At 45.0% G+C, this 1,153,433-nt stretch overlaps 3 protein-coding genes and 1 pseudogene across 3 annotated transcripts; 1 reads left to right on the top strand and 3 right to left on the bottom strand.

The window, feature by feature from the left end:
- Window positions 1-398,982: 398,982 nt before the first annotated feature.
- NUDCD1 (NudC domain containing 1) lies at window positions 398,983-868,541 on the bottom strand. The gene is made up of 10 exons (XM_086966120.1): window positions 868,267-868,541; window positions 800,433-800,587; window positions 705,781-705,966; window positions 688,331-688,514; window positions 673,280-673,468; window positions 609,123-609,330; window positions 576,333-576,474; window positions 512,646-512,771; window positions 446,846-447,002; window positions 398,983-399,457 (listed from the first exon to the last, which is right to left on the bottom strand). The coding sequence occupies exons 1-10, from the start codon at window positions 868,379-868,381 to the stop codon at window positions 399,165-399,167; spliced, it is 1,755 nt and encodes a 584-aa protein (XP_086822246.1). The 5' UTR covers window positions 868,382-868,541; the 3' UTR covers window positions 398,983-399,164.
- Window positions 651,477-651,792, bottom strand: LOC147724575 (microtubule-associated protein 1 light chain 3 gamma pseudogene; annotated as a pseudogene).
- On the bottom strand, window positions 707,867-712,316 carry LOC147724576 (uncharacterized). The gene is made up of 3 exons (XM_086966618.1): window positions 711,672-712,316; window positions 709,611-710,715; window positions 707,867-707,899 (listed from the first exon to the last, which is right to left on the bottom strand). The coding sequence occupies exons 2-3, from the start codon at window positions 710,544-710,546 to the stop codon at window positions 707,867-707,869; spliced, it is 969 nt and encodes a 322-aa protein (XP_086822744.1). The 5' UTR covers window positions 710,547-710,715; window positions 711,672-712,316.
- A 493-nt stretch (window positions 868,542-869,034) lies between the features above and the next one.
- ENY2 (ENY2 transcription and export complex 2 subunit) lies at window positions 869,035-894,642 on the top strand. The gene is made up of 5 exons (XM_086966121.1): window positions 869,035-869,271; window positions 886,874-886,974; window positions 887,143-887,213; window positions 888,664-888,738; window positions 894,264-894,642. Exons 2-5 carry the CDS (start codon window positions 886,907-886,909, stop codon window positions 894,338-894,340), a joined length of 291 nt encoding a protein of 96 aa, XP_086822247.1. The 5' UTR covers window positions 869,035-869,271; window positions 886,874-886,906; the 3' UTR covers window positions 894,341-894,642.
- Window positions 894,643-1,153,433: the final 258,791 nt, after the last annotated feature.

The following is a 1,153,433-nucleotide window of genomic DNA, read 5'->3' on the forward strand; positions in this document are numbered from 1 at the left end:
ACCAAACTACCAAGCCAATTCTTATACTGGGAAGGAGACAAGCTTCCGGGGACCGGTTTCTGGCATTTCAGCCGTCGTCGGACCGGTTTGCTTGAATCCTGATGGTGCAATGAGCTAGGGACTCACGTCTGAGTATACCCTCCCACACTTAGTGTGGATAAAATCAATTTTGGAAAAGGTGATGGACAGAGTTTCTGAATGATGCAGAATACTCCTACCCAGTCAAGAGATCAGGGCTTGATCCATCACCGTTTTTTAGCTCACTGCACCATCCCAGCTCAGAACATGGCTATATGCAAATTAGTCCGTTCCTGTCCCAGTGCATGATGGGAACAGGGCAAACCAAACTACCAAGCCAATTCTTATACTGGGAAGGAGACAAGCTTCCGGGGACCGGTTTCTGGCATTTCAGCCGTCGTCGGCCCGGTTTGCTTGAATCCTGATGGTGCAATGAGCTAGGGACTCACGTCTGAGTATACCCTCCCACACTTAGTGTGGATAAAATCAATTTTGGAAAAGGTGATGGACAGATTTTCTGAATGATGCAGAATACTCCTACCCAGTCAAGAGATCAGGGCTTGATCCATCACCGTTTTTTAGCTCACTGCACCATCCCAGCTCAGAACCTGGCTATATGCAAATTAGTCTGTTCCTGTCCCAGTGCATGATGGGAACAGGGCAAACCAAACTACCAAGCCAATTCTTATACTGGGAAGGAGACAAGCTTCCGGGGACCGGTTTCTGGCATTTCAGCCGTCGTCGGCCCGGTTTGCTTGAATCCTGATGGTGCAATGAGCAAGGGACTCACGTCTGAGTATACCCTCCCACACTTAGTGTGGATAAAATCAATTTTGGAAAAGGTGATGGATAGAGTTTCTGAATGATGCAGAATACTCCTACCCAGTCGAGAGATCAGGGCTTGATCCATCACCGTTTTTTAGCTCACTGCACCATCCCAGCTCAGAACCTGACTATATGCAAATTAGTCTGTTCCTGTCCCAGTGCATGATGGGAACAGGGCAAACCAAACTACCAAGCCAATTCTTATACTGGGAAGGAGACAAGCTTCCGGGGACCGGTTTCTGGCATTTCAGCTGTTGTCGGCCCGGTTTGCTTGAATCCAGATGGTGCAATGAGCTATGGACTCACGTCTGAGTATACCCTCCCACACTTAGTGTGGATAAAATCAATTTTGGAAAAGGTGATGGACAGAGTTTCTGAATGATGCAGAATACTCCTACCCAGTCAAGAGATCAGGGCTTGATCCATCACCGTTTTTTAGCTCACTGCACCATCCCAGCTCAGAACCTGGCTATATGCAAACTAGTCTGTTCCTGTCCCAGTGCATGATGGGAACAGGGCAAACCAAACTACCGAGCCAATTCTTATACTGGGCAGGAGACAAGCTTCCGGGGACCGGTTTCTTGCATTTCAGCCGTCGTCGGCCCGGTTTCCTTGAATCCTGATGGTGCAATGAGCTAGGGACTCACGTCTGAGTATACCCTCCCACACTTAGTGTGGATAAAATCAATTTTGGAAAAGGTGATGGACAGATTTTCTGAATGATGCAGAATACTCCTACCCAATCAAGAGATCAGGGCTTGATCCATCAACGTTTTTTAGCTCACTGCACCATCCCAGCTCAGAACGTGGCTATATGCAAATTAGTCTGTTCCTGTCCCAGTGCATGATGGGAACAGGGCAAACCAAACTACCAAGCCAATTCTTATACTGGGAAGGAGACAAGCTTCCGGGGACCGGTTTCTGGCATTTCAGCCATCGTCGGACCGGTTTGCTTGAATCCTGATGGTGCAATGAGCTAGGGACTCACATCTGAGTATACCCTCCCACACTTAGTGTGGATAAAATCAATTTTGGAAAAGGTGATGGACAGAGTTTCTGAATGATGCAGAATACTCCTACCCAGTCAAGAGATCAGGGCTTGATCCATCACCGTTTTTTAGCTCACTGCACCATCCCAGCTCAGAACCTGGCTATATGCAAATTAGTCTGTTCCTGTCCCAGTGCATGAGGGGAACAGGGCAAACCAAACTACCAAGCCAATTCTTATACTGGGAAGGAGACAAGCTTCCGGGGACCGGTTTCTGGCATTTCAGCCATCGTCGGACCGGTTTGCTAGAATCCTGACGGTGCAATGAGCTAGGGACTCACGTCTGAGTATACCCTCCCACACTTAGTGTGGATAAAATCAATTTTGGAAAAGGTGATGGACAGAGTTTCTGAATGATGCAGAATACTCCTACCCAGTCAAGAGATCAGGGCTTGATCCATCACCGTTTTTTAGCTCACTGCACCATCCCAGCTCAGAACATGGCTATATGCAAATTAGTCTGTTCCTGTCCCAGTGCATGATGGGAACAGGGCAAACCAAACTACCAAGCCAATTCTTATACTGGGAAGGAGACAAGCTTCCGGGGACCGGTTTCTGGCATTTCAGCCGTCGTCGGCTCGGTTTGCTTGAATCCTGATGGTGCAATGAGCTAGGGACTCACGTCTGAGTATATCCTCCCACACTTAGTGTGGATAAAATCAATTTGGGAAAAGGTGATGGACAGAGTTTCTGAATGATGTAGAATACTCCTACCCAGTCAAGAGATCAGGGCTTGATCCATCACCGTTTTTTAGCTCACTGCACCATCCCAGCTCAGAACCTGGCTATATGCAAATTAGTCTGTTCCTGTCCCAGTGCATGATGGGAACAGGGCAAACCAAACTACCAAGCCAATTCTTATACTGGGAAGGAGACAAGCTTCCAGGGACCGGTTTCTGGCATTTCAGCCGTCGTCGGCCCGGTTTGCTTGAATCCTGATGGTGCAATGAGCTAGGGACTCACGTCTGAGTATACCCTCCCACACTTAGTGTGGATAAAATCAATTTTGGAAAAGGTGATGGACAGAGTTTCTGAATGATGCAGAATACTCCTACCCAGTCAAGAGATCAGGGCTTGATCCATCACCGTTTTTTAGCTCACTGCACCATCCCAGCTTAGAACCTGGCTATATGCAAATTAGTCTGTTCCTGTCCCAGTGCATGATGGGAACAGGGCAAACTAAAACTACCAAGCCAATTCTTATACTGGGAAGGAGACAAGCTTCCCGGGACCGGTTGCTGGCATTTCAGCCGTCGTCGGCCCGGTTTGCTTGAACCCTGATGGTGCAATGAGCTAGGGACTCACGTCTGAGTATACCCTCCCACACTTAGTGTGGTAAAATCAATTTTGGAAAAGGTGATGGACAGAGTTTATGAATCATGCAGAATACTCCTACCCAGTCAAGAGATCAGGGCTTGATCCATCACCGGTTTTTAGCTCACTGCACAATCCCAGCTCAGAACCTGGCTATATGCAAATTAGTCTGTTCCTGTCCCAGTGCATGATGGGAACAGGGCAAACCAAACTACCAAGCCAATTCTTATACTGGGAAGGAGACAAGCTTCCGGGGACTGGTTTCTGGCATTTCAGCCGTCGTCGGCCCGGTTTGCTTGAATCCTGATGGTGCAATGAGCTAGGGACTCACGTCTGAGTATACCCTCCCACACTTAGTGTGGATAAAATCAATTTTGGAAAAGGTGATGGACAGAGTTTCTGAATGATGCAGAATACTCCTACCCAGTCAAGAGATCAGGGCTTGATCCATCACCGTTTTTTAGCTCACTGCACCATCCCAGTTCAGAACCTGGCTATATGCAAATTAGTCTGTTCCTGTCCCAGTGCATGATGGGAACAGGGCAAACCAAACTACCAAGCCAATTCTTATACTGGGAAGGAGACAAGCTTCCGGGGACCGGTTTCTGGCCTTTCAGCCGTCGTCGGCCCGGTTTGCTTGAATCCTGATGGTGCAATGAGCTAGGGACTCACGTCTGAGTATACCCTCCCACACTTAGTGGGGATAAAATCAATTTTGGAAAAGGTGATGGACAGAGTTTCTGAATGATGCAGAATACTCCTACCCAGTCAAGAGATCAGGGCTTGATCCATCACCGTGTTTTTAGCTCACTGCACCATCCCAGCTCAGAACCTGGCTATATGCAAATTAGTCTGTTCCTGTCCCAGTGCATGATGGGAACAGGGCAAACCAAACTACCAAGCCAATTCTTATACTGGGAAGGAGACAAGCTTCCGGGGACTGGTTTCTGGCATTTCAGCCGTCGTCGGCCCGGTTTGCTTGAATCCTGATGGTGCAATGAGCTAGGGACTCACGTCTGAGTATACCCTCCCACACTTAGTGTGGATAAAATCAATTTTGGAAAAGGTGATGGACAGAGTTTCTGAATGATGCAGAATACTCCTACCCAGTCAAGAGATCAGGGCTTGATCCATCACTGTTTTTTCGCTCACTGCACCATCCCAGCTCAGAACCTGGCTATATGCAAATTAGTCTGTTCCAGTCCCAGTGCATGATGGGAACAGGGCAAACTAAACTACCAAGCCAATTCTTATACTGGGAAGGAGACAAGCTTCCGGGGACCGGTTTCTGCCATTTCAGCCGTCGTCGGCTCGGTTTGCTTGAATCCTGATGGTGCAATGAGCTAGGGACTCACGTCTGAGTATATCCTCCCACACTTAGTGTGGATAAAATCAATTTTGGAAAAGGTGATGGACAGAGTTTCTGAATGATGCAGAATACTCCTACCCAGTCAAGAGATCAGGGCTTGATCCATCACCGTTTTTTAGCTCACTGCACCATCCCAGCTCAGAACCTGGCTATATGCAAATTAGTCTGTTCCTGTCCCAGTGCATGATGGGAACAGGGCAAACCAAACTACCAAGCCAATTCTTATACTGGGAAGGAGACAAGCTTCCAGGGACCGGTTTCTGGCATTTCAGCCATCGTCGGCCCGGTTTGCTTGAATCCTGATGGTGCAATGAGCTAGGGACTCACGTCTGAGTATACCCTCCCACACTTAGTGTGGATAAAATCAATTTTGGAAAAGGTGATGGACAGAGTTTCTGAATGATGCAGAATACTCCTACCCAGTCAAGAGATCAGGGCTTGATCCATCACCGTTTTTTAGCTCACTGCACCATCCCAGCTTAGAACCTGGCTATATGCAAATTAGTCTGTTCCTGTCCCAGTGCATGATGGGAACAGGGCAAACTAAAACTACCAAGCCAATTCTTATACTGGGAAGGAGACAAGCTTCCGGGGACCGGTTGCTGGCATTTCAGCCGTCGTCGGCCCGGTTTGCTTGAACCCTGATGGTGCAATGAGCTAGGGACTCACGTCTGAGTATACCCTCCCACACTTAGTGTGGTAAAATCAATTTTGGAAAAGGTGATGGACAGAGTTTCTGAATGATGCAGAATACTCCTACCCAGTCAAGAGATCAGGGCTTGATCCATCACCGGTTTTTAGCTCACTGCACAATCCCAGCTCAGAACCTGGCTATATGCAAATTAGTCTGTTCCTGTCCCAGTGCATGATGGGAACAGGGCAAACCAAACTACCAAGCCAATTCTTATACTGGGAAGGAGACAAGCTTCCGGGGACTGGTTTCTGGCATTTCAGCCGTCGTCGGCCCGGTTTGCTTGAATCCTGATGGTGCAATGAGCTAGGGACTCACGTCTGAGTATACCTTCCCACACTTAGTGTGGATAAAATCAATTTTGGAAAAGGTGATGGACAGAGTTTCTGAATGATGCAGAATACTCCTACCCAGTCAAGAGATCAGGGCTTGATCCATCACCGTTTTTTAGCTCACTGCACCATCCCAGTTCAGAACCTGGCTATATGCAAATTAGTCTGTTCCTGTCCCAGTGCATGATGGGAACAGGGCAAACCAAACTACCAAGCCAATTCTTATACTGGGAAGGAGACAAGCTTCCGGGGACCGGTTCCTGGAATTTCAGCCGTCGTCGGCCCGGTTTGCTTGAATCCTGATGGTGCAATGAGCTAGGGACTCACGTCTGAGTATACCCTCCCACACTTAGTGGGGATAAAATCAATTTTGGAAAAGGTGATGGACAGAGTTTCTGAATGATGCAGAATACTCCTACCCAGTCAAGAGATCAGGGCTTGATCCATCACCGTGTTTTTAGCTCACTGCACCATCCCAGCTCAGAACCTGGCTATATGCAAATTAGTCTGTTCCTGTCCCAGTGCATGATGGGAACAGGGCAAACCAAACTACCAAGCCAATTCTTATACTGGGAAGGAGACAAGCTTCCGGGGACCGGTTTCTGGCATTTCAGCCGTCGTCGGCCCGGTTTGCTTGAATCCTGATGGTGCAATGAGCTAGGGACTCACGTCTGAGTATACCCTCCCACACTTAGTGTGGATAAAATCAATTTTGGAAAAGGTGATGGACAGAGTTTCTGAATGATGCAGAATACTCCTACCCAGTCAAGAGATCAGGGCTTGATCCATCACCGTTTTTTCGCTCACTGCACCATCCCAGCTCAGAACCTGGCTATATGCAAATTAGTCTGTTCCTGTCCCAGTGCATGATGGGAACAGGGCAAACTAAACTACCAAGCCAATTCTTATACTGGGAAGGAGACAAGCTTCCGGGGACCGGTTTCTGGCATTTCAGCCGTCGTCGGCCCGGTTTGCTTGAATCCTGATGGTGCAATGAGCTAGGGACTCACGTCTGAGTTTCCCCTTCAACACTTAGTGTGGATAAACTCAATTTTGGAAAAGGTGATGGACAGAGTTTCTGAATGATGCAGAATACTCCTACCCAGTCAAGAGATCAGGGCTTGATCCATCACCGTTTTTTAGCTCACTGCACCATCCCAGCTCAGAACCTGGCTATATGCAAATAAGTCTGTTCCTGTCCCAGTGCATGATGGGAACAGGGCAAACCAAACTACCAAGCCAATTCTTATACTGGGAAGGAGACAAGCTTCCGGGGACCGGTTTCTGGCATTTCAGCCGTCGTCGGCCCGGTTTGCTTGAATCCTGATGGTGCAATGAGCTAGGGACTCACGTCTGAGTATACCCTCCCACACTTAGTGTGGATAAAATCAATTTTGGAAAAGGTGATGGACAGAGTTTCTGAATGATGCAGAATACTCCTACCCAGTCAAGAGATCAGGGCTTGATCCATCACCGTTTTTTAGCTCACTGCACCATCCCAGCTCAGAACCTGCCTATATGCAAATTAGTCTGTTCCTGTCCCAGTGCATGATGGGAACAGGGCAAACCAAACTACCAAGCCAATTCTTATACTGGGAAGGAGACAAGCTTCCGGGGACCGGTTTCTGGCATTTCAGCCGTCGTCGGCCCGGTTTGCTTGAATCCTGATGGTGCAATGAGCTAGGGATTCACGTCTGAGTATACCCTCCCACACTTAGTTTGGATAAAATCAATTTTGGAAAAGGTGATGGACAGATTTTCTGAATGATGCAGAATACTCCTACCCAGTCAAGAGATCAGGGCTTGATCCATCACCGTTTTTTAGCTCACTGCACCATCCCAGCTCAGAACATGGCTATATGCAAATTAGTCTGTTCCTGTCCCAGTGCATGATGGGAACAGGGCAAACCAAACTACCAAGCCAATTCTTATACTGGGAAGGAGACAAGCTTCCGGGGACCGGTTTCTGGCATTTCAGCCGTCGTCGGCTCGGTTTGCTTGAATCCTGATGGTGCAATGAGCTAGGGACTCACGTCTGAGTATATCCTCCCACACTTAGTGTGGATAAAATCAATTTTGGAAAAGGTGATGGACAGAGTTTCTGAATGATGCAGAATACTCCTACCCAGTCAAGAGATCAGGGCTTGATCCATCACCGTTTTTTAGCTCACTGCACCATCCCAGCTCAGAACCTGGCTATATGCAAATTAGTCTGTTCCTGTCCCAGTGCATGATGGGAACAGGGCAAACCAAACTACCAAGCCAATTCTTATACTGGGAAGGAGACAAGCTTCCAGGGACCGGTTTCTGGCATTTCAGCCGTCGTCGGCCCGGTTTGCTTGAATCCTGATGGTGCAATGAGCTAGGGACTCACGTCTGAGTATACCCTCCCACACTTAGTGTGGATAAAATCAATTTTGGAAAAGGTGATGGACAGAGTTTCTGAATGATGCAGAATACTCCTACCCAGTCAAGAGATCAGGGCTTGATCCATCACCGTTTTTTAGCTCACTGCACCAGCCCAGCTTAGAACCTGGCTATATGCAAATTAGTCTGTTCCTGTCCCAGTGCATGATGGGAACAGGGCAAACTAAAACTACCAAGCCAATTCTTATACTGGGAAGGAGACAAGCTTCCGGGGACTGGTTTCTGGCATTTCAGCCGTCGTCGGCCCGGTTTGCTTGAATCCTGATGGTGCAATGAGCTAGGGACTCACGTCTGAGTATACCCTCCCACACTTAGTGTGGATAAAATCAATTTTGGAAAAGGTGATGGACAGAGTTTCTGAATGATGCAGAATACTCCTACCCAGTCAAGAGATCAGGGCTTGATCCATCACCGTTTTTTAGCTCACTGCACCATCCCAGTTCAGAACCTGGCTATATGCAAATTAGTCTGTTCCTGTCCCAGTGCATGATGGGAACAGGGCAAACCAAACTACCAAGCCAATTCTTATACTGGGAAGGAGACAAGCTTCCGGGGACCGGTTTCTGGCCTTTCAGCCGTCGTCGGCCCGGTTTGCTTGAATCCTGATGGTGCAATGAGCTAGGGACTCACGTCTGAGTATACCCTCCCACACTTAGTGGGGATAAAATCAATTTTGGAAAAGGTGATGGACAGAGTTTCTGAATGATGCAGAATACTCCTACCCAGTCAAGAGATCAGGGCTTGATCCATCACCGTGTTTTTAGCTCACTGCACCATCCCAGCTCAGAACCTGGCTATATGCAAATTAGTCTGTTCCTGTCCCAGTGCATGATGGGAACAGGGCAAACCAAACTACCAAGCCAATTCTTATACTGGGAAGGAGACAAGCTTCCGGGGACCGGTTTCTGGCATTTCAGCCGTCGTCGGCCCGGTTTGCTTGAATCCTGATGGTGCAATGAGCTAGGGACTCACGTCTGAGTATACCCTCCCACACTTAGTGTGGATAAAATCAATTTTGTTAAAGGTGATGGACAGAGTTTCTGAATGATGCAGAATACTCCTACCCAGTCAAGAGATCAGGGCTTGATCCATCACTGTTTTTTCGCTCACTGCACCATCCCAGCTCAGAACCTGGCTATATGCAAATTAGTCTGTTCCTGTCCCAGTGCATGATGGGAACAGGGCAAACTAAACTACCAAGCCAATTCTTATACTGGGAAGGAGACAAGCTTCCGGGGACCGGTTTCTGCCATTTCAGCCGTCGTCGGCTCGGTTTGCTTGAATCCTGATGGTGCAATGAGCTAGGGACTCACGTCTGAGTATATCCTCCCACACTTAGTGTGGATAAAATCAATTTTGGAAAAGGTGATGGACAGAGTTTCTGAATGATGCAGAATACTCCTACCCAGTCAAGAGATCAGGGCTTGATCCATCACCGTTTTTTAGCTCACTGCACCATCCCAGCTCAGAACCTGGCTATATGCAAATTAGTCTGTTCCTGTCCCAGTGCATGATGGGAACAGGGCAAACCAAACTACCAAGCCAATTCTTATACTGGGAAGGAGACAAGCTTCCAGGGACCGGTTTCTGGCATTTCAGCCATCGTCGGCCCGGTTTGCTTGAATCCTGATGGTGCAATGAGCTAGGGACTCACGTCTGAGTATACCCTCCCACACTTAGTGTGGATAAAATCAATTTTGGAAAAGGTGATGGACAGAGTTTCTGAATGATGCAGAATACTCCTACCCAGTCAAGAGATCAGGGCTTGATCCATCACCGTTTTTTAGCTCACTGCACCATCCCAGCTTAGAACCTGGCTATATGCATATTAGTCTGTTCCTGTCCCAGTGCATGATGGGAACAGGGCAAACTAAAACTACCAAGCCAATTCTTATACTGGGAAGGAGACAAGCTTCCGGGGACCGGTTGCTGGCATTTCAGCCGTCGTCGGCCCGGTTTGCTTGAACCCTGATGGTGCAATGAGCTAGGGACTCACGTCTGAGTATACCCTCCCACACTTAGTGTGGTAAAATCAATTTTGGAAAAGGTGATCGACAGAGTTTCTGAATGATGCAGAATACTCCTACCCAGTCAAGAGATCAGGGCTTGATCCATCACCGGTTTTTAGCTCACTGCACAATCCCAGCTCAGAACCTGGCTATATGCAAATTAGTCTGTTCCTGTCCCAGTGCATGATGGGAACAGGGCAAACCAAACTACCAAGCCAATTCTTATACTGGGAAGGAGACAAGCTTCCGGGGACTGGTTTCTGGCATTTCAGCCGTCGTCGGCCCGGTTTGCTTGAATCCTGATGGTGCAATGAGCTAGGGACTCACGTCTGAGTATACCCTCCCACACTTAGTGGGGATAAAATCAATTTTGGAAAAGGTGATGGACAGAGTTTCTGAATGATGCAGAATACTCTTACCCAGTCAAGAGATCAGGGCTTGATCCATCACCGTGTTTTTAGCTCACTGCACCATCCCAGCTCAGAACCTGGCTATATGCAAATTAGTCTGTTCCTGTCCCAGTGCATGATGGGAACAGGGCAAACCAAACTACCAAGCCAATTCTTATACTGGGAAGGAGACAAGCTTCCGGGGACCGGTTTCTGGCATTTCAGCCGTCGTCGGCCCGGTTTGCTTGAATCCTGATGGTGCAATGAGCTAGGGACTCACGTCTGAGTATACCCTCCCACACTTAGTGTGGATAAAATCAATTTTGGAAAAGGTGATGGACAGAGTTTCTGAATGATGCAGAATACTCCTACCCAGTCAAGAGATCAGGGCTTGATCCATCACCGTTTTTTCGCTCACTGCACCATCCCAGCTCAGAACCTGGCTATATGCAAATTAGTCTGTTCCTATCCCAGTGCATGATGGGAACAGGGCAAACTAAACAACCAAGCCAATTCTTATACTGGGAAGGAGACAAGCTTCCGGGGACCGGTTTCTGGCATTTCAGCCGTCGTCGGCCCGGTTTGCTTGAATCCTGATGGTGCAATGAGCTAGGGACTCACGTCTGAGTTTCCCCTTCCACACTTAGTGTGGATAAACTCAATTTTGGAAAAGGTGATGGACAGAGTTTCTGAATGATGCAGAATACTCCTACCCAGTCAAGAGATCAGGGCTTGATCCATCACCGTTTTTTAGCTCACTGCACCATCCCAGCTCAGAACCTGGCTATATGCAAATAAGTCTGTTCCTGTCCCAGTGCATGATGGGAACAGGGCAAACCAAACTACCAAGCCAATTCTTATACTGGGAAGGAGACAAGCTTCCGGGGACCGGTTTCTGGCATTTCAGCCGTCGTCGGCCCGGTTTGCTTGAATCCTGATGGTGCAATGAGCTAGGGACTCACGTCTGAGTATACCCTCCCACACTTAGTGTGGATAAAATCAATTTTAGAAAAGGTGATGGACAGAGTTTCTGAATGATGCAGAATACTCCTACCCAGTCAAGAGATCAGGGCTTGATCCATCACCGGTTTTTAGCTCACTGCACAATCCCAGCTCAAAACCTGGCTATATGCAAATTAGTCTGTTCCTGTCCCAGTGCATGATGGGAACAGGGCAAACCAAACTACCAAGCCAATTCTTATACTGGGAAGGAGACAAGCTTCCGGGGACCGGTTTCTGGCATTTCAGCCGTCGTCGGCCCGGTTTGCTTGAATCCTGATGGTGCAATGAGCTAGGGATTCACGTCTGAGTATACCCTCCCACACTTAGTGTGGATAAAATCAATTTTGGAAAAGGTGATGGACAGATTTTCTGAATGATGCAGAATACTCCTACCCAGTCAAGAGATCAGGGCTTGATCCATCAACGTTTTTTAGCTCACTGCACCATCCCAGCTCAGAACGTGGCTATATGCAAATTACTCTGTTCCTGTCCCAGTGCATGATGGGAACAGGGCAAACCAAACTACCAAGCCAATTCTTATACTGGGAAGGAGACAAGCTTCCGGGGACCGGTTTCTGGCATTTCAGCCATCGCCGGACCGGTTTGCTTGAATCCTGACGGTGCAATGAGCTAGGGACTCACGTCTGAGTATACCCTCCCACACTTAGTGTGGATAAAATCAATTTTGGAAAAGGTGATGGACAGAGTTTCTGAATGATGCAGAATACTCCTACCCAGTCAAGAGATCAGGGCTTGATCCATCACCGTTTTTTAGCTCACTGCACCATCCCAGCTCAGAACATGGCTATATGCAAATTAGTCTGTTCCTGTCCCAGTGCATGATGGGAACAGGGCAAACCAAACTACCAAGCCAATTCTTATACTGGGAAGGAGACAAGCTTCCGGGGACCGGTTTCTGGCATTTCAGCCGTCGTCGGCTCGGTTTGCTTGAATCCTGATGGTGCAATGAGCTAGGGACTCACGTCTGAGTATATCCTCCCACACTTAGTGTGGATAAAATCAATTTTGGAAAAGGTGATGGACAGAGTTTCTGAATGATGCAGAATACTCCTACCCAGTCAAGAGATCAGGGCTTGATCCATCACCGTTTTTTAGCTCACTGCACCATCCCAGCTCAGAACCTGGCTATATGCAAATTAGTCTGTTCCTGTCCCAGTGCATGATGGGAACAGGGCAAACCAAACTACCAAGCCAATTCTTATACTGGGAAGGAGACAAGCTTCCGGGGACCGGTTTCTGGCATTTCAGCCGTCGTCGGCCCGGTTTGCTTGAATCCTGATGGTGCAATGAGCTAGGGACTCACGTCTGAGTATACCCTCCCACACTTAGTGTGGATAAAATCAATTTTAGAAAAGGTGATGGACAGAGTTTCTGAATGATGCAGAATACTCCTACCCAGTCAAGAGATCAGGGCTTGATCCATCACCGTTTTTTAGCTCACTGCACCATCCCAGCTCAGAACCTGCCTATATGCAAATTAGTCTGTTCCTGTCCCAGTGCATGATGGGAACAGGGCAAACCAAACTACCAAGCCAATTCTTATACTGGGAAGGAGACAAGCTTCCGGGGACCGGTTTCTGGCATTTCAGCCGTCGTCGGCCCGGTTTGCTTGAATCCTGATGGTGCAATGAGCTAGGGATTCACGTCTGAGTATACCCTCCCACACTTAGTGTGGATAAAATCAATTTTGGAAAAGGTGATGGACAGATTTTCTGAATGATGCAGAATACTCCTACCCAGTCAAGAGATCAGGGCTTGATCCATCAACGTTTTTTAGCTCACTGCACCATCCCAGCTCAGAACGTGGCTATATGCAAATTACTCTGTTCCTGTCCCAGTGCATGATGGGAACAGGGCAAACCAAACTACCAAGCCAATTCTTATACTGGGAAGGAGACAAGCTTCCGGGGACCGGTTTCTGGCATTTCAGCCATCGCCGGACCGGTTTGCTTGAATCCTGACGGTGCAATGAGCTAGGGACTCACGTCTGAGTATACCCTCCCACACTTAGTGTGGATAAAATCAATTTTGGAAAAGGTGATGGACAGAGTTTCTGAATGATGCAGAATACTCCTACCCAGTCAAGAGATCAGGGCTTGATCCATCACCGTTTTTTAGCTCACTGCACCATCCCAGCTCAGAACATGGCTATATGCAAATTAGTCTGTTCCTGTCCCAGTGCATGATGGGAACAGGGCAAACCAAACTACCAAGCCAATTCTTATACTGGGAAGGAGACAAGCTTCCGGGGACCGGTTTCTGGCATTTCAGCCGTCGTCGGCTCGGTTTGCTTGAATCCTGATGGTGCAATGAGCTAGGGACTCACGTCTGAGTATATCCTCCCACACTTAGTGTGGATAAAATCAATTTTGGAAAAGGTGATGGACAGAGTTTCTGAATGATGCAGAATACTCCTACCCAGTCAAGAGATCAGGGCTTGATCCATCACCGTTTTTTAGCTCACTGCACCATCCCAGCTCAGAACCTGGCTATATGCAAATTAGTCTGTTCCTGTCCCAGTGCATGATGGGAACAGGGCAAACCAAACTACCAAGCCAATTCTTATACTGGGAAGGAGACAAGCTTCCAGGGACCGGTTTCTGGCATTTCAGCCGTCGTCGGCCCGGTTTGCTTGAATCCTGATGGTGCAATGAGCTAGGGACTCACGTCTGAGTATACCCTCCCACACTTAGTGTGGATAAAATCAATTTTGGAAAAGGTGATGGACAGAGTTTCTGAATGATGCAGAATACTCCTACCCAGTCAAGAGATCAGGGCTTGATCCATCACCGTTTTTTAGCTCACTGCACCTTCCCAGCTTAGAACCTGGCTATATGCAAATTAGTCTGTTCCTGTCCCAGTGCATGATGGGAACAGGGCAAACTAAAACTACCAAGCCAATTCTTATACTGGGAAGGAGACAAGCTTCCGGGGACCGGTTGCTGGCATTTCAGCCGTCGTCGGCCCGGTTTGCTTGAACCCTGATGGTGCAATGAGCTAGGGACTCACGTCTGAGTATACCCTCCCACACTTAGTGTGGTAAAATCAATTTTGGAAAAGGTGATGGACAGAGTTTCTGAATGATGCAGAATACTCCTACCCAGTCAAGAGATCAGGGCTTGATCCATCACCGGTTTTTAGCTCACTGCACAATCCCAGCTCAGAACCTGGCTATATGCAAATTAGTCTGTTCCTGTCCCAGTGCATGATGGGAACAGGGCAAACCAAACTACCAAGCCAATTCTTATACTGGGAAGGAGACAAGCTTCCGGGGACTGGTTTCTGGCATTTCAGCCGTCGTCGGCCCGGTTTGCTTGAATCCTGATGGTGCAATGAGCTAGGGACTCACGTCTGAGTATACCCTCCCACACTTAGTGTGGATAAAATCAATTTTGGAAAAGGTGATGGACAGAGTTTCTGAATGATGCAGAATACTCCTACCCAGTCAAGAGATCAGGGCTTGATCCATCACCGTTTTTTAGCTCACTGCACCATCCCAGTTCAGAACCTGGCTATATGCAAATTAGTCTGTTCCTGTCCCAGTGCATGATGGGAACAGGGCAAACCAAACTACCAAGCCAATTCTTATACTGGGAAGGAGACAAGCTTCCGGGGACCGGTTTCTGGCATTTCAGCCGTCGTCGGCCCGGTTTGCTTGAATCCTGATGGTGCAATGAGCTAGGGACTCACGTCTGAGTATACCCTCCCACACTTAGTGTGGATAAAATCAATTTTGGAAAAGGTGATGGACAGAGTTTCTGAATGATGCAGAATACTCCTACCCAGTCAAGAGATCAGGGCTTGATCCATCACCGTTTTTTCGCTCACTGCACCATCCCAGCTCAGAACCTGGCTATATGCAAATTAGTCTGTTCCTGTCCCAGTGCATGATGGGAACAGGGCAAACTAAACTACCAAGCCAATTCTTATACTGGGAAGGAGACAAGCTTCCGGGGACCGGTTTCTGGCTTTTCAGCCGTCGTCGGCTCGGTTTGCTTGAATCCTGATGGTGCAATGAGCTAGGGACTCACGTCTGAGTATATCCTCCCACACTTAGTGTGGATAAAATCAATTTTGGAAAAGGTGATGGACAGAGTTTCTGAATGATGCAGAATACTCCTACCCAGTCAAGAGATCAGGGCTTGATCCATCACCGTTTTTTAGCTCACTGCACCATCCCAGCTCAGAACCTGGCTATATGCAAATTAGTCTGTTCCTGTCCCAGTGCATGATGGGAACAGGGCAAACCAAACTACCAAGCCAATTCTTATACTGGGAAGGAGACAAGCTTCCAGGGACCGGTTTCTGGCATTTCAGCCGTCGTCGGCCCGGTTTGCTTGAATCCTGATGGTGCAATGAGCTAGGGACTCACGTCTGAGTATACCCTCCCACACTTAGTGTGGTAAAATCAATTTTGGAAAAGGTGATGGACAGAGTTTCTGAATGATGCAGAATACTCCTACCCAGTCAAGAGATCAGGGCTTGATCCATCACCGGTTTTTAGCTCACTGCACAATCCCAGCTCAGAACCTGGCTATATGCAAATTAGTCTGTTCCTGTCCCAGTGCATGATGGGAACAGGGCAAACCAAACTACCAAGCCAATTCTTATACTGGGAAGGAGACAAGCTTCCGGGAACTGGTTTCTGGCATTTCAGCCGTCGTCGGCCCGGTTTGCTTGAATCCTGATGGTGCAATAAGCTAGGGACTCACGTCTGAGTATACCCTCCCACACTTAGTGTGGATAAAATCAATTTTGGAAAAGGTGATGGACAGAGTTTCTGAATGATGCAGAATACTCCTACCCAGTCAAGAGATCAGGGCTTGATCCATCACCGTTTTTTAGCTCACTGCACCATCCCAGCTTAGAACCTGGCTATATGCAAATTAGTCTGTTCCTGTCCCAGTGCATGATGGGAACAGGGCAAACTAAAACTACCAAGCCAATTCTTATACTGGGAAGGAGACAAGCTTCCGGGGACCGGTTGCTGGCATTTCAGCCGTCGTCGGCCCGGTTTGCTTGAACCCTGATGGTGCAATGAGCTAGGGACTCACGTCTGAGTATACCCTCCCACACTTAGTGTGGTAAAATCAATTTTGGAAAAGGTGATGGACAGAGTTTCTGAATGATGCAGAATACTCCTACCCAGTCAAGAGATCAGGGCTTGATCCATCACCGGTTTTTAGCTCACTGCACAATCCCAGCTCAGAACCTGGCTATATGCAAATTAGTCTGTTCCTGTCCCAGTGCATGATGGGAACAGGGCAAACCAAACTACCAAGCCAATTCTTATACTGGGAAGGAGACAAGCTTCCGGGGACTGGTTTCTGGCATTTCAGCCGTCGTCGGCCCGGTTTGCTTGAATCCTGATGGTGCAATGAGCTAGGGACTCACGTCTGAGTATACCCTCCCACACTTAGCGTGGATAAAATCAATTTTGGAAAAGGTGATGGACAGAGTTTCTGAATGATGCAGAATACTCCTACCCAGTCAAGAGATCAGGGCTTGATCCATCACCGTTTTTTAGCTCACTGCACCATCCCAGTTCAGAACCTGGCTATATGCAAATTAGTCTGTTCCTGTCCCAGTGCATGATGGGAACAGGGCAAACCAAACTACCAAGCCAATTCTTATACTGGGAAGGAGACAAGCTTCCGGGGACCGGTTCCTGGCATTTCAGCCGTCGTCGGCCCGGTTTGCTTGAATCCTGATGGTGCAATGAGCTAGGGACTCACGTCTGAGTATACCCTCCCACACTTAGTGGGGATAAAATCAATTTTGGAAAAGGTGATGGACAGAGTTTCTGAATGATGCAGAATACTCCTACCCAGTCAAGAGATCAGGGCTTGATCCATCACCGTGTTTTTAGCTCACTGCACCATCCCAGCTCAGAACCTGGCTATATGCAAATTAGTCTGTTCCTGTCCCAGTGCATGATGGGAACAGGGCAAACCAAACTACCAAGCCAATTCTTATACTGGGAAGGAGACAAGCTTCCGGGGACCGGTTTCTGGCATTTCAGCCGTCGTCGGCCCGGTTTGCTTGAATCGTGATGGTGCAATGAGCTAGGGACTCACGTCTGAGTATACCCTCCCACACTTAGTGTGGATAAAATCAATTTTGGAAAAGGTGATGGACAGAGTTTCTGAATGATGCAGAATACTCCTACCCAGTCAAGAGATCAGGGCTTGATCCATCACTGTTTTTTCGCTCACTGCACCATCCCAGCTCAGAACCTGGCTATATGCAAATTAGTCTGTTCCTGTCCCAGTGCATGATGGGAACAGGGCAAACTAAACTACCAAGCCAATTCTTATACTGGGAAGGAGACAAGCTTCCGGGGACCGGTTTCTGGCATTTCAGCCGTCGTCGGCTCGGTTTGCTTGAATCCTGATGGTGCAATGAGCTAGGGACTCACGTCTGAGTTTCCCCTTCCACACTTAGTGTGGATAAACTCAATTTTGGAAAAGGTGATGGACAGAGTTTCTGAATGATGCAGAATACTCCTACCCAGTCAAGAGATCAGGGCTTGATCCATCACCGTTTTTTAGCTCACTGCACCATCCCAGCTCAGAACCTGGCTATATGCAAATAAGTCTGTTCCTGTCCCAGTGCATGATGGGAACAGGGCAAACCAAACTACCAAGCCAATTCTTAAACTGGGAAGGAGACAAGCTTCCGGGGACCGGTTTCTGGCATTTCAGCCGTCGTCGGCCCGGTTTGCTTGAATCCTGATGTTGCAATGAGCTAGGGACTCACGTCTGAGTATACCCTCCCACACTTAGTGTGGATAAAATCAATTTTGGAAAAGGTGATGGACAGAGTTTCTGAATGATGCAGAATACTCCTACCCAGTCAAGAGATCAGGGCTTGATCCATCACCGTTTTTTAGCTCACTGCACCATCCCAGCTCAGAACCTGCCTATATGCAAATTAGTCTGTTCCTGTCCCAGTGCATGATGGGAACAGGGCAAACCAAACTACCAAGCCAATTCTTATACTGGGAAGGAGACAAGCTTCCGGGGACCGGTTTCTGGCATTTCAGCCGTCGTCGGCCCGGTTTGCTTGAATCCTGATGGTGCAATGAGCTAGGGATTCACGTCTGAGTATACCCTCCCACACTTAGTGTGGATAAAATCAATTTTGGAAAAGGTGATGGACAGATTTTCTGAATGATGCATAATACTCCTACCCAGTCAAGAGATCAGGGCTTGATCCATCAACGTTTTTTAGCTCACTGCACCATCCCAGCTCAGAACGTGGCTATATGCAAATTACTCTGTTCCTGTCCCAGTGCATGATGGGAACAGGGCAAACCAAACTACCAAGCCAATTCTTATACTGGGAAGGAGACAAGCTTCCGGGGACCGGTTTCTGCCATTTCAGCCATCGCCGGACCGGTTTGCTTGAATCCTGATGGTGCAATGAGCTAGGGACTCACGTCTGAGTATACCCTCCCACACTTAGTGTGGATAAAATCAATTTTGGAAAAGGTGACGGACAGAGTTTCTGAATGATGCAGAATACTCCTACCCAGTCAAGAGATCAGGGCTTGATCCATCACCGTTTTTTAGCTCACTGCACCATCCCAGCTCAGAACCTGGCTATATGCAAATTAGTCTGTTCCTGTCCCAGTGCATGATGGGAACAGGGCAAACCAAACTACCAAGCCAATTCTTATACTGGGAAGGAGACAAGCTTCCGGGGACCGGTTTCTGGCATTTCAGCCATCGTCGGACCGGTTTGCTTGAATCCTGACGGTGCAATGAGCTAGGGACTCACGTCTGAGTATACCCTCCCACACTTAGTGTGGATAAAATCAATTTTGGAAAAGGTGATGGACAGAGTTTCTGAATGATGCAGAATACTCCTACCCAGTCAAGAGATCAGGGCTTGATCCATCACCGTTTTTTAGCTCACTGCACCATCCCAGCTCAGAACATGGCTATATGCAAATTAGTCTGTTCCTGTCCCAGTGCATGATGGGAACAGGGCAAACCAAACTACCAAGCCAATTCTTATACTGGGAAGGAGACAAGCTTCCGGGGACCGGTTTCTGGCATTTCAGCCGTCGTCGGCTCGGTTTGCTTGAATCCTGATGGTGCAATGAGCTAGGGACTCACGTCTGAGTATATCCTCCCACACTTAGTGTGGATAAAATCAATTTTGGAAAAGGTGATGGACAGAGTTTCTGAATGATGCAGAATACTCCTACCCAGTCAAGAGATCAGGGCTTGATCCATCACCGTTTTTTAGCTCACTGCACCATCCCAGCTCAGAACCTGGCTATATGCAAATTAGTCTGTTCCTGTCCCAGTGCATGATGGGAACAGGGCAAACCAAACTACCAAGCCAATTCTTATACTGGGAAGGAGACAAGCTTCCAGGGACCGGTTTCTGGCATTTCAGCCGTCGTCGGCCCGGTTTGCTTGAATCCTGATGGTGCAATGAGCTAGGGACTCACGTCTGAGTATACCCTCCCACACTTAGTGTGGATAAAATCAATTTTGGAAAAGGTGATGGACAGAGTTTCTGAATGATGCAGAATACTCCTACCCAGTCAAGAGATCAGGGCTTGATCCATCACCGTTTTTTAGCTCACTGCACCATCCCAGCTTAGAACCTGGCTATATGCAAATTAGTCTGTTCCTGTCCCAGTGCATGATGGGAACAGGGCAAACTAAAACTACCAAGCCAATTCTTATACTGGGAAGGAGACAAGCTTCCGGGGACCGGTTGCTGGCATTTCAGCCGTCGTCGGCCCGGTTTGCTTGAACCCTGATGGTGCAATGAGCTAGGGACTCACGTCTGAGTATACCCTCCCACACTTAGTGTGGTAAAATCAATTTTGGAAAAGGTGATGGACAGAGTTTCTGAATGATGCAGAATACTCCTACCCAGTCAAGAGATCAGGGCTTGATCCATCACCGGTTTTTAGCTCACTGCACAATCCCAGCTCAGAACCTGGCTATATGCAAATTAGTCTGTTCCTGTCCCAGTGCATGATGGGAACAGGGCAAACCAAACTACCAAGCCAATTCTTATACTGGGAAGGAGACAAGCTTCCGGGGACTGGTTTCTGGCATTTCAGCCGTCGTCGGCCCGGTTTGCTTGAATCCTGATGGTGCAATGAGCTAGGGACTCACGTCTGAGTATACCCTCCCACACTTAGTGTGGATAAAATCAATTTTGGAAAAGGTGATGGACAGAGTTTCTGAATGATGCAGAATACTCCTACCCAGTCAAGAGATCAGGGCTTGATCCATCACCGTTTTTTAGCTCACTGCACCATCCCAGTTCAGAACCTGGCTATATGCAAATTAGTCTGTTCCTGTCCCAGTGCATGATGGGAACAGGGCAAACCAAACTACCAAGCCAATTCTTATACTGGGAAGGAGACAAGCTTCCGGGGACCGGTTTCTGGCATTTCAGCCGTTGTCGGCCCGGTTTGCTTGAATCCTGATGGTGCAATGAGCTAGGGACTCACGTCTGAGTATACCCTCCCACACTTAGTGGGGATAAAATCAATTTTGGAAAAGGTGATGGACAGAGTTTCTGAATGATGCAGAATACTCCTACCCAGTCAAGAGATCAGGGCTTGATCCATCACCGTGTTTTTAGCTCACTGCACCATCCCAGCTCAGAACCTGGCTATATGCAAATTAGTCCGTTCCTGTCCCAGTGCATGATGGGAACAGGGCAAACCAAACTACCAAGCCAATTCTTATACTGGGAAGGAGACAAGCTTCCGGGGACCGGTTTCTGGCATTTCAGCCGTCGTCGGCCCGGTTTGCTTGAATCCTGATGGTGCAATGAGCTAGGGACTCACGTCTGAGTATACCCTCCCACACTTAGTGTGGATAAAATCAATTTTGGAAAAGGTGATGGACAGAGTTTCTGAATGATGCAGAATACTCCTACCCAGTCAAGAGATCAGGGCTTGATCCATCACCGTTTTTTCGCTCACTGCACCATCCCAGCTCAGAACCTGGCTATATGCAAATTAGTCTGTTCCTGTCCCAGTGCATGATGGGAACAGGGCAAACTAAACTACCAAGCCAATTCTTATACTGGGAAGGAGACAAGCTTCCGGGGACCGGTTTCTGGCTTTTCAGCCGTCGTCGGCTCGGTTTGCTTGAATCCTGATGGTGCAATGAGCTAGGGACTCACGTCTGAGTATATCCTCCCACACTTAGTGTGGATAAAATCAATTTTGGAAAAGGTGATGGACAGAGTTTCTGAATGATGCAGAATACTCCTACCCAGTCAAGAGATCAGGGCTTGATCCATCACCGTTTTTTAGCTCACTGCACCATCCCAGCTCAGAACCTGGCTATATGCAAATTAGTCTGTTCCTGTCCCAGTGCATGATGGGAACAGGGCAAACCAAACTACCAAGCCAATTCTTATACTGGGAAGGAGACAAGCTTCCAGGGACCGGTTTCTGGCATTTCAGCCGTCGTCGGCCCGGTTTGCTTGAATCCTGATGGTGCAATGAGCTAGGGACTCACGTCTGAGTATACCCTCCCACACTTAGTGTGGATAAAATCAATTTTGGAAAAGGTGATGGACAGAGTTTCTGAATGATGCAGAATACTCCTACCCAGTCAAGAGATCAGGGCTTGATCCATCACCGTTTTTTAGCTCACTGCACCATCCCAGCTTAGAACCTGGCTATATGCAAATTAGTCTGTTCCTGTCCCAGTGCGTGATGGGAACAGGGCAAACTAAAACTACCAAGCCAATTCTTATACTGGGAAGGAGACAAGCTTCCGGGGACCGGTTGCTGGCATTTCAGCCGTCGTCGGCCCGGTTTGCTTGAACCCTGATGGTGCAATGAGCTAGGGACTCACGTCTGAGTATACCCTCCCACACTTAGTGTGGTAAAATCAATTTTGGAAAAGGTGATGGACAGAGTTTCTGAATGATGCAGAATACTCCTACCCAGTCAAGAGATCAGGGCTTGATCCATCACCGGTTTTTAGCTCACTGCACAATCCCAGCTCAGAACCTGGCTATATGCAAATTAGTCTGTTCCTGTCCCAGTGCATGATGGGAACAGGGCAAACCAAACTACCAAGCCAATTCTTATACTGGGAAGGAGACAAGCTTCCGGGGACTGGTTTCTGGCATTTCAGCCGTCGTCGGCCCGGTTGCTTGAATCCTGATGGTGCAATGAGCTAGGGACTCACGTCTGAGTATACCCTCCCACACTTAGTGTGGATAAAATCAATTTTGGAAAAGGTGATGGACAGAGTTTCTGAATGATGCAGAATACTCCTACCCAGTCAAGAGATCAGGGCTTGATCCATCACCGTTTTTTAGCTCACTGCACCATCCCAGCTCAGAACATGGCTATATGCAAATTAGTCTGTTCCTGTCCCAGTGCATGATGGGAACAGGGCAAACCAAACTACCAAGCCAATTCTTATACTGGGAAGGAGACAAGCTTCCGGGGACCGGTTTCTGGCATTTCAGCCGTCGTCGGCTCGGTTTGCTTGAATCCTGATGGTGCAATGAGCTAGGGACTCACGTCTGAGTATATCCTCCCACACTTAGTGTGGATAAAATCAATTTTGGAAAAGGTGATGGACAGAGTTTCTGAATGATGCAGAATACTCCTACCCAGTCAAGAGATCAGGGCTTGATCCATCACCGTTTTTTAGCTCACTGCACCATCCCAGCTCAGAACCTGGCTATATGCAAATTAGTCTGTTCCTGTCCCAGTGCATGATGGGAACAGGGCAAACCAAACTACCAAGCCAATTCTTATACTGGGAAGGAGACAAGCTTCCAGGGACCGGTTTCTGGCATTTCAGCCGTCGTCGGCCCGGTTTGCTTGAATCCTGATGGTGCAATGAGCTAGGGACTCACGTCTGAGTATACCCTCCCACACTTAGTGTGGATAAAATCAATTTTGGAAAAGGTGATGGACAGAGTTTCTGAATGATGCAGAATACTCCTACCCAGTCAAGAGATCAGGGCTTGATCCATCACCGTTTTTTTAGCTCACTGCACCATCCCAGCTTAGAACCTGGCTATATGCAAATTAGTCTGTTCCTGTCCCAGTGCATGATGGGAACAGGGCAAACTAAAACTACCAAGCCAATTCTTATACTGGGAAGGAGACAAGCTTCCGGGGACCGGTTGCTGGCATTTCAGCCGTCGTCGGCCCGGTTTGCTTGAACCCTGATGGTGCAATGAGCTAGGGACTCACGTCTGAGTATACCCTCCCACACTTAGTGTGGTAAAATCAATTTTGGAAAAGGTGATGGACAGAGTTTCTGAATGATGCAGAATACTCCTACCCAGTCAAGAGATCAGGGCTTGATCCATCACCGGTTTTTAGCTCACTGCACAATCCCAGCTCAGAACCTGGCTATATGCAAATTAGTCTGTTCCTGTCCCAGTGCATGATGGGAACAGGGCAAACCAAACTACCAAGCCAATTCTTATACTGGGAAGGAGACAAGCTTCCGGGGACTGGTTTCTGGCATTTCAGCCGTCGTTGGCCCGGTTTGCTTGAATCCTGATGGTGCAATGAGCTAGGGACTCACGTCTGAGTATACCCTCCCACACTTAGTGTGGATAAAATCAATTTTGGAAAAGGTGATGGACAGAGTTTCTGAATGATGCAGAATACTCCTACCCAGTCAAGAGATCAGGGCTTGATCCATCACCGTTTTTTAGCTCACTGCACCATCCCAGTTCAGAACCTGGCTATATGCAAATTAGTCTGTTCCTGTCCCAGTGCATGATGGGAACAGGGCAAACCAAACTACCAAGCCAATTCTTATACTGGGAAGGAGACAAGCTTCCGGGGACCGGTTTCTGGCATTTCAGCCGTTGTCGGCCCGGTTTGCTTGAATCCTGATGGTGCAATGAGCTAGGGACTCACGTCTGAGTATACCCTCCCACACTTAGTGGGGATAAAATCAATTTTGGAAAAGGTGATGGACAGAGTTTCTGAATGATGCAGAATACTCCTACCCAGTCAAGAGATCAGGGCTTGATCCATCACCGTGTTTTTAGCTCACTGCACCATCCCAGCTCAGAACCTGGCTATATGCAAATTAGTCCGTTCCTGTCCCAGTGCATGATGGGAACAGGGCAAACCAAACTACCAAGCCAATTCTTATACTGGGAAGGAGACAAGCTTCCGGGGACCGGTTTCTGGCATTTCAGCCGTCGTCGGCCCGGTTTGCTTGAATCCTGATGGTGCAATGAGCTAGGGACTCACGTCTGAGTATACCCTCCCACACTTAGTGTGGATAAAATCAATTTTGGAAAAGGTGATGGACAGAGTTTCTGAATGATGCAGAATACTCCTACCCAGTCAAGAGATCAGGGCTTGATCCATCACCGTTTTTTCGCTCACTGCACCATCCCAGCTCAGAACCTGGCTATATGCAAATTAGTCTGTTCCTGTCCCAGTGCATGATGGGAACAGGGCAAACTAAACTACCAAGCCAATTCTTATACTGGGAAGGAGACAAGCTTCCGGGGACCGGTTTCTGGCTTTTCAGCCGTCGTCGGCTCGGTTTGCTTGAATCCTGATGGTGCAATGAGCTAGGGACTCACGTCTGAGTATATCCTCCCACACTTAGTGTGGATAAAATCAATTTTGGAAAAGGTGATGGACAGAGTTTCTGAATGATGCAGAATACTCCTACCCAGTCAAGAGATCAGGGCTTGATCCATCACCGTTTTTTAGCTCACTGCACCATCCCAGCTCAGAACCTGGCTATATGCAAATTAGTCTGTTCCTGTCCCAGTGCATGATGGGAACAGGGCAAACCAAACTACCAAGCCAATTCTTATACTGGGAAGGAGACAAGCTTCCAGGGACCGGTTTCTGGCATTTCAGCCGTCGTCGGCCCGGTTTGCTTGAATCCTGATGGTGCAATGAGCTAGGGACTCACGTCTGAGTATACCCTCCCACACTTAGTGTGGATAAAATCAATTTTGGAAAAGGTGATGGACAGAGTTTCTGAATGATGCAGAATACTCCTACCCAGTCAAGAGATCAGGGCTTGATCCATCACCGTTTTTTAGCTCACTGCACCATCCCAGCTTAGAACCTGGCTATATGCAAATTAGTCTGTTCCTGTCCCAGTGCGTGATGGGAACAGGGCAAACTAAAACTACCAAGCCAATTCTTATACTGGGAAGGAGACAAGCTTCCGGGGACCGGTTGCTGGCATTTCAGCCGTCGTCGGCCCGGTTTGCTTGAACCCTGATGGTGCAATGAGCTAGGGACTCACGTCTGAGTATACCCTCCCACACTTAGTGTGGTAAAATCAATTTTGGAAAAGGTGATGGACAGAGTTTCTGAATGATGCAGAATACTCCTACCCAGTCAAGAGATCAGGGCTTGATCCATCACCGGTTTTTAGCTCACTGCACAATCCCAGCTCAGAACCTGGCTATATGCAAATTAGTCTGTTCCTGTCCCAGTGCATGATGGGAACAGGGCAAACCAAACTACCAAGCCAATTCTTATACTGGGAAGGAGACAAGCTTCCGGGGACTGGTTTCTGGCATTTCAGCCGTCGTCGGCCCGGTTGCTTGAATCCTGATGGTGCAATGAGCTAGGGACTCACGTCTGAGTATACCCTCCCACACTTAGTGTGGATAAAATCAATTTTGGAAAAGGTGATGGACAGAGTTTCTGAATGATGCAGAATACTCCTACCCAGTCAAGAGATCAGGGCTTGATCCATCACCGTTTTTTAGCTCACTGCACCATCCCAGTTCAGAACCTGGCTATATGCAAATTAGTCTGTTCCTGTCCCAGTGCATGATGGGAACAGGGCAAACCAAACTACCAAGCCAATTCTTATACTGGGAAGGAGACAAGCTTCCGGGGACCGGTTTCTGGCATTTCAGCCATCGTCGGACCGGTTTGCTTGAATCCTGACGGTGCAATGAGCTAGGGACTCACGTCTGAGTATACCCTCCCACACTTAGTGTGGATAAAATCAATTTTGGAAAAGGTGATGGACAGAGTTTCTGAATGATGCAGAATACTCCTACCCAGTCAAGAGATCAGGGCTTGATCCATCACCGTTTTTTAGCTCACTGCACCATCCCAGCTCAGAACATGGCTATATGCAAATTAGTCTGTTCCTGTCCCAGTGCATGATGGGAACAGGGCAAACCAAACTACCAAGCCAATTCTTATACTGGGAAGGAGACAAGCTTCCGGGGACCGGTTTCTGGCATTTCAGCCGTCGTCGGCTCGGTTTGCTTGAATCCTGATGGTGCAATGAGCTAGGGACTCACGTCTGAGTATATCCTCCCACACTTAGTGTGGATAAAATCAATTTTGGAAAAGGTGATGGACAGAGTTTCTGAATGATGCAGAATACTCCTACCCAGTCAAGAGATCAGGGCTTGATCCATCACCGTTTTTTAGCTCACTGCACCATCCCAGCTCAGAACCTGGCTATATGCAAATTAGTCTGTTCCTGTCCCAGTGCATGATGGGAACAGGGCAAACCAAACTACCAAGCCAATTCTTATACTGGGAAGGAGACAAGCTTCCAGGGACCGGTTTCTGGCATTTCAGCCGTCGTCGGCCCGGTTTGCTTGAATCCTGATGGTGCAATGAGCTAGGGACTCACGTCTGAGTATACCCTCCCACACTTAGTGTGGATAAAATCAATTTTGGAAAAGGTGATGGACAGAGTTTCTGAATGATGCAGAATACTCCTACCCAGTCAAGAGATCAGGGCTTGATCCATCACCGTTTTTTTAGCTCACTGCACCATCCCAGCTTAGAACCTGGCTATATGCAAATTAGTCTGTTCCTGTCCCAGTGCATGATGGGAACAGGGCAAACTAAAACTACCAAGCCAATTCTTATACTGGGAAGGAGACAAGCTTCCGGGGACCGGTTGCTGGCATTTCAGCCGTCGTCGGCCCGGTTTGCTTGAACCCTGATGGTGCAATGAGCTAGGGACTCACGTCTGAGTATACCCTCCCACACTTAGTGTGGTAAAATCAATTTTGGAAAAGGTGATGGACAGAGTTTCTGAATGATGCAGAATACTCCTACCCAGTCAAGAGATCAGGGCTTGATCCATCACCGGTTTTTAGCTCACTGCACAATCCCAGCTCAGAACCTGGCTATATGCAAATTAGTCTGTTCCTGTCCCAGTGCATGATGGGAACAGGGCAAACCAAACTACCAAGCCAATTCTTATACTGGGAAGGAGACAAGCTTCCGGGGACTGGTTTCTGGCATTTCAGCCGTCGTCGGCCCGGTTTGCTTGAATCCTGATGGTGCAATGAGCTAGGGACTCACGTCTGAGTATACCCTCCCACACTTAGTGTGGATAAAATCAATTTTGGAAAAGGTGATGGACAGAGTTTCTGAATGATGCAGAATACTCCTACCCAGTCAAGAGATCAGGGCTTGATCCATCACCGTTTTTTAGCTCACTGCACCATCCCAGTTCAGAACCTGGCTATATGCAAATTAGTCTGTTCCTGTCCCAGTGCATGATGGGAACAGGGCAAACCAAACTACCAAGCCAATTCTTATACTGGGAAGGAGACAAGCTTCCGGGGACCGGTTTCTGGCATTTCAGCCGTTGTCGGCCCGGTTTGCTTGAATCCTGATGGTGCAATGAGCTAGGGACTCACGTCTGAGTATACCCTCCCACACTTAGTGGGGATAAAATCAATTTTGGAAAAGGTGATGGACAGAGTTTCTGAATGATGCAGAATACTCCTACCCAGTCAAGAGATCAGGGCTTGATCCATCACCGTGTTTTTAGCTCACTGCACCATCCCAGCTCAGAACCTGGCTATATGCAAATTAGTCCGTTCCTGTCCCAGTGCATGATGGGAACAGGGCAAACCAAACTACCAAGCCAATTCTTATACTGGGAAGGAGACAAGCTTCCGGGGACCAGTTTCTGGCATTTCAGCCGTCGTCGGCCCGGTTTGCTTGAATCCTGATGGTGCAATGAGCTAGGGACTCACGTCTGAGTATACCCTCCCACACTTAGTGTGGATAAAATCAATTTTGGAAAAGGTGATGGACAGAGTTTCTGAATGATGCAGAATACTCCTACCCAGTCAAGAGATCAGGGCTTGATCCATCACCGTTTTTTCGCTCACTGCACCATCCCAGCTCAGAACCTGGCTATATGCAAATTAGTCTGTTCCTGTCCCAGTGCATGATGGGAACAGGGCAAACTAAACTACCAAGCCAATTCTTATACTGGGAAGGAGACAAGCTTCCGGGGACCGGTTTCTGGCTTTTCAGCCGTCGTCGGCTCGGTTTGCTTGAATCCTGATGGTGCAATGAGCTAGGGACTCACGTCTGAGTATATCCTCCCACACTTAGTGTGGATAAAATCAATTTTGGAAAAGGTGATGGACAGAGTTTCTGAATGATGCAGAATACTCCTACCCAGTCAAGAGATCAGGGCTTGATCCATCACCGTTTTTTAGCTCACTGCACCATCCCAGCTCAGAACCTGGCTATATGCAAATTAGTCTGTTCCTGTCCCAGTGCATGATGGGAACAGGGCAAACCAAACTACCAAGCCAATTCTTATACTGGGAAGGAGACAAGCTTCCAGGGACCGGTTTCTGGCATTTCAGCCGTCGTCGGCCCGGTTTGCTTGAATCCTGATGGTGCAATGAGCTAGGGACTCACGTCTGAGTATACCCTCCCACACTTAGTGTGGATAAAATCAATTTTGGAAAAGGTGATGGACAGAGTTTCTGAATGATGCAGAATACTCCTACCCAGTCAAGAGATCAGGGCTTGATCCATCACCGTTTTTTAGCTCACTGCACCATCCCAGCTTAGAACCTGGCTATATGCAAATTAGTCTGTTCCTGTCCCAGTGCGTGATGGGAACAGGGCAAACTAAAACTACCAAGCCAATTCTTATACTGGGAAGGAGACAAGCTTCTGGGGACCGGTTGCTGGCATTTCAGCCGTCGTCGGCCCGGTTTGCTTGAACCCTGATGGTGCAATGAGCTAGGGACTCACGTCTGAGTATACCCTCCCACACTTAGTGTGGTAAAATCAATTTTGGAAAAGGTGATGGACAGAGTTTCTGAATGATGCAGAATACTCCTACCCAGTCAAGAGATCAGGGCTTGATCCATCACCGGTTTTTAGCTCACTGCACAATCCCAGCTCAGAACCTGGCTATATGCAAATTAGTCTGTTCCTGTCCCAGTGCATGATGGGAACAGGGCAAACCAAACTACCAAGCCAATTCTTATACTGGGAAGGAGACAAGCTTCCGGGGACTGGTTTCTGGCATTTCAGCCGTCGTCGGCCCGGTTGCTTGAATCCTGATGGTGCAATGAGCTAGGGACTCACGTCTGAGTATACCCTCCCACACTTAGTGTGGATAAAATCAATTTTGGAAAAGGTGATGGACAGAGTTTCTGAATGATGCAGAATACTCCTACCCAGTCAAGAGATCAGGGCTTGATCCATCACCGTTTTTTAGCTCACTGCACCATCCCAGTTCAGAACCTGGCTATATGCAAATTAGTCTGTTCCTGTCCCAGTGCATGATGGGAACAGGGCAAACCAAACTACCAAGCCAATTCTTATACTGGGAAGGAGACAAGCTTCCGGGGACCGGTTTCTGGCATTTCAGCCGTCGTCGGCCCGGTTTGCTTGAATCCTGATGGTGCAATGAGCTAGGGACTCACGTCTGAGTATACCCTCCCACACTTAGTGGGGATAAAATCAATTTTGGAAAAGGTGATGGACAGAGTTTCTGAATGATGCAGAATACTCCTACCCAGTCAAGAGATCAGGGCTTGATCCATCACCGTGTTTTTAGCTCACTGCACCATCCCAGCTCAGAACCTGGCTATATGCAAATTAGTCTGTTCCTGTCCCAGTGCATGATGGGAACAGGGCAAACCAAACTACCAAGCCAATTCTTATACTGGGAAGGAGACAAGCTTCCGGGGACCGGTTTCTGGCATTTCAGCCGTCGTTGGCCCGGTTTGCTTGAATCCTGATGGTGCAATGAGCTAGGGACTCACGTCTGAGTATACCCTCCCACACTTAGTGTGGATAAAATCAATTTTGGAAAAGGTGATGGACAGAGTTTCTGAATGATGCAGAATACTCCTACCCAGTCAAGAGATCAGGGCTTGATCCATCACCGTTTTTTCGCTCACTGCACCATCGAAGCTCAGAACCTGGCTATATGCAAATTAGTCTGTTCCTGTCCCAGTGCATGATGGGAACAGGGCAAACTAAACTACCAAGCCAATTCTTATACTGGGAAGGAGACAAGCTTCCGGGGACCGGTTTCTGGCATTTCAGCCGTCGTCGGCCCGGTTTGCTTGAATCCTGATGGTGCAATGAGCTAGGGACTCACGTCTGAGTATACCCTCCCACACTTAGTGTAGATAAACTCAATTTTGGAAAAGGTGATGGACAGAGTTTCTGAATGATGCAGAATACTCCTACCCAGTCAAGAGATCAGGGCTTGATCCATCACCGTTTTTTAGCTCACTGCACCATCCCAGCTCAGAACCTGGCTATATGCAAATAAGTCTGTTCCTGTCCCAGTGCATGATGGGAACAGGGCAAACCAAACTACCAAGCCAATTCTTATACTGGGAAGGAGACAAGCTTCCGGGGACCGGTTTCTGGCATTTCAGCCGTCGTCGGCCCGGTTTGCTTGAATCCTGATGGTGCAATGAGCTAGGGACTCACGTCTGAGTATACCCTCCCACACTTAGTGTGGATAAAATCAATTTTGGAAAAGGTGATGGACAGAGTTTCTGAATGATGCAGAATACTCCTACCCAGTCAAGAGATCAGGGCTTGATCCATCACCGTTTTTTAGCTCACTGCACCATCCCAGCTCAGAACCTGCCTATATGCAAATTAGTCTGTTCCTGTCCCAGTGCATGATGGGAACAGGGCAAACCAAACTACCAAGCCAATTCTTATACTGGGAAGGAGACAAGCTTCCGGGGACCGGTTTCTGGCATTTCAGCCGTCGTCGGCCCGGTTTGCTTGAATCCTGATGGTGCAATGAGCTAGGGACTCACGTCTGAGTATACCCTCCCACACTTAGTGTGGATAAAATCAATTTTGGAAAAGGTGATGGACAGAGTTTCTGAATGATGCAGAATACTCCTACCCAGTCAAGAGATCAGGGCTTGATCCATCACCGTTTTTTAGCTCACTGCACCATCCCAGCTCAGAACCTGGCTATATGCAAATTAGTCTGTTCCTGTCCCAGTGCATGATGGGAACAGGGCAAACCAAACTACCAAGCCAATTCTTATACTGGGAAGGAGACAAGCTTCCGGGGACCGGTTTCTGGCATTTCAGCCGTCGTCGGCCCGGTTTGCTTGAATCCTGATGGTGCAATGAGCTAGGGACTCACGTCTGAGTATACCCTCCCACACTTAGTGTGGATAAAATCAATTTTGGAAAAGGTGATGGACAGAGTTTCTGAATGATGCAGAATACTCCTACCCAGTCAAGAGATCAGGGCTTGATCCATCACCGTTTTTTAGCTCACTGCACCATCCCAGCTCAGAACCTGGCTATATGCAAATTAGTCTGTTCCTGTCCCAATGCATGATGGGAACAGGGCAAACCAAACTACCAAGCCAATTCTTATACTGAGAAGGAGACAAGCTTCCGGGGACCGGTTTCTGGCATTTCAGCCGTCGTCGGCCCGGTTTGCTTGAATCCTGATGGTGCAATGAGCTAGGGACTCACGTCTGAGTATACCCTCCCACACTTAGTGTGGATAAAATCAATTTTGGAAAAGGTGATGGACAGAGTTTCTGAATGATGCAGAATACTCCTACCCAGTCAAGAGATCAGGGCTTGATCCATCACCGTTTTTTGAGCTCACTGCACCATCCCAGCTCAGAACCTGGCTATATGCAAATTAGTCTGTTCCTGTCCCAGTGTATGATGGGAACAGGGCAAACCAAACTACCAAGCCAATTCTTATACTGGGAAGGAGACAAGCTTCCGGGGACCGGTTTCTGGCATTTCAGCCATCGTCGGCCCGGTTTGCTTGAATCCTGATGGTGCAATGAGCTAGGGACTCACGTCTGAGTATACCCTCCCACACTTAGTGTGGATAAAATCAACTTTGCTCCATAGCACCTCCTGAATGCTGCATGTATTCAGGTGTAACCAAGGGTGATGTCAGATCACGGTCCGGTTGTGATAACCATGTCAGGTGTTGAGGTTGTTAATAAACCTAGGGCGTTCTCCTTTGACCGGAAGCTTCTCCTGGATCAAAAGTTTCTTGCACATATGAATGTATGGATTGTTGAGCTTTTTTCGTATCAATCGAGGAAGCACTGATCCAGTCTATGTTTGGGATGCTTTTAAGGCTGCCTTTCGGGGAGAAATTCTTAGTTATGGGCTACATATTCAAAAGCAGTTGGGGCTCAAGCTGCAGGAGCTATATCAGGGTCTTGTATTGGCTGAAGAGATTTTAGTGCAGGGCATACATGCTGGCATAGATATCGGGGAATCAGCAACGGAAGTGGCACGCGCTAATGCAAAAATAAACCTCCAATGGAGTCAAGAGGCTGCCAAAAAATATGTTGTTAAACGGCAGTTTAATTATGAATATGGGGAGGCAAGTGGCAGGTGCCTGGCCCAAAAACTAAGGATGAAAGAAGCGGCGGAAATAATTAATACTATTCTGGACTCCAGTGGGCGTCACATTGAGAATAAGACAGGCATATTGGAGGTATTTAAGAATTTTTATGCAAAATTATATGCGGGTGAACCAGTGGTAGAAGTGGGCGGGAACGGAAGGGCATCGCGTGCCCCTACTTCTAAAAATTATTTCAGTCCGTTCCCCTACTTCTTACTTTCAAAAAAGCATCCTGGGACGACAAGAATAGTCCTACTTAAAAAAACGATAACTTTTTTCATTCAGATTCCAGGTGAACTCCAGAGGCTGCAGCAGCCCCTCCCTGAACTCCACAGACTGAGGACAGGCCCATTGTCATTCTGATTGAGGTAGATTATCCCCTTTGGAATGACAATGCGCCCGCCCTCTGCCTTTAGCATATCAAGTCCTAGTGAGATCGGAGTTGGTGATTACCAGGGCCGGACTGGGTGCAGAAAGCGGCCCTGGCAAACTGCTCTGCCGGCCTCCCCTGGGGTGAGGGGGAGTGCAGCCCAGCAGCTTGAGCATACGTGCTTTCTGTTTTGGGCAAGGAATCTGCCTTCTACCAAGTGAACTCACAAATAAGAATTAGTGGTCATATTTCAGAGACCAGTTTCACACAGACCTATAAAAAAAAAGCTTCATTGCACTAATGTCGTAATGCTTTGTACCTTCCTGTACTTTACTACAGACTTCTTGCTACCACCCATTGCCACTTGTGTTCAGCGGTCCTTATTGTCGGGAGTTGAGAGACATTTCTTGATTTTCTCATCATCAGTCATTTGCAAATCAATAGGATTACCTCTCTTTTGATATTAGTCCTTATCACCGTCAACCCCATCCCTGTGTTATATTTGTTTATTTATTTACTATGCATTTATTTTTATAGTTTATATAGTGCAAACTTAACATAATAGGTATAAGAGCACTTTACATTAAAACAGTTTCATACATACATTTTTCATTTCATTTCGGCGAAATTCACAAAGTACCAGTATCAGGTCACAGATAATATTTCCAGTTCCATTTCGATTTTGGCCGATTTTGTTACAGGGGGCCAATATTGCCGACCCCCAGTAACAAAATCAGCCTCCTAGGGGCCCAAAACCGGCCCTCACCCTAGCAGCCTACCGGGGAAACACCTGGTGCCCACTATGGCCATTCCGGGCCTGGTGATTACAGAGGAGCTTTCCCCAGACAGAGTACTGTGGGGAACTTGACACCTTGTGTAATTTGTCAATGTTGTACACAAATTGAACTGGGCAGGAGCAGTGGGAGCAGTGACCGGACAGAAGAGGCGACAGGAAAGGAGAGGTACTAGGGCAGGAGAGGTGACCAGGCAGGAGAAGTGACAGGTAGGAGAAGTGACGGGCAGGAGAAGTAACGAATAGGAGAAGCGACGGGGCAGGAGAGTTGACGTGTCAGGAGCAGTGACGGGACAGGAGAGGTGATAGGGCAGGAGAAGTGATGGAGCAGGAGAAGTGAAGGGGCAGGAGCGGTGATTAGGCATGGGCAGGAGTGGTAACCGACAGGAGCAGTGTACGGATAGGGGCAGTGAATGGATAAGAGCAGTGAACGGGGCAGGAGAAGTGATGGGGCTGGAGCGGTGATCGGGCAGGAGCATTGAACGGGCAGGAGCGGTGACGGGGCAGGAAAAGTGACGGGGTAGGAAATGTGACGAGGCAGGAAAATTGACAGGCCAGGAGCAGTGACAGGGCAGGAGAGGCAACAGGAAAGGAGAGGTGACTGGGCAGGAGAGGTAACTGGGCAGGAGAAGTGATGGGCAGGAGAAGTGACGGGGCAGGAGAAGTGACTGGGCAGGAGAGGTGACGGGGCAGGAGAGCTAATGGGGCAGGGGAGGTGACGGGTAGGAGAGATGACAGGGCAGGAGAGGTGACGGGGCATGAGCTAGAGCGGTAACCGGGCGGGAGCGGTGAAAGGACAGGAGCAGTGAAAGGACAGGAGCGGTGAACGGGACAGGAGCAGTGAACAGGACAAGAGCAGTGAACAGGGCAGGAGCAGTGAACAGGGCAGGAGCAGTGAATGGGGCAGGAGCAGTGAACGGGGCAGGAGCAGTGAACGTGGCAGGAGCAGTGAACGGGGCAGGAGCAGTGACGGGGCAGGAGCAGTGCCGGGGCAGGAGAAGTGATGGGTAGGAGAGGCAACAAGGCAGGAGAGGTGACGTGGAATGAGAGGCAACAGGGCAGGAGAGGTGACCGGGCACAAGAAGTGAAGGGCAGGTGACATGACAGGCAGGTGATGTGACAGGCAGGAGATGTGATTGGCAGGAGAGGTGACGGGGCAGGAGAGGTGACGGGGCAGGAGAAGTGCCGAAGCAGTAGAAGTAATGGGGCAGGAGCGGTGATTAGGCATGAGCAGGAGCAGTGAATGGGGCAGGAGCAGTGAACGGGGCAGGAGCAGTGAACGGGGCAGGAGCAGTGAACGGGGCAGGAGCAGTGAACGGGGCCAGAGCAGTGAACGTGGCAGGAGCTGTGAACGGGGCAGGAGCAGTGAATGGGGCAGGAGCAGTGAATGGGGCAGGAGTAGTGAATAGGGCTGGAGCAATGAATGGGGCAGAAGTGACAATGCAGGAAAAGTGACAGGACAGGAGAAGTGACGGGCCAGGAGAATTGATGGGACAGGAGAAGTGACGGGACAGGAGAAGTGACGGGACAGGAGAAGTGACGGGACAGGAGAAGTGACAGGGAAGGAGAAGTGACGGGAAAGGAGAGGCAACAGGGCAGGAGAGGTGACCAGGCAGGAGAAGTGACTGGGCAGGAGAAGTGACTGGGCAGGAGAAGTGACCGGGCAGGAGAAGTGACGGGCAGGAGAAGTGACCGGGCAGAAGAAGTGAGGGGCAGGTGACATCACGGGCAGGTGACGTGACATGGCAGGAGAGGAGAAGTGACCGGGCAGGAGAAGTGACCGGGCAGAGGAAGTGACGGGCAGGTGACTTGACGGGGCAGGAGAGGTGACGGGGAGGAGAGGTGACGGGGCAGGAGAGGTGATGGGGCAGGAGAGGTGACGGGGCAGGAGAGGTGGTGAGCAAAAAACGATGGATTTAAGCCCAGATCTCTGAACTGGGGTGAATGTATGACATTGTTCCACATTCTGTCCATCAATTGTTCTTTTTGCATTTGTCACCCCGAGTGGGACAGGTATGCTCAGACATGAGTACCGTGCTCTCCATGCCACTGGAATCAAGCTGTCCTGGCTGATGAGAGCTGAAAGCCCGAAACTGATCCTAGGATGCTTGTTTCCCGTCCAGGGAGGACCTGACCTGGCAGTTCGGGCTGGACTGTTCCCATTGGGTGCAGGATCAAGACTGATTTGCATATGGCTGGGTCCAAACTGGAATGGCATGGTGAGCAAAGAAACAATGAATTTAGGCCCAGATCTCTGTACTGGGGTGAATGTATGATATTGTTCTGCATTCTGTCCACCAGTTGTTCTTTTTGCTATATTATGATTGAGCAGCTAGCTGAATATGAAGGAGCCTTTGTGGGTTTCCGTGAGTCTAGATTCTCCTGAAGAGTTCCTTTCTCTTCTGAGCCCTGCTAAACACATGTGTACAGGAGGAGCCCTGTATTCATGACCTCAATGTTTGAGACAAAAAATAATCATTGATTTATGAACAATGCGAGTAAAAGCATTAAGGTAACATGTTGTTACTGCTTATATTTCACACACTTTACATAAACCTGTATTCCCTATGAGCGTTTGCTTTTTCCTGAATTAAACCTCAAATAAACATGTTTATCCATTGTTTTAATTAAATAACGTTATAAGCTGTAACTGGTCAGTGAAATGCTAAACGTACAAAAAATTGGTATGTTTTGCTATTTATAGCCACACCCCCACTCCGCCCACTGATTCAATCTTCGGTTATTCCCGCCCCCTTATTCTCCACCCACAGTTCCCCTACTTTTTTTTCCCCACTTCGACCATTGGGGTGAACAATACGATATCCAAAAAGTTAAAACATTTGTACGTCGATACTGTGAACAGGATCTTGGGGAGGAGGATGTAATGAGATTAGATGCCCCTATTACAATGTCTGAGCTCGAACAAGCTATAAATGGGTTGGCAGCTGGTAAGGCTGCTGGCCCCGATAAATTGCTGCTGGAGATATATAAACAATTTTTTGGGTCTCTAAAGGAGGATATGTTAGTTACATTTAGAAGGACACAAAGTGGGGCGTCCCCTAAATCATGGGACGAAGCCAGCATAGTTATATTCAGGAAAAAAGATAAACCTCCCGACTTGCCGGCATCATATCGTCCCATATCTTTACTGAATACGGATGGCAAAATCTATTCAAAGATTTTGGCCACTAGGTTAGCGACTATGATCACTCCACTTGTGTCTATACGACAGCATGGTTTTATTCCTAATCGGGGTATGACAAACCACGTGAACAGAGTCATAACTTTATTGGACCACACTAATAGTACCGGAGACACTTTTAGCCTTATTCTACTAGATGCTGAGAAGGCTTTTGATCGAGTCTCTTGGTGCTTTTTATGGGAGGTGATGCGACATCGCGGTTTTGGGCAACAATACATCACAGCTATACAAACGCTATATCATCAACCTGTTGCCAGGATATGCATCATGGGGCTCGAATCAAAGGAAGTGTCTTTTCGGAGGGGTACTAGACAGGGCTGCCCCTGCTCCCCAATATTATTTTCGTTATATATTGACTCATTCCTAAAAAATGCTTGAGTATAGCCTGCAGATACAATCAGTATTTATACAGCAGCAACAATACCGTGCTTTTGCTTACGCAGATGATGTTGCTGTTGTATCTCCTAAGCCTGCAGCAGCAATGCAGGAGATAGAACAATTAGCAGCAGAGTATGGAGCAGTATCGGGCTGTAAGCTAAATACAGCTAAAACACAAATTTTGTGTCACAATGTAGGCGGCTTTAATGATCCAAGGATGTTACAGGAGGTAACGCATCTCGGAGTCCTAATCAGGACTTCTGCATCTGCGTTGGTTGAGTCCAATTGGGGGAAGTTGATGCACGGGGCCCGCAGGCAATTAGATCATTGTGAATGTTTGCATCTTTCACTAGTTGGCAGATGCAATGTACTTAAGATGATGATCCTGCTAAAAATACGATATTTTTTTAGATGCGTTCCATTGGAGATATTGTGCACTCATTTGGCACAATTACAGTCCCTGTGTATGAATTTTATATGGGCGTGTGGGAAATCTCGCAGAGCAATGCGATATATGGTGTTACCTAGAGCCGTAGGTGCGCGGGCTGTCCCGGATTTTACTCTTTATTACTATGCATGTATGCTACAGCATATGAATATATTGCTTACTGGGATCGGGCCAATGGATATTGCTGAGTCATATATCAGATGTTGCTAGGCTCTGATGTAAAAAACTGTCTGTTTATAAACCTAGATTGGAGTTACTACAAACGTACAAGATTTAAGATAGTGACAGCTGCTTATAAAGTATGGAAAGCTATTAAGAACATGTTTGTGATAGAAAAAGTCTCATGGTATACCCAATTAACAGCTACGGCCTTCTTTCCGAGCGTATTTTGGGACAGGATCGTATATAATTGGCGTAGTAAAGGTATAATAATGGTCGGGGATCTGTAGGATCTGTATAAGGAAGGTGGATTGAAATCGTTTGACCAGATTAGGGAGCAATATCATTTGCCCCTGGCGGATTTTTTTAAATATTTACAAATTAGAGACTATCTGCTTAAAGTCCAGTGGAACATCCAGCCTAACCCCCTTATAGAAGCTAACAGAAAGGCATCAAGAATTGGGATACTGTATACTCTTATGTTAGGGACAAAACCTAATGATTTGGAAGAGCACAGTCATAAATGGGAGAATAGGCTAGGCTGCCAGGGTATACATTCGGAGACTTCCATCGAATTAGCTAGCCGATTATTTACATCCGCCAACTTATCTGCCCAACATTATAAGACCATGTTTTATTTGTATCTTACACCCAATAAAATTGCTAAATGGGGTGGAGAACAGGAGGGGAAATGCTTTCCCAGATGGGAGCAGGTAGATAAATTTCTAACTGAAATTCTGGGATCTCCTATACATTTATCACCTATGCAGATTTTGTTGGGTGTAGAGATGTGTGCAGAAGCAGATATAGTACCCAGTAAGGCCACATATTTAATTTTTGTAGCCTCAGCGGTGTTAAGGTTGTGTATAGCTTCGTGTTGGCTACAAAAGGATGCCCCATCTTTCGACGCTTGGAGGGCTAGGTTTCTGGCCATGTTTAATATTGAGTACAGTTTATACGCTCTCAAAGGTAGCCGCAAACGAAAATTGGGTTTGCAAATCTGGGGTGCAGTTTTGTCTTACTTGGATATGGATATATAAATGCTGCTTTCTGCTCTTGCTTTACTTTTTTTTCCTGTGTCTCTTGTTAATTGCCTCCTGTATATGTTTAATTTTATTATATTACCTGTAGATGTTTAATTTTATTATATTACATGTAGAGTTTTGTGCAATGCGATTCTTCAAATTTGTTATGTGATCCTGACGTATGTTCTGTGGTCCTTTTTGTCTCTGTTTTGTGTTACTCATGTATTGTCAATAAAAAAAAGTTTAAAAAAACATCAAGTAAGGTATTGTTATTGTCAGTCCTAACCATAGCATGAGTACTATCAATATACTACATATGCAGATCCTACAACATGTCTTTATACAATTTCTTTTTGGTTTTCCAACAACATTATAATCAGCCATTTTTGACTAAGGAGACTTAACCCCTCTTTGTAACTTTTACACAGACTATAACCTGTGAATTTCCTTCAGGTTGGTCTAACTTCTTCATCAATCTGATCAACGATTAATTCGTCATCACTTTCATCACTTATCTCTAAGTTTTCGAAGTCTTCAAGGATGACATAGGTCCATTCAGGGCCTTTGAATTTATTATACAGCCTTTTCAATCGTGGACTTCTTCTTCTTGGTTTTTCTGTGGAGGGTCTGGCTTGGCTGGGTATTTCATTTACTTGTTCTGTTTCTTCATTTATTGTTTTAAGGCGAAATTTGAGTCTTTTGATAAAACCAGGCCACTTATCTCTTTTTCTGAGTCTTTTAGCTGGCACTGTGCTTTGATTTTCTTCAGATGCTCTTTTATTTTCATTTAGTTGTGGCACAATTTGTTCTCTGCTGTCTTCTGATTTTCTTTCTGCCTGACCTTGTCCAGGGCTAGTGCTCGGTTGTTCCTCATCAGCTACTTCAGGATCGACTTCTTGGGTCCATTCAGCTGTACAACCTTCAGCTTCTACTTCATCAGGTTCTGTCACTCTTTCAGTGTGACTGGCGTGGATCCAGTTTGGAATTCCCTTGCACTTTACAGCTGTGGTGGTAACCAATATTACTTGGTGTGGCTCTCCCCACCTTGATGCTAGGCAAAATTCTCGGGTGTGTTCTTTTATCACAACCCAGTCACCTGGATTCAGATCATGTGCTGGAGTTGATTGTCTGGCCACAGCGTCTTCCCCAACCTGGTGAGAGATAGAACGCACTTGATAAGACAGTTCTTTGCAGTACTCTAGCACTAAATCATCAGTTATATTTATCAGCTTGTGTCCTGGTATCCATGCTTGTTTCATTGCTCTTCCCATGAGTATCTCATGGGGACTCAAGCCTGTGTTTTTGTCTGGAATGCTTCTGCGTCCCATCAGAACAAGAGGTAAAGCATCAGGCCACTCCAATCGGGTAGATTCATACATCTTTCCCAATCTTGATGTGATTGTGCCATTCAGTTGTTCTACCACTCCAGAAGCCTCTGGTCAGTATGAACAGTGCAGCTTTTGCTCAATTTGGAATGCTTCACAGATTAGACAAATTATTTTATTATTAAAATGAGACCCTCGGTCTGATTCAATCGTTACTGGTAAACCGAACCTAGGAATGAGCTTTCTTAATGACAGTTTGGCTACAGTTAGGCTATAGTTTCTTCTGGTGGGGTAGGCTTCCACCCATTTTTAAAACAGGTAGACAATGACAAGGACATATTTCAATCCTCGACAAGGAGGTAGGTGAATTAAATCAATTTGCAGTCTTATAAATGGGCCTTCTGCCTTTCCAATCTTCCCGGGGCAAATTACAGTTTTCCTACCCGGATTCATTCGTTGACAAATTAAGCACCTCTGGTCTCACATCTAAGTAAACAATAACACCATCTTCAGCCCTTCTCTGACAACCTATTTTCTCCCATTCTTCCTTTTCCTTTTGCTCTGCTTCATTCTGTAAATCTCTCACTTCCTCCCAAAATTCTTACACCTTCAAGCAACACAAGTTGGCAGCTGATTCCACTTGCATCGATTTTCTTGTTCACTGCCATTTGGTATTTGGCACAATGTTGGGCTACCTGGTCAGCATAGCGGTTACCTGCTGTCACCTTGTCATTTCCAGATTGGTGAGCAGCACATTTGACCACAGCCACTGCTTTTGGAAATTGAATCACTTCAAGCAACTCTTTTACAAAATGTACATTTTTAATAGGAGTACCTGAAGAAGTCATGAACTCCATTTGCATCCAAAGTTGGCCAAAGTCATGCACAACCCCATAACCATACTGGCTATCAGTGTATATGGTTACTTTCCAGTTTTTCCCAATTGTGCAAGCTTTTATTAAAGCGATCAATTCAGCTCCTTGTGCAGACTTGACTCCTGGCAAATAGGATGCTTCGACTATACCACCCAATGTTCACACAGCATAAGCAGCACTCAATCCTCATGTCGCATGCATGAGCCATCTACAAATAGTCTAAATGTGGCAGACCTATTACATCATAGGTCTCTTACCCTTGGCACTGCTGTAGTGGCTGACTGCCATTCAGCAAAAAATTCATAAGAGAAATTTCCTTAGTCTACTTTACTTTTTTATTTTTTGTTGTAATTTCATGATTTTAATCCATATACATTTTCATTGCTTTTTGTATTTCTTGTTTAAACAATTCCAATTTCAAATAATCCAATGCATTTTGGTGCATCCAGCACCTTCATCAGGGCAAAATCTAAAACAAACAAACAAACTCAGTATAAACTGAAAAACGATCGTAGCCACTCTCAATGTTACAATGTTTCAATCATATTACGTTTATACCCATGCTCTGTGATTTCCTGATTGAACTCTTCGGTGTATTATGACCTTGTACTCTACAGTTAAACCCTTCGTGTTGGTTTGAACTATTCTCCTGTTATACCTCAATGCTGGGAAACGGGTTACGTGTGAGCATTGCGTGAGCGGATATTTTACTTAAATGGCTAAACCACTTAAACGCGCTGCTGTGTATGCTTGCTTGTTGGTACTATGAACGCGCTTATTTCGATCGTGATCGCTCTTACCTCACGAATGAAGTTCGTGTTCTATCATTTCCTCTCTGTGATACGGTTTACAGCTGTCCGCTCAAGCCGGGCTTTTACGTTACGCGCGTTACGCGCCTAGGTTCTGGGAGTGGCTAATTTTTTTCTCTAATCTAACTTTATTAGTCAACTATGGTGTGCATTACAAACATCGGGACCTTTCATGTTTATGCTACCGTCAGTACCTGTGTGAAATATATCAATGGTGTTGTCACCACTATTAAAAATAACAATTAGTGTGTATCGGTACATTTCATTTAAACATTATAGGTAACATGAAAATTCGACACGGTCATTGAGCCCATTGGGCTTGTAGCTGTTTAGGTGGTATATCCAATAATTTTCTTGTTTGAGCAGGTTCTTTCGGTTTGATAAACCCTCCGTTTTTGGAACCACTTCTAAAATGCAGGCTTGTAGTTGGCTGATATGGTGCCGTTTTTCCAAAAAGTGTGTCGCCACTGTGGATTTAAGGGAACCAGTCCTTATGTTGCTCTTGTGCTCGTTTAGTCTGATTTTGAGCTTTCTTTCTGTTTGGCCCACGTACACTGACCCGCAAGGGCACTTCAATATATAGATAATGTTCATTGTGTCACATGTAGCATTAACTTTTAATGGAATTTTATGTCCTTTCATGGGGTGAGGGATACTGTTTCCCTTTATTATATTGTGGCAATTGCTGCAGTTCATACATGGGATGGTTCCTCTGAAAGAGTTCAATGCCTCTACTTTCTTTGTGTGTTTTAACATTTCTCCCAAATTGCGGCCTCTTGTATGGGCAAACAATGGTTCCTTGTCAAATATTCCTTTAAGATCTGTATCCAGTTTTAGCATCTGACAATGTCTTTTTATGACTTTTTTAAATAGGAAGCTTACATTAGAAAATTTGCTTATGCACGTGATTCTGTTTTCTGTTTGTTTGGGTTTGCCTGTTCGTAGTTCTTCTTGTGGTTTCTGTAAAGCTCTCGTTAGCGCTGTCTTGACCGTGGAACTAGGGTATCCCCTATCCAAGAATCTACGTTCCATGTATTCCAATTGTTTGTGGCACTCTTGTTTGTCCGAGACCACTCTCCTGACCCTGAGAAACTGAGAGTAGGGTAGATGGGTTTTGAGTGATTGAGGGTGATGACTGTCAAATTGCAACAAGTTATTTCTGTCAGTTGGCTTTCGGTACAGGTTTGTATGAAATGTGTTGCCAATCCTAGTTATTTCCACATCCAGAAATTGGATGTTCTTCTGACTGATCTGCCATGTGAAGCTTATGCGGTCATTTCTCTGGTTTAATACTTCCAGTTGGGTGATCAAAGATTCCGTCTCTCCTTTCCATACGATGAAAATGTCATCAATGAATCTTACATACATAAGTAGTTGTGATGCCCATTCTTGGTTATTGTAAATGTATTGCTCTTCAAATGATGCCATGTACAGGTTAGCGTACGCCGGAGCGGCGCAATTGCCCATGGAAGTTCCACTCAGTTGTATGAACCATCTGTTGTTATATATGAAGTAAATATTCATGAGGGTAAATTCCATTAACTCCATCAGAAAAACTTGTAAGTCTTGTGGATATGTGCTGTTCAATAGAGCGTGCTCTATCACTTCTAATCCCTCTTGGTGAGGTATCGACGTATACAACGCCTTGACATCGATGGTTGTCATTACGATGCTTTCTTCAGTGTGTAAATGACGCCGTTTGTTTAAAAAGTCTGTGGTATCTTTGATATAAGATAATGATTTTTGTGCCATGGGTTGTAAGTACTTATCGAGGAATTTTCCGACTGGTTCGTGGAGACTTCGTTTGGTGGACACAATTGGGCGACATGGAGGTTTATGCAAATCCTTATGTACCTTGGGTACCATATATAACGTTGGACTCATGGGACTTTCCTGTGTGAGGTATTTCTGGGTCTTTTCAGTGATAATGCCTCTTTCCTGGGCTCTTTGGAGGATCACTTGTAGGGATTTCCGAATGTCTTCGGTTGGGTTGTGTTCTATTTCCATTTATAGTTGTTGGTCCTCTATATGTTCTCTGACCGTTGTTTGATAGTAAGATGAATTCAATATCACCAGAGCCCCTCCTTTATCCGCTTTTTGGCATGTGATTTTATCATTGTGGGCTATGGCTTCGATGATGCCATATTCTTTGTTTGTCAAGTTTTTCCTTTTGCTTTTCTTATTGAAATTTATTTTGGCAATATCACGTTTACATAGTTTCTCAAATAGATCAATGGTTTTATGACTGATCGGTGGCATGTAAGTGCTGCTTGTTTTTAAAACTCTGAGTTCATCTTCGGGTTTAGGTTTGATGTCGGTAGCCACATTATCAAAAAAGTGTTGCAATCTCATTTTTCGGGTAAGTTTAAACAGACTGACGTCTAGTTCCAATTTGTTAGTATGTGCCGTGGGTACGTAAGACATTCCTTTTTGTAGTGTGTCAATCTGAGTTTTATTGAACCTTTCATCCGAGATGTTAATGACTAGGTTCTCTATGTCTGTTGTTGTTTTTTCGGCTTGTCTCTCTTGGTGGTGGTTCTCGTTTGTGGTGGTGCTTTTTCTTTGTTTTTTTCGACCTCCCCTCCGGGGTCTTCCCCCTCTATGATGCCTTCCGCTAAAAAAGGCACCGCTGGTGGTGAAGTAGTCTTAGTTGCTGAAGGTTCGGTACTGCGGGTTTGCCCTTGGGGGGCTGTTTGTTTTTCACTGTCCGTAGACGATGTATCAGTGTGTGACGTGTAAGTTCTCATTTGGCGTCTTTTGGCGTACACTTCCGCCCACGTATATACTTCCTGTGGCTTATAATCAAGCGTATCTCTTTGATATTTTCTCAGTTTTCTTTCGTTAACTTCATGAGTGTGCTTAGATAATTGGTTGTTTATATCTTCTAGTATTTTCTTCAGTTCTTCTTCTGAAATTGTTTTTTTAAGCTCTTCTGTGGTGGTTTTGATATCTGTAGCTAGCTCTTCCAGTATCTTAGACAATTCTTCGATTATCAATAAGATTAAATCCAAACTGCACTTATTAAGAATAGCGTACCATCGTTCAGTAAATGGTTTTGAGTTCTTGCATAAGGATGGTTTCAGGGAGATTCGGAGGCCTCGGGTATTCGTTGAGCCTTGTGATATTTCACCATGGTACTGGCATGTAGCCGCTGATTGATTTCTTTTCTAGTTAGATAGAGGAGGTGTTTAATTTGTTGTTCTTTGTTCTTGATGTAGGTGTGCTCAGATGTTTCCGTTTGTATTAAAGAGTAAATTCTCTCGCTGGCTTCTGCAGTAAATGCAAATGTTTCTGCTCTGATGTCCGTAGATAAAGTTATATCATCGTATTGCATGTTGATTTCTAGGCGTGCCCCGTCCCAGTGGGGGGTGATAGCAAAACCGGATTTTGGTTGAGGGATGTGCACCGCCCTAGTTTAAATGTTTTTCGCGTGCTCAAAGGTATCACTCCCCTCCGGGAGTGTTACTGAATATGCCTAAACGTGGCAGACCTATTACATCATAGGTCTCTCACCCTTTGCACTGCTGTAGTGGCTGACTGACATTCAGCAAAAAATTCATAAGAGAAATTTCCTTAGTCCGCTTTACTTTTTTATTTTTACATCATCAAAGCCATAGCCCACAATGATAAAATCACATGCCAAAAAGCGGATAAAGGAGGGACTCTGGTGATATTGAATTCATCTTACTATCAAACAACGGTCAGAGAACATATAGAGGACCAACAACTATACATGGAAATAGAACACAACCCAACCGAAGACATTCGGAAATCCCTACAAGTGATCCTCCAAAGAGCCCAGGAAAGAGGCATTATCACTGAAAAGACCCAAAAATACCTCACACAGGAAAGTCCCATGAGTCCAACGTTATATATGGTACCCAAGGTACATAAGGATTTGCATAAACCTCCACTTCACCCAATTGTGTCCACCAAACGAAGTCTCCACGAACCAGTCGGAAAATTCCTCGATAAGTACTTACAACCCTTGGCACTAAAATCATTATCTTATATCAAAGATACCACAGACTTTTTAAACAAACTGCGTCATTTACACACTGAAGAAAGCATCGTAATGGCAACCATCGATGTCAAGGCGTTGTATACGTCGATACCTCACCAAGAGGGATTAGAAGCGATAGAGCACGCTCTATTGAACAGCACATATCCACAAGACTTACAAGTTTTTCTGATGGAGTTAATGGAATTTACCCTCATGAATAGTTACTTCACATATAACAACAGATGGTTCATACAACTGAGTGGAACTTCCATGGGCAATTGCGCCGCTCTGGCGTACGCTAACCTGTACATGGCATCATTTGAAGAGCAATACATTTACAATAACCAAGAATGGGCATCACAACTACTTATGTATGTAAGATTCATTGATGACATTTTCATCGTATGGAAAGGAGAGACGGAATCTTTGATCACCCAACTGGAAGTATTAAACCAGAGAAATGACCGCATAAGCTTCACATGGCAGATCAGTCAGAAGAACATCCAATTTCTGGATGTGGAAATAACTAGGATTGGCAACACATTTCATACGAACCTGTACCGAAAGCCAACTGAGAGAAATAACTTGTTGAAATTTGACAGTCATCACCCTCAATCACTCAAAACCCATCTACCCTACTCTCAGTTTCTCAGGGTCAGGAGAGTGGTCTCGGACAAACAAGAGTGCCACAAACAATTGGATTACATGGAATGTAGATTCTTGGATAGGGGATACCCTAGTTCCACGGTCAAGACAGCGCTAACGAGAGCTTTAAAGAAACCACAAGAAGAACTACGAACAGGCAAACCCAAACAAACAGAAAACAGAATCACGTGCGTAAGCACATTTTTTAATGTTAGCTTCCTATTTAAAAAAGTCATAAAAAGACATTGGCAGATGCTAAAACTGGATACAGATCTCAAAGGAATATTTGACAAGGAACCATTGTTTGCCCATACAAGAGGCCGCAATTTGGGAGAAATGTTAAAACACACGAAGAAAGTAGAGGCATTGAACTCTTTCAGAGGAACCATCCCATGCATGAACTGCGGCAATTGCCACAATATAATAAAGGGAAACAGTATCCCTCACCCCATGAAAGGGCATAAAATTCCATTAAAAGTTAATGCTACATGTGACACAATGAACATTATCTATATATTGAAGTGCCCTTGCGGGTCAGTGTACGTGGGCCAAACAGAAAGAAAGCTCAAAATCAGACTAAACGAGCACAAGAGCAACATATGGGCTTGTTCCCTTAAATCCACAGTGGCGACACACTTTTTGGAAAAACGGCACCATATCAGCCAACTACAAGCCTGCATTTTAGAAGTGGTTCCAAAAACGGAGGGTTTATCAAACCGAAAGAACCTGCTCAAACGAGAAAATTATTGGATATATCACCTAAACAGCTACAAGCCCAATGGGCTCAATGACCATGTCGAATTTACATGTTACCTATAATGTTTAAATGAAATGTACCGATACACACTAATTGTTATTTTTAATAGTGGTGACAACACCACTGATATATTTCACACAGGTACTGACGGTAGCATAAACATGAAAGGTCCCGATGTTTGTAATGCACACCGTAGTCGACTAATAAAGTTAGATTAGAGAAAAAAATTAGCCACTCCCAGTACCTAGGCGTGTAACCCGCGTAACGTAAAAGCCCGGCTTGAGCGGACAGCTGTAAACCGTATCACGGAGAGGAAATGATAGAACACGAACTTCATTCGTGAGGTAAGAGCGATCACGATCGAAATAAAAGCGTTCATAGTACCAACAAGCAAGCATACACGGCAGCGCGTTTAAGTGGCTTAGCCATTTAAGTAAAATATCCGCTCATGCAATGCTCACACGTAACCCGTTTCCCAGCATTGAGGTATAACAGGAGAATAGTTCAAACCAACACGAAGGGTTTAACTGTAGAGTACAAGGTCATAATACACCGAAGAGTTCAATCAGGAAATCACAGAGCATGGGTATAAACGTAATATGATTGAAACATTGTAACATTGAGAGTGGCTACGATCGTTTTTCAGGTATAAATGAGTTTGTTTATTTGTTTGTTTTAGATTTTGCCCTGATGAAGGTGCTGGATGCACTGAAATGCATTGGATTTTTTGAAATTGGAATTGTTTAAACAAGAAATACAAAGAGCAATGAAAATGTATATGGATTAAAATCATGAAATTACAAAAAAAAATAAAAAAGTAAAGTGGACTAAGGAAATTTCTCTTATGAATTTTTTGCTGAATGTCAGTCAGCCACTACAGCAGTGCCAAGGGTGAGAGACCTATGATGTAATAGGTCTGCCACATTTAGACATATTCAGTAACACTCCCGGAGGGGAGTGATACCTTTGAGCACGCGAAAAACATTTAAACTAAGGCGGTGCACATCCCTCAACCAAAAGCCGGTTTTGCTATCACCCCCCAGTGGGACGGGGCACGCCTAGAAATCAACATGCAATACGATGATATAACTTTATCTACGGACATCAGAGCAGAAACATTTGCATTTACTGCAGAAGCCAGCGAGAGAATTTACTCTTTAATACAAACGAAAACATCTGAGCACACCTACATCAAGAACAAAGAACAACAAATTAAACACCTCCTCTATCTAACTAGAAAAGAAATCAATCAGCGGCTACATGCCAGTACCATGGTGAAATATCACAAGGCTCAACGAATACCCCGAGGCCTCCGAATCTCCCTGAAACCATCCTTATGCAAGATCTCAAAACCATTTACCGAACGATGGTACGCTATTCTTAATAAGTGCAGTTTGGATTTGATCTTATTGATAATCGAAGAATTGTCTAAGATACTGGAAGAGCTAGCTACAGATATCAAAACCACCACAGAAGAGCTTAAAAAACACAATTTCAGAAGAAGAACTGAAGAAAATACTAGAAGATATAAACAACCAATTATCTAAGCACACTCATGAAATTAACGAAAGAAAACTGAGAAAATATTGAAGAGATACGCTTGATTATAAGCTACAGGAAGTATATACGTGGGCGGAATTGTACGCCAAAAGACGCTAAACGAGAACTTACACGTCACCCACTGATACATCGTCTACGGACAGTGAAAAACAAACAGCCCCCCAAGGGAGAACCCGCAGTACCGAACCTTCAGCAACTAAGACTACTTCACCAGCAGCGGTGCCTTTTTTAGCGGAAGGCATCATAGAGGTGGAAGACCCCGGAGGGGAGGTCGAAAAAAACAAAGAAAAAGCACCACCACAAACGAGACCCACCACCAAGAGAGACAAGCCGAAAAAACAACAACAGACATAGAGAACCTAGTCATTAACATCTCGGATGAAAGGTTCAATAAAACTCAGATTGACACACTACAAAAAGGAATGTCTTACGTACCCACGGCACATACTAACAAATTGGAACTAGACGTCAGTCTGTTTAAACTTACAATAAAAATGAGATTGCGACACTTTTTTGATAATGTGGCTACCAACATCAAACCTAAACCCGAAGATGAACTCATAGGTTTAAAAACAAGCAGCACTTACATGCCACCGATCAGTCATAAAACCATTGATCTATTTGAGGAACTATGTAAACGTGATATTGCCAAAATAAACTTCAATAAGAAAAGCAAAAGGAAAAATTTGACAAACAAAGAATATGGCATCATCGAAGCCATAGCCCATAATGATAAAATCACATGCCAAAAAGCGGATAAAGGAGGGGCTCTGGTGACATTGAATTCATCTTACTATCAAACAACGGTCAGAGAACATATAGAGGACCAACAACTATACATGGAAATAGAACACAACCCAACCGAAGACATTCGGAAATCCCTACAAGTGATCCTCCAAAGAGCCCAGGAAAGAGGCATTATCACTGAAAAGACCCAAAAATACCTCACACAGGAAAGTCCCATGAGTCCACTGTTATATATGGTACCCAAGGTACATAAGGATTTGCATAAACCTCCATGTCGCCCAATTGTGTCCACCAAACGAAGTCTCCACGAACCAGTCGGAAACTTCCTCGATAAGTACTTACAACCCATGGCACTAAAATCATTATCTTATATCAAAGATACCACAGACTTTTTAAACAAACTGCGTCATTTACACACTGAAGAAAGCATCGTAATGGCAACCATCGATGTGAAGGCGTTGTATACGTCGATACCTCACCAAGAGGGATTAGAAGCGATAGAGCACGCTCTATTGAACAGCACATATCCACAAGACTTACAAGTTTTTCTGATGGAGTTAATGGAATTTACCCTCATGAATAGTTACTTCACATATAACAACAGATGGTTCATACAACTGAGTGGAACTTCCATGGGCAATTGCTCCGCTCCGGCGTACGCTAACCTGTACATGGCATCATTTGAAGAGCAATACATTTACAATAACCAAGAATGGGCATCACAACTACTTATGTATGTAAGATTCATTGATGACATTTTCATCGTATGGAAAGGAGAGACGGAATCTTTGATCACCCAACTGGAAGTATTAAACCAGAGAAATGACCGCATAAGCTTCACATGGCAGATCAGTCAGAAGAACATCCAATTTCTGGATGTGGAAATAACTAGGATTGGCAACACATTTCATACGAACCTGTACCGAAAGCCAACTGACAGAAATAAGTTGTTGCAATTTGACAGTCATCACCCTCAATCACTCAAAACCCATCTACCCTACTCTCAGTTTCTCAGGGTCAGGAGAGTGGTCTCGGACAAACAAGAGTGCCACAAACAATTGGAATACATGGAACGTAGATTCTTTGATAGGGGATATCCTAGTTCCACGGTCAAGACAGCGCTAACGAGAGCTTTACAGAAACCACAAGAAGAACTACGAATAGGCAAACCCAAACAAACAGAAAACAGAATCACGAGTGTAAGCAAATTTTCTAATGTAAGCTTCCTATTTAAAAAAGTCATAAAAAGACATTGGCAGATGCTAAAACTGGATACAGATCTCAAAGGAATATTTGACAAGGAACCATTGTTTGCCCATACAAGAGGCCGCAATTTGGGAGAAATGTTAAAACACAAGAAGAAAGTAGAGGCATTGAACTCTTTCAGAGGAACCATCCCATGTATGAACTGCAGCAATTGCCACAATATAATAAAGGGAAACAGTATCCCTCACCCCATGAAAGGACATAAAATTCCATTAAAAGTTAATGCTACATGTGACACAATGAACATTATCTATATATTGAAGTGCCCTTGCGGGTCAGTGTACGTGGGCCAAACCGAAAGAAAGCTCAAAATCAGACTAAACGAGCACAAGAGCAACATAAGGACTGGTTCCCTTAAATCCACAGTGGCGACACACTTTTTGGAAAAACTGCACCATATCAGCCAACTACAAGCCTGCATTTTAGAAGTGGTTCCAAAAACGGAGGGTTTATCAAACCGAAAGAACCTGCTCAAACGAGAAAATTATTGGATATACCACCTAAACAGCTTAAAGCCCAATGGGCTCAATGACTGTGTCGAATTTACATGTTACCTATAATGTTTAAATGAAATGTACCGATACACACTAATTGTTATTTTTAATAGTGGTGACAACACCACTGATATATTTCACACAGGTACTGACGGTAGCATAAACATGAAAGGTCCCGATGTTTGTAATGCACACCGTAGTCGACTAATAAAGTTAGATTAGAGAAAAAAATTAGCCACTCCCAGAACCTAGGCGCGTAACGCGCGTAATGTAAAAGCCCGGCTTGAGCGGACAGCTGTAAACCGTATCACGGAGAGGAAATGATAGAACACGAACTTCATTCGTGAGGTAAGAGCGATCACGATCGAAATAAGCGCGTTCATAGTACCAACAAACAAGCATACACGGCAGCGCATTTAAGTGGTTTAGCCATTTAAGTAAAATATCCGCTCACGCAATGCTCACACGTAACCCGTTTCCCAGCATTGAGGTATAACAGGAGAATAGTTCAAACCAACATGAAGGGTTCAACTGTAGAGTACAAGGTCATAATACACCGAAGAGTTCAATCAGGAAATCACAGAGCATGGGTATAAACGTAATATGATTGAAACATTGTAACATTGAGAGTGGCTACGATCGTTTTTCAGTTTATACTGAGTTTGTTTATTTGTTTGTTTTAGATTTTGCCCTGATGAAGGTGATGGATGCACCGAAATGCATTGGTTTATTTGAAATTGGAATTGTTTAAACAAGAAATACAAAGAGCAATGAAAATGTATATGGATTAAAATCATGAAATTACAACAAAAAATAAAGTAAAGTGGACTAAGGAAATTTCTCTTATGAATTTTTTGCTGAATGTCAGTCAGCCACTACAGCAGTGCCAAGGGTGAGAGACCTATGATGTAATAGGTCTGCCACATTTAGACATGTTCAGTAACACTCCCGGAGTGGAGTGATATCTTTGAGCACGCGAAAAACATTTAAACTAAGGTGGTGCACATTCCTCAACCAAAAGCCATCTACAAATAGCTCATACTCTGAATCTTTTAGTGGCTCTTCCTGTATGTCTGGGCATGATTTGGTACAGTATTCGGTGAGGTCGACACAATCATGCTCGACATCTTCCCTCATCTCTTCAAAATGCGAGTTAGGTAACAGTGTTGCTGGATTCAGGACAGGACATATGGCAATTGTCACATTTTCTGCACCTAGAATGACTCGCTCATACTTAGTCAGCCGACTAGGAGTCAGGTACTGAGTGCGCGTTCTTGTCAATAAAATCACGACTGAATGTGGAACATACACGGTTACAGGATGTCCCATCATGATGGACTCACTTTGTTCTAAACTCATGCAGGTTGCGGCTACCGCTTTCAGGCATCCCAGCAAAGCAGATGTCACGGGATCCAGTGTAGCAGAAAAATATGCTGAAGGACGTTGCATTAAGCCATAAGTTTGGGATAGAACTGAAAGTGCACAATTGTCTTGTGCATCACAGAACAGTGCAAATTCTTTCGAATAATCAGGCATCCCTAATGCTGGAGCTGAACACAAACAGTTTTGTAATTTTAGAAAAGCAAAAGCAGTCATGCTCTCTTCATCCCATTCCACTGGGTCTTTTGCTTGTGTCTTTGTCTGTATCAGTGGTTTAGCTAAGACTGCAAATCTGACAATCCACTGCCTGCAGTAACCCGCAACTTAGAGAAACATTCTGATTCAGGTCTCTAATTATTTTAATCCTTTCTGATGTTACTCTTCTTACACCTCTCTCTATCTGGTGCCCCAGATATTTCACCGATGTGGTGCAAAATTGTAGTTTTTCCGGTGACACTTTATTTCCTCCTTCAGCCAAATGATTCAGTAATGCAATTGTGTCAACAACGCAGTCATCTCGTGTTTTGGACACGACCAATAGGTCGTCGATATACTGCACCAGAGCAGACTGTCCGGGCAGCACCAAAGATTCAAGACATTTTTTCAGAATCTGATTAAAAATCGATGGACTTTCAGTTTACCCTTGAGGAACACGATTCCAGACATAGACATGCTCGTCAAACTTAAACGAGAATACAAATGTACTGTCTGGATGCAATGGAATGGAGAAAAAAGCATGGCATAAATCAATTGCAGTAAACGATCCTGCTCCCCACAGTATCTGATACAAAATCACTGCAGGATTTGGCAGAACTGGACAACATTGGACGACAATTTTATCTATTTTGCGTAGGTCTTGTACGACCCTATATTATGCAGTGGCAGAGAGAGACCCGTCGTTACTCTGCAGCCAGCGGGGTATTACGTCTTCTAGGCGCTGCATGCAGTCCCGGGTGCATTCCGGCGCTGTATTTTTTGTTTTTCATTGGTCTATCTTGTTACTGGAGCAGGAGATTTCCAGATAATTGTTCCCAGGCTGCCAGAGCCTCACACGGGTGCGGCCATCTTGGTTGTGTGCCCTCAAGCTTGCTACTGCATTTAGATTTTGACTCTAATCTGTGTCCACATCCAGGTCCACGGGTGAGTAAAGAAAGAGGTCAGTTTATTCAGGTGCAGGATAGGCTAGTTAGCTCATTATTTTCTTAAGCTTCTAGTTTGGTTGGTGCAATTATGTGGTTGGACAGTTAGTTTATCAATGATACATGGTGGACTACTATCACACATTTCATATATACCACCCTGAAATAACTCTTTTTAATTAACATACTGTCATAAAGAAACATGTTAAGCTTTAATTCAGTGGTTCTTAACATTATTGACTTCTATACACCGCAAGTGAATCACTACTGGTAGCCAGGAATGCAGGCCTAAGCTATTTCTTTGATCTGAACCTTAAAACAATACACAAATTAAAGGAACACGTATACATCAAACAAATTCACAAATTCTGGAACATTTGATCTATTTCACCAAAAAATATACACGAATCAAACTTTTTAATTTAAATTGGAAGTTTGGAGCTCTTGAAAATTCGGTATCACTTTTAGAGAAAGGAAAGGCTGGGAAGCTAGAATCATGCATATCACTTTGTCGTTTTTGATCTTAAAGTATGGTCTCTTTTTGTTTGCACATAATACAGCTTCAATTGAGGCCTTCGATCGGCTATATTGGAATTTGTTAGCTGTACTTGTGCTTCACCGCAGAATCAACCAAAGGATAACAACTACATTTTTAGCCCCTAGTTTCAAGTTCTTTCCCATTTGCAGAGCGTTTTAACATTTTCAGTTTCCAATTTTTTCTATTCCTTCATATACACTTTATTAAGCTGCTAATATTGTTTAATGTTCTAAACATTCATAGGCCCCAAGAGTAGGTGCAACAGATCCTCAGGGGGTCAGTGCACTACAGATTAAGAACTGACGCTTGAGGTAAAAAAAAATGTGCATCTTCGTTTTCTATATCATTCAGTCACTTTTCATTTTCAACACTTAAGTAGAAACTATCACACAGTGCAATCATGTATTTGGACAAACATACTAAAAACCTTACATTCCACATATTAGGTGCACCAACAATCACTGTTATTAGTTTTTGTGATCCTATCAATTAATTGGGTTTTCTCTACATGCAGGGATCTCCCTTCTGCATTCAAAGGTATTTCCTCTTCATACAGAGGGTTCCTTCCCGCAGATGGAATCTCTGCCAACGCGAAGGGTGAGAAATCTTCAATCAGGGTGGAAACGTCCGCCTACCAAAACAAGCAGGAAATTACACACAGGAGGAGGTTGGCAGCCATTTTGTGGTTATTCTGAGCTATCCCCTCAACACCACAAAACCATCCTCTTCATTCTTGCTGCTCCTTCCTATATTCAAACCTCCAACATGGCTCAAGGACAAATGAGAGGACCTCCCATACTATGATGAAAAATTGCAGGTTACTTTTGAGGAGTACTTCAAAGATTACCTCATCTTTGTGAGGTCTTGAATCCCAGCTGAGCAATGGAACCAGGGAACACAGTTTGGGAGACTTCATCACATGTTGAAATGCAAAGGGTGTCCACACCTGGCGTGAGAAGCCCTGCAGCAAGCACTGGAAAGGTCTTCATCGCTGGGCCTGTATAAAGGCACAGGATATTCTGGTATTGTCCTCCAAGCCACATCCTTGGTTCCCCTCCATGACACCACTATACAGGTGGGCCGTCAGAGCAGGCTGTGGATCCTTCATGGTCAGCTGGAAGAGTTTTTGTGGCAGAAATATGGTAAGTGTATTTTGGAATATTTACTTAAAAGCAATGTGTTTTGAGAGTGGAGTCCAGTCATTTGTTCAGTCGGAGCTTTGTTCTAACATTCCTTATTATGCTTAACCCATATTATTTGTGTGTTATACAAGTGTTGAAAGTCTGCAAATATTTACATGTATGTATTTTGGTAGTTTTGATTGGATTGACTCATCATCTGACCTTCACATAAGGGAAATTCTTTTAAAGTTCTATATTTTGTGACTACATAACAAAATCTCTAAAACAAGGTAAAATTAGCTAGTATAATTGCCATGTTTAACATCCCAGTAAGGTCAAAGTATATGCTGCAGGAAATTTCAATTGTAAGGGAAAGATAAATATCACCTGTAGACTGCAGCACATGTTGTGCCATGAACTAGACTGACAAAGGAAACATGGATTCAGGCCTACCTGTGTAGCTTGACTCCTGCAACTTTAAAATGTGCAGGCAAACCTGGGGAAAAATACTTTCTGACAGGGAAGAACCATACTTTAAAATATTAAATCAGTTACCCCCAAATAGGCCTTGTAGCCCACATAGTAGGGTGCCTAGCATTTGAAAGTAGAACATGCAAGAATTTAATGTTGGCATGCTCCCCCTTAACCTAAAGGACTGTGGCTTTCCTATGAGAAAAATTGGAGTTCAGAATTATATCATAGCCCTACTATGTAAAGTTGAGGCAAGCTACCAGAATAATTCAAACATGATTCTTAATGATTATTAAAATTCCAGTTCAATGGTGAAATCGGATATTTCCGGGAGTTTAAGAAAAGTGACTTCAAAAAGGCATATTTTACCTGTCTTAGCCTCCAGTAGGTTATTTAGAATGAACCTGCTGGCATATGAGCCTGCCAGTGCTTCTCCTTAATGAGAGTTAAATACTACTCCCAGAGCCAAAATAATGGAATAAGCCTTTTTACAAGAAGACCTGAGGTTGAGGTATGTGACAGATATCAGCTCAGGAAGGACAGCTGGAGAGGATTTAGAAACTTCATTAACTTGAAATACCTACACATTCATAGTTAAGGGTAAAAGAAGACCTGGAGATGAGAAGTTTTTTGTTCTGTAGGCCCTTTGTACTCGGCTTGGTATGAGCCCAGTTGGAAGGGGAGCTGGTGCAAAAATCAGTGTGATGTAGCTGAAGAGTAACGGAATGCTAATTTCCCTAATCACATCTCTGGTTGGCACACAGGCTCCCTTCAGGAGCAGATATATTCTACCATGTTCGATTTCCCTCAGAATAGCACACTGTGTAATAGTTTGCTTTAAGGCATACATGATGTGTTGCCAAAGTGAGAAGGGCTTCCCCCTAGGATTTTTTTCAAAAGTTCAGGAGTCACCCATATCCACTGGATGGCGAAACGTACAAAACCAGCATCTCACCCTCAGCTCATCAGAATACTCATGGGACCTGTGGAAGAATAGAAAGAAACCGGACATGCTGTTTAAGACCTGTGTGGCGTCCTAAAGGGCTGGACATTCACCCACTTGTAACCAGGTCTAACAAGTGGACTCCAAGAGTCAGTTGGCTGACTCCCTCTGTGGCTACAAAGACACAAAAAGCTGCAAGTGGCCTTTTTCCTGAACTGCATAGTTACCCAATAGCAACTGGAACTGGAGGGATGTATGAGGTTTGCCTCTGCTGGAGTGTGTCCTGGCCACTAAGGGCTGTCCCTGAGGTCCAGGTAGCATTAGAAGTGATCAAGAGTAGCTGCTCCAGAAATAAGGCATGCCCATCAATGTCCTGGATTTGATCTGTTCTTATAGTGGGCACTTGGCTATCCACACAAGTGGAGTAATGTATTCATCGTGATACATGTGGGAGCGCTGGGTTTTATGACTTCCTGCAGATTCCGGAAGTTCCCATTACTGAAATGTGACAAGAATCTGTGAATTTGGCCAAGTTTGATGTTTGTTGGGCATAGTCAGCAAAAGAAAACGTTCTGAGATCCAGTCAAAAGCACACCACTCTGGACTCTCCAAGTTTCTAGTTTTCCTGGGCAGTGGTGAAGTCCTGCTCTAAATATTTTTAATATTTATTTTCTAGTTACCTCTGCTGAGAAAAAACTACAGCTGACCCAGAAGAATTCAAGAACTACCGGCTCATCTCCCTACTTCTGCTCCCTGCTAAAGTCCTGGTGAAAGAATTAAACAGACAACTCTCCAACCACCTAGAGATCAACAACCTCCTGGATCCATACTAAATTGGTATTCCACGCTAATCACAGCACAGAAACTGTCCTAATCACGGACACAGATGACATCCGATCTTTCCTAGACCAAGGAGAGACCACAGCCCTGATCCTCGTCAACCTCTCCTCAGCCTTCGACACTGTGTCACACTACACCCTCCTACACTGACTCTATCAACTGGGGATCCAAGGAAAGGCCCTTTAATGGATAACTTCCTTCCTCACCGGAAGAACCCAGAACGTCCGCCACCGGCCTTACACCTCAGGCCCAAAGAACAATATCTGCGGCGTTCCCCAAGGGTCCTCATTGAGTCCAAGCTTGTTCAATATGTGCATTGCCCCCCTGGCCACGCTGGTCAAATCCTATGGCATGAACATCATTTCATACGTTGATGACTCTCAACATATCCTCTCCCTATCCTCAAACCCCACTAACACCAAACCTAATTTCCACAGGTTCATGACCAGTGTAGCCAGATGGATACAAAATAAATGCCTCAAACTCAAAACCGAGAAAACAGAGGTACTCATTTTTGGGAGCAACAATTCCCCATGGGACAACTCCTGGTGGCCAGCAGGACTGGACCCCTCACCCACTCCCACAGATGAGGCCAGAAACCTTAGCATCATACTCAACAACAAGCTCCCCATGAAGAAGCAAATAAATGCTGTCTCCTCAGCCTGCTTCCTCACCCTCTGCATGCTCTGGAAAATATTCAAACGGCTCTCTATCAACACCAGATGGACCGCCACCCAGGCAGTCATCACCAGCCGCTAGGACCACAGAAATTCCCTCTACGTGGGCATCACCTCACAACTACTGAGCAGAATGCAAACCATCTGAAATGCTGCAGCCAGGCTCATCCTCGACCTCCCAAGAAGAGCCCACATCCCACCCCACCTCAGAGCACTCCACTTGCTACCCATCCAAAAAAGGTGCCAGTTCAAACTACTTACCCATGCGTACAAGGCCCTGCACAATAAAGGACCAGTCTAGCTCAACCACAGACTAAACTTCCATCAACCCGACAGACAACGATGATTCACCTCCCTCTCACTTGCCCATATGCCCTGCATCCACAAAAGCAGAAGAGGCAGTCACACTTTCTCCTACCTGGCGGCCAGGATCTCAAATGGTCTCCCACTCCACCTCCGCACTGCAACCACCCTGCAGAAGTTCAGAGTTGGCCTAAAAACCTGGATGTTCAACTGACAACTCCCCACAGCAGCCCCCCCAGCGCCCGGATACCCTCACAGGTGATGAGAAGTGCTCTACAAATCATTAATGGATTGATTGATTGAGTTAAATATTTTTTCAATTTTCCCTACACTTTACCATAGGAAAACTTAGTGGTCGGGTGTAGAGCTCTGTCTGGTAAAGTATAAGGAAACATCCAAAAAGTTTATTTAATTCAAAATTAAATAATCAAACTCATTTTAAGTTAAACATTAATAAACAGAAATAAATATGCAGTACTATTAAATTAGTCCTGAATTAAAGCTTCAATCAATAGAAATATACTAAAATTAACTATAATTATTATAATGAAGTTTAAATTGAAAAAAAAATCCCACCTAAAGGCAAAACATATTTTGAATGTGCATTTATAAATATTAAATGTGATGTACAGAATTAATTAACATTAATTTAATTATTTTTAATTAAAGTATTGTTACATGAGTTTTAAAATTCATAATAGGTTACTAAATTATTTTGAAATTAAATAATAAATATGCACTATTTTTATATCTTTTTAACATTAAGTTACATTTATTTATATTCTTAAATATTTGAAATCATTTTACTTAATTTAACATTATTTCCTATGAGGTTTTATTTAAGTCCGTAACTCCATTATTTTCTCTGGAAGGGTGTTACAGTCCCATTTTTTGGACATGTGTAGTGCTGGACCTACTACTATTGTTTATTATTTGTTATAATTTACATTCAGAGATTGTGAATACTGAAAAGTAGTAAACATACTCAAAAGTGTAAACTTACTCAAAAGTGTAAGTTACCTTTGTAAATCAGGCCCATAGTGTTTTCTTTTCTGAAAATGATAATTGATTATGTCACATGGAACCTGGTACCAGTTTACAATGGGATAATGCAGCTCTATTTTAAAGGTATAATGAACAGGTGAGTGACAAGTGCTTATAAAATGCATATATTTCTTGATGGGACTTTACTCTATCCATGGTGAGTATGAAACTGTCATCCAGCAGGCCGTGGGATGGACCGGGACAGAGATCAAACACAATGTTATGTTATGTTATGTTATGTTATTATAGGTCTTCTATAGCGCACGGCTACTCCAAGGAGTGTCCCGGCGCTTTGTGCTACCAGACCTAGGAAAAGATAGACAAAACATAACAACGAAAAGGGATAAAAGCAGTCACAAAACCTAAACAGGACAGAAAGTCTCTAACAGGTAAAGAGCCAGGTCTTTAAACCCTTCCTGAAGGTAAGTAAGTTAGGCGTGGAACGCAAGGTCAGAGGTAAAGAGTTCCACAGCTGAGGGGCCAACAGCCTAAATGACCGTCCTCCGATACGGGCTTTTTTTATTCGGGGGACTACCGCAAGCGCAAGGGACTCCGATCTCAAGGATCGTGCAGGAAGGTAAAAAGCCAGCCTCCTTTGCAAGTATTGAGCTCCCGTGGCATGCAGAGCTTTGTGGGCCAGCGTCATAGCCTTGAATATTATCCGCTTCCGGATGGGGAGCCAATGTAGAGCTTGCAGTAGACTCGAGGCACTAGCTCGCCGATGCAGGCCAAAGATGGCTTGAGCGGCAGCATTCTGGGCCACCTGCAGGCGTTGTAGGAGGTACTCCGGGAGGCCAAGGTATAAGATGTTAGCATAATCCAATCTGGATCCAATGAGGGCCTGAACAATTGTTCTCCTGTGTTCCTCCGAAAGTAGCGGAAAGAACTTCCGGAGCATCCTGAGGATGCCAAAACATGTTCCTGTAAGAGCCAGAAGACTATGGGAGAAATGGCACTAAGACTCTGAGGCAAACAACGCTGGATGTAGAGATACTAGGCATAATTAGTAGTGCAGGGGGCAAAGATGGAGCAAGACAACATTTGTAATAGTTGTTATATTATAAAGCACTACCGATGATCAAGAGCTTTTAGGAGCTACGGATATACATGTAAAAGGGACGGTTTGGAAAACCCTAGGGCTAAAATGTCAACTCCTAGTTAAAGAGCCACGTATTAATATCTTTTAAAAATCGGGTATGAGCTGGACCTGTATGACTTAAATAGCTAATATTCCCTGTTTTATGCTACAGCGTACCTATAAGCAGGTGTGCTGGATGCAAATAAAGAAAATACTCCCACTTTGTGATGACTACGCTGCCCTCAAGGAAGCACAAACTCGCACTGCCCTGGGGGCAGCACATTTAAGTAACATATGATGTAGAGGTTTAAAAGCTGCTCCATGTTTCACACTGCAAGCAACAACCCACCTGCACTTTTAAGAGGGATTAGAGATCCACTTGCAAGTGGGTGCAGTGAGTGACTGCACCCATCAAATGTTTTTTTTTTCTGGATGGGGTCCGTGGGGCCCCGTTTCACCCCTCGAGAGGGCTGCCCTAACACTGACAGTTCAACACCTTTTTGTAGCACACATTCAGTGCACGTCCTAGGGGCATGTCTGCCTCTGCACTCGCGTCCGTAATAGAGCACGGAGTAGGGTAAAAGTGATTTCCTCATTTGCATGGACCCACACCTCTATGCAAACGTGGGAATGGCCTCCTATGATATCACTGGCACCAGATATGAACTAGTGCTATAAGTATTACAGTGAGGGATGCACAAGCCTGTAACAAGCCTGTTGTGTCCCGAGGTCCTTTCTGCAATAAGGCCCCAGATGTGTCATAGAGTTGGAGGGGCTGCCTATACCATTGTGTGGGTTCTTGCACTGCTGCCAAACCTCCTTGCCTTGAGAAACTTGGGCATAGTATGGTTAAGGTACTCTTTTATCTCAAGTGTCTCCGGGCATGTCGCGCTTAAAGATTCTGCAAGCTATATCGCCCTGCCTGATAAAAGGATCTTTGAACCTGCATGAGGATTTTAAATTGTATCTTCTCAGAAATGAGAAACCAGAGAAGATCGCAGATTCTTAATCAGAAATTAGACTATACCTAGGGAGCTCAAGAAATAATCTAGTGACTGAGTTGGGGAACAGCTGGAGATCTACCTATAAGACAATCGCATAATCCAACCTAGAAGTAGTTAGTGCATGAATCACAATGCTCTTCGCAGCAAAAGGTAGAACGAATATTATTTTTGATAGCATTTTCAAAATGCCAAAGCAATAGGACTGTAGTGTTTCAACATGATTTTTAAATTGAAGAAGGGAGTCAAATTTTCCACCCACAGGTTTTACCACTTCCAAAGGTGGTCTTAGTTCATGTGTCCATAAATGGTCTGTCCAGGCCTGGTGGTAATTCCCCAGAAGCAGTTCCTCGGTTCTATCCAAGTTTAATTTCAAATGATTTTGAGTTTTTCTTCCACGGTGGAACAGCAGTAAACAGTTTTTTGGTTTTCCAGGTAGGATTCCCCCAAAGCCAAGAATACAATCAACTGTGTGTCATTTGCATATGACACACCTTACATATTAAAAAGTGTGGGACTCAGGGCCGAGTCCTGCAGGATGGTGCATGTAAGAGCGGTTATTGTAGAGATGAAGGGAGAGAGACTGGCTGCAACATTGGAGAGGGGGGAATGAGCATCTGAAATATGAGTGCCAAAGAGCAATGGATCTTATCCATTCAAATTTGGGATTGAACAGTAAGTCTTGGAAGTCTTGAGAAATCTAGCTATGACCTAATGATAAAAGAAAATTTTAAATTTTTCATAAAATCATAAAATTAGTCATTCTTTCCAGTAGGGGTACAAAGTGATGAACTATAACCAGTGCTTAATTTGTAAAAAAAAAAAAAAACATAAGTGCCAGGGCCCTCAACAGAAGGCAACTGCAGCTTGTGACACCTATTGCTCTTGCCAGCGCTGTCAATGGCAGCACCAACATAGCAGCTAACGATCAAACTGCTACAAGTGTGGCAGTTCAGACTATTCCATGCTCCCACTGCTATACGAATGGCTTGGACAGCAGGTATCAGTAATTTTTATGTTATATTGAACGAATAAACAACTGTTCTTGTCCGGATCTCTAAATGAGATGCACATTGCCACCCTGTGATTGTCTGTCAAAAGTCCAGGTGCTGACAATTAAGTGCTGGTGCCAAGCACCAGAAACCAGCGGCTCAAATTAAGCATTGCATGTGACACAAAAAAGTCCCACTCATAGAAAGAAGCTAAGAAGAGAGAGCTTTGGAGTTAGGAGGAGCATAACATTTGATGCCAAGATGCCTTCAGGGTTGGAGAGCTTGTAGAATGTTCAGGACAGACAAGTACAGTGATCTGAGTGTCACAAGTCTCAATCTAGACAAGGTAGACTCAGCCTTTCATACCTCCGTATTCAGTATGGGCTATAGAATCATCCGTTATCGGAGGTACTTAGAAACATCAGAAGTGAGATATAATGTGCTATATATACAATGTATAATCATTGCACGTCCCTGTTCCCACAGTGGAATGTGCACGGTGGGCTTTAAGTCATGTGGACATAGTCTGTTGCAGCATTTGCAGAATAGGGGGTTCATATACAGGTAGTAAAAGGCACCAATATTTTTTAAGTAAATCAAAGCGTTTGTAGTTCCTAACAGGAGAAGTCAGGGGAAACCTGAAGTGCCAGATCGGGGGATCTGATTCCTCAGGAGTGTTTGCCAGCCTGGCAGTTTGGGCTGGACTACTCCCATGAGGAGTAGGGTCAAGACTGATTTGTATAAGACTGGGTCCAAACAGGGTGAGCAAGAAAATGAGAAACTTAACCCAGATCTCTTGACTCGGGGTGAATGTTTGCTTTATTCAGCATTCCATCCATCATTTGTTGCTGCAGTATGCTTCATCATTTTGTCCATCATTTGGTGCTGCAGCCTTTTTTGCCGCAAGTGGCATGGGTATGCCGAGACGTGGGTACCTTGCTCGCTGTGCCACTGGATTCAAGCTATTGTTGCTGAGGAGGGGTGATACCCTGATACCAGTCCCAGTATTCTTGTTTCCGGTCCAGGGAGTATCCAGTTTGGCAGTTCAGGCTGGACTGTTCCAATGAAGAGAAGGGCCAAGACTGATTTGCATAAGGCTGGGTCCAAACTCGGGTGGCTTAGTGAGAAAACAAATGATGGATTTAACCCAGATCTCTTGACTGGGGAGAATGTTTGTTTTATTCAGCATTCCATCCATCATTTGTTGCTGCAGTATGCTTCATCATTGAGCAGCTCATCATCGGGCCAGCACTGCAATGCCCAACAGGTCCCGCATGGGAGCTGTTTCACGGAGTTCTTTTGTTTTTGCCAATGTGAAGAGTTAGATTAAAAATAACTAAAGGACACCCAATCTCATGTTAATATGAGGGTGTTCTTGTTATTGTTGAAAACAATGGATGGATAGGAATAAATAGAATAGTCCACACTAGCTCTATAATTGATAATTAAAAAAAGGCTCGGAATACGTTTTACTGTTTGATCCTGCTCTTCTTCCTCCCATCTAGTATCCTGTTTCACTCTCCTGTATCAGCGATTCAATGCTTGCTCTCCCCTGTCCACTACCAACTCCTCAGTAGATTCTCCTATTCCATTGCCGCTCTTTAGCGCTGTTTGGCGTTTCTTCTTTCTTGTTCTAAGTTTCTTTTTCCTATATAAAATATAAAAACAACCTGCACTGTACTGTCACGAATGTTATTGCACTATTGCTCTCCTGATTCACCATGCTGCCTTGCCTCCGGGATGTTAGGCTGAATAGCTGTGTGCATTTTCAAATAAAGGTTTTAAAAATTTAAAAAAAAAAAAAAAAGGCTCGGATAGTTCTTGCCTATTTAATGTCTGATCACTGCAATTCATCAGGACCAAGATGAAGGTGCATAATATTTAAACTGTACCCAAGAGAAATCACAAGAGTCTGTAGTATCCCTTCAGTGTTAAAAATCGACAATTATGAGGGGAGGACCGCCGTGGTGGCAGACTACTGGGTAGGTCCTCTTCAAATCGTGCTCTCGACTAACTGGTCAACGCCAGGGAGTGTTTTTCTCTGCTTCTCATTGTTGGGATAGTATTTCCCCTCATTTAGTCGGTTTCTAACCCTCATGTTGCACCATTCTACTCACTTGATCACACTTAACACTGTTCCTCACTCCTCACATCGGCTGAAACAAAAGAACTCCAGCAAAGAGCGGGCCCGTTTAGCACTGCAGCACTGGCCCAATGAGGAGCTGCCCGATAATGGAACACGACACCCTTTTGAGAGTGTGAGGACACTGTTGTGTCGGGGGCCCTAGGCCCTCATTGTAGTAATGACTGCGACACGGACACCAGATATGTAGTTGGTTACTGAGCCTCGAGCATGTGCGCTCGGCTCTCTTTATTAGCTGTGTCAAGTGGTCTCGTGACATCAGTGGTGGGTGGGTGTTAGGTGTATCATTACATGCAGAACAACTAGACTGTGTCTGCTAGGACACTACATTCCTCCCAAACTTTAATGAAAATTAAGGAAAAACAAAAGTCCGAATCTGTGGGGGAAAGTACATAAATGTAAGTAATTACAAATTTACAATGAGTCTCTTCAGCTGCTTGCTTGAGGACGGTGATGGCAATTGCCGCTGAAACTTTAGTTCTTCTTGGCTTGACTTCCTGGTTCTCGGTGGGCGTGCGCTTCTAGACTTACACCGCGGAATTGTGTTGGTCAGTCCACTGAGATCTTGCTTTTGAGGGTGACGCCAAACAGGTTAACCAGATGTTAGACTAGGATGATGTTGTCTTCTGCTGGTCCGTCGGTTTCTTCACTGTCAGCAGCTTGGCTTCACATTGCAAGGATAGAGTGTTTGAAGGACATTCTTCTCACTAGGATGCCCCTCTCGCGGGTATTCTCCTGCCACGAGATGTACCGGAGGCCCTTTGCATCAGGTTTCCACTAGGCCGGGTATTATTCCACAGCGTTGCTCCAACTCCACAGTCTGTGTGGGAATGGAGGAGACGATGAGGGTACTACCTCACAAAGTCCGTAGCTCCACCTGAAGGGTAGTTGTTGACTCCTGCCTTTGCGCACACGATCCTCTTCTTCCCGGGATGTGCAGGTGAGACGGCGATGGATCCATCTCTCGTGTCGGGACCCTCTGCCACCGGTGTCCCTGAGGCCTTTGCCCTTTGGATCTCCACGGGCTGGTGTGGATTGGTCAGTTCTCGATGTTCAGGCCATCTGAGCTCCCTCCGCTTCCAGACTTCCATTCAATCCCAAAGGTGGGTGTTGCCAATGGTCCTGCCTGTACTCTCCTACCGTCCACCAGTCGTCAGGGTCTTGTGAATGGGTAGCTGTTCTGTTCTTGGTGCTCTCAGTGTTCTCCTGGACGTGTGGGTCACTGTACACGATGTTGTGGTGTGTCACCTCTTCTTCTTTTAAGTGTGTAGGCTTATCACATCTCTCCTCACCTTTTCCAGATGTTGTTCTTGGCGTCGTGCCACACGACTTCTTCCTTCATTCTTTTCTCCATGGCGTTGTGCCACTCATTCTCCCTTCTCCTTTTTGCGACATGGTGCGGTCACCTTTCTTCCTTTGTCTTGCTGACCAGGCTTCTTCAAGCAGCGTGTACTACCGCCTGTTTCCGTCTGGTCTTGTCCTGTCTTTAGGACACTGTCTTCTCTCCACTCTTCAGTGACTGGACCGGTTATTACAATCTTCTCTCATGCCTCCTATTACTTCTTTTCTTGTAAGTGTTGCGTCCGTCTCTCCGGGTCTTCTTTCGGACATTCTCCTGATCGCTCAGTTCACAGACGTCTTACGGCAGGACATCTTCATCCTGACTTCTTGGCAGAATGCCTCCGCTGCGCCTTTCTGGCGGGTCAGCATTCCGGAGACCTGTTGGCAGGTCGGTTAACTTCTTTTTCCTTCACGGGCGATCATCTTGGTGATCGGCTTTTGTTTGGGCGCCCCTCTGGCTTGTCGGATCATCCTTTTCTTCTTGGGCGATCTTTTTTTGCTACCAGATGGGGTGGACAACTTTCTCTTCGTGAGTCTTCTCGCTATCCGCGATCGTTGGGATCGCTATTTGTTCTGCTGCAGTGCTTTTGCGTTGGCGCAGTTTCGCCTGCGCTCTTCATGTGCTCTGCTGTTTCAGGAGGGTTACTTCACAGCTCCATGGACCTTCTCCGGTGGGTGCACTTTTCGTGCACGCTTCCGGTGAGGCTCTTTAGCTTCTTGGGGCGTTGACCGTGCTTGGTTGCTTCGCCTCCTTTTGGCTGCGGGGTAACTTTGCGTTACTCTTCCGTTGCATGTCAGTGTGCATTGCAGTGGCAGGTTCTGGCTTCACTTGGTACCGTCGTGATACATCTTCAGTGTAGCTTTGTTCCTTGCGGTTCATTAGATTCTTTCGCGTCGTCGCTCTTCCTCTTGTGTGTCGCACTTTTCTTCTTCACACTTGGGTACTTGCCTCGCACATCTTCTGGTGCTTTGGGTGTGGCTTCCTATCTGTTAGGCGCTGTCCTGTACTGTCTGCGTCTGGGGTACACTTGTGCTCTTCCATCGGTTGCCTTTGTATCTTGCTGCTTGCGGTAGACGTCTTGACTCTTCCTCTCCGTCCAGCGTGAGGTTGTCTTCTGCGTTGCAGTGAGCACCTGTGGCCACAGGCGTCACTTCAGCAGGGATGATGGGTCTCAGTCTTCGTCCGCGTCACTGCAGGCTTACTTCACCTCTGTAGGCATTCCCTTGGCTTGTCCTGTGCTTGTTTGCTGATGCTGTGCTTCTTGTGGTGCAGTACCATCCAGTGTCCACTAGATGGCAGTGTAGGCTGTTGGCCCTTTCAGCAGCAGCTTACTTCTCACTTGACTTTCCCTCTTGTTGTTGATGCTTGGAGTCCGGGCTTGCAGGGCCTGCTGTTGTCCAGGAGTGTGCAGAACAGGAGGGGGCTGGAGTCACTGCTACTGACAGGTGAGTCCCATTTTGTCCTTTGCTTTTGGGGCTGTGGGGCACACAAGTGTTTATGGTGCAGGCATCATTATTGTCCTTTTTATCTTACACCGTGCAGAAGGGCAGATTGCACTTTCTTTTGGAGGGAGGGGGCTGGCTCTATTGCACTTTAGCTGTTCGGAACGGCCGCCGGCCGTCTCACGCTTGTCTTCCCCCTCTGTCCCTGCTTGCAGCAGCCTTTTAGTGTTCACGCTGCGCCCGGGGGGGGGGGGGGGGGACACCGGGGCTTCTGTTCCTTCTAAGGCTCTCTCGGCGACAGCCATACTTTATTGCTACTTCGCCCTCCCTGCCCTCCTCCGCCGCAGCTTCACCTGCCACACGCTGCGCGGCCGGAAGGGGTGTTTGCGCTGCTTTGCGGGCTCCTCTCTGCCTCTGGCCACACACGGAGCAATCGCCTCCATCACCCTGAGGTGCTGAGCACGGTAGGCACTCACCGCAGGACCCTGCTCTCCATTGCCGCAGTGAGGGTCTCTTCACTTCCTGGGCTGCGCCGGGGGTGCTGACGCTGCTTATACCGGCTGCGGGCCGGGCGCTAGCTCCTCATTTCTCCATCCTTCAGACCGCAGCGGGTGGGCTCCACTGCAGTTGCTTCCACTTGGGGAGTCGCAGTTCAGTCCGCTCGGCGGGGGACGCTGCAGGCAGGCCACGGGTGGGCTCAGCTGGCGCTGCATTAATTAAAGTTTATTTTCGGCCGCATCTCTCGCTGCAGGGCACCATGGCAATGCGGGTGGGCTCCGCTTGGTGCGTTTATATGAGGGGGGTTCGCTTCTGGCATCCGCGACCCCCCGGGGCCATTCGCAGCACCCGGGCTCACCTCCGGCCTACGGGCCTATTCTTTTCCTGTTGCCGTGGCGAGTGGGCTCCGCCTGGTCAGCACTCTGCTCCGGTGGGGGTCGGTCACGGCCGTTGCGGGTGGGCTCCGCGCCGTCCGCTTGCTTTACACGCCTCCCTCAGCACGGCAGCAGTCGGTGGGGCCAGAGAGGTGCGGGGTCAGCACCCGATCACCTCCTCCTCGACAGCTAGGCCCGGGGCAAGGCACACACCCCTCGGGCCTCTCGGTGGCCAGCGCCACCTCGTCAGGGGGTGCCCTTCACACTGGCAGCATTCTCCCCCCTTTCAGCAGTGGCTGCGTCGTGTGGAGTTAGATCCCACCTTTTTCACCATTGTCGTGTCGTGAGCCCTAGGCCCTCATTGTAGTGATGACTGCGACACGGACACCAGATATGTAGTTGGTTACTGAGCCTCGAGCACGTGCGCTCGGCTCTCTTTATTATTATACATTATTGTCTCCTTGTACTCCTTTAATATCTTTATTTTGCTTGTGTGAGTGCTTCATTTCTCAGAACCAGTTGGACAGGTAGAAATGTGCATTAAAACTCCGTTATGCACTCGTCTTTTATTTACGCACATCCCTGACTAAGCCTAGATATAGACTACCCACTGTTAATAAACAGTATTCTGCATTTCTGCCCACTTCAGCTCTTGATTCTCTCAATGTGCAGTTGGCTGTGAAAGTGATGACGCATTCTATGAAATACCTTCCTGCTTTCACTTTCGTACACTAATGAAGGGACTGGAGATGCGGACATGAAAAATGTGGGTCTGCAAAGGACAGGCAGCCTTTCATGTTAAAAAAAAATACTTGACACCTTTATAAGACACCTCTGCAGTACTATATATTGAAAAAGTACATGAAACCAAGTTGTCCCTTGATCTGAGAAGAAGCGTGACCACGACACGGCTGGACATAATGTACGAAGCCAGAGTCGGGATTACACGCGAGAGTGGCTTGTTTGGTACAGCGAGTGTGGAATGCCAGATCTTTATAGAACACGTTTGCTAGTTCCCTGTCTACAGAAGAGCAGTGGCACTTTAATTAAAGTATCAGAACTGTTGAAACACTCAGCAAAGCCACGATAAGACTACCGTAGCGCAGAATAATTTATATTTTATGTTCTTAACCCTAGCACAAATCCTGTTCGTAACTTCACATTGGTGTCATGTTAATGTGGCATGTTCCCCAAAAATACCCATCACCTAAGTTTCCTCAAGCACGTAACTCAACCTCGACCTCCCAAGAAGAGCCCACATCCCACCCCACCTCAGAGCCCTCCACTGGCTACCCGTCCAAAAAAGTTGCCAGTTCAAACTGCTTACCCATGCATACAAGGCCCTGCACAATAAAGGTCCAGTCTAGCTCAACCACAGACTGAACTTCCATCAACCCGACTGACAACTATGATTCACCTCCCTCTCCCTTGACCACATGCCCTGCTTCCACAAAAGCAGAAAAGGCAGTCACACTTTCTCCTACCTGGCCGCCAGGACCTCAAATGGTCTCCCACTCCACCTCCGGACTGCAATCACCCTGCAGAAGTTCAGAGATGGCCTAAAAACCTGGATTTTCAACTGACAACTCCCCACAGCAGCCCCCCCAGCGCCCGGATACCCTCACAGGTGATTAGCAGTGCTCTACTAATCATTAATGGATTGATTGATTGAGTTAAATATTTTTTCAATTTTCCCTCAACTTTACCATAGGAAAACTTAGTGGTCGGGTGGAGAGCTCTGTCTGATGAAGTATAAGGAAAAATGCATAAAGTTTATTTAACTCAAAATTAAATGATCAAACGAATTTTAAGTTAAACATTATTAAACAGAAATAAATATGCAGTACAATTAAATTAGTCTTGAATTAAAGCTTCGATCAATAGAAATATACTAAAATAAACTATCATTATTATAATGAAGTTTAAATTGAAAACAGTCCCACCTAAAGGCAAAACATATTTTTAATGTGCATTTATAAATATTAAATGTGATGTATAGAATAATTAACATTAATGTAATTATTTTTAATTAAATTATTGTTACATGAGTTTACAAATTCATAATAGGTTACTAAACTATTTTGAAATTAAATAATAAATATGCACTATTTTTATATCTTTTTAACATTAAGTTACATTTATTTATATTCTTAAATATTTGAAATCATTTCATTTAATTTAACATTATTTCCTTTGAGGTTTTATTTAAGTCCGTAACTCCATTATTTTTTCTGGAAGGGTGTTACAGTCCCAGTTTTTGGACATGTGTAGTGCTGCACATACTACTATTGTTTATTATTTGTTATAATTTACACTCAGAGATTGTGAATACTGAAAAGGAGTAAACATACTCAAAAGTGTAAACTTACTCAAAAGTGTAAGTTACCTTTGTAAATCAGGCCCATGGTGTTTTCTTTTCTAAAAATGATAATTGATTATGTCACATGGAACCTGGTACCAGTTTGCAATGGGATAATGCAGCTCTATTTTAAATGTATAATGAACAGATGAGGGACAAGTGCTTATAAAATGCATCTTTTTTGAGGGGCCTTTACTCTATCCATGGTGAGTATGAAACTGTCATCCAGCAGGCCGTGGGATGGACCGGGACAGAGATTAAACACAATCTGAAGACTATGGGAGAAATGGCACTAAGACTCTGAGGAAAACAATGCTGGATGTAGAGATACTAGGCATAATTAGTAGTGCAGGGGGCAAAGATGGAGCAAGACAACATTTATAATAGTTGTTATATTATAAAGCACTACCGATGATCAAGAGTTTTTAGGAGCTAAGGCTATACATGTAAAGGGGACGGTTTGGAAAACCCTAGGGCTAAAATATCAACTCTTAGTTAAAGAGCCACGTATTAATATCTTTTAAAAATCTTGTATGAGCTGGACCTGTATGACTTAAATAGCTGATATTCCCTGTTTTATGCTACAGCGTACCTATAAGCAGGTGAGCTGGATGCAAATAGAGAAAATACTCCCAATTTGTGATGACTGCGCTGCTCTCAAGGCAGCACAAACTCTCACTGCCCTGGGGGCAGCACATTTAAGTAAAATATGATGTAGAGGTTTAAAAGCTGCTCCATGTTTCACACTGCAAGCAACAACCCGCCTGCACTTTTAAGAGGGATTGCAAGTGGGTGCAGTGAGTGACTGTACCCATCAAATGATTTTTTTTCTGGATGGGGTCCATGAGGCCCCGTTTCACCCCTCGAGAGGGCTGCCCTAACACTGACAGTTCAACACCTTTTTGTAGCACACATTCAGTGCACGTCCCAGGGGCATGTCTGCCTCTGCACTCGCGTCTGTAATACAGCACTGGCCTCTTATGATATCACTGGCACCAGATATGAACTAGCGCTATCAGTATTACAGTAAGGGATGCACAAGCCTGTAACAAGCCTGTTGTGTCCCGAGGCCCTTTCTGCAATAAGGCCCCAGATGTGTCATAGAGTTGGAGGGGCTGCCTATTCCATTGTGTGGCTTCTTGCACTGCTGCCAAACCTCCTTGAATCCTTGCCTTGAGAAACTTGGGCATAGTATGGTTAAGGTACTCTTTTATCTCAAGTGTCTCCGGGCATGTAGTGCTTAAAGATTTTGCAAGCTATATGGCCCTGCCTGATAAAAGGATCTTTAAACCTGCATTAGGATTTTAAATTGTATCTTCTCAGAAATGAGAAACCAGAGAAGATCGCAGATTCTTAATCAGAAATTGGACTATACCTAGAGAGCTCAAAAAAAATCTAGTGACTGAGTTGTGGAACAGCTGGAGATCTACCTATAATAAAATAGCATAGTCCAACCTAGAAGTAATTAGTGCATGAATCACAATGCGCTTCGCAGCAAAAGGTAGAACGATTATTATTTTTGATAGCATTTTCAAAATGCCAAAGCAATAGGACTGTAGTGTTTCAACATGATTTTTAAAGGGAAGAAGGGAGTCAAATTTTCCACCCAGAGGTTTTACCACTTCCAAAGGTGGTCCTAGTTCATGTGTCCATAAATGGTTTGTCCAAGCGTGGTGGTAATTCCCCAGAAGCAGTACCTCGGTTTTATCCAAGTTAATTTCAAATGATTTTGAGTTTTTCATCCACGTTGGGACAGCAGTCAACAGTTTTTTGGTTTTCCAGGTAGGATTCCCCCTCCGCCAAGAATACAATCAACTGTGTGTCATTTGCATATGACACACCTTACATATTAAAAAGTGTGGGACTCAGGGCTGAGTCCTGCAGGCCGTTGCATGTAAGAGCGGTTATTGTAGAGATGAAGGGAGAGAGACTGACTGCAATATTGCAGATGGGGGAATGAGCATCTGAAATATGAGTGCCAAAGAGCAGTGGATCTTATCTATTCAAATTAGGGATTGAACAGTACTAGTGTCTTGGAAGTCTTGATAAATCTAGCTATGACCTAATGATAAAAGAACATTTTCAATTTTTCATAAAATCATAAAATTAGTAGTTCTTTCCAGTAGGGGTACAAAGTGATGACCTATAACCAGTGCTTAATTTGTAAAAAAAAAAAACATAAGTGACAGGGCCCTCAACAGAAGGCAACTGCAGCTTGTGACACCTATTGCTCTTGCCAGCGCTGTCAATGGCACCAACATAGCTGCTAACGATAAAACTGTTACAAGTGTGACAGTTCAGACTATTTCATGCTCCCACTGCTATAAGAATGGCTTGAACAGCAGGTATCAGTAATTTTTATGTTATATTGAACAAATAAACAACTGTTCTTGTCTGGATCTCTAAATAAGATGCACAGTGCCACCCTGTGATTGTCTGTCAAAAGTCCAGTTGCTGACAATTAAGCGCTGGTGCCCAGCACCAGAAACCAGTGGCTCAAATTAGGCATTACCTGTGACACAAAAAAGTCCCACTCCTAGAAAGAAGCAAAGAAGAGAGAGCTTTGGATTTAGGAGGAGCATAACATTTGGTCCCAAGATGCCTTCAGGGTTGGAGAGCTTGTAGAATGTTCTGGACAGACAAATGCAGTGATCTGAGGGTCACAAGTCTCAATCTTGACAAGGTAGACTCAGCCTTTCATACCTCCGAATTCAGTATGGGTAATAGAATCATCCGTTATCAGAGGCACTTAGAAACAGCAGAAGTGAGATATAGTGTGCTATATATACAATGTATAATTATTGCACGTCCCCGTTCCCACAGTGGAATGTGCACGGTGGACTCTAAGTCATGTGGACATAGTCTGTTGCAGCATTTGCAGAATAGGAGGTTCAGATACAGGTAGTAAAAGGCACCAATATTTTTATGTAAATCAAGGGGTATGCAGTTCCTAACAGGAGAAGTCTGTGGAAACCTGAAGTGCCAGATCGGGGGATCTGATTCCTCAGGAGTGTTTGCCAGCCTGGCAGTTGGGGCTAGACTACTCCCATGAGGAGTAGGGTCAAGACTGATTTGTATATGACTTGGTGCAAACAGGGGTGGCGTAGTGAGCAAAAAAATGAGAAATTTAACCCAGATCTATTGACTGGGGGTGAATGTTTGCTTTATTCAGCATTCCATCCATCATTTGTTGCTGCAGTATGCTTCATCATTTTGTCCATCATTTGGTGCTGCAGCCTTTTTCGCCGCAAGTGGCATGGGTATGCCGAGACATGGGTACCTTGCTCGCTGTGCCACTGGATTCAAGATATTGTGGCTGATGAGGGGTGATACCCTGAAACCAGTCCCAGGATTCTTGTTTCCGGTCCAGGGAGGACCCAGTTTGGCAGTTCAGGCTGGACTGTTCCAATGAAGAGAAGGGTCAAGACTGATTTGCATAAGGCTGGGTCCAAACGTGGGTGGCTTAGTGAGAAAACAAATGATAGATTTAACCCAGATCTCTTGACTGGGGTTGAATGTTTGTTTTATTCAGCATTCCATCCATCATTTGTTGCTACAGTATGCTTCATCATTGAGCAGCTCATCGTCGGGCCAGCGCTGCAATGCCCAACAGGTCCCGCATGGGAGCTCTTTCATGGAATTATTTTGTTTTTCTCAATGTGGAGAGTGAGGTGCAGTGTTGAGTGTGATCAGCGAGTAGACTGGTGAAATGTGAGATTAAAAATACCTAAAAGACACCCAATCTCATTTTAATATGTGGGTGTTCTTGTTATTGTTAAAACAATGGATGGATAGGAATAAATAGAATAGTCCACACTAGCTCTATAATTGATATTTAAAAAAAAGGTTGGCATAGTTCTTGCCTATTTAATGTCTGATCACTGCAATTCATCAGGACCAAGATGAAGGTGCATAATATTTAAACTGTCAAAAAATGTGAATATGGAGCTACCCTTTCTGACAGGAAAAGGATTGGGTCAACAATCTTATAAAAAACAGAGCTCCTTCTCCTGAGTTCGGTAAATCGTTGGTGGTGTTAAAATCCCAAAGGGGACATTTACATCAATGGGAGGGATTACAATATTGCACGGGTTACCAAATTTGCAACTAAGTATATGTCGGGCCCAAGAGTACCATGAAGAACATTGTATACAAATTTTTTTTTTTTTTTACAAATTTCATTCATTTATTTGAAAAGATTAAAAATAATAATAACACATTCTTGCAATTAAAACTGTATACACATTCGTTTTTGCTGAAAGTCAGCAATTGTTAAAACACTTTCAATATTTAAAAAATGCTGTTTTAGCAATATTTTACGCAACATACAAAACATCATATTTATTAATCAATAGATTGTTAGAGGAACAAACTGTCCTTATAGGAGGAAGTAGATCCTGGATTGCAAAGTGTTGGGGTTACCAAATATTAGGAGATAGGTTAAAATGGTTAGAAATCAAAGTGCAATTGTTGTAATAAAATGATGGGACCTAATGAAATGTATTGTGATATGTTTTTGTAGATATGATTAAACAGTGAACAAGTCCTAAAGGAGATGCAAGATAAAAAGAGGCACCGAAACGCTGCGTCGACAGTTTGTTCCTATAACAATCTATTGATTAATAAATATGATGTTTTGTATGTTTGCGTAAATAATGCTAAAATAGCATTTTTTCAATATTGAAAGTTTTATAACAATTGCTGACTTTCAGCAAAAATGAATGTGTATACGGTTTTAATTGCAAAAATGTGTTATTATTATTTTTAATCTTTTCAAATAAATAAATGAAATTAAAAAAAAAAATATTTTGTATACGATGTTTTTTATGGTACTCTTGGGCCCGACTTAGTTGTAAATTTGGTAACCTGTGCAATATTGTAATCCCTCCCATATAAATGTCCCCCTTGGGATTTTAACACCACCAACGATTTACCGAACTCAGGAGAAGGAGCTCTGTTTTTTATATTTAAACTGTACCCAAGAGAAATCACAAGAGCCTGTAGTATACCTTCAGTGTTAAAAACCGACAATTATGAGGGGAGGACCGCTGTGGTGGCAGACTACTGGGTAGGTCCTCTTCAAATCGTGCTCTCGACTAACCGGTTCAACGCCAGGGAGTGTTTGTCTCTGCTACTCATTGTTGGGGATAGTATTTCCCCTCATTTGGTCGGTTTCTAACCCTCACGTTACACCAGTCTATTCACTTGATCACACTCCACACTGCTCCTCACTCCTCACAAGGGCTGAAACAAAAGAACTCCAGCAAAGAGCGGGCCCGTTGAGCACTGCAGCACTGGCCCAATGAGGAGCTGCCCGATAATGAAACACGACACCCTTTTGAGAGTGTGAGGACTCTCACTCCTGATGAATCATATACCCCGATCTGACACTGCAGGTTCCCACGACCTCTTCTTCTCCTGTTAGGAACTGCATGCCTTTGATTTATATGACCTGATTGGGGCGTGTATGCTGGACCTTCATTCGCCCCTTGTCCCCCCTTGTAGATTCTGACAAATATTTTTCAGCCCTTGAAAGCTAAATCCTGCCAATGATGCAGTGAGGGTGTCAAATCCAGACGTAAACTAGGTGGAACAGTGCGGGCATGCAGTGCCAGTCTGTTGCACAGTATACATTATTGTCTCCTTGTACTCACTCCTTTAATATCTTTATTTTGCTTGAGTGAGTGCTTCATTTTTCAGAATCAGTTGGACAGGTAGAAAGGTGCATTAAAACTCCGTTATGCACACGTCTTTTATTTACGCAAATCCGTGACTAAGCCTACATATAGACTACCCACTGTTAATAAACAGTATTCTGCATTTCTGCCCACTTCAGCTCTTGATTATCTCGATGTGCAGTTGGCTGTGAAAGTGATGACGCATTTTATGAAATGCCTTCCTGCGTTCACTTTCCCACACTAATGAAGGGACTGGAGATGGGGACATGAAAAATGTGGGTCTGCAAAGGACAGGCAGCCTTTCAGGTTACAAAAAACACTTGACACCTTTATAAGACACCTCTGCAGTTCTATATATTGAAAAAGTACATGAAACCAAGGTTTCCCTTGATCTGAGAAGAAGCGTGACCACGACACGGCTGGACATAATGTACGAAGCCAGAGTCGGGATTACACGCGAGAGTGGCTTGTTTGGTACAGTGGGTGTGGAATGCCAGATCTTTATAGAACATGTTATCCAGTTCCCTGTCTACAGAAGAGCAGTGACACTTTAATTAAAGTATCAGAACTGTTGAAACACTCAGCAAAGCCACGATAAGACTACCGTAGCGCAGAATAATTTATATTTTATGTTCTTAACCATAGCACAAATCCTGTTCGTCACTTCACATTTCTGTCATGTTAATGTGGCATGTTCCCCAAAAATAGCCATCACCTAAGTTTCCTCAAGCATGTCACTCAGCCAAAATCTCAGCAGCTCTCCCAGTCATCGCTACTGCACGATTCTGCTACCTCGCCCACCTCCATCAACCCAGTCACCCCAAATATTCTTTATACCCTAGTGATCTCAGAAACTATCATCTCTCACACGAGTCCGAATAATTCCGCAGCTAAGAAGTGGTTGTGGCTTGGATGCATTCAGTTGGGGTGCAGTATCTCTTCCACATTCCCACCTCTCGAGGCACTCGGCGCTTTTCTCTGTAACCCTTCTCAACCATAGATCCTATCCTACCTCCCTTCTGACAGTTCCTGCTGAGTGATAATCACAAATCTCTCTCTCTCTCTCTTTCTCCATCGCCTCTGCGTCGTTCATGGTCACACCCTACTGCCCTTCTCTTACCTAGAACATCTCCAAATGTGAGATCTTTTAATTGGCAAATAACAGGAAATAAAAATGTAAAGTATCATTCAGACTAAAGGAAAAAAAAACAAAGACAAACTTAAAAAAAACACAGACTTAAGCATGAAAACGAAACTTTAGCAGAAAAACGATTTGTGTTAACTATCTAAAATCTCAATTAATTATAATGCAACTTTACCTGCTCGCTGACTCATGCATTCTCGCTTTTTCTAGTTGTCTGTCTGTCTGTCCCTCTTTCTGTCTCTATCTGTCACTATCTCGAACTCTCTTTCTCTTCCAGCTCTCTATCACTCACTCTATGTATCACTCTTTCTCTCTACCTATTTCTCTTTCCGGTGTAACTTCTTAGCCTGCGGCTAGCTTCCCTTGTGACATGTCAAGGGGGGAAACTATGTGCTTTACCACATCTGGTGTGATATGAACTTGTTCTGGATGCTTCACTTGCACGCAGAGAAAGTTTAAGAAGCCGGAAGAAAAAATGATCTGCCTGGTAGTATTGCACGTTTTGGGGGTTTTCTAACCTGCTATAACGTTTGCAGCCATCCTACTTGTGCTATGTACTTTGCTTATTCTTGTCCTTCCTTGAGCTCCCTTTGATGGTTGGCTTGTTGTAGCTTTGTTGCTCTCTCCTCCATACTTCCCCATTTATTGTTTCAGAGCTGTGGTTCATCTCTGAAATCTTCCGAGCTCCTTCACAGACTGCATTACAAAAAGGGGGTTTTACCCAAATAGTCACGGGGACCTGGGCGGTATCTGGTACATGTAAAAGGGGGTCCCCGTAAGGAGAGAGGGTGTTATGTCAATAGACCAACACTAAGTAATACAAACACTTTCAAAAACTAAAACAAAACACCAAGAAAAACATCAGAGTAGTCTTTCTCGGAGGGTACTGTAGTTTATTTACAATACCTCACACTGTTATTTTGCAAACATTTTTGTTAACAATAGCGATAATGAGTGCCCCAGAGAGAAGAGGGGGTGAGGAAGGGAAGGGAAGTGCTCAAGGGAGTGTAAGGAATAAATGAACACAGTTAGAGATATAAGTGGACAATACACGAATTAGCAAAACAATCAACAAAATTACAAGTTTGGTAAGCCAAAAATTCTAGGCATCAAATAATTCAATATTACAAATAATAACTTTCAACGGACACACAGTTAGTACAAAACTGTCGTGGATAAGTGCCGGAAGTTATATGAAGAAACAGCGTCGAGGTTTCGACCCCTATGTATAGGCTGAATTCAGTCCTTAAGTGGGGTCTTCATCAGGACAGAAGTGGGGGAAGTGAAGGGGCAGTCCATGGGTTCGTGGCTCAACAGAGCTCACGACGTGGAACAGCGGATGACTGTGCGTCAGTCACCAGTCGATCGCACTAGGAGTGGAACTCAGAAAACTTGGCTCAAAGCAAAGAGGCAGTTTAAATTTCAAAATAAACTACAACCGATCTCATCAGATGCTGCAAACGTCTGGCTAGGTGTCAGAACCGGCATGAATCTTCACACGAAGGAAAAGAAACCAATTACTTTTGGAATCGAGTAAAGCCGTGGAATCCGAAAATGCGGTGTATTCCAGTAGCATTTCGCATGGAGTTCCCAGACGAAGGACTGACGAGCAGATAAGCGATTAATACCCCGCTGCTTGAACTGGAGCCACTGGAATACACCGCATTTTCGGATTCCACGGCTTTACTCGATTCCAAAAGTAATTGGTTTCTTTTCCTTCGTGTGAAGATTCATGCCGGTTCTGACACCTAGCCAGACGTTTGCAGCATCTGATGAGATCGGTTGTAGTTTATTTTGAAATTTAAACTGCCTCTTTGCTTTGAGCCAAGTTTTCTGAGTTCCACTCCTAGTGCGATCGACTGGTGACTGACGCACAGTCGTCCGCTGTTCCACGTCGTGAGCTCTGTTGAGCCACGAACCCATGGACTGCCCCTTCACTTCCCCCACTTCTGTCCTGATGAAGACCCCACTTAAGGACTGAATTCAGCCTATACATAGGGGTCGAAACGTCAACGCAGTTTCTTCATATAACTTCCGGCACTTATCCACGACAGTTTTGTACTAACTGTGTGTCCGTTGAAAGTTATTATTTGTAATATTGACTTATTTGATGCCTAGAATTTTTGGCTTATCAAACTTGTAATTTTGTTGATTGTTTTGCTAATTCGTGTATTGTCCACTTATATCTCTAACTGTGTTCATTTATTCCTTACACTCCCTTGAGCACTTCCCTTCCCTTCCTCACCCCCTCTTCTCTCTGGGGCACTCATTATCGCTATTGTTAACAAAAAGTTTTGCAAAATAACAGTGTGAGGTATTGTAAATAAACTACAGTACCCTCCGAGAAAGACTACTCTGATGTTTTTCTTGGTGTTTTGTTTTAGTTTTTGAAAGTGTTTGTATTACTTAGTGTTGGTCTATTGACATAACACCCTCTCTCCTTACGGGGACCCCCTTTTACATGTACCTTCACAGACTGCAGCACTCATCTGGCCTTTTGAGAGTGAGTTTAACATTCATTTACTTTGTGCTGCGTTCCTAAGCAATGCATTATCTATTAGTTAAAGGTTCCCTGTGTTATTCTTCTGAGCATTTGAAGTCATTTGTGAGACTTCCTAATGACCCAGCCAATGTCCCTTCTTCCCTAAGTGTTCCCCTGTTTCCCCTCTGTACCAGCACAGTGTCTAATGCTTTGTTGCCCTTTCTGGTCTTGTGTAGACTGATGTCGTATACACTCCTTGCTGCCTCTTTACAGTCCATCCTGGCCATTCTCTTCCTCCTAGTGACAAAATAGACCATAATTCTATCCATTATTTCCACACCCATTGAAAAGGGCAAACAATATCTGGGTATACTATTTCAGCTGCACATCCCTACACGAGTGTCCCAAAACAAAAATTGCATCTTTTAAAAAAAGTTTGATAAAAAAAATAAGTTTCCGTCAACAGTCCTGACCACCTAGTCATGGGCAGAGTTTGCCAACTACGGTTGTAATCCAGAATGCATTCAGATCCGAAGTTTTTTGTCTACTCATTTACTTACATACACGGAAATTAATTTAGCATCCTTGCTGTCCAAACCTTCATAAAAACCAACTAACATTAGGTATTGCACGATTTCCTCTAGGATTCAAGTCAGTCAGAAAAGCTTTATTCGGCACAAATTGAGTCATAAAAGCACAACATAGTACAATACATTATTACAGTGTTGTTAAAAAATATTCCCCTCTTAAAATCTGAATTCACACAGTGCCAAAGCAGCTCAAATAAAACATAAAACCTGAATAAAATGGAATTCTACACAGATGTCACGTATAAATACACCAAACTAATATATATATATATATATATATATATATATATATATATATATATATATATATATATATATATATATATATATATATATTTATATATAGTTAAAAATTGAATTTAACTGACACTGTTTACATTTAACCACAAAGCCCTAAAGGTCTCACAAATAAAGATGCAGTATGGTATTAAAATCAGTATATTAACCCTTATAAAGTTTTTAGGTTTCCTCAATCATCTAAAAAAGTCCTAATGCTGATTATTATGGAGAGAAACAGAGCAACCCTGTTTCTCTCCATAATACTTAACGTTATGCAGGTGTTTTTGCTAGTAGCCCAGTGGCAGTGGGCTGGCTTGCGGACGCTGAGAGAGCTTCTCTAACGTATTTCCTGCACTTCGCCCCGCTGATTGCGAGCGGCGGCGCTTTTATGCTACGCATTGCTTTTAATTCGCATTATTACTGTACCTTTTGTTATGCAGGTAACTAACTTCAATCTTCACTTTCAGAGGTGACCTGCTGGCTGGGGGCTGATTGTCATCGCGGGTTCCCAGCGGTAGCGGGCGCCATCTTTGCTTGGGCTTACCTTCACCATAGTGTATCCCTGACACTCCACCCTCGTTCCGCCCCTATTTTAACGGCCATCATGTGTCGGCGCAGCGGACGAGCACAGCGGGCGCGTCGTAGACGCACCGGAGTTGCGCCTGGGTTAAGCCCGTCTGCGCCCGTCCGCGGCCGACCGGGGCATGGGGCATGTCACTCTGCCTCTTTCCTCACTTATCCCCGTTCTTCCCTTATCTCATTTCATGATCCCGCACTTCCCCCTCCTGAGTCCTTCCCCAGGCTTGCACTATTCGGCCTGCTTACGGCCAGAAAAACCTTCCCTGAGATTATTTCCTTATCGCCAACCGCCAGGCCACCTGCCCTAGGTCCCAAGACCTGTACTTCTCCATTGGTAAGAGGTTCCAATCCTCCTCTGTCTGTGATGTACCTTAACACCCGGTCTTTGGTCAGCCACCAGTCAGACATTTTTTATCTCCTGGGTTCGGAACAGCCTGACGTCTTGTTTCTGACCGAGACCTGGCTCACAGACGACTCTTCCCCTGATATCCTGGCAGCCATCCCTTCGGGATATTACATATTGCAAGTTAACCGCCCCTCTGGCAAAGCTGGCGGAGGGGTCGCAGCCATCATTAGGCACTACATTCATTTCTCCCCAGTGCCCACTTCCAGCATCCCTTTGACCGACTGCCTCGTACTCAGATTGGAGCAGCCTGGGTCATCACTCATATGCGTCTTGATTTACCGCCCCCCCCAATCTATGCCCAGTTTCTCAGTCCAGTTTGGCGACCTTATCTCCCAGCTCACCATCAACAACGCTAACGTTTTGGTCCTGGGCAACTTCAATTACTGGCTGTCGGACACCCATGAAACCCCTGATTCACTGGCCTTTTCAGACCTCATGCTGGGCTTAAACTGTACCCAACATATACACTCACCCACGCATGTTAAGGGCCATATTTTGGACCAGGTTTGGACCTCTTCCCTAGACATCTCTGCACCTCTCATCCTCCCCTGTCTCTGGTCAGACCATTTTTTAATCACTTTCACTTTAGCTATGCCTTCCCCTGTCACTACGGTTCGAGAAACCAACTTCCTGGCACGCAATTGGAACAAGGCTGATCTCAATAAATTCACTTCCCTCCTTAGTTTATCTGCCCCATCCACTACTGGACCTACCATCTCCATTGAATCTCAGTCACAGGGCCTCACCCACTGGCTTACTTCCGCTGCTGACTCGGTGGCACCTTTAAAACCAGTTAAGACAAGGCGCAGTCATGACGCCCAAAGGTGGTTCACCGAGGATCTCAGAGCATTAAAACTTAGTCTTCGTCAGGCAGAAAGGCGCTGGCGCCGGGGGTACTCCCCCGAGACAAAAGAGATTTTCTCCTCTCGGCTAAGAGAGTAAAAGTCAGCAATAACTGTGGATAAATCTCGCTATTTCTCCAATAAAATCCTGGACTCCTCAAACAAGTCCAAAGACATATTTTCAATTGTCGAGGAACTGTCCAATCCGGCGATAGTCACCATTGCTCCCCTCCCCTCCCAGTCCCTGTGTGACTCCCTGAACCAATTTTTTGTGGACAAGATTATCAAGATTAAAACCAGCATCTCTACCCAAGCCTCACTTGTCCCCCCTCCGCCCAGTGCTCCCTGTCACTCCAAAACTCACACCTTAACCCAGATCCCCCTTATCTCAAAGGTCAATTTTCTTTCACTTCTGCATAAAGTCTCCTCTGGCTCCCCTAGCGATTGCTGCCCCCCCTCGGCCCTTCGGGAAGCTATCACTTCCTGTCCTAAACCCCCCCAAGCCATCTTAAACAACTAATTGACTACTGGGGAGGTTCCTGGATCCTTCAAACAGGCCGAGGTGGTTGCCATTTTGAAAAAACCTTCGGCAGACCCTTCCATCATGAGCAACTATCGCCCAATTTCCCTCCTCCCTTTCCTCAGTAAAGTTTTGGAGTCGCATGTCACTCAAATTCTCAGCACCTTTGTGGAAGACTCGTGTGCCTTGGACCCCCAGCAGGCTGGGTTTAGACCTGCGCACTCCACAGAAGCAGTTATCCTTTCTGTGATGGAGGAATTGCGCAGGGAGGCCGACGCTAACACCTGTCAGGCCCTGGTCCTCCTGGACCTGTCGGCCGCCTTTGACACGGTCGACCATGATATCTTGGTCGACCGTGTCAGAGAGGCTGGCATCCAGGGCACCACCCTGGACTGGGTTCGGTCTTTCTTGACTCAACGCCTTCAAGCAGTCAGGCTGTCCCAGTTCTCCGCTACTCAGGTCGAGCTGACCTGCGGTGTCCCACAGGGCTCTTCCTTATCCCCCCTCCTTTTTAATTTGTATCTGGCCCCGTTAATACGTTCCCTCTGTAGGTTTAATGTCCCCGCGTTCAATTACGCGGATGACATCCAACTGGTTTTTACTATCGACTCCTCTGACGAATCTATCACCACTTTCCAAAACACGCTCTGCTTCATCAGTAATTGGATGAGCTCAAACCACCTGAAGCTCAACCCCGACAAGACCGAGCTGGTTCTTGTCGGGGCACCCTCCAATCCCTGGCACCCCTCTTTCTGGCCTGCAAGCCTAGGCAGTCCTCCCTGCCCTGTCAATTCAGCCAAAAGTCTGGGAGTCGTCATTAGCAGTGACCTCTCTATGACGCCCCAGATAAGCGCTGTAGTATCCTCAAGCCACTTCCAACTCAGGAAAATACGTAAAATCTCTCGCCTACTCACTACCGAGGCCCTCATTTTGGCCCTGCTTGCGTTAGTCATGTCTAGGCTTGACTACGCAAATGCACTATATGTAGGCATCCCTGCTTATCAACTCAGGAGACTTCAGCTGATCCAAAATCAGGCCGCCCGCCTGATTTATCGCCAACCCAGAGATCAACATGTTCGCCCCCTTTTAAAAAGTCTCCATTGGCTTCCGGTATCTGCCCGCTGCAAATTCAAGCTTGGCTGCATTATCTCCAAATCTCTTGCAGGTCACAGCCCCCTTTTAATTTCTTCCCTTCTTCACCCGTATGTTCCTCCTCGTACCCTTCGGTCATCTCAGATGGCCTTGTTATCAGTTCCCAGATTCAAGAGGAAGAAACATGGCGGCCTTAGGTTTCCATTTTTAGCCCCGTCCTTTTGGAATTCCCTACCCCTCCCTCTTAGGTTGTCTTCTCCTTACTCCAGGTTCAGATCCTCCCTTAAAACCTTCCTCTTCACTGAGTCTTACAATTAGCTGCTATCTCACGTTTCTCTTCCCTGCTCCCTCAGTAAAGCGCCAAGAAACCTAATGGTGTTAGTTGCGCTCAATAAGTTTATTTAACATAACATAACATAACATGCACAAACAGTACTCAATTCGGGCTTTTGCCCAGTTCAGGGGAGGCCCTTAGTCTCTCTTAACCCTATGGTTCGGGCCCTTATCAGGCTAACTGGGGCAAACTGGGCCCAACTACAGTTCCCCCGAGGGGAGGGGCGGTCACGGGGCTTCCTTTCTGCTCCCTGGAGACCCGTTTCCACTCCGGCCTTCCGCCAGCCTCCCCAGGGGGGTTACCTTGATCTTCCGCCCTCCAGGGCCCTTGCGATGTGTGGCAGGTTCAGGGCAGAAGGGGGGGCTCGTGCTCTCTGGGTCCCCTGGTGGTGTTCTGGCCCGTCCGGGGCTGGTACAAGCTGGTGGGGGGCTCTCCATCTCCGTGGAGCCCCCGTGCTTCTTCCGGACCCGTTCCCGGGCCTCCAGGTGCTTCCTGGGCCCAGAACCAATCCGGTGATGGATCAGGCGGGGCGCGCCCACAGCCACCAATAGTAGCCCAGCTTGCAGAGGCACAGCTTTAACCGCCAATGAGGGCGCGTCTGGCAGGGGGCACAGCCGATGACGTGGCCATCGCCCTAGCCACGTTTTGACGCCCTCTCCAGCCTCAGAGGCCTAGCGCGGCCTTGCTTGATGCAGCGGCGGCCCTCCCCTGGTTTAGGGGGCCGCGGTGGGGACTCCTCGCGCTTGGCACTGGTCGACGGTGGTGATTCTGGTCCTCGGGCGCACTCCGAGGCAGCGCCTCCTCGGTGACCGGGTTGGGCCCGCAGCAGGGCCGTGGCAGTGAGTTCCTCAGATAGCACCGCCACGGCATTGCGCTTAGAAGGCACTAGGGCCGCGGCGTTGAAGTGAACAAGCAGCGCTTCAAAGGGGCACAGTGTTCACAGAGGCAACAGCTTTGGGGTCCATAGCACGTGGTGGGGTACAAAAGCAGCCTCTTTCAGATGTGAGGCTGGCAATAGCGTTCGGAGCAGCACAGCGCTTTGGGGAGAAGGCAGTCTCTGACAATACAGTGCCCAAAAGGCTCAGCTCAGGGGCACAGTTCTTGGCAGGACAGGGCACAGTGCAGCTTGGGGACAGTCACAGCTCAGGCAGGGCAGCGCAGGGGCACAGTGCAGGTGGTAAGCACTGGTTACCTGGTTGATCCCCCAGCAACCCTCACTGTAGGTAGGTGTTTCCTGGCGGCGCTGGATGGTTTTTGCGCCCTTCTTAGGTAGTTTCTTGGGGTAGGAAAAAGGGGGGGTTGAGTTGGTGGTTCAGAGGCAGGATGGTTCCCTTGGCTCACTGGAGGTGGTTCCCTGGGTTCCCCAACGCTGGGCCAAATCAGTGGGTTTGGTAGAGTCCCTCACCTAACTTAGAAAGCAGTGCCTCGGCCCAGTCAATTCCAGTGGTGTAGGTTCCTCCCCTAGGCCCTACCGCCTAAACTCCTGCAGAGGTTCCCCCAGGTCCAATGATGCCCCAACTGACAGGCAGGTTTCCCTCCTTTCCCCTTATACCCCTAGGTCAGGTAACCACTCTCTTTAAGGCGGCAAAGTGTAACCCCTCCCCTAGGCTATGGGCAGAAAAGGCGGGATTTGAGTGCTACTGTATCCTAATGTCCCAGCCTGCTCCTGACTACTAGTGCGTGGCTAAAAAGGCCACTCCGCAGTAGCAGGGGACTGTGGCAGCCATGTTGCTAGGAGAGAGCACCTGCACCTCAGCACTGATTAGCAGTGGTAAGGTGCTCAGAGACCTAGGTCCAACAAAAAAGATGGTGGAAAAAACAAGGCAAAGGGCGAAAAAACGGGGTAAGACCACCCTAGGGCTGACAGGTCTAACATGATAGTTTAAGAAGAGATTTTCCTTGAGATCAGATGAAATTCACAAAAGTGCCTTGTGCTGAGTGGACTGTTCTGATCAGTTATCACAGGAACGTTTGCTGGTAATTGTGCCCCAGATCTCATTTTTAGGTCGTGCGTAAGCAGCGCGCATGCGCTGTCGCAAGACCTGAAGTGAACACTGTAAGGAGTGTAATCCTGCCTGCAGCTTGCCATTGGTACAGTTCTCCATTACTCAGCTTTCCTGGCTCCTTAATGGTAAGTGCTCCCGATACCTCATTCCCGTTTTTTGCTGAGCAGCAACGACCAACTACAGTTTACTAGGGCTGTAGCTGGTTATTTCTTCCTTTAGGGACTACTTGCATTTTTTCCTGCTAGTGATTCCCCATGGTGCCCGCTTCATCTGCTTTGGCGATCGGACGCGTCTATCGCGTGCCACTAATAGCTGGAAAGAGTCGAAGTGCAAAGCAGCATTATCATTCAAAAGCACTTTTTCCTGCGCTCCAGTGTACGACTGACTAATGGTGCTTTCTTTATGTGGTCCTGGTATATTTCAAAAAAATCAATTGTGGAGGGAGAAGGAAGACGTGATCCATTTAGCTTCCTTAGTATTCAGTATCTCTCAATCAATGGGGAAGGATCACTTGTCCTGCATAACCGGGGTATGCAGGTCGCGTACCAATTTTGTCCCAAATTAAAAACCCTCATTCACGTGTTAGAATTAACGTTAGTTTTATCAAACACAAAATGCCTGCCCCCACCTTTTCTTTGAACACTTATTCAAACCAATAGGACAAACACAAATTTTTACGTTTGGCCTGGTATTTATTTTATACCCATCAACTTCAATTTTTTTGAAATGTTTTTTGTAAAAAAGTTAATACAGAAAAGAAACAAAAACATTCAATATATTTCACTTAAACCTGTACACTATTATTTACAAGACTAACATTATATACATTTCAAAAATACAATTCTCATGCATTCTACATACAATACACATTACAAACACGAAAAATTCAACAAGGTATTATTCAATAGACCTAATCTATATTCATAAGAGAAGAAAAAAGAGACAAAGTCAAAAAGAAAGAGTAAGACTTTAGTTAGACAATGACTTGACACTGGCCACAGCCAGTTGGAATGCTTGGTGTAACAAAATCGCTCCTTCAGATGTGCCGACGCGTTTCTAGTCCAAGGAAACCAGTTCCTGGACTTTCATCAGGGCTTTGTCAATTGTCCGTATCAAAAATGCAGAAAAAAAATTACGTTTTTATTATTTGACGGCATTCCTCTTAGCTGTTGAAGTTGCACTACCACTTATTTACACAAGAAAGTACCTGGGATCTTTTGTAAAAACCTTTGGCCTCTTTCGGTATCTTCAGGCTCAGGTAAAAAGGATCTGTATACTGTTCTGTTACTTATAGGGAAATGAGGACAATCCGACCGACAAACGAAATGAAGGCTACATTGTAACTTTTGAGAAATAAATCCCATAAGGGCTTATTGGAAGTAGAACACAATGATTGATGACATACCTCTCATGAAGAGGGTCCAAAACCAAACACGGCTATGTATCCATTCTTGCTCCTATTTTGTGATGGGATCTAGTAAAGGGATGGATTGACTCGTTAGCCCCTTATATTTTAAGGTATTGCGCTAAAGTACTTTGTATAAAAGTCTTACAAACCCATACCTTATTTTCCAAAATGCGCAAAGGAAAATATCATTCACACTCTCCCATTGGAGGGCTCCTTTGCGGAGCGCTAAGAGCGCGAATAGTTGTGCGCTTTTCGTTTCCTTTCGTAGCTTATTTCAGAAAGACTAAGCTTGTCCTTCACTGCAACACCTACGGATAAAACATTCTTTTGTAAGTACGCATGGACTTACAGATGCATAACGCAGCTGCTTTTTGTACACAACGCTATGACATACGGTTGTCTGACTCGTACCTCTTGTCACCAACTCGCCGGGAACTGAATCACTCGATGCTGGTAATCCCGGGGGCCGGCTAAAAAGGCCTATATATCAAACTAAACGGTCAACTCAAGATTTCTGGGACTCGTAGTTTCTATAAATGAAGTGGACGTTAGGGGTGCTACAAAGACCGGTGACAATGAAATTTCAGTGTATTTGAATGGACTAAAATCAGACGTGTTGTACTCGGACATTCAATTGAAATAAAGCCCGACCAGTATTAATTACGGAAACCAGGTTTGATAACTTATCTACATCTTGGAGGGGCTAACTAGAATTCAAGAAACAGCCATAATAGCAGCAATCATGGCACAGAGGGGATTGTTACTAAAGGCCATCAATGTTGTCCTGTTTGGCAGCATATGAAAAATATGGAGGCAGAACCAAAAAAAAAATAAAAGAATTAACGTTAGAGCAGTATATCTTGGTTCTCCGCTGCTTGATCACGTGTTTCCATAATCACAGGTTAGTAGTTATGCATCCTCCAGCCGGAGGTTTTACCCTTGGTTAAAACAGTAGTGATCAGTGATATGTGGGTTATGTCCTATTAAAAAACTCGTACAGCCAGATGAATATCTTTAATGGGTCTGGATTCGAGTATATTTTTAAAAAAGTTTGTTGGTGTGTGTAGGAGAGGGATAATGACTCTCACACACTCTGAATATTGTTAAAAAAGGTTGACATGTTTCAGCCCTTGGTTGCCTGGTGGGGTCAAGTGGGCTTTCTTCAGGACCAAGTGAAGGGTGAGAAGAGACCGAGGGCGTCTCAGTGGCTGTGGTAACCTATGAACAGTATTGGTATATTTGTCTGCAGGTACAGCCTTCCTCAATCACACATTGATGTCATTCTCATTATAGTCAGTGACGGTGTATGCAGCAGTTTTTTTTTTTGTCTGCTTCTGCAGCCTTGGTCTTGGCGGAGAATGCATGCTTCCTGACCGCGGCTGGCGGCTCGGCTACTGTGTACCCCATAGGTGAGAGAGGCCTAAACCGCTCAGTCCCCACGGTGCTGAGAGTACCCCTTCCCAGAGGAGAATACTCCCCTTGCCATTGAATATTCTTAGTGCTCTTTGTTTCAGTGGGATAGTGATGACGCTGGGATTCCCACATAGATTTTCACCTTACAACTCCAAGGAATCCCCAGGTCGACGGGTCTCTTTAGTCTGCATGGAAGTGTGAAGGAAGTTCTTTAAATTTAATACCCTTTTTACAACTTCTCAAATCAATACATTTTAATCTGAAGGACCACTGACTCAGAAGAAAAGATTAAACATGTATTACAAAGCCAAAAATAACTGGACATACAAGCACCTCAGCAAGAGATTCAAGAAATAAATGGCACTAATACAAACATAATCCTACGCAAGAGTCTCAGACGACTCAAAATAAATAGCAAAGATATTTCAAGAAGCATTAGTCATGCAATCACTGTGCCCACTGGAAAACTCGACTGTATCTTTTCCAATGGGGAAAATGTATCTGTCCCTACACTAATTCTAAAGTGACATCCATACATCACATACCACCCAGGCAAGGGAAACAAGCATTGGCATAGCCAATACGTCTCGCCTTTGGGACCATATAAGTGTTTAGTTATCCAGCACAATATCCTTAGTGCAACATCATCAACTGTTGCATGGCAAAAACACTTATAAGGTCCCAAAGGCGAGACCTATTGCCTATGCCAATGCTTGTTTGTTGCGGTGCTAACAAATTGGGAGACATTTTAAAGATAGTTTTTTGTTAAAGTGCTCGGCAAATGAACAGCCTGTTTGGGTATATTTCTTTTGTAGGTGTATGTTATAGTAAACAGAGCGTTCTTTCTTTTTTATGTCTTTGAATCATTTACAGTGCAGTAAATCCCTGTTCTTGACCCAATTCTGTCCGTGCTAAAAAAAACAGCTTTTGCATTCTTAAGCTTCCATGCAATTGGTCCACCTGAAAAAATGTCTTGAACACTTTAGATAGCATGTTAGCTATGGGTAATATGAATTTTTATATAAACCGCATTATCAATCTATAAGAAGTGATGCAAACATAAGAAAGCCAATTGCAATACAGCAGAGAGATTTATGTGCATGCATAAGTAAGTAACACCATTTTAAATCACAATGTATGGTATGCCATCTTTCGTCGCTGGTCTAATTGTTACCTGTCGCTCATTCATGATGTGGTTTAGAAAATATTTTTTATTTTTTAATGGTTATGGTGCAACTTTACCAAAGGACAGTTAGAGGTGTGATTCATATTGCATAACGTCACTGATACATTACCAAATGCAGATATTGTTACACATTGCAATGTGACATCACGGACTGCATCACCAAAATAAAACAATTATATGTATTCCCGATGACATCACTGAGAAAAATCCCTGATAAACTGTTCACTCATTAATGATATTACATTACAAATGTTGTTACTTTGATCAACTGTAATGGAACTGATGACGTGATTCAAAAATTAGCGCAGGGAAAACACAGATATATGTTTTACTTATAACCTCACTAAAATTAACATTAACATATTTCACTGTGGCACCACTGATGACGTCCCTGAAATTATAACCATCCTATCTGCTCCACAATGACATCACGTATCACAACACTACAGAGTTAATGTCCTGTCTATGTGACATCACTGATGACTCACCGACTTGGAAGTAGATGTCACGTGACTCACTGATGGTGTCAGTGAAAGTATCAAAACCTATATTATCGTTAAAAAAATGCATTTACATAATTAATACCGTAACCGATTCCGTGATGACATCTTATAAGTGAAAATATCGCTGCACATTTCACTGAGGCATAACTAATTACGTCATCGTAGCGAAAGCCTGGATACATGTTATATGTATGTCCCTTTCTGAAACACTGGAGTGAGCCAATGAGATCACAAATGACATCGCTGCAAAAGTACCAACAGCTGGGGATACAAAGCGCGCTGATTGTTGACCGGTGCCGGATCCATGTGTAAATCATAGTAAAGAAGGCAGGGGGGCAGCGCTTTAATGAAACTGCGGTGACAGATGCTTCCGGGGTGTTTGCTTATTGTCACATGCGTATCAAGGGAGGCTCTGATCCAGTGACCAGCGGTTTATACATGCATGTGCTAACCGGCCCAAAGCTACCGCACTCCCGCCCCCAAAGCCAGGCCAAACCACAACACTGTCAAGCACAACACGCAGATAATAGAGCGTTATCTTAACACACCCTCACTACAAGGTACGACATTGGGAGACACAAGACCACCATGGCGGGAGGAGTTAACAGTGAACAGAATTGTTGATAATTCAGAATCAATGGACTTCTGTGATGTGGGCGCTCCACCTTTGCCACGCTGTTTGATTTTGGGCAGACTGCAAGCATCAGACTTGAACAAGAGTAGTTCCGAGCAGGCCCGGCTCCAGGAATTTTTATTTGGGTGGGCCAATGGTACATTCGGGTGAGCCACTGCGGCAGTCGTGGCCGGCATGACTCGCAGGGGGAGGACGAGGGTGAGGGGGTTCACACGGTGCAGGGGGTTCACGCGGGGAGGGTGGGGGGGGGGGGGTTTAATTTAATAATTATTATTATTAAAAAATGTAGCTTACCTTTCCCCCTGCCGGGTCCCACGTCTTCTCGGCTCCTGCTCTCCTGCCTCTAGCAGGAACAGGATGCAGGCAGCCAGGCTCCCTCCCCAAAGCTAATCACAACACTGCAAGCAGTGTTGTGATTGGTCAGGACGCTGCCCAGCCAGGGGTTTATGTGGAGGCATGTTCTCATTGCCGGCTGCATTGCAGCCAATGCAGCATATATGGAGAAGGACAGAGTGGGCATAACTAGTTTGGGTAACCCCTAGAAGGCCAACCAAACAGTCTTTGTGCACTCATGACCTTACTGCTAATTAAATAAACAAAAAAATGAAAGGGCATGACAGGGCCGCCTTTAGCACTAGTGCGAAAGTCTTGTTTGGCACCCCATCAATGACCTCTTTCGCTGTAGATACCATTAGTACCACCCTAACAGTGCCCTTCATCCCTCTGTAGCCCCTCTCTCATATGCATTTCATTTGTTGCATAGTGCTACTCATATCAGTGTAGGGTGTCACAGTACTTCACATCACACACACATTATACAGAGATAATTTTATTATGCAAGTAGGTATATCAGTTATAGGGAATGTCACATAAGCCAATGAGGATTAGAAGGAGTAGGACTCACGTCATCCATACTGGTGGGCAGTATATTTTAAGAGGGTATGGTCTGGAGAAGCAAAAACTCAGGATTTAAAGTACCCCAAAGGTTGGTGGGTTGGCTTTACTAATAAAATTGTATATCTGCCCAAGCTAACTCTTTTTAGCAACATTAGAATAATGAAAGACTGAGGAAGTTCTAACTATATCGCAACACAAAAAAAAGTGAAGTTCTAACTAAACCACTTGTTTTTTCTTATACAAGGCTGCTGGAATTATGAGATTCTGCAGCCGTGACATTTTTCACATAATTATGTATTTGCCACAAAATCCACCACCTGCAGTTTAACATGCTGATTTAAAAAACAATTGCTTGAAGCTCAAATGGATCAAAAGTCACTAAAAAACATGGTGACGTGTTTGCGCACATTGGAAGCCCTTTTCAAAGGGTAACTGGCCAACTTTCAGTGGCTTATTTCTGTATTTGGCTGTTAAATTGGTACTAACGAGGTGAAATCTTTGCCCAGACAGTACTACCAAGTAAAAAAAAATTCCAAATAATGTTTGGTAGCGCCGGGACACTCTTGTTGAGTAGCCGTGCGCTATATAAAAGCACTATAACATAACATAACATAACATTAACTTATACTAGTTAAAATGTGCCGCATTATACTGCATAATTTGTCTTAGGTGCTCCCCTGACACATAATTCCATTGGTCCTGATCACATACTCAATCATTGTGTGGCCACCTATGTTATACAGTGTTTATTACAATTTTAGAATACCCTACATATTCACATTGCTTTCTGTTACATGCTGGGACCGTAAAACTACATAAATACATATGTCACAATTATGCACTGCACCATCCCGGATTCAATTTTATGCTCTGTTCTCATACAGACATCTTCGGGGATCACATTAACCAAGTTTCATAATTTGAAGATGTGTGTGTCCCATCAATTAGTTTAATGTGCATTTATTTAACACCTCTTCACTTGTAGGCGTGAGCAATATTTTAAGTTCAGTTGCCGAACGTGAACATACAACAAAATACTTATAAAATATTGTGCTGTTTTTAGCAAAGCTGTTGACTTTGCCACCCCAAGGTTCAGGATCACAACTGCCATACTTTTCATGACACGTCAACTGTCATGTAAATGAAGACAGCCTGGAAACGCAAAAAAAAACAAAAGTTGCTCTTCCAGGCCAACTTCATTCTTAAGTACTTAAAGCGGCATTTGAACCCTCCTAGGACTGCAGCCACGGAGCCACAGTTTGAATATCTCCGCCCTAAGGCCAGGGCGGGAGCTCCCACCACATGCTGTGAATGCTGGGTTTGGCCCATTGTCATTCTATATGTGACAATGGGCCGCGATAATCTGTGCTTGGCTGCGCAGAGCCTGCAGCAGCCTCTTAAATTCCGATCAGGAGAGCCAGTCCGAACACTGGTGGGGGTAAAAAACGGCTCACATCAAGCCTCGGGCCAAGGCTCATGTTTGGGTGGGCCAGGCTCATGTTTGGGTGGGCCTGGCCCACCCTCTAGAACCGGGCCTGGTTCCGAGTGAAAAGTAATGCGGAGGAGTGAAAGAAGACTGCATGTAAAACGAGCGTCCCGATGCTGAGATGAGACTTCCGTGATCTTAGTGATCCACCTTTGCCACGCTGTTTGATCTTGGGAAGACTGCAAGCATCAGTACAAGAGCAGTTTTGAGTGAAAAGAAGACTGCATGTAAACCAAGCGTGCCAATGCTGAGATGAGACTTCCGTGATCTCGGCGCTCCACCTTTGCCACGCTGTTTGATCTTGGGAAGACTGCAAGCATCAGTACAAGAGCAGTTTTGAGTGAAAAGAAGACTGCATGTAAACCAAGCGTGCCAATGCTGAGATGAGACTTCCGTGATCTCGGCGCTCCACCTTTGCCACGCTGTTTGATCTTGGGCAGACTGCAAGCATCAGTGCAAGAGCAGTTTCAAGTGAAAAGTAATGGGGGGTGGAGGGGGGAGAGAAAGAAGACTGCATGTAAATCAAGCTTGCCAATGATGAGATGAGACTTCCGTGATCTCGGCGCTCCGCCTTAAGCGTGTGCCTGTGAAACAGCTGATCACGAATTACGTAACTGCCAGGAATCCCCGCTACATCACAGTGTCTCAAGCGATCAGCTGTCTTAGGGGCACATTTTCAGTGAAACTGCCATAATGCACATTCTTATAAAGTATAGCAAATAGCAACAATAAATATCTAGTTAATAAAATGAATGACAAAACAAACGGTACGTTTTATAATAAAGGTGTGCGTGATAAAATACACGCCACTAATATCCCTATATACATGCAAGTAACACCATACGTACATCTACACAAAAAGAAAACACCCGCAAACAGAAACGGAGTCAGCACATGTATATCTGGACACAATTAAACCAAGCAACATCTAGGCCAGTGGTTCCCAAACTTTTTTGACCCGTGGCTCCCTTGACCTAATTGGCAGTTGGACGTGGCTCCCCACCATGTTTTTTACCTGCGCACCAGGGTGCCACGGCGCACCCTTTGGGAACCACTGGTCTACATGAAGATCAAAGCCTAGACGTGATGAAGGATTCAGAGAGTAAAAGAACAAGAAGAGTTGGAGGGTCTGCGAGCCAAAAAGCCAGGCCTATAAGGTCCTCATTGTAAAACCACAGTGTTGGATTGCACTGAACCAGACCAAGTGGTCACACGACACTAAATGTATGATAGATATCCTATCAGCCCACCCACTTGGCGGAGCCTCGTCATGTAGGACGTCTAGAACCAGGGTGGTGTGTCCAAGCCCAGATGAATTGGCCAGACAACACACAATTCTGGTTCATACAATGGAAGTGTCCATGCCACTGGGCGGTGCTGGTAAAGTGCAGTGCAAACAAAAAGAGGTGAATAAGTGATGTTAAAATGACGGTCGAGGCAAAAAAAACTCTTTATTGATATTCACCAGGACGCCAGATTAAAAGAAGTGTAGAACAGTGTGAAAAAATCACTGTTTGCTTTGCTGTGTTGTTAAATAGGCCAACATGTTTCTGCCAACGGGTGAAACTGCACCGGCATTCTTCAGGGCCACATAAATAAGATGTTGCTACTGCAAAGGTACACTCTAGTGGTATTATATAAAGTGAAAGAGACAGACCAAAAATCCTAGAGGACTGTCAAACTAATGGTGTGGTCACATGGACCATCCTACCGTATCCCCTTGTACCAATTCGTTGATAGAGGATACATTCCTGTGGAAAAAAACAAAAAGACAAAAACTATTTTGTGTTCATCAAACATAACAAACTGATTATGTCATGAGGACCATTATAAGACTCAGCGAGGCTAGTCCCTATTAGAACGGCCATTCCATATAATGTAGGTTGCAATTAGAGTAAACCAAAGACATTGCTGAATATAATTTTTCAAAAAGTAAACAAGACTTACCCAGCAATATGTGGGAGTCAAGCCTCACCTCACCCGGCAACGGCTCGGAGAATGAGGCCCCGCTCTAAGCACAAACAAACAAATGTGAACATGTAAGCCCAGGTGGCTCAAAGGGTCTGAAAAGTATCCTAAGTCCATACTATGTTTAAAGAGTTTGTGCGTATAAAAACTGGTTGTATGATTGCCCACAATGATCACAGTCCCATGGAGAGCAAGAGAAGGCTGATTAGAACTAATGTAAAATACTGACTGACTGGGAAAACCATTTGTGAAAACCCTTCTTAACTAGTGACACTGAGTTAAATTTGTTTAGAAACACTCAAAAAACGCATACAGTTGTCAGGTGGAAATGTCCTGTAGCGATCACAAGCAGAGTTATAATGGTGGTGTGTCTGAGTAAGAATACAGTCCAAGGTTAGGCTGCATAAAAACAAACAGAGCCATGACCTACAACTAAAGCCTCACTAGAACAGTGGGCTCAGGTCAAGTGCTCACTCTTAAAGTCTATTTGTAAATTATTTTGAATTACTATTATGACAAGAGAAGGCTTTACTAGTCAAACCGGGTGCTTAAAGAGAGCTCCAGAAACAGTTTGGGCAAAACGCGGCGTTACCACTCACCTCTCCGTCGGTACCTCTCGGCTGAATACGAAGCCGAAGGGGAGGCGACGAGGAGAGGTGAGGCGTGTGATTTTATACCCACCCTGATTGGAGAGTTTTGCTTAGATGACGGACAGCTGCTGTCCTATTGCCGGTGATGGTGTACGCGTGTACACTTAAAGGCGCATGCGCGCCGGTGAGCCGCTAGTCACTGTGATGCGGTCGAGACCAGGGGCATGCGCACGAGAATAGAGGCGTGCCCCCGGTTTGAAGAAATATACCGCTTATTCGCGCATGCTCCGCTATGTGTTAACTCAATTATTGGCACGGAAAATGGCTCACAAATTGAATGGTGCCGCGCATCAGGTTAGTGACAGATATTGAGAATGTACAAAGCGTGGGACAGTGGAAAAGAACCAACACAGTGCCACATGCAGGTTTCCAGAATACTGAGTTTACACTGAGCGCCCTATGATTCCCATAGCGCCTCTTTTCCAGGCTAATAAAAATGGGTTGATATATAACGCAAAAAGAAGTGGAGAACAGGGACACCCCTGACGAGTACCTTTTGTAATAATTATCTTTTCCGATTTTCTGCCAATAGCTACAACTCTCGCATTAGGTGAGCGGTACAGTATTTTAATAGCTCTCAAGAAGTGTTTGCCAAATCCCATTCTATTCATTACTGCCCACAAATATGCCCACTCTAGACGATCAAACGCTTTCTCAGCGTCGAGTAATATCAACGCCAAGTCTCTTTTCTCGATTTCTGCTATATCTATCAAGGTGATCACTTTATTAATATGTGATATAGTCCCTCTGTTTGGGATAAACCCATGCTGACTCAGTGATACTAGTGGTGTTATAGCCTTGGACATACGGTTTGCAAGCATCTTTGAATAAATCTTGCTGTCACAATTTAGCAAAGATATGGGACGATATGAGGCAGGCTGTTCCTGTAGTTTCCCTTTTTTAGGAAATATTACAATTGAAGCATCATCCCAAGACTGTGGGGCCCTCCCCAATTGTGCCATTCTAAAAGTCTCTAACATAAAGTTTTTTAAGGGTTCAAAAAAACATTTATACACCTCCCCTGGGATAAAATCAGGGCCGGCTGTTTTTCCATTCGGAGTATTATTTAGTGCTCTTTCCAGTTCTTCTATTGAAAAGGGCTGATCTAATAATTCTTTCTCAAGATCAGTTAATTTACTGTGTATAGCCTCCTGCAGAAAAGCTTCAGGAGAGGGATTAGGTTGACATGTATATAATTCAGTATAAAATTGATATAGTATTTCCAATATTTTCTCTGGATCTTCAGTCATTGCCCCATTTTTATCTTGCATTTTCATAATTTGACTGGTAGAGACTTTCATTTTTAATTTTAAGGCTAATGCCCTACCTATAGACTCTCCATACTCATGAATATACCTTCTGTATGTTAAGTATTTCTTAGCTTTTTCCTCACACCAAACTCCTGTGATATTGGCACGACATTTGGCGATTATCCCTTCACATTCCTGAATTTTTGTCATATTATCCCTCTTCTCTATTTCCTTTATCAAAATTTCTTCCGCTTTACACAGCTGATCATACAATTCCTGAATCTTCCCCTGTTGCAGATTTTGATTATAAAGTCCAAAACTCACTGCTTCCCCTCTAAAACAAGCTTTCCATGTATCCCATATTGTTTCGAGTGGGAGGAGGCAAGATGGCGCCCGCATGGCTGGACGTGCAGGACGCGTGAACTGACCTTCTCTCCCTGACCCACAGGCGATTCGCGAAAAACTGCGAGAGAGATGCTGGCTTAAAGAGCTGAATAGAGCTGAATTGAGCGTAGGAAAGAAACGAAAAAAGAAATGCGTCTGAGCTCCTCCTTTTCCTGCCTTGTGGAGAGCATAGTAAGAGTACTGCAACAGCGACGGAGAAGACGGAGAAGAGAACGCTGACACTGACACCGATGTTGGAGGTGTTCACAGCGCTAACAAGAATCCGCCGAGCCTGGTGGGCGGCAACTCTTAGAGGTGCTCCTGCTTGGCTCCGCTGCGAGCATACTGAATGCCACTTCAGGGGAGGCTGTGAGAGAAGAGGTGCTGCGAGAACTTTTTTCGAAATGGCTCTGAAAGGCACACGGAAAAAACGGGATCCGGAGATTAATAACACTGCGGCCGTGAATGGAGGTGAGAAGAATATAAGCGGGGCTGCGGCTGTGGCAAAGAAAAATGGGGCAGGGGTAAATTCAGAAATCTCCAGTCCTGCACACCAAAGGCAAGCCCGTCTGCGCCCGTCCGCGACCGGGCAGGTACAGGGGCCATAACCCCTGGACAAAATGGGGTAAGAGTGAGGTGAACCGCGGCACAACTTCCTGGACTCTGCCCTAAAAGCCCGATGGTTTTTACCATAGTGTGAAGGTGGAGGAGGATTTGGGCTGCAAGGAGTGTCAGTTTGCTTTCGGTATGGTAGATAAGCGGAGGCATGGGGATACTATGCTTGCATGTGGTCTACTGAATGTGAGGTCAATGTGCAAGCATAAGTTAGATATCTTTTATCTCCTCACTGACAAAAGCCTCAACCTCCTTTTCCTCACGGAAACGTGGCAGGATCCGATTCAGAGCCAGACATATTTGAGGCGCTCCCCAAGGGCTATATGATGATGAGGCTGGATAGAATATCCGGTAGAGGGGGAGGGATTGCTATTGTTTTTAAACACCCGTTAGGCTGTCAACCAGAACCATTAAAGGTAGCTGAGAGTGAGTCGGGCGCTTTCACGATCAAGATTAGCCCGTGCATCACAATTAAAGGCCTTTTGGTCTACAGACCGCCTGGTCCCTACACGCGGTTTGCCACAGGTTTGCTGGAAGGCATTATCGAAACTGCCCTACGCAGGGATAAATTCCCACTTTGAGGACTCCCATGACAGGGGGGCTGAAGATTTATATCAGGGACTGCAGGCACTCCAATTTAACCTTAATTCGAAGGCCCCTACCCATCAGCTGGGTCATTTACTGGACCCAGTTTTTGCTAATTGGGGGGGAGTTGAAGTAAAAACACCCATTCCCATTCCCTGGTCAGATCACTTTTTTGTGCCCGTAATGATAATAATTCCTGAACTTAAAGCCCAGGAACAGCAGACCTCGAAGCTTCCGAGCCGCAAATGGGTTGGTTTCTCCCAGGCAAAGTTTAAGGCAGCTCTGGCTAAAGGAGGGCGGCAGAGGGGCACGGATGTAGAATTAGCATGCCGTAACCTGGATAAGCGCATTAGTAAAGTCCTGGATAGCACGGCTCCACTACGCGCAAACAATCTACATGGTAGGCATCAAAAGTCGGCTCCCTGGTATAATGCCGAATTGCATTTAGCTAAGACGGAGTGTAAACGCCTTGAAAGGCAAGGGAGGATATCGTACCTTAGCCAGGCTAAACTGGATTAAATAGCGGAACGTAGGGTCTACCAAGGGCTCATTAGAAGAGCTAAGACTTCCTATTATTCAGGGAGAATTGGAGAAGCAGGCAATTCCACGAAGAAATTATTGAAGGTCTATAAGGAAATGTCCTCGCTTAAATTATCTGTCATGCCCACAGAAAGCTCTGAGGAATCCTGTGATCGTATTGCGGGCTTCTTTGCAAATAAGGTGGCCACAATATACTCCTCCTTTCCCGGAGCAACAAAAGGGGGGTCTGAGTTTGTGGAAGCCAAGTGGGAGGATGGGGGGTGTCACAATCTGGATAACTTTACCACCACTCCTCCCGAGCTGCTAAGAAAGATCTGCAGCTCTATAAAATAAGGGTCTCCAAGGGATCCCACCCCGCCTAAATTGCTCATAGATAGCTTAGATATCCTTGAGCCCTACATTAGTCATCTTTTGGATCTATCATTCAGGACCCATACGGTGCCGGATGGTTGGAAGCAGGCGGTGGTACTCCCCCTGCAGAAAAAAAACCCAATGTGAGTCCAGAGAAAATGGATAACCTACGCCCCATCTCGTTACTGCCCTATATGGCCAAGGTGGCAGAAAAGGTGGCTAACTGTCAACTTATGACCTATGTGGAGGAAGCTAATCTGCTCCACCCTACTCAGTTTGGGTTTAGGTCACTCCACTCAACTGAGTCTGCTCTGCTGATGGCTGTTGAGACAATCAGACAGGGAGTGGATGAGGGACAGACTATGGCTCTCATCCTCCTGGACCTGAGCGCCACCTAGGACACTGTAGCACACTTCACTCTGCTGCAGTATCTGAATAGGGGCGGTGTCTCAGGGGCGGCATTGAAGTGGATTCAGGCCACGGAATGCGTATTAGGTCATATGCCGATGACACGCAGCTGGTCATCTCGCTATCACGGGCACCGAATCTGGCGGCACCCAACTTCAGAGCCGGCATGCAGGAGCTTGCCTCCTGGATGACTAACAACTGCCTGAAGTTGAATGGTGGCAAGACAGAGGTGCTCGTGGTGGGGGGTGGGCCGTCTGTGTGGTCATCGGCATGGTGGCCTCCCTGTCTAGAACCGATCCCCACACCATGTCAACAGGTGAAGAACCTGGGCGTTTGGGTTGATTCGGACCTTACCTTTGCGCCACAGATCAGTCGGGTGGTCGGGGCGTGCTTTGGGGTTTTGAAAGGTCTACGCAAAATCATGGACCTTCTCCCCACTGAGGCCAGACGGACGCTGGTACACGCCCTGGTTACTTCACGACTGGACTATGGCAATCTGTTGTACCTAGGTGCCACGGCTAGGAGCCTAGACCGGTTGCAGGTGCTTCAAAATGCTGCAGCACGGCTGATTTTGAGGCTCCCCAGGAAGCTGCCTCGAAGACCGCCCTGGAGGCTCTTCACTGGCTCCCGGTGAGGAAAATAATTATGTTTAAGGCCTTATTCACTTGTCATCGTATTATTGGAGGTAAAGGACCCAGGCCCATGCAAAGCCTGATCACACTCTACGTGCCGGGATGCTCTCTTAGATCTACCGGGACGGGCCAGTTAGTAATCCCTAAAGTTAAAAAGGCCCGCATGGGTGGCAGATCTGTTCGGCTCCTGGCAGCGAGGAGCTGGAATAAACTCCCGCTTGAGCTTCGTCTAGAACCTTTGGAGGTCAGGTTTGTCGCGTTCTAATCTAGGACCCCGATCAATAATGTGACCTTATGCCCCTATACGGCTATATTCCATTTATTCCCCTATAATGGCATAAACGATCAAGAGTAATATTTCAGAAACTCGTCTCTGGCCTCACACGATCAGAGCCACATTGCAGAATCTCTTCCTATGCAGCTTCCTCTGCAGCTCATTAGTGCAAATGACAAAACAGAAGCCACTATCTAAGATTCCTAGATTACACTCCGAGTTCTTCAACAAGATAAAACTCAGCAACCTGGGAAGTCCCCGCTTGCTATGTTTTGATTAGTAATAGAACTCTAATGAGCACTGAGAGACGATCACTTCCTAGAGACATCTTTATTGACGTCTTATGTCCAAAAACTTACGTCAAAAAAGGCACCTTTCAGGTATAAATATTACCAACGTTGCCTTAAGCAAACGCTGCTGATGTTACTATTGCTGCTGCTGTCTTAAAAGACATTGATGATAGCAATGGTGTGGTGAACCTAGGAGCAGAACAGCTGTCCCCTGCAGAGCCCAGCAGATGCAAGCTGCCCACGGACGCTGCCCCTCCTCCTCCTCGACGCGCTGAGAGAGACGCTGTCTTTTCTCCTGCCGAGAAATCCAGCTCCGGTGTTTCCAGCCTACTCTTGCGAGTGACTGGGATATTGAGTCCTGGAAGGAGATACAAGACCTCCAACATTCTATTTCAGAGGTATGGTGTTGACTAAACCCTTAGAAGAGAATTCTTGAAGCAAACCTTGGCAAAACCAACTTAACTAAAACTGCTACTTACTCCCTCCCAAGTATTAGGCTTAGTTCAGGTACACTGGGGTAGGCGTAGTTAGAAGCACCAGTTGAGTACGTTAGCCTAATGTATATATGAATGTATATATGTTTTATTCATTTTAAACCATTGTATGGCTAAGAAACCATATCAATGCTTTTACAGTATTATTTCGCAATCCTCATTTTACTGTACGCACTCTTTATAATAACAAGTCTTGCAATTGTGGCAATTCATTTCTCTTGTACGAGAAGAAAGACTGTTCAATAAACAATACCTTTTTATTGAAAACGCCCATCTCTCTATTCTCTGCATATCAGTGAAAGTAATCTGCACAAAACTGACTGAGCAAAATAACTGTCTATTGTTTCACACGACTCTAGAGATTGACTCTTATTCTAAGGAGCAAAGTTGTCATGTTTATGCGGTTGTTGGAAAACTGAATCCCTTCTTGTCTGTGCCAGGGAAGCTGATCACTTCCTATTCAGTCAAGAAAGTTTCCAGTGGCCTCCGAGCTAGTTGGTAACAAACCCAATTAAGTTTAGCATAGTCAGTGGATACCTGGAAGATCCGCACTTCTACGTCTATACTACTGTTTATGTTATTCCAATGCGCAGGGCCTATTGGGAAAATAGGAACTACACTACATGGCGCCCAACGTTTGGTAAGGTGATAAAACTAACGCAAGACGTTAGAGTAACTCAGTCGTGCATTTTTCACACAGACCCCTTTCTCCCGTAAATACTCCAATAGACGTCTGGAGTGGGTGAAAGGTTAAAATCCGCCCGAACTTAGTAGGAAGAGATTCCTATGTAAAACTCTGGTTTATTCAACGTTGAAGGATACAGTGTTCCAAAATATTGTGCACCTAATCTTTGTCTCCTTGGAGACCTGCTCTGCAAACCTTGCATTTATACAATGCCAGGAGAAAACAGAACCGCTGCACCCGCAGTAAATGCGACTGAGCAGGGTCCCGATGGTACTACTGAACCGGGTGCAATAATCATCCCGGCACATTTAAGAAAATCTATAACGTTAAAACTTATAGAAAATGGACTGACCTCCCAAGGTGGCACAGTCGTCTTCGTGATAGAGGCACACAAATATCGGCAGACAGAGGAATTCTATTTATGGATAAAATTTCCAGCGGCAAACGCCGCAACACACGAGTTCCACTATTACAAAATAGGGGATCCACCGGAAGAGTACGCTCCTTTCGAGGAGATTGAAATCCCATTAAAATTCCAAGAGCACCTGCTCTGGTTTAAAGGCGCCCTAAAACACAATGATCATATTACCAGGCTCGGTCCACTAGGTAGACCAGGAGCAACGTGGCCGGTTCTACCCAGCTACACACCACATCCAGACATTGATAAAATGTCAAGTGAAGAACTCTTAGTTAAAATAAGAGAATTAACAAAGGCATATAGAGAGTTAGTAAAATTATTTATTAAAAATAATTCAAACACTCCTAAAAAGAGCTGGGATGGAAATAAACTATCCACTCCCAAGGAAAAAGTTTTCCAGTCCAGAGGAAGGTCTCCTCGATGGAGGGAAAGAACTCCAACTCGAGAACACCAGTCTCCCCAGAGGGAGCCCTCTGAGAAAAGATACAACCTTAGAAATAGGGATAATTTGAAGAAGCCTGATAGATATCAAAGTATTGATACACGTCCCTCTCGATCTTTTTCGCAGAAATCAGAAAGAAGAGGACGGTCAGACCCAGGAGAGCACAACAAGTCCAAAGACAAGGAACCTGCTCAAAGTAAAAAATCTCAATTTCCAATAAAGAAGGTTGCCAGTATTAGAGTAATCGAACATGCCGAGAATACTGAGGACACAGTTGAAAAATGGGGAGTGGGCACAGACAATGCTAGACAGTGCAGCAGAAATCACCATAGCTCGCAAGATCCTGATGAGTCATCTGGAGACAGTGGACACGAATGAATACATTCAGGTTGAAACTGCCGACACCAGACTTAGCGAGCCCCATAAGATATACGAAATAACACTGCGTATAGAGGGTGATAAGACTAGGAAAATAAAGGGTCTATTTTGGGATAAACTCTCAAAAGGCTATGATATTCTGTTAGCTGAAAAAGATTGCCCCCCAGAGTTTGTCAGGGAGTGACCTCGTGACGAAGAAATGATTATGCCTGCCTTCTCGAATCACATTCCGTTTCACAAAAAATATACTTATGCGAGGAAATGGGCAGTAGCCCAGGCAACAGCATTATATAAAAATCATGTAGGATGGGATGAGGACTCTCCTCCTCACAAAATCCAGTTAAAAAGTCAACCGACTGCACAAAGGCAGTATCCCATTAAGCAAGAAGCTAAAAAACAAGTCAGGGAGATTTTAGATCAACTTGAATACCAGGGGGTAATTGAAACATGCACCTCTCAAATGAACAATCCTTTGTTTCCTGTCTCCAAGCCAGACAATTCATATCGTCTAGTTTTGGACTACAGACACCTTAACGCATGTTGCAAAACTTTTGCAGTACAAAATTCGCATAGTGCTGCACTAATGAATAACATAGTTAGGAAAAAATATAAAACGACATTAGACATATCTAATGGTTTCTTTTGTCAAAACATTGCACCAGAAAGCAGATACTTGACCACTTTCTCAGTAATGGGGTCTCAGAAAAATTTCTGTAGGCTCTGAAAGGGATTCAAGAACAGCCCAGGACTATTCTCAGCCAGAGTAACGGAGTTACTACAAATGTATGATGATGAGGCATTATCTTACGTAGATGATATCTATCTCACAGACGATGACTTGGAGACTCACTTGAAAAGAGTGAACACCATTATACTTGGGTTCGCAGCAGAGGGTTACAAATTCAACTTTAAAAAGTCTCGAATTGCCCATCTGACAGTATTATTTTTAGGATACGAATTATCAAGTGAAGGAAAAAGCCTAGCGGACAACTTCTTAGAGAAGTGCGCTGTACTCCAAGCACCAAAAACGTTGAAGAATTTACAATCGATTCTAGGTTTCCTGAATTTCGGAAAAACTTACATTCTAAATTATGCGGAGAGGGTTAAACCTCTCTATGAACTAATTAAACCTGATTTTAAACCAATCACTTGGACTCAAAAACACACAGAAATTTTGAGATCACTGCAAACAGACATGTTAGCAAAAGCAAAAATTAGATACACGTGACAACACACGCGATCTTGTAATCCGAATCATCCCAGGAAGATGCGGATTCACATACCTGACCTCTAATGAGGGAGAAAAGGTACCAATTTCAATTAAATCTCACTTGTACACACAAGCAGAAAAAACATTCAGTCTCACAGAAAATACTGTGAAAGCAGTAGAAACTGCATTAGCAAATGAACGAGAACTAGCACACGGCAAAAGGATTAATATCCTCACAGCAGAATACGCCTTCGAGGCGCTATTCAGCCCAGTAAACCTGCCTACAGTGTCACTGGATCCGAAATGGATACAGTGTATAGAGTCTCTAGGAGTGGAAGATGTGAAATACTATTTCGCCCCGCAACTCGAAAAACTGAATGATTTGACTTATGAAGAAGAATATCCTCTGCCAATCGAACGTCTGCCTCTCCCACAGTGTGCCTGTATAATCTATACAGATAGATTTGTACAGCATTTCAACGTAGAGAACAAATCCTACGATGCAGCCGGTGCGATTGTTAAAGGTCGTTGGCTGTGCGGTAAATTCAGACCGAAAATAACAAAAACTGAATCAGTTAGAAACTGTTCGGCTCAGAGAGCTGAAATCAGATCTTTAAAGATGGCGCTTGAAAATGTAGAACGTGAATTCCCGACACTAATTGTGTGCGATTCGCATTTTTGCGTCAACTCTTACAATAATAAGTTGCAGAGCTGGATTCAAAATGATTACAAAGATGACACAGGTGCCACAATAAAGCATAAAATGCTTTGGAAACAAGTAGCTCTTTCACAGAAAGAACTACAAAAGACTCACGTGATACACACTCTGAGTCATCAACGTGATGGCGTTCACGTTGCAGGGAATTCATTGGCTTAACAGCCACAGCGGAAGCAACTAAACCGGCTTCCGTAGCCACAAAAAAGCGTTCTGAAAAATACATAGACGGGGAAACCATGCTGGCAGTCAAAACGTCAGTAAAAGACGACTGTGCAGCACTACCTGTGAACTATCCACTCAATTATGCATACATAATTGATGCAAACTCCGTTCCTTTTGCTCGAATCCCTGGAGTGGGGGATAGAGTAATTCCAAACATGAACAGGAGAATATTTTTAATAGCAGACGCACACATAGGATTGGGTCCTAGGCACAAAAAGATCAAGGAATCTCTGACTGAATTACAATCAGTATACTGGTGGCCGGGAATGAGCGTGCAACATCAAATATATGTAAAGAACTGTCCAGACTGTGACAGGGATTGCAGTAGTGAACTGGTCCAGTCTGTTGCCCGGCTACCAATTAGAAACAGCGTAATGCTGTCTACATGCCATCCAGCGTCCTATTAATCATTAAGGCTAAACACACTTAAAAAAATGTGGCCCCAGCGCTCGGCTGACGCCAGAACGGTTATAAAAGATCTGCGAGTCTTTATCGGCACATACGCAATTGCCATGTTCCATTCTGACCAGGGTCCTGCTTTCAGCTCTCGAGCTTATAAGGAGGCCATGGCCAGCATGGGTGTTGGCTTGCGGTATTCTTGTCCGTCACACCCCGAAGGGAACAGTGTGGTAGAAAGAAAAAACCGGGACATAAAGCAATCTATAACAGCGAAGGTATTAGGTTCAGGTGCTGGGTGGGTCAAGCATTTAATAAGTGTCCAGTTAAGCCTAAACAATTTGCCAAGAAATTCTCTAAAAGGTTTCAGCCCATATGAACTATTGTTCGGAACTAGAATGCAAATTCAGGACTTAGATAGTCAGGTATCAGTGGTAAAAGATAAGAAAACAGATTTTGACATCAAAGACCGTTTGGCTGTTTTACAGGACTTGAATGAAACAAGAAAATCCTTGAGCAACATAAAGTTAAAGCAACAGCCAGCTACCACTGACGAGGCACCACCAGCCCCAGCAAGGCCTGTCAGGAGTCCAAAGATTGGGGATCTAGTCAGAGAAAACATAGCGGTGAAGAAGGAATTTGGGCCTTCTTACAGAAAAGCAGTACCTGTCTTAGCAATCAACGGAACAAGATCAGTAGTACTACCGCCCCTTGCTGGTAAAAAGGAGAACAGAGTTATATCAATCGACCTGGTAAAACCACAAGCATGTGGCCTATAATCAACAGTAGGCCCAGTGGATTCCCGAGAAACAACAGAATACCCAAACTTGCAACAATTCAATAGGTTCAAACTGAAAGACTAATCACATTTGATAAGCCTGCAGTGCACAGAGAGGGACTATGCAATAATGCCATGGAACTCGTGCCTCTTGAGACACAGATTGAAACAGTTTGTCAAGAAACACCAGTCTACAATGATGTGGCATCAGAATGTGCTACCGAAAGACAAATTGAAAGAACAATCCCAACAATTGACAGAACTGCCTCTGGCTACTTCATCAACTTTGATAATTTTTCTGAAGATCAAACCGACCCCGAAGTGATGCCAGAAACAAAAAAGACTTTTAAAGAAAAAGCAACAGAACTCTTTCAACAAATCAAAGAAGTATATCTGGATGTACCATTGATTGAGCATTGGATTATTTCAGGGGTGTTCATACTCCTACTATGCCTAATGTTAGTTTTAATTTTAGGAAGGTTTATTACAATACAATGGACACAGCAAGTCAGAACATCAACTTAGTCCTCAAACCACACAGATCATCCCACGTGAAGAAAAGAGAACTGTCAACAGTAAATGTCACAGCCATTCCAATACCCGGGGGGGTAGTATGGGACAAAACTGACTATGAAATATATGGTCCGGTCGAAATCCTGAAGTATCCTCATCAATTCAAGGTTTCCTTAAGTGACTTTGTAAAACCGAGTACATTTTCTGATGATTGGGATTTTGAAAGTATTAATAATATGATGTCTGATTTAGGGATGTCAGCTAAATTCACAGAACATGATTATTTACAAGGTTCGTCTAATTATGAAAATATGTATTGCTTCTCACATTATGGAGACCATTACTTACATAAATCTGCACAGCCTAGAAATGTTTTAAAGTATAACCAATGGGAACATTGTGTTACACCACCTAAAAGCAGTTCTAAAACATTCTTTGAGAAATTCAAGTACTTCTCAGGGTTTAACACCAGTGATGCAGAAACGTTTTATTATAAACTGTTAGATAAAACAGGATTGAAAACAATGCTGACAAATACTAAATTGATATATTCAGAAGCATTTTATGAAAAAATGATGACATTTTGTTTTGATTATTGGAAAAATAACATTGAAACAAAAATCATCTGGGGTACAAGAGATTGGCAGGTACAAGGCCTAGAAGCATTATTTCGAGCCTGCATGATCCCAGAGCAAATATTGTTCTTAACCTACACAATTCATCAAACATCCTGTCTTGGCCTAGCTAAGATCAAAGACCTTAACAAACCGTCTATTCCAAAGCCAATACCTGATAATGCAACAACAGATATTGAAATAGACGTATCAAAAATTTTACATCTAAACAGAACACATCCTGATTGGAAAAAGTGGTTAATCTGGCCTACTGACACGAATAACTGTCAAGATAGATTCCTGAATAAAACACTTGGGTTAACAATGACCAGACCAGACCCTAGATACTCCCAGAGACAACATCCAGGGATAGTAACAACATACAGTGTAGGGAAGCTGTGCCTTGAATGGCGAGAATCATCCACACTGGCTGAAATTAAGCAACACTTGTCTTTACTTAAAGATGGTGCTGATTTGCGTGATTTTATTCTGGGACCACGCAAACAGCGTCAGAAGCGTTTCATAGCGACCAGTATATATGCGGCTTACAACGAGGCTTGGAAAATAAAACAAATTGAAACAGCTGAAAAAATACGAAAAATTGATCGTATTAATTTGGAAAAATCACTTTCTGTAGTGGACAATGGGTTAATGACTCTGTCCTCCAGAATATATTCACTGGACAGTATTGTATCATCTGCCATAGATATAATAGACAACGACTTGCTAATGTTACAGCATGGCCAGTCGCAATTGCGTTCTATTGTACAGTTAGGCTGGATGCTGCAAAATCTTCGTTCAGGCTATGTGCCTTGGCGTGTAATCAACACAACGTCATTGTTTTCCATCTTTAACCTTACTGATAAACAAATCAGCTTGGCACAAAAAGGGGCAGACTATACAATCCTGAGCATCGAAAAACTTGAGAGATTACCTTTGACAATGTCAGAAAGTCCTGTCATTGAATGGATAATACACGGGATTATCACAATTCCGATAACAACTTTCCGATTTAAAAATTGCCTTGAATACATACCTACTGGCCAGTATGAACGATTGGGTAAAGGATACATTAAGTCAGCATGGAAATTACCATACACACACACATGCTATAGTGACAGCGACAAAAATGTATTTCTTAGTGGAAAAAAACTGTAAACATTCACTAAGCGGTATACTTTTGTGCCAGGGTATTAATTTACACGGAGCCTGTGAAGGAAATTCTAACAATCTTTCATGCCACCAACATGTCACACCTGCAACGCAGATAGAGCCTTTCTTTATGCAACTTTCGAATGGGAGTTACATTCTGATTACGGATCACAGCTGTTGTGGCCTTTTGCCAGGGAAAGCATATCTCGTACACGTGACTTCCATGGTCACTTGTTGTATGCAAGCATTGTTTCCAAACGGCCCTGGAGACACAGAGACTCCCATATGGCCTTGTCTGAATTTCTCTTCTATACGAATTGATACTTTAAGCAAAATGAAGTCTGTGCTTTTACAGACACCAGTGCCCATCACGTCATCAAAAGAGACGTATGAACTCCAAGTTGCAAGGACAACATCAGAGATTCATGACCTTTTATCAACAAATTGCCCCATGTATTTCACAGAAATGCTTAGCCAACTCCTTAACATGTCTAGTGCCACAGGCATCCCAGGCATATTTAAGACGATTTTTACGGGACTGCTAACACCATTCAAAGCAATCCTGGGAATCATTCCCAATTTTGTATATTCAGACTTTGGCGGCATACCCCTATTTTTGGGACTTGTAGCAGGTATTTTATTTTTGACCCTCGTGCTCCGATATGGCAAGCCAAAACTCAGACATGACTCCGGCAGGAATGGAAGAAACAATCCTAGCAGTGCGCTACCGGGACAGAATAACTAGAGTCCTTGGATTGGCCAGGCTGAGAGATCTAAACATGACCTGGTTCCTTTCATTCAGACCTATATGGCAATCCTGCATCTTACCTGTGCTTCGATGTATGCTATGCGGAGATGAGTGCGTGTTGGACACGTGTCTTGCACTTCCATCAGCAGTACCAATGGATATCGATACTTTGCTAAGTCTGGTAACGGCTCACGCATTGTGTTGTCCCCAGCGGCTACCAATCCTGATGACGGCATTCATTGAGACTCCTGTGCTACGACTAGGTGGTGACAGTGGAGCGAGAAATAAAAGCAACATCACCCAGGTACGACCATCTGTGAGCATTGCTGATCCAGACTTTGATGATAGCAATCATTCTCACACCTGCCAAGTTACAGCACTATCGAACTTGGTCGAACTGTCACCTGATTTTGTAGACCAATTCTTTGAGAGCCTGTCTGATATGATGTTCTCCCCCGAACAGAAACAATAACTTTAGAAAAGCATTCCGACACACAGCGTTCCCATGAACTCTGAATTCGGCCTTCAGTTTTGATCAACAAAAACTGCTGAAAAGCGTTGGAACTCTATTCCCCCGTTCAACAAGAATTTTTTTTAATTGAATGCTTTAAAAAAAATATTTACCTTTTTCTGGCACAAAAATTCTTTGCTTAAAGTAGACCTATTCATAAAGAAGAGAAGCTTCTATTTTTAGGTAAATCTAGAGACATAATAACTTTACACCAGCCTCAAGCACATGTTACAGCAATTGCATTTATATGTGATGAAATTATCTTGCTCTTCTTTTCTGTATTAAGAGATATTTCATGTGTAATTTTTTAACAAAATCGTTTCTATGCTTAAAAACGTACAGTACCAAAATTACCACGTATTTCAGATACGCCATTTCAAATGCATATATGTATTTTGGGGTGGGTAATGTTACACATGCATCTTTTGCTATAGTTTTTAGTAAATTGATGGACATAAATTCGTGGAGTGGATGTCGCGTTCTAATCTAGGACCCCGATCAATACTGTGACCTTATGCCCCTATACGGCTATAATCCATTTATTCCCCTATAATGGCATAAACGATCAAGAGTGATATTTCAGAAACTCATCTCTGGCCTCACACGATCAGAGCCACATTTCAGAATCTCTTCCTCTGCAGCTTCCTCTGCAGCTCATTAGTGCAAATGACACAGCAGAAGCCACTATCTAAGATTCCTAGATTACACTCCGAGTTCTTCAACAAGATAAAACTCAGCAACCTGGGAAGTCTCCGCTTACTATGTTTTGATTAGTAATAGAACTCTAATGAGCACTGAGAGACGATCACTTCCTAGTGACATCTTTATTGACGTCTTATGTCCAAAAACTTACGTCAAACAAGGCACCTTTCAGGTATAAATATTACCAACGTTGCCTTAAGCAAAGGCTGCTGATGTTACTATTGCTGTTGCTGTCTAAAACGACATCGATGATAGCAATGGTGTGGTGAACCTAGGAGCAGAACAGCTATCCCCTGCAGAGCCCAGCAGATGCAAGCTGCCCACGGACGCTGCCCCTCCTCGACGCGCTGAGAGAGACGCTGTCTTTTCTCCTGCCGAGAAATCCAGCTCCGGCGTTTCCAGCCTACTCTTGCGAGTGATTGGGATATCGAGTCCTGGAAGGAGATACAAGACCTCCAACATTCTATGTCAGAGGTATGGTGTTGACTAAACCCTTAGAAGAGAATTCTTGAAGCAAACCTTGGCAAAACCAACTTAACTAAAACTGCTACTTACTCCCTACCAAGTATTAGGCTTAGGTCAGGTACACTGGGGTAGGCATAGTTAGAAGCACCAGTTGAGTACGTTAGCCTAATGTATATATGAATGTATATATGTTTTATTCATTTTAAATAATTGTATGGCTAAGAAACCATATCAATGCTTTTACAGTATTATTTTGCAATCCTCATTTTACTGTACGCACTTTTTATAATAACAAGTCTTGCAATTGTGGCAATTCATTTCTCTTGTACGAGAAGAAAGACTGTTCAATAAATAATACATTTTTATTGAAAACGCCCATCTCTCTATTCTCTGCATATTGGTGAAAGTAATCTGCACAAAACTGACTGAGTTAAATTACTGCCTATTGTTTCACACGACTCTAGAGATTGACTCATATTCTAAGGAGCAAAGTTGTCATGTTTATGCGGTTGTTGGAAAGCTGAATCCCTTCTTGTCTGTGCCAGGGAAGCTGATCACTTCCTATTCAGTCAAGAAAGTTTCCAGTGACCTCTGAGCTAGTTGGTAACAAACCCAATTAAGTTTAGCATAGTCAGTGGAGACCTGGAAGATCTGCACTTCTACGTCTATACTACTGTTTATGTTATTCCAATGCGCAGGGCCTATTGGGAAAATAGGAACTACACTACAGGTTCAGAGGAAAGCTCAAAACATATCTGTTTCTTCAATAACTGGGGCGCTGAAGTTCAACGGGGCGCACGCGGCTTCTACTCACTACAGCGCGGGGGCACGCCGGTGTGCGTAACCAGGCGCTTTATAAGCTTCTATATTATTTTATTATGTCGCCATCCCACTTGGGTTATTTAATAATTGGTGATTTTTTAGAAAACGCGTGCCACTTGCGATCTGCTTCGGTTAGTGAGCCGCCCTAACCTTGCTCTGACACACCATACGTGGCCTTGTGATATTTATTTCATGATTTCTTTCTTGGGCTGCGCTTGAAATCCCTTTCAGTTAGTGGACTAGGCCTTTCTGTGCCCTTTGACCCGTCACCAGACCTCCCTTGTGAGAGTAGGCCTTTCCTGCGGTGTGCCATCTAAACTACCTGCCCCGCCATTGTAAGCCATGGCACTGTGTGCTCTCACCCCAGCTCTCCAGGAGGACGCAGAACGGCCCTACAGTCTCCCCCTCACACATAGTGTGTCAGCCAGTGCCCCTTCTATTGTGAGTACCCCTGACACCCCCTTACCACCCACTCCCCCTTTCTCACTTTCCCTGCCTTCTGGAACGGTGCTGTGGCATAGATGGAGAATTTAGGAGCAGTCTGGAAGTACAAGATGGAAAGGGGGGTCACAGAGACACCAAAATCTACTTTCTAACAAGGTATAGTCACAGATATACCTTTAAGGTTCTCTCAGATCTTGCAGACATGCCGGGTGCCTCATTTTTAAGAGCCCCAAGCAAAATTAAATTTTGCCAGTTTAGTGCTCCCTCTTTCCTGACAACTGGGGAATTTGCGTCCTGCATTTGCAACGTGGTAGACCACTGTTGGTTGGCCGATAGTGCTTGCCTAGTTTCAGTAGGCAGTATAACACCAGCTGTGCCATAGCCTGCTCTGTTATTTACATTCCAATATGTACTCTTTAAGGAATGCCAGTATTACTTTGCAGCTGTGCATTCAAATCAGTCTGGCTGTTGTTTTAGTTCATAATATGTATTCAGCTCATAACACTTTCTCATGTGTTAAAGGTGTGGATGTTGATGTTAAAAATACCAATGGGTATACTGCTTTGCAAATTACTCCACTGCAAAAAAAAAAGCATTGTCATTTTAAACGCCAACAGCTCTAACTTTTACAAATGCGCGACCTATTGCATTGCAAATGCTTGTTTAGGAATGAAGTCAAATAATGGAAAAGGAGAAGGTGAAGGTGAGTTAAAAGATACCTGTGCTGTGCATTGTTGACTATTCTAAGGTACAGTTTATATCCTGACTGCTCATTCTATACTCTGTAACCTTAGGAAGGTCTACTTGTTCCCTCTTCCCACGGCAGGCTTCCAGCACATGCTCTCTAATTTCTTTTTTTAAATAGCTTAAGATATTCTCTGGATGAGACCACAAAACCCTCCCCATCTGGTCCAAGTCCAACAAGCCCTGTTTTATATTCCGTAACCATGGGATTCTTATCATCATATCTAGGCCCATATAGTCCTTAAGAATTAACTTAGTGAGCAGAGTTTCTTGTTTGGACCAAGCAAATTGCCACAATAATAGGGGTTTAGTTTCAAGGATATGGTATAGGAAATCAACATTCAACTCTGTAGGCCACTCTTCTACCCTATAACTCAGATCACTGTGCGAAACTGTGCAGTTGAAATTGTTTTAGCGTCATAAAAGGTAAGAATCTGGGCAATATGTTATTGCACTCCTTAGAGGCAAACCTCAACAGCCCTTCCTTAATCCAGATCAAATTGGAAATGCAGATCTCCCTTTGGCGCTTCCAGTTCAGTTGAGATGAAAAATGGATCCCCAGTTGCTGAAAATTGTGCCATTTTGTAGCTTACTCCCATTAATAAAAAAAAGGTATGCTGCTTCCCTCATGCACGACCACAACTCATTGTATAGGTTTTTGCAAAGTTAATTTAACTACTCCTCTTTCCCATAAAATCTGTAAAATAATTTTTTAAAAGTTCCAGGCCTTTTGGGGTATGAGCTAAAACAGCCTCATCATTGGCATACAGAAATATCAAGACCTGCCCCCTACCAATCCTAGCGGTATCTGCACCCACCGCTTGCAGCATTTCTTCCACATTGATAGTGTATAAAGAGAAAAGGAGGGGCCCCACTACACACCCCTGCCAAACCCCTCTCCTTATACCAAAAGGTTCATTTAGTTCACCCTGTGTTGCAAATCTAAGTTTTGCTTCAAATGGGCTAAGAATGAAATAACCTCCTTGGGGGCCCCTTTTTGTCTAAACATTCCCAGAGCTTCATTTGATTAACGAAATGAAAGGCAGTACTAAGATCAATGAAACAGATATACAGTGATCCGTCCATGGCTTGGGTATATTTCCCCACTAATAGGGTCAAGTTGATTGATTGTTCAACTTTCCCCAAGCCTTTCCAAAACTCATACTCGGCACTAGAGAAAATTTTGTTCTCCTCAGCCCATAGTTCCAGTCTCTCTAGCAAGACTCTTTTCAACAATTTGGCAGAGGAGACCAGCAGTAAGATGGGATGGTAACATTTGGGGTAATTTCTAGAACTTTGCTTAAAAATGGGTATATAGGAAGGATGGCTAAGGAGAGGGTACATAACCAGCTCCTGCTGCATTAAGGACCTCAGAAAAGGGGCCCATAAATTGGCTCAGCTTTATACACCTCTATTGGGACCACATCCAGTATTGCAGCCTTACCCTTAGAGCTGTTGTTAATGGCCCTCATTACCTCATCTAAATTAAATGTTATACGGGTTGGTTGCACGGCTGCCAAATGCAGAGGTCACCCTCATCCGGGTCAGACCTAGATGATCCGCCCATTGGACAGGAGTAGCCGCAGATTTTGGTTTGGGGTTTCTTCACTCTGGGATTCATATTTGACTGTTTAGGCATCTTACCAAACCTTTGAGCAGTTCAGTTACCAAAACAGAAAAATGTTCAGTTCTCTCTTTGTTTTGTGCATGCATGCAAAACAAAGTCGGGAAGCATAATTGCTGGCTCTGACAGTGTTCACTAATTACAGCAGGGACAGCGTGAAAGCGAACGCGTAATTTTGATATTGAATTTTAAACATAATAAGCCACTTACAACAGCCGTTTGCTTGGTGGTGATGACTTGTTGCTGACATGCTACTCATACAATTTCACACTTTCTCGTTCATAATGATTAAAGATTATCAAAGTAAAAAACATCATGGGAAAAATATGTGTAAAAATATAGATGCGAGGTCAAAATGATAAAACTAAAAAAAGAATCATTATTAGGAAATGTATTCATGTAATGCATTTGACAAACAGATCTCTCACTTACTCACTCTATGTATCTTTCTCTCTCTACCTATTTCTCTTTCCAGTGTAATTTGTTGGCCTGCAGCTATCTTCCCTTGTGATATCTCAAGGAGGAACTCTGTGCTTTACCACATCTGAGGCCAGATGTACGACCCTATTTTGCATGCGCAAACGGGTTTGCGACCCGTCTGCACATGCAAAATCTAATAGGGCAATATACAATCCCTATTTAGCTAGTCGTAATTTCTTTGCGACTTGCTAAATAGGAATTACGATTTGCTATTAGGAATGGGCGTTCCAAGGGCGTCTCTTCCTAATAGCGAGTCAGAGGCCTATGTAGGAATGTTTTGCAATTGCGGTCGCAAAACACTTGCAATTTACTGACCTCTTCAAGAGCGTGGTAAAGCACTCGCAAATGGAAAGGGATCCCCAGAGGACCCCTTCCCCTTTATAAATGCAGGGGGAAATATTTTTTAGGGGCAGGCAGTGGTCCCAGGGACCACTACCTGCCCATAGAAAATGAAACGAAAACGTTTCATTTTTCTTTTTTTAAATGCATCCTGTTTTCCTTGAAGGAAAAGGCGCTGCATTAAAAAAAAATTCTGCTTTATTTAAAAGCAGTTATTAGACATGGAGGTCTGCTGAGCCCAGCAGGCCACCATTCCCTTGGAGGGCCAGCAACTCCTAATAGGGTCGCAAATTGCGAGTGCCTCATTAATATGCATGAGGCATGCAATTTGCACCCCATTAGGAATCGCAAACAGTGTCTCAGACACTGTTGTACATGGCATTTAGCAACTCGCAAATTGTGACTCGCAATTGAGCAGAATTTGCAAGTCACTACATGACATGGTTGTACATCCGGCCCAGGTGTGATATTAACTTGCTCTGGATGCTTCATTTATAGGTTATGTCAGGCACAGAAATTTTGAAAAGCAGAAAGAAAAATGATCTGCCTGGCAGTATTGCAAGTTTTGGGTTTTTTTTAACTTGCTATAACGTTTGCACCCATCCTACTTGTGCTATGCACTTTGCTTATTCGTGTCCTTCCTTGAGCTCCCTTTGGTGGTTGGCTTGTTGTTGCTTTGTTGCTCTCTCCTCCATACTTCCCCATTTATTGTTTCAGAGCTGTGGTTCATCTCTGAAATCATCCGAGCTCCTTCACAGACTGTAGCACTCATCTGGCCTTTTGAGGGTGAGTTTAACATTCTTTTACTTTGTACTGCATTCCTAAGCAATGCATTCTATATTAGTTAAAGGTTCCTTGTGTTATTCTTCTGAGCATTTGAAGTCATTTGTGAGACTTCCTAATGACCCAGCCAATTTCCCTTCTTTCCTAAGTGTTCCCCTGTTTCCCTCTGTACCAGCACAGTGTCTAATGCTTTGTTGCGCTTTCTGGTCTTGTGTAGACTCATGTCGTATACACTCCTTGCTGCCTCTTTACAGTCCATCTTGGCCATTCTCTTCCTCCTAGTGACAAAATAGACCATAATTCTATTCATTATTTCCAAACCCATTGCAAAGGTCAAACAATATCTGGGTATACTATTCCAGCTGCACATCCCTATATGAGAGTATCAAAAGAAAAATGGTATCTTTTAAAAAGAGTTCGAATTAAAAAAAAAAAAAAATCATCAACAGACCTGACTACGTAGTCATGGGCAGAGTTTACCATCTATGGTTGTAATCCAGAATGCATTCAGACCCGAAGTTTTGTTTCTACTCATTTACTGACATACACAGAAATTAATTTAGCATCCTTGCTGTCCAAACCTTCATAAAAACCAACTAATAATAGGTATTGCAAGATTCCAGATTCAGGACAACATTTTCTCTAGGATTTAAGTCAGTCAAAAAAGCTTTATTCGGCACAAATTGAGTCATAAAAGCACAACATATTACAATACATTATTACAGTGTTGAGAAAAATATTGACCTCCTAAAATCTGAATTCACACAGTGCCAACAATCAGAATTCACACAGTGCCAAAGCAGTTAAAATAAAACATAGAACGTGATTAAAATAGAATTATAAACCGGAGTCATGCATAAATACACCAAGTTAAATAATAAGCGAATAGATCAAATTGAATTCTACTGACACTGTTTACATTAAACCATGAAGCCATAAAAGGTCTCACAAATAAAGTGAAGCATGCTAATAAAATTAGCCTATTAACCTTACAAAGTTTTCTGGTTTCCTGAATTATCTAAAAAAGCTCTAATGCTGATTACTCTGGAAAGAAACAGGGCAACCCTATAGCATACTCTTGCGTCCACTAGTTCATGCAAAACTTTACGCCTGATGGTAAATAATTCTCTCTTTAAAAATAATGGTTTAAGAAGAGATTTTCCTTGAGATCAGATAACATTTACAGAAAAGTGCTATATGCTGAGTTCACTGTTCCCATGGTTATCACAGGAACATTCCCTGGTAAATGTCCCCCAGCTCTCCTTTCTTGGTTATGCAGTCAAATAATGGAAACTGAGAAGATGGAAGTGAGTTAAAAGATACCTGTGCTGTGCATTGTTAGGTTTCGCCTGGCCGAAGGCTGCGCTCTGCGCAGCTTTTCGGCGCAGGTGAAATCTTATGTTACAACAGAGTGGGCTTGGGATTACACCCTCTGTTCCATTTGCTAGCTCCATAAATGGAGGCTAGCCATTGGAACAGAGATCTGTCCGTCATGGCCGGACCAGATTTGTGGGCGTTCCAGAGATTTTTTCCCTCTCCGCCTCTGCGATGTCGTCATCGCGGCCGTGGGCGGGGTTTATTTTTTTTGTGCGTCCATGGTTGTGTTCGTCATTCCGCGGCCGCCCGCCGCCCGAGGAAGTCCAGGTGAGTGCCTTCCTTCCCCCCCGCTGTCCATTCCTTTCCCGCCGCCCTCCCGCTGTCTGTTCCTTTCCCGGCCCCCCTCCCACTGTCCGTTCCTTTCCCGCCCCCCCTCCCGCTGTCCGTGTGCCTGCCCGCCCCCCTCCGGTTGGCTGCTCACATAAATGGGTGCTGTAAGATGCCATGCCTCGTGGCAATGTCCATGGATCAGGGGGACCAACTCAGTACATACTTCAGTCTGTGACGGGATCCTGCCCTGATTTTGTGGTCCACTAGAGTGTGTCGGCAGATGCGGCCCTCCGACCTCATTACCGGAGAACCCGGACCTGCCCACTGGTAATGGTGCTGTGTGCTCTCGCCGCGAGGCCCCTTTCATAGACGTTGATCCCGTCCCACTAGGGGTGAGGGTTCATGAGCCCCCTGTAATCCGGTGTCAGCAGCTGGAAAGAAGGTTACAGGAGAGGTGTAGGCCATCAGGCCCTTAGATGGACTCTTCAGGGGGTGGGAGGGGATGACTCACTCCCTTTCTCCACTGCCTCCTCTTAACAACAGCAGGGCACAGGCTCTTGGCGAGATCTCGCAGCCCTAGCCAGTTTGCGGGCGAGTCCAGCTCTCCATTGTCTGTGTCGGAGGGTCGACAGCAGGCCTGCAAGGATTAATTTGGTATTTCTTGCCCAGTGCTCCCGGATGCAGGGCATGGGCCTCCCCTCAATGGTCAACTCGTACAACGGCATGAACCACCACCACCCCCACCACGGGCAGCAGCTCAGCCCGGCCAGCCCCACCCCCAGCAGCGCGCCCCCCCAGCAGCGGGGGGCTGCAGTTCGCCTGCGCCCCCCAGCCTGCCGACCTGTCCATGATGCACTGCTCCTACTGGGACCACGAGAGCAAGCACAGCTCCCTGCATTCCCTGATAGACATCTGAGGTGCTGTCCACGGACTCTGACCCCCCCCCAGGGGGCTCCTCCCGCAGTTAGGGTGAGGGGGGACCCCTGCCCGTGGGGCTCTGGCTCAGGGAAGAAGGGCCCGGGACCCAGACTTCCACTTCCAGCAGGCGAATGAACAATCCACGGATGTGAGACTCCATTGAAGTCAGTGGGGCATTCGATTTAGTCGGGTAGTTTAAGGCGGACTGGACCAATGGGAGTTAATGAGGCTGGCGGAAAGGTAGACTTTGCTCATTATGAGACGCATTGAACAACAAGGGACAGTGAAAAACAGCCTGGAGTGAGACTGGACTCCAAAGTGTGAGACTCTGTGAAATCACTATGGAGTAGAGGCTGACTGACCTGTAGAGACCGTGGCCGGTGTGTGTGACTGCTCGAGACTGCGAGGGGCTCCTTGAATCACCCGCGGGTGAGGCTGGCCACAGAACTGCAAGACTCAGACCCTCCGAGCAAGAAATTACCCCCCCCCCAACCAAAACAGTTGCACCTTCCAGGAGCCCATGAGCACAAACAAGGCCGCGGTCCTGGAACCTGGTGCTGACGCCTGCCACAAGCGCCCTGTCACCGGCCTGAGGGGCGGCCTGTCCTGTCTGCGGACACTGGCTCAAGAGAGGTGGCCAGCTGAGGCTGCAAGGACTCAGAATAGCTAAAAACGCGCACGGTTTAAAGGCCAGTCTCCCGTTTACATCAATGCCACGGAAAGATCGGAGACTCGGGTAGCTATCAACGAATTGGTCACACCCCAAGGTCTTGATGAAAAAAACTAGCTGTAAAGTGTTGTCCCCTTTTTGATGATTGATTTATGAATAATGACAATGTTTAATTTTTAGGCAATTCAGAACTTTGAGAAGTTGAGAACGTTGGCGAGTTTTTAAATATTTAAGTTGTCACGATTCGGTTTTACTGTTAAGTGACGAAATGTCCAAGCAGTAAAAAGAACAATTGATTACTACCTTTTATTGCCTTTCCACATCAAGGCCTTTTGTTTGTGTTTTTTTATATATATTATTTATTTTGGATAAGTTATCTGGCCATTGTGACCTTATTGAAATGTTCACTGAAACGTGTTTTGTCAAAGTATTGTGGTTTCTATTGTGATATTTTGTCTGTTTTGCGTTATTCAATTTGTGTCGCAATGTATGGTGGTGCAGTGTATGACTGGGCGTTCGAGACCAAGTGAGTTGGGAAGGGAGCATGTATTGTATTGCACAGTCTTGAATACACTACCTCCTACAGGGACGCCTGCTGACTCTCCTCTTGATACTCTTCTGCAGGAGTAAATGCACAAGCCAGTTTTTATCGTAGTGCAAAATGATAACTGAAATAGTTGCAATCCAAATCGCATTTGCGAGAGATTAAGCTATTGACATTGTAAATGACAGTGCCATTTATTTATCTGTTTTCAAAACCAACACATAAATAAAAAGTTTGTCATTCACAATGCCAATAGCTCAAACTTTTCCAAAGGCGAAACTGTTGCATTGTAAATGCTTGTTGACTATTGTAAGGTACAGTTTATATCCTGACTGCTCATTCTATACTCTGCACGGCCCCACTGTAATCTTAGGAAGGTATACTTGTTCCCCCTTCCCACAGCAGGATCCAGCACAAGCTGTCTAATTTGTTTTTTTGAATAGCTTAAGATATTCTCTGGATGAGACCTCAAAACCCTCTCTGCCTGGTCCAAGTCCAACAGGGCCTGTTTTATATTCCGTAACCATGGAATTCTATTCATCATATCTAGGCCCATACAGTCCTTAAGAATTAACTTAGTGAGCAGAGTTTCTTGTTTGGACCAAAGCAAATTGCCAAAATATATGGGCTTTCGTTTCAAGGATATCCAAGAGGAAATCCACACCCAACTCCTTAGGCCACTCTTCCCCCTAAAGCCCAGAATCCTGCGCCATACAGTGCTATTGAAATTGTTTAGCGTTATAAAAGGTAACCATCTGGGCAATAGGTTTATTGCCCTCCTTAGAGGCAAACCTCATCAGCCCTTCGTTTATCCTGATCATGTTGGAAATGCAGATCTGCCTTTGGCGCTGCCAGTCCAGTTTAGATGAGAACTGGATCCCAAAGTAATTAAAAGTGTTGCCATTTTGTAGCTCAGTCCCATTAATAAAAAAGGTATGTTGCTTTCCTCCTGAACGACCACAACTCATTGTATGGGTTTTGGCAATGTTCATTATATTACTCCTCTTTCCCATAAAATCGGTAAAAGAATAAATGAAAAGTTGCAGGCTTTTTGGGGTGTGCGCAACAACAGCTGCATCATTAGCATGAAGAAGTAGCAAAACCTGCAGCCTACCAATCCTATGGGTGTTTGCACCCACCGCTTGGAGCATTTCTTCCACATTGGTAATTTAGAAAAGGAAGTACCCCAATGCACACCCCTGTCAAACCCCTCTCCTTATACCAAAACGTTCAGTTAGTTCACCCTGTGTTCCAAAACTAAGTTTTGCTTCAAATGGGCTAAGAACGAAATAACCTCCTTGGGGTCCCCTTTTTATCTAAGCAGTCCCAAACCTTCCTGGGATTAATGGCTTGGGTTTACTTCCCCACTAATAGGGTCAAGTTAAGCGATTGCTCAACTGTCTCCAAGCCTTTCCAAAACCCATACTCGGCACTAGAGAGAATTGTGTTCTCTTCAGCCCAAAGTTCCAGTTTCTCCAGCAAGACTCTGCCAAACAATTTGGCAGAGGAGACCAGCAGTGGGATGAAATGCTAACCCTTTGGGTCATTTCTAGAACCCTTATTAAAAATGGGTATAATTAGGGAGGATGACCAAGGAGGGGGTGCATAACCAGCTCCTGATGGATTATGGACCTTGATTAGAAAATGGGCAAATAAATTGGCTCAGCTCTAAACACATCCATTAGTACCCCATCCGGTACTGCGGCCTTACCATTTGGGCTGCTGCTAATGGCCCTCATTACCTCATCTAGAGTAAATGTTATGCAGGTGGGTTGCACTGCTGACCAAATGCAGAGGTCACCCTTATCTGGGTCAGATCTTGAGAATATGAAACTGAAATGATCTGCCCATTGGGCAGGAGTACCCGCAGATTCCAGATTGGGGTTTGTTCCCTCTGGGATTCATATTTGACCGTTTATGCATCACAAAAAACTTTTAACAATTCAGCTACCAAAACAGAAACATGTTCAGTTCTCTCTTTGTTTTTTGCATGCATGTAAAACAAAGTCAGAAAGTATAATTGCTGGCCCTGACAGTGTTAACTTATTATAGCAGGGACAGCGTGAAAGCGACAGCGTGATTTTGATATTGAACTTTAAATATATTAAGCCACTTATAACAGCCGTTCGCCTTGGTGGTGATGATTTGTTGCTGACATGTTACTTATACAATTTCCTCTTAGAAACAGCGGCAAGTATTAGACCTGTTCCAAAATAACTTATTTAATTCACACATGCAAGCTGTATGCCCCCTTCTTTCACTCACGTCCTTGGGGTAGGTGCCTTCATCACATCCCACCCTGATGAAAGCCCAGGACCATTGTTAGGCTATTAGGAAGGGCTGAAACATGTTGGTGTTTTATTTATTTATTCATGAGATTTCTATAGTGGCTGAATCTCCCCCATTGGGGTATCTCCGCACTGTGACTGCTAGTGACTGACCCATTGAGATAGTTTAGAACAGTGCAGTTTTCAACAACTTTCTGAAAAACAGTAAGATGTACATTGTAGTAGCTGGATTGGGAGTTGGTTCCAGTATCGGAGGGCAAGGTGGGAGAATGCTTTCCCACCCATGCTGGCTAATTTGAAGCGCGGAGTATGGAGTAGTCCCTGTTGACCCGACCACAGGGGTCTGGATGGTGTATATCTGACCAGCTTTTTAGTCAAATAGCTGGATCCCATGTTGTATAGGGATTTGAATGCCATGCAACAGACTTTAAATGTTATTCTCTTATTCACTGGAAGCCAGTGTAGTTTATGAAGTAGCAGGGTAAATGCCGTTCTGCGGGGGGCATTGTTCACCAATCGCGCAGCGGTGTTCTGGACGACTTGCAGTTTGCTAAGGGAGGATTTCTTTGCAGAAATCAGCAGGGCATTGCAATAGTCCAGGAGGCTGTGGAGAAGGGCCTGAACTTGAGTTTTTCGTACAGATGTTGGCAGGAGAGGGAAGACCCTATGGAGGAGGCCAAGTGTATGGTAGCATGCCCCGGCTGTGCTGTTCACATGCTCCTCTAATGTAAGTTTTTGGTTTAGTTTCACTCCTAAATTCTTCACTACCTGTTTAGGGGGGGGAGGGTGGGGGGGGGGCTGATTCCTGTACCTCAGGCCTCCAGCTGGGGGACCATCTCACAGTTGCTTCTCCAAACAGCATGATATCAGATTGTTCAGTATTGAGCTGAAGGAGGTTTTCTCGCATCCAATGCACAATGCCTTTCATACCTTCCGAGAAGGTGAATTGGATGTTGATATCAGTTTTATCAAAGGAGAGGAGCAGTTGCGTGTCATCGGCGTAAGAGATAGGAATGAAGCCTAATTGCCTCAGTAAGCAAGCCAAGGGGGTAATGTAGATGTTAAATAATGTGGGGCTCAAACAAGAGCCCTGCGTACCCCCTTGGCGACTTTGGTGGTCTGTGAGCTAAAAGAGCCCAGATTGATGGTTTGGGTTCTGTCCGTGAGGAAATTGGTCAACCATTTTAAGGCCTTCCCTTGGATGCCTACATCCTCAAGCCGCTTGACCAGGATCTGGTGAGAGATGGTATCGAATGCTGCGTACAGGTCTAGCAGCACCAGGAGTACAGCCCTACCCCTGTCCGCTAGCATTCAGATGTTATCAGTTACTTCCACCAGTGCTGACTCAGTGCTGTGCTTAGGTCAAAATCCTGACTGTGAGTTGTCAAGGCGATTTGAGGACTCCACAAACTCAGACAAATGTTTATTAATGTGCTTCTCTGAGAGTTTGCTGTGTAAGGGGAGCAAGGAGATGGGGCGATAGTTAGAGACATCTTTCTTCCAGGGCGGCTTTAGGATTCTTCATAATAGGGATGACCTGAGCTGACTTTCACTCCAGGAGGAGGCTGCCTTACTCCAAGGATCTATTGAGTATTGAGCTGATGGGTGCTGCAAGTGACCTGGATAGGAAAGCGGAGGTCTTGGCAAGTATTGGGTCAAGTGGGCACCCTGATTTGACTACTCTTAATAATGATTCTACTTTAATTGTGGTTAGAGCTGGGGGCATCTGGTGTGATTGGGGGAGGGTCTATGCTTGAGCCTGACTGAGGATAGGAGTTTGAAGTAATCTTTTGATAGATGATTTCTATTTTTTGTGAGAGATGGTTTGCTACGTTGTCACACAATAGCCATAGCACCATTACATCCTCTAGACATACAATTTGTTTTTAACCTTCCATCCCACTCCATTAATAAAGAATACTTTAGGAGTGGGTGAGGAATTTTATCTTTAAGTTCTGCCCTCATACACCAAGAGGCCGATTCACAGAACTAATCTGAGACAAAATCCTAAACGTACTACTTTTGGAATTCACAGAAGGCATTTAGAGGTAGTAAAGTTAGTATTTTGTCTTAAGTTAGGATTTTGTCCTTTTTTTTTTTTTTTTTAAATATTTTTATTTTTGCAGGATGTGACAAAAACCAAACGTGATACATAAGTACAATTTCCAATAACCTTAAAAAGCATATATTTACATTAATTGTAATTAAAGAGGTAAGATAATGAGGTTTTAAAGATGAAAAGTAAAAAAAAAATTAGAAATAATAGACAACAGAAATAGTAAAAGGCATAGAGAAGAGAGATGTATTAATAAGGGAAAAAGGAAGTAATTCTGGAAAGCAAATAATAAAGATATTGCTTATCACACAAATAAGTCTTCAACAGTCCCCATTTCTTATACTTCAAAAAATTGTTTCCAAATCTTTTCCTTTCTAGCAAGAGCTTTTGGTCCTCTATATTTGGCAAGTGTGAGTTCCATAGTTCTAATTTCTATAACCAATGCTAACCACTCAGCTACGGTTGGGGTGTTCTTAGAGATCCAGGCTCTTGCTATGATTAATCTTGCACAAGCTAACAGAATTGTTATAAGATCCTGGTTGGGGCAATTAGTCTCGTAAATGTCTAATAAGACCAACTGAGGGGAAAGTTCCGGTATCTTTATCTGGCTATCCTGGAGATGATCTGTTATTCCAATCCAATAGCTAGAAAATGCTGGACAGGAAAAAAGCATATGTTCTATGCCAGCAGCATAAGTGTTACACTTCGCACATTTCGTTTTATCAGATAGTTGGTTCCCTTGCGTCCATGAAGAAATTCTCTGCGGTGTGTAGTATAGTTCGGTAATAGTCCTATACAATTGCAATCTTAAGTTAGAGGAGTGCACAACATCACTTAAATGCGTTAGAGCCTTTCTGATCTGCCCTGAGTTTATGTCCAGGTTTAAACGGCGAGACCACTTAGTTGCAATTTTAGTAGTATTTTCACATTTGTCTTTAGTTAAAAGTTGGTATCCCAACTTTATGAGTGATTTAGTTTTATCAGAATATATGCACTCTATAATATCGGACTGAATAACTGCTGTTATTTTCATTTTGTTAATAAAAAAGTCTCTCAGCTGGCGATATTTAAAGTGCATATCATTCGTTAAACCATTTAATGTTTTCAAGGTTTCAAAATCTAGCATTCCATTATTTCCAAATATATCGCCTAATGTGTTAATGCCACAGTTAATCCAACGATTCCCTGTCCCATCCGAAAAGATACCCGGAAGACCCGGATTGTCCCATAGCCTAAGTTCAGTGTTGTAGAATGAAGTCTGGCTGATGTGCATGATTTTCTTCCAGATGTTTATGGCATGTTTAGCAGTCTTAAATTTAACCCGCTTGAAATAGTTTGGATCATGTGTGCGAAGCAGAAATTGGTTTGAGTCAGTACCCAACAAATACTGATAAAAAAATAGGGAAGACTCATTTTTTAGTAAGCTCCTTATTCGAAAAAAAAAGGTAGCCAAAAAGTATAAATTAAAGTCCGGGAAAGCAAGTCCCCCTTTCGATATTGGCAATGTCAAAAATTTAATAGCCCTGCGTGCTTTTTTGTATCCCCAAATAAAGCTGCTACATATAGCGTCTAGTTTTTTAAAGAAGAATTGATTCGGTTGTAGTGGTATAGCTCTAAACAAATAGAGTAACTTGGGAAGTATTTTCATCTTAATCAAATTAAGTCGGCCTAATAAACTAAGAGGGATTTTATGCCATTTTTTGAGAGTTGTGGTGGTTTCTTTTAAAAATGTATCATAATTTGTTTCCAAAATTTTCCCTACTTTAGCCATTAATTTAATACCTAAATAGGTAGCTTCTCTGCAAGTGTCATAAATGTGAATATCCGGAATATAATTAACTATAATTTGAGTTTTACTCACATTCAATTTATAACCCGAGATTAAACCATATTTTTGTGCTTCATTAATAATTTCTGGCATAGCTTTATTAATATCAGTCGTATATATTGCTATGTCGTCAGCAAAAGCCGTTAATTTAAGAGCAATGCCCCCATGGTTCACTGGAATAATATTGACTTGATCATTTAGTGCATTTAAAAAAGGTTCTAAAGAAAGAGCAAAAAGTAAGGGGGAAAGGGGACAGCCTTGTCTTGTGCCTCTTGATATTTTAAAATTCGCTGAGTTTTTATCTCCATAGCTTATCAAAGCCAAAGGTTCGTCATAGAGAGACATAACCCAATCCAAATAAGACCCGGAAAGCCCCAATTTCTTTAATACTTCCCACAGATAATCCCACCCCACTCGGTCGAAAGCCTTTTCTGCATCTAACATAATCATACCGAGCGGGGTGTGTGTAACTTCAGCTACATCAAAAGCTGTTATTGAAGTATTAACGTGCTTGGTAGTATCCCTTCCCATTACAAAACCGTGCTGTTGGAGATTAACAATAGATGGCATGTTAGGGGCAAGCCGATTTGCAAGAATCTTAGAAAAATTTTTAACATCAGAGTTAAGTAAAGAAATCGGTCGGTAAGACCCACATTCTTTTTCCGGTTTCCCTTTTTTCAAAAAAAATATAATTTTCGCTATTTTCCATGAAGGAGGTGCTTGTTTGGAGACACTAATTGAATTTATCACTTTCTCTAACAGGGGCAATAGTTCTTGAGCGCAGAGTTTGTAGAGCTCAACTGGTAAACAGTCTTCTCCAACCGCTTTCCCTAAGGGTAGGTTATCTATGGCGCGTTTTATTTCATCTAGTGTTATTACTGAGTTGAGTTGTTGAAGTGTTTCTGTATTTAGTGTTTGAGATGTGGTTAGGTATTTTTCTAAATATTGTATTATATCTACTTTAGCTGGTGCTGTCTCTGGTGTATAAAGTTGTTGGTAAAATTTAACAAACTGGCTTAGTATTTGATCCGTTCTGTCATACGTATTTGAATCAATTCCTACTATTTCCTTGATTTTTGTTTTAGCTTTCCTATCCGCGGTTTTAAAGGCCAGCTTCATATTGTTCAAATTTATACTTCTGTAATTTGGAAGTGTATCTTTCTCTCAAAGTTTTAATTAATCCAGCTTGTAGTTTCGCCAACTTTAGCCTAATTCCTTCAATATTGTTCTTTGCATGGCGTGTTGCCTCTGCCAGGCATACTTCCATATTTCGTATATTGGCAATTATTTGTTTGTTATTATAGCGACTCTCAGCATTTTGCCTAAGTATATATTGCTGGGCAAAGCCTCTGATACTGCACTTACATGCATCCCATACCATGTTTATATTGGCCGTGTTAATATTGATTGAGATAAACTCCTGTATGTGCTGTTTAAGTAGGGTAGAGAATCTTGTATCTGTTAGTAAATGTCTCGGGAAAGTAAATTTTCGTGGTTCTTTTATTTGATCTTTGAGCGTAACTTCTAGTAGCAAGGGATTGTGATCAGAGGTAACTTTAGGGCAAATGTCAATCACACAATTATCTAAAATTAGTTCAGAAGCCCAAATCATATCGATTCTTGAGCAGGATCTGTGCGGTACTGAATAATAAGTGAAGCCTGCCTGAAAAGGGTATTTTGATCGCCATATGTCTCTGACATTATTTAATCTTGCTAATTCTAAGATTGCTGTTCTAACTTTATACATTCTTTTATGTTTGCTTTGCCCGGTAGAGTCTATTTTATAATTGATAGTGCAATTAAAATCCCCTGCTATTACAATTTCTCCTTCCCATTCCAATAGCTCTAAACTTAGTTCTTCAAAAACTCTTTGGTCATCGATGTTTGGTCCATATACTACACATAATACTATTTTGACATTATCACATTGCATTTGCGCAATTGCCCACCTACCCCGGGCATCTGAAGAGGTTTCAATTGTTTCTAGTCGAGCCCCTCGTTGTTTTAGAATAGCTACCCCTCTAATAGTCTCATCTAAAGTAGAGCATACCACCAAATCGTAGTTCAATTGTAAAAGCAACTTGCGGTCTTGATATTTAACATGTGTCTCTGATAGCAAAACTATATTCGGGTTATACATTTTAATCTCTTCTTTTACTAAATTCCTTTTGTTTTTACTATTTAAACCGTCAACATTCCAACTTAGTATTCTTAGTTTAGACATATTGATATCATGATAGTGAACCAGTACAAATTTCTCCCCATTATCTTTGCCCTTTTCATAAAGATTAAGTTTTCCTTACTAGACTTAAAAAAACAGTCGAATCCTGCAATCCATTTTTCCCCCACGTTTTTTCCCCACCCCTGACCAGAAGGGTCAAACCCTCCCCCGCAAGGGCCCCAACCTAGCCCTCGCACCCACCCGTCCCTTAGGGGGGAGCACCCCTCTATCTTGAGCTGCCGCTGTAGTGGCAGCAGAGTGAAGGGGCTAACATGATAATCTGCTCATGCCACGACTTAAGTTACTCCTTGTTGACTCATACTTCCAGTCTATAACCATTTGAGCCCATATATATCTACTTATTCTATTTAATTTTCATTCTGTTTATCCCTTTCATTTTCCCTAGAAAACTTTTCCAGAGCTTGTTCCGCAGCTTCCAGATCTGTAAAGAAAACCACATGGCCATTTCGTATAACCTTAAGACAAGCAGGTTCTTGGAGATAGGCCATGCAACCCAGATTTTTGAAAGGATCTATCAGCTTCCTAAGCTCCCAACGTTTGTCCATGGTACCCTTACTTAGATCCGATTTCACAAAAAAAGTTAAATTGTCCACAGTCACAGGATTATTAGGCCTTGCTTTCAATGATACAGCCTGCCGCAAAAAAAAGTTACCAAAATAGATCAAGAACGGTCGAGGAAATTTGCTGTTAGTATTTCTTTGTATCAAAGGCAATCTGTGGACTCTCTGTAGCTGCGAATCCCAGTCCCAATCAGCAAGATCTGTGAAGGCTCTCTAAAGAAGTTTCACCACAAATGCCCTCGGATCGGACCCCTCCATTCCTTGTGGTATACCAAATAATCTGGAAAGGGGCGACCACTCGGTCCCCCCGAACGTATGGCGGAGTGCCTCGATCCCCCCGGGAAGCCATTTTTGGGCGGGAGGCGCGTCTTGGCTGGTATGCCCGAAGCGGCGTAGCCGGGGCGCGCTTTTTCCCGCCCTACAGTGGGCTGGCCTAGACACTGACGCAGCCAGCCACGCCCCCGGGGCAGGCAGGGGCGGGTTTACGCCCGCCCTGAAGACGGATAAAAAGGGACGCAAGACCAGAAGACATCCTCTTGTTCTTGTGCTCTGAAGCTGCACCTCCTCGCTGCACGTGAGCTCGGGACAGAACGAAGAGCCAATTTTGAGCGTTTTGATCTTTCTTTTTGTCTTCTAGATACTTGGTCGGAAAGATGCCCAGAAAAGGCGCGAAGAGAATGACGACGGAACAGATGGTTCGGATCCTCATGAAGGATATGTCCGAGATGAAGAAACGGGTGGCGGAGCGAGATGGGGAGGGGGGATCGGGGCGTCCATCGGCTGGAGCAGCTCCTGGAGGAAAAGCCAAGAGGCCTAGAAGGGGACCAGCCGGGGGAGACGTCCCGGTTCCCTGTACCCCGCGCGAGGCGCCAACCCCGGTACCGGTGGAGGGGAATCCGATTCCCGTCGTGGTCACCCCGACATCCACGGAAGATATGCCTCCCGAGTTGGCGGCACAGCTAGCAGCGTGGTTGGGCGACAGTAGCGAGGGCGCCACGGCTGCCGAGGCACAAGTACTGATGAAGCAGTTGCGCGAGAAGCGAGATGCAGCCAAGGTGCCCGCGCCGGCTGCAGTGATAGACAAGCCACAGGCCCCGGTTGCGACTACAGAAGCTACGTCCGGTGCAGGTAAACGGCCATTGCCAATCGCGAGGGATGAGTCAGCACCCTCTCGTAGAGAAAAGTTGGGGCAACATGTTCCTTTGGCAGTAAAGGAAAAGATTTGGGCAGGGGAGTATGTGAACATTTTCTCCTTGCTTGTCGATCATTATGAGGTGGAGCATGTTAAAGGTCAGAAGGATCTGATGCACCCGAGTGTTTGGCGCGCAAAAATGGCCGCCTTTAAAGTGAATTAAAATATTGGTAATTGGGGCAATGCATGGGGAATTTTTACGTCGATCCTAGGGGAACGTAGGCCTGAATTGCTTGCTGAGTTACCGATCTATCAGTCACGAATCATGGGGTACTCGACGTCTCACCAGGGTAACCATTGGTTCTGTTATGATAATCTCTTCAGGAAAGCGAAGGAGCATAACAAAAGTTTGACCTGGGACTGTTATGATTCTTTGACATGGGATAAAATGAAAGAGTCAGGAATGTTGAAAATGCCGTTGGTGGGGAGCAATGTTGGCGAGTCCTCCCGCCAATATGCGGGGATGCCCTTTCGGTCAGGTACGAGTACCGACGATTACTCGAGACCTGCCAGTAATACAGGGAAAAGGGGTTTCTGTTTCAATTTCAACAAAGGTAAATGTACTAGGCCCCAGGGATCGTGTAAGTTCAAGCACGAATGTAGTGGGTGCGGTTCGTCCCATCCTGAGTCCTCGTGCAGAGCCAGAACGGGTGAGAATGGGGGTAGAGGAGGCGCCAAACAGGTCTAATATAGTCCGAGGGGCGCCTTTACCAACCCCGATTGATACCTTGGCGATGATTCCCTGGCTCAGTGAATACCCAGATCGTACTTCTGCTGGGGTGCTGCGGAACGGTTTTTCATATGGTTTCCGCATCCCGGTAGGGGACTTTCGGGGTGTCGGGACGTGCAAAAATCAACTTTCCGTCTTGCAGCATACGACCGTAGTGCAGGATAAGATCCGGAAAGAGGTTATCCGAGGTCGGGTCGCCGGCCCGTTTAGTGTGCCCCCGGTACAACATTTTGTCTGTTCTCCATTAGGGGTGGTTCCCAAGAAGGACCCAGGTGAGTTTCGATTGATTCATAATTTGTCAGCTCCACATGGTCTTTCTGTAAACGATGCAATTGATCCAGAGGTATGTTCGGTGCGGTACGCATCATTTGATGAGGCCGTAGCCATTTTGAATCGCCTGGGGCCCGGGACGCTGATGGCGAAATCAGATATCGAGTCGGCGTTCCGGTTGCTCCCGGTACACCCAGACGACCAGCGTCTTCTGGGATTCATGTTTCAAGGTTCATATTACATGGATAGGTGTATGCCGATGGGGTGCTCTATATCTTGTGCATATTTCGAGAAATTCAGTAGTTTTCTACAATGGGTCTTCACGAAGAAAACGGGTTTCAAAAATGTAATGCATTACCTTGATGACTTTCTGTTCCTTGGGGCCGCCGGGAATCACGAATGCGGCCGGGCCTTGGCCGAATTTTGTGTGTTAATGAGTCAATTTGGTGTGCCATTGGCACCAGGTAAAACTGTGGGTCCCACGACTTGCCTCGAGTTTCTGGGGATTGAGTTGGACTCTAGTGAGGGTTGTTTTCGTTTACCAGCTGCCAAAGTGTCGAAATTCAGGGCAGCCCTGCAAGTGTGTATAGATGCATCTAAAGTCACGCTGCATCAATTGCAGCAATTGGTGGGGAAGTTGAATTTTGCCCTGAGGGTGATACCAATGGCCCGCCCCTTTTCCCGTTCAATTGCCCAAGCGATGGTTGGCCTAAAAGAGGGTCATCATCGCACGAGACTGTCGGCTGAGGTCCGCCAGGACATGCGTATTTGGTTAGCATTTTTGGCGGACTTCAATGGTCGAGTCGTCTGGAACAAACCAGCCGTGTCCTCTGACGAGCTTGGTCTATGGACGGATTCAGCAGGAAGCATGGGCTTTGGCGCCATCTTCGGCACAAAATGGTCGGCACAAAGGTGGCCAACATGGTGGCATGAAGATGGTCTGACGAGTAATATTGCTTTCCTTGAACTGTTTCCCATTTTGGTGGCCCTCAGAACCTGGCCCGAAGGGTTCAAAGATCATTCTGTTATATTTTGGTCTGACAATATGACCGTTGTAGAATGCATCAATAGTCAGGCAGCACGTTGTAAACTGATTTTAAGGCTGCTCAAAGAAATTGTCTTACTGTGTATGCAATTGAACGTGATATTCAGAGCAAAACATGTCCCAGGGGTGATGAATCAGGCGGCTGACGCACTGTCTCGTTTTCAAATGCAGGCCTTCTCGGGTTTCCTTCCCTCAGCGGACCCAGAGCCAGCACCCTTTCCCGAAGCTCTCTGGTCTCTCGGTGCCCCGAACTTCGTCACCTCGTGGGAGAGAGTCTAGCACCGAGGACGAGGAAGGCATATGAAGGGGCGTTTCGGGCCTATTTAGCCTTTTTGGGGACTGAGAGAGAGGGGCTTTGGGGCCATGAGGAATGGGTGGTACATTTTTTGATGTCCTTGCGTAGGGCTGGGAAGTCGGTGGCTACGGCCCAGAGGCATCGTGCTGCCATTTCCTTTGTTGCCAGGGCGCATAATATCCACGACCCGACAGCGTCTTTCGTGGTACAGAAAGCGCTGCGCGGGTGGCAACGCCTTGAGGGTCGCAGAGTAGATGAGAGGCGCCCGATAGGTCTGGATAGGTTGTCCCAGTTGCTGGCCACACTCCCTGCCACATGCTCGTCTCAGTTCGAGACGGTTTTGTTCCGAGCTGCTTTTACGCTTGCATTTCACGGGGCGATGAGGATAAGTGAGCTGGTGGCAAGGAACAAACGGGATGCGGTGGGGGGTTTGTGCCAGGAACACGTTCAGATCAGGGGTGAGACGATGACTGTCTCCATTGTCAGGTCCAAGACCGATCAAGATGGGATGGGTGACTGCATAATCATTCGCAGGATTCCCGGGTCCTCCATGTGTCCGGTAAAGTGTTTAGAAGACTACCTAGCACGAAGGGTGGCATCATGGGGGGGGACATTGTTGAGACACGCGGACGCCACCCCACTGACGAAATTTCAGTTTCAGCGGGTGCTTGCGATGTCGATTGCCGCAGCGGGCTTGAACCCGGGCGAGTTTGGGACCCATTCCTTTCGGATAGGGGCTGCCACTGAAGCTACAGCCAGGGGTCTTAATGTTGAACAAGTAAAACGAGTGGGGCGTTGGTCCTCCAATTGTTATAAGAGATATGTGCGGTTGCACATGTTGTGAAGCTGTAATAATGTACTCACGCTTCTTGTCTTTTGTTTGGTTTTCAGTTGCGCAAGCCTACGAGGCGGGGCGGACTATGCAGTCGACCCAACACCGGGCCAGCGGTCAGACATCACCGGCTGTGAGAAAAGAGGTGTGGGTCGTGGGCCACTCATACGTGAGGCGTGCCGCAGACGTATTCAAAGCAGGTGACATGATTCACGTAGCTGGGGAATACGGGTACAGGGTGTCCTTCTACGGAAGTGGCGGTCTCTGTATTGACCAGTTTCAAGCATTCTTTGAGGGTTTGTTAGGGCGGACGAGGTCACCGCCGTCTATAGTCATAGTACATTTAGGGGGCAATGATTTGGTCACCACCGGTAGACGACTTCTCCTAGAGGCAATGCTTTCCACTGTAAGTTGGTTGACGAGGAGAGTTCCGGGGTGCACAATTGCATGGTCCCATATGATCCCACGTAAGGTGTGGCGGGGGGCTATTTCGATTCCTGCTTTGAACCATTCTGTTAGAAAACTTAATAACAAAGTGAGTAGGTTGTTCCGTTCCAAGACATTGCATTCTATCTCGCATGGTTGTATTAATGATGACAGTATGTATTTGGGGGATGGTGTGCATTTGTCTCGGGTGGGGAATGAGTTACTCATAGGAGACTTCTTAGCATGGTTAAAAACGTTAAAACATGACCTTTAGGTAGGAGTTTTGTGGGGGTCCGGATAGCCGGTCAACTATCCGGCCTGTGGCGGTAAGGTCATGATCGGTGAGCACTAATTAGAAGATCCCTATGAGTGGGCGTCACCCAACACGGATGGGAGCGCTCGGGAGAGGTGGCCATTGGCCCCTCAATGGGGAGGCGGTCCCTTCTAAGGATGGGTCGCCGGAAGTAAAGGAAAGGCGGTCAAGGCCCCTTCCTTTGTAGGAGGGGTTACAGCCCCCTCCTGGGGAATTTCCCGGGGCCAGTGACATCTGCGACGGCAGATGCGGTAAGTTGTGTGGGGTTGGGGGGAGGACTACGATACCTTCTAGATACCTCACACGAGTCTTCGAACGACCTTTAACTGGCGTCGAAGTTTTAGGTGCCCCCGTCAAGTCAAGGGAAATTGGTAGTAGTTGCACTTGAGGTACGCCTCCGTGCTGTCGCCCCTCCCCAAGTGGGAGGGGTAAGTCTGGTTAGGGATCTTGACACCGGTTACGACCTTGCCGTTGGCCCTTAAACGTTAGGATGTACAATTTCAATATTTCAAGAAAATGTTTTGTAGGATGTTAGATCGGCTAGGAGAACCTCTGTATTAGAGAATCTGTTAAGGTTAGCCAAACATCGCAATATGGTAATGAAATTGTACATAACATGAAACGTTTAATGTTTTTAATTTTGTTTTAATAAATACGGCCGGGAGGGTCACTCCCTCCCACTTCCAAAAACTTCAAGAACTGTTTCCGGTTTCCCTCCTTTTGGGGATTGTGTTGAGAGGGGGTGGCGGGTATCTCAGCCATATGGAAAGGGGCGACCACTCGGTCCCCCCGAACGTATGGCGGAGTGCCTCGATCCCCCCGGGAAGCCATTTTTGGGCGGGAGGCGCGTCTCGGCTGGTATGCCCGAAGCGGCGTAGCCGGGGCGCGCTTTTTCCCGCCCTACAGTGGGCTGGCCTAGACACTGACGCAGCCAGCCACGCCCCCGGGGCAGGCAGGGGCGGGTTTACGCCCGCCCTGAAGACGGATAAAAAGGGACGCAAGACCAGAAGACATCCTCTTGTTCTTGTGCTCTGAAGCTGCACCTCCTCGCTGCACGTGAGCTCGGGACAGAACGAAGAGCCAATTTTGACCCACCCACCAGCCCCTGAAGACAGCCAGTTGTTCGTAATAAAGTTGAGCAATGGTTCTGTTTCTGTTTATTTACAGGTTGTGATAGTATCATGTTGATGTTGAGTGTAATAAAGAATGGTATATTTTGTGTAAGTTTTGTGATTAAAGAGATTCGGATATAGTGTCGATTTGTAAGCATGCTCTTTCGGTCATAGTGGCCAATGTATTTTTAGGTTAATTAGCATTGTCGTATTTATTTTGGTAGGCGGTAAGGTCATGATCGGTGAGCACTAATTAGAAGATCCCTATGAGTGGGCGTCACCCAACACGGATGGGAGCGCTCGGGAGAGGTGGCCATTGGCCCCTCAATGGGGAGGCGGTCCCTTCTAAGGATGGGTCGCCGGAAGTAAAGGAAAGGCGGTCAAGGCCCCTTCCTTTGTAGGAGGGGTTACAGCCCCCTCCTGGGGAATTTCCCGGGGCCAGTGACATCTGCGACGGCAGATGCGGTAAGTTGTGTGGGGTTGGGGGGAGGACTACGATACCTTCTAGATACCTCACACGAGTCTTCGAACGACCTTTAACTGGCGTCGAAGTTTTAGGTGCCCCCGTCAAGTCAAGGGAAATTGGTAGTAGTTGCACTTGAGGTACGCCTCCGTGCTGTCGCCCCTCCCCAAGTGGGAGGGGTAAGTCTGGTTAGGGATCTTGACACCGGTTACGACCTTGCCGTTGGCCCTTAAACGTTAGGATGTACAATTTCAATATTTCAAGAAAATGTTTTGTAGGATGTTAGATCGGCTAGGAGAACCTCTGTATTAGAGAATCTGTTAAGGTTAGCCAAACATCGCAATATGGTAATGAAATTGTACATAACATGAAACGTTTAATGTTTTTAATTTTGTTTTAATAAATACGGCCGGGAGGGTCACTCCCTCCCACTTCCAAAAACTTCAAGAACTGTTTCCGGTTTCCCTCCTTTTGGGGATTGTGTTGAGAGGGGGTGGCGGGTATCTCAGCCATATGGAAAGGGGCGACCACTCGGTCCCCCCGAACGTATGGCGGAGTGCCTCGATCCCCCCGGGAAGCCATTTTTGGGCGGGAGGCGCGTCTCGGCTGGTATGCCCGAAGCGGCGTAGCCGGGGCGCGCTTTTTCCCGCCCTACAGTGGGCTGGCCTAGACACTGACGCAGCCAGCCACGCCCCCGGGGCAGGCAGGGGCGGGTTTACGCCCGCCCTGAAGACGGATAAAAAGGGACGCAAGACCAGAAGACATCCTCTTGTTCTTGTGCTCTGAAGCTGCACCTCCTCGCTGCACGTGAGCTCGGGACAGAACGAAGAGCCAATTTTGACCCACCCACCAGCCCCTGAAGACAGCCAGTTGTTCGTAATAAAGTTGAGCAATGGTTCTGTTTCTGTTTATTTACAGGTTGTGATAGTATCATGTTGATGTTGAGTGTAATAAAGAATGGTATATTTTGTGTAAGTTTTGTGATTAAAGAGATTCGGATATAGTGTCGATTTGTAAGCATGCTCTTTCGGTCATAGTGGCCAATGTATTTTTAGGTTAATTAGCATTGTCGTATTTATTTTGGTAGGCGGTAAGGTCATGATCGGTGAGCACTAATTAGAAGATCCCTATGAGTGGGCGTCACCCAACACGGATGGGAGCGCTCGGGAGAGGTGGCCATTGGCCCCTCAATGGGGAGGCGGTCCCTTCTAAGGATGGGTCGCCGGAAGTAAAGGAAAGGCGGTCAAGGCCCCTTCCTTTGTAGGAGGGGTTACAGCCCCCTCCTGGGGAATTTCCCGGGGCCAGTGACATCTGCGACGGCAGATGCGGTAAGTTGTGTGGGGTTGGGGGGAGGACTACGATACCTTCTAGATACCTCACACGAGTCTTCGAACGACCTTTAACTGGCGTCGAAGTTTTAGGTGCCCCCGTCAAGTCAAGGGAAATTGGTAGTAGTTGCACTTGAGGTACGCCTCCGTGCTGTCGCCCCTCCCCAAGTGGGAGGGGTAAGTCTGGTTAGGGATCTTGACACCGGTTACGACCTTGCCGTTGGCCCTTAAACGTTAGGATGTACAATTTCAATATTTCAAGAAAATGTTTTGTAGGATGTTAGATCGGCTAGGAGAACCTCTGTATTAGAGAATCTGTTAAGGTTAGCCAAACATCGCAATATGGTAATGAAATTGTACATAACATGAAACGTTTAATGTTTTTAATTTTGTTTTAATAAATACGGCCGGGAGGGTCACTCCCTCCCACTTCCAAAAACTTCAAGAACTGTTTCCGGTTTCCCTCCTTTTGGGGATTGTGTTGAGAGGGGGTGGCGGGTATCTCAGCCATATGGAAAGGGGCGACCACTCGGTCCCCCCGAACGTATGGCGGAGTGCCTCGATCCCCCCGGGAAGCCATTTTTGGGCGGGAGGCGCGTCTCGGCTGGTATGCCCGAAGCGGCGTAGCCGGGGCGCGCTTTTTCCCGCCCTACAGTGGGCTGGCCTAGACACTGACGCAGCCAGCCACGCCCCCGGGGCAGGCAGGGGCGGGTTTACGCCCGCCCTGAAGACGGATAAAAAGGGACGCAAGACCAGAAGACATCCTCTTGTTCTTGTGCTCTGAAGCTGCACCTCCTCGCTGCACGTGAGCTCGGGACAGAACGAAGAGCCAATTTTGACCCACCCACCAGCCCCTGAAGACAGCCAGTTGTTCGTAATAAAGTTGAGCAATGGTTCTGTTTCTGTTTATTTACAGGTTGTGATAGTATCATGTTGATGTTGAGTGTAATAAAGAATGGTATATTTTGTGTAAGTTTTGTGATTAAAGAGATTCGGATATAGTGTCGATTTGTAAGCATGCTCTTTCGGTCATAGTGGCCAATGTATTTTTAGGTTAATTAGCATTGTCGTATTTATTTTGGTAGGCGGTAAGGTCATGATCGGTGAGCACTAATTAGAAGATCCCTATGAGTGGGCGTCACCCAACACGGATGGGAGCGCTCGGGAGAGGTGGCCATTGGCCCCTCAATGGGGAGGCGGTCCCTTCTAAGGATGGGTCGCCGGAAGTAAAGGAAAGGCGGTCAAGGCCCCTTCCTTTGTAGGAGGGGTTACAGCCCCCTCCTGGGGAATTTCCCGGGGCCAGTGACATCTGCGACGGCAGATGCGGTAAGTTGTGTGGGGTTGGGGGGAGGACTACGATACCTTCTAGATACCTCACACGAGTCTTCGAACGACCTTTAACTGGCGTCGAAGTTTTAGGTGCCCCCGTCAAGTCAAGGGAAATTGGTAGTAGTTGCACTTGAGGTACGCCTCCGTGCTGTCGCCCCTCCCCAAGTGGGAGGGGTAAGTCTGGTTAGGGATCTTGACACCGGTTACGACCTTGCCGTTGGCCCTTAAACGTTAGGATGTACAATTTCAATATTTCAAGAAAATGTTTTGTAGGATGTTAGATCGGCTAGGAGAACCTCTGTATTAGAGAATCTGTTAAGGTTAGCCAAACATCGCAATATGGTAATGAAATTGTACATAACATGAAACGTTTAATGTTTTTAATTTTGTTTTAATAAATACGGCCGGGAGGGTCACTCCCTCCCACTTCCAAAAACTTCAAGAACTGTTTCCGGTTTCCCTCCTTTTGGGGATTGTGTTGAGAGGGGGTGGCGGGTATCTCAGCCATATGAGGTTTTGCCTTCGAGCGCGATTTTCCAAATCCTCCACTTTAGCTTCTAGCTTAGAGACTCTTGATGCATTCTGTTTTACTGTTGCTGAGGTCTTATTTACGTCTCCTTCCACTTCTACAATACGTTGTTTGATGTCTTCGATCTCTTTTGTCGCTCCTCCCAGGCCTTGGCAAATAATACTCATCGTTTCTTGCATCTTAGTATTGTCTTCTCTAAGTTGCAAATATTGTTGTTGGATCTCCGCTCTTTGCTCTAGGAGAGTCTGCATAATTGATTCCATGAATGTCTTCGTTGTATCTGGAACCTTAGAGGGGTTAAGGAGATTGGAAGGGTTAAGGGAGTAAGAGGGTTCCTGTGGGGCCATTTGTTGAGATCTAGCTCCAGATAGCAGTCCGGGACCTGTTGGCGTATCTTGGGTTTTGTTAGTAGAGTCGTCTGACCTCAGCTCTATATCATTTTCTCCAAGACTATTGCCTATATTTTCAGTAGAGGAGTCAAGATGGCGGGCTGACTCCGCTGAGGGAAGGACGCTACATGGTGCTGCTCTGCCAGAGAATCGTTTGAGCAGAGAAACGGATAAAATGTTTTTGCATACCTAATCGGCAGTTTGAAACCAGCGAGGTCGTGTTATGAATCCCTGTGAAACAACTCCAGAACGCCATAATTGCACTTACGAGTTACGCTCAACTCTTTGGCCATTTTTCTAGATAGCCGGTATCTCCCTCGGCCCCGATCCATTCCTGCTACACTGCTCAATCTGCCTGTCAGTTTCTCCACACGGCCTCAATGCTACGGGCTCTGCTTCAATTTTGCAGCGGGAATCTGTCTCGCGTTTGGTTCTACGCGGCTGCTCGCCCTGTTAGCACTCCAGGAGGGGAAGCAAGCTGGGCGTGCTCACCACAGCTGATTGTTCACCTGAATCGGCACTCAACCTTCACAGGAATACAGAGGACGCTACAGCGAGCAGAGACGGAGGCAACAGGAAAGTCGATGTCCGCTCGGCAGACAAGGACCACATGGAGCAGGAAGACCGCCCCAGCTGGGAGACATCCAAACGCAAGTACAATGGCTGCAGTTACTGGGGTCGCTGGGGTGGCGGTTGTGGGGGTGTCCGGCAGCAGCAAGGAACCCCAGCTTGCTCAAGACACTAGCAGTACTGATAACAGCGGGGGATTGAAAGAGAAAAGCAATAAACCGGCTGGTGCAACAGAGGAAAAAACACGCTGGGAGGGGAAAAATGCTCCTATTAATAGTGATGCTGATTGTACAGAACCCGATCCGGATTTAGAACGATTGACTGTACTTAAACTTAAAAAGAAACCGAACAATAAGGACAAAAAGGAAGAAGCAGAAAACACTAAATCTGTAAAGAACTTAACAGTGGCGGAAATCTCAGATAAAGAGCCCTGCGTAAACACTGTCTCTTGCTCTGATCTGCCAAATATAGCTCTGGAAACTCAGCTAGGGAGCAGAGCTATTACACTCAGTGATGGAAGTTTGACTACGCGAATTACAGAAGAAACAGAGGGGACACAAACCATGGCTCAAAATCAAAAAAATCCAAAAAAAAGTGTGGAGGAGTCTACTACTGCTACTGGTATTGTTAATACTGATCAAAATGAAAAAAGGGAGAAGGAAATTGGTGAGGGTTCAACGCTGGAAACTATGGCTGCAGCCGATGAAGACTCTAATTTAGAGTACGAAGAGTTGACAGACGATGAGGAAGCTGACGAAGCACTTAAAACTTTAGCTAATAAGAAAACTACTTCTAAGAAAATTAAGATGAAAGCTAAAACCAAGCAAAAAAATGTATTACTTAAGACAGTCAACAAGGAAGCTCTTGGAAATAAAAAAAGCCGCCTAATTGACGATAGTCCTCTGAGAAGATGGATGGAGGCAAAGGGAGGGGTTAAGAACATGGCTCTAAGATTGTCAGGCACCAGCCCAGACGAGGGGCGCAGCACTCAGGGGGCTTGCAAAAACAACCCTATAGATATCACTGGCGATCCTATCCGGGATGGTGTATCTATAAACCAAGAGACTCCGCAGCATTCGGCCTCGGCCTTGACTGATACAGAGTTTGCAACTGGGGTGTCCCCAATAAGCACAACCACCTCACCTACTCATATTTACAATACTTTATCTATTCCGGCTGCACATAATAAAGAGGCGAATAAATCCGGAGACCAAGATCTTGATTCCATCACCCTCGACTCTGATCAACTGAAAGAGAATAATGAATCAATAATATCAAGTTTGAAAAAAACACAGATACTGAAGTTAGGATTTTGTCATAAGTTAGTATTTTATCTTAAGTTAGTATTTTGTCTTAAATTAGGATTTTGTCTTAAAACCAAAACCTACGACAAAATCCTAACTTAAGATAAAATACTAAGTTAAGACAAAATCCTAACTTAAGACAAAATACTAACTTAAGACAAAATACTAAGTTTACTACTACTAAATGCCTTCTGTGAATACCAAAAGTAGTAAGTTTAGGATTTTGTCGCAGATTAGTTCCTTAAATCGGCCCCTTAGTCTTCATGACTGCTCCCTGAAATATGGTTGAGACCACCCCTACATTTATGAGTTGGGGTGAGCCCGATGATGAAGCATATCACTATTAGAGTGAGTGAGGGCTATATTAGGAAAGGGGTCTCTTATCCCTTCCCATCCAGCAAAGTGGGTCAGCAAAAATATGGCGGAAACATCCTTGGTGTAACGTGCATTTTGCTTTCTTGAAGAAACCAGCCTGGTTTCAGAAGGGATACTCATTTATGCATCACACCTAACCTTTGAGCAATTCAGCTACCAAAACAGAAACATTTTCTGTTCTCTCTTTGTTTTGTTAATGCATGCAAAACAAAGTCGGGAAGCATAATTGCTAGCTCTGACAATGTTATCTTATTATAGCAGGGAAAGTGTGAAAGCGAACATGTGATTTTGATATTGAACTTTAAACATATTAAGCCACTTATAATAGCCGTTAAATTGGTGGTGATGACTTGTTCCTGACATGCTACTTATACAATTTCACATATTCTCGTTAATAATGCTTATACATTATCAACGTAAAAAACATCAGGGGAAAATCGTGTGTTTAAATATAGATGCAAGGTAAAAAAAATATTAAACTAAAAAAAAGAGTCATTATTAGGAAATGTATTCATATAATGCATTTGGGAAGTAAAACAAAAAAAACTACCACTTAATTAGAATTCAGAGTAAAGATATACAATTTATTGTTATCATTAACAGAAAAATGCAATTGTATACATTAAAACTAATAATTAGAGTAACAATTGCTGAATATACATAAAATAGGTTACCTTGATTTGTATATGGAATGAAAGGCAAATATTTAAAATTACTTTAGAGAACTATTAAAAGCTACTTTGAAACTAGGAAAATCCAGTTACCTTACATGTCTTAGAAATGTGAAATAGTAGAGCTGCTACACTTGACTGCATCAAGGCGTCAGCCAACAGCTGACAGGTCTACAACCATCCCTCCACTGGTAAAGCTCATGGAGGTACTACACATGCTGGCATCAGAGTTCTTTCAGATAACAGCCACCAGAATCATCACCAAGCCATCTTTCTCTTCATTCCTTCTTTCCGTCTTGGATGCCATCATCTGTTTGGCATCCCCCATCTCCTCTTCCCCAACACCCAGGAACTACAGCTGGAGACAAAACAAGGGTTTTATGCCATCACTGGGTTCCCGCATGTGTTGGGTGCCATGAACTGCACACATGTTACCTATGTTACCTATTGTTACCTATGCTGCAGAATTTCATCTCTACAGAAACCGGAAACACATCCACCCCATCAATGTACAGGCCATCGTCTATTTAGAGGTCTTTTCACTAACATGCTGGCCAGCATACATTCACAATCATAAATGACCACTTTCATAAGCAAAAATCAAATACCTAATATACCTACTAACAGAAATGGATAACATAATAACCATCACTGAGTCTGTTGAGGCAGATAGGCACATAAGTAAGAGGGGTGTGGCTCATAAATGCACCATGCATAATGGCACATGTGTCATGCAGAACCCAATATTACCAATGTCAAGACACACAAATCCACTATGGCTGCTGTTTAATGGGGGAAGAGTAAAGAGCAAATCAATGCTGGCCCGAATTATGTGTAGCATCCCTGTGTGCAAAGTAGTGGTTCCATGGGAGTTGTGTGAGTGTCTACATGCCACAACCATGGTATAACCAGGCAGGTCATGTATACCACCAATGTATGTGTCAGTGTAAGGCATGTCTTCTATGTCATTACCTACCGAGGGAGGACCAACTACCCAAATATCTGATCCACAATTGGCCACATCACACATGTAGTGGGAGCACCTAACATCGAGTGGTCAGGAGCATCTCATAATAGATATCACATAAAACTACAGGAATAAACATGACAGTCAAGATGTAGAAGCGTACAATGTATCAGCCCGTGCTCAGCATTTGCTAAAACAAAGAGTAAAGGAAGAGGAATGTGTACCCCATTACTAACTGTATGAGCAGGAGCCTGGCATGTATCAGTAACAGTTAGCAAAAGTATTGACAGTAGTCCTTTCTTTTCACTTTCAGCTGACCAGGGATATGAGCTTCAGCCGTGGTCCATGACCCCATTTGCACACCCCCACACTGTTAGAATTGGGTGTCTCTGGTTGGCACAGGTATACAATTGTGACAAGCAGGGACCCTCTCACCTAGTCAGGGCAAAGGACTACTCCTAGAAATAACCCCTGATCACCCTCTGGCGGCGTGGCGCGAGCAGACAAGGATAAACCCCACAGCATGTAACGTTAAGCATTTGTAATAATTCTCACAGAAATCACTTGATACACCACAGAGAGACACAAGGCTGATTTTCTGTAAAAATATACTATTTTATATTCAGGCTTTAGGCAGACTTAATGTACAGTTTCCAATAACTCTGAAATGTTTCCAATACTCTTTAAGACGATTCCCCAGTACTATTCACCAATAATTAGGTCATTAGCAATGCTTATTTACTGTCCGTGCACGTAGTAGCGCTCTGTTGCTCTCTGTGCGGTTCAAAACGGAAGGCCCTGCTGAGTCTCACGCACCTCGTGGTACAATGCATACGGCGCGGCCGTTTTACCCTGGGGTACAAGTCGTAGCACCGCTGTGCGACTCGTGCCTCGTTGACAGAACGCAGGCTTTCAGAAGGGTGCGCGGGGCGCAGCGCACAGTTCGAGGCGTTCACTGGAGGTTGATTACCAAAAGGCGGTGCGAGTCGTAGGCTTCAGTGCGACTCGTACCGTGTTGAAGGACACAGCGTTGCCAATTTGTACGCGCCTCAAGGACACTTCAGTCCGGGGCCCGGCGAACTGTGAAAACAACAATGAAGGTTATTTTCCCAATGTATATTGTGTAAGTAGTGTAAGTACTCTGTAAAATAGAAACCTGTAACTACTATTTAGGTTGTACAGATTGAAATTTAGCTGTTTCATTGGCTGAAATGAAATGTTTGAATAGTTACTGGGCGTACCAGGGTGCGTTTGTTCTCCCAGGTGGTACTAGTCGTTGGCTTCAGTGCGACTCGTACGAGGTACAGTTCACAGCGAACAGTACCTGGTTCGTTGAGGAGTTCGGGCGGATGAAGTGAAGGCCGGTCAGACGTCCCACGTCGCGGTGCCTTCCTTGTGTTGCGAGCTACGGCTCGGGGGCCACAGTCACTTTAATTTGGGCAGCGATGCGTTGTAGGGCGCAGGCTCTTCGGTGCAGAGTCCGCTCCGGTCTTAAAGGGGGGTAAGCGGGGGACGGTGATGAGAGGTGCGGTGCGATCCAAAGGTACGGGACGGACACTAACCGCACTACGCGCCGCTGCTGCTCAGTCACAGCAGCTTGGCAGTTGGGGCTGGACTGTTCCCATCAGGCACTGGGTCAGACTGATTTGCATATAGCCATGTCTGAACTGGGGTTGCAGAGTGGGCTAAAGAACGGTGATGGATTAAACCCAGATCTTTTGACTGGGTGTGAGTGTTTGATTGGTTCAGATGCTCCGTCCATTACCACCCCCTTTTGTACCAGTCACAGCCGTGGGGCGCGTTCAGCAGGACGCCACATGGGGGGAAGCGAACCTTGGCAAATGTTAGTCTTTACGTTGCGAGCTACGGCTCAGGGCCACAGGGTCGCAGTCCTTGGACTCGACAGGTCCTTTCTCACGTTGCGAGCTACGGCTCGGAGGAGCAACAGTAATGGTGCTCGGGCCAGGCGGTGCTGGCCTTTCTTTGCAAACTGCAGGGCGATCAGGCAGAAGTCACGTTGCTTGGCGGGACAGGGGTGCTCAGGCTCTTCAGAAAGCGCATCGAAGGGTCACAGTGCACTCAACTTTCCTCGGGCTGCGCTGCAGGGTCAGGCAGCACGATCCACAGCTTTTCCTTCAAGGGGGGTAGCGCCCAATGTTCCTGGGGCACAGTTCAGGGGGCAGGCTCACACGCAAGCTCTTGGAGATCTGTGTCAGAGATTTGCACAAGTTGAAATAAAAGTCTTTCTCAGTCTTTGTCTTCTCTCCTTCTTGCAGCAAGGCACCCACCACAGGCCAGTCTCTCAGGCTAGAGACAGTAGTCCACCATGTAGCTTTTCCCCGTCCTCCTCTTCGGGCAGAGTTTCTTCTTAGTGCAGACAGGATCTAATTTCTTGGGAGCAGTCCTCCTACTTTTATACACCATTTCTTTTGTCCTTGCAGGCCAGGGAGGCCTGTGCCTAGTTCCACCCGGTTTTGGAGCACTTTGTTTTGGAGACTCTGCTTCTTTTTTCAGTGTGCAGGGTAGAGACATCAGACGCTCCGCAGGAGGTGGAGCCAGCATTGTGGTGGCAGAGCACAGCCCTATTGTTAGAAATGGGATCCCTGGCTGGCCAGGGCTTTCGCCAAAGTCAGTCAGAGACCACCACTCCTAAGTCAGGGCAAGGGAGTTGCACGCCAAGATTACGCCTACTCACCCTCTAGGCAACGTGGCACGAGCAGCAAGGCTAAACTTGGAGGCGATGTAAGTTAAGTATTTGCGCACGCACCCCAGCAACAACACCCAAGGCCCACCACAAAGGAAACTCCACACAAGGTTATATATAAAAATAGCCTTTGTATTACACCAAAACACATTAGATAAAACACACACTTTACAATGTGCCAACAGACAAGGGCAGAATTTACAGGGGATATGTACAAGACAGGGCCACATGGACCACTGTCAGGAATAGGCACTTTTAGAACTTAGCACTTGGTAGAATTAGCCACCACTGGACTCAACCCTCCAAGGGGGATCCAGAAAATTATGACTGCGGTCAGGGGATAAACTACACTCTAGGGCTATCTTCTCCCTGGCCAAGGCCCTCTCAGCCTCTGCAATCCGCTCATGCACACCCAGCTGCGCCATCTCTCTGGTATGCTCTAACCTGAGCTTCTCCATAGCCAGCTGGTGCTCCCTCTCTTCTCTCCTATCCAACCACTCCTCTGGGGACAGGGAAAGGGATGGGGTGCTACATCTGACACTGGACCCAGCAAGGGACTCCCTATCTAGGGGGTGATCGCTCTCTGCTGGCGCCCAGCCACTGTCAAACTCACTCTCCACTTCAGACTCTTCAGGGCTCCCCTCAGACCCACCACCCTCATGGCGTGCGGCCCGGGCCCTCTCTTTCTCACTGTGCTCACGCTCCCAGTCATTCTTCTGCCATAGGATCAGGGTATCCCTAAGCTTGGACTGGGTGTCTGACTCATTCACTGCGATGTCTCTCTCCTCACAAAACTGCACCAACTCATGCAGGCCACAGAGGTTAAAAGAAGATTCCATCTTGGCAGGCTGCTCACAGACACGTGCAACACAGGGGACCTAACAGTCAGAAGTAAGAGTACACAATTCAAAGTCTTCAGCAGCTCCCTATCAAAGAGATCTCACATTCATTTGTCCAAGGCAACACACCATTCATCCACACACAACCCTCCCCTCGGACCGGTAAGGCAGTTTCTACCACCCCTGATTTTCTCAACCTGACCACAAGTGACACAGGTACCAAACTCTGGGCGCAGGGCGGGGGACAAATGTACTGGACACAATTATAAAATGACACTCTTCAGGAGAAGCAATAATGGAACTTCACCAAAAACACAATAATCCCCAAAATGTGGTTATCTAAAAATGTAGAGCTTTGAAGTGCGGCCAGCTGCTACTGTGGTACAACGCAAACACAAATCCTTATCCTCACCGCTTGCCGCCAATGTTAGAAACGGGATCCCTGGCTGGCCAGGGCTTTCGCCAAAGTCAGTCAGAGACCACCACTCCTAAGTCAGGGCAAGGGAGTTACACGCCATGATAACCCCTACTCACCCTCTAGGTAACGTGGCGCGAGCAGCAAGGCTAAACTTGGAGGCGATGTAAGTTAAGTATTTGCGCATGCACCCCAGCAACAACACCCAAGGCCCACCACAAAGGAAACTCCACACAAGGTTATATATAAAACCTCCAACGCTATTTCCCTACGCAGGCGCAGACCCTACCGGCACCGCACCCTGTCGTTCGCGCAGCACCAGATCCGGTGGGGTGACTAACCCCGTATTTGGGCATACTTCCGAGATTCATTAATCAATCTTCCCCCACTAATTAGCGAGCCAGGAGTATAAATAAGAAATCGCTAGAACCAACCGCTCACTTCACCGGAGCAGCGTTGAGGGGAAGGCAGGCGATTAGACCATGCAGTAACCGTGAGTAGGGTCAGACGAACTAGGACTAACTTTGTGCATATGTTACCTTGTACTTTAAAGAACCTAAAACCTACCATTGAATATTCTTTAGGTTACTTTACTGAGCAGTAAGGAAGGATCCCCCCAATACTATGCATAGGCTCATGAGGTTATCAGACTTTGAACAATAAGTAAGCCTTCATTTAATCACTTTCTCCCTCTCTTCATCCATACCAGTGAGACAATTTACACTGTAGATGTATGTCTGTGTGTTTTTTCTGTATGTCCTTTTAAATGTCTTTTTTACAGGGTCTCAGAACCTCGTTTGGGTTCTACCATTTACCCTCATGTACTAGGAAAATATTTTTCTTCCTTAGTTCCTGGACATCAGACTATTATGTTTGCTATGTCTTTTCTCCACAGATTCTCTTCAACGCCAATTGGGCGCAACTGAACTTACCTATACATAAACACTGTTAGGTACATTACACATTTATTTTTTGTATATAACACTTTAATATTTCATGTGAGTATGGTGAGGATAACGTGCATATCCTTGTCCTGAAGAAGGAGTCCTTGCGCTCCGAAACATGTTGACACTTTAAAGCGGTTGAGATACCCTAGTACGTATACTTTCAACCTCACTCTGCACATTTTTAATAATACCAGCCGAGGACATAATAAATATTTTTCCTACGCGCCAGGTATTTTTTAACTCACTTTTTTCACCTCACCTCACTCACACTCTCTCCCTCACATAGTTCACTACTAAGTGCTCCTACGCAGTTGTTAGTCGTAGCACGCCGCATCCCGTAGAGGGATGCGAAGGCCCCGATGATGAAGCATGACACCAAGGGGCCTGTTGGTGTGTGAGGGGCTTTTAAACAACACTGTGTGCTCCCCATCACTTTAAGGACCACTACCACTTTCTGAGTGGATTCCACTTTGTTTAATCGTATTGCCAAGGGAGACTGAATCCACTTGCTCTCTCTCTCTCCCCCTCCTGGTTATATCCAAAATATATATAAAAATAGCCTTTGTATTACACCAAAACACATTAGATAAAACACACACTTTACAATATGCCAACAGGCACGGGCAGAATTTGCAGGGGATATGTACAAGACAGGGCCACATGGACCACTGTCAGGAATAGGCACTTTTAGAACTTAGCACTTGGTAGAATTAGCACTTAGAACATGGAATATCAATCACTGTAGCACAAAGTAGAACATAAAGCACACAACCAGTAACTACTGGTAAAGGTAAGTACCACCTACGGGATCCTAACCACCTTAGGAAAAGGTCACGCAGGGAACCAGGACCTCACTAGCACCACCTGTACTAGGAGAAAACAACCAATTAAATATCACCATACATTTAGGGGTATAGACCTGGGAACAAAACACATGATGCATATACATTCAGCGGTGTAAGGGAAAACACATGACGCCTAAACACATTCAGAGGTGCAGATAACACATGATGCACAAAATACATTCAGCGGTGTAAGAGCAAGGCACATGATGCGTAAAAACATTCAGCGGTGTAGAACAAGGCACATGATGCATAACAACACATTCAGAGGTGCAGGAAAAGTACAGTTGCGCCAAACTCACATAAGTGATCACCTGTGACAGTCCCTAGACCAACTGGCCTTGTGGGGGCTTAGGACGCCCTGTGTCCAAAGTCAGGGGGGGCCTAAACGTGGCAGCTGCCCACGAAGTGCTGGGCAGCTGTGCAGACAATACTGGGGCCAACGTGGGAGCCTCGCTGGGCTCTGTGCCCCAGAACAAAGATGTGCCCCTAGAGCCTCTCTGGGCTCTTAACACAAATGTGGCACTGTGGAGCCTCTCTGGGCTCTTAAACCACAATGGGGACCTGGAGCCTCGGGGCTGCTAAATACACATGCCCCTGGGGAGCCCTCGCGGCTCTAAACAAGGAAATGCCCCCTCGAGCCTAACAAGTGTGCCGCCTTGGTTGGAGTCCCCCCCTCTGGGGGACTCGAGATGCAGAAAATGCCCCTTGAGCCTCTCAGGGCTCAATCAGGAATGCGGCCGTCTCTGGAGTCCCTCTTGGACTCTGCAAGAATGCCCCTGGAGCCTTTCGCCAGGCTCCACAACAATGAGCACAAGATTGCGCTCGGGGGGGGCGGACACCGACAACGTGTCCCGGCGCCCCTCCCTTCTCTACTTTGGCCGCACTCACCGGTACTTGTCGCAGTGCTCTGCATCGGCTCCCTCCTGGGCGGCGGGGTCTCGCGGCCAGGCTCTGCTCCCTCCTTCAAGCTGGTCACCACAGGGCTCTCCCTCACTCCTGGGAGCCCCGTGGAAGGTGCGGGTTGCGGGCTGCTTCTCCAGTTAGGTCCCGGGCCGGCAGCCAATCAGAGCGCGGCCCGAGGAATGACGAGTGTCCCGCAGTACCACCCCCGGCCTGCCTGACTTCCTGGTCGCGGGCCGGCGGCGGTTTCCTCGAACGGGCGGCAATCTCTGGGGCAATGCCGGGTGGGCTCCGGCTTCCAAAAGTAAAGCGCTCCTCAGCACTAAAAGGCAATCATAAAGCGCTTCCAGGTGCTCTAGGCAAACAAAGCGCTCAAGGGCAATAATAAATCGCTCCTCAGTGCTAGAAGCAAAAGGAAAGCGCTCCCAAGCGCTAGTGAGCAAAAAGTCCAGCAAAAGTCCTTGTAGGCAGGCAGGGGGCAAGGCTGGGCCCAGAGCCAGCACACTGGGTCTCCAGGCAGGGAGACACTCCAAGTGGCGGTCCTCTGGCCCAGCGACAGCAGCAGCAGCCCCCTCAGGATCCTGGAAGAGAACAACATCTGTGGGGACACAGCCTCATTTTTATACACCACATTCCTTTGTCTAAGGGTGCAGGGTGGGGGAGAAACCAGTCGCAGCTGGTTTTGGAGCACTCATGATAGCTCAACCACCCATTTCATTCACTGGCAGGGCTAGGGTCATCAGTCGCACCACAGGGGGCAGAGCCGCATTGTGTGGGGAAAGTCCAGGCCCATCAGGGACAGGTGCAGCCTTCCCCAGCCATCAACATGCTAATCTCACACTCACCACCGGGCAGACCCATCCAGCCTTCCTGGAGCCAGGCTCACCAGCCAGCTCCAGCCAATCACACGCCAGGCATATTTTACATTAATATGCCAAGTCCTAGAAGTGGCATTTCCGCACAAGACACACTCATGCCACATACACCATTGCGAAGCATTCACTCTCACGAGTTCGCACATATCAGATTCGAACCTGTACACCCCACGCATCAGGAACTACCAGGGACACATACATTCCCCATGCATTTCTATGGGAGGGCAGGCCAACCTTACTCCATGCACTCAGAGTGCGCAGGCACTTTCCACTGGGACACAGTGAAAGTGCGCAGAACCCAAAAATCACCATCACCAGTTTCAGTTTATAGTTTATTGCGCAGTTAATTAAAACCAATGCAATACAGTACACAATAAGAAAGTTAAAATGCTCATAAAAAAAAACATGCGTTTAAGATCAATTCTATACTATAGTGCGATATGCATAAGCTATTCAACATAAAAAATATATATTTTGCCTGCCGCCCACAATAGGCCGTTCTGTACTTCTCATCCACTTTGTAGGCCTGTTAGTCTATTCGTATTTCCCGTAAAATTCATTAAAGTTTACAACATAGATGATTCATCAATGTAAATTAAATCATATGTCCTGTTTGTAGATTGTTCATGGGTCAGTTTTTGGTAGTTTTTTTTCCACTGCTTTTAAAAATGTCACGAAGCTGCAGCTCAGCTGATGGTCCTGTGCTGAGAAGCAGGTTAGCACTGCACTCCTTCGTGTGCGTACACCCTGTAGAATAAAATGGCGTTTCAGCAGGAGCTTCCTTTCTTCTTGCAGTTCTTTACACGAGCATAGCAGATGCATCATGTCTTCAGCCCCAATGCCACATAGCCTGCATAGTATTCCTGCTTTCGATCTCAGCCAGTGAGGGAGGTGTAGGATGCATGGTAGCAGGCCCAGTCTGTATCTTAAAAAGGACAGTTTGGTTTTTTTCGTATAGCCTAGACCGAGATAAGGCTGGGGGGCTTGTGTCAGGTATGTGTTTAATACCATCCATGCATGAGATCTTTTTGATAAGGTGGCTTTATCCTCGACCCATGACTGAAGCTTGATCGATTTCTTCACCAATTTATTTAGTGATTTGTGATCTGCAGGGGACGCCCAGAGTTCTGCCAACCCGGTGTTCACTATGCTCTTTTCCAGATATTTTGCTGCTGGTGAGTTTTGGGTCTGCTCTAGCTCTTTCCATAAATATTCGTTCAACGTTCCTTCAGTCGTTTTCCTTACTTTGTCCCATGAGCAGATATATGCCCCCTGTCGTGCCAAAAACTGTGACCGAATACCAAACTCCAATCTGATCTGTGCTGGGGAGGTTCGCTTTGGTAGGCTGAAGATGATTCTATATGCCGACACGATTGTACTGTCAAGTGTTACGGCATCTCTGCCTCGGTGGGCCTCACTCCCATAAGTCAGCGTTGGTAGCAGTTTGGCACGTATCACATTCAGTAAAGGGGTCAAAGAAGGGCCGGAGAGGTTGTTGTTTAGTGTTTTTAAAGAGATTGCCAGAGCGAGGCCTTTGCCTCTTATGCTGGCCCTTTGTTCGCTGAATTGGCCACCACTGTCAATTTTCACACCTAGATATTTGTACGACGACGTGTCTTTAATGCGGGTGTTATTCCAGAACCACGAGAAGACTTTCTTGTTTTTGTTCTTGCTGATTGTCATTGTTTGTGTTTTCTCGAGGTTCACTGTTAAATCATTTAACTCGGAATATCTCTGGGTCGTATTTAAGAGATTTTGGAGCCCTACTCTTGTATGGCTTATTAGCACCAGGTCGTCTGCATATAAAAGGCATGGTAGATTTAGGCCTCCTAATTTTGGCGAGTGTGAGTTGCAGTTGTTTAATAGGGGCACCAAGTCCGCCAGGAACAGGTTGAACAGTGTGGGGGCCAACACGCAGCCCTGTTTAAGGCCGTTGTTTGTTTGTATCCGCCTTGACAGCATTGAGCCGTCCCCCACCTTAATCTGAATCCAAGTGTCTGTATGTAAATTAATTAACAGCTCCAACAACCCTTTTGGGATACCCCAATCATCACCATTAAAAGCAAAAATTCAGGGGTGAACCTGCCAGAAGGGCCAAGTCCAACACCTATTCAGAGTCAAGGGGCACTCCTCCCACCCATCCTAGTGTAATCCCTCTATTCACCACCTGGCAGCCCAGACTGTCTCCTGGAATTCCCCAGCCCAGTCACTCACAGAAACCTGACAGCGGATACACATCAGAGCAGAGTCGGGCTGAAATGATCAGGCAAGCAAATGCTAACTTTCAAAAAGTAGCATTTGCAAACAGGATATTAAAATAAACTTTACTAAAAGAAGTATATTATTATTCTGAGTTCAGGCATACTAAACTTGGCTTTCTACAATGTTCCCCGAGCCTGCTGGGATTATAATGTGTAATAATTCCAGCAGCCCATTCTGGCCTATGAGAACAGGTAGCCTTACAATAGTAAAAAACGAAAATGGCTGTAATTTACTATTAGGACATGCCACACACATCAGGGCTTGTCCTACCTTATGCTTACATTGCACCCTGCCCTTGGGCCTACCATAGGGGTGACTAATATGAAGTTAAGGGAAGGTTTAGGGACTGGCAAGTAGGTGCACCTGCGCAGTCAGCATGACAGTACCAGACTGCACGCAGGTTCTGCAATGACATACCTTAGACACATTTTGAAAGGCTGCTTCTGTGGGTGGCACAACCAGTGCTGCAGGCCCACTAGCAGTATTTTGTATGCACAAGCCCTGGCACTCCTGGTCCACTTTACTGGGGACTGACAGTAAACCAAATACGCCAATCATGGAAACTAATCAATGTTTACATTTTATACAGGGAGCAGTGGTAAAGCGGCCAGAGTCATTAAACCAACAAAAACAGGTCAGAGAGAATGTAGGAGGAAGGCAAAAAGTTCAGGGATGACCCTGCAGAGAGGGCCAAGTCCAACACACACTAGCCAGAGTGGCCTACAGCCAAGCACTCAGCAAGGCACGGAATATTGTTGAGCAAACCTCTGGCCTGCTCAAGGCATATTTCGCTTTCTGGACATTTCAAGCGTAGATAGTTCTAATTACCCTCAATTACCCTCAATTGTGTGCAAAATAATACTTGTGTGTGCCATACTAAACAAAATATGTGTGCAGACTAATGTCCCCTGGGACGGGGACCAAACACAACAACAGGACCTGATAGAATGGAGACTTAATTTTAATATTTCACATGTGTTTTGCTTTCTAATATGTTAAGATTCATATGGCTAATACATTGTATTTTCGTAGCAGCCACACACCTACAGGCTCATGGTATATAACAATATGCGGGACTGCGCATGTGCAGTTTTGATGAAGAAGTCGCAATGAAGGAGGAAGAGGGAGCCCCAGGTCGCAGCAGCTAAGATAAGCTGTTTTCCTTACGTTTAAATTGTTTTTAAAGCTTGTAATTTAATTGTTAATAGGGCGGGAGGGAGGCGGGTGGTGAGTAGTGGGACAACGTGGAGTGTGCGGAGTTTGTTTTCCACTCTGTGTCTCTCCACGTAGCCCCACTACACACACTACGCCCACCCTCAATAATAAGCAAGTCTCTTACAGTGATGCTGGAGTAGGAAAGGTTATTTTAGAGAACAATGGTCCTTAGTTTAGAAATATATTTGGACAAAAAAATGAGATATAGACCTTATTGGGTGCTATATATATTCAATGCTCAGCCAGACAGAGAAATGTATTGTGTTAATGTTTTAGGAATAAGAACTAGTAGGAAAGGTGATACTCTAGTAGGAAAGGTGACACTGTTCTAGGAAAGGTGACTTTTTAGTAGTAAACATGACGATTTTGTAAGAAAAGTGACAGTTTACCACAAAATGTGTTGCTTCAGTGGAAAAAGCATTGGGCGGAAGACACTCATTAACTCTAAACTGTCAAAAACAATGCATTGAGCATTGTATAACTCACGACATGGCTATTTATCCAGCGAAGTGGCTAAAAAAATTAGGCTTCTGTGTGAAATATGCATAAGTCAGAAACATGACTCATCTGTTGCTCGAATATGATTTCCCTTGGAAAACCAAAGACAGAAGGTGGTTGGCAAAACAGGGACAGTTGGTTTAATTAAATTCCTCGGCCGGGAGTACAACCTGCAGAAAAGGGGTTGAGGACTGTCTCAAAGTACAATCAGTTTGTGTAGACTTATATTCAGTTTTGGGTCCAATAAAAGTACATCCAGCGATCCTTGATTGGTGAAGGAATGTGGGCCTTTGCCTGTCAAAATTAAATGGTCTTTGATACCAAATACAGGTGGCTCAACCTTTGCTTTGACAGAACGTGGTCAATAGGTAGTTTGCCCAGATGTCCAGGATGAGGGGCATTTGATTAATGCATGTACAGTACGTGCTGTGTCCTCATTGGCTGTGTGTTCCTAACCTCGTGTGGCATCTAACTTTATGGTGTTTGAGAATGCACACACCCCTCTGGCTATGTGTGCTTTATTGGTGCCAGTTTCCCTGGGCCAATGTGGTTTAGTTGTGCTTATCTGGCCTTAGTTTCCTCTTTGCCTGTTTGTCTGCCAGATAAGTGCCAACCCCACCTGTGAACTGTCAATCAATTACCACGGGCCTTGGTTGAAGAGCCTGCTTGATCACATATTTTCAAGTCAGCGTTGATGGGGAGTTCATAGCAGGCAAATTTGACAATAGCGATATGATTTCGTTCATATATGCGAGTGTACCATCGTAAACATTAGCATAGTTTTATTCAATGGCTCAGCCATGCTGCAAACCTTTCCCTTTCACTTACTGTCTTTTTGTCTGTGCTGGCTGGTGGAGGTGTTTGTTGTTTGCTGGAGTGTTTGTTGCTGTTTCTTGGTCTTGTTGGTGTCTGTGCTGTCCCTGTCATGCCCCAAACTGTCTAATTTGTCTTGTAATTGCAGTTTGTATTGTTTGTGTATTGTATTGTGGGGTGTTTGTCTAAATGGGGATTAATAATTATAAGGGTAGGGGGAAGGATAGTGTTTTTCTTGTTGGGTTTAGGGTGGCTAGTAGGGGTAGGGAGATGTCGGGCAGGGACTGGTCTAAGAACCTGATGGAGGTGGAGTTTGGGGGCCTGCTGTGGCTGTTGGTCAATTACTTGCCCAACATGATCAGAAGTGGAGGCAGGGTTTGCCAAGGCTACTCAACCAGTGAGAAGCAGCACTGATGGGAGAAGGTAAGGTTCCAGATGAGCCGAGCATTTGGTGTCAAGCAGATTGTCCACCTATACAAGCTCCGTGGGGCAGTTATCACCAGTCCGGAGCAGGATCTCTGGATTACCTGGTGATCGAAGTTAGTGGGGCTATTGTTAAGTTTGTATATACCATGAGCCTGTAGCTGTGTGGCTGTAGCAAAAAAACCCCAATGGATTTCTGTCTGGAAGTGCCAGATATGTATATAGTTTACACACTAAACATGCCACAGGGGTCTGTTTACAGGGGCATTACAATAACCAAAACAGACCACGCATTACAGGGGAGGCCCATAGGTGATGTGGAACCCATCACATAATGTGCAGGGAGCATTGTCACCCGGCCTGCTAGGTCATAACTTATTCAGAACTGCGTGGGTCACTGGCCATGTATGTTGCAGGGGAGCACATGCACATTTCATCAGGCCATGGGTTGGCCATGGATTGGCCAGGCTGTTTATTTCCCCGCCAAATGGTCACACATAATACTCTGCTACATAAAAAGGTAACCATACCTTAATGAGCCCGTATGGGCTTTCATTGGTCATTGTTCATTTACACTGTACTTTTCAATTGTAAGGAGCTAGGTGAAGGGTACTTTCTGACTTCTGTAACATGGCCAAGTGCATGTATTAACTTGAGAAGGCATTCACATTGTCATAGTATGCAGAGTGTGGTCAATTAAACTGGACTGTTCACATAGGCATCAAAGCCTTGCAACCTTACACCATGTTGCAGGCTAGGCTGGTCCTGTACATTGTTGGCACTCTGTGCACCTCACATGTGATGTGCCTGCTATCATCTGAATACACTGCAGCATGGGATACATATGTTCATAATGGGGCATTCCAACTGTGCCTTATGCTACAAATCCAGCGTACAGACAATGGCAGGCACGTGCGACATCAATGTCCTGTGCTTCATATTTACACAGTGTACATGTTCAGCATTCACAGAGCTGTGTTTCTTGCGTTTTGGCTTGTAGGCAGGCCGAAGTCATACACCATTGGGGAGGTGGCGACATTCTGAGATCCCAATGCTACTGGTAAGTATCACCTTATTGTTTCTGTGATCTGTAAGGAATGTGTGTGCTGGCTGAAATGGATTGAAGAGAGATGTACAAGGGGTATCATCACTCAGTGGAAACAAGGTGCACCTTACATGTGAGTTTACAACAGAAGCAGGACACATTTGCATGTGCAAATGACCGGACCAAATTGCTCTGTGGAATCATTAGCAATGTAGGCAGGCCTACATGATGGGTGCCTCTTAATATGCTGTGCTACTGTTGTGGCAGCTATGATGTGGATACTTATGGTAGATGTACCATCACCTACCTCAAATCCAACTGATGGTATTTAGTTCTAATGTCTCTCACTGATACTATGGAACAACACTTACAATGTTTCCCAAAATGTGTAGCACAAATGTTGCATGGTATATGCTGTGATTTCCCTGACACAGTATATTTGCCAAAGTCCAAAACGTCCAATAGACAACAGCACATTGAATGTTGAAATGTGCACAATGGACATTTTACCAAAATATGTGTCCTCCTATTGTGTGTTCACATCATACCAAGCATGTGGTTGCAGGTTACTGTCCTTTACCCTACCAACATTGGTACAGTATAAATGATTTAAGGCATGTCAGACATTCATGCCACTCAAACAGCAAATTGTTTGGTGTTTGTTAGAAATGAGGTATCTGATTGGCTAGGGTATGCACCTAAGCCAGGTAGAACCCACCACTCTAGTCAGGTCAAGGGAGTTACATGCTGATGATACCTGCTGCTCACCCCCTTGGTAGATTGGCAGAGCAGTGAGGCTTAACTCAGAGGCAATGTTTGCACAACACACTCACACAGCAGCGACACAATAGGCACACCACAAAACAAACTCCACACAAGGTTATATAAAAACATCCTTTGTATTATCCATGAAAACATGCACATTAGAACACAATCACATGTATATCACTGTGCCACTTTGCACTTGTCATGACTTCACAGTGATTTACATAAATCACCAGGCCAATCGGGCCCCTGCCAAAGAACATCGCACTTAGGGTAACCAGTAACTACTGTCAGGCTTATACTGAGCTGAAAACACTATGCAAACACATCATCCACAGTACACTATAGTAACCGCCCGTAGGGGACTCATATTAGAAATAACCAGCCGCATCAGCTGTGCACTATAGTACACTATTGTAAGCTGCACACCTTTTAGTGATAATCTTATGGGCAGATTTACACCAGGGCACAGCCCACCCATATGCCCAGTGATGCAGTAATTCTCCACACAGCATGGAACACGAAGGCCTCGAGGCCCCCCTTAAGAGAAATGCAGAAATGTAATGAAGGTTTCTTCCTCCTCCAGGACTCAGGGGCCTCCGTCAGAGGTCTTGCCCGACCTAACATTAAGGTCCAGTGCAGCTCCTTACCGGCGGCAACTTCCAAATCCGGGCCACCTACTGAGCTCGCCATGGAATGCCAAACAAGGCCCTCAACATAAGGTAAGGTGCAGCTGCCCGCGACAATGCAGTGCAGTTGCAACAATGTCAGAAATGCTGAGCATTTCACCACTGCAGCCACGGCCGGGTTAAGGAAATACCTGTAAAGGCAGGCCAGCACAGGCCGGGAAAGGGTGTGTGCTGCGACCCCTCAACTCTCCTCTCCCTCTCCTTCTCCGACTGAAGAAGGGCTACTGTGGTAGGATATGGAGCGAAGTCTCCGTTGAGTCTGCTGCGTTCGGCCTCCCCCACTGCCAGGCTCAGCCTCTGCCTGGCTTCCTACTGCTTCTTTTATCCTTGTTGACTGGTTGCCAGGCAACGCTTGGGCATTTTGACTGTACTGGGGTGGCTTCCTTTTTGGCAGCCTCTGTCACAGCTCCGTCTCGCTGTCGGGTCCCGCCCACAACCAGGATTAGCCTCTGCCTGCCTTCCGGCGGCAGCGAGAGCTCAAAGTGGAAACTGCCCACCAAGTACGGCAACGCAACACGAGCCCTCGCCTGGGGCTCAAATGCACAGAGCACAAAAGGTAATTATGAAGCACTCCACGTGGTCCACTGCAGCTGGGGCCCACTCCTTTGGGCAACAGGTTTTTCAGTACTCTCAAAGCATGCTATGATACGGAGGGAAAACCAGGTGCTCCATCCCTAGGGCCAAGACCCCCCCAGAAAGCATAGCACCTCAGTCTGTCCATGCCAGGGGCACAGCAGCCCTCCTGAGAGAGTGCTGGGGACATGTCAGCAGGGTGCAGCCAGGCAGGCCAAAACAAGGGGCCTTGGATCGGAGGGGCAATCCTTCTCTCAGCCCCCCAGAATAGTCCAGTCCCTAAGCAGTTCCTCCTGGCAGTCCAGCAGCATGCCAGCCACAAGTCCTCCGTAGTGTTTTCTATTTTCAGTTCCACAAGTTCCCCAGACATGGGGTCAGAACCCCAATACTTATAGCCCATATGTCTTTTGTTCTTCCCCCTGGCACAGGGCTCTGAGCCCAGTCAAAAACAGTACTGGCAGCACTTTAACATACCTTTACAAATGCACCACCACCTCCATTGTTAGTGTAAGCCTCGGCTCCAGACACACCACAGGGGGCAGAGCCATCATCGTGGAAGCCAGGCAAAGCCCTATTGAGGTGCAGGTGCTACTGCTCCCACCACTCCAAATGCAGACCAGGCCTATTCAGCCTAGCGCTGAGTCACCCAGGCAGGGCAGGACACACCTCAACCCCCCAGGGACTGGCTGGAGTGCATGCACATCCCCTTTCCCCTGTCATTAAGAACCAGACCGTAAATACACATCGGCTGGCACAAAGACACATAGCACACAGAGATGCCCACTTCTAAAAGTGGCATTTCTAAAATAGTAATAATAATAATAATAATGCTTCAAATCGATTAACCCACTAGTTTTCACAAGAAAGGATGTGGAACATGCCCTTAATCTAATACCTAAAGGCAGAGCCCCGGGCCTAGACAAAATTCCAGCAGATCTTTTCTTACACAATAAAGAAGTCTCGGTCCCGTACATAGAATTGTTGGCTAATGCCATAGCTAGAGGCACTGCTCTACCGGACACATGGCGAGGAGCTGAAATTATACCTATTTATAAAAAGGGGGACCGTACAGATCCAGCAAATTATAGGCCGATTAGCCTAATTTCTTGTATCCAAAAGGTTACGGCTAGGATGATACTCCTCAAGATCCAGAACTGGATAGAGGAATCGGGGGTCATGTCTACATTACAGGCTGGCTTCCGACCCTCTACTAGCACAGTAGATCAAGTTTTCGGGTTTTCCACATTATACTGGAAATGGATGATCCTAGGGGGCGGAACACTCTATGCAGCCTTTGTTGACCTGAAGGCAGCGTTTGACCTTGTCCCTCGAGACAGGCTGTGGCAAGCGCTTTATGAACAAGGTATGCCCCCCGAACTGCTCGCAGTCTTGATCAAACTCCATGATAATAACTACGCGCAGGTGAGATGGGGTAACCAGAGTCAGGTGACCGACAGATTCCCAACTGAAAGAGGTGTCCGTCAAGGATGTGTGTTGGCACCTACACTATTTACTCTATACATCAATCGGGTCACAGACTACTACAGGGACTCCTATACAGATGCACCCAAACAGAATGGTATCTCGGTCCCCTTGTTAATGTTTGCTGGCGATACCCTTTTAATATCTAAAACCCAGGAAGGGCTTCAAAAGGCAATTGGCTGCTTCGAAAAATTCTGTAGTGACTATGGATTATCCGTTAACGTTTCAAAGACTAAATTTATGGTAATGCATAAGCATAGGAACATCAGGGGCAGAGTCTACATGAATGGGGAACCCCTAGAGCAGACGGACAGCTTCAGTTACCTGGGCCTTACATTAGATTCCAGGCTTCAGTGGAAGCCTCACATGTCTCATCTAATTTCCAAGCATGCACAGTTGGCTGGTGTTCTCCTAAGAGAGCTTAAGTCCTCAGCTACAAAACCAATGGCCCCAGTACTTAAAATTTATGACACCAAGGTGAAATCATCCATGCTGTATGGAGCAGAATTGTGGGGGGGGTCCGATACTACGGGCTTAAAAAATGCACACAACAAATTTCTCCGCAGCATAACAGGGCTCCCACTTTCAACACCGTTAGTACCTTTACGCATTGATTTGGGGAGTCACAGTATACATGACATTTGCAGGTTTAGACCAATCGCATACTGGAGGGGACTGTGGGTAACTCCTGAGCTCAAACACTACGCGCTAGCACTTCTGGAGGTGCGAAACATGAATTCTGGAGGGAAAATCCCATGGTTCAGGAAGGTCAGATCCCTACTTAAGGCCTTATGATCATTGGGAAAACCCCCAGCAGAGCATCTTCCCCTCAAAACAAAAGTTAAAAGAAGCATACTGGGCACTGGTATCCCAAGAGGAGTTTCAGTCACACACCGCTCCATCATTTACTAAGGCTTTCTTGGAGCTAAAACAAACTCCCTCGTATGAGAGGTATTGGGACCTCATTACATTGCCACAAGATAGAAAATTGTTCCACCAATTTAGGGTAGGAACCCTCCCACTTAACTCGGTTACTTGTAAATGGTCAACAGGCAATAATGATCACACGTGCCCCTTCTGTATAATACATCAGGAAAACATAGCTCATGTCCTCTTTGCATGCCCTGAGTATAATGCTCCTTGCCGTAAATGGATCAGGTCGATCTCCATCCAAAAGGGGATCCAGACTGGGACCGTAGCATTAAGGATATTCCAAACTGACTGTTCAGACACTATGGTGATTGCGATTGCTAAATTCTTAAAGTGGATGTGGACAATCCGTAGTGGTAAACTGAAAGCTTTGCAGCCCCTATAAAATTTACAGTGACATTTTTGCGGCATTCCAATTTGAATAATTTTAATGTTTTTATTAAAATATAGTACTTATTTATTTTTTTAACTGGTCGAGTTGGTATAACATGAATGTAAGTGCCAATATTAATTTGAACTGCTTTTCCCTGTCAATTTCAAATATCAGGTACTGTTAATGAATTGTGCTTTTTAATATACTAATGTCTGTCTTTTATGACTAAAAAAGTCGAAATAAAGACTAATTTGAAAGTAATAATAAATTCACTTTCACCAATAAGCAGTATTTATTCTTACTATTCCAAACATACCAAATATAATCATGCTACCCCTCTCAGATCAGGGATTACCACTGAAGCACATATCAGGGAATCCCCAATGCAATCCTATGAGAGGGCAGCCTCATTGCAGTGAGAAACCAAATAGTCTCTTTGTCACTACCAGGACATGCCTCACAGTTAAGGCACATGTCCTACCTTCTACCTGCACCGCACCCTGCCCACAGGGCTAGCTAGGGCCGACCTTAGGGGTGAATTATATGTAGTAAAGGGGGAGTTACAGACATGGCAACCACTTTATGTGCCTCGTAACGGTGGCAGTAAACTGTGCACTCAGGCCCTGCAGTGGCAGAGGCCTGAGACAGGTTTGAAGGGTTACTTTGGTGGGTGGCGCAAGCAGCGCTGCAAGCCTACCATTAGCATTTAATTTACAGGTCCTGGATATGCAGGAGGCCACTGTACAAGGGGCAGGTAAATCAAATATGCCACACAGGTGTAGACCAATCTTACCAAGTTTACCATAGAGAGCACATGCGCTTTAGCACTGAACAGCAGTTATAAAGTGTCCAGAGTCATAAAACCACCAACAACAGGCCTGATAAAATCCAGAAGGAAGGCAAAACGTTCTAGGATGACCCTGCAAAAACAGTGTTCCTTACATGTACTTGTAGTACAGAGTCTAGCCAAAGTTTGGACTCCTTGGGTGACCATGTGAGCAGGCTCCCAATACCAAAACATGATTGCATCCTATTGCAGATGATGCATATGTATTTGGGAGGTGGCATAGCTAAATGTATTATTCAAGCTAGCATAACCAGTGAGCAAGTCACATATCCCCATGTGCAGTAGTGAGTGCATAAGTCCATTGTCTATGCCAATGACTTACTTGGGTTCAACCCTTAGCCCACTTTGATCATGAAATATGGCAACTGTCATCCCACATCATGGGTACCAGCACATCCCTCAGAGTACTGCATATCTGTGACATTTGAGATTAGGTGCCAGAGGAGATGTTGGCAAAATGGCATGGTGGTACAAAGAAGTAGTGATTAAACTCAATGTGAACATGGGGCCTCATTTATGAGGCTGTGAGTCAGTTTCACGCCGCCGGTGCGTCACTTTTTGTAACGCACCAGTGGGGTAAAAAATGTGCCTTGTTGCGCCATATTTACAAAGTGAGGCATCTAGGTAGATGCTTCACTTTGTAAACCCCTGCGCCACATTATACCTGCGCCAGTTATAATGTATGGAAGGGGGGCGTATTGACGCAAGGAAGGGTCGTAGAAGTGACACAGTGAAATCCATGGGATTTCACTGCGTCACTTTTAGGATGCTGTTGCATCAAAATCTTGCACATGCCTCACAGCAGGCGTAAGACTGACGCAGGCCCTTTCACATGGGGCTTGCCCCATGTGAATGGACGCATTGCTGGAGTTGTGTCACTTTTGTGACACACTCCAGCTATGCGTCACTTTTTCGCTTACAGATACGTCAGAAATACTGACGTATCTGTAACTCCTTGCGACATGATGCATCATACATTAAATATGACGCATCAGGAATGTCACAAGGAGTGCGCACTGAGAAGTGACGCATCACACAGCGATGCGTCATTTCTCAAATGAGGCCCATGGAAACAGAGGGATTAACTTCTATCTGCTTGCCTGCTGCACATTGCTACTGTATGCCTACACATGCTAATTTATGGAACTGTTTTGTGTAGTAGGTCCACACAGGCTGTAGTGAATCATGTCACCAGTCCACACATGGCAATGCAGTTAAACATACACTGGAGGGTAGGGAGTAGCTATCGGACAATGGCACACCCTCGACAAAAGTGTGACAAAAGGGTGACATTCCCTCCTCTACCACCTTTTGGCAGAAACTAAGATGAAACGTAGGTTGTTCCTGAGGAGAGTCGCACTACTGGCAAATATGGTGACAATCTAATTTTATACTCGTGCTCATACCTAAGGATAAAAGGCACTGGATGTAGGGGGAGTACAAATGGTGCATGGACTAGTGGGATCCCAGTCTTGGTGAAGGCCCTTTGCCCTCTTGGACAACATGGGAGCTGAGGCATGTTGACAAAGAACAGAATAGGCAGGGGGACTGGATACCAATAATCTAAGTACACTCTGAATGGACAGTTTTTAATCCAGCCCATAAAGGTCCATAATAAAAATTGGGTGGACACTGCCAGAGGTAGTTTTAGAGTTGTGAGGATCCTAAATTACGATGGGGCATAAGATTTGTTCCAGACCCCCCAACATACTAACACCCCTAAAAATTTGAATTTGGCTCCACTCTGTTCGTTGGTGTGCGTCAGAGTGTTGATGAAGCAAGACACGACTAAGCGCCCGATTCCGATGCGGTTTGGAAATCATTCTGACTGAATTGGTTTGAGAATGGTTTCTGACCGACTCAGATCAGGAGAGTCCGACGACCAATTGCGTTGCATCCGGATGCTTCCAGATATGCTTTGGTCAGACTACCATTTACTTCAATGGGAGCCTATGTTCCGATCAAATGCATAGGCTCCCATTGAAGAAAGGGGAGGCTGGGGAAAATCGGGCCCCCTATGGTGGGCATCCCCTGGTGCCTGCCACACTGCACATGGCTGGAAAGGGGGGACCCATTGGAACCCCCACAGGCCCGATTGGGTAGGTTCTGGGTATAGGGGGGCCCTCTACAGGCCCCCAAAGTCTGATTCTGACTGCCGATTCGAGTCAGATGGCACACTTTGGAAAGGCTGTCTGAATCCAGCATCATAATCGGTTGTTTGGAAAGGCGACCCGTCGAGACTTACGAGTCTGCTCCATATGGCTTGGTCATTTCGAATACCGCCTGGTTCGGATTGGGATATTCCTAACGCCTAACTGGCATCATAATTGGTCGGTCGGAAACCTTTCCAATTCAGTTGGAAAGACACGTTCCAGATCCAATTCGGACGGAGCAAATGCGGTTAAGAGGCCTTCCAAACAGCATCGGAATCGCCCCCTAAGTGTGTGCGGGCAGTCTTATAATACCAAAGGATTTTCCACTGTGAAAACTGAGCAGCTCCAAACAGAATCAAATAGATACATTTCCCCTTCATTTCTATTTTGTGTGGTAAGTGATTTTTAAGGGAGGACGTAGGGAAGGGTATTATCTCTCTCCCCCATGTTCTCCGTGTGTGTGTAATACTGTTAAATGCATGGCTCCTACCCCATATATCCAAAGGCCTCTAATAGACACATTTCCATACCTTTGCTGTGTTTTGTGAGACATAAGGCCAATGTGTAAAGTACCACAGGCATGTATCCATTGTGTTGTCAGCATACAGGCCATTCCACATTCCACAAAATTCTGTTGTCATCCATACTTTATCCCTTTGATTTTGTGGAGAAGTGTGGCTCAATGATTAGAGCGGCAGACCCTGATGCAGATGTCTGGCCCGGGACCAGGGTTCAATTCCCCGCCTCGGCGGGTCTTGGGCTCAAAATTCCACGGACCTGATAATTCTCGCCTCGGTGCCTATTCCAATCATGGAGTCCCACTCTGCAACTCTGGGCAATAGCTTGCCTAATCTCCACAATGGCCCCCACAACGCTAAGGATGCCTGGCCTCCACCTTGGGGGTGCCCAGGAGTGGACGCCTCACAGGGGAAGTCAGGATGGGTTCCACAGCGGTATTCATACAAGCGCCTTGAGACCCTTGCGGGTAAGTAGTCCGCTATACAAGTATCAATTTACAATTTACAATTTCTCCATTAAACAATTTATGGCCAATTACCTGAAAGATACAGCTCACTTCAGTCAAAAGTCTGCACTCTAAAGCATGCATGTACACACTAATCACATGGAGTAAGTCTGAGTTGATTTGCTTCTAGGAAACTATCCATACAGAAAGGTTGGGACAGACTATTGGGTATGTCAAGGAGCACATGCTCTTGTCTGATTCTCATTAAATGCACCATGTTATAGTGTCCCCATCATGTCCTGCGAGGTAGCTAGCCACATATTATGTCTATATTTTAACTACCTGGCACTGATCCAATCTATACTGCTATGTGTGTGTCCTTTTATATATGCCATAACAGTGAAGCATTGCTGAGGCACAATATGCGTACTTGCTACACATCACTAATTTCACTTAGGTGATTGGACATAGATTTTACCCTCTTGCATGTTGCATGAAATTCCCCAGGGAGTACCTAGATGGGCCATGTGTACTATTCCATTTGTACTCAACATCATCAATCCAAATCTGTCCTTATATGTTACACATGTTGGGGATGAAGAAATATTTTAAAGATGGTGATTTCAATAAAACGCAACCCAGTGTGGTACATTCAGAAGTTAATTACTCACATTGAAAGATACCACCACATGTCCATAGACTGGTGCCGTACTTAACAAATGGAAGGGAGAAACATGACGGAGTTGGAGTGAACTATGCAACATGTAACTTGGCAGTGTGACTTACATGTATCTGATGCTTATTGGAACATGACCCAAATACCTGCCCTTTGCCCTGCACATGGTGCAGTGGAGCATTGGTACTTAACTAGCTGAACTTTGCCCCTTGTTGCAATTTACCCCGTAGGTCTTTTTTCTCGTGGGCTGCACTTTCTTGTCCTGGAACTCCTGCCACCAACTCCTCTAGGATGACAAATAGCTGTTGTGGGTGGTCTGTCACTGGATTGGATCGTGTTACGTGACCCAAATGTGCCTTAAGACACTTTTCTGGCCATACGCCAGTTTTTGCTGTGCCATAACACCTGTGACAGCGTCATCTTTTTTTCATGTAGCACAAAGCTTATGTCATGGTGTGCCATACCACAAATATGGCCCATCCATGGGATTTTTTAAATGACATTGCGAATCATAATTCATTTGACGCAGCGCAGCAATGCATCACTTCTTGTAAATGTGGCGCTAAATCTGACGTTCAACAAAATACTAACCCAAGCACAACAAACGATGTAGGAAAACCTACCTCACTAATGTGAAGTCAACAGTGGAAAGATACTAAAATAAACTTTAAAAGGGATTAAATGGAACTTCAAACAAAGTCTGAGGGGTGCAATGCAAACTTTGAATGTTCATAGCATTTTATGAAAATATCTGAATGTAACAAAGGTGTTTATGTTCTAGGAGATAATCTAAACCTCATGTGCAGTCATACTTCAAGCAGAGTTACCAGAAAAAGTCCAAAAACACATGTATTACTCCTGGTGCCATGTACGTGACAGCTGATTCATAGGTACTACCCTGGGAGCTCAGATAGGGGGCAACCAGGCATTTCATAACTAAAAAAAACGTACTAACTCAGGGAGAAAATCACCAACTATCAACACCTGCTCATTTTCTTCACTCTATCCTTTCAAGGTAGACAGCTCACACTAACAGCACCCATGTTCTGTGCCGAGCCTCAGTCAGGCTGATATTGTTTATCCTCTTGTGATCGATGTGTCATTTTATGTACGATCAATAAATAACAATAATTGAACAACGTACGGGCAAGACTTGTACAAATTGTTCAAGGTATCGAGATACAGTGCCTATGAAGTTGAAATAAAAGCAATGTGGTTTCAGAGAAACTAATCCTGTACTGTCATGCGAGCAAATGTGTGTCAAATTTCGTAGTGCAAGAAGGTAACTTAAGAAACATGTCCATGGCTAAGATATGGTTCTTCATATCTTAGCCACATGATAGGCTCAGATCAAGAGCCCAGCAGAGCCATTCTGGGGTTCTGGGTTCAAGATGCAGTTGCAGGTTCAGGTCTTCTTCCCCCAGCAAGGGGGCAGCAGGCACCAGATCAGCGCAACAGGGCAGCAGTTCCCTTAGAGCAGCAGTCCAGCAGAGTTGCATCCCTTGTAGCAACACAGCATCCCTTCCTCCTGGCAGAGAATCCACAGGTCCATAAGTGTACTGAAGAGTTGGTGTCTGAGGTCCCTCTTTTATATACAGTTGTGCTTTGAAGTGGAGAGAAGCTTTTAGAGGCACTCCTTTCAAGTGCACTTCCTACCTTCCTACCCTGGCTTGAGACTAACTACAGGAGGTATGCAGTCCTTTGTGTGGAGACAGGACACAGCCTATTCAAGTGTAAGTGGGGCTGGGTCCAGCTTCTCCCTCCCATCCTGCCAGTGATGGCGCATCCAGTCACAACTCAGCCGCCTATTGTGTGTGGCTGTCTAGGAGGAATACACAAAGCGCAACTGCCAACTACACCCAGGCATGTGATCAGAGACAGGTATCAGGCACCAAATTGCTATGGCAAGAAAATTACAGGTTTCTAAAAGTGACATTTTCAGAATTGAAATTTAAAATTGGACTTCACCATACATTAGGATTTTAAACTGTGATTCCGGAAACACCAAACAAGAACTGGTCACCTCTTCCCATTTGGAAATCACACTTATAAAATGTAATAAGGTAACTCTAATATTATCAAATGAGAGCGATACGCCTTGCAATAGAGAAAAATGAACTTAAGAGGTATTTACTAACCTAAGAGGGGCTTATACGTACTAAAAATAACAATTTGATTTGGACCTGGCAAAAGGTTAATTTTGCCAAGTCGCAATCACATTTTAAACTGCAGACACAGGCTCTGCAATGGCAGGCCTGAGACATGTTTAAAGTGCTACTTAAGTGGGTGGCACAACCAGTTCTTCAGGTCGACTAGTAGCATTTAATTTAAAGCCCCTGAACACATGTAGCGCAATGTTTCTAGGGAAGTATAAGTAAATTAAATATGCCAGTTGGGTATTAGCCAATTTTACCATGTTTTAGGCATAGAGCACGAACACTTTAGCACTAACTAGCAGTGGTGATGTGCACATAATCCTAAAACCAACAAAAGCGAATTCAGCAAAAATGGAGGCGTAAAACTCTGATTTGTATAGCACAACTAATCACCCTACTGGGTCGCTAGGTACTGTTCCTAGGCACAGGGAGATTAAGTGATTTTGCCTAGAATCACAGGATGCTGAGCCGACACCGAGACTCGAGCCTGGATCCCCAGTCCAAAGTGGCAACTCTCGCTATTAAGCCACATCTTTTCTAGGGATGAAGGCTTCAAGTCTGGAGATGGCTCTGCAGAAATGGCCAGGTCCAAAACTGCCCAGCAAAGTCCATTCCCAGTGGCAACATTTTAAAAAGAAGAAGAGACACTTTATATATTGCATTTGACACTGAGGTGTCCAAAAACTCGCAGTTTCCTTCTAAAAACCTCCTCCTCTTCAACGTGTGACATATTACACCTGCAGGCTTTTTCCATGCTGGAGAAAAGTCAATTATATAAGCTCCCAGGGCGCTGAACCCGTACCAATATATAATATACATGTTGTCAAGGAAAATCACACATATAACCAAGACACAAACAATCAACTGAATTTCTCTGCTCAAAAAACGTTAAACAATTGCGTACATCAAGGAAATTAGTTTCATGCCAAGGGGAAGATTACAAACAATTATGTTAGAAAAAAGTCCCTCACTGCTCCCTCTTCACTTAGGAGAGGTGTGCTACAAATTAACAGGTGAACCAACTAGAAACAAATTAACAGTTTAAGTAGCACTACCTCTGGAACAAAGATAGGCACACAAGATCAGGCTCAAGCAACCTTTTAACCCACACGCCACCAGCATTCATAACAAGTGACCTAAAGAAATAAGGCACACCATAGACAAGCAGAAACACTAAGGGAGTGGCTAAAACAATACAAAGCAAGTAAACCAAATGAAAGTCAAAGATACACATACAATCGAAACACAGAGTAGTAATATTATAAATGCAAAGCACACAGATTCAACAGTAACGTAACTTACAAGCAGAAAGACAAGATGAAATGTGTTTGAGGCTACACCTATTCATAGTGTTGGTTGTATTTTTTTTCCGCACTGGGAAGACCGGCCCTGGGTAGCTACGCGCTTTATAAGGCTAGGTAACATGCCATGATAACGTTTCCTGCTTGGGAAAGCAGGAATGTGGAAAACATCGTTTTTTCTTTAAATGTGGAACTAAGTATGGAAGGAGATTGCGTTAAAGAGCCTCATGCCTAAAATCAGTAATTAAAATACCACTGATAAATTAAAAAACGTCAGTTTACAATGTTTGTTCAAACTCCATTGAAGTACAAACACTGCTGAGAGAAACCAGTTCACTAATAGGACCCACTGCTTTCCAGCCTGGTCTACAGGACACTGCTGTTGTCACTAGTCAGTTTCCCTCCTTAGACTTGCCCTCCACTGTAACAAACTTACTTGAACTCAACACGTTCATCGAGGTGCCCTTAATGGAATAGGACCACTCGTCATCAGGAATAAAATCACCAAACACATTCAACAAAGGAACCTCCGCTCTAAAGGAGCATCGCGCCTCAAAATCCCACCATACAAGAACAAAACCATGGGTGGCACATCCTTCTCTGTTAAAGCAGCCAAACTATGGAACTCTTTACCCCCCAACATCAGATCCACTGACAGCCACCTTATCTTCAGAAAACTACTCAAGATTTGGCTCTTCCCCACATAAGCACCATACGAAAACTGAAATGTACAGCATATCCCTCTATATATAAGCATTTGTTTTCCCTGTGGATATGTACCTATCTTTGTGTATTACTTTATCAAACATGTAAAATAATTATGTTGTTAAGAGAAAAAAAATATTATAATAATAAGATTAATCAATAAATAAAAATCATCTTTGGTCTACATGAACATACTTCCATTGTGCATCTATGTACCTTCCATGTACTTGGATCTGTGTGTCCGTTACTTTTCTCCTGAAAAAGCATATCCAATGCACTACCCTATTTCTCATCCTGTGCCTCTATCAATATATTTAATCTAAATATACTTACTTCCTTTATGTATCTATATACTTTCAATGTACTTATGGATCTATATATTTACCACTTACTTCTAATTTAGCATTTCCAATGCACTTGTTTTCCCTGTGGATATGTACCTATCTTTGTGTATTACGTTATCAAACATGTAAAATAATTATGTTGTTAAGAGAAAAAAATATTATAATAATAATAATATTAATCAATAAATAAAAATCATCTTTGGTCTACATGTACATACTTCCATTGTGCATCTATGTACCTTCCATGTACTTGGATCTGTGTGTCCGTTTCTTTTCTCCTGAAAAAGCATATCCAATGCACTACCCTATTTCTCATCATCCTGTGCCTCTATCAATATATTTAATCTAAATGTACTTACTTCCTTTATATATCTATATACTTTCAACGTACTTATGGATCTATATATTTACCACTTTCTTCTAATTTAGCATTTTCAATGCACTAGCCTATTTCTCAGCCTATACTTCGCTCAATATATCTTCTAGCCCAACCTTCTGACTCATTTCAAACTTCTTTCTACTACTCCTTCCAATGCACTACCCTATCTCTCATCCTATACATCTATCAATATATTCTCTACATCCACTCTCTCATTTATCCCAAACCCCATACCACTACTATGATCGCCAAAATAACCCTTTCTAGACTCTCTCCTACTCTACCCCTCCTTGCATCATCTGACACCCTTTTACTACACCGATCCCCTAAAACAAACCTTTCTAAACTCTCCCCTTGACTCCTCCCCTCCAAATCTCCTTTTTACTCATCCAAAAGCCTCTTCCTACTGCTAAGACCTAAAAAAAAAAGAAATCCTTCACTCTTTTATCCCTCCACTATCCTTTTCAATCAAAATTAACAGACTAACATGTTCACTTTTTAAATTCCATATTCAACTATACTAATATACTGCCCAAATAACTGAATAACATATCCACTACTCAAATTACTTCATATTTATACTATACTAATTTTCAACACTAATCCTTTATGGGTTCCGGAGTGGCGTGCTACTCGCCAGAAAAGCGCTTCAACACCCATCAGGGTTAACAAGTGCTATATGAATGCAAATCTTTCTTCCCCTTTTATCCCTCGGCTATCCTTCTCACTCCAAGTAGCAGACTAATATCCACCACTGAAATGACCTCATATTTCACCTTATTAATTCACCACTAATCCTTTATAGGCTTCCTGAATGCGTCATCAAGTGATAAATAAATACAAACCTTTGTCCTCCTCTATCCTTCTGCTATCATTCCAAATCCAAATAACTGACTAACCTATCCACCATTTAAAATGTACTTGCATGTTTCACTATACTAATTCAACACTAATCCTCTATGGGTTGCGGAGTAACGTGTTACCCGCCGAAAAAGCGCTTTGACTCTTCGTCAGGGGTAGTAAGCGCTATATACATGCAATTACAATACAATACAATACAATACAATACAATGGGTCGATAGCTTTGTCCATGTTAAAAAGGCCTGCACTGATGCTCTTAGTATATTAACGTTTTGTGTCTAATTGGTACTATTAAACGTTGCACCACAGCGTACACCATACCTGCGCCAAGAAAGTGTTGAGGTTTAAGACTCTGTCTCAATAGAACTACTACTTTTTGCAACTATTTTAATTTAAATGGATGTGAATGCAATATGTTCATCTTTAATGCTGCATGGCTAACAGGAAAGATCAGTAAGTATATATTGACATGAGTAGCACAATCTCTGTGAATAATTTATTGAGCAACAGGCATTCCGCAGCTAATCAGAGTAAACAGCATCAAACATCACAGAGTTTTGAGATGTAAAATAGAGCTTTGAAGTTCAGCCTTAAGCAATGAAGAGGGAATAGAAAATAATTTCCTTTGACTGAAGATTTGCACAGAGGAGCAGTCTCGTTTTCGAGCTGGTGACTACAGTCTCCTATGCTGATAGAGACATCCATTTGTTTTTTGTTTTTATCTTAGGAAAAGTTGACCAAGAACTTTCAATATTCTAATTATCTGCATTTTCCATCATTAACTCGGTTCTCAAGTAATACAAATGCAAATATTTTACTGATCGCAGTTGTTTATTGCTGACTTTTCTTTACATGACAATTCTTTATCAAAATTGTTACATCAAAAATTAAGTGTTCTTTATTTTAGCATCTTCTAAAAATATTGCCAGCCCGGTTTTAAGTAAATACATGTATGCATATAATGCTTGAAATGTGATCCTTGGCGTGTAATCACATTTACGGGTTTTAAATGTGGTGCCTAAGTATTCAGGCTGTCCTTGAATGTCGTATGGCCACTAATCCCATTTTGGATGCAAATGTAAGTTTCCTACCAAGAAAGAATTTCAAATTGGGTCAAAGTGCATCCCTTTTGATGGGTGTCATGTAAAGTCTGCCGCATATCTGGGTGTTGGGGGAAGGGGGGACGGGGCCAGATGCATGAAATGCCAAGTTGCACCCTCAGAAATAGCTGAATTCATGATCAATTTGATCAGTTTCAATTTGTACGTTATTCATCATTCTGAGATATGAAACTCGGAATCAGGTGCAAACTGCACACGTGGTGATTACGGCGCCCGAAGCAAACAATAATAAGGTGGTGCATAATGTCCAAGCACAAATGTGGGTTAATCATGTCTGCAAAAAGCATTATCATATAATGCATGGAGAGGCACATATTCACCAAGGAGGTAGGAAAGCACTTTTAGCTGTCTGTTGTCAAACACCTAATTTGGTCCATACCAACAGTACTAGTGGGTTTTGAGTCAGTTCACTACTTACCATTGGTTGGCTTTTTTTGTCAGTCATATTCACTTCCTTTTTGTTTGACCGCTTTCCTTTCTCTTCTTGTGTTTGACCCTCACCTGTCGCATAGCCATAGTCCAGTGGGGGATGGATGTGTTGTCCAGCTCACTCTATCATGTGCTGCATAACCTCTCAAATACCCACCCCATGGGTTCTCATCTCCCTCCCCAGCTCATCTGCTACACAATGGCTACCCACATTGCTCCAGTTCAAGCTTTTTTGCTTTTTCTTTATTTTGACAACCCCCACCCCCCTCCTCCATTGCTTCCTGCAACACTACTCCTACCGCAGCATTGGCACATACACTCCACAAACTACCTTTTTGCATCCCTGCTCCTCCCAGTAGTGTTGTTTTGTTTTTTATTTTAAATCTTTTTGGGAGCTATAACTCCTATCTAATAAGTGTGCTTTTGAAATTCGTTTTGGGAAATATATCACTACAAAATGGTTGTTTGCTATCTTGGAACTTAATTTTTTTTAAATGGATGCTAAATCATGGCACATATATGTAAATATGTTTTCAGAAAAAAATTGCATGTGTGTCATCTGTGTCATCACGATGTATCAGGAAACAGGCATTTTCTGAGAAAAAAGCATCGACAAAGTCTAAAGCGCAACACAACTGACCAGTGACACCTACACCATTCACTCCTCCAAATATGTCCATCAGAGACAGACAAATGCCCTCCCCCTGCTGTATCAGATGATTAGACAAATAATGTTTTTATTCCATAGTGAGATCAGAAACTATGTTGGTATTAATTTGCGATTCACCCAGATCATTTTAGATGCTTTAGAAGATTGGTGGCTTGAACTAGAGTTTGACTGATGGTTTATTCCACCACAAACAAACATGATGAGTATCCTATGAATTTATTGTCAGTGCATCATCTTTTATGGCACTTGTAATAAGTCAGAGGGGTGATCCGACACATTTGTCACAGACCAACCTGTCCTCCTAAATCTAAATTAGGGGTGGGTGGAATTTTCAACTGCATCGAAGTAATTTTAGAAATTCAGGAATTCTACCTTACTCTTGTAACATGGAGTTACTAATACATTCACTATGCTCTGCCGGTTGAATTAATCAAAGATGCTTGTTTTTTAAACAGGGTTCGAAGAGGGAGCAGTCGCTCTATGTTTAAAAACCACTGGAGATTAAACTTTAATCTGCAGTGGTTTTTAAACATAGAGGGACATCTCCATCTTCTGGCCCTGTTTAAAAACCACTAATTGCACACTAGTGATAGCAGTGACAAATACTCAATGTACTTACCGTGCATGTCCCTCAGCGCCCTTACATACTCTACAGTAATAACTGTAGAGTATGTAAGGACCCGAAGGGTATGTAAGTGCATTTGGTATTTGGCAGTGCACAATGCACCCTCACATCCATATTTGGAGGCAAGGATGCATTTTGCTCTAAGAAAATATCGCCAAAAGCACACTTCAAAGCGCCACTGTAATTCCCCTGAATTTTACTGTAATTCCGCATAATTCTGTGAAATCAAATTCAGCCAATTCTGCCCACCTCTAATCTAAACCAGGCCTTTAGTTGTGTTCTAGCAGACTAGGGTACATTATTCTTTTATTCCATTTATTTCCCCTTCACCATCTGGGTGAACCTAGGTTATTTGTGTATTGGTTTTGCCTCATGGCATGGTGATATCAATTATTCACAGAGAGGGTTAATCTGCAGTATTAGTGAAGAACCTGTGTCACATCTGAGGCAAGCTTCTCTATGATTGCAGAGCACCAAACCTCATCTTAAATCCCACTCTGGCTCTGTCACGGAACAGCCCAATAAGACTACACTCGCAAGGTAATTGGATGTCTCTATGACAAAATGTAACTGCTGGTATAGTTTGGGTCATGTGGTAATGAAATGGAAACATTTTACTGCACTTATTCGCCATGGTGTGGACAGGAAGTATAGGTGGCTAGAAAACATCTTTTGTTGCTTTCCTAAACAGGGATGGGGCTTCTAACACCGCTCCACATTATCTACCTCGCAGTTGTAAGATCATATTCCAATGCTATGATTACTTACCAGTAATCCCCATTACTCTTAGTCCTACTCGTCCTCAACCCAGTAATCACTAATGAGGTATTCCACTTGACAGGAATCAAAACAGGAAACACTTTTAGGCTCCACCCACCCTCCTGTCAGGGGCTATAAGTACATAGCCAACTGAAAGCACATCCTGACATACCAAACAAAAAATGCCTGAACAGGGAGGGTGGGTTGGAAGTATGACTGGGTTGAGGACGAGTAGGATTAAGAGTAATGGGGATTACGGTAAGTAATCATAGCATTACCTCTACGTCCCTCGTCCTCGACCTAGTCATCACTAATGAGGCATACCAAAGCAACCCCACAAGCAGGCCTTTGGCAAACCACACAGAGAACAGAGACAGAACACAAATGTGGAGTGCAGCAAGTGAAAAAACGTTATTAAACACACAGAATGAGGAGGGGAGAACAACCCTCACAGCACGCAACACACCACAACCAAAATTGGTCCGGTCAGACAGAGCACAATTCAGACGATAGTGCCTCACAAAAGTAGAATCAGAAGCCCAAGTCCCAGCCCGACAGATCTCATCAAGGGGACCCCATCAAAAGCAACCCAGGAAGCAGAAACACCCCTGGTGGAATGGGCCTGAACCCCACAAGGGCAAGGCAAACCAGAGCCCTGTTATGCCAGAGAAATAACAACCTTGATCAGCTGACCCTGAGTAAGACGGGAGGCAGCCTTACCCCAACCAGCCCGACCAAATGTCACAAAGAGAGAGTCGGAAGAACGAAACCCCGCAGAGCGGGCAACATAAATAGACAATGCATGCTTCACATCCAGAGAGTGAAGCAACAACTCAGCAGGCTAGGAAGGAGAAGGACAGAAAGAAGGAAGAATCAACTCCTGAGAGGAATGAAAACGAGAACGAATCTTCGGAACAAACCCAGGATCCAAAGAAAGGACCACCGCGTCATCCAAGAAACGTAAAAAGGGTGGGGAACAACGCAAGGCAGTGAGCTCACCCAACCGCCAAGCAGAAGTAACAGCAACCAGAAAAGCAACTTTAAAGAGAGGAACTTAACCCCTTGTATGCCCATGACGAGCTGAGCTTATCATGGCATACAGTCGCAATGTCCTCATGACGAGCTCAGCTCGTCATGAGACCCACCCACGGAGGAAACGCTGGCGCTCCCCTGTGGGTGTGCGATCTTAAAATGTTTTACGGGGAAGGCAGGGGAAGACCTTCTCCTGCCTCCCCCGCCCCCGCATCATCAATGACGTCAGCGCACGAGGCACCCTGACGTCTTTGCAGGATTCCATTTTGTTTACCAACGCGCAGGAAGCCATTTGCTTCCTAAGCGCGTTGGAGAAAAGAGGTGAGTTTTGGGGCTTGGGAGGGGGATCACACGAAAGAGGCATCAGGGGAAAGGAAAGGGTTTTCCATTCCCTCAATGCCTCTTTTGTGCATTCCTGCTGCACGATCATGCGATTGTGCAGCAGGAATGCCCACTAGCACCAGGGATTTATTTTTTTAATATGGCCATTGTTCTCTTGGTTGGGGGAGCGGCCCCTTGGGCAAGGGTCGCTCCACTTTGTGGGGGCATTACTTTAGGTTTTGTCTGCCTCCTGCGGGGGGCAGAGTTTAATTATTTATTCAAAAATCAGCACTGATTTCCAATGCGATGGGGAATGGCCCCTTGGCGAAGGGTCACTCCCCTTGGGGGGCCATTTTACTCAGCCCTCGATGATTTTTTATGTTTTGGGGAGCGACTCCTTAGGCAAGGGTCGCTCCCCTCCTGGGGGCACTTAGAAAGGATTTGTCTGCCCTTCGGGGGGGGGGCAAATTTTGAATAAATATTAGGATGTGCTTGGGAGTGGCCCCTTGGGCAAGGGTCACTCCCCTTGGGGGCCATTTTAGGAAGACCACAATGTTTTTTATGTTTGTTTTGGGAAGCGACCCCTTAGGTAAGGTTCGCTCCCCTTTTGGGGGCCATCACGTTTGCTTGGTTTAAAATTTAAATCTGCCTCCCGGAGGGGCGGATTTAAATGAAAAAAAAATGTATTTGGCATATTGGCCAATTGAATGAATGTAGTGGGGAGTGACCCCTTGGGCAAGGGTCACTCCCCTTTTTGGGGCATATATTTTGCCTTTGTCTGCCCCCTGGAGGGGGGGCATTTTTAATTTTATTTTAAAAAATCTGCCCACTGGGCAAATGCTATAAATGTACTGGGGAGTGGCCCCTTAGGCAAGGGTACTCCTCTTTGGGGGCCAGTTTGGTATGCCCATGATGTTAGGTTTTGGTTGGTTTAATCCATCATCATGCTGTAGCTCAATCCAGCACCCCAGTTTAGACATGGCCATATGCAAATTACTCTGACCCTGAGCCTCATAGGAACAGTCCAGCCCGAAATGCCAAGCCATATCTTCCCTGGCCCGGAAACAACCATCCTGGGACCAGTTTCTGGCTAATCAGCCATCATCAGCCAGGTTAGCTTGAGTCCAGTGGAAAAGTGAGCAAGGGACCCATGTCTGGGCATACCCTGCCAACTTAGGGCAATCAAAGTGCAAAGGGTCAGTCTGATTTGCATATGGCCATGTCTGAACTGGGGTGGTGGAGTGAGCTAAACAATGATGATGGATTAAACCAAGATCAGTTGACGGGGGTGAGTGTTAGATTTGCTCGAGCGCTCCGTCCATCATCCCCTTTGGTATCACATTGAGGGGCAGTTCGGCAGATTTTTTTTTTGTAGGGCCACTAGGGCACCAGGGTTTATTTTTATGTTGGGGAGCCGTCCCTTGGACATGGGTCATTCCCCTTCATTGGAGGATGATTGTGGCCATTTCTGCCCTCTTTGAGTGGCAGAGTAGCAGTATGTGTTTAAGCCCATCTGCCTCCAAGGGGGGCAGAAGCCACTAGACACCAGAGTTTTTAAAATTTTTGTTTTGGGGGGTGGCCTCAAGGGCAAGGGTTGCGCCCCTTTTATGGGGTAAAAATTGAATTTATACTGTTAGGCCCACCTACCCCTTAGCTTGGCAGGTAGACTGGTGCATTATTTGCATATGTGATTGTAATGTTTTTTTCTCCTTTTAAATCTCGTGTAAAGCTTTTGATTCCTGTTTGCGGTTTCAACAGTGGTTGTTCTGCAGTTTTGTGTAGTTGCATTTTTAGGTAATAAAAACATTTTTGTTGTATGTACTCCAAATGAGTAATATTGTAATGTATACATTATTTTTTTTGTACGTGGTGTCATAGTGGCATTTAGGTAGTGTTTTGAGCATGAAAATCTTTGTGATGTGTTTTGCATTGTCTTATGTGTAATTTTCTTTTCTCTTTCTTTTTTAGTGGGATATTGTTGATCCATACTGTGTCTGTGCAGAGTACATGGTGGTGAGTTTAGCTGCTTCTGGCAAGCGAGTGGTATCGTTTTGGAGTGTATAGATATTTTTGATAAAGGTGCATTTTGTTTATTACTTATTTTACAAAGTGTTTGTTGTTGTTGACTTGTTTGACAAGTTACCTTTATTAGTAATGATTATGGCTAGCCGTAGAATGACTGCTCAGCCGGTGGTAGGTATGCTTCTTGAATCTTCCTCTGAGCCGGAATATGAGACTGACAGTGTGTCTGAGGGAGAGGAGGGAGGGGAAGATTCTGGCAGTGAGTTTTCTCTCCACATGGAATCATTGAATGATGAAGGTTCTCTCAGTGCAGATGAAGTGCCTATTTTAGAGGAGGATACTGCTGTGCCGATGGTGCAAGAGGCATCTGGATTGCAGCCTGAGGCTGCTAGACTTCCTACTGGAAGTGCTGGACTCTGGGTTGATCCAAACATGGTGCAGCCGGTGTTGCCTGCCATTATCGGTGATGCAGGGTGTAGAGTGGATGGTGAATTCTTTTTGCCTATACAGTATTTTCAGTTATTTATGGATGATGTATTTTTGGGTGAGATTGTTAAGCAGACTAATTTGTATGCTGAACAGTTTTTGAGGGACAACAGTGACAATACTTAGGCCCCACCCTAGAGCTACCAGGTGGACTCCCACAAATCTGGAAAAGATTAAGAAGTTTTTGAGTTTGACTTTATTGATGGGTTTGCTAAGGAAGCCAAACCTGGCCTTATATGAGTCCTCCAGCCTCTTGATGGCAACAACTATATTTCCTGCAGTTTTGACTCGTGGTCGCTATTTACTTTTGCTACGCATGCTGCATTTTGTTGATTATTTCTGGCGTTGCCACGTAGTCACTTTGACAGTGACCGTCTTTTTAAGATTCGGGCTGTTCTTGATCACTTTGTAGATCAATTTTCAGATATATACATTCCAGGGAAAGAAATATCTACTGATGTGTCTTTGGTTTTGTTCAAGGGTCGTTTGGTTTTTAGCCAGTACATCCCTAGCAAGAGGGCACGCTATGGAATTAAACTGTATATGTTGTCGGAGAGTAGGACAGGATATGTTTGTAATTTTCGTGTGTACACTGGTAGAGATTCCACTATTGACCCCCCTGGTTGTCCGTCCACTTTTGGAGTTTCAGAGAAAATTGTGTGGGATCTGCTATAAAACTCTTTAACAGAGGCCACCATTTGTACCTTAATAACTTCTACACTGCTGTGCTAATATTTAAGGAATTGTTTAAAGTGCACACTTTTGCATGTGTCACAATCCGCTCTAACAGCAAAGGTTATCTGAAAGAGCTTGTTGCAAAAAACTTCAGAGGGGTCAGTGCAGTTCTAATAGCTGTGAAATTTGTAGACAGGAGGGATGTGTACATGCTGAGTACCACAAAAAAAGGTAATTTTTTACTGCAAAATTGGGTGTGACCACGTTGCGTTTTGCGCCGTTTCCTGTCGCAGGGACTAGGCTGACCCACACAAGTGAGGTACCATTTTTCTCAGAAGACTTTGGGGAACGCGAGGTGGATGGAAATTTGTGGATCCATGAAGATTCCAGACCTTTCCACCACAGAAATATCGGAAAAATGTTTTTTCTTTAAACAATTGTTTAGGTTCGTAAGGGATTCTGGGTACCAGAACCTGGTGAGAGGCAGTCAAGTCACCCATCCTGGATTCCCCTGGGTTTCTAGCTTTCAAAAATGTATAGGTTTGAAAGGTTTCCCTAGGTGCCGGCAGAGCTAGGGTTAAAAAACTACAGCTAGGCACTTCGCAAAAAAAGGGTCATTTTTCACTGCGAAATTGAGGTGTGACCACGTTGTGTTTTGCACCGTTCCCTGCTGCAGGCACTAGGCCGACCCACACAAGTGAGGTACCATCTTTCGCTGAAGACTTTGGGGAACACACGGTGGGTAGGAATATCTGGATGCACGCAGATTCCAGAACTTTCCACCACAGAAATGTGGGGAAAATGTGGTTTTATTGGTCAATTTTTTAGGTTTATAAGGGATTCTGGGTACCAGAACCTGATGGGAGGCAGTCAAGTCACCACATCCTGGATTCCCCCGGGTGTCTAGTTTTCAAAAATGAATAGGTTTGCTTGGTTTCTCTAGGTCCCGGCAGAGCTAGGGTTCAAAAACTACAGCTAGGCACTTCGCAAAAAAAGGGTCATTTTTCACTGCAAAATTGAGGTGTGACCACGTTGCGTTTTGCGCCGTTCCCTGTTGCAGGCAATAGGCTAACCCACACAAGTGAGGTACCATTTTTCTCTGAAGAATTTGGGTAACGCAGGGTGGGTGGAAATTGTGGATTCACGCGGATTCCAGTACTTTTCACCACAGAAATGTAGGGAAAATGTGTTTTGTTTGACAATTTTTTAGGTTTGCAAGGGATTCTTGGTAACAGAACCTGGTGGGAGGCAGTCAAGTCACCCCATCCTGGGTCCCCCTGGGTGTCTAGTTTTAAAAAATGTATAGGTTTGCTAGGTTTACCTAGGTGCCGGCAGAGCTAGGGTACAAAAACTACAGCTAGGCACTTTGCTAAAAAAGGGTACTTTTTCACTGCGAGATTGAGGTGTGACCACATTGCGTTTTGCACCGTTTCCTGTCGCAGGCACTAGGCCGACCCACACAAGTGAGATACCGTTTATCTTGTAAGACTTTGGGGAATGCAGGGTGGGTAGAAATGTGTGGATCCACACAGATTCCACCACAGAAATGTGGGGAAAATGTGGCTTTTTTGACAATGTTTTAGGTTTGCAAGGGATTCTGGGTAACAGAACCTGATGGGAGGCAGTCAAGTCACCCCATCCTGGATTTCCCTAGGTGTCTAGCTTTAAAAAATGTATCGGTTTGCTAGGTTTCCCTAGGTGCCCTCAGAGCTAGGGTTAAAAAACGACAGCTACACACTTTGCAAAAAAAGGGTCAATTTTCTCTTGTGAAAATGTGGTGTGTTCACGTTGGGTTTTGAGCCCTTTCCTGTCGTGGACACTATGCCTACCCACACAGGTGAGGTACCATTTTCATCTGGAGACTTATGGTAATTCAGATTTGTTTAGCAACTGTTATTACCTATTGATTTTTGATGCATTTCTGTCTTCCAAAGGAAAGACATTGTGTAAAAAAGAACTCATTTTGAAAAATGACGAATAATCCTCAAGGCTGTTTTTTTCAACTAATTTTCAATTTTCCAATATTTAACTGTTAGTTTCTATAAAGAAACCTTGATGGATATACAAAAATTACCCCTTTCTGAATTAAGAATATTGCCTACTTTTCTAAAATGTATAGCTTTCCAGGATCCATTATTGCTTTCATGCTCATTTTTACCATTAACTGGAAGGAGGTTGAAAGCACTAAAAATAGCAAAATTAGGCTATGTCCCAGAAAAATGCCAAAACTGTGTAAAACATGTTGGTTTTCTGACAAAAGACTGTCATTCCCTAAAAGCTGGAAAAATTGTGATTTCAGCCCCACAATCCCTTTTTTGATAACATTTGCAGGGAAAAACCCAGACGCTTTCATTTGTAGCCCGTTTTCCCATGTTTTTGAAAAAAACAACAACATTTTGCTGTATTGTGGCTAATTTCTGGGACCCCTCCAAGGGAATCCACAAACCCTTGGTGCTTTAGAATCCCCATGATGTTGGAAGAAAAGGACGCTAAATTGGCGTTGATACCTTATGTGGGCAAAAAGTTACAGAGGCCTAAGTGCACACTACCCTAAATAGCCAAAAAAAGGCTTAGCACAGGAGGGGAAAAGGCCTAGGCCTAGGTCAACAGACTCCAAGGGCTCAAAGGGAGAAGACTGCAGAGCACCCAGGAGCAGAAGGAAAGGACAGAGAGAAACTCCAATCCCAGAAAGCCCGAACAGCAGCCCACTGCCCCTTCAGGGTAGACAAGGCATAGTTCGTCTGAAACCCATCCAGAAAAAACTGAAGATTAAAAGTGATAGGGCAAGAGGCAGGAGACAGGCCAAGCCCTGAACACCAGGAGGAGAAAGAAGCCCAATGTTTAGAGTAGGAGGACAAAATGGAACTCCTACGGGAGCCCTGCATCACAGTGATGAGGTGGTCGGGCAAATCCCGGACCCCAAGAGACATCCGTTCAACCTCCTGACCGCCAGGGTGAGAGGAACCAGGAGGGAGGAAGAGGGCGGCCTCAGGGGAGAAGGGTAGTGGTGAATCCAAGGAGGATCTGAAAAATGTGTGATATGCAAATCACTAAGGACGCGCTCATTCAACGTGAAACCTGAGGTTTCTTAACTCATTTCAACGTAGTTTGGTGATCTTGCTTCAATGAAACCATTCATCAATATCTTGAATTCATCAAATCTTTTTTATTTCATTTTCACATATTTTTTCTTTTTCCATGTTGTTATTTTGGAACTTCATTTCAAAAATATATTAATTTCAAAGCATTACGTCATGCCCAATGCATTTCGGGTTAATAACATAACCCTTCTTCAGGGGCCTGTGAACAATGAAAACATACAGGACATTAGCAGTCAGCAAACAAACCATGGGTAGTTCATAAACACATTCAACTAGATTGGGTACCATATTACTTTCATATATTCATGTGTTTCATATATTTCATGTAGTATACCAACACGAGTTGTGATTCATCAAAATTCGAAAATATATAAGCAAAAAAGGGCAATTCATTACGCAGTACATACTACACATGAGGCATAATATATTAACACTGGTCTTAGAAGATGAAAATAGATTACTTGCGGTGCAATGATATGAACGTGTCTAATGAAATGAAAGCCACAAGTAGAATAACGTTTCAACAACTAGAAAATGAAAAGTTGGGGGAATTAACTTACTGAGAGAGTAACGCTTGGAGTTCTCGGCCTCTCGTACACGGAACCGGGTCTGTGTCGAGCAGGACCTATCTGCGGAGGTAATGTTACCAGGTGAACAAGTCACGTGGTTTACGGTTTCCGATAAATGTAGAGAATCGAAACCGCATGGATCTATATCAAAAAGTCTGTTTAATGTATGTATAAAACAGAAGTGGGTAGTAGTGAACATACGTGTAATGTGAAAATAAATGCATGGGCATAAGCGGTGTTAGTGACCTGCCGAATCAAATAACGCTTTCTAATAGGTCAATAAACGGAATCACGTGATGTGAATCAGGAAGTAAACAAACGGCAAAATATGATGCAAACGGCTAAGGTGAATGAAGTAATCAGAATAAAGAAAAGCATAGTATGGTGCAAACGGCTGAGGTGAATAAAGTAGTCAAAAATAAAAAAGAGGTCTATAGCTATGAATCACGAGTGGTGAAGGGACTGGAAGTTAAAAGAATGGATCGGGAATATGTGATCAACAGAATGAACGACCCCCGGAGGGGGAAGTCAAAACAACTGCAATGTAATGTACAATAATCATACGTGAGACATCTTTCATTACATTAAACATCAAGATTAATTGCACAGTTATGTTTGAATCATAAGGTGAACAGTAGTGTCAGTCTTACACCAGTGATGTGGGGAATGGAAAGGACCTCAAAATTCCAAGTCGGGATACATTTCACAGAAAACATGAGAATTCGATTCTGTCATTTATCCCTGTCGATTGCAAGGAGTTAAGTTTTTTTATCCAGAAAAATTCAGCTTGTAAGCGCTGTTTAACGGGGTCCATGTCACAACGCTGTGGTAATATCTCCAGTATGGTAAATCTGAGTTGAGCGATTTGGTGGTTATTTTCAAGCCAGTGGGTGGCCACGGCTGATTTAGTGTTTTTCATGCGAATGTTACTTTTGTGCTCTGATATTCTTACTTTTATCTTTCTTTCTGTTTGGCCTAAGTATATTTTGCCGCAAGGGCATTTGATTGCATAGATCACATTTTTAGAGTCACAGGTACCATTATATTGTAAGTTTATTTGATGGCCTTTTGTACGCAATTCAAGCATTTAGACATGCCTTTATATTGAATTTTTTCAGTTCTTCTAGTAGTTAGGATCTCCTTTAGATTTATGGATCTTTTGAAAGCAAATGTTGGTCGATCACTATACAAATTTGGTAGGTCTGGTTCATCTTTTATAAGCCTCCAATGATGGTTGATAATTTTCTTAATTTTTTTCGCAGCTGTCGAATATTTTAGTACACATACTGTTTTTTGATCTTTAATTTGTGTAGTTGATGTTAGTAAACTCTCTCTTGAATGTTTCTCCACTTTTTTAAGCAAGTTATCAAGAATTTCCTTAGGATATCCTCGAGCACTGTATTGAATTTCTTGCTCTTTGAAAGTCATTTCGAGTATGTGTGGATCAGATATGATTCTTTTCAACCGCATGAACTGGGATGTTGGCAGATGTTTTTTAAAGTTTCAGGGTGAAAACTTTGCCACAATAAACTTGAATTGCGATCTGTTGTCTTTTTGTGTACTTGAGTTTTCAGTTGTTGGTTACAGATGTTGATTTGTACGTCTAGAAACGAGATAGTCTCCTTTTCGATGGTATGAGTGAACTTTATTCTGGGGTTCAATTGATTCAGTTCACTAATGTTAGTAAGTAGCAGTTCTTTGTCTCCTCTCCAAATGAGAAATAGATCATCGATATATCTTTTAAAAATGACTAGATGGTCTGTCCAGTTAGAGTTTGTTAGAATGTTATCATGTTCAAATTTCGACATGAATAGATTGGCATATGAGGGGGCCCCCCCAAAGCCCATAGAAGTGCCGTTGCATTGATTGTAATATCTTGTGTCCCATTCAAAATAACTGTGATACAACGCAAAATGCATCAATTCAATGAGGAAAACTTTATTGGCTTCACATTGTTCGTCTTGAAGTAGGTTCCATTCAAATGCCTCTAAGCCTTCGTTGTGAGGAATTGCTGTATATAATGACACAACGTCTATTGTGCATAGCCAGTATTCGATGTTTGTTTCAAGTTGTATCATTCTGAGCATATTGAGAAAGGCTGTCGTATCCTTTATGTAAGTTTGGCCTTTTTGCACGATTGGCTGTAGAAAACAATCAATATATTTACAGATACTGTCAGATATAGACCCAAAGGCTGATACAATGGGTCTGAAGGGTGGTTTCTTTATGTCCTTGTGGATTTTTGGTAGCATATATAGTTTAGGTCTGCGAGGATATTTGGTTTCCAGAAATTTAAATGTTCTTTCATCAATCCATTTCATTTCCATGGCATGTTCAAGGAAGTGTGTAAGTATTTTTTGATACTCTTCAGTTGGGTCATTGTCCAAAGGAATATATGTGTTGACATCACTCACATGTTGATTGACACTATTATAGTAAAAGGTTGTATCAATAATGATCAAGGCTCCTCCTTTATCAGCTCTCTGGAATGTGAGTTCTGGGTCTTTAGATAATGTTAAGATCGTGCTTTGTTCAGTTTTTGGCAAGTTGCTTTTGAAATTTCTGTTGTAATTGATTTTCTGTATATCAGATACTATTGATCTTTCAAACACTTCTATAGTCTTGTGTGTATACGGTGCACAAAATGTGCTTTTTGGTTTGAATATTCTTGTAGTAGATGTGGACATAGTCGGCGCATCCTTAAAAAAATATTTGAGTTTCAAGGTTCTAAAAAATTTGAATAGAGCAATTTCTGTTTCAGCCAGGTTCGTTTTGCATGTTGGGACAAAAGATGTGCCTTTGTTTAGTACAGCCAGTTGAGCTGGAGTTATGTGTTTAGATGAGATTTTAATCACTAAGTCGTTTTTGGTGTCATCACAGTGATGAGGTGGTCGGGCGAATCCCGGACCCCAAGAGACATCCATTCAACCTCCTGACTGCCAGGGTGAGAGGAACCAGGAGGGAGGGAGAGGGCTACCTCATGGGAGAAGGGTAGTGGGGAATCCAAGGAGGACCCACCGCCAGGCTCAACAACAACGGGAACCAGGACCTCCAAAGCCAGTGAGGCAAGACAGCCACCACCCAGGCACCCACCCGCTGGACCTTCAGAAAGAAGGCCTGAATAAGGGGGAAGGGGAAAGGCATACAGCAAACAAGGGGGCCACCAGAGAGACAATGCCTCACCCCCAAGCACCCAACTCCGGAGTCCTGAAACAAAAGAGGTGGAGCTGCGTATTGGTCCTTGAGGCAAACAAGTCCAGCTTGGGAGTCCCGACCCTTCGACAGAGCATCCAGAAAATCCTGGGAGAGAGACACAGGGTCAGAGAAAACGGAAACCTGCGACTCAAGGTATCCGCCAACACATTGTCCACACCCCTGATATGCTGAGCAGAGATGGCCAGAAGATAACACTCCATCCAACCCGTAATTGCACAGGTCACCAAATTCAACGAAAGACTGCAAGTACTGCCCTGGTGGTTGATGTAAGCCACAATAACCTAGTTCATCGGACCGAACAAGGACATTGCACCCCAGCAGATGACCCTGGAAGAAACAAAGAGCACGGTCCACCACAGACAGCTCCCTCCAATTGGAGGACCGGTGGGACTTCGACCGAAGCCAACAAGCCTGAACAGCCCACTGACCAAGGATCGCCCCCCAACCGGATGCACTGGCATCCACCGTCAACACCAATGGAGGCAGCAGGTGAATCCATATGTGTAATTGTCTTTTCTCTTTCTTTTTTAGTGGGATATTGTTGATTTATACTGTGTCTGTGCAGAGTACATGGTGGTGAGTTTAGCTGCTTCTGGCAAGCGAGTGGTATCGTTTTGGAGTGAATAGGTATTTTTGATAAAGGTGCATTTTGTTTATTACTTATTTTACAAAGTGTTTGTTGTTGTTGACTTGTTTGACAAGTTACCTTTATTAGGAATCATTATGGCTAGCTGTAGAATGACTGCTCAGCAGGTGGTAGGTATGCTTCTTGAATCTTCCTCTGAGCCGGAATATGAGACTGACAGTGTGTCTGAGGGAGAGGAGGAGGAGAAGATTCTGGCAGTGAGTTTTCTCTCCACATGGAATAATTGGATGATGAAGGTTCTCTCAGTGCAGATGAAGTGCCTATTTTAGAGGAGGATACTGCTGTGCCGATGGTGCAAGAGGCATCTGGATTGCAGACTGAGGCTGCTAGACTTCCTACTGGAAGTGCTGGACTCTGGGTTGATCCAAACATGGTGCAGCCGGTGTTGCCTGTCATTAGCGGTGATGCAGGGTGTAGAGTGGATGGTGAATTTTTTTTGCCTATACAGTATTTTCAGTTATTTATGGATGATGTATTTTTGGGTGAGATTGTTAAGCAGACTAATTTGTATGCTGAACAGTTTTTGAGGGACAACAGTGACAATACTTAGACCCTAATCTAGAGCTGCCAGGTGGACTCCCACAAGTCTGGAAAAGATTAAGAAGTTTTTGAGTTTGACTTTATTGATGGGTTTGCTAAGGAAGCCGAACCTGGCCTTATATGAGTCTTCCAGCCCCTTGATGGCAACAGCTATATTTCCTGCAGTTATGACTCGTGATTGGCATTTACTTTGCTACGCATGCTGCATTTTGTTGATAATTCTTTGGCGTTGCCACGTAGTCACTTTGACAGTGACCGTCTTTTTAAGATTCGGCCTGTTCTTGATCACTTTGTAGATTAATTTTCAGAGATATACATTCCAGGGAAAGAAATATCTATTGATATGTCTTTGGTTTTGTTCAAGGGGAGTTTGGTTTTTAGCCACTACATCCCTAGCAAGAGGGCACGCTATGGAATTAAACTGTATATGTTGTCTGAGAGTAGGACAGGATATGTTTGTAATTTTCATGTGTACACTGGTAGAGATTCCACTATTGACCCCCCTGGTTGTCCGTCCACTTTTGGAGTTTCAGAGAAAATTGTGTGGGATCTGCTATAAAACTCTTTAACAGAGGCCACCATTTGTACCTTAATAACTTCTACACTGCTGTGCAAATATGTAAGGAATTTTTTAAAGTGCACACTTTTGCATGTGTCACAATCCGCTCCAACCGCAAAGGTTATCTGAAAGAGCTTGTTGCAAAAAACTTCAGAGGGGTCAGTGCAGTTCTAATAGCTGTGAAATTTGTGTACAGGAGGGATGTGTACATGCTGACTACCACAAAAAAGGGTAATTTTTACTGCAAAATTGAGGTGTGACCACATTGCGTTTTGCGCCGTTTCCTGTCGCAGGGACTAGGCAGACCCACACAAGTGAGGTACCATTTTTCTCAGAAGACTTTGAGGAACACGAGGTGGATGGAAATTTGTGGATCCATGCAGATTCCAGAACTATCCACCACAGAAATATCGGAAAAATATATTTTTTTTAAACAATGTTTTAGGTTTGTAAAGGATTCTGGGTACCAGAACCTGGTGGGAGGCACTCAAGTCACCCCATCCTGGATTCCCCTTGGTTTCTAGCTTTAAGAAATGTATAGATTTGCTAGGGTTAAAAAACTACAACTAGGCACTTCACAAAAAAAGGGTAATTTTTCACTGCGAAATTGAGGTGTGACCACGTTGCGTTTTGCACCGTTCCCTGCTGCAGGCACTAGGCCGACCCACACAAGTGAGGTAACATTTTTCGCTGAAGACATTGGGGAACACAGGGTGGGTAGGAATATCTGGATGCACGCAGATTCCAGAACTTTCCACCACAGAAATGTGGGGAAAATTTGTTTATAAGGGATTCTGGGTACCAGAACCTGATGGGAGGCAGTCAAGTCACCACATCCTGGATTCCCCCGGGTGTCTAGTTTTAAAAAATGAATAGGTTTGCTTGGTTTCTCTAGGTGCCAGCAGAGCTAGGGTTCATAAACTACAGCTAGGCACTTCGCAAAAAAAGGGTCATTTTTCACTGCGAAATTGAGGTGTGACCACGTTTCATTTTGCGCCGTTCCCTGTTGCAGGCACTAGGCCAACCCACACAAGTGAGGTACCATTTTTCTCGGAAGATTTTGGGTAACGCGGGTGGGTGGAAATTGTGGATTCTCGCAGATTCCGGTACTTTCCACCACAGAAATGTAGGGAAAATGTGTTTTGTTTGACAATTTTTTAGGTTTGCAAGGGATTCTTGGTAACAGAACCTGGTGGGAGGCAGTCAAGTCACCCCACCCTGGATCCCCCTGGGTGTCTAGTTTTACAAAATGTAAAGGTTTGCTAGGTTTCCCCAGGTGGAGAAAGAGCTAGGGTACAAAAACTACAGCTAGGCACTTTGCTAAAAAAGGGTAATTTTTCACTGCGAGATTGAGGTGTGACCACATTGCGTTTTGCGCCGTTTCCTGTCGCAGGCACTAGGCCGACCCACACACGTGAGATACCGTTTTTCTTGTAAGACTTTGGGAAATGCAGGGTGGGTAGAAATGTGTGGATCCACGCAGATTCCAAAACTTTCCACCACAGAAATTAGGGGAAAATGTGGCTTTTTTGGCAATGTTTTAGGTTTGCAAGGGATCCTGGGTAACAGAACCTGATGGGAGGCAGTCAAGTCACCCCATCCTGGATTTCCCTAGGTGTCTAGCTTTAAAAAATGTATAGGTTTGCTAGGTTTCCCTAGGTGCCCTCAGAGCTAGGGTTAAAAAAACGACAGCTACACACTTTGCAAAAAAAGGGTCAATTTTCATTGTGATAATGTGGTGTGTTCACGTTGGGTTTTGAGCCCTTTCCTGTCGTGGACACTATGCCTACCCACACAAGTGAGGTACCATTTCCATCCGGAGACTTATGGTAATTCAGATTTGTTTAGCAACTGTTATTACCTATTGATTTTTGATGCATTTCTGCCTTCCAAAGGAAAGACATTGTGTAAAAAAGAACTCATTTTGAAAAATGACGAATAATCCTCAAGGCTGTTTTTTTCAACTAATTTTCAATTTTCCAATATTTAACTGTTCGTTTCTATAAAGAAACCTTGATGGATATACGCAAATGACCCCTTTCTGAATTAAGAATGTTGTCTACTTTTCTAAAATGTATAGCTTTCCAGGATCCGTTATTGCTTTCATACTCATTTTTACCATTAACTGGAAGGAGGTTGAAAGCACTAAAAATAGCAAAATTAGGCTAAGTCCCAGAAAAATGCCCAAACTGTGTAAAACATGTTAGTTTTCTGACAAAAGACTGTCACTCCCTAAAAGCTGGACAATTTGTGATTTCAGCCCCACAATCCCTTTTTTGATAACATTTGCAGGGAAAAACCCAGACGCTTTCATTTGTAGCCCGTTTTTCCCATTTAAAAAAAAAACACTTTGCTGTATTTTGGCTTATTTCTGGGACCCCTCCAAGGGAATCCAAGGGAATCCACAAACCCTTGGTACCTTTAGAATCCCCATGGTGTTGGAAGAAAAGGACGCTAAATTGGCGTTGATACCTTATGTGGGCAAAAAGTTACAGAGGCCTAAGTGCACACTACCCACAAATAGCCAAAAAAAGGCTTAGCACAGGAGGGGAAAAGGCCTAGGCCTAGGTCAACAGACTCCAAGGGCTCAAAGGGAGAAGACTGCAGAGCACCCAGGAGCAGAAGGAAAGGACAGAGAGAAACTCCGATCCCAGAAAGCCCGAACAGCAGCCCACTGCCCCTTCAGAGTAGACAAGGCATAGTTCGTCTGAAACCCATCCAGAAAAAACTGAAGGTTAGAAGTGATAGGGCAAGAGGCAGGAGACAAGCCAAGCCCTGAACACCTGGAGGAGAAAGAAGCCCAATGTTTAGAGTTGGAGGACAAAATGGAACTCCTACGGGAGCCCTGCATCACAGTGATGAGGTGGTCGGGCGAATCCCGGACCCCAAGAGACATCCGTTCAACCTCCTGACCGCCAGGGTGAGAGGAACCAGGAGGGAGGGAGAGGGCGACCTCAGGGGAGAAGGGTAGTGGGGAATCCAAGGAGGACCCACCGCCAGGCTCAACAACAACGGGAACCATGACCTCCGATGCCAGTGAGGCAAGACAACCACCACCCGGGCACCCACCCGCTGGACCTTCAGAAAGAAGGCCGGAATAAGGGGGAAGGTGAAAGGCATACAGCAACCAAGGGGGCCACCAGAGAGACAATGCCTCACCCCCTAGCACCCAACTCCGGAGTCCTGAAACAAAAGAGGTGGAGCTGCGTATTGGTCCTTGAGGCAAACAAGTCCAGCTTGGGAGTCCCGAACCGTCGACCGAGCATCCAGAAAATCCTGGGGGAGAGGCAAAGGGTCAGAGAAGATGGAAACCTGCGACTCAAGGTGTCCGACACCACATTGTTCACACCCCTGATATGCTGAGCAGAGATGGCCAGAAGATGTTACTCCGTCCAACCCGCAATTACACAGGTCACCAAATTCAACGAAAGACTGCAAGTACTGCCCTTGTGGTTGATGTAAGCCACAGTAGCCGAGTTTGTCGGACCGAACCAGGACATTGCACCCCAGCAGATGACCCTGGAAGAAACAAAGAGCACGGTCCACCACAGATAGCTCCCTCCAACTGGAGGACCGGTGGGACTTTGACCGAAGCCAACGAGCCTGAACAGCCCACTGATCCAGAGTCACCCCCCAATCGGATGCACTGGCATCCATCGTCAACACCAATGGAGGCAGCAGGTGAATCCATATTCCCTTGGAGAGATTGGAGGAATCCAGCCACCACTTGAGAGCGGACACAACCTCCAGAGACACTGGCACAGAGACAGCATAGTCCCGAACTGGAAAAGGCACCCAATGTTGAAGATGCCATAGCAGAGGCCAAAGATGAACCCTGGTCCAGGGCACCGTGAGGACAGTCACAGCCATATGACCCTGAACCTCGAGTCACTGAAGGAGGGGACCCGCCGCCTGGGACAACAACCTCCGCAACAGGAACTGAAGTCGCAGAATCCGGGAATCCGGAAGGAACACCTTGCCCAGGATCGAATCGAAGACGGCCCCATGAAAGAACTCCCAGTTGCAGGAAGTAGCTGGCATTTCGGAAAGTTCACGAGAAACCCATGCTGCTCTAGCATACGGATGGTCAAGGACAGATGCCAAGACAGAACTGCAGGGGAAGGCGCCTGAAGCAGCCAATAGTCCAAGTAAGGAAACACCGACACACCCAGGAGGTGAAGGTGTGCCACCAAGGGAGCCACTACCTTGGTGAACATGCGAGGAGCGGACCGGATACCAAACGGAAAGACACAGAACTGCCAATGATGACCCTCCTGGCAGAAGCACAGGAACTTCTGATCCTCCAGAGCCACAGGCACATGAAGATAAGTGTCCTGGAGATCCAACGTAGCAAACGCCCAGCCGGCCTGAATCAAAGGCATCACCCGTTGCAAGGTCTCCATCTTGAATGGGATCTTCCAAACAAAAATGTTCAGACCAGGACATCCAGTACCCACTGATCGGAGGTCGTAGGACGCCAAGCAGGAAGGAACAACCGCAACCTCCCACCAACCTCTGGCGCAACACCAGCGTGACCAACATCAGGACGGCATAGTCAGGAACACTGAGGCCCCTGTCCAGCATCCCAGGGGGGCTTCTTCTGGAACTTCCAGGGAAACCTCTACCAGCACCTTGTGAGTCCACCAGCCTAAACCAGGAAGACTGACGAAAAGTCTTGGCATAAGAGAAAGAAGAAATCCTTACGAGAAGGCTGTCAACGGAAGGAAAAGGAATGCTTCTGCTCCTTGAACACTTTGTGAAGTTTATCCTCAAGAGCATCCCTAAAAAGACGAGGGCCAGTGAAGGGCAAGCGCAAAGCCATGGATTTCTGCGCGGCATCCGTATTCCAACCCTTCAGCAACAAGTTGCGACGAGCAGCAATAGAGGAACCACAGGACAAGGCAGAAGCGCGCACAGAATCAAAGGCAATGTCCGAGAAGAACTCTGTCTGACGTTCCATGGACTCCAGCAAATCCGGACAAATGTCTCCCTTCTGCATGATTGAAAACAAAGTCTAAAAGTAAGTCAAAGGAGATTGAGCGACATAAGCCCCATAGACACCAGAACGGATAGCATGGTGAGAGCCAGCATAAGGCTTCCTCAATGCAAAGTCAATCTTCTTATCCACCCCATCACACAGAATAGTATCATCCGCCATAGAAGGATGACCCACCAAACTGGCAACAATGGAATCCACATGCACCGAATCAGGAAACGACTCCTCGATGTCCTGCAAAAGATACAGTTTGGACATAAAGCACAGCAACATGATGTGATCTGGATCCTTCCATTCCTTCGAGAGGACATCCATCACAAAGGGATGGATAGGAAGAGAAGTGGCAACATGCTTCCGAAACTGCGGCAGAACAGCATCCGTGGATGTACTGGCCACAGCATCATCATGAAACCCCATGTTCTCAAGTACATGATGAAGAAGGTCAGGCAATAACTCCTTGGAAACATATTTGCCTTTCAAATCCACCGCCCCCAAGGAAGAGGCATCAGAAGAATCAGAGGAAGAAAAGTCCGAATAGACACCAACACCCCCAGCAGAACGACATCCAACAGACTTCTTGGAGGACTTCAGAACTGACGAAGTCTCCAAAATCAGGCGCTTCAACCTGCCGTCATCCAACCTGGCCTGCTTCACCTCAGGGGCAGAATCCCCACTGTCAGCTGGGGAAGAGGAGGAGAAAACAGGAGACACATGCTTTTGTTTCTTTTGATGTTTCCCCATCACGAACACAAAAACACAGTACCCAGCACACACAAGCAACAGAGGCAGGAACAGACCGTAATGTGACCCCCCCCATATTTTATTAAAAAAGAAGCCAGAAACCGACCCTGAGTCAACCGGCATGTAAAACAGCTGAGCACAACCCAAAAGCAAGGCGGGAGGGGGCGTGGTCAGCCCAAAATCACAAAACCCCACCTATCAGTGCCGGCAAAGGCTAGCCCGAAGTCCACGGTGCACCACGGAGCCCACCCGTCTGTGGCATCATGGAGGAGAGGAAGCAATATGGAGCATAACAGTGCACTCGGACCCCAACCCGAGTGCTCCCAAAGACCCGCTGCGCACGGAGCGTCCCGACCCCACCCCGGACGCTCCACAGCGCCTGAGCCAGAGCGGTCCTGAAACGGGGCAGACCGGAGCACTCAGAGCCCAACCCGAGTGCTCCGCAAGAAATACTCAGCATATGCAGTGCCCGGACCCCACTCCGTGCGCTCCACAAAGTCCGTGAGCGGCACATAACGAAAGCATACCAGAGCACACGGAACCCAAGCACAGTGCTCTAAAAAGACGCGCTGCACATGGAGCATCCGGATCCCAACCCGGACGCCCCACAGAAACAGGACACCAGCACAGGCAGCCCAAGGCACGTAGAGCCTTAGAGTGGAATCAAAGTCCCAAACAAGCTGCAGCGGTCGACAGGCGGGATCAAAGCCACCGCAAATGACAAACAGCATGGGAAGACTCACCCGACAACAGGACTCCAGGAAACCAGCGCAGCCCAGACCAGCAGAACCGGTAACCAAGAACCTGAAGGAGTCCAGGAAGCCAAGCAGCCCGACTCAAGCAGCTCCCACGAAGGTCCATGAGCACCCCCAGAGCCCAACAAAGGAGGAAACTACAGGATAATACGAAGCAGGTAAGTGCCCAGCACCTACCCAAGCGTCCCCGGTCAGGTCCACCGACAGGAAACAAAACAGGTTGTGCTTTCGGTTGGCTATGTACTTATAGCCCCTGGCAGGAGGGTGGGTGGAGCCTATAGGCGTTTCCTGTTTTGTTTCCTGTCAAGTGGAATACCTCATTAGTGATGACTGGGTCGAGGACGAGGGACGTAGAGGTAATGTCATGGCCATTTCCTTTATGAAATCAATAAAGCATCCTTTTAAATCTCATTGAATGGGGTATTGTCCATCAATAAATGTTGAATTCACCCCATCCTAGACTCGTTTCCCAAACACATGACTATGCCATCAAACCTTGACTTTATCTGTCACTGAGAATCCAGCTAAGATTCTTTGTCCAACAATTGGAATTTTTAGATTTGGACCAAAGGGTTGTTCAAATTTACACACTCCCCAGATAATGGCTGTATTCCAACTCTAGTTTGAAAATGTCTACTCAAAATCAGTGATTTTCAAGTAGAGATCCCTGCAAGACTGAATATACCAATTTGTTTCCAGTAGCATAGGAGAAGTAGGAGTGAGGAGTATACTATGTCATCTATTGCATACGCCATTAGGAGACTTTTGCTTTGGTAATGAACATGGCAAAAGTCAACGTTCTTGTGGGATACCAGCCACTGAAGATAAAATTCCTGTATTTCAGTAAATATCATTGGTTAGATTTTTTTATAACCCTGTTTCTAAATGATACAAAAAATCAGAACGTGCAAACAGGTAACCTTGCACATGTAACAGTATTCATTCAATTTTGGGGGCTTAACCATCGATGGGTCATGTTGCTGAAATGACCAAATAATTTGAAGGCAAGTGTTTCTATTGATATATATCAGCCCAATTAAATAATTTTATCTAACTATTTATTCATTTTCATGAGAATAAAAGAGATAATTAGTACCAACTATTTGGTGGAAGATATGGTAAAATGGAATTGGTGCCCATTCCCCCACAAAGGCTTTCATGTTTGAGATAACTGTAATATGTACCAACATGGGGTCAATAAAACTATTAGTGTCAAGTACAACACCACTAGGATTCATCACATTACACAATTCATAAATTGCAGGGTTAATTTTGTAATATACTTCATTATTTGTAACTGTGAACTAATACATGTGGGGAGTACTATTATAGCCCTAAAATTGAAGATACAGTAAAATTTTAGAGCTATCACATGGTCAGATGCCTAACACCTACTAGCAGAACACATGGGGAACTCACATCCAGAGAATACAGGTTTCACCTTCTATTGAATTCAGACTACAATACAAAACCTGAGGAGAGAAGAATGGTTGCCTGTGATTTCATAGAAAAACGATTTCATGGAGTACCATTACTGAGAAACCATTTCAGCTAAGCATTTTAGTGGAAACTTTCATGATGAATGTAATTCACCTTTTCATAGAAACCAATTCATTGAGTGTCTTTTTTGCAAATTGGCTTCCACAAACTAATTTATTAATGAGGAAATAAAATGGTTGCAGATCTTACTTTAAGAAACATGTTTGTTGTAGGTTCTATTTCAATCTTTTATATCAGGGGACTTTTTTAGGATTTATATATTTTACATTATCAAACAATTACTTTGGATGCTTTTAATTCGCTGCAAAATTACCACCCCTAAACACCATCCATCTCTGTCCCCAAAAACACCTCCCTACACATAATCTACACCCATCCCTGACACCTATACTCTACAGATTCTAAAAACCCATTGTAACCCTAAACTTCACCAATCCTTGAACCCTAAGAATCCCTGACCACACCTAAACTCCACCCACCCTAACTGTTAACTCCACCCTTCCCTTGACCCATGACAACCTCTACTCCTAAACTCAACACAGCTCCTAAACTAAAGTCCTCTCCCTACCCCTAAACCATATCCATTCCTGAACCCTAAAAAAACATTTGTTCCCCCAAATTGCACCCACCTCAAAAAACCCTAAAAACCCTCACTATCCCTAAACCCCCATCCCTGAACCCTAAAACCCTTTCTACATATAAACTCTACCTATCCCTGAACCCTTAAAACCCCATGTCACCCTAAACTCCATCCAGTCCATAACATTTAAAGCCCTCCACATCTCACAGCTCTAAACATCACTAAACCTTAAAATCACTCTCCAGCCCTAAAATCCATCACCTGTAAAACATAAATAACCTCAACACCCCGACACGCAAACCACCTCTGAACCCTAAAATCTCTTACCACCCTAAAACTCCACTCATCCCTGAGCCCTAACAAACTATTACACCACCCCAAACTCCATCCATTTGTGATACCTAAAAAACTCTCATCACCCTGAAACTTCACCCATTCGAAAACCTTAAAAACCCTTAAAAAACCCTCACCGTCCCGAAACATCACCCATCCCGAGCCCAAAAAACACAAATTTTCACCCAAGGGATTTTGGATGTTTCCTTAAAATTATCATTCCTTTTAAATGTTTTCTTTATTTTTCAATTTATTTGTATTTCGTTAAAATTGTCTTTCCTTAAAATTGTTTTTTCTATGATTTGGTTTCCTCCAATGTGGTTTCTCAGTTGTTGTTTTTCCCTTAATTCATGTACATCAGCAGAAAACATGAGGAATTCACACCCACAGAATGTAGGCTTCATCTTCCATGGAATTCAGACTATAATCCAAAACCTGAGGAGGGAAGACAGGGATTTGGTACGACGATAGGCTGAAGCCTAATGTATTTGTACATTTAGATCAGTGGAATGTGGTCTATATGTGGAAAAAGCGCAGCATTTAATTCAGGTTTGTATAGAATCTTAACTTTTTGATAAGGAAGTGGTGCACTTTTAGCATTATGAATTAAAACAAATTTGAATAGTGGAAACACAATTTAGCCATCAATTCTCTGATGTCACTTGATTTAAATCAGGATTAAGTCGTATTATTGTGAGAGCATAAACATGCAATTAACTGTGCTAATAGGATAGTTGAAGCATGGGAAACAATATAATTTTATTGTTGTAGAACCCATTAGATTACATTCTTAAGTTATTTTGTTTTTCAAAGGCTATCATTAGAAGTTTGATATCTACATGTGATAGACATTCCAAGATGGTGGTTCCTCATTTAACTCGTCATCTCCATTCTTAATCAGCCAGAGACCACAGCAGCCAGATTCCACACCTGCCTCACCGAGATTATTAACTGGATGAGTCAGATGAGTCAGAACCATCTGAAAATAAACACAGACAAGACAGAGGTGATGGAGTTTGGGTTGGGTCGGGCCAGCCCCTACGGAATCGGTCTTGGTGGCCTACAGAAGCTGGAGACTGTCCCTCCTCAGTAGAGAAGGTCAGAAACCTGGGGATCATTTTCGATTGTAAACTGAACTTTTGCCCCCAGATAAACAGCCTTATTTCATCATGTTTTTTCTCTTAAAAACTCTGAGAAAAATCTTTCCCTATATTCCGCAAGAACTAAAAAAAGGCAGTGATGGTTGCTCTTTTCTTATCCAAACTGAACTATTGTAATGCCCTATTTCTGGGAATTGATAAATATCAGCAGCAAAAACTACAGTCTCTGCAAAATGCTGCAGCAAGACTCCTACTGAGCATTCCCAGAGGTCAGTCAACCTCAGCTGGCATCAAACGGTTGCATTGGCTGCCAGTTAAGCAGCGCATCGAATTTAAAACCCTAACCCTGGTGCATAAGGCAATCCATGAACTGGTGCCAAAGACCTCCAAAATCTTTTCACACCATACGTCCCTACTCGCAATCTCAGATCGGCCAGTTCAGGCCTCATTAAAACCACAAAAGCAAGGTGGTCGAGATGGGGGAGTAGAGCAATCATGCGCTGTGCAGCAAAACTTTTGAACAAACTGCTGCTTCCCCTGAAGCTTCAAACTAACCTTCAGCTCTTACGGAGGAGTCTTAAAACCTGGCTGTTTACAGCCACATAGGCCTGATTCACGACAGCCCTCTCCACCCACACTTCGCAGCGCCAAGACGCCTCGGCAATTGAGCGCTTTATAAGCATCTAAACATAAACATTTAGGATGATCACTTAATGTGTAGTGCTTAAAAAATTCTTAGCAAACCAAAACATCAAGTTGGATCTTTGTACACTTGGGTTGGGTCTGAATATTAGAATTGGGGTAGGTATTTAAAATGCCAACAAAAGGTGCAGTGCATAATGAGATTGTAATAAGATTCACATAATAAGCTGAACCCAAGAGTGTCTTGGACATCAATGGTGCATTCAGGGTATCTTTAACTGATTGCTAAACACCTCAAGATGGCTGTTTTTTTTCATATCTGGCATGATAATACAAGGAGCAGCTCCAATTTCAGTGTATGACAGCTCTGATTTCGATCCTCTTGGTCTCCAATATGAGAAAAAAATTAGTCAATCAAATGAAAAATGAATGGAGCGTCGGACTACACACACTATGTACCCCGTGATTGTCAAGTAGAAATGCTTCTGCTGGTGTGTCTGGATCTACGGATAAACATTTCAAGATGGCAGTGTCTTTACAACGAGAAAGCAAGGGAGGTTGGTGCTGCATTTAACTGACATGTTCCTGATTAGGGATATATTCAGTGTGATTTTTAAATGAAGCAATATTTGGTTTTTTTTGGACATGCGGGTGAAATTAGGTTATGCATACTACGGGGTAATTGCCCATGGAGACTTGATTAGAATATGGGACGTATGGGGAGGATATGGAGTGTTGCATTTTGTCCCTGGTTCTTCTTCTTTAAAACAGGCATGAGGGGGAGGAGCTACGACAGCAAGCAAGATGGCCGCATAGTCTCCCGGCTCCACTGACCTCCGTCTTACGCTCCAAGATCCTGTCACTTATCCTGATTTCCTGCCCCGGATCCGTGTGTGTGAACTAATCTGCACTCCGATGGTGTGATCCCGGGGTTTTTCTGACATTGTGGAGCTGAGTAACGTCCAATTTGTGGCCTAACCCAGTCTGGAAGCCGGGGGCTCGAGTGCTGGCTTAGCCGGGTCTGAGTTGAACAACAGCAGACTGTTGAGGGCGGCAGGGTCCGGTCTCTGGAACTTTCGGAATTTTTTTGGATTGCTTTGCTACCATCTGCAGCCTGGTGTTGTGTTGGAGGTGAGGAGACGAGTGACGCACGGTGCTTTGTTGCAGGGGTCCCTGACCTGGAGGCCCGGCACTTGCATCACCGGCGCACCTTGGGTTGGAGTCTCGTCGCGCACTAATGCATGCTGACGGTTGGTCCCTCACGGCTCAGTCCTGCTCCGGCTGATCTTACCCCGGAGAAGGCGCCTCTCCGTGGGGATCATTATGCCTGAAGAATCATGGAACCGGGCGGAGCAGGCCCAAAGTGGCCCGTCATTGCCGGAGGTACTGGCGGCCCTAGAGGCACTTCAGGCGACTGTGGCAGCTCAGACCTGAGGCCTGTTGTCGGCGGCAGATGGACTTAAAGGACTGAGACCGGATCCTGACTCGATGCCCGAGACCCGGCAGCCAGCTTGCCTTTTGATCGACGCCCTAGTGGCGCAATTAGACCCGGTGCTGGAAGCTGTGCCTGCCCCTACAGAAGTGAATCTACTTGAATGGGCTGTGATCGGTGACTTAACTAATTTTTTGGAATCCCCGGTTTTGCAGCTGTCGGAACATTCAATTGCTGTCCCTATCCTGGAACCTTTTAATTGGTTATGTGAATGGTTTTGGGTTGTGTCGAACCCCCTCCGCAGTCGCTATATCAAGATGGCGGATGTGATAATGCTTGGCTTCGGAGACGGGGAGGGACATCGCCGGTACCAGCTGACTACTTTGGGATCTACTGTTCTTTTTTCATCTACTGAACTATGTTCCGACCACTTCTGTGTATCTTTTGACATTTTGATGATGGGGCTTTATTCGTCTGAGGGACTCGGCGAATTCGATCGACGATCGACGGGGCCAAGGCTGAGACTGTTGTTTGGGTTGTTCATTGTGGTTTTATCGGTAACGGAACTGCTTCATTAGCTTAACGGAGTCCGGGGCAGGGTTGGTGGTTCCCCCCGGGATGTTTTCTCAGTTTGGACTATTCAGATGTGACAGTTTTGGGGGGACCCCTTTGTTAGGGCGGGGGGGAGAGACCGGGAGCACGTAGAAGATAGCCCTCCTCCATTTCCCCTCTTTGGGTGGGGTTTAATTTCTTTCTGTCTTTCTCTGGGTCTTTCTATATTTCGGGTCTCAGTTCTTGGGCGACAGGCACGCTGCTAGGGGGGTAGGCTCTAGGCATCTGCAGGGGTGCAGGGTGGGGGGTGGGGGGTTGGGGGATGGGTGTTTTGTTTTTCGTTTATTTCTATGGCCTTTTTTCTTCTCATCTTTCTTTGCCCTTTTCTTTTCTTCCTTTCCGGGTCAGTGTAATGGGTTCATTTTTATGGCCATGTCTGCTGTTTCATATGTGCCTCAATTCTCGCGATGTTTCAGTGCTACTGGGCGGACATTTAGCTGGCGCGAACTGTATTTGTACGCTTGCTTAAATCCTGAATAGTATGTTTTAACACCGCTGACTTACACGAAGATGATTTAACTGTGGACATATTGCTATTTCGCCCCCCCCCTTTTATTGCAACTTGAGATATTGTATGGCACCTGATCCTTCTATCTTATATTATAAAATGGAACCTTTTTATCCTGTTACCAACTTGATATGTTTTACAACCAGTACGTATGGTGGACGTCGCGAATCCGCTCCCCGGGATGCTCAGTCTGGGTTTTGATTGTTTTATTGTGTTGCAACTGCTTAGCGGCCGGCCCTGGGGGTTGTAGGCCCGTGTTTGTACTTGGTTGAAATGTCAAATAAAGGTTTTCCAACAAAAAAAAACAGGCATGAGTTCCACATCACCAAAATCATATTTATTGGTGGGCATTGCATATGTTTGCAATAGTATGGAAATATTACAAATGGGCCAGGGCTCGGGCAGGATGTGTATATATTTTTTATCTGTTACTCGTGGTAGCTGTAACATACATTTTTGGATTTTGTAATTTTATAAGGCACATACATTTATGTGCTCAAGATATCTCTATTTCCTGGGCCATTAGAGCATTGATTCTAGTTATTTGTTAACTGGATTTGGACGGCCCCAGTGGATTCCTTTATCCCACCACATCCACATAACCCAATTTTAGCCCACGAAACTCTGTCTTGTTTGTGCTTAGTGGTCTGGAGGGTAAGAGTTTAGGGCAGCAGACTGGGTGGGGTGTACTTTACGAAAGTGGTCATCCTCAATAAGCAGTCCAGCCCCTCTGTACCGTTGGAAGTCTGTGTATGACATGATAAGCATTTTGGCCCTAGTTGTGTACCAAGGGCTCCCACCTTTCTATGCTAATATTGGATTTTTTTTCAATCAGGTTAGGGAAGCGACTGTCTGCTTGGAGTTTACAGGAATACTGGTGAGAGGACACTGAGGTGAAATCATTTGCATCAAGAGTGCCACATACTTCCTTCTTGGGATATCGTTTTAGAGCTTCAAGAACTGCAGAAACATCAAGTTGTCGTCAGGGACTGTGGTGCAGCATCCATGACCAACTCTCCAGTACAACATTACCTGTCCTTTACATAATGCTATTTATGTTGTTTATTAAGCATGAGAATGCTCGAGGGTGTCTTGGCGTTAGCGTATGGAAGTTTTGCGACAAAGGAAGACTGATAGAGGAGTGCAAACAGCTGGGACTTAAGTTGTTTCCTGAGACTAATAGGGAAGTGTAAAAAGCCAGGTGTTAGGTTGTTTTCTGAAACATGCCAGATTGGACTGATTTTTTAGCTGAAGAGGCAGTTTGTTACATAGTTTACAAATTGAGAAAATAAACCTAGTGCCACTCCAAGAGACTTTATTGCATTTGGGGATTATTGCAGTTTTAGATGCAATCAGATGGAAGAGCTCTCCTTAGCGTGTACCATAAGAATTTTTTCCTCGGGTACTCTGTGTGAGAAGTTGGCCCGATATGCAACGTTCGCTATTCTAGCGACCGCTATGTATCGTTCCAACGACCCTTATGGTGTTTGGTTGTAAGTCAACCTATAGACCAGCTATCCTAGTAGCGTGGATACGAGCAGTCTAAGGCTAAAGACTCGAGAGGGCGTGTTAAGCCAGCTGTTTACCACACATGTACCCCTTGAACACCCAGTGAAAGGACACCACACAAGTGTTATGAAAATAAACAGTATATTTATTAAGAATCACAACAGCCCTGTACTCTTTATGAGGACAGGGTACTAAGCACAAACCAAATCTCTTTAGCAAATACTTCAAGTGCACAATTAAAACAAGTGTCCGAGGACACGGAAAGGTTAAGGTCTCGGGCGGACCCGATAAGGCAAGTCGGAAGCGAGGGACTCGGGACCCTAGAGTAAGAAGGCTATGCAGGCACCGAAATGCCGAGTTACCTAGCCACGGGGGCTGCGGCTGCACAAGTCTTACAGGCGTCGGGGTCTTCGCTGACGAGCCAGGAGCCGGAAGAAAGGAGTTGCTGGCCGGCGACCAGTGCTGAATAGTTCGTAGAGATCCAAGCCTGGATCAGAGATTGATGAAACCTGAAAGCAGAGGGGACCAAGTTCGTACTACTAGCCAGTAGTCAGAGGGTACCAGGAAGGCACCGGTTGGCCGTCACCTCGACTAGGTGAGTGGGCGACGCTAGGCTCTGCAGTCTCACGGACCAGGAGGCGTTGTCGGCGACCACGGTGGAGGTGCGAGCTGTCCCACGAAGGATGATGCTGTCGGCGTCGCTGGGCCCAGGATGGGGCAACAAGCCTTGGCAGATCTCAGGGCCACGTGGTGGGCCTAAGATGGCGTCTTGAGTGGACCAGGAGGGTCCGGGGTGCTTCTCGCAAAGATGGAAGCAAGGGCCAGTCTGGAGCAACCAGACCAGCAGTGATGATTCTCGGATGTCGTCACAGAAGGGCACAAGCCAGCGGCGAGTGACCAGACAACGTGCTGAGCAGCGAGCAGAAGGGCCCCACGCAGATCGTGGAGATGCTGGGAGACTGCACTTCGGTGCTAGAGCGGCTCAGGGTCGGGGCTTCTCGGACGCCAGAGCACTCACCAGAGAGTTACCTCGATGGTCGTGCTGGTTTTTAAGAGCGTGCAGGTTCTGATAATGGCCGGTCCCTCGAGGTCTCGTCGCACCCACAGATCACAGCTGAGCTGATGACGTGGGTAGAGGTCAGAGGTGCCAGGGAAGCCGGTTCTCGTCGAGCTGGGCCGTCGGATCCTTGAGCAAGGACTTGCAGCAAACCGCAGAGTTCTTAGATGGTGCCCGCTGATGCAGGGTGACTACTCCTTAGTCACAAGGGAGAAATCTTGAGAAGAGTCTTGAGTGTCCTTTCGTAGAAAGTAGTTCTTGATTCAAAGATGATCTAATTTGGAAGGGTCCCCGCTCCGGCCTTTATCCTAAAGAAAGGGGTGGGTACATGACTAGGTCCTGCCCTAAGGGTGGGACCAGGAAGGGGGGTAGTTACACCCCTCTCCCCTGCCGGACTTTCCCCAGGCCAGGGCTGTCGCCTCTGGAACTGGTTCTAACCGGCAGATGCGTAGTGAGCACCGGGGTGCCACTCCGCAGTCACCTTCTCGCAAAAGCCCTACCTACCCAGAATACACAAACCCTGTCTGGGACGGTGCGAACACCGCCCTCGACAGGAAACCCTTTGTCCAAGCGCTCCTCGCTGGAAGGACTCCCAGCAGCAGGAGGTCAGACTCGTGTCTGTGGTGGCAGCATCCATTTTGTGGAGCTGAGGCTTTCGTTAACTCTAACCGGGGTTCACAGTTACGTACATGTCGTGTCCCTCTAGAAGGGTGGAATGCTAACCTCGTCGCCAGAGTTGGTGAGAGGGCAGCATCCCGATTCGTATGACACCCTACTCGACATGCCTTGATAACGCGACACCGGAGTTACCGATATGGTACGCGTTATCATGGAACAGCTATTGGGTCTTGATTCCGCAAGCTGCAACCGGGCTCGGCTCGGGCCTGAACCTAGCTCACACGAGCCCACGCACTCTGCCTTCAGGATTGTTAAGGCCTGCCATAGGAGTGACTGATAGGAACTCGGGTGTCCATTGTATGGTTAGATATAGAGTTACTATACCTAAAGCGAAGGGTGGTTACACGTCTTCGCCCCAGCTGTCGTGCAGCCAGTTGTGTCAAATTTAGGAGGCCAGCCAGGGGTGGCATAATACATGCTTCAGCCCCTGGCGGCCCTGGGTACACCTATGCCCTGCGTTACGGGGTCTGATAAGGTGGCCCAGTACCAATTGGTAAATGCACCTAGGGTACATATCGTAATTTAGAAAGAGAACAGCCAGGCTGTGGGTCTGATTAGCAGGCCCACAGCCAGAGAAAGTCGTAAACCAGTGAAACAAAAGCAAAAAATCTGGGTGATCATAGGATTGCAGACCCTACTCTCCTACATGACCCCCACCCAAACGTCGGAACAATAAGCTAACCTTGACCAGGTGAGTCTTCTTGTTCTAAGTGGAAATATCTGGAGAGCCCATCGGCATTGTCATGATCAGTACCAGGTCTATGTTCCACTGTAAAGTCCATCCCCTGTAGGGAAATGGACCACCTAAGCAGTTTGGGGTTTTCACCCTTCATCTGATTTAGCCACAAGAGGGGCTTATGGTCGGTCTGAATCTTGAAGTGAGTGCCAAACAAGTATGGCCTCAGCTTCTTCAGGGCCCAAACCACAGCAAAGGCCTCCCTCTCAATAGCTGACCAATTCTTCTCTCTAGGGGTCAGCCTTCTGCTTATAAAAGCAATGGGCTGGTCTTGACCATCAAAATTCAGTTGAGAAAGAACAGCTCCCACACCCAACTCAGAAGCATCTGTTTGGACAATGAATGGTTTGGAGTAGTCCGGACTCTTGAGGATAGGCGCCGTGCACATGGCCTGCTTTAGGTCATCGAATGCTTTTTGACAGCTCGCTGTCCACTGAACCTTTTTTGGCATTTTCTTGCTTGTCAGTTCGTTTAATGGTGTCACGATGGAACCATAGTTCCTGACAAACTTCCGGTAGTATCCAGTCAGGCCCAAGAAAGCTCGAACCTGAGTCTGGGTGGTTGGAGGAGCCCAGTCCCTGATTGACTGTATCTTGCTCTCCAGTGGCTGAACCTGGCCTCCACCTACAAGGTGGCCCAGGTATACAACCTGTGTCTGCCCTATCTGGCACTTGGTGGCCTTGATAGTGAGGCCTGCTGCTTGCAGGGCCTCTAACGCTTTCCGCAGGTGGACCAGGTGATCCTCCCAGGTGGAGCTAAAGACAGCAATATCGTCGAGATACGCCGCACAGAAGTCATCCAGCCCAGTAAGGACTTGATTCACCAACCTTTGGAAGGTGGCAGGTGCATTCTTCAGACCAAAGGGCATCACCACGAACTGATAATGCCCACCAGGGGTTGAAAATGCGGTTTTAGGCTTGGCGTCCTCAGCTAACCTGATTTGCCAATACCCAGCTGTTAGGTCAAACGTACTTAAGTAGTTGGCCGAGGCCAATCTATCGATAAGCTCGTCTGCCCTCGGTATTGGGTGGGCGTCAGTCTTAGTGACTGCATTGAGACCCCTGTAGTCTACGCAAAACCTCATCTCTCTCTTACCACCCTGGGTGTGAGGTTTCGGCACTAGAACTACGGGACTAGCCCAAGGGCTATCCGAGGGTTCAATGACTCCCAGCTCCAACATTTTCTGCACTTCACTCTTGATGCAGTCTCTAACGTGATCAGGCTGCCGGTAGATTTTACTCTTAACGGGCAAGCTGTCACCAGTGTCAACCTCATGGGTGCACCAATCGGTCTGGCTGGGTGTTAGAGAAAACATATGTCTGAACGACTGAAGAACCTGTTTACAGTCGCTCTGTTGATGTTCGGAGAGGCTGCCACAAAAGACAACACCATCTACCGATCCATCGTCAGGATTCTGAGTGAGCAGGTCGGGGAGAGGGTCACTCTCTTCTTCCTGTCCCTCATCTAGGGCCATGAGCAAACTCATGTCCTTCCTGTCGACATATGCTTTTAGCCTGTTGACATGAAGCACCCTGTGGGGGCTCCGGGGAGTTCCCAGGTCGACCAGGTAGGTGACCTCTCCCTTTTTCTCCAGGATGGTGTAGGGCCCGGACCACTTGTCCTTGAGTGCTGCTGGGGCCACTGGCTCCAACACCCACACCTTCTGTCCGGGCTGGTAAACAGTCAAGACAGCCTTTTGGTCATGCCAAGCTTTTTGGAGTTCTTGGCTGGCCTTAAGGTTTTCAGATGCCTTTTCCATGTATTCAGCCATCCGCGAGCGGAGGCCAAGCACATAGTCCACTATGTTGGTTGCAGGCTTTTTGAGAGGTCTCTCCCATCCTTCCTTCACCAAACACAGGGGTCCCCTTACAGGATGCCCGTACAAAAGTTCAAAAGGGCTGTAGCCAACCCCCTTCTGTGGGACTTCTCTGTAGGCGAACAAGAGGCAGGGGATCAGGACGTCCCATCTACGCCGAAGCTTTTCCGGTAGTCCATGAATCATCCCTTTTAGGGTCCTGTTGAATCTCTCAACAAGCCCATTGCATTGTGGGTGATAGGGTGTAGTGAACTTGTAGTTAACACCACATTCCTTCCACATAGCAGTTAAGTAGCTCGACATAAAGTTTGCACCTCTGTCGGAGACGACCTCCTTAGGGAAGCCCACTCTGGAGAACACTCCAACTAGGGCTCTTGCCACAACAGGTGCTGTAGTGGTCCTAAGGGGAATAGCTTCAGGATACCTGGTGGCATGATCCACTACCACCAGTATAAACTTGTGCCCTGATGCTGTAGGTGGTTCCATGGGACCGACGATGTCGATCCCCACCCGTTCAAAGGGTACCCCCACCACAGGCATTGGTATAAGGGGGGCCTTTGTCGTGCCACCTGACTTACCACTGGCTTGGCAAGTGACACAGGAGCGGCAAAACTCCTTGGTATCTTCGTTCATGTGAGGCCAGTGAAAGTGTGAGACAAGCCTGTCCCACGTTTTCGTCTGGCCCAAGTGACCTGCTAAGGGAATCTCGTGGGCCAAGGTAAGTAGGAAACCACGCTGAGACAAGGGTACAACCAGCCTCCTGGTCATGCCAGGCTTGGGGTCTCTTGACTCAGTGTACAGGAGTCCATCTTCCCAGTATACCTTGTGGGTACCTGTGGCGTTCCCAGCAGCCTCAGCAGCAGCCTGCTGTCTGAGGGGTTCAAGAGAAGGGCAGTCTAACTGGTCCTTCCCCAGGTCTTCCCTTGAGGGTCCCCCTGAACCCAAGAATTCAACTTGATCAAGTTCGAATTCCCTAGGGTCAGTTTCCCGCAATTCCTGTAGGTCAGCCTCCTCTGAGACTTGATCCTCGACCTGGGGCAAGGGGGAAGGCGCAGCCTTAACCCTACTGCTCTTTTTCTTGGGAGGTGTCTGGTCCGTTGTTCCAGGATCCAGCACCTGTTCAGTGGGGCATTTCCTGACCTGTGACCTGGTCACAGCGAACACATGTGCTGGCAAACCTAACATTTCCATGTGAGTCCGGTGCTCCACTTCTGACCATTGTGACGACTCCAAATCATTGCCCAACAAACAATCCACTGGGAGGTCTGGACTAACTACAACCTTCTTTTGGCCAGTTACCCCTCCCCAGGAGAAAGCTACAATTGCCATACTGTGATTGGTAGTGACATTGCTTGCATTGGTCACCAGGAATTCTGTACCTGGCATGATCTGTCCAGGGTCCACAAAGTTAGGCGTCACCATGGTGACGCTGGCACAAGTGTCCCTATAGGCCTGAGCCATCTTTCCATTTATGAAAGGCGTCTGTCGGTATTTGCCCAAAGGATTGGGGCTTACGTCAGGGGACACGTCCACGTCCCCTGTACTGACAAGGACAGCCTGGGTGAGTGTGCCAACTAAGTTGTCACGCCCCTCAGAACCCAGGGTTAACCCTACTAAACCCTTGGGAGGCGCACTACCACTGCTGACTGTACTAGGGGGCACAGGTGCCTTAGGGGCTGCAGTGGCAGGAGTCTGCCCTCCTCCTTTCTTGGTGCACTCACTAAACCAGTGAGATTTACTTTTACAGTACTGGCACCATCTTTTGGATTGGCCTTCTTTCTTCTTTTGGGGAGCCTGACCCCCACCCTCTTTGGGTTGTTGGGGACCTGTCGAAGACTTCTGGTCACTTTGTTCCCCTTTAGAATCTTTACCCTTCTGGTCTGCTTTCTTCTGACCACCTTGATTCTGGCCCTGGTTCTGTTTAACTCTTGTACGAACCCATCTGTCTGCCTTCTTTCCCAATTCTTGGGGAGAGGTCAGATCCGAGTCGACAAGATGCTGATGCAACAACTGGTTCTGACAATTGTTTAAAATTTGTTCTCTCATCATCAAATTATACAATCCTTGATAATCAGTAACCTTACTGCCCAGCAACCAGCCCTCAAAAGCCTTAGTGGCACAATCGACAAAATCAGACCAATCTTGAGACTGCGTTTTCTGGGTATCCCTGAACAGCACCCTGTACTGCTCAGTGGTTAGGCCGAACCCTTCAACGAGTGTATTTTTCAAGATTTGGTAATTGTTAGCATCCTCCACCCTTGTGGTGAGGAGCTTGTCTCTTCCTTTTCCTTCAAAGGAGAGCCACAAGATAGCTGCCCACTGACTCTGGGGAACGCCTTGCACAGTGCAGGCCCTCTCCAAAGCAGTAATCCATTTGTGGATGTCGTCCCCTTGTTTAAAGGGGGGCACTATCTTACCAAGGTGTTTCGTATCGAAACTCTTTTCCCTATTACTAGGTACATTGCTGCCACCAGTGGGGACTACCCCACTTAACTGTTGCTCTCTTGCAAAGGCAAGCCTCTCTTTGGCCAGGGCAAGTTCTTCCCTTTCGATCCTTAGATTAGCTGCCCTTTCCTTAGCTTCGTACACTCTCCTCTGGGGGGACGTCATCCCTCTCTGAGACGAGTTGTGAGAGCCATTGGTTTGAGGGGATCTGCCAGAGCCTCTTGACAGAGATCTGGCTCGTCCATTCCCAATGTTAAGCTGACCTGATAGTGGCCCCAGGGGTCCCCCAGTACCGCTATCATGTTTGCTTAAGTTGGACCTGCTTAGTCTGACGACTTCTACCTGTCCCTTATCTGCCTCATCCCCAGAGAGATCCTCATCCTCATCCTCCTCCACATCTTCGTTCTCGGTTGCGAGGTGGATGAGGTCAGGATCGTCCCGGGTTCCCTCGAGGGGAGGCATGTCTCCTTCTGGATTAGAAGAGCTACGAAGTTTCTCCGCTCTTCTGGCATCATAAGTCTCCAAGAGACCAATCAGAAAGGACGTTGTGGGGTTAGACCCCTGCTGAATCTTCCTGGAGGGACACAGCCGTCTCAACTCCTTGAAGCTCAGCACAGTATATCCTGACGGGATGACCTGTGGAGGGTCAACTGACACAAGGGGAGACCCAGAGTTTCCTCCTTTGTCCGACATACTGTTTCTAGTGTGGTGTAAGTGATGCACCTACCTACACTATGTGTTTACCTACTGTTCCCTTGCTAAGAGTTGTAGCCAAGGTGTGCTAAGCCTTGAGGAGCTACAACAGCTGGTTCAGTAGAACTCAGAGTATTCTAAGCTTTTAGTTATATGTACTAACAGTACTTGTGCGATCTTTCAACAAGATATTCTTAGGATACGTGTGGTAAAACAACAGCAAGCTCAAATCCCAACCGCTGCTCACCAATGTGAGAAGTTGGCCCGATATGCAACGTTCGCTATTCTAGCGACCGCTATGTATCGTTCAACCGACCCTTATGGTGTTTGATTGTAAGTCAACCTATAGACCAGCTATCCTAGTAGCGTGGATACGAGCAGTCTAAGGCTAAAGACTCGAGAGGGCGTGTTAAGCCAGCTGTTTACCACACATGTACCCCTTGAACACCCAGTGAAAGGACACCACACAAGTGTTATGAAAATAAACAGTATATTTATTAAGAATCACAACAGCCCTGTACTCTTTATGAGGACAGGGTACTAAGCACAAACCAAATCTCTTTAGCAAATACTTCAAGTGCACAATTAAAACAAGTGTCCGAGGACACGGAAAGGTTAAGGTCTCGGGCGGACCCGATAAGGCAAGTCGGAAGCGAGGGACTCGGGACCCTAGAGTAAGGAGGCTATGCAGGCACCGAAATGCCGAGTTACCTAGCCACGGGGGCTGCGGCTGCACAAGTCTTACAGGCGTCGGGGTCTTCGCTGACGAGCCAGGAGCCGGAAGAAAGGAGTTGCTGGCCGGCGACCAGTGCTGAATAGTTCGTAGAGATCCAAGCCTGGATCAGAGATTGATGAAACCTGAAAGCAGAGGGGACCAAGTTCGTACTACTAGCCAGTAGTCAGAGGGTACCAGGAAGGCACCGGTTTGCCGTCACCTCGACTAGGTGAGTGGGCGACGCTAGGCTCTGCAGTCTCACGGACCAGGAGGCGTTGTCGGCGACCACGGTGGAGGTGCGAGCTGTCCCACGAAGGATGATGCTGTAGGCGTCGCTGGGCCCAGGATGGGGCAACAAGCCTTGGCAGATCTCAGGGCCACGTGGTGGGCCTAAGATGGCGTCTTGAGTGGACCAGGAGGGTCCGGGGTGCTTCTCGCAAAGATGGAAGCAAGGGCCAGTCTGGAGCAACCAGACCAGCAGTGATGATTCTCGGATGTCGTCACAGAAGGGCACAAGCCAGCGGCGAGTGACCAGACAACGTGCTGAGCAGCGAGCAGAAGGGCCCCACGCAGATCGTGGAGATGCTGGGAGACTGCACTTCGGTGCTAGAGCGGCCCAGGGTCGGGGCTTCTCGGACCCCAGAGCACTCACCAGAGAGTTACCTCGATGGTCGTGCTGGTTTTTAAGAGCGTGCAGGTTCTGATGATGGCCGGTCCCTCGAGGTCTCGTCGCACCCACAGATCACAGCTGAGCTGATGACGTGGGTAGAGGTCAGAGGTGCCAGGGAAGCCGGTTCTCGTCGAGCTGGGCCGTCGGATCCTTGAGGAAGGACTTGCAGCAAACCGCAGAGTTCTTAGATGGTGCCCGCTGATGCAGGGTGACTACTCCTTAGTCACAAGGGAGAAATCTTGAGAAGAGTCTTGAGTGTCCTTTCGTAGAAAGTAGTTCTTGATTCAAAGATGATCTAATTTGGAAGGGTCCCCGCTCCGGCCTTTATCCTAAAGAAAGGGGTGGGTACATGACTAGGTCCTGCCCTAAGGGTGGGACCAGGAAGGGGGGTAGTTACACCCCTCTCCCCTGCCGGACTTTCCCCAGGCCAGGGCTGTCGCCCCTGGAACTGGTTCTAACCGGCAGATGCGTAGTGAGCACCGGGGTGCCACTCCGCAGTCACCTTCTCGCAAAAGCCCTACCTACCCAGAATACACAAACCCTGTCTGGGACGGTGCGAACACCGCCCTCGACAGGAAACCCTTTGTCCAAGCGCTCCTCGCTGGAAGGACTCCCAGCAGCAGGAGGTCAGACTCGTGTCTGTGGTGGCAGCATCCATTTTGTGGAGCTGAGGCTTTCGTTAACTCTAACCGGGGTTCACAGTTACGTACATGTCGTGTCCCTCTAGAAGGGTGGAATGCTAACCTCGTCGCCAGAGTTGGTGAGAGGGCAGCATCCCGATTCGTATGACACCCTACTCGACATGCCTTGATAACGCGACACCGGAGTTACCGATATGGTACGCGTTATCATGGAACAGCTATTGGGTCTTGATTCCGCAAGCTGCAACCGGGCTCGGCTCGGGCCTGAACCTAGCTCACACGAGCCCACGCACTCTGCCTTCAGGATTGTTAAGGCCTGCCATAGGAGTGACTGATAGGAACTCGGGTGTCCATTGTATGGTTAGATATAGAGTTACTATACCTAAAGCGAAGGGTGGTTACACGTCTTCGCCCCAGCTGTCGTGCAGCCAGTTGTGTCAAATTTAGGAGGCCAGCCAGGGGTGGCATAATACATGCTTCAGCCCCTGGCGGCCCTGGGTACACCTATGCCCTGCGTTACGGGGTCTGATAAGGTGGCCCAGTACCAATTGGTAAATGCACCTAGGGTACATATCGTAATTTAGAAAGAGAACAGCCAGGCTGTGGGTCTGATTAGCAGGCCCACAGCCAGAGAAAGTCGTAAACCAGTGAAACAAAAGCAAAAAATCTGGGTGATCATAGGATTGCAGACCCTACTCTCCTACACTCTGGACCTATATTGTGCAAAGATTTGTGAGCCACATAGAGTGCCATAAAAACGACTACATTTTTGATTGGAAGCCAGTGGGGCTCCACTAATGTGTGAGAAACTGATTTAAATGTGGGTATTCTTTTAAGTATAAGGGCAGATGCTTTCTATATTTATGTATTTTCATATGGGATAAAGTAACCTATTATTACAGCATTTAAGCTTAGACCCTTATTACAAGTGGTCCCGTGTTTGGTGCGATATTTATTGTGTTAGATGAAGTCTAGCCCTGTGAGATTTGAATTTATCAGGTGTGATAACACCTATTAAAAGTTTTTCTAAGAATTGGGAATCAAAAGTGGATTTTCTTGCTTACAGCACCAACAACTGCATAACCTGGTAATTACCGGGCATATTTCTCATGGTAAATTTTGCCACATTTTGCCTACTGTGTTTGGCTGCTAAGTTTTCCACAAAGCTAAGAATTCTAAGAAGTGAGGTAAAAGGTTTACTGCACATACATACATTTACTGGGCTACTCATAATGATGAGTTTAGATGACAAAGTGTTATACAATAAATAAAATATTATTGTAAGATATTTAACCTATGGTATTTTCTTTTGTCAAGTACTACATAAGTTAGTGTTTCATGAATCAAACATCATATGCCTTTAAACTATCCTTATTCATCCATCCCATTCTCTAGCTAACTTCTAATGTACATATTGAATCTATGGTCTCGTGTCAGAATGGCTACCTAACCTCAATGCATAAAACATAGGTAAAAAAAAGTGCCTCCGTGACAAATGCAAATAATTCATAAATGCCAAGCGAGTCCAAGAATGATAATAGTTTGGTGGTCATGCGCAGACCTGGTTGGGGGAAGGTAAGATTAGGAATCTCTTAAAACGAGTACCCTGCACTGGGAGAGACAGTGTAGGCACACTAGCCAAATGCCTTTTAACAGGAGATGCAAATGCACAAGGTGCTTTCTGCATGCTGAGTGAACGCAATCCTTTTCATCTTTCTCTAAACTGTACTATTCATCAGGGTTGGATATACTTGGCTGAATCTAGTACATGATCAGCAAGCAAAACATGTACCAAAGCTCGGCGTTGCATGCGAAACCATTATCCATGAAGGTTCAACAACTTCATGATTTCCAAGTTAGGCAATCTTCACTTTTTGAAGGTCTTGCCTCACAACATTGACAGCAATTTTGCAATAAATCACATAAGATTTAAGGTGGAGTTCCAGCTGAGCCACTTCTGAAGCTAAAGCTGGCTGACTTTACCCGGGATGAGGTAAGGCGTTAAATAAAAAATGGATTTGCGTCAAGGGAAAATACATGATCACGGCCAAAGTACAATTGTGATTTCGGGGTTATTCTTTCTTTCAAGACTGATTACAGACTGATTGCTAGGTGAAACAATTCATGCTGTGAGAGACTGAAGATGCACAGAGAATAATGAAACAGCGGTACAACTGCTGAGCGATATTCGTGAAATGCATGTCCACAAAACAAAAAACCTGCACACAAACCATGAACTAGTTTGGATTCCCTCATAAAGGAGAACAAACATCCACATATTGTATTCATTTATTCAAAGGATTCTCAGTCCTTTGTGTAGTTTATACCTGATATCAAATACGTTTTCCGGCATGTCATTATCTTCTCCCTGTTAGAATTTGCATGTTTACACTCACTCCTCCATTCTCGATCCATGATGGAAATGCAATAGTAAGTAGTAGGTTCATTTTTGCTGATACTAAATGCTGAAATTAGATAATAATTATTTTCCATATGAAGAGATCAGAATAAAAAAAAAGCACAATGCCATATTCTTCATATTATCCATTGTAGCGTGAGTGCATGACTAGGTATTTTCTGTCTTCCCATTTCTGTGAAGCTGTGTTGTCATGGTGTTCTGCAGTAAGTGTTTTCCTCTACGTCAATGTAGGGCCGGATCCATGCCAGATTGTTTGGATATCCCCATTGAGATACATGTAGTAATTTTAAAAATCTGGCATGGATCCGGCCCTCCAGGACTGGTTTGAGACCCCTGATCTAGGCTAATATGATAATGCCAACAAAACCTGCTAGTTGTTTATGTATGAACCTCTTTAACTCTTCAAGTTCAAGTTCAAGTTCGGGTATTTTTATAGCGCACTACTCACCCAGAGGGTCTCAAGGCGCTAGAGGGAGGGGTTCATTATTTGTCGAATAGCCAGGTTTTCAGTTCTTTTCTGAAGGAGATGTGGTTCTGAGTAAGGCGGAGGTGGGTGGGGAGTGAGTTCCAGGTCTTGGCAGCCAGGAAGGAGAAGGATCTGCCACCCATGGTGGATTTTCGGATGCACGGGACTGCGGCGAGGGCTTGATTGGATGATCTTAGTTGGCGGGTGGGTTTGTAGAAGGACAGTCGAGTGTTGAGGCATTCGGGTCCTAGATTATGAAGGGCCTTGTGTGCGTGGGTGAGAAGGCGGAAAGTAATTCTTTTGTTGACGGGAAGCCAGTGGAGGTCTTTTAGGTGTCCGGTGATGTGATCTTGGCGCGGGATATCTAATATGAGTCTCGCTGACGCGTTTTGGATGCGTTGGAGTTTTTTCTGTAATTTTGTTGTAATTCCGGCGTAAAGTGTGTTGCCATAATCCAGACAACTCGTGACCAGTGCATGGGTGACAGTCTTTCTTGTCTCGAGGGGGATCCAGCGGAAGATCTTTTTGAGAATGTGAAGGACGTTGAAGCAGGAGGACGAGACAGCGTTGGCTTGTCTGGACATTGAGAGAGAGGAGTCTAGAATGAAGCCAAGGTTAGGTGCATGGTCTGTGGGTGTGGGTGCTGTTCCCAGAGCGGAAGGCCACCAAGAGTCGTCCCAAGCTGAGGGGGAGGATCCAAGGATGAGCACCTCCGTTTTGTCTGAGTTGAGTTTTAGGCGGCTCTGTTTCATCCATTCGGCTACTTCTTTCATGCCTTCATGAAGATTGGTTTTGGCGGTGTTGGGGTCTTTGGTGAGGGAAAGGATTAGCTGGGTGTCGTCGGCGTAAGAGATGATGTTGAGGTTGTGTTGACGCGCGATAGAGGTGAAAGGACTCATGTAGACGTTGAAGAGGGTGGGACTGAGTGAGGATCCCTGAGGTACGCCGCAGATGACTTTGGTGGCCTTTGAGTAGAATGGGGGAAGTCGGACTCTCTGAGTTCTCCCAGCTAGGAACGAGATGATCCAGTTCAGGGCTTTTCCTTGTATGCCGATGTTGCTGAGGCGTTGTATAAGGGTGCTGTGGCAGACTGTGTCGAAAGCGGCGGAGAGGTCGAGTAGGATGAGGGCCACTGTTTCTCCGTTGTCCAGGAGTGCTCGGATGTCATCGGTCGCTGCAATGAGGGCGGTTTCGGTGCTGTGTTTGGCTCGAAATCCGGATTGAGATGGATCAAGGGAGTTGTTGGATTCAAGGAAGGCGGAGAGCTGGCTGTTGACGGCTTTCTCAATGACTTTGGCCGGGAAAGGGAGGAGGGATATGGGTCAGTAGTTTTTCAGTTCTGAGGGGTCTGCTGTGGGTTTTTTCAGAAGGGCGCTGAGTTTGGCGTGTTTCCAGATTTCTGGGAAGGTGGCAGAGTTGAAAAAGCAGTTGATGACATCGCGGAGTTGGGGTGCGATGATGGAGTCAGCTTTGTTGAAGATGTGGTGGGGACAGGGGTCAGAAGGCGAGCCAGAGTGGATTGAGTTCATGAGGCGAATAGTGTCTTCAGTGGTGATTGGGTTCCAGGCACTGAGGTTGTTAGTTGGAGGAGTGGGATCTGAAGGGGGTGGGGCGGGTTGATCACTGGGAGTATTCTTGAAGCTGTATTCTTCATTTACCTGTGTAAACCCAAGAAGCCAAACACAAAAACAAAAACCTATTGTGGGCCATAAAGATATTTCTATGTCTTCCATTTCCACCCATCATCATTGGAGTATTAGTGTGACCCTTCATTATGCTTTCTAAAGCAAATATCTTTGCTTGTGGTAAATAAGTGATGCTGGGGTAATTTCAGCAGTTGGTTCTCCAATAAACATGCTCTGAAGAAGATGAACAAGAATCACTTATAGACCTGCTTACCTACGTGACCTTGCATAGATACTAGGCAGCTTTGAGGGACCTTTGCAACAATCCTGTGCACACATAAAATGAAAACATGATATGTTTGTTTTCTACACATAGACGCATTTGTTGTAGTTTTTCTTGCTTCTTTAATGCTTGTTGGTACAAACAAAAGCCAGCCGACACGTGTTTCGTCAGAGAAACAGTGATCTCCAACTCTTCAGGGCCAAGTCGAAATCGGCTGTATGTCACACCCCTGTACCAGTGATAATTCCAACCCGGCCGGGGTCTAGGAAAATGAGGATTGGTAGAGGATAAAAGCACTGGCCAAGACTTCCGGACTAATTGTGGATGCGTATCATAGAATCCAGTAAGGGGCGAGATGAGTGGTCAGTATCCTGGTCAAAGGAGTATCAAGAAAATGGTAATGTTTACTTTTATAATTGTGGGGTATCTCATATGCCAATATGGGATGGTCAGGGAATGGATAATTCCTCCGAGGACAATGTTCGATGTCAAGTAATTCCACACGCCGGTCTTCAATGACACGGAATAAGTGCCAAATGAATTATCTCTCCGACGTGGACCCCATGTCTTGGTGTTTGCTGTAAAGACCGGTCTTTACAGCAACCGCCAAGACATGGAGGTGCTTGAGGAGGAGAGCAGTGGTTCCGGCTTAGAGGGCATTCCTGTAATCAAGACGACTGGTGATGATGGCTTGTGTGACAGTTCTTCTGATGTATGTTGGAGAGCTTTCTGTTGAGAATGGTACAGAGCTTGCAGGTGTGGGTGGTGGGGATTGGTGCTGGTCCAAGGGCGGGGGCCACCAGGAGTTTTCCCAGTATGAGGGGAGTCTTCTGAAGAGGAGAACTTCAGTTTTGTCTGAGTTTAGTTTGAGGCAGTTGGTTCTCATCCAGTCGGCGACATTAGTCATGGCATTCTGGAAGTCCACTCTAGTGATGTCCATGTCTTTGGTGAGGGAGAGTATGAGATGGGGGTCGCCGACATAGGAGAAGACGTTGAGATGCTGGCTGCAAGTGAGGGATGCCAGCGGTGTCATGCAGATGTTAAAGAGTGTGGGGCTGAGTGAGAAGCCCTGGGCTGCGGCGCAGATGATGCTCTAGGGGGAGTAGCTCTATGGTGAGAGGCTGATTCTCTGAATGCACCCTGCGAGGTTAGTAGCATGAGGGCATTGTCATAGATGCCTTTGTGATGAAGTCTTTGAATGAGGAGGTGGTGGGAGACTGTGTTGAAGGTCTCTGACAGGTCGAGGAGGATCAGGGCTGCTGACTCGCTGCATGCAAGGATAGCTCTGATGTCGTCCATGGCAGCAATGAGGTAGGATTTTGTGCTGTGATTTAAGCAGAAGCCAATTTGGGAGGGGTCAAGCCGGTTGTTGAATTCCAGGTAGACTGTGAGTTGGCGGTTGATAGCTTTTTCCAGAACCATGGGCGGGAAGGGGAGAAGCGAGATGGGGTGGTAGTTCTTGAGGTCAGATGGGTGAGCTGTGGGTTTCTTCAAATTCGGTTTGACTTTAGCGTGCTTCCAGGATTCTGAGAAGGTGGTGGATCTGAATGCTAGGTTCATAATTCTAGTGAGCAGGGTTACAATTTCCTTGTGTACAAGCTTGAAGAAGTGGTGGGGGTAGGGGTAAGTTGGGGCACTGGAATGGATGGAGGACATGATGGAGGATGTGGTTTTGGTGGAGAGGTGCCCAGTCGGTCAGGAGGTAGGAGCGGGGCAGTCCGGCTGTAGCAGTTGGGGGTCTGAAGTTCTCAGAGATGTAGGCAATCTTGGTGTGGGAGAGGTTGGGAGGTGCTTTGCAGAGTGACAGGGAGTGCTGGATGTTTATTTCAATGGCTTCTGGGGACGTGAATTCTCTGACGATGTAGAATAGTTCTTTATTGCGGTTGGTAGACTGAAAGCGGGTTGCGAGTCGAGTTTTCTTTGCTTCTCTGATGGTGTGGTGGTAGGATATAAAGGCCATCTTTAATGGTGTGCGGTCGCCTTGGTCTTTGCTGGTTTGCCAGTCTCTCTTTAGACGTTTGCATTTGCATTTCTCTGCTTTGTATTTGGGGTGAACCAGTTGGCGTCCTTGTTTGTTCTATTTTTGTTGAGTGTTTTGATGTAAGCAATTGAGTTGGCACTAATGGTGATCCATTCCGATAGGTGAGCCGAGGCTTGATTGATGTCAAGTGTGTGGAGGGTGCTGGTGTTGAGGGTGGTCGACCATTGGGATTTAGTAATGGTGTTCCCGCTGCGGCAGGTGTTGGGGGCCGAGGTGATGGTGGCTTGTCGGTTGACAGCTGTAGTGAAATGGACGATGCTGTGGTCCGACCAGGTGAGCTTGGCTGTCAGGCTGAACCTGATTTTGTCACTGGATGTGAAGATGGAATCGAGAGTGTGGCCGACAGTGTGCATTGTGATGGTGATGATTTATTTGAGGCTGAAGTGGTCCATAGAGTCTAGCAGGGAGGTCGGGTTGATGTCTGAGAGGTCCTCGAGGTGGAAGTTGCAGTCACAAGGGAAGAGGTAATGTCTGGATTTCAATGAGATGGGGGTGATGATTTGTGTGATGGAGTTGCAGAAGGGGGGTCAGGGTTCCCCTGATGGTTGAGTAGGCATTGGCTTGGAGTCGGAAGTTGAGGTGTTCCATGTCGGGCATTGGGGGTGAACTTGATGGTGTTCTTGAGAAGGGTGGGCAGTGGGTGGGACTGGGGGCCAATGCCTGCTTAGCTAACATTGTGGGCAGGAAAAATGACATCCCGCTGGTTGCCTAGCAACTAGTCGCGTAGGCGGGGAGGATCTGAGAGGCGATGCAGTCAGGTTGCAGCCACTGACGATGCCAGGAGAACAGTAGAAGTCCAATCAGCAGTTCAGTGGCTCTTGATGTCAAGTGGGAAAGTGGGTATTGGCAGGCACAGGCTATGTTATGTTATGTGATGGTGATTTGTGATCGCGCAAGAGAGAATCCAAGTGCTTGGGTAGGTATGTGGTCCCTAAGGTGCTTAAATGAAGAGCCAAGTCTTCAGCTTCTTGCAGAGTTTAAGAAGTAAGTAGAAGACTCTGATCTGTTGAGGGAGGTTGTTCCATGTTTTGGGTGTGATGTGGAAGAATGGGAAAGCTCCAGTTTTACTTGTGAAGATGCGGGGTGTGTGTACAAGTGATAATGAGTCAGAGCATAGCGTTCTGGTGGGTTGGTGAAAGTGTATCTGTTCAGGTACTTTGGTCCAATGTTGTGTAGGGCTCTGGATGTGTGCGTGTTAACCTTGAGCCTCACAACCCATCGTCAATGAAGTTTCCAGTTATTCCAATTGGACTCAGGAAGCAGCAAATACATTGGCACCACTTAAGAAGGTTATTAACCATCAAACGTGCCCTTCAGCCCCTTGGTATTTTCTCAGGCTTAGGGATTTAAAAAAGAGATGCTGTCACCAAGAAAGGATTTGCAGGACTATTTATGCCCTAGACAAAAAAGAAATACAAGCTAATTATTCAAGACTACAAAAACTTAATAATCACTGAGAAAATCACTATTTTTCTGAAAGGATTAAGTTTGCTGCTAACTCTTCCCGTGTACTTTTTCAGACGGTATAGAGACTAGCTACTCTCCCTGCTGCTTCCAAAATATTGGTACTCAACTATTCACTCAACAGCTTTGTGACAACTTAGCACCTTTCTTCAGAAACAAAGTAGAGGAAGTTTACAGCAACTTTAATCTTAACAAGGATACCTTTGGCTACTATCTCAACAGATCCCAGTACTCCAGCTTTTCGTGAGTTCCCGAGTATCACGACTGAAAGCATAATCAAACTGATAAATCTCACTAAGTCTGGAGCTCCAGCTGGTCCTTGTCTCAACAAATTGCTTCAAGAGCTAGCCGAATATATTACATCCCTACTTGCATTGCTGTTCAATAACATTTTGAAGACTGGTTGTTTTCCCCTGAGAATGGAAAAGAGCCACCATTCTGCCTTTAAAACCATCCCTAAATACATCAGAAGAAAATAATTACTGGGCAATTTCCCATCTCCCTGTGTTTGCCAAACTCCTAAACAGACATTTAAATATGTCTGTTTCCGAATTTCAATACCAAAATGGCATCTTTGAGAGAGCCCAGTTTGGATTTAGGAAAGCTCATACCACAAAATATGCGCTGGTAGCAGTTACTGGAAAGATCAGGGACATCATGGACAAGGGTAATAAGGCTGCAGTGGTCCTTTTGGACCTATCCACAGCCTTTGACACAGTGAGCCATGGGTTCTTGAAGCAATGGCTGATTGAGACAGGCATTCAAAGCTCAGCCTTCAAGCTATTGTGCTCCTTTCTTGATGAGAGGAGGAACATAGTTACATTTGGAGATTTCAACACTGAGCCTTTCCCCCTGCATTGTGGTGTCCCACAAAGGTTGTCTTTAAGTCCAACACTATTTATATATATGTGGCTCCTCTTATGAATTTGATCATATTATAAGGCTTCTCCACAGTTTCCTATGCCGACTATGCCCAAATTGTGGTATTATTGAATAACAGCATTAACGAGGTAGCCTCTTGATTTAATAGGTGTATGAGTGCTATACTCAACTGGATGAGCTCCCACTGTCTTAAATTAAATTTTGAAAAGACAGCGGTACTCCTCTTCGGATGAGACACATTGTTTTGGAATGATACTTGGTGGTGCACAATCCCTCAGCACTCCCTCTATTCCTGTATCAAAAACAAGGAACTTGGGAATTATTTTTAATTCCAACATTTCTTCTAAGGATAAAGCCAGTCAACTTACCTTCTTACGCTTCTTTGTCCAAAAAACTTTAAGGAACATTCTTCCTTTTCTGCAGTTCAATTATCTAGACTGGATTATTACAATGCCTTTTATACTGTTTTAGTTTGATGCAAGAATCTCCCTCCAGCTAAGAAGTGGGTATTGCAAGATTCAACAGGACCCGCACACAATTCTTAATTTTTAACTAAACATTTAAACTTGACATCTTTTTCTAACTGTGACTTTTACATGATTATACAAGAAAATGTTCTGTATGGTGCACATTTCTTGGCAGGCATATTGTCATGTTGCTTGTTCACTCTGCCCTAGGCAAGGTAAATTTAATATGATGTATTTGCATTTGGTTGTCCGGTTGGAGACCGTTCTGAGTCTCAAGACAAATGAACACATCAGTGCTGCACCTCTGACACAGTGCAATTGGAACAGTCCTTTTATTATATAAACCCCTTTTCTGCTGATTATCCTGGAACATTGTGCCTGTGACTGAGATTCAGCTCTGTTGACTCTAATCTCCATCCTGCAAAGGACGGTAGCCTGCTCTACACCAGATCAGCTCCTAATACATCATACACAGGTATGGGGATTTGGATTGTTCCAAGAAATCCGGCAGAGGGTACTCCTACTACACTCTCGATATTGTAGATTGCATTAGACAAGATTAATAATATAATGATATAATCTCACTGTAAATTTATAATAATTGAACTGTTTTTCTTTTCCCCCATTCTTGTAATTATTGATACAATGCTTTTGTTTCACCCTATTAATAACTGCAGCCAACACTTCTTACATAAAAATACAATGGTTTCAATAAATGTTTGAAAAAATGAATTGGTATATTTCCTGTGTCTCCTTTGGGCATGCTGGAGTAAAAGCAAAAGAGCAGATCTGTTTCGATAATTTCCTTGGGGAATTAGAGTTGTCATGTTCTGAGATTGCTGATACCATCAGGTACCCTTTAAGGTGAGGGGTTCAGATGTGGCAATGTGAGCTAGCTAGAAATCTGACCAAAATACTCTGATGATGTGTGTGGACTCAGTCCCCATATTCTGATGATTATGTTGTCTGGATACACAGTCCTGCTTAATTCATATTAACCATATGACAAGGGGTTCACATTAAGAGCTACCATGTCCACTTTGTGTTCCAGGGCTGTTCTTTGAGTACTGCGCTTGGTGAAAGTTCAGAGTCATTGAGATTCAAATTCATCTGTGAGTTCAGGGACAGCAAATTTCTTCACTTGCATGTGCTCCCTGTAAAAAGGCACTTCTATCCAACCTATTTTCTCGTTGTACATGAGCACGCCTTTTTACCTTTCACCTCCCATGATTCCCATTAGTAACTCTAAACCAAACTTAATCTGAAAAGCTATAAGTACTTTCATTGAGCATTTTGAAGCTGCTACTCCCAGCTGAAGGTTGGGGAGGAGGGGTTAATTATACTATATAGAGAGCCCAATCATGATCTGCAATTGGAAATGATTAGGAGTATTTAGCTAAGGTGCTGCCATGGTATTTGGGCCCCTATGTCTTCCATTCACAGTCCACTATTAAAGTCTTTTCTCTATGGGCATCAGACAGCAAGAGTATGAGGGGGCAGGTATTAATGCCAGTCATCCACACACTTAAGGATTCACTGTCATCTGCTAGGATATACACCCACATACATGTGCTATCAGCTCATGGCCTGCCAGCCTCACCCAGCATACAGATTAGCCACAACCTGTCAGCCCCATACCCAACTCTATACCAGGTCAGTTAATCAGCCACTGGAGTCAATCTTTGTCGAGACTTAGCACACTAACCTGGGTCTGCATGTGTCTGTGCGAGCAAGACTGATTTAAAGAGGCTGGCTCCCAGTTCCCCCATCAGACTATCACCACCACAACACCAACTGTTCACTTGAGGTAGTATCAGCTCAACAAGGAAAAGAGGAATGTGAAAAGAAGAGAGGCAGAGAAATAGCTTCAGTTGTCGGCATCTGAGAAACTGCCAGTCCAGCTTGTGCTTTTGGTGCCTCTCCAGTCACTGAACACCATGTTGTTTGTGCCAGGTTAACTCATGGTTGAAAGCCCTGATGTACATGTACAGGACATAAACAGCGGTGTATCATGTAGCAACATAACTCTCTAGATACATCCATGTCTCATTACCTCAACATTCCCTCACCCAACGACAACTGATTGCATTCTTGGGCATCTGATGTATTTTGCATCCACAACCCTAAAAGGTTTTTAGATCAATGTGCACTCTTCTGTGTCCACACTTACTTGCATTCAAAACATGGTATGCCAATTATTCTATTCAGAGGTTATCAACAACCTTTCCAAGAGTTTTCTAATCATGAAATAACAAATTGTCCATTGAGAGTTCTTTACTTTAAAACATAATTTTTCCAGGAATGTTTAAAGAAAAAGGTGTTTGAACTACACCATCATATTTCCATCACGTTTTTTGTCTCTCAGAGTAGCACCTGGGCGCTCTGCCATAAAGTGGACGCAAAACATAGTCAAGCTATTGTAGTTTCTGTGGTAGGACAAGGTGAGCAGTAAAGACCCTCTAACCGCTCCGCAGTATATCAGAGCAAGCCAACATACAAGAACATATATTTACATAAATGCCTTATGCACACACAAGTGACATCTCTTACAGTAGTGTCTATGTAGAAACACAAATATAATCAGCCAAAGTCAACATAACAAAACAAGATTTTTTAGCACAGTATCTTTGCAGTTCAAATGGTTTAATAGTTCCAGAACCAGCCAGCCGACACGTATTTCGTCGCGTTTGGAACAGTGTTTCCGCGACTCCTCAGGGCTGGGAAGGATACAAAAATATATATGCAATAGAACATATAACCTGATGTGTACAACTTAAGTTCTTTTAATATTTTTTCACGTTTATATACATGGCATCCATTTACGTGAGAAGCCCACGACCTAAAAGAAATCACCCGGTGAAACGTAGGTCGCTGTGTAACACCTAAAATTATATTCTCTAGGCGAAAGACGTTATGCCCATTCCGTTCCTAAGTGCAAAGATGCTGGTAACCATCGAAATCTACCTCTGGAAGGGCACAGTCCGGTGTTCATGCTGTGTTAGACGAGTGCTAACGAAATAAAGGTCTCCGTGACCGAAGACGTGACAAACGGATCACACATACAGACGTGGTTGGAATTTACAAGTGCTATGTCAATAGTCGATGTGTGAAAGGTGCGACCAGGTGAATCATAGCTGCAGTTCAAATACGAAAGAAAGAAGGTCTGAAAAATTGGAAAAAACACCAAGAGTTTACACGAGCCTCCCGCATGATGAGACACTACTGATCATTGAGGAGGTACTACATTCTGACCGATGGAAATATCAAACCCCCCGTGGAGTGGTCATGGAGTGTATCTCGATAGCACTAACTAAAAACTTTTTTGAATATGAGGGCACTCTATATTGGCAAAGTCATGGAACTAGTATGGGGAGGACATTTGCGCCGAGCCTGGTGGGATTGTACGTTCACCATCTTGAATCCACCAAGATTCTCCACCCTAGCAACCCCTTCAGGGGAAGAATCCGCGCTTGGAGATGCTATATAGATGACATTCTGGTGATTTGGGAAGGGGATGGCCAATCAATCACTGAGTTCATGAATTGGCTGAATACACAAAATCTTTTTCTCAAATTCACCCACCAAATGTCCAGTGATTCGATGGTCTTTCTAGATTTGAATATCTATCACGAGGCAGGTCTGTTAATAACTGAGACTCATTTCAAACCAAGGGCGAAGAACTGTCTCCTCAGGTTTGACAGTTTCCACCCACATCACCTGAGGGAGAATTTACCATACGGACAGTTCCTACGCCTACGCCGCAATTGCAGCAACATAGCCAAATACAAGACCCAAGCCCGAGATCTGAGTGAAAACTGAAACAAAGACGGTACCCAGACAAGGTCATTCAAAAAGCAATGAAAAGGGCAAGAAATAACAACCGAGAGGCTCTCCTCGAAGAACAACCTGCCAGAGAAAACACACCCAGTAGAACAGTCTGTGTCACAACGTACAGTTCAGTTTCGAACCAAGTCTCAAAACTGGTAAATAAACGCTGGCGCATTTTGACGAGCGGTTCGCTCGATTTGGAGAAACCTTTGTTTGCCCACAGGTGGGGCAAGAATTTAAAAGACATTCTTGTTCACACAAGACCGCCAATCACAGAAAAACAATGTTGCAGGGGCTACATGGACACCATCCCTGTGGGAACTGCAACAGCTTTCATCTAACTAAAAAAAGTCAGACCCTTACTTTCATGAATGGCACTAGATGGGAACAACAAACGTTCACTAACTGTAATAGTAAGAACGTTGTTTATCTAATCACATGCCCTTGTAACAAGGAATACGTGGGCATGACCACAAGGACTGTCAAAATCAGGATTAATGAACATAAGAGCAACATAAGATGTAAGAAATCAACGACAAAAATGGCAGCTGATTTCCTGGAGTATCAACACTGTGTGAACGAATTACAGTGGACAGTGATTGAACAATTACCAACGGATGTTGGTCTATTCGAAAAAGAGCAGAGGTGGGTGTTCCGTCTGGGTACGGACACCGCTGGACTGAACGACTCTATTCCTTGGAGCCAATTGCGCTGATACACCTTAACCTATTGGGCTCTTCTTTAAAATGCACACCACCCTTTTTCTGGCTCTTTGTGTAAAAGCTGAACTAAAACCTAGGCACAACCTCCAACCACATGAACACCTCTATATTGGTTGTTTGTTGTCATCAGACAAATATTGAGTGTTTGATATGAGCAGATCTGTGTGTGCAGATTATGTTTAGTTAACCCTTTTTGGACGGTTATTAAGGTTCCAACAGCTCTAACCATATGAGCACCACCATGTCCATCTGAGTACATCAACAAACTATCGAGCCCTGCATGTGCAGATTCTGCATAGTTCCAACTGTCCGGGTAGCTGATAAGATCGCAACAGCTCCCATTTTCTTAATGCGCATGTGCGAACGACTAGCGTCTCAACATAGGCTCGCAGACTTCTAAACTGGCTTCATACGCATGCGCCTGGGAAAACGTGTGCGGAACCTCCTAGTCAGCTCCACGAGCTTCACCGCATACGTACGGGTGACATTGATTTTAGGCATCTGTGCAGTTCGGAACACTTACTTTAAGAGCATGCGCCTTATCACCGCCAATACGCCCCTGTCCAGTGCACAATACCGGACCTTGTGGAGGGACTCTGTCCTTCTTTGGGCATCATTCCGCTTCTAATTACTACCTAATCGAAGCAGCTTTGGCGGTATATAAGGAGACAGGCCAGCACGACTCGACACATCGTCGGAGCCGCGTTGAGGGGAAGGCAGCCTACTAGGTCGTGCAGTAACCGTGAGTTCTGTTGGTCAAACAAGGGGTACCCACTAGGATATCCAGGGTTACTGTATATTCATGACCCTAAAACCAACCTTTAACATCCTATAGGTTGCTAATTTGAGCAGTGAGGAAGGAACCCCCAATGCTACGCTAAGGCTCATGAGGTCAGCTAACCTTGGTCCATAAGCAAGCCACATCTATGAATATCTTTTGCTTCCTCCTTAGTCCATGTCTGGGAAGATAGTTGGCGTTTCTTCCATTAGTGTATGTCTGTGTCTATTGTGTGTCCTTCTTTTTCTTCTTTTTTCCACATGCTCTTTGAACCTTATTTTTTGGTTCACCTTTACTCTCCCTTGTATGGAATTATTTTTTCCTGATCCTGGACGTCCGACTGTGATGTTTATTATGCTTTTGTTTATCCTACAGGTTCTGTATCTTCAACGCCAATTGGGCACAACAGAGCTTATTCAAATAATAACACCTATAGGTACATTTCACCTTGTGTTTTTTGTAGAATACACTTTTACATTCAAACCCCATGTGAGTAAGGTGAGGATAGTTGTGCATATCCTCATCCTGAAGAAGGAGTTCCTATACTCTGAAACATGTCGACGCACTTCCGAGGTTGATATACCCTAATACGTATAACTGACAACCTCATCTTGCACCCCTTTTAATAATACCAGCCGAGGACGTAATAAATATTTTTTCCTACGAGCCAGGTATTTTTTAACCTTCAATTTTCACCTCACCACTCACTCTCCCTCTCACACACACAAACACATAGTTCACTATCAGTGCTCCTACATATTTGTGAGTCGCAGCACGCCGCATCCCGTACAGGGGTGCGAAGGCCCCGATGATGAAGCATGACACCAAGGGGCCTGTTGGTGTGTGAGGGGTATTCAAACAACACTGTATGCTCCCCACCACTGTAGGGATCACTACCACCTTCAGAGTGGATTCTATTTTGTTTAATCAATACATTAGTATGCCCATGCAACAACCCATGGGTTTTGATATAAATACCTTTTTACTAGATGTTATAGATAGAGATATGTGCCAGACAATCCCATCCTGAGGAAGGCGTAACAAGTTTTAAAAATCTTCACAATTTTCCATCTTTGCGAATATGATGCACAATACAACAAACATACAAAGCAGGAAAAGTAATAAACTATGTCAAAGTGCAATTTTTGTACTCAAAGTCTACTTTCAAGTGCAAAACCTATGGTTGGCACAAAGCACACACTTTTGCCCTATGGTACAAGGGTGTGTGCATTGGCACATGGCAGCTTAGTGTGTACCAGCACTGGGGGAGAGAAAAACAAAGCCATATCTTACTAGACATTGCTGCTTTTCATCTATCTCCTTGACACAACGAATTTCAGCAACTTTGGTTGAATCATATTTTAGTACATTTCCCCCTGGGGTACAGAAACCGTTATGGTATATCCTATGATGGTTCAATATATCTCTGAGTCAGAGAACTAGCCAGGAACAAAGAAGTAGCTCGGATTAACTGTATCAGCTGTAAATTAGGTTCATAGTATATGTTTTTTTGCTTACTATAGACAATAGCACCCTAGTGAAATAATAAGACGGAGACAGTGATTAACAACTTTAGGAATCAAGGGACTGATGTACAGATTATTTATTTTGAGACTACTTTATACCGGTTAGTACCGAATCGGTATCAAGAGATCGCAAAATGGAATGTAGTTTGCTCTTTGCCTTAAATAGTGATTCCTTATGGTTTGCTATTTAAGAACTGTGATTTGCAAATAAGGATTCTTTATCAATCTCTAAATGCAAATGGCGCCCTGCCTCTCACTGATGACATCACAGAATCTATATTGCAGACTGGAGGAGTGCATCAGGCCACATGGTTGACTGTTGGAGTTTGGAGAAAGAATTAATTGCCATCCACCCTCATCCTGCATCATGACTAACCAAAATTCACAGGAAAAAAGCAGTAGGAAGCAAAAAAGGAAATTCAGCGCCCAGGAATTGGAGATATTAACAGAAGAATGCATTCAAGAAAATGAAAAATTATTTGGGAAATCATCTGCTACTATTTCAGAATCACTAAAGACACATCAGCAGTTGATACATGTGTTTGGTTGATAAACAGGATTGTGGAAGAATTAATAAAACAATGGTACAATGAACTAGGTATGAGTTGTTGCAAGAACATAAGATGCTCACATTCTGGAATTGGACAAAGTACAGAACACCCAGCAACACCACTGGAACAGCTAATTGAAACAACTCTGCAGTCCTAGGCTGTGATAGGAGTCAGTAACATTGACCCATCTGACCACACTACAAGTGCGGAAAGTACGTTTTAATGTCTATGTGGTGTTTGCGGGATTTTAGAGAATGGTCCATGTTTATTAGCAACACTTTAAATGCATGTAAATCGTACAATTTTTTCAATTGTATTTAGTGATCCTTTTTTACAGTTTTATTCCATGTTAATTTTTATTTTGGCACTTGCAATGCATTCTGGTCCACGTAGTTTCAATTTTTTAAAATCAAATTGCATATTAAGGCCACCTTTTTCAAACTATATATTTCAAACATTTTGGGTCAATTTAGATAGATGTGACACTTGATACATCCAAAATATGTTCGAGTTTTGTGTCAATAGCAGTAATAGACTATAGTTGTTTCACATTATTCAGTAACGTCGAATTTTCAACAGACATGATACTCATTATTAATGTGTACTTTAAGTGTATGACCTTACACATTTCAATGACATGTCTTCTCTGTCAGTCATTACAGATCATTCTATTCCTGATGTACCACTGGAAAGCAAACAACCACTAATGGAGGATGGAAATAGTCCTGCTCCCTAGACAAGGTGTGAAAGTGGAGTTGTATTACAAGATGAGCCAGCCGATACACAACTGCTAAATGTTCAATTTGCAATTTCTTCCTCTAGTTCACTTACTATTTTGACACCAGTCACTTTGACATCAGTTGCAATATCTATTTCAATACCTGTCACAACAGTAGAAAGTACTAAATTCATAAGAACTTTGGGTTGCACAAGAGCCACCCAAATGGTAGTTAGCACACCTTCTCCAGCTGATTTCCAAAGAGTGGAAATCAAGATGCTTCAGGTTTAAGAAAAACAATATAAGGCCCTAAGTCAAATAATTAGCAACCTTGGTGGATTAAAAAAAACTATGGGGTCGATTCTGATCTCGGTTGGAAGGGCTCCGAATCAGATCCGGTGTTGCCGAAACCGAGCCAGAGACCTTGTTTTCGACCAACTGGTTCACAGATCCGAACGACCGAGTATGATGCCTGGAAACCGTTAGGGCTGACCGAATCGGTTCCGGATGGCATTCGGACAAGACAAGCCTTTCCAGAACCGATTTGTACAGCTCTATGGACTTGGTTTCTGAATGAGCAAGTACGATGACTGATTTGGACAGCCTTTCTGATTTGGATAGCCCGGAAGAAAAAGGCTGCCTGAATTGGAATTTGGGGGCTGTTCTGACCGACTTTTTCAGCCTTCGTGTGAGAGAAGATGATTGGAGGTGACTCCAGTCTATTATCATTCTAGTGCAAGGATTAGAACCATAGACAGGGCCTATTCACAGGGCACAGTAATGCATTTTTGTACCCTTTTCCTTAGATCAGGGCTTATAAACTTATGTTAGGGGATAGATTCTTTAGTACTAGTGATAATCCATCCTTTTGCAAGAGTGTTAGTATACCTTCTATGGAGTTATGCTTATTTCGGGCCTTGTAGGCCTCAAACGGGAGAGACTCCATCTTGCTTTCTGCCCCGGCAGCTTGAGATGCTTTTAGGTCAAATGTAATGTTTTAGTTACGAAGTGTTGTTCGCTTGGAGAGAACCGGCTCAGGCTGGCCCTTATCGAAAGACTGTATTTTTCTCCATTCCGAAGACACAACATCAGGCCGGCCGGCTGGGAACGTGTCCTTGGTACGGGGAGGTACAAGAATTTGGTGGGCGGCAGGTTACTGGCCGTAACTTTCCATGAAGGAACAAGCTTCCATATTAGTGAAAGCATGAGGCAGTGAATCAGTCAGTCTGTAGGCGGCGGCTAGCCGGTAGCATCAATGCCATTAATTATTTCCAGGCAGACAGTCGCCATTTTGAAGTCCGAGAAAGACCCAAGAGGCTGATACTCTCTTAGAAAGATTGAAGTTATTTTAGTTGGAGCAGCTGGCGAGCTTTGACCTATAAGATCAGAGCATTCCGAATGAAGCAGTTAGTCAAGAGAACGAATACCAGAGTGGCTGAAACTGAGTTATAAGATCGAAGCCGAGAAGTGAAGATGGGCCGTGATTGAGAGGAGAGAGGAGTAGCGCAGAACAGCCAGAGAGAAAGCAGCTAACAAAAGGAAGGTCCCAGTGACTTGGAGAGAAGCAGAGAAGACAGAGCATAGCGGTGCAGACGTGTACCCGTGACTGCTGAAGTGTGACTTTAAGACGAGCCAAGGCACAGACGAGAAGGGAACCTAGATGACTGCTGACTCCAGACTTCATATTAACAAGGTGACGTCAGTCTATGTTTTATAGTGTGCACATTCTAATCTTTCACTTTCCTTTGCAGGATACATGTTATATTATAGTATTGTCTTTTTATGATCATTGTAATAAAGTACCCCAGTTCTTAGTGATCCAGCATGTGCCTCGTATTCTTGTTCAATCAGGGTAACCTGTTCTTCTAGTCAGGCATTGTTTTCATGAACGGATGTAATTCCCGGTCAGGTAAGTAGTGACTGAGCAATGAGGGAGAGAGGGGCCCCTTGAAGTGGAGAATAGATTGTACATCATCTAATTCGGTAAACTGTTGTGTGATCTATTATATTGTAGTATCATATCCCTAGTAGCCAATGAAAGATTCCTTCCAAGGGTATTCATAGGAAAGTGATCGTCGTTGGTACGCGGCGTTAATGAGAACACCAGGCGGGAAACTGGTGCCGATACCCGCAGGATTGCGGCTTCGGATGTAAGTAATGAGAACACCAGGGAGGATACTGGTGCCTCGATCCGCAGGATTGCGGCTCGGAATGTAAGTAAGAGAAAAACAGGGAGGAGACTGGTGTCTAGACACGCAGGATTGCGGCTTGTCGGGTGGGCACTGACTGTGATCAGTGTGTAATGGTAGCTAATCAGAACTGCCCTAGGGTAGATTAGTCTGGGCCTAAGTTGCCGCGAGACTAATTGGTGTAAGTGTGATATTGTAGAAAACCTATGCATGTATATTGCTAATTCCCCATCCTTAGGTACAAGGCATATATACCTATTGTAAATACGTCCTGAGGAGGAAGGTGATTACGTTCCGGCTGGGTCGGTGGTGCTCCGAGGAGCTGATCCTATCTGGTCCGAGAATCCGGCCGTTACAGGGACCACAGCTGGCCCCCGTTCTCCCGGGGCCCTCCAAATCGAGCCTGTGGGTACCCATGGGTCCCCCCTTTCTAACCATACACAGTGTGGCAGGCACCATAGGGTGCCCACCACAGGGTGCAAAGTTTTCACCAGCCACCCATTTTTCAATTGGAGCCTGTGTTCACGTTCGGAACACAGGCCCCCATTCTAGTCAATGGGAGTCCGACCGAATCGGATTCGGATGCATACAGCTGCATCGTACTCGTTCAGTCGGACTCCCCCGAGTCGTACGGAAAGCATTCCAGAACAGATTTGTTTGGCATGCATTCCGAACGAGATCGAAATTGGTCTCTATGTATGACAAATTCACTGCAATGTCAGAAAGCATTAATAGCATGTCAAAGTCCATAAGCAGCATGTTGAATACAGCTAAACAGGGATTTGCACAAAAGACACAAGAGCTGCGCCATTCAAGACAGCAACAACAATCTATGTGTCGCTCTGTAGATAGGTTTGCTAATGCAACACATATTTTATGAAGACGTACAAAAAATTGCAGGATCATGTTGAAAACAAAAGCATTGTAGTTTAACACATATTCATAATCTTGTTATGGATTTTAAAAAAATGATGCCACCATTGAAAGTCCAATCACACCAGTCGAAAGGGAGGAGTTTTCTAATATCGACCCGTCACCAGTATAGATTTGTCTAATATGGATATCTCACCAGTATCCGGGCATACTGTTAAAAAGCCTCGAAGAGACAGACGTAGTGATGTTGTTTTAAAAAAAACACATAAAACTACTTTTAAAGGAAAGAAGAAGTTGTTTTAATTTGACATTATACCACTATCAATTGTTATTTAGTTGCAAAAATCCCCAAAATTATAATGGCAAAATAATGATAATAGATACTTCCCCCCCAAAAATTCTTCATGTTGGCCATCTGTAAAATAAAAATTTGTTCATACTTACTTAATACTTACTCAAAATTCTATTTGGAATAACTTTGGCGCCGGTTGACGAATCTGCCTCAAAATTTCCTCAAAATGGCCTCGCGGCATTCCGGTCCTTCCCTGAAAGTTTGGGGGGGATTCGTCAAGCGGGGTCCGAGATAAAGGGGGGTCCCAAAACGCGTTTTCCCCATGTTAATTTCCATAGGGCGGTCGATTTCACTTTTAGCCCGAACGGCTGAATGGATTTCCACCAAACTTGGCAAAATTGTGGGGACTGGTAGCCCGATGTGCCTTTGCTATGTCTCAAGATATGTGCTCCAGTGGATTTTGAGTAGTTAAGGTTCAAAAAAATATATATATATCTATAGCCGCGCTCCGGTACGCGCACCGGTACGCGCACCGGGCGCGCCACGCGACTTGCGCGCAGAAAGCTGATTGGCTCTGGGGTGTCTGTAAACATTCTAAACAGTCCGGAGCAGCCGCCATCTTGTGTCTCGGTAGGATCGAGACACGAGAGGTGGCCAAAACAAAGAGGGAAATGACCATAAGGGGGCAGCGTAGACCCCCCCTTGACCCCCTAGGTTTGATGTGGGGGCCATAAAAGGGCCCCGCGGGGCAAAAAAAAATAATTTTTTTTTTTATTTTAGCGGTGGGAGCGCCCGGTACGCACACCGGTGCGCGTACCGGGGAGCGTACCATGGGGAAAAAGAATGACAGTTTTAAAAGTAGCTGTTTAAAAAAAAATGTTTTGTTGTTTTTTTTATACCTACACATACATATATATAAATGCATATGCATATATATATATGCATATATGTGTATATGTATGCGTGTAGAGAGAGGTAGAGAGGTAGAGGTAGAGAGGTAGAGAGGTAGAGAGGTAGCGGTAGAGAGGTAGAGAGGTAGAGATTAGTAGAGAGAGAAGAAGAGAGAGGTAGAGAGTAGAGAGTGAGTAATAGAGAGTAGAGAGTGAGTAGTAGAGAGTAGTAGAGAGCAGTAGAGAGGGTAGCAGAGAGTGAGTAGTAGAGAGTAGTAGAGTGAATAGTAGAGTGAGTAGTAGAGAGTAGTAGAGAGTGAGTAGTAGAGAGTGAGTAGTAGAGAGTAGTAGAGAGTAAGTAGTAGAGTGAGTAGTAGAGAGCAGTAGAGAGTGAGTAGTAGAGAGTAGTAAAGAGAGTAGTAGAGAGTGAGTAGTAGAGAGTGAGTAGTAGAGAGTAGTAGAGAATGAGTAGCAGAGAGAATAGTAGTGAGTAGTAGAGAGTGAGTAGTAGAGTGAGTAGTAGAGACTAGTAGAGAGAGAGTAGTAGAGAGTAGTAGAGAGTGTGTAGTAGAGGGAGAGTAGTAGAGAGTGAGTAGTAGAGAATAGTAGAGAGTGAGAAGTAGAGAGTGAGTAGTAGAGAGTAGTAGTGAGTAGTAAAGAGTGAGTAGTAGAGAGAGAGTAGTAGAGAGTGAGTAGTAGAGAGTAGTAGATAGTGAGTAGTAGGGAGTAGTGAGTAGCGAGTAGTAGGGAGTGAGTAGTAGAGAGAGAGTAGTAGAGAGTAGTAGAGTAGTAGAGAATGAGTAGTAGACAGTGAGTATTTGAGAGTAGTGGAGTAGGAGAGAGTAAGTAGTAGAGAGTAGTGGAGAATATTCCAAAGTTTGGCACAGCACCACTTTCACAATGAGTCCAATTAAATCATATCACTTAGAGTCCTTATTGAAGCGCTGAATCTTGGTGTATATTCAAATGCTTTTATTTTCATTAAGTTTATGTACCACAGCCAGCCGAAACGTTTCGTTCTGTACAACAGAACTTCTTCAGGGCGTTCTTATTTCCTTCAAGTTATGTCGGTATCCAGTTGTCATATAACTAGATATTTCTTCCAAATGTTAGACGAGACATAAGTATATTCTTATTCAAAGTGACTAGGTATCAATTTTACCCACACAATTCGGGCAGACTTGAGTAATTTATAGCATCCTCAAAGTCAGTCTTTCAAAAATTCCAAAGTATAGGACATGATAATCCAAATCCAAATGTTTCTCAAGAAAAGTCATTTACAATCGTTCGGAATATCGGTGTTTGGGCAGATATGATCCAGGGATCCCCAGTATGCAAGGGGAATTAGTCCCCCCTCTGCAAACGCGCCAGTGGCCTGCATTGCAGAGAGGTGTAACAAGGGTGTGGCCTCATTACAATTCTCTGCAATGCAGCTCCCTCGCCCATACTGGAGGCTCCTGGTGGACTAGTTGACCCCAGGGACCCCCAGTATGCAAGGGGAATTAGTTCCCCCTCTGCAAACGCGGCAGTGGGCTGCGTTGCAGAGAGGTGTAACCAGGGGCATAGTCTCATTACACCTCTGCAATGCAGCCCCTGGCGCATACTGGAGGTTCCAGGTGGGCTAATTGGCCCCCAGGGGCCCCCAGTATGCAAGGGGAATTAGTTCCCCCCTCTTCAAACATGCATCGGGGCTGCGTTGCAGAGAGGTGTAAAAAGGGTTGTGGCTTCATTACACCTCTCTGCAATGCAGTCCCCTGGCGCATACTGGAGATTCCTGGTGGGCTTTCAGGTCTTATATAGTTAGGAATTAGCATTAAAAAAACCTTTGAAATTCACTGAAAAAACCATAGGTTTCACACCAGTTATAGTTAGGAATTAGCATTTAAAAAACCTTTGAAATTCACTGAAAAAACCATAGGTTTCACACCAGTTATAGTTAGGAATTAGCATTTAAAAAACCTATTAAATTCACTGGCAAAACCATAGGTTTCACACCAGTTATAGTTAGCTGGAAATGTTACTGACATAAAACCATTGAAATTCCCACGTTATAGTTAGTTGGACTCACTATAACTTGCGCGCCTGCAATGCACTGCTGATGACGTCACATATTACATCACTCATGACATGGTCAGTGACATCACTCATGACATCACTGATGACACCATCCAGTGAATGTGTGTCTTTCTGAAAAATAAATTTGTTTTATATATGTATTTGTAAAGGTCGATGGAAGAATAAATGTTTAAATAAGTGTGTAAATGGATGTTTTAAAAAAAAAATTGGTTGGTTAACTGGCTTATTAAGTGTATCTTAGTGAATACATATATTAGCGAGTATTGTTTAAATATTTAAATGTTTGTATCAGTGTTTCTCTTTGTGTATAAGTGGTTGCAGGGGTTGGTGACTGACTCACTGTTTGTATGTGTATTGAAGACAGCATATGTGCAGGACTGTATGGGTGGATGAGTGTGTATATGTGTGTCTTAGTGAGTGAATGACTGTCTCACTAGTGTCTTCATTAGTAACGACATATGTTTTAATCTAGTATATGTGAGTATTGATGTATATAAGTGAGTATAGTATATATAGTGAGAGATTGTAGGAGTTCCTGTTTAAATAAGTATGTGTTTCTATAAGTGATTGTTTAAGAGAGTAAGTATGTGTAAGTTTACTTAGTAGTAAGGTGGTAGTGTGTGTATAAATGTATATGCAAATAAATGGATGTTCAATAGTTTATTTGCATGTGTGAGTTTGTGTGTGAGTAACTTTTGGATGACTGCTGATGTGTAACAGGATGTATAGGTGTATCACTACATATGATGAGTGAGTATATATATGAGTGACTATATAGAACTGTTGGTGAATGAGTGGATGTGTATATAGATGGTGGAATTACTGAATTGGTTGTTGTTACTGGTTTGGGTATCTCCATTTTTTTGAAAATGTTTGTTTCTATTTTTGAATATGTGTTTCAAGCGTTACATTACACTGAAATTAGGTCTGTCACTCTGTCACAAGGATGGTGTCATCAGTGATGTCATGAGTGATGTCACTGACCATGTCATGAGTGATGTAATATGTGACGTCATCAGCAGTGCATTGCAGGCGCGCAAGTTAAAGTGAGTCCAACTAACTATAACGTGGGAATTTCAATGGTTTTATGTCAGTAACATTTCCAGCTAACTATAACTGGTGTGAAACCTATGGTTTAGTCAGTGAACTTAATAGGTTTTTTAAATGCTAATTCCTAACTATAACTGGTGTGAAACCTATGGTTTTTTCAGTGTATATATATATATATATATATATATATATATATATATATATATATATATATATATATATATATATATATATATATATATATATATATATATATATATATATATATATATATATATATACATATATATATATATATATATATTTATATATATATATATTTTGCCACGGGTCCTGACCTTCTGTATTTTCACCAATACAATCCAGGTACAGACCACAGTAGTGCGCTCTCAATTTGTATTTAAAGTGCTTTAATTCTTCTTCTCATTGCCAGCATGACGCGTTTCGGCTGCGTGGCAGCAGCCTTGATCACATAGTTTTTTAAATGCTAATTTCTAACTATGACGTGGCTGAAACCTATGGTTTTTTCAGTGAATATATATTTATATATTTTCAATGGCATCCCCTCGAAAAGCGTCAGTCCGCTGCGTGCTTTTTGAAACTGGTGCAATAAACATCTTTGCCTTACTTTGGGATGTGCTTTTCTTTGTTCGCCACTGGTTGGAGGTTCGAGATCGTTTGTTTGGATTTATATATATATATATTATATATATATATATATATATATATATATATATATATATATATATATATATATATATATATATATATATATATATATATATATATATATGTATATATATATATATATATTTATATATTACCAACTGGCGGTCGCCAGTAGGTAGTTATAGTTAGGACCTAGTTTCCAAGGGAAATTCACAACATTCGATTTGGAATAACTTTGGCGCTGGTCGACGAATCTTCGAGAAATTCTCCAAGAAGATGTCCTGCTCCACTTCGCCCCTTCCCTGAAAGTTTGGCGGTGATTCGTCAAGTGGGGCCTGAGAAAAAAGGGGGGTCCCTAAACGTGTTTTCCTCATTCAATTTTCAATAGGGATCTTTAAGTGCGGCTACAGCCCGACCTGCTGAACGGAATTACACCAAATTTGGCAAAAAGGTAGAGTTTGGTTCGCAATTCACACTTTTTGTTAAATGGCGTAAATCCTTTTGGTAGTTCCTGAGAAAATCAAAAGTAAAATCATGGATATATCTATGGACAAAGTAGAGTACGAGTATCCTCCCGAGCACAAGCTTTATGCTAATTGGCTGTCAACACTCCAAACCAGAAAGTGTTGGCAGCCATCTTATGCCTCGGTAGAACAGAGGCACAAGAAAACAGAAAAAGAAATGAGAAAAACAAGAAAAGGGGGCAGGGTAGAAACACCCTGACCCCCTAGGCCTGCTCAGGGGGTCCCACAAGGACCCCCAAGGCCAAAAAACACATTTTTTTTCTAAAAAAAATCACAGGATGCGCGTAGGATACGCGTATCCCGCGGAAAAAAACCCCCGAAGCCTGACTATTTGTAATTAGCCCCCGGGGGGCCAAGTCACGGGGCAATGTGTTTCATTATAATGGGGGGCCCAGAGGGGCCCCCCAGTCTCGAGGACTGCCACCCTCTGGGATTTTAACATTAGGTATGCAGAGGGCTCACGGCCCACCCGCAGCAATGGGGACCACCACCCCCCGGGGCTTTTAAATGTCCCTCCTGGTGCCTTGTGGTGGCCCTGGGGACCGCCACCCCCCAGGGCCTGAGAGAAGAAGAGAGGAAAACCTGCTCTCTCTTCCAAAAACCAAAGACGATTGCTTTTCTACATGGGGAGCAGCATGTTAGCTGTTCCCCATGTAGAAAAGCAATGCCGGCTCCCGCAGGATACAGGGAGCCGGCTGGGACCGTGGGGGGATTGAGGACCCCACCACGGTGCCTGAGGAGGGCCAGCCCCAGGGGATGGGGTCGATGGGGCTAGTAGTGGCCCGGGAGGGGTACAGCCACCCATTTAGCATTAGGTATGCGGTGTGGCTCATGGCCCCATGCAGCCCCGGAGACCGCCACCCCCGGGGCATCTTTTTCTTTATAATAATGGGGGGCCCCTTTGGTCCCCCCAGCCCCTGGGACTGCCACCCCTGGGGCTTCATTTTTTAAAACCTTTTTAGGGGCTCAAGCCCCCACACACGCCCCGGGGACCGCCACATCCCTGGGGCTTTAATATTCAAAATAGGGGGGTCCGTGACGGACCCCCCCAGCCCCGGGGACCACCACCCCCATGGCTTTTAAATGTTGGGAGGGGGGCCATGCGGCCCCCCTCCTGGTGCCTTGTGGTGGCCCTGGGGACCGCCACCCCCCAGGGCCGGCTCCTGCAGTGTCCCAGGGCACCTACCCCTGGGACACTGTAGTTTGCTATAATAGGGCGGGAGCCTCACGGCTCCCACCGTACCATAGCAAACTGCTTTGGTTTTTGGAAGAGAGAGCAGGAAACCTGCTCTCTCGTCCAAAAACCAAAGGCGATTGCTTTTCTACATGGGAAGCAGCATGTTAGCTGCTCTCCATGTACAAAAGCAATGCCGGCTCCCGAAGGATGCGGGGAGCCTGCTGGCACCACCACCCGTGGCTTTTAAATGTTGGGAGGGGGGCCAAGCGGCCCCCCTCCTGGTGCCTTGTGGTGGCCCTATGGACCGCCACCCCCCAGGGCCAGCTCCTGCAGTGTCCCGGGGCACCAACCCCCGGTACACTGTAGTTTGCTATAATAGGGGGGTCCGTAATGGACCCCCCAGCCCCGGGGACCACCACCCCCATGGCTTTTAAATGTTGGGAGGGGGGCCACGCGGCCCCCCTCCTGGTGCCTTGTGGTGGCCCTGGGGACCGCCACCCCCCAGGGCCGGCTCCTGCAGTGTCGCAGGGCACCTACCCCTGGGACATTGTAGTTTGCTATAATAGGGTGGGAGCCTCACGGCTCCCGCCCTACCATAGCAAACTGCTTTGGTTTTTGGAAGAACCAAAGACAATTGCTTTTCTACATGGGAAGCAGCATGTTAGCTGCTCTCCATGTAGAAAAGCAATGCCGGCTCCCGCAGGATGCGGGGAGTCGGCTGGGACCGTGGGGGGATTGGGGACTCCCCCACGGCCCCCAACGGGGAGGGCCATTTCAGGGAGATGGGGTCCCCGGGGCTAGTAGTGGCCGGGAGGGGGGCCACGTGGTTCCCTCTCCCATAAAAAATAAAATTAAAAACGGCCCGGGGGATGGGGTCCCCGGGGCCATAAGAGGCCACAGGAGGGGGCAAGGCAGAGGTCCCCTAGGGGCCAACTAGCCTACCAGGTACCTCCAGTAAGCGCCATAGAGATGCGTTGCAGAGTGTTGTAAAAAGGGGGTGTGACCTATGGAAAACACCTCTCTGCAATGCAGCTCCCTGGTGCATACTGGAGGTACCTGGTGGGCCAGTTGGCCCACAGGGGACCTCAGGATTGAAGAGGAATTAATACCCCAACTTAAAACACGCCACAGGGCGTGTTTGCACACATGTCACCTCAGGCCCCGCCCCCTTCCTTGACTATTGAGCAAATATTACTCTAAAATCAGCCGAACTACGAATTCCGATTTACTCACCTGGGATCACTGACAAAATATTGACCTAGAAAATATCGACCTACAGGAATATCGATGCAGAAATATCAAAGGCAAGAAAATCGACATCCTATCTACAACATGGTAAGTACAAAAATATCAAAAAAATATATAGATGTTAAAAATATCGATGTTAAAAATATCAGTTTTTTTCTGTAACAATATACATGTAAAATAAAGTAAATAACACTAATAAATAAAATAAACATAATTAAAAATATCCAATAATGATTAAAACTAATAAATAATACATATATAATAATAATACATTAATTAAACATATACAGAAAATACATAATATATACGTACTTAACAATAAGTTGTGATAATATTTTAATAATTTATAAATTAATTAAAAAAATTATACATTACAAATACATTTACAAACATAAAACAAAAACATAAATAAAAAGTAAAGAATTACGTTTAATAAATTAAAAAAATTAAATATACCTTTAATATTTTTAAAATTCATTATATACTACATTATCTAGATTTATACAAAACAATTAAATAGCTAAATAAATAAAAAATGCTATTCAAAATCCATAAGTAAAAAAAATACAGTAATAAAAATGTTGGATAGCATAGAACTTAAAATTACCGTTCCCACTCGAGAGAGTGCAACAGTAAAGAAACCGTTGTATAGCGTAGAGGTAAAAATTACTATTCCAACTCCAGAGAGTGCAACAGTAGGGAAAACATTGGATAGCGTAGGGGTAAAAATTACTATTCCAACTCCAAAAAGTGCAACAGTAGGGAAAGCGTTGGATAGCGTAAGGGTAAAAATTACTATTCCAACTCCAAAAAGTGCAACAGTAGGGAAAGCGTTGGATAGGGTAGGGGTAAAAATTACTATTCCAACTCCAGAGAGTGCAACAATAGGGAAAGTGTTGGATAGCGTAGGGGTAAAAACTCCTATTCCAACTGCAGAGAGTGCAACTGTAGGGAAAACATTGGATAGCGTAGGGGTAAAAGCTACTATTCCAACTCCAGAGAGGGCAACAGTAGGGAAAGCGTTGAATAGTGTAGGGGTAAAAATTACTATTTCACCTCCAGAGAGTGCAACAGTAGGGAAAGTGTTGGATAGTGTAGGGGTAAAAATTACTATTCCCACTCCAGAGAGTGCAACAGTAGGGAAAGCGTTGGATAGCGTAGGGTTAAAAATTACTATTCCAACTCCCGAGAGTGCAACAGTAGGGAAAACATTGGATAGCATAGGGGTAAAAATGACTATTCCAACTCCAGAGAGTGCAACAGTAGGGAAAACGTTGGATAGCGTAGGGGTAAAAATTACTATTCCAACTCCAGAGAGAGCAACAGTAAGGAAAGCGCTGGATAGCGAAGGGGTAAAAATTACTATTCCCACTTAAGAGAGTGCAACAGCAGGGAAAGCATTGGATAGCGTAGAAGGTAAATATAACATACTTATAAATAATTGTTGTAAATAAAATAATAAACATTTTTATTTTTAAATAACTCTGCATCATTTGCAAATTCCCATTAATAATTACAATTGAATAATTAATTAACAATAAATTAACAATAAATACCAATAAATATGAATTAATAAATATAAATTACCAAATAATAAATATTGAACACTAAAATATTTTTCAAAACAAAAAATATATTGATAATTAAAAAATGATTAGCAATTAAAAAATGGTAAACAATAAATGTATTTTTAAATAATAACAATTTTTAAGAAAAATTAATTACCAAATAATAACATAAATTTCCAAATATGAAAAAGTAATTACCAATTAAAAATATCAATTACCAATTGTAAAAAATTAATTACCAATTAAAAAAATGTAATTGCAAATTAAAAAATGTAATTACCAATTACAAATCTTAATTACCAATTAAGAAAATTAATTACCAATTACAAAATGTAATTACCAATTACAAACCTTAATTACCAATTAAAAAAATGAATTAGCAATTACAATAATTAACTAACAATTTATAATTAATCGGAAATCAAAAAGTTATCAATACCAATCAAAAATAAATAATTACTTAATTACACTTAAATTACTTCCCACCCAATTCCCCTATAAACCCACAACCCGCTACAGAATTTAAAGGCGAAAATTAATTACAATTCATTTACAATTACTAAAAATGTATAATTAATTTACTATAATTAAATTTCTTCCCACCCTATTCACCTATAAACCCACAACCCGCTCCAGTACTAAAACATAAAATTAAATTAAAAATAAAATTTTTAATACACAAAAAATAGTACACATATAATTTAAAACAAATAAAATACTTTAAAAAAACATAACACTTACATATAAAATACATAATAAAATACATAACAACAAACAAATATCGATATTAGTAACATCGAAATTAGTAATATCGATATATTTGATATCGATATTACTAACTTAGATATTACTTACATCGATATAAAAAAAATCGATATTACTTACTTTAGGGTCGATATTCTGTCCAACGATATTCTTGACCTCGATATTCTTCACCTTCGATATTTTCAAATCGATATTAATGTAGGTTGATAACATCTTGGCATGCCCACTTTGCATTTCATTAGTGATAAATATCACTGACATGCAAAGTGGGGCCCAAGATGGTCGATATCTCCTACTAGCTGTCGCTAACTGGTGTTAGCGACAGCTAGGTAATAGGGAGATCATTTTATCTCCGCTTTCTTGGCTTTTAAAGCCAAAAAAGCGGAGATAAATCCCCTTGATAATATGCCCCTTAGTTTCTACTTTTGAATGTGTGTATCAAAGGTTATATTACGGTTAGAGGAGGTCTGCCACTCTTTCACAAGTATGATGTAATCAGTGATGTAATTTGAGATGTCATCAGTTATGTCATGATTGATGTCACTGACCATGTCATGAGTGATGTAATATGTGATGTCATCAGCAGTGCATTGCGGGCGCGCAAGTTATAGTTAGCTGAACTAACTATAAAGGGGGAATTTCAATGGTTTTATATATAAGTGAAATGTCCAGCAAACTAAAACATGTGCGAAACCTTTGGTTTTGTCAGTGAATTTCTAAGGTTTTTTAAATGCTAATTCCTAACTATAACGTGGCTGAAACCTATGGTAGGAAAGGACCACCATCAGGTAAGGTTACGGCAAACATTTTATTGAAGGTAGCGGTGCGGAGAGACAGTCAAACCCGATATTCATCAACCAGCTGTCCCGACGCGTTTTATGATTTCTCACTTCTTCAGGGGTTGTGGCTTGAGCACAGAATGAGTGGCAATGTTCGCAGCACCACAGATATTTCAATAGACTTCGCCGCTGTGGGCGTGGCCACCCCGGTGGCCTGTGGTCTTCGTAGTGCTTTGGTACTTCTCAAGTGAGCTGCCGTTCAGTCCTGCTTGTGTAACTTGATTAAATCCATGTGGATTGCGGCGCTCAGCTGTCTTAACTCGCACCCACTGCTCACACCTGTTCGCAGCACATATATGTATACTGGAGGTTCCTGGTGGGCTAGTTGGCCCCCAGGGACCCCCAGTATTCAAGGGGAATTAATTCCCCCTCTGCAAACGCGCCAGGGGGCTGCGTTACAGAGAGGTTGCCTCATTACACCTTTCTGCAAGGCAGCCACATGGCGCATACTGGAGGTTCGTGGAGGTTGCTGGTGGGCTAGTTGGCTCACAGGGGACCTCAGGATTGAAGAGGAATGTATTCCCCAATCTAAAAAGTGCCACATGGCGTGGTTACACACATGTTACCTCAGGCCCCGCACCCTTCCTTCACTTTTGAGCAAAATATTCCCGTAAAATCAGCCGACTACGAATTCCGATATACTCACCTGTTATCACAAGAAACGTCAGTGCTGCATCTTTGAGCGCACTACTGATCCTAAAAAGTAATTCTAACCATACTTACAGCAACTTGAATTTCCTTCCATTGGCTAACATCGAAATTTTTCTAAGTGTGGAGTTTTGGAACTTTAAAAAATTCCTCTAAAATCAGCCGAATTACATATATATATATGCGAAGAGAATCCCTGCAATCCTAGCGGGAAAGACGAGCCACTCCGGTTTTGCAGTTAAGAAATTACGGGTTTATTTGCAGCAGAAAAAACACCACGTTTCGATCTCAACTGAGATCTTGTTCACATGACCTTGGGCAAGTTCCGCATTAATTTAAAGGTACAGTTAGATGCACTGCGCAGCGTGCATAACAACATAGAAAAGATACTCTTGTGACTTAGTTCGTATTGTTCAAATGAAATTAAATAACTTCAAAACAATGTTGGTTTAACAATTGTTTAAACATGTCCCTCTGTACACATTACAATAGAAATTAAATTAATGTTCAGTACATATTCCCTACAGCCGTGTTGATGGCATTGTCTTGTGTACCTGTAGATCAGTTTGTAGGTCTAGTGCCCGTGCCTTGTGACGTCTTAAGATTTAGTGATTTGGGTATAGTACCCTGTGGTTCGACCCCTAATGTCTCTTAATTAGGGGTCTGGTTCTCACACGGGGTGAAGTGATGTCCCTATTGGTATGGTGATTAATAAAAGACAATAACAATAGCGTGGCCAGTAGTTCTGTAGAGACGACAGTTCATGTGAACATGCTAGATCTCATGTGCTCTTAGCAATAACTCAGTGGCTATTCTTCTCTCTTGTCCTGTTACCAACTGTCAGAAATATGGAAAAACATAAGCTATTAGAGAAAAAAATTATCACCTCCCCTTTGCACATTGTAGGGAAGTCAAAGTTGAAGAAGACACGTAGGAAACGTGTTGGGAAGAGACGAGGTTTATTAACATCCACTCGTCACGAAGTACAGTCTCATAATAAAGCTAACTCCCCTAACAACATTACTCCCCAACATTCCACATATTTGAACCTCAACAAGGTCCCCAACATTCCCATAGACACGAGCTTGTCACGAGCTATGAAACAATAAGCACGCTCGTGACAGCTCGCATAACACTACATACATAGTACCCAACACACATAACAACATACTTAATCATCTATGACAAAGGCAATTGAACTCAAAGCATTTAGACATTCTACTATGTTTCTGTAATGTATATGAACTGTACAACAGTATAACATTGATAGGGAATATAAAGTGGCAGTGAAAAATGTTAAACTGAACAATACAAAGCTAAAACAAATATGATTAAAGGTGAGATTTAAAATGTACGGCTCTTATAGTTATACTAAATGGGAACTGGTGGATTAGTTGACAGGAAGCGTCTGGTTGTTATAAATGTACATATAATTCATCGTTATTGTTCAAACCTATGGGGAACATGCTACTGGCCAACAAAATCAATCTAGACTCAAGTCTGCGTAAAGCCTGAACTCTGTTTCCTCCTCTAGGGGGTTTGGGGATTGTCGCTAGACCAAAGTATTTGCCCTTGGTCCAGTCGCCCTCATGTGCCTCATTAAAGTGTCTAGATGTGCTGTAAATGTAGTTGTGGTTAGTGAACGCTCTCCAGTGTTCTCTTCTTGACAGGGAATGTTGTTGAGCCTACATACCATTTGCCACAGGGACAGGTGATGGCATAGACTACAAAGTCTGTCCCACATGTTATTGGTTTTGTGATTCTCCATTTTCTTCTTGACCTCTGCAGTGTCACTTCCTTTCACATTCTCACTATGGCTGCAGGCTTTGCATTTATTGCATTTATAAAAGCCTCCCCTTTGTTCTAGCCAAGTTTTCTTGTTTATCTGTAAGTGACTGTTGACCAGAATGTCCTTTAGGGACGAGTTTTTTCTGCATGTGACTTCAGGTTACCGCCTTAGCTTTTTTTCAAGTAACGGATCTTGTGTAAGGATATCCCATCTTTTATTGAGAATATTCGTAATTCATCTGTGTGTGTGCTATAAGTAGTAATGAACCTGACTGGTGTATCTGCATTGTCTGATTTGTTGTAAGACTTTGGGGGTGCGAATAGGGCGTCATTGCGGTAGACAGAGTCAGCTTTTATGATAGCTCTACGGAGGATCTTGGTCGGGTATCCCCTATTCTTGAATCCCATGACCATGTCTTATTTGTTTTTCTCTTACAAGATTTCTGTGCTACAATTTTGTATTGCTCTAAGGAATTCACTATATGGAACACTCCATCTAAAATTGGGCGGGTGGCAGCTTGCTAAGTGGAGAATGGAATTCCCTGCAGTCTTCTTTCTGATAGGTCTGTTGTTAATTTGCCATCTTTTACAGTTAACTTGATAACAAGGAAATCAATGCTTTGCTGGCTATGTTGCATTGTGAATTTCAAATTCATAATATTGCAATTAGGATGTTGAACAAATTCAAGGAGATCACATTTGTTTCCCTCCCACACAAAGAATGCATCGGCTATGAATCTTAGCCATAGTCCGATGTTGTTGGACCATGGTTCCATCTCCTCACTCCAGGTTACCTGTTTTTTCCACCAGCCCACCAAGAGATTTGCATAGCTGGGGGTGAAGCAGGTAGCCATCGAATTGCCCTGTAGTTGCTTATACCACTTCCCATCGAACATTAAAACACTTTCTATGATTAATAACAATAGTAGCACTAAAGGCGGACGCAGTAGAAAGTCTCTCGAAAAGGTCTGCTGAAAAATATTTGGCTAAGAAAGAAGAGTTATATGAATGTAGTGAGAAGGTGGGCCACATACTTGCGGTTAAAGTTAGACAGCAAAGGGCGGATGCAGAAATAAAAGAGATATTAGATCCAACGGGTGTCACTGTTACAGGCTCAGATGAGATAAGAGAGGTTTTTAGAGGATTTTATGAAAAATTGTATACACAGGGTAACACAGAGGACATTGAGGGAGTTAGGAATCATCTTGGAGGTGTGCGTTCATCCTCTGTCACAAAAGAAGAAGGTGAAATGCTAGATTCTACCCTAGGTCTGGAGGAATGTATAGATGCATTAAATAGCCTACCAGCAGGAAAGGCAACCGGACCTGATCAAATTCCGGTTGAATTTTATAAAGTATTTCGTAACTGTTTGCTGATCTATATGTTTGAAGTTATGGTATATGTACAACAAGGAGGGCTATCGCCAGATTCTTGGCGTGGGGCAGATTTAATTGTTATTGCTAAAAAAGGGAAGCCCGCAACCCTTCCTGGATCCTATAGACCCATCACATTGATGAATTCAGATAGCAAGGTTTATTCTAAGATGTTGGCAAAGAGATTAGCAGGCTGTATTGAACATTTGGTGAGCCCGTCACAGCATGGTTTTATACCCGGGAAGGGTACCACTCAGCATATCAGGACACTGATCACTATGATCGATGTGGCAGATGTCACAGGCGTCCCTATGTCAGCATTGTTTTTAGACGCCGAGAAGGCCTTCGATAGGGTCGCCTGGGACTATCTATGGGAAACTATGAAGTGGTGTGGTATTGGGGCAGGCTACATACGAGCTATGCAAGCTTTATACAGAGACCCGGTGGTTAAAATTAGAGTAAACGGAGGGCATTCGGATTTAGTACATGTACAACGGGGGACTCGTCAGGGTTGCCCGTCTTCTCCACTGCTGTTTGCTCTGTACATAGAGCCATTATTACGTAAACTAGAGGGAAACCGGGCTATTCAACCCATGTCATTCAATGGCTGCACTGTGAAAATCCTGGCCTATGCTGACGACGTGGCTATATTGACTCCAAATCCGGATATAGCCATGGTTGGAGTAGAGGCAGAAGCGCATGAGTTTGGGATGATTTCAGGCTACAGCCTAAATAAAACTAAAACCCAGATCATTCTGAACAGGTTTGCATCAAGTCTAGATAGTAGGGTGGTCAGTAATGCAACTTATCTAGGGATTGATGTAACTGTAAAATTGGAGGAATTAGTAGAGCGTAACATGGAACCGTTGCTCATTAAGGTTAAAAAAGACCTGGAAAGGATAAGTAATTTACATCTTTCATTGGTCGGATCGACAAATGTGTTGAAAATGATGGTCCTGCCTAAATTTTTGTATCTATTCAGGTCAATACCTCTGATTTTTGAGAACAAATGGTTCAATAGGTTGGAAAGTCTGGCCAACAGATTTATCTGGGCAAGAGGAAAAACTCGTAGGGCTTATAAATTTATTTCCCTGCCAAGGGATAGAGGGGGGTGGGGCGCACCAGATTTTAGATTATACTTTTTGGCTGCTGCACTCCAGTACATGCAGGGATTAATTGGAGGAGGTGGTGGGGCATCAAAGCCCATTAATATGTCAACTGAAACTTATACAATGATATTAGGACAAAATACTGTTAACGGATTCCTGTACTATACGGATTTGGGGTATCTTAGAAGGCAGACATATAAGACTCTAAAGGCAGCACTTAAAATCTGGAGCATTTTTTAAAAAAAGACTGGCATGGGTAGATTTAATAGGTACACCAGAGTCTATAAAAACAAATCATTCCCTGAAGAAATCTTTTCTGATGTATTAATGGCGGAATGGGAGGGCAAAGGGATACAGCAAATCGGGGACTTAGTCAACTCAGAGGGTATAATACAATTTGAGGAATTGATTAAAACATATAAAATAAACAGAAGGGACTTCTTTAAATATCTTCAGATTAGGAGTTTCCTTAGGAACAAACAAGGAGGGCCATTGGGCTTTCAGCCAACTGAGCTGATGGAAGGGCTAACTACAGGGGAGGAATATTCCATTAGGCTAATATATGCTGCACTGGCAAAAAACAGACCGGATGACCTAGATAAACATAGGGCCAAATGGGGGGAAAGGATAGAGGCCACACCCGAATCATTTAACGATTCACTGGAGCTAGGTCGGTCTATCCTATGTTCCGCCCCCTTGCAATCCCAACACTACAAAACGTTATTTTCGCTATACTACACCCCAGCCAGGATTGCGAAGTGGGGGGGTACAGAAGGTACTACGTGCCCCAGGTGCAATTCTACTGAGGCAGATATTGTCCATATGTTTGCTACCTGTCCTCAATTATACACACTAATTAAGGATGTCGAAAACTTTCTAACCAATTCATTAAAGATCAGGTTAACTTTTTCTGTAGGCTTAATCATGCTGGGTGTGGACGTAGAAAATGAGTATTCGGATCCAGGTGATGCAATGTTTTTGTTTATGGCAGCGGCTGTCTTTAGATTAATGCTAGCCAGGGTATGGCTAGATAAGAATCCCCCGACCCTGCAAATATGGTTATCAAATCTTATCGCCACACATAATTTAGAAAAATACATATATGCAAGGAAGGGTAGGAGTGGGAGAGCGCGAGGTATTAAGATATGGGGACCTTTGGAGAAATGGAGAACAGGAATAGGTTGATTTTTTTTTTTTTATTGATGTTATGTGATTGTGTTCATTATACAATTTGATATATGATATATGTTTTCTTGGCCTCCCCCTTTGGCGGTTAAATAGTTTCAATTTAAAATTTATCTGGTTATATTGCAAGACGAACAAATGTATGAGCAAAATGCTGTATTCTTTTTTTTTTCTGAAATGTATGCTTTCTTGAAAGGTAAAATAAAATATATTTAAAAAAAAAAAAAACACTTTCTATGAATCTTAGCCATAGTCTGATGTTGTTGGACCATGGTTTCATCTCCTTACTCCAGAGTACCTGCTTCTTCCACCAGACCACCAGGAGATTGGCGTAGCTGGGGGCTATGCAGGTACCCATCGAAGTGCCCTGTAGTTGCTTATACCACTTCCCATCGAACATGAAAACATTTTCTGTTAGGCATATTTCAATCATTTGTAAGAGCATGCATGTGTGTTCTAGAAATTCATTGTTCCTGGCTCCAAGAAAGTGTTGAAATGTTTCGAGGCCGTCTGCATCTCTAATGCTTGTATACAGACTTTCGACGTCTAGGCAGACCATCAAATGCTCAATCTCCCAGTGTAGATTTTAGATTTTCTGTAGAAAATCCTTTGTGTCACTCAGAAAATGAATTAAGATATTTTACATATCGAAAGAGGAAGTGGTCAACGTATTCAGATGTCTTTTTTAACAGGCTATTCTTAGAGGATACAATGGGGTGTCCTGGGGGACTGACCGGGTCTTTGCGCACCTTTGGTAAAAGGTAGAAGGTTGGTGTGATAGGTGTCTCGTTAAGTAAAAACTGTATCTCATCCCAGCTCAGGAGTTTGTTGTCAAACCATTCTTTCAGATTATCATGATATCTGGTCTGTAAGGTGTTAAAATATGTGTTGTCTACCCTCTCATATCAAATAGTATTGCTCAGCTGTCTAAGGGCCTTCTGTACGTAACTCTTCCTGTCCATCACCACAATGTTACCCCCCTGTCTGATGACTTAATTACGATCCGATTGTCTTTTTGTAGGTTAGAGACTGCTTCCCATTGCTCTTAACTCATATTTTTAAGCTTGGGGCTGGTGTTGATGAGTTTTAATAAATCATTGCCAACCATCTCCAGGAACAGATCAATGTTGTCCTTCGGTGTCTGAGGCACATATTTGGATGTTGCTCTAAATTTAGGTAGACCAGGAGCCCCTATGTCCATCCCCAATGTATGTAGAGTGGTGTCATTGTGTACTTTATTCAGGAGGTTTTGGGAATCTGCAGGCTTAGAATTTTGGTCCTGTAAATCCTGTATGATATTAAGTGTGGGGATGTCAGTAATCGCCAATGTTGATGGTGTGTGATTGTTTTGGTCAAGTGAGGATATGTTCCTGCTGCTCACATTCCCCCATTTGCTATGCATTTTAAACAATTTTACTTCGCGTATAAATTAATATAGGTCAATGCGTGTTTGAGGATAGTGTATTGGAGCATCAGTACAGCAGGACAGGCCTAGTTTCAAGACTTTTTCTTCTATTACAGTAATAGGTCTGCTAGAAAGGTTCATTCCCGTCGATTGCTGAGAGTTGTCCTCCATTATTTCCTCTTGTTGTTCTGGCTTCTTGTTCCCACACCAGTGTTGCTGTTCTTTTCTTCTCCTGCACCGTCTTTTTTTGCTCTCATGTTGGTGCCTCTTCCTCTTCCCCTGGGTTTTCCCTTGAACGACTGTTCCTGGTTTCTTTTCTTGAGCACAGTTCCTAGGAAAAAGAAGACAATTCCCCCTGATTAGATGCACCAGTATCCACAGATTCTTGGTCGGAGCTCAGATCCATGATTGAGCCATCTGTGCCTTTATCCGCTATACCAAGGGCTTTATCTTTCACCATATCCGCTCTTATTTTGTCGAACTTTCTTGCAAAGGTTAATATAAGCCCGGACCGGTAATCTCTTTCATTACGCTGGAATTTTCTCTCTTTCCTTTCAATGACTCCTTTTTCAAAAGATTTTATTCTGTCGTCCACGGCCTTTAGGACGTTCTTAACCTCATTTTGGTCCGGATTCTTATCCAGTTTATCCATCAGTGCTTGAATCTGTTGGGTTAGCTCCTTGTGCTCATCCCATGTATTTTTTATCAACGTATGTAGCATATTCTTGGAGCATGTGTTGGCATTCTCTGTCCAGTCTTTGAGTAACTGTGGCTTTGGGCAGCTCAATGTGGGTATAATGAAGATCCTCAGCCCTCGTGGGATTCTATTAACCTCCAGGTCATTTTGCAGGGAGGTGGCCTCCCACCATCTGCTTGTTTCCTTATTTCGTAGCCTTCCCAGCTGGTTAGCCATTTGTTTAATTGTGGACATGCTCGGCAATGCTGTTTGTTGAATGCCGGTGTTCCCCATTGTTTCAGCATTTTTCTTGAAGATCAGATTGGCGGACGCTTCCCGCCCTTTCAACCACTCTGCTGCCATACTTGAAACTCCATTAATTATGCAGTAATTTCAACTTGACAAAACTATGCTTATGTAAAAAAGTTTACTCGCGGACTCTTACGTAACCGTGATCCCGCTCGTGTGCAGTATTGTTGCACGGGCGGAAAGTGACAGCTGGGAAGCCTCTTGATATGTGAGTGTTAATCAGGTGCTTACGGTCTGTTTCGATTTCCTTTCACCTTCCTTCTTGCTCGGTCTCACTGACTCCCAGTGTTGACGTGATTATATACGGAGCTCCAGCTCCTTCCAGGTTACAGGTTATAGCCGGCTGGTGTGTTTTTGGGTTTCCAAAAGGCAAGCTGGTGGGAAAACACTGCCCCTCCTCACGAGTCGGGGCTCGTTTAGCGGACGCCACCGCAGAAATATGCTAAGAGAATCCCTGCAATCCTAACATGAAAGACGAGCCACTCTGGTTTAGCAGTTAAGATATAAAGGGTTTATTTGCAGCAGAAAAATTATGTGTTTTGATCTCAACTAAAATCTTGGTCACGTGACCTTGGGCAAGTTCTGCATATATTTAAAGGTACAGTTAGATGCACGGCACAGCGTGCATAACAACATAGAAAAGATACTCTTGTGAGTTTTTATAGTTCAAATGAAATTAAATGAAATCAAAACAATTGTGTAAACATGTCCCTCAGTACACATTACAATGGACATTTAAGATAAATTAAATTAATGTGTAGTACATATTATCAACAGCTGTATGATGGCATTGTCTTGTGTACCTGTAGATCGTTTTGTGGGTCTAGTGCCCATGCCTTGTGACGTCTTAAGATTAAATGATTTGGGTATAGTACCCTGTTGTTCAACCCCTAATGTCTCTTAATTAGTAATGTAATGTAAATTGATACTTGTATAGCGCACTACTCACCCGCAAGGGTCTCAAGTCGCTTGTACAAATACCACTGTGGAACCCGTCCTGGCTTTCCCTGTGAGGCGTCCACTCCTGGGCACCCCCAGGGTGAAGGTCAGGCATCCTTAGCGTTGTGGGGGCCGTTGTGGAGATTAAGCAAGCTATTGCCCAGAGTTGCAGAGTGTGACTCTATGATTGGAATAGGCACCGAGGGGAGAATTATCGGGTTTCTGGAATTTTTAGCCCAAGACCCACCGAGGCGGGGAATTGAACCCTGGTCCCGGGCTAGACCTCTGCATCAGGGTCTGCCGCTCTAACGATTGAGCCACACTTCTCCACAATTAGTGGGTCTGGTTCTCACGCGGGGGTGAAGTGATGTCCCTATTGGTGATGGTGATTAATAAAAGACAATAACGCTAGCGTGGCCAGTAGTTCTGTAGAGACGACAGTTCATTTGAACATACTGGATCTCATGTGCTCTTAGCAATAACTCAGTGGCTATTTTTCTCTCATGTCCCGTACCAATCTGTCAGAAATATAGAAAAACATAAGCTATTAGAGACTGAAATTTGCACCTTCCCTTTGCACATAACAACATACTTAATCATCTATCACAAAAGCATTTGAACTGAAGACATTTAGACATTCTACTATGTTTCTGTAATGTACATGAACTGAACAACAGTATAACATTGATAGGGAATATCAAGTGGCCGTGAAAAATTAAAAACTGAACAATACAAAGATAAAACAAATATGATAACTGATGAGATTTAAAATGTAAGGCCCTTATAGTTGTACTAACTGGGAACTAGTGGATTGGTTGACAGGAAGCGTCTGGTGTTATAAATGTACGTATAGTTCTTTGTCTTTGTTCAAACCTATAGGAAACATGCGACTTGCCAACACAATCAATCTAGACTCAAGTCTGCGTAAAGCCTGAACTCTGTTTCCTCCTCTGGGGTGGTTGGGGATTATCGCTAGACCAAAGTATTTGCCCTTGGTACAGTTACCCTCATGTGCCTCATTAAAGTGTCTAGATGTGCTGTAACTGAAGTCGCGGTTAGTGACCACTCTCCAGTGTTCCAGGATTCTCTTCTTGACCGGGAATGTTGTCGAGCCTACATACCATTTGCCACAGGGACAGGTGATGGCATAGACTACAAAGTCTGTCCCACATGTTATTGGTTTTGCGATTCTCCATTTTCTTTTTGACCTCTGCAGTGTCACTTCCTTCACATTCTCACTATGGCTACAGGCTTTACATTTACTGCATTTATAAAAGCCTTCCCTTTGTTCTAGCCAAGTTTTCTTGTTTGTCTGTAAGTGACTGTTGACCAGAATATCGCTAAGGGAAGAGTTTTTTCTATATGTGACTTCAGGTTACTGTCCTAGCTTTTTTTCAAGTAACAGATCTTGTGTAAGGATATGCCATCTTTTATTGAGAACATTTTTTAATTCATCTGCCTGTGTGATATAAGTAGTAATGAACCTGACTGGTGGATCTGCGTTGTCTGATTTGTTGTGAGTCTTTGGGGGTGCGAATAGGGCGTCATTGTGGCTGACAGAGTCAGCTTTTATGATAGCTCTAAGGAGCACCTTGGTCGGGTATCCCCTATTCTTGAATCTCATGACCATATCTTGTTTGTTTTTGTCATGCAAGATTTCTGTGCTGCAATTTCGTTTTTCTCTAAGGAACCCACTTTATGGAATACTCCATCTGAAATTGGGCTGGTGGCAGCTTGCTGAGTGGAAAATGGAATCCCCTGCAGTCTTTTTTTTGTATAGAACAGTTGTTAATTTGCCATCTTTTACAGTTAACCTGATATCAAGGAAATCAATGCTGGCTATGTTGCATTGTGAATCTTAAATTCACAGTATTGCATTTAAGACGTTCAACAAATTCAATGAGATCACATTTGCTTCCCTCCCACACAAAGAATGCATCGGCTATTAATCTTAGCCATAGTCCGATGTTGTTGGACCATAGTTCCATCTCCTCACTCCAGGTTACCTGTTTTTTCCACCAGCCCACCAAGAGATTTGCATAGCTGGGGGTGAAGCAGGTAGCCATCGAATTGCCCTGTAGTTGCTTATACCACTTCCCATCGAACATTAAAACTTTTTCTGTTAGGCATATTTCAATCATTTGTAAGAGCATGCGTGTGTGTTCTAGAAATTCAATGTTCCTGGCTCTAAGAAAGTGTTGACATGCTTTGAGGCCATCTGCGTGTCTAATGCTTGTATACAGACTTTCGGTGTCTAGGCAGACCATTCAATGCTCACTCTGCCAGTGTAGATTTTGGATTTTCTGTAGAAAATCCTTTGTGTCCCTCAGATAGGAATTAAGATCTTTTACATATGGAAATAGGAAGTGGTCAACGTATTCAGATGTCTTTTCTAACAGGCTGTTCCTAGAGGATACAATGGGGGTCCCAGGGAATCAACAGGGTCTTTGTGCACCTTTAGTAAAAGGAAAGAAGGTTGGTGTGGTAGGTGTCTCGTTAAGTAAAAACTGTCTCTAATCCCAGCTCAGGAGTTTGTTGTCAAACCATTCTTTTAGATTATCATGATATCGGGTCTGTAAGGTGTTCAAATATGTTTTGTCTACCCTCTCATAGCAAATAGTGTTGCTCAGCTGTCTAAGGGCCTCCTGTACGTAAATTTGCCTGTCCATCGGGAAACAACACTTACAACGCAACTTTTACAACGCACTACCTTTACAACGAAACTTTTACAACGCACATCCATTACAACGCATACCATTACAACGCAACCATTACAACGCATGTCACTACAACGCATACCACTACAACGCATGTCATTACAACGCAGTCATTACCACGCATACCATTACAACGCATACCTACACTATCCAACACTTACCCCACTGTTGCACCCCCTGGAGTTAGAATAGTAATTTTTACCCCTCCACTATCCAATACTTACCCTACTGTTGCACCCCCTGGTGTTAGAATAGGAATTTTTACCCCTACACTATCCAACACTTACCCTACTGCTGCACCCCCTGGAGTTAGAATAGTAATTTTTACCCCTACACTATCCAATACTTACCATACATGCAGTGTAATGGTATGGGTTGTAATGGTATGCATTGTAAATGTAGTATGTGTTGTAGTGGAATGCGTTGTAAAGGTAGTTTCAAAGAATTTGTTGTAATGGCATGCGTTGTAATGGAATGCGTTGTAATGGATGTTGCGGTGTAAAAAATGCTTTGTAAAGGTATACGTTGTAAAAGTATGCATTGTAACGACATACATCCCTGTCCATCACCACAATGTCCCCCCCTTGTCTGATGACTTAATGACAATCGTATCGTCTTTTCTGCTTCCCATTGCTCTTTGCTAATATTTTTAAGCTTGGGGTCGGTGTTGATGAGTTTTACCAAATCATTGCCAACTATCTCGTGGAACATTGGTCTCACCAAAGCATAAAGTGCAGCCATTTTGAAAGATTAAATGCGTGTTTCCACCCTATTTCAAATTTTGCACCAGGTTACCACCTGCTTCCAATCGAAGGCATTTTGCACGTTCAAAAGCACATTTTTGCACATATTTCCCATTTGCAAGTGCTTTGCATATAAGAATAGAGATTCTCAAATACAAATTCAATTTTTAAGAATCCTTAAAAAATACAGATTCTTTATTTTGTCTTCTCTTTGTACAAAATTAAGATATCAAGTCCTTAAACCACTTCTATATATCTCAAATTTTGCACTTCTAACAATCGTAAACCCAATTGCACCCATTTACCTACTCTTAATGTGTTCATAAATCAGGGTCCAAGATGATAAAATAATAAATTACAATATGTTGCAAGACGCAGGGAATCAGTTATGTAAATTTATCTAATCAAAGCCAATACTCTTTGTTTGTACCTGTTGGATTAACGAATGTCAGATGGGTTTCAATTGGCACAAATATTGGCTAGGCCTATAGCCATGGCCAGCCATCTTTGAAACTAAACCTACTGAAATGCCAATACATTCAACATGTCAGCCTAGTTGCATGTAGACACATTGAAAGTTTCTATAACTTTAAATACAAAGAACCACAATCCTAGTCAGGGTAGGTCACAAACACACTAACCGTGGGCAGAGAGCTCCGCTCCCCTGGCGCAGTGCGCAGAGTTTTGCCTACTCTGCGTTCCCTGGAGAACGCAGAGTAGGCAAAACTTTGCACACTCTGCGGCAGAGCACAGTTGGCCCACTGCCCACCTCCACTCTCCATATTAAAAATGAATTAATACTATAATAAAAAGTAAATAAAATTTACTTACCTTCGCTGCAGCATCCCCGGGCAGCCCGTCCTCCTCTTGCTCACGGCTCAGGGTGATCTGCCCATGCACGCGTTCCTGTGCATGCACATTTCTCGCAAGCAATGCGCATGCGTGGGCACGCACGCACAAGGGCAGATCAACCTTAGACGCAGGGAAGAGGACGGCAACCCTTGGATGCAGCAGTGAAGGTAAGACTTTTGTATTTACTTCTTAATGTAGTATTAATTCATTTTTAATATGGTGGGTGGTGGAGTGGAGTTTCATGGAGTTTGTCCTCAACTCCGTGGACCTCCGCGTAGTGCTGCTGCACCAGCTCCATTCAGACATAAAACACACCCTAAATTAACCAGTGCTTACCCTCTTGTAGCTTGGCACAGAGCAGTCAGGCTTACCTTAAGAGGTAATGTGTGAAGTATCTGTGCAACATTACAAACAATAACACAGTGAAAACACCACAAAAAGGCTCCACACAAGGATAGCAATATGGAGCTTAATTTTATAAATACAACAAAGCCAAAACATCAAAAATCCACTAAGTAGAAGTCAATATAGGATTCTTTATAGAATAAATTATAAAATAGCACTGAAAAGCAGTAAGGTCTTAAGTGGGTTATCTGGTTGTGCCACATCAGGACAAACTAAAAAGTTCAGGTCAACTGCGGTGTAGGGCAGGCAGGATACAGGTACCCAGTTAGGCCTTCTGACCAAAAGTACGATCATCTGGGTTGCATCGTCTTTGAAGAAAATGCAGGGCGCAGCCAAAGGGATGCGTCAGTGTTGAGTCACACAGTGGAGGAGATACTTAATTTGTTTACATGAAACAAGGCGATGCATCAGTTCTGTGTGCAATGCACTGGTTCTGAATATGAAGTGTGGCTACAGATTCTGCAGCAGAGGATGTGTTGATTCTAAGAACAATGCCCAGGTTCCTACTGCGATGTGCCAGTTCAAATCCATGCAACGGTGTTAGTGTGTGAGATCCGAGCCATGCAACATTGTTGATTGCCCAATTCTGGAGAGGCTGCTTGGGTTTGGGTGAAGCAAGCACCTTAGGCATTACTACCAAGGGTCCAGGACTTGCGTGGCACCAGTTGGCACAAAAGATTCACAAATGGCAGAGTTCAGGTGCAGCAGCAGAAGTCTTTTATATCCCTGAGACTTCAGAACAGGAGGCAAGCCAGCAAGCCCTCGGATTCACTCTGGGTTCACACAATACAGCACCAGTCCTTCTCACCTAGGAAGGGGAACAGCAGGCAGCAGGGCAGTACAGCAAGGCAGTAGTCCAGCAAAGCAGCAGTCCAGCAGAGTGGCAGTTCTCTCAGCAGCACAGCAATTCTTCTTCCTGGCAGAGTGGTCAAAGGTCCAGACGTGTACAAACGTCATGGAGTCGGAAGTCCAGTACTTATACCCAGTGGTGCCTTTGAAGTGGGAAGACTTCAAATGAGGGCTTTGAAGTGCGCAAAAGTCCACGCTTCCTGTCTTGGCTCTAAACTCACTACATGGGGGTATACAGCCCTTTGTTTGTGATCGGACACAGCCAATTCAGGTGCAAGTGTGAGGCTGTGCCCATTTCCTCCCTTCCATATCCCAGGATGGGCCTTCAAGTCACACCTAAGCTTCCTTTGTGTGTGGATATCTAGAGGGAATATACAAAGCCCAGCCATCACCCAGCCTAGACTGAACAGAGACAAACAGCAGGCACCAAATGCAGGCATGGCCGGTACAGGTAAGAGCGGTGAGGCAAGGCAGGGGTGGGTAGGGGCACAAGTTGACAGACAATGGGATAGGTCAAATTAAATTTAAAAAAAAACAAAAAAACACTTACCTTGCAGTCGTTGCATTGTTGAGTCGGCGATGTGGTGATCTCAAGGTAAGTGGTGTTATTCATTATTTTATCTAATTTTACCTATCCCGTCATCTGTCGACTTCCACCATCCCCGCTTCCGCCCCACAGCTCTTACCTGTGCCTGACCAAAAGTCTAAAGTAAGAAAACTGGGGTGGTGAAGTGAGCTAAGGAACGATGATGGATTCAACCCAGATCTGTGACTGGGGGTGAGTGTCTGAAAAGTTTCAGCACTCCGTCCATCATCTCCTTGTGTTTGTAAAGTTAGAAAATGCCAGCTTTCTAAAAGTAATACACAACAATGGACCAGGCTACTCAGTAATATAACTGCTGCACAGTTTAAGCAAAGATCACTAGAACCAATCCAACTTGATCTGGTTATTTATTTAACCTTTTAATATCTCATTTTGTAAATCTTTTTCTTTTTTCAAATAATCTGAGATGGGACAAACATGTGTTCATTCAAAAATAAATATGCAGTACAAATACAGACAACAACATGTATTTACATTTAGCATTCGCACATGTGAAACAAAACAGATTTTGATACATCAATCTTTATTCACAAAAGGGAGCAAACCCTTCAAATTGCAATTCCTTTCATCATAAAAAGAGGATGCCCAACATTGGGAACATTAATGAAAACAGTTGGGGTTAAATTGACTTTATGGTTCCCTCAAACTGTGAATCAAGATTTAAAGGTTGAATAAATAACCAGATCAAGTTGGATGTGTTCCTGTGATCTTTGCTTAAACTGTGCAGCTGTTCAATCAATGAGTAGCCTGGTCCATTTTTTTGTATTATTTATCTCAGCCCTACATGGCTGCTGTCTTTTGGGCCAAACTCCCCTTTTTGTTTTTAGCCTTCAAAAAGTGGCATTTTCAGATCTGCAATTTAAAATCTGACTTCACCATATATTGTGATTTTAAATTGTGATTCCAGAGACACCAGACTTGGGGGTCTTATCTCTTCTCAATTGCATTTATAAAATGTAATGAGGTAATTCCGATGTTAGGGAGGTAGGCATTTCAACAGTAAAAAAAAGACTTTAGGAGTTTTCCACTACCAACACATGTAAAACTTAAAAGTACATGTCCTGCCTTTTGTATACATTGTGCCCTGCCCTGTGGGTTATACAGAACCTACCTTGGGGGTGACTTCTATATATAAAAAGGGAAGGTTTGGGCCTGGCACAAGAGTGTTTTTGTTAGGTCGACATGGCAGAGCGAACTGCACACACAGACTCTGCAGTGGCAGGCCTGAGACATTGTTGGAGGAGCTTGGTAAGTGGTTGGCACAATCAGTGTCACAAGCCCACTAGTAGCATTTCATTTTTGGCCCTGGGCACATGTAGTGCACTTTATTAGGGACTTTTAAGTATATTAAACATGCCAATTGGGAATGAACCAGCATTGACATTTTTAGGGGAGAGAGCACAAGCACTTTAGCAGTGGTTAGCAGTGGTAAAGTGCAAAGAGTCCTAAAGCCTGAAAAAACTAGGTCAGAAAAGTGGAGGAGGTAGTCAAAAAGTTGGGGGGGAGACCACCCTAAGGCTGTCAGGTCTAACACCTGGATATCGATATTAGCTTTGTGACTGCTGGCGCAATTTGTGAAGCATCTGTGATTGATACCATGACTGGTTTGTGATTTGTTCTATCAACCTTCCACATGAAAGTGCTGCATTTGATGCTCCTGATGGGAAGTCATCTTTGAAGATAGTTTGAGTTCTTACTGGGCATCACTGCAATTTCCGTTTTGATACAGTATCAGTTGTTTTGAATCTAAATTTAAATCCAAGAAAAGAGAAGCAGTTGTTTGCAAAGGCAGAGGTGGAAGTTGCTTAAGAGGAGAGGTGTGCAGAAGAACTAAAGGGTGGCCCAGAGGATAATTTTACATGTCACAAAAAGAAAATAAATGTGAGTATTTTGTACAGGTTTTGTTTCTTAATAAATTTAAATATATGCTCAAAAAGTTGATTTCGCCTATTTTGTGCTTATTGTGAGTGAACCTGTTTCTGATTCGTGTAAATTCAGCCGCACCTTACTAAAGGAACAGGAAATAATGCGATGAAGCCTTGGACTAATATGTTGTGGGATGCTCATGGATTCTATCAATGAATTTGCTCCACTGCAGTCTATTCTTCCATTGCCATGGTTACATAGCTATCCTCTGCAATATGATGGCCCTTTTCTTGCCCATGACTCCATCAGGTAAAGGAAGTTAATCTAGTCTCTCTGGCAGCCTGAGTTGTCTCGTCTCTAAGAATAGATGCTGTGTGTTACATTATTTTGCGTTTATATTGCACCAGGAAATAGCATTAAAATTAGTGTTCTTGATTTATTGTGTTGCTGAATATTTGCTCAAGTATTTGAATTACGAAAACGGATGCACACTCCCAGTCCGCGCTTGTGTACACGTTCATTGGATGCACCCAGCACAGGAGGAGACCCTCAGTCCAGATGTAAAATATTTGCAGACTGCAGGGTAGGTGCAAGCTCTAAGTGCTTGAGAACACGTCCCCTGGGCGGCAAGAGTTTTAGGAGGTTTTCACACACTCTGTTCACAGGGACATCTGAAGGATTTTGGGGGCCCGGGGCTTGAATGCATTTTGGGGGTCCCTGTTTGGAACAGCTTTGAATTTCTGATACAATGTCAGCTCTTTAGTACCTTCTCTGGCCAGGTCACTTACCGTGCACAAGTACACTCGTCCAAATTCTAAAGTTGTTACATCTAATATTCAGGGATAGTAACGTTTGTTTTCAATATTTTAACACAGTACCACCTCACTAATATTTCTCATATTCTCATATGTGAGGTCCTGTTTTGATCTAAAAGAAACGTTTTATTTGGATGTTGCATGAAACATAAACACACCATTTCTCTGCAAAATGTCTGTAATAGACTCTCACACATCTCTCACCTTAAAAATAAATTAAAGGGAAATAGTATTTAAAACAATCTGTTTAAGAATTATCCAAGGTCATCAGGGCAAGACTCTCTGCAGAACAGAGCTGGCAGTATCAAGGGGCCCCTTGAAAGGCTGTGCCCTGGGCCAGAGCCCAATATGCCAATGCCTTTAAACATCTCTGTCTGTACACCTCAAAACAAATAACGCATTTAGGGGCGCACTACCTGTGCTTTACCTCTTAAGTAGCACATAGTGCGCTTCTCAAGGTGCCTCAATGCCTGGATCAGTAGATCGAGGATGGTGTATAGGAGAAGGAGTTAACCTATTTCATGAGGTTACCCCCCCCCCCCCCCCCCCCATTCAGATAAGTAATCCGCCCCTTGTCATTGTATGGGCATGAAGTGGGCTAGATCAATATTATACAAGTACCTAGACAAGTGATCAGGTCCCTTCTAAAAGAAGGAAGTACCCCAAATGCAAGAACACAGTGGAAACAACCTCGGTGGCCCAGGACACATCGATAATCCAGCCCCAGAATTGCTAAAACATTGATTGACACATACATATTTTGATGGTGAATCAGCTATCAAAATTGCAACTTAAATAAATATTGTGCATAATATTACCTGGGCAACCTCCAAGACCTCGTGTGCTGGATCCTACCAATGCCCTTTTCAGGCTCACAGCTCATTCAATTATTTATCACACTTGCTTTAAGTGCAGAGTGAGCATGTCGGAAATATATTATGATGGTCTTTACCTGAGTGATAACACCACATCTGATGGCCTTTCCCAGAATTACACCATAGAATCCGATGGGTTGAAGAAGCTCACCCTGCCTTGGGGGTGCTTCGCTCCATCTTCTGGCAGCTGAAATGGGAACTCACCCTCCTCATCTGGGTCTGTGCACTGCTGGTTTAGTGTCAGAGAGTCTACGGGGCATATTTACAATGGAATGGTGTAGCGTGGCATTAAGCAAAAATGCTAACACCATGCTCCGCCATTCCAAAAACGCAGGGATGAGCCGGATTTACAAAGATATGGCACATCCCTGCGTTTTCCCTAGTGCTAGTGTTAAATTCAGCTGCCTGCATTGAGGGAATGACTGTTTATGTGCAGGAAGGTGTCCGTTTCTCCACATAAACAATCACAAATGGCGATTTGAAACTTCTATGTGTGCTGCATTGTACAGCACAGATAGAAGTTGCAAATTGTAATTTTCTTTAATGATTATTTATGTGCAGGAAGGGACCCCTTCCTGCACATAAACAATCATTCATTGCATTTTGCCATTTCTATGTGTGCTGCACAATGCAGCACATATAGAAACAGCAAAAACGAGGAGAACTAAAGCATTTCTCCACGTTTCACCATGTTAAGACCAGTTTTTTCCTGTTCTTAATTTTGGAGCTGCCTCTTATTTACACCGCCCGTGTAAATAGGGGGCAGCTTCAAAATCAATGGGTGTAGTGGCGAAACCCATTGCGCGCCCCTTCCATGCTAAGTGTAGCATGAAAGGGTGCCATATTTACAAGGTGGTGTTGAGCCAAGTTAAGTGGCTTGTAAATAAGGTGAAGCCTCGATCGCCACAGGGACATCATTAAAAGTGACTTTTCTGTTGAGATAGGGTTTCTAAATATGCCCCTACATGTCTTCCCCCGCTACATCTTTTCTGTAAGCATATTTCTGCAGCATGGAGTAAAGGTAGAGCTGCCAGCATAGGGCTATTCACTATTGGGCGCTTCAGAAGCGATAGTTAAATATATCTCACATTCCCTTCCCATACGATCTCACTGCTGGTGTTACAGTGGAGTTTAACACAGTGGGCACGCTACAACCTGTAGGCAGAAAAGAGATGGCCCCTCTGCTTCAAACTGCCCGGCAACAAAGGATCAGCCTTTAGGTTGCAAACTAAAGGTCTCTAGGTGAAATCCTTTACAAGAATTGCAGGTCAGCCTTCATCAGCGACTCCATCTGAAAACAACAACATCATCCCTTACCATCAAAAATAGTGAATGATTTCACTGATGAAGCTTTCATGCACCTGCAATACAATGTCAATGTCTTCTTAAGTCAAGAATCTGCCCTGCCTCCAGTAACATACAGATGGTGCTACACCTAAAGAAATCCTACTGAAACGCTGATAACTTTGTAAGCTACCTTATCATCGCCTTCCACCATTCCTGTGGATCAGTAACATGAAGGTCAATACCAACCAGTTGTGTGGGTACCTGAATACCACAGCAGACTCTCGTCTGACATAAATATTGTGATCCAAATATTTACATATATATCGCCCCATTAACGTTAATAAGAAGTTATGTACACTGAGTGAGACTTTATTTTGGTAAACGATATTTAGGGGATTATAGGTATGTCAGACAATATTTTTGTATGAAGTATTCTGACATATCTCTCTGCAAAATCAAGAGCACCTTCGTCTTTCACGAGATCCAATCTGGCTGTAAGCCAAAACACAATATAGACAAAGTACTGGCAAAGGCAATAGGTCTGGCATTTGCCAACAGCCTTCTGGCAATTCTTGTTTTGTCACAGTTTTCCAAAACTTTATTGTTTGGGAATATGTGGGCCTCATCAATCTGAGAAAATAAAATTATTGCAGTTGAAAAGGTTTTTTGGGTCTTTAAAAAACCACACAATACCATAGTACTCCTTGTCACTGAATGGAACTACTTTGTGAGTAGATGTGGTTCTTGTGAAAGGGTGGCATCATAACTCGTAGTGAAGTCAGCCACTGGCTGAAGTGGTCTGGTGCACTGCATCTTAATATATGCTGGAGTGGTTGGCAGAGAAATGCGAATGGCAACAACTCCAGAATAATGGATGAAGTCTGGCTGAAAACCCCAATATGTAACTATGTTATACACAGAATTGTAATAAAATCAAAAAGCTTGGCTAACACAGACCTAAAAATATCAAAAAGACTGGCATTGGCTGCAAGACTCTTTAACAAAAAGAAAGAAAGAGAGACTGAGAGAAGGAAAGAAGGGAATGAGAGGAGAACAATAAAGAAGCAGATAAAGAAAATAAGTACAAAGAGGATAATTTAAACAAACTCTTGCAAATAGATAAACGCTGGTGTGCTGTGAAATAGCAGTAGTCAGAAAAGCAAACCTTGTCAAATTGAATTTACAGCAGCATTGGTAGGAGATGGAATTTTATAAAGATGGAATGTGCCCTGTGTTCACACTAGGAGTGTCCTGCTTTCACATCAGGCTCTAAGCACAAATGTAACACTGAAGTAATTATAAAACAAAAGCACTGGCTCTGAAGGGAACTAGCTTGCATGTGGATGTGCTCCTTGTAAAAGAGCAAAATGCAGTCACTCAAGTGAACTTAACCAGTGGTTTTAGTAGGCTGACCCACTGCGCATGCTATATGTTATATTTTGGTGGAAGCAAAATGTGAATGACAACAGACCAAATGATCAAGAGATGTGACTGAATGCTACATTATTTGAGTATTTCATAAATATTTTAGCAAAATGTCTTGGCTGATGCCTGACCTAAACAGCACCCACTGAAATGGTTCACAATTTACTCTAGGTAAACAGCATTGACAAAAACTGTCTCCTTGTTTTGATCAATGTCTCTGCAACATTCCATAGTGCTGAAAGCCAAACCCTATTTGGCAGAATCACCTACATAATGTTCAATGGATACATGCAGCAGTTGTTTATCAGAAACTATTGGCATGATATACCAAGATTCAATTTGCAAAAAGTAGTTGCAAATTGTGCAACCACCTTTTAAGAATGGAATCTGATTTTGCCAACCAACCAAGGGGCATATTATCAAGGACAGGCAAAACATTATCGCTGCTTTTATCGGCAGGAAACTGCCGATAAGGCGGCGATAATGGCCTTGATAATATGCTCTATGAATTCCAATCAAAGCCCATGTTAGATGTGTTCACATCTAACATGGGCTTCGATTGGAATTCATAGAGCATATTATCAAGGCCATTATCGCCGCTTTATCGGCAGTTTCCTGCCGATAAAAGCGGCGATAATGTATAGCCTGTCCTTGATAATATGCCCCCAAGTACTTTTAGGTTGGTTCTAAAAACCACCAATCACAGTGCATTGCAGAATGACCTGCCTAAATTATTTTCATTAGGCATATCACATTCTGCGACCCCTTATAATTTGCTGCAAATGGATGGTGGCCTGCAAGGAAAACGGACCAGCATCCCCTTGTTTGCTTTCCAAAACCTGAATATTTTTATTTTTACAGCAGCCCTAAAAAAAGGTCCCTGAGCGACTTTCTCCTCCCCCTGAGGATACCAACCTGATTTTCAAAAGTTATGGTGTCCCAAGGTTAACAACTTCCCCTTTACAAATGGGTGGCAAATACCATTTGATGAGCAGGGAAGGACCTTTTCAATTTGTAATCTTGGCTTTATACATAATAAGCAAAGATACAAATATATTGCTGTCGCAAATTCAGAGATTTTGTCAATCGTAAATCGTCTGAATCCTTTGTCTGGCCTTGTCTTTAACAGCAGCAGTTTACCTTCACAGCAATTATATACAAAAACTGAAGATGATGTATGAACGGCAGTAGGTAAATATGAAATTGAAGGGTCTTTTTGCTAAACACAGCGGATGATTTGTAAGCATGCTATGTTCAATATTTAAAAACATAGCTAAACTTCATTGGTGATCTAATAACTCCATTGATTTTATCATATTTATTATTGATATGTTACCTTTTAGAAACAAATAAGGAAGCAGTCCCTTCAGTCTTGCATTCCACCATTTAATTTTATGTAAATGCATAAAACGTGTGACTTACCAAAGTCTCTTCCCAACATGCCAAACCTGAAAAAAAAATATGTGTGTTTTTTTTGTACTTGGCAGAGCACATTTACAGTTACAAGCCTTAACAACTCTAGAGACCAGAGATTAGATATCCACAGCAAAATAATCTGCGACATATGGCAAAAATATGTATTTTCATCAGCCTCCCTGAAGAACTGAATCCAGTCAGTTCACCCAGATAAACTCCCCAAGTCCATTCTATTGCTTACAGTGTTTCCAAAGGCTCCATACTTTCATGACAGGGGTGTACATTAGTCTAGGGGCCTCATTATGAGTTTGGAGGTGTGAGAGCAGGACCGCCCGCTCCCTCACTGCCAAACCTGTGTACGAACTGCTTCCTGGTCTGGTAGGTGGTTCTTTGGCATTCCCAGGGCGATGCCTATGACATAGGCATTTCAATGGGAACGTCAGAGGCAGTACCTGCACAGCATGCACTGCTGCAGTCCTTGCCTTGCAGGTACTGGGGTGCATGTGAGCATCCACATGGTGTGAGGCACCTCGGGGCCCTGTAGGGCCCCCTTTATTTGCTCTCCACCACCGTTTTCATGGTGGGCTCACCGCCATAAAAACCATGGCAGAGAGATACATCGGAATATGCCTGGCGGGACACACACATGACACGGGAATGCTATTAAATTGCAGTGGTTAATTTACAAATACATAATTGCCGGGGCTTTCGTCAGGAGAAAGCTTTCACCAGCCCAATTATCCTGTTAGCGCCGCCTAAAACAGAACTAACTTCTAAGGATAGAGAGGATATGGCATACCGGCCAGAGCTGCTGACTTCGTAGCTGGGGACAGTCTCGGAGTCGGCTCAACATCCTGTGATTCTGGGCAAATCACTTAATCTTCCTGTAAATTAATGTGTTCTTAACTGGTGCTCATGAACAACGCCGGTGTTGACGATTAAGTGCTGGCACTGAGCACAGGAAACCACAGGCTCATATGGCCGCGATACCCGCCACCCCCTCTCAACACACTCCCCAAGGATGGGAAACCGGAAACAGTTCTGAACTTTTGGAAGACGGGAGGGAGTGACCCTCCCGGCCGTATTTATTAAAATATGAAACAAAATTAAACATTAAAATAACAGTTTCATATTATGTACAATTTCATTACCACATTGCGATGTTTGGCTAACCTTAACATATTCTCTAATACAAAGGTTCTCCTAGCCGAACTAACATCCTACAAAACATTAACTTGAAATTTTGAAATTGTACATCCTAACGTTTAAGGGCCAACGGCAAGGTCGTAACCGGTGTCAAGATCCCTAAACCCGAAATATCCCCCTCACTTGTGAGGGGCGACCGCACAGAGGTGTACCTCAAGTGCAACTACCAATTTCCCTTGACTTGACGGGGGCCCCAATAAACTCGACGCCACTTAAAGGTCGTTCGAGGACTCGTGTGAGGTATCTAGAAGGTAGCGTAGACCCCCTCCCAAACCCCACACAACTTACCACATCTGCCGTCGCAGATATCCTGGCCCCGGGAAATTCCCCAGGAGGGGGCTGTAGCCCCTCCTACCCAGGAAGGGGCCTTGACCGCCTTTCCTTTCCTTTCGGCGTCCCATCCTTAGAAGGGACCGCCTACCCGTTGAGGGGCCAATGGCCACCTCCCTCGAGCGCTCCCATCCGTAATGGGTGACGCCCACTCATAGGGATCTACCAATTAGTGCTCACCGATCATGACCTTACCGCCCGACCAAAAATAAATACGACAATTTAACTAAATTACTCAATTACAAAACAACCATAAACCATTTCACGTATGATTACTGATCAATACTTAGTGCAGAATTCCTTTATTTGAAAAACATATTGTAGCTGACCATTCTTTATTGCATACTAAGAAAAACACGACAATCACCACAACCTGCAAGAAATAGAATTACCACATCAAAACTTTATTCAAAACAACTGTCTGTCCTCAGGGGCTGGTGGGTGGGTTCAAAATTGGCTCTTCGTTCCGTCTCGAGCTCACGTGCAGCGAGGGGGTGCAGCTTCAGAGCACAGGAACAAGAGGATGCGTTCTTGGCTTGTTGCTCTTTTTATCCGTCTTCAGGGCGGGCGTAAACCCGCCCCTGCCTGCCCTTAGGGCGTGGCCAGCCGCGTGAGTGTCTAGGCCAGCCCACTCGAGGGCGGGAAACAGCGCGCCCCGGCTACGCCGCTTCGGGCATACCAGCCGAGGCTCGCCTCCCGCACAAAAATGGCTTCCCGGGGGGCTCGTGGTACTCGGCCATACGTTCGGGGGGACCGAATGGTCGCCCCTTTCCATATGGCCGCGATACCCGCCACCCCCTCTCAACACACTCCCCAAGGATGGGAAACCGGAAACAGTTCTGAACTTTTGGAAGACGGGAGGGAGTGACCCTCCCGGCCGTATTTATTAAAATATGAAACAAAATTAAACATTAAAATAACAGTTTCATATTATGTACAATTTCATTACCACATTGCGATGTTTGGCTAACCTTAACATATTCTCTAATACAAAGGTTCTCCTAGCCGAACTAACATCCTACAAAACATTAACTTGAAATTTTGAAATTGTACATCCTAACGTTTAAGGGCCAACGGCAAGGTCGTAACCGGTGTCAAGATCCCTAAACCCGAAATATCCCCCTCACTTGTGAGGGGCGACCGCACAGAGGTGTACCTCAAGTGCAACTACCAATTTCCCTTGACTTGACGGGGGCCCCAATAAACTTGACGCCACTTAAAGGTCGTTCGAGGACTCGTGTGAGGTATCTAGAAGGTAGCGTAGACCCCCTCCCAAACCCCACACAACTTACCACATCTGCCGTCGCAGATATCCTGGCCCCGGGAAATTCCCCAGGAGGGGGCTGTAGCCCCTCCTACCCAGGAAGGGGCCTTGACCGCCTTTCCTTTCCTTTCGGCGTCCCATCCTTAGAAGGGACCGCCTACCCGTTGAGGGGCCAATGGCCACCTCCCTCGAGCGCTCCCATCCGTAATGGGTGACGCCCACTCATAGGGATCTACCAATTAGTGCTCACCGATCATGACCTTACCGCCACAGGCCGGATAGTTGACCGGCTATCCGGATCCCCCACACACTCCTACCTAAAGGTCATGTCTTAAAGTCCCCAGCCAAGCTATCAGGTCTCCTATGAGTAACTCGTTCCCCACCCGGGACAAATGAACACCATCCCCCAAATACATACTGTCCCCTTTAATACAACCATGCGAAATAGAATGCAGTGTACTTGAACGGAACAATCTACTCACTTTATTATTAATTTTTCTCACTGAATGATTCAGAGCAGAAACAGAAATAGCCCCCCGCCACCTTTCCGTGGGATCATATGGGACCATGCAATTGTGCACCCTGGAACTCTTCTCGCCAACCAACTTACCGTGGAAAGCATCGCCTCAAGAAGAAGTCGTCTACCAGTGGTCACCAAATCATTGCCCCCAAGATGTACTATGACTACAGACGGCGGTGACCTCGTCCGCCCTAACAAACCCTCAAAAAATGATAGAAACTGGTCAATACAGAGCCCGCCCTTTCCGTAGAAGGACACACTGTACCCGTATTCCCCAGCCACGTGAATCATGTCACCTGCTTTGAATACGTCCGCGGCCCGCCTCACGTATGAGTGGCCCGCGACCCACACCTCCTTTTTCACAGCCGGTGATGTCTGACCGCTGACCCGGTGTTGGCTCGACTGCACAGTCCGCCCCGCCTCGTAGGCTTGCGCAACTGAAAACCAAAGAAAACAAGAAGCGTGAGTACATCATTACAGCTTCACAACATGTGCAACCGCACATACCTTTTATAACAGTTCGAGGACCAACGCCCCACACGTTTAACTTGTTCGACATTCAGACCCCTGGCTGTAGCCTCTGTAGCAGCCCCTATCCGAAAGGAATGGGTCCCAAACTCGCCGGGGTTCAAGCCCGCAGCGGAGATTGACATCGCAAGCACCCGCTGAAACTGAAACCTCGTCAGTGGGGTGGTGTCAGCGTGTCGCAACAATGTCCCCCCCCATGATGCCACCCTTTGCGCTAAATATTCCTCTACGCAACTTACCGGGCACATGGAGGACCCGGGAATCCTTTGTATGATTATGCAGTCCCCCATCGCACCCTGGTCGGTCTTGGACCTGACAAACGAGATGGACATTGTCTCCCCTCTGACCTGAACGTGCTCTCGGCACAGTCCCCCTGTCACATCCCGCTTGTTCCTCGCCACTAGTTCGCTTACCCGCATAGCCCCATGGAATGCCAGCGCAAAAGCGGCTTGGAATAACACTGTTTCATACTGGGATGAACACGTTGAAGGGAGTACAGATAATAACAGGGCCAGCCTATCCAGACCTATCGGGCGCCGTTCATCTACTCTGCGACCCTCAAGGCGTTGCCACCCACGTAGCGCTTTTTGTACAACGAAAGACGCTGTCGGGTCCTGGATCCCATAAGCCCTAGCCATAAAGGAAATGGCTGCCCGATGCCTCTGGGCAGTAGCCACAGATTTGCCTGCCTGATGTAAAGACAGCAGGAAATTTACTACCCACTCCTCCTGGCCCCAAAGCTCCCCTCCAGCAGTCCCCAAAAAGGCCAAATAGGAACGGAACGCCCCTTCATATGCCTTCCTTGTCCTGGGTGCTAAACTCTCTCCCACGAGGTTTCGTAGTTCGGGGCACCGAGAGACCAGAGAGCTTCGGGAAAGGGTGCCGCCACCGGGTCCGCTGTGGGCAGAAAACCCCAGAAGGCCTGCATACGGAAACGAGAAAGCGCATCAGCCGCTTGGTTCATCACCCCCGGCACATGTCTTGCCTTAAATAGGACATTCAATTGCATACACAACAAGACAATTTCTTTCAGCAGCCTCAGGATCCATTTGCATCGTGCCGCCTGGCTATTGATACACTCAACCACGGTCATGTTATCAGACCAGAATACCACAGAGTGATCTCTAAACCCCTCAGGCCAAGTTTTCAGGGCCACCAGAATGGGGAACAGTTCAAGAAAAGCAATGTTACTCGTCAACCCATCCTCATGCCACCATGACGGCCATTTTTGAGCCGACCATTGTGTGCCAAAGATGGCACCAAAACCAATGCTCCCTGCCGAATCTGTCCACAGCCCCAGCTCCTCGGAGGGCACCGCCGGTTTGTTCCAGACAACTCGACCATTGAAATCCGCCAGAAATGCCAACCAAATGCGCATGTCCTGGCGAACCTCGGCCGAGAGCCTCGTGCGATGGTGACCCTCCTTCAGGCCGACCATGGCCTGAGCGATCGAGCAGGAAAAGGGGCGGGCCATCGGTATTACTCTCAGGGCAAAATTCAGCTGTCCCACCAATTGTTGTAATTGCTGCAACTTAACCTTAGACTGACTAATACACGTCACCAGGGATGCCCTGAACCTAAGCACTTTTTCTCTTGGTAAACGAAAACAACCCTCCTCCGAGTCGAGCTCGATCCCCAGAAACTCGAGGCAAGTCGAAGGACCCACCGTCTTACTGGGTGCCAATGGCACACCAAAATGGTTCATTAAGACACAAAATTCATTCAAAGCCTGACCACATTCCGGATCCCCGGCTGCCCCTAGAAACAAAAAGTCATCGAGATAATGCATAACCTGATGAAACCCCGTCTTCCTTGTGAAGACCCATTGCAGGAAACAACTGAACTGCTCGAAATAGGAACAAGATATAGAGCACCCCATTGGCATACATCTATCCATGTAATAGTGTCCCTGAAACGTGAAACCAAGAAGACTCTGATCGTCTGGATGTACCGGGAGCAACCGGAACGCTGACTCGATATCAGATTTCGCCATCAGCGCACCGGGCCCTAGGCGATTCAAAATGGCTACGGCCTCATCGAAAGATGCATACCGTACTGAACATACTGCCGGGTCTATCGCATCGTTTACGGAAAGACCACGTGGGGCTGATAAATTATGTATCAGCCGAAACTCACCCGGGTCCTTCTTGGGGACCACCCCTAAGGGGGAACAAACAAAGTTAACAACCGGTGGCACATTAAACGGACCGGCGACTCGACCTCGAGCCACCTCTTTCCCAATCTTCTCCTGTACCACGGTCGTGTGCTGCAAGACTGATATTTGGTTTTTACATTTCGCTAAACCCTGAAACTCCCCCACTGGGATGCGGAAACCATATGAAAACCCGTTCCGCAACACCCCAGCAGAAGCGTGGTCCGGGTATTCGCTGAGCCAAGGAATCATTGCCATGGTATCAATCGGAGTAGGTAAAGGCGCCCCTCGGACTATTTCAGACCTGTTTGGCGCCTCCTCTACCCCGTTATCACCCGTTTTGGCTCTGCACATGGACTCAGGATGGGACGCTTGCCCACACCCGCTACATTCGTGCCTACATTTGAATGACCCCTGGGGCCTCGTACATTTACCCCTGTTAAAGTTCCAACAACTCCCCTTTTTACCTGTGGTGCCGTTCGGCCTGGACTGGTATTCGTTACTCGGGCCTGATCGAAAGGAGGTCCCAGAATATTGGCGGGAGGACTCCCCCACACTACTCCCTACTAATGGCAAATTCAACATACCAGTATCCGCCATTTTTGACCATGACACAGAATCGTAACAATCCCAAGTTAAGTTTTTATCATGTTCTTTCGCTTTTCTGAAAATATTATCGTAACAGAACCACTGATTGCCCCCATGTGACACGGAATACCCCATGATCCGTGACTGATAAATCGGCAATTCAGACAGTAATTCGGGCCTACGTTCGCCCAGGATGGATGTAAAAATCCCCTACGCCTTGCCCCAATTGCCAATGTTCTCATTTACCTTGAAGGCGGCCATCTTTGCGCGCCAAACACTCGGATGCATGAGCTCCTTTTGGCTCTTAACATATTCCATCTCATAATGATCGGTAAGTAACGAGAAAATGTTTACATACTCATCTGCCCATATCTTCTCCTTAATAGCTAGAGGGACATGTTGACCCAACTTTTCCCTTCTTGACGGGGCAGACTCATCCCTCGCAATCGGCAATGGCCGCTTACCTGAACCGGAAGCTGTATCTGCGGCTGAGCCTATCCCAGGTGGCTTTCCTCCTGCCGCGGCCGGCGTGATGACTGGCGATGCTGCCTTAGCCGCCTCCCTTGTTTCGCGCAGTTGCCTCATCAAAACCCGTGCGTCGTCAGCCGTGGCGCCCTCGTTATTTTTACCCAACCACGCTGCTAATTGTGCTGCCAGCTCGGGTGGCATATCCTCCCCGGACACGGGGGTGACCACCACGGGAATCGGATTCCCCTCCGCCGGCACCGGAGTTGGCTCTTCGAGTGGGGTACAGGGAACCGGGATGTCCCCTCCAGCTGCTCCCCTTCTGGGCCTCTTGCCTTTTCCTCCCGGAGCTGCTCCAGCCAACGGACGTTTCGGTCCCTCTTCCCCATCTTTCTCCGCCATTCGCTTCTTTAGGTCGGTCACCTCTTTCATAAGAACACGCAGCATCTGGTCGGTAGTCATTCGCTTTCCAACTTTCTTAGGCATTCCCCAACAGAGTATCTGTAAGACAAACAAGAAAGATTACCACATTCAAAATTGGCTCTTCGTTCCGTCTCGAGCTCACGTGCAGCGAGGGGGTGCAGCTTCAGAGCACAGGAACAAGAGGATGCGTTCTTGGCTTGTTGCTCTTTTTATCCGTCTTCAGGGCGGGTGTAAACCCGCCCCTGCCTGCCCTTAGGGCGTGGCCAGCCGCGTCAGTGTCTAGGCCAGCCCACTCGAGGGCGGGAAACAGCGCGCCCCGGCTACGCCGCTTCGGGCATACCAGCCGAGGCTCGCCTCCCGCACAAAAATGGCTTCCCGGGGGGCTCGTGGTACTCGGCCATACGTTCGGGGGGACCGAATGGTCGCCCCTTTCCAAACTAAGCACTCTTTAAGTGCCTGAGTTAACTAGATAATTTAAGGTATTTTTGTCTGCCAGCAGCAAAGATGGAAGGTGGACAGTCATAAAGCTACATGAACTTTTATTTCAACTGTCACCTGACCTTTTACCCTGCACAAATAATATTCTACAGTTTTTTTGTTCCACCCAAATACATATCCATGCATATGCTAGCTACATACAACATTTAATATTGGCATCCAACATTCCTTTAACAGCCAGATGTGTTGACATTGTCAAAAGCTTGTTGGAAATGTGGGAGTCAGTAGTATGGGATCTAGGAGACTCTGGCATACATCAATTTTACACGAAGGACTATACACTGCCTTAAATAGAATTTGCTAGCTGGAGTGCTTGGGGTCTTAAAATAACGATTAAAAGCAAATCAAAACTCAAGAGACTGTCTGACGTAGGTGCTTATTTTGCCATATTTTAAGAGATTCACCTCTGTAGGGAGACAAAGATCGAGCCAGCAGCAAGGGCGTTCCAATACAGATTTTAATCTCCTTCTCAAACAAAAACCAAGACCTATTTACCTCAATCAATGGTAAGTTGGGTTTTTATTACGTAAATATTGAAGAACGATTACAAAAGAACATGTATGTGTCTACGTAGCACGATTTTGCGGTACAAATGTACTGTGATATTTAATCTATGATGATTAGTGGTCAGATGATCAATACATTAAAAACTATCCACAATCCTAAACCCATTTATCATTTACTCCAACTTGTCATTCGCCCTGGGCAATCACTGAGCAATTCCAGGAATTCATGGCTTGATCATTTGCCTGCATCTAAATTCAACACAATCCATTGCATCTTCTAACCTATTGCAGTTCACATGGTGTTATCCATGTCTCAGCTTTCACTTCCCCCATCCCTATCCTGTAACAGCTGGCTCCCCGCTAAAGGGTGTGCAAGTCCTATCCACAGGTGTAGCTGACAGTATTCACTAGAGGTGGGTGAGCCAATAAATTAACAGGGAATTCTAAGGATCTGGCCCAGATCCTATAGCCCATGTACGACCAGGGCCCCTACCATTCCATCTCTAGGGCGCTCACTAAGGGGGTGCCACAGGGCTCATGCCTAAGCCCCACATTATTTAATATATATGTGGCCCCCCTTGCTGAGATTGTGAGGAAGTACGGGTTCACCCCAGTGTCGTATGCCGACGACACTCAACTCCTCTACCCTTTCCATGCCCCCGACCCTAATGTTAGGGGAAATTTTGCGGAAGGTATGAGGGCCATCTCCAACTGGATGGCTGCCAACTACCTCCAGTGCAACGTCGGAAAGACCGAAGTAATGTGTTTTGGGAAGGCCAGCATGCTTTGGTCTCCCGACTGGTGGCCCCAAGACTTGGGACCTGTACCCTCCCCTAAACCTATTATCAAAAATCTGGGTGTGAAACTAGACCAAAGCCTAACCCTCAAAGAACATGCAAATGTAATTGCTGGTGCTTGTTTTCGCACTATTGGATTACTCAGGCGAGTCTTTCCCCTGCTGCCTGACACCTACAGAAAGACTCTGGTGCAAGCCCTTGTAATAAGTCGCCTTGACTATTGCAACGGGCTTCTGATACAAGCCAATGAGGATGCCATCAATCGTCTGCAGGTGGTCCAGAACACGGCGGCAAGACTGATCCTGAATGCCCCCCCCAGAACATCTTCTGGACCCCTGTTAAATAAACTACATTGGCTTCCAATACGCTAACGGGTTAAATTTAAAATTTGCTGCACTGTACATAAGTGCTTATTTGGAAACGGCCCCAAATACCTAGCCAAACTATTCCAACCCTACAAACCTGAACGAGAATTACGGTCAAGCAATCTACTCCTGCTCAACACACCTTTCGTCAAAAAAACCAGACAAGGCGGCAGAGCCCTCTCATTTGTGGGGCCGGCCCTGTGGAACAATTTGCCCCTCAACTTAAGACAGGTCCCCGAACACCTTGCCTTTAGAAAAATGCTGAAGACGAAGCTGTTTGAGGAGATATAACTTTTGGATTGCTGTCTCTACAGTTTCTTGCGACTTGCTGCTGTCAAAGCGCGGAGATAACCCTTTTGGGCTGGATTCTTGCGCTATACAAGCATATAAATAAATAAATAAATAAATAAAATGCTTGGTATGTAAATCATACAACAAACATCACGTAAAATATGATAAAGTATCATCAAAATAAAAAACAATTGCACTTCACATTACAGCATACTAATAACTACTAATTAAAAGTGATAGTTTTAATAATGAACGGTTAGTGAACTAAGAGGCAAGACATATGTCATGCAAACCCTGCACATGGGCAGAATAATATAGAGCAGCTTTAAAACATTAAATAAAGAAAAATAGGTTTTTGCACAACTGGTATTCTGAACACAAATATTTGAAAGTGTTTTCCTATGCAATAATGAAGAAAAAAGAGTTTAGGTCAAATAAAATAAAAAATATTTGCCTAAGCTCGCATGGTGTAAACAGGGAAGCAGCAATGTATCTGCTTTTCTGGTTTCCAGACAGAAAATGGGAATCTATTCGTCTTTCCCTATTTTAAGGCTTTACATTTTCCTTTTTGTGCCTCTTTCTGCAAGTTTTAAATAGCTCTAAGCTGACCCTGAAGGTATTGGAGCCTTTACACGAGCACCAGTTGCATTCCACAGTCACCATTCATTGAGATGGACAATAAAGATATTCGACCGGAATCACAGGATGTTGCGCCAACTCGGAGACTTTAACGTGGTTCTTCAGATCCAAATTCGACAGCTCTGGTCGTAAGACCACCAGGGCCAGCTTTTGGCATGGGCGAGCTGGGCCCAGGCCCTGTGCGACAGTCTTGAGGGGCACATCTTCATAAGGATTATGCAAACAGCAGCAACCCTTCACATGGCTCACTTGATACAGTGAAATCACTATTGATTATTTTTACTATGCTGCATGCGCTGCTTTAACATACTGTCAGCCCCTTGGGCGGCAGGAGAGTGAAGGTGTTTCGGTCATGGGCCACTCACTACTGTAATTAGTCCACAAAAGGGCCCACCTACTGCCTCATTTTATTCACCAGCAGCGAGGACACCACGTCTGACTGCACAGGGCATGAGCTGAGCAAGGGCTGGCTCTAAACGCCACATCCAGCTTACAAGGAGGAAGAAAGGCAGAAGCCACATTGAAAGCTTGTCTCACTGTGGGTTTGAGGTTCCAACAGGACCTTGAGCTGAACCGGAGCCAGGTTTGGGGGGCAGAGCCTGGCCAAGCAGCAAGATGGCCACTTTTTACAGAGGCTCTGGAGTCTGTCATAAACATCTGGTATTTATCCTGACTACAAGTGTACATCTATTCCAGTTTCGCCCGCATTGGTCCACCCTGGATCACTGAGGATTGAATTAGTTAGGCTGCAACCCATAGGCGGACACCAGGAGGAATTACGGCACCTTTGACCGATCTGGCGTATTGGAAGGTGCACCCTCCTATAGAAACAGCGCTCAGTGAAGTGCCTGCCTGGAGCTCGCTGCTGACTCTTGGTGCTGAAGGACACTGATTCCCGTCCGGCCTGCTCTGGAGGGCTGCCCTGCCAGATTCTCACTCCGGTGTGGGGAAGACTGACGTGGCTGCGCTGACCAGCCAGAACTGCAAGGAAGGTCGTGACTGGCTCCTATGGCCCGAACATGCCCTGCTGATACATGATCGACTCTGGGCCGGAAATGGGCCTGTGGCGGTGAGCCACTAACCTACTAGGGCCTGATCCCTTGAGCAGAACACACACCCTGCAAGGTGGGGGAGCCCAATCTCCTTTGCTGAAGACTGAATTGCTGCCTGCTCCCAGTGAGCGGTTTCCATATCTCTGAGGACACCCCGAGGAGGGAGCATCCCTGTGACCTCGCCATGGATTGTTGTGTACAGCTGGGCCCCAATTGCTGTCCTGCTCCATCTGCCCCTGGCTCCCTGGGCTTCTACTGACACTCCTGGGCCTAGCTGATGTCTGGTACCGACGCACACTGTGTTTGGACCTACCTGCAGCCTACTGGGCAAATTAGTTATTTATAGATCCTAGTGGGCTCCAAGGTGCGCAGTTGATTTCAGAGGCAGATGGCTCAGATGTTTTGGCGCAGTCTTTGTTCCTGAGGGCTAGTGATAGCCTATGTCGCAGTTTTGATTCACAGCTGCCCAGCAAGTAGTGTGCAACTGCACCGTTTAGTTTTTTTCTTTCTAGGGACATGTGCTCTTGGACTCAGGAGTGAGTCGTACTTCTTCGCCCCCACTTTAGCCTTGTTTAGGTTTGCGCAGATGGCGCACCCCTGACTGGCGCTGCATTGGCAGCGCGCCCTGACATTCTGGACACAGGGCATTTAAGCCCCTTCTTGTTGGCCAGTTGGCCAGGGGACTGGTACAGGTATAGGGTGCAAGGCCCTAATGTGATGGATATGTGCTTTAAATGTGGTGCTAGGAAATGTACTGCATCTAGTATGTTTTGCGCACCTGGTGTTGTTACCTCTAGAGATGGTTTTACCTATGGAGGTTTGTGTTAGTGAGATTGTTCTTCACTGTGATTTACGCCCCTAAATGTGAGTTATACTTAGGAGGTAGGGTTTAATGTGTTTAGACTAGTGGGGAGATTGCCTACTGTATTTATACTGGTTAGGCCTAATGTGAGTTATGCATAATGTGCAATGCCTTTATGCCTTTGCTACTTCTCATTGCGTTTTCATGCTTAGGATGTTGTTTTGCCTAGTATAGTTTATACTAGTGAGGTTATGTGTTCCTGCATGATCTATGCCTATGGTGATTGGTATTGCGTAGTGTGTACCTACCTTTTACCAGTGGTTACTGGTTGTGTTCTACCATTGTTAGTTTGTGCTACAATTATTCTATGTTCTAGAAGTGTTATTTCCGCTAAGTGCTGTTCCTGACAGTGCCCACGTGTCCCTGTCCTGTGTAAATAATCCCTTGTGAATACTGCCCATGCCAGTTGGCACAATGTATATTGTGTGATTACTCTCTGATGTGTTTTAAGAATACAAAAGTTATTTTTATATAACCTTGTGTGGAGTTCCTTTTGTAGTGTGCCTGGGATGTTGTTGCTGTGTGCGTGCGCAAATGCTTTACACATTGCTTCCGGGATAAGCCTGTTTGCTCGTGCCAAGCTACTAAGGGGGTGAGCAGGGGTTATCTTTGGCGTGTAACTCCCTTGCCCTACCTAGAGTGGTGGTTTCTGCCTGGCTTTGGGGCAAGCCTTAGCCAACCAGAAATCCCAGTTCTAACAATGAGGAAAGAAGCATTGAGGCTGGCGAACGCGAGCGAGGACATTTCGGACCCCTGAACTAGGACAGCGAGGCGGGACGACCCAGGATTGCGGGAAACAGCTTCCATACACCGCGAGCGGGACCGGCCCACCGAGGAGAGACGAGATGGCGGGTTCTCACCTCACCACTGTCCAGGAGGGTCATGAACTCAGGCAAGTGGCTGCTGCACGTCCGTTCTCATTGAGGGGTTGGTGGGCAGGAAAAAGGGCCATACCGACCTCAGCACCTTAAAATCCCACCACACTGATAGGGCCACTGGTGGTGGTACATGAACCCCTTGTCTCAATACTTTTTAAAAGAGGCAGTAGCCTGAAGAGTTCTTTTCTTTTCTTTCCACCCCCTGTCTCATTGGCCCTACTGAGTGCTGTAACCTGGACGAAAGAGAAGACCGTGAATCCAGGGGATTTTAACCCGAACCCGGCGAGCTGCTGACCGACCAAGGAACTTTTGTTTGCTTGCGACGCCTGAAGGACTGTCTACAGTAATAAACACCCCTTGAGCCTAACCCACTGTTTCTGCCTCATTCAAATTCCGGAGGGTGTTAGAAAGATGGGTCCCTACTTTTCCGTAAAGAAGGGTCTTTTGTACAGAAGCACACCTGAAAACAACCCTTGGAAGGAACAACTCATAGTCCCCAAAGCCTTTCGTGAGCAGGTTTTGTCTCTAGCCCATAGCCAGACTGGGGGAGGTAATTATGGAAAGGAAATCACACCCACAAGTACATACTGGAAAAGTTCTATTGGCCTGGTGTGTATCAGGAGGTGGCGAGATTCTGTGCCTCATGTAACAGATGCCCATTAGTTAACACACCCTGATTACCACGTGCATCCCTCCAGCCCCTCCCAATCATTTATGTCCCCTTTCAAAGAGTGGGGATAGATTTGGTAGGCCCCTTTGTGCCTTGTGCCTTCTGCCCATGGTCACAAATACATACTCGGTATCCCGAGGCGTTTCCCACGACCACCGCTACCACAAAAGCTGTAGCACAAGCCATGATCACCTGGTTCTCACTTGTCGGATTCCCATATGAACTCCTGACCGACCAAGGGACCCCCTTTATTTCTCATTTGATGAAACAAGTTTGTGACCTGTTACATATCAAACAAATAAGGTCAGCGGTATATCATCCACAAACGGATGGTCTCGTGGAGAGATATAACAAGACCATCAAAACGATGTTGAGGAAGAGCATAGACCATGCTGGGAGGGACTACCGCTAGTTATTTATTCTATAAGGACACATGAACAGAAGTCTACGGTGTTTTCACCATTTGAGTTGTTGTTTGGTCCAAGGCCCTGTACGCTCCTGGACGTGGCGGTAGAACAGTGGACAGAGGACGAGGATGAGGGAAAACAATTATTACAATATAGCGAATCCCTTAAAGACACCCTGACATCTCTCTGGGATGAAGCACACGGAAATCTAGAGAAATCCCGAAGCCAGCAGAAACAATGATATGACAGAAATACTAAATTGAGGGAGTTCGCAGTCGGCTACCAAATTTTAATTCTATTGCCCACCACTGACAAAAAACTGTTGGCCACTTGGCAGGGTCCTTTCCCTGTTCTGAGTAAGGTTACTCCAGTCACCTATCACATAGCTCTCCCACACAAAAACAAGACAAGACAAATATACGGATGTATGACGTTACAACGCATACTATTACAACGCATGGCTTTACAACGCATTTTTTACAACGCAAACACTTTTACAACGCATGTTTTTATAACGAATACTATTACAACGCGAGATAGTGTTAATAATAGTAAAGTTCTATTACAACGAAATCATTTACAACGCATACCTTTAGAACGCAAAAATAACATTTTTTTTTTTGTAAAATAAAACCTGGAACGGGATGCAGGGAAACTAGGGGTTTTGGGGGGGAAGTGTCTTAAAATGTTGAGAAAAACAGAATGTTAATTTTAAGAAATGCAACGATTTTATTAAAATTAGTACTTGAGTATTAAAATTAATACCCAAGTATTAAAAATTAATGCTCTTGTAATCGTAACTGTTAGAAAATGTACACAGGGAACGAAAATAAAAATACAATAAACTTAACATATATAAGTATGAAAGAAAAAAATTATTCATAAACAAAAACATTATACATACATATAGTCGCCATTTTGAACTGTGTAGTTCCTAAATATGTCCTACAACTCTTTCCATGAATATAATACCACAACACTACTTTCAAAATGGATGCCAAAACGGAACGAAAAAGTGAAAACAACATCTATTTACACGAAGTTTTAATTTATAACTTTCCACAGTAATAATTTGTATTTAAAATAATAATACCAACGCTGTGTTTCTTACAAAAAACAATGACACTGACAAAAACTTATAAATAGGAGCCAGACACAGTTGATTCGCAACTCCCAGAGTGACCAGACGCCAAAAGCTGACCCTCTGACCTCTTCATCAAGATAAGACCCGATTGGATTTCAGGAGCATAGTTAGTTAGTAAAACTAATGTCAGAAATGTTTTCTAGAAACAAATAAAAAGCTGCCCCTAATACGTTTGTTTTTCCTATTTAAAGAAAATAATATAGCACCAAGATATTACTATAATTATGGATACATACATCCATAAATAAAAAGCCCTACATATTTAAAGCAGACTAAAGTCTAAATAAAATTTCATATAATTTAAAATTATTTTCAATGAAATAAACATATATTATTTTTCACAAATCACAAAATGTTACATTTTTGTTTATTAGTCGAACTACTATAAACTTCGACGAAAAAGCCCAGTTTAAATAAATTGGATTTTGCTACAGAAGCAACACTCCTCTTCAAGAATAATTTGATGGTAATTTTCGAATTTTTAAAAATGACAATTCTAAACAAATGAAACGATAATACATTTTTTAATCCACATTTATTTAATCTGATTTTCACAGAGAAATTCTATCTCGAGAAAATAAAAAAATACTTTCTACTTTGAAAATTGAAACGTCGACTTTTAAAGAAGGTAAATATTTTATTATTAACATAACTGCATTTTTAAAAATTAGTCATTAATGAAGAAAAGATTCATAAAGAATAAACAGTGTAGAGATAAAAATCATTTAGGGAAGTCCATGAAGATGCAGCAGTAAGGAAAGTGTGAAATGGCATAGGGGTAAGAATAAATATTCTAACTCCAGGAAAAGTGTGAAATAGTGTCGTGGTAACAAATACTATTCTTACTCCATGAAGGTGCAATATTCGAGAAACTGTGGGATGTTGTAGGGGTAAGAATTACTATTCTAATGCCTGGAAGGTGCAGCAGTAGGGAAAGTGTGGGATGGTGTAGTGGTTAGAATTACAATTCTAACACCAGGAAGATGCAGAAGTAGGGAAAGTGTGGGATGGTATATGGTTTAGAATTACTATTCTAACTCCAGGAAGGTACAGCAGTAGGGAAAGTGAGGGATGGTGTAGGGGTAAAAATTACTATTCTAACTCCAGGAAGGAGCAGCAGTAGGGAAAGTGTGGGATGGTATAGGGGTAAGAATTACTATTGTAAGTCAAATAAGATGTAGCAGTAGGGAAACTGTGGAATAGTGTAGGGTAATAATTATTTTTCAAACTCCAGGAAGGTGCAGCAGCATTAAAATTGTAGGATGGTGCAGGGGTAACAATTTCTATTGTAACTCCAGAAAGGTGAAGTAGAAGGGAAAGTGTGGGATGGTGTAGGGTTATCAATTACTATTCTAACTCCAGGTAGGTGCAGCAGTAGGGAAAGTGTAGGATGGTAAAGGGGTATTATTTTCTATTCTAACTCCAGGTAGGTGCAGCAGTAGAGAAAGTGTAGGATGGTAAAGGGGTATTATTTTCTATTCTAACTCCAGGTAGGTGCAGCAGTAGGGAAAGTCTTGGATGGTGTAGGGGTATCAAATACTATTCTAACTCCAGGTAAGTGCAGCAGTAGGGAAAGTATAGGATGGTGTAGGGGTATTATTTACTATTCTACCTACAGGTAGGAGCAGCAGTAAGGAAAGTGTGGGATGGTGTAGGGGTATCAATTACTATTCTAACTCCAGGTAGGTGCAGCAGAAGGGAAAGAGTGGGATGGTGTAGGGGTATCAAAAAACTAATCTAACTCCAGATAGGTGCAGCAGTAGGGAAAGTGTAGGATGGTGTAGGGGAATAAAATACTATTCTAACATCAGAAAAATTCAATAACAGGGAAAGGTTAGTATAGTATAAAAGGAACAGTAAAGAGAAATGGAAATTATACACAGTATTGTTGACATTTTTAACTGCATCTGCAACATTTTACATTAAAATAACATTTCCTTTTCCTCATTCATTTTTTCATAAATTCACATTAATCTTTTGATCACCAAAGAACAATCCGAATCCCAAAAGGGCAACAACCCAAAAGCCCACAAAGAAAAGAAAAAGCAGAGCAGAAACCAGACCACAAAGAAAGAAACCAAACCAAAAGGTAAATAAAATACATACTGCAAGGGAAAACGTTCTATGATGTAGGGGTATCAATTACTATTGTAACTCCAGGTAGGTGCAGCAGTAGGGAAACTGTAGGATGGTAAAGGAGTATTATTTTCTATTCTAACTCCAGGTAGGTGCAGCAGTAGGGAAAGTGTAGGATGGTAAAGGAGTATTATTTTCTATTCTAACTCCAGGTAGGTGCAGCAGTAGGGAAAGTCTTGGATGGTGTAGGGGTATCAAATACTATTCTAACTCCAGGTAAGTGCAGCAGTAGGGAAAGTATAGGATGGTGTAGGGGTATTATTTACTATTCTACCTCCAGTTAGGTGCAGCAGTAAGGAAAGTGTGGATTAGTGTAGGGGTATCATTTACTATTCTAACTCCAGGTAGGTGCAGCAGAAGGGAAAGTGTGGGATGGTGTAGGAGTATCAATTACTAATCTAACTCCAGATAGGTGCAGCAGTAGGTAAAGTATAGGATGGTGTAGGGGAATAAAAAACTATACCAACATCAGGAAAATGCAATAACAGGGAAAGATTAGTATAGTATAAAAGGAACAGTAAAGAGAATTGTAAATTGTACACAGTATTGTTGACATTTTTAACTGCATCTGCAACATTTTACATTGAAATAACATTTACTTTTCTTTATTCATTTTTTAAGAAATTCACATTAATCTACTGTTCACCAAAGAACAATCTGAATCCCAAAAGGGCAACAACCCAAAAGCCAACCAAGAAAAGAAAAAGCAGAGCAGAAACCAGACCACAAAGAAAGAAACTAAACCAAAAGGTATATAAAATACATACTGCAAGGGAAAGTGTTCTATGGTGTAGGGGTATCAATTACTATTCTAACTAGAGGAAGGTGCCGCAGTAGGGAAAGTGTAGGATGGTAAAGAGGTATTCTTTTCTATTCTAACCCCAGATAGGTGCAGCAGTAGGGAAAGTGTAGGATGGTAAAGGGGTATTATTTTCTATTCTAACTCCAGGTAGGTGCAGCAGTAGGGAAAGTCTTGGATGGAGTAGAGATATTATTTACTAATCTAACTCCAGGTAAGTGCACCAGTAGGGAAAGTATAGGATGGTGTAGGGGTATTATTTACTATTCTACCTCCAGGTAGGTACAGCAGTAGGGAAAGTGTGGGATGGTGTAGGTGTATCAAAAAACTAATCTAACTCCAGATAGGTGCAGCAGTAGGGAAAGTGTAGGATGGTGTAGGGGGATACAATACTATTCTAACATCAGAAAAATTCAATAACAGGGAAAGGTTAGTATAGTATAAAAGGAACAGTAAAGAGAAATGTAAATTATACACAGTATTGTTAAAATTTTTAACTGCATCTGCAACATTTTACATTAAAATAACATTTCCTTTTCCTTATTCCTTTTTTCAGAAATTCACATTAATCTACTGTTCACCAAAGAACAATCCGAATCCCAAAAGGGCAACAACCCAAAAGCCAACCAAGAAAAGAAAAAGCAGAGCAGAAACCAGACCACAAAGAAAGAAACTAAACCAAAAGGTATATAAAATACATACTGCAAGGGAAAGTGTTCTATGGTGTAGGGGTATCAATTACTATTCTAACTAGAGGAAGGTGCAGCAGTAGGGAAAGTGTAGGATGGTAAAGAGGTATTATTTTCTATTCTAACTCCAGATAGGTGCAGCAGTAGGGAAAGTGTAGGATGGTAAAGGGGTATTATTTTCTATTCTAACTCCAGGTAGGTGCAGCAGTAGGAAAAGTCTTGGATGGAGTAGAGATATTATTTACTAATCTAACTCCAGGTAAGTGCACCAGTAGGGAAAGTATAGGATGGTGTAGGGGTATTATTTACTATTCTACCTCCAGGTAGGTACAGCAGTAGGGAAAGTGTGGGATGGTGTAGGTGTATCAAAAAACTAATCTAACTCCAGATAGGTGCAGCAGTAGGGAAAGTGTAGGATGGTGTAGGGGAATAAAATACTATTCTAACATCAGAAAAATTCAATACCAGGGAAAGGATAGTATAGTATAAAAGGAACAGTAAAGAGAAATGTAAATTATACACAGTATTGTTGACATTTTTAACTGCATCTGCAACATTTTACATTCAAATAACATTTCCTTTTCCTTATTCCTTTTTTCAGAAATTCACATTAATCTTCTGATCACCAAAGAACAATCCGAATCCCAAAAGGGCAACAACCCAAAAGCCCACCAAAAAAAGAGAAAGCAGAGCAGAAACCAGACCACAAAGAAAGAAACCAAAACCAAAAGGTAAATAAAATACATACTGCAAGGGAAAGTGTTGTGTTCTATAGTGTAGGGGTATCAATTACTATTCAAACTCCAGGTAGGTGCAGCAGTAGGGAAAGTGTAGGATGGTAAAGGAGTATTATTTTCTATTCTAGCTCCAGGTAGGTGCAGCAGTAGGGAAAGTGTAGGATGGTAAAGGGGTATTATTTTCTAATCTAACTCCAGGTAGGTGCAGCAGTAGGGAAAGTATAGGATGGTGTAGGGGTATTATTTACTATTCTACCTCCTGGTAGGTGCAGCAGTAAGGAAAGTGTGGATTGGTGTAGGGGTATCAATTACTATTCTAACTCCAGGTAGGTGCAGCAGAAGGGAAAGTGTGGGATGGTGTAGGGGTATCAATTACTAATCTAACTCCAGATAGGTGCAGCAGTAGGGAAAGTGTAGGATGGTGTAGGGGAATAAAATACTATACCAACATCAGAAAAATGCAATAACAGGGAAAGATTAGTATAGTATAAAAGGAACAGTAAAGAGAAATGTAAATTATACACAGTATTGTTGACATTTTTAACTGCATCTGCAACATTTTACATTAAAATAACATTTCCTTTTCCTAATTCCTTTTATTTAGAAATTCACATTAATCTTCTAATCACCAAAGAACAATCCGAATCCCAAAAGGGCAACAACCCAAAATCCCACCAAGAAAAGAGAAAGCAGAGCAGAAACCAGACCACAAACAAAGAAACCAAACCAAAAGGTATATAAAATACATACTGCAAGGGAAAGTGTTCTATGGTGTAGGGGTATGAATTACTATTCTAACTAGAGGAAGGTGCAGCAGTAGGGAAAGTGTAGGATGGTAAAGAGGTATTATTTTCTATTCTAACTCCAGATAGGTGCAGCAGTAGGGAAAGTGTAGGATGGTAAGGGGTATTATTTTCTATTCTAACTCCAGGTAGGTGCAGCAGTAGGGAAAGTCTTGGATGGAGTAGAGATATTATTTACTAATCTAACTCCAGGTAAGTGCACCAGTAGGGAAAGTATATGATGGTGTAGGGGTATTATTTACTATTCTACCTCCAGGTAGGTGCAGCAGTAGGGAAAGTGTGGGATGGTGTAGGGGTATCAAAAAACTAATCTAACTCCAGATAGGTGCAGCAGTAGAGAAAGTGTAGGATGGTGAGGGGGAATAAAATACTATTCTAACATCAGAAAAATTCAATAACAGGGAAAGGTTAGTATAGTATAAAAGGAACAGTAAAGAGAAATGGAAATTATACACAGTATTGTTGACATTTTTAACTGCATCTGCAACATTTTACATTAAAATAACATTTCCTTTTCCTCATTCATTTTTTCATAAATTCACATTAATCTTTTGATCACCAAAGAACAATCCGAATCCCAAAAGGGCAACAACCCAAAAGCCCACCAAGAAAAGAAAAAGCAGAGCAGAAACCAGACCACAAAGAAAGAAACCAAACCAAAAGGTAAATAAAATACATACTGCAAGGGAAAACGTTCTATGGTGTAGGGGTATCAATTACTATTGTAACTCCAGGTAGGTGCAGCAGTAGGGAAACTGTAGGATGGTAAAGGAGTATTATTTTCTATTCTAACTCCAGGTAGGTGCAGCAGTAGGGAAAGTGTAGGATGGTAAAGGAGTATTATTTTCTATTCTAACTCCAGGTAGGTGCAGCAGTAGGGAAAGTCTTGGATGGTGTAGGGGTATCAAATACTATTCTAACTCCAGGTAAGTGCAGCAGTAGGGAAAGTATAGGATGGTGTAGGGGTATTATTTACTATTCTACCTCCAGGTAGGTGCAGCAGTAAGGAAAGTGTGGATTAGTGTAGGGGTATCATTTACTATTCTAACTCCAGGTAGGTGCAGCAGAAGGGAAAGTGTGGGATGGTGTAGGAGTATCAATTACTAATCTAACTCCAGATAGGTGCAGCAGTAGGTAAAGTATAGGATGGTGTAGGGGAATAAAAAACTATACCAACATCAGGAAAATGCAATAACAGGGAAAGATTAGTATAGTATAAAAGGAACAGTAAAGAGAATTGTAAATTGTACACAGTATTGTTGACATTTCTAACTACATCTGCAACATTTTACATTAAAATAACATTTACTTTTCTTTATTCATTTTTTAAGAAATTCACATTAATCTACTGTTCACCAAAGAACAATCTGAATCCCAAAAGGGCAACAACCCAAAAGCCAACCAAGAAAAGAAAAAGCAGAGCAGAAACCAGACCACAAAGAAAGAAACTAAACCAAAAGGTATATAAAATACATACTGCAAGGGAAAGTGTTCTATGGTGTAGGGGTATCAATTACTATTCTAAATAGAGGAAGGTGCAGCAGTAGGGAAAGTGTAGGATGGTAAAGAGGTATTATTTTCTATTCTAACCCCAGATAGGTGCAGCAGTGGGGAAAGTGTAGGATGGTAAAGGGGTATTATTTTCTATTCTAACTCCAGGTAGGTGCAGCAGTAGGGAAAGTCTTGGATGGAGTAGAGATATTATTTACTAATCTAACTCCAGGTAAGTGCACCAGTAGGGAAAGTATAGGATGGTGTAGGGGTATTATTTACTATTCTACCTCCAGGTAGGTACAGCAGTAGGGAAAGTGTGGGATGGTGTAGGTGTATCAAAAAACTAATCTAACTCCAGATAGGTGCAGCAGTAGGGAAAGTGTAGGATGGTGTAGGGGGATACAATACTATTCTAACATCAGAAAAATTCAATAACAGGGAAAGGTTAGTATAGTATAAAAGGAACAGTAAAGAGAAATGTAAATTATACACAGTATTGTTGACATTTTTAACTGCATCTGCAACATTTTACATTAAAATAACATTTCCTTTTCCTTATTCCTTTTTTCAGAAATTCACATTAATCTACTGTTCACCAAAGAACAATCCGAATCCCAAAAGGGCAACAACCCAAAAGCCAACCAAGAAAAGAAAAAGCAGAGCAGAAACCAGACCACAAAGAAAGAAACTAAACCAAAAGGTATATAAAATACATACTGCAAGGGAAAGTGTTCTATGGTGTAGGGGTATCAATTACTATTCTAACTAGAGGAAGGTGCAGCAGTAGGGAAAGTGTAGGATGGTAAAGAGGTATTATTTTCTATTCTAACTCCAGATAGGTGCAGCAGTAGGGAAAGTGTAGGATGGTAAAGGGGTATTATTTTCTATTCTAACTCCAGGTAGGTGCAGCAGTAGGAAAAGTCTTGGATGGAGTAGAGATATTATTTACTAATCTAACTCCAGGTAAGTGCACCAGTAGGGAAAGTATAGGATGGTGTAGGGGTATTATTTACTATTCTACCTCCAGGTAGGTACAGCAGTAGGGAAAGTGTGGGATGGTGTAGGTGTATCAAAAAACTAATCTAACTCCAGATAGGTGCAGCAGTAGGGAAAGTGTAGGATGGTGTAGGGGAATAAAATACTATTCTAACATCAGAAAAATTCAATACCAGGGAAAGGATAGTATAGTATAAAAGGAACAGTAAAGAGAAATGTAAATTATACACAGTATTGTTGACATTTTTAACTGCATCTGCAACATTTTACATTAAAATAACATTTCCTTTTCCTTATTCCTTTTTTCAGAAATTCACATTAATCTTCTGATCACCAAAGAACAATCCGAATCCCAAAAGGGCAACAACCCAAAAGCCCACCAAAAAAAGAGAAAGCAGAGCAGAAATCAGACCACAAAGAAAGAAACCAAAACCAAAAGGTAAATAAAATACATACTGCAAGGGAAAGTGTTGTGTTCTATAGTGTAGGGGTATCAATTACTATTCAAACTCCAGGTAGGTGCAGCAGTAGGGAAAGTGTAGGATGGTAAAGGAGTATTATTTTCTATTCTAGCTCCAGGTAGGTGCAGCAGTAGGGAAAGTGTAGGATGGTAAAGGGGTATTATTTTCTAATCTAACTCCAGGTAGGTGCAGCAGTAGGGAAAGTATAGGATGGTGTAGGGGTATTATTTACTATTCTACCTCCTGGTAGGTGCAGCAGTAAGGAAAGTGTGGATTGGTGTAAGGGTATCAATTACTATTCTAACTCCAGGTAGGTGCAGCAGAAGGGAAAGTGTGGGATGGTGTAGGGGTATCAATTACTAATCTAACTCCAGATAGGTGCAGCAGTAGGGAAAGTGTAGGATGGTGTAGGGGAATAAAATACTATACCAACATCAGAAAAATGCAATAACAGGGAAAGATTAGTATAGTATAAAAGGAACAGTAAAGAGAAATGTAAATTATACACAGTATTGTTGACATTTTTAACTGCATCTGCAACATTTTACATTAAAATAACATTTCCTTTTCCTAATTCCTTTTATTTAGAAATTCACATTAATCTTCTAATCACCAAAGAACAATCCGAATCCCAAAAGGGCAACAACCCAAAATCCCACCAAGAAAAGAGAAAGCAGAGCAGAAACCAGACCACAAACAAAGAAACCAAACCAAAAGGTATATAAAATACATACTGCAAGGGAAAGTGTTCTATGGTGTAGGGGTATGAATTACTATTCTAACTAGAGGAAGGTGCAGCAGTAGGGAAAGTGTAGGATGGTAAAGAGGTATTATTTTCTATTCTAACTCCAGATAGGTGCAGCAGTAGGGAAAGTGTAGGATGGTAAGGGGTATTATTTTCTATTCTAACTCCAGGTAGGTGCAGCAGTAGGGAAAGTCTTGGATGGAGTAGAGATATTATTTACTAATCTAACTCCAGGTAAGTGCACCAGTATGGAAAGTATATGATGGTGTAGGGGTATTATTTACTATTCTACCTCAGGTAGGTACAGCAGTAGGGAAAGTGTGGGATGGTCTAGGGGTATCAAAAAACTAATCTAACTCCAGATAGGTGCAGCAGTAGGGAAAGTGTGGGATGGTGTAGGTGTATCAAAAAACTAATCTAACTCCAGATAGGTGCAGCAGTAGGGAAAGTGTAGGATGGTGTAGGGGAATAAAATACTATTCTAACATCAGAAAAATTCAATACCAGGGAAAGGATAGTATAGTATAAAAGGAACAGTAAAGAGAAATGTAAATTATACACAGTATTGTTGACATTTTTAACTGCATCTGCAACATTTTACATTAAAATAACATTTCCTTTTCCTTATTCCTTTTTTCAGAAATTCACATTAATCTTCTGATCACCAAAGAACAATCCGAATCCCAAAAGGGCAACAACCCAAAAGCCCACCAAAAAAAGAGAAAGCAGAGCAGAAACCAGACCACAAAGAAAGAAACCAAATCCAAAAGGTAAATAAAATACATACTGCAAGGGAAAGTGTTGTGTTCTATAGTGTAGGGGTATCAATTACTATTCAAACTCCAGGTAGGTGCAGCAGTAGGGAAAGTGTAGGATGGTAAAGGAGTATTATTTTCTATTCTAGCTCCAGGTAGGTGCAGCAGTAGGGAAAGTGTAGGATGGTAAAGGGGTATTATTTTCTAATCTAACTCCAGGTAGGTGCAGCAGTAGGGAAAGTATAGGATGGTGTAGGGGTATTATTTACTATTCTACCTCCTGGTAGGTGCAGCAGTAAGGAAAGTGTGGATTGGTGTAGGGGTATCAATTACTATTCTAACTCCAGGTAGGTGCAGCAGAAGGGAAAGTGTGGGATGGTGTAGGGGTATCAATTACTAATCTAACTCCAGATAGGTGCAGCAGTAGGGAAAGTGTAGGATGGTGTAGGGGAATAAAATACTATACCAACATCAGAAAAATGCAATAACGGGGAAAGATTAGTATAGTATAAAAGGAACAGTAAAGAGAAATGTAAATTATACACAGTATTGTTGACATTTTTAACTGCATCTGCAACATTTTACATTAAAATAACATTTCCTTTTCCTAATTCCTTTTATTTAGAAATTCACATTAATCTTCTAATCACCAAAGAACAATCCGAATCCCAAAAGGGCAACAACCCAAAATCCCACCAAGAAAAGAGAAAGCAGAGCAGAAACCAGACCACAAACAAAGAAACCAAACCAAAAGGTATATAAAATACATACTGCAAGGGAAAGTGTTCTATGGTGTAGGGGTATGAATTACTATTCTAACTAGAGGAAGGTGCAGCAGTAGGGAAAGTGTAGGATGGTAAAGAGGTATTATTTTCTATTCTAACTCCAGATAGGTGCAGCAGTAGGGAAAGTGTAGGATGGTAAGGGGTATTATTTTCTATTCTAACTCCAGGTAGGTGCAGCAGTAGGGAAAGTCTTGGATGGAGTAGAGATATTATTTACTAATCTAACTCCAGGTAAGTGCACCAGTAGGGAAAGTATATGATGGTGTAGGGGTATTATTTACTATTCTACCTCCAGGTAGGTGCAGCAGTAGGGAAAGTGTGGGATGGTGTAGGGGTATCAAAAAACTAATCTAACTCCAGATAGGTGCAGCAGTAGGGAAAGTGTAGGATGGTGTAGGGGAATAAAATACTATTCTAACATCAGAAAAATTCAATAACAGGGAAAGGTTAGTATAGTATAAAAGGAACAGTAAAGAGAAATGGAAATTATACACAGTATTGTTGACATTTTTAACTGCATCTGCAACATTTTACATTAAAATAACATTTCCTTTTCCTCATTCATTTTTTCATAAATTCACATTAATCTTTTGATCACCAAAGAACAATCCGAATCCCAAAAGGGCAACAACCCAAAAGCCCACCAAGAAAAGAAAAAGCAGAGCAGAAACCAGACCACAAAGAAAGAAACCAAACCAAAAGGTAAATAAAATACATACTGCAAGGGAAAACGTTCTATGGTGTAGGGGTATCAATTACTATTGTAACTCCAGGTAGGTGCAGCAGTAGGGAAACTGTAGGATGGTAAAGGAGTATTATTTTCTATTCTAACTCCAGGTAGGTGCAGCAGTAGGGAAAGTGTAGGATGGTAAAGGAGTATTATTTTCTATTCTAACTCCAGGTAGGTGCAGCAGTAAGGAAAGTGTGGATTAGTGTAGGGGTATCATTTACTATTCTAACTCCAGGTAGGTGCAGCAGAAGGGAAAGTGTGGGATGGTGTAGGAGTATCAATTACTAATCTAACTCCAGATAGGTGCAGCAGTAGGGAAAGTATAGGATGGTGTAGGGGAATAAAAAACTATACCAACATCAGGAAAATGCAATAACAGGGAAAGATTAGTATAGTATAAAAGGAACAGTAAAGAGAATTGTAAATTGTACACAGTATTGTTGACATTTTTAACTGCATCTGCAACATTTTACATTAAAATAACATTTACTTTTCTTTATTCATTTTTTAAGAAATTCACATTAATCTACTGTTCACCAAAGAACAATCTGAATCCCAAAAGGGCAACAACCCAAAAGCCAACCAAGAAAAGAAAAAGCAGAGCAGAAACCAGACCACAAAGAAAGAAACTAAACCAAAAGGTATATAAAATACATACTGCAAGGGAAGGTGTTCTATGGTGTAGGGGTATCAATTACTATTCTAACTAGAGGAAGGTGCAGCAGTAGGGAAAGTGTAGGATGGTAAAGAGGTATTATTTTCTATTCTAACCCCAGATAGGTGCAGCAGTAGGGAAAGTGTAGGATGGTAAAGGGGTATTATTTTCTATTCTAACTCCAGGTAGGTGCAGCAGTAGGAAAAGTCTTGGATGGAGTAGAGATATTATTTACTAATCTAACTCCAGGTAAGTGCACCAGTAGGGAAAGTATAGGATGGTGTAGGGGTATTATTTACTATTCTACCTCCAGGTAGGTACAGCAGTAGGGAAAGTGTGGGATGGTGTAGGTGTATCAAAAAACTAATCTAACTCCAGATAGGTGCAGCAGTAGGGAAAGTGTAGGATGGTGTAGGGGGATACAATACTATTCTAACATCAGAAAAATTCAATAACAGGGAAAGGTTAGTATAGTATAAAAGGAACAGTAAAGAGAAATGTAAATTATACACAGTATTGTTGACATTTTTAACTGCATCTGCAACATTTTACATTAAAATAACATTTCCTTTTCCTTATTCCTTTTTTCAGAAATTCACATTAATCTACTGTTCACCAAAGAACAATCCGAATCCCAAAAGGGCAAGAACCCAAAAGCCAACCAAGAAAAGAAAAAGCAGAGCAGAAACCAGACCACAAAGAAAGAAACTAAACCAAAAGGTATATAAAATACATACTGCAAGGGAAAGTGTTCTAAGGTGTAGGGGTATCAATTACTATTCTAACTAGAGGAAGGTGCAGCAGTAGGGAAAGTGTAGGATGGTAAAGAGGTATTATTTTCTATTCTAACTCCAGATAGGTGCAGCAGTTGGGAAAGTGTAGGATGGTAAAGGGGTATTATTTTCTATTCTAACTCCAGGTAGGTGCAGCAGTAGGAAAAGTCTTGGATGGAGTAGAGATATTATTTACTAATCTAACTCCAGGTAAGTGCACCAGTAGGGAAAGTATAGGATGGTGTAGGGGTATTATTTACTATTCTACCTCCAGGTAGGTACAGCAGTAGGGAAAGTGTGGGATGGTGTAGGTGTATCAAAAAACTAATCTAACTCCAGATAGGTGCAGCAGTAGGGAAAGTGTAGGAGGGTGTAGGGGAATAAAATACTATTCTAACATCAGAAAAATTCAATACCAGGGAAAGGATAGTATAGTATAAAAGGAACAGTAAAGAGAAATGTAAATTATGCACAGTATTGTTGACATTTTTAACTGCATCTGCAACATTTTACATTAAAATAACATTTCCTTTTCCTTATTCCTTTTTTCAGAAATTCACATTAATCTTCTGATCACCAAAGAACAATCCGAATCCCAAAAGGGCAACAACCCAAAAGCCCACCAAAAAAAGAGAAAGCAGAGCAGAAACCAGACCACAAAGAAAGAAACCAAAACGAAAAGGTAAATAAAATACATACTGCAAGGGAAAGTGTTGTGTTCTATAGTGTAGGGGTATCAATTACTATTCAAACTCCAGGTAGGTGCAGCAGTAGGGAAAGTGTAGGATGGTAAAGGAGTATTATTTTCTATTCTAGCTCCAGGTAGGTGCAGCAGTAGGGAAAGTGTAGGATGGTAAAGGGGTATTATTTTCTAATCTAACTCCAGGTAGGTGCAGCAGTAGGGAAAGTATAGGATGGTGTAGGGGTATTATTTACTATTCTACCTCCTGGTAGGTGCAGCAGTAAGGAAAGTGTGGATTGGTGTAGGGGTATCAATTACTATTCTAACTCCAGGTAGGTGCAGCAGAAGGGAAAGTGTGGGATGGTGTAGGGGTATCAATTACTAATCTAACTCCAGATAGGTGCAGCAGTAGGGAAAGTGTAGGATGGTGTAGGGGAATAAAATACTATACCAACATCAGAAAAATGCAATAACAGGGAAAGATTAGTATAGTATAAAAGGAACAGTAAAGAGAAATGTAAATTATACACAGTATTGTTGACATTTTTAACTGCATCTGCAACATTTTACATTAAAATAACATTTCCTTTTCCTAATTCCTTTTATTTAGAAATTCACATTAATCTTCTAATCACCAAAGAACAATCCGAATCCCAAAAGGGCAACAACCCAAAATCCCACCAAGAAAAGAGAAAGCAGAGCAGAAACCAGACCACAAACAAAGAAACCAAACCAAAAGGTATATAAAATACATACTGCAAGGGAAAGTGTTCTATGGTGTAGGGGTATGAATTACTATTCTAACTAGAGGAAGGTGCAGCAGTAGGGAAAGTGTAGGATGGTAAAGAGGTATTATTTTCTATTCTAACTCCAGATAGGTGCAGCAGTAGGGAAAGTGTAGGATGGTAAGGGGTATTATTTTCTATTCTAACTCCAGGTAGGTGCAGCAGTAGGGAAAGTCTTGGATGGAGTAGAGATATTATTTACTAATCTAACTCCAGGTAAGTGCACCAGTAGGGAAAGTATATGATGGTGTAGGGGTATTATTTACTATTCTACCTCCAGGTAGGTACAGCAGTAGGGAAAGTGTGGGATGGTCTAGGGGTATCAAAAAACGAATCTAACTCCAGATAGGTGCAGCAGTAGGGAAAGTGTAGGATGGTGTAGGGGAATAAAATACTATTCTAACATCAGAAAAATTCAATAACAGGGAAAGGTTAGTATAGTATAAAAGGAACAGTAAAGAGAAATGGAAATTATACACAGTATTGTTGACATTTTTAACTGCATCTGCAACATTTTACATTAAAATAACATTTCCTTTTCCTTATTCATTTTTTCATAAATTCACATTAATCTTCTGATCACCAAAGAACAATCCGAATCCCAAAAGGGCAACAACCCAAAAGCCCACCAAGAAAAGAAAAAGCAGAGCAGAAACCAGACCACAAAGAAAGAAACCAAACCAAAAGGTAAATAAAATACATACTGCAAGGGAAAACGTTCTATGGTGTAGGGGTATCAATTACTATTGTAACTCCAGGTAGGTGCAGCAGTAGGGAAACTGTAGGATGGTAAAGGAGTATTATTTTCTATTCTAACTCCAGGTAGGTGCAGCAGTAGGGAAAGTGTAGGATGGTAAAGGAGTATTATTTTCTATTCTAACTCCAGGTAGGTGCAGCAGTAGGGAAAGTCTTGGATGGTGTAGGGGTATCAAATACTATTCTAACTCCAGGTAAGTGCAGCAGTAGGGAAAGTATAGGATGGTGTAGGGGTATTATTTACTATTCTACCTCCAGGTAGGTGCAGCAGTAAGGAAAGGGTGGATTAGTGTAGGGGTATCATTTACTATTCTAACTCCAGGTAGGTGCAGCAGAAGGGAAAGTGTGGGATGGTGTAGGGGTATCAATTACTAATCTAACTCCAGATAGGTGCAGCAGTAGGTAAAGTATAGGATGGTGTAGGGGAATAAAAAACTATACCAACATCAGGAAAATGCAATAACAGGGAAAGATTAGTATAGTATAAAAGGAACAGTAAAGAGAATTGTAAATTGTACACAGTATTGTTGACATTTTTAACTGCATCTGCAACATTTTACATTAAAATAACATTTACTTTTCTTTATTCATTTTTTAAGAAATTCACATTAATCTACTGTTCACCAAAGAACAATCCGAATCCCAAAAGGGCAACAACCCAAAAGCCAACCAAGAAAAGAAAAAGCAGAGCAGAAACCAGACCACAAAGAAAGAAACTAAACCAAAAGGTATATAAAATACACACTGCAAGGGAAAGTGTTCTATGGTGTAGGGGTATCAATTACTATTCTAACTAGAGGAAGGTGCAGCAGTAGGGAAAGTGTAGGATGGTAAAGAGGTATTATTTTCTATTCTAACCCCAGATAGGTGCAGCAGTAGGGAAAGTGTAGGATGGTAAAGGGGTATTATTTTCTATTCTAACTCCAGGTAGGTGCAGCAGTAGGGAAAGTCTTGGATGGAGTAGAGATATTATTTACTAATCTAACTCCAGGTAAGTGCACCAGTAGGGAAAGTATAGGATGGTGTAGGGGTATTATTTACTATTCTACCTCCAGGTAGGTACAGCAGTAGGGAAAGTGTGGGATGGTGTAGGTGTATCAAAAAACTAATCTAACTCCAGATAGGTGCAGCAGTAGGGAAAGTGTAGGATGGTGTAGGGGAATACAATACTATTCTAACATCAGAAAAATTCAATAACAGGGAAAGGTTAGTATAGTATAAAAGGAACAGTAAAGAGAAATGTAAATTATACACAGTATTGTTGACATTTTTAACTGCATCTGCAACATTTTACATTAAAATAACATTTCCTTTTCCTTATTCCTTTTTTCAGAAATTCACATTAATCTTCTGATCACCAAAGAACAATCCGAATCCCAAAAGGGCAACAACCCAAAAGCCCACCAAAAAAAGAGAAAGCAGAGCAGAAACCAGACCACAAAGAAAGAAACCAAAACCAAAAGGTAAATAAAATACATACTGCAAGGGAAAGTGTTCTATAGTGTAGGGGTATCAATTACTATTCAAACTCCAGGTAGGTGCAGCAGTAGGGAAAGTGTAGGATGGTAAAGGAGTATTATTTTCTATTCTAGCTCCAGGTAGGTGCAGCAGTAGGGAAAGTGTAGGATGGTAAAGGGGTATTATTTTCTAATCTAACTCCAGGTAGGTGCAGCAGTAGGGAAAGTATAGGATGGTGTAGGGGTATTATTAACGATTCTACCTCCTGGTAGGTGCAGCAGTAAGGAAAGTGTGGATTGGTGTAGAGGTATCAATTACTATTCTAACTCCAGGTAGGTGCAGCAGAAGGGAAAGTGTGGGATGGTGTAGGGGTATCAATTACTAATCTAACTCCAGATAGGTGCAGCAGTAGGGAAAGTGTAGGATGGTGTAGGGGAATAAAATACTATACCAACATCAGAAAAATGCAATAACAGGGAAAGATTAGTATAGTATAAAAGGAACAGTAAAGAGAAATGTAAATTATACACAGTATTGTTGACATTTTTAACTGCATCTGCAACATTTTACATTAAAATAACATTTCCTTTTCCTAATTCCTTTTATTTAGAAATTCACATTAATCTTCTAATCACCAAAGAACAATCTGAATCCCAAAAGGGCAACAACCCAAAATCCCACCAAGAAAAGAGAAAGCAGAGCAGAAACCAGACCACAAACAAAGAAACCAAACCAAAAGGTATATAAAATACATACTGCAAGGGAAAGTGTTCTATGGTGTAGGGGTATGAATTACTATTCTAACTAGAGGAAGGTGCAGCAGTAGGGAAAGTGTAGGATGGTAAAGAGGTATTATTTTCTATTCTAACTCCAGATAGGTGCAGCAGTAGGGAAAGTGTAGGATGGTAAGGGGTATTATTTTCTATTCTAACTCCAGGTAGGTGCAGCAGTAGGGAAAGTCTTGGATGGAGTAGAGATATTATTTACTAATCTAACTCCAGGTAAGTGCACCAGTAGGGAAAGTATATGATGGTGTAGGGGTATTATTTACTATTCTACCTCCAGGTAGGTACAGCAGTAGGGAAAGTGTGGGATGGTCTAGGGGTATCAAAAACTAATCTAACTCCAGATAGGTGCAGCAGTAGGGAAAGTGTAGGATGGTGTAGGGGAATAAAATACTATTCTAACATCAGAAAAATTCAATAACCGGGAAAGGTTAGTATAGTATAAAAGGAACAGTAAAGAGAAATGTAAATTATACACAGTATTGTTGACATTTTTAACTGCATCTGCAACATTTTACATTAAAATAACATTTCATTTTCCTTATTCCTTTTTTCAGAAATTCACATTAATCTTCTGATCACCAAAGAACAATCTGAATCCCAAAAGGGCAACAACCCAAAAGCCCACCAAGAAAAGAGAAAGCAGAGCAGAAACCAGACCACAAAGAAAGAAACCAAAACCAAAAGGTAAATAAAATACATACTGCAAGGGAAAGTGTTCTATAGTGTAGGGGTATCAATTACTATTCAAACTCCAGGTAGGTGCAGCAGTAGGGAAAGTGTAGGATGGGAAAGGAGTATTATTTTCTATTCTAACTCCAGGTAGGTGCAGCAGAAGGGAAAGTGTAGGATGGTAAAGGGGTATTATTTTCTATTCTAACTCCAGGTAGGTGCAGCAGTAGAGAAAGTCTTGGGTGGTGTAGGGGTATCAAATACTGTTCTAACTCCAGGTAAGTGCAGCAGTAGGGGAAGTATAGGATGGTGTAGAGTTATTATTTACTATTCTACCTCCAGGTAGGAGCACCAGTAAGGAAAGTGTGGGATGGTGTAGGGGTATCGATTACTATTCTCACTCCAGGTAGGTGCAGCAGAAGGGAAAGTGTGGGATGGTATAGGGGTATCAATTACTATTCTAACTCTAGATAGGTGCAGGAGTAGGAAAAGTGTAGGAGGGTTTAGGGGAATAAAATACTATACCAACATCAGAAAAATGCAAAAACAGAGAAAAGTTAGTATAGTATAAAAGGAACAGTAAAGAGAAATGTAAATTATACACAGTATTGTTGACATTTTTAACTGCATCTGCAACATTTTACATTAAAATAACATTTCCTTTTCCTTATTCATTTTTTAAGAAATTCACATTAATCTACTGTTCACCAAAGAACAATCCGAATCCCAAAAGGGCAACAACCCAAAAGCCAACCAAGAAAAGAAAAAGCAGAGCAGAAACCAGACCACAAAGAAAGAAACTAAACCAAAAGGTATATAAAATACATACTGCAAGGGAAAGTGTACTATGTTGTAGGGGTATCAATTACTATTCTAACTCCAGGTAGGTGCAGCAGTAGGGAATGTGTAGGATGGTAAAGGGGTATTATTTTCTACTCTAACTCCAGTTAGGTGCAGCAGTAGGGAAAGTGTAGGATGGTAAAGGGGTATTATTTTCTATTCTAACTACAGGTTGGGGCAGCAGTAGGGAAAGTCTTGGATAGAGTAGAGATATTATTTACTAATCTAACTCCAGGTAAGTGCAGCAGTAAGGAAAGTATAGGATGGTGTAGGAGTATCATTTTCTATTCTAACTCCAGGTAGGTGCAGCAGTAGTGAAAGTGTGGGATGGTGTAGGGGTTTCAATTTCTATTCAAACTCCAGGTAGGTGCAGCAGTATAGCAAGTGTTGGATGGTATAGGGGTATCAATTACTATTCTAACTCCAGGTAGGTGCAGCAGTAGGGAAAGTGTAGGATGGTGTAGGGGTATCAATTACTATTCTAAAACCAGATAGGTGCAGCAGTAGGGAAATTCTTGGATGGTGTAGGGGTATCAAATAATATTCTAACTCTAATTTGGTACAGCAGTTGTGGAAGTGTCGGAAGGTATTGTAGAAACAGATACTATTTCAACTCAATAAAAAATGCATCAGAAGGAAAAGTGTGCTAAACTATAAAACACAAATTGACTATTTCTACTACAAAGAGGAGAAACATTAGGAAAATACAAGAATAAAGTAACTGGAGGATTAACAATTCAAATTCCAGATAAATTGAGAAGCAGAGAAACGGTTAGATCCAGATCTATATTTTTTTGCATTTTTTTTTATTTACATTTTTTATTAGTTCAGTTCAAAGCCATATAAACAAAAATACATATAAGACCATTGTCTCAAAGCAAAATCGGCATACCATCACACAAAAAGTTAGTGGTGCATATATTTAACTTAGATGGTTACAAATAAATGAAAATACGAAACACACACTAGGAGCAATCTTAATATAGAAAAAAGAAGAATACAATCAACACAACAAATTATCAAATTTTAACCAAAAGAAATGGTAGTTCTTAGGGATCCAGATGGTCTATCATTACCTGCCATATTTTGTACCCTTTTGCATTTTACTAATTGATTTGATCCGATAAAGATTGAATTCTAAATAAAAGATATTATAAAACTTTGCTCGCCACATTTCAAATGTCACATAAAATGTTTAATAATTTTTTCAAATTTTAAATTATTTTTTTTAGATTTACTTATTCAAAGATTAACCAAATAATAATAATATATTTCCAATAATCTATTTATACCTCAAAATATTAAAATAACATTAATAATTTATATATATATATTTTTTAATTTTAAATAAATGTTTCAATACTTTGGGTTTCAGACCCGGTCATAGCACAGAAACAGCGATTCTGCATATAGTAGATGACGCCCTCCTCTCTCTTGCCCGCAATGAACCCTGTCTACAAGTATTACCTCTCTTCAGCCTTTGACAAGGTCAATCACAACAACATTTTAAGAAGACTAGAAAACAGGATGGGCTTCTCTGGCACAGTCATTCAATGGTTCAAATCTTTTCTAGAAAACAGAACACAATGGTTCTTCGTAAATAAAAGCTTCTCTGCAGCTTCACCCAACCTACTCGGAGTATCACAAGGCTCAACCCTTTCCCCTGCGCTATTCAACCTCTATGTCGAACCCCTAACCGAACTACTACAGCTGGTGAAAAATCTCCTATAACATGTACGTGGACGATACGCAACTTTACATGTTATGTTATGTTATGTTAAAATAGGATTTATATAGCCTCAGCTACTCCTAGGAGTGTCCCGGCGCTTCAAAACCCAAGGCAGAAAAAGAAAAGGCAGTGGATGACAGGACTACTGAACAAAAAGCCATGATTTAAGATCTTTCCTGAAGGCCAACAGATTTGCCTTCCTTCTCAAGGACAGAGCCAGAGTGTTCCACATCTGTGGCGCCAGGTGTCTAAAGGAGCGGCCTCCAATGCGCGCTCTCCTAATACCTGGGACAAAAGCCAAGGCCAGAGAGGCTGACCTAAGTGATCTAGAAGGCTAGTAGAAAGTCAGCCGCCTTCTGATATACTTAGCACCAATGCCATGCAGAGCCTTAAAGGCAAGTGTAAGCGCCTTAAATACAATTCGCTTCCGAATTGGGAGCCAATGGAGAGTTTTCAGAAGATCAGAGGCTCGGGCTCTACGATGAAGGCCAAAGATGGCTCGTGCAGCGGAATTTTTGACTATTTGCAAGCATGACAGAAGATATTCCGGAAGTCCAAGATAAAGCACGTTGGCATAGTCCAAACGAGAGCCAATTAATGCCTGAACACTAGTTTTTCTATGGTCCAGAGAGAGCAAAGGGAGAAATTTCCTCAGCATCTTAAGGAGGCCGAAGCATTTACCTGCTAGACTGAGGACCTGAGGCTTTAAGGAGAGGTCATTGTCGATCTTTACTCCAAGGTTCTTCGCCATAGATGAAGCAGCCAAAGGAGGAAACATGGCCGAAGGCCACCAGGACTGCCATCTAGGATCGGAAGGGCAGCCAAAGAAAAGTACCTCGGATTTATCAGAGTTGCACTTGAGGCTATTAAGCTGGAACCAATTAAATACAGCCCCAAGGCTACATCAAAATCACTTCCATTGAAGAGATAAAGACAATGAATCAAGCTCTTGAATAGACTGCCCACTGGTTAACGACCAACTTCCTCAAGCTAAACTCGCAAAAAACTGAATTTCTCTTAATCTCCCCTCCTAAAACTCTCTGGATATAAAGGAATAGAGCTAAATTGCACAGCAATTCTGGAAGACTCCACCAAATCGCTTGGATTTACACTGGATAAAAATCTTAGCGTGCAAGCCCACATCAACTTGTTGGCTAAAAACGCCAGCTTTCACTTCAGCTATCTCAGAAAAATGAAACCATTCATTGAGAACCCAGATCTCAAAACTGCAGTTCAGGCTTTAGTCATAACGAGGCTGGAGTACGGCTGTACTACCCTCGTGGGACTGCCCAAAATCTCTACAGCCCCTCTAAAGGCCTGTCTCAATGCAGCAGCAAGACTCCTAACAGGATCTAGGAAATTTGACCGCATATCACCACACCTAAAGGTGCTCAATTGTCTACACTACAAAGCTAGAATACACCTCAAAATGGCCTGCGTCACCCACAAAGCTCTTCACCACAACAACCCCCATCACCTATCCCAGAAGCTCACTTTATCTGGGGGAAACAGACACTCTAGGAACTCTGACAACCTACTCCTGAAACCCTCCTGCTTCAGTGAGAAAAAAAATTCAGACCGAAATTTCTCCGGAGCGAAACCAAGAATATGGAACTCACTGCCCCCATGCATCAGAAAAATCTCCTCTACACCACTATTTAAAAAGGAAGCAAAAACATTCCTAATGAGCAAATTCCTCCCTTAACTCCACCCCTGCCTCAAAGTTTGGGGCCCTACTAGAAAACCAGCTATCTCTCTGACATGCAAGGTTGCACTGTTCCAGTCCACTACTTCAATCTTCTCACTCCCCTTAAGGACACCTTCGCCTCAATGACTTATTCGTATTCTAAATTGTTTCCCACTACTCCGAACAAATCATCTCTAGTACTGTCTCTGTTACATGCCAAAATGTGTTTAAAAAATGCTTTTGATACTATCTCTGCATTGTTTTGCAAATGTTTTACACTTACTCTGCTTTTTGTAAAGCGCTCTGATACCCTAACCGGGGTCTTATTCTTGCTATAGAAAACTCTAAAAATAAAATAAATAAAAAACTGTGCAAGAGAAACCATAGATACTCGTAGGAAATGAACTCTCCTCAGACCATGCCTCACAGATGCTGCTTATATGTATGGCTTGTCTGACCCACCCAATAATGACACAAAATCCCTCTTTTGGCCATCTGTGATGATCTATTTGGGGCCCAAATCATCTCCTATTCTGCTTATCAGCACCTTCTTATGATCTTGAGCTTCACTTTGCTGATTACCTTATCCTTTTGACCCCTTTGCTAATCATTAAAGATTTTCCTGACTGCATCCATCTGGGCTTCTCAAACCTTTTCTGCCATCCTTCACAGACCACACTCATTTTCGTCCATCCACCTTTAAACTCCTCTACCAAGTTTCCGTCCCTCTTTGTGTTGGCTTTAGGACTCTGGCCACTTTGCCACTGCTGACCAGTGCAAATGTGAGGATGCTCTCTGTCTAAAAATGTAATGGTAATTGGTTTCTCCATGATTAGCATATTAGTAAGTCCCTAGTACCGTGTGCATTGTGTGCCCAGGGCTTGTAAATCCAATGCTTCTAGTGGGCATGTATAACCGATTGTGCCACCCACATGAGAAGCCCGGCAACATGTCTCAGACCAGCCAAATCAGTGTGTGTGCGAAATTTGAACTGCAACTTTGACCTGGAAAGTGCAGCCACTTGCCCGGCCCAAACCTTCCCTTTTACTACATGTAAGGCACCTCTAAGGTAGTCTCTAGGTAACCCCATGGCCTGGGTGCAGTGTATTTAAAAGGTAGTACATGTAATGTTGTGTTTTATGTTTCCTGGTAGTTAAATACTGCTAAATTCGTTTTTGAAAACAGCAATGTCTATCTCTCACAAAGGTTAGCAGTAGAGCTGCCTTGTAACATCTTATAGGTGTATATTCACGTTGGGAGCTGATAGAAATTTGGAGTTTTAAAACTACATCTTTGGGTGAAGTTGGATGATTTTAAATCGCAGGTCTGAAAATGCCACATTAGAAACTTGCCATTTTTCTACTTTAACCATTATGTGCCTCTGTCTGTCTCTGAATACATGTCTGGGTTAGGATGACAGTTGGGCTCTTTGTGCATTGACTCTAGACAGTCACACAAAGGGAGCTGAGGTGTGCCCTGCATATCCCTATCATCACCAGGTTGATGGGTCTTCCTGAGCTAGAGTGGTGGGAGGAGTTGACACTAACACCTAAATAGGGCTGTGCCTGTCCTCACACAATGACGTCTCCACTCCCTGTAGCGTGTCTGGAGCCAGGGCAGCGAAAGGCAGGGTCTTGTGCACTACAAAGACTTTTCTTTGAGGTTTGCCTACTTCCATGGCTGAAACGGCTATAAGTACTGGACATCTGACACAATATACTCGGAATACTTTCTGGGTTGAGGATATTCTGCCAGGAAGTAGAGCTGTGTTGCTAGATGCTTTGCTGTGCTGGACCACTGCTTGCGGCTTTTTTCCTGGGAGTGAAAGAACTGGACTTTGCTTTCTATATCCAGCTTTAAAGGCTCTCCAAAGGCGTGTGTGTGCTTGCCTCTTGTTAAGAAGCCACAGGGCCATATAATGCTTCACCTGCCAGTGCCTGGGCCATTTCTTCTGAGAGTCCTGACTTGCCAAGTTCCTGGGCCCTTGGAAGTGAAATCTGGTGATTTTAAGGAGGAAATCCATGCATCGACTCCCAGCACCTGTCTGAATCAATGTTGCGCTGTAAAGGTCACTGCTGCCTGGACCGAAGCGTGGTTTCTGCTTGCCGCATTGACCACAGCCTTCACCGCAGAGCATGAGAAGAATCACCACTGCATGAGTCTTGAGCACCACATCATTGACATCCGTGATGCCCGCCCCAACTATGACGCAGCACCTACTTGGCTGCTCTTGATTTGATGTAGCACCTCTTGATTTTCAACAAATTGTGCCTGGGCACTGATTCTTCATCGACACTGCACAGCAGTATGGAATCAAAGCTGTGTGTCTCGAAACCGACATATCCCCTCCCCTACCAGTAAGGAACCAACGCATCACCTCTACTCCAGTAAGGAACCACTGCATCACCTCCCCTGCCTAGCAGTGAGATACCTACTGCTCACCTCCCCTGGAGCAGTAAGGAACAAACGCATCACCTACCCTGTGTAGTATTGAACCAATGCATCATTTTGCTTTTCCTGTACCTCAGCTCCCTTGTGCCTTGCCTCATCTTTGATTTTTGACACACCTCAGATACTTTGTCCTAAACTAACGCATCCATTGATTTCAATGGAATAAATATGCTTAATTTATTACTTTGACTTGTGTATATTGGATTTATGTCTTTTTGGTCTTGTTTTATTCAGATAAATATTGGCAATTTTATCTAACCTGATGTGGACTCCATTTGTAGTGTGTGTGTGTGTATTTACTAATACTTTACAAATTGCCGCTAAGATAAGCCTGACTGCTCATGCCAAGCTACCAAGGGGGTGAGCAGGAGTTATCTTAGCTGTGTGAATCCCTTGCCCTGACTCAAGTGGGGGTTCTTACTTGGACAGGGTGCACACAACTGCCAACTAGAGACCATGTTTCTAACAGCATGCTTATTCAAAATTTGCTCGATCTAATATCTACTTGCCGACATGTGTATTTGTTTTGCATATTTAAATGAAGAACACATAAAGGCACATGTCAATGCTTCAACAAGACAGTGGTGGGAAACTGGGATATTCCCCACTAGATACTGATGATGTTTATAAGGGCTCATCCATGCACATGGTGATAAACTGTTTGAATAAAAATGACAAAGGAAGGTCATTTCATGATATTTTTTTCAATATCCAAAAGCAATGTTATGGTAATAATCAGACAGATTTAGCAGAAAACACATTTCATTAGCATGAAGTAGTGATTTCTTGTGGCAATTCATGAACATGAACTAGATAAATACCAGGATCAAGTGTTCAACAGATGAAATTGATGGATGAGAATGTTCGATTAGCCAAGAAGATAAAGACTTCAAAAAACGAATAGCTGATTAATAAAGGTATTAATGGGCTATTAAAATTAGTATTTAAAAATAATTAGGGGGGATTTGTAGTAGCTTTTTTAAAAATGCGCTATTGTGCTATTTGTTGTGTGAAAACGATTTTCAAAAATAAATGATTTTAATAGTGCATAAGGGTCATAACCAATGAATTAAAGACTTTGCACTTGAAAAAATGTGTTATGTCACTTGAAGGAGTAAATAATACTGTGAAGTAGTTATGCCACATCATTGTGTGTAACACCATTTATTTGAAAATGGATGCAGCTTTTGGTGTTCTGCTCTCCTTGCTCCTGCTCGTTTCCTCTCCCAATGAGTGTCCTGCTGCAAAAAAAAAATCTTCTTGTTTCAGCGGAGCACCAAATGAATGATGTCATAGATCTACAACTTTGTTGGAAGAGTGTATTGTGAATGATACCCAAAGTATCAGTTTAGAGGACTTCTGCCGGAAGTTCGGATGTAGGCATTCTAACTCTAGCAACTACCGTTTAAGAATTGTTTCATTTTGTGTTGTGCATCTCCGGAGTGCAGTTGCTGAGGAAGCAGGTGAAAGATTCTTCGTACATTAAGAAATTGTTTAGTACTAGCAATTTAGAATACTATATTTCTGTTTCTCATTTGATAAAGCGTATGTAACTATAATCATACCGTGCTGAATTTTCAGAATCTATTACGCACGAGTTCTGCATTAAAACCTCTGGGTCTTGGGATCTGGGGTACTTTCCCTTATTTCTTTGAGCTCATGCAGTGAGTGTGGCATTTTCATTTTCTCCTCCTGAGCCTTCTGTCCATTTATTCCTATGCTTTTTTGGGGGCTGCTGGCAGTACTCTTTATGAGTTTGATTATTTGGTTCTTACTTAGACTTGTGCAAATAGGGATTTATGATGTTTTATGCCTCTTTATTTTTCTATTTGGACTTTCATGGCCATTACCACATTTTTCTCTGTAATGCATTTATCAATAATTCTGTAATAAATTAAATGATTGCCCTATTTTTGATCTAGAACTCACTTCTTTATGCATTCATATTTTATTCAGTTTAACTCTGCAAATTTGTGTATTTTTCAATGTGGAGTGTATTTTCCAACCACTAGATCAACTGGAGATTTTGAGGTAAAACCTATTGGGAAAACATCATGGTATTCAAAATATTGGTGTTGAGATGATTATTGAAGTTCGGCTCCTACACCAGTTCATTCACCTGGACACCTCCGGGTCCCAGAAAATCACCATTGTGTTGCCCAAGGGTTCCCTTTGGTCCCCCACCAGCTTTATGTTCTAGATGGAGCCCCTAGAGCTCTATTGACTGATAACAGCATCACAATTCACCAATAAGCCTACAAATATATTACAAATTAACTAGAAAGTATTTCCTGCTCCTAACATCCCATGCCTCAATCAATACCTGCACCTCAAACAGACCTGGATGCGGACCACCCATATGCCAAGTCATTTGTATTCACCCTAGACACAAGCCTCATCCTCATGGAAACATTGCCAAGAAAACGAAGATGGTTTGGTATTAGCCCTCTCTCTCTCCTAAAGGAAGTGAAATTGTTCATCTCAGAAAGCAACTTCAGAACTGCAGTTTAAGCCCTTCTATTCTTGTGGGGGCAACGACCTGCTCCACGGCCTGCAAGTCTCCACACTGTCCCCTCTCAAAGGTACCATGTAGACCTATAGACTGCAGCTCGTCTCATCCAGGGTCTGAGGAAGTATGACCATATCACCCCCAAACTGATCCAGATGCTAGCTGCACCGTCTTCAAAACCAGCTGCAGCCTTTAAAAAGTCACAAGGGCGAGCACTCCCACACATCTGGCTGACAAACTCACCATCACCAGTGGCTCTCAGCACACACGCAACTAGGACATGATCGGACTGTAGGCAAGGAAATAAAAAAGAAATAAAAGTGCAACAGGCCTTATTCTTCTCTGCATCCAGTATATAGAACATCCCAGTATCTGTCAGGACGACCCCAACCATATCCAATTTAAGAACGAGCTGAAGAATCACCTCTTTAAGAACACTTATGCCCACATGCATCAAACTGAATTGCATTCGCAAACGGTGCGAATCGCAAAATTCGGCCGTTTGCGAATGCAATTCAATGTTTTGGGATGCATTAACCTTTTTGGCTTTTTCGCAATTTAAGAAATTGCAATTTATTTGCGATTTATTAAATTGCGATTGCATTTCAGAAATCGCAATTTTGCAATTTCTTAAATGCAATGTTTCATCTTAAAAAATTTGCAAATTCCCAGATTAGAAGTGTTAATTTAGCATGAAGTCAACCTTCATGGTAATTTTAGAAAAGTGTCAAAAATGCACAAAAGTGCTTTTGTGACACTTTCATTTTACACTCACACATGCCCTTTGGCATGTATGTGTGAAAAATGGACTGTATGTTACATTTCAGGGGTGCAGGGGGGGGTCCTTTGGACCCCCCCCCCCACACCCTAGGAATTGCATCTCATTTTGCGATTCCTTAATTGCGAATCGCAAAATGAGAATGCCTTCCCATTGATTCCTGAGGGGCCTTCAGGCCCATAGGAATCAATGTAAAGGGATTCCTTATTTGCGATTCGCAAAATTGGGAATCGCAAATAAGGAAAAATAATAAATCGCAAAAATAAATGTGAATTTTTAATGCATAGGTATTTGCGATTTCTAAATTGCGATTCCTTAATTTTCACAATTTAGGAATCGCAAATACCAACAATGATGCATGTGGGGGTAAATCACAATTCAGCAAAAGTCTACTTTTGCTTCTAGAACCCAGGTACCTCTACGATCACTTGTAGATTGCACCGTTACCTTAGACTCTGTAGAGTGCTCTGCTGCTTTCTGGCTAGGTATGTCCTATGTAGATGCACATACATACATGGTACCGTAAATTTAAATGCATGTTGCATTTAAATGTATACATGTTATTCTGACTGACCTGTTCAACCACTTAGCTTGTCATATGGAACGTTAGTGGATTTACTGTGGGAAAAGTAACGGAATGAGATTGGGAAGAGAATCAATTATACTCTGCTAACATTATGTAAGCAATTGAAAAGAAAATACCTTGCTATGCCTTCTGAATCCATTCCTATTTCTGTACACTTATATTTGTTTCAGGTTCTACGCGTTAACTATCACTAAGCTTTACTCTACTTACCTCTTCATATACAAAGCGTATACAAAGTGTAATGACCTCTTTTAGAGTTTGGAGGAAAGTGAAAATCCACTAAGTTCAGAGTGAACTCCAAATACTGAGTGCAAAGCTGTGATTTTCCTGCACCAACACGATATTATTATTGAGAAAATGCAGCCAACGGATTCTGCTCCATCTGTAGTTTCCTCCAGATGTTAAAGTATTTTTAGTTCGCTACAAACTTTAAATGAGTCTTGCCTTCGGCCTGCTAACACAAACTCCGCAGATCAACTGGGCATCTTGAAGGAGTCCCATTGAGCCTTTGTGTGAACTGCCTGACATTGCTCCAAATTGTGGACTGAAACGAGTCCCGGGCATTCCTTTTGAAATGAATATCTTCACAGCAAAGCTATTTTTACCTATTGTCAAATAAATGTCAGTATTATGTATGAAAGAAGATGCTTCTTTAGAAAATGTTTGACAATGGAAACGTGTCTGACAGTCACCACTGGGAGCCCAAAAGGTGAGCCTTGAATACAGAGAGGGACGAGTTTCAGTGTTAAACTTCATAAAAGGAAGCCTGTGACTTAGGTGATGTTCTGAGAGTCTTGTTTGTTGTCTTGGCAAATTAACTCTGCCACTGAGAGCCGTTGTAATATTGCCATGGTTACAAAATATTCTAAAAATATATGGCAGACGCTTCATGGTGTGTCTACTTATCCTTACATTGCCTATGACGGCTGCTTGAATAGAGAGATTGAATGACAATGTTTCATTGTGCATGCGACAAGTTAGATGCTATCAGTTTGGTATACTTTTTGTGCTATGTTTTTTATTTCAAAACATTAAACAAATGTTACAGATGTAAAGAATATGCACCAAAGACTCGTTATATTTAGCTGCTCACCCCAATCTGTAAGTGGATTTTGTTTTATAGCAATATTTTTTTTCTCTGAAATGGGGGCTCCACCATGTGTGGGACTGATGATACCCTGCAAGTCCCCCCACCCCTCTGCCCCCTATGCAAGCTGGCCTGGTGAAAAGTGGTAGAACGTATGCGGGAAAAATACAACATTACCGAGATCTGCATTATTTTCCCTTTTGGAAGTGTGGCACATGGAGCGGTGAAGTAATATTGAACCTCTTAAATACTGTACCACACAGCCTGGGTACTTCCTAGGGGCAGTTACTGGACCAAAACATGCTCCCAGGAAGAATGAAGGCATTCGTGTGGCAATGAACATCACAGGAGAGATACCGAGCTAACAAGGTATGTCAGTGAAAATTGAATTGCAATTAGATGATTTAATCAGAATGTTTCTCAATTTTCCATCCTAATTGTTTTTTATGTGGAATGTCTTCTGAATCATTGCTCCAGTAAATATTTCATTTGTCCTGAGAGTCTCCAGTACATGTTCACTAAATTCACAGCATTATCTTCAATTTGCAAGCCTGGAAACTGATTAACACATTTGACTCAAAAGAGAGATGCTCCTGCATCTGGATCCTGAGGAAGGTGGGAGGAGAGTGCCTAATCTACCTCCAAGCTGTATCTTCAAGCCAAAGCTGTAGGAGAGAGAGAGCTCTCTTGACTCTCCGGTACCTGTGTTGCTGCTGACACACATCAGAAAATAAGCTTGTATAAGCAGGTGCGAGAGACTTCTGTTGGACTTGGCCCTTCTTGCAGGATCATCCCTTAACTTTTTGCCTTCCTCCGGTATTTTGTCTGACCTGTTTCTGTTGGTTTTATGACTCTGGGCACTTTACCACTGCTGATCAGTGCTAATGTGCATATGCTCTCCCTATTGTAAATTGATGTATGGATTAGTGACTTCATGATTGGATGATTTGGTTTACTTGTCAGACCCTAGTACAGTGCACTGGGTGTGCTCAGGGCTTGTAAATCCAAATGCTGCTAGTGGGCTTACAGCACTGGTTGTGCCACCCACAGAAGCAGCCTGTTAAAGGGTGTTTCAGGTCTGCCATTGCAGAGCATGTGTGTAGTCTGGTACTGCCATGTTGACTGGGCACGTGCACCCATTTGCCAGCCCCCAAACCTTCCCTTTTCTTCCTTTCAGACACCCCTATGGTAGGCCCAAGGGCAAGGTGCATTTTAAGTATATGGTAGGACAAGCCATGATGTGTGTGGTATTTGCGAATAGTTAATTACAGCTATTTTCATTTTTCACTATTGCAAGGCTACATATTCCCCATAGGCCAGAATGGGCAGTAAGATTATTACATTTTATAATCCTAACTGACTCAATGAACTAGGTAGAAATTTGAGTTTAGTATGCCTGAACTCAGAATGATCAAATACATGTTTTAGTGAAGTTGGTTTTAACATTCTGTGTTTGAAAATACCTCTTTTAGAAAGTAGGCATTTTCTTGTCTAATTATCGAAGCCTGCCTCTGCTAGGTTGTGTATTCCTTGTCTTGAGTTTGAGTGACAGGGGCATTCCAAGAGACAGGGTGAGTCAGCACAGGCTGAATAGAGAGATCTGCATCTAGATGGGTGGGAGGAGTTGCACCTGCGACCTGAATAGGACTGTGCCTGCCTTCCACAATGCCTGCTCCACTCCCTGTGGTGTGCCTGATGTCCCTACCCTGCACTGTGAAAGGAAACAATGAGTTATATAAACAGAGTGCTCCAGAAATGGTTTGGACTAGGCAAAGGCCCCTCTGCCCTCAGAGGACAAAGGATTTTGAGGTATAAGTATTGGGACCCTGATCCCAAGAATTTAGATCACTTTTAGACAACAAGAAGAAACCTTTGCTGAGGAGTGGAACCAGAGAGACTGAGGAGAGACTATCCCTAAGCTGAAGTGCTGCATGGGGGATTGGCCTGCAGTGGTTGACTGACTGCCAAAGAAAGGAGAAAGGAACTTTGTGTGCTTTATTCAACGTGTGAAGGATCTCCAAGGGCTTGAGAGAAGATCTTGCCTACTGCTGAAGTCTCAGGGACAACAGACTTCAACCACCAGCTCCCCAGAAACTCTTTGGAAGTGCTTGCAGCTGTTTTGGGCCTTCTGAGAGACTGTGTGTCGCATGGAGCTGGAAGCGAGACTCATGAAGAAGAAGCATGTCGCCGTCGCAGCCGCTGCCCTGGCATCACTGAACAAGGGTGTCACCACTGTAGCTGTCGCATTGCACCACATCACAAGAAACGTCTCGCAACATCGAAGAAGCGTGTCACCATCGCAGCCACTCCCATTGCATCACTGAGCAAGGGTGTCGCCACTGTAGCTGTCGCATTGCACCGCAGAAGCACCTCGCATCCACGGAGTGCCGCCGTTGCAGCCGCTGTCATTGCATCACTGAACAAGGGTGTCACCGCTGCAGCTGTCACATTGAGCGGAAGCATCTTGCATTGTCAGAGAAGAGTGTCGCCGCCAAAGCCGCTTTCGTTGCATCACTGAACAAGGTTGTCGCCGCTGCAGCTGTAGCATCAAGCCGAGACATCTCGCAATATCGGAGGAGTGTGCCGCATCAAAAAGAAGATGCCATCTGTCTTTCTTTGCACAGGATCTTCAATGCATCACCATCTTTACGTATAAGGAACTACTGCATCACCATCCCTGCAACACTTTCGTTGTAGAAGCGGTATGCATCTTAAGGTACATTGACTCAAAGTGTTGCTTTTTAAGATCTAAAGAAAACTAAGCTAATTCTACCATTTCAATTACAGTATTGTGGATTTTTGTTGATTGTCGTTTTGTGTTAAATCTATGTAAAGAATACTTATTTTCAATATACAACTTGTGTGGTGTCCAGCTGTAGTGTTGTCACTTGCTTACTGTATGTGTTCACAAATGCTTTACACACTGCCTCTGAGATAAGCCTGTCTGCTTGTGTCAACCTACCAAGTGGGTGAGCAGGGGTTATTTTAGGAGTGTACCCCCTTACCCTGTCTAGAGGCAAGGGTCCCTATTTGTCACAATTACCTACCTGTGCCAACTACAGAACCCCAAATCTAACAACTTCTGTGCCTTTAACCAATATCAGAGATTCAGATTAAGATCAGTTCTGAATCATTAATATATACTCACTCTCCGACTTCCTAAACAGAGACATACAATGAGCAATAAGAAATAGAGAGACACAAGGTTCCAGAGACTCCTCTGCTAGCCTCTCCAACATTCGCTAGACAATTACACAGGAGACTGAGATATATGGAAAACACTGTTTTTAGCTAAAACTCTAACCATCAATGCTACTGTAGGAAAATGCCTGGACTAATGTTGCTATATTTTTTCAATCTTCAACCAGGCTCCAGGGTATGTGCTCTAACCGATGAATTTTTAAAAAGAAATTGGCTGCACATTAAATTGGCATATTTAACGTATCTATAAGTCTCTAGTATATGGTAGGAACTACCCAAAAACTGTTAGTTAAATGTCACTTATGGACTGCAGCACCCATTGTGCCACCCACCATGGTGACAGTGCAAACATGACTGCGGACCTATTTCTGTAGCCTCTGTGCAATTTTAGAACAGCAAATTCGACCTCTCAAAATAACCCCTTCATGACGCCCCCATTTAAATAATCCTCTTTTAAATACTAATACTAAATCGTACTACCAATAAGGCAGGGTGCATGGTAATTAAAAGTAGTACATGGAAAGGTTAATGTTAAACATCCTTACAGTGACACTGCTTCAAAGGCTATTTTCACTGTGGCATGGTTAGCTGTTCCATAGGAAAACACTGGGATAAAATATTAAACTTCATAATGTTATCTCCACATAAGAATCAAATAAAAAGTTATTTTTTTTATTTTAAAGGCAATACTAGCAGGTCGCCAGCCCTGTAATTTCCACCAGTTGGAGCGAGTCACTATTTGCGACCTACTTATTCACGTTCAAGAATTAAGTTGTATTGCAACCTTCTCCGATTCAAAATTATTTTGAACCGACCTATTACTACTTAGTTTGGCTCATACAATTCTTTACTGTTCTCAAAAATACTGGTCAGAAATAGTGACCTAAATCTTGAGACTCATATTTTTTAATTAAGCTCAAAATTCTTCAGCCGCAAGTTATTTTAAAAGTTGATAGAGCAAGGGGATGCTTTGTCTTTTATCCAATACAATAAATATGCAATAACCTAGCCATTAACAAAATCCTCAGTTTAGCCTATGACCTCAAACTGATATCTAAATCAAACACATTATTAGGTCAATCCAATATTTTCTAAGAAAGCTAGTATATGAATATGAGAAAATTTATCTTAGTTAGGTCTCTGTGCTTTATAATGTACCCCACAGGCTTTGACAACATTTGTTTATGTGATTGAAAATGCAAGTGTTTTACTTAACTACGGAAACATGAGTGGGGGGGGATAGACTTTCGGTCTAATGTTTCCGATGGTTGCAGGCACCAAATTACTTCGGCCCCAAAACTGCTTCCCAGAAGCAGTTTTGGGGGCCGAAGTAATTTGGTGCCGGGGGCCAGATATTGATTGAGCCACCAGAAGACGCGTGATCTATAGACACGCGGTCTAATGTTTCCGATGGTTGCAGGTATGCAGTGACTGGCAACCATCAGGTCCTGTGAACCAACAAAAGTAAAGATTGGAAAGACAGAACCCCAGTGTTGCCCTGATGAATTTGCTTAAGTCTGTAGCAATGAAACATGTTGGCATTCAGTAAAAAATTATGGTGTATAGGTAACCATTTTTAATTGGGAAGTCTTGCAGCATCAGAATAAAGTCGCAAAGCTAGCAAGCCGTACCACATTTTAGCAGTGATAACCGAGTTGTTTGGTTATCCCAGGTATTCTAGGTGTACATATTTTCACATTGTTTTGGATTAGTGGACATATAGGTTCAGTTCACTACTTTTGCACTACACCAGTATCAGTCGGGCAATTGTCACTTTGTTTTTTCCTTTTTCTATTTTCTATTTTTTACTCAAAACAAAGAGAGAGTGGCCGATGATGAGAAGTAGGTAAACTGGCAATTGCTTGCCAGGAACCCCCTCGGGTGTTGCTACCGTGAGGTACTCTCTCTTTGCTCACTTTATTTGACATCTTTAGAGTGGGACCAGACCTGGGAGCGACACATTTTTGCAAAATAAAAACACACCATGACCAAACAGAATAGTGTTAATGAACACATCTAGGGGCAGGAGTATAATTTTCTATTTAGCCCTGCCAGAGGGTCAGTGAGAGCAGGTGTGAGGTGGGTGAGGCCGGTATTGGTTGAGTGGGGGGTGGCCTCTCCCTATTCTTTCCCCGTTGGGCTCCTTTTGATTGATTGCCTATCATAGGGGTGACTGATATGAAGAAAAGGGAAGGTTTAGGGACTGGCAAGTGGGTGCACTTGCCCAGTCAGCATGACAGTACCAGACTGCACGCAGGCTGTGCAATGGCCAACCTTAGACACACTTTACAAGGCTGCTTCTGTGGGTGGAACAACCAGTGCTGCAGGTCCACCAGCAGCATTTGGATTTACACGCGTGCTCAAAGCATCTAATACCAGCAAACATACATGAGACAACAGCAAAAATGGAAGGGAGACCCACGCCAATGGTGCCAGGTCTAACACCCCCCAAGACCCAGACAGAGGTGAGGGACTTCTTAGGACTCACTGGGTACTACAGGAGGTTTGTTAAGGGATATGGCACCAGTGTTGCCCCCTTAATGGAGCTGACTTCCAAGAAGCCGCCAAAAAAAGTGATCTGGACTGAGTCCTGCCAGAAGGCATTTAATGCCCTGAAGGCCACCATGTGCACAGTTCCCGTGCTTAAAGCCCCGACTTCTCAAAGGAATTTGTCATGCAGACCGACGGGTCACAGCGTGGAGTGGGAGCAGTGCTCTCACAGCTGAATGAAGAGGGCCTAGATCAGCCTGTAGTCTTCCTTAGCCAGAGACTACTCCCCAGGGAACAAAGGTAGAGTGCCATAGAAAGGGAAGCTTTCGCTGTGGTCTGGGCACTGAAGAAGCTGAGGCCCTACCTGTGTGGGACTCACTTCCGGGTTTAGACCGACCACAGGCCCCTCAGATGGTTAAATACAGATGAGGGCGGAGAATCCAAAACTGCTGGGGTGGTCCATCTCCCTACAGGGAATGTGGTCCATCTCCCTACAGGGAATGGACTTTACGGTGGAACACCGCCCTAGAACAGAGCAGGCCAACACAGATGGCCTGTCCAGGTTCTTCCGCCTTGGTGAAGAGAAATCCCAAGCAAGTGGGTAGTTCTCCCTACTTTCAGCTGGAGGGGACATGTGTTAGACTTGGCATCTTTTGGCGTGTTTCCTATGAGTTTGTTTGCCTTCTGACCTCTCGGTTTTGACTCTGTTTTTGCTTGTGTAACTTTTCTGCACACTTTTCGCACTGCTGAACAGAGGCAAAGTGCAGGCGCACTCAGTGTCAATTGTGCTATGGATTTGTGCTTCCGTGATTGAATATTTGATTTACTTGGTATTCCCTAGTAAAGTGCACTGAGTGTGCCAGGGCCTGTAAATCAAGGGCTACTAGTAGGCTTGCAGCACTGATTGTGCCACCCATGTGAGTAGCCTTAAAAGGTAACTCAGACCTGCCATTGCAGAGTCTGCCTGCAGTTGGTAACTGCCATGTTGACTTGGCCAGTGCACACACTTGCCTGGTCCTGAACCTTCCCTTTTCTACATGTCAGTCACCCCTAAGGAAGGCCCAAGGTACCCCTGTGGGCAGGGTGCAGTGCATGTGAAAGGTAGGACATGCCAGTGTGTGTGTGGCATGTCGTGATAGTGAATAACAGCCAATTTCGTTTTTCACTATTGCAAGGCTATCTGTTCTCATAGGCCAGAAAGGGCAGTTTGATTATAACATCTTATAATCTTAAACTGACCAAGGGAACAAGGTAGACATTCGAGTTTAGTATGCCTAAACTCAGAATGTTAAAATACATCTTTTAGAGAAGGTGATTTTTACATTCTGTGTTTGAAAATACCACTTTTAGAAAGTAAGTATTTTCTTGCTCTGTCATCCCGTGTGCCTCTGCTGGAATGTGGATTGCCTGTCTGGGTTTCGGATGACAGAAGGTTGGGGAGCAGGAGGGCTCTAGATAGTCTAGGTAGGATCAGGAAAGGGCTGAATAGACCTGGGCTGCAATCGGGGAAGGGGGAGGAGATTTCCTTGCACCTCAAAGGGCCTGGTCTGCCTCTGGCAATGCCGTCTTCACCTCATGCTAGGAATTCATACCAGAGAAGGCAGAACTGGTTTTTGGCCGGGCATAGATACCCTCTGCCTAGAGGATCAAAGGATTTTTAGATACAAATACTGGGGCCCAGACCCCTGAACTTTAGAACTCATCTGGATCAATTTTATGTGGAGAAGTGTGGCTCACTGGTTAGAAGCGGCAGACCCTGAAGCAGAGGCCGGCCCGGGACCAGGATTCAATTCCCGACGCGACGGGGTCATGGGTCAATGTCCGCGGACTCGATAATTCTCACCTAGGTGCCTACGCTAACCATGGGTCCCACTCTGCAACTCTGGGCAATAGCTTGCTTAATCTCCACAATGGCCCTATCAGCGCCGTGGATGCCTGGCTTCACCTTGGGGGTGCCCAGGAGGGACCATCTCACAGGGAAAGCCAGGACGGGTTCCCCAGCGGTATACAGTGCCAGGATGCGCCGAGTGATGGGGTAACAGTGCGCTTTATAAGTATACATACATTTACATTTACATTTACATTTACATTTACATCAAGAAGACTGCCAAGAAGAAGAGCTTGAGAAGCTGTGAGGAGGAACTACCACTTTGCTGTGTGGTTTGCTGGGATGCCCTGCAGTAGCTACTTCTGTCTTGGGCAGTGAAAGGCCTGGACTGGAATTTCTGCAACCTATTTTGTGAGTCTTTGACTGGGCTTGAAGTAGAGCTTGGCCCCTGTTCACAAAGTCTCAGGAACAGCAAAGACCTCAAGCTCTTCTGCCCGCAGCCCTGGGCACTGTGTGTGTTGTGCTGTATCAGAGGAAAAGCAACTCAACAACGTCTACGCCGCCGCTACTAATGCCGAAGCCTTGGCACTACAGAGAGTACCGCGGCAATGCCGCACTGTGACCTTGGTCTCACCGACAACGCCTTTTGACACTGCCACCAAGCCGCTGCTCGCACCGCGACCTCTGGGCACCGCACTCCGCACCGCCTTGCTTCACGAGGACGCCTTGGCCTACCCGACACCACCACACCACGCCGAAATTGACGCCGCTGCTTACACCATGGTTCGAGGGCACAGCTCGTAAGTCACACAAAGCATCGCACTCAATTCGCACCGCTGCCTTGGCCCACCGACGCCGGCACCATATATTCCTGCTCATCAGCCGACGACAACACTTCAGCAATGATGACGACGCTGCTTGCACCATAACCTGCTAGCACCGTGACAAGCACCGTCTTCATCTCGCACCGCAACCCTGCTCTCACTGATGGCGCCATCCGCCGCCGCCACTGAGCAGCTGCTCGCACCACGACCTGGGGGCACTCACACCGCACAGCTGCACTGCGCACCACAGCACCCGACGCCTGCCGACGCCAGCGCTCTGGATTGCATCAAAGAGGAGCTTGACCTGCAACACAACTAACTTGGAGGGCCTCATCGCCCTGCATTTCTCACAGGTACTGTTTATGGGTCTTCCCAACACCGTAGCTGGCCTGCGACCCTGCGACCAGCCAGAACTGTTGGATTTGTTGTTCACAATGCCATGGTAGCCCTGGATGGAGCTATTGACATCACAGAACTTTGTCTACTTATAGTATTGTGGTTTTCTGTATTTTTTGGTCTTGTTTTAATTAAATACAAATATTGGATATTTTTCTAAACTGGTGTGGTATCCTTTTGTAGTGCGTACACTGTGTTACTGTGGGTTATGTGCAAATGCTTTACACACTGCCTCTAAGATAAGCCTGACTGCTCATGCAAAGCTATCAAGGAGGTGAGCAGGGGTTATTTTAGCAGTGTAACTCCCTTATCCGGACTAGAGTGGAGATTTTTGCCTGGCTTTGGCCCTTGCCCTAGCCTACCAGAAATCCCATTTCTGACATTGCTGTTTAACACTTGCCTGTGCAGGATCTCATGTACCTCATCTGCGCTTTGCCCTGGCCACTGGCCTTGTTTATCTTTGCTGTTTAACCTTTGCCTGTGCAGGTTGCAATTTGCCCTGGCCACTACCCTTGCTTTTGTCTAATTTGGGTGACTATCTGTGTCATGTGTGAATAAAAAGAAGTTACTTCATTTGTCTGCCTTGTCAGTGTCCTTGCTAATTAAAACATTATCTGTGTCGGTATGGTTTACTTTGACACATGCACTCTATGCCACTTCAACATTGCCTATGGCTTGTTTCCTCTGATCCTGTATTCTCCCCTTTGGGGTCCTAGACTTGGGCATCTGTGGATGTTGGGTTTTCTGTATGTGTGTTTGCTGTAGGACTGCTTAACGTCCACTGGGTGGTGTTGTCTGTGTGCTGTTTTGATTGTTGTTGTGGGTGTTCATGGTGTGTCACTCATATCTGTGTGGTGCAGGTATGTGTTTTGTGCACACACTGCTTGTTGTGCATGCAGTGCTGTGAGTGTGTGTAGCCTTACCCTTACCTGGTGTGCATCCCCTGATGTTCTTCTGTGTTTACTATGTGATTTCTTGGCATGTGCATCTGTTGTGTGTCTGATGTGGCTGTGTGCAGTTTTTGGGCTGTGCTGTCTCTTGCAGTTGACACGTGCTATGTGGTGCTGTATTTGCATGACAGTATATGTGTTTTGTTGGTGTTTTTCATTAGGATGTGTTTTGCCAGTGTGTTGTGCCTTACTTGTGTGTCTGTCACATGTACTTAGGTCCATTCTAGTTCCTGTGGTTGTGTTTGGTGCACCCTTGGTGTTTCCTCCTCTCATATTTGAGCTGTCTCTTGTCATTCTTGTGCATGTTTAGGCATGTGGTACACTATGACACCATGTTGACTTGATGGTTTATGTGGTATGTATATCTGTGTGTCATTTCTCCCAGTTTCTGTCCATGATTGTTTTGTGTTGATGCACTTCTTGTCTGTGTTGTAGTATGTTGTGTGTGCATTGTTCCTGACTGATGATGTATTGTACTCCTGTTGTGTCTGTGCTCCCATTGCCTTGCCACAGTTGTGCTGCAAAGGTCATATCTAGTCTTGTTGTGGTTCTGTGTGTGTTTTTATTGAGTTATGTGTTTATGTGCACACATTGGTTCAGGCTTTCCTGTGTATGTGTGATGTTTGTGGATCCCCCAGGAAGTGTGATTGTTTGTCAGTGTATTGACTAGACATTATTGGCACCCTTGTGTGTTTGACACTGGTGTTGTGTGGTGCAGGTGTGAGGAGGGGGTAAGTGTGATGGTTCACACTTGCGTCTGACAGTCATGGAGTGTTGCAATGGGCCCTGTGTGTTGTGCTGCTAACATACTCCTGTCAAGGGTTTGGATACAAATGTATGGATGTTCACAGTTTGACTTCATTCCCTTCCTTTCATCCCTGTGCCTCTACATGGGTTATCTTGCTGTCTCCCTGAGTTGTTGCACTGAGGTGAGTGTGGTTTAACTTCACTCACTGTGCCATCCATGTGTGATTTGATGGGCTGAGGGTGTTGTTATATGTTCCTTTTCTTGCATTTGATGTACACATGCTTGTTGGTTGGCTGCTTGGCCTTCCATTTGTTTGCACCTCACTTTGGCTTTCCTATTTGTTGTCCTCCATTGCTTCTGGCATATGGTCTGTGTATGTGACTGTGTGTCGGTGTGGGGTATGTCTGTGTAACTTGGAAGGCTGGGTTTCCAGTTGAGTGATTGTTCATAATCTGTGTGAATGTTCATTTTGTGCTTGGACTGTTTCCTTGCCATGAGTGTGGTGGTGTTGTGGTGCGTGGGTTGCCCTGGCCCTTTGCTTCAGGGCTTTGTGTTCCTCTGCAGCCACACCTGCTGTGGCTGTCTCCCTAGTTGTTTGGTGTGTGGTGCAGGGTGTGGGCTCACCTGGCTAGTAATTGTGCATGGGGAGCACATGAGGGGCACATGGCAGGTCCCTTCATGTTGAGGGGTCTAGAGTGTGGAAGGGTGAAGGTGTGGCCCTGTGGTCTTTGTGCACTGCCCATACCTGGTGCTGGCCCTGCCTTCTATATTGTGCGCATGATTTCAAGCATCTTAACCGCTGCGGTTACGTGACCGGGACATTAATTTAAGATCGCGGTGGATCGGTGACGAGGAGGTGTGCTTTTGTGTCAGGTAGGACATGTGTGGTAGCGATGGTGAATGTGTTCCTGTCCCCACTGTGATGTCCGGTGTGGCCAGGGACACCATATCATCCCAGGAGTTGTGTGTTGTGGTTGTGTTAGCGGATTGTGTGTATGCATACCTGTGTCATCGTCTGCGACAGTGCATGAGTTGCTGGTAATGTATCAGGTACAGCACCGGGAAGACGTGTAGAGCTCGGTCCATTGCGGTCAGGACCAGGTGGTAGGGACCAGGACTTTGGTTTCGAACTTCGCTGTGGTGCTTCCGCTGTCTCTGGTTGACCAGTGTTTCCGCTGCGGTGTTTGGGGATCCTAATTTGTACGGTGGACGGGACGTCATTCCGCAAGGCGGTGAGTCTCCATTGGCTCACACCGCCGCTGTGGCGGGTGCACTTTTATGGTGGTGCGCCTCGCACCACGGAGGACTGGAAATGGGCTATGTATGGCCATACTAATATGGAGGCCATGAGGACCGCTGCTGGTGTGCGGTAAAATGCATTTTCCACCACAGCCAGCACCATGGTGGTGCCTGCGCCTGCCATCATAATATACCCCTTAGCCGGCTCCTAGAGCATGCTGCTTGATAAGGAGGGGAGGCTCTGTGTGGGACACAGCACTAAGTAAACCCAATAATCTGTCAATAACATCTCTAAGACAAAGATAGCAACAATTTATGTAGATAAGAAGGAATAACTCAGCAACTACAGGCCCTCCGTGGCCAAGAACAAGCTACACCTTAATCCCCAAGACAATTAATTCACTAACACGAATCACACTCTGTTTCACACCCAGAGGTTTATCGTGTCATGCCCAACAGTCCAAACGAATAACACTTCTCACTACTAGTATTTAAGAGACCGGTAATACTGAGAAAACTCATTTAAACAAATAAATAGGATTGATATGCTGGCCCTATATCACACCCAGAACCTATGCGTACGATCTGTATTACGCCCAGCGATCCAAGCGACAAACAACCTTAACCCTTCCTAGCGTGCTGACTATAGAAAAAAGGTGAAGTCTGCAGGATCGCCTCTGAGGCCAACTTGCGACTACTCAGCTAGGACACATAATAAAGGCAATATGTCAGATTTCTGTTAGTGACACGGCACTCAAATTAAATTTCCTAGCTTGCCATATACCTAAGGCTGGGACTATGGCTCAGATGTAGTCTGTTACTCACTGATGATGGCTTCAGGCTGGACCTCCTCCCTACAGATTCAGCAGAACTTTAAATCAATTGCATCATCTACTCACCAACCTTGCTGCCCAGATGTGAATCCTTAGGGTGGGGTCCCTTTCCTTCGGCCTTAGCTGGCTCGAAGAACCAATCTCTTCTGTCTGGCTTGCCAAAATGTTGCTTGAATGTGAATTTACCTTTAAAACATAAAACATTAAACTCAGCAGCCGGGAGAACAGTGACAGAGTCAGGGTCTGAAGCCTGTGTCAAAGTGCATTGGTTTTGACCATCAGCCATCATCATATATATTTCACAGAGTGTCATAATCAGACAATCAGGAGGTTTATAAAGCGCACTACTCACCCGCAAGTGTCTCAAGGCGCTGCCTTTAGAGAGAGAAATCCGGGCCTAGTCACAAAGTCATAAATCTGACCACCTGGTATGGAGCGCAGGACGACATAGTGGTGGTGTTGACATAGAGCAGGCCAGTGGGTATGCGTCAAGATGTCCGGGATGGGGTGAGTGTTATCACTGTGTAATGTGCATGCTGTGTTCTGACTGGCTGCCTGTTCCTAACTTCATGTGGCATCTAACTTTATAGTGTTAAGGGAACACACAGCCCTCCGGCCAAATGTGTTTTATTGGGGCCAATCTCCTTGAACCATTGTTGTGTCGCTGGCCATCTGTGGAATTGAACTGGATTTTTCCTGTTTGCGCATTTGTCTGCAGGCTATGTGTCACCCCACCTGTGGTCTCTCAATCAGTTGCTTCAGGACTAGGTCATAGTGCCTGCCTGACCACATATTTCTGATACGGCTTGATGGAGAGTTCATATCAGGTGGTTTCAAAAAAAGTCATGTTATTGGATTGTAAGCATGCATATATCATGGCGCACATTAACATTGTATTTTCGGATATTTACATTACCCAAACCTGGAACATCAAAAAAATTGAAATATTGATCATCCAGTCTAATTTATATCATACATATTTATGGTAAGGCCTGGTTGCCTCGCTAGCGTCTAGATGTACGATCTACTACACAGGAACTCTGTGACAGCATAAACAGATGATTTTAGGTCATTGTGGCTTTTTGTTGTCTGGTTCATATGACAGAGCCATTGACCGGGGCTTAAAATGTCTGCAACTTTATGGCACCTTTGGGTTAAATGGCCTGTTGGGGGAAATGATGCAAACACTTTATTACAGTCCCCTGGGTCATCGGTTTTGAGTATGGAGTTTTACCTTCCAAGAGAATGTGTACGTCTCGGAACGAGACAAGGCTTGCACCTGTCTTCTTGCATTATCTTTATTTTACGTGTGTGTATTTCTTTTTTAAACTAAAAAAATATTTTGGCCAAAGAAACTAACTGTAGGGCCCATGCTTTTTTTCATGTGCCGTGGCACGAGGCCCCTCGCGCTCCGTGGTGGGACGCAGTTGTTTCATCTCACTCATTGTGGCCCGGCGCTGACACTGTCATTGTTGGGCTTCTTGTGTCCCTGTGAGGACACCGTCCCACCTGCACTGGCACCGAGCGGTAAGCTGATGACTCTCAGGTGGAGCCCTTCACTGCCCCCGGCTTATCGGAGCCCGCCTTGGTGAACTAAAGAAAGAAACCTTTGTAGGAACGACTTCTGACCTCAAAGTTCTCCTCCTTCAAAGACACTTTCAAATGTAATTCACACCCTCTCTATTCTCTATTATCTGAAGAAAGACCCTCCATGATAGAGAATCTTTTTCGCCATGACTGTGGAAGTGCCTTCTCAGTGTGTTCTGCCAGTCATTGCAGTGTTACCCTTCTACCTGCGTCTGGTACTCTTTTGTAACATGCACATATCACTTTTCTCTTGTAACACACTCGTTTGCTACACGTGCCACCCTTGCCCACGTAACGTTTGTTCTTGTGTTAGAGTGTCTGCCATATATTGCAGTATTACACCTTTACTTGTACTTAGTACACCTTTGTGACCTGCACACGTGTCACTTTTTCCTCCTGTAATGCACCGTTTGCTACCTCTTGTCACTTTTGCCTCATGTAACTCTCCACATGTATCATTAATGTTCCTATTGTGAAGAGCTCTGACACCTTCTGGTAAGGCAGGGCTCTTGTGAGTAGAGAGAGCCACCAAGCGCCGCCGCAGGTGAAGAGACCCGGGAAGGAGAAACTGCCCCCAGAGCCAGTGAGTGAGGGCTCACGGGGAGAGGGTGGTTACGATGAAGGGACAGATTCCGAGCGGGCCCGCCATGAGAGAGGGCCGCTCCACTGTTGGTTAGCCTCCGCTTACCCGGGCCCGAGGAGCCCATTCTTTCATTGTGCATGGAGGCGTTTTTGGTGAGAGAGCCCCCGGGGTACAATCACTTTTCGAGCCCAAGTGGCTCCAACGATGCACTATTATCTTATGGATGACCCAGAGGGGCCCATGATTTTCTCCCATAATTGCCCCAGCCTCGGTCATACTTCATTTTAAAAAGCACTAGTGCACTCCACGTTCTTGGGGGCATAATTTGTTCTACAGAGCCCAGGTGGTGTCAACGTTTGGCAACATTAGTGTCAGAGCCAGATGGCTCCACAGTTTTAATGATTATTTACTGAGCCCCGAGTGGCTTCAACAAAGGGAGACACATTTGTACTGAGGGCCAGTGAGAGCCCATGCAGCATTTTCACTTTCACAGCTGCTCAGCAATAAGTGGGCAGCTGCACCGTTTAGGTTCTTCTTTATTTCTGGGGACATGTCTTTTTACTCCAGGAGTGAGACACACTCTTTTGCCCATCCCTACCTTGGCCCGCACAGCTGCGCAGCACTTAGTGCTAGCTGCAATGTTTAGGCCCTTCTTTGAAAATTCCCAGCTGTCCAGCTAGTAGTGGGCAGCTGCCACGTTTGGGTTTGTGCCAAGTGTGCCCCCCGTGACCGTCTCTGCATTGGCAGCACGCCCTGACTTTTTGGACAGAGGGCATTTGAGCTGCTTATAGATGCCCAGTTCGGCCAGGGGACTATTAGGTTTGTAGGGCGCAAGGCCCTAGTGTACTTTTAATAGGCGCTAGGAAATGTAATGTTTGTAGTATGATTTATGCACCTTGATTTATGCTTATAGATGTGCTTTTATGCTTACTAGGTTTTACCTATTGTCTTATGTTTTCTACTGTGGTCTAGGTTTGATTTATTCCCTACTGCAGGTTATGTTATTAAGTTTAAGTTTATTTCCTAATGCAAGTAATGTTTAGGAGTTGTGGTCTACTAGATTTAGGCTTATGAGGTTGGTGCAGAATAGAGTTCTCGCCTTATGTGCTACTGTGCCTGTTCTTTGATGTAATTATGTACGCAAGGAGCTTGTATGCTCGATGGGGCTGCAGAACGGGAGGGCTCCCTGATTATTGCAGAATGACTCCGAAGACTCCACGCCAGACCTGCCACTCACCCCCTCTGAAGACATGCGGACACTGGCCTTGTCCTCTTGCCGCTTCATGGCATAGATTACACCCCCTATGCTTTGGGAATTTTGGGGGTCGACTGAACTTAACACCAAGGTCTCAACCCCCCTGCCTGACCCCAAGTTGGCAGCCTCAGTTGGTCTCTCCACAATGCTCTAATACTCCCGGACAATAGAACTGGTCAGCTCCTGAACTTAACCACATCCCTCACCTGACCTTGATCCTGCTCTCCCTCCTGGACATGTACTCTGAACCTTCCCTCGGCCGTAGAGACCCTGCTATTTGTCCAATGTACGGTGGAGCTACCTGTTAGCTGAAGATGAGATGGGTTGTGGATTCCCCCTCGGCCGTCACCTACCCAACCGGATTTTGGGCAGACTTTCCTTCGGCTCTCTGTCATTTCCCCCTCCTACCCTTTTCACCCCACCCCCTGCTCCTTTCTTCTCGCCCTCTTCCCTTTTAATGTTTTTCTGTTGAGACCTAGCCATTTGACTGATGTCCGGTGGACCTACCTGATAGCTGAAGAGGAAATGGACTGAGGATTCCCCCTCGGCTGTCACCTACCCAGCCGGACCTTGGACTACCCCCTTTGCCCTCACCCCCTTTCCATTCCTCACCCCATTTTCCTTTTCTTCTATGCTCCTAAAAAGTTTTTCTGGTATCTTTTGTAACTATTTTCCCCTCGTCTCTAGGTCCTGTCTTCCTCCTACCCATTTACCCTATCCCCTTACCCTTCCTGCTCCATTCACCTTGTTTCCCTATGTTCTTTAAATGCTTTTGTTGATACTTATGTAACTTTTAACTGATGTAATTTGAAACAATATTGTCCCTCATGTAAAGCGCTCTGATTTCATCGGGTCTAACCAGCGCTATATAATAACTCATTAATTACATTTGTTCCCATTTAGTACTCTTTCTCCCTTTGTCTTCCTGCCTAGCTCCTAGCTCCTATCCTCTCTCCCCTGAATCTCTCATTTTACCTGCTAGTCTGCCTAGCCCCCTGTCCTTTTTGGCCTTTGACTAAGCACTCCTTCACCCCTTGTTGGGGAAAGATCAAATATTTATACTCTGGAGTCTCAGCGTACCCGCTGAGAGAGTCCACTGCGCCAAGGGAGCCACTCATAGCTGAGGTATGGTATGGCACCCCTTGCCAAAGCACTCTCTCTCCCCTTTTTGGGGAAGGATCCAGTATGTAGGCCTGGAGTCTTAGAGACCCCTCTGAGAGAATCCACTGCGTAAAGGGAGCCTCCTGCAACAGAGACAGGGAAGTGATACCACTTCTCCTGGGATCACAGCTTACTGGACTTTGGACGTTGCTTTGTGTTCCCGTCGCCCTTCCCCTCCTCTTTCCTTGCGATGTCCTTCACCCTCCCCTCCTCTTTCCCGCCTTAATTACCAATCTTCTTCCCCAGCTCCTTCCCTCCTCCCCTGAATCTTTCACCTTGCTTGCTTTTCTCCTTTCGTATTTGTGTTTATTGTTTATCTTGACCTTACAAGTAACTATGTTGCCATGTTCTAATAACTGTGTAACCTTTGTAACGATGTAACCTGTAACTACGATCCGATGCTCATGTTAAGTGCTCTGATACCTCCGGGACTAGCCAGCGCTATATAAAACCTTTAAAATAAAATAAAATAGACATATGTTATCTTAAATACAGAGGTTACTGGGACTATTCTCACTGTGCAGCTAGTAACCACTAAGCAATGTGTGTGCGTTGTAAAATGTTTTTTAAACCATTTTCGAAACCCAGGTTCACCTCCAACTCATCTGAACACTTAACACTCAGTTCAACCCAGGCTTACACATTTTATGATAGAGCAAGCAAGGACAATAATATTTATCTTGAAAATAAGAAAGCTCTGAAAAGAACATGGTAAAAGCAAGGTGGGGCCTCAGAAATTGCCTTTTTTTTTTTTGCTAGAATGGAGCCCTGCATTATCATCAGTTTCCCGAATCAATGATTTATCCCCCGCTGAAGATAAAAGAGAAACCATCCACAAAGGAAAGGCGCCGGCACTTACTGCCAGCCAGCTACTGTAAATACATCTCCAGTCAAACGTACCTTCAAAGCATGATCGACGCTGCACTCTCTGTTCAAAACCTGCCAAAATATTGCGCATTCCACAGATGAAAAGTAAGCGATACGAATCGAAAAACACTACTAGTTATCAAAATCTCCTTGGTGATTGTTTTTTTTTTTCAGATCCGTTTTTACAGCATATGTTTACTCAACACAGCTTGTACAGCATTCATTTATCCCCGGCAACCTTTGAAGTACAATGTTCAAGCAAATCTGTTCAGGAAAGAACCTGTTCTTAAAAAAAGGGATGCATTTGTTTTGATGTAGCGCTTCATAGTGTAGTTGTGGCACTTTTAGAAAACGGGGTGCTACAGTAGCTCAGGTTTCCCCAGTTCTGCACTATAAATCCCCTCTCGTGAGGCACTTGCATATGGGTGCAGCTAATTGGTGCGATGGGATAAGCGGATGCACCAGCGGCGTCACTAGGGGAGTGGGGGGGGGGGGGGGGGGGGTGGCACGGGCGTCACTAGGGGGATGCAGGGGATGCAGACCGCACAGGGTGACACCATCACATGGGGTGAGATGCACTTGTTAGGACGACTGTTAAGTATACTATACGGTAAACATTTCCCCAGAGGCCGCAAAGGAGTGTCTGTAGCATGCCCGAGGGCCACACCAATGCCAGGGCCGGGTGATGAAAGGCGGGCGTAGGGGGATGTGAAGCAGATGCATGGTCTTGACAACATACTATGCCTTCACATGACTTCTGTTCACCACCAACACTCTAGTCTCATGCACCAAGAACTAAAGTCAAAGCATTAACTTCTAATGTAAAACGTGAGAGGAAAACAGATACTACTCATTTGCATTGCTTTAAATGGGCGGGTACTCACCGGTCCTGAGTACCGGCACTTCTACATTTTCTACCCATCAGTACCGGCACTTTTCTGTAGTCAGGGAAGAGTATCGGTACCCTGATTGATGGCACGGCACGCTCGAGTTCAGTATCTCCTCCAACGCAGGACAGATGCCGCTCTGCTTCCAGATCTCACAATTGCACTGAGCCTCCTCTGAAGTAGACTTTTGAAGGGACACTAGTAAAGTCCAGAGGAGCCCCTTTGAATTTCCGCACGCTGCAGGGGTTTGAGCGTGCTGGGATCACACTGTGATTAACAGTGCAGGGCCTAGGCAGACCCTGCACTGTTAATTAGGCGTTCAACGACCATTCAGGTGCCAGTGCTTTAACCCCTTCCACTCCTCCACCCGCCCACAGCCCACTCTGTAATGGGGCTGGTGAGGCCTACCACGTGTTGCTACAACGCTGAGAAGAAGGGCACACAGACACAAGGTGAGAGTTCGCCGGAAAGACCACGAGCGGTCTTCCGCCAATTTATTTATACCCCGGCGCGAGCCCGCCCCGGGGTTGTGCGTGCGTGCGTGGGGGAAAAGAAACATTGTAGTGGAGAGCCCGAGTGGCTCTCTACATCCCTCCTTTGTTTTAGTTCTTTCTGCCCCCGGGCATTCGAACGGCAGTTCACGGAGATGTCCATGCAAAGTCTCTCAGCCGTTGGCTGGGCACCGGATTGGGCCTCAGACTGTAGCGACGACTCCGGATCCCTGATGATTCGGCAGCCCCGGCCGGGGTTGCTCTCGGATCTTCGCTCGATTCAGAGACCCTTGGCTGACTCCGCTCGGCGCCGAGGCCGGGTGGCATTGGCCTCGGTTGATTCTCTCCGCGTGCCGGTCCTGGCAGAGGACTTGGGGACCTGGGGCAGCCTGCCTCTTCCAGCATCAGCTCTTCCTCTTCCGCGTCCCCCGCTCGCTGGTGTCCACCGGCTGCTTCTGTTGCCTTTCTGAAGCAGGATACGTTTCGTGTGAAGGTCTGTCCGTTTCTCTTGGCCGTGACCATTGTCCCTTGAACCTTTTCAACTCTCCACACCTCTGGCTCAAACGGTGTTCGAAACTTCCATCCTGGGTAGCGATCCTTGACGACCACTGTGTCACCTTCTCGGATGCCCGGCTCTTTGGCGTGGCGATGCAGGCTTGCTTTGGCATTGGTGGCCAGTCTCCTGGCTTGCGTGGCCTCTGCATCTCTCTCTGCCGGCATCCACGTGCTCACCGTGGGTATGCCGTCTCTGGGGGCCCGTTTGAACAGTACGTGAGCTGGGGCGCACTTCGTCGTCGAGTGCGGCGTTTGCCGATAGGCTCCTAGAAACTGATCCAGCGCTACCTCCAGATCTTCCCCATTGTCCACCGCTATCGAAGGGCTCTGTTTATTGTCCGCATCAGCCTCTCCACTTCTCCATTGGCTTGAGGCCACAACGGAGTGATCTTTCTATGATTGATTCGGAGAGATTCCAGGTATGATTGAAACTCTCGCCCTCGAAAGGGAGGTCCGTTATCTGACTTAATTTCCTCGGGAAGTCCCATGGTTGCGAATACTCGGTTTAGCACCTTTCTGACGTGTGGGAAAGCGGTGGATGCAATGACTTCCACTATGGGGAACTTCGAGAAGGAATCTACCAGCACCAACATCTGCCTTCCGTCCTGGAAGCTGCCAAAGTCAATACTGAGTTGGGTCCAGGGAGCCCTGGGCGCATCTTCCGTGATCACTGGTGCTGGAAGGGGTTCGCCTCCGGTGATCGTGCATGCATGGCAGGACCGTATCATTGCCTCCACTTGGCTGTCCATTGCTGGGAACCACACCTTGCTTCGTAGGCGCGCCTTCGTCTTTGCCATGCCTTGGTGTCCTACGTGTGCTAGGCTTAATGCGCGTTGTTGAAGGCTTTCCGGCATGACGAGGAGATGTCCTCGCAGGATCACTCCTTCTTCTCCCACACTGAGTTCACTGCGAACGTGCCAGAGCTGCTGTCTCGCATGGCTGACTTCTGGACGGAGGCTAGCGGCGCCATCGAGGAAGCGGGCCCATTGATTTTCCTCGAGGGCTCGGCGGACTTTCGTGAGGGTTTCATCTCCCGCCGTGGCTTCCCCAATCTCCTTGAGGGTCATGTTGTCGGGACACGCGGCTTGCGTGACCATGTGCACGATCTCCTCCACTTCCTCTCCGGCCTCGGTGGATGGCAGTTGTGAGGCGACGTCCAGGTGCTGTGACAGGTAGTCGGCGGGATTATGAGCGCCAGGCCGGAACACCACTTTGAAGCGATAGCCTTGTAGCTGGACGGCCCAACGCTCGATCCGTGGAGGAGCTAGTCTTGAGGTTCCAGCGAAGAGGGGTAGGAGAGGCTTGTGGTCCGTGACCACGGTGAATTCCTGTCCACAGAGGTAGAGATGAAAATGCTGGCAGGCCCATTTGATTGCCAGGGCCTCCCTCTCTATCTGTGCGTATCTGGTTTCCGTGTCTGTCAGCGCCTTGCTGGCATAGGCGACTGGTCTCCATTCTTCCGGCCCATACTCTTGCAAGAGAACGGCTCCTAGTCCCATGGGACTGGCATCCACAATCAGTTCGGTTTTCCTTCTGGGCTGAAAGTAGGCCATGGTGGTATTATCCAGAAGACCGGCTTTGACATTTTAGAACGCTTTGTTTGCGGCCGCGGTCCAGTCCCACTTCTGATCTGTGCGGGTGAGAGCTCGGAGGGGTTCTGCGATGGCAGCCAGGTTCGGGATGAACCGGCCGCAGTACGTGGCCATGCCCAAGAAACTGCGCACTTCCGTTGGGTTCCGAGGTGTGCTGGCCGCTTTGATCGCCTCCGCTTTCTTTGGGTCCACTTTGAGGCCTTCCCGGGTGAATGTGTATCCGAAGAAGTCCACTGCTTCCTGGTAGAAGGCACATTTGGCTCGATGCAAGGTGAGCCCGCTGTCGGCAAGCCTCTGTAGGGTCGCTCTCAGGTTGGTGTGATGCTCTTCTAGAGTTGATGAATAGACAAGGATGTCATCGCTCAGATTGATGACACCTGTCAGTCCTGACAGCACCTCCCGAATAGCGTTTTGAAAAACCTCGGCTGCCGATGACACGCCGAAGCTGAGCCGGGTGTAGCGACGCAACCCTACGTGCGTCGAAAAGGTGGTAATGTATCGGCTGGCTGGCTCCAACTCTAGCTGGTGGTATCCAGAGTTCAGGTCCAGCTTCGAAAACCACTTTGCCCCATTGAGGTCCGCTATGATGTCCTCCATGGTGGGGGTGATGTGCCTCTCACGCTTGACGGCGGTATTTGGGAGTCTCATATCCACACACAGGCGAATGGCTCCTGGCTGCTTCGGTTTGGGGGCAACGACCAGTGGGGAGACCCAAGGTGTCGGTCCCGACACTTTCTCAATTACCCCCAGCTCCTCGAGCTTCCGTAGCTCCTCTTCTACTTGAGGCCGGAGATTGAAGGGTACCCGCCTATGCCTGAGTGCGACGGGCCTCCCGGTAGGGTCTATGTGAAGTTTGAACTTCCGCCCCTTGAGTTTGCCGAGGCCTTTGAACAACTCGGGGAAGTCTTTGAGCATGAAGTCCGCATGTGCCTGGTGCACCTGGTTGGCAAAGAATACCAGGCCAAGATCTTCCGCGGTATGGCAGCTCAGGAGGGTGCCTTTCTTGCCTTCTGTGATGTGGAACTTGGTCTCTGTGGAGTAGTCTCCGTTGACAACTGTGGCTTGGATTACCCCTCGGAGAGGGAGCGGTTCCGTACTTCCATACGTGTATATTCTTGCCGTGGACGGCGACAGCATCGGCTTCGGGGACATGCTGTCGTACTGCTCCGAGTCCATGACATTGACAGATGCTCCAGTGTCTATCAGCGCGTTGACGTTCGTCCCGTCGACGGTGATGGAGCACATGGGCGGTGGCCGTCGTTTTGTAGATGCTCGGCTGACATAGGAGACGATGTATACCTCGTCATCTTCATCGTCCTCATACCTGGGCCGTCGGTCTTGTGCTTCAGTGTCCGGCGGGGGCCGGTCTTGATCGAGTGATAGCTGGTGGATCCGCTGCGTCACCGCGCGGGCACGTGGGCCTGCAGATTTGAATTTGCCTCCCCTGCAGACGGCGGCAAAATGGTTGAGGCGCCCACACTTGAGGCATGTCTTGCCTCTGGCGCTGCACGTGGCGGACGCCGGGTGATCTTCTCCGCAGTACCCACAGCGGTTGTTCCGTGGGGGGCCTAGTCGCTGCCTTGCCGGCGGGAATCGCCTGTGAATGGCGTCCACTCGCTCTTCCTTGATAGTCGGGGTTCGCGCCGTCGTTGGAGCAATGACTGGCGCGCGCAACGCCACCTCCATCTCTTCCGCCCTGGCATCCGACAGTTCATGCGATCTGGCCAGGACGAGTATCTCGTCGAGCGATATCCCAGGCTGCCTGAGGATTAGCTTTCTTAGCAGCTTTGACTTGCATCCGACAATTATTTGATCCCTGATTTCTTCCCTGGGGTCTGTGAACGGGCACGTGCTCGCAAGTCGACGGAGTCGGGCATAGTACATGTCGACTGACTCAGATTCAGTTTGCCAGGCGCGCTTGAACTTGAATTTCTCGAAGTCGTTGTTTAGCTGTGGGTCAAAGTGAGCGTTTAGGGCCGCGACCGCGGCGTCGTAGTCATCATCGGATCCGGTGTTTGGGAGCGATTCGAACAGGTCGTAGATTTCTTGTCCCCCATAGAGAATGAGCAGCGACCTCTTTACCGTTCCATCAGTCTCCCTGGTTCCCTTGAAGTATAGATTCAGGCGTCCGACCCACGCCCTCCATCGGAGCGCGGCTGTCGCTGGATCCGATGTTTCGCTGAATGGCGGGATGGGCGCTGCGCCGGCATGTAGGTGGGCAGGCTGTGCAGGAGTAGTGGGCCCAGCAGGGGCCTGGTTTCCTACCTGGGCGTTGGCCTGTGGGAGGACTGCAGGTGGCGGTGGCTGGACAACGCCGTCTTGAGCTGCACCGGCGTCGACACTCATGATGAGGAACTGGGTGAGGAGGACAGGTGCTTTCCGGTGACGTAGCTGTGCTCAAAGCAGGGCGCCAGGGGTCTGTAGCCTGCTGGTACCCCTTGCTGCAGCGACTGTCGTGTGTGTGTTCTCCTTGCCCCCAGTTTCACCGAGTCTACAGGGCTTGAGGTCTCTCAGGAGCCACTATATGGAGGTGGGAGTGGGGCTCGACTTGCAGTAGCCAATGCTTGATGTCCGTTGAACCACCAGAACCAACACGGGCAGGAGCGTGGCCCGACTTGTAGCTAGCAATGCTTGTTTGCGTGGCCCGACTTGCAGCTGACAATGCTTGATTGCGCTCAATGCGCGGCGTGGGCCAGAGGGACGAGAGGAGAAGAGCAGCGCGGGGCCTCGCACACGCACGCAGTAGATGCGTCCCTTGAAGGCTGCTCGGTGCGAAGGAGAGGCGGGCCTGCTCCGGGCCGCAGTCACGTGGTCCTACTGAAGCCTCGTCTTCTCGCCGGCCGGCGATACGAGGGGGGGCGCGGTGAGCGCGCGCAAGCGGGGCAGAGTGCACACTCACCCGAAGGAGGCGAAGGCCGAGCTCCGGTACCGCGAGTCCCGCCAGCTGAAGGCGCACCCTCACGGGTGACGCGTGGGCGGGTCTCGGACTCAGGCACAGCGTGCAGGAGCGGCTGGGCACCGCAGCCGAAGCACGCACAGCAGGACGTGCAGAAGGCGGTGAGCACGCGTGGCATACGACCGCCTCGTCGCCAATGTAATGGGGCTGGTGAGGCCTACCACGTGTTGCTACAACGCTGAGAAGAAGGGCACACAGACACAAGGTGAGAGTTCGCCGGAAAGACCACGAGCGGTCTTCCGCCAATTTATTTATACCCCGGCGCGAGCCCGCCCCGGGGTTGTGCGTGCGTGCGTGGGGGAAAAGAAACATTGTAGTGGAGAGCCCGAGTGGCTCTCTACACACTCCTGCAGGAAATGGCCTGGGCTAGAGCTGTGGTCAGTTATCCAGTCCTATTTAGGGTATTGTACTGGCCTTACTAAAGCGAGCGGCAGTGCAGCACAATCCTACACCTTCCCCAAAGCCGGTTTTCTTTTCATTTTTGTTTTCTTCAAAACAGGATCTGCTTCCCTTTGTGTGCCCCTCCCACACTAATGGCTGCATTTACATCACAGGGAGGGATCCATGGGTGTGAAGGTAGCCCTGCCCAAGGAGCAATGAATGGGAGTGAACGCTGCAGCACCCCAGGAACGAGCTCCTGTGACAAACGAGATGAGCAGTGGGTCAGGTTTGGGGGAAAACGAGGTGAGCATAGAAGGAAGGGGGAGGGGGAATGCACAAAAGTGAGGTGACAGGTAAAGTTAGGGTCGACACTTTTTCAGATTAAAAATACCAGATATTTGTTCAGTTCTGAAATCGGGGCTTAGAAATGGCATTTTTACACAAATGTGTGTAAAATTGAAACTCTGCTGTATTTCTTGTTAATGTACATATTTATATACAAGGAAATGTTAACATATCATCCTGTTCGGCTTTCATTTTGTGTAATGAGTTAACCTGTTTTGTTTACTTAAACACATTTCCCGTGTTTTAATATGCGCTGCAACTGGTATAGAAGTCATTATGTACATCATGTCTTGCCCTTAGACCCGCCCCTAGCCCCGCCCACTTGCCACACCTCTAGCTAATTTTAATGAGTACCTGCACTTATTTTTTTCCATTTAAAGCACTGCTCATTTGGTCCCTGAAATGGTAAATGTGAAACAAGAAAACCTGATATTACTCCTGGACTTGACCAAATTGTGTGATCCTAAGCAATCGAATAATTTCACTTTAACTCCAATTTCTTCATTACCACATCTGAGAACTTGTTAAAATATACAAGTTCAGGATGTGGTCTGTACAAAACCTTCTCTTGTGTTTTATTTAATAAAATATAATTTTGTTCCGATTATATAATAACCAAGGCTGCACACAACGTGGACCCGACAAATGACTTGCCTTGTGATTCACTAATGGCATTGTTTTCAGAATGGGAGTGGCATGAATGCATCCAAGATACTGTATGAAAACTATCACTACTAATAAATGCCTACCAATGCAGTGATATAAACAGATGTACTAAAGTAAAACGCTCATGTGTGTTATTTGTTTATTGTGTTTTTACATGCTTAGTTAAAATGGTCTTTAAAAGTAAAGGTGTTCCTAGAGAAAAGTTGTCTATGATACTTTACTTTCTTCCTTACCGTTACTTTAGTTAAAGTGTAAATAAAGTATGCATGTTTGTTTCACATCTTTCTGAATGTTCCTACTCTGTCAAGCGAACAGCTGCCCAGTGCTGCTGTTCACCAGGGGAACACATTTAAAGGTCAGGAGGGCTGCATGTGGCCCAGGGGCCTTACTTCGAGTATCCCTGCTGTAGGGAAATCATGTGTTTCATTCTGAGATCCAAATGTCTCAGTTCTGAGACTAATAAAAAACTATATTCAACACCTCTCAAAGAAGCACACTCATACCCTGACTGTGCCTCTGACAAGTGTAATAGTCAATGTTAGACCTGGAACCTTGGCGTGGGTCTCCCCTCCATTTTTGCTGGTGCCTCATGTGTTTTTGGTGGTGTTAGATGCTTTGGGCGCTGTGCCACTGCTGTCCAGTGCCACAGTGCAAGTGCTCTATATTGTAATTTATGTAGGAGTGCCCAGTGCTGGTAATCCAAATGCTGCTGATCAGTGTTAATGTGCATATGCTCTCCCTATTGTAAATTGATGTATGGATTAGTGACTCCATGATTGGCTGATTTGGTTTACTTGTCAGACCCTACTACAGTGCACTGGGTGTGCCCAGGGCTTGTAAATCCAAATGCTGCTAGTGAGCTTGCAGCACTGGTTGTGCCACCCACAGAGGCAGCCTGTAAAAGTGTGTCTGAGGCCTGCCATTGCAGAGCCTGTGTGTAGTCTGGTACTGCCATGCTGACTAGGCAAGTGCACCCACTTGCCAGTCCCTAAACGTTCCCTTTTCTTCATTTAAGACACCCCGTTGGTAGGCCCAAGGGCAGGGTGCATTGTAAGTATAAGGTAGGACCTGCATTGGTGTGTGTGGCATGTCCTAATAGTGAATTACAGCCATTTTCGTTTTTCACTATTGTAAGGCTACTTGTTCTTTATAGGCCAGAATGGGCAGTTAGATTATTACATTTTATAATCCTAACTGACTCAGGGAACATGCTAGAAAATTGAGTTTAGTATGCCTGAATTCAGAATGATAAAATACATCTTTTAGTGAAGTTGGTTTTAACATTCTGTGTCCCCCCTTACGCTGACTAGAGGCAAGGGTCCCTATTTGTCACAAGTACCTATCTGTGCCAACTAGAGGCCTACAAATATAACAGTCAAATATAAGGAAGGCAATGAAGGCTCTCCAGAAAGCTAGGTGGAAGGGTACACACAAGCATACATTTTATTACTTCCTCTCAGCCTGAGGGTCCTACACACATCTCTCTTTCAATTCATCCTGGGTAGGGACAACTGAACACTCCCTGAATGGTCGTATATCCCCCAGATGGGTCCTGTACCTATGAGACCATAGCAGCAAAATAAGCTGTGAGGCAAAACATAATCTTGAGAGAACCCGTGGTGGCATTTCTTCCTAAGAACTTATCAAATCCACATAGTTATTAAGTGTTGCCTATGATCCTCAGAAGTCTAAAGAGTCTGACAGTGTTGGCAGATATAATTAGGAAGGAACTCTCCTAGGAATCCAAGTTCATCCTGTGCCCAGTTACTGGCCTTCAAGTTGATAAATCCTAGGGTTGGCTCACTGACTTTCACCCATTTATCCTTCACCAAGAAAGTTAGGTGAGCAGCAAATCCTCTCTGTCAGATGTGCCTTCGTGTGCTACTTGAAGACAGACTGCTTTACTTGGAAAGCCTTAGAAATGTACTTGCTGATGGAACCAACAAGGAGTAATGACAGTGGTGGCTCCAACATTGGGGCGTGGGGGCATCGCCTCACTGCTTTCTCGCCGTGCGAGAAGCAGAAACATGAAATGGAAAAATGACCATTTCATGTCTCTGCTTCTCACCAGGCGAGAAAGCAGAAGTGCCTGGAGTGCCTGGTTGGAGGTGGATGGGTGGGCGTTCCTGCTCGAGTGCAGAGGAGGCGTGGCTAGCCCACTGTTTTGGGTTCTGACTGTGTGTACGGCCCCAGGGTCGACCAAACCAGTCATACGCAGTTGCGCACTCTCTCTTTTTCTCCATGTAAGCTGCATGCAGCCTACATAGAGAAAATGGATCCAGGGGCCTACAGGTGCCGGCTGGAGCCTTCCCTGCTGTGCCACACCAATCACAACTCTGCCATTGCAGCATTGTGATTGTTTTAGGGGAGCGGGAGGGAGGCCGCCTAGGTTAAACACCGGACGGGAGCAGCAGGAACTGAGGCAGCGGCGTGTGAGGAGCAAGGTACAAATTTAATTTAATTTTGATTACTGTCCTGCTGTCGTCCCGTCCACCCACGCACGAAACCTCCCCGCGCAAACCCCCCCCCAGCTCTCCATTGTCTGCACAGCTCCGTGAACCGTCATACATGGTGTTGATAGTCCAGTGCACCCCTTGCTTTCACCCCCCTTTTGCCTTCATGTACTACCTGCACAGCCTTGTGTACTTTGCACAGCACTGCCTGCAAAGCCCAGTGCACCGTCATACCCTGCTTGCATAAACATGAGCGCCGTCAGACTCTGCCTGCACAGCCCGTTGCACCTTCATACTCTGTCTGCACAGCTCCTTGCACCATCATTCCGTGCCTGCACAGCACAGCCTTGTGCACTTACCTACAGTCAGAGCCCCTCTCACCTTCATTCTCTGTCTGCACGGCCCAATCTAGCCTCATCCACTGCACAGCCCTGGCTGTAGACTTCCATACACTGTCTGCACTACACCGTGCACCCTCTGTTGCCTCGCCTGCACAGTCCAAGCACTTCCATAGTCTGCACAGCCCTTTCCACCTCCATGCCCTGTCTGCACAACCCTGCATGCTTTCCGTAGCCTCTCTGCTGGAGCAAAGCCATGCACAGCTGTGCCTGTTCATAGGCCGGTCTGCACACCCATAGCATCCTCCCAGGCCCTGGCTGCACAGACACAGCACCCTCCTGGCACAGAGCATCCCAGTCCTGTGCACAGACACAGCACCCTCCTGAGCCACGCCTTCCCTCTATACCCTGTCTTGCGCAGCCCCGGCTGTGAGCCTGTCCCTGCACCTCCTTTAAGCAGTCTTGTGCTCCTTCCATTCACCGTCAACACAGCCCTGTCTGTGACTATGTCCTGTCTGTAACTGCACACCTGACCAATCACCACCCCCCGGACCCCAGTGTCTGCGCTGGTAGTATGGTGCAGTTACTGCCCGTGTGCATCCTTCACATTCTGTGTGCCCATCCCTGAAAGTGTCTCTGCCAGTTCTGCACCTCTGGCACAGCCTGTGCTCTCTCCAAACAAATCACCCTTTGGCACCATCAGTACTGAAACTGCATGCATTTGTGCACATTCCTTTGGGTGGGGGGGGGCACACTGCCCATGCTAGACCTTGTCTACATTGTCCACAGCTCTGTCCTCACCCTCCTCCTTTTGTCGCTCTAGCCCCTCCGGGCACTCCTCCCTACCAAGCACAAATTCCGACAGGAAGTACATCACCCCTTCTTTCCCCTACACAGCCTCTCTCCCTCCGGGCACTGCTTCCCATGCATGGAAATATTAAAACACTATGCCACCCTTCTCCCTTCTCCCTTAACTCAGGAGAAGGAAATTGGATGTTGCATATCATTAGCTCACCATTCTTTTGAAAATGTGCATTCTCGTCTTCTAGATCCATAGATAAAACAAATCTCTAATTTAAGTGAAACAGCTGACCCGCTACCTTGATTTCAAACAAAACTAGAATTACAAGTTAGATCGATGGAGCCTTTAAAATATTGCTACTGGAAAAAAAAATGTCATCACTGCTAACCCTGAGTGGTGAACTCTGCTCCGCTCACGGAGTTTGCAGAGTTTTCAGCACTCCGCATTATGCAGAGTTCTGAAAATTTCTGTTTCACACAGCGGAGCAGAGTTTTTCCCTCCTTCGCATTCCCCAACATCAAGTTGGCGAGTGAGGAAAATCCACCGCCCGGCGACATTTTTCCTCGTTTGCGATCGTCAACATAAAGTTGGCAAGCGCGTGTGGAAATAAACCTCCCGGCGAGATTTCTCAACACGGGGGGGGGGGGGGGGGGGGTCAGGCTTATCATTGCGAGTGGTCGCATATGCACGCGTCCGCTCGTGTTGAGAAACTGCCCGTTTGCATTGAGAAAGCTGCAGCACAAGTAAAAATCTACTCGAGTGGCAGAAAGGAAAGCTGCTCTCGCCTGCGCTGTGCATGGTGCCGTTTGCGATGATTGCACATCCGGCACTGATAATCACTGCTCCTTAGTTCCTTTTTTATGACTTAATTCTATTATTAAAAATAGCACTTTTCTAGGCAGATAAAGTTTAGCTATTCAATGTTTATTGGTTATGAATGTATTTTCATGAAACAATTTTTATAAGCATCATAAAATGGGAGGACAACCCTGCAGGTTCATACCTTTAGTACCGTTTTCAGCGGCAAGTAAATAGTACACTGTGATACAGCCTTTGCATAAAAACATGGCTATTTCTTTAAAAAATGACCTCACGCTAAAAGATGTCAGCAGAACAAGCGATAAGTAGATAATGGGCAAGAAAGAGAAGGCCAGCAATGACTGTGAAGCTGCCGATTTATTGGTGAAATACAGCCTCATAACAGAGGGCCTAAAAATAACGTAATTTGCTTGTCCGCTTGTAATTGTTGCCTTGCACGGCCTGGAGTGATTGGCTTGAGCGCTTTGATCCTCCATTTTCTTGCCATATGCTCCACTGCTGTAGTGATTTATTATCAGAGGTTGTGTTGGGGGCCGTGTCCTTTACTTCTGTTTATGATAAATCTGTGCTGAAGGTTGCATGTGGCAGTGATCACAAACGTAATTTGGAAATGTGAAATTAACTGTTCAGAAGTGCTATGGAAATATTTGCCTTTGGCACGGTCTTTTCCAGTGGATGTCGGCTATAATATCTATTGTCAAGGGGCCTGTCCCTGGAGCCATTAAAAGTCACAGGGATATTGTTACACAGATGTGGATTAAGCTGGTGTTCTGAAACAGGGTCTTTTGAGAGGTCAAAGGTTTCACCCTTCCCACTCCCTGTTCCTTTATTTTTCTGTAACAGCAAAAAATATGCAGCAAAAGAAGCGGTGGGAGCGCTGCTACCAAATGCAACCTTTCAGACAAAAAGGTGGACCCTGCCCATAGGAATGTTTACACATTTAGCTTTATATACTGGTACGGAATGGGCCAAAATGTCTTGTCTCCATACATGACATGAACTTAAAGTGGGCTTATGTCAGCCCCTTGCACATGACTGGCTGGCTCTAGCGTCCATCTCAGTTGTCTCATCTTGATTCAGTGGTTTTCTTTCTGTGTTTGTCCCAGACAGGTGAATTTTAGTCTCGCACTGTTTTGATGGATGAGTTTAACTTTTCTTTGGAATACTAGGGACCTTTGTGGAATTCAAGGAATACCAGCCCAGTTTAGTACAAACCATCACTTGTGAAAGAATAGCACACAGTGGCACAGATGGACTGAGCAGGTGGTAGGCTGGCGTCTCATATGCATCTGATTGGACTGACAGTTTTGCCAGTTAATGTCCTTGCTGGAACAGATTCACAATTGCTTTATAAAGCTTCCTGCTTTCTCAAATTTGCTTGAAAATGCAACATTTGCCCACTCTTTTTTTTAAAAATTCTCGGGGGAGAACCTCCCCAAACCCACGGTAGGTGATTTGGGCTCAATGCTCGCTTGCTACAGTGTTGTATGACAATTGTTTTACGGCGCACCACTTTCAAATGTCACCATCCGCCACTGCGTAGTGGGCTGCCCAGCCCTTGGGTCCCCTTAGATCTGAGCTTTACTATCAGCCTACGGGTGGAGGACTATATGGGTGCCTAGCTTCAGAGATGATATCTTTATGTCCCTGCCACACATGCTTTCTCAGAAGTTTAAAGGCCCTGTAGGGCCACTTTACGTTCTACAGCCACAAGCACTGTGGTGCTCTATCTAGAGATCAGCTCTAGCAATCCAAACAGTTCCTACTGTTAACAAATCCCACTCATATACTCCCATCCACAGAATGCTAGCCACCCTTTTTAGGCAATGACACCTTACCCACAAGTATCAAAAAAAGCCAGTTCTTGTTTCATCCTTCCTTCAAGGAGTAGATTTAATGCTAGCTTCATCATAGGGCTAAAAACAAACGATTTGCCTGGTAGTCTAATAAAAGTGTAAATATACCTGTAGAGGAAGTGACTTAATACTCTTAACCCATACACAACTGCTCATTCTATCAGGACCAGTCCTAGAGCTTGTCTTTACACATGTGGACAACATTTACCCTATCAGATGCAAAGGCATATTTAAACGATTCTAGAGAAGTTTTCCTCACTCCTTAAGTCAGACTTCCATTTGACTATGTCTGTTCTTTACATACAACTCATTCACATTGTAGACTAGAACAGGCCCCTCAAACTTGTGGCTTCATTATTGAAATGTATGTATGACCCACGTTTACCCACAAGATAATCAAAACCAGTTCTTGTGCTTACAATAAACTGAATTAAACTGCTATTCCACATCAAAACGAACTCTGAATTAGAACACAAAAATAAATAACTGTGAGAAAGTATCTCTTTCTGTATGATCACCCCTATTTTTGGGGACAGATGCTTCTGGTGTTTTAAGTGTGCACCTGGGACTCTGCTACCCAGGCCCCAGTGCATGGTTTTCTAACCACTAAAACATGTTCAAATTGGTTATTCTGCCAATTAACATATTTAACTTACTTATACAACTATATTTCCCAGCAGCCCAGGAGGCATGGACAGCTAAATCCCTTTGAATGCACCTGCATCCCCCACATTGCGGGAAGACGCCTTCTGCATTCTTTATAGGAAGTGTCTCCTCTCCTGTCTCCTGCCATAACGCCACCCTCTGTTATGAGCCCCAATGTACCCCAATATAGGCCAGTGTGGGAGGGCCGGCCAGATAAACCGACGCGGATGCTTAATGTACTTTCCAAATGTGTTTTTTTTGTATTATCAGTGATTGGGATATTAGAGGATATGCTAATATTGGTCCGTCTTTGTGGGGCTTGGATGGGGATCGGATGTTGCTGGACCCGGCTCTTCCATCTTGTTGGTGTTACCCCAGAAGCTCATAAAGAGAGGAGAAAAAGAAGCAGTCAATTACTGTTTGACTGTGGGGTGAGAATTATGCACTAACCGTCACCACACCAGGAGTGTTATCATCTTTACGTTCGAGGGGATTGACTCCATGAGGTTTTCAAACCAAAACAACTCGAGGGGGAAAACGCAAGTGGGATAAAACATGGATGAGTGCTACTCTGATTCAAAGAAGGAGTATAGACGGTGCTCTGCATAAGGAATTGAAACAAAGACGTGTAACAAAAGGGGTTGTGCCACACACGAGTTCCAGTGTTGATCGTGACTCTACTATCCCTCTAACCCGTACTCGCTGTCTCAACATCCTCCCAACACCTTCGTACCCTCCCTCACTGTCCCCGGAGTCGCGGTCACTCACCGGCTCCGCTGCAACTGTCCTGAGTTGCGGCGTCCTCCTCCGGTGAACACCACCACTCCTTGCTTCACCGCTCATCTGACTCCTCATTTTCCAAACCAGTCGCTGTCTTCTCTCTTCGGTCTCTCCTCGTTCTGCTTCCAGCTTGTCTCCACTCCGCTGTTTGTTGATGACGCCCCTCCTTTGCACCGATTCTCTTTCATTGGAAACAAAGAAATGCTTCCAATGTCAACTCCTCCTACTTCTGGGCTCGGGTCTCAGTCCTGCTGTAGGGAGACATGACAGGTGGGTGTGTCTAGTATTCTAGACCCTACCTCCTGGAAACCAATCCTCGGGGACCGGACTCCGAGGGAAAAGCATTTCTACAGTGTGGGTCCAGGACGGCAGGTAAGAACGTGGTTCCTGCGCTTACTGTCTCACAGCCAGGTAGCTGCACAACTTATTTACGTAGATTTATCCTACCTTGTTAAATATAACTGTTCTGATGCTGACCTTTTACCTAGTTATGTGCCAAATAAATGTTGTGTGGTTTTCTTTGAAAACTAGCCTCATTTATTATGCATGAGGATTCTTAGTATCATATCTTAATCTCCTGCCTAGGAAATGCACAGCAAGATTACTATCTTCGGTATTATAACCCTGTACAAAAGTAACCGTTATCATCATCCTTGGACGACAAGCCCACAGTACCATTACACATCTAGGTAAAACCCCTGAGAGTACCTTTCGGGTATAAAAGAACCACATCTTCACTGGGAAATCAGAGAAGCTTCCATGCTGACATGCAAAGCTAAAGTCTCTACACACAGAAACTACAGCACACAGTGATATGACATCTCTTGTGGGATGTCCAACTCGAGACCATCAGGTAATGGGTTGGATCTTTCCTAGGGGATTCTTGGCTTTACACCCACATACATTTTGGGTACACTTAGATAGGGTCCGCATAGTAGGAATACGCATGATTACTATCATGTATCAATATGTCTGCATACATTTACTGTTTTAGCACTATGGAAGAATTCTACCTTTTGGTTACTCTGTTAGTGCTTGCAATCTTATATATCTGTTTCTGTCTAATGATTGTCGCAGCAAACATGTTTTATATTAGAATAACGCTGGTTCAATAAATGGTTATTGAAAACGTCCCCATTGTTTATTCTGTATATCTCTCTGAGACTAAAGTAAACACGAGTGATTGAGCAAAACGTTCTGCACGGTTTCCACAATCCTTCAAGGATCAAGGGCTGTCATGTTCGATAGTTTCCATAAACTATTCTCTCCTTGGTAAAGTTAGGGGGCTTATAGTGGCCCTGTGAGCTAGCAGTTCTAAAGGCTAACATATCCTTTGCGGTGTCTGGAATCAGTCTGGACACCAATCCCTTACTTTATGTTGTCTAAAGGTGCAGATACTATGTATTATTAGGAACTACATGACACCTCCTCCTGACTTCGCCATCCGGCCGTGACCAGACCAGGTTACTGGACTACATCTTCGAGCAGCCCTGGAGGCGGGCCAGTGGGGAATTCATTTTTCTATGCCTCCCTGTGCAGGAAATAGTGTGCCTGCGGTCCCGGCATCGACGGAAGCCACCATCTGCATTCTTTGTAAAAGGTGTCTTCCCTCCTGCCACAACCCCATAAGCCCGCTTTTCCCCTCCCAACTTCTCTGTCCAGCCATGCCACTCTTTTGCCTGACACCCAGTCTAAGGTACTGTACCCTTTGCCCTGCCTGCTGTCCCTGTGCTGCCTGCTGTCCCTGCACTGCCACTGCGCCGCCTACACTAGGACTGCAACCTTCACTAGGACCACCACCAGGACCACCAATGGAGGCTGCAGCATGACCATGCAGCTGACGCACACAGCGGGCGCACCACCAACACACTACCAGTTGTACAACGGCCAGCACCAGGAACCCTGGCCCTCCCAACAGTACACGACCAAGGAACTCCTGAACCTTGACCCCTAACATTGAAACAGCTGTGTCTTCTCATCCCCATAATCCACCAAAGGACCGTTCAGCTGCTGACACTACCACTTCTCTTGCGACACAACCTACAAAAGATCCCACACCACAGCTGCCCTAGAGCACCCCACAATACTCCATTATATCCTGCTCAACTCTCCCTCACTCTGCAAACATCCCACAGAAATCTGGGACACCATCACTACCCTCTCCAAGGATGTTCCCTTCATCACCAAAACTTGGCTCAAACCCACCTCGAACCCCGACATCACCACCGCCACTTTGAAGGCTACAAGATGATATACCAAGACCACACCAACAACCAAGGCGAAGGCATCGTCATCATCTTCAAGGCACCCATTAGTACACCATAACCGATGACCACACCTCTCATGGAACACCTCAACTTCCTACAACAAACTGACGTGACGGCCACAATAAGAGGCACCCTCGCCTACAGACTCCTGGGACCCCTAGCAACATTCTGCAACACCATCAACATCCTCATCCCCCACTAGCAATTGACTTACACCACTATGTCCTACTCAGCGACCTCAACTTCTACATCAAAGACCCCAACAACACAAAGCCAGACATACACTCAACCCCATCTTCACCACCAGCAACAGAATCAAATTCAGAAACACTACCAAACTCACCTGGACTGACCACACCATCTTACACTTCACCATCTCTGATACCCAGAACACAATCAACAGGCAACAGAACTCATCCCACCGTAGCTGGAGCAAGGAAACCAAAACTCAGTGGTCACAGACCCTCACCACCTCACCAAGACCACAACAGACCTCTACAGGGCTGTTCAGAACTTCACCACCTGGCTTTTTATGCTTCATCCTAGTTTTCCAAAGGCCCAATGCTTTAAAAGACAATGTTTCAGGTTCAGATATGGTCTCCTACCCTCTGTGATGGCTGCTTCAGTACTGGCTTCTGCCCCACAGATTCAGCAGAACTTCCATTCAATTGCGGTGTCTGCCCACATTTGTTGATGCACAATGTTAATCCTTAATTCCCTTCCTTAGGCTTTAGTCAGGTATGAAGTCCCCTTCCTCCTGCCTGACTCGCAAAAATGTTGCCCACGTTTGAATTCCTTAGTAAAAACAGAAGACAAAAGGTGCTCGGCAAAACGGGAAAAAGGTTTGTTTAATGAAACAATTCGGGAGGGAGCACAGTTACAAGCACGAGATCCAAGGACTGTCTCATTTTCCACTGGGTTCGCGTTAGTCTTTTATACACTTTTACATCAAGCCGGTGTACCATATATGGTGAGGAATGATAGTTGCTGCCTTAGAGTCCTAAATGAATGGTCAAACGGTTATTATAGATGGGTCTTGACCTTGCATGGACACAGTGTGGCCAGTGGTGAATGTGTCCAGATGTCGGCTGTGGGGAGCACATGATCACTATGTGTGCTAGGTCCTGATTAACTATGTGTTCCTAACTCTTATGGCATCTGATTTTATGGTGGTTTTTTAAGCGTGTGTACCCCCTTGGGACATGTATGCTTTATTTGGCGCAATCTTCCCTGATCATTGCGATGTAGCTGCTGCAATCTGTGGGATTGATCAAGAGTTTTCTGCCCCGTGTTTGCCTGTCAGCTATGAGTGCTGGCCTGACTACATACTTGCAAGTCGAGGTAGATGTGCACTACAGGTCGGGCGATTCTATTAATAAGGACGATAGTTCGTTTTTGTCAATAAACGCATCAATATTCATATTAACACTACTTTTAGTAGTATTGTGCTACATATAGTCCCACAATGAATGAAAGTCAATCATTGTTGGTGCTATAAACATGAAGATTATACATTTCTATTCCTAGTGGCGAATTATCATGTATTCCACATAATAGTTTATGTACCTTACTGCTAGGTCCCTTTTCCATTTTGTGGCACAGGAGTGCATAAGGAAGATGGCTTTTGTTTGGCTTGTTGGTCACAGTGTTTTTTTGTGAGCCAGAGAGCATGCAAAGAAAACTTATCTGGGTTAATATGTATTCTATTTCTTATGTATTAGTTTAATGGTTTCAATTAGCATGTGACAATAAATGGGAATTTTAGTTGTTCATGTAGTAAATCTAAAACTTTACATATGTAGTGTAGTTTATTTTTTGGGCTTACTTGCTACTTTTAGTAGATTAAGCTTCACTCATTTTTTGGCCCTAATAAATTCATAACTACTTCATACTATCACTTGCAATAGTAAAAAGGAAAATCTAGACAATATAATGTATATTCATGGCAAATATAATGAATATCCTTTCAGCATCGAATTTAAAAATATATAGAAAATACATTAAGGGGAAAATCTGTTTTGGGACTCTCCCTTTACTTTTGCACCCCCTTAACGATTCACCACAAAAGTTTCCATCAGCACAGAATATAGACAGTGCTCTAGGTCTGTAAAGTAATGTGGCAATTTGTCAATAGGTTGTAAAGATATTGTGGAGCAAAAATCAGACAAATTCTTATCTCTGGGAATGCTAACTATAACTACAGATCAGCAATCAGATTTAATGTAACTTTTCTTTTTATCTGTTGTATTTGTTTATTGCTTTACATAATCATGTGACCTTAAATGTGTCTTTTAGTTGTTCATGTAGCATTCTGAAACTTTAGAGTTTAGTCTAGTCTAGATTATTTGCTACCTTCCTTGCTACTTTTAGGAGTATTGTGCTGCATATGAAACCCAATGTGAATGAAAGCTAATCATTGTTGTTATTACAAAAATTGGGGTTATTAATGTTTTCTCCTAGTGGCCAATTAACATGTACTCAATGGAGTAGCTTATGTAGTTCACAGTAGGTCACTTTTCCTTTTAATTGCACAGGAGTGTGTAAGGAAGATGTTTTATGTTTGGCTTCTTTGGAATAGTTTTACTTTGTAGAAAACTTCTGTAGATTGTTATGTTATGTTATGTTATGTTATTTATTCTTTTATATAGCGCTCGGCTACTCAAAAAGAGTGTCCCGGCGCTTTATTGGAGAAAGGAAAAACTGCGCCAGAATAACATAACTATATATATATATATATACATTCTATATGTTAGGTATTTGTTTATTGGTTTCTGTTAGCATGCGACTTTAAATGGACCTTTCAGTAGTTTATGTAGTAAATCTGAAACTTTACATATGCAGTCTAGTTTATTTTGTGGGCTTCTTCGCTACTTTTAGTACTATTGTGCTACAGATTTCACTGAGTTTGTGGCCCTTATCACTTTATAACCACTTCATAACATTACTTGTAAATGCAAAAAAGATCATCTACATAGTCTAATGTACATTGCTGTGAAGTTTCATCATACTCCGTTCAGCCGTTTTGCCGCTATGTCCACTACAAAAAGTCTATGTAAAATTCATTGGGGTCACACCTGTTTTGGTAACCTCCCCATTTTTTCTTTGAACAACATTGATCAATCACTGATAAAGTTTTTATCAGCCAACAATGTAATAGGAAGAATATGTATGCAAAGTTCCATGGATTTTTATCAAACAGGTGCAAAGTTATTAAGGGTCAAAGTTCCAAGGGATTCCTATCTCTGCTAACTATAAAGTGGCTACCACCACTCTGTAATATATCATTACGTAAATATAATAACATTCTTAAGTTGCCATGAGTAGACCTAGTCAAGTTTCAAATACTCTTTCAAATTGTGTAAGATTTGCTAGTAAAAAGCTGTCATGTTTTCTCTTTGTCTACCTGAAAGCTGAGAGTTGCACAAGTGATCTTCAGTATTAAATTATACAAAATTGAGTTAGCTTTATATTCCTACTCGTACTGTATCAATGTTACAAATTAGGTCTGTAGGTGGCAGAGGTATGCACCCTGTCCAAGTAGGGACCACAAACGTAGTCAGGGTAAGCTAGAAACATACTAAAAGATAACTTGTGCTCACCCTCCTGTAGCTTGGCACAGAGCAGTCAAGCTGATCTACAGAGGCAAAGTGGAAAGTATTTGTACAGCATACACAGTAACACAATGAAAACACCACAAAAATACTCCATACAGGTTTACAAAATAAGAGGGTACGTTTATGAGAAAATCAAGACAAAAACAATAAAAATTAAAAGAGTAGAACTGGAGTTTTGAATTTTTAAAGAATAAATCAGAACGTAAAGCTTAGATGTCAATAGCACTAAGGGGTTATGGGAGGTCACGCTACATAAGGGTAAATCCAAAGTTCAGGCCGACTGCAATGAAAGACAGGCTGGCTACAGGAATCAGAAAGGTCCCACTGATAAAGTACCTTGAATGGAGCAGAAGTCATTGTTGAAGACTCGATGCGAGGATTCGACAAGGCACGTCGTCAATCCCATGGATGAACACAAAGCTTCTATCTGCGCAGTCGAGGAAGGCTTTGGTGTTGAACCTCTTTATGATGTAGGCACTGTGTTGTCATCAAGCTGCAGTGTCTGTCATCATCAAGATGCTCAGTCCGTTGAGGCAATTTCATCGAGAAGCTCATGCGTCAGCATCAAAGGGCATTGCATCAGTTCCGATATGCGCACAGTCATCACTGCATTGATTTTCATAATTCTGAACAGTGGAATCATCTATCAAGGGCCCAGGACTAGATTGGCACCACTTGATCTCACAGATGGTCGAGTCCCAGTGCTATTGAATAGGTAAAGTAAGTCTTTGAGCTGTCACCCACCACAGACATGTATTGGAGACAGGCAGCAAGACCTTTCGATCTTGCTATCTTCGCTGTCTTCGCCATCCCTGGACACGTGCTTCGGGTTTTCAACCCTCGTCAGCAGGGATAGGCAGTGTTCTGGGGTCGCCGATGGCTGCCAATATCTGCCAGGTATAGTACCACTCCGGCGCGTAGGTGCGGGATCCCATGCTCGTCAGCCCGCTGCTCAAGGGAGCTTTAAGTTACAAAGAGGGGTGGGGTCGCACACTACTCACACACCGGCGGAAGTTGCCCCTGAGGACTCTGGTCATTGTAGTAGAGTGTTCGCGATGCATCATCTTTCGATCTTGCTATCTTCGCTGTCTTCGCCATCCCTGGACACGTGTTTCGGGTTTTCAACCCTCGTCAGCAGGGATAGGCAGTGTTCTGGGGTCGCCGATGGCTGCCAATATCTGCCAGGTATAGTACCACTCCGGCGCGTAGGTGCGGGATCCCTAGCTCGTCAGCCCGCTGCTCAAGGGAGCTTTAAGTTACAAAGAGGGGTGGTGTCGCACACTGCTCACACACCGGCGGAAGTTGCCCCTGAGGACTCTGGTCATTGTAGTAGAGTGTTCGCGATGCATCATCTTTCGATCTTGCTATCTTCGCTGTCTTCGCCATCCCTGGACACGTGTTTCGGGTTTTCAACCCTCGTCAGCAGGGATAGGCAGTGTTCTGGGGTCGCCGATGGCTGCCAATATCTGCCAGGTATAGTACCACTCCGGCGCGTAGGTGCGGGATCCCAGGCTCGTCAGCCCGCTGCTCAAGGGAGCTTTAAGTTACAAAGAGGGGTGGGGTCGCACACTACTCACACACCGGCGGAAGTTGCCCCTGAGGACTCTGGTCATTGTAGTAGAGTGTTCGCGATGCATCATCTTTCGATCTTGCTATCTTCGCTGTCTTCGCCATCCCTGGTCACGTGTTTCGGGTTTTCAACCCTCGTCAGCAGGGATAGGCAGTGTTCTGGGGTCGCCGATGGCTGCCAATATCTGCCAGGTATAGTACCACTCCGGCCCGTAGGTGCGGGATCCCAGGCTCGTCAGCCCGCTGCTCAAGGGAGCTTTAAGTTACAAAGAGGGGTGGGGTCGCACACTACTCACATACCGGCGGAAGTTGCCCCTGAGGACTCTGGTCATTGTAGTAGAGTGTTCGCGATGCATCATCTTTCGATCTTGCTATCTTCGCTGTCTTCGCCATCCCTGGACACGTGTTTCGGGTTTTCAACCCTCGTCAGCAGGGATAGGCAGTGTTCTGGGGTCGCCGATGGCTGCCAATAACTGCCAGGTATAGTACCACTCCGGCGCGTAGGTGCGGGATCCCAGGCTCGTCAGCCCGCTGCTCAAGGGAGCTTTAAGTTACAAAGAGGGGTGGGGTCGAACACTACTCACACACCGGCGGAAGTTGCCCCTGAGGACTCTGGTCATTGTAGTAGAGTGTTCGCGATGCATCATCTTTCGATCTTGCTATCTTCGCTGTCTTCGCCATCCCTGGACACGTGTTTCGGGTTTTCAACCCTCGTCAGCAGGGATAGGCAGTGTTCTGGGGTCGCCGATGGCTGCCAATATCTGCCAGGTATAGTACCACTCTGGCGCGTAGGTGCGGGATCCCAGGCTCGTCAGCCCGCTGCTCAAGGGAGCTTTAAGTTACAAAGAGGGGTGGGGTCGTACACTACTCACACACCGGCGGAAGTTGCCCCTGAGGACTCTGGTCATTGTAGTAGAGTGTTCGCGATGCATCATCTTTCGATCTTGCTATCTTCGCTGTCTTCGCCATCCCTGGACACGTGTTTCGGGTTTTCAACCCTCGTCAGCAGGGATAGGCAGTGTTCTGGGGTCGCCGATGGCTGCCAATATCTGCCAGGTATAGTACCACTCCGGCGCGTAGGTGCGGGATCCCAGGCTCGTCAGCCCGCTGCTAAAGGGAGCTTAAAGTTACAAAGAGGGGTGGGGTCGTACACTACTCACACACCGGCGGAAGTTGCCCCTGAGGACTCTGGTCATTGTAGTATAGTGTTCGCGATGCATCATCTTTCGATCTTGCTATCTTCGCTGACTTCGCCATCCCTGGACACGTGTTTCGGGTTTTCAACCCTCGTCAGCAGGGATAGGCAGTGTTCTGGGGTCGCCGATGGCTGCCAATATCTGCCAGGTATAGTACCACTCCGGCGCGTGGGTGCGGGATCCCAGGCTCGTCAGCCCGCTGCTCAAGGGAGCTTAGCAGCGAAGATAGCAAGATCGAAAGATGATGCATCGCGAACACTCTTCTACAATGACCAGAGTCCTTAGGGGCAACATCCGCCGGTGTGTGAGTAGTGTGCGACCCCACCCCCTTTTTGTTACTAGTAAAGATGATTTTTCAGGCTAACTAGGGCCTACTGCAGGGGTGACAAGTAATTAAAGTGTAGTTTAAGGCCTCGCTATGATGTATATTGAAAAACTAGAATAATTACCATTCACTGTGGCATAGACAGAATCAGCAGTATGGTTAATACATGGAGTTATTTCATTACCAATCTCAACGTTTCATTTCTCTGCTTGCATGAAGCATTATCTAGTGGGAAGATATGAACCACTTGGGAGCAGTTTCATCCAAGTGCTATGGTGCTTGCCTTTAACATCTTGTTGCCAGCATGCTTGAAAAAGAGGTTTTTCTCACAGGGGAGGAATGTGATTTTACTGTCGGACATTCCCTTGTGTGCCAGCAAGTAAAACTTCACGATATTTGCAATGTTTCAGCCCCGAATTCGGCTTTTTTTCTAAAAGGAACCCCTGTCCCCACTATTATTCCAACTCTTGCTTTGCTATCCAATGGTAGTTATCTCATCCTTAATAATCTGAACTGCTGCAGTTTGCTGGCAGGCATCCTTTACATAGTAACGGTTTCACAAGTTACTTGTTGCAACAATGTCCTGTTCCACCCAACATGGCAGCGTAGATAGTTCGATTGCAACTTTGAAAACATATTTCAATAAGCTAAGCAGACTCAAAATACTATTTTTCAACAAGAAGTGGCTCTCACATCAGCTCGTGAGACCTTCAAATTGCAGGTGGTAAGAACGTCCACTGAAATACAATCATAGTTAAACACAAATATCCCCCCATATTTTGGAAATTAATACACCAGATATTTAATGCATCTGATACAAAAGGCCAGGCCCATTTTTTTAAACTTGTGGGACCGGCCCATGATCAAACTATTTTTGGAGTAATCCTGCCTTTTTCATTCATTTTTTTCCAGAGTATTTGCAGTGTTCCCTATGCTGCTCCTCCTGGTTTGTGGTGTTCTTGTTCTGCTACTACTGTTTCTACCAGGCCTGGAACAGCTGCAGTTATTCCGTGATCGGATGAGACAGCTCTTTGCTTTGATGCCATTCGAAGCTCTATAAGTCGATTTTTGGTTAACCTTCCGTTATGTGTACTTCAGCTGTATGCAACCTGTGTTTTACTACATCTGGTGCCCCTTTCAGTGGGCCATGGACGTCTGCCTGGCTACCACGCCACACGCTTCCCTGGATTTTGAACTGTTGAGGTACAATCGATCATTGGGGCCACTGGCCGAAGCGAGTCCTTGTGGCCGTGCGCAGTGCCTCCTGGAAGTGAGTTTCATCGATATCGACACAGGTTCAGCAGGGATGCTCCTAACAACAATTGGATATGAGGAGCATGTCTGTTCATTCGAATTGCCTAATTGGATGGCAACGCTTTTTTCTATGGGAGGTTCAGAGGCCTTGTTAGAGTTTATGGTGTTCTATTTGGCTATCAATATATTGAGCCCTGAAGATACGCTGTAATTGGATATATTCTTGCGTATAGTATTTTTTTACCCGCCTTTTCCACTCTCTCTTTTGGCTACGTTTTTGCATTGGAGTCCCGCCAGAGACACTTTGGTTCTGCTTACTTCTGACTTCTCTCACCAGTTGGTGCTACCATTCTGACCAAGGGGAGGGTGTCACGTGCCCCATATGGGCATTGTCATATGTCCTATGTTAGCAGCAGCACGTTGCTGATTGTCTGCTGCTTTGCTCACATTACTACACATATTTATTTTGCTAGTGCCACACTGAAACTTCCACTTAGAACATAGTTGCTGGTATTTAGTCTGAACATTGTGAACAAGGTCGAACAACACTGCCCCTTGTTATTCTGTTCTCGATAGGCCCTAGCACCTAGACAAAACATGCAGATGCCGCTGTTGTTTGGGAACACGTACTTTGGTCATTTGAGGGTACACAAATAGGTAACACGGACACTTGCAAAGGGAAATTTCCAGGGAGAAGAGCGTGACAGCACCTTTGACGTAGATCTACCATCTATAGACTGAGGTGCAGGGTCTGCTGATAACACCCAGTGATCTTCTAACATATAATCATCTTGCTTTTATATTTATTTATTTATTTATTTATTGAGCTTATAGAGCGCAACAGCTACCCAATAGGTTTCCCGGCGCTAAAAAGGACAGTGAGCAATTGGACCAAAAAGATTCCTACGTACTGGAGATTTATTGATTGAACAGCCAAGTCTTGATAGCTCTGCGAATTCGGACATAGCTGGTCTCTGTACCGATGTTAAGGGGAGAGAATTCCAAAGTTTTGGACCTAGAAAAGAAATGGACCTACCACCCATTCTAGCGAGTTGTGACGGGGGCGGCATGCTACTGGGCGCCTCGAAGGCCGCTACCACCCCGTGTGGGCATTCACCTTGTGACCCCCCCTCCTGTCTTTTCAGCTTTCCCAACCACAGGTCTGGTCGATGCCTGAAGAACGCTACAGCTGCGATGATGAGGATATAGAGGAATGGCCCTTTAGCTGGAAGCGTAGCAGTGAAGAGGAGGAGCCCCAACACGCCTTAAATCCAGCAGGTGAAGGCAGTCAGGGGTGCTTGTACACCGGAGCAGAGGACAGCGAGCGGAGCGAAGTGAGTTGGAGAGAGAGGATCGAAGACAGAATGGAGAGAAGAGAACCCGGTTTTACATCTACCGAGGGAGCGGAGGTGCAGAGAGACCCGTTGACAGCGCGGGAGCCTGGAGACCAACGGCAACACGAGCCGCCCAGCCGCACGTGACCTGGAGGCGTGTGGCTCACCGAGGTACGTAATCGTATCACGGGCTGGGTTAAGAGGAGAGGAGGGAACCTAGAGTAACTTGAATCCCGTTTCCCCTCATTCCCCCGGAGAACCCTTCCTGCACCCCCTCCCCACCCCGCTACTTGATGTAAATATTCACCGGTGGTGCCCTCTCACCCCCTTCCCCTCACGAGTGTGTCTGTAGAATACCACGAACTGACATGTCCTCTCTTGTGTCTTCTCCCGAGGCGGCGAGCACCGTAATCGCGGAGATGGACCAGGTGGAGACGAGTCGGAGTCCGATTCGGAGGAAGGAGGAGCCAACTCGGAGAAAACAGCGCCCGAAAGAAGCAGATCGCCGAGACGCACTCATAGTAGAAAAACATGTACTGATATCCTGTTTCAGCAATTAAAGCCTTCATGTACAAAGACTCGCCTGCTGCCCATTACTCAACACCCCGCTACACAAGTCTGTATTTAGGCACGCTAAAAAAGCCTTGAGATGAAGATCGGAGGCAGCGTGCAGGAGTGTAGGTATGGACTAGGGATTGAAGGTAACTGGGGGCAGTACCCCACTTTATTTTATGCATGTAACTCAAGGTTTTAAATTTAACCCGGCTCGCCACTCTTAGCCAGTGTAAGTCATGGAGGCGCTCCGTAATGTGATCAGTTCTGTGACTTTTGCATAGCAGTCTCGCAGCGGCATTTTGAACAAGCTGGAGACGTCTTGTTACTGCCTTAGTTGCCCCTAGATAAAGGACATTGCCGCAGTCCAACCGAGAGGTTATCAGGGCATGGACCACAGACTTCTGGGTATCAGGCGGCAGCATCCAGATAATTTAACCAACGCAGAATGGTAAAGCAGATGGCTGCCACCTTGTTTACTTGACACTGCATGGTTAGACCATTGTCCATGGTAGGGAGGTTAGGGGAGGGAGGTTAGGCTCCTCTGTCGTATATCATGACAGCTCCTTTGATGAGTTTGCTATGCTGACCGTATTTGTGTTAGGCATTTTTCTACTGATAGTGGCACATATACTGCACTGCATACTAGAGCACGTTAGTTAAAATAAACATTTTAAACTTTTATCGTGTCTCTGTCAGATCTTATTGGGAACAAGTACAAGAGCGTGAGCTAAATGGTGTGTCTTGCAACCCGAGTGAGTAGGTGGGCAAGAGAGACACTATGCCTAGTCGGTCCCGGGCTCATGGGTACTTAGGTGGTAGGATAGCTCAGTCCCTGCCTGCTAACGTCCATTAATCCCAAGAATTGATCTGTGAGTACGCAGAAGCCCTGCGACCGCCGGTTCTTCTCTGGGAGTTTGTCATGCATTCGCTTGGCCGGCACGTGTTTGTTGTTGTCCTTTTGATATTTGGCCACGGTCTTAGAGTGGTCTTGGTGATGTTGAACTCGTTCAGACATCTGACTCCTTTGTGATCTGTGTCTAGAAGTCCCTACTTCTATCCGGCAAGGACTCTTTTGGTAACGATGATGCCTTTTCTGCTTTTATTTCTCTTCACTTGCAACGGGTTCTTTTCATGCGCTCTTAAGAGCATTATTTTTCGGCCAATAACCTGCATCGTGAAAGAAAACAGTCACAAATTAACCCTCCCACTGAACTCCCAGTAGTAACTGGAGTAGCAGCTGTTTGCTGACACTTAGCAGGGACTAGAAACACGGTTTTACCGAGCATTAGCCCATCAGGGATTTTACTTTTCGGTGCATTTTGTCTCTGGTGTGGATAGAATAAAGAAGGAAAATTGCTTCCATCTTGCAAGGAGCCGCTTCACTAAAAGACACGTTGCAATCCATTTCAGGTTTAAATGTGCTTTCTATCTGTCAAACTTCTAGTCACACGGCTGCTAACTGGTAAAACAAATGAATCCGGTTTGCGCAGCTAACACATTTTTAATTCGAATTAATTAATACGTACAGAAGGTGACTTGTGTTTCAACTAATGTTTAACGACGCCGCGCTGTAAGGGGTGTGCTACACAACTATGCCGTACTCCTTTAAGACAGCACACTGTAATGGCTCATTTTGTGTGAAGAGACCACAATTTTGTTACACCGGCCTGCGTGCTACAGATGAATTCTTGTTTCAGATATCGGACTGAACCTAAATTTCAAATCGATGTTCTACTGCGAATGTGAAATGCTCTCTATGCTCTCAGAAGGTTTTTTCAGGTTCAATAATTAATTTCCCTATGGGATGAATCAGGCGCGCAACACCCATTGAACTCACCGGGCTTCAGCCCCCCCTCCCCCCAACCCCCCTTGTGTGGCAGCCCGTGATGGGACAAATCCCGGGCACACACAGAGCCGCACCTGAAAGTTTCACAGGTCTTTAAAAGACCATTTGAATGTTAATTCAAGGTCTTCCCATTACTACCTGACTCAGTAAGGAAAACCCTTGTTCAAGCACTGATCCTTAGTCGGATCGATTATTGTAACGGTTTGTTACTCTCTGCCAACGAAGGAGTGCTGGATAAGCTACAAGTCATTCAGAACACGGCAGCCCGCCTTGTTCTGAATGCCCCCCAGAGAAATGCTTCCAAACCCCTCCTTAAACAATTACATTGGCTTCCAATCCGACAAAGGGCAAAATTTCAAATATGTTGCCTGATCCATAAGTGCTTGAATGGACAGGGGCCGATCTATCTTGAGCGGAGATTTGTTCCTTATGTTCCAGCACGATCCCTCAGATCAAGTAACGATGAGAAGTGTGGCTCACTGGTTAGAGCAGGCAGACCCTGAAGCAGAGGTCAGACCCGGGACCAGGGTTCAATTCCCGACGGGCAGGGTCTTGAGCTCAAATGTCCACGGACTCGATAATTCTCGCTTCGGTGCCTGACCTAATCATGGGTTCACACTCTGCAACTCTGGGCATTAAGCTTGCTTAATCTCCACAACGGCCCCCCGCGGCGGGATGCCTGGCTTTCACCTTGGGGATGCCCTGTAGGGGCTATTTCACAGGGAAAAGCCAGGACAGGTTCCCAAGGCAAGCGCTTAGAGACCCCTGGGTGATAAGCGCTATATAAATCCAATATACAATACAATACAATACAATCTCCTCCTCGTGGTCTCCCATGTCAAAAAGGTCAGACACGGAGGTAGAGCCCTGTCTACCACTGGTCCCAAGCTGTGGAACAAACTACCCCTGGCTTTAAGACAATGTAAAGAGCACCTAACATTCCGTAAACTCCTAAAAACTGTTCTCTTCAAAAATGAAATCTAATTCCATCTTCATATCATGTTTGCTGATTTACCGGTCAAAAAGCGCAGAGATACTCCTGTCGGAGTGATTCAAGCGCTATATAAACCTACAAATAAATAAATGAATAAATTAGGCCTTGCAGTTGTTTCAACCCTTCTAAGAGCCCCTGCAGCTCCACTCTGCCTACTGATTAAAGGTTCAGCCCCCCCCCCCCCGAAATTTTTTCTTAGCCCATCCCCCGAAATTTGGCTCTAGTCGCGCCTCTGGGATGAATTGGATCCAATAGTGGCATAGCAAGGGCGCCATGAGCCCTAAGGCATGTGACGGATTGGCCACCACGGGGAGTAAAAGAAAGCCATAATGGTCATACCACGGGGCCCTTAGGATCCCAGTTCACATACTGATGTTTGACAGCTAGACCACCCGCGACCAATCCTCCTCTATGAGGATTAAGGGGTGCCATCTTCACTGAGGTGGAGCTCCCAGTTCCAGTGGTTGCCGCCGCCGCCGCCTATCTTAAGTGGTACAGTGGCCACAGAGTGAGGGCAGGGGTTTGGGGAAGGGAGCAGGGGTTGAAACAATATAATAAAAATTTATAAAACTTACCTGCAGCTTCTGCTGACGGCCGCCTCGCTACTGCTCTTGTTGCCATCGGGACGTAAGGGGATGGGCCCCCAAGGGCACAGGCTCCACACCCAATCCAGACTCTGCTCTCACATGAGAGCAAAGCAAGGATTAGTCTGAGTGGCCTCATTTGACGCTCAGATGGTGCATTGGAGCCTATGCCTTTCAAAGTTCAAAAAGGTTTATTGCATAATTAATTAAAATTATTACAATTTTCACATGATAAATTATAATACAAAATGCAAATATGTTTACTAAAATTAAGTCTCCTCCTTGTTAAAAATGTTGTGGAACAGTGTTTTAAATGTTTCTTCCGGAGATACTCCTGCTGTCTTGGAATATCAAAGTGTTTTTGCATGTTTGTGCAAACTTTTCCAGTCATTAGAATCAAGGCAGCCTGGGTGTCCCGCTTCTTAACCTTCTCCTTGTTCTACTTGACTCAAACATTTTTTCACTTCTGCCAAGAATTTTGTTCCCCGGCAGGCCATAATGATAGAACTCCCACCCAGCCAGCAAGTTACTGCTTGTCTGCAGGTGCGGATATTTAGCTCGTTGCAAATACGTTATTAATAGTCGTTGCCGTTGTACCATAAGAGCCGGACAGACACACAAAAAATGAGCTAGTGATTCTGTTTTATAACCGCATAGTCTGCATCGTTCGGTCTGGTAGTTACCTTTCCAGGATGGTAATAGATCCTTCGAGATATGCATGCGCATCCTATAGTCTGTAAAAGCTCTTTTTAAGTGCTCGATGAAGTGGGAGGTTAAGTAAGCGTGTGGTAATCATGCTTTGAAGGAATTGATAATGGTCCACCAGTGTTGCCGTTTTAATAGTGTCCCTTTGTCTTCTTGAAAAGATTTCTTCCTTGCTGCCGTGTTGGCCAATTTACTTATGCTTGCTTTATCCGTCGCGGATTCCCATGTGGCTTCCAACTCCAGCTCTTTTACGCAGATTTTCAGGTAGTTTCCCCAGAAGCACGGGGTTCCGGTCTCCCCTTGATTTTTTATATCTTCCCAGTAAGCATGGGCGAATTTTGCGAATCTCGCGTTCGCGAATTTTGCGGATTTGCAAACTCGCAATCCGCAAAATCCGCGAATTCTCGCGAATTTGCGGATTTTTTTTTTTTGTGTGTTCGCGCGGGTTTCTGCCAGGTCGCGAGGGTTTTTGTACAATTTCGCAAACGCGAACTTACCTGTCGGGTCGCAAGTTTTGCGAACTTGTTTCTACGTGTCCAGCCTGTTTGGGACACTCTTCTTCATCACTGCCACCCTCTGTCACCACATGCCACCCTCTGGCTCACCCATGCCACCCTCTGTTTCATCACAGCACCCTCTGGTTGTCCAGTGTACATTATTGTGGCAAAGCAAAGCACCCCTTCCCTGCCTCAAGTGACCTGAATTAATTTGGGGCTGATTAATGTGTCACAGAATATTTTTTTAGGTGGCACCTGCTTCCTTAGTGATCTTTTGCACTTGCTAAGTGCTTTCATTGTTGCAAAATTAGTTACAACACCTGCCCTGCCCCAACTGACAATAATGAATTAGGGGCTGATTAATGTGTCACTGGATTTGAACTTCCAGCCTGGCTCCTGCTTGTCTCCCTTAGCTGTAATTCAGGACCTTTGTGGCATATGTGTAACTATTCTGAGGGTCAGAGCAGGGTCGCATAATAGTTGCAAGTAGGCAACTGAACTCTGGAGGGGCCCCTCAGGAAGCACTACAGGAAATGGCTACTAATGATGAGCTTGAACTTTTGAACCTGGTAGGTAGTTTCAGTTTTGCTAAGATCGTATTTCTGCAATTTAGCGCTTATTCGCGGGGGGCGAAGTTGAACTGGGAAGCCGCAAACTCACGCGAACAGTGCGAGCAAGCCATAAAATCCGCTGCTCGCGGATTTGCGGATTTTGCGGGAAATTCGCGAATCTCGCGGATTGCGAATTTACCGAAAATCCGCAAAATCCGCGAGCGGAACGGATTTTCCGCCCATACTTACTTCCCAGTTTAGCCAGTCCATGGATTCCGGGTCTGCAGATCTAAGTTTGTAACACAGTTTTACGAAGCCGCTCATGCTCCCGTATTTCTGGTTTTGCAGACCAAATTCCAGCCTAACTTGCGAGGCTGAGGCACATCTTGGAGGATTAAAAACTGCTTTGTAGATTTTGGTTTGGAGATCATTTAGTAAATCTGTTTCCTTGCCACACCAGGTGACAAGACCGTAAGACAGAGAGGGTAAAATTTGTGCCGACATGACTTTCAAGAGGGGTTTATAATTTGGACAGTCCATTTTTGTTTTTAGTAGACGGTAAGCGAAAATAATCGTTTGGGCTTTTGCGCGTATTGCAGCTTTATGCTCTGTTTGTTTTACGCCCTGAGAGATTGTAATTCCGAGGTACTTGTACGACCCTTGTTCTTTCACCTTTGTCCCGTTCACCTTCCATGTGTATCTTAGTTTTTTTGAGTCTACTAGACGGACCACTTTTTTTTTTCTTTGTTTAGGTCCAGACCCTCTTGTTTTAAGTATGCTGCAAGTATGTTTAGAGCTCTTTGTAGACCTATTGGGGTTTTACTCAGCAATACTATATCGTCTGCATATTGCAGGCAGGGAATTCGATGATTTGCCAATGATGGTGGGTGAACTTAGTCTGTCTCCAGCACTGTTGCGAGATCGGAAAGGAAAAGATTAAAAAGGGTGGGTGCTAAAATGCAACCTTGTTTTAGGCCCTGGTACGTTGGTATATTCCTCGTGGTATAAGCTCCATTTCCCAATTTCACCTTTGCCCATGTGTCTTGGTATAGAACTTTTATTGCCTTTAACAGTTTGGTCGGCGTCCCCTACGCTGTAATTTACCCCATAAATGCTCTTGCTTAACTCTGTCGAAGGCCGATTTGATATCAATGAAACAGGCGTACTACCGTGCACCCTTTGCTGCCATTCTGTCCGTTAATAATGACAGGCAAGTTAAGTTGGTGATTGTTCCCATTTTCCGCCTAAAGCCTGTCTGGAACCAAGGGATTCTGTTTGATTCTTCAATCCAGTCTTGCAGCTTTAAGAGGATGCAGGAGGCGTAAAGCTTTGCTTCTACATCTATCAAAGATATAAGCCTATAGTTTGTTGGATTACGATGGTCGCCATGTTTAAATATTGGGTGAATGACGTTACCCTTCCAAGACGCGGGTACCTGGGCATCATTATAAATATGATTGAAAAGTGGAGTTCGGGTTTCTGCCCAGAATTCCGGGTCATGTTTCAAGATTGCTTTGGGCAGCCCGTTCGGGCCTGCTGCTCATTCAGCCTTTAGTCTTGTAATGGTTTTACAGAGTTCCCCTCTAGTGGTTAATTCCGGGAATACAGTCTCCTCTTTTGAACCCTCCTTCGTCCCTGGTCCTTCTGTACCTTTGTTGTTAATTCCCGTCTGATCCTCCTCAATTAAATTTATTGTCCGTATGTCGTTCGAGAGACCTGCTGTTGTTGTGCAATATAGGGATGCTGGGACCAAGAGTCGGCTCCTACTCCTGCTTCCTGGTGGAGTGTAGATCCTTTATTTAGATCATTAATAATGCCCCAAAAGTCTCGACTATTAGGATGTTTTCCTGCACTAAGGAGTTTAATCCATAGCCTTTCCTTATAGGAAGATTTTGCGATGCTTAGTGACTTTCTGTAGGCGCTTCTGGCTTCAATCAGGTCTCCCTTGTTTATTTGTAAACCCAGTCTTTTTTGTCGTGCTAGATCTCGGACCTCTTTAGCTACCCTCCTTTTTTTGTTCCTAGTTCCATATTAAACTAGGGCTCCTTTTTGAGGGTAGACCTACTCTGTTTCCTTGATGTTGCTGGAAATTTATGGAGAAGGTCCGGGACCAGTTGCTCCCAATTTATTACGAGGTCTTCCTTTTTTTGCAACCCTAACTCGAGTTTTCGAGCTGTGACGGTAGACTGAATTTTTTCCAGCCCTTCTCCTCGCCATTTTAATTTCTTTAGGTTGAATTTGGATGCTTGATTAAGTAGACAAGACCTGTTCGGTGCCAGATTGGGCGCAGTGTTTAGGGAAGTTATTTGGGGGAAATGGTCACTTTCTGGCCGTTGAGCAATTTGGAAAGTCTCAATGCCTGGAAGAAGGCCGTCGCTTACTATTGTATAGTCTATTGTTGAGTGGGCCCTTCCACACAGGTACGTAATACCTGCCGGCCTGACATCAGACCTAATTCTCTTAGGTCGGAAGCTAACCTCGGCCCTCCGTTGGGCGGTGGCATGTTTCCTTTTGCCCGATTTTTGCCGATTAGGTCGCAGTGAAGTCTCCAGAGATTAATAATGAACATCCTGAATAGGTTTTTTGCATCAGTTTTATCAGTGACCTTAGGCTAGTTTGTTTTTCTTGGTGTGACTTCCGTTCCGGGTGGATATAAACGTTCGGGCCCAACTGTCGGAGTTTCTGTGATTCTGGTCACTTGCACCCAATTAAGACCTACGTCCAGTGCTTCCGATGTCCAATTGTATTTTTGGGTTATGTGAGTTGATAAGCCTCCCCGGGGGTGCCCAAAGTTTGAGAGTCTTTCTGCCAAGATGTGGTGAGCCTTGAATCCTGGTATTACTGTGGGTGACAGTTTCCATGACTCCTGAATCAGGATTACATCTTGTTGGGAAAAGAAGGCTTGTGTGTCATGGTCCAGCTCCATTTCTTGGAAGCCATGTACGTTCCATGAACAAACTGAGAGATTTGTTGGTTTTTTATCGCTCAGCGTTTCCTCCCTCCTACGTGAAGTCATTGAAAAAAATTTCTCTGTGTTATGGACCCTTATTGCTTAAGACCATGGGAACCCAGGACCAATCCATTTTGTCCCGGCCGTGCTGACTGGTTGGTTGCCTAGTTACTTTCAAGGTTACCCCGTCCATTGAACTTGCTGCAGCTGGTGAGGTGGCGCGTGCACCTTGTAGACAGGAGAAAGGAGAACCTTTTTTTTCGTTCCCCTTTGTTTAATTGCGAGTACTTTTTTGTAACGGGAATGGATATCTTGGGCGTGTGTTTCGTACAATCGATATTCCCCATGTTTCAAAATGGTCTTTTGTGGAGAATATCTTATCTGCCTATCCCTTTCCTTCAACCCTGCGGTGTAAAAAAGCTGGGTTGGAGAACAATAGGTGGGCATGTGTGTTTGGCTGGCCTAGGATAGCCGACCAAGCACCAATATGAGTGCACTCTACTCCTTCTCCCTCCCTGAGATGCCCATCCCCACCCCATAGTTATTGAGGGGCTCAGACAGACTGAATAAGTAAATCACAAGAACTGTGTTATTGTCATTTTATTTATCTGCTGGCGTGGGCTTTGGGGCGGCTCTCCTTCGCCATCATGGAGGAGCCCCCCTGTATCATCATCAATGGCAGTCCTAAAAAATCCCAGTTAGATGGCTGCCTTTACAGTTTAGCTAAAATAGGAGAATAGCACAAAAAGCTGCAAATTTGACTTGGTAGTCCTCCTGCCTGTTCTATGACCACACCTACACCCAAATTATCTTACCTCCATAGCAATGTGAAGTGCGTGTCAAGGCTTGGCATGCATACACTCCATCCATATCATGCAAAGGCCACCATACTCTACTTGGCAGACTGTCTCCGGCCCTTTCCCCTCTTTAAAAACACTCACATAATTGCCTCAAATGTCCTGTGTATTCCATCTTATTCATAATTCATGAGTAAGAAAGTACCAATGAATCACAATGTGCTACCACATTTCTACCATAGTAGTCTTTAGTGTAGAATTGGTGACCAAAACCACCTGCTTTTTCAGTTTTTACCACAATGTCCCTCACGAGGGAAGCAGCCATTCATCTTAATGTAGCCGGTGGATATCCAGGAGACTCCTGGAAATACTTGTTTTGCAGGTTGTTTTTCAAAACTCTTCTCAATTTCAAAATATTGCAGAAATGGTTGCTAGTTATGTTGTTACTAGATGTGTCATTTCTCCATCGGCATAGGGTCGAAAAGTGGCTTTTAGATTCTGCTTAAAATACTAATTTCATGACAAAGAAGTGCCTCTTCTACAGCATTTTGCTCAAAATGTTCCTCATTCCAACACTTGCAGGGTACAGAGAATAACCGATGTTGTGAAAATGTTGAGGCAATCCAGAAAAATTGGATGAATTTCAGAATATGTACAAAAAAATCCCCTTCGAAAAATACTGCATCCAGAATATCAACTGCTGACACATTGCGACATTTGCGAACTATTGCTAAGTGACTACCAATCCCACAATGCATGGCACTTTATTTTACTCATATATAAAAACCTAATACTGTGTGAAGGGTCTGAGGGAAGTTTATAGACCAGCCTAGGTTACAATCCCGAATAATAATATTCACTACAAGAAAACATAGGGGTCTAATCTATGAGGAAAAAGGAGCCTCAGAAACAGAGTAACGATAGCATACTAGTCCATCAATTACTATGGCAATTTGATACTGATATAAGTATATAAATAATACACACAGAACCAAACAGTGATTTTGGGTGAAACCAATATACAAATGTAGGATTCCCATCAAAGTCTTGTTGTGATCAATACTATCATCTGGTCATCCTTCGGGATGGTGTGTCTCTAGATCATTGAGACATTTATACCAACCTCCGGTAGGAGTTGGGTTCAGACCCACAGTCACTCCTGGACAGTGTAGATAGTATTTTATGATGGGAACTTGTGCAGTGCAAAAACCAAAAAGGGGGTGTATGAAAGTGGTGAGTATAAAATCGCATAGAGGACAAAAGGAAGAACTTTATTATAGATTGGCCTCTTCCTAATTAAAACCAGGAACAGTGCATGAAAAAACAGTTTCAAACAAATAACTGTATTGGGGCCAACATGTTTCAGCCGTTTGGGGCAGTGCCCTCGGCTTTCTTCAGGGCCTCTGTTCTTTAAATTTCTTATGCTACTGCATGTGTTAATTACAAAGAGTGTAAAATATACAAAAAGGATATATATGACCGGATTATTCTTTTCTCCGTGTCAATCCGAAATGTCTCACACCTAAAAATAACAAAACACCATTTGATTGATACTGTGTGAAAAATTCTGATACTACTCACCATTATTAAGTACAGAATAAATTGTCACTCACCCAGGTAGACCGGAGACCAGACCTCGGCTCTCCTGGACAAGGCTCAGGAATTAGGAGACCCGCTCTAAAAATATGAGGAAGAAGGTGGCTTAACATGACCCCTGGAACTTAACCTATTCCTCCATGTAGTTTTACTGTGTAACCACCTAAAATTTCCCTCACATTCAAGAATCACCAATTTACTCACACCAGTACAAAAGGCTCAACAAGTGAGAAGAAACCAACAAAGTTGCTGAGTTACAACAAGAATTTGGCAATAATCCCAAAAACTGGGTTTTTCAAAGGTATTGATGTAGATAGCTTCTTCAAAAACTCTTAAATGAGTTCTGTGATTGGAAATTAAATCCTTGTGATGGACTTATAGACAGTAGACCATAGAAGAAGAGCAGATGAACGGCCTTGCTTACCTGTCCGTCGTTGCCTCTGGTGGATCCTGAATCAGGGGGAGGCAACGACTGGACAGTAGGCTTTGCTTTAAATACTGAACACTTGAACCTGTAATCCAATCTCATCGCTTGACTGCAAAGGCCAATAGCTGAAGCCAATACTTCCGAGGAACCAACCCTGGCTTCCAACAGTGATATTCTAATGAGCCTTCCTTGAAAAGGACCAATAAGCTTAGCTTGGACTTGTACTCCATGGTTGTATGCACGTAATCTCGCGATATTTCAAAAGTTGTCACCCATGTGAGAGCTGTAGTCCTATCTCTGTGATTAACCAGAGAGCTGGAAGCCATGCCCCCCATTTAAACTCCCATCCGAAAAATATAGAAAAAATATTTATGAAGGCACTAGATAGTGACTAATTAGTCCTTGCTTAAGGTGTGTATTTTATTTCTGTATTTTCGAAAAAACTACAGAATGACATCACCGATCGCCACCTCGTAGTTCCAAGCAGTCAGGAACAGAGAAAGCATAGACTGCAATAAGGAGTATCGCTTTTTAAATGCCGGAGATTATGTAACTAAATGCTGATGGTTGCTTGAATAACGCGCATAGTCTTGCGGGATTCAAAGAACTACGGTATGACGTGAACAATCGTCATTCAGTAGTTCCGAACTTTGAGGAAAAGTAGTAGTGAATGCGCTGTAGAATTTGAACAATTCACCAGGAGAGGGATTAATATCGGTACGGGGTACTTAAGGCAATGGACTATATGGATATGTTGGTAAGCCTATACAGCGTTACAAGCGAGAGTACTCTAGAACTACACAGTGACGTCGGTACTCTACAAATTGTAGTTGAAGTGGAATGGAACAGATAATGGCAAAACTCTGTTAAGTGGACTTTTATGAACATTAACCCAAGATCTTTAAGACTCAGGAGAACTATTTAATCATAAGAATAGTCTCAAAATAATGTGGAGACTGCAGTAGTAGTGCTGAATAGCCCAAACCTTGTCGTATTTGGTAATGAGAGTATTACTGCTGCCTTACAGAATCAGTACTTGCCCTCAGTATAGATAACCTTTCTCTCACTCGTGGTTCTGCTCCATACAATAGAGCATTATTTGTAACCAATCGTGACGCAGAGCTTTTGCCGTATGTTTCAAATAGGAAAGACAATGTATATTAGTCAATTGATAAAAAAAATATATATATATATATATACATTGAAAAGGAAAGGCAGGTGTATTCTGGTACGTTCTTTGCCCTTATCAGGAAAGTACTGCATATTTATTCAGAAGTGAACAGAGACCACAGTAGATCTATAAGAGGCTAGTCTAGGGTATTTCGTCGTTCAGACCCCGGCTATCACTGGACAACTTACATATCCATTTCTGCTCTTTGGTGAACAAGAACTTGGATACATCTCCTATGTAGGAGGGTATGAAAGGTTTCTCAAGAACAGTCCACGTGAAGTCTGACTCACAATGATTGTGTTCGATATAGTGTTTGGGAACGCACTCTTATGTTCAAGCATGCACATACGGACCTTCCGTGTGGTCATGCTAATGTATCTCTCATTACAAGGGGATGTCAGCTGGTAAATGACGTGTGTACTGTTGCAGTTAGAGAACTGTTTCAGTTCCCAAGGTATGTTGGTACCTATATCGATATGTAGTATGTTAGAGGTTTGAGGGCAAACCGAGCAGTTTCCGCAAGGGTGATGGCCAACCACTGCTGGTAAATCCCAAAGAGTGCCAACATTTCTGCGAGCAGTCTCTTTAGGCCGGGTGTGTATCAGATGGTCCCGTAAACTTTTGGAACGCTTAAAAGTGAACAGGGGAACTTCTATATTTTCATTGCTGCAATTTAACACACGCCAGTGTCGCTTGACAATGCGTTGAATGCAATTTGATTTGGTGTTAAAGGTGCTGACAAAAGTATGACGATTCAGAGGTTTTCAATCAGGGGCTCTGGCAGGGCTTCCCGATGGTTTTTGGTGGCTCGTTTAAGTGAGCGTTTTACCAAATTCTCGGGGTAATGTCTGGCCAAAAGTTGGTGAACAAGGTTGGTGGCATGCTTTGAAAAGGTCTCTGATGTAGAGCAGTTTCGCCGAATACGGAGAAACTGCCCATAGGGCAAATTGTCCCGAAGGGCCTTGGGATGTTGGCTTTCATATAGCAAGAGTGAATTTATAGCCATAGGTTTCCAAAATAATTCACTTTGTAGACCTGTGGGGGTTACATAGATGGAAAGATCAAGAAAGGCGATTCTGTCTTTGCTCAGCTCTACCGTGAAACGCAGGGAATCATTCTGTTGATTAAGCCACTGATGAAAGAGTAAGATGGATTCTTTATTACCTCTCCATATTACAAGAATGTCATCTATGTAACGCTTCCACCAAATTATTGATGGAAGTAAAGGGTTACTAGTTGTTAGTACGCATTCTTGTTCAAAGGTGTGAACATAGAGGTTTGCCAAGCTCGGCGCAAAAATGCTGCCCATACTAGTCCCTGATGTCTGCAGGTAGATGGTGTCCTCATATTTAAAGAAGTTCTCTTTCATGGCTAACCTGGCCAATGCCATTATAAATGGTATTGGAGTGATTGAATCAAGATCAGTCTCCCCAGGATGGATCTGATGGTGTCTAAAGTCTCATCCTAGGGGATCGAGGTATATAGTGACTCGACGTCGAAGGAGACCAAATGGTCTGTCTCGGAGTCAAATTCTATTTCTGGAATCACTCTTAAGACATCTTTCGTATCTTTAAGATACGTGGGCATTGTCTGTACAATTGGTCTTAAAAAATGGTATACAAAAGGCAGATAACGGCTCGAGAATTGAGCCCTGATCCGATATTATTGGTCTCCCAGGCAGTGGTCTTTGGGGTTTATGTACCTTTGGCAAGGTATAGAAATAGGGCATGATTGGATGTTGGGCCTGTAAGAATTTGGCTTCTGATTCGGTAATACAGCCCTCAGCCGAAGCTTCTTCCACCTGGACTTTGATTTCTTGCATTAGCCTATTAGTGGGGTCGGTAGTCAACGGTGCATAGGAGGTAACCACACTGAGCTGCCGTAGGCACTCCATCCTGTAGGTCACTGTATCTTGTATCACAATGGACCCGCCTTTATCAGCAGGCTTTATGATTATAGAGGGGTCCGTAGCCAGTGTCGATAACGCCTGTCTTTCTTGTCTGTCAGATTGCTGTAATTACTCTGCTTAGAGCACCAGATTCTGTCCACCTCACATCTTACTGCCTTTTCAAAAGTGGCCACCTGAGGAGGTACCATATGCAGTGGAGGTAAGAAGTTGGATTTGGTTCGCAGACCAGTATTCTTGTTCTCCTAGTCATTCTGAGGACTGTTCTTGTCCCTGAAGAAGTAGTGTAATCTGAGTTTACAAAAAAATTGTGCTAGTTCTATTTGTAACTGAAAAGGATCCCCATTATCATTTGTGACAAAACCTAAACCCTTGTTTAAGACAATCTCTTCTATTGTTGATAGAGTCTTCTTACTCAGGTTCACTACTAAACTTGGTTCGAGTCGCTCGTGGATGGTTGTGGAGTTTTTTTCGTCTGGCTGCGTGTCCCTGCGTGGGGCCCTGTTGTATCTTCCCAATGTACCTGAGTCTGGGCCTGTGGGCCTCTTCTTTTGCCCCGTGATCTCCGTGGGCCAAAACCTAAAAAAGGCTGGTTATATTAATTTTGGAAGCCAGAATAAGGTCCCATTGGTGGTTGAAAAGGATGTTGAAACATCCCGGGATGATTCCAAGGTGTAGGAGGCCACCATGATTGCGCCGGGGCATTGAACTTTCCCCTAGAGTTCTGGTACCTTTGAAAAACCCAGTTTTTGGGATTATTCCCAAATTCTTGGTGTAACTCAGCAACTTTGTTGGTTTCTTCTCACTGGGTGAGCCTTTTGTACTGATGTGAGTAAATTGGTGATTCTTGAATGTGAGGGAAATTTTAGGTGGTTACACCGTGAAACTACATGGAGGAATAGGTTAGGTTCCAGGGGTCATGTTAAGCCACCTTCTTCCTCATATTTTTAGAGCGGGCCTCCTAATTCCTGAGCCTGGTCCAGGAGAGGTGAGGTCTGGTCTCCGGTCTACCCGGGTGAGTGACAATTTATTCTGTACTTAATAATGGGGAGTATTATCAGAATTTTTCACACAGTACCAATCAAATGGTGTTTTGTTGTTTTGTTATTTTTAGGTGTGAGACATTTCGGATTGACACGGAGAAAAGAATAATCCGGTCATATATATCCTTTTTGTATATTTTACACTCTGTGATTAACGCATGCAGTAGCATAGGAAATTTAAAGAACAGAGGCCCTGAAGAAAGCCGAGGGCACTGCCCCAAACGGCTGAAACATGTTGGCCCCAATACAGTTATTTGTTTGAAACTGTTTTTTCATGTACTGTTCCTGGTTTTAATTAGGAAGAGGCCAATCTATAATAAAGTTCTTCCTTTTGTCCTCTATCCTATTTTATACTCACCACTTTCATACACCCCCTTTTTGGTTTTTGCACTGCACAAGTTCCCATCATAAAGTGCTATCTACACTGTCCAGGAGTTACTGTGGGTCTGAACCAAACTCCCACCGGAGGTTGGTATAAATGTCTCAATGATCTAGAGACACATCATCCCGAAGGATGACCAGATGATAGTATTGATCACAACAAGACTTTGATGGGAATCCTACATTTGTATATTGGTTTCACCCACAATCACTGTTTGGTTCTGTGTGTATTATTTATATACTTATATCAGTAGCAAATTGCCCTAATAATTGATGGACTAGTATGCTATTGTTACTCTGTTTCTGAGGCTCCTTTTTCCTCATAGATTAGACCCCTAGGTTTTCTTGTAGTGAATATTATTATTCGGGATAGTAACCTAGGCTGGTCTATAAATTTCGCTCAGACCCTTCACACAGTAAACTTTATTTTACTCACCTGAGGAGAATTACTTATTGTGTGGTTATTTATGGTGAGGCCCTTGATATGAACTTGCACTCAAATGCTGCTGGCACGTGAACAAGGATGTAAGATTTGAAACGCGTTGGGTATCATTATTAAAAGGAACTGACACGCTGAATTTTGGTGCGCTGCAAGTGATTTTTTCCAGTGCGAGTGAGTCTCGTCTTTGGGCACTTGTGGAAAGGGAATATACGCAGCAGTCCAAGCCGTGCAGACGCACCGCTGCTAATAATTGAAAAGCGGTTCTGGGGCCCTTTGAACATGGAGCCTGGCAGAGCACCAGAGTGCGATATTTAGCGCACCTGCATTTCCAAACTTATCATGGTTATTATTATTGTATGTGGAAAACTTGTGCTGCAAGTGATTTTTTCCGGTGCGAGTGAGTAGTCTTTCAGCACTTGTGGAAAAGTATATATACCGAAACAAAACTCCACACGCCACCTCCAATCAGTCAGATCGGCGAAGCAAAGAGACGGACCACCAGAACTGGCTTCAAGTATATTTAATAGTGCAGGTGAGGTGAGACAGCAGCAGCACAACGCGTTTCGGGCCTGGGGGCCCTTGATCACTTGTTTTATTTATTTTATTTATATATTTATTTAGTTTATTTTTTGCCTACTGGCAGTCACCAGTAAGTTGTTATAGCTAGGACCTAGTTTCCATACCAAAGTATTTTTTGACTTGCCTATATCTTTGGTGCCGTTTGACAAATCTTCATTGGTGTAAATCTGTTCAGTAGTTTGAGATATTAACTGAAATCAAAATTTTTATATTTTCCGATCCTTCTTGGATTTGCGAATCTGCGCACCAAAAGCACTGCTGTGATTGGCTGGCTGCAACCAGCCATTTTATTCATCGGGACACGGTTCCCAGAAGGGAAAATAAAGTTAAAAAGTGATAGAAGGGGTCAGGGTAGAGGTAACCTGACCCCATAGGACTAATAGAGGGGTCAGTGAAGGGCCCTCATGAACAAGAAATTACCCAAAAACCTTTTCTTTTTTACCATGTGAGGTGCCATGGATCTTCCTGTATCCTCCAGATTCGGGTGGATCTGCAGATCCAGACCCCAATTAAAAAAAATAATACACTCACTCACAGATCCACACATCTACTCACACATCCACTCTCACACCCACTCACAGAACCTCAAAACCACTCACAGACCCACCCATTTACACAAATGCACAACCAGTCACACACCCATACGGACATTCACACACCTACTCACACAGCCACTCCCACACTCAATCAATCACAGACCCACACAGCCAGTCACATATGCACTCATATACCCATCAAACACTCACACAACTGTTTACATACCCACACAACCACTTATATACCCACTCACACCCCCTCACACACCAGGGTTGCAGGGACATTTTAGTTAGGAAGTAGCATAAGAAAACATAAGTTCACAAAAAAATAAAGGCCACAGGAATGTTATAATTAGGAAATAAAATTTAAAAAACCTTAGAAATTCACTGGAAAAAATCAAAAATTACAGGGGCGTTATAGTTAGGAAATAGGATTAAAAAAAACTTAAAAATTCACTGGGAAAAAAAAGGTTACAGGGACATCATAGTTAGGTTAAGATTTTACACACACAAACCACAGAAATTCAGCAGTTATAGTTAAAGTTATCTCAATTAACTATAACTTGTGCCCTAAGGTAACTATGACTCACACCCTCACCATGCACTGCTAATTACCCCAAATATTATATCCCTAGAGACATTGTTAATGTCCCAATGCAAACGATGCAGCCAGAAAACTCCACACCTGGATCTCCAACTGCGCCTTGCTACGCAACCTTGACAGAGAACGCCCCAGGAAAGCCGCCTGTTTCACCACCACTTTCCAAGAAGTCAGACCTACCTGCAGATGCCTGGAGAAGAACTGGAGAGACACCAAGAACACTGAAAACCACACCACTTACAAGGGTGCTATGATGGACTACCGCAAACAGATCAGAACCACAAAGAGGAACTTCATCCACAATAAAATCCTGACAAACTCCACCAACTCGAAGGAACTTTTCAACACCTGAACTACCATGCACCATCAACACCACCTTCAAATCAGGCACCTTCACAAATGACTAGAAGCGTGCAGAAGTCAGACCTCTGCTCAAGAAGCCCACAGCTGACCCCACCGACCTCAAGAACTATCAGCCCATCTCGCTCCTCCCCTTCGCAGCCAAATTTGCAGAGAAAACAGTCAACAGGAAACTGACACGGTTCATTGAAGAGAACGCTGTCCTCGACCCGTTTCAATCTGGATTCCGAAGCAACCACAGTACAGACACCACTCTACTCGCTGCCACAGACGACATCCGCACCCACCTGGACCAAGACCACTCTGCAGCCCTCATCCTACTCGACCTATCAGCGGCCTTTGACACAGTCTCCCACAGCACAATAGTCACAAGACTACACGACACAGGCATACAAGGAACAGCCCTGAACTGGATCTGATCATTCCTTACCGGAAGAAGCCAAAGGATCAGACTCCCACCCTTCCTCTCCGACCCCACGAAAATCATCTGCGGAGTCCCACAGGGTTCATCTCCGAGCCCCACCCTCTTCAACATCTACATGGCTCCCCTCGCAGCAATCATCCGACAACACTGCCTCAACGTCGTATCCTACGCCGACGACACCCAGCTCATCCTCTCCCTCACAAAAGACGCCACCACTACCAAACTAAACTTGCAAGACGTCTCAGTCTGGATAACCAACAGCTGACTGAAGCTCAACACCGAGAAGACAGAAGTCCCCGTCCTTGGTACCACCCCTTCTGCATGGGACAGGTAACTGGTGGCGGACCGCCCTTGGAAGCCCACCTACCCCCTCAAACCATGCCAAGAACCTCATCATCGTACTCGACTCATCACTCACCATGAACCAACAGGTCAACGCCATGACCTCCAGCTGCTTAAACTCCCTCTGCATCCTCCGCAAGACCTTCAAGTGGATCACCCCTGAGACAAGGAAGACAGTGACTCACACTCATCGCCTGCAGACTGGAGTATAGAAACGCACACTACGTAGGTATCAACAAGTCCCTACTCCCCAAACTCCAGACAATACAGAACACCGCCACCAGACTCGTCATCGGCATTCCCCGACACAAACACATCAGCCAACACCTACGAAGTCTCCACTGACTCCCTGTGGAGAAAAGAGTCACTTTCAAAATCCTCACTTACCTACAAATGTCTACACAACACCGGACCCAAATACCTCAATGACAGAATCAACTTCCACGCACCCAAATGAAACCTCCGATCTTCCAACCTCGCACTGGCTGAAACCCCATGCATCAACAGAGCCAGAGCAGGAGGAATATCCTTCTCTCACATTGCTGCCAAGACTTGTAACAAGCTTATGGCAGACATCAGACGAGCCTCTTTCCTGAACACCTTCAGGAAAACGCCTAAAAGACCTGGCTCTTCGGCTAAACAAATCTGCGGGCCCCCCACCTAAGTGCCTTGAGACCCTCACGGGTGAGGAGCACGCTTACAATTCCCTGATTGTTTGATTAAATCACTGCAATATTTGCATCACAATTATAAATTATAAAACTGTGCAAGGTGAAGGGGCAAGTTATAGTTACCTTAGGGCACAAGTTATATTTATTCAAGATTGCTACAACTTCTGAATTTCTATGATTTGATGTGTAAAATCTGAACCCAACCATAACGTCGATGTAACATTTGTTTTTTTAGAGGCAAAAATTATATATTACCTACTGGCGGTCACCAGTAGGTTGTTATAGTTAGAACCTTGTCTTCATTAAAAAAAAGTTTTTTCTTTTGCCAATATCTTAGGCGCCTTTTATACTTACTGACGAAGAACAAGAAACATTGAAATTAAGACTTTCATTTTGCCCAGAGTCTAATCTGGATAATGAACAAAAAGTTTAAAGGAGGCTTCGTGATCCATGAAACTCATCGGCGTTTTCTGAATCCCTGCAAGATGTAAGGTAATTGGGCCAAAACACGGAAGTGCCCTCGCTTCGTACACACGAAGAAGCGAGGAGTTTTGTAGCGAGAGACCGCGGCTACGCTTTTCAGTAAGTCTCGATTGTGCAGAGTTTGTTTTTGACCCCTGAGCGTGTCATACAATTACTGATACCTGCCCAATTACCTTACATCTTGCAGGGATTCAGAAAACGCCGACGAGTTTTCACCGCGAAGGGCCTCCTATTTTTTTAACCAAATCTACGGTGACCGCCTGATTCATGTAAGTGCTCTGATCAGGGATCACAAAGCCACATTAGGGTAGATTTAATATAGTCATTGGGCTATAACTTCCCTCATCTCCTTCTTTTAGCGGCAGTCTAGGGTAATCAAGTTAGTTTTACCCCACCAGTCCCTCTACACGGATGGACTCACTCTAGCCCTAAGGAGAAAAGATACATGTAAGTGAGAGCTTTTTGAGCTAACTAAACTCACAACCCCCACCCTTTTGAATTGTCTTAGATACCTTTATTGTACTGATTGTACTCCACCCTTGCTCCTTTCTAGTCTGCTCGATTCCAAAACCCATTAATATCTGACTACACGGAAGGTGGTCCTTCAGATTCCTGATATTCGGTGCCGGCTGGCCCGAATACCCATGGTAAAATCCCCTCCTTTTAATACATAGCTTAAATTTTTGAATTAATTTTGGCTTAGAATTTATTGAATCCTCTTTATTTTATAGAATTGTCTTGCCCCACTACAACACCTCCTGTCCTGATGAAGACCCAGTCTTAAGGGCTCAAGTAAACCTCCCATGTAGGGGTCAAAACGTCGACGGCTCCACCTGTTCCATCATCCGGCGCTATCCATGATTAAATTACTTATGACTGTGACCATAGAATGATTTGCATATTTGTTTCATTATAACATTGGCTTGAATAAGTTATAGCCTACCATAATTTATAATTAATGTTTTGTATTGAATATGAAACTTAGTTTTTCCTCTTTGAATCACTTTACTTCTTTTCATCCCACACCTTACACCTCTTTCCCCTCTTTTTCTGTGCTTGGGGCTTTAATGTTTTGTATGCTGAAAAATTTGAATTAATTGAATAGCACATTATGATTCAATGACAGTGTTGGCTTTATTAAATATGATGAATTCTACATTTTGCAATGTTCTGATTAAGTAATTTGCGTGCTCTTATGTTACGCTCTCTCCCTGGACCCCTATATATGTATTACCTAGCACCCAGGTCCCAGCGACTTTTTGGGTAAAACCCCCCTTTTGTAATATGGTGACTTTAAGGAGCAAAGTTAATAAAGCTCACTTGAGCTGTATGGTAAAGCACATACAAATCGAGCATCGGAAAGATTGTCAATAAAGTTATTTTTTTAACATGATTTGGAAAAAAGCACGCAAGCAACTATGACAATGCAATGGGTATACCCAATTTTTTTTAATCTAAGCTAAGTGTATAGATACATTAAGAAAGGACAATGACATTGAATGTTTAAATTATATTTTGCAAATTTAAAGAAGTGTAACTTCCAAAGCATGGTTAAAAACTACGAGTCTGTTCTTTGTTTATACGTGTGTAGTTGCTAAGCAATGCACGTCATGCACTTTTAAAAATGGCCCAATTCAAATCCATTTGACCAGTGAGCAAGACTGGTTGGCAGTCGAAACGCGTTTGGTAGCAGCAAGAAATAAAGACTGAAAATCGCACACGCCGTTGTCATCTTTTGTGGTGATATTGTGAGATTCCGCTTGAGGAGCCTATCAGGCGACTCAACTCTCGATATGGTGTGGCTAAGAATGCTCGAGAAATACGAAGTTATATATATATATCTATATATATATATATTTATATGTCCCCACGGGAAAAAAAACAAAGGTTACAGGGGCTCAGATTTCCCTCATACATAACCAGTGAAATTTGTCAGTTATAGTTACCAGAGGTAACCATAATTTACGCCCCCGCAATGTACTGCTTATGATCTCACATATTACATCATTCATGACATGGTCAGTGATATCACATGACATCTCAAATTACATCACTGATGACACCATCCAGTAAGTGTAAGTATTTTTTAAGAGTTTATGATTGTTAAAAATGTATTCTAATGAGTGATGCTCACTGTGTAGACTTGGATAGGAACATATTTACCTTTATTCTTTGGGTTCTGTTGTTGAGAAATTAAGTGAACCAGTTAAGAACGGACCCTGATAACCCCCTCCTACGTTCAACTAGTTCTAAGAGGCTCTCATTTGTGACTATCGAAAACTGATGAAAGCTCGAGTAGGATGATAAGGCAGGATTCGTTCAGACCCAACATTTTTAGGGCATCATCAACTATATGAGTGAGCACAGATTCAGTACTGTGGCCCTGGAGGAAGGCAGATTGAAATTGAAGTAGGAGACTGAATTGTTCAATGTGGTTACACAGTTGTACATGGGCACATTTCTCTAGGAGCTAGTGTCATCATATTAGAAACTGACCAGAAATGTTTTGGATCAGTATGATTCGCTGTGGGGGTCTTCAAAATAGGGGTAACATGCCCAGCTTTAAGGCAGTCAGGGATCGATCCTTGGAGTAGCAAGGCATTAACTATCTTGGTGCAGAGTAGGTGCAGGGACAATTTGACCTCTTTGAAGAGGTTTGCTGGTAAGGGTATAGCTAAAGTGGTTTGAGGGTTTTAGTGCTGTTAGTATTTTAAGAATGTTGCTTTTATCATAGGTTTTGATTGTACTCCATGAGGCATTGCTTTCGGTGTGTGAGCTGAGACACATGGTGGTTACGCGATTCTGAGTGGGGGGTTACTGCTTGAAGTGTAAGAGGGAGGTGCTCATTAACTGTCCGCAGGTTGATTTCACTCCTCACAGTTTATCTGAAGTGCTGGGGTCGGGTTGCCCATTGGATTGTAGCTTGATAAGTTCAAACAATTTCCTTGGGCAATTTCTTGCATTTTCTAGTTTGTTTCTAAAGAAATTTGCTTTCAAATTTCTGATGCACTTGTTGTAAGGGCTCCTCAAGGATCTCAGGTGTTTAAAATATTTGAGGGAGTTTGAGTATCTCCACGATCGTTCAGCTAGTCAGAGCTTAAGTCTATCTGCATTTAGGCGTCATTGAACCAAAGTATGGATTCTTTGGTGGACCGTGTTGTTAGTTGTAAAGGTTTATTGAGTATAGAATGTTCAGCATTGAGTTGTTGTAATGAGTTGTGGGGTCATTAACATCTGTCATATCAAATGGAGGTGGCAAGATGTTGCTGAGAGAGGAGATATTGTTCAGGTTGGTACTTTGCATGCTCCTTTTCCAGTATGTGGGTTTCTTAAGTTGAGTCTTTTTTGTCCTCACTGATTCTGCGATGAGGAAAGTTATGCAGTGGTGATCTGTCAAGGGATGGTGGATTCCAGTTGTATGTTATTATGTGTGGCAATAATGAGGTCCAAGATCGCCCCCAAATTGGGGGTCGGAAGGGTCACAGAATTGAGTCAGGTTATGGTCAACTAGGAAGGATTTAAGGCTGTTGACTGCTGGGTCATTCCGGTGGAGGTTGAAACCTCTGGGGGAGATCTGGGTGCAGTGTTGTCCTGCATTGGTAGAGAGGTTTTCCATTATCTGTTCTAGGAGTGTGGTGTTATCTCCTGGTGGGTGGTAGATCGTGTGCAATTTACCCACTGGACTGTTGGTATTCAGAATATAAATGCATAAGTATTCACATGAGGCATTAGAAATGTTTTGAGACTGTTTCGCAGAGAGGCTGTTTCAGTCTACACAAGCAATATTTCCTGCCTGGTCTAATTTTATGATGTCGTGGTTGGGTGGAACTAGTAAGTCAAGGGTAGCTGAGGAGGAGAAATTTTGCTAGGTTTTGGTAAGGAGTGGTAGGTCCAGGTAGTGTTTAATGATTTGGTCCGAAATGTCTGTTGCATGTTTCATTGCAGATCTGCAATTGAGTAGCATGCATTTCAGGTGTGGTTTGGTGTCCTCTGCAGTTATCTGAGCAATGGGCACTTGCCTAAGGTTTGACTTGTTTGCGGTTCTGTGACTGGGCCTAGGTTCTATGTGGAGGTTTGCGAAATACTTTTTTTTTGGTCCCAATCTGCTCGGTTATTGGGATTTGTAGAATTATATGAGAGAAGTGTGTGAATGTCTCCATCGGAGAAAGGATCTTTGAGTCTTATAGGCAGTGTAGGCATTGAGATAGGGTATCGTTCTCCAAGTCAGATGGGTAGATGCTTAGAGGGCTGGGATCCCAATGAGTGTGGTGAGCTATGGTGGTCTAGAGAGGTATTTTTTATCTAGAGCCCGAGTGTGGCTATTCATCACAGGAGTTTTGTAGTTCCCTCTGTGTGCCAGCTCTGAGGTGATGCTGATTAGATTTTGTATGTCTACCATAAGTAGTTTAAGTCCTGTGACATTTCACCCAGTTTAGATTCTAGTAATATGAAAGACCCAGAGATTGAGGTGTGGGTCCAAAGACCAGGAGGAGGGGGTGTCGAAATGTTTATGTTAGTGGTGTTGGCCTGGTATAAACTGCAGGGTGGATGTCAAAATTCGATGGGTTGGGGTGTGAGGTGGGGAGATGGACCGCTGATGAGTAGGGCAGATAGAAGCACAGGTGTCTTACGCTGTGATATTGTTCAGATGAGGGTTATCAGGCATTGTTGGTAACATTGTTATTGGCCAAAGTGAGTGCCTAGAGCGTATTCAAAGTATCTATGAGGGTGCATTCAGCCGATAAGAGGATAGTCGAGGTCGTAAGGTTATTTCCTTGGATGTCAGTCAAAGTGTTTGCTACCTTAGCGGGTAATAAGTGGGTAGTCTGGCTTGGTGCTTTATGGATAGGCAATCCTGTTCCTCAGAAAGCGGTGGAGAGTTAATATGTGAGCAGCATCCTATGGGGGAGCGAGTGGGGCAGGGGTATGAAGGAAAATTCCTGTGGGTTCGTGAGGGAAGTCTGTCTTGATGCATTTCACTTTGTATGACTGTCATCAGTCAGTTACCTCGGCCTGGAAAAGGGTAAGCAATGTCACTGCACCATCAAAACCAGAAAAGGGGCACATCCACAATTTAGGAGGCAACTGAATCCCTTCACAATGGTTAGAATGAGTGCTCTCTCTGTGAGCCGATATGCCCTGATCCAATTATCCTGGAACATTATTGACAGGCACTGGCATAATTGCAGATCTCTCCACTCCTCTTATTACCCTCCCTATGTACAACACAGTAGAAGCACCTGCCATTGAAAGTGCTCCACTAACAACAATGGCAGAGTCGTTGTACGTTTTTTCTGTGTGCCTCACAAAACTCTGGGGTGGGGCAAAGACATTTTTTTCCACAGGTTTTACCTCAACAGCAGGACTGACTCGCATGTGCTCACAAAGCAAGACCCCCAATTTACAGCATGAGCTACTCTGGACAGATACAGCTGGTCCTCCAATTATGCAGACTAGGTTATGCAGCTTTTGATGAAAAGGTGCAACGGAGTCATCAAGAATATCATGCACAGGTAAGAGTTGTTCCAGTATAATGTACAGCAGATGTGGAACGTGGTCATGTACTGACAGGCGCGCAACACCCATTGAACTCACCGGGCTTCAGCCCCCCCCCCCCCCCGTCGTGTGTGGCAGCCCGGGATGAGATGGATCCCGGGCACACACAGAGCCGCACCAGAACGTTTAACAGGTCTTTAAAACACCATTTGAATGTTAATTAGGCCTTGCAGTTGTTTCACCCCTTCTAAGAGCCCCTGCAGCCCCACTCTGCCTACTAATTAAAGGTTCAGCCCCCCCCCCAAAAATTCTTAGCCCCCCCCGAAATTTTTCTCTAGTTGCGCCTCTGTGTACTGAATATTAAGGTAGGGCTATTTTTACATACAGGATCAAGTTGGATGATCTAAGCTTCAGTGCCACGTTGACTGTTCTACTGAAGAGTTAGCAGCAGAAAATTGCTATGGTAAAGCATATCCACTATCAATTCATGGAGACAGTTTAAGAGAAGCAATTAAGTAAGTGCTTGTATACCTGTTGTGTCAGAGAATTAATACCACACATCTTTTACTTGAATTTCGTATTTTTGTCTTTCGTCAGTGGTGTAAAATTATATAAAATATTTATTTGTCTGAGCAAGAAGGCACTTAATAATCTACTTGCTCTATAAAAATAATAAAACCCACTTACCCCATTTTTTGCCAATTAGGGTTCAGGGAGGTGCTGATTCTGCACCTTTCTACAAATCTACATACAGGAGCATAGAGTAAAAAACAGGACAGAAGCAAAGTTCCAAAGGCTGAAATATACTACACATGTTTAAGGACATTCTCTATTTACTCCCCAAACTCTTAACACGCTGGAAAAGTTGGAAATGTAGTTTTGACAAGGATAGGAGTAGATTTATAACAGGGTTGGGATAAGAGAACTGTTGGAAAAGAGAATTTGAAATAACTCAGCAGAGTTTGCATGGGTAATGCTGAGTAAATTTACTAATGTAAAAATGGCATAATTTTGTACACTTGTGCATTCCCGAGTCGTTAATCTGCACGACTTTCCTTATGTATTGCAATGTTTATTTACTGTCAAGTAGCCCATGATGGCTTTACATTAATTTGTCAATAAAGATCCTTTTTTTGTATTTATTGGTGGGAATCAAACACATTTTATTAAGTGATGCTCTAGAAAAATAGTATCAAAATTCAAGCAATTGTTTAGCATTTTTTTCGTTACTTTTTTGTGTACATTTTATTTTGAAAGCAAACATTCACTAATCTTGCTGTCAAGCTTTTTTCTGTATATACTTGCATATGATCAAAGAAAATTTTGGGTGCATTATAAACTGCCTCAGATTTTTCAACTCTGAAAAACACGTACTTCCATTTGTACACTGCAACTGCTTTGAGTAATGCAAGCAGAGATCACAGCTCAGTGTTTCTTTGGAGAGCTGATTCTAGTATTAAAGGATTTGTATTATTTAATCATATATTTGAACAACTTAAACATGTGGATATAAACATGTTCCATAATGAGGTGCTGTAAACTCGCCGGGAATGGGGTTGTGCTGTAGTTGTTTGGGCTTACTTGTCAAGTGCACCAAAAAAACTTGCACTCTTTGAACTCAAAACCATATGCCCTCGCCATCAGTCATGGAGGCTGGCGCTTATTGTCAAAATTGGCACTGCAGCTTGAAACCACCCTTCATAGCACAATGATGCCTGGATTGTGACGTGATTCCCAGTGAGCTGCAATCCAATTTGGTGTTCTGCAACAGTGTGCAGACGGTATCAGACTAAAAAAGCAAGGTGGATCCTGTTGGAGCGCATATTTTGTCACACGGACCTCTGTTGCAAAGTTGTTCTTTGCATTCCCATAGTAAAACGAGTCAAGTCTTTTGCCACTTGTTAACATTGTAGGACACAAAATCATTTTGCACTATATTTCTAAATTTAATTAAAAAAAAGAAAAAAATGAAAATCGCATGAGGATATAAAGTAACAAGCGACAACAACTATCCCATATTATCCTGACCACGGAACCCAGTCTCCTGAAAGATTGCTTCACATGGGCACGGCAAGCAAATGTAAAAAAAAAAAAGAAAAAAACTATTTAAAAAAAATGATATATATATATATACACACATACATACATATATATATATATATATTTTGCAACAAGTTTACCCGATCCCGGGGAAGGGTGGAGTCGCTGAAAAAACGGCTATGAATCGCTTATATCTGTGAAAGTTCGAAGTTTATTTCCATAAATCCATTAGGGAGTCAAATAACAAAAAGCAACCAACGCGTTTTGACAGCGTCCGCTGTCTTGATCACGGTTAGCTATGTGTGTGAAGCTCACAGTTTTAAGGAACAAACAAAATATTGAGGTTACACACCCTGGGTCTCTGGGTCCCGCCCTCCAGTACTTGGTATTCTGGGACTGGTAGTCTCTTGATTACCTTCATGGTAAGGATTTAATCACTTTAACCCATCTAGGACCCTTGGGGATTCAATACAAATAGCTTTCCTCATTCAGGTATAGTGCGATGTCCACTCATAAAACAATTTATCCATTTAAACATTTTTAAAGCAATTTCCGTTTCGAGTGTAATTTCAAAACAAAGAAGACCCAATTGTTCAAAATACCGCCCTCTAGTGGGCTTCGTCTGCAATTTATGCTTTACTAGGGTTGACAACCAGTGTTATGCTTTCTGGGACTGGTAGTCTCCTGATTACCTTCATTGTGGATCAGTCATCCTAAACAATGTGGAACACTCTCAGGGGTTTATACAATGTTTGTGGCCATTTGGGCGTCACATATTAATCACATTATAAACCAGTCTGTATATTTACGCATTTGTTTCTGATTTTTAAACAACCAAACAGAACGTAAACGTCACATAATACCGCCCTTAGGTGAGCTCATCATTGTTTGGGCAACAAATCGGGTTTTCATTACTTTACAAGAAGTGCTGCCCTCCGGTGGGCGTATCAATATTGGGTTGAGTGGCTGTCAATTTTAAGGGTGAGCTTTTAAACAAGGTGAAAAAATGGTTGAATCCCCAAGGGTCCTAGATGGGTTAAAGTGATTAAATCCTTACCATGAAGGTAATCAAGAGACTACCAGTCCCAGAATACCAAGTACTGGAGGGTGGGACCCAGAGACCCAGGGGTGTAACCTCAATATTTAGTTTGTTCCTTAAAACTGTGAGCTTCACACACATAGCTAACCGTGATCAAGACAGCGGACGCTGTCGAAACGCGTTGGTTGCTTTTGTTATTTGACCCCCTAATGGATTTATGGAAATAAACTTCGAACTTTCACAGATATAAGCGATTCATAGCCGTTTTTTCAGCGACTCCACCCTTCCCCGGGATCGGGGAAAACTTGTTGCAAATTGTTAGCGGTTGGCTCAACCGCAGGAGAAACGCGACCGAGGGAAAGAAGCAGCTAGCGAAGAGAAAGGGAGCCAAGCGGTGGATAGATATATATATATATATATATACATATATATATATACACATACATACATATATATATACACATACATACATATATATATATATCACAAACAAGCTCCTTCGAAGAAAGAGGAAAGGCCACACTTGAGGAGGTTTGACAGAAGCGCTTTAATGGACTGCCCACACAGAGGAAATTCTGACACCCATGGTGGCGGATGCATTTCAGCGACGTCTGCCTCTTCAGCGCCGGGTGGAAAAATGTTTTGAAGGAGGGGATTGAGTGAAGGTTTAAATGTCCAGCCTTCCCCTCATTCGCGGACTGCAACCACTCCCACCTCGAAAATGTCACGTGCATATACTTCCTGTGGTCAGCTAGAGCCCCAGCGCCTACAGGTACCAGAATGCAGCAGCAGGATTCTGGTAAGTACTGCACACGAAGAAGGAAAGTCAATGAAGCTGCAATGTCCGTGAATAGCCCCCACAAAGTACAAAACACACCTGGGTAGTGGCGCTTCCGTAAGTCCCCAATCCGCTTCAACCACTTGTCATCGGAATCCTTTCTGGCGGGGACCCGGTAGATACCAGGTCCGACGTGCTGCACAGTGGAATCATCACCGTCGTACTTCTTCCAATGGGTTTGTGGTGAACTCTGTAAATTCCGGATCCCGGAGTGGAGGTAACTGCAAGCAGTATCCAGCAAACACAGAGCCTCTTGGAGAAGCGGGAGCCTTTCATGCGCGTCGCTGGTGACCGCGCGGATATGTATCACAAACAAGCTCCTTCGAAGAAAGAGGAAAGGCCACACTTGAGGAGGTTTGACGGAAGCGCTTTAATGGACTGCCCACACAGAGGAAATTCGGACACCCATGGTGGCGGATGCATTTCGGCGATATCTGCCTCTTCAGCGCCGGGTGGAAAAATGTTTTGAAGGAGGGGATTGAGTGACATACATACATATATATATATATATATATATATATATGTATATATATATATATATTCACTGAAAAAACCATAGGTTTCACACCAGTTATAGTTAGGAATTAGCATTTAAAAAACCTATGAAATTCACTGAAAAAACCATAGGTTTCACACCGGTTATAGTTAGGAATTAGCATTTAAAAATCCTATTAAATTCACTGAAAAAACCATAGGTTTCACACCAGTTATAGTTAGCTGGAAATTTTACTGATATAAAACCATTGAAATTCCCACGTTATAGTTAGTCGGACTCACTATAACTTGCGCGTGCAATGCACTGCTGATGACATCACATATTACATCACTCATGACATGGTGAGTGACATCACTCATGACATCACTGATGACACCATCCAGTGAATATGTGTCTTTCTGAAAAATAAATATTAGTGAGTTATGTTTAAATATTTAAATACATATATTAGTGTTTCACTTTGTGTATAAGTGGCTACATGTGTTGATAAGTAGCTACATGCGTATGTATATGGGTTATTTGATATTTTTATTAGTATCAGTTTGAGTGTCTATATGGTTTGGTGGGGGTATTACTTAGCACATAGATGCATGAGTGACTGACTCTTTGTTTGTATGTGTTTTGAAGACAGCATATGTACAGGACTGTATGGGTGGATGAGTGTCTATATGTGTTTGTTAGTGAGTGAATGACTGTCTCACTAGTGTCTTTATCAGTAACTACATATGTTTTAATCTAGTATATATGAATATTGATGTATATAAGTGAGTATATGTGAGAGTAAGAGATTGTAAGAGTTCCTGTTTAAATAAGTATGTGTTTCTATAAGTGATTGTTTAAGAGAATAAATATGTGTAATTTTCAATAGAAGTAAGGTGGAAGTGTGTGTATAACTCTATATTAAAATAAATGGTTGTTCAATAGTTTATTTGCACGTGTGAATATGTGTGTGAGTAACTTTTGGATGAATGTCGGTGTGTTACAGGATGTATAGGTGTATCTCTTCATATGATGAGTGAGTATATGTATGAGTGACTATATAGAACTGTTGGTGAATGAGTGGATGTGTATATAGATAGTGGAAGTACAGAATTGCTTGTTGTAACTGATATAGGTATGTCCATTTTTTTAAAATTTCAGTTTCTATTTTTGAATATGTGTCTCAAGGGTTACTTTACACTGAGAGGAGGTCTGTCACTGTGTCACAAGGATGGTGTCATCAGTGATGTCATGAGTGATGTCACTCACCATGTCATGAGTGATGTAATATGTGATGTCATCAGCAGTGCATTGCACGCGCAAGTTATAGTGAGTCCGACTAACTATAACGTGGGAATTTCAATGGTTTTATATCAGTAAAATTTCCAGCTAACTATAACTGGTGTGAAACCTATGGTTTTTTCAGTGAATTTAATAGGTTTTTTAAATGCTAATTCCTAACTATAACCGGTGTGAAACCTATGGTTTTTTCAGTGAATTTCATAGGTTTTTTAAATGCTAATTCCTAACTATAACTGGTGTGAAACCTATGGTTTTTTCAGTGAATTTCATAGGTTTTGTTAATGCTAATTCCTAACTATAAGTTTCACTTTATAAATAAGACTGTTAGCACTCTAGTTGTTCTTTTTAACACTCTGGTACATTCTGTCATTGGGCTACAGTTGGGCTACATCTAGTTGAAATTTGGGCTACATTTACAATTTTTGGTCTCTGGTGGCCATCTTTGGGCTACATTGGGCTACTTTGGGCTACATTTGGGCTACATTTTGGCTCTAACATATATTAAGCCCAATGTAGCACAATACATATTTTTATAAAGTTAATTTTTTTACAAACCACTTCAGAATAGGGCTACCTGTCCCTACAATTATCCCATTTTTATTTTTTTATTTTTGGGGGGAGCGCTCCCAGAGCGCGCCCCGGAGAGCGCCCCGAAAAGCGTATTTCTGAAAAGCGCCCCGAGGCGCGCTCCGGGGAGCGTCCCGTGAGCGCCAATATCGCAAACGAAAACATGATCGTGACGTATCGCGTAGCCGCGACCGCGTGATACGCAGGGCGTAAGCGCACCCGGAAGTACTCGAGCGAATACGATCGCACAACGTAAACTTCCGACGCGCTTACGCTGCGCGCCCCCGGGAGCGCCCCGGGCGCGTAGCGTAAGCGCGTCGGGTCATGTGAGCAGAAAATAACACTTTTCATTGGTTCATAACAGTTTTAGTTTCATAATGATGAAGCCCCTGGTCTTGTGACCTGAAAATAACACTTCTCATTGGTTCAGGACAGTTTTTATTTCTAAATGATGAAAGACCCCACCTTTTTTCCTTATTCTGACTTTGTCCTTTGACTGAGGAAGACCTGTTTGTTGCTCTCTCTACTTTTTTGCTCCAAATAATGGCTTCAGTAGTAGCATCAGCTGGTGCATCTGCCCCACCACCACCACCACAACCACCAAGAGGACCAGCTCCAAATTATATTGGTGGTCAAGAACAGGAGGAGGAGGAAGAGGAAGAGGAGGAGGGGAGAAGAAGATGGCTGCCAGAAGAAAATACACCTTACAAACCCAAACCACACATTGTATGGCAGTTTTTTTCAATCCCAGAGGGGCAAAAAAAGGTGAATGCGCCCAAGGTGACTTGCCTCATCTGCAATGATGAACTTTCACGGGGCAACCCAAACAAAAAATATTCTTTTGGTAACTATACCATGATTCGGCACATGACCAGAAAGCACCCAAACAACTACTCTCGTGCAGAGTTCAGGGAACTGGCCAGTAACCTCCCCCAGTCATCAAGGACCCCCTCCCAAAGAAACCAACCCACCTCATCAGAACCAGAAACATCCGAGGTGATGCCTTGCATTCAGCCGAGATTTGCTGATTTTAAAATCACTTGTTCTGCATGTGGCAAGCTTATCGCCCATGGCGAAAAAAGCGTTAAGCTCATCGTCCTTGCAGGTGATAATCACAAGTGCCCCAAAAAGAAGTAATTTTTTGGGTTTTTTGTTTTTTGCTCCAGTTGAGCCAGTTTCAATTCCCTTTTTTTGTTTCTCCCCCTAAAAAAATACAAAAAAAATATAAAACTGTTTAGAAAAGCCAAAAAAAGTTCAAAAAGTTCAAAAAACACAAAAAAATATAAAACAACAAAAAGAAGAAAAAAAAGTTATTTTTAGAACTACCTCCAATTTCTAAATAAAAACTTCATTTTTTAAAAACTCTGTCATCTTTTTCCCTCATTTTACGCTCTCCGGTGCGCTACCTGGTGCGCGTACCGGGCGCTTCCCCCACACAAAACAAAAAAAAAAAATATTTTAAATGCCCCGCGGGGCCCTTTTATAGCCCCCACATCAAACCTAGGGGGTCAAAGGGGTCTATCCCTGACGCCTTATGGTCAGTTCCCCCTTTGTTTTAGCCACCTCTTATGTCTCGATTTTACCGAGACACAAGATGGCGGCCGCTCTGGACTGTTTCAAATGTTTACAGACACCCGAGAGCCAATCAGCTTTCCATGCGCACCTCGCGTCACGCGCCCGGAGCGCTCCCTGGTGCGCGCACCGGTGCGCAGCTATAGATATATATATTTTTTTGAACGTTAATTTCTCAAAATCCACTGAAGCACATATCTTGAGACATAGCAAAGGCACATCGGGCTACCAGTCCCTACAATTTTGCCAAGTTTGGTGGAAATCCATTCAGCCGTTCGGGCTAAAAGTGAAATCGACCGCCCTATGGAAATTAACATGGGGAAAACGCGTTTTGGGACCCCCCTTTTATCTCGCCCCCCGCTTGACGTATCCCCCCCAAACTTTCAGGGAAGGACCGGAACGCCGCGAGGCCATTTTCAGGAAATTTTCAGGCAGATTCGTCAACCGGCGCCAAAGTTATTCCAAATAGAATTTTGAGATTTAACATTGAAAAAAATCCTAACTATAACTACCTACTGGCGACCGCCAGTAGGTAATATATATATATATATATATATATATATATATATATATATATATATATATATATATATATATATATATATATATATATATATATATATATTACCTACTGGCGGTCGGCAGTAGGGAGTTATAGCTAGGATTATTTTCAATAGGGAAATCGCAACATTCTATTAGGAATAACTTTGGCGCCGGTTGAGGAATCTGCCTGAAAATTTCCTCAAATTTACCTCGCGGCGCTCCGGTCCTTGCCTGAAAGTTTTGTGGGGGGGGGGGATTCGTCAAGCGGGGGCCGAGAAAAAAAGGTGTTTTCCCCATGTTAATTTCCATAGGGTGGTCGACCTCACTTTTAGCCCGAACGGCTGAATGGATTTCCACGAAACTTGGCAAAATTGTAGGGACTGGTAGCCCGATGTGCCTTTGCTATGTCTCAAGATATGTGCTCCAGTGGATTTTGAGTAATTTACGTTGAAAAAAAATATATATCTATAAGCGCGCCCCGGTATGCGCACTGGGGCGCGAACCAGCGCTACGCGAGTTCGCGCGCGGAAAGCTGATTGGCTCTCGGGTGTCTGTAAACATTCCAAACAGTCCGGAGCGGCCGCCATCTTGTGTCTCGGTAGGATCGAGACACAAGAGGTGGCAAAAACAAAGAGGGAAATTACCAAAATAGGGCAGGATAGACCCCCTGACCCCCTAGGTTTGATGTGGGGGCCATAAAAGGGCCCAGCGGGGCAAATTTTTTTTTTTTTTTTCGATTTGCGCGGGGGGAGCGTACCATGGGGAAAAAAGAATGACAGACTTTTAAAAAAATGTAGCCTTTTTTTATAAATTGGAGGTAGTTCTAAAAAGAACTGTTTTTTTTCTTCTTTTTTTTAACATTTTTTTTTGTTTTTTGGAACATTTTATACTTATTTTGGCTTTTATGAACAGTTTTATATTTTTTGTGTATTTTTTATGGGGACAAACAAAAAACAGGGAATTGTAAACAGCTCAACTGGAGCAAAAAAAAACGAACAAATTTAGGGTTCTTTCGGAACCGGTGGTTGTCTCCAGCACGGTTTATAAGTTTGATGCTCTGCTCCCCATAAGAAATGGTAGTCCCACAAAATATACAAGAAATCTTGTAGTCTCCAAACTGGCGTTGGATGCATGGGACCATCTCTCTAGTTTCAGGACCCGATGGAGTGGGTTGTTTAGAGGTGCTCGGAGAAGATTGGGGAGGGTTTTTGGTCAGTTCTCTGACCTCTGCTGCAGAATAGTTATTGGGGTGCTTTCGTTGCATGTGGCGTAGCATTGTGTGATTCCCAAATGAATATTTTTTTGCAGGGTTTCCCCTGGAAAGTTCTGCGCCACAGATGACAGGTCACCTTTGCAGCATTAACTTTTTTGAAACCCCTTGAGATTTTAAAAAACTCCCATATAAAGTGCTCCTTAGGTTTATATGGGGGATTGTCTTCAGGCAGGAACTGCCTTCTCTCCTCCTCCTCCTCCTCCTCTTCTTCTTCTTCACCACCAATGTGATGTTGTGGTGGTCCTTGTGGTGGTGGTGGTGCAGATGCTCCAGCTGCTGCTGCTACTGTAGCCATTTCTCTATCAATAGAAGCAGGTCTTCCTCACTCAAAGAATAAAGTGAGAATGAGGAAAAAAGGTGGGGGCTTTCATCATTTGGAAAACAAAACTGTTCTGAACCAATGAAAAGTGTTGTTTTCAGGTCACATGACCCGACGCGCTTACGCTACGCGCCCCCGTGCGCGCCTAGGGGCGCGCCCCCGGTAGTGCCCGGCGGCGCTTACGTAGCGCGTTCGTATGCGCGTGGATGCTTCCGGGTGCGCTTACGCCGTGCGTATCACTCGGACGCGGCTACGCGAAACGTCACAATGATGTTTTCATTCGCGGCAATAGCGTTAACGGGACGCTCACTGGTACGCGCCCTGGGGCGCGCCGCAAGACTGCGATTACCGGTGCGCTCACCGGGAGCGCTCCAGGGCAAAAAAATAAAAAAATAAAAATGTAGAATACACATATAAAAAATAGTATTACATAAATATACAATATAGGATTCATTAAAAAAATATTATGTATTTCATAGCTATAGAAATTTGCTAATAAAAAACCTATGAAATTCACTGAAAAAACCATAAGTTTCATATCAGTTATAGTTAGGAATTAGCATTTAAAAAACCTATGAAATTCACTGAAAAAACCATAGGTTTCACACCAGTTATAGTTATGAATTAGCATTTAAAATTTTTTTGAATTTCACTGAAAAAACCACAGGTTTCTCACCAGTTATAGTTAGGAATTAGCATTTAAAAAACCTATTAAATTCCCTAAAAAAACCCATAGGTTTCACACCAGTTAAAGTTAGCTGGAAATTTTACTGACATAAAACCATTGAAATTCCCACGTTATAGTTAGTTGGACTCACCATAACTTGCGCGCCCGCAATGCACTGCTGATGACGTCACATATTACATCACTCATGACCTGGTCAGTGACATCACTCATGACATCACTGATGACACCATCCTTGTGACAGAGTGACAGACCTCCTTTCAGTGTAATGTAACCCTTGAAACACATATTCAAAAATAGAAAATAACATTTTCAAAAAAATGGAGATACCCATACCAGTTACAACAACCAATTCAGTAATACCACCATCTGTATACACATCCACTCATTCACCAACAGTTCTATATAGTCACTCATACATATATTCACTCATCATATGTAGTGAAACACCTATACATCCTGTTACACACCGACAGTCATCCAAAAGTTACTCACACACATACTCACACATGCAAAGAAACTTTTGAACATCCATTTATTTGCCTATACAGCTATACACACACTACCAGCTTACTTCTAAGGAAACTTCCACATACTTACTCTTTTAAACAATCACTTATAGAAACACATACTTATTTAAACAGGAACTCTTACAATCTCTTACTCTCACATATACTCACTTATAGACATCAATATTCACATATACTAGATTAAAACATATGTAGTTACTGATAAAGACACCAGTGAGACAGTCATTCACTTAATAACACACACATATACACACTCATCCACCCATACAGTCCTGCACATATGTTGTTTTCAAAACACATACAGAGAGTCAGTCATTGATGCATCTATGTGCTAAGTCATACCCCCACCAAACCATACAGACACTCATACTGATACTAAAAACAACATCTAATAACCCATATACACACACATGTAGGTACTCACAAACCCATGCATCCACTTATACACAAAGTGAAACACTAATACATATATTTAAATATTTAAACATTTCTCACTAATATATGTATTCACTAAGATACACTTAATAAGCCAGTTAACCAGTCAATTTTGTTTAAAAAAACATCCATTTAGACACTTATTTAAACATTTATTCTTCCATTGACTTTTACATATACATATATAAAACATATTTATTTTTCAGAAAGACACACATTCACTGGATGGTGTCATCAGTGATGTCATGAGTGATGTCACTGACCATGTCATGAGTGATGTAATATGTGACGTCATCAGCAGTGCATTGCAGGACGCAAGTTATAGTGAGTCCAACTAACTATAACGTGGGAATTTCAATGGTTTTATGTCAGTAAAATTTCCAGCTAACTATAACTGGTGTGAAACCTATGTTTTTTTCAGTGAATATATGTATATATATAAATATATCACATTGCAATTCAAGATCACCCGTGCAGGTAAAACTCTACTGTAAAACACCCTTCAGACAAATGATTTTTGAGGTAGTCTCAATAGAAAGACTAATGTTAGAAGATGAACATAACCATAATGAAACAGATTAGGAGAAGCTCAGATGTGTAAAGTCACAAAGAAAGAATCAAAATACTTCTAAATTGTGTTTTCAGGTTTTTTTTAATTAATTTTGTACAATGCAAATATTTAACAAAGCTTCACAATTTTTATTTTTATAAAATGCATTTATGGCCTTCAAATTCACAATTTGCTTTTCGATGCATACTTCTAACTGTAAACTCGCAATTTCTTAATCTCATACAATTGGCATGGTATTTGTTAATTAATCCACAGCGTTGACCTTTATTACAAAAAGATTTTTTGAAGTTAGGACGAATAATCTCTCATTTGAGGCTTGAAACCCCAGGATGGGATCATTCGTTTCTAGACTTGTTACTTGCTGCTTAGCAACTTGTCCTACGTGTCTTCCCTCCTTCCTGTTGTACAGCACGGTGGGTACAGGAGTGGGCTGACGGTAGATAAAAACCCTTCGTAGACACTCGCAAAGAGCAGCGTAGGAGTAGTTTGGTGCACAAGTAAAGAATTTCTTATCTTGTTTTGATGCTTGGACATAGCCTGAAAAAAAGAACATTGACAGAATGATATAACACACAACAAATGGTACAGAAAAGTTCCAAAGATAAAACGTTCAGCTGGTCTTTTACAGAACTGGGCTCATGGTATACAAGCACTGCAAAGCCAACAGGTCTGACAAACAGCAGGGGTAGAATGTATGTATGCACAACAAGGAAGGACATGTATATGTTCCCTGTGCATGCCTCTAGTCTGAGTTGGCTGTGCTGGCACTGTAGGAAAGCCAGACTTGATGGTTTTGGCAATCCTTTTATATGTTGTGCTTAAAGCATGGATTAGGAAACACTGTAAATAAAAGGAGTTACAATTAATAAATAAGGGCCAGATGTAGGTAGCCAAATTGCAATCGCAAACGCTGACATTCTGCAAATGTCAGCATTTGCAATCACAATTCAGCTTTGTCCAATGTACAAAGGCGAATACCTACTCGCAAAATAAGGAATCGCTAAAATTGCAATTCCCTATTTTGCGTCAGCATTTAGAGAATCGCAATGTGCGATTCCTTAAATGCTATGCTAGTAGACATTGCAATTTGAGATATTGCCTTAAGGAATCGCAAATTACCACCAACTTCAAGTTGGTGGTAATTCGCGATTTCCTTTAAAGAAACACTTTTTTGCTTTTTTAAAAGTGCCATGTGGCACACATTCATGCCCTTAGGGCATGTATGTGCGCCACATGTGCACACATGCACATTTTAGAAGTGCAACAGCGGGTCCCTCTGGAACCCTTGCTCCCTTGAAATAGCGCACACAATTTGCGAGTACCTACTGGGTACTCACAAATTGCATGCGCAATTCCCATTCATTCCTATGGGCCGCTAGGTATTCCTTGGTTGCGAATCGCAATTTCCAATTTGCAAATAAGGAATATTAAGGAATCGCAAAAAATATTAAGATTCCTACCAACATGGCATTATGCGAATCCTTAATAGCGATTCCCTAAAAATCGCTATTAAGGACTCGCAAAACTGATTTTCCTACATCTGTCCCTAAATGAGCTCTTGAAATATACTTCCTCATAGGGCTCTGCAACACAAGTTTAGGGCATCCCATAAGACGACACTATAAATGTACTTGAAATGGAACATGAAAGATGGGCTTAAAGTGGGGCCCTTTTAAAATAGCTGATTACCCTTCTCTGGTAACAAGATGTTGTTTGGTAAGTGGTAAATGAATTAGTGAATTGTGAACATCTCAAACCCGTAACACCTGCACTTGTGTCACTGAACATCCCTTTTTGCTTGACAACAATTCACACGGACAATGCTGAAATATATAGCCGCTGTTATATTAAACAATGTGCCCACTTGCAGCTTGAGACATGATTTTATAATCATCGCTTATCATAATTATCACTATAGTTTTGGTTTTATCCATCCTTTAGACCCTTCATTGTTGCTACTTTGGTTACCATCTTGTGACCAGCCCCCACCGTATTTAAACTGAAATAGCAATGCCTGCACCGCGGCCCCTGAACGTCGTTGCGGTCTCCCTCAGGCTGCCCTGCCGTACGGCATCCCAAGGCCTGCAGATAAGGGATGGCTGCGTTATCCGGCTGTCCTTGAAGGCCTTATCAATTGTCTTGTTGTGGGCAGAAAGTCACACTTTTGCTACGCCACTATGGTGCTCAAGCAACTTTGCAGCTCCTCCCTAAACTTCAAGCCCACACTTGTCTCCTGATAATTGCAGCCCAACAGCTCCAGGATCCCAGCGATGTTTTGAATCAAGATGTCTATGAAAAAAGCCCTTGAGATGTACCCAATCTCTTGAGTAATACTTCGGCATCCCATCGTTTCTAAGGTCTTTTCTTAATGTCTTAAAACACCTGCTCTAGCAAAACTTGCTTATTGCTGTGGCTTCATCTCCATCTCTCAACTGTCCTGTACCGGTCTGCTCTTCTCATTTGAAAACGGGCACTAACTGAGACCATATTACTGCAGCCTTCCCAGCATCCTATTCTGATGAGGTCCCTGGTTATGGCATCAAGGAGGCTCATTCTTCCCTTAGCTGCTAGACTGTTGCCCCAGAGGTGGTACCTTTGCTGGTGGAGGGAGGGGGATGTTTCCTTTTTTTTATTTTTTATTAATTTCTTGTTTATTGTAAGCAAGTCAGAATATATACATTTTTTCAACAGAGATTGACTGAGAGACATAATACATTACATATCATATATTCCCAAAAAATAAAAACCATTACAGGCATAAATTGACCTAAAAGAAAATAACCAGCAGAAAACGGAGAAAGGAAAGCAAGAGAAAACAATAATCAGCTACCCCAGTTCCCCCACAATCCACCTTTCGGCGCCCACATTTTCATACCAATTATCCTTTTTTTATTACCTTTCATTCTATATATGGCATGTTCAACATTATACATAGCCAGAAGGCGAGCCCTCCATGAGAAAAAGGATGGCGGATCTGGACTAATCCAATCTTGAGTAACACATGAGCGCAGAATTCCAAAGGATTTAAAAATCAGGTTTCTTTTCTCAGCTGGTAATACTGCAGAGGAGACTCCAATCAGTACAAGCTCCGGGGTTAGTTCTACTGAAATATCAAGTATCAGAGATAGAAAAGTTTGAATACCCGCTATAAATACAGATAGCTGTGGACAGAAAAAAAACATATGGGCTGCATCTGCCGCATGCAGCCCACATCTACTACATGATGTATAGACTGATACTCCCCATTTAGAGATTTTGGCTGGTGTATAATATAGATCTAACAACACCATGTAGTGCTGTGCCCGACTTCTACCGGATAAAAAGATGGAATTAGCCAGATAAATGGAATCCTCGATCTTAATTTCATTAGAGCCCAGCTTCTCGCCCCATCTTAATTGAACATATGCTAGAACATCTGGGAGAAATGAGAGCAAAAAATTATTTAAAAAAAGCCAATTTTTCTTTTATTGAAGAAAGAATCCATCAAAGGGATCCGCTGTAGGCCTGCAGATTCCTGAGGCGTTAGAGTATTAAGAAAACTGCGCACCTGAAGGTATTTAAAATAATCGGAATTAGTGAGATTGAACTTACTTTGGAGCTCTAAAAAAGATGCAATATGGATATTTAGCCATACATCACAGAGGTAACTAATTCCCTGGTGACACCATCTTTCCATAATAAAATCTCTAAAAACAGATGGAAAAATAGATTGCGACATCAGAAGGGTATATCTCGTAATTTTTGGGATACTAGCAATTCGCCTGATTGACTTCCAAGCCCGAAATGCTGATTTTAGGATCTTACATTATGTCTTTTTATAGTAACTCGGCTCAACATGTTTTAAGAAGCACCCCCGGGCCTCTATCCCTAAAGCAAATTCGAAGATAGACGGGTTATACGCATCCAGAATCGGCGCCCTATCACCAATTATTAGGGGGGTTATGAATTGCAAAACTGAGGCCAAATAATAGAAAAAAAAAGTGTGGGATACCCCATCCCCCCTAACTTTTGGAAGTATCATTTTTTGGTGAGCTCTCCGATGCCTTTTATATCCCCATAAAAATCTCCCTGACATCCTTTCCAATTGTTTAAAAAAAATTAAGGGAAACTCAAGAGGAATGGATCTGAAAAGGTAAAGAAATTTAGGTAGTATTAACATTTTCAGAACATTATTCCTCCCGTGTAAAGACAAATGAAAATGATTAATTCGCTCCAACGTGGAATTGGCCTTTTCCAGAATAGGATTGAAATTTAATTCTGGGATCTGTAACACTGGAGATGTAATCTTCACTCCTAGATAAGTCGCAACATGGACTATATTAGGAAGAGCAGGAGGGTTCTGACCAACTACTAGTATTTATGTTTTAGACATGTTCAGTTTGTAGCCCGAAAAGGCCCCAAACTGTTTGGCCAATTCCTCTATCTTTGGGATAGCTTTTACAATATCCGTGGTGATAACCACCACGTCATCCGCATATGCCAGTGCCCTATAAGGGGTGCCTGCCGCCACAACTGGTGCAATGTCCTCCGCGTGGTTCAATTAGTTGAGAAAGACATCGATATAAATAGCGAAGAGAAGCGGGGATACAGGAGACCCTTGTCTTGTGCCTCGGTGGATAGGAAACAAGGTGGATTTATCTACCCCTATTTTAATACAGGAAGTAGGTGTTTTGTACAGGGCTTTCAGTGCCGACCTCATACCTGGGCCGAACCCTTTAAAAGACAGTATATCCCAAAGATAGTGCCAGGCCACCCTGTCGAATGCCTTCTCGGCATCCAACAGGGTGACCCCGATAGTTGTATTCATGCACTTCGCCCAATCCAACAACGCGATGACTCTCCGAACATGGTCCGCAGTATCGCACTTTGGGATAAACCCATGTTGCCATCGAGAAACTATACTAGAAATTTCCAAAGAAATGCGTGAAGCTAAAATTTTTGAAAAAACTCTGCTATCAGCGTTGATAAGTGAAATCGGGCGATAGGATGCCGGATTATGGGGGGGTTTATCCTTTTTGATAAATGCCATTATTGTTGATTGTCCCGAGGAAGGTGGAGCCAACCCTTTCTGAGCTTCCAGAAAAGTAACCAATAGATCCGATTTTGACAGTTTTCTGAACATCCTAAATAACTCCAAGGGGATACCGTCAGGTCCCATTGCTTTACCAATTGGAAGAGAGAGTAGAGCATTCTCTATTTCTTCCCAAGTGATATCGGAATCTAAAATCATAGAATGCTCAAAAGATAATTTCGAGACGTTATCACAAGTGATGAAGTTTTCGAAAGATTCACTAGAATAGTCCGAGGCTTCCTGCTCATAAAGCTTAGAATAAAATTGCCGAAAAACGTCAAGAATCTCCTCAGATTTGGTATGTATTTGTCCTGCCTCATCCTGAATGGCATCAATAACATTTGACGCCACTCTTTGCCTAATCTTTTTTGCCAAGATCCTGCAGGAGTTCTCTCCCATTTCGTAAATCTGCGTTCTAAAAAATGGCCGCCTGTTCTGCAAGGTGTGTTTCAAAAATTTCAAGAAGCCTTGCTTTATGAATAGCAAGAGTCGTCTTAATAGGTTCCGTATCTTGGGCTAAAGAAATAGCCAAAGCCAACCTCTCCTCCCACTCCTGTACTGCTTTATAATGAGACTCCATTTTGTTCCGTAAGTTTTTCTGCTTTTTAATCGAATAAACTAGTGTCTCTCCGCGCACCCCTGCTTTGAATGCATCCCATACTATTTGAGAGGATGCGCTTCCTCTATTGAACTCGAAAAATTCTCTTATCCATTTCCCCATATATTCAATGTAGATTGGGTCGGCCAAGAGTTTCCGATCGAAAGACCAAGATATAGACTTAGCAGAGCCAGCCTCAATTTTCACCTCTATCGATATTGGATTGTGGTCCGAAATTATGCGAGGAAACATTTCATACAAGGTGTGATTTATGAGTGGAGTAATTATAAAAAAATAATCCAGCCGCTCCAGCTTCTGATGCGGAGTGGAAAAAAATGTGAATCCTGGTGTGGCAGGATTTATAGCATATCCCACATCGGAGAGCCCAAATTCTAAGACTAAACCTCTTAATGCCTTGTATGTCTTTTTCTTGAGACCAGGGTATGGTGTACTACTACGAATATCCAATCCACCTCCCAAATGGATATTTAAGTCACCACACAAAATTATAGAAGATGGCCATTCAGCTAATTCTAAACTCAAGAAATTCAGAATATCAGGGTCGTCAATATTAGAAGCATAAATTGAACAGATTGTCCAGGCTTTATTGTCAATATTAATCTCTAGGATCAACCACCCCTTTGGTTGTAGTACCTTGGCGAGTACATCCTAATAAATGCATGCCAAGATCTTTAAAAAAATGCCTATCAATGCAGGGCAAATGTGTTTCTTGCAAACACAGTAGATCTATGCGCATACTCTGTATCATTTGAGCACAGAGCTCCCTTTTCTTTCTGTTATTGAGGCCGCATATATTCCACAAACAAATTCTCAATTTTCTCAATATGATAATTTTGATCTATAAGCCCGCCTGGTCCCTCCATCATTACTGTTTCTGTAACACACCCCTTGTGTAAATCCAAACACACAAATTCAACCATTCCGAATTGTATTCGACTTCCATTTAGTATTCATCTTCATATTCAAATGAAAGACCAAATCATGAAACAAATTGTTCTCAGCTATTCCGCAATTCAAAAACTTTTCCTGACTTTGGTGCCTCCCCGCACCCCCCGCCCTTCACCCCTCCACCCACCCCGCCCCCACCCAACCTCCCCGCCCCTCCCCACAATAGGGCAATGATGTGAGAAGCACCTTGTGTCTCGCGACTCCATCTCCTATAGGTTGACCGATTACTGTATATGCCTTTAGACCATAAGTAATGTATTAGCAGGATAACTAAAAAAACATGTCTAATATAGCAGGTCACAAACAATACCATCTATGCCATCAATGTCTGATACAAGAAGAATCATACGCTAGTACACCCACTAATACTTCCCCGCAACATCATCTTAAAGGAGAAAAGGAGAAAAAGCAGTTAATCTGACATCAAAATGAACTTAACAATTATTTCGCAGCTCCCTCTGAAGTAAGAAAGTATGATGTTTCTTTAAATACTACTTTAAGCTCAGAGGGATTGAGAAGAAAAGCCTGGGCACCCTTCGCTGAAGGGATCAGTTGGCGAAAGTGCCATCTCTGTTGTACCGTAGCGTGACAGTAATCTGGACGGACAAAGAAATCCAGGCCTTTCCCACTGCGTTTCTTATCTGGTCTGGCTAGATCGTATAAAGCCTCCCTAGACAAAAAATATTCAGATAAATCAGAATTGCTCTCGGCTTAGTATTTGATGGATTTCTGATATTCTTTTGAAAGGGGAATCTATGGGCCCTTTGAAGTTCCATGTCCCATTTCCACTGGGTGAGTTCTGGGAAGGCCTCTGAAAAAAGATCAATAACAAATTGTCTGACATTCGCCCCCTCACTCCCTTCGGGAATGCCTAAAATTCGTAGGTTGTTCCTCCATGATCTATTTTCGAGGTCCACCAGCTTCCAATTGATCTCCTCTCCTAAGCCCTCTAGTGATGATAGCTGAGATTTTTGCTGGGTCATAGAGTCTTCAATTGCTGAGATCCGGACTTCTGCCTCCCCCACCCTAGCCGAAACCTTGTTACATGCTTTCCCCACTCGGTGTAGATTATTCTGCAGTCGACGTACCACACCCTGAGTACGTAAGTTCTCTGCTCTTGTTTATTCCCAATGTTGTAACATCACTTGATATAAGGTACTTAGCGTAATTTCAGGAATCGATGACCCCTCAGTACCATTTGCTGGAGGAGCCGAAGAGAATCCAGCACTAGCCCCCTGCATTGTAAGTACAGTGTTCTCATCTGTCCCCCATTCTGGTCTTTCAGGAGATTCATCTACATCACTCTCAGAGTCATGTATCGAGATATTCAAACTCTTACTGCTCTCATCATCCCTCCATTCGCCATCTCTGTCCGCCCCTTCGTCCAAGCTTCCAATTTCTAGAGCCGTGGATAAATCTGACATTGAGTAGAATTGTCCAGCAGAGTCAATGGAATCCACATCCTCCAAAAGATTCGAAGGCTCTAAAGCCTCATGCAAGCTCTTTTCTAGTATTACCCCATTTCACTGTGGTTGTGGTTGCTCAGTCAGAACGGGGGGGGTTATAAATTATTATGGATTGCTGTGTTACCAGGGGGCTACTCTCGAGCTCTCCTTGTGGCGTTGCATTTAACAAGCTTGCTTCTCCCATTGCAGTAAGCCTCGTACTGCCAGAATTCGAGAAATCACTGCTGGAGCCCCCCAGATGCCCATTAGCGTTAGTCAGATCGACATCCTTAAATTGTACTTGCTGTTGTGCGAAAGATTGTTCACTGTCACCACCTTTACCAGCTTTGTCGCCTTTAACATTAGATGCATTAGGGATCTTTTTCGAAAACATCATGGGTATTTTGGGTACAGCACCTGCACTACATGTCCCAGAGTGCACCTGAGGTACTGGCTCCTGACTGGATTCAATATCTAACAATGGAGGGTTTAACACAGTATCAGAATTGACTGTTTGTTTTTGCAGTGTTTTTTTAGATTTACTTGCAGTCGGAGTTGCGCTTACACCGTTTTGCCCTGAATCGTGTGCTGCCGCTGTTACTGCGCGCGTTTTCGGCTTCTGTGGTTTGGGTGCCATCCTCCTCGCTCGACCACTCCTCTGCTGCCTCTCCCGATGCCGCTGAAGGCCAGGGGCCAGCGCCCGTCAACAGAGGTAGAACTGTAGGTTTTCCCGGTTGGAAAAGGGTGATCCCTATCCCGCTCTCTCCGCTCCGAAGACCAGCTCCGCTATGCAACCTCTCCAGCAGCCGCCGGAGACCTACGCCACACAGACAGCAAGTTCCGCTGAAAGCAGCTCCACAGGTCGAGCCGCATTACCGCCAACGCCGCATCACAGGTACCTCGGGGCCAAGAATCAGTCACCCCTAAACTGCAGGTTTTTAAAAAGATAATAGAGAGCAATTGCGGGGTCTGTCAGGTCCGCATTAGTGCTTTAGGAGAAAAGAGTGGCGAGACTGCTACACTGCTGCTCACTCGGACGCCGATGTGTCCGCCATCTTGCCCCCACCGGGAGGGGGATGTTGCCTAATAAGATTTCTGATTTCAGGTGTGAGTTTGGCCTACCTTATTCCTGGGCACCCAAACCATTTCAACGTTTGTGCTTCCCAGCCGTATCCCCCCCGCCCCCCCAAAATATTTTTTCTCCTACTGGCTCACTGCTGGGTTTGTGAGTCATAGGAGTGTCCCAAGATCCATGGCACTTTGTTCTTGGTTCCCTGTGTGCTTCGGAAACAAAGACCATTTTTTAAAAATTTCTTTACCCTAATGTATAATCGAAGTGCCCCGGATTCGCATCTTCCTATCGTTTGGATCCCTCAATGTTAAAGCTGCACCCCCTTGCAATAGTAGCTGCCCGATCCTGAATGAACATGTGCCCTATTGACCTTGTAGAAGACTCATAACACCTTCTTCATTATCAGCCTAAATTGTAAAATGCTCAGGTACTCCTTTTTGGGTTTCTTAAATAATAGACATAGGGCCCGATTCACAAAGGTAAAGTGATACGGAAATCTAAATTTATGACTTTTGGTATTCAGAAAGGGCATTTACTACTCGGCTTTCGGTGTTCAAAAAGAGCATTTACTACTCGTAAATGCCCCTTGTGAATAATGAGTCGGAAAGTTCATCTTTTAGTATTCAAATAGGGTGTTTTGCACGTTTTAAGTTGGGGGATTAAGTCCCCTTGAATCCTGAGGGTCCCTGGGGTCCAACTAGCCCACAAGGTACCTCCAGTAAGAGCCACAGAGCTGCGTTGCAGAGAGGTGTAAAAGGGGGGGTGGCCTGGACCACCTCTCCAACGCAGCCCTGTGGCACATACATGGAGGTACCTGGTGTGCTAGTTGGCCCCCAGGGATCCCCAGTATTGAAGGGGAATTAATTTGCTGTGAGGGAACGTGGCCTCCGGCGCGATTCCAGGGTTTTGTTTTATTTTTTTTTGGAAGGGGGGCTGTGTGGACCCCTTTATTTTTACGGGCCATGGGGACCCCATTCCCCAGGGCATGGCCACATAAATATAATTTTGTTATGGAGGGGGGCTGCGTGGGCCCCCTCCTGAGGCCTCTATTGGCCCCCGGGCCGGCCTTTATTTATTTATTTTTTGGAGGGAAGGGGGCCGCGTTGCCCCGCTCCCAGGCCATTTCTAGCCCGGGGACCACATCCCCCGGGGCTAGCCCTCTTCGTGGGGACCATGGGGGGAGCCCCTATGCCTCCACGGTCCCCGTCTGCTCCCCGCGTCCGGCGGGAGCTGGCATTGCTTTTCCATATGGGGAGCTGCTGACATGCAGCTCCCCGTGTGGAAAAGCAATCTGGTTTGGATTTTGGAAGAGAGAGCAGGTTTCCTGCTCTCTCTTCCAAAATCCAAACCAAGTTTGCTATGACAGGGCGGGAGCCGCATGGCTCTCCCCCTGTCATAGCAAACTGCGGTGTCCAGGGGGTGGGCTCCCGGGACACTCCAGGAGCCGGCCCTGGGTGGCGGTCCCCAGGGCCATCACGCACTCCAGGAGGGAGGCCGTGCGGCCCTCCTCCCAACATCCCCAGGGGGTGGTGGTCCCTGGGGTCTGTAACAGACCCCTACATTTGGATAATTAGTGCCCCGGGTAGGTAGTGGTCCCTGGGGCGTGTGGGGGGACTCAAGCCACCCCACCCAGGTGTTTTATAAAAAAAATAGAAGCCCCGGGGATGGTGGGGGGGGGTGGTGCATGTGCCCTCAGCAAATATTTAAAAAAAATAGGCCCCCCCATTGATTAAAAAAGAAGCCCCCGGTGAGGCGGTCCCCGGGGCTGCAGGGGGCTGTGTGGTCCCGCAACTCAATTATCTTGTCCCGGGGATGTGGCGGTCCCCAGGGCAGTGTGGGGGGGATTGGGGCCCCCCACACTTTTTTTCCACTGCCCCCAGGACCTGGCCCACCCAGGGGCTAAATATTAACAAAGCGCCAGGGGCTAAATATTAACAAAGCGCTTCGTTTTTAAAATTTTGGCAGCAGGATCCTCGGATCCTCCGGGGATTTTGCAGATTAAAAAAATATATATATATACTTTTTTGGCCCTGGGGGTCATTGTGGGACTCCCTGAGCAGGCCTAGGGGGTCAGGGTGTTTATACCCTGCCCCCTTTTCTTGTTTTGCGCCTTTGTTTCCCTGTTTTCTTGTGCCTCGGTTACCGAGGCACAAGATGGCTGCCAACACTTCCTCGTTTAGAGTGTTGACAGCCAATTAGAATAAAGCTCGTGGTCAGGAGGGTCCACGGATCCTCCGTGCCTCTAAACATCGAAACTTTTATTTTTTTATTTCCTCAGCAACTACTTAACGGATTTACACCATTTAAGAAAAAGAGTTCTTTCTGAAACAAGGGCTACCTTTGTGCTAAATTTGGTGTAATTCCGTTCAGCAGTTCGAGCTGAAGCCGTGTCTAAAGTTTCCTATGGGAATTCGCATGGAGAAAACACGTTTTAGGACCCCCCTTTTTTCTCGGCCCCCGCATGCCGAATCACCCCGAAACTTTCAAGATAGTAGCTGACTGGAGCGCCCCACTAGTTTTGACAATCTGGTGAAGATTCGTCAAACGGCGCCAAAGTTATTGGGAAAAGAAAAAATGCTTTTTGAATAGAAACAAGGTCCTAACATAACTACCTACTGGAGACCGCCAGTAGGATATGGATATGGATATGGATATATATATATATATATATATATATATATATATATATATATATATATATATATATATATATATATATATATATATATACCTACTGGCGGTCGCCAGTAGGTATATATAGTTAGGATTTTTTCTCTATGGGATTTTTGAAGATTCTATGTCTAATAACTTTGGCGTTTGTGGACGGAATTGGCTGAAAGTTTCAGGAAAATGGAACATTTTGTTTCTGAGCAGCCCCTGACAATTTGGGGGGGTTTCATCAAGGGGGGGGGCCGAGAAAAAAGGGGGGTCCCAAAACACGTTTTTCCCATGTTAATTTCCATAGGGCGGTTGGCCTCACTTTTAGCTCGAACGGCTGAATGGATTTGCACGAAACGTGGCAAAATTGTAGGGACTGTTAGCCCGATGTGCCTTTGCTAGGTCTCAATATATGTGCTCCAGTGGATTTTGAGTAATTTAGGTTCAAAAAAAGATATATATCTGGGCGGAGCTTAACCACACATCTGATCTGATTGGCTGTCAGCACTTCATCCAAGAAGTGTTGGCAGCCATCTTGGGACCAATATACATGATAGCACCTCATTAAAAAGCATTGTAGTTAATAGAGGGTTTTAGGACTTTAGTTACATTATAAATCATTTGTTGATGGTACCATACTCGTTTTAGGAATTGTGGTGGGTTCTAAGGTGATTTTACCATGTGAAAAAACGTTCTGCTGTGATATCATGAATATTGTTTGAAAGAAAACTAATATCTCATGATTTTCCCACAGTGGTTTGGAAGGGGATCTATAAGCTAAACTGAAAGCATATTTTCTGTAAATTCACATTATCTTTCTCAGTCATGTGAAAATGAAGTCTGACATTCTCAGTAAAACATGTACATCCAACAAGGACAGAGACTGTCAGTTGATTCCTTTGTGTTCTACTGCAGCCTCCTAGAGTGTTCTAAAGAACAACTAGAGCGCTAACAGTCCTACTTATTACAAAGGTATGGCACACCTGAAGCCATCTTGATTGGAATAAAGTGGTAACTCTTAAAACATTTAATTTAAAAAGAAACATGAGGGGGTAAAATTTGCCATAGAAAGTATGATTAGTGCTGCAGAATGAAAAATTAGGGCACATTTTGAGTGACTTCTCAAATCCTTTTCTATTTCATTAAAACATTCTGACATGCAGTCTCTCAAAATGGCCACCAGAGACAAAAGAGCCCAAATGTAGCCCAAATATCACCTAGATGTAGCCCAAGTATAGCCCAATGACAGAATGTCCCAGAGTGTTCTAAAGAACAACTAGAGCGCTAACAGTCCTACTTATTACAAAGGTATAGCACACCTGGAGCCATCGTGATGGGAATAAAGTGGTAACTCTTAAAACATTTAATTTAAAAAGGAACAAAATGAGGGGGTATATTATGCAATAGAAGGTATTATTAGTGCTGCAGAAAGAAAAATTAGGGCACATTTTGAGTGACTTCTCAAACCCTCTTCAATTTCATTAAAAAATTCTGACATACAGTCTCCCAAGATGGCCACCAGAGACAAAAGAGCCTCAATGTAGCCCAAATATCACTCAGATGTACCCCAAGTATAGCCCAATGACAGAATGTCCCAGAGTGTTCTAAAGAACAACTAGAGCGCTAACAGTCTTACTTATGACAAAAGTATGGCACACCAGAAGCCATCTTGATTGGAATGAAGTGGTAAGTCTGAAAACACTCAATTTAAAAAGGAACAACATGAGGGGGTTAATTTTGCCATAGAAAGTATGATTAGTGCTATAGAAAGAAAAATTAGGGATCATTTTGAGTGACTTCTCAAATCCTCTTCTATTTCATTAAAAAAATTCTGACATGCAGACTGAAACAGGCACTTTGAATACCAGCAGCAGACGTCCCTGGTGAGCAGTAGCTTTACTACAGTGATCTAATGTGTAACTAGAGTGCTAACATTCAGAATTTATGGCAAATGTGTGACACATCTGAATGCCTTCTTGATGGAACCAAAGTAAACAAGCATTGAAAATGCAATAGATCTCGCCCTCGTTTAAGTTAAAGCCATTCTGTTTGTAATGAGGTGGCTTTTTAGCTTTGCTTTTATTAGTGTTTTTTCAACTTTCATGTAAATAACATGCATCTGTATGCATATAAGTATATGTATGCATGCCTTTATGTTTGTATTTATATAGATATACAGATGATATATGTTTATATATGTATGTATATATATATATTCACTGAAAAAACCATAGGCTATAGACCATATATAGTTAGGAATTAGCATTTACAAAACCTTGAAAATTCACTGAAAAAACCATAGGTTATAGACCATATATAGTTAGGAATTAGCATTTACAAAACCTTGAAAATTCACTGAAAAAACCATAGGTTATAGACCATATATAGTTAGGAATTCGCATTTACAAAACCTTATTTTACTCACACCAAACCATTGAAATTCCATATATAGTTAGTTGCACTAACTATATATCACGCACCCACAATCCACTGCTGATGATGTCACATATTACATCATTCATGACATGGTCAGTGACATCACTGATGACATCACTGATGACATCTCAAATGACATCACTGATGACAACATCCAGTGACTGTATGTTTCTGTAAAGTTAAAATATGTCTTACATATTGAAGAATGAGTGGATGTATAAGTGTCTGGATGAAGGATTTAGTAGGTGCATGACTGACTGTATGAGTGAGTGATTAAATGTGTCTCACTGAGTGCATGGGTTAGTGACTAAACTGTCTTAATTTGTGCATCATTATGTCTGTTGTTCTGTAAACTGTTGTATGTGTTGATAAGTAGCTATATGAGTAACTATATGGGTTATTGATTGGTTGCCCAAGTATTTGTATGGGAGACTGAGTGTGTGTGTGGGTGGCTGGGAGGTGTATGACTCTGTGCATAGATGTGTGAGCAGTTGATTCACTAGATGTATGGTTTCAAAAGTGCATGTGGAAACAGCTGTATGGGCGGTTGACTGTGTGCATGAGTGTATTGGTGAGTGAATGGATATCTCAGTGCTACATGTCAAAGTAAGTACATATGTAAAACACAGTACATGTGAGAGTTGACATATATAAATAACTGTGCATAAGAGCCAGTGAATGTGTGAGTGGCTGTATGGATGGATCATTGTGAACTTGTATCAGGGATTGTATAAGAGAGTAAATATGTGTTAGTATATGTTTGAATAAGTAAAGTTTGTATAACTGTATAGTTGAGGAAATGGAGGTGTGATTGATTCTTTGCATGACTGACTAGGTGTGTGAGTAACTCCATGGATGAGTGACAGTCTGTGAGTGTCTGTTTACACTGATTGTATCTAAGGTTATATTAGAGTCTGAAGAGGTTCATCGTATTATCACATGAATGATATCATCAGTGATGTGATCAGTAATGTCAAATGAGATGTCATCAGTGATGTCATCAGTGATGTCATTTGAGATGTCATCAGTGATGTCATTTGAGATGTCATCAGTGATGTCACTGACCATGTCATGAATGATGTAATATGTGACATCATCAGCAGTGGATTGCGGGTGCGCGATATATAGTTAGTGCAACTAACTATATATGGAATTTCAATGGTTTTGTGTGAGTAAAATAAGGTTTTGTAAATGCGAATTCCTAACTATATATGGTCTATAACCTATGGTTTTTTCAGTGAATATATATATATATATATATATATATATATATATATATATATATATATATATATATATATATATCCCCCTCCTCCTCCTTCTTTCTCCCCCCCTCCCTCCCTCCTCTCGGCCAAAGGAGTGCACGCTAACCTGAAAGTGCTTGTGGCCTACCGTGAACCGAAGGTAACACCGGTGGGCCGTAAGGACGGGGATGTGAAAGTAAGCGTCCTGCAAGTCCAAAGCTACCATCCACTCTCCAGGGTAGAGGGTAGACAGGATCTGAGCCAGCGTCAACATTTTGAAATTCTCCTTCCAGAGGAAGCCGTTGATGTCCCAGAGATCCAAGATAGGATGCAGGCCTTTGTCCTTCTTGGGCACTCTTTGCCAAGAGTGCAGAAACCTCCTGTTGGAGAAGGGCCAGATGATCCTCCGACATGCAATGGTACTGAGGCGGCATGGATGAAGGGGTAGTCTCGAAGGGGACGGAGTAGCCCCTTCGGACTATTTGAAAAACCCACCTGTCCGACGTGATGGTGCCCCAGCGGGGGAGGTGATGGCGAATCCTGTTGCCCACTGGCGATTGGTGGCAGTAAAAGTTCGGACTAGGAGGGTTTGGAGGCTGCTGCAAAGGGGGCTGTGGTGGACTGGCCTGCCCCCTGGCCCCCAGAACCACTGCGTTTGATTGCATGTTCCCGGTCAATCAGGGGCTGAACAGCTTGTGCTGGCCTGTGGCTCTGGGAAAGACGTGGCGAGGCACCTATTCCATAGGCACAAAAGGGGTGAAAAGCAGACTGCGCAGGGCAGGTGATGGAGAGGCCCAAGGACCTGGCGTAGCCCGAGAGTCCTTAATGCGCTCTAGCGCAGTGTTTGCTTTGTCACTGAATAGGCAATGGCCATCAAAGGGCAAGTCCATAAGGGTGGATTAGACACCCCAGGAAAAAACAGTCAAACTCAACCAGGCATAGCATTGAAGAGCTACGGACGTGGAAATCGTCCTGCCTAGTGAGTCGGCGGTATCCAGCAACCATATCCTACTTGAAGTGGGTATAACGGCCTAACAGAAATGCAGTATTTACCAACTGCAGTCCTAAGCTGGAGGAAGAAAACATCTTCTTCCAAAGATGGTCCAGCTTTTTGGATTCCCTATCAGGTGGAGCGTAGGGAATGCGTCTTTGGAGGTGGAGGTTTGGACCACCAAGCTCCCAGGGGTGGGGTGTTGGGATAGGAAAGTGGGGTCGCCTGGAGCCGGGAGGTGGCATTGATCAATCATCCTTTTCCGCAGGAGCCCTAGTGTTGGGCCCGAAAGGATGTCTGTCAGGGCTTCATTAAACGGTAGCAGGGGCACCGAAGAGCTAGCTGCCAGTTTAAGCACCTCTGTCAGGAGGTTAGTCCTGACTGCCACCGTAGGTAGCTCAAGGTGGAGAGCCTCGGCCGCCCTATGCAACATCACAGTCTAAGAACCCCCCCTCCTCCGTAGCCACGGTAGGAGGAGACAACATACTGAGGTCTGGTGAGGTATCTAGACCACTGGCTTCCCCCAGTTCATCTCTCCAGTTCAGTTCATAACCTAACTGGTCGGTCAAAGGGTCTCCAGACCCCTCCCAGTCTTCCGCACTTACCTCTGGCTGCCAATCTGGTCTCAAAGAGCTAGGGTAGAACAAGGGCACAAAAGTACCCGTCGGCAGCGGATCCGCCATCAGTCCACGCCAGTCCAGCTCCATGAATACCTCGAGGCGGAGGCCGGGGTTGATGTTGGCTGGGGACACAGATGATACTGGCTGCGGACTTGTGCTGGTGGAGTTGGTGGAGGTGTTAAAAGGTCCACCAGCACCGATCCGGTCTGGATCCAAGGGGACCCTGCGGTGCAGAGGCCGAAGCAGCATCGAAGGCCCAGGGCCCCCAGCCGATCCGAGGTGCTCGAATGCTTGCCAGCGGAGTTGGGCTGCCAAAAGATGGCGTGCATCGCTTCGTAAAATTGAAGAAGCTGGGCAGTGGTCGCTCCGGATCCTGGAAAGAGAGGGAAAGCTGAACCTTCAGGTTCCACACGCAGAGCCGTGGGAGGGGCACCATCTGCATCTCTCATTGCGTCGGCTGACGGACGGGGAGAAGTCGAATAGCGACAATACTTCTTCGACTTCGTGTGCTTCGACCACCCTGACCCAGAGTGCAAAGACGTGGAAGAAGAATGATGGTGGCTTTGTGACCGGTCCCTCGACCTCTTTCGCGACCAGGACCTTGAACGAGCGGAACGGAGCAGACTGCTGGGTCTCAAGAAGCTTTCGGGATCGCTCCGAAAAAGACTTTGGATTCAAGGTCCGTCAGTGGGGCCATGACTTGGGGTCGTGGTCGCGCCCCAGGCAGAAGAGGCACACATGATGCAGATCCATCACCGGCATTAGTCAGTTACAGGAACTGCAAGCCTTGAAGCCGTGCATCCCTCCTGCGCCAGGAGTCGATAGACTCAAAAACGATGTCGACAAAAGTCAGTAAAAAAGTGACTAGAAGTACCGCTATTTCCGGATCTGCGATAGCTGGAGCAGAAATAGATAGAACTGCTGTCAGCACGCGAGGGTGGCATCTATGTAGCTACCGCAACGTCATCAAGGCGACCACGATGCAGACGATGAACATGGAGTCGACCGACTCCACCTTCCGAAGTGCAGGGGTACTGCGGATGAAAAACTTTCCGGATCCAGTCTGACGCCTGGGGGTAAATCTAAGGTAAATAATCTATAACTAACTGTTTCTTTCAGATTATATATTTATGTAAAAATTGTTGCATAGGAACATGAGGTTTAACAAAATATAAGTTCAAGAAATTGAACCCATTAAAGAAAACAATCCAATTGGAGTAACAAATTGTCCTAAGGAGGTAGGAGACATCCAGTTTCCTGAAAGGATCAGTGTAACTACACCCACAATCCTAGCATGTCGCATTATATGGGGACGAAAATTCTAAAAGTTCTTAAAGATGATTAAGAACCATAGAGAAGGACATCCTCTTAGGAGAAGAAAATAATCCCACCAAAGAATACAATATATGTGTGTAGTAAGTAACCCCTAAGGGGTGAAATATAATGACACCACATCCCAGAAAACTTTGCAAGCAGTGCTCATGGAACAACCATGTTCAAAGAAAATGTAAGCTAAAATGCAACCCCCAAAAAATGGAGGAAATCATTATCTAAAACAAGTATCCGGAAGAACATTTAAAGGTTCTAAGAAATAGATGTACAGATCATCAAGGGACAATAGCCAATGCGCAGGCAAGGAGAGTCACCGTCAAGACCTAACAACGTGGCACAGCTGGCATAATCACCATCAAAAAGAGTAGCAGAACATTTGCAAAAATTACCTATAGAAAATCCAGCCTGCACACTATAGGAATTCAATGACAAGTGCACTCTTTCAAAAACAGTAAAAAGGGCAGATAAAAAAAGAATGCCCTAGTGGGAAAATTGGTCAGGTCAGAAAGAAAAACAGGCAAGAAGAACCCCCAACTCCACTAAACCCAGCGCAGCCAAACAGTTTAAACAAACTCTCTATATAGAAACTACACAAAGAGCATAAACAGATGTCCCTATAAGAGATACTGAAAGTCTAAAGCAATGGTAATGGTTGGTTGGTAATGCTTACAAACATACCTAAATACTTCTAAAGGAGCAGGTGACATAGGTAAACTCCCTAACTGGAAGAAATCTCACAAGCAAACAACCTCTTGAGCGTGAAGCCCATCATCAGAGAACAAAAGGGAAGGAAAACCTATGCAATAGGTATCCTTAAAACAACGTAACCTATCTTAGGCAGTATTGAAAGAATAATACCTGCTAACCGCAGGAACGCCCCATTGGGTGCCACCCCAGGCTTAATTTAGACAACTATGGCCCTGCCAAAACATGGCCAGCAATGTAAGAAACAAAAGATCAACATCCCCCAAATAAGCCTAGTATAAGGAAACAAATTAAAAAAGCATATAATTAGGAGAGTAATTAGGACTCTGTTTCACTTTGTCTTTCACGGAAACACTGTAAAGCCAAGTCAGCCCGGGCACAGAACAGATGGGTGCTGTCAAAGGGCATGTCGACAAAAGCGCCCTGTAGAGCCTCTGAAAAGCCTGAGGTACGTAACCAGGCTCAACAACGTAGTGCCACAGAGGAGGCCATGGTCCGATCCACTCAATCAGTAGAATCCATGCCACATCTAATGATCAGCTTAGCTGCCTGCTGACCATCTCGGACCAACTGATCAAGATTGGATTGGAGGTCACCTGGAAGTGAATGCAACATAGTTTGAAATGGATTCCGCAATGTGTGGAAAAAAAGCCCAAGAACACAAGTGTTAATAGACCCTAAAGCAGAACTAGCAGAGGAAAAAATGTTTGCCACACGCATCTTGTCTCCTAGAAAACAACTGAATATAGGTAGAGAATCTACATCTTGTGAGGCTGAAGTAGTATGTACCATCAAACTACGAGAAGAAGGATGCCTCAGAAGACAAGAAGGATCTCCAGGAGCAGGATGGTGTCTGCGAGATATATCATGATCCACATAAACTCCTGTATCAGGCTTAGCCCAAGTTCCCAACAAAATGTCATACAGCTCCTCACTAAATGGAAGAACAGGCTCCACCCCGGGCTGACCTTGACAGAGGATATCAATCAGGGGATATTTCCACAGTAGGAAGAGATAACTCTAAAACCATAGCCCCTCTCCTTAACATGTCGGCAAACGAGGAACTAACCTCAGTAGAAAACTTAGGTGGGGAAAGAAGTCCTGAAGCTGGGAAAGACTCCAACCGAGTAGCCTCCCCTAATACAGACAGCCAAATCTCCTCCATAAGAGGTGGAATAGCCTCAGATATAGGATGCGATAGCCATGACTCCTCTCTATAATCTCCCAAACGGCGACCTTCAGAAGTACCACCATCAGAGAGAAGCGGAAGGAAACCTTCCCCACAGAAGGCTTAATTGACTCCAGACCAGACGTCGACCGGTGCAGTGAAGGCACGTCTCGACATCGAGAGGAGGTGAATAGGCTTTGGATCGACGCAGGGACGCCATTGCTGGAGCCTGTTGATCGAAGATAGAAGTAGAAGGTGGAAACCCAAAAGGCTGTATACCGGCAACGAAGCAGAGTCAGCTGATGCCTACCAGGGCCCAACTGACGCCAAGAGTGAGCCCAACTGTTTGGCTCCTCTCACCTCCATGGGGTCCAACGGCACTCCAGAGGAAGGTGGAGACCAAAAGATTTGATGCAGAGAGTTATAATAATGTCTCATTTGGGCCATCGATGCCCCAGCTCCCAGAAAGACATGGAGGTACGGAAGAGTTGTGTATGGCCTCCTCAACCAGTGAAGTCGGAGTGTTCAGCGACTTTAACCGCCTGTGCTTACCATGGGACATTGATGGTTCATAGTGCCGATCAAGGGAGCAGCTCCGGCTCTTGGGAGGGCCCAGTGAACTGCCATGAGAACAAGACCAAGGCTGTCGGGAAGTCTCAGAGGACAGCGTCAACCACGCCACCAGAAGTTTCATTCCGGCTATCCTTGAGTGGCTTCGGCTTCGGCTTCTGATAGGAGCTGCAATCTTTGGAGTTGTGGTGTACTCCCAAACAACACATACAAATGGAATGCGTGTCCGTGGCCGACATCTGGCGTGCACAAAACCCACAAGGCTAAAAAGCCTGAAGACATGAAAGGTACACGGTTCCAACCAACAAAAAATGTTGCGGCAGGCCAGAAAACTACGAGAAGAAACACTTCTCCAGATCTACGTTGCAGCGTGGAAAAGAAGAAACTGACATCTGCATCCCAGAGGATACTTATGACTCCACTGACATCAGAACCGGAGTCAACCTCATCACAGAGTCATATGACTCCGCCCCCAGGTGCACAGAAGAGCTGCTGAAAAAATTACGGATCCAGACTGGTGGCTGGGGAGACTTCAAAAGTTAAGCAATCTTCAGCCAGTCAGCTCTATCAGATATTTCAGTTTGGTGGTTAGGTTCTGCATGAATGGAGGTAAACTCATAATTAAGGACAGTGAGAGAAAGACAGATGAGGAAGTAATGGAGAAATTGCTAAAATTCTGAAGCATAAAGTAAGAAAATGAACGTAAAGGTAAAAACTGCTTAATGGTTATGATGCTACGGTGTTACTGTACTTGGAAAACTATTCGCATATAGAGGGATCAGTCACTAATATATAAAACTGCTAATAAAGTAAATCATAAATGAAAAGGTTAGGTTATCCGAACTATAAATGAAAAGCCTGCAAGCAAATAAGGCTGTAAAGAAATAGCTGATTTCCGGCAATTTATATAATTAAGTGTTTTGTAGCATTTTATCATGTTGCTTTTTGATGGAATTCTGAGGCATACACGTAGCAAGTTATTTATTATGACACAGTATTAAAAGAATAATGTATTCTTTTAAAATACGAGCAACTTTTTTTGTATGGCGCTTCATTACATTGTACAGTCATTTCCAAAAGGGGTGGCTAGATGACCAATAGCTAAAAAGGTATACACAACGAACGATGAAGGGGTCAGAAACAACAACAAGAAAACGACTGCAAAGGCATCCGACACCAGCACTTTCTTACTACTGCTTCAAATTTCCTTTCTCCTCCATTTTTTCATATTGTACAGTTTTATTTAAACAAAAAAAAAAGCCTCGTGTGAAAATCCTTCTTTTTCTTTTATGGACACCAAAATTACACAAGTCTATACTACAGTGTAGACTACCCCGCAAGCAATAATTTTGACAAGTGAATCCAATTTGTCTTTGGCTTCAATAACACACGTTCGTTTACAAAATTTCTTTTTTTTACACAATTTCAGCGCATGGCCCAAGACCATTTGATAATGAGACAGGTACGGATGGTAGTGATATATCTATGAGGGAAGACTTGTGAAAATGGCAAAATGAGTATATAGCCATTTCAGCAGAAACCACAGGGCATAACACTTATTTTGTTCCTACTTTAGTTTGAACACTTCCTTATATTAGTTTTTTTTTTCAGTTGAGGCAATGTTTTTTTTTTCGTGGGTGCTTACTGCTGGTCGTAATAACTTTTGTGAGGCCTGCCACTTTAGATAAGGACATATAATAAAAAAGCAAAAATTGATGTGAGCTATAATATTTTAAAACGTTATTCTTTTGCAAAGAGATATATATATATATATATATTCCCCACAATGCCCTCCTTGTCTCCAAGGGCTGGAAGAAAGATCTGCCGAGTACAAAATTGTTGCCAACAGAGAGTTATTACAATTGAGGCATGACCATAGACAATGGATCTATGAAACGCACTGGGTGTTTGTTTTCGCCTTACTCACAATAAATCTCGGTCAGCAACAATGTTTGACTCAACAGAACTCCCACCAGCATCTGGAGACAGAGGGGGGAGGGGAGAGTAGTAGGGAGTATCTATGTTTGGTGTATTAGGGGCTCACTGCCACGCCAGACAGAGTCTGCCACATTTAGGCGGCCAGGAGAAGTTTGTGGCTCTATACATATATAATCTAATAGGACCTAGTTTTGATGGAAAAACGTTTTTTGAAATGCCTATATCTTTGGCAAGGTGGCAACCAATGATGGATGGAATGATGAATGAATCAAAAATTCTCCCCCAGGCAAGAGATCTGGGTTAAATCCATTGTTATTTTGCTGACTACCCCACCCTAGTTTGGACCCAGGCGTATGTAAATAAGTCTTGACCCTGCTCCTCATGGGAACAGTCCCGCCAGAACTCTAGATCAGAAACAAGCATCCTGGGACTGGTTTCACCATTTGGCAAGACCTTTTGTACTCACTCTAGACAGTCTGAAAACAAAAATCAAAGGGGTATGGAATCCGTGGTACCATTTTGCACAAAATAAATAACCTTGCAATCTAATGATGGGTAACTTTAGTGTTTATGCTATTTTTCGTGGAAAGCAACACAACTTGGGAATTTCTGAAAACTGCGTTGATGCTATATTGAGAAAGCAATAAATATACATATAGTGACCCACAAGACAAGAAACATACTGACTAACAAGTCAGCCAGACTTGAAAAATCTCTACTCCTCCAGCCTCACAGAGCAGAAAACTTACTGGCTGCGATCGAATAACTAAAACACTTCGAAGTGCTAAGGAAATGTCAAACTGCACAAAAAATAAAGATATTTTACAAAGATTCTTTCCTACTTATCCCTTTGCATAGTTTTTAATTTAAATAATCTTTGTACTAATTTTAAAACATGTATGATGCTTACATATCATTCTTGAATTCTGTACCGGACTGCACACTCCACAAATGTTTATAAGAGGCCTACCTACATAAGAAATGCTCTCTAATTGAACACGACTTCCCAATTTCTACTCTATAGCCTCGTAAACCTATGACATATTAAACCGTGTCATTGTAATCCATTAATCAAGCATATGTATTCATATTATTTATGTAGTTTGGTCCTTACCAAAGGGACAGCAGAGCACTTTACAAAGAACCAAACTCACATGCAGTAGAAGTAACAAAGCAACACACAATCGATCATTGTTATTTGGAGAGAGTAGAAAAATCAAAACAGGTTACACATAGAACACCGGTACAGTAAAACTGAGAAGAAAGGAGTTATCAGGATGACGAACAGAAAGGTGCAAGGGTTGCGTAGTCCGGTAGAAATAGTTTGAGCAGGTATGTCTTAAGGTTTCCCAGGCCACTTGGAAGTTACTTTTAGCTTCTATGGGTAACAAATTGAGCTATTTTACAACTGTAGTGAAATGGTAAGCTCTTTTTCAAATTGGATAACAGGCGTGCAGAGGAGTATGTTTGGGTAGTGCACTGCCACCGAGAGAGTGGGAAGGCACCAAGGCTTGGACTACTAAACTGAAGCTTGAAATGAGGAATTGAAGACAGTCTTCTTTAGTAGGCGGAATTGGTAATTGGCTTTTTTTCAACAGTTTTGTAATATGTTCATTCAAGCCAAATTGTGAATCAATGGTGAATGCGAGTGATTTAGTGAACAATAGTAGGAATGATGCAATGCCAAGGCTGGGGAGGACGAGTCATTTTTGACTGAAGGCAGATGGCTATTGGAATCTAGAAGTAGGAATCATATCTTGCTGGGCTTCAATGTAAGAGAGAAGGCGGACATCCAATCAATGAGCTGCTCTAATAAGTTGAATGAGATGCTATGAAACCACCACAGAGTGACTATACCCGACCATATAACGATACATGGGTGTCGGCATCACCTGAACTAGTCAGCAATACCGGTTAACCAGCTGCCACACTGTTATCGGATCCTCAGAACCCTGCTCTTGTGTACATTCTAGTTAGGGATCAGAAACTCTAGGGCAGATACTGTTATGGTAAAAAAACCTTAGTTACTAAATTTCAGTTGTCTCCGAATTAATGCTTATGGTGGTAAAATGGGGAACCTAAATAATATAGCGAGAGTGCTCCTCCACTAAAAACTGTTATGCAGCAAAATCAAATGGGGCAAGAGAAATCCACCAGCATGAGAGGAAAGAAAAGTGACCGGGCTGAGATTACTCGTTCACTATACATTGCTTGAGATCACGGCCCAGTCTGCCGCTGCTGTTTTCACTTCACTTGCCTCTGGCAAGTCAAAGTTTGAGAACCAAACCAATTACTCTTTCAATATTGAATTCTTGTCGCTTGGTCTGTTCTTTCAGGGCATTTCAATTCTAAAACAGTTTTCAACCCCCAGATTGTATACATGGCAGGAATGACTTGAATGATCCTGTAGATGGTGCCTCTCGACGTCCTGCAGAACTACCTGAAATACTAACCAGGAAGAAACTGCCTGCATGGTGGTGGGCGTGGCAGATTTTAAAGCATAGACTTCAAAGATGAGAGCACCCATGCATCTTTGTTTATCTGTGTCTAGTGATGATAGTGAAACGAAAGCCTCAACCCACTGGACAGGAGTGGTTGGCTAAGACAGTGCCAGAGGGGGAGAATGGCCACCTGGGAGTGGCTGGGACATTTTGGTCTTGGCTAGGAAAACAGATTCATACCTATGCACTGAAGTGTTTCTGCAAGGATGCCTTCTTCTTGAGGCACAGGAAGCTCAAGCAGGAGACTAGGCCAAAATTACTAGTGTTGAGAGACTAGAAGGCCTTCATCAGCTACAAGATAAGCAGGCATCTTAGTGCTATAGGGATGTGGAATTCATATTGCCTGATGCCCAGGACATTGTTTTGGATGACGGACAAGAAGTTTCATATTTATTTTGGCCACTGGACAAGTATGCCCAACCTCCTGTAGCACAAACCCCCCTGGCTACCAGTTTACAGTCCCACAGTATGGATCGTTGAAAGTGGATAGTTGGTCATGGTGGAAGGGTTTTTAAATCAGGGATGTGGAATCCCTATAGCCCGACGCCCAGAACATATCGTTTGGTCAAGGGTAACATGTTTTCATGTGCATTTTGTCCCTGGAACAAGTAGACCCAACCCCCTACAGCACAAACCCTTTGGCTGCCAGTTTACAGTATTACATTATGGATCAGGGAAGGACAATGTATACAGTTAAGGTACTATGTGTGTTAATGCTGTTCAAACTTGTATTTATGGTTCATTAATGCAAAGCCTTTATTATTAGCGGTACAAAAGGGGGTGGTGATGGACGGAGCATCTGAATCAATCAAACACTCACACCCAGTCTAAAGATCTGGGTTTAATCCATCACCGTTCTTTAGCCCACTCTGCCACCCCAGTTCAGACATGGCTATATGCAAATCAGTCTGACCCTGTGCCTCATGGGAACAGTCCAGCCGGAACTGCCAAGCCATGTCTTCCCTAGACCGGAAACAAGCTTCCGAGGACAGGTTTCTGGCATTCCAGCCGTCTTCAGCCCGGCTTGCTTGAATCCAGTGGCAAAGTGAGCAAGGCACTCACGTCTGAGCATACCCTGCCACACTTATGGCGGCCAAAAGCGGTACAAAAGGGGGTGGTGATGGACGGAGCATCTGAATCAATCAAACACACACACCCAGTCAAAAGATCTGGGTTTAATCCATCACCGTTCTTTAGCCCACTCTGCCACCCCAGTTCAGACATGGCTATATGCAAATCAGTCTGACACTGTGCCTCATTGGAACAGTCCAGCCCGAACTGCCAACCCATGTCTTCCCTAGACCGGAAACAAGCTTCCGAGGACCGGTTTCTGGCATTCCAGCCGTCTTCAGCCAGGCTTGCTTGAATCCAGTGGCAAAGTGAGCAAGGGACTCACGTCTGAGCATACCCTGCCACACTTATGGCGGCCAAAAGCGGTACAAAAGGGGGTGGTGATGGATGGAGCATCTGATTATTAGGGCATGCACTAAAAGTAAATGTTGTAACCTCTGCCTGCACTACTTACGGTGGTTCCAGTATAAATGTGAACACACATTTTCAATGCTTAGTAATATGAGGCTATGTGTAATGCTCACAGAATGCTCTCTGATTATATGCAAATATTTGCAGAAGCTTGAAAGCAAGAGTGTTAATTCATTGCTTTCAAAATAAAATGTCCTCAAAAATTGCAAGTAGGAAAAAAAAAACATTTTGCTTAACTACTTTAAGATTTTAGGTACCATATCTTTGCATCATCATTTAGTAACATGTTGACGTATGCTTGTATTTCCCAAAAATATTCATAATGGAAAAATCCGTGTAACGAGTTTAAAAACGATTATGGTCAACAAAAATAAACAAGCATTGGCTAAGCCAGTAGGTCTGAAATTGGTGGTCAGCCCTTTGGTTTTGTCAATGCGTGACTTGTTTAGGCATGGTTTTTGTAAAACCTTATAGATGTGGGAGCTGCTGGGCCCTCACCATAGTAACAAGCAAAAATAGTTTTTAGTCTTAAAAAGCACACATTGCCACAGCAGTTCCAGGCACTGAACAAAACTACTTTGTGTGCCTATATGCTCCTTGTAAAAGAGCAGAGTACTGTCCCTCACAGTGAAGCCAGCTGATAGACCGAAAAGAAAAAGACAGAAATGTATTAAACACAAAAGGACATGGTTAAAGCCAGGCCTAATTAGAGGCCCAATTATTCAAGAAAGCCTCAAAAGTGCATCCATGGTATACATCCTTTCATTAAGTGCATATATACAGTTTTCGTGAATTCACAAAGAATTTACATAAGTAGGCTAAGAAATAGTACTCCTTGAAAATATTTGTGAACTGCATTTTAGCATGAGCAAACGTGCAAGTGTGGATTTGCTCATGTGAAAGTTCACTTTTCCTCAAGCCATATTTTTCCAACCCTGGAAAAGGTTTTACATCTTCTACTGTCAGGTGTAAATTTCAAACCTTTTTCAGTATGGGAAAGGATTAGAAAAGAGTTGGTGAAAACCCTTAAAAATGCATTTTAGTAAGTTTGCATAGACTCAAAAGGGCTTTGCAACCCTTGAACTATTGCTTACCACTACCTTCAGCCCTAGTATGGAGTCCTGCAGAAATGTAGCAACATAAGGGAATTGCTAATATTCAAACCCTAAGGTACGAGGCCTGGCATAACTAGAGAGGCTATATCAGAACTCTTATATAATGAGATTGCTGCCGTAATTTGTCGCCGCATTACATGGCACAAAAGGGAAAAGTGGATTTTGTTACAGAACAAGTAGATGTATGAAACAACCTGCCCCATGGACAAGTAGATATTTTATTACACTTTACACTCCTGTAAATTATTAAAACTTGTACATATGATTCCATAATTCAAATCCTTTAACTTTGAAACTGAGTTTTCTAAGGAAATGTAGTGCGTTCAACTTGCATTACTGAAATGTTTCCAGTACAAAATTGTGTACACATGTCACAAACCCCTAAGAATTTGAATCTACTTGTAATGTTCCCAGATTCCTCCTTTATTGTAGGATGTTACATACAGAAGCATAAAAACAAGATTAGTAGCTGCTTACAAATAAAACGCACACCAAAAGTTGCAACTTAAAAACATTCGATAAATTGTGGTACGCTAATTTAACTACCATTTCTGAAGCATCTTTTAGTACCAAACTTTATGATGCATCCGAATAGTTTTTTTAAAAAGTCACAGAAGAAAACCTGTGCACTTGCGGGTATATGCCCTTACATTGGTGCGGATTTACTACTTTCTGGAATGCCAGAGAGTTTATGGAAGCCTTGAAACTGTACTCAGTGCAAACTTTCATGATTTACATGAGACATATTTTCTCGTGTACATTTGCTGAAAAATGGCAAATTCACACTTTACACCACTTTTTTCCTACCATAAAAACTGTTTTACACCTGTCTCTATCAGGAGTAACTTTCCAACCATTTTGATTGTGGAAAATGACTAAAAAGGTGGTGTTGTATACCCTTAAACATGCAAATTTGTGGGAGTACGTTGACTCAGAAGGCACTGAAGCACTGGAAATACCACTTCCCCCTTCCAACCCTTCTTAGGCCCAGATTAGAAATTGTACAGTACTTCCGGCGTGGTAAATCTGCACTCTTAAAAGCCGGTACTGTGCCACTATGAGTTTATCCTCATGGAATCAGTAATAACTGTGCCGACCCAGTATTACTGAGAGGAATTGTGCATGGTATTCCTTTTTATGTGGGGATACTTGCTCTCATTATCAGCTGCTCTGCTGTAGGGTGAGAGGAAGTAGGGATGATGGTGGGGTACCATGAGACTGTACACTGGCAGGGGAAGCATTACATGCTCCATGTGTGCCTTGGCTGAGGGTTGAGCTGTGGCAGGAAAGCAGATCAGGCTGTAATGTAGGCCCTTCAGTATGTGAATTTACTGGTGGATTTTCCCGATGGTAAAATGGAGTCCATTGTTCCGCACCGATAAATCATAGTGCAGGAACATCGGCCAACTCATGACTGACCATATGCTCGTACTGAAGTCCTATGTAAATTTGCAGAAAGGTAGCAAAATAAGAACATTGCTGAAAACCAAACCCTGATATAACATGAGTCCTGGCATAATCAGAGGAGCTATTATCAAAGTTTTTATACATTGAGAAAACTGCCATAATTTGTCAAACAGCACAAGAGGAAGCATCCAGTTTCTTGGACAAGTAGATATTTTATACAATTCCACACTCCTGGTGGTATAGGTAGAATGACATTCACTAACGAAACAATGAACATGTGTGCCTTATACTGTTAGAGAGAGGTATCAAACAAGATCTTTCCATCAGAAGTGAGACTGCTCACCTTTCCTCAGAACTGATAACTTGAGCTTTGACTGCCAAGGTACTGACTAACTTCAGTTCATGATCCAGGTTAATCATATCATTGATGTCCTGTAGTATAACTTACTTCCGTGCCCAGGTTAGGCATGAGCCTGTACTATTCTTGGGCTTAGTCAGAAATAAAAATGTGAATCTGCCGAACTCAAGCAAGAGATAATAGTGTCGCTGTGCATGATGTCCTGAGTATTGGTATGCCTAAGGGAGAGACAAATGGAATGGTGCATCTTCCTCAGTTAGGTTTACCGACACTTCGTCTCCTTGTTGTAGGATATCGCTTAGGCCTTGAAGGGAAATTCCATCACCAGCACGTATTGATTCTAGGGACTTCAGGACACAAACACTGGACAGTCCTTGAGAGTCAGTGTTTGTTGTCCAATGGCTTTGAGATGGTCTGCTCAATGAAATACTCCCTCCAAATCACTTGATCACGCTTGAGCACTTGTGGTTCTAAGGTCAGGGATGGCCTTGATGGTGGAGCAGTTGACGACACCAAGTAAAAAATGACATTTACTGTCTAGCAAGGGAGTCAGAGAACAGACTGATATTACCTTCAAAGCTTTAGCAATGATGGCATCAATCAATCAATCAATCAATGCCATTTGTACAGCATGCAACTACCTCTACTGAGGCGTCGCTGTGCTCAAGGCAAGGCTGAAAAATAGACTGGCCAGCACAATCTAAGCTTGACTTAAGAACCATGTTTTTGAATCTTTCCAGAATCTCTGTTCAGTCTTGGCCATGCGTCTGTGAGTGGACAGGGAATTCCAGAGCTTAGCTGTCAGTCCCGAGAATGACCTGCCACCTTGTAGTGCTTTCTGAAAAAAGAAACAAGGGAACCCCTATAGTCAGGGGGGACCAAGGGTAGTAGTGATTATTAAGAGACAGCAGTCCCTTACAAGGTGGGTGAATCAATACAAGTAGCCACAAAATTACTATCAAGTTTCTGTTTGTGTCAAAATAGACTGGTTAAGAATTTAATAAACATATACTAAAGCACAACAATCCATTACTAATAAGTGAGCAGGACGTGAAAGGGTATTGGCAAATCAGCCGATTTCCTTACCACAAGCAGGTGACTTAAAAGTGACTTGTACGGTGAGAATGCAAATAAGCTGAAGTCACAATTACAAAAACATCTTGTACTCCACAAAATTCCTAATTTACAGTTTGGAGTTTAAGATGCAAATGTCGACGACGTTTCGATCCCCAACTAGGTTATGGGATCATCATCAGGACTAAGCAGTAAAGCAAATGCCTGAGAAGTTGCCTGGATAAGTATGGGGGGGGTTAAAGGGGGAAAGGGGGTGAGGAAAACAAAAAGGGGAAGAATTACAATACTTTTGAGGTATAGTTACACAATTGAATAAACGTGCAAGGCACATGCTTAGATAAGTTTTCATGAATGATAACACACATGCTGGAGCCCCAGTGTGGTAACGCTGTGGTTAAAGTGGTAGGAGCAAACAAGGTCAAATGTGCAGACATATGTAACCAATTGAATAATGCATGTGTGTTAGACTTTAGCATGTTTTCAGAGTTTTTTCTTTCTGACCTCCCAGTTTTGACTCTTTGCTGGTGTAATGATTCTGTGCACTTCCCTCACTGTTGATCAGTGATAAAGTGCAAGTGCAAGTGCTCCTTATGTAAAATGTATTATGGATTGGTATTTCCATGATTGGCTTATTTGATTTATGTGCCAATCCCTAGTAAAGTGCACTGCGAGTGCCAGGGCCTATAAATCAAACGCTGTTGGTGGGCTGCAGCACTGGATTGTGCCACTCACACAAACAGCCCCTAAAGAGTAACTCTGGCCTGCAATTGCAGAGACTGTGTGCAGCCTGGGGCTGCCACGTCGACTTGGCAAGTGCACACACTTGCCAGCCCCTAAACCTTCCCTTTTCTATATGTGAGTCGCACCTAAGGTAGGCCCAAGGTACCCCCAAGGGCAGGGTGCATTGTATGTGAAAGGTGGGACATGTCCTGGTGTGTGTGTACCATGGGCAGGGTGTATTGTATGTGAAAGGTAGGACATGCCCTGGTGTGTGTGGCATGTCCTGATTGTGGATTACAGCCTACTTCGTTCTTCACTATTGCAAGGCTACTTGTTCCCCATAGGCCGGAGTGGGCAACTGACCCAGGAAACATGGTAGACATTCAAGTTTAGTATGCCTGTACTCAGAGTGATAAAATACATATTTTAGTGAAGTTGGTTTTAACATTCTGTGTTTTAGAAAGTAGGTATTTTCTTGCCTAACCATCCAGCCTACCTCTGCGAGGTTGTGTATTGTCTGTCTGTTTTGTTAGTGACAGGGGCTGGGGGAGACTCCAGGAGACAGGGTGAGTCAACGCAGGGCTGAGTAGACCTATCTGCACATAGATGCGTGGGAGGAGTAGCACCTGGTTCTGAATAGGGCTGTGCTTGCCTCCCACAATGCTGGCTCCACCTCCTGTGATGTCCCTGGCCTACACTGTCAAAGGAAAAACAGGAGTCTTGTAAATAAAGTGCTCCAAGACTGACCAGAACTGGATTGGGCTAGGTACAGGACCCTCTGCCTTCGGAGGACAAATGAATTGCTGGTATAAATATTGGGGTCTGTTTGGATTTGTTTGGTCACAATACCGTGATAGCCCCACACAGAGCTATCAACATCAAGGAACTGTATTTCAAAGTTATTTTGACAACTGAAGATATTTAAGTACTGTATTGTGTATTTTTATCATTTTGGTCTTGTTTTAAGTATATACAAATATTGGATATTTTTCTAAACTGGTGTGGTTTTCTTTTGTAGTGCTTACACTGTATTACTGTGGGTTAGGTGCAAATGCTTTACACACTGCCTCTAAGGTAAGACTGACTGCTCATGCCAAGCTACAAAGGGGGTGAGCAGGGGTTATTTTAGGAGTGTAACTCCCTTATCCTGACTAGGAAGAAGGGACTCTACTTGGACAAAGGGGCAAGCCCTTGCCAACAAGAGACCCCCATTTCTAATATTGGTTGTCAGCGGTGAGGATAGGACTTGTGTTTGCACTTGACTTACAGTGATTGGTGTGCACTACTGATGTGTGGTGTGCACTACTACCATATCACAGACCACTACGTACCACATACTTGTTCTTTTTTTTGTTTTGGCCTAAATGGAAATTGCCTTTGAGGAGGATAGGTTGGAATCCTACAGCGTAAAGGAATTGAAAACCATTAGCAAGAACCTGAAAGACCAGGTCAGAGGCCTCACCAGGAAGGAGGAGCTACAAAAGGCAATGAGGGCCTGGGTAGCAGCCAGACATGCTAGTGGGCAATCTGGTGATCTTGGTGGAGAAGCCTGTTCCTAGGGTGGATGTGTTTTTGGGAGAGGGGAACCCTCCAGGCAAGGCAGCAGTAGCTTGTGTCCAGAGGAGCTGGAGGACAGGTGTGAAGGTAGGAAGTTTGTGTTGGAGAAACTCAGAATAGAAAGTGAGAGGGAAGACAAAAGAATAGCCATGGAGGAAAGGGTAATGATATTAGATTATTAGCGAATTATCAAAGAGCTGGAGCTAAAGAGTAGAACCGGCTCAGATGGTGGCAGCAACTCTTCAGCAAACACAGACAGGATTGTACACATCCCCAAGAATGTAGGTAAAGAGATAAGCCTGACTGTTCGTGCCAAGCTACCCAGGGGGTGAGAGCAGGGGTTATTTTTGGAGTGTAACTCCCTTATCCTGACTAGGAAGAAGGGTCCCTACTTGGACAAAGGTGCAAGCCCTTGCCAACTAGATACCCCCATTTCTAACCATGCATCCGACACGATAATGTTAGAAATGAGATGTACACCAAGAAAATCAAAAATGTGTTGCCCAGTTGGTAGCGACAGAGGGACCTGACATAACTATGTTCTTGCGGATCTGCTATTGTTAAAATTGCACTTCCATTTGGACATCAGCCTGTAGTATTGGGTTCTACTACAGTGCCAAAGGAAATAGTAAAGAACCTGGGAGTCTGGCTCGACCAGGAGTTATCTCTAGAATATCAGATAGCCGTAGTGACTGGAAATTGTATTAACACTCTAAAAATGCTAAAAAAGATATTTGACATCCTTCCGCTCTCAGCCATCAAAATCATCCCACAGGCATCAGTTACCTCTCAACTAGACTACTGTAATGTATTATATCTAGGAGTTACTTAAGCGAGACTGCAGAAATTAGAGAGCACAAAATGCCGCCTAGTACTAAATCTCCCGAGGTGTGCTTCCGCCAGGCCTGCCTTAACTAGTTTGCACTGGTTGCCACTCGAAGAGGGAATTCTATGTAAAGCCATGGGCTTTTGCCACCGAATCTTTATTGACAGAGCTCCACGATACCTTACCTCTTTAGTGACTTGCCACAAACCTAGCTGTAATCTCAAATCCTTAGGAACCAGCTAGGGAGTCATCCTGGGGATAAGGAAAGCTAAATGGGGTGGCCGTTCTTTCGCCTTCCTACCTGCTAAGACCTGGAAATCTCAGCCTCTCGACCTGTGGATGGAACCTTCGGAGCTGTAGTTCCGAAGGAGGCTAAAATCATGGCTATTTTGACGTGTGCTAGCATAGATTTAAACTTAGCTTATATAATTAGGTGGCATTATCAGCTGATATTTCTCCTTCTGGCCCCTCTCTCGCAGCGCTGGGAAGCTCTGTTGGACACAGCCATGCGATTTATAAATATCCTTATTATTATTAAAAAAAATATACGAATATGAAAAGAAAATTCAACATTTAACATTGGATGCAAATTTAATTTAATCATAAACCCAGCACAACATGTGTTGCAAGTGCTTAACAGCCTATACGTTTTTACCAAGTTAGATGATCAAAAGGCTACATATTAAGGACACACTACTATATGCTGTTGGGAAGGAAGGCAATTAAATGGCAAGAGATGATTCTAAGACTAGTCCTAGTTTTAAGAGGTGTTTAACCAGGGTTTTTGCAATCTATTGAGTCTCTGACTATTACGGTCTAGTGGTAATGAGAAGTCATGCCAAATTCACATCAGTTCATTCAAAGTCATTGTCAGCAGCTTGCCAAGGCTAATGAGACTGGGGTCTGTGAAACTGAGATGCCCTAACCATTACAACTAAAACATGGTAGGAGAGGGTGGGCTAAGGAGTCGTAAGAGCATTTTGGGCGACAGTTGGAGGAATACCATATTTTGAAAAGTAAAGTGATTTTTTTTTTTTTTAAATTTTTGAAAACCTTCATTTAAAAACAATGCACACAGCTATTCAGCCTTACATCCCGGAGGCGAGGCAGCAAAATGGAGCAAAAGAACCAAAGTGCAAGAATCAGTACATCAGAACTAATGAAGGTTAATTTTCAAGTTTTTATAAGTAATGTAGAAAAGATGGAGAAAAGAGAAAGAGGCGCCGAAACTGGCGCAAAGAGAGAGGCAATGGATTGTAGAGTACAGTGAGGTGTAATGAGGGGGTCGGGAGGGCATGGTGAACACAGATATGTCCAGTGGTATAGAATACTAGGAATGGGGAGGGAGGGAAACACAGGATGGCAGCATAATTTTTTTTTTTTTTTTCAGTAGGAGTCACAGGCTACGGTGATAAGTGTTCCTCCTGCGGAGCGGGGTCCGGAGGTACGCAAATGTCCCCTCTGTATTCATTCCAAGCCCCCCACATTTTCTGCCACTTTTTAGGTTTACCCCTGGCAACATACACAGTCTTTTCCCGGAACATACACCAATCCATATTGGCCTTCCACTGTACAACCTTCGGAGCCGTTGTAGCTCCCCACATCTGTGCGATGTCCTGTTTAGCTACCATATTACCAAGGGTCACCCATTGGGTCTGGGCCACGGTATGATCTGTCGGACCCCAGATGTTCAGGGGGCATCTCCTGGCTTCCGCATGCACATCCACCCCAGTCACCTCGCTCATAATCGAGTGCACACGTCGCCAGTAGGAAGCTATTGCAGGACATTCCCATAGCATGTGCATGAAAGTGGCAAGGGCGCCACAGCCGCGCCTACAAAGACCATCGGCCGAGTAGCCCATGTGCATGTGCAAGATTTTGAGCTGCATCAGCCGTAGACGGGAGGAGATAGCAACCTCCTTAGGGGAGGACACCGCACTCTGCCAATCTTCGTCATCAATCTCTATCCCATCTCGCACCCACTGGTCCCTCACACCCAGGAGGAGGTCTGTCCGGACATTGATGAGTTTCTTGTATGTCAATGAAATGGCACTGTCCGGCATATGGCCGTCCAGCACCCTATCTTCCAAAGGAGAGCTGTCGGGAATCACCTCCCCCTCCGGCTTGGCGGACAGTAATGCATGTCTCAGCTGAGCATACCGGAAAAATTCCGTTCCACCCAGCTGAAACTTTGCTTGTAAATGGGCGAAAGTTTTAACCTCGCCACGCAGCAACATGTCCTCCACCCTGGAGATGCCAATTAGGTCCCACTTGTCGAAGCCCTTGGTATGCCATAATTTGCCCAGGATGTCCGAGTCGTACAGTGGGGTCGCCTTCGTTAGTCTATCCTTCCATCCCTGCGCCTTAGTAATCACCCTCCAAATATGGACCGCGGTTTTCGTTGGACCAGACATCCGCCTGTCGAGAGACCTCGAGTAGAGTGCCATGTGATACTTCCCTCCGCCCAGCAGCCATCGATCCATGGCATACCCCGGGTTCTCCGCTGGACCGTATAAACCATGGTTAATAGCTGCTAACTGGGAGGCCCAGTAATACCTCCGCACATCAGGCAATGCTATCCCCCCATCGTACCACGGTAGCGTGAGCTTCGTGATAGCGATGCGAGGGCGGCCATCCCAAAGTAGGGCGCGTTGTAGGCTCTCGATCTCACCGAAGTATCGAGCTGGGACCGGGTCTTGGGTATTTTGTAGGGCGTAGAGGAACCAGGGCAAGGACATCATTTTAAACAACGCCGCGCGCCCAAGCAGGGAGAGCGGGAGCTTACGCCACCCCTCTACGTCGCGCTGAAGGCGGAGAAGAGGGGGAAGCAAGTTGTGCTCATAGCGCGCTTTGGAGTTAGTGGAGATGTAGATCCCCAAATATTTGAAGCCCTGGCTCGCCACCTGTATGCCACACCCCCTCGGAAGGCGAGGCGTTCCCCCTTTCAGGACGTACAAGTATGACTTGGACCAGTTAATAACTAGGCCGGAGTACCGACCGAAGAGTCGCAATACGTCACAGGCCACGATAAGGGATTTGCAGGGGGAAGTGAGATACAAAAGAATATCATCTGCGTACAGTGACACTCGGTCCTCGAAGTCAGGGGCCCATCTGATGCCATGTAGGTCGGGGGGCTGCGTAACCAGGCCGCCAGCGGTTCAAGCGCAAGTGCAAACAGGAGGGGCGACAAAGGACAGCCCTGCCTGGTGCCCCTCTGAAGAACAAAGGGTGCTGAAACTCGACCGTTGACAGCTACGTTAGCCAACGGTCCGGCATATAGAAGTTTGACCCACCCCACAAATTCCGGGCCAAAACCGAGCTTCGCCAACACTGCCTACAGGTAACTCCACTCGAGGGAGTCGAAAGCCATTGTGGCATCCAACGACGCCAGGACAGCCGGCTCCTCAAGCGTATGGGCCCTGGCCAGGGCACCGTGAAGTCGACGCAAGTTAAGAGCAGTGTTGCGGTGTGGAATAAAGCCCGACTGGTCCGGGTGCACTAAGTCACCGATGACTCCAATCAGACGGTTGGCGAGCATTTTGGCTAAGATCTTAGGCTCCGCGTTCAAAAGTCTCTTGGCTTCCCTTCCTTATGGATAACCACGATGGTGGTCAACCTCTGGTCAGGGGGAAGTATGCCAGCCTCCCGCGCCTCCAGGAACATTCCGCAAATGCGGGGAAACCATATCAGGTTTGATCTTATATAGCTCTACCGGAATGCCGTTAGGGCCAGGCGCCTTGCCAGATCTCAAGGAACGAATTGCGAGTGCAACCTCGTCCACCGATATATCCCTGTCTAGGTCGTCTCGATCTGCTTCCGACAGGCACGGAAGTTCGATATCCGACAGGAAAACACCCGAGTCGGCCTCAGATCGATCCGAGACAGAGGAATAAACGCCCTGAAAGTAATCCGAAAAGGACTCAGCGATGGCGCTCGGGTCAGTGACCAAAACTCCGTCCTCTCCCAATATCTCCGGGACAACGCGGCTGGCCCTCTCTTTCTTATCAAGCCAGGCCAGCAGCTTGCCCGCCTTGTCACCGTCATAAATCCGACCCTGCTATTCCCTGCCCAGGACGAGAGCAGCGTCGGTGGCAAGGTCACGATACTCCGATTGCTTAAGGGAGAGATTATGTAGCAGGTCGGGCTCAGGGTCCGCCTCCAATCGGGAGTCTAACGCCATGATCTCCGTCTCGATACGCACCATGTCGGCGTCTCTGTTCCTACGGGCTTCCGCTATGAGAGAAAATGCCTCACCCCGCAAGACCATTTTAAAAGCCTCCCACAAAGTGGCAGCCGATGTAACCGACCCCACATTCTCGGTGAAGTAGAGTTCGATAGCCTTGGCCAGGAGACCACGAGTTCTGGGGTTTCGAAAGTACCACGGATTGACCACCACCGGTCGCTCCGATACAACAATGTTAAAGTCGAACGAGACCCACAGCGGGGAATGGTCCGAGATACCCCTCGCCAAAAAGCGGGCCTCAGAGATCGCCGGTGCATGAGCTGCCAAGGCAAGGACGTAATCAATCCTGGAGAGACTACCGTGAGCGCCCGAATGAAATGAATATTGGCTCTGGGTGGGATGTAAGAGTCTCCAGCAGTCGACCAACCCCATAGTGTCAAGGAAAGTGGGCAACCACATTTGCGAGCTCCGAAGGTCTCTAGGCGGATGTCTGTCCAAGGATCCAGAGCAAACAGAATTAAAGTCACCCCCCACAATGAGCAACCCCGCTGGCAGATTCAAAATGGCGCTACCAAGGTCCTGGAAGGTGTTAGTTTGCAAACCCGGAGGAACATAAACCGAAACCAGTATCAAGGCACGCCCCTCCCAACGCCCTGCAACGGCCGCGTACCGCCCCCTCTAGTCAACAGTAGTGGAATCAATCTCAAAAGGGAGGGACGTGCGCACCATAACACCCGCCCCCCGGGACCCCGAAGAGAACCCCGAATGAGCCACCATTTTGAAACCCTTCCTGTTGAGCGCAATACATGTATTCCCCACCAAGTGTGTCTCCTGCAAGAGAACAATATCAGGCATATGTCTTTTAAGCAGTTGCAATACCACCCCTCTTTTAATACGATCACCCAAGCCATTGACGTTCCAACAGAGCACTTGCAATTTCCTACCCCCCATCGTCGTGTCCCAAGTCCTCACCCGCCCCCAGAAGCCTCATCGACAAATGAAACAAAACAGAGCGTATGACCCATTGCCTAAGGGAAAGAAGAAAGAAACAAAGAAAACACACAAAACCATCCCCAACACCACCCCCCACCCTGCACCCCTGCAGCAGACTAAAAAGCCCCCCCAACCAGCAGTGTGCCTGTCGCCCCATAAACTAAGCTACAAAAGAGACCCCAGAGGAGTAAGGAACCCCCGCAATCCCCCCCTGCCACCCTCCATGTGAGAATAGGATATTCCAAATAAAGTGCAACAGCTTGGCATTATCAGTCACAGTCAACGGGCACACCAACCGCTAAAGGCACTGCAAGACGCACTATTCCTGAAGATCAGGGCCACCAGAGGCGCCTTCAGAATGTTCCACCTGTTCTTCTCGACGGTGCGGCAAAGTGTCCAGCCAGTCACTCGCAGACTCAGGCATATCAAAAAACAGGGCTCGGCCATCCCGTTCAACGCGCAGTTTAGCGGGGAACAGCATAGAGTACTTCAGCCCCAAGTCCCTGAGGCGCCGCTTTACCCCCGCAAAGCTCTTGCGCTGTCTCTGAACATCCCTGGTGAAGTCCGGGTAGAAGTTCACATCAGCGTTCTGGAACTTGAGAGGCCCATGTCGCCTCGAGGCCTGGAGAATCACATCCCGATCTCGAAAATTGAATAAACGGGCGATGATGGGTCTCGGTGCGACGCCCGTCTTCGGAGGGCCGCCAGGTATTCTGTGGGCTCGCTCCACCGAGAGAAAGTGACTGAGACCTGCTGGGGCAAGATGGGTCTTTACCAAGTCCTCAACAAAGAGGTCGACGGCCGCTTCCTCCGCACCCTCCGGCACCCCAATGATGCGCACAATTTGCCGCCTGGCACGTCCTTCGAAATCCTCCAGCCGCCTCGAGAACAGGTCATTAGCCGACCAAGTAAAGTGAATTTAACCTTGGCAGAAGGTGGCTGGTCCTTCAACCAAGCTATTGCCACCCAGTCACTATATATAAAGGGGAGTTACTGAAAATGCCAAACCACACCACTGGAGTCAAGCTATCCAGGCTGATGAAGGCTGATAGCCAGAAACCGGTCCTTGGATGCTTGATTCCGGTCTGGGAAAGACATGGCTTGGTAGTTCGGACTGGACTGTTCCCATGAGGCACAGGGTCAGAGCTGATTTGTATATAGCCAGTGTCTAACCCAGGGTGGTGTGGAGTGCAAAAAAACTATGGATTTAGGCCCAGATCCTTGTACTGGGGTGAATGTATGACATTGTTCTACATTCTGTCCATCAACTGTGTTTTTTGCAATTTTCACCCCGAGTGTGCTGGGTATACTCAGACGTGAGTCCCAGGCTCTCCACACCACCGGAGTCAAGCTATCCAGGCTGATGAAGGCTGATAGCCAGAAACCGGTCCTTGGATGCTTGATTCCGGTCTGGGAAAGACATGGCTTGGTAGTTCGGACTGGACTGTTCCCATGAGGCACAGGGTCAGAGCTGATTTGCATATAGCCAGTGTCTAACCCAGGGTGGTGTGGAGTGCAAAAAAACGATGGATTTAGGCCCAGATCCTTGTACTGGGGTGAATGTATGACATTGTTCTACATTCTGTCCATCAACTGTGTTTTTTGCAATTTTCACCCCGAGTGTGCTGGGTATACTCAGACGTGAATCCCAGGCTCTCCACACCACTGGAGTCAAGCTATCCAGGCTGATAGACAGAAACCGGTCCTTGGATGCTTGATTCCGGTCTGGGAAAGACATGGCTTGGTAGTTCGGACTGGACTGTTCCCATGAGGCACAGGGTCAGAGCCGATTTGCATATAGCCAGTGTCTAACCCAGGGTGGTGTGGAGTGCAAAAAAACGATGGATTTAGGCCCAGATCCTTGTACTGGGGTGAATGTATGACATTGTTCTACATTCTGTCCATCAACTGTGTTTTTTGCAATGTAAAAATTAGTGGCTTAATTTATCACTCAAAATCTACATGGCCAAGCAGTGCGGAAGAACTGCAATTCTGTTATGAACTCAGCTGGTGGTAGTCACCTGTCTCAGTCTACTTGGGGGCATAGGGAGTTCCCAAATATTACTAGGCCAGATGTACAAAGGTTTTTTAGTTTGCAAATGCCCCAATTCGCAGAACGGGCTGTTGGTGCTGAAAAAATGCATTTTCCAATATACAAAGGTCAAATTTGCGATTCGGTAACCTATTACTGAATCACAAATTGGGTTTGCGATTCGGTATTAGGAGTGGGCATGCTTAGGGCGTCCTTAATACTGAATCGCAGTGGTATATGTGAATATTTTGAGATCAAAATGAGGATGCAAAACATTTGAATTTTACCACCCACTTTAAGTAGGTTGTAACCCATTCTCAAATTGGAAGGGGTCCCCAAGGGTCTTAAAATAGTTTTTAAGGGCAGGCAGTGGTTACAAAACTGAAAGAAAACTTTCCATTTTTCTTTTGTGAAACGCATCCCATTTTCCTGTAAGAAAAATGGGCTGCACTTCAAAAAGAAAAAAGAGCCTTACTGAAAAGCAATCACAGACATGGTGGTCTGCCAAGTCGAGCAGGCCACCATCCCTGTGCTTTTTGTGATTTCCATTGCGCAGCAAACAGGGACCCACCATATGAATATTAATGAGGTAGATCTACTCGCTACCCACTGGGAATCGCAAAATGTGCTAAAAACACATTGGTACATGGGTGTTCCCGATTACCAAATAGCGAATCGCAAAAATGTGCTAATTGGCAATCGCAAAATATACACTACGTACATCTGGTCCTTTGTTCTATAGTCCTGGCATGTATTCTACCTTATAATTAAAACACTGCAACCTCACTGACATCCTTGCAAACATGACTGATGCCGTGTACATCCCTTCAGCGGTGAGTAACTTTATCAACAGTCTGTAACACTGTCCTACTACTTTAGATCTCCAGATAAACTGATGGAAGTGTATGTGACCCCAAATACGTAGTAGTATTTCTCTTTCTGTAAAGGAATATTTTTCTTGAGTAGGTGTCAATGATCTTGAAGAAAAGGCCATGACAACTACCTTACTCTGCTCATCTACTTGTGTCAGAATGGTTCCTCTACCACAGACTTCAGTGGAGACTATAGATTTGTTCGACAGATGAAATCCTTGAACAGGCAGAGACCTTCAAATGTTATTTTTCAAATTGAAAAAAATCATTCTGGGACTCCTGTCCACCCAAACTGGCCTTCTTTAACAATTGTCTAAAACTGTATATATTCTCTGTGAGGTTCCTAAAGGACTAGTTACTTACCTTCGATAACGCCTTATCTTGTAGAGAAATAATCTAGCTGCAGATTTCTCAGAATTTCCCAGGCGACAGAGTTGGTCCGGAAAACCTTTGCTGGTGGAATACCCTTGCGCGTCGGTAGCTGGCATTGGTCGGGTCTCATAATGACGTCGTCCATTCTGGAAGTGACGTCCGTGTCACCTATATAGGCACCACTCTGGGATTTTTTGTACCAGGAGCGAGGAGGAGGGTCTGCAAGGAATCTGCAGCTAGATTATGTCTCTACCAGATAAGGCATTACCAAAGGAAAATAACTTGTCCATCTGAGACATCAAGCTGCAGATCCCTTACCTTCAAATACACTAATAGATACACGAGCAATACCATCCCTGGAGGAGGGACTGCTGACAAGTTTAGATCAGGCAGTCCTGCAGAACGGAGCGGCAAAAAAGGCTGTACTTGCAGACTTGACTGTCCAGGCAGTAGTGCTTAGTGAAGAGTGCAGAGATGCCCACGTTGCTGTCTGACAAATGTCAAGGACTGTAACACAAAGCTGCAATGCTGTTGTCGCAGCCTTAGCTCTGGTGGAATGAGCTCTTAAGCTTAGAGGACAACCCATCGAGAGATAGTCCTCTCCTGAACTGCACAAACTTTCTTTGATCCAACGTACCCCACGAAGAGTCAAAGTAGAACAAAGCTGCTCTTTTTGGGTCCAGATGGTAGAGTCTCACATCCTCTTTATACAGGTGCTGAGGAGCAAAGAAAGTGAGCAAGGTGACAGATTGCCCCACGTAGAATGGTATTGCCACTTTCAGTAAGAAAGAGGCCATAGCACCAAAGAAGTATAAGTCCATTTCTGGGGCTCCCAGTCCACGCTGTTCAAAGGGAAGTGTCAGTATTTCCCATGCCACCCTGGATACTTTCCTGCACATGCCAATGTTATACGGTAGGGAACTAAGCCACTTGCGGAAACACATCAGCAAGGAAATTGATAAAATAATAAACGAATACAAGAATTTATGAAGTACCATTATCTTAGCAATGGCCAGTCTCCCCTTAAGAGACAGTGGAAGCTTGGCCCAACGCACCGCACAGTGCTCAAAGCCATGTCATCAGTCTGCCGTAGTTGACTCATCCGAGCTCGTTTGACTCTCCACTGAGCCAGATCTCCAGATAGGGCACTGGGTCTTGCACCTACGTCAAAGGGAATTCGGACTCAAAACACTGGGTCGCTGTTATTAGGGGGAATATGATGGATTTAGCCCAATTGAGGTTTATGCCCGCCATCCCATCAAAACGAGTGAAATTCCCTAACGAGTGAGACCAAATTGTACTGGGGGTCTTTAATATACAGAGTAACGTCATATGCATACATGGAAACCAGAACTTTAGGGTTGGGGGAGGGTAGTGCAATCGCCAGCCTCTGGTGACAGTGATGCTGCCGTAGTCTAGCTGCATGGGGTTCCATTGCAAACACAAATAGTATGGGCGAAAGGGGGCAGGTCTGCCGTGTAACGCTACATATCAGGAAGGAGCTGCGGGGTGATTGTTCTACTGACCCACAATCTACTAGTGGGCTGGGCATAAAGAAGGCTAAATCAGTCTTGTGAACTTGTCTCCCCACCCAAAGGCTTGCCAGTAACTTGAATAGGTAGGGCCATTCGAGCAAGTCAACCGCTTTAGTTGCGTTCAAGAACACTGCAGCTGCGAAAAGGCCAGAGGAATAGGACACGTTACAATGCATGAGTGTCATTGCAACGCAGTCATTACGACAACCACATTGGAATGACCCATACCATTACAACGCAAGTCATTACAACGACTTGCTGTAGGGGGCGCTGGAGTTTGGAATAGTATAGTTTACTATTCCAACTCCAGTCTGTGTAACAGTAGGGAAGGTGTTGGATGTTAAATCCAGCACCTTCTGCCCCCTGCACCAAGTCGTTGTAATGAATTGCGTTATAATGGTATGCGATGTAACAAGGCGGCCGTTGTTATGACTGCGTTGTAATGGCATGCGTTGTATCAACTTCATTGTAAACAATGTTTACCGACCAGGGTCTATCATATGCAGGAGAGCAAAGAAAGCATGCAGGTTGAGGGCCGTGGATCAGCTAGATGCAAATGCAGACTGGTAGGGCGCACCATGGTCAGAGGTAGTGGGAGGAGCTGTGAGGCGATCAATTTTGTTAGTATTTTATTGTCCAAGTTTATCATGGTCAAGGGTTGGAAGAAATCACATCTTTGGGGATCCTTATCCGGTTTCAAAATAGTCACAATTGGGGCCTCCCAGAGGGAAGGAGGGAGCACACCATTCCATAAGGATTTTTCATACATAAGTAGGAGAGGAGGGGCACAAATGTGGGCGTAGTCCTTATAAAAGGGGGCCGTGAGGCTATCTAGTACTAGAGCCTTATCACCAGGTAAAGCACTAAAAACCTGGACTACTTTGTCCACTATAAAAGATTCTTCGCGGAAGTACCAGTAGCTCTATTCCAGCAAAAGAAGCTGCACTGCATCCATGTACGACAAGGGGTCAGGTGTGGTGAGGAGAGGGGCTGATAGAACGTATATAAGTTGGAGAAGGAAGTCATTTTCTGCTGTATATATCAGGAATTCTTCATCTCAGGGAGAGTAAATGGATGACATTGCTAGACACTATCCTTAGCGGGCTCAATGAGCAGGATGCAAGTTATGCACAATTAGCTTGTTTATGTTGAACTTTGACACTGTTTTTTCATGTACTTATTACAATGTTTTGTTCGACTGTTTACCTTCTCACCCCCGGGTCAAGAACCAACATAGAAGAAGTGGTCAGCTCATTCTTATGTTTATGTTAAAATAGATATAACAGGCAGTGTTTATTATAACAACATCTATGACAATTGGGGGCTTACCAAATCGAACTTTGACACTGTTTTTTATGCATTTACTACAATGTACTGTTAATATGTTTACCAATTTACCACTGGCTAAAGAATCAACTTAGAAGAATTGCCTGTTCATTTTTTATGTGCATGTCCAAATTGATATAATAACCAGGGTTCACTGTATCAACTTCCACTATAATTGTGGGTCCACCAATTCGTTGATATTGAATTATTTTCCCATTTTCATGAGATACCTCATCCAAACTCTTTCAATGTGCCGCGTCAATCTAGTCTTTTTTCCCTGGCCGTGCAGCACTAGCATCCAGCTGCTGCATGTGCGCGCGCGGCCAACATAAACGCGACCTTGCCTGGGCCGCGGCTGTTCCCCCGACTGAGCCGCTGGATGATCTATCTTCCTTGCGGTAAGCGCGTGTGAGCTTCCTAACAGTTACTAAATCCTCCCTAAAGCTAATAAGGCCGTGAACATCTCCAATCTTTATTTTGATTTTTAGATTGATACTTGAATCGGCACCCTGCGGGGATCACTGAGTTTGACCCTTCATACACTGCCACTGACGGACAGTGACTAGGTATTTAACCTTTAACCTAAATAGTCGGTGCATCACAATGTTTTTTATAACTTTTGTAACCTTGCCATGCCAGACTCCGTTAGACATTTAAATGTTACAACACGGTTTCACAGGTCGATCCCAGGTTGTCTCTCCTAATCGCTAACTTACTTTGCTTAATGTGATCAATTCGAACTTGGTGTTTTTCGAAACTCTTTAACTATAACGTGTTCAGGGCGGATGTCTTAAGTGATTTCGCTGTAACAGGTTTACACCTAAGGGTGCTGTTTGTGTCCATGACTAAAGCGCTTTGCTTGGAATATGAATCGGTTGGTTCCTTACCAAGTCACCTATGCACAATCGTCTTTTAACCCGGCTGGGTATTATTACTTCTATCAAACTGCATGGAAATACTTGACATATTAGGACATGCAGGTGTCTCAATATGTAAATATTAATGTATTGGTTTTAATGTTATGCCTCAGTATGCATGCGTTTATTAGACTTTTTGTTTTCCCTTTTTGGAATCTAAGGTAGACATGGTTCAATTGTGTAACCAACCCTTAATTGGGACCCTTGATGATTTGTATGCTACCTTTACCATTCACAGGTATTACCCCACGCTCACCTCCAAGAGGAGCCTGCCGGCCCTTTCAAAACTCCCCCCTTTTGGTAAATAATTTACATTAGATGTATGTGTAATTTGGCCAATTCACAGTCCTTTCATCTAACTTCCCCGTTTTTAACTTTAGGTGCCCCTCCTCACTTCACGTCCTAATGAAGACCCACTGTAAGGTGCAAATAACCTACACACAACAGGGGTCGAAACGTCGACTGTTATACCTACCCAGCTTACAACGGTGTATTACTACTGTGTTACAAAACAAATGGGATAGGATGGAATGTGATTAAACCTATGTATCGGGTGACTAATTACAGCACCCGTGTGATTTAAACTTAGGGACTGTTGTTATATCACATGCAACTTCTACGACTGTCCACTCACTACCTTACCCTCACAAACCTTCTGTCCCACGACCCTTCCCCCATTTTTCCTTTCTTATGGGCACTAATTTAAATGTTGATTATGCATTGCACATGAAATGTATGACTAAGAGGATGTGAATAAACAACATTCCTCTTTAAACTCAGGGTACGAGTGATACGTATCTAAAGTTTGTAAACTCTTCTGTGCATACAAATTCTATTTAGTCTGGGACCCCTTTCTCTGTACTATCTTCTGCTGTATGGCATCCACCCCAGCATGTGTGTTCTGCTGATCAACTATATATTCACACGCCCAGGGTTTTCGCCGCAGACCACCCAGGGCTTTACCCCCTTGATCTCCCTCTCTGCAGCACCTTGCCCGGGCCACCCTCTCCAGACAAGGCATTTCTCTGTACACTGCATCCTCGAACTCTGAGAGTTTGCTCTAGATGTATGCCAGGGTGGATTCCCTAAATGTGTAGAAGTATTGAAGTTCTAAGTCTCTAATCTCCACCTCTAGTCTTGTCAGCTCACCTAGCAGCGCCCTAAGTACTCTAGCTTGCTTAGCTACACAGAACCCACGGATCATTAACTTGAAGGCCTCCCAAATGATGAGCGGGGAGGAGACCTATTGCTCATTGTGGTCAAAATCCTCAAGGATGGCCGTCCACACCTCTCTTTGGAATACCTGGTCCCAGGCCGGTAATCACCATGAAAAAGGATGTGATGTGCATTCAACTTGGGCATGATCTGACAGTGTCTGAAAGCTGCAAAATCTGAGTGGGGTTCCCCCTGCATCGGTCAGCTGTGACAAACCGTGAGCTTGTGTACTGTATGAAGGAGGGGAGGGTCAGAGGGGTTGATAATGCCATTATGAAGGTCACAATGGAAGTCTTGGGTCTTGCTCAGTAAATTTAATGTACCACTACTGACAAAAAAGTAGACTATAGCATGTGACATTGTTAAAACGTCCTTTACAGAACTACTGATACTTTTACAGCTTTTAGTTACTTAGCATCGTTCTAGAGTTGAGTTATACCAAGGATCTAATTTTACTTACATTTGTGAATTTTATCGACAGAAGGAAACCCTTATCACATTGAATTCGAATTTAACCAAATCTGCTCAATCAATAAATCATATTCAATTATTTCAACTGTATAACAATGACTTAGTAGGGACTATAAAAAGTAAATGAACTGCCAACATACTACAATACATACCTAAAGCATTAAATGTTGCAATGTGCTTCCACATCTCTTCTTGGGTGGAATGTGGTTGCCAAAGCAACGCATCAACATCGTGCCGCAAACAGAAGCATGGCATCTCTTCAGGATTTACAACGACTGAAAAAAGATACTGGTTGCTCCCAAGATTTACCTAAAGGGAGTAAAACATATACATTATCAAGTTTAATTTCAATCGATGAAAATAATGATACACGCATAACCAAACACAAAAAAATATTTCGGCATCAAACAACCTACAGGAAAGAAGATCTGTAAACAAATGTTATGGGACAACACGCACAACAGAACTGTGAGAAAAGATCTGGAAAGACGAAGAAATACCGTAGTAAGCCATAGAAATATTATGACACGCAGGACATGGATTTACATTTCCGATGAGATGAAGCGGCCCAGTCGAATTGTGCCTACACAAATGTAGTCAGTCCATCGTTTATTTACTCAGAATATCCTTTTCAATAGGGTACAATAAGGGTACCCACTGTTATCCGACGGGACCATTATGGTATGGTTTGCTAAAATTAATAATACAGAACATGTCTGGGTGCAAGTTGATCTTTAAGGAGTGGCTACATTTCAAAAGCCATCAGACTTGGTATCTGGAAAACATGTGATGACGTAAAACAGTTGCCAGTAATACAATCAATAAGGCCTGAGCTCCGAAAAGAAATGATTTGGGGAAGTACTCTATGGTCAAAAAGGGAAATAGGGAAGAAATATCAGAAATATTGAATAATTAGAGCATGTGCAAATATGATGTCATACTTAATTGATTTTCATGACAAACATGGAGAGAAAGACATTTGCAAAAGAATGATGCATGAAGCATCAGTCCCAATAACGCGTAGAAGGCTGAAGCAATTAACATCATAGAAGCTAGAATGACGTTATCCAATAGTATTGCTAAAGGAGAATCTTTGAGAAGTATACTAAGTCTTTAGGTCCTGAATCCCGTTGAGTGACAGCCTGGGAAGGTGGTTCATTAATGTTAGAAAGTACAAACTTGTGTAACTGACAGATATTCTCAGGGGTTGCCTGGATGTCCTAGTGCTGTGATGGCGTTGTACTGGGTCATTTATCATGGGACATAAATAAGGAAATTCCACATGCAGAGTCGATCTACCACTTCTGATGAGGAAGCACAAAGGCGATTCCTAATGTAATTTACTTAAGTCTCTCTTAACAAGTACATGGATTTGTACATATGCCATTACAAATGCTCATTTTCTTTGGCCCTATATAGCAAACTCGCTCGGGCCCCGTTTATCAGGACACAACATTAACTGACGTTCACATGTTCTAAGACAACATAGCAAAGCCTACCAGCAGAGGTATCAATGTCAGGAGCAATTGAATACCTAATTGAGTACACTTCATTTAATGTGTTTTTTTAAGCGTTGATGTACCATGTTCTATTTGTAAATCCATCTGTTTTCCTAATTATTTAAAGGCATAACAAAATACCCAAGCTAAATTGACAATTTGCAATTCAAACTAACTTCAAACACGATCCAGAAATTCAAGGTAAAAGCCTTGCACTGAGTGATAAACGTCAAATTCGGGTTGGATATATTCATCCAAGCCTGACATTCCATTTGTTTAAAATGAGTACCACACCAGGTCATAATCAGGTCATTGATGCATCTCTTCTAGACCACCAAGGAGTCTAAGAATATATAAGTACTGACATATGTTAATAATTAGCCTAAATGAGAGCCCTGCAAAACTGATCAGATTTGGTGCAAAGGATGCACTCATGCCCAATATTTTCTTTAGTTAAAAAAACTTTGTCTTTCAAAATGAGGCAGAAGATATTTTTTGTTAAACCTATAAAAGTAAGTTGCATACTAGGGGCTGGTAGGGCTCTACAATACATTCTTAATCTTATCAAGGGCAAAACACAGAGAAAATATTATAAAGGCAATTTATAATTAATCTACATAGCAGCTCTTCCTCAGGGCCACATGGGTGGTTTTTGATCACATAATGGTGTAAGCATGAGTAAGTGGTACATACATTTTATTTAAAAAAAAATCCACATATGTAAACTGGGACATCTATTAATAGTATCATGCAGCCAGTGAAGGATAGGACAATGGCTCACTGCCCCTGTGTTTTATTTTAATCACCACGGCCTATTAACAAAGATATTTTGGAGTATGTAAAGTATTAAAGGATTATGTTACTTACCCTGTAAGCATCTATTCGTCGCATGTAGTGCTGCAGATTCACATGCTATGCATACTCCTTCCATCTAGTGTTGGGACTGGACACTGCAAGTTGTTTTTCCCTCCAGGACGTTTTACGATTGCCGTTGTTTCTCCTCCCCCTCAATGCATTGCACATGTTGAACGCTGTTCCTTAGAAAGTCTATTTTCCCCTTGCCATGAATGGAGTGAGGATGTAGTCTGCTTAGTAGGACTTTGTTATTAGACATGCTGTGTAGGTATTTTGTTATCTGATACCTGCTGGGGAGGCAGGAGGGTGCATATGAATCTGCAGCGCAACATACTACGTATAGATGCTTACAAGTAAAGTAACATAATCCATTCGTAGCATGTGCTGGCTGCAGATACACAAGCTATGAATGAACTGTAAAGCATTCCCCCTACACGAGGTGGCTTTAAGCATAAGATGGTGCAGTTGTCCCGAATAACATTTGAAGGAATGTTTGTCCAACTAAAGCTGGTCTTGATTGAACATCCAAACAATAATGGTTTGTGAAAGTGTGTGCGTTTATCTCTGTTGCTTTGCAGATGTCATTTAGAGGGTTATTTCCTTAAAAGGCCATAGTTGCTCCTTTTTTCTTGTTGAATGAGCTTTTGGCACAGTTGTAAATGTTCTTTTTGCTTTTGCATAACATATTTGAATGCATTTAACAATCTATCTTGCTATACCTGTCTTGGATATAGAGTTTCCTTTTGTTGGATTTGAAAAAGAAATAGAGTTGTTTTGTTTTTCAGAAGGGTTTAGTATATTCCGCATATTACTTAAGTGCCCTTTTAACGTCTAGTGTATGAAAAAAATGTTTTGCGAATGTTTGTGGTTTTGGTAAGAGAACCAGACACTCCAAGGTTTGATTTAAAAGAAAAGGAGAAAGGACCTTGGGTAAAAATGTCGGGTCGGTACCTAAACGTACTTTGTCTGAGAACACTTGGAAGTAAGGTTCTTCAACTGAGTGCATGTATCTCGCTTACCCTACGTAAGGATGTTATTGCTACCAGGAAAGCTACTTTCCATGTTAAGCATTGCAATTGGCAAAGCTGCATTGGCTCAAATAATGGCCCCATAAGCCGGGTTAAGAGAATGTTTAAATTCTACGCTGAAATTGAAGGCGTGAGTGGTGGAATGATTCTTTTTAAACCTTCCATTAAGGCTTTCATTACAGGAATGCAGAAAAGTGACTGGTGTTTACAATTTTGTAAATAAGCTGCATTAGTCGCGAAATGTAGGCATACTGAGGTGTATGCTAACTGTGACTTTTGCATATGTTACAGGTAACATATTAGTTGTTCTGTTGGGGAAGAGGGATTATTGTGCCCTGTAGTACAACAATGCACAAAATACTTCCATTTGGCTGCAGAGAAAGCCCTTGTGTTAGGTCTTCTTGTTTCTATATGAATATTCATACATTTGTCTTAGGTTGATTGAGGTATCCAAATTCTCTCAGGAACCAACTTGCAAGATTGAGCTTTTGAGGATTGGGATGTCTCTCCAAGGCTTTGCTGTGTGTGAGAGGTTTTGGATGATTGGATAGCTTCTTGTGAGGCTGTAGAGAGATCTCCAATAGTGTTGTATACCATGGCTGACAAGCCCAGGTGAGTGCTATCAGAATTAAGATTATGGAAGTCTTCCCAGTTTCCTGACCCCAGAAGGTATGAGTGGGAGAGGAGGAAAAGCTTACGCAAATATCCCAGACCAGTTCATCCATAGAGCAATGCCCTTGGACTGTGGATGTCTGGATGCTAAGTATTGGCATTTAGCATTTTCATTTGCTGCGAACAGATCTATTGCGGTGGAGCAACCAACGTTTGAAGTATGTTTGTAACAATGTGCTGTGCATTTCCACTTGTGAATCTGCTAGTGTGGTCTTCTGAGGAGATCTGCAATTGTGTTGTCCTCCCCTGGTATGTATTGTGGTAGGAGGTGGATGTTGTGACTGTTCGTCCATTTCCATATCTTTTGTGCAAACTCGGATAATCGTATGGTATCGGTTCCCCTGTTTCTGAATGTAATACATTGCGGTCATGGAGTCTGTGCATAGAAAGGTCTTCCCCACTATGTTTATGAGGAACGCTTTTAAAGCCATTGCAATAGGCACTACTTCTAACATGTTTATGTGTAGAACCTGTTGTTGTGTTGTCCAGTGTACCTGAACCACAATGTCCTTCATATGAGCGCCCCATCCCAGAAGTGATGCATTGGTGATTATGTACAGAATTGGATCCTTGAAGGCTCTCCCTGTTAATATGTTTGTAGTGTTCCACCACAATAGAGCCTGATGAACCTTGGGTGAAACAAACACTAAATCTTCCATTTATTTATTTGGTGTTTTCTATAACACGAACATGACCCTGCGTAGGTTATCGGAGCGCTTTACAATTGCATTTCCAAAACCAAAACCATTTATGTTTCCAAGTCATCAGTTATTGTACAATGATTAGAACTAAACATTATGCTTAATATACATTTATACAATCCCACAAAGGATTAATTATCGACGAGAGGTAGCAAGAATACGATCAAGACAGGTCCGAAGACAATAGCTAAACTGTTGAACTTATGGGAGATATTTCCTTATATAGAAAGATTTTACTTCCTTTTTGAATGCCGCGATGGATGGGATCCTTTTAATGTTAGGCGGGAGAGCGTTCCAGATTCTAGGAACTGCACCGGAGAACGCTCTGTCATAAGTTCTTTTCTTACAAAAGCAAGCCGGTTTCAGTAACAAGTCTGCATGGCTCCTGGAAAACCAGCACCCTCCTTATAGAGTGAGTTTCTGGGCTAGGTAACCTGGGCTTTGTAATGTATCGCTTTGTGAGTGATACATGTCAACTTGAATTGAACTCTTGCTTCGAAGGGCAACCAGTTGATTGCTTTCAAATGAGGGGAGATATGGTTGAATTTTTTGGATCCAAATATTAGTCTTGTGACTGCATTAAGACAAGCTTTCAGTGAGGCTGTTGAGATCTTGGGGAGCCCGGCCGGAGTTGTGCAAGGATTTAGGAGAGTCAACAATCTTCGGAGTACACTTTAAAGCTGTGATTAGGTTGGTCCATCCTACTAAATTTGATGTGCTTTTCTGGGGCGTAATCAGCAATTCTGTTTTATGAGGGTTAAGTTTCAGGTGGTTGGTAGTTAGCCATTGGAGGGTTCTCATTAGTGCCTGGTTCATGGTACTTTTCTCTTCTGTCGATGTGACTTTGATGTACAGCTGAGTGTCATCTAAGTGCATGTGGAAAGAAATATTTGCTTTTTGTAATGTTTCCATGAGTGGTTCTACGTACAGATTAAATAACGCCGGAGATAGTGTTGACCCTTGCGGAACTCCAATTGCATTTCTGGTTGAACCTGACAATGCTTGGTTGACTATGAATTTTTGCGATCTCTTCTCAATAAAGGAACTAAACCATTTGAGGACTTTACCCTCTAGTCCCATTTTGTTTTTCATGCGATCCAGTATTTTAGCATGGCTTACAGTGTCAAAAGCCGACGAAAGGTCCAGCAGGTTTAGGAGACATGTTTCGTTATGGTAGAGGGCAAGTAAAGCGTCATCCACGATGTGCAGAATTGCTGTTTCTGTGCTATGGTTTGGTCTGAATCCTGATTGGAAGTCATTTAACATACTGAATTCCGAAATATGAAGGTTCAATTGTTGATGCACACATTTTTCCAGGACTTTGGCTAGCATGGGATGTTTGTTACTGGTCTAAAATAGTTGGGATCGGAGGGGTTCACTGTTTTTTTTTTTTTTAAGAGTGGAGAGACTTGCCCAGTTTTTAGGCAGACCAGTATTTGGCCTTGTGTCAACAAAGTATTGATGACCTTTGTCCAAGACGGGATGAGCTGATGGTTTATAGAAGACCAACACTTTGCAGGAAAAGGATTGTTATAATGATTGTTGGGTTTAGTGGTCGAAATGATCTTTGCAATGTCTAGTTCACTGACAGGCTTGAAAACTGACCAACGAGCATTGTTTTTTTGTTTTTCTAATTCTAGTTGAAACTGAAGTTCAGCTAAGGTGCTCTTACCACTTACAAGGTCTATGGCTGCTTTTTTGAGCTACCCCTCCAATGAATTTGCTTTGTCTTTAAAGAAGGAGGAGAAATCTTCACTGTCTAAGATTGTTTTTAAAGTGGCTGGGGCAGATTTGGTAGATTTATTGGATTGATCTTTTAGTAGATTGAATCATTTCCTTGGTCTGTTTATTGCATTATCAGTTAGTTTTGACTTTAGAATACTTTTGTTGTAGGCTTTCCTGGACTCTAATTGGGTTAAGTGGGGCGATGAAGGGTGTTGTCGCCATTTAACTCTAAGTCTCAGTAAACACCTTTCTTCATTAAGGGCACTATTAAACCAGGGGTCTTTGTCAGTGATACTTTTGAATTTTAAAGGGGCTACGTCCTCAATAATGCTCGACATTGTCTTGTTATAGTGCTTCGTGAGGTCACTGACGTCAACCATTTTCTTAGGTGGTTGCAATTCTATTTCACAGTGAGCTGCGACGTTATTCATATTGATTCCTCTAGTGTCGCAAGTACATTTTTGGGGATTAATTGGTTGTGAGGACATTTTGGTTTTTATGAAGGGTATTTCGAAGGTAATGATGTGATGATCAGATCAATCGCAGGGGGTGATTACAATTTTATCGATAGCTTTTTCTTTAGCTATGATCCAATCTAAGGTAGAACCTTTGGAGTGGGTAGGTAGATGACATTCTTGGACCAGCGAGTGGTCTTCAAGGAAGGCTTTGAAAAGGGTGATCTGACTGTCAGTATGATCCTCCCAGGGAAGATTGGAGTCTTCTAAGAAATATTATTAGACTGCAGATTTGAGTTGGCAGTGATGATTTCTATCATCTGGTGTATGAACTTGGTCTTTTTACCCGGGGGTGGTAGAGTGCGTGGAGTTTACAGTTTTGGTTATCAGACGATCTTAAGGACATGCCCAGATATTCACAAGACTCCAATAGGTCAGATTGTATTTTTGTGATGATAATGTCTGATCTATGTATACAAGTAATGCCTCCTCCCATTTTGTCACGTCTGCCCTGTCTCATAATACAGTAATTCGGGGGGGGGGGGACTAAAAGATCTAGGCATGGGGAAGAAGAGTCAGATAGCCATGTTTCTGTTAATATGGTAAGGTCAATTTCTTTGCTTAGTATGAGGTCGGCTATGGCTGCAGCATGTTTTTTTGCTGACCGACAGTTGAGTAGTATGCAACGAATGTGTTTCTGTGGTTTGATCACTAACAAGACAATCTTGTCGGGAATCGATAACACATTTTTTTGGTTGCCAAAATTTAGCCTTCTATTGTTAGGCTTAGCAGTTCTGTAAGAATTCATTGTGACTGTCTGAATATTGTTTTCACCCATCTTAGTGGGAGTACTAGGGGTTGGTTTGTATGAAGACCGAAGGGTTTGGATCTCATTGTCTGTCAGATAGCGGAGTTGCTTACGGGGGCTGAATATTCTGTTTGACGTAGCAATAGAGGTATATCGAAGTTTAAATTGTGTTTCATTAATGTATTTCTGTAGAACCTCCATTTTTGAAAGCCATTTTTCTGATAAGCACAGAAGGCTCTTCATATCTCTAATAGCGAAATGCATGGCTTGTAAATCTTGCTGGATTGCGAACTGAGATTATCAAATTCCCTATTATGTTGAGGGGGTCTAATCTTTTCAAACTCTATTCTAGGTTGAGTAATGGTAGGTAGTTATATGGTGCCCCTGTTGGAATGCTAGCATTGAATATCTCTGAGTGATAGGGACAACTGTTAGTTTGTTTTGTGCATGTTTCTTTGTGGCTAGAAGCTGTTTCGCATTTCCCTGTGTCGGTCATATGAGTGCCTCTCCAGTTAACCTGGTCAGATACTGTTGATTCCAACCCACTAACTGTTCCCGGTAGAGGGCTGTGATCAGTGTTAGGGCTTGTATAGGAGCTAGAGTCTCTGTGGTTAGAGGTGGATAATGTAGCTATAGTTAGATGTGGGCTGTTAATCCTATCTTTAGAATTACTGGTTTCCTGATTGAACTGGTGGTGCTCATTAGTGATTGTGTAATCCATCGCCATAGCTTGATTCGTCTGTTGGGGATCTGCCGTGATGACGTTTTCAATCACGGCCGGTTGATTCCCATGTGGGGCGATGGCTTGTGAATTCTTATTTGGTCGGATTCTTGGGGGGGTGCTGTTAAGGACATGAATTTTTAATGTTGAGAAATATTTGTCAAATCATTCCAGGTCTTTGTTGGCAGCTTGAATGAGAAACGTGCCGTTTTTATAACAAGTTATGCTTAATGTTGCTCTCAGTTTTCGAGAGGGTGTTATTAGCATCCTAGTGCCATAGGGAATATTTTTCGATTCCTGTATTTTCAGCGAGTTATTTAAGGTATTTTGCCATTTTAGAAGTAAAGAATATAAAGTCGTTAATAATTGCATCTTTTTTATGTTGAAAAATGGGTCTAAGATTAGAGTTTCTCCTGAGTAAGTTATGTTTAAAAGTTTTGGAGGCATTTGTGGAGAGATTAGGAGGGTATAATATTGAATATGAATTCTTTCCTTCAGGTTTTAGATGCTGCCCTGACATGGTTATGATTAAAGGATTTCGTACCTTATTTTTAAATCCTCTGTAATTAAGTTAATCTTATATCTGGAGGGTGAATAAGCAGGGGATCACGGCTGAAATGCGTCTGTAGGTATTGAGACTGTAGTACCTATCTTCCTTAGCTGAATTTGGAGTCTATGGAACAGACTAGAATAAGGTTTTAAATAAGTGCCTGAATGCTCATGCTCTCTATCTTAAAGTGGACTAATTGTTTAAGCAAAAATGCAAATGTTAGCAATACCTTGCCCCAACCAAGATGACTGCCATGAAAGCATCAGTCTGGAGCATAGTCCTATGACTCTTTCACTGTACCTAGCTTCTCTGAAATGTAGTCCTCTGTTACTTTCTATTCGCCAATCCCAGAAATGTAGTCCTCTGTTACTTTCTATTCACTAATCCCAAAGATTCTACCTATTTCTTTGTACCAACCGTGCCTAGTAGTCTTTGACTGTTTCCCTGCAACTCGATGAACGATTAGTCCTATCTCTGTTCCCTCCAGCTTGTGACCATTGAGATGCTAAACACTCAAAGAGGGGTCACATGTAGGTGAGCATGACGCACTATTGCTATGCAAGAAGACATAATTCCTAGAAGATGCATTACTGTTTTGACTTATAGGCGGAAAAACATACAATTGGTTCTGGAAATTAAGGACCCAACGAGGATTGGGGTAAACGGTCCCCCATATGGTGTTGAGTATTGACCCTAGTATATGGGATGGTTGGAGAGGTCATTTTTGCCACATTGATTGAGAAACCCTATTAATGTAATACATTTATTGTCTTTTCAGTGTCAGATAGACATTTGATCTTGTTTGACCTCTTGACCAGTCAATCATGTGAATGTTTTCTCGTTAGTTTTGCTGCTACTACTGCTAAGTATTTTGTAAAGACCCTTGGGGCTGTTGTTACTCCAAATGGTGGTACTTGAGTTGATAATGACGTCCACTTACCACAAACCTCTGAATTTTTTCTGTGTGCTGGATGGATTGGAATGTGAAAGTAAGCGCCCTTCAGGTCTAGTGCAGTCATGAAGTCACTTTTTTGAAGTAGAGTGATCACATCTTGTAATGTGACCATGTGAAAATGTTCTGATAGTATATAACAATTGAGTGGCATTAAATACAAAATGGGTCTTAGGTCTCCATCTTTATTTGGTATTAGAAAATAAACAGAGTACACTTCTCTGTTTTTATACTTGTGCAGGACAATTTCTATAGCCCCTTTTTGTGGTAATAGCTTTACTTCTATTTTGAGCAGGTGAAGATGCTGTGTACTTAGGACCTGCCTTTTTGGTGGTATATTAAGCGGTTGTTGAAGTTGGTCTAGGCAATAACCTTGTTTGACAATTTCTAAGACCCATTAGTCTGAAGTAACATTTTGCCACAACTGATGGAATTGTTGTAGCCTTCTCCCGAATTTTGTGGTTAGGGGGGGCCGGAGTGTGAGCAAGGCATTTTGGTAGTGGGGTGGAAATGCCCGTGTTGGGGTGCCTCTTCCCCCACATTTATTATTTTTGTAGCCTCCACGATAGTAACTACGCCCTTGCTAGTGGTATTTTTTTTGTTGAGGCCGATAGGTATTACTTTCTGTGGTAGAGGTTTCTGCAGCTCCTCTACCATGGCACCCCTGAAAGGACTGTTGCTTTTGTGTTGTGTTGTGATTTGTAAGGCACCCATTGAGAGGTGTTATCAGTCAGAAAGAACATTTAGACTATGTTGATGTACTTCTGGTTTGAACCCAAAAATGCAAAGCCATGCAGGTCTCCTGAGCATGATGGATGTATTCATGCCCCGAGCAGCGGTGTCCGCTCCATCTAAGGCACATTTGATGGTAGCATTAGAAAGAATTTTATCCTCTTTAATCAAATTTTCTCCCCACTTTTTATATTCTTCAGGACAATGTAGCATGGGCCTCTGTATTTCATCCCATGTTGCTCTGTTGTAACGTGAAAGGAGGCCCACAGATTTGTCAATTCTTCAATGAAAATCGTGCCCAGTGGCAACTTTTTGCAGCTGCGTCAATTGTTTACTTTCCTTATCTGGAGGAAGGGCTTTTTCCGGACGGCTTGTACAGATACCCTTTTTCTAGCAGTGGTGACTACAAGGGAGTCTGTTGGGGGATGCCCTTGAATGTAGACTGGGTCAGTTGGTAAGGGTCTATATTTTTTCTCAATTTGTGGTGTTAGGACCCTTGTTTTAACTGGATCCTTGAACACCTCTTCGGAAACAATAAGGATGGATCAAATTATAGGTGTGCATTGGAATGTACAATCTGTGCCTCAAAGTGTTCCAATGAGAAAATCACTTTCCTCCTCTGTAGAATGCATTGGGAGCTTATAATACTCTGTAGTTCTCTGAAAGCCACTGATAAGATGAATTGTCATCAGGAGGAGAATGTTTTGTATGGACAAGTGGTTCAAAGTCGGGATCTGGTAGCACCACATCATAGTGTTCCCATGGGTCAGATGTGTGATGAGTATCTTGTGTGCCCTGGGAATCTGTGTCCTGTATTTCTTCCTCTTATTTTCCTTGTGGAGAGGGTGAGTGATCTTGAGGTGAGGCAGGTGGACTAAAAATTATAGGGCTTGTGGCCCTGTGGTCTAATGGTACAATTTTTGATGGAGACTGAAGAAACAGACCCTCCTCTCTGCCTTTATTTTTTCTGCGATGCCGTATTTTATCTGAATCTTTGCGTTTCTCCGGCATAAAATGCTGCAGGGCCTCAAATTTTTACCTCCAATTCTTGATTGGACAGGGTAGTGTGTGTTTTTTGTTTCTTTGGTGCCGAAGGAGTGTCTTTACAAAATTATAGGGCACAATTTTTTTGTGGAGGCTGAGGAAACTGACCCTCCTCTCTTCCTTTATTTTTTCTGCAATGACGTGTCTTTAGAAGCAGTCTGTTTAGGAACTCTAGAGACATGGATTTTCTTCTGTGTAAAAGAGTGTCCCTGTTGTTTTTCCCATTCCGAAGTGTTTTTCGGTTCCGTTGTGCTTGATTCCGAGCATTTTTCCAGCTCCAATGTGTGTTTCATGGAAGTTTTCTGTGTCAATGTTTTTGTCAGTTCCAAGTGATGCTTTGGTGTCAAAGGCTCGGTCGGTGCCATTTGCCTTTCGGTGCCAGCAGTGTGCCTGAACCAACCCCTTGTTTTGGCCTAGTAGCCCAAATGGGATTGAGAATATTTTCGTCTTTTCTTAGCTCTGAGGTATCTGCTTGAACCTGCTGGCCTCGGAGCACCGTGGCATGGTAGTGGTGGTGGTGAGTGTATTCTTTTCTTTAGCATGAGGAGTAACAGTACTCATGATACACAGTGTTATCTTGGTCTTCGGTCTCGAGGCATTGGTCAGAGTAGGAGACTTGGGCTGTACTGGAGCATGTTAGTCTCCAGGCGATGTATGGGATGTGGTGAAGTGTGGGCTGGCTATGACCCTCCTACCTCCTGTTGGAGCACTGACCTCGCTGTCTGCTTCACTTTCGTGGTTGAATTCTGCCTCAGGTGCATGCTCTATTGTATATGTTAGGTGTCGATCCAGTCGTGTTCTAAGAGAGGCAGTGCACTGGAGACATGCACAAATTACATACGTACTTGGCTTCACACCAAGGACACCGTCTGAAAAGTTTTTTCTTGCTCTCCATCGCCCGGAGATAGTCATTCTTGACGGTCGATTGTTGTTTGGACGCCAGGAAGTCCTTCCCGGTGTAGTAGTTGATTTTTCAATCTTTGTTGTTTTCCGGTAGGCCATGTGGCATTGAAATCTGCAGAGCTTCGACGCAGTCGGTCCAAGCCCAATAGTGGAAAAAAGTTTCTAAGGAACAAATCGTTCGACATGCGCAGTGCCTCGAGGGGGAGGAGAAACTAAGAACGATACTCATTTTTATAGGCATTACCAGGTGACAAAACATATGTGGTCACTTTATTCGGTTCTTAAAGCCGCAGCCCACTCCAGGAGGTCAATGATTTTAGATCAATTTTAGGGCATCAATGAATCAGTACTTGACTTAATTTCGGTTTCATTCATTCCAGCCTGTTTTATCCTGAGTGTCGGTCATTAATATCCCAAACCTGATGATTTCACATATTTTACTTGCATGTTTTAATGACTTGTATGTATTTTATTGCTTTTTTTGCACATCTTGCATGCTTTTGTGGCTGTTGACAGCTGAATAAAGAGAAATTCTTCTACTCCTGTTATATTCTTATGTACTCTTAAATGCCTTTGTAAACTGATCCCAAAACATGTTAACTGGAAATAAAATTGGAATGTTCAGTGAATAGTCACATACAATAAATATGTAAGAAAGGAAGTGCCTTTTTGCACTTTTAATAGGGCGTTGGATATTTTATGCCAATTTGCACGTGAAATAAAAGCACATAAGAGTACTCCTATATTAGGATATCTTAAACTTGTATACTTATGTCTTACTGTTTTTACTAGGATTCTCTACGGTATTTTATATTATGTATCCTTGTAATGTTTTTATTTGATGTTTTGTATTGCTTTTATGATATGTACCGTATCGAAATAAAGCTATCAATCAATCCTATATTACTACGTCCAGGACTGATAAATACTTTTGCTAATCGGCCCATTCACAACCGACATTTTGCCCATTATTATAATTAATAAAAACTGAAGCATCAAAGAAACAAAACGTGCCATACAAAGTGAAGCATGAAATAGAAAACATCTTCTCTCGTTGGTTCAAATTAGCCCAGTATGATTTCAGACTTTTTTCAGCAATGGTCCATAGTGTGTTTGACAAGAAGAAATCGATCAAAGGGAATTTTTATAGGGTGCGTCCTAATACATGACGTTCGATCCGAACTATTTTCCTCTCCACCAAAATAGCTGATGACTGGTCTATTTACAGCCAGTAAGTTCAAAAGGATATTTAAGGCTACAGCATTTTTGCTGACGTTTAGATTTGACTTTGTAGTTGCTTGTCTGATCAGTTCAATTGTGCTGGTATTAAACATCAAGGATGGCGTGTTAACCGGCCAGTGAGTGCAATGAGTGAAAGTAAGACAGAACAACTTATGCATTGGCCACTTGTGTTCCTATATTCTCTTGATCCTCAAGCAGCGATACTTGTCATGATATACACACTGTCATTTCTGACAACTATAGAAGATATGGTAATACCATAGAGGAGAGAGTGAAAAGGTGGCAGACACTGCCTCTGTCAGGCAGAATATCACTCAAGAAAATGGTTATCTGCCTCAAATCATCTCTTTAATAGAATCCTTATCCCTCTTGTTAGATGTGCCACCCTTAGAGTGGCCTTCCCCAAAACATTTTGACTGCTTACCTCCACTTTCTGTTGTATATTTTTGTTGGTCTCAGGACTCTGAGCACTTTACCACTGTTAAGCAAACATGGGCCTTCTTCCAGCAGAGATTCGACGATTGGCCTCTGTGATGATTCTACAGAAAAAGATGGGCTGCATCTGTATGCGGCAGAAGTCATTTGTCGACGGCCAAATCCTGGCTGCATGACTTGATTTACTGAAACAAATAGAAGGACCTCTACCACTCGACCGTGTGCCTGGCAGGCCCAAAGACATGTGGTCCCTGTTACATACTTTCCTAAATACTATAATTATTTTTCGAGATGCCTCCTCAGAATCTGCACCATGACGAGGCTCAATACCCTGTAGCTTTCTGGCCTGTGATCGGCGGAGGGAGGAAGGTTTGGGCGGGCGATGGGCGGCAACAAAAGATTGGTTGATAGGTGTTTTGAGTTACCCACATTATCTTTATGCTGAAGATTCACTCTTCAGTTCAGTTTCTGGACCCTTGGAATGACTCAGAGGACTACCTACTTCTGTGGCCTGCTGTGTACTTCAGAAGACTGCTTTGATGCACCTCAAAGGGCGGCTTTGCTGCCTTAACCCTGCCTGAACCTTCAGAGGCCTGCCATGCTGTTTGAGCCCTGTTCCACTTCTTGAACCCAGGACCACCAGAGTGACTCTAAGGGCTAGTTGGCTGGTCAGAGCCTGAGGGACAGAAAAGGCTCCAACCATCTTGAACCCACACCTGGATCCAGCCTCTGTGAATCTGAATCCCCCATATGGTACCCCTCCAGACCTGGACTCTTTATGGTGGTGTCAAATGTACCGAAGATAGCATAAATCCAAAACCTGGGACTCAGAATGGTTTTGGCTAAAAACCGTTCTGAGAAAAGGGAGGAGCCCGGGACCAACATGTTTGTCTATCCGCTCAAGGTGCATCGCCTGTTGGCTTGACAGTGTAGCAGCTCCCCTTACATTCTTTTCCACAGCAGCAAATGCTGTTCAGCGGTCCTTACCAAAGGGGTGTCTGGCCTCAAGGAACCCTCGTCCGCTACAGACTTCATCTTCATTCAGCTGGAGATTTTCGACTTCTAAAATAGAAATAAAGTCTGAAGATAGAAATCTTCACTGCGCCATCGTTCAGCGGCTCTCCACTGACAATGCCTCCTCCCTTGACATCGCCTGCAGCCTTGTCCCGCTGAACTTCTACCATCTCTTTTTTTCAAATTTCATCTAAGTTCAAAGGTAAGCGCAGACTGGGCAAAATCCACTTTTTGTATCCGAGACGCACTCCATCACGGTCGGCAATATTTTTTTACCTTGACCCATTCTCGCGCAGCGTGGTTGGAACTTTGATCTTTAGGTGTTAGTTTTAACCATACGCTTTAAAAATTCATACCTCTGTTTTCACTTTATAGCTGTTTGTATGCTGCATAAGTACTTTGCATATTGCCTCTAAGTTCAATCTGCTTTTGCGGCAAGCTACCACAATGTTAAATACAGGTTAATTTACTGACCGTTGAGATTCACACAGGGACTGTAGCTCTTGCTTGAGCACCACAGTCAACCAACAACCCAATTTCTTACAGAGGGGCTTATAGGAACTGTTTGGCCCCATCTAGCCAGAATAGGGTGACCGTATCCAGAAGAACGTGCAGCGCCTCAGGGAGAGGGAATCCCGAGATGTATCCAGTTAGACATAATAAACTTGGAATTTGGCCAGGATGTGTTCCGCCTTGTACAGGGTATTCATGGTCTCAGTGCACAGCTGTGATATGCCGAGTGACACAGTCGTAGCAACTGTACCAGTGTCCTGCAAGGTTGTTTGCCCTCCACATAGGTGCAAGCTGTAGTATGTCTGGCAGTGTGCTTGATCTCCATATCGGCTAGTCCAGTGAATCCAGTGAGTTTAATTTTAATGTCACCCAGGATGCATTGATCCAGCTAAGTGATGGACCGTGTGAGGTGCCGACTGCATGCAGACAGAGATGCCAGAGTGTATAAAAGAAGTCAGGGTCATCCATTATTGGGTCATAGACATTGACAAGGGTGATGTGCTTGCCCTATGTAATACATTGGGTTAGTTCACCTCCCGAATTAGGCAAAAGGGGGTCTCTCACTTGGATGGCTGTTCCCCTGGCATAGAAGAAGTATGCAACAAGAGCACAGTAGCTACTCCACCGCACTGCAAAGGTGGCGTTTTGATAAATTAGTGAGATGGGTCTTGGAATAGGGCCACATCTATGCGATAGATGTTGAGGTAAGATGATTTGACACTACTTATGGATATTGTGGAGTCCCCAAACATTCCATTTAAGATAGTGTAGAGTGCTGATAGCATTGGGCTTAGACTATAGTAATAAACAGTGTTCTCCAATGGCAGAGGCTTTCAACCAGCTCCAGAATGCTGTTGGCACAGAACCTTGCTAGGGTGCAAGTAGCCATTCAGGGGAAGATTGGATGTGACAGGGTCCTGTTGGAAATGCAGTGTTGTGGTGTCATCCCACCTGGCACCAACATTGATCACATCTACATATCAGTGGAAGTGCATCTCCCCATCCAACCCACCTCCCCAAAAAAATCAAAAGAAAAGAAAACTCTCTGCATAAAGTACTTATGGGGTGAATAAAGACACTTCCTAGGGGAAACCGGGAGGGCAAGCTAGCCAACATATCTGACCAGGAGAGGTTTTCTGTGGGAGAGGAGGTAACAGAAAAGGAAGAGTAAACAAAGCATATTCAGCCTCCGAGGAATTTGCAGCACCAGTGTATGCCACCAGTATTTTCTACAACAATGGCATGGACAGGTTGGTTATTTAAATTCGTAGTGTGTGTCTGTGGGCAGCACAACACATAAGACACTTGTAGATGCAAAGAGCAATAAAGAGCTAGGCTAGGATGATGCAATAGTATAGCAGGTAGTCAATCTTCATCACTCCATTGCAGGATAAGTGCCAGAGGAGGTTGTCTTGCCGGTTGACAGTAGCTGTTTGATTAAAGGCAGGGCACTCTACGGTATGGAGAAGATGTGTGGGCTGTGCCGATGGGTTGTTTTTAGATGCGCTGGGTTTAACATGGCATGTGGAAAACCTGCTCGACCTACTTTACGCTTAAGCAGGAGATACTTGTGGTGGTGCTCCTGTGCCACTACTGTGAAGTCAGGTCAAATGGAAAAAAAGCACTCTTCATGTGCTATTGTTTGTTTCTCCTGTGCCATCTGCAGGGTTGCGTCGCCGTCTCTGAAATTGAGCAGCTGTGCAATGATGCGGCGTGAAGGTGTACTAGGGGTGGCCAGAGTTCCAGGGAGTGGTGTGCTCGCTCCACCACTAACAATGTGGAAAAGAGCATTTCTACATAGACTGTCATATCACCATTGTTGGCAGATTAAGGGATGAGGAGTAAGTGCAGATTATTGCAAAGGGACCAGGCCGGAAGGTCCTCATTCTTTTTCTTTTTTTAAAACATTTTTATTTGCCTTTTCTTAAATAACAGTACATTCATGTCATCAATAATCGACTCACCCAGACCCCCCTCCTCCCCCCTACTTGTCCCCGTCATTAAAGTCATTACAGTATGACCCATCACAGGCTTTACAGACGAACCCATCCCCACCTTGCGGCTCTTGTAGATTGGTAGTATGTGGTGGACTGGCCCTGTGTCGATGATTGCTATGGTTACCCAAGTCACTTCATAGCCCCCCCATCTAAACCATGGTATTTCCTCCATTTACCCCTCACTCTAACAAATTTCTTAGGGCATCCACGTGCCTTGTAGGTAACTCTTTCGGCTGCCATGTAGAGATCCATGCCCCTTCGTCATTCTTCTAATTGTGGAACCGTGGCCGCCACCCCATTTCCTCGCCACGGCTCTCTTCGCTACCACCAGCGCCAGGGTAAGAAATATAAGTTGCAGGCGGGCTAAGTCAACGTCATTAATCATACTGAGGAGGACCACCTTGGGGTCATGTGGTAGGGGTGTCTCCAGCACTTCACCCAACTCCCTCATGATCTCAGTCCAGTAAGTCTGTACCACCGAGCAGGACCAGATGATATGATAGAAGTCTCCCCCCTCTTGACCACACCTCAGGCAGTTCGCATCCCTGGCTCGGCCCATTACGTGTAGGCGTACCCTATCGAAATATGCTCTGTGTAATACTTTAAAGCCTTAGCCTGAACTTAACGGCCACCTCCCTAGGGTGCATGAGCACAGTGTCCCAATCCACCTGATCTATTTTCCCCACATCCCTCTCCCATTTGCTCATAAGAGTGCTTAGATTGTCCGGGATGTTGTTCATCAAAATCCTATATGTAAGTGATACTGCTCTGTTCTGTACTAGTTCTTGGAGCAAGCGTCCTTCTAGCGGTGCATACTCTGGGATTGTGTCTGTCAGGGTCTCCTCCGACCACCAGGCATGACGTAGTTAAGCGTACTTAAAATACTGTGTAGGAAGCAGTCCAAATTCTGTCCTCAGTGTCTGAAATGATTTTAAATCCCCCCTATGTAAAACATCTCCAATCATCGAGATTCCTATATCATCCCACGTCCTGAATCCCCGCAGCTTATGGAGTTCCCGTAGCCATGTGCATTGCCACAATGGCGTCTGTCTGGTGACCTTCTCCCACCCCATGTACTTCGTCGCCCTATCCCATACTGTCAGAGTGAGTCTGGTAGCCGGCAGCAGTCCCGCCCTACCTCTGCCCCCATATAGATAATTATTATACGTGTGGTTGCCCATCTTATACCCCACTAGCGCATACGTGGGGTGGAACGCCGGAGCATGGAGCCATTCATTTACGGGCAACAGGTGTTCCGCCCAGTAATACGCCTCCACATTCGGAAGTGATATCCCTCCACTATACTGATGTCTTTTCAGCGTCGTTAGTGCGATCCGTGCTTGCTTCCCAACCATAGGAAGGTCCTCAACTCAGCATTAATCTCTGTGAATACTCTACGAGGTAGGGGATAGTATTCATTCTGGAAGGCATATAGAAATTTAGGCAGTGTCATCATTTTGAACATGGCCGCTCGGCCTAGGATAGTAAGGGGAAGGAGTTTCCACCTGCTTACATCCGTCACAAAATGAGTCACTATCCTTCGTATGTTTACCTCGTATGAGCGGGCCCTATCCAACGTTATAAAGACTGCCAAGTAGGTAAAACCTTCCTTAGTCGTCTGCAACCTCTCAGGGAGTGGTGTCCCTCGGTCCCGTTCCTGTGGATCATATAGCACTGACTTGTGCCAATTAGTCTTGTAACCTGAGTGTGCTCCGTATCTTTCCAATTCCTCAAACAGCGCCGGTATCGTTGTGTCAGGCTGAGTGATATAAAGGAGAACATCGTCTGCATATAGAGAAATGTTTTCCTCCATGTTGTCACATGGTCCCCGCATGAAACCTTTAATGGCCCGATTCTGCCTGACAGCCGTCGCAAACACCTCTATAATTAACGTGAAAAGCAAAGGTGACAGGGGGCACCACTGTCTGGTCCCCCTTTTCACTGGGAAGTCAGCTGATAGGGTTCCATTAACCTTGACCCTGGCTCTAGGGTTTGTGTATAGTAGTAGCACCCATTTTCGGAACTATGGGCCAAAGCCTAGTCTCCCCAGCACTCCCTCAAGAAAAGGCCAATGGACCGCATCAAATGCCTATTCGGCATCTAATGACAAAAACCAATGCGGCTCCTTTCTACTCCCCACTTCCTGTAACCAATTATGTGTTGTATTAAGGTTCAACCTTGTTGCTCGTCCCGGAAGGAACCCGGTCTGGTCCAGATGTACCAAATCCGGGATGACCCTTCGCAATCTGAGGGCTAACACCGTCGCTAAGAGTTTTACTTCTATGTTCAATAGTGAGATAGGGCGGTACGATGAGCACTCCTCAGGAGGTTTGCCCTCTTTATGAATCGGTACTATCGTGGCCATGCGGAGGTCCATGGGGGGAGATCGCCTTCCTGCAACGCTCCTTCAAAGAGACCCAACATGTGGCGCGCCAGCAGGTCCGCCGGTCGTTTACAAAATTATGCCGGGAAGCCATTAGGCCCAGGGGATTTCCCGGTTCGCAGTTTAGCAAGAGCCAATTTCACCTCCTCGAAGGTCCTCATTTTTGACATTGATTATATTGAGGGCCTTCTCCATGTTGAGCAGTTTATCACGCTGCATGGCATATCACCCCCCCCCCCCCCCCCCCAAGCCATTATTCATTTCTCCACAGTAGATAAGCAACATTCCTGCTATTATAGGGTATTCTGCATCTAGTTCATTCTATTCATTGGGAAGTCCAATTTGCTGTAGATGGAGAACAGGCTTTTTTTGCATCATCAGAAGGAGTGACTGATTCGGTTATCTCCATGGTGGCAGCCTGGGCTGGGTTCACTCCCTCAGCGTTATTTTTAGAGGCGGAGGGGGGGGGGGGTCGTGTTTTACCTTAAAAGATAATTAACATTGGCATGAGTACTGTTTGCATATGGGAAGGAAGAAGCAGGGAGTGTTGCAGGTAAGGATGACAATAGTGCTAGTCTTGGCCCCCCAGGAAAGCCAGTTAGGATTCTGCCCAGTTTAAAGTTGAGCCCAGTTGAGGAGAGGAGACAGGTAGCGCTGTGATAAAGGGTTAGGGTGGCAGAGCTTGCTGTTTTCAGGTGTGGGTCTGGTTGGCCAAGGTAGGGTGCCACCCCGGATCCTCAGTGTTTAGAAATTTGTAGTGGCACTATGCTTTGCCCCAAGGGCACAGCAAGGGGGTCCATAAACATGCCTTCTAATCCATCAGCGTACGACAATGGTTCCTTAATTTTTTTTGCAGAGTTTTATATAGCACGAACTTGACCCGAACCGAATTGGGTATCAGAGCGCTTTACATAGCACCAGTTACAATACATGAGGAGACACATTCATTTTTGTTAGGAACGGGGAGATTAAATGATTTGCCCAGAATCACAGGATGTTTGGTGTCGTTACCGAGACTCGAACCGAGATCCCCAGGTCGAGCGCCCTAGATGTAAGGGCAAATACACTTTCTGTACTTCGGGCTCAGGCAGAGGGTCAAGCAAGCTTGGTGCCACAGGTCCTGCACCTTGGCATCAACCGCTCATCAACCATTTTCGTATTGGGGGACGTACAGGTTCCTTCCCTGATGCCTCCATGGATGCTTGAGCCGGCCCATCGGTCCCTAGGAACCAGGCGGGCCCCTGATGGCACACAGAAACTGCCACCCAGACACCAGGGCGCAGCCTTCCCCCAGCGATGCAATTCGCCACTGAAACGCTTGTGGCCACAAAGACCGCCATGGGCACACTGCACCCTTGACAGGGCACCACCACCAGCATGACAGTGCTGCTCGCTTACCACTTGCCCAGCAGTACAGGCAGGCCACCTCGAATGCCTGTGGTCTCCTCATGCGGCCACATGCATCTCGAGGTCTGCCAGGCTGCAACAGAGGCCTGCCACAATCTTGTCGCCCCTCACAGCACTGCTGGCCTCAAATTTAGCCAGAGGCACTTCAAGCAAGTGACACAGCAGGAGCACATAACTGGTGCAGCATATGGCACTCGTAGGTGGCCTAGTAGTGGCGAACGATGAAGGATCGAGGGCCCCAGCACACAAGGTCTTTCTGCAGTGAGGCTATCTTGAAGCCAGAGACTCTAGCGCACACACACCATCAAAATTGTAAATATTTATGTACATATTTTTGTATACATTAGCATATTTATAACTTGCAAAAAAGGACTTGTGCTCCGATGTACTAAACTACATACTAATTGTCCAATATGATGAATACATTTTGTAAGACCGCAGTGTGGTCCTCTAAAAAAGTTAATGAGGCAGTGGACAAAGGTTTTTTTAAGTCTCGCCTGGCTTTAGCAGCGCGCATGCGCTGCTCTCACCATGCAAGGACTTCTTGAAATCAATACGGTTCCAGAAGCTCGCGTTCTGCTCCGCCCGTGTTTTCCATTGGTGCTCGTCATTTTGCGTCACCAATTATGCTAAAAAGGGTATTATGATTGCCCAGGAGGCTTTTTAGTCCCTCCTGTTTACCACCCTGTCCACTTTTTTCCCCACCCACGTGGACTGGATCTTTTACTGGCAGCTTTACACGCTGTCCTTTAAAAGACAGTAAGCACTCTTTTCTTTACATTATCAGCACTGCCTGCTTTGTCTTCGCTTGTTTGTTTATGCGCCAACATGCACGACATGCTTCGGGCATGGGCTCTCCACGGCGCACGAGAGAAAGGGGTTATTATTCAGCAGCATTTCATTCTCTTTTCGTTTTTCAAGGTGCAGCTTGGCCAACTTCATTTTATTTATCGCAGCGCCCGTTTCATGTAAGCTATTCAGCGCAGCACCCATTTCATGAGCACCGTGCTTTCATCTTCAAAACTCGATCTCCTCATGCCAATGCTTGTTTTTTTTGGGGCTGCCTTTATTAAAATGGCTATTGCAACCAATGGTAGTATATGGCCGCCCCTGTCTAATTGTTTATCTGCATGTCAGCCAATTGCACTACAGCCAGGGAATGTCAGTCATTTTCTTGATCATTGTCATATGCGGTGGCTGGTGTTGAAGAACTGGCCGCGCCCCACTTGCTGGAAGAGGAGCCGGGAATATCGAAGCTATAGATTTATCTGATATTGTTGATTAGTAAATGGTTGTCAAGTAATACAACCATAATTACTCTTATTATTCTCAATCAACAGAGACAGAACAATTAAAAAACGCACAATTTCTGATAATTATTTTAATTTTGTATGGATTTTTAGTAGCCTTATTTGTAGTTTTATCCTGTACTCCCGCTAATGCCTGGCTCCTGTTGCCACACAGGGGCTGCAGCTACCTTTCCTCCTTCTGAGCTGGGGACCTGCAGCCTCCAGCTCCCCCATCCGAGCATCAAGCACCATTTTTTTCACAAAATCCGATGCTCATGCTGCTGCGTGGTTTGTCTACATGTACACTAATGCACACAGGCAGGCTCTCTGGGTACAAAATGGCTCCTATTCACTCAACAGTACGGTCTCGCGCCGCCCCACCTTCCCCCGCAAATACATTAATTCCAAGTACTGCTTATTTTCATATCAAAAGGCCTTATCACATCTGGGATAGCAGGGGCACCTTCCACAGTGACTATTGCTTCACAAAAAAGAATGCTCGGCTAGCGCTCAAAAGCCTTGAAGCTTTGATTTAATGACACCGCACTTTGATACCCCGCTCGTCTTTGATGCTATCCGGTCCAGACACTGATTTTATAAGACTCACTAGGAGCTCTAAACTCTCACTTGATCTTTATTTCGCTCATTTTGTCGGGCCGGAAGGACTAACATATCTGTGAAACCCTTTTCTTTTAGAGTTTGGCCATCGTCAGTTTAGCAGGATAATACTATATATTTGGTCCAAAACACAAATATCTGGGAGGAGCAGAGAGCAAATCTCTGCGATGTTGGGCATTCTCCTATCATAAAGGAAGTGTGTTGGTAGGGTCTGTGGGGTCTGATGCACTATGTAACACTATATCTGTGGGCAACTATCACTATAATGCATGGGATGAGTTTGTTCCGTTCCCATTTTTTTATTTGATATAGAACTCGAATAACTGCCATCAGCCTGTCTGCAACGGATACAAGTTTATAGGAGGATAAAAGAATTTGCCCAAGGTCACATAATTTGCTCAAAGAATGATGCTAAGATTGGATTTTAGGTCAGTTGTTACAAATTATTGCTAGGGTTTTTGTAGCGTGCCCATTTAAAACTTGGCCCCATGAAGCATGCCTTCTCGTGGGATATGACACCTGGATTAGCCTGAGAACTTTCATCTACTGACTCTACAATTGCAATTTAACCACCCTTCGAGCATCTTTGCCCCTCACTGCAACACAATAGCACCAACAAGGCAATTAGCATTTGGGGTTATTGACAGTTTTTTTCTTTCTGAAGACTGCTTAGATTTTAAGTTCACCCATGTCGGATGATGCACTTCTGTTATTTATAACCAACATCCTCTTTTGATTTTTCTTCTTATAAGATTGGCCCTCTTCGTCCCAGCATGCTATATGTTGTTGGGGTGTGTAGGCATATGAGTGGGGATAATGTGCTGCATAGCTAAACACTTATAAGGTCCCAAAGGTGAGACCTATTGGCTATGCCAATGCTTGTTTGGTCTTGCCCTCAGCTGACCATAAATGTACCACCATTGGAAATACCTGAGACTGAAAACCATTTGGCCTTTTGAGACAATGCAATGCCTGTTGACAAACAGAACTGCTACATTGTTTGACCTAATCTCTATCTTGTTCTGCAGCAGGTACCCAGCAGTCATTATTTGAAATACGTGGTGCACAAAAAAAGACCCAAATACATTTATACCGTACATCATGCTACTTATAAACAGTGTTTAGGAAGCTTTAGAAAGAATAATACAAAGAAAACAGTAACATTAATGTTAAACCTCAACTTCTCTGTAATGGTCTAATGAATTGGGCATATAGCGAAAGGTAGTGCGCACCGGCTGGCAACACTACCAGTGACTTTTGCGCTGTTCTTAATTTGTTATATTTCAGCCTGTTTTAAAATTAGTTTATTTGAGATCGTTTTACGCTCTGCTATTTGCACACGACCCTGCTGTTGGGGCCTTAAACAGGGGGCTAACTTGTTTTAGCTTACCTGCACTTTTTCTGTCACAAGTCCCCGGTCCGACACGTCTGAATGTGCCGTTTGCACAGAGGGACGTGACTCTGCCCTCTTTTCCCGCACTTCCGGGGCCGGCACCACTATTTCTCCACACATGGGTGCCCAGACGCGCAGCGGGTGCGCTAAAGGCAAGCCCATCCACTCCCGTCCCCGTCGGGTCGTGCCCAGCTCCAGCCATTCTGCCCGTTTGTCTAGCAGTATGACAGACAGTTGGTCCAGGGAGGCACTACTGTCCTACAGAGGGAAGACATGCCGGAAAATGCTCACCATTGATCTAACTTTCATGCCGCTTCCACATACATGCACTGATTGCTCCTGGGAATTGAGTAAGTACACAGAGTGCACGGGGAGCAATGATAGAGATTATGCTATCAGGGGGCAGGCGGCGCACACTGACCAGATCAAAGCCGGCCTAGTAAACTGTAGATCCCTGCCCAAGCATGCCAAGGAATTATGGCTGGATTTATCGGCGAATACGTGGGACGTCATGTTTTTGACAAAAACCTGGCTGAACACGGATTCCGTCTCTACAGTGGCCCTAGCCGTTCCTCCTGGTTTTAAAATGTGCTACGCTAATAGGGAAAGTGGCAAAAGAGGAGGCGGGGTAGCTATTATTTTTAAGGAGTCATGGGTATTAGCGTCATCTACTCCTCTCAATATTGATGGAATAGAGAGTCCCAATTTCTGTTTTGAACTGAACCCATCAACCTCCTTTTCGGGCATCCTTATTTACAGGTCACTGAATTGTGCCCCTAATTTAAATCAAGAGCTCTGCAGCTACATTGCCCAGAATTCTTTACTGTACTCCAATTTTACTGTACTTGGTGATTTTAACCATGTTCGCAGGCAACCCAGTTAGTGCTATCCCTCGCGGGGGCCAATTTAATGCAATATCTTACCACCCCCACCCACAAGGCAGGGCACACTGTTGATCTGGTGTTCCTCTAACATGGAGTCCCTTCACATAGAGGCCCCTATTGTATTGGTCTGGTCATTATATGATTCCTTTCTTCTTCAGCATGGAGAAATCCGGCTATAATAGAGGCGTCAAACTCTTGATTAAAAGAAACTAGAAAAACTTTTCAGAAGCATCCTTGGCCCCCATCTTACAAGCCAGTCAACCTACTCTCTCATTCGATACTAATGAGGAATCTCGGGCCCTTAATCCTTGGAGTTCTGCAGCTGTTGAATCCTTAGCCCCGGCGAGAGCCGCGAGGTCAGTGTGGTATTGGTTATGTACGTAGTGTTGTGCGCGTGTATGTCTCGTGTATGTGTTGGCGCGTGTATGTGTGTGCACGTGTGGAATGCGTGGAATGTATGCTTGGAAGAATGTAGTGGGTGGAGAGACAGTTGCTGAAGGAGAGAGTGGAGGATGCTGTTGTGTTCGTGCTGCTGTGTTACTTTTTATTTAATGAAATAAAGAAGAAACGAAGAACCATCAAGAGTCTATGAGTCTCTCTTACAATACATGGCGACGAGCGGGATTTCGTAGCGGCATTGAACACAGATTCATCGAAAAAAAAAATTTGAATTATTTTTTTTCCCTTCATTATTTAAAATTACCATCCTCGAATTGGATTTGATTCCTACAACTGCATCTTTAAATGGACTTCTGAGCGGTACATTTTTATTTTCAAAACTTATACCTTCGGCAACGTTCACCCGTTGTGAGGTGCATTTTTCAAGTAGATTCCTGCGCAAGTGGATGGTGCATGAGCGTTCCGCGCGAGTTGATTGTTGCAGCTTAAGCAGAAACATTCTTTTGGCTTTCCGTGGCGGATTGTTCATCATCACGCAGCATCGTCATCACGCAGCATCGTCATCACGCATCACAACACAACGTGGCGGCCATCTTGAATATATTTACAGTATCCTAGCAACAAGCACTTTGTATTCAACATTATTCCGAGTGCCGATTTCAACGCTGACAACATCAATTATGTGCCGATTTCAACGCTAGTGATGTCAATTGTGTGCGGATTTCAACGCTAGTGATATCAACTGAGTACCGATCTCAACATTGTGGTGTCAACGCTCAGAGTCCATGTAAATTCTTGGAATGTACATTAATTTATTTATTACAAAAATGTTTTTTTTCTTCTGACAAATAACTGTATTTATTTACAAACTTTGGTGAACAATTTGCCCAAAATGGATAATAACTGTTAATACTATTTGAACTTTGCTGAACTTTTTGTGCAAGGATCGTACTTATAAGGATAATATTTTCTTTCCCTGGTTGTGGTTTGTTGTTTTGACTGTATATATATTTTCTCCTGTTTAATTCAAATGTCTTCAATTCATCCACCACTGTTCTTTTTAGCAGAGTCCGGTAAACCTCCTATTGCATGGGATTTATGGCTTGACATGTTTGAAGCTTATGTTGAGGTTCTAGCTGAAGAAGAATCTTCTCAAGAAAGAAAAGTGTCTTTGCTTAAACATAGACTGGGTGCAGTAGGGTTAAGGGAGTTCAAAAATGTACCTAAAATTGAAAATGCTGGTGACATGGGTGTTTATCAATGTGCTGTTAAACAAATGCAGGAGAGGTTTGGAAGGAAGATTAATGTCGTTATGGAGAGGTTTAAGTTTTATTCGAGAGCTCAAAAAATAGATGAGTCAATTGATCAGTATGTTTCAGCTTTGAGGGGTTTAGCTGTTACGTGTGAGTTTGAAAGTATGACGTATGGCCAGGTTTTACGTGATCAAATTCTTATGAAGACTAAATCAAAAAAAAATCAGGAAAAATTATGGTCATCAGGGAGTACTTCATTAAAAAATGCTATTGAAGTAGCTAGAGGTGTGGAGATTTCGGACCAATGTATTCGCGAGGTCAGAAATGAGAAAAATGTTTCAGAGTCTGGTTCAGTTAACTTGATAAATAAGGGTGACAAAGCTAAATTCAAGAATGATAATAAGTCAACTAATTATCCTTCTTATCCTAATAAGAAAAGCAATGAAAAAAGTTATGAGAAAAGTAATGAGCTAAAGAAGTTTGCGTGTTATAGGTGTGGATCTTCTAGCCATCTAGCAAACTATAAGTGGTGTCCTGCTCTTGATAAAATATGTACTAACTGTAAAAAAAAAGGGACATTTTACTCGAGTGTGTCGTAACTTTAAAGCTAAGGGCAATTTTCTCCAAGATGATGAGCAAGATGACATTAATTGTGTCCAATTTGATAATCAAGACAATACTTTTCATGTAGTAGGTGAAATATGCAGCGTACACGATGAGTCAGCTAAAGGGATGAGTAAGATTAGAAAGTTACCATCGTGTTTTGTCAACATTGATGGTCTAGAAGTAAAAGTTATGGTGGACTCTTGTGCGTGGTATACCATTATGGGCATGGACTTGTTTAAATCTCTTTGGCCCAACAGGTCATTATTGGGACCTGATGTACACCCCGGAAGTTACACTGGTCACAAAATACCTTTGGAAGGTTTTATACTAGCCAAAATAAGTTTTGGTCACAATTCGTGTCAAGGCAAAATTTATGTGGCTAACAAAGGTGCAACCATTTTGGGGTGGCCACATATATTTGATTTAGGTATGAAAATTGATCCTAGTTTGGATTTTCCTGTTTATTCTATTCAGAATGATTGTGTTGAGAGGGATAGTTACTCAAATCTTCAGGAAAAATTTCCTGATGTATTTTCTAATGGGATTGGTAAGATGATTGGATTCAAGCACAGAAATAATTTAAGAGAAAGTGCATGTCTTGTTTGGCAAAAACTTAGGAACGTACCTATTAGCTATAGGGAAAAATTGGGTGAATACTTAAGAAATTGTGCAAGGATGGAATTGTGGAACCAGTTGAGAGTTCAGATTGGGTTTCGCCAGTCGTGATTTCTCTTAAATCTAATGGCGATTTGCGTTTGTGTGTCGACCTAAGATGTTTAAATGAAGCTATTTGGGTTGATACATTTCTTCTTCCAAATTTGCAAGAGCTCACATCTTCCGTTGGTGGATCTTCTTGGTTTTCCAAGATAGATTTGATAAGTGCATATCACCAAATTGTGTTAGAGGATGATTCTAAACATTGCACTGATTTCATTACCACAGAGGGAATGTTTAGATATAAAAGTATGCCATTTGGTTTTGCAAGTGCATCTGCGTTTTTTCAAAGAGAAATGTGCAGGGTCCTACAAGGCATTAAAAATGCTAAAGTATTTCAGGATGACATTTTAATATATGGGAAGAACAAGGAATGTCACGATAAAAGTTTATATGCTGTTCTGGATGCATTAAGAAATAGTGGATTGACAATCAAAAACGAAAAATGTGTGTTTGGGAAATCCGAAGTAGAGTATTTGGGACATGTCATATCCAAAGATGGTATTCGACCAAAAGTCAGTCATGTTGATGCTATTTTAGCTGTTCCTGAACCTACAAATAGGGAACAATTGATGTCATTTCTGGGATTAACAGAATTTTACTCACGTTTTATTGAAAACTATGCCTCAAAAGTTGAACCGTTGAGATCATTGTTAAAAAGAGGTGTAGTGTTTACATGGGGTGACCAACAAAAAATATGTTTTGAGAAGGTGAAGAAAGAGATAGTCACAACACCATGTTTGAAACCCTTCTTGCCAACTGCTGAATGTATTTTGTCTGTGGATGCGTCTGGGTATGGAATTGGTGCTGTGTTTTCTCAACATGTTAAATCTGAGAAGTGGGTAGTGGCGTATGCTTCACGCACATTAACAAAAGCGGAACGAAATTACTCTGTAATAGAAAAAGAGTTGTTGGCTGCTTCATGGGCTGCTGAGAGATTTAGGATGTATGTGTGGGGGAGGAAGTTAAAAATTTGCACTGATCATAAACCATTGGTGAATATTTTAAGACCTGAAGGTGGGAAGAATTTAACTCCAAGTTTGGCTCGTTTAGCTTCAAAGCTGCAAATGTTCAGTTTCGATATAGAGTATATTCCGGGTAAGGACAACGTAGTTGCGGATGGTCGGTCAAGGTTACCTAATGTGGATTTGACAGGTATTGGAACGAATACTGATTGTGAGATAGCGTTTACCACTAAGGATGTGTTTCTGATAGGTGATACGGATGTTGATAGTGGTGTATCTGAGGCGTCTTGGATGAGTGAGATGGATAAAGATGTTGTTTTGAAAGAGGTTAAACGTTTTATAGTTGATGGTTGGCCAAGAGAATCCAACTTACGTGGTGAATGTGCTGCGTTTTCAAAGATTAAAGAAGAACTGTGTGTTGTTAATGATATTGTCTTAAGAGGTGACAGAATTGTGCCTCCAGTTGGCTTAAGGAAGAACATTGCTGAGAAGAGTCATTCGGGACATGGTGGTATGTCCAGCACAAAAAGGAGGGTTAAGGAGTGGTTTTGGTGGCCAGGTTTTGATTCCATGGTGGATCGATTAGTAAGGGATTGCAAAGTTTGTGGTGCTAGTGATAAAGTAGCAAAGCCATTAAGTGTGCCTTTAACCATGGTGGAGTTACCTGACTATCCGTGGCAAAAGGTAGCTATTGATTTCATGGGGCCATTTTCAGCTTTATCGTCTATGGATTGTTATGCTATTGTATTAGTTAATTACTATTCGAAATGGCCCGAGGTAAGAATGGTAAGTGGGATGACTACGGATGTGGTCATTGAGTTTTTAGAGGATGTGTTTTCAAGGGAAGGAGTACCAGAAGTTCTAGTTTCGGATAATGGTCCCCAGTACGTGTTACAGAAGATGGAAGAGTTCTTAGTGGTTATGGGCATCAAGCACATCAAATCGTCACTATATCATCCAGAAGGTAACGGTCAAGTTGAGCGGTTCAACAGGGTGGTTAAGGAAGTGATTGAATTGGCATTGAGTGCTGGTTTACCTTGGAGGAAAGCTCTACAAGAGAGATTGACTGCATATCGTGTTACTCCGTATTCTGCCACAGGGAAAACACCCTTTGAAATTTTGAGAGGTAGGAAACCGTTTACTGGGTTGGTTCCTTGGTGGTTGAGGAAAAGAAATGATAAAATGCAGTGTAATGGAAAGGATATTGATAAAGAAATCAGATCTGAGGTCAAAAAGTATCAGGATCGCAATCAGCAGTATCATGGAAGCAAATGTGCTTGGCCTTTGGTTAAGATAGAGTGAAGAATCCTAGAAAAGTGTTGAAAGGTGAAAGTGTATGGTCCAAACCCTTGAGAGTAATGAAGGTGTTTGGTAGCTCTGTAGAATTGAAAGATGGTAAGAGGTGGAATTTTCGGCAATTGAGTTTTTGCAATGAGAGGAATGGTGTGGTAGGTTCACGATCTGGTGGTGTCGATGATTGGACGTGTAGTGGTTATATGTTAGGTGATGATTTTGGTCTAGTAAAGGAGTTGGCGTTAACTGGCAGTACGGGTGGTGGTAGTACTAGTTGTGATACGGGAAGTGGTGTTAGAGATATTGTTGATGTTGGATCATCTTGTACCAATATTGGTGTTGAAGGCGAGACTCTTCGCCGTGGTGATAAAATAAGGAAGATGCCTGTCCGGTTTTCTGATTTCAAATTAGGGTAATTCTTTTAGTGGTGACTTAAGCTATTGAGGAGGAGGGTGTGTGGTATTGGTTATGTATTTAGTGTTGTGCGCGTGTATGTCTCGTGTGTGTGTTGGCGCGTGTATGTGTGTGCACGTGTGGAATGCGTGGAATGTATGCTTGGAAGAATGTAGTGGGTGGAGAGACAGTTGCTGAAGGAGAGAGTGGAGGATGCTGTTGTGTTCGTGCCGCTGTGTTACTTTTTACTTAATGAAATAAAGAAGAAACGAAGAACCATCAAGAGTCTACGAGTCTCTCTTACAATAGTCAGCAAGGCTCTCCTCTTCCGCCCCTTGGTTTTCGGACACCCTTAGAGCAGTCAAGAGCAAGTGTAAAGGCCTGAAACGACAATGGAGGGTCAACTATTGTGAGGCAATCAAAACTATCTATAAAAATGCATTGAAAGTCCTGCACAAATTAATCAAAGCTGCCAGGAGGGTCTATATAGTAGTTGTATACTGAAAGCTGAAAACTCCACTAAAGAGGTGTTTAAGGTGGTCAATTCCTTTTTCAAGACAAAAGCACTTGAAACATGTGTACAACCTTCTATCTCTCTGTGCGATAAAATCTCTGACTTCTATGACAACAAAATCAAGAAGGTCTACCTGACTTTTACATGCACAAATGTTAGCCAGATTTCTATGCAGGAAGTAGTGGCGGAAATCCAGGGGTGTAAGCCAGGGGCCCCAGACGACCCATGCCAACCGAAACTATGGAAATCCATGACACACTGTCAAACAGGTGCTGTCGCACATCTGGAATTTATACCGGACGTCTGCCATTTTTCTCGACATATGGAAACATGCCACACTCCTTGCCCTGAGGAAAAAAAAAATCACATGGGGATCCCGGGGATCTAAAAACAATAGGCCTATTTGATTGCTACCTGCCCCAAAACTGGTACAGTGGCAACTGACTACATTCATTGAGAATAAAGGTAGCTTGCATGATACCCAATCGGGTTTTAGATGGGGTTTCAGTACTGAGATGGCACTCTTGGAGGTGGCTGAGTCAGTGAGACAGGCAGTGGATTCAGGGGCATCCGCTATGCTGATGCTCCTGGATCTATCAGCGGCATTCAACACGTTTGACCATACCCTGATGTCTCAGAGACTGCAGGAGCAGGGAAAAGGGGGTACGGTGCTGGCCAAGCTGAACTCCTACTTAAGCAATCGCTCAGAGAAGGTCTCACTACAGCCATTTGTGTCAAAGCCAAAACCACTATGGTGTGGAGTCCCTCAGGGGTCATCGTTAAGCCCTCTCCTGTTTAACCTTTACTTGGCTCCGCTGTTCTCTCTGGTAGCCAGCTGGGGGGTAAAAGCGATATCATACGCTGATGACACCCAGCTGGTCTTCTCTTACAAAGAGCAGTCTGAGTACTCCTTCAGGAGTTTCAAAGGTTGTCTAAGAGATATTGCATTGTGGATGAACCACACACTGAAGCTCAACGCAGGAAAAACGGAGGTGATGCTTTTTGGGAAAAAGTCACCCCCAGCACTGAATCTTTGGTGGCCTACAGAAATGGACGCGCCCCCGTCCCCTGCAGACAGTATAAAAAATCTTGGGGTGAAGTGGGAGTATGACTTGTCATTTTCGGCTCAGATTGGACAAGTGACAGGCACCTGCTTCAGTAAACTCAGAAGTCTGCGCAAATTTCTACATTTGCTGCCAGAAACATGCCGAAAAATTACTGTCCATGCAATGGTAACATCCAGGCTGGACTATGCAAACAGCCTCTATCTGGGCCTACCTAAGTATCAGACATCTTCAGGTGTTCCAGAACGTGGCTGCGAGCCTGATTATGTGAGTCCCTTTTCGACATTATGTCTCTTCACACTTAAAAGAACTTCACTGGTTACCAGTTGCTAAAATATTTGAATTTAAGGGGCTGACGTTGGCTTTGTGAGCTACCCGCGGTAACTGCCCCAATTACCTGAAATCAAGAATACGTGGCTATAAGCAAACGAGATCGCTAAGGTCTAATTCAAAAAGCTTGGTCTGCATACCCCGTTTTAACAAGGTCCGCCTAGGAGGCAGATACTTCACGGTTGGAGCAACAAAATTGTGGAACTCCCGGCTAGACGACTTACGTAATATTGAGGCAGAGCCTCTTTTAAGGAAAAAAGTTGACTTGGCTCTTTAGGGCAGAATAATTGGTCTGTGGCTTTGCATATTGGTTTCACAGCTGCATACTGTTGATCGCTTAGCGCCGGGACACCTCTGCTTTAGGTAGCCGTTGCGCTTTATAAGTGTCTGTATTATTATTATTATATACTTGGTGGTCATAACACTCGTGCTAATAATTTGGAATAGATAAAGCTGCATAGAGCTAGAATGGATTTACATCGCAAGTGCACTAAATGTATAAGTAATGGATCTGTCAAACGCAATCGCACATGCATATAAATTGTAAGTCATTAGCAAATCGAATCAAATCAAATCAGGTATGCGGAATGGGTAACATCTGAAATCGGGAAAATGTGAGCGGCAAAGAAACCGAGAGGGAGACGAAATGATGGATAGGTGTGGAGTTGATAGAAATAAATAAAACGTAGATTGACATGTTAATTCATGCTGAACCATGAGAACCTTCTTCTATAAAGCGCTTCTTATCTCTCTTCTGCAGTTTTTAAACGCTGATTCTCAGCAAACCTATGCATTCTCCAATTACAAAAATCCAACATGAAGATTAGCAAAATCCACTAAGGGGTACACATATTCAGTTTATGCAGGCTGTGCTAATTGAAGCAAATAAACTTACTTTAAATGAGGCTACATGCCTCAGTACGTTTGTACACTTTACGGATTCTGTGATCTGATATAATTAAAGTGATCACAAAGCTCAAAGGGCTTTTCAATTTAGCGTGCACAGGAGCAAATCCTCCTAATATAGAAATGCAGTTTATGATCCTTACTGCACATTAAATCAGCCGTCAAAATGTCACAAACTATTACTGCAGAAGTGAATGTGCAAACACCACCCTTGGAGTTCAGTTGTTTAAATATGCCACTTCTATTATGCAAATGCCAAGATACAGCTAAGAAACCATCCAAAGCACTTAGAATGTGTAATGCTTCCACACAAGAAACATCTGCATATGCACCTGGCGCCGACAATGCAACATTTTAGCTCTGATTCAGGGGCTTGTCTTGGTGTCAAAAGAGCACACATCATCCATTCAGATGCTACAATCCTACTTCCATCTTAACAGTGGAAAAATCTGCAGTAGCCCTGACAAGTAGCTTCCACTCTCAATGTGTCTTAAACAGACGTAAAGTGCAAACAACACCCTGCATCAATAGAACTGTGCTGTGTGCAGAACCACCCTGGCTGCTTAGGGGCGAGCAGCGAGTTTTTGCTCGACATGCGAATTGGAGGATAAACATGTGCAGTCGTTTTCCTGAAGTGCTGGATGCCAATAGCATCCTCAGCCCTTCCTCTTCCTAGTCCTTCAGTTAATAAGGCAGGTCCACACCCCCATGACACCAAGTGTCCAATTTAGAACTAGAAACGTACACCTGTTCCCACACTTCGACATCTCTCTGGACTCCTCCCATCAAGAGTAACCATAAGGGGGAAGTGCGTCAACATCCGACCTCTCTTTGGTCTGCTTTCTGCAGACGGTGACACTCAGCGTTCCTGACTTACCCAGCCCTCTCCGATGAGTGCTAGGGAATTGGTGTCCCTGTGTTGGTGGACTATGTTTACCGCTCCACTGCTCCTTCTCTGATAAGCTGCAAGCAAGGTTGGCCAGCCTTAGGAGCCTCACTGTGCGCTGATCATTCAGGACTGAGGGGAGGGTCTGAGGCTGCACAAGGTGCTTCTCTCTTGTTCCTCCACTCCTCGGCTGCTGTTATTAATTGGTATTTCCTTGATATGTATGCAGCCAGTGAACAACTCTTGGGGTGGTTTTGTTTGGCTTCTCTCCCAGCTGCAATGGATGGTGGGGGAGAAGGGGCGGTGCTTGAGGAGGTATGAGTGAGCCAGGCTGCACTTCACAGCCTCCCCTCCAGTGCATGGTTTGTGTTTGTCGAGGAGAAGAAAAGGAAGGAGTAAAGGGTGGGATTGAAGTTTCTTTGGTTGATTTGCCCCCTGCCTCTTTGATCTTCATCATCCAACTGTACTGGCGCCAGGTTTGACCCTGTGGGTCTTTGTGGGACTCACAACCACTAGCTAGCCTCCTTGTACGTTAGTGGCTACTGATGCAATGGGTCTGGGACTGGGCCTATACCTCGCGCTCAGTTGTGATGGAGTGGTGATCTAGTTGTGGTGATGCTGTGCATTTTTCTCCTGGGGCCCTTTTCTAAGTTCTCCATCATCCACCACTTAATCCCTTGTTGGAATCAACTGTGGCTGGTTGCATGGGGATGCATTAGCTGGTTGCTGAGCTCTGGTTTTCTACAGTCTGTGTTTTACCCTCTTCATTGGGTGCTGTCTCTTCCTTGCCGGGATTGGTGTTGCGGTTACTTCTCCGACTCTGGTTCATTAATATCACTATTATACACTCAGGCTTAGTTGCTTCGTTCGGCCCCTGGTGATACATGCTTGGCCTTCCCGCTGTTCTCCCTGTTTGGCTTGAAGATCTGAGCTTTGGGTTCAGGTGCGTGTACCTATCTGCCTGTTTAGGGAAACTCCTAAGCCAAGTCAAGTCAAGTCAGAGAATTTATATAGCGCACTACATACCCAGAGGGTCTCAAGGCGCTTAGGAAGGGGAGGAGGATTACTTGTCAAATAACCACATTTTAAGTTGCTTTCTGAATGCTAGGTGGTTCTGGGTGAGGCGAAGGTGAGCGGGGAGTGAGTTCCATGTTTTAGCAGCCAGGTATGAGAAGGATCTGCCTCCCATGGTGGTCTTGTTGATGCGAGGTACAGTGGCGAGGGCTTGGTTGGAAGAACGTAGTTGGCGGGAGGGGGTGTAGAAGGACAGTCGTGAGTTGAGGCATTCCGGTCCGATGTCGTAGAGTGATTTGTGTGCGTGGGTTAGCAGTCGGAAAGTGATTCTCTTATTGACGGGTAGCCAGTGGAGGTCTTTCAGGTGACCAGAGATGTGTTCGTTGCGCGGGATGTCTAATATGATCCTGGCTGTGGCGTTTTGGATTCGTTGGAGTTTCTTCTGGAGTTTAGCGGTAGTACCTGCGTAGAGGGTGTTTCCGTAGTCCAGTCGGCTCGTGACCAGAGCATGGGTGACTGTTTTCCTGGTTTCGGTGGGGATCCAGCGAAATGTTTTTTTGAGCATGCGAAGAATGTTGAAGCAGGATGAGGATACGGCGCCGACTTGTCTGTTCATTGAGAGTGAAGAATCCAGGATGACGCCTAGGTTCCGTGCGTGGTCAGTCGGGATGGGTGCTTTTCCAAGGGCTTCCGGCCACCAAGAGTCGTCCCATGCAGAGGGGGATGTACCTAAGATGAGGACTTCTGTTTTGTCTGAGTTCAGTTTCAGACGGCTTTGTTTCATCCATTCGGCAACTTTTTTCATTCCTTCGTGTAGGTTAGTTTTGGCGGTGCTGGGGTCATTGGTGAGAGAAAGGATTAGTTGAGTGTCATCCGCGTAAGAGATGATGTTGAGGTTGTGTTGGCGGGCGATGGCCGCGAGGGGGCTCATGTATACGTTGAAGAGGGTGGGGCTGAGTGAGGATCCTTGTGGTACGCCACAGATGACTTCAGTGGCCTCGGACTTGAATGGTGGAAGGCGGACTCTCTGGGTTCTTCCGGTGAGGAACGAGGTGATCCATTCAAGTGCTTTTCCTTGTATTCCGATGTTATTGAGGCGTTGTAAAAGGGTGCTGTGGCAGACTGTGTCGAATGCTGCAGAGAGGTCGAGGAGGATGAGGGCGACTGTGTCTCCATTGTCCAGTAGAGTTCGAATGTCGTCTGTTGCTGCGATGAGGGCGGTCTCAGTGCTGTGTTTTGCTCGGAAGCCAGATTGTGAGGAGTCGAGGGATTTGTTGGCTTCGAGGAAAGCGGCGAGCTGGTTGTTGACAGCTTTCTCGATGACTTTGGCTGGGAATGGAATGAGCGATGGACTTCTGGGCTATGGATTTCTGATTTCAGAGTTCATTTTCCCGCCTTTGCTCTTTATTGGATGAGGGTCTGCGGTTAGGCTTCTTCTCTGCGACCCCATTTTAATGTGCCGTTGCCCTGTGTGCATGGGTGCTAGCTGTATTCTAGAAGGAGGACCTCAAATGCCTGTGCCTTTTTCAGTAATAATACGGCGCCCCAGGAGGGTAGAAAATGGCCTCACTCGCCTACTGCATCCCCGGGGAATTCCCAGGTGCTATGAGAGCGCAAGCAGGCTAGTCTCTCTAGTACAGGAAATGGTCTTCTAAACATTGTGGGACAGAGTGGCAATCCCCCTATCACAGCTGGCTGTACTATGGCTAGAGTCTATTTGAGTCAAACTACATTTTAGACAAATCCTCTGTTGGTATGTCTTCATTACTTTTAAGGGGAGCTACTGTAAAGACCTCTTCAATTAGGTAAGGAAACAATTATGAGCTCCTATTCAATACAAGCAGTACTACTGCATCGTCAACGGTAAATCAAAATAATAATTTAGCCTTTTTAAGACCACTGTGATTTCAATTTAGCTTTACAACTGCCCTCTTTTCTTTGCTAAACTAAGCAATATGTGTAAAAGAAGGTTTTCAATAAATAATAAATATTCATTTTTTTTCTTTTATTTGTAAAATACTAGCTTTCTTCACAATACTAATGGGGACCATCCAGACAAGAATTCACAGACATGCATACCCTTCAACTAACTCTTTAGATGGCATTTCTAATTTCACATTAATTAGTGATCATGGATAAAATAGATCAAAAGAATATAATTTTGCGGATGAGGCTTGATCTTTGATGTAAAATTAAGTACGTTTGGCTTGAAATATTGAGCCACACGGATACCAGGAGCCTAGCATTTAAGGTCATGATAAATTAACAATCCGTGCATTTTTTTCCAGATTCCAGTTTATTGGTATGGTGTAATGAAACAAACGAAGAGAAACCTGCATATTTGGAGAATAAATTAGCTATAATCTCTTCAGCAATCTTTGCGGAATCTAGATTTTAGTGATTCTCTCCCTGGAAAGATTACTGCGGAAAGTAAACGAATGGAAACTAACAGCAGCAAGGCCAATGAGAAATGACAGGGTTTTGAACATCGATATCAGACCTCATCAAAAGGGTTAAAGTGCAGAATAAAACTACTGAATAGGAAACATCATGGTTAACCATATATTATGGTTTAATATTGCCATTGAAGGGTTCTGATGCGTCATAAGCCATGAGGCTTAAGGCTGAGTGATTCGTAGCTATCATCAGAACAAAGATAGCAAAACAGAACCATATGATACATGTAAACTGTTCGGCAACTCTTACCTACTTTTTCATATTACATGTTTATTTTGGTATGGTTAGCATGAATGGGGCCTTTTTCAAACATTTTTTTTCTTGCGAATAGCAGAGAAAAACTTGATTAGAAGGTTTGGTTGTTTGCAATAAAAAAGGAAATTATTACTGGATGTAGAGATTTAGGAAAACATTCCCTTTGTGACGAAAATCAAGCTCTGCTTTTAGAAAGGAAAGAATGTTTGAAGCTGCTCTCTTCAAGGTGCACTAATTATGGGCACCGATTGGAATGAACATTTTTAGGTTACGTTTACCTTTGATAAATAGATTGTTCACAAATTAATGGACAACAGTCAGAGTTAAAAGCATTGTGTGGGTCTATTACTGCGGCGTTTACTGCATAATTATGAATTTTACACCTGCCATCCATTTGAGCTACGAAACAACATTTTCTGATGAAATCTCCACGTTATGCTGCAAATTATTTTGTAAGTATGGTAAATCCATATTTATTGCAATCGGAGCCAATTTAGAGATGCAAGAAAGGCCGAAATACTGTCACATTATTTTGTATTTGTGAACAGCTTGGCTGCTGAACTGAACACTGCTTGGAGAGGTGCCAGGTGCACATTTTGTAGGCCAAATAGTAAGGCATTCCACTAGTCAATTCTTGAAAAAAGAACCAGAGTTTTGGCAGCTCTTTTAAAGTCTGATTTAAGAATAAATAGTTTAATAGCAAATAATCCTTATTTGAAACCTAGCGCCCTTGGTGATCTTAACCAAGCAAGAGGGATTCGACCAATGTGAAGTCAAGTGACGTGGCTGCTAAGTGCGGACACCATTTTAGAGAGTTTATAATACTCCTTTAGTGTACTTGCCCATTATCGAAGCATTATGCATTATTTACCAGGGGAGAGAGAAAGTAACTCACTCGAGTTTCATTTGCAAGACCAGAAAACAATCTAAGTAAGGCAGGGGGCTAACCAGTAAAGCTGCTAATGTCCTCAATCTTTAAATAAAGCTGTGTATCATATAATTGGTGGAAAAAACACCAGACAGTTTAAGTATTTCACGCAGGGGCGCTACATAGAAGACATACAGTAGGTGGTAAAGGAAGGTGCTTGAATGAGTCAATGGAGAACTTGCTAAATGAATTCTTTCAGTTCTACCTCTTTAAAAATTTGAAGACGTACCTTTGATGCCCATTCGGTCACTTAGTTCTTAAGGAGGATGCTTTGCATTATAGAATTAAATATTTTGGAACATCAAGGCATATCCGTATTAGAATGAAGGATTTATCATCAATTATCTGTAGTGAGCATGGCGAGCAGTCTGATTAATGAGAATCTAAATCCAGACTGGAACTCATCCCTGACATTGGTTACCAAGAGTAAATTTCTCCCAGTGGCAAGATGTCTCCCTGGGATCTTAACTAGAAATGGCTCAAATGGTACAATAATTTCTAGATAGACTAGACATTTTTTTTTAAACGTGGGTGAACATTGTGAATTTTGAGAGAATCAAGGAAGCAGCCTCGTTCAATTGATGCACTGATGAACTGTAGACTAATGAGTGTTCAGGCATGCTCTTACGAAAAAATGGCTTAATGAAACAGATGCATATCAGAAAAGTCTGGCATTTGTAACAAAACAGCTGATATCTGCTTCTATAATTGAGCTAAAGGCAAAAAAAAGGGAGTGAAAGATTTTTTTGAGTCAAGGCGAGAAGGTAAGCATTTAGCATCAATTTGTGATGCCTTAAATATTTTTGTGAACTTTTTGGCTAGTTCCTCACAGTTTGCCTTACAGATTAGCTGTGGGATTTTTTTATATCTTCCGGGTGTTTTTCTGATGAGCTGGAACATTTAGCCTAATGTAAGATATGCTCGCTTTGTGGTGTAATGTAATGTAATGTGTGTAATGTAATGTAATGTGTAATGTAATGTATGTATACTTGTAAAGCGCACTGTTACCTCGTTACGTGGCGTCCTGGCGCTGTATACCGCTGGGGAACCCGTCCTGGCTTTCCCTGTGAGAGGGCACCCCCAAGGTGAAGCCAGGTATCCCCGGCGCTGCTGGGGCCGTTGTGGAGATTAAGCAAGCTATTGCCCAGAGTTGCAGAGTGGGACTCATGGTTAGCATAGGCACCTAGGTGAGAATTATCGAGTCCGTGGACATTGACCCAAGACCCTGCCGCGTCGGGAATTGAACCCTGGTCCCGGGCCAACCTCTGCTTCAGGGTCTGCCGCTTCTAACCAGTGAGCCACACTTCTCCACATACGGGATATCTTTCACCTAATCTGAGGTTTGTATAGCTTTCCACTGGGCTTTAATGTCCCTGGTGAACCAATAAGCAGCTTTATATATTGTTCCAAGCTTGATTGTGACCAAAACTAACTTACACATTAATACTAGATGTTTTTCATAATATAGATGAAGAACAAGGGTTGGATCAGGGTTCAAGAATGTTTTAAGTTGGAGCGAGTGAATGGTGGAATGCAGTTGATGATCAATATTTTTTATGTCTCATAATGTAGATATCCTTTCGGGCTTGTTGCCAGTTGTGGTAGGTAGTGCTAAAATAATAAATAGGCTGTAGATGTGGTATAACCAATCTGTTTAATCATGAGACTGAAGAGTTGAATGCTTTTTCTTTGGTATCACAAGATCAAATAAGGAACTCTTACACCCTGATTACAAGAGGGCTGGATACCATGGACAAAGGTGTAAAGCTCTATTAGCATGCGTTAGGAACTTTAAGTTGGGTGAGATTTACTACATTTGATAATTTTGGGGTCACCAAGTACATATACTCACAATTTGTATGTAGCCAACACTAGCGGGTCTATCCTGATGATACATGCCGGTGGACAGCACCAAAATCTACCTTGTATGTCCCATTTTGATGGGATAAACTTGTACTACATGCAATTATAACAGACAATGAATTCAGATCTCTTAAGTATTAGATTTTATTGCTAGTGATAATTATCTTGAACTCCTCCGAGACTCTCATAATCCAGTCCTTTTGTTTTATGGGGTATAATGCAGTGTGATATTAAATCCCGAACCCGATGAAGCACTCTTTCAAGAAATGATGAAGTAGAGACACACATAAGCCCCACCTCTACCAGCTGACATCAGTTCCTTAATCTCTCTAGTTCCGTGCACTTAGACCGGAACACTTCAAACAAATTGAAGGTGACACTGTTCGGAAATCTAACTTGGAAAATGATCATGATGTTCAGGATTCCACAAACGGGAAGGTGGAAGAAGGATGAGGAATCTGTAAGTAGATAGAGTATCTTCCAGACAGTGTTACCAAAGGTAAGTAACTTGTTCCCCTGATGAAAACCTACCCGCAGATTCCTCACAATAGTCTACGGTGGTTGTCATTGTTAGCCTGCGTCTAGCAGATTGTGATACAGTGGAAAATTAATCTCAATAGAGTCCTCCTTTACAATGCCTTGCCTTTCTTGGGCCCAGTGGACCAAATATACTCTCAATGCATTCTCTCGAATTGTCAATGTAGAAACTAAAAGATCTCCTGGAGTCAAATCGATGGAGCGTCTACTCCTATTTTAAGGGCGGACACAGAGGGAAAAATGTGGGTCGGTTAATTGATTGACCGTGGAAGAGCTATATCATCATTGAATAGAAAACTATTGGCGTCCTCAGCATCAGCTTGTCTGGGAAAAAAGAAAGTGACCAGTCATTCGCTGAGGAAGCGCAGAGATGTGATCCTGATAGGAAAGACTGCCTTGAATGTCAAAAGCAATAGCGACCAATTGTGTGTAGGCTTGAATGCACAAAAGTAACTTCAGGGCTAGAGTCAGGTCTGATTGGTTTTGAAGCGAAAATATGCATCAGGACCTTCAGACAGAGCATTACAATAAGTAATTCAAAGAAACAGAGTTGCTCAGGCAAACACAAAAAGCCCAATAGGGTTGATAAGTAACCTTAATCAGTACCCACTTTAAGACTGTGCTGGGCCTGCGACAAAACAAAGAACAAAACATCAGGGATTTTAGACCACAGAGGGTCGAGATGACATACACCACCCCAGCCCAGAAACTTTTCTCTGGGACATCGTAGATGGACTTCGTGGAAGGGCATCTGACTGCATGAATGATAGCTACTATTTCAGATGGCAAGTCAAAAGAATTTAACTGCTGCAGATTAGTTCCACGCATAAAGGTGTATGTTGCAGAGATTCAGGTGTAGGAGTCTTCCCTAGTTGCTGAGCCAGGCACTGCTCCCAACGGGTAAATGCTCCGGAGCACTGGCCATCACACTCTCCAGGCACGGTTTAGGTCTATTAAAAGTGACTTGGGCCTGTTCTGTCCTGACTTATCTCTGAACTCCAGGCAGGCGAAGTAGTAATGATTGATTGATTGAATGAGAATTTATAATGCGCAACTTTGCCCGAAGGCGTCAAGGCGCAACTGATGGAAAAGTAGCCGGTAACATGTACAGGAGACCATGTTCCATCATAGTCTAAATGCATCTCCCAATTACCTTTTCGTAGAATAATCTATTGCCCAGAAGCTCTGACACTGCACATTGTCGACTGAGGCAAACAGATCTAGTAAAGCCATAATATATTGATCGCAGATGCCCTTTAACACTTCGGGATGGAGACACCACTCATGGTTCCCAAGCCAATTTCTGCTCAAGTCCTCCATTGTGGCATTCTAGTACCCCACTAGCAGTTAGGATATCAAAAAGACCTTCAGCTGGTCCAAACATGCAAGAGATGCATTATCGCCTAATACATGATCCAGGATCTCATACTGCCTTGGAGTAACACAGGGTGGTCATATCATCAGTTAGACATTGTAACGGCCTTCCTTTCAGGGGTGGTAGAAAGGCTTTGAGAACATGACAGATTACCTGTATGGTCAAAAGGATGAGCTGAAGCAGGCTCTCCGCTGGAGACCAAATAACACCCAAACCAAGCAGTGACATTTTTCACAACCCTAAAATCTGGGTGGGGAAGGGACAGTGACATGCCACAGGTTGGGTTATTGCTCACCACCACCAACGACCTGGTCCATTTTCTGCGAGATCTAGACGGCACTGGAGAAGCAACCCCATGGCTGGCCCCCTTGAAACCTTAGTTTTAATCACAGGGTCCGAATGTGCCTTTTGGTAAACAAGGTTAGTAAGATGCATGAGGCCAGGAGCACAAAAAGCCTCAGAAATATTCTCTCAGAGAACCAAGACCTAGTTCAATCCTATCCAAATCATATCCTGAATAACCCAGACGGGAAACACCAATGACATCGATGGAAATAAATGTTTACATCGCATTGTCGTTGGCTTCGCAGCATTTTTGTGCGAATGCTACAACGGCGCGATGGCATTAACATCGCATGCAAATACAACGCATGCGATGTTAAAATGCCATTAGATCGCAGGAACTGAACGGAAAAGGGGGGAACCGAGTACATGTATATAGACGCAACCAATGACAAAACGGGCTAAAAAAAAGAAAGGGAAACAGACTAAAAGGGGTTACAAAACAAAACGGGCTAACAAAAATAAAGGGAAACATGACTAAAAGGGGTTAACATTGCATGCAAATACAACGCATGGGATATTAAAATGCCATTAGATCGCAGGAACTGAACGGAAAAGGGGGGAACCGAGTACATGTATATAGACGCAACCAATTATAAAACGGGCTAAAAAAAAGAAAGGGAAACAGACTAAAAGGGGTTACAAAACGTAAATAAAGGGAAACAGACTAAAAGGGGTTACAAAACGGGCTAACAAAAATCAAGGGAAAGGGGTTGATAAACCCCCCCAAACAAACGCTCACGTATCATGTATATAGACAGAAACAATTACAAAACGGGCTAACATATAGCTTGACGGATAGCTCTGCCGACTTTGGTGTTGTCAACCAGGGTTCGAGCCTCCTATCAACAACTTCAAAGTGCAGCGCTACATAACATTTTTATTAATGTATTATGTTATGATGGATGGGTTCATGAATGGATGGAGGATGGATGAATGGATGGGTGTATGTATGGATACATAACATATTTATTAAGGTATTATGTTATGATGGATGGGTGCATGAATGGATGGAGGATGGATGAATGGATGGGTGTATGCATGGATGGGTGTATGCATGGGTGGATGGATGGGTGTATGCATGGATGGGTGGACGAATGGATGGTGGATGGATGAATGCATGGGTGGATGGATGAATGGATGGCGGATGGGTGTATGCATGGATGGGTGGATGAATGGATGGTGGATGGATTAATGCATGAATGGGTGGACGAATGGATGGAGATGGGTGTAAGGATGGGTGGATGAATGGATAGTGGATGGATTAATGCGTGGATGAATGGATGGGGATGGGTGTATGCATGGATGGGTGGATGAATGGATGGTGGATGGATGAATGCATGGGTGGATGAATGGATGGTGGATGGATGGGTGGATGGTGGATGGATGGGTGGATGAATGGATGGGGGATGGGTGTATGCATGGATGTTGGATGGATGAATGCATGGATGTTGGATGGATGAATGCATGGGTGGATGAATGGATGGAGGATGGATGGTGGATGGATGAATGGATGGGTGGATGAATGGATGGTGGATGAATGCATGGATGTGTGGATGAATGGATGGGGGATGGGTGTATGGATGGGTGGGTGGATGGATGGGTGGGTGGTGGATGGATGAATGCATGGATGGGTGGATGATTGGATGGATGGAGGATGGATGGTGGATGGATGAATGCATGGATGGGTGGATGAATGGATGGCAGATGGGTGTATGCATGGATGGGTGGATGAATGGATGGTGGATGCATGAATGCATGGATGAATGGATGGTGGATGGATGAATGCATGGGTGGGTAGATGAAAAGAAAGGGAAAATGCATGAAAAGGAACCAGGAGGAAAGTCCTTTAGTGAATGCAATTATTAGAAAAGATTATTAGAGCAGGCGGCCTTCCTGTTAGTGCCAGAACCTTCGGAAGACGCGTCATGCTGCGGCAATGCGAATTTTAGGTGCAACCAAATGAAAACTAAATCAGGGTTTTCATCTCACATTTACTTTATATAACAAGGGCATCGCGACAAAAATCTGTGCAATAGTTTGCACGAGTTGCAAACACGTCTTTGTGAGCTGGTGGTTCCCCGTAGGCTCTCTACATCGTGAGGGCAGGGACAGGTAAACGAGAAAACCCCAGGCAAGATGGAGGACAGCAGAGTGCCAGGGTTGGACAAGATAAGGGATCTTTGAGTTATTCAGCCCTGGAGGCAACCCCGACTGCCCTACACACAAGTTTACTATTTAGAGGAACATGATTTGCGGCTGTGGAGAATAAACTTCCTGGGTATTTAACCAGACCCAGGAGTATTGGAATATTTCCGAACCTGTCCTCTAAACTGCCTACTAGATGTGTTTTTAGCCGATGAATCTCTAAAACTATACTTTAAAATACCACAGCTTTTGAGGGAACCCTGAAAACCCATCTGGATAAGCTGTGCTCTCTCGCTGTGGACAAGTTAAAATACCGGTCTCAGATAAACTTGAATTGTGTGCCACCTCTGGGGAAACACCAAATATAACATTGCAACAGAGGGCACAAGAGCACGGAAAACTAGAAAAACAGACGGCAGAAGGGCACGCTACAACGAGGGAGAAGAGGGCAGAAGGACACGAAATACGAGGGCAACAGAGGGCACAACAGCACAAAAAACAAGAGAAACAGAGGGCAGAACGCCACGAAAAATAAAGGCAACAGTGGACACTTACCGATTGCAGTCACAACACAGGCACAAATGTTGCAGACACGGTGGGCAATACCATATATACCCCCCCGCCCCCACCAACCCATTGGCTGAGATGATTTTTAAAAGTGTGGTCTCAAACATCGCGTTGTCATGTCGCGCGATGTATGGACGCCGATGTGACACCAGATCCAATTACAGGCCCGCATTTGCGTCGCAACGACGTGCGGTGAAAAAACGGCTGGTGTGAATACCTGTGCGGTGTAATTGCCGCGATGTGAACGCCCGCGATGGCATTGTTCTCGATAGATCGTCATACAACCGTCCCAGACTTGCTACAGAGGTAGAAAGTCCCTGAACTCTGCCCTGTGATCAGCGTAGCACCTATGAAGTGAATCCTGCACGTAGGGATTAGGTGGTAATTCTGCTCATTGATGGATAACCAAGGAAATCAAGTGGCTGATCATTTTTTGGAAGGGGACTTATTACTGCAGGGCACCCACCTTCAGGCACCAGTCACCGAAGTACAGGAATGCACAATGTCTCTGAACTCTGAAGCCTCTTGGATCGCCACCAAGAAGTGAGCAAGGAGCTTGCATGTCTGGTAGGGTCCCCCAAGCCATACAGGTGAAGCGCGCTCCACTGGTCCTTAAGGTTGGGGGTTGGGCACAGGGCTAACAACCTTGTTCCATAAAAGGTTCTTTGTTACGGAAACAGCAGCAAGCACCACTAAAACCTCTGGGCATGAAGGACTTCCAGTGTCTAGGCATCAAACAAGCATTGTTGACAGTAGTCAAAGCTGAAGGAAACCACTGATAGGATGACAGAGTTTTCGAGTGTCTATTGCAAGACCAGAATCAGATACAGGAATGTTGGGACTATGTATGACACAGGAAAGCTGGCTTGAGTAACATTCTAGATGAGTTGCTACAATCTACACAACATTGGGGATCAGCGAAAGTAGGTGGACTGGATTTGCTAGAATGAAAAACCACCACAGGGGAGACCATACTGTACTCAGGAAGGGATGATGACCAACATCACAAAGGAGTAGCTATCATCATGAGCAAGGGGATAGAGAAATGCGTGAGTGGAAGCTATTCAATAGCAGATTCAAGACAATCTGGTTGAAGGGGAGACACATTTACAGCACCATTATCCAGCGCTATGCTTCAACAAATGATGCAGAGAGAAATCCAAAACATACTCTACCAATAGATGCAAGCTGAGCTTGAAGCCATGCTGAAACATGTCCTGAAGATTGTGATTAGGGATTTGACTGCTAAAGTGGGAAATGACTACACAAAGCATGACAGAGTCATGGGCAAGGTAGGTTGTGGAACAATGAACGACAATGGAGAAAGACTGTTGCAATTTTGCATCACAAATGACCTGGTCATAAGAGGGACTCTCTCCCACACTGTGATGTTCATAAACTAACTTTGTGCTCACCCAATGACAGAGACCAAAACCAGATTAACCACATGATGAGCAAAACCCGCAGACACTCCGTGCAAGATGTCAGAGTGAGGAGGGGAGTAGACGTTGGCAGTGATAACCATCTATTGACCACCCTTTCAAACCTGAACCTCAGAAAAACAGAATGCAGACAATTAGGAAGATAGCACTTTGATGTGCCAAATTATAGGTCCCCAAGGCCCAGAAGGCATTTGTCACAAATCAAAAACCGGTTTAAACTCGTGGTGTCACAGAAAATCAATCTGAGCCAGCTGCAGACGCAGTCAAAAATAAATGGAAAAAGTTTTGTCTCACGTTCTCTGATGGCTTTCGGATTCATCGGTGTGCATTTACCCTAGACCTTTGAGTCCTGCCTCGACCACAGGCATACCTGAATGGAATCTGACACAGACATTTGGTTACGACAGTTCCAACAGGGCTTGAAACCTGTTGTTTTAAAGGGTATATCAATTACACAATGTAGAATGTTGTGAAAATGTTGAGGTAAGTATATAACAGAGACGAAAAAGAGCTCCAGGTCTGTGTCTGAAGGCGCAGAAAGAAAGGAACTAATGGCAGCATGTGGGAGTGGTGCCTATATAGGCGCGGCCCATCCTTTCTGAAGCAGAACTGCGTCAGTGTGCAGCTGCAAGGAGCCACCTTCGGGTGTGACGAGGTCCTGCTGAAAAGTTTGTTTATCCAGTTTCATGACTGGGGAATATTCAAAAGGTGGGGAATCTGCAGATAGTAGTCTATCAGAGGTAAGGGGCTTCTATAGGCGCCACCCATGTGCTCTGTCAACTGCTTTCGAGGTGTCTGCTGTCTGCGCCCCCAGATGCGGAGCCCCAGATGAAAATTGGATTTGGCCAGTGTGTCGCTTCCTAGACTTGGGATCTTATTAATAGGTAGAGACCAATTCACAGAACAAGGAGGGTGTGAGAGTCGATGAGGAATCTGCGGTTAGATAGAGTTCTTCTTGTATCTGATAGAGATGACTAATTACAGATTCATCTCCTTCTGAAAAGATACCAGAGCACTACCTATTAGGGCGTGGGTAGAAAACGTGGCTGAAACCAAGATGTCCTGCAGGACAGATAGGGCAAAATGCCCTATTGTCAAAGCTGAATGTCCCAACAGTAGTGTTTTGTGAACGTATGGCGTGATGCCCACATTGCCGCCAGGCAGATGTCTAGGGCAGGAATTTGCGAGACAACACAACGGGACCAGGTTGGACCCTGGGAGAAATGCACTAGCAGGCCTTCTGATAGCAATTTTTTGGCCAGTTCTTGATGCAGAGTACGATTCAATTGGAGATGGTCCTCTTCTGCATGGATTTGCCTATTTTCGCCTCAGCCAAGCCCTACATAAAGAGCTGATCGTCCACCAGGTGTTCTTTGATACAATCGATGTAAAAGCATTGTGCTCTTAAAGGAGCCAAGAGATGGAGTCTCTCCACCTCTTCTTTAAAGGGATGATGCAGAGCATAGAACACCAATAGTGTGATGCCTTGACTGATGTGGAACAGCATCACAACTTTTGCCAAGAAGGACGGTCACGTCAGAAACAGTTTGTCTGGGAGGAAGGTGGTGTACAGCAGGTTAACAGAGCCTGAAGCTCACGCATGCGACAAGGTGATAGCAACGGGAACATGGTCTTGATGGTGAGGAGTTGTAGACAGACAGTTGTGAAGACAGTTGTGAAGCAGCATAAATGGAGTGCTCATCAAATATGCGAGGACCAAGCTAAGGTAGGAAATGAGTGTTGGAAACCTTTCAAGAAATGCATAACAAACGGTGGCTTAAATAGAGATGGCTGGTCCCGCAACCAGACTAAAGGCTAGAACAGACATAGGGAACGCTTTAACTGTGCCCAAAGCAAAGCCTTGGCAGGCAAGAGACAAAACAAACTGAACGTCAGACAACCTGGACTGGAGGAGGCCAATCTGACTTATACCGCACCAAACCACATATTTATCCCAACAACAGATATATACACTTTTTGTTGAGGGAAGCCTGCCTGCCAAGATGACATCCAATACTCTGGAGGAATGGTGGCGTGAATCCTGCTGCTCTTTTGAGGGGGCATCTCTTACACACTAAAAAAATTTGGGAAATACTGAGTAAGTGTCTCAGAGAGACTGACACTGTGGTAAGATAAACCCCATGGAGAAGCCACAAAATATCTGGTATTGGTGATCAACCTTTTGAGGAGACTGAAGGTTAAGAGAACGGGCTGTTTCAGAGTCTGATTTGTCATCCAACAACTTGGCTTTATCAAAGGGAAGATAATAAGAGCCCCCTGTAATTCATTCAAGAATCCTAATAACCTTAACAAAGTGTGCCGACAAGTGCCCATAGCTCTTGGGAGAGAATCAGATGTATTCCGACCTGCTTTCATAATAGGTCTAGATACAACTTTCCTGTCCCGCACAACCTCTGCAAAGTGCTCCATGAAGTGATCTGATAGGTGGGATAGAACCTATCACACAATGTGTGAGTATATCTACCTAGCAAGCAGGTAGCACTGAGCAACTTGAGTTTTAGACTATTCAATGAAAAGATCTTTTTAGCTACAGCCTCCGGCTTCTTCTATTCTCTATGCTCCAGGGCTTTAGGGAACGCTACATAAACAAGCTCCAGACAGCACAAGGTGTGCACCACCAAGCTCTCCATGGGTGGATGGACTGAACGGAGTTTTACTTCCCCTGGGGCAGATTTCCATCTTGTAGCCATCAGCCTATTGACTGCTGCAGCAGAGGTTTTCTTTCCCCAGGCCATCCCTGGATCCAGACTGGCCTCATCAAAAGGTGGCAGCAATTCAGAAGTCTAAACGGAATGCTGCAACGCCTCCATCACAAGGTTAATTTACCACTGTGGGCAGTAGGACTCTAGGACCTCTGTTGATTAGAATATTAAGGAGTAGAATGAGGCTATTTCATGGGGGTGAGGACCTGAATGGAACTTCATCTCCGAAGACATGTCCAGACCACTCACATTCCTTCGAGTCACTCAGCAGTGTCGGTCAACATGGAAAGCAGCAAGTTAGTTGCCTAACTGTTGTAACCACTTTTGAGATGAACCTTTTAAACCAAGTCAATGGGGCAGAATCTGACCCAAAGATGTAATGGACTGTTCTCGAACATTGTTCCTATGTCCCCTATTACTGCTCCTTCCCAAATTGCTGCTCCTACATCAGCGTTAAGCTTCCTTCCTGGACCTATGCACAATTTCTTGTGACTTTGGAAGAGGCTGTTCTATAGAGTCCGGTAGTACCGGTTTCTGAGGTGCCAGTACTGTAAACTTTGTCTGTGGCCTCTAGGAAGTGTTGGCTACCGCTCCAGAAGAAGTTCCAGCAGAGGGAATCTTTGCATTGGTACCATACCAACAGTGATGGCGGCTGAAAAACAGAGACAACGAGCAGTGCTGGGGAAGGATGTGCCAGCTGGAAGCCAAAGAGAGCCCCTATAAGGTCTCATGGTGACCAGTGGCACTACAGAGAAGACCACTGCCCACCTGAACATCTCAAACACGGTGTTGATAAAGAAGGCAGGATATATATATATCTTGAGTCAGTGGAATAGTTTATTGAGGTGGCTGCTGAAGATATCGGGTAGATTGAGGGTCACAGGAGGTCCTGGCAGCAGAGTCTGGGCCAGTGCTGCTGCTGACGCAGTTTCTTTTGGGAGAGGGATCTCTGCCAACTCCATTTGGAAAAACGCAGCAGAAGTTGTTGAAGACCTGGGAGGCTTATCCTGTACATGGGGACAATGTTTCTTCTTATTTTTCTTCTATTTGTGATGTTTCTCCCTGGAAGATTTGGAAGAGGGAGGAATGAGAGGGAACTTAGATCAAGGCCGGTAATGAGGTCACCCACACCTCCCTTTCCTTTATAACATTGGGATGGGTTCTGAGGCAAGAGTAGCACTACCACATATCATGCTATGATCCCAGGCACCATAAAGTAATGAAATATAGGTGCATGACAGACATTTTATCCTCACAATCTATTCAGGACTTGAAAGTCGAACACTTGTGAGAACGTAAAGGGGCTTAATTTTTTATACCCGTTTAAAGCACACTAAAGCCTTAGCATTATTGCACATTTCGGTGTATTTTAAATACTTGCATAAGTTGTTATTCCATATTGTACAATGGATATTAAGCCTAACTGTTCCAGTAAGCGTAGCCTCATTCTATAGTACGCACAACGAATTGAGAACGGCAGAAACTAGTAAAGCCACTGATTTTACCCTAGCTTACTGCACCATAAATGTCTTCTCACATTCTACCCATGAGAAGAGTCCAGCACTTGTTCATTGTGTCACTCTGTAGTTTCTGATTTACCAGATGTTCTTTCCTTCATTAGATTTGGATTGAGAAAAAAACGTATAAATGTAGTGCAGAAATGTATTGAATTTAGAATCACAGACTCTAAATGACAAGGGGGCTAAGCTCTGATCCATTGATAAAGTGATCAGCCCTTAGCTTATTTTTTATGCGTGCTCGCTATTTCCTGTTAAACAGGTAACGAGTCTATGAGTTTTCCTGAGTATATAGTTTCTTTTACATGTGTTATGGGAGATATCCTTACCAATGCACCAATTTTGCCTCTGTATGAATGATTTAGCCAACGAACCTACTCAGCAAAAGAAAATAAACTCCGGTTCTGCATTAAAAGTTGCAGAAAAAAAAAAACAGCTGACATTAAGGTGCTGGGATTGGCACTTTGTGGCTCCTGTGACAATCCTGTGGCATAGTTTCTAAAACCAACATGGATCCCACACGCTATCGCAATGGGGGAGCAACTGCGAGTTTCCGGATCCGGTCTAGTAACTGGGATATTCAAGAGGTGAATAATTCGCAAGCAGAAGTAACCATCAGAATTACAATCTTCTAGATCTTTTCCATTTGGGATCAAAAAATGGCTTTAGAGGATAGGGCAAACCAGGTCTCTGGGAGCAAAGTTGTCAAAGTTATAATCAGAAGTAACAGTAAAACTGCAACTGAATTTCAGATTAGTAGTTTTTAATTTGCCAGTGAGTATCGGTGGTGGCATTAAATGATGGATGAATGATATGTATCATATTACAAGATTAAACTGATCTAGAGTTTGGTTTGTCAGTCAGTCAAATCACTTTATTCGGTTAAATAAAACCATAAAAGTACAGAACATTCAAATATGGACTCCTACACAACAAACTTTTTTCCACAATAATTCATAAAATTCATCTTGTAGTACAAATACACTACTTTTGTTAAAAGCATGAATAAAAAAAGGTCTCAGAGCACAATCAGTTGTGTCGCTTTCTAATTCTCACAGCCGCCACCAAAAAACTAGCTATATAAAAGATTTCACAAGGCTCATTTAGGAGTTGGAGATACATTAGGGCTGGTTTAACCTGAGTAAATTCCTAAAATGATGGGGAGCACACAGTGTTGTTAAATGCCCCTCACACACCAACAGGCCCCTTGGTGTCATGCTTCATCATCGGGGCCTTCGCACCCCTCTACGGGATGCGGCGTGCTACGACTCACGAATACGTAGGAGCACTTGTTAGTGAGCTATGTGTGGGCGTGTGATTAGGGATGAAGTGTGAGTGGTGAGGTGAGGTGAAAAAAGTGGAGTTAAAATTAAAAAATACCTGGCTCATAGGAAAAAATTATTTATTATGTTCTTGGCTGGTATTATTAAAAAGTGCAAAGTGAGGTTGACATTATACGTATTAGGGTATATCAACCTTTGAAAGTGTCGACATGTTTCGGAGTACAGCGACTCCTTCATCAGGACGAGGATATGCATGTTATCCTCACCTTACTCACATGGAATGTAGAATGTAAAAGTGTATTCTACCAAAAACAAAAACTAGGTGAAATGTACCTATCAATGTTAATTATGGGTAAGCTCCGGTGCGCCCAATTGGCGTTAGAGAAACCTGTGAACAAAAGACATAGTAGACATCACAGTCGGACGTCCAGGGACAAGGAAAAACAATGTTTTCTAGTCATTAGAGGGTAAAAAGAACCCGCAATGAGGTTCAGGGACCCTGTGAAATAAAACATTAAAAAGGACACACAGTGGACACAAGACATACATCTATAGTATAGAACACGCCAGGCTATTTCTCCCAAAAAAAGCTGTGGATGAGAGGAGTTGTTAAATGGAGGCTTACTTATAGTTCAAGGTTAGATGACCCCATGAGCCTAAGCGTGGTATTGGGGGTTCCTTCCTCACTGCTCAGTAAAGCAACCTACAGGATATTAAGGGTGGGTTTTAGGTTGTCGTCATAAATAAGATAGACAAAATGCTAATCCTGAACATAGCCCCCAACTCACTGTTACTGCATGGTTTAATCGCCTGCCTTCCCCTCAACGCTGCTCCGACGAAGTGTGGGGTAAGGTTGGTGTATTGCCTCTTATATACTGCCAGTGCCTCTAATTAAGGGAGTGAATTGGTTAATTAGACACGGAAACATGCCCAAATTCGGGTGCTTGCTGCAGACAAAGTCCGGTACTGCGCGCTCGGCATGGGCGCGGTATGGAATTGCAATGCGGATGCGTGAGAGACTAGCGCTTTTGCATTCGCGCATGCGTAGCGCCCGGGATGGGTTTCAGGGTGGATGCGGTCAGCGCGCATGCGTGGCTGAAAGACGCCAAAGCATGTTAAATGATAAACCACTCAGTGTCATTAAATTCTCGGGGGGGGGCAAGGGCTATTAGCCTGTGTATTACGGCGCATAAGTATTTAAAAACAGGACGATGGCACCCTGCACAATGAGCCCATAGTAAAGGGGGCAAAAACAGTAATACACAGTAATATCCAAGAAAATTTAATTGAAATGACGTTTGCATCCTGCGCGTTATTGTTTGGTTTATTATAGCAGAAGGAGTGCATTAGTAGCATTTTCAGGGTAGCGTGGTTCTAATCTTGCCCTGTATACAGGCAATCTAATTACATATTGAGGTATGGGCTGTCCTAGTATTCATACATCTCATATAGTCAATAGAAAACAACTACATAGAGGTTACAAAGAGTCTGTACTGTCAACCTAATGGGCAAAGTGCGGGCAGGCCCTGTCACCATAAATATTCAGCGTAACTGACTCCAGGGGATAGAGTCATTGAGCCCAGAGGTGTCAGTCCCAAGGCGGAACACCCACCGCTGTTCTTTTTCAAACAACCCTGACTCTGTAGGCAGCTGCTCAATCACTGTCCAGTTTAACTCGTTCACACAGTGTTGGTATTCAAGGAAATGGGCTGCCATTTTCGTAGTTGATTTTTTGCATCTAATGTTACTTTTATGCTCATTGATCCTTATTTTGACTTGCCTTGTTGTCATTCCCACGTATTCCTTCTTACAGGGGCATGTGATTAGGTACACAACGTTTTTACTGTTACAGTTGGTAAACGTACGTTGTTCCCAACTGGTACCATTCGTGAAGGTGAGTGTCTGGCTTTTCTTGGTAAGGTGACAGCTGTTGCAGTTGCCACACGGGTGATGGCCCTGTATTCCTTGTAACCTTGTTTGTTCCACTTTTTGTGTGGGAGGTCTTGTATGGACGAGCATGTCCTTTAAATTTCTGCCACGTCTGTGAGCAAACAGCGGTTTTTCCAGATTCAGTGAGCCGCTTGTCAGTGTATGCCAATGCTTGTTGACCAGTTTGGATACTTGGTTTGCAACTGGGCTGTAAGTCGTGACACAGACTGTTCTGCTCGGTTGGTCGTCTTTTTGGAGCTTGTCTTCCAACAGAGCTTCACGGTTGTTATTCCTGGCTATTTTCATTGCCTTCTGGATGATTTGATTCGGATATTTTCTTTGTCTCAGTTTCCTGCTCAAGTCCCTCGCCTGAGTTTTGTACTTGGCTAAGTCGCTACAATTGCGACGTAGGCGTAGGAACTGCCCGTATGGCAAATTCTCCCTCAGGTGACAAGTATACCGTATATTGTCAACCTCACTTTGCACTTTTTAATAATACCAGCCAAGGACATAATAAATAATTTTTTCCTATGAGGCAGGTATTTTTTAATTATAACTTCACTTTTTTCACCTCACCTCACCACTCACACTTCATCCCAAATCACACACCCACACATAGCTCACTAACAAGTGCTCCTACGTATTTGTGAGTCGTAGCACGCCGCATCCCGTAGAGGGGTGCGAAGGCCCCAATGATGAAGCATGACACCAAGGGGCCTGTTGGTGTGTAAGGGGCATTTAACTCCTTGGACGCTCATGACGAGCTCAGCTCGTCATGGTGTACACCTCCATACACTCATGACGAGCTGAGCTCGTCATGAACAATGGGAATGAAGCAAAGTCAGCACAGGAGGAAAATAACACTAGCATCGATGTGGTTAAACAACACTGTGTGCTCCCCATCATTTTAGGGATCACAACCACGTTCTGAGTGGATTCTAATCTGTTTAAACATATTACTAAGGGAGACCGAATCCACTTGTCTCTCTCTCTCCCTCCTTTTGTTATATGTATGTAACCTGAGTAAATGCCTTTCTCTTTAAGATTGGAAATAAGTACTTCTTTCTAATTTTGTTGTAATGTTCACAAAACATGGTGAAATGCATTGTATCTTGAGCTGAAAAATTGTCACGGGTACAGGGCCCTAGCTCATTTAGTTTGCAGCACCCTTGTGAATTACCTAATAAGAAGTGTATGAGATTAAACCGAAACCTGGTTAAAAGCAGACGATGGAACAGCCTATTTACAATTTCCAAATATGGTTCCATTTTAGGCACAGTCTTTAAAAGATAATGTGTTCTAACAGTTGGTTTTCCTAACTCCAACTCTTCTCGTTCACTTGACCACACATTCAAGAGCTGTCTTCTAACCCGCAACATATCCGCACTCACAATCTTATCCGGGTGGTCAAAAAGATCCTGGCAACCCACAGTTGCTAATGAATTCTTGATATAGTACAGCCAAGTGATTTTGTTTGCACCATCCAAAGCCAAACAATCCCTCATGATTCTATGGTTGAGGTCAAGTTGAGGATTGAGCCACGTTTTTAACCAGCAAATTACTGGGGCCAACTTTAGTTTATCCGTTAAATAGCCCATCCCTAATTCTTGATGTACAGAAAAGGTTGGGGTGGATTAAGGGACCGCCAATAGATTGCGGAGAAACTTGTTCTCCACTCTCTGTAACCCCTCCAACGTTCTATAACCCCAAATGGATGAGCCATACATCGCTATTGCTAAACACTTGGATTTATATATTTTCAGAATAGCCTCTACCGGTATTGCCCCTAGCCGCTGTGCGAAACCATTTACTGCTGCGATTGCTCTAGACATCGCATTGATTTTGACCTTATGTTGTACGGCCCAGGTCCCTCCTTCATCAAACACGACCCCTAGATATGCAAACACAGGCACCCTGATTAATTCCGTACCTTCACAATAAAAAGTTCTAAAATTTCCCTTTTTTTCTACCTAAGGTCATTACGTGCGATTTAGCGGTGTTAACCCTAAGGTCCAGAGAATTCATAAAGAGCCCAAAGGCATCTAAAAGCTTCTGTAGGCCGACCGATGTGCGTGCTAATAAGACGGCATCGTCGGCATACAGAAGTACTGGGCAGCGAGCGTGACGTATTAGTGGAACATCCAGGCTAGCCAAGTCTAAGACTTTATCCAGATTATTGATGTAAAGAGTAAAAAGCAGTGGAGCTAAAATACAGCCTTGCCTTACACCTCGGCCTGACTTAAAGTGCCTGGTGCAATTACCCTCTTGGTCAATCCTTATCCTAGCAGTAAGATCCTGGTGCAAATCCGATAGGAAGGAGACAAGACTAGGTTCTATCTCCATCTCAATTAAAATTTGCCACAGTTTGGACCTGTTGACCAGGTCAAAAGCGGACGATAAATCCATAAATGCCAGCTGTAATGACCCTTCTTTAGCTAAGGTGTATTTCCCTGCCAATAGGAATAAATTAAGGCACTGACCTTGGGTCCCCTTACCACGTCTAAAGCCGTACTGAATGTTAGCCACAACGTTGTTATCGTCTAACCATTCTGTTAATTTACCCAGAATCACTCTCCCCAAAATTTTGACTGTTGAATCGATTAGGGAGATGGGTCTATAACATTTAGGGTCCCCTCTCTGCCCTTTTTTAAAGATGGGGACAATAATAGACTAGGACCACGAGGGAGGAAAACCTTGTCCAACACAAGCATTAAAAACATTCGTCAAAATGTTTGCCCAGAATGAGGGATACAACAAACAAATCTGCCGGGACTCCACCACGGCCTGGAGCCTTATTACTCGACATGTTTTTGATGGCCAATTGTACCCCCTCCTCACAAAATGTCAAGACCGTGTCAGTCCCTCCAGAAGCATGTACAGTCTCCTGTTCTCTTCCCCACATTCGGGTGTCTCGTAGATGGCCTCGAAATGAGCTAGCCATTGTCCCTCTGTGATATTACATTCCATTGGAGTGTTATCTACACCCGAGAAGAATGGCTTGTTCACAATTACCCAGAATCTCCCACTGTCTCTAACCCCTTCACTGCGGCGGCTATTCCGCCGCAGTGCATAGGGGGCGGGGCGGAAGAGCAGCGGGCGCATGCTGGTAACGGAACCGCTCCGTCACCAGCATCGGTTGCACTCTGCTTATGACGGAGCGTTCCGTCATGGCCCCGCTCAATAGAAGGCCCAGCGCAGGCGCGGAATTCGCGCTGCGCAGGCGCGTCGGGCGGGCCATGACGGAATCGCTCCGTCATCAGCAGAGCACCACCGCGGCTGATGACGGAGCGGTTCCGTCATCAGCAGGGGAGGGGTTAAGGACATCCACCCAGTTTAGAGCTTCCCAGGCTTCTTTTTTAATCTCGGTTTTCCTGGTATGAAGATCTGACTTATACAGCTTTCTCAATGCTCCTAATTGGTTTTTGTCATGCGGGTCCCTTTTTAGAGCAGTCATCAGGTTACGGTGAGCGCTGGAGCAGTTACTATCGAACCACTTCTCTCCCGAGAATTTGCCTGGTCTAACAGGGCAGGTCAGGTCCGTAGCTACCTGAGCGCAAATACCCTCAAAAGCCCCCACATCTGCCGAACCCTCATTTGCCAAAAGAGAGTATGGGGGGTGCACAACTAGGCTGAAGAGTATGTTGGCGAGGGGTTGTTAGGGTTCTGGGTGCTCTCCGAGGGTGGTGTTATCCGTCTACACACCGCTGAGTAATACTATAGAGTTGTGTTTGCGTGGACCGCAGGTACATCCCCAAAGAGGCACACCGCTAATGATCATCAAACGTGATTCAAAAGTTCATTTGAAAAGTAACATTTATTTTCTTCAATGTTTTTTTGTATTCCTTTTTGGATTATTTTGCTGATATTCAAAGCATATCAGAGGACAACATAGTTATACATATGAACAGTTGTTTCCAATGCATTTCGGGCAGTTCAGCCCTTGATCACGGAAGAGCTGAGGAGGAAGAATACGAAAAAAGGTGTCAGAGGTAACGTGACTATACAGCATGAGAGTTATATACAAGTGCTCGTGGTGTTAAAATCTAGTAGAAGAAACGGGTGCCAAATGAAAGGTGAGGGGTTGTTCCAGAATTTATCAATGGTGAGTAACGCGGTAACCTGCCCGAGAGCGCGATTCTGCGCTACCACGTTACTCACTATGAAGTAAGTGTTGCACATCGGTGTGCTTGCCGAACCCGCGTACCCACCCAACGTTTGTCTTGTTTTGACAGCACGCAATCGGTAATTGCCGAAGCACCCCCACACCCGCTTGCGCTAATATCGAGCACTTCGTTGATGGTAACCTTATATATTAATGTCACTACCTGTTTTTTCTGCACGTCGGTTACACATTTCTATCTCTTAGCGTAATCACCATTGATAAATTCTGGAACAACCCCTCACCTTTCATTTGGCACCCGTTTCTTCTACTAGATTTTAACACCACGAGCACTTGTATATAACTCTCATGCTGTATAGTCACGTTACCTCTGACACCTTTTTTCGTATTCTTCCTCCTCAGCTCTTCCGTGATCAAGGGCTGAACTGCCCGAAATGCATTGGAAACAACTGTTCATATGTATAACTATGTTGTCCTCTGATATGCTTTGAATATCAGCAAAATAATCCAAAAAGGAATACAAAAAAACATTGAAGAAAATAAATGTTACTTTTCAAATGAACTTTTGAATCACGTTTGATGATCATTAGCGGTGTGCCTCTTTGGGGATGTACCTGCGGTCCACGCAAACACAACTCTATAGAACCCTCATTTGCCCCATTCAAACATATTTCCATCTTATCTTCGACTTTTTTGGCTAGTTCCTGAAAGAAATAGTCAGGTAACACCTTTTCCCATTTTACCCGCCTGCCTTGGTCTGTAGGTTTCACACTTCGTGCCTCTCTCTGTGTGCCAATATTCCTTTTTAAACCACAGCTTATATCCAGTTCAAGGATGACTGGATTGTGATCGCTGTGGTAAGACCATCTGGTGTTTTAGGAAACCGCCTTCAATAAAAGGGATAGAGACAAACATAAAATCAATAACCGTATTACTCCCTCTCCTTTCTGATAAAACCATGTCACTAGGTTCATGGAGGTCCAATTTTGCCAGGAGCTCTTCCAGACACTCCCCAGAACGTGTACGCTCAAAGTGTAGCGAGGCATACCTTGCTAAACCAGTGGGATAATTTCCTTTCTGGCAGTTCTGGTAACAAAGATGAATATTGAAATCTCCCATAATGATAATCATAAAATTAGTGGTTTGACTCTCACAATAATGTTCTAAAAACACTCTCACATTAAGCAAATGTTCATTTTCCCTACAACAATCTGCTGAATTATAAAAATTAACCACAAGCAGTTTGAATGAATTATGGGCCAATATTCAATTGCTAAACAGTTCGGGGTCCCTATCATAACTTCTTTATGTGTTCCCCTGAGAATAAGCGAGACCAGCAGTAAAAGACCACCCTTGGCTCTGCCAGAAGAGGAATGCTGGGCAGGCCTACAATAAGATTTAAACCCGTCCACCCAGAAGTCACCCTCAGTGTCCCAGGTTTCTTGGAAACCCAGTATGTCATAGGTTTTAATCAGCTCTAGCCAACTGGGATCCTCCTTTTTAGCTCGTGAACCTGCTATATTCCAGCTTACGATGTTACAATTTAGAGTATTCAGCCCAGCAGCCCCAAACACGCCTAATTTGTCTACATTTCCTTCGTCTCTTACTGAGTCTAGGGGGGCAGTGCCCACGGTTGGTACTTGGTCACAAACTTCTCCAACCTGTGTGCACTGCAGCTCCTTCGCTGGTAGAGATCCAGCAATAGATCCCTGGATGGGAAGGAGGGTACTAGCCCACTCCTGACCAGACATAATAGCACTTCCTGGGCCATCTCCCTGGGAGGTTCTCCCCACCCTTCTACTTACACTTCACCGCCAAATGGGTGAGAAAACCCATGGAAGGTTCGGGATCCTAATGAACCTGATAAACTGCCCCTCTGATCGAGATAATGGCCATCAATAAGTCAATAAGTCAATCCAGCTCATCTAATGCGCTGAACCTATTACTAACTGGGACGGGCTGGAATTAAAGTATTAAAGGTGTTAAGCCCATAATTTGAACCTGCCTTCTGAGTTGGAAACCACCTTTCCCAGGCTCTAGCTCTACTCACTCTACAATGCAGTCGCCCTCAAAACATTTCTTGCCTCGACCCACCCAGCTTACTCTTCGGGCGAATAGTATTTCGCTGTACACCTGTGGAGGTAGAGGCTTATTCCTTTTTAACCAGTGTGTACATTTGTTTTTCAACTCAGCGTATGTCTCAGCTACTCCCTGTTCCAGCCTCGGTACTTTGACCTAGACAACCACATATGGGGCCAATGCCGGGGGTAAATTGATGCATGGTAAAGAAGGGGGCACTGCGCAGGGAATAACAGGCGAAAAACGATCATCAAGGCCTCTAACATTGTTTGCGGAATGAGGAGCACACGCACCTTCTTGGGCTCGGGCTCTGTATCCAGAGGCAAATTCAGTAAACCCTTCTATTTTGTGTGATCTCAGTATTTATGGTGGTACCACCCACAACGGACCCGCTAACAGCAGTAGAGAGCAAAGTCGGATCCAAACCCACACGTGGCTGCTGTATACAAGTCCTGGGCATACAAGAAATAATTTCACTTGAGTCAAGGGGCACCACGTGTGGCGCCAGCGGTTTATCCCTTATTCGATGTCCTTGCAAGAAGAGTCAATCGAGATGGGAGAGTTTGTCCTCGATGAGCTGTAATCTCTCTCTGATGGGAGTCAGTGAGGAAATAATTAAAGCACCCAGTTTATTCCAAAAATGCTCATCGCCTTCAGGTACTTTGGCCCCTTCTGAGTTTGTCGAGAGTAGACTAGCAAAAGTATGTAGAGACCTACTCTCAGGGGAGCCCACCATGTTCGAGGTCTAGGCGGAAACACTCTGATTTGGTTTGTGGGTTTTCGTGTTCCTCCTTGTTTGTGTCCCCCCGACCCGTTTTCTCTTTGTTGCAAGTTCAGAGGTACGAGTCGTGGACTTTTGAATGGCACCGCCTACTGACCTTGTTAATACTCCCATACGAGTTGGATTTTCGGGGGTTGTTTTTCCTTGGGCTCCTGGAATGTCATTTGCTGAGGTCACCTCAATGGGGGGAACCCCAGGTGAGCTTCTATTGACATGCAGGGACTGGTCGGTAATACTCCCCCGTACCAGACTAACAGGATTCCTCTCCACTAGACTCTCTGGAGACCTTACGCACATCAGCCCTCCCAAAGATGAACGTTTAGATTGTACTATCTCCAAAGAAAGCCTCCTCTTAGTCATTGAAATCTCATGAGCCAATAAAGAGGATGCCTTATTAGAAACTGGTCCAGAGTGCCTGTAACCGAGCCGCACGTTGGTTGGTTCTTCCCCTTTGCCCCTACACCGAGACCATCTTTATAACCTCGCTACCGCTGTGATAAGTCAATCAGATTTAATATAAACGAGCGCAAAACTGGAACAAAATCCTGAATTACAACCAAGGACGAAAGCGGACCTTTTTGCGTGTAGAAGTTAGAGGGGGGGCCCGGCACGTCCTTTTCCGGTCTCAAACGGGCCAGCCCTTGGCTTGGGGTTCACCCGGCGCGCGCCCGCACACGTACCGCATAACGGGAGCGGCGAGGTTCCTTTATTCCCCCAGGCACAGGTGAGGGCGGTTAGCTGATGCCGCCTCTGGCCTCGTGGGACTTTGAGTCCTTCCGTCAGAACTCCCGTCTGCCTCCAACATCAAACCGCGATGCGCTGCTGCTTGGTTTGTATTACTCGGATGGTGAAAGGAATCAGTAAAGGAGAAGAAACTAATACTTGTTGTGATGTTTTATTCCCCCTGACGATGCAAGAGCTCAAAGTTGTATAAAACAAGGTCTGTATTGTGAAGTTAAGGAGTGCCTAAGAGTGAAGGTTAGTTAAGAGGATGTTATATTTGATAGCAGTATGAAGAGTTAAAGGGTTTATGGAGACACCAGGGAAGGGTGTATCAGTCTGTGCATGGAAGTCAAAGAATAAGTTTCTTCAAGAGATTCTGTGTAAGTTCAGCACCACATCACCAATAAGATGAACTGCCTGGTGAAGGACAAATACATATGTTCCATAAAATTTGAGGATGAGCTTTTAAGAAAGTTGATATATTTTTCATTATTGAGATGACTAAAAGGCAAACTCTAATGTTGGGTGTCTGACTTTTAGACTTTATGGACGGAATCTGCTGAAGGTAACAAACCTTAATTGGGAAGGGGTGATGTGTATTTGGGGCAGCAGATACTAGCCAGTGAGAGCTTTTTATTGTCTTGAATTTTAGAATTCATTCTTTAGCTGGAAAAAATTGTAGAACGGGGACAGCCCAGGTTGTGTCATAAGTAAACAATCGGTCATCTTTGATTTTCTTAGACGCTGAGGTGAGGATTCTTTCTTACTTTTTCACTCCAACATCTAGGAACCATTTTGTTGGAAAAGGAGCTTTTGAATTGAAACTCTTTTCTAAAGAGAAGGCTGAAAATGAGCATTACTTTTTTTGTGTCAGTCGCACTTCCTTGCAGGCTTTGTAGATTTTGTTTCCATCACATGTTATTGTGTCTTCTTGGGTCTTTTGAGATTGCACCGTTCATGTCAGAATCAAGGTGATTTAATCGTGAATATAAACTTAAGGACATTATCAGCAGCTGATGTGTTCATTGTGATTTATAATCAAATTCACAACCATAATATACAATCACAATGAAACAGCAGCAGCTGACAATGCTGTTAAGATTATAATTATGACTACAACCATTAAGATGGGGTGGTGCGTATTTGAGCCTTTGCTGAATCACTTTCAGGGCACTGTATAGTCAATGTGGAGGGCATCGCCTGCCTGTGCCCCAGAGCAATGCTGGGAAGTGTCAAGATCCAGTCTGGTGCCTGAGCAATATTCATTTGCGAGGGGGGTAAGGGGTGGGGTAAGGGGGTGCTGTGATGAGACATATCCATTATAAATAGAGGTTTCAAATTCAGATTTTAAAAGAGAAGAGTCTGGTCTTCCTCTTCACTAGTTTTCCCAAATCATTAGGACAGTCTCCGATGATTACGTTTACTGTAGCAGAAGCGGGATTGGTGTCCCACAACAGGAACCTAGTCCTAGTTGAGCTGCTCAAAACTGGATACAAATAATAGTTTACAAAGTGAACATAGGTTCACCATCCTTCGGCCTACCTCTGCAGACTGTCTGGAAGCAATCCAGTACAAGCATCTTCCAAATTATTTGATCTAAAGTTGTACAGGCACATTTCTTCCTTGTCGTCCTATCTTCATGTCTTTAAAATTAAATGCCTATTATGCTGGATATTTTAAAGAAAAGTCTTTCTACATTTTTGGATTAATAAGATTAGTCAGAGCAAAAATAATCCCATACCAGGAACTCCTTCTATAGCACAATACCGTGATAGGAATTCTTGTGGCATTTATTTTACTGTCATGTAAATGCCATAGAAAAGTCTGGGTATGATCCAATACGACAGGAGTTTTCCTAAAAAAGAGTTGACTCCAAAACAAAATAAATCAAGAGAAATTCCAGGTTCATTCCAGAGAGAAGAGACAGTTCATGGCATTGTGATTAAAGCTACTTAGCCTTTAAATTGTCCTATGGAGATGAAAAATCCCAGGAAGACAACTTCAATAAAAAATGACCTGCTACCCCAAGTTGGTTACATCCTTCAGCTAGGAGAGTAATCCTTTAACAATTCATTCTCCTACATTGTTTCCCAGGACCTCTTAACTGCCAATAATGGCTTAATTCCTCTAGGAACATAAGCATCACTTAATTGGCTTTACCAGTATTCGGAAAAGAAACTATTCTGTTGAAATGCTACCTGGCTAAAGAACATGAGAATCAGAAAACCAGAAATATCTGAAAAGATAAATCGGGTGCCTTAGATTTTAAATGTGAGGCAGCAGATGCTTTAAGTTATGAATTTGAAATCGGTAGCTGTAACCATTAAAAGGTTAGTGGTGTAGAACTTGACTAGATTCTTTGACATCCAGACTACACAAGTACATTGATTATATGATCTATTAAAATACAGAAACGTAAGTCATAGATCATATTTTATTGGGACAGGTCTTATGCACCTTGACACTTAACTCACAATGTGCCAGTTATTAATTTTCGAACACTTTTTCAGTAAAGAAAATGTTTTTCTGACTGAGCAAAAAAGGTTTTTCAAACGGAGTATGTAGCTTCCAATATGTAATATTGCCTCTGCATAAGGTTAACTACAAACCTATGCCACACTGATGATCGCTCTTTTAGATGAGGAGAGACAGACATGAATACAGTGCAATTACACATTTAAAACACATTTCATTAGGAATACAACAGAAGCTTGATCTATACTTACGACATGAGTTGCTTTCATTGTGCTCCCTGAAAATCTACACAAACTTGTACTGTCTTCTAGCAAAATGTCGCACTCTTCCAGATCTTGAGCATTACAGGCAGGCTTCTCTATATCAGGGTCAGGATTCTGAAAACAAAGAAAAAGAAGGAAAATCGTAATTTAAGATCAGCATTAATTACGATGTTCAATGAAAGGAATAGCAACACACACTTTGATGTCAATGGAACAGCTTTCTATTCAATGATTTTAATGAATTCTACGGTACCAGTTTTCCTATTTAGAAAGCTACAATTGTATTGACAAATGCAAAAAGAACAATTTGAATTTAATTTGAATTTAAAATATTTATATAGCGCAACATACACCATGCGGTTTCTTGGCGCTGTGGAAACACATTTAGCAGTAGGAACGAAAAACTGGAAAAAGAGAAATCAGTTTACATTAAGAAAAGCCTGAGTGAACAGAAAGGTCTTCAGATCTTTTCGGAAGATGGAATAATGTGTGGCCAGACGTAAGTGATCGGGGAGGGAGTTCCAGAAGGATGGTGCTAGGAATGAGAAATTGGCTCCGCCCCATTTCTTACGTCTGTACCGGGGAACCTGAAGGAGTGATTGAGTAGATGAGCGGAGCTCACGAACAGGGGTATACTCTTTTAACAAAGAAGAGATAAAGGCAGGGGCAGTGCCCTGGCGCGCCTGAAAAACCATGCAGCCTGTTTTAAAGAGGGATCGCTCCCTAACAGGTAGCCAATGTAGTGCCTTCAAAAGGGGAGTAGAGTGATGGGAACGGGGAAGGCCATGCACTAATCTGGCCGCCTGGTTTTGAACCAGCTGGAGCTTCCGCAGACTATACGCTGGGATGCCATTGTAGAGGGCGTTGGCGTAGTCCAGCCGGGAGATGACAAGAGTGGACATGATGGATGGACAGAATGCTGAACAATGTCAAACATTCACCCCAGTGCAGAGATCTGGGCCTAAATAAATCGTCTTTTGCTCCCCATGCCACTCCAGTCTAAACACAGCCATATGCAAATCAATCTTGACCCTGCTCCCTATGGGAACATTCCAGCCCGAACTCCCAGACCATGTCCTCCCTGGACCAGAAACAAGCATTCTGGAACCGGTTTTGAGGTATCAACCCTCATCAGCCAGGCTAGCTTGACTTCCGTGGCGTGAAGAGCACAGGACCCACGTTTTGGAATACCCGTCCCACTCAGGTGAGAATTGCAAAAAAGAACAGTTGATGGAAAGAATGCTGAACAATGTCAAACATTCACCACAGTACAGAGATCTGGGCCTAAATCTATAGTTTTTGTGCAGGATCAAGACTGATTTGCATATGACTGGGTCTAAACTGGGGTGAAATAGTGAGCAGAAGAACAATGGATTTAACCCAGATCTCTGGACTAGGGGTGAATGTTTGATTTGTTCCGCATTCCCTCTTCATCTGTGTATCTGCTCCATCTCGCCCTAAGTGCACCAGGTATGCCCAAACATGGGCATACTGTGCCACTGGATTCAAGCTAGCCTGGCTGATCAGGGGGGAAACTCCGTAACTGGTCCCAGGATGCTAATTTCTGGTCCAGGAAAGACCTGGCTTGGCAGTTTAGGCTGGAGTGTTCCCATGAGAAGCAGGTTCAATACTATTTGCATATGGCTGGGTCTAAACTCGGGTGGCATGGTGAGCAAAAGAAGGATGGATTTAATTCAGATCTCTTGACAGAGGGCGAATGTTTGATTTGTTCTGCATTACATCAATCATCTGTGTGTCTTCTGCTTTCTCGCCCTAAATCCCTAAAGAAATGGAGTGGTATGACAACATTAGCTGGGACAAAGTACCAATGCTAAATTATATGGCTATTGTTTGTATGGGTTAATTTGTCTTTCTGTTGACTTCCAAGATTCCTTTATAAACCGTTGGGACTTAAAATATTTATTTGCATCTTACTAGTGAGTGTGCCAGCCTGCACCATGAGGAAAACTGTTGGGTATGTATTTTGAAAATAAAACTGGATGAGAGTAATTGGTACAAATATGTTGCCCTGGTCTGGAATATGGCGACTGAGAGCATGAAAGGCAAGCAGCAGGCTGCCTGAACTCCGGCAGATGGCATCAAATAACCCGACCTCCTGGATCCTAGTCTCAAGAATAGAGGTACCTTCCCTGAAAACTACTTGCCTAATGAACAAATGCCGCTGTTGAATCCATGTTAAGCATGTGAGGAGATCAAGCCCTATAGATTAAAGATTAGCTTCACTGGTCTGCTCTGTGAAGTTGCTGCCCACAGGCATTCAGACTCTCTCTCTTCTCTACCCACCTTCTCTTCATTCTCAATACAGAGAAAAAAGACTCCAGCACAATGTCTCTGAGCTCCGAACAGTTTTGTGGATACTCCCTTGTTCTAGACTGCTACTTCTGACCACACACATACATAAAATTGCCATAGCTGTAATTGGGCTTCCAAGTTTTCTTTTTTCACTGACATAACTGGCCCCCTGATGTGAGGGGCATTATTTCAGATTCAAACAATTTACTGTCTGTCACATGGGGAAAACAGTTCCATGGGAGGAGGGAGAGGGCAAGGATGTGTAATACTGAAGTGCGAAAGTTGACATAGACGGGATATATGTCCTTCTAAGGCTGGTCTGGAGCTACTCAAGCAGCTTGAGGCTACCTCAAGCCCAAAGACAATTAGCGCAATACTCTGCATTGTAAATTCATAAAACACATGTAAGAGTATATTTTTACAATGAGTGTCTCTATATCATTGTGACCGGCAATAGCTGTACAAACACTGGTTCTATAATTGACATTTTGTGGAAGAATATGACTGGCAGTGCCTTACAGCAAGAATAGAGGAGATGCGAACGCCCAGAAATTCCCTGTAATCTCACAACTGGCATAACACTTAGGAGTAAGATGCAGAAGTCAGACTGACAAAAACTCATATTATAGGAGAAGGCTTGTAAAGATTTAAGCAGCCACATCTACTTCAACTTCCCTAAACTATTAGTTATGGGTAAGCATAGACAAAGCAATTCCAGGAACAATGCAATTAATGCAATTTGTGGAAAATACCAATAATGCAATTTGTGGAACATACCAATCTTCTACATCCCACCCAGTTTGGGTTCCGGCCTCGCCACTCGACGGAGTCAGCGCTCCTCATGGCATCCGAAACCATCAGGCAGGGCGCAGACGAGGGCCATTCTATGGCCTTGATCCTTCTGGACCTTAGCGCTGCGTTCGACACTGTAGCTCATTCCATCTTGCTACTGTGTCTGAACAAAGGAGGGGTAGGAGGTGCAGCGCTAAAATGGATCCAGTCGTTTTTATCTGGCCGAGGTTTCCAAGTCAGGCAGGGCGACTGCTACTCTGAGCGAGTAGCCTTGGACCAGGGGGTGCCGCAGGGCTCGTCCCTGAGTCCAACTCTTTTTAATCTGTACGTTGCCCCGGTTGCCACCATAGTGGAGAGTCACGGTTTGCGCATGGTGTCATACGCCGACGACACGCAGCTGGTCATCTCCCTATCGCGAGCACCCGGTCTTGCGGCAGACATCTTCAGAGCATGCATGCAAGACCTAGCTGCCTGGATGTCTGCCAACTGCCTTAAGCTCAACGGAGGCAAGACTGAGGTGCTGGTGGTGGGCGGAGACCGAGCGGCTTGGACGTCGGCGTGGTGGCCACCTTGCCTAGGACCAACACCAATCCCCTGCCAGAAGGCGAGGAATCTAGGTGTCTGGTTCGACTCCAACCTAACTTTCGGACCCCAGGTCAATCGTGTGGTTGGTACCTGTTTCGGGATCCTCAAGACCCTCAGGAAGGTTCTGGAGCTCCTTCCTATTAAAGCCCGCCAAATACTCGTGCATGCACTAGTCACGTCCAGGATGGACTATGGCAACCTGCTCTACCTGGGGACCCTCGAGAAGAATTTGAGCCGCCTGCAGGTTTTACAAAATGTCGCAGCCCGGTTGGTTCTCAGACTGCCCAGAAGATCAGCTTCTAAAACCGCGCTCCAGGCCCTACACTGGCTTCCGGTGAGAAGCAGGGTGGAATTTAAAGCACTATGCACCTGTCATCGGATTATCAATGGCAGGGCACCTCTCCCCCTACAGGGTCTCCTGACACAATACGAGCCTTCTCGTTCCCTCAGATCCTCTGGCTCGGGACGCCTGCCCATTCCTAAGGTGTCCAAAGCAAGGATGGGCGGCAGATCCTTCAGGTATCTGGCTGCATCTAGCTGGAACAAACTCCCTGTGGCGTTGCGCCTGGAACTCTCAGAGCCCATCTTCAGAGCTAAGTTAAAAACATTTCTTTATGCCCGGTAGTGGGTTCCCACCTTAGCACTTTTTTTTCCTGCTAGCGCTCGCAACATATCGCGGGGACACGCCGTCTGGCGTCACCCTGCGCTTTACAAGACCCCCCTATTATTATTATTATTATTATATCACAGGCTGATCTGGGCTCATCTGAACCCAGGACCGCCTCTGTGGACATAATGCTCCAATCAGACCATGTACTTACCATGACTCTCCAGTTAGTATCTAAGGCTATAGACCATGATAATCAATCAACCAACTAGTATTTGTATAGCGTGGCTCAGCACCCAGGGGGAATCCAGATGATGTGCTGCAGTTCTCAGTCAAAGAGCCGGGTCTTTAGACCCTTCTTGAATTGGTCCAGCAATGGTCAAATGTGGAGGTGGAGAAGGAGGGTGTTCCAGCAGAAATGGCCAAAAGATAACCTTTTAGAGTGCAGAGCCTTGCTGGGCCAGAGAAAGAATAAAGAGGAGAACCTCCTAAAGGGGAGCAGCAAGAGGATCCACAGCCTTTGCTGCGCACCATGCCACAAACTTGTTCCATATACAGGTGTATACCGTTTTGGTGGAGTGACGCCTGGATGCCAAGATAACGTTACAGACTTCGGGAGGAAGGCTGAAAGCTGTCAACTGTCGCTGCTCAATCTACACGGAAGGAGGTGGAGGCTGGACAGGTTCGGGTGGAGGATTGTCCCCCCTGATGCTGCGACAGAAGATCCTCCCGAAGGGGCAGTCTGATTGGAGGAATGATGGCCATGTGCAAGAGCTCGGGATACCAGACTCTTCATGCCCAGTCCGAGGCCATAAGATTGACTAGGGCGCTTGATCTTCTCCAACACTCTGGGTAGAAGTGGAATAGGCGGAAAGGCGCACAGAAGACCGCAACTCCACTCGCGACAAAAAGCGACTGGATTCAGCGCCGGAGGAGGTGTCACGAGGTCGACTGATGCCGATCTGGATCCAGGCCTGGATCCCTGGATCCCTGGGGGCCCTGTGGCGCCGAAGCCACCGTCATCGAAGGCCCAAAGCCCCCAGCCTAGTCTGTGGGGCCCGAAGGCGCGCCGGAGTAGTAGGGCTCCCCAAACATCGAGTGGGAGGCTTCGTAAAAGCTACGAAGTTGAGCAGGGGTCGCCCGGCTTCTGGAAAAGAAGGGAAGCTTGGGGTCAACCCAGCAGGCTCCGTGGGCGGAGCCGGACGGCTACCTTCTTTAACCCGCGTCCCATCAGTCGCCGGACGGGCAGGATGCGAAGAGCGATGAAGCTTCTTCGACTTCTTTTTGTGCTTAGACTTATCCGAATACGAAGACTTCAACGATGATTGGTTATAATGGCTCCGCAACTTGGCCAACAACCGGGACCTCGAGCTGCGCGGAGCAGACTGCTGGGCCTCGAGAAGCTTTCGGGACCGCTCCTGCAAAGGACTTCAGATTAATGGCACGGCAGTCAGAGCACGACTTCGGGTTATGGTCGCGTCCAAACACCAAAGGCACACGAGGTGCGGGCCAGTAAACAACATCAATTTGTGACAGGAGGCGCAAGCTTTGACGCCGATTTGAGGACGGGACATCCATACATGCACCAGGAGTCGAACAACTCGAAAAGATGTCGACAAAAAGTCGCAAAGAGAGAGTCAAAAGCTGACTTGAGGTGCTGCTCTCTTTGGCTCTGCGCTGACTGGCGCGGAAAAAGAAAGAATTGACGTCAGCGCACAGGGGCGGCATCTAAGTAGATACCGCAATGTAATTCCGGCGACCACGACACACGCGGAGTCAACCAATGCCACCTACCATCACGTAGGGGTACTGCTGAAAAATTCTCTGGATCCAGTCTGGTGCCCGGGGGTAATTCTAAGGGGAGGAATCCATAACTAATGGTCTTTCAGATACAAGATTTTCACATCCATAGTTACTGTCACACACATGACAGCCCGAGTGCAAGCTTCATCCAGCACCTTGCACTTATGACTATTCCAATATGTCTCCCACCATATTCTCAGTTCACATGCCCATCTCAATAAAACATAGTTTAACACTACAAAATAGCTCCCGTGCATAAGCGTTAGGTTGAAGACTCTCCTACCGGAAGTCAGGCAACCGGACGTCAGGCAATTGGATATATTACGAGGACCGGCAAACACTCCGATCAATATGCAGGCACAGAATAGTGCAACCAGCAGATACCGTGAGCACATTACCTGTGCCTCTACACCAGCAAATAACGGGCGATTCTGTCATAATCGTCACAAAAGTAGCGACCCCCCTGCACAGCCTCTTCAATACCATTTGTTCTTCTTTCTGTTCTCTCTTTTCTATTGCCATCCATAGCCCTTTACAGTGCGGGCGGACATGCGATAGCCTATGGATCGATCTGAACTTTACAAATAGGTAAGAATGCATGGATTGTAGCGGTTTAGGTTATGTGCAATACCTTGGACCGACAACCTGTCATTATGATAATCCTCATCACTAACTTATCTAATGAGTGTGAACTCCCTTTGGAGACCCTGCGCTGACCCACAACATTGAATGTGTGCACAGAGTCAATGTATTTGGAGCTCTTACTCAACACCCTATTTGGGTGCCAACAGCACCTCTCTCCTGCCTAGCAAGAGAGTACATGATTGGGATGAGATGCCATCAACCATCTCACAATTGAGAACTATACAATAAATATATTTTTGGGTCTGTCTATGTATTGTTTGTGTGTTTTTTATCTTCTGATTTTTCCAGGTCGCAACAAGAGCGGTTATAACAAGCTTATGCCACTCTGTAGATTTCACAAGGGGGAACGCTCTTCTTCTTTTAATATAGGAGTTCTTTATTTGCTTATTTGATTTTCACATCTTAAATTCACCCTTTTTGGTCCTGATGAAGCGCCAATGATCGTTTTGACCACTGGAGGGCGCAACCTAATAGCTACTGGGATACATGATTAGCCAGTCAGTAACATATTACCTATGTTATGCCTGTCAGGGGAACCAAAATATTCAAAACCCTTTATGTATCCCTAAGCTAGTTTTAATTATTCACTCACCCTTTTTCACTCACCCTTTTTTCACTGAAAAATCTCACACCCTCACTCATCATACAGTGTAATTTAAAGATCGCCACCAAAGTAACCCTTTGGGGGACCCGTATAGAATTGAAGCGCCGGCCCAACGAGGAGCAACGCCCAATGATGAAGCATGACATCCCTTGGGATGTGTCAGGGCAACAAGAGACAAGATCTGTGATTGCCTTTATCTGTGAGTACAGAACCTAGACTGTTCTGTTCTATTCCCTTCCTTTTCTGTGTGGACATTAATTGTGTCCCTATAGGAACAGTAATTTACTTTTTGGATTTATACTACTACGTGGAGCACAAGTACTGGACCGCAACTAGCTCCCACCCCCCTCTCCTTTGATTAACAGACATAATGCCCCAATCAGACCATGTACTTACCATGACTCACCAGTTATTAGCGAAGGCTATAGGACCTGATAATCAATCAACTAGTATTTGTATAGTGTGGCTCATCACCCCGGGAGGTATCCAGGTGTGTGCTGCAGTTCTCAGTTGACGAGCCGGCTCTTCAGATCCTTCTTGAATTGCTTCAGTAATGGTAAAGTGTGGAGGTGGAGAAGGAGGGTGTCCCAAGCTTTGGTGGTGAGGTGTGAGAATGAGCGTTCTCAGAGGCGGATGCAGTGGATGCATGCCGTCTGAGTGAGGACAAGGTGTGAGGAGCAAAGGTTTCTGGAAGGTTGGGGGAAGGTCAAACGGTGGTTCATGTAGTGTGGTCCTTGGTTGTGGAGGGCTTTGTAGGCACGGGTCAGGAGGTTGAATTGGCATCTTGTCTGGACAGGGAGTCAGTGGAGGTCTTTTATGTGCTGTGTGATATGTGTTCTTTTTGGTAGGTTGAGGTTCAGCCTAGCTGCTGCGTTCTGGATTGTCTGGAACCTTTGAAGGAGTTTGGAGGTTGTGCCGGCATAGAGTGAGTTGCAGTGGTCGAGCTGGCTGTTGATGAGGGCCTGGGTTATGATTTTTATGGTGCTGATGGGGAGCGATCTGAGGATTTTTGATTTGCCGTTTCAAGGAACGTTTGCTGCCAAGTGTGATGCTGAGGTTGTGGGAGTGGTCTTTCGGTGTGGGCTTGGGTCCAAGGTCCGCTGGCCACCAGGAGTCAGTCCAGACGGCAGTGTGTCTGTCAACGATCAGGGATTCCATTTTATCTGTGTTGAGTTTGAGGCAGCCAGACCAGAGCAGTCATTAATAATTACTCCTGAGAAATAAGTCACAATCTCCCAGATCCATCCACTTGCCCAGACTGTCAGTAGACCAGTAGCAACCGAGCTGAACGGTCTTTCCACACTATACCCAAAATTAATGCCCAAATCATCATTAATACAATCTGTCAAGACAGCACAAGTTCAGACATTTACATCTGAGCAAAAGACACGGCAACCCCCTATCCAAAAAAAGATGCAAAATGAAGATCACTGCTCCTCAGAGATTCATATTATGAGAAATCTCCTAAAATCACTGAACGTATTTTTATGACAAAGCCAAGGTGATTAGACAGATACAACCAATACTTGCCAAATTTATCTGTCCACTGGATTCTCACCCGACAGAGCAGAATAGGCTATTAGAGAAGACCAGACCACAAGCAATACAACTGGTTGCTAATGACATATTAAATTAAATAACTCAATCCCCCCATTTAGCAGACCCACAGTTGCAATATTCAAACTTCAGTCTAAACTACAAATCAAAGCTGGGCAGATTAGATGTAATCAGGCATTAGCGATTTCTTCAAAATCCCTAGATATAAGCCATTTGAGACCTAAAATTAGATACTTTTGGACTGGAAGAATGCCACACATTTACCATCTCCTATTGTTTCAGGACATGAAGATTCAGAAGACACCACAAAATCCACATCCTCTTTAGTAGCACCAGTCTCTATTAAAACCATTTTTAAACCCATCTTAAGAGAGACCAAAGCAGTTAAGAAATTCTAAGCAGGTCAATCCCCGAAATTGTGATCTTATCCACCACATAAGCAACAGTAGATGACCGCTTCACCTCAGTGGTTTATTTTTGGAAAGATACGGAGCCCCACATGGAAACTTTGGACTCAATCACCAGTGAGAACCAGCTGAAAACTGATTTGATTTTGATTCCACTTGATGGGTGATTGATCTCGTTTCCTTTGATGATTGAATTGCAATTCCCGCAATTGTGGCATGGTAGAGTGCCTTTGTATGTTTTAGGGGATGAGGTTGATTTTTGTTTCAACAGTTCTTTGAGGTTTCTGGTTTCATCAAGTGGAATCAAAATCAAATTACAAGTTAATGGCACTTGTGACAGCACCAATTTGATATACATGTTGAAAGGCCCATGTGGACTTCCATATGTGGGTAAAACGTCAAGGAAAATGAAAACTCGACTAACAGAACATCGAAGCAATATCAGATTAAAATCAGCCAAATCTACAGTTGCAGTACATTTCAACGAACATCAACATAATCCAAGTCAATTAAAATATGGCATACTCGAATTGGTACCTGTATTGCCAGGAAGAGACAATGACCAACATCTTTTGAGAAGAGAACTTTATTGGATACACAGACTTTCATCGACCGTGCCAAGAGGATTAAATGAACGGCTTGAATTTAGCGGTCCTTTATAAACAGAGTATGAGATCCACCTTCTAGATCCAGAATGAACCAATTATGAACACTTTGTCTATTTTTTCTTAGAAAATTTATTTGTTTTCATCAGCAATGTAATATCTAAGCAGTTATGTACATGTTTATATTGACCATGCATATACTCGTTTACACTTTTCCTATTACGTCATAATACTAACGATCACCTGTCACATTGTTTACTTCCCCGAACACACAAAGTTTCAAATCCTTTCACACCATCGCGGCATCACGTGATTACCCCTTTAGCCTATCCTTGCTGAGATACTTTTCCCCAGCAGACAGGAAGTGCACTTAATTTTATTTTATTTTTGCTATCATCAGCCTACCATCACTTATATTAACATCCTTTGATAGCAATTTCTGTTATGCTATCATGTACATCAGTTATGACCACTCTATATTTTCGCGATCACACATGACCATTTTTTAGCCAATCACTGTACGGTAGACAATCTGCCATACCACATGACCTCGCACATCCATTTAGAGTACAGCACACAGTGTTCGAACATCGTCGGAACACCGAATTTTTGAAGTTACGAGTGCCAGAATACCATCGTCCTTTACCTCGCGGTAAGCTACTTTTTTCAAAACGGATACCTCTAGTCCTACTGTATGTAACAGCGTACACCCAACCCCGTTGAATCGCTAATATGACAACGTTCACTTTTTTTTCACAGGTTCTTGGGAACCTGCTAAAGAATCAGATCCACACTTTGTGATCAGGTTAGACTTGTAAAATTCAAGCCACTGCATGTTTCGCACTTTAGATTAACTGCAAGAACGTGAGCACTTTTTCCGAATAGTATGGTCACACACTGCGCGCACATTAGAACCGCTATTTTATACGGTACCATTTAAATGGTTGGCACCCTTTTGGACACATTTAGTTCACGTATTCTGTTACCTTTTGATTCACACAGCAAACTTTCACTTTTCCGTATGCATGAAGATAAATGTGTCATACCCGATGACTCACACTGAAATCTCCCCCTCTCTCCCTTATGCATGATGACAAATGCGTCATACTTGATTAACTGAACAATCTTGCTTGTGTACCACATGTATTTTGAACGAATATTTAATTTGAAATTGTACTTGGTCACTTTTAGAAAACTACACGGCCCCTGAGGAAGGGCAAAGCCCGAAATGCATTGGGCCACCAGGCCACTTGCTTGAACATTATGAATTTAATAATGTGATGAATCAACAAAAATAAAAAAGAATGAGATCAACTACAAAAGAGAACCTTGATTAACTTTTTTGAATAAACTAAAGAACCATCTCTTTGAGTGCCCTGGAGGGACACTGGTCTCGAGGGAAACAGTGCGATTTTCAGTATCGTTTCACCCCAAGTACTGGGGGTGTTACTCCACAGGCACCACCTATCCACATGGACATTTAGACTACACTTCACACTGGTGTGCGTTTCCTACAAGCCACTTTGGGATATATCATTTAAAAGGATCTCACAACTGATATAAATCACATAGATATTTTACTTTTAAGGATGCATTACTGCTGGTGATGTAGTTCACGGATTAGATATCCTCTAAAGAAGTTAGGTAAACCACTAAATATGACTATTTATGCTACAATAACAAAAAATATTAGAACATTCAACTAAGGGTCAACACCTCACAATTTCACACTAGTTGCCTGCCACTACTCCTTTAAAAATGAGATCCTGAAAACGATTTGTTAACACAAGTTTCATATAAAAGTAAAAAATTAGGGCAAGTTTTCAGTTAATTTCCTGGCAAATTGTTCACTAATTAAATGGAAATATACATACAGAAAATAATCAGCACAACCAGTCCTCAGCTGCAATTTTAATACCCCAGAATCACTGGAATTTGAGGGAAACCGAGGACTAGGCAAAAGATGGCAGAACCAAAACCAGGGAACAAGGGAGATAAGGACACAATGACAGAATTACAGGTGAGGACACGAGTTTAGAGCCCCATATATAACCTATCATAACACCTGGACAGGTAGAATTTCAATCTGTTAACAAAAGGCATGTCATTTGTTTCCTTTAACTCAACTCAGTTATGTACAAACCAGAATGGAAATAATTGACTTTTGTCAGGAAATGAGATATACAGTCTTCTTTGCCAAAATAGGCATTTCTCACTGAGAAAATTTTTCAGGTCTAAAGAAGTCTTGCATTCGTTATCCACCCTCACAATACATGCCCATAGAGGTGTTGACATTTGAAAAAACAATGAATGATAAACTGGAATTCAGAGACAAGTATGTAAAAAGTAATTTGACTAAGGAAGAAAAATTTGCTCTTGAAACTTAAAGAATGTTATGAGATTATAATTAAACCAGCGGGCAAAGTGGGAGCTATTGTCATTATAAATAGAAACAACTATAAGGCTGAAATAATAAGACAACTTCAAAACAATTACAAATAAAAAAGTATACCTGAAGACTCCACCATGCCTATACTACATGAATTGAGCACATTATACAACAAGGAGTAAATGGAGGATGGGTATCAAAGAAAGAGCAGGACCCAGTAAATAAGAGTGGCAGATAACATGTAATTTTTATACTGCCCATGATCCTTAAGAATCCAGTACACCCTCCTAGGCGAACAATACCCTCAGGTGTGAGCTCAATCTTAAAACCTTTAGCAAAATATGTTGATTTACTTTTGAAACCTTAAATGAGACATACAGGGTTACCTAAAGGACACCATGGGATACTATTAAACTGGAGGAGATCCAGTTCAATGAGCAAAAAGACGTTATGGTCACACTGGATACTGTTAGTTAGAAACTAACATTTCGTAAGAAGTGGTCATTGAGGCAGAGAAATGTTTTCTTGAAACCAGATAAATAACACATGGGGTACCTACTGAATATATTCTAGAACTGGCACAGTTGTGCATTAGGAGAAATTCTTTTTGTTTCAACAATTCTATTTACAAATCAAAGGGAGTGTCACTGGGTATCTATTACGTTTATGGACTTATATGAAGTCAAATGGATCTTTGACAATATCTTTTAAGAAAAATATAGTGATATGGAAATGTTATATTGACAACATCATAATGATCAGAAAGGGATCAGAGGAAGAACTCCAATCTTCTATGAGTGGTTGAGTCCTCTAAATATAGATATTTCAAATAACATCAATTTAGACCCAAATTAACTTCCTGTATTTAACTATGATGCACGAAGAAGAATAGATATTTACAAATCTATATACCAACGAGACAAATCAGACTACTTTCCTCCATGATCATAGTTCACACCAAAGAGACCAGAAAGATAATATGCCATACAGCAAATTCCTTCGGAGACTTTTAAATGAACTAGGAGAGAGAGTCAATGAAACTATTGAAAATAGCACTGAAACGTGTATGGTATAATTCCTGGGAACAATTAATTATTTCTAAAACTAAGAAAAGTATAAAAGTATGTGTCGCCTGGTCTGTGTTACTGTTAAAAGATAGGCCGCAAACGTCAACATTATCGGCGCCATCTTGCCCTTTTTGAGCCCATTCGTGCGCGTAAGCGGCAACCATTTTGAGCACCACGGCCTCCCTGCCCCCTCGCTGATAGCCAGCGCGTCTCTCTCTCTCTCTCTCCTGACCTCGCAAAGCATCCCCCGCACGCTGACAGCCCCCTCTCTCGCATGCCTTGGGTCATACACCCCTCTTGCACGCAGCTCTGCCTCGGAATCCCATCCTGTTCCCAGCGCAACACCTCCCTCCATTCCTTTCATGGTCCTGGATCCTTTTGATAAAACCCCCCTTTTCCTTTGTGCCCGTTTGTCCTACTCGTTCCCAGGCCGCCACCTGGCCCTGCGGATACTGTTATTACCCCCCCTCCTGTACAGTAGGAAGCTTCCCTCATCAAAGGATCCATGAGTTGATCAAAGCCCCCACCCCATGAGACCCGATCAACCTCACACATTCCGTGAATCGGCGGAATGTCCAGCTGCGCGAGAATCATCACCTGTTGTGACCGGGGTGGGGACTTCAACTGTAAATGTGTGCGGGAACGGGCCTGAAGCGGGGATTCCGAGGATGTCTTTCCGTACATCAAAGGGTTGACAGAGATGTGTTTTATGCAATAAAGTAATAAACTCGTGTATAAGAGGCCAGGCCTCAGAGATGCGGTTAGAGCACCTCGAGAAGATACCCTGTTGTCTGATTTGATGTGTTCTGCTCCGTCGGAATAAAACTTCTGTTTCCTGCCTTCCGGTCTCCAGCGCCTGCCTCTTTGTTTGGTAACTTGAATGGGTATAGAGGCGGTTAACGCCGGGCAACTGCGAAAAGGGTCTTCTGCCTGTACCTTTTTCTACAATTGGCGTCCCAAACGTGGGGCCCATCAGCGACTCGTGGATCCAGTGGGAGAGGTCCTGACGACAGAGTGAACGACTGCAACGATCGGGAGTGCACCTGTCCGATAGACCCTCGTCTGACAGCCGATCATCCGAACTTCACTGGTTCCGAATAGACCTCTCTCGAGTGATCTACGGTCCTGACTGGGAACCATCAGGAGTGCCGCGAGGACTACGAAGAATAGAGGACGATCGGGCGCTGGATTCGGAAGACAAGAAACTGTCCATGCGGTCCGGGTAAGGTCGTGTAAACACGACGAATTACGAAATGATTGTTTGATTGTTTGGAAAATACTAGTATTACTCTGTTGATTCGTTTGGAGATTCGCTGTCTGCAAACGGAGAAACAACAGGCTCTCTCTTTGCAAGCAGTAAAGGATAGGTAACGCAGACTTTTGTCCCCATTGTCATCCATCGTGCCTATCCTTCTCCCCCACTGATTAATTGTTTGAACCCGAACTACCGTTCGCGGATTGTTTTCTGGAGATTCTCTGTCTACAAACAGGAAAGAACAGGTTCCCTCTTTGCAGATGGTGAAAGGGTAGGTAACGCAGACTTTTGCGGGCTTACTTATTCTCCCCACTGATTGTTTGATTGACCGAACATTGACTGTTCGATATTGGTTCATGAGGTATTCACTGCCTGCAAACAACGTAGAATAGAAATATTCTGTCTAGTCTTTGCACACAGTGATAAGATAGGTAGTGCTGACTCTTGTCCCCATTTCCGTCATGCCTGTCTTCTCCCCACTGATTGGTAGCCTGTTTAGCCCGGACCGCTTATTAGAGATAAACCATCCGGCTCCACTGGAAGGCACCCCTAATAAGGACATGTTCATGAAACATGGATTGATCGCTATAGCTTATAGCAAGCTGTGGCATAAATATACGAAAAAGGATCGAGAAAGTCAGTGGCCACTGATAGGATCCTTCGATGATGATAAAATGAGCGCGCTAGAAACAGCCCTTGGTAAAAACAAGACAACGCCCACTATGCTTGATAGTTTCGGCATGTGGCGCAAAGAAACCGAACAGCGTAAGAAGAGAAATGAGAGTAGGTTGGGAAAAGAGCTGCGAAAGGCAGCCCACCTAGCTGCTAAGAAACTAGAAGAAGAGATCAAGGAAAGAGAGGAAGCCAATCAGAAACCAGAGATAGAAACATCAAACCAGTGTCCGGTTAGAACGCCCTCCACGCTCTACCCTGAATTACCCTCGAAACAGCGAGCCAACGATGATCTGCTGCTAGGTCCTCCGATCATCTACATGCCCCCTCCATATGCCCCTTCCCAACCCTTAGCACAGCACCCACCATCCCCAGGCACAAACGAGATTAGCGCCACAGCTTCGGCCCCCATGGCCTCTGTGCCGGCCGAATTCCTTGTATTAGATACTACACAAACGACAACGTTAGGCGACCCTGAGACCCGAAGGGCTGGTTCTACAAGAACAAACAGATTAAGCAAAGATGAGCGAGCAGGGATTGACAAGATAGCAAGGACATTGGTAGAAAGAAAGGAAGATGAAGAGTATATCACGGATATGTTTAACTCGTATACAGGAAGTCACAGACGACATTTTACCGTTCAACTGTGTTATCATGCCTTGAACGCATACGAGGACCGATATCGAGACAAAGGTCCCGAGAGCCTAACGACTCTATACCGGAAGGTCGATATCGGGGATGAGGGCGAGTGTGATGTGACGGACCTCCTTATGCGAACGCTTGAGGTTTTCCGCCACCTCACTGAACAAGAATCGGGAGCTAAACCCACGACATCCGTAGCAACCGAACCACAAACTGAGCGATCTAACGCCATGATGCCGATACGAGAAGCTGCCCCTTACTGGGTTCCTCCACGAGGTGAAGGGACTAACTATGATGCAAACCACAAAGATGCAAAAGGAAGGGTAGTGTACAACTGGGTCTACCAGCCGTGGGACCGGCAAGAGATTCTGACATTCCGGAAATCTCTGCCTGACCTACGTAAAAACCCCACTGCCTTCTATACTGAATTAGGTACCGCCCTAGGTTCAACGATTAGGACTCTGGCTGACATCGACTTGTACTTCGGGTTATGTCTACCAGCTGATGTGTGGAAGCAAATCCGGAAAGTCGACCACCTTGAGCTGTTTGGACATACCTGGTCACAACTCGATGGCATAGATAAACAACGAGAACCTGGACAAAAGCCCTTGAAATCTATTTTAGACCTCCCAGACAAAATCGTACAGAAATTAAAAACCCTGATTCCAGAAAAGAAAGTGGACTGGTCGATAGTAACGGCCTGTCGCCAGAAACCCCAGGAGGATGTATCGGATTACTTCTCCCGGTTTGAAACGGTGTTCTCCGATTACAGCGGCCAGGACATGACCACTGCAACCGGACACCATCTGTTTGTCCAGAATTACGTTAAGGGTTTGACACCGGAGGTCTCCCAGAAACTACAGGCCAGCGAGAGTAGTTGGGCAGCCTCCAAACCTGCGGCTATCCTCCAGATGGCCCAATATTATGAACATCAGAAAAATGAAAACGATAGAGCGACAGAGAAAAAGAAGAAAGACTTGAAAGAGAGGGTGATGATTGCACAACTGCAAGGGGTGACTATAGGACGAGACCAATACAGGGGAAACTATCAGACGAACGTCCCTAAGACAGCACCTCCCAAGGACCGCACTTTGACTCCCCGCATTGGACGTACAGACATTAGAGAGGACCAGTGTGCTTTCTGTAAAGGGACTGGCCATTGGAAATCCCAATGCCCGGTTCTTTTGGAAATAATCAGAAACAAAGACCCCAAGGACATAGCAAGTGGACCGAGAAATAGAGAACAGCAGCAAGGGCCCCCAAATGACACGACTAACGACAGATCAGGCAGACCAAATACATTTGATCGACCCAGACAGAACCAATGCCAGCAATTTGACTACGATGACGCCCACGACTTTGCATAGGACTGCCAAGGGCAAGGGAGGGATCCAGTCGAGCTCTATGTTGACCAGCAAGGCCCTTATGTCACTGCTAAGGTCTTGGGTACAAAGTCTCCATTTCTGGTAGACACTGGCGCAACACGTAGTGCGTTTTCTAAACGACTGATTCCAAGGGCACCCTTGTCTGGCTCACTTATAACATCGACAGGTTTCGATGGAACGCCCTCCACTAACCCTTTGTCCGCTCCGATCCTCTTCGACTTAGAGAACAACACCACTGACACCACGTTTTTACTTTCCTCCAATAGCCCTGACGCCATTATGGGACTTGACTTATTGAAACACTTCCGAGCGACAATTAGATGTTCTCAAGACGGAGTTTGAGTTTTCCTTTACGACAACCCCGTTCTGCTTAGACATTGCCCTCCCCGACGCATGTTTTCCATCACTGACGCTGACACATCCCTGCTTGACGCTCTGCCTCCGTATCTGTAGGCCAAGACAGATTTGGATGCAGGGCGCATGATGATTGACCCAGTACACATTACTGTCCGACCAGACGCAACACTCCCAAAACTTCCTCAATATCGGATATCGCCCGAGGGCGACAAGGCATTGGTAAAGATTATTCAGTCACTGATAGACGCAGGAGTGGTAGAAGAAGTGGTTAGCAACGTTTGCAACAGCCCTATCTTGCCCATCATCAAGAAACAAGGAGAGGGAGATGAGAAAGCATACCGCTTTATCATTGACCTTCGAGAGATCAACAAAGTGGTGGTACCCCAGTACCCCGTGGTCTCAGACATCACCACCATCCTGACATTGATTCCTTCTACTGCCACCACCTTCACTGTCATTGACCTCAAAAACGCATTCTTTTCCATCCCCATCCACCCAGACAGCCGATATCTCTTCGGCTTCACCCTAAAAGCCCGCTCATATAGGTTCTGTCGAGCACCCCAGGGCTATACAGAAAGCCCTAGCATCTACAGCCAGGCCCTCAAGAGACAACTGGATCAAGTCCAGTTACCCGATGGAGTGGTGTTGGTGCAATACGTCGATGATATCCTTTTGGTGGCCGACACCACTCCGCTAGCAGTCACAGCCACCATTCAACTCCTACACTTCCTTGCGGAAAACGGCCACAAGGTCTCCAAGAAGAAGTTGCAATTCTGCCAACCCCAGGTCACTTACTTAGGCCACCTTTTGTCCAAAGACGGAAGGAAACTCACTCCCGACCGGATCCAAACCATTCTCGAAACTCCTGTCCCTAAGACTCAGAAACAGGTTCGCTCCCTACTAGGCCTCACCTCCTTCTGCCGACAGTGGTTGCCAAACTTTAGCCTCATTGTGAAACCGCTGCTTTCTCTGCTAGCTAAAGATGTCCCCTTCCCACTCCCTTGGACCCCTGAGTGCCAAACCTCCTTCACGGAACTACGAGATGCCCTCTGTTCGGCCCCTGTCCTAGGTACCCCTGATTACGCAAAGCCCTTCTCCCTTTACACTCACGAAAGGGAGGGGTGCGCTTTATCTGTCCTGACCCAGTCCATTGGCCCAAAGCAACGACCGTGCGCTTACTTCTCTGCCACTCTTGACCCTGTAGCCAGAGCCTTGCCTGCCTGCCTTCGAGCTGTAGCTGCCGCTGCTATCTCTATCCGACAGAGTGAGGGGATCGTACTCTCTAATCCCCTCACAGTACTGGTACCCCATGCAGTTGACACCCTCCTGAACCAAACCAAGACACAACACCTGACGAGTGCACGACTGACTGGATACGAGCTGACTTTGCTTGCACCCCATATCACCCTAAAAAGATGCACCACACTGAACCCGGCAACTCTGTTACCCTTACCAGAGAACGATCCCAATGTGCTCCCTGTACATGACTGTGTGACTCTTACGGACGAACAGACTAGAAGTAGGATTGACCTCAGAGACACGGCTTTTCCTGACCCTGACGGAGAGCTGTGGGTGGACGGTTCTTGCATCAAACTCCCCGATGGCACCACTTCAGCTGCCTATGCAGTCACCACGGCTCGAACTGTAGTCGAGACAGCCCGCATCACGCAACGATCTGCTCAGGCAGCGGAACTGATTGCCCTGACACGAGCCTGCATTCTAGCAGCAGGAACCACAGCAAACATTTACACCGATAGCCAGTACGCCTTCGGGGTGGTTCACCATTTTGGGCTCCTTTGGAGGGAGAGGGGATTCTTGACCTCACACGGCACACCCATCTTGCATGGGGATCTAGTCTCCGCCTTGATCGAAGCTGTCCTTCTCCCCAAAAAGCTTGCAGTCATCAAATGCCAGGCACACAAAAAAGTGACAGACATTATTGGACAGGGAAATGCACTAGCCGACATCACTGCTCGAACGACAGCTGAAAACAGGACGACAACACGTATGTACGTGACCAGGTCACAAGCAGAAAAATGGACTGACGCTAGGGACACTATTAGAGACATTCAAATGGCTAGCACACAACATGAACTGACTGAATGGACACGGGTAGGACTAAAAGACGACGAAGGCTGCTGGCGGACAAAGGACACAAACAAATGGTTGCTACCTGACTCCTACCTGATTCCTATACTGACTATGGCACACTCCCCCGCCCACATAGGATCAGCCCCCATGATTGAACTTGTCTCCAGAGTTTGGCACAATGATAAAATCACAGACGCCGCCAAACGCCTGGTCCAACAATGCTTGATATGCCTACGACACAACCCCGGGAAAGGAACTGTAGTACCCCGGGGAGGGTTTGAGGTCCCAAATCACCCATTTGAAGTCCTGCAGATGGACTATATTCAACTAGACAGATGCCAAGGCCTGAAATACGTACTCGTTGTGGTGTGTGCATTTAGCAAGTGGGTAGAGGCATACCCAACCCGTGACAACACCGCCATGGCCACTGCAAAAGTACTATTAAAGGAATTCTTCCCTCGCTACGGCCTTTGTCGAATTTTATGGAGCGACAATGGCCCCCACTTCATAGCCGAAGTCATCCAGCTCATCATAAAGGGGCTGGGCATCAAACAGAAGTTCCACGCAGTTTTCCACCCCCAGTCTGCTGGACTTGTCGAGCGACACAATGCCACACTAAAGCTTAAACTAGCCAAGATAGTAGCTACCACAGGACTGAAATGGCCAGACGCTCTCCCCCTGGCATTGCTATCGATGCGTTCCACCCCCACCAAGCACCACTTGACACCTTACGAGGTTGTTTTCGGCCGACCCATGAGCGTCTGGTCTGCACCAAAACCGACTTCCATTTATGATGTCCCAGACGTCCTAATGTCTGATTATCTGCATAAATTAACTGAAACTCTGTCTGTCATTCATCAGCAGGTGCAGCAGGCCATCCCCGATGCTTCCAGGGGTCCGGGTCACACCATCCAACCTGGGGACTACGTGCTGATCAGAAATTTTCAGCGAGCAAAAAGTCTGGAACCCCGGTGGACGGGCCCCTGGCAAGTATTGCTCACCACCCGCACGGCTCTTCGTGTGGAGGGGCAACGGCACTGGCTGCACGCACACCACTGCAAGAAGGTCTCCTCGACTTTGGCCACAACAGAAAGCATCGATAACCAAGAAGAGCTCCTGAACAAGGACCGATCGTCGCTAACCTGCTATCCTGACACCGAAGCACTTGAACTTTCAAAATTCTCTGATCCCACTGTGCCATCCAGAGAAGGGTATTTCTTGCGTCAAAAGGATGGAGCTTCGGCTAAGTAGACCACGGACTAAGTTAAATCTCAGAACGGTGACCTAAACACCACCAAGGGTCACCTGGAGAGAAGCTAAACGAAGTCTGTGGTTCTGCCCGCTACCGAGCACCTTGAAGATGATGGAAGCGCCAAATAAGAAGATGATGAAAGCAACAGGGGATACCCACTACAGGAACCCAAAAACAGACTGACTCAACAGCTCAAAGACAATTGCACTTTTCATCACAACCCTTTTCTGCTTTCTCCTCATGACCACACTCTGGATTGTGGAAGAAAATGCACCTGCTCATGAAACACTCCTGACCACTGCCCAGCCTACCACCATGAAGGAACATTATCTGATTTCGCTCTCTCCTCAGCTCAGAGAGAGGCGAAAGGAGTTTTGGAATAACTCCTTTGTACAGTTGCTGCACCAGCACAATCTTGTCACCAACGCCACCAACTGTTGGATCTGTGGATTGCTACCCCACGCCGCTGGACACTCGATACCTTTCATCCCTTCACCCTTTTCAGTCCACGGCTCCTGCCTTGCTTGGCTGATCCTCCTGCAAGAAAGCTATAAAGACAATGTCACCTCCGGCAAAACCATGACACACTTCTATCATGGGGTCTGGCGAAACCAGACAAAGACACACTTCTGCCCGCAGACCTCCAACGACTCAATCCACATGGACATCCCTGCTAAAGAACGAATTGAAATGCAGGTGTTCAACAATCCAAGCAGACCCACCTTCTCTTACCTGCGGAAACGAACGGCTGCCACTCTGACTGTGGCCCTGTCAGTCATCAACGTCACAGGCCACATGTGCATGGAAGGGCTTGGGACACAGCTGGTAGGCGGCAGCGCCTGCCGTTTCACCAGAACTTTGGACTCCACCGATCCACCTTCCTTTGTATCCTCTCCAAATATGTATTTCGTTTGTGGCACAAAGGCTTACACCTGGCTCCCCAAAGGCTGGGGGGGCACTTGTTTCATCTCCTTCATCCTTCCTCCGACTTATGTGGCTCCAGCGAATCATCACAGACAAAAACGAGCCAAGGACATTGAACAAGCCGACTCAACAGGAGCACAGTTCCTCGATGCTCTGGGGCTCGATGGCAAACAGCCGTGCCATCCGACATCTGACTCAGGCAGTTGAGACAACAATGAACATCACAGCTGGTATCCTTGCTAACAACACTGCCGAGCTTCAAGCGGTCCGCTTGGTAGCACTCCAGAACCGCCTTGTGCTAGATGTGGTTCTTGCGGACCGTGGTGGAGCCTGCCGCATTATTGGGTCCAGCTGCTGTACATATATACCGGACAATTCACCCTCAGTGTACAAAGCCATCGAACACCTCCACAGACTCTCTTCAGAAGTCCACCAGGAGCAGGAAGAATGGTCGCTTGGTGGATGGTTCTGGAGTACGGTTAAGAACTGGGGCTGGAGACTATTTTCCATTATCCTGATTCCTGTAATTGTAATATGCAGTCTATGCTTAGGAATTCAATGCCTGCCACCTCTATGCTCATTATGTACAAATTGTATTTGCCCCAAGACTGTGGACTTTGGAAACGAACGCATGGGAGCATTATATGATGCCGAGGTTAGGAATTTGATGAAAATTGACATTGAGTAGGCAAGTTGGCTAGATATGTTGAAAAGGGAGGACTGTTAAAAGATAGGCCGCAAACGTCAACATTATCGGCGCCATCTTGCCCTTTTTGAGCCCATTCGTGCGCGTAAGCGGCAACCATTTTGAGCACCACGGCCTCCCTGCCCCCTCGCTGATAGCCAGCGCGTCTCTCTCTCTCTCTCTCTCCTGACCTCGCAAAGCATCCCCCGCACGCTGACAGCCCCCGCTCTCGCATGCCTTGGGTCATACACCCCTCTTGCACGCAGCTCTGCCTCGGAATCCCATCCTGTTCCCAGCGCAACACCTCCCTCCATTCCTTTCATGGTCCTGGATCCTTTTGATAAAACCCCCCTTTTCCTTTGTGCCCGTTTGTCCTACTCGTTCCCAGGCCGCCACCTGGCCCTGCGGATACTGTTATTACCCCCCCTCCTGTACAGTAGGAAGCTTCCCTCATCAAAGGATCCATGAGTTGATCAAAGCCCCCACCCCATGAGACCCGATCAACCTCACACATTCCGTGAATCGGCGGAATGTCCAGCTGCGCGAGAATCATCACCTGTTGTGACCGGGGTGGGGACTTCAACTGTAAATGTGTGTGGGAACGGGCCTGAAGCGGGGATTCCGAGGATGTCTTTCCGTACATCAAAGGGTTGACAGAGATGTGTTTTATGCAATAAAGTAATAAACTCGTGTATAAGAAGCCAGGCCTCAGAGATGCGGTTAGAGCACCTCGAGAAGATACCCTGTTGTCTGATTTGATGTGTTCTGCTCCGTCGGAATAAAACTTCTGTTTCCTGCCTTCCGGTCTCCAGCGCCTGCCTCTTTGTTTGGTAACTTGAATGGGTATAGAGGCGGTTAACGCCGGGCAACTGCGAAAAGGGTCTTCTGCCTGTACCTTTTTCTACAATTGGCGTCCCAAACGTGGGGCCCATCAGCGACTCGTGGATCCAGTGGGAGAGGTCCTGACGACAGAGTGAACGACTGCAACGATCGGGAGTGCACCTGTCCGATAGACCCTCGTCTCAAAGCCGATCATCCGAACTTCACTGGTTCCGAATAGACCTCTCTCGAGTGATCTACGGTCCTGACTGGGAACCATCAGGAGTGCCGCGAGGACTACGAAGAATAGAGGACGATCGGGCGCTGGATTCGGAAGACAAGAAACTGTCCATGCGGTCCGGGTAAGGTCGTGTAAACACGACGAATTACGAAATGATTGTTTGATTGTTTGGAAAATACTAGTATTACTCTGTTGATTCGTTTGGAGATTCGCTGTCTGCAAACGGAGAAACAACAGGCTCTCTCTTTGCAAGCAGTAAAGGATAGGTAACGCAGACTTTTGTCCCCATTGTCATCCATCGTGCCTATCCTTCTCCCCCACTGATTAATTGTTTGAACCCGAACTACCGTTCGCGGATTGTTTTCTGGAGATTCTCTTTCTACAAACAGGAAAGAACAGGTTCCCTCTTTGCAGATGGTGAAAGGGTAGGTAACGCAGACTTTTACGGGCCTACTTATTCTCCCCACTGATTGTTTGATTGACCGAACATTGACTGTTCGATATTGGTTCATGAGGTATTCACTGCCTGCAAACAACGTAGAATAGAAATATTCTGTCTAGTCTTTGCACACAGTGATAAGATAGGTAGTGCTGACTCTTGTCCCCATTTCCGTCATGCCTGTCTTCTCCCCACTGATTGGTAGCCTGTTTAGCCCGGACCGCTTATTAGAGATAAACCATCCGGCTCCACTGGAAGGCACCCCTAATAAGGACATGTTCATGAAACATGGATTGATCGCTATAGCTTATAGCAAGCTGTGGCATAAATATACGAAAAAGGATCGAGAAAGTCAGTGGCCACTGATAGGATCCTTCGATGATGATAAAATGAGCGCGCTAGAAACAGCCCTTGGTAAAAACAAGACAACGCCCACTATGCTTGATAGTTTCGGCATGTGGCGCAAAGAAACCGAACAGCGTAAGAAGAGAAATGAGAGTAGGTTGGGAAAAGAGCTGCGAAAGGCAGCCCACCTAGCTGCTAAGAAACTAGAAGAAGAGATCAAGGAAAGAGAGGAAGCCAATCAGAAACCAGAGATAGAAACATCAAACCAGTGTCCGGTTAGAACGCCCTCCACGCTCTACCCTGAATTACCCTCGAAACAGCGAGCCAACGATGATCTGCTGCTAGGTCCTCCGATCATCTACATGCCCCCTCCATATGCCCCTTCCCAACCCTTAGCACAGCACCCACCATCCCCAGGCACAAACGAGATTAGCGCCACAGCTTCGGCCCCCATGGCCTCTGTGCCGGCCGAACTCCTTGTATTAGATACTACACAAACGACAACGTTAGGCGACCCTGAGACCCGAAGGGCTGGTTCTACAAGAACAAACAGATTAAGCAAAGATGAGCGAGCAGGGATTGACAAGATAGCAAGGACATTGGTAGAAAGAAAGGAAGATGAAGAGTATATCACGGATATGTTTAACTCGTATACAGGAAGTCACAGACGACATTTTACCGTTCAACTGTGTTATCATGCCTTGAACGCATACGAGGACCGATATCGAGACAAAGTCCCGAGAGCCTAACGACTCTATACCGGAAGGTCGATATCGGGGATGAGGGCGAGTGTGATGTGACGGACCTCCTTATGCGAACGCTTGAGGTTTTCCGCCACCTCACTGAACAAGAATCGGGAGCTAAACCTACGACATCCGTAGCAACCGAACCACAAACTGAGCGATCTAACGCCATGATGCCGATACGAGAAGCTGCCCCTTACTGGGTTCCTCCACGAGGTGAAGGGACTAACTATGATGCAAACCACAAAGATGCAAAAGGAAGGGTAGTGTACAACTGGGTCTACCAGCCGTAGGACCGGCAAGAGATTCTGACATTCCGGAAATCTCTGCCTGACCTACGTAAAAACCCCACTGCCTTCTATACTGAATTAGGTACCGCCCTAGGTTCAACGATTATGACTCTGGCTGACATCGACTTGTTCTTCGGGTTATGTCTACCAGCTGATGTGTGGAAGCAAATCCGGAAAGTCGACCACCTTGAGCTGTTTGGACATACCTGGTCACAACTCGATGGCATAGATAAACAACGAGAACCTGGACAAAAGCCCTTGAAATCTATTTTAGACCTCCCAGACAAAATCGTACAGAAATTAAAAACCCTGATTCCAGAAAAGAAAGTGGACTGGTCGATAGTAACGGCCTGTCGCCAGAAACCCCAGGAGGATGTATCGGATTACTTCTCCCGGTTTGAAACGGTGTTCTCCGATTACAGCGGCCAGGACATGACCACTGCAACCGGACACCATCTGTTTGTCCAGAATTACGTTAAGGGTTTGACACCGGAGGTCTCCCAGAAACTACAGGCCAGCGAGAGTAGTTGGGCAGCCTCCAAACCTGCGGCTATCCTCCAGATGGCCCAATATTATGAACATCAGAAAAATGAAAACGATAGAGCGACAGAGAAAAAGAAGAAAGACTTGAAAGAGAGGGTGATGATTGCACAACTGCAAGGGGTGACTATAGGACGAGACCAATACAGGGGAAACTATCAGACCATTGGAAATCCCAATGCCCGGTTCTTTTGGAAATAATCAGAAACAAAGACCAGAAGGACATAGCAAGTGGACCGAGAAATAGAGAACAGCAGCGAGGGCCCCCAAATGACACGACTAACGACAGATCAGGCAGACCAAATACATTTGATCGACCCAGACAGAACCAATGCCAGCAATTTGACTACGATGACGCCCACGACTTTGCATAGGACTGCCAAGGGCAAGGGAGGGATCCAGTCGAGCTCTATGTTGACCAGCAAGGCCCTTATGTCACTGCTAAGGTCTTGGGTACAAAGTCTCCATTTCTGGTAGACACTGGCGCAACACGTAGTGCATTATCTAAATGACTGATTCCAAGGGCACCCTTGTCTGGCTCACTTATAACATCGACAGGTTTCGATGGAACGCCCTCCACTAACCCTTTGTCCGCTCCGATCCTCTTCGACTTAGAGAACAACACCACTGACACCACGTTTTTACTTTCCTCCAATAGCCCTGACGCCATTATGGGACTTGACTTATTGAAACACTTCCGAGCGACAATTAGATGTTCTCAAGACGGAGTTCGAGTTTTCCTTTACGACAACCCCGTTCTGCTTAGACATTGCCCTCCCCGACGCAGGTTTTCCATCACTGACGCTGACACATCCCTGCTTGACGCTCTGCCTCCGTATCTGTGGGCCAAGACAGATTCGGATGTAGGGCGCATGATGATTGACCCAGTACACATTACTGTCCGACCAGACGCAACACTCCCAAAACTTCCTCAATATCGGATATCGCCCGAGGGCGAGAAGGCATTGGTAAAGATTATTCAGTCACTGATAGACGCAGGAGTGGTAGAAGAAGTGGTTAGCAACGTTTGCAACAGCCCTATCTTGCCCATCATCAAGAAACAAGGAGAGGGAGATGAGAAAGCATACCGCTTTATCATTGACCTTCGAGAGATCAACAAAGTGGTGGTACCCCAGTACCCCGTGGTCTCAGACATCACCACCATCCTGACATTGATTCCTTCTACTGCCACCACCTTCACTGTCATTGACCTCAAAAACGCATTCTTTTCCATCCCCATCCACCCAGACAGCCGATATCTCTTCGGCTTCACCCTAAAAGCCCGCTCATATAGGTTCTGTCGAGCACCTCAGGGCTATACAGAAAGCCCTAGCATCTACAGCCAGGCCCTCAAGAGACAACTGGATCAAGTCCAGTTACCCGATGGAGTGGTGTTGGTGCAATATGTCGATGATATCCTTTTGGCGGCCGACACCACTCCGCTAGCAGTCACAGCCACCATTCAACTCCTACACTTCCTTGCGGAAAACGGCCACAAGGTCTCCAAGAAGAAGTTGCAATTCTGCCAACCCCAGGTCACTTACTTAGGCCACCTTTTGTCCAAAGACGGAAGGAAACTCACTCCCGACCGGATCCAAACCATTCTCGAAACTCCTGTCCCTAAGACTCAGAAACAGGTTCGCTCCCTACTAGGCCTCACCTCCTTCTGCCGACAGTGGTTGCCAAACTTTAGCCTCATTGTGAAACCGCTGCTTTCTCTGCTAGCTAAAGATGTCCCCTTCCCACTCCCTTGGACCCCTGAGTGCCAAACCTCCTTCACGGAACTACGAGATGCCCTCTGTTCGGCCCCTGTCCTAGGTACCCCTGATTACACAAAGCCCTTCTCCCTTTACACTCACGAAAGGGAGGGGTGCGCTTTATCTGTCCTGACCCAGTCCATTGGCCCAAAGCAACGACCGTGCGCTTACTTCTCTGCCACTCTTGACCCTGTAGCCAGAGCCTTGCCTGCCTGCCTTCGAGCTGTAGCTGCCGCTGCTATCTCTATCCGACAGAGTGAGGGGATCGTACTCTCGAATCCCCTCACAGTACTGGTACCCCATGCAGTTGACACCCTCCTGAACCAAACCAAGACACAACACCTGACGAGTGCACGACTGACTGGATACGAGCTGACTTTGCTTGCACCCCATATCACCCTAAAAAGATGCACCACACTGAACCCGGCAACTCTGTTACCCTTACCAGAGAACGATCCCAATGTGCTCCCTGTACATGACTGTGTGACTCTTACGGACGAACAGACTAGAAGTAGGATTGACCTCAGAGACACAGCTTTTCCTGACCCTGACGGAGAGCTGTGGGTGGACGGTTCTTGCATCAAACTCCCCGATGGCACCACTTCAGCTGCCTATGCAGTCACCACGGCTCGAACTGTAGTCGAGACAGCCCGCATCACGCAACGATCTGCTCAGGCAGCGGAACTGATTGCCCTGACACGAGCCTGCATTCTAGCAGCAGGAACCACAGCAAACATTTACACCGATAGCCAGTACGCCTTCGGGGTGGTTCACCATTTTGGGCTCCTTTGGAGGGAGAGGGGATTCTTGACCTCACACGGCACACCCATCTTGCATGGGGATCTAGTCTCCGCCTTGATCGAAGCTGTCCTTCTCCCCAAAAAGCTTGCAGTCATCAAATGCCAGGCACACAAAAAAGTGACAGACATTATTGGACAGGGAAATGCACTAGCCGACATCACTGCTCGAACGACAGCTGAAAACAGGACGACAACACGTATGTACGTGACCAGGTCACAAGCAGAAAAATGGACTGACGCTAGGGACACTATTAGAGACATTCAAATGGCTAGCACACAACATGAACTGACTGAATGGACACGGGTAGGACTAAAAGACGACGAAGGCTGCTGGCGGACAAAGGACACAAACAAATGGTTGCTACCTGACTCCTACCTGATTCCTATACTGACTATGGCACACTCCCCCGCCCACATAGGATCAGCCCCCATGATTGAACTTGTCTCCAGAGTTTGGCACAATGATAAAATCACAGACGCCGCCAAACGCCTGGTCCAACAATGCTTGATATGCCTACGACACAACCCCGGGAAAGGAACTGTAGTACCCCGGGGAGGGTTTGAGGTCCCAAATCACCCGTTTGAAGTCCTGCAGATGGACTATATTCAACTAGACAGATGCCAAGGCCGGAAATACGTACTCGTTGTGGTGTGTGCATTTAGCAAGTGGGTAGAGGCATACCCAACCCGTGACAACATCGCCATGGCCACTGCAAAAGTACTATTAAAGGAATTCTTCCCTCGCTACGGCCTTTGTCGAATTTTATGGAGCGACAATGGCCCCCACTTCATAGCCGAAGTCATCCAGCTCATCATAAAGGGGCTGGGCATCAAACAGAAGTTCCACGCAGTTTTCCACCCCCAGTCTGCTGGACTTGTCGAGCGACACAATGCCACACTAAAGCTTAAACTAGCCAAGATAGTAGCTACCACAGGACTGAAATGGCCAGACGCTCTCCCCCTGGCATTGCTATCGATGCGTTCCACCCCCACCAAGCACCACTTGACACCTTACGAGGTTGTTTTCGGCCGACCCATGAGCGTCTGGTCTGCACCAAAACCGACTTCCATTCATGATGTCCCAGACGTCCTAATGTCTGATTATCTGTATAAATTAACTGAAACTCTGTCTGTCATTCATCAGCAGGTGCAGCAGGCCATCCCCGATGCTTCCAAGGGTCCGGGTCACACCATCCGACCTGGGGACTACGTGCTGATCAGAAATTTTCAGCGAGCAAAAAGTCTGGAACCCCGGTGGACGGGCCCCTGGCAAGTATTGCTCACCACCCAGACGGCTCTTCGTGTGGAGGGGAAACGGCACTGGCTGCACGCACACCACTGCAAGAAGGTCTCCTCGACTTTGGCCACAACAGAAAGCATCGATAACCAAGAAGAGCTCCTGAACAAGGACCGACCGTCGCTAACCTGCTATCCTGACACCGAAGCACTTGAACTTTCAAAATTCTCTGATCCCACTGTGCCATCCAGAGAAGGGTATTTCCTGCGTCGAAAGGAGGGAGCTTCGGCTAAGTAGACCACGACTAAGTTAAATCTCAGAACGGTGACCTAAACACCACCAAGGGTCACCTGGAGAGAAGCTAAACGAAGTCTGTGGTTCTGCCCGCTACCGAGCACCTTGAAGATGATGGAAGCGCCAAATAAGAAGATGATGAAAGCAACAGGGAATACCCACTACAGGAACCCAAAAACAGACTGACTCAACAGCTCAAAGACAATTGCACTTTTCATCACAACCCTTTTCTGCTTTCTCCTCATGACCACACTCTGGATTGTGGAAGAAAATGCACCTGCTCATGAAACACTCCTGACCACTGCCCAGCCTACCACCATGAAGGAACATTATCTGATTTCGCTCTCTCCTCAGCTCAGAGAAAGGCGAAAGGAGTTTTGGAATAACTCCTTTGTACAGTTGCTGCACCAGCACAATCTTGTCACCAACGCCACCAACTGTTGGATCTGTGGATTGCTACCCCACGCCGCTGGACACTCGATACCTTTCATCCCTTCACCCTTTTCAGTCCACGGCTCCTGCCTTGCTTGGCTGATCCTCCTGCAAGAAAGCTATAAAGACAATGTCACCTCCGGCAAAACCATGACACACTTCTATCATGGGGTCTGGCGAAACCAGACAAAGACACACTTCTGCCCTTAGACCTCCAACGACTCAATCCACATGGACATCCCTGCTAAAGAACGAATTGAAATGCAGGTGTTCAACAATCCAAGCAGACCCACCTTCTCTTACCTGCGGAAACGAACGGCTGCCACTCTGACTGTGGCCCTGTCAGTCATCAACGTCACAGGCCACATGTGATTGGAAGGGCTTGGGACACAGCTGGTAGGCGGCAGCGCCTGCCGTTTCACCAGAACTTTGGACTCCACCGATCCACCTTCCTTTGTATCCTCTCCAAATATGTATTTCGTTTGTGGCACAAAGGCTTACACCTGGCTCCCCAAAGGCTGGGGGGGCACTTGTTTCATCTCCTTCATCCTTCCTCCGACTTATGTGGCTCCAGCGAATCATCACAGACAAAAACGAGCCAAGGACATTGAACAAGCCGACTCAACAGGAGCACAGTTCCTCGATGCTCTGGGGCCCGATGGCAAACAGCCGTGCCATCCGACATCTGACTCAGTTGAGACAACAATGAACATCACAGCTGGTATCCTTGCTAACAACACTGCCGAGCTTCAAGCGGTCCGCTTGGTAGCACTCCAGAACCGCCTTGTGCTAGATGTGGTTCTTGCGGACCGTGGTGGAGCATGCCGCATTATTGGGTCCAGCTGCTGTACATATATACCGGACAATTCACCCTCAGTGTACAAAGCCATCGAACACCTCCACAGACTCTCTTCAGAAGTCCACCAGGAGCAGGAAGAATGGTCGCTTGGTGGATGGTTCTGGAGTACGGTTAAGAACTGGGGCTGGAGACTATTTTCCATTATCCTGATTCCTGTAATTGTAATATGCAGTCTATGCTTAGGAATTCAATGCCTGCCACCTCTATGCTCATTATGTACAAATTGTATTTGCCCCAAGACTGTGGACTTTGGAAACGAACGCATGGGAGCATTATATGATGCCGAGGTTAGGAATTTGATGAAAATTGACATTGAGTAGGCAAGTTGGCTAGATATGTTGAAAAGGGAGGACTGTTAAAAGATAGGCCGCAAACGTCAACATTATCGGCGCCATCTTGCCCTTTTTGAGCCCATTCGTGCGCGTAAGCGGCAACCATTTTGAGCACCACGGCCTCCCTGCCCCCTCGCTGATAGCCAGCGCGTCTCTCTCTCTCTCTCTCTCCTGACCTCGCAAAGCATCCCCCGCACGCTGACAGCCCCCGCTCTCGCATGCCTTGGGTCATACACCCCTCTTGCACGCAGCTCTGCCTCGGAATCCCATCCTGTTCCCAGCGCAACACCTCCCTCCATTCCTTTCATGGTCCCGGATCCTTTTGATAAAAACCCCCTTTTCCTTTGTGCCCGTTTGTCTTACTCATTCCAAGGCCGCCACCTGGCCCTGCGGATACTGTTATTACCCCCCCTCCTGTACAGTAGGAAGCTTCCCTCATCAAAGGATCCATGAGTTGATCAAAGCCCCCACCCCATGAGACCCGATCAACCTCACACATTCCGTGAATCGGCGGAATGTCCAGCTGCGCGAGAATCATCACCTGTTGTGACCGGGGTGGGGACTTCAACTGTAAATGTGTGTGGGAACGGGCCTGAAGCGGGGATTCCGAGGATGTCTTTCCGTACATCAAAGGGTTGACAGAGATGTGTTTTATGCAATAAAGTAATAAACTCGTGTATAAGAGGCCAGGCCTCAGAGATGCGGTTAGAGCACCTCGAGAAGATACCCTGTTGTCTGATTTGATGTGTTCTGCTCCGTCGGAATAAAACTTCTGTTTCCTGCCTTCCGGTCTCCAGCGCCTGCCTCTTTGTTTGGTACCTTGAATGGGTATAGAGGCGGTTAACGCCGGGCAACTGCGAAAAGGGTCTTCTGCCTGTACCTTTTTCTACATTACAACCTTTAATGAAGTAACAAATACTGTAATGTCCATGGTAAAAAAAGAAAATGAAACATGGTTTTGGCCATATAACCCTTTGGGAATCATTGATTGTTTGTATTAAAAAGGATTTGTAACATTAGAGATGGTCTAAGAGGTTCCAGTAGGACCAACTCTTTGGGACTTCCTCCAGTTAGAGGTCATCAAAAGAGTGAAAATTGCACAAGCGTTTTCCAGCACCATAGCAGTTGAAGAAAATTATTTCAATACAAAAGAAAGACCATAACTCATTGTGACTTCACTACATACAAAACCAAGAATCTTGTATATTCTGTTATGCCCATGCGGGAAAGAATACATAGGTAACATGAATCAGTTCAGAAAGTGCATAGGGCTCCACAAGTCCCGAATTAGATGTAACACTTCCAGGAAGTAAATCATACAGCCTCCGAACTACAATGGACTGTCCTGAAACATGTGACAGAGTGATATTAAGAACAACCTGCTTAGGCTGGAAGCCGGATTCATTTTGAACTTCAGGACAACTGAAAATGAACTTAACGAGATGTCCAAAATAGGTCACATCTTTCTTTAAAGGCGGCTTCGTAACAGACAATGCCAGGCGCTTGTTTGTCCAGAATGCTCCACCGGGGTATCATTTAATTCAACCTAAGCTATGTTACTCAGTCTCCCACAATGCACTAGTTTGGCATTACATATTTTCAACAGCTAGTGACCTAAGCTATGTATGAGTTACTCAGTCTACCACAATGAACCATATTGGCACCATACGTTTAAAACAAGCATAACCTTCCTATTTGGGTAGATTTGTTTTTTAATGTAATCTGGAAGCTCCCCCAAAAGTTATTTTCTAAACATCGGCCGCAATACTATTTTATAGCCTGAGGTGAGAATATGTGACTTAACCGGAAAGAATCACACCGCCCAGGACAATGAAGATCATATAGCCCGGGAGTGCTGAGCGGATAGATCGTAGCCATAGAAGCAAGTGCCCAAGACGGCATCCGAGCTATGTCCATTCAATGGAGGAATGCCAAACCTATAGAATTAGGGATCAATAGACCTATACAAGGACCCGAAGAATGTTTGACAAGAACAATGAGAGTCCAGCAAATCGAAAGAAAATTATAGCTTGCAGTAGTGTAGCATACCCACTCCAATAAGAGACGCTTGCAAGTAACATAAGTTGAAATGAGCATGGTAACATGCTCTAAAACTGATGCAGGCTTATGCTTAAAACCCAACGTAGCATGCCTACAAGGAAATAGACTGACTTAGGAAGATTCCCTATTCTCACGCCTACAGGCTAAATCATTTTATGACACTTCTCAAATAGCATTAGTTAAGGGAACTGCTTTTTTATTTTTGATTCTTCACTTGACGTTTTCGAAGAAATAGCAGATTTAAGAAGGAGATGGGTAATAACAGCATCAAAGTAGGTAAATAACAAATTTATATATTTTCTTCTTGTATGGCGCAAAAGAAGATTCACCTTTGTTACATACTCAGATCAAAGACAAACGTCAAATCTTCTCGGGTAACTTTATTGTGGAAGGTGATTTCAACTGTATTTACCCTCTGAAAGCGTCCAACATAGAATTGGGTAATAATTTAGTCATGAAGACATCCCCAAGCAAGCAACTATACTTTTTACTCCCGTCTCATAAGTATTCAAGGATACATTTTTTCTTAGTAAGCTGTACTCTGTTAAAAATCTCCAACGTATCATCCAATTCAATCTGGGATACAGATAACACTCCAGTCACTTTAGAATTAGGAAACTACCTGAGAATTAGGACTAATAGGCAGTACCCAATATAGTTGCCTAGGACATTTCATTACACCCTACTATTGGATGAAGAATATACTACCAAAATTAAGACTTTTCAAAGAGAATTCTTAAGAACTAGCATTACTCGGCCACTGATAAAACAGTATGGGATGCAAACAAAGTCGCCATTTAGGGCTTTACCTTGGAACATGCATCTCTACAATATTGAATACCATTACAAGAGGAAACATTACTGAGAGACACGCTAGTGGATATGGAGGCTAAACAAGAGTTTGTTATTAATGGGGTCTCTAGTTGGCAAGGGTTTGCACATTTGTCCAAGTAGGGACCCTTACTTCTAGTCAGTATAAGGGAGTTACACTCCTAAACTAACCTCTGATCACCCCGTTGGCAGCTTGGCATGAGCAGTCAGGCTGATCTTCGAGGCAGTGTGTAAAGAATTTGCACATAACCAACAGTAATACAGTGAAGACACAAAAGGACACCAAACCAGTTTAGAAAAATATCCAATATTTTTATATATCCAAAACAAGACCAAAAATGATGATAATCCACCATACAGTTCTCAGAAATCTTCAGTAATCAAAGTAGACTTGAAATGCAGTTCCTTGAAGTCGATAGCTCTGTCTGGGTCTATTACGGCGTCGTGAACCACAAATCCAAACAGTTATGGCTGATTGCGGCGTTGAGGGCCAGCTACAGTGTTGGGAAGACCCGAAAAAGAGTACCTTTTAAAATGTAGGGCGTCTGCCACCTCTCGATGAGCCCCTCAAGGCCGGCGTCTGCAGGCGTCTGTTTCGGAGGTCGGTGCAGGAGTCGTTGGGCCCTTGAAGTCGCACGCGTTGCAGATCGAACTCCTTGGGGTTGAAGTTGAGAGCGCCGGTGCAAAGTGCAGCTGTGCGGTGCCCTCAGGTCACAGTGCATGCAGCGTCGATGGTGGGGGCGTTGGTGGGTAGAGGCTGAGGTGCGGGATGAGGACGGTGTGTCATGTAAATTAGGAGTGGTGCCCTAGAACCACTGTTCAAATAGAGGCGCCAATGTCAGCATGGAGTGGTGTCGTCGGTGAGACCAGGATTGCGGTGCGGCGTTGCCCTCTGTGGTGCCTTCAGGACACCGAGTCGGTAGCAGCGTTGTAGATGGCGTCAGGTTGTTTTTCCTTCTGTTGCAGCACAAAAAACACAGTCCCCAGTGCTGATGCCAAAATAACTTGAAGTCTTTGCTATTCCTGAGATTTCTTGAACAAGGGGCAAGCTCTAATTCAAACCCTTGGAGAAACTCAGTAAAGAAGTTGTGGAAAGTTCAGTCTAGTCCTTGCACTGCCCAAGAAAAAGCAGCCACTGTAGGCCAACACAGCAAAGCACTCAGCAAAGTGGTAGTTCCTCCTCAAAGCTTCTCCAGCTCTTCTTCTTATCAGTCTTCTTGGTCCAAAAGACTTCTAAAGTTCTGGGGTCTGGGCCCCAATATTTATACCCCAAATCCCTTTGTGCTCTTAGGCAGAGAGTGCATGTGCTTATTCCAAACCAGTTTGGTCCTCTCTGGTCCAGATTCCCAGCATGAGGCTGAGTCGGCATTGTCTGTATCAGACCAGCCCATTTATGTGCAAGGAAATCTCCTCCCACTACTTGAAATGCAGCCCAGGTCTATTAAGCCCAGTCCTGACTTATCCAGACTCTCTGGAGCCACTGCACACCACCAGCCCCTGTCACTCTAAAGCCAGACAGTCAATACACACCATAGCAGAGGCACACAGGATGGCTAAGCAAGAAGATACCTACTTTCTTAAAGTGGTATTTTCAAACACAGAATGTAAAAATCACCTTTACTAAAAGATGCATCTTTAGATTCTGAGCTCAGGCATACTAAACTTTATTTTCCTATTTGGTGCCAAAGGGAAGTTAGATCTATAAAATGTTATAAATTAACTCCCAGATAGCCTTTCAATAGTGAAAAACGAAATTGGCAGTATTTCACTATCCGGACATGCAACACACATCATGGTATGTCCTACCTTTCACATACACTGCACCCTGCCCACAGGGGTACATTGGACCTACCTAAGGGGTGACACACATGAAAGAAAAGGGAACGTTAGGGCCTGGCAAGTGGGTGCACTTGCCAAGTCGACATGGCAGTACCAGACTGCACACAGACACTCCAGTGGCAGGTTTGAGTTACCTTTGAGGGGCTGCTTGTGTGGGTGGCACAAACAGTGCTGCAAGCCCACTAGCAGCATTTGATTTACAGGCCCTGGGCACACATAGTGCACTGTACTAGGGACTGACTAGTAGATCAAATAACCAATTGTGGAATCACCTATCCATAACAATAATTTACAACAGGAGCACTTGCACTTTAACACTGAACAGCAGTGAGAAAGGGTGCAGAGACATAAAACCAGCAAAAATAGAGTCAAAACCAGGAGGTCAGAAAGCAAAAAGACTGTGGAAATATGCCAAAAGATGCCTAGTCTAACAGAGATCCAAACAAAGCACCCATATACAAAGCCATTAAACACTGTAGAAGGGAGCAGAACAAGACTTAGTGGAAGTATCATAACCGAGATTGAAAACATGGTAACATTATCTGGACATTGTTTGACTAACCGTTATCACAGAATGTGACTAAATGACTTGATGTTGGGCCTGGCCCTTTCTACAGCGTATCCCCAAAAGTTTTGTCTTCCGCAGCCTATTTTCCTGACCTTTTTGTTGGTCTTAGGACTCTGGGCACTTTACCACTGCTAATCAGTGCTAAAGTGAATGTGCTCTCGCCTCTAAACATGGTATGATTGGTTTACACCTGTTTGGCATACCCGATTTACTTGCAAGTCCCTTGAAAAGTGATATAACATATACCCAGGGCCTGCAAATTAAATGGTACTAGTGGGCCTGCAGCACTGCTTGTGCCACCCACAGACATAGCCTTTCAAACCTTTCTCAGGTCTGCCACTGCAGGGCCTACGTGCGCAGTTCACTGCCACCTGGCGTTTACATTCAAAACTACTTGCCAAGCCTTACACTCCCCTTTTGCTACACATAGGTCACCCCTAAGGTAGGCCCTAGTAGTAGACCTATGGGCACGGTGCTGTGCAATTAAAAGGTAGGACATGTGCCTTTATGTGTGGCATGTCCTGGTAGTGACTAACAGCCTATTCCATTTTTCACTGCTGTGAAGATTACTCCTCTCACAGCCCAACTTTGGGAATTCCCATTTATACTTTTAAGTGTTAATTTTTGAGCAAAAAGGAGGGATGTTGCCATATTCGGTAGGTTTAGAATAGTGGTGATATGAATGCTTACTGAATTAGTTGGATTTTACCGTACTATTTTAGAAATTACACTTTTAGACAGTTGGCATTTCTCTGTGCGCATGACTCTGTGCTTTGCAGCCCGACTCCGAATCAGAAATGCTTTATTCGATTTAAATGAAGTATAAAATCATAAAAGCTTCACAAGTACAAATACACATTTCATAAAACACCTAATCTCCATCCAATAAAAAAACAGTTAATTTAAAAAAGGATTAAATTAGTACATCAGCGATATAAAGCAATTCATAATACGTACATTAATTATCTCAGTTAGTTCATTAATCAGTTAACATCATTAATTTCCATTTCTTTAAAATACTTTTTAAAAAGCCAGTCATAACCATAATACATTTCTCACTCCCTAATTGCAAGAGACTTAAATACGCTGGTCTACATTGTCGGCATTGGTTCTGTCTCAAATATTGTCTGATCCACCTTCTGAGTTCAACATTAGAATATTTACAAAATAGGATCAGATGGAAAGTAGATTGTGTCGACATATTGCCACAGGTACAGGGTGCCAGGTTCCGTGACCAGTTGTTTCTTAGAGGAAAGGTTACCCTGCGGAAGAATAGCTCAAACCTAAACCGTGTCAATATAAAACGGTCGAAACCCACAGTGCAAATGGATAAATAGGGTTGAATCCACTGGCATATCAGGGTCCCTTGGTGTTGGATGACTTAACATTTCAATAGTTCACCTGGACTTCTCAATATTTCAAAGTGACTCGTACATAATTTTTTCAAGTCTTTCCTTGAAATTCCAAAATTATTAACTGGGTTACTATATAACTCTGGTCTTTGCAAATCAGAGAGAGTATTCTTAACATACATTAACCAAGGAATACATTTAACATTGTCAAGGGCCATCGCATCCTTTATGATGTCCCGATTGAGTCCCAAAGCTTCCGTCGTCCATACCCTATGCCAGAGTAATATTGGCTGGAGTTTAATAAGATCGGAAATATATTCCAGACCTAACTCTGCAGGGCAGTTAAATGTTGCCACACCCTGAGGCAATGCTAGTAAATATTTTAAGAAACTGTTTTCTACTATTTGAATGGTCTGTACATTCTGGATCCCCTAGATACCAGCCCCATATAGGGCGATACTCCTACACTTAGCCTTGTAGATTTTTAAAAGGATTTTCAGTCGTCTTTTGCCCAGCTGTTTAGCAAAATTCATGAGTGCCGCTATAGAGCGTTTAAATAACAGCGCCCTGGACTTTATAGCTGCCCTCCACAGGCCTGAACCATCAAGCAATACCCCCAGGTAGGGGAAGGATTTCGTACATCCAATTGTGAGGCCATCCACCTTAATTTCCATATGTTCGGCCCGCCCTTTCCCACACACCATGATGAATGATTTCTTTGCATTGATTTTCAGCCCTCTTGACCCCATGAAAAGATTATATTTTTCTAATGCCCTTGTAGGACCTATATTTGTTCGGGCCATGAGCACTGCGTCGTCAGCATAAAGGAGTGAGAGAGCCTGTCTCTTACCAAATCTAGGGGAGTCAATGGTGCTGGCCTCCAAATCCCCCTCCAAAGCGTTGGTATAGATGGAGAAACGGAATGGGGCCAGCACACAGCCCTGTCGCACCCCCTTCTCGATGCGGAAGGGCCCAGTGCACTCTCCCTTGGGTCCAAATCTCACCCTTGCTGTAGCCCCAGAATACAGTTGGCGAAGAAATGATACTATGGCTGGATCCCCTCCTATTTCTTCAAGGGTTTGCCATAACTTCGCATGATCCACACAGTCAAAAGCGGCTGTGAGATCTACGAAGATGGCATATAAGCGTTCTTTCTTCGCCCGTGTGTATTTCCCCTGGATGATTACAAAATGAAGGACCTGTTCCACCGTACCCATCCCTTCTCTAAAACCATATTGAACGGGGCTCAGGATGTTATTGTCTTCTGTCCACGTATGGAGTTTATTTAGGACCACCCTACCTGCTAGTTTCATAAAGGAGTCCAGTAGGGAAATTGGCCTACAATTAGAAGGGCTCTCTCTATCTCCTTGTGTATCGGTGTAATCATCGACTCAGTCCAGGTTTTAATAAATCCTACAGCACAACATGCCTGCAGGACTCGTGTGCATATTGGGGCCAACAAATCCGGGATCAGCTTAAAGATGTCGATCGGTATTCCGTCTGGGCCTGGTGCTTTATTTCCTTTACTACTATTTATTGCCACCAGGACTTCATCAAGGCGAATTTCTAGGTCTACTGGTGAGTGGGCCGAAATTGGTGCGTCGGTTTCAATGATAGTGCACAGACTTTCCCCCTCCCTTTTATACACATTGGAGAAGAATTTAATCCATGCCCCTTCATCAATGGCAACCTCTATTGTTGCCTTATCCTCTCTTTTAAGATAGGGTGCATTTACTGCTTGCCAAAACAGTTTAGGGTTTCTGTTTTCAGAGGCCTGAAGCAGATTTTGCTCTTTAAGCTCCCTTTTCCGCTGGGACCTTGCTAGGTTATACACCCTTCTACAATTCCTTATTAATTCTAGATCTCTGGATTTGGTGCGGAGCGTGGCTTTTAATTGGGTATATGCCTTTGTACATTTGCTATCAAACCACCCTGTAGACTTAACACGCTTTTTACTTGGTTTAGTGAGGGTGTCCTGTATTATCGCAGTAATACCTCCAAAGGCATGCAATATTTGTTTTTGAGGGGCCTTTTCATCTAGACAGACCTGAATGTGTGACCGAGCCTTTGCAATAATGCCCTTATTTGTTTCCACTGGATCTAACGCACTCCACTTTAAGCTAAAGCCATTTTGTCTGGCTAATGTTATATCCTTCACCCATGCCAGAGCCTCAATGGTAGTGGATTTTTTGGAAACTGGTAGGGATAGATTAAGACTAATGGGCAAGTGGTCACTGAGGCCATTAGAATGAATCTCAAACTTCTCCACCCAGATTTGATGTTTATTGGGAACTAATATAAAATCAATAACCGATTGTAAGCCCCTTGAGATAAAGGTCGGGCTAAATTCCACCACAGGGGAGCTCATCTTATTAGCGAATCCCAAATCGAGGGTGGCTAGTATATCATTTTATTTCTCCCCTTTCCCTGAGTGAATAAAGTGACTCACATCGTTGCTCCCTTCCCACTCAACTTCTCTAGCATTACAAGCATGGGAATTACAGATACTGATGTTAAAATCCCCTCCCCACACAACAATTATATCTCTTTCATTGGTGAGGTACAAGTGGTTCAAGTCTTCCATCAGGTTATTCAATACCTCCTCAAACATTCCTTTAGTATTGTTGTAAAAGTTCACCACCAACAAGCACAACCCAGATGTAAGATAGATGGACACCAATTGACAGTAGGGGGAACACTTCAGCATTTTTATGCTCCGCACTCTCAGCAAGTTAGATAAATAGACACAAATTCCCCCTTTGTGTCTACCATGTGCGAAGTATAACGCCGGGGTGTGGAATGTCTTATAGCCATCCAGGTGTTTTTCACCTATAAGCCATGTTTCTTGGATACCAAGAATATCGAAGTCTTTTATAAGGTCCCTCCATGCTGTATTAGAAACCTTATTCTCCAAACCACAGATGTTCCAAAAAACAACCCTTACCCTATCTCGTGATGCCACTAATTTATTTAGTGGGCGGTTAACATTTCTGTTAGACAATGGCACAGCTACCTTTGCCGTAGGGACAGCTTCACAGGCTGGTTTCCTAACGAGCTTAACTTCTCTCACTTTGGGGGTTACCTGTGTTCTAATCTGGTTAGTTGGGTTTGTTCTCATGTCATTAGGAGTCGTGAATGATATAAATCCTAATACACTATCTTGTGGATTATCGGGTTCTAAGGATGGTCCTCCTGTTTCATCTATTAAGGATAATACTGCCTTGTCCTCACTCTGCTTTGGGACACAGCCCTTGTGTTTAATGTTGCCTTTATTTCTTTCACACAGTCAGTCACAGTCATTCAAGCCTGACAACGCTGTAGATTTGTTGGGTCCTGAGTACCTATTTAATCCCTGTATACCCCATCTCTGTCCTCCAAGTGTCCCAGCCTGATAATCTACCTGGGGGGCCCTCGTCACTACTTGCCATTTATTTCCATTAACTGATCTGGCTTGGTTTATTGGCCCGTAAAAATAGCCTAATGGCAAGATCTCTATGCCTTGACCCATGATCCCTCCCCCACGCCCCACTTCACTCATTATCCTCTCAACTGGTGCCTGGCTATTAAAATTGACCACCACACAGTCACCCTTTTTTTATTTCTTAGATCTACCAAGTCAGAACACCCGTCTAGCCATTATGATATTTGGCCCTACCATCTTACCCTCAGATGTGTTACTTGATAGCCAATGCATGACCTTATATCTCAGCTGGTTGTAATTCTCACTGACTCCCTCTTTAAGGGAAGGCACATATGCAAGTACTAGGACCAGTGGAGCAGATTGTGGAGGAAAGTTGAGCCTCTGAAGCTTAACCGGGGTACTTGTTGTTTCTAATACATTTCTTACACCCTCATCCTTTAAAGGACAGAAGTTTGTCCCAGGATACTTCTGCTCTTTAGTGTTAGTATTCTTCTCCTCATTACCTGGTTTATTCCCTATATTATTCCCTATATCGCGCTCTCTGTCCTAATCGATCCTTTCCTCGCAACTTCACTGACTGGTTTCAAACATGGAGTGGCATGGGTGAAATTACCCTGTCTACCTTGCTCATTAGCAGGTCCTCTGCTTTGCTTAATAGTTACAGGATTCCCAGGCCCATTAGTATTGCTCATAACAATCTTATGAAGATTGTCCACCTTGGTAGTTAAGACCCTCAACCTCTCATTAAGTGGCAGTATGAATGATCCTAATAGGTGCTCCATGTGCGCTATAGTGCAAACCCCATTACTGTCGACTAACTAATGGCTGATGATCCATCACTGGGGAGGGTGTAGATAGTACTAAGGGCGGATTTTGATTTAGAGGGGTAGCTGGTGTCGCCAAGATTTTACCCAGATAGGATTTCACCAGTTTATTAGTAGTTTTCGATATCTTGGATTTCCCACCTACTTGACGCTTCCCTCCCCTTTTCCTTTTCCTTGCTTGCTTAGGGCAAACAGGTCTGTTACCTTTTGGCACGTGTTTACTATTTAGCACTATTGGATGGAATTCCTCTAAGGAGATAGTACTACAAGTTGACAAATTATCATCGATAGTAGAAATAGAGGAGATTGTCTCGTTTCGTTCGTTACATAACACATCCGATGAGGAAAGGGTCCGAGGGATGTTTTAAGACCAGCTGTGGTTAGTATCCCCACCAACAGAGTTATACAAACAAAGAGAACCAGGGGTCTATACAGAGGAGTCAGGTCTACCAGATCCTGCTCTAATTACAACTGCTGCTAGTTCAGTTATTGGTGTCTAATTACCATACAGCTACTGAGTATCAAAGGTACATACTAATGTAACTAAGCCGTGAGCACATGTGTTTGCAATGTGGTGCAAACGCAATGTGGTGCAAACGCAGATGCCTACTAAAAGAATGCTGCTAGTTCGGTTATTGGTGTCTAATTACCATACAGCTACTGAGTATTAAAGGTACATACTAATGTAACTAAGCCGTGAGCACATGTGTTTGCAATGTGGTGCAAACGCAGATGCCTACTAAAAGAATTGAGTTGAGAATTTAGGCAATCCTGCTCCTTATTGATTATTTTTGTGACCTAAACCTGTATAAATATAGGGTGCAAATTCCTTTTTAATGTTTTTTTGTTTCATTTATATTTTTAATGTATCTGTTTTAACTGGTTATACTGTTTTAAACGTTGATAATGACGCCCTGGTTATAGCTATTTGCTCATGCTTGCTGTCCCACTTGTGACAATTGATTTCAGGGGTGGGATCCTCCATATATTGATACTTTCATATTGTCTATGGGCCCTAATTACAATTTGAACTTTTTTACTTTTAAACTAATGTGTCATTTTATGATGTTTATTTGACAATGTTATATTGCTTGTGCTTTTATGGCTGTAATAGCCGAAATAAAGCTTTTTGACTGACTGACTATCTAAGTAACTGAATAATATGGACAGTATTTATCATTTATTTAGTTTTGGTCTGGTTTTATGTACAATACACTATATATTTGTTCTATAATCCTGTGTCGAGTCTCTATTATGATGTACGCATGGTGTTACTGTGTGTGGTACAAACGTTTTACAGATTTCCTCCGATGATAAGCCTGCCTTCTCTGCGCCAAGCAACCAGGGTGAGCACAGATTTTCTATGGTGTGTAACTTACTTGCTCTGACTAGAGTGATGGTGTTGCAAATTCATTCTTGTGCCATGGGCACCCACATATTATGCTGACTGGTGGTAACTGACTGACTGTCCCTAGGCTCTGCCTAACCAGGCCCAAGGCCAGGGCTATGCTGAAAACACACTAAGAATACAGTGAAAACACCTGCATACACAACTGTACTCTATGGGTTAGGGTACCCCTATGATTGGAATGACCTCCCCTATAAAGCCCTAGTATATAACGGGGCAGGGGATTAAAACTACCTTTAAATCCCTAGTATATAATAGGGCTTGTCAGTTTAGAGGATAGCTGCCCTTTCTGCACTTGCATGTGTGCCGTGCTGAGGTTTGAGGTCAATTTAAAAGCAGCCCTGTGTTGCAGGACTAGATAGAGTTTATTTCGATCAATAGCATGATCATACATAAACATGTTCTCATAATAAATACAAATTCATATTAGGACATAATAATTAATTAAAAAGTAAACAACATCTTCATACTCCTTTCCATGCATAATTCAAATTGTAGTCTATTGCTCAGCCTTATCAAGTCTCTTGGTCCCAAACCAATAAGCAATTGTGCTATTCACCAGAGACATTGTCTTCTCCGTTGTTCTGACCACTTTTCTCTTGATAACTTGTACATAATCTATCTCACCCTTGTATATATGACACTCACTGCACCACTGTCACTGATAACTCATCCTCACTATATTATATGGCACCACAATTTTGCTTTGAATATTGACAGCCTTATAACAAAAATGCATATTGAGATTGCTTTATTTAACAAAAAGTAAAACCTTTGTTTTCAAACACATACTTGCTGCTCCGACTCGCAACGTAGACCAGAAACCGGCCGCCGTGTCACATCGACGCCAGCGCACGTCATCGTAAGCCTGCCATAGCCTTGAGCGCTGCTCCGACTTGCAACGCCAGCCTGACGCCTGCTGCTGTGCCGCATCAACTTCGAAACCGACATGACCGCGGAGCCGATCGTCGACGTGGGTGGTCAAGAATCCATTGACATCGTACGGAAACGTGGTTTCGGCGCCATCGTTCAGGAACCGATGCCTCCCCTGCCTGCGCAAGCATCCAGATCCCGACGCATCATCTCCCTGAAGCAAAGAACAGACTCTGCATTACGCCATCAACGCTACATCTCCCCGACGCTGTGAGCGGTCTTTCTTTTCGCTTTTCCAAGGTACTGTTCTTTGGGGGTCTGTTTGACTCTGGCCCCGACGCCACGCACCTCGCGGTCGGCAACGTACTTTGGGGTTTCTTTGACCTTGAGATCACTCCTGTTGAGGTTAACTATTGCTAAAGACTGCTTTTAAGTGTCTAACTGATTTTTGAATCATTTCTACCATCTTGAAGAATTATTATGGAGTACAATATTGTGGATTTTTGTTGTTTATGGTCTTGTGATAAGTCTATATAAAGAATACTTATTTTATAAAACCTATGTGGTGTCCATCTGTAGTGTTTTCACTATTACTGTATGTGTTCACAAATGCTTAACACGCTGCCTCTGAGATAAGCCTGTCTGCTCTCACAAATGCTTAACACGCTGCCTCTGAGATAAGCCTGTCTGCTCGTGCCAAGCTACCAAGCGGGTGAGCAGGGGTTATCCAGTAGTGTAATCCCCTTTCCCTGACTTAGAAGTAAGGGTCCCTATTTGGTCAAAGGTGTATACCATTGCCAACTAGAGACCCCCAGTTCTAAAACCTACCATAAAAATTTTTTTTTTTGGGATAACCCCCACTTTTGCCTCAAGTTTGTCCAGTCTAGCCAAAATTGGCGTAAGATTTTTTGCAAGTAAATTATCAAAGAGCTTTATTAAAGTCTCTATGTCTTGTTCATATAAGGCTTTTGAGGCTGGTGGCATAGGATAGGATCCTGGCACTGTTGAAATTATATGCTCTTAATCCCTTCATGTGGCAGTACCTTGGTTTTGTTTTTTGATCTCTAGTGCATGTTCTCGACGGAAGTTCCTGATTTTTTTGTTTTCCTCTTTCTTTTAACTGGCACTTCAATTATCGAAGATGTAATAGTATTTGGTAAAGATGAGGGTTCAGCTGGGGTTTTTATTTCAACTATTGACAGTGTACTGGTCGGTATTTCCGTTACTGTGTCCCCAAGCACTCTATTCAAAGTTAGGTCCAAATCCAACACAGTGAGTGACCTGCCCTTCATGGACATGGCATTTCCGAAAAGTGTTTCTTTAAAAGAATAGTTAATAGGCCATTGGTTGACTTTTGAACAGTATGTAGAGAAGCTAAAAAACTCAGAGTTTCTTTGTAAATACAGTGTGGAAACAAATTGATGCAGTATAGCATTACTGTACATGTAAATATTCACATGTTTGAGTTTATAGTCTATTGTCAATTTGTATGTTGAATGTTTTCTTTGTTTTTTTAATGTACTAAGGAAAAGTGTTATCCTTATTTTGGGACTTTCTATGAATCAAAACAATTTTGAAAATTCTAAAAAAAAAAGTAAATAAATAAGGTGATCCATGCAAAATGTAGTGCAGGATTGTTTGCTGTACCTGTTAAATTAAAGAGCGGGCTCACAAACCAGTAGACTTTCACTTCTTCATTGACAATTGGAATTCGACTCCTAGGATTTTTGTCCAAGGCTCTGGCAGCACGAGTCAAAAAGCAGTCTGTTGTGAAGTTTTGAAGGGGCCTGGATATACCCTCCCTATCACCAATTTGTTTCGGTTTGGCCATTGGGTGCAAGGTCAGTCACACAGAGAGTAATTGGACTTAATCCTAAAACCCACCAAAAACATATTGGCCCGAATTCACCATCAAACTACGACATGCGTCCAAGTCTTTCAGTTGCTGAAATACACCCAAACATTAGAGCCACAAGAGTAGGCCCTGCCTAGCCTCCTCCAAGCTCTGACTGGCGCAGACGGGCCCGCCCACACTGTTGGAGCCGAATCCACCTTTATGCGCCCCTCGGTGCAGATGACGTGTTGTTGGCGCGGCGCCTCCTGGCACGTACAAATCTGGGGAATACAGTCCTCGGTAGTGCGGCAATGAAGGCAAGGTAAAGGGCAGGTAAAATAAACAAATACGGGCTACTTTTAAAATGTAAATTGTGCCCAAACTCGACTTTGGTGTTTGGGGTACTTAAGAATTAATATACCACAACATTTTTGCATATTAGGTACCCCCAGGATCTCCCCTAGGTGTCCCAGGGAAGGGGGGTCAGGTACTTATAAGATAGGTTTTATATACCCTGGGAATAGTGAAATTGAAAATTTAATTTACCTCATTGTAGCAAAGGCTTCCCAAAATCGACTTTTGTGCTAGGAGCACTATGGAGTGAGGATCTACAATATTGTTACATATTCAGAACTCCTAAGACCTCGCCAGCCTAGGTCCCTCCACAGCACAGCATTGGAGGCATCGAACAATGGTCAAGGGCTTAATATGTAGACTGCTCACCCTCCTCACCCAGAAGTCCCAACCATGGGGAGAGAAAGCCTTGGCCCGCAACCCAGGTACGGGGGACGGTGAGGAGCGCACGCTTATGTGCAGCGACAACCCTCGCAGCTGAACTCTGCACAGGTTTGCTGCGGTCCTCAGACTTCCTCAGACATTCAGGCAGTGGCTTAAGACCCCACAGGCGAGACACGAGTGACGACCTACCTCTACTACTGCAACGTTTCACACCCCACGCAGCCTCCTATGAGATGGCGGCGGCCAGTCCTAAAAAGAACCGGAAACATTAAGACATGCTCACAAAACCTCCAGGAGGCACAACAGGTGATTGTGCCACAGCGAATCCTACATACGAGCCAGGAAAAAGGTGCCAGTCAAATGTGCATTTTTGGAATACTTGTTCTCTGAACTCAGGGAAGACTTGCAGGAAGTCAAGAAGGATCTCACCAACTACATCAAACAACTCAGAAGAGACGTGGACACTCTGGGAGACAGAGTTGCCACACTGGAAGGTCAAGGTACCAGCTATGTGGAGGACATTGGTGGCATTGCAACAAGAAATTTTAAGGCTCAGAGACCAACAACTAAATCTCCAGGCTCATACCAAAGACCTCGAGGCGTGGCCAAGGACGTCAAGATGGCGGTCGCACTTTAAGTGTGCTCTGGACCGCCACCCGTCATCCGTCCTCCATCCACAGCCTACAGCCAACATCAGCGATTCCTGCTGGATCCCCGGTACTCCTTATCCTCCGAGGCATCTCCCGGTGCTGCTGCGGCTCCCCGCGGAGGTCTCCTGCCGCTGCTGCCGCCCTCGGCCCTGCCGGCCACGACCTAGTCATCATGGCGGCCCCCGGGGGATAGGCGCAGAGGCCCCGTGTCGTGCCTGGCGCTGCCCGTGCCCAGCCTTACGGACCGGCTGATTCCCAATGCCCGGAGCGGACGGCAGTGGCGGACCCTAACACACGGCAGCTGGCGGGCTGTGTGGCGTGTCCCTCTTGCCCGACTGGCCTGAGCTTCCCTGTCCCTCCACTGCCTGTCTGCTGCGTGCCTCGGCGGAGCTCTTCGTCCCGCTACTCACCCAGGGGAGAGGCTCTGTTGCTGGCGGCTGCTTGTATCCTGGGCTGCAGAAGACCTGCTGAGAGACGATTCTTCCTGCCCGGCCGACCCGAGCTCCCTCCGGTGTCTTGTGGAGGGGGACGGGGGTCTGCTGCCTGCTCCGGCCGGGCTCTTCAGCCCATTGCTCACCCCGAAGGAGCGGCCCTGTCATCTCCTGGAGGCCGGCTTTCATCCGGAGCTGCCGAAGACCTGTTGCGGGGGGAGAGCTGCTGCCCTGAATAGAGCCTTTACCCAGCCCCCCTTGGAGCCTGACGCCGCGGTGGGCAGTTGCGGCCTGTACAACTGAAGACGCGACTGGGGGCGGGGACCTGGCCTGTGGCCCTGTTGGAGGTGCAGCGCTGGTGAGGCGGCCCTGCCAACTGGAGTGGCGGTGCAGGTGGTGGATCCTGGCCTGAGCAGGTGAGGGGGTGAGTGGTGGGGGACCGGGCGGGTTCTCTCCTACGCTCCTGACTGCAGGCCGGTCGGAGGCCGCCATACTGACAGCCCCCCCTCACCATGCTGTACACTGGTCCCCCCGGTTGCCCTGCGCGGGGGGACCTGGCTTGCCCCGATGTGATGACTGCCGGCATTTTAGCCTGAAAGCTGCGCGGGCGTGCGCCCCCTGCGCCCCTTCTCTGCCCTGCAGCCCAGGAGGACTGATGCTTGAGGCTGTGTGAGCGGGTCGGCTGCCCTGGGGCTGTGGCGCTGTGGGGCCCTGCGGCGCCAGTGGGGCCTGCGAGACGTCCTGCCTGCTGCTCCCTCATTGCGGAGGTATTGCGCCATACGCCGGACAACCCAGCAACCCCCGACGGACCTGGTGGCCCTGCGCGTCGCCCTCTTTTTCCGGCTGCCTTCCTGTCCTGGGGCCCTGCGGCGGAGGGGGACCCAGCGGCGCGGTGTGGCGGACATGACCCGCCTCCCTGACCTCCACAGCCCCTGCTGCTGCCCCTGCTGGGGATCATCTGGACGCCCCTGGACCGAGACTGAGCTGCCGTGTACTCTCCGGCGCCCGGACTAGGCACACCAGCCGGGGGCACTGTGATTGGAACCCCCCCACCCCCCCGAGTGACTCTTCCCCCTGAATTGCCGCAACTCCATCTTGCTTTCTCCCTCTGCTCCTGGACCCTCTGTGTTCCCTTTCTCCCTCACTGAGAGAGGTCCTGGGGCTCTAAAGTGGGCGTCTGGCCCCGCCTGTGCTGTCCCGTGAACTGGCTAGCTGGCCCCATAGCTCCGCCGGGCGGAGACGCCTGCTGTTCTGAGCGCCTGCCAATACGACGTTTACCCCGCCCCGAGCCACCTGCAGGGGCCATGGTCAGGGGAAAGAGCACCCAGCCCGCAGTCCCCTCCTCCCAACTACGTATGGACCAATTCGCCAAGAAAGACCACGGCCCCCCTCCTCCCTCCAGGGCGGAGGGAGGGGACCTGCCGACTAACCTCCAGGCTATCAAAGCCTCTCAAACATCGGTGGAGACCAAGATTGAGGAGGTACGGGTGGACGTTGCCCTCATCCTTCGAAAAATTAAACACTATTTGTCCCTTCAGGCTCGTAAGCAGGTTGTGGTTTCACTGGTTGCTTCGCAACTTGATTACTGTAATGCTCTTTATGCTGGTGCTAACAAAGGTCCGATTCAGCGCCGACAGACTGTTCAGAATCTGGCAGCCAAATTTGTATTGGTTGCTCCTAGACTATCCTCCGCCACGGCTGCCAGGAAAAGTCTGCACTGGCTCCCTATGGAGTCCAGGATCGCCTTTAAAACTCTCTGTAAGACCTATGGGGCGCTTGCTGGCAATGGAGCTGAGGGTGTGAGGAAACTGTTGTGCCCATATGCACCGGAGAGAGTTCTCCGTTCCTCAACCAAGAGTCTGCTGGTGGTTCCTCGCGTTCGTAGAACCAAATGGGGCGGGAGGGCGTTTTCAACAGTAGCCCCCAAGTTGTGGAACAGCCTTCCCCTTGAAATCAAATCCCAGCCGTCGGTCCAGAACTTCCGGAAAGCTCTAAAAATGTGGTTATTTTCAAAGGCATACCCGTAGTGCTGGTAATCTGTTCATTCCGATTTCTTTTGATTAGGCGCCTTGATGCCTCCTGGCTTAGTAGCGCAATACAAGACGCATTTAATTAATTCATTCATTCATTCATTCCTACCCTAAGATCCATTGAGTCATTCCTGAGATTAATGCGTCGGATGGCACCCTCCAGGTGATCTCGGCGGCTGTTACGGGAGCCTTCGCCGAGTTATACACTTGCCTCTACGCTGCGCGCCCTCCGGCTGCGCTCCTAACCACCCTCCTGGATGGAGCTGGCATTCGTTTGGCCTCCCTCGCTCCAGAGGATGCTGAATCCTTGGAGCGGCCCTTCTCGTCAGAGGAAGTCTTGGAGGCTATCCCCCTGCTGAACAGGGGCAAAACGCCAGGCCCCGACGGATTCCCTTAGGAATTCTACGCGGCCTTCCGGGACACTTTGGCCCCCAAGCTGCTGCATCTCTTCCACCATGTGATAGAGAAGGGCGCTTCCCCCCCACCCTCCCCCCGAGTCGGACTTGGCCATGATCGTGGTCATTCCTAAGACCTACCTGCCCTGGGTGAACTGTGCGGACTTCCGACCTATCTCACTGATCAATACCGAAATCAAGCTCTTCGCCACAATACTGGCCCAGAGGCTTAAGCCCTTCCTACAGAACCTGGTCCATCCGGACCAATGTGGCTTTATGCCGGCCAGGGGTACCCGGCACTGTATCCGCCGCCTTCATCTGGCCCTGGCCCACCGATCCCGCTTGTCTCCCTATCTGCCCTCCTCTTTCTCGACTTTGAGAAGGCCTTCGATACGGTGGGCTGGGAATATCTGCAGGACGTGCTGCGGGAAATGGGCTTCGGACCGCGGTTTCGCAGCTATTTTGGGTATTGGGGTCCTCTACACGAACCCCTGGGCCCGGGTCCTGGTCAACGGGACGCTCTTGCAGGCATTCCCGATTCATAGAGGGACGCGACAGGGGTGTCCCCTATCTCCACTTCTATTCGCACTAGCGATGGAGCCCCTGGCCATGCTCATCCGGCATGATCACCTCATTCGGGGGTGGGCTTGGAATGAGAGTCACGTAGATAAGATCGCCCTCTACGCCGATGATGTGCTTCTTTATCTGGCAGATCCGGCCACCTCAGGTCCCAAATGCCTACAACTCCTCTTAGATTTTGAGCGAGTCTCCGGCTTAATGCGGCCAAGTCTACCCTGGTTCCTGCACCCCTCCCGAGAATGTTTTGACTGGCAATCGTCCATCCCCATCCGTCATCACTCGGTCAAGTATCTGGGGATATGGGTGACGCTTCTCACGGAGTTGGAATGGGCACTGAACATCGCGCCCCTGGTGGCTCGGATGAGATCGGATTTGAAGAGATGGAGCTCTCTTCCCCTCAACCCCTTGGGGCGGAGCGCGTTGTTTAAAATGATGATTCTTCCCTGTTTTCTCTACACCCTACAGAACACTTCCGCCCCACTACCCCATGCCTGGGTCCGGGAGCTTGATGCAGCTCTGTCTAGGTTCCTCTGGAGCAGCGGGCTGACGCGGATTTCCCTTGCCTCCTGGAAGAAGCTGACTGGAGGGACGCCTTGATGGCCCCGCGTACCCTGACCACGTCCTCCAAGTTACGGCTGGTACAGATATACTACCTGCACAAGTCCTATCTCACCCCTGAGAGGCTTTTCCGTGCCCATTTGAGAGCCTCCCCGGACTGCCCTAGATGCGGGCACTCCCCGGCTGATTTTTATCACATGGTTTGGAAATGCCCGGGGTAGGAGAGGTTTTGGAGAGGAGTGGAGATAGAGTTAACACGAGCCCTGGGTTGGGAGGTCCCCCATGATCCGCTTCGGCTGCTCCTGGGGATTTTTGACGGCCTGGATGGTACTAGAGTGTATAAACGCCTCCTGGGGATGGCGGTGGCCGTGGCTAAGCGTGATATAGCACGTCACTGGATGCGAGACGCGGCTCCCACGGTGAAGGGCTGGAGACGAGGGGTGGACTGGTGCAGAGCCCAAGAGGAGGCCCTCTGCGAATCCCGGGGGTCGCCTGAGGAGTTCTCCAGAATTTAGGGGAAATGGTTCAATTTGCTGCCACCGTGAACCCTGATAATCGCCTTGACCCAAATGTATGTGATGTTGGACCAAATTGTGTTAATCCCTTTTATGCAAGCTACTGGTTTTTCCTCAAATGTGCCTATTGATTGCTGAACTGTTGCCAATGATTTTTCCTTGTTGTTTTTTACAAATGCCAATAAAGTTGATTCTCAAAAAAATAAAAATAAAATAAAAGACCTTGAAAATAGATCCAGGTGCAATAACATTCGCATTAGAGGAGCGCAATCCAAAGCAAAAGGCGCCGACCAGCGGTGCTTCCTCACAGACCTGTTTCGCTTTGTCCTAGATGCCCCACCAACCCTGGAGATTAAAATGGTTCATCCACACAAAGCGGGCCTCCAAGATCAGGGAATAGCCCCCCCTATGAACATCTTAATCTGCCTGCATGACTTCCAGTTGAAAGAAGACAAACTATGCAAGGCCAGAGAGAAACACCCCTTCGTCTTCCGAGACCAATCTCTTTGACTTTATCAAGACCTGGTGGCATCCACATTACAAAAAAGATGCACATTCGGACCAGCGACCTCACTCTTGCGAAGCAAGGGGCGGCCTACTCGTGGGGTCACCCCTTCTGACTCATATTCCACTGGGAAGGTCGTCTCCTCCAACTGGGTTCCTTTGAAGACCCTTGGAAGGTACTGGGCATGGACCGGGCAGCAGACAGACCAAATGAGCAGTTGCCGCCACACCAATTGAATTCAGGATGCCCCTGTTGGCTGCTCCGGACCAGGACACCATCGCTTAGGGTCAGCAAGCAGCCATCAAGGCAATACCTGGCACACTGTCCAGACTGGGTGTATTGCCTACCAAACTACTTGGGGAGGGGGGAGGGGAGCAGAGAGTAAGGCCACGCTTATACCCCACTACGGTCTTTCACACTATAGGCTGTAAGTTTACTATCCACTTTTCAATCAAGTACTATTCACATGCATGTTTGTTAATGTTGTGGGTTTTGGTTTTAAAGGGAAACACACTAATCTTCTGCGCTCACGATTGCACACACTAATGGTGAAGGCCAGGATAGGGGGGGGGGGGCAGGTTTCATATAAACGGTGGCCCACAAGCACATCTAACAGGAAGCACATCCTCTTTACTAACTCAAATGGGTGACCCATTGAAAGTTCTAACCGTAAATGTCGAGGGCCCCAATAACCCCAACAAACGCAGAGCTGTACTGTTAAACCTAGAAAGCATGAGATCTGCCTCCTTCAGGAGACGCACCTCTTACCACTGGATTACCAGACTCAGGTAACAAGCATTTCCACTCCAAAAGTTCTCTTCCTCCAGCACCAAAACAGCAGGGGTAGTGCTTCTAATTTCACATACCTTTAAAGGTTCCATTGAAACTAAGGTGGCTGAAATGAAAGGGCGTCTTCTTGCCTATCTAGTCTCCGTGGGTCCATGGTCCGGCGTAGTGACATCCATCTATGCTCAAAAAAAGGGGCAGGAGGCATTCCTATGAACAGCTCTTGCTGATGTAGTACAACACAAGATAGGCGGGTCCTTACAGATCTACGTCTAGATTCAGCAGGCCGGGCTTTGTCACGGGAGGGTCACCAGGAGCTTAAGGAGATGGGTCTGAAAGATGTCTGGTGGAACTTGCACCATCAAGTTCGCGAGTACTCCTACCTCTCACACGCCCATGAAACATATGCCAGATTAGACCTTTTAGGGAACGAAAGACATCCTAAACCTTACAGCAAATATTGAAATCCTCCCAGCGGCCTTCTCAGACCACTCTGCAATCCTTCCGACACTCAAAGCCCTCCCCTCCCCACACAAGATCATGGTGCCTGCGTGCCACACTTTTGCACCGTCATGAGGTGGTAATCCAGATTGGTCGGTCCATCACCGAGTACCTAGCACTGAACGACACCCCTGAGATACCTACCATCACTCTATGGGGAAACACTGAAAGGGGTGATCAGGGGGGAACTTATTGCAGCATCAGCAGCAGGTGACAAGGCGTGTTAGGAGAAACGCGACCATCTGACAGGGAGAGTCAAGGAGCTAGATGGTATACACCAACGTACAGAGGCCCCAAGGATATGGAGGCAACTGACAGCAGCACAAGCGCATTTAGCTAGCGTTGACTTGGAAAGAGTTGAGTAGGCTGCGCTCCCCCTGAGGCAAACTTATACATGGGAGGAGACAAGGGAGGTTGCCTATTAGCAAACAAACTTTGGGCGCGGCAACAAAACACGTGGGTACAATCGATCCAGGACTTGACTGGAACACACACCACCGATGACACTGCTATAGCAGAATCATTCGGAGATTTTTATGAGTTGTTGTACTCCAACGAGCAGATAGACCTCAAGGCTAGCTCCGTGTATCTAAACAAGTCCCACACTACATCCCTCACAGCGGATCAAGCACCGGAGTTGGAAGGCGATATTAGAATAGAGGAGTTTATCACTGCAATCTCCAGACAAAAGACAGCCAAGTCCCCAGGCCCGGCGGTTTCACACCCCTCTTCTACAAGATGTTTTGTACAATACTGGTACCCATTCTGGCATGATTATTTAATAACTGTACAGCCTCCGGTGAAATCCCCCCTTCGATGCTCACTGCCGCACTATCTGTAATTCCTAAATCAGGAAAAGACAAACAGCTCTGCAGCTCATACCGCCCCATTTCTCTTCTAAGCACGGACCTTAAACTTTTCACATGTATACTAGCGGCTAGACTAAGCCCACTACTGCCCTACACCGTAGACCCTGACCAAACCGGATTAATCACCTATTGCCAAACTAGAGACAACATGAAGAGGGTCTAACATATTATAGAAAAGGCTATTCATATACCGAACGAATACATGCTAGTAATAGATGCCGAATAGGCCTTTGATAGGGTGCATTTGCCCTTCCTATAACAGGCACTGATTCACTTCGGTATACCAGAGAGGTTTTGCACATGGGTACTAAATTGCTACCACCTTTCCACTGCATCAGTGAGAGTTAACGGGCTTACATCGACTACATTTTCTATCCACAGAGGCACCCGCCGGGGATGCCCAATGTCCCCACTGTTGTTCGCCCAATTCATGGAGCCATTCACCCAAAGAGTGCAAGACAACGTTGAAATTGGGGGCATCTTTTTCGGGTGAGAACAGCACAAAGTCAGCATGTACGCAGATGATGTGCCTGCCACACTAGGCAAACCAACTACGTCCCTACCAGCTTTCCTCTCAAGAGATTGAGACATTCGGATCCATGCCGGGGTTCCGAATAAACATCACCAAATCACAGGTGCTGAGCCCCGCCTTACCCCGACATGGTAACTAACAAAAATGAATGTGTCCCCTCATGTAACTTAACTGGTGCTATGTAATGCGCTCTGATACCCGATTCGGTTCCGGTCATGTTCGCGCTATATAAAACTCTGCAAAAAAAAAAACAACTTGCAAAGCAATTCCCAATACACTGGTCCAAAGATTCAGTGTCATATCTGGGGACATTGTAGTAATCCATGTTAGTCCAGCATTCTCTGTTAGAATTGTTATCTTACATTTCCACTGTAACATTCCATGCACTGTTCAGCCATTCTCTACTGGGCTTCTGCTGGAGGTGGTTGTTCAAGCTGTCTGTCCCAATAAAGCTACAGACTTCTACTTGGCCTCTTGAGTCTATTTACTACATAAATTTGGCGACGACCGGGATCTTCAACTAACCATCAAAAATCTTCAAAAATCTACAAAAATCTACAACTATTTTTTTTTTAAGAAAAGAACCCGCATTCCCAAGAACCTTTTCTAGTGAAGTCAAGGGATACTGACAGCGTTCACCTGCACAGCTTAAAGAAAATTAAGGTATTCTTCTGTTTTATGTGTGTAAAGATTGCACCAGCGGCTGTTTTGTCTTTCTGTGCCTTGATTGCACCAGCGGCAGTTTGTGTTTATTGCCCTTATATTTACCTCGCTTAAACTAGCGATATGTTTACGTTTAAAAACTGCCCAGCGCTTAGTTGCCACCTTAACGCGACTTCCGTCTGACAGAGCGCTACATTTTTATAACTTTTCTTCTTTATTGACTGTTCGTTGTATTTGCATCATTTAAACTTACTTAACGAGCGCTTCTGCCTACACGAGCGTTCACACGAGCGCTTCCACCTACGCGAGTGTTTACACGAGTGCTTCCATCTACGCGAGCCTGCTTCCATTGCTCCAGCGCTCCTGTCTCTGACTCATCACCGCGTCATTTCCTCTTCGTCATCACGCACGCATCACGCTTTCGCGTATGCGTTCCAGCAGCCATTTTGTATCCTACGTTTCCATGGAAACCACCACGATCGTTTGCAAGCAGTAATCACGATCGTTTCTTCAGTCCTTTGCCTCATTACAACGCGCTTCAAAACCACGTTTCCACATAAGAATATACTGTTTCCCACAGCGATTTTTTTTCTTTTTCTCTATTTCAAGAAAAAGAGGGATATTTGAAGCAAAAAGATTTAAAATTCTTGTGGAACTGCTACCATTGGACAACGGTGACTACTTTTATTATTTTCTATAATTAGTCATTCTACTTCTGTGGACTTCTCTCATTTTTGTGAAATTATAATTGCAATTTACAATGTCTAACAATATTCCTTCCCCTGCACACTTCTTACCTACAGCAGGTGATCCCAAAGTTGAATGGGATCTTTGGTACCCTACATTTTTAGCTTATGTAGATGTTGTTGAAGAGGACGGTTGTTCTCCTAAAAGGAAGCTAGCATTGTTAAAGAATTGTCTGGGTGGTGCTGGACTCAAAGAGTTACAAAGTTTACCTCCCATAGATAGTACTGGTGCTGGGGATTTAAATTGAGCCAGTTGAGTCTTCTCCATGGGTTTCGCCAGTGGTTTTGTCACTCAAGAGCAATGGCGAACTCCGTCTATGTGTTGACCTACGGAGTTTAAATAAAGAAATTTGGATTGATAGACATCCCCTACCCCACATCCACGAACTTATCTCCACTTTGTCTGGGGCATCGGTATTCTCCACACTGGATTTGACCAGTGCATACCACCAGGTATTGTTACACGAAGAATCAAAATTCCTAACAACCTTCATCACGCCGGAAGGCATGTTCCAATATTGCCGCATGCCTTTCGGCTTAGCCAGTGCAGCCTCTGTGTTCCAAAGGCTGATGAAAACTGTGTTAGAGGGTTGTTTGGGTGCAATTGCATTTCAGGACGATATCCTCATTTATGGTAAGAATCATGAGGAGCACGATGCTAATCTAGAGAAAGTTCTTAAGTCTGTCCAAGAAAAAGGTTTAACGCTAAAATTGTCAAAATGCAAGTTCAGACAGAGCAAAGTAGAATATCTTGGTCATGAGATTTCTTCAGAGGGCATTAAACCTAAGTTCAACCATATACAGAGTATTTTAAAAGCTCCGGCACCGTCAAATAAGGAACAATTAGTCTCCTTCTTAGGTTTAACTGAATTCTATAGTAAGTTTGTTCAGAATTATGCCTCCAAAGTACACTCTTTAAGGTCTTTACTAAAGAAAGATGTAAAATTCAGCTGGTGCAAAGACCAGCAATTTGCTTTTGACACTATGAAACAAGAAGTAGCTAATGCTCCGTTTCTCAGACCTTTTAATCTGGGTAAAGAATGCATAGTATGTGTGGATGCAAGCAATACTGGTTTGGGCGCTGTTTTAATCCAGAAAAATGAAGGTGTAGAGCATGTGGTTTCTTACGCTTCCAGGACATTGCGTGGCGCTGAATACAATTATTCCACCATAGAAAAGGAACTCCTGGCATGTACTTGGACTTGTGAGCATTTCAGGCAGTTCATTTGGGGTACCAGTTTTCGTTTCAGAACTGACCACAAGCCTTTGATACACATGTTAGCAGCTGGTGGTGGAAGAACTTTAACTGCGCGTTTGGCCCGTTTGGCTGCCAAACTACAAGAGTTCCAGTGCATTGTAGAATATATTCCTGGTCGCTTAAACGTACATGCCGACTGCATGTCCAGGTTACCCCTAGTCAATTCTATTTGGTCCCATTTTTCTGACTCTGATGTGGTTTTTAACATTGATGACGTGAATGAATGCAACAGTACAGGTTTATCTACTGGCATTTCTGAGGTTGCTTGGAGAGAAGCAATGTGTAATGACACTTGTTTATCCGGTGTTGTAGATTATTTACAGCATGGTTGGCCTCAAGAAAGGTATTTATCTGGTGACGTTCTATCTTTCTTTAAAGTTAAGGATGAACTTATGTTTAACCAGGGTTTTGTGTCTCGTAGTGACAAGATTGTCCCTCCTTCCTCCTTAAGAGAAAAGATTGTTTCTATGGCACATGAGGGTCATATGGGTATGTCTAGTACCAAAAGACGTATCCGTGAATTTTACTGGTGGCCTGGCATTGACCGGATGGTTGATAGGTGGGTAAGTTCCTGCCCTCCGTGTGCCAATAGCGACAAAACTGTAAAACCCTTGTCTACAGATATTTCTCCCATCGAGTTTGTCAACTGTCCCTGGAAGAAACTAGGTATCGATATTGTTGGACCTCTTTCTTTGTCCCCGAACAAAGAAGTTTTTGCTTTGGTTTTAATCGACTACTTTTCCAAATGGCCTGAGCTCAAGATTGTAGATAAGATTGGCTCTACACAGGTTGTCCAGTTCCTGGATGAAGTCTTTTGTAGAGAAGGTATTCCAGCCGAAATTGTGTCTGATAATGGTCCGCAGTTTGTCAGTAAGGAGTTTGAGTCTTTTCTTGAGAGATGTGGCATAGTCCACAAAAGAGTGTCCAATTATAATCCCCAGGCCAATGGTCAGACAGAACGCTTTAACAGGGTTATCAAGGAGTCTATCCAGTTGGCAGTGAAGAGTAACCTTGATTGGAAGAAAACCTTATGTGCTACACTTTTATCCTATCGTACCTCCCCTAACTCTGTTACAGGTCTTTCTCCCTTTGAGGTGCTTAGAGGTAGGAAACCTGGTTCAAAACTCCTTCCTTGGTGGATGAAAGTTAAGTTCCCTGTTGGTTCTTCCTTTGACCGCGATGAAGTTAGGGATAGAGTGTTGAGATACCAAGAGAAAATAAAAGGCTGTGCCTTGTCTTCCAGCAATTGCAGTAAGAAAATCAGTGTGGGTGATTTTGTTCGTGTCAAGTTTGGTAGATCTGTTGGGAACAGGTGGAACAAATGGTCTGACCCTTGCAAAGTTATCGAAATTTTCTCCAAAGCTGTTCGTGTTGAAGGGGGGAAAGTGTGGAATTTCAGGAGAGTTTCTCTGTGTAGGAACCCGAATCTCTTGTTTTCTCCTCCACCTAAGAATCCCATTCTTGAGGATCTTGTACCTTATTCTCCCATGGTTGACACTTTCATGCCGGAGAGTCAGAATTCAAATGTGCCTGTTCCTGTGGGCAATATTCCCTCTCAGAGTGTTCCCTCTACATCTGTTTCTGTTACACCTGTCAATGAGAGTTATGTTCCTACTCCTCTCAATGTGAGCAATGTTGACAATTCCTGCGTTCAAGTGGATGTGTCCATGCCTCCTAGTCCTGCTTCTCATGAAAATGGTCTTCCTGAATTTGTTCCTAAGAAAAGTTCTCGAGTTAAGCAAATTCCTGTAAAGTTACTTGATTATTGTTGTTGAATTTTCTCTCCCCTTCTCTTTCTTATTTCTTGTTTTATTTATTTTTTCTTCTCCTCAGCGTATTAGTTTTTTTTTGTTTTTTTTTTCTTTCAAAGGGGGAAGGTGTGTAGTAATCCATGTTAGTCCAGCATTCTCTGTTAGAATTGTTATCTTACATTTCCACTGTAACATTCCATGCACTGTTCAGCCATTCTCTACTGGGCTTCTGCTGGAGGTGGTTGTTCAAGCTGTCTGTCCCAATAAAGCTACAGACTTCTACTTGGCCTCTTGAGTCTATTTACTACAGACATGCTTAGTACCATTGCTGCACAAAACATACAGGATCAATTATAAATCACTCCTCAGACAAATAAGATCGGAATTGGCATGATGGGGGCGCTCCCCTATCTCGTGGCCTGGAAAGGGTTGCTGCTATTAAAATGACAATCCTGCCTAGGATTCTTTATACATTCCAAACACTCCCCTTGACGCCCCTGGCAGGGATGATTAATAAATTGCAAACCGAGCTGCACCGCTTTATCTGGGCAGGGAAAACATCCTGCATGCGAAAAGAACAGAGCTACCTGCCCACAAGCATGGGGGCCCAAATCTCCAAATATTTTTCTACGCTTCCCAGATATGTTATTTGGCGGAATCGAATCAAGAGGAGTCTGAGCGATACTTGCTATTCCAGGATAGGGCGGTAGCCGGACCCTCACTGTGGAAGATCTCCAAGTGCACAACATACTGGGCGCAGATTTTATTCCTTAAGTGTGCAGCTCTGCATTGCCTGAGGTCACCCAATCACATTCACATGCTCAAGCCACGTATTGCTGGACAGCTTTAGCCGTGGAGTATTTTGAAAAGGCGTTTTTCTTCTGTCTGGGCCATCTATTAATGTAAGAAGAAAACATGGCAGGTATGCGCTGGATTTTTGATAGTGTGGGACCTCTCATTTACCTTTCAAAATGTTTATTAGGGGTAGGGTTTTCACCTGACTGTTTATTCAACAATATTAAATGAATTAGTCATTTTAATTGGAAAAAAATTAAATGAGGCACAGGTTTTGTCAGGATAAAATGTTTTCTTTGATATGTATATTCTAGTTTCAGTTGGATTTGTTTCTAACACATATTTATCTATCTGTTTTTTTACATTCATAAAACTCTTTTTCCGACCAAGGCCCATCAAACTATTCTGACCTGTCTGGAGATATCAGAACTAGTCTGAATATCTACACAGCAGCAAAGTGAACAAGCAATCGCAAAGCCAATATATTTTAGATTTCTACTGGGTGCTGATAGCTTTGCCAATGCTTACTTATGAAGTGGGGAGCATGTGCAGACAAAATACCTGAAAATGAATGCTACAGAAAATAAAGCAACACTTGCTTCCTATAGTATCAATTTTTCAAATGTTTTTTCCCATCACACAAACAAGCACTGGCAATAGCAATGACAGGGTCGATAAGGAATGGCCAAAGGAGCAGACCTAAAGCACTTCTCCGCATATGTAAGGTTAATGATCAGTGGCGGTTTTACCATGGGGGCGTTTGGGCGCCGCTGCCCCCCCTGCTTTCTCGCCGTGCGAGAAGAAGGCAGAAACAAATGGTAGTTATTTATTTATAACTACCATTTGTTTCTGCCTGCCCTTTTCGAACAGCGAGAAAGGAGTCAGCAAAACTTCCTGTTTACTCGAGCCTTAGGGCAGGGGGGAGTGGCTTGGGGGAGTGGCTTGCCCACTGTTATTAATACTGACTGTTTGGACAGCCTGAGAGGCTGTCCAAACAGACAGTATTAGCAACAGTGGGCAAGCCGCTCCCCCAAGCCTCCTCCCACTCTCCGTTCTGCTGGATGCAGACTAGGAGAAATGACGTGCTTAGGGCAGCCGGCTGAACCAATCAGCGCCGGCTGCCATGGAGGGGAGGGAGGCTGCCTGCAGCCTTCAGTGACGACTCTGACGAGGCATTCCAAATCCAGGATGGCGGGAGTCTGCAGTCTCGGGACAGGACTCTAGTCGGGAGTCAGAGCGGGAAGCCAAGGTACTTTTTTTACATTTATTTTATTATTCTGAGTCAGAGTCTGTTTATGTTATTAACGGGGCCGTTGTGATGGTTTTATTTTTGTGACATTCAACAGCAAGGGAAACTGTTTCCTCTGCCATTCACAAGCTAATTGGCCTGGAAGTCTGTTCTAGTTTGGGGGTAACGCTGGTGCAGTACCATCTGTTTTTTTCATGTAGGTCCTTCAAACGAGGTCTGTGTTTACTGTGCTGTCGGGCAAATTGATCTACATGTATAGCATCTGTGATATGACACCGAACTATTCCCTTGAACTAACGCTGCAGACCCGCCAGACTCTATACTACATACAGCCGTCCATTATGCGTGTCACGCGGCATTTACATCGTCATTACGGATCATTTCAGAAGGGAAATTGAGATCTTAGGCTTATCATAACTATTTCAAAACTGATTCATATCTACCGAGAGGGCATACGTCAACAGTAGAGCTGAAAAGGGCATGCGTGGCTCGTATTGGTAACTAGTCAAGTTTGTATAGGGCTATGCAGGACCAGCTAACAAGAGGAGTGAACATAGAAATCTTGGCCTTCTAAGTTCAGTGCCAGAGACATGAAACAGGCACTTGGAATGCATATTTGGCTGATTTGCGTGAGGTTACGGGGTGGGAATGAAGAACCTTAATTGTCCAATTAGAAGCAGAGTCCCTTATGCAACACTTGCACCAACACTTGAGCACCCTGACTCGAAATCACGTTTGCCCCTCTTTCATGTTTGCAGTTTGTTTTTATTGTCTTCGTTTTATCGTGTATAGGTTTTCACCTCAGTAATAGTGTGAAGGTGTTCAGGCAAGCTTGTGCAAGTGTCAGACAGATTTGAAAACATGGCATGCATTTAAAAGAGGTTTTAAATTAGAAATCTCCGGAGTGCCAGAACAGGCTGCAGCCATCCTCAAAGACCCGGCAGCCTGTGGAGGCTTAACAGACTGTTAAGCTTGTACCCCTGCTTTATGTGCTGTCTTTTTCATGTGTGAGTGTGTGGGAAGTCTGCAGGACTGTTATCTCGTGTGGCGCATATTATGAAATCACCGGCCAACTTCTCTAACATTCTAATAGCCTCTGGTCTTTGTTCCTGTATGGACTTTTGTCCACCGTCAATTTTATGCCCCGCCTATTTCAAATGTCACCAGCCGCCACTGTTAATGATTGCAAAAGCTCTGGTAGACAAAAAACCTGTCTCTGGTTAAAAATTAAACAGATATCTAGTTATCAAAAAAATCATAATTCAGATCAGTTTTCAGTATCCTCTGATAGCCGATTCAAGAAGCTCCATTGAGATCTTTACTAACAGGTACTTGATGAAGGACCTACCAGGTCTTCAGAGGTGAGATGCATCAGACTCTGCGCAATGGCAGCAGACTGGTCTGGATCCACGACGTATTCTCCTCGTTTGTCGCCAATAATTAATTCGGGCCACATCAAACTTTCTTTTTTCAGCAATGTAATCTCAAGACTAAATAAAAAACAGGAAAAAATAGAAATGTTTATTTGTCCAATTACCGTGCCGTCTCAAATGTTGAAGAACGTCCCATGAATATTATTGGAATACAAACAACCTTTCTAAAAAGAGGAACAAAATAAGCATTAATCCAACTAGAGGCTGGAGCCCACTGTTCGTTATGAATATGAAGCCAGAGCATTGCTCTTAATTCCTGTAAAAAATAATAAATAAACCACTGCTCATTCAGCATTGAAGGTGGTCAGAAAGGAAAGGTTCCAAAACCCAGATGTAATAAAAAAATTAAAAAATAATAGATCGATAGATATCGTAAAACGTGCAACTTACTGCGATTTGAAAGCTGTAGAATGTTTCTGTGAAGCCTTTAGGAAGTCCGTTAAAGAGGATCAACTCTTTCAGGAATTTCAAACTATATGTTATCCTAAAAATTGAATCGTTATTAGGTCTAGCTTAACAGCGCTGTTGTTAAGAGACCTTATATGACAACTTAAAAAATAATTTTGAGGAATACTACAGAAAGAGGGGTTTTGGCTCCGTCCACAAATTGGTGATAGGCGCACAACTTTTGGTTGGGTATAAGCTGTGTGCTTCTGCCTAAAGAAAGCTTGACTTGATCTTCAATTAGTTAAGGAAAGGTGCTGCCTCACTTAACATGGCTGCCCCCTTCAAACGTAATAATACAGCAGCACGCATGGGGAAAGCCTCCCTAATACGCTAATGATATTTGCTAGAATTGCTTTCACCCCTAAACAAGCCGTTAACAAAAGGGGGCTAGCACAAGCGTGTAGACATATTAACAGTGCTCATTATCTACAGAGTGCATCATATTTGCCTATCAGGCTAATCCTTGTGGATTAGAACAGGATTCTCTTTCTTGAAAATGGCTTATGTCAATGTCATGACCATCCAGTTATTTTGGGAGAGAAAAATTATTTTAGAATTTGAGGTTCTTAACAATAACACACTTGTAGCAAACTTGAAGAACAAGCTCAGTGTTGCGGGTGGTGAGGGGCTTGAAAGGGAAGGGCCTAGAAGTACCTAGGAGGCACTTTTGAACAACCCTCCCGCCCCAAGCCCCCTCCCTCAACAAAAGAAACAAAAAAAGCTTGCTGAGGCTTGTGCCAATGTCCTGGGGTGTTTTCACACCCCTTATTGGATGTCAGCAGTTCAAAGCCTCTCGAAAAGGAGCTGAAAAACCACGATTCACCGTAGTTTTCAGCTCTTTTTCCCTGTCACAGTGTGATATCTGCTCCTTACCGGCTGACCGTGTGATGGAAGCCAATATCGTATGCTACACTGTGTGAGCTGGCAGGTAGGTTGTAGCCATAGCTCGGTGGTATGGTCCTTCCTACACTGCCTGTTTTTTCGGTCCTCTCCATGGAAATCCACAAAACCTGGATACCTTTAGAATCCCCAGGATGTTGGAACATAAGGACGCAAACTTGGCTTCAATACCTTATGTGGAAAAAAAAGGTATGGAGGCTTAAGCGCAAACTACCCCAAATAACTACACAAAAAAGGAATCAACACTTGGGGAAAGCCTCAGCAGCGATCAGGTAATGTGTATGATATCTATTTCTAAGTATGCTGGTTTAGATCATTGTCAATAAGTTGTTTGTATGAAATATAGTGAAAATAATGTGTTTGATCAACTGATTAGGTGTTTTGGTAATTTCCTGACTTATGACTACAACTGACAATCAAGTGAGGTTTTCCTTTGTTTATACCTGCAAGCGATGTATTCCTGGACGCTGCCCAGCATGCAGGTCAAACAGGAGTGCAACTTGGAAGACCTCACACAGGGAAACGCGGGAAGCGGTCCATGTTTTGTTCAGGACACTAAGTAACATAACTGTTACACCTGCCGTACTAGGCGGACTTGGTGGAGGGATGACTAACAGATGAGATCATGTCGACCATCTCCTATGGCAGCTGGCAGGATCTCAGGTGTCCCCACTCAATCTCCAGGCACGTAGGTGTAGGTTCTGAAGAATGGGGTGCAGAACTGTGCCCTCCAATTAGGAGAGGTGGTCTGCCCTTTAAGAAAGACAGAGAAGGGCACTCAGGAAGAGGCACATGAGGTCGGCATAGGCCACCCTTCTCATTTTGTGCAGGGTGATGAACAGGACTTGGTCATCGTGAATCTTCCGCAGAATCTGTGGAGTCAAAGGTATGGGAAGAAGCATAGAGACACATCAGCACTAGAGTGAGGCATAGATACAAATATTTAGGGACACAGGTAGATGGAGGCATGGGAAAAGATAGCTAGAGCTTGTATGCATGGGGGCATAGATGGACAGACACTAGGTATAAGCTGACCGAAAAAGTGATATATAAAGGTACAGGTACATCATTCCTCTCACCCGACCTCTACCTATCAATCTTTTACCTATTTACCTTTCGGTCCCACCTAGCCCCTGCCTGGAATCTAGTCTTGTTCTCTCACTGTGCTGTTCTTCTTTGAATTCCTTCACTGAATCTTCAAGTTCAAATATAGCATATACGAGGAGGTGGGGGTGGGGGCTCTATGTTTATCTCAGTAGCTGAGCTGGGCTTTACTAGTAGTTAACTGGTAATTAACCAACTGTACAGTAGTTTGGAGGCTACATGTGTACACAGGGATCAGCAGAGTGACGTAAGCTAGTAGATATATAAGAAGAGAAACTGATGAAGATCTGTGTACACCGTGTAGTGCATGTTAGTGGTGACCAGTTCTCGCCACCAAGCTTACTCAATCAAAATACTCATTGCGTCAAGAGCGTAACAAAGGAAGAGTTGCGCGGACCATGACTATTTGTGTACTTTTACATTTGTTCTTTGTAGCGTTCTGCTGCTTTCTTAGATGGTCTTTTTGGTGTCCACGGAATGGCCACCAAAGGAACATGAAGTCAGTAAAGGAATTTGGTTGTCGCTTAGCAGGACCCACCTCTTCCATTCCTGTTGCAATTTAGTAGAAGCAATTCAGAAAGCACTGGGATTTAGTGGCTGCTGAAGATTTTATTTTACTTATTTTAAAGGCAAAAAAACAAGCAAAAAAGACGGTTGACTATATTTTCTGCACCCCATGCCAGTTTCTACATATATACAAGTCCCGCGCAGCAAGCCCTGGTATCAACCGTCAGTGATGCCTCTGTGCTCCATATCCTCGAAATGCCAATGATGGGCGTGCGCAGAATGACAAAGTCCAAGTAGCAAAGTAAGATTTTCAAAATGTCTTTATTGTTCAATTGACTTCAAAGCTTTAGATACCAGCCAACGCGTTTCATTCTCCTGGGAGAACTTCATCAGGGCTCTTAAGGGCATTCACCCTTAGTAGGGGGAAACCAAGTGGATTAAGGAAATTCCTTGTGTTGATGATATGTCCTGTGCTGTACCAAAGTATGGCCACGGCTGGATCAATCACGACCTCAAGTAAAGAATAGAAAGGGAGTCTGTACGCTCGCTCCCACTGGTTGATATCAAAAAAGGCGGCAGTATGCTCAGAGACAAATCCGTATAGATCCTAGGTTCTGGATCGGATACCTCCACAGATGACAGAGATTCCCATTCCATTCGAAAACAGTCCCAAATCAAGATGCTGGGGAGAGTTGTGTGTTCCCACACTAATAAATGTAGGTCCTGAATTCAAAAACTGTCAAGTGTCAGAGAGCGCATGCGCTATCGGACACGTGACAGTTTTTTAATTCAGGACCTACAACCAGAACTTAAGATCCACACGGATTTGTCTCTGAGCATGCAGCAGCCTTTTTTTATATTAACCAGTAGGAGCAAGCAACAGACTCCCTTTCTATTCTTTACTTGAGGCCGTGATTGATCCAGCCATGGCCATACTTTCGTACAGGACATATCCTCAACACAAGGAATTTCCAAAATCCACTTGGTTTCCCCCTCATAAGGGTGAATGCCGTTAAGAGCCCTGGTGAAGTTCTTGCAGGGAGAACGAAACGAATTGGCTAGAATCTAAAGCTTTGAATTCAATTGAACAATAAAGACATTTTGAAAATCTTACTTTGCTACTTGGACTTTGTCATTCTGCGCACGCCCATCATTTGCATTTTCTTTTATTTATAAAGTTTTATATAGCTCGTACAAGATCCCGAAGGATATCAGAGCGCTTTACAAAAATTATGGAAGGAAGGACATAAACCAATGACGACATCGAGTAAGAATACAACAACAAAAAACAAGGAATAATCACATAATTACAAGGCAAATATGACAGGGTGAGTAATACAATAAACAGGTATATAGCAGGCTACGCAGGAAGGCACACTATGCGGTAAGGAAGAACAACATCGAATGTTTGTACAATGAATGTAGGATCACTAGCTTCGAGCAGGAGAACCCTAGCCAAATTATGGTGAAAATGTATTCATTAGGCTTCCAGTTTCAAAGCAGCCGTTGAGGAGTTTCTGTGAATTTTCGGAGGAAGAGAGTTCCATATCTTTGGGGGCGCACGGGAGAAGGCTCGGTGACAAGTTCTTTTTGCTTAGGATCAACCCTGTCCCCCACTGTCTTTAATCTCTACTTAGATCTGCTTACCGATGTACTTTCCACCGCTAACATCTCCTACCATATGAAAGCGGACGGCACCCAAATATACATTAAAATGTTATCGCTCGAGAAGACCCTCTCCCTGAATGAGGCCCTGAAACTGACCATCCAATGGCTCGCCTCTAACCAACTGAAACTGAACGCAAAGAAAACTGAATTTCTCCTAATCTCCCCTAAAAAAGCCAACCCAGAGATTCAGATGTGGATCGAGGCCATTACAGCCTTACACTGCCCACCGACCATTGTGGACTTAGCCAAATCTTTGGGAATAATCTTCGACTGCAACCTGAACATGCGGAACCACATTAACTCGATGGCTAAATCAGCCAGGCTCCACCTGAGTTACCTAAGGAAGATGAACCCTTCATCGATGCTCCCGACCTAAAAATGGCAGTCCAAGCACTGGTCATCTCTAGGCTGGAATATGGCTGCTCCACCCTCTCAGATTTACCCAAGATCTCCCTGGCACCTTTAAAAGCCTGCCTCAACGCGGCCGTCAGACTACTTACTGGCACTGGTACTAGGAAATTTGACCACATTTCTCCACATCTGAGAGCTTTGATCTGGCTCCCCTTAGAGGCCAGAATACAGCTGAAACTGGCTTCAATTACACACAAAGCTCTACAAGCAAACTCCCCTGCTTATCCTGCACAGAAATAGTGTTCTCTTGAGGAAGCAGGAACTCCAGTTCCGCCAGAGACCTCTTGCTCCAACCTGCCCGTTTTCACAAAAAAAACCACACACAAAAAATAACTTACAATCGGGCTCGCGCCGTGGCTGCACCAAAAATTTGGAACTTTCTCCCACCCGCCATCAGAAGAATACCTTCTCTGGCATGCTTGAAACAAGGAGGCCAAAACTTTCCTCATGGAAGAATTCCTTGCGTAATCTCTGCCCTCAACCACCACAGAGAGCCTGACTAATCTAAGACTATCACCTGGTCCTCAGATCACCTACTCACTCCACCAAGAAACTGTGGGATTTTATACTGATTAACTGTAATTGTAGCCACTCACACGTGTCCCTCTTTCCCCTATGTGTCCAGCACCCCTGCCCCTCTCTAATCTTTTCGTATACTGCTGTATTGCTAAGCCTTTTTGTTCACTTCTGTAAATTTATTTTTTTAAACCTTGGAAAGCGCTCGGATACCCTCTCGGGTCAAGTTGGCAGTCTATAAAACTCTAAAAATAAATGAGTGGTTTCAGGAGGAAAGTGTTAGCGCTTCTTGAGGCTCTACCACCACATGATAATTCAAGCTTTTGCGCTAGGTGTCTGGGAGTATTGAGATGCAGAGCTTTGTGCACCAGAACAGCAATCTTTAACTGAATTCTAGCTTCGTAGGGCAACCACTTAAGAGAATTTAGGACTGGGGAGATGTGCTCATTTTGTTTGGTACCCGACACCAATCTAGCTGCAGTGTTCAGCAATGCCCTTAGTGAAGCCAGGGTGTAGTTTGGAAGGCCACAGAGAGCAGCGCTGCCGTAGTCAACCAAGGGAGGTCTAAAAACCAATGTATTTCTTTTTCCGACACCTCATCCTCTTCTGGAGGTGATACAGACAGTGGGGAAGGACGTCCCAATAGAACTAAGAAATGGAACGGTCCACAACAACAGGGGTCATCGCCTTTTTTAGGACGGGGCCAGACCAGACCAAGGGCACGTACCAGGTACAACAATCAACCGTGGGAGATGACAACCAGGACACAACACTACAAAAAGTAAGTGGTTCTCCAATTTTTAACCTTTCAAATAAACAACTAACGGAAGCTGAAAAAGCATTTTGATAAAAAGTTTAACATTCGTGGCCACTCAAAGGACGGATTTCATTAAAATGAAAACAGAATTTATTGCATTCTGCCGTAAACTACGGCTAAAAATGTTCTTCAGGGACAATAAAACAACAGCAAATATGGAAGTAACTGGCCTCAGGGAGAAATCCACGTTTTGTCCTCCAAGTAACAAAATACCAAAAAGAAGTCTGTTCTCAGAAATGGAGAAAAAATCTAAATATGTTCAACATAACATCTCAAAAGAACAACTTGACGCACTTGTTTCCTTGAAAAATTATCCTGCCATTACAATAAAACAGGCGGATAAGGGGGGTGCCATAGTGGTTTGGGGAACTGAGGATTATACGACCGAAGTTTTACCACAATTGAATGATCAGGAATGTTACAGAAAGGTGTCTAAAGATCCCACCTCTGATTTACAAGGAGAGCTGTTATCAATCTTAAAGGATGGTCTGGAACAGGGAATCCTGGGTCCAAAGGAGTTACATTTTTTACATAATCAACATCCGAGAACACCGTTTTTTTTATGTCTTACCCAAAATTCATAAAAATGAAAAATCACCCCCGGGAAGGCCAATCGTTTCCGGTTGCTGTTCTTTGATAGAACCAATATTCAAATATGTGGATTTCTTTTTGAAGGAATTCATGGAAGATGTCAAATCCTATCTTAACCCCTTCACTGCGGTGGCTATACCGCTGCAGTGCTAAGGGGGTGGGGGGGTAGCGCGGCGGTCCCGTGCTCGTGACGGAACTGCTCTGTCACAGCACGCGGGTGAGCTGTGCTTGTGACGGAACGGTTCCGTCACGGCCCCGCCCGCGCTACAGAACATTAGCGCAGGCGCGGAATTCGCGCCGCGCAGGCGCGGCGAGAAGGCTGTGATGGAACTGTTCCATCACCAGCACAGCCCACCCGAGGCTCGTGACAGAACGGTTCCGTCACGAGCATGGGAGGGGTTAAAGACACCACGGACTTCATCATCAAATTGGAGGCAATACCATTCAATAGTAGAACAGATTTGCTGGCAACTTTAGATGTGACTTCATTGTACACACAGATACCACAGGACGAAGCAATAGAGATTTTATTTTATTTCTTGGAGAAGCGTGAAAAACCTGTCAGAGTTCCATCAGAATTCATTACTAAACTAGCGACCTTTGCTCTAAAGAAAAACTACTTTTCATTAGGAGATGATTTCTTTTTTCAAATCAAAGGAGTTGCGATGGGGTGTCCATTCGCCCCCGAGCTGGCGGTTCTGTTTATGTCAATATTTGAGGAGTGTCATGTGTATAAAAACAACCCATTTCTCCCTCAAATACGCGCTTGGCTACGTTTCTGTAGCAGGGAGGCGGGAAAGGATACGGACGATACCACACTAAAAGACTGGTGGTATACTGACATACCTTCCACCTCCTCTCTGTTACCACCTCAGGACACCTGGGAATCGGAGTCCGAAGAGTGGTGGAATCAGCAGGCTATGAAAACCGAGGAATGTTCCTTTTACGGGGCCAGCTGTATCGAAGAAAGCACCTCCCCCTGTGACGCGCTCCTATGCCGAATTGACAGCCTCGAGGAAACAGGCACGCCCCTCGATGACGAGCGGACCAGGGGATTGGTCAAAAAGCAGGAAGAAGGAGCGGTGGGTCCCGGCACCTCGGAGGAGAAGAGAGGAGAGCGATTCGAGAGCGTGGAAAACAGAGGAGGACGAAGTACGGAGCTTGCGGAGGAGAAGAAGACGATAGGAGCTGTGCCAGGAGGCCAACAATACCGTGCAGCGCCCAGCCACACTCACGGAGGAGGAGGAGGAGGAGTGTGGTTCACTCAGGTGCGTGACCATGTGTCGGGCTGGTCGGGGAGGCGGGGAGCCGCAGCGGAAAAAATGTACATATCGTTTCCAGCCTACCCTCCCTTTTCTTCCCTACCTCCCCTTACCTCCTCTCCTCCACGAATACCCTTAACCTGTCTTGCACAGTATAGTACCACTCTGTAGAAAGTAGTACACGATCATCGGTGTCCTCACTCCCCCTGGTTTCCCCTTGGGAGAACGCAACTATCGAGCGTCACACTAAGAGTCTTCTCTCTCTCCCGCATGTGGCGCTGGAACCCAACCAGGGAAAAAGAACGGGTTTCTCCAGAGAGAGAAGATAAGACGGACGAGTCCCCGAAGACCCCGCAACCTAGCTGCCCCCTTGGACCCTGCCGCCCTAGCAAGACGAACACAAAGAAAGAAAAAGACCTTTATTAAAATAAAACCGCAGTTACCCCGCTCTGGTCTCCGTGCCCCTCCTTCTGAACCGCCACAGTTTCATAGACGACGTGTTTCTAGTATGGTCTGGGAATGAGCTAGAATTAATGGTATTTTTTGATTGGCTCAACCACAGGACATTGGACATTAAATTCAGCATTGCGCATTCTGCGCACAAAATTCAGTTTCTTGATGTTGAAGTACATCCAGCAGGAGGAGGTCTAATAACGACACTGTACAAAAAGAAAACAGATAGAAACAATGCCCTTCTATTCTCTAGCAACCACCCAAGACGTCTGCGGGAAACTTTGCCTTATGGACAATTTTTAAGAATTCGCAGAAACTGCTTCCACAGAGAGGACTAAACAACAAAGGGTAAAGGGGGTACCCGAATAAGCTTGTAAAAGGGGCCATGAAACAAGTCTGGTGCACCCCGCAAGAAACATTACTGGAAAGGCGGGTTAAAACCCCATTGGAACGCCAAGTGTGCGTTTCAACTTTTTGTCCGAATTCCAACAGCTTGAAGAAGGTTATTGTTCAGAACTGGCACCAAATCAAAAATCTGGGCAAAGATTTTGAATCAGTCCCTCTGTTTGCTTTTAAAAAAGAAAAGAGTATCTCAAATTTCATCGTGAGAGCAGCAGTAAAGAAACAACCCAAACCAACACTGAGAACTCTAATGGGTCTTCAACCAGTCACAGGACACCACAGATGTGGATCCTGTTTATGTTTCAATCAAACAATAGAGGACCTCTATTTTCGCATAAAAACGTCCATTGGAAACATAATGCATTTAACAACTGCAAAACACAGATCGTGGTTTATGGCATCATATGCCCGTGCAGACTACTATACATCGGCAAAACAAACCAGGAAATACGCCAACGTATTACACAGCACAAATCACGCATAAGAAATTCAGTGACCTCTGCACCTCTGGTCAACCATTGGATAAAAAATTCACATGTAGAAGCAGATATCCGTTGGACAGTAAACCACAAGGTGGAATGTGATCCCGGAGGAGGTGACATTAAATTGAAGTTATCTCAAAAAGAAGCCATGCTCATACTCAAATTCGACACGGCTGTGTCGGGTTTAAATGAATTGTCTGAACTATATAATTTGTAAGTCGCTCTGCAGCAGGTACGGCCTTCTCGGGTTCCTACTTGGTTTTAATCATGAGTTCCTCTGTATATGACCAGGTCTTGAATTAGCTTCCAACTGACCATTCCCATTTTCAGTGCCCTCATTGAAATTGGCTACATCCGAAAATGGGGCTTGCCATTGATAACATATTTCTGCCCGAAGGGCCTTGAATACTAAAGATCACCATCCACCGACATTTATACATTTTTTACAGCCTTCGCTATGAACCCACTGTATACATTAGACTGGACCGAGTGATTCTCCCCAAACGGGCAAAATGACCTTGCATGAAATTTTACTTCTTGCAAAAATAGCCCGTGATACAACAAGTAATTTCAGGGTAGCACTAAACTGGCAATGACTTTTTTGATAACAGCGAGGGTGCCCCGAGACACCATCACTTATGAATCATACGCGCAGCTCGATAACTACATTCCCCATATTACGCTGCTTCACGTGATACGCGGGATGCGTATCATCTAGGAGATCTACCGCGATTTAACCTCCGGGTCACATGCAAAATAGTTCCGGGTCTATCAACACGAAGGAGACTTGTAGTTCTGGCGGAAGGAGCAATTTTATAACGATCCTTGGTAAGCATTGCGGGACGCAGGGCACAAGCAACTGCCCGCGTTAATACTGGCATCTACATTTATGTTATTTTTTCGTGTCTTTCAACAGCGGGTCCAATTGATCTAGCGGCTTGCGACTGGGGGAGGCAGAAGCATTGGCTTTTTCGTGCTCAGACACCATAAACAAGAGGTAACCTGGACTATTAATGTGTCCTTTAATTCTCTGTGTAGAGAAATCACGTTATTGGCAGAAAGGTGGTGAACCTTCATCCATATCTCATTAATCTGTTTAGGTGCCCGTCCATTAGTACTCAGAGTGAGCGGGTGGGAATGCTATACGATCTTCATGAGTAACACTCTCTTGGAAGTAAGTGACCGTCATCAAATAAGAGAACTTGTTCATGACACGACTTTCTAAATGCTCTGGACTATAAGACATTTTTTTGTCTGTCTGTTTTTTTCTTTAGATTCACAGCATAAATCAAGATTCTAGGCAGTCCACTGCGGTGGCTCAGTATTATAGAATGATAAGCAGTGGCATAGGGCGGGCGCAGTAGAGTGCTTGTAAACTCATATCCTCAGTCAAGGTCTTGATTATTTCTTGTTTTCTCTTCGTCTCCACAGTTGTTTCTGGTCCTGATGAGAACCCCCAAAATGGGTGTGGTTTGAAAAGCGTAGACCTTCGTTGTTTTTCCACCATCATTCAATTGGTTATACATTTTGATTAAAAATGTGGGTGCACTGTTAATAAGCGTTTGAATTTAGAAAAAGTGGTGCACACCCCTTTTAACATTATAAGCAGTTCCCTGTTTGTGTAGTGGTTCGGCCTTTCTTCAAAACTTTAGATTGGCCGTTTAGGACTTTGTTTTGTTTGTGTGTGTGGTGACTGGAATACTTGCGAGTGGATGTTTGAATATCCAAATGGGTTATGATTAGAAGTAATAGTATGTAGCACATATTTATTTGTCTTGCATTTGTTGTATGCATATCCCCCGTTTGTGTTTCTAAAAAAGAAAAAATCCTGTTTGAATATTGAAAATAAAAGCAATTATTAAGCGCATTGGTGCTTGGTTTGGTTGTCCTTGCACTAACTATTTAGTAGGCAAAAAGTGTTTCATCAGTATTGGCATTTTCGTTGGTTGTTGGTAGTCAAGCCTCGGCAAGACCACCGCTTGGACCACCTGCTTGAAGTCGGATTATGGGACGAATGGTTTCATGTTTCCAAGTGTCCATATCAAGTGATTAACTCCCTTACACACATTGCTGATGTGATTTTTCATATTCAGGAGTTTGTCCAGGGTGATTCCAAGGGATTTGGCAGAGTCTATGATGAAAGGGGTGCAGATGAAAGCAGTGAGGTGATTTAACCAAAGGTCTAGTTTGGGGGAGTGGTTTGAAGGCGAGATAAGAAGGAATTCCGTTTGGGAGGGGTTGAGCAGGAAATGGTTCTCAGTTAACCAATTTTGCGTAAACATAAGGGTAGAGTTAAGTGAGATAATGTTATCCGGAGCGGAGATTTTCAGATAAAGTTGTGCATTGTTCGCATACATATCGAAAATAATGTTCATGGATTTTAGAGAATAATCTAATGGTTCCAAGAAAAGGTTGAAGAGGATAGGAGATCGGGCTAATCCTTGGGGGACACCCATGAGTACTGGAGAGGCCTGGGAGAGGGAGTGGTTTGCCTTGACTCTTTGTGATCTGTGGTGGAGGAAGGACGAGAACCATTGTAGCACCCGACCAGAGAAACCCATCCTATACTTCAGAATGGATAGGAGGTTGTCATGATTAGAAGTGTCGAATGCGGAGGAAAGGTCAAGGAGGATTAGGAGGCATGACTCATTTTGGTCAAGCATTTTTAAGATATTATCCATAACGTGAATAAGAGCAGACTCAGTACTGTGCCCCTTCCGAACGCCAGATTGATGCTGATCTAGGAGTTGTACGTTTTCTATGTGAGCACAAAGTTGGGATTGTACGCATTTTTCTAGGAGCTTAGCTAGGGTGGGGATGTTAAAGATAGGGTGGAAGTTATTGAGGTCAGCTTTATCTATGTTAGGTGTTTTTAGTATAGGCGACACTTGAGCTGCTTTTAGGATGTCAGGGATCGTACCTTGTGATAGAGAAGTGTTAACAATTCTTGTCCAGGTGGGGATGAGTACATTCTTGATTTCTTTGGACATGGCAGGGGGCAGCAGGTCATTGAACTGGTTAGATAGGCTGATACATAAACAAGGAGAATCCTACTATCAGTTGGAAAGAGAAGTGAAGAAAGGGGGAACACTCAGTGTTGTGTAAAATACCCCTCACACACCAACAGGCCCCTTGGTGTCATGCTTCATCATCGGGGTCTTCGCACCCCGCTAAGGGGATGCGGCACGCTACGACCTGCGACTACGCGGGAGCGTTGACAAATCAGACTATGTGTGGTGTGTGTTGAGTGCAAGTGAAAGGATTTAGATGTGAGTGGGAAGTGTAGTGAGAAAATTAAAAAGTACCTGGCTAGTGGGTGAAAAGAAAAACTTTATTCTGTACCCCTGGCTGGTGCTGTTAAAAAATGTGCTAAAGGGCGAGGTTTTGTGTCTTATTAAGGGACAGAACCTCTGGTGTGCGTCGACATGTTTCGGTACATGTGTACCTTCTTCAGGACGGGGCACAACTCCCAACCCTACTCACGTTTTTCTACAAAATAGGATTTTGTTCTAATTTTTCTAAAAAGTGATTACACTTATTAAAGACAGCTACAATGTGCTTCCACCACCCTGTGCTGCTCCGCCGTAACTTACGGCGGAGCAGCACAGGGTGGTGGAAGGAGGCCGATAAAGGCGGATTTCATTGTGGATCCACCTACCTACCCTGATGTTCAGGACTTGCTCATGATGCTTTAATCAGCTCATACCATAAGACATGTAACTACATGTTCCATAAATCCGCTGTAGGCACATTGTAGCTGTCTTTAATAAGTGTAATCACTTTTTAGAAAAATTAGAACAAAATCCTATTTTGTAGAAAAACGTGAGTAGGGTTGGGAGTTGTGCCCCGTCCTGAAGAAGGTACACATGTACCGAAACATGTCGACGCACACCAGAGGTTCTGTCCCTTAATAAGACACAAAACCTCGCCCTTTAGCACATTTTTTAACAGCACCAGCCAGGGGTACAGAATAAAGTTTTTCTTTTCACCCACTAGCCAGGTACTTTTTAATTTTCTCACTACACTTCCCACTCACATCTAAATCCTTTCACTTGCACTCAACACACACCACACAGTCTGATTTGTCAACGCTCCCGCGTAGTCGCAGGTCGTAGCGTGCCGCATCCCCTTAGCGGGGTGCGAAGACCCCGATGATGAAGCATGACACCAAGGGGCCTGTTGGTGTGTGAGGGGTATTTTACACAACACTGAGTGTTCCCCCTTTCTTCACTTCTCTTTCCAACTGATAGTAGGATTCTCCTTGTTTATGTATCAGTGCCCGTGGAGTAGGAATCCTACTTTATACTCTACCTCCCTTCCTTGTTAAGTATAGATAGGCTGATATTCTGAAGAATGTTGTTGATGTCTTTTCACTGAAAGGGTTAAAGGTGCCCCATGACGCGTTGTTCTTAGTGCTCAGGCTAGTAGGTGTGCATTTTTCTAATAGGTCAAGGTGTGATGCGGACCCTGAGGATGGCAGGAGAGCCTTCTTAGAGGCGAGATCAATGGATATGAATCTTGATTTTTAATGAAGAAAACAGCAAGGTCGTCGCAGGAGGGTGGGCTGCATCTAGATTCAGAGAGGTTTAGACCTACCACGGATTGTTGTTTGACCAATTCGAAAAGTTTCTTGGGGTGGTTAGCAGCTTGGTCAAGTTGGTGTCTGAAGTAGTCTGCGTTCGTGCATTTGATTGGTTTGTTGTAGTGACTCCTAAACTCTCGAAGGCGTTTTAGTTGTTCCAAGGAGGGTTTGCATCTCCGGGATCGTTCAACTGCCCTGAGGTTGTGGTGTTCCGTAAAGATGAACACAGCCTTGTCCATCACCTGGCACAGCAAAATGTCAACAATTATACGATGTCATGGCTGAGCAGTAGTGCGGTAAGGATGCCATGGATACTGGTGCAGGCAAGGAAAATTGGCCCTTGCACTGCTTGTGCTCGATGGGCCCGCAGATCTCTGGGCCCCTTGATGCACCGGCGAAAGCTATGCGCCTGTGTGTGTAAGATACGCGAAGAACACACAAAAAAAAAATCAATGGCCAAAGGAGGTGCTAGGACCACCCTGTTGATCAACGCCCCATACGGTAATTGGTTGTGCAAGACCCTAAAAAATCATTGTATCTACATTATTATTGTGGGGCGTTGAGAACAAGAGTCTCTATAATTAAAACGTGTGCCATTTATCTCCATGCGTTACAGCAATATGGGAACGCACCCGGGGGGTGGGGGGTTTCTAGGTGTGGAGCAATTGAAAAGCCCTCGGATTGTTGACGAAGTGGATTAATCAGAGAACATGGACTAGAGATGCTGCTAAAATCTACCGCCCAAAGCAGGCAGGGGCTGGTTTTAATTAAAGGTCACAGCTAAAGAGGCCTCCTGCCTTGTCACGTATTATAGCGTCGAACAATTCTAAAATAAGGACACTATAATTAGAATTCGAAAGAGATCCGGAACATTTCTTGTTTGGTTTTAGAATTTTCGACAATTAAGGCTTCAGGCAAAACTAGTACCTGAGAAATTGCCAATATAATATTCAGAATAGTGTATTGACACTACATAATGCAGAGTTTCCAAGCATCTAAAAGAGGCCCGTTTTTTCTGAGAATGTTCAATTTCCCTTTTCTTAAAAGTTATATTTTTCATGGAATACAAAACATGAGCTCAGGTGCAGGAAGAGTAAGCCGTGACTTCCATTCAACCCCGGTTCATTAGAGTTAATGTCCTTCACTCGAGTACAGTACGCCCGAAGCCAGCGGAAGTTTCAAGTGCTTTTCTCGCAGTGAACTCTTCATATTAAACCACAAAAACAACACGTAACAAACCTAGACGTCTCCTGTGCACCCACGCGACGCCCCACCAGATATCGACTATTTACCGAGCTGCTGTGCACAAAGCGCGTATGAATGTGATATTAGATACAAAAGGTAATACAAACACGCGGTGCTCCATTTAATATAAAGAAAAGAGAACTTACACAAAAACAAACTCTTTTATAAACCGGGACGGAATTCTAATCATAACCATGAAAAAGAACGACTAATTCGATGGACAAAGGATAGGTGCAGTCGAAATTGTACAGAAAATGAAACACTTCAACCTAATGGGCAGTCGCTAGAAACAAAACAACCAACAACATTAAGACAGCTTGTCAGAGGGGACGATGCAATGCGAGTTGCAATTAGTGGATGGCTGGGAGTTGTGCACAGTGCACTCCTGATATAAATGTAAAAGTCTCGACACACTTTCTATCGTCAGATACACGGCCTGCGGCCAGCAGGGATTTGAGGTACAAACACACTACACGGAGAGTGACGCAGTATTGCTGTGGCTTAGATGAGCCGCAGCAACCGGAAAAGGCCACCACAAGGTGGAGGCGGACTCCGCGACCCTTGGAGAGAGCCGAGAAAGGCCACAGTGCGTGCTCGATGTTAAATGTAAGTAAGTGCAGCCAGACCTCCAGAGAGAAGAACAACATCCAGACCAAGCAGCAAGATTTCCCTTCAAAGACTCGAGGGCAGGAGGCTCTCAAACGTGCTCATGCGATGGATACGTTTTCTGCTTCTTCTGTGATTTTCTTTCATCATCAACAGAATAACGCATAAGAGCGTAGAAGAAAACCTCTCCCGATTCTAAAGATGGCTTCCGGAAGCACTGAGCGATGGTGCACAAAGAGGTTGTGGAAAATCAATTGACTTCAAAAAATATTTTCCAGTACGGAGTTGTATATATACACCGGTGATGAGTTAGTAAGGTTTCAGACACAGCAGAATTAGTGGCATTTGTAAAAGATCATCCCGAGTCGAACCAGACCCAGATTATTTCCACTCGAGCAATAGGGGCTTATGTAAAATGTATTACATATGCACATATGTAATACATACATACATATGGCACGACGGCCATAAAAAATACAAGTGAATCAGATAGTGATCCATACGCAATAGTCACAGTTCGAATAATTGATCTAAACTGCCGAGATATTACCTCTACAATGCCAAGCTCTGTGTTACTTCAAGGACAGGGCGCACGTACTTACCCTTCTTAATCGTTTGCCCAAAGATGATATTCAGGATAAATTTACGTCCTCTTTAGCAGACGATGGGTCTTATAAAGATACCCAGGGCTTGTGATTTACTCTGAAAGTGGTTCATAAAAATGCGTAAAAATATAACCTTGTTTGAAACATTCAAAAAGAAACTAAAATAAACTATGTTTTTGTTTAACACAAATTACATCAAGGGTTAACCCACAAGGCTATATACATTTCGGCAAAATATACAATATTCTGAACTCAACAAGAGGCCGTTTGAGTAGACTGGTCCATTTTCCAAGCAAGTTTAGAATTGAATCTAAAAAAAGTGAAGTGAAAATTGAAAACATAAAATGGCAACAAAGCCCACATCTGTAGCTTTTTTGTATTTAAGGCTAATCTAAGAAAGATATTTTCCAGAACGTTTCCTAAACACATCCAGACACAGAGATATGTAGCCTTTGAAGAACCACAATACCCATAGGTAACCAATTGACCCAGGGCCTCAAATTATCTTTTACTGTTGGAACTTATCAATCATCACTTGAAAGGGAGTTGTGGCTTCAGTGCATCCTACCAATAGTTACCCAGAATGCCATGCAAACATCAAACAGAGATAAAATACATTTTATGCACTAGTAAAATGGTCGAGAAGCTAGCTTAATCATTTTTTTATTTCATTTGCAGTTAACCCCTGACGAAGAATTGTAAAAATTCGAAATGCATTGGAAAAGTGCGGTGTCACAAAACCACTGTTTAAAACATGTTTGACTTCACATGCCTTCGTCAAAGCTTGGATAGGCAACGCTTGGCACTTGAAAATGATGAATAAAATATTCAAAGCGCAAACATGCTCTCTCCGTTGTGATGAAATATGAAGAATGATGCACGATTTAAAAGATTGGATTAATATGGATAAGCAGATAATGATGATGTAACTTTGGAGAAAGCATTTCACGAAGGAATGTTTTCCTAAATCGCAGTGCGACAGTCGGGTACAGGAGAGTTGTGCCCAATTTGAGTATTAATAAAATACATTTCCACACATTTATGTGCAGTAGACACCAGAAAGTATGGTGAACAGCAGAAGTACTACCATCTTGTGTTTTCACACTTTGCACAACAAAAACATTACTTCTGACATAGTAAGGGTGTTATTACTCATGAATTAGAAAGGGGTAAGTTTGCAGAATCCCATAATTTATAAATTACATTTGGATGTCTTCATGAATGCTAAAATGTGGGAGAAAAAAATGTTGTTCCTATAAGGGAACCCAGAGTGGATCGTTTAATAGTCCAACCACTTTGCGCTTTCTTTGTTGGTTCAGTCGTGTGAGTCTTTGTGAGTTTTTGTTTATTCACTGAGCAACTGGACTTAATAGGAGTGTGTTTAGTTGGCACAAATGTGTGTGCACGTCTGTCTGTCCTAACTTCTGCATTGCTTGGGCTGAAGAGGAATTTTACACTTTTTACTGCTTGACCTTAACAGCAGCTGCACCTATGAGGTGAAACTTTCCAGCTTAATGACCTTGTTAGAGTTCCAGTTCTGAATATAAAATTCACTAATGTTCCAATGATATCATTGTGTTCAGCTAAATGATGTTTCTTGTCCAAATCAGGGCGCCGACTAACCAGTAGGTAGACAAATTGCCAGAATTCCTTCCATTGCCTTTTGTGTATTAGATGTGCCTCTGAAAGAGGCATCTAAATGAACAGAGGAGGGGAGTGAGATCAGATGCTGGGAGACATGGAGTCTATTGGGATGGTCTGCAGCAGGTTCGTAGGGGATACTTCATTACTAAACAATAAAGCTGTATAATAATATAATGTCACAGGGAACCAGGGAGTTTTAGATTAATTGACTACAGAAGTGTCATTTTACCAGAGTTATATTTGGGATAACTGGATGCGAGTACAAGAAGGCCAGACACTAGATCCTAGTTGGCAGCACATGTAAATTCCAACAAAAAATCTTGATACCAGTTAGTGGGTATAATCTCCCCTCAGGTGCAGGATTACAGTTCAATTTGCCTGACCTGTTCCTATGGATCTTAATTGAAGATGATAAGTAGAGGCCACAGAAAAATATGCCTTGTGAAAGGATGCTTTGCATTCCACCCGGTTTTTATATTTCAGTTTCATCCCAAAAAATTCTCCGGTGTCCGAAAGTAATTTCAAGTCTTACAGAAGGAGCTGAATGGTGGGTTACTGCAATTTGCTTCCTCCAGAGAAGTGGAAACACCACCCTCTAATCACATATAAAACCCCACTTTTGGCAATGACAGGTTGCTCTTGGAAGGATGTGCAGGAGAACTAAAACCATGTGCGGGTAGAGGGATAATGCCAGGGCTAGACTGGAAAGTCCATCCAACCCCACAAGCATTTCAATGTTAACTCTTAATTTTGTCAAATGAGTACCTTTACACACATACACTGCCTTTGCAGGCTTCATGGTTTGGTGCACAACAAAGTGAGGAGTCGACAAGGCACACAACCCTGTGTGCCATGCCTACAAACCAAAGCCCTGGCATAGGTCAGCAATCCCTCTAGCTGGGTGCACTATTCCAGTGGTGAGAGTGGTGAGAGTACAGATGCATGAGCTCTGTACCTCTAGAGTGTCTTAGCCAATTCTTAGAAATTGTAATTGCAGTAATGCCATTAAGAGTAGATGGTGCTGGGAGTTTGTCATTACGAACCCCACAATATCATAATGGCTTTACTGAAAACTCGGAAGTTTGGTATCAAACATCTCAGCACAATAAATCCACACTGATGCCAGTGTGGAATTTGATGGAAAATGCACACAAAGGGCATCCCACTGAAAAACGACCTAACACTAGTGTCCAGGCTGAGTGGCTGCTCGCCAGCTGCCACCACCAGACATGTTTGTGGACCCCTGGGTCAAGAGCCTGTTGCTCTCGGGGGTCTGAAACAATGCACATCCTGGGTCAATGCAAACAATGCAAACCTCCTCTCCCAGGATGGGCAGGGTCCATGAAGGGGAAACTTTGAAGGCTTGCCGCCTTGGTGAGCTTCCCCAGGCCTTTGCTGCTTCCAGTAACTGTATCCCAACGGTTTTGACCTGCACTTTGGGCCAGAGAATTGGCGGGTAAACTAAGTGAGGAAGGGAGGTGTGTCCACCTTTGCCAACCCCACCCCTCAGAAAGGGAAGGCGAGGTGAAGCACAACTTTCAGTCCCCGCCATCTTGCAGACGGGGTGGGGCCAGCTAACCAGAGTAAGCCATATGCTCCCCTCCCACTGGGGAGTGGCATAATAGGGGGTGTACCAACCCCAAACAAGGGCCCATTGGTCCCAACCTTTACCTACCTGTAACGCCCCTAAATCTAGTATTTAGGGACAACCCTGAACCTTGTCTTTCAGACAAGAACTGACCAAGAAGAAAAGAAGAAGAAGGACCGAAGAGCCGCGCTGAAACTAGAAGCGGAGGACGCCCACTAACTTTGCCCCAGCCCCACCGACCTGTCCCTACCTTGAACCTGCTCCAGCAAAATCCTGGTGTGTCCTGCAGCTTGCAACCTCAAGAACCCTGTGGACCTGCCCTGCATTCCACAGAAAATACGGTCTCCCATAAGCACCAGATTTGTGCACCGACAGACCTTGGCTCCGGCCAAATCCGCAAGTTTGCACAACTCTGCACCCAACGCCCACGGCCTGAGTTCGAGTGGCCCAACACTCCGAGGAGGTCTCCCTGGCCATCCTGACTGGATATCTGGTAATCTCTGGCCTGCCTCAAAACTTCAAGCGAAGCCTGCACCCTCTTTCTGGAGGAACCCCCCGACCGCGACCGGAGCTGGTAAGGAAAACCCGACGCCTAAAGACACCCCTGCACCCAAAGTCCCACAGCCTTGGTTGGCTGAACCGACGGTGTCCCAGCCTCTCCAGGCATCCCAACCTACCTCTCCAACTGGGTGTCACCTCCAAAAGATCCTTGTCCCGAGCCTGCAGTCTTTGTTGCAACTGGAGAATCCTCATTGAAATCAACAGGTCACCCGACTCCAAAACAGCACCCTGCACCCAGCTGCCCCTGCACCGCTGCACTTTGGGTACTAACTTGTATCCCCCTCTGCCCTGAGCCTAACACCAGGAGCTTTGCTCCCACAACCTTGTGACCTGCTCGTGAGCAGCCACCAACCGGAGGCCCCTTTCCCCCATTGGATAACATTGGGCCTCAGCACTCTGCACCTGGCCGCCCTAGTGGCGCTGAGGGTTCTTTGAGAGTGCATCCTTGACCCTGGGGGAACCCTTGTTCTAACCCCAAAATACCAACCCCCACAAACTTGTACTTACCTTTAAACTGATAACTTAATTTTCCTCCATAGGATTGCACTGCTTTTCCCCAAAATTGTTTTAAGTGTGGCATTGTTTTTGTATGAAATATTGAAAAACAGCAACTAACTCAAAACTGCTTTACTTAACTTTTCTCTGGGAAATGCCCTAGTGTGATATCTAGGTAAATCACACTGCGTAGAAAAAGTAATCTATAAAGTAATGTGAAAAGTATCCAAAAGAACTCTAACAGTAATTTCCACTGCATTGAAAGCATTTAGAAACCTGTAACAAAGCCATTATTATTCAGCTTGCTTGTATTGTTCAACCTGCCTTGAAAAGTACCATTTACACTTACCTGTACCAGGCTTGCATGGTTCTAGAAAATAAATATAACTAAATAATATTTTTATACAAAATCAAATCTGTCTAAGTTCATTCTGAGGGTGTGACATCATTTGCTGATTGAGTTCGAGTGCTTCACTAATATGAAGAATTACAATAGTTTGGGTTCGAAAAAGGAGATAAGTAGACAATCTATTTGGAGCAGGACAATAAACTGGGTCAAACCATTGTATATATTCGATGACGAATAGGCAACTCATAAGAATAGCTTTGTACAACATCAATGGGGCCAATTATCAATTCAACTTTAGATCCACTCTTCAATGGGTTGCGACAGCCAAGTACAGGCAATTCTGCTCCAAGAAACTCATCTCAAGATCCAAACTGCCTAAAATGCCAAATTTGATTGATCAGGTATTCTTTGCGTCAACCGGCGTTGCAGTTAGGGGGGGTGGCAATTCTGTTTACTAAGAGTTTTACAGGGGAAGTGCACCAGGTTATTAGGGACCACAAAGCAACATGTATTACAGCGAATTTTAACGTAGAGAGCCAATCCTTCCATATAGTAAGCTTTACAGCCTTAGAGAGGATGACATAAACCCCTCAAGGAACTCTATGACCTTCTTCTTGGTCTTTTGGTGATGGGGGAGGGGGGGTTAATATGCTACAAGATAGAAGGCTGGATTCATCTTGCAAGAATAAGTCGCAGAACAAACCTAGAGCCTCCATGTTTTTAGCCAATATGTGTAGGGCCTAGTTTACCAGGCAGCCCTAGTTCGCCCCATGTAAATTACAGTATCCCCAAGTTTGGAAATTCATTGACTTCTCCAAAAGCTTTATTTCAGGTTCGAGAATTGTTTATTTTTTAAATTTCACACCAATGGGATAGGGGGAATTATCATATACTTACAAATCCATTTTCAGACCACTCAGTCCCTGTGATAGAATTAAGCATGAATATTAAAAGGGCAGAACAAATGTGTTGGTCGTTAGATAAAGCGCTGTTAAATCGATACAGGGTGGGTAGCAATTATGTGATCAAACACTGCAGAATTCTTAGAGAGGAGCATAGGTTTGACATGCAAATTTTCAGTCGAGGAGACGTGCAAGGCCTGTATCAGGGGCAAAGCGATTTCATGCAAAGCACTAATATAAATTTTAAGGAGGGAAAAATCCCTAGCTCTGCAGGTAGATCTAGATCAGGCAAGATGGCCACAATTGGCATGTTATCGCCAGGCGTCCGGATCGAGACTGATCAAAGCCAAGCAGCATTTAAAAAAACATAATGTGTCTCAGGCAATAGTAAACCAGAATACATGCTTTCAACAATATTATGAAGAGAGAGAACAGTCTAGAAGGTTTTCAGACCAGGTCAGTAAAGAAAAGGTGCAATATTGCGTACATTAAATCGATCTATGATGAGGCCAGGGATCAGAGGGCATATCAGTCTGAGGATATAGTTGGGGTTTTCACAAAGCATTAGACCAAGTTATACTCCTTCTCATCCACTGTCTCCCCAGAACTAATCAGTGAATTTCTTGGGGCAATTGATCTGCCTACTCTTAGTAGATAACTTCAGACTCAGGCAGTGGCTCCTAACTGAATTTCAAGGAGCCATTAAGACCTCTCCCAATGGGAAAGCCTGTGGGTGTATTTAGCTGCCTTAAGAGGGTTATGTAACGCAAAAGGATGGTGAATGCTGAGGGACATCCGCACCACATTTAAGAAACTAGAAAAGGGCATCTTAAAGGTCGAAAAGCAGAGCGGAGGTGCAACAGAGGGATACTTGCAGAGTGAAATCAGGGTAAACTTACGGAGTACCAGGAAACAGCGGAGAAAAACATGCCTCTTCCTTGGGAAATATCACCAGGCACAAAGTTATGGGGAGGGGGAAAGGCCATGGAAGGCGTTTGCGGAACGAACACACAAACTGAATTTCTCCAACACGATATTGGAAACATTATACTCAGAGGGCAAAATGCGCAAGGATACGAAAAATATTCTGGCATCCTTCCATAGTTTTTATACCACCTTATATGCCACACAGAGGACCCACCCTATGGCATTTGAGCCATACTTTGAAGACACAGCGTTGGCTTGGTTAGGAGATGGACAAAGGGAATTTCTCTTAGCAGATTTAGAGGAAGAGGAGATCCGGGATGCAATTATGCTGTTCAGTATCGGTGGGGCCCAGGGCCCCGATGGCCTCACTGCAGAGTTTTAGAAGGCATATAGCGAAAGCTTGGTGCCTATACTAAAGAATTTCTATGAAGAGGCCTGTGAGCTCGGAATTCTTCCACAAACATTGCGAGAAGCGCTCATAATATCAATACCAAAGCCTGGTAAACAGGAGGAGAACTACGATTCATATAGACCATTGTTGTTGATAAATTGCGATACGAAAATATTAGCAAAATAGTTGTCAAACAGGCTGAGCCTGCTCATGAACGTGCTGGTGCTGCTTGATCAATCGGGATTCGTCCCAGGTCTGCTGGAGATACAGCATCATCCGGAGCTCCCGGTAACACATGAAACGGACTGAGAGACTGAAATGGAAGGACATGTACAAAAAAGGAAAGTTCTATACTAGGGAAAGTTTTTTCAGAGATTGCCAACCTACTCCAATGGAATTGTTTCTGTATGCACGGTTGTGACAAGACATTAAAAAGGCCACTCCAGAGTTCCCTGCTGAGCCCGTAAAATTGGTTTCCCTGCACAACCAGTTACAAACTTAAGCACCTACACACGTAGTCTCCATGCTCTATCGCGCTACTCAAGTAAATAGTTCTGACCCAAAGCAGGGCTCTCGAATTGGGGGTCCCTATTACTGATAACTAATAGATATATTGCTGCCAGCAAACCGAAAAGATTCCAACAAGTAGCAGGTTAACAATTATACATTTTAAATACCTGCACCACCTATATTATACCCCAGCTAAACTCCACCGCTTTAAACTTTGAGAAAATGATCACTGTGCCTGATGTAACAGGAAGGAGCAGATTTTTTACACTTCGCATGGGAGTGCGCACCTATTTGGAACTACTGGCAGCAGGTTATTACCTATTAGCCTCAGCAGATGCCAGAATGGGGTCACGTCAGATATATTTTTTCTGTGCACAATTATATCTGCCATAAATAGAGCATACTCTGTTTAAATACATTCTGTTTACTCTATGTGAACCTATAGGTCTAGAACTGCAGCTAGTGAGATCAGTAGAGTACTAAAGTATGACGATAAGGGCATGCTATCTTTGTACTTATTGTCCTTACATGATTTATAGGTTGATACGACAACCAACAGTAAGGCAAAGAACTGCCTTGTTCAGCTGGTACGATTGAGCATAGCTGATCCAGGGTAAAGTCCTTTCCATTTAAAAGTTTAATTTATATTCAAATTAAATGGTGGAGGAGATTGTTTTGATTTAACCATGTTTGGGTTCAGAATGGGTCCTAAATCTATTTTATATGTGTTTTTTCAACTCGGCAGCTTCCTGTTTTAAAGATGACTGAAGTGGGTGCAGCAACAGAGTGTTAACCCTAATGAATCTGCTATAATATCTAGCAGGCAGTGAAACATGTCGGTTGCAGGTAGTGGTATGCAACAATAAGCTACCAGCCTTTTTAACTCAGCAGTCCAGACCTCAGTTACTAATGAAGTGGTTCAGGAGGTTTGACTGTTGATTTTATCTTCACTCTGTTTTGTTTTTTTTAGGAGCCATGCTCTAAGCTCCTTGCTTCGCACCTTTTTTATAACCTTTTCTCTTCACTTTATTCACAAATTCTGGAAATTGGAATGGCCACCTATGATGAGAAAGGGGCACAACATTTGGTAAACAACTGACCAAATTGCCCCGAGAGTGTTCGCCCGTGAGGTGCCTTCCTCTCCACCACACATTTTGTTCCTGGTACGAAATGTGTATGTGTGGGTGTTGGTATAGTCCTATTTAGGGCTGACTATATTGGTTGCGCCGAGTTGAATATATAGTGAACCCCCTCTTTTCTTACTAGTATTTACAAATGAAGTTTTCGTTTAGGACAGTGGGGCATTAGAGACAATAAATACCTACTTAGAGAAGTCACGAAGAGGTATATCCAGAATTTTACTATAGAAAATTCCAGTGGAGACTGTTCTCATGCCCGCAAGATAATTGATAACTTGAGTCCTGGGTACAGGGAATTTTTGGATTGCATTTCATTGAGTGGAGGGCTTTCCCTAATAGTACCCTTCTTTTTCCCTCTAAGCTCCTTTTGTTATTATATGTTTTGTACGGCGGCTCAGCCGTGAGAGCGTTTATATACAAGTATCTTTGGGAGGTTCCTTTTAAATTCTGTTTTAGATATCCATTCTGGACTCAAACCCTTCACAGCTTTTCAGATATGATAATCTGACTACACTATAGAATCGGGGGGTTGGTTACCTTGAGCCCCTTTTGCCAACTAGGTTGGAACGCACTCTTGTTTAGACTTTAGGATAATAAATAGGGTTCCAGATGGATAAGAACTGCCTGGCTTTCACTAATGACCAGATAGCAGCAATCTTATCAGGGCCATCACTATTTCCTGGTGCCCCACTGAGAGGCACTACCTCTGCTCGAGAAGAATGGGAGAAATTATCTAACCTTAAAAAGAAACAAGTGAGGATTGCACTTCACGGTGCGTTGATGACAGAATATTATACGGCAGGTGCAGCACCCCCTAGTCTATTAGTCAGGATTGAGCAACGTATTTTCCTAGACGACAGTAAGTTCCGACAGGATTGTAGCTTTATTGCTAATAAATGTAGTAGAGATTGGATGATTTTAATAATTAGTACTGCCCAACGATTAAGCGAGGACCTTCTAAAATAAATCATTGAATTAGAAAAGACCATATCTAAAGATACCACTCTGTTGGACAGTAAAGAGCATTTACAGAGAATCCAGGACGATTTGACCGATTACAAGAATTATATGGTCAACCAGAAAATCAAGGGGCTAACAAAAAATCTAGAGAGGTACACACATGAATGGGCTTTCCCGTATGTGAAGGAAGAATATTATCAACAGGCACCAGATCAACAAAGTGCAGGTACACGGCAGAGAGGGAGAGGTGGCAGGCAACAGCCCAGACGGACCCCTAACAACTGGACGTTTGATAATACCTCGAGTGAAGAGGAAGAAGAACCCCAACAGGGCAATAGGGTGAGGTTCAACCAACAAGACCGCCAAAACGAAGATCTAGGCGCCTTACTACGCTCTTTTTTAGGGCAGGGTCAAGGAACCAATCACAACAGGGGAAGGGGGACCTCAGGACGAGGCAGAGGGAGAGGCAACACAGTACCCCAATGGCAAACTCATTCACCCAGGGTCACTCGCAGCCGAGGCCGCACACCAAACTAAATGAGAGCATTGTTGTAAACCTGTCCGACCATATTCTAACATCTGAGGAGGAGAGGGTTTTGAACAAAGGCCTGGGGTTCGTCCCGACTCCCAGACACGATGCCTTTAAATGCCGCATTGAATTTCATGAAACAATGCGGAAGATCAAGTTGAAGAAATTCTTTGCTAATAAAGAAAATAACACTGATTCGTTTCGAGGGACTAATCTAAAAAGACCTTCGAAATATTGTCCTCCCATGGCCACAATAGGCCCGGAGGTGGCTGTTTTTGAGGAAAGGGTCCTATGTGACATCGAAACATTTGAAAAATCCCAGGAACATTTCAGACAAACTAATATGACTACAGATGATTGGAAGGCAGTAAGGTCATTGGAACAGAACAGTCAGCTAACTATAAAATCAGCAGACAAAGGGGGTGCGGTTGTTGTATTAAACACCAGGGACTATGATGCAGAGGTACAACGACTGCTGAGTGTACATGCCAATTATCGCCCTCTAAACAAAGACCCTGTTGATGAACTATCAAAATTGATTCAGGAAATGGCAAGCAGAGACAAAACTAACAGATGGATCTCGGTGAAAGAAGCGGAGTTTCTGGTCAATGACACCCCAAGGACCCAGGCACTATATATCTTACCAAAGATACATAAGCCCACCGCCCACCACCTGTCAGGCCTATAGTGTCGGGGATACAATCTATTCTTGAGCCTCTCTCACAGTATGCAGATTATTTCCTACGTGAAGCAGTGGTTAATCAACCATCCTTTATAAAGGATACAACTGATGTTTTAAACATCTTGGAGAATGTACCTTATGATCCAGACGTACAATGGCTGGCAACCATTGACGTTGAGTCCCTGTACACGAGTATCCCCCAGGATGCCACGCTGGTGGCAACAGCGCGCGCCCTGGGGGAACTCGAGTGGTTCTATATTGTTCCACAGTCATTTGTCATGGAATGTGTCGAGGTGGCTTTGACCCGTAACTATTTCATGTACAAGAATCAGCTTTACCTGCAGACCTCTGGCACTTCCATGGGGCCACTATGGCTCCCAGCCTGGCCTGTATATACGTCGGCCAGTTTGAGGAGCACATCGTCTATCCTGATATCAACCCCTTCCAGAGCCAGATTTGTCTCTGGAAGAGATATATAGACGATGTGCTCTGCATTTGGTCTGGCTCAGAGGAGTCACTACTTGAGTTCTTTACCTGGTTAAACTCACAAGATCAGAGTTTGAAAGTTACTTGGTCCTACAGTTGTACCAAAGCCACCTATCTAGATTTGGACATAGAGGCTAATGGAGATGGAACCCTAAGTACACGAGTACATCAAAAACTCACAGACAGAAATTCTCTCTTACTGTATAACTCATACCATCCGAGGGCCCTTCGGGACAACCTCCCGGTGGGCCAATTTCTAAGATATCGAAGAAATTGCACTGACACTGATACATTTTTTGAACAGTCTGGTGACCTTACTGAGAGATTAGAACAGCGTAACTATCCCCACAAAGTTGTTAAGAACGCAAGAAAGAGGGCACTTAATACTCCCCGGAGTGCTTTGCTTGAGCACAGTACTAAAGAGAAAAAGGACTGCCTCCCAGTGGTTATGACTTATGAACCTATGGCCACCAAGATCAGGCAGTCTATTAGAAAACACTGGGATTTACTAAGTAATAGAGATTTTTCCATGCCCCCTCCCAGATTTGCCTTTAAACGGTCAGGTAACCTTAAGGACAGGCTTGTCCATACCAGAGACCAGGCACCTTTGAAAAATGATTCCACAATGATACCGAAGGGACATTATCCTTGTGGAACATGTTCAGTATGCCCACTGACCAAAAGATGTAGCAGTGTCGCCTTATCTACAGGGAAAGAATGGTTTTTGAACCAATCCAGTAACTGTAATACCACCAATGTGGTTTATCGTTTACTGTGCAGTTGTGGCCTACAATACATCGGACTTACTACAAGGAAAATAAAAGTCCGTATACAGGAACATCTCAGTACCATCAGGGCAGGAAAACTCACGACCAAACTTGTTCAACATTGTCATCAAGAAAAACACAGCTTTACATGGACAGTGTTGGAGACAGTGAGGGGAAATCCGACAAATGCCGAATCAATTTTGATCACCAAGGAAGCAAAATGGATCTTTAGAGAGGGCAGTGACAAGCAGGGTCTGAATGAAATTATTGAGTGGAACAAAATTAAATAGTTTACTTACCACCAAAATTAGCTTAACCCTCTGATATCTGTCTTCTCTCCTAGTTGCAATAGGACCGGTACGAACGACCATATTGTGCTCTACCATAGGGCTCTATTATGAGAAATATTGGAAATTAAACACTGTAAAAATTTAATAAATACCACTTTTGTGGTTTGAGGTCTCCCAATTGAATGTAAACCATTATTTGTGAAAGCACATCAAATGCCATAAGATTATGTGTATTCCATCATCTAAAACCGGACCGTGGCTTTATGTGAGGTAATCATTTACTGTGTATATCAAGAGAACATGGCAATGGGTTCCTCTTTGAATGTACACAGTTTTCTGTTATAGTACATTAAATATTAAATGCATTCTATCACATTAACATCAAATACCGGACAGTGGCATAAGCTGGGGCAATCAATCCCTCTTCCCTATTTCAACAATAAAGAGATTTTCCGAATACCATTTCAATTGGTTAAATCTTGATAATCCTTAAACTCCAGTTTATTAGCGATTAATAAAATAATATCGTAAATGATATATAATACTCCGTGTTGTAACGATTAGTACACAACACCTTATGCTGTAACTATTGGGGTAAAATATACGTAGCCTGTTTATGAAGTTACCATTCTAAAATGGCCCCCGCATTAGTTGGCTATTTGCGCATCCTGGACTAACTATATGCTGTACCATGGCACGTGACAGGGGCCTCCCGACCACGTGATCGGGTGGTGCGTGGTTTGGGCTCTGACGAGCAGTGTTTAAATCGCGCGTATTCCATCCCGGAAATGTTCCTGGGATGATTTACGGCGCGAAATCATAGACTGTATGGTAAGGAGAGGGCTCCGTGTGTGGGGTTGTGTGTTCTTTGAGTTACCGGCCCCGCATTTTGCTCGCACTTGATGCTTCGGTTTAACCTTGCGCACGCAATGTTGTAATGTGCTTTAAAACCGTTTGTGCTTTGTCAACAATTCGTTTTGAGTATAGAGTTATCTAGAAACGATATAAATAAAATAAAAAGGAGTTGATACTATACGTTTTCAGCTGGGTGACCAAATTTATCAACAACAGCATAAAATGATCTGGAAATGGTAGAACAGTTCACAGTATACGTTTCCAGCCGGTAGAACAGTTCACAGTATACGTTTCCAGTTGGGGGATTAAAACCTATAAGCCTCAGCAGATGCCAGAATGGGGTCACGTCAGATATATTTTTTCTGTGCACAATTATATCTGGCATGAATAGAGCATACTCTGTTTAAATACATTCTGTTTACTCTATGTGAACCTATAGGTCTAGAACTGCAGCTAGTGAGATCAGTAGAGTACTAAAGTATGACGATAAGGGCATGCTATCTTTGTACTTATTGTCCTTACATGATTTATAGGTTGATACGACAACCAACAGTAAGGCTGAGAATTGCCTTGTTCAGCTGGTACGATTGAGCATAGCTGATCCAGGGTAAAGTCCTTTCCATTTAAAAGTTTAATTTCTATTCAAATTAATTGGTGGAGGAGATTGTTTTGATTTAACAATGTTTGGGTTCAGAATGGGTCCTAAATCTATTTTATATGTGTTTTTTCAACTCGGCAGCTTCCTGTTTTAAAGATGACTGAAGTGGGTGCAGCAACAGAGTGTTAACCCTGATAAATCTGCCATAATATCTAGCAGGCAGTGAAACATGTCGGTTGCAGGTAGTGGTATGTGACAATAAGCTACCAGCCTTTTTAACTCAGCAGTCCAGACCTCAGTTAGTAATAAAGTGGTTCAGGAGGTTTGACTGTTGATTTTATCTTCACTCTGTTTTGTCTTTGTTAGGAGCCATGCTCTAAGCTCTTGCTTCACACCTTTTCTTTAACCTTTTCTCTTCACTTTATTCACAAATTCTGGAAATTGGAATGGCCACCTATGATGAGAAAGGGGCACAACATTTGGTAAACAACTGACCAAATTGCCCCGAGGGTGTTCGCCCGTGATGTGCCTTCCTCTCCACCACACATTTTTTTCCTGGTACAAAATGTGTATGTGTGGGTGTTGGTATAGTCCTATTTAGGGCTGACTATATTGGTTGCACCAAGTTGAATATATAGTGAACCCCCTCTTTTCTTACTAGTATTTACAAATGAAGTGTTCGTTTAGGACAGTGGGGCATTAGAGACAATAAATACCTACTTAGAGAAGTCACGAAGAGGTATATCCAGAATTTTACTATAGAAAATTCCAGTGGAGACTGTTCTCATGCCCGCAAGATAATTGTTAACTTGAGTCCTGGGTACAGGGAATTTTTGGATTGCATTTCATTGAGTGGAGGGCTTTCCCTAATAGTACCCTTCTTTTTCCCTCTAAGCTCCTTTTGTTATTATATAGCAGGTTATGGAGACCTTAGAACACATGATAGAACACATGTGCCTGTGGAGCCATTAGAGGGGCCAACTTTAAAAGAACAGATTTTTTCTCAAAACAGCTGCTTTATTATACACACCCTGTCTGCAGAAAATATTTCCTTTAATATCCGAGGTGTGATTCAGGTGGTCATGACTTGAGATTGGCTCCACGTATGCTTTACCTGCCCAGCTTTAACATACTTTTGAAGGAAAGTGTTCCAGTGGCTTAGTACTAAATTCCAGGTATCTGTAATTCCAGACTCTCCGCCGGGGCGGCCTTAGGCATGTGCAAGCTGTGCACCTGCACAGGGCCACCAAACCCCAGGGGCCACCACGCCAATATATATCCTTAATATAATAATCCTCTGAGGATGTATACATATTTGCGTGGCGGCCCCTGGCAGGGATTTGGCGGCCTCTGGCTCTGTTCCACTTTCAAACACCCTGACCCCCCCATCTTCATTGGCCTCCGCTCTCCGCCCAGACCCCCTCTTGCGGGGCCCCCTACCTACGCTTCCTGCCCAGGGCCACCATGAGCCTAGAGCCGCCCCTGCTCTCCGGGAGCTCGTTTTGGAATTAACTTCACTCGTAATCTCTCTGTTCGGCAGAAGCAGTTACTCTTTATTGCATCTCTTGTGGCCAAATCTTTAATTTTGCAACAATGTAGTTCAATATCCCATTCTACGACTCCTGGATACATAAGATGAGGCAAGTAAAATCAAGGGAGAAACTTTATCGCCAAAGAGTGGTGACTTTAGTGAAATTTCTAAAAATGTGCGAGGGGGAGCAGCAGTAATGCTATTTATTCTTTCTACCTGTTTAAATAAAATATATATTTTTATAAAGATGTTTATGCGATTCTAGGTAGGACAAATTTGCTTCTCGTTGACATGCAGAAGCGCAGACAAATTAAAGATAGCAGCAGGAACATACATCCTGATTGGTTACAGTGCTGCAGCTCTAACATTAAGCAGAGGCATCCCACAGTGCAGTGTATTGAGACAGAACTCAATTATCAAAGATTCAGGTAAATGTATGCGTACCTCAGCTAGAGTTCTGACAATGACTGGGACTGAAACATAAAAGGAGCCTGCCATCTCTTATAACATTTGTCATGAATTGGGAAAGCAGAAAACTTAACACAACAAAGATTCAAGTCCAAGATCCAATAGAAAACGATGTCATACAGTGCTACAAATGTTGTATCTAAGCATGTCGTCCACCCAGTGGATGTCCCTCAGTGAAGAATGCTGGATTTCTAAATAATTGCTTTGTATGTCTGTTAAAACACTGCTGTATGCATGGACTGTGGGTACCCACAGTCCATGATCAATTCATACAAATCATAAATTGAAAACTGAAGTACTGAAGCATATTGCATTATATATATATATATATATATATATATATATATATATATATATATATATATATATATATATATATATATATAATGTTCTCTTAATTGCGATCATGGATTACAATTTTAAAAGCCAATGTACCTGTATGTATCTTTCATGATCCACGTGCTGCTTTCATGGTCAATAGCTGCATGCAGCGGGCCATTCAAGAAAGAAGGCACACCCTTGAATTGAAGATCGATACGACTTGGAGAAAACGTGACTTTTATATCCTCCTTTGTACTTTCTTCTGGGAGAACTACCAAAATGGTTAATTCTTCTGCAGTTTGTTGCCAGGTATACACAGGAGCTGGAAATGATATTTTTCAATGATCAGTGAACATTGCTAAACAATAGAAACAGCTGATTAGTCTACAAACTTAAATTCAGGAATGTGGAGCCTGAATTAAAGAAGAACCCTTTTTAGGTTTTGCCTCGCCAAAAAGATGCGCTCTGCGCATCTTTTTTGCGCAGCAAAAACCTAATGAGAACTGTAGTGTGGCTTTGGGTCGGCCCTCGTCATTCATTGGCTGGCTCCATAAATGGAGCCTAGCCATTGGATGAGGGGCCTGTCCGTCAATGCCGGACCAGACACGGGGGCGTTCCCGACATTCTTTGGCTTTTGCCGACGTCACGCGACGCCGGGAACGCCCCCGATTCTGTTCCGGCATTGCCGGCACCTCCCTTGCTCCCCCTCCCGCTTGTTTCCTGGTGCCCGTCTTCTGCTCCGGCCGGCCGTCGTCAGCTCTCTCCTCCCCCTTTCCCGCCCCCTCCCGCTTCTCTCTGATGCCCGCCTTCCGGTGAGACACTGTGATGAATGCCACTGAAAGCCCTGGATGGACTGGGCTGGGTCCGGGTCAGTCTGCTCGGTAGTGGGCTGACTAGTGACTGTCAATGACCTCCTGCAGCGCGAAGTGCTGTTCGAAACTCGGAAGCCACCGCCTCTTAACACTAGTGAGTACGAGGAAAGCACGGGCGGCCATGCGTTGCTTTGTTAATATTGCATACAGATCTGAAATCACCGTTTGAGGAGTGGAGCCGGGGAGGGGGCGGAGCTTCGTGGCGAGAGCTCCGTAACAGACACTTGCCCTCAACCAAGCCCTCCGCCCCCTTACCACTCACACAAACAAAACGGAAGTTGTCGGAACCAAGAAGAAAAGCGAAAGGAGGTAGGGAGGGGAAAAGAAGCTGCCAGGGCTGCCATGAATATTAAAGTAAAGCTGGGTCATAAGCTTCCAGCCATGGGAGTCTGTGACTTGTAAACGGCTGATAACCCATGACCCCATGACCTCTCATGGGAACGTTCACAGAGCAGCAGAACAACAGACATCCTTAGTATCGGCACAAAGCCATCGCTGGCACAGTGATTCAAGCAAGTGTATTTTGAGGGAAGGGCTGTGATAATAGCAAATATGCATTAGGCGGAGTGACCCTTGGCTTGGCTGCGGTCTTACCGGGCGCACTTACCTCCATATCCGGCTCCACTCACGGACCCTCGACATGCCGAAACGGTGAACTAGCAGGAAGTGAAACTTATCGCACTAAGCAGCAATGCCCCTCCCCCGCAGCGCCCGCGAGCAAACAAGACAAGCATTTAGTGCAATAGGTCCTGCATTTGCGAGAGGTTAAGCTATTAGCATTGTAAATTACAATGTCTTTTATTTAGATTTAAAAAAACAAAACAAAGGCATTGTCATTTACAATGCCAAGAGCTCAGACCCAGCAAATGCGAGACCTACTGCATTGCAAATGCTTGTTTATTCTGAAAGCATGACCAGTGTACCGCACAGATGAGCCGCACAGGGTATAATGTGTCTATGATTGCTGAACGTGACTGACAGATGGGCGTGGGCTGCAAAATGTTGTTGAACCTACCTTACGATTATGCCTCCACGTTGAACCTTCTTGGCATCTGTGAACCTAAAATCTCAAATTCGTCCCTTTCTAAGTGTTGGAAAATAACTGCACACATTAGCAGCACATTACCAGCACTCAGTTTATCGACCTCAGAAGATTGAACAGCCGTGTCGGCCCAGTCCGGATATGAAATAACGACCTGTGCAAAAAAAAATGTTAGCAGCGACTATTTTGGTTACTTGAGTCTTCCAGACAGCTCAGTTATTTCGTGGAGAGCACAGACGGGGCTGCTCTGCCACATTCAATAAACAGAAGCGCCACTGGCAATTGATGATCACTGTGACACTCCCCCATATTGAGCGCTGAAAAGTCCAGGTCAAGAAAAGATGCCTTAGTACTTGATTAACTGTGTAGTCAGAAACCTTCGAATAGCACGGCTATTTGCAAATGAAGGGTTGGCCTCTAAATGATGGATTTATGACTAGCTGAGGACTGGCGGTCAATCAAAATCGAGTGACTCAAAAAACATAGTGCTTACCGACTTATCAAGGACACTGTGTAACGCCGCAAGTAAAAGTGAAACAAAAACAAGCATTGGAAATGCAATAGGTCTCGCATCAGGAAAGTTTGAGCTATTGGTCTTATAAATGGCATTTTTATTTATTTATGTGTTTGTTAAAAAAGCTAAATTAATAGCTTTGTCATTTACAATGCCAATAGTTATAACTTTCGCAAATGTGACACCTATAGCATTTGTAATGCAACATGTTTTTTATTTACGTGATTTAGATGTATTGATATTACAAATAACAATGGCTTTTATTTTTTTTGTTAAATTAATTGTTAAATAATGTATTTAATTTGTAATGGCAATAGCTTAAACTTTTGTAAATAACTTTTGTGAAGATTATATTCAGAGTTTTATATTTTGACGAAAATCCAAGAACAGAAGTGAAATATTAACATCTTTTTGTGATTTGTAATAAAGCGTGAACGCTTGAAAACAGCTTGAAACATTGAAAGAACATATTTGAACCAGCCTTTGACAATAAATTATGACGTAATGCAGCTAACACAAATGTAACGTGTGAAACTGCAGACGGTTATGTTCAGCCAGAGTGGAGCTTCAGAGTGGAGCTTCAGAGTGCAGAGTGGAGCTTCAGAGTGGAGCTTCAGAGTGGAGCTTCAGAGTGGAGCTTCAGAGTGGAGCTTCAGAGTGCAGAGTGGAGCTTCAGAGTGGAGCTTCAGAGTGCAGAGTGGAGCTTCAGAGTGGAGCTTCAGAGTGGAGCTTCAGAGTGGAGCTTCAGAGTGGAGCTTCAGAGTGGAGCTTCAGAGTGGAGCTTCAGAGTGGAGCTTCAGAGTGGAGCTTCAGAGTGGAGCTTCAGAGTGGAGCTTCAGAGTGCAGAGTGGAGCTTCAGAGTGCAGAGTGGAGCTTCAGGGTGCAGAGTGGAGCTTCAGGGTGCAGAGTGGAGCTTCAGAGTGCAGAGTGGAGCTTCAGAGTGCAGAGTGGAGCTTCAGAGTGCAGAGTGGAGCTTCAGAGTGGAGCTTCAGAGTGGAGCTTCAGAGTGCAGATTCAGAGTGGGGCTTCAGAGTGCAGATTCAGAGTGGAGCTTCAGAGTGCAGAGTGGAGCTTCAGAGTGCAGATTCAGAGTGGAGCTTCAGAGTGCAGATTCAGAGTGCAGATTCAGAGTGCAGATTCAGAGTGGAGCTTCAGAGTGCAGATTCAGAGTGGAGATTCAGAGTGCAGATTCAGAGTGGAGATTCAGAGTGGAGATTCAGAGTGCAGAGTGGAGCTGCAGATTCAGAGTGGAGCTGCAGAGTGCAGATTCAGAGTGCAGAGTGGAGCTTCAGAGTGCAGATTCAGAGTGGAGCATCAGAGTGCAGATTCAGAGTGGAGCTTCAGAGTGCAGATTCAGAGTGGAGCATCAGAGTGCAGATTCAGAGTGGAGCTTCAGAGTGCAGAGTGGAGCTTCAGAGTGCAGATTCAGAGTGGAGCTTCAGAGTGCAGAGTGGAGCTTCAGAGTGCAGATTCAGAGTGGAGCTTCAGAGTGCAGAGTGGAGCTTCAGAGTGCAGATTCAGAGTGGAGCTTCAGAGTGCAGAGTGGAGCTTCAGAGTGGAGCTTCAGAGTGCAGAGTGGAGCTTCAGAGTGGAGCTTCAGAGTGGAGCTTCAGAGTGGAGCTTCAGAGTGGAGCTTCAGAGTGGAGCTTCAGAGTGCAGAGTGGAGCTTCAGAGTGCAGATTCAGAGTGGAGCTTCAGAGTGGAGCTTCAGAGTGCAGCTTCAGAGTGGAGCTTCAGAGTGGAGCTTCAGAGTGCAGATTCAGAGTGGAGCTTCAGAGTGCAGATTCAGAGTGGAGCTTCAGAGTGCAGATTCAGAGTGGAGCTTCAGAGTGCAGATTCAGAGTGGAGCTTCAGAGTGGAGCTTCAGAGTGGAGCTTCAGAGTGGAGCTTCAGAGTGGAGCTTCAGAGTGGAGCTTCAGAGTGGAGCTTCAGAGTGGAGCTTCAGAGTGGAGCTTCAGAGTGGAGCTTCAGAGTGCAGAGTGGAGCTTCAGAGTGCAGCTTCAGAGTGCAGAGTGGAGCTTCAGAGTGGAGCTTCAGAGTGCAGCTTCAGAGTGCAGAGTGGAGCTTCAGAGTGCAGAGTGGAGCTTCAGAGTGGAGCTTCAGAGTGGAGCTTCAGAGTGGAGCTTCAGAGTGGAGCTTCAGAGTGGAGCTTCAGAGTGGAGCTTCAGAGTGGAGCTTCAGAGTGGAGCTTCAGAGTGGAGCTTCAGAGTGTCAAGAGCAATGCCAATAGCTCTAACTTTAACAAAGGCAAAACCATTGCATTGTAAATGCTTGTTATCTAGGCTGCCTTATGGGACAGACCAATTAGTTAATTCTCAGACAAAGCCTCCCAGCATGTTCTCTACAGCTGTCAATTTTGTAGAACTGGAACTTGCCACTTTGAAGAAGTCCATTGACTTTTCTTACAGTATTTGCAACTCTAGCACAAATGTGTGTTCAACCCCCTTCCCCGGATCGGGATTATAAATTATGTGCAAATATTGTACACACCTCGCAGGTGTTTTCCAGCAGCTATTTTAAAAGATTATATTTGGTGAAATCTGTGCAGGGAAAAACTGAACACTGAGAGACTGGCAGTTGGAAACAAAGGAAAACAAGTACTATCACTGCTTTATTGCCCAATCGGACCGGTGGGACCCAACATGGAAGAAACCCACCCCGCACCACTGCTATTTTCTCAGGCCGTATGACCACACAGTAAATACTCAAAATCAGAATGTTGCCAAAGATTTCAAAGTGGCAGCAAAAAGGCAGTCTAAGTATTTTTTGTTGTCTGAGAATTTGTCAAATATTATGATCTGCTTACCTTCTTATAAAAAACTAACCCAGAATTACAGTCCATTCAAGCACGGTTTAAAAATACCTACCTCATAACAGGAACGTAAACTATTGTGGTTAATAACACCACGTTCCTCTAATCCAGGTTTAAGAACGGAAATGGAACGCTCCGCTCGTAGTTTTCCCGACTGTGTATACCTTGTTCAATGTTTACCCCTTGTACCGATATGTTTCAATTGCCAGCGAGGGGGCACCGGGTGCCCGGGAGCGGGTCTGCTCCTCTCCTCCTCCACTCTTTATAATTTCCCTACTGTGGGGCAGTTCCGGGGCGACAGGCACGCTGTTAGTGGGTTAGGCCGTAGCCATTATAGGGGTGCAGGGTGGCGGGTGCGGGGGGGGGGTTTGTTGTTTTAGTTTGTTTTGTTCTATGGTCCCTATTGCTCTTTTCCGGCTTTGGGAGGGTCTTCCTCTTTAGTGGGGCTGACTGTCACTGGGTCTCGCACCTTTTTTCTTTTTCTATTTCCGGCATCTCAATATTCCTCTATTCCTCGCCTTTTTTAGGGGTGGGCTCTCGGGGATCGGACTTGGTAAAGTTGCTTTCTGTATCGTTGCTATGGTCTAGTTTTTTCGCTGCGGCTGCTTTGATTATATAGTTGCTGTACTTATAGCCTATCTCCGATTGTAACTGGGGTGTATCCCCCCTGCTTCTTCTTTGTCCTTTATGTAAGGTGTGTAGTCCTTGTTGTTGCAGCCCCCTCTCTTCTTCTAAACTTAAAAACGAAAACCTCATATCCTATATCGCGCACCCCACAGTCCTTATAGTGTACTTTGAAGTATCCTGTTTGCATATTGACCTATTGCCTACGACTCTCCTGTTTTTAATGACTGTCTTTGCGGCCGGCCATGATGGTTGTGGGCTTGCGCATGTATCTCCTGATTTTCCAATAAAGGTTTTAAAAAAAAAAAAAAGAACGGAAATGGAGAGTAGCTTGTGAAACTGGATTACACCATCGCCTAAGGCAGTAAGTAGTCCCCAATCTGTAGCCTGAGAGCAACAAGTTGCTCATAGCACCCTGAAGTATTGATCTGCTCTTTTGTAGCTCATGCTTTTTTAGTTTTTTAAAGCCAAAGTTTAAAGAGGGATGAAAGCCTTTACTCATTTCCTATGCCTTAAGAATACCTAACTTTTCATGTGAGATTCATCACATCCGGATGAACTGATCGCTTAGGTTGCGAGCGGCAGTGAATGGAGTTGACATGAGTGCATTATATTTGAGTGAGAGGTCTCTGCAAGATCCTGTATCTGGAGCTAAAGGTCTGTGGTTATATTTTGATAGGGAAGAATACTGATCCAGGAAAGAGAGAAAAACTAAATATAATTCAGCTGGAAATAGGTCACATAGACAACATCCAAAATGTTTTGAGTAAATGAAAATTGTCCTGTTCACGGCTGACTTTATGCTGGAAGGTGGAGTATTGGTAGGGGTAAGTATGCACCTACCACTAGCAATGAGGACACAAACTTAATATAAGGTTCAGTCAAGGTCTCAATACATTAACCCTTGGCTCAGCCTTTGGTAGCTGGCTGCAATTTCATCACACTCTCCTTAATGTTATCTATCTGATTACGTATGCTAATAGAACTGCTGGTAAGGTGATTCTAACATTCAATTCCTTCGATGGCACAGATCCCTCCTTTGGACACAGAGCTAATCTAAAGCTGTTCGATCTTTGATCAGCATCTTGGCATAGCATCCAATTGCTTTTTTCTAATCCTAAAGCTATTACGGTTGAATCTGCTATTTCCTATACAATTGGCAATGAAAACGTACACGCACATTCACCCAAAAGTATCATGGCGCATTTTTGTATTTCTTCTCATTTCATCTAAAGCAAATTAATTCCATACATGTTGGACCCTACCTCATCTACCCTCTTATGTTCCAAGGGGAGATCCTCAAAATGTCTAACACTCAGCAAAGCATAGGCAGTATTCAGAGCATGTAAGGTGGCCCAGGTTTGGCTCTTGAAACTCCAGAAAAAGGGACTGACTGCATTTAAGAAATGAAGCTTGACCACCATTTCGAAAATAGGTGATGTATGGGTCATTAGGGGTCCTAGAACTTAAGGAAGGGAATGAAGTGGTAGAATTGAAAAGACATTAATATGTGCAATTTAGACATTCCCTCGCCCGACTTGCCAAGATCCCAGAAAATATTCAGGCCGGCCTCCCACCGGGATATAGGCTAATGTATCTCCAGCTGCACAAGAAAACATTATCATTATTATATATAGGACACTTATGAAGAATATACCCAATAAGCTCAATGCGCTGAGAAATTAAAAGGGAGTGGGATTTGGGACTGAATGATAAGGCAGACTGGGATGAGGCCTGTAGCTATGCTAGATCAGTGGCTAAACAATCTGGATTCAGACTACTAAAATTGATAATGTCTCAGCGCACATTTTACAACAGAATATAAATCCATAAGCTCGGACTTACATTACCAGGATTGCACATGTACCTAGTCACTGTTCTTTACCTCATGTTTTTCTAACTCTTTTTTTGGGGTTGGGCTGGGGGGAATAAGCCTGAAAGAAGCACATTAAAGGACTTTCCATGGGTGCAGACAATCATTTCCACTATTCACAAAACCGTGGTGGGTTACTCCTGGAAGCCTGCATAAGTGGCAGCTTTCCAAGCTGAATCCTGGAATCGTTTCAAACAAGTTAACGCAGAGTTTATTAGTTGTATAAATTCATTAGGGTTCACGCGTTCACTATTAGCATCCCAGAGACATATAAGAGGATGTTCGGGTGAGTAGTCAAATACACCGAAAAAGCACTTGGACATAACGAGGAGGTCCAGATACTGAGGTGATCATACATCATGGAAGACGCCAATTAACCCTAGAGGCTTATCTTCATTATCAATGGACTCTGTTAGGTGGCGCAACTAGACCGCCTGGTTATTCAGTGGCAATCTACTGTCTGCTCAGTGCCTGCCAAGGGATGTCATCATTGAGTCCTACCAAATGACTCTTTAAACAAAAGACCCATCTTTGCTCCCGCCGGAGCAAAAGATCATGATCATCTGCTTGGTATCTGCCTAATTGGATTTTTTCGATGACAGTCCACTCCAAGTCATCTATAACATGTCCTTTTTCCTGAAAGTGAGCTGTGAGTCGAGTATTTGTCTTACCACATCTAATCGTACTTCGATGTTCTGTGATTCTCACACGCACTTTTCTACTTGTCATCCCCACATACCTTTGTTGGCAAGGGCATGTAATCAAGTATATCACTCCCTTTGCTATAGCGAATGTTCTCCCGCATTTGAGGGAACACTCTTCACATACAATACAGGAGAGGTACGGATCGATTTGACCTGCCCCCCTGTTGGGGTAATATTTCTCCGAAGTACGGGGGAACCGAGAGTGACACCGAATGCGACTGTCCTGAAGAAGACCGGAGTGACCTTACAGGCGCATACAGAGCGGTCGAAACATGTTGACTCTGGCAGTGGTAGGAGGGAAGCCTTGAAGTTCCTAATTATCTCTTAGAGGCTTTTTCCCATCCTTCATCTATTTTTTAATCCTGGTAGGGGTGTCAAGAAAAGATTAATAAAGGTTGTATTCTGGTTGACACCTTTGATCAGTTTTAATCACTCCTCATACTGCACTTTTTTGTCGCACTCCTCGGTTGAGATCACTTGGTGTTTGCACGATTCTCACCAATTTATGTGTTAAGTGTTGTCTATATCCATGTGTCCTGACTATATGTCGTGTTAAGAGAAATGTATTATTTTTTTCCCCTCCCTCATGGTCCGCCCTGTGTGGGGTACACCAGGGCATATTGTAGGCATGCCAGATGACGAAGCATGTCAAACTACCTTGGTATGTGAGTGAGGGCAGTTTTTTCAAATAGAGTGATTTGCCCTATTGGGGTCCTCTCTGTTTGTTGTGTATACATGTATTTTTATGTTACCTACTCTATTCACCCCTTATGTGTGTACAAGTATACATTTATCCCAGCACAGAGAAAACAATATATTGGCGTAGGCAACCCAAGCATTCATTCCCTGTATCAAGCATTCTAAAATTCCTGCAAGTTGAGATCCGAAATAGCGTCAAGACGCCACCTATAACCCAGCAATAAGTACAGGATTTCTTTCTTTCATTTTGGCAAATGTTGACATTTTATCCAAACAACAACATCCAAGCATCAGTTTCTTTATAATTTTGTACAATGTAAGCCACTCTTTGTGCGGGCTACTCCGCACACCTGGTGTGGAATCTACTGATATGTAATGTCCTTTACAGTCAGACAAAAAATAGATTTGAATCTACTCGTAATTTTATTTCCCACTGTCACATGAATGTCAGTCCTAAAACAATCTCTATATTGGTACACAATGTATTTGCAGGTTATAATTTTTTTCCTCACTTTTGACAGGTCTCACTTCCCCAGGGTTCTTTCAAAATGTCAACTTTACTGGATGCTTCAGGTTTTAAAACTTTAAATGTGCTTTAATTATATTGTTGGCATTATGCACCAACGTCCCTGCTCAGAGCCTCTGAGACCTTGCCCAATAATTCGGACTTCAAGTTGTCTTGTCAATTAATTTACACCTGTGATCTTCCCAGGAGCCATTCAGATAAAAAAAACCTGTCTAAGATGGACAAGCCGTAAGAAATATGTTAAGCAGGGACCCCGAATGTTATGCCTCATTAGGACTCGTGGAATACAGAATAGGTGATAATTACACTACCATTTAAAAACTTTTCTAGGTCCTGCACTCTGTCTTGTAGGCTCATTATGAATGTTCTCATGACGTTCTGACGAGTAAGTGATGTAAGGTGGAATGTGAAGATGTGCAGATTCAGCCTGAGACTGTTCAAGGCCTCAGAGGACAAAGGTCATAGCAAGGAATACGTGTATCTGGTTAGATGCAACATATGTAAATATATCTGAGACGGTCTCCGGCTTCTCAAATAAATCGGCTTGAAACAAACTTCTTTGTCTGGACATTATAGGGATTTAACAATTATTTTATTTATTTTGTTGAAATCAGACCAGTGGTAATCTTTGATTATATGGTTACCCATATATTTCTTAGTTGCAGGAAACGATGCCTGGGTTAACTTCCTTTTAAGCTTTAAGTAAGAATTTGCAAGAGTCTGTCATTTGGGTGAGATTTCCCTAAATCTAGCTTTATAAACTGCTTCAGGAATGGGCTAATCTAAAGAGGCATCTAGTGATGAGCTCTGCATCCTTTATTCAACTGCTTGAAAGATAGCGGATGGCTCAAGTGGGTGAACGAAGACTAGAGCCCATAGGATTCTGCCTGGGGCACCAGGTTCTGAAAGTACATTGAGCTGTTGCCCCAGTACGCTTCATAGAGATGCAGAAAGGCTTGAATTTGTTTCTAGCTTTGAATACGTGCTAGACGAGAGCTTTACAATAGATCTGATGTGAAAACAATGGAGGAGGTTAAGGGACATTCTTACTGCCTGGGGCCGAGGTCTTAGTAGACTTGAAAGGTGCTTCTTGGTAAATCCAATGTAGATGGTATTCCAGGAGTACCAGTGAGAGAGCGCAAACTGACCAAAATGTAGAAAGGCATCACACTTACACGTAGTAAGCACAAATCATGAAGAGAAATGCCATGAGTGCTGATAGAAGCCACAATTATATTCTGATGTGTAGTTAATATAGAAGTTTAAATAGAAGTGGAACTAATACAGAAATGTATGAAGTAATAAGGCTTATTAAACGTGATTATTCCTGAATCCATGTTGTGTAGCTGCTAAAATGTAAGATGGCATACGGAAACGTTGAACGTGGTAGGCCTCAGGGCCAGAGCTAAGAGGGAGGGGAAAGGAGAGTAAATTGCGCAATGTGGATTGCACTAATGTTTAGTAATAATGAGTAGGTTTGATTTATAGATGTGTTTACTTAATCAGTAGAATAAGAGTATTAACATGCTAACAATTAAAGAAGAAGTTGAATATTATAAAACTGTTGTAGAGCTGGAAAGCCTTAAACGTTGATTTACACGTATTAGTCTGGACCGGGGAATGTTGCAACGCAGTTGGAAAACCATGAGATTTGGGATTTGGCTCCAAATGTCTGTCTGGAAGAGAAAAGGGGGTATTCAATTATTAAATATGAATAGAAGCCTGTTCTTGAAATGGACCAGACATGGAGGAGGGTTCCGGAATGTTTAAGGGGTATCAGCGGGCCGGAGAAGCGTCTGAGAAGCAAGGTCGACTCTAACCACAAGGCCTCATCATGGAAAAAGCCAGAAGCTACACCACGTGAGGGGCGTCTCGCGAGGGGCGTCCTAAATGTTGTTGTGATTTTGTATTAGGGACAGCACCCCTGGGTGGGGTTAGAGCAGAAGCCTGAGGACCCTTTAGAGAGCGGATGGGTAGGCAGAGAGGGGCCATGATTGGAGGACTTTAGGTTTTCACCAAGAGACTGAGAGTGGGTGACTTCCTTTGGGGGTCATTCACTGCTGACACCTTTTGATAGGTTGGGACCTGGTTAAGTAGGGATACCATCTAGAGCAGGGTAGGGACAGCCTAACCTGTATTTTCCCTCCGCCTGTAATGACCGACAGATTTCAATATGTGTCTATGCTAATAGCACTATTGTTTTTAGAATTGGTATTGGTAATTTCCGTTGTTCGTCTGAGGGCTTTCAGAGAACACATGTACGTAGTTGGGCCTGTGTATCTGGTTAATCTCATTTTGAGATGCTTGTATCTACAACTTATCTTGACTTTATAATAAACCTTTGAAAGCTAGAAGTTGTTTGTGATCCTTTGAGCAGAGTCCTTTATTGTGAGAACTAACTTGGTAAGAGATGCACTTTCTTTCCTCAAAGACAGGCAATAAAGGTTCAGTCGACCAGACCGGGGTTTTAGATCGATAGAGATAAGATATTGATCAAAATCTCACCCTTCCAGTTGGTAGCTATAGAGGATGGTTGCCTTCTTGAGGAAGGTGATCTAGGCCAGGTTAGATTACCCCCAGGCCCCTAGAGATCGATGATCGGAAGAACCGCCCGCGGAAGAAGGACCGGATGATGTGAGACAGAAAAGCAGCAGTATCGGTCGAGAGTGAGTATAAAGGGTCATGCGTGTTAAGATTGCGGTGTTTTGTATTGTATCTATGTTGTAATGTCTGGCGGAGTTGAATGACTGTAGAGAGACTGTGGAACAGGTTGTGAGCGCGCGCAACCGGTGGAAATCTTACGCTCAAGGAGAGCTTAAGTGGTTCGGGTGTATCGGACACTCAGAGTAATTGTTAACTAGTGTGAAGGGGGTCATGAGGTACCAGTGATCACCCGAAGGACCAGATAGGGGGAACGTAAGAGTGAGTGCGTGAGTAACGGACGCTGGTCGGAAGTTACTGTGTGTGAAAAGAACCTATCAGAGAGACGATAGCGTCAGTTAAGTTGACAATTACAGATAGACTGTGGACGTACAGTCGAGGGAAGTGACCGCTTGGTCGGAAGTAGTCATTTTTCGGTGTATGAATGGGACGCATGCATGACCGCGAGGAGAGCTGAGAAAGGAGGGGTGCTGCTGCGAAGCGGAGACTAGTGACGTCAGAAAGTGCCGCGCTGGGATTGGCCGGCCGGTGAAAGACCGCGCTGCGATAGGCCAGCTAGCAAAGCCGCGCTAGGATTGGTGGATTGTCATCAGGAAGTAAACAAAGTATTCAAGCTGGAAATTTTGCGCATAATTATGAAGTGTTTTAAATGGTTAAGAGCGCTGTTTAAAAGAAAGCGCAGGGGATCGTATGAAGGGGAAGAAGCCCCGCCGGAGGGTACGCCAGCGCATTTCATGGGGATAAATGTTGGGCTGCACACGATTCTGTGGATCTCAGAGTGGAGTAGGATGACAGATGGAAATGAGGAACTCACGTTCCCGAAGTACGGGACGTTCAGATTAGAGGTGTTGCACAGATTAAAAGCAATTATGACCGCAACTAGACCCTTGCCTAGACCAACTCAGTTTGAAGCCCTTAATGCATGGATTAGGGCAGCGCATGAAAAGAACATGAACAGACGGCAAGAAAGAGTGAAACGTTCGGTAAGGGCAGTACAGGATGCCAAGTGGGATGAGGATGCTAAAAGATGGAGGGTGCATAACATGGAAGTAAATAAATTGTATCCAGTGTTAGAGATGCCCGGGAACAAAAGCCCCCTAGAAGAGGATGACGAGAGCGAGACAGAGGACAGCCTGATAAACAGATTATTGACAGACAGGCCACCTCCGTATAACAGAGCAGGGGGAGATGCCGAGAACGGCGAGAAAGGGGGGGGCAATGCAGGAGAGCATGGGCCGCTTCCCAGTTCCGATTGGGATCCCGCTGCAAAGAAAGAACTGTCCCAGCCTAGCCAAGTGCAACAGGTGGTCGGGAGGTTTGTGGTGCAAAGAGCGCCAGAAACGGCGTGTGCCACATCCTACGCATTACCTGATGCACTACAGGTACCTGTTACCATAGGTCCTATAGTGTCGGTATATGACCCAGACAGGGCTAGAGGGGAAGAACGGGTACGAAGGGACAGAGAAAGAGCAGAGATGGCAAGAAGGAAAGATACGATCAATTCCCCAAGTCAGTTGCCGATACCAAGAGATTGGAGCACCCCAGTACACACAACAGGCGATCTGGGGGATATTAGATGGCCAGAGGATATGAGGGGACCAGGACGGAAGTCTTTTCAAGAGTTCAGCGAGTACATGAAGAAATGGGATGAGGCAGTCGAGGCTCAAAAGAACATCATAGCGGCAGAAGCTGAAAGGGAAAGTCAGGACAGCAGGGCCCGGACTCACTGCGGGGCTGAAGAGAGCAGTCCGGAGTGGGACGGGAGGGAGAAGGACAGTAGGAGATACACCCATTGGGCCCGGAGTGGAGATAGATCGGACCTGGAAGATGGGGGCCCAGAGAACGGGGGGGTGTCTCGCCCGATACATAATGGAGAAGACAGGAGGGCTCGGGAGTACAGGGACAGCTTTAAGTGCATCCACTGTGTGCCCGGCAGGAGAGAACAGAGTGGGGGTTGCATGAGACCACACCATAGTCCTTGTGACGACGGACATGAGCGCAGCCCAGGGAATACGGGAAACCAGGAAGGATCGTATCAGATACTGAGTGATACGAGGCCAAGGGAGAATGGAGACCGAAGGGAGAGTAGCAGAGGGATTTACTGTGAGAAGAGAGGAGAGAATGATGGGCAAGGTGAGAAGGGGGGTAACAGGCCTGTGTTCCATCACCTTCCAAGATCGGATGGCCGAGCATGGGATCTGGAGAGATGGGAACAAGAGAGAGCACTCCCCAACTCTCCAGAACCCAAACGTAGAGCCCGGAGTTGGGATGGGAGAGACACCTGTCAACCTCCCTCGAAGGAATTATTGCGAGCAGAAATAAAAGCCAAAAGACTCGATGTCTCCAGCTTAAAGTCAGATCTGGATGATATGGTAGACGGTACCCTGCCCTTAGAAAGAATGGACATGTATGAGCAGGATGAAATTCTGTTCATGGCAAAGGACGTAACTCGAAAGGCGAGAGCAATCCATGAGAAATTAGTCGAACTAGCAGGCAAATATATGGTAGACTTGTCAAGAACCAAAGCGTTACAGGGCAACCACAGGCTACATTACACAGACCGAGATCTAGATGAGAGGAGGACCATCGGATTGAAAACACACATAAGGGAACTGATCACTGGAATAAGGACATGGAGGGCCCTAGATAAGTGGGAAGAGAGGTGGTCCAAGAGAGGGACCGTTAGGAGAAGTACACTTGGGATGACACCAGGAGGACAGCAGGGAGTAGAAACGTACCCTTTGAGGGAAGTCGCCAATGGGACCTATGTCCACGTCCCTTGGAGTAGGGGGGATTTAGCTGCTTTTACCACCTCTTTCCCCAAACTGCGGGAAAACCCTGTGGAGTGGTATAAGCAAGTTGAGAGATTCGTAAAAATCTCAAAGGTCCTATGGATAGATTTGAACACGCTGTTTGACATAGTGGTGCCAGGAGATTTGTGGACCGCATGCAAGGTTAGCGCTGAGTGGCCCATCATAGAGCCAGAGAGAGATGCTAGGACTAATGGGCCGTCCGAAAGTGTGATGGCAAAATTCGAAAGAGTAATGACGTGGCTGAAAGAGAAAGTGCCAATGCAAGACATAGATTGGGTAAAAATTGACCGAACAAGACAGGAACCCAAAGAGACAGTACACGAATACTATGAGAGATTGCTGAAGGCGTTTAAACAGTATAGCGGTCTGGATGTAATGGATCCGAGGGACATAGGGCAGTTCGTGTCCAAATTTGTCCTAGGCCTGAGACCGGATATCAGTTTAATGATCCAGCAACACCTGATTTGTTGGCAAAATAAACCCCTAGACGAAATACTGAGGTATGCCAGGTACTGCTGTGATGAGATAGACTCTAAGGCTAAGAAACTAAAGGAGAAACTGATGGTGGTACAGATGCAGGCAGCGGGGAAAGGGGGACCACAGCAACAGCAACCAGGAACAGGTACTGGAGGAAGGAAACAATACAGCCAGAACAAGGGCAATGAGGAGAACTCCACCTTTAGACCCAGGATAGATATAGCTACCTTAAAGAAAACGACTAGGTGCCACCAGTGTAACGAGGTGGGGCATTGGAAACGCGAGTGTCCCTATAATGTTGAGATAGGAGACCAAGAGGTGGAAGAGGAAGAGACCCAGAGTGCGCCTACGAGAGGGATAACGCAATACCAGGGAAAGGTGCTCAAAGGGGGGCCTCCTCCCCGAGCCCAGTTCCCGCAAGCACCCAGAGTAGGGACTATGGGTAAGACATATAGACAGATGCCCCTGTTTGTAGGAGGAGAGGAATGCTATTATGTGGACCCACTAACTGGACAGAGAGTGGAAAGAGATGACTGCGTCCTCGGGGCAGCTCTGGAGGTAGACCAAAGGGGACCCTATGTTGAGGCCGAAGTGGCAGGGTTCCCCACGACATTTCTAGTGGACACAGGAGCCACTCGATCCACGATCAGATCAGCCGCAGTTCCAGGCCTGCCCATATCGGGGGAGACCATACAAGTGGTGGGGGTCGCTAACAAGAGAATGACCAGTCCTTTGACTGAGCCCGTGCAGGTGAAAATAGGGAGGTACAGTGAGGAGCACCAGTTTGTGGTTTGCGATTCTAGTCCTGTATGTCTGCTAGGAAGAGACCTGTTGTGCAAATTGAACTGCACAATATACTGTACACCGCAAGGAGTGGAGGTACTGACAAATGATGATGATGCAGACTTTAAAGTCGCGAATTCCAGAATATGTGTGGAACTATATCCCACTCTGACGGTAGACGAGCTTCCCTGGGATTTGAGAGAGACAGTTGCTCCAGAAGTGTGGGATTTCACTGGGGAAGAGATTGGGTTGGTGAAAGGGGTGGACCCAGTGAAAATTGCAGTGAAACCACATGCTGAGTTCCCAAGAACCCCTCAGTATAAATTGACTCCAGAAACGATTGCAGGCATAAAACCCGTGATTGAGTCCATGATTAAGCAGGGAATACTGAAGGAAATCGTGGGTAGTCCATGTAACTCCCCGATTATGGGTTTGCAGAAACCAAATGGGAAATTTCGGATAGTGCAGGACCTCAGAAAGATTAATAACATAGTCGTTTCGTGTTGTCCAGTGGTACCGAATCCATCAGTGATACTGTTTCAGATACCGTTCCAAGCAGAATGGTTCACTGTGATTGATCTTTGCCAGGCTTTCTTTTCGATCCCTTTGGACGAAGAAAGCCATTTTCTTTTCGCATTTAAGCTGGAAGGTCGCGTCCTAACATGGTGTCGTATTCCTCAGGGGTATACAGAAAGCCCATCGATCTTCAACCAGCTCTTAAAGAAAAATCTTGAAAGTCTAGTGCTGCCCCAGAGGTCAGTTCTGGTCCAGTACATAGACGACCTCCTTGTGGCGTCAGAAACAGAAGAGGCTTGCAGACAGGACTCTATTGCTTTGTTAAATCACCTAGCGGAAAATGGGCATAAGGTGTCCCCGGGGAAATTGCAGTACTGCCTGACAGAGGTACAGTACTTGGGACACAGAATTGAGAAAGGTAAGAGAAAGGTGTCACCAGACAGGATAGAGGCCATCATGAAAATGAATGCGCCTAAAACTCAGAGAGAAGTCAGAATGTTCCTAGGAATGGTGGGATATTGCCGACAGTGGATTGCAAACTTTTCACTGAAAGCAAAGCCCTTGCAAAAACTGACGCACAAGGAGGTGAGTGATCCGGTACCATGGGACAAGGACTGTTTGATGGCGTTCCTGCAGCTGAGAGAGGACTTGTGTCGTGCTCCAGCTCTGGGAATGCCGGATTACGATAAACCATTCTTGCTCTACTGCTGCGAGAGAGAGGGATGCGCGCTGTCTGTGTTAGTCCAAATCCATGGGAATGCCCGTAGACCAGTCGCTTACTTCTCGGCTACCTTAGACCCAGTAGCCGCAGCGTTGCCCGGATGTCTCAAGTCCGTTGCTGCAACAGGTGTCAGCATTGAGAGGTGTGAAAATATTGTAATGGGGCACCCGTTAGAGGTGCATGTGCCCCACTCTGTTGAACTGTTGATGACCAGGACGAAAACACAGCATCTGACAAACAGCAGGCTCACGCGCTATGAGCAAGTCATTCTTGCCGCAGAGAACGTGACCCTCAGGAGATGCTCTGTTTTAAATCCTGCTACCTTGATGCCACTTCCAAACGATATTGAAGATGATGATGAATGTACAGACCATGACTGCCTCGATGTGACTGAACTATGCACCAAACCAAGACCCGACATCGTAGATGAGCCACTGACCGACCCAGATGAAATTTTCTTTGTCGATGGCTCATGTGTAAGAGACGAAGTTGGGCAGTTGAGAGCAGCTTATGCTGTTTGCACAATTACTGGAGTAGTGGAAGCTGGATGCCTGGAAGGAGTACACTCCGCTCAGGTAGCCGAGATTATTGCCCTGACACGCGCTTGCCTGGCAAGCAATCAAATTCGAGTCACCATATACACTGACAGTCAATATGGTTACGGGGTAGTTCATGATTACGGGCAGTTATGGTCTCAAAGAGGGTTCATGACCTCTTCAGGCTCTCCCATTCGCAATGGAGAGTTTGTGCGCCTGCTGTTAGAGGCATTGCAATGTCCAGCAGGTATTGCCGTTGTGAAGTGTACCGCGCATACCAGAAATATGGACTTCGTGTCACAAGGCAATAGATATGCCGACGAAGTCGCACGGTATTGCGCGGAGACAGGATACTCTTTCACAGAGGTGGAGGTGGGTGGAATAAATGTAAGGACTGAATTAGCTATGATATTGGAAACTGTTGATACTTGGGACGAACTGAAGGAGATGCAAGAGAACGCTCCTGACTGTGAAAAAGAGACATGGCAGAAGGCAGGATGTGTGGTGGGTGAGGCCCATTTCTGGGTCTCAGCAGATGGCAGAGCAGTGTTGCCCAACGAAATGGTGAGCCCAATGGCCCGACACATACATGGTCCTGTCCACTTAGGAAGAGATGCTATGCTGAGAGTGTTTAGACAGACCTGGTACAACCCCAAGTTCAGAGTAGCAGCCGAAGCAGTGTGCCAGCGTTGTGTGACGTGCCAGCAGTTGAATGTAGGGAAAAAGACACCAGTTACACTAAGCCACATAGGGAGGTCAGGAGGTCCATTCAATAGAATGCAGATAGATTTTATCGAAATGCCAAGGTGCAGCCGCCTCCGTTATATCCTGGTGGTTGTCTGCGTGTTCTCCAGATGGGTTGAGGCATATCCTACACGCAGGTGCGACACCCTCACAGTGGCTAAGTTACTGCTTAGGGAGCTTATACCGCGCTTCGGGTGCCGGCCTCTTTGGAATCAGATAGGGGAACGCATTTCAACAGCTCGCTTGTGAAAATGATTTGTGCCGCTTTAAATATAGACCAAAAACTACATTGCAGTTATCGACCAGAAGCTTCAGGAATTGTGGAGCAAATAAATGGCACCATCAAGGCTAGAATTGCAAAGGTGTGTTCATCAACATCCTTGAGTTGGCCTGATGCGTTGCCATTGGTTCTTATGAGCCTCCGCAGTACCCCAGACAGAAGAACGGGGTTGTCACCACATGAGGTGTTAATGGGAAGAGCAATGAGGTTACCATCTGTTCCAACTGCTGCACTGATTAGCATCACAGATGATATGATCCTGGACTATTGTAAGGGGCTGTCTGACGCCATTCATTCTGTGTCCCTTCAGGTGCAGGCTGCCGAGGTACCGTCGTGCCAGGAACCTTGTCACGACTTGCTTCCTGGGGATTGGGTCCTGGTGAAAAAGCACGTGAGAAACAGCTGCCTGGATGTTCGTTGGCGTGGGCCTTTCCAGATCATCCTGACCACAAATACGGCAGTGAAGGTGGGAAGCCTGCCCAACTGGATCCACGCGTCGCACACGCGGAGAGTTCCAGCACCTCTAGAAGAAACAGCTCCTCTCTCGGATAGACGTCCAGCTGAGGACCGAGAAGCCACAGAGGGGGCTAGCCAAGCTGTAGAGGTGCCAGCGGAAGCAGGGAACGAATCTGACCAAGCTGAGGACGGTCAGTACAACAGCGAGACAGACGACGCTACTGAAGGTGAAAGTAACTGGGAGTACGAGTCAGACGCTGACAGGTCTGACAGAGAGCGTGAAAGAACAAGAAGAAAACGGAGTAGAAGGGTACGTGGAGAAGCTGATTGGCCGCAAAGAGGGAGCTCTAGCCTAAGGTCAACTCCGGAGAGAACCCTTCCTCCGATATCAGAAGACTCAGACCCCGAAGAAGGTGCTCAGGGCGCTGAAGCACCGGAGTTGAGGAGGTCAAGAAGAGTGCGTGTGCCTAACAGAAGATACTCCACCCCTGAGTGGACATACCTGGCGACAGATGGCTTCGAAGCCAGTGACAGGGAGGATCCGAGCGGTGGTGGTGTCCAGTTCTGAGCCCATTGTAACAGTGGAGATACGACTGTTAGTACCCGGAGTTGAACAAGAAGGGTCACTGACATTTATGCTTCCCCGACCTCCCCGCCTCAGCAAGATAAAGGACATGTTTCTCACAGAATTGCAATTCCCCGATTTTGGTACAAAGATATCCGCCGCAGAAGAGCACAATCTTCGTCTGGAAATATTGAATTTTGCTGTTGAAGCTGCAGGCGAGCGCCTGATAGTGGATGCTTAAAAGACTTTGTAAATAAGCGTGAAGAAAAGAAGATTACCTAGCGCCTAGGAAGCAGAGGTTCTTAGGGACACTCCCTGAGATGACGGAGAAGGGCTAGGGTTGTCTGTATTTTGAACTAAAAAGAACTTTGGCGGAAAGGGTTGTCAGCTTCCAGTTGCGTGGTTCTCAGGACAAAGGAAGAAAAAAAAAAAAAAAAAGAGACAGTAAAGGAGCGAAAAAGAAAGGAACTTTGTGCTGAGTTGAGAGAGAGCCACACTATCTGACGAAATGGAGGCCGGTACCCAGAACCGCAGAGCGAAATGTATAATAGGTACACTAATAGTAGGAGTGATAATACTAATAGCTTTAGTGGTAACAGTCTCTTATGTAAAGGGACGTGAGGAGGAGGCAAAGGTAACTGATGTGGCATCTGCAGAAGCGCTTACACCCACCATTGCTGGTGAGAAAGGGGAAAACACACACGAGAAAGCGTTATTGGCTGCAGAAGCCCGCAGGTTACACGTGGATGAGTCCCAAGGTGACTTTAGGTCAAATGCTTATGCTAAATTATTGTACGAATACGTGGATGCCATGGAGGTCAAGGATTGTTACGTCTGCATGCAGTTGCCGGCATCTGTAGATGAAGGCATTCGATATCATCACCTCCCGTTGACATATGGCATTACATGTAGCTTGTTGCTTAGTATATTTTATGGGAGAGATAGTTTTGACTATTATTTCTCTAATTATGATGCAGTGTTACCAGAAGTCCCAAATTATAAACAGATGAATAAGTGGGACTACTGGAAGAGTGAAGACAGGTTGGCAAAGTTTTTCATTCCTTGGATTACTTTAGATACCTCACATGCCCGCAGAAATAACCTGACATGCAAGGTGTCAGAAGTCGAGAAAAAGTTCATAGGGCAGGTGGATGATCGGAATAGGAGACAAAAGATTTTGAAAAAATCAGGACAATGGAAAACAGATTGGACCGAAGAAGAAAAGGCACACAAGAGAAAGGGTAGTAGTGGTCCAATAGCTTTAGATAGAACGCAGAGGGGAAAGTTATGTCTTCATAGAGCCAAAACGTATTATGAAAATGTATACGTGGGGGAGGTTAGCTGTGAACATGCTTTCAATTTGGAGTACTACACCAAAGACTTCCTGAAGGGAATGCAGGTGATTCCTAACGTATATTTTGTATGTGGGAGAAATGCCTACGTGAGGCTACCTGATAATTGGTATGGCTCATGTTATTTGGCAATTATCTTCCCTAAAATATATCATGCCCAAGACTTAGAGATCATTGAGGGCAAGACATCATCGAGAGGAAGGAGAGATGTGAGTGCAGAAATGGTTGGAGATGTCTTTGGAGCTGTGTTCCCACTTCTGGGATTAGCTCTTAATGATGTTAAAATTAGACGGCTAGCAACAGTCGTAGACAGGTTGTCTGCTAGCACTGCTCAGTCCTTAATGCTAGTAGAAGGAGAGATGCAATCGATAAGGGCTATGGTTCTTCAAAACCGCCTTGCGTTAGATGTCCTATTAGCAAAAGAGGGCGGAGTCTGTAAGGCTTTGAAGGTCCAAGAATGTTGTACTTACATTCCAGACAATTCAAAGCCCCTTGAGAAAGTTATTAGAAATATAACTGATATTCACAAGGAGATTGAAGACCTAAGCAGAGAAAATGTCTGGGAAAAGGTGGGCCAAGGAATGAGTGAAGCTGGAAGCTGGCTCACCGCTTTAGGCAAAAGCTTTGTGTGGAAAATACTAAAACCTATCATCATAATATTGATCTGTGGAATCGTGTTATGGGGTTTGGTGAGGGTATTTAAATGGAACAAAGCCAGAAGGTCAGCGAGGGCTCAGAGAAAGCAGCTGCAGAGATTGGCTGCCATACAAGATAGTCAGTACCGGAGTCTGAGGGCTCTGGAAACTCAGAAGCGAGTTATGCTAGCAATCACCGCAGTTTAAATATTTAGTGATGACCCCGAGAGGTCATCAAAGGGGGGAACTGAGAGAGCGCAAACTGACCAAAATGTAGAAAGGCATCACACTTACACGTAGTAAGCACAAATCATGAAGAGAAATGCCATGAGTGCTGATAGAAGCCACAATTATATTCTGATGTGTAGTTAATATAGAAGTTTAAATAGAAGTGGAACTAATACAGAAATGTATGAAGTAATAAGGCTTATTAAACGTGATTATTCCTGAATCCATGTTGTGTAGCTGCTAAAATGTAAGATGGCATACGGAAACGTTGAACGTGGTAGGCCTCAGGGCCAGAGCTAAGAGGGAGGGGAAAGGAGAGTAAATTGCGCAATGTGGATTGCACTAATGTTTAGTAATAATGAGTAGGTTTGATTTATAGATGTGTTTACTTAATCAGTAGAATAAGAGTATTAACATGCTAACAATTAAAGAAGAAGTTGAATATTATAAAACTGTTGTAGAGCTGGAAAGCCTTAAACGTTGATTTACACGTATTAGTCTGGACCGGGGAATGTTGCAACGCAGTTGGAAAACCATGAGATTTGGGATTTGGCTCCAAATGTCTGTCTGGAAGAGAAAAGGGGGTATTCAATTATTAAATATGAATAGAAGCCTGTTCTTGAAATGGACCAGACATGGAGGAGGGTTCCGGAATGTTTAAGGGGTATCAGCGGGCCGGAGAAGCGTCTGAGAAGCAAGGTCGACTCTAACCACAAGGCCTCATCATGGAAAAAGCCAGAAGCTACACCACGTGAGGGGCGTCTCGCGAGGGGCGTCCTAAATGTTGTTGTGATTTTGTATTAGGGACAGCACCCCTGGGTGGGGTTAGAGCAGAAGCCTGAGGACCCTTTAGAGAGCGGATGGGTAGGCAGAGAGGGGCCATGATTGGAGGACTTTAGGTTTTCACCAAGAGACTGAGAGTGGGTGACTTCCTTTGGGGGTCATTCACTGCTGACACCTTTTGATAGGTTGGGACCTGGTTAAGTAGGGATACCATCTAGAGCAGGGTAGGGACAGCCTAACCTGTATTTTCCCTCCGCCTGTAATGACCGACAGATTTCAATATGTGTCTATGCTAATAGCACTATTGTTTTTAGAATTGGTATTGGTAATTTCCGTTGTTCGTCTGAGGGCTTTCAGAGAACACATGTACGTAGTTGGGCCTGTGTATCTGGTTAATCTCATTTTGAGATGCTTGTATCTACAACTTATCTTGACTTTATAATAAACCTTTGAAAGCTAGAAGTTGTTTGTGATCCTTTGAGCAGAGTCCTTTATTGTGAGAACTAACTTGGTAAGAGATGCACTTTCTTTCCTCAAAGACAGGCAATAAAGGTTCAGTCGACCAGACCGGGGTTTTAGATCGATAGAGATAAGATATTGATCAAAATCTCACCCTTCCACCAGCGATCCATGATATGGTTTAGAGCAGTGGAAGGATTTTCCAGAATAGACAGAATTGTAGTATAATCTCACTATCTTAGTGCATGTGATTTTAGTTCATAAGCTCAGCAGACGTTTCAGGAGTTCTGGAAGTTTTGACCGCGAGAAGATCGAAACCCAACACTGCAAAACCATTGTGACCCGATCAATAACTACAAAGCCCATTTCTCCCTTTGCTCCAGTTAACTATTTGATTGTTTTTTTCCCATCCATTCTGTTCTTGCTTTTATTACAGAGTTTATTTTGTGAATGACTTTTTCACCTTTCTCACCTCCCAGTTTCTGCATCACTGCACCTGAGACCGCATTCTCCTTTCCAGAGTTTTGGTATTCTTTGTACTCCACCTTGTTTTGGTGAACATACATTCCTGCTTTATACGTGTTCTTACTGTACCCTTGAGAGTGACCTAATTACTGCTAATAGGACCGATAGAAACCGGAATACGGTATAACTCAGTATGAACACAAATACTATTATGCAGCTGTGGCATTTCCCTTCAGCTATCAGACTTGTAGCCGGCCAGCAAAACACCTACAGCTTCTTAGAAAGTGGCACTGTCTTTAATAAGTAAACAGAAGAAAAATGCTTAGTGTGTAGCCAAAGTTCATCCAAGGAGAAACACGCAGCTATTAGCCAAATAACTCTATTTCCAGTCCATTAAATGTGCGATTTCTGCAGCAGAAATGATGCAAAGATTTAATTGACACCATAATTAATTCCACAGAAAGTCCACAAGCCTTTGCCAGTGTCACCATTAATCAAAGCTCCTCATCATCAAACTAAATTATCAAATTAAGTTTCATTTGCATGGAGGCTAGAAAAAAGCGGATATGAAAAGAACTTATTCCACCCAGAAGCTAATAATCAAATCTTTAGCTGCAAAAATGAACCAGACATAATGATGAGCCGCACTCTCCTGAGATTGCCTTCGAGATTTATCACCTTCGGTTACTTTGTTTTCATCAGTGTGAACCTTAAAAAAGCCCCAAAACATTAATTAATGAATCCATGTTCATTTTCTTTGAAACCCTACAATGTGCTTTGGCGCGCGCGTGAAGTTAGTTAAAGCATTCTGGTGACCCAGGCTCAATTAACTAATGAGACCTGTGCCGACACACAGGGTGGTTGTGGCTGTGCCTGTGCACATATGGTTTAGTTTGCTGCACCCTTACCCGCCAACTCGCGCAGCCTTGGGCGTTCTTCCGTCGCTCGGCTGTGTGCGTTACTCTTAAGAGTCACCTCATAAATCAGGAATGAACCGGGGATATACAACAGAGGGGAAAAGTGGATGCACAGGAGACGAAGCAAAGCTTATTCATTCTACAGTAAATAGCCGGTCTCTCTTTTAACGCCTTTATTCAACGAATACTGAGTGCATTGAATGTATTTTCTTTCCTACAAAAGGGAGATACGATTTTCAATATCCGGCTAAATCGCCCCAGTGGTTCTAGATAACACAGCACCATACCAGGCACTATTCCACGGAGCTCTGTACTATCTGTTGTTACTAGTAAGCACACACATTTATAATGCACCACCCTACTGCCCATTCACTCGAACTGCGAACGGTTCAATCCCAGAGACTGCATCTCTCTTGAGTGACCAAAGGCCACGAAACGTATTACAAGGGTGCAGCGGTCTCTCCAGGAGTTCTATGTGATATGTGGTGCATACAAAGGCAGGTACAATTGTCTACTGTTTGCAGTAAGTCATCTTCATTCGACTTTCAAAGTTAAAAACAAGGGAAAAATCTCTCGGCTAGAATTTACTCTTTTATTCCACAAGGAGGGCTGACTTCGCTTGTCAATACTTTCCAGTGCATCAATCATAGCCACATGGTCGTATGCATTCTTCAGTTCTAAGCAAGCCCTTTATACCCAAACCCCTGTTTGTGCAGGCACAGACCATCTATGGAAAATGCATCTTAATACAGACATATTATCAAACTAGGAAGTGATTGATGAACATGGTCTACTGCCTTATCTGCAGGACAAGCTCAACTCAAACAAACCTGCAACCGTAAGTCTAATTACCTACTATTCATGACTAAAAGCAGTAATAACACAAACAAATGACAAAGTAAGTAAATGTACCGCTCACATCAGTATGCCTCCAGGCATCACCTTGTAGTTCATCTAAATAAAATATCCTCATGATGGCTTGATCTATACACCATCTTTAAACATGTGAGGTCTTCAATAATACGTAAAACCAACGCTGGTGCGGACTGAACATTTAAAGGTATGTACCTGCTAACATAGGTTGACATCGAAACGCAGGGTACTCCTGGGGTTTCCATTGGTTCTCGAAAGAATATCCAATGGGAAGTTTAACAAGTAGCATATACATATAACTGGAGCATCTTTATGTCCAGGGTTCCAAGTGCTCCCTGAGAACCCTCTTGCAAAAACAAAACATTCAGGAACGTCGCCAAACCAGAGGGTATGGTAGTCAACCATTAGCATAACGTGCGCTATCTATCCTGCAAAATAAGAGTACCAGTCATCACCATGTCTATTACCTCCCATCCACCAAGGTGCGAAAGGAAGGCACTTGGAACGATGGGAAATGAAGCCCGCAAATCCTGTTCAATGGCGCAAAAGCATAGCAGGTAGGATAATGAGGTAGAAGAAGGAGCTACCACTCTTGGCGAGTGACAAGAACATTATTGATATGTCTGACAAGTTTAACATAAGACATCATCTATCTTACCCCAACAAAACTAATGAAAAATTATACTGTAATAAAATATGTTCACCACTCACAGGGGTAACACAATCTGCATTATGCTGGGACCCATATCTTTATCATTGGTTGACTAACAAAGAGCTGGAATACGTAGAAAATTTGCTTTGGCAAACAAATTACGAAAATCACTATTTTTGGATTTTCACAAGAACAAATCGTTGTATGATGATATCGATGATACTCTAAGTGCGCTGATACTGACATTTCATAATTTTGCTACCAGAGTCATCACTTAAATCGCATATGTTAATCTGATATCTAAAAATCTTTTTTTTTTTCAAATGTATGATTGATGAGCCATATGTGACAAGCTGACATCGCTTGAAAGCTACCTACAGAGAAACAAAATAATGTATCTTTCGGACAGAGCTTGGTGTGTGCGGGTGAAGCCCCAGTGGAGGATTGGGCTGGCCCCCTCACCACCAAAATTATCAAAAGAAGCAGGAAGCGAGAGGTCAAGGCACAGATAACTTTGCAGGTAAAGTATGGGGGCTGCATGTTTGTCTACTGTTAAATATCTTGGCTTTGGTAGGAAACATGAATGGGATTTCTTCGTTTACAGGCCAGACTCGCACAATGATGTGCTTTACATAGAACAAAACAAATTCTGTATTTTAAAGAGGGAGTGACAAACCAGTATTTTGAAGTGCATAATCTACCTGCATCGCTGCCAACTTTCACATTTGTTAACGCATGCTATTTCTAAGTATTCATTGTTATCATGTGTGAACTTTTTTTCTTTTGAGAGTTTTATATAGAGCAAACTGCACCCAAGGACATCAGGTATCAGAGCGCTTTACATGAGCAACAGTTTCGTTACAGACTGACACATTCATTAGGTCTCGCCTACGCAGCGCGTATGCGCTGCATAGGGAAATTACCTTTAGTAATCACTTCAGCTATGCAGGGAAAAACGTGCAATCGTTGCATTGCTTTGAATGGCAACACGTGCACGTTTGGCGATTTCCTTGCGGGAGCGAGCTTTGACAGATGGTTCCTGCCCCCTCCCGCAAGGGAATCCGGCACAGGCCCCCTCCTCTCTTCCCCTCCCCCTGCTGCCTCCTCCTCTTTCGGCGCACGCGCTTGTTTCTTCCAATAGTACCTTAATTGTAGGGTTCACAGATTCCCTTGGGTGTGCCCAAATGTACTTTAGGGTCCAATACCCAGATTAGCTGTATTCCCTGCTCACATGTCGAAAGTAAAGTTCAAGAACTCTATTTAACCGTGTAGTTGTAAAAGCGTGCATGTGAATACAACAGCCTTTGACCGAAAATAGCTTCATATTGCTGTTTATGCAATGCCAAACTCTCGAGACCACAGTCCAGAATTACCCAGGTAGAGCATTATTTTAGAGTGATTTTCTTTTCCCCTTACTCCTCATTAATAGATGTCTTTTGTCCCGCAATGTTGGCGAGCTGGTTGAAAGCGTGAGCCCTTCTTGTCCCTCACAACCAATTAGATAAGAGAAAACATTTTGTTAAGAGGGAGGAAAGTGAGATTACCTTATAATGGATGGAGATACTCTTCTCTTCTTACCAGATTGGCTGATTGACCTCTTGTCAATTATTAATTGGTTGCAACAACAGAAGGCTTGCATTTTGTGAATTGTGATTGGCTGAGAAAACATACCAGCTAGTCATTGGCTAAGAGGTTCAAGAGTATGCATGTTACCCAACAAAGCATTTAGTTGCTGCACACCCCACCTTCCATCAGGAGGGGGTGAGATAGCTGAGAAGAGAGTGCCGCCATGCCTACTTTTTACTGGATGAACTGCGTGTCCTTATTTGCCTTAGTGAATTTACACACAAGTCAGCTGGAATATTCTAATGATCCGTGTAAACCGGATCGCTGCTGGTAGGTACTTTCCCTTAAGGTTTCAATCACACTTCGTCCCTGTCCTATTTGGCAAGATCCATCGAGAGCCATCCGGTCAGTACCTTTGTCAAGCGCTCCCAACCCCAGGTGCCCTGCCCTTCCCCACTCCGACCTCAGTGGCTCCTGCCTGGAATGTCCCTCTCCTGCTACCCTGTCAAGGAACTGCACCACCGCCTGGGCCGCCACTAGTGCAGTGAGTGCGATTTGCAGCTCTTGGTTGTTGAGAGGAGGTGCCGACTGGTGCGCGGTGATGGCCTGGGATGCCCCCGGACTGACCCCCTACCACTCTGCGAGGCCGAACTGTCCGGTTCTGCACCGTAGATCCATGGGAGCGGTGCTGAGCCTCCTCTAGTTTTGCCAACAGCTCTGTGGGACTGCGGCTGGCCATCTCTCATCGCCACACAGTTTGTGATGGAGCTTCGCTGCAGCCTTCTAACTCGCTGCCCCCTGGCCTCACCTGATAGTTTGGGGTTGCTATTGGATGCTTGTTATTTTTAAGTCCGCTGAGAAGGTGGAGGAAAGCTCCTTGGTTTACTACCAGAGCTCCCCTTTAAGCTAATTAGAATGAATTGGACGTGAAGGTGAAAGTACAGCCTTCAATTTGGCGTTTTAAGCCTTTCTGTTTGTAAAAGTAATCGTATGCTTCGTCTCGCATACATAGGTTTTGAAAAATTTTACTTGGTAGTTGTAAATGCTTCTCTTTTGGATTTGTAGTGCGTCTCGAACAGGTTACTATTTCTATATAGTCAATTATTCATTATTAATAAAATGCCCATGTTTTGAACGTTCCATCGTAAATGTCCCCATTGCACCCTGACACGATGTGACTGGGCTGTGTACTAGGAATTTGAGCAAGTCTAACTTTACTCGCTCAAATTTGAAAGGGCATAAGTTGTTCCTGGAGAGCTTTACTTGAGCAGGTACTGAGTAACTGTATTTAACTTCATTTTGGTAGGAAACGTGCCTGCAGTTTTTACTATTAGTGGGAGACTACCGGCTCTTCCCAGAGGCAGACAGGTACTCTTGGATAGTTAGTACTTGTATTTGTTCCAAGCGCTGTAATCATGGTATTCGTTACTAAAATATTTACGGCAGCCTGTATGTGGGTTTCGGTCTTTCTGGTCTGGACGGTAACTATTTTGTGAGGGAGTGAGTGGTCTGTACCCAAGTTTAGCTGTTTACGTATGTGAACAACTTTTAATTTTGTGTATATTCTAATGAAGCATGAGGACCCTCTAAAGTGAACAGTGGCAGGTACTGTCTTGGAGATCAACAATTCGTACAACACTCCCCCTTTCAGCACTGACAGCAGATGGTTTTAGTGCATCATTTTTCAGTAAAGCAAACGTTTCTTCATTGCGTAAAGTAAAACGTCTTTAATCCAGCTTGTCCATACTGCAGCATACTTTTTAGGTCGAGCTATTTATAGCTCTGACATATTGTAGGGGAAACAACACTCTTGAACAAGCGGATTCCAAGCAGATTCCTCCGAATGCATGTGATCTATTGAAGCGTGACGCTTCGCCAGCGCGCGCTTGGCCTCACTCACACCCCATATGCTCGTTCCCTCCCACTCGCTCACTCCCCTGCTCCCTCGCCCCCCCCACCCCCATTCAACTTGATTCGCTCTCATGGTTACCTCTTGTTACGCTCTTATGATTACCTCTTGCCTGTATCACATCACCTCATTATATATTTTCCCTTCCTTTCTCCTGGCCCTGTAACTTCTGCCCTTCATTTCTCCATCTTTGCCTTTCCATGTTTTCCATATTGCCCTTACTACCAACACTTCCCCCTCTAACTTGGGACTCTCATCTGCCTTTCACCATTTGTTTCTCGCTGTGTCTCTCCCTTTTGCTTCTCTTACCTGTGTTTTTTGTTTGTTTCATTTTATTGCTAAATCACTCTTTTTTCCTTCTCATTCTTTTTCCGCTTTATCTCCCCAGTTCTCTTCTCTCTGTTCCACGCGGTCCCCCTCTCTCGTGCCTTCCTCTCCCTTCACCCTCACCCCAGTGCTCTCTCCATGTCTCTCCCACAAGCCGCAGCCTCACTGCCAGTCTCACAAGAAGAACAAGGCGGCCCTGGTGATCCAGAGCTGGTGACGCTGCGCACAGTTCCACCGGCGTGAATGGCGCTGCGTGTGGGTGCTCTCGCAGTACACCCGGTGCCCCGTACATTAACTCTACAACTGTTAGATGAATATTACTCACTCTACAGCTTGTTTTTCCTTTTGACTCAAATTGCGAGTTATATAATTTCACTGTTGGGGCTGGATAAAGAGTCTTGCGAACAGGGTATTTATTTAATGCGATTTTATATGGCGCAAACATTACCCGAAGGTGTCAGAGCGCTCCAGAGGTACTCCATTCCAATTGCGATGGCATACCCTCTGCCCGCCTCATTTAGAGTTGGGCCGGCAGGTAGTTTTCCACTGGCAGAGCCAGATGTTAGCGCTTGTTACACTCTCCCCCGAACCTCTTTCCACAATGTATCGCCTTCCTTCAGGCAGTCATCCCTCAAAGCACAGCGCTCTCCCAAGCGCCTCGCTGCCCCTCCCCACCTCCTCGTCAGCTTCCGTGCCCCCCAACCTTTTCTATCCCTCCTCTCTGCCCCATTCCGTCACAATTTATCACTCCACTTTTGTTCTGGCGCCACCCAAGATCCCCTCTCCGCACTGCTGCATCTGTAAATTCAACCCCCCCCTTCCCTGCCAAGTTCTTCTCCCCTTTCACATCTGCCCGCTTTTAATTACTTATTTAGTTGTGCACATTTCACATTTTGCATGGCGCCCGTTTTTAATTATTTATTTAGTAGCAAGCATTGCTTGTTTAGTGGAACCAGCTTTTACAAACATTTTTTGTGTTTGAGCGGCATCCAAGAGCACCTGGCTGCACTGCTAAATCTGTAAATTTAAACCACCGTTCCCTGCCAGGTTCTCCTCCCCTCGTGCTTCCCGTGACTGCCCATAGTCCCCACAGCTGTTAGCACTCCTACAATACGGCCTTCTTCAAACAAGCATTTGCAATGCAATAGGTCTCACATTTACGCAAGTTTAAGCTATTTCCATTGTAAATGCCAATGCCTTTTATTTATGTTTTACAAACAAAAACATAAATAAAAGGCATTGTCATTTACAATGCAATAGCACAAACACACATAATTGCGAGACCTACTGCATAGCACCACTCAACGCCACAGCAAACCTCAACGCCACAGCAACACTCAGTACCACAACGCCACAGCACCCCTCCACGCCACAGCACCCCTCCACGCCACAGCACCCCTCCACGCCACAGCCCCCCTCCACGCCACAGCCCCCCTCCACGCCACAGCACCCTCAACGCCACAGCACCCCTCAACGCCACAGCACCCCTCAACGCCACAGCACCCCTCAACGCCACAGCACCACACAACGCCACAGCACCACACAACGCCACAGCACCACTCAACGCCACAGCACCACTCAACGCCACAGCACCACTCAACGCCACAGCACCACTCAACGCCACAGCATCACTCAACGCCACTGAATGCCACAGCATCACTCAGCACCACTGAAGGCCACAGCATCCCTCAGCACCACTGAAGGCCACAGCATCACTCAGCACCACTGAAGGCCACTGCATCACTGAAGGCCACAGCATCACTCAGCACCACTGAAGGCCACAGCATCACTCCGCACCACTGAAGGCCACAGCATCACTCAGCACCACTGAAGGCCACAGCATCACCCAGCACCACTGAAGGTCTCAGCATCACTCAGCACCACTGAAGGCCTCAGCATCACTCTGTGCAACCATACAACAACTGGTTCTAATATGTTCTCTCAATGTTTCAAACTTTATTACAAATGTCACAAAAAGATGTTAATATTTCACTTCTGTTCTTAGATTTATCACAATAAAATACACAGAACATAATCTTCCCAAAAGTTATTTACAAAAGTTTAAGCTATTGCCATTATAAATTACAATACCTTTTATTAAGTACGAATTATTAAAAAAAATAAAAGCAATTGTTATGTGTAATATTAATACATCTAAGTCGTGTAAATACAACACATATTGCATTACAAATGCTATAGGTGTCACGTTTGCGAAAGTTAAAACTATTGGCATTGTAAATGACAAAGCTATTAATTTCGCTATTTTCAAAACCAACACATAAATAAAAAATGTGTCATTTACAATACCAATAGCTTAAACTTTCATAATGCGAGACCTATTGCATTTTAAATGCTTGTTTCAATTGTTCACTGGTGGACTCGGGATAATTTCAAGAACTCCAAAATGTTGTCTTGGCAACTATACATTCAGTGGCCACGAGCTGTTGTACTTGTTCGTTCGAGGTGCCAAAACAGGGTCACAGCAAAAGGCCGATTTGTATTAACATTACCTCTAAACACGTGCTGCAAAGGAATGCAGATGCCCCCGAAAGAAATGACTTCTATTCTGGGCAAATACATCCTTGATTATTATTCAAAGTATTTTGTAACTTTAAAAACGCGAATGAGCGAATCTGTAGTACAATTCTGTAACCTAGTGGCTTCCTCCGCGTTAATACTATAAGCGCGCTTCGTTCACGGTAAATAAATAATTACAGATCGGTGTGTGGCCTGTAAAACGTCATCAATGCACGACGTGGAGCAGATTAATGCGCGTGGACAGAGTTATATAGTTCACGGCGCTTTAAACGACCTGCCAATAAACCAGCAAAGAATCTACACAGAGACACCTACAGAGATTTAAACTACTTGCAAAAGGAAATATAAGTATAATAAAAATACAATAGCCTAATGGATATAACAGGCAGTGAGCAGGCTGCCATACACTGTATGTATTTAACAAGAGAAATGCACATCGTTAAATGCTTCCTTTGTAATGCATAGATCACAGATGCAGTAGAGGCGGCGCATGTAAGAGGTGGGGAGTACAGAGGAGAAGGCAACATCAGTTAGAGAAGTGACAGCATAAAAGGGGAGCGTGGAATTGCAGAGGGCAGTGAGACTATGGAGCATAGTCTGGGTTCAAGCGGGAGGTTCAAATACTAAATATACTTACGCACAATAATGAAGCTCTGCTGTGCAGTGTAAGCTAGTTGCACCCCAGGGCCCCAATACTGGTTTCGGCGTCAAGTCATTACATTTATATGAAGGCAGACTTACAGATTTTTTTTCTTTACACATCAGAGTCACAACCACTAACAGTAGCGCCTTGCAGATATGTTCAGGGGATGTATTCAGTGCACTATATAGGAAGGGACATGGCATCTTAGTCGTAATTACCATCGGACCCTTTGTATCCTATTGGTAGAGGATGCAGCCTTGCAGTTAGAGCTGTTAACCTCGAAGCTGGGGAACCGTGTTCGAATCTCGGCAACAACAATGCTCAACATCCTCTGATTCTGGGCAAATCACGTAATCTTCCAGTGCCTAACAAAAATGAATGTGTCTGTCTCTAATGAAACTGGTGCTCATGTAAAGCGCTCTGATACACAATGTCTCGGGTCTAGTTCGCGCTATATAAAACTCTTAAAAAATATTGTCACTGGGCGGGTGTTTTATACAATGTGCTTGCACCTGATTTAACCAGTATTGGTATCAATATCCCTACAAAATATCCAGATTTGCAACACAAAAACTGAAATGGTTTTAACAATATGCGGAAGAAAATATGGAGGGGCTGCAGGCATAAATGTTTTCCCTTTGGTCTCAAGTGAAGTACAATGATTCTAAACTATCAGTAGACTGGTTATAGCAAGCTGGAACATCACTGAAAGGAGCGCTATGGACGTGTTAACAAGTGGCACGCCGGTGGCGCAAGGGGCATGTAAATAAGCCCCTTTAGTTCTGTCACCAAAGCCGTCGGTTCTGGATGACGTTTCAACTTGGGCCTTTTCCTATTTTTTGCCTATAAAAGAGCTGCAGTTAAAAAAGAAACCAGCACTGGCATAGCCAATAGTTCTCGCCTTTGGGACCTTATAAGTGTTTCTCCATAGTAGAGCCATGACATGAGTTTTTTCAATACATTGAGAGACACATGAGCTGGACCGTTTGGATTTGGAACAGCAAGTTGCCATTTATTAACAACGCGGAAATTCAATTTTTGACTTGACTGAACTATCTATGACAAAAATTCCTCATCCGATTTACAGTTGAGATTTGAAGTTGTCAAGGCTAAAGAAATTGTACTGTTTGGTCCTGAGGAAAACCCTAGAACGAAGAGGGTTCGAAACGAGTCGACCTTGCGTTTTTTACCGAACAAACATTTGTAAAATGTCTAGTTGTGCATTTTTGGAAAGTTTGTTTCCCTAATATTAGAAATTTATTGGCACTTTGGGTTATTCACAAAAAACAGTAGTTGTAAAATTGTATGTTGTTTGGTTTAGGTAACTTGGTCCAAGAAAGTGATAACATTTGTAAGGGACCAGATGTTGGATGTGGGAGTCGAGTGAGTGTGGTTGTGACTAGGTTTGGAGGAAGTGTGCGGATGTTTGGAATTTTTTTGCGAGTGACATTTGTGAAGTGAGTGCAGAGTGTTGTGTCTTTTTGAAATTGTTTGTTTACTTTAGAAAAATTGGTTGTGTCTTTTTGTGATATTGTATATATTTCTTGAATTGTGATTTACATAAAAAATAATGACATAAATCAGAAAATTATTCTAAAATAAAAACTATTGAATAGATCCTGCTGTCATTGGCGAGTGTTCATGCGCCGTGGTTGCACTTGGGTGATAAAAATCATCAGTATTGGCATTTTGTATTGTTTTTGTTGTTTAAACACTTATAAGGTCCCAAAGGCGAGACCTATTGACTATGCCAATGCTTGTTATTGTTAGGCACAGGGGGATTAAGTGATTTGCCCAGAATAACAGGATGTTGAGCGTCCCTGCCAAAACTCGAACCTGGTTCACCAGCTTCGAGGTCGACCGTTCTAGCCGTAAGATTACATCCTCTCCCCTTTCAAGTGCTTTATATGGGTCACTACCATTTATAATGTTGTTGAAAAAACAGTTATGGTAATGCAATTATATAGATCCCCGTTTGTTCAAATGAATGGTCAAACTGCTTTAAAACAGTACAGAATGCACGAGGCTTACTGCAAAAGCCTCAATTGGCCAAAGATATGAGATTCAAAGATTAGTGGATGCATGCTAGGTATGTAATGGGCTCATTGTCTTCCCCCACAATGTAAGGCCTGTAAACGTCAATATTTTTACAATTCGCAACAAAATAATCTGGAAACTAATTAAAACCATTGATGTCCTCTTCCTCAGATGGATGGAAGAGATAGGCCCTGGCAATATTCTAACTGGAAAACTCTAGATTATGGACAGCACTTAGCTAGAGGAGTGATCATAGATGATAAGTCAAAGAATATTGAATACTATTGATCACAATGTTACTGAAGTTGGTAGGTTATAAGCGCTCTAGGCCTCACAAGATTAATGGACGGCGCCATTTAAATAGCCATAATATAAAACTAGAATAGAGGACAAGCTTCAATTCGAAGAAGGAATGAGTATACGGATGATCATGTGATGCAAGTTAGCGAACAACTCTGCTCTCCTTGGATGCTGGCTGAAAACGAATGGAGAATCAATCTGTTTTGATGTGCCTGGTGTAAAAAATTGCTCCAAGTATCCACATGCCTTTTGTGAAAGCAGGCAGTGTCGATTTTGCTTGCCAAAAGAACTTTGTATTCTGGGACACACAATTTTGATTTTAGCATTTAGCAAGGAGCTTCTCAGACACGACAATGCAAGTTCTGGTGAAAAATACATAACTGCTTGTGGTATAACATATCCAGTTTCTGGAAAAAAAAATGCTACAATTCCCTGAGAATATTTTACGTTATTTGTTCTTATTAAGGAGGTAGACATTTTTTTCTGATCGAGTGCCTGGACTTTGTTACATGCAGAAGAAACACTTGATGGACGGAATGCTGGACAAAGCAAACATTCACCTGAGTCTCAAGGATCTGGGTTTAATTCATCATTCTTTTCCTCACCACACCAACCCAGTTTGGACCCAGCCATATGCAGATCAGCCTTGACCCTGTTCCTTGGGGGAACAGTCCAGCCCGAACTGCCTAGCCAGGTTCTCCCTGGACCGGAAACAAGCATCTTGGGACTGGTTTCAGGGCATCACCCTTCATCAGCCAGGCTAGCTTAAAATCCAGTGGTGTAGTGAGCACAGGACCCACGTCTGGGCACACTCAGGGCGACATATGCTTGAGAAACACTTGATGGACGGAATGCTGGACAATGCAAACATTCACCCCCATTCACAAGGATCTGGGTTTAATCCATCATTCTTTTGCTCACCACACCATCCCAGTTTGGACCCAACCATATGCAAATCAGTCTTGACCCTGTTCCTTGTGGGAACAGTCCAGCCCGAACTGCCAAGCCAGGTCCTCCCTGGACCGGAAACAAGCATCCTGGGACCGGTTTCAGGGCATCACCCTTCATCAGCCAAGCTTTATGTTACAGAAACTTTTCTTTTATAAAGGTGACCTTATGCAAGAAGTTGGAACCATGGGAGTGAGAAACACCTGGTGTGCCTGGGCGCATGAACCACAGCATGGCTCAGAAGGTGACCGCTGAGGTTTGAGTAGCGTGGCCAGACTTGACACTGTCAAGGATAGAGTACTTGAAACTACATAGCATTATTGCAGTATTTTAGGTCATCACTTACCAACCCACATCAAAGTCAGAGCGACATTTTTTAAAGCAGTTCCTCTCACTTGGTCGTATGTGTTATTGCCGATTGCTTAAATGCGTTCAGGATCTGCTCAGAGTCTAACATTTGGGAAGGGATGAGGTGCACCCCCAGTGTCTTGTGTGTTTTTGTTGTTTTCCGTTTGTAATGAGCCCCAATGTACTCCAATATAGGCCTAGGTAGCTGCACAAACTTTTTCCTACATTTGTCCTACCTTACTCTACATAATGGCTCTGGCACCAACCTTTAACCTAGTTATGTGCAGAGTAAATGTGTGGTTTTCTTCCAAAACGAATCTAATTTATTATGCATGAGGATTCTTAGCATCATATCTTAACCCCCTACCTAGGATATACACATACATCCCTCAGCCATTCAATCGGAGCTGAGAGTGGCATGAGAGAAACAGGCATTGCAGTTTGAGGGGTCAACTATTTCCCTTTATCCGGACTTTACACTTCGGGTACAGGAGGCTTGGAGACAGTTTGCACCTCTCAAGCATCAGCTCCACGATCAGTACATTGACTATACTATGCTGTACCCGGCGAGGCTTCGTGTAAACAGACAGGGAAAATCCAAGATCTTTATAGACCCCAAAATGCTGCAGAAAGCTATTAAAGGTTGGGCTAGAGAGCGGCAGAGAAGCCCGGAGCAGAACTGTTCGGAGTGCATGCTTGATGACCAGGATTAACGCATCTGCCTACGGACTACCAGATAAGAAGAGGCTTTGAGGGTGGAATGTTGTGACTGTCTTATTTTTCTGCTGCACTGTTACGATACCCACAGCTATAATTGTGATAATGTATAAGTAGGCTCTGGGCACTGCTAATGGGTTACGAATATTGATAGCCTACCTCATTTTCATAGGGCAGAGCGGCTTCGACAAAGGGAACTCTGGAACAGGTGATAGGTAACAGAATTGTTTCCTAATGCACACATAGGCTTGATGGCAGACAGTAATGTGTATTTAGCCTAATAAGTTGTTATTGTATAGGTTGGCAACATCCGCCCACGAGTGTGCACCACCATTTGGGGTTTATTCAATTAGTGCGTAAGCATCACTGTTAAATGTTCATGTTGTTTTGGGTATTCAGGGAGAAATTTTGCCATTGTAAAGTTGGGGGAAGCTTGGCGTGGGAGGGGGTTGGTGAGGGGATGAGACTGACTAGCTATGCAGTTTTTCTAGATGTTATGCTTAGACAGGACAAGAATACCCTTAAAATAAATTACACCTTGCAGTTTGGCTCACAAATATTCGCACACTCAATGTTGCTGACCATTGATACACCGGACACTGAAGCTCACGGCAGGATTAGGGCCCTAACCTGGATTGTACAGGGCCTCATTGACCATCACAAACTGAGAAACGTGATGGCCTACCTGCTTAGACATAAGATAGACATTGCGCTCCTACAGGAAACACCTGCCCTTGGATAGCAACATGCTTCGTAGTAGAAGCTTACACAGACGCACTCACGTCCCAGGTTTCACCACACACGCTCGAGGAGTGATCACCTGGGTGAATCCTAAATCAGCCCTCAAACTCGAGCCGCTTGACTCTGACCGTGAGGGTAGAAACGCTATAGCTAGATGCTTCGGGAGGGGTTTGGACCTAATAATGGTCAATATCTGTTGCCCTAACTATGACAACCAGACATTCTACAATTCGCTAACTGAAAAGATGAGGAGACATGAGGGCCGTGTGTGTGGGTGGGGGGGGGGTGGGGGGGGGCGGTCGATCTTAATTGCGTTTTGAACCCACGATAAGATAGGTCTGGCAGGGCCATTATAGATGCATTGACACAGTTGGAACTTACTGATGTTTGGCGACAACGAAACCCAAACATAGGCGGGTATACACACTACTCTGCATTTCATAACTTGCATACCTGAATCGATTATTGGCTAGCCTCTCTGAATATATATCCCCAAGCATGGGACTGCAGTGTACCTACTGGGATCACTCCCCTATACTTCTTGTTGTTGATACTCCACAGAAACGTATACCACCCTAAACATGGTGTTTACCCCCATACTCGCTATTAGATACAATTTTTAAATCAGAATTGGCTGAGGCATTCAACACCTTCTTTACTTGTAATGTTGGATCGATAAGATTCTTTTGTGACTGTCTGGGAAACATTTAAAGTTTATATACGTGGGATAGCCATGTCTAAACACTCAGGGGTGCTCCGGGCAATCCGCAAGAGGTTAACTGATTTGGAAGGGTCGGTTAGAACATTCAAACGTCCAATAACTGATGGCTCAACAGTGGCTGACATGACAACGTTTAAAACATTATTAGAGGAGTAATATGACGCTGCGGATGCGGAGATCAAACATCTGGGCAAATATGAAACGGCGCACACTTATAGGGAGGGAGAGCGCCCGGGTGCGGTCCCGGCCTCGCTAATGAAGTAATGTAGGGAAATCACTCTAATCTCGGAGATCAGGGGTGCGGAGGTGGAGGCTATAACCGAAGAAACTGAGATAGCCTCTCGGTTCCGGCAATACTTTTTGACGTTATATGGCACGCGGCATGTGAGCGGAGAAGCTGAGATTTTAGACTATTTGTTGCAAATAAAGTTACCCTGGCTAACCAACGAACACCGTGAATACTTGATGTGATAGCTGGAGCTTGAGGAAATCTCCTCAGCACTAACTGGGATGAAATCTGGCAGCGCCCCAGGTGTAGATGGCCTAACGGTTAGTTTTTATAAAGAATTCAAAGATCTGCTGATCCCTCACCTAGAAACTCTGTTCGAAGAGATGTATGCGGATGGAATTATGCCGTCCTCTAAGAGGTAAGATCCTCAATTTAAAACATCACATCCGATTGAGTCTTGCTGTATTTTGAGTGAGTTTTCTGACATCATTATTCACCTTCCTCACATATCAGTACCCGGACGGGTTCTCATGTGAGTAACTTCTTTTCCTTTCTTTTTCCACATGTGGCACACAAATCAAGAGACTGCCCAGTTACATCCTCAGTACCTTCTTATTACATGACCTTTTCACATATTTCTTGCATTTGTGCCGGTATATGGGCCTAATGCCTTGTATTTTCTTCATTATATGTCCCTTCATCATTAGTCATGAAGAGACCCTACACCAGAGGTCTTCGAACTATTTTGGTCTGAGCCCCCCTTAAGCTAAATTTTGGGAAGTTGGGCCCCCCGCTAAACCTATAGGGCAAGGAATTGGGTAGTGGGAGAGATGATCACAGGGGTCAGGGATCATGAGGCCATTTCAGGGGCGATTTTCTGTAGCTTGCAATCCACACTAAATGTAGCATCAAACAAGAGCAGAATTGACCACAAACACTACTGCCCGTAATTGGGGTGCTGTGGGCCCCAATGCACTCCACCTGCTGCACTACTGATGGCTGTAGCCCTGAGAAAAAAGCTATTTCCTTCTTTCATTTCTTCTCCACCATATCTGACCATCACTTCAATCTCAAAACGGGTCCAGTCTGCCTGAAAGAAAACCAGCTACTGCATGTTTCCCCAGTTGTTTTGCGCAAATGGCACCATCTGCCCTAATGCTAGCAAGGCAATTGAGCCCTCCTGCCCAAATTCTATTGTAAAACATTCATAATTGTGATGCAGTGCGCCCCTTGGCAAAAGTGTCACTGTACTTGCTTCACTAATGTCAGCTGCTGCCTTGCTGTTGCCTCGGACCTTTATCAACATGGGATCCCATCTCACACCAACCCTCTCCCTCCAATCCATCCTCATCCTCTCTTCTCACTGATGCCCAAATCAAGGTGTCACCTCTGTATAATTTCCCCTCTCCCTTGGGTGATTACTCCAATGCTTAAAGAAACACTGGCACAGGAAGTGTGCCCCAGACCTCTTAAGCAGCTGCAACATCAAAGATGCCTACAGCTCTGCAAAGCAGGCTGTCTACTCTGCCCACTCACTGGGCAACTACTTATAGGTCAGATGCCCAAAGCAGGCTTTCTGGAAAAAATAACCACACGAATAGCAAATTTAGCCCCACTTCATTCCGCTGCTTGGGCCCTGTTCCATGCAGAACAATGGTGTCCTGGGCCCTAATGCTAGCAAGCAAAATGCACCCCATATTCTTTTTCACAGAAAGACTGCCATAACTGAGATCTAGACCCCACTCACAGAGTGTGTGTGGAGGTGTAGGGCTCATGTGCTGCAAAACAGATATAGAGCTAAAGGAACATGACTTCTCACCAAGGTGCCCGCTACCTGAAAGAAATGCAAATGTGTGGAATGGTTGGAGCCAGTGTAGGCTTCAATTAATAAAGACAAATACTTATTCTTTCGGAGGGGAAATCTATGTGTCCATTAAAATACCCTTTTAATGGGCATATATCAAATATTTACATTAGATATAGTCTGGATTCTTATCACTAAAATGTATATTTTTAAAGCACTTGTTTTTATCTTAAACAGTATTTTGCTGCAGTCTGTTTTATACAGTGTAATACAGTTTTAAAACAATAACAGTCACAGTGCTTTCTGTCACAGACTGGTACCTTGTAACACTGTAAACAAGCCACTATTTCTCATTGCACCAATCAGGATTTAATTCTGTGACTCAGTCGTCACACACGAAGACAGCTGCTGTGATCACATTAGCTAACTGAGGTTTGATAAGGTAAAACAGTATTTCCTTTTGGTTAGTTTAACTGGCATTAATTTTTCCACTGAGGTGTGTGCGTCTTTATTAGAAATATAATTACATCTTCGAAAATAGAACAAAAATTCGATATTGCATTTTACAAAAATGTAATGTAGTCTCGCAGATAGTAAGATGTAGTTTTTATGACAAACCAGATGTCTCTTAACTGCATAACCTCAAAGTCCTTTTACAATGCTCACTGTGGTGCAATAATTGTGTGCAGGGCAAGAGACCATCATGTCTGTCAATGCCCCAACGAGCATGCTAGGTGACAAATGCCATCCATTTACCACTCTCCTGCCTGCAATCTCCACACTTGAAAACAAAATTGGAAACATTGAACGCACTTTGTCCTCACCAGCTCCTGTCCTGTGAGGTTGTACTTGTGCAAAGTTTATTTTTCACAAAAAAGAAACATCCATGTTTGTTTCTGCCTCCCAACAAGTAGTTCTTAAAGACTTGATTCAAAGTCCTCTAGTAACAGCTTAAAAGGCATACATGCATTTTAGTTTGGTAGCAAGTGTTCACAATCCTCAAAGATGTAAAATGGCTATATAAAAAGCATTTTCTCTGGATAAAACCTGCCTTAATGTTAGGCAGTCATTATTAGTGAGTGGCAGTTTGTCTGTTTTCGCTAGTCACTGATCGGATTGCAGCCAACCATCTCCTGTGATGCATGTCATGTGTAGGAAGCCATCTTCATCCTTATGATTGATACACTTCTGAAATTGTGACAGACATGGACGGTAAGGTCTTGTTATTCACTATAAAGAAAAAAGCCTTTCAATGACCAAGGGCAGTTTGGATGGAAGCTCACTGTTTATATAACCCACCTCACCTTACCGAGTTGCTAAACATTTCCACAATTTAAACAGGATTGGGTTTTAGTTTCATTGCAGACTTTCCATTCCCGGTCAGATTTACGCTGTTGCCTGTGGACCTCTACGCCTAATGGACAGTTAATTGATGATATGTGCTCAATTGTGTGCGTGTTGTTACATGCAGTTATTCCAAGGTTAACAGAAAACAATGGAATGCCATCTTTTTTCTTCTCTTTAACCTACACTTTGACCCCAACTTCACACTCACTTGTCTCCCCAGTGCCACTTAGTAGTACAGTCCTTTCTCTTTTTTTGTGGCGTTTAACTGCTGCATGTAAATGAAGACCGCCTTGAAGGTCGCCTTTCGAGCTTCCAGGCTATCTTCATTTACATTTAATTGCAGACCTATTTGTACCCCCCTGGCAACACATCCCCGCCCCCCCGGGGGGCACGCCCCACAGTTTGAAGACCTCTGCCTTACACTGACTATAGGGTCGAACCGCCGTCGACAAACAGAAGAAGCGAACCACTACACAGCACATGTCATTGCATATTGCAGCTGTCTACATAGAGATTATTCTTGTTAATGGTGGACTTAAAACATTGTGGAAACCTTGTATATAGAAATTCAAACTGTCACTTAATTTTGGGTTCCCGTTCTCACTGGGGACAAAATGCACTAATGTTTTTTGATTTTCAAATTATGTTTATATTGCTTTTGGTCCCAAAATTTATAAAAATGTTACATGAATTCTCCTGTGTTAGTGTTTCTTTCGCCCTCTGTCATTGAGGTACCCTCTAAAATATTGCAATTTTGCCTCTTTTATTACAAAGGTATCTTATCAATCCAGAGGAACCATTGTTTTTCCGTATATAGCGATTACCCTGGTTCCATACTGAGTAGGGTTCCCCTGTTTTCCTTCCTTGCCTCTATGAGAGAGGCGATCATAGTTGCTATTCTGAAGCCAGACAATCCACCTTCGGACTGCTCCTCGTACCGGCCACTGTCGCTACTAAATGTGGATACCAAAATCTATGCTAAGATTCTGGCAACTCGGCTTGCACCCTTGGTCGCTCTACTCATAGCTCCGGAACAAGCTGGATTAGTTCCTGGTACAAACTGGTTACATAACTTGAGAATGGTGTTTGGGGCAATGCAGCAGAACCGACCGGATGTACAAGCCATAGCAGTGTTTTTAGATATGGAAAAGGCTTTTGACTCTGGCGAATGGCATTTTATGTGACAGGTGTTGACACCAATGGGGTTGGGGGGTATATTCCTACAAATGGTTGCAGTTTTATAGAACACTCCTACTGCAGGAGTCAAACTATATGCGTTGGTAGCGGAACCACTAGCTTGCACACTACGTGAATACCATCGCCACAGAGGTATATGATTACCAGGGTACGCCCTGATTCTCTCAGCATATGCAGATGATACACTGCTTTACGCCAGAGACCCGGATACTAATCTGTCTCCCATACTCAGGGAAGTTGTGCAGTTTGGTACGTGCATTGGGGCCTTAGGGTTAACTAGACAAAATCAATCATCTTTCCCCTCACTTTGGCAACTGCGCCGATTGGGCCGGATTGCCCACTGCAGTGGTCTTCGGAACAAGTTAGATACTTAGGAATAAAAATACACACGGACTCGGAGGTAGTGTTCCACAAGAACTATGGAGTTGTTGTTAATAAGCTGGAAAAAAAGATTGATAGGTATATGCGCCTCCTCCTCTCGCTGCTAGGCCAGATTTCGATCATGAAAATGGTGATATTCCCCCGTTTCTTGTTTCTATTTTCCAATATTCCTAGGGTCATCCCGGGGTCTTTTTTCCGCACTCTCACTTCCCTCCTAATCAAACTGGCTTGGGCTTGAAAACAGGCCACAGTTAAATGGGATGTCTAGACTCTCCCCCACCGTTTTGGAGGTCTGTGAGCCCCAGACTTAGATCAGTATTATAGAGTGGCACAGGCAGCCCATGCGCACTATTGGAAGCATAGTCCACCAGGCACACCCCATAATCAGATAGAAAGTGTGGCGATGGCACCACTCCCGTTACCCGCTATTTTTTTTACCTGTACGGATCTCTGGATGGGAATTTTTGACTCAATAAATGTGACTAGACGTACATGGCAGCACTTGCTCAAGCTAGAAGCTGGAGCAATACTTTAACCCTTTCCTTGCTGCCGTCGGGCATTGGCCGACAGCAGCACTACATCCCCGGTGCTGCCGTCGGCCAATGGCCGACGCGGCCCCACCCGCTCACGGAAACGCCCGCACCGAGGCGGAATTACCGCCGCGGTTACCGGGTTAATCCCCACTTGCTCCTCTGGAGTGGTGCCGTTGGCTACCCCCGTGCAGAGATAGAGGAGTGAAGAGAGCACTTGAAGCTCTAGAGATAGTGAAAGTTGGAGATATATTCATGGAAGGTAAAGTTAAGACATGGGAAGAACCTGAGGCGCCAGGCGCACATACTACATTCCTGCACAGGCTCCAATTCCATAGAACTAGACACGCCTTGGCAGATATTCTGGGTGGCGATATGGAGGAACCTCCGGACATTGCTGCACTCCCATACGTGATAAAAACTGCATCCCCCATACATATAGTGTCCAAAATATACAAATTAACTATGTGGTTTCGGAAAACCTTTTACACCAAGGCGAGACTAGCATGGCAAACTGACCTAGACAGAGAACTAGAAGACAAGACCTGGCGATATTGCTGCACTAATACCAAGCGGATATCACTCAATGGGAAAAACAGGCGAAACCATTTTAAATCCCAAAACAGGGTATATTGCACCCCTGAAAGTTTAAGCAGATATGGCCGGTGCGCGACGTTGGGGTGTTACCGCTGTGGAGCACATCTGGTGGACTTCTTGCACTTGGCTTGGAATTGCACTGAAATGACTGGCTTTTGGGCGCTTGTGTTTAAAGAGGTAGGCGACATTATCGATAGGCAACTTGCTCCAGATCCTCTTCTTGCCCTACTGGGCTATTCCAGGCAATTGCCAACGGCGGTTCGCAGACTAGTAGACATGAATATGCTGATAGCTAGGCGAAGGGTGGCTATGTGCTGGATGAGAGGACGGCACCTACCATTACGGAGTGGTCCAGGGACATGATCTACTGCAGCACGTAAACAGAGAACTATAGCGAACTACTCCCGCCGCACAGACACCCTAAAAACTTTTGTGCACTATACAAAACATATCAAATGGCTAAGGAAAGTGAGACGGCAAGACCTAATTCTGCTGTAGATGAGATAGGGGAGGAGTGAGGGGAGGAGCACTTACACAGTTACTTGACACAGAGGGGATACATAATGATCAAATTCTGGCTAGGATTCGGCCTGCCGCCACTGTGGGCACTGGTGACACATTGTATTGAGATGTTGATACTTCAGGTTGGGAAACCGCCATGAAAAACATTACTGTAACAAGAGGTATTTGTTGTTATTGTCCATTACTAAGAGCGTATGGATGGTGTGAACTGCGAGGGATACTGCTGGGAATGTTTCCTTTATTCTCTTATTTACATTCCTATATTACCTGTCATACTATAAGATGTCAAGTATCTTTGTTTTCTAAAAATCTCAATAAAGTTTATTTAAAAAAACGCACAAAAAACCTTACAATCGAGCCTTCTCGGGTATCGCCCCAAGGATATGAAATGCCTTACCCCCTGAAGTCAGGTTGAATCCCTCCTCTGTCCTTTTAAAAAATGAAGTTAAATTGATACTGATGAAGAAACTTACCACTGTAATGGAGCTTCCAAGTCACTAGAGGACATCCTTGCCAGTCCGAATATATGATGACTGTCTTGCGGTTCTGTCTTTATCCTTATACTTTCTTTCTCAATGAAGTAAACACGCTATGGATGAAGAAACGTTTGTCTGGACTCTCTGCTTCCAATGCTCCCTAGGGTTCAGTGCTATATGAGACTGTTAAGATTGTTTTTACTGTGTTGGGTTGCTCTGTTTTTTACCCCTTGTAGCCTTCCTGAACTTATATACTGTAAAGCGCTCCGATACCCTCGGTCCTGTTCACGATATAGAAAACATTTAAAATAAAAAATAAATAAATATCCAGACCAATTCTGAGAAATTTTACTATTGCAACTCCCCAACCCCCTGTTGACCCCACTCCACTCTTACTTTCCCACAATCCTCTTTCCCATAGGCCGTTCGTGAGGGTGACCCACTAACAAATGCACTTGACTCTCACAACCTACCATCAGCAATCAACAATCAGTTGTTTGAAACAAAACAAGAGTGCTCACATCATGTGTCCACAATACCCATCATGAACAATATAGTAACCAATGACACTGTGAGCAACAATCTCACTGACACTCTTTATCTCTGGACTGCCTCACAAAGGACAGCTTAAATTTAAACAACCTTACCCCCTCCTTACTGAAGATAAATCAGAGACATTCTCTGACGGAAAGCCAATTAGAGATAGTAATACAGGGTATAAACAAAATCTTAATGAACCTAAACACACATCCGGAGCCTGCCCAATGCTTACACCTACCACCCACTGGCACCAATAATCAACACCCAAATCTTTCCAAGACACAGCCACACAGCTGGAACTCTTCTAATTTCTTTAATGATCAAATTACCAAGATTTAGCACTCCCTTGACGAGCATATCCTGCCATCCAATGAAAGCCCGCCCTCCAGTAATAAAGGAAACAAATCCCCCACACACCCCTGAACTCCCAAGCATGGTTATCCTGCCTGGACTCGCAAACATCAGTCTCTCTACTGGACATAACCAAATGCAACCAACTCCTAGAGCCCCCCATGTTGCCCAGGAGCTGGAAGGCATTCAACCCCATCTCGGGAGCAGACATCACTGAAATGATTAATATGTCCAAGCGCTCCTCCCACTTAGCTGACCTTATTTCTGCTCACTTGGCAAAAAAGCTGAACCACGCCCTAGCCCCTCTTTGGACCAAGATTATAAATAGCTACTTGAGACGGTCTTAAAAAAGGGCCAAGTCGCGCCATTACTAAAAAAAAAAAATGGGCACAGACCCAAATAACCTCAATAACTTCAGGCCTGTCTCCACCCTCCTCTTAGCCAAAATACTTGAAAGATGCCTGTTCCTCCAACTCAACCAACACATTGACAGCAACAACCTACTGGACACTCATTGACAGCAACAACCTACTGGACACTCAATCAGGCTTCAGAAAGGGTCTGGCACTGAAACAGCGGCCCTGAATGTTATAGATGATGTATACAAATTCCTCGATGCAGACCGATGCTGCCTACTTCTGACATTTCCTATAACCCGGGGTGTCCCAGAAGGGTCAGTTCTCTCCCCCTCGCTGTTCAATCTACATGGAGCCCCTCAACGTCATACTAAAAAAAGCCAACATCCCATTCCATCTCTATGCCGACAATACTCAGATCTACCTGGAAACATCCTCAGTAGGAGACACACATAAACTAAATGACACTTAATGAGAAGTCCAGCACTGGCTATCACACAGCCACCTACAACTAAACTAAATCAAGATAAGACGTAAATCTTTCTTGTATCCAATAATGATCAGACACCCCAAATTAAAGAATGGCTAAAATCCATTGCTGCTCTTAACTGCAAACCTGCCCTGGCTGACTCTGCAAAATCCCTGGGATTCACTCTGGACCCACGTTTGAACATGAGCAAACATATAAAGAGCACTGCGAAGAGCGCATTCTACAACATAAAACTCCTCAACAAAAGGTGGTAAGGAGTGGGATACCTATAGGTTACCCCACACTCCTCCCACAGAGACTTCATGTACCTAGAGATGAAGTTGGTACCCCGGTCGGAGACCACCTCTCTGGGGAACCCCACATGGGAAAAGATCTACATCAATGAACGGCCCACCACGGGGGAGGTGATTGTCCTGAGAGGGACAGCTTCCGGGTACCGGGTTGCATGGACCACCAAGACCAGGATGAACGTGTTGCCTAAGGCTGTCTTGTGGTCCAGTGGCCCGACAATGTCGATGCCCACCTGCTCGAAAGGGGTGCTCACCACAGGAAAGGGTTGGAGGGGTACCTTGCACTTTCCTCCGCTCTTGACAATTGCCTGACATGTCTGGCAAGATCTACAGAATGTCCCGACGTGCTTCTTCATCTGGGGGCCAGAAGAAGTGGGTGACAAGCCTTTGGAAGGCCTTGCTTTGCCCCAGATGTCCTGCGAGAGGTAAGTTATGAGCCAGACCTCTTAGGAAGTTCCTGAAGCACTCGGGTACCGCCAGCACACTGGTTGCACCGGGCTCAGCAAACTTAGGCTCACTATAAAGCAACTCATCTTCCCAGTAAATGAGATGATCCTTGGACTCTCCACCTGCTGCCAGGTCTGCAGCCTGCTGCCGCACACCATCTCCCTCAGGTTCTGCTCCTTCCTAGGCCGTGGGAACGGCTGGGGTGGGTTTCCCGCGCCCCCTGCCTCTTCCTCTCCTGGCAGGTTCCTGGGCCACTGTTTCAGGCTCCAGTTCTGCTGAATCACCCGTATGGCTGCCATAGACCGAGTGGTTGCACAGACCCACTCAGGCAGACCCAACATCTCCATATGAGCCTGGTGTTCCACTTCCTTCCACAGGGAATTCTCCAGGTCATTACCTAGCAGACAGTCTACGGGAATGGATGGACTCACAACAACCTTCAAGAGACCCGAGACCCCCTCCACTCAAATGGAACCCGCGCCACTTTGCAGAGGTGCACCGATTTGTCAGCTGCAATTACTGGGTGGAGTACATTGGGAATGACCTGCTCTTCAGGCACCCACTGACACCTCATGAATATCACGCAGACTCCTGTGTCTCTCAGAGTCTCTATCTCCCTCTCATTGATGGTCACCTGCCCGAATTTCTTAGTATTAGGGGGCAGGTAGGTATCCTGGACCATCTTTTGGTCTCCTAAAGAGACAAGGGTCATGACTGCTAGTCCCTCCTCCCCCCTGGAAATTAACTCCCCTCCCAAAGCTACACTTGCTAACCCCGGGGCTGGAGCACCAGTGGGTGCTAGAGGTTTCTTAGGGCACCTATTGATAACATGTCCCACCTCATTGCAGTGATAGCAGGTAGGGAGACTCCTGTGGTTCCTTCTGCCCCTAGGGGGCCATGGTTGTTTAGGTTTGGGGGGTTGGGACTCCTTTCCCTGGGAACTATTTTGGGGTCCTTGAGAGAACTCCTTTTGGTTACCCTTGTCCCCACACTCTTCTGCTGGGGACCCTGTCCGCCTTTGGCTGTGGTACCCACAATTCCTCTGTGGACCCTGGTACTGGTCCAGCGGTCCACCTCCTTAGCAAGCTTAATGGGGTCTGTCAGCTTTCTGTCTATAAGATGCTAGTGCAGCTCTGGAACACAAAGACTAGTCAAGAGCTCCCAACTAATTAAATGCAACAACCCCTTATAATCAGTTACTTTGCTGCCCTTCATCCAACCTTCCAGAGCACGCGAGTACAGATTCACACACTCCATCCAAGTCTCAGACTCTTTCTTCTTGGAGTTCCTAAACTGCAGTTTGTACTGCTCTGGATTAAGTCCATACCTGAGACATAGGGCCTCCTTCATATTGGGGTAGGTCATGGCACCTGCTAAATCTAAGGGCTCTAGAGCACTCCTCCCAGAAGCCTCAAAATGTTTCCACAGGCCCGCCCTCCAATGCTGTTCAGGCAAACCATTCATTCTTAATGCAATGTTATAAGAAGTAAACCAGGCATAGATATCCTCACTCCTATTGTAATTCTGTACCAAATCCTTGGGAATATATACTTTACCCCCTTGCACTGGCTGTGCGCTGCCACCATTTGAACTGGAATCAACCTGCTTGGCCTTGATATCCAGTTCTCTCATGCTCGACTCATGAGCCAAAAGCAATTTCTTTTCCACCAGGGCACGAGCATTCTTGCTCTCCACTGCCGCCTTTTCTTTCTCTACTTCCAATTGTTTCATTTTCATTCTCATGATTTCCAAACTCATGGTCTCTCATCCTTTGGTTCTCTTCTAACTCTTCTGGGGTAAGACCCCTACTGGAATGGGTGCTGCCAGGCCTTGAGCCTGGATTGCCCATAGGCAAATCCTGGGGTTGAAACTCCTCCCTTCTACTTGCATCATTTCCCTCTTGGGCCTCCCACCAGGCCTTCAAGATTCTCTGCAGCTCATCCTTTCTATTGCTGCTTTTCACAGGGAAAATACGGTCGTTGCAGAATTGTTTGAGCTGCTCAACTTTGTAAGAATACAAATCCTCAATGCAAAACTCCAATTCTGCCTCCACACTTGGTGCCTTTCCATTCTGAGACATGATCCTTTGAATAGTTACTCAAAAATTGAACCGAAAATCCAAACACAGTATGTGACTGCGTAGTGGTGTGCACTAAATTAGTGATGTACACCAATCACTGTGAGTCAAGTACAAATACAAGTTCAAATCCTCACCGTGACCACCAATGTTAGAATTCAGGGTCTCTAGTTGGCACAGGTAGGTACTTGTGACAAATAGGGACCCTGGCCTCTAGTCAGGGTAAGGGGGATACACTCTTTAGATAACCGCTGCTCACCCTCTTGGTAGCTTAGCACGAGCAGACAGGCTTATCAAAGGCTAGGTGTAAAGTATTTGTACCAACACTCACAGTAACACAGTGAAAACACCACAAATGGAATCAACACCAGTTTAGAAAAATAGAAGTATTTAATCTAAACTAAACAAGACCAAAACGACAAAAATCAAACATACACAGTTCAAGGATATGATTTCAAAAGAGTTCTAAAGGTTGCCTTAAAATAATCCATAGTTGTGTCACGTTTTAGCCAAAAGTACATTCAGATGCGACAAAAGTTCCATGGTAAAGCTGCAGCGTTGAAAAACAAGCGATGAGTCACTCCTGAGACCCTGGGGAGGCGATGCGACAACCCCGCTGGACACAGCAGGTGTGTTGCGGTGACTCCGGTCTATATGGGGAGGGATGTGATACCTTGTATGGATTCCGGTGCGCATGTTTCGAAGGAAGCGTCTCGCAAAGGTACGATGCGAAGATCTTCAGGACAGCGACGATCTCGGGTGCGGCGGTGATGCACATCGTCTATCTTCTCCTCTCGCGGCACCTCGATGGGATGGCTCTGCGACGACTCTCGCAGCGACGTTATGTGGGCCTCAAGCAAGCGGTGCGACAACCTCACCCAGTGACAAAAGGCTCTGCGACGATACTCGCAGCGATGGTACTCTTCCCACACCGGAGCGATGTGTTCCGCAAGCGAAGGATGGGTCGGTTCTTGCAGCGGCAAAAAGTGCTGCGATGATCTCTATCTTCGCGGCGGCGGGAATTTCCTTGCACGGACAGGGATGCGCTCCGCAAGCGAGCGATGTGTGAAAATTTGCAGATTGTCTTAGTTTCTCCCAAACAACAGGTACAACTTCCAGATACACCACAACTGGACCCAGCACTCTAGGAAGGACCAAACTCATACAGCAGAGTTAATGGGGGAAGCATGGGGTGAAGTCCTTTTGTTCCTGGGACTTCTTAACAGGGAGCCAGCTCTACTCAGGCCCTGTTATGTTATGTTAAAAATACTTTTATAGCGCACTTATACCAAGCGGTTTCATGGCGCTGTGAGCATAGGGTAGACAGACATTGAGCAGTGTAGGTGATCGAGAGAGACTGTGATTATCCATGGGCTTGGAGGAACAGTAAGGTTTTGAGGAGGGATCTAAAACAGGTGTAGGAAGTAGTGAGTCTCAGCTCCAAGGGAAGAGCATTCCAGTGGGAGGGTGCAAGGAAAGAGAATCTAAGGCCACCATGTCTTTTGCGCTTTAAGGTGGGAATTATCAGTAGAGCCAGATGAGAAGAACGAAGGTTGAGCGAAGGAAGATAGTGGTGAAGAAGGGAGAAAATGAAAGCAGGGCCAAGGCCAGCCAGGGCTTTAAAAAGAATGCAGCCTAGCTTAAATTCGCGGTGTTTAGCCACTGGAAGCCAATGGAGGGTTTTAAGGAGGGGGCGAACATGAATTTGTCTAGGCTGATGGAAAATTAGTCTCGCGGCCTGATTCTGTACCAACTGTAGGCGATTTAGTTGGTACGCAGGGATGCCAACATAGAGCGAATTGGCATAATCAATCCTAGAGACTACCAGGGCCAGAAGAGCCAGGGTCAGGGCCTCCGTGGTTTGAAATCGGGAGATCTTACGGATTTTTCGGAGATGGAAAAAACAGGAGGATACCACGGAACTAATCCTGGGGCTTCATGGAGAGGTCATTACTAATAATGACTCCTAGGCTTTTTGCTGAGTTAACAGGACGAGGAGGAAAGCCAAGTCAGGAGGGCCAAAAATTGGAATTCCAGGGATTGGAGGCACCTCCGACCAAGACCAGCTCGGTCTTGTCGGGGTTAAGCTTCAAGTGATTGTCCTCCATCCAGTTACTGATGAGACACAGGGTGGACTGAAAATTATAGATAGATTGATCGGAGGAGTCAATGTCAAAGATTAGCTGAATGTCATCAGCGTAATTGAATGCGATGACATTGCTACCCCGTTGGGCCCGAATGAGGGGAGTCAAATATAGGTTAAAAAGAAGGGGAGACAGGGAAGATCCCTGGGGGACGCCACATGTCAACTCAACTTTGTCCGCTGAAAAATTAGAAAGGCGGACAGCCTGATGACGATTGCTCAAGAAGGAGCGGATCCACCCAAGAACGGGCCCCTGGATGCCAGTGTCCTCGACACGGCCGACCAAGATATCATGGTCGAACGTGTCGAAGGCAGCCGACAAATCCAGGAGCACCAAGGCCTGGCTGATCCAGAGGTCCGCTCCTCTCCTCAGATCCGCCATCACTGAGAGAATGACGGACTCTGTAGAGTGTGCTGGCGTAAAGCCAGCCTGTTGCGGGTCGAGGAACTGGGAGCGTTCGATAAACGAGCTCATAAAGTTAGTGACATGGGCCTCCAGCACTTTACTGAGGTAAGGGAGCAGGAAAATCGGGTGAAAATTACTCATTAAGGAGGGGTCCGCATTAGGCTTCTTCAGGATGGGTACCACCTCAGCTATCTTGAGGGAGTTAGGGACCAAACCAAGCCGGAGGGAATTATTGAGAAAAGCCAAAGGGGGTTTGGGGCAAGCAGTAAAGGCCTCCCGTAAAATATGTGGGGGTGGGCAACAGTCTGTAGGAGAGCCAGAGCCCACCTTCTTAAACAAAGCAAAGAATTGCTCCTCAGGGATTAGGGGTATCTGATGCACTGTGTGCGGATTTCTAGTGGCCAAAGTAGTAGCAGATAGGGGTGTCGGGTGTGGTGTACAGAGAGGAATACTATTTTTAATTTTGGCAACTTTTTCCAGAAAGAAGGAGTTAAGGGAATCACAAAGGGCTTGGGAGGGGAGAGGCTTAATGGTCACTCTATCCGGGTGTGAGAGCTCTTCCACTATAGAAAAAATATCTTTTGCCTTAGTGGCCGAATCAGTGATCTTTTTAGAGAAGTATAAAGTTTTAGCCTGGAGGATGGCTTGTTTATAATCTTTAAGCTGGGCCGTAAACAACAACTTTTTCTCGGGGGCGTAATTACGCCTCCAGCTACATTCGGCCTGCCTGAGTGTAAGTTTTTTAATTTTTAACTCCTCCGAAAACCATCTCTGGGCATCATGGGGGCGTTTTAGTTTGAGATGTCTAAATGGCGCAACAATGTTGCTGGCTGATTTAAGCCAGTGCCTCATGCTGATAGCCTGAGTGTTTAGGGAGTCATGTTCGGCGGGGGAGGAGGCGCTGAGTAGGGAACAAAATTCACTAAGATCAGCCCTGTTCCAGTTCCTGATTAAAAGGTTCCCCGCTGGTGTAAGGCTAGTGTGGGGAATAAAGGCCATGGAAAGCGTAATAATGAAATGGTCCGACCACGGACAAGGGGAAATAAGGGGTTGGGAAAGATCTAGATTGGACGTCCAGACCTGTTCTAGGACGTGACCTTTAACATGCGTTGCCGATTTAATATGCTGGATACAGTTCATGGCCGCTAAGAGATCAGTAAAGGCAATGGAACAAGTGCTCTCCCTAGCATCGGAGGGCCAGAAGTTATAATCGCCAATGATCAATACTTTGGAATTGTTGATCACTAGTTGGGAAAGCGTATCGCCAAACACTGATGGGAAACCAGGCATGTGTTGGGGGGGATGGTAAACAAGAACACAGATAAGAGGAGAGAGGGAGGATTCAAGTCTTAAAATGAGGCAGTCAACTGATGGTATGCTAGCTGCCTCTAGAGATGAGAACCTAATTGGGAGTTTGACAATGGCTGCGACCCTGGGCTTACCAGGAGGTCTATTAGTCTGGAGAATATAGTAGCCTGGGGGCACCGCCACCAAGATGTCGGGAGTTGACTCCTCATTGAGCCAGGTTTCCGTTACAAGGAGTATGTCGGGTTTCTCCGAGTCCAATAATTGGAAGATCTCTAGCTGGTGTTTCACCAGCGAGCGGGTGTTTAAATAGATGACTGTCAGCATAGAGTTGGTTGTTCTTCTGGTTGGGAAGGGTGTCAAGTCAAGTCAAAAAATGTATATAGCGCGCTACATACCCAGAGGGTCTCAAGGCGCTTGAGGAGGGGAGGGGAGTTACTTGTCGAATATCCAGGTTTTAAGTTGCTTTCTGAACGCTAGGTGGTTCTGTGTGAGACGTAGGTGAGTGGGGAGTGAGTTCCAGGTTTTAGCTGCGAGGTAGGAGAAGGATCTACCTCCCATGGTGGTTTTATTGATGCGCGGAATGGTAGCAAGGGCTTGGTTGGAAGATCGTAGCTGGCGAGGGGGGGTGTAGAAGGAAAGTCGTGTGTTGAGGCATTCGGGTCCAAGTTCGTAGAGTGCTTTGTGAGCGTGGGTTAGGAGGCGGAAAGTGATCCTCTTATTGACGGGGAGCCAGTGGAGGTTTTTCAGGTGGCTAGAGATATGGTCTTTGCGTGGGATGTCTAGTATGAGTCTGGCTGATGCGTTCTGGATGCGTTGAAGTTTTTCTGGAGTTTTGCGGTGATACCGGCGTATAGGGTGTTTCCGTAGTCCAGGCGACTGGTAACCAGTGCATGGGTGACTGTCTTTCTGGTTTCGGTGGGGACCCAGCGAAATGTTTTTTTGAGCATGCGGAGGATGTTGAAGCATGAAGATGAGACTGCGTTGACTTGTCTGTTCATCGAGAGAGAGGAGTTCAGGATGACGCCCAGGTTTCGTGCGTGGTCCGTCGGGATGGGTGCTTTTCCAAGGGCCTCTGGCCACCAAGAGTCGTCCCAAGCGGAGGGGGAGGTGCCTAAGATAAGGACTTCTGTTTTGTCTGAGTTCAGTTTCAGACGGCTGTGCTTCATCCACTCTGCTACTTCTTTCATACCTTCATGTAGGTTGGTTTTGGCGGTGTTGGGGTCTTTGGTGAGTGATAGGATCAGTTGGGTGTCATCTGCGTAGGAGATGAAGTTGAGGTGGAGAGTCATAGGGACCAAGCGGGGTGGGAGGGGACGGGGCGACTGCCAGGGGAAATGTGAGTTCCTGAAAATCGGTCCTGGGACTATAAATTCCCAGTGAACCGAGTCGGTTTGAGTGGAGGGGCTAAGAGGCCAGTGGTTATGGAGACGTATCAGAGCCGGGGCCGGATAAGAAATAAAATGGGCAGAGTTCCCTGCCCCTAGCCCCGAACGAGCGCGGACGGGCGCAGACGCGCTTGCCTTTGGTGCGCCTTTGGCACGTACCCGGCGTGCCCGCTGCGCCCGCACGTCGCGCGTTTGTGGGGACATGTGCAATATGTAGCCTAGCCCCGCCTCCAGCTTGACCGCAGCCTACGGTCCTGCCGGGCTCAGGGACTGACCTAAGATGGTGCCCTGCCCTCCACACAATCGGCAATGCAGCCGCGATAGACCGGGGCAGGGGGAGCACACCAGACAGCAAGTAAGTACAAGAATAAGAATAAGGAATTAATGAGAAGCAGGCCCTTAGAGATCTCTTCAAGCCCTTCCCTTCTCCTTGGCAGCAAAGCAACTGGAGGTCAGCCCACAAGTACAGAACAGGACAGTCCTTCCTTTTCAGTCTTCCAGCTTTCTCCTTGGCAGAGGTTCCTCCTAGATTCCAGGATGATCTAATTTTCTGTAGTCTGGGGTCTTATACTTATACCCCTAAAAGTCTTTGTTCCCTTTGCGCAGGAGGACTGACTCTGAGCTCGGTCTGAAGCAGTTCTGGGTGTTCCTTGAGCACTTTGCTTTCCTGGCTTCTCCTTTCCTCTCAGAGAGAGGGGGGTTGTCAGCCGCCCAGCAGGAGGTGGAGCCAGCATTGTGGAAGGCAGGCACAGCCCTATCCAGGCCCAGGTGCTACCCCCTCCCACCACTCTAGACGCAGATGGAGCTATTCAACCCAGGGATGGCCCACTCAGCCTCTGGGAGCCACCAGGCCCTTTCACTCACAAACCAGACAGTCAATTCACAAACAGGCCATGGTACACAGAAATGTCAGACTAGAGAACAGCCACTTTCTAAAAGTGCTGTTCTCAAACACAGGATTTAAAAAACACCTTTCCTAAAAGATGTTTTTATTAAATTCTGAGTTCAGGGATACCAAACTTTTATGTCCTATCTTGCTCCTATGGGAAGATGTGCAGGTAACCACTATACATAGCATTCCCCATTATAAACTATGGGCAAAATAGGCTTACAATAGTGAAAAACAAAAATGCTGTAATTCACTACCAGAGCATGTCTCCTGCACTAGTACATGCTCTACCTTTCACATACACTGCACCCTGCCCAGGGGGGTACCTTGGCCCTTCCATAGGGGTGTCCAATGTGTACAGAAAGGGAAGGGTTAGGCCTGGTCAGTGGGGACACTGGCCAGGTTGACATGGCAGTCCACAGACTGCACACAGGCACTGCGGTGGCAGGCCTGAGACATGTGGGTGGCACAATCAGTGCTGCAGGCCCACTAGTAGTATTTGAATACCAGCCCTGGCACACTCAGTGCACTTCACTAGGGACTTCCTGGTAACACAAATATGTCAAACATGGATAACCAATTACAATAACAATTTAATCAGGGAGCACATGCACTTTGACACTGATCAGCAGGGGCACAGTGCCCAAAGCATCTAAACCAGCAAAACCGAAATCCAGCACAGCGTCAAAAATACAGGAGGCAGAGGCAAAAAGTCAGGGGAAACCACACCATAGATGCCAGGTGTAACACCTTCGGTAAAGATGTATCTGGTAGAGACGATTCTAGCCACAGATTCCTTCACGTAGAATTATCCCCAGGCGTGAGACTGGACCCGAAAACTTTTTTTGCCACAGCATCCCTGCACGCCAGGGGGACGGCACCACGTGACTCTGCCCTGACGTCCTCCGCATTCATGACACCAGCAAGGACACAAGTCCCACCCTGGCACGCCCATGTCAGTTTTCAACTGAGAACTTTCCGCGCCACACAGCGGAGCCGTCACAAAGAAAACTGTGAGAATACTGGAACAGTGTGCGAAAACCCAGCAATACAGAAGGGAACAAACAAATGGTGAAGAACAGCACCATCCAGAATAGAGCCAGGTACTGGGCCACCAAGATCTGGAAGGAAAGAACAGGGCACAACTACTGGAAAGCAACCCTGCAAACAAATACAACAGCCTCCTCAGGGCAGAAGCATGTGAAAATACACAGCAGACCAAGAAGTCTGCAATCATCGCCCGGGACACAAGGGGACGCCAAGGGTAGAACGCAGAGGAATGACCAGTCAATCTCGGACAATGTCAGCAGGGAGAAACACTCCCAAAGCCATGGTCGAGACCAGCCAAGGCACTGCAACCCCAAAGACCGTCAAAGACAGGAGTGCAAACAACAAAGTGAGCATCCCCGGAAGGAGAGAGTAAGAGAAGTCACTCGCAAAAGACAATCATCCGGAGGCATGCGAGTGCAGAAGACCAAGAGGGCCCTCACAGAACAGGCAGGAAGGGTGGGTCATGAAGAAATCTGCGGCTAGAATCGTCTCTAACAGATACATCGTTACCGAAGGTAAGTAACTGGTACATCTGATTGAGACTACTAGCCGCAGATACCTTCACGTAGAATAGATACCTTAGCCATACCCAAGGGGAAGGAGGGTCTGCGAGAGGACCTCCCCATCCCCACGAAACCAGACCCCGACAGGGGATAAAAATCGCCAGGACAGGGAAATAACCCAGTCCCCACCAGCAGAGGATGAGCTACAGAGACAGGGGAAAATACCCCAGTCCCTCCCCCCCAGCAGACTAGAACCTCAGTATCGTGGAGAACACTGCCCCACAGGGGATGTATCGTAACGACAATAGGTAGCCCAGCCCGCACCAATCAGGAAAGGAAGGCCAATACGAAAAGAGGCCATCAGCCAATGTATCAGGGACCTCCATCGGAAGCCCCAGGTACAAGCAATACGAAAGGAGGTCAACCACCAACACACCAGGGACCTCCACCGGAAGTCCCAGGTACAGGTAATACTAAAGAGGCCAACAACCGACATAACTGGGACCTCCAACGGAAACCCCCGATACAGGCAAAAATGAAGGAGAGAAGGCCAGCAGGCCATGCACCAGGGACCTCCGCCGGAACCCCAGGCACAGGCATCACAAAAGAAGACTATTAGCCAATGTACCAGGGACCTCCAGAGGAAGCCCCGGGGACAGGCAACTGGAAAAGAGAACAGCAGTCAATGCACCAGGGGCCCCCACCGGAAGCCCCAGGTACAGAGAACAACAAAAAGAGAGGTCAAGAGAGAAGAGCAACCCTGAGACCCCAAGGAGAAGAGCCAAAAAGAAGACAAAAGCCCTCCACTAGGAAAACACCCAGTGCAGAGGGCGGCCGGACTCATCCAACTGGATGCCAACAGCCACACACCAAACAGCGCCTCAGTAGGAAGGCGGGTGAAAAGAGGAAACAGTCTCTCAAGCCCCCGAAAGCCAGAAGCAGGGGCACCAGGCCACATTCCAAGGCCCTTGGCTGGACCCGAAGAACCGGCGGACGCCGCCAGGTACTAAACCAGGAACTGCCCAGAAAACGAGTCGAGAACAAGTAAAATAAACAAAGTCTCCAACACTTGAATTAACCCTTCAGGACACCAAACAGGGAACAGGCCAACAGCAAACCAGGCGATACAAAAGGGGATGATGGACGGAGCGTTTGAGCAAATCAAACACATACCCCCAGTCAACTGATCTGGGTTTAATCCATCACCATTCTTAAGCTCACTCTCCCACCCCAGTTCAGACATGGCCACATGCAAATCAGTCTGACCCTGTGCCTCATGGGAACAGTCCAGCCCGAACCGCCAAGCCATGTCTTCCCTGGACCGGAAACTAGCATCCTGGGACCGGTTTCTGGCATTACGCCGCCGGACAAAGGACCAGGCCAAAAACAAACCAGAGGCAGAATGCCGCCAGACAGAGGACCAGACCAACAGCAAACCAGAGGCAGAAAACCGCCCCATGCCAAAGCCGTCCAAGAAATGCACCGGCGGAACCCAAAAGGGGAAGACCACCCTTCACAGCATAAGACCAATAGCCACAAAGACCCCACGCTATTAGGACACGGCCAAAGAAATATTGGAACCACTCTGAGGGAAGAAACCGGCAGCAGAGAATAAGTCGGAAACCCTGCGGCAAAAACCACAGAAGGTGTAGGAAGCCGCCAAAAAGAACACTCTTTCCAATGGTTGCTGGACCCCAACTAAAGAGGTAGGCCAACTCAGGGACTGGAGCGCACGGTATTCCTCACGGAAAGTGTAACTTGCACCCCACACCAGATTCCAGGAGCAGTGGAATAACCCCTCCCAACAATTCAACCACTGAGGAGGTGGAGGAGGAAGGAGCCCCACCAGAATACGCTGAATGGCTGAGTCTGCCAGAGTATTAAAACAGGGCCCGTCAAAGGGGAGGTCGACTAGACGCTCCCTAAGAGTTTCAGGAAAAACAGCATCACGTAGCCAAGCATGGTGACTGAGAGCCACAGAAGTAGCCATAGCACGGCCATTTGCATCGGTGACGTCCAAAGCCGCAAGAAGAATAAATGTAGTCAACTCTTTACCAGTCAACACAAGGGCCCGCAGATCAGCACGGCCACCTTCATGAGAGACACAAGAAAGAAGGGACTTCACCGAACTCCACAGGCTAGAAGTAGCCTTGGTTAACACACAAAGTATTAAGCACCCTCAAGGTAGCACTGGAAGAAGCGAAGACATTACACCCCCATGAGTCTAAACACCAGGCCTCCCGAGACTGAAAGGACACCAGGCCGGGCAAACACGGTAGAGTGCCTTGAGAAGAAGGGTGGAAAGAAAGACAGCGGTGCAGAAGTGCCTGAGGCACTGGATCGCCCTTGGCAGGGCGCCTCCAGACCCCTATAAGGGAATCATGGAGTGACGCCTCAAAAGGAAGGAACCACTCCCGGCCACCAGAGCCCTGGTGGAGAAGCCTCGAGAGATGGTCCGTAGAAAATGGAGTGACAGGTGCACCCATCCTCAGAATACCAGCAGCCGTGGAAATGGCCCAAACAAAGGACACTGGCCTCAGAAAGGCGCCACGGAGGGAAAAGCAATTCCTCCATGTGTAACGAGCGGAGACTAAGCCGACCCAGTGGAGAAGCCCTTTGGAATGAAGGACCTGAAGGGCCTCAGAAGGAGAAAACGCCGGTGGAGAAGCCAGACGCAAGCTCAGGAAAGAAGGGTTCGAGGAGATGGCCCGTGAGGACAGCCAAGAGCCCCCTCTAGAAGACGCCGGCAAAAAGGCAACCACATAGCACCCTTCCTCCAGGCAGCAGCACATCAACAAATGACAGACCTCGGGAGCTGAAGGAGCCACAAGAGACGAATCCAGAACTCAGCGCCGGCACAACTCCATAGAGGTCATCAGCGGCGCCTGATCAGCGTCATGTGGTGCCGGAGGGGCCACCTGCTGCGTCAGCTCAGCCTCAGACAGAGCAACCGCCAGCGCAGAGGAATGAGGGGGACTCGGGAAAGCACCACAAGACCCCGCCTCTACCCGTGACTCCAACAGAGGGAGGACACCGACCTGGAGAAGCGCACCAACCGCAACTTCATTCGGTGCTCCCGCTGCGACTCAGGCATGAGGTGTTGGCATGCGTCCCAGCTCTCCCAGTCCCGGGGCCCACCCAGGCACCACACGCAAAGTGGGTGAGAGCCCGTCGCCAACATGGGGCGCGCACAAGAGGGACACGTCCTGAAGCCTGAAAGCATTCGCACACTGTTCCAATGTGAAAAAGGGATAGTAGGCCAGAAAACAGGCCAGAGCTCAACCGGACCCGCGTTGCATGTGGAAAGAGAAAAAACTGACATGGGCGTGCCGGGGTGGGACTTATGTGTCCTTGCTGATGCCACGAACGTGGAGGACGTCAGGGCGGAGTCACGTGGTGCCATTCCCACGGCGCACAGGGATGCCCTGGCAAAAAAAGTTTGAAGCCTTTGTTCACAGCCAGAGCTGTGAACAAAAACATTGGAATGTTGGAGCTCCGGGCTTATACCAGCCATTACAAGCCTGGAGCTACTCCATTGTTTTCAATGGAGCTCCCAACATTCCAATGTTCTGGTGGGAGGACACCGACCTGGAGAAGCGCACCAACCGCAACTTCATTTGGTGCTACCCACCTTCCCCCATTGAAGCCTCCTCTCTCCCCACCACCCGTCCCCCTGCTCCACCCAAAAACTCAAGAGATGCCCGGCCCCTCGCGCCCTTCTTTCCCCCGCCCTCCTCCACTTTCTGCCAGCTGGTTGTGCCGCCCGGCCCCGCTGCCCGCTCTCCGCTGCTCTCCCACCCCTCTCACCTTCATCGCAAGCCCTCCGCGGGCAAAACCGCTGGAGCTCGCACGCCAGGACAACTGCTGCGGCGCCGCTCGCAGCGTGCCACGGTGGTTTCACCTGCACTTTTTGCCGCACGAGATCCAAGCGGCCAGCGTCTCCCAGCAACCTAAAGGCCTCCACTACCCGGGGATCGTCCAAACGCGCCATACCTCCACGCCTCGTAACTCGACCGCTGACAATCTCCAAAGCACCACGAACACGAGCCCACAGCAACCAGGTACGCCACCAACAAAATCACGCTCAAGCCTACGACAAACTGCGCTCCATAAAAACTCGCGACAAACCCCCCGCCGGCTGCTGTGTCACTGTCACCGAAATGGTGGTCAGTGACACAAAATGTCTGGTCTTAAACCCTCCCAGCCCAACCAGCCCAAGCCCCAGCCCCAGAGAAGCCCAAAGAACCTGACGCCAGCCCAAAGAACCCAAATCCCCCTGTGCTTAACAGCAGTCTTCCTCCCCCCCCCTCCCTCCAGGCCCCAAAAACCCCCGGGGGGACGGACCTCCCGGTAGTCGGCCGCCCCCTCCCCCCCCCCCCAAAAAACCCATTTGGTGTGGCTCATGTTTAAAGACAACATGTTTAATGTTTTGTTTTTACCAAATAAGAGGACTATTCTAATTAGCAACTTAATCTATACAAAGATACAATACTGGAGAGCCATTTCATTACAGAATAGGTTGTGACACTGAAGCCCTCGGTTTAATAAAAAAGGAACAATCGTGTACTCTATCTACTTCCTTTCACCTTTACAAAACAGTAATAATTAATTAGCTACAAGGTAGTTTTCACTTATACCTATACAGTAAGGTTAACCCAAAAGCCAGAAATGTGGTGTTGGACACGAATGTAATTATTTTGTTTACTACAAAATGTGCCATGAATTCCAGCCAAAGGAAAAAGGAAAGAACAGTCTATAACATGTTTCAGCGGCTACTAGTTAGACAAATCATACATACATACTCTTGTATAAGGGTTTTCCAGGGGTTAAAAATAGAACAGGCACACTGATCCACAAAATCTCTAGTGCTTCCCCTGGGCTGGTTGCAGGAGATAAAGCCCATTTTGGGCTACATAAACACAAAGTTGTTTTCTCAAAAGGCTCCTTCCATCAAAGATGAAAAAACACTTTAGTCGTGACAAGTATTAACATCTGTTTCCGTTCTCACCCAGACATTCCAGTCTTGGTCAGGAAGACAGATTCCAGCCGACCAGAACAACATCAAAGGTAAATGAGGCCGGGACACTCCAAACCATTACCTTCACTGCACCAAGAAGGGTTCGCTTTGCAAGTTATGCTTCTTCAGAAAAATGTATGTATTACAATTCTGAACTTGGAAGACTTCCCGGGGTTCAACTGGCAGCAGGTATAGGCAAAACCAGAATCTTTAATGCTACCATAAAGGCTTTATGTTTTATTGTGAAGACGAATTTGGATAATGATGAGGTCACAGGAGGAGCAGTTATATATTAAAAACACAATTGACTACTTACCTCTCTCAATGAGAATAAATCTAACACACAGCAGGCCCGTTAATTGTCAAATCAAAGAGCTCTTACTGATGCAAAGGTCATCATACACAGCTACATTTATGCAGTTCAGTCTTTTATCAGGTATCACAGAGTCACATAAGTAGTAAAGTGCATAAACATACTATAACAATACGCCACCTTCAAATAATAATATTCTACTCAGCAATATTGTCATAAAGCAGGTAACATGAGCAGTAGTCCTACCTTTATTCTCATCTGCTTCCATTTTCACTTCCTCACTCTCATTAATATGGCTCCCTTCATCGGGAATGAAACTGAAGGGCTTGTATGAAGCGATCATCAAGCCACTCCCAACAGATTCGATAGCTGCATAATGTGGTACTGATTTTCCATGTAGAACTCGCCTATGCAAGATTTCATATTTTCCATCACCTATGATAAAGAAGATTTTTTTTTAAATACCGCAAATTTTTAGGTGGATACTTTGAGTTAACTAAATCAGAGTAGCCTATAACAATATTCGTGAGATAGGTTAACATTATTGGTATTCGTCAGACTTTGCAGACGTTAATGTTAAGATGTAGAAAATATATGCAGTGTGTTGGAACATTGGAATACAATCATTCAAAAGAGGTTAAAACATCACACCTCAGCAGTACACTTTTAGGATAATTGTTTCTTAAAAATACTTTTGTCCCTTACAGAACGGATAAAATGATTCGAAGTTGTCTTTCCATAGTGAGGCGTTTATTCAAATTCAATTTAAATCCCTTATTTAATGATACGCGAATTTTATGGTGAAATATCGCCGACTACGACAACTGGTAGTTTCAAGTAGCTCATGATTTCAATATATCACGTCTTTCGCGATTCCAATGATAATAAAGCCAATAAGAACAGTAAAACCTTTAAAGAGAAACCCAGGATAAAGTTAAAATTTCCCGAAATGGTTATAAGAAGAAAAGCAAACTCAGCCTAGATCTATCTATCTATTGCATTTGGTTTACATATTCATGGAGGGCCCACTACTAAATGAATTTCTCCAAGGTGCTCACAACAGGGGACATATCAAGCAGTGGCAAAGCCAATAGTCCTCGCCTGAGCAAGAGATATTGAATTTGCCAATGTGTTTTTATCCATGTTGTACACCAGCTTGGCTGCTGTTCAGCATGGCTAAAAGTTAGTGGTGTAGAGTGGAGGGGTGTAGAGTGGAATCAGAGTGGAGTGCCATAAGAGTGCCGTAGAGTGGAGTGTCAATGTCAGAGTGGAGTGGAGTGGTCTCGCAGGAAGCATCATAAAGTGGAGTGAAGTGCAGAAGAGTGTAGTAGAGTGTAGTAGAGTAGAGAGGTGTTTAGTGTCAGAGTGGAATGGCACAGAGTGGAGTAGAGTTTCTTAGAGTAGAGTAATGTAGAGTGGAGTGGCATAGAGTGACCTAGTGTGACGTGGCATAGAGTAGATTGTGGTAGAGGGAAGTGTCGTAGAGGGGAGTGTCAGAGTGGAGGGTTATAGAGAGGCCTAGTGTGAAGTGGCATAGAGTGGAGGATCGTGGAGTGGGTTAGAGTGTCGGGACATACAGTAGAGTATAGTGCTCTGCCATTACACACAACACATTTTCAATTAAAATGACAATTACATGTGCACATACAGTTTTACTGATAAAATTATACAGCGCACTAACTATGTGTGGAAACGGCAACTCCTAGTGTACTCATTTGTTTTTCTTGCATTAAAATATTGGTTTCCACTATATTTCTGAATTACAAAAAATGTGCTTCATTTGTCCTTTTGTAATTCTTATACATTCTGAAATATTTCCACAGTTAATTTACAGACATTTAAATTGTGTTGTGTGCTAGAAAAATTGTTTTTCTTTCCCATTAATGGGCAAGATTGTCACATAAATCCGCTCACTTTGAAGTTAGAGAGAGACAAGTAAATACAAAGCTCCAGCGGAAGCCAGAGCCGGACACTCGACCCCTGTCTTTGAATGCACAGTACATTTGTCGAGATAATAACAGAATTTAAGGGCCTGTTTACAGAAAGAGAGGACTCGTGGAAGAATACAAGGAGTGATGGTGAACATGGTTTGCTCCACAGGAGCGGCAAAGACAGCCTGGACAGTCTTAAATAAATAAAGCCAGCAAACAGAAAGCCAGAAAATGTGAGGTCCCAACCGCAAAGCCAATGGAAAGCAATATGTGGAAGGCATTTCTAGGGAAGTTTTCAGAATTCCCACAAGGAGTCTTTTTGCAAAAAAACAGCTGCACTGTCTGGCAGGCTTCGACACTGTAAAGTATACGTCTTAAACAAATCCCATCATTGCTAGACTGAAAAGGCTGGTAACCAAACGTACCTGCTGAGGACTGAACACTAGATGCTGTTTTCATTGCCCACTCAGCCCCAACAACTCCAATTACAGCTATAGTCCAGACCAAGTGCCCAGTGACCAACCATGGTCTTCTTGTGCAACCCCGTCTTCTATTCTGTGCCAAAGGGATACAATTCTGCCTGTGAACGAGGCCGGCCCTGTAAACTAGCGCATCCACATAGCTACCCAAGATGGTAGGAGGGAAGGTACGACAACTATTTCATCACAGATTGATTGCTTTATTTCAAGTGCATTTCAACATGTGTGTCTCAATAGCAGCCTTCCCACTTTAAGTAATTGAGAAAATCAAAAATGCTACTTATATTTTTGGGTCTGGATTAACAGCGCAGCTGCCAGCAGACCTATGTGCCCATGTGATAAAAAAAAAATGTTTTACGGAGTACTACAGAGAAGAGCAGTGGCTCAGGCCAGATATTGGTGAAGCACGGCTCTTTATCAGTCGGTGGTGCTCTGTTTGACCTTTTGGTCATATGCATGCTATCGCGATGGATGGATCTTGCCCTTAAGGCCAAACAAATGCCACTGTGATGGTACTAAACAACGCCTTCTACATAATTACGGGTTTTTTAAATCTCTGGGTGCTCTATAGAACAGGGCTTTGTTGGTTTTGGTGGCAATCCAATGACTAAGGCTACAAGTTAGATCTGTTTTTTATAATAAGCTACAGAAAAGTCAATGATACTCCATTATTTATGAAAAGGATATGCTAAAGCCAACAAGCATGTAAAGGTGGATTGTTATTACTTCAATAAAATATGCAGAGAGGCACTTTGCTATATGGAATCTCACAGTTCAGTGACCAAGCGAGCAAAGTGATAGTCCAGATGGATCAAGAAATTAGTGTTTTGTAAACATGTTGAAAGATACCTTCATTGTCCAGGACAGGGACTCCATAAGCTAATGCAGTGGGCGTAACCTTGGCTCTGGTAGAATGATCACACAAGCCCTCAGGGGGTTGCTTGTTGGCCAAGGTGTAGCAGCTCTTTATACAGAGTACTTACTAACAATTTTGAGATGGTCCTTTTCTGCATTGCCTTCCTTTTCTTAGCATCAACATTCCCCACAAAGAGTTTATCATCCCTCCGGAATACTTTTGTGCGATCTACTTTTGTGCGATGAAAATGTTCTCTTTGGGTCAAGATAATGGAGAGTAGGTATGCAAGGTGATGCTTTGACCTACATGAAAGAGTGTTGCAACCTTTGGAATAAATAAAGCCCGGGTCTGCGGAACCAGCTGGTCTTGGGAAAAGGTGGCATAAGGAGGGTGCACAGAGAGTGCCTGCCATTCGTTGATACTTCTGGGCGACATTATGGACACTAAAAAAGAAGCAGTCTAAATGGTAAGCAGGCATAGTGGACAATTGTGCAGCGGCTCCAAAGGCGAGCACTTAAGAAAGGTCAAGATCAAAATAAAATCCCTTTGGAGCATGATAAATGGTATGGGAGGAAACGTGTTGTAGACCTTTGACGAATCTAGTCGCAAGAGATTACTTCAATAAGGTAGGTTGAGCTAGCAAACACAAGATCGCCGACATGACAAACAGGTAACTTTTAAGACTGCCAGAACAGAGACCTGCTGAGCTAGAGAAAGAAAAAACAATAGAAAATGGGATAAGGGCACAGAAAGAGTATAGATATACTTGGAAGCAGACTATGACACAAACTTGTTCCAACAGCAGGCATATATCGTCTTGGTAAAAGGATGCCTGGCTGCCAGAATAACAACCCAGACTTCAGGAGAAGGTTGAAAGCTGTCAACTGCCACCATTAAATCATAAGCATGAAGGCAGAGCATGTGCAGGTTTGGGTGAAGGACTCTGCCCTGCCACAGAATGTACTCCTTAAGTGGCAGCCTGAATGGAGGACCGATGATCATGCTCATGATCCTGATATTCTTGGGAACTCTGGGCAGGAGTGGTATTGATAGAAAGGGGTACTGAAAGCAGGAGCTCCACTCGAGACGAAAAGTGTCTCAGAGCGAGAACTGACTTGGATTACAGCATGCAAAACTGCTGACTTTGAGAAATTGGGTTGTTGGTTGACTGCTGTGTGACCTCTGGTCAAGCAACATCCACAATCCCTCGCAGGGTGAACCACAAAAAGTCACTAAAAAAACCTGTGATTAACCCTGGGTAGCTTGGCACAAAAAGCAGTCAGACTTAACTTAGAGGAAATGTGTAAATTATTTATGCAGCACACAAACAGAAATAAAGAGTCAGAACTGCGTTCAGAGGCCCACAGTGCAAGCAGGAGTTACTGGGCATAATTAATTGGGCGATGTGCGGCAATCAAAGGTTGTTACCAAAAATAGGTCACTTTTGCTTTGATTGATTACTTGAAGGACAGTGCTTTTTTCATTAAAAAAAAAGAGTCAATATAAAATTTCAAATTGATAACAGTCAGTCAGTTAACCACTGATAAACGAACACTGAAGAAAACTGAATAAAAATTCTGAATTAGTTTCTGTCCCACAGCTGTGAAATGTTCCTACCTTTACAAACAATTTGCATAACGTGTAAAGGTTATGAATTATTTATTCGCAGCTTAAAAATTATTTTAGATGGGAGGTTAAAAAATAAAATCTCCTAACACTGTATGGGGTGCACTGAGTGTGTGCAGGGGAGGGTTGGTGAAGCCAGTCTGATTTCACATTCACCAACATTAGAACAGGGTCAAGCCCAAAGGATACAGGAGGTAAAGACACGGTAAAGGGAGAGCTGAAGGCATCAGAAGAAAGAGTTAAAGCCAGGGCTGTGGGTATCACGCTAAGAAAGCCTCAGGAAAGAGTGTTCACAGGTTCATGAAGATTGCTTGGGTCTTGGTGCATGCCCGCCTCGTGCAAGAGTTAGTTGCCATACCTCAGAGACTCCCTTCGGAAATCTTACGTGCGCAGTGCTTACCTTTAAGGTACTGGTAGAAAGCCAACTGGAAGGCGGTTAATAATGTGTAAAGCTCTTTTTACTCAAAGGAATGCATGATAGCATTCTACAAGATTTCGGTGTGTTTATAGAGGAGCGCTTCATCTTTGCACAAACTGCAGATCTGAAGATGCTGCCTCCACTTACTGAGGTGAGTAACTGAGTGAGTAATAGAGATCATTCTCCCAGAAGAAGGGCCGTTATGGTGCCGAAATGCATGGGACTTGCTCTGTATTTCTGCACTTTGGTTCATTTTTGCTTTTATTCTTCTTTTCTATCTATCTATCTTCAGAGCTGCACTCTCTGCAGCGAGTACAGGCCAATACCAGCAGGAGCGCGTTCACCTGTGGGGCTGACCATGCAAAATGCTGATCTATCACAGTGATGAAAGTAGACGTGTAGCTATTAATACATTAACAATTTGCGCGGTTGCCCAAGGGTGCAAGGCATGTCTCCCGCCTGTGGAGAAGTCTGTAAATGGAGAAGTGGTCACTTCCCATTCATCAGCTCAGTCTTGCTGATCTTCCTACTGACACTTCTCATTAGTACACCCATGCTTAAGCACTTGTAGTTCTGCCCGGCTGGTAGTCATGCACACAAGGGCACGGTCCGAGGACCTCTTTAAAGTTGCCTGCCCACACCTGTACCCCCAGAGAACCACCTGTCTCCGGTCTTGGGATCACTTATAGTCCTGTTTCACCTCCCACATCAGCTCATCAATTCCCACTGCTTAGGTGGATAGGCCAAAATTTCATCTGTCAGATCAAGTCACAGAACCTTTACCAAATAACCCAAGTGGTGGTGGTTTTCTAAACCTTGACGCTATCTATGGGGAGGAACACCGCTCAACAGATAAATGTACCCATTCTATACTTCATTATTTTGTTCCCCGTTGCTATTACCAAGTATGCTGACCAACTACATTTAGGGACCGGTTTCTGTTATGATTTACTTCATACTTTCATAGATATGACTTATGAACCATCGGATACATGGCAGACAATTATTTGTACTGTTGATCGATTACACTGGTTTACAGGCATAATACCTAGCCTTATTGCTGTTACTGCATTCTAATCACCCAGCTTGGTACAGGGAAATAATTTTTCACAGAACCTGCTCAACTCTGTTGGGCTTTTCTGATTTTTTGTAAAAAGTAAGAAGCATGTTGTCTACTTATTCTAAAATATCATAGTCTATAACTCTTCCAGCTCAAATAGGTCTTTGTTGGTAAAAAAAAACAAGCTTTTTCAGCTTAGCTTGCCTCCTGTTTCAGTTCAATTATCTGTACATCAATCTAAAGTAATTGGATTGTGCTCCAACGAGTCTGTATCAGCTGCAACAACTACCTTTATACAGACTCTCCTGGTGGATTTTGACATTACTCTGTATATAATGCAGGTTCCTTATATAATGATCATTCTCACAGGTCTACTGCACTCATACTCTCTACACTAGCATCAAGATTTACACTCATTCAAAGATGGTCATTGGGGACTGTGAATATTTGTTCAGCATTGGTCTTTTAGATACGAGAAGGCAGGTTACAGCCAAGTGGACATTTGAGTCCTTGCAGAGCTGACCAAAAGAGCAGAGCTGGCCAACGTCTTTAACCAGATGATTTGGGGCAGATGTGGAAATCAAGACTTCTTTTAGATTCTAGTCACTGGAATGTTTAACCACCAGGCTACTGTCATCCGTCTTCCCTTGGGAGACTGAATGAGATCAAAAACATCCACATTCCATTTTGATAATGTCCTAGATTGTATGCATTTATATTTGTGTGCATCGTTAATAATGTGCAGAATGTATTTTCACTGGTTTACTAACATGAAAACACAGATTATAGTACTGTTCGTTTTGAAACTAATTCTCTACGATGTATAAAAGCGTGTTTTTCTGATGCTGGTTAACTAGGCCTCAGTTGAGTTATAAATCACCATCTTGTTCATAATGGTAGTAATCCCTGTCGGTCATCTCTTCCCCACAGACTTCAGTTCTCCTCGCAATTTATGCAGCACACACTCAACCTGAGATAGACTTTGTTTGCTGTTCATGCTGTGCCTGGTTTTCGTCTTCATCTGTCCCTGACATCGCTGGAATCCCTGTTCACCTGCTATGGGTCCCCGCTGCATGCCTCCTACCTCCCACTGCTACTCTTGAACAACAGCACCGAGTGGCCGCCGAGTGGAGAGGGGGCCTCTGCAGCGAGGGGACTCCATCTACCATCAGCCTTTGCGGCCGGAGCCGCACCTGGGGAGCATCGCGCCAAGCGGCGCATAAATTACCGCACTACCTCCTGCGTCGCGGGACTAGCCGGGCTAAGCCCGGGCAAAGGGCGGGCCGTCTGAGGCCGTCCGAGGACGACGGAGGACGGGACGGGCCACCCCACTAAGTCCCACGCTATCAGACATTCCTAAAGTATGTTCCTTATAGACACCCCTTCTATTTACGCCTTGCTCCTACTAGGCGACTAATTTTTATATATACTGCTATGTCCACAAGGGGCAGTCGCAGCAAGACTGCTGCAGGAGTAGGGAAGGTCACTGGCCCAATCGATAACTTTATCTCCAGGGCCAACGAAGCGATCGACCATGGAATATCACTATTGGAACGCAGAGTCTCCCTGGAACTGGCCCAAGCTAAACGCTCTTCCTTGGGTCTCCTCGCCTCAGCAAACACCCCTAATAGGAATAATCCTGCTGATGGTGTCTCTGTAGTTAGTGCTAGAGCAGAGATTCACACCATGCCTAACACCGTGGATTTATCAGTAACATAACTACTCTCAGACTCATTACGGAGTTTGGAGAAATCACCCAACCTAGATGTCACAGACAACTTCAACAAAAAAAGGGGGATTGGTTCCTTTCTGTGGTTCCTAAATCTAAACACGGGATACTTAATAAGGTTAGACACCAAAAACGACGCTGGAGACCGGGTTACCAGGGAGGCGGCGTGTGGCTCTGATCACGGAGATAAGAGGAACCTGCTTCCAATACAAAAAAGAAGCACCTCGCTTCCATCAGGTTAAAGCAAGGGTGAGGAACGGAAGGACGCCCCATCTTATGAATACCCTGAGCCTTCTAAATTGATACAAAGAAGGAAATCCAACGCCCCAACTATTAAATACAAAGTCACTTAAAGGAAAGAAATCAAATCATAACAGTGGATAAGATTTATCTATCACCAGGATTTATGCTGTCACCGCACATTGAATACTGCGTATTATATTGAAGAATTTACTGTAGTCCTGAGGAAGGTGTACCATCTACCTTAAACACCGAAACGCGTCGACATTTTGGCTACTTTTAATCATTGTTTATATGTAAATGTGTTGAACTTTAATGCAATGTGATTGTGCTTTTTATATGTTGCTTATATGTAAAATTTTTACCTATACCATGCTGCTGCTATCTCAAGCTTTTAATAAATATGATTTTTAAGAATAATATGTTTTTACAATAATTTTGGGACAAGTTAGGATAAATATCACTGAGGTCAGAAAAGTTTTTGGTGTCTAACCTTATTAAGTATCCCGTGTTTAGATTTAGGAACCACAGAAAGGAACCAATCCCCCCTTTTTTTGTTGCTATATTTCCCAGTCCTTTCTGGGTCTATTTGGGAAAACTCTCTCTCTTGTCTAACAGACAACTTCAATACACAACTAGATCTCGTTACCAACTCTATTCCAGCTATGAGTTTGCCTGAGAGCTTGTCCACAACGTCTATTGTGGAGTCCCAATTACCTTCTATCCCGATAACAGACACTACACATGCTCTTGCCACTGACCCAATCTTGATTATAGACTCTGACTTAACGGCTACCCATTCATCTCCTCCCCGAGAAACTGCCACTATACATACATTTGAGGACTCAACCCCAAATTCAAGAGCATCGCGAGGTTTAAGGGAGGGAGCCATACAGAAACAGCCCCAAGGTCTAAATACATCCATACCTAAGGGGAACTCTCTACCCCAGAGAAAGCAGGGGAAAAGCCTATTTAACAACTCTAAAAAGGCAAACAAGAAATCTAATACAGGGTTGGGTCATAGAGGAGACTCGCCCATCATGGAGTCATTATGTAAAGACTGCCCCTCAACAAACCAACTTATAACGAAGGTTGGGGAAATCATAAGTGTCCATCTTGCAACTATAGATAAGAGACTAGGGAACATAGAAAAACAACTAAATGAATTAAGCGCCCTAGTCAAAACCCCATCCACAAAAGGAGCACCAACTTTAGTGGAGGCCAAACCACACATCCAACAACCCCCGGGACAACCCGTGAAAAAACCAGTTGTAGTTTCTAGTAACAGACCCAAGCTAACCTCACCTCCAAAGGGAGTCACGAAAAAACCAAACCCACCCACTATAAACACAAACCCACAGGGGAAACAACCTAACCCGACACAACCAAAGGGGGGTAGTATTAACAACCACAAGGACAGGAACAAAGGCAATCAAGAAAGATTCCCCGCTAATCTGCCCCCAGGATCAAGTCCATACGTAGTGGTGATGACGGGAGTTCCCGAGATACCAGACAGTACTGACGAACCTACCTGGTCTCTATTAAATAAAGTCAGTTACTGGCTAAATAATAACAGACCCCTACCCCCATACTGTAGGAGTAAAATTCTAACAGTTAGGAGAGTACCGTGGGTGGGCCAAGAGACAAAGAAAACACATGGCGATTGTGTGATTATTAACTTTGAGGACCCACGCACGGTAGAACATATCTGTTCATGGAGGAGTGAGGGGTATAGTGAAGGCATAGAGACAAGGCACCTTTCTTTTTTCTACCCATCCAGGAATCATGACAGGTTCGACCAGCACGACCAAGCCTTTGATGGAGGCTGGTGTCGGGTGGGGCAAAAAGACGTGGGAAACAACTGGGGTGAGTGGGGGCGAGATAATTATAGATATCCTCAAAGAAATATAATAAGTAGAGGTGCCTATTGGGGAATTCCAGTTTTCAATAGATTCAGCAGCCTAGAGATGGTGGACTGACTTTCACCATCACCCCGGCCACTGAACATTGAACTGGAGGGAACAAAACAGGGTTGTCCCATCGAGATTACTAACAACATAGAGGCGCATGATAAGGAGAGCCCTAGTACACAGCTGGCTCAAACTTGTTTGAGGTTGTCACCAATAAGAGAAGAGCAAGTAGGTGGTAATATTAAAGGGCCTGTAACATCTGACCCCCGAGATCCCCACAGCCCCCAAAAAAACCTTTGATATACATATGACCCACGGGAAACCATACCCTCACAAAAACTCTAACAACGTATTAAAGATTATTAGCTGGAATGTAGCCGGACTTTAACAGCGGGTGCTGGACCAGCAATGGTTAAAATTCATATCCAACAAAGACATAATAATGCTACAAGCGACATGGGCTACTTCTGAAACAGCCATAGAGGGCTTTGAATGTCACAGCATTAGCGCACAGAAGACAGTTTTTGGACGCCCCATGGGAGGCTTGCTGATTGGATTCAGGATAACTTTAGGGGGGGCTATCAAACTAATACCAACTAAAAGCCCAAACATTCAAATAATCGAGTTTACACGCAGGTCGTCGTTATACCTGATCAACTTCTATAATAACGATTTTCACTCGACCCCTAACAGGAACTACATAGAGCTATTTGAGAACATTACAAAAATAACTGAACCCCTTAACAACTGTGCAAACAATAGGATCATCCTAGCTGGAGACTTTAATGCCAAACTGGTTAAAACCAAAGAAGGTGCAATCCAATCAGATAGGGCCACCAAACGTGGGATGGAATTGGAAAACTTCATAAACACGCACACCTTATTGGACATTATGGATACATGCAAAAATAATGAAACTGAATATATTCCAACCTTTAGAGGCAGAGACTTTTCCAGCACGGTGGACTATATTTTTACGTCCGCAGAACTATTAGATATAGTGACCCAGGCAAGAGTTTTAGAGACAGCCTTCGGAGACCACAATGCACTGGAAATCATCTTAAGACTGGGCCCGATTCAAGCACCGCCCCGCACTTTGGGAGCTAGTGATATTGTGCCATCAACTAACAACCTAAGGCTAAAGTGGAAAGGGGTGGACAGTGAACGTATCATGAACACAATCATAAGCAACCACCAATCAATAGTTAATTCGTGCTCACTTACTGATGGGAACCACCAAAGGATAGTCAAAGACTTTGCAAATCTTTGTAATGTTATCAAGACTCTTCTGACTGTCCCCAATAGAAAACATAATGATGAGCCTAGGTGATTCGACAGCCGCTGTTCAGCGGCAAACAAGGCTCTTCGCAGGGCCTTAAATTCCAAACCCAGGAACCAAGCAGATGTACGGTCCGCCAGGCAAACCTATAAAACAGCCATAGGGACAAGGAAGGCCACCATGGTAGAAGAACATTGGAATGAACTAACTGTTTCCGCTGCTGTGGGAAATAGCGCAACCTTCTGGCCTGCTGTAAGGAAGATGCGGGAGATGGGAAAACAGTTGTCACCAATCAGCTGTACCATTTCAAGCCAGCAATGGGAACAACACTTTCCCAAAATATATGCCAACCCTATCGCTTCTACAGAAGACTACAGCCCTGGCAAACTGAGCCCACTAGATATAACCCAGGGGGGGGGTCATCTTGGCCATTAATCAAAGCCTCGGGAACAAGGCACCAGGACCGGATGGCTTCCCAATTGACCTAATCAAGCACAAACCAGAATTTTGGGGACCCATTCTGGTTAATGTTTTCAACTGCTTGCCGCTGGGTGCCATTCCTGACACCTGGTCCACAAGTATAATAGTGCCTATTAACAAAAAAGGTGAAAGATCTGACCCCACAAATTATAGGCCCATCTCACTCTTAGACAACACCTTGAAAATTCTGGGCCGGGTGCTGTATAACAGAGTGAACGACTGGGCCGAAGAAGCAGGGGTGTTGGACAGATGCCAAATGGGCTTCAGAAGTAAGGTCGGGACAACAGAACAATGCCTGAATCTTAATCTCCTAATAGGCAAATACACCATAGCTAGGGCTTCACCTATTTACCTAGCTTTTATGGACTTGTCGTCCGCATTCCACCTAGTGAACAGGTCAAAATTGTGGGCGACCCTTCTCTCCCATGGCCTTGACGAATCCTTGGTACATTTTTTAGCCTACCTACACGCAGACACTAAAGCCCAGGTACAAATTGGCATGGAGGGCGAGATCTCAGGGGCAATCAAGGTAGAAAGAGGCGTCCGACAGGGGTGCGTTTTAGCACCCCTGCTGTTCATCATTTACATAAACGGATTGAGTGACTCCCTGAAAAAGACGACAACTGACGTCCCGAAAATCCAAGGGAGACTGTTACCCGCACTTCTGTATGCCGACGATGCGGTGATCATGGGCTTAACACCAAATGCCCTACGTGCCTTGGTCAAGAACTTTGCACATTTTATGGGGAACTTGGACTTGAAAGTGAATTTTAAAAAATCGTGTATTATGACCTGCGGGCCAGGGGCCAAACAACTTAATTCCATCTCCATTGGACAAGAGAAGTTGTACTCTACTAAATCGTTCCCCTACTTAGGGATGGTCTTTGCTGCGAACGGCCTGTGGAGTGGGCATCTCGCCCACGCCACAGGCAAGTTCTCAAAGGCCATAAATTCAATCCTTTCCCTGCCACGGCCAAAGAGGTCAGAAACAACTAAGGTAATTGTGAAAATATACAGACTGCAATGTGTCCCGGTAGCAACCTATGGCGCTGAGATTTGGGGGGATAGTGAAATCATCCAGCCTGCAGACAGAAGAAAACCGGCTATGCAGGAAACTTCTTGGAGCCCCAATCTCTTCATCCGGGTACATTTGCCACGCTGAACTCAACCTGCCTTTTATAACTGATTTTATTGCCACGCGGCCTGCATTATTCTGGCTGGCCATTTGGGCCAATGACTGCGCCACCCTAACACAGGAAATTGTGTCTGATTGTCTAGCCTGTGACAAAGGTATGAGCATCCCGTGGCTCCGGGCGACAAAGGAAAGCTTAAATAGCATTGGCAAAACCCATCTTTTTAACGATCCCTCCCAGATTAAGAGTACGGACAAAAAGGATATACAATTGAACTCTATGCCCTCTTCAGGGAAAAGAGGCTGGAGATAGAATTGCAAAAACAAACTGTCAAATCATATGTGAATAATATAAACATCGACTTATCTCCGCAACAAATCCCCTTATATCTAAGACTTCCATTGACCAACTGGGAAAGATCGCTATTATACCGCTTGAGAGCTGGGACCATAAAATACTCACTTTGCTTTCCAATGGGCCACAGCATGATGAACTCTGGAAACGCGTTATGCCCCTGCCCCTGCGATGGACACAGCAGGCAAAATGACTTACACTTCTTTTTTAATTGTAAATTTTATATGAGATATATCAAGTGGTTTTTAGTCCCATATTTTAAAAAACAAAGACCAGTTTCCTTGACTCAATCTTACTCCATGCTTTTAAAACTAGAAAGTGATGAATTGATTTTTCGTGTAAGTTCATTCCTGAAAGTTATCTTCTTTACACGCAAATCGATGGAATCTCCATGAAATGCTTATGTGCCTTAAAGTTCCCCCTGCCTTTGCACTTTAGTAAATCGGACTGCACTTTAGTAATTGAATCACATTGATTGTTTACATTAATGCTTGTAAAATATCTGCAGCCTTTAACTCTTTGTGGAAGTTTCGTAACTATTTTAAATGTATTTTTTGTAAATGTGTGGCTTTTATGGATTTTTTGCAATAAAGTTTTTGAATTGAATTGAATTGAGATAGACTGGTTTATTTCCATTGTTATTGTTATATTGCTCTCAATTAGCTTTTTCCGTCTCAGTCAAACTGCAACTATAACCTCAAATGTCTTGCGTTTGTTTACTGTGTCCTGGACATACATGAACCACAGTTTTACATGAATGTAGTTAGCTCTAGCATCTCTGGATGAATTTAGAATAGAGGGTGCAGAACAATTATTCAAGTAGTGGGATAGTGCTCATGTGGAAAGGCAATGATGCTTACTTTTTCAAGTGTTCTGATTTGGTCATTCAATGATGCATTTGCTCACACCACAGTGATTCTGTATTTCTGTCAATTTTATATGCAAAAGAAAGTATAAAAACTCTTGATTTTGTGTGTGAGCCCGAAGACTTTCCTGTTCTAATAGGGATGCTGTCTGTTTTCACAACTCTCACAATGTTGTTGCCCACTTTGGAATTATAATGATTTCTGATTTTGCATTATCTTTTTAATTCGAGCCTACAAGACATTTACTCTGTACAACTTTCGGTCTGAATTTGTAATAAAACCTTTAAACGTTCTATTGATCTAGAACTCAGTTATGCGGGAGGCCCATTTACTCAATTGATTTCACTCTGATATTTTGATGCATTGGACGGTGTCTTATCCTTGGGGCACATTGACTCGTGAAACTGGGGTTTAACACAGTCTTCTATCCAGTAAATATGGGCATTCTGATTAAGGTACCAGTTAGGGGTGTCTCAAATTTCTGGGCACCCCGCACCCACAATAATAGACTTCCTTTCAATTAATGAGAGCTAATGAGACCGGAGTGTGCTGGACAATCAATAAAATCTATTCACTTCCAATATTTGGGTAAATTACATACTTGTTTAGGCATGACAATATGAACACGTAAAACAGTGTTGGTATTTGTTATTGTTGGGGGTGGTAAATAGAGCATTCCAATTCCAGATCACAGTGTCCTCAGACATATAATTATTCAATTGTCAAGCACTGATGCAGACAAATAAAAACTAAAATCATTGTATAGTTCGATTAGACCGGACTGTTCAGATCACAAAAAGACAAGGTCCTTGGGGATCACCACAGAACCTATAAATACACACTACACGCAAATTGCGCAGGCGGCCGTATGGTTACATTTCCATTGCACTTTCATGCACAATCAAAATGTATAGCGTTCAGAAAAGACACTCTTACCGGAATTATTAGCATGCGCGATTGTCACCCATTCCAATGCAACATGAAATCCACTTCCTTCCAAATCCGATTCATCTTTTTCAATTCGAAGCAGAAGGACCTCTACTGTATGAGAGTCCGATTTCATAAAAGAGACACTGTGTACAACAATAAAAGGGTCGCCAAGTTCATGATTAAACATGATCTGCAGAGGGACAGAAACAAAAAGCAACAAAGTTAGACTGTACTCTTTCTTACCATACAGCATTTGTTTTTGGGGGATTTCCGAGTTACATAAGTAGAGGCGATTTTTTAAAAAAAACATACACCAAACAGACTAGCTATCACAGGAAATAAAGAAAACACCAGAAATGGCAATCTGAGTTATGTACAGTATGATTTAGGGATAGTGGTGGGAGGGAGCAACCTCAATATTACCTGTAGCGTAGGGTGACCAACTTTACATTATCACTTTGCAGGACACGGCACATGCAGGCACTGTTAGAAGAGAGTCCCTCGGGCTCAACTGGCCCAGTTCAGGGCTTGTTGTCGTGTATCAAGAGGGAGAGAGAGGACCAGATAGCTAGTCCGTATCCCCAATTTATATAGAGTTTAATCAAAAAGAGACTGGCTAAGTTTGGGAGGGGGTTTAACAAGATTTTTGTTTAAAATCTAAGTGACTCAGTTTTGTTTTGTCAAGGGGTTGTGGCACCTGGTAGGTGTGCTCATGAAGCCCTCACCCACCAACCTAGTTGGTGGCATGCTTCATCATCGGGCCCACCCAGTGACACCTAGCGTGTCCCGGGTGTGCTACGACGCCTGGAGACAGCGGAGCAGGTATGTCGCTGTGTGTGCGGTGAAGGGTGTTTTGAATGTGAATTAAAACGGCTTGGCGGGGGTCCCAGTCCCTGAACTTTAATACCTGGGCCTCCATCAGCGGTTAAAAATAAGGCTGAGGGACGTTAGAGGCGAGTTACGACCTCCCACGTCCTTTGGTGGGTCAACATGTTTCAGCCAGTGCCTTATGAATATGCTGGCTTTCTTCAGGACAGTTAAAAGGTGTGTGCAATTAAAACTAGTGGGTGTGTGATACAGACTATGTGTCTACACGCCCTAAAGTGTATCTATGTGTGAGAGGGGGATTCCCTTCTCAAGAACACCTGTACATATAACATGTAAGGACAGGGACAAAACATACAGGAAAAGAAAAAGTCACTGAAAGGTATTGCATAAATACTCATGACAGCCGGCTTAATAGCGTGGGGGGTGCAGGCTATAAGCGGCTAAGGTGTAATGGTACTGGTGGTACCATTATGGTGAGAATCGCACTAGAACATCGTGGGTGGGGTGGCTAAAACAGCGGTATTCACAGCAGTAGTGAAAGAAGTGGTAATAAGTAAAGAATGCGCAAGGAATTTCTTACGCTAGTTTTAAGGAGTTTTTCTTCAAGGTTATTGAAGTGGCAAGGGGTTGGTCCTATGAGGAAGAAAAAGGTATGTCCACTGAGGTTAGGAGACCTGTAGGGAGAAAAGAGTGGTAGCGCTTACCCAAAGTAGAGGTGGCTGTTCGTCATACTCACAGGATTTCTGGCCAGAGCCTGCTTTGGACCTGTAGTGCCTCCTTCGCAGAACCGGTGAGTAATGGCCAGTGCTGCTGGGTTTTATACTGTGGTTGATTGGCTAATAGTGCGCACGTGTGAGGCAGTAGGAGTGGTAGATAGACTCGAGCTGCCGAGTCATGATAATGCCCAGGTGCGCGAGAGGTGCTAGCGGAACTGCGCGCATGCTCGCAGAGTTGTGGCCAAGACCGGCGCATGCGCGGCGGGACTGGCACTCAGGCGCATGCGCGAGCAGTGATTGTGTCACCGCACATGCGCATTGAGCAGATATGCGCGCAAGGCACTGGCGCGCCTGTGTGGGTCAGAGTCGGGAGGGTGCGCATTGGGGATTAATACGCGCGAGAGATTAGCACGCTGTTGCAGGTCAGGGTCGACAGCATTATTGTGCACAAGGAGTGTGAATAAGTTTACAGATTGGACAAATTAACACAATGTGGGATTGCGATTGGCTCTGCCATTTGTAGGCTGTCCGTAAGATAAGGACGTCAGGGTAATGGTACAGGGGGGTTTTAATCATGGGGAGAGGAGTCCACATCCCATTGCTCAGAACTAACGGGCTCTATCTACAAGGTAGATATGAAACAAGAGGATTTCAGTGTCAAGTGGGCAGATGTGCCCCTTGGTTATAGGGTTGTCAGTGAATTCCATGGGATGGCATCGTTCAAGCCATCAGTGGCAGTGGAAAGGCGATATATCCATCGCTGTTCTTTGCTGAGGAGTTTCTTGTCATTGTTAATGGGGCTTTCTGGGATTTGTTCGATGACTGTCCAGTTGAGGTCATTGGGTGTGTGGCAGTGGGTGATAAAGTGATTGGTCAACCTACTGATGTTTTTCTTGCATTGTATGGTGCTGCGGTGTTCAGTTATTCTGGTTTTGACTTTGCGTGTTGTCATCCCCACATACCGGAGGCCAAACGTGCAGGTGAGCAGGTATATCACGTTTCGTGAGTTGCAATTAGTGTGGTTCCGTTGAGTCCAGATCTTGTTGGGTTCCAGGTTCAGGGTTTTGGTATGGGTTGTGAGGTGGCACACACTGCAATCGTTGCAAGGGTAATGTCCAGTGATTTTCGGCAGGCCCCATGCATTGAGAATTGTATTTTCGGGTGGTTTCGGTAGTGGTCTAGGTCGGGTGCTCACCAGTTGATCTCTCAGATTGTTACACCTGTTGTACGCAAATCTAGGTGCGTCCCAATTCCTCTGCCCGGAGTTGATTATTCTCCAGTGTTTTTTAATGATTTTGGCTACCTCGTTGGATGCTGTATTGTAGGTAGTGAAGCAGGTTATAGGTTGGTCCTGGTCCTCCTTTGTGATGGTTTCAAGGAGTGCATCACGGTTTTGATTTCTCGCCCTTTTCTGTGTTTTTCAAATGATGGCCTTGGGGTAACCACGGTTTTCCAGTTTAGTTGCTAGGTCTGCTGATTGTGATTTGTAATCACTGACATTGGTACAGTTTCTCCGTATACGGAGGAACTGACCAAATGGTCAAGCGAAGTCAAGAGATTTATAAAGCGCGCTACATACCCATAGGGTCTCAAGGCGCTATAGGAAGGGTGGGGAATTACTTGTCGAATATCCAAGTTTTAAGTTGCTTTCTGAATGCTAGGTGGTTCTGAGTAAGGCGAAGGTGAGTGGGAAGTGAGTTCGAGGTCCTAGCCGCCAGGTAGGAGAAGGATCTACCTCCCATGGTGGTTTTGTTCATGCGAGGTACAGTGGCAAGGGCTTGGTTGGAGGATCGCAGCTGACGGGAGGGGGTGTAGAAGGACAATTGTGTGTTGAGGCATTCGGGCCCAAGTTCGTAAAGTGCTTTGTGTGCGTGGGTTAGGAGGCGGAAAGTAATCCTCTTATTTACGGGGAGCCAGTGGAGGTTTTTCAGGTGACCAGAGATGTGTTCTTTACACGGGATGTCTAGTATGAGCCTGGCTGAAGCGTTCTGGATGCGTTGGAGTTTTTTCTGGAGTTTTGCGGTGGTACCGGCGTATAGTGTGTTTCCGTAGTCCAGGCGGCTCGTGACCAGAGCGTGGGTGACCGTTTTTCTAGTTTCGGTGGGGATCCAGCGAAATGTTTTTGTGAGCATGCGGAGAATGTTGAAGCAAGATGATGAAACGGCGTTGACTTGTCTGGTCATCGAGAGTGAGGAGTCCAGGATGACGCCCAGGTTCCGTGCGTGGTCCGTCGGGGTGGGGGCTTTTCCAAGGGCTTCTGGCCACCAAGAGTCATCCCATGCGGAGGGGGAGGTGCCTAAGATGAGGACTTCTGTTTTGTCTGAGTTCAGTTTCAGACGGCTGTGCTTCATCCACTCGGCTACTTCTTTCATTCCTTCGTGTAAGTTGGTTTTGGCGGTGTTAGGGTCTTTGGTGAGTGATAGGATCAGTTGAGTGTCATCCGCGTAGGAGATGAGGTTGAGATTGTGTTGGCGAGCGATGGCCGCAAGGGGGCTCATGTATACGTTGAAGAGGGTGGGGCTGAGTGAAGATCCTTGTGGCACGCCGCAGATGACTTCAGAGGCCTCTGACTTGAATGGTGGGAGGCGGACTCTCTGTGTTCTTCCGGTGAGGAACGAGGTGATCCATTCCAGTGCTTTTCCTTGGATTCCTACGTCTCTGAGGTGTTGTAGAAGGGTGCTGTGACAGACTGTGTCGAAGGCAGCGGAGAGGTCGAGGAGGATGAGGGCGACTGTGTCTCCATTGTCCAGTAGAGTTCGAATGACGTCTGTTGCTGCGATGAGGGCAGTTTCAGTGCTGTGTTTGGCTCGGAAGCCGGACTGTGAGGAGTTGAGGGATTTGTTGGCTTCGAGGAAGGCGGCGAGCTGGTTGTTGACAGCTTTCTCAATGACTTTGGCAGGGAATGGAAGAAGCGAGATGGGGCGGTAGTTTTTGAGTTCGGTGGGGTCAGCTGTGGGTTTTTTCAGAAGGGCGCTGAGTTCTGCGTGTTTCCAGCTTTCCGGGAAGGTGGCGGAGTTGAGGGAGCAGTTGATGACATCTCGGAGGTGTGGTGCTATGATGGAGTCTGCTTTGTTGAAGATGTGGTGAGGGCATGGGTCTGTTGGGGATCCAGAGTGGATGGAGTTCATCAGGCGGATGGTGTCTTCCGTGGAGATTGGGTTCCAGTCGTTAAGGATGTTCAGGGGGGTGAAGGACCTGCAGAAGATTGGGTGGGTTGATCTTCGGGTCGGTTGTCGAAGCGGTTGTGGATGTCTGCGATTTTGTTGTGGAAGAAGGAAGCTAGGGAGTCACAGAGGGCTTGAGAGGGGGTGATGTCGTTGGAGTTGGCTGATGGGTTGGTAAATTCTTTGACGATGTTGAATAGTTCCTTGCTGTTGTGGGCGTTGTTATTTAGACGGTCTTTGAATGCGGCTTTCTTGGCAGACCGGATAAGTTGGTGGTGTATGCGGGTGGCGTTTTTGAAGGCGTCCCTGGTGCTGGTGTTTGGATCTTTTTTCCAGGCCTTTTTCTTTAAGGGGGCGAGGGTGAAAGCTTGTGTAAAGGAGCAATGAGTTCCTTGCTGTCGGCTTGTAATAAGTGGTAGTGACGAGGGTCCCGTCTTTGGCTGTGATTGCCAGGTCTAAGAAGGGTGATTGATGGTTGCTAGCTGTGCTGGTAAAGTTCAGATATGGATCTCTGGTGTTGAGCCAGGTCATGAATTTGTCCAAGTCGCTCTGAGAGCCTTGCCAGATGACCAGGATGTCATCTATATATCTGTGCCATTTGAGGATGTGATGACTGAACGGGTTAGTTTCTGCAGAGATGTTGGTGCATTCAAAATGGTGTACATATAATCCTGCCACACTAGGGGCGAAAACACTGCCCATGGATGTCCCGTTTGTTTGTAGATAGAAGGTGCCCGCATACTCGAAATAATTTTCTTTGAGGGCCAGAGTGGCACATGCCAGTATGAAACTTCTCGGAGTGTGGTAAGGCCAGGGTGATTCTTCTAGAATATCATGGAGAACCTTCAAGGTGGCATCTTGTGGGAGACTGGTGTACATGCTCTCCACGTCTAACCCTACCAGTAATTGGGTGTCAGGGTCAAAGTCCATATTGTTTATGACCTGTAGTAGGTGTTTAGTATCCTTTATATATGTGGGTGTTTTTTGCACCAAAGGATTCAGAAAGAAATCGCAGTACCGAGATAGTGGTTCTAGCAGGGAATTTATGCCAGATACAATAGGTCTGCCAGGTGGTGGGATTTTGCCTTTGTGTACTTTAGGTACAGTGTAGAAGTACGGTGTCCTGGTATGCTCAGGGCATAAGTATTCAGCTTCCTGTTTGGAAATGTGCTCCGCATCTGCTGCCCTCTTGACAAGTGCAAGGATAGTAGTTCGTAATTGGTCTGTTGGGTCATGTTCCAACCTGCGGTAGTTCCTGTTGTCGCTAAGAAGTCTGCGGCATTCGGTGTCATAGTCTGTTTTGTCAAGTAGTACGATGCCTCCCCCCTTGTCAGCTGGCTTTATGATCAATGTGGGGTTATTTTGTAGGCCTTGTATGGTTTGTCTATCATCCCAAGACAAGTTGTTGAAGTGGTTGGTCGGGTTGAGGTTCTCAATATCATGGTATACTGCCTGTTCAAAAGTAGTGATTTCGGCAGGGATGGTTGAAGGAGGTGGGACGAAAGTTGACTTGATTCTAAGACCCGTGGTGTTCGGGTTATCTTGAGGTTGGTCACTCTCGGGGGTGGGTTTTTCAAAGAACGTTTTCAATTTAAGTTTTCTGAAAAATTGTGCCAGTTCGGCATGCAATTTGAATTTGTCAAGTCTTGTGGTAGGCACAAATGACAGTCCTTTTTCCAGGACTGACTGCTGTTTTTGAGATAGCGGGGTACTGGATAAGTTGAATACCAGTGATGGCTGGGCGGTGGCATTCACTATTTGCTCGGTCCTGGTGTTGCTTCTTTTGCCTTTTGGCGCGTGTTTGAGCTGACTGGGTTCTCTTCTTCGGCCCAGTGGACCTGTGTGTTGTATTGGGTTGGTCTTCGGCGGCCCCGCGCTCTCCGGCCCTGTCCTAAAAAAGGGATGTTAGGGCCCTGGTTGCCCGCAAATAGCGGCATCGGTCCCGGGGGGTACATGGTGGGGAAACCGTAATAGGGGTGCTGCATGTGACCGAAGTTAGGTGGGAATCCATAGAATTGGTTTTGTTGACCTCCTTGCCAGGTGTTAGGCCAACGTTGTCCTCTTCGTCCTCTTCCACCTCCTCCTCGCTGCCAGGTGCCACAACCCCTTGACAAAACAAGACTGAGTCACTTAGATTTTAAACAAAAATCTTGCTAAACCCCCTCCCAAACTTAGGCAGTCTCTTTTTGATTAAACCCCAGTTCAGGGCTTACCTGCTCTCACAGCACGGAAGAGTCCAGCAATGATGCAGGGGCCTTCAACGCACCTGCGAGTCCTGCTCGCTTCCCAGGCAACACTTGGCAACGCAGGCTCTTTCTCCTGGTTGGCGCTGCTGGAGGTCTCTCAGATGTTGGAGCAGCTGACCGATTGTGCAGACGCGGTAAGGTGACTTTGCTCAGTAGCGAAGGGACTCCTTTCTTCAGTTCCCAACTGGATCCAGAGGAGATGCAGCATCGTTCATGGTGACTCTGGCTTACCTCCACTGTGAGTCAGGGGGAGTTGACTCGCAGTGCAGGTCCAACCACCAAGTCTGAGCCTGTGTCTCTCCTTTGTGCGGCAGCCTAAATCCTTTGGCAATACTGGTACCGGCAGCACTCTCCTGGCATATGGGGTTGTTTCTGTATGTGAGGATATGGGAGCATGCTCTTTCAGCCCTAAAATCACAGCCCACACGGTCACAAGTCTTGGCCTTCCTGGGTGTGATACTTTGCCAGTGTCCCCCTTTGGCATACGAGCCATACGTGCGTCAGCGATGTGGTACAGTCGTAGCAAGATCCGCACGAACCTCAACACAGAGCTCGGTCTACGTTGACCCTCTCCTGACACACAGGAGTCGCCAAAAACGATACTGCACAAGGGCAGCAAGCCAGATGTGTGCACAGCTGAATCCTCACAGGTTGCACAAGGATTCCTCACAGTAAAGATCCCCACGGGACCTTGCTTTCTACAATGCTCTACTCTTCCTAACAGGGCACACTGGTCTTGGCATGTAAGCAGGCAGGTGCTGGCGCACCAGGGCAGGTTGTCTTGGTTTCCCTGGGTTATTTCTCTCACCCAGAAGACTAGCAGGACATGACACCCCCAGTCCTGGTCACAGGCAGAAATATTGCAGAGCTTGCCCTGCTAGCCAGAAGACATTTTTGGGGACTCAACCTTCCCGTGTTATGTTTCTTTTCCAGACACCAAATGGGATTTAGGGTTGGAGTCTTTGAAGTTATATGTTGGGGTTTTGCTTCTTTTGAAGTGGGCACTGCTCCTTTTCATCTTCATGACAGATGTCTGTCTCAGCAGGCATGGATCCCAAGCGCATTTGACCTACAACACAATTGATGGGAGTAACCAGAGTTCAAACCTGGATGCCAGCCACAGTGATATGCGTGTCAAAAGATTCATTGCAGGCCACCTGCCCTACGCTTTATGATTCCCTTATTAGCCCCATCCCCCTTCCTGTGATGTGTCCAGGCCACTCCCTTGTGACCGATCACTGAATCAAAGAGAAGTCTTGTGATATGTAAAGAAGTTTCTTCCTTTTGCCTCCAGTGTCCCCACCCAGCTCACAGGACTGCAGCGCTTCACAAATCTGCCTGGGGGATTCCTCTCCCCCTCAAGTTTTCACCAGGCAGGTCTGGGCTTTCCACAAAACAAAAACCAGGGTCTTCAGTGCAATGCATCCTTGCAGACATATTTACTCAGAGTGCACTCACAGCACACTTGGGGCCAAATGATGAGTCAGACTGCTAGATTTGTGCGGGCGTGGCAATACAATTAGGGCAGTCGGACCGCAATTGCCCCGCCACAGCCGCCAGTGAACCGCTGTTCTCTGGCAGTACTGCTGCTGTCAGGAGGCCACAATATGCTTAGCGGGACTGCCGCTGTCCAGCTGAGCAGGTTACAAGTTTCTTCTCCACCACAGTTTTTATGGTGGTTCCTCCACCATGAAAACTGTGGCGGAGAGGAACCAGCCTCTGCACCATGGTGTGCATGCATGGGGGCACATGTGGCCCCCTGTGTGCATGCACCCCAGTTCCTGCATGACATGGACTTTTTAGTCCATGTTGTGCATGAACTGTTTTTGGCGTTTTCATTACTGTGCCCATTTTTAGGGCACTGCTGTGAAAGAGTAAAAAAAAAAAGCCTGCCAGACGCAAGAATCACTCGTAATCTGGTGGGGGGGCCAACCATGAGCTTAGCCGTGTAGCGGCAGGGAGGACCCGGCGCCGCACCACCAAACTCTTAGTGAGGCCCTTACTGTCCAACACCTATACCTCTATGCATTGTACCCTTAAAAGTACACATGCCTTCAACACACAATCATTCTGTGCATACTGTCCAATACTGAAGCTTTTCTATCTTTATTCAGTGTGCTATTTTAAAACACACACTGCCAGCACACACTCACTAAGTGTGTGCTGCTGCACAACACTTCACCCCTTATGTAGTGTACCTCACGCAAGCACGCACTGCACAGCACCACATCTATCATGTAATGTATTCCTCTCAAGTATAAATACACTGAGTACATGTACTAGCCACACATGCACTGCACAGTACTGCTCCATCCTTGTATCGTACCCTTACAAGGCACATAAACAACCAATGCATAGTCATTACTCCTGTGAGGAGCAGCATCCCACTTCTACCTGATGTAAGCCAAAGGGGAGTTAAGCACACAGCAGCGGAACCTTTTAAATAGGTGAGTGAGCCTGTAAGCTTCACTCCATTGACATAGGGTAAAAAGGTCCTGTTCGCTAATACTTATTACCAGGTATGCCGCCACCACTGCACTCGTGATGAAGGAGTAGCCTTCTTTCACCATGAGGGTAGTGCTTTGGCAGCCCCATCCAATCCAACAAGACCACAATCCATGAGACAAGCCTATGGAACGGCACACATGAATGATCCGTGTTCACCTTTGACAGGAAATTCTGCATTATGGATCCAGACAACAGGCCATTTGGGCACTCGAGCAGGGGTACACATCTTACCCAACAATAGATATCAGTATCCATCACTGGTACTGCCCATCCGCCACCTACTTCCACAGGGCCCCAAAGAAAGAGTTTCACAATCTACTCATGCATTTTTCGCATTACATCAACATTTTGAAGGAACTTATAATGAGGCTCAATAGAGGTAGTGAGTGCCATTAAAAACAAGCATTTACAATGCAATGGTCTCAGCATTATTAAAGATGGAGCTATTGGCATTGCTCATGACTTTTTTTTGAAATCATAAATAAATGGCATTGTTATTTACATTGCTAATAGCTTAATCGTTAAATAAATGGCATTGTCATTTACAATGCCAATAGCTTAATCGCTCACAAATGCATAACCTATTGCATTTACACCCACACAGAGCCAGAGTTCTTTGCAATGGAACCTGCCAGGGGCATTGTTACATTCTTATGTACAGTGTTATTTCTTTAAGAAATGTAGTAATGGTCGCATGCTATTGCATGCAACATGTTTTTCTTTGATGGAGTTCTACAATCCACATGCTCGTGGAACGGTTAGGTTTTGCATCTGGAGAAGAGTTTATGCTGGACTCTAATGCAGGAAAATGTTTGCTGTGCTGTTAATAAAGGAACAACAGTGGTCCCATGCATGGAGGAATTTCAAACCAAGATTAAATATAGACACAATGGAAACTATATTATATATTGACTTGCCCAGCCGGGCAGCGGTCCAATATTTAATTTTCAACAACAATTTTCAGAAAGAATACCTTCAACAGTTTCTTAGAGACGGGCACAAGCCTGTACCCAAACATTTACAGATTGTCATAGTTAGCAGAGTGGACAGAAGATAGAGATTCTTAGGCAAGAGCTATTATATTCTGTAAATATAACAGTAACAGAATTTTCATTCACACCATTACTGAAATTACAGTAATTAATACACAAAACAGTATATGGTGTAGTAATTGTCGACTGTGTTTCGATCCCATTAAAAGGTTACAGGGATCATCATCAGGACTGAATAAAGCCTAATTATTCCTAGCCATGATAGCCGCGATAGTCAGCTTGCACGCTGTTGGTGCCGGCCGGTACAGGGTAAATCTAATACGGTTGCAGTCATGACCCGTGAAGGAACTCGTCGTTCCGATTAAATCCGGGCAAAGTTTCCAACAATGGGACGGAGAACTGCAACCGCTTCCCGGGTCATGCACCGACCCGGGAAGCGGTTGCAGTCCGTTGTGAAGGCTCCAAGTGACACGACCAAGCCTACCGCTGGCGCGTCCTATCAAAAAACGGGGACATTGTTCTCCGTCCCTGCTAACTATGAAAATCTGTAAATGTTTGGGTACAGGCTTGTGCCCGTCTCTAAGAAACTGTTGAAGGTATTCTTTCTGAAAATTGTTGTTGAAAATTAAATATTGGAGCGCTGCCCGGCTGGGCAAGTCAATATATAATATAGTTTCCATTGTGTCTATATTTAATCTTGGTTTGAAATTCCTCCATGCATGGGACCACTGTTGCTCACATTAATATGTTCCCCGAGGTCCTGTGCTGACTCGACTGGTTGCCCTTGTTGTGTTTGATAAGTTAATAAAGGAACATAATTTTTATTTCATTTGACTGATTATTCAACAGGCATGTCAATGGTCCAGCTTAATTAAAGCATTTCAATCACGTTTGCTCTCTAAGGCAGTCTCCCTACCTGGGAGTGCCATAGGAGCCCCCAGCTGGCTGCCAACCTAAGCAATAAGATCCAATCAGAGGTCTTGGGGTGGGGGTGTTGTGTGTGTGTGTGGGGGTGTATAAAGGGCCAATATTGACTTACATATGGTTGGCCCCTGACCCTAATAGTAACAGAGATGAAAAAAAATGGAGTACTCAAGTCAGTATTATTTAATCAGGTTCAGGGGCGTAGCTTCAGGGGGTTGTTTGGAGTGTTTCACCCCCACTAATAAATGTATTTGCAAGTAAATAGTTGGGTACAGGTGCTTTCGGTCAGGTGTGGTGATGTGTCTCTCGGATTTCACATGCACACAGACAAAAAACACACACACACTATCCCTCTGTTTCGAAAGTCTTAAACAATTTTGGCTAGTTTACAAAATAGTGTTTTCCCTTACTCAGTACCCCTATCAAGCTGTATTTTATCTTTTCACTACCCCTTAAGCCCCTCTCATGTGCCCCGCTTGTCCTAGAATATCATATGCCTGTGCCAAAACCTGAAGCTCGCACCTCCTCAATCTTACTTACCAAGCTAGTAGCCTGATCAGGTTAATAACTTAAGCATCTCAATCCGTCACGCTTTCCCTCTTTGTTGTATCTGCACCATGTTTAGCCCGGTGCAGTGCCAATGTCTTTTGTTCCCTTCTGTCCGCTGACCCTGTGGGTTGGAGGAGAAACCCCCCACCTTTGGTGATCCCGACTTCTCACCTACCATCCTTTGTCTTCTGTGACGTCAGTAGATTGGTTTTCACACTGTACTGTAGAAGCCCCGGCTTCAATGAGGCCGGATACAACTTTACAATGTGATAAAGAGGGGCAGCGTCAGCGTCACTCCACTGACCTTCATTAGCTCAGTGGGTTACTGGGGGCTGGGGGGGCGCTGTGAGGGGGTGCATGACAAGCTGCCGCCTGCTGTCTGCCATATGGTTAAAAGCAGCGCATGTGGTACATGCACTTAAGTGAAAGTAAACAAAGAAAGTGAAGGCAGGATCGCCATATTTGATGGATGATTTAGAAAGAAGATGGTGGCCAACATGGAAAATGGAAGGCCATATACACTAGAGCACTAACAGAATAAAGCCCCCGTATATAAAGAGAGCTAGGAATCACAATGATGGCGTTCGCCAGTTTTTATTTTTTTTAAGGAAAAATATTTTGCCCCGTCGTAAAAGTCCCTCCCGAGTACCCTAACAGCAATAACATTAACACTGGCTGTAAACGCATTACTGTGGGCAATTCCCATTACATGAACGTTTCTTTTTTAACATTCGTTTTATAGCGCGAGCCAGGCCCGAGGGCATTAGAGCGCTTTACAAAAAACCAGGCGTCACGCATGTTTTTTCGACAAATGAAAATTAGGAGATTTTTAAATTAGGCCTTTTACCAATATTGTGAAACCCACCGCCAGTGACTGTTCCCTTAAGTGTCGAGTTATTGGGAGTTACCTAACACTAAGGCAGCAAGACATTTTTGTTGCATTGTCTCCGTCACTGAACCGGCAATTTACACATTTACGGCTGGGGTGAACCCAATGGGTGTTGCGCTCCTGCGTATGCAACAGGTACGACAACCCACTGTGTTTTCTTAGGGATTTGAGCGGCCAGGACTGTCTCTCATGCCCTGAGACTGTACTCCGGCATTTTTCTTCTGTCGTTATAAGTGACTCGCTGTCGTTTAAACAGTGGTTGCGGGTTCTCTCAACACAATTGTCAGGCACTGTCGTCTCGAGTGCGAGCCAATAAGTCCTAGTATTTTCTCAAAAGCAGGTTGCAGTCTGGGACTTGTAGTTAAAATTCCCGCATCGCGAGTGAGAGCTCAGATCTCCCGGCATGCAAAGCTCTGTGGGCGAAGGAATAAAGGAAGTGTTTGAAGTTGCCCTTTGATCAGTCTGGTCACAGTGTTAACGGTGCTTCTTATTGACGTCAGTTTGATGGCTGCCTGGCCGCAGGCCAGTAGCAGCTGAGAGGGTGAGAGGAGAGGGGTGGGGGGGGGAGAGGTGGCGACGAGAGGAGTGTGAGTCGCTGAAGCGAAAGAGTGGGATACAACCTCGTTGGGGGCGGGTAGGCCTCCAGTTGGCCGTGAGAAGTCCAGGGTAGGGTGGAGGGCACTGCCGGTCCTTGCATCACGGAGAAAGCGGGACGGCGACTACTGCAAACGGAGCTCACGGGCACACCGGGAAAAGGGGGCCATACACGACGGGATGGTGACGCTGACAAATCGGACGGGACAAACAGGACACATCGGACGGGACAAACAGCTCAAAGGACACAGGGAAACACAGAAAGCAAACACAAAAAAAGAGAGAATGTAAGCAAAAAAAACAATATGGCTTACCTGCCGGTCCTTGCATCACGGAGAAAGCGAGATGATCCTCATGGTAAGACAAAACAAATAATGGCGGACACAAGGGTTCAAATTTTTCGGATTGGGGCGTGTTCGGTGTTCTCAGAATGGGCGTGGCCTAAAAGTGGAAAGAACAACACCGAACACACCTCCAAATCCGAAAAGGACGGAGCCTATTCGGAGGGACAGCTCTCTCCTCTAATGGCTGGCCAAAAACAGAGGCGGGACAAATAGTCCACACTAAAAAACATTAAATCTCGGTACTTCCCGTTCTGCTTTCGGCAGACCGGATATTAGCTCGACCTAAAAACTTAACAGGGCCCGTAAAAATATGGGAAAGTCTATATGTGAGCCAGTATGGTTGTTTTAGCCATGTAACTAGGATACATGGCATCTAATCTCAGCTTTACCATTTCACCTAAATATAATGGAAATAAACCTTGCCCCCTAAAGCTGTAGAAAGCCGATAACACAGTAACATTTCCCTGGAAGGGTAGTCCCTTGTCATTGCTATCAGAATAATTGCTACTCCAGTTATGGTCTAGTTGGAAACTGTGAAGCCAGGAAACATGTTTTTAATCTTAGTCTCTCCATTTGGCCAAATTAAGTGCTCAATTTTTAAACTTAGGGGGGCCTGATTAACAAAAGAATTGTTATTCATTAACCAGTTGCAAACTGGTTAGCGACTGCTAAATACGTTGATCACGATGTACAAAGTGTCACAAATGTAGTGCTTCTTAAAACAGCATACAGCACTGGAAGGTTTGCAAGTTCCTATTTTAGCAATAGGAACTAATGAACCTCTGAGTACAATTTCCAAATATTATTTCTATGTACAAAATATTCGCCAATAGGAAATTTGGTACAACACGGTGTTTGCAAAATACCAAAGATTTGAAAAAGGCGATAACCATCGGGAAAGGATGAAATGGGTTCCAAAATGCTGTGCAATCTTTTGCAATTGCTGCACTATATTCTGTAGTGAGGAGACTCAGGATTCTTAGAGCTCAACAGATGAGTAAAAGGAAGAGAGAAAGATATTCGGGAAGAGGATTACTTTGTTTGACCAAACTGATAAAGGAGGTTTATACCAGATGCAAACTTAGAAAACAAGTTATTCTTCATTTAATTAATGATTTAGAACTAGTTTTAAGCAGACCTACACAATGCAGTGTAACAATACCTACCCTGATTCAGGTATTTTGTAGCTTACACCCGTTAGCTTCTGGCAGCTCTCAACACCACTGTTACTTTTGCTGGAGGGATATTCCAAAGTACGCTATGCATGAATTGTAGGAAAATCTTCGGGCAATTTTGGCAAGAATATATTCTCACATTTCCTTTCCACATACCCCTGAAGAATTGGATGATACCTACATTCAATTCAATTCCATTGCACAATTATCCCAAGTGCTTGGATTTGAAGATGGTATACAAATTTTCATTTGTACACCCTCACACGCAGAGTATGCGCAGTGGCACATAAAGAGCCAAGATTTCTTAAAAATACAAGTTGTATGCACTGCTAAATGTCTGAACACAAGCCTAGTAAGCAAGCACAATCTCCTGTCAGCACACGACTCCCACATAATTAGACATTCTGGACTGCATGAGCGGCTATACAGAGGAGTGTAGACATGCTTTCAAAATGCTGTGAAGAACCAAAATAAAATACATTTTACAATTCTTTGCATTCCTCACAAACGGCAATTGTTTGTAAATGTCACAAGCTTGACCACATCTTTCAATATGTCTTTATCGGGCTGTGACCACAGCATTGATCTGTATATCGTTAACTGCACTAGAGCGGGAACAATTTTCAAAGTGGGGCGCTGGCATATGGCATCTATTCACTAAAATCACAAGGCTCTGAAAAATCTTGGTGCCGATATGAGCAATTTTAGCAAATTTGAAAAACCACTTCTGCAGTAGAGTATTGGGTACGGCGTTAATATTCAGCCCCCCTGTCACAGATCTGGGTTAAATCCATATGCTTTTGAACACCATGCCACCCCAGTTTTGACCCAGCCATATGCAAATCAGTCTTAAGCCTGATCCCCTTGGGACTAGTCCAGCCAATCAAGGTCCTTCCTGGACCGGAAACAAGCATCCTGGGACCGGTTTAGGGGTATCACCCCCTCATCCACCAGGCTAGCTTGAATACAGTGACACAGTGAGCACAGAATTCACTTCTGGGTATTCCCTTCCCACTTATGTCAGCATTCCACATATCATTTATTCTTTTTTCATTTGTCGAACGAAGTGGGTCCAAACATGGGTCCCATACTCACCATGCCACTGGAATCAAGCTATCCTGGCAGATATGGTGTGATAACCCCAAAATAGGCCCCAGGAAGCTTGTTTGCAGTCCAGGGAGAACTTGGACTGGCAGCTCGGGCTGGACTGTTCCAATGGAGAGCAGGGTCAAGACTAATTTGCATATGGCTGAGCCCAAACAGGAATGGTGTGGTGATAAAAAAAAATAAATCAAGGATTTAGGCCCAGATCTCTGTACTGATGGTGAGTGTTTGACATTGTTCAGCATTCCGTACATAATTTGTTCTTTTTACAAATTTAGCTTCAGCAGCTCTGACAGTTAGGCAACATCCCTATTTCTCAATTTATGTGTGAAAGTCATACACAAGTGGGATGAATGTGTATGATCATATATAGTGAGCGCCGTCTCTGTTGAAATGTCTTTGTTAAGTATAAAATAGCAGCAAACAACACTGGACGATTCATCCAGAGATTTGCTTGGGAAGGCTTGCAAGGGTCTTTTTTTTAAACTGGACTTCAGGAAATATTTCAGCACCCTCCCACAAGTGGTGTTAGAAGAACTTTCAGAGTCGGGGGCTGACATCAATATTACATCACTAAAGTCATGGGGATTGTGAAAAATCCTGGTTTCATACAAAGTGTAGCAAGTCTATTCAGAAGGAGAATGGTAACGGTGTAGTATGTAGCTGTTGGTGCATTCTGGAACACGCCGTGGCTAATATATTACTAAATCATCGTGCGGTACTGCACTGTCAGTTACAGACAGCACACTTTCCATTGAAATGACAACTCAATTATACAGACATACAGTTTTTTTAATCAAGTATATAGCACACAAATGAGAATTTGTAAAACTCGGGTTTCACTGAATATTTTTAATTTGTGTATTACCAAGTAAAGTGTCTTGATTTGAAATGTCCTTCATTTTAGCTCTACTTACTGCGGATATATTCTGAAAATTATACAGTTAATTTGGAGGTATTTAAATTTTGTTGTGTATTAAAAACAAAATGACATCCTACAGCCTTTCCTTTGACACTCTTGGTACACCACCAACATTATTAAAACCTTAACTTTACAAAATAGTCTCATTTTGCAGTCAGAGAAAGAAAAGTAAACACCAATCACCATATTATAAGAATAAGCAGCAATTTGTCAGAAGACCTAACCTGATATTTGACCTCGGTTTATGAAGCACAGCAAATACATTTCCACCACCATTAAAAGCACTCTTGCACAAGGGAGAGAAAGAGTTGGACATTGGAAATAGACAATGGGAACAAATGGTAAGGGAAAAATACTGGCACTTCTGCACAAAAACACAAGAGCATTAATGGTTTAGATGAATAACAAAGTATGAAACCGATATTCGATAACAAGTACTATTTTTTGCTATCACAGTTAGCAATTTGAACAAGTTGTTAAAGAACAAACATAAAAACTCACCTCCCACTTGTCAAGTGAACTGGTTTCACGACTGCCTGTTCTGATCAGGTAAAGCCTGCCCGCTCCATCAGAAAGAGTGGCCCAAGAAGAAGATGGGAAATGCATTGAAGCACAGAGGCGAGTATCACATGCAGTCACATCTGTGGGTAACCTGAAAACCTCGTTCGGTTTTCCCAAGGTGGTGTCCTGTGGGAAAAGTACATTTATTTAGATATTAGTTATTAAGAAGTTTTATATAGCGCGGGCCAGACCCGAGGGTATTGGAGTGCTTTACAACAGATTTAAGCAGAAATCACATAAAAAAGGCATAGGCAAACATAAATGTTCCGCGGACCCAGTGCGCTGAGCGTCATTGAGGTGGGAAATTCCAGAGATAGCCTCGATGAGTGTCTTTTGCTCAACTTCATCCCAGGAGGAGGAGGGAACGAGGAGGGGGTCGGGGACCAGGAAATGCCTGGACGCATTTACACACAAAGACACCAGTGTGGCTTCTGTGTACCAGGGCAAAGCAATCCAAGAGTACATATCCCAAAATGCACCACTAAGTAAAAATTATACATTTATGCTGCATTATCGGTCAGTGCATCTCAACCATCTTTAAGAAGACTTAGGGACCGATGTAGGTTATTTCATGTTTCCGGTTCTTAAATACCGATTCATACCGAATTGGTATTTATGAATCGGAAAACTAAATGTAGGTAAAAAAAAATAAAAAATGAAACGGTAAAAAATACCAAATCGGTAACAATCCACACTCGGTAAATACCGAATCAGTAAGCTCCGAATCGGTAATATCTGATTCGGTATCACCCATTCAACCCTATGGGCCTCCAGGCCCATAGGAATGAATGGGAGATACCGAATCGGAAATTACCGATTCGGAGATTACCGAATCGGTATTTACCGAATCGGTAAAATCCGATCTCGAAAATTCGAATAGAAGACATGTGAGCCAGTGAACCAATCAGGGACACCCACCACGCCCCACAACAAAGCAACTGAGAAATCAACCAATCAGATGCAAGTACCACACCCCAGTACCTGGAGGTGGCCACACCCATGCAGGTGCAGAGCTACAGAACTGTTTGGAGAGCAGGAGGGAAGACAGAGGAGCAGGCTGCACTGAGCCCAGCAGAGCAACACCATGGAGTCCCAGGAAGGCCAGAAGGAAGGAGGTGATAGAAAAAGGAAGCTAAAATTCAGCACAACTGAGCTCCAGGTGCTGATCGAGGAGATAGTGCAGCATTACAGCCAGCTTTTTGGGAGACAGTCCCTGCAAGTAGCAGAGTCTGTCAAAAGAAACACCTGGCTGGCGATCCAGAGCAAAGTAAATGCCCTAGGGGTCACACATCGGGAAATTGAAGATATAAAAAAAAGGTGGTATGATCTGAGGATCACCACCAAAAAGAAGATTGCAAACCAGAGAAAAGAATCCTCAGCCACAGGTGGAGGGAAGAGCTGTACATCAAGCCTCACTGAACTGGAGCAGCTGATGGAATCCACCATGGAGCCGGAATGCATACACAGGATTGGGGATGCTGACAGCTCAGCAAGAGCTGCAAGAAAGAAAGGTAAGATGCATGGACATGAATCCCCACCCATTCCCTGGCCCCTTCGCCAATGTGGGTGACTGAATCACAATCCAGAACACATGTCAGTACTCACCACCAATGCATCATGGTAGTCGTAGTCATAGGAACATACATCAAAGCAGACAACACAGAATTCAGCATGCCATGCCACACTCCCCATACACAAGCAGTTGAAGCGTAGGAAATTGTGAGATAGGAATGTGTTTAATGAAGACACAGGTGATCATTGTCCATGTCTGCCCACAGGAGAGTCATCGCGCAGTGCAGCTCAGGGAGGGGAGGAGAGTGCACCAGCAACGGCTGCGAGGGAGAAGCTGATCCAGCGCTCCTACCAAAATTCTGCATAAATGATGTCACCATCTACCACCATACTTACCAATCAATACCAGGCCCATAAAAATAACAGAGCAGCTGAATCATGAAGCGAATGAATCTAATATGTTGTTTAAACTATCTACAATAAACAAGACCAGCTTGTCATTTAGTAAGTTTATTCAAACATATCCATGAAAACTTAGGCTCTGGAACTTTATTAAACAAGTTTTAGAAAATGTCATTAAAGAAAGATTTATTCAGCATTTATAAAGAGAGCTTGTTTCAAGCAATATTAATCATTAACAGAAACAAGTGAGAAAGAGCATTTTCCAAACCCTAACTAATTCCCTGTCTCTACCCTCATCGCCTGAAAACAAAGTCTTTTAAAGGTCTCCTTTCCTTACGTGCATTCGTCGGTCAGCAGAACACGACCCTCTGGAATCAAGAAGCGTAGGCAAAAATCTGCTCCTTGAGCCAATTCTTAAACCCTAAAACTAAGGCTAAACTAACTATTTTCACATTCCAACAGCTGAATTCTGGCTCCCCATTGGCTGAACCACCTCATGCCACAGTAAATTGTGACATCTTCCACCTCAGGTCCGGGCTTTTTCACTAACCCCTTGTTCATGCAGAGTCCTGGCGGCACTTCCTTAGGCTGCTACATTTTGTAGCAAAGATGTTCATGTAGTGCACAAAAATGCCACGACTCACATCCTGGCCTTGAGCCCGTCCGTTCTGAGCTTCTCGTGGGCACAATAGCAAACCTCTCCACAGAGTCGTCTTTTGCAGTTCTTTTTCAAAACTTTTCACAATAAAAGTTTATAGGCTTCTCATCTTTTTCAAAATAAGTTTTCTCTTGTGGCTTTACATCAGCAGGCCTCTTTTCAGAAAGCGTCAATTTTCTGCGCCACTTTTTCTTGCGTCACTTTTTTAGAATGCATTATTTTTCTGCAGCCAACTCTATGCTTCTTTTGTAAAACTATTATTTAAACAAACACAAAACATCAATTAATTAGAGAAATTACATTTGTTCTGTTACCCACCCCCTTTGCTAAATGTTAACCCATTAATTATGTTACCTAGCAAAAGCAGATTTAAACAGCATATATTACCTTGGATGTACCAATCCGATCCGGAACTGCATTTGTCACAGAAAAGACAAGACAGAAGCACATTTAAAAGCACATGCTATTATTTTTAAACAGCAGCAGTTAGTATATGACAAAGACAGTAGACAATAATTATTGTATTATTTCTTTTGCATTTTGCACAAATAAGCATAATGTTAGTCCCATGTGTTGATGTTGCACAGTTTATTCTAGGTTGATTTAATAAAATGCAGCAAAACATATTAGTTTTATTGAAACATTATGGAAGTCTGACTTCACAAGCCTGAACAAAATATTGTTCATTAACCCGCTCCATCAACTCCCTCATCTGGTGATTTTAAAAATCACCAAACACCACCCACAAATTTCACAAATTTTACCTATTAAACATGTTTCAGGCTTACTCAGGATTAGTATTTAAACTCTAATTTCATCTATATTTCTGCAACTCTCATATTGAGTCCTACAAAATGCTAAGTTCGATCTTTTCAATCCCCAACAAATTTATAGGTATCTACATTTTGAATTGCACCAACAAAACAAACATCAATCTGAACAACAAAACAAACATCAATCTGAGTATTATAAAACAAAACCCCCCAAAAATTTGGAAAAATATATAGTATATACCCCCTCTTTTTTTTCCCCTCAAATTCTAAAACATTTTTTCTTCGACCTTGCGTCTTACATAAAAGTGTTTCCAGCTAACACAATTTCTTCAGCCTTATGCCAAAAATAAACCTCAACTCAAAGAAAATAAAACCTAATCATTGTCACTATTTTCTTCCAAACCTTCTTGGCTGCTTCTGCTAACCTCAATTACTGGTGGAATCAAGATATAGGCCCACTCTGGAGAGTTGTACTTGTGATTTGGCTTCAATGGTCTCTTACTTTTTCTGTTAATAACTTCAATTTTCTTTCCAACTTGTTCTTTTTTTGTCTGATTCACTCTTTTGACTAGAAATTTCGTTGACCTGTCTTTTGATCTTTTGACTAATTTGAATTTCAAATCTTCTTTTGGCCAGACATCACCTTTTCTCAAAAGTTTCTTCTTAGGCTCAATTTCATTACACTCAGCTTTCCAAGCTCTTTTCCTGAATCTTCTTATCTCAGATTCTTCATCACTGTCATCCGAATCAGTTTCAGAGATTTCAATACTATATCTAGGAATTTCTTTACTCGGCAGCTTCACTCCTTTAGGAACAACATCTCTGTAGCTAGTACCTGGCAATTCGTTCTCCTCTTCTGGAATTACTTCCAACTTCCCAGTTCCAGAATTTCCGTTCCTGCTTTCAGAGCTTCCAATGTGCTTTTCAATACTCTCCTGATCTTGAATCTCTTTTGACACAGTTTCTTTTTCAGTTTTCTTTTCTAGAGCATCTTCATCATTTTCTGAATCAACAACCACGATGTCTAGATCTTTCTTATTCGATGCCTGATCTGCTTCTGAGTTTTCCAGATGTCGACCTTCAGAATCTGGATTTTCAGGTTCTACTTCTTCTGAATCAGAATCTGCTGTAGTCTCGTCACTATCTTCATCAGGGTTATCAGGAGGAGATACGCAAATGGTGTAACTTGCATGCACCCACCTCTTCAGACCCTTACATTTGACAGCATTTGTCAATACTAGTATCACCTGTCTTGCTTTTTGCCACCTGGGTACTAAACAGTTTCTCCTCCGATGAACTTTTGTCCTGACCCAGTCTCCTGGCAATAGATCATGAGCCTGCTCCTTTTCTTTTGAAATCATATCTGTTCCCACAGTAATTGTGTCATTTTTTCTTGTTGGAAAAGCTTCTACCCATTTTGAAAATAAACAAATGATGACTAGGACATATCTCAGTTTTTCTTCTTTTATTTCTTTTTTTTGTTCAGATCCAATCCCAACCAACGCGTTTCGCCGAGGTTATTAAATACCTCTCGGCTTCGTCAGGGCTGGCAATAAAACAAAATAATATGCTTTTACCATTATGTACATTTCAATAGATTTGAAAAAGAGGATAGAGCCCCACATGGCCCATTAGAAAACCTGTGTCCATATTTACAACAGGAGTGAGTACATGCAACTTCAAACATTAACAACATAGGTTGTAAGAGTTGGTTATCTGATGATGGCTCTTTACTTTTAGGAAGAGTGGATTGCGGTAATTGTGATAGAAGGCGACATATACAAGTGAAATCAATTTGGAGACTTTAGATAGAAGTGCAGGTGAGACTTTAAATTATGTAAACTTTTAGTGATGTCAGGATTTAGAGGTAAATAAGCCAGTAGGGATGTTAAGAGTTGCTTTTACACATGGATACATATTTTCTTTTAGGACTTGCGAGTATAAGGATATTATTCCCTCCACCAAGCCAAATTGCAACAGATAATACATAAAAGCGCCCGCGTGAAAAACTGGAGGTATGCAATATGATATATCTACATGAACAATGCATTGAATAGGATTGTAATTGATCTAAGTCTGTCCTCTTGGCAAAAACTTGAGAGTAAGGATCTGTCTCCCCTTTTAGGCAGGTTCAATTTGAAGATAAGGTAAAACATTGGTACATAAATCTGGTAGTTAATTATAAGGAATTGTGGGAGCAAATTCACACGATGTCTTTGCCACTTGCAATGTGCATGAACAGTGTTCACCAAAAGGGTGAAGGCAGGTGTTTTTATACACTGGAATTTGTTTTTGTGTTGATCAATTGGTTGTTAATGTTTGAAGTTGCATGTACTCACTCCTGTTGTAAATATGGACACAGGTTTTCTAATGGGCCATGTGGGGCTCTATCCTCTTTTTCAAATCTATGGAAATGTACATAATGGTAAAAGCATATTATTTTGTTTTATTGCCAGCCCTGACGAAGCCGAGAGGTATTTAATAACCTCGGCGAAACGCGTTGGTTGGGATTGGATCTGAACAAAAAAAAGAAAAAAAAGAAGAAAATCTTCATGGAAACTTTTTGGATGTCTTTGTGTATGGACTAAGCTAAATTTGGGCTATTACAAGTTGGAGTGCTTCAATCTATGTTAAATTTGAATGTGCTTAATCGTCAGATTACACAGTGAGGAGTTGGGTGTTTTCCTCTCCTGAACTTTGAAGCACCCAGTGTTTGCATTTGCGGTCGAGTAATAAAATAGAAGGTGGAATACTTCTAGAGCGCTGGTAATCTCCAACTGCACCCAAAGTTTAAGACATATCTCAGTTTGTTATGTTGGGGCATTTCAATGAAATCTATTTGAATACTTTTAAATGGACCACCCTCCCGGCCTATGGTTCCCAAACTCTCAATTGTCTTTTGACCTGGATTGTATTTCTGGCATGTCAGACATCTTTGACAAAGTGACTCCGCAACTAATCTGAACTTCAGATTATACCAAATCTCCCTGAACAGACAAATCATTGTGTCTCTTCCTAAATGACCTTGACCATGGTACATCCATACCATGTCAGCAATCATGCAATTGCAGGGCTCAAAAAATCAAAAAAATGGTACTAGTCCAAAAAATGTCCTCGACCTAACTGCAACCTACTTGACCTCCGCCTGGGAAAGCGGAGCAAATGTGACAAGATAACAAGATTTAAGGGCATCTTTATTGCTCATTGACTTTGCGAGCAATAAAAATGCCTTTAAATCTTGTTATCTTGTCACATTTTCTCCGTTTTCACATACAGAGGACAAAAGTTGGTTTGAATTCCTACTCGCCAGAAAGGGCGAGTAGGACCAAAAAACAGCTCGACCTTGTTAAATTTAGCTCGACTATGCGAGCAGTCGAGTGGAATTTTCGAGCCCTGCAATTGGGCATAACAGGTCTGCCATCTTTGTAAACCCAAATTTCATCTTCCTCTCGCTGTCTGCAACCTTCTTTGCGCCATGTGTTTTTCTCCTCATCATCTTGTAATTGTTTTAATTTTTGCCAAGTCTGAATTACAAAGATTAATATGAGAATGCTTGAAACATGTTCATTAAATTTTTCCCAATTGATTGCAACCCTTACCTGAGCACAGAACTTAACAATGGTACCTGCGTACTCATTGCCTTTTGAGACAATTATTTTTCTCTCCATTTGCAACATATTTTATCACTGCTATTTGGTCAAGAAGCTCAATTTCATCCAACAATCTCTCTTGTCTGGGCTTTGTGCAAAAATCTAATACATCTTGACACTCATGGTCATTTTCAGGGATAATAATTTCTGTTTCAGAAATATCTGGCAATAATGTAGAAGGATTTAAATTTATACATCTGGAAATTGAGACGTTTTCTGACCCTAAAATAATCTTTTCATACTTGGTAAATTTATTGCTCGTCAAGTGCTGAGTCTTACTCTTGGTAAGAAGAATCTCAACTGAATGTGGTACAAAAACTTTCACAGGAAAACCCATGATAATTCCTTCACTTAGTTCCAACCTCATGCTTGTTGCTGCCACTGTTTTTAAGCAACCTTGCAATGTCTTTTCAAATGAATCAAGAACAGCTGAGAAATGGTCGATAGGTTTCCTTAATTCACCATATCTCTAAATGAGAACTGACAATGCACATCCTTCTTTCTCACTGCAGTAAAACTCAAACTCCTTGATGTAGTAGGAGCTTCACATAAACTCCCTTTTAACTGCTCAAAGACCTCAAGTTCAGTTTTTGTCAGGACAATTGGGTCTTTTATATCTGCCTTTGTCAATCTTTGCAATGGCTTTGCAATTACTGAGAAACCACTAATCCATTGGCGACAGTATCCAACCATGCCTAGGAACATTTTTACCTGTTTTTGTGACTTTGGGGGTTCTATTGCCTGAATCCTTTTAATTCTCTCAATAGTTACCTGTCTGGTTCCTTTTGCAATTCTATGTCCAAGGTATTTAACCTCTTTTTTTACAAAACTGCAATTTTGCAGGTGACATTTTGTGACCCTCTTCTGCCAAATGATTCAAAAGGGTTATGGCATCTGTTACACAGTTGTCTATTGTTTTTGCTGCTACAAGCAAATTATCTATACACTGGACCAATGTTGATTTACCAAGTAATTCTAAATCTTCTAAGGTCAATTCATTAAAAATAGAAGGACTCTCAGTGAACTCTTGAGGAAAGCAACACCATGCTAAAATTCTCTCTTGGAACCAGAAAGCAAAAATTTGTTGGCTCTCTGGGTGCATTGGGACCGAATACCACTCAGCATCATGTGGTATCTGACATTCTGGTTTCATTTTGTACTGTGGAACATTAGGAAATTCTATTCCCTGCTTGATTGCAATTTTAACTGGATCTGGTCTGTTTTTCAATAAACCCATTTCATTACCTGTAAAATCCCAAATTTTAACATTGACTGTTTCTTTCAACTCTTCAGGTAAATCTTTTTTCTCAAGTACAGGAAATAATCTGATTTCTTCTGCTTCAAACATTGACATTGTCAACCTGTAAAGGCCATCCTCTTCTTGAGTTTGAAATTCAATTTCATCTGGTGAAATACAGATTGTACAGTTCAATTTACACAAGAAATCTTTTTCTAACAGATTTACAGGACTGCTGTCGCTTGAGAGAGAGCGGCGGAGGTATCCGATTCTGTTGAATCACCACCTATCGCTGAATTTTTAGCTGATGATTCAGTAGCTTTTGCTGTTGATTTATCTCATTCTGCATCTGTGGATTTTTACACTCTCTTGCAAAAGCTAAATTTGCTTTTTCCTTCTCTTTTTTCTTCGTTCATTTTGTTTTCCATTTATCCAGATTACCCCATTTTCTCAAAGTCCAAATTAAATCTTTTGTATGGGCAAGGGCAATTCTACCTGTATCGTTCAAGCTTTCAGTTTCCCTTTCAGTGAAATCCGTTTTGTAATTTTTCTGAAACAGTTTTTGTTTTCTCACATCAATTTCTAAATTAAAAGCCATTTCTTCAACAGCATCATATTTATTTTTTGTTTTCCAAGTAATTCTTTCGCAAAGAAACAACATTTCATCAACCTGATATATTTTTAATTTGTCTGTACTGATCTGGACTGGGACTTTATTAATCTGAACTGAGACTCTTGGCGTTACATTAACCTGTTCTGGGAGTCTGCTTAAATTTCTGTCCTGATCTGTATTTACAACATTATTTCTACACTGATCAATAAACTCTACTTCGACAGGTTTATTATTTAGATTTGCCAATTTGGGAATCGCATTTTCTTTAAAAACTATTTTTTGGGGGAGGTGCCGTTCTTTCAAAATATATGTCTTTTAAAACTGCATCTTTATTTTCAGTATCTTCATTATGCTTATTAGTTACTTCATTATTCACCTGTTTATTCATTATTTTGCTCTCACATATAGCAACAACCTTTTCAACATGTTTAAATACATTTTTCATTTCCTGATACCAGAAAAACATTTCCTCTTTCTTTAGATAATAATTATCAATGTTTTTAAAATATTTACCTTATTAAAATTGACCACAACAAAAAACAAGCATTGGAAATGCAATAGGTCTCGCAGCATTAGAGTTAGTGCTTTTAGAATTGTTTATGGGTTTTTTTTGTAAATCTTTAGCATTTTTGTTTCCTGTAGCCAATGCTAAAGAATTACAAATAAAAAAAGCCATAAACAATTCTAAAAGCTCTAACTCAAATGCTCCGAGACCTATTGCACTGTGTGAGCGTGAGGGGTTGAGGGTGAGTGAGGGTGAGAGAGGGTGAGTGAGGGTGAGTGAGGGTGAGGGTGAGTGAGGGTGAGTGAGGGTGAGTGTGAGTTAGGGTGAGGGGTTGAGGGTGGGTGAGGGGTTGAGGGTGGGTGAGGGGTTGAGGGTGGGTGAGGGTGAGGGGTTGAGGGTGAGTGAGAGTGAGTGAGGGTGAGGGGTTGAGGGTGAGTGAGAGTGAGGGTGGGTGAGGGTGAGTGAGGGTGAGGGTGAGTGAGGGTGAGGGGTTGAGGGTGAGGGTAGGTGAGGGGTTGAGGGTGAGTGAGGGTGAGGGTGAGTGAGGGTGATGCTGAGGGGTTGAGGGTGAGTGAGGGGTTGAGGGTGAAGGGTTGAGGGTAAGTGAGGGTGAGGGTGAGTGAGGGTGAGTGAGGGTGAGGGGTTGAGGGTGAGTGAGGGTGAGGGGTTGAGGGTGAGTGAGGGTGAGGCATTGAGGGTGAGTGTGGGTGAGTGAGGGTGAGGGTGAGTGAGGGTGAGTGAGGGTGAGTGAGTGAGGGTGAGGGTGAGTGAGGGTGAGTGAGGGTGAGTGAGGGTGAGTGTGAGTTAGGGTGAGGGGTTGAGGGTGAGTGAGGGGTTGAGGGTGAGTGAGAGTGAGGGTGAGTGAGGGTGAGGGTGAGTGAGGGTGAGGGTGAGTGTGAGTTAGGGTGAGTGTGAGTTAGGGTGAGGGGTTGAGGGTGGGTGAGGGTGAGGGGTTGAGGATGAGTGAGGGTGAGTGAGGGGTTGAGGGTGAGTGAGGGTGAGTGAGAGTGAGTGAGGGAGGGTGAGGGGGTGAGGTTGAGGGTGAGGGTGAGGGGTTGAGGGTGAGGGGTTGAGGGTGAGTGAGGGTGAGGGTGAGTGAGGGTGAGGGTGAGTGTGAGTTAGGGTGAGTGTGAGTTAGGGTGAGGGGTTGAGGGTGGGTGAGGGTGAGGGGTTGAGGATGAGTGAGGGTGAGTGAGGGGTTGAGGGTGAGTGAGGGTGAGGGTGAGTGAGGGTGAGGGTGAGTGTGAGTTAGGGTGAGTGTGAGTTAGGGTGAGGGGTTGAGGGTGGGTGAGGGTGAGGGGTTGAGGATGAGTGAGGGTGAGTGAGGGAGGGTGAGGGTGAGTGAGGGGTTGAGGTTGAGGGTGAGGGGTTGAGGGTGAGGGGTTGAGGGTGAGGGGTTGAGGGTGAGGGGTTGAGGGTGAGGGGTTGAGGGTGAGGGGTTGAGGGTGAGGGGTTGAGGGTGAGGGGTCGAGGGTGAGCCTGATATGAGACAACTAGGTAAAACACAGAAAGCTACTAATAAGCTGGAACAACTTAGAATAGGAGGTAACCAGATAAGAGGAATTAAGGTCCAAACTACAGCAATAGAGTAGAGAAGAAAAGATAAAATATGTACCACCTAAGCTAAGAGAGACGAAATCTAAATTCATCTATGCCTTCTATCCATATATCAATATATTAGAAAACGGGCAAAAGTCAAAAGGTAAGATTTATTATATGGATAGACAGGTAAAACATAATAGAATAGAAAGAATAATGAGATAGACCGATATCTAAAACATGCCCCTAGCCTCAACTGCACAATTCAACATAGGCAGCTCGAGGGTAGAATGTAGAAATATAATATTACTGCCTGGACCTATAGAGATGTCCCCACTAAAAAAGAGAATCCCCGCAAATTAGTAAACCCTCATAGTGTAGGGGAAGTAAGAAACAAGGAAAAAAAACGACATCGAATAATGTAGGGACATATAGGGAATTTAAATAAAAAATGAAAAAGCCAGCGATGGCAATATACTGAAGCTACTCTTTTTATAAATATGTTCGGAGCCACTACTATAATATCCAGAATAAAGATAGAACCTGTATACTTCGTAGTGGCTCCGAAGCTCACCCCTTCCCAAGATGGCGCGGGGAAAAAAAAAGGATCGGCCAATACACACATCATGTCAGTATGCCGATACCATGCTAATATGCCGATAGGAATTACGAAATAAATAGGATTCTATCTTATAATATAAAAATAATCAATGAGCCCAATCCTTAACATATACATGACGAGAGAAATCTATAAATATGTTTGGCCAGTACTACAAAACGCATTTCGGTAGGAACTACTCCCCTCCAAGATGGCGCGTTCAAAACGCCGGGGAACACATACATAATACGAAGGCGCGGACTTGTGGCAAAGCTGATGCCAATTATCCAATTGAATCCCCTTTAAAAACAGCGCGTCCTGCCGAAGACCTCTGAGAGAGGAAAAAGACGAGGCAGACGCGTGCAACCGGAGCTAAAAGGTAAGCTGGGAACATCAACTAGCAGTCTATGGGAGTTACGAAGGACCTACTTACCGAGAGGGTAAAGCAGGATGGGAGAGAGAGATGGGAGAGAGGGTGAGTACAAGACGGAGGGGAGGGGGAGGAGAAATGCGACACGGCGGGAGGGGGCGGAGCGGGTAAACAAACACGGACGGTATCTTCTACGCGGGCAGTGAAGGCGGGAGGCTGTCAGAGGGAGCCTGGCTGACGAGCTGGGAGAGAGGGTGAGAGAGACGGCAGGATGAGAGAGAGGGTGAGAGAGACGGGAAGATGGTAGGGGGGTGAGGGAGACGGCAGGGTGGGAGGAGAAAGGGTGAGAGAGAGATACCAGGATGGGAGAGAGAGATGGGAGAGAGGGTGAGTACAAGACGGAGGGGAGGGGGAGGAGAAATGCGACACGGCGGGAGGGGGCGGAGCGGGTAAACAAACACGGACGTGCACGCGCCCGTGACTTTTAAGGTCAATGCGCATGCGCATAAGCTTAATGCGCATGCGCATTGACCTTAAAAGTCACGGGCACTGCAAGGAATCGCCACGATTCCTTGCAGTGTGGATAAAGAGTGGATAAGTCGCAATAGTCTCGCTTGCTCGATGCGCATGCGCATCGACAGGCGAGACCTAAAAATTGTTTGCTTTACTGACCCTGCGGCACTAGCTAACCAACACACACAAATCACTAATTAGTCCACAAAGCCAAGGGATGTCAGATTTTGCTTAATCAACAGATTTTCTCTTTTTCCTGTGTTCACACTTTAATTAGATTCAGAAAAGGGGGTGGTGATGAACAGAGTGTCTGAATTAAGCAGACCACTCTTACCCAGTCCAAAGATCAGGGCTTGATCCATCACCGTTTTTTAGCTCACTGCACCATCCCAGCTCAGAACCCGGCTACATGCAAATTAGTCTGTTCCTGTCCCAGTGCATGATGGGAACAGGGCAAACCAAACCACCAAGCCAATTCTTATACTGGGAAGGAAACAAGCTTCCGAGGACCGGTATCTGGCATTTCAGCCGTCGTCGGCCCGGCTTGCTTGAATCCTGATGGTGCAATGAGCAAGGGACTCACATCTGAGTATACCCTTCCACGCTTATGGTGGACAAAATGATTCAGAAAAAGGGGTGGTGATGAACAGAGTGTCTGAATTAAGCAGACCACTCTTACCCAGTCCAAAGATCAGGGCTTGATCCATCACCGTTTTTTAGCTCACTGCACCATCTCAGCTAGAACCCGGCTACATGCAAATTAGTCTGTTCCTGTCCCAGTGCATGATGGGAACAGGGCAAACCAAACTACCAAGCCAATTCTTATACTGGGAAGGAAACAAGCTTCCGGGGACCGGTTTCTGGCATTTCAGCCGTCGTCGGCCCGGCTTGCTTGAATCCTGATGGTGCAATGAGCAAGGGACTCACATCTGAGTATACCCTTCCACGCTTATGGTGGACAAAATGATTCAGAAAAGGGGGTGGTGATGAACAGAGTGTCTGAATTAAGCAGACCACTCTTACCCAGTCCAAAGATCAGGGCTTGATCCATCACCGTTTTTTTAGCTCACTGCACCATCCCAGCTCAGAACCCGGCTACATGCAAATTAGTCTGTTCCTGTCCCAGTGCATGATGGGAACAGAGCAAACCAAACTACCAAGCCAATTCTTATACTGGGAAGGAAACAAGCTTCCGGGGACCGGTTTCTGGCATTTCAGCCGTCGTCGGCCCGGCTTGCTTGAATCCTGATGGTGCAATGAGCAAGGGACTCACATCCGAGTATACACTTCCACGCTTATGGTGGGCAAAATGATTCAGAAAAGGGGGTGGTGATTAACAGAGTGTCTGAATTAAGCAGACCACTCTTACCCAGTCCAAAGATCAGGGCTTGATCCATCACCGTTTTTTAGCTCACTGCACCATCCCAGCTCAGAACCCGGCTACATGCAAATTAGTCTGTTCCTGTCCCAGTGCATGATGGGAACAGGGCAAACCAAACTACCAAGCCAATTCTTATACTGGGAAGGAAACAAGCTTCCGGGGACCAGTTTCTGGCATTTCAGCCGTCGTTGGCCCGGCTTGCTTGAATCCTGATGGTGCAATGAGCAAGGGACTCACATCTGAGTATGCCCTTTCACGCTTATGGTGGACAAAATGATTCAGAAAAGGGGGTAAGCTTGTCTCCTTTCTGGTGAAGAATTGGCTTGGTAGTTTAGTCTGCCCTGTTCCCATGATGCACTGGGCCAGGGACAGACTGATTTGCATATAGCCAGGTTCTGAGCTGGGATGGTGCAGTGAGCTAAATAACGGTGATGGATCAAGCCCTGATCTTTGGACTGGGTAAGAGTGGTCTGCTTAATTCAGACACTCTGTTCATCACCACCCCCTTTTCTGAATCGTTTTTGGCCACTATAGGTGTGGCAGGGTATACTCAGACGCCTGGTGCCAGTACCATGCCAGACAGTGTCTTGCGGCCCATCACTTTGTATCCAGTAACATTAACAGGTTATTCGTCGAACATTCCATCTGCTGTCCCCGGTGTGACCAAAGGCCCTCTGCTACTGTCTGTCTCTGAAACCTCCGTGTCCGATTTCCCTTTGTCTCCATCCGAGTCTGCTCCCCGTCTGGAAGATTGTCCTTGTGAACCCGTGATCTCCGCCGTAGCTGCCAATGCCCCTTTTCTGTCCATTGCCATCTGACCCAGCTGTTGTTTCTTCAGGTTTTTATTTCTTTTCCGTCGTTGAGACTTGCGCGCAAGGGATGATTTGGGCGGATCGGGGTGTTCCTGTGCATGACGGTCTGTGGCCTTTCTATATGTCTCAAGCCATGTCCACGCCTCATCAGGCGACATGAAGAACTGAGTCGTTCCATCGACCACAACTCTTAATTTCGCTGGGAAGATTAGGGAATACTGGATGCCCTCTTGTTGAGTTACTTTTTGACTGCTAGATTGCTCATTGCACCATCAGGATTCAAGCAAGCCGGGCCGACGACGGCTGAAATGCCAGAAACCGGTCCCCGGAAGCTTGTTTCCTTCCCAGTATAAGAATTGGCTTGGTAGTTTGGTTTGCTCTGTTCCCATCATGCACTGGGACAGGAACAGACTCATTTGCATGTAGCCAGGTACTGAGCTGGGATGGTGCAGTGAGCTAAAAAACGGTGATGGATCAAGCCCTGATCTTTGGACTGGGTAAGAGTGGTCTGCTTAATTCAGACACTCTGTTCATCCCCACCCCCTTTTCTGACTCACTTTAATTAGGGCAGTAAGTATTCCAACTAATAAATCAAAACAGGGACAGAACCACCTGAAAACAGAACAAGGACTGTGTATATTTTAATTAAATTATAATTCTGCACGCGACCACCTTGAACACAGCGCGACCTCCCTAATGCACTTAGTCTATTTTAGTACTGGATTGCTGCTACGCTGCTGTCAATAAATCATATGCAGCTTTGTGGGACACTATAACCACACCAGTGATTAATACAGCAGCCAGCAAACGGCTCAGTAATATTTATTTATTTAATTATACTGCACGATCCTCCATTCTCCCCCTCTGTCAACCAGCTTTAAGAACACAGCTGTGGCTTCTGCTATAATCCCTGCTCTTAATAGAAACTACTGTTGCCACTATTTGTTCCTATTTTGGTGGCAACTCTATTGTACAGTGCTCTTGATACAAGCAATGCTGTGGCTGTATTTGCAGCTCTAGTGGCAGCTGTTAATGCTGCGCTACTAACAGCTTATATTACCACTGTCCCTACTCTGGTCACCTCTGCTGCTGCTGTCCTTACCAGGGTGGCTGCTGTGGTATCCACTACTTAACAGCAAGTCCCACCACCTCCCCAAAGTACATTCAAATCGTCATTGAAGGCTGGAACCCTTCCAACTTGGTAAAACGTTGTGCAGTTACGTGATCGGTTTTAAAAATGAAGCTCTGGGCACTAGCGTTAAGAAAACTCAAGCCTAAACACTCTTGGCAGAAGTAAACAATGTGCATCAGCCAATTGCAGCGTCACAAATGCCTCGGCCAATCACAGCGCGGCTGCTGCGACGCTCAGCCAATCACAGCGCGGCTTTGCTGTGACGTATACTGCTGCTGCAGTCTCTCTCCCCTCGCGCTCAGCCCCTCCTTTGCAAAATGCGATCTCAACTCAGCACGCAACGCTCGCCACACGCATCAGCAGTGACACACTTCCTTTAAAACAACAGCGCGGTTGTAGCGAGGAAGGAAAAGTTCTATGTTCGAGTGTGTTCTAGTTATGTACTGGGGTTCAGTTCATACAGACAGCTGATCTACTAGGACGTGCTCTTTAATATGGAATAAACTTTTACTTAATTCAGCTGGATTACTTATTTATTTCCAAAACCAAGTTTACTACATGGGAACACTTGCAAAATATAAACAACTTGGCAGGCAGTGGTGACGCGCATCAGCCAATCACTCGCGACCACTCCAAAGCACTGAAACGCTTTCAGCGAATCACAGCGCGGCTTTTCTGTGATGCTTCGAACGCCTCAGCCAATCAGAGTGCGGCGGCTCTGACGTACACAGCCGCTGCGGCTTCAAGCTCTCCCCTTGCGCTCTCACTCATAAAAATGGCCCCTCCTTTACAAATTCAATCGGGACACTTTGAAATGCTTATAGAATAGCGCAGAACACTTTTAAACACATTTAAATAGCGCTGACTTTATCCGAAGGCTCCAAAGCGCTTTACAATTACTTTTGGGACATTTTAGTGACTTACAAAAACAAACCATTTGCCTGATTCCCTAAAAAGGACAGTAGCTTCTCAGACACACAGATTTTTACTCATTCACTTGAAATAGATGACGCTACTTCTCCATAATATTTGCAACTGCAACCAGCCTGCTATGCCGCTGGTTAGTGAACATGCAGACTGACATTGTGCACTGCTGCAGTGACTTGTCCAGGGGGATGGGGAGAGTGATCTCTGCTATGGAGGTACTGCTGACACCGCAGACAGCCACTGCTGGTAGCACGTGTGTTGGGGACACAGACGAGTCCACAAGCAGGAGGTCTAGCGATTCTAAATATAAGAACTGGCGTCCTTTGCACAATCTTTGTTTTAAAATTTTAGAAACTACCTTTCTGGAGGACAGGGAAAAAAATTTGATTTGGGACGGACTGAAGTCTGAGAGTTTTCATCTTCCATGCGGGGTTCCTCAGGGATCAGCTTTATCCCCTATACTGTTCAATATCAATGTCACCCCGTTGGCTAGGCTCATCAGAAGGTATGGCTTTGCGTTGGTATCTTAGGCTGATGACTCACAACTTGTTATTTCCATCTGCAAGCAGCCAGAGGCCACAGCTGTTAAATTTCATGCCTGCCTTTCCGAGATAATTACCCGGATGAACCATAATTTTCAGAAGATCAATACAGATAAAGCGGAGGTGTTAGAATTTGGAGGGGGACACCCCGTGTGGAATGACTCTTGGTGGCCAGTCGAGGCTGGGAAGTGTCCGGTTCCTGTCTCTAAGGTTAGGAACCTTGGGGGTCATCTTTGATGATAAGTTAAATTTCTCTGCCCAGGTTAACAGTCTGACGTCATCCTGCTTCTTTCTCTTAAAAACATTAAGAAAGATCTTCCCATTTATCTCACGTGAGCTACAAAAGACAGTAATGGTGAGTTTTTTCCTGTCTAAATTAGATTATTGTAATGCCCTTTTAATGGGCATAGACAAAACATAGATGGGAAAGCTCCAGTCTCTTCAGAATGCAGCAGCAAGGTTACTTCTGAACATCCCCAGGGGTTGCTCAACTTCAGCGGGGATTAAGTCGTTGCATTGGCCTCCGGTGCAACAGCGTGTGGATTTCAAGGCATTATGCCTGGCTCACAAATCGCTTTATGGAGGCGGCGCCGATGAGGTTTCCAAATTTTTCACGCTCTATACCCCCACACGCCCTTTAAGATCCACTAACTTGCGTCTACTTAAGACGGCTAAGATTAGGCGGGCAAGGTGGGGTGGTAGGACATTATCAAATCGGGCAGTGCACCTATGGAATAGACTACCTCAGGCCATGAGATTGCAAGCCGACAAAAGGTTGTTTAGGAAGGACTTGAAGATACTTCTTTATTCTGTCATCTAAGCTGTTGAAGCTGCAGTTTCTGGATCTTTTCACATACATCAGCGCCAAGACGCCACGGCAATCGAGCGCTTTATAAACTTTTTATCCTATCCTATCCTAATTGATTAGAGTCCCCGCATTACCTGGTGTCGAGGACTCGGTTCTGGCCAAAGGGTATGGGGAAGAGACTTGTTTTGCTGCGGCATGCCCCATTATAGGAGTCTAGGTTCGCGCAAAAGTGGGTTCAGGTGCTACAGTGGCAGCTGCCTCTACTTGGTGGATCTGCGCAGACTAGTCGAGTAGTTGGGAGTTTGAGGAGGAGTCAGTTTTCATCTTCCGTCGTTGAGGGCCTTGGTATGGTTTTGTTTTGGTAAAGATGGAGTATAGCCGTTTACGCTTTGCTAGCAGAGGCACTTTTTGGATTGTATTGCTTTGCTTCCTTAATCATTTACAGGAGTGTTTGCTTAGTCTGACTGGCTGTGCGGGATGCGCGCCTGGAGTGGTACTAAACCTGGTAATATTTGGCAGCCACCGGCAACCTCAGAAGATGGCCTAATCCCAGCTGATGAGGGGTAAATACCCCGAAACACGTGTACAGAGATGGCGAAGAGAGCGAAGAAAGCAGAGAATCGAAAGAAGATGCATCGCAGAACACGAACTACATTTACCACAGTCCTTAGGGGCGATCCCGCTGGTGTGTGAGCAGTGTGCGACGCCACCCCAATTGTAATGTTAAATGCTCCCTCGAGCAGCGGGCTGACGAGCCTGGGACCCCGCACCTGGAGTGGTACTAAACCTGGTAATATTTGGCAGCCACCGGCAACGCCAGAAGATGGCCTAATCCCTGCTGATGAGGGGTAAATACCCCGAAACACGTGTACAGGGATGGCAAAGAGAGTGAAGATAGCAGAGAATCGAAAGAAGATGCATAGCAGAACACGAACTACATTTACCACAGTCCTTAGGGGCGATCCCGCTGGTGTGTGAGCAGTGTGCGACCCCACCCCAATTGTAGTGCGAGATTTGGTGATGGAGTAATGTCCAGTGTGTGTTTGGTGATTATATCGCCGCCTCACGCCACCCGCCATCTTAGGTGTGGGCTAGACGCTGACACCACGCTTTGGGTGTTAGCGGGCTAGTCATTGCACGTACCTTTCAGCCACACTCTATAATTAACTACTAGTATGCTAGCGCGCAGCGATCGCGCGCAGCATCGCGCCGGAGGAGCGCCAGAGGAAAGCCCGTCTGTGCCCGTCTGTGCCCGTCCGGGCCAGGACGGGCCCAGGGGCCTCAAACTCTGGTCCATTTCGGACATATACGCCAGATGCTCTATGGGCATTAAAGACAGACTCCATACGCCTAGATGAAAGTACTTTTGCCTGCTTGCAAGCTGAGACCCTGCTGCAAACCACAGATACTAGCCCTAGGTCTCCCCCCACTTTAACTGATCGGCAGTCAGATGGCCTTATATTAGCGACACTTAATATGCGCTCGCTACAAAAGCACCATTTAGAAGTCTTTTCCTTACTGCTTGATGGGGACATTGATATCCTTGCACTCTCTGAGACATGGCTAGGCTCTGCCTCTATGCCTGACATTTTGGCTGCCCTTCCCTCAGACTATGACGCACTCTGGTATAATCGTCCAAACGATTGCAAAGGGGGGGGCGTAGCCTTTTTGTACAAAAAATGCCTCGCAGTGAAAGAGATCGTAGCACAAAATTGTGCTAGTGCAGAGTTGCTAGGGATAAAAGTCTCATTCAAATCTTCATGCATAGTAATACTGGTGGTCTATCGCCCGCCGCAAAGTTCCCCAGACTTCAATGACGTCCTTTTTGAACTTTTAACGGACTTGGCCACAAGATACAAGTCCCTTCTGGTGGTAGGTGACTTCAATTACCATTGGGACAAGGTACCTAGAGCCACAACAGAGACCGAGTTTGAAGCCAATCTCTCGTTGCTCAACCTGCAACAGCTAGTGGTAGGCCCAACTCATGTGAAAGGCCATACATTGGACCTTGTCTGGGCCTCCCTGCCTAATATAGAAATAACGGAGATCAGTCCGTGTATTTGGTCAGATCATTCTCTCATAAAATGCTGGATTCCAGGTGATCCGGTGAGGGCTGCCTTCAATAAAGCCCGGAGAAAATTCCGTTCCTGGAGTAAGGTGGAAGCCAACCTCCTAATTACGACCCTGCTCTCTTCTACCCCTCCTAACATGAACGGCACAGACCTAGACAATGATGTTAGGATGTTAGAAACCTGGCTGCTCACCGCACTGGACAAACTTGTCCCTGAGCAGATGGAGAGCACCAGAACTAAAGGGAAAGGAGCGCCATGGTTTGACGCCTCCTTGAAACAGAAGAAACAAGCCCTCCGTAAGGCAGAGAGAAGGTGGAGACTCCACTACAGTCAATCAGAGGCCGAAACTTACAAAACTCTGCTTTCAAAATATAAGGCAGACATCCTAGAAAAAAAGGCTGCCTTTTATGAGGGAAGAATAAGAGAGGCAACCAATATTCAGCGAGAAACCTTTACGATTCTTAGGGAACTCACACAACGAGAAGGGAAAATCTCGGCGAAAGATCAACCTGATTGTGACTCCTTTCAAACTTTCTTCCTTCAGAAGGTACAGGACATCATTTCAGACATCAAAGCACGGCCAACTACAACTTTGCCGCCCAGTCAAACTGCTCAGGTGCCATCCATGACTCTGAACAGCTTCCCTCCTATCGATGACAAGTGTCTATTGGAGCTGGTCGGTCAAATTAAATCAGGCTCCAACATAGACCCATGCCCCCCTAAAATTTTTAAAATGGCCCTGCCAGCCATTCAGCCTCAGGTCTTGAATTTATTGAACAACTCACTTAAATCAGGTTATTTGCCTACCCAGATGAAAGAAGCCAGGGTCTCCCCACTCTTAAAGAAAGCAGGAACGGACACGACGGCCCTAAAAAATTATAGGCCCATTTCGCAGTTGCCTTTTCTCAGTAAGATCTTAGAAAAGCACGTTCTCAGCACTCTAGCCGGCCATCTGGAAGAATATCATCTTCTTCACACCAGGCAGGCTGGGTTTCGGCCCCAACACAGCACAGAACTGGTCATGGCCTCGGTCGCCGATGAGCTGCGAGTCAGGGCAGATAACAAGCAGCCGTGCGCCCTGTTTCTATTAGACTTATCGGCGGCCTTCGACACGGTCTGCCATACTATTCTGCTGGACCGTGTCGCGAAGTTGGGGATCACAGGCCAGGTGCTAAAGTGGCTAGAATCCTTCCTGTCAGGCCGTACCCAGAGAGTGCAGCTAGGACACCAACTGTCTGAGACCTGCGAAGTGACCTGGGGGGTGCCTCAGGGGTCGGCCTTATCCCCCCTGCTTTTCAATATCTATCTACAACCTCTAGTGGAGGAGCTTATGAGTATGAACTGCGAGATTTTTAATTACGCAGATGATACACAGCTCTTAGTCCGGCTAGACAACACCATTGAGGCCCAGGAATCAGTGAGGAACTTGCTCTCATTCACATTCAACTGGATGACTAACAATCTGTTGAAAGTGAATGCTGATAAAACAGAGGTGCTGGTGATCAGCAACAAAGAGGATCCCTGGAGTGGCCTGTATTGGCCCCCTGAGCTGGGAACCACCCCGTCTCCTGGCACCGTAGTAAAAAGCTTGGGACTAAGGATTGATGCAGACCTCTCAATGGCCCCTCAAGTCTCTGCTGTCGTCGGTTCCTGCATTGGTGTGTTGAGGCAATTGGGCAAGCTAGTTCCCATCCTATCTGCCTCCACCCTGCAATCGATCGTATCCGCCACAGTCATCTCGAGACTCGATTATGGCAACGCCTTATACCTGGGCTTACCACACAAGCGGTTGAGGAAGCTGCAGGTAATACAGAATGATGCAGCTAGGCTCATCTATTCTGTGCCTAGAAACTCGCACGCATCCCCCCTTCTTCAGAAGCTGCACTGGCTTCCAGTGAAATTCCGAGTCCAGTTCAAATGTTTCTGGGTGGCCCATAAGGCACTTTTTGGGAAAGCCCTAGAGTACATTAAACAACGCCTGAAGAGGTATATTCCTGGGAGACCTTTGCGCTCAGAAACAACCTCCAACCTGATTCAACCTAGGTTCAAATTAAAGACCAAAGGGGGCAGGGCCCTGTCTGTGCTTCTCCCACAGTTGTGGAATGAGCTCCCGCCCACCTTGAAAGAGGAATCGCAGCTTCTACCCTTCAGAAAGAAATTAAAAACTTATCTTTTCAGAAGGGCTTTCATGACATTATAGGAGGTGGAACAACTGAGGTTCTAGGAGCATTAGTGTGTTATGTTTCTTGTTCTGGTAAGCGCTTAGAGGCCGGCGGTGATAGCCGCTATAGAAATACTCCCTAACATAACATAACATAACAGTAGAATGAGGGTGTAGCTGCGGACATGTCGCCTGGGCAGGAAAGTAAGTCGCTCTGCCAGAGTCATGAGCATGGCATGCTGTTGCGTTCTGTTTGAGATGTTGCGGACTGTTTTACGTCTCCATGCACTTTATCCAGTTCCTTGACACAGGACTGTGGGATGTGGACATTCTCTGGGCCACTGATGGCGGGGAGTTGAAAGTTAAAATCCTCCAGTAAACTTTTCATTGCTTCTGATCGAAAGGCCAGCTTGTTTAGAATTGGAAAAATAGGCAGCCCACCTCCCCCACATCGTAGTGGGAGGGGAAGAAGATTCTGCTGCATTTTGAGCTTGCTTTATCAATTTCTTCAGGGTGTTTAATTTGCCATCTATGCCCATGATGAGTGTGGCAGAGAGCCAGGAATGTCGGCTTGGGATCTAACTTGGCTGAGTGGCAGGATAGTGCTGCAGACATGATGTGAATCGTGCTCAACAAGGAGGTCCATACCTTGCTTACTTGCGGTGTGGTAGTTGATGTGTTGAATTATATGGATCGATGGTCTTTAGCAGTGGTGTCTGAACTTATTGAAGGTCCAGTGGTTCTCAGTATTTATTGGCCTTGGCTTCCAGAGCCTATTTCAAATGCAGCTTGTCCAAGTGGATTTGATGCGAATAAGGGGGAGTATAGTGAGTATGAACGATGAGTTGAGCTGAGGGCTTCCGAGTATGATTGTGGACCGCTCCCCTTTTGTATCTCATATGCGCTTGCTCCTGTTCACTCTGTTATGTTATGTTAAACAAATTTCTAAGGCGCAACTAACACCATTAGGTTTCTTGGCGCCATAATGAAGAGAGCAGATGAGGGAGCAAAGAGGCCGGTTATTTGTAGGATTCAGTAAAAAGAAAAGTTTTAAGGGAGGATCTGAATTTGGGGTACGAAGTGGACAGCCTGAGAGGCAGGGGGAGGGAATTCCAAAAAGTGGGGGCCAGAAAGGAAAACTTAAGCCCGCCGTGTTTCTTCCTCTTGTATCTGGGAATGGATAACAAGGCCAGTTGGGAAGACCGGAGAGTACGAGAGGGGACATAGGGTTGGAGGAGGGAAGAAATAAAGAGGGGACCCTCACCGGCAAGGGATTTGGAAATGATACAGCCCAGCTTGAACTTGCAGCGGGCAGCTACCGGGAACCAGTGGAGGCTTTTTAGGAGGGGGCGGACGTGTTGATCTCTTGGGAGAAAATGGATCAGGCGGGCAGCCTGATTCTGGATCAGCTGAAGCCGCCTAAGTTGGTAGGCTGGGATGCCTACATAGAGCGCGTTAGCGTAGTCGAGCCTCGATATAACTAGCGCAAGCAGGGCAAAGATGAGGGCCTTGGAAGTAAGTAGCCGGGAGATTTTCCGGATTTTCCTTAATTGAAAATGGCTAGATGAGACTACCGCGCTAATCTGGGGCGTCATAGAGAGGTCGCTGCTAATGACGACTCCCAGACTTTTGGCACAGTTAGCAGGGCGGGGTGGACTGCCGAGGCTGACAGGCCAAAAGGAAGAGTCCCAAGGGTTGGAAGAACCCCCGACAAGAACCAGCTCGGTCTTGTCGGGGTTGAGCTTCAGGTGGTTTGAGCTCATCCAATTGCTAATAAAGCATAGGGTGTTTTGGAAGGTGGCAATAGAATCAGCAGAGGAATCAATGTTGAAAATTAGTTGTAGGTCATCAGCGTAGTTGAACGCTGTGACATTGAACTGTCGGAGGGCACGGATAAGTGGGGAAAGATACAAATTAAAAAGGAGGGGGGATAGGGAAGAACCTTGTGGGACGCCACAGGTAAGTTTGACCTGGGAGGCAGAGAACTGGGATAGCTTGACAGCTTGATGGCGTTGGGTCAGGAAGGAGCGGACCCAGGCCAGGGCGGTACCCTGGATGCCGGCCTCCCCGACACGGTCGACCAAAATATCATGGTCGACCGTGTCAAAGGCGGCCGACAGATCCAGGAGGACCAGGGCCTGGCAGATGTTCGCGTCCGCTCCCCTGCGCAATTCCTCCATGACAGAAAGAATGACAGCTTCTGTGGAGTGCGCGGGTCTAAATCCAGCCTGCTGGGGGTCCAGTACACTAGAGTCTTCCACAAAAGAACTGAGAGTATGAGTGACGTGCGACTCTAAAACTTTGCTAAGAAAAGGAAGAAGGGAAATTGGGCGATAGTTGCTCATGATGGAAGGGTCTGCCGAGGGTTTTTTTAGAATGGCAACCACCTCGGCCTGTTTGAAGGATCCAGGAACCTCCCCCGTAGTCAAAGAGTTGTTCAAAAGAGCAAGGGGGGGTCTGGACAGGAAGATACTCTAATATCTGGTGAACGTTTGGGCATCCACCTGTAGAGCCTAGCTCCATGTTTCTACTCATTGGAGGCTCTGACTTTACGGCTGCCTAAAACAGCTAGGCTGACTTGGCTGGAATCAAGCTATCCTGGCTGGTGAGGGCTGAAAACCAGAAACCGGTCCTAGGATGGTTGTTCCAGTCCACTGGCTTGGCAGTTCAGGCCGGACTGTTCCCATGGGGCACAGGGTCAAGACTGATTTGCATATGGCTGGGTTCAAACTGGAACGGCATGGTGAGCAAAAAAAACAATGGATTTAGGCCCAGATCTCTGTACTGGGGTGAATGTATGACATTGTTCTGCATTCTGTCCATCAGCTTTTGTTTGGGCTGACTTGGCTCGGCACTGTGGTATTGTTGCATATATGCTACAGTCTGAGAGATCTAAGCCTGTGTTGAATTGAGACAAGTGGCCGGACTGAGCTGTGAGGCCTGCTCTGGGGCCTGTTGATCCAAGGATGCCCGGTGTGCAGATTCTGTATGAGTCAACTGTGGGAGCTATAGGTACTACGGATGGTGTTCCCATGTGTCCCGAGAGCCCGTTAGTAGCAGCCAGTCCTCTTCACTACACTGGTCCTCAATATATCTTCAAGCATCAATAAATGTATTGCTCATTATGTGTATATTAAGGAAATTAATCCACAACAGAAGACAGAAAATATCAATATTTTCAAAGCCAGTAATACATATCAGTATGTTGTACTCAACACAAATAAATTTAAAGAAACAACCAATCTCTTTTTGGTCAATAATTGTATTTCAAATTTATTTACAACATTCATAAAAAATAATTCGATAATAGGGAAGAAAGGGCTGCAAGAATGCAGTGAAAAGCGGTGCTCAAGTGAACTGGAGAGAAAAAGAGAGCTTGAGAAGAAAGGTTCAAATTTTATATACAATCCTAGTTGGGCAAATTACAGGGGCCTACACACACAATTTTATATACAATGATGGTTTAAACAGGGAAGGGAGGGAACATCAGAGATATGGTATAGGCCTCAAAACATGGGGGTAAAAAGCATCGACGTTTCAACCCTGGCGCAATAAGGGGAGTTTAATGCCTCTGCTGCGGGTCTTCTTCAGGACTGGATGGGGAGGGGGAGGATATAACAATTTCTAAAAACAGAATGGATGATAGCCCTGGCTTCTGATTTTGTGCTTCAGACAATTCTTGAGTATATTAGTAAGGGATGGCCAGAGGAGAGGAATTTGTCTTTGGACATTAGACCTTACCCTAAAGTTTGTGAAGAGATGTCCCTGGTCAATGGCTTGTTGATGCGCAATGATTTTTGTGTTCCCCCTTTCCATTTGTGGCACACTCATTGGGTTTGCTCGTGAGGGTCATTTAGGGGTGAGTGCCATGTGTAAGAATCCCACGAATTTGTTTGGGTGGCCCTCCATGGATGACCAGGTGGTAAGGTGGATTGATTCTTTCAGTGTTTGCCATCACTCATTCAAGCATTGGAAAACATTTGAGTCGCCCCTACATGTCACTGAATTACCCGAGCGTCCATGTGATAAAGTAGCCTTAGGTTTTGCTGCCCCCTTTAATGTGCTACCCTCAGAACCGATGTATACGCTAGTGCTAGTTGATTATTACTCTTAGTGGTTGTACTTTGACTTTACTGACTCTCCCACGTCTGCGGTTATCAAGTTTCTCAAAAAAATATTTCATACAGAAGATGTTCACTCTGTTATTGTTACAGATAATGGAACTCCATTTACATCCGGAGTCATTAAGCAATTCATTGATGCACATCATATCACACATTTGCGAATGGCTTTGTATTCCCCCAACAGATTTTTTGAAAGAGGGTATATAGACTGCCATTGCCAGTAGTTTGGAGGTGGAAATGTTTTTGAGCCAAATGTTATGAGTATACTCTGCCACACCTCATAGCACCGCTGGTGTGTCTCCGTTCATACTGAAATGCATTCCCAGGTCAAATTTATGTCTTGACTGATTAATACCCAAATCTTCACCTGTGTCTGAGCAGGAAATGCATAATCATATTTCTAGTGCTTGTTTATGCTTACCAGAGTCGTGCTAAACAAATATCTGACAGTAAAAGAAATGTGAAGGAGATAGTTCTCAAAGTCAATGACTGGGGGCTTATGAGGAAACCATATAAAGCACGCAAAGGAGAGTCAAGTTCATGTCTCCTGCCAGGGGGTTTCAGGTGTCTAAAGGTGTTGGTTTTAAGTGATGGAAAAGGATGGTGGAATAAAAGCCATCTGGTGAAAATCACACAATAACAAGCGGACATCTTACTTAAAAAGCAGTCTAGTACTCCATCTACCTCTCTGGATGGTTCTTGGTGGACAGGCAAGGATGCTTCTTCTGCCAGTTCCTCAGGTATAGATGTTGTTTTTCAGCCAAGAACAGTAGGTAGTGGCTCTGTTTCAACAGCAGCTGTGCACCCCCATGAGCCAACGGCTGTGGACCACCATGAGCCCACTTTCTCACAGAACAAAGGGGGAAGACCGGTTCAGAGCACACAACTGACATGCCAGCTCAGGGACTTCTATATGCGGTAATTGCTTCTGTAACTAGTATGTTTTGTGAGCGTGTTTTTGTTTTCCTTGTTAAGGGGTAGATGATGTAAGATGCTTATGGTATTGAAGTGGCTGAGTGCTTCGCCCCATGCTGTGTTTAGGTTTGTAAGTGCATCTTCGTGCACTTCTGTTCCTTACTGTTTCTGGGCATGCCTCTCCGTGCTCAGCCTTGTATTGGTTTGTGTGCTTTGAATCATTACACAGATCCACTCCAATGGGTAATGCTAATTTAGCTCAGCCTATTTACCAAGACTCCCTCTGTATGCTCTGTTGCCCTTTAACTTGATCCAAAATACTGTGGTGTTTCCTTTTTAACATCCCCAAGCAACTGGCTTCACCTCTGCTTCAGAATAGGAGGGGTTGCTGCCGGTCTTTTCTGCTTTAAATTAAAACTATGTACTCGGCCCTCCTGCACAGTGCTCCAGGTCCACCGCTGTTCAACATCTGATTCAGTCTCAAAGCTCTGAAACCGTGCACCACCCTCCCCAATGGTCATTCATAATCTTCCTTCTAATGCCTATGTCGTTGAACCCTTTATTTTCTTCCAAAATGAATGAGGACCTCATTCATTCTTCTGCCAGCGAGAGGTTATTTATTCTTATAGCTATTTTTAGGTTTGTCACTTTTATCATGATTGTGTGTAGAGGGCCAAATAAAATAAAAAATATATATATATATATATATATATATATATATATATATATATATATATATATATATATATATATATATATATATATATATATATATATATATATATATATATATATATATATATATATATATATATATATATATATATATACACATATACATATACATATATATATACATATACATATATTACCTACTGGCTATCGCCAGTAGGTATATATAGTTAGGATTAATTCCCTATGGGATTTCTGAAAATTCTATGTCTAATAACTTTGGCGTTTGTGGACGGAATCGGCTGAAATTTTCAGGAAAATGGCACATTTTGTTTCTGAGCAGCCCCTGAAAATTTGGTGGGGTTTCGTCAAGGGGGGGCTGAGAAAAAAGGGGGGTCCCAAAACGCGTTTTTTACATTGAGTTTTCCATAGGGCGGTTGGACTCACTTTTAGCTCGAACGGCTGAATGGATTTGCACGAAACTTGGCAAAATTGTAGGGACTGTTAGCCCGATGTGCCTTTGCTAGGTCTCAATATATGTGCTTCAGTGGATTTTGAGAAATTAACGTTTAAATCAAGATATATATCTGTAACAGCGCTCCGGGCAGCGATCCGGTCCGCTTACTTTTCGCGTTTCGGAACTTTGCGCGCAGAAAGCTGATTGGCTCTCCGGTGTCTGTCAACATTCTAAACAGTCCGGAGCGGCCGCCATCTTGTCTCTCGGTAGGATCGAGAGAGAAGAAGAGGTGAAAAACGAAAGGGGAATTTAATGAAAGGGGGCAAGGTATCCCCCTCTTGACCCCCTAGGAATGTTGTTGGGGTTATTAAAGGGTCCCGTGGGGAAAAGTAAAAAAAAATGATTTTTCACGGTAGAAGCGCTTCACGGGCCGCGAACTGGGCCGCAAACTGGTAGCGAAACGGGAATTCGCCATTTTGTGCTTCGTTAATTAAATGACTAGGTATAAGGGGGTGCGGGAGACGTATCCTAATCCCCTATGTTTCCTGAGGGTGGCTGAGGAGGCTGATATATGTTGATACATCTCTTCCAGCGGCTGTGCGTGAGCTTTTTTTTTTTTTGCTGCGTGACAGTCCGGAGCGGCCGCCATCTTGTCTCTCGGTAGGATCGAGAGAGAAGAAGAGGTGAAAAACGAAAGGGGAATTTAATGAAAGGGGGCAAGGTATCCCCCTCTTGACCCCCTAGGAATGTTGTTGGGGTTATTAAAGGGTCCCGTGGGGAAAAGAAAAAAAAAAATGATTTTTCACGGTAGAAGCGCTTCACGGGCCGCGAACTGGGCCGCAAACTGGTAGCGAAACGGGAATTCGCCATTTTGTGCTTCGTTTTAATTGTTTAGAGACAAAAATTATCGCCGCACATCGGCCACAATGCATGAATATCGTTGAAAAGTCAGCGATATTCATGCATTATCCAGCAAATGCTCTTAGCCGTGTTATCCACCTTCCATTGGATAACATGGTTAAAAACTGCTCTGTGCGTGAGCTTTTTTTTTTTTTTTTTTGCTGCGTGACGTTTGTTAACGTTCGATTCGATGGAAATCAGGAAGTGTTGACCACCATTTTGTCACTGCGAGTAAATATTTTGTTATAAATGAATCCTTATTGATAAACATTGTCTGCGCCATCTTGCGTTTTGTCCAATGCCACAATTTTGTCGTGCACGGCAGCCATTTTAGATGCCTTGACCAGGGCCACTCTCTGCACGCCGCCGATTCTCAGCATGGCTCCCCACCCTCGCACGCATCTCCCCCACGCAATGGTCACCCCCGCTCTCTCTCTCATGCATGGGCCATATACTTCCCCCATCTGCGCTGCTCTTCTCTGAGAATCACACCCTGTGCCCGCTCGACACCTCCCTTTCACCCTCTTCACTACCGCACCCTCTGACACTTCTCTTCCTCTGTGTCCGATTGTCCAGGCCGGACCTAGGCTATCACCTAGCCCTGCGGATGTAGTTTATGGCCCCAGCTGTAGAGAATTCAGACATGCCAACCCTCCCGATTCAGGCGTGTGACTACTGATTTCAGTGCTAGTCTCCCGCCTCCCGATTTCTGCAAGCAAAAACCCGGGGGTATATTACGAACAACTAGCGATAATTTTTGTCTCTAACTTGTTTAGAGACAAAAATTATCGCCGCACATCGGCGATTTTTATCGCAGATAAACCTTGCTATTATCGCAGAAAAGTCAGCGATATTCATGTATTATCGAGCAAATGCTCTTAGCCATGTTATCCACCTCCCATTGGATAACATGGCTAAGAACTGCTCAGGGCAGGTGTTAGATTTTGGAGATATTCGCGCTTAGCGCGAATATCTCCAAAAGTTGGTAATAGAAGATAGCGATGTTAGGGACTGTTTCCAGTCGCTAACATCTTGGCACGCCACTTTGCATGTCATTAGTGATAAGTATCACTGACATGCAAAGCGGGGCCCAAGATGGTCGCTATCTCCTTTTAGCTGTCACTAACTGGTGTTAGCGACAGCTTGGTAATAGGGAGATAATTTTATCTCCGCTTTCATGGCTTTTAAAGCCAAAAAAGCGGAGATAAACCCCCTTGATAATATGCCCCACGATTCCTTGGGGGTTTCAGCTGACAGGGCTTGGTATTGTGTTACATGGTAATTTTTCCAGGAAACGTCAGAGGGTCGATGCAGGGGTTCTAGAAGAGGTGATAAACCATTTAAGCCTCATGAACAAGCGCATGGTCTTTTAAAGATTTGTGAAGTACTCGGGGCGGCGGTGTGTGTGTGCCCTCTTTCAGGAGCGGGCGGGGGGGCACTGCCAGCAACTTGCCAGGTCAGGTAGTGTTCAACACGTGCATCACCCTTTCTCTGCCTGCTATTGCGCTCCATGCTTCGGAAAGGTAAGAAAAAGAACGTGCATTTGAGTTTGAAATGTCAGATCCTGCAGCAGCACACTTCCAAAGCCCACACATGACAATAACCCGATTCAAGGCCCCATTCACCCGTTTTTTTAAAAATAGATAACACTCCAACAAAGTAAGATTATAAAACTTTATTAACTATTAACTATAACGAACGGAACAAAAACTAAAAACATTTAAACATTTTTCAACACAAAAAGCAACAATGGTTAGAAGCTGTCTTTTGTGCGAATAGTCCCAAGGCAGCACAACGTGCAGAGTTCTGGACGGCACCCAGGTGATGTCGCCTGGGTGCCGCACTGGTTTTGGGATCCTACAATGCAGCACAGAAAAACAGCGTGGGGCGTCCCGGGTGGTGCGGGGGGAGGCCTCGTCAGTAGCGGTCTGTTGTGCGAATAGTCCCAAGGCAGCAGAACGCGTTGAGATGTTGATGGGACTGTGTCCAGTGTCACATGGCTGACACAACATGTACGACAGGCACCCAGGTGATGTCCAGTAAACTGCTGCACTGGTTTTGGTATCCTACAATGCTGCTCCGAAAATTGGCGTGCGGCGGCCCGGGGGTGGGGGAGGCGGCGTGAACGGGCCTCCCCAGGTGGCGGCCATCTAGCTGAGTTGCGCCCGCTCTTGCGGCTACAGCGTCTCGCTCACCATGTTGTTGAGTTGCTTCCACTCTTGCAGTGCAGCGATAGGCGGCTGCCACATGGCTCTTAAAATGGCGGACGGCTCCTCGGTTTTGGGCCTGGTCCACTGAAATGGCCCTGGGACACCTTGGAACTCGGACGCTTGCCTGCTAGGGCTTGGGCTCCATTCTCGAAAAGCGTCCCCTCAGCCGTGAAGATTCTACAAAAGTCTTGGGGGCCCCCGACTCCCGCAGGCTTCCGGTGGGGAGCGGCTGCCATGATTGCTCGCGGAATGACCACGACGGAGCCACGAGATGGTGGTGCTCTCATGCTGACGCCAGCTTCAGTCTGAATGATCCAGAAACAAGGTGGGGCTTTCATCGTTTGGGAAAAAAAAATGTTCTAAACCAATGAAAAGTGTTATTTTTAGGTCATATGACCAAGCCTTCCATCTTTAGGAAACCAAAAGTAAAATGAACCAATGAAAAGTTTTATAAACAAGTCACATGACCGGTTATGCGGCATAGGGCTACAAAAAGCGTAGAAAATCCGTTGGCACGTGAGGCGGCGTCAGTAGCGGACCGATGTGCGAATAGGCCGAAGGCAGCACAACGGGCCGAGATCCGGATGGTACCGAGGTGGTGTCCAGCAAATTGCCGCACTGGTGTGGCCATCCTACAATGCTGCGCCCAAAGACGGCGTGTCCAGCTGAGTTGCGGTCACTGTTGCGGTACAGTGACTCGAACGCGCCGAGATCCGGATGGCACCGAGGTGGTGTCCAGCAAATTGCCGCACTGGTGTGGCCATCCTACAATGCTGCGCCGAAAGACGGCGTGTCCAGCTGAATTGCGGTCACTGTTGCGGTACAGTGACTCGAACGCGCCGAGATCCCGATGGCACCGAGGTGGTGTCCAGCAAATTGCCGCACTGGTGTGGCCATCCTACAATGCTGCGCCGAAAGACGGCGTGTCCAGCTGAGTTGCGGTCACTGTTGCGGTACAGTGAGTCGAACGCGCCGAGATCTGGATGGCCCCGATGTTGTGTCCAGCAAGTTGCCGCACTGGTGTGGCCATCCTACAATGCTGCGCCGAAAGTCGGCGTGGGGTGCCCCGTTGGCTTATGAGGTGATGTCAGTAGTGGACCGATGTGTGAATAGGTCGGAACCAGCACAAGGCGCCAAGATCCGAATGGCAAGTCCTGGATGTTGATTGCCTCAGTTGAGAGTTCTGAGCAGTGCTTGTAAGACTATCTGAAGTTTATTATAAGAATCAGAGTAAGTTGAAGACTGTCTGAAGCTTATTTGCAGCTTTTGCAGCTTCACTATTGCCCAAGGTGGTGTCCAGCGGAACTTTTTTCCTTTTCCTTTCTGCTTCTTTTCCTACAATCCGTTTCATCTGAAGACACGACCAGGTCCCTGAATGTGTGTAGGGGGACGCTATTGATTGAATGAAAATGGCGGCTTGACACAAAGCTGACTCAAGCGTTACTGTTGATGCTATACAGACAAAAATTGGTTTTCAGTTTGTACATTCTTCAGGTTTTTTTTTTCCATCCAAGTCTGATTGAGAGTTTGTAGAAAAATGGCTTCAGATTTTCCACATACTACTCTTCAACATTCTTCCTAAATGTAACAATGTGAAACTCACTAGGAGAACGGCTGTTTCTGTTTCCTTTCAAAATGCTGCCAACAATATTTTCTGAATGGAAGACACCATCTTGTAGCATAAAGGGCCGAAAGGGGTTCTGGTCTGGCCGATGGTTGGTGGAGACATTTTGACTATATCTTGGACCTGCCCGGCCTCGCCCAAAATGGCGCCGGTATAAATGGGACTCGTAACTCCTTGCCCGCAAATGTATATCTAGAAAATGTTATTGTAAGTGGCCCTGTCCTATTTTAATTACAAAATGTATGTCCACCGATTCCGCAACTGTTAGACACCTTAGTTCTTGCAACCTAATGGCCCGCTCGTTACGTTCCTCTACAGTGTAAATGTCTCCTCATCATATACGATTTCAGTTTGCTCCGTGGCCGGCCCACGTGGTTATAGGCCCGTATTTGTATACTGACATTTTCACAATAAAGGTTTTTAAAACAAAACACGGCAGTAGTATTTACATTGGTAAAGTTTTTACTTTTAGTCACTGTTTTCGAATCAGTAAAAGGCAAGTGAAATAAAGCAGTCCAATTACATGACGGATAAAAGGTATAATATGTAGGAACGCAGTAAAGATAAATGGTCAAGGGCAGTTGTGTTTTTCATGTCTGCAACATAAAGTGATCGATAAGAATCTGATAATCAGGCGTATCGGCGACTAAGACAGCAGGCCGAATCTCTTTTACTCAACGGCTCCGTCATGGAAGGAAGAAACGCCCTTTTTCTCGAAAAAGGAATATATTTTACTTGCAAGACAGTTGTAAATTTTCCGGGAAAGTACATTAGCCTGGAATATTATAACATATGTTTGAAAAAAAAATATTGTTCGAAAACAATAAAAAGCGTAATTTTTAGGTCATATGACCAAGCTTTTCATCATTAAATTAACAAAAGTAAAATGAACCAATGAAAAGTTTTATTAACAAGTCACATGACCTGTTATGCTTACGTTACGCGCTGCGCGCCGCGCCTCGGATCACTTCCGGGTGCGCTAACGCGGCGCGTCATATAACGCATTACGCGACAACGTAGGTCAAGAATATAGTCAAAATGTCTCCACCAACCAGCGTTCAGAACACAACCCCTTTCAGCAGTCCAAAAAGTTCTGTTAAATGACAACAGAGGGGACAGGCAACAAGAACCATCAGTCAAAGAGGGGAGGGCAAGTTCTTCTCTTCCGGGTCATGTTGGGGCGCTACCGGAACTGATCGAATTGGTAGTCTACAGTGTTTCTGGATGTTTCAGACTAAAGCTGGCGTCAGCATGAGACCACTACCATCTCGTAGCTCCGTTGTGGCCATTCCACGAGCAATCATGGCAGCCGCTCCCCACCAGAAGCCTGCGGGAGTCGGAGGCCCCCAAGACTTTTGTAGAATCTTCACGGCTGAGGGGACGCTTTTCGAGAATGGGACCCAAGCCCTATCAGGGAAGCATCCGAGTTCCAAGGTGTCCCAGGGCCATTTTAGTGGACCAGGCCCAAAACCGAAGAGCCGGCCGCCATTTTGAGAGTCCTGTGGCAGCCGCCTATCGCTGCACCGCAAGAGCGGGAGCAACTCAACTACATGATGAGCGAGACGCTGTAGTCGCAAGAGCGGGCGGTAAACAGCTGAATGGCGGAAGAGGCACAGTGTAGCAAAAGCGGGCGGAATGGCAACTAAAACGGTAAAGGGGCGCCCCACTACAGCTTGTCTTCAGGTCAAACGGATTGTGGGACAAGGTCCAGAATTGAAGAGTCATCAAAAGGCAAAAAGTTCCGCCGGACCCCGGGAGCCGGCCGCCTATGTCGGGGGCGATCTCAGGCTACACCAGTGCTATAAGACTTGGGGAGGGTGTCGGAGCCAAGCGTCTTCTCCGAGTCCATGGCCATCACACCGCCCCTCAGGGGCCTCCGTCAAGCTGTTTAGGAAGCTAACATATCACATTGTTTTCTAATGCAGTCAGGTCCACAAACGACACTCACTTACTTTGAGAATAGTGAAGCTGCAGTAGGTGGAAATAAGCTTCAGACAATGTTACAAGCACTGCTCAGAACTCTTAACTATGGCACCCAACATCCAGAACTTATGCTATTTGAGAATGGCAGTGACATCGAAGCATCTCAGGGACCAAAACCATTAACGTACTTTCACGTATGAAAATCTTACTTGGGGAGGGGGCAGGAGCGAAGCGCCCCCTCCCAGTCAGCGCCACCACACCGTATGTTGAAAATTTGAAGCCATCGTTCTACAAAGTCAACCAAACTTGGATTGAAAAATCTAGAAAAATGTACAAACTGAAAACCAGTTTTGGTCTGCATAGCATCAGTAGCAACGCTTGAGTCAGCTTTGTGTCAAGCCGCCATTTTGATTCAACAAAGCACAGGCATTGAAAAAGGCTCAAATTCAGAACTCTAAACTATGGCACCCAACATCCAGGAGCTTGCCATCCGGATCTTGGAGCCTTGTGCTGCTTTTGATCTATTCACACATCGGTCCACTACTGACATCATCTTATAAACCAACGTTATGTAAATAGTTTTTTAATAAAATGTTTTACCCTGTTTCTTTGCTGGTGTGTTGTCTATATTTTTAATATTTGCATAGGGTTTGTCGTTATTTTGTGCGGGATGGGTGATGGAGCCGAGCTGTCTTGCAGCCCTCATGGTGTGGAGCTCAGTTCATCTCACTATTTTCGTATTTCTCATGAAGGGTTGTTCCTAATATTTCTATTTTAGCGAGGTCAAAAAGAGATCCAATTAGTGGCCTACTGATTTTGCTCGATTACTTTTATTTTTTTTACACGATTTTTCACTATCTGCAAAGACTAAACAGAGTATTGCGACTTTGTGCTTGTTTGTAAATAGAGAATGATCCAAAGAGAACCAATTCTAAAACAGTAAATGCTTGGACAACAATCAATGAAATGGAGAGACAAGCAGGCACGACGGATTACAACGGGGGCAAAGGCTTGCGTTAACTACCGTTCACTATCTGCAAAGAGAGAGTACTACTAAGACAAAAGAGGGGAGGGGGGGGGGGTGCAGCGTTCAAAGCACATCAGCGTGCATAAATACGAAAATGTTTTTATCTATCACGTACTTGACATTTTAAAGCTTTTCATATTTGCTATTAAAAAACCAATGAAATTCACAGAAAAAACCATAGGTTATAGAGGATATATAGTTAGGAATTTGCATTTACAAAACCTTGAAAATTCAATGAAAAAACCATTGGTTTTAGGCCATATATAGTTAGGGATTTGCATTTACAAAACCTTATTTTACTCGCATAAAACCATTGAAATTCCATATATAGTTATAAGCGCTAACTATATATCGCGCACCCGCAATCCACTGCTGATGATGTCACATATTACATCATTCATGACATGGTTAGTGACATCACTGATGACATCACTGAAAACATCTCATTTGACATGACTGATAACATCACTGATGATATCATTCATGTGATAATACGATGAACCTCTTCAGACTCTAATATAACCTTAGATACAATCAGTGTAAACAGACACTCACAGACTGTCACTCATCCATGGAGTTACTCACACACCTAGTCAGTCATGCAAAGAATCAATCACACCTCCATTTCCTCAACTATACAGTTATACAAAATTTACTTATTCAAACATATACTAACACATATTTACTCTATTATACAATCCCTGATACAAGTTCACAATGATCCATACAGCCACTCACACATTCACTGGCTCTTATGCACAGTTATTTATATATGTCAACTCTCACATGTACTGTGTTTTACATATGTACTTACTTTGACATGTAGCACTGAGATCTCCATTCACTCACCAATGCACTCATGCACACAGTCAACCGCCCATACAGCTGTTTCCACATGCACTTTTGAAACCATACATCTAGTGAATCAACTGCTCACACATCTATGCACAGAGTCATACACCTCCCAGCCACCTACACACACACTCAGTATCCCATACAAATACTTGGGCAACCAATCAATAACCCATATAGTTACTCATATAGCTACTTATCAACACATGCAACAGTTTACAGAACAACAGACATAATGATGCACAAATTAAGACAGTTTAGTCACTAACCCATGCACTCAGTGAGACACATTTAATCACTCACTCATACAGTCAGTCATGCACCTACTAAATCCTTCATCCAGACACTTACACATCCACTCATTCTTCAAAATGTAAGAGATATTTTAACTTTACAGAAACATACAGTCACTGCATGTTGTCATCAGTGATGTCATCAGTGATGTCATTTGAGATGTCATCAGTGATGTCATCAGTGATGTCACTAACCATGTCATGAATGATGTAATATGTGACATCATCAGCAGTGGATTGCGGGTGCGCGATATATAGTTAGCGCTTATAACTATATATGGAATTTCAATGGTTTTATGCGAGTAAAATAAGGTTTTGTAAATGCAAATCCCTAACTATATATGGCCTAAAACCAATGGTTTTTTCATTGAATTTTCAAGGTTTTGTAAATGCAAATTCCTAACTATATATCCACTATAACCTATGGTTTTTTCTGTGAATATATATATATATATATATACATATATATATACGGTGCACGCTGCATTCTCTAATAACCTAGACAAGGGGAGAAGAAAACTTTCACCATCAAGTCAATGGCCACCTATTTCAACAACAATTAGGATGAAATGGTTTCTCAGTATTGGAATCCCGAAATGTGAATACATTTTTGGGAAATCACAGTCAACTACTTACACTACCATTTATAGCAGTCAAAGCCCAGGCATTGTTAGCTAGTTCTAGATTTAGGATTGGTAATCCCCATTCCACGATCAGAACCTTCCACAGTTAAAACACCTGCCCCTCTCCCCCCACCCCGCGACTAGATATTGGGTTGGCCTACGCCGACATTGAAATAAGAGGAGCACATAAGAGCAACATTAAAACTTTTTAAATACCAGCTGACAACGTAATTCCAGCTATTTGTAGCAGGTTATACTTCTCTCACCAATGTATTCCACTACACCCCTAAAAGCGTTTAGTGGTCCTTAAGTTATACTTCTAGTCACCCTTCGTAAACTGCACGCTCCGTAAACTGCAGGTTAGTAGAAAATATAGGAGAGCTTTAGTTTCCTAGCATACTTAATGCATTGCATATCCTATACTTTCATCAATGATTTCAGATTATTATTTTTCTAAGTGGCAATAATTAAAAACATGTTTACTGCATCTTACTGTGTGCATCGAGACACTATGCATTTAGTATTGTGCTTTCTCCGCTTAAAACCACCAGCCCGCATAAAGCCGCTCTAAATGATTTTCGTGCACGCTGGTTTAATTGTGGTCGCCCTCTGTGACGACCTTTAAAGGAATGATTTTGAGCTATTTATCTTTCACAAGATTGCCGGTTAAAGAAAGATTCTGGTAAACTAGAGCAATAAACTGCAACCTTTCAAGGCATTTTATTTCCCTACACATTTAAAATGTGCTTAAAAAAAAAAAGAACACAATAGCACATTTCACAGCAACACCAGTAACCGGAAAATCATTTGTTTTGCATTTATTTATGGCTTTCTTTTGGCAATATAAAGTCACGGACTAAAAAAGGGTACCTTTAGGAGTCACTTAGGTGTAATTCCTTTCCAAAATTCAAATTACTTACTACAATTTTGGGAAACAGCTACAAATGTTTGCAGCCTTTTTAGAGTAAAAGCTATATCACCCATGTAAAAATCAACGTGCCTTCTTATCTTCCTGCCTTTTTTGAATGTTTTTCCTCTATGTCCCTGGAGTTATGGCCACCGACAGTTAGATTTGCTGTATTTGTCAAATAATCCACATTAACTGTATAAGGCCTTCCAAGTGAAACCGAGGAACCGTTTCCATCACGAAAGGGCCAGGCCTTCAAAAGACAGCAGCATGTTAAAAGCAGCAGCTAGTTGGACGCTGCAAAAGTAGGTAGGTCTGTAGCCCGCACTACAGGGGATGAGACTTACACCCAGACGGTCGTCGCACGTTCAATGGATGGATCAGGGAAGTGCTTTTGCCCATAGTGGGAACCCAAATCTCTACACACAACACATAGATTTTAAGCTGTGTACTATTGACTAAGCCTTTAAACCCACTGTTCTTTACACCGCCACTCATCTTACTACATTCAAGGAGGATCTTAAACTTCTTCTCAAAAGACAATTACAATCGGACTCCAATTAACTGCTTTCTTGTTCTCACCTTCTTTTCATGAAGCTCCCTACTCTTTTGTCTTCAACCTTGATGCTTTCCAGTTAAGCTCCTTTGGGCCTTATCTTCTATTGACCTAGTCCCGTCTGATTTTAATTAACTCTTTCGAATATAAATGCATCCTTCCCCTCAATCACTGGAGGTTGCCACTTCTTCATCAGTGTTGCATTCACTTCAGAGGCTATCCATTGCACACTGACATCTCGTGTGCCGGTTGGTTCCTTTAAGCTAAGTGTGCATTTTTCTTTCTTTAATTCTTTCCCTTTTGTCATTTGTAAAAAGCGAGTGTGTACTGCAATTACTCCAAGTATATTTGTTAAGCTAGGTTTTCAGAAGCAAATTCCCAAAGCGGGATTTTGCCTCTGAAGATCAAAACATCATTGATCCCCACATCTCGTGAGTTCTTAAAAAAACATGTACTGTATTTTAACTGCTTTGTGCTTTTTAAGATATTTTTTATATCGAAATAAAGCTTTGTTGTTAATTAAAAGGTCAATACACTGTCCACTCCAAATAGGGCAGGTGGTGGAATGATCTTCCTCCCACTTTCTCCACTCAGTCAGACCCTTGGAGGACGTTTTTGCACACAGACAATTTAGGAGGGTGGAATGAGAGTTTAGTAAACCAGGTACTTTGTCGCCATCGCAATATGTGCTAGGGTTTGCCAAGGCAATGCACTCTACACTATCAATTACAAAGTACTAGCAAAGATTACTAAGTTATAATTAAATTAATGCGTATGATGCACTGCTTAATTGAGGACATCTCAAACTCAGGACTATATAGAAAGTATATAACCTATATGGGGGCGTGGCCAAGCAGGTCAAGCTGGCAGACGGCCGTTTTTATCTAATGATTGTAATGAGGAAAATGTTATCTTAAGATACCTAAAAAAATAAAATCAGATATAGATAAACTATATTTACTTCTTATGTACACCCTAAGGAATTAATCTGTGCTAGCGAGAATCCCCTTCCTTGCGGTTATTTATTTACAGTACTTATTGAGGGAAACAGTCATCCCCAATGGGATATCACTGCATTAGAAGGCTCCCTAACCTTTCGACTGTGAAAATAGAGCTAGTATTAGATCATTTATAGGGGGAGCAATATCCAGAAAAAAAGCCATGTTTTTATATTTTTCCTAAACCAGAGATCACTGTCAGTGAAATGAAGGTCAGGGGATAGAGAATTCCAATGGGCCGCTGAAGATGAGATAATGAGCAGCTACCAGTTCGAACTTTTTACATTTGCTAAGCTTTGGCAAGAGCGAGATTACGAGACCTCATATCGCGCACTGTCTTATAAAATTCCACTTTAGCCTGTAAATCTTCAGCCCAATGTTGTAAATTGCCTAACGAGCATGGCAAAGAAGCTTGAAACTGGCTCTTTTTCACAATGGCAACCAATGTAGTGTTGTCAAGCAAGCAAATGCCAAGCTGAATCTGTCCATGTTGCAGATAAGCTTGGCAGCAGCATTTTAAATCACCTGTAGAGTCGTGAAAAGGTGGTCAGCCATGCCCACATACAGGACACTGCCATAGCCCAGTCTGCTTGTTATAAGGGTCTGGACTACTGTTCTTCATCAGGCAAATCTGTATCCGCTTGAACAACCTTTTCAGGAGTTTAAGGAAGCCAAAACATTTGCTGCAGGTGATGCTGACTTGCTCCTGCATGAAAAGAGCCGTTGATGATGATCTAGAGATTTTTTGCTAGTTTCTTGGTAGTGGGCATATCCCCTAGTTAGGCCGGCCACGAGGAGGAGTCCAAATCGGATGGGTCCCACCAAATAGCAAGATCTCTGTTTTGTCCGCGTTTAGTTTTAAACTGTGATCGCCATCCATCCTGCTGCTTCAGAGAGGCAGTTGGTTATATTACCTCGGGTTTCATCTTGCTTCTCCCCAATGGATATAATCAACTGGATGTCATCTGCATATGAACAGATTTTGAAAACCTATTCCCAAACAATAGTCGCTAATGAGGAAACAAACATTAAAAAGAATTGGACTCAAGGAGGAGCACTGAGGAACTCTATATTTGGATGTGCGAGAGAGCAATCTAAAAGTACTCAGCTGGACTCAAAACTTCGCATGAGAAGGGTCCAACAGTTTATTATTATCTAGTAAATTAGTTAGTCGAATATTCACTCTTTTTTCCAACATGTTTGACATATACGGTAGCAGCAATATTGCTGGTAGTTAGAAATAATGTAGACATCAATTCCTATTTTTTGGGCTAGGGGTAGTATTATAGCTAATGCTCCCTGTTTTTTTTTTATAGATGTTTTCAAATATATATGACAGAAAACCATTTATTTTGTTGTCGGTATTTATTTTTAAATGTGGATAAAAACAGAAATTGGGCGCTTCTTAGAGTGATTTTAAATACACTTTGCCATGACTAGCAGGCCAATAACTGTGTGGATTGATAGATAAAGGGGTTAAAAAATAAAAGGGGTTTCCGTAAAGAGGCTTAACCACATGGCTGCTGCGGGGATTTTTGCCCTGTGCTGGATATGGATATTTTACATTATCCATGACGAGCTCAGCTCGTCATCAGCACACGACACCCGTGGGTGATGACGAGCTGAGCTCGTCATCAGCAGCGAAAGGGTTAAACAGCAGAAGCTATGCACAAGGGTGATACAGAAACGTGCATCCTTTCATATAAGTGCATTGATTTATCTTCTGTGGGTGTTCTTATAACTGAAACCTGGCAGGCATTCAAGCATGACTGCATATTTTTTGTTTAAATAAATGTGGAACTATACCAGTTTCAGCTTTACTTTTTTCACAAAACTCATTATAAATATGGATAAATACAGACGGAAGTGACAAAAAAAGAAATTCCATAAAACCGGGAGCACGAATTATGGCTTAGTTCCATATTTTTGGGTAGATTGCCTCTGAAATGGATTGCTTAAAAATGTGCATAACATAAGGGCAGAGTATGGTAGCTAATTGAAAGTAAATTAAGTGAGGGCAAGAATGGAGAGGGGAAACAGACTTGAACTCCACCATCAGATTCGCTACTGTTCTTCTGTGATTCTTTCGAAAGCGTCCATATGGATGGCAGCATCTTGGTGGGGGCCCTTAGAATCCCACTAGAGTTCACCCAGAGAGGGTCTGGCCTCAAAGGATGAATAGATTTTCTCAATTTGGTCAATAAAATAATTGCCGGTTTCCTCACAGAGGGCCTCTGTGGAGTGTATTGACTGGGAAAGACATGTAGGCTGAGAAAGTTCTTTCTCGATTTTGAATAATTCTTTAGAAGAGCTGCTGTTCTATTCTATTGAATTGATAAAGTAAACCTTCTCGTCTTACTTAATGCCTTACGGCCTTTTTCCAGTTCATCTTCGTTTTTTAGATGATCTATGTTATTTCTAGAATGCCTCCAACATGTTCGAGATTCTTACATTTTCTTTTTGTTAATCTTAATTCGGTGGAAAACTATTTTTCTGAAAGCAAACTTCTAGCTAATTTATTTACTTTCAGAGGGGTGCAGCTATTTAAAGAGCTTTAAATTGCAGTATTAATGTTTTCAATATTATTAGTAAGGGGTTTGTCGAGGTCAATCGATGGAGGGATGAAATGTTTAATTGACAAACTGCGTGAAGGTATCGACATCAACCTTCCGCAAGCCCTGATCCTCCTGGACTTGTCCGCCGCTTTTGACACGGTGGACCACTCCATCCTCCTCAACCGTGTCAGGGCGGCGGGCATAGAGGGCTTGGCCTTCTCATGGCTAGAGTCCTTCCTAGCCGGGAGAGCTCAAGCGGTCCATCTGGCTGGCTTCGCCGCGGCCTCCCGCAAGGTAGAGTGCGGGGTCCCCCAGGGCTCATCACTTTCCCCTCTTTTGTTTAATTTATACATCTATCCCCTCATTTTTATGTTACAGCAGCTGGAGGTCACCGTGTTCAATTCCGCAGATGACCTCCAGCTAATTTTCAACCTTTCCCACTCATCATCATCCGCCCAGAATGTCCAGACAGTCATGACGTTCATTCAGGACTGGATGAACTGCAACCACCTCAAACTCAACCCGGACAAGACCGAGCTGGTCCTGACCGGAGGTGGTTGCAGTCCGTGGTCCCCCTCCTTCTGGACCCCGTCCCTTGGTGTCCCTCCACTCCCTGTACCCAAATTAAAAACTCTTGGGATCCTCTTAAACCCACAACTCACTGTTCATTCACAAGTCGGTTCAGTGGTATCTTCTTGTTTCTTTTCCCTCAGAATAATCAGGAAAGTCTCCCGTTTCTTTTCCCCCTCTGCTTTAGAAATTATTGTGCTGGCCATGGTACTATCTCGTATTGATTATGGCAACATAATCTATAATGGAGCTCCTGCCTATGCGATCCACCGCTTGCAGCTGGTACAGAATCAGGCTGCCCGCCGGATTCACGGCCTACCTAAATACCACCGGGCCACTCCACTGCTCAAAGCACTACATTGGCTCCCAGTGAGAGAGCGCGCCCTTTTCAAACTTGGCTGCCTCACCTACCAGGCTAGATCGGGCACTGCCCCAGAGTTCATATGCTCTGCTATCAAGCCCTACCTTCCAGGCAGAGAACTTTGTTCCACGCATCTGGCCCTTCTAGCTACCCCTTGTTTAAAAACACAGAAGGCTGGTGGAGCGAGGTTCGCTGCTCTGGCTCCAGCTTTCTGGAACTCCCTCCCTGTTGTCCTTCGCACATCACCTTCTTACCTCCAGTTTCGGAAGGATCTCAAAACCTTCCTATTTACGCAAGCTTACACTGCTTAACCTCTCCCAGCTGCTGCCGTCCACTGAATCACTCATAGCGCCATGAAACCGCTGGGTAAAAGTGCGCTGAATAAATGTTTTTAAATTCAAAATTAAAATTAAAATTAAAAAATGTTTCATCATTTGTGTGACTCCAGGGTAGCTTAGGCACCAAAGACGAGTCTGCTGGATTTATTGTATGCATGGTAGCGTGACTGAGAATGTGACCAAATAATGATCTATCTAGGTTAATGGGGTAATATCGAGAATTTTGGTGGGTTCTATTTTTATAAAAGAAGATCTAGTGTGTGGCCTGCTCCGTGGGTTGGACCAGTGTTCTGACTGGCCAGGTACAACACACTGATAATAATTTTTGCGAGACTTTAGATATTTTCTTTTTCCAAAACCTGGTAATTCTCTCCAGTATTTATCACGCAGAAACAAACCTCTACCTGGGATGTGACACCAATCTTTGTGCCTCAGGGTCTTCTGGTCCGGGGGTACGAGGTATGTATGTTTTATTTCATGTGTTAAGCGTGTCCGCAGGCAATTAAGTATGGGCAGTGCAATTTAAAAATTTGGAAAGCAGCTGCAAGAGAAATGTCAGTTTAGCCTACCAGTTTTTTGGCCGCTGGTATCATCCCTAGACTGGATGGTATCCTACCACAGCGTATTGTCAGGTATACCCAAATTTGTCTCAGTCCGAACAGAACTAACTCTGTTACACTGGCTCCTGGTGAATCAGAGGGTTCGTTTTAAGGCTCTCTGTATAGCTTTCAAGGCCCTTAATGGTATTGGCCCTGACCACTTGAGGCAGAGATTTAAATGGTATATCCCAAGTAGGGCGCTTCGATCCCTGCGTGCTAAACTTGTCTAATCACCCACTGTGACGGGGTGAACGGTGAGGAACATGATGCTTCACGAGACTGGTGGTCAGCTGTTCCCTTGTCGCCCACTTCTGTTCCCATTCAACAGACTACCTCCCCATATCCGGAGGAATGGCCCCTTGCAGACACTGAGCACCATTGGGGATACGAAAAAGGACAAGGCGCCTTTAATTCCGCCCTTGAGGACGACGAGACTCCGCCCATCTGCGGCGTCACAGAACCAAAAGGAGGAGGACCCCGGAAGACATCGGACGGCGTTTCCCCGGAGAGAGAAGACGTTACGGAGTGGAGAGCGAGAGCTGATTCGAAGACTTGTAGTGAAGACGAAGGAGAAGCCCAGACGAGCCCAGCAGTGGACATCAAGCCAGGAGGCCAACGTCTCTGCGATTCGCCCCGCCACATTCCCGCGGGAGGAGCGTGGCTCTCAAAGGTACGGGGCAGAGTGGCGGGTTGGGTAGGTCGGAGCAGCCAGCCTATCGGCTGACAACCAGTGTACATAGTGTATAGTCTCCTTGTTCCTTTCCCCTCACGAGCACGAAAGGCACAATACCGTCCTTTGTACAGACACTCTGCACTTGGTTTTCCTGACTCCCGGCCCCCCTCCTCGAACGTCCTACGCAGGACATCCCAGTGAATGCTTTTCTTTTTCCTTCCTTTACGGTTCTGGCCCATATTGAGGACACCGCCTGAGAAGGACATTGCTGAACCACCGGTCTGGTGGAAACTCACCCCCTGCAAGGCAGAACAACCCTGGAACTCCCTGTGTTCCCCAAGGGCGTAAGAACGGAGCCGGACGAGTTTGCATGGATAAGACTCTCTAACAGGAGAAGAAAAGCGTATATGAAAATAAAACCCTCCTTGAAATCTTTACTACAAGTGTCAGACTCAGTTCCTTCTGCACCTCCTGCTCCCGGTCCGGTACACCGACCTTCAAGAAAGCCGGCTGGGGAGGGAGGAGCTTTATCACCTGCACATCCAAGGCGCGGAACGAGTTGCCGTTCCACCTGAGGAATGCTGCCAATCTGCTCTCCTTCAGAAGAGGCCTGAAGACCTGGCTGTTCTCTCTCTGATCGCATCGACTTATGTTTAGGCCTAGCTCAGCGCCATGACACCCACGGGTAATCGTGCACTTCTTATAAATTCCAATAACATAACAGCCATACATTTTAACATATGCACACACTACGCTTTCTTCCTCTGGATGCCACCATTCTTTCATGCGGATTCCATTGCTGGGAGACTGCATGTATATTGACATTGGTCAGACAGCTAAAAGTATTTTCCCAAAATATGGAATGTCCTCCAGTGTACCTCGTGCAGAAAATATCCCTGTCAAGGTTTGACACCCAACTTTGTGCCCCTGGGTATTCTGAGTGCGGGGCAATACATAATGTGGGGGTAATAAATAGTGTGCGGGTAATACATATGTTTTTAATGTAAACTGGGTGCTGTGCATTCTGGAAATTTGAAAAGCAACTGAAAGCAAAATGCAGGTTTGTTTTAACTATATTTTGATTGCTGGCATCATCCCTAGGTCTGTATGAAAACCTACCACAACCATATAATTTAACATCTACATTCCATACGTTTCTATCACTAAGGAATCAGACTACCCTCGCTCTTAGGGGCTTCTTGTGATAACACACTGAACAGGACGTTTGTTAGATTTTCAGCAACTTTCCACAAATCATGGAAGTTTCCTTCAGTCTACCTCACACAGAAGCCTATCCATCCCAAGGTTTGATCCAAATCTGTTCCTCTTGTGTTCTGAGAGGGATATTATCAGATACATGTGTGTTTTTCAAGGTTTTCTGCAGGGATCAGTACTAGACAACCATGTGTATGTTTTTGATGGGGGAAATTCCATGGGGGATGTCTGCAGTATTTGGGCCTATAGCGACACTTGGGGAATCCACAGTGATGAGGTTTGCATGAATCCCTAAAAGGCTTTATTACCTTTAGCTGCTCCCTTCGAACCATCCACCAGCTCAGTCCTTGGATGGATCAGGAGGGGCTACATAATCCCTCCCAAGTCCACCCATATGTGTGAGACATCACTAGTAACATCACACACATATTAACATGTGTCCCAAAGTGAGAGCGGGTATGTCTCCTTTGGGAGTCTGCCGGTACCCTTTGGTACTCTCTACGTAGCCCTCCAGGGCAGTTGGAGACAAATACAAAAATAAAAGAGTGGGGTCAGTGAGTAATAAAACATTTAAAAAAATGACGTGTTACACATGATGAAGGTGTCCGAGTGACACCTTTATAAACATGCCACAGGTGCTGAAGGGACTAAAGCATCTGTGGGATAAAAAGAGGTGCAACGTTTAATTTTTAAAAAGCGTGTATGTAGGTGTTTATTATGTTTGCGTAACATTGCAACTTTTAAAATCTTTTACTCTGGAAGTCTGAGAAAAAAAGTGGTAATACAATAACTTCCCTAGCTCACTTGCTCCCACGCAAGGCAAATTCATTAACTGCTAATGAATAATATGTTGATACCATCTGTTGAATGTGTATCATTTTCATTACAATTTTCTGAGGCATTGAGACCCATTTGCGTTAAAACTGGTGTTCAAAAATCATAATAGACACATAATAGAGTACATGCATAATATTTGCCTTTAAATGCAGGATTTAGCTTTTTGAGAAACGGTGCAGTCATAATGCTACATAACCTTTCATTGCTCCCTATACCATGAGCACACCCTGCCCCTTACCTTGCCAGAGTCCTCATAATAAACTGGGTTCTGCTATCGAACATCAGCAGGATCCCATGTGACTATTTTCTCTTTGGATTTGTTATCTAATCATTTTCTGTTCTGTACTAATGGCAGTTAAAGAATCCCTCGACCCAGCAAATCTGACCAGATTAAAAAACACAAACATTTTTCTTCAGATGAACGCAAGTGCACTTCATTAAAGATCCACCAATGGGAGAAGCAGTTTGGTTAATGATGCCACAACAGAGGCATCTAGTGAAGCAGGCTGCTAAGAGACGGCTGATGTCGCCATTTATGTCAAGGTCATGCAGTACATGGAAATTGTGCCTTTCAGTGCATTTGTATATAAGTACCTATACGCATTGTGCTCATCTCACTTGAATAGGACAGGGCAGGATTTAGCCAACACTGCCTATTTCCTGAAAGAACAGGAGAACTTTAAATGTAAATTGTAAATGTAAATTGATACTTGTATAGCGCACTACTCACCCGCAAAAGTCTCAAGGCGCTTGTACGAATACTGCTGTGGAACCCATCCTGGCTTTGCCTGTGAGGCGTCCACTCCTGGGCACCCCCAAGATGGAGGCCAGGCATCCTTAGCGTTGTGGGGGCCGTTGTGGAGATAAAGCAAGCTATTGCCCAGAGTTGCAGAGTGGGACTCCATCATTGGAATAGGCACCGAGGCGAGAATTATCAGGTCCACTGAATTTTTGAGCTCAAGACCCGCCGAGGCTGGGAATTGAACCACGGTCCCGGGCTAGACCTCTGCATCAGGGTCTGCCGCTCTAATCATTGAGCCACACTTCTCAACTTTATGCAAGCTTTAGACAGGAAATACAGCAATATAGGAGTTACTCCTCACACCACTAAGGACACAGAGTCCCAACACCTACAGTATTAACTTAACATAACATAACGTGTATTTGTAGAGGTCACATTCAAATAGAAGGGTATCTAGGTGCTGGATAACACATGTTTATTGTTAGCCAACTCAACAGAAGGCTGTAAGGCTGAGTTGACCACTGGGATTCGAACTTATGACCATGAGGTCCAACAGAGGCCCCTATTATTGCTTTTTTGTAGAAGTTAAGAGGATTCGGAAATCGCTGCAGAGTCGCCGGCTGAGAAGCGGCCAACAACCGCTAGTCGAGAGCGGGAGTCGGGGCCAGCCCACCAAGTGAAGCAATGGACAGAGTAGCAAGGGGGTTCAGCGGACCCACATCGGGTGAGCTTAGGGCATAGGAACCATCCCGCTTTAACAGGCCCGATGAACGTAGCAGGGTGGGGCTGGGAGTTCCCAGTCCAGATTGATACTGTTCTGCCCGGTCTCCCTGGTCCTCCTCTGGCCTCCTCCCGACAGGACTGAGGCAAGAGGAGAGACTGCAGCGGCCACAGTGAGCCGCAGCAGAAAGAGGGCATGAGGACTGCACATAAGTGGCCCAGATAGGTTTGGGTGTGGCTTGTGGAGGCCCGGCGAGCCCCACTCAGCCTGGCCAACTTAAAAGCACTGCCTAGGGTGCCTTTGGCCCCTACTGGACTCCCCCCAGCAGTGTGACCCCACTGAAGGAAGGAGGCAGCTGCAACAGGGAGAGCCAATTCCCACAAACTGCTTGCAGGAGCAAGGAGTGGAATAAAATCAGCTGGAGAACCAGGTGGCCCAGAAATTATCTCACAAGTTTCCAGGGTTTCCCGCAGGGTGCTAACAGCTGGACCTCACAGAAGGGGCCTACTACGGGAACAGACAGCAATAGGAATATAGAAGAGTTTCCACATCTGATTAGTCAATGTGAGCCTACCCATCCCTAACAGCTCTAAATTCTCCTAACTGCCGTCCCAAAGTCTTGTTGCCCCAATAAAATGGCACCCAAAATGAAGATTACCTGCTCCTCAGACACGGGCTTAGACGAAAAAGAAACCTCTTTTGCAACCGCTTAAAAGGGTCACAAGGAGCACCGCCCAGCCACTTCGATTAAAGAAGCCACCACCAAATTCTTATCAACTTTGTTTAATCACACAGTTTTTCCAAAAATCCGGAAGTCCAAAAACAATCCTGGATTTTTTCTATGGATAGGGAAAATGAAGTTTCTGAAGTAATATCTCCAAGGGCCGGTTCTAGTTTCAGCATGGCCAACACTCCCCTCCCAAGCAAGTCCAACCAAAAAAGAACAATACACTCTTACCCTGGGGAGTGGGGGCATCAGAACTGGGCATATTCATAGGCAACCAAGGAATAAGTGATTTTAACATCATCCCAACCTTGCAAGATAGGATGTGTTCAACGCAAAGTTTTTGAGAAGTCGACAGAAGTAAGGTAATTACTGTTAGAGATTCAACCATCTTACGACAAGGAAGACCTGCACTTGACTACCATAAAAGAAGGACAAAACACCTTAGCCAGAGCCTTGTTATGGCAGTCTACGAAAACAGAGGTTTAAATAGACCTTTTGCAATCAATAGCGCAGCGCCTGGTGAATCTAAGCTGTAAGGTGGAGGCAATATAAAATTTTATTATTAGTAACCTAGACATAAAATCTTGCTTGTAGTCATGTGCAGCAATTATCGATAAGAGGGCCACTCTCCTGAAGATCCTAGGAGACATAGTAGCGATATCCAGGGGGTAAGGGGGCACACCCGTAAACACAAACTAACCACTAAGTTAACAGCACCGAGTGACCCCTCCCTGCACTCAAGTGGTCAAGGCAAACTTTCCCTATGTCCAAAAACAAATGCTGGCTCGAAACAGAAGTCTACTAAAGGTTCGCAGAGCCCAGCGTCACAGCTTGAAGTTGCAACTGCCCAACTGGGGGCCAGCACCAGTGAAGGGGAAGTGCTTATAAGGGACCACATTTCAGTATCACCAATTAGAACTGGTCTGACAGATGCCCCTCTATCTAGGAGAGCTAAGAAAAAGTTGAGAAAACAGAAAAAAATGCCAAAGTTAAAAAAGGCCAATACTGCCACTCACCTCAAACAGACCCACTCAGCTTTACCAGAGTTTTGACCCTCCACAGCAACAGGCAGGATCCCAAGGCCCACAACAGGCCAAAACAGGATCCTGGGCCTTAAAAAGTACCGGTGTTACAAGAATTTGGGTCAACCCAAAAAGTCACTGGGACCTGGGTATATAGTGGCATAGAAAAGGAAGAGTCCCAGAACATAAGGATTATTTAAAAAAAAAATGCAAATTACTCTTTTTACATTTTCAGTTACACAGTGTTATTTAATCACATAGTGTTCAAGAACATCTTAGTGTACATTATATTCAATGCTTTTCATGAAGATAGACACCAGCACTCGGGTATCAGCAACAACCACTTCTAGTGCCAAAGCGCCAATAAGCCTGGAAGGGTTTCCCACACTTCCAAAGCTAAGATTGATAATGGAGAGTCTGGTGAGTACATCATGAAAGGCAGCCAGCTACCAACATGGAAACATTTTAAGGGTCCCATCAAATCCAGGCTCTCTAATCTATTCAAGGTCAGGGCTGAGGAATAGGAGAAGCATTAACCTTTAAGGAAAGCCCTCGCATTTATGAGGTAGTGCTTACTCCTAGATATCACATTAAGGGCCCTCATGATATTCTGAACAGGATTTGCATCCTTCGTATTCAAACATGTTGCATTTCTCACACAAAAGGATTCAGACGACCTGGAATGGGTACGATTCCTGAAAGTCCATTGGGACACTGACTTCTCCACTTCTTCACTTACAGGGTTACTTACTGTAATAACCAACAAGCTGCATACTTATACCAATCTGTGCCTGCTCTCATAGAAACCCAAAGAACAACTAGGCAATATTCTGAACAATTGTCACAGTCAGTTCATTAGGGATGGGGAAAGGGGTTAAGCCGCAGATCATCAACAACTGTTAATAATATCCTGGAACATAGCAGGGATTAGGAAAATCACCAAGGATAACCCAGTACAGAATTATCTAGGCAATGATGATATAGTGTGTCCCCAGGAGACTAGGGCCATGAACAACACTCCATCAACAGGCTACTTCAAATTTGAAGCAGCAGCTTCGAAAACAGAACATTTTAGGCCGATCATTTGGAGGACTCTCAGTCTACCTAAAACATGCATGTAAACTTGCAGCCATGGAAACATCTATTAAAACACCAGAGATCCAAGCTTTACTAATTAAGGTCCCAAAGCTTAATTCTCAACCCCTCCTTCTACTGCTTATAAACTGCTATATCAACCCTGCACAGACTCAGAAGGAGGACTTCATAGAATCCCTAACAAGAATACTTGACGATATTCTGACTAAATATGAATCTTATAGGAAAATCATAGCTGGAGATTATCATGCGGGACCTGGATGAGACACCAGAATTGCCCAGGCGAATGGGTGGACGGCACCCTTTCTCACGTTCCTCCAAGATCACAAGATATGCTCGACCCACTCATTGAAGGGAACTCGCTCTCCCTCATGGTGCCTGAAACCAACCTTTAGGAATTTGTCTACGATAAATACATTTTAGTCAGCGAAACTATCGCAGCCAGGTTGGCAGATTTTGAAATTGATAACAGGAGTCAGAGATATCACAGGCCCCTGCGTGCCACCCTGCAACTAGCGGTACCTACAGCGGCCACACTCCAAGTGAAACTACAGGAGAAGAGCGGCACAGGGTCCTCCAAAGAATCAAATAGTCAGCCAAAATGTGAGACAATCTGTCAGTGTGGGTGGAGAGGAGAAAGCATGGCTCAAAGCTATCAACTCCAACCTCAGTAATAAGCGAATGGAAGGCTCTCAGGCAGCAAACACACTCTTTGCAAGGCCCTGGATGCCAAGAAAAGAGGTGTCAAATTAATCGATGGCTGTTCTATTACCACTCTGAGGTCAGCCTACAAAAAGAAAGTATGGGAGAGCAAAAGGGAGCACATCGAAAAGGAATGACTCAAAGTGTTTTCTCTGCTGAAGGAGAAGAACCACTCCAGGTTGGAGGCATATTAACCAGCTTGATATCCCAGGAGCGACAAAAAGAGAATGGGGTAGCTGAACGCACCTGAAGAAGGTATGTCAAACCTCTGTATTTGACAGACTCACCGGACAAGAGACCACCTCAATGAGTCACTCGGAAGTAGGCTATGCCACCCCCTAAGGCACACCGATCACAGACGGCAAAGTTATAGAGTTCATCAATAAAATGAGGAATGATGGAGCACCAGGGCAAAAATGGGATCCCTACTCCAGTATTTAAAACAAAAAGAATAATTGACAGACAGAATGCTGAACAATGTCAAACGTTTCCCCATTAAAGAGATCTGGGCCTAAATCCATTTTTTTTTGATCACCACGCCATTCCAGTTTGGGCCCAGCCATATGAAAATCAGTCTTGACCCTGCTCCCCATGGGAACAGTCTAGCCCTAACTGCAAGGCCAGTTCACCCTGAACCGGAAACAAGCTTCGTGGGACCGGTTTCGGGGTTACACCTATCATCACTGGAGTATTTTAAAACAGCATAGGTCTTCTGGGCATCAATTTTAACCCCTTTTTAGGTCGAGCCTAGCGTTGGCGTGCATGCGCTGCTCTGCGAGACATGTTGTAGTGGAGCAGGGAATAGAAGCTCCGCCCACTCTCCGCCCTGCCATTGGTGTGTGTCATGGTCCTTCCCAACTGCAGACTACTGTTTAGTAAATAGGCTAATTAGTCCCTCCTTAGTACCGACTCGTCTTCATTTGTCACCTCCATTGGCAAATGACCCTTTTACTTTGGTGGTTATTTAGTCTTTAAACACTATTTTCTTTCTCGATTTTTTTCTTACTGCAGGCATGACGTGCTTTGCTTACATTCTGTCTGTGGTGCCTTCTTTACAACCCAGCCCTCCCTCCCGTTGTCTGTGCCTGCTTAACCCCACCACCCTCCATCTCTTCTTTACCACTAGCCCTCCCTCTCCTTGTCCATGCCTTCTTGACCTTCCTGCTCTTCCTCTCATTGTCCGAGCCTTCTTCACCCCGCCGCCCTCCCTCCCGCTGTCTGTGCCTTCTTTACCCCCGCCCTCCCTCCCGTTGTCTGGGTCTTCTCTCCCCTCTCCATCCTGTTGTCCGTGATGCCTACCTCATCCTCGCACTCCCTCCCTCCCTCCCTCCCATTGTTCATGGTGCCTACCTATTGGCTATGTCAACGTTTTAAAAAAAAATTATTTATATACTAAATAAGGGCGGCAGCGAGGCTCACCCAACTTTTTTAATTTTATTTTATTTACATGCTAAATAATGGCCGCGCGCAACGAGATGCTCAGCTCACCAAACTCAAAACAAGCATTTGCAATGCAATAGTTCTAGAATATACGTGAGTTTCAGCTATTTGTATTGTAAATGGCAATGCCTTTGATTTTTGTTTTGGTTTTTAAAACTAATAAAAAGGCATGGTCATTTACTATGGCAACAGCTTACACTCGAGTACATGAGAGACCTAACACATTGCTAATGCTTGTTTTAATCATGCTTCTATCACTGCAATTATGCCATGTCTTTGGAGGGGCTCAATACCCTTTCCCATTCACATAAAAGTTGACTGTTTAAATCCAGCAAACTACAGGCTTGTTGACCTTCTCTACTGAGAAGCAAAGGCCTACGCCTGAATCGTCTAGAAGGAACTGTTTAATGTTATGGGTAAAAGAAAAAGGAATCCTCTTGTTTTTCCAGTCAGGATTTAGGTCACACTCCTCAACCATGGACAATATCATAGCTAGTAGCTCCAAGTCTGGGCAGGGTGAGACTACCCATCTTACAATACACGAATGACACAGCAATAATAGACCATACCAGGGTGGGCCTCCAGTAGCCCTTACTGCACTTCAACCATATAACCAGTTGAACCACCTACTGGTCAATCAGAGTAAAACCAAGGTAGTAGTATTCGTAAAATACCCACATAAAAGGCAAATTTACTAGCACTCTAGAGATCTGCAATTTGGGACAGCACCAGCCTATAACTACCTTGGGGTCTGGTTTTCAGAAAGGGCAAATTTGGCTACCTACCTAAAGCACTTTAGGATAAAGGCCAACTGAAGTGACTGACCCACCGCCTGTTAAGTCCAACCGCTGAGCCAATGCCGACAGTTTTAAAAGCAAAATTGATACCGGCCATCAGATACAGCCTTATGGCTTTTCCTGAGACCTGGATAAGACCATAATTGCCGTGCAGGCAAAGCATATAAGTCAGTGCTGTCAGCACCGCTGCATGCCAGAAAAGTAAGATTGAGGTTGGAGCTTTGCCTTGGTAGGTTGGACCAGGCAAAGCCAGGGGTACCCACTAATGTTCTTCATCAGGATTTCGAAAACCCCAGAAGAATCGCTCAAATACCAATTGAGGAATATTTTTTAGGAGGGGGGCTCCCGCTGGCATTATGGTCCATGTGAGGCAACTGGCAGCTTGAAGATTGAAGCAGAAAGCCTGCATTTACCCGAAATTTCCCTCTGTGCCTTGAAAAAAGCATTGAATAGGCAGGTATTGGTAACCTCGTTTGAAAAAGACTATGCAGCCTTTCGCCCCAGTTCCTTTAAATCGCCACTGTATATGACATACACCTTGGGGGAAGCGCAACCGTATCTTTGTGACACACTAACAGCCCAGGCCCTCAAGAAAATACTCTACATGAGACTCTCCGCACTATGAATCAAAGATTTTAATCCAGCCTGAGCGCGTAAAGGGAAAGCGGTTTAGTGCAGACTATGTTTATACCGTAAAGAATCTTGGCTGCATCGCTGTGCTGCTGCCCCAAACTGTCCGATGATAAACGCACCTGCTTTGCCCTATTTTTATGGGCAAAGGAGTAAGGACTAGCAGGCAGGCTTCAGATCTGTGCTTCACCAAAATCACAGTACACAATCTAGTCAAACCGGGGAAGTTAACAAACCTAACCAGAATAGCACTCAATGAGTTGCCACAGACTAACTAGTCCTTCGACAGGCTAGTACATTGCACCTTTTTACTTGCATGGCTCACTTTATTCATTTTAGGGGGTAGCATGGAAGGTCTCCACTATGTTTTAGGTGGATGTCTAACAAGGGCTACCAACCATTAGTTTAACAATACTGGACTTTAAGTCTGTAATACCTTATTGGTTTCCACTTACTGAGCTGCTACAGATTAACATCAGGCGTGGGTTTGTGACCGAACCCATGCACTCAGCAGGACACACCCTCAACGCCCTCTTCACAACAGGAAACTCCATCACTTTCAGCCACACCACCGAACTCCCATGGACCGACCATCAATGCATCCACTTCACCTTCAGAACACCCACCATCCACAGATGCCAGCACCTGCTCCCACAAAGAAATTGGACCAGAATCACTAACGACCAGCTAACCTCATAACTCAACAACTGCACCCCTACCGTCATGGAAAACGACCCCAACGCCGCAGCCCGAACCCTGCACAGATGGATCACCGACAGCGCCAACACCTTAGCCCCCTCAAGAAAAACAACAACACCCATGTCAAGAAAGCTAGATGGTTTACCACTGAACTCCGAGAGTCCAAACGCACCTGCAGTCGCCTTGAAAAGGACTGGAGGAACACCAAATCCACAGAAGCCCACAACAACTTCAGAGCCGCCACCAAAGTCGACCACCAACTCATCAGAAAAACTAGGAAAAAAGCTATTGAAGACAGAATCTCCACCCACGCACACAACAGCAAAGAACTCTTCAACATCATCAATTTGTTCGCCCAATCTTCCAGCGAGTCCACAGACATCCCACCCTCACAAGACCTCTACGACAAACTGAGCACCTTTTTCCACCACAAAATCAAGAGCATCTACGACAACTTTGATGAAGACAACCAACACACTGAACCCTCACCAACGACCCCCAACACCATGAAGCCAAGGATCGACAACTGGACAGCCCTCACCACCGAAGACACACTGAAGACGATGAACTCAATCCACTTCAGGGCCCTCACGGACCCCTGTCCCCACCACATTCTCAACAGAGCCTCTGACACCATCGCACCCATGCTCCACCACACCATCAATTGCTCCCTGGCAACCGCATTGTGCCCCGACAACTGGAAAAGTGCCGAGATCAATACCCTCCTCAAGAAACCCTCGGCGGACCCCACCAACCTCAAAAACTACAGACCCATATCCATGCTCCCCTTCCCAGCGAAAGTCATCCAGAAAGCCATCAACAGCCAACTCGCCACATTCATCGAAGAGCACAACATCCTCAACTCCTCCCAATCCGGCTTCAGAAAAAACCACAGCACAGAAACCGCCCTCCTTGCTGCCACAGACGACATCCGCACCCTACTGGACAAAGAAGAAACAGCAGCCCTGATCCTCCTTGATCTCTCAGCGGCGTTCGCCACAGTCTCTCACCGTACCCTAATACACAGACTCCACGACGTAGGGATTCAAGACAAGGCCCTCAAATGGATCCGCTCCTTCCTCTCCGGCAGAACGCAGCGTGTCAGACCCCCCCCTTTCCTCTTGGAACCTACACCTGTCGAAATTTAGTTTGTAACTGAACATTATCTGCGCCATCTTGCCTCTTCCCCAACCTTGCACGTAAAAGCGCACGGCAGCCATTTTAAGCACCATGGCCTCTCTCTGCCCATTGCCGATCAGCACGTCCCTCTGGCACCGCAAGCACCCCCCCCCCCCCCTGCGTGCTGACCGCCCCGCTCTCTCATGCTCGGGCCATAAAACCTCTCCTCCTGCGCGACTTTGCCTCTGAACCACATCCCGTGCCCAACAGACACCTCCCTCCATCCCTTTCATGATCACGCATCCTTTGATAAACCCCCTTCCTCTGTGCCCGATTGTCCGAGCCGATCCCAGGCCATCACCTAGTCCTGCGGATGCAGTTTATTGCTCCCTACTGTAAGAAATCGCCCCTCTTCAAAGGAACTACGATTGATCAAAGCCCCCACCCCATGAGATCCGATCAGTCGCACGCATTCCGGGAACCAGCGGAATGTCCAGCTGCGTGATAGCCATCACATACTGTGATTGGGGTGGGAACTCCTACTGTAGATATGTGTGGGAACGGGCCTGAAGCGGGGACTCCGGGGATGTCTTTCCGTACATCAAAGTATTAACAAGAATGTGTTTCGTGTAATAAAACCATAAAATTGTGTATAAGAGGCCAGGCCTCAGAGACGCTGTTAGAGCACCTCGAAACAATACCTTGTTGTCCGATCTGATGTGTTCTGCTCCGATGGAATAAAACCTTGTTTCCTGCCTTCCAGTCTCCAGCACCTGCCTCTTTGTTTGATAAATTATCGAGTGGTATGAGAGGCGACTAACGCCGGGCAATACTTAAAGGTTACCTATTGAATCAGCCCCTTTTACAATTGGCGTCCCAAGCGTGGGGCCCATCAGCGACACGTGGATCCAGCGGGAGAGGTCCTGACGACAGAGTGAACGACTGCAACAATCGGGAAGAGCTCCTGCCCGATAGATCCTCGTCTGGTAGCCGATCATCCGAACTTCACCGGTTCCGAGCAGACCTCTCTCGAGTGATCTACGGTCCTGACTGGGAACCATCAGGAGTGCCGCGGAAATAACGGAGAATAGAGGACGATCGGGCGCTGGAAGCGGAAGACGAGAAACTGTCCATGCGGTCCGGGTAAGGTCGTGTAACACGACGAATTGGGAAACGATTGTTTGATTGTCTGAAAATACTAGTATTGTCCCCATACATCCAGACAGCCGCTACCTCTTCGGCTTCACCTTAAAAGCCCGTTCATACAGATTTTGTAGAGCACCCCAAGGCTACGCTGAAAGTCCCAGCATCTATAGCCAGGCCCTCAAGAGACAGCTGGACGTAGTCCGGCTACCGGATGGAGTGGTGTTGATACAGTACGTCGATGATATCCTTTTGGCGGCCGACACCACTCCACTTGCAGTCACAGCCACCATCCAACTCCTCCACTTCCTCGCAGAGAATGGCCACAAGGTCTCTAAGAAGAAGTTACAGTTTTGCCAACCCCAGGTGACATGCCTAGGCCACGTCTTGTCCAAAGACGGGAGGAAACTTACGCCCAACCAAATTCAGACCATTCTAGAAACCCCTGTCCCTAAGACTCAGAAGCAAGTTCGCTCTCTGGTAGGCCTCACCTCCTTCTGTCGACAATGGTTGCCAAATTTCAGCCTTATTGTAAAACCACTACTTTCCCTGCTGGCTAAAGATGTCCCCTTCCCACTCCCTTGGACCCCCGAATGCCAATCCTCCTTCAAAGAGTTACGAGATGCCCTTTGCTCAGCACCAGTCCTAGGAACCCCAGATTACTCTAAGCCCTTCTCCCTCTTCACCCACGAAAGGGAGGGGTGCGATTTGTCGGTTTTGACTCAATCCATAGGCCCCAAGCAACGCCCTTGTGCCTACTTCTCTGCCACTCTTGACCCCATAGCCAGAGCTTTGCCTGCCTGCCTTCGAGCTGTAGCCGCCGCTGCCGTCTCTATCCGACAAAGTGAGCGAATCGTGCTTTCGAACTCCCTCAGTGTTAGTACCCCATGCGGTTGACACCCTCCTGTACCAAACTAAGACGCAACATCTGACTAGTGCACGACTGACTGGTTACGAACTGACTCTGCTTGCACCCCACATCACACTGAAAAGATGCACCACTCTGAATCCAGCCACTCTGTTACCCCTACCTGAAAATGACCCCAATGTGTCCCCTATACATGACTGTGTGACCCTCAAGTCAAGTCAAGTCAAGTCAAAGAATTTATATAGCGCACTACATACCCAGAGGGTCTCAAGGCGCTAAGAGAGGGGAGGAGGATTACTTGTCAAATATCCACGTTTTAAGTAGCTTTCTGAATGCTAGGTGGTTCTGGGTAAGGCGAAGGTAAGCGGGGAGTGAGTTCCATGTTTTAGCAGCCAGGTATGAGAAGGATCTGCCTCCCATGGTGGTCTTGTTGATGCGAGGTACAGTGGCGAGGGCTTGGCTGGAAGAACGTAGTTGGCGGGAGGGGGTGTAGAAGGACAGTCGTGAGTTGAGGCAGTCTGGTCCGATGTCGTAGAGTGACTTGTGTGCGTGGGTTAGCAGTCGGAAAGTGATTCTCTTATTGACGGGTAGCCAGTGGAGGTCTTTCAGGTGACCAGAGATGTGTTCGTTGCGCGGGAGGTCCAATATGATCCTGGCTGAGGCGTTTTGGATTCGTTGGAGTTTTTTCTGGAGTTTAGCGGTAGTACCTGCGTAGAGGGTGTTTCCGTAGTCCAGTCGGCTCGTGACCAGAGCATGGGTGACTGTTTTCCTTGTTTCGGTGGGGATCCAGCGAAAAGTTTTTTTGAGCATGCGAAGAAAGTTGAAGCAGGATGAGGATACGGCGCTGACTTGTCTGTTCATTGAGAGAGAAGAATCCAGGATGACGCCTAGGTTCCGTGCGTGGTCTGTCGGGATGGGTGCTTTTCCCTCACAGACGAACAGACTAGGAGTAGAGTTGACCTCCGCGACACTGCCTTCCCAGATCCTGACGGAGAGCTATGGGTGGACGGCTCTTGCATCTAACTCCCCGACTGCACCACCACAGCTGCTTATGCGGTTACCACAGCCCGAACTGTAGTTGAGACAGCCCGCATCACACAGCGATCCGCACAGGCAGAGGAACTGATTGCCCTCGCACGAGCGTGTATCCTAGCAGCAGGGGCGACAGCAAATCTATACACGGACAGCCAGTATGCCTTCGGGGTGGTTCACCATTTTGGGCTCTTATGGAAGGAGAGGGGATTCCTGACTTCACATGGCACACCCATCCTACATGGAGATCTAGTCTCTGCTCTGACTGAAGCAGTCCTCCTCCCCAATCAACTAGCTGTGATCAAAAGCCAGGCACACAAAAAGGTGACAGACATCATTGGACAGGGGAATGCACTGGCTGACATCACTGCCCGAACCACGGCCAAGAATAGGACGACAACACACATGTATGTGACTAGTTCACAAGCTGAAAAATGGAAGGACGCTAGGGAAACCATTAGGGACATCCAAATGGCCAGCTCACCACACGAATTGAGTGAATGGGCACGGGTGGGACTAAAAGACGATGAAGGCTGCTGGCGGACAAAAGACACAAACAAATGGTTATACCCCAACTCATACCTGATCCCCATCCTGACCATGGCACACTCCCCCGCACACATAGGATCTGCCCCCATGATCAAACTCATCTCCAAAGTTTGGCACAATGACAAAATCACAGACTCAGCTAAACGCATGGTTCAACAATGTCTGATCTGCCTGCAACACAACCCTGGGAAAGGAACTGTCGTACCCCGGGGAGGGTTTGGGGTCCCTGACCATCCCTTTGAAGTCCTCCAGATGGACTACATCCAGTTAGAAAGGTGCCATGGTGTAAAGTATGTGCTTGTTGTTGTGTGCGCATTTAGCAAGTGGGTGGAAGCCAATCCAACTCGCGACAATACTGCCATTGCTACTGCAAAAGTATTACTAAAGGAATTCTTCCCTCGCTACCGCCTTTGTCGAATTTTGTAGAGCGACAATGGCCCCCACTTCGTAGCCGAGGTTATCCAACTCATCTTGAAGGGGTTGGGTGTAAAACAAAAGTTTCATGCAGTCTTCCACCCCCAATCTGCTGGCTTGGTTGAACGACATAATGCCACGCTGAAGCTCAAACTAGCAAAGATAGTGGCTACCACAGGACTGAAATGGCCAGACGCTCTCCCACTGGCATTGCTATCAATGCGTTCCACCCCCACCAAACACCACTTAACCCCCAACGAGGTCGTCTTCGGACAGCCCATGAACCTCTGGACTGCACCAAAACCGACATCCATTCACGGCGTCCCGGACGTCCTAATGTCTGACTATTTGTATAATTTGACTAAAACGCTGTCTGTTATCCATCAACAGGTGCTGCAGGCCATCCCCGATCCTTCCAGGGGCCCCGGACACGACATTCAGCCAGGCGATTTCGTTTTGATCCGGAATTTCCAGCGTGCAAAGAGTCTGGAACCCCGGTGGACGGGCCCCTGGCAAGTCTTGATCACCACCCGAACAGCTCTTCGAGTGGAGGGGAAACGGAACTGGCTGCACGCACACCATTGTAAGAAGATATCCTCGACCCTGACAACGACCGAAGACGTGGCCACCCAAGAAGAGCTCCTGAACAAAGACCGACCATCCCTGAGCGGTTACCCTGATACAGAGACACTCGAATTGGCAAAATTTCCCGATCCCACTGTGCCGTCCAGAGAAGGGTATAACCTGCGTCGAATTGGCAAAATTTCCCGATCCCACTGTGCCGTCCAGAGAAGGGTATAACCTGCGTCGAAAGGAGGGAACTTCGGCTAAGCAGACCACTGACTAAGTTAAAAATCTCGGAACGGTAGCCTAACACTACTAAGGCTATCAGGAGAAAAGCTAAACGAAGTTTGAGGTTCTGCCCGCTACCGAGTCCCTTGAAGATGATGGAAGCGCCCGATATGAAGATGATGGAAGCAACCGGATGTCCGAAGATCCACTACAAAGACCCAAAGACTGACAAAATGCACAGCTCAAAGACTATTGCCCTTTTCATCACCCTCCTCTTTTGCCTCCTCCTCATGTCCGCCTTGTGGATTGTGGAAGAGAGCGCACCCGCTCATAAGACATTACTAACCACTGCACAGCCTACCACCATGAAAGAACACTACCTGATCTCCCTTTCACCTCAACTCCGAGAAAGGCGTAAGGAGTTCTGGAATAACTCCTTTGTGCAGTTGCTGCACCAACATAACCTTGCTGCCAATGACACAAATTGCGGGATCTGTGGGTTGCTACCACATGCCACTGAACATTCCATCCCCTTCATCCCTTCACCTTTCTCCGTTCATGGTTCCTGCCTTGCTTGGCTGATCCTCTTGCAAGAGAGTTACAGGGATAATGCCAATTCCAGCAAAACTGTGTGGCACTTTTATCATGGGTTCTGGCTGAACAAAACTGGAAGAACCTCTGCTCCCTTTTGCCCTGTGACATCCAACGCCTCTTTTCACATGGACATCCCTGCCAAAGAACGGGTTGAAATGCAGGTGTTCAACAATCCAGCCAGACCCACCTTCTCCTACCTCCGGAAACGATCAGCTGCCACCCTGACTGTGGCCCTGTCTGTCGTCAACGTCTCAGGCCTTGGATGCATCGAAGGCCTCGGGACACAGTTGGTGGGCCACAGCGCTTGCCACATCATCAGAACTTTGGACTTAGCTGATCCACCCTCTTTTGTCACCTCCCCGAACATGTACTTCGTCTGCTGTACCAAAGCCTACACCTGGCTCCCAAAAGGCTGGGGAGGTACCTGCTACATCGCCTTCATCCTCCCTCCGACCTATGTGGCTCCAGCAAACCACCACCGACAAAAGCGAGCAAGAGACATTGAACAAGCCGACTCCACCGGAGCACAGTACCTGGACGCAGTGAAGGGACTTGTTCCACTCTGGGATCCGATGGCGAACAGCCGTGCCATCCGACATTTGACCCAGGCAGTTGAAACGACAATGAACATTACAGCTGGCATCCTCACAAACAATACAGCCGAGCTTCAGGCAGTCCGCCTGGTGGCTCTCCAGAACCACCTTGTTCTAGATGTGGTTCTAGCTGACCGTGGAGGAGCATGCCGCATCATTGGATCCAGCTGCTGCACCTACGTACCGGATAACTCACCCTCAGTCTACAAAGCAATCTAACATCTCCACAGACTTTCCTCAGAGGTTCACCAGGAACAAGAAGGATGGTCGCTTGGGAGCTGGTTCTGGAGTACTGGGTGTGGAGGTTGTTTACATTCATACTAATACCAATCGTGATACTATGTGGATGCTGCCTGGGCATTCAATGCTTGCCACCTCTGTGTTCACTTTTCACAAACTGTATCTGCCCTAAGACTCTGGACTTTGAAGCCGAACGTATGAAAGCTTTGTATGAGGTAGAGGTACGTAATATAATGGGGATAGATCCGAACTGACAAGCTGGCGAGATATGTTGAAAGGGAGGACTGTCGAAATTTAGTTTGTAACTGAACATTATCTGCGCCATCTTGCCTCTTCCCCAACCTCGCACGTAAAAGCGCACTGCAGCCATTTTAAGGCCCGTGGCCTCTCTCTGCCCATTGCCGATCATCAGCACGTCCCTCTGGCACCGCAAGCACCCCCTCCCCCTGCGCGCTGACCGCCCCCGCTTTCTCATGCTCGGGCCATAAAACCTCTCCTCCTGCCCGACTTTGCCTCTGAACCACATCCCGTGCCCAACCGACACCTCCCTCCATCCCTTTCATGATCACGCATCCTTTGATAAACCCCCTTCCTCTGTGCCCGATTGTCCGAGCCGATCCCTGGCCATCACCTAGTCCTGCGGATGCAGTTTATTGCTCCCTACTGTAAGAAATCGCCCCTCGTCAAAGGAACTACGATTGATCAAAGCCCCCACCCCATGAGATCCGATCAGTCGCACGCATTCCGGGAACCAGCGGAATGTTCAGCTGCGTGATACCCATCACATACTGTGATTGGGGTGGGAACTCCTACTGTAGATATGTGTGGGAACGGGCCTGAAGCGGGGACTCCGGAGATGTCTTTCCGTACATCAAAGTATTAACAAGAATGTGTTTCGTGTAATAAAACCATAAAATTGTGTATAAGAGGCCAGGCCTCAGAGACGCTGTTAGAGCACCTCGAAACGATACCTTGTTGTCCGATCCGATGTGTTCTGCTCAGACGGAATAAAACCTTGTTTCCTGCCTTCCAGTCTCCAGCGCCTGCCTCTTTGTTTGATAAATTATCGAGTGGTATGAGAGGCGACTAACGCCGGGCAATACTTAAAGGTTACCTATTGAATCAGCCCCTTTTACACACCAACCACCTTTGGAGTCGCCCAGGGGTCATCCTTCAGCCCTAGGCTCTCCAACATCTACATGGCTCCGCTCGCCCCCATCGTCAGAACCTACGGACTCAACATTGTGTCATACGCAGACGAGACCCAACTCATCCTCTCCTTATTCAACGAACCTGGCACCGCCAGACACAATTTTCGAGAAAGCATGACAGCAGTCACCAAATGGATGAAAAACAGCTGCCTTCAACCTAACACCAACAAAACAGAAGCGTGTGGAGAAGCGTGGCTCAATGGTTAGAGCGGCAGACCCTGATACAGAAGTCTGGCCCGGGACTAGGGTTCAATTCCCGCCTCAGCGGCTCTTGGACTCAATCTCCCCGGACCTGATAATTCTCGCCTCGGTGGCTAGTCTAATCATGGATCCCACTCTGTGACTCTGGGCAATAGCGAGCTTAATCTCCACAACGGCCCCAGCAGTGCTTGGATGCCTGGCTTCACCTTGGGAGTGCCCAGGAGTAGACATCTCACAGGAAAGCCGGGAAGGGTTCCACAGCAGTATGAATACAGCGCTTCGAGACCTCTGGGTAGAAGGCGCTATATAAATACAAACACATTTACAGAAGAACTCATCATGGGCCCACACCCTGGACCGACTCCTGGTGGCCCCCCAACCTCGGAAGTCTGCCAACCCCCACGGACCACGCAGTCAATCCTGGGAATCATCCTGGACTCCGAACTCAAAATGGACCGCCAGATCAACGTCTTCTCGTCCTCCTGCTTCCACACCCTCCGCCTCCTACGCAAGACCTTCAAATGGATCCCCCTCAAACACAGAAAGACAGTCACTCACGCCCTGGTCACCAGCAGACTTGACTACGGCAACACACTCTACGCCGGAATAAACAAAAACCTCACGCGTATCCTACAGAACATCCAAAATGCCGCCGCAAGATTGGTCCTCAACCTGCCAAGACACTGACACATCTCCCAGCATCTGCGCACACTCCACTGGCTCCCCATCGAAGCTAGAGTCACCTTCAAGATGCTCACCCACGCTCCCAAGGCCCTCTACAACCCCGGAGCAGCATACCTGAACAGCCGACTCCAATTCTACGCAACCCAAAGGACCCGACAATCAGCCCAGCTCTCCTACGCCGTGGTCCCCCGCACCAGAAAGGCCAGATAAGGCGGCCGCTCCTTCTCCTTCCTCGCAGCCAGAGCCTGGAATGCCCCCCTCTCCACCTCAGACAGACATCTCTCCCCATCTTCACAAGAAACCTCAAAACCTGGCTCTTCGACAGACCCCGTCCTTGATGGATTGGAAGCTGCGAAACCCACCCATCTCCAGCGCCTTGAGACTCTCACGGGTGATTAGTAGCGCTTAACAAACACTTGATCGATTGGTTGATTGATAGGCTAGAACGTAAAATTAGCATTTTGCACTTTCTTTCTATAACATTGTTGCACAGTATGTTTCTACGAGGCTTAGAAGGTATGTATAGCAAGTAACTTTGGAATTTTAAAATCCTAGTCTATCTACAGGTTTTAGAACAAGCTATACTTCTCGTAGGATAGCATAGTATAGGCCTAACCTGAGGAGACATGCCTCATTTTATGAAACACAACCAATTGTATAGGAGCAGATGCCCTCACCAACAAAGGGTCTTGCATCTCCATCTGTTGCTCTTTTCCATCTCTAAGTGTAAACTACATTGATTTATGAGCATACGTATGCTGGGGGACCATTGCAGTTTTGAAGATCAATGAGAAGGGTGGGGAATGGGGAGGGGGGATTAAACAGCAATGCATATTTCACTGTAATTATTTTAATTGATCGAACGTTCAATAAAGAAATTGAAAACACAGGACTTAAGGGTTCTTGTGGAAAATAAGATGTGGAATTTATGCTGCAATTCAGAGGCACAAAGAATCAAGCAGAAACCAGCCTGAGGGGCCTAGCCTGCGGATTCGCAGTGTTGTTATGATAAGCTTCTAGGCAGGTTACCCTATGATGTCATGGCTTTCCAACGTGACGAAACCACTGACAAACACTACATCCGATTTAGTGGCACAATCTACACTATAGTGTGCACAGTGAAAAGAAGGAATGCCAAGTAATATGATGCACTTTATTAAACTGCTGCATGTGGGTAACACAGGAAGAGCCCTATTCAACAAGCTGGGGAGTAGGACTGATCTAAAGTTAACAGTAGGACTCAGATAAGGGAGTGTATTCACTCCTTCCTTGTTGAGCATTGTCTTTAATTATTTGGAGACTTATTTGCAAGGCTTATCATTGGATAAACATAGACTGAAGGACATCACATTGCCAAGGTTATTGTTTGCAGAGGACCATGTGCTGCTATTGCACCGTGGTGGCCTCTCTGATTACTCCACAACCACGGGTCTAATGATCACTGGTGCAGAACGTAGGTCAAAACCAGAGAGAACTATCAATCAATCAGAGTACTTGTAAAGCGCGCTACTTGCCCGTGAAGGTCCCAAGCCGCTGAGGGGAGGGGGGATGCTGCTACTGCTCGAAGAGCCAGGTCTTGAGGAGTCTTCTGAAGGCGAGTAGGTTGTGGGTCTGCCGTATGTTGGTAGGGAGGGTGTTCCAGGTCTTGGCGGCGAGGTAGGAGAAGGATCTGCCGCCGGAGGTCGTTCGTTGGATGCGGGAGACTGCGGCGAGGGCGAGGCTGGCGGAGCCGAGCTGGTGGGCGGGGGTGTGGAAGCTGAGTCTGCTGTTCAGGTAGGCTGGTCCGGCGTTGTGGAGAGCTTTGTGTGCGTGGGTGAGGAGCTTGAAGGTGATCCTTTTGCTGACGGGGAGGCAGGTGGCGTAGGTCTCTCAGGTGGGGGGTGATGTGGCTGCGGCGGGAGACGTGGACGATCAGTCGGGCAGAGGAGTTTTGAATGAGTTGTAATCGTTGTAGGTGTTTGGCTGAGATTCCTGCATAGAGTACATTGCCGTAGTCCAGTCTGCTGCTGACCAGGGCCTGTGTCACCGTTCTTCTTGTTTCGGTCGGGATCCACTTGTAGATCCAGTCGAGGATGAATTCTAGATTGCGTGCATGGTCGGTGGGTGTTGGTGCTGTTCCCAGCGTGGTCGGTCACCAGGAGTCAACCCAGGCTGAGGGGGTGGGTCCGAGGATGAGGACCTCCGTCTTGCCAGAGTTCAGCTTCAGACGGCTGCTCCTCATCCAATCGGCGACGGACTTCATTCCCACGTGGAGGTTGCTTTTGCGGTGTGTTGGTCCTTGGTGAGGGAGAGGATGAGCCTGGTGTCGTTAGCGTAGGAGATGATGTTGAGGTCATGATGGCGGGCCACTTGTGCAAGGTGGGCCATGTAGACGTTGAACAGTGTTGGGCTCAGGGATGAGCCCTGGGGGACGCCGCAGATGATGTTGGTGGCTTCGGATCAGAAGGGTGGGAGGCGGAAGATCTGGGTTCTGCCGGAGAGGAAGGACGTGGTCCAGTCAAGAGCCTTTCTTGGGTTCCGGCTTCTAGGAGGCGTCTCTTTAGAGTGCGATGGCAGACCGTGTCGACGGCGGCTGACAGGTCCAGGCGGATGAGGGCTGATGTTTCACCGTTGTCTAGTTGGCGCCTGATGTTGTCTGTGGCTGTGATGAGGGCTGTCTCGGTGCAGTGGTTTCAAGAAACCGGACTGGGACAGGTCCAAGATATTGTTGTCTTCGAGGTGGTGGGCCAGTTGCATGTTGACGATTTTCTCGATGACCTTTGCCGGGAAAGGGAGCAGGGAGATGGGCTGGAAGTTCTTGAGGTCCTTGGGGTCTGCTTTGGGCTTCTTGAGGAAGGCGTTGATTTCGAGTGCTTCCAGCTTTCCGGGAATGTTGCTGTTTCGAAGGAGATGTTGATGACCTTCTGTAGTTAGGGTGCAATGGCTGCGTCTGTTTTGTTGAATACGTGGGGTGGGCATGGGTCAGACTGAGATCCTGAGTGGAAGGAGTTCATGATCTTGCGTGTCTCGTCGTCGTTGATGTTGGACCAGGAGGTCAGGCGGTTGGCGCTGGTGGTGTTCACAGGGGAGGTGGAGTCTGGCGTAGTCGGGGCGGTCGTGGTGTTGAAGCTGTCGTGGATATCAGCGATCTTGCGGTGGATCTATCAGACTGAACAGGGGACACTGGATCAAGTACTGACCGCTGCCTTCATAATGCATAAGGTTTGAAAAGGCACAGCTTTGGATACCACAAATCGAGAAGTCTGCTCTAGCAAGTTGCCAATGGCACCAAATAATTCAAGCATCAGCATGATAGATAGGTGGAAATGGCAAAAAACATTTATCTCTAAGACTAAAGGCATTGCATCAACGACATACGAGAGCAAGCTTTTCAGTAACTGTACGGTCACAAAAATTCAAGTACTGGAAATTGTTTTCAGAAGGGTATTCAATAACTCAACCAAGTAACTTCTTGCAAACAACTGAGGCAAGTGCTAACCAATAGAGCCAAAGGCAATTTAAGCTTCAACCAGTCGTATTCCAACTACAGCTATGGCAAAGGGAATTCACCTCAGTGTACATATGGCCCTGAGAGAGCTAATACAGTAACGGAGATAAAGGTTAGAATTTAGACTAATTTAGACGAGGAAACCAAGCTGTACAACTTATACAACTTTGACTGTATAGAAGGTATAATAATAGTCTTATATTTTGTCCCTGTACCACCGCTTGAGAGAAACAACAATCTTTTTTTAATCAATTCAACCAACGACAGTTCAGGATGCATTGACTCGATGCTATCCAACTAGATGGGACAAGTACAGTATTTTGGACCATGTTTGTTATAATGGCAGCAAGGAATATTCTGAAACTGGTTGCAGTATGCTAACCTTCTTGCACTTCGCTCAGTATGCAAGTGGATATATTGGCTTTTCAATGTTTCATTTTTACAACATGTTTTTATTGTATTATCATATGTTGTATAAATATTTTTTTTACATAAAAACTGTAAACTGTGTTGACAAGAATCAACGATTCTAATAAAAGTAATTTAAAATGACAACTTAACTCACAGCCTTACATGCGTCCAGGTAATGTATAGACCTAAATATCTTACAATACACAAATAAGTAAAAACAAAAAAAAGTACAATTTCAGTTTATTGCTAACAATTTGTGAAGAGATATGCTAAGTGAGTCTTTATTTCATATATACATTGCTAAATATGAACACAAGGTGTGAACATTTAAAGTCCCTGTTTAACCTACAGGCTGCCAGCTAGGGCACCACACAGACACTCTTTTGCCACGCAGCAAGGATTGGAACTGACCTGGGGTAGGTCTTATAATGTGAGAGGGCATTCACAGTATAGGCCTCTAGTGCTTTTTGAATGTCTGTGGTGCTTAAACTGTATTTTACATTATAAACAAAATCTGCACTGAAGTACAGTTTCTCCCCACGTAGGCTTACAGGGTACAGCAAGTTATCAATCTAGGAGTAAACATGCATCCAAAGTGTAGATACACAGCCCCTAACGTCATATTTACACTAAGGATGAAACTTTCTCCTCGCCTACAAAAATAAAGTTTATAAAAAAAAAAAGGATGAAACTTTAAGAATTGTCATAGTCCTCTGGCTCAGCTCATAATCAGTTTCCAGGTTTTTGTCTCTCCTACTGGGCCAAGTTAACTACTCTGCTCCTCAGTTGAAGGCTCAATCGCTTCCCCACACAATGGGGCCATTAACAGTGCTGCCAGCAATACCATCCTGATTCACTTGCAGGCCTCTGCTAGAGTGCCTGTACCTCCAGTCCTTCTCAGGTCTTTATGGCTCTGTAACAAACCAGGAGATCACAGCACCACAGTACCATCTTCAACTCTGCATCCAATTACTCATGAACAAGATGCTGTTCTCCAATGCAGCCTCTCGCTGCCCTCTGGCCTGGATGTCATAATGGTACTCGTAGTTAACCGTCACCTGTATGGACGTCACGCATTAGTCTAACCTGTGGATTTCCACTTTCGTGGGATACGGTGCAAGAAAAGGTTCCTCATCTCATAGTGCTTCGCAGTGCTCATCGAGTCACGGCAGTTCTCCTCCCTCCATTCTAGACCGCAGACACGCGCTCTGGTGTAAAAACAGCCCACACCGAAAGCAATCGGAGCTTTCAGTCACCTCCACCAGAGCTTCACTTAAGCCGGTGCCTGGTGCCCAGCACTTAATCCTCAATATCGACGCTTATGGCACTCAACCATCTGCTGGCGCGGTTTGATCATTTTAGGATGAACACAAAAAACAGAGTATTTAATTATTCAATATACTTTAAGAACGAATAATACCAGCTGCCCCCTCCATTCTTATAGCTTCGGTTGCCTTGCAAAAGTCTGAATTGTCACGCTTGTAGGTGTGTGATGGTTCGCACTTGAGGTGACATACCCGACAACTCACACAGGGCCACAGTGTGACACGCAACATCGGCTCCCTTCACCCGGTCACACGGGGAGGGAAGATTACCTGGAAGTCCTCTGTAAGATGTGCATTTCCAGCTCCTTTTCTGAGGCTTTGAACTGCCGACGTCCATGAAGGGGTGTGAAAACACCCCCGGACACCGGCACCAGCCTCCTGGCTTTGGAGGAGGGTAACTGGAGGCGGGGCCCGGGCAAAAATGCCTCTCAGGTGCGAGGGCGGACGGAGGCCACGCCCCTAACTGCCCCGCCCCCTCTTCACACTGTGCATTGTCTTTCTTAGTTGGCTGGTATGGGTTGATACGGTCATAGTCAGCGCTGGCAGGGGCAAGCAGCAATGGCCTCCTGAGAAGGGCCCTGGCATTTACTATTTTGTATTATTTGTTTACTAATTAAGCACTGCCTGCATGCCCCTCCTCCCCCCTTCAAATGATTTCTGCGCTCTCTGTCCCACACTGTTCAGATCGCCTGGGATTCATTAAACAGCCTCCCGCCACCCCTTCCTCGCCTGTGAAGTATGTACTTCAGAGAAATCGTTCTGCGTCCATTGATAGGTACTGTCACTGTCAACTATTTCAACGCATGAACTGTTTTTAACGCATTTATTATCAAACTTAGCAGTTTTTTGCCAGCCAATCAGTTATGCGTTAACTATGGTATACCTTCGTCTCTCTTCAATTCACTTGCCTGCCATCGTTTTCTTTCATTTATGGCAAACGTATAAGTGGACCTACAAACTTTCTCGGTAAGACAGCACCACCTGCTGCCCAAATCAATCGCTTCAATCAATACAGCCATGGTCTATATTCCGAGGACACATGCTAAAGATACTTATTTCTCCCTCGGCCATCACCACCCTTTTCATTTACGTGACAATTTCCACTTTAGTCAATTTTCGAATTCTACTTAATTATTCCAAGAGGGAGTATAACTTTCAAGAAGCAAAGTTTATTTCAAAAACTAAAAGCTCCTGGCTACTTAAACAGGTTAGTCAAACTATTTAAGAAAGGGCATGTTACAACAAAACAACTATGATCACTGTTGCTAGTTATGGATCGATCTTCAGACCGTAGACTATTATGCGTTAGTACCTATGGCACCTTGTCAAATAACCCTAAGAATATATTAAAGAACTGGCATTGGTTTAAGATCTTTGTTTTCAACCATGTCAATCTGTTCCTTGAACTCAAACGGACTTGTAAACTTAGAGATCGGTAAGTTCAGGCCTATTTTGAAGCGTCGTGTTACGAGTCTGTTAATGTTTCTGCAACTAGATTTGTACTACCATATCCAATGAACATTGGGTTAGTAGTAGAAGTAGTATACTTTATTCGATAAAAGAAATTCATCATAAAAGTGTGCAATTTTATACAATACATCAAGAATAATAAAAGAGCAGGGACCCACCAATCCTATATAAACATACGTAGTCCCCTACTACTCAATTATGTTAAAATTACTAAGATACAGTACATTAAAAAGATAAAAGTGCAGGGACCCACCAATCCTATGTAATCATACAGCATCACATACTACTCAATTTATACAATTACTAAAAATATACAATAAAATCCATTATGATAAGAACCATAAAAAAGGCACTTCCTGCCTTGGGGCCAGCTGGTGGTTAGGTTAGATGGGGGGTAGAATTGGTCCTCCTTGAACGTGTCTGCCACGCACTACCCAAATATTTAGCTACCCCACACACCATATCAATAGAGGACGTATCAGTGCAAAGGACCCGTAAGGCCATTTTGTGACATCTAAGGCCCAACGCCTTGCATAGTGGTTTTAGCCATATCTTACTGGCAACCCTATATGCCGGGCAGGCAAAGAAAAAATGAGCCACAGACTCGTTGGGGGCTGCTCAACCGGGACAGGCTTTTGGTAGAACACCTGAATCTTTCCACCCAGAAGAGAAGTCATTCACCTGTAATGTCCCAAACCTCAGTTTTAGGTAGAGACATTGGGTTAGTATAAAGCCAATTAATATTCATTTGGTGTGTAGTGCAGGAATGGTGGGGATGGAGCGTAAAAGGGGAATAACGATTGCCTCTATCAATTCTCACCATTAAAAGAGATTTCCGATAATTAATCCTTAATTAAGACATGTAAAATGGCTGAGACGAAAAACATGAGATTTCATACTGCATCATAAAAGCATGCAGAAGTGTTTAATAACATGGAAATGGGAAAATATAAACAAAGAGAAACAGATATTTACATATGCATGTAATTACGTGGTTTGAGAAACTAAACTTAATTAACATGGAAAAATGCATTGACAATAACGTTTAAAATGTGTCAAAATGTAATACTGTCTACATATTAAAGCACCCGAAATTATTAAAATGCTTAATTTAGCAACAGATAGTATGAAAGCTGCAGTTTATTCTAGTATTGTGTGATGAAAAACGCGTACTTTAGAACGAAAACGTAAATATTTTGTTTTGAAAATGAAAAACATGCAAAAGATTTTTGAAGTAGTGCCTAATATTGACATGTAGCCTTTAAAAGAATAATAATGATTGAATTAAGAAAACTTGAAATACAATTATTAATGTGTGTTTTATATTAATCATAACGTGACAATGATTGAGCAATTTCATGTACGCCTCAGACGTTTTTCTTTCTTTGCTTAAAAAGGCAGAATCTAGTTGAAGTCTGTTTACGATGCTGTGAGAACTTTTCGTGAAGTTTATTTCCTGTGCTCTAGGACAATGGACTGACTATTGATTCAGCAACACTTTTGACAAAATGCATTGATAAAGTTACAAACCTAGAGAGAGCATCTGGGAATGGACAGACTGTGAGCAAAGTGAAGTTTCTTACTTGATGGAAAGGATAGAAATAATAATATAAATTAATTTGATGATTTCGCAAAAGGATTACTTAATGCTTCGGATTTCTTAGTGAGGTAATGATCACACCATGCGCAGCCCACTGTGGATAACCAATGGAAACCATATGATATGATGGAAAGGATACTTTGTGGGCGTAAACAGTGAACTTTTGGAAGTATAATTGCCCCTTTGAGGAGCAGTCAGGGCTGGCTGTCATTTTCCAATTTCCTTGCCTGCTGTCAGACTGAACTTGGATTTCACTCTAATACCAAAACCATTGAACTGAACTTTCCTGACCGACTCTAACCTGCACTTAGCCAGCTGATAAAGTGAGCAGGAAATAACCTTTCAGCTGAAGGTTTAAAAAACTCCTTTCTGTGGCACGCTGTGCTTCAGTTTTGCATACTTGGTTTGTATGATTTAAATGCTGAAACCATGTTTATCATGTTTCTCTCACATTCTTTTTGAAGGCAACAAGCAAATGGCCTTTCCTCTTACTGAATCTGTATGACATCGTGTGGCAAAATTATACTAATTGGTTGTTATTAAATGTAATTATGAAATACGATTTCATGTTTCTGACTATTCAAATTGAGGCTTTAGATAAATGATTACCATGAGCAAACTTTATCGTATTTGAGTCATTCTTGAAGGGAACTTACTTGTCCTCGGATTAATGATTTTTATGACAAATGTGCAATGGGATGAAATTGGCCTGAATTTGGCATTTCTTTATTCCAGGTCTTCGTAAGGAATTGCCTCTTGTTCTCGAAGTATCTGAGTCCCTGTTAGCTCACAAAAAGATCCATTGGAGGACCAATGTCTTATGATTACCAAAGGAGTATATTTAAAGAAACAAGTATAGTCATGTTATGGGTCCAGGGGTGGTAAGTATTTTGAAGAGTTTTTAGTGAGATACAAATTTTGTAAAACTTTCCGCTGCATCAGTGGTATTAGATGACATCATATAATGCTGTAATTGGATTAATTTAGTTTTACTCACAATATGTTGACTGTGTAATTTCCATTAACTTTTATTGTTAATTTCTCTAGAAAATTCTCTGTAATTGAGGATGACCCAGACTTTTGTCTCAAGCCTCTATCTAGGGATGCTGCCAGATTTCTTATCCTATTGATTTGCTGTATATTTTGAACTTAGACGGTTTTTCAGATTTTGGTCATACTGCATCTACCTTCTTAAATGCTGCTGGCCCTTATGGCAACTGATTTCTGTACTTATGCCGACTCCCTATGAATGATTATTATGCATTTTGACTGATTTCTTTTTTGCCTTCTGCATTGCACCTTGCATTATTTTAATACTCCTTCATGGTTTACATATTTCTATCTACCCTAGAGTATTAATTTTATTGAAATGCTAATTATTTCGTTTGCATTTGATTACCATTTAGGGACATATTACCTTATACATGCTCGAGGTTCAACACGGTCCATGAGCCGGCATAGGATCTTGATAATCTGATAAAAAAGCATCAACACCCTCTAAGCACTGTTCAAGTAATGGAAAAGAACGGTCACTGAAGTTTGTCAAACTGCAATCAATCAATCATAGATTTTATGGAGAGCAGGAGAGAGTGCGAGAGAGAGAGAGAGAGAAAGAGACACACACACACACACACAAGGAACATATCTGTATGTTCTGTGATTAGCTGAGTGGATTAGAAAAGCCAGCCTTTACTAGCGCTTTAAAACACATGAAATTCAGGTGAGAGAGGGGCTATGGAGAGAAGGAGGTCTCTTTAGCCAGGTGGTAGTGAAGGAATCCGAGGAGGAAATCATGGGTGGGTTGTGGGTGGTGAGGCGCCAAAAAATATTGTATTTCCAGGCGCCACCTGCTCTAAAGCCGGCCCTGACACAATCAATGTTGTTACGCAACAAATTAAGAACAGAATTTTTCAACACAAATAACAAATTAAATGTTACGTCATTAATGCACTAGCCGAACATTTCATTAAGACATATCAATTTTTCATATTTGAAGTGGATGGTGATTGATGAAGTCAGAATGAAAAAAAAAAGGAACGAATGTGTCGAAAACCCTGACTCAAACGGAAGTCGCTGGATTTGTTATGTAGATGGTGTTGATAATGAATTAAATGTAGTGAAACTGCAGTCAACTGAAGTACTGCACATGGTTGGGTTTCTATCCGTTACACTTTCCTACAACTATAGACTTCTGTTTAATGTATTTCAATCTGGATCAGCCTTACATCTTGGTAGGGTAAGGTATCTCCGCCCCTTGAGATGGTTCGCTATCTCTATGGATTACTTTATCACATGGGGAATGCCTAAAACCATTTAACGCCCACATGGTTTGGTTTGCTTTACTAAACGGCATCTGTCAAGGAAATTGGAGAATACGCTGGAACTGGTAATGCCTAGAGATGGCAGTCATGTCTGTAACTTCAACGGTACACTCCCATTGTGCCACTTATGCAAGTTTTGGCTCAGTTACATTTCTGGCATTAATCCTTGGCCCAAAAGTAAGCAACCAGTTTAGTGCTACAGATTTCTGGTTTGATTGCCACCTTGAATTGGCAAATAGGATTATTTGTATGATAGGATCCTGGCATTCATTTGATGCACTAGACATTGTCATTCTTGACATGGTGTTCATAAGTAGGCACTAGTATAGGTGGAGCGAATGGTAATTGACGGTGGTGAATCACCATCTCCTCTGGTGATATCGGATTTGTCTGCTCTCCGTAGAACCTTGTGTTTTCGGTGAAATTGTGTGTTTTTCAATACACAGTTGTTCAAGAGTGACGTGTATGCCACACTGGTCTTTCAACCTGAATGCATGTTTTTTTTAGGTTACTCCCTCTATACAATTGGCCGACTGCCTGGTTGCAACACTAATGTAATTACTATATGTTGAGAATGCCCTTATGTCCAGAGGATGGTCTTATATACAAATGGATGCAAGAGATTAAAACATGAGCAATAACCCCTGCTATCGTACAATGAATTACATGCTACAATCCGTACAACTACACTGGTTAGTTTGAATAGTCGTTATTTATCTACATGGTAGATTCTCAAACCACAGAGTTAGACCATATTTCATTCATAATCAAATCATCCTGCTCGTGTACCCAGCCACCTCCTTCTATTCTACGTCTATCAACTGTTTTTCTCTGGTTTCTCTATAAAATGTTATGTCCTTTGGAAGCTATTTTTTGTTAGATCACGGTCCATGTGTAGCTGGCAAGGTACAACCCCCAGCAGCTAGTTCTTAAGTAATCGTGTGTGTCCCCTCTACACAGGACATGAAGGAAAGGGGAGGCAGAGCGCGGAATGGGTATGAGGTTATTGTCCTCTGTGTGCAGCATCTATTCCCTGCCTCGCAAATCTGCCAGGTTTTCAAACATTCAGATGTTCCAGATCAACACTCCACTGCTTTAGCCTGGTTTGCACCACAGAAATATCACATGAATACTTCAGCTAAGGATAGCTCTAACGTGCACCATTAAACTCAAAGTACTTTTCCTTCAAACACAGAAAAATAATCAAGAACAGGCCCCATATACCATAAGCCACTCGACTTAATTTACACGGGAAGTACATAGTCAAATTTCCGGAGGGCTGTCATTGCCCTCTAAAAAACCTATAACGTCTGCCACCAGCTAGAATCTCTTCAAAGGGTGTCGAGGGGACACCCTTTCAAGGGCTATGGGAAGGATAATTCAGGATCTGTTGATCTAGGGTCACAGTAGAGCAATTTGGAATGTTTGGGGTCTCTCAGAATAAAGGGTGCCACAAACTGAAACAAAAATAATAATTCCAAAGACAAACAAGCACTGGCGTTGCCAATAGGTCTCGCATTAGGAAAGTTTGAGCTATTGGTATTGTAAATGACGAATTTTTTATTTATGTGTTGGGTTTTGAAAATAGCTAAATCAATAGCTTTGTCATTTACAATGCCAATAGTTTTAACTTTCGCAAATGTGACACCTATAGCATTTGTAATGCAATATGTGTTGTATTTACGGCATTATAATTTGGAACTACCACTTATAAGGTCCCAAAGGCGAGCTCTATTTGCTATGCCAATGCTGGTTTTCAATGATCCCATTAAACAGGAGCAAATGGGAAAAAAACCTATTTGGCTGTAGAGTAGGTTTATTATGGACCTGGAGGTTTTATTTAAACTACGAGACAAATTGATAATTTCAATGAATTCCTACCCAAGCATTACTATTGGACTGCTCGATTCATGTTTATTTGCCCCCCTCCCCCTTATACAGGGAGGCGTGCATTCCATGATTCTTTCATGCATTAAGCAATCTAACAAACCTAAAACGACTTCTCAATTATGCATTGTCTTAGCAGAGGTTCTTTCTCGTTATTTCTATATTTCAAAGTCGTTATTCGTAATTTAACTAATACATTACTCAAATAATATTCCAAAAATGCATCTTATAGGTGGGAAACGCAGTTCAATGTAGAAGGCAGAATAAGAAAGAAGCCTGCACATTCCTTGCTCCAATACAACAACATTCTATGCCGGACCGTCAGACTTAATCCTGGGTTACTGGCATTCTATAAAGAAGTTAAACACATCATAAACTATACTCAGGGCAACTGAACTGTGCGCCCTGGTGGCAGCAGCATTTTCCAGCATAATCTTTGCTCAGACTGTGCTAGAAGTGTAAAAAAGGACAGCGATTTGCTGCATAATCTGGTCTTCCCCTGTCATAATTATAGTGGCTGACTAAATTTCACTAACTAGGACCACCCACAATGTCTCAGTATTGCTTCCACATTGAATCTCAATGGTATCTTTTAAAATATGTGTATAGGGATAATAACTTTTTTGGGGGGGTGCTGTGTAATACTTTAAAGTGCTCCATTGCACGAAGGCTAGTTCTGCGCAATAGTAAAGTACGCGTTTTATTAAAAACATCTCTAACACGAAATTGCGCCGACAACTCATTTCGTCGAAGCTTCGTTTTTATCAACTTAAAGGGAGCTAAACACTGGATCGGTGAAGCAATTGAACGATGTGGCCAGCACACAGCAGGCTTAAAACATACGGTCTTAATATTATACTTTCAACGAGGAGACCCCCATGGTCTGTCGTGCCTTCCACACTTGAAGATGTTATTTTGGTTAGGGCTGCATCGGAGGTGTCCCTCGCTGAGGAATTTATCAGCGCATATACACATCAATCAAATTAAACACTTAATCAACACACCTGAATTTCTCACAGAACCGCTACCATCACACTAAAGACGACCTCCCCTTCCTTTACCTTAGGTGCCATTTATTCTACCTTACCAGCCGTTACACCTCAAGCATGGCCAGCATTTGGACGCCAACATTTTAGCCGCTAAAATGAGTCAACACCACTACAAGTTAAGCTTTTCTCCAGTACCCAACTCCCCTTCATCATAAACTCACTGTGCGGTTAGACCACGAGGTGGATTGCAAGATTTTTGCTATACTATGAATCAATTCAGCCAATAACCTAGGGAGACTTGAGCACTAAACTATCATACTCTGTGGCATAAAATAGATAGTTCGCACGTTAATATTGCTTACGACGCGGGTGTAAAACATTAATTAATCGCTATCAATCACACAAATGCAACCTGGGGTCAGGATTGAGTCAATGGACAACGGATTGTAAACAATTTAATTCGGGTACAAGCTCACCATTTTGGCAGCTGCTCGTCTCGAGAAACTGGTAAAGGAGGAAAGAACGTTCTGCAGCCAATCATATTGCAGCACGCCCAGCTCGATGGAAGGAGGAGGAGCACAAGTACAACCAAAATTCAATCTTCAGACAAATAGGGTGGCTCGAACAAAATAGCCAATAAAATAGGCGTATCGAAATGGTTTGCAGTAATTAGCAGCTCCTAGAAGAGTTCTAATAAAGACTAGAATGCCAACCCAGAAAATAAATGAACTACCACTCAAACCCTCTTTGCTTGAAAAATAAATGTATACCAGAGATTATATCCATTTTATTAAGGTTTATTTAATAAAGGTCTTTTTCGCCTTGCTACTGACAGATTATATAGTCTTTCTTTTAATCCCACGCACTCGCAGCGGACTGGACAGTTTCTTACTAGTCTCTATGATCTCTTTTGCGTTTACTAATGGTAGGATCAAGCCTAATCCTAATTGTCGTAAACAGTGACATAGTCACGCATGCGTATGCGGTCAGGTTCACTGTTCCTTGGGCGTAACACACATACTCGTGGACTCTAGTTTCATACATCTATGACTGTGGGTTCGAGTTCATCCTGCGGCCCCCACCGGCAGAATCATGGTAAAGGAACAGTTTCGGGAGACCGATGTGGCCAAAAAAATGTGAGTTTACCTACCTATGATAGAAGCGCAGTTAGAACAAGCGATGCGCGCTCTGTGCTGGGGGAGGGGGAGGGCCATTAGCCTGTAAGAACTCGCGGCAAGATCAAAGGAAGGGTGGGAGGGACATTGGGGAACAGATGGCCGTGAAAGTTTATGGCCCAAAAGCGCGTGCCTCTGGCCACGTGAACTCGAAGAAAACCGCACGAAAAAACCCTTGGTTTCACGAGTATTTTGAGCACTTGAATTCTCGCCATTTCCCATTCCTTCGGAATGGAAAAGGCGAGACCTAAAAACATGAGTGGCATTTAGGAAGCTTCCACTCCTAAAGTCTGTGTGGAAAAGAAATTGCATTCCTATTAGTTAAAGGAGACTTGTACCCTTTCATTTTACATTCAGATGACATTATGGGGTTATAAACAAGTGGATATGCAAAGATCTCAAGTGATTCTCCAAATATGCTATATTTATTCATTTCATAAGAAATAATCACAACAGCAATGTACTTTCCTGTACAGAGACTATCAAATAAATAAAATTCAAACCTAATGATTTTAAAATGACAAAATATTTATCTATATATTTGCAAGGATTACAAGTTTTTCAAAGCAGCAACGTCACACTGAAACAGGAAAATCCACAACAAATCGACTTTTTACTTCTTTATGAGCTGCTTGTACTCAAGGAAGTGAAAGATTGAAAACTGCATTGCTGTTCTAGTATAAAATATGAAAGTAGTTACAAATGAAATTGACCTGCCAATTGTTTGCTGGATCTCACCTCAATTGTATTGACTAAAAACATTGGTTGGATAATGAAATGGCTGCCGCTGGTAAACAGAGCAGAATTGATTATGGAAATTTCTGGAGAATTGGGCTTTTCCCTACCTAACATAGGAATGTAGACCTGTAGGTTCCATTCCTCGAAATGGCCACCACTGACATCATCATTCTGGTCAGCGTCACTTTATTTTGCTGTGCAGGAGTTTCATGCTCAAAAGGCCTGGCAGATGCTGTGCATGTTTTTAGATTTCGAGGCTATGTTCTCTTCTCATCATGCCTATGACTAATCCATGGGAATAATAACGCGTCAATAGCCATGGGATGGAGGCCTTTTTTCTGGTTTGATGATAGAAGCACTAACGGTTTAACCACATGTGCCTCTACCATGCAGCGCAACCACGAATGTGCCTTAACCATGCATTTCTCTACCACACATGCCTATACCACGAAATTTTGTGATACAGGCATGAATGGTAGAGGGGTATGCGTGGCTAAGGTTGCCAGTATGTCGCCTAACCCCCTGAACCCCCCCCCCCTGCCACCACAGCCCTGTCCCTTATACTACCCCAACCCCCTCCCTGACCTAAAAGCTACCCCAACTACCCATTCCACTTCCACTGTCCTAAGGTCTAAAAACCTGTACCTTAACTTACACTACCTCGACCCCTCTGCGCTGTCTCCTAAACTTCCTCAACCCCCTACCAGCCCTAAAACCTACCCTGACCACCTCCCAGCCTAAAAACTACCCATTCCCCTACCACTGCCCTAATGCCTAAACCCCTACACTACCCCACACCCTTCACTGTCCCTTATACTACCCCAACCCCTCCCATTGCCCTTAAACCTAGCCCAACCCACTCCCAGGTCTTTAAAAAAAAAACAGCCCCCACTTACCTCACCTCAGCGTCTTCCTACTTCTCTCTTCCAGCATCTAGACCGCGCACCCCCTAAACCACGCATATGCGTAGTAAAGACATGCGTGGTAGAGCTTTCGTAGTTGGAACACCCCTGGCTCCAACTGCGATGTTCCGACTGTTTCCCCTTTTTACTTGCACTCCGTTGAGAGACAGACTACAGGGACCCCTCCCGAAATCCAAGGGGAGTGAGAGGGACAGAGAGAGAGGGATAGAGGGAGAGAGACTGGCTTTGTTTACAAGAGGGTTGTGGTAGGCCCATGTGCTCTTCCTATGCTAGGTGTCTATCTCGTAAAGCTGCTTCACTACTTTAGAAGTAGTCCTTGCTGCTGAGACCTTGCATGTCCTCATTTCCTGCTCACTGTACCCTCCCTTCTGCAGCCATTATAAAGCTACGTTTGAGTGGCATGTTGGAATTCACACAACTTTCAATGGAAGTTTGTGAACAAAGCCACTGCGAGCAGATTAGGCTGTGCCCAAGGGAATTCTGCTCCTATATACCTACACAGAGTGAGACAGTCTGCAATTCCGATGCAGTCTCTATGTCTTAATCTGCTGAAAAAGCATTTCTGCCCGATTGCTTGCTGGGCTATCTGCCTCAAATTTACATGTATGGAGAAGTGTGGCTCAGGGGTTAGAGGCAGCAGACCCGGAAGCTGAGATCGGCCCTGGACCCGGGTTCAATTCCCCGCCTCGGCGGGTCTTGGGCTAAAAATTCCACGGACTCGATAATTCTCGCTCCGGTGCCTTCTCGACTCACGGGTTCACACTCTGCGACTCTGGGCAATAGCTTGCTTAATCTCCACAACGGCCCCTCGCGCAGGGATGCCTGGCTTTCACCTTGTGGATACCCTGCCGGGGTTATCTCACAGGGGAATACCAGGACGGGTTCCCTAAGCAAGCGTCGGGAAACCCACTGCGGGTAGCTGTGCGCTATATAAGCTCAAATACATTTACATTTACATATGGAGCGGACATTTTAGAAGGCCTGTTTCCCCCCTAAAAGAAGAAGGACTATGCGCCTCAAAATCCCATGCTGTTTCTAAGCATCTGAAGAAGTCTATTGTGGTTAATAATGTTTAAGATAGCGGAGAGGTCTAAAAGAACAATGAATCAGGAGTCATCTCTATCATCTATAAAGTGCATGGGAGGGAGAGGTGTGGCACAGCAGCCAAGCAGCTGACTCCGAAGCGCAGGTCTCGCTGTTTGATCGCTGGCTCCGGAGACAGCTCTGCTCAGCATTATGTGACTCTGGGCAATAGCTCACCTAATCTCCCGGACGCCCCCAGCACCTTGAAACCCTTAATGGGTGATATGTTAACGCTTTACAAGTAGGAATTATTTAATTTAATTATTATTATTATCATGTCATCTAGAATCTTCAAAGTTGTATTTCCTTTCTGCAATCATGTCTGAATCCAGATTGGTAGGTTGCAATAAGGCGTTTATTAGAAATTAATACATTTAGTTGGAAGATTGAAAATGGGTGGTAGTTCGCAATAAAGGTAGCGCCCAGGTTAAACTTTTTGATGAAGGTGGGATCTGGTAATTTTTCATTGAAGATGGGAAAATGCCATGCTAAAAAGAGTGCATTAACTCAGACCCAGTGTCTTCAAAAACTGATCAACAGCCTACATTATTTTAGCTGGGCTGGGGTAACCAAAGTAGTTAGTGGGGTCTAGATTCTTTATGGACTCAGATAGTCTTTAGGACTGATGAGAGTTAGGATTTCCAAGTGTGTGGGGCGTCTTTAGGAGGAGGTCCTGGAGGCAGCATTGTCGGTTTGAAATTGTCCCAGACTGTATTTTTCGTCATGAGATTGAGTTTTCCACATTACTCTCTCGTGGAAATGCGGGTTAGAGCTCTCCAAGGTGGCAGAAAAGAGAAGGTCTGTGTAGTGTAATGATTATGTCATACACCGCGTGATGTTTCACGCGGTGTATGCCCAGGTGTACAAACATGTTTATGTTTGAATGGTTGTCACTCTCGCATGGACGCCTGTCCTGCAGTTGGCCATTGTCACGGTTGGCTTGCTGCTGGTCAGACACTTCATGATCGGGTGGAGTTTAATTTATACAATACATCTGAAAAAGGAAAGAACATTGTGGAATGGAAAGATCTTGCTCGGATGGGTTTATACCTGGTTCCTGGGGATGATAATCCTATTAAAGTGGGTGAATTACCTAAGTTTAACAATGATTTACCCGTTTCTGTAGTGGATTATACGGATTCAAATGTGGTAGCTGTTAAAAATATTCTCTCTGAGTTCAAACCTGTTTTTAAGGAGATGTCGGAAGTGTAAAGGGGTTCGAGCACGAAATCAGGTTGATTCCTGGGTCTCAGCCTATTGCTCATAAGGTTCGTACAGTTCCCTTAAGTGTTAGGTCTGAACTAAAAAAAATGCTAAATGATTTATGTGATCAAGGTATCATAACCCCTATTAATTCATCACAATGGGTGGCTCCGATCGTGGTCGCTCGCAAAAAGACAGGAGGAATTAGGCTATGTGCAGATTTACGCTCCCTGAATAAAAATATTATCGTAGACTGTCACCCGCTACCTAGGATCCATGAGCTTCTGGCAAATATAGGGGAGGCTAGATGGTTCTCGTTGATTGATCTGAGATCAGCGTATCATCAGGTTTCGTTGTCTAAAGAGTCTCAAGAACTTACATCTTTTATCACCCCTTTCGGTGCTTTGAAATTTCTTCGTCTTCCCTTCGGGTTGGCTTCGGCTGGTAGTGTGTTTCAAAAGCTAATGGATTTGTTGTTTCAAGGGATTTCTGGAGTGCAAGCATATCTTGATGATATTTTAATTTATGCTAAGACCTTTGATGAGCATAATAAGATTTTAAAACAGGTGCTTTCAATTTTAATGTCCAGGAATATGACAGTTCGCAGCGATAAATGTAAATTTGCTGTCAACAAGATTGATTATCTGGGGCATACTGTTTCTGACCAAGGTATCACTCCCAAGTTCTCAGTTATCAGAGCTATTGAGGATGCAAAACCTCCAACTGATAAGGATGCTTTAAGGTCTTTTCTCGGTTTAGCTGAGTACTATGCTAGATTTGTCCAATCTTATTCTCAATTAGTTGAACCTTTAAGATATCTCTTGAGGAAGGTCCCTAGTTTCGTATGGACTGACGAATTGGACAGAATTATTTGTGAAGTAAAAAAGATATTTGTTTCAGCTAAAGCCATACATGCTTTTAGGGAGGATGCTGTTTCTATTATTACAGTGGATGCCAGCATTTCTGGTCTGGGTGCAGTTCTCACTCAGAGTTAATGGTCAGGAGCAAACTGTAGCGTTCGCCTCTAGAGCGCTCAAGGATTTTGAACAAAGGTACAGCACAATAGAGAGGGAGGCTCTAGCTTGTGCTTGGGCGGTTCACAAATTCAAAATGTACATTTGGGGAAGGAAATTTGAGTTAGTTACTGACCACAAGCCTTTGGTTTATATCTTTGATAAACCTAGTTCAGCTTCTATGTCAGCAAGACTTATGAGATTGGTGTCGAAGTTACAAGAATTTAATTTTACGGTCAAGCATATTCTTGGTGGCAAGAATTTTCGTGCCGATTGTTTATCTAGGTTGGCTATGTCTAAGGATGATGAAGAGGATTGTCTGGTGGAAGATGTGGAGTGTGTCACTGTGGTTGATGCGGTGTATGAGATGGGTGATATTATTTCTGAAAATGACTGGAAGGAGGCTGCTTTAGTGGACAATGTACTTTTGAAGGTCATTGATTATACTACTCATCAATTGCCGGAACCTAGGGGTCTTAGTGGAGATTTACGCAGGTTTGCACAAGTTGCGGCGGAGCTTTCGGTGGAAAATGGTATATTTCGGAGGGGCGAAAAGTTTGTTCCTCCTTTCCGGTTACGGGAGTCAATTATTAATAAAGGCACACCAAGGTCATTTGGGTGTGACGAAAACTGTTATGCGGATTAAACAACATTATTGGTGGCCTTCAATTGATATTCAGGTCAGAAATTTGATTGATTCTTGCCCTGAATGTTTGATGTCTGACAAACATTGGCGTACCTTGAAAGTTCCCTTGCAACCAACTGAGTTTCCTAAATCAGCTTGGGAAAAAGTCGGGATTGATTTTTCAGGTCTGAATTCAATTCTGGAGCAGGAGAATAAGTATGTGATTCTGTTGGTAGATTATTTTTCTAAGTAGATGTATTTTGATTTTGTGAAATCTCCGGATTCAGATTCAACCATATCTTTTCTTAAAAAGATTTTTGATTTGGAGGGAACACCTAAATTAATTGTCACTGACAACAGGACACATTTTGTCTCTGAAAAAATGTGCAAGTTTTTGAAGGATTTGGATATCAAGCAGTTGAAAGTGGCGTTCTACTCTCCAGCTTCCAATGGACTGGTTGAAAGGGGAAATAAGGTTATTAAAGAAGGTGTTCAGACCGCTGTGTCATGTAGTTACAAGGTGGAGGGTTTTGTCAAACAAAAAGTGTGGCATTATAATACGTCCCCTCATTGTGTTACGGAAGTATCTCCATTTTCTATTTTGAGAGGAAGGGAAAATCGTTCTCTTTTATTTCCTTCTTGGTTGAGTCAGAATACCGTCAAGAAAACCACAGATTTAGATGCAGTTAGAAAATCTGTTCTAGAAAAGCAAAATCGTATGAAGTTACATTTTGATAAAGGAGTGGATGGTAAAGTTGTAGATATTTTTGCGGGTGATTGGGTATTGATCAAGAATCCTGGTAGAGTTCTGAAAGGTCGTTCGAAATTTTTTGCACCACTTCAGGTTGTGAGAGTTAGCAAAGGAGCTGCTTTTCTGGGAAAAAAGGGTTGGTGGAATAAACGTCAGTTAGTAAAGGTGACAGATCAACAGGCTGAGATCATTGTGGGTAAACAGAGGAGAGATGATTCAAGTGGTCTGGATTGGAGTTGTTGGTTGAACACTCCTGATGTTTTGGAAAAACCTGTTTATTCCGAACCTTTGCCTCTGCAAACTAATAATCTGAAATGTTCTAGTAATGTTATTAATAACCAAACTTTTTCCTCCTTTGGCAGACCTATTAGAGCACCTGAGAGATATAATGAATTTGTTAGATTTGGAATTTTTATTTTATTCTATTTTCAGTTCATTTGTTGTGTTAAGGGGGAAGGTGATGTAGTGTAATGATTATGTCATACACCGCGTGATGTTTCACGCGGTGTATGCCCATGTGTACAAACATGTTTATGTTTGAATGGTTGTCACTCGCGCATGGATGCCTGTCCTGCAGTTGGCCATTGTCACAGTTGGCTTGCTGCTGGTCAGACTCTTCATGATCGGGTGGAGTTTAATTTATACAATACATCGGATTTCATACCTACAAAAGCCTCAGATCCTCATCTTTACAGTCTGGCATTAAGGATATTTTTTTCTTTGAGTTTGGATTTGGGAGGATATTGAAGAGTTGAATTGTTTTGAGATGTCTTAGTAAAAGATGATCTTGTGCCAAGTAGTAGAAAAAGTAGTATCTTTATTCAGGACCAAGCAGGTACATGTTCCATCAACAGCAGCCCCACACCAACTGATCTTTTCTCACTATTCTACAATCCTGCTCTGTAGTATGCTTCCAGTTACCATGACACTGGAAGCATCCATAGCTAGGATACCACAGTCTTGGCAGTTTGCTTTTCAGTTCTTTATTCTCAGCATTCCAATGGATGCTTTTTATCTCGATAATCAATTCTGAGACCAATGGCTGGCTAGGCTGATCAGAGAACTTTATGAGTTGTAGCCGAGCCAGTTGAGCAAATGCACAAGTTATAATAATGCGGACTTACTGAGAGAACTTCAGTTCCACATCCTCAGAGGCTGGACTCTTGCGATGTTCACGTGTGATGTGTAATAACATGGCATAGTGGGTGAGCGATTTTGAGGGGGCTAGAATTTGCTGAGGGAGGTTTGGGGCAGTGGAAAGTGGATGGAGTGAAAATGTGAAATTAACAACAAGATGATCAGATCATTCTGTGGTAATAGGGGTAGACAGATTTGTGAAATAATGTCAGGAGCTCTGATTTTTGAGTGAGTGGCAGAAAGAAGTTTGCTGAATATTATAAAGCTGATTTTTATATCTGTTTAATGCCCCCTAGTCGACATTAAAATTACGCAGGAAGATGTTTTTGGAGAGAATGTGACCATCAGTTAGGTTTTACAATACCTGCTTAACAAATGCAGGATTGTTCTTGGGTGCATGAGAGATTGTGTGTATATACAGCATGGATGTGGGTGAGAGAGTGAGGGCTGGTTAAAGCATTCAAAGAGGTCACGTTATGTTGCCTGTCCGCCCTTAACTTTGTGTAGTTGTGTGGGGCGAGTGAGTCAAGAATAGAGTTTGAATCTTCATTTAACCAGGATTCTGTGATGAAGATAGCATCCAGGCCATGCTCAGAGACAAGGCTGAATAACTCTCTGCAGTTAGCACTTGCAGATGTTGTACTCGCAAGAATACCTGATAGGCAGAAGTTAGCGTGACCAACTGTCTTGGGTGCAAATTCAGGACGGTGAGTGTAAAAATCAGGATGGGGTCAAAATTCAGGACAAAAATTCAGGAGAGCGGGTCAAAATTCAGGACAAAACTTCGGGACAAAAGGTAGGTTTTACAGACACATCAAAGGATCTCGCGCAATAGTATATAAGTAATCCCATTTATATCCAAAAATATTCATCCATTTGCAAACCTATCCATTGTGCATCCTTTCAGCCATCATTTCACTCATGCATCACTCCATCCACACTTTCACTCATCCATCCATCCGTACAGTAATCCATCCACTCTTCCATCCAGCCATTTACCCTTTCACCCATCCAGCTATCCTTTCACTTACTCATCCATCCAGTCACTCATCCTTCCTCCCATTCACCTTTTCAGTCATACATCCACCCTCCATGTCTCTCTCCATTGACCCTTTCACTTAACCATCCTTCCTTCCTTCCATCCACCCATCCATCCTTCTACTCATCCACAGCGATTCTGTGCAGAGGAATCTTTTATTTCTGTTGGTTTTGTTTTAATGGACTTGTATTGTGACATAGACACGACTGAATGATAACTTATTAGTGTGTGCATAGGGCATTTTGGTAAATACAGGTTATGTATGTTGGTTTCCCTGACATACTGTTGGGCGGTTAGAGGGTCTTTTCCTCCCGCCTAGTTGCACCACAAAAGGTATAGGAGCTTGAAGTACATATTGAGTCTACTTTTGGCAGAGTGCCCAGTTGCTACTCTGAGAGATAAAAACTCTTTCCCACAGGGTCAAGACTGATTTGCATATGGCTGGGTCCAAACTGGAATGGCATGGTGAGCAAAAAAACTATGGATTTAGGCCCAGAACTCTGTACTGGGGTGAATGTACGACATTGTTCGGCATTCTGTCCTGCAATTGTTCTTTTTGCCTTTAGCGAATCAGCAAAAGGGTTGGCAACAGCCACCCAGCGGAGGGATACGTGCTTTACCTGGACCTGCTGTTCTTCTATGCTCGCTTGCTTGTACTGGAGCACATGTAGGAGGAGGGGTGAGGGCAGGAAGGAAGGGACGGAAATTGGTAAAATGGCACACCCTAAACATCCATGAGCATCTAAATAAATATGCATCTCAAGTTTCGTGTGTATGTCGAGCGGAGTCGAGCTTTTGAATTTGTCTTCTTTTGTGGAGTTGAATCTGTTAGGAACAGGCATGCATCCATGTTTGTTGAGCATGAGGCTAGGATACAGAGTAAGCTAACCTTGTGCGGTTAACAGTTGTACAACCAAATAGTTTCTAAAATGTTTGTGAAGTTCACGTGTTGCAACGAATTGAGTCACTACTAGTGGCACTTTGAAGAAAGCCTTAAAATCTAGTAGCCTGTCTGGACTTTAATGGCGACTTGTTGAATCATGCGACACCGGGCAGTTTGAATTCTGAAAGCCGCTTCTTTTGTTATATTTCCATTTAAAACGAGAAATGAAAGGGAGTGTGCTGTGAGATAATTGTTTTAAGGCTACACAAATACACTCCTATATTTGTAGTACATCAGGGGTTGTTTTTTTAAATGTTTCCCAGGCAGCCTTAAAATAATGTGGTAGGAATCAGGAACAAACACTTTCTTCCTTTGATTTTCTCTGCACCAGTCTCCCATTGGCAAATTGTGCAGGTCTCGCCTGTGACGTTGCTTGCCATATTAATGTATATTGCTCGTTTTGGTGCTTGTATTTCCCAAAGTCGAGGGTAACATGCTGCATGGGCTAAACACTTATAAGGTCCCAAAGGCGAGACCTATTGGCTATGCCAATGCTTGTTTTGTTTGCATTTCTGAGTTTTCACAAATTTAATGGCTGCTGTCTCATAGTCAGGACTTGGAAATATAAGCTGGAGCGCCACACCGACTGTCTGAACAGCTCTTTGAGCACAGACCTGTGTGGACACGGCTTTTGTTCTGGAAACACATGGAGCAGCAGAGGAGAGCATAATTTGTCTCTTGGCTGAGATCAAGCTGTGAGTCCGTGCAAACGCTGCTGATCTGTGTACACTTCGCTGAACCCCCAGGCAGCTGATCCCTTCCTGGAGCCCCCAACACCAACCTTCTACTCAAACAGAGATTATTTGTTTTTAGGTTTCGCCTCTCCGAAGGCTGCGCTCTGCGCAGCTTTTCGGCGCAGGCAAAATCTATTGTTTACTATAAGGGCTACAGGAACTTCCCCCGGCTCCCATTGGCTAGCTCCATAAATGGAGGCTAGCCATTGGGAGCCGGATCTGTCCGTCAAGGCCGGACCAGATTCGGGGGAGTTCCCGAGAATTTTTCCCTTTTGGCCCACGTCATGCGGCGGTGGGCGGGGCTTTTTTTTATTGTTGCTGAAGGTTTGTTTTGCTCGTTCCGGGCCGACCGCCATGCTGTACGTGTCCTCGTAGGCCCCCCTCCCGCTGTCCGTGTGCCCATTCCCGTTCCCACCCCCCCTGCTGTCCGTATGGCCGTCCCAGCCCCCCTCCCGCTGTCCGTGTGCCTTTTGTTAACTAATGCCTCATAGGCTCTCAACCAGTCTCATCTCAGGGCGGCGCTTGTGTCTTCAGAGGGTCTGCGCTCCCGAGGCTCCTGCCCACAGCTCAGCCGGAGGGTCCTCTCCCTCTGCCCGCAGGAGGGTGCCACCGCCTCTACCCCCGCAGATCTGCCCGCAGGAGGGTCACCGGCGTCGCTGCGTCTCCCGCCCGCCGGAGGACTTGAACCCGCGCCTCGAATCCGGGCCGCTCTCTGGTCTCTGCTGCCGGCTCAGGGATCGCCATGGGGGACGTGATTTCCACTCACCTGGACGAGTGCAGGCGGCAGTACATCTCCGGTAAGAACCAGTGCCACGTGCCGCTGCCCCCAGGGGGGGTAAGGGGGGAGTTTGAGGACTGTGGGGATTGGGAATAGGGGTGAACGCACTACCGACCATGCACGCATGTTCATTTCACTGAGAGCAATAGAGTGGTCACTGAGCGCTGCACAGAGTGCTTACTTAAAGAGGCAGAGCGCTCACTGTGATTTGTATGTTCACGGAGTTAGGCTGGTAACTTTCATGGGTGCTGAGGCTAAACTAAAATGTAAAATGTGAGCTGCGCGTGCGCATAGCCCGGCGCCCCGGGCGTGGTGGTGAGGCCCGCTCTGCTGACACCGCCTCCTGGTTACAGCGCGGCGCCCTCCCCCCTGGCATCTCCGCTGTGACCGGTCCCAAGCCCAGAAGTGCAGTCAGCAGAGGGTAGCCTGGCATGAAGGCCTCCGCACGTCTAGTTTAATTCATCCTGCCTCGCCCTCCTTGTTCCCACAAGTCTTCCCTTCTGACCCTCTGATACTGCCCATCTCCTCCCGAGACCCGCCTCGTCTTCATTGCCTCACGCCTCCGGGGTGCCCCCAGCCCACCTCAGTTCCACCCACCCGTCCTCTGTTCCACCACCTCTGCCGTGATTACAATCACCCTCCATCTGCCCCTGCCTTGGTTCCACCCACATGGTTTCACCACCCTTCTTTGCTGTGGTCTCGATTCCACCTACACTGCCGGGGTTGCACCCACCTTTCCTTGCCTCCACCCTACCTCGGTTCACCACCAATGGCGCCCCTCCCCAGTTGCAGCTGCCTCAACTCTTGGGGTTCCCCTTAGTATACCTTGCTCCCGCAGTACCTTACCCTACAAGCCTGCCTACCCTCCTAGGGAGCCACTCGGCTCAGAGTGGAAAAGATTTTACAACGGTTGCAAGAACAGAGGGATATATAAGTAAGGCCGTCCTGTGGAGAATCCTTTGGTAGTCAATGGACTTATGAAAAAGTCCGCGAAAGGGACTAAAGAAAAATGAAGCCTTAAAACTTCTCCGATGAAAACAGAGAACGAAGCTGAAGGAAATAACAGTAAGTATGTCAGGGATGCTTAGGCAGTAGTTTAAGAGAAGGACCTATCTGGTGCTGTGATTACTTTGTGAAGGTAGTTGGGTTGTCAAACATTCGTGGTTAGATCAAGAGAATCGGAGCTGGCACAAGGAGCAGATGAGTACCTTTGAGGGAGGGTACAATAATGCCAATATATTTGTGCTGAACAAGGAGATCTTTCTCTGGTATGACCTCAATGATATTAACTCCCCCAAGAGTCTACAAAATATAGTGTCCACGTTTTGCTACTGCTATTTGTCAAATGAGATGTAGGTCTATCTAGCAAGTGAAAGTAAATTCCCTTGCCCTCCATTTAACCTTTGCCTTCGATAATCAGACAGGAGGGTTGAGATTTCAAAGGAGTTTAAGTAGATAATAAGGTGATTAAATGTATGGAGTAGATGCATGTTTAAGGGAGTTGTACATAAAAGGGATGCCAAGGAGATATGCAATGGTGCTCCTGAAACAATTTTATTTATAATTTGTGCCACATAGGTTCACCCATTTACTGATACTTTACTTGGAACCTTGCTTTCTGTTATCTAAATATTTTTTTACACTGGTCTAGTATTTCCTTCAGGTATTTAATGAGTTACATTTTATTACGTATGATAAATTTAGGGCAGATAATGTTTGCCATGTCAAATTATTTTACACTTTGCCCTACCGATTTTCAATACCACATGTCTGCCATGGGGTCAACATTTATCAGGTTTTTGCTTTACCCATGTTTCTATCCTTAGCTTTATTGCTTCTTTAAAAAAATGTTCTCTTCTTCAGACAGCTTCTCTGATTTCTTAGCCTTTCTTAGACTCTGTATACAGGGCGTTAGTATAACCGTAGGTCACCGGGGAGAAGTCTTGCATGCCTCCTTAGGTTTACATATGAAAGTAATTGTTTCTATCTCGTTGTTTAAAAAAAAAAAAATCTATCTATCCGTAGTTCCACTCTTAATTGTAAATGGCTAGGATGTTTGATCATTTTACAGTACTAAAAAAGGTACTGCAGCTATCTAAGCATGCATGCTTGGCTTCAGTGACATTGTTTTGCGGCTTTTTGCGGCGATGTCGGCATAATTGTTGGCAGGTATAAAGCCTCTAAATTAATGTTAGCCTTACGACTAATGCATGTGCCCAGTAGCTGCAACCAAAACGGTGCTGAATCTCAACATCGTACTTCTGTCGCTACCAGTTTTGTACAAAATGAATCATTTTAACTCTGCATTTTGTGAAAGGTGGTTTCTACTAGGATAAGTATTGGTACTGTCACATGACTGATAAAGCCAATGTTTTACATTTGCCAGTAATTACGTTTAGTAGATTGCAGTACCCTACTGTATACAAATCCCAGATGAATGGCTCTGGGGTGGTGTGTCTGGCTCTGGGGTGTGTGTGTGGCTCTGGGTGTGTGTGTGTGGCTCTGGGGTGGTGTGTGTGTGTGGCTCTGGGGTGGTGGGTGTGTGTGGCTCTGGGGTGGTGTGTGTGTGTGGCTCTGGGGGGAGGTGTGTGGCTCTGGGGGGAGGTGTGTGTGGCTCTGGGGGGAGGTGTGTGTGGCTCTGGGGGGAGGTGTGTGCGGCTCTGGGGGGAGGTGTGTGCGGCTCTGGGGGGAGGTGTGTGTGGCTCTAAGTGTGCATGTGTGACTAGGGAGTGCAGAGTGACTAGGGAGTGCAGAGTGACTAGGGAGTGCAGAGTGACTAGGGAGTGCAGAGTGACTAGGGAGTGCAGAGTGACTAGGGAGTGCAGAGTGACTAGGGAGTGCAGAGTGACTAGGGAGTGCAGAGTGACTAGGGAGTGCAGAGTGACTAGGGAGTGCAGAGTGACTAGGGAGTGCAGAGTGACTAGGGAGTGCAGAGTGACTAGGGAGTGCAGAGTGACTAGGGAGTGCAGAGTGACTGGGGAGTGCAGAGTGACTAGGGAGTGCAGAGTGACTAGGGAGTGACTAAGGAGTGCTAGGAAATGACTAGAGAGTGATAGGGAGTGCACAATGCTAAGAGGTGTGGAGGGACTAGGGAAGCTAGGGAGTACACAATGCTAAGAGGTGCGGAGGGACTAGGGAAGCTAAGGAGTGTACAATGCTAAGAGGTGAGGAGGGACTAGGGAAGCTAGGGAGTGCACAATGCTAAGAGGTGCGGAGGGACTAGGGAAGCTAGGGAGTGCACAGTGCTAGGGAGTGTAGAGTAACTAGGGAGTGCTATGGAGTTCTAGAGACTGCAGAGATTAAGCTAATAACAATGTAAGTGACAATGCCATTTATTTATCTGTTTTCAAAACCAACACATAAATAAAAATTTTGTCATTAACAATGCCAATAGCTCAAACTTTTCCAAAGGCGAAACCATTGCATTGAAAATGCTTGTTTTGCAGTACGATTACCGTTTAACCTTGAAGAGCAGAGGGAGGAGGGAATGCTCAGTTTCTTTCTTTCTTACCAGAGTGACATGCAAGTTCAGTACTTTCCCGAGCTGGTCAACGAAGTAGACGCTGTCTTGGTACCAGGAATCGTAGTGCAGGTAGTTGTACATGCCAAAAGCACGCATGTGGTCCAGGGTGTATTGGTCATCACGAAGCTTCACTTCTGCTACGGCTGTTGAGAACAAGTAGATGGACTTTATTCTGGACTTCGAGCACTTTTTAGTTTTCATACATTTTATATTTATTACTGATGAAGCAATGATCATGGTTTCAACCGGGGTGCTCAACTCATTACAACAGCAAGAAACGGAACTGTAGTCCATCTCACATGCCAATCACAAACAAATCATCACTTTCCCCCACTGCTGCACTACCTAATCACTTAAGAGGGACAAGTTGGTACCACCACAGCTTTTCCATATGTATGTTTGATGCAGCGTTTTATAGGATGTATATGCTTACTCCATGACCTAAATTTGGTTTAAAAATGAGCAGCAAACCCAAAAACATTTTGCGAATAAGAATATCTGCTATTGCTCAGTAAGTAATTAGATTCCCAATGTTAGACTCACGTTTTGATTTGTTTCCTTTGCCTCAAATTATAAAGCGCTCTGATATCCTTCGGGATCAAGTTTGCGCTATACAAAACTTTATAAATAAAAAAATAACAAATAAAAATTCCTGAAGATCACTTAGAGATGCTCTGAGGGAGCAACAAACGTATAAGTCAACAGAATAATGCGAGACATTTAGAGATAACAAGTGTGCTTACCGCTTATCTCTTCTGTCATGGGAAGAACATTACTGTTGCAGGAAATAAAATCTCTGCCTTTTGCAGAACACTTTTTAAATGGAAAATATCTAATCTGGCCTTGTAATCAAGTTAAACTGAATTTACAACTAACAGGTTGGAAATAGTACTCATGACACACAAGCATACAGGGTGGTGGGTAGAGAGAGGTTTGGGTCCCATGTTTATCTGTAGATTAGGTCAATGCATAAAAAACTATAACTATAACTATTTACTATAACTATGGGGACTCAAACATGGAGTTCAAATGAACCATTTATTCCATACTAGTGGTTGGCATGCTTTTTGTCAAACTCCACCCACCTGCAACAAGAGAATTTTAGCCCACCTTGGCAGATGACAGCAGTGATAATATTTTCAGAAAATCAATCATGAAAAATTGGTGAGGTCTTTAGCAGCAAGCCAACATTTAGTTCAAGGACTTGAAAATTATCTGAACAAGCATGAGATACACTTATCTGTGCACTCATGCATGCATTCATCAATCCATCGACTCATTCCTGCACTCATCCTTTGACACAACTGCAATAAAACACACACAAACTCAACAACATATATAAGATGAATTAAAAGAATACAAGCAGAAACAACATGCTGAATTCAGAATGAAAATTGCACTCAGATCGACCAATGGCAGAACAGAGCTCACCTAAAGGCCCTCTATGTATCTGTATGGATATCTATTTGCATAGATGGATCTATGGATCATTTAATGATTTTTTAGTATGAGGTCCTGGCAGACAGCTAAGAGTCGTATCTAGCAGTGCAATTCCACCAGGATTTGTCAGAGGCAGTAACCAGCATTAAAACGTTTCTCTACAAAGTTAATCTGTGACCTTTCATGTAACATGAAATAAAATACCTACCTGTAGCCATCAAAACAGCTAAAGAGCAATCCACCCTCAAGTACCTTTTGATTTAAATGTATTGGCTTTCCCAAACAGGTGAGGCTTAATGCATTTATCATAACTTTCTACAATAAACAGATCGGACCCTGTGGCAACACAAAATCTTTTCCTAGTGAACCTATCAGGTCTGTAGTGGTTTTCAATAGCTTATTACAATAACCAAATCAGGTCTCCTGAACAGAGTGTAAGCTTTCCCACAAAGCAACCATCAAGCACACATTCAAAACAATTACATAGTATACAAAAGTACAGTTGGCAAAGCAATCTCCCAAAGAGGGTCTAACAAGTATTCTGACCATACTAATCTTATATACTCATGGTTTGTTAAGGGCAACCAGCACCAAACTTGACTACTATTATAATCAGAGATTCCACAAAATATCTACAGGTAGGATTTTATACACAGTAATAACAATCTACGCTTAGGTGCCGAATTACATTAACATATGCTTTTCACAATCAATATATCAAGCTTACTGCCTTTATCCTAATTTTTCATTACAAAACAAAACCAATGACCTTCATTATTGGCTTGTCACCACAACCAACTCAGATCTATTGTGTTGGTTCATAAACCGTCTCACAACCCATCAGGCATACCGTAATAAAATTATAAATATGGACAAAATACAGTTGTCAAAACAATATAAGATCTCTTTTGATAGAGCTAAATAATTATCATAGTGCAAATCGTCTGTACCCACTGTTTGTTCAGATGGGTCACCCACACCAAAACGCCTGTCTCCTACAATAATTTGAGAGATTCCATGTTAAACAAGCATTTGCAATGCAATAGGTTTAGCATTTTTTTTGGAGTGAGAGCTATTGGTACTGTAATGGAAATGTTTGTTAGTTATGAAGACGTTTTGTTTTTAGCACCCTTTAAGTGCCCTTAAGTAATGTCTCAAAGCTGCATTCTATTTCTAGGGTGTCTGCATCATTTGAAATGAAGTAAATTGGAGATGAAAAGGCAACTAAGTAATTACAGTTTGACCTCCCCAGCTATCCAGATCAGTTCACACACGGCTTTTTATGCACTACAAACACTGGCTTCACTCCATCTTCTAGAAAATAAAATTGTGCCAAATGTGCATTTCAGTGTCAGTCACAAGGTTCAAAACACATTAACATGCACAGCCAGTTTTGAATCCAAATATAGCAATAATCAATAGAAATGTGGCACTTCAACCTTCGCAAAGGGCCTCTCAGTGCGCTGCAATGCTTTTTGTGTCTTTAGTAACTTTTGATCTGTATAAGCAAGAAACAAACTTTTTTTCAGTATAATCGACAGATTATGCTGTGGAATATGGATTATTTGGCAAATGCAGAAAATCTATAACTATGCCAAAATTGCTGTGGCCGCATAATCACATAATTCCAGTGGCCTTGATATAATCATGCCACTGGTATTATGCAGCAGGGAAAAACCAAATTATCTGACTGGTCTGAGTAAATCTTGCAGCAAGAAGAGGCAAATTATTCAGCAAACTTAATGTTGGTATTACTTCCCTATTTTTGCATTTATACACATAATACTTTGTGAGCAACGCATTTGTCTCAATAGTACCGATTTGACTCCCATTTACAGAAATAGAATTAAGCAACAGAAACTTGACCAGTCAACCTAAGTAAAGGACCTTCCACTACCCTGCAACATGTTTTGCAACGTTGTATGTGTAACTTTTGATTCACAAACACATTTTTTAATGAAATCTGCAGATTATGGAAGCAGATGGTCGATTATGTGGTAAATACGGCAAGTGCATTGTTATGCGGGAACCGCCACAGCCGTAAAATCGCCCAAGTCCAGTGGTCTTGAGCATAGATGGGACACAGTGATGGTTTATTGAGGTCTTCACGGGCGTTAAAGGCACAGGCTCATTTAAAGTGAAAGCACGCCCTCTTTCAATCTGAACAACCCATCTGCATTCTCAGTGCAAATCTATTTTGTCCACTACAGGGAGTGAGGTTTATTCTCAAGGGATACTCAGTACGTGTACTAAGAGCACGAACGTCTGTGCTGAAGACAGATCCTGCTGTCGACATGATAATGTTTAAGTATATATTTGTCCCAAAAAGCATGCGCTAATGTATATTTATGTACAAGTCGTTTTAGTGTTTTTATGAACAAATTGCTGAGGCGATAACGAGCAAGATCACGTAGATATAGCAGAGCGTGATGGAAAAATCAAATGGATTTATTAATGAATGAGCAACAGCCTCTGGCAAAGCAATTACCGTAGAAAAAGTTTTCTCTGTGAATCGAAACTAGTTGGGTCCGGGCTTCCACAACCTCTTCGCGATCATTTGGCCTGACCCGTCTGTAGGGAGGGCAGAGCGAGTGGGGAGGGGAGGGCTCAGGTTGCCAGATATATGCAGGAACAAGGGAGGAAACAAGCATTTGCAATGCAATAGGTCTTGTTTTTTCGCAAGTTTAAGCTTTTGGCATTGTAAATGACAATGCGTTTTGTTTAGGTTTCAAAAACGAAAACATAAATTAAAGGCATTGTCATTTACAATGTTGATAGCACAAATACGCGTAAATGCGAGACCAGTTGCAATGCAAATGCTAGTTTCTTTTTGGCATATATTACTGCAATGTAAACAAAATAGCACCAGTTTGCCGCGGTGAAACAAAATTCACCAATGCTTAAATTCACAGGCATCAGGCATGGCATAAACAAACTCTTTGATGCAAATTACTTGGACGAGTTTAGCTTTTGTTGTCACATGAAATGTAATTGAAAGTCATGCCGAAAGGATAGAGTTGCATCCGCGCTTGCTTTTAAGTTATTCGGGAAGCACGTAGATGCAAAAGCCAGAAAAATATTCTTTCTGGCAGGAATTTATGATTAGACCAAGATGTTCTGTAATTTTTCTACCGTAGAATGTTCGTATCTAGTTTATAATCGATGGAGGCTTGAAAGACGTCAGAGTAATACAAGCATTTTCAATGCAATAGGTCCCGCATTTATTTATGTTTTAAAAACCAAAAACATAAATAAAAACCACCGTCATTTATAATGCCAATAGCTCAAAATAGCGTACATGCGAGACCTATTGATTTGCACATGCTTGTTTCTGCTTCTCTCTCCTTGTGTTTGCTCGAGGTCATATCTGAAAACGCATTAATGACCGGTCCAAGCTGAATTCGAGGAGAAGGGTAACAGTGCTGCTGCTTGAAATACATTTCTGCGAGATGTGTTCCCATTTCCAGGCTGCTTTTGTACAGCTTCGAATAGAAACCAAGCATTTCCTTAACCAACATACATCTCTGAATGTTAGCCACCTTGTGACGGGGGCCTGGGGTGCTAATCCGCAGCGTTGAAATCTTATTCAGACAAGGCAAAATAGAGGTTTCCTTTAACCCTGGGCGAAACACTACGCTACGCTTGCGTAGTTTTCGCAACTTCACACTACGCGAGCTGCACATAGCACAGTGCGAACACGCGTAGTGCAGCGTAGCGTAGTGCAGCGGTCATTTTTTGCTTGTTCGCGGTCCTCAACGTCATGTTCGCGACCGCGAGCAAGCAAAATTACATCCCGGCGAGATTCTCAACGCAGGGAGGTCAGGTTTCTCATTGTGAGTGTTTGCGCATGCTCGAACTACCAGTTCGCGTTGAGAAAGCTGCCGCTCGAGTAATAATCTACTCGAGCAGCAGAAAACTACAGCTCGCACTGTGCAAGATGCAGTTTTCAATGATTGCACAGTGCCGGATGCTTGTCCGCACTGTGCAATCATTGAAAACGCATCTTGCACAGTGCGAACATGCTACAACGCAGCTCGCGTAATGCTACGTGAAGTTCGCGTAGTGCACTTCGCGTAGCGCTACTTCGCGAACTACGCCCACCCTTAGTTTCCTTCCCTACATGCTGGCTGTTCACGTGGCAGGCAGGCAGGCTGCGTAGAACAGCAACAAGCAGACACTCTTGCCAGTCGAGAGCCTGGGCAGAATGCTACAAGTGTGTGCCCAGAAGTTCCCTTTCAAACTTTGGGGAACCCCAGGTGCACATTTCCCTCAGTGAAATTGCGGTAGTTCCCTAACATATTCGCTCATAAGCAAGGGGATTCGCAGTTGTGAAGCGCCTGTACCCATTTTCTCTATATTCAACCTTGGTTGCAACACATCGGGACAAAACAGCCATTGCAAGTGATGTGCTCTGTCAAATGATGTTCGGCACAATCACGACGAAGCTAACGAAACAGAGTGGCTGACAGATAGTGTATGGCGAAGAGCAGTCGCAAAGTCAAGTCGGCACGCCAGGCTGAGTGTAAATCTGCCTAAGTATCAGTCACAAACTTGCACACAGCTCTTTTCTGCACTACAGCCCCTTTGTCGACACGAGCCGTCCCATACCATCACAACTCTCCTGCTAAGTAGCAATTCAGAAAGGTAAGGTTAATATCCATTGAGCAGCATCTTCAGAATTGCATAGCTCCGCATGCTGAAAAAAATGCTGCAGAGTAAGTCTATCTCTCTGCGTGTGTTCAAATCTACCGAGTCAAAAACTTTTGAGGCTGGGCAAAGTGGGCTCTGGCCCAAGCCCCCAGTATTTCAGGGGGTCCCTTTTAGAGCCAGCTCTGTTCTGCAGTGTCTTGCCGGGATGACCATTACTAATTCTTAAACAGAATTGCAGAAAAATCTGTTAAAATGTCATGCAACAGCCATAAAAAAAAAGTTTATTTTAGATTAAAACAGGACCCACATAAGAGAAATGGAAGAGTGCCACAGAGATTATTTGTAGTGATATTAGCGAGCTGCTGCTGTGTTACAATATAGAAAACATGTGTCACTATCCCTGAATATTTGATGTAAACACCTTCAGAATTTGGAGTGTGCCTATGCACGTCCAGTGACCTGGCCAAAGAGGGCATGAAAGAGCTGGAATTTGATCTTAAATTAAAAGCTGTTCTGAAACGGGGCACCCAAAATACGTTGGGCCCAGGGCAAAATCCTTAAAATGTCCCTGCTCTGAGTCCGCGCTAGGGCTGCACATTAAGCCTGTATTCAGCAACTTTGGCTTTTTGGTTTTCTCTTGGGCAAAGAACAGGTATTGTATCGGTGCCTTTATGTCAGTAGAATGAATGGATTTCGTACCCTTAAGTGCAACAACAACAGACAGAGTGGTAACCTAGTGTAAAACAAACGTCCGCCTCGTCCTTTTTGGGGAAGAGCTCATAAAATGGAGCTGACTAAGGAGAGGTGGCAGATAAAAACAGGCCAAAGCAAGAAAGAATCCAGCGGTCATTTATTACCATGCCATCTTCGCGGTGTGTGCTGAACCAAGGTGCGGAGCAATGATTCAGACAAATGATGCAGCCCGAGATCCTCCCAAACAGGCTTCCTGCTTCCGAAGGATGGAATGTACTCCTGCATCTCGGTTTTTCTGGCACCAGTTGTCCCCATTGGTTATAATATCTTTAAAGGAACAATGGCCGAACAATAGTGTTTTATATAGCGCAAAATCGACCTGAACATATCACTTGTATCTGAGCGCTTTACATTAGCACCAGTTTAGTTCCAGATGGAACCTCATTAGGTCTCGCGAAGGCAGCGTGCAAGCGCCGTCTCTCTGAGACCTCTAGTAATCTGTATAGGGAGGCTGTTTGTGATTGGCTTATTCATGCATTACTGCTATTTCCGGCCTCCCTATTGGATGCTGGCCCGTTGCATCACTTCCGTTTTTATCGGAAGCAGCACCGAACAACTACTGTTTTATATCACTGTAGGTGTAGGGCTTTGTCATTTTCGTTTAGGAACTACTTTGGCTTTTTTTTAAATCGCCACGTTGCCCGCTTCATGTGCCACTATGCGCATATGTTTAATATGCATGGGCGCCATGGTGCCCGCTTTCATTATTAAGCAGATCCCTCCCACCTCCAGCACAGCATGGGCCCGCACAGCGGCATTTTCACTTTGAATACCTTGCAATTGTTCTCGGGTCTGAACAGAGTGCTCGCAGAAGGAGCCTACTCCAAACTTATACTGACCACAACACGCACCAAGCGGCAGGTCACAGTGGGAAGAGAATATGCCCGCCTAACTGGGTGGATCTACTCCACTCCCACCTCAGGGCTTTCCGAAAGCCTGTCTCAAATACCTTTATTTCAAAATAATGCATGATTGGTAGAAACTAAAGAAACAGCACCGATCGGCCCTCCTGCGTCACAGCCTATGCTGGGAGGATGTGTGTGATCTGATACATATACTGGCTGGAGAGCTGCCCAATTTACACTGTTTTATTGGGATTTGTTGAGTGCTCGCTTACGATAGCTCCCTGAGCGCCGCCCCTAGTTTGTCCACTCCTCAGCGCACCTCGCCCTCTTCACGATGCCGATGATGCATCTGAAGTAGCCGCCCCCACTCTCCAGTCGATGGCCATGGCTTTGGCGAAGACATGCCTCCTCCTCCAGCACACGGGCCCCACCCTTACTGAATGGGTACTCGAGCGCCACAGAGCAGCCCAGCCTCACACGCACATATACACTTAATAGCGACCTGGACGCCTCCTACAGAGTATGGGGCGCCATCCTGGACTCGGTCTGACATTTTATGTTCAGGGCCGCCTTCACCCCGCTCCCTTCAGGCTCTAGGCCAGCCCTGATGCCTGATAATCACTGTATGTACTGAAGCCTGCCCGCCTCCCTTCTCTCCCCTCCCCTCCACCCCTGAATGGGGTACCGCCCTCCTTGCACTCTCCTCTCCCTAGCCGCTGCCATCTCCTCATACTGTTATACTGGCATGATGAGAGGAAGCCCCAGCACCCCACTCTCCTTCACACCATATCAGACATGCACCCTACCCCACCAACCTTACTACCCTCTCTCTTATGGGCTCTCCATTAGTCCTTTTTATCCCTTGTTATTGAGATGTCACAAATTGGCCTTTAAGCTCAGTAGATGCTCATGATGCGGTGGTTGTGTTTTAAAGACCGTTGATAATCCACCTATTGTATTACAAAACTAAAATGTGTTTGATGATTGCCATGAGGAGGTTTGTTTGGATAGTTCCTATTCGGTTAAACATGTTTAGTAGTGCATACCGGATATCAGGGTGCGCACTGCAGCTCACAGCAGCAGCCTTTTGATACACTGATAAAAATGAGCCACCGTTGCTGTAGTTACTGCTGGCAAAGTCGGTCCTGTCAAAGAGTGACTTCTTTTGCAAATGTATATCACCATATTTCAAATGCATTGCCAGGGAATCAAACAACAAAAACATGACTTAAAATTCGTCTCTGTTCTTGAATTGAGTATGAATAGGATAAATGCTAAAAATAGTGATGTATTGTACCCACGTTGTTCTGTGGCTGTGAAAGATATGGACGCAACCTGTACTCCGGCGAGGAGACTGGGGTTGAAGCCGTTAGAGACCGACCTTAAGACATAGTGTAGCTGGACTCGGTTTATTAGGATTACTGTGTGGAGTGTTCAGGCCACCAGTACAGGAAGGAGAAGAGAAAACACGAAAAACAAGCATTTGCAATGCAATATGTCTCATGTTTACTCGAGTTTGAGCTATTGGCATTGTCAATGAGAATGCCTTTTATTTGTTTTAAAACCAAAACATAAATTAAAGGCACTGTCATTGACAATGCCAATAGCTCAAACACGAATAAATGCGAGACCTATTGCATTGCAAATGCTGTTTTTTATTAGGCGTGGGGAGATTACCGATTTGCCCAGAATCACTGAATGTGAGAGTTGTTGCCGAGACTCAAACCCAGTTCCCCAGCTTCGAGGCAGACTGCTGTAGCCGTAAGGCCACATCCTCTCCCATGAGCCATCACCTTCGCTTGCAACGGCATGTAGAAAATATGTATAAGATCACATAAATACAACATAATACAACCTGAGAAAATATTATATGCAAGTCGTATGTCTTTCTACAAAAACGTTTGTCTTAGCAAAAACATTTGGTTTAAGCAGCACCCCTAACCCCTGCAAACCCAAGCCTACGCTGCACTCCCCGTCCTCTCTCTCTAACCCAAGCATTGCTTATTGCACTTACCTCCACTACGTAAGGTCATCAACCGGTTAGGGGGAACCACTGGCTGCACAGACTCACAAAGCGGTGGCTGGCTATCGAAAATACACTGACGTGTTGACTCCATGGGCCCCTGTTAAGCCTTCCGCCATCTTCTCCTGAGCACTGCCATTCTCCAGGTAGCCTGCCGTTACGGCGGCATCTTTCCCGCCAGGGGCTTGCCTCAATGCCGCTGCCCGCTCCAATTTAGAGCTCTCCCCACAGGCAGCGTCCTCAGCTCACGCCACTGCCCGCTCTAATTTCCAGCTCGCCCCACGGGCAGCGAGCTCAACCCGCGCCGCTGCCCGTTCAAATTTCCATCTCTCCCCACGGGCAGCACGCTCAGCACACGCCGCTGCCTGCTCCAATTTCCAGCTCTCCCCACGAGCAGCACGCTCAGCACACGCCGCTGCCCGCTCCAATTTCCAGCTCTCCCCACGGGCAGTGGACTCAGCACATGCCACTGTCCGCTCTACGTGCAGCTTTCCTCACGGGCAGCGCGATCAGCACATGCTGTTGCCTGCTCCTATGTCGAGCTCTCCTCACTGGCTCAGCATACAGAAGGCAACACTCGAAGTAAAGGGGCCAGTAGCCATGGAAGGACACAAATGACAACATGGCAGTCATAAGGAGGCGCTAACAAGCCTAAAACCAATTACAAGGCAGCATTTAAGACACATGCCAATAAAAAAGATGGGCGGAGAGTGGGTGGAGCTGCCACAGAGCTTCCAGTCCATACTAAATACAGCACGCTTCGCAAAGCGAGCAGCGCATGCACACTGCCGCTATAGGCTCAACCTAAAAAAATGAGGTTTTATGTGGAGTATTTTTTTTAAATAAAGGAACACTGCAAGTGCAAGTGCACTTTAACCCCTGTAGAGCCCTATGATGGGATTATACAAATTAAATTGAAATTCGCATAGATGCTGGCCTATAAATCCTGGGCACAAGTACGAGTTGTTCAATTGCACGAGTTCAAAGCCAAATAGAAGAAACCTAATACGTGGGACACACGCGCAATTACTGGACCCTTTTCCACAGCTCCATGGGTGTGGCCTGCAAGTTATGGCGCAGCAACTTAAAAACAGCAGTTGTTTGCCCCTTCCAGGAACTTACCACAGCCAGGCTCGCATCCCAACCTTGCTTACATCTGTCAGATACGTCACTTAGAACGACAGCCCTCCCCAGCACTGGGAAACGAACAATGAGTATTGTACATAGTGCTAAAAAAACAAGACAGGTGTGTGGAGGGTCTGGGGGAATATTTTACGACCTGTCTGCTCACTCCCCTGTACACTATGCAAAACAGGGGAGTGAGCAGGGTCTTTTTTGGTCAGGATGCAAACGCAGGTGTTTTGCACCCCTAAGCTCACTCAACTCAATTGTGTGTGTCACCCGTCTGCCATCCTTCACCTACACTTAAGCTCTACACCCTTCATGTTCATTGTGGTATACAAAATGTCTTTTAAGGGTTGTGTCACCCCCTCACCACAGAATGACTCACAATGGCGTATACACCCCTTAAAATCGAGGGTTTGTACTTTGCTCTAGACACCTCTCTTCAGTTAAGAGAAGTATGATAGTCCTACCATATAGCGTATTTATGAACCAATGATGACGATAATCTTTCATTCAGTCTAGAAGTTACCTAGTATATGGTGTTTTGATCCTTTTTACACTGTACGATATTGTTGGGATAACATCTTTTACTCTAGCTGACACTGCTAATCCTCACTATGAGATATTGGCGCTTGCTAATTTAAATATGGCATTGGCGCTTACAAATTTAAACATTGCCCTCCATCCTCCCCATGCTTCTACAGACTAATTCTGTTTGCATCTTGAAGCTCCAAACAAACTGCTGTGCCCGGTATGGTCAGTTCCACAGGGCGCATGTCAGAGGAGCAGTGTCTCCAACCGTGGTATGCAAAGCACTGTTTACAAGAGATGGAGCTGGGTTGAAGCTATATTGTACTTCGAGGCCTCATCTCCACAAGATTAAGCATGATTCTATTAGGATTCACTAATTCTATATATACACAAAAAAACTGCAGACTTTGTATGCGCGTTATTGAAGGTTTGCGCATGCGCGAGCGAACTCCGTTTCTCGCGCATGCGCCACAGAAGCAGCGTCGCCTTCCGCAATGTGGCCCATCTATACGCTGTGTAGGTCTCGTTACGCCATTACAGATGGCTATTTAAGGAGGAAGGGCGGCTTCGCGCTCACCTCCACTTCCGCTCGTTTTCGGATTTCGGGCACCGACGGACAGGTGAGTCGTCTGGTGCTTTCTCTTAAACTGAAGTCAGTTTATTCCTAGGACGCTAGACTAGCTATCATCTCTTGAGGGAGGAAGATCTTTTGGGCAACCAGGATCATTCTGGTTCTCCATCAAACTTTGTTGTTGGGAGTGTTGCTTGACTTCTTGATATCCCTTGACAGATGACTAGTGTAAGACTATGAGCGGCCTAGTCAGCTTCTCACAGGCGTTTTGAAGTACCTCTACCCACTGTCTAAGTTTAGTGGTTGACAACAAGATTTTCTATAAATCTATCTTTTATAGTAAGTTGAAGATAAATGTTCAAGAAGCCATTTTGAGTCTCACATCCAAGTCAGCAGGGAACCCTGTGACATGATTTACATTACAACAGGTATAATACCTATGCACCCCTGGGTGTTCTTGAGTGGTGGGTGTTTGGCATGTCAGTAGGGCACTATCACACGTGTGTTGGGTTTTATGTGTAGAGCCATTGGCTTGGATACTGTAAAGTTGTGTGCTTACAGTGTCATCATTTTTCTCTACACTGCAGAGCGGGGCCTCATTCTCCCGAGCGGTCGCCGGGTGAGGTGAGGTCATCACCCACACAAAGCTGGGTGAGTATCACTCTGAGGAAATGCCTCGGTATGATCAAGCTATTATGCTTTTCCAAACATGCAGGATGCAAATTGTCCTTGCAGGTGTGGCTATACGGTCTCTGTGTACATATTTAGATGCATGTGTGTATCTGAGTGTTGATTTACATATTGTCCAACTGTTTCTGTTTTTTGATAGGAAGAAGACGCATATCTTCCCTCTCAGTGGACACTTAAGTATCAAAGTTTATGATATCAATGTATCTCTCTAGCAGCACACTTCTGTTATTCGTTATGCAATATACTACATGGGGTTGCAGTAGCTACTTCAATTTAAAGGTCCTGAAGAAAGCCGGGCTACATGCCCATCAGGCTGAAACATGTCGACCGTACTGCACAGCGCCATAGAACAACTCTATTGCTTGGCGTGTTTTTAATCCTTGACACTCAGACTCCTGTCCAAATGCTTTTTGGATTCTGAGTAGCCATTTTTTAATTCACCATCACCATTCAAGCACTGCACCTTTTGAATTCATACCACTATTAGATGTACATTATCAGCATACTTTTGACATCTTCCCCGAACCGGCACTTTTCGTCCGGATTCGGTATGGTATGACCAACAATTTCCACATGATGAAATACTCCACCGTGATGGGAGTCTGATGGAAATTGTCTTAGTCTTCTGTCATTCACAGTTACTGTTTTCAACAACTTGTTACACGCATCCACCTACCTTGTCTCACAGTAGCTGTGTAGTTACACATCAGTTCTTGACCTGATCTGCTCTTTTTTGTGTTTTGCATATTGTACATAGTGGCCAACTGGCTCCGAATCACAAAACAGACATTCAGCCATTTGCTGGCTGTGAGCTCGGAGCACTCTGGGACTTGTAGTATTTTCACTTGCACTGTCTTATGTGTAGACCTACACATTTTAGAACTGTTAGTGCTGCTGCAAGCAATAAAATACAATGAAAAATACCCTGAAAAAACTGGATGACACCTCCGACATGCTTAGAGCTAGTGGCTGAAAAACAGACTTTCTGACAGACTCCCTTGTGTTTATTTAACCCAGGATACAAACTAAACGGTCACAGAAGCTTTGATATTATGTTCCATTATTATCAACTCAATGGCCTTCGTTTTATCGACATTGGAAAGATGAAAGACTGGGTCAGCCCCAATCCAAATGCAAAGCAGTCGCCCGGTGCAGACGCTTAGCCCACTGAGGGGGGAATCAGGCACATGCAAGTGCAGCAGTTGCTAGATAGATGGAAAGACAGCATGGGGGGCTTAGTGCACCTGATATCGAGGTATGAGGGTACCAGCAAGCCGGAGCACATTTCCCAAAACACCTTTCCTTATTCCATTGTTCATCCTTCTCAGGTCGAAAACATGAGCTTCATTAAAATGGGTTAAAATGATGCGACTGCGTCTCCATCTTAACCTGAATAAATCGACCCTGTGGGTACTGGGGGGCGGTGTGGTTGCCGACCCTTGGGCTGCTGAGCTGCGAGTGGCGACGAATGGCCTGAAGTATCTGGGCGTTTTTCTCTCAGAGTCGCGGGTTGTGGCCTGGGCGCGTGGAGTCTTGCCGGTGTGGGAACGGGTCCAGGCCGATGTCAAGACTTGGTCCAGAATGCCGCTCACGATCTTTGGGAGGTCGGCCATCTTCAAGATGGTGGCGCTTCCGCGGCTTCTATACCAAATCCAAAATTTCCCGCACCCCATTGGCCTGGAGTGGTTCCGTCAGGTTAATTCAGTGTTGGGCCGCTTCCTGTGGGATGGCGGCGCAGCCAGGGTGGCCTTGAAGACGTGCTTTCTGTCCACGTACTGTGGTGGCCTGGCCACCTCGGACCTCCTCTCCTACTACCAGGCTTCCAAACTGCTCGTCCTTAATGAATGGTGGTATGGCGATAGAGGGGATCCGGCATATGCCCTGGAACGATCGCTCATGGGTGATCGCACGCTCCACACCATCCTCTATTCGGCTCGCCTACGCCGTGGGTTGCCGTCGGTCACCAGGGTGGTCTTTGCTGTGTGGCGACAGTCGTTACGCCGCATGGGATGGTGGGGCAGACTGACGGCTGAGACACCGCTTTGGCATAATGGTCTGCTCCCGGAGCTGGCGGCCCTGACCGGGTTTGAGGGCTGGGAAGCCATTGGGATTACACAGCTGGGCCAGGTCGTGTCCGGCACCACCCTCAAATCCTTCGAGGAGCTCCGCACGGAGTTCCAAATGCCTCAGTCCCAGTTCTTCCGCTACCTCCAACTGCGGCACGCCCTCACCCCGAGCATCACCGGCCTCGACTCCTTGCCGGAGTTTTGCCCGGTCGAGGCTAAAGTGTTTATGGGAGACCTGGGGGACAGGAAGGTCTCTAGGATTTATCAGACACTTGTTATCCACTGCTCCTCCACCCTGCATCTCTTCGGGAGGCATGGGAAGTGGACGTGGGCCCCCTTGATGAGGACGATTGGAGGGAGGCGCTGGAATCCCCACGTGGAACCGCCATTGCAGTCCGGCTCCGGCTGATCCAATTTAAGTACTTGCACCGCGCTTATTATACGCGTGAACGACTGTGGAAGGCTGGTTTGATTGCGTCCTCGGAATGCTTGCGCTGTGGGGCGGTGCCTGGCTCCTTGATGCACACTGTGTGGTCGTGTGGCCGGCTAGCTGGGTTCTGGAGGGGTGTGTGGTGTTGCCTGGCTGAGGTCCTGGGCTGGGACCTTCCTCGTACCCACCGGCTGGGCCTACTGCACATTATGGAAGGGATTGGGGGCAATGTATATAAACGTCACCTGTTGCTCTTGGGGCTGGTCGTGGCTAAGCGGGACCTGGCCCGAGCGTGGAAGTCAGTGAGGGCTCCCCCCCTGTCTGCATGGAAGGCTGGGCTGGATTACTTCATGGGTCTGGAGAGGCCGATCTTTGAAGCGAGGGGCTGCCCGCGCAAACATTACAAAATCTGGAAGCGTTGGGCCGACTACCGTGGTCTATCTCTGGACCCCCCGGCGGAGCAAGAGGAGGATATTTGATCACAGTGACACTTTTGGCCCGAAGCGGCATCGCCCTGGTGGCGCTACACCTGCTTATCTTTTCTCTCTTATTTTCTATACACGTGTGGTAGGGGGGGTGGGGGGGGGTGTTCGGAGCAGGGGGGGTTAGAGTTGTGGGTTGGGGTGGGTTGCTGGGGAGTTTTATACTGAGCCTATTTTGCGTCAGCTCTATCGTTTGCTGCCTATGTCATTGCTATATTGATACTGTCGTGGTGATCTTCGAGTGTGGGGATGCCACGTTCTTGATGCTCATTTGCTCAATTAAATTGGTTGTGAAAAAAAAAATGATGCGACTGCATTCCTAGGTGTGATTTAAGCGCTATAAATATTACAAGATATCATCTTTAAGGTATGAAAGGAAAATGATGCAGCTGAAGTCAGTATTTTAGGCAAATAGGTGGAACTCAAAGAGTTCGGGGTTAGTCAGTGGTGGACCTGGGAAGGAAGGGAAAGAAGGAAGAGAGAGGAGAGAGGCAATAACACAGAGGAGGCAGTATTACGAGGGCTTATGTTTTTTCCGAAAAGGCAGAGGGTTGCTCAGCCATCCCCCAGACTGCCTCATCGCCCAAGATTAATTAGCATCAATTACCGATTTCTTTTGATTTTCGTAAAAGATGAATATGTGCTTTAAGTCCTAAAGTAATGAGAGACATTCAGCTTTTCTTTGGCAGCCGTGGCGTTTTACTAGGAGGCTGAAGAGCGGAAAGAAAGGACTATGGGCAGCGAAGGGCTTTCCTGCTGGGGTGGGGGTGCTTCCTGCCAGGAGAGTGGAGTGCAAGTGGGCGATGCCATAGGAGTGAGGGGAGGAAGATTAAGCAGCAACGGGGTGGGTGGGGGATTGAGAAAGCCGGGCGCCCATGTTAAAGTGATAGAGAATGCGGGTGCCCATGTGCTGCCTGCAGTAAGAACAAGCATTTGCAATGCAATAGGTCTCGCAACATTAAAGTTTGAGTAATTGGCATTGTATATGACAATGTGTTGCATGATTTTTTTTTCAAAGTTGGCAAGGATACCTGACTTGCACTACTGCACTATTATTTTTGCCCTAGAATGGATGATACTATAACATACTCTTCCTTAGATCGTTACTTCCGGTCTGCAGGGCTTATTTTGAGTAAGAGCTGAAGCCATCCATTGCAACCAGTATATGTACCTTGTGAGATTATTGCATTATATATCCATTGCGCACGCTGATGCTAAAAGCACTCCAATTTAATATTTCTATGTCGTGCATGATTTTCAGTAGTCTATAATGAATATTTTTACAGTTATGTTTTACTCTTATGGTTTATGCTGAAACAATGAAGTATTTACAGCTTTGACCCCATCCACTTTGAACTCAGCAACAACTATAGGGGAGTAAAGGGATAGGGTGAACGGGAAAGCCGCTTAGTGGCGCCAGAAACCTACACACTACCACCTAATATCAACTCGGCCAACCGACTTAGGTAGCTGCTTCCTCTTCCGGTTCAGGCAACCCTTTGCAGCTAGTGCATTGTGCATCCGGTTTGGCGTTGGCCTAGAGGAAATAGCTGAGCAGTATCATCATCAGGTGCCCACCACAACCAACAGCTTTCGTGTAAGAAGTACATGGTTTGCTAAATACAGACCACTCTAGGGGCTCCCCTGCTACACGACAGGACGAAACCCACCACTCACCTAAGTTCCTCAAGACTAACAGTTATGTAAACTTGAACGAGGTACTGGGCGCCTATAACCATATATTTAACCTGCGGCCCGCCTATCATATGATCTCCTACAGCATCCAAGGCCTTGAAAAAGCCCCAAGCTCACTGGCTGTCCAGGGGCACTGCCCGTGCTGGCTGAGCAACATCCCCTCTACAGGCTGAGTAATCCTACTGAACGGAGTGAACAATTCATGTGACAGGAATCAAGACATACACAAATGACGCAAAAGAAAATAAACGTAAATTGTCTACTTACGCCTTTACCTGTGGAACTTGATACAACCGTGGCACTGTTCTTGTTCATTCACAATAATTAACATCTGTTCTAAGAATGGTCGCTTTCTATACACAGCTTCATCGAGTTAACTACGCACCAGGAGCTTTGCCAACCTGGTACTTGAATGACACTCTTGTCACTGAGGATACATTTTCAAAAGACTCCTGTGTGCATACTCGGCATTTCATCATTTTAAGGATTACTTAGTTAATGCCACTAAGGGAGCTGGTGAAATATATAAAACTACCGGGATATTGGAATCCTATTTTCTATAAATATGTCTACCTATAGCCAAGCACAAAGAAAGGAAACTCGTCAATTAAAAATAACAACACGAACCAATGGACATCAAAACAACAAATGACAAACGAAACCAGTTTTAAAAACCACCAGGCATCAGCTGCAAATGCTAAAAGGGAGTCACTACATAACGACAATTATGGATGTTACAGAGAAGGAATGACGACAGAGTAATTGCAACAATTTGTGTTAGTACAACACTCAGACTAAGACGTCTGTGCAATGACGTTTGTTGCAAGGTCTTCTTATAGATTGCCTGCTGTTCCTTACATTTGTCCGCCTGTCACCTCAAAATATTACGTTCTTCCTGCACACCATCCAGCCACACTAAACTCTGAGCACACTAACCGTTCTAGCTGGCATCTTCCTTTTAACGAACATACATGCTGGGAGTTGTAGTTTTAGCTCCCCTCCATTGAAACAACAAGACTGATGCACCAGACGCCGGTGATTTGTTGGTGCACGGTGCTTGTTCCTGATCACATCTGATAACCACGCGTAGGCACCGAGCCAGCAAACAGGTAGGTGCCACGGTATCACAAGGGGATCGGAAAAAGGGTGCAAAAAGAAATAAAAACACAATCATTTGAGACGCGGTTGAGGGAGGAAAAAAGCAACAGCTCGGGGTGAAATTCTGGTAAGGGACATTTTGCAAGGAAGACATCGATAATCTCTCATGGAACGGAGCGGTGGGTTTTAGAAATAAGCTGCTAAACAGAATAAAACGTCATTGGCCCCTAAGACTGCCCTTTCCTGGCTTGACAAAGCGAGGATCAAGTAATGTCGAAAAGGTCAAGGGTGTCCGGCAGAAGCCCTTGTTTACCTGAGAGCTTCGAGGCAACCTCACGAAGTGGATCAGCAACTGCGCGGACGAACTCGCCCCACTGAAGACCCCGCCCAGCAGACCCGGCAGCAAGAAGGCCCCATGGTTCACCAACGAACTCAAGGGCTCCAAGAAGAACTGCCGAGCCCTCGAGAAAGCCTGGAGAAGGGAACCAACACCGGACAACATGACCACCCTCAAGCTTGCCACCCGGAAGCACCACCAGCTGATCCGCGACACCAAGAAAACTGCATTCAAGGACCGACTGGACAACAACGCACACAACTGCAAGGAACTCTTCAACATCGTGAAAGAGCGCTCCAACCCCAACGCCGGAAACAACGACATCACCCCATCGCAAGAACTCTGCAACTCCCTCGCCTCCTACTTCCACAACAAGATCGCGGACATACACAACAGCTTCAGCACCCAACCGACGAACGCCACGTCCGACTCAACCGAACCACCGCCCCCCACCACCACCATCTCCGCGCCTGGACTCCTATCAGCACCGAAGACACCGTCCGCATGATGAACTCCATCTACTCCGGATCTCCGACCGACCCCTGCCCTCACCACGTTTTCAACAAGGCCGACGCTGTCATCGCACCCCACCTGCGGGACATCATCAACACCTTCTTCGACACCGCCACCTTCCCTGAGAGCTGGAAGCACGCCGAACTCAGCGCTCTACTCCAGAAACTAACAGCGGACCCCACCGAACTCGAAAATTACCGCCCCATCTCGCTCCTCCCGTTTCCAGCCAAAGTCACCGAGAAGACCGTCAACAAGCAACTGGCCGCCTTCCTCGAGACGAACGGATCCCTTGACCCCTCACAGTCTGGCTTCCGAGCCAACCACAGCACCGAGACCGCCCTCATCGCTGCCACCGATGACATCCGAACCCTGATGGATAACGGAGAAACAGCGGCCCTCATCCTCCTAGACCTCTCCGCGGCCTTCGACACCGTCTGCCACCGCACCCTAGTGCAACGCCTCTACAACGTCGGAATCCAGGAGAAGGCACTGGAATGGATCATCTCCTTCCTCGACGGAAGAACCCAGAGAGTCCGCCTACCACCGTACAAATCAAAGGCCACCGAAGTCATCTGCGGCGTACCCCAAGGATCCTCGCTGAGCCCAACCCTCTTCAACGTCTACATGAGCCCCCTCGCGGCCATCGCACGCCAACACAACCTGAACATCATCTCCTACGCCGACGATACCCAGCTGATCCTCTCCCTTACCAACGACCCCGCCGCCGCCAGAGCCAACCTTCACGAAGGAATGAAAGAAGTAGCCGAGTGGATGTCGACCAGCCGCCTGAAGCTGAACTCGGACAAGACGGAAGTCCTCATCCTGGGATCCTCGCCCTCCGCCTGGGACGACTCCTGGTGGCCCCCCGCCCTGGGAACTGCACCCAAACCGGCAGACCACGCACGCAACCTGGGCTTCATCCTGGACTCCTCCCTCTCCATGACCAAGCAAGTCAACGCAGTCTCCTCGTCGTGCTTCAACATCCTGCGCATGCTACGGAAAATCTTCCGGTGGATCCCCACCGAGACCAGGAAGACTGTCACCCAGGCCCTCGTCACCAGCCGACTGGACTACGGCAACGCCCTCTACGCCGGAACCACCACCAAGCTCCAGAAGAGACTCCAACGGATCCAGAACGCCTCAGCCTGACTCATCCTCGACATCCCACGACACAGCCACATCTCCGGACACCTAAGAGACCTGCACTGGCTCCCGGTCAACAAGAGAATCACCTTCCGTCTCCTCACCCACACACACAAAGCCCTACACGATCAAGGCCCGAGCTACCTCAACAACCGCATCAACTTCTAAGCTCCCAAACGACACCTCCGATCAGCCAGTCACGCCCTCGCCGCCGTCCCCCGCATCCGAAGAACAACAACAGGAGGAAGGTCCTTCTCCTACCTGGCCGCCAAGACCTGGAACTCCCTCCCGACCAACCTGCGCCTGACCCAAGACCACCTCGTCTTCAGGAAGAAGCTCAAGACCTGGCTGTTCAGGCAGTAGCAGCAACCCCCCCCCCCTAGCGCCTTGAGACCCTCCGGGTAAGTAGAGCGCTCTATAAATGTCTATGATTGATTGATTGATTGAGGCTGTAGCTGGCGTTTCTCCAGCACAGGATCTGCAGCCAGGCATCCTAACAGAATCGAGCCCCCAGCTCCTCTGCGGGAGCTGCGCAGTCACGTGATGCCAGCTCGGCCTGCCGAGGATATTTAAAGGTGCAGCGCACAGCTCTGTCCACCACCACGTACACTCAGGCAATCTCTTGTGCAAGAAAAATACAACAATATGATAAGTCCCGAAGCCTGGCGTGGGTGGGGGCTGAGGGTTCTCTGCCAAATCACAGACGTAGGGAAAGATCAAAATTACCAGATGTGGTGCTCCTCTGAAGTATAACTATACACGGCCACTTCAGAGAGCTTATTGGAACAGGTTTCCGTGGGGCGGGATTTCCGTCTTCGGAAGCCCGCTCACGAGCCCACGGAGAGAAGCAGTGCTGGTGACGCGGGGCTCCCAAGCCCGAGGGAGAGCCCCGCGGTGGCGGCTGAAGTCCGGAGTGGCGGTAAGTGGGCCTTACTTGTGGTGGGGGGTAGGGGGGTGCGCTTGTGTGTGTGTGTGTACGCGCTCGTGTGTGCGGCGGGGGGGTCTCTGTATGTGTGTGTGTGTGCGTGTGTGTAGGTGCGCTAGTGTGTGTGTCTCTGTGTGTGTGCGGCGGGGGTCTCTGTATGTATGTGTGCGTGTGTGTGTGTGTGTGTGTGTGTGTGTGTGTGTGTGTGTGTGTGTGCGTGTGTGTAGGTGCGCTCGTGTGTGCGTCTCTGTGCGCATGCGTAAGCAAGGGGAGGTGTGGCTGTGTGGTACAGCTTTCCAGGAGAGGAGACAGGAGCTGGCCACAGCGAGCGCATTCGCGTGCGCGTGGCCCGCTCAATTCCGAGCGCGCGGCCAACTCCTGTCCCCTCTTCTGGAAAGCAGAATCCATAACAATAGGTCTCTGGCGAGACCGCGCTTTGCGCGGTTCAACGCCACGAGACCTAAAAACTAATGAAAATAGTGCTGACAGACTAAAGAGGGCTTACTGTGTAACAACCAAAGAAAAGGGGTCAATCGCCAGGGGAGGTAACACATGAAGACATGGTGGTACTAAGGAGAGACTAACAAGCCTGCTAAGGAATCAGAAGCCAGCATTTACGAAGGACAATGACAAACATGGGCAGAGAGCGGACTGGGCTTCTATTCCATACTCCACTACAACAAGCTTCGCTGAGCAGCGTATGCGCGCTGCCTCTACGTTTGACCTAAAATACCTGCCTACAGGCTTTAGCACAGTGTAATGATAATCCAGCCTTTCCTTATTGACTTTCACAAAAAATAAGGCCTACGTACAATGTCATACATTTTCATTATAAACAGATAACACCTAAGGAATCTGACGTAACTTTTCCCAGACAACCGATAAGGCCTCTAGCATTCACCAATGATGTGACACTATATAAATCACAGGCTTACTGAAGTACACAAAAATTGGCAAACATAAGGCTTATAGTTAGAGAATTACAAATAGGACAGAAATTACAGTTGGCAAAACAATATACAACTTCTCTCAATAGGGCCTAGCATGAATCATCACAGTAAAACTCCCAGGGTGACCAAAATTGCCTGTACTATGGTTCTCTGTGAGATTACATATTACGAAATACCTTTCTACGGCCTGTAGCATAATGTGGTAGCAATCCACTGTAAGAGGCCTACTGGCATACCACATGTTTTTCACAATAAATAGGTCAGATCTACTTCCTTTTGTGATAACTTTTCATAATAAACAGACCAGACCTATGGCATCAAGCACAACATTTTCCATGCACACCAATCAAGTCTATTCTCATTATCATTGCCTTGAAACCATAACCAACTCTTTCCTACTGTGCTGAGTGTAAATGTTCCCACAAAGCAACTATCAGGCATATAGTCAGTCAAGCTATTTTTGTGGCTACTATTAGCCATAAAAAGACATAAAACAATAACGACAAGCATAAAAATAATAAAAGAACATTTAAATCACACAGTTAGAACTGGGATTTCTGGTTGGCTAAGGCTTGCGCCAAAGCCAGGCAGAAACCACCACTCTAGTCAGGGCAAGGGAGTCGCATGCCAAGATAACCCCTGCTCACCCCCTTGGTAGCTTGGCACGAGCAGACAGGCTTATCCTGAAGGCAATGTGTAAAGCATTTGCACATGCACACAGCAACAACATCGCAGGCACACAAGGTTATATAAAAATAAACTTTTGTATTGTCAAAACACATCAGATAGTAATCACACAATATACATTGTGCGAACTGGCACGGGCAATATTCACACGGGATTATTTACACAGGACAGGGCCACATGGACCACTGTCAGGAATAAGCACTTGGTAGAAATAGCACTTAGGACATAGAACAATTGTAGCACCAAATAACAATTGTAGAACACAACCAGTAACCACTGGTAAAAGGTAAGTGCATCCTACGCCATCCTAAAACACCTTAGGCTTATATCACGCAGGGACACATAACCTCACTAGTATGAACCTACTAGGCAAAACAACCTTCTAAGCATGAGCACATTTAGAAGTATAAAACAAGAATAAAGGCAAAGCACATTATGCAGAAATCACAGTTAGGCCAAACATGTATAAATACAGTAGGTAATCACCTCGCGCCACATTTAGAGCACATAAATCACATTTGGGGCCTTGTGCCCTATCCACAAACCAGCCCCCCCCGGCCAACTGGCCATCTCAAGAAGGGGCCCAAATGCCCGGTGTCCAGAATGTCAAGGCGCGCTGCGAAAGCAGCGCCAGTCAGGGGTGCGCCATCTGCGCAAGCCTAAACGTTGCAGCTGCCCACTACTTGCTGGGCAGTTGGGAACAAAAACAGGGCCTAAACGGTGCAGCTGCCCACTACTTGCTGGGCAGCTGGAAACTCAAAACTGCAACATGGGCCCTCACGAGCAAAAAATAGTTGGAGCCCTCTGGCACTAGAAACAAATCACCAGGCAACACGTTGGAGCCACCTAGGCTCTGTAAACGAGAATGCCTGCTGTCGTTGGGGAGGCCCTCTCGCAGGTGGGTGGGCCATCCAGGTGCCTACCATGTACTGCGAAATGGCCCCAGGGGCAAGCACTGGCAATCAAACTTAAACTTGCCCCCATAGAGCCACACAGGGCTCTGCAAAAACATCAGACCCAACACTAGGGCCATGCAGGCTCTTAAGCAACAGGTGCCCCCAGTCCCTCATGGGGACTTTAGAACAGACTAGGGAGCCTCGTGGGAGCGGCCGGGTGCTAGCCGGGGACGCTCTGTGAATGCAGAGGGGGTCGCGGTGCCTCGTAGGCACCGGCACCACAGAGCCCCCGTCCCCGGGACTCCAAACAGCCCAATCGTTGGGGTAGCCCTCTGTCGAGCTGGGCTGCCCTAGCGAGACGCACCGGCCCTGCCTCCCGCCCTCACTCACCGGCACGGGCAGGCTCTGCGGCGGCCTCGGGCAGCGTGGCGCGCTGCTCTCCCCCGGGCTTTCTTCGGTGCGGGGCTCTCCCAGCCTCACGGGATCCCCGCGCTGACTTCCGGTGGCACTTCTCCTACTTCTGTCCATGAGCCCTGCCCACAGTCAGGCGGGCCGCGTTTCACGGTGGTAGTGATCCTCCGGGGGCAGAAATTGAGGTGTAGGCACCCACGTAACGCCAAATAAACCCTAGAAGCGGAGTGGGCACCCGTTAAGGCGCGTTTACCAAGGGGTGGCACCCTTAATAATTTTCTACACGCAAACGGAGATGCAGGGTGGGCTCCTGCACACTCAGGGGCATAGACAGGGCAGGAGCGCTTCCCTTGGAGGGAAAACGACAGCGCTCTGCCCAGAAATGAAGAGTAAAGCGCTCTCAAGGCGCTGGGGGCACATACAGCACCAAAAATGCCCCAGAGATGACCCCTATAGCTAGAAGGGTCCCAGAAACACAGGACAAGGCTTCCAGGGCAAGGGAAGTCTCCCAGCCATCTTCAGGCCAGGCAGCAGGGGCCCCAGAAAGAAGTCCTCCAGCAATCCAGGTGCTGGGCAGGGCCCAGGGAGGCAAGCCTTCCCCTGGGCCCCAGCAGCGGCATGCCCCTGGTAGATTCCAGTCAGAAACAATAACATTTTAAATGAGGTCATAGCCTCTTTTTATACACCATTTCCCTTTGTTTCCAAAGGTGCAGGCAAGGGGCGAACCAGATGCAACTGGTTCCTGAGCACTTAGTTTTGCTCAGCCCCTCTGCCTATTCACAGGATGGGTCAGGGACATCAGACACACCACAGGGGGCGGAGCCAGCATTGTGGAGGGAAAGCCCAGCCCTATTCAGGTCCCAGGTGCAGCCCCTCCCTGCCATCAACATGCAGATCTTCCCATTCACCACCGGGGCGGACCCATCCTGACTCCAGGAGCCAGGCACACCAGCCAGCTCCAGCCAATTACAAGCCAGCACCTTCACTGCACAGACACACCAACTTCTAGAAGTGGCACTTCCACACTAGACACATTAAAGCCGCACACATCATCGCGCAGCATTCAATCTCACGAGTTCGCACATACCAAACTCGACCCTGCACTCCCCACGCATCAGGAACTACCATGGTCATACATATTCCCCATGCATTCCAATGGGAGAGCAGGTCAATCTCACACACGCACTCAGAGAGCGCACGCACTTTACACTGGACCACAGTGAAAAAGTGTGCAGATGCCTAAAATCACCAACACCCGGTTACAGAAATAGGCTAGGCAAAAGCAAAAAGTTTCAGGGTGAACCTGCCAAAAGGGCCAAGTCCAACACACACGAGTAAAACAAGTACAAGCTGACAGAAATAGGTAACAAGAGCTCACAACTATAACAGGGAAAAAGCAGAAGCCCCCCCCCCCCCCCCCAACAAATTTGATCTTATTGGCAGGACAGATAAAACTAATTACAGCCTCACAAATAAACACACAGTCCAGTCACTGAAGGAGTTTCAAACTTGCACTTTCAGGTCTAAAATTTAAAAAAACGCACAATGGAATGCAAGAATTGAGCTCTCAGGACAGAAAAAAAATTACAAAAAATATAAAATGAATAAAAAGATTGCTTACTGGTAGTGTCACATGGGCAACAAGGAAGGGAATGAAACCAACTACATTTAATGTGTAGGCTACCATAAAATTAGACAAACAGCATATAGTCATAATTGCAAATGTATATGAAATAACAGTGGTCAAAGCAATATACCATCTTGCTTGATAGTGCTTCAAGAAGGATTCTGATAGTGCAAATCTTCTATCCTCATGGTATGTCAGAGAACTTTACCACCATCAAACACCAAACGGTCACGTAGTTTGTCACAGGAAACTCCTCAGGCCTACAGTTTTTAACGTATTTTTTTCCACAAGGAAACCATCAGACATTCATAAGATTAGAAAAGTAGGCCCAATACTATCCCTCCTATGACAGCCTTACAAGCATTCCCACAAAGAACACCTTCTATATACATGGTTTGTCACAATGGATGATCAAAAGCATTTCCCATTATGGTAATCTGTGAGGAGATTCCATGCAAGAAAAGGCATATCTGAAGACTTTAATACAGAGCAATAATAATAAACACCTAAATGCTGATCAACATTAACTTTTGTTTTTCACAATAAATAGGCCACAACTAGTGCATTTAAAGTAACATTTTATAATGAACAGATCAGCCCTACAGCCATCATGATTGGCTTACCACCTTAATCAACTCAGTCCTGCTGTATCCTGTATTGAGTGCAACGCATACAAATTCAACCCAATTAAATCATGTTCTCAGCAGAACCAACATGTGGTTAGAACCTAAGCCCCTCTCCAGGTAGGACACTGAAAGATCTTTTTTTTTGTTGATCACATCAGGTAGTTGCACTGTCATGTCATATCTAAAAATCCATTTACATTAATGTACTCCTGGGCTCTCAAACACAAGACTGCACTCTAAAGTCTACTGTTAATGACTGCCCTCCTCCCATCTGTGAAGCTGTCAAAGAAAAACAAACACTGTGAAAACGTAATGATATAAAAACACTTTATTAGCCTTGCAATGTCGTGTATGCCCCTGAAAGATCAAACTCGGGAAGCTAAACGAATAAAAAAAGGATCACAGATGTGTGGAGGGAAAGCATTTTTTTTTGCGGAAGCACAACTTCAGCATGATCAAAATATGTACTGCTAGCTTCCAAAATGTGGAAGGAGCCAAATACCCTCTCCAGGGAGTGCTTTTTAAAGACCTTTTTTTAGGTTGATCTTACTATGTGGAGAAATAGCTGCACTGTCAAGCCAGACTTAAAAACGTTGCCAAAACTGGGTTCAGTAGTACTTTAAACGTATCAAATTAGACTTAGTTTAAAACATTGAGTCGGCTAGAAAAGTATCTTGAGGAGAGGAACAAATGATTCCTCCCAAAATGTAGATACAAAATTAGTTCTGTAGCAATTACTTTTTCGCCACAATAATCAAGTTAAATATGTATGTCATTAAGTTCGATTTGCAACAATATGCTACAAAAATATACCTGATCAGCGTTTCCCTAATAAATTTTGTTCTCAGCATTGACAAAAGTAAAAGTTTTCAAAGACGCCTGCGACGTAGTTGAGAACGAGTTGATCTTTCTTGTGAGTACCCCAGGTCGTCCTGGAACAGTACAAGAACACCCCACAATAGGGAGGCAGAGCCTGCTAGTTTTAAGGTTACTGCTCTACACTAATGGGACACCATTCGCCAGTACGATATGGCATTAAACTGATTAGAGAGCATTTTTGCTCAAGCACTAAACTATGCATCCCGTTTTGCTTGACTGGCGGTAATTCCAAGAGCTGACACATGGTGGCAGTAGAATGTCATGCATCCCAAGTTATTAAGAGCATAAGAGTATTGGAAGCGAGGCAGACTAGGTGTTAACAGAGAGACTGTTTTTATACCATGTTAAAGAAAACTTTAATATTATTTTCATACAGGATTCGCATCAATGACACCTAAAATACCCCAAAACATATCTGTATCTTAAGAAGGTGTAAGTTAACTCTCCTCGCCAGTGTGTCTCTCTGCAATCTGCACGATAGCAGGATAGATATCCCCCATGCTTCGCACAAGAATGAAGTCGACTGTATAATACCCTACTGTATCTTAACCGAATTCCTAAATATTTCAGTCGAAAGATTGCACGTCAGGATAAATTGAATGGGATGTGCAGTCTTCACAGATCACCTTCTATCAAGAGGGAGAACTCTTTACCTTTAATAACCTATATAAAGAGCGTGCATTGGAAGGACAATGCAGGGAGCGGTATGTATGCAGTACCCTCTCTCCTTTCAGAACAGGTTCCCCAACACTGGTGCATTTCAGGAAAGAGATCATGCTCACCCTAGTACTCATCATTTTGTGGAATGCCATAATGGGGAGTAAAATCACGAGGCATTAAAAAAAAAAGTAACAATTTTTATTTTTGAATTTTTTATGCAAAATACAACAGTTGCAATATGGGTAAATACGAACCCCCTCAGTTCTACTTCAAACCAAACTCTGGTTGCTCCATAAAACATTCAGGACCCCAGACCGGCTACACATACTAGGCATCAGAGACAGCTCAGACTGCTGGAACTGCAACACAGAGAAATGGGACCTAGAACATCTCATATTCCAATGCCCAACACAAGGCATTTTTGTATCTATAGTTAAGTAGAGGGATCAGGGCAGCAACTGAGAGAAAAGGGATCGTCTCATTGTCCTAGAGCATGGGTACTCGCAAACATTTTCCTGGGGGCCGCAAAGTATATACTCTTTGATGTTACAGAGGGCCGCACTGATGCTAGCAGGGTGGCAGTAGGATGGGGTTGGGGGAGGGAGGTCTGGGTGGATATGTAAAGATGGGTTAAAAGATCTCAAGCGAGCAGGCATTCATTTGTATATTTACTCCCGAATCGGCTCGGTGACATATCAGAGTGTCCTCCACGGAGGACCAGACTACGAGTTTGATGTCAGTTAAACCACTGTAATTGCCGTATCCCCGGTAGTGCGCAAAGGTGCTCCTGTGGCTATGTGTGACACCAGCAAGCTATCTGTTATTCTGTTCTCCGGTAGCCAGGATTACTAGGAGTACCGTAACCCTGCTAATAGGAGCGCAGAGGTTCCGGCCTCAATGAGGTAGTCCTGGCGATGTGTATGGTGTTTACTAGTACTGACTCCTGTATATCTTACCTGCTACATTTTATACCCCGAGGTTATGGTGTATGTCAATTTGGAGCCTTACCCCATCACGATTTGCGCAATTGCCACAGTAATGGTCTTATGATGACATGTAATGTTTTAGGTGATCTGTGTGTTTCTCTCCCCAACCTAACAGCTGCATTTAATGCTCTGATATTGTGGTTTATGTCGTTTTACTTCTTGCAATGACAGCATAACAAGCATAATTTAAGGACCTGCAATATATGTACAGTGATGGGGTTGGTTTCATGACATGTGCAACCTATAAGTATATATTCTATTGCACAATCTCTGATGTTATGACAATTGCCTAGTTGGCAATGTGATTGTGGTCTATGGATTATGCACAATATTTGAGATTTTTTATTTAGACTACAGCCTTAACCCCTTCGCTATGGTGGCAATTCCGCTGCAGCGCTAGGGGGGAGAGGGGCTGCGCTGAGCTCCCATGCGGTTCCGTCACGAGTCTCGGGCGTGCTGTGCTTGTGACAAAGCGGTTCCGTCACGGCCCCGCCCGCTTAATAGAACGCGCCTCGCAGGCGCGAAATCAGCGCCGCGCAGGCACGCGGAGCGGGCCGTGACAGAACCGCTGCGTCACCAGCACAGCGCGACCGAGGCTGGTGATGGAGCGGTTCCGTCACCAGCATGGGAGGGGTTAAATATCCTGCCTATATCAAAACATATTTTTCATACTATTTGATGGATGCATGTGTTGGTAACAATGAAATAGGTGAACATGTTACACTGAAACAAAAGTCTACCACCAGGGCCGGGTTCAGCATCTGTGGAATTTGGTGTGACATTCTACTCCACTTCAGTCTTACTCTCTACTCTGCACAACTCTACTCTATGCTAGTGCCCTCTATCTCACTCTACTATGCGGCACTGCACTTTTTACCCCTGCAATATACACCAGTCTGGTTTAGGCCGCTCCACTCTATACCACTCTACTCTGCAACACTGCATTTTATGACACTGCACTATATGCTAATGCACTCAATCCTGCACCACTCCACTCTACGGCACTTCACTCTAAACCAATCTACTCTACACAACTGTACTCTATGCTGTGCCACTCTACACCACTGCTATCTATGCCACTCTACTCCTCACCACTACCCTTTAAACTACTCTAGACCACTGCACTCTACACCACTCCCTTCTACTCTGCAATGCTCTGCTCAACTCTGTGCCACTGTAATCCACTGCACTCTGCACAACTGCAAGCTAAGCCACTTTACACCATTGCACTCTATGTCACTGCACTCTACGCCACTCTGTTCTACTCTGCGCCACAGCTCTCTACACCACACTACTCGGCACAATTGCACTCTCCGCCACGGATATCAACACCTCTCCACACCACTGCACTCTATGCTAAGCTACATCAGTATGCTCTAAGTCACTGCACTTTATGCCACTATTCTACACAGTACTCTATGCCACAGTTCTCTGCACTACTCTATCTTGAATCACTGCACTCTGCATCACTCCACACTACTCTAAGTGTGGAGTGATGAACCAATCCACGTAACTTCACTCTACTCTGAACCAATCGACAATATGTAACTGCACTCTAAGCCACTGCACTCTCTACCACTTTACTCAAAACCAATGCAGTCTTTGCCACTGCACTCTGTGGCAATCTACTCTGCACCACTGTACTTTATGCTAATTTACTCCACTCTATGACCTTCTACTCCACTCTAAAACACTCCACTTCACTATATGCCACTCTACAATACTATTCCACTCTACGCAACTCCCTCTATACCACTTTACTCCATGTTACGACACCACTAGTCTCTATGCCACTCCAATCCGCAACTCTACTCCACTGTGCCATTCCACTCTTCTACACTATTATACTCTACAACACTCTACAACCCAGCTCCAACGACATCTCACCATCGCAAGACCTGTGCAACGCCAACAACATCCCACCATCGCAAGACTTGTGCAACGCCCTCGCCTCCTTCTTCCACCGCAAGATTGCAGACATCCACGACAGCTTCAACAACCAGACCGCCATAGCAGCCAACACCCCCCGGGCCCCACGGCCACCACCCACAGCGACCCACTTCTCACATGGACTAACATCAACGAAGATGACACCATCAAAATCATGAGCACCATCCACTCCAGCTCCCAGACTGACCCCTGCCCCCACCACATCTTCTACAAAGCTTCGAGTAGAACAACATCCTGGAGCCGTCCCAATCCGGCTTTCCACAGCAAATACAGCACCAAAACGGCACTCAATCGCCGCCACCGATGACATCAGGGTCCTGCTGGACAACGATGAGACAGCGGTCCTCATCGTCCTGGGCCTCTCTGCTGCTTTCAACACGGTCTGCCACCACACCCTGCGCACCCGCCTACACGATGCCCTAATCTGTGGCAAAGCACTGGAATGGACCTCCTCCTTCCTCTCCGACGGAACGCAGAGCGCCCGACTACCTCCCTTCGGATCCGGAGCCTTGAAGATCATCTGCGGCGTACCCAAAGGTTCATTCCTTAGATTGAACCTATTCAACATTGATATGGCCCCTCTCACACACGTCGCCAGACTGCATGACCTCAACATCATCTCCTATGCCGACGGCACACAGTTAATCCTCTCCCACACCAAAGACCCTCGCACCGCCAAAACCAACCTCCAAGAAGGAATGAAAGCCGCCGCTGAATGGATGAAGACCAGCGCCTGAAACTGAACTCAGACAAGACGGAGGTCCTCATTCTGGGCTCCACCCCCTCAGCATGGGACAACTCCTGGTGGCAGCCCCAACACCCACCGACCACGCACGCAACTTGGGAGTTATCCTCGACTCAACTCTCTCCATGACCAAGCAAGTCAACGCTGTCTCATCCTCCTGCTTCCACACCCTCCGCATGCTCCGAACGATCTTCAGGTGGATCCTCACCGACACAAGAAGAACAGTCACCCAGGCCCTCGTCAGCAGCAGGCTGGACTATGGAACCGCCCTCTACGTGGGAGCCCCGGCCAAACTGCTGAAAACACTGCAATGCATACAGAACGCCTCTGCAAGCCTTATCCCCGCCACAGCCACATCATACCCCACCTGAGAGATCTGCACTGGCTTCCCATCAACAAGAAGATCACCTTCAAACTCCTCACCCACACACACAAAGCACCCCACAACACCAGACCAACATACCTCAACAAACGACTCACCTTCAACACCCCGAACCGCCAGCTCCGCTCAGTCGACCTCGCCACCATCCCCCGCACCCGAAGAACGATCACCGGCAGCAGATCGTTCTCCCACCTCGCTGCCAAGTACTGGACGACCTCCCCATCCTCCTACGACAGACCGAAGACCTTCTGACCTTTAGGAGGCTACTCAAGACCTGGCTGTTCGAAAAGTAGCTGCTAGCCCCTTCCTCAGTGCCTCGAGACCCTCACCGGTGAGTAGCGCGCTCTATAAATGCCTTGATTGATTTATACAATACTCTAAAGCACTCTACGCAACACCATCTATGACACTCCACTCTGCTCTACACAACCCTACAATACTATGCCACTCCAAAAAAACTCTACACCACTCAACTGTACTCCACTGTATGCCTTTTCACTCTACAACACTCTACTCCCTCCACACCACTCTGTTCTACGCCACTTCATTTTACGACTCTCCAGGCAAGTCTCTTTTACCCTACTACTTTTGTATCATGGCTAAAACATATTGGTAAAGCCAATAACTCTTGCATAGGCAAGACCTATTTGCATTGCCAGTACTTATTCAACTAACTTTCTTTTTATTGCACAAGTTTCCTTGGCAGTAGAGGGAGGAGGTGTGGAGCGGGCTGTAAATCCAAACTCACTGGGAGTCACTGGGACACACAGCTTTTAACACAGAAACAAAAGACTGCAGTCAGAATGAAGGCCATAACGGGTATATTGCAGGAGGGAAACCCCTTTGGACACAGCATGTTTGAGAGTGTGGTATGGACAGTGCCCTTTTACATACTTCAAAGATCACACTGTTTCCGCACTCTAGTAACCATGTTTCTCGGTCCAGTGTATGTAGGGTTCTTTACATATGTTGCCGCAGTGCCACCTGAATCATATTGCAGGATGTACACAGTCCCCACCACTACAACCTATGAAAATGGTTTGAGTGGGGGGGAGGGCGGCGGCGGGGGGTCAAAAGAGCAAAGAAAGAAAAACAAGAGTGCAACATACAGGGGGCTGGGAAGCACACAAGGGAGACAGGTGGAAAATATGCACTCTTAGCTTAGTTTAGAGATTAAACAAAAAAATACTGCTTGAAAGAAGCCTGCAGTGCAGGGACACAGTAATGTATCAATGCTCAAGGTGAGGGGCAAACTCAAGTAGAGGAAGGAAAGCCCACAGGTCAATGAATAAGAAAGAAGAAACAAGCAAATTTGAGTGACAATGAAGCCAACCAATGGTACGCGACTTCAGGCCTTCTGTAAGCCAAAAATAGTCTTGCAACAGACAGTGCATAAGCCGTCTAGTAATTTTCAACCTAAAAAGCAAAGGTTAAATTGACAATATAGATCGGTTTTTAGGAAAGGAAAAAAAAAAGATATGGTTTACTGAGCTAACTTTGCCCCCTCACCACGCACTGCTTCCATGTTACATGTAACATCACATCTCAAATGACATCTTCCTTTATACAGCCATTACAAAATTTTACTATAAGGCTACTATAATTGGCGGCTGCGCTGTTGTGATCATGCTCTGGAGAATATTGTTCCATTTTCTCAAAAGTAGGATCCAGAGATAAAAAAATATTTTAGAAAGTATTTTTGTCGCCTGGGCATCACATTGTTTTTCTTTTACCTGCGTTGAATTGGGTTGGACTGAATAGAACATCAGAATCTCACTTTCCACAAGGGTCAGGCCTAAAGTTTTACTGAACCAGCAAAACAGAGCTTCATGGTGTAAATTAGGGAGGCTTGGTAGTCCTTTGCCCTTGTATAAATAAGATGTGCCTAAATCTACCATGAGAATCTATGGGTTCCAAGTTTAAATATCGAAGTAAAAAATATAGTTTACAAAAACATTGATTAAAAATATATCTACTTCTTATACTTAAACAGGTAAGTACAATAATATTGAATACAAAATATTGAAGTAAAAAAATATAGATGTAAAAAATATTGACTTAAAATTATATATAACAAAATATATTAAATATTCATATTTTTAATAAAAGAAATTACATTTTATATATATTTACTTAAATACATTTTATTAACTATCATCTTAATTTAATTTATAAACTTTAAATTATATAAAAACTATATAAATATATCAATAATTTAAAATAAAATAAATTATCCTATAATTAACACATTAAACGATTATAAAAAAAAAAAGAAATACATTTCACAACACAATAATTACAATAGTAGGGAAAATATTGGATGGCGGAGGGGTAAAAATTACTATTCTCACTCCAGTGAGTGCAACAGTGGGGAAAGTGTTGGATAGCGGAGGGGTAAAAATCACTATTCCCACTCCAGTGAGTGCAACTGTAGGGAAAGTGTTGGATACCACACCAATAAAAAAATCTTCATTTTTTATTTCCATTATTAACATAATATTGAAATTTAAATTTTTATTAAAAAAGATAACATTCATTATTTACACATCATTTAACACTATAACATCCACAACACACAATTAAAATTACACAATCACAATTACTAATTAATACAAATTAACAAATAATTAATAATTATCAATACAAAATAAACCATAAACAGCACAACACACACCTACAATTAATTAATAATTCATTAATTTAAATTAATGAACAACTAATTAGTATATAACTTAATTCATTAATGTACACATTTAACTCAATAACATCACAATTATACAATTATGAATAAATCAAAATTATTAAATACATTTTATATAACTAAATTACTTCCAACCCTATTCCCCTATAAACCCACAACCCGCTACGGAACTAAAAACGCAAAATTCAATTTAAAGGCGGACTATGCCTAGTTTCCACAGCCCTCTTAATCTTCTCTGGCTCACCCTTGTACATTTAGGACATCTGTTCCCAACCCATGGTCAACTCATCGTGTGGCGCTTATATCCCTGTATGATCAAATGTATAGCTGTGATTGTGAGATTGGATGTATGATTTGAATGTGTGGTTAGATAGTGAAAGATGTTTTGTGGGACCTATTGTATTGAAGACTAGGTTATGTGTTTTAACAAATCAATATAAAAAGAATTTGCATCTATTTTTATAATATGTATAAAAAACAGAAATTTGAATAAAAATTACTAAAATGTACCCGATGGACTGAGACTGTCGCTCTGTGGATGGTTGCTCCGAACTTGTGTTTATTGTCTCGGAATCTTGCATAGGACCTCACACTATATAAATTAGCAAGTTTACCCTTGTTCTTTTCTAGTTTCTCATGGAAGGGGTTAACACTTCGATATTTTTGTAATCGATATTACTTACCTGACAATCTATATTCTTGTCCACAATATTTTTTCCGTCAATATTTATGACCCACAATATTTTTACCTCAATATTTATGTATATCGATGTTCTAGCTCTGTACCCATCCATGCACTGTTTTAAGCCACACTCTTCATCCCTTCTACAATTTTCACTAAGTGGACAACACAATCCTTCACTCACAATAAACAATTTACAGAGGTAATATAGTTCTTGATTATGCAGGTTTTATGTCAAATGCATCCAAGAGGAGACATATCTAAACGGTCCAACGGAAGACACCCATTTCTGGATTGCTCCCTAGCTGGAACAGTCAGTGCTGGCCCAAAGTTCTAGTGAGAGCAAACCTATCAGATCTAGATCTGGACCCCACGTCACTAGCTAAATGAACCAATGCATGGACCAACAGCTGGCTTCATTAGCTAAAGACACAATAGTGTTTAACCAATGACAGAAATAATTATTTGCATTCTTAGAATCTTCACCACACAATGAATCTTAGTTTGCTTAACTTCGACATTTTCCTGCCAGTTTCCAATAGGATTAGCAGCTAAGAAGTGATCACACCATCCCAGCATTCAATTTATAGAGCAAACAGAATATAGTCTTCTTTTAAGGTTACAGGTGCACATTTACTGCACACCAACAAATGCCATGATTTGGAAAAGGTACATTTCTGACACGCTGGTTTGTACATTTTGCAACAAATAGAGGGTATAGATGTACTGCTTCATAAGAATAAACAACGCAAGCATAATTAACCAATAAGACCAATTGGGAAAACAGCTCGCTAAGATCTGTGTGCAGCCATCTTGTCACCAGATCAGTAAAATTCTAGCAAACAGGTCGATGAATTAGGAAAGTAAACTTAGTTAGCATCTTAGATATACCTATCAACATGCCATAAAATCATAATTTAAGGAAGATCAGGAGCAGCATGAGTAGAGAGAGCTTAAAATTAAGGATGACTGAGGTCTTGGCTGGCCCAGTTTTTAATGGTATTACCTGTAAACTCAACTCCAATATAAAGTAGATTGCAAGGAGGGAACCTCCACTGATAAAAAGTGTATTTAGTGCACGTGTAACTGTGAACAGTTGTAAAATTACAACATGATTATACCACATGGGTGTATTTATTCCCATGTTTGACACGCCTGTGCAGGGGGCTGATGAAAAGGGGTTCAGCATTACTCCACTCACCACACATGCATTACTATGGGGGCTCCCACATTTTCTGAATGAATCATGTGAAAAGGATTAAAGCAGTAACTGAAAATCTAGGAATGAAACATTTGAGAATGGACATTTTTAAGATGTGAAAATAATAAGACGGTGTGAAAAAGTAGGTTATTAGTAGTGAAGGATATAAGTGCTGCAGAAGTAAAAAAAAAATCACAACGTTCCCTCGGAATCAAGTACCACACTGCAGCGCTTGACTTTCAGGGTAGCAAAGCAAAGCAGTCCAAGGCTCACTCAGGGTAGGTAGTGTGGAATAATACCACAGTCCGCTGGTACACAACATACAAAACTCAATAAAATCATTAGTCCGTGTTTTTTTAGATTTTCTTTACATTAAAAAGGGCATCATTATGCACCCACTACTAAATACAAAGCATTAATTTACAAAACTGTGCAATAAGATAGATGGAAATACTTATGGCGACACGGGCAGAACTGCTCACACCACCTGGGAACCCTGAGCCGGAAATGAAAATAACCCCACATATACTAGATTCTATACATGGAGGTGTTGTTATAAAAAAGGAAGACTTCCGACTTTGTCAGGGTGTCACCCCATTGCTTACTGCAAACACTGATCACACAAAACGTATGCAACACCATTGAAATCACTAGGGATGGTACAATCTTTCAATAATCTTCATTAAAACATTATTTCACTGTCAATATCATCGTCAAAGCGCTATTAATTGAATTCAATATATGCAAATGTTTTCCAATATGTTGCTTGTGCAGCTTTAGAACCAACAAGGGTGTCTGCACTCCAGAGCCTCTGATCAAAAGCCCAAGCTCCAAGAATGCTTAACACTTAAACCACCTACTTCCGTGAGCCTGGATGCAAACCCCTGGAGGGAGCTGCACTCCTTGCAGCCCGGACACCCTGCTCAAACCACTGGTGATGCCCCTGCCCAACCCTCGGCTACCACAAGGGTTCAAGGGGTTACTTTTAAAGAACCTCAGAAGTTTATGGGGTGCTCTTTTCCTTGAAATTGTGCATTTTTATCTGAGCTGCAACTTTCCATTTTCATTCATTCATTCATTAATCTTTATTTCGGCTAATTGTAACCATAAAAGATACATTTAAAATACAATTTGTACAGTGTCAATTAATCCACGAGTTTAGGTACAAAGAGGAAAAGGACGATAATTGCTACACAATTATTAAGATCGGGTACAAATATGCAATAAAACCTACCTAATAATATCATAAATAAATTCTTAAAAATACCTTTTAAAAGATATAACATGTACAAAATTTAGATAAATAACTTTTAGGATATGATGAGTTTAATTACAATAAAATCAACCACTTTTTTAAAGTGCAAGTGCGATAGTTCCTATGCTTAGGATTCAATATGGTAGTATAAACTTGTGGCTCTAGAATTTTAATCCAGCCTTTTTCCTTATTAAATATACCTTGAATAGGAATCTGCTTACGCAAAAGACCACAATTTGTGAGGTATCAGTCTTCAATATACGTTCTGCTTCACTACAGACCCTAACATCCAAATTCCTGCACAGAGATCTGATCCAACGCTCCCTGGCTAGTTTATATGCAGGGCAAAAGAAAAGTATATGTGCATCGTATTCTTTAACCTCCTGTGTGCAAAGAAGACACACTTCGTTTACCTTAACTCCCCCATCTAGACATATTTGCATTTGTTTGTAAAACACCATATCTAAATTGTAAAAATAGTGATTTCGCTAGCGGGGGCCTATCTCATCCATAAAAGGTTCAAACGAGACAACATCTTTAAAAGATAAAAACTTCAGCGTTAATGACCCCACAGATAAGCTATGTATCATATTGTTATTCATATAGGACCAAAAGGTAGACTTTATAAGCTTCTTACAGATAGGTGTCAATTTCAAACTCTCTTCCCAATAGTGATAGAGACCTAGCTTGTTAGTTCAGGATATAACATGCTTTAGCCAGGGAATATTCTTGGATCCGTCCATTTTCATGATCTCTACCAGGCCTTCTCTATAATTAGTCAGCTCTGGGGTAGTCCATATCCTGACCCAGAATAATAAAGTTCTTAACGTAGCATGATAATCAGTGCGTTTGATGTTAAGGTCCAAGAGTACTGGGATTTGGGGCGTTCTGATTGGGATTTTTAACAATTTCCGAATAAAATTATTTTCTTCCCGTTCAAAGTTCTTCTTACAATGTGGCCCCCAAATCTCAGCCCCATAAAGCACCGCTGATTGGGCTTTGGACTTAAAAACCTCCAGGGCAGGAGAAATAGCCTTATAGTGGCTATTTCCATGTTTTTTCGTTATTGGCAGCAAGTTTTGCAGGAACGTTATCCTATTTTTTTCTAAATGTCCCTTCCAAGACAATTTGCTGTCCAAAGTGATTCCTAAGTAATTTAAACTTTCCACATATTCCAGTTTTTGGTTGTTTAAAATTAAGTTCTTCTTAAATGATTTATGCGGGCTTATAGACATGTATTTGGTTTTGGTTGAATTAATTTCCAACCCCTTCATCGTGCAATAATTATAAAAAGAGTTCAATAGGCATTGTAATCCATTAGGGGTCTGAGATATTAAAATAGTATCATCAGCAAATAATAATGCTGTGACGGCTTCACCCCCAAGTTTTGGGGAATCATGCTTACAATTTTTTAAATACTTGGGGATATCATTTACGTACAGCGAGAAGAGTGTGGGTGCCAACATGCATCCTTGTCGTACACCCCTTCTCACTGGTATTGCCTTAGATAATTCCCCCCTTGGCCCCCATCTCACTTTTGCGTAGTTCCCAACGTGAAGCCTAATCAGTTGCACAAGCAATTGTCCTGGTACCCCGATATCTTTTAATGAATCCCAAAGTAGGGTTCGGGGAACTAGATCGAAGGCAGCCTTCAAATCTATAAAAGCAATATACAGGCTGCCCTTCCATAGGGTGATATATTTCCAACAAATACATGTGAATCTAAACACTTGTTCAGTAGTGCTTGTTTTAATCCTAAACCCCGCTTGATATTTTGATAATATGTCACCCTCTTCCATCCATTCTAAAAGTCTGTTTAAAATATGTCTAGCAAAAACTTTCTGTAAAAGATCAATTAAACTAATTGGCCGATAATTTCCCAGATCATTAAGATTACCTTTTTTAAAAATTGTCACAATCTCTGCCCCTTTCCAGGTATCAGGGATTGGTGTACCTGCTATTATTGAATTACATAAAACATTTATGTATGGTCCCCAGACTTCGATGTCATGCCTCAGTAGATCTCTTGGGATTTTATCGGGTCCTGGAGCTTTGGCAATTTTAATGGCCTGTATCGCTGTAATTGTCTCTGCCAGACTAAAGTGCAAATCAGCTACCTTGGGTACAATTTCTATTTCCCTTGCCATTGGGGGCGATTCCCCAATGTTGCCTGAGTACAACTTGGAGAAATGATCCACCCAAGTATTTTCATCTAGGAAAAGGTCTTTGGCAGTCCTTACTGTCTTATTTCCCTTGGATATTAACCTCCAAAAGGTAGCCTGATCTTTGCTGCGACGACTAGGTCAGACCACATCTCATCGTCCCAGGCTCTTTTAGTTTCCACAAGCGTTCTATTATAAATACATCTTCTATCTCTCATTTCTTCTATATTCTTGTTTTTAATTGCCTGTATTAAGGAGGTTTTAGCTAATCTGCACTCTTTTTTATACCACGGGTTTCCTATCTCAAGTTGATTGTCCCTCCCTCCATTTTTCTCCTTGTAGATATTACTTAGAAGCGGGGTCAGTGCCTCCACCAGATTATTATGCATATCTAGTACAGAGCAATCCCCTAAAGGGAGATCCTGGAAGGATGTAACAATGTCAGCAAAGGTGTTATAAATGCTTGTCATTGTGGCATCTTTAGCTAAGATATAAGGCCATTTTAATGCTAGTCTACTATTATTTATTTGGAGATCGCAGGCACTTTGGTCATTCTCTACTTCCCCAAGAGTAATAGATTTAAAAAACTGAGACTCTAAAGTTAGATATAAGGGGAAGTGATTGCTCTCCGTCCTGGGGTCAACGTTAAAATCAACGGCAATATGCCACAAACTAATTGAGACCAATATAAAATCTATCTGGCTCAGGGAGCTTCCTCTACAGAACGTAGGTGCCGCAGGTCGATCTGACTGTAGACGCCCATTGCATGCCCTTAAGTCGTGTACAACAGTGAGTTGTAGAATTTGTGCTGCCGCAACAGTGCACCTTACCTGTTCATTGCTATCTAGTGCCAGGATGTGGTTTGCCATATCCTGCTCTGTAAATGTGTTATCAAAGCCGAGTATTGGTTCGAACTTACAATTAAAGTCTCCACCAACAATTATTTGTGTCTTGGGCCCTATTGTATCAAGGAAGGAATCAAGTTGTTCTATTATCTGCGATTCTTTGTTGAGTGCATTTGATCTGTTATAAACATTAATTAAATATAGGACCTTATTGTCTCGTGTATTTATTTTTGCACCCAACAAGTCCGGTGACTGAATATGGAGGGGAATAGTATCAATTTCTAGGGTAATCCTTATCCGCGTCACCAGACCCGAGGAACCAGAATTCGATTTAGGCCCAAGTAGAATATGTAGTTACTTTCAGTAATTAGCGTGATGTACCTAGCAGGCTAATGTAGAGACACAAACACCAATATGCACGCCATATGTAATAACATAGGGATTAGTATACACTGTGTTACACTTTTCCACACCCAATTATACTCTGTACTGTTAGGCTTGACCGGCGCCATTTTGTGGCCTGGTTCACTCGAGAGATTAACGAAAACCTGACATTGCATTTAGCTCAAGCCGTTCTCCTGAGAAACAGTACCACTGTAGCAACCGGGACGCTCTTTGGAGCAGCTGAGCGCTCTATAAAACAAACAGTAACATAACATAACATAACCTGCTGCTTCTGCTCGTTAGGCCTGTCAAGGTTGTAGGTGGGGGTAGGCTGGATAAGCACATTCCGAGGGGTGCTGCGCGGACTCTCTCGGAGTTAGCAGAAGGGAGTTACCCTCACGACCTTGCTATAATTAGATGAGCTAAACCAAGAGCACTTTGTCTCCCATATATGGTCTTTCCCCTGCACCAACGTGTATTTTTTCCTTCTTAGGTAACGGTTTCGAAATGTAACAGTATATATGTGATGGGTTGAAAATGTGCCAGCAGTCTTCTTGGCGGACCTCGTGGGGTTAGGTCGCAAGGAGCTCCTCTGGCAGAGTTTGTTTGTTATAATAAACGATTGTACCTTCTACACTGCCAACTGACTGATTATTGGTAATTGGTATTGGGCTATTTGTAAGTATGGCTCTAGGTGGGTTGTAATTTATTTTTCGGTACTTCAGAACCCCAGACGGTCTCCCTCTTACAGAGGGGACAGCATTCACACAAAATGTTTTATAACCCAATCAGTGGGGAGTTTCCAATGATCAAGTCTCCTGTAAAAGGATTATATCACTTTGGTCTATGTAGTCGCTCCAAATCATATCCTGGAGATTCTTATTGAGCCCTGCTATGTTCCAGGAAGTAAGCTTTACTTCCAAATTTTCACTTATTCCAATTGGTTGCGAATTTATATAAGTGTGCGAGCTTGCTATGGTGTTTATTGCTTCCCCAAGACCCACTGGAAATTCTTGGCTATATAATTGTGTGGACGATGTAGCCCCTAAACCGCCCCCCTTGTCTGATTCATTTATACCTTGTTCATTAGTTAGAGTCTATATATTTTCGCAGTGATGAGTTCCCTTACAATAATTAATAGTGAAATTTGCAGGGGTACTTGTACTGTTTAGTCAATCTAACTCATCCAGTAGCGATAGACCATCAAATCTGTTTGCTAATGGAACATGGGAAGCCAACTGACTTAAATTACCATCATGTTCAGGTTTGTAAAAATAGCCCAGCGGAAGGGTATTGGTACACGTACCTTGGGTTTCTTGCCTGAATTCTAATATCCTCCTAACTTGTTGCGGTCGCCTAAAATTAACCACCACACAGTCTCCTCTGATATTTTTTGATGATTCGTCCAACCACCCAACTCTACGGACCATCAGTATATCACCAGTATTTGCGGGATGGAATAGTTTAAATTTTGAAAGCCAATCCACTGTTTTGTTACGTAGATTTTGCCAAGTATCCTTTTGCTCTCTTTTTAGGGTTGGCACGCCCGCAAGTACTACCACGTATGGTGAAGAGGCCAGTGGTAGCTGCAGGACATCGGTATTGGGGATTAGATCGGTTCCTTTCGGACTATGAACTACTGGCCTATCTGAATTTATATTAAAACTTTCCGGGGTTGGATGTGGTGGTAAACTTCTAGCACTATTCACCTCAAAGTCATGCATGCCCTGTTTCCTTCCCTCTATCAATCCATCATTCTGCTGTGTAGGGTTCCTAGGTTTAGCCAGACTTTCATCACCCTGTCTAACATCCATCCTTTCCCTTATGTTTTTGGCTGGGAGGCTGCCAACATCCCCTTTTGGCTTAGTTTGGGGTGGAGCAGTACACACACACAAAATTGGGGATTTGGGGACAGTGTTCCTTCCACCATTCTCCATTTTTTTGCATAGGTGCTCCAGCTTGCAACCAAACTGGGAAAGGCTTACTGTCAAGTGCTCTTCTAATGTATCCATCCTTTCACTAATCGCAGTTTCCAGAGTGAGTTTTAACTTATTTTCTAGCTTTCCAAATATTTCTTCTAACCAGGGAGTGTGAGGTATAATATCCTGCTCAGTTTGTGTGCTTATTGATTTACTTAGCACCATATTTCCCCCCGTCTCGCAGTTTGTTATGCTCTTTGTGAAACCCCCTAGTTTTCCTAGCGTTATTGTTCCGCGCAGGTGGATTTGTTGGTTTTTTCTTTAAACAATTGTCTTGGTCCTTAATCCCCGTAACTGTTCTATGTTTACGTAGCCTTGAAGACAAGGCAGGACTAGTTACAGGCTTATCCTCCACAAGGGGGGGGGGATATCGAAGGAGGAATGGGCGTAGTGGATAGGCGCGAAGCATTCGGACTAGTTACTGATGGGATCAATGGGACTGTATGGGGCATGTCTGAGAAATTTGTTATCAGGGCTGGGATCTGGTCGCTATAAGCAACTGTGTTTGTGTCATCTACTATATCAATTATGTCGTTTGGGTCAACTATATCGGCACCAACCCCCCCTAACTCCTGTCCCTCTATACTAGTATGAACTAGGGGGTGTAACGCTAATACTGGGGATTTTGCTTTGCTGATAGCCTCTAGTGATGACCTTTTATGCCCTGGAAGCATGCCTAGGGACAATCTTTTCTCAGTTAGGGGTATTTCATGCTGTAAGACAAATTCAGCTCCGATTAAAAAGGCGTCCAAGGTTCCGACCACTCACCCTCCCACTCTCTGACCAATTTGCCGTTTCGCAGCCATGAGTACCACACAGGGTACAAAATAAATGTACAAGTCACTAACCAAAGTCTTGGTGTCCTTAATCAGTTATAGGTTAAAGAGGGGTGGCCCAGCCCAGCCTCCTTCGGCTTGGGACGGCCGCAGACGGCCCCGCCCTTGTCCCGAGCTTATCCCGGCACGCGTTCCACTAGGAGCTTTGTAGTGGCTGTGGGCAGGCCTCAGGACAGGCACAGGTGGTGTCGAAGCAATGGCGCCTGGGACAGCGAGTCCTTCGGGAGGGTTCTCCTCACGAGTATGGCAGAGGTAAGTGGCAGAAACAACCGGTCCTCAAGAAGCACTCTCCTCACTCCTCCAGCGCAGCTATCAAAAATGTCCTCACCAACAAAGCGGCGCCCGCGCAGCGGGTGCCACTAGGAGCTTTGTAGTGGCTGTGGACGGGCCTCAGGACAGGCACAGGTGGTGACGAAGCAAAGGATCCTGGGACAACGAATCCTTCGGGAGCGTTCTCCTCACGAATATGACAGAGGTAAGTGGCAGAAACAACCGGTCCTCAAGAAGCACTCTCCTCACTCCCCCAGCGCAGCTGTCAAGAATGTCCTCACCAACGAAGCGCGCCCCATTTTCAAAATGGGGCCTCATGCTTCAATTTTGACTTTGCGAGCTGGGTGTTCGTTCCCATATGGGTACCTGAATGCTGCATTTTGTTAGATGCTGCAGGAAGAGTCTGAATGCCCCTGCAGCCCGTTAGGGCTACTGCATGCAGCACTCTTTTAATGTGCCTTGAGGGAGCTGGATCCATGCATCTTTGTTCTCCCGCCTGCTGTCAGCGCGAATAGGGAGAGGTCAGTGGTGAATTCCCTGCTACCTCAGAAACGGAGAGCACGTGAGCCACACTTCCTTACCAGTGGTGTTCAGTTTATTTCGGTTTGCTGTCCCAGGGAGATGGGGGTCCCTTTGGACAGAACTTGTGCATTTGCCCCGTGAGGATGGGGTCCCTAGGGCAAAGATGGCTTCGGAGAAGATGCCCCAAGCACGACCTATCCCCCTAAAAATTTTCAATGAGGTTGCACCAACCCTCAGGGGCTTGTCCTTCCTAGGGGAATATCAGGAACCATAGCTGAACACAACTTCTACCGTTTTTTTGCCCAATCCTCTAGGGGAAATTGGGATTTGGGGTTGGGTAGGGGGGGGGTAAGATTCTGCAGAGGATTTATCTGATCCCAATTGTAACACTTTTTATATCATTTTACTCTAGGTGGTGAAGTCTAGATTTTTCAGGCTTCTAGGCCTCTAAACTGATTTCTTGTTGTGGAGCTGTTTTTTTTTTACTGTTGGTGTTGAGCATGCCCTTTTGTCTAGGCTCCTGTTACACCCCCCCTAACCCCCCCCCCCCCTCATCGTGGCTTCTTCAGCAGCCCCTCTGCAGCCCACCAGCAGAGTTCCCTACAGGCCATACTCCACATGGCATGGCAGTGTTGCAGGGAACATTTGTGCCAGCAGCAGAGCCAGAGGCTCCCTCTTGATGGAGGTCAACCATATGCATGGCAAGTCCACCAAAGATCCACAGAAACCCTCCAAGGTGCCTCCCAGACATGTTCCTCCCTTTATATAAACCTCAGAGGGGTAAAGGGAGCAGGTGCCAGTGGCCCTGGAGAAACATTCCTAGTCACCAAGTTCCAATTGGGTTCAAAGTTCTAAAATCCACCTCAGCAGGGAAGTCGGATGGCTTCTCCTTCCAGCTGGGCATTCCTCCAGCATCAGCCCTCCCAGGTCCAGTAAGTTCTCAACAGTCTCTTCCTTGTGTTGGGGATTTTAAGTGGGGGTAGAAAGTTCTAGAAGTTGGGCATCTCTGCCCAATCCGAGGGTGAGACCTCAACACTGTTGCATAGCATTTTGGAAAAAATTCAACATTGTGTCTTAAAGTAGTCTATTTATAACCTTCCCTGAAAGCCTCATTTCAATCACAAACGGTCACAGCTGCCTTATATTTTCTCTCCAAAACAGCAAAGTGAAGCCCCTTCTGGGTCTGGCTGCCCTCCTTTTTAGGTCTCGCCTACGCAGCACGCTTGCGCTGCATAGGAAAGAGACCTGTAGCCATCGATTGCCTTTTTCAGGCTAAAACGTGCACGCATTCCATTGCCTTCAATGGCAATGCGTGCACGTACGGCGATTCCCTTGCGGGAGCGAGCTTTGGCAACATATGTTTGGAATTAATTTACAAACACATGGTGCCCCTGGCTCGCTCCGGCAAGGGAATCGCGCAGGCCCCATCTCTCTCCCTCCCTCCCCCCTGCTGCCAGCGTGAGGCGCGCGCGCGCTCGTTTCACTTACTGGTGGCTGCAGTTTACTTGTGCAAGTATGATAATAACAATGTTAACATCAGGATATTTCGATGACCCTGTGGGCTGAATGTGATATACACACTGGCATGTAACGGATAGAGATCTCTGATTACGCCAACATTTGGCGATACTGAAGAGGGTGGTTTGTGGTGCTGCACAAAATGTGATAGTAGCCTGTTCGTTTCTGTAAGGGAAAGAAAGGAGAAGGGTATTTTAGGATGTGGAAAGAAAAAAAAAAATCAGAAGCACCTACCTCTAGAGAGTGTTGGTACTCATGGCCATGTCTTTGCGTCAATCTTCCATTGGAGCCGTAGCGTTCCGGGGTGCTCATCACTAAACATAACTAAAAGAATCTCTTTCATAGATATGCAAATGCCCAGAGTACATTAATAGGTGGCTTGGCACAGCTCTTGGCCCAAGAAGTTGGGCCAAATGCATGAGTTGTGTAATATTCTATACGGTCATATTACATTCATGGTCCTCATATCCCACACGCCAACCCCCACCCTTCTGTCAACTTCAGCCCCCAGTGAGCAGGCATTTGGGGGGGTCTCTCTTGTCAACCGAGGTTACTTTTTGGTTCTGAAAATAGAGGCTTGGAACAACAGAGCTCGGGCTGGCAAAGTTTCTCTCCGCTGTGCCGACAGGCCAGGTGCTTCTATCATTCTTCATTCCATTTCCCAAATCCCCGGCTTTCTATGTAAATTGGGGTCATAAGTAGCTCAGAGCTTTGAATCTTAGTTTTCGTTGGAATTATTTGTGGAGCAAGGGTAGTGTGTTGGGGGGCATGGTGGGAGGAGTGAAGAGCAGGAGGGTAGACATGCTTTGGAACAAACGTGCAAATGCAATCCTCAGCCTTGGAAACCTGCAATTGTTAATAAAAACTGTATGAAACCGCCTGCCAATCAAGGGCTGGTGCACATTATATAGCGGCTTATTAAGGATCTTTTTATGCCCGGGGTTTATAACGAACTGACAATCAGATTTTCCATGTATCTGTGGTACTGAGGGTTACGGTCGGAGGGCCTGAGGAGCGGCGAACTGATCTACCCCAATACTCGATAGACCACATAGCACCACGCAGATGGGTACTCGAGAGACGCCCTAAGCCCACCCGTCCCGCGCCCACCATACCAACCCAGAGCTGTGTCACTTGTGTATGTGGGTGCCAATGCTGCCGCCTCGCACCAGAAAGGAGCGGCCAGCTTCTGCAGAAACCGCTCTGTGGAGAATTAATTCACTCACTTACGGTCACCCTTATTCTGACTCTTGGGGCTTTCTGAGACTTGGGAGACCCGACTGTCATCAAGTATTAATGCGAAGGGAATTAACGCATGTTAATTCAAAGCACCCTAACCGTTTTAAGCCAAGTTTTTTAACTATAGGTAAAGTGAATGACCTCAAGTTCGAGCTGGAAACGTCACGGGATGAATTAAATCAACAAAGAATCTTGAAATGTAACATGATTCATGACTATAGATTCTGTATTTTTATTCCCCCCAGTTATCAGTAGAACGCAGATGGAATCGCAAATTGTCTAACTAGCATTTTCACATTAATAGAACAAGCATTGGCATAGCCAATAGGTCTCGCCTTTGGGACCTTATAAGAGTTTAGTTATCCAGCACAATATCCTTGGTGCAATAACATCAAGTGTTGCTTGGCTAAACACTTATAAGGTCCCAAAGGCGAGACCTATTGGCTAAGCCAATGCTTGTTTCTGTTAGAAAACATGATATAGGCTGCATTTAGTTATGTCTTAATGTCTTAAATCATGTGACTAATGCGAGACAACCCAGCTGCGCTTTAGTCTATGCGTCCTGCCTATTTAAAGGCTGCAGGGTCTGCCATTGATAAGAAAATGTTTGCCGCATCTGCAGATTTCTGTAAGACGTGTGAGCTAACTTGAGAAAACTGGTTCTAACCGGTCTGTTATCGCCTTCCTCTTTGTTCACTACTATAAATGTAGCCCTCAGATACTTTACATCAGCTCGCTCCTATACACACGCCCTGGAGGCTGTAGAGACCTGCGCCCACTTGAGTGTATAATAAATAATGCTTGTTTTACTTTCCCACCGGCTACCTGGTTATTTGTCTACGAGTGGACAGAGTGGTTTTGGAACCAGAAGAGATGGACAAGCTATGTTACTAATTATTTCTCATCTCCACACAGGATTAATCCTTTTCAGGTGAAAGGTAATTAACACATGCAGATTCCCTCCTAACCCCTTCCCAGGAAAAAACCCAAGCACTGTCAAATGGTTTGAATGAGTGGGGAGGCTTTAGATCCTTAACTTAGCCCACTAGGGGACAAAGGCCTGGATTTCATTATGAGGGAGCTAAGGAAATATGCACATTCTTCAAGTGTCATAAGGAGTAGAATTATCACAAAAGTGACTTTAGAGCTACACTCGGGTTAGTATTTACACTAGGGTAGATAACCGACCATTATCTCTAGGCCTGCGTAGGGAAATAAACTGTGCTGTGTCACAGATTTCCCACATAATGTGTAAATCAGTAAATACACAGACATCTTTTCAGCAATCATTACAAATGCATACTGTAAATGCTCACTCACATCATAAGGCCTACCTACACCAGGTCAGCACCAATCTCTGAAGGGTTCCTTCTGCGACTGTGCGCAGATTCTCAGCTAAACTAGACCATATAATCTCACATGGTCAGCCCACATGTACGGACAAGTGTTTGCTTAGGGTTTGCATGGATACAGCTCAAAGTCTCCTACCCAGCAGCGGACCTTATATAAAAAGGCAGACCCAAGCAGCTTGCACTCAATAGTTCTTTTCACAGAATTTAAAGTGAGTGAGACTCAGTTGGTGATTAAATGTGTGGAAACCATTTGCTGCAAAATGTATTGGCTATTGCAAATGATTAGTACTTCCTCCATCATAGACTGAGAAAAGAATCAAAGGACATATGGGACATGTTTTGGGATATTTAAACCAGAAACCAGCACCTTAAAGAGCATGATGGAAGGGACGCCAGCTGGCATATGCATAACTCCATTATATGTGAGAATAAGGGCAGGTAAGGCAATGACTCAAATGAGAATGGGAGTGCTGTGAGACATATTTCACAACACAAGGGTGGAGCAGGAGATTCAGGCATGTCCAGGTATATTCAAAGGCAAGGTACACATTGATAAAGCATAAGATACTTGATGGCACCTACCAAACCGTAGCACTGCGGAATTGGATTGACTGAAAAGGAAATACCAGATATTCTATATGCAAGCAGGAGAGAACAATCACTTTCCACATTATTTGAAAGTGTTCAGGATTAGCAACTTTCTCAGCGGGCATTGACAGAACATATGAGAGCACTTGGATTTAACAAGAGACACCAGATGACAGCTTGGTAGGATATTACTCTGGGGAAACTACTGGTTTTCAACAGGAAAACAATAAATGCCACAATTAAATCGGTCAGTACTGTTGAAATTGGATCCTTTGTTTATCTTTCTAGTTTAGAAACGTTTTTCTTCCTTGTGTCTCAAAGGAAAAGAAAGGAAAAACACGGTTTGCTGACTTAATTTTGTTTCTGCCCCATTATATATCTATACCACTTTGTAACTTGCAAGCATTGAGTGGGGACATTTATTTTAGCCATGCAGTTTGACCCACCAGCTAATTTCTTACAGACTAAGGGTGAACCCCCATTCCATGGTCAGGTAGAAAAAGGAGTTTTTCACCTATATGAAAGCCATAAATGGGGAAAGTGTGGGAGCAGAAAGGAAAACTAGCATTTTTTTCACATTGTCTTGAATCAGAAGGTCAAGCTGTTATCAAAACATTACATCAAGTTAGGCCACCTGAAGGACAAGATGAGATGGAGAGTATTAGCTAATGACCGAAGGGCTAACAGGTCGTCAGGAAGGAAAGACACAATCAAGTACCAGCTACTAACTATTACACTAAGCTGTCATCTCCCACTTCAGTTAAGTGTTTATCTCCGAACTCTGCATTCCCACACCCTGCACGAACACCACCTCTAGACCCTTTAGATTTAAGAATTACTTAACAGACAGTGACATTCACGCCCTCCTTCTTGCATACAATTCCACACACATAGGCAAGCTAGATAACCAGGAACATATTCAATCAACTCATCCAAACCCTTATGGAAGACCCAGACACAACTCTAATGCTATAAATATCTCTAACACTCTCTTATCACACAGTCTACTTGCACCTACTGCATTTGCATTACTCACTGAAATTGCATGCTTATCAATTGTAAAATCAGAAACGCGCCACGGACATCGCTGACCTCATCCTTATCGAGGATCTTAACCTCCTAATACTTACAGAAACCTGGCTAAAGTATTCTTCTGGCTGGGTCCTGGACATCTTAGTCCCTCCTAGCCATAACATCATCAGGCTTGATAGATCTAATAGACCTGGTGGATGCATTGCTCCAATCACAGACCACTGGTCTCCCCTCCTGCAAATACTTGTGCATAGACATCATAAGCAATCACAGGCCTCTATGCAAATGGCACACATTTTACCATCCGCCTGGAGATAATTTCTCTTTCGTGGAACAAATAATGGAAAACATCTCTTCCAATGTGAGACAATGCTGTCCCCAGATTTTCCTCAGAGACTTTAACCTACACTTGACTGACGGGAATGACCTTGCAGTAAAAAGCCTCAAAACCTTACCAGCTGACCTTAACCTGATTCAAATCTGAGAAAACCCCACTCACATCTTGGGCTCGATCCGGGACCCAATCATCGCGAGACCCAATTCCACTCACCTGGAATCGATTGTCCCTTGTGACTGGACTGATTATCACTACATCTCCTTCTGCATCTTTGAGTCCAGGACTTAAAATAGATCTAAACCCAGGCATTGAAAACGATCCATCCGAAATGCACACCTGAATAAAATGATATTCCTTAGCACTGAGACCTTGCCTCCACCTATTGGCATGTTTGAGGTACATGACCTCACAGAGTATACAACAATTCCATATTAAACATTCTAGATGCATTAGCCCTTTACAACTAAAAAGAAGGTCCACCAAAGACTCCAAATCAAGGTTCAACAATAGTGTAAATACAGTTTGATTCGATCTGAGAATAGCCGAAAGATCTTGTAGAGGCTCTCTATCCCTCGAACACTGTGTGCTCCTGAGAACTAGGAGGAGCATGTACAATAAACACATCAGAAGTGCAAAAGCAAACTTTCTTTCAAAGCCAACTAGATAAAAGCAATTTACATTGAGGGGACGCCCGGTATCTCTGCCGCCGACGAAACTGCTTGGTTTCAACGTATTATGGTTGGACCACTTCGGGCGGGATAGGTTGCTGGATTCAAAGCAACCGAGTACGCTATCTAGCAATTCGAGGACGGCGTGTAGTGTTAAGGGAGGATGATGTGTTACATTGTGAGAACTCAACTCGTATAGGAGCGGGGACAAGATTTTTAACCAGTAGAGGGACTGCCCAGGATTAATAAGGAAGTCGCTACGTTGTTGATACGGATACCTGCACACATCTTGCAGGAGATTATAGAAGTTCAGTGGCCATATTGACTGACCATGTCCGCTTTTCAACTCGCTGATACACTGATACTCCCTATAAGAAATACCAGGATCCTGCTGGGAATTCCTTTTGTGATATTGGGAACACACGGCAGCGTTTTGGCAATTCCGGCTCTATATAAACTAGCTCTTTTGATGATCTTGCTGGTCCAGTCAACACCGTGGCACCTAAAACAAGTGTTCATGCCTTGACAAAGTCTGAGAAAAAGACGAAACACGTGTCGGCAAACCGTGTGCTGGGAGTTTTTTAAATTTTTATATATATAAGTAAAGGACTGCTGAACAATAAGAAGATTGACCTATCTGGATCTTTGTTCTCTGATTAGTGTTATTGAGTTGTTTTCTAGTGTCCATTAGAGGGTTACATATACCCCAAGAAGGGATTATTATAAGGAAGACTGAATAGGAACCAAATGGTGTGCTGCCAAAAGCCCTAATTTTCTGTACATAGATAAAAGCAAGATGCATGCCAGAAAACATTTTGAATGAATCTAACTCCATTCCAACAATCTTCCTAATCTTTTGCCAACTGTTTCCAGTACAGAGCTAAATTGTGATGGTTTTGCCTCCTTCTTCCTTGGAAAGACAAATAGGATGGAAGCTGATCTACGGACTGCGATGAACAAACTGACAGTCCTAAGTCCTATCAACCCCACATCCCCCCAGCCTCAGCCTCCACCAGGGCTAGCCCCCAAAAATAGCGCTTACTGGAGCCAATTCACACCCTTAGACGAAATCTCCATACTAACATGCTTACAACACTGAAACCCTCAAACCACTTCAATTACCCTTTATCTTCAGTCTTCTTTAACAAGATGAAGAGTTCCTTACTCCCACTCCGGATCAAGATAGGAAATGCCTCCGTACTGCAAGGTGTGATTCCAGATTTTCTAAAGTCAGGGCAGGTTACGTCCATTCTTAAAAAACTCACTGCAGATCACAACTGCCTTAACTTCCATCCAAGCACTAACATTCTAACTCTGTCGAAGCTCCGAGAGAAATGTGTCCATGTCCACATATGTAACCACATTGATCAATTCCAGCTTCTAGATCAATTCCAATCTGGTTTTCGTCAGGGTCACAGCACTGAAACGGCCCTTACTCACATAGTGGATGACGCTCTAAAAATGCTGAATCTGAACGAATCCTGCCTTCTTATCCTCCTTGACCTCTCGTTAGCATTTGATAAGGTCAAACATGACAACCTCCTTGACTTACTGGAATGCAGGCTGGGACTTTCAGGCTCAGTGTTAAACTGTTTCGCCTTGTTTCTTCACAACAGAACACAAACAAAATAAAGTTGATCAATCCAACTCAACTCTGCACACACTTGTTGTCCCACAGGTGTCTGCGCTCTCACCCACGCTCAACCTATTCATGGAGCCTCTCACAGAAGTGCTCAAGTCATCTAACATTCACTATCACATGTATGCAAACGACAGCCAACTGTACCAGAAATCTCCTCCCCTGAAGATATCAGGTCACTAAACACAACCCTACTCAAAACCCGACACTGGCTGACTTCCAACCATCTCAAGCTAAACTCCATCAAAAGTGAATTCCTCCTTATCTCTCCAACTAAACAGTCTCCCATTTTTGTCAAATATATGAAATACCTAATGGCTCTCAAATGTGTACTACACATCATTGACCACACAATATTTCTGGTAATAATACTTGATAAGACCTTGGACATGCTTGATCACATCAGCTAAGCCACCAAAGAGCGAAATTCCAAATAAGCATCCTAAGAAAGATAAAACCCTTCCTTCCCTCAGATGACTGCAAGTCTGCTGTTAAAGCGTTAGTCATTTCCAGGTTGGAGTATGGTAGTACAACTCTTTGTGGCCTACCTAGCTACAAGTTGGCTCTGCTTAGGGCTTTTCTGAATTCGGCTGCAAGGCTCATCACAAGATCCAAAAGAAATAACCACATCACACAGGATCTGAAATCCCTAAACTGTCTTTCATTTGAGGCTAGGATACATCTTAAAATTGCTTGCATGACTTACAAAGCCCTTCACCTTAACAATCCTTTGGACCTCACCCGAAAACTGGAACTCTTGCAGATCTTCTAGAACTTCCAGCACCTTGCTGCTGAAACTACAGAAATTCCAAAGAAAGAAAGCTTATAACCGAGCCTTCTCTGGTACTGGAACTCCTGGACTCCGGAAACCAGACTGCATCCCTTTAACAGCGTCTTTCAAAAAAGAAGTGAAAGCATTACTGATTAATGCCTTCTGAACTAGAAATGTACCTACTCCGCCCTTGAGACTATGTTACGATGCTGCTACTTTACACTTGTTTTTCCTCCTTTTACGGACGTCCTCTCCCAGACAGGTGTCGCTACATCCAACTTCGTTCCTGAACTTATGGTTGTTTTCAATACCCTTATTTGTTATTGCTTTTATATGTTCTTGTATATTGTCTTTGTGGTGTCCTGTATCTTGCATACTCTTGTTGTTGTTCTGATGTACTTCTCCCTCTCTTTTGTCCCTGAATATTTTTAAAAAATGCTCCGATACCCTCTTGGGTCATGTTCGCAATATATTTGAATCTATAAATATAAATCCACAACACATGATCGAGGCATGCGCCAGGTTAGAGAAACATGGTTTAACGCTCAAGGGTAAAACATGCAAAGTGTTCAGAAGATCTATGGAATATGTGGGCCATACTTTATCTGGTGATGGGAAAGTACCAAAAAATCCCCCCTGCACCCACTGCCAAAGAACAGTTACTTTTTGTTTGCTGGCATATGCAAATATTGCAGCTAGTTCATAAAGAATTTCGCCACAAATACGGAACCTGTTTGGGAACTGCGGAGTCACAATGTTAGTTATGTCTGGTCAGACAGACAACAAGGGGAATTTGAGAGCATCAAACCAGAAATAGTACGGGCTCATACCCTACCCTATCTGCCCATCGAGCCATTGAGCAGGCATCCGGCTGAATCAGGATCCCTGCCTTGAGCACAGCACGCCATTTCAATCTGAAGAATTCTGCGTGGCATCTATCCAATACCCTCATAGCTACCGTGCATATATGCACGCCTCTTTAGAGGCTCCCCGATATCCAGTTCCACCGGCGTTCCACTACGGTCACCATGCCATACGACCGGGAAACCCAGCAGCACCTACCGCCGCCCTTCGATATTTATTTCCGCATCTTTACCTCTTGATTTTGAACAGAGGCCATTGCCCTCTCTGACGCTTCAGCTACCCCGCGGTAGGTTTGTGCAATCCCACCACGACACCTGTGGCAGTATGTCTTTCAGGGCATCTATTTTAATCTGTCCTGATGATGATCCCATTATTCTTGTAAAAGGGATCGAAACGTCATCGACTCGCTTGACACCGTGGACACAAACGTATTTTTATGTAACGTGTAACGTCTGTGTTCTTTATCGTGCTTGTTTAACCCTTCACATTTGCAAAACAAACCTGTTTTCTTGCCTGATTTTATTTTTTTTTCATTGTTACTATTGTTATTTTTTGTTGTTCACCTTTATTTTGTGTTCACTTTGATGCTCTAGATGCAGGACTGTGTCCCACTTTATCTTTTGCTGAGATTCATCGTGAAAATTAAGAATGATGAAATCCGGCTTGACAGTAGCAATATAGTACAGATTTGAGTCTATATTTATTGTTTTCTTATCATATCCTCTAACAAGGACCACTGTTTTCTCAACTACCATTAAATATGTAGCTACTAATAAATTTGAAGAGATTTCAGAAGAGTTTTGGAGAGAGTGTGAGTTATCGGATGAAATATGGCGGCCACCAAGAAGGGTGTTTTGGAAGGGTGGCCTGGGAGGAGCAAAATAAAACAAGAGTGCTTACCCATGTATAAGGTAGCGAAGGAACTGGTGTTTGAGGGCAATTTCTTTGTTCGGTTTGTGGAGGAGTGACAGGGAGTGTGACCTGCCTATGGGAGTGCATGAATTTAATCTTAAATTGAATTAAAAGGGACATCCAGGATGTCTGCCTTGAAGTGCCTTGTTCGCATTAATTTTTTGCTAGGCAGGAATGGATAGGAAGATTGATAGCACGTTGAGAGTGTTTGAAGTGTATGCTGGAAGTGAGAAGATGTTGAGGATTATTACATCACTTATGAAAAGATGTGTGTGGCCCGATTTGCCAGGGCAAACGGTGGCATTTGACATATCCGGACCCTTCAATTTTCTACCTATGGATGCTAGGTTTGCTTTAGTCTTAATTGAGTACCATTCAAAATGGCCAGAGGTTAAATTTGTGTCACAGGCTACCACAGTGGCAGTGGTCGAATTTTTCAAGGAAGTATTTGCCTGTGAAGGATGCCGATGGGTACTGCTCACTGACAATGGAGTTCAACTCACTAGTGCAGAAATGGAGTCTTTTCTCAAGCATTGCAATGTTAAACATATAACTACTGCCTTATATGAACCACATGAAAATAGTCAAGGGGAAAGGTTCAACTGCATGTTGAGGGATATGTAATAGTTGCACATTGTCAGGGCAGAGATTGGAAAAACATTTTGAGAGGAAGGTTGTGGTTGTAACGCATAACTCCCCATACCACCACTGAAAGTCAGTCCATTCAAATTGTTAAAAGGCAAATATCCTGCTTCTAGCCTGTGTCCTTGGTGGTTTAAAGAGAAGTGGAGAAGTAGAGAGGAAGAGTGTAATGTGACGGACATTGCTGAAATAGTGAGGAGGAAACGGGGTAAATCCAAGGAATGGTATAATGCCAAGTGGAAGGTTAAGCCTCAGGAAACTAAGGTTGGTCACTGGGTGATGATTCTCAAACCTAAATTAGTAAATAAAGGTTTTTCAAGGTCATGAAGGTATTTACTAATAGTTTAGTTACACAAGATGGTAAAGTGTGGAATGTGAAGAGGGTTGCAAAGTGCACTGGTGGAGGTTTGAGCAACAAGGACTGGAACAAAAGTGAGGAAACAGAGAAAAGGCACAATGATTTCCTGGAGAACTTTGACATGAGAACACCACATATTTACTGTGATGATAACACCAGTTAAAGTACAGTGCTTCACTACGCTATGGAAGGGTATGCTTACTTTTTTTCCCCTCATAAGTAAAGTTATTTTCTACTTAGTTTTCCTTTCAGTTTTGACACTTTTATTTTCTATTCCTTTTATTAAGCCTTTTGTAATGGGTAAGGCGTGTTACAATGTTATTTGTATTAGCATACATTAGCATATGTTCCTAGCAATTGCTGTGTTTTGTTTTGTAGTACATTTATTTGAAGGTTTTATATAGCGCTAGCTCCACCCAAGGATATCAGAGCGCTTTACATAACAGGACTAATACACAGGAAAGCAGCAAAACCAATTTCCATATTTGGTTAGATACAAGTTAGAGGAACCATTTAAAGTACATAGTGTGAGGAGTACAGGTCATATACGCAGAACGACAATTACAAGAAACAAAATGTCAAAATATATAGCTATTTTACAGTCTGCAAGGAGGACTCAAAAAGGCAGCAGAGCGGTGCAGGAAGCAAATATACAGAGAGGAGAGCAGGGGGCTACATTCCCCAATATTCAGTGAGGAAGTGTAATTTAAGGTTTCTTTTAAAGTTGGCATAGGAGGGGTTGCAGCGAATGTCTTTGGGGAGGTTGTTCCAGATGGTTGGGGCATTGCCAGAGAAGGAGCGGGATTGAGAGGAGCTTTTTTTTAGGAGAGGGGGTATGAGGAGGAGAGAATTGGTGCTTCTCAGGGTTCGGGAGATACCAGCTTTTCCAGTTTAGTTGATAGGTAGGGTGGAGTCTTCCGATAGAGGGCTGTGTGTGTGATACAGGCAATTTTGTAGGAGGATCTACCTTCAATGGGGAGCCATTTAAAGGCCTTGAGGGCGGATGAGATGTGTTCAAAACGCTTACAGTTGGTGGTGAGTCTGGCTGCGAGGTTAAGGACGGATTTGATGGGGGCAAGATGGATTTTGGGGGTACCAGAGAGAAGGGCATTTCCGTAGTCGATTTTGGGAAGGACCAGTGATTGGGTAATAACTTTGAGGTCTTCTGCCGGAATAAAGAGTTTGATTTTTTTGAGATGCCGGAGTGTGAAAAGTGCACTTTTTGCTGTGTTTTTAATGTGGGAGTTAAGAGTAAGATTATTGTTGATGGTGATGCCAAGAGATTTGACAGATTCTGCGAGGGAGAGAGGGTAGTTAAGGGCATTGAGGTCCGCTATCCATGATTGAATGGGGAGAGGGTTGTTCTTAGGCGAGAAGAGGATAATCTCAGTTTTGTTAGGGTTGAGTTTAAGATGGTTGCTGTGGAACCAGGTTTGGATCTTGGTAAATGCTGAGTTTAGGTGTAGGATGTCAGAATGGGTTTTTACTTTATAGTACAGTTGAGTGTCATCAGCGTACAAGTGGTAATTGATTTTGGCTTGTTTGAGTACCAGGGTGAGGGGTTCCATAAAGAGGTTGAACAGAGCAGGAGAGAGGATGGATCCTTGCGGTACACAAAGGGAGACAGGAGTTGGGCAAGATAGGGAGTTAAGAATTTTAATTTGTTGTGTTCTGTGTTGGAAGTAGGAGGTGAACCAGTTAAGGACAGTGCCGTTCAGGCCAAAGCGATCCCTGAGTGTATTGAGTAAGGTCGGGTGGCATACCGTGTCAAAAGCAGCGGTTAGGTCTAGAAGGATGAGTAGGTAAGACTCACCCTTGTCCAGGGCCAGGTGTATGTCATCGACTATGTTGAGCAGCGCAGTTTCCGTGCTACAACCTTTGCGGAAGCCTCATTGAAGGGGGTCAAGAAGGTTGAATGTGTTAATGTGTTCGTCCAGTTGAAGAAGGGCGCACTTTTCGAGAGCTTTGGAGAGGAGGGGAAGGTTGGAGATGGGTCGGAGGTTGTTGGAGTCATTAGGATCAGCTTTAGGATTTTTAGGAACAGGGGTGATTTGTCTGAGTTGAAGGGAGGGGGGACATTCCCTGTTGAAAGGGATGCATTAATGATGGTGGTCCAGTAGGGGACAATGATGTGTTTGAGATCTTGGACAAGTGAGGAGGGGAGAGGGTCTTTAGTGTGTGCGGATGGTTTGAGATGTGATAGGATGTTATAGACTTCACGTTCAGAAACAGAGCGGAAAGTAAGCCAAGAGGCGTTGTTTTTAAGCAGAGTGATAATAGGGGGGTTCCGGGGGGACAAGAGAGGGGAGGATGGGTGAGGGTGTTGTGGGAGATTTCAAGGGCGGGGGATTAGGAGTAGTATCCTGGGGAGGTTGAGGGATGGGCGGGGTTGGGTATTAAGGAAAGTGCGGTCGATTTTGGCAATTTTTTCGGCGAAGAAGCAGGCAATTTCTTCACACTTGTTAATAGAGGCCACTGGGTTGGGTGGAGCAGGGGAGGTTTGGTTTCTAATAATGTTGAACAGTTCTCTGGGTCTGTTTTTGGCATGTGAGAGTTGAAGGCGGAAGTCAGAGGCTTTTTCAGAGAAGATGTGTTTTTTTATAAGAGGATCTGGCATTTCTGAGAAGAGCAAGGTGGGTAGGTGTAGGGTGTTGTCCATGTTCTTTCCGCTAATCTGAGTGAGCGTCTCTCTCTATTAAGGTCGAGGGTAAACCATGATTTGGAGGGGTTGTTTTTGAGCGTTTTGCTTTTCAGCGGGGAAAGCTCGTCTAAGACCTCTGCGACCATTTTGTTAATGTGTTCCGTGAGTTCAATTGGATTTGAAGAGGGGGCGTGAGGATGAGATGGGATTGGATTTTCAGTTCAAGGGTGCTAGGAGGGATTTGCTTAAGATTTCTGCTCAAGATAATAGTTTTGTTATTTTTGATAGGAACAGGTGGGGTTGGAGGGGATATTTTGAATAGAATGAGATGTGGTCGGACCAGTCGATAGGGATGATATTGGATAAGGATGTCAGGTCAGGGTTGGAGATGATGGCATCAAGAATGGCTCTTTTGGCGGGCGTAGGGGAGTGGCAGAGTTGCTTGAGGTCACTAATCTCAAGAAGGTTGTTGAGGAGGTTGATTGAGGGGTCATCCGTTTCATTCCAGTGCAGCTTAAGATCTCCTAGGAAGATATCTTTGGAGTTGGAGAGTAGAGATTTAGTTAGAAGGTCCGAGAGTTCTTCGGCAAAAGGAAGGGGTTCACTAGGAGGGTGATAGATATTATGAAGCCGTAATGGGGGGGAGCTTTTCATTTTAAATTCGGCTCCTAAGTATTGAAAAGGTTGAATAGTCGTCATTGGTGATTGGGGAAAGTTGAAGTTCTTGTTTGAAAATTATTGCTAGTCCTCAACCTATTTTTACATGTCTGTCTTTTCTGAGAATAGAGTAGCCAGGGGAGTGCGAGAAGGTCAAGGATGGGCGTGGAGTGGTCTTTGAGCCAGGTTTCGGTGAGGAATGCGATGCCGGTATCTTCATTAAGAATGGTTTCAGCGATTTCAGTTGCATGTCGGACGGCCGAGCGGCAATTCACAAGCATGCAGTTGAGGGGTTTAAGGTTGTTGCTAGTGACAGGGAGTAGTTGAACGGAGGGGAGTTGCGGTGGGGTCTGGGGGAGTTTGGATAGTCGGGGGTTCTGTTCATCCCCAGGATATCAGGGATCTTGGAGTGAGGGGGAGGCAGATCTTTAGGCGAGGGTTTGTTAGTGTAAGTGTTGCAGAGTACGGAGAGATTGTGGGCGGAGTAGGTATTCAAGGTTTGAGGGGGTCTGTGGGAGCAGGATAGGAGTGCCGCTGTTGACCAATGTTTGAGGTATGGACGTTTTCGAGGGTTGGCGCAGGGAGCAGGTGGCCAGGTGGGGCTGGCTGTGAATTTGTCGGATTTGAACCGATAAAAGTCTTTCCTGAGTAGGGTAAGTTCATCCACTAATGTAGAGAGATTGAAGTCAATGTTACGAAGTGCTTGGTTGAGGATGGATAGGAGGGAGTTGGGCGTGATTGGAATGGAGGGGGAATAGGGGACAGATTGGTTAGGGTGGGATAGATTACCGCTAGAGGATAGTGGTACACCAGGGGGGTTTGACGACAGGGGTGCAATGTTAGTATGAGGAGTAGGGAAGGCCAGGGGAGGGGGTTATGTTAAGTGCCATTTGTAAAGCGCACTGACGCCGAAGCTTCCTGGCGCTGCTAGACAGGTGAGAGAGACAGAAATACACAAAACCTAACATAAGGATGGGAACAGATGGGTCTTTAAGAGTTTCCTGAAGGAGAGAAGAGAGAGGGAGGATTTGATGAACAGGGGGAGAGAATTCCAGAGAATGGGGGCTAGATAAGAAAAACGGCGGCCACCAAATTTCTTGGTTTTATTTTTTGGGGTGATTAGTAGGTCATTACGGGCAGAGCGTAGATTACGTGTAGGGCGGTAGGGGCGGATGAGGGAGTTGAGAAACCCAGGACTAGGGCAGTGAAGACATTTGAAAGTGAGGCAAGCCACCTTAAAGGCGACCCTTTGATTCACAGGGAGCCAATGAAGGCTATGGAGCAAAGGTTTAGCGGATTGCCAACGAGGTAGTCCATGGATCAGGCGAGCTGCCTGGTTTTGGACGACCTGGAGGCGATTCAGCAGATAAAGTGGAAGGCCGTGATAAATAGAGTTAGAAAAATCAAGACGTGAGAGTACCAGTGAAGTAACAGATTGGGTGAGTGCTGCAGGGGGGAGGAAGTGACGAACTTTGCGAATCCTTCGAAGCTGGAACATGCATGATGAAATTACCGCTCCAACTTGGGCTTTGAGGGTAAGTTCGGTGTCAATAATTACGCCCAGACTTTTTATTGTTTTAGCAGGGGTGGGGGGGGAACCAAGCTCCGGCGGCCAGAACTGAGGGCCCCAATGGATATGGCTGAGGCCAGGAAGAAGAAGCTCAGTTTTTCCTGGGTTGAGTTTTAGTTGGTTCTGGTCCATCCAGAGTTGTAAATGAACAAAAATCCAGAGCACACCAAGTGTATCAAATCCAATTTCAATTTTCAAATGGTTATGCCAAAGGGATAGATCAGACCAAAATAAGTTTTCAAAAGTTTTATTAATCAACAGTGTTCTCATTCCCAGAATCACTGTGCCTGTCACTTTAGCCTACACGTGTTTCATCACAGCATGTGGCTGTGAATCTTCAGGGCTGATCCTAATGATCGAGGCGCGTTATCGGGTGACCGGTGATAATTCCGACCCGGTCCTAATCGGGTGTTTTTTGTTAAAACGAGAGCGGTACCGATGATGGTCGGTTTCCGATTCGTCAGAAAAGAAGTAACGTGTATTGTTACACAGCATCAATCTTTAAGGGCTGTTAGTTGCCCGTGGGTTGAGCTTGGTGCAGCTCCGGTTTCCAAATCCAGAGTTGTATGTGAGTCATTACAGCATGGAACGTATTGATGGCCAGAGGGGAATTAAGTGAAAAAACAAGCTGCAAATCATCAGCATAATTAAAAATTGTGATGTCCCATTTGAGGAGGGATTGAATCAGTGGCCGGAGATACAAATTAAATAGAAGCGGGGAAAGAGAGGAGCCCTGGGGGACTCCGCAGACCGTGGGAGATTTTTTTGCCGTAAAAGGACCCAAGCGGACTGCCTGTGTTCTGCCAGTGAGGAAAGATCTGACCCAATCGAGGGCCACGCCTCGGATGCCGGCCTGTTCGACACGGTGGAGAAGGATGTTATGATCCACCGTGTCGAACGCAGCAGACAGATCCAGGAGGACAAGGGCTTGAGGGTTCCCGATATCAGCGTTGTACCTGAGTATATCGAGAACTGCTAAAATGACCGCCTCCGTCGAGTGGGCGGGTCGGAAACCCGCCTGGTTGGGCTCAAGGTACTGGGAAGATTCGACAAAGTTTGATAAGCTGCGGGTGACATGAGCCTCCAGGATTTTAGAGAGGTAGGGAAGGAGGGAAATAGGACGGTAGTTTGATGGCTCAATGGGGTCTGCATCAGGCTTCTTAAGAAGGGGCACCAAGATGGCCTCCTTAAAAGAGGTGGGGACACTGCCACTGGTGAGTGAGCTATTGAGCAAGTGTAGAATGTTGTCTGGTAGATTGAGGCAGATACTGCGCAGAACAGAGGGAGGGCAGCAGTCATTGGGGGAGCCTGATTTCACACGGGTGGCAAGTTCCACTAAGGAAGTCGTGTCTATAACAGGAAAGGTAGTGAAAGTCGACGTATTATCAAGGGAGGGATCAAGAGGGGGAAACTGGGTGTGGTGTGGACTGGAATAGGGAGGATGGGATGGGCAAGATGGCAGGTGGACTGGTGTGGAGTGGGGAGGAAAGGGGGAGATGAGCGGGAGAGTGTGAGGGGGGATGTGGTAGTGTCGTACTGATAGGGGGTAAAGTTTGGGGAGGAAGGGGCAGGGGAAAGAGGGGCTATGGACGTTATGGGGCAGTTAGGAGGGGGAGGAGGGGTGCTAGGGAGGAGGAAGGGAGTTCGAGGTGGGCTGTCATAAGGGATCAGGAGAATTTGGAGGAGTGTCGTAGGGGATAGGAGGGGGGCTAGGTTCAAGGAGGGGGGTAGGATAGGGGAAAAGGGGATTGAAGTGCCCTTACTGATGGGAAAGTCCAGGGGGATTAGGGTTTGTCCCAAAGAGGAGGGGGAGAGTATGGAGGGGTCATGAGTGGGAGAAGGTGTGGGGCTGGGGTAGTGGATTGAGACAGGGAAGGGTTCACGCGGGGGGAGGTCATTAGGGAGGAGGTTGTGAGTTGGGGCGACTATGTCCAGGGGTGAGGAGTCTGTCTAAGAGAGACGGTGGAGGGCTGGTAGGTGGCATGCAAGGGTGCGGGGAGGGGGGAGCGAATTATTACATGGGAGGGTTCAAGAGGGGGGATGTTGTTAGGGAGGGGGTTCGGCATTGTGGTGGTGGTGGGGAGCTGGGAGGTGTTGGGGATTGGGAGGGTGATGGGGAGGAGTGGGTAGTGATAGCTGGACAGAGAGAGTGCTGAAGAGAAGTTCAAAGTATGTGAGGTGCTGTGCGGAGGCTTGGATGAGGATGTTTCCAGTTTTGTAGATGGAAATGGATATCTCACCAGGGTGGGGAGAGGTGGGGGAGGTGGTGAGTTTGTAGCCATGAAGGATTTTAATTGCGCTAGAGATTGGGAGGTGCCGTAAGAAGGTGCTCTTCCATTTGGAGGGGCGTTTGGTGTAGAAGATATAGTTAGTTTTAATGGGGGACGTGGGGCTGTGGTAGTTGTCTTCGATTAGGTTTTCGGGATGACGGATTAGGAGTTTGTGTTTAAGATTCTTTTTGACATTTTTGGAGAGGTAGGGAAGGTAAGGGATGGACCAGGAGTTGGGTCCATTTTTGGTGAGGGCGGGAAGATTGTCTGTAGGGGCAGGAGGAGGGCAAGGAGCAAGGGCAGAATTAAGGTGTGACATGATGAAGGGGTTTAGCAGGGGAAGAATGAGCAGGTGGACTAAAAGAAGGGGGAGGTTTAGAGGAGGGAGGGTAGTTTTGGGGTCCCTGTAGCCACACCGCACGAGGCAAAGAGGTAGAGGATTATGCCCAGGGTGGTATAATGTGTTAATCAGGTAGGAGGAGGGATTTGAGGCAAATTAAGGTGGTCACAGTAGCCGCGCCTCACAGGGGAAAGAGGAAGAGGTTTATGCTCAGGGTGGTCTAATGTGTAATCAGGTAGGGGGAGGGATTTGTAGCAAGGGAAGAGAGGAGGAAAGCAGGAGGGATAAGGGTACGGAGAATCAGAGTTCAAGTATGCAGGAAGTGCAGTATAACAGCATAGGTAATAAACATTATCAATACAGACATTTGATGATGTACACAAAGTCGAAGAACCATAACAAGTGTGTTTCTTAGAATCTCTGGCTGCACTACAGTTGAACTGGAGCTGTTCTACCTGTAGGACGCTATGCTGTGCTACTGCTAATAAACTGTGTAACTTAATTAGATTACTTTCTTTCAACATCCTGCTGATGGCATAACCTTAATACACACACTTATGTGTGCCCATCATAAAATCAGCACCATGACCCTGGGTCCAGCTAAAGCCTGGTAGAGCAAAAAACAAAAGAAGTAGGTTGCCTATAACAATACAACAAACAAAGAAACTGTGGTTGGATATGGAAAACTAAATGCTGTAAATAGTGTATGGTCTAAGTAGGTCTAGAAGGCCATCCCTAGTGGATGCCTCTCACACAATATCGTGTCATGCGTCATCACAGGCATTCCTCTCCCCACCCTGGTAAGATGGTGCTACCAGGGAGGACGAATCCTCTGTGAAGGCTTGGCAAAAGGATGGAGTTCTTACAAAAAAACTTACAGGACAAACGAGGGATCCAGTTTAATTAAAAATACCTTCAGGTACCTCACTTATCACCTTTATTAGTGAGAACCTGTGGTACGTTAAAAACAATGATGGAACCTAAAGAGAGTAATGTCTCGAATCCATCTTGCAGAAAGCCAACATGTTTCTGCCCACGCCAAGAACCAAAAATGTCTGGGGCATTCGTCAGGGCTGCTGGATCCCTACAGAAACATTATCAGATGTCCTCAATATCCCTATGTGACAATGTGGGGGAGTACACCTAAGGTGTGCCCAAGTGAATCCTACCTGGAATACTCTTATGCACAAATCATCATGCACCCTAGACTTTAGGGGATACCAGAGACTCGGTCACAGGAGGGGTGGTGCCCATCGTAGTCACACATTCCTCAGAAGGCACACCACGTGGAAGCACCTCCGTCCGTCGGCTTCCTGGCGGCTGGTACCGGCTAACGCCTTGACCTGCTGCCCACCAACATTCCTTTAGGCTTATTAAAGTGCACTGAAACGGGCATTTGAAGTGGAGAAAAAGATCAAATAAATCGGTTTGTTTTTAAAAAAATAATCCATAATTTCCAACTTAAATCGTAAGCATTGGCATGCATACAATTTAGAAGTAGGACAAGTTCATTAGTGCCCACTATGACAATGAAGAGTTGCTGCTTACTTGTTTTCCTATGCAAACCAATATGTTTGACCTAAGGCTAGTAAATTAATAGTTTCCTCCCAAATCTGTTGTGTTTACAAACTGTGGCTCCCAGCAGTGAGCCCCTTAAGATGGCAGCCACCTTAGTGCAGCCTTCAGGGACATCTACGCGCACCAATCTCTGCGACCCCACAGGACTCCCCAATGTCCGGCGCCTCTGTAGCATCATTTCCTGTGCTCAGTGGGCTAGGGCCATGTACTTATACCTGCCGCCACCCACTGGCCATCCTCTTTGTTCCCCGATGGACAGGCAGTCACCGTCTCAACCGCATACCCTGCGTGCCAGCGGGATGAAGGGGAAATGGAATTGAACGATTTAATGTATTATTTGTGTTGCAGGCGGAGTTAAAGGGCGATCCGGAGGCCGATTGGTACATAGGGGTACTCTCTTCAGGAGCACAACAGGGGTGCCCTAAAACTCCAGGAGTCTTTATGGCAGATCCCTGGATGAAAACGTCAGCATTATGCTAGGCCATCGGGCAGTTGTAAGCCTGAGCAACTGGGGGCTTGCCTTGCAACGCTCCGCCCCTAAAAATGCCGGAGTAAAGTCATGGACTGGCGATCCACAGTAATTAAGGGGGGGGGGCCAGAAAAGGGTAGCATCAATTGGGCTGGCCAAGGTGCTGTTTGGCTCATCAGGCAGACGGTCGGCTCATGTTACTCACCATTGCCTGCCCTTGGATCATCCCCAGGTTAACCCACCACGTTGGCATACTTTATGTACGAAGCCTGCAGCAAACTTTTACCCAAAAAACTGGTGTAGACTGATTATTTATTGCAGCACAACCAATTACTGCTAAGCGGGGAGGGTTGCCGATATCGGCACGGAGTACTGCTCAAGTTATATTTTGAGGATTGCGCTCATCTCTAGTTTTGCTGTTGCTCTGCCAATCCATATTTCACGGCACTGCCCAACACATATTTAAAAACGCAAGCGGAGGCTCGTTCACCCCAAACTCATTCCTGCACATACTCCACTATCGTTTCAAGTTACTACCTTGCACTTGTCGCCACGCAGGCTACTGAGCACAAATTAATGTCCTGGCAGTGCCACAATCATGCGGTTGTTTTCCTGTGTTTTATACGCCCTCCTCTCCTAGCGTCAAGTAAGCTTAGTAAATATTTGGGGGGGGGTTGCCTGTTACCAGGCGAGCAAAGCCCATTGGGCATCAGTTTCCAGGGCACACAGACAGCCGCACCCGAGTACTTCACAGGTCTTTAAAAGACCATTTGTTTGTTATTGGGGCTTTGTTGCCCCCCCTTCTTAGAGCCCCTACATCTCCACTCTGCCTATTGCCTGTAAAAATTACACACCAACCCCCCCCCTCCGAGATTATTTCCTAGCACCCCCCAAATCCCTCCTCGAAACGGTTACCATATTACCATGCATCGCTGTATGCTGATGGCGAGCAGGTTTGGCTCTAGGCTCATGGCGGCCCTGGGAAGGGAGTGTAGGTAGGGGGCCCGGAAGAGGAGGCCCCAGAAGAGGCACAGAGGACAGTGAAGAGGGGGGGTCAGGGTGTTTGGAAGTGGAACAGAGCCGGAGGCCGCCAAATTCCTACCACTGTGGCCGCCTCGCAAATATGTATCCATCCTCAGAGCATTATTATATTAAGGATATATATTGGCGTGGCGGCACCTGGTGTTTGGCGGCCCTGTGCAGGTGAACATCTTGCACATGCCTAAGGCCAGCCCTGTGGCGAGGAAGTTGCATGGTGTAGGGAGTCGCAGGACCATATGCTAAGAAGGTGGAGAGTGTGGACACTGCTTGTGCAATGAAAGGAAAGAATGATGTTACTGGGGCGGTGCTCTGCCGGTGAGCGCAACGCTGCTGCCGATGGTTCAGTGTTATGTTTTTTTATAGCTGTGCAGACAGCACCCACCTGAGTCCAGCTGAAGAGTGTAGCAGGGCAAAGGATCCAGCGATAACTTGTAACTTTCAAACTTTGGGTCGAGAAGCATCCGGTTCACTTGCAATGAGCAATTAGCTGTCTCCATAGCCGCTCCAGTAAAGAGACCACCTGTCAAGAAACTACGTGGGCAGTCCTCTCTTTTAGACAGAACCCCGTTATCAGCCTTTACTCCTATCACGGGAGCTTTTGTCCTTTAATTACGGTAATACACAGCACGCGGGACCAGAGTTGTTTCATCCAAAGGCTCAAAACCTATCGGATAACCCGAAACATACTTCATTTGCGGTGAGATGAGTATGGACATCATGGATTGGCTAAATGATATATTCTCAAATTCACATTGGCTAAGGGATGACAAGTAACTTCAGGAAATCTGGGAGGGTTTTCTTTAAAGTCGTAAGTATTGAATTCGAGGCCGTGGCAAACGTATTTACTCCGGGATTGGCTGGAGGCACGTCTTGTCGTTTGTTCATTGGCTATGGGACTAAAACTGTAAAACGTTGTTTATCCACGCCATTCCTCAGTGAATGGAGCATACATAAAAGATAGAGATAGTCACCCGCTAATTTAAATTGTGTTTTATTGATAAGGTGTACTGAACCGTCAAATTGGTCTTGCTTTAAGTATTGTTTGAGTTATAATTGATTTGCTATTGAGTAACTGAGCAGGGGAAACTAACGACGCTAGTCAGCGTGTAAATCGAAGTGATACATTCTAGATTTAGAGTGTCTCTCTCCCGATGAAGGCTGGACTTCACTGGAACATGACTGTGTCGCGCAAGCAGCGTGTGTGGCGCTGCCTCACATCAGACAACCACTCGATCTCTACTTTAGTCATAGAACGTCACGTCCGCTTTATGCCCCTCCCTCCACCCTCTCGCTGTGTTTGTATCTAGCACAGTCGCTACCAGAAGTAGTTTCTATTGTGCGCGGATCCTCGCTTGGACGGTTTCTCTCGCATTTTGCTGAGATTGCGGTGAGTGTGGCATTCAACTCTCAAACGGCTACCAAGTACAACACCCCGTTAATTTAACAATCAGCAGTTTATTTTCTGAGATAGTTTTGAGCCAATCGTTTCGGTGTAAAAGCGAAACTACTGGCTGCAAAACGTAACTTCCATTTGGCTAAAACGCTTTTCTGCCTCAAAAAGTCAAGACACAGGAAAAACTTGGCAATTATGGTCTAAACTGCAGAGGTGGGTGTAAGTAATGGCCTCTGCCAGTAACTGCTTTGGAATAATAAATGTGCACATCCTAACCCAAAGATTCATCACATCTCTCGCCCCTAAACAATCAATCAGACTTGTATAGCGTGGCTAATCACGAGGCTCCTGTTCCTTGATTAACGTTAAGTTTATTACCTGTCCACGGGAGCAACCAACCATCAACACCAAACCACGAAAGTCTCCTCGTACAATAAAGTTTATCCCTAGAACATCTCCAAATTATACTAACAACATTCCAGCCTTGCATTCAATTCACGTGCAGCTGAACCCCTCTAAGAACAGTCTAGTCAGTCAATAACTTCTATTGCATGATTAATAAAAATCGTTACAGTGTCAGTGTGAATTCTCTAAACAGAAGCAATGAACGAGGCATGGATAACGATCAGTATCTGAGTAACACAAGCGCATATTAGGAGTTCAAATACTATTAGAAAAACGTTTAAAATAGTACTCACATTACATTTAACCCCTTCGCTGCGGCGGCAATTCCGCCACAGCGCTAGGGGGGAGGGGGGCCGCGCGGCGCTCCCATGCTTGTGACGGAACCGCTCCGTCACGAGCCTCGGGCGCGCTGTTCTTGTGACGGAGCGGTTCCGTCACGGCCCTACCCGCTTAATAGAACGCGCCGCACAGGCGCGAAATCAGCGCCGCGGCGGCTGGGCCGTGACAGAACCGCTCCGTCACCAGCACAGGGCGACCGAGGCTGGCGATGGAGCTGTTCCGTCACCAGCATGGGAGGGGTTAATACACTCAAAAGGACTTTTAGATTAGCAGCAGGCACTGGAGTGCTTGGCTGTTACTAAAGGTGGCTGTGAGTGCAGAGGTTACTAAGATCATAGCAGAAAAAATCACTATAAAACAGAGAGCCCCATTTTTAAAACAAGCATTGGCATAGCCAATAGTTCTCACCGTTGGGACCTTATAAGTGTTTAGCCATGCAGCACATTTTCCTGGGTGTAGCGCAGACAGGAATTGAAGAGCTATACAACTGCTACACACTAGTTCAAGTAGTCTGATTTAGTTATATATATAAGATAGTGTTGTGCAACTGGTACATGGTACAGGCTATGTGTGGTAAAAGCTGCTTTGTAATGGCCGTTTTCCCTCCAGTATGCTTTGTCATACCGTTTCAAATGTTTTTCCTCCCAAACAGCTTTTCACTTGCTCTAAACTCACCCCTTATTGATGTTAAAATAATGTAAACAGTTATTGTACCACTTCCAATAGAAGGTTCAGAAAGTTTCCTCCTGCATAATCAATTGTCTCCAGCCGCTTGCCAGGCTACAAAGTTTACTCCCTTCAGTCCCCAAATCACGTACATGATACCAATTTGCTATGACCTGATTCACAACAAGCAGTTGTAATGTTTTTTTTATGATTTCATCAGTAGTGCCCATGTTTGAACACGAATACTTTGCCCCTGTATCTCCAGCATACATCAAAGATAGGCTCTGTCACCATCTCCAAGCCCGACCACGGTGCTGCTTGGAATACCAAAAGTAGGTCTAGAAGGCAAATCTGTGCAAGTAATGGAGTTTTAAATTTTGAGGCCACGCAAAACCTAAAAACTGCAAAGAGAATTACTGGTACCTGGACCTGATAGCACTAACAGGCCGTACTATGTCAATGGGTGTGGTGTTGGTGAAAGGAGCAGTGGAAAGGGCACTTTAGGTCAGAGAGTACAAAAGTGATATTGCTGAAGCAAACAGTGCCTCAAACCACTGACTACACAGGTCTTTATAAAAGCACTCGGGACTGGCAGCTGCCCAATATCGGAAACCTCTACCACTCGCAGACCACTTGGTCAGCACAGTAGATTAAAGCGCTCTGTGAACTCATTCTTAAATGAAACGTCAGACACTAGTGACAATGACAGACTGTACACGAATAATCATCAAGCCACCCAGGAATACGTAAACCAGAGGAGACGCCATGAAGCTTCAACACTACAGAAGTGCCGTATGGTGAACAATCAAGAGAAAGGCGATAAACATTGTCATCTGGTAAAACATGAGGAAGATAAACGGGCACTGGGAGAGTAGTGACATCTCTCATGCATCTGATTATGGAAGCAGAGTATGTTACCAAATTGCTAGATGTCAGTAAAGCGCTGTACATAACTTATCAGGGTTTTCGGGGAAGTATGCAATGTTGTACCAGCCCGATCGATTTACACGGCAGGACCCTGCTATGGAGCGACAGCTGCAGTGGATTTCAGATGTGATTTATGGGTTGGAGGCAGAGGGGGTCAATAGAGCAAGGCGCAGCGATAAGATGAAAGGAGAGCTGGTGGACAGCCAGTGGGTATAGGACACTGTGGAAAAGAGAGCTGACGACTGAGAAAGGTGACTGCGGCTAGAGGGAGATCCGGACCACGACGGCGCTGCCGTCCAGTCGTCCGAGAATTGTCGATTTTTCCTAACCACTCAGTGATGTTCTGAATTAACACGTCACCACTTCAAGCTGGAATCACGGAGGGCCTGAGAATCAGATAGGGTGCAAAACACGGCTAGAACATGACTGGAATGGAAGCAAAGAAGGGAAGTAAAGACGATTAGCCAACAAGTGTTCACTGAAGGAAGCAAAGCAAACATCTGGAGAAGTGAGAAAACTGGATAAATAGAAGTAAAGATGAGGATGCAAGGGGAGGTACAGAGGGGCTAATGACAGTAATGGCACGCAAATTGTGAACGGAGGTGCTACAAGTAGTGCTGCAGAGAGCTAGGAGATGTGAAGGGTTACTGGGTGCCAATGAGTGAATGGTAGACTACGAGATTTGGTTCCAAAGAAAACATCTGTGGGAGTTGCCAGGGGAGCGGGTGAAAACACTGCACGAGAGAGAGAGGTGAGGTAGGGTTGGGGAGGGGAGGGTAAGCTCTTTTGAAGCACTCGTGCTTGTGGGAGCAAGGAGCAGCACATGCGGCCACGCTAATTGAAAACAGATGGGCCACGCGCCGCTGCTCTCTCCCGCAAGGTGGATGCCAGCACAAGCATGAGTGCTTGAAAAGAGCTGACCAATTTCTAAAGGTCATCTCCTAGAGCAACGCATGCACGATGCCTAAGCGAGACCTAAAGATGAAAAAGCATGGAAAGATAATAGCAGAATTGAAGTAAAAGAAAATACTTGGAGGTAGGAGTCAATATTAAAGTGCTTTGCGATAGAAGAAATAACCATAATGTGCAAAAGTTCTTGAAAGAGGTCAATGGCAGCAAGATTGGGCATGATCATAAGTCGTGGTATACGTAGTGGTTGTTGAAAGTCAAGGAAAACAATGGTTTTGCTAATGTTCAAATGCTGTGCGTAATATTGCAAAGTGCTAAAAAAAAGTTTAAATGTGCAAATTTTGCACATGGTAAACAGCAGAAGCTGCATGCTGCTCCAAGCTTTCTGCAGAGCGATTTTATATTTTCCAGATTTAAGTTTGGACAGTGTTGTTGAGGTCTTTAAGGAGGTCATGTACCACCCTAATGTATTTACCAAGTTTAGCCAGTTCAACTGGCTCCATCGTAGTGAAAACAACATTCCTAGCCTCATTATAGGTTCTTATGTTGTGACTTAAGAAGAGTGGTTTCGCCTGGCATGGATCAGCATCGGGCAACAGCAAAATAATAATAGAATGTTTAATAACATGTTTTATAGCCACACAGCCTCCTCTTCACAATCTTGTGAAGGGAGGGCAGCTTTGGTTGTTTTCTTTAATTTGAAGGCCCATCAACCTTAAAGCCAATAGTTGTTAAAGACAGGCTTTCCCAAATGAGCACAGAAGGCATAGTTGCGGTTTCAAGCAGGGTGGGTGATTATTAGCGCATGAAATTACCAGTGCTTCTAATATTGGTGTGTTCTTTAGTTTGTCCATGCTGCTTGCTTTTGACAGTGCTTTTGTCTACTTTTTCAGAAAAGTTTTAAATGCTGTGTATGAGAGCAATAATTTCTTCAATATGGACAGGTCTATTTGGATAGTATCAGCTGACTCATTTAGATAAATAGACCAAGGGCTACTCCTAATTTTAAATATTTTTTGGAGGATGGATTGTAAATTGTCGGGCGTGGTCATAATACATCTTTAGTAGTATTTTGAAAAGCCGCCCATGCCTGGCCCTCCAACCAAAATGTAAGTTTCATCAGGCAACCTTTTATATATTGAGGCAGCCTAAAGACTCTCATGTACGCTTTTAGGTGGAGCTGTTACGTGACTTTTGTAATTTGTCCCGGGAAAGCTTTATGGTCATAGGTGATCCCTAATAGTAGGGTGGCCCTGGGCACCCTTCATATTGGGACAAGATAGAGTCTAGAGTCAAGTCCCTGACCGGAGGTGGTCAGTCGCGTCCAGGCTCCTCAGAAGGGGGAATCCCAGCACGCCACAGCTCGTGCCCCGCATCTGCACCTGAGCCTAATGTTCACCCCCACTGGGCCCGTGGGGACTCAGTTTGCGCCACGACACCTCAGCCGCCGTCCCACAGCTCCTCCAGGGACCCAGATACCACTCCAGCAGGATCTACTGTTGCCCACCGGGCAGGGAGCACAATCAGTGCGGCAGCGTCGCCCCAAGACTGCAAGCGGGGCCGGTCAGGTCGTTATTCGGGCCGGCCCCGGGCCCCACCACTCGCGGCCGGAGAGCGCGAAAATCCAGGCCCCGGTCTCTAGGCCTCCGCTCAGGCCACCGCCGCCTCTCTGCGCCCCCACCTCTCGCACAGCCACTCAGGAGGCAGGAGGGTGTAATGAGGTCTCTGACCCCCACTCCGGCGCCGAGCCAGGTGGCCACAGATGCAGTCGCCGAAAGTCCGCTCCAAGGACGCCCGTCTCGGACACCACCAAAATCGAGGCCCCGGCTGCGCACGCCGGGACTAGGCCTCAAAGAGCTGCGGCGGTTTTCTCAGCTCCAGGCGGCACAGGAGCTCCGTCTGGCACACCGGATGGCACCTCACACCTTCTGCCACAAGTCTAGGCCAGTGTACCGTCTTGTGGGTCCGGGAGCCAGGATAATTGATTTGGATAAATGTCGGGCCGGTGGGAGCTCTAGCAAGCTGCGTCCACCATCTTCGCACGCCTGGCCACGCCCCATCCACTGTAACACTTTTTAACAAGCATTTGCAATGCAATAGGTCTCGCAGCATTAGTGTTTGAGTTACTGGCATTGTAAATGACAATGCTTTGCATTAATTTTTTTTCTTTAATTTGCAATTGTTATATAAAAATTGTTTGTGAATGGTTAGCTGTTGCTTATGCTAAGCAAAGTTGGCAGTAATATAGAGTGCTAGTCTTGCTTGTTAGAAGCATGCTGACTTAAAGCACTCAGATACCTGTGGGTAAAGTTTGTGCCATATTAAAGTGATAACTAATAAATACATTAAAAAAACCCTACCTGTACCACGTCCACCAGACCATAAATAACATGCAAAAAGAAAAGACCATTCACCATCTCCTTCTAGGAATGGGCCTGCCCACTATGATCCCATACTGAAACCCCCAGCAGACAATAGAAAATATAAAAACATCGGGGTGGAACACAAACAATATAAAATAATGGGTTAGGCATATAAATACCAAAACGTTTGGGGTAGATGGGGCGAGACATACAATTTAACAATAATAATCCAGAGTAACAATTTAGTCCTGATTAGCATGACGATTGTGTGTTTGATGGTAGCCAAGTAGACAAAATATTTAGAACATCGAACAGACCGGGAAGGCTTAAATTAAGGGGGTCTAGCTACAAGCAGGAGAGGAGAGAACGGGGATGGAGCCCCCAAATATACTGTGAGAGTGGTCCGTTGCCACCGCTACCCGCACCCCATCTTTCTGTACAGTACACACAACAGGCAGAGAACAGGGCGAGGAGGGCGGGGGTGCTCGAGCAAGCCATCATGCCCGTGTGCATGCCAGGCAAATCTACATGTCGGTGATATTCTGTGTATGTGGAGAGTGGTTACTGCCCTGCCAGCTCCTGTGGCAGAAGTAGGTATGCCCACAACTCCGTGAGGTACGTAGTGCAGAAGTGAAGACATGGGGGCGGCGAGGGGGGGCCTTCTTGGAAGCAATAACATGTGTGACCATTAACGCGGGAGGGGGAGAGTGGGCTTCCTGTGGGTCTGTAACCCGGCCTGAGTGATGGCCCTGTCGGATGGAGGAGAAATGCAGAGGGGTGGACAGACATCCGGCTTCGGGGCATAAATGAATGAGTGGGCAATTATTGGTGGGTTTTAAAGCGCCTACTTGGCGCCTTTGGTCAGGCACCCCCCCCCCCACGGCCGCACCCCGCCGGTCGGACCCCCAGCCCTCCCGGAGATCGCATTCACTGAGGACACAGTGCTGTTGTCCTGGGAGAAGGGTTTGTTGTCTGCAGGCCCGGGGCGGGCAGGGATGCCTGTGCTGGGAAGAGCATGAGTGGGCGGGCATTGGCACAGTTAAAAGAAGAAAAAAAAGGAAAAAAAGTGCAATGATGCGGTCAATGCTGGCAGTGTCATAGCGCTGCAGGAAGAGATTAAGAGAATGCAAGAAATATGTAAATTGTTTTTTTTCCTCCAGAAATTAATGTATGCATCAGTAATGCGTGGCAGTTTGATATACGAGGTGAAACGTTCCGTCTGCAGTGTGACGAAGGTGCGACACCCTCGACACAAAAAGCCGCCAGGGACAAAATGAGAGAAGAACTACTGCAGCTGCTAATTAACAGAGCAAAAAAAACAAGCACTTTATTATCCAACGTCGGAGCCTAATCCGGGTAATTATGCTAACACCACGGCTGCCAAATGCACTCGGCCACTATAGGAGGGGTCACACTTAATTCAAGCCTCGCGCCGCCTTGTCAGCCTCCCTCCCAGCCAGTGATTGTCCGACGAGCGCGAACAGCTGAGCTTTTTTTTAACCTGCATCATAGCAGAGAGTGAGTAAGTACGTTTTATTTGTTTCCGCAGTTAATTTAAACCAGTGCAACAATAAACCAGAATATATAAAAAGAAGAGCAATACGTTTAAGAAACAGTTCCACAGTGCGAGAAATCACACGCTGTCTTGTGTGCAAATTATGCAGCGAGGGCAAGACGTTCGTACAATATACCATTATTGGTGGGCGGCTCGAGCTCGTTTCCAATGCCCAAAAGCTGACTGAACGATTTTATTGAAATACCATTGTGGGCAACCCTGGGATCTGCAGGCCGGGTCAGAGGTGCATGTGCTGAGGCATCTGCGCACTGAGGATGGCAACAGTGTGCTGCAGGGCAGGATGGGGTTTGCTGCGGGCAGGATGGGGGAGAAACCGAAACCTACAAGGCGCGCAGCCTTCAGAAGCATGGCCGCGTCGGATTCCGACGCGCGCCTTGAGTCGCGCGTGTGAGCTGTCTACGTTACAAGCTCACGCGCGCGACCCAATCCGAATGCGCGGGTCGAAATCCGACGCTGCCATAGAGCATGCAGCGCGCATGGCCAGGTCTTGTAGCCACATTCCAATCGTTGTCGGCTGAGCTGGCCGCTATAGTTCTCTGGCGAGAACGCGCTTCACGCGTTTCTAGCCGAGACCTAAAAATCGAAGACTTTCCTTTACTTTAATCCATATCTCTCCTCATTTTTTTTAAAAGCTTTGACTTGTTCCTTTATATTCTTATAGTCAATGCTCAAATCAGATTCACCTCTGCAGTCCTTCAACCACCACAGATCCAACTTCGTTCCTGGTTTCCTGCCGGGAGCAATTCAAGAGGCAAATAACCAGTAGCAAAATTAGGCATTGTGCAATACAATAACAAAGTGCCTGCAAAGCTTTTCTCCAAGGCAAACCACTTTTACATGCCAATTGTATGGACTCTAACAGCGCAATTAGATTGTTCCGTTTGACCATTTAATTGAGGATAATAATTGGCAGGCAGTTCTCTTATGTTTTTATTTATTTATTTATTTATTTTAAAGGTTTTATATAGCGCTGGCTAGACCCGGAGGTATCAGAGCGCAGAGGTGCAGGTTCCATCGTTACAAAGGTTACACAGTTATTAGAGCATGGCAACATAGTTACTTGTAAGGTCGAGATAAAACAATAAGCACAAATAAGTAAGGGGAAAAGCAGGCAAGGGGAAAGATTCAGGGGAGGGGTAATGAAGCGGGAAAGAGAAGAGGAGGGTGATGGACACAGCATGGAAAGAGGAGGGGAGGGGTGACGGGGACACACACCGGTAGACGAGTCGAAGCAACGTCCAAAGTCCAGTAAACTGTGAACCCAGGGGAAGTGGTATCCCTTCTCTATCGCGGGAGGCTCCCTTTACGCAGTGGACTCTCTCAGAGGGGTCTCTGAGACTCCAAGGCCTACAAACTGGATCCTTCCCCAAAAAGGGGAGAGGGAGTGCTTTTGCCAGGGGTGCCAAACCATACCTCAGCTGTGAGTGGCTCCCTTGGCGCAGTGGACTCTCTCAGCGGGTTTGCTGAGACTCCAGCGTATAAATATTGGATCTTTCCCCAACAAGGGGAGAAGGAGTGCTTAGTCAAAGGGCACAAAGGACAGGGGGCTAGGCAGACTAGCAGGCGAGGTGAGAGATTCAGGGGAGAGGGGATAGGAGCGAGGGAAGTAGAGAAAGAGTGCTAAATGGGAACATATTTAAATTGATGAGTTATTATATAGCGCTGGCTAGACCCAAAGGAAACAGAGAGCTTTACATGAGGAACAATAATGTTGCTATTTATATCAGTTAAGAATTACATAAGTATCAGGAAAAGCATTTAAAGAACATAGGGGACAGGGTGAATGGCGCAAGGAAGGGTAAGGGGGTCTATTATCCGAGACCAATTCTTCAGAAAGCCCCTCTCTGCACAAAACATCTTCCAAAACTCGATTCCTACCTCAGAAGTTATCTTTTGGGTCATCCTTGCTTCAGGCTACTTAGAAAAATAGTAAACCAAAACAATGGCAAAGGCTTCTTTCTTACAGATTGGACCCAAAATGTGCTCTCCCAACTTTCCCAAGGACTTGCAGCCTACTCAATCGGAGGCGATTCAGTAATATTCAACTTTACTGATTTATCACACAATTCGCACCCTCTCACCATTTCGTCTAACATCCCATCAATACTTGTCCACCAGTAGAACTCACAAACACGCCGATTGGTAGCCGCCATTCCAATATGTCCTACATGACCCCTTAAACAAATCTCTTTCCTCAAACCCACAGGTGGCACATCTTTGGCACCAAGAAACAAACCAAATACATCATCCATCAACTTAATTCTCATAGAAAAATATAGCAGTTTCCCCACTCAACCTCCTCTCTGGCCAACCATTTTTCATATACTCACACACTAAAGTCATTTCAACATCTTCTCTTGAATGACTTCCAAATTTATTTAGAAATATCTTCTAACTTATCCCCTGAATAGCTTCAATAATTAATCCTCTCCATAGTATAAGCCACTTTACAATCCTCCTTTATCTCACCTTTAGGCTCTTCATAATGGTAAACCTGACCAAAAATCTACGAGTACTATCAGTCTTCCTGGCACTTTTTCAATTCTAAATTAATGCAATTTTGCAGCCAACCATGCCAGCCTAACTGTTAAACACCTCTTACCACCTGGAGAAAAAGAACATTCACCAGTGTACTGTGATCTGTTCCAAAAACAAACTGCTTTGCCCATAACAACTGCCTGAAAGGATCTGTCTCCTAGGTACATGCCAATAACTTTTTTTCTATCACAGAGTAAATCTTATATGGACCAATTTAAAATGGTCACTAGCGCAAGAAACATGAAAACCATGTGCGTCTAGTCCTGCTTCTGTGCGCGCTAAGACAGTTGTATGGGGGACAAGTTAGGAATGGAAGCGTGAGATAAAAAATGTGTGCGGCACCCAGAACAAGGAGCGGACGCAAGATCAAAGGGTACGCAGCACCAAAAAACAACCTCTGGGGATGCCGTCAACTCTCATAATGCTCTGCACCAAACAATTCCTCACCCGCACTGAATTGCACAGATACCTGGAAAAGCCTTTTATGATCCGTGCTGTCCATTGGTAAAATCGGCGACACCAAAGCTGGTCACCTCAAAGACCTAGCGGTTTCTCCAGCTCCCTGTTGTCGCTGATCTGTTTGATAACGAAGCATCAGGCTTGTTGAGTAAATGTAAGTTTATTACGTGTTCACAGCAGCAACCAACGATCACCTCCAACCACAAAAGTCTCTCCGTTCAGCAACTTTTTACTCTAGAACAAATGCAACCTTCTACCCACAACATTCAGCCCTGCATTCCATTGATGTGCTGCTCAACTCCCCAGGAACAGAATGCAAAACAAAACAGGGGGCTCAGTTGAGCAGCCCGGTCTTGAGTCATTTACTGAATTCCGGTAGAGAGGGTGTAGAGAAAGGTCATTCGAGGATGTGGCCGCAGGGTAGGAGAAGGAACAACTCCTGCTGTAGCTTCGACATATGCTAGGGGCGTGAGCAAGGTGAAGGGAGACTGAGCAGGTTTCTGGTGGGATGATGGAAGTTCAGAGGGTGCTTGATGTAAGCTCGTCCTTGATTGTGAAGGGCCTTGTATGTGTGGATCAGTATCTTGAAGTGACATCTCTTCTGAATAAGGAGCCAGTGGAGTTTCCTGAGGTGATGTGGGTCAGCTTGGGGAGGTCAAGGATGAATCTGGCCGCAGAATTCTGTATGATCGATAGTCATCAAGAGGTACAAGGTGTTTTCTGTGTAGAGTGCATTGCTGTATTCCAGCCTGCTGGTCACTAGGGCTTTGGTAACTGTTTGTCTGGTGTTGACCGGGAGACATTTGAAAATCTTGTAGAGCATGCGAGGAAGCAGGTGGAGACTGCGTTGATTTAGTTTTTCATGGCAAGTGTGCCGACCAATATGATGCTGATACTTTGGCATTGTCTGCGTGGGTGTGTCCTATTTCAGAAGTCCACCAGGAGTCGTTCCACGGGTAGGGGTTGTTCCTGAAGATTAGTTCTTCCATTTTGTCTGTTGAGTTTCAGGCAGTTGTCTTTCATCCAGTAGGCAAAGCTAGTCATAAACCTGTGGAAGTTGGCCCTCATGTTGGAGGGCTCTTCTGATAGCAAGAGGAGGAGCTCGGTGTTGTTGGCGTAGAAAATGATGTTCAGTCCATGAGTTCGGACGATGTTGAGTCGGGGGATCATGTAGGTGTTGAATAGGGTGGTGCTGAGGGATGACCCTTGAGGGAGTCTGGAGCTGCGGATTCTTATAGTTCTTCCTGTGAGGTTGGGAACTCGACAGCTCAAGTCCCCTAGCACTATGATGGCTTCAATAAACCGACACTAAAGCCAGAGTTGGTTTTATTGAAACATGTACTCATAGGTGCTCCCTGAAAATATACCAACCCTGGTACGGTCTCTGACTGGCTTTAGGCAACCTGCCACCACCAGACATGTTTCTGAACCCCTGGGTCGAGAGATCCTGCTCGCTGATACCAGGAACAAAAGCCCATACTGGGTGGAGTTTTCATACCTCCTCCCCCAGGATGAGCACAGTGCTCGAGAGGGAAGCTTCAAAAGCCTTTCCGCTGTTGTAATGCGACCCCAGCCTTTGCTACAAGCAGCAGATGGCAGCCCCTCGTGCAAACCCCCAGTTTTGGTGTGAGAACCAGCAGGAAAACCTAAGTTAGAACAGGTGTGCCTCCTTTGCCAAATCCACCCTAAGGTGTTGAAGGTGGACTGAAGCACGTATATCCTTGTCCACCATCATGAAGATGGTGGGATTTATCCAATCAAGGCTAGGGCTATGCCCCCTCCCACAGGATGGTGGTCTAATAGTGGGTGTAGACAACCCAGGTAAAAAGCCCATTGGTCCCTACCTCTCGCTCCCCTTTAATGCACGTAAATGTAGAATTTAGGTGGCTCCCCCTGACCGAAAAGGAGATTCCTGATGACCTAAGACTATGGGCTGACTGAAGCCCACAAAGTGTATATAGCATGTCTCTTCGAGACAGCGCATGTGCGGTCTAGAGCCGAGACCTAAAAAAAAGGTCTGGGCAATGAACAGAATGTACTATTTCCTTATTGTTTTGAAACTCGTAGTTATATAAAGATGACACATTTTTTCTTGTTGATACTTGAATTTTGCCGGAAGGCACTCCGTCCTTTTGTCGGTCTTGATGTGCAGCACTAGGCCTAGCCCACAACACGTTTTCCTTTCCCAAACTGTGACTGCAGGCCATGTGCCCTGTTCTCATCATGCATGTGGGGAGGAGGTTTGAAGTTAAATAAGATCCACAACTTTAATGTTCATATAGAGGTGTATACAGCTTCTGATTGTTTCTAAGACTAAGAGCTTGTGGGTAAGCATGTGTAATCTCAAATCTATTTACTCTCTAATAAGTGTAAGAAAGTAGCTTTCGAGGCAGGGTTTTATCCGTGTTATGATGTCCAACTCTGGATGCAGGTAGACATAACTGCTGTACATGAACTGAGAACAGGACACCTCTGTTGGGGAACATTCAATGGCAAGCAGGTTCAAGCAAAAATTGCGTCATGTCAAGCTTCTGAAGAAAGGCAAAGATCCACCCTCGCTTGTTATAGATTTGCGTTCGTGTTGTAGCATATACACTAGCATAGAAGAGCTGAAAAACATTCACCATTATCTTTCTTACATCGTGCCCTACTTTGCAGAATTTTCTAAAACAATGTGTTGTATGTGTGGGTGTAAGTGCAGCGAGGGCTTGCATGTAGAGCAAGTATTGTATTTTGAGGTAAATAAATATGAAATGATAGTTTGCGAGTGTGTATTATAAACTGGGTCAATCAATCAATCATTTGTAAAGCGCACTACATACCTGCAAGGGTCTCAAGGCGCTGGGGTGGGGGCGCTACTGATCAGCCAGGTCTTGAGTATCCTCCTGAAGGTCAGCAGGTCTTGGGTCTGTTGTAGGCTCAGTGGGAGGGTGTTCCATGTCTTGGCGGCGAGGTGGGAGAAGGATCTCCCACCGGTGGTTGTTTGGATGCGCGGGGCGGTGGAGAGTGAGAGGTCGGCGGAGCATAGCTGGCGTAAAGTATGCATCCATGCATCTGAAGTAAATGCCATTGTGCTCCTCGTATGTTTTTTCATGTAATACCTAGCCATACAAGATCCAGTGCTTGAGGAAAGGATATATATATATATACATGCCTGGTGATAGATGAAGCGGAGGGCTAGCAAGCTTCTGGAATGACTCCCAAGCATTGACTAAGACAGCAAGACTTGTGCTTGGTGGAACAGCGGCGATTGTGCTCTAGACGTTGCACCAATGAAATCACAAGGCTAGAGCTTTGCTGAGATTTTGCAGTCTGCCTCCCACACTGTCAAAACAGATTCAACTAGAATTTATTGACCAATTGTGCAATAGTGTCACAATAGTTCGAGTATTAGATGCCTGCTTCCTGCAAATCTAATAGCCCTACATGTAAGCCTGTCCATCTTGCAGAATGTGAGGCATGAATACCCAGCATTGTGGACGTTCAGCGCCTACCTCTGCTGCAGCTTCGATGCCTTCCCTTTTGATGTCCTGGTCTTGGCGGATGTGTCCAATACATCACAGGACAAGGGGGACAACACAGGCAACACGTACCTCAGCCCATCCAATTCACTAAACCAGTCCATGTGTGTCACAATTTTCGACCCCTAGTGTAATGTGCAAAATGCCATCTTTTTGATTACCAATTCAGAAAGATGATGTGGGTTCGGTTGAGGGTAGTGTAGGCAAAGCTCAGCCATGGTAACAGGAGGTTATGGGTCTATTGAGCTGCCTCTATGTTTAGTGTGTACTGTGTCTCAGACGTGTTTGTTTAGTTTCTCGGTTGCAGCTTGATCACTAACCAGATTTGTCCTCGCGTGACTAGTATGAGTTCTGTTAGGTGGTTTACAGTCTGTTTATTACATTCGAATGCTAAAAAGCATGGACAATGTTTTTTTTCTTTCTGTTTTTTAATTTATACGTGTATGCTTAATCTTACCATGTTCTGTGTATGGTTTTCTTTTTTTTTATTTAATACATTTTTATTGATAGAAAAAAAATATAAGTGGAATATACATTTGGCAGCTCTTATATACAGTCCATTTGTGAGTACACGCTTCTCTTTGGTTTCCCCCAAGTGAGGGAGAGAAAGAAGAAGAAGAGAGAAAAAAGATGGGGGGGGGGGGGTTGTCCCAAGCTTGTTGGTTTTAGTTACTGGGCTTTATTCAGCTGCTCGTCGAGTGGCTCCCATATGCTCCTTTGAGAATTTCCCAGTGATGTTATTTGCCCCTCTGAGGAAGGTGACCCAATTAATCCATGTTTTAAAATTTGCTTTGCCAGTGTTTTTCCAGTTCGTCAGGATTATTTTTAGGGCTGCAGTGAGGAGCAGGTCTAGTAGGTCTCTCTCTTCTCTGCTGTTTAGGCTTGCAGTCACGTGTTCTGTTGCTAGGCTTACAAAGCTTATTGTTAGGTCTGCTTTGAGCATGTCGTTTAGGAATGTGTTGATCTGCGTCCAGAACTTCTTGACTTTCACGTATTTGAAGATGAGGTGCTCCAGAGTGCCGCCTTCTTTCTGGCAGTTCCAGCAGTTGCCTGACTCTATGATGCCGATCTTGTGGAGCCTAGATGGTCCAGTAGGCCCTGTGGAGGAGCCAGAATTTTGTTTGTGCTAATTGTGGGGTTACTTTGTTTGTTGTTGCTGAGCCCCACATTTTGCCCCGTTCTTTTTCATTTAGCTGCCTGCCTAGGAGTTGTTCCCATGTGTTAGTTATTTTCTTGTTCAGTGTCAACGTGGAAGGGCTCAGGAGCTAGTATATCTTTGCAGTTTGGTGGCCTGCTGAGTTGAGAGTTTGCATGTATTTGATAATGCTGGGTTCTTCTCTGTGTAGGTTTGCTTTGGTTATGGCTGTCTTGATTTTAAGGAAGTTGTAGAGTTCTCGGTTTGGGAGTCCGTGTAGTTGCTGCAGGTTTTGAAAGGTTAGCGGTGTTTGCTTAGTTTCCAGATGTTTGGGGAGGTGATTCCTTTCTCTATCCATGCATCATTGTGCATTGTTGCTCCTTGGTAAGTTACTTTTGTATTGAACCAGATCGATTCCCAGGCCGTACCTTTCAATTTCCGCACCATGTGTCTGTCTATTTTCATCAGAGCTTCCCTGGTGTGTTTCAGTATTGGGTTGGATCTTTGGGGGTGTCTGTTTGCTGTTAGAAGAGCTACTGGGTTAAGGCCTACCAGAAGGTCTTTTTCCACCTCTAGCCAGACTGGTTTGTAGGTTTGGGTGTCATCTAGCCAGGAGATCCCTTGCCTTGCCAGGCAGGCTGTTTGGTAGGTTTTGAAATTCGCCAGGTTTGAGACCTCCAAGGTCTTTACTTAGTCTCAGTTTATGTAGGCTGATTCTGGGCTTTTTGTTTTTCCATATGAAGATGTTGATTAGTTTGTCTAGTTTCCTGTGGAAGGTTTCTGTCATCGGGAGTGGCAGCATGCTTAGCGTGTAGTTGATTGCTGGCGTTATCATCATCTTGATAGTTTCTATCCTGCCCCACCAGCTTATATATTTTGGAGACCATAGCTCTAGTCTTTCTTTTATTTTTTTCAGCATTGAGTCTTCGTTGTGTTGTAGCGTGGATGTTAGGTTTCTCCCAAACAGCAGACCTAGGTATTTGAGTGGCTTTGTCTGCCATGCCAGTCCAGAGCCCCCAAGGACCTCTCTTGTGGTGTGGACGTTCATCGGCTTGCACTCCGATTTGTCTTTGTTGAGTTTGTACCCTGAGACTTCCGCATATTCTCCTATTGTGTTCATGAGTGCTGCTATTGACGTAGATGGGTTTGTGGTTGTGATGAGGATATCATGCGCATATGCAGCGAGTTTTACCGTCTTCTCTTTGACTTTGACACCCGTTATTTCAGTATTGTCTCTGATTCTGGCTAGTAGGGGTTCTAGTGCCAGCAGAGGCCCAGTGAGAGGGGACATCCTTGCCTGGTGCCTCTGCCTAGTGTAAGCGTTTCGGATGTACTGCTGTTCACCACTATTGTAGCTTTCGGTCCGTTGTAGAGGGCCATCACCATGGATATGTATTTCGCCCCCAGGCCAAATCTGCTCATGCAGTTCCTTAGGAACGGCCACGAAACTCTATCGAAGGCCTTCTCAGCGTCTAGCGCTATCATGACTGCCTGTTCGCTGCTCTGTGTTGTGTGGTTGATTAGATGGCACAATAGCCTTGTGTTGTCTTGCGATAGCCTGTTCTTGATGTACCCCACCTGCGAGCTGTGGATGATGTTTGGCAGGACTTTGTTCAGTCTATTGGCCAGTATCTTCGCATAGATTTTACAGTCAACATTTATTAGCGAGATTGGTCTGTAGTTCTGCGGGTGTTGTGGGTCTTTCCCCTCCTTGGGGATTATTGTGATGTTAGCTTCGCTCATGGACTCCGTCATCTTGCTGTTCTGTATGCAGGCAGATTATAAAGGTTTTATTTTTCCAGTTGTATGTATTGTCGCACGTTTTCCTTATAAATATAAATGAATGCGTTGCACACCCATAAGTATTGCCTTGATTCTGCATACTGAAGAGGGTGATGTTTCCTGTGTGTTTTCTTTTTTTGATTTCTTTTGCAAACTTTTGAAGGTATTGGGCCCTGGTCCTGCTTACCTTGTTAACTAGTTCTTGATTGGTGTTCTTGGGTGTAACTTAGTCTGCAGGATCCCGGGAGAGGTTGCTTTCAGTCTATACAAGGTGCACAGTTGAAACATTTTAAAACATAAGTTGTGTATCACGTAATTGGCTGTTGTGCTGTTTTGGTTTTGACTGGGTGTTGCTGTCGGTGAGGAGCCATAGTGTGCTTAGCTTCATACTAATATATACATATACATGTTTGCAAACATTTATATAAGGAAATGTTTAGGTATGTATTTATACATGTCTGTATATGTATGACCCTCTCTTTTTGTAGTGTAGTGCGGGGACTTTCGAGTCGTGTGGTTGACAGCTTCGGGTGCTTTGTTTAGTGGCGCTAATTAGTGTTGTCTGTTGTTCTGGTCTTTGCGTGTTTTTTGTGATGTGGTGCATCTGCGTCCTTTCACGATTATTGCATGAGTCACTGTAGATGCTCGGTGTATCTGGGGGGCTGGGCGAGAGCACATCTAGGGCCTGGCGAGGAGTTTTGTGTACTTATTTTACCTTGCACAGGTAACTACAATAAACCTTTCTGGGCGTGAACTGCCTGGTTTCAGTCTTAGCCACATTCGTGCAGATCCTCGTCATTGCGGTGCTATACAAAGGTTTCTATTCCCACTTGGGTGGGCAGTTTGGTCCACACCCCCACTGATATCGCACAACTATATGTTGAATAGTCCTATTGTACACGAATGCTTTACATTTTCCATATATGTCCGTTCCAGTTGATCCGAACTCTTACGATTTCTTTATGCATTTTCATAGGTCTCCAAGTATTCCTAGATCCTGGTCTTCAAAATGAATAAAGATGCGCAAATGAGAGCAGCTATTAATCAGAAGCTTATAGAGACCGGGGAACGAGAAAGGTAATTATTCAAAATGAATGGGACTGAAGTGTCTCCATTCATTCTCGAGCGGTATTGTCTGGAGGGTAAAAGTGTTGCAGTTTGAGGAGCATGCTAACTTAGCATTCTTTTAAAACTGTATTTAAAGTGCTTAAAATTGAGGTCGTAAATATCTCTCTGATTTTACAGGCTTAAAGAGTTGCTGCGAGCCAAGTTAATAGAGTGCGGCTGGAAAGACCAATTAAAGGCACACTGCAAAGGTACATTTTCACCTTGTCACCCCACCCCTTTTTCTCAGACTACTTTATTAGTCCTCATCAGCATAAACCGGATTATAAATCTATAAGGGATAGAGGTTCCGTGTAAAATTATTTTAAGATGTTGCTTTAATTAATTGCTATTGCTATCAGCGTTGCCGCCTAAAGGATCCCAATAGACTGTCATGTTTACAAACTACCTAAGTGCTTAACTAAGTTTAGCATTTTACTATTGAAAAATCGAGGATTGTCTTTTTGGTGCTTTTGGGCATAAATTGAAAAGGAAAAAAATGAGAAATTGAAATTTAGGAGAGTTCAGTTTAAATAACCATTTGTTGCACACAAAGCTCAACAGCTTACTGGTAACACAGGAGCAGATCAAATCCCTCACAACATTACTAACCTAGTTAGTACTGAAATATGCCATGTAAAATAAACATTCAGGGGCTTACAGTCAGGCCTCTTCAATCAACCCTTGGTCTTTTTCTTATTTGTAGCAGTTATATGTAAGATCAGTATACTGACTCTCTGGAACAAAAAGGCATAGCTAAAAACTAGTCACAATGGATGTATTTATGATGTCGTTAAAGAGGTCTGTCTAGGTTTTAGTTGCCTGGCCTAAAAAGGATCTCCAAATCATACTCTGTTTTTCAAGTAAGGTGTGTGGATCACTAGATTCTTTCTGCTTCTAAGAGATCAGGACCAACCTGAAATATGTAATATTTGTATTGGGTATGTGGGTATGTTAAGTCATGTATGCTGTTATGAAGGAGCAGCTTCCCTCTATAGTCAGCCGTGGGTACTATGTGCAGATCCATTTGAGTTAAAGCAGACTAGTGCATGTAGACCAGGTTTTAGCCGGGCTAATCAGATCTTTGTCAGGTCATTATGTAGAGTACCTCCTTATTATGTTTTTATTTCACTCTTGTTTTTATGTCTTTTTTCAGATAAATACAAGTTTGAAGGTTTTCTTTTGTGTTTGATTTTGCCAAGTGGAGTTTTTTTAAAATAAATAAATGAATTGCAGTGTGGCCACTTTGTGCCTTCAGAGGAAGGCCAATGGCGTTGGCTCCTCTAAAGGCACAGAGATTTACATCAGGCAAACCGAGAGCTCTAAATTTGGCAGGTAGCTATATACCTGTAGTGGGAGCCATATCCTATGCTTTCCTGGTGGGATGCTGTTCGACACAAAATAAGGCCATTTGTATACTGAACAAATGACCCTGGAATGTAATAAACTAGTGAAGAAACAATGGGTATTCACGATTCAACGGCAAACAATTAATCAACTTGATAATATGGCTCCCTTACTATTTTTACAATACTCGAAAAAAATATACACTGTTAGCTTACTGAGCTTTGGTGATCTTTGTATAGTACATTAAAGCATCCTTTGGTGAGTTGTCCAGTTATGTGGTTCTTATGTTAATGATGTATGTATTTTTCGTTGTAGATGTGATCAAAGAAAAGGGATTAGAAAAAGTTACTGTTGATGATTTAGTTGCAGAAATCACTCCAAAAGGCAGAGGTGAGAAATGTTGTTCTCTGTGGTGTTTGATTGTTTTGATTAGAAAAATCAAAAAATCTGGCCTTATTATTTTCATGGTTTTTACATTTTATGCGCATAAGCAATACTATTGAAGTTTAACCTAACAAAACCAGGCCAAAGAAGGTATACTGCCAGGCTGTTGAGCTTTAAATATTGTCATGCTGAAATATTGTGCTCAGAAAATCAATATATGTTTTCAGTGTACTGAGATACGCTTTTTAGAAAAGTAAAACAATACTTACCTTTATTGTATTGTGGTAGTCGATTATAATAGTCAATATTTTTGCGGCCGATATTCAAACATACTACCCCATAGCGCCCATTTTTTAGAAATTAATAAAGATACTTCTGTTGAATGCACTCATCAGAAAGTTTTATAGTAGTAAGAGTAAATGGGTCCTTGATTCCAGACCACCCCTCAGAAACAACCATAGGCCAATTGTTGTACAAAGCTGAAACAAAAGGCATTGTGAGTTCCACAAGGCAGAACATGGATGCAATTGTGAATAATCTCTGCATGACTTTTTTTCTCGGACTTGAATTTTGCTAAGGTGCTCAAGGTAATATGCTGAGCCAAAGACTGTTTTGTTTGTTGTTTGAAAGGAAGAACTTACTATGATTGAAATATATGTTGAAGGTACTACTGAATGAAATATGCCTTTTACAGTAATGCAGTACATGTGCAAAACAATTTATATGAAAACAAAGTTAACAATACACCAAGAAAAGTAACCAGCTCACCTAGTTCTTGTCATTAGGTGCAGTCTTCTAGGGACTACCAGTAATGTGAAATAGGACCTCAACATTTACTCACCATGCTGTACTTGTCTCACTCTGGCACTTTGAAATGGACATTATTAGAAACAGAAGGAATAGTTTGCTATGTAACTTCATTGGTGTTTCTGTCATTGATCACTTGGTGCCATAGATGTGGAATGGACTAGATCTAGCAGGACAGGATACAGCCTTAATTCGGAAGTGCTCAGAGTACACAGACGTGGATTCCTGAACTTTACACGCTCCTCTATTATCCTAGACAAGACGAGTAGCTTGTTGGTGAGCGTGGCATATTGGTAGATTTTTATGTTATATAGAGTCCCAGTATTGGCTTCCTTGTGTTCTTCTGATTGTGGTTTCATACATGGCAAGCCGTGCCAGCTGCGGTTCAGCTGCATATGAGATTAACTCTTTAAACTGCCCCTCCGGTATCCCATAAGTCATCATCTAAATCGGCTGCTGCAATTGACAAACTGATTGTCATTTATGACTTGGTACATGTCTTAAAGTTCGAAACAGTAAGTAATCTGTGCTCTCTTTGCACGTACATTCATGACTCTTTCCTGACACCATGTCCCCAAAATAGAGGTTTATTTTGTTGTATGACACATCAATACCCCTTCTCATCCCAGTTTTGAGGTAGCTTTCATTCTACCTTATGGACTTCATCTAGATATACGGTCTGTTGGCCATTGTGGTTTTCATGTCTTCATGATGATGCAAAATTAATTTGATATTCAATGAAATGCCAGCGTCATCTATCTACCCATGGCAATAGGTGTCCAGCTTATCACTGTGGTATCTTAAAATATCTCTTGGGTGGCCAAGAGAAGTTAGGGAAGACATTAAAATGAGTAGTATTTAGTTTGGAAGAGACCAATGAGAGTAGCCCACACTGAAAGATTGTATTTCAAATGGACAGTTTTCATGTAAGAATTTATCTTCAGATTGTTTCTTACATTATGTCACCTGGGGTTGCTTATTATGGTAAACTGGGGAAAGTTCTGTCTTAGCTAATTGAAACAGATGGCCCACGTACTGACACTGATATTCCAATGTTAGAATACTGTTATTCCAGAAGCTTTGCAAAGTTCTTGTGGTTCTACGAGAAAAGCGAAGTGCGCATTGATAACGTGGAAACATACCTGAAAATAATTCGAATGAATTTGCCCGAAAGTTGAAAAAACTAAACTTGTAAGGCAAGAGAGGGAATGGAGACAGGGGAAGAGTTATCCTACGGTCGAGAGTATAGCATTTTATCAGTAGGTTACAGTTTTGCTGCAAGTACAATATACCAAAAGTACTCCATGAATTAGAAGAGGTGTTGAAGTGTAACATTCTAGCACTGTTAAAAATGGGGTTCTCTTGTTGGCATTGGTATACACCCTTTCCAAGTAGGGACCCTTCCTTCTAGTCAGGATGAGTAAAGTGCACCCCTAAGTTTGCCTGTGCTCACCCTCTAGTAGATTGGCACAAAGCAGTCAGGCTAACCTATAAAGGCAATGTGTAAAGCATCTGTATTTAACCAACAGTAGTGCTGGTAAAACGCCACAAATGGACACCCCACCAGTTTAGAAAGATAGAGTATCTTTATCTAAAGCAAACAAGACCTTAACAACAACAAAAATCCAACATGCATAATGCAAAATATCACTTGTAAAGGGTTTCCTGTCAAAATAAAGCTCTCAGAAGACAATAGCTCCAGCTGGGGCTATCTGGACATCGCGACAGGTACAAATCCAAAGTACTGCGCCAACGGAGAGGTGCGCAGGCTGGCCACGGAGTCACATGGGTCCCTAGAGAAACAGTACCTTTTGTGATGATCCCACTGCATCGGGGAGGTGAGGCAGTACCTGAGCTGGGCAGCGTTGGTTCCTTACTGCCACAAGGGAGGCAAGTATTCGGTAGTTTACTGCCTCAGGGGAGATGAGGCGTCAGTTCCTTATTGCTATGCCAGGAAGGTGAGGTGTTGGTTCCTTACTGCCACAGGGGAGGTTAGGTGTCAGTTTTTTACTGCTGCAGGGGAGGTAATGCGGTGCGTCGGTTACTTACGATGGTGCATCATCAGGCGGTCACCTGCATCAGTTATCGACTCTGCGATGGTGTTGTGCTGCGTATTTTGTCCTAGAGGCCAGCTAGCTCACTGTGCCAACACGTGCAACCCCTAAACCAAACAGGGAACATGTGGTTTCTGGCAACTACTGAACATGACAACCCTGACCCCTCCGGGATCGTGGTAACAGTCCAGAACCTTTCGCTCAGTCAATCATGCTCTTTGCTCTCTGAGAAATATACAGAGAATACACAGTGGGAAGTTTTCAATATATGTATTGAACCAACGTTATTCTTGTATAAAATACATGTGTTGCGATAATCAGTAGACAGAAGCAGGAGTAAGAGATTACAAGCACCAAACGAGTGAATAGTAGCTACAGTCCTACCATGGTGCTAAGACAGTTTATATACGCAGGCATATAACGTAATCATATGTACTCCTACTATGCAACTCTACTCTTTGTGTACCTTGATTGTGGTAGGTGTAGAGCCAAAAAGCCCAAAATTCCCCCTAGGGACGATCCAACCCCATTACCTGGCGGGAGATAGTGTAGGACCCCTTCCTGGTCACAAACTGGACACCCCTCACGGAAATGTCAGACCGCTGCATCTTGAAGTTTCAGCATGCAGGGACCATCGGTGTCAGCTGAAGTGTCTCCCCTGCCCATCACCTGGGTTGCTTAATATTTGATTTAAAAGCATCCTTGCCGTGTTCATATAGATTAGCAATGTTATGGATACGCAGATAACCCTGTCACCCTGTGGATGAAGATAGGATGACATTTGTACATCGTGCACAAAAGTCCTTGTACTCTGTGTTCGAGGCATTGTGGTAATGTTATGGGAAGCCAGATGTGAAATCTGAATTTTCAAACACATAGTTTAAAAAACACGTTTACTAAAAGGTATATTATTAAATTATGAGTTCAGAGAGCCTAAACTCCAAATCTCCCAATTGAAAGTTACACTTGTAAAATGTTACAAGGCAGCTCCAATGTTAGCTTATGGGAGAGCTAGTCCTTACAATAGTGAAAAATGTAATTAGCAGTATATCACTATCAGGAGATGTAAAACACACCAGCATACTCCTACTTTTCACATACAATGTTCCGTGCCCCTGGGGGTACCACGTTAGGGGTGCCTTGCATGTATAGAAAGGGAAGGTTGGGGCCTGACGAGGGGCACTTCGCAGGTCAACATGGCTGTTTAAAACTGCACTCACAAACACTGCAATGGCAGGGCTGGGACGAGTTTACAGAGCTACTCAGGGGGGTGGCACAATAAGTGCTGCAGGGCCACTATTAGCATTTGATTTACAGGCCTTGGGCACACATAGTGCAGTTTATTAGGGACTTGCAGTAAATCAAATATGCCAATAATGAAGAACAAATCAGAATTGCAATTAACACAGGGAAAACTTCACGTTGGCACTGATCAGCAGTGATAAAGTGCCCAGAGCACCTACACCAGGAAGACAAAGTACAGCACACAACAAAAAATATAGTAGGCAGAGGCAAAAAGTCTGGGGAATCCACGCCAAGGATGCCTGGTCTAAAAAGCACTTACCATGAGGGAAGCAAGAATATTAGCTTTCTCGAAGCGTAACAAAAACCTTTGCAAATATGGGTTTTAACATCATACTAATGCATCCTGGCCAAGTCCATTTTATGTGTTTAATGTCCGTGACTGATGAGTGGATGATGAAGCACTGTTTGCATCATTTTTTAAATTCTATAGCCAAGTCGATAGTGCACTAGAAAATCTCATTTAAAAGCCAGAACACTCTACCTGCGAAAACTAGGATGCATTCATGCAGGGGACAAACTGCAGCTTTGGAATTGAAAAATAATCCTTTCTCTCACATTTGTAAGATAGAAGGCTAGCAGTAAAATTAGACTTTATTGTTTAAAGTCAGATTCAATATCACCCCTATGTGGGTCAGGTGCGTGTTTAATTGATTCATTTCTCCTCTCTGGTGGTTACAATCCCGCTGATGTTACCACCTCTTCTAGTTGGGAATGTGCTCGCTTTACTCTTCAGTGATTTGGACTATTAATTAAGATCGCATGATGGAGGAGAGAAAACCATTCCTTATTTGTTATCCTAGTTTTCTTCAGGAGAATCTTCAAAGAATGTCCTAAATTACAGACCCTTCTCCTCCACAGTTGTATAAGGGTGTTAATTCAAATCAAAACTAGATCCCAAGTTACTTTCAGAACATTCTGAAGTAAGTGTCATTAAAGGACATGCTGGTATTCTGGAGTGGCTTGCTACCCCAAAGGCGCAGTAAGAAATATCCACTTTAGACGTTGCTTCCTTTCTAGCTCCATTTACCACATTTGTTTCATTTTCCTTTCAAAATGGTTCTCGAAAAATCATTTTTAATTGTGAATTATTTTCTTTTTACATGGAAAATAAATGATAGGCTGTCAATATAGCTGGCAGATAGTTTTTTTTTAAAAAAAGCGGGAATTCATTTTTAATTATCAAAATGTTTGAGATGTAGCAGGTTGGTGGGGACTATTAGATGTTTAAAGTTTTTATATATGCCCTCTGTGGGGATTAGTGGTAAGTAACCTTTATTTCTTGAAGCCATGATGCATGAGCTAAAGGGAATTTTTACTTAAAAGATCTCTGAACTTACTTTCTGTTCTTGTACTCTTCCTTTTCAGCTCTTGTTCCAGACAGCGTTAAAAAAGAACTTTTACAGAGGATAAGAACTTTCCTGGCTCAACACGCTAGTCTTTGATATTGGATTATCTTTTATACACCACATAATTTTATTTTTGTGCTCGTATTAATTGCCCTTCACCGAAGGATATAAATCTTGTTTGAATTTTTTTTGTATCAATTGCAATGTAAATTCCATTGCAGTGAACACTGTTAATTATCATATTTGTGCCATTTTAATAACATTTGTATTTTTGTGCCATTTTCTTCATACTGAATGAAGGGTGGAGCTCGTCTTTGTTTCAGATGTGTGTACTTTGAGAATACTTGATGCAATATCAACAGAAACCTCACAATAAATATGTACGTACAAACGTAAAATTGCTGTCTTATTTTAGCCTTTACTTAGTGGTAATTTGTTATTCATAGATGGATTTCATTTTGCAACTTGAACAAATAAGTGTAACCTATATTTGACCACTGCAATTAATTGGATAAGTGTGCCCCAGCGCAATATGAAACTTAGTTGGCCTCGTGCGTGCAAGCCAGCAGAGACTTAATTCTCGTTAGATGTGACCTAAAGAAGCTTTAGCTGTCTTGCCAGGCGCATGTGTCTACAAAATATAATGCAAAAAATGAATAGATAAACGGGGGTTCCCAATCAACATTTTCACCATTGGTCTGGTGGCATGCCAAATTATACCCCCTCCCTCCCCAGCAGAATGTAAAGAACAGCACTCCAACACTTGGATGCTTTCACTTTGAATGACTGCATTTTCCCTCTAAAACCTGAATTGTGAGACCCTTGCACTTCCCAAAGTATGATAAAAAGTATCAATTGAATTGATAGTCCCTGTGTATATTATGGTTACATCAACGATTTTGAGAACTCTCATGCCATTTACTGTAAATTACAATATCTGTTACTCACTGTAAAATTGCTTTGGTATATTTATCATACTGAACACGAGCACAAGTCATTATATTTGCTAGAGTGTAAATGCAGATTTTTAGGCTTAAGCTACACTATCTACAGGTTTGTGATGGACACTTCGGCCACAGAGACAGCACTCTAGTAACCTCTTGTGGAACTATATCTACCCTGTTGGAGTGATATACCAGCACTGTCAGTATGCACTAACCATTCCTCTGAACTGAAAGACCGAGCTTGCACCTACCAAAATATAAGTAGCGAAAATAAGCTATCTACATTTTCTTGTTCTTACCACTGAATAAAAGTTCCTTTAAGTAGCAGGGTGTGATCACAAAGTTTTTTGTTTTTTTTAACTCCGGAAATGTATTGAAATCTGTAATTTTGATTCATTATTATCAACCAGTTTTGGGAAATAATTAATCATGTGGCAAGCAAGCACAAATGATTAAAATAGAAAAAGTGGCTATGCACATTTATATACTACAGCCACATCCCCCTCAGCTTGGTGAAGGTGATTTGAAGTAGGTGCTTCTAACTGATGCTTGACCTCTATTAGCAAGTGAAACTGGATGAAAATATTTCAATGCTTTTGCAGTTGACTTGTGAGGAATTCCTAGTAGCCTCTGGTGGAACTACATCCACATGTAAGGATTTCAATACTTTTGCGTCTGACTTGTTAGGGACACCCAGTAATGATCAGCAGAACTGTGGCTTCATGTACAAATATTTAGGCTTTTGCATTTGGCTTCAATGGGGCACCTAGTAACAACCTGTGGAACTGCAGCTTCATAAAAGACTTTCAAAGCTTTTGCAGTCGACTTTTAAGGGTAACTGGGTGACGACTGGTGAAAAAACGACTGCTGGAACTGCACCTTCACAAAAGAATATCCACACATTTGACTTGAGGGACACCTAGTAACAACTAGTGTATCTGCGGCTTCTTGTAAGAATTTAATTACTATTGCATTTGACTTGATAAGGCCTTGTGGATCTGAAGCTCTGCAATTTGTTTTTGAAGATTTATCATTTGACTAGATGGGGGCAGCCAGCAAAGCCTTGAGGAATTGCAGGTTTGAATATATATATATATATATATATATATATATATATTTTATGTTTTGTCATCCAATGTTAGTATCTATTGGATAAACACTGCATTCTGGGACCTGTAGGCGCCAAGTACCGGGCGTCCAACGGGAGGCATAGGCAAATGGATTTCACCTGGAGAGGGCGGAGAGAGTATTGAGCACTTAGGATGGGGCGGGTATTTATACCTACCATTAGCGCCTGCATCCTCACAAACACCTCAGGCGCTGAAGAAGGCACATATACGCCGAAATGCATTCGCCAGGATTGGTGTTATCTCAATAAAGCTGGTCCCAAATGGCTCCCCTGCTGTGGCCTCAACTCTTTTTCGGAGGAGGGTGTTTGAATATTTTCAGTGCGGTGTCCAGTGCCGCTCCGACGAGGCCCCGCAGCACAAAGTTGGCTTTAGACTCACTGGTCTCTGCCTCGGCTGAATCTTTGCAGCATCCAGGGTACTGGAATTCTTAAGGCCCACCTTCGAGCCAGGGAGGATATGGAGCGGTAATGCAGTCATTGAAGGCGGGGCGGATTTCCAGCCTTGCCCCCGCTGTAAGGATCTCTACAACTTGAAGGTTGCTGCGGTAAGGGGGCCTGAGGAACTAGCGAACTTACGGGACACTTTGAGGGCGTTTAGTTACCACATCAGCCCGTACCCTCCTCCACCCCCGCAATGCCTACCAGCACAAAACACTGCATTCTGGGACCTGTAGGCGCCAATAACCGGGCGTCCAACGGGAGGCATAGGCAAATGGATTTCACCTGGAGAGGGCGGAGAGAGTATTGAGCACTTAGGATGGGGCGGGGTATTTATACCTACCATTAGCGCCTGCATCCTCACAAACACCTCAGGCGCTGAAGAAGGCACACATACGCCGAAATGCATTCGCCAGGATTGGTGTTATCTCAATAAAGCTGGTTCCACATGGCTCCCCTGCTGTGGCTTCGACTCTTTTTTGGAGGATGGTGTTTGAATATATATATATATATATATATTTTTTTTTTGTCATCACAATATTAGTATCTATTGGATTGCATTTAGCTTCTTCCTACCAAAGACCATGGCATAAGGTAAAGGGCATTTTACTGTTCTATTCTACAGGATTTGTAAAGCACATGGCTAACCACATAGGGCTTCCCAATGTTGTGCAGAGGAAGGGGGAAGAAAACAGGTTATTCTGATAGAATGGTATTTAACAGTTTCATAAAAGAGAGCTCAGATTCTGCTTTTCTAATTTGAAGAGGAAGGGCATTCCATAGCCTGGAAACTAAGCAGACCCCCCAGGATTTGGTGATTTGCAAAAAAAAAATCGTGAAATCAGCAAATTGCACGATTTTTATAAAAGAGCACGCAAAATGTTTTAAAAAACAACTGCAGTTCACCCTCTTTACTGGCTCTGTGCTGCCACAGAGCCAGTAAATAGAGGGTGAGCAGCAGGCAGCAGAGGTGCTAAAGGTCCTCTGCGACCTGCCTTTGAAATGAAGTTGTAATTAATTGTCTTTGGTGCTATAGATATTAGGGTAAAGGTGCTTGCATTTTCTTCTATTGTTCAGGCCATTTGACATGGTGCAGCAAAAGCAGTAGTAGGTGGTGAAAGCAAGCAAGTAAATGCATATTTTTTCATTCCGAAGGCAGAACACATGCCTACATTTTTTTGGTTTATATCTTAAAGGTACATATCAACAATTCCCAAGTCCCAAACCATTGGATGTGCAAGTGTGTTTGTCTGTATCTATATATTGGTTTTTCTACCGTCTCCCCCCAGTCAATTCAAGTCTGGGGTGCATAAGACGGTCAAACCAGCCCGTTCAACATCCTAGATAGAAGTTCCAAGATAGACCTTTCCACACTCAGAAGAATTCAAAACTATTTATTCAATAATTCATTTTTGTTACAGTTTCTTAAATCATAAACAGTTGTACAATAATGCTAACCGCATCTGTTTTATAGCTCCACCATAGATATCCTCATAACAGCTCAATTGTAGAAAAACTAGCAACACTAAAGCATACAAGTTCATTTGGCAACATTTGTAAATAGGTCGGTGCCGGCCTGACCTTTGTAAAACTCATGCCTGTCAACAAAGGTACAAGATATTTAACGCCTAAATCATCAAAGCCCACAAAACATAACGTGCAAGATATCCTGGTCAGAGAATGAGTCCACTTTACACTACACTGACCCAAGTTTTCTATCTTGTGCCAGCCTCTAAGAGTGTAACTTAAATATCGTGCTTCCAACCTAAATTACATGCATCCCCTGGGCACACCTTTGTTCCTCAAAGAAAATCGGACTTCAAATTGTTTTTATACTCTCAATATGCATTTTATTATTCCAACATTTGTTTCTTTTCTGTGAATTTTTTTTCATTTCTTTTTTAACCAAAATTTTCTTTGCACATCATATCCTTTATCATAGCCTTATTTGGCTCCTATGCATTTCAGGCTGGAAGCCCTTCTTCAGGGAGCATCACTACAAACGAAATCATAGCACAAGTGTTTCTGTAATATGTACATTATTCCACATGAGATGTTTTCAATGCATTTCTAAACCTTATAAACCATGAACTGCAATAATTGCAACAACATAATAAAGGGGAATAATATAACACACCCCATGAAGGGCTATAATATCAAACTGAAAGTTTCTGCAACATGTTATACATCCAATGTGGTGTTTTTACTGAAATGCCCATGTGGGATGGTCTATGTGGGAAAAACTGAACGCAAAATCAAGATACGGATTAACGAACACAGATCAAATATCAGAACAAAAAACATGAAATCCGTTATTGCAACACATTTTCTGAAAGAACACCACAATATCTCGCCATTGAAATTTCTGATTTTGGAAACGATTGATAGAATGGAAGGTAGGGACAACAACAAGCACCTACTGCATCATGAAAATTTTTGGATCAGCTAATTGAACTCTAGCAAACCGAATGGTTTAAATGATCTTATAGAATTTGCATGTTATCTTTAGGTTATGATTTGGGAAAAGCTATGCTGCATAGTTTTCTGTTACCTTGGTACAGTGAATGGTGGTTTATATTAACCATTGTTTAGTAATGTAAGACATTTGGTACATTACACACATACAGTTTTTCTACATTATGAACATTCAATAGGAATGCAATTAACACAATGGACATATAGTCACACATGATACACACACAGTTTGTGTCGTCGTCATAGAACATAACCATGTCACAACATTTATTAATATCGGTTTTCTATCATTTTACATATTTTTCTTGTCTTTGTGCCGTTATTTTAGGCGTACTATATTCCCCATACCGATCGCGTCTAAACGGATAGTTTGTTGTTTATTTTTTCTGCGCACGTGATCCTGTGTGATCACATGTCTAACATTTCTAACCAATCGCAAACAATCATCAGATGTATGCAGAAGTGCCGCCAGACATTGGCATTTGGTACGACCGATGAGCGAGTCGGTAGAAATTGGCAAAATAACACATCTAGTAAGTGGTTGGCCGCCTCGTGGCGAGATGTTGTTCTAAATGTTTGAGCATCGCGGGTGCTTAGTTAATGAGAATGCTTTTGTTTTTTCGCAAATATATCTTTTGTCTACCCTCTAGATTTAGACAGTTCCTTACTATCATCCGATGTATACTTGTCTCGTTACTGGGCTAAATCGAGATCCAACGCATTTAGTGGCGTACAAGATTGTCGACAATGTATCCCATGCCTAACTCTTTATGTGTGTTGAGACAAGAGACACTTTTGAGGTACAGATAACAAGCATCTGAAAAAGCTTATTTTCCACCACTTGTAATTGAGGAGCTTCAACATATTTCCATATATCGTAACCATAAGATGTAGCAGGAACACATTTAGCCTCTTAATTCCTAATGAGGGCTTTGATAGGCTTGCTCCCCAATCTTGAGGGAAACAATAGATGTAGTTCTTGCCATCAAATTCTTTGATACTAAGTAGGAACGGAGACCAAGTGTCCCTTATATAGAGAAAGCCTCAACTCTAGTGATCTTCCTCCCCTGTTGAATTAACTGTCTCGATATCATAGGCCTGCCACCCTACAATCATTATGTGTGATTGATTAAAATTAGTACAAAATCTAAGGAATCCATGAAGTCCTCAAAGGAGTCAAGTAATTTCTGAAGGCCGAGAGACAAATCACCGGTATATAAAAATCTACTAACCAGCCATGGTGCATCCTATCCAGCTTTTCATAAGGTAGCCTTTAATGGTTAATGAACAGGATGAATAAAAAGGGGCAAGGATACACCCCTGCGTCACCCTAAAGGGGCCGTTGTAGTTGCCATTTATTCTGTATCTAACAACTGCTGTTACATTCTTATACAGATCACAAATTACATCCTTATTGTGGGAGGAAATTCTATTATAAAGTAAAACAGAAGACGTTTACACAATAAAATAGTTTTTATCAATCAATTGGGAAAATCAGCCAGTTCAAAAAAAAGTCAAGTCTGAAGTATAAAGTTCTGGTTTACAAGCAGTGGTATTTATACTGTAAAAGCCACAAAAAAACAGGTTACATATTCCTATGGCGTAAATAGAAAAGTGAGCATGTAAGATATTGGCAACATATGGAAATATTTCCCAGAATTGTGTGCTTGTCCATGTTTAGCAGAATCCTCCTTTTATGGTTTTTTAGTTCTCAGAATAAGGGTGAGATAACATAGAGAAACATTTTTGTTTTTCTGCATAGCGAGTGATTATCTCTTGTTTGATGTCATTGGGCCAGCCCAGCCCGCCTATCTGACTTTAACATATTCTCAACAGGCTTGAGCTAAGGCTGAATTCACCCTTGTTTACACCCTGTGCGCAATGCTCAATGACAATGCAAAAAAAAATTCTACTGTTGGCCTCTCGAGTTTAACAGTTAGACATGTTCACCTTCTCCATGATTTCTGTACTAATTGTTGATGTCCTCTGAAGTTGGAATCTGCAAAGAAATATAACCAATTTATATGTTTCAGTTCAGCTAAATTAACCATACAACATGTATGTGTTTCCTAAAAGGAATGTACACTATAACCTATGTATTTCTGCAGAACCCACAGTTATATTTTTTAGCACATCCTAGGCTGGTTCACCACTTACATAGGTTTAAAACTATCCCTTACCTGAAATGTTTGGATTGGGGGTTTGGGGTTTTATACTTGTGTATTTGTGTCTATAAAATATATTTCTATTATTTCCCTACATCTCCCCCCCCCCCCCTCCAGTTCATTTTTCGACTATTTTTTCCACCGTTCCATCTACTAGAGGGATCACCACTATTCTATCCTTCAACATGCTTAGTGCTTTTCCTAACCTAAAAGGCTCCTCCCATTTTAGCTGCCACCCTTTTACAACATGCTATTATAACCTGAAAAATACTTCAAGAGCAATGCACAATAAAAGGCAACAAGCCATAAACAACCTTGACATCCAGGATGGCACCTATGGGAACCAGCCCTCGAACAACCCGTCGGGGGCACCCCCTTCATCGACCATTTTCTTGTGTAACTCATGCACTGTCTGAATGGTCTCAGTCAGTGACCCATTGCCCTTATTGTTGGCCAGCACATAAGCACACCACGCCGACCCAATCTTCTTCCACACCCCTCCTTTCTCGGATCATTAAGTCCAGTGTATATCTGTGCTGCATTACCATCAGACTAAGGGCTCTGAGTTTTTCCTTGCTAGCATTGAATCCATCTTCAGGTGCATTGATTGTCTTCATTAACTCCCAGCGTGTCATTTACAGCCAGTGGGCAATCGCTTTTACCTGAACAAACGGTAGAATGCTCTCAAAAACAGGCTAAACAAAAAACTGACCAGATAGATAATTTTGTCAATCTTACACATCACCTAGCAAACAAATCCTAAGTGAGCACAATTTTCATTTAATCATTTTTACTTTTTTGCATATGTTCATTTCATAACATTTCATCATTTCCAAATAACAACACAGCTGTAACACTTTTTCAACTCACAATACATAGACTTTAAAAAATCAGATAACATAATACACACAATAAATGATAAACATCTATATCAAACATGGACACCATATAAACAAAGTGGAATACCTCCAACTATTTAATTTAGAGGGCCCCAGTCCTTATGTGATGTATACATAAACAAGCGGACAACAAATAGTTCGAGGAAGGGCCTGCTTGTTTTCTGTGCGGAAGACTATTGATGTAAAGGGTAGAGTTCCCAGGGGGGGAGGGGGATACATCCTATTGGTCAATCCCTGTAACACCCATTATTATTCTTGCTTCAGCACAGGTTCAACGCGTTTTGAACCCAGGATTAATTGCGGGTTCTCATCAGGACGTGGACTGTAAGTGGCCTTCACTATAAATAATAAAAAACAACAATAACGGGGTTGGTGTCAGTGATTCTGAACCCTTGTATTTCAATATTGCTCCATCAGTATCACACTAAACATCTGCTTGTACCTGTACTTTTTGTTCCTTCCAACACTTGTATGTTCTACTCATGCAAAAGCATAGCAACTCTGTAAATAAATGAACACATGATGGAGACTCGTCAACTTACATGTTGTAACAAACTATATACATCGCTAATGGACCTTAAAAATCAGTTCCTACTTCACACTGTAAGTGGCACGATAGAATGTTCATAGTTCTCTCAATAGCATTCATTGCGCTCTAGTTAGTTCATTTCAAATGAAACTCTGGTGAAAAAGTAATGAAGTCTCTATCAATTCATTCGGAATCGATGTTGTGATGTTTACAAAAAGATTTACAACTGCCCGGGGACTGTTCCTACCTCTGAATCTGTTCACGTCAGGGCGAGGGCTGGCTCGTACAGCGGGGCTCCCTTCCGCTGCCAGAATCCTGCTTCACTCTAAACCGTTACTACGGAGAGAGAGAAAGCATGTGTTTGTTATTTCTCCCGTGCAACGCTTGAATACAGCCACCGGCCTGCCGCTGCACATGCCTCTAGTTTGAAATGCAGAATACGATACCAATGCGTCTCAAGCGTACCAATTTTCGGATTGATTTTCGGTTGTAACCATCTGTTTAACCCCGTCTGCCGTCGCGCATCTGAGTCCCGCATGCGCGTAACCGCTGATTTAAAGGGACGGATCGTTCCTCAACATGATATGGAGTAAAATGCTCCTTGGTGTTATGGAACTTGTAGTTAGGGTGTGTTACGGCGGAATTATTGATCTCTTATCAGATCACTATAGATCTAGATCCCACTCAGGTCGACTGAACCTTTATTACCTGTCATAAAGTAAAAGCAATCCACTACTAGGTTAATCAGTTCAAGACTTTACACAACTCTGAAGAACCACTTACCACAAATAAGTTTTAAAGTTTTATTATAAAGCCAAAGATAACTGGAGATACAAACATCTCAATATAAGGTTCAAAGATACACTGGCATCAATACAAACAGGAATTCTCTAAATGCTCTTAGGCGACAGAAGAATATCACCAAGACTAATTCAAAGATCAGCAAGTTTGCAAGAATAGACACAAGTTGTAACTTGAGCGTCATTTACAAAAGGAAGAAAAATCCAGATTAGACTGTCCCTACACTAGACTAAGTGACATCTCTACTTAGCAGGATCTTAACCTAAAAAGGTGTCCGCTGTGGTGACTTCCAAAGAAGATCACTCACTTTCCCTTAGTCTTTGTTGTAAATCTGTGCATCGTAGTTGTGCCCTCTCTGCCTACCCATCCGCTCTCTAAGGTTCCTCAGGCCATCTGCTCTAACTCCACCCCAGGGTGCTGTCCCTAATACAAAATCACAATTACAGTTGAAACGCCCCTCAGAGACGCCCCTCACGTACACCTCTCACGTGGTGTCGGTTCTGGCTTTTTCCATGCCGATACTCCTCTGGGCTCCTTGTTAGCGTTGACCTTGCTTGTCAGGCTCTTCTCGGCAAGACGGTACCCCCCAGGAAATTCCTGAAGCCTCCTCCAGGCCTGTGCCTGTCTCTCAGAACAGAGCTCTATTCATCACTCTCTTGATTGGAACCCCTCGCACCTGCAAACAGACACCCATGAAGTGGGCCCCAAATTCCGGCCTCCAGCTTATCTCCTAAGTCGTAAAACGTCGAGCATGGTCCACAATTTATGCTTAACACGACCTGATTTTAACTAGCACATGCAGATCAAAAGAAACGACCTTATCTCTCCAGGCCTACTAGAATTACATGAACCAGGCCTGTGCACTCCATAAACCTTTATTTCTCAGCCTAAACAGTATTCTAACTTATTACACACCGATTATAGGAAACACATCTATAAAACATATTTTTTCAGTCTATGATCAATAATACTTTGAATTATAACAACAGTAATCCATCTCAGATGAAATTGCAAAGGCACGTTTTCTTTCTTCAGTGAACTGCCATGAGGCCTACACATTTCTACGTTTGGCAGCATTACATTCTCCTTTGCAACAGTCACATAACATGGAAATTAATAACATTCTAACATCTCTAAACATTAGTACATTAGCTTTTCACACTGATATATGCACTCTATATTAATTAAACACCCTTATGTATAACTCTATAAATTCGACACGCTTATATGTTCCTTTAACTAGACTTGTGCAACATGCTTGTAAATATGGTGCACTTCTACATTTTACTCGATTTGCGCTCTCTCAGTTCCCCCCTTTGATGACCTTTAGAGGTCATCACCATCACAACACCACCCTTGAGGGAATGAATTGAATCAAACAGAACTCGTTGCAACGCTCCCTTGCTTTATCATCTCTAGAGCCCTCAGACTCCTGTACTGGTTATCCTGCATCGCAGCTAACCTCTGCTCCTGCTCTCTCATGGATCTTTGCAACCTATTTGATCTATACCATTGATACAGCCTCACCAACCCCCACAATGTGATTACGCAAATCACTATTATGATGATAGGTTTCAGTATGTACCAAATGAAACTCTTCCCTAGATTGGCAAACCAACCTCCAACTTTACCCATTCCATGACCCACCTTTTCCCACACATTCACCTTTGTCAAATCCTCAATCTCATGATGAATTTCAGTGATATTCTGTATATATTTCTCAAGAGGTTTTGAATTGTCTGGAATGTAAGTGCAACATTCCTGGACCTTCAAAGCCTTACAGACTCCGCCCTCTTTGGCTAACAGAACGTCTAAAGCAAGTCGGTTCTGGAGAACCATTGCCCTTATCGATTGCATCTCTCCCTCTACCAGCATTAATGATCTAGCAGTACTGGCAGATAATCTATCTACAACCGTTGCCAATCTCCTAATCTTGACATCATTCAGTATTAACCCTAAAAGAGGGAACATGGCACCAAATACATCTCCAACTACCTCATCATTGCTTACATCCCTTCTCCCTCTGGCTTGAGTTCTTCCCTCTATGATTTCTAGATCTTTGGCATGATATATTTTGGGGAAGACAATTGCTAAATAACATGATCCGTACCAATTATCCGGTAGTTTCACGTATGCATTTCTTCCACAGACAAAACATACATTCGGAATCACCTGCATTCCTTTCAAGAAATCCTTTGTATAGTATTCTATTTTGAAAGCATGTTCACAACTTACTTCTTCCACAAACACATTCTCATAGTAGGTTTTACCCCTGTATATACATAGTTTCCCTCTTTGCTCTCGATCTAAAGCTATTGGACCATTACTACCCTTCCTTTTGTGTGACTTTTCCTCCTCGGTCCAATCTGTTTTCCATTGGCCTGAAGCCTTTAGAATCTTCTGCCTCCTGTATCGATCAACCACCTGCCCTATAAACTTTTTCTCAATTTCTGACACTTTACAGGTCAAATTATTTCTTCGGGCATATGAAGTATCTAACGTTCTCCAAGGAATGAAACATTTCCTCAGTCTATCTTCACTCTTATAATAGTCCCATTTATTCATATGCTTGTAGGCTGGGACCTCTGGTAAAACAGCGTCAAAGTTTGAAAAATAATACTCAAAGCTATCGCGTTCATAAAATATACTAAGCAACAAACTACATGTAATTCCATAAGTCAATGGAAGATGATGGTACCTAATACCTTCGTCTACAGAGGCTGGCAATTGCATGCAGACATAACAGTCCTTTGCATCCATGGCATCAATGTATTCATACAGTAATTTAGCATATGCATTTGATTTGAAATTTCCTTGTGATTCATCTACGTGCAACCTACGAGCTTCTGCTGCTAGCAAAGCTTTATCTTTCTCTGTATTGTCCCCCCTTTGACCAGCAGTAGTAGGTTTCAGTGTCGCTACATCTTTTGCTGCCTTCGTTGCCTTCTCTTCATTTTCATGTCCCACTATATATGATACAGTAACTACTAGAACTATAAGAAAAATTACTCCCACTATAAGTGTGCCTACTATGTATTTTGCCTTGCGGTTCGGGTTGCCGGCCTCCATGATCTCAAGACAGTGTAGTTCTATTTTTCTGCCACAACACAAAGTCTCTTTACTTTGCTCCTTCAACAGTGTTTTCTTTGCTTATTTGGTCTTTTCGAACCACACCTGGAAGCTGACAATCCTTCTTGCAAAATCAGTCTTTTGAATTTTAGCAAAAGACAACCCTAGCCCTTCTCCATCCACTAAATGGAAGAGTCTCTAAATTTCTTTGTTCCAGCAGCTCTAATCACGAATTCTAAAATTTCTAAGCGAAGAATGATCTCCTCGAGTGCTGGTATCGTTGGACCAAAAGTCGGAAATTCTACTCTGTTTAAAACCAGTTCTCTTATTCTACTCAGATATGGAGGATTGGGGACAGTGAGTGTCAGCAACCCTTCGATCTCAAGTCCAGGTACCAACAACACCACTTCCAATGTTATGATTGGGGCAGTACTGGTCACTGTCACTTCCCTCACCCTCCCGGATCTCCGTGCACTAGACATCTGCTGCTAGGTAGGTCCACTCAGGAGTGGCGTATCTTCTGCAGGGCACGCGCACCCTCCTTGATCTTCTTGGACCCTCCTGTTCTTGATTCTGTGCACCTTCGTCCAGATCTGAGTCTTCGGATATAGGAGCAAGGATTCTTCCTGGAGTTGGCTTCAAGCTCAGCCTCTTCTTCCTTTCAGGCCAACTAGCTTCTCCACGCCTTGTTCTCCTATTTCTTGTTCTCACATTCGATTCTTGATCACTTGTGGCTTGATCAGTGTCTGAGCCGTATTCACAGCAACTTTCTCCTTCTGTGGCAACGTCAGTTTCACTGTCGTCCTGTCTTTCTTCCGCTTGATCTGACGCACTCCCAGCGTCCTCCGACACCCCCACAGCTTGACTTGATCCCCTCTAGTGGTTTGTCGTCCACAGCTGGATTTTCATCTGTGAGAGGAGCTGTTTTATTCCAGGGGTGCTGGAACTCTTCGAGTGTGGGAGGCGTGAATCCAATTTGGCAGCCCTCCACACTTGACAGCAGTATTCGTTGTCAGAATTATCTGGTAGGGTCCTTTCCAGCGCACATCTAGGCAGTTCTTCCGGACGTGCTTCTTCACCAGCACCCAGTCACCAGGGCACAGGTCGTGACATAGGTCTCTGAAAGAGGGAATTTCAGCAGCCTGCACCTGAAGAGACACAGAATGAATGACATCAGAAAGTCCCTTGCAATAATCCAGGATCAGATCATCTGTGATATTCAACAAAGCTGCAGTTGGAACAGATGGAAGTCTCATTGCCCTCCCCATTAGAACCTCGTGTGGAGAGAGACCTGTTCTCCTGTCTGGTGTGCTACGTATACTCATGAGTACCAATGGCAGAGCATCAGGCCAGCTTAAGGATATCGATGAACACACCTTGGCCATTCGGGATTTTATCGTCCCATTTATCTGCTCCACGATTCCTGAAGCCTCTGGTCGATAGCTACAGTGCAACTTCTGATCAATATTTAATGCAGAGCAAAGCATCTTCACAACTTCACTGTTGAAATGTGTCCCTCTATCTGATTCCAAAGAGGTCGGCACCCCGAAGCGTGGTATTAACTCTCTAAGCAACAACTTTGCTACTGTGAGTGTTTCGCACCTGCGTGTAGGGTATGCCTCGACCCATCTGGAAAATATACATACAATCACCAGAACATACCTGAGACGGTTGCATTTTGGCATCTCAATAAAGTCTACTTGCATCCGGTTGAAAGGCCCACCAGACCTCCCAATGTGACTCAATGTAACTGGTGTCCTTTTCCCTACGTTCAATTGCTGACATGTTACACACCTCTGACACTCTGCTTCTGCGGCTACTCTAAACTTGGGGTTATACCAGGTCTGCCTAAATACCCGCAGCATGGCATCTCTTCCTAAATGTACTGGACCATGTATCTGTCTTGCCATTGGACTCACTAATTCATTTGGTAATACTGCCCTTCCATCTGCTGAAATCCACAAATCCATTTCACTTTTTACACATCCTGCAGTTTCCCATGCCTTTTTCTCAAAATCTGATGCGTTCTCTTGCATGCGTTTTAAATCATCCCAAGTATCAACTGTTTCTAGCATCATGTTTAGCTCTGTCTTTTCCTGTGTCCCACCCACTTCCACTTCCGTGAAAGAGTATCCTTGCTCTGCGCAGTAGCGAGCAACCTCATCGGCGTACCTGTTTCTTTGGGACACAAAATCTGTACCTTTGGTGTGTGCTACACATTTAACAACGGCAATCGCTGCCGGACCTTGTAACGTTTCTAACAATAGTCGCACAAACTCCCCATTTCGAATAGGCGACCCTGAGGAGGTCATGTAACCTCTCTGAGACCACAATTGCCCAAAGTCATGAACTACACCGAAACCATATTGGCTATCTGTGTAAATGGTGACTCTAATTTTGCTACCTGCTAAACAGGCACGTGTCAATGCAATGATTTCAGCTACCTGAGCGGAGTGTACTCCTTCCAGGCAAGCGGCTTCCACAACTCCAGTAATGGTGCAAACAGCATAAGCTGCTCTCAACTGACCAGTATTGTCTCTTACACATGAGCCATCAACAAAGAAAATTTCATCAGGGTCGGTCAACGGCTCATCCACAATATCTGGTCTCGGCTTGGTGCATAGTTCAGTCACATCAAGGCAATCGTTATCTTCACATTCCTCATCTTCTATATCATTAGGGAGTGGCATCAAAGTAGCAGGATTCAAAACAGAGCACCTCTTAAGGGTCACGTTCTCCGCAGCAAGAATAACTTGCTCGTAGCGCGTGAGTCTATTATTGGTCAAGTGCTGTGTCTTGGTCCTGGTCATTAACAGTTCTACAGAATGAGGTACATACACCACTAATTGGTGTCCCATCACTATGCTTTCACACCTCTCAATGCTGACACCCGTTGCAGCAACGGATTTGAGACATCCGGGCAACGCTGCGGCTACTGGGTCTAAAGTAGCCGAGAAATATGCAACTGGTCTACGGGCATTTCCATGAATTTGTGCTAGAACTGACAAAGCACAATCTTCTCTCTCGCAACAGTAAAGTAAAAATGGTTTTTCGTAGTCTGGCATTCCCAAAGCTGGAGCACGACACAAGTCCTCTCTCAGCTGTAGGAACGACATCAAACAATCCTTGTCCCATGGTACCGGATCACTCACCTCCTTGTGCGTCAGTTTTTGTAAGGGTTTTGCTTTCAGGGAAAAGTTAGCTATCCACTGTCGGCAATAACCAACCACTCCTAGGAACATCCTGACCTCTCTTTGTGTCGGTGCCGAGTTCATCTTCATGATCGCCTCTATCCTGTCTGGTGACACCTTCCATTTTCCTTTTTCAATTCGGTGACCCAAGTACTGTACTTCTGTCAGACAGTACTGTAATTTGCTCGGAGACACCTTATGTCCATTTTCAGCTAAGTGGTTCAGCAAGGTGATGGTGTCTATCTTACAAGCTTCCTCTGTTTCTGACGCAACAAGTAGGTCGTCTACGTACTGATCTAGAACCGAGTTCTGTGGTAGTACTAGACTTTCAAGATTTTTCTTCAGTAGCTGGTTGAAAATCGATGGGCTTTCTGTATACCCCTGTGGGATACGACACCATGTTAAGACGCGATTTTCCAGCTTAAATGCGAAAAGAAACTGGCTCTCCTCATCTAATGGAATTGAAAAGAAAGCCTGGCAAATGTCTATCACTGTGAACCACTCAGCTTGGAATGGTATCTGAAACAATATCACTGATGGATTCGGTACCACTGGACAACATGAAACAACTATGTTATTAACCTTTCGAAGATCCTGTACTATTCTAAATTTCCCGTTAGGTTTCTGCAAACCCATAATCGGGGAGTTACATGGACTACCCATGATTTCCTTCAGTATTCCCTGCTTAATCATGGAGTCGATCACAGGTTTTATTCCTGCAATCGTCTCCGGGGTCAATTTGTATTGAGGCGTTCTTGGATATTCAACATTTGGTTTTATCATGATTTTCACTGGTTCTACTCCTTTAATCAATCCTATCTCTTCTCCAGTGAAATCCCATACTTCAGATGACACAGTATCCCTTAAGTCCCAAGGGAGCTCTTCCACCGTCAGGGTAGGATACAGTTCTACGCATACTTTGGAATTTGCAACTTTAAAGGTGGCATCATCGTCGTTAGTCTGTACCTCTACTCCCTGAGGCGTGCAGTATATTGTGAAATTTAGTTTGCACAATAAGTCTCTTCCTAACAGACACACAGGGCTAGAATCACATACCACAAACTGATGTTCATCGCTGTATGTTCCTATTCTCACTAGCACTGGTTCCGTCAAAGGGTTAGTCATTCTCCTATTAGCGACTCCTACCACTTGAATTGTTTCCCCCGACATTGGCAGGTCCGGAACCACTGCTGATCTCAAAGTTGATCGAGTAGCTCCGGTATCTACCAAAAATGTCGTAGGACACCCCGCTACCTCAGCCTCAACAACCGGTCCCCTTTGGTCCACCTCTAGAACTGCCGCGAGGGTACAGTCCTCTTCTCTACTCACACGCCGTCCAGTCAGTGGATCAGCGTAGTAACATTCTTCTCCTCCTACTAAAAGAGGCATTTGTCTATGGATCTTTCCTCCTGTCGCAATCTTTGGTGGTTGGGGGAACTGAGCTCGAGGAGCCGAAGTCCCCCCTTTGGCCACCTTACCCTTTGGTACTGTCATCCCTTGGACTGGAACGGTCTGAACTTCCTCCTCCTCTACTTCCAGTTTTCAGGGTTATAGGGACACTCGCGTTTCCAATGTCCCACCTGGTGACACTGGTGACACTTTGTCGTCTTTTTCAACGTAGCAAAGTCTATTCTAGGTCTCGGATTTTCCTTGTTGTCCCTATTCTGACCATTTGATCTCCTTCCCATCGTCCCTGTTCCCTGTTGCTGCTGTCCACCCTTTCCAGCCGACTGCATCTGAACCATCATCAACTTCTCCTTAAGTTTCTTTGCTTTGGAATCTATTTCATCACTGCAATACCTTGCGTATCTCAAAATTTCATCCAATGGTTTGTTTTGCCAACAAATTAGGTGTTGCTGGATCATCAAACAAATATCAGGTCTCAACCCCAAAACGAACTTCGATACAAACTGTCCTATGTCTTTGGGATCCATTACATCTAATCCACTGTATTGTTTGAACGTTTTCGGCAATCGCTCATAAAATTCATGGACTGTCTCCTTGGGTTCCTGTCTAGTTCGGTCTATTTTCACCCAATCTATATCTTGCGGTGGCACCTTCTCTTTCAGCCATGTCATCACCCTTTCATATTTTGTCATTACTATTTCTGACGGTCCATTAGTATGAGCATTTCTTTCTGGTTCTGCTGTGGGCCATTCAACACTAACTTTGCATGCTGTCCACAAGTCTCCTGGGACCACAATATCAAATAAGGTGTTCAAATCAATCCACAGTACCTTTTTGAGATCTTCACGAACCTCTCTACCTGTTTGTACCACTCTACGGGATTCTCTCTTAACTTAGGAAATGAATTGGTAAACGCAGCCAAATCTCCCCTACTCCAGGGCACATGTACATAACTCCCATTCGCTATTTCTCGCAAAGGGTATGCCTCCATCCGCAGTGGCCCTCCCTCCGGGGACATCACAATCGCGCTCCGCCTGACAGTCCCTTTCTTGGACCACCTTTCTTCCCATTTATCCAGATCTCTCCATGCCCTTATTCCTGTGATCAGTTCTTATGTGTGTTTTCAAACCAATTGTCCTCCTCTCGTCCAGATCCTGATCTGTATAATGCAACCTATGGTTACCCTGTAATGCCTTTGTTCTTGACAAGTCTACCATATACTTGTCTGCCAGTTCAGATAATTTCTCGTGAATTGCTCTTGCCTTCCGAGTAATATCCTTTGCTATAAACAGCACCTCATCTTGCTCGTACATGTCGATCCTTTCTAAAGGCAACGTACCATCTATTATCTCATCCAGGTCAGATTTTAAACTGGTCACATCGAGCCTTTTTGCCTTTATCACAGCTTTCAGTATGCTGTCTCTAGAGAGCCCATTTACGTCTCTCCCATCACAGCTCTGAGTCCTGCGTCTGGACTCAGGCGTGTTATGGGGAGTCCTCCCATGATCACATCTCTCCAGGTCCCATGCAGTTCCATCCTCTCTTGGTGTGTGGTGAAACACTGCTCTACTCCCCATAGTCCCACACTGCCCATTCTGCTTGGTTTCTCTAGGTGCATGGTAAGACACTCCGTTATTCCCCATGCTTTCGCAATTCCCCTGCTGTCCATGATCGCTCGACGCATGGCAAGGCCCTTCACGGCTCCCCATGTTCCCGCGATCCCGCTCCTGCCCATGATCGCTTGACGCATGGTGAGACACCTCGTGGCTCCCCATGTTCCCGGGATTCCAATGCTGTATGTTATCACCAGGTGCATGGTGAGTGCACTTAAAGCTATCCCTGTACTCTTGCGTCCTTCGGTCTCCCTCACTGTGAATGAGACGAGACACCCCTCCACAATCTGTACTTCTACCTTCTTGCTCCTGCCTACTTCCACCGTGGATATGACGTGTAGCTCCTCTGCTCTCCTGACTCTTACCGTCCCACTCCTGTCCGCTTTCGCTAGCCCCACAGTGAGATAATGTCCCATTGCCCTGACTTCCCCATTCAGCTTCCGCTCTTGACCTGTTACTCTGTGTTCCTGTGGCAGCATCCCATTCCCTCAAGTCAGCCCTCAACTCCTTAAAGGATTTCGGCCGTGGTCCTCTCGGATCCATCGGTCCTCTCTGACCCCCCTGTTCTGTTTTGGGATCCACTGCTGAATCCAATGGAGTGCTCCATTCTCTCGGTCCTGGCAATTGCCTCCGGGCATTTGTCATGTTGTTCCTCCTTTCCATCTCAGCCCTTTCTCTGTCTAGCCGTACCTGTTCCTCCTCTCGCACTTTCTCTGGGTTATAAATCGATACTATAGGACCTATGGTAACGGGTACTTGAAGAGCATCTGGCAATCCATAAGACTCAACACACTCCGTTGCTGGCACCTTCTGCACCACAAACCTTCCGACTACTCTCTGTACTGGACTAGGTTGAGGTGTTTCCTCACCTTTGGTAGGTTCCCAATCCGTTATAGGGAGTGGTCCATTCTCCCCTATGCCAACCCTATCTTCCCTTGGGAGCTCGATACCCTCCATCTCTCTATTGTACGGAGGCGGTCTATCTATCAACAACCTATTTATTAGGCTATCTTCTGACTCGCTCTCGTCATCCTCCTCTGGGGTTCTCTTGTCTCCTGTAACCTCTATCACTGGGTATAACTTATCCACTTCAATAGTCTGTACCCTCCATTTCTTGGTTTCCGCATCCCATTTGGCGTCTTGCACTGCTCTTCCCAATTGTCTCACCCTTTCTTGACGCCTGTTCTGATTCCTGTCGTGCGCCGCTCTAATCCACGCTATAGGGGCTTCAAACTCTGTTGGTCTAGGCAAAGGTCTCAATGAAGACATAACTGCTTTTAGCTGGTGCAACACTTCTAATCTAAACGTTCCGTATTTTGGAAAAGTCAGTTCTTCGTTCCCTTCTGTAATCTTACTCCAAGTAGCAAGCCACAGTATAGTATGCAACCCAACATTCGTAGCCATATAATGAGCTGGTGTACCCTCTGGCGGGGCCTCTTCCCCGTAATAAGATTCTCTCCTCTTTCTCTTAAAGATCGCTCTCAAGCATTTAAAACACTTCATGATCAAAATCTACAATTTTCCTTTATTTGCCTATGTTCGTTTACTTCCTGATGACAATCCACCAATCCCAGTGCGGTTCTCGCTAACCGGCCTATCCCAGCGCGGCTTCACACCAACCGGCCTATCATAGCGCGGTTCGCGTCAACCAGCCTATCACAGCGCGGCTTCACACCAACCGGCCTATCACAGCGCGGCTCTCTCTGACGTCACTCGTCTCCCCTTCGCAGCAGTTCCCCTCCTCTCTCAGCTCGTCTCCCGTTCATGCATGCATCCCATTCATACCCTGAAAAATGATTACTTCCGACCAAGCGATCACTTTCCTTGACTGTACGCCCACAGTCTAACTGTAATTGTCACCTTAACTGACGAAATGTCTTTCCGCGAACGTCCAGACAATCGCCTTAACTGATAGGTTACTTACACACCGTAACTTCCGACCAGCGTTCGTTACCCATACACTCACTCTTGCGTTCCCCCTATCACGGTCCTGTGGGCGATCAATGGTACCTCATGACCCCCTTTACAATGGTCGACAATTACTCTGGATGTCCGATACACCCGAACCACTTAAGCTCTTCTTTGAACTTAAGATTTTCACCAGGTTGCGCGCGCTCACAACCCTGCCTCAATCACACTACAGGCATTCAACTCCGCATAACATTACAATACAAGTACAACACAAAACACCGCAATCTGACAACGCATGACCCTTATTATACTCACTCTCGACCGACTGCTGCTTTTCTCTCGCACCGTCAGCACCTTCTTCGGCAGGCGATTCTTCTGCTGCTCATCTCTCGATCTCTAGGGGCCTCGGGGTGATCTTAACCTAGTCTAGATCACCTTACTCTAGAAGGTAACCATCCTACTCTGCTACCAACTGTTACGGCGGGATTATTGATCTCTTATCAGATCACTATAGATCTAGATCCCACTCAGGTCGACTGAACCTTTATTACCTGTCATAGAGTAAAAGCAATCCACTACTAGATTAATCAGTTCAAGACTTTACACAACTCTGAAGAACCACTTACCACAAATAAGTTTTAAAGTTTTATTATAAAGCCAAAGATAACTGGAGATACAAACATCTCAATATAAGGTTCAAAGATACACTGGCATCAATACAAACATGAATTCTCTAAATGCTCTTAGGCGACAGAAGAATATCACCAAGACTAATTCAAAGATAAGCAAGTTTGCAAGAATAGACACAAGTTGTAACTTGAGCGTCATTTACAAAAGGAAGAAAAATCCAGATTAGGCTGTCCCTACACTAGACTAAGTGACATCCCTACTTAGCAGGATCTTAACCTAAAAAGGTGTCAGCCGTGGTGACTTCCAAAGAAGATCACTCACTTTCCCTTAGTCTTTGTTGTAAATCTGTGCATCGTAGTTGTGCCCTCTCTGCCTACCCATCCGCTCTCTAAGGTTCCTCAGGCCATCTGCTCTAACTCCATCCCAGGGTGCTGTCCCTAATACAAAATCACAATTACAGTTGAAACGCCCCTCAGAGACGCCCCTCATGTACACCTCTCACGTGGTGTCGGTTCTGGCTTTTTCCATGCTGATACTCCTCTGGGCTCCTTGTTAGCGTTGACCTTGCTTCTCAGGCTCTTCTCGGCAAGATGGTACCCCCCAGGAAATTCCTGAAGCCTCCTCCAGGCCTGTGCCTGTCTCCCAGAACAGAGCTCTATTCATCACTCTCTTGATTGGAACCCCTCGCACCTGCAAACAGACACCCATGAAGTGGGCCCCAAATTCCGGCCTCCAGCTTATCTCCTAAGTCGTAAAACTTCGAGCATAGTCCACAATTTATGCTTAACACGACCTGATTTTAACTAGCACATGCAGATCAAAAGAAACGACCTTATCTCTCCAGGCCTACTAGAATTACATGAACCAGGCCTGTGCACTCCATAAACCTTTATTTCTCAGCCTAAACAGTATTCTATATTATTACACACTGATTATAGGAAACACATCTATAAAACATATTTTTTCAGTCTATGATCAATAATACTTTGAATTATAACAACAGTAATCCATCTCAGATGAGATTGCCATGAGGCCTACACATTTCTACGTTTGGCAGCATTACATTCTCCTTTGCAACAGTCACATAAAATGGAAATTAATAACATTCTAACATCTCTAAACATTAGTACATTAGCTTTTCACACTGATATATGCACTCTATATTAATTAAACACCCTTATGTATACACTCTATAAATTCAACACGCTTATATGTTCCTTTAACTAGACTTGTGCAACGTGCTTGTAAATATGGTGCACTTCTACATTTTACTCGATTTGCGCTCTCTCAGTTGCCGGGGCACTTTGCAGATCAGCATTTTCATCAAAGGAGCATAGATTATTCCTTTGAACCTGACCATCCTCAGTGCAGTTCTAAGCTACAGAACATCCATGGGATGCATATCACAAATTACTCCGTTCCGAAATTTCATTCAATCCCCTCATTGCCGTATCAAATTTCATAATCAAGAAGGCTTCTTTTTGTGATAGCTGCAAACAGAGCAGGGCATTCTTGAATAGTCTATATTCCTGCAGGACTTCTTTCCAAACTGCAGTACCACAGTATTTTGCATTTCTTTTTGTCGTCGATGAAGTAAGGTTGTTGGGACAACCCATGGGATGGTCATGTAACTGGGAGATGTTCACACCTGGACTTGCCAGGGGAGGGGTGTATAAAGCCACGAGGGAGCGAGCAGAGGCCATACCATTTCAGGGGTAGTTGCATGTGTAGCTGGGCCCTACACATCCAATAGTTGTTAATCAGGCTAGAGGTGCCGCCCTGCATATCCGCGTGGCAGGTGGTGATTTTGCATTAGAAGTTGCTCCCCACCCTTATTGTCCCATTTCCTCTGAAACAAAGAGAAAATTGCGTTCATTTCATTTCTATTCTAGGGTGTGTGGTAATTCCTTTCCGTGTATCTGTTTATATTTGCCTCCCATATTCCTTGACGCTGGCCTATTACCTTATCAAATCTTAGGTGAATGTTTTGTCTTGGTACCATCGCATAATGGTATTGTTCTCTGTGTGAACTTGGCTACATTTTGCGATTTGTCATGGGCACATACTGATCCTGTAATGCTGAGACCTGGTCTCGTCTCACAATCTAAATAGTTACTACGTTTGGACGATGGGTAAGACCTTCGAAAATGCCTCTGTGTAATACCCATTTTGCTCACTCTGTGTGAGTTCTCTTTTGCCCTGCCTTCATTATTGATAGCTCTTCCATTATCTCTTGTTTTTCCTCTCAGAACTTGTAGGGCTTTAGGGGTGGTGTCAAATCTAGTTATATTAACTTGTGCAGTTACAGGCATAAGATGAGTTGTTTGTGGCTGTGCTATTATTTTGCATTAAAAAAAGGCATGGGACCACGTGCAATATTTGGGGATACCTCTTTATCTATCTACTACAACAGGTGTGGTATTAGGATGCATACATAACTGCTAGTGTTGAAGATGGACAAGCCTATTCTATACATGTGCTGGTCCCACATATTCTCAAATAATGCAGTATGGAGTGGGTGAAGGTTAGTATTATTATCAACAGTTCTGTGCATGCGTGTAATCGTCGATGTAGAATCAAAGGAAAATAAATGTGCCAGCACTAAGAATAGCAGTATTAGTTCACTGAGAAGGAAAAGCAAGTAATACATATCTTTAAAGATGTATTGTCTACCGTTGGACGGATAGAGGGAGGTTTTACCCAAGTTGCTTTCTCTGTCCTCCCCCTCTTTTTCCTGCTTGGTGTCTGAAGGTATGGATGGCATAGCCGGAGCTAGGCGGATGTCTGTCAAATGGATCCATGGTTTGTGGCCTTGGACTTTAATTTCTGTAATTGTGCAATCAGTCACAGGGAAGAGTCTATTAAATCTGCTATCTATCCACTTGTGGCCAAAATTTCGGATATAAACTAAGGTTTCCAATGACCATGTTGGTCAGTTACGGGAGGTGCGTGGGCACGCTTGTCGGCTGTACGTGTGACCTGGTCTTGGAAGAACTTTGCAATCTTTAACTCGATTATATATATATATATATATATATATATACATTAATTCCAGTTTGTACAACTTCAGGTGAAATCTGCCTCCAACTTCTGCCTAGTTGATGGCACAAATGTGCTCATTTATCTGCCTGTCGCAATTTGATGAGTCATATGGTGATCTGACCCTGGGGTGTTTCTCAATGCAAACAGTGCTAGTGGGAGACAGTACAAGCATTTCTTTTTCAATGTCACACACAGTTAGCTTATTTTATTCTTGAGGAGGCCATTAAGGTGCTCCAAAAAACCATTGCTTTGGGGATGATAAGCTGAGGACAGTTTGTGCATTAATGCCAACACGGTGATGAGATGGTAGAAGAGATTATTGACAAAGTGGGTGCCATTGTCCGATCCGATTCCCCCCAGCATCGCCCCACCGGGTATTGCCTTGCATATCAGAAAATTAGCAGCAGATGTGGCATCACAGTGGACTCAAGGTGCTGCTTCGTTCCACCTTGAAAATTTGCAGACTAAAATTTTGAGATAGTTATAATTACTACATTGGTCAATCATATCAATCCACAGTTCCTTAATTGGTCCTTGTGTTCGGGGTATTGTGGAAGCTATCACCTTAACGATGGGACTTAGTAAATACTGCTGGCACACCGTACACGTGTGTATGTACATTGTAATCATCTCATGTAGGTTGGGGACAAACCAATCCTGGGGTATTTGGCAGGACATATTGTCTCTGGCAGTAATTGAAGGAAGACGTAACTAGTTTAGAGCTATCAGTTGCACTGCTTGGAGCATGCCACGCTTTCCTTTTGAGGTCTGTCTGTATATTGAATCTGTTACTGTCTGTATGCATCCTTTTGCACATGATCTGGGGCACTTTCATGTATCTCAATGTAATGTCTTGATGGATCCAAAGGGTGTGATGGTGTAGATGTTTCTCTAGCTACCAAAACAATGTTGTTGCCCAATCAGCCAGGGCGTTTCCACGGGATACATAATCCTGAGCACTAGTTTGGAATGCAAACATCACCACTGTGACTGCATGTGGCAGTGTTAAGGCTTATATCGAGCCCTCCAAGAGGGGATGGTGCATGACGAAACTTCCATCAGACTTGAGGAATTCACGTCTGCTCTACCACCTCCTGATGCTAGAGTTCTCTGTTGTGTTAACATAGGCTGAATCAGAGTATACTGTTATTGTTTCTTCTTCTCTTTATTTGAGGGTCGCCATTACAGCTACTAATTCAGCAGCCTTTGCTGAATACTGAGGTGGCAAAGTTATCTGTTCTGTTATCTGTAATGAATCGCTCTGACCACTGCAGCACCTGTATATGTTACTCCTGTAATCACAAACATCAAGAGAATATCTCTCACTATAATTCATACGAAGCTCTGTAGGACTAGTGGTCAGGCAAAGTAGCCCCCAATACCCTTTAGTGCTCCAAGCAAAAGTATTAGCTGTGTCCTAAATAGGGAGTGTGATTATCAGGAGGAAAAAAGGAACCCTCAGGCACCCACACATGGTAGGTAGCCGTTTGTCTTCATTGGGTTCCTGTGGTTAGTGCGTGTGAAAATACATGCAAACAAATAAGTGCAAGTTAAAATGAGTATAGATCACTCCCTCGACCAACACGTTTAATGGAGAGGTGATTCGGACTCAATTAAAACTAAAGTGTATAATCGAACAGAAAAGAGCTAAGTAAATTTGAACCCTTTGTCCTTAAAAAGCGGTCGACATGTTTCAGCTATCCGGTCTTGTTCGACCCAGCATTCCTCAGGACCAGATTTATTAAAAAAACTCACCCAGTGAGGCAGTACACCCCCTAAAAGTGTCTACTCACGGTGGATGGATGATCACATAGACGCGTATTTTTTTAGAAGGAACCAGCTTAAATTCTAAGTATTGGTCAGCCTCTTGTGCGTTACCTCTTGTATACAAGGTTTGTGGAATTTGGCTAGATATCCACGTATCTCTTAGGCATACCGAAGCTAAACCTTCTTTTTAGGATTTCATTGTTCCCAAGTTAATAGCTTCGTGAGACCGTGGTGGCGGAAATCTTCACGCCAGCATTATATCACTGGCGGCTCCCTGCGTTGTCACCTAAGGACGGCGCATCCACGGCTCGAGCCACTACTTAGAATTTAAGCTGGTTCCTTCTAAAAAAATATGCGTCTATGTGATCATCCATCCACCGTGAGTAGACACTTTTAGGGGGTGTACTGCCTCGCTGGGTGAGTTTTTTTATAAATCTGGTCCTGAGGAATGCTGGGTCGAACAAGACCGGATAGCTGAAACATGTCGACCGCTTTTTCAGGACAAAGGGTTCAAATTTACTTAGCTCTTTTCTGTCCGATTATACACTTTGGTTGGAATTGAGTTCGAATCACCTCTCCATTAAAAGTGTTGGTCGAGGGAGTGATCTATACTCATTTTAACTTGCACTTATTTGTTTGGATGTATTTTCACACGCACTAACCACAGGAACCCAATGAAGACAAACGGCTACCTACCATGTGTGGGTGCCTGAGGGTTCCTTTTTTCCTCCTGATAATCACACTACCTATTTAGGACACAGCTAATACTTTTGCATGGAGCACTGAAGGGTGTTGGGGCACTTTGCCTGACCACTAGTCCTACAGAGCTTCATATGAATTATAGTGCGAGATATTCTCTTGTTGTTTGTGATTGTTGATTCCCAGGGACGTGAGAGTATTTACGTTGGCCCGTTCTCTCTTGTTGTTTATATATGTTACTCCTGTATCCTGGTCTATTGTGGAAGACCCATCCCCAAATTATACAATGCTACCCGGAATGGGGTCTTCTGTTGCTTGGCTACATTTGTATGGAGTATATGTGGCACAATCATGGACATCATTGTCGGTGTCTGTAGTGGGATGTGCAAAGAAGGAAGCATTGTGGACTGTATGACATTTAACTACCTTCAGGGATGGCAATGAAAATATTTCATAACCTTATACTCTGTGTTGTTAGTGTCTTTTAACTTTCTGAATTATTGCAAACACTGTATGTTCAGCGTGCAGTGTCGGAGGTGCACCCATGACAATGGGGGTACCTTTCTCAACCGCATAGGCTGCTGTAGCTAGCGGTTGTTAACCAGGGTAATGGCCTTTCACGACAGAATACAGTAGGCCACTAAAGTACACAATTGGCTTGTGGCCTAAAGGATACTTTTGGGTATGCCCACCATGCCACTGGAGTCAAGCTAGCCTGGCTAATGAGGGGTGAAACCCTGAAACCGGTCCCAGAATACTTCTTTAAGGTCCAGGAAGAACCTGACCTGGCAGTTCGGACTGGAATGTTCCCATTGGGAGCAGGTTAAAGACTGATTTGCATATGGCTAAATCTAAACTGAAATGGTATGGTGTGCAAATAAAACGATGGACTTAGGCCCAGATCTCTGTACTGGGGGTGAATGTTTGACATTGTTTAGCAATCCACCCATCATTTGTTCTTTTTGCTTTTTTTGCCCTAAATGCGAAGGGTATGCACAGATATGAGTCCTTAGCACACTATGCCATTGGAGTCAAGCTAGCCTGGCTGATGTAGGGTGAAACCCTGAAACCGGTCCCAGAATGCTTGTTTATGGTCCACGGAGAACCTGGCTTAGCAGTTTGGGCTGGACTGTTCCCATAGTGAGCAGGGTCAAGACTTATTTGCATATGGCTGGGTCTAAACTGGAATGGTATAGTGGGCAAAAGAAACCTATAGATTTAGGCCCATATCTCTGTACTGGGGGTGAATGTTTGACATTCCTCATCGTTCCATCCATCATTTGTTCTTTTTCCATTTGTTGCCTTAAGTGGGAAAGGTATGCCCAGACTTGGGTCCGTGGCTCACCATGCCAGTAAAGTCAAGCTAGCCTGGCTGATGAAGGGTGAAACCCTGAAACCGGTCCCAGAATGCCTGTTTCTGGTCCATGAGGATCTGCTTGACAGTTCAGGCTGGACTGTTCCCATGGGGAGCAGGGTCAAGAATGAATTGCATCTGGGTGGGTCTAAACTGGAACGGCATGGTGTGCAAACAAAATGTGAATTTAGGCCCAGATCTCTGTACTGTGATGAATGTTTGAAATTGTTTAGCGTTCTGTCCATTATTATAATATTTTTTTGGGCAAGCAGTACTAGCCCGGCTCCAAGGGGATGATTAGATTTTCTGCGGAATATGGTTTTAATGTATGTCCAATGCTGAGTCAAAACATGCAAATTGCGAGCTGTAATGGCCACTTGAAGGGTTACATGCAGTGTAAATGTGGCCTATCAATTTTGTGTTACTTTTATTCTGAATAATTAATTTTACTGAGATGTATGATTGAACTTGCTAAATTAGCTGGTTCTCACTGCGGTTATAATTTAGTCCTAGGATGAGAAAGGATTTGATCAAAAGCACGTTGCAGTTTTCAGACTATTTTTGCACAAACAGTTTTTAACCATAAATATTGCTAATAGTATACTCTAGGTGTAATACCACTAAGTAAGAGCAACAAGTTTTACTAATGATAAAAATTTAAGACCGTTGCCTTCCGAATTAGCTCTTACTTTGAAGATTATGAAATGATTCTTGTGGGTTTTAACTGTTTGAAGATGGTTTTAAAATTCCATTCATTGATGATGTGTTATTCTGTGATTAAATTGTGCTACATTGTAAGTTTTCAATTAACTGAACAATAAAGTATCATTCATTGATTTACTAAACAAAGAAAACATGAGCTTCTGAAAGACCGATGCAACCAATGCCAATCCGAAGGGCATCCATATCTATATAAATGCCCCATCTGGTTCGATAAATGGTCAGTGTCTGCACCTATTTTCCAAATCAGTTTGACTATATGTGGATTTAATGTCTAGAGAGGTAAAAATATCTTACTTTTTCAATGAGCTAGATTTTGTCTTCACTAAAACTATTGGGGAAACCCAGTCTGAGGCATCAACTTCTTTTATCACACCTTCTTTGTATAAATATTTCAGTAACAAACTGAGATCTTTTCTGGCACTTAATGGTGCATCTTCAAGTTTGTGCCTAACAGATGATGATCCAGATTTAAGCACACTCTTACCGTAGAACCCCATACCCACACCTAAGTCCTTGCGAAATGCACCTTTGTACTGAGAAATAACTCCCTCAATACCTTGATGTATAGTCCTACAACAAACTGACAAATCAGCTTATGGATCCTGACCAGTCTTGGTGTTTCCAACCCTAGAACTTGCTGCCCATTTTTTGCTACATAAATCTTTCCTAACATTGTGCAAGAAGAAGATAAAATGTAAGCAACAAAATAACCTAGACTATTAATGATTGAATTTCCATAACCATAGGTGTAGGAAAGTAGGATCTGCTTCTTATGGTTACCCCCACTTTTTGCTTGATGTTACACTGTTTTTGTCTATTCTGACTGGGATCCTGCTAATCAAGACCCCAGTCTATCTGCTTTCTCCTGAAAATGTATTGACATGTACTTAGGCACACTCAAGATTGAATACTGGGGTACCTTTATACGCCCCTAGTATATGGTACCCATGGCATAGGTACCACAGAGGCCTCCCATGGGCTGAAGGATGTATTATGTCACCCATGAGAGTCCATGCAAAATTAAACTACAGGTCTGCCATTGCAGCCTGTGTAAGCTGGTGCCTGCACCACTTAAGATAGATATAGGTTCACTATATAGGTCACTACACTTAAAACCTATAAGTCACCCCTATAGTAGGTCTTAAGAATCCTGAAGGCAGGGTGCTGGGTTTTTCGTGAGAGGATGAGCAGAGCCCCTCTGCAGCCTTCGGAGACCATTCTCCCGGGTTGTCTGTGACTCGGGCAGACATATAGGTAGTGGTGCATTATAACCTCGCGGTAAATGCTATCTCGAAAATGGCTAAAATAAAACATGTCATGTTTGGTATCACACACCTTGGAATCATACCTCCACACCGGTAACCAGTGTGGGATGTATGATTCCACTCTCCAGAAGCTTCGTGGGTCCCTGGTCTTCCCGCTACCAGCCTTCTCGACACGGACAGCCCAAAACGGATGCAGCCGACCAGAGACCCATTTCTGCCCTCCTGCTGCTGAGCAAAGCTCGAGCACAGGAAGGCAGTACAATAGGCATCCTGTCACAGGGAAGTGTGACCACCTCCCAAACAGGATTTTGTGTATATGAGCCGGGTGGGTGCACTGCCAAAGTGCCTGGAAGTCTGCAAGAGGGGCACATTTGGTATCCCTGGGCATAGTCCAGCTCAAACCAGTTCTGGGAGCAGTTGGCTCCTGCTCTGGCGCAAAACTGAACAAAGGTCATTGGTGTAATCACCCCCTGTCCTGACCCTCCCCTCAGAGGGTCCCCATAATCTGTCAACCCTCTTCCGTGGGTACAAAAGGGCTTACCTGGCTGTAGGACCCTAGATTTGACGTGGACAAGAATCTGAACAAGAAACCACTGACCTTCGACCGTCTGGACACTCTGGACCTCAGCTGGGCCCGACTTCCTCTCCCTCTCCATCCAAAGCATTGACCATACAGGCTCTGTGCAGGACCTGTGGAGCTTCAAGGACAACTGAAGTATCTCCCTTGGGGCGAAGGAGTCACTCCCCTACATTCACAGTCACCATAACGTAATTGACCGGTCTGCTGATCCAGAGCTCCTGCGGACTCCGAAAGCTCCAGCAACACAGGAGGTGGGTTCCTACATTTCTTGAGGTCGAGCTGCCCTCTCACAGAGTTTGAGGCCAGTATCCCTCGTTGGAACCGCATAACCCGAACCCCTGTGCACCGTGTACATTTGCAAGTGCATATGCTTGTTGGTGGTCCCCAACTTCGTGCATTGGGCTGTCGATAACCCCAATCTCTGTGCACATTTCATACCAAGGACTTTGGCCTCCTCACACTCTGTGCCCTGCAAGCTGTTGTTTGGTGAAACTGCTAGAGGTCCCTTTCCGACTGCTGTGCCTTCAGCCTGTGGGTCCATTTGTGGGACAATCCTGATTTTATTGGGCTCCCCTTGTTGTGCCAGGCCTGCCCTGACTCCTCTTGCTGTGGTGAGTCCTCTGGTCCTTGCTGGACCAGACCATAACCTTTCTTGACCTTCGGGGTTGCCGTTGCTAAGGCTTGTTGGTGCTCCTGCCAGACACCGACCCCTCAGCACTCGACATCCTTCATGGGACAGCTCGTATCCGGCTCCTGGTCATCCTCGACTTTTCCTTGTCCTTGCAGCTGTAGAGTCACGGTCTCCTTTGTACCTAAAGCACCCGACATCGGGGGGCATTCATGTACCAAGCTCCTGGTCACTCCTGAGTGACCCTACTCTGTCCCCTCTGCTTTCAGGTTCCCTCCATCAAGTGCCCACCTGTGGATTCCACCCAGCACTTTTCTTCTTTCCAGCAGTGGCATTTCTTGGAAGACTCCCATTGAGAACAACTGTGGTTTCCGATTCCACTTCAGACCTATGGACCAGGCTTCCATGGGATAGGTAACTCTGGTACTTCGGTATCCACAGGTGGGGTGGCTCTCCAACCTCCTATGTTCCAAAGGGTTTCCTCATAATCCACTGGGAAGTGTCCTTCAACTTCAAAATTGCCACCGCGAATCTCCCTATAAATTGTACGTAGCATGCGGTTGTGTTCTCACTCTGCACCTGTCCTCTGTGGTGTCCCTACTTACTCACCTTGTGTCGTTCCTTGGGGTCCCAGTAATTCTAGACATTGTCTTGACTCGAGTTATGGTTCTTATACCACTATTTTAGTATATGGTTTGGTCTCCCCCGGGAGCCTATTGTGTATTAGGGCTACCTACGATTGTTTCAGTGCTTCTGTATTGTATGCTTTGTGTTTATTTGCGTGTAGCAGATACTGTGAGGTATTTAAGGTGTTATAATAATAAATATATATTCTTATAACTACTGTGTGGTTCTCCTTTCATTTAACCAATATAATAAGATTGCATTCTCGTAAAACAAGCTGCTTAACATTCCTTCAAGACTAAGCCTGCTTTCCACAGCTACCACTTGGATAGCTTTCTAAGGTTATCTTTTACCACTTAAATCACCATAAGGGTTATTTGGACTGGTGCAAGGTGCCCACTTTAATTAGTGGACATCATATACCAGGCCAACTTCTCACAAGAAGCCTTAATATTGTTAACTTCAAAATTTCTTTCCCTCCACTGTTTCTTGAAAGACGCATAAGAAATCAGTGAAAATGGTGAAGCAGAGTCCACCAACATCTCAGATTTGATTCTATCAATCATGACTTTGTATTTGGGCGGTTTACAAGGGTCCATATCTATAGTAGACAAAAGTATATCGTCATTTTTCACCACCAAGATTATATTCTCTTTTTTCAGAACTTTATTTTTAGAATCAATTTTGCTCTCCTGGATAGCATTAATGTTTCATTGACACTTGCACACTTAAAAGACTCCCTGAAAACAGAGGGACAAATCACTTTATTGAAATGTATACCTGAACCGCATCTTCAACATCTTGACTTGTTTACATTAAACGTTTTTATGTAGCCTTACTTGGCTCTTTTTGTTATAGTTGCAAACCATCACAACTTCAAATTGACTCTCCTTTTTCCTCATTTAGAACTTTAAAATATCTCACAGATCTCTAAATCCCTTTGGCCACTTTAACATCTTCCATAATAGATGGATTTTATGTCCGAAAAGCTGTCCTTTAATTCTTTTATTATGGCATGATAATCTGGTCACAAATATACTGTTCAGTTATGTTTACAAACTCACAAGTGGCTGCTAAAATGCATACATCTGCCTGAAACTTAATTTTTAGAGGCTCAGCTGACCATTACAACCTAGAATAACAACTAACAGGAGAAGTCTTCCTGAAATTAATTATACTCCTCAATCCCCCATAAGTCAAGTCAAGTCAAGTCATAACATTTATATAGCGCACTACATACCCAGAGGGTTTCAAGGCGCTTAGGAAGGGGAGGAGGATTATTTGTCAAAAATCCACGTTTTAAGCTGCTTTCTGAACGCTAGGTGATTCTGGGTGAGGCGAAGGTAAGCGGGGAGTGAGTTCCATGTTTTGGCAGCCAGGTATGAGAAGGATCTGCCTCCCATGGTGGTCTTGTTGATGCGAGGTACAGTGGCGAAGGCTTGGCTGGAAGAGCGAAGTTGGCGGGAGGGGGTATAAAAGGACAGTCGAGAGTTGAGGCACTCTGGTCCGATGTCGTAGAGTGATTTGTGTGTGTGGGTAAGCAGTCGGAAAGTAATCCTCTTATTGACGGGTAGCCAGTGGAGGTCTTTAAGGTGACCAGAGATGTGTTCGTTGCGTGGGATGTCTAATATGAGCCTGGCTGAGGCGTTTTGGATTCGTTGTAGTTTCTTCTGTAGTTTTGCGGTAGTACCTGCGTAGAGGGTGTTTCCGTAGTCCAGTCGGCTCGTGACCAGAGCGTAGGTGACTGTTTTCCTTGTTTCGGAGGGGATCCAGCGAAATGTTTTTCTGAGCATGCGAAGAATGTTAAAGCAGGAAGAGGATACGGCGCTGACTTGTCTGTTCATTGAGAGTGAAGAATCCAGGATGACGCCTAGGTTCCGTGCGTGGTCTGTCGGGATGGGTGCTTTTCCGAGGGCTTCCGGCCACCAAGAGTCGTCCCATGCAGAGGGGGATTTACCTAAGATGAGGACTTCTGTTTTGTCTGAGTTCAGTTTCAGTCGGCTTTGTTTCATCCATTCGGCGACTTCTTTCATTCCCTCGTGTAGGTTAGTTTTGGCGGTGCTGGGGTCCTTGGTGAGAGATAGGATCAGTTGAGTGTCATCCGCGTAAGAGATGATGTTGAGGTTGTGTTGGCGGGCGATGGCCGCGAGGGGGCTCATGTATACGTTGAAGAGGGTGGGACTGAGTGAGGATCCTTGTGGTACGCCGCAGATGATTTCAGAGGCCTCGGACTTGAATGGTGGGAGGCGGACTCTCTGGGTTCTTCCGGTGAGGAACGAGGTGATCCATTCCAGTGCCTTTCCTTGGATTCCGATGTTTCTGAGGCGTTGTAAAAGGGTGCTGTGGCAGACTGTGTCGAAGGCTGCAGAGAGGTCGAGGAGGATGAGGGCGACTGTGTCTCCATTGTCCAGTAGAGTTCGAATGTCGTCTGTAGCTGCGATGAGGGCGGTCTCAGTGCTGTGTTTGGCTCGGAAGCCAGATTGTGAGGGGTCGAGTGATTTGTTGGCTTCGAGGAAGGCGGCGAGCTGGTTGTTGACAGCTTTCTCGATGACTTTGGCCGGGAATGGAAGAAGCGAGATGAGGCGGTAGTTTTTGAGTTCGGTGGGGTCTGCTGTTGGTTTTTTCAGAAGGGCGGTGAGTTCAGCGCGTTTCCAGTCTTCTGGGAAGGTAGCGGAGTTGAATGAGCAGTTGATGACGTCTCGGAGGTGCGGAGCTATGACGGAGTCTGCTTTGTTGAAGATGTGGTGAGGGCATGGGTCTGTGGGGGATCCAGAGTGGATGGAATTCATCAGGCGGATGGTGTCCTCAGTGGAGATTGGGTTCCAGGCGTTAAGGGTGTTAACGGGGGGAAGATGGTCAGCTGATGGTAGGGTGGGTTGGTTTCCGGGTTGGTTGTCGAAGCTGTTGTGGATGTCAGCAATCTTGTTGTGGAAAAAAGAGGCTAGGGAATCGCAGAGGGTTTGAGAGGGGGTGATGTCGTTGGAGTTGGCCGAGGGGTTGGAAAATTCCTTGACGATGTTGAAAAGTTCCTTGCTGTTGTGGGCGTTGTTGTCAAGTCGATCTTTGAATGCTGTTTTCTTGGCTTTTCGGATCAGTTGGTGGTGAGTACGGATGGCGCTTTTGAAGGCGTCCTTCTTGCTGGTGGATGGGTCTTTTTTCCAGGCCTTTTCAAGGGAGCGGCACAGTTTCTTGGACTTCTTGAGGTCGTCGTTGAACCATGAGGCCTTCTTGATGCCAAGTTTGTGTTGACGTTTTTTCAGTGGTGCTAAGTTGTCGGCGGTGTTGGATAACCAAAGGGTGAGGTTGGAGGCGGCTTCGTTGGCGTTAGAAGAGAGGGCTGGGGAGGTTTGAAGGAGCGATGTGGAGATCTGCTCTGTGGTGATTTTGTTCCAGTTTCTTTGTAGAGTTGGTTGGAGGTGGATGATGGGTTTCGGCTTGTTGTAGGTGAAGTGAACGCAGCTGTGGTCAGTCCAGAGGAGATCCGTAGTGTGGCTGAAGGAGACATGGTTGCTGGAGGTGAAGATGGGGTCGAGAGTGTGACCTGCGATGTGGGTGGGGGAAGTGACCAGTTGTTTAAGTCCGAGGTTGGCGAGGTTGTCCAAGAGGGTGGCGGTGTTGCGGTCGTTGATCTTTTCAAGGTGGAAGTTGAGGTCTCCCAGAAGGATGTAGTCTTTGGAGGGGAGCGCGTGTGGGGTGATGAAGTCCGTGATGTCTTCACTGAATTTTGCGCGTGGTCCTGGTGGTCTGTAGAGGAGGGTGCCTCTGAGTGTGGTCTTGGGGTCGATGTGGATCTGGAAGTGAAGGTGTTCGGAGTTGGCGAGGTTGGCATCAGAGCTGGTTGAGATGCGGATTGTTTTCTTATGGACGATAGCGATTCCACCTCCTGTATGGTCGGTGCGGTCCTTGCGTGTGATCTTATAGTCATCAGGGATAGCGATGGCGATGTCAGGGGCGGAGGAAGCGTTCATCCATGTTTCCGTTAGGAAGGCGACGTCAGGAGAGATGGTGTCTAGTAGGTTCCAAAGGTCAATGGCGTGCCTGTGGACCGAGCGGGTGTTGAGAAGGATGCATTCTAGGTGGTTGGGGTCGGGAATCTGTGTTGTGGTCGTAGCGGAGATGTTGTCGGTGCCGCTAAATTTGCAGGAGAAGCAGGAGAACGGTCCATGGGTGCGTCCAGGAGCGGCTTGGACGCAGTTGGGGGCGCGACCGGGGTTAAGGGCTAGGAGGGTGGCGGCATTGTAGGTAATGCGGGGGGGCTGGGCAGCGCGAGGGGCAGGGGGTCTGGCGCTGGGCGCGGTCCAGGCGCGGACGGGCGTAGACGGGCTTACCTTTGGCGTACCTTCGGCGCGGATTGGGCGCGGTCGCTGCGCGTGGACGCTGCACGCGGGAAGAACTGTCATATATGGATAGTGGAGGGGGAGGGGCGAGGGCGTCTCAGCTGGGAGGCGGGGCGGGCTAGGTAGGAGCACAACAACAACAAAATGGAGGGCGCTTGGGGGGAATACGCTTTACAGGTCGGAAAGTCGCGCTGGCAAACAGAACAGTGAAATAATCAACGCGGAAAACAGAGCGCACAGCAGGCAATGCAAATGACACGAACAGTGAAATAATCAAAGCGGAAAACAGAGCGCACAGCAGGCAATGCAAATGACACGAACAGTGAAATAATCAAAGCGGAAAACAGAGCGCACAGCAGGCAATGCAAATGACACGAACAGTGAAATAATCAAAGCGGAAAACAGAGCGCACAGCAGGCAATGCAAATGACACGAACAGTGAAATAATCAAAGCGGAAAACAGAGCGCACAGCAGGCAATGCAAATGACACGAACAGTGAAATAATCAAAGCGGAAAACAGAGCGCACAGCAGGCAATGCAAATGACACAGTTTGAGAAAAGAAGCGCTAAGCAACGATACCGCTGCCCAAGGGAGCGACCACTCAGCTGGCAAGCGTCGAGTGAGTCACAGCGCTTCCAGGTAACGGAGCGCCTAAGTAGTCTGTGGGAGGGCGTCTCAGCTGGGAGGCGGGGCGGGCTAGGTAGGAGCACAACAACAACAAAATGGAGGGCGCTTGGGGGGAATACGCTTTACAGGTCGGAAAGTCGCGCTGGCAAACAGAACAGTGAAATAATCAACGCGGAAAACAGAGCGCACAGCAGGCAATGCAAATGACACGAACAGTGAAATAATCAAAGCGGAAAACAGAGCGCACAGCAGGCAATGCAAATGACACGAACAGTGAAATAATCAAATCGGAAAACAGAGCGCACAGCAGGCAATGCAAATGACACAGTTTGAGAAAAGAAGCGCTAAGCAACGATACCGCTGCCCAAGGGAGCGACCACTCAGCTGGCAAGCGTCAAGAATGTAAATCAGGTAAGTGATTGAATATTTCCTCCTCTTCAGCACTAAATGGTATTCAATAATAACCCTATTAGCATTTATCGCTATCAGGAAATTATTAAATTAACCTAGCCATTTGCTCCACTTAAAAGGTTAATCTCCAGAATTTTGCAATAAAGATGAAAGTGGGTTGCAACATTGCTGCATGATATTAGCAAAAGCAGAAAAGCACAATATGAGATAACTGCCAAACAAAATAAATAAACAACACTCGTCATCCAAGGAGGATACATATTCATCACAAATATGGTACTCAGAATGCATGTTGTTGAAATGGGATTTCTGGTTGGCTAAGGCTTGCGCCAAAGCCAGGCAGAAACCACCACTGTAGTCAGGGCAGGGGAGTTACACGCCAAGATAACCCCTGCTCAACCCCTTGGTAGCATGGCACGAGCAGTCCGGCTTATCCCGGAGGCAATGTGTAAAGCGTTTGCGCAACATACACACACACAGCAGCAACACACTAGGCATACCACTAAAAGGAACTCCACACAAGGTTATATGTAAAAATAGCCTTTGTATTACCATAAACACATTAGATCATAATCACACAGATACACTGTGCCAACTGGCACTGGGCAGTATTTACAGGGGATTATATACACATGACAGGGCCACGTGGGCCACTGTCAGAATCAGCACTTAGTATAAATAGCACTTTAGAACATAGAATAATTGTAGCACAAAATGACAATTGTAGGACACAACCAGTAACCACTGGTAAAAGGTAGGTACACACTACGCAATACTAATCACCTTAGGCATAGATCACACAGTGAAACATAAACTCGCTAGCATCAACCTTACTAGGCAAAACAACCTCCTAAGCATGAAACCACATTTAGAGGTATCACATGCATAAAGGCATTGCACATTACGCATAAATCACATTTGGCATTAGGTAATCACCATTACAAACACAGTTTACCATCACCTTGCGCAGAATCACTTTAGATACTGACCCCAGGCCAACTGGCCTTCCACAGGGGCTCAAATGCCCGATGTCCAGAATGTCCGGACTGGCTGCGCATGCAGCAACGCCAGAGTCTGGGCCTAAACGTGGCAGCTGACACTAAGTGATGCGCAGCTGTGTAGGCCAAAGTAGGGGCGAAGGAGTGCGTCTCACTCCTAGATTCAGAAGCAGGTCCCCTAAAATGAAATGCCTCAACGGTGCAGCTGCCCACTACTTGCTGGGCAGCTGTGAGATGGAAATGCGGCCTGGGCTCTCAGTAGCCCTTTAAATGAATGTGCCAAACGTTGGAGCCATCTGGCTCTGAAACTAAATGTCCCCAAGCACTGGGGAAAGGCCATGGGCCCCTCTAGGGCTCTTAAAACAACGAGGTCACCCGTTGGAGCCACACTGGGCTCTTAGAAAGAACCTGGCCCCCAAGTCCTCCTTGTGACTTCAATAAACAATGTGCCCCCAAGAATGGCGATACCACGGGCCCTTCTGGCCATTTATTATCGTCAGGACCCTTAAAGTAATATGTCCCCAAGCGTTGGGCCACTCACAGGCTCAGGGCACGCCGGGGGCCCTAAAACAAATGCCACCCACGTTGGAGCCACTCGGGCTCAGTGACTAAATAATGCCCCCACAGGTTGGAGCTGACTGGCACTCCAGAATAGGACCGGCCCACTGGTAGAGCCACTCCGGGCTCGTAAAGCAAAGGTGCCTCCTGTTGGAGAGGCCCGCTGACAAGACGGGGCCGCTCAACACACTGCAGGACACTGTGCCTCTCTCGTAGGCACTACATACAAACATGCTCGGAGCTCCCCCCAGTCAGTTCACACTCACCGGGCTATTTTCTGGTCTCAGTGCGGTCTCCTCTCTGCGGCGGTGCGGCGGGGCTGAAGGTGGGGTTGGGAGAGCCCTAAGGACTGTCTGCAGAGTCCCTGCTGGCCACGCAGCCTGGGGCACGGGGCTTCTCGGTGGAGCCTGCAAGGCTCCGGGAGACTCCTCAGCGTGGGGCAGCACTGGCAGGACTTCCATCTCCTCACGGGTGCCCCACGCTGCGCGCTCCTCACCGGCAGGCGGGACTTCCTTTTCCGGCCCCTCCCCTGTCCCAGGCAAGGCTTGCCTGACTTCTGTTGGGCCGCGGCGGTGATCTTTGGGCGAGACACGGGGTAGGCACCCGTTTTTCTACTCTCAGTCCCTGGCGGGGTGGGCACACGCGGGGGGTTTAAAAATCTCGGCAAAGTCCATGACGGGGTGGGCACCCGCTAGGAATATCATAATTGGCAAATATGCGGGGTGGGCACCAGCGCCGAAATCGGCAATTATGCGACAGGCAATGCGGGGTGGGCACCCGTGCAGCAAACAAACACAATCACCGGGGAAACTCCACGCCGGGGGTTCCCTTGTGCAGACTATCATAGATCGGTGCCGCAGCCCACGAGGACGTCGCTCCTCAGGACAACTAAAGGGCCTTCTTCAGCACTTAAAAACAAAGCACTCACAGGATGAAAAAGAAAGCGCTCCCAGGCGCTACAGTCCAAAAGTCCAGGGAAAGTCTTTTAGCAGGCAGGGGCGGCAAGGGCTGGGCCAAGTGGCCAGCTCATAGGGCCCTCCAGGAGGGAGGCAGTCCCCAGTGGCGGTACCTCCTGGAACCCAGCAGCAGCAGCAGGCCCCCTCAAGATAGGATCAGTGAGAACATTTTACCTGAGGTCACAGCCCCTTTTTATACACCAATTCCTTTGTCTCAAAAGTCAGGGTTAAGGGAAAACCAGATGCAACTGGTTTGGGAGCACTTTGTTGTGCTCAGCCCCTCTCACTATTGACAGGGCAGGCTAGGGACATCAGACGCACCACGGGGGAGGAGCCAGCATTGTGGAGGGAAGGCACAGCCCTATTCAGGTCCCAGGTACAGCTCCTCCATGCCATCAACATGCAGATCTCCCTATTCACCACCGGGCAGACCCATCCTGACTCCTGGAGCCAGGCACACCAGCCAGCTCCAGCCAATCACAAGCCATACAGTCAATTCACATTCACTGCACAGACATGCCAACTTCTAAAAGTGGCACTTTCACACTAGACACATTATATTTGCGAACACCATCACGCGGCATTTATTCTCACGAGTTCGCACATACCAAACTCGCCTCTGCACTCCTCTCACATCAGGAACTACCATGGACACTCATCTCCCCCATGCATTCCTATGGGAGGGTAGGCCAATCTCACCACATGCACTCAGATTGCACACGCACTCCACACTGGGACACAGTGGTAAAGTGCGCATAAGCCAAAAACAACTAACACCAGGTCACATTTAAAAGCAAAAAGGTTAGGGGTGAACCTTCCAAAAGAGCCAAGTCCAACACATGTCTTTTGTAGAAATACAGATGTCCAGTCTATGGCTTCTTGGCTTGCTATTCCAATGAGTATCACGATTCTTGCTGGCCCTGGGGCTTGTAGGGAAGTGATTTTACAAGGATCTTCCAAGACGTTTGAAATGTGCCTAGTGAGCCTTGTGAGCTATAGGCATATGCATGCCAAGAAGAGCCTCATGATAGATTTAATGTAGTGCAGATACTTTGAGGATTACATGAAAGTCTACTGCCCAACCTGCGCTGACGATACTTCCCTTTTAAAGGACAGGAAGACTGCCAAATGTATTGTGCCTTTAGTAAAATGACCTCTGGTTGAACATATCATAATAGGTAGGCTAACAGTTTTGTGGTTATGCAATGGGCATGATGTATGCATATGATATTTATATACCTCTATGCAGGGCCTGCAGTGCACAATGCGAGGAATGTGTGATGCACCTACTTAGTGCACTTTTGAAGAGGTGAGCTTTCAGCCCTATCTCAACCTCAATGAGAGATCAGGTTCCAGATGGAGAGAGATTGTTGTCCCAGATTCTGGGTATATTGAGAGACAACTGTCTCCTGTTTTTTTCTGTTTTGCATTCCTTGCATTGTAGTGGTGTTCTGACTGTGGTTGTATCTGGAACCGTACTAGCTTGACCCCCAGATAAGCTTAGGTGCAGCTTTTAATGGTCACTCTGTCATTTTTCGATTGAAAAAAAATAATTTTGTATACAGTGTATGACTATCCATTTCTTTACCAATAATATTTGCAGTTTTTTAGGTCGAGCCTAGAGCAGCGCATGCGCTGCTTGCTCGACTTAGTAAGGGGCTTTTCAAAGTGCTACCCGCCAGCCACCAGCTTGCGGTTACGTGCACAAGCGCACGTGCCTTGCTCTGCCTCTCCAATCATTGCTGCGCGCGCATCCCTTGCGTGTTTAGCACAGAGCGCGTTATTTTCAATCATGTCAGTCACAGTGATTCCTTTTCACTTCATTACAAGATTTGCTACTTTCTGCTACTGTTGCTCTTCACCAATGACCCAGCTTCAACATATTGGCTGAATACTCAGAACAAAGAAGGGCGGCTGAATAACACAAGTGCATTGTCAACTTTCACTTGTTCTAAAATCCGCGATAAAAGTATATTTGAAAAAAAATAATAAAACTATATTGCTGTTCGGGTGCCTGGCACTGATATTGCACCGAGCACAAGCAAGCCTCAATAAACCATAAAGATTAACAGAGGGAAACATTCGGGGGTATGACAGCTTCCTTTAATCGCTCCCCGACGTTCTCTTAAAACAGAGAGAGCAGAATGTGGGCTGCGAAGTCGGAGACACTTCAGTCGAAGCGGCTGTAAAAGCAATCATTGCGGAGGGGGAGGAGCCGCGCCAGCGACCAAGATGGCCGCTTGAGCATCGGCTCCGCCGGCCGCCACATCCTGACTTGCCATTCGGCACACTATCCTGAGCCCCGTCCCTACCATCCGGTGGGGGACCGGCGCCTGAGCCACTGGGCGAAATTCCGAATGATTTGGGCGCTCGGATGACTTGATTCCACCGTCTGGAACTTTTGGGGCCTTTAGGGAGTGCCACCGGGACCCATCGTGTGGCACTGCCCGCTTTGGAGTTCAACAACAACGGCGAGTGGGACCGGAAGTGTGCGGTGGCACTCGATCCACAGAAGTCACGTCCAATCTGAGGAGCTCTCGGGTCCCCATCTCAAGCCAATTGACTCAGCGCACCCTCGACAATACGGAGCAACTTGAGGCTGCACCGATTGCCTTTGCGAAATAGTGGTTTGCTTGGTTGGCGGAGTTGGTGACCGTACAGAAGTTGATAATGGCGGCAAGGAGGGATCCTGAGAAGCTACCCCCGAAAACATTGAGGAATACCAGACCGGTCCAGTCCAACAGACTGGAAAAGTATAGTTTCTCCAAGGGGTCCCCGGTGGACGAGAAACGCGCTCAAGTGAGTGGCCATGAGGATAGCCCGTCTGGGGAGGACCCGACACTAAAAAGACCTGATGGCAGCGATCACTGGGATCCAGTCGTCCCTCAGTAAGATGGACTCCAAGTTGGACACAGTGACCATCGAGGTGGGCTTAATCCGAGCTGACCTGACTAAAACATCGGAAAAGGTCAAATCACGCGAGATCAAAACATCGAGTCTCACGGATGATGTGTCGGACCTCCAGCGAGAGGTGAGAGATTTGAATGCGTCTCGGACCCAATTTGCCCGTAATCTGGACGAGTACGAAGGACGGGCGAGGCGCAATAACGTCCGCATCCTTGGCATACCGGAGAGATCAGAGGGACAGGCCCCGGACCTGTTCGTGGAGGATCTTATCCTGAACCATCTAAAACCCAAGGGGCTCAGTAACTTTTTCACCGTTGAGAGGGCCCACAGAGTCCCTGGTGGACGCCCGAAGACGGGGGCGCCTCCTCGCCCTATGATTGCCCGCACTTTGAACTTTCGGGACCGAGACACTATTCTGCAGACTGTAAGATCCTCTGGAGCTTTGGCATACGAAAACGCGCTCTTGCTTTTTTTCTCTGACTTTACCCGAGCAGTCCAGAAACAGGCAGGGTTTCATAAACATCAAAAGAAGGCTGCGCGCCTCGGAAATTAAATACTCTATGCTGTTCCCTGCCCGCCCCCAAATAGAACGCGATGGCAAAGCTTGGTTTTTTGATCATCCAGATGCTGCAGCGGACTGGTTAGACCGAATCCAGGGGCCGGAAACCGAAGGGGATACACCGATGGACAATGAGGAACATTGATCCCGTGTTGATCGTAGCAGTTGACCAAGTTGGCAAGGGAGCTGGTCTGATGGGGGCGATCTCTTAATCCCCACTGACATTGTTAATATCTTGGGCTTTTCTAGTATCGATGGGGGTTTGTATGCGGGTTGGGATGGTGGGGGCTGGTGGCCTGTTGTAAGGTCCTCCTTTCGTTTTCTACGTTTAGATATTGTAGTTAGTTCTCGGGTGACAGGCACACTGCTAGTTGGGGATATGCAAAAGATGCATGCAGGGGTGCAGGGTGGGGGATTGAGGGGCTGGGTTGTGGGGGCTTTTGTTCATTGATTTGTGTTTTGTTTATGACCAATGCTTGCAATGGTTGTCACGTAACGCTTTGGAATTTTCGGGGGACGAATATGGCTTCAGCTAGACGGGGTTTGGGTGTGTCAGTCCTCAGTTGGAATGTGAATGGCTTGGGAGACAAGATCAAACGTGCAATGGTGGGACAGCTGATCAGACGCCGGTCACCAGATGTGGTCTTACTCCAGGAGACTCATCGTATGGGAAAGAGATGTATGGCGTTACACAGGGGAGGGTATAAGCTGGTCGCCCATGCCGGTTTTACCTCAGGCTCCAGAGGGGTTGGGATACTAGTTAAAAATTCCTTCCCGCTCACCATACAGGCTACCTGGTCTGATAATCGTGGCCGATATGTCGGCATCTCTGGGCTTTGGGAGGGCAGAACAATCACATTCCTTTCAGTATATGTTCCCCCCACATTGCAGACAGATACCTTTCGTGATCTGAGCAGGATGTTTTTGTCGCTACCCTTTGGCATCATGGTAATAGGGGGCGATTTTAATGCGGTCATGGACGGTGAATTGCATAGGTACCTCTCCCGTGCGTTACTGCCCTCTAGTAGATGGTTGTCGGATTTTGTTACTGGAACAGGTATGGTGGATGTGTGGAGGCTCCGACACCCTGGTGACTTGGAGTACACACATGCGTCCGCAGTGCACCACTCTTTCTCCAGAATTGAGTATATGCTGTTACCTGCGTCGCAGACGGTGTTTGTTCAGGAAGTGCGTCATTTGGCCAGGGGAGTGTCCGATCACTCTCCGATTTGGTTGCAGTTGAAAGTTGGACCGGACAATGTGGCTAGGGTTGCTCCAATTAGCTTTTGGCGGTTGAGCTACCCAAAAAGAGCTGGTGCGTGTCACTGATAGCTACTTTAGCGAGAACACGGGGACAGTTGACTCTGACTGCTCTCTCTGGGAGTCTTACAAAACTGTTGTCAGTGGGGAGGCTCTCTCCCTAATCTCTGGGCAGAAGGAGAAGAGTAGGGTTGAAATCGACAGGGTTGAGGCGGAGCTATCGGCCACGGAGAGACAGGTCTCCACTACTGGGGACCTGACGGATGTACACCGCCTCGGTCTTCTTCGGGACGAGTTCAAACACTTAGCGCGAGAGGGGGCGAGGGAACAACACGCTAACACCCAAAGCAGAATCTATGAACACAGAGACAAGGCCGGGAAACTTATAGCGTGGTTGGAGAAGGGTGACTGGGGTCGCGTCTTGTCCCGGAGCTGCAGAACGCGGGCTCAGGGGTCACGACGGATCCACAGCTCATAGTAGACGAGTTTGCCCGTTATTACGACAAGGTCTACACCTCGGCGGGGCTAAACACGGTGGAGGAGAATTCGGAGGTCATCTGAGACATCCCAATGACTGTTTTATCGTCCGAGAATCGGGAGTTTATGGATTCTTTTATAACAAACGATGAGGTCTCGATGGCTATCCGGGGGGGTACGCTCCGGGAAAGTCTCGGGCCCGAACGTATTCCCGTTGAACTCTATAAACTTCATGCGGACCGTTTGGCTCCGTTCATGAAGGCCATGTACTTCGAGAGCAGGGAAAATGGCGTACTTCCCTATGACCAACGTATTGCCAACATCGTTGTTATTTATAAGGACGGTAAGCCTTGTTTATACAGTTCCTCCTACCGCCCAATTTCTCTCTTAAATGCGGAGCCCAAGATTCTGGCTAAGCTGCTCGCGAATCGGCTGGTGAAAATCGTAACTGAGCTGGTACACCCGGACCAGTCTGGCTTCATGCCGCGCCACAACACCGCCCTTAATCTTCGTAGACTCCACGGGGTGGTGGCGGGGTCAGGTCGCATCCATGATTCAGCGGTGCTCTTGTCGTTGGACGCCACTATGGCGTTCGACAGAGTGGAATGGCCCTATCTATTTGCGGTGCTGGAGAAATTCGGGTTCGGCACGGAATTTATACGATGGATCCGTCTCCTGTATTCTGCTCCGCTGGCCCGGGTAGTGGTGAACAACCATAAGTTCCGTGACTTTCAGCTTGGGAGGGGCACCCGACAAGGATGTCCCCTCTCGCCCCTTTTGTTTGCCCTGGCTTTGGAACCGCTTGTGGCTTGGGTACGATGGGATAGATTGATCAAAGGGTTACGCTGGACTCCGGAGTGGGAGGACAAAATTTCGCTATACGCGGATGATATCCTTATGTATTTGACCCCCCCCCGGCAGTCCCTCATTGTTTTCATGGATATATTGGCGATACATGATAGATATTTGGGGTTCGCCATTAATTGGAAGAAATCGGTCCTATTTGTGTTGAGCGGTGACCCTCCCAGATTGCCAGAGTCTTGTCCGGTAGAGGTAGAACAGGGGGGTTTTCGCTACCTTGGTATCTACATTTCTCGGGATCCGAAAACGCGGTTCATGGCTAATTTGGTTCCCTCCCTGGCCAGACTCCGCCGGGATATTGCAAAATGGAAGGAACTGCCGCTCTTCCTATTGGGTCGGGCGGTTCTGTTTAAAATGATGGCGCTACCACCGTTTTTATATGCATTACAGAACTTCTTTGATCCCGTGCCTCCCTCCTATTTCAACGAGATAGAATCGCTACAGCGTCAGCTTCTTTGGGTTGGGAGGCCGCGGATCGCGCTATCTTAGCTGATGTTACCCTGGTACGACGGCGGGATCGGACTGCCCAGCATTAGGAAATACTACTGGGCTTCCCAACTGGCCCCTATCAATCATGCGTTCTATGGCTCCCCGGCCGACCCTGGTTTCTCAATGGATCGTGGCCAGTTGCCGGGGGGTGAGTATACCCGGATATTGTACACCAAGCGAGGCAGGTCCCCCTTGTTGGGTCCCGGGTCGGCTTTGGCACGAGCGTGGCATGATGCCAATGCTGCTCTTAAATGGGAGGGTAAGATAACTATGGCCATGCCATTATGGAACTCCGAAGCCCTGGGCAGCCTGTGGAAGTCGAAGGGTTTCGATTGTTGGGACTTGATCGGTATCTCCCAGGTCCAAGACATATGGGGCAAGAATGGGATATTGACTTTTGAGGAATTGCAGTCTAGACACCATCTGAATGAAAGTGAGCGATACCGCTATTTGCAAATTAAACATGCTCTGGCGGCGACTATCCCTCGCGATGTGACGCCGCCGGAGGCCTCCCCGCTGGAAGACCGAATCCTGGATGGGTATCTTCCCACCAGAGCGATTTCTCTGGTTTACAAGAAATTGGTCAACCACACAGAAGATCCCCTGGTGAAAGTCCGGGAGCAATGGGTGGAGGATGGTTGGATCTTGGATGATGAGAATTGGGTGGAGGCTGTGTCCTCCCCTCGGGAAGTTGTGATCTCCATGAGACTTTGCTTGGTGCAGCTTAAGATCCTTCACCGGTCCTACACCACGGGCCCAGGGTTGTGCCGAAGGGGGCTCGCCTCAAACGTGGACTGTCATAGGGGTTGTGGTATGACTGGTACCTTTATGCACATTCTGTGGGAGTGCCCAGAAATCCATAACTATTGGTCCAAGATTCACGAGAAAATGAGTGAGGTGTGGGGTGTGCAGATTATGCTAGAAGCACGCCGCTGTTTGCTTAATGTATGGGAGCCTTCCGACCTTACGAGTCACGGCAGGCTCTGGGTAACACTTGCCTGTATGATTGCCAAGCGAAATATCGCACAACTATGGGGTGCCGGCCGAGCACCCCAGGTCGGGAAATGGATGGATGACCTTGATTGGTGTATGTTTCGGGAGAGAGCTGTGTATGTGGCCAGAGGGAGACCCCGCAAGTGGGGGAAGATATGGGATGTCTGGAATGCATACCGAGGAGATATCTGCACACCACCAGAAACTGATCCAATAAGTGAGGACATTGAGGCACCATGAGCCCAGCTTTGATACTCCTGCATGATTCTGTACTGCTGGAACACAAAGTCACCGAAACTGTATTGCAGATGTTCATGTCATGATGGTCTTGTTTGTTGTAACTGTCAATTATGTTTAATAAAAACAATTAAAAAAAAGCAATCATTGCAAGATCATGTTCTACATTAAAGAGGCAGGCTGGCAGGCAAAACAGGCAAAGAAAACTAGCTGAGAAGAGCTCGCAATTTGTTCAATGCGATGCGGGCACAGAGAACAAGTGGTGGCTGTCAAGGGAAAGACAGTACATCATGGTGGTAAGCAAAGAAAATGGCGGCACTACACCTGAAACTGCTATATCATTCCAAACTGGTGTGGCCATGCCTGTAAACACTGGCTCAAAGTTCCTGAGCAGACAAATACATATGTTGATCTCAGTTGCGGTTTATATTGTTTCTCCGTCCCACATATGCGTTATGGTATTATCATCGGGTTATCTAAATTTGTGCTGTATGCCAGCCTCAAGCCTGATATATTAACAGAGACAATGTCCCTAGACAACAAACCGCAATGAATTCCAATAAATATAGACTGAATAGTTCTATATCAAATGTCCAGCCGGACAGTTTAATTTCCAATGCATAAAGTGTATAAAATTTAGGTGTGATACAAGTGGGACACCAGCCGGTGCCCAACTAACACACTCAAGGGAAGACAAACAAGAGAATTTTTAGGCAAATTATGGCAGTCTGAATATCATAAATCATACACAGACAATCCAAAATATACACTTATGCAAATAATGAATCACAAGATAAATATGCATTTAGTGTATTAAGGTCAAACCTGAGGCAACCTCTGGTGTAGCGCAGTAGTGTCCAGAGATATAAATAGGCCCACAGAAATTATCTAAAAAGCAAACCTACATCATAGAAAGTATTTTATTAGCTGAAAGATGAGGTTTATTGTTAAAAAAAAGTCGGGTATACACACAGATCGAGTTACTTGTTCTGATTATACCACTTAAAAGTTAAAAAAATCGTCAACATGTTTCTGCCCCACCTCGCCCAGCCGGGTCTAGAGGGCATTCGTAAGGACAAACAAACTTAAAAAGGAACTATGCTCACACGATTTGTGTAGTAGTTATAGTGGATTGTGTGTTACCACTGTAGTTTCTGAGGAGGTATTGTGTACCTATAGTGAGAGAAACATATAAAAAGTGGGGGTGTATATACAGCACTGTATAGTTAAATGAATAAATTCTCGACTTGAGATAATTGCATATTTATGCTTATTAAATTCACAGGGATAGTCCTATATGGAGACCATCGTGTTCAAGTTTACGTGGAGGATAGTGTCTTGTTCTGTAAACTCGGAAGATAATATTAGGTTCTTATTATGTGTAGAAATGTCCGTTTTCTAAGGTAATATTACGTTTTTACTAATGTGGAGAAATGTCAGTCTCTCATAAAGGTCGATATTCAAGTTCTCCGATATCACTCCCCATACCCTCTTAGGCTCTCCCATTTAACACGGTTTAAACAGACATTACCTCTGTAATATTTTCGCCGCGTGTCTTCAGGGGAAAGTTAACACAATGGTCCCAGGCTGCAAGGGAAGCATAACGGGGTTGTATTCAGAGTTAATCTTACCCCGCGGTGTTCTCCCTCTCAGAACCAGCTCTAATTCTCACCCGCTCGTGGAGGTTCCTCCGCGTCTTGTGCTGGCTCTGCCCCTGGACGCGGAAGTCTCGATCGGAGCTGTCCTTTACTGTGTGTCCCGCAAGGCATTACAATAAAAGAGGGACTCGCGTGTTCTCATCTTTTTGGTATTTGTTGCCTAAAATTGTCTTAGAATATTACATAAAGCCTCTAGACGTGATTGTCATATATAATCCTCCTGAATCTATATATACAATAGTGTTCATGATTTTGTACCACGATGTTACGTGTTAGAACTTTTTAAATAAAATGCTTACCATCGTCAGGCTAGTACAGTGGGTATCCCTAAAGCTTCTTATATTTAAGGGGGTGTCGTTTTTTGGTACTTTTGACACGCAATTTGAACATGTCTCATATTGACATATCTCATAGACATAAAGAACGGACAACTTGATGTTCGCATACTACTTCATTTTATGGAAGTTTTAAAGGTGGGATTGTAATGGATTGTCTCCCTGTCCTTAAAGTAATGTAAAAGCAGTTCTTATTATAGCGGTATAAGCATTCCTCTGGACACTTTTCATCATCCTAAGGATCATAGACATAAACAAAGGACTGCTGGGTATTCATACACATCTCAATGTTCAAGAGAACTTGGAGAATAGGCTTATGAAGTTTTAGGGCTAGGGGGTGATATGAAGGTGTTCAGATTTTAGGTATAATTTTCACCTCTTGGCTGGGCAGAAATATCGTTATAATCGTATCCTTGCATTTAAGATCTATATTACGCAAATTGATGCCACAGTATATTATCATTGAGTCCTTCAAGATTGGTTTTCAATCGATCTACCCATCTTTGCTCTTTTTTGAACAATGTTCTCTCAGCATTGGTAGTTTTATCATGTAGCATTTCAATCACAGTCCACCTGAGTTCTTCTGCTTGGTGACCAAACTCAGTGAAATGGGCACATAATTTCGTGGTGATCTTTTTTGTCTTGATATTACTTTTGTGCTCCCCGATTTTTGTCTTTATTTTTCTGCAAATCATGCCAATATATTTCTTTTTGCAGGGGCATAGAATCATGTAAATTACATGAGTAGAGTTACAATTAGTGTGTTGTCTTTGAGTCCAGAGCAGTGAATCTGTAAGTTGTAGAGATTTAGTTGCTGTTGTTAACTTGCACACTAAGCAGGAGCCGCAAGGAGAGTGACCAGTAACTGGGGTCATCTCTGTGTTCCTTGTTACTGTTGTTTTCAGTTGTTTCTTGGGTCGGGTGTGCACGAGCATATCTCTTAAGTTTTGTGTTCTTTTGTTTGCGAATCCTGGTTTTGGCCAATTGAATTTGCCTGATGTTAGTATTCGCCAGTTTTTATTAACTATTTTTTGCACTTTGTATGTCGCTGGAAAGTATGTTGTGACACATTTTACAAGATCAGGGATTGGTTCTTTTACATTGGTTTGTAGGAGGCATTCTCTTGGCTGATGTTTAGCTCTTTTCCGGCATTTCGATATAGTTGTAGGTGTACAATCTCTGTTCTCCAATTTCTGACTCAGTTCTCTGGCCTGTACTTTATAGTCATTTTCTTTACTGCAATTTCTTTTAAGCCTTAGGAATTGACTATAAGGCAAATTGTCTCGTAAAGGCTTAGGATGGAAGCTTTTGTATGACAGGATACTGTTTTTAGCTGTTGGTTTTTAATATGGTATTGTCTCAATCTGTCCTCTTTCAATGAAAATAGTAAGGTCAAGAAAGTCTATGCTCGGGGGCGTGGCCTGGCAGCGACCAAGATGGCTGCATAGATCTGCGGCACTCCAGTGGCGAACCCGAGAACCCCTAAAATCCGTAAGTTCTCCGACAGGCAGACGACATCCCGTGCTGGAATCGGGGAGATCTGCCCTTCTGACGCCTGCAGCTGCCTTCCCGGTCTCAAGCCGACCCCGGGTGGCGGAGAAACGGGTATCGGCATGTGCGGCCTGTGCGGGAAAGGCCCACCTGTGCAGCACCGGCCTCGGGTGACCAGTGAGCCGAGGCGAGGCGACAGCCTCTGTGACATCTGACCCCGGGGGGCCCTTACTCGAGGCGAAGTGAGGCCTCCCCCTCCCTTCCTGGATCAGAGGCGGCAGACGCGGACTCCCCCCCCCCCCTTTCTCTACCGGGGGAGTGGGGACGTGGACTATGGCCCCGCACAGCCGGCGGGAAAACAATGGTGAGGCGGCAAGGCCTCGAGCACTGGGAGACGTGCCCATACCAGCCGGGGCCCCTGTGATATCCTGCCTGGAGGTGCCGTGAAGGGGGAATAAAATCCGACCCTAGGACCCCAGAGGCTGGTGACTGACAATTGAGGGCCGGACACGACCTGCACAGTGGGGGCCTTGTGAAGCAACGCTGGCCTCAGGTACCGGGTGAGCCGCGGCGAGAGCGCGGAGAGGAGGCGAGGAGTGCCGCTCGGCGCAGGGGTGTCCGGGAGTGGTGTGAACTTTGCTTTCTCCCCTACACAGAGAGATTGTGACCAGCTAGCCCCCCCGCTTGCAGTGGGTAAGGGGCGTGAAGACCGGCCACAAGGAACGACCATAGGGCGGCGAGGCCTACTACTCCAGCGTGTGACCCCCTGGACAGCGGGGCACTGTGGGAGACCCGCGGTGGCGACGACGGGGTGGCCGGGGGGGGGGGGGGGCGACTGATCCGAGCCCGGGCGCACGAGCAGTGTTGGGCCAAGGAGGATTGATCCTGCTCCTCTCCGGGACGACCGGGTACGAGTGACTGGCGGAGGACCCGAAGGTTGCCGCGTGCTATCTCCAGCGGCCATGAGAAACAAAAAATCTACAACGACCCAGTCCAACACCATGGACAATTATACGGCAGACCCGGGCGGTGGTGGTCTGCCCCACCCCAAGTCATCTGAAGTGCCCCGGGAGCCGTCTCTCTCCTCCATTATGCAGGCCATACAGTCACTGGGACCAACACTGGAGTCTATAGACAAAATGTCCATTGAGTTGACGCTTCAGCGGGCGGACCTGAACAAAACATCTGAAAAAGCTACGCAAAATGCTGCCGCCATTACGGACCTTCAGGAGACCACTAAAACGCTGCAGCAACAGGTCCAACAGCTCACGCACCAACAGAGGCAAATGGCGGCACGACTGGAGGACCAGGAAGGAAGAGCCAGAAGGCACAACCTCAGGGTGGTAGGGGTGCCATAAAAAATGGAAGGGGCGAGCGTGGAGCTGTTTCTGGAGGATCTCATTTTGAACACCTTGAAACCCAAGAGACTGTCTAAGCTCTTCGTCATAGAACGAGCGCATAGGGCGCCGATCCCGCCGCCGCGCCCTGGGGCTCTGCCGAGAACCATCATCGCGCGGATACTAAACTATCGGGACAGGGATGCAATTCTACAGGCGGCGAGACAACACGGAGATCTGCGCGTGGAGGATGCTACGATACGCTTCTTCCTTGATTTTACGCTCAAAGTAGATCGTTAGACGCTGTCAAGAGGCGACTTCAAGAGCGTGGCCTCCCTACATGATGTTCTTCCCGGCGTGGTTGAAGGTCTTAGTGGAGGGGAAATCTGTCTTCTTCAATACCCCGGAGGAGGCCCATAACTGTCTGGAAGAGCACCATCAACAGTGGGCGGGCCCGGACCGGAAGGGAAGCTGGAGGAGCGCGGCCCCCCAGTCTCCGGCCTCGTCGATGGGGTCGACAGGGAGGGCGCGACGGATACGGGAGAGCCAGCACCAACAGGCTACAAGGAGGACCCGCAGCCTCTCTGCATCACCGGACCTGGAGTGAGGAAGTGGACTATATGGACTCGCACTGGTAGGATCTTGCAGCCCTGCAATGTTGGGGGTAACTATGACTACCAGCACTGTAGGCTGGCTATGTATGGGGGGAGGCCTCGGCCTGCGTAGTGGGTTCTGCGAGAATTGATGGACGGCCCGCACAGGTATTTGAACATATTGCTAGCTGTCAGTCTGGCCGGGAGGCAGTGCTTGTGTTATGGGAGGATCTTACTTTAATATGTAACTCTGAACTAGCTTGGGATGCTCGTCGGACTGCTTATTAGACTGTGAATAGGGGTCGGGGGGGGGAGCCCTGGATGCTGAACTTGGTTGCACCGCTCACCCCTGAGTTTATCGTTTTGAGGGCTACAGGCGCTCTGCTTGTTGGGGATGTCTGGCATGGTTGGCCGGAGTAGCAGGGTAGCAGGGTGGGGGGTTGTTCAGGGGGGAGAAAGGGGGGAATGTTTTGGTTGTTATTTTCTGTTCTTGTATTGTATGAAGGCGTTGACTCCATCGACACACACAGGGGACGGGTGGGAAGGGGGTGGGGGGGGAGAGGTGGGCACTAAAAATTCGATTCAATACGGTACGGGATATCCTGACGGAACAGGCGAGATCGCACGTGTTAGCCATCCAGCGGAGGGTGTACGACCTTGGAGACAAGGCGAATAAAATGATCAAATAACAACAAAGCCCCTGCACTATACAAAATTAGAACATTCTTGGTAATGTTGGTGTCATTAGAGATGATTAGTTGTGTACATCAACACTTTCGGAGTGACTTTTTGAGAATTACAATCCTCCAATTAGAAATATAAAAGTTCAAGAAAGACGTTCTGTTCTTGGTGTGAGGTGTCAGTTTATTGTTCCTTTAATTAGGCCAACACGTGTTTCATCGCAGGGAACACACTGCGAATCTTCAGGGCCTCATGTGGACACGGGCAAATTCGTGTTGGTTATACCCGTTTAGGGCGGTGCTTCAATTTATTTGTTTTTGGGTAGTCAAAGATTTCGGAAAACGCTGTCCTCGTAATGGTTGAATCTTGCTCGTTAGTAGTAGGAGCTGTAACCGGGAGGAGTCGAAAAAATATATATATAGTAATGCTCTGGTTTCACATAGGCGGGTACACCTTGATTGTGTTATGCCTTCTCTTGAGGTTCCCGGCGCCGTTTGCCAAAAAGACCTCACACCAAGAACAGAACGTCTTTCTTGAACTTTTATATTTCTAATTGGAGGATTGTAATTCTCAAAAAGTCACTCCGAAAGTGTTGATGTACACAACTAATCATCTCTAATGACACCAACATTACCAAGAATGTTCTAATTTTGTATAGTGCAGGGGCTTTGTTGTTATTTACTATTTGTGTGGATCATCTTGGTCCAACCTTGAGCGGTTGTGAGGGATTACCGCTCGCCCTATTGCCTATACCATCTACTTCATATCACTATTTACTTTGCGGCCACTCAGGTTGTGCGCCTAATTACTCTGGTAACTTAAAAACCTCCTAGCTGCATACTGCGAATAAAATGATCGCCTGGTTGGAAAAGAGAGACCGAGACCGCAGTTGGGTGCCGAAGATAGAGCGATCGGATGGGTCAGTGAGTACCACAAGCACGGCAATTGCTGTGGACTTTGCGCGATACTACGAGGAGGTCTATGGGTCGCACACGGCGAGGGGCGAGCAGGAGTGTTGTGACTTCCTGGCCCCCCTGCAGCTCCCGGTACTGGAACCTGCAGACAGGGATCTGCTAGAAGCAGATATCACGGTCAAGGAAGTGGAGGAGGCCATGGGGGACCTGCAAACAGGGAAAGCCCCCGGACCCAACGGGTTCCCAGCGGAAGCATTTGGATGTGTGGCTAGCCACACGGCGCCTCACATGTGCAGCATGTTCCTCAAGGCGTGGGAGACTGGGCAGCTCCCGAGGGACCTACGGCTGGCCACGATCGTTGTGATCCATAAAGCAGGGAAACCACAAGGGGACTGCAGTTCGTACCGACCCATCTCCCTCCTTAACTACGAGACGAAGGTCTTGGGGAAGATCCTGGCCACACGCCTGGGTGCGGTGATCCAGTCGCTGGTTCACTCGGACCAGTCGGGCTTTATGCCCCACAGGAGCACGAGACTAAACCTGCGCCGTCTATTCGGGGTCCTGCAGACGGTGACTGCGCGTCAGGGGGTGCCAGCGTCTCTGCTCTCTCTCGACACCCACATGACCTTTTACACTATCGAGTGGCGATACATCTATGCAGTCTTGGAGAGGCTGGGCTTCGGAGACAACTTCTGCTCCTGGGTGAAGCTACTATACAGAGGGCCACTGGCGAGGGTTCGGGTCAACAGGACTATATCGCGGGAATTTCAACTGGGACGCGGCACCAGGCAGGGATGCCCCCTGACCCCGACCTTCTTTGCCCTGGCATTGGAGCCGCTGGCGCACTGGGTGAGGACGGACCCTGGGGTGCGGGGCTTAGATATGGGAGGCGGATGGGAGGAACGCATATCGCTATATGCAGACGACATATTGCTCTACACCCAGCGGCCGTCAGACTCCATACAGCGACTGATGGTCGTGTTACGCACGTTCGGGGAATACTCCGGGTATAGTATCAACTGGAGCAAATCCCTGAGCTATGTCTTGGCGGGGCCCCCGCCACAAGCAGCGTTTCGCTATCTAGGGATTTGGGTCACGCCTTCCGACACAGAGTTTTTTTCAGCTCAATGTGCAGACACAACTGAACTGCCTGCACAGTGATGTGCAACACTGGCGAACCCTCCCGGTCTCCCTCATGGGCAGAGCCGTTCTATTCAAAATGATGGCCTTGCCTCGTCTGCTATATGTACTGCAGAGCTCGCCCTTCCCGATCCTGGAGCATGTCTTCAAAACGGTAGAATCGGAGCAACGCTCCTTATTGTGGGGCGGAGGATTTCCGAGGATTGCTCTTCTGAAATTGCAACAGGGTCCCTACGAAGGGGGACTGGCGGTACCCGACATCCGCCTATACTATTGGGCGACACAGCTGATCAATATCAATGGATGGGTGTTCGCCCCACAGGAGGAACCGGCATACCGGGTGGATCGAATGGCCCTAGGAGCGGGCTCCTAATTAGCAGCTCTCTACTCCAAACCACAGCGCGACCAGTCCTTGCCTCCCAAGACGGCGGTAGTGGTGGACATATGGAAGCGAGCAACAAAACTGCTTGGATGGGGAAAGAGGCTTACGGCCCAAACGCCCTTATGGAGGGGAGACTTCCTTAGGGAAGTGGTGAAACTCTGTGACCTGCGACAGTGGAGGAGGGGGCAGGTGGTAGAATTCACAACTCTTCAGACGGAATTCCAAATGTGGGATGGCGAATTCCTGCACTATCAGCAATTCAAACCCGCCCTATATAGACATCTGACGCAGGGGGATCAGGTCCCTGACTATGCACCTCTCGAGGACAGGCTACTGTTAGACCCCATGATTGATAAGGCCATATCACTCACTTACAAGAAGCTCATTAATAATATTCCTGATATCCTGGGACCACTGAGGGAGAAGTGGGAATCCGACCTTGGCTTGCTAGAGGACGACGACTGGAATGAGGCCCTGCAGTGTCCTAGGGAGGTGGCGATTCGAGCTCGATTCAGGTTGATGCAGTTGCGCATCCTCCACAGGTCCTACACCCCACGAACGGTACAATTCAAGATGGGACACACAACATCACACTTCTGCTTGAGAGGTTGTGGGGAAGAGGGAACATTCTTTCACATCCTCTGGGACTGCCCTAAAATCCGTACATATTGGGTGAGGCTGAAGGACATAATGGAGGAGGTAGCGGGGGCGGAGGTACCGCTGGAGGCTAGATGGCACGTTTTGGGGTCACGGGGGACATTACTTGGCCCAAAGGAGACAAGATATGGTTGGCCTTTGCGAGTATGGTAGCCAAAAGAAACATCGCAAGACTCTGGGGAAGTGAGTTGATTCCAACAATTGAGGAGTGGGTACGGGATATAGACTGGTGCCAGAGGGCAAAGAAAGTCATCTATAATAGTAGGGGGTGCCCCAAAAAATGGGAAAAGATATGGCAGGCTTGGAGGAGATATAGAGGAGAATGGATGGATACCCCGGATGCATCAACGTAGGAGTTCCCCCCACGGGGCACCACGAACAACATACCGTTGACACAACCTCTCCCTGGGAGGCCATGGGCCTCGGCTGGTAGCAGCGTCTGATCACTTTGTCGGGGGTTGGGGGAGGAGGGAGGTAGGGTTGAGGGTCCTGGCCAAGGAGGGGGGGATTGGAGGAGAGGTAGTAGCGGATTAGCTGACCCGCTTATATTCTGTTGGGGCATGATCTGGGGGTAGACTGTATTATTGCCCATTAATGACTGGTGCACAATACTCATTTAATGTGTGAATACCACTGCTTTCTCACTACTACCTGATGTGTCTTTTGATGGAACTGTTTTGTTTCAATTAAAAGATTTAAAAAAAAAAAAGAAAAAGAAAGTCTATGATGTTTTTGTCAGATGTAAAAGTGAATTTCAGTCCTTTATCTCTTTGGGTCAGCCACTCAACAAAAATGTTGAGGTCATTGTAATTTTTCCAAACCCTTAGAATATCCTCTAGATAACGTTTCCAGCATAATATATTGTAAACAAATGGATTTGTGTCAGTAAGCACATGCCATGATTCAAATTCACTGACGTACAGACCTGCTACCGAAGGAGCGAAAGCACTCCCCATGGAAGTGCCATGGCTTTGCAAGAACAGCGAATTTTGACAAAGGTTCTAACACAGAACCTATTCCTGAGACTATCGGGCGACCGGGAGGTGGAGATCTATTTTTATGTGTTTTCAGGAGTGAATAAAAGAATGGTGTCTTCGGTTCTTTTGTCATTAGGTATTCAGCTTCCTTTTTCAAAATCCAGGAGTTATTTTCCGCTTCATAGATCATCATGTTAATTGTGTTTTGTAGTCTGGGTGTGGGATCAATCACAATTCTTTTGTAGAATTCGGTGTCGGAAAGGAGGGCAAGAAATTGTTGGTTGTATCCTTCTTTGTCTAGGATTACAATGCCCCCCCTTATCTGCCGACTTTATGACTATTTTGTCGTTCTTCTGTAGGCTCTCCAAAGCTGCACGTTACTTCTTTGTTAAATTTTGAAAGGGTTGTTTGGTATTATTCCTCATTTCATCCACCCCTTTGAGGAGTGCTTGCTCAAACGTTTGTATTTGATTGGTATCATGCTGTTAGGGGGGTTGAAGGTAGACTTTCTTCTCAAGTTAATATCCCCTTCATTTTCCTGTGGTTCTGTACCCGTAAAATATGCTTTTAATTTTAAGGTTCTACAAAACTCAGCCAGTTCACATTTTAGTTTGAATGTATCTAGGGAGGGAGTTTGGACGAATCCAAGGCCTTTATTAAGAACTTACAGAAAAAAAGAGAGAACAGATCCGCACAGCAATCCATGGAACAATCATGACGGAATATCTAAGATCCAAATCGGCCCCAAGAGGCCTTTGGGTTAATAACGCACCAAGAATTTTCTTACATGACTTAGTTACAATTAGTGTGTTGTCTTTGAGTCCAGAGCAGTGAATCTGTAAGTTGTAGAGATGTAGTTGCTGTTGTTAACTTGTACACCAAGCAGGAGCCGCAAGGATAGTGACCAGTAACTGGGGTCATCTCTGTGTTCCTTGTTACTGTTGTTTTCAGCTGTTTCTTGGGTCGGGTTTGCACGAGCATATCTCTTAAGTTTTGTGTTCTCTTGTTTGCGAATCTTGGTTTAGGCCAATTGAATTTGCCTGATGTTAGTATTCGCCAGTTTTTATTAACTATTTTTTGCACTGTGTATGTCGCTGGACAGTATGTTGTGACACATATTACAAGATCAGGGATTGGTTCTTTTACATTGGTTTGTAGGAGGCATTCTCTTGGCTGATGTTTAGCTCTTTTCTGGCATTTCGATATAGTTGTAAGTGTATAACTCTGTTCTCCAATTTCTAACTCAGTTCTCTGGCCTGTACTTTATAGTCATTTTCTTTACTGCAATTTCTTTTAAGCCTTAGGCATTGACTATTAGGCAAATTGTCTCGTAAAGGCTTAGGATGGAAGCTTTTGTATGACAGGAGACTGTTTTTAGCTGTTGGTTTGTAATATGTTCTTGTCTCAATCTGTCCTCTTTCAATGTAAATAGTAAGGTCAAGAAAGTCTATGCTGTTTTTGTCAGATGTAAAAGTGAATTTTTCTTTGGTTCAGCCACTCAACAAAAATGTTGAGATGATTGTCATTTTTCCAAACCATCAGGATATCGTCTATATAACATTTCCAGTATAATATATTGGAAACAAATGGATTCGTGTCAGTAATTGTAACTCTACTCATGTAATTTACATGATTCTATGCCCCTGCAAAAAGAAATATATTGGCATGACTTGCAAAAAAATAAAGACAAGAATTGGGGAGCTCAAAAGTAATATCAAGACAAAAAAGATCACCACGAAATTATGTGCCCATTTCACTGAGTTTGGTCATCAAGCAGAAGAACTCAGGTGGACTGTGATTGAAATGCTACATGATAAAACTACCAATGCTGAGAGAACATGGGTAGATCGATTGAAAACCAATCTTGAAGGACTCAATGATAATATACAGTGGCATCAATTTGCGTAATATAGATCTTAAATGCAAGGATAAGATTATAATGATATTTCTGCCCAGCCAAGAGGTGAAAATTATACCTAAAATCTGAACATCTTCATATCACCCCCTAGCCCTAAAACTTCATAAGCCTATTCTCCAAGTTCTCTTTAACATTGAGATGTGTATGAATACCCAGCAGTCCTTTGTTTATGTCTATGATCCTTAGGATGATGAAAAGTGTCCAGAGGAATGCTTAAACCGCTATAATAAGAACTGCTTTTACATTACTTTAAGGACAGGGAGACAATCCATTACAATCTCACCTTTAAAATTTCCATAAAATGAAGTAGTATGCGAACATCAAGTTGTCCGTTCTTTATGTCTATGAGATATGTCAATATGAGACATGTTCAAATTGCGTGTCAAAAGTACCAAAAAACTACACCCCCTTAAATATAACAAGCTTTAGGGATACCCACTGTACTAGCCTGACGATGGTAAGCATTTTATTTAAAAAGGTCTAACACGTAACATCGTGGTACAAAATCATGAACACTATTGTATATATAGATTCAGGAGGATTATATATGACAATCACGTCTAGAGGCTTTATGTAATATTCTAAGACAATTTTAGGCAACAAATACCAAAAAGATGAGAACACGCGAGTCCCTCTTTTATTGTGATGCCTCGCGGGACACACAGTAAAGGACGGCTCCGATCGCGACTTCCGCGTCCAGGGGCAGAGTCAGCACAAGACGCGGAGGAACCTCCACGAGCGGGTGAGAATTAGAGCTGGTTCTGAGAGGGAGAACACTCCGGGGTAAGATTAACTCTGAATACAAACCCCGGTATGCTTCCCTTACAGCCTGGGACCATTGTGTCCACTTTCCCCTGAAGACACGCGGCGAAAATATTACAGAGGTAATGTCTGTTTAAACCGTGTTAAATGGGAGAGCCTAAGAGGGTATGGGGAGTGATATCGGAGAACTTGAATATCGACCTTTATGAGAGACTGACATTTCTCCACATTAGTAAAAACGTAATATTACCTTAGAAAACGGACATTTCTACACATAATAAGAACCTAATATTATCTTCCGAGTTTACAGAACAAGACACTATCCTCCACGTAAACTTGAACACGATGGTCTCCATATAGGACTATCCCTGTGAATTTAATAAGCATAAATATGCAATTATCTCAAGTCGAGAATTTATTCATTTAACTATACAGTGCTGTATATACACCCCCACTTTTTATATGTTTCTCTCACTACAGGTACACAATACCTCCTCAGAAACTACAGTGGTAACACACAATCCACTATAACTACTACACAAATCGTGTGAGCATAGTTCCTTTTTAAGTTTGTTTGTCCTGACGAATGCCCCCTAGACCTGGCTGGGCGAGGTGGGGCAGAAACATGTTGACGATTTTTTTAACTTTTAAGTGGTATAATCAGAACAAGTAACTCGATCTGTGTGTATACCCGACTTTTTTAACAATAAACCTCATCTTTCAGCTAATAAAATACTTTCTATGATGTAGGTTTGCTTTTGAGATAATTTCTGTGGGCCTATTTATATCTCTGGACACTACTGCGCTACACCAGAGGTTGCCTCAGGTTTGCCTAAGAGGGTATGGGGAGTTTGTTCGGAGAACTTGAATATCGACCTTTATGAGAGACTGACATTTCTCCACATTAGTAAAAACGTAATATTACCTTAGAAAACGGACATTTCTACACATAATAAGAACCTAATATTATCCTCCGAGTTTACGGAACAAGACACTATCCTCCACGTGAACTTGAACACGATGGTCTCCATATAGGACTATCCCTGTGAATTTAATAAGCATAATTATGCAATGATCTCAAGTCGAGAATTTATTCATTTAACTATACAGTGCTGTATATACACCCCCACTTTTGATATGTTTCTCTCAATACAGGTACACAGTACCTCCTCAGAAACTACAGTGGTAACACAAAATCCACTATAACTACTACACAAATCGTGTGAGTATAGTTCCTTTTTAAGTTTGTTTGTCCTGACGAATGCCCCCTAGACCTGGCTGGGCGAGGTGGGGCAGAAACATGTTGACGATTTTTTGAACTTTTAAGTGGTATAATCAGTGTGTATACCCGACTTTTTTACCAATAAACCTCATCTTTCAGCTAATAAAATACTTTCTATGATGTAGGTTTGTTTGTTAGATAAATTCTGTGGGCCTATATATATCTCTGGACACTACTGCGCTACACCAGAGGTTGCCTCAGGCTTGAGGCTGGCATAGAGCACAAATTTAGATAACCCGATGATAATGCCATAACGCATATGTGGGGCGGAGAAACGATATAAACCGCAACCGAGATCAACATAGCGTTTATGAGGGTTGTCTAAGAGAACCACTGCAACGCAGTTACAAGTGTCCATTTTCTTATTGATTATTTGGATTATTTTAGGTAAGCAGAATGGACAGCTATTCCTCCTCCCTCCTTGGTGATCAATACAGACATATACATACCCTTCAGTGTATCTTTCTGTGCATTTGTCAGTCTGCCTACTACAGTCAATTATTCATTTATCCTCTTCTATCCCTGCTTTTATGTAGACGGCTTATCTACCTGCACTGCAGGTATTAACCTATCCGAGAAGCAATAACCCACGTGGCTACCCATTTGCTTAGTTAGACACCTACACATTTAAGCATCTACAACTATTTTGTCTACATGTCTGTCACCTGGCCACATAACGTCCCCTGTACATATGTTTCTCCCCATCTCACTGGTATTCCTCAAATGTACACACCCATCTCCCAACAAACCAACCATCTACCAATCTATCTACCCAGCTGTATGAATGAAAGCCACTTTCAGTGTGGCTTGTTCCCCCTGACACTTTTAGGTCTTGCCTATGCAGCGCACATGTGATGCGTAGGAGAGCCTTTAGCCATCACTCTGCTAATTCTCAAGCACGTCCTTGTGCTTGTGGAGGCATCTACCTTGCAGGAGCGAGCAGGGCGCGCCACAAGCACGAGTGCAGTGCTTGAAAATGAGCAGACTGCACGCGCACGCACGCACCACTCCCAGGCCTACTTCCTGCTCCCCCTCTCGCTCATGTACATTCCTTGTTATTTTTTAGTGGCGTTGCTAAAGCATTGCATAGTTGTGGTTTTTTTGTTGGTCTTAAATTGCTGTCGGTTGGTAAGATTTTAAAATCTAAACAAATATTAGATTTTTATGTTCATCATCCTTTGTTTTTCACAAGAAAGAGTATGTTATTTGTGTGCTCTCTTCTGATGGACTGCAAGATTTCCTTCAAGTTTCATCCATTTCTATATATCATGTCTGCCTCCTCAGAGCCAAGACTCTCCCCATTGTCAGTGTAGCACTATTTTTTCATTTCTTCTTTTCCGTCAAACTTTATGATCTCATACATTGTTATTCATCTGAATGTGCCAAGTGGTTTCCCTTGGCAGGGCACAGATAAGCACCTATAATGGCATAGATGTGCTATCTGAAACAGTTTTTTCTGACAAGAGAAGGATAGTACTACTGTCATGTAGTGTAGAGCTTGGTTTTTTCATTTCAAGTTACATAAATTGCAGCATTGCTAATAAGGAGTTAGTCATTTTGAGACTAATTCAGAGGCACTCCCTGTAGTGCTACTTCACTTCACTTCCTCCATAATGCAGTTTTGTCTCGCCCCCGATTGTGAATGGAATGATCAGTCAGGATGTAAAGGTTTCCCCCAACTGAGTACTTGGAGCACTTCAAAGTGTGATTTCTTATTAAAGCTACTAGCCTGATTCTGAGAGCATTCCATGATGTTGTTAATTAATCTTGCATTAGACCGCTACTTTGTGTTTCCATAACCCTAATAAGTGTTGTCCTGGAATGGCCCACACAGATTCCTATTCCGTAACAAGAGTGCACCAAAACACAGACCGAGCTTGTCAATACTAGACCAATGAGATAAACTTGGTCCAATCCATCGCTTGCCACTTAAAGCAGAACTAATCACAAAATGTAGGTGTCGCTTTAATCGGGGGGGGGAGGGGTTGGGCGGCGGGGGATTCATTCAGTTAATGAATGGCTAACATTCCCTAAAGTTGACCACCTTCAATGTTTAATTCTCCCAATATAACTTCTGTTATCTGCAGATAAAAATACACCCCACCTGTCCTCCCACCCCGAGTTTGTTGCTTTCCTGTCTACTTCTCAGCTCTTGCACCCCCCACCCACCCCACGGTCTGCGCCTCCCCATCTGTTTCTCTGCCTTGCCGTGCTACTGGGTATCAGTGTTCCTTCCTGGGCATCTCCGTGGTGCCCTGTCTGCTCGTGTGGCTGCTGTGTCCATGTTGCTCTTTCGCTGTACTTCTCTGACCCATACATGTTTCCGTCCAGTGTTGATCATGTGGCCCCCATATGTCCCTGCTTTCCTTTTGCACCCCTCCTATGCTTTTTTCCTTTTTCAGTTTCATACGTCTTTATTTTGATTTTTACACCATAAAAGACATCATATAAAATACATCCATAGTTCATAAAATTTCAGTTCATAAATAATTTAACAATATTAATATTAAAAGGTTTTACATAGTATCCTCTATTCCGTCACGGATCCAACAAAATTAGATAAATCCAGTTCATGAATAGTTTTACAATTAATAAAAGATTTTCCATATTATCATCTAAAAACATCATGGGACCAATAAAACTAAATTAAATATATTCAAAAAGACGTTCAGAAATTCTTTCGTGAATAAAAATTTTAAAACTTCATCTAATTACAAAACAAGTGGGTGTCTAGCTCTTAGAATCCATGGCCACCCTAAAAATTTGGCCACGCATATGGTCACACACTCTGAGGTATTAGATCTTAAAACCCAGAGGGCTTCCATACACACCCGTGAGTTAATCTTCCTGCAAATGGGTTTAAGCCATTTGCGACGCGGGGCAGAATAGGCTGGGCAGACAAAAAAAAGGTGACTAATAGATTCCTTTTGCCCACTACACCAAGGACAGGACTCATTTTGTTGACCACGCTAATTATGTGTAAATGCCCTTACCGGTAGAGTACCAACTCTAAACTGATGATAGAGTTTTCTATCTAAGATTTTAGTAATGCAGTCCCAATAAGGCTCTATGTGGCTCAACCTTATGAAGCAAGAAAAGACCTGTCAGATTTGTGGACTGAGACGACAAAACGTGTTGTTCTTTTACAGTCGCCCAATATAATAGTTTAAATTCTTTTTATGGCGGGTCTGCCGACTGTAAACTCAAGCCCATGTTTAACAGGATGGACTTCACGTCTCGAAACCACAGAAGATTTCCTGACCCTATGATTGATCTCAGATCCAAGATTTCGTTAGCAAAAAGGGCCAGTTCTGGGGTGGACCATATACGTCTCCACAGAGCAACCATCCTGTATCGTGCTAGATCTCTAATAGAATGACAAACCATATCTAATAAAAGGGGGAGGGTAGGGGTCGATTGTGGAAGACCAACCAAGCTGAGTAAGAACTTATTTTGAATTTTTACCAAAGGTGCAAGGTCCACGAAACTCCATAAATCAGCTCCATAAAGGATAGCGGAACTTATTTTTGCATTATAGATTTTTAATGCTGGCAATATCCTTTTGGTTTGCGAACATCGTTGCTCCTTTATTAGACACCCCGTTAAACGAGCAAATTTTAAACAGAGGGCCTCAATCTGTGCCTTCCATCCGAACCTATAATCTATAACCACCCCTAAATAGGTCATAACACCCACCTGGTCTAGTTTGGTGCCATTCATACTAACTTCACTCCGTTGTGGTTTGTTTTTCGTTAAGACCATATATTTCGTTTTAGACACATTGATCTCAAGGTCATTGATGTTACAAAAGTCCACACATTTATTAATTGCAGTCTGTAACGCCGTTTGAGTTTTTGCCAAGATCAGCGTGCCGTCGGCAAAAATGAGAAGGGGAAACTTTCTCCCACCTAGAACTGGCGCATCTGTTGGGGTATGTTCTAGAAACTGCACTACCTGATTTATAAATAATAGAAACAGGGTTGGTGCCAGGACACATCCCTGCCTTACACCACGAGTCACGGGGAAAGGCTCTGTCACCTGTCCCTGCCTACCCTATCTTACTCTGGCAACGTTATTCTCGTGCAGTCTTACGGTTAACTCCAAAAGATCTGGTGGCATTCCCATTTTACTCAGAGCATCCCACAGCTTCTCTCTAGGGACAAGGTCGAACGCGGATTTGAGGTCCACGAATGCTGCATAGATAGTACCCCCACCTAAAAACACAATCCTCCAGTATATCAGAACAAATCTGAATACTTGGTCGACTGTGCTGGTGCTTGTCCTGAAGCCTGCTTGCATCGGGGATAGGATATTTTCCTTGTTCATCCATGCCTGTATTTTACCCAGAAGCATTCTTGCTATAACTTTTTGCAGGGCGTCTATAAGGCTTATGGGGCGATAATTCCCTGGTAGAGACCGATCTCCTTTTTTGAAAACAGGTAGGATTTCGGCCCCTTTCCAAGAGTCTGGTATCCTAGCCCCGTTAGCAATGGCATTAGCTAATGTCGTTATATATGGTACCAGTTATGCTGATCATACTTAAAAAGATCGGCTGGAATGCAGTCCATCCCGGGCGCTTTACCCGCTTGGACCAAACTTAACGCATTCTCAGCCTCGATATTTTCGAACACTAAAGGCATACTTATAGTTTTAGGTATAGATGGCAAACCTCTCTCCGCTTCTTTCGATACCCTCACCAAACCACAGAACTGGGTTAAGTAGTGCTCCACCCAATCTTACATTACCGCTATAGCTGTAAACCTAGCTGCATAACATGCTATCTTGCTGCTCGCAAGCCACTCGTCCGCTAAGGTCCGCCCCTGATCCTCTCTATATAACACGCAGCCTCCCATGTTCAGGCGATGCGCATGCGCGAGTGATTAGCGCTAGCACCGACGCCGACCGAGTGCGGGTTTCCAGGACCATCCCTTTTGAACCTGGTAAGTACTTGCTGCCCCCCCAGCCCCCCAGCATCCAGTCCCCGTAGTTTTGAGCAGCCTCCACCCAGCGCTGTTATCTTTAATCTTGTCACCGTACGTTTCAGGTTCTGCTGGCACACCGGACATTTGCCTGCTTGTGCTGACGCTGTTTTTCCTCTCTCACGGAGGATGCCTGATTAACGACAGGCGCACCGCCCTGGATTCAAAGGTGATTTTTTATCCTTATGACGCCGCTTAGTGTGTCAGCGCTACTCTGTTTAGAGGCCTGATCTCTTTTAATTTTGTCTGTTTGGCATATAGGACGTCCCAATGCACACAGCATAAGATACGTCGCTTCACAGCCCTGCCAGTTCAGACCTTGCACCCCTCTCAACGCGCTAGGACTTTTCAGCTCAACTGAGCGGTAAGACCCTTTTCCCTGGGCTTGCGCCCGTGACTCTTCCATCTATATACCCCCGAGGAGGAACTAATATTCACTTTGCTAATTCTTTTGTTCAACAGAGGGTTGGGTCCACGCCCCCGACACCTCCCTGCTGCGGACCACCGCCTGCTACATTAGGTGGTAAGTCCGCCTCCATCTTTATCTCTGCTAGTAACTACTATTAGGGGGTGATTGGTCCTCTTGATAGTTCTTTTTACTACAGTCCAAACTGTTCATAATTTTGAGCACTTTTGCTTCTCCATGGTTGCATTTCCCATCAGGAACAGTTTTAAGACTGGGGCTAACTGAGTTTACGAGATTCTGAAGTGGGTGTCCTCTCCATGAGACGCATTAATGTTCTTACCTGCTATGTTTTGACTATGCTTGTCAGTCGCCATCCTTCATATTTTGTAAAAATGTTTTCTATTTCTTTTCTTTTTTGTCTAGTTGCTCAAGGCCCTGATGAGAATCTCCAAGGAACTATAGGAGATTCGAAACGCGTAGGCCCTTCTTCACACTGTTCTGCCACTGATCTAAGAGTTACAACTTTACATAGATCATTAGCTATTTGTTGGACACTTTCTAATTTCTATCGGATTTGCGAAAAACTGCTCGAAAGTGCAAAACCCTTGTCAATGTCCCATTTGCCACTACGGAGTACAAATAGTGTGCTTACATTAAGGCAGCTACAGTGTTTTTTGTTTCTCCTGTTGTAGATAATGTATATATGGTATGTGTGAGACTAGCTTGTGTGCTGTTGAATGCTTGGTGAAAGTGATATGATTGTAGGAACGAATGGTGGTTCGCTCTAACTTGATTGCCTTTTCATGTGTCCCCTTTGCATCCTTGTTTTCCCTTAATGTTTCATTCCCAAATGTACAAATGCATTTTATAAAAATTTATTGAATACACAATAAAGCTGCGATTAAAAAGCATTCCCTTTTCTGAATTTGACTTTCAGTTAGTGGAGGATTTACCTCATTTTCCATTCACTTTTATCAGCACTGGCATCTTTGTTTTGTTGTTTCCACCCAATCTTCAGCAGAAACATCATTTGCTGGCGTTTGCGAGTCCTTGAGCCCGCCCCATTTCACGACCTGCCAGAATTTAATCTGATTAGAGGACAAGCTGGCCTCATACAGATCCTGCCAGCGGCGGTCGGCCCATGATTGCTTTGCATTCTTTTGGACCCTCTTATAATTTGATCTCTCCGCTTTAATAGCTAATGTATCCCTAGTTTTAATAGCACTAATCAGAGAACTATGGGCTTTGCGACAGGTTTTATCGTACCATTTAGTAACAGAAGGATCTCCAACCATTTTCCCAGATTTCCCTGACTTCGTAAAGAAGGTTTTTATTTTAATAAACAATTGCTCATGTATGGAGCTAATCTGCTCGAGTGAACCTAAGTCTCCAATCACTGACTTGGCCTGTTTTACCGAATTTGACACTTCGTTGGAAATGTTATCAAGGGTGACTGGGTCATCCAGGACCCTACACCAACAAACCCTACGGCAATCGTTTGTTAGGGTGGCCTCTGCTGTAATACAATTTGTGGCATTAGATCTAACTGATCCCACTTTTCCTTTTTAGTTACTGATCCATCTCTGAGCGAAAACAAAGAAAACAAGCATTGGCATAGCCAATAGGTCTCACCTTTGGGACCTTATAAGTGTTTAGTTATCCAGCACAATATCCTTGGTGCAACAACATCAATAGACCATTATTCTCAGGTCATCTTGTTGGGCCACACATATTTTTCAATTAAATATTAAACATTCAAAACAATAACCAATAATGTAACACCACAAATTGCAAAACAAAATTCACAAGCACATTACACAGAACATTACATAAATAGTACAAGTGCAAGTAACCAGTCTGTGATTTTCAAATACACCTGGGGTATCCTCAAGCTTGTGCTCACGGGATAAACAGCTGGGTGTGCCATGAGGGAATACATACATTTTTGTGTCCCCCTATGGACAAAACCCTTTGAAATAAGAATTCCCTGAGTGTTACACACAGGCAGGACAAAAGGCAGGAGCGTTTACAATTATCTTTGAGGGTCTGCCTGGTCTATTTAAAAATCGTGGACTGGTTACTTGCACTTGTATTGTTTATGTACTGTTCTATGTAATGTGCTTGTGAATTTTGATTTGCATTTTGTGGTGTTCCATTACTGGTTATTGTTTTTAATGTTTAATATTTATTTGAAAGATATGTGTGGCCCAACAAGATGACATGAGAATAATGGTGTAATCTTGTTTGAAGAAAGTGCAAGAAGAAGTAAAATAAAAAACACACAGGCTTTCGAACAAAGCACTGAAGTCTTTATGATTAATTAAGAAACGGCTATCTGGACACTGTTTGTTAGTACAATTTAAGAGTAGTCTAGTCCAGATAGAGCACAGACCCAAGCCTTCCGTGTTCATAAGGTATCCAGCAAGTTCAGGCAGGTCACCAATGGAAGCAATTCCCTCCTCAGTGGACTTTGGTGCTGCCACACCAGGTGCCCCATCCAACTCACTGGAGGTACGTTCAAGGGTTGGTTTCTCACACCCTTTGTCTCTCCCCTTCCTAGCAGCTGGCTGGGATGTTGTTCCAGGCTCCAGCCCTTTTTGACTCTCATCCTGGGCAGCCATGGAAAGTGTGGTAGCACAGATCCAGTTAGGTAACTCTAGCATCGCCACATGAGACTTGAGCTCCCCTCCCTTCCAGGTAGTATGCTCATGGTCATTACCCAACAATCAGTCCACAGGCATGGCAGGGCTCACTGCAACTTTCAGAAGACCTGACCCGCCTCCCCACTCTAATAGAACAAGGGACACAGGACAAAGACTCTCTCTGTTGCCAGCTACCAAAACCTGGTGGAATGCATGGGGAATTACCTGCTTTGAGGAAACCAGCTGACTCCTTACTGTTGTCATACTAATTCCTATATTCCTCAGAGCCTCAACCCCTTGCTAATTGATGATGACCCATTGCCTATACTTTGTAGTATTTGAGGGCCCATGGATCTTTGGGACCATCTCACTATCACCCAGGGACACTAGGGTAAGCCCACTAAATACCCCTCCATTAATGGGACATACTCCTTCACCAGCACTACACAAGCCTCCCCTGGAATCCTTCCTCCTGTGGAAGTAGGTGCTCTTTCTGGACATTTGGAATCCCCTTTGTATTGTCTATACTCACAGCACTCGTAGCAATTAACAGGCATGTACTGCTGACCTTTGTCACAGTAGTTTTGCTTCTGGTGGCCAAATTGAGAATGTGAGCCAGCCCCTTTCCCCTGTGAGATGGTTTGGGGGTCTATAGAGAATTACGTTCTCTTCCTTATCTGCCCTTCCTCTGGTGGGAACACTGACCACACTTTTGGGAGTCCTCTCCCCCATATTCCTTTTTGGACACTCTAGTGCTGACCTTAAGGCCTATCTCCTCAGCAAGCTCCCTGGATTCAGTAAGCTTGCTATCAACCAGTGGTTTGTGCAGCTCTGGAAAACAAGTATCAAGAATGTGGTCCTTTAAGAACAAGTTGTGCAACCCTTCATAATCATTAACTTTGCTGCCCCTCACTCAGCCCTTCAGTGACTTACCAGCATAGTGCAATAAGTCAACCTGTGTTTTTGTAGATTGTTTGTGACTGGCCCTGAACTGTTGCCTGTACTTCTCAGGGTCAGCCCAAACTTGCTGACAAAAATGGCTTCATGGCAGTGTAGTTAGTCTGTTCATCAAGCAGTAATGTATGGAGTGTGTCCCTCCGCATTACGAGCATGTACTGTCATAAACCCCCATAACTCTTCAGGGAACCTGTGCACTTTAAAAGCCAGTTCATAGGCTGCCAACCATTTATCTAGGTCACCCCCCACTCCATAACGGGGCACCATACCTTTTGGGATATGAAAGTTTGCCTCGTGTGAAAACACTGCAGGTATGCTGCCACCAATAATGTTGTTGCTAGACCCCCCTTGGAGGTCTCTAAGAAACACCTCTCGGAGGCTAAACTCATGGGCCATCTGCCTTTCTTCAATGACCAGCCTCTTTTCTTATAAAGTTTCCTCTTTCTCTAGTGTGGCAAGGGCCTGCTACCAGTCCACCTTGGCAAGCTCTAGTTTTAGTTTTTTCTCCTCCATCCTATCAGCCAGCATCTCTGGGGACAGGTTCTTTGAGCACACACTGCTGCCTGGCCTAGAGTGGACTTCCAGTCCTGGGAGCAAATTGCCTCCCTACCTCTGCAAGCTGCATGACAAGACCCCCTTTCAGATCACACTCTAATCCTTCCTAAAACTCAGATCCTCCTCCTCATCCACTTCTCCTTCTGGGTGAGTTGATACCCATGCATTTTCTGAAGCTCTGTCTTATGGACACCCTTCTCTCCTGGCAAAACCTTTTGAGCTGGGCTCCTAGATTCAAGGTAGCCAGGCTAATGACGTGTGATACCCCAAACCAGGTCCCAGGATGCTTGTTTCCAGTCCAGGGGGGCACCTGGCCTGGCAGTTCAGGCTGGACTGTTCACATGAAGAGTAGGGTTAATACTGATTTGCATATGGCTGGGTTCAAACTGGGTGGCATAGTGAGCAAAAGAAAAATGGATCAAACCTGGATTTCTTGACTGGGGTGAGTGGTTGGAACGTTTCAGCACTCCGTCCATCATCTTGTTGTGTTTGCTATTTTTGCTCTAAGTGGCCTAGGATATGTCCAGATGTGGGTCACTTGCTCGCTGTGCCAAAGAATTCAAGCTAACCTGGCTGATGAGAGGTGATACCCCGAAACTGGTTCCCGGATGCTTTTTTCCAGCCCAGAAAGGACCTGGCCTACAGTTTGGGCTGGACCGTTCCCATGAGGAGAAAAGTCAAGACTGTTGTGTATATGGCTGAGTCTAAACTGGGTGGCATAGTGAGCAAAAAAACAATGGATTAAACCTAGATCTCTTGGCTGAAGGTGAGTTGTTGAAACGTTTCAGCACTCCAGGTTGGCCAGCTTGAATTCTATATTGCCAGGTAGGACCACAGACATTGCAGAAAAATGGGACTTGGGCAAAAGGACTTTGGAAGAAGTCAAATGATGTCAGAACAGGGAGAACTGAAAACAGCTCAAATTGGTCTAAGCATAGAATTGTAGTGAACTATGAGTTATTATAATATGGTATTGCTCAAACACACGTCCTATCTTCACCGCTTAACTGGAAGACAACATTATTCTGGTACATCCTCATCCAAGGACATGTCCAAACCATATGCAAGAAATCTATAGTCTCATCGGAGCACCTATGGCAACCACTTGATTGGTTCAGGATAATTAAGTTAAGTACCACTTTGGGTAAAATGGGCTGTACGAAAAAGTTTACAATGTGTACATCAAATTATTTCTTGAACTACTTTGGTGTAACCTAGTGTTAGAAATGGGATGGCTGATTGGCTAAAGTATGCACCCAGACGCGGCAGGAACCACTACTCTAGTCAGGGTATGCTTAATACACACTAACGGATAACCTGTGCTCATCCTCTGGGAGCTTGGCATAGAGCAGTAAGGCTTATCTAAAGAAGCAATGTGTAAAGTATTTGTGCAACACACACACAATGAATACAACACAAAAAGACTCCCCACAGGTTATAAAAAATTTGAATATTATATTCAGAACAAAACGAGACCCAAACAACAAACCTTCAATGTATAGAAGTTGAGAAACTGAATTTTAAAGGAATAAATGCAGGACAGCTCTAAATAGCAAGAAAAGCTAAAAAGGATACTGCGGGTTGCACTGGTCCTGAGCAAAGTCAAAGTTCGCGGAGACCGCAACGGAGTGCTGGCCGGCTACAGGACCCACATAGGCCCCTGTGAACAAAGTACCTTTCATGGTCGCAAACAGAAAGATGTGTCGATGTCGAGAATCGCAGGCCGCATTTTTCTATGCAGTAATGGCGATGCGCCAGTCATGAAGACAGGTGCCGGAGTTCAGAGGCACTGCGGCGGATTCTGCCATGCAGTGGAGAGGATGCGTAGGTATCGCCAAGCTGCAGCAATATGCTGTCCAATATGTCGATCTCTGGAGGTAAAGCGCAGGTTCTGATGGGAGGTGTTGATTTTACACCCGCACTCAGGTCGATGCGCCTGTTCTGTTACACGAAGACAGAAGATGCATCAAAATCCATGTTGCAAGTATCTGGGCCACTTTCAGTGAACCAGGCTCAGAAGCAGGGTTATAGATCTTGATATCCCTGAGTCTCAAGAAACAGGAGGCAAGCCAACAATCCCTTGGAGATCACTTGAAGTGAAGGCAGAGTCCAGCTCTCCTTCAGCAGAGTTAGAGAGCAAGCAGCCTGGCAACAAACTGGCAGAGCTTCAATTACAATTCCAGTAGTGTCTGATTTTAAGGGATCAAAGACCCTGTATTTATACCCAATAGGGCCTTCGATGTGGGGGGTGACTTCAAAGCAGCTCTCTGAAGTACACAGGCATCCCTTTTAACCCAGTCTTTTCTGCCAGGCTATCTGTGGAGGGTTATCAGTCCTTTGTGTGGGAAAGGAAGCTGCCTATTCAAGTGACGTGTTAGTCCTTCCCTTCCATCATGCCCAGGCAAGGCCATCAGAATGTAGATGGGTACCAAGGCACGCCTATTCTTCCTGTGTTTTGGCTGTCTAGAGGGAATACACAAAATGTAGCTGTCACCCACCCAAGACATGCATTTAACACAGAGGAGTAAGTGCAGAGAAATGTCCACTTTCTTTTGTACTGCTTTTGGCCGCCATAAGTGTGGCAGGGTATGCTCAGACGTGAGTCCCTTGCTCACTTTGCCACTGGATTCAAGCAAGCCGGGCTGAAGACGGCTGGAATGGCAGAAACCGGTCCTCGGAAGCTTGTGTCCAGTCCAGGGAAGACATGGCTTGGCAGTTCGGGCTGGACTGTTCCCATGAGGCTCAAGGTCAGACTAATTTGCATATAGCCATGTCGGAACTGGGGTGGCAGAGTGGGCTAAAGAACGGTGATGGATTAAACCCAGATCTTTTAGCTGGGTGTGAGTGTTTGATTGATTCAGATGCTCCATCCATCACCACCCCCCTTTTGTACCGCTTTTGGCCGCCATAAGTGTGGCAGGGTATGCTCAGACGTGAGTCCCTTGCTCACTTTGCTACTGGATTCAAGCAAGCCAGGCTGAAGACGCCTGGAATGCCAGAAACCGGTCCTCGGAAGCTTGTTTCCGGTCCAGGGAAGACATGGCTTGGCAGTTCGGGCTGGACTGTTCCCATGAGGCACAGGGTCAGACTGATTTGCATATAGCCATGTCTGAACTGGGGTGGCAGAGTGGGCTAAAGAACAGTGATGGATTAAACCCAGATCTTTTAGCTGGGTGTGAGTGTTTGATTGATTCAGATGCTCCGTCCATCACCACCCCCTTTTGTACCGCTTTTGGCCGCCATAAGTGTGGCAGGGTATGCTCAGACGTGAGTCCCTTGCTCACTTTGCCACTGGATTCAAGCAAGCCGGGCTGAAGAAGGCTGGAATGCCAGAAACCCAGAAACCGGTCCTCGGAAGCTTGTTTCCGGTCCAGGGAAGACATGGCTTGGCAGTTCGGGCTGGACTGTTCCCATGAGGCACAGGGTCAGACTGATTTGCATATAGCCATGTCTGAACTGGGGTGGCAGAGTGGGCTAAAGAACGGTGATGGATTAAACCCAGATCTTTTGACTAGGTGTGAGTGTTTGACTGATTCAGATGCTCCGTCCATCACCACCCCCTTTTGTACCGCTTTTGGCCACCATAAGTGTGGCAGGGTATGCTCAGACGTGAGTCCCTTGCTCACTTTGCCACTGGATTCAAGCAAGCCGGGCTGAAGACGGTTGGAATGCCAGAAACCGGTCCTCGGAAGCTTGTTTCCGGTCCAGGGAAGACATGGCTTGGCAGTTCAGGCTGGACTGTTCCCATGAGGCACAGGGTCAGACTGATTTACATATAGCCATGTCTGAACTGGGGTGGCAGAGTGGGCTAAAGAACGGTGATGGATTAAACCCAGATCTTTTGACTGGGAGTGAGTGTTTGATTGATTCAGATGCTCCATCCATCACCACCCCCTTTTGTACCTCTTTTGGCCTCCATAAGTTTGGCAGGGTATGCTCAGACGTGAGTCCCTTACTCACTTTGCCACTGGATTCAAGCAAGCCGGGCTGAAGACGGCTGGAATGCCAGAAACCGGTCCTCAGAAGCTTGTTTCCGGTCCAGGGAAGACATGGCTTGGCAGTTCGGGCTGGACTGTTCCCATGAGGCACAGGATCAGACTGATTTGCATATAGCCTTGTCTGAACTGGGGTGGCAGAGTGGGCTAAAGAACGGTGATGGATTAAACCCAGATCTTTTGACTGGGTGGGAGTGTTTGATTGATTCAGATGCTCCGTCCATCACCACCCACTTTTGTACCACTTTCTATAAGAGGCATTTCTAAAACAATTATGTTAAATCCCACTTCACCAGTAGAGAGGATTTATAATTACCATTCCTAACATGAAACATGAAAAGACTACTCCTCTCTCATTAGGAATTACATCTTAAAAGTGTATTAAGGAATTCCCAATGATAGCCTTTGAGAGGAGTAGACCTCACAGCAATGAAGAACGATAAAGGTTGCTTAGCACTACCAGGACATGTAAAGATTAAACACACTTGTCCTACCTTTTACTTAAACTGTACCCTGCCCTTGGGGTTACTCGGGCCCTACTTTAGGGGTGATTTATATGTAATAAAAGGGGAGTTTGAGGCTTGGTAAGTAGTTTTAAATGGCAAGTTGAAGTGTCAGTAAACTGCACACACAGGCCCTGCCATGAATGGCAGACCTGTGAAAGGTTTGAAAGGCTACTTATGTGGTTGGCACACATCAATGCTGCCGGCCCACTAGTAGCATTTGAAACACGGGCCCTGGGTATATGTTATACCAATTTACAAGGGACTTACTGGTAAATCAAATATGCCAATCAGTGTCATCATGTTTAGCGGAGAAGCACATGCACTTTAGCACTAGTTAGTAGTGGTGAAGTGCTCATAGTCCTAAGGCCAACAAAAAGAATCAGTAAAAACAGGAAGCAAAAGCCAAAAAGTCTGGCGAAAGACTGCCCTAAGGATGACCAGTCCCACACCCAGTACATAAGTTCACTCTGCCACTCTAAAACAATTGACTGACTTTCATGGTCACCCTCCAATTGAGTTTGATTGTGTACATTGTTCAGCGCTGTCTCTGCAGTGTTCTCTATAAAGTGTGGCTACTGACAACTAACAATTTGAAGAGACTATCTAGAATTTCGTGTCATGCCCCTACTGCTGCTCTTTTCAATGGTGTCAGATGTAAAAAGAAAAGCTGCTTTACAATTGGCTTTAATAAATAAATACAACACAGATATGTAAGAAATTATCTATATTCCTCCTCTAGCGGACATAGAAAGCTGGAGAGCTCGAGACAGAGGCAAACGCAGAAAGTCAGGTCACCAGATGAAGAGGCGACTGCTACCTGTCATTCAAGTGTGAATCTCTATGCCACATATGACCTCATCAGCTATAGGTTAATCTCTATGGACCTGCCTGTTAAATATTCCAGTATCTGACAAATTGAGCATCATTGCATAACCTCTGGTTGAAAATGAGGGAGAAGGAACACAAGGCACAAAATAACAGAAGGGCTGCTAGCCAAGGAAGGAGTCGTCTGGTATCAGTCTTTCAATGGTATAGGGACATTTAATGTGTCCTCACCGTCAGCAACAGGAAATCCATGAATAGATGGGACTTCCACTTAGGGTTCACAATAAATTGCCACTCAGCCTCGAATGAGATGGTTTCTCATTTATAGCATAAGGTGCCCTTTCCCTAGTTGGAAATGTTAGTGCGTGTGATCCAAGCAGTGGTGAAAGAGGAGGCTTATAACTAGGCCAACAATATCATGGTACCTCTAATACAATGGCTACACTTAAACATTATCAAAGGTAAATCAGAGAGCAGAAAACTCATGATGCCTGTGTCCTGGGCTTTGTTTGAGACTTAGCATTGACCTAACAACTGATGTAGAAAGGAGGACTTAAAGCCCAAATATTTCACACAGGCTACAGCTCACCTTCTCCAAGAAGGCAGCCTTCATAGTCCACATCTTGTACGGTCAAATACTTGGACTAGGTCAAAAAGACCATACTGGTGTCTGCTTTATCCCAAGATACATTTCTCCAACACTGTCATTATAATCAGACTATAGTAAATGAAAGCGAATTCAGGTTGAAAGGTTCTCTGTTTCTTTGGTAGTTCTCTTCTCTCTTCTGTGCAAGTTGTATATTTGATCAGATTCCACTAAGCGTTGACTTCAGCTAGACTCCATCCGTCGGGAAAACAGGTCGAACTCAATGGGTGGTGTTCTTATCCCTTTCCATGTCCTTCAGAATCATTAAACCTCGTACAGACTGTTTGAGCCAAAACCTACTAATAGAACATTGACATATTTATTATGCTAAGATGCTGTTGACAAGACAAAATATTTTACAGCAGAGCATGTCATTTGTAACTACTCTTGCTGTGAGAAGCTCTTCCAGCACATTGCTAGGGCCAGATTACAGCTATATATAAATCATTATATAAAAATTGCTTTTTGTTTCTAGTAATGGGGAACATTGTACTGCACTTGCACTTTGTGTAATCAGGTTGTCTCTCACACATGTCTATTTTTTGTCACAGATTTTTGTTCTGCTTTCCTAGCCCTCTATGGCTGAAAAGTATGCAAAAGGCACATTGGCAGATTAAAAGGGAGTATATTGAACTTTATGTTATGTCATGTCATTTTTTGCTATATAATGTAGTGTCATGCATTGTAATGGGTATCTTCTAAAGAGCTGAATTGATCCTGAAAGGCTCCTTAGCGCTATGATATCGAGTTACAAACAGAGACAATACAAGCCGAAGGTGACAGTTGGAAAGAGATGAGGTGTTAAGACATGTCTAAAAGTGAGATGGTCATTGGTCATCCTCAGTTTACGAGTGTGTAGAAGATATTTTTGCCTCCATGCATTAAGTGCTCTGTAGACAACACTGATTAAAACTGCTCTGTTAGCTATGGATGGCCAGTAAAATGTGTGCATGTTCACATGATCGTGCCAGCACAAACCTAATAGTACTTTAGCAGATGAGTTCTTAATTGTATGGCAGGACCGGAGGCTTCGGATTATGCCTTCTTCCTTCACTTTATTTTTACAGCAGCAAGAAAACACAATAAAAACAACTTTTCCCATGAACACTTGGGAAACAGGAAACTTGAACATAAGTCCTTTGTCAGTCTTTGCACTCCAGCAGCTCCCATCATGCTCCTCTGCTGCTTCCTCTTCCTCTTCCTTTGCTGCTCAGCAGCAAGTTAAGTGGCTTTTTACTCTCTCTCCTGGGTTTTGGGGGCTGTGGGGTTAGCGTTTTTTGTTACTAGGCTAGCGCTAACCTATTTCTTTATTTCAGAGTCCCCTGACAATCGCGGGACGCTTTTAGCGTTCCTCACGCAATTTGGTGCCCAGTTGTAGCGCGGTGGGGTCCTCCCATCGTTAGGGGGTGTGCTTTTCACTCTGTGGCCAGCGCCAGGGAAGGACGCTTTTCAAAGCGTTTTTTTCGCACGTTTGCCTCAGGTGCCAGGTTTTCGCTCTCTGCCACCCGGATTGACACCCCTTTGGGGTCGTAAATTAGGCTGTTCACCATTATTCAACGCCCTGTGTGGGTTGTATTGTGAGCTCTGACACCCTGTGGGGTCGAAATCAACACCAGCCAGTGGGTGCGGTGGGACGCTTTTCCAGGTGGTGCCCTATAAGTAGAAGGGTTGCAGCGTCCCCTGGGGCTGACACCCCTTAAATTGTGTGCCTTTTGTGCCCCCACATTATCTGGGCTCCCTCCCAGTTTAAAGTTGGGGCCCGGGAGGGCCCTTGGTTAATTGCTGTGCCTTATCCCTGATACCCTGCAGAGCCTAACTTACCTCATGATGCAGGGGGACCAAGGCCAGTACCCAGAGGAGGACTCTCTGAACTACGCCCCCTGGGATGAAGATTTTTACCAAGTGGTGGATGATTCCATTTACAGGGCAGTTGATCAGGCCATGATCCCCCTAGAGCAGCGACTCACAGCGCGGATGGATGAGGCGTACGCAAAACCCAGCGCCTTCACCCTCCTCCCTCCTAATAAAAAAACGTGTACTGAAGGGGTTGACTCTCAGGCTTTTGCTAGAGTTAAAAGCGCCTTTATGGCGCACGAGGGGTCCCAGCCCTTTCCTGTGCCCCCAGTTGAGTTGCCTCCCCCTACCCCATGCACAATGTCCTTGGAGCCACAGGAGGATGGGGATTCTCCAGACACGGACGAAGAGGCCTGTTCGTCTAGGCCTTGGCTTCCGTCCTAAGCGGCCTCCTCCGCATGTCCTTCGGACATGTTGGACCCGGACGATATTGTCCACCCCCGGTCTTCGGACTGGGTCCCCGGGTAGAAGGTGACCCTATATGTGGCGAACCGTTTGTGTAAGCCAGTGGATAAGGACGCCCGCAGTCGCCTTAGAGCGGAGTGTCCTCGCCCCACCTTAGATGGTAAGGTGGCAATGACCCCAGATATCGACCTGAAGATGGCGACATTTTTAGCTACATTTGTCAAGGACCCTAGGAAGGGTATAGACAGGTCCTTGCTTACCTGCCAGGACAAGCTGTTAGATGCGGTAGGTCCCATGACCAAGATTCTGGACATGGCCGAAGAGGCCAAGGTCTCAGGGGATCTTATTTCCCCGGAGGTCCTTTCCAATTGGGCGCAGTGGGCCATTGTTTTTCTTGGCAATGCCAATTGCGCTCTCTCTACTGAGAGAAGGAGGTCACTGTTGATTAAGATTGACCCTAAGCTGGGTGACCTCGCCTCTTCTGAGGCTGGCGCTGTGGCGCAAGAAGGACTATTCGGGGACTATTCGGGGACCCGTTCATTAAGGAGCTTGGTAAATTTGTGGCCACGTTTACTTCTCTGGAGAGAGCTCCGATCAGGGGCAAGGCTCCGGCCGCGGTCAGTTTCAAACCAACGACCGACTCAACAATTTCTACCTGACGAGGGGTCAGAGATTCCGTAGCCGAGGAGGCCAAAGAGGCCAGCAACAGGGTGCTGGAAGAGGTGAGTGTACTGCCCTCAGCGAGTTTGCGGGTAGGGGGGTGCTTGGCACAGTTTTCCCCGGCATGGGTTGCCCTTACAAGCGATGCTTGGGTGCTGCAGATGGTCCAAGGCTTCCAGATGGAGTTCCATGGTCGTCCCTGTCAGCTTCAGCGTCCCCGCCCCATTACTTTCTCACAGCGAGATGCACACTTAGTGCACAAAGAGGTTTCCGCCCTCCTCATCAAAGGGGAGATCTGTTTTGCGCGAGAGCATCCCGGGGGTTTTCTCAGCAACCTCTTTTTGGTCGACAAGGTCGACAGGGGCCGACGTCCGGTCATCAATTTGAGGGACTTCAATGAGTGGATGGTGTACCGCCATTTCAAAATGGAGGGAATTCACCTCTTGAGGGATGTTTTACGTCCGTCCGATTGGATGGTCAGGCTTGACTTAAAAGACGCCTATTTGGCGGTTCAGATTTTTCCTCCTCACCATCGTTTCCTCCAGTTCAAGTGGGATGGTCAGGTGTACGAGTTCACCACGCTGCCCTTCGGGCTCTCCTCAGCGCCGTGCTGCTTCACAAAGGTGCTGCGTCCGGCGGTAGAGGCCTTGCGGGCACGGGGTATCAGGATGATTGTGTACCTGGACGACATGCTGTTCATGGACCAGTGTCCAGAACGGCTGGTGTCCCAACTGCAGGTTGCAGTCGACCTCCTTCAAGGTCTGGGCTTCGTTATCAACGAGAAGAAGTCCCTTCTGGTTCCCGTCCAGTGTGCCACCTTTTTGGGGTTCAACATAGACTCAGTGTCTTCCACTTTGAGTCTTCCCGCCAGGAAAATGGCAAAGATCATACACGAGCTGCGACGGACGCTGGTGAGGCCGCTCATATCTCTGCACCACTTGGCCCGTTTGGTGGGTCTCCTGTCATCCTCGATTCAGGCCATATTCCCGGGCCCTCTCCATTATCGGGCGATGCAGCGTCTGAAGACGTATCACCTTTGGAAAGTATTGACGTACTCTCAGCTAATTCCTCTTTCGGAGGAAGTGAGAGGCGCGATGCTGTGGTGGCTATCGCACATGGAGGCCTGGAACGGCCGTGTGATTTTCGGATCAGCGCCGGATATAGTTAACGAGTCCGACGTCAGTCGGTCTGGTTGGGGGGCCAGGTGCGGAGAATTTTCCACGGGTGGCGCCTGGTGTGCCCACGAGCACTCTTTACATATCAACTGGAGTTGCTAGCGGGGTCCTTTGCAGTCCAGTGTTGGACGAAGGACAGAGTGCAATCGTGTGTCCTGCTTCGGATGGACAACGTGTCGGCGGTCCGATATATCAATCATCTAGGGAGGGACCAGATCCAAGATGCTGGCGGACCTTGCACGGGAGTTGTGGCACTTCTGCCTGGACCATTAGGTGTCGGTCACGGCGGAGTATCTGCCGGGTCAGCAGAACGAAGTGGCAGATTGGCACTCCCGAGAACTGTTGGATGCCAGAGTGTGGAAGTTGGACCCTCAGGTCTTCGCTCAGTTGGCGGCCAGGTGGGGTCCCTTCACGGTGGACCTGTTTGCATCACGCCTGGATCATCAGCTCCCGAGGTACTTCAGTTGGTGCCCGGATCCGTTGTTGGAGGCAACGGACGCTTTCCTCCAAGATTGGTTGGGCAAGAAGGGGTATGCTTTTCCCTCATTTTCAATGATAACGCGAGTGTCAGCGCTGCTGCGTCTTCAGTTGGCATAGGCGGTGTTGATCACGCCATGGTGGAGATCTCAAGTTTGGTTTCCGGTTCTTCTGGAACTTTCTTGGGATTTTTTCAGCAACCTCTTTTTGGTCGACAAGGTCGACAGGGGCAGACGTCCGGTCATCAATTTGAGGGACTTCAATGAGTGGATGGTGTACCGCCATTTCAAAATGGAGGGAATTCACCTCTTGAGGGATGTTTTACGTCCGTCCGATTGGATGGTCAGGCTTGACTTAAAAGACGCCTATTTGGCGGTTCAGATTTTTCCTCCTCACCATCGTTTCCTCCAGTTCAAGTGGGATGGTCAGGTGTACGAGTTCACCACGCTGCCCTTCGGGCTCTCCTCAGCGCCGTGCTGCTTCACAAAGGTGCTGTGTCCGGCGGTAGAGGCCTTGAGGGCACGGGGTATCAGGATGATTGTGTACCTGGACGACATGCTGTTCATGGACCAGTGTCCAGAACGGCTGGTGTCCCAACTGCAGGTTGCAGTCGACCTCCTTCAAGGTCTGGGCTTCGTTATCAACGAGAAGAAGTCCCTTCTGGTTCCCGTCCAGTGTGCCACCTTTTTGGGGTTCAACATAGACTCAGTGTCTTCCACTTTGAGTCTTCCCGCCAGGAAAATGGCAAAGATCATACACGAGCTGCGACGGACGCTGGTGAGGCCGCTCATATCTCTGCACCACTTGGCCCGTTTGGTGGGTCTCCTGTCATCCTCGATTCAGGCCATATTCCCGGGCCCTCTCCATTATCGGGCGATGCAGCGTCTGAAGACGTATCACCTTTGGAAAGTATTGACGTACTCTCAGCTAATTCCTCTTTCGGAGGAAGTGAGAGGCGCGATGCTGTGGTGGCTATCGCACATGGAGGCCTGGAACGGCCGTGTGATTTTCGGATCAGCGCCGGATATAGTTAACGAGTCCGACGTCAGTCGGTCTGGTTGGGGGGCCAGGTGCGGAGAATTTTCCACGGGTGGCGCCTGGTGTGCCCACGAGCACTCTTTACATATCAACTGGAGTTGCTAGCGGGGTCCTTTGCAGTCCAGTGTTGGACGAAGGACAGAGTGCAATCGTGTGTCCTGCTTCGGATGGACAACGTGTCGGCGGTCCGATATATCAATCATCTAGGGAGGGACCAGATCCAAGATGCTGGCGGACCTTGCACGGGAGTTGTGGCACTTCTGCCTGGACCATTAGGTGTCGGTCACGGCGGAGTATCTGCCGGGTCAGCAGAACGAAGTGGCAGATTGGCACTCCCGAGAACTGTTGGATGCCAGAGTGTGGAAGTTGGACCCTCAGGTCTTCGCTCAGTTGGCGGCCAGGTGGGGTCCCTTCACGGTGGACCTGTTTGCATCACGCCTGGATCATCAGCTCCCGAGGTACTTCAGTTGGTGCCCGGATCCGTTGTTGGAGGCAACGGACGCTTTCCTCCAGGATTGGTTGGGCAAGAAGGGGTATGCTTTTCCCTCATTTTCAATGATAACGCGAGTGTCAGCGCTGCTGCGCCTTCAGTTGGCAGAGGCGGTGTTGATCACGCCATGGTGGAGATCTCAAGTTTGGTTTCCGGTTCTTCTGGAACTTTCTTGGGATTTTCCAATCCTACTCCCCCACTCTCCTCACATTCTGCTCAGTCCGGACGGGACTCCCCACCGGTTGGTCCAGGAGGGATCGCTGAAGCTGATGGCGTGGAGGATCTCCGGCGTCGCTGGACGCTCCCAGGCCTTTCAGGAAAAGCAGAGGATCTGCTCTCCAAGGCATGGGCGTATAGCACGACCAAGAGATACCGGTCAGCATGGCATAGATGGCGTCGCTGGTGTGTGCGACGGAGTTTCGATCCCGTGGGGGCAGATGTAGTGCATGTCCTTAACTTTCTGGCCGGTTTGGCGGAAGATGGTCTGGCCTATCGGTCAATCAATACTTTCCGGTCTGCAATCTCGGCTGGACACTACCTGGTGCAGGGTTCCCCGATTGGGGAGCACCATTTGGTGTGCAGGCTTTTCAGAAGGATCCGCCTCCCGCTGCAACCTGAACCGCGCTACTCCGTCCAGTGGATCGTAAACAGGGTTCTGAATGTATTTCTTTCTTGGCAGCCAAATAGGTTCTTTCTTGTAAAGAGCTTACGGCTAAATTAGCGATGTTGTGCCTGATATCCTGCAGGCGGGTCTCAGACGTACGAGCTCTCGACATCACAGCCAGAGTTTTTTCCCCGGAAGGGGTGTCTTTTACAGTGAGCAGGCGAACTAAGACCCTCACTCAGGTTATTTCGTGCCCGGCTTTTCCAGATTCCCCTAAACTGTGTGTAGTGCAGTGCCTTCATACTTACGAAGATATGACTGATGACACTCGCCCTCCGGGCGAAAGACAACTTCTCATTGCCCTACGAAAACTGTACAAGGCTGTTTCTTCCCCAACAATCGCTAGGTGGGTGCGTTGGGTGATGCAGGAGGTGGGGATTGATAACAGACAATTTGGAGCTCATTCAGCAAGAGGAGCTATGGCCTCCAAAGCTTTTGCCCTTGGGGCTCGGCTAGAGGATCTGATGAGGGCGGCCGATTGGTCCTCAGATTCCACGTTCAAGAGGTTCTATTTTAAGCCAGTGTTGGAAGTGGCTCGGCTGGTTGTCGACAAGCTTTGAACTGGCATAATCCGAAGCCTCCAGTCCTGCCATAGAATAAGAATTTGCCTAGCCTTAGTGCTATTAAGTTCCAATTCTATTAAGGACTCGGAGGCAGGATTATCCCCCCCAATGACTTCCAAGAAGTGGACCCTCCCCATATGGAATGTAAGTAACTCATTCATGAAGTTTCTGCTGTTATGGGTGTTGCTGCTCTGCACTGTATTCTGCGTCTATGTACCTTCTGATATGCTGAAGAGACGGTCAGTATCTGACTGTGCGATGTTTTGCAGGGTATGATGGTCCCAAGCAGGATGCGTGAGAATGCCGGAACATGGGCTTCACGCGAAGAAAGAGGAAGAGGAAGCAGCCGAGGAGCATGATGGGAGCTGCTGGAGTGCAAAGACTGACAAAGGACTTATGTTCAAGTTTCCTGTTTCCCAAGTGTTCATGGGAAAAGTCGTTTTTACTGTGTTTTCTTGCTGCTGTAAAAATAAAGTGAAGGAAGAAGGCATAATCCTCGCCTCCGAGTCCTTAATAGAATTGGAACTTACCAGCACTAAGGCTAGGCAAATTCTCATTATTTTAAAATTTTCAAGTATAGATTTAATCAGTCTCGGGTACTGTCTGTTGGCTAATGCAACGGCTAATGTGGATGCACAGGAAATAGTTAAACTATTTTCAGATCCTCTCAATACCTTGTCAGTGGAAGAATGATGCAGCGCACGTTTTAAGACCTGCAGGGTTATAGTTAACAGTGAATCAAATGTCACAGCTAGGTTTTTTGGTTTCAACCCCGGATCACGCGATTCACCTGATGACATGTCCACAGGCCAACCCAAAGCAGGGGCATTTGATAAAGATATCCCTTATTTCAACAGGATAACGAGTCAGCAATTTGCTCTCATCCAGTATTTATGGTTAAAACAGGATGCAAACATTGGGTAAACTTGAGAGCTTGATCTGTAGCCGAGAAACAATCTGATAACTATGAAATGCACTTCCTGGTGCATAATATTGTTAACAAAGGGACGATTTAAAAGTTGAAAGAAGTAGGTAGAAAGGGTAAGTCTTGTGGGTCTACACATTTCATAACTGGCACTCAGAACAAAGGCCGAAGATGAGGAACCTGTCATCTACCTACTCAAATAGACTTCATCGTGGATGTGTGCTGTCATGCAGTTCGTATTCTCACAGCCTTTGTGGTGGGCAATGGCGTTGCAAAGCTGTGAAACAACTCAAAAAGGATCAGAGAGCTGATAATGTGGTCTCAGGTCATCCCTTTCCTGCACCTTTGGAGACAAAAGATTTGGTGTATAAAAGAGGGGCTGTGACCCCATGAAAATGTTCTTTTTCCTGACTTGAATCTACAAGGGGCGTGCTGCTGCTGGGGTCCAGGGTAAGGCTTGCCTCCCTGGGCCCTGCCCAGCCCCTGGCTGCCTTGGAGACCTTGTTCCTCTGGGAGCCCTCTGCCTTGCCTGGGGGACTGGAGGACTTCCCTTTGCTGAGGAGCTGGTTGCTCCCTTTCTTTGCCCCAGGACCTTGCTGCATCTTTTAGCGCCCTGGGAGCGCTGTGCTTGTCCTGCCTTTTGACCCTTTAAGAGGGAATCCCCTGGTGAGGGATTCCCCCGTGATACCTGCCTGGCGGGTGCCCACCCTACTTATTTTGATATTACCTCGCAGGTGTCCACCCTACATCATGGCCACTTGCCATTTATTCAATGGAGAAGGTGCCCACCCTGCGTTTGCATTTTTGTATTTAGTGCACAGTTGCCCACCCAGCGACTTTGGCCGTAATCACAGCGGCTGCCCACCCGCTGTTTATTTTTCGTCTCGAGGGAGCCTACCCCTTGTTTTTGCCCCCGAGAAGTCACCACCGTGGTAAGTATTGTGAAGGAAAGTTTAACTTCTATTACGACCGCTGAGTCAAGGATTATGCTTAACTCTTTCATTTATTATTCCACTCAGCAGCCTTAAACACCATATTTCTATAAAAAGACAAAAAATCCCATGAGTCTTTCAAATAAATCAACAGTACAACCATAGAGTAAGTGTCATATAAGAAATATTAAGGAACAGCAATACATTGTCAACATATAGTACATATTTAAAATTATCAGCAATACTGGTAAGAGTCAAGATATGCAACAATGGATTAGGTTCATCCACCCGTATATTGATAGGTACCACTGGAGTCAACAGCACTTTGCAAGCTTTAAATGAAACTTAGTAGTGCTCCCCAATATCAGCATATGCTTTTCCAACCCCTAAGACTTCAGAGGTTACCCGTAGGGTAATATTGGATAACCAAAATGGGAGTGATAACCCTCGCCTCCATGTCCTTAAGAGAACTGAAACTTTCCTAAATGATAACTAGGGAATTTTATATTCTATGTCAGGACTTGAGGCTCAGATTATGCATGTTTAAAGCTGGTTGACAGCCAGTGAAGCCATGCCAGTGATTGGTTTGAAATAAAATGTTTTAAATGAGGAGTCGGAAGGCCAGTCAGCTGCTCTGAAAATATCCTCTAGGCGGCTCCCCAGGGAGAAGGCCTTCGAGGCCACAGCTCCCATGGTGGAGTGTGCCCCGAAGGCAGAGGTATTGATACCTGCTTCTTGTAAGATCTATCTCACCCAACAGGTAATCGTCATCACCAAGACAAGCTTGAAGGGCATCCTGAGGGAAATAAACAGTTGAGCCATCCCAGGTGGTCTGTATTTCTCAGTCATAGACTTGTATGCCCTAAAACAGTGCTCCACACGCAATTTTGGATGACCTGGAAATCTGGGTAGTGAACCACCCTGATATTGGATTTGGTGTGTCGAGTGAATGACACCCCCTTTGTAGCGAACATATGTGCTGTGATAACTAAGACACAGACGTTCAAAATTAATTTACAGAAGATGAGACATATTAGGACTGCCAACTTCCTTACCGGACAGAAAGGGATTATCCTGCAATGATTGCAGCAGCCGAAGTACCACATTCACATCCCAAAGGGAAGAGTACTCTCGTTCTAGAGGGAAAGACAACCGCATGCCTCTCAAGAGCCTACAGTCTAATGGATGTTCCCCTACTGCAATGTTATGGATAGGCACATGGCTCGCAGAAATTACTGACCTGCACTCTTTAACAGTGCAGTAAGCAAAATCTTTGTCCACCAATTCTAACAGGAAATTGACAATATGCACTGTATCTGCCCCCGTCACAAACATCAGCTGACCATCATCTCCATGTCGAGCCATATCTCTGCCCAGGCTCTTCTGATTAGAGAGATAGCCATTGATGAAAGACCCAAGACCTCCCAACATCCCCAGTAATCCTTCAACCCATGAGTCGGGAAGAGACCCTCCTTGAACCAGTTGGTGCAAGTTGCCATGAGAGTTTGTCAGTAGAAGAGGAGTCAGGGAAAGTGGGATTTGAAAATCCATAGATAGTTCCTGAAGAACTGAATACCCTACTAGTGATTTCCAAAACAGTATCACCAAGATTACTTCCGTCTTCTGATGTCTGATCAATGCTGTGAGCCTGGCTATAATCGAGAACTAGGGAAACGCAAACCACCAAACCTGGCTCCAATCCTGAAGAAAAGCATCCATCACTTCTGCAAGAGGGTCTGGATGCAAGCTGAAAAAAATGTGCAAGCTGATGATTGAGATGTGACGCAAAAAAAAATCCACTTGGCATGGCACACACAATGTCATTAGACTCTGAAATAGGGAGGGATCCAGCTTCCAGGCACTGTAATCCTTTATGTGTCTAGGTTGTCAGTCCTCAGACTGATTGAGTTTCCCCAGCAGGTAATCTGCTGTCACTGACAACTTGTCATCTAGGCAATGGTTCTAAAATTCCCTTGCCAAATCAGTTAGTATCTTTGATCTGTGCCTCCTAGGCAATTGATATATGTCACCTCAAAAAATGTTTTTTATCTACAGTACAACAAGATGGCACAGGACACATTTGACCACCAGGCTCCGAACCTCAACAAATCTGGCAAGGAGGTTCAGATAATTGTTGTGGAGAGACTCATCCTGCTTTGACCACTTTCTGCCTGTGGTAGTATCCTCAGAGAGGGCACCCCAACCTTGATGACTGGCACCTGATTCACTCACCAAATCCAGGACTGTTCTGAAAATGGCTCTGCCTTCCAGGCTTGCATATGATCGAGCCACCTCCGAAATTCTATTCGCGCATCTGGGCAAAGAGAAAACTCTTGCGGGTACGTCAGGCCACTCCTATGATATTGCGCCTTCTGGTCTTGTAGGGCCCAGTATTGCAATGGGCTTAGAAAAATTGTTTGGATCACAGAGGACAGAAGGACCACAATCCGGGCAAGATGCCACAGAGAAAACTTTTCTCTTAACAAGGAGCATCTTCTTCGGGGGCTACCGGAGGCACTAGCATACTGTGTTGACTTTGATCTCCAGAAAAGTCATCTGCTGTGCCAGCACAAAGTGCAACTTCTGTATGCTCAGTATGAATCCTAGATCTTGTAACAGACTGAAACTCCCGAAGTTAAGAGAGTAAAGAGGGTTTTTCCCCCTGCATCAGAAGGTTGTCATTCAGCTACACTATTAGCACCACACCCTGCGCCCATGGCCATTCTCAACACAATGGTGAAGCCCTGAGCTCAGAGCTGAGCACAGAGCTGAGGACAGACCGAACAGCAGGTAAGTGAATTAAAAAATCTGGCCGGCCCACTTGAATTGCACGAACCTCCTGTAGGCAGGAAAAATCAGCATGGTGAGGTAGGCATCCCGCAGACTGAGCCGAAACAACGAATCGATGAGCAACAGGCCATCTCTTAGGAGGTGGATGCCCCCACTTTGAAATGATGGTATATCACCCATCGATTGAAATCTTGAAGATTTATGACTTGTCTGAACCCCATGAACGAATAAACCATAACTAAATAGCTTGAATGAATCCAAAAAATTATAACAACATTGTTTTTATTCACAACGTGTACCATAAAAATCATTCATAAAATAAGTTCATAATTGATCACATTTGATGCCCCTAAAGAAATGGACAGGGAAGGGTAGTGTTGGGATAGTGAAGGTACTGAATGGGTAATATAACAGTGGTCACTATGACCTCAATAAACCAGAAATAACGATTAATTAACACACTGGAAAGTACAATTCATTAATTAATTAAAACAAACTCATGCCTCAAAGAAACAGAATCACAAATGATAAATCGGGAAAGAGGCTGAACATAGGAAGACGTGTCTACGTTTCGAACCAAACAGATGCAGGCATGGAGTGAAACCTTGCTAGAGGGTCTTCATCAGGACAAGGGCACGGAGGGGGGCAGTGAATCTGTATAGAAAGTTAATAGATTAATATTAGTAAAAGTCATAAATGATCCCTATTAATCCTAAAATAATAATAAAAGGCCGAGAGGAGGAATTGCGAACACACAATCGTTGGACAAAATCACAGAGAGGAATACATTAAAAGAAAAACCGATGTTTTATTTATTTATTTATTTATAGAGTTTTGTATAGCGCGGACAAGACCCGTGGGTATCAGAGCGCTTCACATGTAAGGATAGGTTACAGACAATTAAGGAGGCAATAGTAACAACAGATATACATGGGTATAAGGTCTAAGGCGATCAGCTATAAGGGGGATTATAAGTAAGAGTTATTCGGCCTATCCAATTAGTATTAGGGGGGTGAGTGAGGTAGGGTTGTATAGTATAGCAGTGCAAATATCATGTGTAAATAGCATTAAGGAGTAAAAAGTATTGCCATGTATCCGGGATCCTAGGCAATAAAACAAAGTGAGGTAGAGGGTACATCGTATTGTCTGAGAGTTATGGATATCAGATCCCTGTTATTTAAGTTAGTAGTAACGTGTGTGTCCAATGTATAACATGGAATCAATCTGATAGCAGATAGTTGATCTTCAGGAAGTTCCAGTCGAGGCTGTCTCTCTTTGGTGAAGATATTCTCATCAGTAACCATTATTCTTCCCTAAGAGAGGTATTTGCTCATCATGTAGTTCTTCAGTTCGCGTTTGAAAGATACCAAGTTTTTAATCTTCCTGATGTTGGGAGGTAGTGAATTCCAGACTCTGGGGGCGGCTCCTGAGAACGCTCGGTTGTAGGTCTTTTTCTTACGGAAGAAGGCTGGCCTCAGTAGCAGTTCTTTAGCGCTTCTCGTTAGTCTGTTGCTTCCTGATAGCTTAATTTTCTTGGCGAGGTATCTCGGCATGTTGTAGTGAACTGCTCTGTGGGTAATACAAGCAATCTTCATTTGAATTCTGGCTTCATAGGGTAGCCAGTTTAGCGTCTTCAGGTGAGGGGATATGTGGTCGAATTTCCTCGATCCCGTGATCAGTCTTGCCGCTGCATTGAGACAGGCTTTTAGCGGTGCTATGGATGATTTCGGTAGACCCGCTAACGTAGTGCAACCGTATTCAATCCTTGAAATAACTAGGGATTGTACAGCTAGTTTTAGGTCCGTCTTTGAGATGTATGGTTTCAATTTTCTTAGATAGTTCAGATGGAAGCGGGCACCCTTGGCCATTGAGTTTATGTGGTCTTTCATGTCAAGGTTCTCATCCAAGGTAATTCCAAGTGATTTAGCCGACTTAACTAGGGTCGGGGTGCAGTTCAGTGCTGTCACCAGTTTCGTCAGTTCCTGTACCTCGGGACGGTTCTTTGTCGGTGAGATTAACAGGAATTCAGTTTTATGGGCATTTAGTTTCAAATGGTTCGTAGTTAACCACTGTAGAGCTCTCTTTAGTGTCTTGTTCATTAGGTCAATGTCATCTCGGGAGGCGATCTTTATGTATATTTGCGTGTCATCTGCATACATGTGATAGGGTATCTGTGATCCCCGAAGGATCTCCGTAAGAGGTTCAACATATAGGTTGAATAGATCTGGGGATAGTGTTGAACCTTGTGGGACCCCGACGGCAGTAGGACAAGGTCAGCTGTTATTAATGCTTGTGACATCAAGCATAATAAGACCTCACCAAAAACAAGGTCGCTTGGAGATTTGGAAAAGGGCTTACGGAAATCATTTAATCAGAACGACCCATTGATGTCGTGCACTGAGTCAAAGACATAACCAGAATAGTAAACAACCATAGGTGCAGAGTAACAACCATTGTGGATGCATTGCACTTGATTACCTGGTTTGGGAGACTTAATCAGAGATGGAAAGGGGATCCTTCACGTGGATCAGGGTCCTACAACAAGTAGATTATCAGAGATGCAATCACTGGCAGTTGGATAAGAGGAATGTGTTACAATACACAACAAATACCGATAAGCCTACCTTAGATTATTAAGGCTGTAGGGCACAAGGGGTTCCTATGTGATTACTCTCTCCAAAAGTGCAGTACGACTGGTTCTATAGAATACAAAACATTAGGTGCTTGATATAGGTTGCATGGGAATGGCCACAGAGGTGTTATTAGTAATAGAGTCTCGCATACCTGACGTGTTCAAAGCGCTGTATTCTAATGGAGTGATCTGGATAGAAGACATCAGACACACCATAAGATTACGGCAAACAATTGTGACGTTTGCTTTGCTGTCCAGCAGAGTCAGAGTCCACTCCCCATTCAAAAGCAGAGTCCTCAATATTCATGGCATATTTGGCTTTAATCCCAGTCACTTTCTACTTTCTAATTGAGGCTTTAACTGTTAAAGTTTTTCATCCTTTTGTATTATTAAGTTAGAATATTGTTGTGAGTTCTTCTTTGGTTCACATACTCCTCTGACCTGTGCTCTGATTGTCCTCCTCTCTCTGAGCAATTTTTGGATGACTCCTGAAATTAACAAGAAGGACGTATATCAGTATCTGTCAGGATCTTACGGGCTGCTCAACCCTCTCAAGGCTCTAATAGGGTTGGGTTACATTCTCTCGCCAACGTCCGGGTGTTTCCTCTACGGGTTACGTATCTCCTCCCTAGAAAGTACGTTTTGGCCCCCAGCAGGTTTTCCCTGCTTAAGCACAATTCGAAGACTTAGTAGGCACACTCAGCACATGACACACATTATTCTGTATTTGTCCCACCTGTGAGTGGTTTCCCCGCTTGTCATATGTGTGACCTGTCATGCTGTTGTGTTTTCCTTATCTATTTATCCCCAGAGGCCGCAGAATCCAGGGGAACAAAGCACTGAGTGAAGACAAGCACTGTGGCAGCTGGGGCTTTGCTCCCTTCTTCTGCCGCGAAGGTCCTGAAGGGGCTGGGGCTGTGCCCATTCGAACTGCTGCATGGATGGCCCTCGGTGGCTGGGCTCTCTCCCGGGAGCCATTGTACCCTTGGGGGCCATCTTGGGTTTCAGCGTGTATTTATTCCCAGGTTCTGCACGTCACCGTGCTTCGCATTGAGTCTCTCTGGCGGTGCACACTGGTGGCGCTTCTCGCTCCTCTGGCAGTCTCCAACATCAGGATTCCCGGACTTCTGAGATTTCTGTTTCACCCCAGATAAGTCCCTATGCCCAGTTGGTGCAGAAGAAGATCTTTCTTTAAGGTTTTCTTTCACTGGGCAGCAGTACTTGACTCTTGAACCATTTTTTGCTTACAAGACATATTGGTCTTTTTTACCATGTGTCTTGCATTTTTGTCATACCTTTGCTACGATTTCACTGCTAAGCTAATTTTAGGCGTGTAATTCATGGGTGATATTGTACTATTATTTGCGCTTACAGTGCGCTTCATGTTTTGTGATTTAACATATCCTCAACAGGAAGAAGTCTTGATTACGCTCCCAAGCCCTAGTTGAGCAGGTGTTACTTCATCAAGAGCCATATCCTGGAATGTGGTTATTCTGTGTGATCTTGCAAGTGTGAGTATATGTGGATCATTAGAATCACGCTATAAGTTTATGTGTTACTGTCATTTTAAAACATCCTCAGACATAATGCAGAGAAGAATGTGTTCCTATGTTCATTGTCCAAGCATCTTCTAAAAATATTCACTAACAGTATCCTGATACCTATCAGGCTGTTTAGTTGTATCACGTTTTAGCACTTTAGCTCCTATAATTGTTTTCAGTGGACTCCTGTTGAGGAGATACACTCCGTGTTTTAGTCTTTTCTTTCTTTTTCTTATTATCTGTTAGATTTGGGGGTCTCTAGTTGGCAGAGGTAGGTACATTTGACCAAATAGGGACAATTGCGTCAAGTCAGGGTAAGGGGGCTACACTCCTAAAATAACCCCTGCTCACCCCCTTGGTAGCTTGGCACAAGCAGAAAGGCTTATCTCAGAGGCAGTGTGTTAAGCATTTGTGAACACATACAGTAATGCTGTGACAACACTACAGATGGACACCACACATGTTGTATATCAAAAATAAGTATTTTTATATAGACTTAACACGAGACCGCAAACGACAAAAATCCACAATACTGTACTTTAGAATGGTAGAATTAGCTTAGTTCACTTTAGATGGTAAATGCAACACGTGCAATGTACTTAGGGTGCGTAACACTATACAACCAAAAGAGTTGCAGGGAAGGTGATGCATTGGTTCCTTACTCGTGGGGAGGTGATGCATCGGTTCCCTACTGATGCGCAGGGGACGTGATGCATCGGTTCCTTACCGGAAGGGGAGGTGATGCGTCGGTTCTTCTCTCCGTGGGGAGGTGATGCGACGGTGCCGTACTGCGCTTCTGTGGCAATGCGACTCGCAGCGCCGCAATGCGATGACGATCTGGTGCATTGCAACAAAAATTGCGTCTTCCTCTTGTTGCAACAACGAAGGGGTGATACCTGCACGCCCGAAGGCCATGCAGCGACTCTGTGAATCTTCTGAGCCGCGACAGGCCTGCAACACTCTTCTCCGATGATGTGAGGGCAGCAGCGGCAGCACCCTTACTCAGTGATGCAACAACAGCAGCTGCGGCGGCAACACTTCTCCGGTGATGCATGGCACCTTAGTGATGCGATGCGGCAGTGGCAGCACCCTTACTCAGTGATACGACAACAGCGACTGCAGCGGTGACACTCTTCTTCTCCGTGATTCGTGCTTCCAGCTCCCTGCAACACGCAGTCTCTAGGAAGGCCCAGCACAACAGCAGGTACTTCAAATTCCCTGAAAAGCAGTGGCACAGTGCCCAAAGCATCTATAACCAGCAAAAACATATGAGGCTGAGCAAAAAATGGAAGGGAGACCCACGCCAATGGTTCCAGGTCTAACATTATCCCAGTATTTTTTTAAAGTTTTAGTTGCCTGTTTTGCGCTATCATTTTCAGAACTACCCTTAAGTTGTGGTTTATTAAATCTGGCTCTCAAATTATCTCTACTATGGCTGTATAGGCTTCTGCAATAATTTTTGGTAGTTCACGTTCCCTGTTAACTGGAGCAACCTGCAGGAGCCGCTGGTGTACTGCCAGGGCTGCTTCCCCTTTAATAATACTTAATATGACTGCGGATACTGTAGCAACATTGGCCATTAGGTTCATCCCCAAATTCATAGTCATTTTGAATCTGTTTAAGCCTCTCTGTCAAAATTGCTAGTCATGATGTGCCATGCTTTAAGGGTATAGACTGTAGCAAAGACTTTCAGCTAGATTCATCAAACACCCGTTTTGTGAGTCTTTAATAGCGATTCATAAGGAATCGCTATTAAGGACTTGCAAAATGGGATTCATGTAGGAATTGCGAAAAATATTGTGATTCCTACATCTTCCTTATTTGCGATTAGCATTTTTTCCTTATTTTCCCCAAAAACTTAATCTGAAGCTATATTAAGCCTATTTCCTTGGTCCCCCCATGGGACTCCACAAACCCTAGGTACCTTTAGAATCCTCACGATGTTGGGAAAAAGGGCGCACATTTGGCATAGATACTTTATGTGGAAAAGAATTATGGAAACCAAAGCCCGAGGTATCCCAAATCACCAAAAAGGGCTGTGCACATCTTCTGGTGGCAGAGGCAAACGAAAAGTCGACGCATGTGCATTTCACTGTGTCATCACTTAAAGATGCTGCCCCCCACAAGAAGTGACATGGTGTAAAGGTTCTCACATAAGACACTCCACACCCCAAACACTTCATAATTTGGGGAAAGCAGAGCTACAGACATAGGTATACAAGCATCTGCAGAAGACAAAGAATACACACTTTTTGTTTCTCAGGGGAGACTTTCACAGTCAGATTTCTTTTGTATGCACTCACATCTTTAAGGTGCTGTGAAAGGTGTCACTTCACCAAGTACTGATTCCGGGGGGTGGTGGGGTATTGGGGGGGATGATAGGGGCATCTATGCAATGATAGGAGGGGAGGTGAGTGCAGACGGATCCGGTCACAACTGGTGAATTAACAATTGCCTGCTGAGATGTGACATGCAATTTTCGGGGGTAATAATGTTACCATAACTCTGGTGGTTAATGCACTACCCAGAGAGGTCTGTGTTTTGTCTAGTTAGTTACAATTTTGACTCATCATTAAGTAGCGCAGAGAGTTAATGTACCTGCTGCAAAGTGTAACATGCAGATCACATACTGGTAATTCATGTAGATAAGTTAATGGGTTAACGTATTTTCACATATTTTGTTACTTGTACATTATAAGTTACAACCCTTCTAATATAGCACTGTGAGCTATGAACTGACATCAAAGAGCTGCATGTAAACTGAAAGGCATAGTGTTGGGTTTTACCTTTCTGCCCTGCCTGCCATGGTATATTCTTAGAATGTTCCCTGCGTGGAACACTGTGTTCATTCTCTTCTCGGCAGTTGCTGCCGGGGAGTTGCTGTTGCTGGACCTATAATAAATCCCTTCTTCATACCTTCCGTGTGGACTCTTCTTCTCTTCAGTGGCGACGATTGTCGAAGGTGCCAGCTTCCAGCCTCCCCAACTCCATGAGAGATCTACGTGCGAGTCCTGTTTCATGGCGAAAATTCGAGGAAATCCAATTTTCTTCGCGTAAAGTTGAATTCAACGTTGTCTTCCTTCCTGCCACTCCCGACGTTGTCCTGTTGATGCTGATCCTTCATTCCTTCGGATAATTAAGGTACTGTCAAACCTTTTTCCCCTTCGCGATCGAGCTCTGCAGTGCTCTCGCGCTTCTACGTATTGCCTGACCTGCCTGACCAAGCGGACGTGACATTCAACGTTACGTGTGGCGGCCATTTTTTTTGCCGTATCCTAGCAACCTCACAGCTATTCTGTTTTCCGCTGATGCGCACAGCTCTGCATTGCCGTTTTCAAGCGCTCAGCTGTTTTGTGTAATTTACCGCTGATGCGCACAGCTTGTTTCTAGTTCGCCATCAACGCGCTCAGCATAATTCTTTCATGGTGAACTAAAGTCTATTTTATGCCTATACTGATACAACGCATTTTGTCTCACTGTTAAATAAGGAAAAAAAAACTTTGGTAAATTTTTTTTTTTTTTTCAAGTACAAATTATTCTGAACCTACCTTTTATTGCATTTATGTTTTGGAGTAACTTTTTCCTTTGTGTGTACTGAGGCAGCAACTCACCCACGCAATGGATCATATCTTGGCCCCTCCTTCTTTTTTACAAGCTGCTGGCACTCCACCAGTACCTTGGGAACAGTGGAAGGACACGTTTGAAGCGTATTTAGAGGCCATAGAAGGTGAAACTTTTACTAGTAAAAAGAAAAAAGCCCTGCTTGTTTACAATCTCGGCAATGAAGGAAGGAACATTCTAAAGACTTTAACATTGGAAGTGGTGAACACTACTGTGAATGGCGATAATGGCGATGCTCTTCTTATTGATGATTATGCTTCTTTAATCAAAACCCTTGATAAAAGATTCTCTCCGAAAAGGAACGTTGTGCTAGAACGCCATAAGTTTTTACAACGCGCTCAATCACCCGGTGAATCTATTGACGATTTTGTGGCTGCACTCCGCATTTTAGCCATCAACTGTAACTATAGGGAATTTAGGGATGAGATCATACGTGATCAACTTATTGAAAGAACTTCCAATAAGAAAATTCAAGAAAAGCTACTAGCTTCAGGTGATCCCGACTTGGAGACCGCACTCACTCTGGCTAAAAGTATTGAGCATTCCCAATTTTGTGTAAGAGAAATGAGTCTTTCTTCATCATCCTCACCATCCACGTCTTCAATAGAAGTAAAACTCTTAAATTCCAAACCTGTACCTAAGCCCAAAGCTAGTGCTTTGCCAAATGTCATTCGTCCTGCTCCGACCAATGTTTCTTTGCAAAACAAGTCTACACAAAATGATTTGTTATGTTTTCGATGTGGTAGCAGATCTCATTTAGGTTCTGCCAAGTTTTGTTTTGCCCTCAATCAAACCTGCTACAAATGTGGAAACAAAGGTCATTATTCACGCATGTGCAAAGCTGTGGCCACTAACAAAGCCAATCGCTCTGTAAAAAACATTTCTGGAGAGTCTGATGAGAAAGTTATGAACTATTAATGCTGTCTTCTGCTTCACAAGAGGCCGGAGTAGTTGAACTGTCTGCTTTGTCTGGGCTTCGGAAGAGGAAGTCTCCTTCGTGTCTTATAACTGTGAATGGTGTCGTCTGCAAGTTTCTTGCAGATTCTGGTTCTCCTTTCACCCTGTTGAATTTTACTGATTTTAGCAAACTATCTGGCTTATCAATAGAACCTTCTTGTATAAAAATCTTTGCTTATAACAGCAAAAGAGTTGAAGTTTTGGGAAAGTGTTCTGCCAAACTTGAATTTCACTCCAATCACACTACTGGTGTAGTATTCATAGTCAAGGAAGGCACCAACCTTTTGGGGTGGGATGAACAGGGTGACTTGAACATAGTTCTAGATCCTAACCATCCGGATATGGTGTTATCTCGAAAAGAACTATGTGAGTTTTATGCCTCAACTTCTACACCTATTAAAGCGATTACTGTGTCTCTAGTAAATAACTCCAAGTGGGCACTTATGTTTCCAGAGGTATTCAGTGGGAAGCTGGGGAAACTCAAGGGTTTTCAGCATCGTATAATTTTAAAGGAGAGTGCCGTGCCTGTAGCGCATAAAGTGCGTAAAGTGCCTTTAAGCTTGCGGGAAGAGTTGAAAAAGGAATTGGAGCGGCTGTGTGTTGCTGGTGTGATCGAGCCAATTGAGGGTTCCGAATGGCTCGCCCCCATAGTTTTGGCCAGGAAATCCGACAAATGTTTGAGGATGTGTGTCGACCTACGCGATCTCAATGGCAACATTTGGATCGACCGCCAGCCTCTACCCAACATAAATGAGATGTTAGCGACCCTCGAGGGTGCCAAATTTTTCACATCCCTCGATATTTCATCCGCTTATCACCAGATTGAACTGTGTCCCAATTCTAGACATCTTACCTCATTTGTAACCCCAGAGGGAGCTTATCGCTACATCCGCATGCCTTTTGGGTTGGCTTCGGCTTCAGCCGTTTTTCAGAGACTAATGAACAATTTATTCAAAGACATTCCTGGGGTTGTGTTTTTCCAGGATGATATATTGGTCCATGGCAAGTCTGAACTTGAACATGACGAGCGTGTTAAACTTGTTCTGAGCATCCTTAATTCCAGTGGTCTAACTTTGAGGGAAGATAAGTGCAAATTCCTTCAAGATGGTGTAGACTACCTTGGTCACCACATTTCCCAGAATGGGATTGAACCAAAAGTAAAAATAATTGATGCTATCCAAAATGCTCCTGTTCCCGAGAACAAGGATCAATTACGCTCATACCTTGGTCTGGTGGAGTATTACTCCAAATTTGTCAAAAACTTTTCTTCAAAAACTGCTGCCATGCGTAGTCTCTTGAAAAAGAATGCTAAGTTTGTTTGGGATGATGCTTGTAACCTGAATTTTAATGATATCAAGCAAGAGATTATTGGTGCCCGTCCTTTGAAATTGTTTAACATCAATGACTTATGTATCGTTTCCACTGATGCCAGCAATGTGGGTTTGGGGGCTGTTCTTATGCAGAAGAGGAGCGATGGTCGTGAAGAAACCATTGCTTTTGCCTCCAGGACTCTGAGGGGTGCCGAGGGAATGTATTCGACCATCGAAAAAGAGGCTTTGGCAATGTGGTGGGGTGTGATGCATTTCAAAAATTTTCTTTGGGGGAACAGATTCATCTTAAGGACTGATCACAAGCCCCTGGTCGATTTGTTCACAACTAAAGGGGGTGGAAGGGCAACTCCACGAATTTCTAAGTGGCAGTTCAGGTTGCAGGAATTTCAGTATCAGCTCGAGTATGTGGCTGGGGCAAAAAATTTGATTGCGGATTGCTTATCCAGGCTACCCCTTTCTGATTGTGACGACTGTTTTGCAAATGACGATTTGGAGGTGGTTTGTGCAATTGGTTCTTTGAGTGACTCAGTTGGTTGTGCTCTTTCTGAGTATGAGTGGTTGGAGGGCATTGCTTCTGATGGTGATATGCAAGTCGTTATTGACCTTCTCTCCAAATCTTGGCCGTGCGAAAAGAACTGTCCTTCTGAAATTGTTCCTTACTTAAGAGTTAGAGATGAACTATCTCTTGTGGATGGCATTTTGAGAAGAGGTGGTTTGCTCGTGGTTCCTTTTTCCATCCGAGGTAAGATTCTTCGTCTCGCTCATGAAGGCCATCCCGGCATCCGTTCAATGAAGCGTAGAGTGAGACAAGATTTTTGGTGGCCGGGTGTGGACAAGGATGTGGAGCATTTTGTTCGTGAGTGTTGTGAATGTGTCGTGAGCGACAAATCTCAAGTCACGCATCCTCTACCTGTTGAACCTGTCATTGTGAAGAGTTCTCCGTGGTCCAAGCTGGCTTTGGACATTGCTGGTCCCTATGGTCTTGTGGGCTCATCTCCTAAGTTCATTTTAGTGTTGATTGATTACATGACCAAATGGCCTGAGGTTAGGTTTGTTGATTCCGTCAGTTCTTCTGTGGTGATTGCTTTTTTGCGTGATGTCTTTTCCAGGGAAGGTTTTCCTGAGGAGATTGTTTCTGACAATGGCACGCAATTGGTATCTGCTGAGATGTCAACTTTCTTCAAGGAGGCTGGCATCAGGCCTATTTGCACCTCCCTCTATCATCCCCGCAGCAACGGCTTAGTTGAGCGTTTTAACCGGGTGGTCAAGGAGCATCTTCAACTGGCCTTAGTGAACGGTTTGCACTGGCGTCAGGTTGTTGGGGACATGTTATGGGCTGTGAGGACCACTCCGCATGTGTCTACCGGCGTTGCCCCTTTTACCTTGCTACGCGGTAGGGTTGCTGGAACCAAGTTGAACAAAGAGTGGATGGCTAGGAAAGCTGTCGATGCTGGTTGTTTAGCTGGTGTTGCTGATGTCAGGGCTTCTGTCCAGGAAAAGTATGGTACGCGATCTGGTGTCTTGTCTTCCAAAGTGAAGGTTGGTGACTGGGTTAGAGTAAAGAGGCCTGGTTTTATTCGCAAGGGTGAGTCGCGTTTTTCTTCTCCCAAAAGAGTGTCTGTGGTGAAGGATTATGTGGTAGTGCTGGAGGATGGAAGGATTTGGAACAAGTCTTTTGTGTCAGTTGTGCCTGATTCCATGGTTGAACGTGTCCGTATGCGTTTGGGTGATGGTGCTTTCCCGGTTTCCCCCAGGGTGGGTGGTGTTAGTTCACCCATTTCTCCTCCTGGTTCACCCATTCTTACCCCTGTTCCCGGGAGGGCAACTTCTTCCAGGGTCAGGTCTGTTCCGGTGAAGTTCCAAGATTATATGTTGGGTTGACTCTGATCTTGATCTGTCTTCTCCTCGTTTTGTTGACTCTGATCTTGATCTGTCTTCTCCTCGTTTTCTCCTTGGTCTGTTCCTCTTCTCATCTTCTTCTGTTCCTCGTCTTATTTTCTTCTGTTGAACGTGCTTTCTTCTTTCCTTTCTGTGCTTTTGGGGTTTATTTTGTTTTTGTCTTCTTTTCTCTTCTTCTTTCCTTTTCTTGTGAAGAAAGGGAGGTGTGTTGGGTTTTACCTTTCTGCCCTGCCTGCCATGGTATATTCTTAGAATGTTCCCTGCGTGGAACACTGTGTTCATTCTCTTCTCGGCAGTTGCTGCCGGGGAGTTGCTGTTGCTGGACCTATAATAAATCCCTTCTTCATACCTTCCGTGTGGACTCTTCTTCTCTTCACATAGCTTTAGTACCTTACTGTTATTTTCTGAATCATTCGTCTTCTAGATGGGCTCATTTGGGTTGTGATAAATTCTTATTAGTATGGACTACTGCAATCACTATGCCATGTTTTAAATCCAGGGCTTCATTGCGATGTCGGGGGACTTGCATTTACCCAACACCATAGTGGTTCTGGAACCGCCTGCCCAAAGGTCCGCGGTTCTGATCACACAATTTGAATGTGACCACCCATAGGCGGATTGGTAACATCAATTTTGTAATGGCAGCTTGTGCGGCTTGCCGAAAAGGCCTGCAGCACAAGCTGTCATTGCAAAATGCATGTTTGGAATCATCCTTGCAGTGTGTGGCAGGCACTGTGTGGTGCCTGCCACTAGGTGCAGAGATGTGTGTGGGGGCACCAAGGTGCCCCTGAAGCCTCAGAGTGGAGGCCACGAAGGGACAGAGGCCCTGCTGGGAGTCCCAAAGTCACTTTCCGACAGCTTTCCATGTCAGGAAGGCGGACATGGAAATGCTGTGTGAAAGTGACATCATAATCCCGACGGCAGAACCGAAGCCGGCTGCACCATCATTATGTGAGTATGAGGGTGTGACCCCTTCTGAAGCAGGAGCCACAATCTTTGTCAGTGTGAACCACAGCAGTCACTAAACGAATCTGTGCTTAACCCTCTGGTAAATAGCACAAAAGTAATCAAGCTTAATTTAGAGGCAATGTGTAAAGTATGTATGTACAACACAAATCACTCAAATAGTAATAAAGTCTACACACAAGACAAGATGAATCGCATATCAATTTAGAACAATAAAGTAAAATTAAATAAATAAAGTGGCACCAAAATGACAAAAAGGCAATCTGCGGAACTGGGGCTATGAGTTTTTATCATTTAAAGCAGAAAATTGCACCAAAAAGAACAAAGCACCAACCACAAGTATTTGTTCGTGAGAGTCTGGGAAAAGTCGAAAGTTAAGGCCGGCTGCCATGGAGCCCAATTCGACTACATGAAGTGGATTGGACCTAGTTTTGGATTACTTCCAGACTTAGAAGAATTTTTGGGGACAAAATCTGAGAAGATAACATTTTGTGGGGCATGGTAGTAGGAGCCCGAAGAGGATGTGTCATCATTGGGGTACCATGAACAGGTTACAGTGAAAATGTCTTTGTTCTTGCATACTCTTTATTTAGAAGTCAAGAGTTCCATGAGGATGAATGCCCTTTCTGGCTGAGCGATTGAACAAGATTTGCTGCCGCATAGAAAATAGAGGCGGAAGCTACTGAGAAGTCAGTCCAACGAGCGATGCACATTGCGTGGATTGGTGAACAGGTAGGTTGAGTACTCCTGTTAGTTCTCAGAGCAGTTTTGACCTAAAAATGTGCCCCAAGTTTTGCTTGTTGGCTATTTGAGCACCTTTACCACCACTTCCAAGGGTCCAGGACTGGGTGGGCACTACTTGGAGAGTTAGGACTTGCTCAGGCTGGGTCGAGGTGCAGGTTCAAGATGGTTGGAGCCTTTTCTATCCCTGTGGCTCTGAACATGAGGCCAGCCAACTAGCCCTTGGAGTCACTCTGATAGAACCAGGTTGAAGCAGAAAAGCAGGTCTCGAGCAGCAGAGCAGTCCTCTGAGGGTTCAGGACAGGCCTCAGGCAGCACACATTCCTCTTTGAGCAGCAGGGCAGTCCTCCAAAGTACATAGCAGGCTACGGATGGCAGGGCAGTCCTCTGAAAGCCCTTGCAGGTCCAGAAGTGCACTGAGGAGTGGAAATGAGGGCCCAATTGCTATACCTGGTATCAGCTTTGAAGTGGAAGAAACTTTGGGAGTTTTGCCTCAACAGGTGTTTTTGGAATTGCCTGCCTCCCTGCCCTGGTCTAGGAAGTCTAGAGTCACAAAAGGCTAGTGCCATTCTTTGTATGTGTGCTGAGGCAGCTCCTTTGAAGTATAAGTGGGGCTGTGCTAAGCTCTGCCCCTCCCATCCTCTTAGAATGGCCCATCCTTCCAACACTCATTTCCCCTTTGTGACACTGTCTGGGAGGAAGACACAAAGGCCAACTGCCAACTATGCCCTGCCATGTGACCCAGTATACAGGCCGTTGGCCTATGGTTAGGAGAAGAACATACAAACTTTCTAAAAGTGACATTATTCAAATTGTGACTAAAATATGACTTAACCTTTATAGAGGTTTTTAAATTACAATTCTTTAGAGAGAAAACATTTAGAAAGAAGGTAGATTTCCGTGATGTCGTGATTGCGGAACTAATTGGACCCCTCCAGGCGCTTCAAAATTCAACACAGGCAACTAAATGACCAAGTCCTGATGATGATCCCAGTTCATTAGGAGCCAGGGATCGAAACGTCGTCGACCTTTTAAACAATTCTGCAATATATCTATTGAGACTATTGTGATTGCAGATATTGTATGTCTAAACTTGCTTTACTAATTATCCAATTGCAAGGGACAGTTGGCTCCCACGTCTTTCTTGCCTGATATTGTTGTTTTCTCTATTTCTACCTTCTTTCTAAATTGTTTGTCAGCTTACTCTTGGATAGGTGCAGGCTTGTACCCTATCACATGTTTGAATCTGACCCTCTTTGTGGTCACCTAATTTTTGTTACATATATTGAATAAAGTTTCCAGACCCGGCTGGGTACTGGAATAACCAGATATAGTACTGATTCAAGTCTATACCTTACTGTGTACGTAATTAAATTATCCTTAGGACCTTTGTTTTCTAGAATAGTTAGTCTACTAGTAGCATTTAATTTACAGGCCCTGAGTACAAATAGCACGAATATACTTGGGACTTATAAGTACATTAAATCTACGAGTTGGTTGTAGGCCAATTTTAGCATGTTTAGAGGTGTGTGCACAATCACTTTAGCATTGGTTAGCAGTGGTAAAATACACTGAGTCCTAAGACCACTGAAAACGAATTCCGGCAAAACAGAAGGCGTGAAGGCAAAACGTTTAGGGGAAGGCCACAATAAGGCTGACAGGTCAAACATCTTCCTTACTGCAGACACCATCTTGACAGTGAGCACATGAAGGACTTTATTTGATCTCTTATGTTTATTGTATCTCTTATGTTGATGGCACACGGGATTATTAGCTCAATTTACCATACTCACCTGGGCCCATAACCATTCACACATTGAACCAGTAATCCAAATTTAACTTCCTGCCTATCAGAATTTTATTAACTTTTAGGGCTTATACCTGTACACCATGACTTACCAAATCCTTGTCACCTGTACTCTAAGTCCTAAGGATCAAGGGGGTTATAATAAAAGATATATTATAACATTTACCTTCATTAAATTACCACAGACTCAGGTAAGTTTTAAACACTTTATCTATGCAATATTTTGGGAGTCGATAGCCATAATAGTAAAATTAAAGACTTTTTGAGTAAGAAAATAATTATTAAAGCAATAATTCTGCAAGATTTCGAAGTTATAGTATTAGACATTGGTACCTGGGAAGGGTGAGAAAGGGAAACGGTACATGGACATACTACACAGATTAGAATTGTGACTAAAATCTGCCTTAACCATTATAGAGGTTTTTACATTACAATTCTTTAGAGAGAAAACATTAAATGAAACCTGTTTCCAAAATTAGTTCACACTTAGTAAATGTAATAAGATAACCCAATGGTATCCTATGGGAGAAGCAGACCTTGTAGTTGTGAAACCATGTAATACTCAAAAGTACATGTCCAACTTTTTTAATGGACTGCGTGATGTTTGGGCCTACCTTAGGTGTGAATTGTATTTATTAAAAAGGAAGGTGTAGGCCTGGCAAAGGGGTTATTTTGCCGAGTTGAATTTGTTTGCAACTGCACACAAGCAGCAATGGTATGCCTGAGTTATGTTTTATAAGGTCACTTAAGTCAAGACAAAACAAGAAGTTTTATTTAATTTGATTTAGTCCTCTGCTGAGGGCAACAAATTGTGAGAGATACATTCTATTAACTTAAGAAGGTAGCATTAGAAATTCTGTTAGCCTACCATTAGCATTTAATTTACAGGCCCTGGGTAGAAGTAGCACGAATATACTAGGGATTTATAAGAACATTAAATCTACCAGTTGGCTGTAGGCCAATTTTAGCATGTTTAGAGGAGTGTGCACATTCACTTTAGCATTGTTAGCAGTGGTAAAATACACTGAGTCCTAAGACCACCGAAAACGAATTCCAGCAAAACAGGAGGCGTGAATGCAAAAAGTTTAGGGGAAGGCCACAATAAGGATGACAGGTCAAACAGCTTCCTTAGCGCAGAAAACATCTTGACAGTGAGCACATGAAGGGCTTTATTTTATCTCTTATGTTGATGGCGCACGGGATTACTAGCTCAGTTTACCATACTCACCTGGGCCTATAAACATTCACACATTGAACCAGTAATCCAAACTTAACTTCCTGCCTATCAGAATTTTATTACCTTTTAGGGCTTATACCTGTACACCATGACTTACCAAATCCTTGTCACCTGTACTCTAAGTCCTAAGGATAAAGGGAGTTAGAATAAAAGATATATTATAACATTTTCCTTCATGAAATAACCACAGACTCGGGTAGGTTTTAAACACTTTATCTATGCAATATTTTGTGAGTCGACAGCCATAATAGTGAAACTAAAGACTTTTAGAGTAAGAAAATAATTATTTAAGCAATAATTCTGCAAGACTTTGAAGTTATAGTTTTAGACATTGGTAGCTGGGAAGGGTGAGAAAGGGAAACGGTACATGGACATACTACACAGATTATATTTACCGGGAATGGTGCAAGGACCAACCCTGGCCACCGACTGGGACAAGGAAAAGGCTCCCGACTAATCAGGTGCGGACAGGACTGGACAGGTGCAGGTCAGGACAGGTATCGTCAGCTAAGTGCAACGCCAGCATCACACCCCTCTCGGTGGCTAACACTCCGACCCTGACTGGGCCAATCGATTCTTCTCCTTCAATAAACTCCCGATTCTTCTGACAGAGTGCTCGATCAGCCCTCTGCTCTCGATTCTCCTTCAGCATACTTTGGGTCAGTGACAGGTCTGTGACAAGTCGGACAATCTAACTGACTAAGCCTCCCTTAGTTAAACTAATTTACAGGGCAATGTACCACCCCCAGTGTTGTAAATTTGTGTATTCCCTTCATTTGATTGGTCATAAAGGTGGGGAGAGGTCATCACACCATACTAGTATGACATCATTTTCATTCAATAAAGTTGATCAATGTTGCCGCCCATAATTTACTTTCCCATGATTTTATTCCACCCAGCAATAATTGTTTCAATATCATCTACAATGTATTTGAACAGTTCATATTTCTTCCTTTTGTGGGGTCAGACGGTCAGCTTCCCAGGAACATCATGGGTAAGACGGTCTTTGGCATGGATTCAATTCCACCTCTCAAGGTCTCTCAGTACTCTCAGCACATGCACAGAGTAATTTCCTTGATAGATTTGCCTATAAGAGAACCAATAAGTGATTTTTTCAGAAAAGTTACTCCTGGATGCTCAAGAGAGGTACAGATTGAAATGTCCACGGGAACGAAAAATGCCACTGTAGTAACCCCAGAAGAAATAGTAAGATGGTCCAGAGACATAGAAAAGCTAAAATCTCAGCCAAAATGCTGTACCTTTAATGGTAGAATATTGCATAATTTACAAATTCGCATGAATGATTTAGACCCCAGACCAAGATTAATGCAGAAGGAAGTTTTAGAAGAGTGGGAGACTGGGGCTTTTGAACAAGATAGACCTCAGTGTGATAGAAGTTTCAGTAGATTTTACCCTAGATTTCCCAAGGAGACAAGATATAAGCAGATGAAACAATGGAGACGGTCTATGTTAGTGGAAGGATTATATCCTGTATTGACCACAGAATAACCTGCTGCTCATTTAGGCTTACCCTTTCTAGGTGATATAAGACCAAAGCTTCACCAGCGAACTTCTTTGCTATCAATCACTTCGCACTTTTATACAAGAATAATCCCTAACTAGTGCTTCAAGTTCTACCTAACTTTATGCACTTACTTCATCAGGCCAGTAACCTCACTGCAGTGTGGCTTCCATTTACCACCCGCCATTCAATATCCCTGAGGAATTCCAGACAACACATAACAACACAAACGGGTTTTGGTTAATAAATAAAGTCAATACAAATCAATGTAAATCAATACACAACTAACTACCTATCTTAACTAAACCATAACCACCACTCTGTTACAAAAGTAATACTGATGGCGCACGGGATTACAAACTCAGTTTGCCTACTAACCTTGGCTCATAAACATTCAAACATTGAACCAGTAATCCAAACTTAACTTCCTGCCTATCCAAATTTTATTCACTTTTAGGGTTTATACCTGTACACCATGACTTACCAAATACTTGTCACCTGTACTCTAAGTCCTAAGGATCAAGGGAGTTAGAATAATAGATAGAGTATAATATTTACCTTCATGAAATAACCACAGACTCGGGTAAGTTTTAAACACTTCATCTATGCAATATTTTGTGAGTCTACAGCCACAATAGTGAAACTAAAGACTTTTCGAGTAAGAAAATAATTGTTAAAGCAATAATTCTCAAACTTTAAAGTTATAGTTTTAGACATTGGTACCTGGGAAGGGTGAGAAAGGGAAATGGTACAAGGACATACCACACAGATTATATTTACCTAGAATGGTGCAAGCACTAACCCTGGCCACGGGCTGGGACAAGGAAAAGGCTCCAGACTAATCAGGTGCCAACAGGACAGGACAGGTGCAGGTCAGTACAGGTATCCACAGCTAAGTTCAACACCAGCGTCACACCCCTCTCTGCGGCTAACACTTGGACCTTAACTGGGTCAATCGATTCTTCTCCTTCAGTAAACTCCTGATTCTTCTGACAGAGTGCTCGATCAGCCCTCTGCTCTTGATTCTCCTTCAGCATACAATGGGTCAGTGACAGATCTGTGATAAGTCGGACAATCTAACTGACTAAGCCTCCCTTAGTTATGCTAATTTTCAGGGCAATGTACCATCCCCAGTGTTGCAAATTTGTGTATTCCCTTCATTTTCATTCAATAAAGTTGATCAATGTTCCAGCCCATAATTTACTTTCCCATGATTTTATTCCACCCAGCAAAAATTGTTTCAATATCATCTACAATGTATTTGAACAGTTCATATTTCTTCCTTTTGTGATGTCAGACGATCAGTTTCCCAGGAACATCACGGGTAAGACGGTCTTTGGCAAGAATTTAATGCCACAGCTCGAAGTCTCTCATTACTCACAGCACATGCGCAGAGGGATTTCAATATGGCGGTTCAAGTCACCCTTCAGGTCCAAATACGAGCTATTTAAAGGAGTCAAAGAGAGACACATTAGAGTTAAAAAATAAATGAATGCACGGTATACCACTAATTTCTACTCTAACCCCATTACTTTATTTTTAACTATAGCATTAATAGTTAAGCAGAACACACAAGTTTTAGTCCGAGCAGGAGCCTGTGCATTAGTATTTAAAACATGAAGAGGCCATCTTGGCACTAGTGCGCAGCTGCAAGGAATTTCAACCAAGCGAAAGATACGTCACACCAGCTAGATGTGGCAGATGCATGCGCAGAAAGGTTCCTGTGTTTTCGGCAGTCATATTAATTAATTCAGGTTACTGTTAATAAAAGCACATTGTCAAGCTTCCCCTAGATACTAAAATGTTATAAAATGCAGGTTTTAGTATACACAAAACATGTTGATTAATAAGGGTCATGTTATTTCGAGAGGATTGAATCCTAGCAAGTTTCTTTACGTATGAAACCTTGCTCCATCAATGTTTTTAATATTGTCACAGAGAGACACAAATAAAATAAGACTGTTTTACTGTGGGGCAATTATATCTGGTCCCATGGGTCTCAAACAATTGTTAGGTGCTCAGATATTAATTGAAAAACCCATCTCATGTAAAAGCTGTGGGAGAATATAGGCACCCTAACATTGGAAGCACTCAACTAAAGCAACAAAGACTCCAAAGAGCTCTGACTGACGAGGAGGCTGCCACTGTCAATGTGATGTGTCTAGACCAGGGTGAAGTGCAAGCCCACGCTAAAGCATACAACCTAAGTGGGTGAAAGCTTGACATTCTTTCTACACAATTCGACTTAAACATTGATGCCAAAAAGTGATGTTAAGTATGTCTTCCTTCTTCTGGCCTTCAATACTGTCTGTTGTAACGTCATTATAAGTTCCTCAAAGGACAGCAGAACATTTGTAGTACTACATGTTGTTACTAGAGATCACTTTAAAGCGATCAGAAAAGGAGAAGGGCCTCAGGCCATTATTAAATGTCCCCTAAAATCCACAGACACATGGAGTCCCATAACTAGTTACCAAATGCCAACTTGTCAGTGTGGTCAGAACTCTCCTCTACTCCACATCAAGAAAATAACAATGCAATTTGCTATTTCTTTTGTTTTCTCTCATTTTGTAAAATTTTATATAAATCTGTGCCCCAAGAAGTCTTTCCTGTAAGGAAAGAATGAATGGAACAAGTTGTGTCAAGAGCGTCCTCAGCAGGTACCTGAGGAAGTTGGGCTCAATGGTCTGACAAATGCAGTGTTCATGGCCTTAGCATGTGTTTCAAGTAATTTAAGTATGCATTCTTGAACACTTTACAATATACTCATATGAATGAGAGATCAAATGCATGTCCCCATATGCACTGCAAGTATCATTGTGTGCAAGAATACGGATCAGTTTAGTTAATATTAATAATAATGTGATATTACAGAGGGATGTTGCAGATTTGAGCAGTGACAAGTGTACACAGGATCAGGTCTCTAAATACTGCCGACAATCCTTTTAATAAATCTACATATCACAATCGTTTTGCATAAGAAGTCTTCTAGTTCAATTTTTTTTACAATAGAAAAAAGCCTTTACCGATCTTTGTGCTGGATAGTATGAGTTAAGTGCTTTCCCAAGAGTGGTTGTACTGGGAAACAACCTTTGCAATGCAATCATTACATCACACTACCTTTACAACACAGTCATTACAAAGCAACATCCTTTACATCGCATTCCTTTACAATGCAGCCATTACATCGCATGTCACTACAACGCATGTCATTACAATGCATACCATTACAATGCATACCATTACAATGCATAGATTGTACCCTTACGCTACTGTCGCACTCACTGGAGTGGGAATAGTAATTTTTACCCCAACACTATCCAAAACGTACCCTACTGTTGCACTCACTGGAGTGGGAATAGTAATTATTACCCCTACACTATCCAACACTTACCTTAAATACAATGTAATGGTATGCGTTGTTATGGTATAATGCGATGTAATGGAATGCATTGTAAGTGTAGTTTCTAAAAATGCATTGTGATGGCATGAGATGCAAAATCATGTGTTGTAATGGATGTTGCGATGTAAAAACTGCGTTGTAAAGGCATGCGTTGTAAATGTTTCAGTTGTAACGTCATACATTCGGCTGTACTTTTTAAGATCAACTCACTCTGTCGTTGCAGTTAGGATCGCGGTTTATTGTGGCACCCAGGGCACAAGTCCGAATAGTGGGGGACCTACCTAATTTGGCAGTATGCAAGTGACTTCATGGTGCGCAATATCACTTTGCGTGACATCGTGGCGCACAACATAACGGTGCACTACATCACACATGGCATCACAGGAATTGACATCATAGAAAGTGGCATCACAAGCCAGGACTTTACAGGAAGTGGCATCACAAAAAGTGACATCAGATCTAAAGCACTCAGATTTATGTTTAGTAGGTCTATCATATGTACGTTTGAGAGCATTGCAAGGACAATAACACAGTAAGCTATGGAAGATGATATGTAATTTCTACACCTCCTACAATTCCGCAGTTCTATGTAACAAAATCCTGTACATTCATTTACAAACTTCTATAATTTATTGTACATGTAACATGCACATGTTGATGTAAAGCGCTCTGACAACCTTCAATGGAACGAGTAGGGCTACACAAGAAAAAATAGTGGTACTTAAATTATTTCAACGCCTCCTAAGGAGAAGTAAGCTCTATATAAAAGCAATTTCCTTTGTGTAAATACAGGGAAAGAGCAACATGTCTGATATTCTTACAGTGCATGTATACCTCCTAAACAGGGACTGAACAAAGCGAAACGTTGCTTCTCTTAAGCATGTTTGAAGTGCTAACAAGGTGGGAGCCTTTGTATCCACTCCCCTTCATTTGCTTCTAGATGTGAGGCACCTGACTGCTCCTAGCCAAGAGACTGAACAAAAGGAGGCATTATGATCCCTCAAATTCGGCCTTTGTTATGGGCCCAGCAGGAGTCTTAAATAAGAAAGCTCAGTCCCCGCCTGCACATTGTTGCTTGTTGCAGATGGAAAGCAGACATTGTGCAGGAGCTGCTAAAAGTGTCCCAGTGTTCAGAAATTACACCAGGATGCGTTCAGCACATTATTCAGTGGAGCACAACTAATTGGCAGGGTGGACGGCGTTCACCCTGTCAAAAAAGTGGGTGGACGCCGTCCACCTGTGTGTACCCCCGATTTATGCCCTGGTACCACCAATTATTAGGAAGAAAGAGTTGCGTACTGTGTTTTCCTGGATTCAATTGCACTTCGTTTGGAAGTGCAAAAAGGGTTAATATTTATTTAATGCCTTTTGATATAGACAGATCAAAAATCCTTGCACAAAGAAAAGTTTATTGTTTAACTTATTGGTGCTTATAGAGTTAGGTGTATTTATTTTTCAAATGTGTGTTTCTCTACAGTTGTATTGAAAGCAACACCTAAAAGTTGTGTATGGGGCTGAAATGTCTGCAACATGAAATTGCTGCTTGTTGTAACAAATCCGAAGCAATATATACAGCAACAACATATGAAAAATGTCACTAATACATTTTTGTCTTTCAGAAGTGACTTCAGTAGAGCTGCATTCAAGCTGCAACCAACCACTTGATAGAGTGCGATGGTTCTCTTTTATTTGTAGGTGTGCAATATAACCATGAGTATTTTGCACCTACATTTATTCTTTTGTCATATTAACATGGAACAGTAGAAATATGCTGCATTAATGTGAAAAGTGACATGTTAGGTGTATTTTTTTGACTTGCAGAATTTAAAGTTGCAGTACATGTGTATTTAACTGAAAATATTAACATGCATGAAATTTGCTAGATGCTTGTACTTATTCAAGCATTTGATGTGCCCATGTAACGTGTTGATTTAGAGTTCATTTATATGTAAATTCATGAGGCCTATGTGCTGTACTCTTATGTTTGACTATTTTCTGTAGACCTAAAATACATTCTCCCTGATTCTCCCACTTTGTGGAATTAATGTCTAAATTTCATGTGCATTTTGGACTTGTTCTTTTCTCATGTTTCTGTTGCAGGTGGAGAAACTAGTCTTTGTTTGTTAAAATAACACTTTTGTTTTAGGAGTTAGGCTCAGGGGAGAAAAGAATTCAATCAAACAAGTAATGCTGATATATACGGAGACAGTGTTCTTTCTCACTGGTGAAGGGCATGGAATCAAAGTCATCGAGACCGGAGCTGGGAGCATTGAAACTGAATGTAAAATCCCCTATGAGGAGTGCTCAGCTAGATGAGATGATCAGAAGATGAACAGTGGGCGTGATCTGAGATTTTGGTGTTTGAATTGGGGACAGTGCCCCGGGGGTTGAGTCAGGAGAGGGGAGGAGATCGATGGTGAGGAAGGAGCATCTTAGAACGAGCTCTATAGCCTTTGGCTACTTGACCCATACAACATGAGTGTACTTCTTAGGAAGTCTTCAAGCACTGACACCTTTTCCTGACTTGCCTGTGAAATGATAAGTAGGGATGTCACTTTAGCGGTAGTAGTGGGACAGACTAATGCTTCTTACTTATGAACCCCCAATGAAGTCTGATCTTGAAATGGGGGCACTTATTGACTGTGTTCTTGTGTTGGAATTTGTCATTATTTATATGTTCCAACACTTAAACTTTGCTCGTAGATTTGGCTTTGTATTAATCCCAATGTACTTCTACAACCTCATCTTGAGCTGTTTGTGTGTCCAGTTAATTTTTGCTTTGTAAAAAACCCACTGACTTAGAACCTGGAGTCTGTGATTCTTTGGAGTCCTAAAATCATTGTTTTCTGAATCCGATGAGAAAAGTATTTTCTCCCCTCTACACTTCCTAGCAGGTACCAACGGTCCATTGACCGAGAGTTCCCGAGCGGATTGGACACATGGAAATCAGCCCCTTCATTTGGTAACACTATCAAATCGTTGCCTCTTGGAGTGAGGGGAAAACTGAGAAAGTTAGGGAAAGTTTAGTCATAGAGCCCCAAAGAGCCCAAAGGATGAGAGCCCAAACGCCAGGGTTGCAACCTTATGTTGCAACCAAGATTGCACAGGAGAAGAGCAGTGCTAATTCCCAATGCCCTTCCTGGGACACCCCTGTTAGGTAGTCAAGTTTCCTATACAGGTATGTGCCAAGGGGGAAAGGGGATGGGGATAAAAAGAGACAGTCAATATGTAGTGTCCTACTATTGATGTTATAATATCTTATTATCTCCTTGTTCTGTGCTTCTATTCTCTAAGCTGAAACCATAATAATAATTCTCACAAAAATATATTCATTAAACATTCATTCATTGTGTATTCTTTTTCTATTACTAAAACATTTCCAGCACTACTTATGGCTTTTGCCTCTCTTCTGTTTACTGTTGTGTTGCTCTTGTAATTTGTTTTCTCTGCTTAATTTTATTGCAGAGTTAATAATAAATGCACTTAACTTAGCCTTTTATTTCTTTCACAGGATAGAAGGCGAAGTCCAACTAATGACTGTGCAGAGCATTCCTTGGGTACCCTTCTGGAAGGAACTCAGGTAAGTACTGCGTAAATCCTAATGTTCTAAATGGAGAACTGTTAAACTTACACTAGGGCTCAGATTAGGCTAACTCGTAATTCAATGATTCCTAGTTTTACTGCCTAACTTGGCTTTAAAACTGAGAAGAAAAAATAAGATTTCATTAAACACAGTACCTATGTCCTTAATGTCTTCTTTTTAGCATTCAAATTAGCTGCTTTAATAATGATGTGAGACAAGCGTTTTTATTTTATGACGTGTTATTAATTTCGGTAACACTGACTTTCCCTGCAACGGTTGTTAGAATAGAATTTACCTTAAAGACATGAGAAGCGAGACACTTCTCCAAACTGACTAAGCATGCGTTAGTTCGCTATCACTCTGAACACTCATACGACATGCGCAGATACACTGCCCTCGAAACTGGTAGACCTTCAAGGAGGCGGACCGACGGAAGCTAACCTAGACGCTTGTCGCATCTACCCTTCACTAAACTACCTCGACGGAGGACAAGACCAAGTCTCCTTCTTCATGAATTCACTCAGGTGAAATGCGTATTAAAATGTTCACATGCGCTCCACATTCCATTCATATTCGAATAGAAACACTAGAACGCTGTTAGAAGAGGCTAGTTTGCAGACATCTTGGAATTCCAGCGCTGCCAACTAGTCCTTCAGTTTCTTCACTTCAAGGTTTTTACATCTCTCTTGAGATGTTTGTGCGTTAAGATGTTGGCAATGGTTAACCTATGCAGAGGAAACTTCCTGGGGATCCTGACACCAAAAGATCGAGAACGGAAAGCGACGGGACCTAACGGAGACGGATGAAGAGTGACGGTGTGGCAGGAACAGCGGTTCATGGAGGAGTCAGTATGAATAGGGATGTGTGTGTTAGATTGCAGTGAGGATTTGATTGTGCAATGTCTGGCGGAGTTTGAATGAGAGACGAGTGAATGTGGTTTCGGGACGAACTCGTGCCGTCAAAGAGATATGATTTGATGATTTTGATGTCAGGCTCAATGAGTAGCCTAAGATCCCGGGACAGATTTGAGGAGTAGAAGAAACAGGGAGATGTATTTGTCTGACCAGTAATTGTGTGAGTCGTGAAGCCCTATAGGTGACCCGTTGGAGACAGAGAACATGTGTGCATGAGCTTCTAAGAATCTTGTGGGAAGCTAGTGCACAAGGACTGACCACAGCGATTCGAGTGGCCAGCGCAGATCGTGTGAATGGTCTTGAGAGAGTGAATCCTATTGATTTTATTTATATGACTGTCCGTTCGTTGTGCGGATAAACAGTCTGATATGTAGCTGCCCATTCGTTTCGTGGACAGGTAGTTACTAGAGGTGAGGCAGACAAATACTCGAGACTGTCCGGTTGTTTCATGGACAGACAGTGGGATGTGAAACTGCAATTGTTTGGTGGACAGAAAGTTACTAGATTCTATGAGTGAAGTTTGTGAATGTGTAAAGAGAAGTTGTAAAGTAGGGTGAACCATTGTCTGAGGAGAAAGAGTGATGTTGATGTGTGCCACGCTGTGATAAGTCTGTTGATGCAAAGCCGCGCAGGGATTAGTAGTTTGTCATCAGGAAGTGAAAACGAAAACATCTTGTGGGGAAAATAATTTTGATCTAATCATGAGATGCTTTAGAGTATTACAAGATCTTTGTAGGGGAGATAGAGGAGTAGTGACTCGAGTGGGTGAGGAACCCCAACACATTATATGGCCGCAAATGTAGGAATCCATACCATAGTTTGGCTTCGAAATTGGCAAAAAATTACTGAAAAAGACGGAGATTTGGATTTTCCACGTTATGGGTCACTCAGATTAGAGGTGCTGTATCAGTTGAGGGGATTAATGGCTTCATTGCGACCTTCACCTAGACCAACACAGTTCGAGGCATTGAATGCATGGATGAGAACAGCACAGGAAAAGAGTAGAGAGTGAAGCCAAGAAAGATTGAAAAAGGCAATAAAGGTGTATCAGGGAGCGTGATGGGATGTGGAGTTGAAGAAGTGGAGAATAGACACCATTGAGGGAGAGAGACTATTTCCACTATATGTGAAAACAGGAGATGCTTGCAAGAGGAAGGAAGAGGACAACAGTGGTGCTGATGATAGCTAGTTAGATAGGCTGCTAGCAGAATGTCCTCCTCCATACAACCCATACTCAGATTAGGGAAAAGGAGCACTCGCAGAGAAGACAGGAGAGCAACAGACGGGCCCTAGTGCAAGAGTAGTGAGAAAGTTATCAACAGGAATGGAAATAACAGGGATGTCAGCACGGAGAAGTACAGAGATACTTGGAGTTAATGCTGCTACGCGGTTGCCGGAAGCCCTAACAGTAGCGGTCACCATTGGACACATAGGGCCCCATTAGGATAGCGGGCGGAAAATCACCCCGACCACCATGGAGGCGGAAAACAACCACCCGCCGGAACCGCTGATAAACCTGCAGTCAAATTAGGATCAACCTCCAAAAAAGATCGACCGCTGTGGTAACGGGCCAACAAAGACTACCCGACGTGGGCGGTGGCATCCCAAAATCGACCGCGGCGGTCGGAAACGCAGCGGAAAAGCTACACCCCGCCGCAGCAAAGCGGAGACACCGCACTGGAAATTAGGATATCCCCGATGGCCCCGAGGTACGATCCGCTGTTTCCGACCACCGCGTTCGCACACAGGAGTGAATGGGAGAGACAGCGGAAGAGCTGCAGCATAGCCACCGCAGCTGACGGTACATGAAAAACATGGCGGACGATGGTAAAACACTGCAACGATGCCAAACTTACCATAAATCAAAGTAGCCATACCCTCCAAATACACAAAACACATACCAATGATAAAACAAATGCCCCGAAATGAAATACAATTCCCAGGACAACACCCACAACACACCTGACAGCAAAATCCCATTTGGACACACTCACACAGCTGAGTATAAAACCAGCCCCTTTACTGACCACAATCCTTTGCAACATTCCAGAAGAGAAGGGCATACACCATATCTGACAGGAGAGGCAAAACAACACAACACACACCCCACCAACACCACCACTACCACCATCACTACCACCATCACACCAGCTCCAACAATCCCCCAGCACACAGCACACCTCACAAAAAATGCCCAAATTCACAGAGAGTGAGTTGACAGTCATGGTCAATGAAATAGTGATAGTGGAACCACAACTGTTTGGTAACCTGGTCCAACAGACACCATTAGCCACAAGGACACAAATGTGGGAAAGGATAGTTCATAGGGTCAATGCAGTAGGAATCACCCCGCAGTCCAAGAAGGAGATCATGAAGCGGTGGCATGATCTCAAGAGGGTTGTCAAAGAGAGGAGGAGCAAGAACTGGGAGCTGGCTCACCGGACTGGCAGTGGCCCTCCCATCCCACAGAAAACATTCACACGATGGGAGGAGAAGGTGCTTGCCATACTGCATCCTGAGAGTTTGACAGGAGTATCCGGGGAATGGAGGCTGGCAAGTACAAGCAAATGGCAACCAACACACTGATAAGTACTTCCTTGCACAACCCAAAAACCATTGCATTGTTCTCCCTCACCTAACAGGTAGCTAGCCATCTTGCTTGGGAGGCTTGTTTGGGGGTGGGAGACCTGTACCATGACTGCCACCATGCCCCCTGTCCCACACCTGAGCAGGATAGAGGCCTCTCCCACCTAGGAGCATGTATCAGCCATTGCACTGTTCACCAAACAACTTTACAGGTAGGTAGCCATCTTCACAATGAGGGTGTTTGGGGGAGGGAGGCCTGCACTCCTACTCCCACCACTACCCCTGTCCCACACCCCAGCAGCATGGAGCCCTCCCCCACCTAGGAGCATGTGTCAGCCATTGCACTGTTCACCAAACAAACTTACAGGTAGGTAGCCATCTTCACTGTGAAGGTGCTTGGGGGAGGGAGGCCTGCACTCCTACTCCCACCATGCCCCCTGTCCTATACCCCAGCAGCATGGAGCCCTCCCCCACGCAGGAACATGTATCAGCCATTGCATTGTTCACCCTCACCTAACAGGTATTTAGCTGTCTTGCTTGGGAGTCTTGTTTGGGGGTAGGAGGCCAGTACCACAAATCCCACCATGCCCCCTGTTCCACACCCCAGCAGGATAGAGCACTCCCCCACCCAGGAGCATGTGTCAGCCATTGCACTGTTCACCAAACAAACTTACAGGTAGGTAGCCATCTTCACAGAGAGAGTGTTTGGGGGAGGGAGGCCTGCACTCCTACCCCCACCATGCCCCCTGTCCCACACTCCACCAGCATGGAGCCCTCCCCCATCCAGGAGCATGTGTCAGCCATTGCACTGTTCACCAAACAAACTTACAGGTAGGTAGCCATCTTCACAGTGAGGGTGTTTGGGGGAGGGAGGCCTGCACTCCTACTCCCACCATGCCCCCTGTCCCACACCCCAGCAGCATAGAGGGCTCGCCCACCCAGGAGCACATGGAAGCCATTGCATTGTTCACCAAACAAACTTACAGGTAGGTAGCCATCTTCACTGGGTGGCCTGTTTGGGGAGGGTGGCCTGCACTACGACCCCCACCATGACCCCTGTACCACTCCCCAGCAAGATGGAGGCCTCCCCACATACCACCCAGGAGCACATGGAAGCCATTGCATTGTTCACCAAACAAACTTACAGGTAGGTAGCCATCTTCACTGGGAGGCCTGTTTGGGGGAGGGTGGCCTGCACTACTACTCCCACCATGCCCCCTGTGCCACTCCCCAGCAAGATGGAGCCCTCCCCCCACACCACCCAGGAGCACATGGAAGCCATTGCATTGTTCACAAAACAAACTTACAGGTAGGTAGCCATCATCACTGGGAGGCCAGTTTTGGGGAGGGTGGCTTGCACTACTACTCCCACCATGCCCCCTGTCCCACTCCTCGGCAAGATGGAGCCCTCCCCCCACACCACCCAGGAGCACATGAAAGCTATTGCATTGTTCTCCAAACAAACGTACAGGTAGGTAGCCATCTTCACTGTGAGGCCTGTTTGGGGGAGGGAGGCCTGCACTCCTACTCCCACCATGCCCCCTGTCGCACACCCCAGCAGCATAGAGAGCACCCCCACCCAGGAGCACCTAGAAGCCATTGCACTGTTTGCCAAACACACTTACAGGTAGGTAGCCATCTTCACTGGTCTGGCTTTTTGTGGGTGTGAGACCTGCATCATTACACACTGCACCATTTGCATGCAATGCATCAATACCTGACATGTACGAGTAATTGATGTTCCTCTGCACCATGTAATAACACCCAGTATTGCACTTAACAATAATAGTGAAGTTGGCTCAATAGTGTAGTGTACAGACAGCGGATGACATACAGCTAACAGAATACTTGCACAGTGCCCAACACTGACCATTCCCCATCTAATCCACAGGTGATAAAGAACTCGCTGCTGAGGACAATAACGACCAGAAGAGCCAGTCTCCACCTCTGGTAAATGAACTCTCAGATGTTGACTCCCAGGATAGTGTGGATGATGAGCTCCAGGCCGGCCCATCTGGTGTGCCAAGGACCAACAGGTCCCAGGACCCAATCCTCCCCACCACCACGTCTACTGTACCAACAACAGCACAGCAGACCCCTGCAGTCATGGCCTATGCCTCCATCGCTGCTACCTCGGCCACCACCAACACCACCACCACCCTCCCTGTCCCATGGGATGACCAGGACACAACACCAACTGTGGAGGGCAGGGAGAGTGTGCGGGGACCCACCGTGGCGAGGTAACAGGTCTGTGGCAGCAGGACAGGTGGGAGGGCCAGGGTCACCCCCAGACCTCAAGAGGTTGGCTCACCATCCCTGGACCACTTCACCAAAGTCATCGGTGCATATGAACAGGTCCAGGGACAAAGTGGCCGGTCTGACGAACTATTATGTGAACTCATCCTGCTGATGAGGTCCATCGACACACGCATTGGTCAAATGGTGGACCTCATGGCCCAGCAAGTGGCGTTGCTGAGGGACAGTCCTGCGTCCCAAACAACACCTCCGCCCCCTCTGTTGTGCTGCAGGATGACAGTGCACCATCATCCCCTGCGGCCACAGAAAGGGGTGAGTCCTCAGACGGCGCTGGCCATGCAGCAGGTCCCCCGCCAAAGCAATCAAGGGGGCGCCCAAAGAAGAGCCTGGGAGTCTCTGGAGGCAAAACACCAGCCATACACCAGTCATGGAGCCAGCCCTGATGGCAACCCTCTTCCCCACTGCATTGACTGTTTGGACTGTCCTTCCCCACACTGCCTTGTGAATGGCACTTGTCTGTTGGACTGGGTCACCACATCCATGTGCTCTTGCATCTCATCTCCCATGACTGTCAACTCACTGCTCCATCACCACCTTCATGTAAATATGCCCGCACCCCTCACATGTCCACTTTGTAAATAAAATACCTGACGCACCAGATTTTGTGCTGTTTTGTTTTTAGTGCAATATTTACAGTGCTGAAAATGTCCATAATGTATCCAAAAGATGTACAGTATGTAGGCCTGGATAATTTTGAAGAACCTAGGGAGACACAGCAGAACAACAGTCACTGCCGTCAGTGTGGCATCACATACATAACACTACAAAAAGCATACACATCTCCCTACCCATGAGAAAGGGCATAGCCTTGACCAAATTTGGTCTCAAAACATCTCTCTGGTAGTTAACTCCATCTTGCCGTGCATTTGGTCGGATCACTTCGTGATCAATTTCAGCATGACCATCGCAAAAAACGGCAAACCTAAGTCGCAACAAGGTGGGAAGGCAAGAAAGTGGAAGAATGTTGCTATTCCGGCATTTCTTGATTCATTAACCTCCACCTGTCCATCACTTGATCAGGACATTGACAAATCAGAAGAAGCTTTTTCAGAGTGGCTGCTCCAGGCAGCTGATGTTCATGCACCCTGTATTGACTTCTCCCGCTCTCGCCCCAATGACGCTCACAGGTGGTTTACACCTCACCTGAAAAGTCTTAAACTTAAGGTTCGTCAAATGGAGCGTAAGTGGCGCGTAGCCTATTCAGAACACGATAGGGTCAATTTTCGCAGGGCTCGCAGGGACTACCAAAATCTCATTCATAAATGCAAAACTGATTATTTATCGGACAAAATTCTCAAAGCCCAAAACAAGTCAAAAGAGCTGTTTAATATTGTGGAGAATCTCAGCTCTAATGATAGAACTTCTCTCCAGATAGTCCCCACCCAAGAATTTTGTAACACGCTGAATTCTTTCTTCTTTGACAAAATCTGTACTATCAAGCAAAGTATTCCCATCACTCAGCGTCCTCTTTTGTTTGATGACACTCTGTACAACCCTGCCACCTTAGACTCTTATCCCTTCATAGATAAGATCAAACTACTCAAACTTCTTACCAAAGTCAAAACCGGTTCCCCCGATGACATTTGTCCCCCTTACATCTTGAAAGAAGTGGGCACCAATCTCCCCGGGTGTCTACTTTCTTTAATGAATGGGTCTCTCTCACAGGGCAAAGTTCCATGTAGGCTGAAAAAAGCTCTTCTTGTTCCCCTCTTAAAAAAGGCAGGAGCAAACCCACTAGATCCTATTAACTACAGACCTATATCGCTGCTGCCATACTGTGCCAAACTTCTGGAATCACATGTTTGTGAAAGTATCTCCAGCTTTCTGGAAAAAACTGAGTACTTGGCACCTAATCAAGCAGGGTTCCGACCTTGCCATTCTACCGAGGCGGTCATTCTCTCGGTGCTAAACACTCTTAGGCGGAATGCAGATGCAGGAATCCATCAGGCGCTTGTGCTACTGGACCTCTCTGCTGCATTCGACACGGTCGACCACACCATCTTGGTCGACCGTGTCGAACAGGCAGGTCTCAGGGGTCCTGCATTGAGCTGGATCCGCTCTTTTCTTACGGGCCGTACTCAATCGGTCAGATTGGGCTCTTTCTCTGCTCCCACCATATCTACCACCTGCGGGGTACCACAAGGTTCCTCGTTATCCCCCCTGCTTTTTAATGTATACCTACGCCCTCTCTTGCACTCCCTTCGGAATGCAAATGTAACCATCTTCAACTATGCGGATGACTTGCAGCTCATCTTCCCTCTTAACACCCAGGACTCAGTGGTTGAATTCCAAAGAACTATGTCCCACATACTGAGTTGGATGAGCTGCAATCATCTGAAGCTCAACCCGGGCAAGACCGAGCTGGTCTTGCCCGGACAGAGCTCGCTTAGTTGGAATTCCAGCTTTTGGCCCATCAGTATGGGAGTTCCCCCATCTAAGTCAACTGTGGTCAAGAGCCTAGGTATCCTTATTAGCGAGGATCTCTCGCTAAAAAGACAGGTTGGAGCGGTGGTATCTTCCAGTATTTTCCAATTGAAGAAAATAAAAAAAATTGCTCGCTTCTTTACCTCAGCAGCCCTCACACAGATTGTCATCTCCTTGGTTCTGTCCAGGCTTGACTTTTCTAATAGTATCTATCTTGGCCTCCAAATAGGAGAGCTCAAACGTCTCCAGCTTGTTCAGAACCAAGCCGCCAGGCTTCTTCTGAATATACCTAGGAGGCAATCTATTAGACCTGGCCTTAAACAGCTTCACTGGTTGCCAGTTGAACAGCGTGTGGCCTTCAAGTCCGGGTGCATATTGTTTAGATCTCTGAATGACTCTGGCCCTTTATTCATCAGAGATTTATTCAAAAAATACTGCCCCTCCCGCCATCTCCGATCGACTTACAAATCACTTTTGATCGTACCTCCATTTAAAAGGAAACGTCTTGGAGGCAGCTGTTTTGACCACCTTGCTGCTGGTCTTTGGAACTCTTTTCCCCTCCACATAAAGCTGAACGATAACATCCTCAGCTTCAGACAATACTTGAAAACTTGGCTTTTCACCCAAGCTCACTACTGACAGCACAGCTCCTCTTATTGACTGCCTTGCCTGGTTCCTTTTCTATAGCGCCATGAAGCCTTCTGGCGTACGAGCGCTCAATAAATTCCAATTAACATTAACATTAACATAAGTCTACAGGCATATAACACAATGTGCAGCAAGTGTCAACAAACAGAGTTCTGCATACGTTCACATGTGAAATGTCACTGCCACTTTTCCACACACAGGTGACTCAACATGTGCCTGTCTGTACCTTCTGCCCATAGCCCTTCAGAACAACAGCAATCACACCAGACAATGTATAAGTTGTACCTATACACCCACCTTCAAGTGAAGTAGCGGGTGATGAGCTGTTGATGCATGTCAACTCCTTCCTCTTCTCCACTGTCCTCATCACTGGACTCAGGTCCTTGGGCAGGTGGGGGCCTTGGGTCCTCACCATCACCCAGGAGCAGGGGAATCCCCTTGTGAATGGCATGTTGTGCAGCATACAGCATGCCACAATGATCTTGCAGACCTTCCCAGGCGAGTATGCCAGCGCACCTCCAGCCCTTTCAAGGCAACGGAATCTTGACATGAGCAGGCCAAAAGTCCGCTCAACGACACGTCAGGTCCTGCCATGGGCCTCATTGTACCTGGCGTCAGCCGGGGTCCTGGGATTCCGTAGTGGGCTCAGCAGCCATGGACGACTGGGATATGCAGAGTCACATGTGACTTACAAACACACATTTCAATGTTGCACAGGCAGAGGGCTGCAGGCCACACTCACAGCACACCATATCACTAGGCATACTCACCCACAATGCAAGCACGCTCAGGAAGCAGATTAGCCATCAACCAGGGCACCATGCTGTTCCTTAGGATGTACGAATCATGGGCTGAGCCAGGGAATCTTGCGCACACATGTGATATGGTCATGTACCCAAGGCACACCACCTGCACATTTATCGAATGATGATGTTTGCGATTTCTAAAAATGTGCTCAGTCGCCTGTGGTGGCACCAGACCTACATGGGTGCAATTGATGGCACCAACAACATGGGGGATGTGCCCAAGGGGATAGAAGCCACCCTTCACACCGGCCAATTCTGCTCCCCTGGGAAAATGTATGTAGCAATCCTTATATATAATCACGGCTGCAAGAACATCCCTCAGCACCATGCTGAACATGGGTTGCGACATCCCTGCAGGCCATGGTCTCCTGGAAGGAACCAGTTGCAAAAAAGTGGAGGGCTGCCATCACTTTGTATGTGGGTGTGAATGCTGTTGGGTAGTGGTGACGAGGCTGCAGGTGGGGCTCCAACAGATCACAAAGGGTCTTCATGGTCGGTCTGTCGAGGCAGAATTTGCGAATGATCGCTATATCCTCCATGTCCTCCAACACCGTCAGGTGACGTATGAGATTTGGTCTCCTCCTACTTGAGATGTAAATGTTCAAATGTCAATGACAACCATCATGAGGTAGCCACAGCACATACTGTTAAGGATGTCACGCTAAACCAAAGACTGCCATGAGAGATGCGTGGCACACCAGATTACATGGGTGGACATTTGAGACACACAGAGGGCACACCTCTCCATTTACAATACACAAGTGCCGCAAACTACACATAGGTCAATGGGAATGCACACATACAGAACCCCACATTCCACATGTGCAGGCCTCGTACTGTACCATCCACAAAAGTGTGTAAAATGACCATGACTTTCTCATACCCATCTGCTGTAACTATCACACCTCAATGCATCATGTGAACCTGGCACACATCAAGAGCCCAATGATCACAGTAGCTGGAAAACTTGTGTGCATGAGCTGATATGGTAGCATAAGTAAGTAACAACACCGTACAGTGAGACAAGCCTTGCCAAGGTCAGCACTGACCCACAAGACATTGATTTGTCACACATCATTGACATCAGCTTAACACTGTCAAGCATCATCAACCATCAAATGCATAAGTGACATTGCAGGGACCACAGACCAATGTATGTCACTCATAATGTTCGACCACCTGTGCATTATATGGAACAATGGCATTGTGTGCACAAGGATGTGCCCTTCACAATGATTCTGCTGTGTACTGATGCAGTGTTCACGATGGACATTGCCATTGCATGTGCCCAAAATCAAGTGCGGTAGGCATTGGCATGGAGATATGGGTAGATGACGGTGGGCATGCTCCGCCACCCACATCGCGCCGCTACCACCTGGCCACGGTAGTGTGACACCAGCAGCACCCCTTTCACAAGTGCGGTAGGCATTGGCATGGAGACATGGGTAGATGGCGGTGGGCATGCTCTGCCACCCAAATCGTGTTTGCTACCACCTGGCAATGGTGGTGTGACACCAGCAGCACCCCCTTCACAAGTGCGGTAGCCATTGGCATGGGTAGATGGTGGTGGGCATGCTCTGCCACCCAAATCGCAGTTGCTACCGCCTGGCCATGGCGGTGTGACACCAGTAGCACCCCCTTCACGAGTGCGATAGGCATTGGCATGGGTAGATGGCGGTGGGCATGCTCCGCCACCCAAATCGCGGTTGCTACCACCTGACAACGGCGGTGTGACACCCGCAGCACCCCCTTCACAAGTGCGGTAGGCATTGGCATGGAGACATGTGTGGATGGCGGTGGGCATGCTCCGCCACCCAAATTGCGGTTGCTACCGCCTGGCCACAGAGGTGTGACACCAGCAGCACCCCCTTCACAAGTGCGGTAGGCATTGGCATGGGAAGATGGCAGTGGGCATGCTCCGCCACCCAAATCGCGGTTGCTACCGCCTGGCAACGGCGGAGCATCACCGCCATTAGGCATTGCCTACAGCCAATGGGAGCGATGATTGCGGTGGCATGATGCACTTTTAAAAATCGCGGAAGGCGTGCTTTGCAAGTGCGGAGGCAGTCATTGGATGGGTTTGAAAGATGCACCACCGTGGTAGCGCACCCCGGACCCCTGTGGTGCATCATCGCCATGGTGCATTGCCTACAGCCAATGGGAGCAATGATTGTGGTGCGCGATGCACTGTTGAAAATCGCGGAAGGCGTGCTCCACCATCGCAGAGGCAGTCATTGGATGGGTTTGAAAGATGCACCATCATGGTAGCGCACCCCATGGTGCATTGCCTACAGCCAATGGGAGCTATGATTGTGGTGGTATGAGGCACTTTTGAAAATCGCGGAAGACGTGCTCCGCCACCACGGAGGCAGTCATTGGATGGGTTTGAATGAGGCAGACCTGGACAACCAATTATTGCAGCTTTGCACCTTACAAGCGACCACAGGGGGCTATAAATCTGTGGGAGTGAGCCTCACATTTCCACTGTTCACAGAGCCTGCTGCCTGGGACCCTCTCCTGCTGCTGCCTGAAGTGCCTGCTGCCTGGGTCCCTCTCCTGCTGCTGCCTGAAGTGCCTGCTGGCTGGTACCCTCTCCTGCTGCTGCCTGAAGTGCCTGCTGGCTGGGACCCTCTTCTGCTGCTGCCTCAAGTGCCTGCTTCCTGGGACCCACTCCTGCTGCTGCCTCAAGTGCCTGCTGCCTGGAACCCCTCACCGCTCATTTCAACCACAGGTGTTCCATGTCCACAGGGATGGCAAAGACAGAGAAGATCTGTGCAAGGCCATTCACAAGTGAGGTGCTGGAGGTCCTAGTGGACGAGGTGCTGGCACAGTACCCAAGGCTGTATGGTGTGGTGGCCCCAATGTAGTGGTAAGTTATCATTAAGGGAGCTGTTGGGCAGGGGGGTGTCAGACATGCATGGGACTGGTGATGTCTGCGAGCCACTGAGGGGTTTAATGCAGTCATCCTGCATGTGTGTGTGATTAGCAGGTACCCTCTATGCCCTCATGTATGCATGCAATCACATCTGTTTGGCCCATGCAGAGTGCACTTGTGAGATGTCCCCTAGTTTGGGATGGAGTGAGATTACGATGGTAAAATACCATCACTCCGCATTTTTTACTCCGCATACTTTCACTCCTCATACCATTAGTACGCAGGTACCTTTACTCCGCATTTTTTCATACCGCATGCCTTTATATATTATATGCTTTTATCTCGCATGCTTTTATGACGAAAATCATTGTAAAAGCATGATTGGTAAAAGTATATGTTTTAAGGTAAGTTGTAAGGTAAGAATATGGGTTTTTTTGGGTTCAGGGGTATTTTAAGGGTGGGTTTGGGTTATGGGGTGCAGGGGTATTTAAGGGTTAAGGGGTACAGGGGTATTTTTAGGGTTCAGGGGTAGGTTTGCGTTTTGGGGTACAGGGGTATTTTTAGGGTTCAGGGGTAGGTTTGCGTTTTGGGGTACAGGGGTATTTTTAGGGTTCAGGGGTAGGTTTGTGTTTTGGGGTACAGGGGTATTTTTAGGGTTCAGGGGTTGTTTTGGGTTTTGGGGTACAGGGGTATTTTTAGGGTTCAGGGGTTGTTTTGGGTTTTGGGGTACAGGTGTATTTTTAGGGTTCAGGGGTTGTTTTGGGTTTTGGGGTACAGGGGTATTTTTAGGGTTCAGGGGTTGTTTTGGGTTTAGGGGTACAGGGGTATTTTTAGGGTTCAGGGGTTGTTTTGGGTTTTGGGGCACAGGGTATTTTTAGGGTTCAGCGGGTGTTTTGGGGTACAGGGGTATTTTTAGAGTTCATGGGTTGTTTTGGGTTTTGGGGTACAGGGGTATTTTTAGGGTTCAGAGGTTGTTTTGGGTTTTGGGGTACAGGGGTATTTTTAGGGTTCAGGGGTTGTTTTGGGTTTTGGGGTACAGGGGTATTTTTAGGGTTCAGGGGTAGGTTTGGGTTTTGGGGTACAGGGGTATTTTTAGAGTTCAGGGGTTGTTTTGAGTTTTCGGGTACAGGGGTATTTTTAGGGTTCAGGGATTGTTTTGGGTTTTGGGGTACAGGGTTTTTTTGGGGGGTTCAGGGGTTGTTTTGGGTTTTGGGGTACAGGGGTATTTTAAGAGTTCAGGGGTTGTTTTGGGTTTTGGGGTACAGGGGTGTTTTTAGGGTTCAGGGGTTGTTTTGGGGTACAGGGGTATTTTTAGGGATCAGGGGTAGGTTTGGGTTTTGGGGTACAGGGGTATTTTTAGGGTTCAGGGATTGTTTTGGGTTTTGGGGTTAAGGGGTTGTTTTGGGTTTTGAGGTACAGGGGTATTTTTAGGGTTCAGGGGTTGTTTTGTGTTTTGGGGTACAGGGGTATTTTTAGGGTTCAGGGGTATGTTTGGGTTTTGGGGTGCTGGGGTATTTTTAGGGTCAGGATGGGTTAGTGTTTAAGGGTGCTGGGGTATTTAAAGGGACTAGGGTGGAATTAGTTTTTAGGGTTTATATATATATATATATATATATATATATGTATATATATATATATATATATATATATATATATATATATATATATATATATATATATATATATATATATATATATATATATATATTTGTGCAAATTCCGTATCGAAAGACACAAAACCACAATCCCCGTGGCAAGGAAGATACAGACACGGTCCTCAATTCTGTGCGTATTATTAATATAGTTAATAATATATAAATATGTGTGTATATATATATATATATATATATATATATATATATATATATATATATATATTCACTGAAAAAAACATAGGTTATAGACCATATATAGTTAGGAATTAGCATTTACAAAACCTTATTTTACTCACACAAAACCATTGAAATTCGCATGTATAGTTAGTTGCACTAACTATATATCGCGCACCCGCAATCCACTGCTGATCATGTAACATATTACATCATTCATGACATGGTCAGTGACATCACTGATGACATCTCAAATGGCATCACTGATGACATCACTGATGACATCTCATTTGACATTACTGATCACATCACTGATGACATCATTCATGTGATTATACGATGAACCTCTTCAGACTCTAATATAACCTTAGATACACTCAGTGTAAACAGACACTCACAGACTGTCACTCATCCATGGAGTTACTCACACACCTAGTCAGTCATGCAAAGAATCAATCACACCTCTGTTTCCTCAACTATACAGTTATACACACCTTACTTATTCAAACATATACTAACACATTTACTCTCTTATACAATCCCTGATACAAGTTCACAATGATCCATACAGCCACTCACACATTCACTGGCTCTTATGCACAGTTATTTATATATGTCAACTCTCACATGTACTGTGTTTACATAGGTACTTACTTTGACATGTAGCACTGAGATATCCATTCACTCACCAATACACTCATGCACACAGTCAACCGCCCATACAGCTGTTTCCACATGCACTTTTGAACTCATACATCTAGTGAATCAACTGCTCACACATCTATGCACAGAGTCATACACCTCCCAGCCACCCACACACACACTCAGTCTCCCATACAAATGCTTGGGCAACCAATCAATAACCCATATAGTTACTCATATAGCTACTGATCAACACATGCAGCAGTTTACTGAAAAACAGACATAATGATGCACAAATTAAGACAGTTTAGTCACTAACCCATGCACTCAGTGAGACACATTTAATCACTCACTCATACAGTCAGTCATGCACCTACTAAATCCTTCATCCAGACCCTTATACATCCACTCATTCTTCAATATGTAAGACATATTTTAACTTTACAGAAACATACAGTCACTGGATGTTGTCATCAGTGATGTCATCAGTGATGTCATTTGAGATGTCATCAGTGATGTCACTGACCATGTCATGAATGATGTAATATGTGACATGATCAGCAGTGGATTGCGGGTGCGCGATATATAGTTAGTGCAACTAACTATATATGCGAATTTCAATGGTTTTGTGTGAGTAAAATAAGGTTTTGTAAATGCTAATTCCTAACTATATATGGTCTATAACCTATGGTTTTTTCAGTGAATTTTCAAGGTTTTGTAAATGCTAATTCCTAACTATATATGGTCTATAACCTATGGTTTTTTCAGTGAATTTCAATGTTTTTTTAATAGCAAATATCAAAAGCTGTAAAATGTATTCTTCTTTTAAAGGAAAAATATATTTTATATGTATTTAATATAATTTTTTTATGTATATACATTTTTTGAGGGAACAAATTTATCAACTATCATGCTGAAGAAGAGTGTGGGGGAAAAAAATAAAGAGGAGGACTAAGAGGAAAGAACAATCAGTTCAAAAATACAATTGCTTTAAAGCATGAAGTGCTTTTCCACACATTTACATTTAAATAACCCATATTAGAACATACAAAATATCTACAGAGGAGACGGTGTACATTGAATTTTAGACTCTTCATTGGTACCTACATGTTGGTACTTACATCACACACACAACACAACAGCTCTATTCAGAGCTACCCTACCTCAAAGCACTCTAAAATATTATTTTACTATTTCCCTTGGTTTTCCCCTTGTTACGCTTTCAGGAACGCTACCGGGTGCGCGGACTGGGCGCTAACCGTGCGAAAATTTGAAAAAAAAAGTTTTTTTTTTACATATATGGGCCTCCTCAGCTACCCTCAGAAAACCTAGGGGGTCAGGATATGTCTCCCGTGCCCCCTTATACCCATTCCCAACATTGTTTATCCTCCATCTTGTGACTAAATTCGTCCGAAACACAAGATGGCGGACTCCCGTTACGCTACCGGTGAGCTACCCGGTTCGCGTACCGGGTAGCGCTTCCACCGCGAAAAATCGAAAAAAAAAACATTTATTTTTTTTGCCCCGCGGGGCCCTTTAATAGCCCCCACATCAAACCTAGGGGGTCAGGAGGGGTCTACCTTGCCCCCTTTCATTCATTTCCCCCTTCGTTTATTTCCACCTCTTGTCTCTCGATCCTACCGAGAGACAAGATGGCGGCCGCTCCGGACTGTTTAGAATGTTGACAGTCTCCGGAGAGCCAATCCGCTTCTCCTCGCGAAGTTCCGTTACGAACCGGGGCGCTAACCGGGACGCTGTCACAGATATATATATTTTTTTGAACGTTAATTTCTCAAAATCCACTGGAGCACATATCTTGAGACCTAGCAAAGGCACACAGGGCAAACAGTCTCTACAATTTTGCCAAGTTTCATAGAAATCCATTCAGCCGTTCCAGCTAAAAGTGAGTCCAACCGCCCTATGGAAAACTCAATGTTAAAAACACGTTTTGGGACCCCCCTTTTTTCTCGGCTCCTGCTTGACGAAACCCCCCCAAACTTTTAGGGGACGCTCAGAAACAAAATGTGCAATTTTCCTGAAAATTTCAGCCAATTCCGTCCATCAACGCCAAAGTTATTCAACATAGAATTTTCAGAAATCCCTATTCAAAAAAATCCTAACTATATATACCTAGTGGCGACCGCCAGTAGGTAATATATATATATATATATATATATATATATATATATATCCAAATCCAATGCTCACCTCTTTGACAAATGAGCGGGACACATGCTCCGGGTTAGACAAGGGGATTTAATCGACGTAGCAAGCACAATTGGTTTGTCCTACAAGTCTGTGAAACGCTGTAGAATGCAGGCAGACGCGTTTCTGGCCTCAGCAGGCCGTCTTCAGTGCCGGTCTCACAGACCGCCGTGCATCCCTGGATTTGGATCGGTCACCGCTTCCATGAAGTAGTTCCGTAGCTCCTCCTCCCGGCTGCAGGTGTGTGCTAATTGCTGATTCCTGTAGGTGAACTGTATGATGGTCGACGTAGTCCCGCGTGGTGCCTAGTACAGTGACTGGTTACCAAGCACCTCTAGGATGCCCCCTTTGTTGGCTTTGGACAACTCTACCGCCACACAGCACCTCGGTAAGTTGGTTCCGTCGTACCCTTTGTCGTCCCCTTAGTCAGGCAGCATAATGCCGCCTCCTCTCTCCCCTTGCGATATTCCTCGCCAGCTGGCAAATTACACGCATGGGGGGGCGCCGCATTTAGCACTTGCCGTGCTATGTCCAAAGTTTGTTTGCTGAAACAATGCGGAGCACCAGAACGAGAGGGCGTGCCCCCACCCGGTCTTCAGCAAAACCGGATAAATATCCAAATCCAATGCTCACCTCTTTGACAAATGAGCGGGACACATGCTCCGGGTTAGACAAGGGGATTTAATCGACGTAGCAAGCACAATTGGTTTGTCCTACAAGTCTGTGAAACGCTGTAGAATGCAGGCAGACGCGTTTCTGGCCTCAGCAGGCCGTCTTCAGTGCCGGTCTCACAGACCGCCGTGCATCCCTGGATTTGGATCGGTCACCGCTTCCATGAAGTAGTTCCGTAGCTCCTCCTCCCGGCTGCAGGTGTGTGCTAATTGCTGATTCCTGTAGGTGAACTGTATGATGGTCGACGTAGTCCCGCGTGGTGCCTAGTACAGTGACTGGTTACCAAGCACCTCTAGGATGCCCCCTTTGTTGGCGTTGGACAACTCTACCGCCACACAGCACCTCGGTAAGTTGGTTCCGTCATACCCTTTGTCGTCCCCTTAGTCAGGCAGCATAATGCCGCCTCCTCTCTCCCCTTGCGATATTCCTCGCCAGCTGGCAAATTACACGCATGGGGGGCGCCGCATTTAGCACTTGCCGTGCTATGTCCAAAGTTTGTTTGCTGAAACAATGCGGAGCACCAGAACGAGAGGGCGTGCCCCCACCCGGTCTTCAGCAAAACCGGATAAATATCCAAATCCAATGCTCACCTCTTTGACAAATGAGCGGGACACATGCTCCGGGTTAGACAAGGGGATTTAATCGACGTAGCAAGCACAATTGGTTTGTCCTACAAGTCTGTGAAACGCTGTAGAATGCAGGCAGACGCGTTTCTGGCCTCAGCAGGCCGTCTTCAGTGCCGGTCTCACAGACCGCCGTGCATCCCTGGATTTGGATCGGTCACCGCTTCCATGAAGTAGTTCCGTAGCTCCTCCTCCCGGCTGCAGGTGTGTGCTAATTGCTGATTCCTGTAGGTGAACTGTATGATGGTCGACGTAGTCCCGCGTGGTGCCTAGTACAGTGACTGGTTACCAAGCACCTCTAGGATGCCCCCTTTGTTGGCGTTGGACAACTCTACCGCCACACAGCACCTCGGTAAGTTGGTTCCGTCGTACCCTTTGTCGTCCCCTTAGTCAGGCAGCATAATGCCGCCTCCTCTCTCCCCTTGCGATATTCCTCGCCAGCTGGCAAATTACACGCATGGGGGGGCGCCGCATTTAGCACTTGCCGTGCTATGTCCAAAGTTTGTTTGCTGAAACAATGCGGAGCACCAGAACGAGAGGGCGTGCCCCCACCCGGTCTTCAGCAAAACCGGATAAATATCCAAATCCAATGCTCACCTCTTTGACAAATGAGCGGGACACATGCTCCGGGTTAGACAAGGGGATTTAATCGACGTAGCAAGCACAATTGGTTTGTCCTACAAGTCTGTGAAACGCTGTAGAATGCAGGCAGACGCGTTTCTGGCCTCAGCAGGCCGTCTTCAGTGCCGGTCTCACAGACCGCCGTGCATCCCTGGATTTGGATCGGTCACCGCTTCCATGAAGTAGTTCCGTAGCTCCTCCTCCCGGCTGCAGGTGTGTGCTAATTGCTGATTCCTGTAGGTGAACTGTATGATGGTCGACGTAGTCCCGCGTGGTGCCTAGTACAGTGACTGGTTACCAAGCACCTCTAGGATGCCCCCTTTGTTGGCGTTGGACAACTCTACCGCCACACAGCACCTCGGTAAGTTGGTTCCGTCGTACCCTTTGTCGTCCCCTTAGTCAGGCAGCATAATGCCGCCTCCTCTCTCCCCTTGCGATATTCCTCGCCAGCTGGCAAATTACACGCATGGGGGGGCGCCGCATTTAGCACTTGCCGTGCTATGTCCAAAGTTTGTTTGCTGAAACAATGCGGAGCACCAGAACGAGAGGGCGTGCCCCCACCCGGTCTTCAGCAAAACCGGATAAATATCCAAATCCAATGCTCACCTCTTTGACAAATGAGCGGGACACATGCTCCGGGTTAGACAAGGGGATTTAATCGACGTAGCAAGCACAATTGGTTTGTCCTACAAGTCTGTGAAACGCTGTAGAATGCAGGCAGACGCGTTTCTGGCCTCAGCAGGCCGTCTTCAGTGCCGGTCTCACAGACCGCCGTGCATCCCTGGATTTGGATCGGTCACCGCTTCCATGAAGTAGTTCCGTAGCTCCTCCTCCCGGCTGCAGGTGTGTGCTAATTGCTGATTCCTGTAGGTGAACTGTATGATGGTCGACGTAGTCCCGCGTGGTGCCTAGTACAGTGACTGGTTACCAAGCACCTCTAGGATGCCCCCTTTGTTGGCGTTGGACAACTCTACCGCCACAAAGCACCTCGGTAAGTTGGTTCCGTCGTACCCTTTGTCGTCCCCTTAGTCAGGCAGCATAATGCCGCCTCCTCTCTCCCCTTGCGATATTCCTCGCCAGCTGGCAAATTACACGCATGGGGGGGCGCCGCATTTAGCACTTGCCGTGCTATGTCCAAAGTTTGTTTGCTGAAACAATGCGGAGCACCAGAACGAGAGGGCGTGCCCCCACCCGGTCTTCAGCAAAACCGGATAAATATCCAAATCCAATGCTCACCTCTTTGACAAATGAGCGGGACACATGCTCCGGGTTAGACAAGGGGATTTAATCGACGTAGCAAGCACAATTGGTTTGTCCTACAAGTCTGTGAAACGCTGTAGAATGCAGGCAGACGCGTTTCTGGCCTCAGCAGGCCGTCTTCAGTGCCGGTCTCACAGACCGCCGTGCATCCCTGGATTTGGATCGGTCACCGCTTCCATGAAGTAGTTCCGTAGCTCCTCCTCCCGGCTGCAGGTGTGTGCTAATTGCTGATTCCTGTAGGTGAACTGTATGATGGTCGACGTAGTCCCGCGTGGTGCCTAGTACAGTGACTGGTTACCAAGCACCTCTAGGATGCCCCCTTTGTTGGCGTTGGACAACTCTACCGCCACACAGCACCTCGGTAAGTTGGTTCCGTCGTACCCTTTGTCGTCCCCTTAGTCAGGCAGCATAATGCCGCCTCCTCTCTCCCCATGCGATATTCCTCGCCAGCTGGCAAATTACACGCATGGGGGGGCGCCGCATTTAGCACTTGCCGTGCTATGTCCAAAGTTTGTTTGCTGAAACAATGCGGAGCACCAGAACGAGAGGGCGTGCCCCCACCCGGTCTTCAGCAAAACCGGATAAATATCCAAATCCAATGCTCACCTCTTTGACAAATGAGCGGGACACATGCTCCGGGTTAGACAAGGGGATTTAATCGACGTAGCAAGCACAATTGGTTTGTCCTACAAGTCTGTGAAACGCTGTAGAATGCAGGCAGACGCGTTTCTGGCCTCAGCAGGCCGTCTTCAGTGCCGGTCTCACAGACCGCCGTGCATCCCTGGATTTGGATCGGTCACCGCTTCCATGAAGTAGTTCCGTAGCTCCTCCTCCCGGCTGCAGGTGTGTGCTAATTGCTGATTCCTGTAGGTGAACTGTATGATGGTCGACGTAGTCCCGCGTGGTGCCTAGTACAGTGACTGGTTACCAAGCACCTCTAGGATGCCCCCTTTGTTGGCGTTGGACAACTCTACCGCCACACAGCACCTCGGTAAGTTGGTTCCGTCGTACCCTTTGTCGTCCCCTTAGTCAGGCAGCATAATGCCGCCTCCTCTCTCCCCTTGCGATATTCCTCGCCAGCTGGCAAATTACACGCATGGGGGGGCGCCGCATTTAGCACTTGCCGTGCTATGTCCAAAGTTTGTTTGCTGAAACAATGCGGAGCACCAGAACGAGAGGGCGTGCCCCCACCCGGTCTTCAGCAAAACCGGATAAATATCCAAATCCAATGCTCACCTCTTTGACAAATGAGCGGGACACATGCTCCGGGTTAGACAAGGGGATTTAATCGACGTAGCAAGCACAATTGGTTTGTCCTACAAGTCTGTGAAACGCTGTAGAATATATATATATATATATATATTTATTTATATATATATATATATATATACACATACACATATATATATATAAAAAAAATCAACAAAATAAACAATCAATTAACATACAATATTTGAAAAGTCTATCATTCTTTTTTCCTCATAGTACGCTCCCCGGGCCGCTTCCCGGTTCGCGAACCGGGAGCTTCCCAAGCAAAAAAAAAAAAATTATTTTTTTACCCCGCGGGGCCCTTTTAAAACCTCCACATCAAACCTAGGGGGTCAGGGAGGATCTACTATGCCCCCTTATGGTCATTTCCCCCTTTGTTTTGGCCTCCTCTTGTCTCTCGATCCTACCGAGAGACAAGATGGCGGCCGGTCCGGACTGTTTAGAATGTTGACAGACACTGGAGAGCCAATCAGCTTCGCTTCGCGAAGTTCCGTTACGCGTCAAGTACGCGAACCGGAGCGCTGCCCGGAGCGCTGTTACAGATATATATCTTTTTTTTAACGTTAATTTCTCAAAATCCACTGGAGCACATATATTGAGACCTAGCAAAGGCACATCGGGCTAACAGTCCCTACAATTTTGCCAAGTTTCGTGCAAATCCATTCAGCTGTTCGGGCTAAAAGTGAGGCCAACCGCCCTATGGAAATTAACATTGGAAATTCCATCCACAAACGCCAAAGTTATTAGACATAGAATTTTCAAAAATCCCATAGAGAAAAAATCCTAACTATATATACCTACTGGGACCGCCAGTAGGTAATACATATATATATATATATATATATATATATATATATATATATATATATATATATATATATATATATATATATATATATATATATATATATATATATATATATATATATATATATATATAAATATTTATATATATCTTTAAAGATAAAGTACTTTTACAAAGTATATGACTTCACCACACATGCATTTGCGTTATAATTGCATGCGGAGTGAAGTCATATGCGTTGTGAAAATTTGCGGAATTATGGCTTGAGAAGTAATGGTTTTTGCGGACTTAAAAATGCGGAGTGATGGTATGCAGGATTTTTTTTTGCGGAATGGAAAGATATATTTGATTACGATAGGCCCTGAATCTGTGTCTTGCCACTGTACTGATAGATGTTGGTACATGACACTGTGTAACTGCTCATTTACCCTTCTTTTCTCCCATACCTGCAGCTCAAGGTACACCTACAGCAAAGGTGTAAGCCCTGGGGATATCCAACCGACGACGCACCAACTCCCACAAGAAGTGGACGACATCAGCCGGCTGGCAAAGAACATGGCTGAGATGACTTTTGGGCTGCAACTGCGCACTGATGGTCTGCATATTGGCAGTGACTAATCCTGAGCTGGATGCACGTCTGAAGGAGTATCGCCAGCTACGCAGGTGGTGAGTATTTGGGGAGGGTGACTTTGGCTGGAAGCAGATGTATGTGTACAGGGCCTGTGGCAGCGGTGGCCCATGTGATGTTAGTGCGGTGGTGCTGTGCTGTGTCATGTGAGTGGCTATTGGGATGTGTGCTGCTGTCAGGCATTGGGACAAACTGGCTTTACAAAGCTGATCATCTCTGCTGTGGTGTCTCATTGCAAGATGTGTTAGGATCCACATGGTCATTCAGCATTGGGATAGTGTGGGGAATCTATTAGGGGGTGAACAGCATGGTCCACTATCTGAGTGCGACTTCATGTATGCCTTCTTTGCATGCACCATGATCGGTGAGGCCCACACATCTGACAACAAGGTGACCCAGAGTACCACATGGCGCTTGGTATGGCCTACTTGGCATTGTGGACTGTCATAGGTGTGTGTGTTGTCCCCTCCCGTTCCCTGAAGGTCTGTCAGTGGCAATGAGTGTTGTCCCCACATCACGTCCTTAGGTGTGGGCAGGGCAAGTTGTGTGTGTGGTACACTTCATCCACGGGTGGGGGGTTTTGCTGTGTGGCCTGAACATGGCTCAGTCATGGCAGATATTCAGGGTTACAGGCAATGCTGTGGTCTATGTAGTGTGTTACTGCAATGTGATTGCAGGGTGTGGTGGTCACCATGTTGATTTGGGCATCCCCTGTACTGCATTGATTGGATTGCTTTGTCCATATGATGACACTAACACAACCTAACTAACAACTAACTAACCTCATACGCCGATGACACGCAGTTGGTGTTGGCCATTAAGGGTGACGGTCAGGAGGTGGCCGAACGGTTCCAAAGAGGCATGACAACCATAGGTGAGTGGATGGCAGGAAACTGCCTGAAGCTCAATTCCGAGAAAACGGAGGTGGTCATCTTTGGCAATCTCTCGCCATCCTGGCCCACATCTTGGTGGCCATTAACATTTGGCACCCAACCTTGTCCTACCTCCAAGGTTAGAAATCTGAGGGTTATCTTTGACGACCAGCTCAACTTTATGGCCCATGCCAATAAGGTAGCTTCCACGGCCCATTTTAAACTCAGAATGATTAGGACAATCCTGCCTTTTCTGCCTGACACGGCCGCTAAGACCCTGGTCACATCATTGGTTCTAACCTCACTAGACTACTGCAATGGACTCTTTCTGAATGCACAAAATAGAGTCACAAAAAAGCTTCAGACGGTACAGAACGCGGCCGCACGCCTGCTGTCCAAAAAACCCAAATTCGCTCCCATCTCGGATACTCTGAGGACCTACCACTGGCTATCTATCCAAAACAGGATAAAGTTTAAAGCCATGTGCATAGTCTACAAAGTAATGCAGGATCAGGGGCCTCGTTTCTTAAAAGATCAATTAAAACCTTACAATCCAGTCAGAAGGCTCCGATCCTCATGACTTAACCAACTAGAGACTCCACGTAGCAGAACAGTCACATGGGGCGACCGTCGCTTCCTTGTTGCGGCTCCCAAGATCTGGAATACCCTACCTCACCACGTCAAATCCAGCCCCTCACTCCTACAGTTTAGGAAAAGACTGAAGACGTGGTTATTCAACCAGTAACACAGAAAACCAGCCCGCATGAACCCACCTCTAAGGAGAGACATTACTGCAGTCTAGCGCCGAGACACCCAAGGGTATTCGTTCGCGCTCTATAAATGCCAGTAAATAAACCCTGCATCTCTCTCTCATGCACAATCACCAGTGGACACATAGGAACAGGAGCCGGAAACCAGTGGTGGCGAGAGTAGCACCACAGCTGCACCAGAGGCCAGTGACACAGAGCCCACCAGTGCATCTGAAGGGGACAGTAGTATGCAGGAGGAATCCGTGGCTGAGACACAGAGTACTACATCTTCTGATGCCAGCGGTGATGCATCCATGTTGGCAGGAACAGGGGATGGGGAGTCTGAAACATCATCTACCACTCAGCGGCCAGTGCCCAGCCTCCCATCCACTTCATCTGGTGCTGCCTGAGTCCGTGTGAGTAAGAGGGTACGAGTTACATTCACACCTGGCACCACAGAGCCTGCACCTGTCCCCCCTGCTGCCCACAGTGCTGAGTCTGTTGAGCTCCTGCTCCAGCTTTGTGTGGGCCAGACCGCCCTGCTCAATGCCTTCAGTGACCATGACAAGAAATTAGGCCATGTGGTTGCCTACATGGAGGGCATACACTCTGACGTGGGTGGGCTTCACCGTACAGTCCAAGCTTTGTCATCCGCAGTGACATCTGCCCTTCAACAAGCACATGCACCCATTCCTGCTCAGGTTCCTTTGTCCACCCCTCAGTCAGTGGCCACATCAGATGACAGTGACCACAGTTCGCATGCGTCACAGAAGCGATATAGCACAAGGAGCACACAGCAAACACAACCCAAGCGGTCAAGCCCACTGACACCATCCCCACAGAAGAGCAGAGACCCCCCAGAATGCAAGGACAAGAGCCCGTCAGAGAAGAGCAAGGCCAAAAAAGCAATGAGGCTGACATCAGGCTCACATGCCTCAGAGGCATCACCATCAAGGGACTCTCCTGTCCCTAAAACGTCACGCAGAGCTAGGCGTGCAGTATCTGCGACCACTGAGGAGGTGTTGTATAGCAAGAGTACACCTAGGAAGGGCGCAGGGCGACATCCCCCCACCACATCAACTCCAATTCCAAGCCCAGTTAAGCAGGTGGAGGAGGGCACTGTAGGGGCCACACCTGGCAAAGGAGCAAAGGAGGACATTGTAGGGACCACCCCTGGCAAAGGAGCTAAGGAGGACACTGTAGGGACCACCCCTGGCAAAGGAGCAAAGGAAAGCACTGTAGGTGGGATACCTGGCAAACAGGGGAAGGTGGTCCAGGGGCGTGGCCAGACAAAGTCTTTCAAAGGATCCAGCACATCACCAGAGGTAGTGCCAGTGTCTGCACCTGATGCAGGACAGTTGGTGTGTGTGTCTGTTGTGTCATCCCCAGTTCCCATTGACCCCAAGACAGGGAAGCCATTTCGTATTCCCAAAAAGTGGAAGTGCACCCCACCAACCTCTCATAGCCAAACTGTGTCACAGGTCTGCATGACTCCACCTCCATGTGCCACTGTGCCACCTGGTCCAAACAGCCCTCCAGCTTCCCAAACAACAGATAGCCCTACATGACCTGCGCCTATGTCTCCCCAATCAAGTGTTCCTGCTGTCCCTCACACACAGACAGCTCCAAGTCCGCCTGACATCCAAATGTGAGTGGCAGTCCCCCTCATACACCTGGCTTGCATACAGGTGTGCTAGTCCTGCCCATTGTTTGCCACCTGGGTGTGTTGCTGGTAATGGAAGGGTGCAGTCAAACACACTCACTGTGCAGCTCCTCATGTCCTGAATCCGCAGTTCTCCCTGGCCACTGATATTGACATTCACTGCTGTGTTGTACTCTCACCTGTGCCATGGACACTGGCCCTGTTGCTCTGCTGTGTTGTACACTGCCCTGTGCAGCCCCTCATGTACTTGCTGTGCCACTTGCTGTGGACACGAGCCCTTTGCTCTGCTGTGTTCTACTCTCACCTGTGCCATTGGCACTGGCCCTGTTGCTCTGCTGTGTTGGAGTCTCTCCTGTGCCATGGACACTGGCCCTGTTGCTCTGCTGTGTTGTACACTCCCCTGTGCAGCCTCTCGTGTACTTGCTGTGCCACCTGGCATGGACACTGGCCCTGTTGCTCTGCTTTGTTGGAGTTTCCCCTGTGCCAGGGACACTGTCCCTGTTGCTTTGCTGTGTTGCACACTCCCCTGTGCAGCCTCTCATATACCTGCTGTGCCACCTGACATGGACACTGGCCCTGTTGCTCTGCTGGGTTGTACTCTCACCTGTGCCATGGACACTGGTCCTGTTGCTCTGCTGTCTGTGTTGGAGTCTCCCCTGTGCCATGGACACTGGCCCTCTTGCTCTGCTGTGTTGTACACTCCCCTGTGAAGCCTCTCATGTACTTGCTGTGCCACCTGCCATGGACACTTGCCCTGTTTCCCTGCTATGTTGTACTCTCACCTGTGCCATGGACACTGGCCCTGTTGCTCTGCTGTGTTGTACTCTCACATGTGCCATGGACACTGGTCCTGTTGCTCTGCTGTGTTGGACTCTCCCCTGTGCCATGCCCACTGGCCTTCCTGTTTGTAGTTTGCCTGTGCAGATTATCTTGCATATGATCAGCATTTTGTGCCTTGCTCTTGTCTACTGTTGTTCTACTGTCACATCTGTGCAATATGTGAATAATCAGTGTCCTTGCTGATTAAAGTTCTTTTGGTGTGTGCATTTGGTTGCCTGTGTCCCATGCTCTATGTGTCACTTCAAAATTGCCCAGCTCTTTGCCCACATCACATTTTTAAACAGGGGTGACAGGGTCTTCAGTCCATTCAGACACTGATACTTGTGTTATCTGTATTGGCTCTTTTACCTGTCATGCAGTTCTCTTTTTAGTGGTTTGCTATTGTTGGCTACGTTGTTGCCATGTCAGGTTGGGGTACACTACCAGCACAGGGTGTGATGCTGTGCACAGGATTGCATGCAGGCTGGGCAATGTCATGATGTATGTGTGTTATTCCTGTATATGTCCTCAGCTGTGTATGTGTATGGTCATTTTGTGTTAGCCCTTAGTCCTGATCCCCTGGCCTACATGAGATGTGTGCTCTTGGGTGGTGAGGAGGTGTGCAGTGTTAAGGGTGTGACTTTGTAGTGGGTGTGGATGTGTGTGTGCCCCTGGATTGTGATAGCCACACATGTGTCACCCAGGAGTTGTGTGTCTGTTGTTTGGATTGTCCTGCCCTATGTAAATGATTGTGTACACTTGTGTGAGTAGTCTGTTGTGCACTATGCAGTGTGTTGGTGTGTCCATGCAGTTCTGTGTGACTCCTCCTTGTTGTTTTGGTCACTTATAAGTGTGCAAAGTGTGTGACTTGCACATCAGTGTTGTGTTTGTTTGATCATCAATGTGTCTTGAGTGTGTTTGTGTAGACTGTGTGGTCCTGCTGCTCCTCACTGGCATTGTGTTTGTGTTTCTCATGCATTGCAGGCACATGGTGCCTTTTCTCCTCCTGTATGGCATGGTGCTTGTGGTGTAATGTCATCACCTATGTGTGCCACTTGTGCCTAGCCATTGTGGGTCTGCACTCCCTCTATTTGTGTATGGTACACCCCTTACATGTCTACTACTGACATGCAAGTCGGTTGACTTTGATGTCAGCTGTCCCCTTTGTTTACATGTGTATGTGCCTCCCCATCACTTCATTTGTGAGACTGTGCCTTGTGGTGCAGTTCTTGGGCCAAGAGTGATGTTCCACTCTGGACATTGCCCCAATGGTTTCTGTGTGATATTCTTGAGCTTTTTATCAGTGAGGATTGCCCATGTGAACTTGAGCTGTGCGTGCTGCCCAGTGCTCTGGTTTAGATGGTTCTGCTCTTGTATCCCAGAGTGGTGCATCCTGTTGTTGTTGTGTTGGATGTATGTGTGTTGGCTGTGGTATTGCTTCACTTCTTGGGCGTGCTCTTGTTTTTGTGCTGTGCTGATTTGTGGTGTGTGTGTTGAGGTTGTGTCAGTCATGTCTGTGTGTTGAAGTGTGGCTCACTGGTTAGAAGCGGCAGACCCTGAAGCAGAGGTCAGGCTTGGGACCAGGGTTCAATTCCCGACGCGGCAGGGTCTTGGGCTCAATGTCCGCGGACTCGATAATTCTCGCCTCGGTGCCTACTCTAATCATGGGTCCCAATCTGCAACTCTGGGCAATAGCTTGCTTAATGTCCACAACGGCCCCAACAGCGCTGGGATGCCTGGCTTCACCTTGCGGGTGCCCAGGAGGGGGCATCTCACAGGGAAAGCCAGGAAGGGTTCCACAGCGGTATACAGCGCCAGGATGCCCCGAGATGGGGCGGCAGTGCGCTTTACAAGTATACCCACATTTACATTTACATTTAGCTGTTGTGCTTGTTGTGCACACAGTGCTTGTTGTGCATACAGTGCTGTGTGTATGTGGGCTTGACATTGCCTGATGTGCATCCCCTGATGTCCTGTGGTGTTTGTTGATTTGTGCTTTCATGTGCGTCTGTGGTTGGTTTGATGTGGCAGTGTAGTTCTGTGCAGGTGCACTTCTTGCGTGATTTGTGGTATGTTGTGTGTGTGTTTTGTTCTGGAGTGATGATGTTGTGCACTCATGTTGTGTTTGTGCTCCCATTGCCTTTCCACAGTTTGGCTGACAGGGTAGGTCTGTTTCTGTTGGCGTTCTGTGCGTGCTCCTGTGGTGTTTGTGTGTAGTTTTTGGGGAAGGCACCTGTTCAGGCTTCCCTGTGTGTGTGTGTTCTGTTTGTGGATACACCCAGGGTGTGTGTTAGTTTGTGTGTGTATGTTCTGGGAAGTATTGGCAGCCTTCAGCGTGTGAGGCACTGGTGTTGTGTGTTCCTTGTCAGCCACTCCTGCAGTGGCCATCTCCCTGGTTATTTGTTGTGTGGTGCAGGGTGTGGAATATGCTTGCTTGTTGCTGTGCTTGTTGTTTATTGCTGTGCATGGGGGTGCACAGGATGGGCACTTGGTCTGTGACTTGATGGGGTGTGTTGATGTGTGGTTGGGGGTGGTGTGTCCCTCTGGTCTCTGTGCCCTGCCCATGTCTTGGAGTGGCCATGCCTACTGCATTGTGCGCATGTGTTGACCACGGCGGTGACGTGACCGGGACGTTGCTGCTAGTTCGCGGTCGATGTGTGTCCCGGATGCAGAGGGGTGACTTGGTGGCAGGTGGGTAATGTGTGGGTGCCCTTGTGGATGTGTTGTGACCCCTAGCAGGGTGTCTGTGGTGAAATTGGACCCTGTGTCAGCCCGTGTGTTGTATTTGTGTACTTGCGTACCTGCGGCGTCGGCCGCGGTGGCCCATTTGATGGTAGTGCTGTAGCAGATACTTGACTGGATGCATATGTAGAGCTGGGTCCGTGGCATTCATGATCGGGTGAAGAGGACCGGGTCTCTGCTATGGCGCTCCTCTGTTGAGCTGCAGTGCGTCTGCCTGTTTGGGCCATCCTAATTTGTGGAGCGGGGTGGACGTCATTCCGCACGGCGGTGAGCCTCCATTGGCTCCCACCGCCACGGTGGTGGGCACACTTTGATGGCGGTGCTGGACGCTCGGGGGCGGACAGGAAATGACCTACGTTTTCCTATATTAATATGGCGGACGTGAGTACCGCTGCTCGCAGGCGGAAAAAGGCGTTTTTCCGCCCCACCAACACTGCGGTGGCACCGCCCGACATCCTAATGGACCTCATAGTGTCTGTATACAATCCAAATCAGGGGGAAAACTGTAGCCAGTCACAGTCAGGAGTAGGAGAAAGGGTCAATTCCTTTAGGGAATGGTACTGTGAGTGGGATCAGCCCATTTTTGGCCTTATAGAAGCTAATACTTCATTGCCAGAAACTGCAGACTCTTCAAGAAAGCATGTTGGGCCGAGTGCATTAAGGTCAGTGTCATTGGCAGACTCGCGCTCGAACTTGAGGTGTGGGAGCCTCCAGTCATGGGCCCCACAGGGAGGTTAACAGAGGGGATAGATCAGGGAACTCCTCTGAGTAAGAATGTTCCACGGAACCTGACAGAAGGGAATCTTCGCAGGAACCAGAGTAGCGAAAGTGAAGAACTGAGCGGTGCATCAATTCAGGGAACAATCAAGGTGGCTATAAAGGCCAAGGTGCTAGATTTAGTAAGATTAAAAGTAGAAGTACATGAGATAATAAGCGAAAATTTGCCCCTGGAAGGGATGGATCTCTATGAACAAGATAAGCTCTTGTTTGTGGCAAAGGATGTCACCCGTAAGGTGAGGAAGGCACATGAGAAGTTGACAGAATTTGCACAAAGGTATAATGTGGATTTGTCTAGAACCAAAATGCTACAGGGAGGACACAGGTTGAATTACAGTGATCAAGAGTTGGAAGAGAAAAGAGCAACAGGATTGAAACCCCATATTTGAGAACTGATTGTAGGGGAACGTGCATTGAGCATGCTTGTTAAGTAGGTGGAAAAGTGGTCTAAGAAATAGAATGTAAAGAAGGGAATAGGAGATACACCACCTCCAGGACGGGAGATAGCAGGAGTAGAAAATTACCTATTGTGAGAGGTACTAAGTGGAGGGTATGTGCATGTGCCTTGGAGCAGGGGTGATTTGGCAGCTTCTACAAAATATTTTCCTCAGCTGAGGGAAAACCTGTTGAGTGATACAAGCAGGTTGACCGCTTTGCCAAGATTTCAAAAGTACTGTGGATCGATTTGAATACCATGTTTGCCATTGTCGTACCAAGTGATTTTTGATCTTCTTGTAAAATTGCGGTTAAATGGACAACTTCTGAACCTAATCGAGACCCCATAGCCCATGGTCCTTCACCCATAGTTCTGAAAAAATTTGAGCAAGTAATCACATGGTTGCAGTCCAGAATTTCACTGCAGGATATTGATTGGGTTAAAATAGATCAGACTACCCAAGAGCCCATGGAGTCAGTCCATGCTCATTATGAGCAAGCCTTTAAGCACAACAGTGGGCTAGACACATTAGATTCAAAGGCCATGGGACAGTTTGTAACCAAATTTGTTTGAGATCCAAGATTAGTTTAATTATCCAGCAGCATCTGATTTGTTGGCAAAATAAATCTTTGGATGAAATTCTACTGTATGCCAGATATTGTAGTGATGAATTAGATTTAAAGCATAGAAAATTGAAGGATAAGCTATTGCTGGCCCAGATGAGGAATGCAGACAGGGTAGACCAAGCGCATTTGAGTGGAGGAACATTGGGACAAAAGCAAGGAAACAGCCATGGAGGAGCCCAGAATGCGTCGGGTCACGGTGGTCAGGGAAGTGGGAAACCCATAGATCCCAAGACAGGGATAGGCGATGGTCTGAAGAAACTACTACCTGTCATTTTTGTCACAAAGTGGGGCATTGAAAGCGCAAGTGTTGATTAAATCCAGCAAATCAGATCGAGGATGAGGAGATAGTACATGTAGCTGAGGTCGTGAATACGATGACGAAACCCAGGTCCATGCAAGTAGGAGGTTGAGCTCACAAGTGCAGATGCCCTTAATCGAAACAAAACTCTAGATGAGTTCGATCTAGACCCATTACAATGACGGTGCCTGAGGGGGCAGGAAGGCTGTACCCTTGGAGCAGTCTTGGAGGTAGACCAGAGAGGATCATATGTGGAGGCAGATGTGGATGGTCATCCCATCACAGTCTTGATTGATACTGGTGCTACCCATTCTACTGTGAGATGCGCAGTAGCCCTGTTAGACCTGGAACCTTGGCGTGAGTCTCCCTTCCACTTTTTGCTGATGTGCCTCAGATGTTTTGCTAGTGTTAGCTGCTCAGGGCACTGCGCCATGGCCAATCCGTGCCACAGTGCAAGTGCTCCCAATGTAAAGTGTACCTGTAATTGATTTCCATGATTGGCTCCTTTGATTTACTGTCAGTCCCCAGTAAAGTGCACCCTGAGTGCCAGGGCTTGTAAATACAAATACTGCTAGTGGGCCTGCAGCGCTGGTTGTGCCACTCAGAGAAGCAGCCTTTTAAAATGTGTCTAAGGTCTATCATTGCAGAACCTGCGTGCAGTCTGGTACTGTCATGCTGGCTGGGCCAGTGCACACACTTGCCATCCTATAAACCTTCCCTTTACTTCATGTGGGGCACCCTTATGGTAGGCCCTAGGGCAGGGTGCATTGTAAGCATAAGGTAGGACAATCCCTGAGGAATGTGGCATGTCCTAATAGTGAATTATAGCCAATTTCGTTTTTCACTATTGTAAGGCTACCTGTTCTCATAGGCCAGAATGGGCTGCTGGAATTATTACACTCTATAATCCCAGTAGGGTCAGGGAACATGGTAGAAAGTCAAGTTTAGTATGCCTGAACTTAGAATAATGGAAATACTTCTTTTAGTAAAGTTTATTTTAATATCCTGTGTTTGCTAATGCTACATTTAGAAAGTTAGCATTTGCTTGCCTGACCATTTTAGCCCGCCTCTGCTAGGATGTGTATCTGCTGTCTGGTTTCTGTGAGTGATAGGGCTGGAGAATTCCAGGGGACAGTCTGGGCTGCCAGGTGGTGAGATTACCCCCAGGTTAGGTGGGAGGAGTGCCCCTTGACTCTGAATAGGGCTGTGCTCTGCCACCACAATGCTGGCGCGTCTGATGTCCCTGCCCTGCAACCTGAAAGCAGAGGGCAGCTTCATGTAAACAAAGTGCTCCAAAACTGGGTTGAACCAGGCTCAGGCCCCCTGGCCTGCAAAGACAAAAGAAACTGACTATAAATGTAGGAGCCCTGCTCCTAACAAATAAGATCCTGTTTCACCACAAAGAACCTCTGCCCAACTAGAAGGACCAAGAGAAGCTGAAGGAGAAAAGACTGTCTGTGTTCTGAAGGACTGGCCTGCAGTGGTGCCTTGCTGAGGAAGGAGAGGAAAAGACCAGAAAGGACTTTGCTTTATTTGTGCTTTAAACAAATCTCCAAGGGCTTGACTGAGCTTGCCCCCTGAACAGAGTCCCAGGACCAGTGGACTCTACCTGCCTTCCCCGCCGTATGGTTTGGATTTGCCTGATCTCTTCTTGCCGCTGGAGCCCCGCCTGAAGTGTGCCTCGCTCACCCCCCCGTTTCGCAGTCTGTGCCTGGCCGCCCTATTGCCTCGAGTCGCACCGCTCTCCACTGAGCCATGCCCCGCTCTGCTGGACCGCCCACACCCTGCCCTCCCTCGTTCCGTGGAGCGGCACACTTTGGCCGCTTCAGCCGCTGCCAAGCCCGGAGCCCTTTGGGAGGTGAGAGACGCCTGCACGCCTGCTGCGTAGCTGCCACCTCCCACCCGCTCCGACCTACTAGCGATCACCCGCTCTTATCCAGCGCAACCAGGTCATAAGGTAAGCCTCGTACTTGGTGGTGTCCGAGTCGCACCCGACCCAGCCGCCGGTACTCCCCGTACCCGCCGCTAGGTGCCAGTGTGGTACGCCTCCACTTGGCCCCCAAGCATCGGACTCATCTCCATCATTCCCGTACGTCGCGGGCAGAGAGGAGTGCGCCCCGCACCCTCCCGCGGACAGAGACGAACCCGCCAAGCATCTTCGTCACGTACTCCACCAAGTACGCCACGTATCCCCCAAGTGCGCTCAGAGGATACGTCCCGCAGGCCTGAACGGCACCTTGCCCCGTGAGTCGCCTCAAATCTCCGGACCGCCTGCAACCCTCCATGCCATCCCTGCTTCCCTGCCTCGCACCTTGAGGGGGTCCCGAGCCGGACCGCACTAAGGAGAACCGCCGGCCCAGTCCCGAGTTCGCCCTCACCCCGGGTCACGCCTGAAACGCCTCGGTTGCAGGCTAGTGATGATGACATTGCATTCAAATTGGTGAATCAGAATCTCTGCATGGAGATGCTCCCTCTGCTGACAACTGAAGATCTGCCATACGACTTGAGGGATTCGGTCTCTCCGGCAGTATGGATTTCACAGGAGAAGAGATAGGATTGATCAGAGGGGTTGAGCCAGTCATGACCCAGGTCAAGCCAAATGTTGAATTTCCAGGAACTCACCAGTACCACCTGACGGCGGAAACGGTTGCAGGAATCAAGCCAGTGATTGTGTCCATGATCGAACAGGACATTATGAAGGAGATAAAGGGGAGCCCATGTAATTCCCCTATCATCGGATTGCAGAAGCTGAGTGGGAAGTTCAGAATCGTGCAGGAACAGCGAAAGGTCAACACGATTGTAGTTCCATGATGTCCTATGGTACCGAATCCAACAGTGATATTGTTTAAATTTCCTTGTAATGCTGGATAGTTTACCTTAATTGATTCATATCAGGCATTCTTTTCGATACCCTTACATGAGGAAACCAGGTTTTATTCGCTTTTCATCTGGAAAATTGTGTATTAATGCAGTGTTGTATCCCATAAAGGTATACTGAGAGTCCATTGATTTTCAATCAGATCTTGAAAAAGAATCTGGAGTTTGGTACTGCTGCAGAGATCAGTTCTTGTGTAGTACATTGATGACCTCTTGATCGCATCAGAATTGGAGTAAGCTTGCAGCATTGATACTGTTGCACTGTTGAATCACCTGGCAGAGAATGGACACAAGGTGTCCCCGAGCAAACTATGGTAATGTTTGTCCGAAGTCGAGTATTTGGGTCATCGCATTGAGAAAGGCAAGAGGAAGGTGTCACCAGACTGCATTGAGGGGATCATGCAAAATAATACGGGTACCACGCAAAAGAAAATCAGTATGTTTCTGGGAAAGAACGAAAAGAAAGAAAAACCTCTGCAAAGGTTGACACACAAAGATGTGAGTGATCTGATATCATGGGATAACAACTGTTCATCTTTCCGGAGCTGAGAGAGAGCTTGTGTCATGCTCTGCCTCTAAGAATGCCTGATTACAATAAAGCATTCTCACTGTTTTGTTGCAAGAGCGAAGTTTGTGCACTGTCAGCGCTCACACAGTCTCATGGTAGATCAGTTGCCTACCTTTCAGCTACCTTAGATCCAGTGGTTTCATGTTGCCCAGATATCTCAAATCTGTTGCTGCAACAGGTGTCAGCATTGAAAGATGTGAGAGTATTGTTATGGGTCATCCTCTTACTGTATATGTTCCACATTCAGTTGAGCTTCTGATGAAGAGAACCAAAACACAGCATTTGAAGAATAACAGACTCACACACTATGAGCAGGTCATACTTTCCTCAGAGAATGCGACTCCTACGAGATGTTCTGTACTGAATCCTGCTACCTTGATGTCTTTCCAAATATATGATGAAGATTGTGAAGACCATGACTGTCTCGATGTGACTGAACTTTGCACGAAAACGAAACCCAACATTGTTGATGAACTTCTGCCTGAATTAGATTAAATCCTTTGTGTAGACGGTTTCTGCGTAAGAGACAATGAGGGTTATTTGAAAACAGCGTTTGCTGTCTGTACGATTTCTGGAGTTGTGGCGGTTGCTTGTTTACAGGGAGTACACTCTGCACAAGCGGCTGAAATCATTGCCTTGACATGTGCATGCCTGGTTTTCGGATCAGATCCGAGTCACTATCTACACCAATAGCCAATACAGGTTTGACGTGATTCTTGACTTCGGACAGTTATTGTCTCAGAGGTTGTTCTTAACATCTTGAGGATCTCCCATCAGAAACGGGGAATATGTAAGGCAATTGTTGGAAGCTATGCAACGCCTGAAAGAAATGGCTGTGGTAAAGTGCGGTGCTCATGGAAGTGGAAATGACTTTGTGACTCTTGCAAATAGGTGTGCCGATGAAGTTGCACATTTCTGTGCTGAAGAAGGATGCATTTTTGCTGGAGAGTATACTGCAGAGAGCACAGAGAGAACCGAGATCAGCATGATGCTAGCCATAGCAGACGCTTGGGATGAGGCCAAGTGTCTGCAGGGAGAAGTTTCAGAACAGGAAGAAGCTGGTTGGATTAAAGCAGGTTGTGAGAAAAGAGATGACAGCATTTGGGTTCAACTGATGGTTGTGCAGTGTTGCCAGATGATTTATTGAGCCCTGTGTCTGGGCAGATTCATGGAGCTGTTCATATTGAAATGCCATGGTGCCAGTGTTCAGACAGACGTGGTTCAATCCACGGTTTTGTGCATTTGCTGAAGCAGTGTGTCACAGATGTGTTAGGTGTCAGGAAATTAATGCTGGGAAGAAGACTATGGTTTCATTGAGTCACATTGGGAGGTCTGGACGTCCCTTCAATAGGATGCAGCTTGATTTCATAGAGATTTCTAGGTGCAATGGGTTGGGGTACATTCTGGTGGTGGTGTGTGTTTTCCCGCTGTGGGTGCAAGCATATCCAATGATAAGGTGTGATAGTCTCACTGTGGCAAAGCTGCTAATTAGAGAGCTTATTCGACACTTTGGATTTCCAACCTCATTGAAGTTGGATAGAGGGACTCACTTTCATAGTGAGATACTGAAGCTCCTTTGTAGTGCTTGATCAGAGATTGCATTGTAGCTACAGAGACAAGGCATCTGGCCTCGTGGAACAAATAAATGGAACTCTCAAGATGCAAATTGCAAAGGTCTGTTAATCCATGTCTCTGAAATGGCCTGATGCATTGCCTTTAGTGTTGATGAGTGTGTGTAGCATCCCTGATAGGAGGACAGGACTCTCGCCACACAAGATCCTGATGAGAGGGCAATGAGGTAACTAGGAGTGCCATCTACAGTGTTGATAAACATCACCCTTGATTTGATCCTTGAATATTGCAAAGGACTGGCTGACGTAGTCCGTCTGTGTCTAACCAGGTTAAAGCTATGACTACCCCAACCTTGAAATACCTCTGCAATGACCTGCCAAGCTGTGGGAGTTGCTGATGATGCTGGTCACGCACCAGAGAGAGCTGAGGGAGGTCACACTACACAAGTCCTAGGTATTGACTCTGAGGGAGACGATAACGTTGTGAGTGGTACAGAGTCGGACTCAGCTGGAAGACCTGGTGTGGAAGGTAATCAGTTGCAGAGAAGGAGGGCAGATTTTGCAACAGATTCGTGGCCTGTGAGACAGAAAAGGCAAAACTTGAGATTGGCTTCTGAGAGAGATCTTACCCCTGTGTCTGAAACATCTGAATCAGAGAAAAGTGACACAGAACCAGTAAGAGAGTACTTGATGAGATCTAGGAGAGCAAGACTGCTTTGGCAGTGGTACGCTGCCCCAGAGTGGACCTATCTTGTTACAGATGCCTGGAGCAGTGGGGACTGGAAGACTGAGGTCTTTAAGAGTGGTCAGCAGAGATCCGAAACTGATCATTGCAATTGAACTCTTGGTTCCTGGAATAGAGGCTGTTGGAATGTTGACGGTGGATGTACAAAGGCCTTTGGTACTGAGTGGTGTGAGAGCTTTGGTTTTGTGAGATATATCCTCTCCCACCTTTGGATATCAGCCACTGGTTCAAGAAGTTGCAGCAGTTCATCTTAAAATGCTACAATGTATAATTGCTGAAATTAGCCCTGAGCTGGTGAGAGACTGTTAGTACTACTGTGGACTGTAAATGTATTTTGCTTTAAAGAAGATAACCTAGGCCCGAGTGGAAGAAGAATAAAATTAGGGACTTTCAGTAGAAGAAGAAAGAGGGCTATGGAAGTCTTTTGAATTGTGTAAATAAACGTACAATGAACTGTAAACAGGTTTCCAGGACTCCTATGAACTGAACATGAACTTTGTGGAACAGCAATCAGAGGCAGAGAAAGAGACTTTTTGTTGAATCCTCTTACTGTGCGGAACCAAACTCAGTTAAAAATGGAATCTGGAAACCTGAATTGTAAAGCAAAGTGTGTAATAGGCACACTCATAATGGGAGTGATAGTAGTAATAACAGTAGTTATTCTAGTTTCTGTTATAATTTCACATGATGCGGAGTCGATGGGGTAGGAGTTCAAGGGATATCCACATCTACAACTTCTAGCACAAAAAAGGTTATATTAGGAGCAGATAAAGCTATGCTAGATAAAACTAGTCGCATGTTGTTGTGTTCTATCTAGGACCCCAATCAATATTGTGACCTCATGCCCCTACACGGCTATAATCAATAGATATCCCTATAATGGCATAAACGATCAGAGCCATATTTCAGTAACTCGTCTCTGCAGCTCATTACAGTACATGACACAGCAGAAGCCACTTCCTTAGATTTCTAGATAACACACCAAGTTCTTTCGACAGCTCAAACCCCCAGCAACCTGGGAAAGCCCCGCTTGCTTTGTTTTGATTAGTAATAGAACTCTTGCGAGCACTGTAAGAACGACCAGTTCTTAGTGACATCTTTATTGACGTCTTATGTCCAAAAACGTACGTCAAACTCGGCACCTTTCAGGTATAAATAAAACCGACGTTGCCTTAAGCAAACACGGTGGTGGTGAATACTGGAGCAGAACAGCTGTCCCTTGCAGAGAGCCCAGCAGATGCGAGAAGCCCACGGACGCTGCCCCTCCTCCTTGACGCGCTGAGAAAGACGCTGTCTTTTCTCCTGTCGAGAAAATCCAGCTCCGGCGTTTCCAGCCTACCCTTGCGTTAACTGGAATATCGAGTCCTGAGAGGAGATACCAGACCTCCAACATTCTATTCCAGAGAAACGGTGCTGACTAAACCCTAAGAGAGAATTCTTGAAGCAAACCCTTGGCAAAAACAACTTAACTTAAACTACTACTTACTTACTCCCTCCCACGTATTAGGCTTAGGTCAGGTACACTGGGGTAGGCGTAGTTAGAAGCACCAGTTGAAGATGTTAGCCAAATGTATATATGAATGTATATATTTTATTCATTTTAACCATCTTATGGCTAAGAAACCATATCAATGCTTTTACAGTATTATTTCGCAATACTCCTTTTACTGTACACACTTTTTATAATAACAAGTCTTGCAATTGTGGCAATTCATTTCTCTTGCATGGGAAGGAAGACTGTTCAATAAATAATACCTTTTATTGAAAACGCCCGTCTCTCTATTCTCTGCATAACCGGTGAAAGTAATTCTGCACAACTGACTGAGTGAAATACCTGTCTATTGCTTCACACGACTCTAGATATTGACTCTTCTTCTGAGGAGCAAAGTTGTCATGTTAATGCGGTTGTTGGAAAACTGAATCCCTTCTTGTCTGAGCCATTGAAGCTGATCACTTCCTATTCAGTCAAGAAAGTTTCCAGTGACCTCTGAGCTAGCTGGTAGAAACCCAATTAAGTCTAACATAGTCATTAGAGACCTAGAAGACCGCACTCCTACGTCTACACTGCTGTTTATGTTATTCCAATGCGCAGGGCCTATTGGGAAAATAGGAACTACACTACATGGCGCCCAACGTGGGCAAGGCGATAAAACTAACGCAAGACGTTAGAGTAACTCAATCGTGCTTTTTCACGCAGACCCTTTCTCCCGTAAATACTCCAATAGACGTCTGGAGTGGGTGAAAGGTTAAAATCCGCCTGAACTTAGTAGGAAGAGATTCCTATGTAGAGCTTCTGGTTTATTCAGCGTTGAAGGATACAGTGTTCCAAAATATTGTGCACCTAATATTTGTTTCCTTGGAAACCTGCTCTGCAAACTTTCATTAATACAATGTCAGTAAATGGCAATAACAACGGAACCAATGAAGTCGAGGTAGACGCGAATCAGCAGGGCCCCGATGATACAGGAATTAATGAACCGGATGCGATTATCATCCCGGCAAACATAAGAAAAACTATAACGTTAAAACTTATAGCAAACGGATTGACCTCACGAGGTGGTACCGTCATTTTCGTGATAGAGGCACACGAATATCGGCAGACAGAGGTATTCTATTCATGAATAAACTTTCCAGCGGCAAACGCTACAACAAACGAATTCCACTATTACAAAATAGAGGAACCACCGGAAGAGTACGCTCCTTTCGAGGAGATTGAAATCCCATTAAAATACCAAGAGCACCTGCTCTGGTTTAAAGGCGCCCTAAAACATAATGATCACATCACCAGGCTCGGTCCACTAGGTAGACCAGGAGCAACGTGGCCGGTTCTAGCCAGCTACACACCACATCCGGACATTGAAAAAATGTCTCACGAAGAGCTGTTAGCACAGCTAAAAACAATAATTAAAATACATGGACAGTTAGTCCAATATGAAATGCGGACTGCAACAGTCCAAACAGCTGTTAATGTTCCACAGCTGACCCCTCATCAGGGGAACACAAATAAAATTACACCACAGAACATACAATCATGTCTTGGTAAAACACCCATAAAACAGGAACAAATCCCTTTCTGGTTAGCACAGAAAATTACTCAAATAGAGGCAGTATTCCCGAATACTACCACTATTGAGAAACACAGGATTCTGACTATCTGCCTTCCAATGGGGGTCGCACCACACGTGGAGGACTGTGACACTTGGGGTACAGTCTTTGCTTCCATTTACACGAAAACACATGGTGCTCCGTCCATGGCGGTAATACAAGATGTGCTAAAACAAATTCAGAATGAATACGGTCCAGAACCTGCTTTAACTCTTGGTATGAAATTACTGAAAGACTTCAAGCAGGTCTCGGCTATATTACTAGCCAACATAAAAGGAGAAGCAGCATCTGTGGCGATCCACCAGAAATTGAAAGAAACAGATATAACAGATCAACCAATTGAGCTTGCCAAAATTATAGAAAAATGCTATGAAGAATTAGGTAGAGATAGTTTGGGTGGGAAACCTGTAAAACCCCAACTACTCGAAAATCCTGAAAAATTATTTATTAAAAATAATCTAAACACTCCTAAAAAGAGCTGGGATGGAAATAAACAGTCCACTCCCAAGGAAAAAGTTTTCCGGTCCAGAGGAAGGTGTCCTCGGCGGAGGGAAAGAACTCCGACTCGCGAGCACCAGTCTCCCCAGAGGGAGCACTCTGAGAAAAGATATAACCTTAGAAATAGGGATAACTTGAAAAAGCCTGATAGATATCAAAGTATTGATACACGTCCCTCTCGATCTTTTTCGCAGAAATCGGAAAGAAGAGGACGGTCAGACCCAGGAGAGCACACCAAGTCCAAAGACAAGGAACCTGCTCAAAGTAAAAAATTACAATTTCCAAGAAAGAAGGTAGCCAGTATTAGAGTAATCGAAACTTGCCGAGAATACTGAGGACACAGCTGAAAAACGGAGAGTGGGCACAGACAATGCTAGACAGTGCAGCTGAAATCAGCATAGCTCGCAAGATCCTGATGAGTCATCTAGAGACAGTGGACACGAATGAATACATTCAAGTAGAAACTGCAGACACCAGAGTTAGCGAACCTCATAAGATATACAAAATTACACTGCGTATAGAGCGAGATAAGACTAGACAAATAAAGGGTCTATTTTGGGATAACCTCTCAAAAGGCTATGACATCCTGTTAGCTGAGAAAGATTGGCCCACGGAGTTTGTCAGGGAGTGCCCTCATGGCGAAGAAATGATTATGCCTGCCTTCTCAAATCACATTCCAATTCACACTAAATATGTATATGCAAGGAAATGGGCAGTAGCCCAGGCACCAGCATTATGAAAAAATCATGTAGGATGGGATGAGGGCTCTCCTCTCCACAAAATCCAGTTAAAATGTCAACCTACTGCACAAAGGCAGTACCCTATTAAGCAAGAAGCTAAAAAACAGGTCAGGGAGATTTTAGATCAACTTGAATACCAAGGGGTGATTGAAACATGCACCTCTCAAATGAACAATCCTTTGTTTCCTGTCTCCAAACCAGACAATTTGTATTGTCTAGTCCTGGACTACAGACACCTTAACTCGTGTTGCAAAACATTCGCGGTACAGAACTTGCACAGTGCGGCACTGATGAATAACATAGTTCGGAAAAAATACAAAACAACATTAGACATATCTAATGGATTCTTCTGTTGAAATATTGCACCAGAAAGCAGGTACTTGACCGCTTTCTCAATAATGGGGTCACAGAAAAATTTCTGTAGGCTCCCACAGGGGTTCAAGAATAGCCCGGTATTATTTTCAGCCAGAGTAACAGAATTACTACAAATATATGATGATGAGGCATTATCTTATGTCGATGACATCTATCTCACAGACGACGACTTGGATACTCACTTGAAAAGGGTGAACACCATAATACTTGGGTTCGCAGCAGAGGGTTACAAATTCAACTTTAAAAAGTCAAGAATTGCCCATCTGACAGTCTTATTTTTAGGATACGAATTATCAAGTGAAGGAAAAAGCCTAATGGACAACTTCTTAGAGAGGTGCGCTGTACTCCAAGCACCAAAAACGCTGAAGAACTTACAATCGATTCTAGGCTTTCTGAATTTCGGAAGAACTTACATTCTAAACTACGCAGAGAGGATTAAACCTCTCTACGACTTCATTAAACCTGATTTTAAACCAATCAACTGGACTCAAAAACATACAGAAATTTTGAGATCACTGCAAACAGACATGTTAGCAAAAACAAAATTAGAAACACGTGACAATACACGCAACCTTGTAATCCGAGTAATCCCAGGAAGATGCGGATTAACGTACCTGACCTCTAATGAGGGAGAAACGGTACCAATAGCTTACAAATCACATTTGTATACAAAAGCTGAAATAAAATTCAGTTCAACGAAAAAAATTCTAACTGCGGTTCAGACTGCTGTAGCAAAAGAAAGGGCCCTTGCACAAGGTAAACAAATAATAATCGTTACACCCATACCTGCCATAGAAGTGGTAACAAAAGTGAGCATTCCAAATGCTAAAGCTCTGCATCCAAGATGGATCCAATGGGTTAATTCTCTTGCTGCAACAGACGTAGTATATGAATTCGATCCTAACCTAAAAACACAGGAATTTTCACAATATGAATATGAATGTCCTCTGCCAATTGAAATTCTCCCTCTAGAACAATATGAATGTATCATATATACAGATGGATCAGCACAACCCGCAGTTGGGGGTAAGGATGCTTATAGTGCTGCGTGCGCGATTGTTAAAGGTCGTTGGCACAAAGGAAAATTTAGACCACTGGTCACTAAAACGTAATCTCTAGGAGATTGTACAGCTCAGCGAGCTGAACTACTAGCATTTAAGATGGCGCTTGAGTATACCGATCGAGAATTCCCCACACTTATAGTGTGCGATTCATATTATTGCGTTCAATCTTATAATGAATACTGGCAGAATTGGGTTGAGAACGGGTTCAAAGATGCAAAGGGTGGCACAATCAAGCATAAAATGCTTTGGGAACAAGTAGTTCTTTTACAGAAAGAACTACGAAAGACTCACGTGATACACACTCTGAGTCATTAACGTGATTGCGTTCACGTTGCAGGGAATTCATTGGCTGATGAAGCCGCGAAGGCAGCTGTGCAAACGGCTTCCGTAGCTGCTATCACCCGGTCAAAAATAAAAATAGACAGCGATATACTAAAAGATGTCAGTGCGTCAGTAAAAGATGATAAAAAAACACTCCCAAAAGGCTTTCCAGAAAAGTACTCATATTTAAAAGATACGAATAATGTTCCTTTTGCTCGAATCCCTGGAGTGGGGGATAGAGTAATTCCAAACATGGAACACAGGTTAGGACTAATTACAGCAGCACACAAAGAGCTTGCTTCTGCACACGCTGGCGTTTCCGCCACAATATCATTATTATAACAAAGATATTGGTGGCCGCGCATGAGAATACAAACTAAGAAATATGTGCTTGAATGCGAAATATGCCAAAAAATGAAAGTATCAACAGTGAAACGACCAGCGCAGACACCTCTTCTCATCTCAGATAAACCATTAGCATGTGTTTACCTGGACCACTGTGGTCCCTTACAAAGGGATGGCAACTATAAATATATCAATGGTCGCAGTGGATTCCTGTACGAGATTCATATGGATGTGGCCCCAGCGCTCGGCTGACGCCAAAACTGTTATAAAAGATCTGCAAGTCTTTATCAGCACATACGCAATTGCCATGCTTCATTCTGACCAGGGTCCTGCTTTTAGCTCTCGAGCTTATAAGGAGGCCATGACCAGTATGGGCATTGGATTGCGATTCTCTTGTCCATTCCACCCTGAGGGAAACAGTGTAGTGGAAAGAAAAGACCGAGACATAAAGCAATCTATAACAGCGAAGGTATTAGGTTCGGGTGATGGGTGGGTCAAACATTTAACAAGTGTCCAACGTAGTCTTAATAATTTGCCAAGAAATTCTCTAAAAGGTTTCAGCCCGTACGAACTATTGTTCGGAACTAGAATGTATATTCAGGATCTTGATAGTCAGGCTTCAGTGGTAAAAGATAAAAATAAAGACTTTGACATCAAAGATTGTTTGGCTGTTTTACAGGACTTGAATGAAACATGAAAATCCTTAAGCAACATAAAGTTAAAACAACAGCCAGCTACCACTGAAGACACACCACCTGTCCCAGCAAGACCTGTCTGGATTCCAAAAATTGGGGATCTGGTCAGAGAAAAAATAGCGGTGAAGAAGGAATTTGGGCCTTCTTACAGAAAAGCAGTACCTGTCTTAGCAATCAACGGAACAAGATCAGTAGTACTACCGCCCCTTGCTGGTAAAATGGAGAACCAAGTTGTATCCATCGACCTGGTGAAACCACAAGCATGTGGCCTATAATCAACAGTAGGCCAAGTGGACTCCCAAGAAATAACAGAATACCCAAATTTGCAACGATCCAAGAGGTTCAAACTGAAAGACTAATCACATTTGATAAACCTGCAGTGTACAGAGAAGGACTATGCAATAATGCCATGGAACTCGTGCCTCTTGGAACTCAAATTGAAACAGTTCATCATGAAACACCAGTCTACAATGATGTGGCATCAGAATGTGCTAATGAAAAGCAAATGGAGAAAACAATTCCAACAATCGACAGAACTGCCTCTGGCTACTTCATCAATTTTGATAACTTTTCTGAAGATCAAAGCGACCCTGAAGTAACGCCAGAAACAAAGACTTTTAAAGAAAAAGCAACAGAACTCTTTCATCAACTCAAGGAAACTTATCTTATTTCTCCATGGTTAGAGTTTTGGTTTGGGCTAGGTGTATTTTTCCTCCTGCTTTGGCTCATCATGGTACTTTGTTTGGGAAAATTCATTGAGGGAAAATACAGTTCAATGGACACAGCAAATCGGAACATCAACTTAGTTCTGAAACCTCACAAATCATCTCACGTCAAGAAAAGAGAACTATCATCAGTAAATGTCACAGCCATTCCAATACCCGGCGGGGTAGTGTGGGACAAGACTGACTATGAAATATATGGCCCGTCGAGATCTTGAAATATCCTCACCAGTTCAAGGTTTCATTAAGTGACTTTGTAAAACCAAGTACATTCTCTGATGATTGGGACTTTGAAAGTATAAATAATATGATGTCGGATTTAGTGTTGTCAGCAAAATTTACAGAACATGATTATTTACAAGGTTCATCTAATTATGAACAGATGTACTGTTTTTCGCATTACGCAAACCACTATTTACATAAATCTGCTCAACCTAGAAATGTTTTTAAATATAACCAATGGAAACATTGTGCTACTCCACCAAAAAGAAGTTCAAAAACGTTTTATGAGAAATTCCAATACTTCTCAGGGTTTAACACAATTAATGCAGAAACATTTTATTATAAACTGTTGGGTAAAACAGGGACGAAAACCAGGCTGACAAATACTAAATTGATATATTCAGAAGCATTATATGAAAAAATGATTACATTTGGTTTTGATTTCTGGAAAAACAAAATTGAAACAAAAACAATCTGGGGTACAAAAGATTGGCAGGTACAAGGCCTAGAAGCATTATTTCGAGCCTGCATGATCCCAGAACAAATAATGTTCTTAAATGACACAATTCATCAAACAACCTGTCTTGGCCTAGCTAAGATTAAGGACCTAAACAAACCGTCTATTCCAAAGCCAATACCTGATAATGCTACCACAGAGATTGAAATAGACGTATACCAAATTTTACATCAAAACAGAACACATCCTGATTGGAAAAAGTGGTTAATCTGGCAAGAAGACACTAATAACTGACAAGATAGATTCCTGAACAAAACACAGGGGTTAAAAATGACCAGACCAGACCCTAGATACTCCCCGAGACAACATCCAGGGATAGTAACAACATACAGTGTTTGGGAAACTGTGCCTTGAATGGCTAGAAACATCCACACTGGCAGAAATTAAGCAACACTTATCTTTACTTAAAGATGGTGCTGACTTGCGTGATTTCATTATGGGACCACGGAAACAGCGTCAAAAACGTTTCATGGCGGCAAGTTTATATGCCGCATACAACGAGGCATGGAAAGTAATGCAAATTGAAACAGCAGAAAAAATACGAGAAATTGATCGTATTAATTTGGTAAAATCCCTTTCTGTTGTGGACAATGGGTTAATGACTCTGTCCTCCAGAATATATTCACTGGACAGTATTGTATCATCTGCCATCGATATAATAGATTAAGACTTGCTATTGTGACAACATGGCCAGTCCCGATTACGTTCTATTGTACAGCTAGGCTGGACATTGCAAAATCTTCTTTCAGGCTATGTGCCATGGCGTTTAATCAACACAACGTCATTGTTTTCTATCTTTAACCTCACTGATAAACAAATCAGTTTGGCACAGAAAGGAGCAGACTATACAATCCTGAGCATCGAAAAACTTGAGAGATTACCATTGACAATGTCAGAAAGACCTGTCATTGAATGGATAATACACGGGATTATCACAATTCTGATAACAACTTTCTGATTTAAAAATTGCCTTGAGTATATACCGACAGGCCAGTATGAAAGGTTGGGTAAAGGGTACATTAAGTCATCATGGAAATTACCATATACACACACATGCTACAGTGACAACGACAAAAATGTATTTCTTAGTGGTGAAAATTGCAAACATTCACTAAGCGGTATACTTTTGTGCCAGGGTATTAATTTACATGGGGCCTGTGAAGTGACTTCAAACAACCTTTCATGCCACCAGCATGTCACACCTGCAACACAGATAGAGCCCTTCTTTAGGCAACTTTCTAACGGGAGTTACATTCTAATACCGGATCACAGCTGTTGTGGCTTGGTGCCAGGGAAAGCATATCTCGTAAGCGTAACTTCCATGGTCACTTGCTGTATGCAAGCATTGTTTCCAAATGGCCCTGGAGATTCCGAGACGCCGATTTGGCCTCCTGTGAATATCTCTTCTATACGATTTGATACTTTAAGCAGAATGAAGTCTGTGCTTTTGCAGACAACAGTGCCCATCACTTCATCAAAAGAAAAATATGATCTCCAAGTTGCAAGGACAACATCGGAGATACATGAACTTTTATCAACAAATTGCCCCGTGCATTTCACAGAAATGCTCAGCTAAATCCTAAATATGTCGGATGCCATTGGTATCTCAAACGTATTTAAGACAATTTGTTCGGGACTGTTAACACCATTCAAAGCAGTTGAGGGCATTATTCCGAATTTTGTCCATTCAGTCTTTGGCGGCCTACCACTAATTTTGGGACTCGTAGCAGGCATTTTATTTTTGACCCTTCTGCTCCGATATGGCTAGCCAAAACACAGACATGACTCCGGCAAGGATGAAAGAAACAATCCTAGCAATACGCTACCGGGACCGCATAACTAAGGTCCTTGGATTTGCCCGGCTGAGAGATCTGAACATGACCTGGTTTCTTTCATTCAGACCTATATGGCAGACCAGCATCTTACCTGTGCTTCGATGTATGCTATGCGGAGAAGAATGCGTGTTAGACACCTGTCTTGCACTACCATCAGCAGTACCAATGGATATCGATACTTTGCTAAGTCCTTTAACGGCTCACGCATCGTGTTGTCCCCAGCGGCTACCAATCCTGATGACAGCATTCGTTGAGACTCCTGCGCTATGACTAGGTGGCGGCAGTGAAGCAATAAATGAAAGCAGCATCACCCAGGTACGACCTTCTGTGAGCATTGCTGATCCAGACATCGATGATAGCAATTATTCTCACAACTGCCAGGTTACTGTACTGTCGAACCTGGTCGAACTGTCACCTGAATATGTAGACCTATTCTTTGAGAACCTGTCTGATATGATGTTCTCCCCTGAACAGAAACAATGAATTTTAGAAAACAATCCGGCGCACAGCGTTCCCATGAACTCTGAATTCGGCCTTCAGTTTTGATCAACAAAAACTACTGAAAAGCGTTTGGACCTCTATTTTCCCGCTCCCCATGAAATTTATTTTTTGAATCAGACATTTTTCTAAATATTTACCTTTTTTTCTGGCACACGTACTTTGCTTAAAGTAGAACTATTCATAAAGAACAGAGCTTCTATTTTTAGTGGATCTAGAGAGAAAAAACTTTACCTCGGCCTCTAGCACATTTTACAGCAATTGTATTTATATGTGATGAAATAGTCTCGCCCTTCTTTTCTGTATTAAGAGACATTTCATGTGTAATTTTTTTGCAAAAATCGTTCATAACTGATTACATATGCAATAATTTTTTGAATGATTACTATGCTTGAAAACGTACAGGACCTATATTCTCATGTATTTCATATACACCATTTCAAATGCAATATGTATTTTGGGGTGGGTAGGAATACACGCGCATCGTATTGCTTTAGTTTTTAGTAATTTGATGGACATAAATTCGTGGAGCGGGTGTTGTGTTCTATCTAGGACCCCGATCAATATTGTGACCTCATGCCCCTATACGGCTATAATCAATAGATATCCCTATAATGGCATAAACGATCAGAGCCATATTTCAGTAACTCGTCTCTGCAGCTCATTACAGTACATGACACAGCAGAAGCCACTTCCTTAGATTCCTAGATAACACACCAAGTTCTTTTGACAGCTCAAACCCCCAGCAACCTGGGAAAGCCCCGCTTGCTTTGTTTTGATTAGTAATAGAACTCTTGCGAGCACTGTAAGAACGACCAGTTCTTAGTGACATCTTTATTGACGTCTTATGTCCAAAAACTTACGTCAAACTCGGCACCTTTCAGGTATAAATAAAACCGACGTTGCCTTAAGCAAACACGGTGGTGGTGAATACTGGAGCAGAACAGCTGTCCCTTGCAGAGAGCCCAGCAGATGCGAGAAGCCCACGGACGCTGCCCCTCCTCCTTGACGCGCTGAGAAAGACGCTGTCTTTTCTCCTGTCGAGAAAATTCAGCTCCGGCGTTTCCAGCCTACCCTTGCGGGTAACTGGAATATCGAGTCCTGAGAGGAGATACCAGACCTCCAACATTCTATTCCAGAGGTACGGTGCTGACTAAACCCTTAGAGAGAATTCTTGAAGCAAACCCTTGGCAAAACCAACTTAACTTAAACTACTACTTACTTACTCCCTCCCACGTATTAGGCTTAGGTCAGGTACACTGGGGTAGGCGTAGTTAGAAGCACCAGTTGAGGACGTTAGCCAAATGTATATATGAATGTATATATTTTATTCATTTTAACCATCTTATGGCTAAGAAACCATATCAATGCTTTCACAGTATTATTTCGCAATACTCCTTTTACTGTACGCACTTTTTATAATAACAAGTCTTGCAATTGTGGCAATTCCTTTCTCTTGCATGAGAAGGAAGACTGTTCAATAAATAATACCTTTTATTGAAAACGCCCGTCTCTCTATTCTCTGCATAACTGGTGAAAGTAATTCTGCACAACTGACTGAGTGAAATAGCTGTCTATTGTTTCACACGACTCTAGAGATTGACTCTTATTCTGAGGAGCAAAGTTGTCATGTTAATGCGGTTGTTGGAAAACTGAATCCCTTCTTGTCTGAGCCAGGGAAGCTGATCACTTCCTATTCAGTCAAGAAAGTTTCCAGTGACCTCTGAGCTAGCTGGTACAAACCCAATTAAGTCTAACATAGTCAGTAGAGACCTAGAAGACCGCGCTCCTACGTCTACACTGCTGTTTATGTTATTCCAATGCGCAAGGCCTATAGGGAAAATGGGAACTACACTACAATGTTACATGTAGATTTGTCAAAGGGTGATTACACACTTAGGGGCCGATTATGATCGCGGACGGACTTGCGTCCGTCCGCGATCATTGAGGAGGAGGGGACGGCCGCAGTGGCTGCGGAGTCCCCTCCTGTGCGATTAGGATGTGACCGCCAGGGTGGCGGTCACATCCTGTATTTTTAACATTAAGGCGGGTGCAGCTTCAAGCTGCACCCGCAGCAATGTTAAAAATGCACGCATTGCATTTGCATGCAGAAAGAGGCAGGCACCGCGCGGTGCCTGACGCTTTCTGCATACAAATGCAGGGGGGGTACCATAGGTACCCCCCATGTGCACCCCCCACCCCCCTTCACCTAGGGGGCCCGCAACGGGCCCCCGCAGTGAAGTTACACATGCTTTTCCACGGCGGAAAAGCCGCCGCGGAAAAGCATGTTTGCAGGCACATACTAATCTGGCGGACGGTGTCTGAGAGACACCGTCACCAGATTAGTGCTTTTCCTCCGCGGTTGTAAGCCAACCGCGGAGGAAAAGCTGCGGACCGAAACCAGGACCCACCAGCCATCCTAATGTGGCGGTGGGTCTTTGGTGGGTCCGCTGCGGATTTTCCGCATCCTCCGGGCCGGCGGTGGCTTCCGCCGGCCCGGAGGATGCGGAAAATCCGCACTCATAATGAGCCCCTTAATGCCTATGCAAAGCTGCTAAATGAATATGTTAAGACAATAGGCATGAGAGATTTTTATGTGTGTATGCGTCAGTGGAGGAGGGTCTCTATTACCACCCCCTGCCCCTGACTTATGGAATTTCATGTAGTTTATTGTTCAGTATTTTATTTATTTATTTATTTAGTTTTTTATAGAGCGCGAACCAGACTAGTGAGGGTTTCGAAGCACTTTACAATAGTATCGGGTGGGATACAGGAAAAAGGGGGAGGAGAGCGGAAGGGATAGGGAACAAATAGATAAGATACAGTGTATGGCAAGACAAATAATCATAATATCCGACTACCTTATGGGATAGGAACAAAACGATACAATAAGCTAGAAAAGCAGTCTCAGCACCCTGGAGGATTGTTTGGAAGTGCCGGGTGGGTAACATAAGGAGAGGGGGCAAAGGGATAATGCCGTAACGATAGGTAAAGTCAGGTTACGGAGGTGATTGTGACGTGTGCATTAGGAGAGGAATTTGCCCATTAGGAAAGTTTTGGTCTCCTTTTTGAAGTGAGCTAGAGACTGTATTCTTCTGATGGCGGGTGGGAGTGAGTTCCATATTCTTGATGCGGCCCCAGAGGAAGCCCAATAGTAAGTTCTTTTTTCCCGAAGCGAGAAGGTTGCAGCAAAAGGTCTCTGGCAGACCGGGAGTTTCATTCTCCTCCGGATAAAACAAGTTTCTGTGCGAGAAAAGCAGGGGACTTGCCCCCACATGCATCAAACTCCCGTTTTGCGTTTCCAAATTTGCGATTTTTACCGAATCGCAAATATGGATTCGCAAAACGGGATGCATCATAGAAAGTGCTAAATATTTGCGATTCGGTAAAAATCGCAATTTTTACCGAATCGCAAATATTATGCGAATTCAAAATTGCAAATTCGCTATTCCCATTGATTCCTATGGGCCAAAAGGCCCATAGGAATCAATGGAAATTGTGAATTCGCAATTTTGAATTCGCAAATGTTGATGCATTCCATGGGTGCAGGGGGGGCCCCCCTCTGCACCCCTGAAATTTATTTTTAAATGGATGTTTCACACACACATGTCCTAAGGACATGTGTGTCTGTAACATGACATTGTTTAAAATGTAAATTAGAACATTTTAAACATTTTTCGCAATTTACCACGAGGTTCAACCTCGTGGTAATTTGCACTTCCAAACTTTGTATTCGCAATTTGATTTCAGAATGATGCATTGCATTTAAGGAATCGCAAATTTGCGATTCCTTAAATGCAATCACATTCTGGAAAGTCGCAAAATTAGCGATTTTCATCACAAAAAAATGATGCATCTGAAAAAGCATTTTTGGAATCGCAAAAGGCCGATTTTAAGGAATCGCACCGTTTGCGACTTCAAAAATGCTTGATGCATGTGGGGGCTGGAGTAGAGAGCCTTGTGGGTGATGCAAGAAAGCCTAAAATGGATTCTGTCCTCAAGAGGAAGCCAGTTCAGAGCTTTAAGGTGGGGCGAGATATGGTCCAACTTCTTAAAACCAGTTAGAAGTCTGTTTTATGTATTTTTTACGGTAAGGGTCACTATGAATATTATTTTTCTAAATACGATGCAGCGCTTTCTGAAGTTACAGCTTACAAGCACCTGATTAACTATGATTATTACAAACAGTAAGAGAGAATCAGGAAGTATTTCTTACCTACCGTTACTTTAGATACAGCTTATGTTCATTGTTATAATTTGACATGTTTACTAACGGACATAGAAAAGAAAATTATAGATCAAGTAGAAGATAGACATAGACAGTTAGATATAAAACCTAATAGTAGACAGGGAAAACTGTAGAGGTCTAAGGAAGAGTTAGCGCTTAAGGCAAAGGGAAGCTATATTACAATAGCTTTTGATTTTAAGCAGCAAGGAAAGTTTTGCATTAGACAGGTGCATACCTATTATAATAAAATCTTTGTTAGACAATGTGTGTGTGATCACATTTTCACAACTGAAGCCACTGCAAATAAGTTTTTGCAGGAAGTGGTGCAAGTGGTACTGATGGAGCGAGATGTTGAATGAAATTTCGTTCAAACTCGCAAAGTTAAACTTCCATAATAAATGTAACAGTACTAATAGCATGTGTTGAAATAATTAACCAACTTAGTTTAACATTACAGACATTACATGTGGGACTAATGTGCTTCTATGTTGCATTCGCAAGTGTGTGAAAAAATAATAAACTAACCTTGTCTATTGTCTTTGTCAGTATTAAATGCGGCTGTTTACATTAATGGCATGTGCTATATTCGTGTGCTACATGTTTTGTTATGTCTTTTCTGTGGCAAAAGCTCGTGGAGGATCCTTGTGGCCTAAAAGAAGAAGGTTAATATAAATGCTGCTATTTGTGCTTTAGCTAGGTAACATAATTAACCCGGTTAATAATTAGAAGAGGGGGGGTAACAGAATGGGTCTCAATTCTGTAATTAATTGATGTCTTGTGTTTGTTGAAATACTAGTTTCCGTGAGAGGCCTTTTGGGCCTGCAAAAAGATGACTTGTTTGAAACCTGTTCAGAGAAGAGCCTTGCACACACGAGAAGTGGAAAGTTTTACCATGTTGACAATTTTGTCAGAAATTACTGTTGGATAAGTCGTGCATAATGTGCTCATGAAGTTTGTTCAAGGACAGGAAGCGGCAGGATTGCCAAAGCAAGGAAGTTATGAATTGTAACTCAAATGAACTTATTTTGAAAGATTTTCGAGGAAGCGAAATGACACGAACAATAGGGCTAAAGAAGAGCCCGTTCTTGGTTTGAAAACTGTGATGACATGTAATGGTCTGACATAAGTCAGCCAATGGGAACTGACTTTTGAGAACAAGAAAAATAACATTTTAGAGAAGATTAGCTAGTTAGAAAGGTATAAAATCTGGCCCTACAGGCAGAAGGGGACTCTTGCTTCCCGATTCCTGAATGACGTGCTGTTGGACTTTTGACGCACGTAAGAACAGCAGACTTTATTAAATATACTTTTAGGTGAAGAGTGTTTTAGACAGGGAAATAGAATTTAAGGAATGGAAACTTTTATTTGCTTTAATTCATGTTAATTGGTTTACCTTTTTAATGTCAGTCTAATAAGCCTTTCCTTTGCTAATAAAATAATGATTTCTGAATAAAAATGCTCTTTCTTTGAATAAAATAAAGCTAATAAAATTCGATTTTTGAAATGACAAGCTGGTCTTGTTTATTCATGGTCTAGTTATCATTAGTTGATCCATTCACCTTTGTAACTTAATTAAATGTCATATGATTTAAAACCATGGTAAGAAAAGATAACCTGCAGGTATATATATAATTTTGTAAATAGTTTATAAATAGAGTGTTTTAATTAGGTCACATGATTCAGTCGTTCAAAAATTGTCTCTTTAGTTTATGAGCCTTAGTAGTGATTCATGATTAATGGTGTTGTTAAGTTTGTTCAGTTGTTACATGTAGTCGAAAGGTTTTTTCCAGCAGTGTGAAAATTCCTGGTTTGCCAGCAAAAGTTAAGTGTGACTAGTGAGGTTACACAGTGCATTTGTTCTGTTTCAAAATAGTGGTATTGTCAAATATCACTAGTGTTGTGGTCGTACAGCACAAGTTTAGGGATCTTAGGTATGTTAGGTAGAATGTATAGTGAGGATTGTCTATGAAATTGTAGCTTTTGAGTATAGGGACAACTGTCTTGTTTTAAATCTCACTGTGAAAAGAGTAGTAGAATTTATCCAAGCTTGATTAAAGGGTAAGGAAACGTTGTCTATTCTTACTGGCAGGTGAGGATTTTTATTGGCAGGTTAAAGTCCTACCAAAATTTCATGTATGAATGGTTAGGGAATCTTTCCGTATGATTGTATGTGCTAGAAGGGTAGAACTTGTTTTACCAATGAATTTAAATATTCTGTGAAACTTGCGTCGTCTATTTCACGCGAAAGGATACTTGTATGATTGTAAAAGCTATCTCTTTATTTTAGCGAAACAGACAAATGGTTTGTTTATGTGAAATTACTAATCAAATTCCATTGAAAGTTTTGTAAAATATGGAGCTGTGAAAATATTTTGTAAGGGAGGGGTCAGTTCAAGGAGTGGAACGGAGACGGTGAAGCTGCAGCGGCAGCATACGTCACAGGATTCGCGCTGTGATTGGCTAGCATACGTCACAGTATTCGTGCACTGATTGGCTCATGTGACTGGGCAGGCTCGTATCTGATTGGCTCATTCTGAAATACAGTAATCTCATTAGTTGAACAGAATAGTGAGGTGACTTAACCTGATTGGCTTGTTGGTGAGTTTCGTGCATGGATTGGCTAGATTAGCGGAACAAGAAGAAAATATTTACGATCTTTTTGAAGTAAGGGGAATTGTTTAAAAACATGAGTTATTATTACATGTATGAGGAAAAGAAGCCTTCATGGTTTCAGAAATTAAAAAATATTTTCAAAAGTGACAAGAAAATTGAAACGCGAGGTGGAAAATTACTTCATAAGTACAAAACACCTGCAGCCTATATGGAAGGTGAATATGGTTATCATACTTGCCTTTGGATGGAGAATTGGATGGAATATACCAAAAATGATGGTGTACTAGCATGGCCAGAAGATGGGTCATTTAACATTTAAGTGTTGAAAAACTTGAGAGAAAAAATGATGACTCTTGTACCAAAACCTAGACCTACACAATTTGAGGCTTTAGCTGAATGGGAAGATGAGATGTTTGAATTAGAACGAGAAAACAGAGGTGTAACAAGAGGCACTAGATTAGACATTAATCGAGAAACACATGAAGATAGAATGTGTCGTTGGAGACAAGCAAATATGTGTGATGGTTTGTACCCAGCAAGATTTAGTGAAGAAACAGGTCAAAAGAATTCTGCAAAGAAAAATAATATTGGTGAAGATAGTGAATTAGAAGATCCAGTTTTAGAAGAGATTTACATTACAAAATTAAAACGACCGCCACCTTATCAACCAGTCTGTTCATGGTCAACCCAGAGAATTCCTCAAGGAACTTCTCCAAGTGCTCCTCCTAGAGAAATTAATGATGAGTCTCCACTTAGATTAAATCAGAATAATGCAAAATTTCCTGAAAGAGTAGAAACAAGAACTAATTCTAGTACATCTGGAGAAAGTAGAAATTATGCTGAAACTCCAGTTCAGAGAACTGAAATCCCAAGAAATGTAAAGAGAACAGAAAGACCTGAAGATATACCAGATATTTCAGAATATTTAGGATCAAAGGAAGAATTAATACAACAGTTAACTAAAGGCATGGAAGCAGTAACGGTACCAGTAACAATTGGACCTGTTGTTCCAGTTTTTGATCAAAAAGAAATCAGACATTCAGCTCTGACTGTCTCTTTAAATGCAGAAATTCAGAAAGTAGCTGAAAAAGTTTATTCAGATTTATCAGAAATTCACTGAGAGAAAAAGATGCAAGACTTAAGTTTTAATCAAAGTTTTTCAAATGATCAATCTCCATCTGTTGCAGGATCTGATTCTGGAACTCCAGAAAAGAGCATAAATAAAATAGATTTAACACAGACTCCACAGCCCCCAGAATTTAAATTACTTGATGTTGCAAAATTGAAACCGGATTTAGAGGAATTGATTATTGGCACAATTGGATCTGACAGTTTAAAGCTATATCAGAATGATGAATTGTTGTTCATTTGCAAAAGCATACAATGGGAAACAAAAACCAAATATGATCAGTTAGAAGAAATGGCTGCTGAATTAGAAATAGATTTGAGTAGACAGAAAAATTTGCAGAAACATTACAGAGTGGATTTCTCTGAAAAAAGATATTGAAAACATGAATACCACAGGAAGGATAATTCATATAAAAGAATTAATAGTGTTTCTAAAAAGATTAGGCGAATTAAGCAAATGGAGAGTGAAATGGACAAAGAAAAGAGAGGAAGGCAAAAGAGAAAGAGGGGAAATTGCAGCTGAGTTTCCCATGAGAGAAATAGTTGGCGGAGGGTATGTTCATATTCCATGGACAAGACAGGACATTTTGCTGTTTACAAATGATTGTGCCAGGCTTAGGGAGAAACCTGTGGAGTGGTATCGACAGGTAGAGAGCTTTGTTAAGGTCTCAAAAGTTCTGTGGATTGATCTTGATGGATTCTTTGATATGGTTGTTCCTTCAGATCTTTGGACAGAATGTAAGATTTCTATAGATTGGCCCAAAGAAGAACCTGCCCGAGATAAAGTAACAGGTGCACCTTCACCTGATGTTATAAATCTGTATGATAAAGTGATTGTGTGGTTGAAAAACAAGATTCCCCCAAAAGAAGTAGATTGGGTTAAAATTGACAGAACAAATCAGGAACCAAAAGAGTCAGTACATTTATTCTATGAAAGACTACTGCTGGTATTTAAACAATACAGTGGTTACCAGAAGTTGAGTGAGAAGGATATGAGCCATTTTATATACAGATTTGTATATGGCTTGAAACCTGAAATTGGTGAGATGATCAGATCAGGAATAGTTGGTTGGCAATCACTCACAGTTGATGACATCCTGAGAAAAGCAAAATACTGCAGTGATGAGATAGATGCTAAACAAAAGAAGCTGAAAGAAAGGCAATGTGGGCGCAGGTAAAAGTAGCTGAACAACAAATTGCAACTTTGGAAAACAAAAATGTTTACCAGAATCAAGGAAAATTTAAGGGTAATTTTAATAAGCCAGAATTAATGGGTAATATTGAAGAAATAAAGCAGAAACTCCCATGTTTTAATTGTGGCGAAATTGGACACTGGAAGCGTGAGTGTAAGAATCCGCCCAGAAATTTCAAAAATACATCATTAAATCCACAGATACAGAATGAGGTAAATCAGCAGCAACAGCTACAGCGACAGTTAAACGAAATAAATCAGCAGCAACAGCTACAGCGACAGTTAAACGAAATAAATCAGCAGCAACAGCTACAGCGACAGGTAGTGAATCAGCAGAGTCAGATTCCACAACCGCCACTTCCAAATTGTGTTAATGTGCAGAGATACAATTCAGAAACAGGCTTCTGCAGAGGTGAACAGGTAAACAGATCGCCAAGAGTGAATGCTTTGAATGTTTCTCAACAATATTGGTTAAAAGAAAATGATGGGAGTGAATCTGAGGATTACTTGTGACGGTGCCTGAGAGAGGAGGAAGAGTGTGTGCTTGGAGCCACTCTTGAGGTAGACCAGTCTGGTCCATTTGTAAATGGTAAAGTGAATGATGTAGAAATCACTTTTCTAGTGGACACAGGTGCTACCCGTTCTACTGTTAGATCAGTGGAAATAGAAAACCTACCTCTCTCTGGTGACACCATCCAAGTAGTTGGCGTAGCTAATCAACAAATTAAAACAGATTTAACATAACCAGTTAAAGTTGAAATTGGCCAATTTAAAGACAAACATAGATTTGTAGTCTGTGATAGCAGTCCTGTAAACTTGTTAGGAAAGGACATCCTTTGTAAAATGAACTGTAAAATATATTGCTCACCTGATGGTATTGAGCTTCAGACTCCTTAAGAAGAGGATGGCCTTTATAAATGAACAATGTTAATGGTTAAAGCAGAAAAAAGTAAATTATTTCCTGCTTTTGACAAAAATGATTTACCTGGAGAATTAAAAGAGACAGTCAATACTAAAATTTGGGATTTATCTGGAGATGAAATGGGTTTTATGAAAAATGTACACCCAGTTAAAATAACAGTGAGACAAGGAGCAAATTATCCAAATATTCCTCAGTATAAAATGAAAGCAGAAATTATTGAAGGTGTCATACCTGTAATTGAAAAATTCATAAAGCAAGGTGTTTTAAAAGAAATTGAAAGCAGTCCATGTAATTCACCAATTATGGGAATCAAAAAGCCAAACAGAACTTTCAGGATTGTTTAGGACCTGAGAAAGATTAATCAAATAGTTGTTCCATGTCGCCCAGTCGTACCATACCCAGCGGTAATTCTTTATCAGATTCCGCATGATGCAGAATGGTATACAGTTACAGATCTTTGCAATGCATTCTTTACTGTTCCATTGCATCCAGAAAGCCAACACATATTTGCGTTCAGATTTCAAGAGCGTATTCTAGCATGGTATCGTATCCCTCAAGGGTATACAGAAAGTCCATCTATTTTTAATCAGTTGCTAAAGAAATCCTTGGAAAATCTAGATTTGCCTGGTAAATCAACATTAGTGCAATACATTGATGATCTCCTTGTTGCTGCAAAAACACGAGACAACTGTGTGACAGATACCATTACTCTTTTGAATCATTTGGCAGATGAGGGACATAAAGTGTCACCTGCAAAATTACAGTTTTGTAAACAGGAAGTAAAATATCTTGGTCACAGGATTGTGAAAGGAATTAGACAAGTGACAATTGAAAGAATAAAAATGATCCAAGCAATGCAACCTCCAAAAACACAGAGACAGGTCAGAATGTTTCTAGGAATGGTAGGTTATTGTCGTCAATGGATTAGTAGATTTTCAGTAATTGGGAAACCAATTGCGAAACCATTACAGAGACTGACAAAAGCAGACATAAAAGACCCGATTACCTTAACAGAAACTGAGTTAGAAGCTTTTGAGCAGTTAAAAAGAAGTTTGTGTGAAGCTCCAGCATTGGGAATGCCGGATTATGAAAAGGAATTTGAGCTGTATTGCAGTGAAAGGGAAGGATGTGCATTATCAGTTTTGATTCAGAGACATGGAAAACTGAGAAAGCCTATAGCATATTTCTCAGCAGTTCTTGACCCTGTTGCAAAAGCATTACCAGGTTGCTTAAAAGTAGTGGCTGCAACAAGTGTGAGTCTGGAACAAAGTGAAGGGATAATAATGGGGTTTCCTGTAAAAGTATATGTTCCCCATTCAGTTGAGATTCTTCTTACTAGAAGTAAGACACAGCATTTAACGAGTAACAGATTGACAAAATATGAAAAAGTTATTCTGGGATCAGATAACGTGTCTATTGCGAGATGTGTAAATTTAAATCCTTCCACATTGTTTCCTGATGGTGTTGTGACAGAAATTAGAAATGAGAATGACATTGATCATGAACGCCTGGATGTTTTAGAATATTGCACCAAACCTAGGCAGGACATTAAAGATGTTCCGTTGCCTGAATCAGATTTTGTTTATTTCGTTGGTGGCTAATGCTTGAGAACGGATCAAGGCATTCTGAGTGCAGCATATTCTGTCTGTACAGTTGCAGATGTGGTTGAAGCTTCTTGTCTTAAAGGAATTCGTTCAGCTCAAATAGCAGAATTAATTGCTTTAATTTGTGCATGTGAAAAAGCAACCGGATTGAAAATTACCATAGTGACTGATAGTCAGTATGGATATGGCGTAGTTCATGACTATGGTCAGCTCTGGTCTCAAAGAGGTTATTTAACTTCTGCGGGAACTCCTATCAGAAATGATCAAAAGGCTGATTGATGGCATCCAGCTGCCAGAGAAAATTGCTGTGGTGAAATGTACAGCACACCAAAAAGGAAATGATTATATGACCAAGGGAAATGCATATGCTGATGAAATCGCCAAGTTTTGCGCGAAAAACAATATGTCCATTAATCGGGAAAAAAACAATGAACATGTTTTGAACTCACTTATGCTAACATCTGTAGTTGAAACATGGCAAGGAGTGAAAGATTTACAAGATGAGGCAGATGATGAGGAAAAAGACACATGGTTAAAAGCAGGTTGCAGACAGCGAGAAGAAGATGACATTTGGGTTTACAAAGATGACAGACAAGTAATGCCAAACTGCATGATTGCTGACATGGCCAGAATGTATCATGGTCTAGGACATTTAGGCAGAGATTTGATGATTAGGTTGTTTAGACAAACATGATATAATTCAAAATTCAGGATAATTGCAGAGTCCTTTTGCCAAAGATGCTTGATTTGCCAGCAGATCAATCCAAACAGAAAGACAGTCGTAAGCTTGGGAACCATAGGACGGGAGGGTGGTCCTTTTACCAGGTTACAGATGGATTTCATTTATATGCCTCCACATAACAGATTAAGATATGTCTTAGTGATAATCTGTCTGTTTTCAAGATGGGTGGAAGCGTTTCCAACTCGCCATAATGATTCAGTTACTGTGGCAAAATTGCTTTTGAGGGAGATCATACCTAGGTATGGATTTCCAGTGACGGTCGAAACTGATCGCGGCACACATTTTGAAAACAGATTGATACAGATGATTTGTGAAGCACTCGGTATAAAACAAAAGCTACACTGTGCTTACAGACGGGAAGCATCAGGTGTTGTTGAGCAAGTCAATGGTACAATCAAGAATAGGCTTGCGAAAATGTGCTTGGCTACAGGAATGAAGTGGACTGATGCACTTCCACTTGTCTTGATGTCTTTGAGAAGTACTCCAGATAGAAAAACAGGTCTAAGCCCACATGAGATTCTCATGGGCAGAGTAATGAGACAAGCATTTGATCCAGTAGATAAGGTACTTAGTATAAATGATAGTTCAATTATAGATTACTGTAAAAATCTGTCTGACTTAGTGACTTCTGTGTTCCATCAGGTAGGAACTGAAGTGCTTACAAGAGAAAAAGAACAGGCTCATGATCTTTTGCCAGGAGATTGGGTTAGGACAAAGCTTCATCGAAGAAGAAATTGTCTAGTAAACGGGGGGCAGAGAGCAAGACAGGAGATTCTTGTCACAACAAATGCAGTAAAGTGTAGAGGTCTGAAAAGGTGGATACATGCTAGTCATACCATTCGAGTTCCACCACCTGAGAATCCTGATGAAGAAGGTGATACAACAACTGATTCTGATTCTGAAGAAGAACCTGAAAGAAATCCAGATAATGAAGATCGACAAGAAAGTCGACATCTGGAAGATTCAAATGCGAATGAGGCGTTGAATGAAAAAGATCTAGAAATTGTGGTAGTAGACTCTGAAAATGATGAAGATCTGCTAGAAAAAGAAGCAGAAAAAGAGTCTGATCAAGAAGTGAATCAAGATCAGGAGAGTATTGAAAAGCGGATTGGAAGCTCTGAAAGAAGGAACGAAAATTCTGAAACTGGTGGATTGGAAGTAATTCAAGAAGAAGAAGAAAACGAATTACCAAGTATCAGCTATAAGGATGCTGTTCCTAACAGAGTGAAGCTGCAGAGTAAAGAAGTGCCTGAATCTAAAGCTGATATCACAGAGAGTGAATCAGATGAAAGTGATGATGAATCCAATGTGAGAAAATTAAGAAAAAGAGCCTGGAGAGTTGAGTGCAATCAAACTGAGCCAAAGAAGAAAAGGAGATAACTGGTCGAATGAAAATGAGGGCCTGAAATTCAAATTAGTAAATAAATCAAAAGAACAGGTTGATGAAATTTCAGGTCAGAGAAGTGATTTAGAAAAGAAAAATCAAACAGGAAAGAAAATAGAAGTGATTAGCAGTAGAGCAAAAAGAGTGTTAAAACCCAATCAGAAGTATAAGTCTCCTGAGTGGACGTACATTATTATTCCACCAGTGGTGGAAGTGAGCAGTAGTAGCCAAGAAGATATAGATGACACAAGTGACATTGATTGAATTTGTTTTTATATAAGGTTAAAAATTGTAGGTGACATAAGGTCGAAGAAAATGTGTTAGGTGACGCAAGGTCGAAGAAATTGTGTTAGCTGGAAAAACACATTGATGTAAGACGTAAGGTCGAAGAAAAGCTGTTAGAGGATTCTTAGTTTAAAAAAAATAGTAAATAAGGGGGGTATATTTAGTGATTTTTAAATTTTTGTTTTTGTTTTTTCTGAAAGGCCCTTGTCTCAAGTAAAAGATGCCTAATCCTAACAATAATTCGAGAGGCTCTATTCGAAGAAGATGTTGCAAATTTTTTTCTATTTGTGTGATTTTAATAATTTTGGTTTGGTTAATTTTAGCTGTCATTTTCCCTTTTAGAATCGACAAAGAAATGTACAAAGCTAATATGACTAGTAAAGTTGAGGCTAAACAAGTTATTCATGATGTAGTGGGTAAGACTAATAGAGTCATTGAGCACAAACCAGAGATCCACCAAGATAGATCTGATGGTGATTTTTCTAGTCGCTCAAAAATTGTCTCTTTAGTTTATGGGTCTTAGTAGTGATTCATGATTAATGGTGAGTATTGTGGAGATGAGTAGTGTTTCTGAGACAGTTTTTCATTAGGAGTTCTGGATCAGTACCGACTGTGTATTTTGTGGGTGGGAAGAATGCATATGTGCTGTTGCGGTTGAATTGGTATGGCACATTTTATGTAGCTGCTGTCTTTCCTAAGATTTACCACATTGAGAATTTAGGACCGTTGGAAGGAAGATTACACAATAGGGAGAAACAAGGTGCGAGTGCAGGAGAGATTGTTGGAGATGTATTTGGAGCAATGATGCCAAGTTTGGGAGTGGTGTTGAATGATATAAAGATTAGAAAGTTGTCAACCATTGTGGATATGTTGCATGCGAATACAGATCAGTCTTTGTTGCCTGTGGATGGAGACAGGGTGTCGATAATAGCTATGGTGATGCAGAACCACCTTGCTATAGGGGTATTATTGGCAAAAGAGGGCAGAGTCTGTGAAATGCTCAGTGCCCAACAGTGCTGTACTTATATCCCAGACCATAGTAAGGATCTGAGGCAGTACATTAGTAACATCACTAAGATGGATCATGAGGTCCATGACTTGACTATCTGAATACAAAGTCCGGAGGCGACATGCCAATGGCTCCATTGTGAGGGCAAAGAGCAAGTGGGACAGCCGACATTTATGTCATGTGCTCCTTTGTAGCAGCATAGCATTCCAATACAAACCGTCCTGTTCTGACCCTCGCCATGGGTCGCACCTAAAAAATCATGATCCCAGTCCCATTTTTAGGAGGACCTGTCAAAGATATTCCCATCGGACCGAGTTGAACGTTTGTTCAATATCCAAGAGCACCAGTGCGCTTTCTTCTGCTTTTTCCCCAAGAGTCTGCATTACATGTGCCAAACGGTAAATATTCTTCAGCATATTCCTACCAGGTATAAACCCTGACTGATTCACATGGACCAACTTGGGGAGATAAGGGAGCAGGCTTCTTGTCTGCTCCTGACTGATACGTTTAAGGACTACAAGGAATCGATGGGTCCTACCCTGGTCTAGGAATCATCACTATTAATGCTTCCCACATTGAACCTGGCAGTCCACCCCTCTCTTTTCCTTCTTCAATGACCTCTAACAATCTGGAAATCACCAGCCCAGCATAATCTTTATAAAATTCAGCTGTCAGGCCATCCATACCTGGAAATTTAGCCGTTCTCAAATGGGTTATTTCTGTTTTTATTTCCTCTTCTCTAATAGGGCCCCCAATGTTTCCTGAGCCTCAGAGTCCAAGCTGGGCACTTCCATACCTGCCATGTTTGTATGGTCTGGGACTCAGAGTATATTAAAGTTAAATAGATTGCAAATGTCTTGTTGATGTCATGCTGTATATAGACCATTTTTTGCCAGGCATTTTTAATTGTCAGGATCGGTCGGGGTTGTGTTTCCATATTAATTTGACATGCCAACAGATTGCCATCTTTATCTCCTTCCATATATCATCTACGGTAGCTCCCTGCCAATTGCAACCTTATAGACTGGCTCATTTAGTGCTTTGATATTTATTCTCCAAAGCGGGATCTTAGATCTCGGTCTGCCCACAGTGTACTCTATAAGTAGATGGGAGTGATCTGATAAATATCAAGCCAGGTATTGTGCCACCTCAATTCTATTAGCTACCCCTTTCTGTATGAAAAAGTAATCGAATTTGCTATGTGTATTAATAGTGGGTGTGTGACATGAGTAAACTTTGTGGTGGGGGTTGTGGTGCCGCCAGATATCCACTAAGTTGTAACTTATTAACATCTGACGCTAAACTTCTCTGGATTTAGATTTAGCCGCTCGTCTCTGGGGTTGCCTGTCTAGAGTTCCATCTAAGGCACAGTTGTGGTCACCTGCAATAATAAGTTGTACATCTGGAGCGAGATATATTTATTGAATAACTGACCCCAAGAACTCTCCATCATCACTATTTGGGGCATATATATTTGTCAGGCAAACCTTTCACCCATCTAGTGTTCCCTCCACTACCACATATCTTCCTAATGGACCTGTGTTGGATTTTTCTACTCTAAATTGGACTCCCGATACCACCAATCCCAGTGCAACCCTGACATATCCTGAGTAGGATGTCATAGAAACTGACCCCTCCACCTACATTGGATATATTTAAGGCAATCCCACCATAAGTGTGTTTCTTGAAAGAAAGCTATGTCCACTTTGTATCACTTTAAATACATAGCCACCCGGATCCTTTTGATCATGTTATTTAGCCCTCTAACATCCCATGTTATGAACTTGTATTTCTGTCCGTGTTCTTTCATGTCTGCATTGTATAGTGGTGTAGCTTCTCATTGTCTTGTGGGGGAGAGATAATCCTATCAGCATGGGCACATGCTCCTTTTAGACCCATAGATTTTGTGGGATATCTTCTCTGCCACCACTGGTATTGAACTTTTTAACAAAGCTTTACAATCTCAAATAACCCCCACCCCCTCCCTCAGGCACTTGTAACTGCTCCTCATAGCACAACCTTTGTCTAAGGAGTCGGGACTCTGCCCCATATTCAATTCCCCTCATCTTGCATCCCATTCCCCAACATTGCAATTAACAAATACAGTAAATTAATTCAAAGAAAGGTCTAGTTCCTGAATTTCGGTCAGATTGTCACACACCATGCCTCTCCACCCAACCCAAGGCATAGCAAGTCAGCTCCAGTGCACCACAGCTGAAACATCCTAAACTGGATTGTGGCGGAACTGTGTCCCAACTCCAAAATCCCAGTCTTTATCTCGCAATCTTTCGGTAATACCCTCCTGTCTTTCTAACCCTTATCGCAGTACACCCTCCCTTACTGCAAATTCCTGTACTTACAGTTCCAGAGTCCATATCGATCTTCCTCATTACCCCTTTACAGTTTCACTATACCTCTGGGGTATTTTTGGTTTAACTGGGTTGACCCTCCTCCTGTTATTGGGTCTCTTGTACGAGGCAGAGTGGGGAGAACTGGTTGTGCATTGAAATCTCCTCCAGTTCGGTCCGCAGGGTGCCGTCCGGTCCTACCAATACCTGTCCCATCTCAGGTGTGTGCTGGGGTATAGGTCCTTGTTCCTTGATGTTCCGACGCTGACTTCTCTGTCGTCCACTTCTCCTTTGTTGTTCTCTCTAGCCTTGATTTTGATCTTGCCCAGCGAGGCCTATAGTCCGTGGCCTCCTGTGGTGTGGTGTAAAAATAGACTCTGCTCTTCAGCTAAGCAAACCAGCGGAACAACCCCCCCCCCCCCAGCGCCTTGAGACCCCCACGGGTGAGTAGCACGCTTACAATTCCCCTGATTGATTGATTGCTTTCATGCTGTTTTCGAAGCCTGGCTGGAAACATCAGGCTGTATTTCATTTCAAGGTCTCTGAGTCGTCATTTGACCCCCTGGAAGTAATTTCTAAGGTTTTGTACCTTCTTAGTATAGTCAAGGTAAATATGAAGGTCTCAATCTTCAAACATCGGAGAACCACGAATACGTACAAATTGCAGTATTAGATCTCTGTCTGTAAAATAGAATAAGTGGGCGATTATGGCTCTAGGTGGTGCGCCCAGTCTCAGAGGGAGCCACAGGGCTCGGTGGGCCCTTTCTGTGCCAAGCATTTTGGAGAGTCAGATATTTGTGAAAGCTGACCCTATCCACTGCTCAAGAAAAAGATCCGCCGCCGGACCCTCAGCTTTCTCCATAAATCCGAGAAATCTCAGGTTATTTCTTCTTGACCTCCCCTCTGCGTTTTCTGCTCTATCTTCCAAGTGGGTAGATTGCTCTTGGAGCACGGTCACCGACCTGCGTAGCCTCTGGACTTCTTCTCGCAGTGTACCTAATTCTCCTCTGTGCTTGTGACTCGTTCTGCCACCTTTCGCAAGTCTAGGTGCAGGTGGCTACTATCCATTGCCATAGTGTCCATTTTTGCTTCAAGTGCTACCCGGAATCTCTAATGGCATCTAAAATGTCTGTTTTATCCTGCACCATAGTACCGTGATGAGCCACCTGATGAGGGTCTCTCCTGTTGTGTTTGGATGTCGCCGGGCCTGGTAGTATGTATTGCAATATCTTCTTAGCTTGCGTTCCCCTTGTTGGTTTATCTTTGCCCATAGTCCAGCCATACCAGACAGTCTCAGTCGTGTCTATTATCTCCCGACCCTCTCTCCGACCATGAGACAGGGTTAGCAAGGGCCCCCTGTAGGGGGCATCAACGGCCGTCCTTGATATATTTTGTTTTCCTCCCCTTTTGTTTTATACTTTGCTGGTGCTTCTTACCTCTGTCAATAGTCTTCTGTAACTTCCCAGAGAGATTCTTCCCCCAAGCCTGGCCTCCGCGAAGTGAGCCCACCTGCCCTATAAGGTCCGGCCTGCAGCTAAATGCTCCTCCAGGTATTTTATTGAGAGGGTATCTCCCATTGGGGTCTTATCTCTTTTCTCCCATGTCTGTGGGGAATCTGCCCTTATCTCTTGGTTCCAATTTGTGTTGTGCACCACAATACAGTCGAATCCACAGCAGGCTTTACTGCCCCCGAAATGTATTACACACACTAGGCACGTAAGAAAGTCCAATGTCGGCCTGGAGGGCCCCCACACACCGAAGCCTCCTCCGCTCCCAACGGGCGTTATGGGCAGAGATGAGTTCTCCTGCAATTGATTCCTGTGCATATCTTCCTGTATTCAGGGCCCATGGGACCACCTCCAAGCTCCTCTGGGCCCCGTAGTGTTATTATTTGTAGTAGGCTGATTTATTTATTCATTGGGCCCTCTGCGATGGGGGCGTAAGTAAAGCTGCTCCCACGTCCCGCACAGTCAATTAATTCTGGCAGAGCCCAGGGTTCTCCGCCCTCTGCTCTACCGGGCCTCCCAGTGACATTCAGGGCTTAGGCCGCACTCGTTCCAGGTGTAAATGTAAATGTAAATGTTGTAGTATTTGTATAGCGCACCGAATCGACCCCCGAAGGGGTATCTCAGACACTTGTATGCATACCGCTGTGGAACCCTTCCTGGCTTTTCCCTGTGAAGTGCCCACTCCTGGGCACCCCCAAGGTGAAGCCAGGCATCCTAGCGTTGTTGAGGCCGTTGTTGGCTTCGGAGCCGTCACAGCAACTCTGTGGCCTATTTTTCCGTTAGATTGCTTCTGCAATTGGGGGGCACCACTCCCGATAGGGCCCCCAGTCCAGGCTTACTCGTCGCTCAAGCTCCCACAGGCTCAAAGGCACTTTGAAGGAGGATCAGATGCCGCCATTTTGGAGTCAGTCAGGCAGGCTGCCCCGCCGCAGGATTTGTGCTCGGTTTTTCTCCATGGTCCGGCTCTGGTGCCCCCGTATCTTACTCTTTCTGTGCAGAGGGTATTCCATCATCGTTTTTCCTTGGAGTTGCTGTCCGGTCCGCCAGGATTTAGGGAGGATTATTCATCTGGGGCAAGAGCTCCGACGATTTACGTCTAGCCGGCCATAATGATATGCCATGCCCCATTGGATGTTTAGGTTGATAGATATGCTTATGTGATTGGTGGATGTATACATTTTTGGCACAACTGAGGCAAAATTGACACATCACATGGGGATTTCATTTATCACTTTCCTGGAATGTTAAGGACTTTAACAAGAATTTTTTAGGTATATTCAATGACAAATGTTTATTAATTCAAAATAATCTCTTCAGGTATCTTCTGGGGGACACTATTTCCCCCATCTGATATTGGATCAGCTGTATAATCTTGCCAAACTTGGCTCAGGACTATGGAGACCATTTAATCACAGTTTGTCTGATTTGACAATGAATTTGGATATTACTATTATCAATTTTCGAACAATGAGTTAAATGAGCATTAAGACACACATGAAATGTTCAACACAATCCATTTATGGAAGCAGGTAAATAAAATGTAGGAATCACTGAAAAATCATAAGGAATAAAGAGTTGTAATGTGTGAAAGATAACTAGGTACTAAAGATATGTATATTTTAATCTATACATGGGGAAACAAATACTATGTAGAAATTGCTAGGCAATTAAAGGAAAATAAAAGGTTACAAAATTAATCTTGGAAATATTGAGGGAATGGCACAATAATGATATTATTACATTACTTATGTTTCATATTAGCAAAGTTCTGTATAATTTGTATCTGTTCTGATTGGCCTCTGCTATGTTTACTGGTTTTTAAGGACTGTGGGATGCAACCCCTTCTTGGGGTTTTCTTGCACAAAAGAACCTACATGGGTTTAATGATATTTTGACTAGTGATCATGGATTAAATGTGTTGTGACATTATTTACAGCCCTGATGAAGTTCAAATATTTGTTTGAACGAAACACGTTGGCCAGATGTTCGTTTAGTAGATTTTTACATGTCATATGAAATTAAATAAAGGAAGAATACTTTTTAACCCATTCGGCGCTGCACAAATTCTCCTGCTGTGCGGGAGAATTAATAAGAGGGTGGGATTTGGACAGCCCTCAACCGTCTTTAGCACACGCCCACTGTGATGTCGGACGGCCCGGGGCTGTCCTAAGCACTGAAGAGGTTAAACAAAACAAGATTTGTGGAGTGTTATTTCTGGGTGCAGCATTCCACTTTTTTCTAAATTTGGTTCAGGTTAGCAGAGGTATCACACAACAGCTGGTACTGGAAATAAAGTGCACTGGGATTTAAATGGTTGGAACTATGTATGAAACACGGTCAACAACGCCGCCATTGGTGTTTGATAGCTCTTCATATCATATCTGGTGGAGAGGGAAGAGATTAGATGAAGAATTCTTTCCTCTTCCAATCTCTGGCCTTGTGTACCTCCTTAGCACTAAAACACTAATTCTCCAGAGCCACTTCCAATCTCTGGAACTTCCTTTCTCCCTCCATCAGAAATCAATCTGGCTGACTCACATTCAGGATACTTCTAGAAACCATTTGTTCTATATGCACCTCAACTAACTCCGTTTAATATACCTGACAGTCTCCCTTCCCTTGCCTCCTACTAATATCCTTCTCTTTGTATCTACCTGGTTAGTGTAATGCCCACTTTATGTGCTAGCTCTGCTGTAAAAGACCGCTCACAAATAATGAAATACATTTTTCCTTAAAAGACTTACTGAAGGCAAGATGATGGTGAGGTGATGGAGATGGAGATGGTGTGAGACACAGTCATGAGACAATACCCTTAAGAGCCACTTTGATGATGTTCGTGGCGTGTAGATATTGGGTTGAAAACACTGTTGGTCCAGTGAGATTTTACAAGCGGGATATTATCTGAATCCTGATGTAGCACAGTCATGTTTGGGAGTTGTAAAGTTATAATGACTTTGCAATCGAAGAGTGAGCTGGTAATAAAGGAAAGGAAATGCATCAGGTATGTGGAATGAGGTACTGGAACTATTTGACCAATACAATGTGTACAGAGTCCTTTTGCAAATCATAAGCCAGCGTACTTGCTGTGTACTTGACTGACCTGTGAAGCGTAACAGTGGCACACTAAAGGCTTTTTCAAAGCTGTACACTGGGGGTAAGGAGAGCAAAAAAGAACACAACTGGACAGCGGAGTCGTCAACCACTCACTTTGTCAGCTGGAGTGAGTGCGGTGTTGGTGGCCCATTTTAGGGAGAAAGAAATGAGTACACATGGAGTCAAAAGCACCAGTTCGATTGAAATGTGGCTCTGATACACAGCACTGGCTATGTTGTCTCGTAACAAACACCCAGATGCATCAATCCCATATTCTGCAAATTTTAAATTGCGAAAAATACCGAATCGCAATTTAGAATTCGCAGAATGGGATGCATCAACAAAAGCGATTTCAAAAAGCGAATCGCAATCGGCCGCAATTGCCGATAGCGATTACTGCTAAATCGCAGAAAAATCGCAGATTCGCCCGTTGACCATGTTGAAATTGCGAACTCGCAATTACCGAAATCGCAATTTGCGATCTTGCTAACTGCGAGATCGCAAAAACGGTAAGTCGCATTTCGAACCCAATGATGACATCACAACCAGGAAGTAGGCTGTTCCCTCCCTCATTCAGATCACTGAGCCTGAAGGTGGAAGCAGTACTGGCCAGAGCTCCACTACAGACTACTTGCAGAACCACACCAGGACACTAACAACTCTCAAAATGTCCCAGGAAGCAGCAGGGAGCAGTGCCCCAGGAAGAAAGAGGAAGATAAAATTCTCTGAGCAGGAACTTGAGTTCCTCATTGAGGGAGTCTGTAAGGACCATGCTCGCCTTTTTGGTAAGGACTCCTGGAGGGTGCCTGAGGCTCACAAGCGCCGCATCTGGCTGCGCATCCGCGCAAAGGTCAATTCAGTCGGGGTGACCCAGCACTCGATTGACGAATTAAAATAGAGGTAGTACGACCTCAGAGGGCGTGTCAAAGAGCGAATCGCTGAGAGGCTGGGGGAGCGACTTGCCACCGGTGGAGGAGAGCCCACTGTCGCACCCAACACTCCACTGGAATACCTTGTGGAGGACACCCTAAATCCTGAAGCCTGTGTGGGGGTTACCCAGCTGGACTCCTCCCGACCCGCCCAACCATCCCAAGGTAAGTGCCATGCGACTGCGACCCCGTCCCCTAACAATGCCCATGACTACAGAGCTAGCTATTTGATAACCCCAGTAATGCAGGCCATGCACACCTGAAATGTCCTATTGCATTGTGGGACTTGTAGTGTGACAAAAATTCCCGGATAGCCCCACACAGCCAGACCTGTCAATTTAAAGTAATTCCTAAAGCCAGTCAGGGAATGCAAGCCTGCATGCATGTAGCAACATCTCATGTGCAAGATACATATCATTAATCATGCACCCATTTACATCACAGGTGCGTCTGAACAACCCAGCATCGACAGTGAGGCCCTACACATAGAGGAGAACCCGGAGGACACCGAGGATGAGGGCCAACGTGCACCACAACCAGGACCATCTCAGCCACCAGCAGCAGTACCACCACCTCCCCATGTGAACAGGGCCACCCCTGCAGCCACAGGTGCCCAGCAACCACCCCAAGTGACACCCACGGCAGTGGTACAGGCCACACCACCAGCAGCCAGGAGGCAGAGAAGGCGCACAGCCACAGTAAGATCCCAGTCCAGCGGACTGACGCACCAGCAGCGTGACACCTTAACACGCGCGGGCAGGGGGTTACATGTACGGGATCCTGGCCTGGCCATTGAACGCTGCATGCTCACAGTACATCAGAAGCAGGCACGTCACTTGGCAGCCATCCACCTGCAGCAGCATAAGACGGCGCAAAATGTGGGCCAGCTCACAGAATGCATGCACTAGAAACAGTTCATTGTGATTTGGTTGCGGCGCCTGTGTCCTTCAGCAGGATTCTCCCCGCGTGCATGATTCACGTTTGCAGGTTGGAGGTTGTCCCCTTCCGACTCACTACCAGAGATATCCACAGGTATCCTCCGCTTGGTAGCAATGTTGTGGAGTATTGCACACACGGCCACGATGCGGCAGCAGACCTCAGGCTGGTATTTGAGGGCCGCACCAGTCTTGTGTAGGATGCGGAATCTGCTCTTTAATCAATCAATCAATCAATGACACTTATAGAGCGCGCTACATACCCGTAGGGTCTCAAGGCGCTGGGGGGGGGGGGGGGGGGGGTGCCGCTACTGCTCGAACAGCCAGGTCTTCAGCTTCTTCCTGAAGGAGAGGTGGTCTTGGGTCAGGCGCAGGTCGGGAGGGAGGGAGTTCCAGGTCTTGGCGGCCAGGTAGGAGAAGGACCTTCCTCCTGTAGTCGCTCTTCGGATGCGGGGGACGGCGGCGAGGGCGTGGTTGGCTGATAGGAGGTGGCGTTTGGGAGCGTAGAAGTTGATCCGACTGTTGAGGTAGCTCGGGCCTTGGTCGTGTAGGGCTTTGTGTGCGTGGGTGAGGAGGCGGAAGGTGATTCTTTTGTTGACGGGGAGCCAGTGAAAGTCTCTCAGATGTCCGGAGATGTGGCTGGTTCATGGGATGTCGAGGATGAGTCTGGCTGAGGTGTTCTGGATCCGCTGGAGTCTCTTCTGGAGCTTGGCAGTGGTACCGGCGTAGAGGGCGTTGCCGTAGTCCAGTCGGCTGGTGACGAGGGCCTGGGTGACGGTTTTCCTGGTCTCGGTGGGGATCCACCAGAAGATCTTCCGTAGCATGCGTAGGATGTTGAAGCACGCCGAGGAGACGTTGTTGACTTGCCTGGTCATGGAGAGGGAGGAGTCCAGGATGAAGCCCAGGTTGCGTGCATGGTCTGTCGGTTTGGGTGCGGTGCCCAGGGCGGGAGGCCACCAGGAGTCGTCCCAGGCGGAGGGTGAAGAGCCCAGGATGAGGACCTCCGTCTTGTCAGAGTTTAGTTTCAGGCGGCTGGTCGACATCCACTCGGCTACCTCTTTCATCCCTTCGTGCAGGTTGGCTCTGGCGGAGGCGGGGTCGTTGGTCAGGGAGAGGATCAGCTGGGTGTCGTCGGCGTAGGAGATTATGCTGAGGTTGTGTTTGCGTGCGATGGCCGCGAGGGGGCTCATGTAGACGTTGAAGAGGGTGGGGCTCAGAGATGATCCTTGAGGGACGCCGCAGATGACTTCGGAGGCCTCTGACTTGTACGGTGGTAGGCGGACTCTCTGTGTTCTTCCGTCGAGGAAGGAGATGATCCATTCCAGCGCCTTGTCCTGGATTCCGATGTTGCTGAGGCGCTGTACTAGGGTGCGGTGGCAGACCGTGTCGAATGCCGCGGAGAGGTCTAGGAGGATGAGGGCCGCTGTTTCTCCGTTGTCCATCAGGGCTCGGATGTCATCGGTGGCGGCGATGAGGGCGGTCTCGGTGCTGTGATTGGCTCGGAAGCCGGACTGTGAGGGGTCGAGGGATCCATTTGTCTCGAGGAAGGCGGCCATCTGCTTGTTGACGGTCTTCTCGATGACTTTGGCTGGAAACGGGAGGAGCGAGATGGTGCGGTAGTTCTTGAGTTCGGTGGGGTCCGCTGTTGGTTTCTTGAGTAGAGCGCTGAGTTCGGCGTGCTTCCAGCTCTCAGGGAAGGTGGCGGTGTCGAAGGATGTGTTGATGATGTCTCGCAGGTGGGGTGCGATGACAGCGTCGGCCTTGTTGAAGACGTGGTGAGGGCAGGGGTCGGTCGGTGATCCGGAGTGGATGGAGTTCATCGTGCGGATGGTGTCTTCGGTGCTGATCGGGGTCCAGGCGTGGAGGGTGGTGGTGGGGGGTGGTTGTTCGGTCATGGTGTGCGTTGGTTGGTTGTTGAAGCTGCTGTGTATGTCCGCGATCTTGTTGTGGAAGTATGAAGCGAGGGAGTTGCAGAGGTCTTGCGATGGGGTGATGTCGTTGTTACCTGCGCTGGGGTTGGAGAGCTCTTTCACGATGTTGAAGAGTTCCTTGCAGTTGTGTGCGTTGTTGTCCAACCGGTCCTTGAATGCTGTTTTCTTGGCGGTGCGGATCAGCTGGTGGTGCTTCCGGGTGGCAAGCTTGAAGGAGGTCCTGTTGTCCGGTGTAGGTTCCCTTCTCCAGACTTTCTCGAGGGCTCGGCAGTTCTTCTTGGAGCTCTTGAGTTCGTCGGTGAACCACGGGGCTTTCTTGCTGCCGGGTCTGCTGGGCGGGGTCCTCAGCGGGGCGAGCTCGTCCGCGCAGATGCTGATCCACTTCGTGAGGTTGTCGGCGGCCTGGCTGGGGTTCGCTGAGCTGGCAGGAGGGTGCTGGCTCAGGGAGGTGGCGAGCTGGTCTGCTGTGATCTTATTCCAGCTTCTGCGGGCGGCCTGTTGCTGGTGGTGGTGGGTCGTCGTTCTCTTGAAGGTGAAGTGGACGCAGCTGTGGTCCGTCCAATGAAGCTCTGTGGCGTGGCTGAAGTCGACGTCTGTGCTGGAAGAGAAGACTGCGTCGAGTGTGTGTCCGGCGAGTTGCTTGAGTCCAAGATTGGCGAGGTTGTCGAGCAGGGTGCTGGTGTTGCGGTCGTTGTTGTTCTCCAGATGGAAGTTGAGGTCACCCAGGAGGATGTAGTCAGCGGAGGGGAGGGCATGCGGGCTGACGAAGTCGGCGATGTCCTCGCTGAATTGAGTGCGTGGTCCCGGAGGTCGGTAGATCAGGGTGCCTCTGAGGGTGGTGTTCGGGTTGGTGTGGATCTGGAAATGCAGGTGTTCGGCGCTGGTCAGGGTGTTGTCGGTGCTGGTCGTGAGACGGATGGTGTTCCTGTGGATGATGGCAATGCCTCCTCCCATCTGGTTGGCGTTGCGGTCCCTCCGGACGATCTTGTAGCCCTCTGGGATAGCGATGGCGATGTCGGGAGCTGAAGAGGCGTTCATCCAGGTCTCCGTGAGGAAGGCAACGTCAGGGGCTGTGGCGTCTAGAAGGTTCCAGAGTTCGATGGAGTGTCTGTGGACGGAGCGGGTGTTGAGCAGGATGCACTTGAGGTGGGTGCTGCTGGTGTTCGACTTGGCGGGTGCTGGTGCGAGGCAGGTCCGGATGCAGGTGAATTTGCAGGCGTGGCAGCTGAAGGGTCCGTGGGTGCGTCGTGGAGTGGCTTGGTGGCATTCTGGGAGTCGGCCGGTGTTGAGTGCGATGAGGGTGGCGGCGGAGTACGTCAGGCGGGTAGGTCGGGGTCGTCGTGGGCCAGGGGTCCTGGCGCTGGTCGCGATCCGGTCGCGGACGGGCGTAGACGGGCTTACCTTTGGCGCGCCTTCGGCGTACAATCGGCGCGCCCGCTGCACGTTCGCACGGTCGCCATATAAGGCGAAGTGCGCGGGTGGGCGGAGCAGCTGGGAGGCGGGAGCGGGGAGGGAACAGAAGGAAAAAAGGGGCGGGGTCAGCGGTGGTGGCGGGAGCGGGGAGGGAAGGCGGAGGGCGGCGAGGTAGGCGGGCAAACAGGAAGGAAAACACACTAACACGGGCAGAAAATATAACAAAAACAGGCACAGATGGATGACAAAACAAATCGAAAACACACTAACACGGGCAGAAAATATAACAAAACAGGCACAAATGGATGACAAAACAAATCAAAAACCAAAACGACAACAGCAGAGTCGGCAGGCAGCGAGGCAGGCAGCGAGGCAGAGGGCAAGGCGATGGGGCACACGCAGCAGCTGGTGGCCATGCGGCGCGGGGGTGTCCCACAAGTGGGTCACACTCACCTGCGTCGCACGGTCGCCATATAAGGCCAAGTGCGCGGGTGGGTGGAGCAGCTGGGAGGCGGGAGCGGGGAGGGAACAGAAGGAAAAAAGGGGCGGGGTCAGCGGTGGTGGCGGGAGCGGGGAGCGGGGAGGGAAGGCGGAGGGAGGCGAGGTAGGCTGGCAAACAGGAAGGAAAACACACTAACATGGGCAGAAAATATAACAAAAACAGGCACAGATGGATGACAAAACAAATCGAAAACACACTAACACGGGCAGAAAATATAACAAAACAGGCACAAATGGATGACAAAACAAATCAAAAACCAAAACGACAACAGCAGAGTCAGCCGGCAGCGAGGCAGGCAGCGAGGCAGAGCTTTAATAATCCAAATGTCCGCTCAATGCAATTCCGAGTGCGAATGTGTGCAGCATTGTAACGCCGTTGCTGTGGTGTGGCTGTGGTGTGGCAGGGTTGAGGTATGGGGTGAGGAGGTACTCACGGAGGCCATAGGCACTGTCACCTGAATGAAAGGAGCAGAGGGTGAGTGCCTGTCATGCGCAGCTACATGGTCTTGATGTACTGTTTGTTTGCTCGTGTACTTACCTATAAGGTGTCCTTCGCCATAGTCTCCCCTGGCCAGTCGTGTGTGCATGCCGATGTGCCGGAATATGAAGCGGTCATGCGTGCTCCCCGGGTATTGTGCCACTAGGTCAGTGATGATTGTCTTAGCGTTGCACACCATCTGGATGTTCAGTGAGTGGTAGGACTTGCGGTTCCGGTACATGTATTCTGTCTCTGCGAGTGGGCAGATATGGATGTGGGTACAGTCAAAGCATCCAATTTCATGGGGGAATTGTGCTAAGTTGTAAAATTCTAGCTTGGTTTGATTCAAGTCCTGTTGGGTGGTTGGGAAATTAATGTAATGGTGTAGGCGGCTCAACATGGCATCCAGGAAACTCCTCAGGCAGTGGGACATGGTGCTCTGGGAGATTCCCCCTGCAACGGAAACTATCCCCTGGAAGCTTCCGGAAGCCAGGAGGTGCAGGCTGCACAGGACCTGGACATGGGTGGGCACCGCATTGGTCCTCCTCGTTGGGTGCTGCATCAGGGGGTCAAGGTCCCGGATGAGCTTTGTAATCATTGCCCCATTCAGCCGGTACTTTGAGTAGATTTCCTCCTCAGTTTGGCCCAGTAGTGTGACCCGCTGGCAGAAAATTCGCTCCTGGATCCTGCGTCTGTTCCTTGCAGCAGCCTCGAGCCTTCGCCGCCTAACCACCATGTAGAGCCCTGGCATTGGGATTGTCCTCACGCTCCTACTGTGTCTCCTTAACACCTTGGCTGCACAGGATATTCCCCTCCTGCGCTGAGAGTCCTTGACTCCCATTGTTCATGACGAGCTGAGCTCGTCATGAGCACACGAGCAGTGTACTGCATGACGAGCTGAACTCGTCATGAGCACCGAAGGGGTTAAGTGTGTTTGGTCAGCCCCGCCCCTGTGGCTCATTGGGAAAAATGTTTTAATTTTTTTTTACTTCATGTTTACCACCTGCTTTGGGTTCTCCTTAATTTGCGCCTCGCAAATAGCGATTTTGAAGTTTTTCGCTATTCTTCATGGACCTCTTCTGTCTGCAACTCGGCAGACAGTGGCTCATATAAAATGTGAAAAGGTGGATGGTTGGTTGGTTCAGTGAGTGAAAGGATGGATGAATAGGTATAGGAGTGAAATGGTGGATGGGTGAGTGATATGGTGGATGATGAATGAAAGGGTAAAAGGATGATGAGTGAAAGGGTGAATTAATGATAAGTGAAAGGGTGAATGGATGATGAGAAGGGGTTGATGGGTCGAGTGAAAGTGTGGATAGATGGATGGAATGAAAGGGAGGGGAGGATGAATGGATGAAACGGTGAACAGATAAGTGAAAGAATAGATGAATAAAGGGGAGGATCGATAGATGAAAGGGTGAATGTATGGATGAGTTAAAGGGTGGATGGAGAGATAGATAAGTGAAAGGATGGATGATAGGTTTGGAAACGGATGGGTGGAGGGACTGGTGAAAGACTGAATTATAGATGAAAGAATGAATGGTTGACAGAATTTAAAGGTGATATTGTGGATATCAGCAGGTGTATGGAAGGATGAATGGATAGATTATTGGATGAAAGAGACAAGACAGCTCTTCTGGGCCGGGTTGTGAAGACTTGATTTGTTTGCTTGGTCCATTAAAAACTTTGATTTGACGTGGGGGGTATTTTAATTTTCTGGCTACTCCTTTGCAACTGGAGACTGCTCTAGGAGTTGGGAAGCCGAGGTTGATGGATTAATTGTAGTCGTGATAGCTGTGAGGCGCATCATAGTAACAGACAGATTTTGAGCAACGTAGGGAGAAATTGAATATCACATGTAACTGAGAAGGTGCTGGGGAAAATGGAATATGAAAGAAAAAGTATGTGCAATGAATGAACACAATTAGATAATCCAAGACTTAGAATAACCAGTGCATGGACTTTCAGAAATGATAATGGAGAAATAGTGAGGCACACACATTGTAGTTAGGGATTGAGAGGCAGGAAAAAGGTAACGCCTTTGGGTACTTGACGTGGCTCGGAAAACCCACCAAGGTTATGATGTGATTGAGAGAAGTTGTGCACAGGTGGAATAAAAGCATACCAGAGATAGTGCTTCAAGGACTGTCCACTAGTGGAGAGGAGGAGCTGGAGCTGGATCAGCACCAGCACAAATACTAGTAGGAGTGCACGTTACCAGTGATGCCTATCCAAGACCTGATTGATAAACATACCGTATGATCATCTGTGAAAAAGTTGAAAGAGAGGTGAAGAATGATGCAGATGGAGGCTAAGTGGTTATGGTGGAAAGTGCTTATGAATTCAGATATGTGTTGATGCTGTCTAAGTAGACTGAACTCTGGGAGATGTCAGTCACACTGTTGCATCGAGTGCTGGTGAAGAGGTAGTGTGCGAGCCTGTTAAACACTTAGAAAAGGGGAAACAGAGGGGTAATTCCATATTTGAATGGGTGGCTTCTTAATTGTGAGGCTCACTGCAGAAGTGAAAAAGTATGAGCATGTAATCAATGAGTGCCATTGAAGGGGGGGGCAATATTCTACCTATATTTTATGTCACTGCGTGGCAGTCCCCCTGTGTACTTATACTAAAATGACAATTTTAGTGGCATGAACAGACAACTGAACATTTTTTTTATAATTTGGGGTCTACTACAGGGGGAGGAACTTTGCAAGATTTGGGTTGAAAAGATTTTGGGTGGATGGGGGGGCCGGGCTCAGGAATGCGTAGAGAAGCAGAAAGGAAGGTACATACGCACACGGTGAGCCAATAGTGAATGAGGGATCAGAGAGGCAACGAGAATAGAGCATACTGAAAGAGGTTAGGAATGTGATGAGGTTTTAGATCACGATTCAAGAAAAAAATGCGACGAACCCTTCAGCTACTCTAGATTGCCTGATTCATATTCAGGGGGCGATAACAGAGATTTGAGTTTCTTGGGGACCTGCTGACGACGGTTTTGGAAGAAGGAGATTAGTGCGTAGAGGTGGGAGGTCTGGTCAGATCAGGGATGATTTCAGAGAGTAGAGTAACCTGCGCGCCTACAGCGGTTCCGCTGTGCATGGTGTCCACCAGGTGTAGAGGCGCTATGTTTGCAGCACCTCCATCTTGAGGGTGGAGAAGTCCAGGACAGCGGACACGGGTCAGGGTGAGGGACTTGGCGGACGGAGGAGGATGAACTGAACTCTGCTCCTCGGCGAGACTAGAATGAGGGGAAGGGTTGCGATGGAGAGGCAAGTTTGAAGAACAGCAAACAAACACCGACCAGCATCCTGCTGTGGACATGTAACAGCGTTATCAAGGTTACTTCCTTGAGGCGCGCATCAACGCACCTTTTAAAGCCGGATTAATAACTGCTTCCTAATATTACATTACAACCGTGGCCTTGTAGTCACAGCTTTCTATGGCCCGCGTGCGCCATAAAACAACATCCATTGTCAGTCGTTGTCACTTTGGTATGTTTGAATGGTTCCCTTGGTCACCTGGTTCTAAATACAATCCATTGTTTCTGTCTTTGCTCGCAGTGGCTTCGGTTCTTTTGTTTCGGTTTCATCTACAGTGCTCGTGGTCTGCTCTCGGCCCCGGCCCTAACTCTTTTCATGAACATTTTCTTTATGTTTCTTATTTAGCCCCCTCTACTTCCTCCAGTCATGTTCAATAAAAAAAAGATGTCTGGCGCGCTATTTTTTTTTTAGAAATATTATGGAATTGTACAAAGAGTATTTTAGTTCTGCAGATTGTTTCATTGCCACACATGTTTTCACTCCGGCCTCGTCTTCTATTTTCTCAACAAATGTGTCTAATCTTCATTTCGGTAAGGGGCGAATAAGTGTTCGGTCTGAGATCTGTGCAGAACTTGTCCTTCGAAGGCTTGACACACGTCTGACCCACTACCACTGTCATCCTTCCAAAGTTGGTACCGCACGTACCATTGCACCGGCAGAACGATTACACTAAGGGGCACGTGCATCAACCTATTTAGGAAGTGCAAACGGTGCGAATCGGTAAATTCGGCCGTTTGCACTTCCTAAATACGTTTTTGGGATGCATGAAACATTTTTTCAAAATTCGTTTTTCTTTGCATTTCCTAAAAATGCGAATCCATTTAAGGAATCGCATTTGTGCGATTCCTTAAATGCAATGCATCATTTTAAAAAAAAATGCGAATTTTGAAATAGGAAGTGCAAATTAAGACGAGGTTGACCCTCGTGTTAATTTGCGAAATTGTTTCAAAAAGCACAAAAATGCATTTTGAAAAGTGTCATGTTACAGACACACATGTCCTTAGGACATGTGTGTGTGAAACATGCACTTTAAAATACATTTCAGGGGTGCAGGGGGGGTCCTTTGAACCCCCCTCTGCACCCTTGCAATGCATCAACAAATTGCGATTTCCTAAAAAAAGAAATGCAAAACGGCATTGATTCCTATGGGCCTCTAGGCCCATAGTAATCAATGTAATGCCATTCCTTAATTGCGATTCGCAATTAAGGAATCGCAAATTTCGAAATTTAAGAAATCCTAAAAAAAATTAGGATTTCTTGATGCATAGGATTTTGCAATTCCTAAATAGCGATTCCTTAATTTTCGCTATTTAGGAAATGCAAATTCCTACAATGATGCATGTGCCCCTTAGTACTTAGGTAATTTTATGTTTTGGGATCAAGTAATATCAAACTTGTGAATTTGCAGCACTGCTCATTGGGCAAATGTGTAGACATTCATAGTTTTGGTAAACATTTGCAGACATGCTAGGTGTGTCTTTCTAGGTGATGGGCAACAACATCTCTCATTTTTAGTGACCAGAATACAATCTTTCTCATCAGACCTTGCCCCAGGGCCAATAAAAGTCTCAAAGGGAAAAGGAAGGAGTAAACGAAAAATTAGGAAAATAGTGACAAACGGAGTATGCAGGGACGCAGTGAGTTTGCCATTGAGGATGATGCCAAAGTCAGGGGTCGGGTCTTTTGGCATGGGGGTGGATCCGAGTTCCGACGTCCACCAGGATTCAATCCAGAAGGCGATGTGTTTGCTGAAAATCAGGACCTCAGCCTGTCTGTGTTGAGCTTGAGTCTGTTGTTCTTCATCCAGACTGAGATGTTCTTCATGCAGTTGTGGAAGTTGGTCTCTGAGAGCGAGTAGACAAGTTGTGTGTCGTTTGTGTAAGAGGTGATGTTGATGTTGTGCGATCTGACGATGTCTGCAAGTGATGTCAGGCACTTTTTTGGCGAATAGCACTCTACTCCGGAACCCATAAAGGATTATTGGTGAATTAGTATAGTGAAATATAAAAGTAATTTGAGTGGTGGATATTAGTCAGTTATTTGTATTAAGAAGGGTAGCAGGTGGATAAAGAGGGATAAAAGGTTTACATTTATATAGCACTTGTTGCCCCTGATGGGGTGTTGAAGTGCTTTTTCCGAGAGTAGCACGCTACTCTAGGACCCATAGAGGATTATTGGTGAATTAGTATAGTGAAATATGAAATTTAAGAAGTGTACATGTTAGTCTGTTATTTTGATTGAAATGATAGTGGAGGGATGGAAGAGTGAAAGGTTTATATTTTTCTTTTTTTTTTTTTTTTCTTTTGGAGGTATAAGCAGTAGAAGGAGGCTTGGGATGAGTAAAAAGGGACGTGGAGGGGAAAAAGTCAGAGGGAAGCGTTTAGAAAGGCTTGTTTAGGGGGATCGGTATAGTAAAAAGGTGCCAGATGATGCAAGGAGGGTAGAGTAGGGGAGAGTCTAGAAAGGGCTATTTTGGGGATCATAGTAGCAGTATGGGGTTTGGGATGAATGAGAGAGTGGATGTAGAGGTTATATTAATAGAGGTATAGGGTGAGATATAGAGTAGTGCATTGGAAAGAGGAGTAGAAACAGGTTTGAGATGAGTCAGAGTTGAGGTAGAAGATTTATTGAGAGAGGTATAGGGTGAGAATAGGGTAGTACATAGGATATGCTGAATTAGAAGAAAGTAATACATATATAGATCCATAAGTACATGGAAAGTATGTAGATGCATAAAGGAAGTAAGTATATTTAGATTAAAGATGTTGATAGAGGTGTAGGGTGAGAAATAGGGTAGTGCATTGGAAAGATGAGTAGTTAGAGGTTTGAGATGAGTCAGAGAGTTGAGGTAGAGAATATATTGAGAGAGGAATAGGGTGAGAAATAGGGTAGTGCATTGTATGCTTTTTTAGGAGAAAAGTAATAAATATATAGATCCAAGTACATGGAAGGTATATAGATGCATAAAGTAGATACGTATATGTAGATTAAAGATGCATTAGATACATTCTGGTTTTTGAGTGTTGTACTTAAACATTTATTTATTTATTTATATTAAACATAATTCTACATGTTCAATCAAAGCAATACACATATATTGGTACATACTTATAATACAAATAAATGCTTATACAAAGAGTGATATGCGGTATATTTCTATTTGCGTACGGTACATATTTGGAAAAGAGCCAATTCTTGAGTAGTTTTCTGAAGATAAGGTGGTTGTCCGTGGATCTTATGTTGGTGTGAGGTGCCACTTTAGAAAAGAGGTTCCTTTGTTGTGTTTTGTGATTTTATTCTGATGAAGAGCGGTCCCATTCCATGTATCGCTATGTGGGTGATACAAAGCAGCTTGAACATGGATCATCTGGCAACAGGCAAACAATGAAGGGCTTTCAAGGCAGGGAAGATGTGGTCTTGCGGTTTGATGTGCAAGCGTAGTCTGGCAGCCGAGTTCTGAATCTGTTGTAATCTTTACATGGTCGTTAAAGGTGATCCATGGTAGAGGCTATTTTCGTAATCGAGTTTGGACAGAAAAAGGGAGATGGTAGCTTGGACCTTGTGTGGAAATCCCAAATGGGGAAAGATTAATTGCAGAGATTTGATAGTAACAAAGCTTGATCTTGCTAGTTTGTCCACTCGGGCATTCATCGTTAGCTTGGAGTCCATGGTCATTCCGAGGTTTCTGACTTCCTTCAATACTTTAGGCGGTGATCCCAGTTCACCAGGCCATGCGGCAAGCAGATCATAATGTTTCCAATCACCAGACATGAGTATTTCCGTTTTGGAAGCATTCAATTTGAGATGGCTCCAAGTCATCCATTGATCCACAGCTCGGAGACAACTGAAAATTGGTGAGTTTCCAATTTCTTTGGGGTACTCTATTCGAAGGAGTATTTGTGTGTAATCTGCATAGTTATAGCATGAGAGGTAAAATTGATTGACCAGTACCGGTAATGACTACATGTAGATGTTGAAAAGCATGGGTGATATGATAGAGCCTTGCGGGACCCCTGCTTTTGTGGAGTACTATTTGGATGAGAAAAGTGGGGTATGGATGACAATTAGTGCTGTTTTGAAGGTAGGACTTGATCCAGTCTAGAGTAGTCCCCTCTATGCCGGCTTTGTAGAGTCTTTGTATCAGAGTGTCATGGTCAACCGTGTCAAGGGCAGCCGAGAGGTCCAAAAGGAGTAGCTCAGGAACCCCGTTGCGGTCAACTGTGTTCTTCAGGTCATTCCAGATAGCAAGGAGGGTCCATTCTGTATCTCTTACTGGACAGAATCCTGTTTGGAAGTCTGAAAGTATGGTATTCCCTTCTGTGAATTGTGACATCTGGGTAAATGCTGCTCTGTCTATCAGTTTACCCAGGAAAGGTCCATTTGTAAAGGGTCTGTATTTGTCAGGGTTCAGTGGGTACAAGTTTGTTTTCTTCAGTAAAGGGCATATGTAAGACTTTTTGAGTTCTTCTAGAAATATTCCGGTAGTTAAGGAATCGTTGCTGATTCTTCTTACTGGAGTGGCAGGCAGGAGAAGTTGTTAGAAGAATTGTCTTGAAAGTTTGCGGAAGACTTGGGTCACATGGGCTGCCGGCATGCCAGCTTGGTTTGACCAGGCCCATAAATTCATCGTGTGAAATGTGTTGGAAGGAACAGAGAGGCTGGGTTAGAGTATTCTTGGATTGTTGTTTTGTAAAAGGGTTAGTGCTGGTGCTTTGTCTCTGTTTTAAGTATGAGTCCAACGCGTTTCCTATGTCTGTGTAATAATTTGCCAGTTTGTCTGTGAAATCTTGAATAATGGGATGAGTTCCTTCTAGGCAATTTGGTTTATGAAATTCATTGAGTATTTTATAGACTTCTTTATTTGCACATTTAGCATTTTCAATTCTGTCTGAATTGTACTTTTTCTTTTCTTTTTTGATAGCTGACTTGTATAATCTGTTACATTTCTGTAGGCAAAGTTTGTCTTTGTTTGGCGTTTGTTTTGAGCCAGGCATGTAGCAGTTTTCTAATTTGTTGTTTTATGTCTTTTATATCTGTATTTCTCTAAGTTGGTTGATTTCTTTTTGTTCTGTTGTGTGGTTTTGAGTGCTATCAGCATATCAAAAGCTTCCTCTAGCCACTCATATAGTTTTTGAACAGAAAGTATTGATTCCAGACCTGTACTGGATGTTAGTTGTGTTTCTAAGTGTTCCAAAGTGTGTTTGTTCCATGGTCAGTAGGTGGATACATGTAAGGTGGTTTTAGGTGAGTCACTTAGTGTTGTTTTATGTTGGAAAGCAAGCAAGTGGTGGTCTGACCATGTGGCTGGAGTTATAGTTTAAAAGGTAACGAGTTTGGTAATAGCAAAAGTGACATCTAGGATGTGTCCAGCGATATGTGTGGGTTTGTGGATGATCTGATGCAGGTTCAGAGCACCTAGGCCAGTGATTATTGTTTGCGGATAGGACATATTGGGTTTGTCAAACCAAATGTTGGGGTCACATAGAACGCATAGGTTGGAGTGTATTGTTATCAGGTTTGAAATTGTGTCTAGAAGTATGTCTGGGAATGTTGCCTTGCGAGGTGGAGGTCTGTAAAGGAGCAGGAAGTTATAGGAGAAAGATTGTGTAGGATTGCATCTGGTGAAAAGAGCCTAATAATTCTTTATGGAGATGTCGTCAACTTAAGTAATATGTAATATTTGCCTGAACACAACAGCTAGGCCACCTCCTTTTTTGCCTATGCGATTTTGGGTGACCATTTTGCCTAGGAAACTGCTTCTTGCAGGACTGGAGCCATATCATCTCCCAACCACGATTCAGTTATGAATAGCATGACTGGTTTTGCATCAGTGAGAAGGTCGCAGATGTGATGTTTGTTTTTAGAGAGCGATCAAGCATTTATTAGTAGACAGTTTAGAGAATGTGCTTTGGTGACAGTGAGACTTTGTTTTGTAGAAGAGTGATCAGTATTGTGTGGGTTTGTAGCTGGTGTGTTTTTCGTGCTGGTGTTAGCTATATTAGGATAGGAATCGTGTAGCTTTTTTGTAATGAGGTCCTTGTCCAGCAGGCTAAGAAGGCATTTTGATGGGTCTGCCTGCTTAGGTGGTGAATCTGGTGTTTGAGAGTCAGTTGGTGCACTGTGTTGTTTTTGTGATGTAACCTTGTTGTGCAGTAGACATGGAGAAGCAACGTTGTGATGTGCGGCACGTTGCTTATATGGCTGAGATACCCGCCACCCCCTCTCAACACAATCCCCAAAGGAGGGAAACCGGAAACAGTTCTTGAAGTTTTTGGAAGAGGGAGGGAGTGACCCTCCCGGCCGTATTTATTAAAACAAAATTAAAACATTAAATCAACATTTTTATATTATGTACAATTTCATTACCACATTGCGATGTTGGCTAACCTTAACAGATTCTCTAATACAGAGGTTCTCCTAGCCGACTTAACATCCTACAAACATTTACTTGAAATTATGAAATTGTACATCCTAACGTTTAAGGGCCAACGGCAAGGTCGTAACCGGTGTCAAGATCCCTAACCACAAATACCCCCCCCCTACTTGTGAGGGGCGACAGCACTGAGGCGTACCTCAAGTGCAACTACCAATTTCCCTTTGACTTGACGGGGGCACCAATAAAACTCGACGCCACTTAAAGGTCGTTCGAGGACTCGTGTGAGGTATCTAGAAGGTAGCGTAGACCCCCCCCCAAATCCCGCACAACTTACCACATCTGCCGTCGCAGACGTCACTGGCCCCGGGAAATTCCCCAGGAGGGGGCTGTAACCCCTCCTACACAGGAAGGGGCCTTGACCGCCTTTCCTTTACTTTCGGCGACCCATCCTTAGAAGGGACCGCCTCCCCGTTGAGGGGCCAATGGCCACCTCTCCCGAGCGCTCCCATCCGTGTTGGGTGACGCCCACTCATAGGGATCTTCCAATTAGTGCTCACCGATCATGACCTTACCGCCCGACCAAAATAAATACGACAATGCTAACTAAATTACCAAACTAAAAAAGACAGTAGCAACTACACTTTTATTAAAGGCATGCTTACCAATAAACACTAAAGCAAAATTTACTTTATTTGCGAAACGTAACACAAATCGACCATTCTTTATTACATACTCCAAATTATCACGATAATACCGCAACCTGTAAACGAAAATCAGAGTTATCCAACAACTTTATTCAAAACCACTTGCTGTCTTCAGGGGCTGGTGGGTGGGTCAAAAATTGGCTCTTCGTTCCGTCTCGAGCTCACGTGCAGCGAGGAGGTGCAGCTTCAGAGCACAGGAACAAGAGGATGCCTTCGGATCTTGCTTCTCCTTTTATCCGTCTTCAGGGCGGGCGTGAACCCGCCCCTACCTGCCCCGAGGGCGTGGCCAGCTGCGTCAGTGTCTAGGCCAGCCCACTCTAGGGCGGGAAAAGGCGCGCCCCGGCTACGCCGCTTCGGGCATACCAGCCGAGACACGCCTCCCGCCCAAGATGGCTTCCCGGGGGGATCGTGGTACTCTGCCATACGTGCGGGGGGACCGAGTGGTCGCCCCTTTCCATATGGCTGAGATACCCGCCACCCCCTCTCAACACAATCCCCAAAGGAGGGAAACCGGAAACAGTTCTTGAAGTTTTTGGAAGAGGGAGGGAGTGACCCTCCCGGCCGTATTTATTAAAACAAAATTAAAACATTAAATCAACATTTTTATATTATGTACAATTTCATTACCACATTGCGATGTTGGCTAACCTTAACAGATTCTCTAATACAGAGGTTCTCCTAGCCGACTTAACATCCTACAAACATTTACTTGAAATTATGAAATTGTACATCCTAACGTTTAAGGGCCAACGGCAAGGTCGTAACCGGTGTCAAGATCCCTAACCACAAATACCCCCCCCCTACTTGTGAGGGGCGACAGCACTGAGGCGTACCTCAAGTGCAACTACCAATTTCCCTTTGACTTGACGGGGGCACCAATAAAACTCGACGCCACTTAAAGGTCGTTCGAGGACTCGTGTGAGGTATCTAGAAGGTAGCGTAGACCCCCCCCCAAATCCCGCACAACTTACCACATCTGCCGTCGCAGACGTCACTGGCCCCGGGAAATTCCCCAGGAGGGGGCTGTAACCCCTCCTACACAGGAAGGGGCCTTGACCGCCTTTCCTTTACTTTCGGCGACCCATCCTTAGAAGGGACCGCCTCCCCGTTGAGGGGCCAATGGCCACCTCTCCCGAGCGCTCCCATCCGTGTTGGGTGACGCCCACTCATAGGGATCTTCCAATTAGTGCTCACCGATCATGACCTTACCGCCACAGGCCGGATAGTTGACCGGCTATCCGGACCCCCCACAAAGCTCCTACCTAAAGGTCATGTTTTAACGTTTTTAACCATGCTACGAAGTCTCCTATGAGTAACTCATTCCCCACCCAAGACAAGTGCACACCATCCCCCAAATACATACTGTCATCATTAATACAGCCATGCGAAATAGAATGCAATGTCCTGGAACGGAACAACCTACTCACTTTGTTATTAAGCTTTCTCACAGAGTGATTCAAAGCAGGAACAGAAATAGCCCCTCGCCACACCCTTCGTGGGACGATATGTGACCACGCAATTGTACACCCCGGAACTCTCCTCGCCAACCAACTTACTGTGGAAAGCATTGCCTCCAGGAGAAGTCGTCTACCGGTGGTGACCAAATCATTGCCCCCTAGATGCACTATGACTATAGACGGCGGTGACCTCGTCCGCCCTAACAAACCCTCGAAAAATTCTTGAAACTGGTCAATACAGAGCCCGCCTCTTCCGTAGAAGGACACCCTGTACCCGTATTCCCCAGCTACGTGAATCATGTCACCTGCTTTGAATACGTCCGCGGCACGCCTCACGTATGAGTGGCCCACGACCCACACCTCCTTCCTCGCAGCCGGTGATGTCTGACCGCTGGCCCGGTGTTGGGTCGACTGCATAGTTCGCCCCGCCTCGTAGGCTTGCGCAACTGAAAACCAAACAAAGACAAGAAGCGTGAGTACATCATTACAGCTTCACAACATGTGCAACCGCACATACCTCTTATAACACTTGGAGGACCAACGCCCCACTCGTTTCACTTGTTCAACATTAAGACCCCTAGCTGTAGCTTCCGTAGCAGCCCCTATCCGAAAGGAATGGGTCCCAAACTCGCCCGGGTTCAAGCCCGCAGCGGTAATTGACAACGCAAGCACCCGCTGAAACTGAAATTTCGTCAGTGGGGTGGCGTCCGCGTGTCTTAACAAGGTCCCCCCCCATGATGCCACCCTTCGTGCTAGGTAGTCTTCTAAACACTTTACCGGACACATGGAGGACCCGGGAATCCTGCGTATGAGTACGCAGTCACCCATCCCATCTTGATCGGTCTTGGACCTGACAAAGGAGACAGTCATTGTCTCTCCTCTGATCTGAACGTGTTCCTGGCACAAACCCCCTGTCACATCCCGTTTGTTCCTTGCCACCAATTCGCTTACACGCATCGCTCCATGAAATGCCAGCGTAAAAGCGGCTCGGAACAACACCGTCTCAAACTGAGATGAACATGTGGCAGGGAGTGCGGCCAACAACTGGGCCAACCTATCCAAACCTATCGGGCGCCTCTCATCTATTCTGCGACCCTCAAGGCGTTGCCACCCACGCAGCGCTTTCTGTACAACGAAAGACGCTGTCGGGTCCTGGATACCATGAGCCCTGGCAACAAAGGAAATGGCAGCACGATGCCTCTGGGCCGTAGCCACCGATTTCCCAGCCTTACGTAAGGATATCAGAAAATTCACTACCCATTCCTCGTGGCCCCAAAGCCCCTCTCTATGAGTCCCCAAAAAGGCTAAATAGGACCGAAACGCCCCTTCATATGCCTTCCTTGTCCTTGGTGCTAGGCTCTCTCCCACGAGGTGACGAAGTTCGGGGCACCGAGAGACCAGAGAGCTTCGGGAAAGGGTGCCGGCTCTGGGTCCGCTGTGGGAAGGAAACCCGAGAAAGCCTGCATATGAAAACGAGACAGTGCATCAGCCGCCTGATTCATCACCCCCGGGACATGTTTTGCTCTGAATAGCACATTCAGTCGCATACACAGTAAAACAATTTCTTTGAGCAGTCGTAAAAGCAGTTTACATCGTGCTGCCTGGCTATTGATGCACTCGACCACGGTCATATTGTCAGACCAAAATATCACAGAGTGATCTTTGAACCCTTCGGGCCAGGTTCTCAGGGCCACCAAAATGGGGAAAAGTTCCAGGAAAGCAATATTACTTGTTAGTCCATTGTCATGCCACCATGCCGGCCATCTTTGTGCCGACCATTTTGTGCCGAAGATGGCACCAAAACCTATGCTACCTGCCGAATCTGTCCATAGCCCCAGCTCTTCAGAGGACACGGCCGGTTTGTTCCAGATGACTCGACCATTAAAATCCGCCAGAAATGCCAACCAAATGCGCATGTCCTGGCGGACCTCAGCCGATAGTCTCGTTCGATGATGACCCTCCTTTAGGCCGACCATAGCTTGGGCAATAGAACGGGAAAAGGGGCGGGCCATCGGTATAACCCTCAGGGCAAAATTCAACTGTCCCACCAACTGCTGTAATTGATGCAGCGTGACTTTTGATCCATTTATGCACATTTGCAGGGCTGCCCTGAACTTCCTCACTTTGTCAGCTGGTAAACGAAAACAACCCTCATCGGAGTCTAACTCGATCCCCAGAAACTCGAGGCAAGTCGCCGGACCCACCGTCTTACCTGGTGCCAATGGCACACCAAACTGCTTCATTAACACACAAAATTCGGCCAAGGCCTGGCCACATTCGAGATCCCCGGCTGCCCCAAGGAACAGAAAATCATCAAGGTAATGCATTACATGTTGGAAACCCGTCTTCTTTGTGAAGACCCATTGTAGAAAACTACTGAATCTCTCGAAATAGGCACAAGATATAGAGCACCCCATTGGCATACACCTATCCATGTAATAATGACCCTGAAACATGAAACCTAGGAGACGCTGGTCGTCTGGGTGTACCGGGAGCAATCGGAACGCTGACTCGATATCTGACTTCGCCATCAGCGCCCCGGGCCCCAGGCGATTCAAAATGGCTACGGCCTCATCGAAGGATGCGTACCGCACCGAACACACTTCTGGATCTATTGCATCGTTCACAGAAAGACCACGTGGAGCTGATAAATTATGAATCAGTCGGAACTCACCCGGGTCCTTCTTGGGGACCACCCCTAAAGGAGAACAAACAAAATTCTGTACCGGGGGTATACTAAACGGGCCAGCAACCCGACCCCGATTAACCTCTTTCCGGATCTTATCCTGTACCACAGTCGTATGCTGCAGGACCGAAAGTTGATTTTTACACTTCTCCACACCCTGAAAGTCCCCTACCGGGATGCGGAAACCATACGAAAACCCGTTCCGCAGCACCCCAGCAGAAGTACGATCCGGGTATTCACTGAGCCATGGAATCATCGCCAAGGTATCAATCGGGGTAGGTAAAGGCGCCCCTCGGACTATGTTAGACCTGTTTGGCGCCTCCTCTCCCCCCGTTATCACCCGTTTTGGCTCTGCACGTGGACTCAGGATGGGGCGACCCGCACCCACTACATTCATGTTTAAATTTACACGATCCCTGTGGCCTAGTACATTTACCTCTGTTGAAATTAAAGCATAACCCCTTTTTTCCTGTATTGCCGGCAGGTCTCGAGTAATCGTCGGTACCCGTACCTGAACGAAAGGGCGTCCCCCCATATTGGCGGGAGGATTCGCCCACATTACTTCCTACCAATGGCATTTTCAACATACCTGTCTCCTTCATTTTATCCCATGTCAAAGAATCGTAACAATCCCAGGTTAAGCTTTTATTATGCTCTTTAGCCTTTCTAAAAAGATTATCGTAGCAAAACCAATGGTTACCCTGGTATGATGTCGAGTACCCCATGATTCGCGACTGATAGGTCGGCAACTCGGCAAGCAACTCGGGCCTACGTTCCCCCAAGATCGACGTAAAGATTCCCCATGCATTGCCCCAATTGCCAATATTTTCATTCACTTTAAAGGCGGCCATTTTTGCGCGCCAAACACTCGGATGCATGAGGTCCTTCTGACCCTTAACATGCTCCACCTCATAATGATCAACAAGCAACGAGAAGATGTTCACATATTCCCCCGCCCAAATCTTCTCCTTAATTGCCAATGGCACATGTTGACCCAACCTTTCTCTACGAGAGGGTGCTGACTCATCCCTCGCAATCGGCAATGGCCGCTTACCTGCACCGGACGCTGCCTCTGCGGTCGCAATCGTCCCTTGTGGCTTGTCAATTACTGCAACCGGTGTGGACACCTTGGCTGCACCCCGTTTCTCGCGCAATTGCTTCATCAGCGTCTGCGCCTCGGCAGCCGTGGCGCCCTCACTACTCTCGCCCAACCACGCTGCAAGTTGTGCTGCCAGCTCGGGCGGCATATCCTCATTGGACACCGGTGTGACCACCACGGGAATCGGGTTCCCCTCCGCCGGTACTGGGGTTGGCGCTTCGAGCGGGGTACAGGGAACCGGGACGTCTCCCCCAGCCGGTCCCCTCCTTGGCCTCTTGGCTCTCCCTCCTGGGGCTGCTCCAGCCGGCGGACGTTCCGGCCCCCCTTCCCCGTCTCTCTCCGCCACCCGCTTCTTCAGCTCGGTCATCTCCTTCATGAGGACCCGAACCATCTGTTCAGTCGTCATTCTCTTCCCGCCTTTCTTGGGCATTTCTTCGACAGAGTATCTGTAAGACAAAAGAGAGATTACAACGCTCAAAAATTGGCTCTTCGTTCCGTCTCGAGCTCACGTGCAGCGAGGAGGTGCAGCTTCAGAGCACAGGAACAAGAGGATGCCTTCGGATCTTGCTTCTCCTTTTATCCGTCTTCAGGGCGGGCGTGAACCCGCCCCTACCTGCCCCGAGGGCGTGGCCAGCTGCGTCAGTGTCTAGGCCAGCCCACTCTAGGGCGGGAAAAGGCGCGCCCCGGCTACGCCGCTTCGGGCATACCAGCCGAGACACGCCTCCCGCCCAAGATGGCTTCCCGGGGGGATCGTGGTACTCTGCCATACGTGCGGGGGGACTGAGTGGTCGCCCCTTTCCATACTGTTTGCATTTGTATAGAGAGGTAGGTGTATGAGTTAGGGGTGGTGGTGCAGCAGGTGGGTCATGCAGTAAGGTTCTAACTTGTCTAATGGATGAGAGGCGATAAGAGGAGAGTTGCTGTGTTGCTGTATGTCTGTTAGGTGTGGTGGAAGAGAGAACGTTTGGCATTGTAGTTTGTCATTTGTGTAGTTTGAAAGGTGGGTGTATGACTGTAATTTGTGACTGAAAGTATTATGAGGTGTTGCGCTTGAGAGATTTTGTTATGCTGGTGTGTGTGATATGTTTTGTTTTTGAGTAGTAGTGAAAAGAGGTGCAGATGTATTTGTTTTATGAAATATAGTTGTTTTATATAGTATTATTTGTGAGAGGAAGTTGTAAAGTATAGGGGTGGTAATGTGTTTGTGTGTAGAGTGTATGTTGTGTGTAGGAACAGATGAAGTAGAGTTAAGAGTGTTTGTCTTAGACTTGATTGCTGCAAGAGTTACAATGTGTGGTGCTGTGGAGTGTAAGTGTTGTGTTATTGTGGTGCAAAGAAGAGGAGGGTGTTGGTAGGACAAATGATGGAAGGCTGAGTATAGGTTTGTTAGTGATAAAAGGAGGTCTGTTAGGAGTAATTAGAGTGGGGAGTGTGTGTCTGTATAGGTTGTAATTAAGTATGATATAGATGTTGGTAGTGTTAGTGATGAGTGGATAGGTTGGTAAAGGATAGAGTTCCGTACTGTTTGTGGGTGATGGTGAAAATGTGTGATAGCTGAGTTAGAAGGATATATGGGTGTGGTTTGTGTGGTTTTGTAGTGTGTGCTGGTGCATTGGTTTGCTCATAGGGTTGGTTTGTAGTAAATGTATGGAGTACATATGGTGTGAGTGTGTTACTCTGGTCATGGATGGGGTGGGGTTTGCGCTGATGTATGGATAAATGAGCAGCATTTCTGGCCCTAGTCCTGACCTGTCTCGAACAGGCTCGAACAGGGGACTGCCCTTATCCTCTCCGTCCTTGTCCTCGATGCCCGGGCTGAGATTCCCTGCACCCTGGCCTAGAGCTAACCCTAACCAATCACATCACAAGCCCTAAACTCTAGAACCAATAGGAGACCAAGACCTTACAGGAAATCCTAGACAAGCATTCAGTCAGGCACAAAGCCCTAATTCCTACTTCCAATTGAAAGACTAACCCTAGTCCTAGTTCTACACCTAGTCCAGCAACCAATCACACAAGAAACCCTAATCCCTGCTTGTTGGAAATGGTCCTATTTGCAGGGTTATCCCCAAACTTTTCCTCCTTTATTTTTCCTGACACGTGGTTGTTGGCAATAAGACTCTGGGCACTTTACCACTGCTTATCAGTGCTAAAGTGCATATGCTCTCTGTATAAATTGCTATTGTGATTGGTTATCCATGATTGCCATATTTGTGTCACCAGGAAGTCCTTAGTAAAGTGCACTGAGAGAGTGGGCTGCAGCACTGATTGTGCCACCCACATAAGTAGTCCTAAAATGGTGTCTCAGACCTGCCACTGCAGTGCCTGTGCGCAGTCTGTAAACTCCCATGTCAGCATGACCAGTGTCCACACTGCCAGGCCTAACCCTTCCCTTTCTGTACACATAGGACACCCCTATGGAAGGCCCAAGGTACCCCCTGGGCGGGTGCAGTGTATGTGAACGGTAGTGCATGTACCAGTGTGTGTGACATGCTCTGATAGTGGATTACAGCCATTTTTGTTTTTCACTATTGAGAGGGCTATCTTGCCCATATAATAGGGAATGCTGAGTGTAATATTTACCTGCATATCTTCCCATAGGAGCAAGTTTGGACATACAAGTCTGGAATCCTTAAACTCAGAATTTAATAATACATCTTTTAGGAAAGATGTTTTTTAAATCCTGTGTTTGAGAACAGCACTTTTAGAAAGTGGCTGTTCTCTTTTCTGAACTTTCTGTGTGCCTTGGCCGGTTTGTGAATTGACTGTCTGGTTTGTGAGTGACAGGGGCTGGGGAGCCCCCAGGAGGCTGGATGAGTCACCCCTAAGCTGAATGATTGCATCTGCATCTTGAGTGGTGGGAGGGGATGGCACCTGGGCTTGAGTAAGGCTGTGCCTGCCTTCCACAATATTGGCTCCACCTCCTGCTGGGCGGCTGACGACCCTGCCCCTCTCTCTGAAAGGAGAGGAGAAGACAGAAAAACAAAATGCTCAGGAACTGACCTGAACTGGTTCTGACCAAGCCACGGTCTCTCAGCCCCCAGAGAACAAATGAAAGACTGGTATAAGAAGGGCTGCCCAGACTACAGAAAATTAGATCCTCCTGGAATCAAGAAGGAACCTCTGCCAAGGAGAAAGCTGGAAGACTGAAGAAGGAAGACTGTCCTGCTGTGTGCTTGTGGACTGACCTGCAGTTGCTTTGCTGCCAAGGATAGGGGAAGGACTTTGCTTTGTGTTGTGTCCCCTTGCTTGAAGGAATCTCCAAGGGCCTGAGAAGAGCTGTAAGTATGGGTGAATTTTGAGGATTCGCGGTCCGCAAATTCGCGTGAAATTGCAAAAAAATCCGCGAGTTCACACATTTTCCCACGACCTCGTGGATTTTTTTGCCATTTTTGACACGTGTGTCTGTAATTTTACCACCACACCGAAAGGCGCCGAGGTCCCTCGAGTGAGCTGTTCATCATAGTGAGGAAAGGGCAGAAAGACGTTGCATACCCTAGTGTGTGTGTGGTGGGGCCAAACGGGCGGGATTTCTATGCGAGTACACATGCCTCTTGTTTCTAAAGGGTCAGAGACCGATCAGAGGAGAGCAGCACCAGATGAGGAGAAAGCAGCCTCCTGTTCATAGGAAGTACAAGAGGATTGCGCTCGAGAAACTCGTGGATGCAAAGACCTCCATCAAGGATTACATCTAATTGTAGGCGTTAGATATGGGGAGGAAGCACACCTGCCTAGCCTCCACCGTGCTCACTAGTTGTTTGGGCTGATTATAATGCGTGACTGAATTTGAGCTTCAACTCGGGCACCTGCTTTATTTATATCATTCTGTAAGTGCTTCCTGTTGAAGTTTAATCTTTGTGACAGGAGCATCATGCCAGAATGAATCCTGCCTGCATTATCCACGAAGATGCTGCAAAAAAAAAAAATCTGCACGCGAGCGAATTTGCGAAGTTTTGGCAATTTTGCGAGATTTGCTGATTGCGAAATTGCCGAAAATCCACAAATTTCGCGAGCGGAACAGATTTTTGAGCCCATACTTAAAGAGCTGGTTCCCTGTTAGGAAGTCCCTGGAACAAAAGGACTTCACCCCAGCTTCCCTGAACTCTACTGAGAGAGTTCTGTCCTTCTTAGAGTGCTTGGGCCAGCTGTGGTGCCTCTGGAAGTTGTACATGTGTTGGGAAGCTGGAAATCAAGATTCTAAAGGCTTTCTGCAAAATTTCACGCATCGCTCGCTTGCGGAGCGAATCCCCATCAGTGCGAGGAAATGCCCGCCGCCGTGAAGGCCGAGATCGTCGCAGAGCCTGTTTCCGCTATCAGAGTCGTCTCATCCTTTGTTTGCGGATCGCACCAGTCCGGTGCGGGAAGATTACCATCGCTGCGAGTATCGTCACAGAGCCTGACGTTGCTGGGTGAGATCACCGCACCGCTTGCTTGCGGACCGCATCACGTAGCTGCGAGAGTCGTTGCAGAGCCATCGCATCGAGGGGCCACGAGAGGAGAAGATCAATGCTGTGCCGCGCATTGACGCCGCATCTGAGATCGTCGCCGTCCCAAAGATTGTCGCATCGTACCTTTTGCAAGCCGCTTCCACCAAAACCTGCGCACCGGACTCCACGCAAGGTATCACATCCCTCCCCATACAGACCGGAGTCATCGCAACACGCCCTCTGCGTACAGCGGGGTTGTCGCATCCCCTCCCCATGGTGTCAGGAATTGAATTGAATTGAATTGAAATGGGATTTATAAGGCGCAACTTTGCCCGTAGGCGTCAAGGCACTAACGATGGTATGGTATGAGCTGTGGGAGAGAGGGGAGAAATTACATATAGGTCTCCCTGAAAAACCAGGTTTTCAGGATCTTTTGAAAAAGAGAGTGAACTGGCTGATCTTTGATGTCTGCTGGAAGAGCATTCCAGATCTTGGGGGCAAGGGAATGGAAGGACCTCCCGCCCCATCTGGCTTTGTAAATTCTGGGGTTCGCAAGCAGATTTTTTTTGGCAGATCGAAGAGCCCTAGCAGGGATATAGGGGGTAAGTAAAGATTTAAGATGTTCTGAACCACCAGAATGCAGGGCACGGTGAGTAATACATAAAGCCTTCAACTCTATCCTTGCCTGCACAGGGAGCCAGTGAAGGTCCTTCCTAATGGAGGTTGCTGATGAGAGTCTGGGGGCATCAGCGACGAACCGGGCAGCTGCATTTTGTTCCAGTTGCAGGCGTTGTACCTGCCGTTTATTGATACCCAGATACAGTGCGTTACAGTAGTCTAACCTGGAGGTGATTAGTGCTACAGTAACGGTTTTCAGGGCTTTTGGGGAGAGATAGTGAACCAACTTCCTCAGGGTTCTGAGATCTCCACAGCAAGTTGAAATTGTCCTGCTGACCTGTTTATCAAAAGAAAGTTTATTGTCAAAAATGACACCTAGATTTCGTGCGGACTGGGAAGGCTTAGGACAGACCCCGAGGGTGGGAGGCCACCAATCACTTGACCATGTTTCTTCTTGCCTCCGAAGATCAACACCTCAGTTTTTTCCCCATTCAGTTTGAGCAAATTCCTCACCATCCAGCCGGCTACTGCCTCCATGCAGCATCGGAAATTCCGGGCTGTAATGTCGGCTGAATGTGAGATGGAGACCATGATCTGGGTATCCTCGGCATAGGATACAACTTCGAGCCCAAACGATCTTATAAGTCTGGCAAGCGGTGTTACATAAATGTTAAAGAGTGTGGGGCTCAGGAAAACCCCTGAAGAACCCCACACTGCACAGGTTTAGCTAATGAGAGAAAGTCGCCCAACTTGACCCTTTGTACCCGGTCATCCAAGAAGGATTTCAATAGGCTGAGCGCCGGACCGTTCACTCCTATCTCCATGAGACGATTGACTAAGATGGAGGGGGATAGGGTGTCAAAAGCGGCTGTAAGGTCGAGCAGGACCAGAAGAGTAGTCTGGCCACTGTCGACCTTCGCACAGATGTTATTAGTGACAACTGTGAGAGCGGACTCGGTGCTGTTCACTCTGCGGAAACAGTGTTGAGAGGGATCAAGAAGGATATCGTTCTCCAGAAAGGCACTCAAATGGGTGTTAATATGGGCCTCTAACATTTTGGCAGGGGCAGGAAGCAGTGAAATGGGCCGGAAGTTTTTTTGGATACCAGGATCCAATGAGGCTTTTTTGAGGAGGGGCTAACTATTGCCATTTTCCAGGATGTAGGGAAAACACCTTCCAGAATTGAAAGATTGATGACTTCAAGAAAGGCGGGTAGAAGAACATCTCTGCATTCCTTGAAAGTCTTTAATGGGCAGGGATCCAGGGGAGAGCATGACTTCAGCTTATCTAGGTACAGGTTGAGTTGTTCCAGTGTAAGCTGAGGGAAGTTGTTAAGTGTGTCATACAATAATGGAGGAGGAACTACTTCCGCCGAGGGAGGGACAGAGATGGTCAGAGGGTCTAGGTCCTGGTTGAGAGCTGCAAGACTAGAATAGATATCAGTTATCTTTGTGTGGAAAAAGGTGGATATCTGGTCGCAAAGCTCTTGAGATGGCACAGTAGGGTCGGGGGATTGCAGGGCAGACAGGGCGTCCACGATTTTAAACAACTCTCTGGTGGAGCTGAGAGAGTAGGTCAACTTAGAGAAGTGTTGTTTCTTTTCCGCAAGCACCGCAGATTTATATTCTTTAAGGAGGGTCTTATGCTTTTGTTTTTCTACTGGATTTAGATAAATTCTCCAAGCTATTTCTTGCCTTCTGCATCCCTGCCTAAGAGACCTGAGGGTATCCGAGAACCAGGGCGCCGAGGGACGTTTTCTGGCTGAATAGTGTGGCTTGACGGGGGCCAGTATGTCTACTGCCTTCTGGATGGAGTGGTGCAAGTGGAGCGCAGCACTATGGGTGCACCTAGCCGAAAGTGTGCAATGGTTGGAAAGCAGGGGGGCCAATGTATCACAATTAATCCCTTTAAGATTTCTTTTGAATCCCCACTTACTGGTGGCTGCTGAGGCTAGAATAGAATTAGAGTATGTGAAATCAAAGGGAATGGCCATGGGTCTGACCAGGAGAGGGGGGTCCTTGTCCGTACCCTGGGGTCGTTGGCGAAGACCCCGTCCAGGGTGTGTCCGGCAGTATGAGTACAGCCATCCACTCTCTGGCACAGGCCGCATGAGGCTAGTAGGTCCAACAGGAGGGCAGTGTCAGTAGAATCGTCCTTCTCAAGATGAAAATTAAAATCCCCCAAGATGGTAAGGTTAGGTCTGTCTAAATAGGGCTCTAGGACCTTTAGAAATTTCGGACAGAATTCTGACCTAGGACCAGGAGGCCTAGTGATCAAGATGCCGGAGAAGGTGATAGAGGGGGAAGGATTCAGGGCAAAAAAGAGGGCCTGATAGGGATCGGTGGGAGACGATAAATGTTCAGTTTTGCATCTGACTGCCGTTCTATGTAGAATCCCAATCCCACCCCCCTTCGTCTCTCTCTGTCCATTCTGGCCAGGGAGTAGCCCTCAGGAATGGCATTCAGAAGGTCTGGTCCAGAATGATCAGTAGCCCAAGTCTCCGTAATGAATACGAAGAGAGGCTTTCTTTCTGAGACAAAGTCCCTAAAAGCAATATTGTTCTTGATCAGCGATCTAACATTGATCAAGAGCCCATTCTTGGTCGTCATTCGAGAGGGGATGTTATTACTTGGCTTGGAGCATTGATTGCGAGTAGTCTGAATGTCCGTGCACGGACAGGCAGAGGCTTCCGAGACGCGCTCGGGGGGAAGAGTATGATGACAGAGTGAAGGCAGGGGTCTGGTCGCAATCAGTGTCTGAAGGGAGTAGGGAAAATTACCTGTCCGTTGGAAGGGGAATGGGGCAGCCTGACCAGGCGCCAGCGCTTCCTTAGTGCTGATGGGCGCAGACAGGCAGGACTCTGGCATGACTCTGGCGTGGTTCCGGCGCATCCGCAGAATGCGTCCGCTACGCGGAGGGAGGGCGTCCCCTTTTATACTCAGCTAGAGCGCGGCAGAGCGCTTAAACACCCCCAATATGGCCGCTGTGAAAACTTCGTCTCCTCTGAACCGATCTCTCAGCGTCTATACTCAGCTGAGAGTGGCCCGAGTAGAGGAAGGATGAGACAGGATGTCTGGCAGGGTAAAATGCTTAGTAGATCAAGCTGGAATGCCAAACACGAAAATAAAATGCAGACGCTTTTTAAATCAAGCAGAATACAAGTAGTAAAGTTAAAACACTCAGGGTAAAGTCTGTAGAGGAGGACCTCCCGGCTTCCGCCTCAGGAGGGTGAAAATCGCACAGCTAGGTCAGGCGGTGGGAACAGGAAAGCCCCTTTTATACTCAGCTAGAGCGTGGCAGAGCACTTAAACACCCCCAATATGGCCGCTGTGAAAACTTCGTCTCCTCGGGACCGATCTCTCAGCATCTATACTCAGCTGAGAGTGGCCTGAGTAGAAGAAGAATGAGTCTGGATGTCTGGCAGGGTAAAAGGCTTAGTAGATCAAGCTGGAATGCCAAACACGAAAATAAAATGCAGACGGTTTTTAAATCAAGCAGAATACAAGTAGTAAAATTAAAACACTCAGGGTAAAGTCTGTAGAGGAGGACCTCCCGGCTTCCCCCTCAGGAGGGTGAAAATCGCACAGCTAGGTCAGGCGGTGGGAACAGGAAAGCCCCTTTTATACTCAGCTAGAGCGTGGCAGAGCACTTAAACACCCCCAATATGGCCACAGTGAAAACTTCGTCTCCTCGGGACCGATCTCTCAGCGTCTATACTCAGCTGAGAGTGGCCCGAGTAGAAGAAGAATGAGTCTGGATGTCTAGCAGGGTAAAAGGCTTAGTAGATCAAGCTGGAATGCCAAACACGAAAATAAAATGCAGACGTTTTTAAATCAAGCAGAATACAAGTAGTAAAGTTAAAACACTCAGGGTAAAGTCTGTAGAGGAGGACCTCCCGGCTTCCGCCTCAGGAGGGTGAAAATCGCACAGCTAGGTCAGGCGGTGGGAACAGGAAAGCCCCTTTTATACTCAGCTAGAGCGTGGCAGAGCACTTAAACACCCCCAATATGGCCGCAGTGAAAACTTCGTCTCCTCGGGACCGATCTCTCAGCGTCTATACTCAGCTGAGAGTGGCCCGAGTAGAAGAAGAATGAGACTGGATGTCTGGCAGGGTAAAAGGCTTAGTAGATCAAGCTGGAATGCCAAACACGAAAATAAAATGCAGACGCTTTTTAAATCAAGCAGAATACAAGTAGTAAAGTTAAAACACTCAGGGTAAAGTCTGTAGAGGAGGACCTCCCGGCTTCCGCCTCAGGAGGGTGAAAATCGCACAGCTAGGTCAGGAGTGATGCATTGCTTGCTTTTCAACGCTGCAGCTTGCACTTGGAACTTTTGTCGCATCTAAAGGTACTTTTGGCTAAAATGTGACGCAATTGTGGATTATTTTAACACAACCTTAAGAACACTTTTGAAACCATATTCTTGAACTGTGTATGTTGGATTTTTGTTGTTTTGGTCTTGTTTAGTTTAGATTAAATACCGTTATTTTTCTAACCTGTTGTGGAGTCCATTTCTGGTGTTTTCACTGTGTTACTGTGAGGGTTGGTACAAATACTTTACACATTGCCTTTGATAAGCCTGACTGCTCGTGCCAAGCTACCAAGGGGGTGAGCAGGGGTTATCTAATGAGTGTATCCTCCTTACCCTGAATAGAAGCAAGGGTCCCTATTTGGACAGTGGTACCTATCTCTGCCAACTAGAGACCCCTAGATCTAACACTACTTCTAATAGAAAGTCTAACCCTAGCCCTAGTCCCATACATTGTCCCAGCCCCCAATCACACAGGAAACCCAATTCCCTATTACTAATAGAAAACCTAACTCTAGCCCTATTCCAAACCCTACATTAATTGAATCACTGACCCAGGAACCAATCAGAACCCTCAAATACCCAGCCAATGAGAAGACTAACCCTAATCCAATGGAAACCACAGATAAAACTACCAATCAGTGCACACATGTACCATCCAATAGCAGACTATGGAAGGTCAAAGTGTACTCAGACAAGGTTTGCTGTCCAGGGAGTTGGTGTCACGATTCGCTCCCTATGTTCTCGTGTCTACCACCAGGGGGCTGTACAGTGGGACTCTCCAGTGTTCTAATATGCTTCCAGACACTCCCCTGCATGCATACCTTGGCTTTCAGCTATTTGGACACTATTTGGGAATTGACATTCATTCCCAATCCATGCCAGGTTTTGTGGAAGCCATCCAGTGCATGCCTGAAACTCCATTACCCAGAATTCCATGCTCACTGCTTTGTCTCCACCCCTGCAGGCCAAGGCTGGGTGGAGGAATTCATCTCACCTGTGGCTGGCTGCTGCTAGCCTGCTAACACCTGAGGCATGTGATTACTGTTAGCTCTTTTAAGCCCCAGTTCCCTTCAGGCCAAGGTTGGTCATTGTAGCTGTTTACCGGTGAGACCGATCCTTGTTTCCAGTGCACCCTGAGCTTTTGCTATTCTGGTTTCCAGTGTTTCATGAGCTTTAGTCATACCTTGTCCCTGACCTGCTGCTGTTTTCCTTGTTCCTGATTTAGCACTGCCTGCAGTGCTACCTAGACCCCTGAGCCTTAGTCTTCCTTGTCCCTGAACTGCAGCAGTTTCCCTTCTCCTGAATGAGCACTGTTTGCAGTGCTACCTTGTTTCCTGAGTTCCTGAGCTATAGCTATTCCTTGTGCCTGAATTAGCACTGCCTGCAGTGCTCTTGTTTCCTGAGTTCCTGAGCTATAGTTATTCTTTGTTCCTGTTCCTGGGCTTCAGCTATTTCTTGTTCCTGATTTGCACTGCTTGCAGTGCTCTCTTGACTCCTGAGCTGTAGCTATGTCCTGTTTCTTGAACTAGCACTCCTGTAGTGCTACCTTGACTCCTGAGCTAAAGTAATTTCCCCTGTTTCCTGAACTAGCATTGCCTGCAGTGCTACCTTGGCTCCTGAAGCTTTGGTAATTCCCTGTTCCTGAATCAGCACTGCCTGCAGTGTTACCTTGACTCGAGCCTTAGCTTAATTCTTGTTCCTGCCCCCGCACTGCCTTCTATGCTATTTTGTTTTCTTGATTCCTTAACCTGCACTATTCTAGTATAACCTTGTAGCCTCCCCTTCTGTATATCCCTTCCCAGTCCCTGCCTTTCTTCCCAATTCCGTGGTTCCAGTTCCTAGTTTGCTGTCTTTCTATTCTGCTGTCTTGCTTCTGTTGCTTTGTATGTGTGTTACCTGCTTTCTGACAAGTGTGCCCTGTCATTTCCTTCCTTTCCTGTTAAGCACTCCTCCTTGCTAGCTCCTTGTCTATTGTGCTTGTGTTTAGTTCTACCCCTTTGCTGTTACTGCCTTGCGCGTTCCTGTTTGATCACCAGGATCAGTGGGCACAGCTGACTACCTAGGTGGTGTTTCTTGTTAACTGTTAGTATTGTCTTTGAGTTACATTTAGAACATCACCATAGGTATAAGCTCCACAGACCCTGCCTTTGCATGCATATCCTACATGTGGGTATTTGCAGTCAGTATCTGTAACAGCAATTGTGGGTAAGAAACTTACTGAGCTTCAGTATTCCCGTGTGGAGCTCCTGAGTGCTTTACCCCACACCCCCTTTATTGTTAATGTTGTTTTATAAATATGTCTTGCACATTCGTCCTGGGTGTAGTTATTCTGAATGCTAAATTGCTTTGTGAGTGCCCTTCCTTTCTAAGTCTTACCCATCTTGTTCACTTGTACAGGCTTCCCCTTTGGATCCCTCTTTCTCCTCTGACTCCCTGTATGACCCTGGGCAGCGCTGTACTCCTCTTCCTGTGTAAGTTTTCTACCCAGTGCCCAGTCCTTGCCCAAGTCCCTGACTGCGTTCCCCACATAGTCCCAGACAGTCCCTGACAGAATGACCAACCAACATTTCCAGGGTCACTTGTGAGGTTTCTTTGCATTCGGGTAGCTACCTTTTTTTCTGTTTCATTTGTGTGTGCAAATATTAAAAGTGTGTCATAATGAGAGGTTTAAGAAAGAGACACACTAGCGCTGTACTCCTCTTCCTGTGTAAGTTTTCTACCTAGGGCCCAGCCCTTGCCCAAGTCCCTGACTGTGTTCCCACATAGTCCCGGACAGTCCCTGACAGTTGGAGTCTGCTCCTCTATTCAGAATCTCCTAAGAGACAGACAGGCTCAATCCAAACTTTGGACTTCTGCAGGTAAGTGCCTAACAAACTTCGTCCTCTAACAATACTGTTGGAATGAATCTTTACTCACTAGCCAAAAAATGAGTGCACAATCCCTACAAACACAGCTTAAACAGCTCACAGCAGATTACTGCTGTCTCAGAGCACCGTCTGTTCACTCTCTGATGTAGAAAAATCACTCTTGCTAGGGGGTAAAGGAGGGTCTGGTTTCACTCACTTACTAACACAAAATGGGAGCTGGGGGTGGATTGCCTAACATTCAGGTTTGAGCACAGAGGAAGGGAGAAATTAAGAGGGAAAAACAGATAGTCACATAGAATGAGAGGGAAAAAACTACAAATTTTGAACTGCAAATCTTACAATTCAACAGGTTAAATGAAAACAGTCACTGGAAATTTTGTTTTAGGAATGAGCACTAGACAGTGGACCATTGTTTGAAGGAAAACTAATTTTGCCCCTGGTGAGCTTGAAGAATGGCAACAACCTCATCTGCTTTCTGTTCTATTGATATTTGTGTTTATCAATTCCTGTCTGGGTAGAGTGCTCCCTGAAAATGGTCTAAAGGAATAATGTAGAGGGATTCACTAGGGTGTCCTGTTTAATCGGGACCAACCAAGAAAGACTGTCTGCTTTACAATGGCAACAGCCAAGCTGAAATTGGATGACAACATTGTAATCACTGAAACAATAAGTCCAGCATAACTGCTGCATGTATAAAGCCAGAGTGGACTTTAAAATGTTTAGATTTCTATGGTCGGTCAGTATTGTGACAGTATTTAGACTCCTTAACAAATAATATATCCATTCTGCAAAGGCTTTCTTGATTGCCAACACCTCTCCACCACTCACTGAATAGTTCATCTGTACTGGACTTAGCTCATGTGAAAAGTAGGCCACAGGGTGTAGCTCTACTGAATAACTATCCCTTTGTGAAAGCACTCCTCCCACTGCAACTTGCAAAGCATCCGCCTCATATGTATAGTCGCTTGAAAGCTTGCTCTGCCCCTCAGCAGTTTTGTAATAGGAGAGACTAAGGTAGAGAAATGATTAATACATCTCTGATAAGATTTGGAAAAGCCTATGCAACTTTGGACTTCTTTAACATTCTGTATTGATTTCCATTGCACTATGGGTGAGACTTTCTGTGGGTCCATTTCATTTCCGAGTGACGATAGTACATAGCCCAAGAAAATCGATGTGTGAACATAAAACTTGCATTTACCTAGCTTAACAAACAGGTTATGTTCAACCAGACTCTAAAGGATGTTGTTTACATGTTGCTCATGTTGAGTGAACATGTCACAATAGATGAGAATATCGTCTATATATACCACTGCACATGTGCCTTTGAATTCTCTTAAAACTTCATTAATAAAGTACTGGAATGCAGCAGGAGCATTGTGCAGCCCGAAAGGCATGACAAGATACTCATATAGCCTAAATTTAGTGTGGAAGGTAGTCTTGCACTCAGCACCCTCTCGTACATGCACCAGATGGTATTCTCCCCTTAAATCTAGTTTAGCTTAAACCTTGGTATTCTTAACTTGATCTAAAAGAGTGGATATTAATGGTAGTGAGTTCTGATTTTTAATCATTATAGCATACAAAGCTCTGTAATCCATGCATATTCTCAACTCTGCCGCCTTCTTTAGAATGAAGAATAAGAGAAAGGAGGCTGGTGACTTGGATAGTCTTTTAAAACTGATTTCTCACATTTCTTCTGGGAATTGTCGTAAATGGATATTTTCCTACTAATGCAGAGCATAAATCTGACTGCAAGGAATTTGGGCTTGTAAATCAATTCTGCAATCGTAAGTCCAGTAAGGTGGAAGAGTAGTTGTCCTTTGTTTGTCAAATACATCCCAAACTCTCCGTAACAAGAAGGTAATTCTTTCATTTTTTCTGCGCTAGTCTCCACAGCACCTACAAGAGAAAGCTCTACCTTAGAAGTTCTCCAACAATGTGTGTAGCAGACGGCAGAGTGTGAGGTGAGTTTGTCCTTTGCCCAATCAATGGCATGAGTATGATTTTGAAGCAAGGGTATACCCAATATTGCTTGAAATTGTGAGGTTTATTAATTCAGACCTAATTGGCTCCACATAATTTCCATGCATAGTTAGACTCACATCTTGAGTGGAGTGGGTGATGGGCCGCAAGACTATTGTACTACCATCAATAGTTTTCACCACTTGCTAGATCGATATAAAAAAAGATGTCAGCAGCCCGGAGTATAGCAAAATATTAATTGTCCGGGATTTAGTTACCCATTCCAACTGAAGTGGTCAATTCAAATGTTGGAGTGCATGGTCTACACTTGTCTGCACTACATTTTTGGAGACTAAAGTAGTTTTTGTACCCATAAGACTTGTCTCCACCATTTACGGGCTACCTAGTTTCCTGCTTCTGGTTTTCTTTTGGGTTTGACAGGGCAATCTTGTAAGATATGTCCTTTCTTGCCACAATAAAGGCAGAGTTACATGTCTCTGCATCTTTGTCTTTCTTCACTACTTAATGGGCCCCTGATGTTACCTCTAATGACCACTACTTTGGTATATGAATGCCCCCAGTCATTTGACCCACCATTCAGACTGAAAATGTTTCAGTTTGACTACTAGATCAATTAATTCATTACAGGATTCGGGGGGGGGGTTGCATTTGATGGGTTAAAAGATCAGTTAGTTAATCTTTTAAATACCTATAGAATAATGACCTGCATTTGCTTTCTTCCCATTATGACTCTGCTACCAGCATGCTACCAGCATGTTGAAAGCTGTGATATAAGTGAATAATTCCTCATTGCTTTAAATGCAAAAGCTCCATATCTAAAGACTGCATGAAAGCATGCCTGTCAAATAACTTCTACATTTCAGCTCTAAAAGAAAGTGGCATAGTTATATGGAAGAAGGTCATAATATTCCACTAAAGGGATTAACCTAGAAGCTGCCGTCCTTCCTAGGTAGGATAACACAAAAGCCACCTTTGATTGCTCACTAGGAAAATATGTGGGCTTACACAGTAAATGTAACTGAAACTGATTAATGAATGTTGCAAAGTTTGCTGGTTCTCCTGTAAATGTTTTTAAAGGATCTAAGAGTATAGCAGGAGGTAAAGTAACCTGAATTACTGAATTTCCTATAGCCATAGTACTCCCCGGTGAGGACTGTTGAAGAAGAGTGAAACCGTTTTGAGCCCTGTTCATTCCCTCTAGAAATTGGTTCTATCTCACCTTGCTCCTGTAACGCATCAACCCTCTGTGCTCGAGCCTGAATTTACTTTTGAAGACTGTCTATCACATTAGCCAGATCTGTCAGAGTAATCTGTCAGAGTAATCACTTGTGCCTCCAAATCACTCAGGTAGAAAAATGAACATGGGATTGTCGTTCTGTCAAGATCTCGTCAGAGGATTCTACAGATGTGAGCTGGAGTATACGATAATTGATCCCAACTCCACTACCATGATAAAGATTCCTGACACAAACAAGTCAAAGCAACTCCAGTCCGACAAGGGAGGGGGGAATGGAAGTAAAAAAAACATTGCCTCGGTCCTCTGAAGTTGTTCTTGAACGCCTGTCAGTGGTATCTGCTCCAATTCAAGCTCCTGTAAATAAGAGGACACTCCAATTATAATTATAGGAGGAGTGTGTTCCTGCCTTTCCTCCAAAATTCCCCATGTTAACATATTAACCTGATCATTCCTTCTTACTTGCAGTGAATTGGTTGGACGTTTATTAGAATAGCATCAGAGATCTCTTGAATTGACAAAACCTCTAAGAAACAGGGAAAGCTGTCAGTCAATTGGAGTTCTTTTAATTATACACATGTATCAGGTGATTTTTTTTATAATAGTGCACCCTTAAACTGCCAGCATTCACAAAGAACCTAAAAAGCACACATTGTAATTCAAACACAAACATAAATATGGTTTGACAAGGAGAAAATGTGCCCTAAAATAATCTCAAAGAAATTATAACACAAATAGAGAGGGTCTTGGATAATAATCAGCAGAGTAAACAAGACACCCTCATAACACTCTGCATATCATGCATATACATGTAGATTAATATTAAATGATCTAATAATGTGACACCCTCACAGCATTAAATTTACGACTGTGAATACTTTGTTCTGCATAAATATATAACTCAAGTTCACAGTAGTAAGTAGTTTATCAACAAACGTTTTCAAATATATGTTAGCAGTCAAATGATCATTGTGTTTTGTCCCTTCGCAGATCTTACTCCTCTCTGTGAAAACTGTGCACTGAAAAGTTTGCAGTTCCGGAACTTTTATGATAATTAATATAAATATGTAGCTGGTGCGTGTAGCATGTTACATCATGAATAAATGTATAATGACTCTGGTCCTCTTTTCCTCTTTCAGGTATGTGTCGGGATATAACATACATATAAACTGAAGCAGATCAAAGAAGACACCACAGGAGTTTTTTTAAAAAACAGGTATGCAAGCAACTCAAAAGCTGGAATTCAATGGAAGGCTGAAACAACAGGCACTTCTCTAGGGTTTAATGCGACTAAATAGCCGAGAATACTTAGCCTCAACCAACATGGCTGCCCCGTCTCATGAGATCACCGCACTCACAGGGCTCCTTGTATTTCCGAAAGCAGCCTTGAATTTTTCCCTGTCATCAGCAGCTCTGCACAATTCAATTCAATTCCATTTATTTATTATGATTTGCGGACGGTCCCTCCTACTCTATGGTTGCCGACGGACTCAGGTCCGTCCGCCATCATAATAGGCCCCTAAATGTCAATCATTCTTCTTCATGTCTCTCATCTGGACAAACCTTACGATTTCTCACGGGGAGCAGCACACTATGCAGTCTGCAATCTCAATAAGTAAGGAATATAAGAGCTTACCACTGCCCGACACTACCATTGCAACCCGCACAGCAGTTTGGTCCGGCACTTGCACTGCCTCCTCCCCAGAGCTTCCCTCCACCTCCGCGCTGGGCCCAGCACCAGATGTTCCACCTACAAAGTACATTTAAGAATATTAGATGTCATAGACATACACCACTCAGTAGTATTTTGTCTAGGAATGAAGAAATGTGAATACAGAAACCAATCTACTAATTTGTGACTGTCTACTCTAAAGTAAAAATGTCCCTTTTTCCAGGGAAGGGTGTTGTCTTGCAGCATTATTTGGCACAACTGATGAATGCTTGGTTTTTAACACGCACCATTTTCCTCATAACAGACAGAAGCTTCACTTCTAAGAAGAAATCATTAGGACGAAGGGACCAATGATTCCGCACCAAAAAGAAAAATGAAAGTTCAAACCAGGTGAGGGCTCGGCTCGCCCACAATAAATGTGTGAAATAAAAAATGAGTATAAGCACTTTTCCATTTTTAATCAACCGTTTTTGTTTTATGACAAGCTTGATTTTAATAAATATTTTAAATTTTAATAAAGCTTTAAAACTTAAATAGACTCTGTGGTTTTTGGTCATGAGTGAATGAGCAAAATGTTTTGCAATTTGCAAGCATGAGTCCGTGCCTCTGACACTTCTGGACTCTGACTCCATACTCTTGTCCTGCGTTGGATAATCATCATTGGGGATCAATCATCGATGAATTCGGGAGCTAAATGACTCTGCCACACTATCTAGTCAGTAAGGAGATTGGGGGTTCTTTAAAGTCTGATATCACTGAGGTATGTGGAAAGTCTACCTGCGCCTATTATAATTGATAAACAATGCACTATTTAGTGTCCATAGTTCTGTTTGTGCAGATTTGTCCCTGCAACAGTAGTAGAATTGATTGTCCTCCTATCCAAACCAAAAGTAAAGTAGTATCTTATTCTTTCTTGGTGGTCATTCACCTTTTTATTGTTGGCAATTGTCAAAGCATAAACATTTAGAAGAATTGAAAAGACATTATGGACAATCCCAGAGGACTGCACTCAGTGCACAGAGCTATTGCTGACTAGAATGGGAGTCCAATGGAATTGCCAAATGTGCAATCTTACTTAGCTACACAGACAGACTAATAAGAATAATCTAGTAATACCACAGGGAGTCATAGTCGAGGCAGGATAAGAATTTAGATACAGTCTACAAGAAGATCAAAGACGATTTAGAAAAAATCGAATGAGGAACGCTAGGAAAAAATAGGTACTCTATATTAAAATTAAAACTTACCAGGGCCAGCAAAGGAGCCCTCGCCTGACCGATCCTGTTCAGCAGCTGCAGCAGCCTCCTCCAATGCCCGTTGCCCCTGGGGGGAGCTGATGTACAACATGAAAGAAAGAAAGACCAGAAAACATGGATGATATTTGTCAACCAAATCAAACATTTCAAAAGAACAATAACAAAATATTTTGGCGAAATAGCAAATAGACAACTATTCCACGGGATATATTGACCAATCTCATGTGGTCTACTACGTTATTAGTATTGCTTGATTTGCGGACCGTCGACTTGGAAAGTTCTTATGTAACTCACTAAACAAACTACTAAAAAGGTTCGCCCTGGACTGGCAGGCAGCAGTCCGCAGCACGCGAAGTGACAGACAAAGTCCCTCGTGATTGCAGATCAGCGACAACACTAAAAAGTTTCCTACTACATTAACCAGTCATTAAAATACTCAAACTATCAATCCACCACCACTATTTCTTCTTATCGCCATGTGTACAAAGGAAGGACTGGACTTGAGTCTGTAGGGGCTGATTTAGAAGCCCCATGCGGCTCTTTTGCTCCAATGTTGCGTGACTTTTGTGATGCAGTGGCAGAACAAAAGAGGCGCCATGGTGCGGCGTATATTAACAACGTGACGCATATGGGAGATGCATCACGTTGTAAAGCCCTGCGCCATCAGGGGGTGTTCCGGCGCAAGGGAGGGCGTTCCTGCGCAGGAACGCATCCTAAAAGTGGCTGAGGGAAATCTGCAAGATTTCAATCAGTCACTTTGAGGACAATGATGCCTGACTCAAACCCTGCGCCTGCTGGAAGCAGACGTACAGCATGATGCAGCATTGGGGAGATAGGGCACCCCAGAGCATTGCTAGAGGTGCGCCATCGTTGCGACGCAACTCCAGCAATGCGCCGCCTTAACGGCACAGATGCGTAACGCTATGGTGACGTTTTGGGCCCATGGTGCGCCGCATTGTAAATACGGCGCACCATGGGTGGTGGTGGCGTGGCGCACAATTACTGGCGCATCCCTGCTACATTGCAGGGATTCGCCGGTAATTAAAAATCTGACCCTTGGTGTCTAGCATTACGCAGTTCTTTAAACTACACTCATACATAATTTCACAGGCCAATGAAATGAACACAAAATCGAAAACAAATAAGCATAGTAGCAACGCTACTGAGAAGGAGAGCAGTGCACCTGAAATGCACAGAAGATTTTGAAATATAATTTACCTACAATGTAATCAGCAGCATTATTGCTCTTGGTAAAAAACAAAAATTTGCAATATAATAACACACAGAGCAGGAGAAAACAGAGTAGTAAAGAAATAGCTACTACTACTCACCAAGCCCGGGGATCTCAAGGCCGAGCAGGTCGAGCAGATCGCGTTCCCAGTCCAGGAGATCCGTCCAACGGTGGGTGGCCTGGTTGTAGGTGCGCCGGACCCGAGAGTGTTGGTACATGGCCAGGCACACCTTCTCCCACCGCTTCCGGCGCTCCTGGATCCCGTACCCGCTAGCGATCTTGCCGCCTGCCATGATGGTCCTGGGGAGGTGGCGCTGAACATAAAAAATTAGTGCGGCCACCTCCTCCACGCTGAAGATCTCCCGGGCTGCGAACTGCTCCCCCCTCAAACGCCCGCACGGGAGCTGGGCACGGGGTGCGGGACCCTTCCCCTTCTCAGGTTGCTTCCCGGCTCCCTTTACCATGGTCTGGGCAGAAAGGAAGCTAAATAATAAAGAAGAAATAGAATAGGGAAGAAGAAAAAAAAAGAGTTTAAAAAAGTAGTGTAAAATTAACCAAAAGTAGCAGAAAACACAAAAATACAGAGCTAGAAAAATAGAGGGTTAGATAATAAGTAAAATAGATTTAAAAAAAACTCCAAACAAGCAAAGGATGGCAGAGATTCAGAGAGGATACAGAAAGCATGCCCAGAACCATAGCAATGAATGAGAAACAAGACGACCGGGTGGGTAAGTTCGAGCGAGATTTTCCTCGCGATCACACGTGAAATTGTACTAGCGAGCCGCACACTTTGCGAGATTACACATCGCGCCCGGAAACGGAAATACGTCATGCAAACAAGATGGCCGTGACCGTGAACGACCGTGAGGGTAACTTCACGCCGTTGCGCTACAAGCGGCTTGCTAAAACGCACAAAACCTTGCGAACTAACACGCCGCAAAAAAACAAATCGCATATTCGCACGAATTTGCGGCTTCCGAATTCGACCTCGCGCAAGTTCGCGCCCTGCGAATCCCGCGAAATTGCAGAAAAACGAGTTTTGCAAAACTGAAAGCACTCAGCAGGTGCAAAAGTTCAAACTCATCATTAGTAACCATTCCCTGTAGTGCTTCCTGAGGGGCCCCTCCAGAGTTTAGTTGCCTACTTGCAACTATTCTATGACCCTGCTCTGACCCTCACAGCAGGCTCATGGAATAGCTACAAGTAGGCCACAAAGGTCCTGGGAAAAAAAATTGTACTGCAACAGAAAGCAAATTACAGATAAGGAAGCAGGTGCCAGACTGGAATTTTAAAACAGTGACACATTAATAAATCAACCCCAAATTAATTCATGTCAGTTGAAGCAGGGCAGGTGTGCTTGCTTTCCCCCCCCATAATCTACAGTGATGAACCAGAGGGTGGCATTGATGTACCAGAGGGTGGCATGGGTGAAACAGAGGGTGGCAGTGGTGAAACAGAGGGTGCTGTGAACCTGTGATGATGAACCAGGCGTAGAAACAACATAGTCGCGACCGTTGCAAGCCGACAAGTAAGTTCGCAATTGCGAACTGGTACAAAACCCTCGCGAATTGGCAGAAACCCTTGCGAACACAAAAAAAAATCCGCAAATTCGCAAGAATTCGTGGATTTTGCGGATTGCGAGTTCACAAATACGCAAATTCGCGAACGCCAGATTCGCAAAATTTGCCCATGCTTACAAATCCCTGCTATGCAGGCTTCAAACCATCCAGAACGCTGCCGCAAGGCTCATCCTAGGAACACCATGCCACGAGCACATGACCCCGCACCTGCGCAGACTCCACTGGCACCCTGTCGAGAAGAGAGTCACTCACAAACTACTCACACACGCCTACAAATCACTCAACAACATTGGGCCCTAGTACCTCAATGACAGATTGAGTTTCCGCTCACCAGTGAGGAACCTCGGCTCGGCCGATCTTGCCCTTGCAGAAGTCTCCCGCATCCGCTGTAGAAGATCCGGAGGCAGGGCCTTCTCCTACACTGTGGCCACGGCCTGGAACTCTCTCCCGTTGGCAATATGACGTACACCAACCCTGCCGGCATTTAGGAGTGCACTCAAGACTTGGCTTTTCAACTGACCTAAGCTGCCCTACCCCCACCCTTCAGCGCCTTGAGACCCTCATGGGTGTGTAGTGCTCTTTACCAACCCCTGATTGATTGATTGATTGAAAGAGACAGTTAAAGCGGTAAAGGCAATTTTGTCCCCACATTCAAGCTATCTACTTTGCTAACAGTGGAAGGCTTATTAGTTTACAGTTAAAGAAGCAACAACACATTCTAGGCATCACCGTTGAATTTTATATTGCGAAAAGCTGCAAAGCCCTAATTTTCTTTCGGTGGCCCACACACCTCATTGCCTCATTGTGTGCCAAGGCTGCATTTCATTTTGTCTCTGATCCACGACATTACTTATGTTTCGGTGATACACACAACTTATGTACTTGTTGTGTGTACACTAATACACTGTGCCTCACACACATTACTCGTGTATCACTCTGCTTCCCTTACTTGCACAGCGGTGATACACAAACCTTTCTACCTGTTATGTGTATCATTGTGTTACATTGATTCTGCCTATATTGAACTGTTAAATAATTGATTACAGTGTCTTGTTTCATATTATTATTGAAATGTACCATTTGTATTGCTGTTGCCATTTGAGTTAAAATGAATATTTCTAATGCCATAGCTACACCACCTCCCCTTTTAATGTCGTCAGGTGAACCATCTATGGAGTGGGATGACTGCTGTAATTGTTTTTGAGAATTATTTGGTGGCTCTTGATGGGTCTAAGTTTTCTGCAGTTTGTAAAGGCTTTGTTGTTAGGCACGTTGGAGAAAGAGGCACAACATATTTTCTAGTACCTTTCCTCTTCAACAGAGGAGGTTGATGAATTGTATAAAGATACCATGATTAGATAGAACATTAGATTTGCTAAGCAAGAAAACCCCCGAAACGAACAAAACTATTGATGAAATTGTTTTAAGATTAAGAGAGTTAGCTATCAAGTGTCGGTTTGGTTCCTTGCAGGATGAGATGATTAGGGACCAATTGATAGTACAGTGTCACAGAAAGAAGACACAACAGCGGTTATGGGCAGCTAACAATCCCAATTTAAAAGAAGCTATTACTATCGCCAAAGTGGTAGAGGAGTCAGAGCAGTGTATGAGAGAGTTAATAAATATCCAACAACAGTTCAAAAATATCCAACAAGAGAAGTGCTCAGAAGTAGTGGTGTTACCACCAATGCCATAAGGGGTAAACAAATCAAACAAGTTAAGGAAATCATTTCTGCTTGAAAGATAAATCCATCTAGATTTTCTTCTTCACACAAAAATAGTGGTCGTATTTGTCATAGGTGTGGTAGCACTTTCCATTTAGCAGACTCCAAAAGCTATTTTGCTTTAGGCATAGAGTGTCTTAAGTGCAGGAAAAAGGGACATTACTCCCGTATGTGCAAAACTAGCAGCAAGAAAGTTGCAGTGATAGATGAGGAAGACAAGACGATAATGATGTTGATGTCTCTGTTATGGTGGATAAGACTGATGAGGAAGGTCTTATGGATAAAGGGAAAAGTTTGACCTGCCCGATGGCTAATTTTGGTATCAATGGAGAACTTTTGTCATTAATGGTGGACACTGGCTCGTTGTACACCGTTATCGCAAATGTGTTATATGACTCTTCCTGTCAAGATGCTAGCTTGATACTTAGATGTTATTTTGAAGAGCTACAGAGGTGTCAGTATTGGTGTTTTAGGTTATTTCAATGCACATATTACATTTGAGAGCAGATCTACCAAAGGCAAAGTTTATGAAGAACCTGAAGGGCCAGCCATTCTAGGGTGGCTTCACCAGTATGACCTTAATATCAGATTCGACCCCAGGGCTGACCAACCTGTAATGTGCATAGATGATGATGTTGTCCAAAATATTCTACAATCACATGCCAAAGCTTTTGACACTGTTTTGGGGAGGCAGTGGGTTTTCAACATGAAATCGTACTTAAAAAAGATGCAATTCCTGTGAAACATGTTTCTAGGAGGATACCGTTGGCTGAAAGATCTCAAGTCAAAGATATCATTAAGCAAATGCTTGGGGTGGGCATCATAGATCCGGTGGAGGCTGCGGAGTGGCTATCCCCGGTGGTTATAACACAGAAACAAGATGGATCTCTTTGTTTCTATGTGGACTTGAGGAGCTGGAACAAGCAGGTTGTCATGGATAGTTTTCCACTCCCTAATATTAATGAGATTATGTTGAGCTCGGCAGGAGGCAAAATATTCTCAAAGTTAGATTCACGCAGAGTGTACCATCAAGTTAAGCTTCAACCAATCAAGAGGCTTCCTTTTTGGCTGTGCTCTGCTGCCAGTGCATTTCAACGCATCATGACAGAGATTTTGAAGGGTATTGATCAAATTGACGTATTTCAAGATGACATTTTGATTTACTGTTTGAATGCAAAAGATCACAATTCGATCCTAGACCAACTCGTTTATCCTCGGCTGGTTTGACACTACGCAAGAACAAGTGTGTTTTTGCTGTTGAGAAAGTTGACTATCTGGGTTATCGTGTCACCTAAGAGGATATTCGTCCTAAACATGATTTGGTCAGTGCTATAGTGAACATAAAAGTACCAGACGACAAAGATAAGCTGAAATCTTTCATGAGCATGGTCGAATACTAGGCTAAATTTGTCAAAAACTTGATTTGGTTAGAAATGATATTGTCAATGCTGGCCTTTTAACTGGGTCCCTCCTGCACTTGCCTACTGTGTTGACTGTGGATGCCAGTGCTGTGTGTACTAACCCAAAAACATGCTGGACAAGAAAAGACAATTGCTTTGGCGTCTCGTTCGCTGACTGATACCGAAAGAAACTACTCGGTCATCAAGCGGGAGGCATTAGCGGCAGCATGGGCCACAAGATATTTCAAAGTTTTTTGTGGGGAGTGGTTTTCACCCTTAGAACAGATCATAAGCCTTTATTGAAAATCTTAGACCCAAATGGCACAAAGAACTGTTCTGGCAGACTAGCTGGTTTAGCTGTTGAGTATGTACCTGGGTGGCGCAACAATGTCACGGACTGTTTGTCCTGATTGCCTGATGTGAAAGCGGTTTGCGCTGAACTTGTCACGGAGAGTGCTGTGGCTAGTTTGGAAGACCTTACTGAGGACCTAGGTAGAGCTATTTCTCAAGAGGACTGGGTGGAAGCCATGCGCAACAATAAAACTATGACTGGTGTGATCAGGATGGCTAGAGAAGGTGTATATAGAGAGAGCACAGTATCACCTAGTCTCAGACCCTTTTTACAGTTGCAGGACCAAATCTCCACAATAGGCGACCAAGTTGTGTTGAGAGGTGAGAAATACATTCCTCTGGAGTCATTGAGGACTCGGGTGAGTGCGTTGGCTCATGAGGGCCATCTAGGCCAAACGTTAACTGCCAGAAGGCTCAAGGATAAATTTTGGTGGCCAGGAATAGTTGCCCAAGTTAAGGAGTGAATAGAAAAATGTGAACCCTGTAAGGAACCTGAGAAGTGGTTGCGTGTTGGTTTAGACAAACCAATTTCACCTCCACATGTTGTGGGTGAGGAGGGTGTTTGGCAAAAGGTTTGTATGGACTTCATTGGGCCTTTCAACAAATTACAGGACAATGAGAGATTTGCTTTGGTCCTGGTGGATTCTGCTTCCAGGAGGGTGGAGGTTGCGTTTATGAGGAACATTAACACACAATCCACTATTAAAATTCTCAGTGAGGTATTTCGTGGGGAAGGTGTACCAGCATTTTTCCTTTCAGATAATGGCACTCAACTCACATCAAAGGAGATGGAGCACTATTTTGAGGGCATTGGTTTAAAGCACTTGTGTATGTTATTATACAATCTCCAGGTAAGTGGGTTATGTGAAAGAGTTAACAGACTTGTAAAAGGCACAATGCAGTTGGCTGTGGTGGCCAAGTCCTCTGTGCAACATGAGATAAAAGAAATGTTTTGGGCCTACCGCACTATAGTACATCAAGGAATGACAAAATCCCCTTTTGAATTTATGAGGGGTAGATTAGCTGGTACAAAGTTAGTTCCCACTTGGTTACTTAAGCATCAGTTGGATATCTCTCCCTATAGGCATCGCCCAGATATTCTTAAGGGTAACAGTTGTGTACGTCCAGGAGACTTAGTAAAGGTTAAACCTGGTGGTATACACCGAGGTTTTAACACATTCAGAGGGCCTTTTCATGTGGAGTCTGTTGGTGAAAATTGTGTAAAGCTACAGAATGGCCAATCATGGTACAACAGAAGGTTAGCTTTGTACCAGAAGCAACACAAACCACCTTTACAACAACCACATTCTGTGCGCATGATTCCTACATCTACGGGCAGTCCATCATCAACCAGTGCTTCCAGGATGACACCTAAGGAAATGCATTGCTTGTTGTAAGTACCAAATAAACACACCACACACCTCAACTCCACAATCATGCAACTCACAACACTGGGACTGCACACGTTACAAACTCACATACAACATGCCAAACAACATTCCCACCCACCAGACACGACAGCACAACTTACTGTGGGAACCTGGGCCTGCCATGTACATAAGCCATCAATGGCATGGCACCTCAGCCACACGATCACAGATTGTGGGGAGAGGTGAAAACCAGGCACGTCGAAGGAGGCAAGTGGCCCATGAATGAGAATGTACACAATATCAAGTGTGGCATGGATGTGATGGGCAGACTGCAGTATGCAGACCACACACATATCCATGTTGACATACACCGCTGGTGTATGGAGTGTAGTGGACGGTGGATGCAATCATGTCACCCCAGCCAGTAGGGAAGATCGTGGACCATGTTGACATACACCGCTGGTGTATGGAGTGTAGTGGACAGTGGATGCAATCATGTCACCCCAGCCAGTAGGGAAGATCGTGGAAATGTGGCTTGTAACGTCCCCCCGTAACCTTGAGCGGAGTCGGCTGGCCCAGCGTATGCCAGGCTAGCATAATGTTATGAATAAAAAGCATGTAGCTGTGGGTATGGTTCTGTTCCAGAATGCCCAACGTCTCTGCCAGGGTGGTGCTTTTTACCCTCCACGAGACCTACGCTGTTACCGTGAGCGGTGTTGCCTGCGACCCTGTGTGTGTGCTGTACCCCAGGCCGCTGGTCCCCGAGCATGTCTTGCCCGCCCCTGTGTACCCAGGACTCAATGCTCACCTGCCGACACCGGCGTGTGTTAAAGAGGGCCCACCACGTGCCGATGCAAGCTCCAGGCCCGGGGCCCAGGGCCCACAGCCCTGGCAACCTGCTACGACTATCACATCCTCCGCGAGCAAGACCCACAGTACTCCTTTCTCGTTTACATGCTCTACAGGCATACACAGCATACTAGTAGGTCACACATTTGGAACTGAGTCTTGATTACACTATGACAGAGGACCCTGTTTATGGCTGAGTTGACGTCACTATACTTTCTTCGATGTGGTGCCACCAAGTCCGCGCATAGCATTACAACCACGCGTGTCTGTGAGCCCACGCGGACTACTGCTCCCGGGCCACACTAAGCTCGAGTAGATCACATATTTGGAACTGAGTCTTGATTATGCAATGGCCGAGTACACATGGCAATGCAGACTTTAAATCACTATACTCCCTTTGATGTGGTGACACCAAGTTTATGTATAGCATCACAACCACACGTTTCTGTGGCCCCTTGCTGGAAATGCCTACCTCCTACTCTGCGGTCGAGTTGGTCACACAATTGGAAATGAGCATTGTATTTTCAATGGCAGAGTACATTTATTGCAAGGAGAGGTGTAAGAGGATGACGCGTTGCAGTCAGGAGTAAAAAAGGATCATCGTTACAGAGGTGATTGAACACTACCCACAACTGCCCTGGTGTCACTAACTCTGTGTATCGTGAGCCAACGACACATGGCTGTGGGCCGCTGCTGACCGCTGTCTCCGGCCTACACTGCGGTCGAGTAGGTCAGACATTTGGGACTGAATCTTGATTTAGCAATGGCGGAGTCCATATCATTGTACCAGCATTATCGCCGACTGCATCCCCTCTCAGCTCTGGTTCCACTAAGTCTGTACCCCCGCATTCATGGACACTCATGGTTGAACTTTGGTGGTGTCTGAGTCTATTGACTAGGGGGTTGTCTTCATCCTCATGTAGCTGATACCGAAATGGTGGTGGAAACAAGGCTGTAGCATTCCACTCCTCCATTTGCTGCTTCCGAACGGCTACTGCCCTCTGCATCATGTTAAAAAAAGGCTCAGCACATACCCATATATTCAAGATATCAAGAATGATATGATACTTTCCATATTTTTTCAAATGGGAAACAGTATCAGTTACAAACACTATGATTAAACTCCCAAAGAAAATCAAATTGCTAGAGACTTCTTTTTATGAAAAAAATGTTTCTTCTTTCTTTATTTTGATAGATGATATTTTCGTTCAATTATTTAAAAAAACATGTTACATGATCATAGCCGACCCAGCGCGTTTTGTCTCCACAAGACTTCTTCAAGGCTATAAAAATATACAATAATAAAACTAATGTTGTATAATGTTTGTACAAAAAATAAGTTTATATGACATTGCAATAACACATTGATTCCAGAAACTTGTTAACTTGACCTATACAGGGAGATTGTCCTCTGTACACATGACAACTAGTTGTTATAAGCAGAGAAATTAGAACATATTGGGGGACCTGTATACGCACAGTTTTATGATCAAGCACTCATCTAATGAATTCCACAGAATCAAAACATTAAGAACATTAAGAACATTAAGCACACTGGGGTTTTTTTGTGGTTGATTTTCACAATCCAATTATTCAACATAGTACTCAGGGAAACAACAAAAAAAATTGCAAATGTGACTGTGATGTCATTTGTTTGAAAATTTTAAATACAAACATAAAAATCTCATGACAATACATTGACATTACATAATCGTCTTTACTTATTTAGTGTGAAAGAGAAATATACGACCATTTAAATCTCAAATTCTTTTAATTTGCTTGGACTAAAGGCTGTAATAGGAAAAATATTATTTAGACCAAATATAACATGAAATGAATACTTAAAAAGGGCCTTATTACCTTTTTCGTATTCTTTTTTTTCTTTCATACTCTCAATTAAGTCCTGCTTCAGTGAATATTCCAAATTTATATAGCTTGTTCCTATCACTGGTTAGATCTAAAACAGAACGGTGCGCCATATTATCATTCCACTTCTAATGTACTCTAAAAAATGCATAACATATGCACATATATTGAATATAGGTCATGTACCGTGCTTGCCAAATAAAAGGAAAGAGAAGGTCTCCCCAATTGATGTAGTTCTGCCTAAATCTAAAGCAAAATACAATAGAATATTATCACACAGAGGCATTGCGAACCGTCAGCAAACCATTGCTCATTCCTCATTGTCTGACACAGTATGATCTCGTACATCCATCCGATCTTATAAAAAGAGAGCAAACAGTACCGGGTCTAAATATCTGCATGACACTGAGTACATTTCATGCACAGTCATGTTCAAGGAATACAGTATTTGTGCATGAATGTTGCCATTTATATGATTATTCATAATTGACATATCAGTATTTGTTGATTCTAGAAGGAACAGAAAATAAACATTGCAATACCACTACTGGATTCTTAAAATAGCAATTTTTTCCAAACACCATTTCGTTTGACTGTCCATCACACTTGTATATATCATTTCAAAAACGGAACAATCTATTTATAAGATTCCCGCTTTAGCGTTCTTAAACTCGAGTTTTTTTCTATTCATATAGCGCTATTCAGTAATAGTCTGTTTGTAAGCATGCTGCTTCAGCAATCTTAAGCTCGAGTGTCTTTGCACTCATATAAAGCTGTTCAACATTAATTTAGCTGTTCACTAGCAGTTCAGTTATACAAGAGCCCAATAACGAATAACGGGACCTAATAGAGCCAGGAAATTAAATTGCTCAGTGTAAAAATGCTATACATCGACCTTCATTCAAATACAATTAATGTAGTAAGCTAGTGCAATTTTAGCGGAAAGCGCGGCCCCCATATTGGATTGTTTATGTAAAATAAATGTACCTTGTAAGTTAAGGCTAGGAACATTTTATCTTTATAAAAGCCTAGCAGGAGTATAATGATAATAATAAAAACAATGTCACAATAACCTTCGTAATACGTAATCATTAAAAAGATCTATCGGGTTCTATTTAAAAATAGCATATATTAACTGCTTGAGAACAACGCAGTCTGCTTAATGCTGGTCCCCTATTGACTTACTATTATATGTAGAGCGAGGCGTTCTGTCCAGTGTCCGTGTTTGTAGGAATACAGGCAAGAACTGAGTGGTATCTCAAACGCCTTTTATATATGCGTGTACTTCTAATTGGCGACACCTGATTCTACTAGCCGGACTACAAAGACCAACAACGGTGTAGTTCCGACAGAACTTCTTAAAAAAACGGTGTCGGCCATTTTGGAAAGGGTTTAATCTGACGCTACATTCTTGTTCTTTTAGCAACCATAATCCGACAAAACTTTATAAAGAAATATCGGACATCGTAAGTGATATGGCGAAATATTTATATATGAGAAGTGAAAGCATTCTTAAAAAAAAACGTATTCCCGTTGACATTACTATTCTTTATAAAAATGAAATATTCGGTACGATGTCCGAATTTAAAAAGTTATAAATAAAGGCTGATAACATATTAAGCGAATTCCAATATCATGACTAGATCGTAAACATCGACAGTGGTATAATTCCAAAGAAGTACTAGAACAGAGTGTCGGCCATTTTGTAATATATATGACCTGTTCTTATAAATTTAATAACTACATCCAACATTCACAATTGTGGATAATATAAATGGACATCTAAATGTATACTCGACAGCGGCATCCTTCCATCTGGATGGATGGGTTGTTTAGAAACATCCATATTTAGGATATTGTCTTTGCCAAGAATGCCAAAGAACTCAGATTTATTCAAAAAGACCTCATCCAACAGGTTTGTGTCATTTATGTATACATTGATCTCATAAACGGTATATTGTTCAAAAGATTACGCCGATCTAGCAGGTTTTATGTCATATGTATATACACTGATCTTATAAACTGTCAATTATTCAAAAAAAGAATTTCTTTTTTTTTTATCAACAAACAAGTTTAGGTGAATAAAGAACATGTACTACATACTTGATACAGTGCACACATCTCTGAAAACCCAAGAAAAAAGATTTTTTTCATCAGCCATAGCATAAAGTCAAAAGGAAGCCAATCAAGGCTAAGCACAATGAAAGATTAAATTCATGGTAGATGTGATTCATATTGACCTAAACAATGGTCCTATTTCCATGGATTAGTAATTAAAGCCAGAAAACAGGAGAAGCACTTCATTTTATATGTCTGAGATGTTTAAAGAAAATGATGTAGCTCATTATTGGTATTAAGACCAAACATAACAGTTCACAAACGGCAGATACAACGGGCTTCAACCTGTCTTAGACGAGTGGTTCTACCCTCCTCTTTCATTGCCATATATACATTCAATTGCATGAAAGGTTATTTAGGTGTTCTCAGGATGTTCTGACTGTATATGTACAGGAACAGGATATTTATCATCTTTATTTTTGATTGCACGAACGTGTTCCTGAATACGTGTTTTTAAATTACGTACACTACTGCCCACATATCCCTTCTTGCATGAGCATCTGATCAGATACACAGTGTGGGTGGTATTACAGTTAATGAACGACTCAATTTTAAATTCTTTCGAGTTGTTATATTTGAACTTTACAGTTTTATTCTCTCCCAGTTTACATACACTGTAACCACCACATACATAAAAGCCAGGAGGTTCTTCAGGTATCCACGTTGAAGGCACTTCACTTGCTTTTTAGATGTAGCTAGGGCATATCAAGCTTTTTATTGTTTTGCCCTTCCTATATACTACTTTTGGTTTCTGTAGATGTCCGAAGGTAGTGAATTTGACTTCAGAGGTGCCAATTTTTCTTTAGAATATTGAACAAATGACCACTGTAGATGTTATGTTCAGTTATGAAGGTTCCATCAGTTTTGCAGTAGTTTTTCTTTTTAGAGTTCTTTTTTAATGTGTGGTTTGTCGATCAATTTGCATAACCTTTTTCTCTGCCTTTTCCAAACAAACCTGATCATATCCCCTTCGGCTAAAATAGTTTTTATTGGTCTTCACATTTCTTACAAAGTTGTGTTCCTCACTGCAATATCGCCTAGCCCTAATCATATCTCCAAATGGAATGGCAGATATTGTAGTTTTAGGGTGGCAACTTGTGGCATGAAGAAAATTATTACTTGCAGTGGGCTTTTTATATATGTCACTGTGTATGGAGCCTTTTTTGGCATATATGCGGAGATCTAAAAACTCTATCTCTCGCATAGAGCTTTTCATTGTGAGACGAACATTGAATCTATTGGTGTTCAAGTACTGATGATAGGCTTGCAAATCTTCATTGCTGCCCTTCCATTTGAGAACTACTTCGTCAATACTCCTCCCAAAAGATAGGATGTTATCAATCCATTTGCCCGCATTGAGGCCCCAGGCATGCTCCACCTCATACATACCCATGCAGAGGTTTGCATAAGATGGAGCAAACCTGGAGTCCATCGCAGTTCCCTGCTTCTATAAGAACCACTCACCATTGTGCATAAAGGCATTCATGGTCACTATGAGTTCGAAATTCTCTAAAAGCATTTGTAGATTATGTATGTGTATTATGTATTAGAGTATGTTGTAGATGTTTAGCATTTCGCTTGTACAAATAAGATTTGAGAGCTCTCATTCCACAATTCAATTGGATGCAGGTACATAAACCTTCTACATCCATGGTTACAAAGGTTAGAGTATTATCATCCCACTTAAAGTCTTCCAATTTGCAGATTAAGTCTCAGCTGTCTTAAGATGGTAAATTTACTACAAACGGCTGCAGAAATGTGTCCATATATTCTGCAATTCTTTCAGTCGGGCCTCCATTTCCTGATATGATTGGTCTCCCAGGCGGAAAGGGGCTCCTTTTATGTAATTTGGGAAGTACATAAATGCACGGATGTCTAGAACTCTGTGCCAATAAATATCTGTATTCCAAATCATTGATGAGGCAGGACTCATGCCATTCCGTTAAGCGGGCATTGATATTCCTTTCAATCATGACAGTAGGTTCTTTAACTTCTCATAGCATTCGCTATTGTCCAAGATGTCTGTCAATTTCAGTTAGATAGTCAGAACGGTCCATTAAAACAATATTTCCCCCTTTGTCAGCTTCACGGATGACTAAGGTCTGATTATCTCTAATGGTTTGTAAAAATTCTTTATCTTGTTTTGAAATATTGTGTTGCTGGAAACATTTGTTGTTTAGATTGTGATCATCCTCAGTTTATATAGTTCTCCAGTGACCCTTTTCGCAAATTTGTCAATTATAGAATTGGTGACTGAAGGCGGAATAAACTTGGATTTATGACGTAGACCACTAGCTATGTTTAAATCCTCACATATATCTAATTCTTATGTAAATTCATTCAAATCCCATTCATGCCCTGGAGGACACCTTCCACTGTCCCCTGCAATCCACCGCCACATTCACCTTGGACATCGTTGAGGACCCGCACAGTCCGTGTGGCCCTACCTCAGTGGGATGAAAGTCACTGTCCTGTGGCGGTGTGCCTGTGCCAGCCGCAGTTCCTCCGGGGCCACAAACTCTTTTCAACTCAAGTCAGGGACCCTGTCTGATTGAATATTGGATGACCTCTGAGATGATGGCCTTGGGGTTGTCAACACCCTTTGTCTGTGGCCCTGTGCTGTCCGCTACCTTCGGCCTCAACTGTGGTCCACCAGGGCTCACACATCACATCGAGTCCTGACCGGCCCGGATGTCGCATCACTGCAGGAGGCACACACCACCATCGCCAGGACCAACTCCAACCGCCATCTGCCTGAGTCGACACAGTGGTACTGGCAGACTAACGGAGTTGCTCACACCTGTCGTGGATGCCATAATCTGCCTGAAACCCTGCTCAGCACTCCAGGTGCCACTGACTCAGTGCACCGCAACCCATGGTCCGTTACTGATTGGGTTCTGTGCTGTAGAGAGGTTGCGAAGAAACGTCACCTCAGGCAGTGTGGGAGATCTGTGACGATGATGAGGAAGATGATGCAGGTGTAACACACTCCACTGCAGCTGCATCAGCTATATCCCGAAGGGACACAATCCTAGACAATTTGTACACATGAGCGCGCTCAGCTCTAGTGCCCCAAACTCAGTGCACTGCAACTCACGGACACTTTTGTTTGCATATTGGGTGACCTCTGTACTTGCTCCAGCTACCTCCATGTTGCTCAGCAGTTTTCCCTGTTATGCTGGTGTTTTCAGTCTCTATTTTAATGGTGTTCACTGTTCAAGTTGTTGCCAGTACCAACCACTCCATGGGGGCTGGTTTATACTCACCCTACTCACATCCAGCACAGGCGTCACAGTACATGTGGTCCTGCCAATAAAGCAGCCGGGCGCATGTGCATGTAGGCAGTTCCAAATACTATCTACTATCTACTTTACAAGACCACATACATTACATTACATTACGTGTGTCCCTGTGGTCATGTTGTACGCATGAGGGCCCTACGCCATTACATTGTGCTGTGTACAGCGGACGCAGGCTTGTCACTGCTGGCAGCGGGTTAGAGCTTGGAAATGTAGCTTTGTCGTCAACCACTCAATACATAAGAGGAGTGGACTGGGCCGTCGAATGAAGAGCCAAAGTGGGTGTGTGAATGATAATTGCGTGCCTCTGGGTGTGGTTCTGTAGTGGAAATGTGCATATGCATGCGTCTCTGTAGCAGTGTGGGTCTCCTTTGTGGGGTGTAGGTGGTCCCTGATGGGACTTAGACAACCCGTATGTGCTGTAGTTCGGTTTCCATGAGCTCTGACCCCACCCGCACCTGTTCGGACACCTCCTTTTGGCATTCTGACACCTTGCATTGGAATGCAATGTGTGCCCCAGTGACGTGTTGGGACCCAGCCGTGGTGGCGGGTGCTTCCTGCTGTGTGGTCTGTGCAGGGGCTGGGGTCTCCTCTATGTAGCTTGGCTGTCCTGCTTCTGGAGGTGGGTTGCCTAAGATGTCCATGAGCTGTTGTAGTGCGTCAGTGTCAAAGGTGTGGAGGTCCTCTCCAGCACCACTGATGAGATGTCTGGTCTGCTCTGCTGGAGGAGTTGTGTGTCCCTCTGCAATGTGAAGGGGAGATGCATGTTGATATTGTTTTTTTTTTGTCAAAGTTGATATTGTTTTGACATGTATGTTGGCACATTGTTCTTGTTTACATGCAGACTGTATGGCAATGTACATTCTGACTGTTTGGGAGGTGCTGGATTTTGATGGTGGACAGTGGACATTTAGACTTCATGACGGATGTGAGGTTGTACTCGTACATTCTCATCGCATAGTTTCCTGCTTGCTTAGATGTAGTTGCCCTGTTTCTGTGCATGTACGGAGCCAGTTGTGTCCTCTGTTCTGCAGTGTCGGGGTTGCACATTGTACTACATTGTCGTCAATGTGGATGTGCTGTTCTTGCTCTGTGTGTGTGCTGCAGTGTGCCACGGGGATCAAGGACATGATCCAGGGTCATTGTGGGTGTGCAGTGTGCTACACATCATTGTGCAAGTGTGCCATTGTGCCAATCTCCCCCGGTCCCCCCAGTCCCTGGTTGTTACTCGCCCTGTTGAGGTTGTGTCAGGTCCTCTCGAGCTGTGTGCGTACTCCCACCTCCTTGCACCGTCTCCACACTGATGACTGTGGTCTTGGTTTCCTCCAGCTCCTCCTGTGGTGCAGGACTCCTACCTTCCTGTTGTCAGCTGGTTTGTCCTTGGATTGGTTTTCACATCATGCCAGCGACTCTTGACCTCCTCGACACACCGACTGCATTCACGGTTTTCCAATTGTGGGCCAGTTGATGGTAGTGTCCTGTCACCTCCGTGATGCTGATCTGGTTTCCCTGAAGACTGCACCCCGTCTTCCTCTCCCTCTTCTCCTTGGCCTTCCCCGACCCCGTTGTTCCTTGCTGGTGGTCTGTGGGGCTTGTGGGGTTCTGCAGTCAGTCAGGGTGCATCCATGTTGCTACGCACTTTGAAATGTTTTTGGTGTGTATTTTTGGTTGCTTTTATAGTGCATGTTCCTGCGAGACGCGTGGGATTTGCAGGCCTGCCGCTGGTTTTCTCTGCTTTTAGTATCGCAATTGGCCTCATGCCAAATGTTTTCTCTCGCATGTTTGATGCTTCGCGTTGACTTTATCGCGGACATTTGACGCGTTGTTGGGGGCCTATCGCATGGTGCCTCCGTGCTGTGAATACTTAGTTAACACAGCATTATTTTCCCGCAATAGACTGCTATGTTGACAGTTGCATTAAGTTAATTTTGCGATGATAATCACACGTTCTTGAGAATATCCCCCTTAGTGTATTTGCTGTATTTGTTGTCTGCTCTCTGTCTACAACCATAATTTGCTCATGCTGTAACCAAACTACTATTTTTAACCTCTACAACTGATATACTTTGGTACAGTTAATATCTGTTTAGAGCACTATTTGTAGTAGATACAAAGGTGTTCTTCAATGCATCCAAATTGTCTGAAAAGGGGATTTTTTCACTGGTGATCAAGCAATTCAATGCACAAATTAAGACCTAACATTTTACCCACCTTTAATACAGTGCACTGTATAACAGCAAAGGCACAGTGCCTCATACCTTTTAGTTTTCTGGGTAATCAACTGGAAGGCAACTAATTTGTTATGCGTTGTTGGTAGGCTGCGGGTTTAAAACAGTTTGGTGTCATTCATGAGGGTGGGAGGGGCGCTGCAAACATGTTGCATCAACGTCTGGGTGCACTTTAGAATAGAGTGAATACAAGAGGTGTAAGTCAGATGATATCTTCTGATTTTTGCCGTCCTTTTGTAGACTATTCTATTGTGTTTGTGTGCCTGCTCCCATAATTTCACCATAAAGGCAGGCGCTGTACTTGTTTTTTTAATATAGCCCTCTGGGGCTAGAGTCTAACTGTAGCATGCAGTTTGCATACAGCTCTTTGATGACAGTTCATAGCTTTTTGAGCTGTATTGAGGTTGTAAGAAAAGGTTTTCTGTTACAAAAACAGTACCCTTCTGAGCGATACACATATAATACAGTTTGGTAATTTTCATGGTACACATTCTTTGCAGCAGACATATTAACTTTGTGCTACTTTGTCATAAGTGAAAACTGCTAATAGACTAAACTCCTATATCTCCCCAGCAATAACATTACTCATTAGAGTTATCTTAACATTTTTATTGTTGCCTGAAAATTGCTGGGCAGACAAGGAACTCTGCAACATGTGCTTTTTAAACCTTTGTTATTTCTAAACACAGGAAAGCACCAGGTGTACCTGCACCGGTCGCACCTCCCTAAAGCCGGCACTGACAGAATGTACAACTCCACATTCAAATAATGTCCCAGTTAAATTAAACTATTTGCATATGGCTACTGCTTATAAATTGTACACAATAAACAACAATTTTAGCTCTTCAATCCCTGGTGCAATACACAGATGATAATATGCTGCATGGCTATACACTTATAAGGTCCCAGAGACGAGACCTATTGGCTATGCCAATGCTTGTTTTAAAAGCAGCCTATTTTCCTTAAAGGAAAACGGATAGCGTTTAAATGAAAAAAATCTTACGTTTTCTTTTCATTTTTTTAAGAGTGGGCAATGGTCTGTGGGGCTACTGCCTGCTCTCCAATAACATTTTCGCCACCATTCCCAAAATCCCATTTACGAATTGGTTGCCACCAACTTGAAGTTGGTGGCAAAATGTGAATGTTTTGGGACTGCATTCACGGTCACCATGCATTCATACATACCTCTGCGATTCAATATTTGGAAGAGACGCCCTAAACACGCCACTTCCAAATGCCGAAGTTCAAACCCATTTTGCGATTCGTTAACAGGTTACCCAATCGCAAAATAGCGTTTGACACGAAGGAAAAGCAATTTTTGTGTTTGCAAACGAACCGACTCTGTGTTTGGAAAAATATCAATGTTCTCCATCTTGTACATTAGCATTAAACATGGAAGCCCCTGCAATAAATTGCATAGCAGTCTGTGAGTTTCATCCGCTGCACAATTATACATTAAACATAGCACCTTTAACAACACATTAACAGGCTTAGTCACACTCCCGAGAAGTGCCACAATACAGCGGGATACAAAGCAGAATGCAAGCAGGCAATTGCACTAAAAAGAACTCTGTGATGTCTTTGGAGCACTTGATAATTAAATAAGTACTACTAGTGTAGTGACACCGATGACAAGGCCCTATCGTTTACAAATATCTTCAGCAACACAAGACAGCTATGGATGCGTGCCTTTAGCATGAGCTGCATGCTGCTCAATTTGTGCGTGCGGTAAAAAAGAGCCTTTTTTCGTGGGCTGATAGGCAGTACGCTAGAGGGTAATGTAGATGGAAAGTGGTCATAGAGGGAGAAGAGAGAGAGGGGGAAGGGAGAAGAGCGAGAGAGAGCAAGGTTGCTTTAAGCATTTTTTCCATGGATGCTTTACATTCCCCAATCAAATCTGAGCCCAAACTATTATATTTACTTGTGTTTGCGCTGTTCATGACCCCTTAGCTGCCTTCCCATAAATTACTGCGGTTTGGGCAGGGCTTTAAGTGGGATAAAAAAACTAGGGGGTCGCTCAAAGGGGCGTGGCCCATGTAATTAAGGGAGTGTCTTAAAAACATATAGGGTAAAAATCTGTACTAAGCATAGTGTGCCGCCCAACTTGTATTTTGCTGTTTCTGTAATTGCATTCAGATATATGATACAGGCAACATCATACCTACAACAAGTCAGGACTATTGGCTTTGTCAATGGTTGCTAGTTACATGAGATAAATAAACTGCAACTAAGGCTTGTTGTATATAATATTGAACAAAGCTTACAAATAAAGCCCTGGTGACACCACAACAAACAACAATGTTGCTGCTCCTGCTGTTTCAAAAAGAGAAGGGAAATCCAGAGAGAAAATGACTCTCTTTAAAAGATTTCCCTTCCCCTACAACGCTCACCTGGCATGGCGTCATACTGTAACTTCTCCACTAGTGAGAAGTAGTGAGCAGTTTGAGCACTCGCACATCGATGTGCCTGTTGTCACTGCAGACTGGAAAAAAACAGAACGCCTGTGCCAGGGCACAAAACAGAGCCCGATAGAGACCTATTTTGAGGTCCCCTTTAAAAAACTGCCGGTGCTCAGACCAGGTGAGACCCGGCCCACTTAAAGCCCTGGGTTTGTGGCCATATCATAATGGGCTTTGCCGGTGCAGTGCAGAGCCGAGCTCCTGTTTTACAAGCCTACAGGGAATCAGGGGACTTCAGTTAACACTATATTTGTCAGAGTCTGTGCTTTATTTTAAGATAGTGCAGCTCTGAAACACTGAGCAAGGTTTGTCATAAGGATGTGCGAAATTCACTTTATTTGCTATTGCATCATTATGTGAAATGTAAGGAAAACTATATGAACTTATGCATAATTGCACAAAATGCAATCATTCAGCAGTATAGTTCAGAATAAAATGTGTCCTTGAGTCAATTTGTGATGCAAGATGGTATGTTGTTATGTTATCTTATGTTATGTTAAGTTATGTTATTTTATCTGTGTCTTTTATAGCACTCGCCTACTCCTAGGAGTGTCCCGGCGCTTTTATTTTTAACCTGTAACAGAGAACACAACAGGGCAAATGAGAAAAGAGACCAGTAATAAAAGAAAGAACAAATCTAGAGAGCAAAAGCCAAGTTTTAAGGCCCTTCCTAAAAGCTAACAGGTTTGAAGTGCTACGCAGTGACACGGGCAGAGTATTCCATAGCTGTGGTGCCAACAGCCTGAAAGACCGGCCCCCAATGCGTGCCCTTTTTACCCGAGGAACCACGGCGAGGAACAAAGGCTCGGATCTCAGGGAACGGGCAGGATGGTAAAAAGCTAGCCTCTTTTGAAGATATTTCGCTCCAGAAGCATAGAGAGCCTTATGAGCCAAGGTCAAGGCCTTAAAAACTATCCGCTTCCGGATAGGTAGCCAATGGAGTGACTGCAGGAGGCCAGAGGTACTGGCACTCCAGCGGAGGCCAAAAATTGCCCGTGCTGCCGAGTTCTGGACCACCTGCAGCCGTTGCAGAAGATACTCCGGCAGGCCGAGATAAAGGACATTGGAATAGTCCAATCTCGAGCCAATGATCTTTCTGAGAGGTTAAATTTTAAGACGCAGACTCGGGCCTACCATAAATTAATTTGGGAAGGTAAAAAATCCTATCTAGAATCCAGAATCAATGAAGCGGAGCATTCTAGCAAGGAAATTTTTAGGGTGGTTAAAGACTTCACCTCTCCCTCTGCTCACACTCCGACCCATGTTCACTCCGAAACTTGGTTGAAGGAATTAGCTGTCTATTTTGTACAGAAAATTACCTCTATTCAATCTTCCCTCCAGGCCACTTTCCAGCAGCATACGACAAGTCTGGGATGTCCCCTGCCAGATCATGGCCCCTTTCTGTCCAATTTTCCCCCATTAGATCTAGAGAGCTCTCTTGCTATTCTGACAAGTCTCAAATCCGGATCTCCACAGGATCCTTGCCCTGCCAAGTGTCTAGCAAATATGGCACCTGTTCTTAATGACTTGATAAACCCCATCTTGAATCTGTCACTCTCTTCCGGGATAGTTCCCAAAGCTTGGAAGAGTGCCATGATCTTACCACTTATAAAAAAACCGGCGCTCGACCCTGCAGTTCATGCAAACTACAGACCCATCTCCTTACTCCCTGCTCTGGCGAAAGTGACAGAAAGGTTTGCCCACAGATCTATTTCCAATTTTATCGAAGAAAGGGGTCTGTTGCATGGTACTCAATCCGGTTTCCGTGCAAATTTCAGCACGGAGACCGCGCTCCTTGAAGTCACAGATGCCATCAGGGAGGAGTTGGATGCTGGTAAAAAAGTGGTACTGATTATGCTGGATCTGTCGGCGGCTTTCGACACCGTTCCCCACGCACTTCTTCTCTCCAGACTCTGGGACTTCGGTCTGCGGGGAACGGTGTGGAACTGGCTTAAGTCCTTCTTAGCCGACCGCCGGCAGACAATCTGGGCGCCACCTTTCTCTGCTGAAATGTCACCGCTTGAAGTGGGGGTCCCGCAAGGTTCCATCTTAAGCCCCCTCCTGTTTAACATCTTTATGGCCCCCCTGGCGGTGACGGCGGAGTCTTTTGGCGCCCGGATTGTCAGCTATGCTGATGACACCCAGCTTCTCTTTGTAAGTAACAGAGATGGTCAGTTTGATGGTGGCCAGGTCAACGGATGTTTGAGTGCTATTTTTGAGTGGTTTGGATGCCACGGGCTGAAGTGCAACGCCAACAAGTCGGAGTTGCTCTTCTTTGGCTGTACATCTGAACCCGATTGGAAAACCTGGTGGCCGAAAGACATGTCCCCTCCCACTAGTTCGTCTGAGAAAGCCAAAAATCTGGGAGTGGTGATTGACAACAAGCTATCTTTCGGACCACATATTTCATCTCTCACTGGGAAATGTTTCGGCATCCTGCGGATGCTTCGCAAATTTCTCCCCCTAGTCTCTATCCAGCACAGAAAAATTATTGTCCAGGCACTGATCTGCTCCAGGCTGGATTATGCAAACATTCTGTTTCTGGGACTTCCCAAATACCTGGTCAGGCGTTTGCAAATCGCCCAGAATTCTGCAGCCCGAGCCATTTTTGGCCTTCCAAGGAAAGCCAGAGCCACGGATCTTCTCGCCACACTGCATTGGCTACCAGTTGCAAAAAGGATTTTATTTAAAACACTGACCACGACTTTCAAGGCCTTGCATGGCATAGGCCCCAAATATATCTCCAAACGACTGTCTTGGTATATCCCTCTCAGATCTCTTAGATCCTCGTCCTTATCAAAAATGAGTGTTCCCACTATCAAACGGGCAAGAGTAGGAGGCCGGTCTTTTCGGCACTTAGCCCCTCATGCATGGAATGATCTTCCAATCTCCTTAAGACAGACTTCCAGTATTCTGTCTTTCCGCAAGGCCCTTAAGACTTGGCTCTTCCCGTAATCTTTGAGGCTGTTTTTTTGTCTGTATGCCCTTTTGGTGTTATGTTTTTTTTTTTCCCCATCTTTCGGTTGGGAGTCTTCGTCAAAGCGCCGGGATACTCCAGTGGAGTGGCCGTGCGCTATAGAAGTGTACAAATAACATAACATAACATAACAATTAAGGCCTGAATCCTAATCTTCCTGTGATTTTCCGGGAGCAGAGGATGAAACTTACGGAGCATCCTGAGGAGGCCAAAACATGTACCCGTTAAGCCCAGAATCTGGGATCTCAACGTCAGGCCGTTATCGATCTTCACCCCCAGATTCTTGGCTAGCTGGGAAGAACTGCTGGAGGAAACATATTAACAAGCCACCATTCCTGCCAATCTGGATCAGACCGGCAACCGAAGAAGAGTACCTCAGATTTATCTGAGTTGCACTTGAGGCTGTTAAGCTGGAGCCAATTAAAAACAGCCCCAAGGCACCCACACAAATCTGCTCCCTTCCCACACGTAAAGAGGAGCTGGGTATCATCGGCGTAGGATACGATCTGGGCCCCAAAAGACTCCGCCAGTGCCGCCAAAGGGGTCATAAAGATGTTGAAAAGAGTCGGGCTCAACACTGAGCCCTGCGGGACTCCGACCTCCAGTGGCGGCACCACGGCAGAGCAAGGGATGGACCAGACCGTTTGTCGGCGGCCAGCCAAAAAAAGATCTAAACCAGCTGAGCACCGTCCCCCTCAGACCGATCTCATAAAGTCTGGTGAGGAGACCCTCATGGGGGAAGGTGTCAAATGCCGCTGACAGATCAAGCATCACAAGCATCGCTTTGCCTCCTGAATCCAGTACCTCCTTAATTGCCTCCGAAACTTCCAATAGCGCCGTTTCGGTGCTTAAGTTGGTACGGAAGCCGGATTGGGTGGAATGAAGCAAATTGTGGGATTCTAGAAAATTGGAGAGCACAGTGTGCACATGCTTCTCCAAGATCTTAACAAAAGCAGGCAGGAGAGAGATGGGCCTGTAGTTGGCAAGAACCTCAGGATCTAAGCCCGGCTTCTTGTGTAGAGGAATGATCATCGCCTGCTTCCAAGCATGCGGGACCACCCCCTCACCCAAGGAAAGATTCAAAAGGGGATTCACCAAAGGATTAATGACCTCCGCCACTTTCGCCAGAAATTTGGCAGGGCACGGGTCAAGAGGCGATCCGGATTTTAGTTTGGCCAGAAGATCCAAGGACGTGGAGACTGAAAGTGGCGGGAATTCTGCCAAAACCGGATCCGAACTAGCTATTAAAGCTGACCCACCCTCAGTGCTGGGAGGTATTCCGGCTGCACTCAGGGGAAAAGAGTCCTGGATCAATTTTATCTTGGTGGTAAAAAAGTTAGCTAGTGCACTTACCCACGGCTCCGAAGGAGCTGCCTGGGACGAATTCATGCGTGGGGCCGTAAATTCCCTTCCGATAGTAAAAATCTCTTTACACGAGTTGGCGGCAGTCTCAATCCTCTTTGCAAAATAACCTTTCTTTTCCAGGAGGATGTCACGATGGTACACTTTGACAGACGTCCTGTAGGCAAGCTTGGCCGGGAAATCATACTGTGAGCGCCAGGCCCTCTCTGCCACCTTGCACTGCCATCGCGATGCCGCCAGTGCTTCAGTGAACCAAGGGGCAGAGACCCGTTTAGCTGTTTTTCGGGGGGCCATCACAGGGGCAAGATCATCCAGCCTATCCGTCAGCCATGCTTGCAGAGACTCTAAATCCCTTTCAAAGTCACCTGACATAGGACAGGGATGATCCAGGCATGCCTGTGCCAGCATTTCCGGGGTCACCCGATGATACGCCCTCGGTGCTTGACACGGCTGCCGGAGAGCAACACTAGAAGGTTTTTTTGCACCCAGCACATGAAATTTGACCAGCCGGTGATCCGACCAGAGCACAGGCAAAAGTGCCAACATCTCAACAGGGGTAGTGGAAAAGACCTGATCCAGGGTGTTGCCTTTTTCATGCGTCGGCCCAAAGAGATAAGGAGAGAGGCCTAAAGGAGCCGTAACATCGATCATTTTAATTGTGTCCGCATCCAGCCCATCATCCATATGCAAATTAAAGTCCCCCGCCAATACGCAATGCTCGGATCTCAACACCAGTGCTGAGACTACCGACTGGAGCTCTTCAAAAAAAGAGCCCACCGATCCAGGGGGCCTGTAGACTAGGAGCCCTTTAAAAGATTGGTGAGGCGATAATGCTATGGAGAAGGCCAAAGATTCACATCCAGTAATTACATCCATAGGAATAATAGAGAATGCGACCAGTTTATTCACCACAAGTGCCACACCGCCGCCCCTCCCCTTCAATCTATCCTGCCTGAAGATATTATAGTCAGGGGGAATTGCTGTGGCAATGTCCGGGTTAGAAGACTCCCCTAACCACGTCTCTGTCAGCATCAGGCATAAAGGCTTTTCCGTGAAAAGGAGATCGTAAATATCCAGAGCATGTCTGCTCAATGATCTTGTATTTAGGAGCAGACATAGATGCTTCACCCTGTAGCCCCACTGTCAAATATAGAGGCCGGGACATTGCCTGGCAACCTCCCACAGCCAGGACACCGCCTCTTACCCTTATACCGAGCCGGAAAGAATCTTATGACAGGAGCACGCTCCCTTATGAAGGGACAAAAGCTCTGCCGCCATATACTGAAGCATGATATCGGCTGGAGAAGATATCACAATAGCCCAGCCCCACCCGTCGCTCCGTCCGCCTCCGGGACGCAGACGGGCTGGACTCTGGCGTGACTCCGGCATCACTACGGCGAGAACGCTGCGCGAGAACGCTGCGCGTAGAAAGGTCGCTTTATATGCAGGCCAGCGTGTCCTTGTGACAGCTGGTCTGCTAGCCCAAACGGCGCCGCCAGGCGTCCGAGTAAACTTCCCCCAATATGGCGGCCAAAGTCAAGGAAGGAACCGGGGAATCCGGGGACCCGCCAAAGCGCGGTGCAATACAATTATGGTGCAAGTAAGAGGACGACGCAAGCTAAAAACAAGGTACAATGCAGAAATAAATTGAAATAAAATACAAAACAGGGATATTTAAAGAACGCTGTTGCGTGATTCGCTGCTATGCCCTATAGCGCTGATGGTCTCAGGTCAGGTACACAAGAATGCATTTTATGCAAATTAATTGTCAAAAAACAAGAGCTCTATAAACAGCTGCTCAAGTTCTGCTGTTCCCATGCCTATGCGTTAACTCAATCAATCAATCAGGGGAATTGTAAGTGCGTTAATCAACTGTGAGGGTCTCAAGGTGCTGGGGGGAGGGTTGTCAGCAGCTCCGCTCCGTTGAAGAGCCAGGTCTTGAGCGTCTTCAGGGAGCTCGTTCCAGGAATTTGCCGTGATGTAGGAGAAGGTTCTTCCACCGGTTCTGGCTCTGGGGATGCTCAGGGTTTCGGCGAGGGCGAGGCTGGCGGATCAGAGGTTTCTCTTTTGTTCGTGGAAGGAGATTCTCTTGTTGAGGTAATGGGGTCCGGTGTTGTGGAGGCATTTGTAGGCGTGGGTGAGTATCTTGAAAGTAACTCTCTTCTCAACGGGGAGCCAGTGGAGGTTCTGCAGGTGTTGGGTGATGTGTTTGTGTTGAGGGATGCAGATGACGAGTCTGGTTGCGGTGTTCTGTATGGTCTGGAGCTTGCAGAGCAGTGACTTGTTGATTCTGGCATAGACGGCAGTCCATAGTCCAGTCTGCTGGTTATGAGTGCATGGGTGAGGGCCTTTCTTGATTAGGGGTGATCCATTTGAAGGTCTTTAAGAGGATGCAGAGGGTGTCGAAGCAGCTGGTGGTGACGGCATTGACCTTTTGGGTCATGGAGAGGGAGGAGTTGAGTACAATGCAGAGGTTCTGGGCATGGTCCTTGGGGGTGAGTGGGCTACCGAGGACGGTGGGCCACCAGGTGTTGTCCTATGCAGAGGGGGAGGGTCAAAGGACCTCTGTCTTCTCTGAGTTGAGCTTCAGGCAGCTGCTGCTCATCCAGGATGCGATGTCCTTCATTCCTTCTTGGAAGTTGAGTCTGGTGGTGATTGGGTCCTTGGTGAGGCAGAGGATGAGCTGGGTTCATCGGCCTAGGATACTGTGCTGAGTCCGTGCAGTCTAACAATGGCGGCGAGGGGGGCCATGTAGATGTTGAAGAGCGTGGGACTGAGAGATGATCCTTGGGGTACTCCGCAGTTGATTTCCATGGGTTCAGAGAGGAAGAGTGGCAGTCTGATTCTTTGGGTTCTGCCGGTGAGGAACGAGATGGTCCAGTCGAGGGAGGTTCCTTGTATGCCAGCGTCGTGGAGTCTGGCGGTCAGTGTGTGGTGGAAGTCGGTGTTAAATGCTCCAGAGAGGTCGAGTATGATCAGGGCCACGGTGTGTCTTTGGTCGAGGAGAGTGCAGATATTGTCTTTGGCAGCGAGTAGAGCGGTCTTGGTGCTGTGGTTGCTGCAGAATTGGATTGGAAGGGGTCGAGGATGGGGTTTTCTTAGATTAATTTGGTTAGTTGTACATTGACGGTCTTCTCAGTGACTTTGGCCGTGAAGGGGAGGAGGGAGATGGATCTGCAGTTCTTGAGGTCCATGTGATCTGCTGAGGGTTTTTTGAGCAGGGGTCTGACTTCTGCATGTTTCCAGTCGTAGGGAAAGATGCTGGTCTTGAAGGTGGCGTTGATGATGCATTGTAGTTTGGGAGCGATCCATGGGGGCTCCTGAGTGGATGTCTTTCATGGTCGAAGTGGTATCTTCGGTGGTGACTGGGGTCCAGGAGGAGATGGTGGGCTGCCTGGCTTTGCTGGAGAAGGAAGTGGTTTTGTAGTCAGGTGTCTGGTCGTTGAAGTTGTCATAGAGGCCCTTGATTTTTTTTGGGATCCGAGCTTGTTGCCGTGGTCCTGGGAAGGTGTAATGTCCATGGTTTCACTGGGGGCTTGGTGAATTCCTGGATGATGCTAAAGAGTTGCTTGGAGTTGCTGGAGTTGGCGAGGATCGTGTTTTGGATGAAGGTCCTTTTGCTGGATCGGATGCATTGGTGGTATTCCGTCACAGCTTTCTTGTAGGTGGTGCGGTCTTTTGAGGTTTTGCTGTTTCTCCAGTTCTTCTTGAGACGTCTGCAGGTGCATCAGTATTCTTGGAGGTCGGCGGTGAACCGGGTGGACTTCCTGGGGCGCTGTCTGTCGGGGTTACGTGGGGGTGCGAGTTTGTCTGCGCAGTTGGAGATCCATCTGTGGAGTTTTTTGGCTGCGAGGTTGATGTCGGTCAAGGTGGTGGGGTGTCGCAGTTGAGGGTGGAGTTAAGCTGCTCCTCAGTGACTTAGCCCCAATTCCTTCATGAGGGTGTGGTGCAGGTTTGGGCTTTGTAGGTTTGTCAACGTAGAAGTGTATGCAGTGGTGGTTTTGTCCTTGGGAGTTGGGTGGTGTGGCTGAAGTAGATGTTGTTACCTCCTGCGAAGATGGGGTCAAGGGTGTGTCCTGCTTTGTGGATGGGCGTGGTGACGAGCTGTTTCAGTCCGATGTTGGCGAGGTTCTCCAGGTGGGTGGTGGAATTGGGGTCCCTGGGGTTGTGGAGGTGGAAGTTCAGGTCTCCGATGAGTATGTAGTCCATTATCTGAAGTAACGTAATGACATCATTTTTAAAAAGAATTGTATAACAAGCATAAAACGAAATTACAGGTATCATGTGGCCAAATTTAAATTTTATCCAGGCCCAGCCTGAGACTTTCTTTTTCTGATTTAGATGTGTTGTTCCAGGCACTGTATCATGATGGTCTTAGTTGGTGCTAAAAAGAACCAGGCACCTTTTTTTATGTGACTGCAGGGCGTAAAGTGAATGTATTTAACCCAATAATTCTCTCTAATGGGTGAACCCTGGAAACCTTGTTTGGGGCATTATTCATTTACCTGCTGACTCCCTGCTGCTAGTACCTTCGCCCAGCTCGTCCTCCCGCCACCGCATTTCACCGAAGCTGCCGAGAGGAGGACGAGGAGAGGACTTCATTTCCCAAGCTTACTTGCGGCAAAAGCCATCAACGACAATTGCGCGCCAGGCGGCGCTTTAAATTACGACTAGCCTCGATGGAGCGGGCTAGCACGCGGGCTGCGCCGGGCTAAGCCCGGGCCAAGGGCGGCTCCTGTTTAAGCCCGTTCAAGACCGGATAAGGATAGGACGGGCCACCCCCTAATGCATGATGCATCAGTATAAGGTCAGTGTCCTACAATAGAGCCCGGGTGTGATATATACTGTATGAATATATCAACATCCGGACCGGAGGGACACAAGTAGGTGCCTGAATGCAGGAGGTAACCGGAGCACAAAGTTGCTAGGATACCGATACCCCTCCGACTCCATGGGGCCCAGTTAGGTCTCTTGAAAAGAACCACGTGTTTTTTGGAACAAAATACGTAGGTATTATTGCATGCACTTAGTAGAGTTTGCTGCAGTTGAAAGTCAATTTCGATAATATCTCATTGAAAGAGCTAAGGAGTGGCGAACACAGGGCTGGTCCCTGTGTAGTCCCGAAGAAGTGCTTGGGGTATGCACGAAACATGTCGACTTAGGAGTTGATAGGTACATCTGGACACATTAAGTTTAGGGCAGCCTATCTCCCCACCCCGTTTTTAATGTTACCACCTAGAGGTCAGAATAAAGTTTATTGAAAACCTACTGGGCAGGTATTTTTAACCCACATCACATAGTCCACTCCCCACAAATACACATGCACCACACATAGTCCTTAAAAGTGCTCCTACGTAACTTCGCAAGTCGTAGCACGCCCCAGCCCGTAGAGGACTGGGATGGCCCCAATGATGAAGCATGTCACCGTGGGGCAACCCCGGTGAGTGAGGGGACACCTAAAAAAGGAACAATTTTTCCTTTTTATACACATTAATACATATTTCTCACAGTCAACCCCAGTGTGTGCTGGCTGCTTTTTCTAGCAAGGCTCTTAGGTATCTGGAAACAGAAACCTTTTTTGTTTGATATATACTGTATGCCAATAAAATATGGCTACCTCGCCGGAAGCCGAAACTATTGGTAGGAAATCGACTGGAGGTTCATTAATGGGCACTTTAGATAACTTCCTTATTAGGGTATCATCAGCCCTGGCAAAGCATATAGAACTTACAGAGAAAAGACTATCCTTGGACACAGCCTTCAATAAGAGATCTTCCCTGGGCCCCTTGGCACGGGTTAGATCGCCAATACATCCACAAGCTGATTCCCAGGGGAAGCTTCCTCCGTCGGGAGTGGAGGCGAGACCCTTGTCATCTCAGCCAGTGAGTATTCTGGATACATGTGAGAACTCTCCCAGGGGCAGGGGTCTTGACAGTGATGCAGTTAGAGCCCCATCCCCTAATATAAAAACTCTCTCAGCATGCCAAGCAAAACAAGGATTGGCTCAGCAGAATGGAGGGTGCTAGCAAAAAGGAGGCGTCCTGGGGCCCAAACACATGCCGGGGGGAGAAAAGCAAAAATTGCAAAAAAACATAGTTCCAGCAGAGGATTCAGTGCTAATTCCACCATCTAGACCCATGCAACCTGGAATATTTGATAAAGATGGGCATGGTAATTACCCAGAAACTGTGGGGAGGAAGCATACCTGGACCTGGGCCCTCTGTTTTGGAAAAGACTGGAGGGGACTCTTAAGAAGATATGCCATCCAATACACAAGCGGCTGGATTCTATTGAAAATAGACTGGTGTGTCTTGAACTCTTGCTGGCAACATCCAAGAACAGGCAGGATTAAGACATAGTGCCCCAACTGGTCGGCCGAAAACACCTATAACTCATAGCACAACTCATTCTAGTATTGGTGCTGTGGTATCGGGGAGGGACAACTCTACTCAGCCTGCCAATGGGGTGCCTTCTGCTATCCCCCGGCCTCTCGCCTTGACAGGGGTTGGGAATATAGCACAGACTAATATGACTCCCCAGGCCATCTTGGTACCCAGTGCTCTACCCCCGGCTCACAATCAGACAGGGGCTGGGACGACAGCATTGAGCAATAGGATAAACAAGGGAAATGGCGGCAGTATGGTAGCTAGGCAACAAAATCTGCCTCCTTTGCCTATGGCATATAGTGAGACCCCCTTACCCTTTATTGATCTCCCTCCCCAATCAGCCCCCTTTGTGGTAATCTTGATCGGGTTTCACCAGTAGCTCAGGGGAAACGGGAATCATACTTAGATCTTAAGCACAAGTGTATCTTCTGGCTTAATAAGTATCGCCCACAGCCGACTAATATGCAAGCAGAAATTCTGGGTGCCAGGCGAGTCAACTGGATAGGAATGGGATGTAAGACGGTGGCAGGGGACTGTATTACTATTAATTTTAGAGACCAGAGGTGTGCTAACTACATCTGTAACTGGCCACAAAATGATCAGCCCCTTGGGATTCAAGTACTCCCTATGGCTTACTTTTATGGCCCTCCAGTTCCCTTCGAGATGGATATTTTTGCACAGGGTGCTGCACCGAATCCCTGCCCATTGGGGAACATAAGGTTGTTGAATAGATTTCAGGCTCTGTCGGGGTTGGGGGATTGCGATTGACAGCATGCACTCCAAAGGTCCATCTCGTGTAGTAGAGTTGGGGGTAAAGGGGAAGTAGCAGAAACGAGGCTAGGGAAAGTGTCCGCTCAGGGTAGTAGGCATATAGGGGAGGATGATGGTGGCCAAAATGTTACATGTCTCGCAAGTGTAGAGGTGGATAAAGAAGAACGGCCATTAGAGAGTCAGAACTCTGCATATCAAGGCCCTAGTGTCTCTCCTGTATGGGGAGATCCGGTATTAATTTCTAATGGGCCAGTATGCCAGACCTCTCTTATCTCATGGAATGTGGCGGGAGTTGGGACCAAACTTAACTCGCCTGTTTGGCTGGAATTCATTGACTGTTTTGATATTTGCCTGTTTCAGGAGGTTTGGGCAGTTGAACCTGTGTTCAAAGTGGGTTATTTGAATTTCTTTGTCCCTGCTGTTAGAAAACACAAGGGGCGTCCTATGGGGGGTCTGGTGATATGGGTTAGGCAGAGCCTTACATGCCATACCCAGGTGCTCCCTGTGACAAGTAGTAATATCCTTGCCGTTAGGCTCAGCTTCCCAGAAAACTTAAAAATTGATATCTAAAATGTTCATGCAAGGGGGCTTCCAGGTGGCAAGAAATCTGATGTTGGAGACATTATTGCAGGCCACCGCCCCCGTATATATTGCCATTGATTGCAGGGGATTTTAACACCACTTTCGAACCCCTTGGCCTGGATGATACGCACCTAACAGAGGATGAGGATGGTAGGTGGGGAGTTCCTCAGCTTGGTATTAAACCTATAAGAAAATGGACAGAGGCCGCAACACAGATGAAGGGCCTCTGTGTGGGGAATCAGTTGAGGGCTGCCAATGGGCGCACATTGTCAGACAAGATGGGAAAGGAAACTTTCGACAATGGTGTAAGGGCAAGTAATATTGATTACTTACTTGTCCCTCTTAAGTTGTGGTCTACTCTTCTCGATATGGAGGTTTTAGCTCGCATTGAGAGTGACCACAATCCCCTGACTGCGGTGTTCAATCTGGGACTACATAAAGTTGACGAGGCCTCTGGGGGAATCATTCTCCCTGATTTGGTAATGTCAAACGACGAGCGCCATCTTAAGTGGTGCCAAGTTGTGGGGCATCAGGAAATCATTTCTGACATCAAGGTAGATCTGGAAGGTGCAGTAGCAACTATGGAGGAGGTCACCTTGTTTGGACCTTCCCACAAACTCCTGAGGGAGGCTCACAATAGTTTTTTTGCCAAATTGAAAACATATTTTTGTAAACCTAGCTTAGGTAATAGAATTCAAACTAGAAAAGCAGAGACCTGGCATGATGGCTCCTGCCGCCAAGCTAGGGGAGAGTTGGGCCAAGCATTAAAGACTAAAGACTTTATCAAAATAAAGCTGGCCCGTGCAAACTATAGGCATAAACAACATATAGCAAAAAAGGATTGGGAAGAGAGTAGTTGGCAGGACCTTAAAATGGCGTGCAAGGCTAAGGACCCCAAACTCTTGTGGAATATTTTTAAATGGGACAGGGGAGGGCATCGTGAGAGCCCTCAAAATAATGTTGATCGAAAATCATGGGTTGACTATTTCAAGCCCCAATATGCTAGTAGCGTAGCTGGCAATAGTGAGGGGGCGTTTGTCCATACTTTTTAAAATGAGGCCGCCTTCACTGTAGGAGAAGTGGATAGGGCGCTAGACCTAGTCACTGAGGGACATGGCAACCTATTTTTAAACAACAGAGGTCGTTGGCGGATTTACATTCTGCATGT

This window comes from Lissotriton vulgaris, chromosome 4_1, assembly GCF_964263255.1.
Source record: "Lissotriton vulgaris chromosome 4_1, aLisVul1.2, whole genome shotgun sequence".
Lineage (NCBI taxonomy): Eukaryota > Metazoa > Chordata > Amphibia > Caudata > Salamandridae > Lissotriton > Lissotriton vulgaris.

Coding starts and splice junctions, on each gene's coding strand:
- LOC147724576 (XM_086966618.1), bottom strand. CDS start 710,546: ATGATTTCAAAAGAAAAGGAGCAGGCTCATGATCTATTGCCAGGAGAC. Junction 707,900..709,610: donor TGATTCCACCAGTAATTGAG/GTTAGCAGAAGC, acceptor TGTTTAATAAAG/TTCCAGAGCCTAAGTTTTCA.
- NUDCD1 (XM_086966120.1), bottom strand. CDS start 868,381: ATGGAGACAGCTAATTGCTCATTGCAAGTGAACCGGATGCTTCTCGAC. Junction 673,469..688,330: donor CGCGCATGCTAATAATTCCG/GTAAGAGTGTCT, acceptor TCTTTATCATAG/GTGATGGAAAATATGAAATC. Junction 447,003..512,645: donor CAATGAAAGCAACTCATGTC/GTAAGTATAGAT, acceptor TACTCCCTTTAG/GTAAATCTTGGGAGCAACCA.
- ENY2 (XM_086966121.1), top strand. CDS start 886,907: ATGAATAAAGATGCGCAAATGAGAGCAGCTATTAATCAGAAGCTTATA. Junction 886,975..887,142: donor GAGACCGGGGAACGAGAAAG/GTAATTATTCAA, acceptor CTGATTTTACAG/GCTTAAAGAGTTGCTGCGAG. Junction 887,214..888,663: donor ATTAAAGGCACACTGCAAAG/GTACATTTTCAC, acceptor TTTTCGTTGTAG/ATGTGATCAAAGAAAAGGGA.